Source organism: Corvus hawaiiensis, chromosome 2, assembly GCF_020740725.1.
Source record: "Corvus hawaiiensis isolate bCorHaw1 chromosome 2, bCorHaw1.pri.cur, whole genome shotgun sequence".
In the NCBI taxonomy this organism is placed as follows: Eukaryota; Metazoa; Chordata; class Aves; order Passeriformes; family Corvidae; genus Corvus; species Corvus hawaiiensis.
In genome coordinates, this window is record NC_063214.1 from 89754924 (window position 1) to 90842904 (window position 1087981).

The 1087981-nt window shown below is 39.2% G+C and overlaps 4 protein-coding genes and 2 long non-coding RNA genes across 16 annotated transcripts; 2 read left to right on the plus strand and 4 right to left on the minus strand.

Annotated features, from left to right (window-relative positions):
* The first annotated feature begins 907 nt into the window (after window positions 1–907).
* Window positions 908–191708, plus strand: OCA2 (OCA2 melanosomal transmembrane protein). 9 transcript variants are annotated; one of them, XM_048324885.1, is made up of 26 exons: window positions 908–985; window positions 1534–1593; window positions 26579–26631; window positions 27563–27852; window positions 50070–50168; window positions 50773–50961; window positions 54803–54860; window positions 55760–55832; window positions 64630–64787; window positions 65280–65362; window positions 65699–65852; window positions 80659–80730; window positions 81570–81635; window positions 82725–82781; window positions 84083–84207; window positions 87716–87854; window positions 96862–96994; window positions 107938–108085; window positions 109486–109543; window positions 110939–111047; window positions 123497–123624; window positions 128176–128235; window positions 128793–128897; window positions 137672–137765; window positions 150817–150910; window positions 191106–191708. In XM_048324885.1, exons 4-26 carry the CDS (start codon window positions 27584–27586, stop codon window positions 191191–191193), a joined length of 2559 nt encoding a protein of 852 aa, XP_048180842.1. In that variant the 5' UTR covers window positions 908–985; window positions 1534–1593; window positions 26579–26631; window positions 27563–27583; the 3' UTR covers window positions 191194–191708. The 9 variants fall into 9 exon arrangements, with proteins under 9 accessions (XP_048180842.1, XP_048180876.1, XP_048180852.1 ...); XM_048324895.1 differs by lacking the exon at window positions 908–985 and adding an exon at window positions 1065–1104; XM_048324901.1 differs by lacking the exon at window positions 908–985 and adding an exon at window positions 1222–1450.
* LOC125336437 lies at window positions 183701–236787 on the minus strand. The gene is made up of 4 exons (XR_007207754.1): window positions 236617–236787; window positions 227517–227640; window positions 219956–220021; window positions 183701–186643 (listed from the first exon to the last, which is right to left on the minus strand). It is a non-coding gene; the product is annotated as an uncharacterized LOC125336437 (long non-coding RNA).
* A 70256-nt stretch (window positions 236788–307043) lies between these two features.
* On the minus strand, window positions 307044–330711 carry LOC125321777. Its single transcript, XR_007201686.1, has 4 exons — window positions 330635–330711; window positions 310318–310381; window positions 309710–309853; window positions 307044–309234 (listed from the first exon to the last, which is right to left on the minus strand). It is a non-coding gene; the product is annotated as an uncharacterized LOC125321777 (long non-coding RNA).
* A 7930-nt stretch (window positions 330712–338641) lies between these two features.
* GABRG3 (gamma-aminobutyric acid type A receptor subunit gamma3) lies at window positions 338642–648409 on the minus strand. Of its 2 annotated transcripts, XM_048324956.1 has the most exons (10): window positions 648223–648409; window positions 644882–645030; window positions 631765–631832; window positions 487572–487792; window positions 484800–484882; window positions 394889–395026; window positions 357109–357261; window positions 351201–351397; window positions 349696–349725; window positions 338642–346465 (listed from the first exon to the last, which is right to left on the minus strand). In XM_048324956.1, exons 1-10 carry the CDS (start codon window positions 648273–648275, stop codon window positions 346187–346189), a joined length of 1371 nt encoding a protein of 456 aa, XP_048180913.1. In that variant the 5' UTR covers window positions 648276–648409; the 3' UTR covers window positions 338642–346186. The 2 variants fall into 2 exon arrangements, with proteins under 2 accessions (XP_048180913.1, XP_048180922.1); XM_048324965.1 differs by lacking the exon at window positions 349696–349725.
* A 6616-nt stretch (window positions 648410–655025) lies between these two features.
* GABRA5 (gamma-aminobutyric acid type A receptor subunit alpha5) lies at window positions 655026–712044 on the minus strand. Its single transcript, XM_048324999.1, has 11 exons — window positions 711931–712044; window positions 711140–711280; window positions 710452–710604; window positions 702327–702448; window positions 700423–700490; window positions 700091–700311; window positions 683645–683727; window positions 664863–665006; window positions 658969–659121; window positions 657490–657701; window positions 655026–656563 (listed from the first exon to the last, which is right to left on the minus strand). Exons 3-11 carry the CDS (start codon window positions 710535–710537, stop codon window positions 656261–656263), a joined length of 1392 nt encoding a protein of 463 aa, XP_048180956.1. The 5' UTR covers window positions 710538–710604; window positions 711140–711280; window positions 711931–712044; the 3' UTR covers window positions 655026–656260.
* Window positions 663043–866529, plus strand: GABRB3 (gamma-aminobutyric acid type A receptor subunit beta3). 2 transcript variants are annotated; one of them, XM_048324978.1, is made up of 10 exons: window positions 663043–663464; window positions 739020–739067; window positions 746190–746281; window positions 746432–746499; window positions 826614–826834; window positions 832788–832870; window positions 833926–834063; window positions 842158–842310; window positions 848057–848301; window positions 862579–866529. In XM_048324978.1, the coding sequence occupies exons 1-10, from the start codon at window positions 663364–663366 to the stop codon at window positions 862927–862929; spliced, it is 1500 nt and encodes a 499-aa protein (XP_048180935.1). In that variant the 5' UTR covers window positions 663043–663363; the 3' UTR covers window positions 862930–866529. The 2 variants fall into 2 exon arrangements, with proteins under 2 accessions (XP_048180935.1, XP_048180942.1); XM_048324985.1 differs by lacking the exons at window positions 663043–663464; window positions 739020–739067 and adding an exon at window positions 745824–746018.
* The last annotated feature ends 221452 nt before the right edge of the window (window positions 866530–1087981 follow it).

The window sequence follows — 1087981 nt, forward strand, 5'->3', positions numbered from 1 at the left end:
GAATATATATTTTCTGTGATTAAAAAGATCTTTCTCATGCTGGCAGATTTATTGCCACACTACTGCAGTCAGGGGGTCGTTGAACTGTGATAATGGAGATAGGTATAAATTGATTTGCCTTCACAAAACATGAACAGGTACTTCTTGAGTTACAGGAGTGTAAATAAATTCCTATATCTTAAGTTATTGTCACCTTGTTGTTTGTAGACAATCAGATTAAACTGGAACCTGTTTTACGATAAAAGAGCATCTATTGCATGTACTCTGCAGCCCATGGGAAAAAAATAAAACAGAAGGAAAAAAAGCTTTGAAAAACACACTTTTGGAGGATTAACTACCTCCAGCACAAATGGAACTCTTTAACATAAAATGCACAATGGTCCACCTTATCGCACTCTTTCATCAGACTCCTGTAGTAAGCGGCTCTCCCCAGAAGCAAGGGAGACAAGCCATGGATGTACATGCATGATGCTCATGAAATGAGAACATTGGAGATAACTACTGATGACCTTATGGATAATCCTGAGGGAGCTGGAAGTGTTCATCTCATATTTCAGTATTAGAAGGTCAAAAATGGTTACTCATATTTCAGTAACAATTGCTTCTTTAGGAAGGCTCAGCTAGCAGAAACCATCCTTGCTGTTTAATAACATGCAGTTGTTCAGGGCAAAATGTCAATAGCATAATTCTCTTTGTGAAGAATAAATGTTGCATTATTTTCCTTTGAGCTATTTTGCTTGTAGCCATGAAATTAATGTAGCATCTGTTTCTCCAGTTGGCATATACTATATGTAGAGTGTAGATAATGTTATCTTTTATCACTTTTTGTCTGATAGAGGCACAAAGAGTTTGCCTGATGTAGTGCTTAATTATCATACCACTGAGTACTGCAGTGGCATTTGTAAACCTTTGAAATTCCGGTATAAAGAACGAGGATGAGTGATTGTCAGGATAATCTTGTTAGTAATTTCTGATGGCTGAAAAGGTGAATTTCCCTCCCTTAAATCTCACCCCACCACCCCACCCCTCCCCAATATGCCCAGTTTTTCCTAGTGTGAATTGCTAAATCTGTTCTTTTATAACTTCTGTGGCAGTCTAATAATGGTACGTCTGCTCTGTTCTCCTCCTGCTTCCTGTCTAAAGTGTCTTAGTGTCTGCTCAGTGAAGCTAATATGATTTGTGTGCTCTTTCTCTCTTTGCCACTTGTTACGGCCATCTCAGGCTTTGGAAGAGCTGTGTTTGGGCAGAGAGTAACGGGTGCTGGGAGAAAGTCGAGTTCTAGTTCCTCACTGAAATCACATGATGGCAATCTGGGAATTCCTGCTTCATTTATGAGTGTGCAGAGAATGCAATGTCACTCTCTCCCCATCCAGAGATGCTTACTACAAAGAACTGAGATGGATTCCACAGTGACAAAGTCATTTACTCAAATAAACTCTCTTTTCAGAAAGTGAGGGGCATCTCCCTCCTCCCTCAGCTGAACCAAGTCTTTTATTTTTGACATCTGTGCATCTTTTTTTTTTTTTTTTTTAGTTTTTTTAGGTTTTTCTTTCCAAACAAAAGAAGCTCTTCAAGAATTCTTCAGAAGAGCAGGTAAAATGCAATTTTTCTACATGAAATGTTTCCTAGACTAGTTTAATGCAGTTCTGTTATTTTGTGAGGATAACTGTTAATATGTGCAATGAAATATTTCATGTTAAAAGTTGATCAAACTTTGCAATTAGTGCAGGGTCTCTGGACAGGATTTATGTGTACCTTAGTGTTCAGTATTTTAAAACATCAATGAGACACATGGAGTATATGTTATATTCAAATTTGTTTTAGTTGTGTTCCTATTCACCTTTACATTGTCTCAAAAATTAACCTTTCCTAGGATATTTAATATTTAAAAGATTGTTTTAATTTATTTTAGATAGCAGATTCTTTAGGGACTCAAACTTCTTGCTGTTGTTCATATATATTATTGTTACCCTTCCTACTCAATTTATGTATAAGAGAAGAAGTTCAGGCTTAGTTTTTGGACTAGATGTTCTGTAAAACATGAAGCTTCATGTTTAAAAACTTTATTTAGATCTGTGTTTGGAGATAACACATTGATGTGGATGAATGCATCTCTCAGGTACAATGACTTAATAAAAATTGAATCACTTTTCTGAAGTATTCCTTTTCATGGATTTTACTCATGTTGGCTGTATTTGTGACAAGCTGTTGTGATTTTTCCAGTCACCTTGCTGAAGTAGTTTGCCAGCAAGGGAGCAGTCTGCAGACCAACAATGGGCTGGTCTGTTCTGCTCAGCCCTGCTTTTGCTGAAAGTGTAAGAGGGTAAAACTGCCCTACTTCCCCAGAGCTTGAGGTTTTACAAATTAGCTGTGGATGTTTGCTTTTCAATGAAACTTAAGGTGAGAAGTCAGGGGATCAGTCACTTAAATGTAGTTATAAACTATTTTATGGGGAATGTTTGTATGTATATTTTTTCAAAATAAAATCTATAACTCATATGAAATAGATGTTGAAGAGCTGCAACTTTCGAGAGTTGTTCAGCTAACATGTAGGAAACATTCTGTATTTCTTAATACAGTCATAGATGGAACACAGACACTTATTTGCTTTCTGAACTCTCACAAAAATAGTTGGTCTTCTCACATGCTGCCATCAGAATTCCTAGTATTTCCATGAGGGCAACTGCCATAAGCTGCCAAAAGCTCAGCTTCCAATGCAGAATTTGGTCGAATGGTGGGAGGCTGGTTTGGACCTCAACAGTTCTCTCTTGAGGCGCCCTTATGTTGTCTTTGTTAAGAAGGACACCATGAGTTAGTCTGAAACTTCACTGGAATGAAGAAGACAAACCACGGATGGCAGAATTGCTGAAATTTAGAGCTGAACAGATCCCAGTGAGTACGATCCAGAAAAGTTGTCTGTTATGGGCTTTTGCTAGGCTAAATGTAGGAGGAGAAGTGGTTCCTCACTGCAAACATTTTAGATGCTGTTTGAGTAGAAACAAAAAAAATTCAGGCTTGTGGCCTGATGTCAAGGGATTTGTTTATGATTTTTCCTTCAGAAGGTATGTTAAATAAAGCTATATATATCTATAAATATATATATATATATATATACTATGAGAACTGAAAAAATTAATCTTTTGCCCTCTTTTTCATTGGTAGAGAAATTAAGTACAGAAGGAATAAAATGTGTCACAGAAGAAGAGCCTTGTTAGACTGAGACAAGGCAGCAATTATTTCTATAATGCCTCCCAATAACAATAGCTGCAAAATTACTAAGGAAAAAAATCCCACAGTTGTGGGTTGGTTTTTTTTTCTTTTTTTTTTTTCATTCTGTGAGTGAGTGCTTTTGCCAGATCACATTTTCCCTTGTGGATTAACTTTGAACTGCCAATTAAAAGTTATTGCTAAATCCTGTTACAGCAGAAAGCCTTCAGGCTCATATTGTTAAGATTTGGCCATTGCTCTTTCACATAATAGATTAAACTGCTGGGATTTTGCTAAATTACTTTTGTACATTTTTTTAGAATAGCCACATAGCCAGTATATTTTTTAGCAAAAAGGTAGGAACTGTATTAATTTCTGCTTATTTCATTCAATTAAAAACAAAGGGGGAAAATTGGAACTGAGACAAGAGTTAATATTGTTCTTGACATGTGTTGATAGTGCAATGAAGTTTGCCTATCAATACAGTGATGACCTGGTTTCTTCTGTAAGAGCTTTACAAAACCCTGTCAGCCTGTCCTACTTAGAAAAGAAAATTGCTGAAATCTGTGTGGCAAAGGTTAGATGAGCTTTTCTACAATTTTTGGGCAAAGGAGACAGAATACTGCAATAACCCTGCTGTTTCCAACAGGCACACTCTATGCGTCATTGCTCTGAGCAGGGACAAGTTGAACATTATCTCAGAAGCCTCAGAAAGCTTTGTGGTAATGGTTGGCAGATGTTTACTTTTTTTAATGTGGTCACTGTAGGATCATCAGTTGCTTTAAAATCTCTGTGTCCAGTTAGGAACAGATCAAACAGAAAAGAGGAGTGAACGCACTGATATTTTAATTTGCCTGAAAAAAGAAAAACTGTTCAGTGTCGAGTAAAAAAGCTGCATAGTTGTTGTCAAAACCATCCATTCAGTCTAAGATATGTTGACCATAAAAATGTATTCAGCCATAAACCAACATCTGGGTTTTTATGTTTTCCATGCTTTAGCCCTGATCCAGTGGCCTTGTTGAAAAAATTGCATGTCTTGCAGAAATATGACTGCACCCATCATTCTTCTATCAAAGAGAGCAGAGAAAGGGGTGTCTTTTTTAATGAGTAAAGATAGCCTGGAATGAAATAAAAGTTGTGTTCCTGTTCAGCAAACGAATGGATGCTTCCATGCAGGGTACAGTATCTTCTGGTTGATGAATGACTTTTTCTTGCACGCATCAGCTTGTTTTGAAAGCATCTTCATGGCACCAATCAAAAGAAGTTGTAGGCTGGCAAAAATCCTTCTGCAGCATTCAATGGGTTTATGTACCAGGTCTGTGCTATATATAAGAATAAAACAGGTACTGAAGAGGAGTCCTTGATAATTGGTAGCAACCGCCACAGTGGGGATTTCTGGGGCTCTGGACTTCTCCGTCAGAGAAGGTGGCTTTTAAAATGGAGCATCTGAAAGTGCAAAAGGTCCAGGGGGGCTATTGAAGTTTCATAAAAACCTCTCCTTAGGTACATGACACAGGACAAAGGAGGGCATGGAGACATCTGTCCTCCACAGGTTTTTTTAGTATGCTTGCCATTCCCTAGCCATCTCCACCACCCCTCTCCCCCTCCACCCCTTGACAGCAGATGGCCTTATCTTCTTTCATGGTGATATGTCACTTCAGAGGCTTGCAGCGTCAGTTGGCTCAGCACTGTAGAGGTCTCATTTGATGCTCATTGCCTTTGCGAATTTGCATAAACTTATGCAAATTTTTACTCTTTTGGGAGGGGTAATTATTGTTGCATTTATTTGATCTATAGCACTGCCAGCACACTCTGTGGATGCCACGCTTGAAGTCTCCTCTAACCATTTCTCTCCTCTGACATCAAGTGCTTGTAGCAGAAAACTTCACCTCTTTTACACATATCATTTCAATTATTAGTTTAATGTAACATAGAGAACGCATCTGCTACATTCCTTTTCTAATTAAATAAAGAATCTTGGAATAATGAGTCTTACAACTTGCAACTTCTAAATTGACGACAGCACTGATTATTCTTTTTTAATAGACTGGTCTATGGTCTTTCTGGTTGCTTCACACAAAGGGACAGCAGGGATGGTTTCCTTTTGTTTTTGTTTTGTTTTTTGTTCCCCCACTGGTTCCTAGCTATTGAATTCTGCTCAGACCCAATAAACCTGCTTTCTGTTGATATTGCTGTGGTGCTGCAGCTTGCAGCTGAGCCACCAGAGATTTGGATTTGGGAAATGAGGTAGAGCCTCATTCAGCTAATGCCACAGCTGGGCTGCAGTTCTCAGCAGCCTCACAGAGGTGGCCTACAGGACACTCTTTTCTAGCAGGATTAGAAGTGGTGCCATTGCTTTTCCCCAGCTGATATAATGACTCCTGAGAAATGTTTAGTCAAGTATAAAGGAGAGGGACTTGCTCATGCTGGGGTGCTCCCAGGTTGACCCAAAACCAGAGGCTTGCTCTGCTCTCAGGCTTTGAATCAAATTGTGTAATACTTTCTTTTCTATTGTTCATGTGATAATTTGTTAAAAATCTTATTTTTTTATCTGAGACCAGGAGGACTTGAAATATACATTTTCATCCCAGTCCAGTGTCAACAAGCCAATACAGTTACATGACTTTTGGATTTGTGGATTTGTTATTATCATGGATTTGTTAATTACTGTGCAGGGAAGCAGCTGTCTCATAGGGTGAGAGACACAGCTGGGTTGTATTTTGTGCTCTGCGAGGAGCAGCAGCAGGGTGAGTGCAGCGAAGAGCAGTTCCAGCTGCACCATGAGGGAGCTGCTTTAGTGGGGGTGCTGGGAAGTTTACTGGTTTGTGTGAAACTAAATCAAAGCAGAAATATAAGTGTGACATTTGGCACCAGTCTTTCTTGAACACCCTCAAAGGGCATTTATGGGTGATTTTTCCTCTGAAAGAGGTTCTCTTTCAGAGAAGTAAAGAAATACAGCATTTTGTAATTGCTTATCCTAGAAATGCATTTTTGTTATGACTTTAGTTTTATAAGTTTGCAATTTGCTTTTTGATCAGAACAGCTGTATTGGGTAAACTGCTTTGTGAAAACTATATTTAGTTCATAACACAAGCATAAGAAATATTTGAGATTTTTACATTTTCTTGGTAACAGAGCAGGTACAAGGTGAAAAATGCCAAAAGATACACTACGTATAAATTGGAGAGATGATGCAACTGTTCAGGATCTAGCTGACAAACTACTACTGCTCTTAAACTACAGCCTCTCTTAAATCAGACATTAATCATAGTCTGTAGGCATAAGCATAATTAAGGCAATATTTCTTCATCTGTAGAGACAGCATCCAATAATTGTATGATTATGAAGAAGCCATTTTAGTGTTTGCATGCCTGTCTCTAGTGCTTTATCTTTACAAGCTGTGTCTGTTAATTTTGATCTCTAGTTTTAGTTCCTTGTACAATTCAGGTGCCATAAATTCCACAAAACTGTGGAGATCTCATGATACATGAGTAATTTAGAAATTTGCTTTGATCAGTCTAATCAGAGCTCTGGAGGCAGAAATATTTGTCAAAGCAGTATCGCTTATCATCAGCAGTGTTCATCATCAGTAATGTTCACTCAAAGCACTTCTGAATATTTGCCATTTGTATTTAGAAATGAGTACAAGAAGATTTGTGGTTAAGGGGCTGTTTAGAGCAAAAATGGTTTCTACCTGTTTGGTAGCTCCAGCAATACGTTTTCTTTTACCTTTTCAAGGACAAAATGTATCTTTGCAAATCTCTGTTAATTATCTTCTAATTTCCTTATTGGGTAATTAATCTTTCTTGCTCTGTCTTGCCAGTAGCAGGTAGAATTTTACCTGCCAGTTGTGAATGGCCAGGGGTTAATTACAGCTCTTTGAATACAAATATCACTGCAGTTGGAAAAAAACCCACAAATTAGCCTTGGAATATATATGGACAGACAGCTGAGTGCCTCAAAGCTAAAGCTTCTGAAAATTGGCGAGGTAGGGAAAGCCAGAGACACTTCAGTAGCGCTTCTGTAAAAAATGAGGCAGCTGAACACACTCTCTAATAGGCACATGAAAATTTATTGGGAGAGCCTTAAATATCCTCAAACATGGTCAAGGACCTGATTTTTTCAACAATAGGCTCAGCCTCTTAAAATCTGTTGAAAGAAAGAGCCCCTTAGGTTTTTTTGTTTCTTTTTTTTTTTTTTTGTGCTGGTGTTTTATACTCGCTTTTATAACTGCTAATACTTTTTTTTTTTTTTTTTTTTTTTTCAAATCTGGCAGTCTTGTGCTTGTATGCCCTTGCTTCACTTTAAAATTTCGTAGTGCACTGAATGGGGCTAGTTTAATATAGAAACCTGTGTATCACCCAGCAGATATAATTTCTCATTTAAATTCTTTTTCCTGGAGTGTTACATGAAGAAGCTCAGAAGCACAGAAAAGAAAGTGCTCAACTATAGCCAGCGGTGGACAGTTATCTTTTATCTGAGCTGGACAAACTCACTGCCCACAAATGGCTCTTCATGCAGCAGCCTGAGGGAGGCTCTGGCAGGACAGGGAACCAGGGGAGGTTTCAGTAAGCATGTGGGGAAGTAGGGGTCTGTTTGTAGATTCCTACATCCTCCCACAGCAGCTATTGCATCCAGCTTCTCCTCACACTGTTGGTGTCTGACCAGGAATGCCTCGCTGCTCTCTGAGGAATTTTACATAACAGTCTGGCTGGTCAGCTGAGGGGGGTGAGCATCAGTCAGCCAAGTGCTCCGACTGTTCTCGCGTGTGATGGTGTCTGGCCCTTGCCTGGCATGCCTGTGGTATAGTTTCACGTGGTGGCTTGTGGAGATGGGGTGAAGAATAAATTTTTCAGGAGTTTCTTGATAAAATAAGAACCTGTATTAGCTTTGAAAACTGACCTTGTGAATTGATAAGGAGACACGTGTTTCTGCCTAAACCCTTTGAGACAGGGGATTAGGTTCCTGGTCCTCAGACACTGTGACACTTCAGAAACATTTGCCATTGGTGTCGAGATGAAATAAAGAATTCAGAAATAGGAGGCACCATGAAGATTCCCTGAAGGACAGTCTGGTGGTTGTGCTGAGCTAGGCCTTGAGATACACAAACAGGGAAGAAAGAAATTTCAAGCTTCATCTTACCCACAGGAAATTAGTGCCATAACCACAGGCTGACAAGTGTCCTTTTCTCTGAACCAAGACATAAACAGAAATGGTATGGTCAACCAGTTTGCAGAAACTGGTATAGCTCAAACAGCTTGTACTGGTACGTATTAGCAGTAGACTATCCAACATCAAGTCAAATGCTGGTCTGGTGGGACATTCAAACACAAATCTAGTTTTAGACCAGAGATTTTAACCCAGCTTCCCTGTATTTCCAATGAACCCTTGGTCTTCCTGATACTTTAGAGTCTTTCTTTCAGTTTGTTTTTAACCAGAATATTTGCAGTTGTCTAGGAAAAACCTTATTCTAATAAAATACCACTTACAATGAAGTGTCATGGGTCAGCAGCTCCTCGCAGCAGGAAGTTGTGGATAGTTGGTATTTTCACGGGTTCAGCAGGTGTCTGGACATGTTCTTGCCCTGGAAGTCCAACAGGGACTGCAGAGAACAAAGCTACCTGGTCAGGAGCTACAAGACTTTGTAGACTGGGGAAGGCAGGACATGAGATTTAGGGCAGAGGGGATGTAGCTCTGACCTATTCTGGGATGGTCAGTCCCTAAGTATGGCCTTAGATGTCTATGAGCAGATTTGCTGAGTAGAGCCTTAACTTTAATCTTCCTGCATTTTGGCAGCAGTGCTGTGGTTCTTCCTCCACACACTGCATCCTCACAGACCACGTATCCTAATGACTGTCTTCCAATCTAATGTACATGTTCTGGAGTAGAAATATTTTTGCAACTATTTCAATGGAGGAAAGGAATGAAAGGAGAGTTTCTTGTGTCATTGTGTATTTGTTGTTTTGTTCAGCTGCAGGCTTTTAAGTTCATATGCAAGTTTGGGCAGCAGCTAGTGTATCATGCTTCTGCCTGCCTCCAAGCAATTTTCCTAGCTGAGTAAAAATAAAAAACCAGAAAATGAATGGAGTTTAAAACAAGAAAATGTGAATTTAGACTCAGAGAAGCATCTTTGAAAAAAAATAGATATAACAATCACACACAACCACTTACAGTTAGAACTCTTATTCAAGAATCTAAGGGCTTTTGCTCTATGGCTGTAACCTTGGTGACCTGTGATGTGTTAGCATTTCATGTCAGGCTGTTAGGGAGCATTCCTTTCCTCCTGAGTGTTGTACAATGCTGTAACATCTTCTTCTCAAGGAGGAATCTGAGTAATTTCAACGAACATTATGGGCTTTGATATCAATGAATAATCTAATGTGGGTTTTTTCAAAGTACCATGTAGTAAAGAATTTTCTTTTTTTTATCCTTCATGTTTTTTGTGCATTGTCCTTGTTAGCTCCCCAAACCCACTAAGCAGTGAACTTTTTCACACCATCCATGGCACTTCTATCTGGATCTGCCAGGTTGGACAGGATGACTTGTCTCAATCCATCCTTGAGGACAGTTATTCAGGAGTTCTTAACTAGTGGTATCTATAGTTGCAAGTTTGTCTTTGTAGATTTTTCTCTTTGGGATGTGGGTGCTAATTTTTCACACATTTTCCTTTCCTCCATTTTCTATGACTACTCGTGGATGCCAGTTCCAGTCCTGCTGGGCACACTGGAAGGTGGATTAGAAGTGTGTGTCTGAACCAAACCTCCACAGCACCTCCCTGTGCTGTGCTTTAATTTGTGTAGGGGAACAGTATCACAGTGCACAAACTTTACTTTCAGCTGAGATTTAACCAAGAGATGTGCTCTCACTGCTGCTGGGTCCATGGGACCACACAAGGGCCAGTCTACATTAAAGCCTTCTGAGACGTAAATAGTGTACAATTTAGGTCTTCAGCACCAGTCCTTCACCCTACAGATTCATTCCTACTGCGCCACACCAATTACTAACACAGATGTAGTCACAGATGGCTCAGGGAGTACTTTTGTCTTCTTTTATTACTATTTGGAACAATAAAGCCGGTGCAATGTGATATATGAGATATTGTAATGTGCTTCTGTTCCTGAGTCCCCCTGGTGTTTTTCCAGCCCAGAACAAATGGTGTACTTCTCTTCTTACTAGGTCAGCTGTCTAATATCTCTCTTTGGCCTTGTTGACATCAGTTTTTTGCTTCTGTGTTACACTCTCTGTTTGTGATGCACTCAAATGCAGTTGAGGTTTCAACTCCTGATTAAATACCAAAGTCTCTGAAACCCTGAAACCAGGCAAACTTTCCTTTGCAGTGGCACTGGATGCTTTAGCTAGAGGCCAGAAAGTCTCTCAATAATCTAAATGGAACTGGTCGTCAAAAAACTAGAACAACTTAACATACAATCACACCTAACTTGGTTTGATGTTGAGCAGGGAGCTGGTGTATCAGAAGACACTCATACACTCCTTTTTCTGTTTTCAAGGAAATTCTCAGCAGGTAAGTACTAATTTGTGCATCACTTGGTCATGTCTTCCCAGCCAGCATGGGACATCTTTGGTGTCGTGTACCCACATTCTATCACCCATATGTGCCCAATATGTGAAGGTTATAATGTCAGAGTGTGTATCTTTATAAAGGTTGTGTGGTCATTAATGTAATGAGAATACACTATTCTGCTAACATTTTCTGTACATCTGATTTCATACTTGGTCCTTTTCTTGGCTGTTCAAGTGCTAGAGTGTATTTGGTAAGGTAAGTGGTAAGGAAATCATCCTGAGTGCCATGTCCAATAAGATCCTGATGAAACTCCTGCATTTACTGAAGATTATATGATTGAGGATGTCAGCAGTCACTCTTTTTTCTCCATTCCCTCTCCCTGTTCCTCATAGCACCTCTTTGCATCTCTTTCTTACCTTATTGTTTATAGCATAAGCGGGCTTGAGACTCAACTCTGTCATGACATACATGCTTCAGCTTCACTAACCTAAACAGTCCAAATTAAATAATATCAAACCAATTCATTTGCACACATGCAGAAAACACAATGAAGCTTAGTGGTTTTAGTGTAAAACCATTCTCCCTTGTCCTGTCTCTATCATGTGTAAAAAGTCCCTCTCCATTTTATAACCTCCCTTTAAGTAGCGGAAGGTGCTATAAGGCCTCTCCAAAGTCTTCTCCAGGCTGAACAACCCCAACTTTTTCAGACTGTCTTCAGAGGAGAGCTGCTCCTCTGATCATTTTTGTGGCTTCCTCTGGACTTGCTCCAACACATCCATGTCTGTCTTGTCCTGGGTACCCCAGAGCTGGGCACAGCACTCCAGCTGGGATCACACCAGAGCAGAGCAGAGGGGCAGAATCACCTCCCTTGCCCTGCTGGCCATGCTGATTTTGATGCAGCCCAGGATACAATTGGCTTTCTGGGTTGCAAGTGCACATTGCTGGGTCGTGTCCAGCTTTTTGTCCACCAGAACCTGCAAGTCCTTCTCTACAGGGCTGCTCTCAATGACTTCTTCTCGCAGTCTGTCCTCACATCTGGGACTGCTCGGATCTAGGTGCAGCACCTTACACTTGGACTAGTTGAAATTCACGATGTTCTTACGGCCCACTTCTCAAGCTTTGCCCAGGTTCCCCTGGATGACATCTCTTCCTTTTGTTGCGTTACCTGCACTGCTCAACTTTGTGCCATCTGCAAACTTGCTGAGGGAACACTTGATCTCGTTGTCTATGTCTTTGAAAGGGCAAAAGACGTTAAAGTTACATGAGAAAGCAGATTGCCATGAGCTTTTTACCCATACTCTGAGTGGAAGAAAAGCCACCCTACGTTCGTTTTCTAGAACCCCTTATTATGCCACGCAGAGAATTAAAACCACAGCATGAGTCAGTGACATCCTCTGCAAGGCTGTTGGGCAGGCCCTACTTGAGCTGCAGTACAGCATCTGTGCACCTGTGGGTGCTGGGTGGTACCCCACCTGGACAAGAGAGGCTGCCCAGGCACTTATGCCTGAGGGTCCCACCAAGCCCAGGGAAATCCCCTTGGGCACAAGGGTCCCTTTTAGCAGCTTCCCAAGAGAAACAGGGCCTGAGGCCTTTCAGTTTTGAAACAAGAGTTGGGCTGACAAGAGGAGCACATAACTAAGTCCCTCTCTGGCATGACCTATTGGAAGGCATTTCTGCTGGTTCATCAGCCTGGGGATGGGAGGGGAGGCTGCAGGACACCAGCATTCAGCAGCAGCAGCAGCAGCAGCAGCAGGGCTTCCTCCTCTACAGGGAGGGTGAACGAGCTGATCCACTGGGGCTGAAATCATGGGGATCAAAGACCCAGAGACATCCTTCTGGCCACAGGGGCTCAAAACGAAAGAGCAGAGTCATTCCTCTCCTCCCTTGGAGGGTTCATTTTGCTTTTACTGCTGGAAAATCCAATTGAAATACAATGTCTGGCTAAACTTGGTATCTTCATCACAAACGAATAATAAGCTCTCTGCATTTTGTGTGTCTCTCAGCTAATGAGTTCTCCCCTTTTATAGAGAAATTCTGAAGACAGATTTTTATTATCTTTTTTTTTTATTATTATTAAGAAAGGGAAAAAAGATAGTCTGAATACAGTACCTCTCAGACATTCAGCCCATCTCAAGGGCTGCTGAAACATGTAGAGTGTGATTACAGCTTCCTATTTCATTGCTGAGTGGCTCTATAAATAACAGTATTCAATGAAAATTGCTGGCAAAAGCATTGCTTTTAAAACGTGAAAACGTAAAAAGAAAATCTCAATAACTAGATGCTTTTTTTTTCACCTAAGCCTCCTAAGGCTCTATAGGTCCAAAGGGAACAGATTACCGCAAGGATTTTTGAAACGACTTTTCTCTACTGTGATAACCATTTCTGTTTTCCCTCATCGCTATCAAAAATCTGCAAAGCCAAGGTCTAAAAAACCAAATTCCAGTTGATACTGAGACTGATTTATTTCCTGAGCTGGAAAATTAACCTCAAATGAATTTGAGATCATGAACCGAAAGGAAATCTGTACAGTTAGACTTTCATAGCCTTTGGGGCTCGAGGGGGAATCTTGACTCCGTCTCTAACATTCTTATCGCACATTTGCACATTTCAGCCAGTTTTCCAGGTGTTGGACTGAGATTCATGCCTTGTCTAAGCAGATGTCCCACTGATAGCTGCAGTCCAGGAGACACTGCCAGGCTGCTGTCCTCAATAGTTTGTTTCAGCACTTAATCAGTGTGATGACTTAAAAAAAAAAGTAATAAAAATCAGGCTGTATCTCCTGTTTGAATTTATTTGGCTTCAGCTTCCAGCCTTCTCTTTGTGTCATGCCTTTTCCACTAAGTTCAAGAGCCCTTTAGAACCAGATATTTTGTCTCTGGGAAGGTGGCCCAGTAAAGGAGTCATTGCTCCATCTTCTTTTTTTTTCTTTCCAAAATGGGAACAGATGGAACACCTTCAATCTCTCTTGCGGCATGGCATTTCTCTAGCCCTTGAATTATTTTCATGGAGGTTTTTATTACTATACTGCGTCCCTCCTTCCAAATTCTATTCCAAAAGGGGAGGCCTGGAACTTTACCCAGCACTTGGTAGGTAACAAATTCTTAATGGAGGGAAAAAGCCAATCTCAATTCTTACCCGCCTACACCTTCAAGAATTGTATTTGTCCTTTTGCTTTGTAGTGCAGGAGATTGTAGCCCTGCTTTGTCTGTTAAATGCTGGGCCATTTTGCAGGGCCACAGCTCTTTGCTATACAGCTTCTTTTTTTTTTTTTTTTTTTTCTGTAAATAGACTTTAGTCCTTGTTCCTGGACCTATTATTTGCATGGGTCTGTTTGCAGAGATATTTTCCCTGAATGGGCCCAGATGCTGCCTTAAAAACAGTTGACAGCCATAAAAATTCAAATGACATTTCTGACCATTAAGCGAAGGTATCTCAAGAATTTTGGGGCATGTAACCCTAAATAAAGGAGTCTGCGTTCTCAAAGAGAAACTTCTCACACCGGTTCCAGAAATACTTGGGCTAAACAGTTGTTACTGTTTTTCCTTAAATTTTGAAAGGAACAAAGGTATGTTTTCTTTTAAAAATGAGTTACATATGTTTATCAGTCATTCACAGATTGTAGACAGCTTTTCCCCTCTTCACATGTATTGGTTTTGTTTAGCCACGTATTATTCTCTGCTCTAGAAATTAAACCAGAGCTCCAACTTTTTGGCTTTAATGAAAAGATGAGAAACTAATTAATTTTGTTGGTAATCAGATTATTCTGCGTTTACCTGCAGACTCCTTTAAAGTACCACAAAAAAAACCCCAAAACAAAACAAAAAGGATTTATCATTTTGGGTGCAACACATTTCATGAACACTTTCAAAGAATTTTGGACGGTACTAAGCAATACATCAGTTGAGCTGCAATTCTAAGCATCAAAGAGATGCAATTTACTTTCAAATAACTGATATTTTGTTTTAAAATACTGACTACTTGGCTGTCAGAAAAAGTTAATTATTTAGAATTCTTTGTTGCTCTGTTAACTCAGAACTATTTCTGCTATGAGGAAATTTTTGTGAACTTTGATAAATACAAAGAAGACTATTTTGTCTAACAATTATCCATGCTCTAGCAATGATCGTGTATGAAGCAAAAGAGACAAGTATCTCACATCAAAGTATAGTTTGATGTGAGATTCATACATATCTTTGAAAAGTACATAATATTTTTAAATCTCCTGAAGAGTGATCCATGATTAAATTAAAGACTTTGGGATGCAAAAAATTATCTAGTCATTGTCTTCCACTTTCTTATCACTGCTAGGGTAAGATTTCCAAATTGTATCAGATAAAGAAAAATCTGTATTCTGTGAACTTTAGAGAGATCATTTTATCTCTTTGAAGATAGTAATCCTTATTCCCACCAACTCTAGCATTCATTTACACCACTTTGACTGTGCAAATAGGATTTAGAGTAAGTGCAAATGTATCTAGCTCTAACTGCATGGTTGGGAGTAAAGCCATTAGCGTGAGTGTCAGGCCCTACAGTTTTATTTCCTTTCCCCTTATTTGTACCTGTGTCCCACAGTGGGAAGAGGGTATCATCTCCAGAATATAAGGATAGGGACTAAGAGCAGAGTGACACCAATTGTCACACGGCAAGGTAATGGTTTCTTCCAGCCGTCTCTTGAGCTCTATAACCTGCAAATTATATTTTTCAGGGGCTATATTCCAATAGGTATTTTTAAAGGGATAGTGTGATGATGGAGGGCTAGAGCTAGAGATAAAACAAACTCATCCAACCTTTTCAAAAGCCCAGAGCTGTCTGTGTCTGTAGGTCTGCCCTGATACAAGATGTTCACAGTGCTCACACATGCTCAGGACAACTTGCTGGCAGCTGGTGTGCTCCTCTGCGCCACAGCCAGGGCACTGTGGGATGTTTTTACTTCCACCCAAACAGTTAGAGGCTAAAAAGCTTATAAGAATAAATAAAGAAAGGGAAAGGTGGGTGCACATCTCCTTCCCCTCTCTGTTTAGCTGTCACTTACTCTCTTGGTTGATAGTAAGGTTTTGGTTGTGTAAGGCTGTCATGTCACGTTGGACTTAATGTCTGAAAGCCAAAAATACTCGAGGGGCTGGAGGATCATGTGGCTGTTCTTCCAGCCAAGTTTCCCTCAGATCTTTAAGCAGCTGCTTCAGAAATGCATTCTTGCTGCAGACCTTCTGGAGACTTGAAATGACTCGCAGAAGGGCTCGCTAATGATGCTCGTGTGCAGTGAACTTTCTGCCCAGGAGCGCACTGTCTCCCGTGAGCGCCAACAAACACAATCACTCGCTGGGGGCAGCTTGCTTCAGATAATCTGAACAGAGAGGCCACCCTCATTCCCCATTTCAGGAAAACTCACTCGGGTGTGCTCTCACACATAGGCTGAGCATTTTGATGAGCAGAGGTTGTTCCTGTTCTTACAATAATGTATTTCCTTAAAGTACCAAAATAATTTATAGCTTTGCTGAATGAAATCTGATGGAAAAATGTTATTTGGCAGACAAGGTATACCTCAGTCCTGAGACAAACTTAAATGTACAGCAGGGAATAGAAAATTCCATCCTATCTCCAGCAGCTGCTAGGCTGTGGCTTCACCCCCTCCTCTTAAATGCTTAAAGCAATCCCCAGTTGCTGGAACATTTAAATTGCTTGAGCACTTCAGAGATTTTATTGCTCTCCCTATTTACTGTGGTATTAAAGTTCTGCTTCTGTGCTAAATTTGAAGCAGGGATACCTAAATAAAATAATTCACAATTCACCTAAATAAAATAATCACATTCCCATCAACATGAGAAGTGTTGGCCATGGGTGAGGGAGGAGGAAAACTGTGATAGGCAGGGAACAGTCACAGAAAGTGGAAATATATCAGTCTCAACACATCTATTCATACTGTGGGTTGGGGCTGCTCTGGTGTTCTTCCCTTCTCACATTTCCTCTGCTCATGCTGCCAGCTTGCCAACACGAAGGGTGCAATTTCTCAGTGTGATTTTGACCTTCTGGCCCTGAGATTCCATCACTGAGGCTTCCCCTTCGAGTCTTGAACTTGGACAATTCCTTTTTGCAACCAAACCTCATCCACAATCTAAGCATTTCAAGCCTCTGTTTTACATCTTTGAAAGGCTCGATCCAAAGCTGAGTGAAGTCAGAGGAAAGACTCTCCCTAGCCTCAGTGTATTTTGGATAAAGCCCTAAGGCAAGGCTCACATTCCATACATTTTAGCTTGGATTTGGATTTTCATAAGCTTTAACACTCCAGAAAGCTGCCAGCTTCACAAATCTACATCCCATATTATGTGTTTTCAGCTTCTTGGTTTCGTAAGAATGCTTTAAAGCTGAGAGAGGAGTTAATGAATTTTTCAGGACTATAACATGAACCAGTGACCTCAACAGCACACCAGTTTTCATTGAGGATGCTGTGTTTCCTTCTCTTGCATGAACATTTGCATCTAAGAAGTATGAATGTATATAAAAGCAGGTTCATTTGCAATGAGGAAGGTAAAAAGCTCTGTTCAGCTGGAGGGTGCTAACAGAGTGACCAAATCCAGAAAAGAAAGATATAAATGTGTCTGTTTTCATTTTCACCCTTGCTTACTCAATGTAGGCTCAGTCTGTTTTTGATTTATACCAGAACAGATTATTAGAATACCACTGGAATTTCTAATCCAAACAGATTTATTAGCTCAATCAGGTCTGACCCCATCCTGGCTAAAATCAAAGCAAAATCTGATAGGAACAGAACCAAATCCCTTTGGCTGTCTGGAATGAAGAAGTACTGTTGATGCCTGAAATCAGTACAGCTACGTCCATTTACAGGGTCACTGTCTGGCTTCTGGAATGCTTTGCTTTTTGCCATGACTGTCTCAGAAGAATATTATTTTTTCATTCATAGCAAAAATAAATGTAAAACAGGAAATAGTTTTGTCCTGTGGTGATAATTAATTTCTGAATATAGCCATGAAACTGTTTAGTTCAGGAAGGGGAAAAAATTAAATATATAAAGCAATTTTTTTTTTAAAAAGGAAACAAAACCTGCAACATTCTTGGAGCACTGAATATGGAAATGAATCTGTGTAAAATACTTACCTTTCTCCTTTAATGTCCCCTCTTTGGTTTAATTATCTTGGATGTATTATGGTCGGCGTCAAAAAATCATGGGTTTTTTTACCTGCAGTGAAGTAAAAACTCCAGCCATATTATCAGGCTATGGAAATTTTACATCCATTTTCAAAAGTATAATTATATAATCAAAAGTAGTATGCGGCTTTGTTTACCACTTGAAATAGTTGCTGCACCAATGGGCATTTCACAAACCAAAGGCATGATAATACTAGGGCAAAGAGGAGAGCTGAAAATTTCAAGTCTATCCCACTGTTACCTTCATTTGCATTTGGGTCCTCCAGGAAAAAACTTATTCTGCTTTGCTGCATGTTTACAGTAAAGGGGAAACCAGCAATATCGTGAACTCTGCTCTTCTGCACCTGTTGCCAGTACCTTTTTTCCATGGTACAGTTGCCAAGACATATGGAGGCTCTAATTCCTTTGTTCAAAGAGACTCCTTTTCATCACCTTTTCTATGAAGTAAATTTAGGCTAAAAGCAGACAGGAAAAATTTGACATGAACCCTTATTGTGTATCAGTATTTTGGCTGCAGCAATTTCAAGCACCTGCAGTTTATCAAGTTAAACATAAGAACAACTGACACTGTGGGAATAACAATCGTCTAGGTGTGTGGTTTGGGAGGCAATGACACATTTTTTTCTTGCACTTTGTTTTAAGGAGCTTGGTGTTCAGCTTGAATGTCTGAAGAACAATTTGTTAAGAACATGTAATATTTATTAGAAAAATATGGGTATAAAGCTAATAAACTCCCCAGCCCAGTAAAGATATTCCTTTTCCACTTGTTATCCTGATTTTTAATTCTGAAACAAAGCAGAAATTAACCAGGCTTATTTTAACCAATTCAAAATACAGGGTTAGCTAATCAACCTCTTCCTACTGTCTTGCTCATAACTAAAAAAGGAAGCTATAAAGACTTTCATATGCAGCAAATAACAGGACAGAACACTGCTATATACTTAGTCTGACATGCCTAAAATAAAATAACATAATCAGTCTGTAATAATCAATAAAGACCTTTTGGAAGACATTTAAGATTTCAGAGTACTGAAAGATTTCAGAGACTGAAGACCCTCACAGAGGCTGCAGCGTTGGGCATTTCTTGCCTGTCTCTACCTGGAGACCTCAGCAGTTACCCACAGAAGCTCTTCAACATGAGCTGAGAATGTGAGATCTCATTGTCTTCCCATGACCATGTAAGGAAAGGTTATGAAGTGCAAAAGAGAAGTAGTACCAAGCTCTCAAAAGTCCTCTAGCAGAGTTAGAGTGCTAAAGTTTTACTCATGAGTGTGAATAATTTCACATTCTTGCACAGAAGTGCCAAGAAAGGCCATGGACATCTCAGCAGGTTATTCATCTGTCTTGAGACATGGTTATGTTTATCTCATTTTTGAGAGAATACAGAAACATTAACTTTATGGCATAAAAAGCAACTCTCATGGCTTAAGGAGAGAAGAAAACCTTCTCTGGGTTTACACTTGGGTCATGACAGGAACTAGACTGAGACTTTTGCCTTTCATAACTGCATGATTTCTAAGCATCTTCTAATCAGAGTAAGCTGCACATGCTGTAGAGTCTCCAGCTATATTTTACAAGTGTCCTCTAGTGTCTGTGTCTCTTTCTTTTTTTCCCAAAGCAAGACCTAAATCCAAAAAAGTCTATTTCAAAGTTACACCATTCTCCTCCTGACACAGTGTACTTCTAACACAGCCCCCTGAATCTCTGGGCCCATAATTTATAGCATTTAGCTGCTTTTCTCTCTTGTTTGTCTTAAATTGTGGGCAACATTTTGGTTCCAGTGAAGGTGCCTCACAGATCCTGTGCACAGATGATGCAACTACCACACTTCAATAGCTCTGGCAGAACAAGTCCAGTGGCTTATTGTGTTTATAGTGATGTTTACCCTCCCTCCTCCTTTACTTGCTAGCAAGTACCAGCAAGAAACCTACTTCAGTGTATGCACTGGCTCAGTGATGTGACAGAATTCAGCAAGTCTTCAAAGGACCATGCCCCTGAGTTGGTCCCAGTGACTAGTTTACTCGGTGCTACAGGTTTTAAGTTCCCAGTGACTCCAGCTAAGCTAGTGACATTTCTGGAAATTAAGTCCCCAAAGCTGAGATGTCTTTACAACACACATCTCCCGCAGACCTCCAGGTCTTTTGCTGGTCAGGTAGAATACCCTAAAACATGGTGCACTGACCCTGTCTCAGGCCAGTTGGATGTGGTCAGTGCCTGTCGCTCTTCATGGGCTCTACAGAGACCTAGGAGGTAAAGGTGATGGTGAAAGGGAGGATAACCTTAGAATGTATTGCAATTTGTTTATCTATATCTGATTATCTGATTAGACACTTTAAAAGTCTATTTATTTGAATGGGTTTTGTACTGACCTCTTTGGCAGATGTAATAAGAAAAGAAAAAGGAAATTACTGTTTTACCTGGATTTTATCTGGAATTTTTTTTTTCTTGTTTGATTGTCATTATTCCTACAGTGTTCCTTGCTCCTAAAGTCCAGGCTGTTAGGTCTTCATTTACATTCTTCCTTCAGCAAAGGCTTCTTCTAAAGGACTCCCCAAACCAACTCTTTAAACTGAACACTAAACAAAACCTGGTTATTGGCACATAGACACTCAGGGATAGAGGGTTTTCTTTAAAACAAAACAAAAAGAAATCCCCAAAACCAACCCCAAAAATCCTCATTTATTGGGATCTTTTGCATAGGGCAGTGCTTACATGGGGGAATTAATCTCTGAACAGGATGATCACTTAATACCCAATTGATGGTGGGAATCTCTACCATCTTCTGTTGAACCAGAAGAGACTCCTTCAAATGTAAAAACCACCTGGAGTGATGTGTCCGGTTCAGGGGCCTCCAGCATAAGAAGGACATGGACCTGCTGGACCGAGTCCAGAGAAGAGCCATGGAGATACTCCGTGGAGCTGGAGGGCTGGAGCACGTCTTCAATGGAGACAGGCTGAGAGAGCTGGGATTGCTCCACTTGGAGAAGAGAAGGTTCTGAGGAGACCTAATAGCATTTTCCAGTACCCAAAGGAGCTACAAGGGAGTTGGAGAGGGACTTTGTACATGGACATGCAGAGATAGAACAAGGGAGAATGGCTTCAAACTGAGAGTAGGTTCAGATTAGATACAAGGAAGAAACTTTTTACCATGAGAGTGGTGAGGCACTGGAATGAGTTGCCCAAAGAAGTTGTGGATGCCTCATCCCTCGCAATGTTCAAGGCTAGGTTGAATGGGGCTTTCAGTAACCTGGTCTAGTGGAAGGTGCCCCTGCCCATGTGAGGGGGTTGGAACTAGATGTTCTTTAAAGTCCCTTCCAACCCAAACTGATCTGTGATTCTATCTATGAAATTCTTAAGATCCGGCTGACCCGACTGCAGTAGCCTGTGTGACCCACTGCTGTCAGTTCCTGTAGGATACAGATAAACTGCTTCCCGTTGCACCTGCACATGAAGGGATACCCTGTCAGACCATTCCCGTGCCTGCAGAAGCAGCTCCTGCTGGCTGATTACAGATGTTTTATCCATGTACCATTAGGTGCGTGCTGCAGCCATCCCCTGGCCCGGGGGCACGGACACTCCTCTGACACCTGCTTTAAAAACTGGACTCGCCTGGAAGAAGGTTTTTTCCCGGGGAAAACCGGTTTGTGGTCTGTGGTCAGGCAGCCAGCAGGCGGCAGCCTGAGCCCGCGTACGGCTTGCAGGAGGTTTCGCCACAATGTTACGTGGGTTTTTTTGGTGTTGTTTTTTTTTGTTTGTTTGTTTTTTTGTTTTGTTTTTTGTTTTTGTTTTTATTTTTTTTTTTGTGGTTTTTTTTCATCTTGTGGACTTGCAAATTGTCTCCTCTCTTAAACTGTTTGAATGGTGTCTGTACAATAAGCCGTTGAACTCCGTCCATGCACCCTGTGAGGCCCCTCAGCTTCCCTCACCGCCCCTCTGGTGCAGACCCACCTATTCCAACCCCCATTCCAATTTACACATTCCCTTCCCCACTCAGGGCTCTCTAGCCCAGCCACCACCTCACTGCAGTGAGGGACCTCCATCCTGCAAGGCCTCCACTCCCATGTCTCCCCTGAATTCTGTGGGGGTCTAGAGAATGCCAGTCCCCAGAAGGCAATGCCACTTCTCTAGGCTCAGCAGCTGCTAGATTACAGCAGCATCAGGAGACTGGGGACTTCACCCGCTGCAGAGGCCAAGTTTGGCTCTAAGCACAGCAAGATTTCTCCTGTGTCCTGTTCCACTCAGAGTCCTCAGGTAAAGCTGTGGTGCTGGATTCCCATCAGCCCTTTGAGCAGCCCAGACACTAATGAAGGTCTTATGTGCACCAGGGGCTGCTGCCTTAACATAGCAGTAAGGTCTGAGCTGCTGGGTTTGAGCAGCAGGGTTTGAACAGCAGGGTATCATCTGTAAGGTCTGCTCTTGCTGAGCCGGCAAGTCCCTAAGCGCCTTGTTCCAGCTCAGGCTGTCTTCCACCTGCCGGAAGGCACTAAAGTGCAGCAAAGACCATCTTGCCCTGAGATCTAGGGTGCTGCAGCTGGAGTCCTCAAGGTGCTGCAGCTGGGTCCCTTTTTCACATTCCTGGACACATGAATGTCCATCCCAGACCAACAGCATGGAATGTGAAGTCACAGTGAATAGCTCCACACTTCCCCACATCCAGTAGGTCTCACCATGGATTGGGAATATAAACTGCTCTCAGGCAAACACCCTGCTTTTGACTAAGGAAATGCAGCAACTTGCTGAAAGCTGCTAAATTCTGCCAGTTTGCAACTGTGGAATTTGAAACACTTTAAACCCCAATGAGACAGAGAATGTGAGGTATTAAGGCTTTAATCGTTGGGTGTGCCTGAGAGCCACCACCTGAGAACAGCTCTCTTGGGGACAATTTGAAACCGTTTCTTCTTGGGCAGACCAATGGAGACAAAGCTTCTTACAGCCCATCCCCCTGCTTCCACTTGCTAAATAGCCCTCTATGCAGCCCTGGGCCAAGAACTCATGGGGAACAAAAGTGGGGAGTCTTAGACAGGAATCTTAGGCAGGAACTTCATGGAGTCTTAGTTATATGTTTGGTACATAGTGAGAAAGGTTTACCCCCAAGGCTCCTCTTGCCACTGGTGGATGGCAAGAAAAGACAACCCCGAAACCATGGAAGAGTCAGTAGTGACAATCTGCTGTGGGCTGTCCTACAGCCCCACTCTGTACACCATGCTCTGTTGTCTTCCCATTCATGCAAGAGGTCTGCTCTGCACAGCTTTTTTCTATGCAATCCCTAGTGTCACCCTATGAGATAATGGGGATCATATATGTAGGATAGGCAGGGTTTTGTAGAAAACAGTACCACTGGAATGTACTGTGAAATCCTGGATGTCAAAGGGATTTCTTACACTCTGTATATCCAAACCAGCCTTGCTGCCTTCCTACAGCTAGAAACACTTCCAATTTATAAGAGAAAATACACCAAGTAAATACAAGGAGTTCTTGATTGCACATGACAACATTAGATACCACAGTACCTTTTTTTACTCAAAATAAATAAATAAAAATAAATGTTTTGGCAACAGTATTGTGGGAGCATGTGTGTGTGGGTGATTTTAGATTGTAACTCTAGGGGTGGGTTTTCAGATGAGTTTTCATCTCCCTGTCCCTGGAATGGCAGGGCCAGAGTTATGTGTGTCAATGGCCATGTGAGGATAAGCCTGTGGTGGGGGGATTTCTGAGCTGCAGTACTGAAGCCTTGCTCTGTTTCTCTGGGCCTCAGGCTAAGAACAGCAACCCTCCTCCATGCTGCTGTGACCACTTGCAGGTGTCTTTGCCACAGGAGGGACAACATCAGCTGTCTGACTTGTAGGGAAGCTGTTGGGAGATACATGCCTGGAGGGGGATGTAAATATAGAATATATGCATCCCTCCTCGGCTAGTAAATTTTTAGAATTTCAATTTCTGCCTGATAACGGGAAGGTGACTTAGTGCAGAGGAAATATTTTTTTTTCAGTCTTGGTGGAAAAAGGCTTTGATAATAAGATGAGCAAGACAGGAAGCATTATTTCTGGGCATTACCTGGAGCAGATGTAATATTTCATAGTCTCATGGACTCTAAGATTAAATTCTTAATTTTTAAATGCGAATAGCCTCTTAGATAAAATAACATAACCTGTTGATCTTATTTGCACCTAAAAAGTTGAAGAAAAAATCACTTCTCCACTACTACTTTTAAAGTGGATATTCAGCTGCTTGGACTGTGACAAAAGGGATGAAAAGGGATGACAAACATGGCTTAAATACTGTATTAGCCCTCTTATTTATTTAATTTATTTGTTAGCACTGTATTAGCCCAACATAAGATAGGTTATTGCTGGACCAATTTCTAGTTGTGGCTAAAAAGCTCTTGCTGTTGGGTGTGCCTGAGAGCCACCACCTGGGAACAGCTCTCTTGGGGACAATTTGAAACCGTTTCTTCTTGGGCAGACCAATGGAGACAAAGCTTCTTACAGCCCATCCCCCTGCTTAGTTCCAGAATGTACACAAAATAGACTTTTCTTGGGTAAAACCTCTCCTTAGTTTCCCATGATAGCATCTCACCTATGTCTCATTGCTGATGGAGGCGTTGCAAGATAAGAGAAAAGAAAAAGAAATATAAGTGGAGTTCTGTAACTACAGAGAAATGTGATCATTTGAGAATTTCTTGAATGCACCGGTATCTTAGAAGCTTAGATACCATGGAGATAGTTGCCTTAGCAATGTTTTAGCCACATAGGCACTCCCAATCAAACCTGCCTCTCGTGGCAAATGATGCTGTGTTACTTTTTTCTTTTTTTTTTTTTTTTGCAAAGCTTTTGTGAATGTACAATAAACCAGTTTATGGGTTTTTAACTAGATTTTCTCTCAAGCTTCTTGTCCTTGACATTCTTTTATTTTTTCATTGATGTTAATTCTGAAAATAAATGTCTTTCTAGCTAAGGCTTTGTACATATGAGAGTCTGTCTGATTTAGTCCCTGTTCACCTCAAGATAAACAAATCCCATTTATGGGGTGAGAAAGGATCAATTTCAGAGGTCGTGTTCAGGTTTTTGTCTTTTAAAAACTAGCACAGCCTGAGTTGCTGTAGGTTTAACATTTCCACAGCATGACATCATTCCAAAATCTGTGTATTTTCACAGTAGGCACTCAGACAAACCAAATGTTATGAAAAATGGAATAAGTAGGCAGATATCTCTATTATGATTTGCAGAGTATCTTAGTAAAACCAGTATGTAAATTTATAAAGTGAGATTGAAGACAAAAGCAATTATCTCCTCTAGTTAGAATTGGAAGTATTTGCATTTCAGAGTTATTTATTTGGAAGGAAGACAGTTTGGAATTTTAGAACAGGTTACCAGAGGTGACAATAAAGTGTTGGTGGGACAGTGGTGGCCTCTGTTTTCCCTCCCAACACCTCCCAGCTTTAGATTCCACCATGCAGGAGTGGCAAACCTGTGTTTCCAGGACTTTCACTCAGGATTTTGTCTTTGATCGCAAAAGCTCTGTGATTTTCAGGCCTTGGAGAAACCCTGGAGACCAGCTCAGTGAGAGTGTGTTTGGTTTTACTTCATCCAGGTTTGTGCTCCTTACACCAGGCATCCCAGGACAGGTATTATCCCTTGCAAAATGAAGTGTTTTTAGTGTTTCTTGGTGTATGCTAGCCATGTCTAAACATGGGAGCCCTGTGAAGGCAATAGCTGCTACCTTCTTTCTTTCAGTTATTTACCACACTCTCCCTGCCTTCCCTTTCATTTTATTTCCTTCAGAGAAAACCAATAAAGCACAATTAAGAAAAGTCTTATTTATGTTGATCTTTTCCAGGCTGTTAATCATAGTCTCACAGAGCAACTCAGGTTGGAAGGGACTTTGAAAGACCACCTTTTGTGGGAGCCTCAGTGAGAACATCTAGCCTGTTTAGTCCTGTCTTCAAAATCTCCAGTGATGAGACCTCTACCTCCAGGGATGTTGTTGCTGTTATTCTTACTGCAAAAAATGTCTTTCTTGTATTGAGATGAAACCTATCCTCATGGAAATCATACCCATTGTCTCTTTTTTTCTTTTGTGTGGCTGCTTGTGAAGAGAGAGCATGTCCTCTTTATAGTCACCTTTTAACTACTGAAACTACAACGAGATCCTTCTGTTCCCAAGGGGGAAAATACTTAAATCCTCTAGTCTTTTCTCATAGAGCAGATTCTCCAGCTCTTTGATCATCTCTGTGGCCCTCCTTTGGACTCGTCCAGTCTGTCCATTTTTGAATTGTGGGGACCAGGACTGGGCACAGTACTCCAGTTACTGTGCAGTGATGGGAAGAGTCAAGTTTATCAATCTACTTGTAAGGACAGGTGAAAAATATTAGGAGATGAGAACTAAGGGCATTGAGAATAGAAAGAAATAGAAATGCAGGACTGGGGAAGGGTATGCCACCTGGGGAATTTCTGATTTAGATTTGGTTAGCAAGCCTGCCTTTACTCAGAGTCAAGACCTGTGTTTGTGGTAGCTTGTATATGCAGTCTTTTTTTTTCAGTAGCATCCATTCCCTTCTAACCTGCAAGGGCATGAGAGCTCAAATCTGCACAAAATCATAATTTGCTGTTTGTCATTTCTGTTTCAAGTGACTTCTCCCATCGGGACTGAAGCAGAGCCTATTATTGTGCTATTTTTGCCCCACAGCTCTACAGGAGTACCTAAGTGTCGTGTGCTGAGATCTCTGCAGGGAGGAGCAGGTATGTGCTCTGACAAGGCTGTGCTCCCCCACCAGAAGGATGTTGGAGGCTGACGGGCCTGTTTCCTGAGTTCTTGCTGTCCTCTGCAGTGGCTTTGGCACTTTATGCTGAAATATTCCCATGATTAAACTCCACAGCATGTGTTTAAGACAGGCTGATCTTTAATTTCGTCGTCATGTCTGAGTTGTGCACTTTGTGGGATTCTGAAGTGGTTTTTATTACTTTTCACGCTGAATTTTAATGATGAGAACATAAAAGCTTTTTGACTGTTATGCACTATTTTTTTTTGTTATAATCACCATTAATAATCTTATCATAAAACCTCATTTTCATCAATGTTTGATTCACATTTCATAAATGCCTCTGGCAACCGCTGGAATGGCACACTCTCTTTATAAAACTCAAGTACCTGCTCTGCTTAATGAGGATCCATCATCAACAGCAGATCTGCAGCAGGACAGGGCTGTCTGAGGGAGCACAAGGGCTGGTGGAGAGCGATGGCTTCTATGAGGCTGCTGCCACCACAGCTACTGGAGAAAAGCTGTGTGGTGGTGCTGAAGCAGTGCTCTTGTAAACTGAGAAGATGTTCTGCAGCTGCGACTCTTGTGCCACTGATGCAGAGATGATTTTGGCCTATTTTATGGGATAAGTCAGTGCAAGTCACTGGGAGATTTGTGGGAGGAAATCATGGTAGACATGGAAAAAGTAGAAGACCCATCTATTTATCTATTTAAGTGCTTATAGTGGCTAATTTTGACGTTTCAAAGATGTTTAAAACATTGTAATTGTTACTGACATAAATAAATGAACAAGGGAAATACCTAAAAATGCATTCAAAAAAATTTGATTGGCATTTTAAAAATACTTGTACTGCAGTAAACTTTGAGTCAGTTCAGTTTAATCCTAAGATACTTGTTTTCACTTTCTTTAGGAGAACGCCCCCCAGGGACAGATGTACTTGGATAACAAAGATTACAATACAGTTTCTATTCAACAAGAGATGGAGCTGAATCAGACATCTTCACATCCAACCAGTTTATCTGCAAAGGTGGCAGCCAAACCAGTGACCAGAAACTGCAATGAGCTGCAGTTATTAAAAGAGTATCCTGTCATGGTAGCGAGTCTTGGAGAGCCACAGACCCTGTGTGAAAAATCAGCAATAGGGGAGGATAGCTGCATTGCCCTGGGGAAGGATTTCACTCCTGTGCCCATGCAGGGAAGGTAAGAATAAGAACAAACAGAATGTTTTTTCTCCAAATCAAAATTAATTTTTGGTTTCCTTGCAGGATAGATACGTATGTTCATTAAGTGAATATTTCTCCAACTCACACAAAGAAACAAAACCTTAATGGAACATCAGAGCAGTTGTAATTGCCATGGAGGGGTCATGCATCACCAGGTTTCTAAACTAATCTCAGTGTTAATAGCCACCACGGGCCAATTTTGCTGTGTTTTCAAGATCAGACAATTGGCTTTTCTTCTCTACTTGGTGTCAAAAAACACACAGAGATAAAGCAGTTTTCACATCTCACCCTATACCTCTTTCAGAAAAATGCATCATAAAGACGTCACTACAGCTAAGGCTGCAAACCCTAAAATGGCACAATATAGCACAACTCTGACATCTGACACACCACACATCAAGTGGACAAGGAGTGTGTGCTCCTCATGCATCCTCTCCCGCATCAGGAAAGGTGCAGGTTGCTGGGCAGGGGTGTTAATCTTTCCTGTTGCAACAGATACAACATCAGCAATTCTATTTCTAAGAACTTAGAAATAATTTATAGACCCCAAAATATTTCAGGTGGATTTTGAAAGCTTTGAACCAGCAGCAGCCACAGTGAGTGGAAGGCAGTCAGGGTGGACGGTCAACTTTTTTGAGTAGTTTTGGGAATCTTTAGAGGTGACTTGACAGAACCCAAAGTGAGAGAGAAGTGCTGTACCTAATCCAAACTCCTGCAGAGCACAGGCCTTGAAGTGCTGCCTGGCAGTGTCTGCATTGAGCAAGGCTTACACTGCAGTTGTGAAGTAGAGTGTCAGCACTATATCTGGAACCCGGATGCTGGAGACCTTTGTTGTGTGGCTACAAATCAGGAAAATCATGTCATGTGGGAGATGCCATCCTGGGGGCTCCCCACAGTTCTGTCTGTGTTGGTCACATCTCTGGTTTGGTGAGCAGGGCTGAGATCTGTCCCATGCCCCTCCATCTCAGCTGGAAAGAAATGTGCTTGTCTTGGGAAGAAAGGAAGTTTTGGGCATTTTGGGGCATTTCCCTGACCTGAGCAAAGGACAGTCTGGCTAGATGGATGAGTTTTGCTGTTCCACTTACTTACACACAATGTAAGTATGGCATAGAAATCTACAGCAAACCCAGTCAACGTTTTAATGTGCATCTGAAAGTGTTTCCGTCAGAGTGAGAACTGGAAATCATTATAGCTATGCTTTCTAAATATTAAAAAAGTTATCAAATTATCATCTTGGTCAAAAAAGCCCTATAAATCCTTCAGAATTTTTTTTTTTTTGAGGATTCTTTTGTGCTGACTAAAATTTTATGGACAGAATCAAATCTTGTAAAAGTTCTTCAGTTCAGTATGTGAAGGGATGAGTTAATGTCTTATTTTGAAAGAGCATGGTAAGTACAAAATATATGTGAGGATGGGGGGAAGGCAAGGGAAGAGAAAGGAAGTACCGAGTGCATCTGAAGACGAGGTTTTTCTTTTGTGAATTGACACCTCTGTTCTGCTACAGCTGTGTTTGCCAGTGCTGTTTACTCACTTATTTACCATCCTGGCATGTGAGCAAAATCCACAATTGTATTCTTATGGACCAGCTTTCACCATTCTGGCTAAACTTCTTCCTATTATTTTTCAGTGAATGATATGAATTTATGTAGCAGTGATATGCAACTTCTGTGAACCTCTGAAGTGCCAGAGATGAAAAATACTAGATCATGGGGGGGCCTACCTTCCTGTAAGCGCAGGGAGTAACTCCAAGTCTTTTGCTGACACTGTTAGTGTTGAGTAAAGTGGAGTCACTGTGGGTGATTTAGGGAATAGATGTACAATTGAATAGCCATAGCCATGCCCATGCTTCCTTTCAGACAAATGTATATCTAATCTTCTATAGCAATATATTAGGGTTCAGGAAAGGATCTCTCAAAATTTCTTCTTGTTCTCTCTGCCTCTTGCTCTTCCAGTATTGATTTGTTTTTGGTTTTGGGCATGGAGATTAAATTTATCAGTCTCGCCTTAGCATGTGTTTTAACCAATGTACATCAGGTGCAGTAAAAATACTGATGTGACCTGTATGACCACTCTATATGAGCAATTACCCTTAAATCATACCCAACAAAATGCAGATAAAAGCACGGATAAACCTCTGCAGAGTCACAAGTTGTTTGATTAGTTTAATTAGAATAAGAATTAGCTTTTAATGTAAATTGTTCTTTTTCTTGCAAAGAAAACTACTAATGATTAAAAAACGAGGAGACCAAATCTTTTTTTTTTTCCTCCCATAAAATGGTTCACTAAATTGGCACGTCTGTATGGTTTGCTTTAATGCATCTACTTAAATTAAATTGCTGAATTATCTTTCAGGATAAGATTCCCAGGTTCTCTAAATTTTTCAATTGTACACTGAGACAAGACTTTCCAAAGAATCTATTTAATGGAACAGGGGATTTATCTCGGTCTCTAAAATTACCTTTAAGAAAGTGTTCTTGAGTTAAGCAGGGCCATTTACCCTGGGACAGAGATGTCCACCCTATTTTGGACTGAGCATTTCCTTTTGATTGTAGCACAGTCCTGCAGGTATTTTGTGGTCAGTGTACCTATTGGGCTGCCTGCCTGTCAGAATGCCTTCTCATTTACTTTCCGTGTTGAAGAGTGATACCTTCTGACTCCAGGTTTTACTGCATTGCCTTTGGCTCTCTTGGCTCTGTGTGAGGAGGTCTGGACCATCCACCATGGTCACTCTAATGATCCTGTATTTCCAGAGCATCCTTCCCCAGAAATAAGCCTGTCTGCCTTCTTGTGAACAACATACTTCCTTCAGTCCTACTTGCTGTGGGCAGTGTAGGCATGACTCTCTGAAGTGGACCATGAATGAGTTCCAGTGACATCTTGTTCAGTTGGAATGCACCTGGCCTAGGCATATGTTTACACTGACCTGTGGTGTACTTTGGTCTATCAGAAATGCAGCTTTTAAAGTACTGAAAAATGGCAATGAAGTCTGCATTTTGATTTTTCATTTGTCTCAAATTCCTCAGCCTTTTAAACAATGGCTTGACCGGGGTCCTTTTCATTACAGTTACATGAAAGTGGCTTTCACAGTCAATGGACCTTGGTCCAAGCCACCTTCATGAGCTCCTTACCGTGCAGGAAGATTCCACACTGCTTGTGGCAGCATGGGCAACACTCTTCATGTCAGCACTGTCATCTCCAAAGACACAGGCTACTCCTTTCCATCATGTCTCTGTACGTACAGAATGTGGCCCCCAAAAAGGCCCTTTGGTCTCATCATTATCAGTGCTATTTGCATGGGAAGACCTTAACAGCATGGTTTTATATGAACCAAATCTGAAATCCTCCTCTGTGATCCACAGGAAGCAGGTTTTGTTCGTGTGATCATCAAAGGCATCTATAGAAATGAGGTGAACAGTAATTCTTAATTCCATGTAAGCAATTACTTTGCATTACTCCACTGAAGTTATATTTGGATGAACTTGGCCCTGGAATTTTATGGTTATTTAATAGGATAGTCCTTAGAGGACTTTATTCTTTGTGCATCATTAAGAAGATCCATCGACAGGATAACAAAAATAATCTCAATTTTTTTTTTAGTCTGCTTGAAAATGTATTTCAGCAAGCAAAACTATTTCTTTCAGCATTTCTCCCTCAGTTTCACTTACATAATATAAAGTAAAAGTAAAAACAATCAACCAAATCCATCTCTTCCTTTGCCCTGAATCTCTGGCCTCAGGATCAGTAGGGAGATTGTTTTGCAATGAGAAGGTCAGTGATAAAAGTGTCTGTTGAATCCTTGGTTTGTAGCAAAACAGCAGAAAGATTGCAATTGTATTTCCTGTTAGCTGGAGAAACTGGAAGAGGAGACGGTATTGTATAGTGAGAAGTCAGTATGAGAGTGAAGTTATGTCTTTAGCCATGAGGGATTATAAATCTCAATTTTGATTTTTAATTATGTTGATGTATTGCTAAGTTTAAAAAATGTTTATGAGATTTAGAATTAGATGTCAAGAAGACATGGTTGCTGTCTAAATAAGTAAAATTTATGTGACAATTTAAAAGCTTCTTTAATTTATGTGACAATTTAAAAGACGGGGAAAACACTAAGGGAAAAAAACCCCATGAAAACAATAAACCTTTTTTTTTTTTTTTTTTTTGTGCATCCTAAGGCTAATTTTGATCTTTGGCTATTAGAACAAAATGGGATCATTTTCTGTTTAACAGTCAAACAGAGAAAGCATCACTTTCACATCATAATTGCATGTTTGTGTAGCAACCATTCTGATTTTTTATGTCAATCACACAAACATTAGAGAAGAGTCCAGGACAGATAGATGACTTCACAGCAAACCACTACCTTCATCATTCTCAAGTGACTCCTAGTTATCTTGCTTGCTGCCTGAATGATGGCATTTCTGGCTTTCTTCCCATTTCTTATCCATAGTGAATATTTCTGAGGTTTGATTCCCCGTGAGGATTTTAAATGCTATGACACTGCAGTAAAAAATAATACTGAAGAAGTTTTAAAGTCTGATTTTGCTAATTGATTTCATTTGGTTCATTTGGTTTTAGATAGACCCTCTCAAACATTTACTGTTTACATGGAGACATGTGACTGCAACACAGCTTATCATGAGCAAACTGTGTAGGGGCATGGAACTGCTGAGACTCTCAGCTGAGATTAAAGCTCCCTGCTGTTGCCTACACTGTATCATAAAATACCATTCAAAGCCTGAAAACTCAAAAGAAGCAATAAGCAGCTCTAGCAAAACTTTAGGTTGAATGGTAGGAAGCACAACAGAAAGACCATATTACGCACAATAGGCAAATAAATAAGTTATTGTGGGGTTCTGCTGCCCCATTCTAATTTGCTATTCTGCATTTCCTGGGAAAAAGGTATCTTGCAGTGGTAACAGAAGGAAGACTGAAACGTAGTTGTATGATGTAACTTAAGGAGAAAGTTTGACTTCATTTGAGTAAAAGAGGCGTGTTCAGCAAAAGACTGATTTTGTGACATAGTTTCTGCTGTTAATGAAACATACAGAAACAGGCCTCACTCATTATAAGTTTCTCTGTATTCAAAGTTTTTAAATTTCATTGTTGCTTTGTATTATTCATCATCGCAGGTCTAATTTCTTATAATTATTCACAGTATCTCAGATTGGTCATATACTACAATTTCTGTTCTGCCGTTGACAGACTAAAATCACAGTGCTCCCATGTAGCCACTCAAATGCTTTTTACTCTGACAGAACATTTTGTAAACAAGAACCCACCATTATTAATTTTTGTTTCTGAGTGCTCTGTTGAAAGAATTAGGGGGTACTAATTAACTGCTTCACACTTTTCCAACTGTCAGGCTAAACATTGAGCTTAGCACTCAGTGAAAAATTTGCAGTGTACTAACCTCCAGAAGCCAAATGTTTCATTTGAGTGCCTGTGACATTCCACAAAGCTGTTGAATTTTGCAAGCAGCTGCTATTTTCCTAATAGTTAATAATATGGTAACGTGGGGTTTGTCTTTGTGAGACCTCTTAGGCCAGTTGTAGAAAGATGCCGGTCACATACAAGATTGGACTGGACAGCACTTTCCTTGTGCAAACCTCTGCTTAAATAAGGAAAGGCTTTTAATGTCAACAATGATTTTTTTTACATTGAAGACTTAGAAAAGAAATGTGTTGCACAGGGCCAGTCACAGTTGAGCAGGAGGGCATGCCTGGGGCTTAAATAGCTGACATGAGGAGTAGCTGGCCGTCTATGATGAAGCAAATAACTCAGACACTCAACATGTCACCATGAAACTTTTTCATTGAAAAATTGGTCTGTGTGCTTTGCTCCTGACTGATGTGCATGTTTGCAGGTGGCAGCTCCGACATAATAAACGATTTACAGAAATCATAACTTTTCATTAGCAGCTGGAAAGTTACACTTATTAATAAGATTTCAGTTTTGTCCCAATTTTTCTGCTGTATAGATGTGCAAAAGTTTTATGTGAGGAAGAACAATTGAGTTTTCATGGACAGTGAGTAGGAAGAAGGAAAAGAAAGCATTGGAAATCCATGGTCCTTACATATATTACTGCATCAGGTGGACATGCATATAGGCAGCCACTGCAGCAATTTTTTTGGGTGGTAAGTGGTCTGCATGATAACATGGCAACTTTTCCGTGGGCCCAGGCTCTGCAGTTGAAGGGTAGAACAAGACAAGACCTGAAAGTGAAGCCAAAATAATTGAGAAAGGGAATGATGGGGAGAAATCTAATGCTTGACAGTAAGTTTGGGCCTTTGAAATTTAAGGTGTGGACCTCAATGAGCCTGAGGTAGAGCAGGAGCCCATGAACTTTGCAGAGCATAGAGGGAGAGGACATCTTGAGAGGGAGAGGGCATAGAGGGAGAGGGCATCTTGATTTCACGGTCTAATCAAAAAAGAAGTAATGCTAGTGGGGGTCACTTAATGTAATTTTTCAGTAGGAAGTGGAAATACAATCTCTGCTTTGCTCTGAGTAGTATTAAATACACATTTCCTAATTCTTGGTAAGTGTATGGGTCCATGTACATCTGCCAGACACAGTCCATCGGCCAGACTCCAAGACAATATTTTTTTTCTTTTTAATGTATTTTTAAAAATATTTAATGAAACATCAATTAGAACAGCAACTATAACTCAGATATTCTATTTTATAAGAAAATTTCCTGATAATCAGCATTGTTTTGTTTATATACTCTTGATTCTTCTTTCCAATGACTATTATTTTGTTGAAAATATAAGGGTCTGAAGGGAGAGGAGAGGAAGGGTTTGCAGTCTTTAGTCTAATAGTCAGGGTGATGAGGTGAGAGCTTGGTTAGCTTAGTTCATACTGAACATTTGACCAAAAAAGATTGCCTCATTCTCTGCCCAGACTGCTGGGGAACTGCTGCCAGAGGCGGAGAGAGGACTTTGAGACACAAGTGGAAGGAGAAGCATTTATATGGACACATACCAGTAAAATGCAGAGGCAGTAGGAGTAGTGGGAAAGATGAATGGAAACTCTTCCATGCAGCTAAAAAGGGTCACAGGGTGAAGGTGAAATGCAGTGTGAAATATGGAGTGTGAGAAGGGTGACTGAGCTATGGATTGAATTAGGTAAAAGCAAGTTAGCTCTGTGGTTATAAGCTAGACTCTGATGCAATCAATCCACAGATATGAAAAAAAATTTCAACTCCCCCAAAGCTGCAGTTAACAAGAATATGAACTTGTCAGTCCCAAACCTTGAAGCCAGACAGCCAAGTTAGCAGCATTCCTTGCTTACCCTGAATATCTTGCACTAACAACTACTTACAGCTTGGTCTTTCAAACAAAAGCAAGACATGTTAACAAGATAAAGACATGGAAGACTATGATTCCTCACAAAATAAAACAATCTCACCCCACAAGGGGGTACAGAAAGAAATACTTCCTTCCTTCCTTCCTTTCCTTCCTTTCCTTCCTTTCCTTCCTTTCCTTCCTTTCCTTCCTTTCCTTCCTTCCTTTTCATAGCTTGCTGTTAGAACCAGATGTTTTAGAGCATAGTTCTGCTGGTGATAGGGATCTTTCAGTCTGCCCCAAACTTTAAATCTCTCTCTCATTAGAATTAATTGCCATCAGAGTGTTTTGTCCTTTTGTGTTAAAAGCACTGGAAATCTTTCCTCAGCTGCAGCAAAAATTTCCCGGACAGCGGTGGTCATATAGTAAAGAACTGAAGTTCATGTTAAATTGAATGTAGTTGATGGAAAAACAGATTAATGTAGATGGGAGAAATTAGACAGTGAATTTAAAAAAAAGAGTCACAGTCTGTAGTCTGGCAAATCATATGGCTTTTTAAAAAAACCTGCTATACATAAGGAGCTCAAGTGATTTACTCTCTGAAATACAGCAAAAGCTGTATTCTGATAAATGAGTCACCAAAATGCTTACAGACAGTGACAAAGCAAGCAATTCTCTGCTTGATAGGGGCTAATGGGGCTGCAGGGGCAGCCTGCAATAATTGTGCTAATGGACCAGCAGCAGTCAGAGACCATGCAGAGCTCTGCCCACAGCAGGTCGGAGCTACATCAAGGACAGCACCATCAGCTGGAGTCAGGGCTGTCAGAACTGGATGGGTTCAGAAGTAATGCACTTGTGTTCGTTTTTGCTTTTTAATTTTTTTTCTTAGCTTATTTTTATAATATTTCTTTTGGGCAGGGTAAAATACAAAACAGATTGGCACTTACAGCCAGTTTTAAAAAGTGGAGCAGAAGCTACTGAGTCAGTACTGTGTGAATTAGCATCATTCAGAAGCAGCTGTGAAAGGCTGAAGGCTTCACTCACTTTCAGAGCTTTTCTGTCTTTTCTGTGCTAGTCACTAAGGACAGCAAACACAGTCCATCTGCCATTCATTCCCTGGTACCCTTGAGCAGAGTTTCTGTAAGGACTCCCTTGCCTGAAGTGGAGCTCTGGCAGTGGGGGAGTATGAAAGCATCTCACTCAGATGGCCACACTGGCAGTCACATTGAACTGATATGTCTGGCAGGGCTTTTTGCTCTTGGTATTTGAGGAGGAAACACTATGCTTTTGAGCAATTTACTGTAAGAAGTCTAATCCTGAGTAGGGTAAGTAGTGACTTTTCCTCCCACTCTTGTGGTCTTACACAATTTATTTTTCTCTGCTGCCAAGAAAACAAAAAAGTAAAAGCACTTTCAAATACTCTTTGTTTCTAATCTTCCTAGAAGTGATAAGAGCAACTCTACCTCCTCAGTCATGTTAATGACATGGGACCTGCAATCCTCTTTAGAAGTCTATTGACAGCTGGTTCAGCATATAAACCTCTTACATTGGAAAGGATGAACCTGAATTTAGTGAATCTGTCTGCTAAAAGGAAGAATAAACCCAGAACGAGGGTAACAAGGAATACCCTTCTGTTTTCTCTGATGTGTCTTTAATTGTGTAAGATAAAAGGGCTATGTTGTAATATTATATGAACGCCTGTTTTTTTGTTGCAACCATTGGCAGCATGTATTTTCTTTGCCAAGCTACACTGTTTGCTGTACATTGGGCCTCCTAGTGGTTTCCAGTGCAGGCCAATGAAAACAAATGCTCTACAAAGTGGTGCAATGGAATTAATGCATTTTAGACATTATTTTTGAGTCATATCGACTTGGCATATTGTAGTATGTGCCCAAAAATAGGCCAAACCAGAATGGTAGGAAGTAGTGATATTTCAGAGTAAAAACTTTGGACATCAGTGTTTGGAAAACCATTGTTTTTAACCATAAGTAAAATGGCAACGAGCACTCCTTACAAACCTGTTCCTAGTTGAATGGAAGTATTGAAGAAGATTACAGAGCCAGAAATATTCTGACTTGCCTATTTTGACAGAAGACAGACTGTCCTTGATAGAAGTGAATTTGTCATATGGATTTGTATGTATTGGACATTGTACTAATCACAGTTTTGAATCTATTTTTCTGTCAACAAAAGTTGATAGAGCTCTACTGATGTTGTTACACCTGTCATGCTTTCTTTCAGCTGGAAATCTGATGTTGTGAGGCAGAACACACAAGAACTCTACATCAAAAGCAGTTAACAAATGTACCAATCTATTTACAATTTGGAGTAGGACTGATCATTTAATTTTCTTGATATGCCAATCCAAAAATGTTTTAGGCTCAAGCAGATAGGTTGGAGAACAGACAATTCTGGCTCTTCATACTTCCTAAACTCTATATGAACCTGAAAATATTTAGGTCATACGTATAATACATTGAGGTAATCTAAATTAAGTCTTGACACTGGCTTCCTTATATGTAATGGAATTTATTTATTTGGATGCAAAATTAATCAGCTGGATCCCACCTGTACTGCATCTGTATCTCTTCAGGAATGAGATCTTCAGGGTGTCATGGTCTGTACCACATTTAGCCTTCATTAACAATAAAGTTGCAGGTAGGAGCACACTTTGTCTTATTGTGGTTACAGCATTAGGTTATTTGTTGCTGTCGAGGCGGGTCACAACACATATATACACTGACACCTCCAGGCAGTGGCAAAAAGCATCTTTTATTCTACAAAGCCTCTTGTATGCAGTTTCTTGGAACTCGTGCTGTGTCCCCATTGGCTTCTATGTTAACACCCCACAAAACTACTGGTTATTTGCAATTAACACCCACCTAAAACAAATCTAAAGTAAATAACAGCCTCCCCAGTGCAGCTGTGCATTCTTCATCTGTTGTTTTGGGTTCTTGCTTCTGTTGATGTTGAAACTTCTCATGGGTACAAACCAAATTCTCAAGGGTACAAAGTGGTTGTGTCCAAGTTGAGCTCTGTGAAACTTTCAGAGCAGCTTGTTGGTTTCCACAGTTATTGCCCAAAATAAATTAATATATTAACTGGAATAATACTTCAGAGCTGAGACTGCAGCCGTATCTTTTGCGATGAATAAAAAATGTTGATGGAGTCCATCCTTTCTAATCAATGCCCTTTTTAAAATTTGTCTGTGTGATTTTGTCTTAAGTTTGTTTAAGTTAAAATCTGTTCTTTTAGCTCTGCCATGTGTCATGTTATCTTTTCTCTTCAGCCCACGCTTTTTCCTAATGCTACTGGAGGAAATAATTCCTGTAGCTTCAATTCTTCCACTATTCTAATTAACTTTCATATTCCATAGCCTAAAAATAGTACGAAATGATTTTTTTCTCTGTGACAACCTGCTATGGGTCTCTACTTCTCATAAATGTTTTTTGTTTGTTTGTTTTTAAAACATTTCTTTTCAATTGTAGCCTACTTCTAGATGCCACGACTCAAATGAGATTGAATTATTTGAGCCCTTAACTGTTATTTTTGTGTAGAGGAACAACTATTATTTTATGTTGTTTCTTGAGGTGCAGAAGGGCTACTTCCATAATACTTTTAATAACGATGTCTGATTATGGGCACTTTAGTGTCTTTTTTTGTTTCTTTGTTTGCTGTTTGTTTTGTTTTTTTATTTTATTTATTGCCCTGCTGCCAAGAGTATCCACTTACTTGGCTCCTTTGCATTTCCATTTTTGTCAGAATATCCTTCAGTTTTCCTGCTATGTCACAGTCTATGGATAATTTCTTTTTGCAAAGTGCCTGTGCAGATGGTATTAAAAAGAGAGTTGTTGATGCAGTAACTATTGTCAATGATTTCTGGAGTTGTTTTATTGAAAAAATATATGCAAGAACTGTTTTGTTTGCACTTTTTCTTACATTTCAAGCTTTTCTTATTTGGAGGTGCTGTTGGTTCAAGAACACTAACCCTGTTTGATCCATTTGAGTAGATAATCAAATAGCTGCATAACTGTCTGGTTCAACACATGGTAAAATGACAAGAACTGCTTTTTAAACATTTAAATAGTGGTTTTAGTTCATCCTTTTAAGAATGCTAATGAGTGTTTTTGATTGAAAAATTAATAGATTATTCAGGCACTGTATCTGCTTGAGGAATCAAAACACTTGTAAAATTTCTTCTGTCTTTAACTGTCTATATTAGCTGTGCTCCACTGCATCTCTGCTGTAGAGAAGCTGCTGACATAGAGCAGCCATGTAAGCATGGGCTTTCCCCTTTTCTGCAGATAATCCCTTGATGAAGAATTTTCTTTTTAAGTCAGGGGCACTGACACTTTCCCTTTTGTATTTTCTTTTTCTTTGGGAGCACAGAATGAAGTTTTATTTATGTAGCCTCATTTTTGGGTGGCCAGAGATTTTCATGTGTATGTGAAGAGTTATTGTCCTATCGATTTTTCTGATGATCAGTATCCAGGATTATTTAGCTTTGGGATGGTGCTAATTTTTAAAACATACATAACAAATATTATCACATATCTCATGAGGAATATGCTATTTCAGGAACAATATGGAAGGAAGTCACCTCTGTGAGACTATGGAGTAACCAAACTTATTCCATTCTGTATAGGGTCGAAGTAAATGTGGTGTACGAGAGGAAAGAGTCTGGCATCTGAGTGACAGGGGGGGAAGAAGTGTATGAAGAAATATGATGTCAAGTTAAGCTATATTTCAGGAACAAAGCCATCTGCCATGTAGGAAGAGGCATTTCCTTATGAACCCTGAGAGGCATGATTTTGGTTTTTGGCTTTTCAGTGCACAGCAGCATGTTCTTACCTGGAGAAGGTTTAGAGTTTATATCAGGAGGAAGGGAAGCTGAAATGGCATTATTATTCTTTGTTTTTGTCATCAGTTTCCCCACTTTAGGAGGGACTTGCTGAGTATAATTTGCATGCTACCCTGAAAGAGACAATCAAATTTTCAGAGTTTCTTTGGAATGTGTTACTTATAATCCTCAGTGTTTGGGTTGATTTGTTTGGTGGTTGTTTTTCTTCCCCTCCTTTTTACTTCGAGAATTTCAGTTGAATGTGTTTATGGACTCTGATCTTGTGTTTTAAATTAGTCTCCCCTTGGTCAGCAAAGAATCAAAAATCTGTGTTTCAAAACTGCTTATTAATACAGATTAGAAGCTCCTTCTCTGACATTGTAGACTTGAGGGTCTAAATAGATAAGGCCTTTTAAGGCAGAAAAAGATGTCTGGTAGCAAACCAGAACCTAAGGCTATGGCATGAAGTTCCTGAGACTCATAAACTGCGTATGTTAATTCGTAACAGCAATCTTAGTGAAGGGCTATTGTGGGGAAGAGCAGCATCTTTGTGAGATAAAACTGCATTTATTCTTGAATGATTTCACTGAATATCATCCAAATATAAGAGAAAATATTTTATTGTTATGATTTGACTTTTTATTTTGTTTGGTTTCTTTAATTTGTTCCTCTGAGATTTTCAATACTTTAAAATTTTTTGTCTCTGATATAACTCAAGGTGGAATGCAAATGACTAGTTATGTGGAATTACTCTGTTTTGGAAGTTACTTATTAGGAAGTTATAAGGAAATCATGTTTGGAAGGACTTGTTAATAGATTTTTTTGTATGCTTAAGCAACACTGAGTAACTTTTTTGAAAACTCTTCTGTATGAAAAAAGAGATTTGATCGAAGTGCAAATAAAATGTGCATGAAAAAAGTACTTTTTATTACACTAATATAGAGATTATTTGTGTAAGGCTTATATATTATTCAGTGAAAAAGTCTTTCTGTTGCTGCAGAGGTTCCTTGTATAGACAACATGGGAGATGTGGAGGATGAAAATGATTTGAAGAGATCACTCTCTTGCCAGTAACTATCCTAAAGCAGACTTTCAGATGGCAAAGCTTATACGAAAAACCTCAGTGTCTGATGCTCAGCCAGAACATGAAAAGGAATTCTTAGTATCTCCATTGTAATTAAAATAATTAAAAAAAGTAAATATAATGGAAGGACTTCCAAGTGAAAAAACATCTATTATTTTATCAACTTAATACTGTTATTTCAAAACATGACAGCTATATCTCCCACTAGAAAGTATTTATCTGCAAATTTTACTGCTGTTTCTTCTTTGTCTACTTGGTCTCAGGCTCCAGCTTTGAAGCAAATTTCAGCGTTTTTGCTGGGTCCAGTCCACCTAGATCAGAATCTACATAAAGGCCACATAAAATGTCCCAGTTATATTGTAATACCTGACTATTTAACAGATATGAGTATGCTTGAACTTACCTTATTTCATTTTATTGTGACCAAAGGAAAAAATACTAATCCCAGCAAGCTTACAATAGTTTGGATCCATCATATGCGTTTTTTTAAAACAAAGCTTAATTTGATGACAACTTGAGTTTTTTTAAGCTGTGTGGTGGCCTGCCTCTGTAACACCTCTCCAGGCACAGAGATCAGCCACATTTTCTCATGTTGTTAATGAGCTTTTTTTTTTGGTAGATGTCTGGCTTTTTTTTTTTTTGACTCTAAGGAATGGAGACACCTTTTTTTTTTTAGTGACAAAGTCTTTTTTTATCCAAAAGTTACAGTTTGAATAATCTTCTATCCAAATTCTTGGAATGAAACATATGGAACTACAATTTGCAAAGAAATGCTTAAAAAAGGAAAAAATAGATTCTTCCTTACGTGATCTCTAAGCATAGCTAACTAATTACTCTTTTCAGCCTCCAAAACTGGGGTGAGTGGCATAAGAATACATCTTAAGACTATACAAGGCCAGAAGAATCAATGCATGTCACAGCTTGTCAGTACATTGCTTGGATTAAGGAAAATTTTATCCAAATAATCCTGCCTCACTGTTGTGTATGAAGATGTTCCTTCATCTGGGAAGTGGCCAGTAATCTTGTTTTAATAGTGCATCCTTTTCTTGCATAATTCTTGAATTCAGCTGGTCTGTAAGTAAATCTTCCTGCTGCAACATATGTTCCCCCAAACCTTTGAGACTACAACGTTCTATCACTTCAATGCTTGACGAATAACAACCTTCTCTAGAGGTGGTTACATCATCTAGTTGTATCTCAGACCTACTCTTCTGTTCATATTTCCATCACCTAAGCACCCCATACTGCATCTTTAAGAGAGTCTGGTCAGATATAAAGTTAAAGCATTAAGTTGTGACCACTTTCTCAATGTTTGAGATTTTTCGAATTCCCTTATGGACTAGAAAAAAGGTGTGATCCGCCTTTATTTATCATAAGTTCAGTTAGCAGCAGAGCTAGTTAAGGTAAAAGCCAAGGATATCAAGGAAAAATGCTAGCATTTAAAAGCCAAGTCTGCAGAATATACTGAAGTGTCACAAGTGCAGTCATGCTTTAAGTGTTCCTGATAAATTTCCTCCCTAATGCAGACTCATTTTTCAGTATACCCTGCAGCATTTGCAGATAATAGCTCTTAACAGGTTATCAGTGTAATCCATAGAGATACTGGGGGTTTGGAATTTGGACCACTACCCATACTGGCTCCTGATACCTTTTTCAAATTTGCAGCTTTCTGGCAGCTGCTAACAGCTAAATTCTTTTAACAGCATCTGCTCCTGAAATTTATTTTCTCCTTCAGACTGTCTGCAGTTTTCCATGTGGTCTCCTGTAGCTTTCCAATTTTCTTTGCTGAAGCAGAAAAATTAGAGGAAGAAACAGCAGATACTCTTTTCAGTGCAACTTCTCACTCCTTCAAATGGTAGGTTTTTTGGACCTGCCATATCACTGTGGTCCTAGTGGATGATCATGAAATCAGGGTTGACTTGTGTCCCCATCCCCATCCTGTCCCCGCTCCCTTGTTGGGTGCTGTGGAACAGGCCCTGGTTGGGAAGATCATGGCCCTGCCAGACCCACAGCCACTCCCTGCTTCTGACTCCCCTCCTACTGGGTAGATGGACCTCATGATGCCCTGACATGGGAGCAGAAAAATGTGTGGAGAACAGTTCCTCTGAGGTAGAGTCAGAAATGCTTAATGGCAGCTTAAGGGTTAAGTCCTTTCTTTTATCTTCACCCACTGCAGTGAGCTCCTGGTCTGTTAACTATACCTCTATGTCTTCTTGATGGAGAGCTTCCCTGACAGAGGCAGGCAAACAGTTTTAAGGTAGACAAATGACCAAACTGTGGAGATACCTGAATTTTTTTTTTTTTCCAGAGAAGTACAGTAAACCTCCAAAGCCCGATTTGATTTTAAAACAGGAATCACAGGCAGCACTCTATTTTCCAGGCTATTTTTTGAACCTAAAATTGCCCTTGCAGAACATGTTCACTTTCCAAATCCAGCAGAAGTGAATGAAGCAAGCACACTGTGCGTGCCCTGTATAAGGAACCATTTCCATCTAGAATAAGCTCAGCACGCATTTCTCTACACATTTCTTAAGCATGTTCCTTAATTGCCTGGGGTCTTGGCATGGCATATGTTTCTCAATTTGGAATAATAGAATAATTTAGGGTGGAAAAGACCTTTAAGATTATCAAGTCCAACTGTTTCCGCAGCCCTGCCAAGAACACCACTAAACCCTGGCCCTAAGTGCCACATCTACCCATCTTTTAAATATCTGACTTACCTGGTGGTAACTTAACACTTCCCTGAGCAGTCTGTTCCAATGCTTGACAACCCTTTCTGTGAAAAAAATATTTCCAAATAGCCAATCTGAACTGTTCCTGAAACTACTTGAGGCCATTCCATCATGTCCTGTCACTTGTTTCCTGGAAGAAGAGACCGACACCCACCTCATTACAACCTCCCTTCAGGCAGGGGGAGATAAAGTCTTCCCGAGCCTCCTTTCCTCCAGACTAAACAACTCCAGTTCTCTCAGCTGCTCTTCATAAGACTTGTGCTCCAGACCCTTCACCACCCTATTTACTCTTTGGACACACTCCAGCAACTCAATGTCTTTCAACATGAGACCGGCCAGCTGGCTGTACCTCTCACAGGTATCAGGTAGTGCCAGCCCTTCAGGATCCCTCTCTGGGGATCCCTCTGCAGGATCCTGTACAGTCCTGTCTAATAGAAAACTTAAAAAGTCAAGTAGAAAATGAGTCTGTATTAAGTAATGCTTTCACTGCTAATTTTTTCTGACATCTTAATGGTGCATGGGTTTAAAGGGCCTGGAGGTTATTTGCTGATTTGGTGAAGCTACATAAAGCAGTCATCAGGAAACATCTGGAACATGTTGAGAGATGTGAGCTCTGGATTCTTTCCTTGACTCTGAGAGTATTAGCTGGCTAATACTCTAATAATAATACTAATATTAGTATTAGTTCATTTGTGATGGGTAGTCATAGCAATTTCCCCACGATGTGCTACTGCTGAGCAGAAATCATCACGGAGGGTTGCATACCATAAAGTTGTCAGCTGTATGCATACAGCTGCTTAGTGCACAGTAAAGGTTTAAGAGTTGAATGCTATGATGTTGGTCAGCACAGTTTCTGCCATGTAACTGTTCCTCAAAAAGTGGACTTTATCAGAAACTTACAAATACCAGGTCTGGTGGGAGAAAGTGTTTTAAGTGCAGTCAAAAGCTGGTCTGGGGCTTTCTTTCTTTGTAGTTTTTTCTTTATTTTTTTTTAACCCCTGCTTTTCCATTTATTTCTGCATTTTGCTTGTTTACAGTTATGATAAGAGTAATTAGTTCAGTACATATGATTTGTATAAATGTTTTCAGGGAAGATGAAGCTTCTGAAATAAGGTTTTATTCTAAAAGAATGTAGAAATGATAAATTAAATTCACGCTGTTGTGACTAGTCCCCTGCATGATTAATGATCTCTCATATTTTTACTCTGGACTTCTCTTCCAGGAAATTTTGCTTAAGTTGTTGTATTTCTTAAAACTCTTGGCTCAGTAGTATTCTTGAGCTTTTGTTTGAGGCAACCTCATGCTTATAATATTTTTAGTTACTAGTTTAGAATTAGATTACTAATTCAGGAAAGCATGCTAACTCTTTTTTCCCCCTGATTTTAATTTTTTATATAGTGAAATTTTTAATAAGTTATTGTCAAAATTGCTGATGTTCTTGCATAATATATATGCTTCCATATTCACCTCTTCTTCAATTCTGACCAAATCTTTCCCATGGAAGTGAGAATTACTGCTTTCTGTTTTCATAGAAATAGCTCCCCAACTGATAGTTGTGTGCATGACATAACATATGGGAGATGAAGCATTATATTAGCTGATATTTAAAATGAATCTTTTTTATTATAAGGATTGAACGCAATGCATTGTGCAGCATGATAAATCTTTTCAATACAAGGCTAAATAATAGGTTCCAATCAGACCTAGTGATTATTTTAAGTGTTTGCAGCCTAACTAGGATGAATATGGTCATTTGCTTTCTCAGGCTCTTGTAGGATGTTTATTTCTTTTGGTGTCATTTGCTGTAGTGCATTTGGGATTCAAATGTTGCTTATGGCTGAACATCAGTGCCCACCACAGTCTTCCTTTTCCTTTTGTTTAAAATTGCAGATATAAACACAGTTAGGAAATGCCTGAAAATGTGGTCAGAGTGCAGGTCTAGTGCTTGATGGCAGGAAAGTATCAGCTGCAGGTAATGGGAAGCAGTGGTGTGCTGTAGGTAAAAACCGCAGGCCTCTTCAGCCGCCAACTCTAACTAATGTCTGAGGAGTCATCAGCCCATCAGTGGGAGCAACTGGAGTCTCCCACATCTCTTCCTTTCATCTCCTGCTCTCACTGTACCTCTCCAGAGGGCCAGTTTGACCAACTCAAACTATTCTATGATTCTCATATTTGATGTAAAAAATGCTAATGATTTTTGGGTCTGGACCGTGAGAAAAGAACTGTGAACACAAGTGGTGTCCAGCTTACCAGATCCTTGCCTGCACACAGTATAAATCCAGTGGTCCTCTCATCCTGCAAAGAGGCCTATCCACAATGGGTTGATGAGCTGACCTGGTGATCAGTGTCTTGGTAATGTTGCTGATTTGCTCAGTAGAAGTGGATTGCACTCCATTCTAGCGTGTGGATATAATGGAAGTTTCTAGCTATTTGATCAGGAAGAAACATTCAAAGTGTGAGCTTTGGTTTTGAAATGTGTCACATTTTGATTTGTTTCCTATTTAGACAGTGTCCCAATTACCAGCTACTTGCAGGGTTTAGGAGTACCAGGAGTGATACTAAGATGGTTTTTGAGCACTGCAGACTTCTTCCTCTATCAGCAGGGGGTCTTTGGGCCTTCCTAGGTTTTGGTTGCAGATGATCTGTTATCTTTGGATTAAGTGGATGGTCAAATTGCATCTATAGCATCTCTGCAGAAGTATGAGGGGCATGGGGGTCTTGCACTAGGCTCTCTATTCAATGATGAATTTAATTTTTATAATCCATCTCTATTTTTTAAATAATGTTTTTGCAACTTTTCTTTCTAGAGCTTTCATCCTTCAAGATTCCTTTATGCCCTAATTAGCTTTATTGTTTATATTACTCTCATTCTCTAATTAGAGTAATCACATCATGGGGGAGTTGAGGCTCTTCTGCTTTTTCTCTAATTATTTTTGTTTTGTCAAGCTTGGCTGTTTCCTGCTGCTTATTCTTGTCCATGTGTTTTTATTCTCTGCAAATTGATGTTGTCATGTACTAATTGTTTTTACTTTATCTGAAGACCTTTTCTGTTTTTACTGTCTTTGTCATTCTTGGCCATCTGTTCAGCTCGAGTTTCTTTTAAAAGTGATGGGACCAGTGCCAGCAAGTGGGGGTAACAAAGTGTAAGAAGAAAGTGAAGGTGCTGTCTTTAACTAGCATTCTGAATACTTCAGCTCAGGTTCTGTCACTTAAACCACCTTCCACCTGACCTTTATCCTTTCTTTCTTGTTGCCATTCCTGTGGTTGCTTTGCCCTTCAACCCTTTTTGCAAACTGGCTATTCACAGTAGTGGTGAAGAGCTGCTGAGATGTGGATTGTCCGTGGAGATACATATGCCTGTGTAACACAAAGCAATGTTGGTATCAGCCCCTAACAGTTAGAAGAAAATTGAAACTTTTATAGAAAGTGTTCTGGTTACTAGTCTCAGAATTTACACATCCTAGGAAAAAAAGAACAAAAGAAAGTGCGGAAAGGTTAATGGTGTGCACAAGTGTTACGATCCGGTTTAAACCCAGAAGAGCAAAGAAAACTAAGTCTCCGTGTACAAAACGGAAAGAACTTTCAAAATGTACCCAAAAATGTGATTAAAACCAAATGAGGTTAGATGTTGGTGCCAAAAAATTGATATATTTTATTTAATAGTAAAAGAGGCAAAGCAAAAGAAAAACAGAAGGAAGGAAGGAAGGAAGGAAGGAGAAGGAAGAAAGGAAGGAAGGAAGAAAGAAAGAAAAAAGAAAAAAGAAAGAAAAAGACAGAAAAAGAAAAAAAGAAAGAAGTGTGCATGGAGGGTGGGGGACAGGGAGACATGACAGGGGTTAGGTGGAAGCATATCACCCTTCCAAGGGTCTCAAAGATGTCTCGTTGCTCCCCTCCATCTGGTCTGCTGGTGGTGAGGGTCCCCCGTTGCCGTCGCCATGCCACCACACAGTGCCAGATGCTGAAGAGTATAGAATCCAGTGGATTAATATACACTTTGGGAAGGTGGGAATGCCCATGTGTCTCCCCTGTAGGGGGCCAGTTTGACACTGTACCTTGCAACACTGTGGATCTGTTGCATCATCTCTGATGTAGGGTCTGGGGACCCCTTTCGGGGGTCTTTGATGGGCCATGACAGCCCCCTTCTGCTGTCCTTCACATGGATGCGGCCTTTTCCCTGGGTGAGGGCCCCTCAGCCGAGCTGGTCTGCACGGCGGAGGATGGGCAGTCACTGCGCCTCTGACCAGAGACTTTTCCAACACCCAAAGACTCTCTCCCCCCATCCTTTGGTGCAGGGGGTCTGTGAGAGCCTGGCAGCTGATAGCCCTGGGGCTGTGGTCTCCACCCTGAAGGTGCTAAGCTTGTGCTTTGTGAATGTCCCAAGCCCTGAGTTGTTACTTCATCTTATCTTCATCAGCGAGAGGTGTAGGGCCTCTCAGAGCCCCATCCAGGGTGCGGTAGTCTTCTCTGCAGCTTTCGTCATACAGTTTTAAAAGTCCTTCATGAAAATGTTTAAGTCATAAACATAATATTTCAGTCAGTCTCTGACAACAAGGTGAGGTAAGATCAGAACAGCATTTATTATATATGATTTGAAGCCTTTTTTTCCTGTGGAGCAAGTGACATTGTTGTGTTTAAAAGCAGAAACAGCTAAATGGTCTTTTCATGAGTCAAATTTCTGAACACACAAATTCAAGGTCCACCATCAGAATTGTTATCAAAATTGCCCCTTTGGATGCAGACTTTGAGTGTAGTTGGATGCTGGGATTAGCCAGGAGCATATCAGCAATGCTTGCCGAGCACATGTTTAAAGTCCTGAGAGTGTTCTTGCTATCCCTATGGGTTCCATTTTGTAAAAGCTCTAGGTAGCCTCTTACATGGAAAGCCATGATGAAATTAGAAGAGCAATTGCTTCAAAAGCACTGGTTTCTCCACTTAGACTTTCTTTTGTGTGAATGATACTCTTCTGCTTCAAAAAGGAAGCACTTTGATAGCTTCAGAGTATGCAATCATCTCTTCACAGATGAAGTCTCAGTGCAATGTAGCGCCTGAGTTGTAATCTGCCCAACATTTGACCTGAGGTACTGGGTAATTCAATCTCTCTCATTCACTCTCTTCTGCTGAGACTATGTGGCTTACAGCAGAATTTGAATGAGTGTTGTGGACACTCAAGGCTGAAATAACCATATGCAATTGCTCTGCACCTAGCGCATCTTCTGACTGAAAACACTACTGAACAAACAAGCCGAAGCAGTACCTGGAAGTTTTAATTTTACAAAGTCAGAGTCCAGACACAGCTCTACAAATTGTAAGAAACTTCACTGTATTCCATCGTGTTATAAAGTCAAATACGCAAATCCTTCTTTTTGAACTGTTCTTATAAGATTGAATACCCAGTCACCTTTGCGTATTTATTTAGTAGTCCATGATTTTATCGTTTCTTGCTCCTCACAGTCCAGCAATAGTAGAAGAAATTTTGGGTTTCTTCTAAGTAGGTTTCCTCTGGGTGTATTGAGACCTGCATTTTGACTGTATATCTAGCATATTTCTTTGAAACTTTCTGGTGGTGGGAGACTACAGTTTTGGATGGAATAAATCTGAGTGTACCTGAATAATGTTGATTTTGATAGTAAATGTCTCTGAAAGAGCCTGGTCATGGGAGGATGTTCTAAAATGGCTCAATTATTTAGTTTCTCCCAGAAGCCTGCCCCAAAGACAGACCTCTGTGATTGTGACTGATTGTCTTCAGCTGCTTCTTAAGTTCGAGGATTTATACTTTGGCAAAAGCTCCTTCACAATGCTAAGCTGCAATATGGCAAGAAGTTGCTTATGCTCTGTTTAATTATCTGCAACACCAGGACCAAGACTTGACAGAAACCATTTGGAAGGGATTGTGCTGCAGAAATGAAGTACTTGCATTCAGATTTTCTTCCCTAATACAGAGAGTATCAAGGTTACTTTAGGGATTAGTAGATTTGTAGATTGTGATCCATGTCTCAAATAACATGGGAAATAAGTTCTTCTATTTTCTCATATTTTATGAAGTATCCTAGTGTAAACCTATATAAAAGAGTCCCCCGTGAGTATAAGAAAGTAACTACCATGTCTAGTTCAAATGTAATGAAAACCCTAATTTAGGTGAATACCATTCTTAAAGAATATTTAACTAATTAGATGGACTTGTAGCAAAATATTCTGTAGATCTGTAGGGAATAATTTTACTGCATACTTACTATTCTGGTTTTTTTCTCCCTCCAAAGATATCACTTCAATTTTTCAAAATTATTCAGCTTGAGGTCAAAAAACACTGGTTTTACAGAGAAGACACCACTACTGAAGGTTTCCTCAGAGGAAAATGGGTGAGTTACTTTCATTTTTCTCAAAATATTTTTTTCCTAAGCTCTTTTCTATTTAATTGCATGTGGTTCTTTCTTATATCCTAACGCCAAACCTTCTGGGAAATAAAGTGAATAGCAGGGGCTATAAGCAGAGAATTACTCTGGAGGACCTTGGTAGCAGAGAAGGGCCTGAAAAAAGGGAAGGGAAGGATGTAAGGCCTGAGGTCAGGGTGATTAGAGAGCCCAAAGCTTAGACAGCTGCAGGTTGTGTGCTCTTATTTCCTCCACGTGTTGTTACACAAAGCACACTGAAAGACAAAGCAGAACTATAGGGAAGGTCCTGATAATGGAGCTTACACACCAAATCCTGAAGTACATCTGCCTGCTGTATTAGAGAACTGGTTCTCTCAGGTGCACCTAAATGTCATGGGGTCTTTGTTCTTGCTCCCCAGTCTACCCAGCTGTGTCACCAAGGGGAACTCAGTCTGTACTGAATAAATCTCTTTCTATGAAATTTTCCATAAAAATCTCTCAGAGTGAACCTAAGGTTCTGTAAAGTCAGTTGTATCTACTACCTGTTGAAGTAAAACACTGTTTTATTATGTTTACTGAAAATGTGTGACAGGTTGCAGTGTATGGCCCTTCATAATCCAGATTTTACCACAGATGATGATTCATGGGACAACAGCTCTGCAGAATTTGAGCAAAGGTTTCAACTGGAAAGTGAAATGACAAGTTTTCCCAGATCTGCTTCTTCTGAGAAATATGAAATCTTGGACAACCTTCATGTCAAGTTCAGTTTATCAAAGATGAGGTCTGAATTCAAACATTTTTTTTTTCTTTTTCAAATTCCTGCACGTATTTGTTTCTATGCATAGATGTCTAGAAAATGTTTTATTTGTGTAACTTAATAAAATAAGACTCTGTATTTAGACTGTATCTTGCCACTGATAGTGTGAAATTGATTACATAATGACCAAGAGCCCCTGGTTCTAACAAGAATCAATCATAGCACCTATTCTAAATTTGTAAATAAATACCTTCTATATTGCTTTTAACATTTCTTTGAAACCATTTTTTAAAAGCCCCGTGGTTGATTCCACAGCATTTTTTTCTTCAGTGTTTTCTTGCTTCACTTTAATTAAAATGTGTGTAAAAGTTCTTCTGTAGTCATCACAGTAGCTTTTCACATATACACAAAGCAAAATATAACTGAGAATTTTTCTATCTTGGACAACATTAATATATTTCACTCTTTACCCCAAAGCAGTCTTTTACATCATTTAGGCATGGGGGAAATTGAATCTGTTAATATATTAAAAGATAGCAATATGATAAGAGCTTAACTTCAAATTTTCTCAGGATATTTTTGCTTGGGATTTAACTAGCAAAACCTTTAATATTGGATACTAATTCCCTCTGCCCCTTCCAGAGGTTCAATACTTTCTCTAGTTTGGTTTGGTGTCTGCAGATAGCTTTGCAGGGTTTTCACGGAGCCCAGCACTGCAGGTCCACACCTCCTTGTGGATTTACAGTGTCTTTCCAGAGGGATGTCAGTGCATCTTTTCCCAATCTGTATACTGTCTTAGCTCATCACTTCACAATTGTTTTCCTCTCATTGTGCATATGGTATTGTGCTCTCCCACTCTGCTGCTGAATAAATGGAGCAGGAGAATTCCAATGACTGCAATTAGTGCAATGTGAGCATATGCAAAGAAGTTTGGCAGGTGTCTTTCTTCACATTTGTGGTAGATTTCCCTGGTATTTGATGTAACAAAGGTGTCTATTGGGAGTGTGAAATCCATTGTTTCCAGTACAGCATAGGTTTATAATCTGGGGAGGAGCACGTTTTTCTGGCAGAACTTCCCTTGAGATAAATTTTGAGTGCTATAGTGGAGGTTGTGCATATGGGATCAGCTCCTTCGCTGTTGTAAATCAGCATAACTCTGCTGAGACAGCAAATGAAGCTAAACTGCCTGACACCACATGCAGATCAGACTAAAAATCATTTGCCTTAGAAGAGGGGGTAAAATCCTTTCTAGCTTTATACTCCATGCATTTCCAACTGAAGTCAAATAGGATTGTGCTGGAGGCATATATCAGCACGGGATTTGGCACAGGGCTTGTACTTGCATTGCTGTGCCAGATTAGCACTGTAGGAAGACACAGATTGCAAACCACGGGTGAATCAAAAGCTGATCATGTCGCAAATGTAAGCTGTTAAAAGTGCTGCTTCCCTAATATGAAATTCCAATGAAAACAAACAGATGGGAGGAAAAGACCCTTCTAAATTCTACATTTATAAAAACCATTTGTATAACCTTGTTTTAATCACATCCAGCTCCTTTGGATGAGTTTCTGTTATTTACAACAAGTGGTTATTAATTTATAAATGCTTAATTTATGTTTTTTTTAAAATTTCACTTGTGTCTTAACATCAAGGGTTTTTTTAAATAATAAATTTAATTATTATTATTATAAATTGTAGGTCCAAAGTGCAAACAAAAAATATAAAGTATGTTAAAATTAAACTAGTCTGGATTAGGATTTATTAATTCATAACATAATAAATTCTCAAAATTCCAGAATGAAACTGTAGTGTAGAGATGGGCAGAATAGACAGGCAGGATAGAGGATGTATGACTAAGATGGCACTAAGTGTTTTCCATAAATCACAGAATACCAAAAGAAGCTTTTAGTGATGAAGTGCTGATAATGGCTTTTGTCATCATTCCTTTCTTTTCATGCCTTTATTACCTTCTTCCTCTCTCTACCACCTTGCTTTTCAGTAGAGTAGGGCTACTTGGAATTTCTAGAAGAAGCCACCTAACTGTCTTCCTTCTCCTCTTCCTCTGCCTTCTCTATATTTCCATGTTGTGCAAAGTTTGGGTAAAGTTGTTGCCACTTGTATTTAATAGAGGACTGCAGCCCCTTTGTACCAGTTTCTCTGTGACAACACATTTTTATTAGCTGCTGGTTTTTATCAGCTTCTGTTTGGAAAATTCTAAAGAGAGGGGAAACTTCAGAAAAGAATGTTTTTGAAAAATGGGTCTCCAGTCATTTATGTTGCTTTCTGTCAATGAATTGATTTAGGAACTTATTTCCACTGTGATTAAAAATTATTTATGACATTCTTCAGACTATTCTGCTTTAATATTTTGTCCTATAGCATCTGTCAATGCAGCTTTTTTATTGCATTCTTCCTTTTTCAACTAATTATCCTGGTAACTTGAAATGTTTTCCTTCTTGCTTGTCATCAGGTTTAAGTCAAGCCTTGCATTTGTCATTCTGTCAGAAAAGCAAAGTTTGAATGTTTACTTTTGAAAAAAATTGAATGAGAATATTGATGCTTTCAAAATGAAAATATGTAATGAGGTCAAATCAACAGAAAGGGTTCTGTAAATTAAGACATCAGTATAACATATTGATGGGCAGTCAGAAAATTTTTAGTTGAGTTGTCTTTTGAGTAAGATTAAAAAATGGTAAAAATACTAAATCTTAAGATTTTTTTCTCAAGACCATGCATTTTCAACATCCACATTTTAATTTGGAGTTATCCTTGCCTAACCTACTCAGTAGTAAGCTTGGAAAATTCAGAATATTTTATGACATCTAATTTCCAGAACAGGGCATTCCTTCAATAGGCATGGATGTGCTATGGAAAAAATACTTAGTTTTGTTAGTAGATTTATGCTTATGAAGTATATTTGGTTTTAAAAGATACTGTTAAACCCAGAAGATTCTTAAAGCTTGTTCTTGTCTTCAAACTGCTTTTTCTAATACTTTTCAGGGTGTGAATTATAAATCCATATTACCACAGGCCTAGGCCCTAGGGTATATCACCGTGTCCCACAGCCGTAGAAGAGGAGGAGGAGAGAAGATCCAACAGGCAGGAATTGTGCAGCAAGATTGATTTATTTAATTATTTTACAAACTCTTTTATAGACTTTTTTCTTCATAGTCTAATTGGACAAAGGATCAGCCACCCCTTGGGGGTGATTGGCCAAAATCCTAAAACATCCATTGTCAAAATATTTTCCTACTGTACTCTAAACAAGACTTTTCAAGGCTGCAGGTGTTTGGTTGTTTACATAACTCTGCTACCTCTTCTGTGAGAGAGAAAAGTCTCTCACGGACTTAGAAAATAGCAAGAAAATCCTTGCTAGCAGCATTTTTGTATCCACAAGTCCAGGTTTGAGGAAGTCACTCATGACACCATCTGTCTTTGCAACACGCTGTAGTTTCAGCGCAGCCATGCCACCTCCCTGTGATGGCAATGCTCCTTTGCCTCTCTGGAAGAGACAAGAATGAGCTAAGGGGGATCTGGGTCTGTCAGAGGCCAGCAGCAGCAGTGGACAAGTGGTTCCAGGATCCAGCTCATTCTGCAGCCTTCCCTTAGATTTTCCAAGGGGCAAATCCTCCTTCTTGTGCATTGAGATCCATCTCGCAGCAGACCTGGTGCAGGAGCCCTTACAGTCACCAAGGCTTCCCAAGCCCCTGCTGACCTTGCTTTGTGATGTCTGTACCCTGATGTGGTATATTATCACCCATAAATGCTTAACATAATGTTTCTAAAATGTCAGAGCTGTTAAGAGACTAGAAAATGCTGTTTTAAAACTAGCCAGATAGTAAATACATCTTTCTTTGTGTTTCAGATGCTGTCTAAAATTCCTGAAAGTTTCAGGCCTTTTTATCTTTGTAGTTGTCTGCTCTGTAAGTATTGAATTTGTAGTCTTCCCCTATCCCCATTTCCTTAGAAATAGTTCAAAATGAGCAATGATCTTTTCTCTTAGCTCACAGAAAATGTCTCGAGGCAAAAAATGACAATACTGTGCAGGGCTTCATGCCTAATGAGACTCCTATTTGGTGCACTAGTCGCCCCTCAGGACAATGTGGTTGAGTAAGCAGTTGAGTTGGTAATTTAAAATGCTAAAGGCAGCTTAACCCCAGACTTGTAGGTCCCTTATGGATGCCTGTTGCATTTAGGATACATCTTTTGATCCTGACACCTGAGGAATGCTCATTGGGGAGCATTCTGGAGGATGCCCCAGCAATGGCAGCGCTTCACAATGTCAAAGGCAGAAGGTGATGGGGAGGTTGGCATCTCCTTGGAGTGGCCAAAGTGCTGCCCTCCCTTAACAAAATCTTCAAAATCAGCAAAATCTTAGACTGAAAGTGCAGAGAAAAATTTCAAAAAGTTGGAGTTTATTCTTTTAGCAGCTGTGAGGAACTCCTTTTTGGGTAGCAGGGCTTCTGTGGCAGGAAGAAAATAGATGACACTCTGCATTTCCTCAGGTGTGGGTGTTGCTTTCCAGACAGATCCTGAGGATTACAACTTCAGTCCTAAGATTCATTTTGAAAAAATGCATAAAATATGTGACTTGGGTTGTAAATTAACAGAAGGAATATTACTTACCCTTGTTAAGTATCCCAGAGATGCTTTTCAACTGTGGTGGAAATATACCTGAAAATACTGAAAATACTGAAACAATCTCACAATTGAATGCAATTTGAAATTGATTTTGCAATTTTAAAGTATTTGAGATAAGTTTAGCAGGTCTTTTTCAGTTTTTCTGTTACTAATAAATGTTTATTTTTTATCCTCACCCTAGATTTTATTTGGCATTTATCCAGATCAAGGTATGCCCTGGCAGATGTTGGCTGTATCACCTCTGGAAAGCTTCTGTATCCTTCTTTCATTATAAAAAAACCTGTTCTGAAGTTTAATTGATAAAGTGGTTGAAAGGGGGGGTGTCTTCTGTCTTATACCCTGAGAGGACTGGGTGTCCTCAGAGCCTTGGCTGCATTTAGACTTGGCCTTTGACACAGGCCCAGCTGTGCTCGCTCTCCAAGTTGTACTGAATGGCACCTGTCTGGGGCCCGGAAACTGTTTAGAAGAACAAGGAATAGAACAACCCCAAATAAAAAGTATTCATCATACGTGAATACGGATCTGAATGTGAAAAGTCTTTGAGGGAATGAACATTCAGTTAGTAAACAAACAAAAACTTTTGCAATTGTATTACATCTCTTGTTCCCACTATATTTCTCATTTAATCAGTCTGGTCTGAAATCTGCTTGACTCTTAGTTCACTAGTGTTAGGATTCACCTATAGAAGTATTTCACAAGGTCCTGCAAGGTGCCTTGTTTTGAAAAGGTGCAGTAGGTTTTCATTTTTGAAATGTTGTGTTCTTCTATATAACTGATCAGTTCCATAGCTTTGAACAGGGAGAGTCCACTTAAAATAGATTTAATTATTAACATTCTCACTGTCACCAATAGTGACACTATATAATGCACTAATTAGTAGGGTAAATGAGGAAGAAAATGTTAGTGCTTTAGGGCAATTTATAATTAAAATTTGAGATTGCTTTTTGAAGGGAAGCAAATGGACTTTTAGTAGGACCAATAAAAACTTCAACTGCAAACTCCCATCAATATCCTGTTCACATCAGTGTTTTTTGTCCTCCTTGAAACTGTTGTTGAAAGCTCCTATGGTGGTGTGGTGGTAAAGAGCACCAGGGCTGTCACAGCCTCATCTGCCAAGGAGGATGAATTGGAAGTGAGTCTTTAAGTTCAAGTTTTAGTCAACTGTCATAGCATAAATTGAAGATTTCATCTGTTTCCAGATTTGGGTTGGAACCATAGCTGTTGCATTGTACACATTAACTCTGCAACCAATTATTCCCTTTGTTTGTTTCAGGGAACTGCAGTTGGGGCTGGGATTTGAGTACAAACAGGTGTTCCTGTATTTCACATTTTACCTATCATGTCAGGATGCTTTGAGACAAATAGCTGTCAGACAGTCAGAATGCAACATTTCATTTCTTACTTGACAAACCCAAAGCTAATGCTTTTTAGTTTGTTTAATGTGTGTTGAAAATTGGATTTCCATCTGCTGTCTGATGTCACTGAGCTGGGGAAAAGTGAGAGGCAAGCAGTCCAGCAAAGCCATGTTTCTTTTCCAAGGTGATGTAGTAATTCAGGCAGAAGTGTCAAGGAGAAAGTTTGCATTTCTAAAAGAGTTTTGGAAAAGGCACCAGCAATCCTGACTGTCCTCTTACTGTTGCTGTCAGTCTCCATTTGCCCAGCAGTAAGTTCATGTGATTATCTTCCACTTTGTTTCATAGTGAAGAAAGTATTCCACTTCTTGGCTAGACATAGGTAATGTTAACCATTCAGACAGCAGTGTTGAAGATGCAATTTATGCTGGCTGACAGACTGCAGTGCTCCCATTGGACACTACCTGCTACTCTCTGAATGATGGTAAGGGTTTAATGGTAGGTTTGCAGATGTGCTGCAGTAGTCCTTGTCACAAAGCCCTTGGAGGTTGTCATATGAGACTTTGGGTGGAAAATAAGTATCTTAGCTCATATGATGCCAAATTATGCAAATGAACACACTTTACCTCTTGCTTATGCTTCAAAAGCTATTAAGAAGTGTTGAATATGTACTAACCACTATATATTTTTTTATTTTTTTGAACTCCTTCCTCTCAGTTCTATTTCTTTCCAGAATTGCCCAAGCACATTGATGTCTTATGAATGTGTGCTCATGCATACAGTATATCTCCATACACTAGAGAAGTCAAAAACAAAGTGTGAAATATTTAAAAAAAACAAATTAAGTGATTACTTTTGGACTTCATGTCCTTTGTCATCCTGGTGTCATCTAGATATTTTTGTTTTTTCTGCCATGCCCATGAGATCTCAGGTTTGCTCGGAGGCAGGACTCTCCTTCTCTGGTGCTGGGAGAGACCTTCATCAGCTGGTGTGGGGGTGACCTGCTTTTCAGATGAGATCTCTGTGTTTCTGTACCTTTATTTTTTGTTTGGTTTTACTTTAGCTGTTTTTCTTCCTGTTATCTTCTCTGTTGTTAGCTCACTTGTATCTCCCATTGCTTTGGCCATCCCCATGGTACAAACCTGGCATGTAGCACTGAGGTGTGCTGGCTGCAGATTCTGGAAACACATCTTGCCTCCTGTGAATTAACAGAAGCTTTCTGAGTCTGTAATTTTGTGTGTGTCTGTTTTTTTTTTTGGTTTTTTGTTTTTTTGGTTTTTTTTTAAATACTGATTTCCCTATAGGCACCAGACATAAATTCAGTGATTTTAGTATAGTTTTTCAAAATATTGGTAATGTCTCTTTGTCAACACTTGGGATTTATTGGTTTTTAAATTCTAACACTCAGTTCTATAATACCAGAAACAAGTAAGTTTATACTGAAGCTTGACTAGAGGAGCCGGTCTGCCGGAAGCAAGATTCAATATTCCTAATGATGTAAAATGTGTGAAGCATTTTCAGATCTTTTCTTCAAAGGCTGTATGTTAAGGGTAGAGCATTAGTAGTAATTAAGATGACAGAGGAAGAGATACAGAGCCTGAATAAATTCCAGAATTTCTTTGTTTAATTATATGTACCTATTCTAAGACATGGACATTCTTATTTTCTCTTAGCTCTTTGGCCATTCAGACCTTCAGGAAATGTCTCTCCATTAACTGGGTGATCAAAGAGTGAATGAGAAATATTCTTGTTCTTCTCCACAACTGACATACATTTTCAGACTTGAAAAATCTTCTGAAGTGCTAAATATACTTCATGTTCATTCATTTGTTTCTAATAACTACTGCCCTGATCTAAGCAAATTTTAAACTTTTGTCCAGCAATGGGGAACAGACAACTGGAGCAGAACTAGACATTAGCTTTTTGACTTGAATTAGTCTTTGTGAAGTTAAAAAGTAATGGGAATTCATGGATGCTTTTAAGGAATTATGCAATCAAACTGTATGCTATTTCACTGTTATTTAAAGAAGCGTCTGTCTCTGATACAGTGCCTTCTTTCTTTCACTGTACCTCATGCAATTTTTGCTATTTCTACATTTCTCAATAGTAGAAATATTTTCTTTTTACAAAAGAAAAGTTAAATCTTCAGCCCATTTCTGTGCAGTAGATCTCACACCTACCTTACCTTGCTGAACTCTAAGTTTCCATCTTTACTCTGTCCCTGACAGCTGCTTCAGTAACAACAACCTTTGTTTCCCTCTCAACATCTGTACTTGTGCCCATCCATAGTACAGGTGAGGGAAGATTAGATCAGTGTGGGCAAAGAAGTTTAGTTTTCCTTTTTTGGATTGATTATCAGAAATTACCTGGGGAGTGGGCTGTGAATTCTTCCTGAGTCTGGCCAAGGATCTTGCATTTTTGTAAATATTTCGGTCCTGATCTGATTGTCTGATTGTTTAAGCCTTTGACATCTCCCCAGTAAAACTTTTGGAGCAAGGGATGACATTTGGAAAATTAAATATTTGCACAGCACCCAGTGTGAAGAGTTTCTTACTCACTTGCTCTTTATATTCTAAATAAAACTCAATAAAAATACATAACCTGAAGTCACACATGAATGGGTACATGCTTACTCTAAATCAGACAAAACCAGAGATATCAAATTGACTAGACAGGGGCCATTTTTATGGATGTACCTCCATCCTCTCCATGACAGATTTCGTCACTTCCAGTCCAGGATTAAGGTCTCAAATTCAGAAAGCAGAAGATGTATCTCAATAGTAAAAATATGTTGAATTTTATATCATAGGCTAGATTTCTCATTTCTTTGGATTCAGTGGAACTACTTAGAACAAATGGATGAGGAGTCTCTAGAACAAGCAGACATAGATCCCCTTATTATCAAATTCCTTGCTAAAGTTGTATGAGTTTGAATGATTTCTGCATGAATTTGCATTATTGGTGCAACTGGTAATCATGGAGCAAGGAAAGGTCACTAGAAAAACTTGCAATCATGCCATGACCATTAGTGACATGGAAAACAACATTTCCCACTCCCTGAACAAGAGGTATATATAGATAGAAAGACTGTGAGGCAAGAATACAGTCAGATTTTAACAGAATTTTCAGCTTCCTTGAAGGTTCTTCTCCAGGGAGCATAAATTAATGTAATGAATTACAAAACCTCTCTAATGCCTTTAATTCTTTTCCCCTTTGAATATTTTTTTATTTTATAACTCTAGTTCTCTACTGCCAGACTCTCCTCCATAATTTTTCCTTGCAGAAAGCATTTAAAAATCATTTCTGCTTTCAATGTTGTTGGAAATGTACTAAGCATTTAGGCCTGCAAGCTATATTCAAGCTGTTAAATAGATGGATGAAGACCAGGACCATGTGCAGAGGCAGCCAAGAAGCAGAATCTCGAGGCACAATTGATAAAATGCTGTAGAAATGAGTTTGTTACAGAAATTCTCAAACTGATGGAGCAGACAGAAAGGATGGATCCACTGTAGACGATAATGGAACTTGATTACTGCCACTCAAAAAAGGGGGAAAATAAAAAGGTTATAGATGCAGAAACCAATAGGGACAGAGAAGTGTGTGGTTGAACTTGTTATATTGTGAAGGGATGATGTAGAAACAACCTCATCAGCTACAAACAGAGGTAGGAAATAAAAAAAAGAAAAGCAAAAATACTAATGCAGCAATAACACCAGTTAAGGACAACATGCAAAAATGGATGCTAAGACTCAGGGAAAATGCCTTCTTTAAAATGTTAATATCCTGTAGAAACTGTCAGCATTTTTGGAGAGCAAATGGGACGGGGAGCCCAGGCAGACATTCCAGGAGCCTTTTTGTTATTTTATTCTGTTATCAGTCTAATGTACAGAGTTGAGACCCAAGAGATGGTACAAAGTTCATGTCGTCACAGGGAGCCAAAGATTTCCCTGTTACAGAGCATTCTTAAAGGCTTTTTAGCCAATAGCATGCTTCTAAAGTTTACACACAACTGTTCTAACCAATCTTCAATAGTGCACATACATCTGTTGCACACAATACTTGCTTGTTATGCCTTATATAATAATGCATAATATTCCATTATTAAGCTTAAACTTATCTATCTTGCTCAGCATATTTTCTACAACTTCAAGACCTATCTCAGCTAAACCTAAAAACTCTAACCATTGTTTTAATGTCCTTGCTTGCTATATAACTGTATCTTCTATCTTCAAATTTTTGCAGCCAAAGCTGATTCCTAAATTCTTTTGCTTTATTTCTGAAACCTGCTTTTTTCTCACCCCTAAGAGCCTTTCCACCTTTTGGGTTTCCCACAAGAAAGTAGCATAAGTTACCTGGTCATAAATCAGGATGAATAGTGTGTAACTACCTCAGAAACTTGGTGAAAAATAATCCATAGACATAGCATCCTCAAGGTCCATTTTACAGTATACAGAATAGGATATACAAATAGATGTTAAAGAAAGCATAAAGTCAGCCATCTGTGTGCAAATACAACAGAGAATCTCTGTCAAACACGACTTTTTGGCTGCCTCTGTACATATTGAAATAATTGCATGATGGAGGGTAGAGCAGGACTCAGTATTGTGGGGAGTGGCTCAGCTACTCCTGAGTTGGTCATCCTAGGCTCTCTTTATAGTTAATAGAGAGAATGGATGTTCCTCATGAGCAATTCTTCTCATCTTCATGTAGTGGTCCAAAATGAAGCAATGAATTCCATCTTAAAAGCACTGTCTTAAAAGCACTGTTTTTAAGGAAGCAACTGTCAGATGCAGATGTCCAAAGTACAGAAGCATAAACTGTGGTGAATGAATACCCGTTTAAATGTTTAGCCACTGCATCCCATTCCATCATGTTTTCTACATAAGCCACATAAAAATAAAGTAACATGAGGTGACTCTCACACACTCTTCAAAACCTCTAGGAGCAGCTCTTCAGAAAACCAGGATCAAGAAACACAGCTCTTGGTTCAGCTGTGAGCAGCAGACCTGCTCTTGTGCCAGATGTAAATACAGACAGCCACAGTGTAATGCTTCACAAAGTAAACACAAACCCAAATCCCTTGACGGGCTAATTCACAGCAGTAATGTAATTTCAAGAATAGAACTACATCAAAATGAAGCAGTTTAGCTGAAGTGAAATAAAACTATCAGCTCTGGCTGTAAATCTCATCAGGGAGATTTTTATGCTTTAAAGGGGCACACTGGAGGACACATTACAAAAAAAAAAAAAGTTCTGAAAAGGAAAAGCATGATTAAATTGCAGAATAAAAGGGAATATTAGAAGTAAAAAGATAGTTTTCCCAAAAGTTCATACCTGAATGATTAAAATTTAGGGGAAATCACATTCTGGCAATATAAGGAAAACATAAAACCAAAGTAAGTCTGAACAAAAATATTATGAAGAGCAGCTTGATAAAAAAAAAAAAATCATATTTTTTCATATAGGCATGTCTGAAGTTTTTGTCTGGTTTATTTTGATTCCACCTTTCATAAAGGCTGCGATCTGCTGCAGTCTAACAATGGAATTATGGCAGAGTCCCTAAATATTGTTTGGAAAAAGATAACTGATGGGATTTGAGAGCCTCAGTGCAGACTGGTGAATGATGTTCTGTTGCACTTGCAATCAAAGGAGAACCATTTTTTTTTTTCCTATGGCTCTTTATGATGGTTTTATAAGTGCACAGAATGGAATGGAAAAAGTATCCTTATCTGTAGAGGAAAAGAAGAAAGCCACTCTTCTTGAAAACAAGGTTTGATTTTTAGATATCATTTCTAGTGTCATCTAGATAATTACAGGATTTATTTTAAATGTGCTGCTTAAAAGGAAGCTGCCATAATTATATTCACTTGAAGCTTTTCAAGACATAAGTGTCTACATTCCTAGTGAAAAACAGACTGTCCAAAGTTGTCCCAAACCATTGGGTTAATGACTTCAGGTCAGCAGACCTTTTAGAAGGTTTAATTAATATCTCTAGTTAAAGGTATAGATATAGTTCCTGTTGAGACTCCTATTATGTATCAGTTAGTGACACAGAAAAACTGTGTTGCCAAATCACATTTAAAACTTTCAGAAACAGAAGAGAACTGTTGTCATTTCTGTTTATGTTTGTGTAAATATGTCATTTCTGTTTGTGTTTGTGTAAATTCCCCTAACTGGACTTGTCTCCTGATTTGCTACATGTGAGATTATCTTTTTATCCTTTCCTATGTGAGTCCTTTAAGCAAACAGGTGCTTGGGAGTTTAATTTTTTAATGAACCGGCATGTGAGTGTCACTGGTGGTGTTTGCTCTGCTTGCCTTGCTAAGCAGGGTGACATTTATATTACTTTGAATGCATTGGCTGCCCACCTGGCACTAGATCTGCAAGGGTATTTTTTTTGGTTACTGTGGGAGATTACTCTTTTCTAGATCCAGAAGCACCTCATAATCTTTCCTCACTAGACACTGACTTAACATGGAAGGTCTTACTGGGAGTCACTGGAAGCAGGGCAGAGTACAGCACTGCCCTGAGTCCCATCTAACTACCCTGTGTTTTTTCTTTTTCTGTTAAAGTCTCTGAGTTTTGTAGGCTACAAAGCATCTTTTCGGGAAAATTATTTTGGTGGGTATATGATCTGGTACACTTTATTTTTTTGTAACATATTCACTCTTTTTAGTATACTCGATAAATTATTATATGTTAAAACCATTAAGATATTCAAGCATGTGATTAAGTCTCCGGTTTTCAATGGAACATGTATGTGCAAAACTAAGGAGTTATTTTTGTTTGTTTGCATTTTTGTTTTGTTAGTGATGCCTTAGCTTTCTGTCTGTCACAGACAGGAGCAAAACAAAAAGAGTACTGCTCTATTATAGTAACAAATGAACTGTGAAGGGTTTACAAGCTTGGATTATCCTCCTTCCCTCCCTCCCCTACCTACCAGCCTACATGGGTGCTTCTTTTTTCAACCATGCCAGAAGTGAGCTATTACAACACTAGGTTTAAAAAGCTCTAGATGTATTGGGATGAACAGAACCAGACTTCCAATGAATTTGTGGATCGTGGTTGGCTGATTTTTCAATGATATTAAACCAGGAGTGTAGTTTGACCACACCTCATGTGAGATATCTCACAAAAAAAGAAGTAGATGAGGGAGCTGAAAGTGATAGAGTCTATGAGTACTTCAGCTGAGAGGAGGTTGAAAATATCTTCTGGATATTTGTAACATGGTGACCAAAACTTTGACCAAAAAGCAAATCCTCTGGCAAAACTCCTCTGGAGTTTCTATGTTGTTTTCACCAGTACAAGTTCTGTGATATTTAAACTGCTGAGCTAGTGGTGTAGCCTTTCATCTAGTACAAGCACTTAAAAGGCCTGACTTCTCTGTCTCTCTGCGTATTTCTGTATGCTATTTTGATACATCAGGTGAAAGCACTGGTAATCCCAAAAGTCACTAGGAAAGATATATTTTTTCTGAAATTGTAACTTTTTTTAAATTAGGAAACTTGGTCAAAACAGTACTACTTGGTGAGGAAGTAGACATCTCTTTTGTTCTTTTGTTCTTTTCAAAATTCAAAAAGAGGCATTTTAGCTGAAGAATGTATTTTTTAATATAAATTGACTACTTTGTTTTTCTGAAATTTGTACAGCCTATACTCATTTTTACTGGAAATTTACACCTTAACAACTATCTTAACAGCTATGAATCTGACTGACTTTCATGATTCTGCTCTGTTGAAGTTAGACATAGGAGGCCCATTTGGGGCACAAGCAGTTGATGAGCAAAAAGAGGAATACATTGTTGTACAAATCAGCCAGAATGAAAACACAGGATCAAGGAGTAGGCGCCAGCAGCAGGTGATGGTCTTTAAATTCTCTTTCACTTTTTCTGAGGTGTGTTTTATCACTTATTTCCATCACCACTGTCTGGATTAAGTGGTCATGCTTTTTGTTGCTGAGAAGTGTTTCAATTTCAGCATTAGAAAACTTACTGTAATTAAAGTGGCATTTTCTTTTACCTTTATAAGGCTTCCTTTGGCTTCCTGTATTAAAATTTTGCTCTTTATAGTCAACACAAAGTGTGTTTTGGCATCCTCCCTCCAGAGGACCTACTGGATGTGTCTCTCACTTCATTGATTGAGCGAAGGCATGAGGATAAGTTAGTTTGCTTAAACCTGAGCACCCATGACAAACCTAATCAGGGGGAATTAATTTAGGCTGATTTTATGCCTGATCCACCAAAAACCTCCAAAATGGACAGAAGAGAGAAAAAGAGGCATAAAACCCTGTATCAGGGCATATCACTATCACTGACTTCTGCTAATATTGCTAAATGTGACTCTCTTGCAGGTGGTATACAACTGGTCTCTACCCTTAAGTTCAAGAAGAAATCAGCAGATCATCACAACTAGAACCTTTCAGATACCAAACAGGTTGGCTAAGAGACTGAAAAATGATGCATTGAAGTAGTTTCCATAGACTTGACTAAGATAATGTTTTAAAAGTAATTATCACTGCATGTTTCAGAGGGGCGGCAAAGGATGACTCTTGTTCTTTAAAAGGATTTACAAGACTGTTTTGTACTTGACTTAATTTCTAAACAATACTTTTTGGAGGGATCCAGTTTGTTTGAGAATGTTTGAGGAGTTGCTTGCTTTTTTAAAGATATAACACATATATTGATAAGTACTTGATATAAAACTAATGCACAAATAAAACAAAAGGTATTTCATCCCAGGAATAAACAAAACTTCTTTTTCTTTCACCAGAGGCACTATCTTCATAAACATTCAAGCTTTCCTGCAGGAGCCTGGAAGTGTTCCTCTCTCCATGAAGCATCAGTACCTTCATGCAAATATAGAGGCACAAGTAACAGTTGCATCCATCATCTTAGTAGGTGTCTACGTGCTGATCATACTTGAAGTAAGCCAGTTTTGTACTTTGATTTTCTTTTTTTCCCTATGTTGTAAGTAGAGCACAAGAAAAAGTTTCACTCTCGGGATTTGATATAATTCTAAAATGTGTATATAACTTCATGCACCATCAGTGTTGCTAATGACATTAATAAGATACATGTGGGGAAATTGTTCTGAATTGTAAGTGATTTTGCCAAGTTCTTTTAATGTTACAGTAATCTTGTATATTTTTCTATTAGGATCTATAAGTTTTTTAATATTTCAACAGAATTATAGTCTGGTTGTGAGAGTAAAAATAGGTCAGAATTGTGAAAGGTGTGGAAAATTTATTTTTAAGTTAATTATTTTTTAAGATAAGGTAAAAGAAAAAAACCCCTATTTGGTTATTTGTCTTCTCTAAGGTACCTCAAACGATGAACTTTATGTACTTTTAACAGGTTAGAATGATATATTTTAGTATATATATATATACATATATTTTATATATGTATATATAATATACATATATTTTAGTAAGTGACTTCTAGGCATTCTTTTACTGTACTATTTGAAGAGGAAATGGAGTCTGAGTTAACATGAAGTAAAAGGACAGGGAACTTTTAACATATACAGCAACAACATTCCAAAACCTTGAGGTATGAAATCCAATAGAAATGCATTGCATCACACGAAGAATGGAAAACATATCATAAATAGTACAGAACTCCAACTGACTTCTTTGAACTGAAAACATTTCCTGTTACCTTAAAATGAGTAGCAGATGGGGAGGAACACTTTAAAAAAAATTATTTTTAATTCATATGAGCACCCATACTGTCAATTTTCTGAGTCAAATCACACCTAATTTACACTAGTATGAAACAAAGAAATGAATGAAATAAAGTCTACAAGGTGCTCCACAGTATATATCTGTCCAGCATGCTCATTTTTCTTCCACATCCATTGCATATTTTGAGCTTTTCACCCCATTACCCATTAAAATGGTGAGGCTGTAGAACACCACCTCATCAAAATACCAATAATGGATGCACACAACACAACAGATGCTTTAGACATTTAGATTATGTTGTTCAGCAATGATTATTTCATTCTGGAGTTAAAAATGCCTCTATGTACATTATAAATGAACAAAGAGATATAATATTAAATGCAGAGGGGGATTGGACTAGATTTTTCTATAAATACATGTAGGCATGCAGCACAGCACCAAAATGGACTTAATGCTTTTAAATGCAACTTCTTTTTTAAAAAAACCCTGAAACAAACAAAAATCCCCATGCCCAAGCCCCCAAACCCAACTATGCAACCTTTTAGCAGTTGCAAAAACATCAGGTTTTAAATGTATATAAAGGGGGGTTTTGTGTTTGCATCCTGAAAATCTGCTTTGGAACAATTAATGTGGAAAAGGAAATAAAGTCTTGAAACAGAAAAGCAAAACCAGGGAAAGCATTAATTTTCCTGTTGTTTTTTAAGAAAAAACCTTAAAAAAGCTCATTAAATTATTGCTTCTGTGAAAATATCAAGGAAAGATTTCTGTTGTTGGCAGAAAAATGATATTCTGCAAACTTGAAGGTAGAAATAGATACTCATAAGTAAACTTTTTTGGAAACTCAGAATGTGGAAAGTCACATATTGCATCATGATGTTAGCTCTTTTCTCCATAGCATCTATAGGATTGACAAATGCTACCACAAGAGTAAATTCTAAACTCTAAGTTTTTATGCTGTATGGTTCCCTCATGGATTTCTTGCAAGCAATGGATGTTAATATTTTTAGAAAATGTAATAGTGGCTTTCATTATATTCAGTATTTATAAATTCAGTGCCTGAAGTCCTGCTTTCTCAACACATTGCACTCTCTATCCTTTTAGCTGTTATCACTGTTAGAGAAATCAATGTTACTGCGGGAGCAATCACTCGTGGATTTTCATTTTTGGTGTTGCTGTTCCCCATCTTTTATCAGTCTTTATTAGTTTCCTGTATTTTATTCATTATTATTTGCAAGACAGCTTCAAATTCAGACACTGTGGACACCCAAACCAGTTTTAGAGCCATATTTTCACATATTTTCTTTAAAAATGAAGAAAGAGGAAGCATTTTATCTGTTACAAATCACAAGAGCCTCCTTTTCCTCTTGCACAGCCCTTTTTTCCCCCATAATGAATTGTAGATCTTGCCCACAGCCTCCTCATCCCCACTGTCCTCATCTTTTAATCCTTTCTTCCCCTTCTCTTGCTCTTTGCTGCCTTAGTCACCAGGGACTGTACAAAACAGGCTGCAGGAGCTTCTGCTTCCTGCAGATACAGGATGATGGGAGAAGCTGATCAGGTAAGAGGTTCCAGTTGGAATCTGAAGTGCATTTACTGTAAACAATTGTCTTCTCCAAACTTTTACCACTGTAAACTCACAGGGCAAAATCTACTCTGAGGCAGCTGTTTGCCTCCATGTTAGCATCAAATGTCTAAATCAAACACCACTCCTTGTCAGTGGTGGTCTCAGGATGTGCCATTCTTCAGAAAACAAACTGTTGAACTTCATTTCTTTGGGCATTTATTTTCAGTGTTGTTTCTTTTGAAACTGATTACATGTTACGTATTCATAAAATACAAATATGTTTCTGATAAAAGAAGATGCCCCTTTTCCTCTTTAATTTCCAATGATTTCTAGTTTCAGGCTTACCACAAATATGAATATTTTCTTACTTCACAATTCTACTACTCTACCTCTTGAAATTTTTGTATATTGCTTTTAACTCTCTTTACTTGGTCATCCCTTAGTTTTTTGTTTGAAGTTTGTGGGCTATTTTCTCTACTGTCTGACCCTGCAGGTTTACTGTGGAACACGGGTAGGATGGGTTATGTTTTCATGTTGGTCTACAGGGACATCTGGTGTAAAATGTGGATGCATGGAGTTCTACGTTGATGTTGCTGTATTAAATTACTTCACAATGTATTTTCAGACAGGCTTTTCTATTTTGGATCCTCAAAATGTAAAGTCTCTCTTGATTGAGAACTTGAAAAAAAAATTCAAGCAAAGAAAAAGTTAGAAAATTTAATTTTTATAATCTCCTGCTCCAAATATCTTTGTTCTTTCAGCTAAAAGTGTATTTGAACCTTTGCCTTCTTTGATTTCCATACTTCCAGAAAAGCATTTTCCTGTGTAACTAAAGTGACTATTTGTAGCCCATTAACTGGATGATGTATAATTTCTGGTCATTGGGGATGGTCAAGGAAAATACTGCAGATAAAAATCTCATTGTTAGCTATTAGTTAGATAGATTATTTAGACATCAGATAAGCACAGCTGGATATCTTTGCTTTCTCACCTTTTCCCTGGTTTTGTCTGCACAGAGAATGGGATAATACACTGGTTATACTAAAAAGAAATCTATCTGTATCTCTACCTTAAATCTGTTAAAATATTAAAGTTTCACTGGTATTCAGAAAAGGTTCTTGAATTGATAAAGCCCTTTTTAGTAATTATTAACTGAGTATTTGCAGCTATGTTGAACCTGCATTAATTAGAAATATGTAAGGAGGAATGCTAGACATCAACTATTAAAGTATAGAGCTCATTAATTGAAATGAATTAATGTGTGCCCTTGTCCAATACTTTCCCTTAATAATGCATTTGTTTTGTTTTGTGTGTTAAAATGCAGTGTTAGCTGTTTATGATAGTTGAATGAGCTAGCAGAAGCAAATGTGAAAGTAATGGCCTTTAAAACGCTATTTTGTAAAACATTTCATTTAATCAGGAGAAAAGGCAAAATAACATTTATTATACTAAATTAATTTTAAAAATAGAAGAAAAAATAAAAGATACCGATAGCACATCAAATAGCAGAAAAGTGATACAAGCAAGTATCAGAAATTCTGTGAGAGCTTCTATAGGACTTATTTTATCACAGGGGTTATTATTTAGCTTCATACCCAGTCTTGTAAGTATCACTAAGAAAGATTTTGCCAGGATCTTTTAAATGGCATTTTAATTATCTGACATCTTGAATGACATTTACATGTCTGCATTTCTTCTTGAAACAAAAATACTTGAAAGTGCAAGATCTGGCCTTAAAAGCTCTAGTTTCTTACTAGCATGAACTATGGGCTTATAATCACAATTTTCATTACTTTAATGGAAGTGGATTTCTCTCCATATTACTTTTCTATTATTAACTAACTTAAATTATGAATAAACATCCCCTAAGCTTAATTTCTTTAACTCAAAGCAGAGTGATTTTTAATAGTATCTAACCAGCAGAAATTAACTCCAGAGAACAAAACTTTTATGTGGTTTTTGTCTGACCATTTTTCTGTCACTGTAGGCTGGTTGAACCACTGTTTCCTCACAGGAAATATTTTTACAAATGGAACGAGGTGTTATTACTGCTGTCTACACTCGGATGGTCCAGATTTTGTATAAAAAATTATGCTTTAGAGAGGAAATATGAAAAGAGAAGAAATACTCATTGGTTCTATGAAGCATAATATAAATAGAATATTGATAGAAATAGGCTAATCTTAAGGGAGATTTTTTTTCTGATAAGGAAAGTTACAAAAAGTGTGACTGATCACAGAAGTGATCAGCTTACTCAGCATGGCTTCTCCCTTCCTATTCATTCTTATATTGATCTAAATACAGACTGAGAAGAGTGTGGATTAGAATGTTCCCACCTCCACATAAGTCCTCCCAAAAGATTCGTAGGAAAGGAACAGAAGAAAATCTATAGCAATTATTGGGAAAGACCGTGTAAAAAAGAAATTAGTAGCTGATGCACTCCGTGGCCTTTGTGGGAGAGAATATATTCCTGCTGCTATGGATTTCATTTGTTCTAGGCTGAAAAAAAATGTGAAGAGGAATTAAAACACTGCTGTAGGGTTTGGCAGAAAATTAGGGACAGATTATCAGAACAAACCTTCTACCTTCTTTGATAAGAGTCCAAGCCATACCTTCCTGGGCAAGAATAAAACTTTCCCCTTATCTGCCCCCCTGTCTGGATGGTAGGGAGTAAAAAAGCCCAGAAGTTGTAAATATTGGGACTCTGAGGGTTGCACAGAACCTAAAATCAGGGTAATGAAACCTAAACATAAAATCCAGCAGAAAAACTTACCTTGAATAGAAATCTATCTTCCTCTGGAGCAGTATAACCTCATCTGCCCTGGGCAACAAGTGATTTTGGATCTTGTTTGGAGTCCCCATAACTCTAAAGCAACTTTACCATTCAAAAGTCTACTTCCCCCCATACCTCCCCAGCTGAAAATGTGCACTATAATGAGGGCACTCCTGCCATTCCCATGAGCGCTGGTTTTAGGACATAAACTGAGCGTGTGCAGTAAAGCTTGCTGAGGTAGATGCTGGATGACTGGATTGAACAAGGAGATCCAGACATGGGACAGATCCGTTTGTCCTGTCCCCCAGAGTAAAATATTAAACAAGTAGCACCCTAGATATTCTTCCAGAGAGAACACCCTGTTACTGAGCTACCAACTAAGCAGTATGGACAATCAAGCTTGACTGTCATTCCCTGATGCCTTTCTCTAGTTTAGGAGGAGGTTGTGACCTCTGTGAATTCTGAGAAGCTCAAATTACTTTAAATCTTCTGTGCAAGAGCATTGCAAGTTGTTCCTTTTGAGAAGGATTGAATCAGTACCCACGAGGTGTGGTTGACTGCTTTTGTAGTGTAGAGCCACTGCCAACAATGAGGAGTCTCTAAAAGGACAGATAAACTAGTCATTTTTACCTTCCCTAACTACAACAAAGGAAAGGATGCCTAAAGGAAGAAAAATTCTGTAAGACGAGGAAGGGATGAGTTTCAATAAAACAAAAATGCAGTATAATAGCAAGCAAAATCCTCATCTGGATCACAGCTAGATATAATAACAATTTTGTATTATTAATCCAGTATGAATATTGATTTTTCACTGACTATTGCCTGCCTAATTGTTAGATCTATCTTGGTAGAAGTCTGGCTGTGCTCTAAATATGTGTGTTTTAAAGAAAAATACCTTCTTTTGAGCTCTATGGTACTTTAGCATGTACACTGTCTTTAATTAAGAACTAAATAGGAAAAAAATTGCCACTGGATGGTGCTGCTCACTACTCTAAGGACTAGATAGGATTGTCTGCTTTAAAAGATGATGACAGAATGCTATTTTTTGAAATAATAGGAGTCATATTTTCAACACTAAATGCAAAAACTAATTTCCAAATATCCGCTTGCTTTTTTCTGTGCCTTTTAAACCTAATTTTGAACTGTATTTTGTTCAATTTTTGAAAGACTGGCAAACACAAATGTTTTGCCCTGTCTTCTATACTACGTATTTTGTGGATTGGTGTGTTTCCTTTCTGTTTGAGAGAGGGAATAGAACATTAAATTAGCTTAATTGAATGCTGCTGTTCAGCTTCTACCCTGCCTACGACAGTCAGAGAGGTAGAGAGCCATGAAGTCTTAAAATTTTAACAAGTTGTTAGAACGCACGTACACTCCTAATGCACACAAACAGGGATGAGAACCACTCAGCTCTTTCTGGGACCTCAGATGGTGCCTTCCTTCACCAAGAGCAAGAGCAAAAGTGGATGAAAAAACATGAAAGTGTAGCAGGCAGGCTTGAAGGGAGATGTGATGACATGATTTAAAGAGGAAAAAAATTTGAATAAGAAAAGTGGAGTGAAAAAAGACAGGAGATGTCAGGGATGAAGACTCTCCAGAGAAACTGCTAGCCGGAGCAGAAAGTTCCCTGTAAAGGTAATGCAAGCACTGCAGCTTGCTCTACAGTTCATAGTGCGTGGCTGTATTTCTGTATTTCTGTATTATCCTACTATTTTAAGAGGGCTGACAAAGATTCAGACAGGGATTTCGTGATTTGGTCCATGTCAATTGTTTACTAGAAATTCACAGTCTCATTAGTCTTAAGAATGCTGAGATAACTGGGAAAATACAAATGGTGGCATCTTTCAGTTTCAGAAAATGTTCTGAAACTGCAAATGTAATTCAGGGTCTCTCAGTCCTCACGAAGGCCTTTAGGACACAATGAATAAGGGTGTAGAATACCAAAATATCTGGAGTGGATGGAGTCAGCAAAGCCTGCTGAGATAGGTGCTGGAGAACTGGATTGACCCTTGCAAGACTGAAAGCTTGTTCCTAGGCCAGTAAACAATGGCTTTGATCATGTTGACTCACAGTAGCAGTTTGGTTTATTTTCTTCTAGGTTCTTTACTGGCTCATGACCAGATCTCTTTACTTAAGTCATATAGAACATGTTTTATGTAGCTAAAATATTACAGGAATGAGTGCCTTGGCACATGAAAATGATCAACATCCTGTCTTTCTGCAGGGCTCCACTTTCTTTTGATATGACTGGACCCAAGGCCCTGATTTACAGAACATGGGTCGGTTCATTTCTCTGTGTGTCTGTCCACTTCTATAACAAGACAAAATCCCCAAATTCACACCAAGTTCAGATTTGCTTTTAAAATTTGACTCTGAGGAGCTATCAAGCTATCAGATGTTACTGGGTACTACCTTATGTAGTTTTCTGGAGGTATATAAAACTGATTTTTGTAACATCAGAACCATTCCAACATACGGAGTCTGGAAAACATCCACTTGTGGCTGTAGTGATACAGGTATGGCAGACTTCTCTCTTTTGTATGATTCTGAGAGAAATATTAACTAGGCATGATGTTATAGCTTTTTATCCCTTTTTACCTTAATATTCTGAGGTGGGAGGTTATTTCAAAACAAGAAGCAACTTAGCAGTCATTTCAACCCTCATCACATAGGATTAAACCCTCTTCGGCGTCCTCTGTCCATCATCTGTACAAATGATACTTCCCTCCTTCCTTCCTAGTTCTATGTTATTTTCTCCAGCTTTGCTTTTTCCTCAAGTTTCCAAGACATGAAAATATAAGGGTTTCAGTAGTTTGTTTAATCTCATGCATCAAGGTTATGTTTGTCTTCACACCATTCAAGGGCCACTTTGAACCAGTTAATCCAATGTTCCGTATCAGCATGAAGATTCAGTCATTCAGTTTTCTCTACAAACAGCAAGCAGTCATATAACTACGGGAGAAAACTCATAGACACTGAAAAGATTGTAAATTGTGCACATTGTTAATTTAAAGCCTTTGACAGAGCTATGGAGTAACAAATATCTCTGCAGAATCTAGAATCAACCTATAGATTTTCGATATAGAAGAGGGGAATGAATTAATCCAGTAATTTATTCACAGAAAATAATTTGATATCCTTAAGTCTCTCTCTCTGTCTATCTCTCCCTGATTCTCTCTCTGCATTGTTTTATGTATAGAAAGAATTGATGTCAGCTTAACACAGTTTCTTAGTTGCAGAATTTCAGGGCTGCCTATCCTAGACAAGAGTCTTAAGATATCCTTACCTTGTATTTCTTAGCTTGTTCTATTAATGTGCTGTTGTGGATTAACCCCAGCCAGCAGCCAAGCCCCAGGAAGCTGCTTGTTCACTCTCCCACCAGAGGGATCAGAGAAAAAATTGGAAGGAGAAAAGCTAGCTAACTCATGGATTGAGACAAAGACAGTTTAATAAGGAAAGTGAAAGCTGCACATACAAGCAAAGAAAAGCAAGGAATTACTTCACTTCTTCGCATGGGCAGGCAGGTGTTCAGCCATCTCCAGGAGACCAGGGCCCCATCATGCAGAACAGTGACTTGGAAAGACAAACTGAATCACTCCAAATGTCCCCCCCTTTCCTCCTTTTTCCTCCCACTTTTTATACTGATCATGATGTCATATGGTCTGGAATATGCCTTTGGTCTGGTGGGGTCAGCTGTCCTGGCTCACCATCTCCTATGCATCCACAGTCTGTTCATCAGCATGGCAGCAGGAAAAGCAGAAAAGGCCTTGGCTGTGCGTAAGCCCAGATCAGCAATAACATTCCTACATTATCAACCCTGTGTTCAGCACAAATCCAAAACACAGCCCCACACCAGCCCCTGTGAAGAAAGTTAACTCTACCCCAGACAAAACCAGCACACATATCGTAGGGATAAAAGTGAAATAATGCAGGCATTGTCTTGGACACCATACAGAATTACTTTTAATCACTTTCTATTTAAGATCTTGTATAGTGTTTCTATTGTGTAGCATTGTGTTAGGAAGTGACAAACTGTTGCCTTCCATGACTTCCCCTAAGTTGTTTATACCAGGACTTCCTCCACTGATATTAAATCAGAACAAGTAATTTGACACACTGAGTGGAAATAGGTATTATAGCAGAATGTTACAGATGGGTGCTTTCTTTCCTGGGGGTTGTGTAGATGTTCAGAAATGACAAAATTTGCTGCAGAACCTAGTGTTTCCATTTAAAAATAGTCATTTAATGTTGGGTATTTGTCTTTAAAAAGAGCTATTGAATATATATGAATATATATGGAATATTATTTTCACAGGCATAAACATTTATTGTGCAAAGAATGAATAAGAATGCATGTTAGTATTAAGATATGCAGCTAATGTTTCTAAATCCACAGATTTCTCCAGTCAGTGCTCTTTACTGGTCTTGGTCACATATTTCATGCAAATGGCAGTATTATTATACTGATTTACCATGGATTTCTTGTAAAAATGAGTAAACTTTTGGTCTCGGATTTTTTTTTTCCCAACCAAGACATACTTCTGTACAGTGATAAAGTTTTGACATATTTTGACTTACAGAAATGAGATTTATTATTAGATTTTCTAAATATTTAACCTAGTGTAAAGTCTTATGATTCATGTCTGCATGTATAGAATACATATAGATAATGTCCTAATCTGCAGAGGAAGACATAAATAGCTGTTCTTGCTGTCACTGATTTTTGTGATGCTTGTAGTCACTTTGGGATTCTTGATGCACATCATTTTTCACCAGTGTACCCTACATGCTTGCCTCAAGAGCTGCTCTAGTCCCTCCCTGCGTGCTGAAGCAGCATGTCATACTTTCTAAGCTATGTGAAGCACTTCCCTTTTGCCTCATTAAAATCCTTACAGAGTTTACTTGCTACTGCTTAGCTAAGTAATTTTAAGGCAATTAATTTTCTGTTATCATTCATCTTGCACAAGCTGTTGAGACACATCCCCTGTGAGGGGTTCCCTTGTGCTGGACACGGTGCTCCATGGCTGAAGAAGCTGCAGAACTGCTTCTGCAGAGCTTGTGTAGGGAGCAAACTGAGGGGAGGAGGGTGAGGAGTTAAAGCATTAGCTGCCATCAGCAGCTGAAGGGGAGGTATGTTGCTATGCTTTCACTAATTGGTACTGGTCAGTCTCTTTACTAGAGGTGAGCATGTAGAAAATCAAATAAATATGTCTGGCATCATAGACCTTCTTTTTCTGCTGCTCTGACCTCCTTTGTGTCTGATTATATTGTATATTTCTAGTCTGTTGCTTTTTTGTGTCCAAACTGTACAATTTACCAGAAATAAAGCAAACTTCCATGATCTGAGAATTTGATGCCATTCAGCTTTGAAGTGGATCTATAGCAAGGCAGAGTTCAAAGTATTTCAAGGCTTTTCTGACCCTTGTTTTCTATCATAAGCCCAAATTTTCAGTTATGTTGCTTGACACTTAATAAAAATTACCTAATTTTTTAGCTAAATTACCACTGTTTTTCTGCAATTTCCATTTTTGATTTCAGCTTCTGATGCCAGTGTTAGACTTCTGCATTAATTTTCCAAAATGTGGGGTTTTTTGATCCACTTATTTTGATCTGCTTAAGAGTGAATGAAATATGTGTACACATGAAAGACTGAAGTTTCATCTGTATCCTGCTAAAACAACTGCAATAGTCCAAGGAAAAGGAGACCACCAAAATTTATAAAGTACATGACAGCAAATTACAAGATAACTCCATCAAGGGATGTGACCGAGGAGCACATTTTCAGAGGTGTTCAGGCTAATACTGTCTTGATTATCTTTAGGAAAAACAGTCTGTGGAAAAAACCTCTTCTACTGCTGAGAATGTCTTCTTTTAACTCAATAAATCCTTATTAAAACATAACAAGGAATAGATACAAAATATAAAGTCAGAAAAAAGCTATCCCAGGGTAAATTTTACTTCTCTCCCTCCTTGTCCCATGAGAATAAAGAAATGAACTAGAGATTTTATAAAGTCTAAGAGGGATTTGGCTGTTGATTTTATAAGGAAGGTCTCAGCTATTCTGGAGGTAGGTGAAAAATGCATAAAACCCATATGTGGATATAGGCTTGGTAATAACTGCATCTTTGTTGAAATGCAGCAATGCTGCCACTCTATCAAATGTGAATTAATTTATCAGTAAAATAAGAAGTTTAATAAAACAGGCTTCACTGGAGACAAAATGGATAAGAAATGAATAGGGGCTGCATTTGAAACTTTACATAAAAATCATTGACACTCATCTTTCAACTGCTATTTATCACCTATAGCAAAGGACTTGTGGAAATAAAATATTTGATACGATGTATCATTTACCAAATATCTTCACAAGCACATTTCAGAAATATGCCTGCCCTGGATTTCAGCTGGTAAAGGTATGCTCTGAAATAGTACACAGGTCACCATTCAATTGGCTTCTAAATATTTTCCTTTTGCCTCATGGAACACCATCCAAGATTTAGTGTTTGGAATTCAGAATAATTTTTATAATGATGCTGTTGCAGTCTACCAAGTGGTTTGATGAACTCAGTGCATAAATTCTAAGGCACTTACAGATAGATAAAGAAATTTATATCTGGGGAAGGTCTAGGCTTTCTAAATCCAATTTGTATTATAGTTCTGGAACTACATATTGTTAATTAATATCAAGCACAAAGACTTGTGGCATAAATTATTTGGGTTGCTTTAATATCTTACTTTAAAATGAACTCCTGAATTAAGAGTATGGAAACTATTAGAATCAGCATTCAGCACATTGTGTTTATCACACAGCAGGCAATCATGAGACAAGCTTTCTACAGATAATTATGAAACAAAATTGCTATAGTAGCCTTTCCTAGTCCTTGCTTATTCTGAATTGACCCCAGGATGTTGCTGTCAACACAGCTACGTTGTTGACGCTGTTTTTAAGAGCCTTCACTGTTGCAGCTTTGGGTATTTTCATTTTTTATATAAAATTCTGTAAATATCCATTCCCTTTTTTTTTCAATGTCTTCAGCTCTTAGCCTTGTAATGTCCTGTATAAGTGATCTCTACAGCTGAATCCTGCTTTGTAAAGAGTGAAATCTGGACTGCATTGTTTTCAGTAGCAGTTTGTACTGGTATAACTGTCTCTTTGAAAAAGGTGAGAGCACTATCCTTTGCTGCTGCAGTAAGTCAGCACTGGTAGGTATCCTTCAGACAAAAATAAAGGTGATGTTGATGGTGAAGATGCCCTTTTTGCTAAGAGTTTATAAGTTTTGCAGTTGGACTAGGAGGTGGGGTGCTCTGGCCTGCAAACTGATATTCTAAAAGCTTTGTACCTTCCTTCTCATCAGCTCTGTCTTTCTCATCTCTGTGGTCATTGCACAGGGGTATGCACTTTGTCAAGTGAGAGAAGGATCAGATGAATACAGATGATTTCTCACTTAACCTTTAAAAAAGTCTTTAGATTCAGAAGTCCACTAAATCTCTCAGCTTTCCTGGGATTAAGTCTGTCTTCATTTATTTCTGAGCTCTTTCAATTCTCTACCTGAGCTGTTGTTTATGGATACACATCAAGATCCATCCTGAAAAGATACTTATCCCCTGCCTATCTTCAAAAGGGTTTGGTCATCTGTACTATTTTTCGGAAGAGTAATAATGGAATTTTACTTTATATAATACCCTCCAAATATGTGTTAGATGGAATTGTGGTTCAAAGAATGTCACAACTCATAACCTGCATCTCCTAACTTCTACATTTGTAAGCTTTTAAAAATACATTTGCAAAATATTATTTGTTTGGGGTTTATTTTCTGTGAAAAGAAAATTAAAGAGAGTAATCTATTCTTTCCTAAAGCTTCCTAAATATCAAATTTTGAATATTTACATGTCTCAGAGTTTACATAAATGTTCTTTCTAGGATTTACATTATTTTATGACTTTCATTTCATAGTTTGCTGGAATGGAGAGTTGTACATTTACTAAGTTTTTTGTAATAAAGCTTTGCACCTTGTTCATAGTTCAGGGTATACTTTTGTATATCCTTCTTGAAAAACCACCAGAATGAAGGAACTGACAGATTACTTAGTTTGTACAGTTTCTTTCTGCATAAATTAAAGCCAACTTCACCCATAGGTGACAGCAAACTCTTGGAAACTGAAAATGCAGTCAACCCAATGTAAGCAATTAAGTATAAAACAGTGACAGCAAAAGTGCTCATGTGGAAATATGCAAAAAATCTGTGGCTAAACAAATCTCAGAAAATCTATGATATGTTTTTGAGAACTGCAAAAGAGCTATCTAACGTGAGTGGGGATTGGATGAGGAGAAAACCTTCAGTCTGAGGACAGCTGAGGATTTCCCAGTAGCTTATGCTTGAACTTACTTTGCTCTGGTAAGAAGCTGATCCCCTTCCCTAATGGACAGCTCTGCTTGGCATCTTTTATTGGAGAGAGCTGTAAGGTCAAATTGCTGCACCTGATTGTCAGCCAGAAGAGCTATGGAATGTTATCAAATGCTCCCCACCTCTGCAGAATCAGAAGGGTGTACGTGTGTTTATGTGTCAATGCTCTGAAACTGGAAATCAAAAATGAACCAGTGAGTTACCACACACATTTCTCTAGGAGCTGGTGGGAGCTGTCCTTTGTGCTCTGAACAAGTGGGTCATCAGGCTGTAAAAACCTTTGTCTGATCTCCTGCTTTGTGACCATGAACAGGTTATTCTTCAGTGCATTTTAAGGAAAACAGGAGAATGAGACAGATAATTCTTTTGACTCTTGAGTTAGTAATTTATGCATTTATTTTTCTAGTAATTTGGTGAATTGTGTAGTTCTTTACCATTTCTTTTAAAACTACACAATCAAGGAGAAAAAACAAAGCCAAATATTTCCTTTTTTGCTTTTCCTTTACAAATGGAGGAGGGCCTTGAGATGCTCTCGTCCTATTGTTTATTATCAGCAAAATATTTCTTATGAAATTAGCAGCAAATGAAATATTTCTAGTCTGTTTTATTTCTTTCTCAACAATAATTCTAACTTGCATTGGAATAATATTTAAACACATTAATAGGGAAAGCCGGTAATTAGATTCAGTCTTTTGTAGTGTGATTTTCATTAATTACATGCTTACTTTAGCTGAGTTATTTTACACAATCTGTGATCTTCCAGACACAGAGGATTAAATAACTGCAGATGAGTTCCTGGAGAAAAAAAGCACATTTTCAGGGCATGCTTGCTGAACAAGCCCCTATTAAGAATAAGGTGGATCACTTCCTGGGCATACATCTTCTTTCCATGGGCTGTGAAGGGAAGCCAACAGGAGCAGGCTTTTTGATCCTTAAGCTGGGGAAGATGAATTGCTTTCCTTCTTGGGTCACCTACTGACAAATGTAAGAAACTGGTGCTGAAGTCCCTTCTCTACCTGGAGATTAGAGCTGAGACTTCCTAGAAGTGTTTGCAGAGGCAAGGCTTTGGCTGGTTGTTTTTCTTAAATTTTGTTTTATTTGTTTTTTGTTTTGTTTGTTTTTTTGTGCCTTTTTTTTGTTGTTTTTAATAGCAAAGTAATTAACCATCCTTTGGTCAGAAAAAACCCTCAAGCAAATGAAGAAAAGAATTGTGTACCTGAATTTTTGTCCTTTCTCCCACTTCTTTTTAATAGTAAGGAGATGCTTAGAGGGAGCTGTGGTCAATTGTTACCCTTTGTTGCAGATTGTTCACAGGACCCTTGCAGCGATGCTGGGCTCTTTGGCCGCTTTAGCTGCCTTAGCTATTGTTGGGGAGGTAAGTTATCAAACTGTAAGTGCTCCCTTTGTTTCTGGCTGTGGTGTCAGCTATGATAAATTTCCGTGTTTGCCCAGTTCTAATTGAGCACATGGCAAAGCAGTGTTTTTTAAGAAAGAGAGATGATAGGACAGAAACTGGGCAGGGAAAACAGGTCAGACATGTATAGACAAGGAGAGTACAAAGAAGTCAGTTGATGCCTTTTTGTTCTGATTTGCAGGAAGCTGACTACAACCATTTTCAGCTTAATCCAGTGTTAGTTTAACATTGTTATTTTCGGTAATGTTAGGCTACCAAGCAAACCTCAATGGAAATACATCGCTTTATACTACCCTAAATAATTACATCTCATGCTTTCCTGTTCCAACCCTTTTGTTTCTCCTGCTGCTTACTCTTAGCTGATATATAGTGAAACCTCAGATTGATTTTCTCGGTTGTTCTCATAACCACATCATTACTATGTTCCCTTAAATTCCCTCCAGTTTGTTCACAGGTGAAGTGGTATGCTTTTGTTCTTTACCAAAAAGGAAACTGCAGTGTACCATATAATTTGGTTATCTTTTATTTCTGTAATGCTATGTAAGGAACAACTAGACCAACCAATAGCCTGATAATGACCCACTTAGAATGCCAGCAGTACTTTGAATTAGTAATAATAATAATAATAGTAGTAGTAATGGCAATAATAGAGTACTTTTTATGTAGCTTGTAGGAACACTTATTAATTTCCATCACAGCTTATTTAAATGGCTCATCAATTAAGTGGAGTTTATAAGTCATAGCTAATCACAAGTTAGGTGTTTTGTGGCATTCACTAGTAATCGTATTTTTGATTGCAGAGGCCAAGTATGGTCGAAGTGGTGGAGTGGATTGACTACGAGACACTGGCATTATTGTTTGGAATGGTAAATAAAACATATCTTTTGCTCTAAATGTGCCAAAATAATCACATTCAATGTAGAGATGTTTCCTTTAAAAACATTTTGTTAATTGTACTTAGAGAATTTATGATGAAAATTTCTCTCTTGAGGAATATTCCAAAAAGGATGAGGATCAGACCTCTGAAGGAGTCTTTTGAAAAGTTGATCCTTTTCTATTTTTTTTTTCAATCTGTGAAATCATATTGATAACATGCAAAAAACATCCTTGTGGTTAATGAATGGAAAGACCTGTTTAAGGGTCAAAGATTATCACTCTCATTTATCTTTTTAATTTTGTTTATTCAAAACCTTCCTCAAACACACTCTGCTGGAAAAGTGGTTTTCTTTGTCTTATTGCTATGTCTGAAGCTACAAAAAGCAAGCCAGAAATGGAGAAGTAATATCTGATGAGACTACAATAATATATTATTTTAATCACTTTGCCCAGAGCTATTTGTGGTAAAAAGTGTTGTCCAAATGCTATTAGACTCTAATAAAAAATATAGAATATACAAAGACAAAATTACAATTATCTGTTTCCATTCTGAGCTTTTCTTCCTGACACTGGTCCTTGATCCCTGCATTCCCCACAGAATAAGAAAGCAAAAAAAAAAAAATTCTATTGGGAGCTAAGACAGAAGGACAGGAGACCTCTGAGATGTAGGAAAATGCAAGCAATTCTTGAAGCCACTATCTTCTGTGCTCTGTAGAGCATTACTGCAGAGAAAAAACACACTTACTGTTTTTTCTTGATTAATGATATAAGGGAGATACATTGAATACTTAGTGTATAATGCCCACTTAGTCACTACAAATAAAATTCAACCCAACTAGTATGACTTTTACAGACTGCTTATGTTGAGAAGTATATTTCACCATATGATGAATTAACTAGAGATATCTGGCAGCTGTAGTGGATATTCTAATATAATGGTGATTAGATTCTCAAAGCTGTGTCAGATAAGAAGTCCATTTGTCAGGATCACAAACTGCTTTGCTTTAGTTTTGAGTAATGATTCAATTACTATTATATATCAGTTCCAAGTGATTATATTTTTCTTCATCTTTTGGTAGATGGTTTTGGTGGCCATATTTTCAGAGACTGGATTCTTTGACTACTGTGCAGTAAAGGTAGGTTTATTTAGTACTTATAATTATTTCTAGATTTATCAAGTTAGTATTTGTTCAGATCTGCCACACCAAGCACTATCTTTAAAGAACCTTTCTAAGGTCAATGTATACTTATCACATTAGAAATGACAGTGGTCAACTTGTAATACTAGAAAAATCCTTTGTGGATGAAAGGAAGCCCTTAAAGCAATTCTGTTTCTACAGGAGAATGTTAAAGGTCCCCAGTAGGGTACACAAGCATTTGGACAGTATTAAGCTGAGTATTTCATTGACTTTCCCAGGACTGCAGTTGTGCTGTAGCTGAAATCTCTATTTATGCCTGGCAGTGGGACAGAAGAAATATGGGATGGATCTATTGTTAACTTTATGACCACATATGAAAAGCAGCCACAGATCTTTGCACAGTAGAGAACGAAAGATTACATGAAAAGTGTAATTCATAGAATCATAACCATAGAATTAGAGAATGGTTTGGGTTGGAAGAAACCTTAATCATCTTGTTCCATTCCCCCTGCCATGGCCAAGGACACTTTCCACTAGAGCAGGTTTCTTAAAACCCCATCCAGCCTGGCCTTGAACACTTCCAGGGATGGGGCATCCACAACTTCTCTGGGTAACCTGTTAGCAGTCTCACCACCCTCACACTAAAGAATTTTTCCCTTATATCTAATCTAAACCTACTCTCAGTTTAAAGCTATTCCCCCTTGCCCTATCACTACACACCCTTGCCCAAAGATTTTCCCCCCAGCTCTCTTATTGTCCCCCTCTAGGTACTGAAAGGTGCTGTAAGGTGACCCCAGAGCCTTCTCTTCTCCAGGCTGAATAACCCAGGTCTCTTCCAGCCTGTTCTCATATGAGAGGTGCTCCAGCCTTTTGATCATGTTTGTGGCCCTCCTCTGGACTCACTCCAGCAGTGCTGGTCTGAGGGTGGGGAATGTGTCCCAGCTTGTGGAAGTGGTGAGAAGTCTGAACCACCTTAGTCCACCTGGGTGCAGGCAGAAGATGGGGGCTCAGCCCTTCTCCTGCCACAGACCCCCTGTACGGCTGGCAGCAGAGCGTGATGTTTCTTCAGACTTGTTACTTTGTTGGCATGGGGGGATTGTTTGCCCACTTCCATAAAATATTCTCTTGCCAAATTATTTCACACTGGAGAAGGTGCTGTTGGAGTAATTGTAAAGGAATAGTAACTACTCTGAACTCGCTGTTGCTTGACTTTGATCAAGTTGCTTTATCTATAACTTTTTGAAGTCTAAGCTGGAGTGATCTAGTCCCCTAATTTTGCTTCTGTTTGTTTTTCCTAGGCTTATCGGTTCTCTAGAGGCAAGGTGTGGGCCATGATTACACTTCTGTGCCTTATTGCTGCAATTCTTTCTGCATTTTTGGACAACGTTACCACTATCCTGCTCTTTACTCCAGTAACCATAAGGTATTTTATTGTTACATTTTGGACTTGGTCTTTTATAGCCAGCAATCAGTAGTAGATGTGTGCAAAATACTTGTTTGGAGCTTTTTTTTTAATCATTTAAATGGAAATCAGAGCTTCAGATACTCTTATTGTAGTAGAATAAAAAGCACTTTCAGAGGGATGGGTAGCCTTTTGCCTTTGCATGAATACCGAACACATATCTGAAACCTGTGAATACTGCCTTGGCAGCTAACTGTTCTGGTTTGTCTTCATATCTGAACTACAATAGCATATTACACCCAATGTTCCCTCATAGATGAATTTTTTTTTCCTGTAAAGCAGGCAGTATTTTTAAAATTAAAGTTGCCTTATCCTTTGCTGGCTAATATCTATATACAATTTTAGATAGTAATTTATGTTTTAGTGAAGTTGCTATCCCTTCTAATATTAGTGACAAATAAATTTTAAAAAAAGTCCATATTTCATTTAACAGCTTTTTCTTGAATATGAGAACGTGAATTTTATTCCTGTTGGTGATCATGTCCCTGGTACAGCTACTGGTTAATTCCACAATTTGAGATTAGATATTTGGAACTTTGAGCAGACAACAGTGAATTTAATTACTTCAGATTTCTGTAAATTAATAACATGTGATTTGGAACTACATTTAATCAATGTGGGATTATAAATTACTGTCTAACCTGAATTTAACCTGTGTCTGGTCAGGCAAATCTGTTTAATCCAGTTCAGTTTTGGAAAGATCTAGTGTGTTTTTAAAATGATCCTGAGAGATGTAATGCTTGCAGTCATTATCACATTAAAGTACACAGAATTCTATTAAGATATGCCCCCTCTTTAAAATGCAGTGTAAAGCAGTAAAAACCAATTTTGCTAGTGAAATTTATTCTAGACTGGAAGCAGCTGGTGAATGAAAGCTCCATTTGTCTTCTGTCCAATTATATTTCAAAGAGATGGCTTTGCCGTACCCTAATCAATAATTGCACCTCCAGCAGTAAGCAGCACTGGAACTAGTAAACACCACGTTTTCTTTAGCTGTGTTCCAGAATTTTGGATAAATATAATTTGGAAATGGATTGAAATCCAGACGTCAATGTAGCATAAAAAGGTTTTCACAGTCAGAGCTACTGTAACATTTATTCTGTTTTCAAAGAATCACAGAATAGCCCAGGTTGAAGGGACCTCAAAAGTCCGTCTGGTCCAACTCTTCATGGGAAAGGAAGCCTAGATGAGATAATCTGGCACTCTCTTCAATCAGATCTTGAAAATCTCCAGTGATGGGGACTCTACCACATCCCTGGGGAGGCTGTTCCAGTGGTTAACTGTTTTCACCATACATTTTTTTTCTTATGTTGAGGTGAAGTCTCTCCCTTGTACTTGTTGCCTCTTGTCTTCTCCATGTGGATCCTTGTGAAGGAGCCTCTGCCTTTGTAGATGCCTTTAACTAAGGGACTTTTGTACTAAATGTATAGCAAGTCCTTTAGTTTTATACTAAATGAACCTGCAACACTGAAGAAGGAAAAACTCAGTATGTGAGAAACATTTGTATTTGAATTACTATCAAAACTAAAATAAAATTTTATCTCACCTACTAAAACCAAATAATTGCTTTCTTCAAAAAGCTTCATGCTGGGGGTCATTTTTTTTTAATCTTACTGCCATTGTCTATAGCGTCACTGTGTTGCCCTGTGCAGTCTCCATTGCTGTGGAGATAAAGCTTGCAGAAAATCGTACTGACTCGATGAACATAAGGGTTTATATTTCCTGTAATAAGGAAAACAACATGATACTTGTTTCACTCTGCCTTTTGTAGTAAGCTGCTAAAAAAGGAATAACTACCCCTTTTTAGCTGTAGTTTATTTTCAAAATACTTTGTTATTGGGAACTGGAAAAGGCTAATAGTTGTACACATGAGGAAGTATATAACCCAGGGTAAGTAAACTGAAGAATTGTGACCCTGCCATATAGCTAGCACACTCTGATGGTTTTATACTTTGGGCTTAGCCTTTTCTGACTTACATCAGAGTTCTCTTTTCAAGATATCACTAGGCCCATCAAAAAGAAAGAATCACTAAAGAAAAGTTTAGATTATATTTTGAAATACTGGGAGGTCAAGCAGCAATAAAATTACAAGCACAACTGTGGTCTTGTACCACAATTGATACATTTGGACTGGTTGTACTGCAAAGTATCCTTTAACTGAATGATTTCATGCTGCTATGTGCTGACATATATGTCATCTGACAATGTTTTTCTGAGTTTTAAATTGACGCTCTTGGTGATAGTGTAAGTGAAGCAAGTTAAGCTTCTTTTGCAATATACTCTTTTCTCTTTGAAGTACGGGTTTTAGTACCACAGGCTAAACAGTGAAGCTCCGCCCTTCCTTATGGGAAATGTGTGAGAGCACTGCAGTGAGAGCAGTACTGAGAAAGCATTCTTCCTGCATGCTCTTCCCCACATAGGGAAGAATTCTCATAATACTACTATGAGGTAGAGGGGCAATAATTTAAGTGTGACCTCCATCTTTACATTCTGGAGCAACATTTTGATAAGCTGTGAGGAGGAAAGCAGTTGTTTCTTACTCCAAAGTGCTTAGATGTGACTTTAACTTTCAGTCTTTATTACCATAGCCCCAGTTTAAACTCAAAGATGTACTTCAAAAAAGAGTGGATTATGTGGGCATGTGCATAAATGTAATTGGTGAGTTGGAGTAATCTGTGTGAAGATTACTCTGTGTAAGTGGGCTCTGAGTTGAAATGGATCATGAGGTTACTGAGTCAATCCCGGTGTTTGTCAGAGCACTTTAAGGTGCTTCTTATTAAAGAAGCATTTTACTTTTTTCTTATCAAAGCAGCATCCTACTAGAGAAGCATTAAATATATTTGGGCTGCTAAAAACATTTTGAGGTTTTTTCTACTCTTGTTTCATTACAAACAGAAATATTCGTGATCAAGATTTAGAGAAGGAGGAAAATAGGGGCAGAATAAAATGGATAAACCTAGCCTGAAAGCTGAAGTCTCTAATAGATGATTCATGGCTAATAGGCAGCCTGCACAATCCTCTATCACTACCGCTACTTATTAACATAAGAAAGTTAATCACTGTTGCTGAATGCAGAGCCTGTGCTTGACCAGAATAGTTTTCCACAGGTCAATGCAGCTTAAGGACCATGGTTTCAGAAGCTGTATCACAATAAAAATTTGAAATAGTATTTTCTCTGTAGCCCAACTCTTGTAATAGTTGACTACTTTTAATGAAATGCTTTAAAAAATGCGTCAATTTTGTAGTCTTTAATAACTGAATTTTAAATGTAAAAAAAAATCTATAAATTTCATTTATATTGTTATAATTATTGTAGCACAATAAATGCTTCAACAATATAGACACATTATGATTAAAATCCTGCTATTTTTCTGTGAAATGACTGCGTTTTGTAATTTTTGTGCATTTTAAGATCTAAGGTAATTTATGCATGGGGTAAGAAGTTAATTTCATTATCTTTACACTACAGGCTCTGTGAAGTACTTAATCTTGATCCTAGGCACGTCCTGATTGCGGAAGTAATCTTCACAAATATTGGGGGTGCTGCCACTGCTGTTGGGGATCCTCCAAATGTGATTATTGTTTCAAAGCAGGAGCTGAGGAAGAGGGTATGTACTGCAGTCTGTTTGGCTACCAAAATTAAGTACTGTGTTGACTTATGCAATGTTGATCCTTCTCTTCCCCCAGACAGCCATATAAACAGAACATAGTCTACTTTTTTTGCCATGCTATTTCTTTCTTAGTAGGATGATCAGACAGAAGAGAGTGATCTTTTGGGGACAAAATAGTGATGAAGAATAGACTTTTTGATCTGGACTGAGAATATCAGTTTAATTTTTTTGTTGTTGGTGAGGGTTTCCTTATCAATGGCAAAATGAGGAAAGAAGCAGAACAATGGAGGGCTGCAGGCAGGGCAACAAGTTGGAAAAAAAGAAAAATGTGAAAATGGAGATGAAAATCCATCCATTTTTTCAGTATAGGTTTTCTCTCAAAAGTTAAATATGAGACAATTTGATGTTTTACAGAGAGGTTGCATTGCCCCTGTAGAGCCATGACACACATGAGGCACTTTATCCTTCAACCACAGCCCAAGAGGATGTGGGGCGTGAGAGGAAGTGGGTGCTTCTCCTCTGCAGCTCATGCTGCAGCTGGCTCCCACCTCCTGGCAATGTTTTGCTATCTCCAGGCTTGCAGTGACAGATTTTAGCTTCCAACACTTGGCTCTTCTATTGTTCGCTGGGTGTCTGGTGCCAAAGGGAAAGCTGTGGTGGGTGGTGCTGGGTAGGACTGAAGGACACAAGACACCGGCCAGCAGGAGCATCCCAGTCCCACCATTTCCTCCCACCCACATGGGCCTCTCTGCCCTGTGGACTGGCTGTGGCACTGCTGGCAAGTGTTTGCAGCCCTCAGCACCTGCATGGAGCTGGTGTTTGCTGAGTTTACTGTGCTTTCAGCTGTCCATGCTACCCCTGAACAGGAGGGCATCAAGTCTCCTTTCTGCCTCTGGCACTGCCTCCCATCCTCTTTCCCTGGTGGGCTGTGGGGCAGCAGGGAGACAGTCTGCTCAGGATGCAAGGGGCAGCCCCTTCTGGGATGGAGCAGATCTGCCCTTCTCCTAATCCTGCATCACCATCAACAAGCAGCACCATGGAAGGGGCAGTTATGTAATGGGCATATCTATAAGGACACCAGGCACATGCTTTCTGTTTTGGTCAGGTGTCATAAACCCCCGATAAATAAGTAATTCTAAAGAAATTTAGTGTTAATTGAGCTAGTGAAAAAATAACTGTGCAAGTGGGTGAGGGAGTTGTAGTATAAAATCCTAGGTTTATATTTTTTTAAATTTGTAGTCACTTATGTTTCTATTGCTCCATGAAAGAAAGATCTCTTCTAATTAACTGAATGCACCCAAATTAATTAAGTACTGTCCCGGTTTGAAAATGTCTTTGAAAGTCTATAGTATTTAATAAACTGATTGTTTACCATCAAAATATTTAAAATGTGCCACAATTGGCTAGTTTGGATGGTGACTTTGAAGACTGTAATATTCATTGTTAGCTGAGAATTTGATACCTAAGCTTTACATTTTAAATATAAAATCTATGCAACTATTTAAAACTTCTAATCTAAAAAAGAATAATTAACACCTGCCATGCAGGTCATTTTCCTAAATACTCAAAAACTCATCATCTCTATACAACCTTTAGAAGTGGCTATAAACATGGGAAATAATTAAGAAGCCAAAATTGAAAAGAAATAATATTATATTTTTCTTGTTTGAGATATTGATATTTTTAGGAGGACTCAGATGTATAAATACCCTGGCAAATATGACATTATAGCAAATTCTATATCTGAAACAAGCACAAAAATCTTTCCAGATGTTTTCAATCTGGACTATTTTCAGATCTTTTGTTGCATCACAGAAATAAGAACATAATGAAATAAATTAGGTTCAACAAAGGGCCATAGAGTTTGTGCTGCTTCTTTTCTATATTCTCAATTGTTATGTCTTTGTATATAAACAAAAGAGGGTCAAAGACCTATCCTTGGCCCTGAGGCAGAGTGTCATGGCCTGGGGTATGTCCTCACTGCTTAGGGCTCACCCCTTCTAAAGGAGATTTTCCTGGGAGAGTGCTGGCAGGCGTAACTGGATAAAGCCGAGAGGAAGGGCAGAGAGGGAGCTGGACCATCTGGCCTCTTACAGTCTGAGCTGTTGAACTAATAGCTGGATTCCTAATTTTGTCCACCCGCTCCAGCATGCTCTCTTTTGATGAGAAGGAGAAATACAGACATTGCTGTCTTGTTTCTGAAACTGCTTCTAGCAAAGGATGCTGTGAAGAAGGGTTAAATGAACAACCACAATTCTGTGTCTAAAATGCTTGGGGAGCCTACTGCATTAGTACCAAGTAAATTTTACTTTATTCATTTCTCTTTTTTTTTTAACTGTTTCAGAGGTAAAAGTTCTTGAATGCATTAATGACATTTTAGAAACAGTTATTCATGCAGTATATGTTATAGTTTCTATTATGATGTTTTCTATAGAAAATAATTGTTTTTCAGCTCTTTTAAGCATTATAGTCATGTTTTTGGACATTGTAGGAATTCTAGGAATTTTTCCCACTTGATATTGTTGTTGAAATTCTCCTTTTCATTCTCTTGCACTTCCTTCTCAGTGTTATTTTTGCACAGTAAGTACAGGAGTACTTGGACAACTGCCCCTGCAGGAAGTTGAACAGTGAATTGCACTATGTAGATGATTGGGTTTTCTACTTTATTTAGGTGCTATCTGAAGGACAGTTTTACCAGTCTTCCTGAACTTTTACTGCTGTACAGCAACCTCTAAAAGCAGCCAAGTAAAATATTATGCAAGTCTACGCTTTTGTAGGAAACCTTGGCTTTTGTATCAGTATGAAATTAAATGCAGCCTTGTTACTTTGGGTGCTGTTATTTGGTTATAGTGTTAGAAATGCTTTACTCTTTGTTTACTGTAGTGCTGGAGAGACTTCTCTCCCTAGATTGTGGGGAAAACTCACATCATATTAAAAATATTTTATTTAAACCATGTTTGAATAAATAAGATTTTTGTAACATTTTGCTCATTAAAATGTAGCAATAAGTCTCTTTGCTTGTCTTGAGATGCAAATGAATGTCAAAAGGATTTTTTTCTTTGTAGCTGTTGGTAATTTATAATCCTGACATATTCCCTACCATCATGACTGGAATCAGTGGAACATTTGCATAATAGGAGAGGAAGATTTGTTGTAGTGTTGCTTGTTCTTAGATGGAGCTGGAAGAATTTTCACAAAACAGCATTTGTATTTTGATTTTAGGGAAGGAAAATAAGAGCAAATGGAAAACATGTTCAGTGAATATAAAACATTTTTTAATGTTTTATTATCTTCAGAGTGCTGCTACTGAATGGCCACTGTTAACAAAATTATATTTTTATTTTGAAGAGATATGTGCTTCGGACTTTGGAAACTCCATGTTTATATGCACAATAGAGCATGAACCAGTTGGATGTGGTCCTTGCTTTCAGAAGGGTTGGACAGCAAATCTTCTGTATTTGGGAACTTCACAATCACACCTTTGAGATCAGAAGTTGCTTGAGCTCTAAACATAGGCTGTGGTTGCAAGCTCTTTAAAGAATGGATGGCAAATAGGTCTCCAGAGCTGTGAACATAGTGATAGTGAACATGTGCACTGGTGTATCCAGGCTAAATCTGCATGAAAGAGGTAATGATAAGAGCAAAGTCAGTTTTAGCATATGCTAGCCACTGGATTATATCCTTTTATTTACTGTTTTTGTTAGCATGTGATAATGCTTGTGCTGTTAATCTGATGTTTGCTGAGGATTTGGGGGTTTCAGCATACCACTAGGAATTATTCCTGCCATTTAATAGGAATTTCCTGGAAAATTGACAGATATCAGGTTTTCCTAAATGTCTTTTTTTCCTAAAATGTCTTTTAGACATTTTCAGCCTTCATGCTGGAATTTAGCATGATATGATATTAGTTGGTTATATTTAATAAAAAATTTTGGTACCTAAAAAATTATGAATGAAAGTAGGTACTTGTCGGGGTCTCCTCCCCCTGCCATGTAGCCCTCCCCACTGCAACAGGTACTTCTGAAAAGAAGAAGATAAAATCCCATACATGAATCTTTAAAGATATTTTAAGCCCTGGTAAAATGGATTCCCATAGTTTAATAGGCTATTTTTGTTGAGTTTGCTGGATACAAGCTTATTAAAACTTTTAATTGATTTGTAGAACTCTACCCCTTCTGTTGCTGTTTCATTGATCCCTTTTCTCAAGAGAAAATTAAACTTAGGTAAAGTGCATGAACTGAAATGCATGGGCTTACATCTGATTTCAGAATTTTTGCCATCTATGCATGTAGTAATCATTAAAGAGCATAATACAAAACAAAAAAGGAGGTTCATCAGCATCTCAAATAAACATTATCTTCATGTAACTAGGTTAGACCATTAGTGATTTTTGGGTCTGTGACATCATGAGCAGCTCCCTTGAGAGACAATGCAGATCTCAGTCACTCAGCTAGAAGGGATGTTTAAGCCAATGTAAAAACAATAAATTACTCTTGCTCTCCCTCATTTTATTAGTTTTCAAATATTAAGTAGAGGGCATTCTGGCTAGAAATATGGTACTCGCTGCTCCCCAAATCACTACACCTAGCCATAATTTTTGCTTTCCCATTGCTCTAAAAAGGCAGATTTCTTGTGGAAAGGTCTGAATTACTAGAACTCAATTTCACATCTCCAGAAGCAATGAAAAGAATCATCAAGATGATAGAAAGTTAGCATTTTAGGAAAACAATATGATACTTCCTCCTAATGTGAAATTGATATATTTGACTTTGCATTTTAAACTATAAACCAAGGAAAGATGCCCACTCTGTTTCAGCTGAGTCTGTAGGCAGTGGAACCTTTAGGCTGTTTTCTTGCTAAAGTAAAATCTTTAGATTTTCTGTCGACTGGGAAACAGGAGAAATTTGACACAATCATCATAGCCTAAAGCAAGGGACATTTGAAGCATGTTTTGTATTTATCTCATAGATTGAAATCTCCTGGAAGAAAAGTATTTCTTGCCTATTGTGCATGTCAATTCTATTCCAGTCTATTGTGCAGGAAAAGAAAATCTTTGTGAAAATGACTTTTTGTTGTACGCAGCAGACGTGTAGCACTTTAATGTTTTTTACAATGCTGAGTCCTGGCCCCAGCAGCGCAGAAGACTTGGGAGGTATAAAATGTGCTACCCACAGCCACAAAGGGTATGAATGTAGGCTCTGTGGAGATGCTGCGTGTCCTTTCTGGGGTGTGGGAAAGGGAACAGGGACAACTGATGAACCAACGGTGCCACCACCTTGGTATCCTCTGCTACATCGTTGGTATCTGTGTGGTACAGTGAAAACACTTTAGTCTCTTGAAGTTCTCCAAGAGGCTGCCAGCTGGCTACTAGCTACCTGAACATGCCTGGTGTGAAATTGGCCTTCTTTTTCTGTGAAAACATATTCCCTGTGCTGCAGAGAGGCTGGTGCTAAGCATGCAGCCCAAAGCATCACGGAGGGCAGCTGTCTGTACTTCACTGTGAGCCTTTCTGATATCGACCATGAAAAGTAGTGCACTTGGTAGCCCTCAGCCTCCTCATGGCTACAGGACATCAGCTGTCCAAGGCTAGCGATCTTCAGGATTCATTTTCACTCACTGACTCTTGTGGATCAATGCAAGGAGGTAATAGGGAGGAAAGCCAGGAGCAAGGGATGGGAAGAGAACTGACTCCGGTCTTGCGTTATCGCCGACAATACTGTCATGCAAGCTCTTTCCTGAAATAGGCACACTCCATGTTAGAAAACAACTTGTTTCAGCTGAATTGGAAAGCTGTTCTGCAGTAGGAGCAGAGCAGCATGTTTTCTTTTTCACCAGGGATCTCAGAGATATGAAAGATCAATGTGCTGATATTATGAACTTTAACAAAATCCTGAATCTCAGCCCAGCTACTCCATTTGAAAAGTTTGGGTAAGCTCTTGGATAGGATGCCAAAAAATCTAGTAGACATTTTTTTTTCTTCTTGTGATGGTGTCTGCAAATCACTTTCAAGGCTTATCTACGTCAGCTCTTAAGTCATGAAGCTGTGTTAATTCTGATTTTTTTAAGGGTATTTTGATCTCTATCTCATTTCAATTCCATTCAACTATGAGTCAGACGTGAGACCTCCTTACCCTCAGCATTTTAGTTTGCCTTCTAGGCTGAGGTGATTTTCTTCATTGAGAAATTAATTTTGTGGGTTTCAAATGACATATTTCTTGTGCTGTATTTTTTGAGAAGCTTCTGCATTGTGGCATTTCAGGAACCCAACAGATTTTTTCCTCTGAAATTGGTGTGATAATAAAAATGTAAAGGCAAATGAATTTTTGTATCTGTGTTTATTTGCAATAAGCTACTTCCTTAAATTCAAAATCCTTTAATGTGTGATGAAGACATCACATATTTAAACTTGAGAGTTACCAAGAATTCTTTGCATTCCTATTTATCTTTTTTACTTTATTTTACTTATTACTTTAGCATTTATCTTTATTTCTGAGTATTCCTACAGAGAATTTCTGCCATGATAGTTGGCCTGGTAGTTGGCATCCTTCTTCATGATGTGGGCATGATGTGATTGCTGCCAGCCTAAAAAATGCTTGTTGTAAGACTGGTCTGAGTGCAAAAGTAATTTTCCTTGTTCTGGTAATTCTGTATTGAGTATATTCTGTCCACTCCTAACTACTTTGTTGCTCTTCAACCACCTGTTTCACAGTCATTTTTCTTTCAGAAGATAATTCTTTTTTCCAGTCAGGTTTAGGCATTTTTATTTTGGCTGGTTTAGCTTCAGTGTTTTTACAGCCTAATTAATTTTGGCTTCCTACCTCTCTTTGTGCCATTTTAGAGACTGCACAAAACTGAATAATGATTTTGCATACTTCCTGACCTGTTTAATGGCACATTGTCATAGTTGAGAAATTTCTGAACTAAAGCCAGTTCACCTTTCAAGGTTTTAAGGTTCTTATTTTTTTGGCCAAAATTCTATGATCTTTCTTTTTGCCTATAATCTTAGAGGCAACCCATATATAAATTAGATTTATTTTCAATTTATTGTCAATGGTTCTAATTAAGGAAATAAACATGGGAGATACAGACTTTATGTACTTTGGAGGCAGGTCTTACAAACACTGAGCCTTTGCAAGATTTCTTTTTTTATTCCTTGTTATTTGTAAATTTCCTAGAGTTATGAATACTGTTTTCATCCCTTGTAGAAAGGTCTCCTGTAGCTTTGAATCTTAACTTGATGCCCAGAGACCAATCTTTATAAAAACTGATTTGTAAAGTCTTTCTTACGGAGATGCCAGACACCCGAGTGGCTGACCTATTGTGTAGGCAAGCTGAATGAAGGTACATAATTTTTCTTTGTGGTGTCACTTTTTTCTGTCCAATTCTTAAAATAATCTCATTCCAATTCCTGAAGAGTCTTCCTTCTGCTTTCATAAAAACAATGGCTGTAGCTGAGTTACAGCAAAAGGCCAGTGAATGAACAGATATAGTTTCACCTTTCAGTATCTGGAGAGCAGAAAAGTCAAGGAATCTACTATTAAATAGCAAGTAGGGATGACTTTACCTCACAAAGCTTAAACCTGTATTTTAATAGGATCAAATTCTAATCCTAGGTCTGCATATTTATGGTTTGAGATTTATCTGACTGTCTGCAAGCTATGGATTTTTTTTTTGCCAAAGAGCACCGATCTTTATCTGGCTATGCAAGTTCTTTATGACTGTCATCAGTTTCTTGTCTCGTGTGCCTTTTTATTATGCCCTGTGGTGCAATAGAGAAACTTCTTCTTCCTTTTTTTGAACCAGAGACATTTCAACAAGGAAATTTCCACATAAATCCTTTTAGTATTTGACAATATAGAAGAACACATTTAAAGCAATAAGTTCCCAATAGTCTTAACACACTGGAGGTAGTATCAGCTGTTGTTGCAAGGGAAGCTGTTTTTGATATGCATTGGAATTACAGAAGGATCTATTGGAAACTCATAGTTAAAAAGCAGGGGACAATAGAGACACAGAGGTGTGTTACAGGGAGATCAACTAACTTTCTAGAGTCTCAGTGGGTGCTCTGAAAATTCAATTGGGACAACCTGGGCTGTCCAGGGCTTGAGTCATGCTTTATTCCAAGTGTCACAGATCTGCTCTTCTGGGATCACCAGTTCAGACAACCTCTGTTTTTTGAATATAATACAGTTCCTTACTACCAGAGTACTTGGATGTAATCCTCCTTGGGGTTTCATGGATAACTTCTTTTGGAGAGGCGAGTCATGGCTGCTTCGGAAAAGCCCAGCCCAAAGGCTAACCCTGATCCACTACAATGTGTGCAATGTGGAACAATGGAATAAGTCAATTTAAAGGGACCCTAGAGGTCATCTAGCCCAATGTCCTACTCACAGCATGGCCACCTTCAAAGTTTTAGGGCAAGTTGTCACTGTTCATTCTTATTGCTTGAGAACAGCAGCCTTTTAATATGTTCTGCTTAACCTTTTTGAGAACCCCTTCATTAAAGGGTTTCATTGTGCAAAATATGTTCATTTGTTAACCAGAAAGAAGAATAAACATAATATTGACATATAATACTTTTATTGTAGAGGAATGGTTCAGATAGAATTATTGCAAACATTTGAGTTGTCACCAGGTTAAAACAAAGGCTCATCATTGAAATTTGACTATTTCTGAGACTTAAACTGATTTGAAATGAATTTACAGTGATTTAAGTGAGAAGTAAAAGTTAACGATTCAGTTCAGGTTTTTTTTTTTACTATACATTTCAGGAACACTAGGTGTGTTTCAGAGTAACTTGTAATGCAATGTTTTAGTTCCTTGAATTAAATCGTAATGTGACTTGTCTCCTTGAAACACATGAAATACAGCAGATACTGTACTTGGAACTTACTATCTTGCTTTATATTTATTATTGATTGTTAATGTACATAAAGCTGTTTTCCCTGTAGCTAATATAGAAAAAGAAGTGATTTTTAATTTAGGTTTTTGTTTTTGTTTTCAGGGATTGGATTTTGCAGCCTTCACAGGACATATGTTTTTGGGTATCTGCCTTGTTGTTCTGGTCTCCTTTCCTTTTCTCAGACTTCTTTACTGGAACAAAAAATTGTACAATAAGGAGCCAAGTGAAATTGTTGGTAAGTGTGAGCATGAAAAAAAGTTATAATTGTTACACTGAATATGTGCTAAATAGAAACCGAGTAGTGATTACTACAATGCTGTCTTCAGATGGAAGTGCCCACCCTCCTTCACTCTCTGAACATTAATTTTTCAACTAATAATTCAGATTTTATTTTTAGTTGTGATATTTTCTGATTTTTAGAAGTGGATGTTTTTCTGGTTCTAAGATTGAGGTTTTGACAGGAATTATTAAATATCTTACAAAATTTGCAGGAATATTTTGCATCATTTATTACAGCCATAGGCATGAGTACGAGGACATTCTGGGTTGCAACATCTGCTCAAGGTGCTTAGTTCACAACCTAGATTTAGAAATATTCCAGGTTTTCCTTATGAAAAACATAGTGCACTGATGCCTCCTCTCACTGCTGGTTTTCTTCCATTGAATTTTTCAGCAATCTTTTACTGGTCTGCAGTCAGTGAAAGACATTTCATCAAAGTGGAACTTTTCAAGTCCTTTCCAGCTTGCCTCTGTGGCTCTTCCTACCCTAAATTTCCCTGGTGCATAATTTCTACAATTCAGTAGAACTAAATCTATGTCTTTTTATGGCGCCTCAATAGTCTCTAGAAGTTTTGTTAAAGCTGTTTCAATGGCTGTCGACTGTGTCAGTCCCTTTTTTGTCTTCATGCTTTTATGTTTTTCTCTTCAGTCATTTTGAAGTTTTTATCATTGTTCTAGGGCTTCTCTTTCAGTGACGAAATTTAATATTAACCCCCAAATGTTCACATTTCTTTACGAGGTAACAAATATTTCACTAAGTATAATTTCTAGCAAGCTTTGTACAAAGACAGTTGAGTATAACTGCTTCCACTGGTTTTAATGTGCTGTACCATATCTCTGAACCTGTGTGTGTGGCATCTGTTTGTCATGGGGAGGACAACTTTTGATACGGTTGATATATCTTGGCTTCATCTGTAACCTGTGGAGAAAGATAAGTGCTTTTAAGGAATAATGGAGCTGTCTGTGCTAGAACAGATATATTGCAGCCCTCAAAATTTAATTTTCTCTTATAAGGAGAGTCCAAGGTGACTAACTGTGGCAGAGACCTTCCTGGTAGGTACCTCATTTAGGCAAAAGGGGTAGTACTTGTAATTCCTTGCCTTGTTCCAGGGAAAATTTGCTTTAGGATTAGAGTTTTATTAAAAGGCAGAAGTGTCAGTCGTCTCCTCAGCAGATTATTCCATGTGTCTCCAATCCCATTTGATAGAAAAGTCAGAGAAGAGATTTCCCTGCTTAGGAAGGTCTTCTGAAGACTTTTGGTTTTGACTTCAGTGTCTATTCAGCACAAGGTGCACTCAGCTTACCTGTTTGTATCTCTAAAGGCCAAAATATTTCCCAGAATTTAGATCAAAAATATTTTTGAGGCGTGCTAGATATTACACTAGTTAACTGTTTCTAAGACACTTAAGAAGAGTTTTCCTTTCTCCTATATGTCTGTTTGGTATGAGGTAGCCATTTTCATCTTAAAACAGCCGAGGCTTTCTGCACCCTTAGAGGTCTTTTCCAGAGAGCAAGAGAAATAAAGAAATTAACTCAGACCCTAACATGCCTAGATTCTTTCCCTGTGACCCTACAAAGTAAGGTTTTTCAAAAAGCCATCACTGTAAGCAATATTGATCCTGACATAGGAGCATTATTTTATAAATGTATATTTCACAACATAGAATTGCTACTTTTTTTCTTTTGGCTATAAACTTTTAAAGCATATATTTTGGATTTTTAAGAAATAAAGTATGTATGAAAATTTTTAAAATTAATTTGAATCGTACAGTTTATTCACTGACATAGTATTATTTCCAGTGAAACACTGTATTAGTGAAACACTGGCTAGCTTATTTCCCTCAGTTAATTTCTTGGTCATCTTTGTTACTTGCACCTTAGTCTGTTCAGATATAGCAGTCTCCTAATCAGTATACCATGTGTTCTTGTAATCAGCTGCTTGTCCATTGCTGCAAACCTAATCAGGAGCTGTTCAATTAGAGCAACTGCTGAAGAGCCACTCTTTCTATTGAAAATTCATGTGACAGGGGAAGAGAAAGAAAGAGACCAACACAGCTCCATTAGGAGATAGCTGTCATGGTTTGGATTTGCAGAATGGCCTCCAAGGTGCTTCCAGGGGTCCTTTCATCTCAGGTTACAATGGTTCCATGATAATTTCAAATGGCTTGTTTGAAGCAGCTGTTTTAATCAACTAAATACCAGTCTTTCCTCACCTTGCCCTCAATTAGCAATTAAACAAGTTATGTGAGATTTAATTGGTATATTATTCTCCCCAGATTTTTTGTCTCTCTTCACTACATGCTTTAAGCTTTTTTTCCTGCTGATTTAGAGTATACAGATTTTTAAAATGGATTAGCATGAATTTTAAAACCAGAAAATGCTCTTATTATGAAGATACATTTTTATCTATGTTACCAGTGCCTTTAATCTGTTGGCTTTCAGACTGAGCTGCAGCACCTCTGCAGCAATAAAAATACCTGTTCTTTCCCCAGAAACCACTATCTACCTGCATTGGCTTTAAGCGGGGCAGCTAACAAAAGAAAAAAGACTCTGAAGAACTCATCCATGAGAGAGAAAATCTAATGTTTTTTTAAGAATGAAGGGATTTTTGAGGACTTTTTTTGAGCATGTCTTTCAGCTGTTAAACCTGCTCCTTGTTCTGTGTGACGCAGCAAAAGATGCCAGGGCTAGAAGAGTAAGCTGAGAAGGCTTAAAAAGTATGTATGTATCTACATTTTCACAAAAGAATATGTAAAGGAAATAATATCTGAGTGTAAGAGGAATTAAATTTACTGTTTCAACTTCCCCTCTGAAAACCTGAAACCAAAGTTCTTTCTTCCTTTAAGGGTTAAAAATACATCATTTAGTCCCTGAGAAGCATAACAATACACTGTTAAGTCTCAGCTATTAAGCTGTGGAGATGCGGACCTCAGGGTTTGGCAAGGTTGCTATCCCCAGGAGAGTGGGTGGTACACGGTCTGGTGACAAGTATTATTATTGCCATTTTTTGCCAGAGAGGAAGAGCTTTTTCCTAGCACAACTTCTTTGGCACCAGCTCCCCATTTCTCCTTTGTTGCTTGGCCCTTTTTTCCAATTTTTTCACCGGCTGAGAGATCCACACTTTAAGCAGGAGTGGTAATAGCAGGAGAGGGGTAAGCACGTTATTCCCTCTGGTGTAACTCACTGTCTGTAGCAGCTGGGAAAATACTGATGGTAGTAGGAGAGTCAGCATGTAAAGCTGACAACAGAAGGAATTTCCTAATTAATCATAGTCATATGTAAAGTGCTTAATGTATGAAAAACACAGTGCTGTTTCCCACGATGGGAAATGTGGTAACCAGATGAGAGAGCAAATCTGTTTTTTTCTTCCACGTGTAGCTCTACAGATGTTCTCAAGGAGAAGAAAAGGGAGAGGAGGAGGGGAAAAATTACTGTGATGACCTGCAAGAAAACTCCAGTACTGCATCAGACACTTTGAAATGCAATAAGCCCACATAAAATAATAATAATGTCTAGGGCCACAAGGACGCTGCAGGGACACTGAGGGACAGAGGGCACCCAGGATAAGGTGTAATGTAACATCAGTATGTGTGCTGCTTGGGGTCAAAGAACAGTCCTTAGGCCTATTTCAGCTAGTAACATATTTGTAACTTTAGGAACCATTTCTTGCTGGAATCAGTGAGAGGTACATCAGTGACGTAGCTGAATTAAGTAAATTGACAAATCTCTGTCCTGAGGTGCATCTGTACCTATGTAGGTACTTTACTAACAGCCAGTAAAGCATTATTGGTATTTCATGTTATGTTGGAAGTAGTGGCCTGCCCTCACTTGGAAGTTGGTTCAAGAGAGGAAAGTAGCAAGCGGATTATGAAGACGGTAATGTCTAAAGAAAGGCATATTTCAAGATGTTTTCAAAAATTCAACTCTAAACTAAATCTGGGGGGAAGTTCTGCAATAGGGGCTGCACTCTACTGCACTTTACTGTCCTCATGCAAGATGATGATTTCATCGGAATTCATGGGGAATGTTTTTAAATCATGAAGAACAATGTGGACAGTAAAATGTGGGGTTTTTGTGTGTTCTCTTTTTCTCTCTTCTCTGCAATCCAGTTGTACACATTAACACTGAATAGTGAATAGTTAACATTTTAACTCTCCTACTGTGGATGTTAGCATGCTGAACAAAAAGGTGCAGCTTTCATATGAATGCTCTTGGAATCTAAGACAATACCTTTTGGGTACATATTTTGTCTTTTATTTGTAAAAACTGTAAGACTTTCAGTCTCAAACGAACTAGGTAGTCTTGATGTCCCTTCAGACACTGTGTTTGCTCCTTTTTGGATAATATATCAGGATCCACCAGGGCCATGACTTTATGTTTAAAAATGCAAATCAAAAGCTGTCTTTTATTATTTGCACCTTCAATAGCTCTCCTGATGAGAGCTGTAGTTATTTAATTGCCACAGATTAAAGATTTTTATATTTTAAAATATTTTAGATAATTTTATGCTTTAATTCCTGTATATATCCTTTGAACTGCTTTAGAGTTGATAGAGTGTTCCCCTTGGAAAGAGAAAAAACATTGAACTGCCTCTTCTTGTCTTCAGATGATAAAAATAGTATTCTGACATTGCAAAACAAGGAGAATATGACAATCTCATATTACTTGCTTAGTGCATTGATAATGTAGCCATCACAAGAAGGCAGCTGTAATATTACTTTACCTGTCTTATGCAGAAAGAAGGTATAATATAGTGTCATTCTGAATCAATAGAGCAGCACTTGACAATTTATTATACACATTTGTCATGGAAGGAATGAGTACAGAAAAATCACTGATGGGAGGTAAAAACTTAGGTAATGCTAGCTCCTGTTTCTTTTCCAGCATTTGTGCCCCTCTGTTTTTGTATATGGACCTCAGTTGTGAAAGGATTGCACAGGTATACAGTGGTTGGCAAGACACGGACTTTTCTTTAACAGTGTTGTTTCAGTGAAGCTATGACAAAGTTTTTCACTTTACTTTGATGGCTCTCAAGTTCATCAGATCTTCCTTTTAAGACAGAGCTTAAAAGAACTATTTAGTTCTATGTAACACATTACCTGTGTTTATTTGCTGCAGAAAGCTTTCACTGTGATGGTGTTTCAAATACAAGTGTAAAGTTGACAGATTTTTAATTGTTCTGCCATTTTCATTTATCAAAGTGTGTTCAATGTATTAGTCACCATTTTTACTTCTAAACCACAGATAAATGTTATGGTGAGTCTGAAGTATGCTTCATTATTTTGCTCTTCATTTTGTCCTATTAAAAGCATTAGAAGAGGCATTATCCTTTGAAATATTCCAAAAGACAATTGTCCTCTTGAGGGTGTATCTTTTCATGGTTCTTTTTTCCTTATCCTTGGGAATACCATCTCTAAGTGGTGGCTTGCGGCACTTTTTCTGGTATTAAAAGGACTTCAGCAGTAGTTATATTTTGTGCACAATGTTTTGTGCTTGGAATGTATCTATTTGCTTTTGAGCAGAGTGTAGTGAATTTAAAAGTGGGGTTTTTTTAAGCAAGACTTGTAGTTTAATGGAAGACAGCAGCAAAATTGGTTTTCATTGGCAAGTCTGGCAGTCTGAATGAAAATTATTTGATAGTATACTGGAATTATTTTTCTAGATTTTTTTTCTGAGAAAAATTTTCTGAAACAAACTAAAGTAGAATTTTAGATAAACACATGCTCAAAATACTTGAATTTTGACTTCCTTCACACAGAGAACCTAAATACATTCAGCTTCCTGCTTTTAAACAATGGGGAATTGCAGTAGAGGAAACTGAGGGGCAAACCCACAAGCACTATAATAAGTTTGTGGCTCTAAAGTCTGACTTACCCAGAAAAGAGAACAGAGCCCATGTCACCTGAGAGAGAGATATCCCACCTGTTGCTCAGGAACAAACCAACTGAAGAGTAACGTGTATCTTTCTCAACCATCCTGAAACGTTATGAGAAATCTAACCCTCCTTAATACCTGTGGATTACACCTTTTGAGTCCAATGTGACCATCATACACATACTAAATTGACTATTCCCTTATAAAACTAGGGTTAGGCTTGTAATGTTGTAGATTCTTTCCTGGGCCTGCTGCAGCCTGCTCCAGCTTGCTGGGAAGATGACTCATGGTGGGTAAATTTAGGTGTGTGACACCCTCTGTGCTTTGTGATTTTCTGCCCAGGCTCCAGGTGCTCTGCTGCAGGGATGAGGATGTCCTGTAATTCCTCTGTGATGGATGCAATCCCATGCTGGGTAACAGAGCTGGCATTAGGTGCCTCTATGACCAAAACGGGCCTCAGGTGTCAGACTGAGTTGAAAAGCTTATTTAAATTCTCTGTACTGCTTTATGCAGCATCGGCACATTTCTTGTGTTCCGTTGCATGTATTTAGCTGAATAAGGCAAAACAAGTTTTGTTGTAGTTTTGAAGACTCTGCAATATTTATACCTATGATTACCTTTATCCACTATTGATCAACTGGACTATTCAAAGGAATAAAGATAAGAATATGTTGGGGGTTTTTGTTTGTTTGTTTGTTTTTGCTTGTTTGTTTTTCTAGATTTAGATCCTCATGGTTGTGTCCTGTTGGGGGGTGCTGCCTCTGGGAGAGAGGTGTGAGTGTTTGATCTGGAGTATCCCTCAAGGTGAATTTTTTCTACTCATGGATTTCACATTTTGGGTTTAGTTTCTGCTCTTATAAAATGGAGATGACACCATCTAATAATGCTTAGAGGATTGGTTACATAATATCAGGATTTAATAATTATTAAAGGTTATAGATATTACTATTACTAGTTAAGCTAGAATTCATGATACTTAATTCACTTTACTGTTAATATTTAAACAGAAATATTCTTATTCTGAGAATTTGGCTAAGAAAAAGAATGACTTTACTGAAAATAGTTAAGCTACAGTAGCATGTGGAGGAAAAAACCAAACAAATATTCAGACGAATGTGCTTTGAATGTTGTTAGATGCAGCCCAACAGTGCAAACTTGTGCTGCTTGCAAAAAGATAATTTATGTAGTTGGTGCATGTGCAAGTTAAAAATTGTCATTTAATGATAGTTCTTGTCATCTCATCAAAGTTGGTCATGCTCTTCTGAGTATCTTCAATTAACAAAACTGGCCTTTTCAGATTCTGAGACTGGGAATTAATTACACAGTTTTTGAGGATGTCTTCTTTGGTATTGGCAGCTGGGTGGGAGGGAATGTGTGATTACTCAAGTGAAAATCAATCTGACTCTTAAATGCCAGATTGCAGAAATAATAGGCAGTTTTCAAATAAAGAATATTTTCTAAAATGCAGAAAATTTTTCTAAACTGCCACAATCCGGGTCAGCAGCTGAAATTTTGTTAAACTCAGTGGGTCCAGGATGTAATACTTGTGGTCTCCATGGCAAATATGATCAATGACAAAATCAGAACAGATTAGCAGCGTAGGGTTTACATGTTTGAGGATCCTTTATTTGATCCTATAACTAAGATAAAAATTAATATTTTCTTGTTGGAAATGGAGTTTTTTTCTATTTTCTTGTTGGAAATAATAATGCTAGTTATATTGCTGTTGTGCCTCATGGGCTGTATGTGGATGTATGACATTCAAAAAGATTTTAGTATCATAATGAGCTAAATTCTCTGACTGAGTTGCATCTCTTTTGTCTTCTTGTGCTCCAGATCACTGCATACTAAACTTAGCTTTGCTTCTATCACTTTGGCTACTGGTACTATGGTTGCAGTCGAATGTTAATTTAGCTGCTTTAATGAGAAACTGCTGTGCTACAGACTCACCATGTCAGTTAATAGCAATAGACCTGACAGCGGTTACATTGGATAGAAGGCTCATCCACATAGAGCTAACCCTGCAAAAACCCTGCGGACTGGGTTGGACAAGTGAGTGGAGAGAGCTCACTCTGGTGAAACATAACCCTTAGATCTCATCTGAGGAGGGGACAGGAGCTTATGGACATAGAAAGAGAATGTGAAACTATCCTGTGATTCTATTCAGTGGCAGCCAAATGCTGCCCTTGTGCTCTCTTGGCCATAATTTCAAAGTGATTGATAAGACCCTGCAGTCACATTATGCCCTTGTCCATGTGTAACACAGCATGTCATAAAATATCAGATGTTCTCAAACTCTGGGGGTTGCTGCCTCAATGGTTTTGCAAGTATGAAATGGGAGGAGTATAGTAAGGCCCGAAGGACTTTGGCCGTGTTAATTGTTGTTGCTGACTTCAAGGTTCTGCATTATTTTTCCTTTAAAAAAAGCCCTACTGCTAATAAATATGTATCATCTGATGCTGTGATGGGCTATTAGCAATAAGAGTGTGCATGAAAGAGAAATACTAGAAACATTCTGTGGGATGACCTAGAAAACCTCTTCACAAATCACTACTGCAACAGGAGTTGTGGTGTAAAATATGTATCAACTGTTCTGATTTTCCAAGTACAGTTTGCTCTGAAGTAAACTCCACAGAAGGTCAGATGTTCACATCCTTGGGATGTTTAGAAAACTAATGACTGAAAAATCAGGCATGCACTTGCTGTACATAAAGGCATGATCAAAGCCATGTGAAGACACGCATATTTTTTTAATGTAGATCTCAAAGCATTGGCCCAATGTTGCTCAACCTGGAGATGAGCCCCAGGTCATTTCAGATGTGGAACAGGAATTTGCAACACAAGTCATGCTGCTTTCCATTCTGCACAGATACAGTGATGATAGCTGCCTCTTTCTGAAGGAGAAAAGATAGAGATTCTCTGTATGAAAATAACTGCGGAGTACTTGCATCTCATTTAGTTGGTGAATGATTCAACTTCCCTCTATCAGCTAAACCCTTGGTGAAATTTCATTTGGAAAGGATGGAGAGAAATGCTATGGCAGGATGAACAGATGTCATCAGAAAAGTTGTTGCAGAAAAGACAAACTATAGGGAAGTAGAACAGCAAACTGGATGCTCATCCTTCATGAGCGTTTGCCAGAGAAAAAACCAAAACCACACTCTTTCCCTTGGACTGATGACAGCTGCAAATCTGCAGTCCAATTAACTAAAAAATCACATAAGAATGCAGTATAGAAAGGATTTTTTTTCCTCTGTGAATGGAAAATTACTGCTGTTATATCTGTGTGTCACAAATGTTGATACAAAAATAAATGATGGCCAGAAGTCATATGGATCCTTTGAGAAGCAAGACCTATCCATATTGTAATGTAACTTTGTGCCAGATTATGCTCCTGGCAAGCACCACCGAATATATTACAAAGGAAAGTGGTAGATTTGGCATATTTTTGGTATTTTTGGTTCGGGTATGAATCCCCTTCCTGGAAGAAAAGCTTTAGCTGAGTACTAGTTGTTTATATAGTTGTTTATAGTTGTCATACCCAGAATGGTCACTGGGCTTTTGATAGTGTGAATTTATATTCTGGACTTACACTGTAAAAATTAGGCAAGCATTACCACTTTGACAGATGTGTGCAGATCTATAGACACAAACCATACAAAATGTATGTCAACTGCTGTTCAAATCCCTTTCTTCTGTGTCAACCATGCAGACTCTGGACACACTTTTGCTTTTAAATATTTGAGCTTTGTCGAGTCTAATTCCTTCTCGTGGTCAATCTTTAGAAGATTCACTCTGTGTTATCATTATGAATACTTAGTTGCAAAGGAAAGTGGGGAATTAAACATGTTTAGTACTCTGATAGCAGATATCACCCTCTAGAGAGTTGCAGCATAAAATGTTAACATCACTGCCTACATCAAAATGTGTTTAAATTTTTCTTATGTAGCAAAATAATTTTTAAAATAAATAATTCTTATAGTTTGTTTACATGATATAAAGAGTTCCACATTCATTTTCAGAACAAGAGCAATTTGCTGATTGAACAGGGATCTTAAGATATAAGCCCTTGAATTCTTGACATATTGTCTTCAATGACATGAAATTTGAGTGGAACAGAAAAGAAGGGTGAGGAAACATCCCATTGCTTCAATGGGGAACAGTTGCACAGACAGTTTCTGAATGAATATTCTGATTTTATTTCTTTAGTGATTTCCTGTAAAATTCAAAGGGTTTTTTTGGCATGCCCAGTTTAACAATCTTCTTGAATAGGAACATGTGGTTTTTGGTCATTCTCCAAGGCCTCAACACTAGAGGGAAAAAATAATCAAAAAGGATTGAAATTTCTGACAAGATTCTAGAGTCTAATTTCAAAGTGTTAATCAGTCTGTCTGAACTTCCGCAGGATCAGGTATCATCCAGGTCAGCATGAAAGTGATGGTCACTGTGTTTACACATATTTTCAGTGCCTGAGAGTTAAATCCTCTCAGGAAACCTTTAAAATACTATTAAACACTATTCTATAAGACAGTGCCAAATTTCACTTTTGCCTTAAATAGATAAGATTGCTTGTACAAACATAGAGTGAATGGAAAAATGCTGTCTATTCTGGATACCATGAAGGAACATTTGCTGTAATTCCTAACTGCACAGGGAACAAGTATCTGTTAGCAGTATAATAATGTGTACTGACAGTTTATTTTCTGTTGAAAAATGAATGTGCTACAATTTTAGCCCTAAAGCTTGTTGAAGGCCTTTGCAAGTATTTGACGACAATACTTCTTTTTCTTTGAAAAAGGACTTTGTGGTTCATTTATTTAAAATTTTGAAAAATTCCTATTTCTTTTTCCTTCACTTCAGCTCTGCAAAAGGAATGACAAAAGCAGCTTCCTAAGTGGAAATTTGTTGGGAAACCATCCCAATAATTTTAACACCTTTGAGTCCAGAGTACATTACGCATATTTTAATCATCTCTGGTTTCATACATATTGGACCTCACATTGAAGCAATTTTGCTTCTTTTCAGAGCTGAAACATGAGATCTATGTTTGGAGGCTGACAGCTCAGCGCATTAACCCAGCCAGCAGAGAGGAGACTGCTGTGAAATGCCTCTTGATGCAGAAGGTGCTGACTCTGGAGATGCTCCTGAGGAAGAAGCTGAGGACATTTCACAGGTAAGCAAGGCCCAATGTCTCCCACCTCCCCTTTCAGGTATCTTCACTGGGACGAGACCTGCATTCCTAGCTCTGTCTTGATCAGATGGATGTTGGGGCAGATATGAAAAGTCACTCTCAGACTCAGTAAAACACAAAGTATTTTAGGAGAAAACTGATGTGTAAAGCCTGGAAAATATATTTATCAATATGACCCAAAATTAAAGGCCTAGGAATTTCAGGAAGATTTTGGTTTAAAAAGATCACAAATATATCACTACACTTTTCCTTACAGTTGTGGCTTCAGCACAGTAAGACACTATAGTTTCTTTTTTTTTAACTGAAAAATTCAAATTGTCTTCAGTGAATGGGTGAGTTTGAAAAACATTTCACCAGTGAGTTGCATGTTTTACAATTATTTCATAATCAAAATTTCAATGTGAACCGGAGTGCAGACATATTTTATATATAAGAAGTTTACATAAACTTCTTGTTTAGTTTAGATTCTGGCAAAACCAGATGTTATGCCATGGAATCTGATGACTGAGAATAGCAGTATAAATATTTTGAATGTTAATTGACTAAAGTGAAACTGGAATAATTAATTTGAATTAATAACCTTGTTAAAGAATTTGAGCAAGAAAATGTAAATATGATTTCTTAAACTATTCCAGTAATAAGAATATGTTTACATAATTTTTGCTGATATTGTGTATTTTGAATTGAGTGATGGTGCTAATAATTCAAGACAAGGCTGTTAAAATTGCCTCCTTTTCAAAAGATTTTAAGAGATTATTAGACTTTACGATACTCTAAAGAAGACCCTTCTAAAGTACAAATAAAAATTGTATATTTAATCTTGAAAATCAGGATTCCTCCATTTCAGCACATTTACAGCAATGTAAAATTTCATTAGCATTAACAAGAGTGCTCCTGAACTGCAAAGCCCAAGGCTTTTTGCTGGAGGGCTGACTGCACCGATAACACGGTGGTGTTATTTGGATCTTACGAACTTCATTATAAAATGCAAATGTGAAACATATGTGTTCTGACTTGCTGATGTTAGCACACGACCTTTTTTGTATCACAGTGGGCCACACACATCAGCTCCTGAAACTATTAAGGGAACTACATATTGCAGATAGCCATATTCTATACTGAGGTCTGTACCCTGGAGCCTGTGGCTTTCCTCATGAGCAGAAGGGTTTGTGTATTAGTGGAGCCCATTACAAAAGCGGAGTCTTAAGTGAATGCTCATGGGAATTTTGCTGCTGGATGTAAGAAGACCATACATAACTCCTTTGTGGTATCAGTTGCTCCACATGGGGAAAGAAGTGATGTATATGTGATGAGAGGAATTAATTCCAACAATCAGAGCTCTGATTTCACTCTGGAAAAAAGTAGGTGTCATTTTCTTTCAGACAAATTTCACAAGAAGATAAAAACTGGGAAACAAATATCCAGGAACTCCAGAAAAGAGTAAGTAGATGGCAGGTTTTTTCAGTATTCATGTAAATGAAGCTATGCCTTTATATAGAGATAGTGCTTTAAATCTAATGGAAATTTAATAACTCTCCTGATAGCAGAAAAGTTAGCAGCCAAGGTGGTTGGCTTCTTGGTCAGACAAGGTTACTGAACCACATGGTAAGGTTTTGTATTTTTGTTTCTTAGAAAACTATAACTTAAAGAATCAACTGATGATTCAGCAGTGTTTTCTTAGATTTTTAATCCATAGCCAGAAAGGTTCAGGAGGTGTCAATAAGTTGCTTGTAGCCATGATGAATGATAATAGAATACAGTCTTCCTAATGTACCCAATTCTGATTCTAATTTAATGCACTTTGTGACATTACTGCTTTTATTATTTAAGTAGGGATAAACCACTTGATAAATCCTGTTCTCTTAGCTGTGCACACGTTAGTACTGCCTAAGTCTTTACGCTGGAACTGAAAAGATGTACACTCTGTAGTGGGATTAATGTCTCCTAAATTTAATTATCTAAGTGTCGCAATCACTCTACCTCACTGCCATCACTAATGAATCAGGCCTGTGTCTGAGAGCTCCAGTCCTTGATTGGACTCCTTGGGTTGAATGTCCTTGACTGGGAGAACCCTGTCCTAGGTGTCACACCAAGCCAGAGCAAACCAACAGATTTTCTTTACACCTCTTTCAAGGCATTGCATAAGAGACAAACTTTTTAAAGAATGGAGACTTGTGTTTTAGTAGAGCTTTAAACTATGTGAAACAAGAGACAAAGTTGGTCTGAGAGAAATTGATTCCCTGGGGTGGTAGTGAAAGCAGAGACACGATGGAAAGCACTGGGTCTGAGGGTTGAGGGCACAAGGAGATTGGCACAGGGAAGCAGGAGCTGGGCACAGAGGTATACAGACTCCATAGAGATGAAGGGCTTGGCATGTCCATGAGAGTTGTACAAGAGGTGTGAAAGATTTGACCTCTAGGGTAGTTTATAGGTTTTCAAAGCACACCCAAAAAAAAAGGGTCATTTTGTCCTGGATCACAAAACCACAGAGTGCTCAGAATGCCCTCTGTGGTTGGAGCTGCATTTCAACCCTACTTCTCCCTCTGGCGTGAAGTTGTGGAGGGGGCGACTCAATACAGCTGAATGTATGCAGCAACTGCTAGATACCTGTATCTCTTAAAGCTTGTTGGACCACATACTCATGGTTTTGTACAGGTATGCATAAGATGCACACCTATAAAAACTATTCTTGTAGTTCTGTCTTTTATGCTGAAGAGGAATATACAATACAGGAAAAGCAGTTTGTGCTTCACACATGCTTTTCTGAACTCTATGCATAATACATAGCTTCTTGTTTAATACAATTATTAATTTTATTTTCCTGTCTGTCTCCAGCACAGAATAACAGACAAAATTCTTCTCATCAAATGTCTGACAGTGCTGGGATGTGTTATTCTTATGTTTTTTCTGAACTCATTTGTTCCAGGCATCTACCTAGATCTCGGTAAGTCTCCTAGCTTTGTTTTAAGTAAAACAAGCAACCTCCCTGAAAAAACCAGTCATATCTTTATGAGTCTGGATCTTTTCAGAAAGCTGTTTTTCATATGTCCTTATCCTCACAATTCTACCAGGTTAAGCAGCAATTTCTCTGGGAAAAGAAGAACAGGTTTTTAAAGTTCAGTCACGTCCCAGTTACCCCAGGAGGAATAAGAGAGAGTGCTCATGACTTCATTTTCTGGACTTTCCAATACTAATGAGCTGGCTAAACATTACAGAATGAGTCAATTTGACCTTGGCATCATTTGCACTGTTTGAGTGAATGACCAAGATGCATTAGAGAGATCAGAAAATAATCACTCCATGGAAGAACAAAGAAGCAGTTTGGCATTATTTCTTAAGTATAGAAAGCTCTTTGTATAATTTACAGTCTCCATTACTATATCGCCATAATAATTCATTTCCCAAAATAAAAACTGGAGGACACTATATATGGGTGAAATGAAAGTAGCTGTATGCATACTTTCTATATATAGATGTATATGTGGATGTTTTTATACAGCTAGTTGTATATCTCCGTGAGGAAAAGCTCCACACATCCTGAAAACAGAACCAAATCAAATCTCACATTTAACTGAAAGACAGTCATAAAACCTACCTGTGCATTGACCAATAAAAAATGAAAACATTTTTATTGGCTGCTGAGCTCTTCAAGATTATTGAATTTCAGATACATGTTTTTTTCACGCAATCTGAATTTACACACTATTTACTTCTATCTCAGTGGTTGAAAGATGGAGCAGTCTTGAAGAGGAATAGCTCATAATGAATAACTCAATAATCATATACACAGATATTACATTGACACATTTTTGCTGTGCAAAATATACAGCCAGTTATAGCTCTACAGTGGTGATCAGTTTGTGAGCAAGACCTCCCATATCTGCTGCTGACAGACTATTTGCCATGGAAATGGGCAATTTCAGCCCATGAAGATTATTGTCTGTTAAGAAGTTAAAAGGTATACTGACGTATTATAACACCAAAAGTGCTACGTTCATAAGGTCTGGGAAAATGCAGAAGCTGAAAATATTTGAAGGCATTTGAAGTCATGGTGGCTGAGAACATAAGAAAGGCCTTCACACTGCCAATTTACCCCCTTACTTTTCTGTCTCAGATAAGTGACACTGAACCATATGGGACTTCTTGAATTAAGCCCAACATCTTTAAAAGTTTGTGAAAAGCCAGACAGTCATGAAAGACTAAACAGCACTTGATGTGTATGCTCTTGATATTTTTTCAAAATTGCAAAGGAGTTGGAGTCAATGCTAGAAGAAACATAGTAACTATTGATAGTTTGTTTTTGTCCTGTTTTATGCCAGTAAAATAAGTGAAAACAAATGGAGTGCTTGGCAGTGTAGGTTTCTGTTATCCAGTAGCTGAATAACAACCTTGAAAGTAAATAAGGGCTGTATGTGTTCTGTATAATTTCTCCCTGTTCTGCATTCATGGCAAACCTGTCAGATTAATGAATAAATGTTACTAAAGCATACACCACATAATTTCTACTAAAAATTAATAGAACCCGTAAACTACTACTAATAGGTTTACAGGTTCCATTAATTTACAGGTCCTCAGTTTTGTTTCCTGAATTCCACTATTTTGATGGTAGCTGTCACTTATCATTACTGAAGTAGTGCTGCTGTGAGGCTCTATGGATTTTAGTCTTCCAAAGCATGGAAATGTATTTCCTAATATACCCTACATCTTATACTCTGTTGGCTTGGGTAAATTTGTTCAGTATGGTTTTCTCATAAAAATGAAAGTAAATTGCAGTTCAGTGTTTAATTTTCTACCAGAATAATGGTTTATACAGAGGCTGAAGTGTTAGAAATCCAATAACTTTAAATTGCATTTGGTAGAGGGAATTAGAAAGATTTTAAAATTCTTTATCAGTCCCAAGCCCTGATACAATTTTTTCATTATGAACTTGGAATCATTAATATAATTTGAAGGTAGTGACATTTTAATTTAAGAAATAAAATTTGCATACTTAGCTGCCTTTTAAAATGCAGAACCCTTTCCTCTTCAGTTTTTTTGTGCCTGTTCATTAATTTATTTAGTGTAATTCTATGAAATAGCTATGTTAATAAAAGATTAGTACTGAGAAAAAAAGCAGATACTAAAACTGTAGGACTCCTACAGTACATTCATTTGGCCCCATGAGATTTTATTTTATTTTATTTTATTTTATTTTATTTTATTTTATTTTATTTTGTTGGCAAAGCATTGATAAAACATCTGAGAAAAGATGACAAAGGATGAAAGTAAAGCTCCTTTAAGGATTGTACCTGGCTCCTATTTTGACTTTAAGTTTTAGGCGGGCTTTGAACTATGTTAATATGTCTGAAAAGATTTAGAATGTAATATAAAGTAGCATTTTGTTGAAATTTTAAGCTAGATTTTTTAAAGGCAGGGTGTTCAAACTGACTGGGTCAGAAAAAATACCAAAATCAATTTACAGCTTAATTCCTTCTACTTTTGTGTGGAAGGTGCTTTCTCTTTGGTTTGGTTTTAGTCAGTTCAACGAGTTTCAGAGCTGCTGTGAACTTTGTACAGTTCCTTCCAGTATCTGTGAAGAGGGACCCATTATGTCAGTGGCGCTGCTTTTGTCTGCCCCTCTCAGTGCTTTCTGCATGCAATGTAGGCAGCCTGCTCTTGCAGACCCCCTCACTCTTGCTCCCTTCCACCTCTGGACACCTCTTTCCCAGGGCCAGGCTCAGTAGTTTCTGAGACAGGGGGATGCCTTCTCCTCCTTTGAAAGTTGCAACAAACTCTGTTGCTCTCATATTCAAGGAACAAGGTGAAAACCCAAGAGTAAAGAGATGAGATAGTTCCTGTTTCAGAGAGGAGATACTGCCTCAATTTTGGCTGCAGACTGCTGCAAGATGGGGTGGTATGCCAGGAGAAATACAATTGTGGTTTTGCCTTATTTGTATATTGATTGGTTAATTATTGCCACCATTTTTCCTGTTGAAGACACCACTCTTGCACAGGTGAACCTACGGTGTTACCATCCATGGCTTTTCTCATGTTCCTTTCATGAATTATTTAAGCAAGGGGACGGGGAGATTTTTTTGGATTGACTGAAGTCTTCTGTAATTAAGGACTGCCACTTTTTTACTTGAGGGAGCTGTCTTGGATTTTTTTTTTTTTCACTTGTACAGAGGGGTTATGTCTTTATGCTACTGTCTGAGTCCATTCTGGTATTTTCCATGCCATGGACATCTGTGATCTTTCAGACATCAATGTTTAATCTAATTACCTTCATCTGCCCTCAAAATAATCTCTGGGGGTGTCACTAATCAGTGGAGGCCATCAACAGCTGTGATTCAGCCTGGTTTCATCTTAGGTATGATTAACCAAGGCAGTGTTAGCAAACCCGCAAATTTAGGAACTTATAAAAAATAATGGTTTTATTCTTTCTACTAACTAACATCACCACTATGACCTTTCTGGGCAGTAGCACAAGTTGTATAATCAGTATTCTATGTCACTCCTGTCAAGCAAACCTCCTAGACCTAAATTTCCCTCATCATTCTTGCACTAAAGCTAAAATTCCTGAATATTTACAAAAAAAAGGTTATCTTGTTTGATGAGAATTCTTTCTTTTGCAAAACTTTCTCTTGTGCTCTATATGGATGTGATTTAACTTCTGGTTGTGGACTTAGTCTGCAAATTCTGCTGCAGCTACTTTTGAGGGTCTGAAGCTCTCTTTTTGCTGTGTATGATAACTAGGTGTATCTTGCATCATTGAAACACTTTGAAACTGTGAGTGAAATAGTGGAGAAGTAGGAAAATAACTGTTTTCATTTAATGTAAACTGACTTCTGTTTGTTCGGTAGATCCTGTTGTGCAGACTTATTTTTATGTTCTTGGCAGTGCATTAAAGGAGAAATGTGTTCAGTTTCTGTAGGTAGGAAAGACTCTTGTACTGTCACTCCTTTGAATACCAGTTGCCATATTTATTGACTCATTTCCATAATTTACAGAAAAATTGTTGACATTCACATGAGAAACTAATTACCTTAATGGGAAAGGGCCTCAGTAGAACAGTCTCCTCCCTCAATTATGTCTACAGAGACTATTATGCAAATTATAGCAAAAATTTTGTCTCAACTAGAGAGTGGAGTCACAAATTCAGGGAAGTGAATGGGATTCAAAGTTTCTCCTCTTTACTTGCTTTTGATTTTCATCCTGCTTTTGATTTTCCTATGTTTCAGTGGACATGCTCAATTTTCAGCTTACACTGTAATTTACCTAGATGAACCAATAATTATAATAGAGTTGAAACTGAGTGGCACTTATTGGGTAGCCTGCTTAGTGAGGAAGAGGGGGCTGCACAGTCCTAGAGAGCTTCACAAACTTGCTTACATTTGTTATTTCATCACAGAATGTGTGAAGTTTCATACCAATATTTACTTAAAAACAGTGATGCCAGTTCTTCATTACTACAGCCTACTAAGATTTTAACAACTAACTTAATCCATTTATTTTCTGTAACATTTAAATTAGGAGCTCACTGCAGGAATGATTCTTGGCTGACAACTTTGAGACAGATCTGTAGGGTCAGTATGTGTGTGTGTAAAACCTTGCATGAATTGCAGTGCTGCAACCAATGGCAGAAGCCTTTAACTCAGGGATCTTTAACTAAATTATGTGATGATGTAAACTAAAAATCTCCAGTATTCCACAAGGGAAATAAATGTGTGGTTTTGTTCTGAAGATGCATCCTAGGAAGCTGCTCAAGAACTCTAATAAACTTCCCCCACTCCCTGCCCCAGCTTTTATGTGGGCCCTGGGACACACTATGTATGTGCATTTGAACTTGTGCTAAGAGGATTCTTTAGAATGGTGAAAGTGCTTTAAAACTTGAACCTTTCCCCCACAGCTCTGTGAGAAAGATCCTGTCTCACAGTGTGCAGCAGAATTCCTCAGATCCAAAAGATTTACATAACCTCATAGACAAGCACATGGCTGAGAAAGATGTGGACAGATCCCAATAGCATGAGAGAGCTGATAATGTCAAAGGCTCTTAATTTTATACTTTAAAATTTTATTCTGGAACATTCTTCTCATCTCTTATCAGTGATAAATAGATTGAACTATGTTATGCCACTATTCTGTGTGATGGTGGAGTTGTATAAATATGACATTTGTTTACAAACAATAAAACTATATTTGCAGAAACATACAAAATTGACTTAAAAATTTAAATGTTTTCCCCATGGAGAGGAAGAAAAAAAGAAAGTGCTGATATATTCTCAATGTTTAGTTTCCGGTTAATTTGTGCAGTAGTTAAGATGAATGGTTCATTATAGAGCTACTCAGTGTTACTGAGGAGCTGTTTTATGAAATACCTGACAAAAGCCATCGACCAGTTTAATAAGCTGATGTATAATTTTTTAATGCTCAAGAAAACAAAAAATCCTGGTGAGACAGACAGTTATTAAGATATAAAAACTGGTGAAGAAGCTTGATTTAAGAAAGCATAGGCCAGATGCCAAGAATGACGCCAAGTTCAGCACATCTTATATTTTACTTCCTATGTCACTATATCATCATCATGAAAAGTGCACATTTGTCACCTAAGCTAACATTTATCTAGAAAGTAGCTAGGCCTAGGAAAAGAATCAGTTTTAGCTGATGAAAGCCTGTAGGTATTGACTCCTTAGTAATGGCTCAAATGATACTTTATTGTCAACTGCATTTAGAGCTGTCACAATGACTATTTTCTTTTCTTTGTCTCTACTTTTTTCCCATTTGAATTTCAATATTATTTCATTATTTTGGAAAGCTTTCTAACACAACTTGATAAACTAGGCAACCAGATACAAAGCTTGGGTAGCAACATTTGTGGACCTTTTTTGTAGAGCTAAAGCTACCATCCTGAATAATCCCTAATTGCCTGGAAACTCCTTCACGTATTTCAGTAAAGTAAATGGCTTTGGCCTCCAAAACATTTGGGTTATGGGTGCCTTCTCTGTACATGGCAGTAGGCTCCTGCTTTCAAGGTCTCCATGGTCTTCTTAAGCTTGTGATACTGTGGGCAAAAAGGGGAACAACCCCTATATCTGGATCTAAGAATTTATTGTCAGTCTAATTAAAAGTTGTATCAGTGCAACCAAAGCAAGCAATCATTGTTCATCTTATGATAATACTAACACTTAGAGTCTAAATTATCTAATGAGTGCAAAACAAAACTCATTAACAGTATGCAGTATAAACTGTTGTAAAAAACCAACCAACCAACCAACCAACCAACCAACCAACCAACCAACTTTTCCTTCCCGCCCCCAAACACTCAAACCAAACTCCTCCACCCAAAAATCCACCCAAAACCCAAAGGAATAATCCCAGTGTCATCTCCCCCTTTTTCCTGATGTTAGGGTCACCCTTTGATGTTCACCAGGGTGCTAAGGGTCACACATTTAGGCTGGGAGGAGTCAAAACACAGTGTTGATAACTTGAGGGTTTTGCTGGGATGAGAAGGGATGAGTGTGATAGGGATGTCCTCTTCCTCTTTGCCAAGATGTGCATAGTGTTGGTGTTGGTATTTTCTTACTTCCTGTGCTTGAGTCCACTTGAGCATATTTTTATATATTTTCTGAAGCTTTACCCTTTACTTTTTTAAATTTGGTTTTCAACTCTGTATTATACCTGATTTTATCATACGAGTTGTGTTGTATGTATGTTATATGCTTTTTTCTTGTGCTTTTTTTTACCCCTAGAATGGGTTTTGACCATCTCATGGGTTTACTCTATCATCTATAACTAACCACTGTTGAGTTACTGATAAACCTGGACTCTTTTTTATAATCTTATGTATTTCTTTTAGCTGCAGTTACTCATGGACTCTTGTCTGTGGCAATTTCTTTCTTCCCTTACAATTTTTCATTAATGCTCCACCTATATGAAGCTGTAATGCTGCTTTCCATGACTAAAGTAGTTTCTTTAGTTGCTGATCTGACAGTGGTAAACAAAACAATGTGTTGTAGCATCTGACAAGAGCATCCAGTCCAATGCAGAAAGACATAATAAGATTAGAGCCAAGATTTTGAGCTGTTCTCTTTGAAAGTCTTCAGGCCTTTCTGGAGACTCTTCCAGATCCTTGCAGGTGTGCTTGCTAGGGCTGCACTGCAGCCCTTTTCTCCAGGTATCATCACCTACAATTGCCAGTGGAGTTTAATATATTTGTCCTTGTTTAGTGGTCTTAACCTCCCTGCTTGTGCTTCATCCATTTACTCTGTTATCTGCTGTGGCATGTGGTGGTATTGGTTTCGTGGTCTAGCACCTTTACAGCGAGCTCAAGAAGAGCTCTGCATGGGACTGACCTGCTGGCCTCTGATATGTAGCATAGAGACTTGATGGCACTGTGAAAATGCAAACTGTTTTTCTAAAATGAGAATGGACATAACTCTATCTGTGAGACTTCGTGCATCTTTGATTCATAGTCATGTTGAAAAAATTCCTGGTAGAGTGTACATAAACATGAGTTTAAAATAAGTTTGACAATATTTTTTTAATAATGAGAATGTTGGAACGGAACTAAATCAATGCAGTCAGCATTGACTCAGACTCAGAAAGTCTGGTCCAGATGTTACTTATTCATCCCTGTCAGCATAACACTTTGCTTGTGAAAATACAGGAGATCTGCTTTCCATGATCCTTGCAGTCTTAATTTATTTTAGGATACTTTTCAAAAAATTCTGCCTTGAAATTTCACGGTTGTCTTTACAAACAGGTAATTATGCATGTACAATACCCCCTGTCCATGCAGCTGCCCATACGCTTGATGAGAAAAAAACAAGAGCCATTAACAGCTAGTGCAGCCTTTGATCTTTATTGCTCACTTCTAGAGAAGTTGACCTTTCCTTTTTCTTGATATTTGCAGCCCCTCAAATTATTTTTTGTTCACAAGAGTCAATAAGGCTATGGCAATAGAGTGTGTTTGTTTGCAGTGACCTTTACTGAGAGTACTCTGTAATTTTTCAGACTTACGGATTGGTGTGGTATAGACAGCTATATATCTGTCAGCTCATCTCTGGAGATGGAGTGTCCGGCTGTAGCAGTGTCTAACCAGGGTTTCTTTCTTACAGTGTTCTGTTTTGAATGCCATCCCATCTCATCTATGAAATTGTGTTTGGAGAGTTAATGAGGTTAGGTGTTGGCATTAAAAGACAATAGTGAATACAATTTCACATTCTGACTTCATGCTATTACAGCTATTCAACCAAGTCCAGCACATCCTTTCCTAAGGCACATGTGCTGATCTGGGATTACAGAGCAGTCAGTTCTTTACCTCCTTGTTTTATGCAAAGCTTCTGTTTTTTATTGCTGCAATTACCTTGTATTAGCATAAGACCCCACTTCTTTTGCCTTGCATGGGATTATTTTTTTCCCATATTCTTTTATTCCTCTTGTATTGTACCAAGTATTTATTGGTGTGGTGCAAGTCTTGGACTGTCACCATCACTGTTCTGTCCCCCAAGGAGTTGCCTTAAACTGTGGTGCCAAAAATAGCACAGAACAGAAAATTATTTCTATGACACTAAGACCCTGAAAAGAGACTGCTCAAAAGACCAGCAAGTTGCTTTGTGAGAAGGTAACTTTATATTAAAAAGAAAATAATATTAAAGATAAAAGACCATTTATCAGTGGACAGCAAGTACTACTTAGCAAGTACTTCAGCATGATTTCAGAATGTATATTTTCAGGGATGCCTGATAAAACAAAACAAAATTTGAATAAACCAAAATACAGAACATTTTCATTCACATTCAGAACTACTGATAGAACATATTCTATGAGTAGAGAAAGCACTACTGTAAGTATGTCTTTGATTTAACTTTTTCACCCCAATATTTTTATAGGCTTGTGTAAGAGGATGATCAAGCATATACTACATTACAATTACACCATAGTACATGAAGGACTGGGATACCTCCTTAAGCTACATTCTTAGTGGTTGTGGAGCTAATTAGATATCTTCTGACTAAACTGTTGGGACACAGTTATGGACTTTACTCATATATTCAATACCATGCTGTGTGAATAATTATTCAAAGCTAAGCACCAAATATATTTTAGCTGGTCGGCCTGTAATGGACATTGTGGGCTTAGAAGGTTTTTGCAGTTCACAAAAACTTGCTGTGGCCTTTATGACAACAAATAAAGAATTTTAAAGAGCACAGAAAATGAAAGTCATACTTAGAGAAAAACATATAAAAAATCAGTGTGTCCCTCCCATTATTTGCAGATAGGAGTACTATATTTTAATCTGGCAGAATGAAAGGGTCTAGATGGTTTTTAAAAAAACCTTATTTCTCCACCACTATAAATGTGTGATCCTGAATATTGTGTTGCCTGTATCATCGTTGTTGCTGTTAACATCTTCTCACTCTTTCTTGTCCTACTGCTGCCACAAACAGCTTGCTTTCTGCCCTTTGGGGAACCCTGGTATTTACCAAAGACTTGTCAGGACCTCTTTAATCATCTTGAGTTAAGCATCCTGGATTCTTCACATTTTTCCTCAGAAGTCAACTCTTCAGACCACTGATAGTGCTTCCTTCTCTGCCTCAGATTTCCTCATGGGTATGCATCTTACAGTATATATTCTCAGGGTTTTCCAGGGATGAGGAGAGCAGAGGTTGCTTCACAGAATTTATTATTTGTAGCCCTGGTTCTGTATTTCACTGAGCAATGAGATTTAGTTGCGATACACTGTGTCTGTCAAGTCTTTTCTGCAGGACTATCTGGCATCCAGTTGCTTCCCATCCTGGATTTTTACAGTTTTATCCCTTCCAACCTAAATGTGTTATCTTGTACTGTCTTGAGCAGCATGCTGTTTTGCTCAGACCAGCATTGAGATCATGCAATATTATCCTGAGTTTGGTTTTCAGTTCAAATGTCTCAAGTGCCATTTCAATTTCCAGAAAAGTGAAATTTTTGTGTATGCTCAGTTTTCATGAATGCATTTCCCCAAATTCTGTGCATGTAACGTGAGCATACAGCATCCACATTTTCGCTTTGTTTGGAGGAAGCTTGTTATACTTCTGTGCTTCTGATCTGCTACTATGAGGTAGTAGGTCAGACAAAATTACTTTTGCTGAGGAATGCAAACTGTTCTTAACGAGCATTTGAAAGGCCTACAAATTACACAGTAATTTTTCTCCCCTCATTTCTTTCTCTTTCTCCTGCCTGCCTTCAAATTCTAGGCTTCTATTTGATTCTATTAGATTGTTTTATATTTTCAAGTTCTTCTTCTTGATTATTTTAAAATAAGGGGGTTTTGAGTAGGATTGCAATTGTGTTCTGCTCATCATGAGCTAAGTATTATTCCAAAGGTGGTTTTCCCCACTGGGTAAGAGAAAAGCAAAGCACTCAAGTGATTACTACTGTACTTTTTTTTCTGGCACCAAGCAGAAGAAATGGAAATCTTTTCTTATGAAGACTGCATTATAAATTTGCAAGATGCATTTTATAATAAAATTTCATTTTCTTTTCCCTAGGATAAGTAGAAACAATCACCCTCTTCAACAGGTAGAAATAGAATTTAGATTCAGTTTCTCTCCAAGTTCTCTTTCCAGGACATCAATTGTTGTCAGAGGCACTAAAAGGCAGTAAAGGAAGTGGTCTGTGGAACTGTAAATGGGCTTTGTTTTCACTAGAGTAATGAGAAGTTATTTTAAAAAATTATTTCTGTTTCTCTTCCTCATGGCTCTCTTTTGTGGTCCAGGAAGCTAGAAAAAAAATGAACAGAGAAGCCAGTCTTTGATGTATCCTAGTACTTTGAAAATTCTTCATCATGAATAAAAAATGCCAAGAAACTCCTCTCTCCTCTCCTCTCCTCTCCTCTCCTCTCCTCTCCTCTCCTCTCCTCTCCTCTCCTCTCCTCTCCTCTCCTCTCCTCTCCTCTCCTCTCCTCTCCTCTCCTCTCCTCTCCTCTCCTCTCCTCTCCTCTCCTCTCCTCTCCCCTCTCTGAAATAAGCTCTGTGCAGCCAGAACTGGCAGCTGATGTGTTTGCACTTCCCTCTGCAGAGCTGTACTTGCTGAAGCATGGCAGGATGACACCTCCCTTGCCTGTCTGTATTCTCAGGGAACAATATTATAAGGCCAGGCACTGTTCTCTCATGCAAAGCTGAATGCTTAAAGCTAATGTGTGCTGATAACACTCACAGTGCTAGAAAATGCTGGATCCATCCACTTCTTCAGCAATTCCATAATATTTCATTACCTTTAGTGATTAATTGTTATCTCCATATAGAGATAACAATCAATTCAAGTTGATTCATTATTATTGGAGACAAAAGGGTAAAAATAATACCAAGATATTTTCATAGATTGTTCCAGAAGTAATGAGAAATTTTTTAATGCTTCACTATGTTCTACTTACATACAAAATGCATATGAGAAAAATGTAATGGTGTGACTTAAGTTTTTATAAAATAGCAGTTAAAATTCTGCTACTTAGCTTCAAATCAGCACATACCTACTTTCCTTTGCAGTATTCTAACAGGAATTGCCATCATCTTCATTTATTTAAGGTGGACTTGGGCCCACTATTCTTTAATGAATTCAGAAAACAGCCAAGACAACAGTCAGAAGAAAATTAGGCAGTGCATTTCTATATCCCCTTTCTTTGTGTTCAGAGAAAATTAATTTAATTTTCATAAACAGTTGATTTGCTTTCTTTTATGAGACAGCAAATCAGCTTTGCTATTGAAAAGTCATGGTAGATGGAACTGACAGTTCTCACTTTCCTTTGCTGCTTTGGGAACTCTGAGAGTTTTAAGATAAATAGACCAGAGGGATCAAACAGCTCTAGAAAGAATTTTAACTGTGCAGAGGGAAAGTGAGCCTTGCTCGGACAGGAGACTTGCTATTTGCATTTTCCAGCTGATTGTGCATTTGATTTGTATTTTCTCTCAATTAGTTACCTAAATATGTGTATTAAAACACTTCAGGATGTACAGAGGATCATCTCTGAAGACAGCCTCTTTTACTCTAAGTGTCCCTTCTTTTCTAAGGAGAGTTTCCTTTCCTGATTGTCTTCTAGAGCAGGTAGCCACTGAGTCTTCAAGGTCCAGGGGATGCAGCCAGCCTTTTGGGAGCTGCAGAGTCCTTCACTACTCCTGAATACCTAAAGGTTTCTCTGTGATCTAAACCCATTGATTATTGGGGTAACCCAACTCTGTTGTTTTTTTTTTTTTTTTCTTTTGTTTTAATTTAAAAGCAGAAACCATTAATCCTGTGGTGTCTGTGAACTCTTCCTGTTACAGTCAGGGCAAAAATATGGCAAAAATCTTTGAAAATCACAATACTGTAACTTACATGTTGGTAGCACATAACAAGTCTGTGAAGTGTAAAGTATTGTTCTCTCTTTCTCTCATGCAGGCTGGATTGCCATGTTGGGAGCCCTTTGGCTGCTAGTGCTAGCAGACATCCATGATTTTGAGATGATATTGCACAGAGTTGAGTGGGCAACCCTCCTTTTCTTTGCAGCATTGTTTGTTCTCATGGAGGTAATATTCTCTGATTCTAAAGCCTGAAGAATTGCAAACAATTTCAAATGTGAATTATGTTCATGGAGAGAGGCCTCCTGCTGGTTCAATCCCACTGGAATATTGTTGATCAAGTGTAGTTATGGTAATACAGAGAGGAATTGCAGAGTGTGAAAGTTAGTTGGACCTCTTTCATATTTAAATTTTCATTGTAAACTTGATCTCACTCTCTCCTTATTCTGTGTTTGTTGAATGTATCTCACACAATCATTTTTCTATAATTTAAATTTCAGTTTCTGGGTTTATTGTTGGTCTATATGTGCAGATATTTTATATATATTTATGTGTTTGTTTACAATTACTTATACAAATGATAGGAAAAATAATAGAACAAGATTATACCAGAGTTGAAAAATGCTTCTAGTGCTGTCTGCTATGCTACCAAATGGCCTAAGATACCACACAGAAGTGTGATTCAAAAGGAAAATACACTGAATTTCAGTTTGCAATACTAATTAAAAAGATATTCAGCTCTTGAAATGCCTGGATATCTTGCTGTGTAGTTTCTGTGTTTGTCTGCTTGACAACAGTCCATCCATGTTTGTATCCCCTTTTATTCTCTATTTGATGCTTTTGTATAGCTTGAGAGGATTTATTTTTATGCCAAATATTTGGAATTTTTTTTTTGTGTGGATACTCACATTAACTTTTAAATTTGGCTTCTAGAGTGTTGACTATTCTTCAGTTGTTAATTGTTGGGTTTAAATGATGTAATAATGATGTAGAAACAAGACTGACAATACCCATGTGACCACTGACACTGCCATGGTTAGTGTATTGTCTGAGTGAGGAGCCTGGGAAAAGCCTGTGGTAACAAATTTGCTCATACAGCCTCTTTCCTCCCCTCTCCCCTCCCAATAATTGCAAAGATCCCAGGAATTTGGAAATTGGAATCTATTAAAAAAAATCACCAGCAGTAACAGGGACAACGTTTGAAGCAAATAGAAACAAGAACCAATCCAACTAACTCTAATTAATGCCAAAGTGGAAGTCAAAATCTGGTAACCTCTGAGAAGATGAGTGGAAACTTTGATTATTATTAGGAAGTTTTCTGTAAGTTACTAAGTCTAAAATTCATCAGGAAATATTGATTTATTGTATGCTCATTAGAACAAGCAATTTTCAGTTCTCCATTCTATCAGGTTCTATATAACCTTGCATTTTCTAGACCTTACAGGGAATCAACGCTGTAGCCATGTTTATTTTGTCTACCTCTGCTGTAACGGTTTATTAGTTGTATTCTCTGATGTATTTATTGTTTGAACTTGGATGGACTGGCTGTGATTTGAGTGCTGTGTGACTGCACAATACCACAGTAAAATACACAGGGATTTGCCATTTACTGCCAGACTTTGGATACAACTATTATAATTCACTGAACTTCATTTTTATGGTTTCTCAGGTCACCAGTGAATAGTTTGCTAATGAAAGAATATTTTTCCTGGCTCCCTAGAATAACAGCAGTTTAAAGTCATGAAAGAAACTCTTCCAGATAATCAAGAAAAAAAAGTGAGACATTAAATGAATGAGAAAATGTTCTATGTATGTCATCACTGCTAATTTTAATCTGAATCTATTGGATTAGTAGGTGACAGTCCTTTCAAAGGCATTTTTCTTTCCTTTAAGTTGCCAGTGTCAAGAAGAAACTGGTCAAAACAAAAATATACATTGAAGTATAAGAAATCTTTCCATGGTCTAGGGCATCCAGCAACTGTCAGCTCATATTGCTCACCCTTGGTGAACCTTCGGCTTGGGTAGTCCCCAGTCTGAAGCTGTTTCTACTGCTATAAATGTTCTCTTTCCTATTACAAGGCACATTTAAAAACCTGTGTGGGACTTAGGCTGCAAGTCATTTTGGAAAATGTGATTTGAGTTCCTAAACCACAGGGGAACTTTTGGAGGCTCTGCCTTTGGGGGTTCATCAGTCCAGTCTGGTGCATCTTTCACAGCGAAAAACTTGGAAATCCTTTAGAGCTCTCTTGTTTTCTTTTGTGTCCCCTGAGTAATTAATCTTTACTGCTGTCTTTTTGGTCTTTAGTCACAAGTGGATGTTACATGCTATAAAAATCTTTTTGCTTCTTCTGTCTCTGTAAAATAAGTCCCTATGCCTCTCAGGATTACAGTTCTTTGTTCACTTTTATAGTAGAAATGGACATAATACCTTAAATCCTTCAGGCAGAGTTTATTTACAACAGACATCATGACATACTGTCCACAAGAGGATTAATCAAAATTTTTATGCATAAATTAAATTTTGTTTTTAAATGGCTCGTGATTTTTTTCTGCAGTAAAGCTCTGTTGTGAACTGCCACACAGGAACTAATATGCTTGAAGACACCAATTAGTGCAATAATGCTTACTCCTCTTAGAAGACACAGGAATATCCAGGAGACCCTCTGTGCAGTTTACATGCAGGGGAGGACAGTGGCAGGGTACTAATTGCTGACTTGCAGTTAGGTGCTTGCAGGAGAGTGGCCTGGAGATCATAGAGACATCCTAAAATTGTTTATGTGAGTAGTATTGTCACCATCTCTAACAAGATGGGCTACCTGCAGACTGTCTTGCAGGAGTGATGTGTGTGTCCTGAACATCTCTTTTTCTTGTGTTCCAGAATGAATTTTGAGTGTTACTCAAAAGTAACACGTTCTGTTAGTAGATAATTAATAAGGCAGCAGTATTAATTGAATGTAAATCTGGGCTCTAATTGCTGACAACTAGCTGTTTAAAAGTTTATTTTGAAGTGTGAACACAAAGCAACAATATAAAAACTATTAAGAATATTGCTTTTATTTATATACATTTAAAAAGTCACTGACATAACCTTTGAGTTGATAAAGCAACACGTATAGCTTAGAAAGAAAATGGTAACTTAAAATCACCAACAAGACTTAATTTCTTAGGAAACTTTCTCCTGGGAAGCTAAAGTAATGGGAAAATATTCATTTTTTTAAGTGTAAGGGGTATGTACCTGTATTTAAAAGTTTTGCTGCTTGTTTTCTGCATGCTGTGTCTTTAATTGTGGATAAACCTTTTCTTCTTCAATGTATGATTAAAAAAAAAAATATTTCTGGGCCAAATTTACTATGTAGTGATACCCAAACCACTATCATTCAGCTGATGTCCAATCGAGCTGCAGGTACAGGAATTGCCAGTCTGAATGAAAGCACCTTAGTCACTGACAAGACAGTGTCCTATACCACACCACTCGATGCCTATTAGGATTTTTGTCTGCATCTGTCATGGAATTTGACAGCATGTGAGTTGAATGCTTTTTTTCCCACTGCAGTCTTTGAAGGGCTCTGTCTGACTGCCCGGTGTGAGGGTTATATGGAGCTGTGCTGTGTGAACACTGACTTCTGCAGCTCTGTGAGGGACTGATGTCAGTAAGTGAGGTATTGCAGCTGACTGATTCTTTTACTTGACAGAAAAAAAATGAAAGCAAGCCAACCAGCGTGGTCTAGGCTAAACAAAAAATGATGTGATTTTCTCTCCTGAGAAACTGAGAAGTCATAAAATAGATATACCTTATTAAACCTGAAAATAGTACTTCATTCTTCATGCCCACAAGAAAAGAAAACAAAACCCAAATGAATTAAAGGCTAGCACTCATGGGTTAAAATCACCCTTTTACCTTGAGGGTCAAGGAAATAGGTCACTATCCTTGGGTGTGAAGACTCAGTCAGTATTCTATGTGCCCAAGGAGAGATCAGAGTCAGCACCACTAGGCTGAAGTCTTCCTATGTCTTTTCATCCGTGGTAGCACCACGGAATGCTACCTAAGTGTCCTGTACAAATGAGAATGGTTCTCACAGGGAGGGTAGAGCACTCTGATCTGGGCTATCCTGGGGTCCAGTGCTTACAGGGCTCACCTCCTTAGTTTACATGCCTAACTTGGGCATTGGAGAGCTGGATTTCCTGCCTTTCAGATGCTGCTGCATCTGTGCCAATTCCCATTCACCCAAGATCTCTGTTCTGGTTTTAGCAGATGGATACTGGTTTTGGTAGTTTTTGTTGGAGGTTTTTGGGGTTTTTTTGAATGGGTCTAAGAAAGCCATAAAAAAGAAGCATAATTTGTTTTCCTGTTTCTTCATCTGAGACTGAGCATGAGATGCCTGATTTCATCTGACCTTTGAAACACATGATGCACTTCTATCTATATTGTGAGCTTGGGGAAGTTGATTTAAAGTCAGTTGTGTTCTGGTTTTCAGAAGACATTTATCTACTGAACAATGTCATCTTTAAATTTCAGCCATTCTCTCTGATCCTGTGTCCCATGCTCTTGAGTAATCCTCTGAGGCATTTCATTGCAACCAGCTCACTTCTGCAAATAGTCACCAATTTCTGCTGTGTCTTTTCTTGCCTAAAATTACTTCTGTAGAAGCTACATGAGTTGAATATCAGTATCTTGTAAATGGGAAGAAATGGTTGCATTTTCTTACATCCAGTGAAAAAAAGAAGTAAGTACATCATGCACTTCATTAGTTGATATCGATGTCTTTTTTTTTTTCCCAGGCTTTGGCTCATCTGCACTTAATAGACTATATAGGAGAGCAGACGGCTTTGTTAATAAAGGTATGCTTAAAATATTTATAATTTTTTAATGAATAAGAAAAATCATTTTACTCCAGTAGAACAATAAATAATATTTTTATTTTGAATTTGATGTTAATGATTGCATTCCTGCATCAGCAATAACAAGAAAGCATGTCATACTTTGGCATGGGTGATATTTAATATGTATATATCTGTCCACAGCCAGAATAAACATAGCCATAAATGCAATAGAGAAGCTTTTTCTGTAGTCTAAAAACTCCAAAAATGCAAAGGTGAAAAAAGTATAAGCAGCTAAAGGTCAAAATTCACAGTTGCACAGTGTATTTCTTGTGTGAAAGCTGAGTATTAGAAATATCAATCTGTACTTCCATTTGCTCAAGTTTTCTTGGAAGAAGAACTATAATTGTGTTACTAAATGTTAGGCTACTTTATCTAAGATGCCTTTCCTATCTCAGAGCCTAAAGGAATGATAAATGTCAATAAATTAAAGCTGTAAAGAACATGCAATTATGCCATGGGGGACCCACAGAACAACACTGATCTCAAAGTTATAATTTTCTCTCTTTCAATTCCAGGTGGTTCCTGAGGATCAGCGCTTGGCAGTGGCCATCATTTTAGTGCTCTGGGTGTCTGCTTTGGCCTCCTCTGTGATTGACAACATCCCCTTCACAGCTACAATGGTAAGGTCTGTGCAGCACTGCACATCCTCCTCCAGGTGCTGGCAAGGGAGCTGAGCTTACTGATTACAATTTGCTGGGGTTTTTTGTTTGGTTGGTTTTTTTTTTCCTCTGCTGTGCCGTAGCTTACTTTATCCTCTGAGATTGAATCAGTATTAGAAACTAACTCATACTGTTAAGGTATCTAGCTGGCCATTGCTGCAGGTAGCTGTGGAACTAGAGGCACTGTTTTGGCTGCATTTTTGCACTTTCTCCTCTTATATCCACATAAATACTTGAAAAATAAAATTGTCTTTTCGATGGAAACTGTCACTATCCATCCACTGCTATGAATGTTTTTCCTCCATGTGCTGTTTATGCTAATGCTTTTTTAACACCCGAACCTTTTATTGCTGCCTTACTTATGTAATTAGTTTAAAAAACACCAAATTATGTTAAGCATAACAAATGCTTGTCAGCAGCTGAGCTTCAATATCAGAAAAGTATCAAATTATAACAAATAAGGGCATGCTCAGATAGGTTTATTTAATCAAGTTCTCAGTTTAAATTGTGATCATTCATTCATTGTACCATACTATTTAATTGTTACAGCTCTTTCTCAGCTAAGTATATTTTTTCTTCACCTTTTTTTGCCCATTATTGGATGTTCATGTCCACTGTTAACCTGTGCCAAGGTTTAAGACACTTCTTACAGGGCATATAACAAATTGGGCAGATTTGTAACTACTCTATAAATATATATTAATATGGTATTTTGCTTTGATTACTGTGGTGTTTCCTGTGAAATTATATTGATTTAACCACAACAGACTTCAAACAATAGGCGTGAAAGGAAAGATTGGTTTGGGATGAGTCACCTCCCAGCAAATGTTTGAGGTCTATTAAGCAATAATGCAGAAATCTTTACTTAGAAGATTTTTGCCTCATATCCAGCTAGTCTATAAAAATTGGCTTGGAGCAATACCAAACAACACCTACCTGCATAACAACCAAAGGAGTATGTTTTGGGAAAAGGGACTGAAATGCAAGAATCCTTTTGGATGCCTGAATACCATTTCTTTTGTATCTTTGCAGGTGGCAAATACAGATGGACAGGGAGGGATCCTTGTCAACATTTTAAGCTATTTCAAATTTGTATTTTTCTCGTTCTGGAGCGAACCTGAGAGACTGCTATAATTTTTTCATTTTTTTTATTAGGCAGAGAGAAGAGACAGGAAGAAAAATGCAGGCATATTCTCACCTATGTAAAAGCAGTCATTAGCTGAGGTGTTAAGACATTAATGTGCTATTTGGCAAACTAAAGTTGAGATTCATCTAGTTCAGTGAATAAACTTGCACTTTAGTCTTTGTCATTCTGCATTAGAAAGTCCTTACAGAATGCTCCTAAGTGACTAAGTCCCAAGATCTTTAAACTTCCATTTAAAATTCTTTTTCTTTCTTTGGTACTTTGTTCCTACTGTTAAAACAAGAAGTATTTAGTTTTGGAAGGCTATTTTTCAGTATATGTGCCAAAGTTATGAACTTCTGATGAGGAGTATTAAATATATTGAATCCAAATCTTCTGTAGAATGACTTTTCACTAATCAGGGACTTCTATATATGAGTTTGGTTTGACATTCCCTAGTGATATAGGAATATGGGGCACCTGCTATGAGGTACCCATGAATGATCCTGTCCTTTCCTAGGAAAAAGTTCCAGCTTCACAAATGAGCCTGCACTCATAATAATGGAAGACAGATGTACTGAATCCCTCCAGGTCTCCTTAAGTCTCCTTCAGTGGTGAACCAGTGTCATGACAATGGATCAATCTCTCTTGCGCTTTTCATTAGTCATAGCTTTGATGGACCAGGTACTGGGTAGGGATGTGGAATCCATGAAGTTCCTTCAATTTTTTGAACCCAGAGATACAAAAATCTGGGCAGTTTCATAGCTAACAGCCGTGTTCTCTGACTGAGGGAAGAGTGTTTGGAGGATGACATCACAGACCTCTGCCTATAGAGACTTTGCCACTGACTGATAGGAGTTAAAAGAAACCAGTCTCATGGGGTAATGGCTTGTTTGACTTGTACATGAATTCGTTAAATATTATGCAGAGATGATGAAAGGTCTGGTGGCTGTTCAGAGTCAAGGATGCTAATGGTGCCTTTTCTGCATTAGAAAGCCATGATTTTTGTCCCATATTCCAGGGATGTGGCAGTCTTGCCAGTCCCAGTTTTTCTGGTTGTGAGCCCCCAGCTGACTGTGGAAAAAGCTACTGCAATTGCAAAGGTGTCTGGAAAGTTACACTGTTTTGTTCCTTCACGGGTGGGAAGCTTCAAGAAGACAGGCATCAGTTCATTTATGAGATGTCCCCAACACTGCCTCTGTGCTGCTGGATAAGGTCCTCCACTCGTCCCCTAAAACAATATGCAGTGCATGTCATCCAGACTTGGAACAGGGAGAGGGGATGGGCTGCACAATCAGCATAGTAACTCAGAACTGGAGTGAGAGAGGACAGTCTTCTGTGCGAGGTGACTGCACCCTTGGGCTGAAGGCACTGTAGATGTGAAGCTCCAACTCTTTCAGTTTTCTGTTATGTGTAGTGTTTTGAACCAGGAACTACTTAAGAGATGGAAGAAATACAAAATTCCATTAGAGCCTGAGTTTTGACTTAGGTGCATAGCTGAAGGGACTCAAACCAGAAAAACCTGCAGACAGCTCTGTAACTGTGATGTTGTGTTTCCTTTAAAAAAATCTAGGTGATGTATTGTTGTCCAAAACTTCCTTTCAGTTTCTGTGTTTGTACTAGTGAGATAATCAGATTCATAATGACTTGCTTCGTGTATAGAAAAAAAAAAAAGAAAAAATATTAATGCCTAATTAATGGATCTTGAGACAAAAAGTTTCATTTCATCTGTGTTTGGATAAATTTGACTGCTTCATGTAAAGTTTCATATTTGACAGCATTAAAATTTATGGATGACTTAACAGTCAGTAAACTTTGAGAGGATGTGAAAAATGGAAAGTGAAGATTGATATTTTAGAAAGGGGAATAGAATATCAGTGTATCTGAACCAGCACTACACAGAATTCTAGGAAATAAACTATTTTATGAATTGAAGTAATGAAAACCAATAAGGAAAATGGTTTCCTAGAAAAAATTCTAGGCATTTTCAAGAGATTCTATGTATCCATGTAGGTAAATTAGGATTCTTCCTTACTCTAAAACACAACACATTATCTGCAGTCTGAAGAACAAAACATAAATATTTTCAGTTATTTTAAGATGGGCATATTTTAAAGTGCAAAATATTCATGTCTTTAAACAGAGTGAACGTATCGATGATTTTCAGCAGCCTTCAGCAACATGGAGAAGACTTCTCTCTTACTAAAAAATTCTGAAACTACAAAAATCAGATCAGTGTTTTATTTGAAGTGCCTTCCCTGAAAATACCTTTTCAGTGCAACACTGTTGTTGGTCAAATTCTTCTCTGCTCTAGACAAGGGTAAAATCTGGTGTAACCCACAATCAAAAATGTCAGTACCATATGGAATTCATGTACTGAAGTTGCTAAACTGAAAACTCCGTGAAGAGGGCAGAACACAGCATGTATGTTTTGCTACAGAGGATGCTGTACAAAGAGAATTCCCTACAAGAAACAGTGCAATGGGTTTCTGCATGCACTTAGCTCATCATAGGTTGAGTACTTTTATTGTTTCTGTCTTGCCAAAATTCTGTTTTTGTTACATTAAAATAGAGCATTGGAAATGCATGAAGACAAAACAGTTTTCAAAATATCTTCTAATTGCTTATTTCAAATAATTTGTCCTGTATGCAAAGAAAATGAACTGCCCCAAAATGAGATGAGGGGGTTGAAAATTGCCCAATGAACTGTAATCCCAGGACTTTTCCCTTCCCTTTAAATTCAAAAGTGAAGATCCAGCTCCCTAATTAAATAGATGTCTGCATGAGTGAGTGTTTACTGCATTTCTTTACATAAACATGCCTGGAAACTGTGATAGCTATCTGCATGTGACAGGAAAATAAATAATTTCTTGTCACCAAGTAAAGAATGTACTGTAAAAAAGTATTGTAGAATTATAGCATGACTATTTCACTTGGAAGAGACCTACAAATATCATCCAATACAACTGCCTGAGCAAATCAGGACTGACCAAAAATTAAAGCCTGTTATTAAGGGCTTTGTCCAAAGGACTCTTAAACCCCGGCACGGACCACCTCTCTAGGAATGTTTTTGACCACCCTCTCAGTAAAGAAATGCTTCCTAATGTCCAGTCTGAATGTGCTATGATACAGCTCTGAGCCATTGCCCTGTATTCTGTCACTGGATCTCAGGAGAAGAGCTCAGCACATCCATTTCTAATTCCCCTCCTCAGAAAGCTGTAAATGAAATCACCCCCTCAGCCTTCTCCAAACTGGACCAGCTCGAAGTCCTCAGCTGCTCCTCATAGGACATGCCTTCCAGCCCTGTCACCAGCTTTGTTGCCCTCCTCTGGACATGCTCAAGGACTTTCATATAGTTCCTCAAGAGAGTCAACAGCACCTCCCAGTTTAGTATCACCAGAAAACTTGCTAATGGTGCATTCAACTCCTGTTTTGAGATTGTTGATAAATACTTTGAACAGACCTGGCCCTAGAACCCTGAGGAACATTACTGGTGCCTGGTCACCAGTCACCTGTGACCCCATTCACTGCAACACTTTAGGCTCTGCCCTTCAGCCAGTTTTTTACCCAGTGCACTGTGAACCTGCTCATCCCACAGATGGACCGCTTGTCCGTGCTGTGAGCAACAGTATCCAAATCCTTACTAGAATCCAGAAAAACTACATTCACTACCTTGTCTTCATCCACGAGGAGGGTGACTTTATTATAGAAGGAAATCAAATTGGTTAAACAGGACTTTCCCACTGTGAACACCTGTTGGCTGTGCCTGATGATTATATTGCTCTTTAAATGCCTTTCAATAGTACCCAGTATGATTTTTCCTATGTTTTTTCCAGGATCTGAGGTTACACTAACAGGTCTGTGATTCTCTGGGTCGTTCTTCATGCTCTTTCTGGAATAACATTGACAAGCTGCCAGCCAGCAAGGACCTTCCCAGGTCCCCAAGACCCTTTGTAGATGATTGAGAAGGGTTCTGCCATAACATAAGGTTTCTTCAGTACTCTGGGATGAATCCCATCATGTTCCCTGCACTTGTGAACATTCAGCTGATACAGCTGGTCCTTTTACAGTTTCAGTGTCCCGAATTTTGAGTTTGAAAAATACTTTGTGGGAAACTCTGTGAACTTGGACTGTATGTAAAATGCTGTGTTGCCAGCGGCAAATCTAATCTGTGTTGCCAGCTGCAAATCTAATATATACAGATACACCTGGGAGTTGCTTAAAAAACACCCAGATAATGTTCTATCATGAAAATTTCATAAACCAGAAGCTTGGCTCTTATATTTCTCACATTTTAGTTTTTGAATGGCAAGGGATTTTTCATGTTGCATATCCAGCTTTCTTTGCCTGCAGAATAAATGTATTGATGCTCTACTGATGCTCTATGTATCACTCTATTAAACCTCTGATATTTCTCTTCCTTTTTCAACAGCTGAACTCTCAATGACATCCTTTGACAGGCAGACACTAATTTTTAAGGCCTGGACTTTCCTAATATTGTCATTTAAATAGTCATGAATTTCACCTTAGAATTTTAGGTCACATGATGTTATTACCAGTATGCTCTTTAGTTTAATTGACATGTTTTATCAGCTATACATGCTGAATCCATCTGTTTATATTTTTCTTTTATTACCAGAAGTAAAATGACAGCCAGAGTAAATCCCTCTTTTACCTGAGTTTAAATACTATTTCCTCAATATAGAGCAACAAACAATTTCTGTGAACCATTTGGCTGACAAAATGACTTAGTCTCTGACAGGTCTTAGTTAGAAAGTAAATAATTTTTGGCCCACAGTTTATTGCCTCTAAAACTATCAGACACTTTTCTCTTGCAGTGCTGAATGTTTCATATGTATCTCATGTTCTTGATGCCAGCTTTATTTTTGAATTTTCCTTGCCTTCTGCCCTTCCAGAGTTTTCTATGATGTCCTGAATTTCACTGCTTGATAAAAGTGTAAGACTAGGCTGTAGCTATCTGCAGAGACAGAGCAATCATCAACAGTTTTGGAAGTGACAAATAGTTTGTTTTCTATTAATGCATATTCTCTGCAGTTTTCACAGAAGATATCTTTGCCACAGGCAGTTCTTAGCACAGTGTGTGTTGTGAAGTAGAGCAGCAATGAATCCCTAAAATAACAGTGTGAATTGATGTTTCATTGACATTTTGCACAAATAGACAAACTGGACAGTATCATAGGAGCGTGGAATGCTTTAGGTTGGAAGACCTTAAAGATCATCCAGTTCCAACCCTCCTGCCATGGGAAGGGACACCTTCCACTAGACCAAGTTTTTCAAAGCCCTATCTAACCTGGTCTTGAACACTTTGTCCATGTTGATGACAAAAGTGTTAAATGGCACCAGTCCCAATATCAATCCCTGAGGAATGACACTTGTCAATGGGCTCCACTTGGACATTGAGCCATTGACCACAACTCTTTAAGTATGACCATCCAGTCAATTCCTTATCCACCAAGTGGTCTGTCCATCAGATCCATGCCTCTCTGACTTGGGAGAAAGCCATCAAATTTGCCAGGTATCATTTGTACTTAGTGAAGCCATGTTGGATGTCATCAGTCACTTCCTTCTTTTCCATTTGCCTTAGCATACTTTCCAGGAAGATCTGCTCTATGACCTTGCCAGGTACTGAGATGAGACCGGTTGACCTGTAGTTTTCCAGGTCTTTCTTTTTCCCTTCTTAAAAATGAGGGTTATGTTTTCCCTTTTCCAGTCACTGGGAACTTCACTACACTGCCATGACTTCTCAAATATGATGCATTGTGGCTTAGTCACTTCCTCAGCTGGTTCCCTCAGGACCTGCAGATATACCTCATGAGGCCCCATGGATGTGGGCACCTTCTCTTTCCTTAAATGGTCTCAAACCTAATCTTTTCCTACAGCAGGTGATTCTTCATTCCCTCAGTCCCTACCTTTGCCTTCTGTGACTTGAGCAGTGTGGCTGGAATGCTTGCTGGTGAAGACTAAGACAGAAAAGTTATTGAGTACCTCAGCCATTTCCACATATCCTGGATAACCAGGTCTCCTATCTCCTTCTGGAAAGGACCCACATTTTCCCTAGTCTTCCTTTTATCACTAAGATACCTACAGCAGCTTTTCTTGTTGCTCTTGATGTCCCTGGCCAGACTTAATTCTGTCACGGCTTTATCTTTCCTAACCTGATCGCTGGGTGCTTGTACAATCCCTCTGTATTACTCCCAGGACACCTGTCCTTGTAAGCTTCTTTTTTCTGTGTTTGAGTTTCTCCAGGAGATCCTTTTTCATCCATGTAAGGCTCCTGGCATTTTTGCGTGATTTCTTCTTTGTCAGGATGTGCTTCTGAGCTTGGAGGAGGTGATCCTTGAATATTAACCAGCATTTTTGGGCCGCTCTTTACCTGCTGAATTCTATTGCACTGCACAGCTATAGGACCTGGTAACTTGCTTAAGCTACTCTGGCACAATGAGGGTGTGTGTGATTACTTGTACAAGTGTTATCTTTGGAAAGCAGAAATAGCTGAGAGGGTTTCACTCTCTGTGTGTCTGCTGCCATCCCAGGAGGAGACGCTCGCTGATAGAGCAGTACCAGTGCCCCTCCTCTGGTCTCCTCTCTGTATATCTAGTGCACTGGTGGGGTGTGGGGCATTGTTTGCTCTGCACTCAGAGCTGTCTGGCAACAGCGTTAGGACTGACCTCAACAACAAGACACTAAATTGTTTGTAAATAAATATAACTTAATTTTGGATTGCATACCATGTTCTAGCTGTGACAGTTTGAGAGAAATAAAGTTTGTGATGAGAAATGGAATCTTTCTTTACTATTTCATGCAAAACCAGACAAGATGTTGGGCATGCTGAGCCTTCTTTAGGCCTTAAAATAGAAAAAGACATCTTCAGGCAATGTAAAATTCAAGAATAATTGTTTAGAAATTAGCTCATCTAGGCTAATCAATAAGAGGATTTAAGAGGGATGAGTAGCACCACTGGTGGGAGGAATGAGGAGAGTTGTAGTTCTTCATAAAGCCTATATATTGCTCCATACCAAAAGAACACACGCAGTCAATAAAGGTGAGCATCACTCAGCCATCAAAGTTAAAGCATTTTTCAGGAAGCAGAAGAGATCATACCCCGTGAGGGTGAACTGTGAAATACATTAAAATGACAAATTGGAGAATTAAATGTCATAACTATTCACTACTGAAACTCCTAGACTCTGAGAAAGCACTAATTTTCAGACATATCACAGTTATTTTCTTAAAGCTCTTCCTGCTTCATGTCTTACTGTTCCACATTTGCTTATTCTTTCTCTTTCCCTTTCAGTCCCATAAACCTCTGTACACATTGAACACAGGATAATACTATTGTCACCTCTCCCCTTCCCAATAACTTTCTCTCTACAGGTACCGATTACACCATTCTTTCAAACCAAGTGGTTACAATATTATGTTGATCTCAAACCATTTTTGTGAACTAAGGTGAAGTTGTTTATCTTTGAAGAATGTTACTGGCTGAGAACTGGTGCTAGATCTGGCTAGAAGGCCTGCCTGCTGTATTTTTGGGCTCTATACCAATTGTCTAATGAAGTCTATTATGCCTTTCTCTCTTCTTCAACCACAGATTCCTGTGCTTCTCAATCTGAGTAAAGATCCAGATGTTAACTTGCCTATGAAACCATTAATATTCTCATTGGCCATGGGTGCATGCCTTGGAGGTAAGAGTTTATGTGAGAAAGCTGACATAAGGTAACAGCTATGCAATTATGGGATGTATAAACTGGCACAATAGGTTCAATCTTTTTACTATGCAAGGCATATGGAGGGCCTGATTCAGCTCCTTTAACTTCAAAGCACTCCTGGATGAGGATCCCAGTCAGTTGCTGCTGCTACAATAGGATTTTTGCAGTCTGTGTTTGAAGTCTGTATCTGCATAATCTACAGACATACAAAGAAACAGTCCAGATGGTGCTTATAGGGTTCTGATCTTTTGTGAGGGAAAAGACAAAGATACATTTGGCTTTCAGAACAGAAAGCCATCATTGCTCATTGAAAAGATGCAGAAAATGTATAATAGCTGAGATCTGAATGCTTGATTCAAAATCTGCTGAAGTCACTGGAAAGTTTTCTGGCTGATTTACAGAAATAATTTGAGTATCCATTTGCTGACCTATTTATCACTCCTTATTGTAAGGAAACTACTTTTGAAGTCCTTGGGAAATGTACTTTTAATAATGAAGCTAACAGGCATTCTTCTAGTGCCCATCTTGATATTAACTGGGATTTTGTGTATTGTCAGTACATCACCACAAAACAAGGAGATGTTTTCATGACTGTTTTTATTTTTTTTTTTTAACTGAAAAGATAGCATATATGTACTGTAGGCCCTGGATTTTCTCTCTATTTTTTATAAAAATAAGAGAGAATAACAGTCCAGTAGTTTTCAAATTAATACTTAAAAGGATTTTTTTACATTTTGGAAATGGCTTGTGAAGATTTTACAGTATGATGTTTCCAAATAGCAAGTCCACTAAGTGCCATTAAAATGTGTAAGTTTTCAATGAGAAGTGAAGTTAGTACTATCTTTTTACTAAGAATTTTCATGCTAATTACGTTGTATTGGCTGTGTTTTGATCCCTAAATATTTAGGTAGTTAAGTTATATAAAGTTAAAATTAATAACATGATGTTCCACCATAGATCCACCCCTTCTTCCCCTCCATGCCCCTCCAAACAGTTCGTGTGATTCCACAGGGATAACTAAAACCAGTTTTGTGTGCAATACAAGTTTGGGTTTGTCTATTCAGCTAAGTGATTGCTAGTATAAGTGACCTTAATACCTAACAATGATTATAGTGATGTAATTTACAGATTGAATTTTAAGTGCATGTTGCAAAGGCAGGACAATTTGTATCAGACACCAGTTATTCATTTGAGAAATATCTCTTTGTGCTCATCATTATTCATCATTATATTGTGACTTGAATCTGTTCCTCTTTAAAACCAGTGATTGGAATAATCACCATATCTTTATATGGATGTTTGCCATAAAAATATTGTCTTCTTCACATTTTGATAGGACTCAAAGTTCTTAGAGGTCTTTTTCAACTTAAATGACACTATGATTCTGTGAATTTGTTGATCACTGAACATACTCTCATTTCATTAAATTTTCAGATTAAAAAAAAAGCATAAGGAATATAAAATTAGTCAGATTATGCTGATGTATTCTAAGTGGGAGGGGCTTTACCAGCCTTGGAACCTTTACCAGTCTCAGCTGATTTTCCTAAACTATCAGTTATCATCTTAACCCAAATTCCTTTGATTTGATTTGTTGAAGGGCTGCCTGGATTTCGAGAGACTTCTGTGTATATGCAGTATGAGACAAAAGTAAAAATGTAAGCAGTAACATGAGAATGATTTTAATTAAAGAGATTAGAGATCCACAGGAGGTGCCGAGGTGTTCAGATATGCTCCATACAAATATTTGGATAAAAGGTTAGATCATTATTAGCAAAAGCTTAAATTCTCCCCACTGTTCTCTATTAGGATAAAGCTGAGCATATGCTGAGTTATACTGGCAAATGTGTTCTAAGGAGTGTTAGCCTGAAATTTAATATGCCTCTGATCTTTCATTGTCCAAAAGCTAATGGACAGGAGCTTATTGTTGTAGAATGAGTGTGTAAAAGCTTTAGCTTTAAAAGATGCAGCCTTGAAAATTGGGGCAAAAGGGGCTTTTCTTTCTTAAAAAAGGAAGTGTTGATGTTCCTTAAACATTATTTCCAAAAGAGAATTGTCATTATCTCTGAAGTGTGTGAAGGAATCCTCAAGGTAGGCCAACGCAATTGTGGAAGGAGTAGATGACAATGATACCATTACTGCCTGGTGCTTAGGGCAAAAGATTGGATCTTATCACTGCTTTTGCAACCAAGGGAACTTGGCAAACAAGACATTTTGAAGAAGAATCTTATGAAATAATATATTACAACTACATATTTTGGGGTTAGCTGTTTACTACAGAAGCTTCATTTCGGGTAATTTAATAACATTTCTGGAGTTCAGGGTAAACACTGGTAATGTGTCTGTAAAGGGAGCGCCACTTTTGTGCCTGTCTTGGAAAATACCATTCATTTTCTCCTAAACAATTTCCAGTGGTTGCAGTTACTTTTTTTTCTATTGCCACAAAGTGCACAGGCAGCTAGTTTGGAAGAATGATAGGATGAGAAAAGGCAGTAATTTTCCTTCATTGCTTTAGCTGTTGTCCTGGAAATGAAAGAAGGATGGAGTCAGTCTCAAATAAGATGAAAAGTCCTTTGACAGTATAACTGCCACATTGTTGTCACTGTCTCCCAAAAGAGAGCTGCTGCTGCTAAATTTCTGTCTTTCATGGCCTTGTGCTCAGACAAAAGGAGTACAGAAATACTGCACAGATGCTCCTTGTTCTGTGAAATGTGTCTCTGAAGGTGAGAAGGGATGAAAAACCCTGTCTCTTAACCAAGAAACCCAAGGACAATGATGACCATGACCAGTTCCTGGTGAAAGTGTCACAATTTTGAAGTCTTTGGATATTTCTCAGAGTTAGCCTGTTCTTTTTGGCAGAAATTTTCTTGTTCAGGTCAGGTCAATCTACACAGTTAAGAAATAAACATGATAATTTTCCAGGGGATCTGGTTCTGGAAATTTAGATCTACATTTTTCCCAGCTATCTTTAAGAACTTAAGTTGTAAGTTAGGAGTCTGGCTGCCCCAGCCTCCATGTTTGGTGATGGAGATACTGGAATGTCCAAAGTGTTTATTCATCCACTGACATTGCCAGATGATCTCTGCAGAGCCCCTCATGTGACTGAGAGGGGTTCCCAAAGACAGGTCATATGAATTCAGGCTTTTGGGACTTTTGAGTAGTCAAAGCTTCTGGATGCTGAACCACCCTATTAATTCACATCTGTCTGGGCATTAGTGGTCAGGCTGAGTAAGTATCTGGAAAAATTGTGTTGCTCATGGAGTTTTTTTTATGTGATCTGCCAGTATTTCAATTACATGTTAACAATGAACATGTAACAATTAACATGAAGGCAAAGAAAACAGGAAATACAAAAGGTACTAAAGGAAGTAAAGAAAGAGGAAACTTCTGAGGCATTCTGATGAATCTGTATCTGTATTATTTTTGCATGAGAGGGCATTGACTAAAGCTTCATTCATTAATGTTTTGTATTCTAGTACTTGATGGAATTATAACACTTTGGAGACTGAGTTTTATGTAGACCTTCCGATAGTGTCTGGGGAATGCTGCCCTGAAATTCTGGAGAACAAATGAAGGTTGCTAGCTACAGCCATTTCAGAACAAGAGGAACTTTAATTGCACTTTTTATATTGTCTCATGACTTTTAAAAGGCCATAAAATAAGGATTCAACTTAAATTGAGTAAGCGTACAGTCAGAAATTCACCTATTAAGATTGTTCAATTGTGTAGAACTGGGCTATTTACTGAGCTGAAGATGTTATAGATAAGATATTATTTGAAGGGTTTTTCCACATTTGACATTTAAAGAACTGGCATTTATTTGCAATTTTATCTCTCTCTTTTTTTTTTTTCATGATTTATAAACAGTATGCTTTTGAAAAAAGAAAGAAAAATATCAAATTAGTTTTTGAAAGTTCCTACCTTCTGAGATCTCAGTTGCTAACATAGCAAAGTGCAAAACCTCTGCTGCAGTGACTTTTAATATGGTCCAGAGGGGATATTTTTACAATGTATAGTTTTGCACTATTTTTCCTCTCTGTATGTTTTCCTGAAGGACAGCACCTGAAAGTCATTGCTGTTACAATTCTGCAGAAATAGGCAGTTTCTAGGATGCATTCAGTTGTGCTATTCTGGCCACACAACTCAGTTGTAGGCTCTACGTCAAGACAGGAGGTAGGAAGAGAAGATTGCTGGCACTTTTCTTCTAACCTTACAGGGTCAAAACCCAGGTGTGAATATAATTCATTATCCACTGGACATTGTGCTAATTACTGCTATTACAGCTATCCCACAGTGTAGCTAAACAGTGGGATTTCTCTCAATAGCCCAGTACTGTAGCTATTCCGCCTCTCAGCAGCCCTCCTTAGGTCTCTGGTGAAGATGGGGCCTTGCACAGTGGAGTAGCACTGATTTATTATTCCTGTTGATTCTGCTGAATAAAATCCTATACTAGTTTTAAAGCTTCAGACACACTGAAGGTATAAAGCTAAAAATACTGTTTATATTCATAAAGAAACCCTCCTTCTCTGCAATATGAAGAAAAGTATATCCTTCAGAAAGCATAAATCATATTAAATATATGATAGTTAACATTATGAAAAACTCTAGATACTTTATGGTTCTTTAATGGTTACAGTAGATCAAATTTGTATAACGCTTTTCAATTTGAAAGATTAAAAAAGTCTACCAAAAATTGAATGCATGATGTAAAAATATAGCTGTTATTTAAGAAGAGCACTATTCAACTTTGGTTTTGAACTTTATTGTTGTATAAAATGTGTAATTGAAATGGTAGGAAAATTTTTTGGAGACAATATACCTACCTGAGCTTGATTTTAAGCAGGACACGAATACTGGAAGTTCCTATTGGTACTAAAAGAGTCTTTTAATGACAAGAAATCCGGCGGCTCAGTTCTATGTTTTATGGGCAAGACAGTCCAGACTCAGAAAAATATTTTTTTATTGTTATAAAGCTCAATCCAAATCAAAGGGTGGTACTGTAGGGAATGAGAGCAGTCTTTCAAAAGATAAAGGATGTTGCTGCTCTTGACTTTGAAAGGCAGGAAAATCAAACAGGGAAATTTAGGAAATATATCACAGGTTTTCTTTAAAGACCGCAGGGCAGTCTTTAGCAGCATTATACCTTTAAATTTATACATCTAGAAGCATGTTTCTTATATGTCTTCCACTAATATCTAATTTACTTTCTGAGTGTACTTTGCATTGTTTCTATGATATTTGCAGTGGTGGAAATTAATTAACATTAGCTGCTGCCGATTAAATGGTACTACTCCTTTCTTGTTTTAAGGAAGAGCTCATTCAGATGTTACCTGAAAGATTTTGGGTTTTGTTGTAGCGTGAAAAACACTGGATATAAACATGAGGACCCTTTTCCCACAGCTGATACTTGAGAGCCCAAACTGTCCTCTTGCTGTTGCCTGTGTGACATCCAGATCTGTAACCTCCTATAAAAATCCAGTTGCTGTTTTCCTTAGCTCTTTCATGACATTCAAGCTCTGGGTTATCTTCATGCTTTTTCAGTGTGACATTCTTAAAGCCCAGTAGAGCTGAAAAGTCCTTGGTGTGAGATCCAGGCTTTTTTCCAGACTCCCTGCAACTAAAGTATATTCTCTAATCTTTAGATTGCCAAAGAGTATCCTCTGTGGTATGGAAGACATATAGAAGAAAGTTTTGAGCCTAAAATGTAAAACCAGCCAAAACTGAGTGTGTCCATTTGACAGACATATCTTTGTCTGGATGAAGACAATGTCAGAGAGCAATTTGGTTTTAGGATACTGAGTTAATAGGGAAAATAACCCCCCTATTGAAGCCAGTATATTTTTTTCAGCAAGGACATTTTTCTAAGCTTGGAAAGTGTTACCTTGGCAGATATGCATATATAGATGTATGTATGTCATTAAGGGTGAAATATGAAGTGTATGGGGTAAAAGATGCTGTTTCAGCTGCACTGGTGAGGATTTATAGTTCGGTTGGTAAGTCTTAGATTTTAGAATGGAAATAAGACAGCTATGTGTAATATGTAATATTGATTTAGAAAATAAATTTATACCAAACACCAAAATCACTTGATTATAATGCTAGCATTACTGATAACTTTGAAATGCTTCTATTAATGGTTTTCAATCTGTGTAAAATAACTGCAAGCTATAAAGTTCTGCAAATTAGATATAGGATAATGATCACACATGGCATTGGGGCTCCTACAAAGTATATGTGGAGATATGTTTAATTTTCTTTACTTGCTTCATGCATTTCTTTGTCATAAATGACAGAAAGTTCTTTCCAGAAGCCTTAGCCACTTCTGTTTTCAGAAATACATGGAATATACAAGACTGTGTTGTATCAGTGAGTTGCTGCAATATGAGAATACAGACTCTGAATAGCTGTCAGCAGAAGAAGTATATTCCGTTCAAATGTAGCATTTGGACTATCAGACAGAACAAGGCAGAGAAGCTACAGCAAGATTCAAAACACTTAAGTGCAGAATATAATACTGGATTATCTACTTTTCTTCCTCTGCAGACACTTTCCAAGCAATACTCCCTCTTCTGCACCTTGAGGAGGAAAAAAATCTTGGTTTGCAATATTAATGTTGATTTCTATTGACAAATCAGACACTCTGTATGGCACTAAGGAAAGTTATAATCATACTCTAGATATTATTTATATAGATATTAATATATAAAAATAGATATAAAATATAAATATATATAGATATTAATTTATATAGATAATAATCAATCAATTTAGCACAGCTTCAAAGTATATTATGATAAAGTTGAATAATGTCCTCTTACGCCAGGTTTCTGCATATGAAAGAGTTTTTCAATATTTGGTCCCCCTTAACATCACGTGGCAAAGCTGTGAAATTGAGTTGACATAGTTTTAGTCTTTGAATCTAAAAATCAGAGATGAAATATGCGCAGCATTAAAAGCATTAAATGAAACCTACTTGAATATGTGTCTTAGGGCATAGGGGAATGGTGTGTCAGACTGCTGGCACTATCCATCATTATAATAGTTTATTTTACACTTGCACTGGGTAGGTTGACTTCGAGGAGGCTTTAGTGGTCACTTCAGGTTTTATGTGTTTTTTACAGATGTCTGGATTTCATAGAAGTTTATGGGTTTCTTTAGGTCATTAAAGTAACAAGTGCAGGATGTTCAGCAACTCACCTTATTTATTTCACACTTCTGGTAGAAAAATGGCAAATTTAAATTTTACCTTTTCTTCTCATAGCAAAAAGGAAACAACGAGCATTGACAATGCTTATACAACTATCCTGCTGGTGGTGTTGTAGTGGTGAGAAAAAGTGGTAAATTTCACCTGATTAAAAGCATTGGTTTGAATGCAGTTCAATGAACATTTTTGATAAGTGAACTCAAAACTTTCATTTATGTTCTTTCATTTTTTCCCCTATAATGTCCATATTTATGCATTTATGTAGAAACATACCATTCAAAATGTTTCCAAATCAGTAAAATAAATAATTTTGGTATCATAAGAGTACATTTTATCACAAATATCAGAATTAAATGAGTTCATGCATGCCTGTGACTTGATGTTCTTTTTAGGGACTGCTAATGGTTCAATTGGCCTTGATTCTCTTCTTCATTGACTGCAAAGTTTGATTATCTGGATTATTAATTTTTACACACAAAAAAATATTAAGATATTCAAGTCTTGCCCATTACTAAAAGATATTCAAGACTTGTGGACATTTAACAGATGAATATAAATGTGTTTATTTTTTTAATGAGGCAGATCTGTATCACTTCTTTGTGAAACTGAAAATTTATGAAAGCTATGAAGGCTGTCATCTATAAGGCTAATCAAAACCAGAACTGGTCAGTGTTCACTTTGGCAGACAGATTTGTTACATTTGCTCTGCTTGTGCTTTAAGTAGAAAAATGGAATATGCTATGGAAAGGAAGCCAGACACATCAGTCTACCTTTATTTAACAAGGTAAATTATATGGGAGACTGCAAAGGATTTTCTTTTAAAAATGGATTGGAAGCAAGAAGCTGGCTTCCTTCAGTAAGTTTTGCTTTTATACTGTAATGGAATGGTTCATTACAGCAAAAAGCAGGGCTGACAATCCTCACCCTAAAATTATCCATGACTCTGCAGAAAAGTCCTTGTTTCAGAAAGAGAATCCTTGTCTGGACAAAGCAGAACAGCTGTCCTGTGTAAAACCAGGCCTGTTGCAGATGCTTGTTAAAGGCTAGGGGAAAGCTGCTCTCAGGGCTTGTGGTGGCATGAAAATAGGGTAGTCATTTTACTTCTGCATTAGCTGACCAGAGATACAGGAGAGAGAAAATGCAGAAGGCCTCTTGGTTAAGCACAGGTATAGCTTGTTCTCCACTGTCAGAGCATGTGGAAGGGAAATGGTCTGTAATTCTCACAGCAAAACAAACTTTTCTGTTAGCCATCCACTTGGTTGTTAGCAAGGTATTATCTCCTTTATATTCGAAGAAGTTACTGTTCATGAAGTCTGCTCATGCTAGGCCAAACAGCTTTATTAGTGATAATCCCTTTGCTTTGATTTCTCAATGCTTTGAGTAATAAACACTAATCCTGCCAGGCACTTTGAGGTGATTCTCCAAGCAAACATATTAACACAGCAAACACAAGGATTAGGCTTGCTCTTGAGGGGGCAATACCAAAGGGACTCCTGGGAACTAACAGCATCTAGTTATAATAGATATAATAGATAGAACAATGTGCTGCTGACAAGTAAAAATCAACAGCTGAGAATGAGTCTTGAAATGATGCACGTTACTGATTCAAACTCTCTCTCTTTTCTTGCTATGATTCTTATCTGATTTCCCAGCCCCTTCTTTCAGTAAGACTAATCGGTTCTCCCAGCATTGATTTTCAGTGCATTTCAGGTTACAGTGCCTTGGGCAAACTGTGTTTACTGAGGAAGAGGCTGTCTGGGCCCACGAGAGGTGCACTGTGTGTGGTGTGCAGGATCTGGGCTCAGATTTGGCAGTCTCTGAAGGGGTGATGCAGCGAAGGGCAATAGCTGAACACTGAGTTGCGAAGAAGTAGCTACAAACGGAAGCAAAAGGCTGGAAGAAGCAGGGTTGGTGGGTAGTGCAGGTATCAAATCAGGCTTACCAAACCTTGTCAACATCTTCCTGCTTGTAGCTCTAAGTTAGCTGGGGATGAAAAGGCACATTTTAATGTGTGGGGCTTGAATATTTCGTTATATATCTATCCTTAACTAAAACTCTTAAATACACTTGGAGCTGATTTCACATTTCCTAAAGATATTCAAAGTTATTTGCCTTGAGAAATATCAGAAAGAAACTTTTATATCACCTTTTCTAGACAGAAACAGTAGAAGACCTTCTACTCTGTTTCTGAAATGATTGTGCAAAGCTAGGGCAGCTCCATGGAAAAATGATTATGATCTGTGAGGATTCCTCTGTTGTTTTCTTCTATGTAGCACAGGCAACTAATTAGAATTATTTCTTTCATTGACAAAAAGGTCTCTCTTGAGTTCATGCTTATGAACTACTAAGCATAGCTAATATTGACAACAGTGCATGTAGTCTGTCAAGAATAAGAGGAAAAACAGATATTCAGAATAAAATGTCATAGATATCACACTACTGACATTAGAAATATAACATTTACTTCATTGTAGTGAATCCAGTTTCTCAGTAACCATCTACCTTGTGATAAAGGGTGAGTAGGAGTCATCAACAAAGTTACAATAGGAGTCATCAAAACAGATTGGTTTTTGCAATGTTGTTGTTTGATACAGTTGGCCCATCTATTATTTTGTTCTGAGCATACAAACAAGTGAGCAGGAGTCTTTCTAATCTAGATTGTTTTTAAGATTGCAGATGATGTGAAGATGAAGTCAAGATTGGGTGAAGCCCTAAAAAATGCTTATTCGTAATTTGCACCCATCAGAATGAATTCAATGTATAGGTTTTTGTGTACATTAACCTAGTCTCAAGTTTTCCAAGATTCGGAGGATCAGTGTTGCTGTCTCATTAGTGAGTTAAACCTGTGCTGTGTAGACAGATGCTGCTGGGAGGTGAAACAAAAGTTTGCCTCTGTTAATTTGAGTGCAGTTCTTTGAAGCCTGCTGAGCCAGTGCCTAATTAAACTGCACACACGCTCCAAACAAATGAAAGAGAAATTCTGCTCCTCGCAGATAACATTTAAGGTGATGATTTCTTCTCAAGTGAAATCTACTTGGGGAAATCAATTCACTGCTGAAGCAGAAACTCCATAATACTTCATTATGTGAAGGCATTACTATAGCCCATACAGTATAGGAGAACTCGTGCTGTTTGGAGATCTCGACTGTATCTAGTCAGAGCCATGGGACAAGTGCAGTTTCAGTCTCATTTCTTTAATTTGATGCCAGAGCTACATATTCCTTGTCTGCAGTAACATTATTCTGAGAGTGATGACTGGTTGTGCTACACACAGAGCAGAAATCTCTTATGAAATGTTTGGATGTTGTAGACTAGTGATTAGTTTGGAACTGAAAACTCCTGAAGTGTTCCTGCTTGACTCTTCTAATAACATCAGCTGTATTCATTTGTTCTGTTTTCATCTTAAGCCACATGCCTGGTGTCTTGGCTTTCTCATGGCAGTACCTACCAAGAAAGTTGTTGTTCCAAGTTCAGTTTTGTATTTTTAAAAATGTGTTAAAGTAATAAGGGTATACTTTGAGGCAAAGAGAGGGCAAGGGAAATGAGCTGTGATGTTCCTAATGACCAGTGTTAGACACTATTTTTTAAAGGTTTCTGTTCCTCTAATGACGTTAATCATCCTTTCTCCACACTTAAAGCATGTGTGGGGGTGATTTTCTGTGTATGATAAGCTGAGGTTACAAATAGTCCTTGGTGTCTCACAAAGATGATCACAATAGTTTTATGATCAATAAGGATACACCCTTGTATTGATGTGCAGTTTCACCAACATCAGCAGAACTCCTCAGAGACAGGCAGGACCTCTGCACAGAGCTCCAGCTCCTTTGCAATGTCAAATCCTGAAAAACAGAGCAAGTAGGAAGCAGGTCACCTAGCACAACTCCTAGGAAAACAGAAAAAGAAGGGAATAAAAAAAACCATGGAGGGAGAAATAAATATATGAAATAAAATCTGGGACTAGAGGCAGTGGGAGCGGAATGCTTTTCTCATTTCAAGAAATCTCTAAGATTTCTGTGTTTTCCTTATTCCACAGTGGCATCTGCTCAAGAGCTGTTTGAGGCTGCTGATGAGAAAATAAAACCAGTCTATTGTTCTTAATAGGTGTTTCTTAGGCCACTCACCCGAGACAATAGATACTGTTGTTCAGATCTCTACTCCAGGATGAACATCTCAGTTTGCTGCCTAATGTTCTGGAATGAATAAGAATCATGCATTTTCTTTGCACTCAACAGGAAAAATCTTAGCCATACCAGGGCTTTTTATTGGAAAGCTTTGGCTTTCATGAAATCAACTAAACAAATAATAAAAAAAATCCTGAGTAACTTTTGGGGTTTAGTTTTTTCCCCAAAGTTGTTGCTCTGTCACTAGAATGACCACTCAAAACCATCTGAATTATAGCACTTCATTTTATTTGAATTTAAGAGTGTTCTATTATTTTTTAAGTATATTTTTAGACATCTGCTAATTTTGTGTGCAGTTTCAGGTGCAGATGGCCATAACAGTACCATGTGTGAATACCTGGGGGAATAATTCTTCTGCCTTTATTCTGAGATACTTTTTGGTAGGCTGATCCCTGGGTGACCTGAAACATTTAGTAAATCAAAACAATTAACTGGAGCGTTAATTACATTATAATCTGTTTCTCTCAAAGTGAGACCAGAAGAATTTCCCTGGAGCTAAAATTTTTAACAGAACCAAAGTAAGAAGAGTAACTACATGCCAATGGGAGGAGAGGAGGGCTTGTGCTTAGAATAATGGATTGTTAATGTAGTTATGTATGGAAAAAGAGACGACTTGCCAAAGTATAAAAAAAAATTCTCTGAGATTATTACCTCCTTTGTTCAAGACTTCAGTTAAAGAACAGCATGTAGGAGTCACTAGCACTTCCTGAGTCGTGCCTTAGATCAGAAACGTTTGCAGAAGCCATCTGCTTTATGGAAGTCAAGTATGCAGCATGTATAAATCTGAGGTATGACTCATGGCAACGACATGGAAAATGGGCTGGTCTTTCTGAGCTCTGAATACCTGAGCTCAGATACATTGCCACATTGTTAAAAGTGTAAAGAAAATGAAGAAATGAATTAATTTCTGGAAGTGGCTTGGGAGAAGAGAAGTAAGGATAGATGCGCATTATAAATGTGGAAAATTATTTTTCTTTGGTGTGTTCTTCTCCTGTGCAGGCTTGTATAAGGTAATTTGGTGAAGTTCACTGAGTGAAATTATGTTTCCTTATTTATTGAAGAACCATGGTGATTAGGTAAACAAAGTCTGTGATCCTTAGGAGAGAGATGTGAAACAGATTCATTCTCCTCCATGGTCACACTTAACTGTGTTTTAAATTTCTATTAAAATCCCCCAAACAAATCTTGCAAATTAATTAATTTATCTATAAATAAAACACTACATTTTCAAAGTCAGGTTGGCGTAAGGAAAAAAGGCATCCATTATTCTTAGCATCCTCAAACTATCTCATCTTTCTTTTCACCTCACCTGATGGCACCTTCTATTTATGTAAAACAAAAAATCAACAAGTTTATCTGAATGCAGGTCTCTGGTGTTATTTTGGCAGTGTTATTGGCGCTATGTTCCTTCCCTATTTTTCTGGCTTAAGTAGAATCAGAGAATAATAGCAGACTTACATTTCAAAGTGTGAAGCTATTTATAGGATGTGGAGATATTGACTGTATGTTTCTTTCCAAACCTATGCAACAGAAACTGATTTTTCATTTGTAATGAGTACATCTTAGTACTTTAATACAGAATAAACAGAGGAAGGGTAAGAAAAAAAGCACAACTATAAAATGGTCTTTGTTTTCTGAACTGCAGGTAATGGAACATTGATTGGAGCATCTGCAAATGTTGTTTGTGCTGGAATTGCTGAACAACATGGTTATGGCTTCTCTTTCATGGAGTTCTTCAGGTACAATTTTAAACTTCTCACATTAAATCTGATTTTTTTTTCTCTAGGCAAACAGTGAATCTTCTAAGGAGAAAAATCTAGAGAAAGGGTCTATAAAATAGACTTGCGTTCCTAATTTGGTTTTGGCAACTGAAATGCAGATGGAAGACAGATCACTTTATTTTTGTATAATGTTGATAGAATTCATGAAGCTGGTGGGAGCACAGTGAAACTCCAGGAGAAACAAAGCCTCAGAAATTCCTTCTTTGATCACCCTCAATCTTTAGCTTTGTAGAAATTGTAAATTGTTGCCTTATTGTTAAATGCAGTTTAAACCTAGTTTCTCATATTCACATTTTAATGGATATTCTATCATCAGGAAAAACTGGAATGTCCTAATTTAGACTGAGTTGATTTTTACTCCCTGATCCCATGAGTAAACTATTTACCTAAAAGAAATTATTTGTTTTGACCAGCTGCTTAGGTACTATGAATGAAAGTGTGACGAGCAGCCAGTAATAACTAAGTTGTTGCTTAATAATTGTTTAATTAATAATTAATAGATCTTTTTAATAGTGGAATTTTCTTTGCAGGTCATTCATCAGCAGGTTTTTAATGCACAAGGTGTACTTAATGCATACAACAGTTTAATATTTTTCCACATACTTCCAGTTTTTGAGACTGTGGTTGAAAGATGTAAGTGGAAACTGGCAAAATGAGGACTAAACACAAAGTGCAAGTTTAAAGTGTAGTTGATTGAGCTAAAACATAATTCCTTGCTTCTTTTTTCTGCATATTTAGGACAAAGGATACTGTTAAGCTCACACCAATTTATTTTTTCTCTTTATTTTTCTTTACATTATTAATTATATTTTCTCAACTCTATCAGCTTTTTTCTAAACTGTTTACCTCAAAGCCCTCAAACCTATGTTATTAATATGGTTAATCATACATGATTTTCTGAAACCAAGATAATGATAACCCTGAAAAGAAGGGTGGTCTGAAGAGCTGCTGCTGAAACTCAAGCTATGAGGATGTGCTACTCATAGCACAGCTTAGCTCTTCCCCCATAGTTTTCTGATGAGATATTTTAGAAAGATGGATGTCTATCAAATCAAACTCTTGGTTGTCAGGACCTTTGAGACTGCAGAACAGTCTTATGTAGTACATAGTGATAGCTAATCGACTTCCTGGAAGTGAAGCCCTTGCACAAAAATGGTGATACAGCAATAATGGGCTTGTGGATTCCTCTGTTCATTTTTCACAGATTTTCACCTTTTCATTTGGAGACTTAACTTGTATGTAGCATTAACACTGTGTCCTCTACATGGATTTTGTAACGAAGTGTTCTTAAAACTTTTATGAGACTGACTGAAGATGTAAAGCCTGGCTAGTCTGTTAAGCAGTGTTTACTGGAACGTATTCTTTGGCAAAGCTGATGACAGTACACAGATGCTCTGAAATTGCCTTCTATACATATGCTTTTGGTGGAAGAGATTACTGGGAAAGACTGTAGCCACTGTAAACAAAGATGTGAGAACTGAATCCACAGTGGTCTCAGGAAGATAGCAATGGATATTAATTAGCAGAAAGAACATAATAGCCCACTTTTGCTGGCTGCCTTTTAATCACTCAGCAGGCAGATCATGAGCTTCTTCACAATTTATGTTAGGAAAATACTTGTTTCAGTCAAATGTTCACAAATTCAATATATTTTGAGGCTTCTCTGGGCAGCAAGAGGTGTTACGTAATATCCCTTGAGGATTTTGATTTGCTTACTTTTATTTATGAAGGTTGCCTCAAAGTATAAAGTGAATTTTCTGCATTTCTTCCCTGTTTGCCCAGAATGACTCAATAGGTTTCACATCCCTATTGAGGGTCCTCTGCAGTGCTTCTCCCAGTACAGATCCAGATTGTTACTCTCTCATCTCGCAAACTCTTGTGACTCAACAGAGAAAAATCATGGGTACCATGTGTGGGGGGATGATGACCCTCTGCTGACTGACTTTTGTTAACATGTCTTTATTGCAGCCTGAGCTGGTGGTCTGTCTTTCCCAAATTTCTTTGTACACTTGCCACGTCTGTCTCAAGTGGTGCCTAGGGTCATAGAGCAGAGTTCGCTACTTCCAATACACTTCCTTCCTAGCTGCATGCTAAGCCAAATGATGAAAATGTGTTTAAGGGGGGCCTCTGCTCAAAGCAGCGCTTTTGAAAACCATGTTTTGACACAGTTTCCTGTAAGAGGAATCCCAGACAGGGTTGATAAGCATGTCTGATGAGTGCACCTCGATACAACAGAGTGGGAGATTCTATGGAAGCTGTGGGTTCCTCATGGCAAGAGGCACCATGATGACTCTCTGTGCAGGGAAAGAAAAAGGCATAAAGCAGGCTTCTTGCTCTTTAAGAGGGCTGATGGGCTCATGACCTTTCATCTGTGTGTCTTTGTGCAGTGGCACTTGGTGCAGTTTGAGGTTCCTCTTCTCTTTTTAAAAAGGTAGCAGAGGCAACCCAGCAGATGTGTTATGCAATGCTATTCTGCTGCCCAGCCAGAGCCAGAGGTGGCTAGGTGTGATAACTTGCCTACAATGATGTGGTCTTACCAGCTTGATGTGCTTCTCTCTGGAGTGGCTTCATCAGAAGAAATCATGTGCTGGGGAGGCACGTGACTGTATGACCATGAATGCTATAGTCTTTCAGAAATCTCTCTAGCCTCCTGAGGAAGCCTCCCCCTCAGAACAACAACTAATTGTTTCTTCCCCTGGATCAAGAGTCCTACTGCCTCAAGGACATGGTAATTCACAAATGGATGTAAGGGGAAGACAGGTCTGGTGTCCCATTCTCACCATCCAAACAACTCAGGCTCGTGTGCTGGAAGTGCTGTGCCTGTAAGGTGGTTCCAGTAGGATGGCATTTAGGTGGGAAAGATTACACTGAGAAAGAAGAGAGAAGGGAACAGGCCTCCCTCTCTGCGTTGAAGCACCTTAAAGCAGCCTGGCATTCAGAGTACACTGCTGGTTGAGGAGATACCAGGTCATATCCATGTGTGCCTGGCTGTGAGTGTGCTGGCAAGTGTCACCAAATATCTTACCCAGAATGCATTTGGACCTTGTCCCCTTCTCTGACATTACCCATCAACACATGTAGAAACCATTTCTGTCTGGACAGTGCTCACAAGAGAAAGAGGAAGATTGCCTATGAGGAAAGATCTTTTGGTTGCTATGAATTCTACTTGCTGTTTCCGGACCTTGTGATCTTTTTTGATTATTCATTATGTTCCACTGAAATAAAAAGATTCACGTGTAGCTTGCAATATGCAATATTGTAATAAGTTTAATTTATCGCCATGAAAATATTTTTATCTTTGAATCTGTTAAACATGGTGGTAGAACAACAAAAAAGATCTTCTACTGGTATATCAGCAGCAAAAGGAAGAATAGGGGACATATGAGCCTCGTTGAATGGGGAAAGGACCTGCTGACAACGGATGTGGAAAAGGCAGAAGTTCTCAATGTGATCAGCTGCACAAAGTCCTGCTGGAGACCAGTCACTAATGCTGCTCTCCAGGCTTCTTGTGAGCCCCAGTGGTGCCTTCCAAGACCAGCCACTTAGGGATTCAGCTTTTAACCAGCCCCAGAAATCTGAAGGCAAATAATGAATGACTGCCCTGGATGATTCACTTAAAATTACTCAAATTCAAAAGGAAAGAAGCAATGTTATGACAAAACCAAAATTGAAAGTCCTAGGAAGAGCAAGCTCAGAATAACAATTTCTTTCTCTTGCATTTTTAGAATCAGAAGCACCAAATGATGCTCTTTGTCCATCTTGAAAACTTCCTCATCAAACTGTATCTATGTGTTCTAATCCTTCCTCCTTAAAAAGAAAATTTTAGATGTACCCTAGTATTTCCTTATCCTCCTAGTAATTTAGAAGGCCAGAGCTGAACATGATATTCCAGGCACAGTCCTCTTATTTTTTTCACATTTAAAAAATATAAGATTTTATACAGAATGTGGAGCTATTTGCCTTTTCTTTGTTAATCTAGGTAATATCAAACTCCTGTTAAATTTGCTGCTCAGTGTAAATCCAAGTCTTTTTCAGTTTTCACGTTACTTACATGAGTGTGATTATATCTGTTCTCCCCTCAATTTCTTATACTTTTCCTGCATTGTGGATACAAAGACAAGTATTTAAGTGGTAGAAATAGAAAGAAATGTGAGTCTGTGGGGCTTGGAAAAGGAGATAAAGAGCAGGGGATATTTGCTGTATGTGGTCAAGAGTAAACATTAGAACAAGCAAACATCAGAGCAAACAAATGATCGTTATGCCTCTAGACAGAAGTGCAACTATTTTCCTTGCTTGACCCTGTAGAAAACATCAGATATGTTAATAACATGAAGGTAATTGCTCAGAGACAGCATTTATGAGTAAGCAGAAGGCAGGGAAAGATAATATTCCTATTATGATTTTAGTCTAATTATCAAAGAAAGATTACACAAAAATAAGAGCTTAACATAAAGGAAAACCCCAAATGTAGGACAGTACGTTTTTGCTTGGCAAATGGTCAGATAAAGACATTGTATTCTTGTTGCCTGGATGAATTCTAGAGGTTAACATAATGATTTTGTATCAATTCAGACCGTAAAATAATCAACAGAGTTTTATTTTTCTCAAGGAATAAGATAAAAGAAATAACATTGCAGATGTCTCTTTTAGTCTAGATGCTTCATTTCATAATAGTTTTTAAAATTTTTAGTAACATATGTCTGAGTTTGTTTGTTGCAATATAGCATTCTACTAGGTCAGACCAACTTGAGGAACATGAAAATGATACACAGAAATCTTTTTGTTACCAATGAAAAATTTGATACCAGCTCCATAACATAAGAAGTTCTCATTGCTGTAGGAGCTTTAATTATCTTTCTTTACTTGCTAATACAATTTACAACTTGACTTCAATTTTCTCTGTAAGAAAGGCATTTATATAACTTTTTAACGATACATAGTATTTCAAACAGAAAGTAACTTATGTTCCTTAATCCTATTGTAATTCAACACCAATCACCCCTCTGTGTCCCTGATGTGCGATGTGAATAAAAAAACAGAATCACAGATAAATTATGAACATATTTGACAAAAATAGAAAGTGGTTATTGTGGGAAATACTCCAATTTTATTTCAAGCAAATTTTGGCTGACTGTGCCTATATCACAGTGCTGGTTATGAGAAGAATTGAGGATAACTCTATGTAATGGGATAAGAATGTGGGAAAAATGATTTAATACATGGGGAAGTCAGTCTGCCCAGAGGAACAGGCTATGAGCCTAAGAGCCTAATGTAGAGTTACAGTGATAAGGTTAGCTGGATATGATCCTGCAGGCATTGTGCATATTTTCAGGTTTTGCATTTTTCTGTCATTGCCCTCCCTTCATACACAGAGCTGAATTAATATTCTCTGTCTTCTCTAGGAGTAAGAATAATTTGGAAGTGTCAAAAATACTGGTTTCTGATAATAGCTTAGGAAAAAAAAAAATGGTTTTATCATAGGATTTGTTTTGTGAGGTATTCACAGCAAAAATATTTTCAGTAGGATATCCTATTTATCTGTGTTTGAGAGCCCTAAGATGCAAAGTCTGTGAAACAGTACTTCCTGTGAGAACTGTCATTCATGTACGTGAGAGGAAAAATGTGGTGTTCTTTGCTACCTCCTGTGTATCCTATTTACACAACTTATTGAAAATAACGCTTTAAAAAGAACATATAAATGTCTCTACTGGATTATGTGTTAGACAGCTATAGTCCTTTTTATTCCTGATAATTTAGTGTATTTTTCTCCTATTTTCTTGCTATTAACACCACCCTATGCCACAATTATGCTGTTGCTCTTTTAAAGCTGATTCTGATCAGAATAAAACTAACCCTACATTTTGGGTATGAATTTTGGTGATGGAGAACTTGATTGAGGAATGTGGTATCAAAATAGCCATATTCAATTAACCTGTGGACTTTCTGATCGCCTGTGCAGCTCCAGAAGATCGAATCTGGGGACATTCAAAATACCTAAAGAAGATTCAATGAACTGTTGAGTAAAGGTTTAACAATTATAATGCAAGAATTATCTCAATCTCATTTACCAGTACTCTTCTGATCAAAAAGGAAGAGTAAGTGGTCATGGGTTAAATGTTGATACTTGACATGATAACAGAGTTCTTCTGTTCAAATAAGTGCATTAGAAGGTTTTTTTAGGAGCTGATTCTAATAATAAATTTCAAATGCAATTGCATATGAAAATCTCTAATTATCAGATTTAGGGAACTGAGTTTAACAAATGTAATCTAAATTTCAACATCCTATTCACTGTTATGATAGAAAGGGCAAAACTATAGACCTGATCACTCACTATTTTCACCTGATCACTCAACTCAGTAGAAAGGTAGTTCAGCATGTATTCATCTTAAATTATTAGGTTCCAAACTGGCTTTGTTAAGAAAAATGCCAGTTTTCTTTGAGCTATCCAACAACAATCATTGCAATATTTTAAATTGTCAGTGTTGATCTAATGACTGCTCTCAAATGTTATATTGACATCTGTGGCAGCTGAATAAAGTAAATGCTGCTTATTTTAAGTACTTTCATAGCTTGCATCAAAGCCCATGAAAGAAAGTATTCCTACAACAGTGGTGCACACCATTTTAAGAATATTTCCTGAGTTGTGGGTGGTTTGGTTTTTTTAGTATTTCTTCTGATTTTATTTAAGGTCTGCAGACAGTGTAAGTGGAAATGTGGATGAATATGGATTCACCTTTTTTATTTTTAGAAAAAAGGGAGAAAAGTAGTACTTTGAGCCTTTAAGTAAGAGGCTATTTCCTTTTGCAATTTGAAGCATGATTTATCTGTACCGTGAAGTTTTCATGAAGCTTAAAATGTCTTCTATGTCTTCTGAGTAGAATTAATAGCTTTGAATTGTTTGGCCTGTGGACATACAAGTATTACTTTTTCTCTTCCCTTATTGCCAAGAAGTCTTTTGGATTAGCAAATTAGTTTCCAGTAAAGAAAGATGGGATTTAAATACTTGTCATTTCACTCATTAAAATATGGCTTTGTGATTCAGGTATTAAAATTTTAGTATGGTTTTAGCCTTTAAATTCTGTGAAATGTGTGTGTTTCATCCTCTAAGATTTTGGAAAAGGGCACTTAAAATGCAATTGCAATGATCCGGTGTTTCGTTGGGTTCCATAGGAAGCAGTGATCCTTCAGACGTGTCACTTTAATATTGTGGGGTAAGGTCATAGAAATAGTATTTAATCATAGGATCATAGAAAAAAACATAGAAAGATACAGAATGGAAGGGACCTTCCCCTTTCCATAGAGTCACAGAGGCTGTTGGCTGCCTTTGGTGCTGGACTTCCCACAGGTTCACATGAAGATCACCCCTCCAGAGCTTTCCTTGCTGAGCTGTTCCCTGGTTGCTCTGTCCCCAGATGTTTTTGTTGCAAGGGCTTTTCTTCCCCCTAGGCAGGATTTGGCATCTGTCCTTGTTGAAGTTTAAAAACTTCTGTTTTTTCCAATGCTTACGTTTGACCAAGTCCTGCAGGATAGTGGAATTATCTTCTACCTTTTCAACCAATGTGATATTATAGTCTAGTAATTCCAGTGAAGCTTTGCACAACTGTTATGGTATGGTAATATTCAATATTAGTATTCAAAATGGTGCCAATATAAGGAAAACACTGTTTGCAAGTATCTGTGTTGAAATGGCAATTTTGGTTCAGTCTCATGTGTAACTCTTCTCACTTGGTTCTCTGTGTTGATCTCATTTAAATTTAAACAAACCCAAACCCTAAAGAAACCTCAAATACTTTTTAAGAAATAGATATGACTACAAAACATTGACATCAGTTAATTATGTGTGCTTTTGAGCAAGGAAACAAATAATGGTAAAATGTGATATATGCAACAAATTCACATAGCTTAAGGTATATATATATATATATATAAAGTAAAATGTTCAATTCATGTAATACTTCTCATTCAAAACATTATTAATTTAACACTGTCTCATAAAATCCTCGGTGTTGAGTCTTTCAAATTGAAGATTTCGAGATTGGTTTAAAAGTGACTCTAAATTGTACAGTTTGTGCATGTATGTATCCATGAAACACACAAAGAAATTGAACTAAAATTTTATTGACATACATTTTGATTTCAGGTCAGTAACAGTAAAGAATGAATGCTAGTACTGCAGTTGAATAACTGTAGCCGCATATCATCAAGATACTTGACGGTGTCATTGCTATCAGATAGAAAGATTCCATTTTTAGAGGGGAAAAAAAAAGGTAGCAAGCTGAAGAGTAAACACAAACAACACAAACCATATCAATCTAAGAACCAGATCAACTTTTTCGATGTTAAAAAATATTCTTATTTTAAATTCTGAAGTATTGCATGTCATTTAGGACATCTCATATATAATTTCTGAATTGCCTTTTGGATTTCAGAGTATTTTTCACTAGCATAAAGCTACTGTTTCTATACTCCTATGAATAAAAAAAATTAGATATGAAATTCAGACTATCTCCTGGTATAAATGGTTACGAAAAAATAAAGAGAAAAGTGCAAACCACTCCTGGCATTCCAAAATCTGCTATTTCGCATATGTACTAACTCTCCAAACCCTGTGTATTGAACTTTGCTTGTGTGGGTTTCAAGAAGGTGTAAATCGGGGGAAAGTCTGCACTAAATGGGACAGTGATGATCTATGAAGAAGGCTGTTGGTTTCTTTGTTTTTTTTCCAAATCAGTGGTTCTTTGGAACTTAGAATCTTTGAGGTGCTCAGAAATTCATAAATTTGAAAGGTTAAACTCAGGAGTATTAAAGGACAAGTTCTAACATGTACTGGTCTGTCATACAAGTGAGTAATGAATGTAATTCTAAAAGCTCTTCCCTAAATGTTGCATGGATGCCAACTACTCACATTTCTGGTGTATTTGCTGTATTTGTATTTCCTCCTGAGCAATAATCTATGCATACATAATATGCATAAAATTATCCATCCAATTCTTGCAGATCATTTTAGTTTACTGGCATTACATATCACTAAATTAAGCAAGGAAAAGAAATAGATACATGAAAATAGAGCATAGAAAGAAAAACTGTTTTGGATTACACTGAAACCAGATAAGATTTTAATTTTTCTTGTTAAATTGAAATGCAGGACACTGATTCTGGTATATTTGGAAAAGCATATTTGCATCCAGTATGGATGGAAGAATTAAATCTCTTACCTGGAAATTTATGAGCACACTAGTGATCCTACTAGATATACAGGTTATAGGAGTGATCATGTTTATAGAGTATTGTGTTAGAAATTGTATGCCATGCATCTTATAAGTCACAAATTGTATAAAGCAATTTAACACTTTAAAACAAATCAATGAACAGCAAGGAGAGTGGCAAATGTAATATATATCTGTACTTTCTTAACATGGACCATAACCCATTCTTAGTCACCTTTTCTAAGTACAGGCTACCAAGTGAATCAATACCTAATAACTTCCCAACAGCACTTGGAATGAAAATAATTTTAAGAGTAATGATTTCTAGATATTTTTGGTAGTTTCAGAAAGCAGACAAGGAGAAGACACTGCTGTGTTTGTGCAGTGCTACTTTTATAGAAACTACTTTATGCAAAGGATTTCAAGGTATCTTGGATTATATCTTCCTTCATGGAAAAAAAGTCATAAAATTCTCCCCCAGTTAATCTGTATCAGGTATGTCATTAAGCTGGTACAATCTGTTGGGATACGAGTGATCTTTCAAGGCTTTATAATATCTATTGTATTTTACAATGTTAATCTCCACTGAACAAATTTGCCTAAGCACACCTGGAGAGCATTATATTCCAAGCTTTGTATTTAAAACACACAGGATGGATTTTTCTCTGTGTGCATACTTATAGTGATATTGAGTACACAGGGAGTCTGGAACTCCTACACAGGTAAAATTTGGCAAGGTGAACCCCTTTCTTGTCTTTTCCAACCATCATTTTCTAATTTTACCTCATGATCAGGACAGATGGCAAGGGGAACCTAGAGAGCAGGAAGGGAAAATTTGGGTTAGAGAAACTGGGAGCTATGCTGAGGCATTCTGGAAACATGAAGGGTCAGCCTTCATGCAGTTCTTCTTGAAAATACTAGTCCTATCTTTTTCCTGAGAGTAGAAAAGGCAAGGACATAACAACAGTGTATTTTGGCTCTTCTTAACAGACACTAATCTAAAGTATTAAGAAGAAATGTTGTCACATTTTTAATAATAGAACTATATATTCATTTTCTTGGCTAACTTCTGGCCAGTACTACCAACTTATAAATATGTAAAGACTTTATTTAAGTTCCAGCAGAGTCAGTGACTACTTTCTTCTTCTGTCTTCTCCAATACTCTGTGGTACTCCTGTTGCCAGAACTTATCACCAGGTTCCATGCAAATAGAAAAAAAATGCATTCTTATCATGAAATTTGGCTTATTTCTGCTTATAGAAAACAAAAATGTTATATTGGTTTCATAGAAAACACTATGAACTTCTCTGGTTCATATTTTGAAATGATAGGCCAGCTGCAAATCTAGAAAGAAGAATAAAATTGTAATTTTTTGAGTTCTACAAAAACACCTTGACTTTACTAGAAGTGGCTTAAAGGTCTGTGGTGCAGATGTGAGGTAGCACATCACCCTTAGGTCCTTGAACCTGAGACTCCCAGTTTGATAAATGGGTTGGTATGTGCTGTATTTCCAATCTGGCATTTCTATCTGCATTTCCTTCTCATAGGAACTGGATGGTGTGGAGGGAGAAGAGGTGAAGAGAGAGAAGAAGGGATGAGAGAGGCCATTGTGCATCCAGGCTTTATTTCAGATTGAATATGGTACTTGGTTGGCTCATTTAGAGGCTCACACTGCTCATGCTCTTGGAGCAAGGCTTTTTTTACTGATTTAACACCCAGCTTCTTATTCTTCGTCCATACATGTCTTGGCCATCTAGTCTACTGCCATTGTGTTAAAATTAATGAATATTTTACGTAGAGGTGAATATTGAAATACATGAACTAAATCAGATGTGCATCAGGATGGAATGATTCCTGTAGCTACCCCACAGTTAGCTTGCTCTGTGTGTTTGTGTTTCAACATGCGTAAGACATCATATTTATTGGCTTTTTATCAGAGTGGTCCTGAATAAAAAAAGTTTCTTTCTAAAATGGAGATTCAAGCTGTATCTGTGAGGAAGTTCATTCTTGCTTTGGCTTGGCATTTAAAAAAAATTTAAATCTTGTATTTCTTTAGACTAGTACCCATAGCTGACTTCTAGCATGTGAAGAGGATATACAGGTTTTCTGAAATAACTTCCTCTTTCAAGTTGCAGAGCTATGATGATAATTATGTAAATGAATATTGTAGTAAGAAAGGTATTATTTATTTATTTGTAGAGTTTTTTTGTTTAGACTGCTCAAATGTTTCTCCTCTTCTTTTTCTAACAATCTGTAAAGAAGGGTAAAGAATAGAAACTTTACTACATATAGATGGGTGAGATAGATAGGTTCTGGGAAGTGCTTTGTGAAATTTTCACATGATAGTTTTTTTTAAATTATCAGAACAATATTTTAATGAAAATTTTCTTGAAGTATCTCTAAAGCCCAGGATTTTATAGCAGATATGATTTATGCTGAAAGGTGGATTTGAAAATCAGAATTTCTGCCTCAAAGAGCAGTGTAGTGCTTCTTCAGTGTCTCTTTAAATAGTAGTCACGTAAAAACTGGAAAAATGAATTACTAGAAAAATCTGCAGAAAATAATTTTTCACTGAGAGCTGATGAAGTTTGAATAAAAAACTCTTTGCTGACATGTCTGGCCATGAGGATTCATATTTTACCACTACTAATATGGGCTGAAATCATAGTTGAGAACATTCACCTTTCTAGCAATCTTTTAAAAGGCAAGTAAATTACCTCATTTTTCATTTCACTGTGTTTAATTTCCACCAGATCCTCTAAAACTGGTTTGAGTGGTTCCGTATCTAAATGCACAGAATTTCATGGTTAGATAAAAAATATAATTAAAATAGGTGTTATCCAGTTTTAGGGGCTTCTGGAGTGAAAATAAAAAGGCTCTGTAGTTGGTTAAACTTCTACGGTAGAAGGTACGAGTTAACTTGTAGCCTTTTTGCTTTTGCATTGAGGTAAATACACTTTTGTTAAATGCTAAAAGGCACAAACTGAAGGTCATATATACCATTATGCTGTTAGGCTTGTCATGATTGTGATTTAATTTTTTTTTTTAATGGAGCCTATTAAATCAGAAAGCAGTTAAAAGAGGTCAGTGCATTATTCTCCAAGATAATTCATCAATGTCAGCAGTGCTAACGAGAATGTGGGCCATGTGTCAGGAGCTATTGTGTCCATGTCTCTGCTCCCGTTGTGGTCTAGCACTCATGTTTCATTGCAGATCTTTAAATAAAAGGTTTGATGGTGCCTTACCTGAACCATAAGTAAGTCTGTGTGAGACGAAAGGAGTGTTTACAGTCTCTCTTGAGTGACTCCACTCTTATGATCATGCTGGCTGATATTGCCACCTTGTTTTGCTAGATTAGAGGTATATTTCTGACAAGAAAAGAAGTAGGACTGAAATAGTCTTTGCTGCTTTCTTCCACCAGGTCTTTGAGCTAACAATTGTGTTGAATTTCTTTTTGTTACCATCTCAGTATATCCAGCACGTGGAAGAGGAAAGGCTTTTGATAGATGTAGTGGCCAACTGACCTGGGTGTTGTGTAGTAGCTCTATGTCATACAAAGGGGAAAAAAAAATCTAATGCAGTGTCTTAATCTTAGTTAATTTTTTAGAAAATATATGAAAAGGAGATGTTTGCCACAAATGTGGGAAGCTACTGATACATTTTGAATTACAGAGGCAAAACATTATAAGAAATGGAACAGATACATTAAAAAAAATAGAAGAAGTCCATTCTCTTATAAGTATAGTTCTCTAAAATGTTCAAATTACTTCTGAAATCACATTAGCTGTTGTGCTCCATCCACCTCTTGCTGTGGTTCAGCTAGTCCAGACTGGCTTTCTTTTTCACTGGAACTCTCTTTTGGGCATGAGATAATCTTGGTTTGCCTGTAATGGGGGGACAAGTTGTTTTCCCTCTATGGTATTTGTTATTCTAGGACTCATCCATTTCCACTGCTTGGTGCCACACTTCAGTGATGTACAAAGCCCTTTTCTCTCCCTATGACTTTCTGGGAGGCAATACTTTGTTGGGGCCTTATAGGTAGTACTGTATTAAAAGGTATGCTCACAGGCAACTAAACAATTTGGCTGTTGGTGTCTTGTTAGTTGGTCTTGAGTGGTATCTGGTCCAAAAGTAGTTAATCATATTGAGATTACCTGCAAAGTGTGAGAGCTGTGTTTTGCTGTCCTTCAGGCTGTCAGGTCACATGGCCATTTAGGCCAGTGTAAATAGCCCACCCATAAAGAAGAAAAATATGAGCTAATAATAATCCTTATAAATATTACAAGTTTTCTGTGTATAGATTTGTGCATGGGATAGGATTTCCTAGAAGTTTTCTTGTCTTTTTACACCAGTTTCACAGCTGTTTTTATTTAATGAATTTTACATGCTTAAGTTTTTTTTCATCTATTTTCCAATTTCTCTGTCAGAAAGACAGTGGCTACTACACATGCTTCTCTTGATCTTACCCTTTTTTGTTTTATTCCTGTAGGCCCTTCTGGGGAGGTTCTATAATGATACCTTGTGCCTAAATCTTTGCCCTTTGAAAACCAAATGCAGAAGCTGTACTGAAACACTGTTGCTTAGTTCGTTAAATTTCTGTGAAAATTTGCCTTACTGAAGTGCAGGCTGGACTCTTTGAAAAAGTTAATTTGATTGCTGTCCCTGCAATTCATTGGAACCTTGTTTACTGATTGTTTTTTCACTGTGACTGAGAATTAAAGTGTCTTGAAGAGAATTCACTTTGAAATATACTGAATTATATTTTTGCTTCTCGTAGTGTAGCAAGGAGCTTTTTAATGCTGGAAAGTGTGCTTTTCTCAGCAAGAGCAGAGGTTTGTCTGTAATGATAGTGATAAGTGAAGTATTAAAAGAAAGAAGATGGGCAATGTAGCTATGAATAATCAAACCAGGGAGAGAGAAAAGAAAATTGAAACCATTTCAAACCAGCAAAGGCCAAAACCCAGTAAGAGTAAAAAAAAAAACCCAACAACAACAACAGCAAAAACAACAAAAAAAAAGAACAAAAGAATTGTTTTGTATTTCTTTAATACATCAGTGAGGACTGTTTATAGTAGAGGCTATTTGCAGTAACTAGGAGAACAGTCAAATACAGGTCTTTTCCTCTGCTTTTTCTGCTTTGGTGAGAGCTCATTGTTGTCAGTGGTGTATTTTATTTAAATTTGGAAGACCTTGGATTGTTGTTGATATTGATATTTCCATGTGCTATTTCCATTGATTACTGCAGCGAGCATGTGGTCATTAGCATATTAATAAAACGTAATATTTTCTGTATTTTCATAAATAAAATTAATGAGACTAAAAGCAGATTAGATTATTCTCATTTTTAGACCTATCATCATATGGATTATTTCTGTTAGTGGTTAATGTGATGAGAAACACAGCAGTATTTTCTTGTATACATAGTCTGTCACATTTTGTTACTTAAATGTTATATTTTTTAAAAATTGTTTTTATTTATCACATACATTTGAGTAAAGCAGGGTCCTTGGGATCTTTGGGCTTTCATTTTGAAGTTAAAGCCTGCCGCCTACAAATTGTGCCTGTTTGACAAGAAAGGTTTCCTTTTTGAAGGTTTTGCAGTAATATCATTTTGACAGATTGATTGTGTAAGCCTTCATGTTGCTCTAATAACTCGTTTTTAATGGGAGAACTTTAATTGATGTCAAACTCAAAAGTTCAGTGACAGATAAAGTGTCTTCTCTTACTTAAGAGGTTAAAAATAATTGACACTTTTACATGCACAGAATAAACTGCCATAAAAATACTAATTTCTATGTCTATTCTGATAAGAAGAGATAGAAACAAGTTCAAAATGAGTGGTCAACTTTTCCATAAGTTTTGAGATAATGAATAGGATTCTATTAATAAATACAATAAACAACCATTACTGAAATAATTAAGAAAAGCATGGTAAGCCAGTGCTTGTCATAATTACTGTTGCAGGTGGGGTAGAATTACAGGTTTTGAAATCTCCAAGTTTTCTGATAATGCAGAAATTTCAAAAATACTTTTCAGAAAAGCAGCTAATTTCTGAACTATTTTAGTGTAGAAAGAATGATCAAATTTCTTTTTATAATGCAGATGAGTATTAAAAAAATCCACCCTTTGCTAGAATACACTGCTACCTCATTTGCAACATGTTTTTCTAACATTGAGAATGTCTGGCTGGGGGAGCCCTGGAGAAGGGTGACGTGGAATCCTGGGCCGCGAGTGGAAGGGAGCTCCAGGAAGGTTGTACAGGGACAGTGTGGTCTGTGAGTGCCCTCAGAGTCTTGGCAATTTGAAGTGTAATTGAGAATCAGATGATTTCCCAACATGAGCAGTGACTGCAGGCTGTTCTCTCTGGTGTATATGGGACCATAAGACACAGCACAAAAGTCTGCACACCTAAACTCGTAAGTGTGAATTATATGATAATATTTTAAAAGGGGATTAACCTTGTTAGTGGCTTTTTAGGTCACCTTTTCCGTGAACTCTCAGCTCATGGAAGTTACAGATTTTTGCTGTGATGGTGGTACTCCAGAACTTTCTGCATTTTCCTCATAAACAGCAAGACTACCATTAGAAATAGGATACTTTACTTGAAATGTGGTTCATAACACCTGAGGTCATCTATGTTATTCAGCCTGTTCATTTGTATTCCTTCTGCATTCAGTGGAGAGAAAAGGGAAGACTTGTCCTGACATTTTGAAGGGATATCCTGAGATGGAGAGAATTAGCTTCTTTTTTTCAGCTGATCAAAACCAACTCTATGCTGTTGTGTCATAAAGCTAAGTAATGCATATTGTACCTTCGTAATGCATATATACATATATAGTTAATTCTTAGCAGCTCTTAAATAAGGGTTGCACTGTAGCACATATACAGAAGAAATACTGATACATGACACTTTACTTTTACTACTTCCTGATTCATGAGAGTTAAAGGGTAAAACTATCAATTTATATTGACAAATTTTAATGGTGCTTATACACAAATGTGGGTATGTCTATGAAAACCACAGTAAATGAGAATAATTATGCATTAATATAGTGTCTTTAATTAAAAGTTAATATTTAAAATTTTTAATTAACGCTTCAGTTGAAAAACAAGTACATCAAACCCACATCAATTTTGAAATAATTTAGTCTTCCCTAATGTAATCTTCATTCAATTCAAGCGCTAAATTTTCTTGCTATTTTTTATTCCAGAAAAAGGTAGAACAAAGCGTGAATGAATGCACTATTTTAATATGATTTTTATTCTGGCCAATTTTCATGAAACAAAAGTATCTTGATTCTCAATACAGCATTTTACCAGAAGATGGGCTTCAGCTTGAATTACAATACCTGATTTGATAAGCGATAATCATCTAAGCTTCCATCTGAGCTCCTGGTGGGGATATATGGCTTTATTCACTTGCCTAAACAAACATACCTAACTAATCCCGTATCCAGGACATTATTTATCCGATAGATATGACATAAGATACATAGACCCAGGCCATCCTGAGAACTGAGTGGGACAGTCTTCACATCTCCAGTGGTGCTGCTTACCTTCATTTAGGCAACAGATGGGAGCATCTCCCAACAGAATCAAAGGAATCTGATCTGTGATTTCTTTTGACCTGCAGTAGAGACATCTATTCTACACACTGCTTGCTATGTTGCCTAAATTTTCCACCTTCCGCTGTGGGAACTTACACAAAAATACTCTTTCACATATAGTTCTCATCTACATCTGCCTGAATATGGAGCTGAATCCCAGGATAAGTTTCTCATCAGTCATACACTGAAATTGTATAAAAATTCTTCAAAGGAAATGCAAAAGAGGAAGTAAGAAATAAATAGGCCAGAAGCATATTAATAGAAATTTTGTACACTGAAAAAATATGTACACTGAAATTATATATGCACCGAAAATTTATGACACTGAAACCCATTCATTTACCCTCACTGGTCTCTACTCTCTTTTCTTGTCCTTTACTGTCTCTCTATTCATATCTCTTCACTTGTTATTTCCAGCCAGTGGCACGCAGCCTTTTCCTCCCCCACACAGATGTGTCAGAATAACAAGAAAGGCAGGGACAATGCCAGAGCACTACCCAAGCTCCTGAGTGGCTGCTAGGTCAAAGGTCAGGACTTTTCACCAGGATCTTCCTGAGCCAGGTTCAAATCTATAATTCATCTGGCTATATAAATTAAAGGGACTTTAAATGGTAACCTCATTCTTTAGCCAACCACACACTATTTTGGGGCTGTTCGTGGTCTTGTTATGATTTTTTGCATTTCAGATGTCAGGTGGCAGAGCCAGGTGCTCTGGTGAGCAGAGGACAGAGGTGAGGGCTCTGTCCTCAGGAAGGCAGGGTGGGGATGGGATGAGACAGAACCATGGTGGCTCTTCTTCCCTTTTATTGCTTTCTCTCTGTGTACACTTTCCCTCTTAATCCTGGAACGACCATAAAAGGGCAGTTCACAGTGAAGCGTAGCTGTGTGCTGAACATGATCTCATTCCCTGGGAATACGGGGATTTGAAAGGGATTCTCCTACTGTGCCTTATTGGTATCTTCTCCCTGAATGTTGTGCATGGAAAGGTGCCCAGACATTGTATTTCACTTCACATTAAAACTGTATGTGCAGTGTTGCAGTGCAGGTGGCAGTGGCCACTGCAGCAGAGCATTCAGAGGACTGGCGGACAGGCCTCCAGAACACAGAGGTCTGATTCTCACCCCGTGGTTACGGCGAGTTCCCATCTTCCTAGTGGTTCTTAGTTTACATGTTTTAAGTTTATTGGTTCAGGAGTTCTCCACCCAGTTTTATGTGTAAGTTGACGTTTATGTATTTCCCCATGTTGCTTATGTATTAGTTCTGGAAAGTTCTCCCTTCTTCGACGCCCCATTGGTCTACTCATGTAATTCCCTCACTTAGGTTATCCCTATTGGATATTCCTCTGTTGTCTCCTCCTCCTCAGTCAATTCCCATTGGTTGTTTCCCTTTGTTCCACCGCCATATAAAATGCTGTGCTCTCCCCTTTTCCCGGTCTTTGTCGCTGGATCCTCCCCTTGCAGTAAACCAGCTGGAACCTACACAGAGACTCCTCTCTCATCCTTTGCCTTTGCTGACGCTTTTACACCACCTTTGTTTGGGGCTCGTTCCTTGCAAAGGAGCCAGCCTTCCCTGCAAACTGCAGCTGACAGCTTTCCCTGCAGGCTGCAGCCGACCCCTGCCTGCTGCAGCTGTCACCAAGGATGTCTGCAGCTGGACATTGTGTGGCCTCGGGCAGCTCCAACAGTGTCAGTGCAGGAAGCAGGCATCATTTATCCAGTATATTTAGGAGACAAAAGTGGAAGGACACTGATTTGTTTTTCCATTCCCAGATGTAAAGCATATTTAGTTAACAAACTACCTGTCAGCCATTTAGTCTGCTGGAAATAACTCATAACAAAAGTTATGTTTGCTTCACCTTAAAATTCTCATTCCAGGAAAAGTTTTGAATGTATTTTGACACTTCTGTTGCCACATAACAGATTTACATTTAAATTCTGCATTTATTATTATTTATTGATATTAGAACCTCATGCTGGATACATACAGCAAATTTCAAATTCGATGACAATAACTTTTATAAGAATCAAGCATCCTGATAGACTTAATGGTCAAGACTGATCATGTACAAAAAGGAAATCTTAAAGTGTAATTGACTAAGGGGAATTTTTGCTGCACAAGAAATACAAGATTAGTTATGTTTATAGCTCATGGAGACACCTGTGGTTACAGAGGAATTCTTCTCAATGAGATTCCTAATAATCTTATAAGTTTTAGTCTGAATTTCCTTTTTAATGGTTCTGTGACTGGCTTCCTACATCCTTTGTTCAATTCCTAAATAAGTGGTCTATAATTTTCCTTAGATGAGGATCATCTAGTCAGTTATACGCCAGACATGAACATACTGTTAACAAATTTCACCATAAAATATGATCATTTATGTATAATATATTTGATTGAAAGCAGCTGAAATTTTTTGGTTAGCAGAAATAAATTTCTGTTGAAAATAATACACTATTTTGAATTGAAAGTATTCTTGTTTCTATGTATATGCTGGTACTTTTAATAGATAACAGAATTCATAGAAGCATGATTTGTGTTAGAAAGGAACACATTCTGCTTTTGTATGCATACAGCTTTGTACTGCACCAGCAAAGCTGTTAGGGATTTAATTGACATTTAACATTAAAATTATCAAAACCTTCTTGGTGCGACAATAGAAAATCAAACATTGTCTGGTTATTTCTCCAGGTTTTTGTGATATAAAATGTGACCTTTTGCTTTTATTAAACCCAGCATAACTAGAAATATTTCCATAAATTTTCAAAATTGATGAAAAAAAGTCTGAATCTCAAATTGGAAGAATTTGAAATTAATAGGAAGTCCACTCAACAAAAGCTCTGCTGAAAGTCAAAGGTAAATCTGAAATCTTATCTTCTGTTCTCATGACTTCATTAACATAAATTTCATTATATTTTTTGTCTTCATAACTGAAATTCATACTAATGCACGAAAATAAGAAAAGTACCACATCCCATGGCTGTCCAGTAATATGCCTAATTTTAAACATTAAAATAAAAAAGACACAGATGGGTTAAGTACTTGGCTAAACTGGAGTAAAAAATATAAATCAATGGATTTAAAAAATTTTGTTCCCTACACAGTGTGCTGGCCACATCAGTGAGATATTTTGTTTGGTAGGTTTTGCATAAAGCTTGTGTTTTTCTAATGATGGTTGGGAGGAATGTTTTAGCATTGCAACCTCTTCAAAGAGCCTCCTAAAATGCTCTACAAGAAAAAGGAGACTGTTAGTCAATAAGAGGAGCACTTTGTTTCTTCATGTGGTAGTTTCTTTGTATCTCATGGTTGCAGTTGCTAGTGCTGACTCAATAAAATAAATCTTAAATTTGCAGTTTAGCATATATAATTTATGATGTTAGTCTGTTTAGCCGTTTTTTTGGGTTTTTTTTTAACATTTGCTTCAGCTGGAAAGGTTTCCACATGCCAGTGTTCACAAAGTATGTTTTACTGTCTAGGTGCTGAGCTATTTTGGATTACAGAAATAGTAATCGGAAATGAAAATATGTGTTCTTTCTAGAATCTTTGACAAATAACTTCCGTTTACATGATGAGCTTTGAAGGAGAAAATATCCTTAGAGAATCCAATGGAGATACTAATATATCAACTTTGTTTTATTATTTCAGTTTGGCATCTCATTTCTTAAAACATTGTGTTTAATTAAAAGCAAAGTCCTTATTTATAGTTATCTAGAAATAAAACAGGACTATTTTGCTAGCAAGAAATTAATAAATATTTTAAGATTATATTTATTAGTACGGAAGAGGATTTATTTTTCATTAACATTTGATTCAGGAAGTGTGATGACAAAGTGGTTAAGATTGGAACTAGCTTTCCATTTAACAGCTGATTTTTGTAACTGTCCTAACATACCCATACTTACTTGAACTGGCCTAGAACCTGCTAAATTATATGAAGATGCAAATAATTTAGCAGTCCAAGGAAAGTATGCCACCATATCTTTGGTCTACATGCAATTTAAGGGCCATGTATATCACAAAAGATAGGGAGTACACATTTCACAGTAAGCACATGAAAATTACTGGTATGTAGAGTTGTAAAATGAAGACATCCTTGCATAAAGAGGAATCCAAATATTGAAAGTGTTAAAAGGGTTGTTTACTACTCTAGAGATGAGTGGTGAATGGGACTGCTTTGCAAGTAAGTATTAGATAACAATGGGGGCACTTGGATGTGGTGACAGTGAGAGAGAATACACTGGTCTGACTTATCTTTCAATTTTGCTGTCATAAAAAAGGTGATTTTTTACAAAGAGACAGCCTCTGCTTTATACATCTTTATCCAAACTCATGATGGAGCGAGGGCACAATTCCACTATAAAAAAACTGTAAATCAATGTAAGACCCTCCAAGTTTAACTTTGTCCGTCTATTTAAACAATTTAAAAAAATTCATTCTGTGTTCTCCTCAGGAGTTTTTTGCTATGTCTAAAATGCTCCTTATTTTAGCAAACACAGGTGTCAGAGCAGGATGGAAGAGACACCTCTGCAGTTTCTACTTGCTGCATTGGCTGGATCTCCACTGACTGCAGTGAGACCTTAGCCATCTCCCATAAGTTGTCTTCCTAGTGGGCACTTGGTTTTAGGTGGATGAATCTGAAGCTGAATCCCACAGTTCAGGACATGTCAGGGAACTTTGGTGTAAGTCAGATGTTTCTGACTTTGAACAGTTGTAGCAGTGTAATCACAATTTCATGGCTAATGAAGTGGAATGCACTGAGCTCCATGATGCTGGGACTAGACTGCTGCTGGTACCTCTGCTTGAAGACTTAACAGGGCTAGCTCAGACCTATCCACACTATCTACATTGATCATCTATGATTTGCGGTGTAACTGGTGACACCCCAGGAAACCATCCTGCTTTAAAAAGCAAAATCTCACCATTCATGGCAGTCGCAGCAGAATATGGGAAACCAGCAAGCCTGTGTTCCAAAGACTGGGAAACCCAAGCTGAGCACATCTACACCCTTTAAGCATCTTCAGAGAAAATGGAACAAACCCTCAGACTGGCAAAATACCTGTTTTTTTCATGAGCCCTCAGTGTGGGAGGTGGCTGTGTTTAGCATTTTGGGGTAAAGGCTATTACCATTCCCAGTAAGCCTCAGGCTCTAAGTGGACTGATGAATGATGGGGATGAGGGCCCATGAACTGGACTGGCTGAAACACAGAAATGTGTTTCTGGAAAATGTGCTCTGGATGGGGGGGTGCCATTTCATTCTTTGTGCTGAGGTCCACACTATTGCTCTTAACCTTGTTTCTGAGTTAGAGGGGAATAACGGAGACTGAGCTGGAGGAGACTGTGATTGCTGAAAATATACTTTGGTGGCCTAATATGTCTCAGATGAAGCTAATGGGCATTCTTCAAAGAATTTGAGGAAGGGCAGAACTAGGCCAGACCATGCCCTTTTGATAAACTCTTGATATTGCTCATGCCTCTTTAAAGGTTGGGGATTTATATAGAGAATATGAGTCCTAATTAACTGTTGAACAAGAAACTCTATTTCCTATGCATTTTAATGATATTTTGAGAATATCTTGTGCATTTGTTTTATATCTTCCTGTAAAAGGACACATTTTTTTCTTAATGCAAACATTCAGAGTGTCACTGAAGGCACTGTTGGATTATGTACAGAGCTTGTGAGATGGTTCAGTAGCATGGTGTAAGCCAGGAGGTAATACAAGATTTCTAATGCAAGAAATTGTCTTCTGCCAGATGGAGCTGTACCTTGCTGATAGGTGTTTACAAGGCTGCTTATAGAACAGCAAATGGCTCTTGGGCCTTTTGTCTAGCTTTGGGACCAAAATGGCCTGGTTAATCTAGCAATATTTGCATCTGTTAGTTGCTGATACCACCTTTTTCTTTTCTTTCAATGTTTGTTGAATTTAAATGGAATTTACAGAAACATACATTACCATATAAGTTGCAGGTGTATAGACTCATGTAACAGAAGGTCGTATCCCCAGGCTGTAGGAGCTATCTATCAGTTCCTGAGGCTAGCACGATGTTTAGTAGCTATATTGCTCTTGATTCCCAGGATTGTGAACTGAAACAGTCAAGGCAAAATCTTTCAGTATTGCAGAATATTTTATTGTTCTTTTGATACTAATTCAGTTTTTGAAGTCCGGTGTGTTTCTTCTGGTAAGCACTTCTTTTGGAAATATACTGTGCTTCCGGTTCATGCCATGCTAGTACAAGGCACAGTTACTGTGCAGGTAGTGTCATGAGGATTGCATTAATGTGCATGTTCTCAACCCCGGGCTGCCTATTCCACCCAGGTCTGTTGTGCTGAGTTGTGCACTTGCTGATACCACAGATACAAGTTCTTGTCAAGGCCCTGCACAGTTAAAAAGCAAGGCAGAGTAAAACACTGATCAAAAACATGGTACCTGTCCAGCCAACTTGTAGTCTGGGTATAAGATTGTTCGGTAGTAATGAATACAAAGAAAAGGCTAATTTAGGCTGCTAAGGTGAGGTGTTTGACCTGCCCTGTACTTCTTGTGGTGGGGAAAAGATGAGTGGCCTATGGTGTGGAAAGTTTTGGTGGGGGCATTGAATTGGGGAGTACCATTCCTAAAGCTCAACAGCCAGTTTTGTAGTGAAAGATGATACACTACAAATGATCATGGAGATGTGCAAGGAAATACCTGCGAATGGCAAACAGAAAAACAAATCTCTTTCTTTAAGAAAAGTGAGGAGGAATCTGGTACAGATAAGTAGTGGCATTGATCAGAAATGGGGGAGCAGTTTCCTTTCTGTTTTTCATTTGCAATCATTCATATCCAGCTGTAGCTCTTCTTATCTCCTTTGCATTTTAACCATACGTAAAGTGTTTCACATACATCAGATATCTGCAAATCTTTTTTGCTCTCTTTATTTTGCTTTGAAACCAGTTCTGTCTAGCACTGCAGGTGGCTTCCCTTCAGTCAGGAATAACTGACCTTTTGTGATTTGTGTCTGCACATGTGAGAACTCCATTGTCATCCTGTGCTTGTTCTCTTTAGGGCAGAGATGTTGCTGCATGTTTTAGGGACATAGCAAGCACAAGGTTTGTAGAAAGAAGTCAACTGTTTTATCAGATGACTTACTGAGTGTAGGGGGAAAAATGTGTGAGTTGTTCTGAAGATAGATAGGGACCTCAGTGCTTATTTATGTGTATATGTGCTTATCTCTTTGTGATAGCTCTGTTGATTGCTGCCTAGCTCAGAGCGCCTTAATTTTGAACATCCCAAGTTCGGTGATGTTAGTCCAGCTGAGAGAGAGACACAAAGAAGTGTAATACTGAATTGCAAAGAATATGTCTGGTACTATCAGTTGTGCCAGGGCAAAACGAAGTGGAAGAATACTGTAAAGGTGGATTTACAGGCAGTTTGGGGGATGCCTACCAGTGCTAGGAAGCTTTTTGGGAGTAAGCTACTAACTTGAAATATAACAAATGGTGATGAGGGCTAACACCAGGATGCAGCTGGAAACATTGCACTGTGAATAAACAGTGTGAATAGATGGATTTACATTACTAATCTATGTAAGCTGACAATACTTGTGCTTTTGTAAGAAGAGAACCAGTGAAGGGATGCAAAGAGAATCGTGCAATGATCAAACTTTTGGATTTGGAGAATAATCCTTGGTATTTCTTGAAGACAAAGAAAACATTGAGAGACAGAGGTGGGAGAGCCATAAGTTAATCTTTTAGTTATGTGAATAGTCAGGAAAGAACACTTAAGCAGAGCTAATCTGTAAGAGCTTTGGAGGTAACTTGAAATGTGAGTCCAAACTGACTAAAATGATACGTGAGGATAAGGAGTGATAGTGCTATGAGAAAAGGAAATAAATGGAAAGATTTGCAGGGGTAAAAAAAAGAGAATGGTGCTGGCTGTCATGTAGAGTAAACTGATAGCTACACATCAGTAAAGACCTGGCAGAGGAATGCACTGAACTTTGATTTGAAGAGAGTGAGGTTAGATTAATTGGAGGGAGCGGGATCAGTGAATTGTCAGCACAGGAGTCATTGCTGAATGCCATGTATTCTGTGGTGAAATTATCCAGAGTGAGAGGCAAGGGAAGTGGGAGAAGAGGGTCAAGAACAGCATCTCTTTGGCAAGAGGACACAGTGACGCACATGTGAGTAGAGATCACTGGAGAGCTGGAAGATGAAGAGGCCTCCAAGGCCAAGAATAGTACAGGCAGACATGTCAAAACCAATGACTTGCCAGGAGGAAGAGAAAGGAACATTGCTTCTAGTTTCACTTATGAGGTCAGTTCAGGGGACTCCAGTGAGAATGATTTTGTTGGCAATAAAATGAAATGTTCTATTGTTATCAAGTCTTTTTAAAGTTAGTGTTGCTGGCAGAAGGAAAAAAAAAAGAGGGCCAACTGAGGCTTGAAATGGAATCTCCTCTTGGTTGTAGTAGTTTACATTACAGCTTATTGAGGAAAATTTAATTTTTTGCTATTATACACTAACATGGAGGAAAACTACATGACCTGCATTAGATTGTAGAGCTGATTCCACCAGATGCTGTGAATACTGTACAAGATTTATGCTCTTTTCAAGGAGAAATAGGCAGAAGGTAATGTATAACTTTCTCATTGGCCCCGTAGGGCTTTTTGACTTACAGCATGAACTAATTTCCTTTCTCTGCCACAAATGCATGTACATACATTCCAAGGAGAAGAAGCTTTATATCTGGTATACTGACATTCAAAAAGCCATTGGTTAAATCTTCAATCACTTCTCATGTTTACATGGCCTTCAGTGTTGTCTCAGTGCTCTATTCAGACTGCAGAATAAATATCTCCTCAGTTAAATGGTTACTAAGATTATCCCATGTTTTCAATATTGTACCGCAAATCTGAGTACATTCTTCTGACACAAAGTATATTTAGTCAGTGTGTATTCTGAAGTGCTAGCAATTAGTATGTCAATGCATAGAAGAATTTGAAACACTAAATATGTGCTGAAGCTTATCATTAAATAAATTACTTCAGGGACACACGTGCAAGTTGTTTATTTCCATTGTAACTACCAGAGCACAGTACATTTGGTGCAAACTAATAATATAGTTGCCTTTAGAAAAAGTTTTCAAATACATTTTCCATCCTCAATAATTTCAGCCGATACATAAAAACAGTTCACTTGTTCTTCATATTTTGGCAGATATTATTCTTCATCTTAAGAATAATTGGAGTTTTCAGGTATGAGGTAAACTGATGGAATATTAATTTTTGGCTTTGTGAGACTTCTGAACAGTATTTAGAATATGCAACTGTTCAGAATAGAAACTGCATGCAGAAGTATTATCACTTTGAGCCATAATTATACATTATTCCCTACTCAAGTGATGTTTTCATGTTCAATAAGTATACATCTGAGTAGTAAACTGATTAAAATCTGGAAGTCTTTGAACTTTCTTAGAGATAATTCATTAAGTTATACAGCTTTTAAAAATATTTCAGTAAATGGAACTTCACTTTTCTACTGCCTGTTGAATTCTGAAGTATATACTGTGGAGGTATCAACAGCAGTGCTCGAATTAAATCATGTTGAAGTTTAAAATTAAATTGTGATAATATTTTTTTCTTTTTTTAATAAAGGAATTTTAGTTTTTCTGTATAACTTAACAATTCCTTAGGAATTACACAAAATTTCAAAATGTATGCTAATTCATGCCAAATTTTAACTTCACATTTCTTTCTCTTCCCTGTTACCTTCCCACGCCTATAAGCACTCTGATAATATTGGAGACTAGAACTACATAATGGAAGCACATTCAAAGCTAGATCCCTTGCTCTAATCCTTCCTGAGTCATATAGTTTACTCCTTGTAACAAGTATGTTTCTGAAAAAAAAAAAAGCCTTTGAAAAGCTTTTTGTTCCTTTCTTTTCATCAAAGCCTAACTTTTCATCTGCTTTTCTGTACGATCATATTGCTGTGAATGTGTCACCATGTTTTCCACCTAATAACTTCTGAATGTGCTTATCAACTTCAAACACTTTTGGCAGGGGAGAGAATGGTGGGGAAAGGGGGCTTGATGTCTCAAGTATAATCACAATCCCTGAAATGTCATCAAAGTTGGTGTCTGGGAAGAGGAAAGAAACCCTATTAGTATTCTCACTGAGGGAAAGAGCAGTCTGAGGCCACACTTCTTTACACACCAAAAAAATCCACGTAGGTGAGCATCATTATAAGTTATAGAAGAAAGGTTTCTACCTAGACAGAAAGTCAATCAAACTTGAGACACAAATAGGTAGGAAATAAGGCTCCATTATTTTCTGGTGTTGATGGAGCTGCTTGTCAGTAAAGGCAAGATTTATCTCACCTCACTTTTCTGTTCTACAGTGTTATCTTTATTTCCATACTTGGCTTTCATTGTAGTCAATGGAGAGAAACAGCTCTCAGAAGGTGATTCATTTCAGAGTACAAGTTGTGTGCCCAGGAACAGCATTTGAGCTCGTAAAGAAACGGGAGAAGATAGTCCTGTTCTGACAAACTGTGTGTCCAAAGTTGTGGATAAATGATTTGGTGGGAGCAGGGAGGAAAAAGAGCTTGAGAAGGGATCAAGTCCAGGCAAGCAGAGGTGATTCTAAGAAGAGAAGAATTAGTGAAGTGCTTGCTCATTTACATGCTTTTTGTAATTTGACTTGAAGAGAAAAAGAGCCAAACTGCCTTAACTCATTTTCTGTTTCTATTCCACCTGGGAGATGATACAAAGTTCATACACAGTTGTTTGTATTGAGCAACACATATCTGAATTTTCACATGTGTAATGTCTTATGTGCTGATATAAATTGGTTTTGTTATCCAAAAAATTACTACTTTTTTCGGGTTCATTCAGATTCATCAAATGCCAAGTTTCTAGTTAATTACAACATTCTCAATTTGATTAGATAGTCACTATAGTTGCTGAAGTAGAGTCTTATTCAAATACTGTTGAAATTAGAAAGTGATTTTTTAATTAAATAGGGTATTTTTGCAATTACCAGAATTATTCAGTGCTGGATTTGAGAGTATTTGATTGGAGAAATTCTGTATCTCCAAACAATGTTTTGCAAAACAATTTGCAAGAGGTCCAAACAAAAAGGTAACTTAGATGGTAGAAAGAGGTATGAAATCTGGGAAACTCAGAGAACATTGTTGGTATGAAACTTATATACATTTGCCATATGTGCCCTGATTAACAAGCCTTCTTATGAGAAAATATTAATTTTTCCTCAGCTAGAGCTTGATTTATCCAATGCTCCATCTTTGCCTGCCAAGGCATCATACAGACATTTGGAGTCACATCAGAATATGGTTTTACAGGGCATTTAATTTTCTCAAATAATTAGATATTTTTAATAGAACTGGCAAAGTGATTTTCCCTGTAACTAGACAATGTTTCAAACAGATTATCCTGGTGTCTCCCAGTACAATCAGAAGAAAGGAGTCTTTACTGTTTATGTTATTTTCATTTTAATGCATTTGAGTTTAGAGCTGCTCGAAGGAAGTAGTGCTTTTTATGGAATAGGACATAGGGTTTTATTTTCTTGTGTAAATTAGACACTATTTTTCACACAAAAGATGTGGTAGTATTTACTGTTCCTCCTTGCTTTTTTGCTGCTTGAACTTAGCAGTAAATTTTTATAACTTAAGAAATTATATTCCCGATTATATTTACATTCAGGGGTACCGCATTAATATAAACAACACTAGTAAAACACTTGAATTATAACTTCCTAATCATTACTTGTAGTTTTTCAGCTTCAATGAAGGTAACTTAAATAGGGCTACTCTAAAGTTTAAAACAGAAAAATAGCAGCTCAATAGGCTAAAACAATAATGGTTAGGTAATGAGAGTGGTTTTAAACTGATAGTGACTAAGAACTGCTTTTATGGGAGAAGGTACCAAACTTGCTCCTGAAAAATAAATCAAGTTTTGTTGAGTTGGGGAGCTTTTTTAGGGGGGGTGTTAGTTTGGGTTGCTAGGGGCTTTTGTTTGTTTGTGGTTTTGTTTGGTTGGTTTTTTGTTTATTTTTGTTGTGAGGTATCAGTTTTATTCCACATGTCTTTAAAAAGTCTAGTAAAGCAAAAGGAAAGGATTAGTCCTAGTAAAGACTATAAAAGAGTGTTGGGCTGGAGGATTTCTGTGTTTGACATATACTACTAAATATTACTAAACAATTTTAAAAGTATTTGTGGTTTTATTTTTTCTTTTTCTGTGTTTGTTTTTAAGCCAGTTTTTTTTTTTTTTACTGCTTGCTGATAATAAAGGCTGAAAAAAAGTATTAGAGTTTCAAAACTAAATGTCATCATATAGATGAATTGTTTTTCTAGTACTATGGAAATTATCTAAAGAATAGACTTGCTAAAGGCAAAGGGAAAAAACCCCATCTAATTATTCCACTCAAGAAATACTCATATTCCATCTCTGGCACTCTAAGGATATTAGTACCTAGCTTTTGTTTCAGATTATGTTTCATAATGCTACAGTAGAAATGCATTAAAGTGCATTCTCTTTCTGAGGCAGAAAATTCAAAACTCTGTTGACCTTAGCTGGAAAGGCCAAATTCAGAGAAATAAGCTAACATGGAAAAATGTCTTAAACATATCTGAAAAAATAATCCTGATATTTTTGAAAGCTAATATGTTTCTCTGGTGGGACTTAGGTATTGTTCACAATCACTTGATGACACTTAAACCAACTGTTTGACTGTCCAAGCTGTTCAAAGGACTATTACCCTTCTATGTTCTGTTACCAGCTAAGTGTGGACCTCTTTGCATGCTTACATTCCTGGAGTAGCAATCCATCTCTTCTGCTGCAGAGTTGGAGATGGGAGGAGAGAGACAGAAATTAGTGTAGCAACCATCTTAGTTTTTGCCCACTTGTTTAAAATATCAACATAGTTAATTATCTTCATAATTAAAAAAAATTCTGGTGATTTATTTCTGTTTTTCCTTCATTTCAATCACTCTAATTCCTATTCCCAACACAGGCCTCAGTAACACTCATGATGGTATGGGTTACATCACAACACCTGGACTAATGTGTCTTTCTCAAAGAAATTTCTGAAAATGTAGTTAATTTTTAGTAATTGAGAACTTGACTTTCTCAAGCTCTGACCTTTTAGTTGGAAGTTCCTTAAGGCTGTCTGCCATCTGTAACAATTAGACAGTGATGCTTCTGACTGACTTAAAACGTCTGTGAACTGGTCATGTAGCTTAGCCCATGTTTAAACATCCTGCTAGTGGTACTTATCTGCCTCCCCACACTATACTTCTTCCATCTTCTCCATCTGTTAGGTCTCCTCAGGGTGGCCTTGTTGTGGCCTTCCAGTACCTGAAGAGAGCCTATAAAAAAGATGGAGAGAGACCATTTACAAGACCATAATGGCTCCAAACAGAGAGTAGGCTTAGATGAGATATTAGAAAAGTCTTTACTGTGAAGATGGTGAGACACTGGAACAGATTGCCTAGAGAAGTTGTGGATGCCCCATCCCTGGAAGTGTTTACAGCTGGGCTGGATGGAGCTCTGAGGAACCTGGTCTAGTGAGAGGTTATCCTTGCCCACTGCTGGGAGGTTGGAACTAGATGATTTTTAAGGTGCCTTCCAACCCAGGCCATTCTATGATTTCTATGATTTTCTTTCATTTCATTACAAATGTTGGTATATATCTGTGACAATCCAGAGGGGTATATTTATATATTACTTATTTTTCTAATGCTTTTTATATGGGAGCTTTAACATGCTGTAGAATGGATGCACTTAGAATAAGATGCATTTTATTTAACCTTAGTTTGCTAGTGCACTTAAAACTAGACCCGTTTATAAAAGTTTTCCTTGTAATGAGCATGTAAGAGCTCAGATGTGTGATTTCTTTGGGGTAGAAAGGCCTGTACACTGTAGTGCACTATGATGGCAGTGAGGGCTTGTCAGGCTTCATCTTCCCCCTCATTTGCATTTGGTTAACATTTCATAGTGGCAGGGAAACTTCCAAGTGCACCCTGCTGGAATGAAAATCTCCACTCTGCTGTTCGCTTAGATTATACAGCCTGTAGCATAGGGTTTGTGGTAGAAAGTTTACTGGCCTTACGTCATTAACAGCCTTTTATCAGGAGGCATCTGCTGAGTTCATAATGAAAAATAATCATTAGTGCACAGGAAACATCCTTCTACTTCTTAATTCAAAATGCAATTACATTGCTCCTTTGTCCTGGTGAACTTCTATACATGAGTTCTCTATCATTACATTGTGTGGCACAAGAATTGGAATCTCAAAGTGAGGAGAAAAAGAGGGGAACAGGGTGGAACATACTCTTTTTTGTGCAACATCTGGCTTTTTAGCAAAGTCGAGGGCTTTTAAAATAGTTGAGTGTGCTCTGATGAAATTATTAAAGAATGGGCTGATTAATCTCTACCATAAAATGTCATTTCCTTTTATCTTGTGCTTTAACCAAAATAAAAGAGTACATTTGGAAGAAAATAAAACCTAAGAAAAGTGCCCCAAGATACCATTTGTGAGGGTTGGGATTAAGGACATTAATGGAAATAACATTCAAGCAACTTCCTTTCCTGAATCCTCACTAAGAAAAAGCAAGAGAATAAAGACTCAGTAAAGGTTATTTAATTTGAAACATTTTGGAGCTAAAATAAATCACAGTTAATTTCTGTCATATCTGTTAATTTCTTTGATTTGTTTAGACCAAATACAAATGCAATGTAGTCTAAAAAATGGGTAGATACAGTTTGTTTCAAAAACATACAAAGTGTTTTATTTTATGCAACATTTCTATAGCAAGCAGATTTGAGCTATAAAAAGGTATTTTAACAAAAATGTCCTTAAGCCTTGAATTTGCTTTTTGCAAGGCAAAAAAGCATATAATTGTTGGAAGTGAGTTTACAATATGTTAAATGTTTCATAAAATACAGAAACTGTAACCACAAATATTGCAAAACCTATTTCAACAGTCCTAACACACTAATTTTTGCACAGTAAACCTCACTAGTTTTGTATAAATCTATCTCATTAGTAGAATATTTGTATCAGAACCATTCAAACAATTCATGAGAACAAATGCTGTCAGACAAGATATACTTCATTGATTTCGTCTTCTGGTTGGCCATGATGATTTTAATCTTCTTAAGCTCAGACTCACAACCACACCTCATTACACAGATGTGTGGAAGAGGAATAAGTATGGCTTTCCCAAGAAGCTGAACTAATTACATATATTTGCATTTCCTAGACTTTAGAATGGTGTGAAGGTTTCATAACAAAACCAGAAATCACAAATTGAGGATAAAATTTGTTTTGGGATCTGCCTAAAAGATGTGGAGGGCAAATATATTGCTAATATGTGATGATAGATCCAAGGTGACATGAAGTGCTGATGAAATAAAAAAAAACACTAACAGATCATCTTGAATCCTTATGCCACATTTTATCATGGCATATCATACTTCTTTAGTAGGGTATGAAGTGAACTAGCCTGTCTATAGAGATGTTCCCCTAATAGTTGTAGAAACTTAGAATCCTTTAGGTTGTAAAAGACCCTGAATATTATCAAGTCCAAGCATTACCCTAACACTGCAGAGTCCGCCTCCAGGGATGGTGACTCCACATTTCCCTGACCAGCCTGTTCCAATGCCTAAGCACCCTTTCAGTGAAGCAATTTTTCTGAACATCCATCCTAAACCTTCCCTGGTAAAACTTGAGGCCATTTCCTCTTGCCCTATGACTGCTTGCCCAGAAGAGACCTTGCTTGACACCTTGCTACAACCTCCTTCCAGGTAGTAGTTGAGTGATGAGGTCACCCCTGAGCCTCCTCTTCTCCAGGCTAGACAAGCCCAGTTTCCTCAGCTGCTCCTCACAGGACTTGTGCTCCAGTCCCTTCACCAGCTCTGTTGCCCTTCTCTGGAGACAATCCAGCACCTCAATGTCTTGTAGCAAGGGGCCCAGAACTGAACACAGGATTTGGATTCAAGGTGTGGCCTCATCAATACAGGGGCACAATCACTGTCCTGGTCCTGCTAGCTGCACTATTTCTGATACAGGCCAAAGTGCCATTGGCCTTCTTGGTCACCTGGGCATGCTTTGGCTCAGGTTCAGTGGCTGTTGACCAGTGCCCCAAGGTCCTTTTCCGTGGGGTAGATTTCCAGCCACTCTTTCCCAAACCTGTAGCATTGAATGGTTTTGTTTGACCGAAGTGCAGGATGTGCATCTGGGTGGATCCAGCCAGCCACACAGACAAATATATCTGTATTATGTTGGTCTTTCCCAGAAAAATATTGCCAGTAGTTCTGTGTGTTCAGGTTTGTTTCTGTACTTGAGGTTGTGTTCTTCCCTGGCTGTCTGCAGGATTTCACATTTTTCTATTGGAATTGTATATTTATTTTTAAAAGAAAGGTCAGATACCCTTGTCATCTAACAATTGTTTTGCTGATTTTTAAATGATCAATTCTAGTATCTTTTTTACTAGAAGTGATGTGTTTTCCAATTTTTTTTTCATAGTTTTTCTTACTGGTAACTAACTTACCATATATGAAGAGATTTTGGATAATTATCAGAGTCACTTGTTCTGACAGTCCTGTATTTAGTTTCACTGCAGTGACCGAGACAAAGACTGCAACAAATTAACAGTCATTTGAAACTGCCAGGTGGAGCTGGCAGACCAACTATTCTCTCAGAATTAAAGTCTGAAATTTTTCTTTACATAATCAGAATTTTGGAAGGCCAATTTTTGAATTTTGGAAGGCTGATTGCTTATTCTGCATATAACTATGTCGAGGTTACAGCCAAAAACCTCTAGGAGAATATTCTAGAATGTAGGAGGCAAACCATAACACCTTTATATTTTCTTGCTCAGGATCTGATTTTCCCTATCTTAAATTTACTCCTGGCAGTAATTCTCTTGGAAATCTTGGCATAGACTCAAACAGACAGAATATCATGAGAAATTACTATAAATTTAGCAAGCAGATGAAAATAGAATTATAGGTTTTGTTCTGTGTTTTAAATTTCACATGAACTCCTATGTATGGTAACTAGTAGGTAAGCACACTGTAATTTTTATGTAATTCCAGACTGTATGAAATTCACAGTAATTTAATGTTAAATTAATGATCACTTGCAGTGTGAGCCACCTGTTCTCTGAGCTATGACAGGTGTCTGGATTTAAAGGGGTCATGGGCATGTGATAAACATTTTGAATATGTTTCCTTTAAGCTGTTGGTAAAGTCCATACTTTCCTTTCAGATAAACTGGATCAGTATGTCAAAGACTAAGAATGATGGAAAGGTTGATACAACTGAAATGATAGGACATTCATAAGGTAGTCTACATTGAAAGAAAGGGAAAGAAAAAATAGGATGAATATTGTGGTTATATCCTTCTGTTGAAAAGAAAATTACTTACTTTGCAAATTGAATTATGACATTTCATTAAAATGTGTAACTTTCCTTTTGTTCAGAACTAACCTTATGTATGTCCTAAGCATGCCCACACCTGAGTCTCATTTTTGAGGCTGCTTTCAGAAGCTTTTAGATGTCCTTTTAAGAATGAGCTCATGTTTATCAAAATTCCAGAGCAAAGCACTGCATGAAGTGAGACACTGTCCAAGACTGAGAAGAATTATCTTCCTGTTCTTCAACAAATATTTTCTGATGAGATGTCAATCTTCAGACGAGCAGATGATGCCTACTTAATCCTGTGTTGAATAATAGAGGAACAAATAAAAGTGTGAGGATCACAGATTGGTTGAGGTTGGAAGGGACCTCTGGTGGTCTCTCTCAAGCAGGACCACCTAGAGCCTATATCCCTGGCCCACATCCAGATAACTTTTGAATACCTGCAAGGATGGAGACTCCACAATCCCCCTGGGTGACCTGTGTCAGTGCTTGGTCACCAGCAGAGTAAGAAAGTGTTTCCTGATGTTCAGACAGAACCTCCTGTGTTTCATTTTGTGCTGTCTCTGGTCCTTTCCCTGGGCATCACTGAGAAAGGCCGTGTACTGTGTTTTTTACACCATTCCTTCAAGAACTTATACAAATTGATGAGTTCTCCTCTGAGCCTTCTCTTCTCCAGGCTGCACAGCTCCAGCCCTAATGCCTTTCCCTGTATGATTGATGCTCCAGTCCCTTAATCATCTTTGTAGCCCTTCATTGGACTTTCTCCATTATGTCCATGTCTCTTGTACTGGCAAGGCCAAAACTGGATCCAGCACTCCAGGTATAGCCTCAGCAGTGCTGAATAAAGGGAAAGGATCACCTCTCTTGACCTGCTGGCAATATTTTCCTAATGCATCCCAAGATACCTTCCTTGTTGCAAAGGCGCGTTACTGGTTCATGTTCAGTTAGTGTCCACCATCTGTCCAGCCCGTGTCTGTTTCTGCAAAAGCTGAGGTTATACCTTCTATAGAACTTGCAGTATGAAGCTGATACAAATTGAGAAAAAGCAAAATTTTAAGCCTGATGAAAGTCCACCAGTTGAATTTAAATTGTGCATTAAATTGTAAGTACAAGTAGGAGTAGAAGTTAGCTTTTTCTTTTTTAACTCTGAGCCCTGTCTACCACCAGGCTTCTTTCACTGCTAGTGGTTTGGTCTTGGGAGATTTCTGCTGTTGATTTTCAACTGAGAATCCACTGAAGGTTTCCCATTTCTTTGGAGACATGCTTCTTCCAGAGATTTCCCCAAGGATACACACGCTGTGAAATTATGAGCTGTCAATGAAGGTAGTGTCCGTAGGCAAGGTTTTCATGCATGAGAATATTTTGTATTTTGTGTTCCAAATCAGGAAGATCAGGGCACTGAACCTGGGTCTTATACATACTGGATCCTGCTGGCTCTTGAAGCATCACAAAATAGAGCTGCAAGGTAATGTAGGAGATAGTTTGTTCAAGAAAACTCAATTCTGACCCCAAAGGCTTCACTATTATTATTTAGCAAATAATATTGGGTAAACTTATAATCTAAGAAAACTGTAATATTCACTTCTGTAGAAACTTATTAAAAATTGAACTTATTCTCAGAATAGTCCTACAGCGGTTTGCTTTTCTCCAAGTAAATACAGGGCCAGAAATCTTTCAGTGAGACAGAATTAGAAATATCTAGGTCATTTCCAGTGAAAAGGTTCACTTCTCTTGCTGGTTTTATGCCCATGGTTGACTTCTAATACATATTTCACACTTACCTTCACAGAGTTTCATTTTGTTCATTTCAAGTTCTCATTCTGATTTGTTAAGAACATGCTGAATTCTGTTCTCCATAGAGTCTGAAATCTGTCCCACGCTGGGACCATTTGCAAGCTTTTCGTTACTGGATCGCTGAAGTTATTAATAAGTAAAACTTTGTCCAAGACAAATCCCTGGTGGGGCTCTCACCTGAAATATTCTCACTATCTCACACTGAGCTAACATCTGCTTTTTGTGTATATTTAGGCTGGGCAATTTCATTTAGATAGCAGTTTTATGTTTAAGCTTCTAATATGAAAAAGAGGAGGGGAAAAATGGGGTGAATGCTAAATCCTGTCATCCTTCCCTTCCTTGTATCTGACCTTGCTTCCTCTCTGCAGCAGTAAAACCTCCTTCAGCTGGCTGTAGAGAGCTGAGGTGCAACTTTTGAACCATGCAGGCTCTGTGTATATCCCTGTCTGCAGAAAGGGAGAGACAAGGAAAGTGCAGTGCAGGATTCAAAAATGTATTTTTATGCCAAATATGGTCATTAGTGTTTCTTAGGAATCTGAAGTTTTAGAACATGAAAGGTTTTGATAACTTCTAAACTCTTACTGATCCTTTTCCCATGACAGGAAAAACTGAATGACATGGTCCTTTTTGACTCCAAGGGGTATGCTGGAAATAAGAGTTTCTGGAAGTAATTTTTACAATGTTTAATATGCATTCTTGGACTTAACTAAAGACAATATTTGTAGCTGTACATTGTTTCATATGTGGCCTGGGACAGGAACTTTATGTTCCTTGTGGAAGAGCAATGGGTAGTGTAAATAGCACGATCCCATGATACTCAAGAAATCGATTAACTCTGCAGTAACTAACACTTACTGATGGTGTTTATCTCTTCTTGCTCTGGTACACAAATTCCACATTGAATTTGAGCCAATTACATTAGTGCTCAGGCCAGCGAGCCTGAAATTCAGACCTCAAGTTGCGGGGTAATTGCCCATGCAATGAGAGTAACAGCTTTGCAATTGTGCCCTCTGCAAGCATCGACACTATGTGCAATGAGGTTCCTCCCCAGGCTGGCTGCTTCTGGCTCCAGCTGCACATTTGACTGGCACGGAGATAGTCATGGTATGATCCCAATTCCTGCATGTGGCCCTGTATAATTAATCCATTTTCCTGCATGTGACTCCTCCAAGTTTGAGCAAGCCTTTTTTTTCTCTTTTCAGTGGTCAAGTAGCCCTTGAATCATTCTGGATCCTTTCTTCCCCTTGCCAGTGTTCACAAAGGCATCATATTGCCATTCATTGCTGAGCTACTGTGCGTTCTCCAGGGAGGTTTGTTAGGTTGCATTAATACAGATTAAGATCTGCTTTGTCCCCACTCCTTCCAGTGCCAGCTGAGTGCTTGCCAACTGTGAGGTTAAGAGATCTATGTTTTCTGTCAAACAGCAGCCGCTGTTCTTATGGACACTGTAGCAACCTCCAACTCACCAGCCTGTCATGTAGATAGAGCTGCAGGGAGCATTCATTAGATATAATAAAGGATATGGTAGGGGGTTTTAGCCACCCTATTTTATTCCTATAGCCATTCCTGGTTTTGCTTTCTTTTTTTGCCCTATCAGGACACTTTTATCTAAGTGAGATTAGGGAATCCCACATATCAGTTTGGCTGACAGAAGGCTGGAAAGTGTCTGCAAAACAGTTGGCTAGCTAGGAAATTAATTTAATTATTTTCTTCTTTTTTTTCTAAAATAACTCCAGGAGATGCTTTAGCTCTGCTGTTTTTCAATATTATCAGCTTGACCATAGTTTACTGACTGAAGAGTGATTCAGCTCTTTGAAGAAATGAGTCATTCAAAAGCAAGGGTCTGACCAGTTGGACTGGAAAACAAGTAACATTTCTCTGCAGTATATTTATGCGTGTTCATAAGAACAAACCCCTCCTCCCACCTCCCAAAAAAGTCCTCCAAATACATTTCAGACTTTTCAGGAAATATTTGAAATCTGTGACAATTCTCCAACCCTTTCTAGCAATTTTTCACACCTTTCACCATTCACCTCTTGGACACATCTGGCCCTTCTCTCTACTCTCATTTTCTTTTTTCCAAGTCCAAATGGCAGCTTAACGTTAATACTTTCGGAGTCAGAACAGCAATAATGATGCCTGATGCCAAAATGGCAGAAAAGGCCAGCACAGCAAGTCCAAAACCCCAGAGAGATGGAGGAGAAAGCCTCTGGAGCCAAGTATGGTGGGAACTGTCCTTCTGGGGCAGATCTTGCAGGCAATATTGGTTGATGGGCACAGGGACACTTCTTGTACACAAGGAGACAGGCCAGCTTCTTCAGAGGGATATCAAGGACACAGAAATGAAATCATCTGTCAGTCTGACAGTCTTCCCTTTGTACATTTCCTGTCTTGCAGGGGTTTCCTTTTTTTTCTCTTGGATTGCATCTATTTCTATAGGTGTGTGAGATGAGCACACTTTGATACTGGGTCAAGAGTGACCACGAAGATGGCATTATGGACAAACTTGCTCTTTCCTAAATAATTCCAACATATCTTTTAGAGTGCTTGTGTTCATTAATTGCCTAGTTATTCTGCAAACTTTATAGGCAAGGCCTGGTTGTTTTTGTGTTTGCAGTGACGTTCACTGCTGGTAGAATTCCCTTCTCGGTAATTCAAACCAATTTAAAGTTAAAGGCGATAGCACTTCTGATCTGCTGGTCACATCTATGCCTCTGCCAGTCAGCTTTCCAGAAAAACAGCAAAGGAAGAAACATCTCATGAGGATCTCATGAGTTTAGGGTAATGTCGCAGCTGCAGGTAGAAAGTGGATGGTAATGAGCAATTGAGAAGTTTAGTTTTCATTTTATGCAAGTGGTTTCATAGCCTGAGGGAGTGGGGGCCAGACTCAATGCCCCAAGAGATCTCTTCTAGCTGTAGCTTCCTAAAGGAAGGAGCTATTCATTCAACCAAGCTCAGAGAATAGTGTCCTCCTGTCCCCTACAAAATGGTCATCTCTTCGTACTCTCTGTCAGTAATGGCAGAGGGGAAAAGGCTCGAGTAACTTCCTAGGGGCAAAGTAAGGCAAAAAGGCACAATTAATATACCTACACGTAATAAGTTGGTCTTAGTTCCAGAAAAAGAATGAATGAAATGCTGAACTTCAGAGAACATTGCCATGCTTTTCTTGGTTTTATGGAAACTCGTCTGAATTTGGCTAAAGAAAGTCTATAAGGGTATCATTTGTGGCATGATCATTTCTCATCTCAGTTCTCCTTGTGCTTTTAGTAACATAAAACAAATGAGTGTGATCACAGCAGTGGTTTTTCACAGACCCCTGGTATCATACAATAATGCTTTTGAGTTTCAGAAAACTTCTTTCTTTTCACACATCTGAAAGACCTACAGTTTTAGCCATCAGGACTTGACAAACTCCACAACATCCTTTTCACTTGTCTGTGCTCTCTGTGTTTGTCAGTCTAAAGAAAGCTATTAAATCTGGGTGTTGCCTGAAAATCTTCTTCTGTTGTGAAAAAGAAATAGCTGTTTGGGTAGAACAGCAAAGTTTTAGCACTTTACAAGTGCCTGGGGTTTATTTCCAACAGTCTGTTCATACTCAAGTCTGTTAGACCTGGTGAGAGGTATGGAAGAGGAATGCTACCTGTATGTGACTCAGATCAACAGGGAAACAATGTAATGAGTTTGATCCATATATTGTGTTACAAAGTGCCATATCAGGATTACACACCTAATCTGAAAGGATGCACAATTGAAAATAATTTCTAATGCTCCATAATTTGTAAGAATTGTTATTTTACCTGTATAATTGCATGTTGTGTGCGCAGAAAAAAACCTGAAAAACACCAAAGCAACAAGGCATGCAAGATTCTGAGACAATGTAAATTGCAAGAGATGTCCTGAAACCAAGGAAACAATGTAAATTTTGACCTTGTATCTCTAAGGTCGGATGTAGAAATGTGAGCTTGAATATTAGACTGTTACATGCTCAGTACATCTATGCTTTTGGTATTGCTATAAACATATTTTTCACTCGGAATGTGTAGGACAATTCAAATTTCCTTTTTGTAAATTGGTTGGAGAATGAACTATAGTATCCTTATTAATCTTTATTTTATTGTTGTTCCAGGTTAGGTTTCCCCATGATGATCGTGTCCTGCACCATCGGAATGTGCTATCTTCTTGTTGCTCATGTTGTAGTAGGTTGGAACTCATAGTAATTTATACTTTCAAGACTCAGATAAGTTTTCTCTTTTGTTTAGCTTATATCAGAATGCTAAGAACATATATGAAAGGAAAAAGATGTATAAAACCCCAACATATGGTATCAATCAAAATGATTGTTGGCATAAACATCAGATATGGTCATTCTTAACCTTTTGTTTTATGAACAATATGCAGAACGAGACAATAGAAATTAAAATAATCCATATATTTCATTATGAATGCAGGTACTGTGCAGATAAAAAGGAGCTGTCTCAAGGGAATATGCTGTGCCTGAAAGTTTGTATTGACACAATCTGAGTATAGTCACAGATGAAAAACTCATTCACAATAGCAGATGTTCAGTAATTTCTTTCTAGGGCTTAATTTTTCTTTGTCAATATATTTAGCTATTTGTATGAAAGTAACTAATATTCAGGTTGTAATAATTGACAGTTAAGCAGAAATTCTGTACTCTATGAAGGATGTATCATTATCTACATTTAAAATAAACATGTCCTGAAAATGTGCTGTGGAAGAAATTATTATTTTGGAAGCAGGATTGCATTCCACTGAGGCTTTGTTTTTAATTTTAAAGCTCCTAAACAGTGGTAGGCTACCTCTATTTTTTTTTCTTAAAATAAACTAATTCCACTCTTCTTACAAAAGGATGAATATAAATAGTGATAAAGCATCAGACATTTTCCATTTAATATTAATTCACTTTTGTGAAGGAGTACTCTAAATATTTTAATAGGTTAATACACTATATGGAAGAATGACCTCATACTTTGGCTTTGATTTCCTTATCTCCGGTAATAATGCTTTAAACCACATATATTGTTCTTATAATTGGCTGCACAACAGGTCAAAATTCTCATTATGAGTATGAAGTCCTGTGAGGTATTCAAGAGCTAAATGCTCATCTTCCAAAACCTTGGTGGGTTTGGCCTGAATTAATGGTGGGTGTGTTTTATCTTGAGCCAGAAAAATTGGCAGCCTGGTTAGTGCAACCCAAGACTGAATTAAAGGAAGCCCGTAGAGATGATCAAATGTGGCTTTTCCTTCTGCTTAGTCCTTGAGATAACCAGGTAAGTGAAAAAGAAGCAGTATCTTTCCCACAAAAGTGATGAGATGTGAGATTAATCATGCATACCGTTTTACTCATATATAGGTTGTGTCCCAGGATTTGTTTGAAGTGTGAAAAGTGATATTAAGAGGCCAATGGAAATGAGGCACAGCAACCACTCAAAGCAAGGGTGGCTGCCACCCCTCTAAGTAGATTCAGTGATAGCAGAGAAAGTGTGTGGAGCCAGAGGGGAAGAGCTGTCTCCATTGGCCCAAGACCTCCCACCAAGACTTCCATCCCCACCCACGCTCAGCCCCGTGGATCAGTGAAGTCTCCTGTGATGGGGCTGAGTTTTGCAACACTGTTGAGAAACCTCGAGGTTGTGCTGACAGTGACCATCTGTAGAACAGAAGATCTTCTCCCAGAACTAGCATAACTTCTACTTCCTTTTATCTATATAAAAAAACCAAAACCAACCCAAAACCCCCACCAAATCCCTGCAATAAGTCTGGATCAAAACACAACAAAATAAAACAAAGAATAAACGATGACCTGAAAGACACTCCTTCGGGCAATTTTTCTGAAATTGAATTTGGGCCTGTCTCACTCTCAATGTCAAGAGCAGTTTACTATGTAATAACTGGAATTCTGTTTCAATTAAAGGAACATTTATTTTAATCAACTTAACACTGATCTCTGGTGAAAAATAGTCACATGGTATTTTAAAGCTCTCAACATTTCTCACAGTGGGGCAGTCTCGGTGCAGTCATTGCACAAGAACTGTTGTATTAAGCCCTAGAAAATGCAAAATCAGCTTCTGCTAAAACACAACATTTAAAGTTTTTTTTCTTCTCTGTTCCGCTAAAACACCCTTGGCATGTAGGAGTATAAAAATGAGAATACGATCGCACGAAACAATGTGCTAATTATTTTTAATTGTGCTTTTTAAGGAATAAAAAAATTAACCAAAACCAAACCCCTGAAACCTTCCTGCAAATTCTGAGCAAACTTTTGCTAATAATGCAATCACACTAGCTGGCACAAAAATTCATGTCTGCATTTACAGTTTGCAGGAAGAAGGAAAACAGAAATGCAGCAAATGATCTCCACTCATTCATGCCCCCAAATACTTCTGAACACTTTGGTGCAAGAGAGATCTCACTGGCTTCAAAAGTGCTACATCAACAGGACTCAAATGGGATTTTCTTTCTGCTACGTTACTTGTCCTGTCAAAAGAAGACAAGTAATGCACAGGGAGTACAAAATCATGTTGGTAACATTTTTAGGCAACCAAACTTGAGTTTATTTTGCTACAATGAATTTTTTTGTAATGACATATTGTTTTGCTAAGTATTTTCTCATATAAACTGACTTTCCTTCCTTCAACAATCTTTCTTCTTCTTTTGCACAGCCAAGAGCTCATTAAGACCTTAAATGAAAAGGCAAATTATAAAAATAAAATAAAATTGTTTGTTTACACAGAGCTTTATGTGAGTGTAATGAAAATTACCTAGCTGCTTCAGAGAATTTCAAGGTAATGAAGTACACTTTTCATTGCCTTCCATTATAGTTATCAATGTAATCTGCACATCAAAAGGGCACAATTACAGTAGCTACATCCTTGACAAAACTAGTGTGCAGGATTGCATAAAAATGGATTGACTCTGAAGAGTGAGCAGAGTTTATTTTTCCAGTGAAATCTCTCTAAATGACTAAATAAAATATTAGTTAAGTAATAAGTCACGTAGTTGTGTATTATCTTTAGTATGCTTTTGGCTGATCTCAGAGGATAGTTTTTTCATTGTCATTGACATCCCATTAGGCTATTTGGTGATGTTTGTTTTAAGACATATAGTGAATATATATATATGATTTTCTGAGATATGTTTGCCCTTTCTGAGCTGTGTAAAATGCAGTAAGACAGCAACATATGAATTATGGCACTACCAGGCAACTACCAGTCAGCCATACCCAGTAAAAGAAACCATTTCCAGTAGATAAGCAAGGTAACCACTGAAAGCAAGGAAAGAATCATGGAGATACTGGAGATTCACCAAACAGTGAGCTATCTAGCAAAGAATAGCACTGAGAGTGGCCAAGGGTCTGCTCAGCCCAGCATCTGTCCCTGGCAATGAGGCGTAGCAGCCGCCCCTTTCAAACAGCGGAGCAAACATAAAATTGAGTTCTCTGTGACCCAGAGATTCCTGAATGAGACACAGCAGCTCTGTGCTGTTTATACACTGCAGCTGATGGATTGTCCTTCCACAAACTTATCCAGCTCCTTGCTGAACCTGTGTGAATTCAACATTTGTATCAAGAAGTTTCACAGATATACACTGTGGGAAAATTATTCCAGATGTTTGCTTTGAACCTCTCCTTTGCTAATTTATTTTTATGACACACCTCTCCCAACACCATTCCCAAATCTTTTGGTTGGGAAGGGATAATGCATAGCCATAATTTTTCTAAATCATGATTCTAAAGATCTATTTTTAGTCTGGACGTCACAGTCTATTTGTTCCCTTGGTATAAGGGAATGCTCTCATATCTTTGCTCATCCCTTTTTCCACCTTTGATGTTTCACTATGAACTTTTTGAGTTGAAAAGGTGAGAACTATAAACACTAGCCAAGACACCATAGACTTACACAGCAGACTGCTTATTTCTTCTGATTTTCCATTTTATTCCTGAGAATTGTTGAGATCACCTCTTGGACTGTTATTGACAAATAAACCTAGGCATTTTTATGGAAGAACATCTTACAGTAACAAGCAGCATTTCCTGAGTGATAATTATTAGTTCACCTTGTTTAGCATGTAAATTTAAGCTCAATTTTGCTCCTCTATCTACATCACTTTACAGCTCTCCACAGTGAATATTATAGAACAATTTTTCCCAGTTGTTTGCTCTTGCAAGGGTTTTTTGTAATTCTTTACTATTAGCGGTGTTCTGAATAACCCTTAGACTTCCACATTTAACCTTTTACTTCAAACTCTAGACCATTTAAAAATATGTTGACCATTGCAGAGCCAACCTGATTCCCTCTAGAGCTTCATGGAAGGGTCACACCCCTTATGCTGTGGTAGTTTAATATTTTTAAGAGCTAGTGAATATTTAATCTCTATAGTAACTACAGGTCAAATCAAAATGAGTTTTAAAACTGGAAATGTTTTCCTCTATGGCACAAGGAGTTTGTGAACACCTTGCTAGCAAGATGTTACTGAGGTGTGAGTCAAAAAATGTTTCTCAATTCTATTAGAATAATAGAACTAAACTGTAGAATTCAGAAATAGCCAGTCTTGAAAAAGATCTTATGATTTCTTCTTTGAGGCATAAGCCAAGTGCAGATCATAGCTATAAAAGGAAACTGAATGGATTGTTTCATAGCTACTCATAACAACTTGTTTTAGGCCATGCTAAAGCTTCTGGTACCATGTCTTCATTAACACTAAGTCTAGTCCTAGAAAGCAATTCTGTTTTTCTTAATAGAAGTTGAAATAAAGTGTATTATTTCTAAGAAACCAAATTTAAAAGATATAGTTAGAAATGAAAATTGCTTGAGCACCCAAAAAGAGAAAGGTCTCATCCAGAAGGTCAGTTATTTACAAAGTATGTGCAAAACTTGTCTTCAGACAACTGGCACTGCAGACTTCCTCCAGTGACTTAGCATGATTTTAGATTTACTATATGGGAACAGGTCCAGGAATAAAAGACTTCTCTTTCCTCTGTGTTGCTGGCGTTCTGTGTAACCTTTTATAGTCAAAGGATTTGTTCACATACTTGTTTCCTGAATATATCCAACTTTCTGAAGTCCTTACTAAAGACCCTTTTTCTATATGGATGCCTTGTGTTTTGCAAAATAAATAAATATCACTGAACACATAGCAAAATATGCAGTTATATGCAAACACCATTTATTGTTTTAGATACTCATAAAAATACGGAAACATCAGTGTAACAGCTATCACATGGCTACTCCCTACATTAACTCCCATTAAAGAATTCATAAGTTCCAAACAGCAGAAAATCAGTGGCACCTGAAATAGAAAATAAATATGCTAAGCATAAGCCTCTGTGTTTGTTGAAATGGGATGCTAGGAAAATGATTTGGAACCAAATTAAAAAAAATGAAATAGCTGAAGCATTAAATTAGTATTTCTGAAGTGAATTTATGACAGGAAATCATAGCAATTCAGATAAGTGCTAACCAGCTCAGATGAAGTCAGCATGTGAAGATCTGAGCGATTTATTAAGGACAACTGGAAATCAATGAGTGTTGGTGATATATTGAGAGGAGGATTAAAATCTTCCTCCATAGATGCTCTAAAGGGAGAGGATGAGAGAATAAACCTTTCTTCACACATTTCTTATTAGGGAGAATATTATAAGATTAGGAATATCCTAGAGATACTCAAAATAATAAAAAGCAAAAGGGGTTTTCACTATGTTTAAATTTGACCACATACTGTTATTTTGTCTTTTCAGGTTGCTGTTGCAACTTTGATAGGCAGCAGTGATTTATTAGCAGTGGTTTTTTAGAGCTTTGCCTAATGAATCAGTAATGGGAAAAAAGCCCTCTCAAGATGTGGTCTTGGCCATCATTACTATTATCCTGGCTGGAGTAAAAGACTTGCTGCTATTCTTAAGAAATCAACACATACTGCTTTGTCCATGGTGTATGAGCTGCTTAACTGTACAAGATAATAGGAGAAAGGTTGCTGCAGAGTGCTACAACAGGAGGCACAATCCAGCAGGGAGCTACAGATTTTTCTTTTTTTCCTGCTTCCTTTCATGCCAACTTCTTTCCTCTTGCATTTATTGTTCACCAGATTTTTTCCTTTCATAAATATCTGCTATTTTAAACCTTGTTCGTCATTCACACTCTATTTGCCAAACAAAACCTTAACTTACTTGTTTTTCCTGCCCCACTTTTCTCCAGATGGCCTCTGTCTACTTATCCTTAATAAAGTTTATGAGGGAGAAAAACCCCCTGTTACTTACAAACCAAGTTAAGGAAAGTAGGAAAAAGGGTTATTTCCTGATGTCAGTGATGTGCATAGTCTTCTTCTATTTAATATATACACCTATTGTACTTTCCACCTATAACCTCTTGTGTGTGTTTCAAGCATTGGTCATGAAGACCATTACAGACACTGAAGTAAAAAAATCACACCAAGTCTGACAGTGCTGGGGCTCATGAACATAAATTGAAAACTTAAGATTCTCCTCTAATTGACTCAGAAGTGTTAATGGTTTGGGACGTTTTGTTTCCCTTTGTCTTTCCTGAATTCACTTTTGAACTCAAATGGCTGCAATTAGAGCCAGTGTATTCATTTCTTAAACTACCAGAGCGCCTAAGAAAAGGAAACCTGTGGAGTGTTGGGGTCCCTCCCCTGCCATGTAGCCCTGGGAGAGGGGCCCTGAGGGCACAGACACGGGGTTTCCCTGCCCCTGCTCAGCCTCGTTCCCATTGGTTGGTTTGTGCTCCCTGCGCGGGCAGAAGGACCCTTGGTCCCGTGACTGGAACAGTTCCTCGGCAGAGCTCCGGCCATGCAGCTGGAGAAATAAACATCTCTGAAACAGCTATCAAGAATCTGTCTGTCCATATATATTTCCTTTCCACGGGACTCCTGGTTTGATATATGCGTGTTGCAGTATCCCCACTGCAACAAATGGTGGAGAATTGAGAGCAGAACGATCCCCGATCCCTAAGCGACTGATTTGTGTGAGTAAACCCTGGAAACTTTGGATTCCTCTTCTTGGTTTTGCTTTGCTATTCCATATCTAAACTATGGAGGAACCGTGGGAAGACTCTTGGCTCTCAGAGCCGCATATGGACATTTATCTTAAAATGATTCTTGAACAACGATTTGTAAATTTTAGCTTGATTCAAGCTCAAAAAGAACTGAAACACTTCCTGGCATGGTTGTTTAAGAACTTTTTCTATGTTTCTTGGGATTTAATTCTTACCAAGGGCTTTTGGAAAACCGTTTGGACACAGTTAATACTGGAGTCAAAATATATGCCGATGGAAGAATATTTTCGTGAATATTATTTAGTTACCGAGACTGTTGAGCAATGTCAGCTGTGTCCTGGCGAAGGGAAGCCTGGCGCAGGGACCGTGCGGCCCAGGCCACGTGCACCGAGCGCTCTGCGAGCAGCAGCGAGGCAGTTCCCGCTCGCGGGCGGAGCCACGCGAGCCGCAGTGTCGGTGGCGGAGCGAGGCGCGGCGGGAGGGGCGGGACCCGGCGGTGCCCGCCTGGTCCCGCGCAGCGCATGGTGGAGCGAGCCCCGTGAACGCCCGACCGAGAGGGGCGGCACGCGGGCGGCGGCTGGCGGCGGTGGCGGTGGAACGGAGCCGCGCCCAGCCGAAACGTGCGCTGGAGCAGGGCGCGGGGGGGTCGTCGCTCGGGGGCCCGGCCGAGACGTGGGTGCAGCGCCCGGCAGCGGCAGCGAAGCTGCAACCAGAGGAGGCGACGCGCGGAGAACTGAGCGGCGCGGCCCGGCCCGGCCCGCGCAGCCCCGAACGCGACCCCGGGAAGAGCGCGCAGGCACCAGCAGCTCCGACAATTCCAACACGGGAGCGACCGAAAGAGAGAGCAAAGATGCAGCGAGACAGAAAAGAGCAGCCACTCGGAAAAAGGAAAAGATCATAGTAACTAAGACCTTAGGGATAGTAAAATGGTATAATGTTAAGCAAAATTATGGTTTTATAACAAGGTGTGACAACCAGCAAGACATATTCGTGCATAGAACTGCTATTAAAAAGAATAACCCTGAAAAATGCATCCCAAGCTTGGGAGATGGAGAGGTAGTGGAATTCAAAATTATACGAGGTAGAAAAGGGTTACAAGCATTGCAGGTCACTGGGCCTGATGGTGTTTCTGTGAAAGGCAGTATATATGCTAAAAATCGTAGTCATGTTAGACAATATCTCCATTGTAAGCCCCCCCTACAGTTTCCCTTTCCTAATCCCACCTTTCCCTTTTACCCTCTGTCCTATTACCCCCAGTGTATTCCCAATCCGTTTTTTCATCCATGGTTTCCCTCACAAAACCATGCTTTTGCCAACTGTTTCCCCAAAAATCCCTTTCCAATGCCGAGTGGGGGATGAAAAGGGGGAGGGAAGAAGTTAAACCCTCTCCTGCCTCAGTTTCCCCACAAAGCATGCTCAGAGAGTTCTGTCTCCCTTCTGTCAGCCCTAAGATGTTCCACAGAATCTGTTTGGACATTTAAAGACTCAGGAGGGTGGCTTGTTTTGTCTTGAAACGGTTCTTGTTATGTTTATCCAGTTGTTTTCATTCTCCTTTTATTAAAATAAAACGGGTGAGGTGTTGGGGTCCCTCCCCTGCCGTGTAGCCCTGGGAGAGGGGCCCTGAGGGCACAGACACGGGGCTTCCCTGCCCCTGCTCAGCCTCGTTCCCATTGGTTGGTTTGTGTTCCCTGCGCGGGCAGAAGGACCCTTGGTCCCGTGACTGGAACAGTTCCTCGGCAGAGCCCCGGCCATGCGGCTGGAGAAATAAACATCTCTGAAACAGCTATCAAGAATCTGTCTGTCCATATATATTTCCTTTCCACGGGACTCCTGGTTTGATATATGCGTGTTGCAGTATCCCCACTGCAACAGTGGAGTACATATATATTTTTTAAGGTTTTATAAATAAGGATCAACTTACCAGCTAGATAGAAATATATCAAACTTTGTGCTGCTAGTTTGATAATAGCACATAAATTATTCAATTTTGATCCAGATTTTTAGTGGTGGCTAAAGCTATGAGTAATGAAATCTAATTCATACATTCCCTGACTTAAAGATATGTGCATTTCCATAGGCAGAGATCAGTCCATGATCTCAGGAAACACACAACTGTTTATTTTTAAGATCTGGTTGGAAAAACAACTTGGGAGATTAATGTGGGCAAATACTCTGACCTCTGAGCAAAATGTTTGCTTGTAGATCCACCAGCTCTGGCCCCAAGCAGTGTGACTTGACTGGCAAAAATTTATGTGAAGAAATTTTTCTGTCTTGACTTTGTGAAAATGGGAAGAAATATTAATGTCAGGCTGAAGAAAGATATGAATAATGTATGCTGAGGTTTTGTACCATACCAGCTGAAGTCAATGAAAAGTCCAAATATAATGTGCTTGAGCTCAAAGACCTGTTAACCGCTATATATGATATCAGGTATGCACAAGCACAACATACATGGTGACTGCAAGAGAAATCTTGTCAAGATATATTCCAGATAATAAATATTGTCCTTATAGGCACAGTTTTCAGTGTTGTCAGTAAATAAGGCCACTTGACAGTTCAAGATGCTTGTCAAGAACAAGATTAAGGGAAGATGAATATTAAACACATAATCACACAATCCTTTCTCTTGCAATAAAATACTTCCAGTGTTCTTATTTCCACTGTCAGACTGGAAAATAAGTAGGTGGTTAGGTTTTCTCCAAAGCAGGTTAGAACTCGAAATTTGTTTCTAGATAAGCACTCCAAATTAATATAAATATTCTATGTTTACAGAAAATTGAAATATATTTTGCATTTTAATTGCTATAAACAACTTTAGATAGCAACAAAATCCAGAGAACATCTGTTATATATACGCATACAAACAGACAGGAGATTTTTAAATATTTAAATTTGTAAATATTTATATTTTAGATTTGGCATTTGTTATTAGAGTTTTTAAAACCTTTACAGTAAATTTCCCCTAATATAATTAAATTTTGGATGAATTTTCTGTGGTCCAAATTAGGCACGATTTGTCTTCTATTTTGTTGCCCTTGTAAAGTATCTGTCAAACTTGGCATCTCTGCACAGGAAAAAAATTAAGAATTAACCCATCAACAAATTTTTCTATTGATAGATATATGTAGACAATGTCTATACTTACTGCATACACTAATATTGAAAGAGTTTGCAAGGCCTACACTCAGAAGAGGGAGAACACCCAAATAAAAGTTACACAACCAATCTTACGTTTGTTCCTTTGTGATAAATGGCTGCTTTTATTCTCTGTGTGCACTGTTCCCTGCATAAGTCCTCCTTGGATTTCAAATGTCTATTTTTTTTTCTGTTATAACGATTAATAAAGATATCACAGAAAACTGGACCTCATACAAAGCTCAGGTAGGTTCATGTGAAACATCTCCTCCCTACCTGATGTATTAAGCATATGTTCTTCAGAGAAAGTCCTTGATTCGGGAAAACATTTTTATATATAAATATTTAAATGATATTTTGTTTCTAAAAAGGCATCTGTGTTCTTGTATGGTGAAACCCTTGCTTAACTGCTTTCCTGAACTGGGGCTTAGATTGAATATTTAAGTTTATTTATCTTGGTTCTATTACTCTGACCTTCATAACTTGGAGAAAGGGAATGGGTTTGTCCCTTAAAAGGTGCTGAACTACAGAAATGTTTATCTAATTGCCCTGTTTGTATATGCAAATCCAAACTTGGAGGTTTATAAAATGATGTGTTCCCAAAGGGCAAGCATTTGATAATATAAACCTATCTGTACTGAGAATTGGGAAGAACATCCATATTTATTCGTAAAAAAGCTTTCATAAAATCTTCAGAAATCCATGGGATTAGTGGCAGTGAGGACAGTGAGTGAGCCAAGTTTCAGGGTGTCTGAGAAAGTTAGACTTCTCAAAAAAAGTGCAAATGAGGATAACAGGCTGTCTGATGAAGATGGTATTCTTATTAAGTTAATAGGTTTTGTGCTAAAACAAAATCTGCATTAAAGTCCTCGATTTTGTAAACAGGCTGTCAACAACAGTTTTTATGTATTCACATTATGTTTTGGCTTATTATTCTTAGTAAAACTGATGCCAACTTGCATTACATTTGATTGTAGAATGCTAAACACATCTTAGTGATAGAACATAAAGAGATTCATACAGTTTTCACCTCTATAAGGCTAAGCAAAGCATTTTGTGTACCATAAATCATATTTAGCTCTTCAATATGCTTAAAAGAAAAAGGTCTCATAATGGCAGGAGGTAAGCAGCTCTGAAGATGCTGTGTCCTGTATTACAATTCAGAGGATGATACAGGCAAGGGATGGCAAGAGATTTTATGCAGCAGATGAGAAATGAGAGTTTCCAATCTCCATGCCATTAAACAGGGCAGTTAGAGTCAGACCTGCTCTCTTTTCTACATTTCTGGTTATTTGGTGCCTGGCACCTGGGTGTGAGCTTTTCACTTCTGTTGCGTTATCATCATTATGTCTTGGGGAGATGAATTACTCAGAGCTGCTTCAAACAGCACAGCAGTGATACTTTGGTAACTGAAGGATGACAAAGCTCAAGGAAGGAAATGAAAGGAGAGGGGATGTCTTCAGCCTTGCTCATGAGCCAAACTTACCCCTGAGGATGGAGGCATTGATTCTGACATGAGACATGTCTGCACCTGTATTTTGATGGCTTCTCCTCACAGAAGACTTGATTTAGGACTGTGCAATGAATTCTCCAGGGGTGAAATGGAGCAAGAAGTAGGACTTTGTTATTGGTGGGCTGTTCAAGAACCAATTCTGACTGGTAGCATGAAAATAATACCTCCCTTTAACCATCCTGTGGGTCCCAGTTCCCAGTGGCTTCCTAGAGCAGCTTCATTTCACAGTGAGTTGTTCTGTTTTGTGGGAACTTTATAGTTAGTCATTGCCTTCGATGACAACTGAAAACATTTGCTCAGGGCAGCCAAGGGGGCCATCACAGGACCAAAAGCAAAAAACAATGAACATGAAGAAAGCTCTCTGGAGAAGACAGATGCAAGGGAAGCGCCAACAAACTCCTGGCTGCACAACTATCTCTGCTTCCTGGAAAGAAATTATTTGCATCATTTTGCCTGCTGGAAGGACCTGCTCTCTGTTGTTGGTGTAGTCATAGAGGCCAGTGGGAATGGGATGGGGCTTCATGGCTGTAAGCAACTGTCAGCAAGTGTCTTGTAAGGCAATTTCTCTCCTGCTGCAACTGATATGGAAGGGAAAGAGTAACTGAGCTACAACCAAAAAGCCTGCAGGGTACCTTGCAGTCGTTTATGTCATTGCAAACACTGTTAGGTGGGGTTTAATAATGTTTTTGTGCAAGCATAGGTGGTTGTGCAAAGCATTTTCTTGTCACCCATTAAATTGTGTGCATAGTTGTCTCTGTTTCTGTGCATGCATTTAGGAACAGGGCAGTGTAAATGACAGATAAAACCGAGGAGGTGCGCAGGAAAGAGAGAATCCTGTGGTATATGGATGGTCCATAGCCTCTGCCCATGTCAGGTCTGGAAACAAGTCTAGCAAGTGTAATATGCAAAGATGACTATGAGTCTTCAGGTAGTACTTTCCTTGCACAGAATTTAGTGCAGTCCCTACCTCAGTGACATTCTCCTTTGAAGAGATATTATGGTTCCTATTAATTCTAATTCTAACTCTTCTGATCAAGCTAGAATGTTTTGTTGTTCAGTGTTTTTTAGATGAAACCCTGAAGTGGTCCTGTTGAAAATTTTTGGTAACTGCTCTTTTTCTCCCCATGTAGGAAGGTTTTTTGATTCCTCTTGTCTATTTCAGAGGAGGAGAAACCCTCCCAAGTCTTCCAGCAGCTTTCTCACATATACAGCATATAGAATAAACAGGTGCCTCTTTAATGTCTCCTAAAGAAAGGATCCTGTAAGTCAGTAGCTTTGGAAATGTTGTAGCTTTGTGTTAATGTTAAATTACACTATACTTGGAGACCTCAGACGTGAACTGAAATTGAAATTTAGTTCCTTTTCTAGAAACCGAGAAGCTCTTTTGATGGAATATGCAAGCCAGTATAGTAACATAAAGGGACTGATGGCATATACATCTATAGACAACTCACAAGAGGGGTCAGAGAAAGCTGACACATAAAGGTCTACTTAGAGGTTACCTTTGTCACACTTAATGGTAACACTTCTGTGACCCAAAACACAGAAAGATCATCCTGTATTTTCTGCCCAGAGAAACCCTGGCTGGCAAATCTATTGTGCCTGTGTTATAAAGCAAATATTTTCAAGAAAAAGCAAAGGAGATGTAGCTCTCCTTCTATCCATATCTCTGAGAAAGAAGCTGCTTAGTAAGCTGATGGAGGCAAAAATCTCTCTCCATCAAGTATCTCTTCTCTAATAATTAAGTTTGCTTGCTACTGCATTGACATACACTTGGCTCTGTTATTAATGAGCTTAACTTCACTGATTATGCTTTGTCGTGGAAATTTCTGTAATATAGAGACCTCTCTGGCTCTGCTGGCCTGGGTTCATTAATACATAACATAGTGAAGTGTAGCCCTGTCACCTTTAAGACTGACCTACCAAGGATCTTGGTCCAGATTCCTGGCTCAAGACTGGTTTCTGTGATGATGCACCTGCTCACACTAGAAATAAAACTGATGCTCTCTATCCATTTGGTACGAAAAAGGATACAATAATTACAACAGTTCTAACTCTGCTTTGTGCTGGTTTGTTAAATGTGATAAACTGATATAAAAATCTCTTTTAAATGTGAATACACAGTAGAAGAAAACCAATTAATTAGAACTTGGATTAACTGAGCATCAGTGTTTATTGTGGAAGTGGTCCCTGCTGCTATGTAGAAAGCTTCAGCCCTCAAGAGTCTGTGACTAAAGGACACCAGACTGAATCACTTAAGTAGTTGTGCTGTCAGTAAACATTAATGAAGTTTGCTTTTACATACTAATAATAGAGACTCTGGTCTCTATCATGTGGATCTTTATTATCCTCTATCTAAGAAAGCAAACCAGCTGCAAAAATAGTAGTAGTAGTAGGAAGGGATGAACATAACAGTTACTGCTGTCCATCTGTGCATGAATTATCGGGCTTATCAGATCTACTGAGATGCCCTTGGCATCCAAGCACTGGTTCAGTCAGCTGATATCCATGGTGCCTCAAATGCAGTGTAATTGGTATGAAACTCAAGAGAAAGGAGGGTTAGTTTGTACAGTGTGGTGGTGCAAGTAGCTCCAGCCACTCTGACCGCTGAAGATCCCACCAACACTAAGCTTCGTGGTCAGACACTGTCATGGGCTAGCAAGCATAGCTCCGGATTTTCCTGCAAAGAGGTGCTTACAGCTTCCTCTGTGACCTGGCAGAACCTATCAGCTGGCCAGTTTGAATATTGACAAACTTTTAAGCCACTTAAAATTTTGACCGCCTCTGTGGTCCACATTTAAGAATGGACAAAGCCTGGGGGAGCTCTGTTTAATTTCCGATGCGGCAACATTTAGCTGCAGGGCCCGTATGGGGTCCGCAGGGCCCCAGGCCAGGCCCTGCTTGGGCTGGACCGGCCACAGCCATCCTGGAGCCATGCAGCCCTGTTCCACCTGCCGCCCCCCCCAGCCCTGCTACGTGCAGATGGGCCACTTCCCCTCTCCAGTGTGGCTGAAGATGAAGATTCAGCCGAAGCTGCCCCCCTGCCTGGCAAAGATCATGTGACCAACAGCGATAGGTGAAATTCCAGCTGAAAGACCCTGGTGAGATTAACCCTTTTAGTGCTGTGAAGAGCTGAAAACCTGAGGGAGGAGAAAGAGGAGATACTTGAAGCTGAAAATCTGTTGTAAAGCTATGGTGGTGATAGACTATGATATATCAGAGTACCCATTGTAATTTCATCAAAGCATGGGGGGGTGGAGCGTTCAAACTGCACTTGTGAGCAGGAGCACCCTGTGCTGGAATAAACAAATGCTGAAGCAGCTGTGATTTGATGAGAAGTTTGAACAGGGAGAGATGGAAGTGATGAGGACTCTTGCTCCAAATTGGAAGGAGAAAGACCTGTGTTCCTAGAGATGCTCCCAGAGATAGTGCTAGAGGTGAAGATGATGAGGACCCTTTTTCTCCCAGGGAAGGCGGAGAGCCTCTGTTCTCAGAGATGAAAATGCTCCCAGAGATGGGTGAAGAGAACTTTTGTTTCTGAACGGCTCAACCTTAAAATTGTACTCCAGTAGCTCAAGAGTGGACCCTCGAAAGCAGTTGTGGGAAAAGCTGCAAGTCGTGGGGACTCCCACATGATGCGAGCAGAGAACCAAGCTGGGCGGCTGTCTCGTGATACTGAAGCGACCAGAGAACCAACCCGGGCAGTTATCTCATTGTGATAATATCTCCATAGTATGAGCAAGAGAGACTCCTCTTCCTAAATGAACTGAACCCGCTACAGGCACCGAGGTCTAAAGCAGCTCACTCGGATGAGAACCCACAGTTCCACAGTTCTATGATTTACATGTTTCCTGATGATTGTTTTCCCCTCCCAGTTTTATGTATGTCTATGTATATTAATTTCCCTTAGTTAATATGCATTAGTTCTAGAAAGTTCTGCTGTACTTGACACCCCATTGGTTCCTTCCCCAAGTCCCTCCTATGTGTTATTCCCATTGGTTCCCTCACTGCTAACCCCGCCTACTTGCCCTCATCTCATTGGCTGTAATCCCTTTCCCTGCCTTCCCTATCCCCACGATAAAATCCCTGAATGATGGCAAAAATTGGGGTCTTCATCCTGGTCCTTTTCAGGGGGTAAATCTCAGCATGTAATCCATATGGAGAGTCCCCTCTTTTCTTCTCCGCCTGCGTGTCCTTACACATGCCTCAGAGAAGACTGCTCCCTCAGATGAGGAGCTCGTCCCCTCCTTTTTGTGTGTGCTACCTTACAGAGGGGTTGCAGCCTAGACCTCTGAGCTCCTTTATGTTGGCACGCTGGGTGCAAATCCCCTCAGTACAGCAGTCTTGTTCTCTTTGATGTGATTCATAACTGCATTTGAAAGGTGTTCAAAATATGCAAATATCAGGTTATGTCCCCAGAGTCCAGCACTGACTGTGGCGGACCCCTACACAGTGTGCAGGTGGATATTTCTGCCACCTGCCTTGGACCTGAGCTTACGTACAGTGAAGAGGACTGAAGTTAGAAGCCCAAAGCTTTAAGTCTTCTCTCAGAACCGTGACTGTGTGTGTGAAGAGGAAATTAAATTGCGTAAACTGACAATAATACTCTCTGCAAAGGACAAAATATCCTTTTACCGGAAAGTATGCAGTCAAAGTCTGTATCTGAGGTGTCTCAGCATGAGAGGATCCATGCAGGGACTGGAAACTTTTGTTTGAAAGCTGAATCTATTGTTCAATTGTAGAATTGAAACCTTTCTGCAATACAACTTGAGGCTCCATTAAAAGCTGCTCTGTGTCTACTGTTGCAATTCCTTCTCTCTTCCAACCTGACTGTTGCTTTGCTTTTGTGGCTATTAGCTGTATTCCTGCCCTGCAGATTTTCCATTTCTTTTATGAATATGCTCTACTGATACAAACACATTAAGATCTACACTGCTGAGTCAATGCTTGGGAAGTTTTGCTAGTGCAACCATTTAGCATGATTAAAGCAATATGACTTTCTGTCATTATTCTTTCCCTGAGACTCTTTTGCCTCAGATCCATGATCATTTGGTCTCACTAGAATCCTCCTACTTTTACTACTTTTTAATTATTTTTCTTTTTGTTTTCTCTGTGTATGTTTCCCATTTCTGCCTTCTGTTTTTATCCTTTTATTTTATCTCCTAGACTTCTATTTTTGCTTAACTTCACCTAGTTTCTTATTCTTTTCCATCTGTCTTTTTATTATCTTTTCTGGTATTTATTCTGCTTTTTCTCCCATATGTTTACAGGCTTCTTGAGGGTGAAAACTGGACCATTTTGTTATTTGCTTATTCTTTGTCTTTTTTTTTTTTTTATGTCTACGGTATCTACTCAAGGTAAATTGTGTAAAAAGCATGCATATTTAATACCTGTTTCCTTTTGGGGAGGGAAAAGATGATCCTGCTTTTACAAGTAATCTATAACTCTTGACATTTTTTTTCTATTTCTCTCCTAAGTTTGAGAAAAAAGAAAATTTTGGGCAGTTTTCTGGTATTGTCTGTTCAACTCTTCATTATATCATAGAACCACAGAATGGTTTGGGTTTAAAGGAACCTTAAAGACCATCTAGTTCCAACCTCCCTGCAATGGGCAGGGACACCTTCCACTCAAAGCCCCATCCAACCTGGCCGTGAACACTTCCAGGGATGGGGCATCCAGAACTTCTCTGGGCAATTTGTTCCACTGTCTCACCACCTTCCCAGCAAAGATTTTTTTGCTAATAGCCAAACTAAACCTACTCTCTTTCAGTTTAAAGCCATTTGCCCTTGTCCTGTCACTACATGCCCTTGCAAAAAATCCATGGCACCCACATAGCACATATTTTTCTGTCCAAGAAATCCCAGACAGAAAAATGAGATGCTATACTTTACAAACCAGGGTGTCACACTTTGACTACTGAGTGGCGGCAGGTATGACACCATTATTCACGTTCCTGCCATTGTCTATAGAAGTGTACACTTTTACACTAAAAATTTGTCACACTGTTATTTTCATATGCTTGTCACTTTCCTCCAAAGACAGGTTTAAAAATTAGAAAATCTATTTGTGTTAGTACACATAAGGTTTAAACAATAAATGCAGCATTGCTACCTTGTAAGATAGAAATTATGCAATGGTACTTAAAATAAGAAAGTCTTCGTGTCTCATGATAATACAAAATCAAAGAAGTTTCATCAGAAAACAATGTTAAGGACAGGCAAACAACACAACCACAGTCCTAGCAGCGGTCTGGGATGCCTATTAATTATAAGCGCACTAATTAAGATATAATTAATACTGGATTGTTTAATACGTAAGTTCTCTAAATCAGTGTGGTCCACAGCAGCATGAAAATGTATTTTGACTGTGATGGCAAGACGCAATGTTTAAGCATTTTACAATGGTGTGCAAACAAGTTGAGCACTAAAGAGAAAAATAAAGGCTTATGCAGTAAGAGGGAAGGCATGGGAGAACGGGTAAGAAGAGATTAATGTAACCAAATTTCAACCAAAACACCATTAGCAGGAGTGAGTTGGTAATGAATTAACTTGTTTGGTTTTTTTTAAAGTATAACTCTGGACTATGTATGCATGCATATTTAGTTGCAATGCAATGCAGCATATTGTGGGGTGGATCTGAAGCTGAGACTAAAAGGAGAATCCTGGTACAGGGTCAAAGTGGCACTGGCACTGGCAGCTGAGAAGTCTGACACTTGCTCTTCCTTGGCAGAGTTGCTTTCCTCAGAGAAAAACCTTTGACCTCCAGCATCTTCTTGGTCTTCTAAGTTTGGTTATTCTTGGAAGCCAAATGCCTACAGCAACACCTTGCTGAGATATGGGGAAGAGAAAATATTTGCCTTCCCTACTCATGAAATCTCAGCAAGGAAGAAGAGATTTTTTTGCCCTTGTTCCATTTGCTGTAACTCCTGAATTTCGTGTGAATGGGTGCTAAAGGCCTTGGCCCCCACCTCATGAGTATCTTCTTTCAATATATACTGGTAGGAGCAATTTTGATTATAGCAATAAATCCAGGAGTTTATTGCTGTCTGATGTCCAGGTAATTGCAGGGATTATAATAATTTCAGCACAGCAACAGCAAATGTTGGGAGGGCACAAGGAAGACATGGCCCCTGGGGTTGTGGGGAGGTGATGGTCACTGCACTCTGCCTGTGGTTCGGATCACAGGAGAAGCAGTCTGGAAGCGAGGTGGGAAGAAGTCCCATAATGCCAAAGAAGTTTATCAGAAATAACAAACTGGGACCTGTGCTAGGATTAAGAATTAGGCAAAAATGCTTCATCTCAGGTGGAGGAAAAGAAAGGCAGGAGAGGGGAGAAAAAAGAGTGGGAGCTTGTTCTGAGTGACTCCTGTGTCTGTCAGGAAGGGACAGGATGTCTCTTCAGCTTGTCAGGAGAGACAAAGGTAGGAAAGGTTTGGCCCCATTAGGTAACCACAGTCCCAAAGGCGTGTGCAGTGGCAAAGGTTTTATAAGCCAGAAAAAATTAGAATGAGAAGCTCAGATAACCCCACTTTTGTGGTCTCTTGCATTCCCTTTAGAAATATTTGTGTGCATCATTTGACATCAGAGTACAAACCTTTTAAAAGTTTGCACTAATCCATTCCGAAGAGGCATTCACAGTATCAACAGTATCACATGGATTCACAGTATCAAATTGATAGTGTAGGATGTGTTGCAGCAATATGGTATTTGTGTACAAATATTCAGCAGCTATGATGAAAATTAATTCCATGATGAGATTAATCTACATATTCATCTTCTTCAGTTGTGTTCAAAATGGAAAGCAAGAACACTTGAGAAGCAAAGTTAGATTAATTTACAATGTATGAATATTCTGGGCTTGATTAACTGTTTTTAAGACTACTGTTTTTCTACTGAAAAGAATCACCACAGCATTGTTCCTCTTATCTTGTACTTTATAACAATGGTTGGCTTTCACGTATCTCCCTGCAGCCTGGGCTTTAAATTTGTATGTTATTCTCTCTTGACAGTATTTGTCTTTCTTGCCTCATTGGTTCCAGATAATTATTTATACCAATTTTACTTTTAGATATTTGTAGCCTTGACAGCTTTGCCTACAGGGATATTTTCCTGTTTTACCACATGGTTTCATAACCACCTGTCTGATTGGTTGAGATCAGGTTCTTTTAATAATTCTCCTGTATTGACAGTAAGAGGTAACTTGTGGTACCACACTTCCACAGCCCACACTTTGGGGTGCTGCCAGTCTTGAGCCCCTCACGCTTCGCAAGTGGAGGCATTTTTACTCTCCTGCCCCTGACGCCCTGTGATGGAGCACAAACTCTGTTAGGCACCTTGACATTGAAGTTTTAGCAACACAGTTTTTATTTAAATTCTGTGTCAGGAAAGAAAGGAAGGATTTGGTTCTTTATGGAAATGTTCCTATTACCACTTAAATGCTGCCATTGCAACTATAGCAAGAGCTATACTTCTGACCACTTCTAATGCCTTAGTGACAAACATAGACAGCACTCAGGTTCCTAATATTCTTAGTCTACAATGTAAGGAACGTTTAGACTAGAGAATAGATGTCCATCTCTGCACAATGGTCAGTTCTAAGGAATTCTAAACAAGTCAAAATAATCTCTCTAGGAATTTTCTAGCCAAGTTGGAAAGTGCCTAAGGAGTTGCCAGACCTACAGACCTAGCAAGAATCCAGCATGTGAGGGCAGAGATAACATTTTCAACAAGTTAGTTTTACTCCTATCTCAAACACTTACAGCATTTGATGTGAAACAAAAATAAAATCACAGCTTTGTTTTGCTTTCTTTTCCAAGAAAATGGCAAAATGGTAGTCTTTTTTTTTCTGACTGCGTCATACAGTTCCATATAACATTGACTGAAACAGTCATTTTAAGCCCACTGATTTGTAGCATAGTTTTGTAGAAATGGCATAAAAAGAGAACAAAGTGACGAGTAGAGGTAGATATTTTTGATGAGATAAATGATTCCGACTAAATGTGACAATTGAATTCTCTAAGATACTCCAAAGTGCCCTTTTCTCTTTTTCCTTTGTTCTTTAGATTTGTTTTTTTAATTTGAGAAAAGGTAATTTTTTTTTTTTTTTTTTTTTTGTGTGTGTGTGTAAGACTTGTTCTTGGCAAACTGTGATTGCAGATGCTGACAGAGAAAGGAGACATGAATGGTTCTGGAGCCAGAATCAATCACCAACAAAAATTGCCATTTCCACATGTCCCAGTTGCTGTTCAAGGGCAGAGAAGTAATACCTGTGGGAGACTGCTGCTTGCTCCTTCATCCAGTGCTGAGACAGCCTGTGGGCAAATACTTTAGACATGTTGGTTTTATAAAGGTGGTAAATCCTTGGCCCTATTAAAAATAATGGAAGTTTTGCCACCATATTTTAAAGTGCACAGATCTGTTTACTCTTCATTTCTGTGGTGGTACCATCCTGCCTCCTCCCCCACCAAGGCTTCTCTTTTAATTAGATAGTTCTAATCTCACAGAACTGGCAGTCTGGGGGGCTCGCACTCCTGCCCTCTGTAGGTAGTGGGTTTCCTCACATAGTTGCTGTCTGCCTTGGAGATGGGAAAGCTCCCTAATACCCTGCCTTACCTTATTCTTAGAGGCATCTCTGTCCCCCAGAGGATGCTTTGTGCCCTCTGAGAGCTCAGATCAGAGAAGAGACATTCCAAGGTGGGAATATACAAGTGGCTGAGCTGGTACTATGACACTCTGCTGGTAAGTAAAAAATCTTCTGCAGGCATCTTGTCCAAAAAGTGTGTATGTATACCTACATATATGTAAATATGTAAAAAGTATGTAGAGATGTATGTATTTATGTTTATACCCACATACAAAATAGCTTTTATAACCTTTTCCAGATGGAAGGCCTCCCTGCCCCCATGTTATGCCCTGGCTGCTGTTAGCATGGAATTCAGTTGCAGTTTTCATCAAAGCTGACTTAAAGACAGCTGCCAAGTATGACTCTGTTGTGATGTCCATACACTTGGATGTGTATGGACAATGACTGGAATATGGAGCGAATTAGAATTACTATTATTTTATTATTTGTGTCCTTACATTCTTGCATTTTTTTTTTTAAAGGCCTGAAGCATATGTTTCACAATCCCATTTACTGCCATTAGCACACAGACATACTCTGTTTCAAATTGACTTTTAAAACAGATGTGTTATCAAATCCATTTTAAAAATAGTTTGTATCTACCCGAGGGAGATCTGGAATCCTTTAAAGCCTATGGCAATTTACATTCAGAAAAAATGCTCAAGTCAAGCTTTATCAGCTCATACTGTGCACAGTTTGGTGTGTTCAGAGTGGATTGTGAAAAAATGAGAGCTTTGTGACTTGTAGCACTGTGAACATCAGGCTGATACAGTGTTTAGGATAAAAGAACAGCTTATTTCTCTTCAATAAAGAGAACAAGATCAGTGTTTTGGACCTTGCATCCTCTGCTTGATTAGAGGTGTTAATTTTTTCAGCATAATCACTGTCTGTGTTCACAAAGTGTGTTCCCCTCAGGACTGCTGTGCTACCTCTTATCAGCCACCTTTGAATGGCACCACTCGGCTCAGCTGTAGCTGTGCTTTGCAAAGCATGTCAGATGGGGTCAATAGATCTTTTCAGCTCCTACTTTACAGCCGTGTATCTGCCTGAGTGCTCTTTAGTTATTTATATGCTTTGGGTAACTGGGCATTACATGAGGAAAAGTCATTTTCCTTCTGCATGTTTTAGTAATACCCTGTTCCAACCTTATCTTCAGTTAAGTTTTAGAGAACTCTTTTGGGATAAGAGCAGGAAAGTTTGTGGAGTCATCTGCAAACCCACTTATAAAGCTTCCCACTGCATTTCTAAAGTAATCCTAGATGTGTCCCAAAGGATCAAGCAAGGGTTTTGAGCATCTAAGTCCTTGAGCTTCTTATGGGTGCAGCTACTTGTTGGCAACAGGGAACGTGTGTATTTCCTAAGGGGAGATTCTTCAGCCTTCAGAGTCAACATAAAGAGCTTATGTGGTTCATAAGCTTAGTAGAGGGAACAAAAGGAACAGAGGTGATGGGAAACCCAGACTTTCGAATCTGTATGATATCTTCAAGTGCTGCTAACTTCCTGATGACTTCTATCCATCTTCAAATCTACAAGATTTCACTCTCACTGTTTATTGTGTCAAGCCATTGCTGACATTACCGTTCTTCAGCATTGTTTTCTATATTTCCTCATGCTGAGTAATTGCTCTTGAACCTTTGTATCCTTTGTCTATCTTTTCTGTAGAATGCAAGTTATCCTGAAAGAATTCTTTATGTTACCAGTGAAGTTATGTCCTAAAGTGGCTATTAACGATTTATTTCATATCTGAAATTGCCTATCATTTTTTCATCTCAATGAACAATCTCTTCTTTGGCAACATCTTCTTTGAACTAAACTTTTTTGAATTTTCCTGCATCCCTTAAAAGAGAAGAAGAAAGTATTTCCTCCTATTCTGTCACCCTGAATTCTTGTACTGCCAGGTCATAATTCTAAAAGAAAAAAAAACGATTGGGAAACTAAAAAAAAAAAAAAAAAAAAAAATTAAATAGAAAATTTTAGATTAAGGGACCAGCACATCATTTGAATGGGGTGCAATGTCTGAGCATTTCCATCAAGCTGAAATGGGATTCACGATTGGCCACACACTGTCAGAAATGTTCTCTGGTGCTCTCTTGCTGCAGGTCCTATAATTCAGACCTTTTAACAGCTTCAGGAGCAAACTGGAACTTTTTAAATAATAGTTTTCAAGAATGATAATTGCGGACCTGTCATGCAGTGGGGAATGCTGCAGAGAAATTCAGTGAAGAAGGGAGACGTGAGATTTTCAGGAAAAAATCGTTATTGCCTCTAAGGACAGTTGAATTAGAAATAACTCTTCCATGTTGTGTCAAGAGAGCAGCTGGAGATCAAGCACAATCTGTAGCTGAAATACTTGAAAGGTAGGCTGGAAAGCAGAAAAATGGTTTTTTTTACATTTTCCTTTCCATGGTGTGTAAGATCTTTCAAAGACCAGTGGATTTCTCCTTTTTCCTTTTTTCGCTCTTCTTTTCTTTTCCTTTTAACGTTCCACAATTTAGATCAGGTGCCTGAAACAATACTGCTATCCAAAGACATAGTTAGCAACCAGGTCCCCTTACTCCACTTACCACATTTACTAGCAAAAACTCTTATTCATGTGGGGGTTATCATTATTTGGGCCTTTCAGAAGCCTTATCAACAAGCTTAGAAGAAACTGAAACAATTTAGCAAAGCAAGAAACAAAAGGCAGTTAAAACCAGAAGTCACGTGAGCAATCACAGTTACCTTTAGCATTGACATAAGCAGTGTTTTGTAGGTAATATAGTACAATTATCTCTGTTACAAAGAGAAACAGCTGTAAAGGAAGGTGTCTGTAGCAGGAGAAACATAGCCTCCCTATCTTTTTTTTACTAATTTAGGAAAACAGGAAAACAGATGTGAAAAGGGAAAAACTTTTTGAACTTCCTGACTCTGGAGGAGAGAATGACCTCCTATGGTGCATCTGTAGGAACGGATGTCCATCCACTTGCTGCTGACAGGGCTGAAGACTGGTCCGCTGGGGAACCAGTCCTCCCTCCCTGGCTGCAAAAACACTCTCCAGGAGGCTCTTTTGTTGCTGTTTTGGATTTTCTTCGTCTAGTTCTGCTCACTCTGCCCTCGTCCCCCAGCTCTCTGAAGCACAGCAAACTTTCTTTCCTTCACTTGTAAATTTTGCTATGTGTTTTCATCATTCTGTGTGGCAGTGTTTTCATATCAGAGAACATCTTAGACTGCCTTGCCATTTGTCTGAGACTTGCCAAGTCTCTTCACTGACTTTTATCCCCTCTTTCTTCCTTCCATCCGTGTCTGACTCCAGGCTGTTCTTTCACTTAGAAAAGAAAAGCCAGACACTCTGTGAGACCCAAAGCCTGGGATGTCTCTGACTTGACTGTCATTCCTGTTAGTCAGACTTCAATAATTTCTTTGTTAGAGCATCTTGTGACAGAGGATTTTTACTTAGCAGAATCAGTTATCCAAATTATCACTGCATTATTTTTATTCAGCTCCATCTTCTTCCACTAATGCATCTAGACGATTCTTAATTTTATGTTCTTCAAATAAAAGAAAAAACAGAATGCTGCAAAACTCAGAGGCCACATAAAAATTTCCATTTTTCGGAGAGTGTTGGCTGTGTTTCTGTCTTTCAAGCCTGTACAAGTTCTGCTGACAGAGTAGTGATTTAGTGGATTACAAAGAAGATGAAGAATTTCAAGGTGTAAAGCAATATAGTCTAAATCTTGCCTATCTGAAGACAAAGAAAAAGAAGGGATTTTTTTTTTAAACTTGTTTTTCACCAAGTAAGCTAACTTTTCTGTTTTCCCAAGCACATCATATCTTTCTGTGTAAATCACTTTGGAAGGTGGATGTGCTCAGTCAGGTTCAGCAATTTCAGTGTCTCCATCATTCTGGTAGCGGTGACATCAGCAGATACCAGCGGTTTTAGTGTTGGAGAGCATTTAGGAACAAATTGCATCTTACTGGAGATGTATGGAACTTTTCGTACAGGCTGGTTTCCCTAACTGAAAAATGCTTGAGACAGGAACTAAAACTCTGTCTGAAGAGGCTGATCTTTATCCAAAGAATACAAATAGCATCTTAAATTTCCTATAACATCCTGAAGAAAGAAGCCTGATCCTGATGTAAATGCTAAGTAACTGATGATATCTTGCTGAACAGGGTTTAAACACAAGAAAATTACAAGAAATAAACCCAAAATTATTCAAAAGATTAGTTGCAAATTTATTCAGCTGTTGGGGTCCCTCCCCTGCCGTGTAGCCCTGGGAGAGGGGGCCCTGAGGGCACAGACACGGGGCTTCCCTGTCCCTGCTCAGCCTCGTTCCCATTGGTTGGTTTGTGTTCCCTGCGCGGGCAGAAGGACCCTTGGTCCCGTGACTGGAAGAGTTCCTCAGCAGAGCTCCGGCCATGCGGCTGGAGAAATAAACATCTCTCTGAAACAGCTCGCAAGAATCTGTCTGTCCGTATATATTTCCTTTCCACGGGACTCCTGGTTTGATATATGCGTGTTGCAGGATCCCCACTGCAACAAATGGTGGAGATTTGTGAGCAGAACGATCCCCGATCCCTAAGCGACTGATTTGTGTGAGTAAACCCTGGAAACTTTGGATTCCTCTTCTTGGTTTTGCTTTGCTATTCCATATCTAAACTATGGAGGAACCGTGGGAAGACTCTTGGCTCTCAGAGCCGCATATGGACATTTATCTTAAACTTAAAATGATTCTTGAACAACGATTTGTAAATTTTAGCTTGATTCAAGCTCAAAAAGAACTGAAACACTTCCTGGCATGGTTGTTTAAGAACTTTTTCTATGTTTCTTGGGATTTAATTCTTACCAAGGGCTTTTGGAAAACCGTTTGGACACAGTTAATACTGGAGTCAAAATATATGCCGATGGAAGAATATTTTCGTGAATATTATTTAGTTACCGAGACTGTTGAGCAATGTCAGCTGTGTCCTGGTGAAGGGAAGCGTGGCGCAGGGACCGTGCGGCCCAGGCCACGTGCACCGAGCGCTCTGAGAGCAGCAGCGAGGCAGTTCCCGCGCGCGGGCGGAGCCATGCGAGCCGCAGTGTCGGTGGCGGAGCGAGGCGCGGCGGGAGCAGCGGGACCCGGCGGTGCCTGCCCGGTCCTGTGCAGCGCGTGGTGGAGCGAGCCCCGGGAACGCCCGACTGAGAGGGGCGGCACGCGGGCGGCGGCTGGCGGCGATGGCGGTGGAACGGAGCCGCGCCCGGCCGAGACGCGCGCTAGAGCGGGGCGCGGGGGAGTCATCGCTCGGGGGCCCGGCCGAGACGTGGGTGCAGCGCCCGGCATCGGCAGCGAAGCTGCGACCAGAGGAGGCGACGCACGGAGAACTGAGCGGCACGGCCTGGCCCGGCCCGCGCAGCCCCGAACGCGACCCCGGGAAGAGCGCGCAGGCACCAGCAGCCCCGACAATTCCAACACGGGAGCGACCGAAAGAGAGAACAAAGACGCAGCGAGACAGAAAACAGCAGCCACTCGGAAAAAGGAAAAGATCGTAGTACCTAAGATCTTAGGGATAGTAAAATGGTATAATGTTAAGCAAAATTATGGTTTTATAACAAGGTGTGACAACCAGCAAGACATATTCGTGCATAGAACTGCTATTAAAAAGAATAACCCTGAAAAATGGATCCCAAGCTTGGGAGATGGAGAGGTGGTGGAATTTAATATTGTACTAGGGAGAAAAGGGTTACAAGCATCGCAGGTCACTGGGCCTGATGGTGTTTCTGTAAAAGGCAGTATATATGCAAAAAATCGTAGTCATGTTAGACAGTATCTCCATTGTAAGCCCCCCCTACAGTTTCCCTTTCCTAATCCCACCTTTCCCTTTTACCCTATGTCCTATTACCCCCAGTGTATTCCCAATCCGTTTTTTCATCCATGGTTTCCCTCACAAAACCATGCTTTTGCCAACTGTTTCCCCAAAAATCCCTTTCCAATGCCGAGTGGGGGATGAAAAGGGGGAGGGAAGAAGTTAAACCCTCTCCTGCCTCAGTTTCCCCACAAAGCATGCTCAGAGAATTCTGTCTCCCTTCTGTCAGCCCTAAGATGTTCCAGAGAATCTGTTTGGACATTTAAAGACTCAGGAGGGTGGCTTGTTTTGTTTTGAAACTGTTCTTGTTATGTTTATCCAGTTGTTTTCATTCTCCTTTTATTAAAATAAAACGGGTGAGGTGTTGGGGTCCCTCCCCTGCCGTGTAGCCCTGGGAGAGGGGCCCTGAGGGCACAGACACGGGGTTTCCTGCCCCTGCTCAGCCTCGTTCCCATTGGTTGGTTTGTGTTCCCTGCGCGGGCAGAAGGACCCTTGGTCCCGTGACTGGAACAGTTCCTCAGCAGAGCCCCGGCCATGCGGCTGGAGAAATAAACATCTCTGAAACAGCTAGCAAGAATCTGTCTGTCCGTATATATTTCCTTTCCACGGGACTCCTGGTTTGATATATGCGTGTTGCAGTATCCCCACTGCAACATTCAGCTGCTTTTATTTCTGAGCAGATTATAATACTGATATTTCAAAGTTGCTGAAAAAAAAGTAGGGACAAACTCTGGAAATTCATTCGTGCTGGAAATGAATAAGGGATATATCTCAGATATTTGGGAGATGGCATGCACAGTTGCAGATAATACAACAGATTATTTCACCCTAGCAGGTGGGTAAAAGCCAAACCCAGTGAAAAATTTGAAAGTGTTATAAAACCTCTCAATCAGTCAAAGAATTTTTCCAATGATAAGGTGTACATTAAGATTTGAAGTATATATATTCTGATACCCTGTTGGGCTATCATTCCCCTAAGCCACCAGCATGTTATCTATGTGAAGCTAGAATTCCAAATCTGGTATTTTTCCAGCTGTTGTTCAGCTCCATGGACAAACAGGACAACAGGACTTCTCTTCTCACACATTTCAAGGATAGGCATTCTGCAAATGCAGTGAGTTTTTTTGGCTTACTGTCTCAGTGACTCAATGAAAAGGAAGAGCAGGCAGAATCTAAGTGAGAACTTGCCATGGTTTAACCCCAGCTGGCAACCAAGCCCCACTCAGCCACTCACTCTCTCCCCCACCAGTGGGATGGGGGAAAGAATGGAAAGGGTAAAAGACAGAAAACTCGTGGGTTTAGATGAAGACAGTTTAATAAGGAAATCTGTGTATTTAAGCAATGCAAAACAAGGAATTTATTCACTGCTTCCCATAGGCAGGCAGGTGTTCAGCCATCTCCAGGATAGCAGGGCCCCATCACACAAAAGGGTTACTTGGGAAGACAAACACCACCACTCCAAACATCCCCCTCTTCCTCTTTCTCCACCCCTCTATGTATACTGAGCATGATGTCATATGGTCTGGAATATCCCTTTGGTCAGCTGGGGTCAGCTGTCCTGTCTGTGTCTCCTCCCAACCTCGAAGGCACCCCCAGCTTCCTCACCAGTGTGGCAGTACAAAAAACCAGAAAAGGCCTTGGCTCTGTGGAAGCCCCACTTAGCAATAACAGAATTGTCTCTACATTATCAACCCTGTGTTCAACACAGATCCAAAGCACAGCCCTATACTAGTCCCTGTGAAGAAAACTAACTCTACCCCAGCCGAAACTAGCACACAACTTCACTTTATATATAAAGTGTATATATATAAAGTTTGGAGTGAATGTTTACAACACAAAGAAATACGGATGAACTTACCTTTTGCATGCCTCTTCTGATTCAAGCTTCTTTGAGTCGCACACAGATGTTTGTAGTCTTTCTCAGCTGTAAGAAATGTCATTTGCTTGATTTATGAAGCTACATATTGGGACTCTTTCTTCCTACTAGTCTTTTCCATTCCTTGGCCTGTTACCTACTGTATGACATCATATAGTTTGGTATTTCATAACAAAATTATTCCATGTTAATTAAAATATTTTTAAAGGATCGTTTTGAAACCCCATTATTAATAATTGCCTTCATTTCTATTCAAAACAACAAAAAACTAGTGATTAAGAGTATGAAACAATGAAGCAATAAATGTAGTTAGGTAAGGTCTGAATTTGGCCTGAATCAAAATAATAATAAAGAAATATTTTGCATCATAATGACTCTTAGGCCTTTGGGCAACTATCTGTGATTAATACTATGTATAGATTTTCCTTTTATTCCTCTTTGTTTTGTCTGCCTCACAGCAATTTGCAGTTGCAGGGGAGCTACCTAATCATGGCCTCAACTTCTGCTTCTGAAAAATAGGGGGTATATTACCATGCTTAATCCATTTTTATACAGAATGATGACTCCTGTACAAGTTACCTTTTTCTTTTTCTACCTCTTGAATAGAGAATATTGGTTTTTTTCTTGAGTTTTTCAAGAGGAAGTTTAGTGCTGGGAGAAACTTCTGCTGTAACACAGGCCTCCCTCACCTAAGCACTGGTGGAACAAGTTGCTGTCTTTCTTCTATTCCCTTTCCTTTTTGGCAGACATAGGCTTGTTGGGCACCTAGAACACAAACAGCAGATGCTGCTGGGGCAAGCCTGGGAAGATGTTTCTTTTGGCTACATGTTGGCAGACACTGTGTGAGTGAGGGAGGAACATTCTTTTTGTTTCATTGCTTCAGTGATCTGAGAAAAAAAAGGCAGAGCAGACATGCAGTGCTTGAGCTGAAGAAGACAAGAAATTTTGCTGGCTATGCAGGGAATCTTGCACTCCCGAGCCCCAGTCGGTGAGCAGGGGACCCTTGCGATGCCATCTGGTCACCCAGCAGCCAAGATACATGAGGAGGGAATCATAGGGTCATTTAGGTTGGAAAAGACCTTTAAGATCTTCGAGTCCAATTACAAATCCAGCACTGCCCAGTCCACTACTAAACCATCTCCCCAGGTGCCACAGCTACATGTCTTTTAAATATCTTCAGGGGTGGTGACTCAAGCACTTCCCTGGGGAGCTTGTTCCAATGCCTGACCACTCTTGCAGTGAAGAAACTTTTCCGAATATCCAATCTAAACCTCTCCTGATACAATCTGAGGCTGTTTCCTCTTGTCCTGTCACTTGTTACTTGGGAGAAAAGACCAATAGTTTCTTCTCCCTCTTCCTGCCCCTCACTACAGCCTCCTTTCAGGTGGTTGTATGTTGATTTTCTTGTTTCATTTCTTTTTTTCCTTACTTTTGTTTCACGAGTTCTTTTACTCAGAGTTTGGATTAAAAGGCAGAAGACGCTAGGTTGCTCTTTGGACTTAGATGTTTATTATATCTTATCTATAATACAGCTGCACAGAGTGTGCATCTTAGTTAACAAGGTGGAAAAATGGCCCTGAGTTCTAACTTCCAAGGTCTTTTAAGGTCCAAATCACCCAATTATGGAATGCCAACTAATTTGTTTTTGCTTATAATCCAATAAGTAACTATTCATGATCCACACTGAGGGTTTTTTTACCCAATACCAGAACACCCAGATTTGTGAAGAAGGAGGAGAAAAGAAGAACAAATCCACACCCCAAATCCTCCATATTGTTACATATATCCCAGAAACCTAAATTTTCTAAACCCAGGGTTCCAACAGTTGTAGAGGGGGATAAAGTCACCCCTAAGCTTCCTTTTCTCCCGGCTGAACAACCCCAGCTCCTACAACTACTCCTCACAGGACTTGTGCTCAAGACCCTTTACCAGCTCTGTTGTCCTTCTCTGGGCTTGCTCCAGCAGCTCAATGTCCTTCCTGGAGTGAGTGGCCCAGAACTGTATACAGGATTCAAGGTGTGAATACTAGAGCAGCAAGAATGACACCAAGTCTGCAGACAGACCTAGCAAGTGCCTCTAAGGTTCTGTGTATATTTTGTATAAAGACTGATTGTCCTTCTGCAATGTTACAATTTATTTTCTTTTAATGGTGTCATATTTCATTTTCACATAAGAACCTTAAACATTTCATCTGGACCTAGTAATGCAACAGGAAAAAAACTTAATGCACTGGATCTGACCGTCTGAGAGAGTAAGGCTACAGCAGCTTCATGCCCCAGGTCCAACCAGCAGTGAAGCTGAAGATGCAGTCCCAATTAGCACACAGCACATATATGCATCATGGTATGCATGATATACATGCTGGCCACACAAATCACAGACAGACATACAGAACACTCACATGAGAATAGATAGTTTTTCCTTGGTAAAGCAGCAAGAGTGTTGTAGAGAGATAATATAACAAGTTTTGAATGCAAATTATTATTTAGAAATTACAGCAGACTCCAAGGACAAGCAATTCAAAAACTATGAAAGCATCCTTACAATGAAATCTAAAAAATAACAGTTTATTTCAGCTGGAAATAAAGAGTGCTGAGGAACAAAAAATGTAGCTGTTTTCATAAATTATAGAACACCTAATCCTAAACCCAAATTCTCTCACCCTTCCACTTTGGTATTCTGTAGTTATGGTCCTCAGTGGAGCTATATAATCAGTATTTATGCTTAACATACAGAAGTAGCATTTCAAGGCAGAACACAGAGTTGTAAAAACAGAGCATTTTCAAAGCTCAGTAAATACTAAACAACTCTTTACACTCAAGCTATTGTTTGTGTTTCTACAAACACTTAAGAACACTTCTATTTTTTTCTTGTGGCAAATGATGCGTAATCGTGATGACTTGAAGGCATAGAATGTAGATGCTGTTTTTTAATCTTTCTTTTTAGTAAATCTGTGTTTCACAGCAAATACTTGTGACAAATGCTGTCTCTTTGTTTTATTTGGAAAAGGAATAACACACTAAAAATAAAGTTTAAAACCATATGGGTCTGTAAGAAACACACCAGGAAAATCTATCAATCTGGTAAGCTCCCTGTGTACTAAAACTTTTGTCCACAACCTGGAAATGTGGAAGTGCTTGTTGGTGTCTTACACTTCAAGTGTGCTATATGTCTATAAGTGATAGATATATACATAGCAAATTTTATAGATACAGATATATAGATAGCCATAGGTATAGATAACAAATTTTAAAAGCCAAAACATTAAAGGGTAAGAAACATCATACCTTTTTTTCTTGTTTTCTTTCTAGACATGTATTTTATCTCTTTCTTCAATGATCTAGGAAGATTATATGCATGAAGCTATCAAAATACATTTGCTAGATGTGAGAAATCAGGCATTTAACAGTTAGGATATCTCCTGAAATGCCAATGTGGCAACAGAGGTGATATTTTCTATCTCAGTTTGTCATTTGAAAGGTGGCTCTTTTTGTGGTGTTTCTGATTAAAATGTACCAACAAAAAGAAGTAGAAACTGACAATTTTGTCACATATCTAGCAAGAGCAGCAGTATGTCTTTCGACTTTTCTGATGTGGTAAAACTTGCTATCAGATTCACTAATGATATACAAATGTATAAGAATTTCCCTATGTATTGTGTATAAAATTACAAGTCTAGCTTCTACATTTGACCTCTGAAAAGTAGTGATGTTCTTACTACTTAGAGTATGGTTTTCTTGCATTGCCATTTTTCTTTAGGCACAATAGGAGGAGTTCAAAAGGCTTCTAGATGCATTTTTTGGTGTTGTAGATCAGAGGAAAAAGCAAGCTTTTTGGTGGTATTGTGTCTATATTCCTTCAGTTCTCAGGAAATTATATTACCTTGAAAACAACAAAGTCTTAAATTTTGTCTATAACATTATGTTGAAGAAAAAGCAATGAATCAATATGTAGTCTAATTTCTTAAAACTCTGAAAATAAAAGACTGTGTTCGTAATTCTGTAAATTCCCCCAGATTGTTGCCAGGAAAAGAAAATGTACAGAGAAAGTGATCTCGTTTGGAAGTGGCATCGCAGAGATCAGAGGCACTGAATGGCTTTCATCTCTGCCTACAATTCACTTTCTTTGAGAAACCACATATGTTCTAATAAAAATATAGGCCAAATTAGGTTTGTGACAGCCAGTCTCCTGCAAATGTACATCACCTTCAAATACGCATTGGAGAAGAGAGTTTAAATTTGTCTTTGAATCCTAATCCTCTCAGGATAACATCAGAATTATCCAAACACTGTCACAGCCTCTAGGTTAAGTAACAGCATCCAAACCTGAGTACATCTGTCAGTGGCAGATTGCAGCTAACACCATGCAATTGGCACCATGCAGCCAGAAACTGATTAGAAAGAGCCAAGTGATTTTGCTGCTTAGTCTTTTCCTTTTATTTGATAATTAATTAATGTATACATTAAATTGAAAAAAAAATAAAAAGCATTGAAATTTCCTGGTTTGGATTGAAATAACCTTTAATTGGGATTCATAACTTTTTGCAGGTTTTTGTGTAGGTGTCTGCTGTAATTTCCCAGACGAGTAGCTAAATGTGATTATACATAACTTATTTCTATTCTGCAATAGCTTCCTGCAAGATCCTTCTTCAGTTTATAGATGAAATTTATTACTGGACACATTTTTCAACCTACTGAATTCCCCTTGACAGCTAAAAATATTGGATGTTTGCTATTTCAGAAGTCTTCTATTTAGCAAAAGCATTTGGAAGTTATCTACTGTCCTCCTACTTTGAGGCTTCCTATGTCTAAGCAAAAATTTCTCCTACACCTAAATCTGCTGATCAATGATCAGTTGCTATTTGGCAGACAACTAACTTAAGGAGTAAAAAAAAGCATAGTAGATGGGTATGTCTCTTTCTGCAGATAAAAAGAACCTTTTTAAATAGATGCAATAAAGATATCTGACTTTCTCCATTACCACTGATGATGAGGGTGTTTGTTCAAAGTAAATGTGTACTATACAATAAATTAAATACATGATTTTCCTTATCTGAGAAGCTGCAGGCATCACTCCCTCTCATGGATGAACAAAGAGGAGAACCAGAAAAGTAATTCAATTCTGCCACAAGTTAGTGCTCTCCTGCTTCATTCCTTTGCCCTCTAAAGAAGCCAACAAATAGGGGAAGTGTTTCAAAGGGAGTTTGTCTCCTACTTCAGCATGAAACCCATGTAAGAGACTGTATATAGAGCAGATTGCTTTTAGAAAACTAGTTTTACTGGCATGTACATCTATGTCTCCAAAAGGCAGAGTTGAATTCAGTGTCAGCTGCATGCAACTGTACCTGAGTACACTCTGAGCTGCACCCTGCAGAGGTCACAGCACCATGATGGGCAGTGGTGATGGAACGGATGGAACGGGATGGATGGAGAGGGCTCTTATTGGATGGTGTGGCTGGCAGTCCAGCCATACTCTCTACTGTATGCTTTTGTATGACAAAGAAAGCAAACCCAATCTTTCAATCTAGGTCCAAATTAAGGAATTTGCAGTTATTTAGAAAGTAGAAGCACAGAAGATGATAGACTGGGTTTGTAAGAGCAGGAAGGTGTTTGGCTTGCCGTTGGTGATGGCCAAGGTGAAAATCGAGAGAGAAAATGATAATCTGCAAAGCAGAAATGTGGTTTGTAAGAGAAAAGTGTTTGAAACTTGCCCCAAAATAGGATAACTGCACTTTATGCCTTAGTCTTGAGCTGCAGACTTTGAGTTGTGCTGTGTTTGGCATGGTGGTGAGGGGCTGGACAAGGTCTCAGGACAGGCACAGAACTGCCACAGAGCTGCTCGGATGAGTAATGTGGAAGCCAGTGGTAAAGCTGTGAAGGAGACACATGCCATCCAGGCAGAACATCAGGAGGGCTCTTGCAAGCCATCCTGGTCTGTTTTCCAGAAGCCTCAGGGATGTTGCTGCTTTGAGGGACCTTTGCAGAGCCTTTGACCAAACACTGCAATCATTCACCCCATCCACCCTCAACCCATGCAACCTCTCAGGACATGTCTGCTGAAGGACTCTCTTGCAGAGCTGTCCCAGGGGTCTGCACCCTCACCCAGGCCCCATGTGTAGCAGCATTTCCTACTGATCTCAAAACCATCTCTGTCCCTCCCAGTGAGGCAGGCAGTGCCTTCTTGCTCTCTTGGGTTTTCTTGTGTCCTGTGAGAAGCAACGAACTTCTGATTGAACTGTGTCTGGAGGCCTCTTGAATGCACTGTGACTTTTGGCAGGTGAGGAAGGACCCATCCTGTGTGCAGTTGGTTCCACTGTTCCTCCTAGGGGCACTGAGGAGTTTTCACCTCTTCCTACACTTCAACACCAAGAGTCCTTTACCCAAGCATGCCCTGTCCTCAATACTGTCTGCTCCCTCCAGAGTAAGAGTGTGCTGTTTCACAGGTAAGATGCAAAGGCTACATTTGCTCTGTACAAACAATTAAATACCACAGCATGTCTGCAGATCAAAGCAGGTGTTTGTGAAGACCTGAGAAATGTCTTTCAGGGGAGTTTATTTTGGACTAGTTCTCGCTTTATTGGTGGATTACATGCTGTTTAGGAGTTGGAGTGCTTTATGAGTGCTCCTGGTGCTCCTGGAAAACTTCTTCTAGTTTACTTCAATCCATGAGTAATGTAGCTCGTGCACTTTGGTAACACTTCATCAGTGTGAACCAAAGCACAACAGGGAAATCTGCTTCAAAAGTGTACCTCTGGTGAAACACCAAGATGGAGTCACTCAGAGAAACCTGGAAGACCTTAGACTGGAAAGTTGATATGTGTGATTTGCATGTTATATGTCTTCCACAAGCCCTTAAACATCCTGTCTCTAGATACCCCAGGCCCTCTCTTTAGTTTTTTGAAAGATGAATGCAGACTATGATAAACCCATTGAATATAGTAAGATATTTCCTCAGGGTGACATCTTCCATTGGCAGTGGGTAGTAAGACCAAGCATGCCAAAAGAATTGAAATCATTCAGGAAAGGACAGAAAAAAACCCAGAAGGGTTTGCTGAATTCTCGGTTGCAATAGAATACTGAAAACTAAATAAATATTTAGATACAGAAAATTGTTTTCCTTCCTAATGCACACCTCATCATTTTATGAAGGACTGAGTGCACTTCCTTACAGAAGAGCTTCACACTGAATGTTTTGCATATAAAATGTGCCAAGCTTTTCCAGAATCAGCCATTGCTACTGCCTTTTCCTTATCAGACCACAATGAAGCTGAGAGAACAATAACATCTGAGCTGTACTAGTGTTTGAATTTCTGATTTGGCCACTAAAATGAAACATTTACAAACATTTACAAACTCTTTCAGAGTAAGGCTCTTTACTTGTAGCTGTTACAGGTCACATTGCTAGATATTCTTTGGTCTCAGAAGAGAAAGAAAATCTCTGAGGTAATTTAATTAAGGTCCTTGCTGCAAAATGTCAGTTTGATTCTCTGCTTGTATGAATATTCATTTTACATAAAGTATAACAAGATATACTCTGCACTTACCTGATAGATTAAGAGTTTTGGGGAGGGTTTCAATCACTGCTCGGAATCAGGCAGAATCGGGGTTTGAATCTGGATCTCTCACATGTCTAACCAGTGCCTTGACTCACTGAGCTGGATTTGGGGACTGTTGGGAAGGGAAGAGAGGCAATTACACCTCATTTGCCTTATTTTTGTGGATGGCATCACAGTCCTGGCCCTTAAAAGCAAACCACCAAGAATGGGATGCAGATGTTTGGCTGAAGCCAAATATTTATCAAACAAAACACATTCCTCTCTAATCTCCTGGTTTCATCTGGTAATTACTCATGTGAAAACACAAAAAAATTTCCAAGATCGGTGCTACACCACTGCAAGACATATTTCCATCCACTATTTCACCCACAGATACACCTTTAGGAAATAACTGATGAGCAGAAAGTCTTCAAATGTCACATGCATGCTGACCTTATGAAGCTCTGTATCTAAAGAAAATGAGATGGTAGCATAGAGCAGTGAGTTTCTCATATAAATGGAAAAAAACCAGGTCTGTGACAACCAGAGTGATTCAGCAGCAGCAAAGGATTTGCAGTGTGTGCTGCACTGGGCTTTCCTAAACAAGCACTTAATATTAGTGCGAAACCGTATCTGGGGAGGTGGCCGGATTTTGCCTGTCAGCACAGATCATGTAGTATGGGTTTCATATAACAATTCCTCACTGGTTTTTTTTTTGGTTCAGCCATACTGTACAAAAGAACTCCCCTCTCTTTTGCTGTCATGCATACAGAAGCTGAAACATATTGCCACAGCCTCCCTGAAAATATTGGTTGAGATACTCTCAGCTTTAGTTGAAACTATGTTTTATTTTAACTACTTGGAACTGTACTTACATGAGAAAATGGGGGACAGACTGTAGATTAAATGCTTAAAAATTCAGTTAATAAACAAAATTACCCTTACAATAGGGAGCATTCTTGTTTCCGTACAACAGGCAGGTTGTTTACAGGTTTGGTTTTTTTTGAAGGCTCTGCTTTAAAGTCATCCGGGGTGTCTGGTCAGTTGTTACTGCTGTTATTCAAATGTCAGTAAATGAAAACAAAATGTCCTTGTGTTCAGGCAGCTCACAGTTGGGATGCTCTTTGTTTCAGAAAAGGGAAGGACACATGATCTCAGGATGTGGTAAACAAAGCATTATTCTTTCTGTGTCACAGATAAAAGAACCGGCAACCAGGCAGACTGGGTGACTTGCTGGAGCTCACATAGGATCAGCAGGGAGAGCTGAACTCTTCAACAATATTCTGGTCACCTATCCACAAGTTCATCCCTTTCCAAAGAGAAAATTTAGAGGAACTTGCAACCCAGGAATCCAATTTCCAACTCTGAGTCAGTCATTTCTCTGCTAATGATCCTCTGCTCTCCAAGTGCCTGGCATCATCTTGCATAGTAAAAGAGCTAAAGATAGGAGTGACTTCTAGTCTTCCTGCTATTAAAGTCCTCTAGCAGCTCAGGGGTAGCACCACTAGTGCATTTCAAGAAGAGAGGAGGATGTTTTCCAGGGGCTTCTGTGGTAAGCCCAGCCCAGCGCTGCTGACAGGGAGCAGGGGCTGAGGCAGTGCCAAACCAGCCCGGACTGTCCCTTGTTTCTTTCCAAGCTTGGATGTCTCCTGACTGGGTATGAGAACACTACCTTGGGTTTGGGGTATTTTCTTATTACCCTTTCTTTTCCTCCTTAATTCAATATATTGTACCTATTATTTTTTGGCTGAGATTTCTTATCTCTCTTGCAATGTCCTGAACAGGTGTTGCCAAAATCTTTTGGAGTCTGTTCAGTACACATAGATCTCTACTTATTTTATTTCTCAGTATCCCATGACACATGCTGCTTATAGTTTACAAATACTGAAAAACATTCAGAGCATCTGGAATCTAAATTCCTTCCTGCATAGCGCAAACTTTGCCATGCTGTTACTTTGCAGACTGGCGCTGGGTATTGAGGCAAGGTGAAGAATCAGTTAAACATGAAAGCTCCAGACAATGAAACTAATTAGGCAGCTAATTAGGATTACACTGCCTAGCTCAGTACTCTCCACCTCCTTGCACACATGTGGCTACATCTGGGGGAAGCCCTTCTGTTAATCCTATCACACAGAGGCTAAAAATCATCATAAGGCTTTATTCAGTATGACGTGGTAAGGGGCTAATTAATTTTTCTTGTCATTAAGCAAGAACCTTATGCCTTGCTATACCTAATGGCAAAGGAAGAAGTCCCAGGAGAACAGATTTGGTCTCTGTTCAAAAGGATTATTTTAGCAACGGGATAATCTTCACCATGTCATCTTGAACAAGGCTTTAGGTCTGGATTATGTTTGCAATGCAATGCAATACAAAGTGATGATACTAGATTGGGGAATCTGGCCCATTTTGTGTGGTCCATGACAATTCTGCATGTTGCCAGAGGGCATCTGTCATTTAATATATGTATACATACAAAGAAAAGGTTTTTTGGTTTTATTCTTGCTCATTATGTAGAATTGCAAAAAAAGCTTGGCTGTGGCACAGTACTCTCTTGATCCAGGGATGGCAGTAAGAAAAATAAGGCTTCAATTCATGAAAAAATTCGGGTAAACAAACAAGATTCCAAGTAAAAACTCTGTTCATCATAGACACAATTTTAGAGGAAGACTTGACCACTCTATGCTAGATTTCTTTTCCTAGAATATAAATCTTTCACTCAGAAATTTAACTGGACAAGTCATAGACTTTTCATTCTGGTGACTGAGAAAAAATTTAAGAGATGTCCAAGACTCCAAAAAGATTTATTTATTTATTTAGTGTTTTAAATTATGCTTAGACAAGTTTTCCCCCCCCCTCCATTTAAATTATGCTTTCCCCCCTCCCCTCAAGTCATGTAAGTTATTTCAAGCCATTCAGAACCTTTTACTTCATTGTAAATCAAAGTTATGGGTTTGGTATTTTTATTAATTGCAGGGAGAGATTATTTACTGCCCTTATATTTAGATTTAAATATTTTTTTTTTTAATACCTCCTCCTGTCTGGCATCAGGCCATGGCTTGAGGTCATCTAAAATGCTGCCAGCTAAACATATTCAACCCATCTATGAGATCTCATTTTTCAAAAGCAAACCCAGATAATCTACAGATACTCAGATTTTCCTTTTTATATTGTTCTGTTGGATCTGCTGAGGTTGAATAAAGCAATTCCTTTCTGAGTGATGAAAAAAAATTTAAAAAGTACTAGTGTATCAAAGCTCGATGCATGATGTTAGACACATATTTGTCAAGAATGACATCATCCCAGCTTATCTGACGTACAGAAAGGCTTAGACAGGCTTCCTGATCTCCCTTCTGTGACTCTGACTCCCAGTGAGGCTCGTTTCTATTTGTGCCACGCTGTTCTCTGCACCTTTAGGTTCTGCAGGACACAGCCTTCCTGAAAATGCCTTTGGCTCAAGCCCCAGTATCCCAGAGGCAGGGTGTTGTACACTGTGTGGCTGTGCCAGTCACTGACGTCGTTCATGTCAATACCTGGCCTGGAGCATTTTTAAGGACTGTAAGTAACCAGGTTAGGTGTCTCATTTAAACCTGCTTGTGATTTATCTGCTGTCACAAAATGTGCTCAGCAGGATTCACAAAGTTTATAGCAGGAGTAAGCACCCCACGTGACTGACTGAGTAGGGCTGTGCTGGGAGGGCTGGGGTTTGCCTGCACAATGTTTTCCCACAGCACAGACAGCTGCAATATTTCAACTGCCTGAGTCCTTACAGCCAAGAGTAAGGTGCTATTTATGCTGAAAATGATGTCTGCAAGAAAGGTTTTCAGATTTAAAATGCTCCAAATTTTTTAAGCTCTTGTAAACCCAAGCACATAAAAGTAAAATAATACTTTTAACTGAAGGTGAACAGACAAATAGAGTGGTGGCAGTTAGAAAATTATGGTAACATTCTGAGTCCATAACATTCACTGTTCAACTAGCTCATGGGAAAACACCATTCCTATCTTGAGTGCTTTACAATATCCTGTAGCTTCCTTGAAAATTAAAACTGCCAAATAAATTTAAAGCAGGCTTTTATGTAGTAGCCTGCAAAGTGAACATTGGCTTCAAACTCGTTTCTGGGACATCTTCACAGAAGGGAAAGTCATTGGCTACTCATTGTCCATGTATAATAATGAATAATACATATCTGATATGTAGCTAAACTACAATTCAAACAACACAATATAGGGAGAAACAGGAAAAAAGAGCAATTGCCATGCCAGAGCAATCATCTCCTCTGAGAAATCTGGTATCTGAGTTTAGATGTGCAAGGGCTTGAGAGTAACAGCAGGAGGACAACGAGGAAAAAATATCACCACAGCAGTTTAGGGGAACGATTGCAGAGTGAAAGGCTACAGAATTGCAAATCTGAGATTTTTAGCATTACAAAGGTTAAGGCACAGTGCGACACAGGGGAACTTGAGGCATTTGATGAGACAGTCATTATTCCTCCAAGAAAGAAAGGCAAGATCAATAGGAAAATAAATAGACCACTCTGCAGCTTGACAGGATTCTACAAGACCCTCTAATTGCTTAGTTTCCTCCCTTTGTATCTTTCAGAGAAATAATGACACCTGGCTCTGTAAGTCACTGCTAAGAAGCCAGCTTGACAGCTTCAACTGAGGAGTTTAGATTTCAACTTAGAGCCCCTCCACGGACAAGATACTGCTGCAGAAAAGGTGGGAATTGTTAGGTGTATGGCAAATATGCCAACAGCTATGGTTGATGGATATGGAAATGGAGCCTCTTTGAGGAGATTTGGCACCAGAATAATTCTGTGCTTTTTAGGGCTTGCTGACCTGGTGATGCTTTCATGTCTATCATCTGCTGACATGCAAAGTTGTCTCCTTCTATTGAGGGTCCCAGCTGTTTGGTCAGCCAACGCTTTACCTGTAGATAACCTCAGGCCAGCTCTTGCAAAGCCTCCATCCTCTTGACCTCTGAGGACACACCAAAGAAGGAGACTACTGGAGTATTTCTGAAGTCAGAGCATCCTTGCTTAACCTGTTCAAGTTTTACAAAAAATATTTCTGAAGAGAAATCCATGTCTAGTTGCTTAGCATCAACAGGTCTAATGGGTATGGAAGCCAAAAATCTGGAAAGTTAAATAAGAGCTAACAGCCAGGACTGTTTGTAATGCTGTTTCTTGACGAAGAACAAGCACCTGGCAAAGATTTCTATCTGAGGAATTTGGTAGAAGATAGAGGGAGTGGTTTCTCTGGAGGATGGTGTGATGCCCTTGGCAGAGACTGTAGTGGTCCCTGGTAGTGTGCAGTAGATACTGGTGGGTTTTTCAGTATCTGATAATTGAAACAACATTGCTGCTACTTCTTTCTCCTTTAGAATTCTAAGAGTTCCCCTACTATGAACTGAAGGCAGGCAGTTTTACTTAAGAGTAATAATTTTAAAACTGCAATCAACTATGTATAAATTGCCTAAACCCATGCTGATACTCTTGGTTTCATGGCTCATTGCTCAAAGTTTGTAAAAAGAAGAGTGACACTGCATTGAAAACCCTTGAGAAATGCTGGTCTTGAATTGCCTGCTTGGGAATGACATTAATTACAAAATAGCCAGGCAGAGAAACCACACAGAAAGCTGTCACTGACAATGGCATGACTGTTCCTAAGGGCTTTGTCACACACCTGCATGTTTTTACATCTAATCAAGTTGATTAATGAAATGACAGATTAACAAGTTCCATCTTCTGCCCCAAAATGCAATCCAAACATTGCTGCACAGCTCAGCATTGCCCTCCTGTGACAGTGTCTCTTTGGGACACTTGTTCCTCTTGCATGTTTAGCCCTTTAATGAGACCCTTCAGTCCAGGTTTACACACTTTTAAGGGACAAAACAATTATGTCTTAGCCAACGCACACAAAAGTTAGCTGTGTTTATGAAGCCACGTGGTTTATTATGTTTCATCCCCCCACCCCCCATCAATAAGACAATGAAAGTGTTTGCAGGCCAGGTAGGCATTAGTCAGGAAGAGGGTTGAACTGCTTTGCTGCATGCCTGAGCTGCTACCCTTCAGCATCGCATTTGGGTTTTGGTGATTTTTTTGTTTGTTTTTGATTTTGTTTCTGGTTTTGTTTTCTTGGTTTTGCTTTTTTGTTTCTTTTTTTTTTTTTTTGGTTTTATAACCTTCCATGACAGTGCTTCTTGAACCCTAGAGCTACTAATGATCCTGTTTCAGCACTCTTACCTGTCAGCAACTTTATCTTCCTTATCTTTGCTCTACAGAGTTTTTCACAGCTCTTTCTCAAACCAAGTAATTAAAAGTCTGAGCCAAGGTTGTGCAACTCAGCCACATCATTATGGGCCTTCACATACTGGCATGCCTGGGACAAGTTACAGAGGGGGGTGTAGAGAGGGAGAACTACACCACCTTGCCTTTCATATTCTCCACCAGGAGAAGGGCAGTGAAGCAAGGAACGGAAACTACGGCAGAGATTTTCCTCTATGGTAAAATTTCACTTTAACACAGCTTCTAATGATATTTGAAAGAGCTTCTGAGGTATATCCTGACCACTTTCAAAATTGAATGATGTTACATATATTACTTTGCACTAGAAATATGATCCTGAAGTAGAGGTGCAGAGTGATTAAGAAAATAAGGAATGATCCCCACATGTAAGTTTGAGCCCCACAGGCCTCTCGTGCCCTCCTGGCTCAGGCTAGATCTGTATAAAGATTAGCATATGAAAAGGGGATATTTATTTGACCCTTAGTGTTGGATTTGTCTGTCAGTGCCCCAGGAAAGCCAAGACCCTTATACTCAGCCAGTCTGTCAGTGTCCCATTAGGAGCACCCTTCACTGAGCAGTCCTGCTGGGTCAGAGGGTGGTTCAACTCACTTGTGCAGGAACACACATCAGCAGCATAAGGAGCAGCCCTCAGTGGGTCTCCTACATGATTCGAATATTCTACCTGTGACAGGTGACAGTAGTGCCTGTGAAGGACTCACACTAGCAGTTTATGGGATAACTCTCTTAATTTTAAACATTTTAAATTTAATTTGGATAGAAAATTGTGACAGGTTAAGGTTCAAGGATTGCCAGTGATAGTATCTGACTCCAAAACTGTATTCAAAGCAATACACAGACAAGCTCTAATCCCCAATTCAGTGTGAATAGAGTATGGGTCTTACTCACCAGGCATCCCTATGGGGTGGTAGACAGATTCAGTCCATCAACTGATCCCAGAATTTATCATGGAGTTTTCCCTGACTTCTCCCCATTCTCTACTTACTTTTATACTGTTTCTTTATGTTTAGTGCTTGAGTGACTTTAGTCAAACATACCTCTGTTACTGATTGGTGTAAAATTCTCTCACTTCACGCTGAAAGATACAGTCAAAAAATATAAGCACATGCACAGTGAGGGGTGATTGTGCCTTGGAGGCAGGAAACTTTGGGTTGGAGGTGTGAGTTAATATTACTATGAGATTATAATTGCATAGTTATAAACCAAGCTCATCTGAGGAGGGCATTGTTGGCTCAGCAGCAGGACATCTCCTCCTATCTCCCTTGGTGCTTTGTGATTTTTCAACGTGCCATAAGTTACCATAGAGCTCCCCTCACCTGCAAGAGTTTCAACAGAGGCTGCTGTCTCCGCTCTGCTCTGACCTCTGCATTCCATCTCCCTTAGCAGGTGCTTACAGTTGCAGATTTTGGGTGTGGGGAAATCATTGTGGAATAGGTTTCCAGCATGCCAACCACATTCCATCTAGGGAGTAGCAGCTCCATTTCACCCTATAATTCCTTTGCTTCGGTTAGGATGTGAATATAACTCCTCAGTTTCCTCCAATTTTACCTCCAGCCGTCTTTCCAGAAAGATTATAGTAATGTCTCTTCTTTTGCAGAATTGTTTCTGGAATTGAGCAATATTTTCAACCTCACATAAGATCAGGTTAATCTAATTTAGGTTAGAAGAGAACTGTGGAGATCTCTAGTCCACACTCTGCTCAAAAGAGTACTAGCTTCAAAGCTAGATCAAACTGCTCTGACCCAGTAATGAAAATCTGCAAGGATGGTGATCACACAAAAACTCCTGGCAAGATATTCCAGTATTTAGCAATCCTCACCATGAACACTTGTTTCTTTGTTTTCAGTCAGAGTTTTTGTGGCAACTTGTGCCTGTTGTCTTTTGTTATCTGTAGTGTAGCAGAGAAGAGCCTGTCCTCCCAAGGAAAGAATACACACCAGTTATAACCATGGGCAACACAGACTCGACTTGGGGAAATTAATTTAATTTCTTACTAATCAAGTCAGAGTAGGATGATGAGAAATAAAACCAAATTTTAGAACACCTTTCTCCCACCCTTCCTTCTTCTCTGGCTCAACTTTACTCACAATTTCTCTACCTCCTCCTCTCTTGGTGGCATGGGGGACGGGGAGTGAGAGTTGTGGTCAGTTCATTGCACTTTGTGTCTTCCTTCCGCTTCAGGGAAAATCTCCTTACATTCTTCTTGGCTCCACACAACTTAGATAGACTACTAGGTATAAATCTCCAGTTGTTATGCACTGCCCTTATTTCCTTCACTGGCTTTAATTTCTGTTTTCCATTGCTTTTCTCCCCTCACTTTTAGATGCACAAGAGGGATACAAATGAAATCTGAACTTCTTTGAAAATTGAGAGAAATCTGTAATTTAGCCCAGTAGATTCCTGTCAATATTTCAGCTCTTCTGTTATAAAAAGACAAATTTCAGCTGAGAAAACGCATTGAATGAAGACTACACCAGCATGTTTCATAGTTTACATTGTTAAACATTACGGAACATAAAAAACTTCAGAAATTGTATAAAAAACACAAGATCCTTACAACAGAATAGTTCATTTTGCCTTAATGTTCATTTTGGCTCGTAATTTGCTTAAAAGCTTTGCGGAGAGAAGCATTTATGTTTTAATAAAAATGGTTAGCAAATATGTCAGTGCATTAGATTGTCCTGTTTGCATGGGCAATGAAGTTTAAGGTTAATCTCATCTAATCTAAATGACTCTCACGTTAGATTTTGCCAGAGAGCTGCAGAGTGAGGGATCCCATGCCTGTGCAGCAAAGCAAGCACTTACCTCCTAGATTTCTTAAAAGGAGCATTATTTCCAGATGCCTTATGCTTATACTGTATCCTCAGTTCAACTCCAAATTAGAAAGCAATTAATTGTTTTCATCCCTGCTTCTGGCTGGATGCATAGGCAGTAGCAAGCTGCTTGGTTGTCAGAACATTTGACATGAAGGTCTAAATTTCCACTTCAGTGCATGAGATTCATCCTTCTGCCTCCTATTAAAATTAATGGGGATCCCTTCACTAAATCCCCTGCAGTACACTGAAAATCTCTTCCTGTTTATAACTCAGGGTCATGTTGTTTCTCCCTGGATTGCATCCTGAGGGGATTATTTCCATTTTTATGCCCATGTTCTCACATAAAATAGAAGGAGATGATTTTAACATTTTCAGGCAGTATGATTTGCTTTTCATGAGTCTCTAGGAGCTTAAAGATTATTAATATGTTGCAGTCCTAATTTTTCTCTGTCGCTGGTCACACCAGGAAACAGTTCTTCTGGCCTCCAAATAACAACAAAAAAAGAAGAATAGCATACATCCTCTTAGATCTCTTCTTTAGTTTTATTGCGAGTTGCTTCAAGACCTGAGATCCCACTCTGCAGCTGATCTGAACTGGCACGTTGCAAGTGTACTCTGTCTTGCGTGGGCCATGTGCATAGATCTTGCTTTAATGTACTGCTGGGGATGTTGAGGAATTTTAACCCCTAGAAAGCATTCACAAATATAGTAGTGTATAAGTAGTCATTCTGTGAAAGCACTATGTGTGTATATGAGGTGAGTTACTGAATTGTCTTTGCAGCTGTGGGTTTGTAATAGTAAACAGAGAGTTTTTTGGACAAAGCTGGTCACAGCTGTCTCTTCAGGGTGGAACAGAGTTGCAGTAAGAGTCGAAATGGGAAAGCTGTGAAAACATTAAGGAGTAAATACTTTAAAAGATGCCTGAAATGTCTAGCATGACCACACAGCAAAGTGAAAACACTTTATTCAAAGACTACTTTTATAGCGGTAACCAAAATATGCATAGGAACAATCATGGGCATTGATTGCTCCTGAGTGGTGTCCATCTCTGCAAAGAAACTGTATTACTCTCCTGCCTGGGTTTCAGTTGGGATAGTTAATTTTCTTCTTGTATAACGTTGTGTTTTGGATTTAGTATGAGAAAAATGTTGATAACACATCAATGTTTTAACTATTTCTAAGTAGTGCTTCCTCTAAGTCAAGGACTTGCCAGTTTCCCATCCCCTGCAGGCAAGTAGGTGCACAAGAAGCTGGTTGGGGGGGGGTGGGGGGGGGGGAGTTTCATGACCAGGACAGCTGACCCAAATTGGCCAAGGGACTCTTCCATATGCTAGAACATCATGCTCAGTATATAAATGCGTGGAAGGGGGCTATTGCTGCTGGGGGACACTGGGTATCTGTCAACAGGTGTTGAGCAACTGCATTGTGCATCACTTGCCTTTCTTGGGCTTTATTCCTCTCTTTCTCTCCTTTTCAGTGCAACTATTATTATTATTATTATTATTATTATTATTATTAGTAGTAGTAGTAGTAGTAGTATATAATTATTATATTTTTTCAATTATTAAACTGTTCTCATCTCAGCCCATGAGGTTTACTCTTTTTGCCTGGTGCTAGCTGGGGTTAAACCATGACATCTCCCCAAGCAGTTTTGCCTGCCTGCAAACTGAATGTGTGTGGGGAATGGTTCCTCCCATGTGCTGACTCCCGGACCATCCTGGGAATTATTTGTGTCACACTGACTGGTTTGGACCAGAACAAGCCCAGAGTTCACCTATTTAACCATAAAAAGGGCTGTGCTGCTTAATCCACTAGTGTAAACGCATCCATACTGTTTGCACATATATGTTTGCTAGTTTAAATTACTGAATTAAGAAAAGTGGTGAAGATCCATCAACTCAGGCTTTATCTGAGGTGAGTGTCAAGGTGCAAACTTTTGACTCCAGGACCTGATTCTGTATGTGACCTTCTAGCAGCACTTGCTGACATTGAAACTATCCCATCATTGTTGCTGTTGCTGCCCCTGCTATCTAGATTAAATCTGCCACATTTGTTTTGTGGTGTGGACAGGCCATATGTTCCTTGGAATTTAATTTCCATTTTAAAAATCATTTGGGTGTTTAGCTGCCTTAAACTTCTTGAAAGTCAGCACAGTTAAGGTCACAAAACACTTGGCAAACTTGTGCAAACGCTGCTCAGTGCCTGTCACAGGCTGGCAGCCAGGGGAGCAGTGCTGCAGCTTGCAGCTGGCCCTGGAGGACTATGCCTGGACCCATACTGCTTCAGGGCAGACTCTTGTTATGTTGATACCCAGGGCAGCCACAGGATTCCATGGTGTGATTAGCAGATCTCTGTATATGAGTTAGGAACTCACATGCCTGTTGTCAGCCTGCCCTTGCTCACTTTGGTTTAAATCATAGCCCAGTTGTACTTGGAGCAGCTTCAGCTTACCTGCCTCTCACATGTGGTTCTTGGAGCTGTAAAGAGCTTCTTAGGTGAAGTTTGCAGCCTGTGTTAATCTCAGTGTTTTTGATTTGGTGTGCAGACTAGCTAATTTAAGGGTAATTGGGATCTGCTTACATTACTCCACAGGCACAGCATGCTTCTCAGCAGAGCCACACATCAAGAGGACAAACAAGCCTGCAAACTGCTGCCTGTGCATGTTTGGACGCTTACAGAAGCACAGTTCATCGCTCCTCTAATATACTGGCTTGTATCTGTAGGTCAGAGAAGAGGCTTGTCCTTTCCTGGCCCAGTCCTCCTACCAAGCACAGTTTCCACCTTCAGGGCCCATGGAAGGTCCCAGGTGTCTCAGGCATGATGTCAATGTCAGCTGTAGCCAGTATTTCCCTCATTTGCTACTCAGGGCAGAGGATGAAGAGTAGTGCTTTCAGAAAACACTTCACAGGCATACTGAAAGGTCGCTCACTCACCGGTGACTTATGAACACTACTAGGAATGTCTGTAAGCAGCTCAGGACTGTGGTTCTTTATGGGAAAACCTCCACACCAAACCACTTTTAGTTCACTACACAATGAGATGTGTTAGAGCTTGAATCAGAAGGGAGAGTCCTGTCAGCTGAGTGACTCAAATTAATCTTCACATTAATACTAAATATAATTATCCTGGCTACTGGCAGTTCTACATTTTTAACTAAGGACTGATGTAGCCTGTTCTTCAGCAAGCATACATTTTTAAGTGGACAGAAATTATTTAACAATAGGAAGTTTTGTTATATTTTTGCATGAAAATTATTTACGTGTGTCTTTACTTGAAGATCAGCCAAAGACTCTTTCTCCTTTCCAGATAAAGACTTGCACTTTGAAGAGGGGAGATCACATATAGGCAGTGTTTAATTCCCAATTTGAAAGCTAAAACATGTGGTAGCAATTACCATATGTGTTTTATTGACTGCCGTATTTACTTTAGTGAGCTTGGAGCCAAATTCATTGGATGGTGGGAAAGACTGAAGTACTGAATTCCCCCAAACCAACTCACACAGACCTTTCCTTTTTTTTTACAAGTCCATGCTCTGTGTCAAGAATCACATTTCTGAGATTCATTGAGTATGTCCCTGCTGGCTATTTAAAGGCACTGGTAATTGTGCAGTTATATGGTTCGTTTATTATTGTCTTCCAGCACTTCAGAGCAAAATTGTTTAGGTTTCTTTTTCTGCACACTTTTCAAAGGATTTGATCCCAAGTTTTTAAAAAACGCTAAGGGGAACATCTTTATGACAGCCATATCCTGCTAATGGCCATAGAGATGCATCCTCAGGGAATGCTGGGTGTTTCTTTTAATTACCTGCGCAACCAGGGTCCAGCTGACTGAACTTCACTGCCTTCTCATTTTTCATTCAGACTGTATTCCTTTGGGGCCTACTCATTGCACTCCAATAAATTACATTTGTCAATCTATTGCAAGCAATGTTTTAACTCATGGGTAACTGTAGCATATGTCTGTGTTTAGGTGCCTGCTGTGGTGCTGAAGAGGACACCTGCTGTTGTGTTCAGGTGAACTGGGTTGCGATTGAAGGTAAATTGGGTTGATGAACCTTGGCTAGGTCTAGTGTCAATAAGGAAACCTAAGAGTTTCATCCAGGCTGTGGGATTTTATGTATGTAACAAGGTCCTTTGCCTCCTGTATTTTCTGTGTTTGTGTTTCATCCTTACAAAGGTTGTCCTTTGGACATGTATTTCCAAAATTTCTTGTGCTGTGTTGAAGTAAAGAAAATGGGAGCATAGGTACAGGATAATAGGCAGGTTAGGAAACCTTTGTAACCCAGCTTACTTATGTTGTGTTAATACTTTCTTTACTACTTGGATTTTTAAAATTTTCTTGTGGTAAAAACAGAAAGTTCATTTTTTCCTGATGTTAGTCTACCACTTATAAGCTATCCTTTTGAAAGGACTAAACTCACTGTTGAGCACTTTTTGCAGGTAATCACTGGAAGAGATTTCTTAGGGTCATAACTAAATCTTCTTTACTGAAGATCTTTAGGAATATCTGCTATGAATGTCCTAAGTTCAGCAAGTCCAGCTGTGGGGAGAAGCTGAGTGATTTCTTGGGGTGCCTTTTTAAGTCAGTCTTATTTAAGTTTTTTATGAGTTAAAGTAAAAAAAACAACCCCTCAAATCCATAAGGAAGATACAGGACTAAACCCAGTTTATTCCTCTTTGGTCTAAAAGTCTGTAGAGTACAAACCTGAAAGAGGGCTCTAGTTATTCTACAACTTTTTTTTTGGACAAAATAATATGTGAGCAATTTACCAGAATCAAATACTACCCTTGGAGTACTGCATAATTATTAAAAATTATGATACTGTAGAGCTGGTTACTTCCTTCCTAGAGGCTCTGTTTGCAGTGGCTTTAAGATGTTCAGGGACCATGTCAGACTTCTTGAAGTTTGTTATCTTCCTACAGAGAAAAGTGCCTACTTCTTTGCCTTCGAATAGTGGAATTCTGACATTAAGAGGAGATACAAATCACAATATACAAGACAGAGTTTTATGCCTCCTTCCATCTTGCAAGACTAATTTAGCTTTTTATGAGACTGACAGAGTACTATCCACTTAAGGACAGCAGATTTGGCATCTTGCAGGAAAGGGACACTTTAGATTTTTTCAAAAGTATAGTGCAAGGCTGTCCACAGATTGTCAAAGGCATGTCCTTGTATCCATTATGCTTGCTTCAGATATTTCCATAATTTTTTAATAGCTATGATTTACTTGCTTTGCTTCATTAAAATACTGAAATTAGGGCAACAAACTCAGAAAAATGTTGCCAGTAGTCACTGCTTGTTCTTCTAATCCTTCCTCAACATGCTTGGATGAGCTCTGCTTGTTCCTTCTGTCTGTTGTCATTGTTTGTGCTGTGTTTTGGTGGACGGCCAGGAGAAAAAAAAAAAAAAGAAAAAGAGGGAAAACAGGTCATAGCTGTACAAAGGAAATGTGTGAAACAATTGCATGTGAAGTACCAGTAAATAACAAGCTAATTAAATGTCCCTGTATATTTTAACTTTATAGAATAGCGTATAACAACTTTCATGGATATTATTTTCTCTCACTGTAACGATGATGACCTTACAAATATTTGAAAATAGGAGTAACTACGGAAAGCTGTTTCTGGCAGATGTGCTTGGTGGAAATCTGGAAAACAAGCAATAATTTGGGCTTCATAGCTCATCTCTGACAAGGAAGACCTATAGCATGGGCAGTGACACAATGACATTTCTAGGTCAGGTGTTCCTTTGGGCTGCTAAATGAATTCTGACTCCACTTTGGAGAGATTTGAAATAGGAGTGTAATTAACACCTTTGCCTCTGGATTTCTGGCTTGTGACATAAAGTCTCAGAGAACAGAATACTCTCTGTATGTAAATAATACATATCTCTAGATTCCCTAGATGTTCACTCTTGCTCTTTAAAAAAGAAAAAAATGCTATTTAATGAACATGAGGTTGTTTGTATTTATTTTGCGATGGATGGTACAAGGCAATGGAGAATCTGACTGCTGATATTTTTTCTGTTAGAGATGAACAAATCATCCCATCTTGTTCAAAGAAGGTGGAAAGAGGTAAATCTCTGAAGAACTCAATGAAGCAATAATAAATTTCAGTGAACAAAATGGTGCTGTACCAATAAAGAAATTCTTTCTTTCTTTCTTTACTCTTAAGTTGTTATGGACAGTTACATCAAGGACAGAAGTGTTGTCACTGGATTGATGATCAATTTTTTCATGTGCTTCTGGAAGCTACTTTGAGTCATATTGATGCCTTCTCTTTGATTATTATTGCATTGACAATTTTTCTAATATATCACTATTTTCAAAGGAATCTGTGGAGATCTTGCTTATGGATTCATATTTTAGAAACTGATTCATTAAAGAATATAAAAAGCATGTTCTCTTGGCATACCTGGAGCAAAACCTGTTACAGAAACTATTGATAGATGTGATTAAGGAAGGAGCATTTGCCTTAATTTTAACCTGGACATGCTTGTATAGGCTTCAGAAGATGAATTTTGCCATATCTGTTCATCCTGCTCTATGCTCAGGGAACCTTCTTGTGGCTGATTTGTAACAGGGGGTGGTATTAATAATGGATGGTAACTAAAAGTTTGTTCTAACACAGATTTGTCAAGAGCTACAGTAGGAAGACAGGATTTACTAAAATCATATATCAGGTGTTTGAGAAAAAGCCTTCAGTGGGAGGTTAAATATTTGAGAAGCCTACACTGACTGAATTGTTCATTGGTAACTTGTGAAGTGGCAACATTAGGACACCATGGTTAAAGAACAGCTAAATGACAAACAAAAAGAGCTCAACTCCTTGATTTGATAATAGATGGGTGCTTAGGCAAAAGGGGCAAAATCTATGCCTCTCTAAACCCTGATAGGGATGGCAAGCTGATTTAATCTGGGTGAGTTTTTCCTTATAGTAAGACTGATGGATTTTGGCAGATCACACAGTGCACCTACAAGGCATGTGAGGAGGAGTCATGCAGAAGAATGGTCACATACTTCAGACAACTTCAATGAGAGGCACTTAAATGCTCTTAGACAGTCTTGTGTGGAGGTTAATAACGATACGAGCCTGTCATGAATGAATTACAACTATAGAAATAACTACATTATGTATTTTAACTTCTCAAGGAGATAGCATGCTCTATTTCTGTGCCAAAGCTCCCCTAACTGGTGCATGACATTTGGTCTGAAATGCATACCTTCTTTGAAGGTGTGGACTGGTGTGCAGGCCTTGTTCCGGCCTTTGAACTCCAAAAGCGAGGATTTTCTTTAAGGACAACTATAGTTTTGTTAAAACATCCAAAAATAAATTTTAAACAGTTGATTTTAGAAACTTTATTTCAACTAAATAGGATTTTTGATTATAAAATTAAATAGATAATTGTGTTCATAGGGAAATAATAATATTAGTAGACAAAGATAAATGCATATTTTAATTTAGGTATCCTGTAAAAAATTTATGATACCTTATATACGGTTTTAATCTTCATTCTTGTGGGTGTTTTGCAGTGGACTCTTACTCCCTCCTAGCACCCTCTCATTAAAAACAACCCTCCATACTCATAGATGTTCAGCATGACTTTTGACCAAATAGAGAGATCAAGGAGAGACAGACAAAACCCATTCATATCATATCATATCATATCATATCAATGTTGTGAATTAAGAATTAGCAGCTCAATTTTGTTGTGACTGTGCAAGTAGGTTAGGCCAATTATTATCCAAGCACTGCATCTGGATCAACACTGTACTCCAGAGTGGATTTAGATTAAACATATAATGTACAGTTTAGAGTGGAGTGCTCACCTGTATTCATGACTTTTAGGGCAAATGAGTTTGTCACTTACACAGGCATTTTTTTGTAATGACATTGGCACTTTGAGCAGGTTTGAATGTAATGGAGACACTTGAAACAATCTGTGTTGGTGGCAGTGCACAATGTAATCTCTGGTTCATTTTAGGTATACCTCTATTAGTTTCATATTTACAACTTTAAAAGCTTTTCTGTGTTTAAATAACTGTTTAGACTTTGGATGGCTGAACTCACCACTTGCCAGTGATGTCCCCTCAAGAGGAAGAGTCTTTTTCCTTTCTAAGTTGACAATAATATACTTGTTGGTATGCGTAAACTCACTTCACCCATCCCAGTGGTTCCAATGAAAATATATTACTGGCTTACCTTTATTATTTACGGAAAAATTTGAATTTATATAATTCCTGTAAACCTTGGAAGTGCCAGCCTGTATTGTGCTCCCTCTGAGGAGATAGCTAGAGGCCCTGGTGCTGAGTTGAGAGGGGCACCACGAGATGGTCTCAACCTGCTCATGGTCATTTGAAACCCATCTGTTTCTTGTGCCAGTGGTGTCTTACTGTCTTCCTTACATGTCCTTCTGCCTCTCTGATAATCTTTCACCATTCTTCCTTCTGGCCTAGACTTCACCAAATCTGGTGAATAATTCTAATCTTCTCTTGGATAACAGAATCTTCATTTTCCTACTATCTTAGCATCTCCTTCTGTACCTTTTCCAAATTGAGTTCATATTTTCTAATCATAATTGACAAGAAATATATGTATTTCATGAATTGTCTAACCAGCACTGCAAAAGCACTTATTTTTCCCTTACTCCTCAAACATCTTAAGACATTTCTCTTTATTATTTTGCATTGATTGCACATAATAATGGTGCCAGAGACTGGACATTCCACAACTCTGTCCCTGGCTCTCTTCCTACTACAGTCCATCTTTCTGCCAGAGATGGAGGGGAGGTGGTGTGCAACTCTCCTGTATCTTGCAATATCTGTCACAGAATCACAGTCACAGAGCAAGTAAGGTTGGAAGGGACCACAAGAGGCCCTCTGGTCCAACCTTCCTGCTCAAGCAGGGTCAGCCTAGAGAACATGGCACAGGATTGCATCCAAATAGTTCTTGAGTATCTCCAGGAGCTCCATGTAGCTCTTGTGCTGGGAAGCCCAGAACTGGACACAGCACTCAGATGTGACCTCACCAGGGCTGAGTAAAGGGGTAGGATCACCTCTCTTGACCTGCTGCTGCTCTTCCTGATGGTCCCCACGATACCATTGGCCTTCTTGGCCCCAAGGACACACTGCTGGCTCATGGACAGCTTGTTGTCCACAAACTAGTAAGGAATGAAAGATTAAGGAGAATGGCAGCATATAGTTCTCCTGGAAAACATAAAGTTGTGGTGACAAATGTAATAAAAAAATCTGTTCAGAAAAATGCATCCTAATATCTTCCAATAATCTCACAGATGCTTGAAAGAAACTTGAATAATAATTGCAGGGGAAAATGGGGAAAAGAAGATGCAGTAAAAATGGTATAATGATCACTTGCTAATTTTGGTTACTTATCCCATTGGCTCGTTGACCCTGTGCATATTCCTCTGTGTTAATCACCATGCATTGTATATCGTGATAGCCAAAAAGACCAGATTTTCTTACGTTACTGTTTTAGTAGGCTTTACCGGGTAATGTCTGAATTCTTTGGAAACCAGTAAAAACCTTGCTGTCTGAGGAGTTTTACATATATTTTTTTCTTGCCTTGTTAGTTGTGTGTAGCACAAGGAAGATAATGCCACCTTAAATAGTTATGTTATGACTTACACTTATAAGTAACATTATGTTCCATGTGGAGATTATCTGAGGTTCTGAGTGAAATAGATGGACAATAAAAAAATTATATCAGTCTTTCAATAAGACTATTTTGCCTTGATCGTTGTGGCTTTTCATTCAAAATTGTGCAGAATAACTGCAGTTTATTGTGCCCTGCAGACTCATTAAGGATGTTTCAGTAGACACCGGTGCAAATCTACCCTTGACTTCAGAATTATATTCTAATTTATTCAAAGTCCACAGTTTCCAGCTGTGTGCAGTTTGTAAGCTGGAGAATGCATAGTGTAAATACATTCAGCAAAAAGTATTCCATAATGGACTTTTGCAAAATGCTGTAGTCCAGAAACAATAACTCCTTTTGAATGGTGAATCAATATGCACGTAGAACTTTGCACTAGGAGTGTATTTTTCCTTTTTGTGTCTGTGAATTGAGAAACTTTGTTGAGAATAATGTGTGCATTGCAAAGCTTTTCTAGGCCAAATATGGCTTCTTCAGAAAGAATGGAAATTTAACCTTGATCCTGTAGCAGAAATTATTAACTGAAATATAGAATAAGCAAGATTATACTAAAAAAGCAGAAAGATGTTTCAGTCTGTAAACCCTATGGTAATATATCTGCAACCCTTGGCTAAGTGCTCTGGTCTGGTAACTTCCTTGCTCAGACAGGACTTGCTGAGGGCGTCTCAGTGGTCTAGGGAGAGACTCAGTAAGGAAAACTTTTATCAGGCTAACACTGAGAAGATACTTCATGAGTTAAGGACTGGGCCTGCAAAGTAACCATTTCTTGAATCCAGTGGTTTAGACGGATACTCTTTGTGAGTTTAGTGATAATAGTTTTCAGACATACCAATATCTCCATCTGAAGGTATTTCCTGTAGTGTCTGCTGACCTGCTTGCTTAGTTTAAACTACTTCTCTGTTAATATGGGATGCTCAAGTTCCCAGACCTGCTTCTTAGCATATGTGCACATGCCACATTAGAAAGAGTGAATATCTGCTCTCTGAGAATGCACCTTCCCTGAGTTTAAATCTAAAATGTCATTAGTATTGATGGAAGAAAGCATCTTTGTGTTTTGTCACTTTCCTTGAAAGTTTTTCTTGAAAGCTTTTCTCTAGAGCTGTAGACAAGCTACTCTCTATGATCTTTTTCAGCTTGAGCAATTCGGCAAGGTTAATTTTAAAAACGATCCCACAAAATTCTTTTCTGGAATTCACATACACACTTCAATAACAATTGGACTTTCATTAACAACTGAAATAAATGTGCTGACATATTTTTTTTGCATAAATCACCACCTTTTTTTGATAAATTGTCGAAGAGTGGCCCTGTTATCAATAGAGACAAAAGACATGGTGGGTCCCCTGCTTTGTACAGAAACTATAGCATTAGTAATTACTGGAAATGCATGAAAAAATACATACCAGTTTTAGAAGTGAAAAGCACATAATGGTGCAAATGTTCCCAACTGAGGAATGTGATAGTTGCTGTGATAGTTGTGCTAATAACTGTGCATGGGTATGTTCCTACCAAATTTCCCCCTTATCAGTTCTATGCGAAATATGAACACTTTTCTTCCTAAAATAAAGCCAAAAGATTCTAATTATGTTGTTTTGAAAGAAGACTTACACATTAAAGTGGCTGGGGGGAAAAAATCTCAATAACCATCCTTGTTAATAAAGGGATATCTCTATATGAAGTGTTTCTGAAGAGGCATGCTACAGGCCAGACATGGACCAGCTATTATCCATAGCGTTGCCAGGCAACACTTCCTTGCATTCTTAAAATTATTTCTCTTTCATTTTGAAAAGCAATAGGGTTGAAAGGGAGGGCCTTCATAAGGACTTCAAGTGAAAAAAGGAGCTGGAACTTTATATGGTTACATATTCTCTGTGTAATTGAGTAACACATGAGCATTCCTGTTCTGCAGCACAAAGATTCATTTATAGTGGCCATGACTGTAATGTGTGAGCAGGTGTGTATATCAGATGGAGCACACTGGTGTTTCAAAGTACAAAATACGTTTTTGGGGGTTTTGGGGGGTTGCTTTTAGGGTTATTTTTTGTAGTCACCAAATTTTTCTGTGTTAGCACAGTTACCTATCATGTTATCTCATGCTGGAAAGGGATTTACAGTGCTGATAACAAGTGACTAACAAAGCAAAGACAAGAACAGCAGATCACTCCTCATCATCATCATAAGACACCAGCTGCAGTCCAGAGAATTGGCTCCTCCACAGATACCAGAAAAAATCAACTAATGAAGTCCCTGGATGAGGGATGACATACTCCACTAGAACTTGCAGAGAGACATTTTGTTGGCTTGAGAGGAACACAGGTTTCCACAAGGAATTTGGGAGATTTGGAAGAACTGACATTAATATTTAGATGTAGCAAGTTGATCTCTTATGCATTTCTAGAGGCAAAAAAATATAAAGAGACCCCAGAAACCCCCCAAAAGCAGGGCTTTTTTTTGAACCCCCCAGTTCAGCTGTGGATTGAGACACTGAATTTCAGGAACAATAGTTGTCTGTATGTGACATAGATCCTAGGACGGAGACAGTACAATCTCTGATCTACTGTAGTGACATATGCATCTCATCCTCAAAGGCTGGTGCAGATGACAATGTTTTATCACCTGAACAGACATCTTTAGGCTTCTCTGTCTTTACTGTGGCCTTGTTATAGACAACTACATGAAGATATAGATCACCAGTGATGATAATGAGAACTTAGATGTATAGCATACAGGCTGATATCTATGTCAGGATACCTGATGCTGTCTGAAACTTTGGCCTAGTGCTCCCCACACGTGATAATTCACTTGTCTAAGAATTGGCAGCTACTTCTGTTTCAGCTCTTTGGAGGTATCCATCTGGCTGCTACATACCAGGATACAGCCCTACACCCACAGCCCTGCCATTTCCACAAGCCTCACCTGTGCATCTTGGACTCTGTATGACCTCTGAAGTGATGCTGGACGTCTTTGTTCAGGCAGAGTTCTCCATGGCATCCAGTGCTTTGCTCCACATACACCCTTGTACCCATTCCATAAGGGTCCAACCAGTGCAATTGTAAAGCAAATAGTTGGATTCGTCTCATCATGTTTCAGAGGTTTCAAGTGTAGAAGCAGGTTTCAGTTTCCAGACAGAGCTTTCTGTGACCATGTCAGACATCCAGTTTATCTGAAATTACTGCTAATTTCTTCAGTTAGGTATAATGCAGGACCTACAGAAGAACAGGTCTCGAAACAAGGTGAGATAATTTGGTAGATTTGAAATGGTAATAGGCACCTTATTTTAGGTAACTGAATTTCATCCTAGGTGTCTATATCTCAGCTGCCCACCTCATACTTCTTTTATACTCTGTAGAGGGAAACAGGCCTTTGGAGACATAAAAATATAAAATCTGCATATAAATGTCTGTTCTGCATAGCTCAAATGTAAATGCATTGTAATTGTCTAAATCAAGGCAAAATTAAGGTGGCTGGAGTTTCCCATTCAGTTTCATCTTAACTGTAAAGCAAGGATGTCACTAGAAAGTAAGGTTACATGTGCATTCTGTTTTCTGAGGAAACACTGCTTAAGGAAAATAAACATACAAAGTGTATATTTACAACACCAATACCTACAGCTTGTTCAAACCTAGGTGTACTTTCACATGAAAGTTTTTTTAAAATGCAAAACATAGACTAAGAGCTTGCACAGGATGTTTTCAAATGCAGCTCTAGATCTATTCATTTTGATAAAGAGGAATAAAGATGGCTGAAGAGGTGATAATGTAAGAATCACCTATGGTTTTCATGGCTATATAAATGTTACTGTTGAGCCAATTATGCACTGGAGAGGTTAATAACCTCTAAAACAGTGAGCTAATAAAGCTTAATAGTCTAAGATAGAATGACATTTCTTCTACTGACATTATGCCATGCTCTGAGCCACTGTGTTGCTTGCACTGTGGGTAAAGGTGAAAATTATTCCTGATCTCATTCCTCTAAAGTTTGTTTCTGTGGTGATGTTTAAGCGAGCATCATTAGTGAGGCATGAGGTGAGAATAAGTGTGAAGCAGTGTATTTTTACGCAGTAGATGGCAGGATTTCTGGGTGTGAAGGGATTGTATTGCCTGAATATCATATAATCAGAATATCTAAAGATGGAAAGGACAAGAAAGAACCATCAAATACAACTCTCTGCTCCTTGCAGGGCTGCCTAAAGGTAAACCAGCACACCATGCTAGTAAAAGCATCATCCAGACACTCTTTGACCTCTGGCGCTGTGACCACTTCCCTGAGGATTGTGTTCCGGTTACAGACCACCCTCAGTTTTTCTTACAAAAAACACATCCATAACTGAGATGGTCTTCCTCAGCAATTTTTTCTGTATGGCTCTGTTTTCTGCAGAGCCATATAGAAAGTAATCTGAGGTTAACCCCTTTTCATTTGTGAAGCTAAGCAGAACATTTCTACCCTGTCAGAAACTGTTATAGAGGGGACTTCCATGACTTTCTCTGATTACAAGCTGGAGACCCTTATTGCATTTTCTTTCCCATCTAGCTAGTGAGAGGAAAATTACAGATACAGCCCAGTTGGGAGCAAGGTCCTGAAAGGGAACAATAGCAGGAAAGGAGTGTTAATGTAATAAAAGTTAAGAAACACCATTACAACGCAGCTAATACAGTACATAGTAAAATTAGTAAAACCTCCATCCACTAGCAACAGAAAAATCTCTTGACTTTTTTTTTGTGCTCTGAAAATAAGACCAATGAATGTGATTGATTCTCTTACAATTTATTTGAAATATGTTCTCAGTTTGATTTATAAAATGCACCATGTTCTTTGAGTTGGGCCAGAAGCCTGAGTCTTAATTAATGCCAATGCATCTTGTTTAGAAACATCCTGGGGCCAGAAAGCTCCCTTATATTTTATTTAAATGTTCCTCTTTTTGCTCATTGTCCTATCTTGTCTTCATGACTTTAATCAAAAACACTTGGGTGCCCAGTAGAGATAATAAATTGCATGGCATTTGCAAATCCCAGTTTAATAAACATCTTTGGATATCCTGGGTATTGTCATTGGCTTGTCTTAACATTAGAAGAATGAAAAGTAGCTGCTCTTTACCAGTTACAGCCAATGAACAGGTATAACCTGATGAACAGCAGATATACTATACTCCTCCTAGCTTACCTAGCTAGACAGTTTCCTTTTCCACCAAAATTACTCTAGGTAAATCTTACAGAGTTCATCTTTCTTCTCCAATTACTTCTTCCAAGTACTGTAGGTTATTTCACTTGGCTTTCATGAATCTTAATTTTCAATACTGGGATCTTTTTGGCAGTTAATTTTTTGTTGTTGTTGTTTATTTTCATTTTAAAAAAATGCAAAAGGAAAAATACCTATTTTTTCTTTATTTTTTCTCATATCTCTCTGACGCACCAGAGCAAGATTTCACTTCTCCGGCCTAGGCTGCCCAGGTGTAGGCATAAGCAGCACAGCCACTTCTTCAGGCTCTGAGAATGAGACTTAGCCTCTCTGTTTACATTAATTCCATTCCTTGGACTGCAAAGGTGATTCTAACTTCCCACAGTAAAACACTACAGACTGAAATGCCAACGCTGCTCATCAGAATAAGCACCATGTCATAATATTTTTAATAGAAAATATTTCAAATCAAAGACCTTTTACAGGACAGTTGCCATTGAAAGCCTAGAGAGAAGGAGGAAGTGTTGAAATGCTGAAGGAAAAGGAATTTCCATGGCTTCCTTCTGATGGGTATACTACAGTGTTGCTGGCAATGCTGGAAGAGAAATATGAGAGGTAACTTAGCTTTTGCAGTTAAACATTCAGGAATGTCTGCCAGTTGGTAGAAAAATAAACATGAATGAAACAAAGAGAGTGGAAATGTGAAGGAACATGAAGGAACCTGTCACTTGGCACAAGGGAGGAACAGAAATCATAAGAACTAACACTGAAAAGAAAGAAAATTTAGGGAAATGATGCTTAAAAAAAGGTTCCAATAAAAGAAAGGATTATCTCAGATACTATTCCCTTCATGCTGCTGCAGAAATATTATTCTAATGAAGTTTCTGGCATGCTTTAAAAGCACAAAAATTAACTATTATTATTATAATTCACTCAGAGAGAGATGAAGCAAAGAGATTATGTGACCCTGGACAGCAGCAGAGGACATTGGCTGGGAGGATGGGATATAACTTGTAATATAACTTGTAATTTTTGCATTCCCAGCAGACTCACCCTCTTATGTCTGAAAAACAAAACAGGGAGATTTAAAAAGAGGACTGGAGATAGTGACGGTTATGTCCTAACAACTGAGTGCCTCTTTTAGAAGGCCTACTCATGTTCTTTTTGCATATTTCCCTGTTGACAGCTGTGTTTCTGTTCAACCTAACGCTCTTTTTGAGAATATATCCATTGCTTAATGAAGAACAAAGGAGCAAGAGGAAGACGCAGACCTTGCTTTTGCTCTTTTGTTAATCATAGCCTGTTAACTGCACAAAATTTCATCATACCATTCAACTTCCCAGGTGGGACTGGATCTTAGAACAAGCAAGTTCAATGCTATTGACGTCATTGGCTTTACAGACAAAAAAACCTGTTGTGCATTTCGCCCCCCGTCTAGAAAAATGTGTTTTCAGGATGTGTATATGTGTTGATAGGAATCAGGATAAATTTTACTAAAATGGCTGTAGGTAAATGCAGACACTGCACTTGTTTAAAAAATTAAAATAATTATTATATCATGTTAATTATGTCAAACATTCTGTCTTTGAAAAAGTCTGGCACACCACTTCTGTGGTGCAAACCAAATTTTGGGAAATAATAATCTTTTACAGGAGCCTGCTGTGAGTATACTGAGTCCAAATAGTAAATTCAGGGAGACAATGCAAAATCTGTATTTCAGACTCCTGACTGTGATCTACAAACTGCCTCCCTAAAAGCTCTTTTGGCTTTTATTTATCATCCGAGTTAGATGATACAAGTTTTGTTTGTTTGTTTTAGTTTTTGTTATTTGGTTACACAGTTGCTTTCCGTTCTGTCTCTTAAGTGGGGTGACCTGTTTCCATCATGTTCTAAACTTTGGGATTCCCTTGTGATATTCATTGATGAAAAAACAAAGCAGGAACACAGAACTCTGTAAGTTCTCCATATTAGAAAAATCCATCAGTTCATGGAGAGCAGAACTATCTGGAACAGATAAAGTCTAAGCAGACTAATTCACATGTATGTTTTGTAGAATTTTGCAGCATTTCTCTTTAGAAAAGCAAGCAGCTTTATTTTGCCTCCAGAATGAATGTAATGATTCTGCTCAAGAGTTGAAAAGCCTGGGTAATTAAATTGCATACAATTTGAATGGGTTTTTTGTATGAAGAGCTGCATCTTACAGAGTTGAGATTGAACAATTTGCCTGCAAAGTATGTTCAACTGCTTTTTTACTTAAAAGAAGAGGAAAAACTCTGCAGAGACATCCCCCCGCAATTCAAGGAGGGAGCGAAACCTGAGTGTGTCCCTAGTACCCTCCCAAAAACATTACCTTTTGCATCCAGAAAACTCCTGAGGGTGGCAAGAAAAAGCAGAATCATGACTTAAAAGAGTAACTGTTTGGGGCTTAAAAACCAAGAACCTTTAGAGTTTGCAGCTGTTGGATAACACAGGCACTCCTGTGAGCACTGGGGAGTATGGTGCACAAGAGCTCAAGCTGGATGTACACAGAATCAGATCTTACCTCCCAGCTTGGTTTTAGCATCTTGTGGATATAAATGCACCATTTAACTTTGGACCTGAATAAAGAATTAATGATATGCCCTCTCTGTGGCTGCTAGCTCAAACACAAAACTGCATTAATGCAGAAGTACAGCTGTCAGACTAGAAACCAGTTCCAGTTCTCCCTCCATCTCCCTGAAAGGCTTTTCTTTGTGAAAAGCAGTAGGTAGTGTCCTGGGTTGCAGTGTATTCTATTACCATCCCCATCAGCTGTTGAAATCAGGTGGGGCAGTGTTTCCTTGCCTCCTGCCCCAAGACTATCTTGCTGTTAATGGCCCATCATTGTCCTGCTGCATGACTCAGAGATAACTCCCTCCGGACTATCTTCTGTTAATGAGCCTAATCAACACTTTGCCTCATGACTCATTACCCCATTGTGAGATGCTCCACCCAGAGGGAGGAACCAAGCATCCCATCATGGATATAATCTGGGACTCTGAACACCAGAGACAGCCCTTTCCACTGGATTTCCAGAGGACAGGAGCTCCACAGCCACCACTGGCCCTTCTGAGGAAGAGCACACCCCTTTACTATAGGATCACCACTTCAGAGGACTGCAGCCACCATTCTACCAGACTGCTACCACCACCCTGCCTAACAGGGACTCAGGTTGTATCTTGACTCTGTCAGTTTGAACCAGTGTTTTCTTTTAGTTTCTTATTTTTTTCTTTTTTTTAATTTCCCCATTAAATTGTTATTCTGACTTGGTGCCTCCCACTGCTTTGTTTTCAAACTAGTACAGATAGGTAGAGAGCTCATTTTGGTCCCCTCCCATCTTCTCAAGGCACAATTTGAGCCATTAACGAGCCCAGGTCTTCTGAGGAAATAAGCAGATGTCTCTACCTAACAGGACTTATGTATTACTCTTCCAGTCATCAGTGCCAGAATTCTAGTAAGAAACCTAAAATTATTGTTTTACAGCTCTTTATAAGCGCCTTTCTTCATTTCATCTTCACAGCCACCTAAGTTGGTACTGAATTCCCATTGTGCAGAAAAAAGATAGGATACAATTCAATGGTATCTTGATCTTCCAAGTCCCGTTTCATTTTCCTGCAACTTCCTCTTCACATCTCCCAAAGAAAGAACTAATAATTCAAATACTGTTTTTGTGACTATTTATATTCAGTGTGTTATGAGCTCAGAATACAGCTTCATGTATTCAAATATGTTCCTAGCCAAAGGCAAGAAACATGCCAATTAAAAAGTTGTAGATTCTCATTTGATCACTTAGCGATAGGAGCAAGACGTTAAGACAATGCCCACTCTTACAAAAATTATAAGATTGGAAATCTGGCAATGTAGTTAAAGCATTGAGCAAATGTAACTATTTGTTCTTTTCTTTTTTTTTTTTTAAATTGTCTCGTGAAAGTGGGATGAATATAATTGAAATACAAATTTTAAATGAAGAGAAATTTAATCTGAGATATAAGGCTTAGCTCTGATTGCCCTGTGTGCATCTTGAAAAAGTGTCTGTGTAACCTGCTTTAGATGACCCTGCCTTGGCAGAGGGGTTGGACTCTTCAGATGTCCCTTCCAACCCTAGCAGTTCTGAGATTCTGTGAATATGAATTAACCACTGCTCCCATTGCTGTGTTAATGTGACATGCAGATAGAGTTCATTGTGACATGGCAACACTTCTGTACGATCTCATATAATAATATTTTTTCTTATGAAAGCGACTTTGATGTTTGTGTGCATCTTGAAAAAGTGTCTGTGTAACCTGCTTTAGATGACCCTGCCTTGGCAGAGGGGTTGGACTCTTCAGATGTCCCTTCCAACCCTAGCAGTTCTGAGATTCTGTGAATATGAATTAACCACTGCTCCCATTGCTGTGTTAATGTGACATGCAGATAGAGTTCATTGTGACATGGCAACACTTCTGTACGATCTCATATAATAATATTTTTTCTTATGAAAGCGACTTTGATGTTTGGATGCTATTTTTATAACTATTCATCAGCTTTTCTTCATACTGATTACACTTGATACATACGAAAACTGTTTCCAGGCAAGTACTAATTAAAGCTATCTTTATGGACAAATAGGAGAACAGAAAGAAAACCAGTCTGAGAATAGAGTTTTTCCTTTAACCCTTTCATACACATCTGAGAAATGTCTTCAGGGTTTCATGAGGAAAATTTGATATCACTTGTCTGTATTGCTTTGTTGTCAGAAGCACATTAACATCAACTGATTATAATGCCCTAATAATTTAAGTACACCAGAATTAATATATTTAAGTGGAGGAGAAACAGCTAAGTCACCACAAAAAACCTGATTTCAGTAACTTCAGACATACATTCTGCTTTTCCGATTTTTTTTCAAATTATAAAATGCTGTGTCCCTCCTTTGAAACCTCTCTAATAGCTTAATGTCTTTTTTAAATTGTGGCACCCAAAGCTGCACACAATATTCAAGGTGAGGCCGCCCCAGTGCAGAGCAGAGCGGAACAATCCCCTCCCTTGCCCGGCTGGTGATGCTGTGCCTGGTGCACCCCAGGACATGGCTGGCCTCCTGGCTGCCAGGGCACTGCTGATTCATGTTCAACTCTCCGTTGACCAGGACCCCCAGGTCCCTTTCCACAGTGCTGCTCTCCATCCCATGTGCAGAATCCTGCGCTTTCCTTGTTGAATTTCATATGGTTGGTGATTGTCCATCTCTCTGATTTGTTGAGGCCTCTCTGCCCTAGAGGGAGTGAACAGCTAATCCTGACTGTTCAGGGTCTTCAACAATGAGAGTGTCCTTAGTCACATTGAATTCAGCAGGTCTTACACACAGGGTATCTTGAATTAGGTAGGCATAAAAGGACACCAAGTGAAGGAGACTATTTGCCTCTTCTTTGTGCTTCTGAGTGACACAAAATTCATATTGGCAATGGCTTGCTCCAAAGCTATGTTAGTGTGGGCAAAATGATTTCAGCCATGGGAGCAGCCAGGTTTATGCTCTATATGCATGTCTTTTTGATGCCATGGCTGGATTGATATGGACAAATTGGCTTGGACAATCAAATTTGCCTGAAACAGGCCAGTCCTACAAGACTTGGACAGCCTAGAGGTTTTTTGAGACACATTGTTATGGTTGACTCTGAGTCTGCCTGCCTTTTATGCTGTTGCTTATGCTCAGATCAGTAAATAACTGGCCGTGGGCAGGTTGCTACTGCAGGTTTACAGAGAGCCTTGAAATGAGACACCTGAATTTAAATGATGCCAGTGTTTTAAGACTTACGGGTATTCACTAGAGATAAAATGGAAATACATGGAAAATATAAAACCTTTGCAATTACCCATTCTTGAGTGGAAACCAGTATTTATTTTGGTCTTTAATTCAGCCATAAAGCTAAACCCAAAATGAAGAAAAATCTTAAAAGAGCTTAGCCTTGACACAGACTATCTGAATTACAGGAAAGGTATGCATGTGTTTAAGGATTTTATTACAGTGAAATGACAGGATAAGGTAGGACCAATATTTCTCCAGGCTATAAATGTAAGACTCATCTTGGCAAGGGCATGATATAAAGATGAAACCTCAACAAGTTTTTCTAAACAGATGAGATGAAACTGGAAAGTGGAAACAGAAACTAGTTGTATTTAGTGTGGGTCAATGTGTTAGGATCTGAGAGAAATGTAAGTACATGCTAGGACTGTGTCGAGGTAATATGAAATAAGCCATGAACTTTGAATAATTTATTTAACTTACAAAAAGTGATGCAATGATGGATGGTTCTGATTTAATTATATATATATTTTTATATGCCAATTATTGCTCTAAGTAATTGAGGAAATAAACAACCAGCTGAAAGCCTTTAACATACACTACACTACTTAGATATCTACCTTTTCTACTTTTTCCTCTCTTATAGAAAATGAACCTTTTGACTTTCTTTGGACAGATGAACTCAGTGAACTTGAAGATTTCTTTCATTTTTAGCCTGAAGTTCACATTCTCTTTCTGCAAAAAATAAACTGAAGATATGTATGATTCTCTAATTACCACAGGTATATCTTATTTTCTTCTTCATCCAATAATCTTGTTTTTTATATTTGGGTCTATGTGAACAACTCTTATCTAAATGCTAATATGTTTGGGTTGATGCAATTATCTGGAGAAAAACAAAAAAATATATAATCAATACATCTGATTTTGGCAGTGGGCATGGGGCTAAATCCTTGAAGATACACAGAACTCTTGAATAATCCCCTTTTGTCAATATACTCTTGTTCTCAGATAAAATCATCCTAACTCTGCCAAGGACTTGACACTTATGAAGTCCCTCAGCTCTTAAAAATAGGGCTTTGATGAGGTAAAATTAATATGCGGAGCTTGTACTGCCTCTGAGTATATAAACATACCCATCTGGTAGGTTGAAAAGCCTGTGTTACTTTAATGTTTTGTTGCCTGGAGTTCAGATGGTTGTGAGGACTTACATAGAAACAGCCCTAGAGTATGCCATATTAGCATTATTAATTGGCCAGACCTTAAAGTAAAAAATACTACTCTGATGTGGCCAATGAAATCATGGCAGAAGAGTACTGGGATCCCCTTCTCTTTTATTATGTGTCTTTATATAGTCTCTCAAATTTTCAGTGGCAAAACAAATAATTTACATTATTTCAGATGCAAATTCCTTCATTTGCATGTGTGACTGTAAATCTGAAGGCAGTTTGTTTGCATCCTGACAGTTAACCTATTCTTTAAACAGTTTACTGAACTGAGACTCCTGAGGAACTATGTCATTGTTTGCTGCCCTCTGAATATGTGAATGTCCTGTACATGTCCTGTACTTACTGAATGGATGGACACTGAATCATGGCACATGTGTTATGTGAAACAACATCAATACACACAACTCACTTAAACAGAAAAGGTCATTTACTTATTACCTTTTGCTGAGGTGATCATGGACTTCTGAGTGGGCGCTGATTTAAATATTTGCCTCATTTGCTATAAAGATTATGAATTTACATAAACCGTTGCTGATATCTCTTTGCTTACCTTTTGTACATTCTTTTTTAAAAGCGTCTCTACATTAACCATCAGTTATTTCAGAAAATAACTGCACCATCATTACACTCATATTAAAACACCACCTTAGTAAGAGAGCTCTGGTGGCCTGCTGTCTTTGCTAATTGTGTTCACAAGCATTGTGGCTTTCAGTATTTTCTGGACATTTTCTCACATGTTTAAAACCGATCCAGGCCAATATCTGTTTATCAAAAAGTGGCTGAGATGGTTGAAACAAATTATTTAGTTGTTTTTAAAGTCATAGATGGCTGTAGGGTAAACAACCTGTGAATTAATAGGTGTCCTGTTCCAACCAGGACAGGGTTAATTTTTGCAGTAGCCAGGAGGCATGGCCAGGACCTGGAGGTTATTCTATACCACCTTGTGTCATTTCCTGGGGATGGGAGAAGGGGTCCCTTTTGGGTTGGGACAATGTGGTGACAGTTGTATATTGTTGGGCTCTGCGTGGAATAGTGGTGAGCACTTGTATAGGGATTATTTGCCTCTCTTGTACACCTTTGCTATTAATATTGCTGCTAAGTACTGTTCGTTTTCTTACCTCATTGTTCATTCCAGTAAGCTGTTCTAATCTCAACCTGTGACCTTTACCTTTTGTACCTCAAATTTTCCTCTCCAGCCACCTGCAAGGGAAGGGAAAGGGAGATGGGGGAGTAAGCATACTGCGCGTGGTTTGGAGTAGTTTCAGTGCAAACACTAAATTGGAGAATACAATTCCTAAACAGCAACAATAAATTAAAGGGAAGACTCAGAACCTACAAGTATAAACTACCTCATTTCTTTTCTATAATGTGCCACTTATCTTCAGGTGAGATATTAAGAGAAATAATAATGAAACTAGTAAAAAAAAAAGCAATTTTGTTTGCAATATATATTAGTCTATTTTTCTTGCTGGTTTTCAGCAAAACAGTTTTTTTTCCAGTGAAAGAGCCATGGAAATTTGTCTTCTGACACTTTCTATTCTGGTCTCTCCTGGTTCCTAAATATTGCAGCACTGCATATTTAGGTTTTAAAGAAGATATCATTTGACTCCTTTTATTGATGAGTTTGCTTAAATCTATTGCATAGCTGTAGTGGAAACATGACTCTAAACTAGGTTGAATTACATTTTTAGTTTAAATAAATCAGTATGACGATGATTTATTTTTTTTAGCTTTACTTTAGCAGGGTAAAATTAATTCTAAGATTAGATTAAATATTTTGAAGTCGATTATAGGAATAAGGATTTGGGAAATGTCCTTTTATTAGCTTAAAGCTACAACTCTAATGTATTTTGTCTCCAGATTGTCCCTACATAAATGATTGCTTAATTCAATAATTTTTTTGATATTACTATGCCTGTCTGCTACCAGCCTCAGTTCTGTGCAGGTTGGTTATATTTTCAAAAGAGTAATTATATTATTGATACCAGTGTGAATAATCAAATGGTCCTACATTGTATACAACACTTAATAGAAACAGATGCTATTCAAGCTAGCAAAAATGCTGAGACCTACAAGAGAGCACTGAGAGATGGAAAGCTGAATAGTTTATCCTTGCAAGGGATAGAAGGCTATTACTTTGAGAAATTACATCTCTCCTTTCACTCTCTCTACTGATGCAGCTCCTATTAAAATCAAAGGAAAGGCTCCTGTTGGCTTCAGTGAGAGCGGACTGGAGCTTTGTAATACCTGTGAGTCTCTGAAATAGAATAAATCTTCCTCTCTCATTACTTTAGAGCTGGCTGATTTGTAAATCCTGAGTTCCACTGTCATCTTCCATGCCATGCAATCCAAAATATCACCAAAGCAGTTGTACTAGCTCCAAGCTGGTATCCAAGCTCAGCATCTCAAGAGAAATTTGTGCAATGGGCAAAATGCCAGATGGGGACACAATGGATGTGAAAAGATGTATGGTGCTTCAAGGCATAACTTCCAAGAACTGGAGGCAGGAGACAGAGTGAATTGAGGGTAGGCCTAAGTAGCAAGTCCATTGTTTGTGAAATTAAAGAGATTAATTGGAATAAAAATAAGAACCAGACCAAGGATGGATTATTGCTGATGGATAAGGAAAAAAAAAGAGAATTTTTTAGTGTGTGCTCATCTTTATATAAAGAAACTACTCACAGGTTCCAGTATAGCACTTGAAATACACACTATATGCTCAATCAGTTCCAGCTGGATTAAATCCATTTGTTCTCAGATTTGCAAACCTAACCTGATTAGGTGTAGGTGTAGGCGTGTAGGCTTTTTTTGAGCCATGTACTAAAAAGGAAACATTTTCAAGACAATAAGACTCAGATTGCATAAAAGAAAATTAGAATATTGCACGTTATTGCTAGTTATACAGAATAAGAGACAACAGAATGAAACATTTTGGGGAGGAGCAATGATCACAACTCTCCGACCCATTGCAACAACATGAAGCTAATTCAGAACTGAATTTTAATTCCTTGAGAAAAGATAAGTTAGATGGGAAATATAAATTATTCACTAGAACTTCTGCATGCATATTATTTCTGCACTGCATTGTCAACTACCCAATAGTGTTTACTGTAAAAGGTGGAGTCTATTACATTCTCCTAAGTGTACTGTCCCTCAAAATACCAACAAAACAGTAGGTTTTAACAAATTTATCTATTCTGCTAGAAATACCTTTCATGAAGACTTTTTATAAGAGTAAATAGAAAGAACCAGGAACAGAGGAGACTGCCTCCTTTTGCACCGGGCAGAGGATTACACTAGATATTAGGAAAAAAGTATTCACTGAAATAGTGGTCAGACACTGGAACAGGCTGCCCAAGGAAGTGCTGGAATCACCATCCCTGGAAGTGTTCAACAGGTATGTGGATGTGTCACTTGAACTGGTTTAGTGGTAAACATGGTGGTGCTGGGTTAACAGCTGGACTCAATGATCTTAAACATCTTTTCCAAACTTAATGATTCTATGACTTCATGACAGAAGGCTTTTACTGAAAGTTTTCTTCCTACTCAATTATTTAAAAATTCATTCTTTGAGGCAACGGAGCAATTTAATAAATTAGAATTCTTGTAAGAGTAAGAGCTGAAAAAGTGGGCTCCTTGGGCTTGAAACTTGACATCTACCGATTTCAGAGATGTCTAATGTTAAATCCACTTGTTTCTTCAGTATTTTCTACCAGGTAATATGAGCAGCCTGAAGTTGCTCAGTGCTCTTGTCTAGAGAACCTGGACACACAGACTTGGTATTTAAGTTGCCATATATAAGTGAGAAGTTCAAAAACTTGATTTTTTTCAGCTCTCATTCTTTCCTGAGCTCTTCTGTGGAGGTAGCCCTTTACATTTTAATGCTGCTCACATTGTTCGTATTAAGATAAAATATACCAAATCTTAGAAAACAGTACTTGTGAGCCACTGCATCTGTTTTCTGATTTTTATGTTCATTTTATGAACTTTGTGAGTCTATAAATAGGAAACAATCTCAACAACAACAACAACAAAAGAATAAATGGATTATTCTTATGCAAGTTTCAGTTAAAAAAAAAAGGAAGAAAAGCGAATGCATAGTGTAATCAATCAGGAAATATGCTAATTACTGTAAAGACAACAGCTGTTCCTACTCTTTAGATTATTAACACCTTCTACATGCCAGCAGGGAAGCATCCCATACAATGCAACTCTTCCATGTGCAAACAACTGCTGCTCCTTCATAGGGAAGTGGATAATATATTCTTCTCTCTGACAGTACAATAGGTGAGCAACAGCAGGCAGAACAGAAGTTTTGACTTTCAAGATTTTGTTAATGTCATTGGCACTGCAAGCTGTACAATACATATGCTACCAGTAGAAAACCAATGTGTTTCTTATAAAGCAAAAATCACATCCAGCCTTTTATACATAAATAAACTACTAGAATAGGCCAGCTGTTACTTTTTTTCTCTTTGACTTTATCTGAATAATGATGGTAAACCCAACATTATTTCTGAAGGGGCTTTGTGAAAAGGTCAATTTTTTTACTTTATAAATCAAATCTGTAGCCAAATTATCACGGCGCTCACTCTGTATTTTCTGGATTATGCTTTCAGCATACTGATACCTTAAATGTTCTGCTCATGTTATATAACAGGATAAAAAATATGTTATCCTTCCCTACCAAGGAAAACTGGCTGTGATATGGGGAAAAGGTGGAACAATGTTTTATCCACAAAAAATATGACTTGAGTAGTAAAAAAACCCCCACTCTAAATCTCTGTAATGTAGGCTTTGAAAATAGAGTGTGAGGTCCAAGAAAAAAATACAAGCAAGTCACACAATTAGAAAGTTCATGGGATATCTGATCTATTACACTTAGAGTTTAATTAAAGTGAATTGAGACATTTAAAAGTTGTAAAAGCCATGACAATAAAGAGAAAAGAAACCCGAAAACATCTAACTCTGAAGGAAATGAGATTGTCACATGATAAAGCTATTCCTTAGTCCTATGTTGTGCTTTTCTGTGAATGAATCACAAGGCAAGCAAGGCGCTCTGGGTGCTTGCTTTAGCAAAGCTGTGGGTGGTTGCCTGCTGTTTTTGCTGATAACCAGCAAGATTAACAGGTTCTGACCCTCACAGGTTGTGTCCCCCATTCCCCTTCACTCCTTGAACGAAAAAGAATGTCCAAAATGGAGATTTCCCACATATTTGTTATATAGGCAAGTCCTACCTAATACTGTCCTGTCAAAGTGCTCTGTATCTGCTGTTCTCCCCCCCACCCCTTTTAGAGAGCAGTTCAGGTGCCTGTTCTATCCTATATCATTTTGCCTGTCATGGAGTACCCCAAGAGCAGCTGTGCCAACAAAAATCAGGAGCAGTATCTCTGGACAAAATTATGACTTTGTGAACAGATTATTTTTCATTCATTTACATTGCTCACAACTTTCCCAGCTTCTCTGGTACTTCTGGTCAGCCTACAGCTAAGGAACATCCTTAACAGGGTGAGTCACTCTCGATGAATCAGCTCTGCATCACTCTGAAGCATTGAGGTGCATTTTGCATCACTCCAGCAAGATTTGAGGTCAAAGAAATGCCAAACCACAAATTATCCCCCCTCCTTACGCATCATTTGTGTACAGAGGGACACCATGATGTGTACCTATCTATTTTTTTTCTCCCTAGTTAGTACCCAGGCTTCATTATCTCAGAGAGGTATTAAGTGCAACAGGCTATTTGCTTGTGTGGAAAATAAGCTGTTCCACAGCTCATCTCAAACAAGAAGCCACCTTACCTCACTGTTCATAGGAAACCAGGAAATGAAAAAGGATTTATTTCCTGAGACCTTGTTTTCTGAGATCGGGAAAAAAAAGTCTTCACATTCTCTGTGGCATAATACAGGTATCAGACATTGACAAGCTGGTAGCTGGCAGCAGCGTACTAGCGTTTGCAGATCTGTAAAGAGCCTTTTCATAGAGTACAAGAACTCTTGATCCCCACGTGTAAGAAATCAGACAAGGATGGCTGGGCATGGCCAAGTCAAGACCTGCTCGTCAAACTTAAGGCCAAGAAGGAAATGCACAGGGAGTGGGAGTAGGGACAGGTGTCCTGGAAAGAGGATAGGTATGCTGCCTCTTTGTGTAGAAATGGTGTCAGGAAGGCCAAGGCATATCTGGAGCTGAACTTGGAAAGGATTTAAAGAATAAAAGTTATGTAAGCCAGAAAGATAATGCCAAAGAAAGTGTACCCCCTCACAAGGAACATCACTGGCGAACTGGTAACAATGGAGAAGGCTGAGGTACTCAATTCTTTTGCCTCAGTCTTCAATGGAAACCTCTCCTCCCACACCTCTCAAGTGGATGGACTGCAAGGCAGGGACTAGGGGAGGAAAGTCCCTCCCTCTGTAAGAGAAGATCAGGTTCATGATGATGTGAAGAACCTGATTGTGTATAAGTCTATGGGACATGATGAGATGCATCCCAGAGTCCTGAGGGAACTGGCTGATGTCAAACCACTCTCTGTGATATTTGAAAAGTTGCATCAGTCATGTGAAGTCCCAGGGGACCGGAAAAAGGCAAACTACACCCATTTTAAAAAAGGGTAGAAAGGAGGGCCCCAGGAACTACTGACCTGTCAGCCTCACCTCTGTGTCTGGGAAGATCACAGAACAGATCCTCCTAGAATGAGGCACATGGAGGACAGGGAAATAATTCAAGACAAACAGCACGGCATCATCAAGGGACAGTCCTGTCTGACCAACCTAGTGACCTTCTATGATGAAGTGACTAAACTAGTGGACAAGTGAATATGTCATCTATCTGGACTTCTGTAAGGCCTTTGACGTGATCCCCCCACAACATCCTTCTCTCTAAATTGGAAAGATTTGATGGGTGGACTGTTCAGTAGATGAGGAATTTTTTGGATGGTCACTTCCAGAGGAAAATGGTCAATGGCTCAATGTCTGGATGGAGATTGATGACAAGTGGCATCCCTCAGGGGTCTGTACTGGAACCAGTACAGTTTAATATCTTCATCAGTGGCACAGGTGAAGGAACTGTGTGCACCCTCAGCAAAGCTGCAGAAGACACCAAGTTGAGGGGTGAGGTTGACACACCTGAAGAATGAGTTGCCATCTAGAGGGACCTAAACAAGCTTGAGGAGTGGGTCCATGGGAAAATCATGAGGTTTAAAAAGTTCAACTGCAGGGTCCTATACATGAGTTGGAACAACCAGCAGTATCAACACAGGCTGGGGGATGAACAGATCAAGAGCAGCCCTGCTGGGAAGGGCTTGGGGGTGCTGTTGGAGGAGAGGCTGGACATGACCCAGCAATGTGCACTCACAGCCCAGAAAGCCAATGTGTCCTGGGTTGCATCCAAACCAGCATGGCCAGCAGGGCAAGGGAGGGGATTCTGCCCCTTTACTCCACTCTGGTGAGACCCCACCTGGAGTGCTGCATCCAGCTCTGGGGTCCCCAGCACAAGGAAGAAACAGATCTGTTGGAGCAAGTCCAGAGAAGAGCCACAAGGATGATTAGAGGGATTGAGGAAAGGCTGAGAGAATTAGGATTGTTCAGCCTGGAGAAGACTTCACCATGACCTTGTTGCATCCTTTCAGTACCTGAAAGGGGCTTATAAGAATGATAGGGACAAACTTTTTAGTAGGGTATATTGTGATAGGACTGGGGCTTAAAAAAATAAGAAAAGAGAGGGTGAATTTAGATAAGATGGAAGGTATTTTTTGCTGTGAGAGTGCTGAAACACAGGAACACGTTGCCCAGCGAGGTAGTAGATACTCCATCCCTGGAAACATTCAAGGCCTGACTGGATGGGACTCTGAGCAACATGATCTAACAGAAGGTGCCCCTGCTTATTGCAGGGGGTTGTTCTGGGTGACTTCTAAAGGTCCCTTCCAGCCCAAATGTTTCTATGATTCTACAATTCTAGGTTGACTTTACCAAGCCAAGCTCCATTTCTGGGACGTCTAAATCAAACCTAATGCATATTTCCTGATAGAAGGACCTGATCTGATAGGCATTATTTTTCAGTTTCTTAAGTGTTGCCAGTGTAGAACCCCAAGATAGTTCCCTGTGGACTCCTTGTCAGACAATGGGTGCTTTTGGAGCAAAAGTCATTTTGGCAAATGGAAGTGCTTAATTTAGGATGAAGTGAAGTGAACGACAGGAATAGTTCTACAGACAATAAGGAGGGAATAGAGTAATTCACTGAGATGCAATGTCTATATTGAATTACATTAATACTGTCTTTTGTATTTAACTTACAGTAAGCTTTGTTCTAATTTAGTTGAATATTAAAATACAGAGAAGTACATCAGCTTGTAATTCTATTTTAGCAACATCCTGTGCATTAAGAACATCTCTAATGAAGAAAAACTTTCACATAGGTGAAATTTTGATAAGTATTATCTTAAAATCCCTGGTAAATTTTTTATTTTTTAAAAATCTGAAGTGAAATTAAAAACCCTGCCTCCTCTGGCTTTACTAAAGGACAATTCTATGTTAGAAACCTCTGCAAGGTTTATTTTGTTCTAGACATGGGAAATTCTGTTAGAAAAAGTTTGAAATTAACCCACCCTTAGAAGCTTGCTTGGATATTAAAAATCTCCAAGATTCAATTTGATTTCCTAGCTTCTGTGCCAAGGATTATGTGGTGCCTGATTTTTGAGTCTAACTCTTCCCTAGCAATTATTATTTTAACCGGAGTGTAAAATTAGGCATCTCCAAAATGTGTATCTATTGATTACAGTAGTGAAAAGCAAAAGGGACAGATAGCTCTTGAAGAAATATTCATCTGTAAATATGATAAAAACATGTGACATGTGAACAAAATAATGTTTACAGTACTGAAGGCTAAAATAATTTAATGCTACCCATGTTTCACATTTAGGATTGGATGCATAGGAAGCATTACATATAGAAATTATTTTTGATATATACTAGGAATGTCTTTGTCCTACACTAAATCTAGAAGCATATAAGGGTTCTTTTCTACATACAGGAAAACACTATGGATAGGCTACCAATATAATTCAAGATTTTCCTTATCATTTAATCTGTGGGGTTTTGGACATTTTTTAGATATCTAAATGTTTTCTAATGGATATATACATATTTTTTTCACTTTTAATGGTAGAAGATTGGAACATTTAATAGAAAAATAATCTATGCAAATGTAAAAAGTTATATTTAGGGAAATGTTATGTTATATACAACTTCCCTTTTTTTGTAAGCACTTCGTCTAACAAAATGTACACATTTGATGTAAATGGTCACATGATGTACTAGTTTGAAAACAAACCAGTGGGAGGCACCAAGTCAGAATAACAATTTAATGGAAATTAAAGAAAAAGGGAAAAAAAAGGTAAAAGAAAACACTGTCAAACTGACAGAGTCAAGGTACAACCTGACACCCTGTTAGGCAGGGTGGTGGTAGCAGTCTGGTAGAAAGGTGGCTGCAGTCCTCTGAAGCAGTGATCCTGTAGTAAAACAGTCTGCTCTTCCTCAGGAAGTCCAATGGTGGCTGTGTAGCTCCTGCCCTCTGGAAATCCAGTGGGAAGCCGGTGTCTCTGGTGTTCAGCCTCAGATTATATCCACGATGGGATGCTTGGTTCCTCCCTCTGGGTGGAGCATCTCACAATGGGGTAATGAGTCATGAGGCAAAGTGTTGATTAGGCTCATTAACAGAAGATAGTCCGGAGGGAGTTATCTCTGAGTCATGCGGCAGGACAATGATGGGCCATTAACAGAAAGATAGTCTGGGGGGAGGAGGCAAGGAAACACTGCCCCACCTGATTTCAACAGCTGATGGAGATGGTAATAGAATACACTGCAACCCAGGACACATGATCATCCCAAAACAAAGGAAGCATCCCATTCTTGCATCCTTTTGGTGTTCTAATGAAAACTTTCTTATTAAATGTTGTGTTCTGCATGTCAGGTGGTGGCTGTATCTGGAGATTTGTGCTGAAACAAAATCCTGACAAAAAATCTTTTGGAACAAAGAATTTGGGGAACTCTGTATGAACATTTTTCCTGTTTCCTTATCTAGCAGGAGCTGAAAAAAATCTTCCCAGGTTAGCAAAGATTTTTATGTATTGTTTTTGTAACTCTGTGTTTTCTTTTACTTCTGTTTAGCTTGGGTTTCCCATTTATGCATATGAAGCCTATTTTTCTGATGTATATGGTAACATTCTGTTATTCCATGGGAATTTGGCTAAATGTCTTGAGAAGCCTGGGATGGTTTCCAATAGTTGATATAATTAGGAGCATCTCAAGTTATGGTGGTTTTTCACATCAGTGAAAACCAGGAAAAATATTTGCTTTTAGTGTTTATGTAATAATCAACTCTGCTAAATTGTGGTAGGGTTTTAAAAATTGTTTTCCCTTTCATTTTTTTATTGTGCACTGTTCCTTTTTTTTCTGTATTTTTCTCTGCTGCAAAAGGACGTTGTAGAATTTCCTGAAGAAGACTGCCACAAACTAGCTTGAAAAGGTCTTTCATAAAATTAATTTAATCTTCTGTCTGTGATTTCATGGGATTTGGATCAGTCCTGGAGAAACTGGGCATCTACTTGAAGGAAGCAGTTACTTCCACAGCACAACTGATGCTTCATTTGCTTTGCTGATTCACAGAAGGTTCAAGCTAATCAGAACAAGTGATTCATGAGGTACAGCTGAGCAAAGACATAGTCTTCTGTGAGAATCTTAATTGCCATTTTGTAGCTTTTGCTCTTGTGTTTTAAGCCTACAGAAGAAACTGATATCTCCCTGTAAACTTGCAGGATTCTGGGGGACACTGTGTGGAATAACTGTAAAGTTTTTGTGCTCAACTTCTTCATGGTTCTCCAGTCAGGCCAAAGATAAATTTTACCATCCTTCCTTGATAAGTGAGAATGCAGAGAGACAGTCATTGCTGGTTTTGTATGAGGTAAGACCTCTAACTCCTCAGTCTAACAATATCCCCTTTGCTTCTTGTAGGACATCAGGAACTAGAAAGCCTCCTGCCTTTGCTGAAGCCAACTTTAGACAGAGACATTTATTGACAGGTTCCATACATACATGTACCACATATGCATTGGCTCTGCATTCTGCCTTCCAGGATAATTTACAGAGGCATAAAGGCTGTGAAGAATTTTTCCAGACCTTCCCGAAGACCACACCACACCCAGTCTTGATCCTGGGAATTCTGAATGTGTCTGCAGACCTGAGGGAACCCTCCTGGCTACTCATTTTGCTATGCAGAGCAGCTTTGGAAGCAGGACTGTGTAAGTCCATGAAAGATAGATTAGCTAAATCCCCTCTTCCACACAGATCAGTCAATTGCACAGTCCTTGGCTCACTCATCCAGGGACTCGTCCCACACAGCCCTCACATCTTTTATGGGGAGAGCACTGAAGAGATGTTCTGATGACAGAAGTAACATCTAAACAGGACTCTAGGATGAGGCTTTTTCTCATCTGGTTAATCAGATGCTGCTGCTCTATCTAGGAGCATGAAGGAGCAAATTTCATCTGTATCCAGGCTAGGACATAATGGTCTGGATGGATGGGTGACTACCTGGGTAGAAAACTGTTTGGATTATCAGTGGTTATGTGTCGTGCCCTGTGTGGATGCCTGTGGTGAGTACTGCAGAGGTCTGTCCTGTTTAATGTCTTTGTTAATGACTTGGCAGAGGTGGTAGAATGCCTTCTAGTCGAGTTTGCAGGTGACACAAAGTTGGGGGAAACATTTGATATGCTCGAGGGTAGGGCTGTCTTCTTGGTTGGAGGAATGTGCCAACAGAAGCCTCGTAAAATTGAACAAGGACAAATGCCAAGAACACAGCTGGATCCTGTGTTCAGTTTTTGCCTCCCCCAAATATGAAAGAGAAGGCTTAGTGGAGAACGCCAAGCATCATGGGGCTGGAGTGCTTGCCCCACATGGAGAGCTGATCCTATTCAGACTGGCAAAGGCATGCTTCTGGGAACATTTAACAGTTCCCCCAGTACCTACAGGGAGTCATTAAGGAGATGGCGCCATGATTCTCAAAGTGGTGCAAGGCAGAAGGACAACAGTGCGCATAAGCTGAAACAAAAGAAGAGAAATTTTTTTCCTGAGAGTACAGCCAGGCAGTGGAGAGGTTCCTCTGATAGGCTGAATGGTGACCATTCCTGGAAGACCCAGTTGTGCAAAGACCTTAGCAACCTGGTCTGATCTTGTAGTTGATTGTGCTTTGGGCAGGATTTTAAACCAGCTGGCATCCCAAGGTCCCTTCCAACCTGAATTTTCCTATCAGTGTTATCACCTTCTTTCAACAGCTTCCATTTCTGGATGGTTTTTAAACCAAGATTTCCTAGGCTGAAGCCTTTCCAGAATGTTTAGAAGGGAATCAGTATTGACTCAGGTTGTTTCTCATTATCCTCCTCTGTGAAGAAAAGTGTCTTCTGTCATTTGATGCAGAAGAAAATGGGAAAATAAAATCACTTGACTGTTCGGATATGCAACATAGATCCCTACATCTGGACTTGTCTAGACTCACACTGTAACTGATAGAGAGAAATGTTATTTTTTGAATGACATTAATCTCATCTGAAGAGAGATGTCTAAAATATGTTGTCTGGATCATGCATAAGTATATTTTTCTCCACTGGCTGTATTGGAAGTTTAGGTGAATAGCTGAGTTGTTTCTGCCTGTAATATAGTTGCCCACAGAGTTGAATGAGATCATTCCTATCTGAAATGTCAGCAACTACTCACCACCCTTCCTATCTGCTCTGTACACCCAGAGCTGTATGACAGATGTAGATCAGCTATCTCCTGAGATCCTTTGTCTTTGCAGGCAGGTGCATGTGAAACCCTGTGAGAATAATTCAAGGGTAGCATGAATCTGTGGGCAAAAATGGCTTTTTGCATTGTACAGAAACCACGAAGGACTGACAACTTCAGAAAAAAAATAATCTTGATAACAAAAATGATGATTCTTTCATGCCTGTCTTCATGATGAGAACCTGGTAGAAATAGTCTAGCCTTTCCCCTGTTTTATATTCAGTAGATGACAGCACAAATGCCAGGAATTTGGCATTGCAATTATGTACCTTAATCCTACCAGCTGAATGTTAATCCCAAATTATTCTTTCTGCTTGCAGAAGGATAAGGAGCTCGTAGCTGATCTACCTCACAGTTCAATGTATTAGGTTTGTGTGTGTGGTTCCTCTGAGTACTTTCAATATATGAAAGAATTGTATGCCAGGGAGCCTGACCAGGGTTGCAAAATTTCAGGAGCGGGAGAAGAAGACATTTTTAAGACTGAGGCCTGAATGAGCTTCTATATCTCTTATACACAGATAGACACACAAGGCTGCAGGATACCTGGGTCATGGGAAATTAAACATGCTATCTCTGTCTGACGGTTCTGGTGATTAATGTGCAGAGACCTCTCACATCTTAAAGAACCAGCACATTAATCTGATCAGTTTTGGCAAGTGATGTCAGTCGTATAGAGTCATGTTTTACAGAAGTCTCGACTTTACAATGTTAAGACTATGTTAATTTACTGCCTAAGTACAGCAATAGTTTAAAAAAAATTTTTTTTTGACTTTGCTAAAAAACATTTCTGGTTCCATTTCTGGTTAGAAGCTTTTCATAAATAGCTTTAACCCTGTAAGACAGAGCAAAAAAATTAATACTTTTGGTCATGTTCCCATTTCAGTCAATGGTAAAAACACAATTTTGTTCTCTATGTTCCTTTCAGCAAGTAATGTATGACTCATGAATTTACTTTTTATTACTTTTTTCTGTCATTTCCTCCCCTCTCCCTGCTTGTGGTTTTCTGTGAATGGTTTGTGACAGCCACAGCATTTGAAATCAGACTCATCCTGGCCAAAGATACATAGAGGTTTTCCTCTTCCTAATTGAACGAACATGTGACAATCAGTATGATGTGGACCTGAGAGAAAAAATTGTTGAAGATGTCAGCAGGTAAGCACGGAATATGGAACAGGTAGAGATTGAACAAAATTAGAGATTGATAAAGAGGGTATGTGAGGATTTTTACAATTTAAAACTTTTTATTTTCTTGGTCAAACTAAGAACAAAGTTTCTGGCTCATTGTTAATGGAACTGAAGTGTAATTTTTCATAAGATTCAACGAGTTAATTGTGTGTGAGCATAATAAAAATAGAAAGCATAATTCTGATTCTGTTGATAAGGAAGATTTTTGTCATTGATTCAATGAAATCAGGGTTTTACATGAGGTATTTAAAACTTTCAAAATGCAACCAAAGGAGTGCACATACAGCACACATAGGAGGGAAAAATATCCTGTGGGTTTGAATTAATTTTGTGTGTATGTGTGTAATTAAGTGTGCTGAATCTGACAAAGTAAATGATTTATTCACACAGTTTTGCGTAGGCAGAAATGGATTCTGAAGAAATATTTCAAACTGTAGTTTTTAAAGTGAAGATTGTGGAGCACTGAACAGAGCTTTATTTGATGCTTCTAATGCAAGATACAAACTTCCATGAATTTGGGGAATGGAATGAAAAGAATTATGTTAGCAGATGAAAGGTAATTAAACCTAAGGAGCAAAAGATGTAAAATGTAGTTATTGTGTCAAGTTCTCAAAGCTGCACACAACTGGGATGTGTGTGCTGTTCCTTAAACTGCAAATATCAAAAGAAATATTTGGCCTTGTGATCACAATAGCAAGTATCTGAAAAAGACACATTTCTGTTTAGACTGAAGGATATTGAAAAGCTCTCTTAGAAATTGCATCTGAATACATAAACAAGGTGGCACGGTTGCTTAAAAATATCTGGAAAGGAAACAAACTGAAAAGTTCATTTTGGGGGAACTTGCTGTTAGCAGAAAGTTTATTCATGCTAGAATAAAGGTCCTTCTTTCTATGTAGTGTCTTCCTAATTCAGCTTTCAGGGGTATATTGAAGGAGAACATTTAAGATCAAAACCAGAAAAAAAGACACATTTCTCATATTTGAATTTGGTGATAACTCTTAAAGTGCTGAAGAACTATTTCTTTAGGACAAGGGCTAATGGTTTTAAACTAAAAGAGGTTGATTTAGATTAGTTTCCCAGAAAGGTGGTAGGTGCCCCATCCCTGGAAACATCAAGGTCAAATTGGACAGGGCTCTGAGCAACCTGGTCTAGTGAAAGATGTCTCTGTTCATTGCAGAGGGGTTGTACTAGATGACTTTGGAAGGTTTGCTCTAAACCAAACTTTTTATGACTCTATGAACTCCTGGCCTCAGAGTAGTGGGTTCTAAACTTCAGGTGGATTCAAAGATCAATTGAAAAACTTTAGGTGCAACAGTCCCTTGCAACTGGTTCTGATTCAGCTACACATAACTAGAGGTGGTGACCTGTTCTTGAAAAATACCTCTACTCTTCCTAAATATATAAAAAAATATATTGCTCTTACCTTCTACTCTTCACTATATGCTTGATACTGGACTAGATAGAACTTCAGTGTGACTCCACACAGCCCCTGCTGTGGTTATCCTGTATGTGCTCTGTGTGGTTTCCCTTTCTCTTAGATTGAAAAGATGGAATGGTTTAGATTTTGGCTAATCCTGGGGATGTTCACAGTATATCTTCCATGGGTTTCCCAGAAGATTTGTTTGAGTTTAATAGGAATTCCAATAGAAAAAAATATTTGGGGCTCTGAGCAGAATGATTTTATTCAGCAGATTATGACAACTACCTAAGTTCAAAGTCATGATTGCAAACTATTAATTTGGTACACAAGGAAAGAAAGGTCTTTGCTTTCTATTTTGCTATGTAAAAAACAGCGTTTCCCACTACCTAGTATTTTCCTGTTCTGTGTAGAGTAGAGCTGTAGATCTTCTTGGGTACTAGGCTGGCACTGGGGGAGACCACTGGATGGGATGAGAGTTTCGATGGGATGAGAGTTTCAGCATTTTCTTTCCATAACAAAAGTCACTCCTGAATAATGAAATAATTGTCTCTGCTTGCACCAAGCTTCAGACTGCTGAAAGTAACAATAAAGTTGTACTGCACTTTTATCCTAATTTGAGAACATGTTAAACCAAGAACATTCTTCAACAGAGCTGGAGTCCTGAGTTTTCACCTCTCTTCTTTTTAAAGGAAGTCCCCACAGTTTTTCTGTCACATTCCTCAATGATTTTATCTGATCCCTTTATCTGCCAATAGCAAATACCTCTGTAGAGGTCATGTCAAAATATTAGTCTGAACTTTTTAACACAGGTCTAAGCACTGTTCTCTAAAAGAGAAAATTAGATTCCTCATGGTCAGGTGCAAGTATCAAGGATCATGGAAATTCCTGTGCTTTGACACTGGAGAGGTGTCTTCTGAACTAATGGCCGTAATACTTATTCCCCTTCCAACTGATGAAGAGGAAAGGGCAATTTTAATGCTTGATTAAGCTACTATTTTAGGTAAATCCATGAAGAGTTCAGCAGCACAGTTTTTTCCTTTGACTAGGAGAAACTGGTCATCACTAGCTCCCATATAGTTGCTTTAATGTGGTCAGATGAATCCAGTACCTTCCTCAGAAATTATTTCTGCCCTCCTTTCAACCTGTGACACAACAAGCAGAGACATCTGACTTGCTCTGGAAAAGCTAGGTGGCTTTATGAAGCAAGCAGATGCAGTAATGCAAATGCTTTGCCTTTTCATCATTCCAGAACAAAGCCACAGCAGTAAAGGAACAATCACAGCCTTACATTGATGAAAATTACACCCATCTCTGCAGTTATAATTCCAACTTTTTTTCCCTACCAAAACCTGTGAAAAAAAAATCTGGGAAAATTTGTTCACATATTGAAGTCAGTGGTATCTGTTTCTTTCCCCATGAAGTGATACTTTTTAATTAAAAGTTATATGTGTTATTTTTGTACTTCTCCCCTAGTAATTGATTCACTTTTTAAACAAAATTTGTATTTTCAGATAATCAAACTATGAAGTTATCATGTGATTGCAGTACTATATATGCACAGTAAAACACAGTAATTATTAGAAATTTCCCTTTAAGGGTAAATGAAAAGATTAACATGGGTAGGAAACCCATTAATTTTTTAATTTAAATACACACCCCCTCCCCAGCTGCCTGATTCATTTAGTCTCCAGTGCTCTGGACCTCCTGGAGTCAGAAATAAAGGATCAGTGGGTACTGGGGGTACCAGTGACTTCCATGTCTTTGTTTTTAGTATTTCACTAAATCCATGCATTGAAATGTACTGTCTAACAAATATAAAAATTTACTCAGCACATGCAGAACTCCAGCAGTACTGGGTTTCCTCCTCCTACCCCATGCCCACCAGGTCAGAGGTCACTGTGCAGGACACATAGAAGCTGTTGGACATTTCCAAATCCCACTGTACACACTTGCAGCTATTTATGCTTGATAGATAAGAAGAAATTAAATTGCCTCTGGGTAAACACATATTTCGTGGAAGCTGGAAATAATAGGCATAATTGTGTTGTGGGCTTAAAGAACCCATTATTCTACCTGGAACAATGGCTTTTTGAACATCTTTCCCTTAGCAACAACAACACTCTCAAATCCACACTGCTCTCTGAAAAGTCCCAGGGTGCATTCCTGTTTTTTCCCTGATCCTTTTTATCACTAATCCTGCCAGCAGTATGGCAAAGGGCAGGTTTAACATACTTTTCAAAATAAACCATTGATACCCTACAATTAACTACTGAAGCTGCCTCTGCCAAGTGAAGGTAAAGAGATGAAAGACTGAGAGGAGGAACATGAGATAGAGTTGTGGCTTTGATCTTCTTTATGCACTCACATCAATTGCATGTGGATCAAGAGCACCACAATAACTGCACTGGCATATCCAGTGTATCTACTGCAGTGAGCCAGGACACCTTGTGGAGTCTACCTTTTCTAGAGTAGGTCTGCTAGAGCAGTCCCCTCAAAGTTTGAGACAGAGCAAGATATTAGAAGAGAAACAATTACACTGATATTCTTGTCTCCCTCTGCAAGAGGACACACTGTGCTGAGACACCCTCAGTACTGTGTACAGCCAGCGGAAAACATTTCTTCTTTATAGCACCAAAGGAAGTAGCTGATGTTGCTGTCTGCAGTGAGTTTATTCCTCTGTAATTCTTCCCATTAGCCTATGAAGATTGGGGGCCTTTGCTTTATACCATTAAAGACTCACTATTTACCCCACCACACTACGTGCTGTTCATTGATGACATTTGCTATAGGAAGATGGCTCTGTCCTAGCTTTTGCCACTTTTCAGATAGAGAATGAGTAATAAATTGTACATTTGTGAATTTGTGCTTTCAAAACTCCTCACCTAGTTCTTATTCAGCTGGCTTTCTCTGTGTCCTCCCAAGCTGCTGCTATGTTCTCCTTCTGCCTGCCTTTGTTACTGTTCCTTGCTGCTGCTGCTGCACTTGGCTTTGCTTATTCTCTCCCAAGATCTCTCATCCAAGATCCCTGACTCCTCCTGAGTTGGCTGCACCTTCCAGCTATTGCTGTGATCTCTGGTTGTCCTGCAGTAAGTGCTGTGAGGGCTGCCAGCTTCGTCTGGAGCGATTCTCTCCAAGGAATAATTGTTTATCTGAAAACAGGCAAATGGCATAATTCAGGTAACAATCTTTCTAGGCATTAATATTGATCAGGCTTTGGCATCACATCAACAAACTGTGTTGCCTGGTAGTATTTTCTCACTGTTTTGTAAAGCTAAATGATTGACCATTATCAGTTACTAATGAAATGTTTCATTTTAGGTCAAGTGAAAATTGGGATGTTTTAAATATTCCAAGCACTTTTTTTATTTCTCTTCAGTTGGACCATTTAATAGAAAAATTGTTTGCACAGTCCTACTGAAGACAATATTTTTTATTCCCCCTGCATTATTACCTGACACAAACAACATTTTCTTACTATTCTATATTTGGTCATGGCATCATTTATGCACAGCTGGGACCAAAAAATCACCTTCTTAATTATAAATATCTGAAAATATTAAGGGAAAGTTGGAAGAGAATAATTAAAAGTCCAAACAAAAATGAGCACTGAGGAAAAAAATGCTGGTTCTTTTAATACAATACAAAGGCCTTGCTTTGTAAGTAACTAATACACAATGAAATATATTTTTCCCTTACAAGATACCTCAGAAATGACTGCAAGTATTCAACCAGAACATGCAAAGGCTTGATAATGTGTTGCATAGGAAATGAGAAGATAAGGTAAAACAATTCAAAGCTCTTGCACAGCAGTAAAAGGAGGAGCTGAAAAGGAGAGCAAAGAGCACTTACCTGGAGGATGTGTATTAGGACTTCCTGATATCCCATTCTATTCTTGGAAAAACAAAAATTGCAGATATAACTGTATAGTTGCAGCCCTTATGCAAGCTGATAAGAGCAAAGAAAAGATGACTTCTTTGGAAAGAACACTTGTCCACATTAAATGCTCCAAAATCTGAATTCTGAAGTTCTTTACATAGACAAAGATGAATTATAATATATATTTTTGCATCTGAGACTGCGAAAATAACATTTGGGGGTTTTAAGTTGTTTATGCATTTATAAATACCTAGTTTTCATTGTAGTATTTTCAGGTAATGGGCCTCAATTTTAGTCATCAGTTTTATGTTTCACATGGAAACAGAAAAGAAAAAAATTTCTGAAGTAGGAAAATATGTTTTTGAGAACAAGGAAGTGGGCACAGAGACTCCAAAGCAAAAAACCACCTGAAATTAATTCTGCAGAATTTTTCTTATAATCGTATAGTCATAGATAGAATGGTTTGGATAGGAAGGGACCTTAAAGACCATCTAGTTCCAACTCTCCTGCCATGGGCAAGGATACCATTCACTAGACCAGCTTGCTCAGGGTCCAACCTGTCCAACCTGGCCTTGAACACTTCCAGGAAGGAAATATCCACAACCTCTCTCAGCAACCTGTTCCAGTGCTTCACCACCCTCTGAGTTAAGAATTTCTTCCTAATACCTAAACTAAACCTAACCTCTTTCAGTTTAAAACTATTGCCCCTTGTCCTGTCACTCTCTGCCTGTCTAAACATCCATCTCTCTCCTTTTTCTCTAAAATGTCTCAAGGTACCTGCAATGAGGTCTCCCCCCAGTCTTCTCTTCTCCCGGCTGAACAACCCTAGCTATCTCAGCCTGTCTTTGTAGGAGAGGAGCTCCCACCCTCTGACCGTCTTCCTGGTCCTCCTCTGGACTTGCTCTAACAGCCCCACAGTACTTCAGGTGGGGTCTCATAGGAATGGAGGGGGAGAATCACCTCACTTAGTTGCTGGCCTCTCCTCTTTTGATTGACTATAATTCCCAAAGAAAATTTTCTTTGAAACAGGAGAATAAAAAGACATATTTTCATTCTCTAAATTAGATATGGGATGTTATAGCATTATACATCCAGAGAAAACTCCAGCGAACATTCTGCAGTAACATCCGGGTGTCGTCCTCCAGAAATTTCACTAGACAAATATGGAATGTGTGGGGTGGGCTGCCAGGCGTGCTCTCTGAACATGTGCTGTGAGGACATTATACAAATTGGACAGCAACTGAAATAGGAGTTCGTGTAAAACAGAAAGCAAGGCTGGCTTGTGTACAGCAGTAGGGGCACCTTAACTGCTAATTTAAAACAGGGCCAGATATGCTCAGCCTGTGATGGCTTAACGTTTGACTAAGTCATGCAACATTGAGTTGTTATTGACTGCTACTACTCATGCGGGCATCCCCATCATGATTGGAATGTCCTTTGCAGAGCTGCCCCTTACCCACTAGTCACTCATCCAGACTTCAGCCTAGGTGGAGCATTTTGGAATTGACCCTGTTGCATTTTAGACCATTTTTTATGGGTTTTTTTTCCAATTTTCAGAATCATTGCTGGTCTCACCGAATACTCTAGGCCAATTTTGACTTTTATAATTTGGTACAGTACTTCTTTCGGGGAAGGGAAATATTTCTACTATCTTTAGAAAGAATGCAGTCAGTCTCTTTATAACCAGTTTATCGCAGAGAAAGTTGACCAATGTCAGAATTAATCTGCTTTAGCAAAATAATTGAGCTTTTTCTACAAAATACAACTTGGAACAACAGCATCATTTATAGAGGAAAAGTAATTCTGGTGGACTGCTTATCTCAGAATTAGTTTCTATCTTCCCCTTTGCTGTTTTTGTGTTTTACTCTTTGCTGATTAACTTAGGTGGGTTTTGCTATTTTATAAATTTGCATTTACAGTCAGTATTTAATTGATTTTTCCCTTAATAATTAATAAAATGCTAAAGTTATTGATCAATATAACAATTTTTATAACAAAATAATTATAACTGAAGTATAACTAATAATTATTAATCAGATTGCCAGTCATATGACCCATGCTCTACTTTTTTCCTGTTCTCTGTGTGTGCTCATGACAGTGGAATGTGGCAGTGCTTTGATATTTCTAGTCCAGGTACTTTAGGAATGAGTCATATAGAGCTTTTGATACAAGTATGTATCTGAATACATTTTTCTTTCTCTACAGCTAGGACACTTATCTTAGTCTCACAGAGGGAAAACTTCAGATATGTCTGGTGAAACTCCAAGGCTGAATGAAATTATCAGACTTTAAAACTAACCTCAAATCATGACCTGAATGTCACACAAAAGTTTTAGGGAGTGGAATTTCAATGTAACAAGCTATTTTTTAAAGGACTTAGGATTTTTAAACCCCTTTTGTTACTTCTGAGCTCTTTGTCTTGGCAATACAGCAGAGTGGAATTTTCCCATGAGAAATTCTACCTCTGTCAAATGGAATGGTGAAAATTTTTTTAGAGTTATACTTAAAACCAGTGATGATTAGTGTTCTGAGCAGAAAATAATAACCATTAACAACGAAAATTCCTATTTTACGTTCTAATTCATTTTTGTGTTGCAGTAGCATGGTTCATTATTTCAGATCTACTGCTATGGTTTATACCTTCATTTAAATTTACCAAATACTGAAGTTTCCGTTGCTTCTAAGTTATTTTTCACTGCTTTGCCTGATAGGTGTCACTGAGGAAACAGGAACTTTCTCTTTACACCTATTATTTTGATAAATTCTCAAAATACTCTGTTTCAAAGAAAGAGCTTGGGGTGCAAAGCAGTTTGGCAAAAAGTGAAAGAGGCAAAGTCACAGCATAAGCATGTCCAAACTCTGGAAGGCCAAGCCACTGTAAACATACCTGTCTCTCACATAAGATGTATCTTAATCAGTTAATACCACGTGATTCTTAAAGCACACATGTTTCTTTGCTCCCTGCAGTATCCTTCTGATCTCTTCTTGTGTGATGAATGATGACTAGACAAGAGTATGACTCAATAGGTTCAGGAACTACATCTTCCAGGACAATTATATTTAGGTCCTAAGGAAAGACATCCAGGACTCTGGAGTCAACTGTGTTTCTATTTATAATCAGCACCTTTCTTCAGCCAAGCCCTCCAGTTTATAAGTCAATTGATGATTGATGCTACATAAAGATTTCCTCACAAGATCATTACAGCCTTAAAAGAGTGCAGAATTTGTGTTTAGACAAGGGATCTAGTTAAATCCTTTCTCTGTCCAGGGTTAGATTAGACCAGTCCTAAAATACCATCTAGCTGCAGCAACAGGATGTTAATCCTTTAAAAGCAATCATCTGTTGTGTGTACATTTTACACCTTTGCCTTTTGTTACTCAGATAATTCCTCCACACAATAATGGCTAAGAGGAAGGCATATCAGGGCTGTGTTTATCTCCATACTTATGCAGAATTCCCCCTGAGAACCCTTTGCTGTTTGTGCTAGAGCCACCCTTTATAGTTTGCTGGTCCAGCACCAGGAAAATAGCAAGGACAGAATATGATACAGTATGTTCACCAGTTTTAAAATCAGATTCACTGCTGGATTTGGAATGTAGAAAAGGATTGCATTGTTCTCTGCTTTCTACATTCCTTCAAAGCTGAAGAAGCATTTATTTTGGTTCTGTACTTAGCAAACTGCTTTGGAGAGCATCAACTTTCTCTGGAGTCTGTCAAGACCTCCTACCCTTTCATTAAGTTTTGTGTTCATGATCTCTTGAAAGGGGCTTCACATACTCCTGAACAAGCAATAAAAGGTTACCTGGACCTCTGCAGAATTAATTTACTTTGCTTGCTGCTTTCTTTCCCCCTTACTGCCCCCATTTATAATTACATTTATTACATGCATAGAAGAGTATTCTGTCTCTTTGACATTAATTACCTGGCAGTGAAGATTAATGAACTTTGTAAAATGTTCAGTATAACACATTCCTAAATGGCTAACAATCAGCAAGGGTCACCAGTATAGTGGAAATCAAGTAATGACCACAGAAAAATTTCCTACTAGTAGTCAAAAGAAAAAACAAATAAACAAGCCACTAAAAAATCTCCCAAGAAAAAAAAGAAGTATATTGATGTACAAAAAGCTATGCAAAGTGACTTTTTAGATGAATTTTTTATACACTGTAGTCATTTTCCACCAGAATAGTGGCCTGTAAAGCTTTTTTTGTTTTGTTTTGTTTTGTTTTTTGTTACTCTAATGTGGCTTAATTTTGTTAAAAATTTGCATAGGTTTCCCACCAAGATCTGAGTCTTTTTCTTCATGTTTTCATTTCTATACAAAAGAGAAAATCTACTACCGCGCCAAACAAAACTAACATTTTTATGGGAAATCTCTCAGGGTTTGCACAATTGTTTGACCAGAGAGGAGACACTGAGACTCCTATAACTGGCTTATTATGACCAGAGCTGCACAGCAGATGGGTGCAATATTAGGAAAGTTGAAAAGTGCTTCAAACATTAGTATGACCAATAATGTTGTGTAATTTCCTTAAATTTACCCTGTATTTTTACACTGTTACTGGTGAGATGAAGTCTTCCAGTAGGCAGCCTAAGAAAACATCCCCGGGCCATTTTCCTGCATCTGCTTCTCACATGCCGTTGGAGTGCAGAGGAGAAGGTCGGAGCAGCACAAAACTGAAGACCCATGGGGAGCAGTTTGCAAGCCCTGTAAATTCCAGAAACCACACAACAAGGGATTACAGCTCCCTGGAAAGGTAACTGTGTTGGGACATGCTGAATGTCCTAGCACTGCAAGCCTGTGCAAGATGCAGTCACACAGCACAGTGCAACACCTAGTGTCGATTAATTAGCTGGTGGTTTTAGCTGGTACTGGAGTAAACAGAAGTGTGGCAGAAGCCCAGACAGCTGGGCTTCTATGGTTATGGTGAAATGGCACAGGAAAAGGGTCAACAAAAGTTCTGCAGGATCAGAACTGCAGCTTTTAAAGCAAAATCTGAGTTCTATTTGAAATTCTCTGTAGCTGTATTTTGACAAAAGACTTTGCAAAAATAGACTACATGATATAATTAAAGCCATTCTCTTTAATTATATAATGTAGAAAACCTAAATCCAGTTTTGATGACTACTATGTCATCAGAAGGGACATGTAGGATGACCTAAACTCAGTCACTTTGTGATTAGTAGTTTACTCTCAGCTGCTTTTAGAATGCATTTTAATATTTACTGTTTTATGTATCTACTTTACAGTCTTCATTTGTTTCATCACAGCAATATGATGTATTAGGGAAGTTTCATTGCTCTGATTTTGTAGATTTCATAGGGAGGAAAAAATGTCACAAGTAAATTGGTGCCAAAGATGGAAAATGAATCATGACTTCAGACTCAGACACACAACCTCACAACTGACTTTTTCTCTCTATGGTCATGTGGAGACACATACAGGGGCTTTAGTCCAAGTGTACATGTACATTGTCTTCCACAGGTTTGTGTTTTGTGCTTGCAGCTGGCTATGGGCATAACTGTTTCCAGGACTAAAGACTTAATTCTTAGTGGACTCTATTCAAGTGCTAACTTACTGCATCCCTACTGTCCTTAAGGTTCCCATTAAAGACTTTTCTACCTATATCTTCCTCTGCAAGTACATTGTAGTTAATTACTTATATTTCTGCAATTCTCTCTCCTTTTGGATGACTCATTCTGTAATTGATAGACATTTTTCAGATAAAGTGTTCAGGAAAATTATGCTTGAACTTAAACACTGTTAGGTTGAATTGTATGGTTGGTTTAGCTGTACAGGTCAAGTGCTCCAGTGTGATTACTCAAAGTGCTAATGAGTCACTACTTACTATCCCATTGCTCATCACTAACTCCAGAATAACACCGGTTCTTTGTTATGGGAAGGAAAAAAAGGTCTTTGAATTAACTTGTACACGAATGAAACAATTCTCAATTATACGCATGTGATAGCAAAGATAACATTAATTATGCACTGGAAGTTTTGCCAGATTAGGCCTAAGATCTTTTCTAAGATTACAAATCTACTTTTCTGTAATGGGTAGAGGCGTATTTGGTCCAAGCTTTTTAAAATGTTGAGTGCCTCTATTTTTGAGAGCCAACATGAGCTACCTCAAAGGAACTCAGATAGACTGTGTAAGAACTACCTTTTTGAATATGTATATCAGAATCAATTTATTTCTTTCACACTGGATACCTAGAAATATCTTGAACCTTTTAAAAATTGGTAGATGTGTGCTTTTATTTTTCCAGTATTTAAGAAAAAAAAGACAATTATACACAGTCTAGAACAAAAACTCAACATACAAGATTTTTTGTTTCTTCCCTAGTTTAAGAATGCTTATAAAGGTAAAGAATTTTCTCAAAAACTAAAAAATCTTCACATAGTCCATTTAAAAATCCCATTTTCAGTATTTGACCAAACTTCCTTCTCTCATGGTTACAGTTATGGCCATCTAGCAAATAACATACTAAACACATGGATCAGCAAAAATATCAGCGTATTAGCAGAACTGACTATATGGAAGACATAGCTATAAAAGCAGTCATTGCCTTTACAGGTTAACTCAACCCATTTAAAATTCAAGTCCTACAGCCTAGAAACATGAATCATGAGAATTTCTTCAGGTGATGATTTCTCTGGTTCACATTGGAATAAAGAAGTCGCTGTAGGAAACCAACTCCTGAAACCATATTTTAAGTTTAACTTTAGTTATTGAAGCATAAGAATATTAAAATGTAAAATGAAACTACTTTGAAAGATAACATGTTTTTATTTGTTGTCTTGCACTGAAGAATTACTCCTTGAATGCATATCAGCAAAAAACCACAATCCAACCAACAAAGCAACCAAAAAACCCCAAAACCAAAAACCCAAACAGCTGTTGCTTCATAAATCCTAGAACACTGAGGTTATATAGCAGAAATAGAAATAAGAAGGGCTTGATTTTTGACTCAAGTCCAATATATTCTTCCATCAACAGTAACTTTAGGTAGAAAATAACCATATTCGTAAACGTCTGGGCTTGTGACACAATTTAGTCAACCTTGAGCTGAACTGATTTTTTATGTCATTCCAGATATGTTTTCTTAATAAAGACCAATAATATACTTAAGAAGTAATGTGAACCTGGAAGACAATAGCTTGTTTGGGTGTTTCCTCTGGGAAGATTTTGTGTGTTTTATGACTTTATATCTGGCAGTTTAATAATGGTCCTGTGTGAAAAAAACCCAGCAAGGTGACTTTTAATTCATGGCAGTAAAGAAGACCACCAGAGGGTATTTACTCTGTGAGACTGAGGTTTTTTTTCGAAATTTAAAGCCCCAGGTGATTCCCAGGTCACCTATTCTGACCTGTAATGTATCTCAGGAGATTAATCATTTACAGATTGACCTTCCAGTCACCATTATTTGAATAGTATGGGTAATTCACATGTATAAGTGTTGATGTGTACCTGTGCAGAGTTCATGAGTATTCACATGGCAGGTGTTTTTCCCCATTTCAGCCCAGCATCTGTCTGATCAAGTCTGTCTCAGCATGATAAAGCAAGAGAGTGCATATTATGTAGGTAGTGCAGGTACAGATGGCAGGGATACGAAGCTGGCAAGACACTGTGGTGCTGGAAAATGTTCCTTACAAACTACTGAACCCCTCTGTAAGAAATCTCAACCCTCTCATACTCTATTTTCCTGTACCAATTGTGATGCAACTTGATTACTTAAAATTAATTATGTATACATAATAGTACTGTAAAGAAAAGAGCAATGGAGTGGGTCCAGTGGAGGACAGTGAGGGTGGTAATTGGACTGGGGCATCTTTCTTATGAGGAAAGGTGAGGAAGTGGGGTCTGTTCAGCCTTGAGAAGATGACAACTGAGAGGTGACCTCATTAATGTATATAAGTCTAAGGGAGGCAGTGCCAAGAGGAGGGAGCCAGGTTCTTCCCTGTGGTGCCAGTCACTAGGACAGGAGGCAGTGAGCAGAAACTGATGCACATGAAGTTCCACCTGAGCATACGGAAGAATTTCAAAGTGCAGGTGACCAACCACTGAAACAGATTGCTCAGAGAGGGTGTGAAGTCTCCCTCACTGGAGATACTCAAGAACTGCCTGGATGCAATTCTGTGCCATGTGCTCTTGAATGTTCCTGGCTGAGCAGGAGGCTGGGCCAGATGACCCACTGAGGTCGCTTCCAACCTGCCCCATCCTGTGATTCTGTAATGAAAAGGACATTTCTGGGATCAAAAGAGGCCTGAAACTTAGCTTGTATAATCACTATACCCTGCCCTAACACACTACTAATTAAGCAATGAAGAGAGTGAAGATTGTATGCTTTGACTGACTTTTTTCAGCTACTTTCACTCTTGTTGTGTTTATCAAAATAATTCAATAGCTCTATAAGACCACAAAACTGTGTCTTTATGCTCAAGTGAACAAATAGAAGAAACAATTTTTTAACTGGGCAACTATTGTGTGGCAATGATGAATGTGGAAACAAAGATGCAGGAAGCAGGCACCAAAATGGAAGCTCTTTTTCCATCTATTTGCCTCTTCATTTAAGAGAGGTGGATATAGGGGCATGGCATCAACAAAACTTAACTGGATTGTCTTGAATAGGAACAATATTGCTTCTATTCATTCATGTGAGGACTGCACCATTGCTGTTCATGCAATGTGAAGAATGTTAGGAGCCCGTCCTTGCAGAGTGGGATTCCAGGAGCCTGTGGGTTGTGCTGTGTACAAATGCATGAGGTTGGTTACCTGTGCCAGGTTAGCCATGCAGCTAAAACAGAGGGATTGGTAATGAGGGCTCACCCCACTTAGTCTCTACACAGAATGGAAATACCTCAAGCTCTCTGAGCTATCTAGGAAGGAGCCAGATTGAATCTAGATGCTGTGTACAGATTTTAGCCTGAGACAATCAGTCTTGCTGACATGGATCCTGCATAACACCCTATGATCTCTGTGTCAAAGCTAACTTGTGTCTGGCCAGCTTGGGGCAGACACAGGCAGAGAATCTGTGTCTGCCTACACTATCCACATGTATATATATCCATCCTTCCATAACTAAGAGAAAGAATATAAATGCATTGCCCTGTTACGGTAAAATGCATCCCTAGAGAGCACAGTTGAATGGGACGGATGTACTGAGTATGACCGACTCCATAGCAGTCTCCCTCAGGCCTCAGTTGTTTTCATAATTGCCTTTGGAAAGGAGCTGACAACCAAGGAGTGCATACCTGTGGAACACCACTTCTTTATATCACTTGTCATCCCTTTTTTACCCTCAGAGACCTCTTCATTCATTATCTTCAGTCTTGTCTAGCATACAGCTTTGGAACCTCATCAATCCCAAAGACAGGTTGTCCATAAACTGACAAAACAAACCCACTCTCAAGTATAGATTGAGTTTAAAAATCTGCCTGCTGTGTAGCCCTAAATCCAATTATGAAATAACTGCAAAACTGAGCAGCCTTTTATGCTCTCACCAGTGATACTCCAAAAATGTTTTTTGCTCTCCCTCTGGGAGCACACAGCCGTCCTGTGAATCCTGTGGGGACCTGATTCTTGTGTTGGTTACAAAGGAAGGATTTCTGGATGAATTTCACAATAGTTAAAGAGCAGTTCTTCAAACACAATTTTTACTTTCACATGTTTTCAGGTTTAAATTATGTCTTTTACATTTTCAATTTCCATGTGCAAATATTCATCCAGCTTTTGATTTTAGTCAGAAATTCAAATGAGGATGAGGTGTAGAGGAGGTATTTGGTTTTCCAAGCATAGGCATGCATCTAGCATGACTTGAGATGCCCTCAGATGTCTTGGGCATCCGGGCTGGCAAATAAACCACAGATCTGAACTCTTCTGGAGCAATAATTCTAGAATATCTGACAGCATGTTAACTTGTACCATGTATGCAACATCCCTCTTCTTGCTGTCAGCATAAACCTCTGGATTCTCTAGATAGTACCACAGGTATTTAGTACTGATACTATCTGTATTCTAGATTGTTAAATTGATTGAGTTTGGGTTTTGGTGGGGGGGAGTTGTTGTTCTGTTTGTTTTCTTTTATCATATCAAATATGCTTTTCTGGGTGATTTTTAAATGCACAAGTGATGGTGGAATTATGGGTGCCTTAAATCTCTGACTGAACTGTCTCCACAGTTAATCGATACTTCCAAGGTGAGACCTATGGTAGTATATCATTGCTGTTTGTTTGCATGCTCCCTTGTATCCATTGTTAGTTGTACCTGTGTGTTGCTTTATCCCATAGGTAATCTCAGTGCAGGTTTTTGTTGTATGCATAGTGTGCTGGAGAACTGCATTTTTATCTTTTTATCATGATGAAAGGAAAACCAACAAATTTATCCAGTCTCTGTGATGCAGCAGTGGCCACATCAGCTACACTGTACATATGGAGCAAAATCATAACAAGGATACAGCACACAGCAGTTTAGTTCACAGCCTGGAATGGTGTTAAAAAGAAGTTGACTAAATCTTTGATGCTTTACTGCCCAAAAGCTTAGGAAGAAATTATCTCTTTCCTCCTCTCCTTCCCCCTTATGATCCAAATAAACCTATCAAAATATGAATAGATGACCATAAGATATAGGGGGAAAATGCAAAACATAAACAAAGAATAAAGATTTTGGGAAAGTGAATTAGCTGAGAAGGAAAAGAGCAAGTTAAGCATCTGACTACTGCTCAATAGAAATGGAAAAATATTAGCAAATGACAGTAAAAAGGTCAGAGTTTTCATTCTCTTTTTTTTGCAGCAGTCTCCACTGAAAAGATTAATTTTAGTCAGGTGGCTAGCTTAAAGCCACTAGCTAGATAACCCAAAAATTCACCCTATATCATCTGAGTGACAGAAGGTCTTTCAAACCTGCAGGTAGGTACTTTTGGAAATCTGAACAAGCTGGAGCTAAGTTAAGCTTCCAGAAGACCAAAAAATTGACAACAAAAATGCCTGTCTTTTTCAAAGGGAAAGTTCCCCCCCTCCACTGTCCCAAGACAAGGAATTATGAGCTTAGAAACTTTCAATTTCTATGAAGAAATTGAAATATAATGAAGTCAACCTTGTGTAAACACCTAGAAGAGAAAGAAAACTTTTAGTAAATACTTTATCGAACATATATAAAACCCATCTAATGCAGGCCAGTAGCAAACTCTGTGTTACAAAGGTTCTTATTTACTGCTTTTGAAGACAAACTAGGAAGATACACAACAGCTCTTAGGTGGATAGGCTGCTGTTGGAAAACTTCCTGGAGAATGACTATTGAGTATTCATTGTCAGGAGTGAAAAATGTATCAAAGGGAAATGATGCAACTCAAATAGGGCACATTTCCTTGAGAGCAAGGACCAAGTGTGGCCTGAAGAGAGGAGCTGTAGATTGCACAAATACAGGCTAGAGAAAAACTGTCTGGACAGCAGCTTAGTGAGTGGCACAAGGGATTACAGGGGCACGTAAGGCAGGCACGAAGCAGTAATGTTTTGTCACTTGTCATAAAAGTTGTGCTCTTGGATGGATAAGCAGGGTTATTTTTTGTGAGAGACACAAAAATGGTTCTTCCTATTTGATCCTGGTAACATCTGAGTGGACTTGTGAGAAGTCTTTATTACCTATTTTCAGTAAAATATGCATCACTGGAGATAAGTACATAGCAAGCATGATTTAGAAGATACTGTGAATGGGGAAAAACTAATGGAAGCCGTGGAGTTTTTTAGTTAAGGAAAGATATAACTTAAGGCAGACATGGGATCACTTTTCAAGAAATTAGTTATAAAGAAAAAGAGAATAAAGGCTTCTCTGTATTTTATGAAGAAAAGGATAAAAAGTCGTAAGTCTTTAAACATCTGTCAAGACTGGTACAAGTATAGCTGAACCTACCTTGGGGGGTGACGGGGAATGGGTGATCTAAGTGCTTTGCAGTCCCATGATGTGTGAACTATAGCCCTGTATCTATATCTGTATTAAGTAAAACCAATATTTTATTTATTGTTGATGGTTCAATTCTTAAGTACTTCCATTTAAAAGCAAGTTTTTCAAGCATAGATAATTGGCATACCTATGAAACATGCATACCTTCTTTTTTTCCAGCTGTCTTAGAGACTAAATATATGAATTGAGTAAGTGATCATTCCCTCATCTTATCTCAGCTGGACATGACCAGAATCAGTGCAAGAACCTGAGTCAGATCTTTAAAAAGGCTTCAATTATTTTGGATTGATTTCATTTTAAGGTGTTACAGTCAAACTGTGATTAATGGGTCTAGTCATGGTACAATTTTTCAGTAGAGCTGTCACAGACAGTCCATTTTAAAAGAGATTTTGTTGCTGATTGACCAAGAAAGAAATTAGTTATAACTGTTGACATTTCTACATATATTTGCCCACCAAAGCTTCCTACTGAAACAGAACAGTGTTACCAGCCCTTTTGGGTATTTGGGATTGCATTCTTGCTCTCACACACTACATCATGCCTCACTGATGCAGTTTCAGCTTGAGGGCTCAAAATCTCTGTGTTGTCTGAGTCAAAATGGGAACTTGAATTCACAGTGCTTATATGTTCTGTTACTGAATATTAGGTATGGGAATTTTTCAGGATCTCCTGCTAGAGCACCACATGTGGCATTGGGAAGCCAGCTGGCAGACAGAGAGTGGTCTCTGTAATCATACTGCTCTGTTCACCCACAGGAATGTTAAAGTCCCTCCACCAAATCAAAGAGAAAGCTTTTGAACAGAGTTGCATCCATCTACTTATCTGTGTAGACAGGCATTTATTTTGCTTTTCTGTAATTTATTTACATGGATAAGGTCCTTCTGTCTGTGGCTTGAATATTCGTGACTGAGACCTGCTCTGGCCATTCCCACAGATAGTTCATTCCTGAAGCAGTGCAGGCAGACAAAACATTAATAATATTTGAAAATTTCAGGAATTGTAACACAGTCTATATTAATACTGGGGATTGCCCTGACCCAAGTGCCCTTGGCCTTGTTGAACTTCACGAGATTCACCTCATGGATCCCCTGGTGGACTCAGGCCTGGTTTGTTCAGTAACAGTGTTATTGGCGGCTGTTCCACGTAACTGATATGCCAATTAGTGGGAGAAGAAAAGGATGTTTGAGTAGCATGTATATTATTTGTTTACAGCTTCTAATTACTCAGGAAAGCCTAAGATAGGAAAAGGATTTAAACTACATCTTTGTTCTTGCAATTTTGAGTTCGCCTAAGTGGGGCTTATCTGCTGAAATCTTGACTTCTGAAAATGTAGCTGGTCATTTAGACTCCATAGAAAAAACAGAAAGGGTGTCTGAAGAGGGCAATTTTTCTTGTTTATCTTAGATGCCTGTCCTGAGTTGCAGTGATTTTCTCCATGAAAGTATCCAAAGGTTAATATTATGGGATGCCAGATGACTGACATTTCAAGCTAAAATTCTTGAGCTAGGGACACATAGCACCTGCTCATTTTTACTAATTTTTTTCCTTGTTTAACCACAGCCTCAACTTCCCAGTCTTTGTTTGACTTCTTCCTCCTTTTATTTTTTATTTTTCTTTCGGTGCTTAAATACGTTTCCTATTCTAAGGTTCTCCCAAGATCTGCATTATCTTGGAATATCAGTTGGGTAAGTCCTGCGTGATAGTAGAAATAGCACCCCAGATGAATCACATTTGACATACATTAAAATTATGCAGAAACATAACTAAATTGTGACTAATACAGGAATGGCACACTCTCTGACAACTCAGGCAAATATAAGTCACTGCCTATAAATGGAGATCCTAGAATCAGCTGAAAAGCAGTTAACTCTTTCAATCTGAAGCAACAAAACCCATCTTATCAAACTGGATATAACACACAGTGGGTGTGATTGGTCTGGGTGTGGAATAGGAGAAGCACGCTCTTAGCCGGTGAATACTGTGGCTACCTGCCTGTAGCACCAACTCAGCCTCTCCAAGGTGTCCAAGGTGCCCTGGTCCCTGCTAAAAACAGGGAGAAATTCTCAGGCTTTAAAGTGGTGGCAGAACTGTGAGTTTCATAAATTCTTATTGGCCCTGCAAGGAGCATGGCCATGGTGCTGTAGTGCTGTGCTAATTAGCCTTATCTGAATTAATTAACAGACTGATAAACTGAACTCAATCAAGTGGTGCTTTTGCCTCCAAGTCCTGGAAGAAGCTCATTCAGAACCCATTCTGGGGTCTTTGCACACAACACCGTCAAGCCTTACAATAACATCCTTCAAAATGCAGCAAGCTAGTGCCAGTCTCTAACTTCCTTCAGTGCTACCAGAGCAATCTGCACTCAGGCAACACAGTCCTGCAGAGTGATGTGGCACAGGCAATGGTGCCATGAGGATCAGGTGCATTGAGGTGGGTTAGGGAGAGTGGCAGTGCCAGCAAGGGCTGTTGGTACCGGCATGGCACCGACACGGTGACTGAGGAGTGCCCCCAGCACAGCTGCCTCCAGCAGTGTGCAAACAACAGGCAGCACTGGAGACAAAAGCTGTGGCTTTGCTCTTCTCTTTTATGCTGTGTGTTGATCTTGCTTGGCTCCAACACAAGCAGTTTTAGCAGCAGCAACGAGCTCTACCCTCTCTCAATTATTTTTAGCCCCAGAAACTAAGAAATTAGTCTTTTCAAATACAGTCACACAAGAGCCTTTCTTATAAATCTTCTAACTAAAAAGGAAAAGGATTAAGGATAGCATTAAAGTAAAAGCTGAACTTAATACCTTGTATCATCGAAGCCTTAACCATTTTCATGTTCTTCCTTTCCTCTGCTACCAATAGGACTTTTCCAGGTTTTTAGTGGTAGTTGTTGATGTGGAATGAAGCAGACCAAAATCACTGTTCAAAGCCCTGCACCTTTTTTACCTGTTTGATGCTGTATCTAGCTTTTGTGCTATCTCTGTTGTGACTCTGGTCCCATTGCTTCTGTTAGAGTAGTCTAAGAACACTTGCAAATCCTGGAGCTGAACCTGCAGCTCTCAAGGTGCTTTGCAGCCAAGCACAGTTCCCTGTAGCCATGGACAGAGCACATGATGATGAGGAGGACTATTTTCCCAGAGTTATTCAGAAAATTATTTATAGGAAGAAATGTAGACTTTCACTGTTCTCCCAAGCTGGTTCAGAGTCACTAACAGGTGATATTTGATGTGCTGTAGACTAAATTTCTTGAGATGACTCTGAAGTTTCTGGTCAAAAATGAGGGAGGACACCTTTGGATACAAATTTATGAAATCAGAGAGGATTCAAATAGGCATTTGAATGTTCAGTTTGACAAGCAGCAGCCAGATTGCTTCAATTATCAGCAAAGTTTGCAATGTTTTCTCCGAAGTACCACAGTGGTGCATGTGACTTATGAAATTTATATTTGCTCTTTGGCAAGTAATTTTCCTTTTTATTTTCTGAAAACTCAATGTTCATACCACCTCCTTGGGGGCCCATCTTCACAGGGCAAGGACAGATGATGTTTTAATGGGTTCTGTGCAACATGTGTGCCAGAGCTTATTATTATTCTCTCACAGGGTGCATTGTAAAGTAACACTTAATAAAAAGGACCACAGGAAGTCAACATCAAGTGGTACCTTTTTATTAAATATGAAGCATCTGTGGTTTACACAATTTGGGACAAATGAAGCTCAGTCTTATAATTTGTCTATTTCTTTTGAATCCATCACAGAAGACATTACAAAGCTGCTTAAGGTCCTAAATACAGAGACATTCAGATCCACCATGGGTACGTGATGCAGTGCAGCATCTAATCTCCAGATGCCAGGTATTCAGGACTCATGCAAAACAGGGGTATTGGGTGTGCTCGAATAAAACAGCCCTGTCTGGGAATATACACACTGTCTGTAGGAATTCCAGGGATTTTTATTTTTTTTCAACTGTGATCCACAATCCTGTTGGTATCCACAGTCTCACTGGCATCTAACACATAGCCAGCATTTTTTAAAATAAAATGTGCTAAGTGTCATATTACATCCCAGCTCCAGACACCTAAAAATGTAGGTGAGCTTACAACGTTCACCTTTTGAGTAAGATCTTTAATCTCTGCAGACAGTGGGGATAGAGGTAATGTATATGGAGAGCTGTTCAGTTTAGCAAATGTGACTCCAAATTTAGTGAGGTGAACAGATCTCTGTACTTCATTGAAGTGTGATTTACTTCTAAGCTGAAATTTGTTGCTCACTTTTAGATGTCCAGAGCCATTCTGGACAGTTCTGAGGCATTCTGCCTTATGTCCAGCTAATGTTCCAGGATGTGTGTGACGCTCCTCCATCCTGTGTCCTACCTGCCTTTCAGCTCTCTCAGGTGCTCATCCCAGAGTACCAAATGCAGGTAAACAACTCAAGCTGTCTGTTAGCTATCATGATTGCTTAAACAGCCAGGGTATAAATCATCTGCAAAACTATTAGAGAGTCAACTAGCATCTTTTTAGGAACTATGGGAAATCCCAGTGGGTCTCCAGTTGTTGTCCCAAAGGTTCCATCCCTTCACCACCACCCATGCACACAGATTTTTCAGATGCTGTAAGGTATATTATATGGCCCTAGTTTTCTATGTTTCATCAGCTGTACGATCCTGGTTCATATGCTGTAGGCTGATGTTTGTTATGCATGTTCACTCTCGCACAGTTTGTGGGGACCCAGACACTACAGGCTGACATGGCAGAAACCTAAATCTAGGGGTCTGAATTTCAGTCTAAGTCCCACCTACAGCCATTTTTTTTTTTCTTGAAACCTGTCTGACAGGAGTACCAGTGCTGATCTTTTCTGAATAGAAGTGCGCCCTCAACACCTCCATTTGGCTGCCATGTCTGATCCTCCCTATGCAGGTTATTGTTCTGGAAGACAAAATTTTCTATTTTGAAGACTTGGATTTTCTCCATATTCTCCATATTCTCCTGATGCAGAAAGCTGCAGGCTGCAGTAAGAAGCAAATAGTAGTTTCCACTGCTATAGACCTTGGATAGGTTGTACCTCAAAGTACTGTACATGCTGACACTTCACATGAGAGGCAGTAGTTGGTGGCTTGGGTTTTCCTCCCTGTTAAAGTATGATGACAGCTGGGAGCTGAGGAACGTGCTGGCTCTGCAGGTATTTTCTATTACTGCAGAAAATTCTCTGCTGTAATGGTGATGTGGTCCATTGAACATGTGATTTGGTGAACTTCCACCTTTTCTAGTTAATCCTCCAAAAGAGAGATCAGAAGGGTAACTTGGAGCTGTTTCAGTGTCTTTGCAGGCTCAGCTGAAAAAAAAAAAAAAGGTGTTTGAAAGCATTTGAAGTATTTAGGGCACATTTTGAAACTTAATTTTCAAAATGAAGGCTAGACTGCAGTGTAATCAGTTCAGCCCAGGGGTGAGATATGCAACTGAGAGTTATTAAAAACTGCACTGTTTCAGTTGATTGCAAGACATATTAGGACATTTTAGAAACCTGTAAGTGTCTTCAGGAGTTTCAGACACTTTGTGAAGAGAAAAACTGCTTGGAACCACTAGCTCAGTAGGCCTGAAGTACTTCATTCAAAGCATCTCAGACTCAGCATAGTCCCATGGAGCCAAAACAGGTTCCTGCCTATCCCAGAGCTATAGATCCTCTAAGCATCAGGGTCAGTGTCTTGGCATCCCACCAACAGATCTGCTGCGGGCAGGAGAATACTGAAACCCCCTGCAACTGCTCTCATAAATCAAAGTTACAGCTATTTTTAGGCAAACTGACAAGAATGTCATTTTCACAGAGCCGTTGCTGGCTCTGGGGAATTTCTGTTTCATAGGAAATTTTTTTAAAAAGTTGTTTTTAATCTGATTTGAATTAAGATCATATGCCAAAAACTTTCTTGTGCACTGAAACTTCTTTTTTATTGGCCATTCTGTGACAGGAAATCATACTGGAAAAGGGCACTCTGATTACAATTGAAATTAATGATACCTCTGCTTTTACCAAGCCATGTCTGCAGTTACCAAGCTCTTAGAACCAGTGTGCATTCACTCATTCATGCTGGATAATTCCCTCCTGTTCATCTTATTAAATCACCCAGAGTGAGACACAGGTAAAGGAAAGTAATTGGTTCCGTCCCAATGGCACATCTAAAACCACATATTGAAGAAAAAGTGACTGAATATGCTTTTCATGAATTTTATTAGAAGTAATAAATAAGCAGGAATCAATTCAAAGAGAACACAATACTTAAGCCTTCTACAAGTACTTCCCAATCACTTAAGACTTAATAAGTACAGATATCAAATTATGGTCAAAATGAAATAATGTAAATATTTATCAGAACCACTAACAGTAACACTAAATCCTCAGATTAGTTAAAACCATCAAATGAACACTGCAAATAATCACTCTTAAATCCCAAAGCAAGAATTTGGGGGAGATAGCCATTCACTGAGTTCCAAAACATGATGTACCACAGCCGTGGCATAAATCTTTAACTGGGTAAATATTTTAGCCTAAAAAGAAGTGAGCATAAATCTACATTACAATCTCAGAAGTCAATTAATGTTTTCTTCTTGGAAGTTCACCACCAAATACAGATGCTAATCAGCTTGCCCTCTCTCCCAGGGTTTATAAATGTTACAACATGCTTTGATGAGCACATATTTCAGTAGTTTTGTCGCAGATCCACCACTGAAAAAACCCTAGGAAAATTGCAATATTTGTTTGGAAAGGAGGGTGTTCTAGTTTAGTATAGAAATATTCTCTGGTTCTTTCCTATGCTGCCACTGAATTTACGTAGTTTTTAATTATGGAATGAATGCAACCAGGGATATAAGCAAGCCCAGAAGGTAGAGATAAGACTTTTCCTCCTCTTTCCGTTGCTGTATGCCATAACCACTGGACACAGATCTTTTTTGTTTACTTACAGGAACTCCCAGAATTCCTAATTCTGCTGTTATTTTTACACGCACAATGGCCAGCTACCAATAGGTGGCGTCAGAGGGGCTCCTCCATCAAATTCCTGTTTGATGGTGCAAGGGAGTGATGTGAATTACTCCATGGACTGGGGATTTCGAACTTTACTGCTTTAAGAGGTGCATAACTGTGGAGGTGGGGTAAACAACACCTGCACATTCAGCTCAGGAACATTGAGGAGTGGGTTTTCAGCTCTGGGTTTGGAATGACACCACTGCCCTGCAGGCCCAAGCTCTGCAGTGGAGCAAAAATTTCTGACCTATTCCAGGATTTAGAATTTAGCTGAAGATTTTGCCCTCAGTAACTTTAGGACATCAAAGTATTTTACTGAATCTGGCTCAAGGTGGTTATGAATGAAAAGTTTACCAAAACTATCAATACTGTGATGGCCATAGAAAGCTATATAAGCAATACTTAAACTCTTGTATGAACTTATATTTTAGCTGAAAATAATTTTAAAGAAACAAAAGCTGCTCTAGGATAGGCTTTTGTCAGGTCCTGGTGCACCACTCAAAATGCAAGTGGAGCTTTCTTTCTGTAATATTTCTCCCTCCAAGACTTCAGCTGAAACTGCCCAAGACTCACAGTCCTTGAAAGAAATACTTGAACTGAGAACAGAATGACGGGACTGAGGTAAATTTATGTTGCATTGCTGTCACAAGAGCAGAGTGCTCTAAATACAAGATGTGCCATCTTTGTGAATAATACCAGCAAAGGAAAAAACCTTCATTCTGCTGTACCAACCTGGATGAATGACATCTGGCGCTGTACAGATGTTAATTTAAACACATCTGATGGTTTCTTCCTGACTTTTTAAAAAGAATTAGCAATCATAGGTAAAGAAGATCACTTAGCATTTACCTGAAAGGTTAAGATGTATCTTAAATGTGAACTGCAAGTACTTATCTAGGAAAGATTTCTGGTGGAAAATGATGGAGAAAAAGTAACAGCGTGAGGCAGACCTTTCTGACTGCAAACATTTCTTAATTTAACTAGACTTTCATTTCAGGCTTGATTCTAGTACTTATGCAATCACAGCTCTCAGTCCTCAGTGCCAGTGTGCTATTCTCAAATTACAGTTGTCTGAAGCAGAAGACAGATGGGACAGATACCTCTGCGATAATGAGAGAAGTGGAAATGCTTTGCCAAAGACCAGCTTCTTCCCTGTCATGTGAGCTGGAGCATGTGCTAGCACAGATGGACAGAGTAGCAGCTGGAATGCCTTCAGCTTCCACAGAAGATGCTCTTCAGCTACCAAATGTTGCATAACAGTTCCTAGTTTTCAGCTGATAGAGTGGTGCACCAGGACCTGACAGAAATCCACACTAGAGCTGCTTCAGGTAACCTCTCAACTATGTTACCCCTGCCATGATCTGCCACCAAAGTGAAGCCCCATCTCACTGGTTGCTTATGGATCTCCAAAGCAGCTACAGCCCGCATCAGCAGACACTTACTGAGATGCTGTTCCTTATTCTTCAGTCAAAAAGGCAAAAAGGGCCACATGCAGAAGATGTTCCTACTCTTGGGCTTGCTTTAGGTGGCAAGGAGGTGCTGTCAATCCTTCTGGGTGATATTTGATGCCTTGGAGGCAAATCTCCCAGATGCTAATTACAGTCATGTAATTTCTTTCTTGTGCCATTCTGCAACAGAGGCTTAGTAGTGATGCGGCTATCAGCTAAACCAAAATGTAGATTCAGCAGTTAGGATTACCACAGGCTCTAAAATAAACATGCTTGTTTTTTTGTTTTTTTTTTTTTTTGGTAGCTATATGCCAAAGCAGTTTATATTTGTCAGATTTAATTGAGATACTGGTGAAACCTGTTAGAAGAGCAATGATTGCAGGTACCATTGGAATAAAAGGCATTAATTTTGAGCAGTTTTACTGCAATGTTTCAATGTTTAATGAACAGATTGTCCTAGGATTTAAAATGTTATTAATTAAGGACCTCAATTGGCATTAAGCACTGCTTGTCTTGTTATTATAACCATTGCCTGTAAATGGTATCATTGCTAAGAGTCATGTTCCATGCCACACTGAGTCAGAATATTTAGGAGTAGAAATAAAACTAAGTAGTTCAATCTCCTCCATTGGTTAGAAAGAAAACACAATTATTATTATAACAATGATAGCAACAAGAAAGGACTGCTAGTCAGGGTGCTTTTAGAAGTATTTTTGCTGCAAGAAAAAACATTATGAAGTTATTAGTAGCTATTAGAAGCTTTCATAATTCAATTTTATAGTAGCACTTGGACAGTTTTCTGCAGAAAGAGAGGTAGAAAATGTCAATTTGCTGTTGCTCTGTCCTTTTAAGCCACAGTTCCTTTACAACAAAATTTACATCTTAGCTGCACAAGTATAAGGAAGCATCTGACTTTTAAATTATATTTAAGTGAGTAAAACAGAAAGGAAGCTATGAAGTCCAATCTTGATAATGGATTGCTAGACCAGTTGCTCCCCAACAAGTTTTGAGGGATGTTTGCTATCATCTGGACAGTTACTATCTGATTGCTATTTAGAGGTATATATAGTTTCTTATTCCAGAGAAAGTTTAAAGAAGTTAATACCAGAGGTTGATTAACACTCGCCTTTGTACTGAAGTTGGAAACAATTTTAAACATTAGGAACATATCCTGAGTTTTCATGTATCAGTCAAAGATAAGAAGATAATGATATGGCTGAAGGGGCGAGTGTTATGATGTATATGATAGTATGTAAACCAAAGTAGTTAGATTCTACTAGAGCTGTGCAGAGATTCACCTTAAAAAGCATCAGGTGGCCAGGGGACATAGAAAAATTATTGCTGATCTGCAAACCCAGCTTTGTGGAGTTCCTGTGTCTCATACCTATAATAGTTGTTGTGTGTTCCTTGTAAAACAGTGAACACAACAACCAGAACCCATACTGTGCATTATTTCACTGGTATAGGTGCGGTACTAAAAAAAATTGAGTTTTTAATTTGAGAGGAACTCATGAAAGGTTTCCACACCAGGAGTCTCTGGGAAACACAGTGAAGGCTCTAACTCAGAATAAAATGTCAAGGTATCAGGAAAAAAATTTAAAAAAATTGCAAACTCTTCATGGTGTTCATCCGAGAGCTCTCAAAATGTTAAACATTTGAACTGATGCACAACCTGAAGTGTACAATTCCTTCTGTATTACAGTACCAGGCCACTGTGGGACCACTTCTGGATGGAATTCCAGTTAGGTGCAATGAAATACTGATCAATAAGTCTATATAAGGAAGAAATTATGTGTACTAATTACTTGGGAAAAATCACAAAGATTTTGTATAGGCCAGTACTATTTGACAGAGTAACTACATTATGCTGAAAAGGAAGAAGATGGACAAAGGTCTGATTGTTGTATGTGCTAGATTTTATAAAAGCATTTTGACCAGATTTCTCACCAAAAGCTCTTAAAGTTGTCATAAAACAAGTGCCCTCATATCGATAAAGAGAAAGGGGAATAATTGCTCAGGATTCAAACTTAAGGAAGTAATCAGTGAAAGAAGCTGTTCAGGGTGAAAAAGTTAAGGGTAAAGCTAGATAAAAAGATAATAAAGAGTGGCAGAAGACTCTAATGACATGGCATAGATGATAAAATAGCAGGTGAAAATCAGTACACATAAAACATGATCAAAGCTTCAGGAGAGCTGCTGTGTACACAATAACTTAAATACATACAGACTGCTCGGCCTGAAACACAACTGACGAGATATATGGTGCAGGTCTATAAAATATTCACTGGCGTGGGTCGGGGTTATGGGAAACAATTCCAGTGTAAGAACTATACAGCCTTCAAGTAAGCCAGCAGGAGCAAAATTCAAGAGTGAAACGGAAGTGACTTATTAATTTTCTCTTTTATAGTTTCTTTTCTTTGCCTTTGCTTCGTGAGTTCTTTTACTCAGAGTTCAAATTAAAATGCAGGAGACAGGGAGTTTTTCTTCAGACTTAGTTGTTTTTTATATCTTATCTGTAACACAGCAGCACAGAGCATGCCTCCAAGTTAACAAGGTGAAAATGGCTCCAAGTTCTAACTTCCAAGGTCTTTTAAGGTCCAAATTACCCAATTATGGAATGCCAACTAATTTGTTTTTACTTATAATCCAATAACTAACTATTCATGATCCGCATTGTGGGTTTTTTGACCCAATACCAGAACACCCAGAAGAATTTGTGAAGAAGGAAGAAGAAAAGAAGAAGAACAAATCCATACCCCAAATCCTCCATATTGTTACGTATATCCCATAAACCTAAGTTTCCTACATCTCTAGATATTCCACCCAGTGATATAACTTTTAATTACATAGCAACAACCTCAGTGTTATCACACAATTTGGGAGGCCTTTCCCAAGGCTTCAGGTCAAATGCAGTGTACTTCTGAGGATCACTGTCTGTCAGCACTGAAAGACTGAAATCCTCAGAACTCAGGTTCCAACAGTGACCCTCCAGATAATACATGGTTAAACCAAGGGTTACAGCAAAGTACTGAAGGTACTAGCTTGCAGTTCTTTAATGAGTTATCAAATGAAATTATGGGAGAAAATCACACAGAATGATCTGAGATACAAAGACCCCACCACTCCTGATGCTCCCTGGGTCACAGATTCCTGCAGGGTTGGAAGGCTGCCAGGAATAAGAGGAGGGAGTCAAGCAGCACTAAGTAGGCAGGCACTGTCCCATCTCAGGAGGTTGTGACCAGCCTGCATCATGCCAGGCAATGTGCAGTAGTAATGAGTGATCTGAGGGTGTACATAATACCAATATATGAAGATGCAGATAAGTAGCTACAATGGCAGATTAATATGTTCAAATAATTTCAGAATTGCAAGCTATTCTTCCTTTACACCAGCCTTTGGTCTATTAGCATTTTGTTGACTTCTGAATTTGTTTTCAGTGAGTCTAATATGGTAAAGATTCCTGTGTTTCTCAGACTGGCTTGCAACTGAGAATATGGTGGTTTTTTATGTTTAATAGTTGACACAAACTAGAATGAAGAGTGTTCACTTGAAATTAACAAAAATCAAGAGCCTTTACTGAGTTAAAGACTGTTGCTTCCTCATAGATAATCACTTTCAGAAAGCCCTTGGTAAAGTTTGAAGATATCTCCCAGACAGTATTACATTTTAATTAATTTTCTCAATTAATCTTATTTATTAGAGACAAGAAATATAATGTTTCTCCAATTGGTTGCTCCTATTTGCAAAAAAATAGTGATGTGGAAAGTATATAATGGAAATCTCTTTTTGCCCGTTTCTATCTGAGAAGAGAATCTTTGGGATTATCTATTAAAATCTTTGTTCCCTAATAGTGCGTCTTCTACTTGATTAGTTTCCAGTGATACCAAGAATGACATTTGCATGTTTTTGTGAAAACACCAACCTAAGATTAAGAGATTTTCTGACCTAAGTTTTCAGAGACATTTAGACTAAATCTTCTGATGATTAAGGGTAGAGTAAAAGCTGTAGCAGCTCCCTGTTGTGACTACCTGAATCCTCCTAACGCTCATTTGCACAAAACAATTATTTTTGCAGACCTGCTCTTCTCATCTTTTAGTTTGGTAGAGTCATTCAGCACATGCTTTAAATGTGTGTACAGCTTGCTTTAGCATACTGCCTTTTTTTGTGTTGCTATTGGTTATATTTCATTTGCCTTTCAGTGGTTTTCTCTTTCCATCACCAAAGAAGTGGTACCTTGTTATGTTCTTACCTAACAGTCTCTTCTAGCTCTTGAAATACTCATCATACACTCGTGTGGTTTATCATCTTCTACTTTTACCTAAGTATTCTGACAGCCTTTTGGCCAGTCATATTTAGACTGCTAAAATCGGTTTTCTCAAATTAGTGCTTTGCCCGTAAATGCAACTAAAATTAGGATTTCAATCCTAATATAAAATGATGGCTCAACAAGAAGAAGAGGAAGTGCTAGAATTACAAATAAACACTACAATATTTAATTAATCTGCTACTCAATTCCTGATGATTTTAAAAGAGCTGAACTAGTCTGGCGCTGAATAACACATGTTCAACCACTGCACCCAGGCTTCAAAGACGTTGCAGCTGCACTGTGAAAAATATAGTATGTGGGCTCTCCCCAGATGCAAATATAATGTAAATGCAAATTTATACAAATAGAGGCTATGTGCAGACTTCTGTGTGCAATCTTACTTCATCCAATTCCAATCAATTTGATTCTGTTGGATGAAAACCATGAACAGTGGAGCCATTAAACACAGAAAAAGAGGTCACCAGCACATCTGACCTCCACAGTGCCAACAAAGATGAAATGTGACGGCAGTAATTCTGGATGCCACAGGATTGCTGACTGCAGAAGCCTTCATACCTCGTAATAATCCTGAGATACACCATTCCTCTGCAGCATGAAGGAATTCCAGCTGCTCCAGGCACTAAGTCAGATTCATCAGGATCCCAATTTCAATGCCCCTATGCAAATAGCATGGGGAATAAACAACAGGGGTATAAACAAGAGGAGTTATAGACATGTGCATGCCTGCAGGACTGTGATCTTACTGGCATCACAGAGACATGGTGGGATGGCTCCTGTGACTGAAGAGTTGAAATGGAAGGATACAGGCTCCTTAGGAAGTACAGGCAGGGGAGATGAGAAGAGGGTGTCACCCTCTATGTCAGTGGCCAGCTGGAGAGCATGGAGATCTGCCTGCGGACAGATGGGGAACAGACCAGACCCTTATGGGTCAGGATTAAAAGGAGGGCAGCGACAGTTGACATTGTACTGGGGGTCTGCTACATGCCACCAAACCAAGAAGATGACAGATGAGGTCCTCTAAAGACAGATGGGAGCAGCCTCACATTCACAAGCTCTGACCCATGTGGGGGACTTGAATGACCCCAGTATCTGTAGGAGGGACAACACAACAAGGCATAAGCAATCCAGAAGTTTCACAGACTGTGTTGCTGATAACTTCCTTCTCTAAGTGATAGAGGAGACAATGAGAAGAGGTGCTATGCTGGACCTTGTTCTCACTAACAATGAGGTGCTGGTGGGGAATGCAAACTTTAAGGGCAGCCTTGGCTGCAGTGACCATGAAATGGTGGAGTTCAAGATCCTTAGGGAAGCCAGGATGGTGCATAACACGCTCAGTAACCTGGACTTCAGAAGAGAAGGCTTTGGTCTCTTCAGAGAGGTTTTTGGTAGAGTGTTGTGGGATAAAGCCCTGGAGAGAAGGGCCCAAGAAAGCTGGCTAATATTCAAGGATCACCTCCTCCAAGATCAGGAGCGATGCATTCCAACAAAGATGTAGTCAGACAAAAACTGGCTTATGTGGATGAATAAGGAGCTCCTGGACAAACTCAAACACAAAAAGGAAGGGGGTGGAAGCAAGGACAGGTGTCCTGTGCGAAACAGAGATATTGCCCAAGCATCCAGGAATGCTAAAGTTCTGGATTAAATCTGGCCAGGAATGTCAGAGGCAACAAGAAAATCTTCTGTATTTGCACTCGTAATAAAAGGAGAACAAGAAAAAATGTTGGCCCTTTCTGGAAGGAAATGGGGGACCTGACTCCCTGGGGTATGGAGAAAACGGAGGTAATCAAGGACTTTTTTGCTTTAGTCTTTGCTAACAAGTGTTCCAGCCACACCACCAGTTGCAGAAGGCAAAGGCAGGGACTGGAAGAATGAAGAACAACCTGCTGTAGGAGAATATCTGGTCTGAGACCATCTAAGGAACTGGAAGTTTCACAAGTTCACGGGACCTGATGAAATGCTTCTGTGGGTCCTGAGGGAACTGGCTGAGGAAATGACTAAGCCGTTATCCATTGTATTTGATAAGTCATGGCAGTCTGGTGAAGTCCCTATGATTGGTTAAAGGGGAAACATAACCCCCATTTTTAAAAGGGAAGGAAGGAAGACCTGGGTAACTACAGGCCAGTCAGTTTCACATCAGTGCCTGGCGAGATCATGGAGCAGATCCTCCATCGAGTTCTATGCTAAGGCAAACCGAAAATAAGGTGGTAATCGTGACAGCCAACATGGCTTCATTACATGCAAAGAGTGCCTGGTAAATTTGGTGGCCTATGACAGGGTTACAGTGTTGGTGGATAAGTGAACACCAACTGGTGACATCTGCCTGGACTTGTGCAAAGCTTTTGACACTGTCCAGCATAACATTCTTGTCTCTAAACTGGAGGGACATATATTTGACAGATGAGGCACTCTGTCGGTAAAGATGTTATCTCAAATGGATGGTCATCCTCAAAGAGCTGCTGTCAATGGCTAGATGTCCAAGTGAAGAGAGCTGACCAGTGGTGTTCCTCAGGACTTGATATTGAGTACTGTTGGGGAAGATGAAACAGGAAAGCCTTGGAAATATGATTGCCTGACAAAAGATTTTGGGAATATGAAAACTACAGGCAACATCGAAATGAAAGCCACTTTTGAAATACCAGGTCTTAGTTACTGAACAACTAGAAAACAATGGTATGGCCACTGAAGTAATCCCCTCTTGATGGAACAATACCCTCTGCTTGCAAACAGGTCCAAGGGTCAGAGCAGACCCTACTAGCTCAGCAGAAGGGGTCCAAAGAGTAGTTTTTAGAAGTTAAGATGTAACACTCTATGGTAATATAAGAACTCTTATAGGCTGTATGTAAATGCTATAGGATTTGTATCTTGTATTAGATTGGTTAGTGACAATTAGAATATTCAGTGCAGAAGATGATTTATTGTATTGTAACCAGGACTTCAGACTTTCTCATTCTCACTTCTATTCATTCTCTCTCTTCTATTCATTCTCTCTCTTCCACTTCTACTCTTGCTCTTACTCTTGCTCTTACACTCTCTCTCTCACCTGTTTACTCTCTTGCTCTCTTGGGCCTGCTCAGAGCTGAGTCTACCAGCTCTGAGCAGTGCCCCAATACCCACGCCTTTTACAATAAACCGACTGTGTCCCGAGACCTGCCTACAGAGATCTCTCGTCTCCGTCTACGTCCGACCGTCCCGACCAGAACCTCAGAACCACCGAAACCTACAGAGTACGATGCTCTTGAACATCTTTGTTGGTAACAAGGACAGTGGAATTGAGTGCAACCCCAGCAACATAGACCTTCAGACATGATGGAGGGATGGGATGCCATCCAGAAGGACTTGAACAGGCTTGAGAGGTGGGCTTGTGTAAACCTCATGAGGTTTAATAAATGCAAGGTCCTGTGTATGCAATCCCAAGTGCAAATGCATACTGGGCAGAGAGTGGACTGAGAACAGCCCTGAGGAGAAAGGTTTGGGGTTGTTGGTGGACAAGAAGCTCAACATGAGCCAGCAATGTGCACTCACAGCCCAGAATGCCAACTGAGTCCTGGGCTGCATCAAAAGCTGTGGCCAGCAAGGCAAGGGGGTGATCCTGCCCATCTGCTCTGCTCTTGTGAGATGCCACCTGTAGTACTGTGTCCAGCTCTGGAGACCCTAAAATAGTGAGTTAAAGTGAGTCCAGAGGAGGGACACAAAAATAATCACATGGCTGAAACATCTCTCTTCTGAAGACAGGCTGAGAGTTGGGGCTGCTCAGCCTGGAGAAGAGAAGGTTCTGGGGAGACCTTACAGCACCTTCTAATACCTAAAGGGAGGCTGCAAGAAAGCTGTAGAGGGATTTTTGACAAGGACAGATAATGATAAAACAAGGGAGAATGGCTTCCAAATAGAAAAGGCTAGATTTAGATTATATGTTAGGAAGAAATTCTTTATTGTGACAGTGGTGAGGCACTGGAAGACTTTACCCCGAGAAGTTATGGATGTCCCATCTCTGGAAGTGCTCAAGGTCAGGTTGGATGGGGCTTTGAGCAACCTGATTTAGTGGAAAGTGGCCCTCCCAAGATGGGTGGGTTGGAACTAGATAATCTTTAAGGTACCTTCCAAAGCAAATCATTCTGTGATTCTGTGAATATTCTGTCATGTACGATAAGACCTCTGGTACCTGGTTTTAAACACCCTCATTTCCCCCTTCTGACTTCTGTCTGATCAGATCTGTTAGCTAAGCACCTCATAATGTTCTGTGAGTAAATTTTATGTATGTAAAGAATTACTGATTTCCCAGACACCTACTGACTTAGACAGCTGGCCTCTATCAACTATACTGTGTAGCTGTGTGATCAGTGTCATTGTGATGAAAGTTGTAGCGTGACATGAAATGTCTCATGATGTGCACATAAACCAGATTGGAAAGTGCATGAATTTTAACAGCATTAATAAAATGGGACAAAATGATTTGCTATTGACTCTTTTATTGATCATTTCTGCTCCGGTGATTTAGCTATAGAGTGCACTAGAACCTAATTATTTTCTTGTAGCACTTATAATGCTAATGACACATGGACTGCTTGCAAGCAAATTGGTTTTACACACTGAAATGATAGCACAGTCGACAGGCACCAGTCCATTTAACTACCAGTCCCACAGAACATCACATTAACTTCAGTAAAAGTTCATGTACATGCCTTTTTTTTCCCCCCTATAAGCTGTTTTATGCTAAGACAATAATCTTGAAGTGTGAGAAATATGCTGGCGACTGTCACACTGAGTACTGGTGAATTTTAAGCTGCCTCACTTTGATTTTTGTTTTCATAGTCCTGCTTTTTCTGTTTCATATCCTTAAAAGATACATGCTTATGCAAGGCTTCCTAGAAAAATACTCTTAGGGAAAAAACCAAACTTAAACGCACCTGAACTAAACAGTAATATTTTTGTAATTTAACTAAAAATTAGAAAGGCAAAATGGCATATGCTTTTCTGGGTTACCTATGTCTGTCTTCTAGTGATTGCCTCCCTGCTTGGACATCTCTTGTGTTTTAAAGAGCACTTAAAAAGCCCAGCTGGCTGGTTCTCAATATTGCTGTAGTGTTTGCTGTAACTACTTGTCAAAACTGAGAAAGACATTGTAATGCAGGTATACAATAGTGGGACCATCCAAGGCAAGGATCTTGTGGTTATACTGCCTTTTCATAGGATTGAGGAATAAAAATGAAGAAATTTCAGCAAAACCAAGAAAGTATTTTTTTTCCCCCCAATGGATCTGTTAATTTCAGTTGCAAAATATGAGATTCCTTAAAGGAATATATTAAAGTCCTTATCATGAGAAAATGCTTCACATCACCTTTCAGAAAACAGGATGTCGCTGAGATTTCTGAATCTGGATTAAAAATTCCCACAATCAACACCTGCTCAGAGAAGTCTGTTCCAGATAGAAGCTAACAGAAAGGTTGTCTTCACTATTTTTTTATCTCCTAGACAGAAGAAATAGATTTTGTGCATAGACTTAGCATGTCTAGTCTGCTGTGGCAGGGGGAGTGTTAATAGTGCAACCAAATCCAAAAAACAAAGTCAATGAACTAAAAAAAAAACCCCTGACATTAACTGCACAATAGCAAAAAAATTGCTTTGGGCCTTTGGGGCTGAAAAGTGGTTGACCTTAATCATTCAGCCAAGAAATATAGAAAGGGAAGGCATAACATAGATTTAAAGAAAATAAAAATATCAGTGGGTAATTTAGGATCATCTGGGCCATGTTAAGATCCTCAAACCATCTGCAACACCTTGTGCAGTCTTCTTCTATATACAAAGAAGGTTCCAAAATATTACATAATTATAGAAATATTTCAATTGTCTCTTGCTTAGAGGAAACAAAAAAAAATTTACTGTTGGCAATAAGAAGGGGTGGCAGGTAGATCTCATGCCAGAGTGACATAACTCAAATATTTTTACTATCCTCAAGCATCACAGTGTCAAAACAGCAAAATCATGTTATTCTACTCCAAGAGCCAATTGAGTGCTACAACTTCCTGAGAATATGCCAGTCATAGGTTGCTCACTCCTCGTTTTGTCTCACAAAGTTTCTATTATTAACTGTGTGGCACATCATGCTTTGAATCAGCCTTTTCAGATAATGCAGCTGTTTACTATGGCAAGGTATATGGTGCTATGAATACCATACCTTTGTCACCTCCATAAAGCAGCCCTGTCACAGGGAAGCAGGTCACAAGGGAACTGTGCATCTCTGGGCGTTTCACAGGACAAATGAATGGAGTGGACTTACTGTTTTGTCTCTCTTGATGTATGTACACTGAGGAAGTTTCTGTTTGGGTCTGTGTTTTGGCACAAGGCTTTCATACTGGAGGAAGGAGAGGGACCTTATACTGCTTCTTTAAGCTGTAGTAGAAGCATATAAAAGCTATTAAGAGGCAAAGGAAGCTGAAGTGTTAGAGAGTGCGAACTCTGATTTAGGTAGATTCCTTAATTAGAAAAAATATGTATTTTATGTTGATAGGGAGTTTTTGCCTCATTTCCCATTAAAAAATGTTGTATTATGGGAAGTGCTTTTCTGCCTGATTCGTTAGCTCCAGAAGTTGTTGAAATACTATTTAAGGTTGTGTTTAATGTTTTAAACAGAACAGGAAAAAATTCTTCAGACCAATCTGCATCAGAACACCAGTGCATGCCTCTGAGGTATTTCCAGCTGTGAAAGACAAAATATATTACTATAATATTCATCTTTGGAAAATATAGAATTCCTTTGTTACCCATTTAAATTTAGGTTATGCTGCAGATATTCATAATGAACCACTTCTCCCCATTCACAGGACAGTTAGCACCTTCTAAGACTATTAGAAGTTAAAGAGCAGATGCCTCCTTTATACATCCCTGTACAGCTGATTTATATTAAACAATTAAGGGACAATTTTATGCAGCTTACAGCATCTGTTTTGTTGGTGAAAGAATAAATATTGCAATCAAAATTTCAGACTGATGCTTTTTCCCAAGAAGACATTAATTTCCACCACTAAGGATCTGCATTGCAAAACAGCCTCAAGCTTTGTTTGACTGGCAACTTCAGCGGCTTGATCAAGAGCAAGGGGACGTGAAAAATCTTGTGGGGTGAAAGAATTATTCTTGGGGGTTTTGAATTTGTTGACACTTGAAGGCAAACTTACCTGCAGGAAAGACCCGTTCTTTTCAGGATTTTGTGCTCAGCTTAAACATCCCAGTGTTACTGAGCTGGGGACATCAGCAGCAGTGCAGTAGCCATTGTGCAATAAAGCAGACTTCCTTTCCATTTGGTTCAGTGTTGGGTAGCACTGGGAATGAGAAGAATTGCATGAATATCAGCTGGCTCCACTCGGGGCTCGCTTGGTCCCCAGCCCCACCACACTGCCTGCCTGGCAGCAGGCAGGAGCCTGCTCCTCCTGGAAACCTCACTGCTCTGTGCCCTCAGACAGGCAAATCCTCTTCTGGGAACAGCTTTTCACATTTGGCTTTTTGATGCCTAGTCCTCTTTGGAAAACCCATTATAAATAACAACAGCAACAACAATCATAAGGAATAGGAAAAAAATGCAGAGTCTGTTATTACCGCTGGTTTTATCAAGGCCTTGATTTTCTGTTGAGTCATAATTTCAGTCATAGGATGCATGCATTATTTTAAACAGTTTGTCTCTGAAGGCTCCTGCCATTATCATCACAATTTTGGGGAGCTCTCTATTCCAAGCCTTTTTGGACTAGATGAGCTGTCCATAGAACTCAACCTGTGGTTTCCAGTATACCTGTTACTTTTACTAAAATGTCAAGAGAGGCTTTCCTGGAAGCTTGATTGTGTTCTTTCAGCATCTGTCAAAAGAATAGACTGCTATCAGTTTAGATTGTTATCACTAAAGTTGAACATGTTGTGAAAATGTACCACTTCAATATTATGCGCTTAGACGGTGAATTTCAGCAAATAATATGCCTCTTGTGGATGTTCCAGGCAAGCAGAATTTATTAAAACTTGGAACGGGGGATTTCTGGTGAACAGGTGCAACAGGAGAAGATGTATCTTTCACTGCCTTTCAAGCATCTTTAGTAGCATTTCTATTTTGGGAAGTAAAAAATTTACTGGGAATATACTTTTGTATTGCAGTATTAGGTGATAAATCTGATCCAAATACTGCTCATTCATTCAAAGAATGACAATAAACATTATTCATTCAAGCAGTCCACTCTAGCAAACTCTATTAAATATTTCAGATTCAACTCCACTACAGTAAAATGAAGCACAATAACTTCAACTATTTTAATTGTTCTCCCTGCTAAATAAAAACTGGGGGTTTTTGTGGGTGTGTAAACAGCAGGCTGTCAATCTTATTGCAGTTGGCAAAAGATAATTTCTGTTAGTGAATTTTTACATATTTGATGTCATGCCAGGACAGGATAGGTCATATCTCTCACAAACAGCAAAAGATAACTTTTAAGTTCAAGAAGCATATTAAGAAATATAATATGAACATTTGCAACTCACTGTGGACCAGATTTGCATAGGTGTTATGTACTGAATATACAAATTTTGCATTTGCTTTCATGTCAGTGCTTTAAAACAGAAGCAAAACATCTGATTGGAATTAATCAGTATTAGCCACAGCATAACTAAGAAGACAATTTAGAACAAACCTTGAGGGAAAAAAACCCAAATAGCTTTTCTTTTTTAATTTCCCCCTAATAATGTCAATATTACCCTTGTTGTAACACATCTTACGTTATACATGCATGATGAAGATGCTGAAAATCTTTTATCTGGTGTCAGAGATTCCAGTGGATATAGAATCAGGATTTTATCTCTGAATCAATCAAGGGAGAAATTAGCGGTGTATGGATATTCTCACTCACTATTTCCTTTCCCCACTGAATTGTTTTTTTCTTTCAAACATGTGGGGAACAATTTTATTTTTTTTCTCATAAAGGCAAGGGAGAATAAGAGAAGGTGTGAGTGACGGTCTTTGTAGTTTAGGGAAATTCTGGAGCATTGACAGTATTAATGGCTCCAAATCAGCAAGAGCTCAGTCTCACTTATAAATAGTTAAAGCCACAGCGCATCATTAGATCACCGGGTCTGATTTCTGAGTAACACAGGCACTACACTTGAGAGGCTTGAGATGGGGGCGTGTGCAAACCTCATGAAGTTCAATAAGGCCAAGTGCAAGGTCCTGCATGTGGCTGAGGACAATCCTAAGCACAAGTACAGGCTGAGCAGAGATGTGATTGAGAGCAGCCCTGAGGAGAAAGAGTTGGAGGTGTTGCTTAATGAGAAGCTCAACATGATCTGTCACTGTGCACTCGCAGCCCAGAAATCCAACTGTGTCTGGGCTGCATTAAAAGCAGCTTAGAACAACCCTGCTTGAGCAGGGAGGTTGAACCTGATAACCCACTGTGGTCCCTTCCAACCCTACCTATTCTGCAATTCCATGATTTCCCTCTGGATTGTAGAGCCGGTATTTATCTAAACAGAAGTTTCTTCAGGCCTTCAAAAGACTCTTCAAAAGATGAAGACAGTGCTACCTCTCTCTTTGAAAATTTTGTTCCATATCTTCAACTTGAAGCTTTACATATTTACATGATTTGAGTTGGGTTTTTGTATTTTTACTTCTTTCTGTTCTTGTTGCCCTGCAATGTTTCAATGCACCAAGCAAAGATTTACCCCGTCTGTGATAGGGACGAGGGAAAACCTATTGCATCTGCTTGGGCAGGGCATGGGACTAGATGATCTCCAGATCCATGTACCTTCCAAACTCAGACATCCTCGTATTCTGTGAAATACTTCCATGTGGTAGGACTGGAAAAGGTTTTATGGAGCACAAAGTGAAACTCTCTCAGCTCAGCCACAGTCACAGGGATACGCAATCTGATCTCTGAGTCTTTCTTATGACTCAGGTGAATGTTTTTGGAGAGAGTCCATTGACCATAAACTTAGAATGATGAGACAGTTACATGGTCAGATGGAGATTATTTGCCACTGTACTTGACATTCACCCTTGAGGGAAAAGCTCACCCATGGCTGCTGTTTGCTGAGCACACTGCCATGGGACAGGCAGGGGTAACACCAGTTCTGCAAATAACTCCGGGAATGTGAAGCCGAAGCCGCTTTTCATATGTTGTGTGGAAGTGAATTCTTGGCTTTTTAAATGCAACTTTTGACTGCTTGCAAGCTCACAGATTTTGGCAAATACAATACTTTCAAACTATTATTGTACTGGCCTGCAATTTCCTTTTTCCTGAATAGGAGAAGTCCAAAAGGTCAGTAGCAATATTTTTTCAATGAAAATGTACATAAGGCCAGAGCAAGGGAGAAATGAAGGAACACTGAGGGCAAAAAGGAATTAACATTTCATCTTTGGTTGAGCTGTGAAATTTCTCTCTCCTTCCAAAAAATACAAGAGAAAATCGAAATAGGCAATAACAATATAAACCAGTCTAAATTAAAATAAATCAAATTTTTGTCCTCCTCCTTTTTGCTCAATATGACATGAGAGAATTCATATTTCTGTCTTAAGAGTCACAGATGTTTATAATTCTCAGCAGGTTATTACTCACACAGTGAGCCACCAAAACCAAATGTGCAGAATATGGTGGAGGATTATTTGCTACTTATTCATAGCAGCTTGTTTTGGGAACATTGCTTACTTTGTTTCTGAGCTTATTCCTTGGACTCATTTGTCAGGAAGAATTAAAAACTGACTAAAATTTAAGTAATAAGTACAAGAAAAAAGTAGTTTTTATAGATATTAGCCTGGCATACATGGGGTTTTCCCAACCAACTGTATCCAAAATTGGTGGGCAAAGATACATTTTCTCACAGGAGAACTGGGCAGGAAAACACTATCAGAGTTACAACTCACTGGTGTTTGACCTATGGGGCGCCAGTATACTGTAGGATTCTTCCCTCTTAGCTATGTAGTAATTGTAACATAGACATCTGAGATCCTTGATACCCAGTGGAGTGAAATCGGCACACTCAGAGGCACAAATGTCCAGAGCAGTTATGGAGACACACACTTGAGTTCAAAGGTTCATCCCTGAGCGCTATAAGCTTTCCTCCCTGTCTTGTGTGGGAACTTAAGGTGACCAGATCAGACACCTCCAGAGATTCTCAGCCAAAATAGTGTCATTCCTATTTTCTTTCAGAATTTCTAGGACAGAAATTCTAGGCTAAAACTAGCATTTTCCTCCTATTATGCAGTCTGACTGGAATAATGAAATAAAGTATTTGAAAGATGACAAGATGTAATTTAATTACTAATTACACAACTGCATCTCAAGAAACTGTATGGATTCCCATGAATTTACCTACTTTAATTTTGTAAGAAAATGGATTTTTGCATAGGATGCTAATGTACTAGCTCCTGGGATGAAATTTTGTTGTTCATTTTCAATTTATTCTCATGGATCAGAAAAACTCTACAGATTGCCTTTGCAGAACTGTTATCTGACTTGTGTTGTAACATAACACAGCATAACATAACCATGTGACGTGACATAACATAACATAACATAACATAACATAAGCCAACTTTTAGTGACTTTCAGCCTATGCAGCTCATAGTTCATTTAACCTCAAATTCTGAACTCTGAGGGAAAAAAAATTAATTGCAGTTGGCAGCCCAGGTAACAGCCTACTTGAAGTGTGATAGGCTGGGACCAGAGTAACAAATCCTCTTCGAATTTGAAGTCTGGCTTGTAAGCTAAAAGATAGACTATCAAATTCTGTGGCACCTCAGGTATATAGCAGAAAGAAATAAGTGTGTTTATTAATTCAGACATATGACAAAGGTAGGAAAATTATTAAGAAAAAAAAACCTCACAAAGTATGTACATTCCAAGAGGTTTGAAGCTTCTCAGAGTACCTAAAATGGTTTCCAAGTTATCAAAAACCACCTCCACAATATATGAAAATTGTCTGCCTATTGCGATTGCCCCACTTAAAATATCTCTTTAATCAAAGAACTCTGCAAATAAGTCTAACAGAATGAGTCAAGAGAGCTGTATGATTCTTAAAATTTCTGCTGATCCCAACATCCCATATATTCTTTGTGCAGTGATCTCTCTCCGTGATGTAAATCTTTCTTGGGAGAGAGTCAAGCTGCAGATACCTGAACCATGACTCATGGACTTTGGCTCACTGGTTTAAAAGCTTTGGGGGACGGCAAAATAGATCCTGAGAACTGAAGAGCTAAACACAAAACTGCATTTGGGCCATTGCCAGTGCTTGTCATGGAGGCTTTTATTAAAAGACCAGGCCCATATATCTTACCAAAAGACAGAAAAAATCACCTTTATCCAGCTGAGCTAAGTTATTTCTAGTGGTTTTGTAAATTAAATGAGGGAAGGGAAAATGGGAACCATGAGCACATAACCAATGCTTGGGTAACTCTTCAGAATGCACACTGTTGCCAAAGTGATAAATCTGGGTAGCAAGCAGTTCAGCAGTCAGCAGCTGAGACAAAGACAGCCTGTCCTCTAATAGAAAAGCTCCACTGGATACATACACTTACTGTGCAGAAGAAAGCAGTGATTTTTAGTACTCTTAAACAAAACTTCACCAGATTTGCTTGGGCTCTCAGGTACCTGCTGTACATCAAGCCTCCCACAGATTCTGCTGCTTTCAGTTCAAAGGATTAAGAAGTTCGCAGTGGCCACTGGCTTTTCATTCTTGTCAACTCTTAAAAACTTTCCAGTTCTTTCTCTGAGTCTAGTAATGGGTCTTTTGACCCCAGTAGCTGCTTTTCCTGCTTCACCTGCACTCATCTTCTGTTCAGTTTTCACTAGCAAATACCACTTCCTTAGTTTAGTAATCTTTGTTATAGTAATTGTTCCTCGTAGCAACTATGGTTAAAAAATTACAAAACTTTCCTGAAGTGGTGACAGAAATATTAGATGGAGAACTAATGTTCATCGGTAGTGAAACCTGAGCTCTGTTTAGTGTGCTCTTCTGGGGGACAGGCAATTTCTCTGGACTCCGGGTAATGAGGAGACCCCTTGGGCTCATTTGAGCAAGGAATTCAGAACAACAGATTAATTGTTGATGTGAACTGTATTGGTCTTGCAGTAGCAGAAACAAAAGAATCTTAATTTCTTGAGAACTGACTTACTGGATGGGAAAGTAGTTCAAAAATGTGATTGGAAACTTTCTTGAAGCCCAGCACTGTAATTGCATGAAGCTTCATGCTTAAGTATTTCTACAAATAGCTTAGTGCACATGACAGTCCCATGGTTTCTATTACTGGTTATAAAGCAGAGGGCCACAGCAAGGGAAAGCTCAGAGAGGCATACATGAAACAGAAACACAATGTGTAAGAGTTGCAAGCAAGCACAGTTTTGAGATCTGACTACCCACTAGTTACACAGCTGATGGCAAACCCAAAACAGGACTTTAGCTAGGCTTCAGACCTAAGCGAACCAAGAGAGTCCAGACACCTTCCTCCAGTTCGAGCCAGTTTGTGCAAACTCAGCCTGCTGCAAAATACCTCAAGTTAATCTTCAGGAACAACTTTAACACAGGATTGTAGAATATTTCATTCCTGGCCTATCCTTTTTCAAAGTGAATTTGGATGCTACGTGTAGCATCTGACTACTGATGTGGGTGGTCCTGGGGTGCTGACTGTGCCTGTATCTGCATCATAGATGTGACCAGTAGGAAATCAACAAAGTTACTCTAGTGATTGAAAAACTTGCTGTGTCTGACTTTTCTCTCAATCACCAGTAAGCCTGGCTCTGAATTTGCAGTGAGCTCCTAAGAGTGGACTTTATTCTCTGCAAAATCCCCTTGAAATTCAGTGGTCAGTGCATCTCACATAGTTTTAATCAGCCTTTTTCTCCTTCTACAGTCAGTGGAGACATATTCAGAGGGCAATTTCTCACAAACTTAAATAAGGAGACTTCTTGCAGGCATCAGCTCGCTCCCCTGATTACAAAAAGGCTCTGAGCACTATAAAAAGAGGGCAACTAGTTCTTGGATGGCTGAAGTTAAGTATTAATATTAAATATTGTCAGTGGAGATAAGAGATAAGATAGTGCTTCATACTATGTAAATAAACACAATGACAGGATCTGCTAGAAAATTTTACAATTTCAAGGAAATGAGTGAAGTAGTGAATAATACAAATGGGTCTGTGTTGATATCAGAAAAATGGTTTGTGATTATGAAAATCCTGGGCTAGTGTCTTTCTAAGGTTATGCATTATCTTAATTACATACAACACTGAAGAGAATTTTTCTTAGGAAGTGTATACACTTAATCTCTTTGACATTCACATCAAACACATTTCAATGGCCAGATGCTTGGTAATACACACTTAGGGGAGCATACAGTTCTGAAAGTACAGAAATTTAAAGCAACTACATTCTATGACACATCTTGGCTTTGCAATTTTTGCACAAGAGGAGAAACATCTAATCTCACCAGGATGTCCACTCATACATCCCTGTTGCCTCTCTAGCACCTCTCAGACCGCAAACATGATTTACAAACTGACTAGAAAAGCTGACCAGTGTACCGGAGATGTTTGGAAAGAATTCTTCTTTGGTATATCTAGAAATAAATTATTATTTCTTTGTTAATTTATGATAATTTACTCAGATGACTCAGACCCCTCTGTGTAGCAGAAGGGAATAGGTATTACTGGTTTTAAAAACTAAAAAATTCAGAGTTAGGCCAGAATACAATGAGAAACACAGCTGATTCCAGTATAATTAGCTACAATGAAGAGTTAATTGCTATGTTACTAAAATATTATTTCCATTATTCTATGTTTCAAAAAGGAAATGACAAAGGTACAGCACAATATTGCTGTATTTTGTAAATACAGTCAGAAATTTTAAGGTATCAAAATTGAGATGACTGTACTCAAAATTCCATTCACTGTTACAAGTGTTATTTTCAAAGGGGAATATTCATCTTACACATAACAGAAATAACAGATAGACACTTAAATTTGGAAGAAGAGAATGGCATTTTGAAAATAATAACCCAAAGTTTATAATGGATCTAGAATGCGGAACATCTATGCCTTAACCCAAAATTTGACACAGAAAATGACTATTTTTCTTAAATATAGTAAAAAGCTTCATTCTGAAAGGTGCACATGTCTTTCTTTCTCACATGTTCATATCCTTTTGAAAATAACTCTTTCTGGAGGTGAGAGATATATTTTTCATTCATAAAATCATTAATGCTAAATATAATGTTTAAGCTTTCTGTAACCTACACAAACAGATTAGGGTTTTCTCACATCAATTCTACTGTGGCCAGCATAAGGATTACCATTTGACAAAAAGAAAACAGATTAAAAACCAGCCTCTGATAAAATAATAAATCAAATACACTCTAGGAAGGAGTAAACATTGGTTGTGCTTTTGCAAGGAGGACACAAAATAGAGGAAGAAAACAGCAGAAATAAAATGCAAGTCCTAATTTTAGTACTTGACATATAGCTGTTCTGCAAGTTCTGTTTAACAAAGGGTAAGTTCACACAATCACAAGTCTTGAGTTATTACATATTTGCAACATATCATTTCTCATCTGATATGGATGTTCTGCTGGCACTGAAAATGTCATCACTTACACAAAGCAGCACAACTCAGTCATATGGAGCCCTGTGAGCAAAGCTTAAGTGCACATGGTCCTAGGAAGAACAATCAATTGTTAATTTTTTTTGTTTGTTTTCTGAGTCTACGTTTATAAAGTATCAGTCACAGTGTTGTGCTTATGTTTGTACAAAGTAACCAGGAACATATTGTGAAGGGAGATCCATCTGACCTAGTGTGTGTGTGTCCACCTAAACTACCTGTTAGGCTCTTGTTACAGGCGGTGGAGGGAAATGAATGCTTCTGAACTGCCACTCCTTTTCTTCTGAGGTAGCCATGTAAACAAGGAAGATAAATCCTGCCCCATCAGGGCCCTATTTCATACCACTGACTATAAAGAGACACGAAGGTGACTGACTTAGAAGGTGTTGTCACTGTGGACATTCTGCAATTAGCCCATCTTTGATGTCAAAACTACAGCAAGCACTAACAAATACAGGAAAAGAAACAACTCATGAACCTAGAAGGGTGTTTTGGAAACAAGATCTGTAAAAATGAAGTAATAAAGATCCACTAATAATGGTGATGACAATAGTTATTTTTATGAGCCTGGATCTTCCCAGGCATTTAAATGCTTGGGAACATCCAGGCTCATAAAAATAACTATTGTCATTGGCACTCAAGATAAAAATTGGAGCTTAAAGCAAGATCAACAGAGACTCCCCACCAAGGGTACAATGTGGAGCAGGCCTCTATCTTGAAAAGACAGTCTGAAGTATCCTCACGCTAAATGGCTGAGATGTATTTGAACTCCTGCTGTCTCTGGAGCTCAGGTACTTGACTGTGACCTTGGACAAAAGTGCTTTTGTTTGTCCTCTTGCGGTCAGACCTCTGCACCTCAGTTAAATCCTTGCCTACACCTCCCTTTGAGATGAGTTCGCTGGCCTCTTTGACATCTTGATGCCATGAGTGCTACACTTTTGCCTACTTATGTGTTTTAAGACACTGCTGGAGATGTTTGCAAGGAAGGTGAGATGCAACCATTTGTGTTCAGATGGATATACTTCACAGCAGAGAAGAATACAAAAAGAGCAAAACCCCTCACTTGACAGAGATTGTTCCTATGCTCCTTCTGCTTGTCATTGCAAACCTATTATGTTAAAAGAATAATGCAAGGAAAAGAGAGTTAAAACTGTGGGGGGGAGGGGGGAGGGAAATACAAGCTCAAACTGTAGATGTCATAACTGAGAGGGGAAAATCTGCAAATTTATGCATTAAATATTAATAGAAAATGATAAATGCCTTCTGGAAAATTAAGTGACCTTAGAGGTGAAGTCACGAGATGGCTATCTAATGGTTGCATTAGCACTGCAGTGAAATTTCATACTTTTACAGAAACATATTTTAGAGTCATGTAGCTGTTAGAAGAATATTTATTCCATATCTGTTTTACATTTATTGAATAGATTTTTTTGGTAGAACAAGCAGGAGAGCAATATGATAAGATCTAGATAAATCAGCCAGAAATATCTATATATATTAACAGCAATGGAGAAAATGCCTGTTCCTTGTATTTCATGCCTCATCTTGGGTCCTCACTTGTGAACCTCTGTACTCACACTGATCTTGCATCCAAGGTCAAATAATATTTTGACCTATGGATACATTTTTTTGGAGTGTGTCTCACAAATGCTTTTGGCAGGATTGCTCATCATGATTATGCAACTTGTCATGCCAATCTTAGGTTCCACAGGGAATGCATGAAGTCTTGGGAGCTTACTGTGAATATCTTTGCCTTCTAATCACACCTGGGAAACTGAACAGCAAGGTGTTCTCCTAACTCTGTCTTTGACTGACTGACTCAACTCAGTTTATCAGGACAGGGAAGCAGAGCTATTAGATAGAAAGCCTAAACATCACTCATTCATTGACTGTCTACTGCAGGTTTTTATGTTAAACAAGGATTTAGTGCAGTGGTTCAGTGCAGTGGTTCTGGTGAAATTTTTGCAGCAAAGAAATATCACTGTCCCTCAAAATGGGTCTGTCACAAGCACCTGTGTATGTTGCCAAAGAAGCGCTTGCAACTGTTACACTGCCTTTTTCTTCTGCCATCTTACTGAGTATATAAATGCATCCATATATACATAGATATGGCACTAGCCTGTCTTTTTAAAGACGGCAACAGTGCTATTAGTTTATACGATACACTTAAGGGTCTAATAGATATGAAATGAAACTATTACAAGTAGCTTCCAGTAGGAGAGGACTGAGCAGAATTATGATTACGTCTTTTGTTTTAGAAGGGCTTCTTTTCAATTATTTGCAGCACAGATTGGCACTTATTTACATTGCAATGACAATCCACTGTGAGCTCCTTTTTAATATATTTATTATAGCTCTGGGCTTGATTTTCTCCATTGCTGCTTTTCTAAACAGTAATTTCCAGTTTTCTATCTCTGCCAATTATTTTTTTCTCCATAAATATGCTACTTTACATTTATCTATTTTAAGTCTCATTTATTTTTATCTTCCTCTGCTGGCTTGCCAACTACTCTGCAGCACTGCTATACGCTCTTTTGGATGGACATCAGCAATTCATAGCCATTATCATTAAACAAACTCCTTGTATCTTTCACCTTTTTTATCTTCTGTTTATTTCCGTTGTATGATTTGCTTGGATTACAGTTCCTCATCACATTCATTTCGTAATGACTAAGTATTTAACTGCTGTTTCACTGCCAAGATCAACCAAGGCCAGCATTTTAATACATCTGAAAGTCACCGATAAGGGCCCTGAAACAGACATGGGATGCCAAGTTGGATTTGGATCTTTAGCTCCTCTAAGTGTAATGCTGTACAGAACTGATGTTTGATTGCTGTCCCCACTCTTTGAGAAAGATTAAATATATGACTCAAAATGAAAAAGAAAACCTTGCTTTAAAAAAGTTTCTGTGAGTTTCAAGGCAAATTTATTACTTTCTATTTATATCTCCTTATTTTGAGATTTCAGGCACAGAACTGTTGGTAAAACTGGTTTTGACCCAAAAGAAAATAATATTTGTCATTGATCTATTTAGATTTGGTTACAGGCTGATTTTCAGGCCATAGTTCAGATAGGGGAGGAATTATCATGCCTCATGTTACAGATTGTATAGAAACTGGAACAAAATCACAACCATCATGAGGTACATGACATGTTGCCAATTCAGAAACATCTTGGTCCCACATTTGTTTTTCCTATTCATTAATGCATTTATTCTAGACCTGTCAAAACATTAAATTGCTATTAAGGAAATGTCATAGATATTAAATAAGTGATTCATGACCAGACTTCTGTTTTGTGATTTTCTCTTCATTCCAGGATGTATGTACTACTATCAGATTCATGTGTTCAGCTATTACCAGTTTGGATAAATTTCAATAGGAAATAGCAAAGCAGCAAAGCAGCTTTTATTCTATATCTCAGAATCTGTCAAATTTTTCTGTCTGTTTGCAAAATTTTTTGTCTGTTTTCTTGGGTCCCAAGGAATTACTTCAACAAAGTGAACCCAAATAAAATCCAAATTTCAGGGAAAAAAAAGTGCCTGGGAACAATAAGGAAAACTCCCAGAAGTGTTTCTGGAAAGGACTGACCAAAGGATCCATGAATTGGAAACCGTATTTTGAGGAAAGTTTCATGCAGATACTGAGGAGAGGAACTCTCTTTTCCCACAGCTGCTGGAGAGCTTACATCTGTCTGTCAAACCATTATACAGGGAACAAGCTGGTGCTGAATGTGTTTCCTTATGTTTGGGCCATTGACAACCTACTGGAGAGAGTGAGAAATCCCAGTGTGCCTGAAGGAGGAAAGAGAAGACACAGGGTACCGTGATCTCTTCCGATTCCTGCCTGGGCTTGCAGCAGGCACAGAAAGCAGAATGAGCATAGGGCGACAGTGGAGTCTGAGGGAAAAAATGCAGCAGGGGTTTCTCCACCAGACAAAGCCCCTTTGCAGTTGCACACCCTCCTGCTTCTCCTCTCTGCCTCTCTGAGCAGCTCAGGTTCCTGTGGCCAGGCAAAGGGGCCATTGCAGGGCCCTAAATGGTGTCTAGAGGAGGCAGAACCCCATGGCTAATGGGCTCAGGTCTCATCATCCCCTCACCAAGGGCCTTACAAAGCAGTTACTTGGTCACTGCTCATATAGCTAAGTGGGAAAGAAATATTTGGCAACACAGGTAAACAGAAGGAAAAAAAATCTGGTGACCTGGAGCTGAAAGCGGATATATCCAGAAAGCAAGTATAAAAAACTTCAGAGGATAATTATCCACAGACTCAGATAATAACAGTTCCATTGAACTGGATAATTCATACTAAATTTAAATAAAGATTTGGATTAATCCTCCACAGAGTAATGGTCTGCTCTGATTCCATAATTTTATTTGTGAAGTCCAGGGAATAAATCTGTCCTTTCTACATTATTGTGAGTTTGGCAGGTTAAATTTTATCTGCCTTTTTTTTCTGGCCCTTAGGTACTTGGTCTCAAGGTCTTCCAGCAATTTCTTGCAATTAGACCTAGACTTTACTACCCTGTATACATAAATGCCATCAGAAAATTCTGTCACCCAGCTATGCACATATTTGAAAAGCTCATAAAACAAGTTAGAATAGAATAGTCAGTGGCACATTTTGAGGAGCTTGAACACACTTTTCCTCTCCCTGTGGAAAAAAGAGTGTGGGCATAGTTCACTCATTTAAATAAGAGTTTTTCTCCTTTCTGATAGGAATTTAATCTTTGTTTAAAGGTAGGGGAAGGTCTGTTCTGGATCAGGCTTGTCAGGGAGTTATCTCTGTTTATGATAGAACAATGGGGGACAGACCTTCCAGTCAGGACCATCATAACCCCACCACTGCTTGTGCCCTCCTTCCGAGAAGTGAGAGAGAGCGTCTTTGCCCTGCTCCCTGGCCATGACATTAGATGGGATGGAATATGTGAGATAACTTGGCTGTGCCCACACAGCTCCAGGCTCCACCCTCTCACGGCCACTGCAAAAAATTAACCCTGCCCTTGGACGAAACTAGGACACAGGGATACCATTTCTCCAAGGCTGCAGGACTTACTAGTATTTAGCTGGACTCTTGCAGGAGTCAGAGGAATTGCCCTGGACCAGAGCAGGGTCCCATTTTCCTAAGGACAGGCCTAGTCAACTTCCCCCCCATTCAAGCACATACACACAAAGACACACAGATCTGGTTCCTTCCAACCCAAAACAGTCTATGATTTTATTCTTTGTTCAGTTTACAGTGAGATCTTCAGGAGAAACTGAAGGAGATTTCCCTGTAACTGGAAAATCCCTATGTTTTAAGGATAAGTCAGGCTCTGCTGAGCAATGTATTTAGCCCTGAGGAAGGCTGAGTTCTTTGCTGGCAGCAGTAAACCTGATTTATTCAGTAATAACATGTTCCAGGGTAGAAGTAGTGAATATAAGCCAATTCTTTCATATCAGGAGAAATATCATATATCCCTTATAATTTTTAATTCTAGTGGATCCCAGTACCTGAATGCAATCAGTTATGTAAGGAAAAGCTGGTAAATTTTGACAGAAATAGACATATCTCTGTTCAGAAGGAGACCGTCATTGATGAGCTTGCTTTAAGCCAAAGGAAACTAGATAGAAGAATAACACAGAACATTGCAGGGAACCTCCTACTGACGTGTCATTAAAGACCTCACTCCTTAGCCAGACAGTAATAGAGATGAAGGACTATGGAGTTCTTTTAGGATTATGTCATTATTCTAGAGCCTTTGGGGGAAAAAAGCGTTATTAGATCACGTTGCAAGAACAAAATGGGCAATATATATTTCCATTTTTTAGCCTCAGCTTGAGTAAGTAAAAATATTTGAAAACTTTCTGTACTAGCTCACTGACTCATTTTGCCACCCAACACTCACATCAGTGCTAGGGAAGTACACGTTCATATGTATGCTGGTTTTGGCTGGGGTAGAGTTAACTTTTTTCACAGTGGCTGGTATGGGGCTGTGTTTTGGATTTGTGCTGAACACAGGGTTGATAACAAAGAGATGTTTTTGTTATTGCTGAACAGAGCTTACACAGAGCCAAGGCCTTTTCTGCTTTTCTTACTGCCAGGCTGGTGAGGACGTTGGGGGTGCATGGGAGATTGGGAAGACACACAGATGGACAGGTGACCAAACTGGCCAAAGGGATATTCCATACCATACAATATCATTCCCAGTATATAAACTGGGGGGAAGAAGGAAGAAGCAGGGGGTGTTTAAAATGATGACATTTGTCTTCCCAAGTAACCATTACATGGGATGAGACCCCGCTCTCCTGAGATGGCTGAACACCTGCCTGCCCATGGGAAGCAGTGAACTAATTCCTTGTTTTGCTTTGATTCTGTATGTAGCTTTTGCTTTCCCTATTAAACTGTCTTTATCTCAACTCGTGAATTTTCTAGCTTTTACCCTTCCAATTCTCTCCCTAATCCTGCTGGTGGGGGAGTGAGCCAGCAGCTGCCTGGTACTTGGTTGCTAGCTGGGGTGAAACCATGGCAACATGCCAGACTGAAACATGAAAGAAATTAATTTCTATTTAATTTATGGCAAGAAACAAGACAAATAGTATGTGTATGACAAGTTCCCAGATCACATGATCATGCTTTCTCCAGTAGAGCTAGTTGTCCCAAATTGCTATAGTTCTGCATTTCTAGATGTAGTGGCACTCAAAACCAAAGGCAAGTATTTTAGAAAATTGGATAGAAGAGAAGCTAAGAGCAAGGACTTGAAACAATGCAACATTTACATAATGTATGCCAGAAACTTTTCCTTTATTAAAAAATGCTTTCCAGATAAATAACAGGTGCTCAAGACAGCCATTATTTTCCTCTGCAATCATCCTTTCATGTAATCTATAAAAGTATTCTCACAGGAATAATTACAAAGTATTCTGATGATACTATTAACAATCAACTGAATTGCATTTCGGAATAGTTCCTGTCAGATTGTGACCATTTAAAAAGTATTGGCAACATATGCCCAGAAGTTTGGAGAGAAAATACATCGAGTGTGCAAGGGAGGTATCAAAAAGGAAAGACTGAGCCACATAATAGACTGCTTGGTGGACAAGGAGTTGGCAGGATGCTTACATTTAAAGACTTGCAGTCAACTGTTCAATGTCCAAGTGGAGACCAGTGACAAGTGGTGCCCTCAGGGGTAGGTTTTGGGACCAGCTCTGTTTAACCTCTTTGTCAGTGACATCGGCAGTGGGACTGAGTGCACCTTCAGCAGGTTCGTTGACAGCACCAAGCTGTGTGGTGCAATCGACACACAGGAAGGGAGGGATGCCATCCAGAGAGGCAGGCTTGAGAGGTGGGCCCTTTGAGCAAGCTGCCCTAGTGGAAAATGTCCCTGCCACGGCAGGGATGTTGAAACTAGATGGTCCTTAAGGTTCTTTCCAATCCAAACCTGTCTTTGGTTCTATGACAATTAAAGATAGAGTTGCAAAGCTACATTTATGAACAAAAGGATGAACAAAATGGTAGCATTCAGGCTCATGGGGAAGTTTATAATTTTCCAAGCTTTATGAGAATAATCCTTGCAAAACCTCCTTAGAAAGAAAAAATAGGGTAGACTTTCCCAAACTACTTTTAAATTTTGGAAAAAGATAGTTTAAATGACCTTGTTTAAGGTTATCAGCAAAGATTACTTTGAGTTGCATGACAAAGCATATAATACTGGATAGTTTTGCTAACCTCTGTCATAGACTGTGAAAACATTTGACACAAGAAATTTCAAAGCTGGCAAAATCAATGTGTGGGTCTTCCTATTTCTTTTTCCTGAATCTTTTATTTTAGGAGTATTTTCATACCTGGAGACCAGTAGCAAGTAGAAGAGTGGAAGAAAGTCAGTTTTTCAAGGAAGTAGAGATGTCTTACTTTGAACCATCATTTTATAAACCCTTGAAAGAGATTTTAAAGAAAAGCAGTGTGGATACAAAGTCTAATAAGAAGTTGATTACCAAAGGTAGAGCACTTAGTCTGCTTAAATACCTTTTTATTGATAACAGATTTTTTCAAGACAGGCAATGCAATGGGCTAATTTATTTGTACTTAAATAAAGCACTTTGTCTGATGGTCATAGGAAATCCTTGATGGTAACAAAAAAAAAAAAATCCAAGGTCAGCAGAGTTGAATAAAGCAGAATTATCAGGGCAAAAGAAAGAAAAAAAAAGAAGACTAAAAAAGAGGATTCCTTAAGAATCAGACTTGAAATTGTCCCGTCTGCAGATGATAATATTTGATTTCTGGCAGGACCAGCCATCCATTTACCAGGAAGAGGAAGCCCCTGCCTTCATGGGCACAGGCTGCCAGTTCCATTAATAATCTTCCCCACCTCTTTTTGCACTCCTTTGAGATTATTTTTTTGCTAATTTTTGAATACATCATACCCATATGAACTCATAACGCCCTCTGATTGGCTGCCCATTTCCTTTGGAAGAGGAATTAATCATATGGACATACATATATCTATGTCAGAAATCTTCATATGACAATGTGAGGAGGGACAAGACAGAAGGTTGTGCCCTGATCTCTTCCTGCTCCTGCTTGGACTTGCAGCAGGTAAAGAAAGCACAATGGGCATAGAGGGACAGTGGAGTTTGAAGGAAAAAATAAAAACTTCTGTAAAAGCCTGACCTACAAACAATTTCTTAGTTTGATCTATGGTCCACAGTTAAGTTTCTTATGTGTGAGTAGTAGTGGGACAAACACAGCTTTTTCCTAGGTGTGAGTCAGAACTGTATCCCAAGCTCTTGGGGGCAGGGAAAATTAGCTTCCCAGGGTATCCCTGTGGACAGAGCCTCTGGCTCCTGTCCAGCACCACATTAAGGAAAAGGGGACATAAATGAGCCCTCCATGTCCTGAACCTGGTAGAGCCTTTGAAGGAGTCTCTGGAGGGTAGAGGAAGCAGGTTCCTCATGTGCTGGAACAGTGCTGGCAGGAAGAGTTTTGTGGTGCTGGTGGGAATACAACAGCCTGCTCTTTCAGGGATATGCTTTGGGAGAGGAGCAGGCATCTGCATGCTGCTGGCTCACATCCTGCAGGTCTGCCTCAGTGGACCCTCTCCAAAGTTCCTGAGACTCATGAGACTCATGAACGGAGGGGAGGGGGAAAACTGTAATTTCCTTCCGATTTTGGCCCATGAATATCTGTGTCTGTCTGTCGGGGGCGAATATCACAACTACCGTACACCTCTCTGTGGCCTGGGACAGTGTTCCCCCTTTCAAGGGCTTGCTCTGTCCCTGACTTGCTGGCTGATGCTTGATAGCACACACACAACGTGCCCAGTCAAACCATCCCATGCAGCCCTCTCCTTGCTTGTCATTGATAAGTCAAAAAGATTGATCTCCATTAGTTATTAAATGAAACTTAGTTATCTATGAAATTGTGTGTCAAATTAACCTGGTCATGTGAGATATTTTTACAGTCATCCCACCTTGGTACTCTAATGCATATTGAAATCCTTTAGCCAATCTAGTTTTTTTTCCCACTCTTTATACATTGCCTTGAATTGTGAGTAATAGAATTTCATACTGTCAGACCAAAAGATTGAGTGATCTTCAGTGAATTTGGAGTGGGCACTGGAAGAAAATACCCAGTCGGTGATACCCTGTAATCAGCTTCCAGCAGTATAAAGGAGAAAATACCTAATTTAAGATGGATCATGTCTGACTTCAGAGACGGATGAGGATGATGTGGTTGGTTGTAGTGTGATCATGATCAAGACTGTGTCTCCCTGTCCTGTGGCTTATTCCAGTGAAACTGTCCTCCAACACAGGTAACACTGCTATAGCTTCTTTACAATTGCTCCCCTGCTAAAATAGCCGAAGATTCTTTAGCTTTTTGACCACATTTCAGTAGGTAAGTAGTTAATTTTGATCCCTGAACCGTTAACCAGAAACTTTGCAACAGCTCTAGAGGGAATTATAGATGAAATATGAAAGGCAAAATGACTGTTCATTTTTAAACAATTTTGATACACTAAGGCTAATATTTCTCAGAACTACTTACAGTGTTACTTAAATTTACATCACAATAAAGGTTTAAAATTCAGCTTGTCTAAGAAGCTGGACTGCTATTTTATATAGGTGTTTCTTTGGTATTGATTTCCATGTTATCCAAGCACTTTAGAGGAAGAGGTGCACGTGCTGTGAGATTGTTTGAAGTGTGTCTCAAGATACTTATAGTGCATTTGTTCAGAGTGTAGGATATTTCTGTTTAAATGAATGACAGAGCGAAACCCACGCAGCTCAAGTCTGAAAATAATTTACATCTAAATAGCTGTCTACCAATCCCCCATATAAATAACTTTTTTCCTTTTTTTTTTTTTTTTTTTTTTTGAAATGAATGTTATTATGTTCACAAATTGTTTAGGCCTAAAGAAATAATACTAGATTTAACTTCTTTTTTAAGATTTCACCTTACTCTTTTTATTGCAGTCTGTGGTTAACTTGATAAAAGAAATGTGTGATGCTATCAACTTCTTTAGCACCCAGAAGTAACAAAAGCAGGATTCATCTGTGCTACTTAGAAGAGCCTTGTTACCATATTTCCTCACACTTTTTGTTGTACTGTTTCTCACAGTGCTTCTGAGTTAAGAAAATGGCATTGTTTTCATTTTGCACATGGGGGGTTAAAGCAATTTGCTAAATACACAGGTTTGCAACCTCATGGCCATAATTCCACAAGGAATTGAATAACAGAAAGGCCTAAAAGTGCGGTTCTGGAAGTACTATTCACACAGTGACTTGGGTTACAAGGCGCTTATATGATAGTGAGGAAAGGTTTTTGCATCTGAGCTGGTCTCCATGGCACATGGGCTAGTCTACAAGAAAAGCCTGAGCCTTAAACTTGGTTATCTGGGAACAAAGACCACCCTGTGAAACTGGAATGCTGCAACTGAAACCCTTTTCTGTGCCCAAATCACTAGCTTCTCTTGCTGGTCTCAGTCAAATGCACTAAATAGGCCTTTTCTGAGGCAAAGGAGATGCCACAGAATAACATGGTTCATTGCAACTTTTACTTCAGTGGACACAGGCATCCCCTATGTCCTGCATCATGTTTGTCAGTGACATGGACTCTCTGGGTACTGAACCTTGCTCTAGTTGTCTTGTTTCCATTTATATGACAGAAGAAGGTATTTCTAGGGCATTTTATTACAATGTCAATGTCTGGGGCTAGATTCAGTTGCTCATACATATGTAGCCAATGTGATTTGAGACTCCCTGGGTTATCCAGGGTTTTCTTGGGTCTCACATACATGACACAGGTCCTGCTGGAGACCTGTGCCTATCTGGAGGCAAGGTCCATATTGGTACAGGGTGGTTACATGAGAGCAAAGGATTTCTATGCTATAGCTGTGCAAAAAAGTAAAAACTTTAAAAGAGGTTTAAAAGAGGTTCTTTTTTATTTAACACTGAAGGCCCTTAAATGTCTTGATTAGATTTAGCCACCTGAAACTGAGATCAGTCCCACCCTGGGTATGAGAGGTTTATTGTATAGTTAGGTTAACAGTAACAATTTTTAAAAAATATCAGAGAATTCATTCTTCAAATGCTTCCTGCTCTGGGAATACTGAATCACATAGATGTTTTGTAAGTCAGTCTCAGTATTCACCGCTATGAAAAAAACCAAGGGTTTAAAATTAACAAAAACCTCTTGAGGCTTACTGATCAGCAATATATGTAATTATGCTGTATCATTAGCTGTGATACACTTTTAGATGTAACATGCATATTTCTTACATATATTGCCCTTTTTCTGTTCACATATTAAAACAGCAGGATTATAAAGTATGTGACTAAATGTGTAATAATTTATGCAGCATTAAAAAATCCTTACATACTTACTGATATAAGAAATACTTCAATAAATTATTTGTTCTGTGGGATTATTGATGAGGCTAGAATAATTTTTCTAGTCTTAATGCAACATTTAAAAAACACATAGTCCCAGAACTAGGATGCTACAGAAGGAAGTAAAAACAGCTTTCAATTCAGCATTTCATTTGAAAAACTGGTCCAATACTTTACAGAATAATGAAATTCCAGTATTGACTAACAAATCTGAAATAATCAAAGAGAAAGGAGAAGCACTCTCAACACTCGACACTGAAATATTCTCACTGAAATGTAAATGTGTTTTTTGAAAAATGTTCCTAAGTGCTGAAGTACATACAATTTTTGTAGGGTTTATGTGAAAAGTAACCACTGTGTGTTCAAGTATAATCTTTTCAAATGAATTCTGAAATTACTGAAGTGTTGGATTTGTATTTACTTACCATTTATAGGGCATGAACTGAAGAACAGCAGTGAAAATGCTCCATATAGCTCTAACAATCTGCTTCAAGTTTGACTTGTAGAAACCAAGCAGAAGGGTAAGAGTCCTGGGTATTTTTGTTGTCTCAGCCAACAAGCACATGATCAATGCTGCTACCTACCTGTCACCTCACAGAAACAAGTATTTACACTCACTCACCTGTGTGTATCAGGTTAATTTCATGTAGTAAGTGGACAAACAGTAAAGAGGAGAAGAGAAGAGAAGAGAAGAGAAGAGAAGAGAAGAGAAGAGAAGAGAAGAGAAGAGAAGAGAAGAGAAGAGAAGAGAAGAGAAGAGAAGAGGAGGAGGGGAGGGGAGGGGAATTCACTTGGTCCAGGAAATGCATGAAAACTATTTTCATTAATCCTTGAGGAGCACTACTTAAACAAGGAGTGTTACTGTTTTCCAAAGAAAGGGATGTAGCTCCTATTTTGTTTATTCCAGAGGACTGTCAAAATAAGTGCTATAGTCTTCTCGCATTATGAAAAAGAGGGAAACAAAAGTAGAAAACAGCCCTACTGAAGCTGGCTGAGAAACAGTTACACTGGAGCTGGAAAAAAGGCCACCCTTTTGACGAGCAAGATTTAATAGGATAAATGAAAACAGCACGTTGCCTCTGGTGAGTCACACTGAACCAGCATTTAAGCAGCAACCTCCATTGTCTGTTTCATACAAATTTCTGTAGCAATTATGTCCAGACAGAAGTGCAGTTATGCTGGTAACAATGGACACAACCCCATTTGTGAACAGGGGCCAGACTCTGTCAAAGGGCTGTTGGATGGTCTGTGAGAGAAGTATGAAAAACCATTCCAGCTAGGATTCATATTCATATGGCTCTGACAGCTTGGAGTTATTCTTCAGATTGTGCCAAGTACAGCATGAAATGCAAGTCAGAAAGGGAGGGTAGCTTACCTCTTGCTGCTGACCATGTGGATGTGAGAATCTGGAGACTTTGGGGGCATGCGTGATGGTTGCTTTGGCTCTATTCTTCTTTGGCAAGTGTTTTCCTTATTTGACAGTATATGCACAGCACATGGACATACTCTGTTATCCATTGAGAATATCTTCCTGGAAAGTGGGATGGTCAGTTATTCAATGGGAGGGAAGACTATGCAGGGATTTGAGAAATACACGCAGTTTAATCCCACAAGGACAGTATATCATTATGTTGTGGCAGTAAGATCTTTCCGTTCATTTCAGTAACACCAGTCAAAAAAGCAAGACTTCAATAGCATGAATGAAGAATAAAGACATGAGGGATGCTGCTGCATATCCAAACACAAGGTTCTCAGCATGTTTCTCCTAGTGTTTGTGTGATAGACAGATGATATATTAGTGAGATATTTAACATACTTCCCCGTAGCCTACTGTGTCTATTTTTTCAGCTATTACTTTAACATGGGCAGATATTTGGCAGGAACACTTCAGTATGGCTGTATAGCGCAGGGTAGTCTTGGTAGAAGGAAATGCTTTTGTGACAACATATAGCAGAGCACAATATAAAATGATTGGTGATGGAACTCCTAAGTGACAGTAGAAAAATGACAGAAACTGTGAAGTCGTTCCCCTGAGATCTCATATATACTTAGGTGTGCTGTATAATATGTAACACTTCACCCTACTTGAGTGTTTCTCATGCAGAAGAGCTCATTACAAGTTCAGTAGCAGTAACATCAAAAGCAGAAGGCTGTGTGTATTCTCCAGAATAAAAGTATTTCCTGTTCCACATCACCTTGTTTTCCTACTACTAACTGGGGCACTTCATTGCTGTGTTACATACAACTGATTTTTCAAGACCACTGTGCTTTATACTTCTTTATATAGATACCTTTGGGTATGAAACTGCTGCATGTTATGGTGAAATCTAGAAATACTTGAGCCAATTTTTTTCAGACAGCTTGAATTGGAGAGAGCTTGGAGCTCCCTGCAAAGTGAGTGATCTCCCGTACCACTCCATATTATCAGAGCAAGAAGTTTCCTTGTACTTGTTTAAGTGTGGCAGCCTGGACAGTGATACCACCAGAGCACAGTGTGCTCGATAAATATAGCTGATACTGTAGACAAATTTGTGTTGGTGTTTTCCTTTAGTTCTTGAAGGAGAAGGGAAATCCCCACATCCAGCTCTGTTCCTTGTAACTGCACTATTGCTTACACATCTTTCTTATGCAATTGTTCTGTGTTCCTCAGTGCAGCATCCATGTTTCTGCTGTTTAAGAGATAGCAGAGGATTAATCTGCCAGAATTGTAAATGTTTATGTCTGGGCTAGACTCCCTTTAAACTCTCTTTACAGTTGGTGAAAAATAAGTTAACTATTTTGAGTATGGTTTATATGATTCCAGTTTCAGATGTCTTCTTTAAAATAAATTGAGCTTATCAGAAGTATCTGTGCCTCTCTATCAACTATAAAGAGAATTTAGATTACTAACTCCAGTGACAGTCTACAATATTTATAGCTATATTTGGACAGATGAATTTTGTTTTGTGTTGTGATATTTTTTTCCACTGATATTTGATTTGACTGGGTTCTTGCACTGTAGAAATAGTGATTTATTTTTGCTGGATAGTCACCTGTAGTAAAAGTAACTCAAGCAGCACATTACTTGGAAGAGTCCTTTCTTTTTTTGTTCTCATGGATTTCTTCTCATGGAAAGAGTGGTGGGGTTTCATTTTTTGACAGGGGAGCGCTAAAGTGACAGCGATACCTCTGGGTGTATAGAATAGGGAGCAAAATGTGAATATACAGATATATATCCTAGAACTATCAATGTCTTGGACAGTCAACACTTCTGAACCTGCAGGCCCCTCTTTCTGTATGGAGTGCATTGCTGTCTACCTGGCACATGGCAGGGATGGGGGAAATGCACTCCCAGTTGCCTACATAGAGCCGCAGTGGGCAGCAATCTCCTGTCCTGAATGATGACATGAAAAGTCTGACAGCACTTAGTAGGTCACCCAAGTGCCTACTGCATGGAGTTTGCATTCTTCCTGGCTTTTGCATTTCTGGGAGTGCTGTCTCATGTAAGCACTCTGTGACTCTAAGTTACATTTCAGTACCACACATAGGTGCAGTGTGGGTGAGTCCATGCTGGGAATTCAGCTCTCCTGAGGGCCTATCCTACACCAGTCTATTTGCTGCCTCATCTGAGACGCAGTGCCATGAGATGAGGACCTACTGCCAAAAGCCCTCTGCCCTGTTATTTCCAATAGCTCTGGAGTGAACCGTGTGTATCAACCCCTTCCTAGAATCAGCTGCATAGCAGATGGTACAGTGATTTTAATTTGCACAAAGCTAAGTGTTTCTGTTTTGGTGGGTTTCTCCATAGATGTGTGAAGTTAATACTTGTACTGGAATGATCTTCATATGATCCTCAGTTTCAATCTGGCTTTGTTTCACACATGCAGAACTAATGAGTTCAGTGCCTCTATTAAGCAAATGTATGTACACACATACACAGATAGAGTGGCAACCTTTGAGCCAAAGGTACTCAGTAGAAATGTTCTCACTAACTCAAGGCCTTAACCTTCTGCTAAGCTTTCTGTATTCACCTATCCATACAGTCTCCCACTTGTGAATTGTTGGTTTTGTATGTGGCCAAAGGGGAAGACATGTACAAGGACTTTGTAGAGAACTCATTTTTCTACCCTTTTGGATTTAGCTACACATTGCATGCAAAACATAAGCAGATAGGGGTAATTTTATTTGTGTATGTAACATATAAAAAGAGGATAAAATATATATTTGTTGTCCACCAGTTGCTGAAATGACTTTGGAAAATCTAGTACACCCTACATTACAGTAAGGGCTAGAAATTTTATTAAACTCTTGTGAGAGGAATTGTTTGCTTGTTTGTTTTTTCATTTCATTTTTCAGTGAAGTATCTTCCCACATTATAGACATATAGGTGAACTGCACCTAGATCTTCTGTAACAGTTAACCTGTTACTCATTCATACATTTTTATGTTCAAGGTTAATACTTTTGCCTGTTTGAAGCTTGGATTTGTGTAGTGATGTAGCCTTTATGTTGCCCACTAAAAGCAGCTAGGGTTTTTCCTTCTTGCAACATAACATGGAAATACTACAGTTTACCAATTTGCAAGAGGAAAATAAGATAGTGATGGTATCAGAAGCTTCTTTTAAGAAGCTGCATAATAAACATTACTTTTCAATTTGACAAAACTGGGACAGTAATATACATTTAAATAAATTCATTGACATAAATGGCATGGTCAAACTGGGACTTTGCAGTCATAAAAAATCTGTTTCTCTAGATGGCATTGAGAGGTTTCACTAGCAAAGCATGATGTGATTCCCAGCATGGCTTATGTGCTATATAAAAAGACAAGTTGTTCAGAGAATGAACAATAGCAGCAATGCCAAAGCAGATGGTTTATATGTTGGTTTGGGTTATGTCATTCACTATGTATCGAGTTGAATATTTATGGAAGAGGTAACTGGTGAAAAAATCTTTCATAGAATCATAGAAATGTTGATTAGAATGTGGGGGTTTTTTTGAGGTCATGTAGTTCAGCCTTATGCTTGAAGGGGACTATCACCATCGCTAGGCCAGGATCTATTCAGCCAGACCTTGAAAACATCTTTGGCAGAAGCCCCCAGAGCCCTGCCAGGCAGCCCCTCTCTTGCAGTACTGTAATGTGGAACAGCTGTTCCTCATCTCCAGCCTGAGCCTCCCAAGGTGAAACACCTGTCCCCTGCTATGTTACATCAGTGCTGAGAGGAGATCGAGAGTTTGTCTCCAATGGCTTTTTTTCTGTGTTTCAAGTAGTTGCAGTTTGCAAGTAGAACATCCCTCAGCCTCAGCTCCAAATGAGCTCTGTTCCTCAGCTTCTCACAGTTCATCTGCTCCAGGCCTTTGATCATTTTAGCAGCTGTCTAATAGGTTCCCTCTGGTTTTTCAGCATCCCCCTTGACCTTGTGGGTAGGCAGAACATGCCAAAACCTGTTATTACTGTCCTGTAGTAACCAGAGCTGAGCATGGGGCAGTAATGAATTCCTTTGATCTGCGGGACACAGCCAAATCATAACCCATTACAGAGTTGTGTGAGCTGTGATAAGAACACATCATTACCTTGCACTCAGCCTGGCAATAGCAGCACTCCTCACTGGCTCCTTGGGCTGCTCTGCTGGTTCATTGCCAGCCTATATTGATGTGTGGGTTTGTCTGCTCTCCTGCAGAGTGTTATGCTTTTTCTTATTGAACTGCAGTTTAGCCCTCAGCAGAAGTGCCAGGAGTGGACCATGGCATGATTTGTAGTTCACTGGATGTGGAGATATTCAGTTGTCAATTGCACAGTCAATGAGTAGTAATGACAGCATGCAGATCGTTTTAATCCTATGAGTCCTTGGCTGATTCTTAAATAGATTCCCTGTATAATCAATTAAGAAGCATTGCAACTTTCATTTACACTTCAGCTAGCACAGACAGTGGGAAACAGGGGAGTCGATGGGAATTTTGCATTTAACTTTTATAGTTGTCATTGCTTCGAGTGGACACTTCTATCAAAAATAATGGTCAAAGCATTTGACCTGATATTTACCAACTTTTCTCTGGCAGAAAGTGCATGAGTATCTTAAAAACAAGAGTATTTTATAGTAAAAAATACTGGAAACACAATCTCTTGGGGTTTGAAAGGTTTTGGCTGAATATGAACTTTGTCGATTCAATTTTTAATGGGTTTTGTAGTGCCTTGACCTACAGTTAAATGCCTTAAAATCTAATATTTTCTGATAAAATCTAATCTTTAATTAATGTATTCATGATTGCATTCAGTGAGGATTCCTTTTGAATTAACTGTCACAGCCCCCACTCCTGTGTGTTTTACAGTCTTTCATGTATTTCAGGTGACCGTGACACTAAGCTGTACAGGACTCAGTGCTGCTTTTCCTCCTGGTCATTACACATGCAGGACCATGGTACCAGTGCCCTCACTGCTGTGAGGGTACCTAACAGCAGTGCTCTGACCTATCTGACTCAAGAAGTGCTATTTATATGCGGAGGGAAAAAATGGATGGTAGATGTAAATACCGCCCCCCCCCCTCCCACCCCCCATAGAATAGCAGAGATTTCTTTGCTTACCTAGGAAGGGTAAAAATTTGTTTTTTTCTTGACTTGCCTTATTTTTGTCATTTGGTGGAGCTTTGACTCCTGCCTGGCAACAGCAAGACACTGTAAGACTGCACCTTATCAGTGGGTATCTCTTTGGCTCTGCTATGATCCATGATACTGTTAGACTAAGAATTTCTTTGTAAATGTATTCCATCTTCTCACAACCTAGAATCTAAAGCCACTATAGTATGCAAAAACGTATGTCTATGGTGTGCACTGCTTGCCCAAGACTAGAGGATGGGCTAATGAAACTCCTGTTGGCCCAGAATTTGCTTACATGAAAAATTCTTTCTTTTAAGGCCAGTTCTGTTGCACTCTACAGGAATATAAATTAATTTAAAAAACCCAACCAAAAAACCTGAAACATGCATCAGTAGAAAAAACCCCAAACCTAGCACACATTGCTGCATGTGAAACTTTAGCATATACAATTACTTTGCCTAGCTAATACAGGTGCTTTCTATTCATAAACCAACTGTTAAAATGTGATGGTTTTTACTATGGCTATTTTTTATTAAGTGACAGTGGTCTTCTAATATCAGTCAGTAGGAAAACATCTATTCCATTTATTCCTTATTTTCTGGATAGCTCCCTGATGTTCAGCTTTGTTCATTTTCCATTTCACAAACTGAGTTTACTTTGACTAAAACTGCCAAGCAGTAATTCAGTTCTTAACTAGATTTGTGGTGGTGAGACAGAGGGTGACATAAAAAGGCAGAACTTATTGGCACGATTCATCATCATACTCTATTGCACACTCGAGCCTCCTGGGCAGGAAATGTTATTAAATTGAAAGATGTATCAGAGCCCTCAGAATTTGGCAGGATGAGCACCTTAAACCTCTGGAATGGCTGTGCTCAACTCACATTCAGGTTCCCGGGATAATTGCAAGAATATAGCTGGTGTTCCAGGTTAAGTTCTGTAAGGGAGAAGAGCTGGCATTGTGTTCACACTGTGACAATGGCAAGTGTTAACGACTAATGTTTAGAAAGAAAATAGTCATGGCAACACTTATGCTTGCCAGTTGTCCTGGGTAGTGAGGCATAACCACATCTACATGGTTACTGTGTTTAACTAACTGTCATAACAAGGGTCAGATGCTGTTAGGGAAGTACAGAATCTGTTTATTTTTAAGTAGACAGGTCAGTACTAGTAACTACTTGTATCAGAACACAAATGGGGATAAAACATGAATTGCATGTCAAACTGATAAGTGAAAACAAGGAAAAAGAGATTTCTTAGTGAAAGTTTAATTAAATGTTCTGTGTGTAATTGGTTTTTGTGAAATAAAATGTCTTTTGGAAAAACATGCCTTAGTGCCAGGAACATACAGAAAGTATAAATATAACAAGCTCAGGTAGAGAAATCTGTGGAATCATGAGAGATCTGGGAAATTTATGCATTATCTGTGGCCCAGCTGTCAGCTCTAGTGTTACTATGGTGTGGAATCCTAAAATGAAGTAGGCATTTCACAGTTGGAGTGGGTTGAGACTGACAATTCTGTGGTCATGAATGTACAGAGGCGGGAATTAAATTACATTCAAAGAGCATAAATCAAGAAGACAGTCTTACTTAACAGTAAGTGGCTGGCAAAAAATAATTATTGTGAAGACATAGAGTATAGTTTTGCCAGTAAATTTCACAGAGTACTGAAAAAGTTGGGGTTGGGAAAGTTTTGAGGCCAAATTTGATTACAATTTTAAAATTGCAGAGTCTTTACATTCAAGCAGTTTATGAAAAAGACACAGCCTATTTCTTGATTTCTCTTTGAATTTTGTAGCATATTCTTCCCAGTTTAAGTTAGTCCAATGGATAACTGCAGTCTCAAATATTTTTTGCAGTTTAGTCAGCTCATGCTCACTGTTGAAAATATTTTTCAAAGACTCATTTGAAATTCCTGTCAAGAACACTGTACAACCCTATTAGAAAGGCAACACACTATGCCTTTTTTCTTAAGCAATTTTTCAGAAATCTATTTCTGTTTTGTTAAGCTCTCAAATTCTATAAGAAAATACAACCACCAAACATGCACACCATACTTGCATTTTCTGATAATGTGTATTTATTTGTATCCAGAAATACAAACGCTGGGATCAAAATACGAATATAAATAGTATTCTAGATGCACAGCCCTACTCCTTAACACAAAGTAAACTGGAATGGATGTGATCAAGAAGGGAAAGTCGTTGTCTGAGAACTTGAGGAGATGAAGCACATGGGTGTTTGACTTTTCTGATTAGGTCAGTCTGGGGGATCACTGGGATGGCTGTCTAACTTAGAATGACATACTGGTACTAGTGCTACCTGTATTATTCAAGGCACATTGGGCACATAATTTTACTTTCATTTCACTATGACATCACAAGCTGCACTGCTAGCAACGAAATCACACACCCCTAACAAAAACTTAGGAAGGAAGGATAATTAGAAATCTAAAATTTTTTCTGTGTTCTATAAGAAAATTCAATTTGGCACATAGTTGGCAGTATTTATTAGATTACTAAAATTACACTCACGTAAAAAAAAATTCATGTGTTTTCATGGTGGGAAAAAGTGTTTTGAGAGCAGTATACTCAGAGTTCAGATCAGGATTATATGAGAGGTTTGGTGATGATCTGTGGTAGCCACAGGTTGGTCCGTGATTTAAGGTTGGTATTCCATGTGATTGTGAGTGACAAAAAAGTCACAGGACTTATGAATGACTCCAAAAGAGAATAAGGAGAGTGATACTGTAATCTCTCTGCACCAGGTTTCCCATTGTTGTTCAGAGGAAATGTTTTGTCAGCTTATTCTGATTTTTTTTTCCTTTGCAACACTCTGTCTGGCAGTGGCATACTTCCACTGTGTAATGGCCTGTGTAATACTGTCAAATGCAATTATTTTACCAGCTTTCCATGTGTTCCACAGTTGCTTTCATTTTAAGGATTCCATGCGGTCTATAAGCATGGAATGGACTCTGTAGAATGCTCTGTTTCACATTCATCAGTAGTTTTTAAAAAATATGTCATCAATATTGTTCTCTTCACCCATTTTATATTAATGTGCAATTTAGAAATTTTAGCATTTACCTGTTTTAGGCCTCACTTTAGGTATGTAAATCACAAATTTCACATTAAGTACTTAAGTTACAAATCTACACTCCACAAGTTTTGAATCCAAACAATGGATAATCAACCCCTGCAGAATATCATCCAATGATCTTCCTGATTGCTAATTTGTACTTAAACCCCTCTTCTGGTCAATGGTCTTAATTAATGTGGAAAGTTTTGACTCAGACCTAGCAGGGTTTTTTTTAAAACTTGTAATCCTAATACAGTCTCAGTAACAAGCCATCACCAGCTTCACTGTGGATATTTAATTCTGTGTATTTTAGAATACATTGTGTCAGTATAGCTTCATGTCTCCCAAGCATTGCTGCAAGAAGTTATAGAGACATTAGGAGAGCATTAAGGGCTGTATTAAACATCAAAAGGAGCACCTGAATTCTCCTATAAGAATCTCCACAGGCTGGCTTAGGCCTCCAAGTGAAGTCATGTGGGTGTTTTGGTGATACCAGAGGCTGTTGTGTCTCCTCTGACTAGAGCCATTCCTTGCCTAGATAAGAGAATACCTAGCAAGTGACTGGCTGTGTATCAGTGCCTGCTTTGCCTCGTTCAATCCTTGGGAAAGCCTTCCCCTCGATAAATGAATAAACATAACCATGTCTTCTGTTTGTCCTTTATAAACAGCAAATGATTAGAAGATCAAAATGAATGTTTTGGTAGAAAGCAGAGAATTCTCAGGTGTCCAGCTCTGAGGCACTGAACTTCATAATGAATTTTATTCTCTAGTTTCACATATATTCTAGGAAAACCCTTGAGGAGTCCAGATGCATACAGACACTGTCTTGAGGACCCACAACAAAAGAGGAAAAGTAAAAAAAGTAAAGCCTGTAGAATGCAATATATCATCACAGATATTGGATATCTCACTTGAGGAATGTCAGCAGTAACTAACCAAGTGTTTGAAGTCAGTCAAGCCAAAAGTCATTTAAAGAAAAATCTGCTAGGTAAACTAGATGATTAGAACAATATTTATCCCTAATTCAGGACTTAGTCCTAGCTAGACAGGATTGTAGGACAGCATATCTCTTTGAATTATCCAGCAAAGGTTCAGCATACAAAATTTTACTGTTTAACTTGTCGAAGCAATTCAGTTCAAGCCAAGATAATTTTTTCTGTTGAAACATAATTTCACTTTATGTATAAAATATAGCTTTGGTTTTAGTATCTAAACCAGTGGCCTAAATTATGAGGAAAGAACTCCTTCTCGATCCCAGGGAAAAAGGTAAAACTATTAAGGCCACTGAGTCTTGAAGGAAGGCCTTAATTTTTTCATGTACATACTAGAACCCTTCAAGAAGAGAGTGTGATGAACCATAAGAAGGTGGTAGGCAGACAAGTATAGTATAACACTAATGACACTATACTTTTTTCTCAGTAGGCAAGTGTAAGTTGAACTAATTTTGTGCTTGTGGAGGGAGGAAGGATCTAAAATTAACTGAGGAAAATAAGCTAAAAAACCTCGAAAGGAAAAAGAACCTCACCTTTCAGCTGTGGAAATGCATTCCCAATCCATAGTCTGGTTTTTACCTATTTTAAATAGTCTTCTGGAAAGAGATCTGGATGAGCCTTGAGTTTATGCTCTCTATCTCTTGGTGGAATGAAATTGCTGAGTGAAGAAAGAAGGATTCTGCTAAACTGCTGAAGTTCCACTGCAGCTTTTTGCTATTTAGGAAATAAGAAACCTACAGACTGTTTAGAAAACTAAAGAAAATGCAGACAAATGCTCAGTCTATACATTGAAGACATTTAGAATATTCGTCACACACTATGATGCTCCGGAAGAACTCCAGGAAGGTCATTGGTCCCACTTTCTAACTTTCAGATGAGAAATAGTCTTTAATGTTAAGGAATATCCTTTCATATTAACAAATGATAAAGGCACTGAAGTAAGAGGCACAAACATTTCACTGTGAGCAAGAAGAAAGAGATACCTTGAAAAAAAATCATCTGAATGCATAGGCATCTAAGCTTATGAGATATGGCTTGCCTTCTCTTCCTGCGTTATATGGAAAGAGCAGCCAATGGAAAAAGCACAGGCTGTTACAGACAGCCTTTACAAGTTTCACTGGGCACTTTTTTTATTTTACAGCTTACAAGGTAACACCAACCCTCCAGATGGTGAGGCTAATGAAATAGTCATGGAGGTGTTTAAAAAAAGACTGGATATGGCACTTAGTGCTATGGTTTATTTGATAAGGTGGTGTTAGGTCATAGGTTGGACTTGATGATCTCCAAGGTATTTTCCAACCTAGTTGATTCTGTGATCCTGTGAAATCTGTCTGTCTTAAAATACTGAGTCTCCCTCCCCACAAAGGCAGCAGTTCCAGAGTTGCTTTGCGTCTGGTCGTGTAGGAGAGTAATTTTATTAGATACATGGTGAAATTTTGCATAAAAAGGAGGTAAACAGCCTTCCCTTCATGAAATGACCAGTTAAGAACAGTTGTGATAAATTCACAAAACAACATGAGATGCTAGACACCAAGACACATTAGAGCTGCAGAAGTGTTTAAGATAGCTATCTGTCTGAGTTATTTGGCAGGATGCCTTCAGTTCCAGAAATGATTTCCTATCAGCTAAAGGCTCATGTGTCACTGCTGTTCCAGCTGATGAATGTGCAAACCTCCAGGTGGATGATTTGGAATTAGCTGTGGGTTAAATTGAATAAGAGGACTGCAACAGATAAGAACTGCACAGCAATAAAAAATAATTTCTTTCTCTTCTTTTAGCTTCACTACTCATCACTGTCTCTGTGAAGATGATTCTGCCTTTTGTCGTTTTTATCATTTTTATTGGTATGCACAATATAGCAATATACAGTTGAGAGTTGATTAAGGAGAACATGAGAAAGAGAAGGTTATCAAAATGCCTGAGGTGTTTTAAACTACACCCGTAATTTTTGATTAGAAAGTTATATTAAAACTGTGTGGTGTGTGGTGCACTTCAGTTCCACATTACTGCTGGACACTGAGAGAGAGTAAACTGGCTACAAGTTTTTATATCCTTATTCTTGGAAGAATGGCTGTAAAAGAAGGAGCTGTCAATATTCTAGGCATCAGAGCCAGAAAAACTGAGAAGATTAAATTAAGAAGACCAGTATTTTCATACATTCTTAGTTGCCTTGAAAATGCTGCCCTCAATAAAGAAAAACACTGTCTAAGAACTTTTAATTGAAGGGGAGAATAAGAGGACTGACTTTAGATCCTCCTGGAAAAAAATGGTGATTATTTAAAAAACCCTCAGAATCCTTTCTGCAGCTTCAACAAGGAAGGAACATAATGTTTGGTTTAGAGGTTTTACATAGCCAAATGTGCTCATTTCACTGCTCATTTGGTTTTGCCTTCCTCTGTTCCCTTCCTTATAATGGTAAAAGTAAGTACTAAATAAGAAAAAGAAGTAGCTGAATAAATGCAAGTCTCAAATATGAAATTATATAATAAGAAAATGTTCTAAAATGCTAAAATACAGTTCTTACATTTCTCATGGGACAGCACACAAAAATGTTAACTTTTGTCAATTTGCAAAAGAAGCAAAAGAATATCTGAAGGTTATTGAGGATATTCTTACTCCTACAGAAGGATATGGCACATAGATGTATGCAGACCACATTATCTAGGTCTCTAAAATACTGGCATTTTGAATGATTCGGATTGTAGGAGGCTTATCTTCCCTGATCTCTAAGGTTTTTCAGTGGCTGCCAAAGCACAGAGCAGTAGAGCAGTGAGAGTAAGCCAAGTTACTAGGAACAAGCAGAGGAATGCATTCAGGAACCTGCCAGCCTGCAGCTGCTTGCCTTGCATAAAAATCAATTTTTTGATAACCCCAGAGTAGAATAAATTACACAGTAGAATATGTCCTCTGCTCTCACTATAAGAGCAGAAGGCAGTAATGTCTGAGGCTTCTTTCTTGATTTAGGACAGTGGAAAAAAGTGGAATTATATGCTTCTCTCTTCTGTTTATGAAAACACTCAGAAAATGGGCAATATGAAAGGACTTAGCAGAATCAGTCTTCCAAAGAAGGATCTGGTGGGATTGCCTGCTTTCAGGCAGAAGTGTAAGAAAAGCATGTGCTCATCATCTAACAAGAGAATGTTCCACTTCCCAGGAAATTCACACAGTATGCAATTGTTAAATAAACCTCACTCTACAATCTAATGGTGGAAGGCACCTGATTGTGCATCACTTATCTCAATACTACCACCAAAATTGATTGTGCAGAGGGTTTGCAGGATCAGCCCCATAAAGGAAAATTGTTTCCATTCTTTTATTTAGGCTTGGAATATTTCTAGTGTTCTTGCAAAACATGGCTGAAGGTGACTATTAGAGTAGACAAAATCATGATTAGAGATCAGGATATTCAACTCCAATTTAATCACCTTCTTGCACTACTTAAAATATCAGTGTCATCCTTAAATTAAATCCATACTTCCAAGTGCAGGACACAGGTTTATGGAGCAGTTAACTAGCTAATGAGAGTTAGCAAAATTTTCAACATATATTTTGAAACCAGAAGGTTATCATTGGTTTAGAAGACATCAGATTGGGCAGATTTTTCTAAAATTAAGGCTTAGATTCTGCCTCAAAGTATTTCTTCTCTGTGCTTCTAATTTGAATTTTGTCAGTCCTTACAGAAGTGATTCCCCACCCCGACCTAAACCCAGCTATGTTTCTGCTATTTCAGACAAGTGAAAAACAGAAGAAAGATTCTGGGTTACTACAATTAACTTTTGTATTAGGGGTTTTTTTTTCCCAATTAAAAACTCAGTGGAAGAACAGAGCAACAGCAATGACAGACAGTGATGTTTCAAAGAACATAACAGAATTTCTGTTCCCTTAGAATTACCATTGCATTAGTTTTTGATTGTTTGCAGGGTTTTCCTTTTGGGGAAAAAACGAACTCCTTTTCAGTCATGTCCACGATTCATTTTTTCATCAAATACTGTGTGGAAGAGACACTCACTTTTCGAATTATTAAAAAAAAAATTGTCTCCAGAAGAGAAAAGAAATAGAATTGTTGTTTTAGGTATCTTTTAACTTCAATCTTTTGTAACAATTTGTCATCCAAAGGGTAGTGAAAAGCTATTGCTATTTAATTCTGAATGTGTTTTGTTTGCTTAATAACAATTATGTAGACAGTCTGTAAAAGACATCTTTTAGTTTAATACTGTAAAATTAGTTTTTGAAAAAATGGTCATTTTAGAGTTGAATGGTCAAAATCTTGACAAGTACAAAATTGGTTTTCAGTGTAAAATATAGCTGGAAAATTTGGAAAAGAATGAAAAGAATCTCTTTCTACATGTGGCAACTACTTCATGTTTAATCCAACAATTGCATGTTTAATCCAAGTGTCACAATTGAGTTCCTGTAATGCACTATTCAAGCCACAGGTGTTCAGTCTTTACCTCAGGTCCAGGGAACAACTACCATGAGTAAATACTGCAGTGTTTAATGTTACAAAAAGAACAAAAGTAGTCCTTTGGCACGCATGTTTTTCAATATTGTAAAACAGCTTTGAGGGAAAATATAAGAATGCATGATTGCACTTTTTAACAAATTGAAATCTGAAGAAAGTCATATATTCCTGGTGCTATTATATAGTGATTTTTACTTATGGGCTATGCACTATGATCTGCTACAATGACACGAACAAGCAGGAATCTTGTCCTGCTTCAAGTATAGTACTTTAGAAATCAATGACCATCCTGTGTTTAATGAGTCATAAAAAACACAGTTAAAAGCTTGAAAAACTGTAGAAGTTATGCCTACAGCTGCCTCAGAGATAGGCAAGTCTTATTTATATCAAAATAATAACTTTCTTCTCCATCCGCCTTTTCACCTTTAAGTTAAACCAATATATGTGGGTAAGTGGCTAATCCCATGAATCCCAGACCTCTGCAGAAAGTAATGTCCATGTTTGGATCCCACCAGAGACATTTCTACATATGTCTTTTGGTGGTTACTCTATATCAAGGAGATCATCAGTTTCCCAAAACCTATGGGATTTAGCTCAAGCAAATTTGAATACAAATGAGTGTTTTCATTTGCTTTGGCTTATTTGCTACTGCCAGTGTACATTGCTTTGAGCCTTAGGGATATGGCAGCATTTTGAAGAAAGTATGGGAATGAAAAATAAAAATTACATATTTAATCTTTGCCTGAATTGTGAATAACTTCTATGCCAAGGGACAATAGTAGAGATTCTAATATACAATAATTATTCATAAACATTGCTTACACTATAAATTCAGCTGAATTTTTTAAGAACCTTTTTCTTAAAATGATAGCAGTCAGGAGAGAATTCTTCCGTGTTTTTCTTTTTCAGGAAATTACATATTAAAATTCTTCATCAGGCTCTGTGATGGTGAAGGTTAATGTAGTCTTTATAATTTGAGATGAAACTGACTGTGTCCTTCACTTTTTCTGCACTTTTACCATCCATCCGCAGTGAGAAAACGCTGCAGTCTTCACTGCTACAGGCAACATTTAAAGATAGAGGTATCCAACCCAGTAGACCAGGTTAAACAGCAGGAAGGATGTAGGAAAAAAGACCCTAGAGTAAGAGTCCAGTTCTAAGATGTCTATGTGAATCCGTCCTCTCTTCCATGAGCCTGATTTACACTCTTCATAGCAACAGAAAAAGCTCTGACAGTCTTTCCCATCCAGACATTCATAGACACACGCATCTTCAAAATCTTGCCAATACATGGCATTATTCAATGTGATGACTGTCGTTGGTGGTCTCATATCAAGTACAGAATAATTCTGAGGAGAGAAAAAAAATGTAACAGTTTGACAAGTTTCCCTGGGTGATGCAGATCAAAATTAATAATCACAGCAGAAAGCAATCATTTTTTCACACTTAGGAGTTCACTTACCTGTCAGAATATTATTTGTCAGTTGTTTTAAACACTTGCAGCAACTACATTTAAGATGGATTCTCAAAAATAAGGAAGATATACCCCCTGCCCATTTAATTGTACTATGTCCTCCATTTAGCATAGGCGCATTCACTGCCTCTTAACTTCACTATGATTTATAAAAACACATATGGTCAGCAATAGATAGGGATCATTTCAGTACAGGATTTCAAAATGCCATCCCGAGGCATTTCCCCTTTGTGCTTATCACATTAACCATGCTCAGAAATAGGACACTTTGATGTCTTGCATCCTCACAGTAGCATTCACATTTACAGACCTCTCCTTCTTCAATGTACTCCCTATTTACTCTTTGTCAGCTTTTCTGTCACACCATTTCCTTGTCATGCAAGATGCCTTCTCACAACAGTCTCCCCTCTCATTAAGCCACCCATTCCATCTTCACAAATGTCACCTCCCCTGCTGACATCATTAGAAAAAGTCCCATCAGCTTTGCTGCCTGTCTGCACTGCTCTGACAAAGCAGACACAGCCCTGTCAGCCTGGTTTTCTCTACCTAAGAGGCCCTTCCTCTCCCTGGGATTGTGCTGAGCATTGGCTTTGCCTGCAGGAGCATGCTGGCTGTGCCGTAACAAGCTGGTCACGACTGCTTGCATTCAGGAAGGTGCTCTGGGCTCTTGCTTCCATACTATATAAAGTACTCAACATTTCCTGCTGAGAGTGTTAGGGGGTATCTGAAAACTTTCCTGCTGGATGTGAAAAACATTGGTGATATGACTCAGTGGAAATTTTTCCTTTTTATATTGAATTCATTTCCTTTCTACAAATCTTTTGGTTTGGCACGCTGTAGTATTACCCATCTCATTAAAAATGCTGGTCCGTGAGATAAGAACTTGATGTGGCATCCCTCTGCTTAAATGCTGGCACTGCCAACACAGATAACTACACATGAACAACTACCCTATGGAATCCAGCCAATTACTTCTGGACACAATTCATTTTATCATAAGTAAATGCTAAAACGTCTCAGGAGCTTTGCGCTGTGAACTGCAAGCAGATTGCAGTTTAGAAGCAGATTATTGCAAATCTATTTGGTGTGAATGATTCTATCTCTGAGATTAGATGACAGAAATTACACCGGTATGGTCTTCTCTCTCTTTTGTGCAGTTTTGGGTGGCTTGTTTCAGAGCCTTACAATGTGTTGCCATATGAAAAAGGTCTAAGATTATTGTACAAGCAATCTTTTTTTGACTCTAGTACTCTGGAGAGAAAAAACTGTGACTAGAGTATACATGGAGTTCTGCTATACCACTGTGTCATATAATGTACACTTATTTCAGGTCTTTATGAACACTTCCAACTCAGGGACTGAAATTTTCCATGCTTGTCTAAAACATTTATGTTAAAAAGAAGAAAGGCTCAGATAGGTTTTGGTGAGTGAAGATAAAAAATGCTCTGGCTCTGCAAGGGAAACTTTCTCATCTCTCAGTAGCCTGGGGTATTTTGTTGTTGTTTTGTTATATCAACTATCTGCTCAGGACAGAAGATAAAGTAAATGCCCTCATAATACAGAGAGATTAATCTGGTTGTTTTAATCTCTGTCAGGTAGGAGGTGTCCTGAAGTGACAAGATAAGAGGAGAAGGTGGATGGTCCCCTCATGTTCTGTGTGTCCAGCTGAGCTGGGGTTGGGAGGAGAGTAGTGCACACACAGTGGGCACCATCCCAGTCCCACCCAGGAGGTCTGCCAAGGCAAGGCACTTCTTCAGGGCCTTGGACAAGGAATTTCAGTGTTAAAAGTGCTTAATAATATTATTTCTGACAAGATATATATGCGTTTTCTAGGAGGAAAAGAAAAGGGTTGGGATTACCTGAACACGGTTTTACTAAAATTAATAAATTTCACCTTTTAGGTGGCATCACTACAAAGCTAGAAAAGACAACATGATATTTTAAAAGCCAGAGACATTGCTTATTTAAGGTATAATTTGAAGATTTTTATGTATAGAAAAAGGCCTTGCTCAATAACCATTTTGAGGTGAAGAAAAAAAAGAGTGAATAAAAAACTTGGGACTGCTTTAGATGCTTTCCGAGCAGATCAGAATGACTAGTTCTAGATAAAGGTTTTTAAACCCTAATGTCATTTTAATTTTCTTTCCCTATAGCTTTTAATTGGAAAAAGGAAAGCGCTGCTCAACGTGCTCTGTTAACTTAATCTTTCAGAAAAGTCTGTCCAGGGAGTGACAGCAGTAGAAAGTATATAGATGTAATGATTGCTGTAAACCATTAATTGCCAGTGTGCAGACTTTCTAAGCTATTTGAGGTCTTAAAATACATCAGAGAACTCATGTTAAAAAAAAAAGTTTATCTTATTATTTGTAAAAAATAGGCTAATAACATGGATCTAGCAGTTGTAAATGAGAAACTTCAACATATCCAACCCAAGAAATGCAAACCCCAATATTTTAGTTGTCTCTGTTCTTATCTGATAGCAGACCATCCAACCAGCTGATTAACTGGCTTCATGCTTTACGAATGCTTTATATTTGCATATGTTATAGTAGGTATTCCAGCTTCAGATTTCATACAACTTAGAGACACACTTTTGTGCTCTGTTCCGACTGTATATATTCCATTTTTAGATATAGTACAACTACCCATGCTCAACTTGTGTGCCTAAATTATTTGAAAATCCACTTGAAAGCTCACTAAAAATTTTGCATATACATAAATGAACTTTTTTCTATGAAACTTAGTTAAAACTCCATACAAATTTATGACATAACTTGCACTTATTACTTTCTCTTCGTGAGAAACTCCTGTATTATATAAAGCAGAAACACAAAATTTCTGAGGTAAAAATAACACATAATATTCTATACTTGACCCTCCTCCCTCCCATATCACTTGATAAGTCCTTATAGAAAGAGGCAGCTATGTTCCTCTGCCACAGCTGAAAACAAACTGACCTTTTAACAAAAAAGCAAACCAATATTTATAGTGAAGTCTGGGTAAAGCATAACACAGCAATACATCTCTCTCAGGAATTAGTGCAAGTAAATGTCAACCACACATTCGTGCCCCCAATTCTCTCAGTGAATTAAGTAGCTTACTTACCATTACATGACCAAAACTTACATCAGGTAGCTTAAATAAAGATAGCAAAAGAATTAATCAGAAGAAAGCACAGTGCATTTAAATTCAATAGTATTTCTTGGACCAAGCCCTTAAATGCATAAAACACCTCATGGTGTGTGTTCTATATGTTCAGCATAATATTCTGTACACTTGAAAACTGCATGAAATCTCAGCAGAATGCACATCTGGCTTCCATAGACTTAAAATCCTTATTCAACCCATTACATTTGTTTATTGATCGAACAGTAGGTAAGTGAGCATTTGTTCTGGTGTTAATTTAAATCCCCTCAATGTTGCTTGCTTTCCCACATCTTCATTTATATGTCTGGAATTACATGCTGCTAACAAAGATATTCATGACTTTTTTATTTAGTCTTTCTATAGGATGGCAATTTTAGTTTGATCACTAGCAAGTTCATTTCGGTCTCAAACTTTTCTTTTGGTAACAATCTTTTGCCTTTTGTGAGCAATGCATTTTTGCAAGAAGCTATTTTAGTTTTCATGGAGTTGTCATTGACTAAGTGTATGGCTTTCTAGGCTTTCTCTAATCCCATATTTGTTTCAGCTTTTCCTTCATTAGTTCTTCATTCAATCATTTTCTATAGCTCTTCATTCAATCCCTTTTTTACATCATGACCTATTATTCCCTAAATTTAGGCTTCTTTCTCTTTAATTTCCTTCTTTACATTTTTCCTATTTGGCTTTGATTTCTGATTTCAAATGTCCTTATTTCCTCCCCTGCAGACAATGGCATCCAGTATCTCCAACTTACTTATCTTGAACACATAAGATTTATCACTGATCTTGAGTGGACAATCCCCTTCCCTGTGTTTGCACTGAGATTTTTTTCTCTATTAAACTGCCCCCTCATTCTCATAGTCAGTTATGAAGTTAACCAGGCATGATTGTTTTAATTTATTCTAAATAGACAGCTTTTATGTTTTTCTGGGTGTTACACTTGGAAGTTGTTTTTCGGCCAAAAATGAGCCGTGTATAAAACCTTTTTAAGTGACTTCCATTTTTGTCCTTGGGAACATGCACCTTTGTGCACAGGGCTTAAACCAAATGCTGGTTCCCAGCAGAGACATTGAAATTCTGCTCATAAATATTTCTAGACCTGTTAAGCCATGAAATAGCAATGCATTTGAATATACATTGATGTGCATTTATTTGTATAACAAGCTATGCAATCTGTTTCAGTGGGAGCCCTTTCCAACTACCAGCACAGTAATTGGAGGACAAAAGATGCGTAGGCAGGGCTGCTGCTCCACGGTGAGCAGGCTGCTTCTATTAGGAACAGACCTCACTCAGCTGGCACATAACTGCTCCTACTGCTACTGCGGGTGACTTTTCCATCAGCTTTCAGGGCAAATCACACCACTGGGAAAATCTTGGAGGAGTGAAGTTCCATGTGATTACAGGCTACAATTGAATGATTATCTGCTCTCTGAGCTGCACATGAAATTTAAGTGCTCCCATCTTACCGACTTTTTCTTCTTAGTACAGTTTGGTTTCCTGCAACTTGAGTAGTAGTTGAGGGTGGCATACTCCATCAGAGCAGCAAAGACAAATAGAAAGCATACAGTCACAAACAAATCCATGGCGGTGACATAGGAAACACGGGGCAATGACTTTCTTGCAATGGTACTCAAAGTTGTCATGGTCAATACTGTGGTGATGCCTGCAGAGAGAAACTTGATTTAATTGTATGGAACATCACTTCTCCATATCACAGAGGAATCTTTGGAAATAAACATACAAAACAGAAATCCAGAGTGTACCCAAGGAATTAATTAATTTCATTTGGTAGTGTTAAGAAATAATGGAAAATAATATCAGTAGGGACAAAGTTATTTTGTAAACAAAGATTTGGTCTATGGTTTATTTTTATCTTTGCAAAAGTGTCATTCCCATGCCTCTCAATATGCTTTTCTTCATCTCTTTCTGATCCCAGCTAGGTTGAAGATGGGGGTGAGGGAGAAGGAGAGAATGAAGAAATTTTTGAAGAAAAGTATAAAGCAGAAAAGATACTAAACTCAGAAAAATAAAACCAAGAAACTCAGAAAGTTCTGAAGGAAACATGTATTATTCCACAGTAGTATTGCTGTCATGAAAAATCTTATGCTCAAAAAAGAAAAAGAGTTGGAGAGAGAAAAGAAAAGAAATTTTTCTGCTAAGTTCTGACTATTAATTCTGAAAGTATGTCTTCACACCACTGCTTCCTTGGGAGGCCTCCACTGCCTCCACTTTCCTTCTGAGTAAGGGAAGTCAGTGTTACTTGCTCAGTCAGGGTAAGACTCTCATACAAACTTCAGATGCAACATTAACAGAAATGGCCTTTTTAATTCATATAAAGCGTCACTTAGATTCATTTAGTAATAAGGAATATAATGGGAATTAGTGTGAAATATCTAAAACAATAAAACCAGTGTTAGAATGAAATCTATGTCGTGTCAGTTATTTGACTCCTAGTAGTTCATACAATTTCTCTTCATTCCTGAGGAATAACAGCCTTTTCATTGCCAGCTTGGACTGATGCTTTTAATCATTTGTTATGAACTGCATGTCTTCTGATAGAAAAAACCCCAGCTTCTCAATGTCTTGGGAAAAAAAAATAAAGCTTTCCCACAAGTAAGTCTCAAGAGAGAACCTTCTCAATAAATAACATAACCATAAGGTAATCTTTACTTTTTTATAGTGAAAATGATGTTTCACATTGGTGCACAGTGTTTGAAATGGCAAGGAATGACTGAAATTATGCCTTAGAGTTAAATAACTTCTCACTAAAAGCACTCTGGAGAGAAAGAAGTATCTGTGGATTACTTTTGACTACTTTCTCTTTATGAAGGGTTGTCCATCTCTGACTTGTAAAGTTTGATAGAAACTACAGTGATTCACAGGAATAACCTCCATTCAACAACAGAATGTCCCTGGAAAAGCTAGAAGGCAAATTTTTGCCTGGGTCTCAAACTTGAATAATAATGATTAATTGAACTCCTTAAATATCTATTACCCAGAAACGAACAAACAAAAAGTTTCTGAAAAAAATCACAAGTCAATAACCAAGATGAAAGCAATGCTGATAGGAAGTGGGAAGTGTGGACTTTGTGTGTGCCTTGGACATCTAAAAGCTACTGGGAAAATATTTCCATTTCCTGAAACCTGTGCCACCTCCCAATGTAAACAGACGTGGTTGGCATGATCCAGCAACCTCTCCAGACCCCTCAGCATCAGTTCTGTACTCAGCTGATGCTTTAAAAAAGCTGCAAAGACCATGCTTAGCCATTCATCGCAGCTGAGCTGCAGAGATGCCCAGCTGCAAAAGCTGTGAACTGACTGGCTTTGATTTGACCCTTACTAACTATAGGTCACTCAGTCATTCTGTGTAGCCTTGACTGAGGCCTTGGGAGTCACTAATTTCAAGAGAACCTCATCCAGACTATGACATACTCTACAATATAAAATTAAGTTCTTTAACACTTCCTAATCCACATTTAGATTTCTGACACAAATGTGTCCTTTGCAGAGCGACATGTACATTCACATGCTTTCAGGCATTTTACTACCTTTAAAAATTTCCTCAAAACCTATAGAGTTCTTCCAGTACAATATATGGTATCCTGTTTACCTGGACTCAAATGAAAGTTTTTATTTCCCACTCATCCTCTGATAGGAGAGTGTTTTATCAAGAGGCTAAAAAGAAATAATTAGTCTCTTTACTTAAGTATGTAAGTCCTCAACTCAGCCTGTATCCTATATCCATGCCTTAAGCCTGAATGTGGAACACCAGCTCGAATCACCCTTCAACTGGATTCCAGCTCATGCCATAAACAAGCACACTGAGTTTTTGAAACAATGAAAATTCTATCTAGTGTATCAATTTTACACCTGACATGCAGGCACAAATTTTAAAATGTTAAAATGAGTTTATGGGGATACATACAGAGAGGAAAGAGAAAGAAGGAGAAGCAGATGATACCGTTTTGTACTTCTATACATTTACAAATCAGAATATATGTATGTATATATGAATAAAATGCAGCACCATTATTTCCAAATATAGTATCTAGTTTCCATACCCTGAGTTCATTTTATCTCTCATGTTAACGAAATTCAGTTTGTTGAGTGGTTTCAAATCTAATATGTCTTGCCAGATGAAATTGTGAAGTCTCTCGCATTGTGGAGTCCCGTATGGCAAACTGAGCTTTGCATGTTATTGAAATTCACAGTGCTCATGAACTATCTATTTCAACAGAATTTTAATATCAGCCAAGGACAGCTCTGAATTAACCTGAGTTCAAAATTTTCAGGTAGAAAATGTAAGTGTAAGCTTACAAGTCTGTGTATAAATACTATTTTGGGATGTTATATTCTCTGAATAAATCCCATACCAAAGATGCTGTTTGATAAAACAAAAAAGACTGACTGGGAGACCAAGTTATGCATATATACATAACACCTGAAAGCACTTTAACTTTTAGATCATTGGTCTAAACAGTTATTTAAAATCACTACTGCTTGAAATCTGCTTACTGGACAAGCATATGCAGAGTGAGGTGGCAGGAGTTTTGTGTTAGAAACTCTTTGGTCAGCAAGGCAAATTTTTTCTTATTTTCTTGAGGTTATGTTGGTGGGACACTAAAGGAAATATCTGCTGCTTTCATGCATGCTATCACTTGGTCATAAAGTTAATTCTCCATCTTTCTTGTCGGGCATCTGTTTTGAGTACTTTCTTTGTTTTCTAGTGAATGAGGTAAAGATGGAATGGCAAGGAAAGCAATGTTCATTTTTTATTAAATATCATCTGTACCTTCTTTTACATCAACATGTTGCTGGCCTTGAGTTTTAAACTGCAGTTTGATCTTGTTCTGTAGTAACTGCCTGGTCCTATTACATATTATACCCATTTTGAAAAAGTATGGGGAAACTGGGATGACAGCTTCAGTTTAACTTAATTCCCTTCATCTTCAAGGAAAAAAACCTATTCTTTTCCAGATCATAACTTTTCTTAAGGGACATGCCGGGTCCTCTTGACTTAGAACATTTTGAGATAATTTTGATTGCTAGAGACAAGCAGAAACTGCAGAGAGACGTTTTTTTTTCTCCTTGAATGAAGAGCAGAATAACTCAGGATCACAAAACACAGTTCACATCCAGCACTCAAATTTTACTTCCATTTTCCCACTGACTCTTCAGGTGGCCTGGAGTTAATCTCATTGCCACTCTGGGCCTTAGTACCTCAAAGTGTGAAAAGGGGACTATAATACAAAGTTTTTAAAGAACACTTTAATATCTCTGGACAGTACTACTGAAAGAATACTTATGGTCCCAAGCCCAAATTAATTTTTTTTTTTTCCCAGCATGGGAATAGTTTATTAGTTATCATTATTCAGAAAGCAATAATACCTGTCCTTCATGTAACTGTGAGTAGTTGCCAATAACTTTGGAAATTATTCATTAATTTCAGAGAGCGAAATATTTCCCTGGTGCTAGTCCTTTATATTAATGCAGCTATACTTGAAGAAGATTTGTTGCTGCACTTTCAACTAATTAGTAGGACAATTTCAGCAGTTTGCCTTTGGCTGCATCACTCACAATTTTACCATGTGCCATTATCCAGATGTAGATGTGTGCTGTTGCTCAGACAGATTTATAAGTTGCATTTTATAAGCAGGTCTACAGCAAAATGGGAGCATCTGCTTACTGTATCCTGGGAGTCAACAGACCATTGCCAATTTGGGAGCAACAGGACTCTGTGCACAAAAGTGACCCATATATATTTGACTTTATTTTTAGACCAGTTGTATTTTAGCCTATGGGATTTAATTCTCAGCTGGAGTTTTAGGAGTGAGTCATGACATCCATTGAGTAGAGCCTTGGATCTACTAATTTTTATGTCCTTCCTCCAAATTCATGACATCAGTATCTGAATACATTTTTTCCCTGAACTGGCTGAGGGGTGAGGTGGAGAATCACATGTTAGTGATTAGTGATCTAACAGATTTCTGTATCTAATTAATGGGAAAACTGAACTATGTGGTGTGGGGAACCACCCTTAGGTACAGGATATGAAAAATGCTTATGGCAAACCAATAATGCAAAAAGTGTTAGATGTCTTTTGTCTCTTTCATGCATTAAGAAAGATAACCCAACTGGATGTTGTGTGACTCTCCCCCATGCATGGGGCTTCAGACTCCCTTTTAAAGAAAACGGAGAACAGTCAGTCTTTCCTTATCTCCCCTGAGTCACCCAATTCAAGAAGAAAAGAGTTCAATTTCAGCAGAGAGGTACACTTAAGACCTATGGCTATCAGAGGCAAGTGTACACAGCCAGGAACAGGCAGTGTAAGCTGCTCTGTCCTCACCTGTGTGTGGTCTTTTTGCTGTCCTGGAGGTGTTACTGGATAACAGAATAACTGTGAGTCTTTTTGGTCATCCTGTTGCTGGAGCCATGGTGTACTGGCCCTTTGGCACTCATGTGGAGGGAATGAGGGCTGAGTATTCCTTTCCTGTAAAACAACCTCAGAAAAATGGACCTACATAGTAACAAACTCCAGCAGGAGGATGCAATGAAGAGCTGGGAATGATAACCCCTCTGCTTGAAAACAGACATGCAGACTTTGACATAGCCTCCCCTTTTTTCCTAGACTGGTAGATTTCTGAATCAGTTTACATTGGCAGACCTAGCAACCGTAATGTGAACTGAGAAATTGTTTTTCCTTTGGTTCTGATGTTTACATATAATTGCCTATTATATACCCCTATACTCTTGATGCTGGCAAAACCCACAGGTTTTCCCATAGACATTGGAAAAAATTTCTAAGCCTAAGTCAACAGTTATAAGCGTATACTAATGCACATTGCCAAAATGCACGTGCCGGTACTGACACAAATGAGTTTCTGGAAAACCTTTACCAGCATAAATCTCCACAATCTATGAAAAATATCAATACACCCAGTGTGAAGCTTAACTTCAAGCATGCAAGCTAAAACACTTTGCATGAGTTAATACTATTATATCCCACAGTTTTCTGTATATATAAGACATAATGCCCAGTGGGGGAGAGTTACAGAAGGGAAGGAAGCCTGCAATGCAATTAATTAATTCTTCAAAAATGTCACTAAAATATCATGGTGAGAACAAGGAGACAGACATTAATTCAAGAGTTTTATGCAAAATAGGTGGCAGTGTCATCCAAAGGCTCAGACTACTTTACTTTTAATTACCCTGTTACAAGAAAACACCCAGAGGTCTCAGTAATAAGTAGATATGGGTCTGCAAGACGTAGTAGTAATAATCCAAAGTGTATACCTAGCAGTGTCTTTGAAAGGAAGCTGACATTTTCAAATTGTAGTGTAGAAACATCAGAAAAGGAAATTATTAGCAACTTACCTAATGCTGTTCTTGCTGGGGTGGCATCTTTTTTGATCCAAAAGGATACCCAGGAAAGAACAACTGTTAATATACAGGGAATGTATGTTTGTATAGTAAAGTATCCCATTCTTCTACTTAAGTCGAAGTATATAGTCATGACTACATAATCACCTGCAACAATAGCACAAAAAGGAAATTCATATTGTGATGGGATGCAGACAGTATCAGTTCACTAACCTGCTAATATTCTAAGTTTCATAAAAACATTGCATATGAAATATTTTTTAGTTTCAACAGCATCTGCTCAGTAATGCTCATGTGAAATTTAAGTAAACCTTGCCATTCTAATATCCTTAAGTTTTAGGTCTCTGTGGAAATTACGTAATTGGACAGGCAGAGCCTCTCAGCAATCATTCTGGATGAATAAAGTTTTGAAAGGCATCTTGAATTTCCAGACTTTGTATTTCTGGATCTCTTCAGGGCCACAAATGTGAAGGTACTGTCATTCACCAGATTCTGCAACCATGGCACACAAAATCCTTCCTTCTGCAGGCTGTGTCTTCTGTGCCCTAATTTCAGGTTTGAGTGACTTCTGTTATCTTCTTTTGAGATACGAATCTGAAAATAGGGGTCTTTATGGCAAATGTAGCATGCACATGAGTATGCCTTTACACAAGAAATCATTTATGGACACTAGAACCTCAGTGCTGGTGAGACACTGGTTTTTTTGGCATTCCTCATTTCAAAACAGTTGTGGCCATTTGTGGTATTGTCAGAAGGTCAGTCTGAACACAAAGTTTATTATTCTGCTGTATAGTGAAAATCATAAATTCAAGAACTCAGTAAGAAGGTTAGTTTATCTCACATTATATGATTTTTTTCACTGTACCTCTTCTGCTAGCCCTTGTGATTTCACAGGGGATAATAATCTGTTTCTCCTTCTCTCCTCAGTAGAGGCTACTGACCTTATCACTTCTGCCCTTACTAACAGCTCTGTCAGCCTCATAGATGTTAACTATCTTTCTCTCTCAGACAGTTACAGTGAATAACAGCAATAAAACTGAACTGGGACTGATTTCTGTACTTCACTTGAAGTAGGTTGTTTCCGTTTCAGATGTAAAGGAGCGCTTATATGCCAGGGAATTTTTATGTGGTTTTGCCTGACTACATCAGATTAGGCCTAATAATAAATTTTATGGCTTCTTGTTACAAACCTTAACTTTCTAGAGTATGATATTTTCAGAAGGCATCATTTGCAATAGCTAAGTAACTGTCCTGTTACAGCAAACCATCGGAAGAACGAAGAAATTGGAAGCATATAAAGATTAATCCCCCAAGGAATGTACATACAACTCACCCAAGCAGAAGCACAATGGGTTTATTAGTTGAGGCAAATTAAAACTTAATCATCTAGTAACATATAAACAAATTCATTTAATACAGTGGGTAATTTGACTACAGCTAAATATTATATAGAAAAGAAATTAATTCAGTAAAAGTAACTTTAATCCAAAGCATCTTTGAAGGCACTATAAAATCAATGAATTATCATAAGTTATAAAGTTAAAGGTAAATAAAAACCTGATGGTGGGAACAGGGGAATGTGTCAAAAGGAAAAGTTCCTATGTGTAAAGTACATTATTTTGAGATAGATATATTTGGAAGAGGTTGACAAGCCTGTGAAAGTTTCCATAATGCCGCTGTTAGATGAAAGTATACATTTTGACAAGAATTGTGCCAGTGAAAACTGTCTGACCCCAAGAAACTGGACAGTCATTTCAGAAGCCTTGCTTATAGAGCTCACTGCTGTTACAAATAGGAGGTATTGCAGAACATCATGACATAGTGAGGCTTTTGGGTTGTTCTAAAGGCTAAGGGTTATTGTCATTCCATGAATACCCAGCAGTTTGTGCAGGGAATGGCACCAGGGAATTGATGTGGGTTAGTAACCATAGGTTCTGCTGGCTTATTGTTAGACTGGTTTGCCTCACTGAAGAAAGACTTACACCACAGCAACTGAGATCATTTGTGTAAAGAATCAGGTGGAGTGTAAACCAGTGCTTCTACTGACATGAACCAACTGAAAAGAATGGAAGAAATGTTAATGAGTTAAACATTGTCTGTCAAGGTAGAAGAATGAGCAAAAAATGAAATCAAAGACTCTATAGCAAAAATGTTGAGCCTTTCCATTTCCTTTACTTAGTTCCTTTATCTAGAACTATGTGTTTATGGATGAGCTGCCTGAGAATGGTATAAAGTCAAGCACAACCTGCACACCTCCACTGTGTATAACAATATATGATATACACAATTCCAGTACCCACACAGGTCACTGCTCCTCTCAATAGTGTGGTCTTGATACCCAGCACAGAAACTGAGAGTAGGAGTAGATACTGCACTGTAAGATACTGGGAAAGTAAAAGAGTCCCTGTTTCCAAGTCTTTGATGAAAATAAACCTGTTAAACATGAGAGTGGGAGAAAATTATTGCACATTAAATGACGCAGAGAGTCCATCATCACAATTAGTCATTAACTGATTTAGTGTCTTTCAGGCAGGATTAATTTCCTGTGATTTTAGACATCTAGAAGACAAATTCTACAGATGACCTTCACACTGTGGCCTCCTTTCTACACTTAATGAAAAGAAATTGGTACTTTCAGTATACGGTTTGTCTTATCTGCTTTAGAGGCAGAAGGTGAATGTTTTCAAAATATTTCCATTTCTCTCCTGTGATTAAAAAAGAAGAGCGAGTGGCTGAGATGTGGACAAAAACATTGCAGACACTTGCAGATTATACAAGGAGTTAACCACACCCCTTGATTCCATGGTGAGAGCTAAATTGGGCTACTTCTGTGAGGATGCTAAGGTTATTTTATTTAAATATAATAATCTTCTTGACATTTTAAAGGGTATTTTAGATCTTTTCCTCCTTTTCTCCTGTTTAAAGTTGATGTCTTCATCCTTATATAGGATATGCACAATTCCTTCCTTCCTTCCTTCCTTCCTTCCTTCCTTCCTTCCGAATTCCTTCCTTCCTTCCGAATTCCTTCCTTCCTTCCTTCCTTTTCTTGCCTGAGATCCACAGATATTCTCACAATGAAGAAGGCAGACCCAGGCATACAGGCAGCAGCTGTGCATAAGGACTTATGTACTGTACCCTCTGTGCTGCTGTGTGTTTATGGGAACACACTGACAGATAATATACCAAGCAATTTGCTTCACTGGAACTAGTGATGCAAAGAGGAAGTAAGAGGAGAATTTGCTGGTTCTCTTACAGTACTCAAACCATGCTTATGAGACAATGAATGCTGCTGATAATGTTCGTGGGAGGAAGAAATCACCACTCTTTAAATTCAGAGCCCCAACTGAAAGCACCAGTGTTGTGTCTGCTCTCAGAGGCAAGTATGCTTCTGTACAACATATACTGAATGACTTTTAAAAAAAGATATGGTAAATTAAAATGTTCATCTAAATTACCACTTCAGTTCTATCCTCAGACAAGTCAACTTCTATCGAGATTACTGGATTCTCTCATTACATTCAGAAGAGTATGTGCTTTGGCTACTTTCCTTATTGCACTGCTCCAAATTGCATGATGATGATGATGATATTATTCTTCACATTATTCCTTCCAGAAGCAAATATTCTCTATGTATCTGAAAGCACTTCATGCACATTAAAGAAAAGTAGCCCTGGTACATTTATTTCTTTCTCTAAACATACAAAATAATCTGTACAAAGAAACTCTCCTCTCTTCTGAAAGATTCTCCTCTCTTCTGGGATACAATTCATTCTGTACATTATGCAGTCATGAGCAACTCAAAGGAGGGAAAAACACTTTCAAGAGCTTTGCTCAGTGTCTCCTTGCACCTTTGGGAGCCTTCAGAGCTCCACCTGCTGTTACTGCCACTGCTAGAAGGGGCGCTGGGGCTCATAGTGTGACAAAGTTCTGCAGTGCAGGCAAGATGGGAAAAATCTCCTTCCAAACTGCCTGTCATTAAACCAATGCACTTGATTGGAAAGTAATCACACAGTGGTTGCCTAGCAAAGGACCACTGGAATCACTAATACCAAGACACTTCATTTTTAAACCCAGAGAGGAATTCTACCTTTTAACGACTTAAATAATATTCCCAGGAAGGAAAACTAACTTTTAACTGAATGATTAGACCATCAATTCACTGAAATAATGAAAACTATCTCGAGGCAAAATAGAGCATGAACAGTTCCGTATAAAGGGAGCAAAATCTGCACCTTTAGGCAACAAATCTGGAGTAATCACAATAATGTAGCAACGCTTCCCATGAAACCAAGTTGACTGCTGGCTGTGACCCATAGGACTTATATTAGCCTAAGTTTCTAGTTTGAAAGTAGGACACTATTTAGAACAAGAATGATTTGCAGTGTAATAACTGCTGTGGATTTTAATGGACAGTGTCAAACTATAGCAAATTTTTTTTGACTATTGAAGACTAAGGGTCAGATTTTTGCACCAAGAACAGCTCCTTGAAGGTAAAATGTTTGAGGAGAAAACAATTTGCTATTTTATTAAAAATAAATAAATTAAAAAATATAAAATTAGATACTGTAAATAATTTATTTACTCAAACTATACCATATTATCCTATGTCACACTTTCATTCATCCTTCCATTATACTCTGAGGTTAACAATTAACTTAGAAAAAAGATAAATAATTATTAACTTTACGAAGACTGAAATATGAAGGTACAATGCATACACAGAGCTGATTCAGGATTCAGCATGTGAATAAAGGTTACATGCCAATTGTCTACCACTAGAACTGCAAAACAATGAGGAGTGGCAGAGTTTATCCATGTTGTTACAAGAGTTTTATTACAGAAGAGAGTCCTAGTCACTAAAATGAGGAGTGATGCTGTGTGTCATGAGTATTTCTTTGTTGATCAGAAAGACCACAGAGATTGAGGCATCTTCCTCATTATCTTAACAAATCAAATTTACTTAATAGCAAGGAAACTAACTTTCCAATCTTCAATACTTTTTTTTTTTTTTTCATTTGGAAGCCAAGAGAAGACCTAATTTAATCTTGCCATTAACTATTCATGTCACCCTCAACCTGTTTTCTGATCCTTGCTTCCCAAAGCTCAATTTTTTTATTTTCTGAGCTAGGTTTCTCTTCTTCCTTAGTAAGCTGACAATTTTCTAGTCAGTATGCACAGAAGTTCTTGCAAAATGTTCACCAGAGAGGTTTATTGGAAGAGATGCATGCGGAATTGGAAGTGAAGCTATTGTGGCAGTGCTGGTGCCAACTGGGAATGTGCAAGTTTCAGGTTCAAGACACGGTTCCAAATTCTGCACTGGCTGGAAAGAGTATCTCAGTTCAAAGTCAGGCAGGAACACAGGCAGTGTTACAAAACCCAACCATGCCTAATTCAGATAATGGGGATTGTTCAGCCTTGAAGAAAGAAGGCTTCAGAAGACCTAATTGTCTTCCAGTACTGAAGAGAGCCTACAAGAAAAATGGAGACTCTTTTTAAGAGCATGTAGTGACAGAACAAGAGGGAATAGATTCAAACAGAGAGAGCAGGTTTAAATTCGGTATTAGGGAAAAATTCTTTACTGTGAAGGTGGTGAGGCACTAAAACAGGCGGTCCAGTGAAGTTGTGGATGCCGTGTCCCCATGAGGGTTCAAGGCCAGGTTGGATGGAGCTCTGATCAGCCTGGTCTAGTGGGAGGCGTCCCTGCCCATGGCAGTGGGGTTGGAACTGGTCCCTTGCAACAAGCCATTCTCTGATTCTATGATTCTGTGATTCAAAATCTGATGGAAGAGTCATGTGAACTAGCTCTTTTCACATCCCAGGCCTTCATCCCAATACCTCAGAGGTATACCTAGTGGAGGGTCAACCTATCTTCTTACTAAAACTACTAAGAAAATAAAAAGGTGGATTGTGATTACTTCAATTACATTGCCTATTATTAATACTTCATCAGCCATTTTGTCTTCAGAGCTGGTATCCCATCCTAACATGACTTTATCTCCAGCCAGGTTTAGACCAAGTTTCAACTTTTGGAAGATCCAAAAACTCAACAAAATCGTAGAAGAAATAGCTTAATGTAATCATAAGTGGTTATGACTTCAAAATGAGCTATTATTAAGACAAAAAACACATGGGTGAAAACAGAATTTTGCAGTTCTTTTGAAGAAAAATGTAGGACAAATGAAAGTCATGAAAGTATAGTTAAAAATGCCTTTATCTTCTTCAGCATCATCATAAATAATGAAGAAATGCTGAGGACTTATTGCAGGCTTATTCTGGCTCCTCCAAAATGGGTCAGTCAACATACAACGTGAGTTTTCATCTGTGGGAACAATTTCTGCTCCACAGCAGTCTAGAACAAATGCTTCCAAGACAAAAGGAAGAACAAAATGATTGAGGTCATGCTGTCGCTTAAGAGCTAGTCTTAGATTCCTCTATGCTGCTTTGGCATTTAGGTATTTCTCAGTGACACCTGGATATTGTGCTTGGATGGGAGCATGTGTACAGCAGAGAAAGATAGTTACACCTTGTCTCAAGTAAGTGTTCCTGGCGTGGTAACAGGCACTGCTACACTAATACATTTCTCCTTAAGCTGCATGTTTAACCTCAGGAAAAATGCATTCAGGGCTTCAGAGGTGTCCTTTTTACATGTATTTCCATAGTAGCTATATGGCTAGGTGTCTAGTCACAGGCAACGATCTTAAGCAATAGATCAAAAGAGCTTTCTGTGTTCTGAAGATCTCTGGTTTTGAGTTCATAATTGCCTTTAGCATTACCAGGATGTGTCTCCGTGTGTGTGTATGCATGTACTAGAGCAGTGTAGCCCAGATTTGGCTTTCAGCTCTTACACTTGAAAAGCAAATTTTCCAGGAATATGTTCACACCACGATGCAAAATTATTGCTAAAGTTTCCTATTATCATAGACAAATCACTGTATCAGTACACAGTGGAAAAAAACCCTCAAAATACCAACTAACCCTAATAGCACTGTTTGTGCCTGTAGAAATCATGTCCAATTATAAGTATACACATATGCATTAGCATGCATAATAAAAATCAAATAGTGTCAGATTAGAAGTGAAAAACAAAGACCAGATCCCAGGTTGTCTCAAGGCAAAAGAATTTTTAAAGTCAAATCTGACCAAGATGTCTTCCAAACCTGGCAGATCCACAAGATATTATATTGGGTTTATTGCTTTGTGTAATATCAAGAATATAATATCAAGAAACATATTTTTACTTGAGGCTATCCATTTTTTTCATCACCATAAAATATTTCACATTTATTCTGTTTGTTCTTCCTTGGATGCTGAACTTTTATTTTCTTTGATGCAAGCAGCATTTTCAAGAGTTTTCTAAAATGACAGTTTTGTTAAATGAACTATTACCTGCTTTTAAAAACTAATGACTATTTTTTCAGCACATAAAGTTATTGCATCCTCTGATTTTGGCATTTAATATCGAATCTGAAAAATAAATGAATTTGTTCAAAGTCCTAACTTCTTTATATTGATCTTTTTTTCCTCAGAATCATTGCCGTACATATGTTGTATACTGGAACTTTTCATGGAGAACTGAAATGAAATAAGCAAAAGACACAATTTTTTAAGACTTAAATTGTGTCCCAAGGTAATTTGAAACCTACTAGTCAGTATTTCTTGTGCCCTAAACAATTCTTTATACGCCACTGACAGTTGAAAGTGACAGTTTCAAAGACAGTTACTTTTGATTCAACTGCAATCATTTCACTCTCTGTATCTCATATTTTCTGTTAAGTGTCTGGGATACTTTGAATGTATTCAGGAGGTGTATAAAGGCCCATGAATACAATTGACCTCCAGAATTATTTCAAAGAATAGAAGGTTTGAAAAAGAAATTACTACTATTTTAGTGTTTGGTGGCATGATCAAGACTGTTTCGTTTATTTTTATACTTATGTGTTTATTTATTATGCAAGCTGTCCTGCCAAATACACCTATTCTGTCTTCCCAGTCATATTACTGTATATTAAAGCTCTCTTCCCACTAAGCCATGTGAAGCTGTAGCATGTTATTCATCTATGAGGTATTATGAGCACCAGAATTGCTCTCAGGATGTTAAATCCTATTATCTGTAAACATAATGACATTTTCATTTTGCAACAGGAAGTATCATTTCATGTATTCTTTGAAATATGGAACCACTGAAACCAAAGGAATTTTAATTTGGCTGTTGTAAGGTACAAGAAATATTGTAAAATCCTCCAAAAAATGCAGTTTCATCCAGCCACATAGTGGGAATAAAAATGTATAATATCATAAGAGGAATTTGATCCATGATTACCAGTCCAGTTCAATTTCTGCCTTATCAGTAGAAAAGTTACACACATAATCTCCATTTGAATTCATGTATCAGTCTGAGAGAAAATCAATATACAAATACGGTGCAGCATGGCATGATCCATTACTCACTATTCCTAAGAAGTCTTGCTATTTTCCATATATAGGTTTTCTTTTGTGTTTGAAGAATAGAAGTGAACAATAGCAGATGAAGTAAAAACAATAATAAATTACCATAGCTGCCGATGTCAGTGAAGGTAGATGAAGGATCAGAGTGAAAATGAATGTCTTTTATGTAGGAATCTTTTCCTGAGAGGGTTTATTGATGAGCTGTGCAATGCTTTTCGAACAAAATATTTTTTCACACTCCACAGAGCATCAAATACTGTAGGACATCTGAGGATACACAATATTAATGACTGTTGGATTCACTTTGCTCTTAAAAAGCACTGAGAACCACTAGTTTCATGATGCCTTTCAATGCTGATCACTTCTCATTTATCTCTAGAACTGAAATTCTTACTCACAAGAGCTGTTGTTTGTGGGAGGAGGCCCATTTGTGTTGCAGTTTGTTACACAGTCCCACAGGCCTGGATTTGATGAGCTTGTAATTCCCAAACCAGTTGAAATAGTTTTTAATTAGCCATCAAAAAATCCCATGTTAACACTTTCAAATAAAATGCTTTCTTTTTCTTCCTCAGAATTTGTTTTTATACATTAAATAAAGAAAAACCCCAAACAAAAAACCATTTTTCTTGACCTGATACTCTTTTTGCATAAGTAAAATGCTCATGAGTTTGGCATCATCCACAATCATTGTGACTGTATTATATTACTATGACATCTTTTGTATAATCACGGAATGGAGTAGCCTGTTTCTTTCTATCCATACTGACATCTACTCCACCGCAACTGTTCCTAACATACGGTCTTGAGGATAGCTTTAAATAGTACCTCACTGTTGGAAACCCTTCCCTGTTGGTCATGCCACATTCTGAAAGAGACTATGGTGATTATTTGGCTGGATTTTCCGAGTGGTATGAGATTTTTATGAAGTAAGCACAGCTGCAAACCCCAAAGTTATTGATAAAGTAGAACATCTTTTAGAAAGGCATCCTATCTTTATTTTAAGAAATTCCAGTAGTAGGGTTGCACTACAAGCCTTGAAGTTCTTTCAGTGCCTAGTTATTCTCACTGGGAAAAACAGGTGAGTCTGTTTTAACTGAGTTAGTTTTTTAACTGAGACTTAGTCTGCAGTCATCTAGCATGAACTCAGACCTTGAGCCTTAGTATATCTTTGCTAGAGTGCTGAAGGATTTTTAGCCAGTTTTGTTTTTCTCATGCAGGTATTTAGGGATGGTAATCTACTACCCTTTATCTTTCAAGATAAACACTTATGGCCTCTTAACAAGAGGAATTACTTCCAGTCTCTGATAAATCTTCAAACACAGAGTATATTTTGAAATAACTCTTAATTCACAAGAACTATTACATAGCCTTTAGATCTGCAGCACCCAGAATGTCAGGTGTCCAGTTCTGGAAGAGCAAAATCATTAGGCTCCAATCCTAAGTACCTGCTTCCAACTTGAGTACATGTTCTGAAGTACAGACATACCTATTGTCACTTTCATCTGGCTACAGAGCTATCCGACTTGTAGCTACTACTGACAACTCCCTCAACCTTTGTGTCACTTATAAGCTTAACAATCTCAATGTTATTATTGCTTCTCTATCATTAAAAGAAGTATGAAGTAGCATCAAGCCAAAAGATGTAGTATCTCAACAGAAAGTCCCGGTAAATAATGTTTTTTCTAGCTATGTCTTGGATATTTCCAAGTAGTCAAAATTTAGTAATTTGATATGTGACGCTGATTTTCTTATCATTGTAGCTTCTTAATCAAAATGTCATACTGCATCACATGAGATGTCTTACAAATGTATGTTATATTACCAGAAATGTATAAGCTCAGAAGATGACACTGAGCTAGTTTGACAGGAGTTACTTTCTATGAATGAACGTTTATTGGTGTTAATTTTATTACCCCTTACATTTGTATGAATCTGTTCCAGGATCAGCTGTTCCATAACTTTACTCAAGACCAATGCCAAGATGAAAAACCAGTAATTACTTTAGTAGCTTTATTTAGATTTCTGAAACTGTTGGGAGGAGGAAAAAAAGTGTTTTATTTGGCCTCAAGCCTTCACCAGCTCTTTAAACTATTAGTATCAAGTTATCAAAGGGTATGTTAAGCAAAGAAAGAATTAATGAGATTGTGCTGGGCAAGTGACTGGTAACATCAGAACAGAACAGAACAGAACAGTTTTGGTTGGAAGGGTAATCATCTAATCCGATTCCCTGACCATTTCAGGGCTGACCAGAGGTTAAAGCCTGTTATTAAGGGCATTTTCCAAGTGACTGCTAAACACTGACAGGCTTGGGGCACCAACCACCTCTTTAGGAAGCCTTTTCCAGTGTTTTATCACCCTCTCAGTAAGGAAATGCTTGCTAATGTCCCATCTGAACCTCCCCTGGAATGGCTTTAAACCATTCCCATATGTCCAATCACTAAACACCAGGGAGAAGAGCTCAGAACATCCCTCTCCACTTCCTCTCCTCAGGAAGCTGCAGAGGGCAATGAAATCCCCCGTTTGTCTCCTTTTCTCCAAACTAGACAAACCCAAAGTCCCCAGCTGCTCCTCACAGAACATGCCTTCCAGCCCTGTCACCAGCTTTGTCACCCTCCTCTGGATGCATTCAAGGACTTTCACATCCTTGTTACATTGCAATCTTTGTTTTCCACAAGTAACGGTGGACTTGCATTCAAAAAAACTGCAAGAGTTGGTTTATCTTTTATTCTGTAACTTTCTAACTCACATCAAATTCCTGATGCTGGAGACAATGCCATTTTAGTTAAGAAATAGTAAAGGCAAAGGCTGAGAATTTCCAAGGAATGTTAGTATTTGCAGAAGGAGCTTTCTAGCATAGTCTTTCAGATTAAAGCCCTCTGACAATGATATTTCCCACTTCACGTTATAGATAGATACGTTTTTATTCCTACAAAGGTATTTGGCAACCTGTAGCAGATGCAAGCTTGCATTCTGTCTTATCTGGTAGAATAAAAAAAATATTGATCTGGATGCAGTCTCTTATTCACTTCAAAGACATTTGACAGCTGGAGAAATGTAATGCTGCTTCTGACTGCTATTTTAGCTCCTTTTTTGCCTACTCAAGACTTTCCAACTGGATTACTATCATTCTTTCTTGCCTTCCAAGCAATGACTGTTTTGTCTTTTCAAATTTCCTTGATACCACCTTTTCAAATACATATTCATAATCAGGCCATGAGTATTTCCTTTATTAATTTTCTCAGCTTGCACCTCTGGGATAACGTAATGGGGTTTTTTTTCCTTCACATTCCCTAATGCCTTTGTTCCCACGTGCTATTAATAAATTAATTTTGTGATTAAAAAAAGTTCCCTTTTTTCCCTTTTCTACTAGCCCTTTTTCTTTCTTGTACTGTCCTCCTGGATTGTCAAGTTATTCTGCCTGGTACTTCTGAGTTCCTTTGTGAGGAATGAAAAAGCCAGCCTAAATCTCATCCAAATATAACTACCTCTCATCTGTTCATTTCTATTTATGAATAATATTTTTCATTTCTGAACTCTGCACTCAAACTTTCACTTGCTTTCATCAGAAGTTTTCTCTTATTTTATTTCAACTGGAAATAAACTTGGCCTTAACCTGCCAATGTTAACTTTAAATTGTTGAAGTCACAAAATCATAGATTTAGCCCAAATCTCTTGATATCCCTTCCCTTGCTGTCTCCAGGGAACTGCTTGTGTATATTAATTATGTCTCTTTATCTGATATTCTGCAGTGTAAAATATTTAATTTATACAACAATAACACACACTGATTTTTAAAGTGGTCCTGTCAAATTAAATACTGTCAGAAAAACTACTAATGGTGTCTCTGTGGCAAAAGAAGAAATAGAGATGTTTTCCCTAAGTACTATTCAATAACACATTTAAATAGTTCTCTTCACACTTGGGCAAGAGGTCACATCTTTTTACATCATCTCTGCATGACCTGAAAAGGACAAGTAACCACAAAGAACTGCAGGGAGGAGAAAAGACTCCTGAAAAATTCTCAAGAAAGTCATGAGCAAGGTAAATGGTCCAGTAACACAAAGGTGATATTTCATTCACAATTCATAGTTGTAGAATAGAGCAACTGTATTGAAGGATGATAGCAATATCCATTGATGCCAGAAGTTTATTAGTTTTTGCCAAAAAATCCCAAAAGGTATTCTGTGTAGTAAAGCCAGACCAAACTTTGGATTTCTTTTTCAACTCTGCTAACTTTTTCAAGAGCATATGGTAATGTCTTTGATTTTTACTTCCTGGATTCCAGTTTTCCTCAACTCAACTCACACAATTACCTTAAAATGTATGAGTTTTGGGAGAGAATGGAGTGGCGTTATGTACTTCAATTGAGGAATCACCACTAGATGCTTATTCACATGGGCCTGGCTGAAGAGGACTCTATGTCAGATATGTGTAAATTAAAAGAGAACATAAGATAAACTCTGACTGTGACTACAAAGTTTGAAAATTCAGAAAATTGAGCCATATTTTGTAAGAGGAGAACAATTTGGGAGTGGCTAAATATGGCATTTGGTTTTTTAACTATTTAATGCCTGTCCTGCTGTGATGGTTAAAGTTCCAATCAGCAGACAGAAGCAAAGAATAGAGTGTATGATTTAAAGATACTTTTTTTCCCAAATCATGGAGTCATAAATGGCTTGGATTGGAAGGGACCTTAAAGACCATCTAGTTCCAACCCTTCTGCCATGGGCAGGGACACCTTCCACTAGAAAAAAGACCCATCCAACATGGCCTTGAACACTTCCAGGGACAGGGCATCCACAGCTTCTCTGGACAACCTGTTCCAGTGCTCACCATCCTCACACTAAAGACTTTCTTCCTTATAGCTAATCTAAACCTACCCTCTTTCAATTTAAAGCCACTCCCCCTTGTCCTATCATTACATGCCCTTGTACAAAATCCTCCAGCTCTCTTGTAGCCCCTCTAGGTATTGGAAGGTGCTATAAGATTTCCCTGGTGGCTTTTCTTCAGGCCAAACAATCTCAGCTCTCTCAGCCTGTCTTCATAGGAGAGATGCTCCAGTCCTCGCATCAGCCTCTCCAACTCTTCTTCCTCTCCTAGTGTAATGGGTCTTTCCTCTTCAGTCTGCAGAGTCATGAGGTGGTCCTGCAAGGGCACCTTAGCCTGTGCCTGTTGCTGGTCCTTGCCCTTGCAGGCATCCATTCTTCTGTGTTATTGACCCCCTCCCTCCTGTATGTGCTGCAGGGGAGGTTGTGGCTGCTTGTCTGCGGAGTTGTGTGTTCACTGCAGACTGTCCTTGGAACCAGCTAACTTCTTCTCAGCCTCCCTGATGTTACACAGGTCTGCTACCCATCCCTGTCCCAGGAGAACAGTCCAGGCCCTACCCACAGGCTGAGGTCCACACTGCAGCCTCCCCCCTCAGCAGCTCTGTGTGGGTGGAGGCATTGGTCAGCACCAGGATAGATGAGGCAGACCCTTTGGGGCAGCCCGTGCCATATCTCCTGGCCCCACCCATGCCTCATCAGCCACTCTTCTGTGAGTTGCCAGCTCCTGGCCAGTCTCAGGGATCCCCTGGAGTTTCCTTGGCTCAGGAAATTCCCGCTGTATGCCAAGATCCCCTGCTCCACTGCAACACATGCATGCACCAGAGCTGCTCACCTCATGGAGTCTGTGAAAGATCATTTTCATGCATGTTTGGTTGAAAGTGCCAAGTCTGGTTCATCCATGTGAGAGAACTGAGTTAAAAATTTGAAGAGCTATACTGGTGGAATGGTTATAGAAACCATTCCATATGGCTGGAGGCTGGCAGTTCATAATTGTTGTGCATCTCTGGTTGTACTGCTTGTTTTCAGCATGAACAGCCCTCCTTGCTGTGCCTCACAGGCCTGGGACTTGTAACCGTGCCCTGCCTTCATCAAACAACTGGTTGTGAACTCCAGCCAGGTGAACATTTTGTGTTGATGGTAGCTTAAATATTTGGTAGCACTTTCAAAAGCTCTTCATATTATTGTGAATCAATGAGGTACATATTTCTAAGTCACTTATGCCAAGTATTTACCAGGTAATTGGATGAGCATGAGGGAGGCTTTAAGCACAGCATGTTCTGGCACCAGCCCACACTGCAGCCATAGGAAAGCCTTGTTAACACTGATAGTTTCCAGTCTTAGTAGGATCACTTTGGGACCACTGCTACTGTGCATCTGCAGTGTGTAGATTCCATGACTCTGTGTACTCCACAGATTAACCAACAGACACTTTTGAGAGTTTTCTCCTACAAACACTAGTTTTAAATATATAAACAGAATCTGTTAGTACTGGTAATCTAGTGAAAAGAGTACAGGACTTAGATCCCATATGTCACTCAAATTATGTCTTCTGAAGAAAGTGTAGGAATGTTTCAATTTTTGGAGGGTTTAGGACAGCAAAAATGAAGTGTTTGATGTGGTACCTGAGGGGCAGCCAAAAAATTTCATTTTCAGTCTTAATTTAAGCCTCTTAATTTTTTTTTTTTTTTTCACAGCCAGCAGTCTCTTGCTCTGAGTTTTGCTTCTATGGATGAATCTGAATGCAGTATAGGGAGAAAATACCGCATGCACAAAATGGTAACAGCAGAGAAATAACTAGCTGTGGAGATATGATTCAGACCTGTGAGAAGCAAACTCAGGAATTTAATGGTTAGGGTTCCATTTAAAGAGCATATATGCCTTTGAAACCTGACCACACACACAACATTTAAGACCTACTTTGCCTAAGAGCTACCTGAGCAATCATCTACTTTGAAAAGAAGCATAAATAAGTTCTTCATGTATCTCCCTGTCCTGGTTTTGACCAGGACAGAGTTAATTTTTGCAGTAGCTGAGGGGATGCAGCTGTGGATGTGCCTAAGAGGATATTCCATACCAATTTAGGTAATTTCCAGGGGTGGGGGAGGACAGGGCAAGGAAGGGATGGGACAGGAAAGGGCAGGACAGGACGGGACTGGACTCTCTCTTGTTTCAGAGGAGATGGGTGTTCCTTTCTGATCAGGAAAAATGTGCTGGAAGGAGCAGTGGGATGGCACCATCTGCGGTTATGTTGCATTGTGTCACTAGATGAGCATTTTGCACGTAAATCACTCTCTTTTGCACAGTTCTGTTATTAATATTGTTACTGGTACTACTCATTTTTCTTATCTCGGTGCTGTTTCCAGTAAATTGTTTTTATCTTAACCTATAACCTCTACCTTTTGTATCTCCCATTGGACAGGGGAGGGGAGTGAGCGGGGTGGAGAAGGGAGCACTAAATTAGGGAATGCCTCTCCTAACCCATGACACTTCCCAATAACAGTACTATTTTAGAAACCACCAGACAGGAAAACAAAGTATGTTTTTTGTACAAGTTGCTCACAGTTCTCAGCAAGGCAGCATTCATGAGGCTTAGTATGCATCAACCTGAGGGGAGGAGTCAATTCAAGGAGGAAGAGTAGTCCTGAGTTTCACCCTGGGAAGGGTGCAGTAACCAAGTGTTATGCCTCCATCTGTGTTGACAGCACCTGCTTACTGAACACTAGTTCTTGACATTTCAGTGATTCGCAACATATGAAATATTTAAGAAGGACTTTAGATTAGCTCAGGGTAGAGACTGGAACTGTAAAGAGATGTTCAAGCAGGACCTGTCAACAAGGACTAAAGTTCCTGTGTACATTTGCTCCAATAAAAAGCATTTTGAGGAAAAAAACTGCAGCAGGACCAAACCATTGGGCCTATGCCATTTTATCCTTCCCTTTTTATTTTATTTTTAACTCTACTTGGGTAAAAGGCTACTGTGCTAAGCCCCTATGTGGTTTAGCCCCTGAAATTAGGTTTCTCTGGCACTGCTGATCAGTTATGGTAAACTTTGAGTCTTTGTACATCAATAAAATGTTGGTAAGTTGCTAATGACAGGTATAACCTCCTTAAACTGTCATAAAATGAATAGGAGACACTGCTAAAACTGAAGTGCCTCAAAGAGCCTGAAAGAGCACTTGTGATGCAAGTAGGTTGCTTTTCCATTAATATTTAAGTGTATTTCAGGACAAGGACGATAATATTGATACATACCAAACTGAAAATGGCAGTTCACCTATGAGCACTGCCTGAAGTTTTTATTATTTTTTATGTGTAGCTACATTTGGTCAGCATTTCCCAGAGATTTTAGGGATGCATGGGTCATCTGTGAGAGAACTGAATTTTGTTCAAAAATACTATGGCCTTGGAGAACTCTTTATTTGCAGAAATTTCAGAAATATTACCTTAAAAATGGAAGAAATTTATTCCCTTGGTTAGATTTCTTAGTACATTTTTTAACCTGGCTTAATTCAAGCTGTTATTTTTGGCAAGTTTGACATAAACTAATTGCTTTGGCTATTTTGAAAAAAGCACATTTAAATAACCACAATAAAAAAAAAAAACCTCAAACCAAATCCCTTCTTATTCTGAAAATATCTCTAAAACAGTTCAATTATGAAACTTCTAACCACTTCCTTCTTCATTTTCTCCTTGAATCAACCTTCTATCTGGTTTATTTCAGTTGGAGCTACCTACCCTCAGGCAGTCATCATTCTGTTTCATTATTTCTTTATTATGATTATTTTCCCACTTTGAGCAACGAGAGAGATGCAATTTTGCTTGAACTCAACTTATTGAACACTTTTTTTTATCTCTATCACACTCCCTCTTAGTTTATCAATTACTTAGGAAATTATCACTTCAAAGTTTTCTGTACATTGAATTTTAACGTTAGAAAAAGCAATTTGTCCTTTAAAATAATCATTAAACACAGCATTTTGATTAAGCCAATGGGACCAATGAATAATGTTGTCATTTAAATAACAGACAGAGAGATCTATACTCTTACAAGATAACATACATGTCTCCATCAGAAATGGCAAATATAATTAGTTCCCATGAGCATTCAGAAATGTATTCCTATTCTGGTAATAACTTTTATGACACCATCCATGAATTAATAATTTTAAATGGTTTTAATCAAGGCCTGGATGATATAATGCAGTAGACAATATTATAAAAACATTTCTGTTACAATTACATAGATGTGAAAAGATATAAATTTAAAAGATAACTATTAAGACTGAAGAAATATATCAAGTTAGCAGCTCAAGATTGTAAAATTATAATTTGGTTAAGCTTGGTACATATATTGGTCCTTGCCCTCCCACCCTCCCAACCTTGAAAGTAATGAACTTCCACAATAACTAATAATCTTACTTCATGATTATGTGTCTACTCCATCTTTGAATGGATTTCTAGATAACCCCATAATAATTCAGATTTTTAGGAAACAAAAATGGTGAGTTGGAGGCCAGGAGAGCCAGGATTATTCCTTACTACAGACAGTAAGGCAGTCCACAACCTGTAGCTTCTAATCCGCCCACCTCCTAATCTATCTGCAGCATTTCTAACGTAGTGAAAGACTTGGGTAACTTTGAGCAAAAGCAGCTATAAATCTAAATCTAAAACTCAATCTGACACGGTGTTTTTTCAGTTGTCAGCTGTATGTCTTTTCCCTTGAAAGTCTTTTCTTGAAGAAAACTATCATTCTGTTTCCAGGTTCTCGCTGTGACTGTAAAGGGTAATTCTTTACACACGTTCATGTTAAAACCAGCAGACTACAATGTTAAGAGCCGAAGCCTTCTTTTTTGTTCCCTGTGTTCTGCAAGGGTCTTTCAGTGCAGAGCAGTATGTTTTTAATGCAGATTGCTGTGATTTTCCCTGCAGGAACCTATCAAGTCTCACAAAGTTTGATGCCCTGCCAACAGGGGATATTACATTTTCAGCAGTTCCTTCCAGATAGCAATGAATGGCAAAGGACAGAATGGTCAAAGCTTTGTGGTTGTTGCATTTAGAAGGTTGTTTGTTCATTTCACTTCTTGATTTTCATCCAGTGTTTTGCTAGATTCAATGGTCTCTATTGAATCTCTCCACTTCCTGACTGAACAAAAGGTTGCCCTGAATATTTTCTCTCCTTACTTTATTTGCAGATCATCCTGTGGCCCTACTGATACCTGAGCTCAGTGACTGTTACTGTCTAAGATCATTTAACTCCTAATTCCAGAAACTGAAAACCAGATATTTTGTCATGTATTCATAAACATGTTGTTGACAGTGGAGTATTGGTGAGACCTGAGAGTCTTGGACTCGCTTCCAGGCTCTGAACAGCAATGTAGTCTTTTCATCAAGCTTAATATATTCTGCCTCTCTCCAAAGCCTTTCCTTGTTCACATCTCTTACTATCTAGCTGGTGTGTGCAAACGGCTCCAGCACTAGTCCACCAGCTTCTCATCCCATTCCCAACCCATTCATTCCTGCCATCTCCCTTCTCACCCATGTCCCAGTCTTTCCTACACTGCATAGCTTCATTTCCTATGACAGAAGTTTTCTTATCCAGCCTTCCACAAACTCCTCTCTTTTTCATTTTTCTCCTCTCATTACCTGCTTGCCTCTCCCTGGATATTAATGTCCTTGTCCAACCAGTCCCAGGCCCCTGACCCTAGCTTCCAGTTTCTCATCACTTCCCAGCTCTGTCTTCTCTTGGAAACTTTTAAGATTGTTTAATGATTTTATTAATGAACTGTGAACAATAATAAGGCAAAATCACCAAATGAGGCATGATTTTAGGTTAATTAAGTCTGGAGAAAATCATGACCTGGAAGGGAGTATTTCTTTCCTTCTGGACTTACAGGACACTTTTACATTTCTCCTTCAGCCTGATCTCCTGACCAGAGGGAGCCTGGACTGGGCCTACAAACTCTTCAAACACAGAATAAGACAAGGTATTTTGCCTGGAAAGCTGTTGGTCTGGGCTTATTAGCCCTGAAGGGCAAGGTCTTCCTTGCATGCTTTGACTCACATGGTGGCCTCGCACAGGTGGAAAAAGAAGACTTTAAACTTAACTAGCACTCTTCCTCAAAATTATTTATTTCAATGTGAATCTATTTCCACAATTCAGTATTATTTCAAATCTTTCTTGGTTTACTTATGGACTAAAATCTTTTGTAAACATAATTTCTTCCATTGGTCCTGGGCTCAAAACAAGAAGCAATGGAGCACTAAACAGAGTTCTTAACTGACCAAAAGTGCTTAGAATTTAGCTACTTAAATGGATGGGCAGGAGACTGGACTGTAGTTTTATAAATACTGGGCAGGCCTGTTTATGATTTATATTGTTGGATTATATAGTTAAAGGAAAAAGAAGTGGAGGACTAGGTATCTTCTTGGCACTTACCATTAAGTCAATATTTCATGGAAATGTTTCCAGGTGCTTAAGCATTTGCATTATAAGATCATATCAACTATTAATGATGTTTGGGTGGTTGAACATGTTTGATTAATAAAGCTGCCACTTTTTATTACTAATGCTGGAAACCATCAGAGATCCTGCAATACTAATGATTGAGCTTGCATTTACATGGAATTGCAGAGGGAGAAAACTGTTTTTTATCATAAATAAAAACAGTGCATGCTTAATTACACAGACACTGATAAAGAGGTTTTTCTGGATTTTTTTCCCTCTTTTCTTTAGGCATATTTAATTAGAACTAAATGCGAATCTCAAAGTTTTTATATTGCAGCTGAACAACTAAACCTTTCCTCTCCCTTTTCTTCCTTCAGTCCCCAGTTGTGCAGATAATTTCATGTTCCCTTTTTGAAGTAAAAAATTACATAAATACACCTATAGTAGGAAATCAGTACTCTTAAACCCTACATAATAAGAATGTTCTCTTGCCTTTTTATTAAGTCATGTAAACTTTGGTAAAATAATTTTAAATAGTACATACTGATTGGCTGTTATTTTTACATCCCATTTAAACTGATGGAATTTACCACATTAAATTCAAGGGAAGACCAAACATCTCTTTCTTTTTGATTTCCTGATTCCAGCGGTCCAATATAACATACCCATAGATCCCATTCCAAGGAGGTCCCTACGAGTAGTCCGAACATAGAAGAAAATCTAACTCTTAAGTAGTTCTCCAAACTGAATTGACAGCATGAAAAATTAGTATTGTCAGAAGAAAAAGAAGCCAAACAAAAAGTGAAAAAAGAAACAGCCAAAAAAGAGAGGAGGACAAAAACCCTCTAAAAGTTCAGTTTTATTTTTCTCTTTTGATAGAAAGTGGTTTAAATACCCAGTGTTATTTAACTGGAGGTCTCATAATATGAAGTGGTGGGGAACAGGGAAAGAAAGGTTAATAAGACAAAGAGAAAGCCTTTCATGATGCATAATACCACCCTGAATCTTAACTCCCCACTAGGATGTCTTCTGACTGCTTTCAGGAGAAACCTGGTACAAAAAATGGATCACTAAAGCTAGAGTCAGTTTCCAGCTTTGTTGAATACTTGCATTTATGGGCAAGTCATTTCACCTTTGCTTCTCACTTTGTTGAACGTTGCATCATCCTGTGCTATATTTACTTTGTTCTGCTTTTGTCTCCCTTTTCCTTTTACAGCAGAAACTCTCTCTAAGGTAGAGGGAATCAGGCTTATTGAATTTCTTTGTCCATGCCTATAAATCCTTTCAGAGTTAGTACAATCCTGTACTTTTGCATTTCCTCCAGTGCAAAAGCCACTGAACTGTTTTCCTTAACATAAAAAATCGCTGTGAATCTAAAATGGGCCTAAGACATTCTATGTGCTGTGATTTGATAAATCATTACATTAACAGCTTTCTGCACTGTAGAATCAACCCAAGGTGGAGGGAGAAAAGCAGATGAGAGATGGCCTTGAGACTGTGACTTCAAAAGAGAAGCAGTCTAATAGACTGCCAGGCCACTACCAGGTTAGGTGCCACTGCCAGAGTGACATCCTTTATTTCCTGCACTGCATATACATGTCACACAACCATAAGCAACATCATTCATGCTTGCAGTTGAAGTGTTGATAAAAGCGTTTTAAGTTTCTTTGTGGCTCATGTGTGACCCAAGGAAGCATGATGGTCCAATGTACCATGGATGTTGCACAGAGCAGGGAATTCTGTGGAGGTGGGAGTCAGTCTAGTCATAAAGGAAGTGAAATGCCATGCTGCAATACATGGGAAGAAAACCACCCAGAGCACGACGAAATTCAGGCAGGAAAAGGCAACATTTGTGAAGATCCATGCTGATCTTAACCCTTATTTGTTGCAGCAGATAGGCAAGGGAAATATACTACCAAGTATGGAAAGAGAGCTGTGTCTCAGTTTGAAGCTGGACTGCCATCACTCTGCTGTCAGCAGAGTGGGAGCAGACTATGTCCGGAGAAACAACAGCCAACTATGTGATTAAAAAAGTGACGTCTCTTATTCCTGAGGCTCTTGGTTGGCATTACCATGCGGATGGACGTAAAGGAGAGGACAGTCTGAAATGCTGAACTAAGTTAACTTTTACAGTGACTTGATTCCTGGGAATTTACCCAATCTCTCCAATTGTCCTTGCTCTCACAAACACCTGCTAAGTATCTGTGATTCCATCTTGCTCCTTACAGTAGTAGAATTAGATTTTTGTAAACAGAAACATTAGATACATAATTGATTAATTTCTGTTGCATTCCAGAACTACTTTTGCATCCTCATATGACTCCTCATTCCAAACACTAATGGTAGTTTATTAATGATCTTTATTTGAGACCTTTCTTAGAGCCCTGGTTCTGCATGGCTCCCGCTCCCTGGATCTACATGTGCGACTGTGTAGAAAAGTTGAAATACAGCCACAATGATGTGTTGCCAGTGAGGGAGATTGAATAGTCTAGAGCTCTGTCAAACCCGCTGCTTGTGTTCTGGTCCATTTTGAAGGGTGGCAGGAGAGATTTGAGGCAGGAGAATGTGCAGCATGACCCTTGTTAGGTGATGGTGTCACGCCCCTGGGCAGGGAAAGAATGGCAATGTCTGTGCTGAAAAGAAAGCACAATAGCCAAGAGCAAGGCAGGAGGGCTGTGTCGAAAGGTCAGAGAAGGTCTTATTCAAGCATGTGTTCAAAGGATAGTAAAAGCACAGCCCCAAACTGGCATGGAAGGAAGGACAGTAGTGCTAAGAGAAAATGGTCTTTGGAACAAAGAAGTGGGAAGGAAAAATAGAGACAAGCAAAGGGGCCTGACAGGTAGGTGTGGAAAGGCAAGCTGAATTTGACATGTTTGAGTCAAATTGGCATAAAACTGGTCAAAGCAGAGATTTTTGACCACATCTAAACCAGCATAGTGAGATTATAAGTGATTGCCTCTATTCACAGTGTGTCTTAGGTGGTTTGACCCAATACCAGAAGGCATGAACAGTTCAATCCCATCCCATGATTAAAAGTTTTAAATTGTAATTAAGAAATGTGATGGACTGAAGAACACTTCATCCCCTATTTGATTAATATAACATTCTAAGAATGTTTTTGAGTATTGCCAAATGGATTTGCTGTTATTTACTTCGTATTTGTTGAGTACTTTCAATAAATAATTTGTCAATACAATTATAAAAAATTCTTTTGTGATATATTGACCACAATGGCACTGTGCTTTAACTGGCTGTCAGCTTTCCTAAATAGGAGAATAAAAAATTACTTTCAGAACAAAGCAAAACCAAAGTAACAAAAACAATAAGCCCAGTTTTTAATGTACTGAATGATTCATAAATCTTCAAAAGCATGAATCAAAAGCACGGATTCAATTAAAAAAACCTTCAACAATATTATTTTCATTTTCTTACTCAATTCAACTCTGGAATTACTTATGTCCTTCTTTACTTGCAGAAATTCAAATAAGATAATATAAGATGAAGGTGTTTTTTGAAATACGTAATGTTAAAGTTACTTCATTTTCACTGCCTTTCACAGTAGCTTTCTGAAGAAAAGCTGAAAATAACAGCATCTCACATCTACTCTCTGGGATCAGCTTGAAGCTTTTACAATAAGCAGACAATAAATAAATTTTCTGTCTATTTTTTTTCTGAGCCAGTATGAGTACTAACAAAACACTTCCTAATACCAATTATAGGGTTGTACAAGAATCTTGCAGCCAAAGAGAGATTACCTCAAGAAAATTGGGGGCTGTGGTCTTCAAAGTTCTATTTTTTGTCAGCAATTCATCCTTAAGTGTTCAAAGTTATGTTCACAGCATTCTTCAAGAAACTATTACTTCCACAATTTGCAACACTTGAAATCAGATTTTTTTCTTGTCAATTTGTTAAAAACTTTGGCAAGAAGTGGAGAAAAATGGGCATTTATGTATGAATTTAGGAACGGCAAAAAAAAAGTTCACAAGTTACCTTATAATGCAATGCCTAATGCAGTATTAGTGGGACTGAAACTGTTTCAGGACATTATCGCTGGTTCAATCTCTGATAAAACTACAAGAGTAAATTTTTTCCTTCAAACAACTGAGATTAGATGTCAGCAGTGCTCATATTTTATAAACGATTTTGAGTATAGTGTAAAAAAAGGGCATATTGGTAGTTCAATATCAGAGGCAGTTGAAAGTTACCAAAACCAGAAGCAATAATAAATGTATTGTTTGCTACGATTCTTGGACTTCTATGGAGTTCCCCTGTCCTAAGAAGATTTATCTGCCATAAAAAAAAAAAAATCCAATTAAAGTGCAGTTTTATTTAAAGATTGTGACAATAGGAAAACTTTGTATTGTGTTTTAAGGAATAATCCCTTCCTAGATGATAGAGTATTTATTAGCATCCTGCAATACTGTTCTCTTTACATATCACCATGGATCTGATTTTTAAACACATGATATTAGAGAATGGGATTAAGCACCATTTGCAATGTACTTTGGCCTGAAATGAATTCTGAGGCTACAGCTGAGTTAAAATGGCTTTTGTTATCTCAGAAGATATGGCTAAACCCAAAATTTCTACACCTGTAAGTGACAGTGTAGAATGTCAAGACCAGAACACCTTCCAGCTGCTTTATGTGCTGTTAGAGGATGCTAAAGGTCAGCTTTGCACCCTTGCTAGTGCTGCCTGAGGGTGATGGAGGGAGCTTTCATCAGCCCAGTATTGACAGTACTCTTCAAGGATTCATTTCATTGCAAAGGGAATGATCTCACCACGCGATACAGTCTCCCTGCCTCAGTGTGTCTGGCGACTTCAAGCAGTAAAGATAGTCCAAATTTGTTCCATAGAAGTTTTTAATGGTTCCTGTCCCATGAGCAGACACATTCTGGAGACAGCTTGAGTTATAAAAAACATCAATTAATTCCATGAGTGTTAGCCAGAGGTGACCTGAAGTTCAGAGTTTGCTGAGAGGATCCTTACAGGCACCGTGAAACCTATTCAAGGATTTGTTCTTTTTCAGACATGATGCTCAGCATGTGTCCTTAGAAAGAACTCTGTCTATTCATTTAAATAAGAGCAAGCTGGAACAAAATTTTTTCACATTTCAATATGGTTCTCTCTTTATCTATTGTGTTAACACAGACAATATTTACCACGTTTTCTTCCTTTTCAATGAAGCATTTAGAAAAGCAAACAGACATATTGTCTCTCGGGGAGGAACAGAAGAATAAGGATGAAATAGAGAGTTTGGAATGGGAGTGTGTAAATTGGTATTACTAAAACAGACATTTAAATCTATGTTTTATATTAATAGACATATATTTAACTGTTTGGGTTTTTTTTTTTTCTGGAATGTATCCTTATTTAAAAAATTAACCAGACAGAGAAAAATTCTAACCAAAATAGACCAAGTGTGCTAAAACTATGATCTGCGTGTTTTGCTTCATCTTTGCTTAAAGAGTTGAGTTATTTTGTCAAGTGTCTGACTACAGTAGGAAGACGCATGAGAATTTCAATTCCTTTAACCTTTAAGATCTTTATGTGTTTCATAGCAACCTGCATCCAGTGAACAATAAACTAGATGCATATTCTTTCTTCTCTTCAGACTGCTTTGCAATTCTATGATACTTGTACTTCATTACTCTAAGACAATTTCTATTTTGAATCAATATTACTGAAGGAACAATTTGGCACTCTGTTTATAGCATGCAAAGGACATGCCTGAAGCTATGGATATGAAGAGCAGAAAGAGCTTCAGATTTTTTTTCACTCTAACTGCTCCTACCTATAAGAGGTTTGCAATTAAGTGTGATACTGACTTGAATTAGAATGTGGGTGGAGGTTCTGTACTTCTCAGATGAAAATCTGTATATTATCTAAAAATAAACTGTTCTCCGTTGGTATAGCACCATGCTCTGTTTTGTTTGGGCATGGGGAGGGGAAGCTGGAGCAGCGTGTCCCCAGGTCCAACACAGACCTGAAAGATTAGTACAACCTAAAAGTGAACCTACTGCAGTTGCAGACGCTTAAAACAATTAGAAGAGAAGTAGCTGTGGATTGTTTCAGGTAAAGAAAAATAATATGTTCTAATTGTCTTGCATCAGGGAGCAATGCACAGATCTTCAGAATAGCTAAATGTAGTCTTTCAAACACCAGTCTTTAGGGGTCATGTCAGAACGAAAATTTTAGTTTTCCTCTCCACTGAGGATAAATATAAGATTGTAATTTCTGAGAAAGACCAAAAGGTTTCAAAAGAAAGCTTGACAAGGAAATACCCCATTATCATGTAGAATTATCCTATATAAGGATATTGTCTACTATTATAGTTCCTCACTGTTTTATAGATAGTCTAAAACACTAAACAGATTCACTTGCAAGGCTCATTCGAGAAGGCAGTGTATTCAAGAGCATTTATCTTTTCAGAAGCACAAGGACACTGACAGATCTTAGGACAAGTCACTTGAGTATTTTGAGATCCTTGTCCTAATGCCACTTTCCTGTACTCTTGGGACTATATATGTCACTGCAATGGAACTCTGCTCCACACCTTCAGTTTGTCCCAAGCTGACTGTGATTAACTTTTTCTGATGTAATGAGCAAAAGTCTTTTTAGTGTCTTCTGTCAAAAGTATCTTGTAAACACTGTAATGCATCATGACTGGTTCCGGTGAGGGTTTTGTCACTGCCAAATGGCCACACACAAGTGCCAAGGATTCACCCCTGGTCTTCTATGGGATGCTGTGGCAGTCCTTGACATGGCAGGCTTACTTACATACCCGGGATGCTCTCAGGTTGCCTCATATCACCACTTTAGCTGTATTTGCTGGAAGGTTTGGAAACTTTCTGAAGGCTTATTTTTGTACTGTGCCATTTCCTTAGCTATCTGACAGCACAGCTCATATGTGCCAGACTTTCTGGCAGATAAAGGTAAGATGAATGTTGGCTTCAGTAGACAGTGGATAAATCCAGCATCAGGCAACTAATTATAGAAGAGATTTTGGCTCTTGCCAGTGTAACTATGAAGCAGAAGGTGTTGACTGAAATGGAGCGGTTATGAACAAGACCTGAATGTTGTGAATATTAGTTGCAGAAAAGGGTCCTAAAGGAAAGAGCTTCCATAGCCCCATGAACTATATCTGGAAACATGAGCCTGATGTGAAGGAGTAAAGGCTAAATTTAGAGAGATCTTGCTAGCAAGTAACTAGTCTGCATTGCAATTTTTGCTAGTTTATGGGAAATTAAAACCTAAAAAGACACTTAGCACCTTTCTGCGGCATGTAAATAGCTCTTCCATACTCTCTGTATCTTAAAATTTTGATTAAATTTATAGATTCAGAAGTTAATAAAATATAAGATATCCTGTGCAATACTGTGAGTTTTAAATTAAGTACAATTTCTGCTTCTGAAAGACTTTTAGATAACATTGTAGCTACTGTGCGACCCTGGCCAAAGGCCAAACCTTCACAGTTTGCATTAGTATAAAGCTTTTGATTTAGCCAACAATAAATCACCAATACAGCAGTGTGATGACAGAGAAGTAGGAATAAAAGCCAGAGGTGCTGGAACAGCAAGTCTAGAAGGTTGTTCTCAGCTGAATAAATTCAGTTCTTATATAATATTTCCACCCCCATCAAAGTGATATTAGTAACAGAAATTGTATCATCAATCTGCATTGCAGGTCAAGAGGTTTCACAGTTTGAGTCAAAATATTCTGTCTACATTGTACACCTAATTAGAAGTCAACTTACTGATCCAATTCTGTTTTGTATTTTGTGTATTAAAGACACTTGTAAAGCCCTTCTGACTGCAGTAATGGTGTCTTTTCCATAGAAATACTTCCCTCTCTCCCTACTGCTTTAGCCACCATGACAGCCCGTTACTGCCTTTATAAACATAGTCCAGCAGGTCAAAGGTTTCACTTCTAAAGGTATCATACAAATGGCAGTGTGGCTTCTTATGTGGCAATGTCTGGCCACACAATTATTCTCCCAGAACAAATTTTGCCATGACTGCAGAGAGCAGCAAGTGAGGGAGCTGGAAATCACAGAATAAATCCCTAAAAGCTATCAGCTTACCATGGTGTCATCATGGGTAGGAAAAATGCAGATGAGAAGTGACTGCTATCAGGAAGGCCTCTGTTGCTATATAGAATTCACAACTCTGTTCTTTAGAAGTAAGGAACCAAATTTTTTTCCAAGCAAAACATGGAAGCAATTCCAGTCTTTTGTTTTTTACTTTGTGATCTACTGGTAAAAGCACAAGGATATGTGAGACCAAAGTCCCTATGTCTTGAGTGACTTGGCTAGCCTTTGTGCTAAATTCTGTAAGGGGTTTACTTAGTTCTTCACACTGCTATTAAATATTCAATCACTCTTTCAAGCTCAGAGGAGAGCGCAGGTTAAAACCCCAAGGTCTTGGTTATAGTTACTGGAGAACAGAGTCAACCTTGTTGTCTACCTGTCCTGGTGAACTATCCCAGAATAGAAAATTATGTAGCTCCAGCAGAAGGGAGCAGGAGATTAGGACTCCATGCACACAGAGGAGGAACAAATACAGCATTGTCACTTGATGTGTGAATGAGGACACTAATTAAGGAACCTTAATGCTTAAAGTCAGACACATACAAAATATCCCGAAATATGGATGATCAGATAAAAACATCAGCTGAAGAAAAACATAATGGAAAAAAGACTGTGTGGTTTTTTCCATACAGTATGGAAGTCTTTAAAAACGACGACTTGAGGTCCTTTAATGAGGACAACTGGATGGTTTTTTTAGGGAAAAATCACTTCCTACCAAAATTTCCCCTTCAGAAAAAATGCAGGTGAAGACTTGCCTCCAAGTGTCCCACTGCCTATTTTTTGTTCTACTTTTGCCTTTACTACTAAGTAAAATCACTTCCTATTACTTATCCTTCACCATTTGCCATGGTAGAACCTATACAAAGGACACTAAGCATTTGTCTCTGCAAAGCAAAGCATAAGAATGAAGCCAGTTATATATGCAGTTCTGCTGAATTTACAAAGTATGGAGAGGAGTAATATTCTCTCTGCTCCTCTTATTCTACTTATCTGGTGTACTATTTGTGAACAGAAGATGGAAGGTGTTTTTAGAGCATGTTATACTTACCCTTATTAGCTGAGCTTTCTCTAGTTTCTAGTGACTAAAGAATTACTCACATTAAATATACAGTTTCAAGCTTCTACATTTCAGGAACTGATCCCAGGCCAGCACCAGGTAAAAGTTCCATTAACTTCAGTAGGCTATTGGTGCAGTTATAAATCACTCTCTTCAGAAGATGTCTTACTGTGAGCTTTATGAGACAATTTTGTAACAAGATGGGCAAGTACTGGATTTTCAGGGCAATATCAAAGTTTTGATTCCCATAAATGTCAGTCAAACTTGCAAGCAACATAAGAAAACACTTTAATAGACTCGAAGTATTATTAGTAATGATCTTTTTATTTATTTATTACATTTCTAATCTGAGTAGCTAATGACAAAGTTATCAGACTATTGTTTGAATTACTGTTAAAAATAAAAATTTAAGTTTCTCTTAGAAAAAATTCAAAATCTTCAAAATATTCACTCGGATTGATTGCTGTTTGACATGTAAATTAATATCTTTTAAAAGTCAATACTGTTGATTTCTCTGCTAAAAAGGGATTTGGTTTATTCCAAATACTGTATTAGAGATAAAAACTGTCACAAAAAGATTATTGCTAAATCTTCTTATAACCAGGCTAATTTTCTCTTTTCAGACAATTTGATATTTACTGTCAGAAAGTAAGTCCTACGGTATTCCCTCATTCCAGAGATGACTGCCGAGGCATAAGACAGTACTATTCTGTTCCTCTGAAAGCAGCCAAAGAATGAGAGTCATCTCAAATCCAGGTGTATATTTGGTGCCACACACAAAGTAATCCTAAACTGTATAAACATTCTGGATCTTATTGGAATCCCTTTCCCTCCACTCCCAATGAAGGCAGTATAGAATAATACCCATATCCTGGCCATATCCCTCCTGGCCACTGCAAAAAATTAACCCTGTCCTGGCTGGAACCAGGACAATGTGACATTGGAAAAGAGGCAAAGCTCCAATGAGACGCAATGCCACGTAAGTGAAAATAGACTATTTTAAAATGGTGCATTGTATTTTTCTGAGTCTCCACCTGTCTGCTTCAGGATGCCATCTGGTTAAAGAAAGTCTGTGCAGCACAGTCAGCTGAGGTAGTGTCTTCTTGTTCCCAATGAATTTAGCGTTTGAGGAAAAAAAATCCTCAAATTCACATCTGTCCTGGGAAGAACAGAGATGACAGAGCTCTCTGATGTGTCGTCAGGACTCAGTGGGACATTAAAAATGTCAATGACTTTAAAACCCATAAGTTTTATAGATATTCATTAAATAAATATCTTCAGATGAGTTAGCTGGCACATGAGGTTGTGACTGAATCAGATCATTAAAAATAAGTATGCATGGGCGCAATCACATTCAGTCACCATGGCATCTTGTGCATTTTTTTCCACTCATTGTCAAGACCATAAGTGCACCAACAGGCTCCAGCTGCTTTGATAAGCTTCTGACCATCCTTCTTTGACACCCCTCTTGCGACCTCTTCCTCCAGCTGAGGGGTTCAGCTGCCTGCTGCTGACCCTGGCCTTTCCTTGCCAGTCTGATGGTTGGGATGGGTGGTGGTCCTGCCCTATCAGTGTGGACCCATGGGGTGACAACTGGATGGCTGCCTAGGCCTGGACTGGCACTGGTCAACCTGGCTCACCTTGTGTGGATAATTTTTGTGGGCTCTCTGTGCCTACAACTGAGTGATCTGGGAGCATTTGACAGTAAATAGTAAGCAAAGGTGACCATTTTTAAATGCTTTCTCAAGTCAGCTGTTCTTTGCTCACCTAGTAGAAGAGCTAGTCATGAGCACCATTTCCTCTGGATAAATCTCTGGGAGTGTGTTCACTTCAGACAAAGAGCGTCAGCTAATGTCAGTCTCAGATTCATCCACAGAATCAGTCACAGAACAGTTTGGGTTAGAAGGGACCTTAAAGATCATCTAGTATCATGCCTTGTACCATGGGTATGGACACCTTCCACTAGACCAGACTGCTCAAAGCCCCATTCAGTCTGACCTTGACCACTTCCAGGGATGGGACATCCACAGCTTCTCTGGGAAACCTGTTCCAGTGCCTGTCCAGTAAAGAATTTCTTCCTAATATCTAGTCTAAACCTACTCTCTTTCAGTTTGAAGCCATCTCCCCTTGTTCTGTCACTACAGGCCTTTGTGAAAAGTCCCTCTTCAACTCTCTTATCATCCCTGTTTCAGCACTGCATGGCTGCTAGAAGGTCTCCCTGGAGCCTTCTCTTCTCCAGGCTGAACCCTCTCAGCTTGTCTTCACATGAGAGAAGCTCCATCCCTCTGATCATCTTCATGACCCTCCTCTGGACTCATTCCAACAGGTCCATGTCCTTATTATGCTGAGGGCCCCAGTGCAGGACCCAGTATTCCATGTATAGGTTTCTCACTGGAGTGGAGTAGAGGGGCAGAACCACCGCACCCAACATGCTGGTCATGCTGCTTTTGATGGAGCCCAGGATATAGTTGGTGTTCTGTGCTGCAAGAACACATCTGACTTGATGGGGGCTCTCCTACTGAAATTTGGCATCCCTGTGAAAATATGTCTGTTCCTTCCTTCCTCTTCCAGTAGCTATATTTGTATATAGATCCTTGCATTTTCTTGAAAGACAAGTTTGCTTTGTTTTGTTCTGTAGTAGTTTTGTACTTATCATTTACTGAGTATGCTGCAAAAGAATACGTGCTTTAACTGGTGTTGTTATTGGCATGGCCCAAAGGAGCTTTATCTAAGTCTGTGACAGAGATCAACCTTGATTTGCAGCCCTGTGATGCAGCTGAGAGCATCTTTTAAGCTGAAGTACTTTATGAAACAGCAATTTCAAAACATAAAGCACGATTTAGAAGTTTTATGATAGGCAGACTCCACTAATCATCACCGATCCATGGTATGTGAACAAAGTTGTACCTTCCTATGGCAGTTGTTATGGCTATTTATTGGGTTTGAGTATTGATGCTTGGAATAATTCAGAATGTATGAAATGGTGCTTTCTGTCTGGTTCTATATATATAATTTGCACTATATATAATTACCATTATATTTTTATAATAATAGAATTAGAAATTATATATGTTATTATATAATAATCAGCTATTAATTTTTTTTAGTAGGGTGCTTTTATTGGTATTTTCTATTTCTGATGAATTATGTGGAACTTATTTATGCAAAGGCCCTTTGAACTGCAAAAATCTCTCAGGCTAAAAGGATCTGAGGAATGTAGGAACCCAGAGTGCTGAGAATATTTCTCCACCTGTTTTGAGGGGTTTCACCCCCCTGAACAACACAGCTTTTGACCTCTGTCCGTGGAAAAATCTGCCTACTATTAGAAAAGAACTAGAAACTAAACTAGTGTAAATTAGGTGATAGAATACTATGTAAGATTGTCACAGGGTGAAAAATTTAGAGGTTTTGGGTTTGCTAATGTAGTAAATAGATAAAAGCAAAAAACATCAAAATGGAGGATTGTTGTTGTTCTCCAAACCTCCTTCTTCTTCTTCTACTGCTCCATATTCTGCAGTAAAAGTAGTTTGGGATGATTGGACAAAGAATTCCACAGTTCCTGGCTGTGTTACTAAATAATTGGTAGAAAAGTAAAAATAATGTACGTTTTTAGTAACCAATGGTTGATTTACCTTTAAAAGGCTGTGTAAATCTTGATAATTCAGTTTCTCCTGCATTCTCTGCTTTGTGCTATGTCTGGATCATGCTAGTGACTTATTTTCTCTGATAAGACTTGATAAACAACTATCTAGAAGCAGTGAAGGCTGAGAGTCCCTGTTTGTCTCTGGAACTCCTGGCAAGGACTTTAAAAACTCTCTCCCATCAGGAGAGATTTGATTATGGCACAATCAGTGTCAGAGGAAGAACACAAACAATACTTGTATGATGCAAAGAAGTTTTTAAGTATATAAAAATAAGATTCAATACCTACAATGTTTTTGTATTTATCTAACAGTGTGAGAAAAGAAGGGGTTTAAAAAGAATGAATGGACTTTCTGAGGGAGATGTCAGCAGAAAAGTGCAAGCAACAGTACAACTCACTGCATGAGCTTTAATTGTGGAGTCCTTCAGGATTCTGTTGTGGGTTTTTCTTGTCTTTGTTTTTGTTCCCCTCTTGTGCCCCACCCTGCCACTCCCCTCAAGTGTATTTGGAATGTCTCATTTCTGAGTCTTAGGACTAAGAAACCTGAAGCTTACTACAAACACACAGAGTGCTTTTAAAGATGGCATTCTTCTCTCTCCTGTTGTCCTGGTCACCTTTCCATTGGCTGACTTGCAGTTTTAAAATCTACGCATTTTTTCTGTACATGCAGTTTGTCCTTTCTTTTCACAGGTGGCTTTGTGTTCCCTCTACTTTAATTAGCTTTGTCAGCCTTATTTGACATTGTAGCAAGAGAAGTGCTCTTGCTATAGTATCTGAGTATCTTGCCACTGGGCAACAGGGGAATTTTTCAGTACTGGTGAATTAATTTGGTATCACCTGACAGTGAGAAACTTCTCAGCGTTTCAGGTAAAGGATCATGATCATACCACCACCACAGTGATTTCTGCTGTTTATTGCATGCAATCACCATTTGCAGTAAGTTTTTTGTTTTGTTTTTTTGTTTGTTTTGGGTTTGGTTTTGGTTTTGGTTTTGGTTTTGGTTTTTGTGTTTGTCTTGGGGTGACTTTATGATGTGTATCCCATATTGCTGCCCTATGGCCAGAAATTAATTTTTGTGCCTTTCTATGCCTCTAAACTGAGCCTGAGAGGGGGAAGGAAAAACTGAGCAAAACTTTTTCAAAGCAGTTTGCAACTTGTTCAAGGTCACACAGAGATAGCGACTTTTTTTTCAGCTGCGGCAGGAGGGTGAGAAGGGAGGGAAGCACCCGGCTGGCTTTTCTTTCCAGCCAGTTTTCGGCAGGTTTTTATCCCTCAGCTCCTTTTCCTTTGGAGAGTTGAACTTTTGTTTTCCTGGGACTTTGTTTTTTTCCTTTTCTCTCTGCTGGACTGTTTCAACATCAGGATACATGGGAGGAATTCCCACTGAGGCCTTGGCCCTGGAGGTGGGCTGGGAGATAGAGAGATCTACCGAAGGACTCTGAAATTTTCCCAGGTTTCTCTCAGCAGAGCAAGAGGTTTTATTATTTAGCATCATTATCTTTTTCCTCTGTGTTTGTTAAATAAATAGTTTTTATCTCTTTCACTTTCCTTCGAGGAAAGCTTATTTTTTCCCAAACATGGTGGGGGAGGGATGATTGTGACCTGCCTTCTCTCACATGATGTATTTCTAAATTTGGTCAAACCGGAACAGGTTTTTTTGGTTTTTTTGGGTTTTTTTTTCGGTGTTTGTATCTTAGCATGAAATTAAAAAAAAAATCTCAGGAGAAAGCCATACACTTCTTACAGGTGGCAATGAAGACTTTATCTGGCCGCCAGACTATTGTAAAAAAAGAGCAAAGTACACCACTGTGTCAATAATTTAAGCCACTGCTGGTTCAGTGCAAAAGATGACATTTCTCATCTTGCTTAGATTTCTGAAATACACTCTGTGACAGCTGGCTTCTTGCTCATGTACCTCTGAAATTATCATGGATTAACATAAAGGTTATTTAAATATCTGAAAAAGGTTTGGAAAGACCGAAAAAAAATCCAAAAGCAGAACACTGCCGAGTCTTAAATCTAGTAACTCTGTCATGAAAATGACTACCAAGAAAGGATTTAATGCAAATGACGAAGAACGGCAACAAGTTGCCATGTGGTCAGTGTGACCTCCCTTCATTATACCCAGAACATGGCTTAAGACAAGCTAAAAAGAGATCCCCAAGCTGGACATAGGAATGTAGCACTGCAGCAGCTCTCACATTATATAGATGTAATTTAGTGAGAAGTAATAGTGTCATAAACAAGCAGAAAGGTGTAAGTCAGAAGCAAAAAGCAAGTTAGGGTTTTGAATCCATCTCTTGTTAGTGCAGGACTGGTCCCTGCAGTAGATTTTCTTATACTATGCCTAGTCTGCTTCTAAATGCTCTCTGCAACAGTAGTTCCCATAATTTCCCTTGGGAGGAAGAGGTGAAGTTTAGTACCTTTTTGTCAGAAAGCTGCTGTTGGTATCCAGCCTGCTTCCCTTTCCCTAATTCCACCATATTAGCCTGAATGATGCCCTGTGCAGCACTCTGAACAATGCTGCTCTTCCTTTCTGTCCTGAGTCTGCAGAGGGGTGGAGGCTGCTGGGGCCATTATGGGCTTCCACATGGTTCAGAGGGACCCCAGACAGACCAGGGCATAGTGTGGGAACTGCTCTCTCTGGGGAGCAGCATGAATTCAAGGTGTGTCCTCCACACATAGTCTCCTAGGGGCAGCCTCATGGCAGTCTCCCTCTCTAGGCAGCTTTAGTGTAAAATTGCCACAGATTTTCCATGACAGAACCTGGCATCTCTTTTTTGACCACCTGCAGCCCTCTGTGGCATGGCTGTAAAGGAGATGTAACACCTGTAAGAAGCAGCTGCCACGTCTCTTTATCACAGATTGTCCAAACAGTAGGAAACAGCAGCTTTGTGGGTTCCCAAATTCTCAAACTTCTTGGCTAGCGCTTTGCTTCAGTAAATAGGCAAGTACCAGAGTAGAGATGCCTCTTTATCCTATTTGTTCACATATATTTAGACACAGCAGGTAGTCACAGTATTACCTCCAGTTTTGTCAGAGACATATTGCACTGTCCCAGGTGCACTGTGTCCTGCCCCTTTCCCTCTATTTTGGGACTCCTTAGGCTGTATCATGGGGCATACTCAAGGTTTTCCAATGTACCTGTTTCTTCTCAAGTCTTGGCCCTGGGTTTGATGTTGACAGTAAATATTGTTGACATTCAGTAAATCTGGCCTTTGAAATTACCTTAAACTATACAGTAACAAAATATAGTCTATTTTCTGCAAACTCAGGTCCACATGCAAACACAGGGGTTTATTTTTCATATCTCTCATATATTTGTTTACACTCTTCTTAGATATCCGGTGAAATGCACAACCCATTTTTCTAACCTAATAACACCAGATGACATCTTGATCAGATGACAATCTGACACACACGTTTTACATTGTTTCCTCTAAGTTAGCTTCCACAATCTCCTGACAGGGTTTTTTGGGGTTTGGGGTTTTTTTCAGTATTTGCATAAGCTCCAGTTTGTCAACAGCTTTCTGTCACTGTGGTGCCTTTAGCAGAATACAAATATCACGTGGTTCCAGTAACCTGAGTTCAACACTGCTGTTGGATTGTGCACTCACAAACATGGGTGAACAGCAAAAGCAATAGCAATTATACAAAAAATATTGTGCCAACTCATTCATCTTAATAAGAACTGGGCACATACTAAAAAGAACATAGGAAATAGGTTTTTCTTTGCTCCACATTATCCATTCACTTATTTAAATAAGACCTCTATAAATATATTTTTGTCCTGGCAGAAGAAGAGTTTGATTGGTTTATCAAGACACTGTCGTTACATTAATAATGACCTGGTAATTCTTTTTCAGGGAATCATAGAATGGTTTGGATTGGAAGGGGACCTTGAAGATCATCTAACCTCCCTGCTTTCCTGGAGAAGGCTGAACACCTGCCTGCCCATGGGAAGCAGTGAATTAATTCCTTATTTTGCTTTGCCTGAGTGCACAGCTTTTGCTTTCCCTATTAAACTATCTTCATCTCAACCCATGAGTTTCCTCACTTTTAGACTTCCAATTCTCTCCCCCATCCCACCAGGGAAAGTGACCGAGCAGCTGCATGTGGTTAAGCTGCCAGCTGGGGTTAAACCACATACATAGATACTTTAATGATTTGGTATTTTGTACCTCATTCAATTTATGGGAAATTTGCATTCCCGAGAAACTTGCAAATTAAAAGGCTTTGTATCCATAACAAAAGAGAACTTTCACCTGTGTTCTGGTTGCAACATTTTGTTCTGCTAAACCGCCAGCTTAAAATTTTCACTAAAGCTTTAGTGACTCTTCATTACAAAAACTGCTGTCCAGTTCTAAGAATTCATTGCTGATGTTAGTGAGTGGGCCAGGACTGAACAGCAGTAGTGTAACAGATTTTTAACTTTTTTATCATTAATGTTATTCACAGTGTTTTCAAAAGAATTGCTTAGCTTTGCTTACCTTAAAAAAAAAAAAAAAAAAAAAAAAAATCAGATTTTTTCAAAAATTCACCACCTGCAAAGCAGAAGGTTGCTTCTAGCAGATATCCTCAGCAGCTGTGAGAAGACTTACGAAATGGTAATCATGGAGCTTACTAAAGTCATGTAGAAAGTTTAGACGTGGTGTGACCACAATTTATTCAGTTCAAATAATGTATTCTCTTTAAACATCTTTTTTTTCCCTCTATATTACTGTGTTATTATAAGAAACAGCAAGATTTCTGAAGAAATAGAATAGGCATCATTAGATTTTAATTGTAATTAATTGGTAAGGTCACTAGCAAAGGCATTTATCAGCTGAGAAAGAGAGTGCCTTTGAAATATTAAGAAAAATAGTAAACCATTGGCTGAATGATTAAGTACTCAAGTACTAAAGTGTCTAATTTCACTAACGTACCATTTGGCTCAAAATCTTTCCCTTTAATTTATGGTGAAGAGAGATTCGATGCAGGAGTGGCCTAATAAATGAGGAATGAGAATCATACAGTAACTTCAAGTCTATAGCAAACAGCTATATCAAGTAAAGATTTATTCCTAAGTTTGTGAAGTCACCAGAAGAGTATAGAAATTATCAGAAATCAAGATAAATTCAATATTTTTGAGGTCTGAATTTTACAGGTTCTAATATGAGCATTGGAACATGTAAAAATAAATTTACACTTGAATAAAGGCAAAACAGGGATAAATATTTTTAAATAATTTGATTTCCAGAAAAAGCACTACCATTTGTATCATTCTTACCTGCAGAGGTTTTCACAATTTCTGAAGTATTTCTGAGACCCATAAAGTCAAACTGATAGAGTCTCCAAGATTTCTGGTCAGCAGCCTCCACTGAGTTTTTCCTCCATCTGTAAATCATTTCCTCTTTAGGATAGCCATCTAGAAATTAATATATATATATATATACATATGAATATTTTGCATTTCATAAGAAAAGGTTCTGCAAAATATTATCTGTTCACTGTTTCAGTGCTGTTTGAGACCACCTAAATTTCTGTTCTGATGCTTTGTCAGTGAGTTCAGTGGTATAATTCAGTTAGAGTTTTACGGCACACAAAAATATAGTCATAATACTGGCAGACCTATGATTTTTCACAATCATTGATTTTTAACAATGGAAAAAATATGATTGGTTCTATCAGAAGGAGATCTCTTCAGAGGTGCAATTGACTGTACTAATTGGAGGTCCAGACACAGTAGTATACTGCTTTACATAAGCTCTGAAGAAGCTGTGCAAACCAATAAAATGCAAAAAAAACCTGAGTCTCTCAGTGTAAGATATGAACAATTGAAAAAGACACATTGTTTTAAAAGTTGCAATAGTTCTAATGTAGGGTGTACTACTGTACTTCTGAAAGAAACATAACACAGTGCAAAAGAAAGCAAAATTTTAATTAGCATGGGAATTTCAAAATATTATGCTACCATATTTTTTCTGAAGTCTGGGGTAATTAATGAGGCATCACCTGATCTCTACTGCTGAAATAGCTTCTGAAAGTCTTTATCAGTTTAGCACTCAGTGGTCATAATTAATCCTTATGCCAATTGTTAATTTCCCTTTTGTTAGAGAATGGCATTTTCCAATAGATGTCCAACAACAAATCTTCAACCAGTCCAATCCCATAATAACAAACCATCTAGAAAACGACAGCACACCCAAGCTAGTTAAAATTGGATTGTTCTCTAATGCATAATCCAATCAATTTTTATTCACCTAATTAATACTGTAGCTGTAGATTACAAGGGAAATTAAAAGCCTAACAACAACAATAGATGGTTAATACAATTGTCTCATCAGTAATTTTTTTTTCCCCATTGAAAACTGATACATTTTTATATTTGCATTGCAAAATAACCTCTCTGGTCATGGTGCTATTTCCTTGATGTTTTCCTCCTATGAGTGTCTTTTTAATCTTGTTTAAGACTCCACCCTGCCGGGGTACTGCTGTAAGGTGTGCATGGCCTCATTTATCCCTCTCACTAACACAGCAAGAAAAGTACACACAAGTCCCTTAGTTCTAATCTAAAAAAAAGACTAAAAAATAACTATGTGTTAATTCAAAATGCCACATTTGTATATTTTCCATCAATGTAAATAAAGAAATAACCTGTGAAGGACCCAAATGAGTAACAAACACTGTTCTCTGTGAGAACTCTTGCTGCCAAATAGATTTCACTGCCAATTCTGCTGTGCAAGTCTGTGAGATTGACCTAAAGGTTAATTTTTTGGCTGGCAGATTATGTCAGAGGATGTAGTGATACAGTGAAAGAAGTCAAGCTTTGCAGAGCCTCCAAGCCATAGCCCTGAATGATCTGAAATCTTCTCGAGTCTGGCTCCTATTTGACTGAGCCCTCTGATCACATGTCTCCTTCTTCCAAGTAACAAACAACAAGATGAGGAAATGGCCTCAAGTTGCACCAGGCAGGGCGGTGGTGGTGTTAGATTGAATATTAGGGAAAAGATATTCATGAAAAAGATTTTAAAGCACTGGAATAGGCTGCCCAGGGCAATGGTTGAATCACCATCCCTGAAGGTATTTAGTAGTTGTGAAGATATGTAGATCTGGCACTTGGAAACATGGTTTAGGAGTGGACCTGGAAGAGCTAGGTTAATGGCTGGATGTTCTTAGAGGTCTTTTCCAACCTGAATGATTCTATTTCTGACTGAATAATGTCTCCCTCTAATGGAAAGCCATACATTTTTCCTCAGGAGCCTTCTCACGTTTGCTTCGTCCATGGAGACTGATATCTTCTCCCTGCAGTTCGGGAAGGAAGAAGTACCGGCCCCCTTGCCGCGCTGTGGCTGCCCAGCCCTCATGCCGAGTGGTGGTGGCAGGGCCACCCCTTCCCCACATACAGTATCAGTACCATACAGGGGCTATCATATGGTCTGGGCCCTAATCCTATCTCCTGATTTGCCTTCTGATGTGGAGAAAGGAAACCCTTTCTGCTGCACCACTTGCCTCTGCAGGACTTGTGGCCCCAAGTGTTAATTTGCAGGTTTTGTTGCAGGAAGTAGATGGAGTCCCTTTTCTCAAATAAATTGCACTATAATCATTGCTGGTGAAAATGTTTCAAATATGTAGCAAAGACTTTGTTTTTTAATACATTATTTTAAAGTAATACAAAATGAACTTTTTACATCTTTTCTCCAAATTTCACTGAAAAGGTTATGCCAGTTAGTCTTGAATTCAATTTCTTTCTGTTTTTTTTTACTTTCTTTTCATCCCATGACGACCCCACCAAAAAAAAAAAAAAAAAAAAAAAAAATCATTTCACCGTCAGTATACTTGAAAGCTTGCTATCATATTAACCAAGGCATAGCTGTTTATCCTGACAAGAACAACATGTAGTCAGGAACAAGTTCATGAGACTCTCACCCTTCAAGACTATTCCAGTATTTTTGACTAAGAAAGGTCAGATTCAGTTTCAAAGTACCTGCTTTCAGTATTATTCATAATCATTAAATCATAAGCAGCTACCTCAGGAGACCATCATGACATTTCAGTAGTTCCTTAGTCCACAGTCACTGACGTCTGCTCTTACAATGATTTGGTTGCTTACATCAAAAAGAGAGAAGTACTAGAGAGTCAGTGGGGGTTGTTTCAACCTGTTTTAAACAAGTGCTGTTATGTTCTGCTCTTGTGCCAGGTGACTGACTTCACTTTTTAATTATTTAAAAGAATAATAACTTTTATAGAGGAGTTACACATCCCTTTGGACAGTATATCACTCCTAGGATTCATTTAACTTACAGAATAGACTGTTCGTGATGGTTCTTCTTTTGGTGATATTCAGTATTTATTGTACACAGCCTAATTGTTTCTAGCCCTTTAAATATTTAATTTTAGAAAATAACAGAACTGGAGATTTCAGTACTTCCACAAGAAAATGCAACCTCCGTTGTTCAGCTTCCTTTCACTTTCCCAGCATGACAAATGACATTAAATTACCTTAAATTTTTGGCCTTGTGTCTTCAAGCCATTCACACTGAACAAATTTCTGTCAAGTGCATTTACCCTGCCAAGTTGCTTTAGGTTATGTAAAAATATTCATACTGCAGTGGGGCAAGCCTCCAGGAGGTCCTGGAGGCTATCCAGCAGGTGCCAGCAAGATAGCAAGGGTAACGGCATGGGAAGAAGACAACCAAGTGTGTGCTCTGTCTTACAGCCATCTGAGTTCTGGCAACCTGCAACTCAGGATCTTCTCAGCCAAAGTCTGTGTCAACAACTCCATTTTCCCTCCCATCAATTTACTTGATTAAATTCTCCTACTTTCTGGCCCAAAGGTTGTTTTATAGGCAGTGCTACAGCTTTTATATACCATATCAACAACTTTTAGAGACCACCCTGATCATTTGGCTTTTAGTAAGATGGTACGACACATTTTTGTAAAATCAGATCAAGAACAAATGTGATTATTTCTTTAAGAGCTCAGGAGAAAGTATCCATGTAAAGCCCTCATGTTCATACTGCTTCACTTTCTAGGGAGACTGATTTGTGCAGAAGGCTCCAACAAAGTCCTGAAAAAATGGTCAAAGCAAAAATATCACCAGGCTGGATAAGAGGCATTGAAAACATAAGTTAGCCATGAGAATTGGTATCAAGTGGCCCTGAAAATATCACCAGGCTGGATAAGAGGCATTGAAAACATAAGTTAGCCATGAGAATTGGTATCAAGTGGCCCTGAAGCATGTCTGCTATAGGAATCAACACTGATGGAAAAATCTCCAACTTTTGTAATATGACCATTGATGCCTGTTAGTGCATAATGCCTCTAACCTTGATTTCCCCAATGCTGTAGTTGGTCTGGGCATCTTAGATCAGTGCCTGATATCTTTGCTTCACTTTCTTTTGTGTGATAATATGTCTGTTTTAGGAAGTGAGCAGAGCTGGAATGATAGCCAAGAAGAGGTCATGCCAAAAAGGACACAGATCACTTGAAAAGGTAAAAAATTTTCCATAGAAAAGTATACAAGACTTGAAAAGACAGAGAGGCATAGAAAAAATAAATAACCTCTTTCATCTCTTCAAATATACTTTACCCACTCTGTGAAATACATTTATTTTACTGCTGGTCCCCCACACTTTGCATTCACATGTAACACAGGTAGACCCAGTTTATATCAGAAGGAATAATGCAATTAGGCTCCTTCCTAGGCTTGCAAAAATTTGTGTAGTCAGATTATGCGATGAGGAGTTAAGGAAAGCAGCAGCAAAGCTGAAAATGTGTGAGAAGCACAAAAGAAAGGATTGGTTCTGTTAAGTATCTTCCGGGAGCTGGTGCTTGTGACAGGAGTATGTATTTGAAAGATGTAGCTGGATTCTGGGAATCTTTTGCTTTTCCATGAGTGTTAGATATAGACTCAAAGTCAGGGGGAAATGTGATCTGAAAGATGAGCTGCTGTCATCAGTAAGGGGTTGGAGTTTACCTCATGGGCATGGAGGGAGTGTTGTAGATTCAGCTGTTGCTGGGGAAGGTGGTCAGGAGAGGGAGGATGCTCTGTTCCAATTAGAGGCAAGGAATAAGCAGTCCTTTACACCTTACAGCCACAAACACTTTGCCTCCTTGAATGCTACCTTGTTAACTCTCCTTCAGGCTAATTGGGAGACCTCTGTCAACACAGCCTGGGTCAGCAGAGGATAATGATGATGCCTTAGGTTTTAACTTTCATGTTTTTCAAATTCTGTATTGCCTAGTGTGTAACTCTGAAGTTTCTTGTAGCCTGTTAATTTCTGCTCTCTCGTGCTAGGTAGACATAACAAAGCCTCTCCGGGCCTGCTCTCCAAGGACACCCAGACTGTCCTAGGCCAAAAAGTATAAACCAAAGAGCCTCTAAAGGGAGGGGCAAGATTTAATTGGGGAATTAAGCCTGATATGCAAATGAACCAAACCTATAAAAGTATGAAGAACTCATGACCTGTCATCCATCTTGCAGTCCATCTTGGCAACAGCCTCTGGCCTCCCAGGGGGTACCTTTGAAGGCCTTTCAAACAAATACCTACTTTTATTCCCTTACTCCTGTCTAGTCTCTGTGTCTAGGAGGCCTCTTAAGGCATCAATGGAGTCCACAAATGCACCATGTTGTGAATGACAAATCACATGCTTCCACAAAATCTGCCTGGGCTTTTTTGTCTTGTTAGCTGTCTTTATAATTGCTTCTTTGTTGGCAAGCAAACTGAATTTTAATCCAAAATTCTCAGTGTTTGGAGGAAGAGGTTTCTCAGTGATCTGTTCCTGTATGATGCTTGTTCTCAGAAGGCTTTTAAAGTAGGAGAATCCTGGAAGTTCTCCTATTAAAATTGGTGTTACCTTAGATTTCATGATAGTATGCACTTATGAAGCACATCTAGATGGCAGAAAGGGCAAAGTCGCAGCTCAATTAGTTTAAAATAAAACAAAATAAAAAATAGGGTATACAGACAATTCATTATGTCTCTCCAGGAGGAACCCTTCAGGGTAGATTGAAGCAAAAGTAGGGAAAGTGAATGGAGACTCTTAATAGTTTACTTAAGATCTATGAAGAAAAATACTCATAATTTAATGCATATTGAGTTCTCTCTGTACACTAATGAAGGGAAAAGAAAAGAAAAGAGAAAAGAAAAGAAAAGAAAAGAAAAGAAAAGAAAAGAAAAGAAAAGAAAAGAAAAGAAAAGAAAAGAAAAGAAAAGAAAAGAAAAAAGAAAAGAAAAGAAAAAACAATGAGGTACTTTAAAAAGAAGCTATGGTAATAATAATGAAAAAAGATAAATGTGAATGCTGTAAAGATAGCTTTTAATCCTGAAGTGATTTATTTCAGCAGTAGTAGATAATTGCACTTAGGTGATAACTACAGCAATTAGAAATGTTATTCTTTGCCCTGTTTGCTTGCATCAGTAATTGACACCTTATTAACGGTACATTAGCTCATGAAAAAGAAATCAACCAACATCACCATGGCTGCAGATTAATGGATTTAATACTGCCCTGAAGTTAAAGGACACATCTCCTATTTAAGATAGTTTTTCTACCAAAAAATGTGCTTTAATATAACTGTGATATCCCTTTGATGAAGAACTAGAGGATCCAGTCGCTATCATTAATAGTAATGCTTAATTATCCCTTACCTGGGACTCTATTCGATAGAGTGTAGAACGTTGATGTGTGATTTACTGATACATTACATGGTAGCTTAGCTTTTGGGAGGAACTTGTGGTATCAATCCTTCTTTTGGGCCTTCAAAACAGAAAGAAGGAAAAGAGCAGTGTTGCTGTCACAGAAATAGTTCCCAAAACAAGGATTTTTTGTGAACCAGCTTTTGTAGGAAGCAATAATTTTCTTGCTACTCACAGACAAATTAAAATTTTGGCTCAGAGAAAACAGAGAAGAGAATAGAAAGGTGAAAATGAGGAGGGAAAGAAGGCAGAGAAAAATGAACATAAGGGGACTGAAAAGAGAGAGGTTTTCCCTTGATGACATTTTGAGATGTGGCTTTTCCATTTATTCACTATCTTTTAAAATCTAACAGATGCATCTCACATGGAGGTGCTAAGATTTTGTCACACACAGCCCTAGCAGCAAAAACTCCCCGTTCCAAGTTTCAGATCGTAAAGGATAGGTGGAGTAGTGTGACATTACCTTAAGAAACTAATCCTGTTGCATCATCATACCTTTGTGCTCTATCCTTATGCTAACAAAACAATTTCCATTTTGACTCATTTTCAAGTGGTACCATGAGGGACTTGGTTTTGGAAAATTGTTGGTTTTATCATATATTGATCCTATAATTCCACTTTTCTATTATTTTGCAAATGCCTTAATCTTTTCTGAAAAAAAATCCACCAAAACTAAAACTGAAAAAACAGTCTCATCTTATAGCCTGTATTGATGTTTTACTATGCATTTTTATCTTAATCTTATGCATACTTATTTTTACTGCTTTCTAACAGTTTCATTTGGAAGGCAATTTTCAGAAGTCTCGTGTGCAATAATTGCTTGCATTGTTCTGGCCAGCAGATTCTTTCACAAATTAATTCACTGGTAACTAGAACACCTGATAAATGTTCAGATTCTTCTGATTTAGTCATATTTCATACCCATGCCTGACATCATTAAGAGAAAATGGGCTGATCGCACTTCTAGCTTGTTGGATATAAATTGTATCTTCTCTAAAGCTGGAATTCTTGCACAGATCAGAGTACTGAGGACAGAGAAAGTTTGCTTAGCCATGTGCAGTCTTCTTCATGCTTTTTATGGAATGGATGCTTCACCCCCGCCTCCCATTTTTTCATGAATGGAACAATGTGAAGATTTTGCAGTTTTCTGCAATACCAACCCCTTGCAGGGAAGAATGAAAGTCCAGAAAGCAGCTTTCCTAGCTCAAGTTCTCTTCGGATCTGAATGATTATGAAATATGTACTTGTTCTATTCTCCATGTATTTCAAAATTTTCTTCTTATAAACTAATATACAAGTAAGAGACAGAATTTAATTTTCTAACCCTCTGTACTTATTTTCCATAGCTAACATAGCTATTTGATAATGAACTGGTGTTGCTTTCACAAATGTGTGTCTTTACAGACAAAGAATAGACTTTATTCATAATATGGTTCTGAAAAATTTTGATAATGTGTTACAAGTCTCACATTTTTATTGGCTGCAAGACTGCAGATGGTGATTCTCAGTAAAAGGAAATTTTCAGAAATGTATGGCAAAGAGGTGGCCCTTGAGAATCTGCTAGAATCCTGTGCTGCTGCTTTGTCCTGCCCTAGATCTTATACACCATGGCCAGCTCTGCAGAGGCGGGAGGCTTCATCTGAGCACTTGCTATGCTCCATACTATTTAGGGTGAGATCCAAAAAGATGGCAGCCTTGTCTCATCATCTCATCTCATCTCATCTCATCTCACCTCATCTCATCTCACCATCTTCCTTCTTTTACACATGCCCTACAATGACTGAATGATGCTGAGAATTCAAGAACTATGTACTACTGCTGAGAGATCAGACTTGTTATTGTACTGCTAAATATGTACATTGAGTTGTGTAATAGAAAACAAACAGCTCAAAATGAATATTTTAGCAGCTAAAATATTGTGTTTGGCTGACTACATGAACTCAAGTGAGAAGAGAAAAAAATCACTTCTTTTTAGTTTATAACTGACTATTGAAGAACCTCAAGCTGTATGTGAGATTTTCTCATGTCCATTTAAACATGAATTTTGTGCTGGCTATGTTGAGGGCGAATTTTGAGGTGCTTCCTAGAATTTTTGCTGAGATGTGCAAAGTCTGAGTGACTGCATACTGAAGTAGCATCTTAGGCAGATGTAGGTGATGTCAATCACTCACAGTAGCAGTTGGCTCTTAATACAGCCTTATGTAAAAGAGGAAGACAGCGTTATTAAAATAGAGCAGGTGAAAAATATTTGGATAAGGCAGAGAAAGTCAAAGCTCCTAGCTTGAGAATTTAAAGCCAAACCTATCAGGGCTTACTTTGGACAATTTAGAAATCAGAGATATAAAATATTCAAAGTAGAACATGAACCTCAGTTTATTAAAGCAATATCTGTCAAATATTCAATTCCTTGATCTGCTGACATTCTCTATAGCCAGAACACAATCTTCCTTTTATATTCATTTAAACTGCACTTGTATTGAAGATGCTTAGTGACAATGCCCTTCTAGAGCAAGTACTTAAATTTCTTATGACTGGGATGGACAGCAGTGCCACCAAAAGATTCTGGTCAGCTGATTTCAAATACCCCAGTGGGAGCTGAATACCATTCTCTAAAGGCCTTTAAAGTATCTTCTTTTTTCTTGCTGACTATTTACACCACCTCAAAATTAGGGGCAAAATGGGTATGCAAGTTAAATGAAGTAAATTCCATCAAAGTTCTTTAACACAAATATATGTGGTTTGGATTAAAAGTAGCCTATAAATGTTCAGTATCAACTTCACCTGTACTGGATATTACAAGATAAAATAATCCTGTCTTTACCCATTTAATTACAGTAATTAACTGTATCCTCCATGTAGGACTACTAAGATTTCCTTTAAGACTATCCTGATGGGAAAGATAACATCGTTTACTTCATGCATTGCATTGTTAGGCAAAGTGCTGAGAAAATGTGTTTTGGCTCAGCTGAAAATATATAATGAACAAGCAGAGATTCTGGTGAAGACTCAGAGCTCAAGTAAAGTAAACAACACAACTTTAAATAGCCCAGGAAATTAAAGAAAGTACACCTGTGAAGTTTTTTAGTCCATGCAGCTGGGGACGAATAGAGAGAACATAATTTAATTACAGGTTTCTTCCCTTCATTGACGAGTAATCTATCTAATCTTTTTATTTGAATACTTGATATGAAGGGTTTTCTAACACTGAGAACTCATTTTGTTTCTCTTGTGGGTCTGAGAGTATTTAAGGATTACACTAAACATGCTTAATCCTTATCTTCCTAGTGCTACTCAATAATCAGTATGTGTATGTTAAGTATGAGTGCAGTTAGCAGCATTTCTAAGGATGGATAGGAAGACTTTATAAAATAATAATAATAATAATATAATATAGATAGAAAAATTTGTATTCACAACTTGAAGGTAGCTCTTAAAATGAAATCCTCAGGAGTATTGGCATCCATCTATTTATCAGTGTCCAAATCTTGGGTTAGAAACACTCTACAATCTATCCATACTGTCCCACATATAGAAATTTTCTATCCAATTTCAAATACAAAAATCACTGCAGCTAGATATTTAGCTTACACAGTCCTTAGAGTTTGTGATTAGCCTGAACCGTACATTTTCAGCCCCACGAAAATGAAAATTTAGCTATTGACAATGTTTTTTCCAAATTGCCATGAAACCCATTACAGGCTTCACAGAAGCTGCATCAGCAAAGCCCATGGCTTTACAAAAGCCATCAGAAATATACTATTCACAGTCAACACAGCATTAATGGAAGCAGGTTATGAATTATACTTCCATACAAGATTATTATGAGTTTTATATTGATCTTCTCAGAATATATCAGGAATGAATAGCAAAAGGTAAAACAACAGAACACTCCAAATTGAAAACACAGTTTTTCTAGAGTCCTGCCATTTCATAGAATAAAACAATTTCCAGCATAAATTCAAAACTAAACAGAAAATTTCATTAAGACTGAGATTAAGCAGAGTGAGCTTTTAAATTATATGGGGAGTAGGGCTGTTGCTGTTGAAATGAAAAAGCCTATACAAACATTTTTTTTATGAAGAACTAATATCTCTGCTTTGCATCACAGTGTAACTTAACATATGAACTGACACTGAAAAACCAAAATCAGTTATTTATGGCTAATTTATTCTAATCAGGGGGGTTTTCAGTCTATTTCAAAATAAATTAGCGTTATCTGGCTATTAATGTAGTTATTATCATTCTATATGTAGATTTACTGTCAATTACACACCTTTATAGTCATTTGCACACACACAAAAATTCACAAAAAATAAGATTTATAGCGCTGTAAAGTAAAGCAACAAAGATATTTCTATTTTTTTGTAATATTTTGCTAGTTTTCCAGTTTTAGCTCTGTAGGACTTGTTTGTACCTTATTGGCAAAGCATGTAAGATTTGACAACCAAAGACAAATGTTAAAATACTTTTTTCTGTCTCATGCTTACAAAAAACCCAGTTCCTGAAAAGCTCATGGCTAAAATGTAATCTCCCTGATCATAATACCGGCTCATCAAAAATTATCTGATGGAATGAATTTTCAGATGAACAGGACACATTGTTGATTTTGGCATAGTTATAGTCACACTCAAATTAGTGGAAGCAGTGACCTTTTTTCATTCAAACATCAGCAACGGTGTTATGATGAATTGGTAAATACATTCATATTGCATTCACTGAATTTGGCCTTCCACTTCTCTGGAAACATTTATTAATGTCTTGGTTTATCTCTTATTTTCCAAATATCTCAGGACTGTTTCTTCTCTTGTTATTGCCTCCTCCCCACCTCATACCTTTGAATCTCATTTGCTCTCAGGACACTGCTGATGGAAATTAGCTGATACTCCTGTGTATTATACTAGTCCAAGTATCCTTCATTTCTCTTTCTCACCTTCTGAGGTGCATGTATTGGTTACACTGATCTTTCTGTGACGTGTCTGTGTGTCTCAGTGCTTTAATCTCTTATCCAGGTATGTTATTTCGAGGACATCAAATTTATTTTGGTTAGCTTTACTTTAGCTTGGCTAAAACATTCTTGCTAAAGCTTCTGAGCACTCATGCTCTTTTACTGTTCTCCCCAGATTCCCACAGTGACTGTAAATCTCAGTATCTTACAGTACACAACAGGGTAAATTCTGAGTCTCCTGTGAATTTATTTTGCAATTTCTGGTCCCAGATGCTAATCATGATCTAAATCTCCTCAGACGATCCACTAATTCTCTAAAATTGAAGAGTTGTGGTAGAGGTAGAATTGAAGAAGCCAGCTCACTGATTGTTTTTCCTGATAGAAAAAATATAACAGCTGTGCTTCTCTCATGCATCTCAATTTTGTTTGGGGTGCACTCTTTTTTAGCCCTTATGTTCATGGATAGCTTTGCCTGTAGTTAACCAGTAAGTATCAAGTTCTTCAATACCTTGTTTCAGAAACAGATAAAATCTGAAATAAGTCTACAGACCTGCCATGCATAGTTTTGTGCTGCTTCATTTTCTGGTAAAGCTTTAAGGCATTAGAATTTTGTACCAACATACAACACAACTGCCTGCAGTAGCTCTGAATCCTCCAGAGCCTATGGCTCCCCCAAGTCCTTCCAGGGCATCAGGCTGCTGTCATCACATAAAGTATTATGGCTACAAGGGTGGTCCCGGGTACCTGCCTAGAAGCCTAGCAGCTCTGTCCCAGATAAAGGGGCTCTCTGGCCCTTGGGTGATTGATTGTCAAACAGCCTGTTCTGTGGCAGTGAATGACAGTAATGCCAGGTTCACAAAGCAGTTTCCAGGGTCTTTCAGAATCATTTGTTCCTGCAAAACGTGTGCCCATGTTTCTGAAAGAAAATATTATTTGTATAGCCAGCTCATGGAAAACCCTTTTAAAAAAAAAAAAAAATTGTTTGTGAGCTTATATTTAGGAAGGAAACAAAAAGAGAAAACAAAACCAAAACACCATTATAAAACAGTGAGACTTTTTGTGCAAGATCCTATATATGAAAATTTTTTGGGGGATGGGAATTTTTGGGATAGCTCAAATTTCAGTTTCTTCACCTCATGGTTGTGCACTCTTGTTACTTCTTGTATCCCAGAACTAGTCTGAACTCTGTTCTGAAAAGTGCACAGCTATTCTAGGCCCTATATAAATCATACTGACAACTATTAAAAAAAAATCCCCAGACAGAAAATCAAAACATCAGCAGCTTTTGCTTCATGTGTCTCTTGGCCAAGTAACAGTAATTAAATCTTTTTTAGCTTGGTCTGCTTAGGAAATGAGGCTTATGTAATTACATTCATTGTCTATGTTTATATGCATGTTATCTGTCCTTGCTGCAGTAAGTTTTGGACCCATTCCCCCATTTTATTGTAATTTGACAGAAGAAAGTAAACCTCAGATATTATATATTCTTTAAAAAGGAGCTCCCAAATAGGGGAGACATTTTGTTATAATGCCCCTTAAGGAGGAAGGGGTTGCAGTCTTATTAAGGATCAGAGAAAGGCCACTCATCCTCAAGTCATATGCCCCTGGGATGTCAACCTGCTCCTGTCCCGCAACCAAAAGTGCTTCTGGACACTGCATACTCCAGTGGGTCAAGAGGACATTCCCCACAAAAAAACGGGAGGGGAACAGAGCACCTGCTCTTAAAAAGGTATGAGGGTTCATCCAATCCTAATGACATGTGTGTTGTGGAGCTCAAAGTCTCTGTTCTAAGTCTCAGCAGGTCTCCTGACATTGTCTGTAATATACCATTTCCTTTGCGTTGCTTTCATCAGTTATTTCTCCATCAGCACTAGTTATTTTAACATCCCTCCCAAAAGATCTTTCCCTTACTACCAGCCAGTGATTTAGCAGATGCCATATTTAATGGGCCTTAGACTGCTTGAACGGCTTTGCCCAAGGACACTGACAAGCAGAGGATTTCATCCTTCAGCCTATCAGCAGATGAAAATCTGTCATCACAGAGGTTTCTGGACATGGCTTTCTGCTTCTCAGCCAGCATAGATTTTTCAATTGCAATGGCTGGCTTTGCCATAGCATGCTGTGGTTTCATGCCAATTACATTCCTTTGAAGATGACTGATAACATGCCCCGGAGCACTGTTGACACTGGGTCTTCTCCAATCACATTACCCTAACCCTGTTTGCCTTCTCTCTTTATTTTATATATTAATCCTGGATTTTTTTTTCTATCCTATAGCATTACCTTTCCTTGAAAGCATTTTGCAAGAGGTGGATGTTATAAATATCTCCTTTTCCCCCATCTGTCTCCTTCTCTTGATGGGTTAAAACCCCAGTGCAAGTGATCTTCATTCTGTTTGCCTGTTCACTGAGGACAGGTTGCTGGAGATGTAAAGGCAGCTGTGGTTTGACATGTCACTAGGTCAGGAAGCCCAGCTTCAAAACACAGAGCCTGTGTACCAGTGGAGAGAACTCTCACAGAACCACAGGGTAAAGCCATTCCAATGCAAGGGGGTCGGATGGTTGGTCCAAGTCTTGAAGTCTTTATGAGCTTTCCAAGGCTCTGGAACAGGCAAAAGTGTCAGAAGAAACTTGCACTCTCCTGCCTCAAACAGAAGACTGCTGCTGACTTTGCTGTCCTAGTGGTGCCTCTCCTTGCTTTCCAGGAGCAGGCTTTCAAAGCAAGGAAATTAAGATGACAAGAATCAATGCATAAGTGAAAGAGGAAAACAAGGAGAGCCCTACAGCCCAAAGTATGCTCTTTGACTTATACTAATGCATCAGTATGGGCACAGGGGACAGCAATTTTCTCTTTGAAAGTGGACTCCACTAAGAAAGGAACAGGATAAAGTTCCAGCTGGAATCTAAATATGCTGAAAAACTTTGAGCACCTATTGCAAGATTTCTGAATCAAGAAATTAATAAATTTTTGGAAACTGAGAACTCCCTTTCTTGAATGATAGGCCTGTTCTAGTAACAATAAAAATATCCTCTCTCAGCTGAAGAAAGGGGGAGCAGCTCCACCACCCACTCATTACAGCAGCGTATCTACTTGTACAAAACTCTCTCTCCAAATTGTCCACTTACTCTTTACCTTTGAAAAGGGTTAGTGAAGCCCAGGGCTGCCTGCACGGGGTCCCCATACCTTTCACAGAAAGGTCCCCAGACCTTGCACAGAAATTACATGACCTGTGACAAATCCCACTCATTTCTGCAAAAAGTCTCCTGTAATAGCTAACTTGGCAGCCTAAATAAACACATGCACAGAATAATAACTGTCCTGGCTTTTCAGCTGGCTTGGCAAAAGAAACTTTCAAAGGAAGGAAACAACAGTCACACAGCAAAGCAAACAATGTGGCAGCCCTCCAGCATTGGAGTAAGGTTCTTCTTGTCAGTAAGGTTCAGTGGATTTCCATGAATGAGACTGTGTGTTAGGCAAGTAATGAAACGAGGGTTGAAGTTCACACTTGTTACTAGCAGCACAGACAGGCAAATTTGAATGGCATATGAAACCAGTTGCTCAACCTCAGAAAAAATTGAGCTTTTCCACAGAAGGCTAGGTTGAAAAAGTATTTGTCTCCTGAAAGCACCACCTTCACTTTATATTTCTCTTTCTTATTTTTTTCTCTAGTCAATAGACATATATAACTTACAGTGATTCACCCTTCAGTTCACCACCCCCATGTCTGGGTGCAAAGAATTAGAGAAGTGACATGCTGGGAAACTGGGTGAGAAAGAGAAATTGTCTCTGCTTTCTCCAGTGCAGTGGTAGAGAGAAGGTGGGATGCTCTCTCTGCTTCATTTGCCTTATTGAGGGCATAAGTGTGGTGCCCAGTATTTTGTTTATTGTTGCTGTTATAAAATTTCAGTCTCTTCCCAGTCACTCAATATACAGTGCCATTTCCTCTGCAGTGCTTCCTTTTGTGATAATTATTTTGAGCCTCAAAGCCATTGTATTATTAAAAGAAAAGTATCTATTTCTCATGTTTCCAGATACGTTCATCAGCATGTCAGAGACACTAAATTAGCTGCAGTACTCCACACTTCAGAACATGGTGGCACATATGAAAGGACACTGTGCAAATGTCCTCCCTCTACAAGAAAAGACAGTCAAAGTTTGGGTTTTTTTGTTTGTTTGTTTGTTTTTTTCCCTCTGGTGGTGCAGATGCTTCAGGTGGCTGGAAACCCCTTAATCTGCTTCTCTTTAAAAAATGTTGTCCAGTCTCTGGAGAATTACTTTGGGTCTATATTTCTCCTTTTTGATGAGAATATGATATTGGTAAGAGTCATTTAGAGGAGTTTATAATGGCTACAGAGGATCTGAAGAGATCCTTTCATAAGGCATGTTTCCTTTTAAATGCACAGAATACAAGAGAATTTTAAGAGTGAAAATTTACTTTTTCAGACCCAGCATCTTATAGTGAGCTGGCTTCTGCTCCTCATCTGTGTTATAATGAAGCCAAGCAATGCCCTTCATTCAGGACACATTTTAAAACTGATTTATGACATATGGAAGGGTAGATGTTGATGCTGCTATTTAGGCTGCCTAGCAGGTTTCTTCAGCTAGGTGCTGCATGCAAGTATAATATGAAGTACATTTTAACTGCAAAATGGACTTCAAAGTCTAACCCTTAATGACGACTGCTTATAGCAGAGTTTGTATAAAACATGAGGAGCTATGGGCTGAATGGAGAAACTCCTTCCAGTTAGCCAAATACTGTTAGTTTTTCAATTAAGACTCCATTTAAAACAGTGATCCAGTTTCCCCATGCTTTTGGCTGAGAAGGCTGCCACATATGCTTTTGGTTAAAATCTGCTGTTTTCTGACACACAAGGTATGTGGGTGCATGCTCCCTGTCCCTGGGGTGGGATACAGAAACGTGGCTACACTGGGTTTGCTCTTGCTCTCCCTATTCCTTCTTCCCTACTTGTGCAGGCAGCTTGCGCAGGGAGCCTGACATCAATCTCAATTTGAATTACTACGGAAATCACTCAGCCTCCATTTCCAGCGGCTGCAATAGGTTTCCTATGTAGATACAGATGCTTGATGCAGAAGAAATCCACATGCGCATCAAAACCATACCATCATCATCCTGATGATTGCTGAAATATAAAAAAATGCAGCTGAAGTCAAACACTGTGGTAGCTGACATTTATAACAAGCACAGAATGAGCACAGGCTTCTGAATTCCCTTCCATAGCTTTACGGCATGAATGTTACCAAGAAAAGGGATTTAGCAGACAAGCAGTATGGAGATGTACATCATACCAAATCAGTATAGCAACAACAGAGTCCGTAAATCACAACTACTGACTTCTCTAATAATTTTTCTATATATTTATGTCCTTCAACTATACATGATTCTTCATTTTTTTGCCTTAATTTGCATCTCACTGGATATAAATCTGGCTTAATATGTTTTAAATAAGATACCACCTTAGTAAGTCTTCAAAACGTAGTGCTTTGCTAAAACAGATTGACACCTAGATTAGTGTTCTTAGTTACAGCAGTGCTCCTTTCTGTATTTTTTTTTCAATCTTGTTTTGAACCACATATGAGGTGGCAACGCAGACGCATGGTGCCAAATTCAGAAACTCCATTACATTTGAAGGGATTATCACTGCTTGCATAACAGCTGGTTACAGTGAGATGTCAGATATTGTTTGAAATAAATAACCTGACATTATGGCTTGCACCATGCACCACCACAGCTTGGCATGATTCAAGACATTAAAGTTGCCGGGTGATCTGAGGAGAATTCTTGTTTCCCCCTTGCAATGTGTCATTTGATTAACCACTTTTAAGAAGAAAGCACACATTTATAATGGAGAAGTAGATATTTTTTGGGGGCTATATAATATATATAGCTCAAGGGCTAATTTTGCTTGGGTTTTCTCATATCTAGTGATATGTGGTGTCTCACAAGACAAGACATCTCATGTCTGGTTACTGATGAGATGTACCCAAGACTGGGAGCTACGTGACAGAATCCCTGTTAGGAATGCCTGTTAAGGCAGGGCGAAAGATGATTATCCGTGGGATGGAATGGCTTTTCTCCAAGACAATATAAATCCCATTCAGCTCCAGTGTGTCTCTCCAAGTTTCACATTCTTATGCTCCTTCCCCAAAGAACAGATCTCACTGAAGTGACTTATTACCATACAGCCACAGGGAGTTATGCAGCTATTCCAGGCCTTTTCCTTTAGGATACTCAGGTGTGCAGCAGAGATGGACAGCGTTTGAAATCTTTGTTGTCAAGTGTCCTAATTCCTTTATTTCTCACACCTACCTTACAACTCAGTGATGATAATCTATAACATTTCACTTTACCAGGAGCTTATTTGGTATCTGTGATTCCTTGCAATAACTAACAACTGGCCAGTAGAACCTTGTCACCTCTTTGCTGCTGATCAGTGTAATGCACACTGGGTAGAAGACTCTGAGTTATTAAAAACAGCTTCCCAGTGTCTAAATTAAAGCTGCAAAAACTCTAGAAATTCATTGAAAACTCTGCCATCCAAGGGACTGCAGCATTCAGAAAATAAACTGTAATCAAATGAAATTTTAGAACAAACAAGAATGGGAAAATCAGCCTGAAAATGTAATGATTCCATTACAAAGTGCACTGTCACCTGAAACAAGGTGTTCATCTCCAGCTGTCGTTTTTAAAAAAGCCTGAGAATAGGAAGAGCTGAGAGATAAATTATGGGTATAGCTGGATTCAGAAACTACATTTGTGTGAAGAGACATCGAAATGTTTAGGACGGTTTATTTTAGGAAAATAAAGACAAAAAGGTGTTGACAAAGGCTTTCAAAATAATGCATGACATCAAGAAGGTGGCATGAATGCTTCTAGATGCGTCTCCACAGACTACAAAAAAGAAAGAGCTTGCTATTAAATTCAGAGGGCAGAAAATTAAAAAAGGTAGAATTATTTTTCAATGGACAATAAAATTTATGGCGCATTGATGGTTGTCATCAACATTATCATTAAAAAACCCTTCCAAAACATTAAACAAGCCTACAGATAAGACACCAGGATGTACACATTAAAAGTTTAAAAAATTAAATAGGAATTGGGAAAGAGAGAAACCATCTTCTTTCAAGACATCTCAACCTGTGCATGAGAGTATTGGGAAGAAAGGTCTTAGAATCTTAGGAGGAGTAACGGGCTCAGCTATGGAGAGAGAAAGGCAGAAGGGCTACCACAGCTGCTGCCAGGAAATCTGCCAGCATTGATGGGTGCGAGGTCTCCTTCTCCTCAAAAGATTTGGCAGTGCATTTCAGCTTGAGGTTGAATAAAAGAGAAAAAATCGATACTTTTGTCCTTTTATCACCTCATTAGCCTCTCATATGTCTCTGGCTGGTGGATCATTAATCTGGGGAAGATAGAGTGGCTGGATCAAGCAGTGCTCACTAGCTCTGGAAATGATACAGGTAGTGGGCCAGCTGCCTAAGAGCAGGACTGCCCTAACTCTCAGGACAGCCTGGTATAGGGGCACCTTAGCCTAGGAGCCCAGAGCAAAGGGGCACAGGGAGCCCTTGGGAGGTGCTGGGCACTGGGACACAGGGAAATTGCAGTGTTTAATCCTGCTGAAGGGATTGTCACAGCAGTCCTGCCTGGCGGCCCAAACATTCTGAGCAGCAGAAGATTGCTATCAATTTCTGTTGTGTATCAGTAGCAGCAACAACCAACAGATGTTTGCTGTCTTTCAGGACTCTTAAGGAGCAGTAATTTAAGGCAAAAGCAAGACAAAGAGCCAGCACAAATCAGCCTGTGATCTGGCTGAAGTTTTAGTCCAATTCACACATGCACAGGAGCCACAAACCTCAAACAGACAGCTTCTCTAATTATCAAAATAATTTAATTTTCACTTGCAGACTTTCACATAAACTTCAGGTATGATGTATTGCAAGAACATGATGCTGGACTAGATTTAGTGTCCAGTTTGATCTACCAATGTTTGTGTTGTTACCAATAGAGCTCTTATGTTAATAAAATGCTCCATTTCTGCTGTCCTTGCACACTCATCAGGTGTGAGCCAAAATAATTTCCTTCCTTGCAATATTAAATAGAGTTAAAAGGAGAGTCCTTTTCCCAAACAGCTTGGAGACATGTTCATTCTTTTAGTGTTCTTCACACTTTGCTGATAATGCATTTCTTGTTTATGTCTGGGAAACAAATATATTCCCTTTTGTCATCAGTCTTAGATGCTGCTACACCACTGCTGATCTCTCTGGCCTGGATGCCATTCCAGCAGCTATGTTGTAAACCATTTCATTACCTCAGGACCTTGTATTTGCAAGGTCAATTGCTGCTGAAATGATGATTACTCTACAGCTGCTATGTGTAAAGAGAGTGACAATCACAGTGCCCTTGAGCTTTGACTGTAGGAGGTGGCTACCATCCCATTTTCTGTGCCAGACAAAACTAGAGTTAACCAGTGTACTGTTCACTGGTATGGTCCCTGAGAGTGAAAAACTGAACAGCTGTCCTGTGATTTCATCTCTGGTATTAATATTAAACAAAGAATGTATCCAGAAAAGATCTTTAAAACTAAACCTTTCACGGACACAGTGCTGATCCTGGCTTATTAATTTACTTCTTATATAATTCAAATAGTAATCTCCTTACTGCACATTTTCATATTTATGGCTGCAAACCAAGACTGAGTTCCTTATCTACTATGGAAGAATGGAATCTAATTCCTGCTTTATAAATATGAAGCTGCACAAAAGAGAATAATAAGGCTTTGAAATTCTGCAAAGTAAGTGCAGTTCTTGGCTGACACTGTCTCCTGTTCTGGTAATGTCCACCACAAACTGCCTTTCATCCCTCGTGACAGGAAGCCAGCCGGGGACCAAATCCCTCTTTTGGACACAGACTAGCAGGTAAAACAACATGGAGGAGAAACAACTGGCTGCAGATCATCCCACAAGGCCAAAAACAGAGTCAGAAAAAGTACTGAGGGCTCTGGTGCCTTGAGCCACATTTGCTACATTGCACTGCTTATCCTAAAGGATTTCTGAATGTACTGCTGTGTTTTTGAGATGATCCTTCAAAATGTTTGTATTGTTAAGGTAAGTTTGTTTTAAGATCCATACATTATCCCAGTCTCTATACATTAAATCTCATAGCCTTGAATATGTTGGTTTCTTTGGCTATTGTAAAATTTGCAAACAGCTCTGTTTGTAAATGACCTGAAGATCAGCTTAATAAGCAAAGGCCAACAGCATCACCCTCATTCTTCGGTGATATTATTATCCTTCTTTATAGATAGAACAGCAATTCTTTGTGCTTAGGACATCTCAAAATGCAATGGATATCTCAGTCACAGAAATTTAGGCTTTTCCCAGGCTTTTCAATCATTAAATCTGAGCAATTTAAATAATGGTAATACATAGTTGATTAAACTTCACTCAAACAAAAATTTAAAAGAAAATATGTTATCAATCATCTTTCCTCAAATAACACAGGACAAATAACATATCTGACTAAACTGAAGATGTAAAGTAGATTCCTCTACAATTTGGCATTTCTTGCTGACTTATTTTTTTTCTAATTAAGCATTAAAAAAATGAAGGCAAATTTTTCCTCATCGGATTGTATTCTAGCTGTTTCTTTAATAATCCACCCAAGTTATTAAGAAACAAGAGAGCCAAACCCAGATGTCATGCTCCACGAGTCCTGGACGTGGGGCCATGCTGAAACAACCAGTGTTTCACAGCCTCTTCCTTGGTGGTGCTTGGAGCAGACCCAGGCACCTCCAAGCTCCATCTAGGATATCGTCCCAGACATCTAGCTAAATTGCCTTATTTATTCCAGGGTGCCTAAATACTTTGGGAAACAGCCCAGTTTCTAATCCCATCAATGTGAAAGGGCCTGAAAGGTTGGCAAGCACTGCTAACACTGGTGTTGTTCACCAGTTGGGCTGGTGGTTTACACCATGGTTCCACCTACCAGAGATTAAGGAGAGGCCTCAGTTACTGCTACTACCTTCTTGCAGGGTTAACTGTAAGATTTCCTCTCAGAGCTCCTTTTCCCTGAATGTTTGCTGGGAAGACAAAGCAAAAGCTACACTTGTGTTCAGAAGGAATGAAAACCAGACAAAAAGTAAGGTTTGCTCTGGGAATTTCATGAGAGACTTCTGAGTGTGTGGGATGTCTATGAAAGCAGCTGGCATCTGGCCTGATTTTCCCTCTGTGACAAGTTCAGAGCAAAAGGATACTGTAAAAATGAAAAAATATTGGTAGCTTTTCCTCAGTAATGAATTAAAAGTTTACAGAACACAGCAAGGAGCCTGACATAACAACATTGCATTTTTTGAGAAACATGGTTATTACAAAAGTATTAAATTATTTTTCAATCAAATATTTTATACACTGAAACACATAAAGCAGCTGGAGAAAAAAAAATCAAATTCTAATTCTTTCTTTCAACTCCAGTGATAAACAGCTTTCTTCATGTTCCAGGAGATAGATAAATTTAAAGACAGGCTTTTATGTAGCCTTGCTTTCTGCTATCCTTTCAACTAGTGCTCAGGAATGCCATATAGAAGATAAAATTTAATTTCCATGAGAGGAGTGGATGACTCTGGGAATTGAAAATGGCACATAGGGCCTTTTGCCTTTGTAAGTTGCTGGTTCAAATAGAGGTCAAACTATGACTGAACTTTGCTCCTCTCTGATGGTGGTTGGGTATATGGTCCGTGACAGGAATCAGCCTTTCCCAGCTGCTTTCTGCATCCTTGCAGCTGGCACAGTCCCAGCTATTTTATTTGCCAGATACTGCGGGGCTATGGGACAGTGGTGGCAATCAGGAGGTCAATGACTTCTTTGTCATTGCTGGATTTTTGGTCTTCCATCTGATCAAGGTGGAGTTATACATTTGGCAGCATAACAAAACTACACTGCTCATATTATACTATTTCTATGGCTGGCAGAGAATTTAACTCTCCACGGCTGTCAGCTGAACAGTTTCCAGTAAGACTAAAAATAAATTTAAAACTGATGCTCTTTCTTCCTCCCCATATACAGTTTATTTCCACACATACTAAAATCCCCAACTCAAACCTTGGCTAAAGATACTTCCACCTCCCTGCATACAGGCTGGTCTTTGAAAGACTTATCGATCATTTCAGTGAATTATAGACTATTTTCCACTGAACTGATATGGGAGGGGAAAACTAAGTCTGTTCTTTGAAAATTGGAAGGAAGAGATGGCGTTGAAAAGGCTTTGTTCAACTGTGCTTCTATCAGTCTGGAAAAAACTGGCCTTCTTAAATTCTACAGTTTTATATTTTTATGCCATGGAACAGCATCATATTAAAGGCATGAGAATTGCAGAATCTGTGCTGGAATTGCTATTCATAGAGGGAGAATAAAATGTAATATGTCTTTGAATGTGCCTTCTTAAGGAGGCAAAATGAGATTTGCCTCTAAAGGGGAGAAATAGAAAAAGGATCATGTAAATTCTCATCTCCCTTCAGCTTCATCAGCTCTCACCTTGAGCTGAACCTGTCATCTTGCAGAGCCTGCTGCCCACAGTTCCCATCTTACTGAGTGTATGCACAACACCTTGGTGTTTAAGGTTATTACCTTACGTGCTTTTCTCTTCTATTTACAAGATCATCAAACTATAGCTCTCTGTGGTACTAGAACTTTGCATAGACCAACATGAAATCAAAATAATATTGCCCTTAAATTTACAGTTGCCAATAACAGTGGCTATATCAATGATTGGGTTTTTTGCTTCTTTTGGACCATATCAGCATTTCATTCTGCTTCTGTTATCTAATCAGCATGATACATCAAGTACAACGTCATTAAAACTGTAGTTCTGGCAATTGAAATTGCCTGAAACACAGCAATGCAATAATTTTCTATATCTCCTGCTGTCTACAGATGCAAAACGCCTACTCTGTTTAAAAGAAAAAAATTAAAGGGCATTTGGTGTTTCTTTGGATAAACTTAATTTTACATAGAAATACCAAAACATTTAACAAGAACACTTGGAACTGATGTCAAAGATTTTAGAGAGATCAAACCTCCTATGGAGTTCCAGGAGGAAAAGGCTGTAGTAAATAAGAAATACTTGGAAATTTACTACCGTCTATAGAGAACTGATGCTTGTTTTTCAGGCTAGGTTAATTAAAAATGATTTCCACAGCAACTACATCTAGGCTTAGGGTGTTTCTTAGTTTTAATGCAAAGCAAATATTCAGAAAGCCCCTTAAAATATTCAAGATTTTTTAATTTGTAATTCATTGAAAGCTTTTTAAAAAGAAAAAAATCATGTAAACATGATTGCTTTTCAGTCTAATAATTTTGATCAGTCCATGTCCTAGATTAATTAAAAATAAAGATAAAAAGAAAGTGGTTGCATGGTGAAGTATATGCATATGTATAGTTGCCAGGAAAGACAAACTTCAGTATATCCCCAATTTTTAATAGATGAGGTCCCCGGAGTACCTCTAGGTTAATCAAAAGTCCAAAAGACTTTGTGACACATTTGTCTGTGTCACAAAGCAACATTAAGATGGAAGGGATTTTGCAAAGATTCAGCTGTGGAATAATTAAAGCTAGAACTTTCCCTTGGAAAAGGTAAGGCCAACTTCAGCAGGATGTGGTCTTTCCCAAAACACGGATCTCAGTGGAATCACTGATCAGAGTTATTACCGAACTGATCACACTCACGACACTTCCTACATATAAACAGCTGCAAGTTCACTTATAAGAATAAATATTAACTATGCAAATAGATATAAATATTTGAAAAAATCTTACCGTATTTTAATGTGTTATGATTAATAAATTATTCTTGATTATCATAAAACGGTCAGCCTAATGACATGAACCAGTGTATTTAATCAGCATTTCACAATAAATGAGATAACAGGTTTGGAGATATAATTCCAAAGATTTTCTTCCATGATTTTTCTAACAAAATCTGTTTGATTCCCAGAGATACAAACATGATTAACATCTTTATATTCAAATACATGTTATATAACAATAAAAGCTTAATGTCAATGCACATGCAAAGTGGCAGGGTTGCAGCTGAGACATTAGATTTCTCACTTATTTGAGTTTCAGGCATCCAGCCAGAAAGAAAAAGCAGTGCTTAGCTGGCTACGTACAAAAAAAGGTGTGCAGTTATTTTTCCCCAAGTAAAAGTTCTCTTTTATGTACAGTTAGCACAAAGTCTCATTAATTATTACAAGTAGCGTACTGATAAAAATAAAAATATATGAACGAATGAATTATTTTTAAAAGCAAAAGCTATGTTGAACTGTAGGGAACCTCTTTTACATTAATCATCATGTGTCCAGTTATTCAGTGATGTACTCAAAAACATGCAGAAAATCCCCACTCTAAAACTGAAAAATGCCAATGTCTTTAGTTCAACAGCTAATATCTTAGTTCAGGGTTTTAGATTGCCTGTCAAATGCTTTAATCTAATTTTGTTGACAAACATCCATTTTCATGGTCTGCTTCCCAAACAGCCCCATTACTGATGTTTTTCTTGCTGAACTATCCAAAATCATAATGAATGTAAACAAATTCTGTACTGCTGATACAAATGCTGGGGCAAATTTGCTGTGTAAGTGGAGGGTACCTTAAAGGACAGCAGCAGACTCAAAGAATATAACTGATACCAGTTGTGTAGTGTGTGGTGATATTAATGCAGGCTAATTAATGTCTGTGGCTTAACACTGAATTTTACTAGGTAAATATATGCCTTCCTTCACTCTAACAGTACACTTGGTCCTTAACTCCATGCCACATAGATATAGATCAGGACAACAAATTTGGAGCCTAGTGCTCCTGGAACATTGATCATTAATCCACACTGTTCCTGGTAAGCAATAATTGACCTTGGAAGTATTTCCCTTGATTGGGACAGCTTGAGCAGATCTAGCCTGTAATGTCTTGACTGTTTGAATCTTAGCATTCATTTACCATTGCTCAGTGTTGCCCTACAATGGAAGGAGGAAGCTGTTATCAAGATTATGCATTTCCTTGTTCTCTGTGTGTTTAGACTGTGAGCCGTATGGTGTGATGGCAACACTATCTGGTCTGTTACAGCCCATTAAGGACCAGCACCTCCATCCATTGTAAGCATCAGATGAAAAATTTTCATTTCATTTTTAGTACAGCCTGTGGTTAATTACACTGATGTACTAGTCCATGAATTGCCCAAGGACATCTTGAACCTTTGAAAGTAAACAACTAATTGATTATTCAGTGAATAAATTAATAGCATAATTGAATAAATAGAATTAATTAACTGAATTAATAATATTTCATTTAACATGTATATTCATCTTCAAAAGCATCTGGGCTCATGCAAATATTCCTCATTGCAGAAAACTTTAAAAGAATTACATTTTGATTGAAGACAAAATGCATCAATACTTTTTTATTTGTTAGCAGGGATTATAATAACAAAGAATTACTTTCTAAAGAATAGGAAGCCACATAACATTAGAAAGTGATATTAAAACAAAGACAATAAAACAACTTTGTCCTCTGTGGGGACATACTACCTAAAAAAACTTTCTGCCACTATCTTTTCCCTGGTTTTTGTTTGCTTGTTTGTTTTTCTTTGCATGACTACACCTCAGAAAATGTAAGTTTGTCTTTTTTCAGCACTAAGGACCAAGTGGTACAATATGTTCAAAAATCAGAAAATATATTTTTATCTGGTATAAGAAAGCATCCACAAACACTGCAGTTCCCCTAAAGCAGCTGAGATCCAGTGAAATTTTTACCTCACATGAATTTCTTGGCCCTCTTTAGGAATGTGTTAAAATGCTATTTATTAGTGGAATCTGCAAATCAGCATTACTCAGTCCAATGAAACATTAATTATAAATACATCTTCTGCCAGATCTAAGTATTGGATGTTTACAAAATTTATTTGTGCATGTAGGGCAAAGACTGTAAAGCATAAAACTAGTCAGTGACTTGAATAGTACTTCTCTCATGTATTTCACAATACTTTTCACATAATTGAAGTTCCTTCTTATGAAGGGAATGATCTCTGTGGAATCCAATTCCTTCACCACCCATTTTTCTTCCCTCTGTCTTCAGGGCTTGTATACTTCTTTAGCATATTAAAATCCCCTTTTTCTTCAAAATATGTAGGTGCTTACATAAATGCATAATTCCATTTACTTTCAATGATATAATAGTCTGAATAAATATTGTATCTTGAAAATTAGATTTTGTACATCGAGCCACTGGAAGCTTGTGTTAGTTCAGATAAAACAAAACTGTGACTTAGATGGAGAATCAGGTTTGTTATCTAAAATAATATTTCCCAAAACAATTGTTCAGAAGTTAAGCTAATATTTAAACCTTGGGGAGAAAGCAAGTATCATTATGTCTATTTCTTTATTTTACGGCTTTATGCTTTTTGCCGCCTTCTGGTCTCCAGCTAGGATCATGAATGCAAGAAGGCAGGGAAAAAATCTGTTCTAACACCACCTGCTCAGCAGCAGAAACCAACACTGTTCACAGCACAAGCACAGCTGCTGCTGTAAGAGTTTCAGCACAGGTTTACAAATTGATGAGCCTGAGGTTTCAGGGACTCTCACTTTATAATAACTTGAAAAATTATAGTAAAGCTCTCCAGTTGCTCTGTCAATGAATATAGTCTACATCTATACGGAGCCAGCCATATGCTGTTAGGGAATATGTCACTTGTACCTAACTTCTCAAATCAGGAATAATTTGGTCTGAATTTAATTTGGGCTCATTAGGCAAGTTCAAGGTAAGGCCAAGGAATTGCCAAATGAAACAGAGGTAAGAAATATGTCAATGTTTTTAACATTTTTATTTAGATCCTTATGTATCTCCAGCTAGTTGGAGAGATTTCTTTCGTAATCCTCCAAAGCCTATGTCTGTCTGAATGAACTGTCACGGAGAGTTAAGCTGTGAGAATGTTAGAAAGCTTTTAATAATGGAGGAGTTGGGCATGGAAGAGCAGCAGCAGCCCCAGAGCCTTTCTTCAGGGACCACAGACAGACAAACTGTTCTCAGAGCATGAGCCAGAGGTGAGAGTAGAGGCCAGTGCTGAAAGTAATTTAGTTCCAAGAAAATTCTAAAATCAATTAAGTGCAACACAATTTGACAAAAAACGTCTCCGTGTCTGGGGAGTGTCCAAGTGGCTGGGCTCCTGTGGTAAAGGCACAAACTGGGTTGAATATTTTTCTAAAGTGAAATATTTCAAATAACAGTGTTGCATCACACCAGACTTCTTTAGTCATTTCAGACCCTAAACATGCACTGGTTCAGAGATGTCCATTCTGGCTCCCAATTGCTCCCACACACAGATGTAAGGTGCAGTGTGATTTGCAGTGCTGGAAGTCCATGAGTACCACCCCCACTAAAACTACTCATGTTGCAGGACGTTTCATAGGCAGTGATGCGAGGAAGTTCAGGGAGCTGTAGTGTTCCAATACAGGTATGTCCTTGTGAAGCTCTGTTTGAAAGACTACAACTCCCAGAATATTCCACTTTTTCATTAACTGCTGCAGAGACTTTTGTAAGATGACACCTGCTGCAGGAGAAAAAAAATTAAGTAACGCCAGGAATCAACTGTTAGTGCGTAAGAAGAAATCAGGAAAGAGTACTTCTAAACTGATACTCCAGAATCCATACTGGGTTGGTTTTAGGTGGCTTGAGAAACTAAGATACAGAGGACTTCATACAAAGAGAAAAACACGAATACAAAACCAATTATTTGTACTTCATGGAATGTCTTTTTCAAAGTTCCAGTGAACTTAGCACTGAAAAGGGTGCTCTGGATCTGAATTGGAGCTGAACCCCGAAAAAACATCCCAGAAGGCAATATTTGGGGCAGACATAAATACAGTCTGAATGGGAGAGCTCAGCAACTCTATGGACTTGGTCATATATGTCCCATCTAGGGAGCTATTCAGCGACAGGAGCACCCCACGTCCCATACAAAAGCATATGTAACATCTTTTTATTTCAACACATTTTTATATATAATTTGGTCTTACCAAATCACAAAAATAATTTATGCAGCACAGTTAACAGTGCACTTGAAAGGGGACTAAAGAATTGCATAAATGTCCAGTCCTGACCCCCAAATATTCCTACATGATTATTTTTGCAGCTGTGAACTTTTGTTTTTTATTGTGAAAACAATTCATTGAAGATTAGCTTCCAGCACATGTTAAAAGCGTCTGTATCTTTCAATTTCTTGCCTAAAAATGAGTGCTCCCAGACAGCAACAGCACATCTAGGCCAATAATTTCCTGGGCCAAATATTCTGAAGACTGAATATAACCCATGCCACAACAGAGTGAAATACCTGAGGACTTACACTATAATACTTTTCTAATGTGCAACAGCATTCCTTAGAGAAGTCTGAAAACAGCACAATAAAAAGTGGAAGCTGCCACATATTGTAAGGCTATGAAATGGATTATTTCAAACTGGGAATGCCTCTAGCTTCATATTTTATTCAGTATTTGACCTAGGACAGATGTACTTCCTCAATATGCATGCCAGGCACACTGAGTTTTCTACAACTTTTAGTTTCACCAGTTCTTTGGATCAGCCCCAGAGTTACTGTGTGCATCCTGGATATTAACACCCTCCTGAGGATGAAGTTCCTTTGTCTACTTTATTACAGAGCAACAGCTTCTGCTCTCCAGAATGCTGTAACCTGCAAAAACTGCATCAGTGGCACAGTGATAATGATAGTGGCCAACTGTCCTAGTTTCAGCCAAGGACATGAGGGGTGGAGCCTGGAGCAGGGTGTTTGTATCTAGGTTATTATTTCATACCCCCATCATTGCTAAGAAATAAGGGATTCTCACTTCTGAGAAGAAGAGGGCATGGCTTTGGATGGAGGAAAAAAGTGATGTGCGTAAGGGTCCAAAGCCAGTTTTGTCCTTTCTCAGGGGAGAGGGTGGTGAGAGGAGCAGTGGGGTGGTGTTGATCCAAACTAGAGGGTTTGTCTGCCATTGTTTTTTTCACTGTCTCAGGCTCGAGGAAAAAAAACTGGGGAGGGAGCAGCAGGGTGGTGCTGGCAGAAGTCATGTCACGGACTTAGTGGGAATTTTACATGTAATCACACTCTTTTATATGCTGCTGTTATTACTATTGTTGCTGTTACTGTTTTCATTTTCTTATCCCATTGCTGTTTCCAGAAGATTGTTGTCTCAATCTGCCTTTTTTCTCTCTCTTTCACCAGAGGAGGTAGGGGAAGAGAAGTGACTGCATGGGGCCTAACTTCCTACTAAGCTTAAACCACAACTCCAACCCATGAATTGTTTGTTTACCCTTGACTTCAATTGACCAAGAAAAATACTCACACCACTATATGACAAAATTATCATAACTATAGACATTCAGAGAATGATTATTTGCATTTTCAATTTGGAAGAACATCTGGAAAGTCAGAGAAGAACTACTGTATGGATTACCATGCTCCATACTTAATTGCAAAGACTATGCTATTACAGGCTATGTCCTAAGATCTTTAGCCCATGATTCACTTACGCTGTGAATGTCTGGCCTGTAGTAAGGGACTCCTGCAACTGCAGAGAGGGCTTTCCAAGCATGCAAAAGAGTGAATGTGCTTCTGCACTTCACTTAGAGGTGTGGTGTATCTTCCTCAATTGCATGAGAACTCCTCTTTCAATAGCTTTCTTCTACAGAAGAAATTATAATGAATAATTTCATCTTTTTCCTCCTCCCTTCATTAGGTTTGATACCTGTACCTTATGGAAGCAGAGAGGCAGCTATTCCCACTTTGTCTTGAAAAGCCAGAGCTACAGCCTTACCTTGGTCTAGCCTTCACAATCTAACAAAGCTTTATGCTTTTCATTGAGGGATCTACTTTTTCCCTGGAACTTAGTTGGAACTGGTCTGGGTGAAAACTGAAGAGAAATCTCAGCTTTAACTCTTTTAAATGTGATAACCTTTTAAAGCTAAGAACCAGTGAAAACAACAGAGGAGCATTTCATGTTTTAGGATTAGGGATTCCACCTTTTGATCTCACTACTAAGCAGGAGAAAACTTTGTGTGTGTGTGTGTGTGTGTGTTACAGTGTGTTGGTGAAGGGCATGGATGGTTCAGGCCTCCTGACTGGAAAACCCAAGGAAGATATATAGAGACTCTAGCTACAAGCAAGCAGCAAAGATATTAAACTGGATCCTGAGCTCATCTATATGATGAAAGATTAACTTTTAATAACTTCTCTACACTTTTTGCATTTACATAGTTTTACCAAAACTGGAGGCACTTTAACCTTTCTGTGGCGTGCCTTCATTGTAAGCTCATATTTTCAGAAATAAATACAAATGCAGATCACCTAGGACATCTTTAGTTCCCATATACAATACAGAAAAGATAGAAAAAAACTTTCACATGGGTCTATGTGTCTGCTTTCAGAAAGGAATTAGCAACTTTTATCTTTTAAAAATATGAAAGAAAATATATGATATTGTAAATTCTAGGATATCAAGAGTAAATATTATTCAGATTCATTTGCCTCAGTTTAGATATACAAAACTGAGAGAACTTATCATCTCAGCTAATCATCTGAGATTATCCAGACAGTATTTCAGTGCGTGCTTTTATAATGGCATTCAGCATATTCTAAGAGTTTTCTAACATGCATTACATGAATCACATTCTGGAAGTGTGTATTTTCCTCTATTTACAAGTAGGGGAGATGGATTTCATCCTCAGAGTCCAAAAATTCAAAGATGGCAAAAAATTGAATGTTTAAATTACATTAGTTATTCATTTTCATTGTAGTTCTATCTGTTCTGTACACTCTCAAAACATGAGACAGTGCTGGCTACAAAGCAATTCAGGTGTACTTTCGTAGCAATTTGGTGTAGTCCAGACTCTGATGTATGTAAATAGTCTGGGGAAAATCAGAGCTGATAGCAAAACAGGGAGCAAACCAAGCTGATGGTATAATCACACCTACTAGTCCAGTATTGCATTGCCCTGTAGTCCTGCACCAGTGGGATAAAAATGGACATAAAGCCCCACGAGATGCCACCTGTCACGTGTACTTTTTTGCAGGGGGTATGCATGCCATGGCTGGTTTGAGAATTGCATAGAGCAGAAGCTTGGTATGTTTAATTTGTTTCCTGCTTCTGTTTTTAATTAAAGGGAGAACAGAAGGGACAGAAGGTGCATGTTCTGTGTCACCTTTTGTGGTGAGTTTTTTGTTATCTCTTTGTTCCTGCTGTCCTTACTCCCTGGCTATTTATTTTGTTAACAAACGATCTGCCTGCTACCAGGTTTTTTTGTAATTAGTATTACGTCTGATTTTAGTAGAAAAGCCAAAGAAGAACAATCTGTATGTAGAATAAATCCCCTTTATACTCAGCTCTGCAATACATCATTTAACGCTCTATTTCAAATCACTTGCCTTCATGCACCATAGCCATTGTAATGGGAGTAATAGTGCTGCTGTATAATGGGTAGGATGAAATGGCATTTGCAGTGTGGATGGCTTTACTTTGTTTGGGTGACATGTCCATGCATCCATTCCACCATACTCCAATCATCCCTCCGTGTGTCTACTGTTCCATAGGCACACTGTTACGTAGATACAGATACCTGCATCAGCACTGCTTTATCTTTCTTTCTTTAAGCCAACTAGATCTTTTTTAAAGACATATGTGTAATTTCTCACACTACTGATTAGCTGACATTTGCACAGTACCTAATCTGTTATGATTAAATGATTTGCTACAGTATGCAGAAACTGGAATGCCATGCTAGAGAATGACATTCAATACCTTTACTGCCAGAAAGCAGAATGTGAGATTTTCAGATTGCAAAGGAGAAAATAGAGGAAGAAGGGTTGGAAAAGGAAGAATGCTGGCAGAGGTTCACACTGGTGAAAGAAAATTTGATTTTAAGTTAAATTGAAACCTTATAATGTATCAAGAAACACTGTTTGGTGGAGGGGGATGGCTTCTTCTTCATCAGCTGAAATCTTTTTTCCACTCTGTATCAGATCAATAAGAAATCTGGCTTTCAGTCACACTGCAGAAGTTAACTGCAGAGAGTCATCAATAAACCTGCCTGTTGGGAATGTTACAAAATCTCTTAACGGACATTTACATCAGATATGGGTTTTAACACTTCAAATTATTGAATACTATCCAGCAGCTGCAGCTTAAAATTGTCAGATATTAAAAATATGCCAATTTATGATATGTGTCTGATGAAGATGACTCCACAGGTCCCATTTGATTGGGAATTACTACTATCTAGGAAAGTTCAACTGATCAGATTAGTTGCTCTTTGATCAGAATAAATATTCAGCCAAATTTAGCACTGGAATGAACTGAGCCTACTCTCAGCTATCAGTCACAATCCTGTATACATTTTGATTTACAAGATTTCAAAGAAAGATTAAAAATAGTAATTTCCTTCTTACATTGAATTTCTTGGTGAACATGAACATGATCAGGGTTGATGAAATGTCAAGCAAAGTATTTCTAGGTCAGGTACAATCATTTTCTCTTTTTTTTTAGTAAGCCAAAAGGATGGAAGAACACAAAACCACTTACAAAACATAAAGATACGCTAAGTTAAATGTGATAATGCTAAATTATCCACTTACAGGTGTCGAACTCCAAACTAAACCTCAGGTACAATCATTTTCTCTTTTTTTTTAGTAAGCCAAAAGGATGGAAGAACACAAAACCACTTACAAAACATAAAGATACGCTAAGTTAAATGTGATAATGCTAAATTATCCACTTACAGGTGTCGAACTCCAAACTAAACCTAAACCTCAAGTTTTGCCAAGTTTGACTTTTAAAATCTGTTACAGAATTCATATTTGCATTTGATGAAAATGCCTAAATGCCTAAACTGCAATAAACTGTCTTTTAATATAGGAAATACTGTAAATATATAGAAGATATGAAGAGTACTATCACTGACAGTGCTTCCATACATACATTTTTTTTAATAGCATGAAAAAAATTTAAGAAATTTAATCTACCTGTATTCTACACAAAATATCCTGTAAGATGTATGAGTGTATTATTTCTTCATTAACTGGTTTAGGCTCTTATACCAAGGGGAAAAAATGTCTGATTTTAAGCTTAACCTAATCCTTAACCAGAGGTCAAGTTTTCTTCACAAAATTCATATAGAAATTTCTCTTGAACTGTTCTTCTGGCTACTTTTTTGATCAGTTCATCCAATGAAGTTACAGTATTTTTCAGTTATTGTCTGCTGTCTCTTGGTAACTGTTTTAAGGTAACAAGCCATCTCCATTCATCACTTAAATACCAGATATGGGATGTTTCAGGAAAATGACACCATTTTTAAAGAACTTGGATATTCACTGAACTGTGGATGCTTGGTGGGAAAAAGGAAGGTGCACAGTGCACAAACATTGACATGGCAGTATTTTTTGATAGAAAACATACTCCTTCAGCTGTGTTCTGAGAAGGTACTATGAGAGTTGAAAGACAAGTTTGCTCTTTCACATTAACTGAGCTTCTTCCGTGAAGATGTGAATATAAAGTGAAAGTGGAAGGTTGAGCAGCCACTCCAAAGACTGCAGAGGTTTGGATGTGGGTTGGTACACTGGTTTTAGAAGTATTCCTCTTTGAAGCATCTGAACTTACTGCATAACAAGTTCCAGAGTGCCTTGCTTCATCTAAGGGTAGATCTGAGCTTCTCCTTGCACAAAGTACACAGTTACCTCTGTCAGACAGCACTCTACTATGCCAAAAAGCAGCAAGCAGCACTTTTCACTAGTTTCAATCTGTAATGCTACTGTGCAAAAAAAAAAAAAGATAAGAAAAGGCCTTTATTACTTAACAGGTACAGTCCTCATGAGAATCCAACTCATTTCCATGGGCTCCACTGACAAATAATGTTTTAATAATGCATGGTCCCAATAGCACAGTAAAGATCACACAGAAAGGAAAGACAGAGCTGGATTTTTTACCATGAGCAACAGAATAATTTAGCAATTTCCAATTTTGTTCCTCAATCATGCTGAAAACCAGAATTTGTGAAGGTTCCATTTCTGGAGAGATTAAGAAAGGAAGGAGAGAAATATTTTTGATAGGATGCCAAAATGAAATTGCAGGATTGGAAATGGTAAGAAAAGATACCCTAATTTCAAAGTTGTGTACTATTTCTACCATTGTTATATATTTGACAGCCTATGTTGTTATTTTTTGGCTGTATATTTCTTCAACAAGCATCCTGTTTTAAATATTTTATCTTTAACTATGATAATCCCTTATATTTATTTATATCTATATCTATGATCTTAGGGGCCTGAGGAACTCAGTACATTCCCAGTGAGGAGGTTTATCAGTCTTCTCAACACTTTTGGAGGCATTCATACCTGTACAGTTAATGCTACGTTTAAGTTGCACTAGGAACAAGAAGACAAGGGTTTTCTTTCAGCTTTCTAAGTTATGTCACATTACTAACATCTCTTTGACAACACAAAAGTCATTTCTACAGTAACTGCTGTGTTGCTTTACGTAATAGAAAGCAATAGTGAAGAGGCACTGTTTGTGATGAGACCTTATCTTCTCTTTTCTTTTATTAAAAAACCCCATAACTTCCAAATGGTTTACAAGGAAAAAACACACACCAAAACTTCTTGAGATGGTAGGGGTTTATCTGGTTATGAAACTGCCTTGGAGTTTCAGAACAAATGCCATTTGTTTCTTTGGTTTGTGAGCTATACATGTGAATACTTTTCTCCTTTGTCATACATAATCACATATATGGCATATATTATATCATATTGAAGTAAAAAAACCTCCTTTTACTAAACGAAAAGGAGTTTCATTCTAACATGGAAAATCTTCCATATTGGTGGTTGGGATTCCTTACTTAGAATATTCTGAAATTTTCTCAAATTAACTGCAGTGGAATTCTTTGGTGATAAGAATGAAGAAAATTACCTTTTAATTTAATTTGTTTAAATATTAATAGAGTAACCTGACTGCAGGCCATAAAGTGAAGTGAAGAAATTGTGACTTCAGAGCCATATTCATAGAGTCACAGAAACATTAACATTGGAAGGGATCTCAGGGGGTCCTTCAGTTCAAGTTCCCTGTTCAAAGCATTGATAGCTTCAAAGTTAGATCAGGCTACACCAGGTCCAGCTGAGTTTGAAAAATCTCCAGGAACTGAGATTCCACAGCCTCTCCTATAGCACCTGTTCCTGTATTTAGCTACTCTGACAGGAGTTTTTTTCCCTTATACCTAGCTGGGTTTTCCTTTGCTGAAATTGACAATGGCTGCATTGGTCCTTTTGCTTTGTGTTTCTGAGAAGAGGTTGTCCCTCCCCTTAGCATTCCCTTTTCCAGGCTGAATGAACCCATACATCCCAGCTTCCTCCCAAACACCTAATTGGCTTTCAGGTGGACTCTTTCCAGTTTGCTGACATCTGACTGGTTTTGAGGTACCCAGAGTTGGCCTCATCAGTGGGGAAGAGAAAGGAGCAACCACTCCTTAAGCTGCGGGGAAGATCGACCAAGCCACTGTCTGGGGAAGCTGCCAGCTGCACTGATCCTTACGAGGCAGCACTGGAGTTAAACTGAAGCAAACCCTACAAGAAATGTTGTTGGGTTTAAAGCCTACAAAGTAATGGATAAACAAAACCACAGGAATGGAGACACAAGGTTCTTCCTGAAATTTCTTCTTGACTTCCTGACAGCACAAGATGTCTTGCCACCTTGTAACTCCAGTCTCCAAAGATACTCAGATATATCTACTCCAGAACCACAGTAAGGGAGCTGAAGACATTTCACCCTACACCTGCTCATATAATCTCTTTCCTGCATATTGCCACACCTGAAACAGGGAAGTAGAAGGAGGGAGGATTTCTCTGGACCTATTTAAGTATGAGAAGAATTCACTTGGACTGCTGTTGGAGAAGCAGACATTGAGATAAAAACAATCTCAGCAATATTCACAAGAAGACATTGTCTAAGCCCTTTTAATTTTGGGGTGTCTGAATCCTGCTACCTTTAGTTGTTATTTGTCTGTGCTACTTTAACCATGTTTAAGCTATTTTTCAGGAAGAACCACAGCTGTGTTGCTTTTGCATCAAGACACATTTTTCTTAAGTGGTAGGTAAAACCTCCTTTATATACCTCCTGCATATGCTGAAAGACTCTAGATGCACTTTTTCAACAACATCTTCAATTACTCAGCTGTCAACGAGATTCAGCAAGGTTTCAAATTATTTTCTAAGAGCAGCTGGAGCAACTGTTTGCTGATTGTTTATCTGATTGCCATCCAACATACAGATCTTACGCTTATATACTGTGAGGTTTTAAATTAAATAGATGACAGTTCCAGAACAAACTGGAGGTGGTATTTCTTCCCCTAAACATGGTTAAACTAGGTACAGGATGTTGTAGATACTAAAAGGTCTCATAAAGTTTAAAAAGCCACATGAAAAACTCCAAAAAGAAAATGCCTAAAAGCTATTAAACACAAAGATATCATCTTTAGCTCAAGATGTCCTTGGGCTAAAGATATGGAAGGGATAGGAGAAGGCACAGAAGAGAAAATACTATAAATTCTCCATATTTGTACTCTTCTCTGAACATTTGGTCTTGGCTACAGTTAGAAACAGGATACAGAGCTAGAAATTTGGACTGGTGCTATATGGCCTTTCTTATGTTCTTATGCCAGCTGCTAAATACAATACAGCATCAAAACCAGGAATAACAAAGCTATATTTCTAGAGCTCAAAATATCTGGAAAGATACTCAAATCCCTGTGCTTGTCCTATTTTATGACCAATCCCATCCATATCTTCTGTGTGTGATGAACAGAAAATCAGTGAAATTTAAGCTTCTGCACAGAATCTTTTATTCTGAATCTGCTTCCATCTTTACAGAGCTAATCACCTACATCAAAGGGCCCTTTGTGTTGGCAGATGACATGGGTAGAACCTAAGAGCCCTGAAGTAACTCTCACTTTTGAGCAGGGTATGTCAGCCCATAGTGCAATTACTGTGTGCTTATTTTACTCATGAAGGCCTACAAATGGAAGATTCTTAAGGAATGATCCTGACATTACTATTAGTAATAGTAGTGATTAGTATAGTAATAAAATTAGTAATAGTGTCTGCTATTTCAGAGTTATAAAAGAAAGACATACTCAATTTAGAAAAATTAGTTAATTTCTTTGGTTATGGGGAGTGTGGCTGGAAATAGCAAACATGTCCTAGAAAACCTCTAAGGTATGTGCTTCCAAGTGGCAATCCTTCCTTACATGTGTACTAAGGAATCACAAATTCCATGAGTCTGGGCCAATCTTTCACTTCAAATCCATTTTATGTTGCAAGAGCAAGAAAGCTTTTGCTGTGCTCCTGGGGATTATGCCTTTGAAATCTGTAGAGCTAGACTTGTTTCAGGTCAATTTTATTTTGCTTTTCCCTCCAATTCTTTCAAAACTTTGCTTTCAAAAAGCCTTCTCCTGCCTTCAGAAATCCCTATTTAATACATAACTGCTGATGGACTAGACACTAATGCATTATTTATTATTTACATCCTTATTACATGTTAGCTTCAACATCCTACCTTTGTGAGTGTAGGTGCTTCATGAGGTCTTGGAATTTCTTCTGTAGTTTTCTATTTCATGAAAAGTAAAAGTCTACTTGCTGAAAAAACCCATAGTTCAGTGATCTGAGTGCCTATGTTATGCAGGATCAAGAATCTCAATCCAGTGGATTCAACAGTAGCCTACTAAAGTATTTCTGAACTTTACACTCACTCTGTGGTTTAGCTGCTGTGTGACAAGAGGATGACTTCACTAAACCCAGTTTAGGAATCTCTTGTATAAGCTGATCCTTTTTACAACAGACAATTCAGAAAAAAAAGACTTTTTCATAACCAGCTAGAATCCCCAATGCTATTTTTCTCTATCTGACAGTGTTCTCTCTGACAAAGCAGTTTGCTGCAGAAAGCCTTGAAATAAAGTAAGATTTCTCCTTTACTACAAAAAAATGGAACTAGGAGCAGCAGTTGCTGGTGTTACCTGAACATTTTCACAATTTTTTCCTTTAGGTTGATTTTAGTCTGGCCTACAGTCTAAGTGCCCTTTCACAGTTGGGGTGTGTCTCTGGCGTACTGCTGGAACACAGCTCCTGCTTCACCTGAAAGGAATCTCATTTGTGAGCCCTGAGACCACTCTGTGGTGTGTCCAAAGCACAGTAAGGGGACGCAAAAGGGACAGCTCCGCTGGCCTGAACCAAAAGGCGGATGTAATACAGCCACAGATGTGCCACAGCAGAGCACCTAAGCATGAAAGCAGGAGATGCTGGAGGATGTGTGTTGCCTTCCTCAGGTGACCAGTTTGCATAGGAGAGGTGGCCACCTTGGAAAGTTGGGAAAGGCAGCTTGGCTCTTTCTGCTCCCAGTACGTACATGTGCTCTGTGCGCAGCAAAGAGTCTTTGCTCTGTTCTGAATGTGCTTTGAGCAGGAATTTCAGGGAGCAAGACCTATACTTGCATACATTCTTGGGACCTTGAAATGCCCTGATTTGCCAGTGGCTTCCTGTCCCAATGGAGCCTATTAAAGTGTTTTGGTAAAAAAAGGATTTATTCTACTCCGTGCTTATTAATATCACTGGGAAAAATCTCAAACAGGAGCTGGTACAACTGTATTCTGTTCTGTTTCCAATTTTTTTAGCAATTACTTGAATTACTTGAATCATGGCATTAAAAAAATACTTTTAAATTCTGTAAATGATGTCAACTTTCAAGAGAGCTTCAAACACTCTGGATTAGATTACAGCTCAAATTATATTGTTAAATTTGAGATGGGGTCAGCAGAGTCCAAAATCAATATGATAAAACTTGCTAAAAATACATGCATTAACTGTGTGGAAAGAGACATGGACACGATTCGAGGTCCATGTTTACTTATTCACAGTGCCACCCTTTCTGAGCAATACCAACAAGCTGAAGAGAGTCCTTCAGAAAAGTAGAGAGAAAACAGGTTCAAGAGGCATGAGTACATTATGGATAAATTTGACTCTTTTAGTTCTGAAAAAAACCCCAAACCAGTAAAGTTCTACTCAAAGTTGCTTAGATTGTAGAATTTCTTCTGAAGGTTTTTTTACAGCTGATCAAATAAACTTCTGTTAAGGTTTTATGCAAGTGTCCTTGAATCCATTTCAATGCAAAAGGTACTGGATTGCCTCTTGAAATTTTCTGCATCTTTACATTTCTATGCTTTAGTATTATGAAGCACCACTGCCTTTAAAAAGAATGGGGAGCTGGGGACTCTCAAAGTCTCCATGCCATCAGGAGCACTCCAGCTATGAAAAGATGATATTCCCAGTACATAAACATCTGGAGTTGTTAAAGTGTCTGCAGAAGTAGTCACTAAATAGATATCAATTTTTTACTCCTCCTCAGAAGTGAGTTCACTCACAGAAATGGTGAAAGAAAAAAAATAATTCTTTTTAGATGCACATTTTGTCAGTGTTAATATTAGCTGATATAGGCTTTTCCAGGGAGAACAAAAGATTTTTAATTTGCAACAGGATTCGTAAGATGCTGAGTCAGAGGAGAATATTTATTTGGAGGTCTTCCAGTAGCAGATTCTTCTCATTTGAATCAACTTTATTTCTGAAGTTACAGGTAAGTATTCTCTCATAAATAGCCAGAGAAAAAAAATTTATCTTTTTCTTGGTATTTTTTTTTTCTTACCTAGCATTTACTGTTTGAGTATTAAAATAATAGGAATTTGCAATGCAGAAAAATTTCAGGAAACTTATGACTTTGTTAAAGAAAATATTTTTTCCCTCTTTATCCCTGCAGCAAAGCCTTTCTTTCCTGAACAAAATATCTTAGGGATAACTCCCATTTCATAAGAGATGTGAAGTAATCACAGTCATGGCAAGGATGACTGATTGTTCGGTGTCACTCTGGTTGCTAATCTCTGGAGGGACATTCAGGCTATTAAACAGCGAGTCCCAGTCTGCCAGCATCCCTGCAGCCAGCTTACCAGGTTTTGTGTTTGCCAAAGTAAAAAATGCCTTACAGGGCTCTGGCAGTCAGGCAGAGTTGCCATAGTAACTGGAAAAATGGTGGCAAAACATAAACAAAGCTCTAATAATACTTTAGGAATTATTTACCTTTTTATCTCCAGTATTCAGTGGTATTGCAGGCTCATCTGTTAACTATTTTGTGTCTCATAAACTACTGTTTATATTACTTGGCCTGCGAGGTCTCTTGCTGAGCTTTAGTGTCCTTGTTAAGCAGATTTAACAGGTACACTTCCCAAAAAAATATGTATTGGTACAGAAATTTTACTCAGTTTTGAGCCTCATGTGTACATTTCTTGTGATCATTTGATTTTGAAACCAGTTTAACCCTGCCAATTTTAATCACTTTACAGGAGCACAAAACTGAAATAATATAGAGCAGGCCATCCTAAACAAGGCAAAATTCCTTCATCTATGATTTTGCTGGTTCCTGCAAAGTCTTAATTTGCACTGTCTACTTAACTTTACAGTTCGGTGATGGAAATGATAGAGTACACCTTTACTTTTTGTTGTTTTATTTGTTACCAGACTAGTTAATGATCTCCTGCATTTGAATTTGTGGGGCACATTTATTCTGAAACACATCTAGTACATAATATCTAGGAAGCAAACCTGGGCAACTCACACACTGTGACCACATATACCCCTTGAAGAGGTACCCTTGCTGCAAATTGTGTGGAATATCCCTACTTAAAAGAGCAACATTTTCATCTTTCCCAAGAAAGATTATAAGCAAAATTCTAGTGACAACCACTGCAATCAACTGACAACTTTCTATAAACACAACTACATGACACAATTGCTTTAAATGTTTCCTGTGAAAGTTCTTCACATACTGTGTGTTCCGGTTTTATCTCCAAGAGCTCCATAGCATTTTATTAAAAACAGACCTCAGAGACACTTCTTAAACAAGAACAGAGAATATTACTCCAGTAAATCAGGTTTGAAACTGTTTTGCAAAGCAGTTAGGCATTAATGAAATTGCTCCAAAGGTCACCAGGTTTAGTTCAATTTCCCACTAAGTGGAGATGAGAGCCCAGTGAATAATTAATAGCAAATGATTGAATGAATTTCACCTTTCCATTGTAGTTCCAAGCTCTTTCAGCAAGTCACTATACTTTCAAGGATGTTTTGAAATCAGCTTGTTTTCTAATGCTTTCTTCTCTAATGCCTTCTTCTTGAGCTGCTCCATCTCCTGGCATTACATTGGTAGACTCCACAGCACTTGGGGCCTGCCATGTCCCCTCATCTCTCCTTGCACTGGAAATACAAGTCAGCAGCACTACACATGGTAGAGTGTCACAGCTCATCAAACATACCTGATGGATGAGAACTAATCATAAAAAAGGGCTAACAACTCACAAGGTATTTCTGAAAGTTTTATATTAAATACCACAGGATGCGATACATTTATTCTTTGCTTATTTTAGCCGGAAAAGGTTAAAGAAGAAGACAGATACTTGAGGGGGCTCGTCTGCAGCTTTAAAGTCTAAAAAAAGAGTGCTGTCACTGCATACCCTGTAATCAATGTTTTTTAAAGCTAAGAGAGCAATTCAGATGAATGATAAAACTGCTTACCACAGTGATTAAACAAAGAACATGCAGTATCTTAAGAGCAGCAGCCCATCAAAATCCACAACTCCAGGCATCAGCAGAGGATACAAAAGCCTTATTATAGACTGGATAACCATATACACAATAAAAATGCTGCTTGAGAAGGAAAAGAGGTGCAGCCTGTCTCCAGGCACCTGCAGTAAGTCATCAGGAATGTCTAACTCAGTGAGTCTGAGAGACGTCACTAAACATAAACAGAGTGTAGATTTTCTTCGTTGCACACTTCAAATTTTATGCATTATTCATCTGGATTTCTTCCTACAACACCAAACTCAGTGACCAATTTGGGTGTTATATGACTTTTTTTTTTTAAAACACTTTCACCACAGCTTACCTCTGATACAAAATACTGGCTGGATATTGTGCCAGGAAATTGTAGTGTTTTGTAGATTAAAAAAAGTTTTTGTCCTTTAGACACATTGATATTAGTTAACTGTACTCCTCAAACATGGGGTTTAGATACATTGTTCATGCAGGGATCAGTGCAGAGGTGGGGCTAATGGTTCTCCACATGCAGGTATAAGACACATCTTTGCTCTGGCTCCTCTGGCTTGGCTGTCAGTGGGATGATCATCATATTAAATTAAATGGCAACAAGATTCTCCTCTCACCATTGAATGACATTTGCTTTGCTATTTCAATTGTGATGATGCCAAGTCTTTTGGTTTACAACAGGCAGTAAGGGGAGTACAGTCAGCTCCTGATGGCAGACTAGCATCTGCCTGTTTAAAATACCATTGGAATAACCATGAGGAAAGGAAATGAGAAACTGGAAATGTGAAAAAGGAAAGAAGAATAACTTGTGAAAAAGAGTAGCAAGCTCCTTTTTTTTTCCTAAGGAATGGTTTCTTTCTATTAGACTGCAACTCTTATGTATTATGGGGGAGTGTCTTCTGCTGTTGGAGCAATTCCCTAGAGCTAGCTTTTTTTTATATGATTGTTTTGATGTTTAATACCTCTTGATGTTTTTTCCTCAATGTCTAGATGCATGGCTAAGTGCTCTTTGAACCATTCATATTTTTAGTCTCCAGAACACCTGTGACAGAGTTTAAAAACCAAATTTTATAAAGGAAAGTCAACCCATCTGTTGAAAACCTGCCTCCCAATTGTTTCACTTGGAAGCTTCTGAGTTCTTACATTAAAAGAAACACAGAGTAATCATTTCTTTTGTCTGGGCCACTGATCATTTAATAGCTATACATTATCCATCCAAAACTGTCATGACAGCTTTCCATAACTTTGTATGATCTCTTTTTTTAATAAGCCTGAAATTTTTGTAGCATCCACAAATTGTCTGACCTCATTATTCATCTCTCTTTCCATTTATAGATCTGTTATATAGACCTCCCTCTGCTAACCTCTCCTCTTGTAAGACTTCACAATATGTTTTCCTTTTTTTTCCTACTTCTTAGCCTCAACAGCAGTCACATTTCTGGCTATGTTTGGCTTGCCCTCCGTACTTCAGTTTAGTTTCAAAATGATTTCCAGTAAATTCTAGAATATTTTACCTGAAAACATCCATCTTGTTTTCTGCTATTAGGCCTTGTGACTGACTGTAAAAGAAAATGAGAGTGGGAACTTGCAGTGGAGTAGTATTTTATGTTCTATTTACCTAAATCTTTTTCCCTAATTGTAGATGTGTAAGTGCTATGTTGACAATGTTCAATGAGGTAAGGAAAACAGCCTATTACATATGTGAATAAGGAATGGATTTGGCCTGTTAAAGACTTGGTTACCTAACTAACAGGACAAGGACTGAACCATTCTGAGACAAATAAAAGTAGGAATACCTCTGAATAAAAATTATACCTGATTTTGTGCTTGAAAAACAACTTTGACAGCTGTGAGCTAGTTTTAGCCACAGGTACGTTTGTGCCCTTGTTTGCATTTGGAGTGTATTAAAGAAAAAAAATCAGAGCAGCAGCTGGGAGGAAGATGATTAATCACAGAGGGAGCTAAGTCTAACCCCCCTGTAGAACCAGCTTTCCCTTAATGCACAACCTTGTTCATGCTGAGCAGTATCTTGCTCTGCGAATCATCCCTCCAAGATTAATGTTGCCATTAGTTTCAAAAATGAAGCCCCACTGAAGACAGGGAGGTTTGCAAGGCACTTAATCAAAAGGCAATGGGATTATATGTTTCACAGTCAAAGTACAATCAATCCTAGACTATGAATGGCAATAATTTGTTATAAAATAGAAAATAAAGCTCACAACCAGTTTTGAATCATTTTGATGCTCCTATTACCACTTCTGTCCCTGATTTAGATTCAACTCCATATACTGTCATCAAAAGTTAATTGGTGCAGAGCTGATTCAGAGGTGGATCAGATTGCCCTAAATCCAGGCATCAAAGGTACAGAGCAGCTGATGAGGGGCACTAACAGTTTCAGCCATCTGATTTTAACTTGCCACCACACTTTTGCCAAGGCCCTCAGTGTCCATCTAAGCTGTGCTAATGAATTTAGAAGAAGCAGCTAATTATTGCCAGCTACCTTCACTGCAAAATTCCTCTTTGCAGTATAGCCAGCTTTTTTCCCCCCCTTTCTTTGTTTTAATTCTTTATATTTCTCAGCTCATCCCTTCATTTGCTTTGGGAAAGCACCAGATCTTTATTCACATATTCTAAAACTTCTTCATCAGGGTCCTTAAGTGTGCACAACTGGAGCCAGCAGGGCTACTTAGCTTCTTAATACAAGCACATAATTAAGCACCTTGATGAACTCTCTGAATTTGTGGATAAACAATCTATATAAGGTCAGGTCTTTGATTAGGCTGGAAAAAGATTAAGCAGTTCACATCTGTGTTATAAAGACATACAAATGCAGGAAAAAACATTGGAGAATTCAGATGTTTTACTTTGAAACTACAAATGAGGAATACAGTGTTACTGAGACAGGTGAGAACTTTATGGGGCTAGTGTTAGGTTTTCCAAGGTTCTGTGATCTCCGTTCCCACTGATTTATGGTCACAGATCAGTTTAAGTCAAATGTAAAAAAGCAATAAAGAAGCTCAAACATATGAAATTTTCACAAGTTTCATGAGCCAGTAGAAACCACAGGCCCATGTTTGGCTGAGTCCTGCACATTCAGACAAAGTAAGACTCTGTCTCCCACTGTGAGTGTTCCTAGGATTTGGGGCACAACCTGAAGCTCTTGTAGGTGTCGGTAACAAAGGAAAAACTCTGTTGAAAATGGGGTTTTATTAGCTCCATGTCTCACTGGAACAGTTTGCTACCGTAGGTGTCAGAAGAGGCTGCACTTAAACAGCATGGGCAGTTGTACAGTAGTTGGCTTGCTAGTTATATTTTAACATTTGTTACAGGAAGTGATGGGACACTATTTAAATCCCTTGCTTTTGCATTAATATTTTCCCTAATTCATCACAGGACTTTAAAGACAGCAATACAATTTTTCTGAGTAAAAGCTACTTCAGGGGTTTAGATATATTTTTCTATTCCAGCTGAAAGAAACCTGGCATTCAGCCCCTTTTGGCACTTAGACATGCTAGAAGAGCTACTTAAAGATGCCTTGTTTAAGGATTCTGGTTGATTGACCTAGGCAGGATGCCAGATGCCCACCAACCTGTTTTATCACTCTCTTCCTCAGCAGGACAGGGGGAGAGGAAAATAAAATGCAAAAAGCTGATGGGTCAAGATAAAGACAGTTTAATAAAGCAAAAGCAAATGCCAGATGCAGAATCAAAGGTAAACAAAATATTTATTTTCTGCTTCCCATCAGTTGGTGATGTCCAGCCACTTCCCAGGAAGCAGGGCATCAGAAGGCAAATGTCATAATACTGAATGGCTCCCATCCTCGTGATTTCTCTTAGCTTTTACTGCTGAGGAGACATCACATGGAATGAAATATCCCTTTGGTCAGTTTTAGTCAGCTCTCCTGGTTATTTTCCCTCCCAAGACGTTGCCCACCCCCAGCCTCCTGGTGAGGAGGAAATGTTGGAAGAGACCATTGATGCTGTGCAAGCACTGCTCAGCAGCAGCCAAAATGCTGCTGTGTTACCAACATCTTTCTAGCCAACAGTACAACGCACAAAGCTGCAGGGTTTGCTTGGAAGAAAAGTAACTCCATCTCAGCCATACCCAGTGAAGAGTATCCTGTAACTCTCCTGGTTCCCCCTGATTCTTTGCAGAGGAAGATGGAGCAATAACATTATATGGTCTAGTCTAAGATGGGCATGTATCAGTGCTTTCTAATGCTTTATCTGGTCTAGCAGTAAGTGCTCTCTGCCTCCAGAGCAGTCATTTGCAGCTATTCTATGTGACAGATACACATAACAGCCGTGCATGTTTTCTCTGAACGCAAGTGCAACAGCTCATAGTTGTTGCACTTGAGTTCAAACCAAACACCAAAACCTAAAAAAAAGCCCTGTGTAATGTAGCTTTTTAGTAAATTCTACTGTTCTGTCTTCACTGGTTATTCAGCAAGAATATCCTACTTGGAAATCACCTCCTGTGATATTACCCTGTGGAACACTAATAGAAGGCATTAAAAAAATATTTGTTCATTATCACATATCAAATCAACATCTTTGAGGGATTCTATAAAGACAAACAGCATTCAAACAATTGCCTGCCATTAAATTACACCTAAAAGATTAATGTATTATGAAGGAGACAAACTACATGCATTCACTGTCTTCATGATCAGTCACAGGATGCCTGTTGAGCTGGAGTATGTACTTTATGATATGTCACTTTATTTAAAAAAAGAGATTATTCAGCTTTTCCCAAAAAATGCCAGATATCATGTGCATGCCATGGGCAGATGGTAACCCCAAAGAAGACATATGTATGCACATATGCTTTAATATTTGTATTCACAAATAACTTTAATATTAAAACTACTCTAATCCAGAAAATCTATTCCTGCATTCTGTGAATGTCAGAATGTGTGATTGCTGAGGACTTCTAACCAAAGAGAGCCCTACTGAGAAAGCTTTACAGTTAATTAATTATGCTTGCACATCACTGAGGGAGGGAGAAAATGAGTAATTCCTTTTACAGCCTATTTACAACACTCAGTATTTGTCAAGCAGCTCCTCTTGTGACTCTGAATTTGAGACCAGTCAGGCTCTCAGGGCTGTATTGAAAATCTGTGCTAGACAGTAGTGAAACTGCCCAGCACAAATTCTGGCAACGAAAAGGACAGAACACAAGACTCCATAAGAGTCCATAGGGCTATCTAAATAAAAGTTATTAGAGGAAATACAGAGAACACATTATCAAAAAGCATGGGACTTAAAACTCTCTTCCTTAGTAGCTTCTTGTTTGGCTGTTGCTTTTTTTTCCATTCATACACTAATATAAAGAGGAAAATGGGAACAATGGAAGAGGGTGGGACTGAATGAAAACTGAAGGACCTCTGTTGAGGCACAGCTTTCAACTGAAATACAAATAGGTCCATCAAACAATAGGATTACATCCCAATGCACATACATGACAGGCTGATAAAGAGAGCAACAGCTATTGATTCTGGAAGCAACCGTTCGCTATATGCATTACTGCGCTATAAAGTACTTAAGGTCCAGAAAAAATGTAAATTTACTAAAACAATGGGAATTATCTTCTCAATTTATTTTGAGCTCAGAGTGCCTCAGGTATTTTATTACATTTCCTTCAGTACATACCTCAACAAATAAGCAACATGTATTCATTCACTGAGCTGAAACAATAATTAAATGATCACTGTGGTATTTGACTGGCTTTGTAAAATCTAAGCAGTATCTCCAATAATGAAATGTGACAGAAAAAAATGTCAGTCAGATATATTCAGATAACATTCCTAAGGTAACAGATATGAAAATGAAGACTGGGTTTAGTTTGCTTGGTTTTAGACTAAGAACATGAAACACAGTACAGCTTTTTTCCATGTAAATTTTCTCTAAGAGATGTTGCTTTCAATTTCAGGATGAAATAAATGATTCAATTTTGATCTCTGATGAAACGCGAAAGGAAAAACCTCTCCCCCTTACTTCTATTAAAACAAACATTAAGTCCTTAATATAGTAGGAAGGTTAGTATATTAGTTTTCGTCAACAATCTCTCCACCAAGTGAGAAAGAACCATCACCAGCTAATAAATGATCCAAGGATAGTACCAGTAATCTCCAACTGAAAAATATATACCAAGACAGGAGTCCTTTGGCTGATGACAGAAAATAAGTGAAAACAGAACTTCTCTATTTAAAATAAATTAAACTGTAATTTTTAGCTGAATCCGCATGGCTGAATCTGGGGGAGTGAGAAAACCAAATAAGAAAAACCTATCAGCCTTACTTACTAGCAGTATATAAGAGAAATTATAACTGCACTGACTTATTCTGTCTTTCAATTGAAATATATAGTTGTTAACCTACGAGACAGATCCCATAAAGACCTCTGAGTTCTCTCACAAGGTCTCATGGCAAAAGGGACTGAAGAAGCCTGAAGAAGCCTGAAGGCTTCTTGCTGCCTTGTCTGTGAGCATTTCATGGTAACAGCTGAGTTACTCACCCCCATGACATTATTTATGTGCTTGATCATGGGATGCTTTCAAGTTTCCAGGTGTATATTTGTGCTCCCACTGGGTGTAGGCCAAGATCTGACTGCTCACCAGCCCCCTTTACACTCAGGTTTTCAGAGAGAGAAAACCCATGGCTATAGAGAGGGCTCCAACATGCTGTTGAGCAAGTCTTCTGCATTACTGAGCAACCAAAATCCTGGGGACACTGTAGCTTTCCCCACTGAGGAAGACCTGATGCAAGTCCCTAGAAATAAAAGTATGCAAATAACATAAAAGGAAATTTTTGAGGATGTCGGTGTCAACAAAATTTCTCCCTCAGCCTCCTGAAAGATCATTGACCAGATCCATTGATATCTATGCATCTTCAGGGCAGCAGTAGAGAACTAAGCCTTCAGCTGGAAATATAAAGTTGATTTGAGAAGCAGCACAGAAACACAAGACCCAAATACACAGTTGTCAGTATTCAATATAATGTGTTGGTACTGACTGGATGGTCATGTTCTCTGCTTGCCCTCTCCCTCCCTCCCTCACCACCAAGAGCCAGCAAATGCTTGTGCTGCTGAAGCAATTTCTTAATCCTTCCTGTGTACTTAAAAGGGAAATAGGCTTGGTTATATCTCCAAACTTATGTTGCAATCAATTTTGGTAGTGGTTCTTCTTAAAATCCAGTTGACGATAAAGGCTGAGAGACAATGTTTTTCTCTCCCAGCTGTAAATACAAGGGAATGAAATGTGATTTTAGTGCTTTGACTATTTCTTTGCAAGTAAAGACTTTCACTGAAATCATGTGTTTGTGTTTATTCTCATCACACATTAAGTTTGCACATGCACAGTAACAGCAATGCTCTTGTTCCAGTTTGGTTCGTGTCACTGCTGTGACTCTTAACGGATGTTTTGTGCATGATGTTCCTGCAAATCACTTTCAAAAAGAAGTTTTGCATTTGTTTGGGCTACAAATCAGAGAAGAAAAGCTGAGATGTACAATATAATCGGAACTGTTCATTTATTTCCCTAAGAATTCAACATAAGAAATTCTTTCGATATTTTAAAAAAGAAATAAACTACTATAAACAATATTACGCACCAAACTATTGACATTATACTTGCACAGCTGTAATTGAAAACTACAAGCTGTTCTAAGAAATAAGTGACAGACCAATTTTATTAGTTCGAATGGTTAGGCTGAATGACTGGAAAGTTTTTTCTTTTTTTTTAGTTTGTTCAAAGATTAGTCAGGAGTAATGAACTATAGTCTTTTCAGCATTCTTTATACCTATTGTTTCCAAAGCATGCTATTTACCTGGGAACATTTGAGTAAAACCATATTACTCCGTAAACAGCGGGCAGCCCCGAGACCATTGAGCTACTCTGCACATCAGCAGACTGCACAGCAGGATCTCCCCCTGAGTAGGGATACCTCTCAAGGTTAGTCCTTGAGGCTGACAGAATCCTTATTCAGTAAGCAAATTTGGAAGAAGTGCACTTACACTTTGCTGTTTTAACTAAGTGTTATAAAGCATTGATTGCACACACATAATCCATTAGGCAAAAAACATTGACCAAGACTGGAACTGAGTCTGAATCCAGCTGCACCTAAATACCCTTCTGAGAAGGAGTTTAGAATGCAATTCTAAAAGGTGCTTTCATAAAGTGCTTTCTGAACCTCATGATTCAACAAGAAGGTACCCCTGACAATTTTGTCTGACCCTGTCTTCTATGCAGTAAATGCTCCAGTGTACCTGGCCATCAAATCCTGTTAAACCACTGTCACATTTTCCACTGAACTTTGTTGTCTCACTGGCTTATATCAATAGAATATATTGTTGCTAATCTCTTGAGAGTGAAGTACATGACTCAATCTGTGACAATCGTGCAACACAAACACTCTGTGTAGTCTGTATAATGGTGGTGGTCTGCAACATGGGCACATATTTCCTAATCTGATATGAAAATAAAACCTTCAGAAAATGTTATGTGCATTTACAGGAGCAGCAGTACAATACAGGAAATTAGAAAGATCAGAAAGAAATGCAAAATACAGTGCACTACAGAAGTTTATAGGTACCTTTCATATGTACAGCACCTTGCTCTCAGGTATTTAATGAAGACTCCCTACTCCTGGAAGAGTTTTGTGACTACCAACACTGCCTAGCAGCGAAACTGGCACAGACAAGTAAAGTTATAATCTACAAACAAGAGAGCTACAAAGACTTAAAGCTGCACAAGCACCATGTAACTGCAGCTGAAGCTTCAGCTCACCCCTCCAAGCATGTCTCCTTGTTTCACATGGGAGGAAGAGTTCAATATCCAGAGAACGTGGCAATTCAATGTGTAATGGCAGATTCTCCCTTTGAAACTGGTAGTGGAGAGATGGTTTTCCATGCAAACCAACATAGCTTATTCATAGCTAATGTTATCTTTGTTAGACACAGTGATTAATTAAACACAATGATTAGATGCAGTAATTAAATCTATTAATTAAATATTGTAGGTTACTCACTTTTCATTAGTGAGTTTCATTCCTTCAAAAAATCATTATAATTGAAATTACTTGTTTCACTTTAGTCATAAATAGGGAAATTCACCAAAGATCTAAGAATGAAAGTGCATCAGTTCCATTCCTAACTCCCCAAAGCTTTTTCTTATCCCTGCGTAGCTCAAGAAATGCCTGAATTCATAAGGTGCTTCTTTGTTTGACTTTAATCCTCATTAGGAGGCTGAGTGTGTTCAAAAGGTGGCTTGGAGTAAGAACACCTAGATTAGAGCCCAAAATCTCTGCAAGAGAATATCTTCCCTCTCCTCATTTTGGTGGGCATATTCAGATCGCACCAAAACAATATGAGCGTCAACTATCAGATTCACATGGCATCTAGGTGAAGAGTAGAGGGAAGTGATATTCAATAGTATTAGTTTATAAGATAAGAAAAATTGGGAGAAAACTCCTCCCTCAGTCTCTCAGTATCCAAATTCCCAAGATTCATTAACTGCAGGATTGCCCTGTGTTGCAAAGTTGGACAGATTAGGACTGCAGTGCCCTCCAGTAAGGACAGGTCAAATATAACACAGGATTCACTAGATCAATCAAGAGCTGCTATCAGAGCCTGTGGTAAGAATTGTCTTGCTCTTTGTTCCTACGTCTTCTTTTGTATTTTTCCACTGTCAGCATTCTATTGTGTGGGAGGATTTAAAGCCCTTGAAGCTGAAGGAGGAATCAAACCCGGTGCTCTCATCTCTAGGGCAAAACCTGTTACATTCTAGGGATGAAAATATTTTTGGTCTGTACCATTTGCACAGACCCTGTGTTAAGTCCTTCAGACCTAATTCAAAAGAGACTCCAGGGCAACGGTACCAGTTTTCTGAAGTCCTGAGTAAGATGCCTAAGGACTCAAAAGAAAAGCACTCTTTAAACATCCCTATCCTTATTTTGTCTATCAGTTTCCAGCTTTGAGTATGAGCCTGTGGGGATCCTGTCAGTCTGTACCAAACTACCCCCATGGGGAATCAGACTGCCTGGATGTGCTCTGGATAAGATGCCTCATTTTAAACTTAAAAGCACACCATTGGATATAAGAGATTTGAGATGCCTTGTTAATTAATATGGAGATACCTGTGTAACAAAGCATGGTGTCAATAAGAACTGGGAGTACTCCTCTCTCCTAAAACTATTCTCGAAGAAAAAGGGAATTAACGAAACTGTCCCTGAATTTTTATCTCCCTGAAATTCTCCAAGCAAAGCACCTTAACTTTTCTCAGAGACTCCTGTTCACAAGCAGAGATTTCCTAGCATCTTCCTAAAAGGCAAAAAGTGATGCTTTTCCTTAAGCTGTGACACATGAATTTTGAAGTCACAATTCAATTTCCATCCAACAACCAAGGGTACTCCTGGTTGAAAGTTTGTGGGTTACCTCTGTGCAGGAAGAAATACTTGGCCAATTTCTTACTTCTTGTTTTATATTTGTCAGACCACCAGAGCTCAAGGGGTAAGTGAAGCTTTAAATTACACAACAGATTCACAAACTTAGCAAAACAGGGAATTTTCTTAGTTCTGGAATGATTCCATGCAATACCATCATCTTTTGCTAGCAGGATGCCAACTTTAAAATGAGAGCTGATGTAATTACAATAGTCATGACAGGAGAAGAAGCAACAATTGGAGAAGCAGTAACAGCCATGACAAAGACGGTAAAAACTCTAGAGAAAAATGCAAATAGTAAACAAACCAAAAACCTACTGCCACCTCAAAGCATCTCCCTGCCTCCATCCTCCCCCACCACCAAAAGTCCCTCACAACTCATCATTAGATATCTGGGGTCATACAAACAACCCAAATAAAGATACATCATTGTGCAGTATGTCTACTGCACTGTGGCATATGTATAATCATGATCACAGCATTCTCTGGACCGACATGGTAAAAAATATAATTACGTCTAAATAAAGTTAATGAGCTGGAAAATGGCTCAACAGCTTAAAATATCTAATGACTTTGAGAGCAGCTTAATTATAACTACATTAATTCTAGGCTCATGCATGTACTCATTTATTTAAACAGTCATGAAAAAATGTTTAAGTCCCAGTACAGAATTTTTTGCTGGAAGAGCTTTTAAAAGTAATTTTCCTATTTCTTTCTGATCTACTTCCCTTTAAAAAATCCTATGCTCCAGCACCCTAAAGGATCAGAAGTTTCAGCTGGTTTACTCACACAGCAGGTGCTGCAATATGGCAAGATGCCCACCTGTGCAAAGCTCGGGAATTAAAATAGTTTTAGGACAAGCAATGTGCCAATGTGCTGGTTCTCCAACAGAAGAAAAGAAGTGCAAGGGCAGTAAAGACTACATCTTTCAAACACTTATCAGTGTTTTGCTGCCAATACAGGAGGTAGTGTTCCACACAAATCTATTATTCTGGATTCAGTGTTACTCAGTATTTTTACTAGGAGAAAAGAAATAAGCCTAAATTAAACTTTCATATGAAATAAAATCCAAAGAAAACTGAAAAAAATGGGGAAATGGTTTGAGGAAAACAGAACATAATTCAATAGGAAGCAATGCAGATGCTGAAACTGTGATACAGCTCTGAGCTGGATGGAAAAACTGCATTTTTACTTGAACTCAGGAATTTGCAAAGTAATTTGGGGCAGAAATAACAAGAACAGTCAGAAGTCCGTGAACTGGAACTGGCTGTTTAGAGAAGAGCATGGAGGGCATAAGAAAGCTAGGTAATTTCAACTTTGTAAAAAACAAGCATAGGGCTAATAAGTCCATCTCCTCTATGGGCAAAACTAAACATAATGACTTTAAATTGTACTAGAAGAATTCAGCCAGATATCATGAAAAGTGAAAAGAAAACCTAATGGTGAGGACAGCAAGGTATGAGTACAGCCCTCCTGGGCAGGCAGGTTCCAGTCTCCACTAATGAAAACTCTAAAGAACAGTCTTGGGGTGTGTTCCTGGGGTCATCAGAGCCCTGGCTGGGCTTGACTTTGGACCTCTCTGTTTTCATCAATAACCAGAAACTGCTGTAGGTTTATACTTGTTTTGGTTTTTGTCTAGAAGAAGGCAATACATCCTCCACAAAGGAGCTCTTGAGCAATGCCTTTAACTTTTATGGTGGTTCCCCACTCAGTAATGTGGTGCCTCATTTACAGGGAGAGAGCTGCTTCTTTGCCCGTTCTATGAGTTTAAAAACTAAGTACTTCAAAAACAAACCAACTTTGAGCTAAACAAACCAAACAGAAAAAAAAGACAAACCCATCATAATATAAAGGGGTGGAACAAACTGATGGATTGTTCTTGTCAGCTCTTTGCAGAAAGGCGTACATTTGAGACAGCTACAGGAGCAGAAAATGAATTGGCACTTCACACTCCAATATACTGTGAAGCCTCAGGAGTGCTATTTTTATTCTTCTGATATTGCCACTAAGACCATACACACTGGAGACAAACATCCTCTTTCTGAGACCTACATGAGTGCTGAGTCTTCGAGAAAGCACTGATAAAGAAATCCGTATGAGAGCATTGGGTGGGTGCCCATCCTCTGGATGTGCACACCTACTGAGGCATCACATGGCTCCTCTCTCCAGTACCAACACCTGGCTCTCCATCCTTCAAAACCACGACTAAACAAAATTTCATTTGGTCTTCCTTTCTGCATGCAGAAGGTGAGGTGACCACAACAGGGTGACCAGAGCCAGCCTCTCCACTGTCACCAATTTACTTGTAAACCTGGGCTTGGAATGGAAGAACACACAAGCACTTAAAGTACACTTATCACGTTGTGAGCCTCATCTTTCCTGCACACCAGGGAGACCAAAACCCTTTTCAAGACTTGAGAAGCACACTTGAAATGAATACTTGACACTTGTCCACATGCTGACATCAGAGCTCACACACCACTCTGATGTAGTGCTGACATCAGTTTTAGATCAACATTTGAGAGACTGAACATAGCTTGTCAAACAAATATGAAAGCTAATAACTTTCAAGTAGGAAACCTGAGTATTCAGTACTTCATTTCTGCATATTTTATGTTTGGTGACAGTATTTAAGTTTAGGATAATATGAACATTGTTGCCATGGAAATTTAATTTGTAAAGTACCCTAATACGCTACGAATTAAATGATACCAAGGGGCCATGGTTCAGAGATGAGAACTCTTCTGGAATTTACAGATGTTAAAAAATAAAAATTCAAACAATCTCATTTTGATTACTTCTTTGCTGTACTTACAACCACACCTGGAGCAGCTGCAGCACATGAGCACTTTAGACCAGCAGACGTCAGGTAGCAACCACCCTACAGCATGCATGAAGTCCAGATCTGTGGGGGCTTTTGTTCAGCAGACATGGGACAAAGGAGGAAAAGATCCTTCCTTACACTGTTAGTTTATTTTCATCTAGTAATGCAGTATTTTGGCATTACTAGATGGAAATAAAGATGCTGTAGCTCTAAGCCCAGCTGGAAACTAACCAGCATGAAGCCGCTTTCTCAACCCTGCCTCTCCTCCACACACCACCCAAGTGGAATGGGGAGGAGAATTGAAGTGAAACTTGTGTGTTGAGATAAGAACAGTTTAATAACTGAAAATGAATTAAAATACAATAATAATGGCAAATAATAATTGCTAATAATAATAGAAAAAACAAGTGATGTGCAATGCAATTGCTCCCCCCCCACTGACTGATGCCAGATCTCCCTTCCTGAACCAGATCAGCTCCCCTTTCGGGTAACTCCCCCAGTTTACATACTAGGCCTGACATTCTATGGTGTGGAATATCCCTTTGGTCAGTTTGGGTCACCTGATCCAGCTATGCTCCCTTCCAGTTTGTTTTTCCTTTGTACCTTCCCACTGGCAGAGCATGAAACAGGAAAAGACTTAAGATAAACATGACTTAGCAAAAAACCAAAACATCAGTGTGTTATCAACACCATTCTTATTCCAAATCCAAAATACAGCAGAGTAACAGATACTGAGGAGAAATTAACTCTGTCCTAGCAGAAACCTGGACAACAGGTCAGACCAAATCTGACTTCAAGCTGCTGTCTTTAAGGGTCCAGACACATTGACAGGGACTCCCTTTGGATGTGTGCTATAATGCCATGCACTATACAAAAAGCCTGTGCAAACAATTTACTAGGAACATTTAATACTTAACTTATAATTTGCATTGAGCTGTATTTAAGGGAAATTAATTTTTAGGTAAGCAAGCCAGTATTTATAGATGTTTAAATAAAAATGCCTCAAATACATTGTACATAGGAAAAAGCTGTACTAAAATGTGTTCTAAAATGAAACATAATTATTAAAGAAATATAAACATAATTGTTAAAGAGATTAAATATTAGTTGTACTTAGTTAATCTACCAATTTATATTAGACCAACCTAGCCAAGATTTCAGGTCAACTAATTCAGATCTCCTTGTATCACAAATTAAAATACTGCATCACTAGGTTAAAATAAACAGTCTTCTTTTTTTCAGGTTCTATACAGTTTGACTAGAAATTAATTGAAAAAAAAAAGTATCTCACAGAGAAGAGAGGCTTTTCTCTGAAGTTATGGGAGCAGTTATACCGGACAAGTATAAGTTCCAACTTTCTGCAAAACTTCAGCAAAACTAAATGTTCCCCATTAGTGGAACTAATGCCAGAATGATTCAATCTTCAAAACTCATCTTCGCTGCTTAACTGCCAAAGAGCTTTGCTGCCTTCCAGTACACATAAAAAGCACTGACTGGCATAACCATTATATAAATAGCTTCAAACAAATAAATAAATAGAATGTTACCTGAAATAAATAAAAAAATAAAGCATTATTTAAATCAAGCATATGCTATTTATTTAGTCTCCTTACATATATTTATCTGCAGTGAAATATCAGAGAGATGGTTGTAGAAAACATCTGACTATGGGTATGCTCCAATTTCTGCCTCATAGAAAAAGCCTATTTCTCCACCTGCTCTCACACCCTTCTCCTGATTTACACCTTCCTGACCAAGTGCATCTGCACCAGCACTCTGAGCTGATCAATGAGGTGAACCCATATCTGTGTGCCAGCAGCATGGTCTGTGAGATGTGGCAGAGAAAGGGAGAAGTGACAGGCAGCTTAGGAATTTGAAAGGGTGGAAATTCTTGAGAGGGTGGATTTGGTCTGCTCAAGGACTCATCACATGAAAGGATCATGTATCTCCCTACAGGACATACATACAGGCATGTGAACTAGCTGGCATTGATGTATGTGGTGCAGGCACTGTAGCATTACAGGAAAACAGACCTGACTCTCAGAGTTAGTTATTACACCCCTTTTCAAAGGACTGGATATTCACACTCCCAGCATTGCACATCATAAAGGGCAACCATGATGTGTCTGCTCCAAAGTCTCCTTTCTATAAGCTGTCAAGATACCTTGATGAAGTGACTACCTTCATTAGTTTATTTATATATTTTTTTAAAATCTCAGTTCTAACTAGAAATGTAGGAGAAAACACGCTGAAGGCGGCAGGCCCTCAGGTACTGCCAAAAATCTTCCCTCAGATGAAGGCAGAGAGGCTTTATTAGATTTATATCTAGCTGAAGGCATTCCCCCCTGGGAACCTTAACATTTAACTTCCATCACTATACTGTATACATTGGTAAAAGGCTTAATATTTTATTAATAGTATTTCACAAAGTATCTTATCACACCATCACATGAAACAGTCAGATGCTTTACTCCATCAGTACTACTATCTCTGGCACACATGTGCACACTCACATACTTTGTCCATACCTGATTCTCACTGGATGAACTGGAGAGTCCTCTGAAGTGGGTAAGACAGGGAATCATTCACCAAGTTATTAGCCTAAGATAAAGCATTTGTGTGATAACATGTCTCTTACTGAGATCAAGAGGAGCCATATGAACACACGAATGCAGAATTTGACCCATCCAATTCTTCATTTTCTTGTGAGACAGCAACAACTGGCATGTCATCACAGTAGAAGAAACAGTTATATTACAGGACTGTACTTTTTCAATATCTTTGCTTTTTATTTGACTTCTTCAGTCTTTCTGAGGCTTTTCCTTTGTCCAAGCTCTCCAAAAGAGAAGGTCTCTGAGAAGGTGGGTAGAAAGGACACTGCCTGTTTAGAACACCTTCTCTTATAAATGCATGGATAAAGCACAAGTCACCATTGTCAGCTGGAAGGTTCTGGTGAAGTGGTGAGATGTTTTTCATTATCTGGAGTGAATAAAGGCCCTTTTGATGAGATGCCACCTGTCACTCTTCCTTAACCAGCAGGTAGCCATTGTGACAGCACTGTGACAGCTGAATCCAGGACCTTTTCTTTTATATAAGCTCCAAAGTTCAAAATAAGCAATTCTGTGCTAAGATCTAAAATTCTTTCATCTCTTGTCATAAGTTATGCTTGAATCACAGTTCATGAAAACTTTACACACACTTTTCAGCTATCCAGAAACACTCACTTTTCTGATTGCCAGATTTTCTTTACATATGTACAAAAATTCGTTGGGTTTTCAGTTGTTTTTTAGTGTGCTCCCCACCCTCTGCAGCTTAACTTTTCCAGTAATCCAGAGAAGGTTGGTTTTTCAATTATAGGACACCTCTATATAAATTAACGAATATACCCCCATTCCAACAGCAAACTAACATTTAAGTCATGAAACAGAAAAATGCAAGTAAGATCTTGGTTAGAGGTGTGAAAATAGCATAACGTTATCTTTATTGTTCCTGAACATCACAAAATTAATTTAGTAATGCACTTGTAACCATTCTGACACTGGGATAAAATATTATATTGTTCTTTTTGTAACATTTGTACACCAAGAAGCTTCATTTTCAGCTGAAAACACTCTACTGTGTTGTGACACAGCGATGTATGACTATCTCAGCTCCCTGACACCATCACTTGCATTAGTGAGCTTCCAGCCAACGTACAACAGGAGACACACTGTCACTTCACAACAGGAGAGAAACCAAGGCAGCAGGAAAAAACCTGATCATCCTTGTTCTACAGAGAAGACATATTTTTGCGTGATTAGCCTAGTTGTAAAAATTCAACCATTTTTCACTGAGTTTTAATTGCTTAAGACTCAGGTTCATATAATGTTAATCTTTTCCACTTAAAGCTTATTATAGTTCATCCTTTAGCACAGGAACTGAAATTAGTTACCTAATTGTATTTCTGCAAATTTGTATATTAAGCATGGATTGATGATTAGAACACTCAAAAGCTGCCATTAATCCATTTTGCTGTACCAGTTTGTATGCTTGAGAAACTTGCAATTTTTCTAGCAATACATGTACAGCTCAAAAAGCTTCCTTTAAAAAACAGTAGAATTGGCATTCTAGTTGCTTGAAAGATCGTTCTGTGAGGCAGCAGATGAAATATCAAAGAAGGCTTGGATTGCACAAGTACCACATTTACTAGGAAAATCCACTATAGTGGTTACTACATTCCTATTAGATAACATTAGAAATTCAGGAGAAAAAAAAAAAGATAAATCTAGGCATACATACCATATGATGGAGACCTAAAAAGCTCTGTTCTTTCAATCAGAATTATTATAACTCAAGTAAACACTAACTCAGCCACAATAACCACATATATCTCAGCTATATAGATTAAATTCTATGGAAAAATTAAAGTTGTGATCAGTTGTGATCTGGTTTGATTGCTATTTCACCTGCTTAAGCTCATTGAGGATGGAAGGGCTTGAAGTGAGGTGTGAAGAAAGTTAGCCCAGGAATCAGATGGATAAATTTAAGTTTCTATTCTATGCATAAAGATCACAAATCCTATTGGGTTTTTTTTGTCCCAAGACTAGATATGGTCAGAATAGTTCCACAATAAGACTGAATCATGAGCTCAGTGGTGGTATAATTCTGTAGCTTTAGGAACCTAGTGTCAGCACTAGTTGCTAATGTAATTCCATGGACACGACAAAGCTACTGAAATCACAAAATATAAAAGTTTAAGGGTTCTCTACAAATAATTTGCCTGAAACATGTATTTATTAAACCTCTGATGCCTATTCCTGGTGTTAAAATCAAGACTCAAACATGGTTAGAAGGGAAAAAGGTATTTTACCTCTGTATTTATTTTAAGGATCCTTAGGTGCACACGTCCAGGTCGAATGCACCCCAATGCACACTGCAATGCACACCCCCAAAAGATCAGGTATAACATTATAGGTCTTACTAATTAGCATATCTATCAAAGATTTCCCAATGAGAGGCTCAAATGAGCTCCCCCTCTCCGAGGAGCCTTCCCCTGGATGGTTCTATCTTGGTTTACAGAATGTGTTCTGGAGAGGACCTTGGGGTCTGGGGCACACTGATCCCTAGCTACAAAGCTTCTAAAATGTTTAGTTTCCTAGCTGAACAAACAAGTCCAAGAACATAGGCTAAAACCCACTAAGAATACAGAAGTTATAAAAAGGTATAAAAGAGGTATAAAAGAAAAGGCAAAAAATCATCATGGCATCACTCCATTTGCAAAGTTGAACAAACAATACATTGTTTACCTTCTTGGAAACTTTAAGCCTCATGGAGAAATTAGGTTTCCAGTTTAGATTGGTTTAATGTTACACAAACCCTTATCCAAGCATTTTGACTGCATTTCATAGCCAGTGTAAAATCATGCTTGGATTAGTCTTCTATATTTGTATATTTTTTGAAGATCATGCAGGAATTAAATACAATGTGTTTTACATAAACCTAATATACGAGTATAAATGTATTAGCCATAAGAAATATGTTCCAAATTATACCACCTGATCCTACAAAATGCTCAGTTATGTAGAAAACCAGTTAGATATATCTTTGTTTATTTTATGTACTTATGCTTATTGTAATTGTCTTAATCTTTAAAATATTAATTTATGAGTTGGCACAGTTTCAATGGAATTTTTACAACAATTCAGGAAAAATTTCTATTTTAGCTTTCTGTAAATATACATGCTTCAATTGTCATGAAATTTGCTTAATAGTTTATAACCTGTGGCCAAATGGATGGATGATGTTTGGAAATTTTTTCTTATAAAATATTCTTTGTTCACAAAAGCACCACTTAAAATCCAATTTCCACAGCATTTAGCAGCAGCTTTACTCTAAAAAATATTCTGCTTCACAGATGCTGAAAATTTGCTAAATCTAAATAGATTAACTCCTGGAAAACCATGTTTGCAGATGGAAAACAGCAATGCTATTTCGTTCCGTAAACACTTGTAAATATACGCGCTTTTTAAATAGAGATTTACAAATTATTTTATATTACAAGTAATCTAGTTTTATTTCTGCCCCATTGCTAATAAGAGTTGATGGCACATACATGATGGGACAGTGTTACAGCTAAGATAGTCATGATCAAACTCCCAAGGTAGAAATCAAGACCAGAAATCTGTGCCTGATTCATTTTAGCTCATCTAGGCATTCTTGCTAAGCACTTCCCCCTGTAACAATCATCACTCAGTGCAGCAAAGTTAATCTAAAAAGGAGGTATTTTGTCACTAAATACACCATTGTGGTTAATTTATCTAACACATCACTATTAACAAAGTTTTACATTTTATGTGCCTTGCTTGCAAATACTGGAACTTATCTTCATTGGGGGTTATAATAACGTAATCCAAGAGTAAATAAAATAAAACATTCTTTAAATATTTAGCTTTCCAAAATAATCTCTTTTTTTTCCTTTGAAACTGCTGAGTGTATGACATTTACATACATACTGATTCTTCTCTAGACATACAGAGAAATATCCCTCTAAATTACCATGCAACTTCTTGCCTCTGTCTTTATTTCAGCCAGTGTCAGGACTGTCATGTGCTATACCCGAAATTTCCTCATAAACGTTTCAGGACATAAGCTAAGATCCCTTGGACTTCACATATGTATAAAAACAGTGTAAAACTCAGTTACTATGTTATGCTGAGCTGTAAGGAATACTTTATTTTGTCATTTTGAAAGTATTCCTTGGCATTGAAGTGATCAGGTGGTTTCCTCCAATTTTTCAAAATATTATAGGATATGTAGAGTAAATATTCAAATCTTGGACACGATACAGGTCTATATTTATACAGCAGCTTGAAATAAACTTGCAATTCAACATAACAAAATGTGTATTTTTCTTAGATCACATCTGATATATTCCAGTGACAGTTTTTTAAATGGAAAAACTTCAGCATGTCCAAAATCAAAACAGAATTATTTTGCTACCTTTTTGAAACAATGTCATGAAACGTCTCACATGCTTATTTTAGAAGACAGAATACTGTTGTACAGAAAAAATTTAGAAATCACCTATTCTGATGTACAAACAAGCAACCACACTAGAAAATTCAGACTATTGATATACACTGAAAATTAACAGCAATTTTGTGTCCTCTCACTGTTATTAAATGTTCAATTCAGCCAAGCTTTTAAGGTAATCTGAATAGTATCTAAATTCTCATAATTATGTTATTCAAAGAATGATCTGTCTTTTGCTAAAGCTTTCCATGCATCTGTAGCAGACCAAGGTCCATCAAGTGCAACATTATTTTATTTACCATGCTCCATTGCATTAGTCTATATGAAATTATATTAAAAAGGGATAGGTTCTGAATTAATTTAATATGGCTTTTTACTGAAAATTATTTAAGAAGCAGTCCAGTGCTTTTTGCTAGACAAGTTATTGAAATAAAGACAATTTCATAGCACAGCCATCTAACTGTTCAGCAATGTGTGCTTATTTCTTAGTCTTCAGTTGTTTGAGACTGCTTTCCAAATCCATGAGCATATTGTGATAATATGAGCAACATGAAGCTTGAGCCAACTAAAAAAAAAAAATACTTAGGCTGAAGTATTGTTGTTAGGCAACAAAAGTCATTTATTTGGCTCAGAGTATTATAATGGCCCACACACTCTCTTTTAAAAATAAAGTCAAAGTCCTGATGAATGTAGGTTCCTTCAAAGATTACATACCCCGTAACATCCAGGAAAAGAAAGTTAGCAGAGAAACATAGTTTCTTCAGTTACAGCAGAATTTTTTTGTTCATTAAAGTAGTAAAAAGAAGATGGAGATAAATACCACTAAATTATCAAGATCAAGTTCTATTGATAATTGCACGTGAAAAATGCTGAAAATAGTGAATGATGAGACCATAGATTTGGTGCAACAGTGCTTTCCACAGCTTCCACAATATCCATAATATCCCAAGGGAATATGCCCCTTTTTTGTAAATTGATACAAATTATATTAAAATTTATTTTGGTTTTAGCCATACCTCTGCCTTTTTTTCATTCTGCAAGACAAAGGGAGAAATAAGTATGGGTGGAGGTTAACAGATGGCTGATAACTACTGGAGTTGCTATCTCAACAATATTTAATCAGTTGAAATACATTAAGATTATGATAGAAGTTTAGCTTACAACAATCCGGACATGAATCTACATTTGGCCATATGGTATATTTAACACATGGAGGGTGGAGGAATGATTATTTATACCATCTAGCTTAAAATTTCTGATTTTTATTCTCTCTAAGCAGCCTACATAGTTCAGGTGCTCTGAATCACCCCGCCGAAGAGACAAATCCTCTCCACTGACTGCCTTGAGAGTCTTGTCTCAGATGTTTGGTAGTTCAATCAGATTATGCAAATCTCCCCATTCTCCTCCTCCATCTGTCCCACACACATCTATACATACAGCTCACACCTCAGAGGTTTTAGAGAGGATGCAGTAATGGGAGAACAGCAGACTAATGCTGCGTAGAGCCCACAGGATACCTCAATGTTTACTGCTTCATCTATGTTGTCATTGCTACTAAAAGACAAAATATATTTTAATAACTGAAAGGAAGATAAATTCACTCAGAGATGTGAAATGAATAAAACAGTGTTTGGAGCAGAATACCTAAGGTATCCTTCCCTTCTGCCTTCTTACTCCTGTGTGTGAAAGTCTAGGACACAGAGCTGAATACCATAATGGTGAGAGCTACAATACCTAGGCAGAATAGTCTTTAAAACACTTTCTGAAAGAATGAGGTATACATAAATTAGGCAAGCAATTTTACAGAATTAGAAAATTACCCCTTCAAAAGACTTCTACAAAAGAGAGCACTAATCTCAAATTAATTTGAGAGTGTGCATTTTCATTTTTTTTCATTGCCCAACGTTTGAAAAAGCTTTTTTCTTCTAAGTCCTATAAACCAAAATCTAGCATTTAAAACATTTCAAAATATGACAGTATTTGTGATTGACCCATAATCCCCTTTTACAATTTTCCTCTTTATAACCTATCCTTGTCAATAATTCACAATACAAACCTGCATTATCCCAAATTTATTACTGATTTCCCAAAAAATTCAAGTCATTGATGTCCTCACATACTCAGTGCCACTGCTTTAAATACCAGTTTCCAGAGGAAATCGGTGTTTCAAGCACATCAGTGAATAAGATTGAAAATATCCAGTTGAAAAAGGTTTGTTAGACCTCTGTTATACTTTTAATAATTTCAAATGTAGAACAGAACTACAATTACACATTGTCACATGATGCTTCTAATTCCAGTGAACAACACTTTCTTCCCTTAGTAAGTAGAAGCTGGAAAGACAGGCACTACCTGTAAAACCACATGGTTATTTCTGGAGAGGCTGAAATGCCATAAAGAAATTCAAATATATGGATGCATAAAAAGTAAACTGGGAGCCACCTATACTTCCCTCTTTCCTCACCCCGCTGCACAGCCTAGCCACAGTAATGACACCTGCCTCTGCCTGCACCCATCAGAAGGAAGCAATGTGCTTAGGGACACAGCAAATGAGGGCAATCAGTACCCTCAGGTGGGATGTCATTAGGGGTCAAATTACTGAAAGCACCTACCCTCAAATCTGACTCACCTAAGATTCTGATTGAGGCTAAAACAAGATTTGGGACTTGGGATCATACTGTCTGCAAGTGGTAATACCCGAACAACTGAAAATTTTCTGCCTGAGCATTTTTCTGTCAGAAGAGACAGTGTCAGTTAACCAAACTCCCTTGCAGGAACACACTGATTTCCACAGCAACACAAACTGGAAAGTCGGATGTGAATTTCCTTCAAAGGAAAAATGTTGGCTGTGTCAGCCAACTCTGCCTGTTGCATAGCATCATAGCCAAACTTTTGCTCTGTGGTGTTATCAGAGGACATAGGCACAAGCTGAAATACAGGAAATTTCACTTTAATAAAAAAACCCCAATATTTTCTTCACCATGGCCATGTTCACTGCTAGTGGAACACATTGTCCAGAGATGCTGTGGAGTCTCCATCTGCAGAGGTATTTAAGGCACAACTGGACACAGTGCTGGCAACCTGCTGTATCTGACCCTGTGCTGAGTGGGGGATAAGACCAGATGATCCTCTGAGATTCTTTCCAGAGTCAGCCATGCTGTGATTCCTCTCATCTATTGTCGCGACACAGCCTAAGAAGAGGTCTGAAATGCCCTAGTAACTCTGCCTGTTGCATAGTTAGTTAGTTATATGTTATTGGATGCTGGAATTAATTAATTAATTTGTTAGTGGATGCTGGAATGAAAATAAATAAATGAGAAATGTAGCATTTATTAGAGATATGAGAAGAGGAATGATTTATTACATTCAGAATAGATTACTTCCTATTACTAGTGGTAATACTCATGATGAGTTTTGTGCTTTCATTGTACCACACACCCTGACCTACTTTGCAGTGGGATTTCCTTAATTTACCTCCAGGAAGCCAATGAACATATCTAATTTCAATCTCTCCTTTCTTTCCAGATACCATGCAGTGATTAGATAAAATATTGCATTCAATACAGAACTGGAAGACAGGAAGGAAAACTGTCATTTAATTGAAAGATTGATTCAGCATTTTAATTGACATATTACTGTTCCCTCACACTTGTGATTTGAAAAAAATCAGTCTATCCATCATTTATCTCTCTGTGGCTGGGCTTAAAAAAGAGAAATTGTTAGTCATACTTATATTAGTGTAACTACTTCAGTAAGTATAGAGGACATTGTAAAAGGAGAGTGATTGTTGTGAAGAATCTCCACAAAAAAAATCTTTCCATAGACTACCCTGGGAATAACCTGGTAACCTACTTTAACTAATCACTTGCTTTTCTTCTTGAAATTCTAGATGTGAGATGGGTTTGGAAAAAAATATCTCTCAATTCAAAACATAGAAATATTCTTATTAACAGTAAAATCATATAAAGAGATACATATATTTATGTATGGTTGAGGCACAGCATGATACCATGGATATCCATGCTCAGAATACAAAGGAGGGGTTAATATCTTTTTTTCTTTGTATGTTGTTGGGAAAGTTTTTTGTTCTCTGTGGGTCATTTGAGAAATCACTGTCATTTTAATACCTGTCATGGGTTGTCCCTGACTTGAGAACGCAAAGACTTCATTGTTCTCATATATAGAGAGTAAATTGAGCAAAATGAAGTTAAAAGGATAATGTCATTAGAAAATACATGTTTTTCAAATAACAATAATACCAGTATCAACAATCTTGAGGGGTTTATTTAAATGAAACAAAGTTGGAAGCAACCCTAGAAGACATTTTAGAAAATATGGACAGGTATATATTGGGGAAAAGTCTGGGAAACAGATGTTGTCCTAAAGAAAGCTACAAAAGGTTTCTTTCACACACATGCCTTTTAGTTTTTCCTGCAAACTGTAAAATTCAGTCATAAATACTTAAATTACATTTTTCTCCTCCTAATCTGAAATTTCAAGTCATCTATTTGTATAAGCTGAAGAAGAAACACCAACAAATGGCAAAAATAATCACAAGATTCTATTGATTAAAATTTGCTCTGGATGTAGCCAATACCATTTTCATTTTCCTCTAATGCTGTTCTTTTACTGTAAAGTCCTAAATCCTAAATGCTTCAATTTATGTGCCTTAGCAACAAAAAAGCCACTTAACAGTGTGCTATCCAGAGATTACATTACACAGAGCCTTAGGCAAAAAAAGCCCCTTGATAAGTAGCTAAATGGGAACAGGCTGACAATGTTTTTGATTTGTAGCAGGGCTACTTTTCCCTTACCTACTGGGTTATTAAAATCCACATGCTGATGTATTGAAATAACCTTTTAAAGAAGAAGGTGCCCTTGTGCCTGGAAAAGTTTGACCTACTCAGGCTGTTTCAGCAGAATGATACAAAACGTCCAGTGGCATAGAAGCAAGGACTGAACAGACCTTCAAACCCCTTTCCATTCTTTTTCATTCTGCAAATCTGCCTTGCCTCCCTCTTGAGCACAGCCCGGGTCATTCAGCACACTGTCACACATGAGAAAGTATTCCGCTCACTCAGGCAAAAAGTGAATTTCCCAATCTGAAGCATGTAGGTACAGGTTAGGTATGGAATAGGGAACAAAAATCCCAGTTCACTCCAGAAAATTCAATAGTCAAACTAAGTAGAACAAGGGTTTAGCAGCCATGCTCACTCCTGAGACTTCTTCCTGTGGCTGATGAAGGTCAGGATTTCTCCAGCCCCTCTATGGATGCAGAATAGAGAAAACCTGACATCTTGCTGGTGGCAAGGGGGAGTATGATATTGCAGTAAAAGACATAGGGAAGGTTAAAAAGAATTTAAACACCACCTCCCCCCTTATCTAAATTACTAAATCTGTAAAAGGTAGAGAAGAATGAGCAAAGAACCTTGATGACTTTGTGAAGTATTTTTCAGACCAGTATAACATTTTCTTTGCAGTAAGTAGAATCACATTCACTGTCTAATGAATTCTCTCTGAATTAGAACACAACAAGACAAAATATTTGCCAATTGTCCCCATCTAGAAATCTGAGTAGATTAGTGCTGATTAAGATGACATTATACAATTTGAGAATATCCTCTGCCCACCAGAATACTTAAAAAATATGTTTCCCACATACAGATTTTCTAAAATTGAAACAAGACACTTCACTTTCTGGATGAGCTGGAAACAGCTAGTCTAAACGGACCAGTTTAGACTAGAGTTCACCTAGTTTTAAACAACTACCCCATTCTCACTGTCATTCTGGATAGTGCAATTTAGGGCTGTGACTAGCTAGCTAATGCCTAACAAAGATGTAATGGGAATCCTTATCTAATTTTAACAGAGAAAAGTCAGAAGACTTTAGAGACAGTATAATTAATACACAATTGAATACTGTTCAAACAACTATAATGGAATCCACATGAAGCTTTTTCAACAAAAAATAATCATTTACAGGGAAAATATTTTCTATAAAAGAAACATTAAGCTATTAGAGAGCATCCAGAAGAGAGCCACAAGAATGGTGAAGTCTTTGTAGGGGAAAACTTCTGAGAAACTGCTGAGGACACTTGGTTTTTTCACCTGGAGAAGAGGAGACTGAGGGGAGACCTCACTGCAGTCTCCAACATCCTCATGAGGGGAAGCGGGGGGGCAGGTTCCGATCTCTCTCTGTGGTGACCAGTGACAGGACCCAAGGGAATGGCCTGAAGGTGAGCCAGGGGAAGTTTAGGTTGGATATCAGAAAAAGTTTTTTTACCCAGAGAGTTGTTGGGCACTGGAACAGGCTCCCTAGAGATGTGGTCACAACACCAGTCTGACAGAGTTCGAGAAGCATTTGCACAATGCTCTCAGGCACAGGGTGTGACTCTTGGGGCAGGAGTTGGACTCAATGATCCTGATGGGTCCCTTTCAACCAAGAATTTCAATCAGAATTCTATGATTCTGATTCTGTGACTAAATGCATGCCCAGTTTCCAGACATTCCCACAGCCTGATGAAAGACTGCTTTACTTTAGGTTCTTCATCCACAAACCACCACAGAGACTTGGCCTTAAGTTGTCCCTGTTAGTCACAGGTGGTTACCACCACATCATTTCTACATGCAGTCAAAAAGGCATTACTTTTCACTCGTTCTCACAGGTCCTTGAAGAACCACATTACCTCTTTTATGCTTGCTGGTGCGTGCATGTGTGTGGGAAGGTGCTCTTCTAAAAGCAACGCCTCAACATCAGATCAGGACATAGTATTCTCCAAGGCTAGATGAAGTCCCAGCATACAGTTGACATAAAACAATGTGAACAAAACACTACCATTCAAGTGTTTCAATGACTGCACCCCACTAAACTAAATAAATTTCCAGCTATGAGACACCTAAAGAAAAAAGATAATAATGAAATTAAATCCAAGAGTTGATTTCACAAGATTTGACAAAATTAAAATGCATTCTGTGACTATGTGACAATGTGATCAAAGTAGGCTTTTTTTCTATAGCTCCACTCAATGCAGTGATTGTGATTGATCTTGAATCTTAGTGGTTCAGGATCTGAGTTGAGAACACTGCAAAAAATGGTTTCTGTGTTAAGCCAGTGTGGCCACAATGGATCCCTGTAAAGATCAGGCCAATGTTTTGAGTTCATCAACTGTGTGACTGATCCCAAGGAATCATAGTGAACACCCTTTCAGAGAGCTCATTTTATCATGGGCTGTGTTGACTCTAAAGGTTGAAGAAGAGTTGAAATACTGATATTTAAAATTAGGTAATTGGCATTTGTACAGATCGGGCTTCCTTGTAACAGTCAAAGGAATGGGCATAGATTCATTCTTACCTCATTATACATTAATTTTGTACTTTGTTTTAAATAATGGAATGCATAGAAGACTCTCATTGAAAAAAAATGCAAAGGAAGTGAGCAATTATTTTAGGATAAATAGAACACAGGTGAGATTCCAGGTGTGTGTTTGGTAAGTTAAGTATCTGGTCCCTACATAAATTTTGAGTTAAATCTTTAAGATTTCCTTAAAGCAGAAAGAGAAATTCTATGAGGCAAGCAACAGTGATTTGAAGCAGGAAGATGACTGAAGAATCTCTTACTTCATGGATCCCGTAGCTGAAGGTCTCCTCAAGATGGAACACAATGAGAAAAACATTGTCTAAAAGTTTGGTGAAGTAATAGATGCCAGACAGTACTTCCTCTGACTTGGGGACAGGGGAGAGGCTTTTTGCTCTGAATATACATGCATAGACAACTTTTGTTCTGTGTTCTGTTTTCTGTCCTCTGGACTGTATTTTGAAATGAGGTTTGCTTCTATTTGCTATTCAGAAGAATAATATCTAAATGGATGTGCATATCTGCCTAGGTGACATATTGCTTATCAGTTCTTATTCATTGTTCCTGATTGAATTTGAGACAGAAAACTTATTGATGGGATAAAAATATTTTTTCTGCCACTCACACAGGAGATGACAGAAAGAAAGTGATATTGAACACTGACAATGACCATAAGTACAAAGATTAAATATGGCTATATGGTGTTTGAGTGATTAGTACCACCTGGCCAGCTGCTTTTTGCTATGTTGAGTTTTGGCTTAGACAAAATGAAATAACCTTCAATGCTATTTGGCATCTGGAAAAATAAAAGCACAGGCACTTGGGTCACAACAACTTCATGCAGTTACAGGCTTGTGGAAGAGTGTCTGGAAAGTTGTCTGACAGAACAGGACCTGGGAGTCAACAGCGGCTGAACTTGAGCCAGCACGTGCCCAGGTGGCCAAGAAGGCCAATGGTTCACGTCAGCAGCAGCATGGCCAGCAGGACCAGGGCAGGGATTGCCCCCCTGCACTTGGCATTGGGGAGCCCACACCTCAAATCCTGTGTCCATTTCTGGGCCCTTCATTGCAAGAAAGACATTGAGGTGCTGTCCATGGAATGTGGAATGGAGCTGTGGAAGAGTCTGGAGCCCAGTTCCTTTGAGGAGCAGCTGAAGGCTGTTCAGCCTGGAAATAAGTAGGCTTGGGGAGGACTTTTATGCTCTCTACATCAACCTGAAAGGAGGTTGTAGTCAGGTAGGGGGTGGTCTCTTTTGCTGAGCAACAAGCTACAGGACACGAGGAAATGGTCTAAAGTTGTGCCAGTGATGGCTGCAATTAGGAAGGTTTTCTAATATCCTAATTAGATAGTAAGAAAAATTTCTTCACTGAAAGGATTGTTAAGCACTGGAGCGGGCTACTCAGGGAAGTGGTTGAGTCACCATCCCTGGAGGTATTTAAGAGACATGAAGATGTGGCACCTGAGGACATGGTTTAGTGATGGACTTGGCAGTGCTGGGTAAATGGTGGGACTTGATCTTAGATGTCTTTTCCAATTTGAATGAGTCTATGATTCTATGAAAACTGTGTTAGAAGTCTGAATTCTCTTTCTAAAATCAATTCAGACCCACAGACTGATGTGGAAAATTCTCCAGAAAAAAACCCCAAAACCATTCAAAACCCCACAAAAACCTATCAAAAAACCTACCAACAAAAATAGCAGAAAAAAGAAAAAAAAAGGAGTGAAAGATAGCTATCTCCTAGAGAAAAGCCTATCAAATAACTCCAAGAATTTCATTATACAGAAGAGAAGTAACACCTGTAGAGCACTTTAAGCCTATACTTAACATACACACAGAGAGCACCAGCTCTCTGATGCCCACCTCATCACAGAAAAGCACCATGTTCAGAACAGAAAGGCAGTCAGTGCTTCCTCCATGGTAACAGATGGTAATTATTATGGAGACTGATGGTTCTATGCTCCCAGATTTGCTTGCTCTACTGATTTTGATTTTTGTAGGCAGAAACTTTCACCTGTGACAAACATCCAGTCCATAGGGAAACAGGAAGGGAATGCATAGCCAGAACCATCCAGGCAGCAGCCTGAAAGTAGTACCTGGTAATACCAAACTACCACAGGATAACTGAGAAAACAAAGAGTAAGCAGATGCAAAAAAGAAAAATAAACGAAGAACAAGAGATGACAGTAAATGTATGACAAAAGACCCATGGAAAACGAGAATTAAGGAAAAACTGATGTTGCTATGGTCCTAATGAGAGCACAATAATGGGATCTTGAGGGAGAGTCTACATTCCCCAGGGAAAGAAAACTTTCCCCCGGTCTTTTTGAAGAGGATCAACTTTTTGCAAGTTTGTTTTGTTTGTTTATTTGTTTTTCTCCTAAAACTCCTCTCCTTTTTGCCTTGTCACCAATTCTATGGTTTGTATAACTTTATAGAATTTTTTTCTAAGTAAAGAGGAAAAATATGTTATGCAGAATCTTCTCTAAAGTTCAAGTAAAGACTTCTGTGAATCTTGACATATTGTAATTACAAAACACCAGTTATTTTTCTTAATTTCTCTTTCAATGCTATCGTTACTGAACTTGTGAAAAACTGAATAATGTTTTTTAGTAGAGCAATAACAGAATAAATTTTGAAGATTGTCCTTCCTTTTCCCTCCTTTACTCTCTAGTTTGGTTAATGAGGTGGAAGATAACACAACTGATAAAGACTGAATAGCTGAATGAATTTGTTGAATAGATATAGGGAATCTAATTTCAATACAAAGAATAAAAATAATAGCTGACGTAACTTTTTGATATACATTATTCATGCTAACCAAGAAGAAATAAAAAACCAATTTCTAGTTTTCAAATCCTCCTTTGAATACTGTGTTCTTTCATGGAACTATTTGATTTGCAAATGAATGGAAATCTAGATAGCAAGATTACACTTACTTTTGCAACTTTCAAAAAAAAAATTTTTTTTTGCATTGCCCACTGCCTTCTGTTTCACTATTAGTACTTGTAAAATATTTCATTCATATGCTGGCATTTTAAAATAACTTTGCTTGATTTTAGTTTGCTAATAAATGCTTTCTTTAACAAATTCAGATACTTACAGCTTCTTCCCCACGCTGAGATATTTTTTCAAATTATTTAATCTCTGTGTTCCCATTGACACATGATATCTTTTACTAACAATTCCTCAGTTATAGAAAGTTATCCAGGACATTCAGGTCCTTTTTGTTCGCAAAGCTGCTTTCTAGTAAGTCAACCCCCAGCACGTGGGCCCCTGCTAAAAGGGTTTATTGCATCCCAGCTACAGAAATTTGCTTTTCCTTGTACTAAACTTCTTTTAAGGTCCCTGTTATCCCATTTCTATTACTGTATAAAGTCTATTTTTGTTTAGTTTCCTGGTACAGATACAACCTCAGTGCTTTAGAGGAACACATGCTTTGTTTTCATAGGGTACTGATTCTGGTACCTATTTATAAGTTATTCTACCCTGACAGTACACAAATGTTTTGACTCAAAGCTAGATCCCCAGATTTATTTCAGACCTTTAAATATTTAATAATGAATTTTAAAATGTTGTTTCTTAACGTTAGGAAGCATTTGATATTCTACATCATATGCACAAAGGCAAAACTGGGAGCAACCCAGTCTTGGACAACATAGAAGAAAAATGGTAATTGGGTGAGATGTTTTTCTCCCAAAGAAAAGTGAGATTCCCATTCCTAATGACTAGAAAACTCAATATATTAGGCAAATATAAATACCAAAGCTAGTGATTGAAGGAGTACCGTGCTTTTCTGTTACTATCTGGAAACTCCAATCACATGCTGTGTAAAATCTCTCCTGGTAGAGTTACTATTTCACTTGAAAACCCAGCTCCTGGAAACAAGAACATGGACATTTCCCGGTTGCCATTTTAAAATTAAGTTTCTAAGCCTCACAGTTGCAGGAAGAGAACTGAAAATAAGACTGTCATTACAGAAATTCTCTGGTATATCCCCTCTCATCTGATAGGTACCTGGCACAATTACATTTGGTGTTGGCAGCTCACATTAAACGAATTAGTCAATGCTTATGCCATCAAGAGGAAAGGCTTTGGTGACAATACTATATGGATTCATGGACCAGCTAGTTTGGCATTCAAAGAATTTTAGCAGATGTCCTATGCCATACATCTAAGAAGATATCCACTGCAGTAAACTTAGTAAGGTTCCTATCACATCATGAGAATTTTATGTGTCTACACCATGAAAACACATGAGTTTGGGGTTGCTTTGTAACACAGAATGGCACCTCCTCCAACCTAAAAACCTGAGGTCTTTCTGGCATTGAATTGTTAGTGCTACAGACCCTTGTAGATTTCTTACAGTACTGGACTGTAACACAGATGTCCAAACTAACATGCTGATGTAAACACAGCAAAGACATTAGAGATTTATTTACTTTTATATATACCCTGGTCATATTAAAGCTAGTGTAAGGCTACATGTAACTGTTCTAGTAGGTTTGTTTTAGTTTATAAGATCAAATCATTCACAATAGTGAACGAAAGAACAGGCAATATTTTAAAGACTAGGGAAATGCCACCTAAAAGTGACATCAAACAGCGGTCTAGGTCAAAATCTACTATATGCCTATCATCACTTCAAAAGTTAATAATTTATGTGAGGAAAGTCACTTCAATTGTTCAATTTCTAGCTATAGAGCTATATAAAAAAAATGCTAGCCAAAACTATCTTTAAATTGACTTTTTCATTAAAAATTGAAGTCAATTCTGAAAAAAAACCTTTTGTTTTTCTCTTGATCATGATAGTCCACAATATTAATTTCATGTGTTACTATTTTAAAAATGTGAATGTAATAAATACATATCACACTAATACACATATAAAGTAATTCTTTCAATTATAATAATCTTGCTAGGTACAAAATTTTGGTAAGTTTGATACTGAATGCTTTTAAATCCTCCAAGGCTGGAAAGGAAAGTAATATCCTATAGACAAAATGACTTAATAAAAAGGCCTTGAAATTACCAACACTTCAGTGAAATACAAAACTGTTTTAGGTTATTTAACAAAGGTCTCTTCCGTTTCTCAAGACCTTATATAGTTGGAAAAGTAGTCATTTATACACCTGAGTTAAGAGGTGAGAATAAATTAAATACTATTTCAAAGAACATGCATAAATCTCCTTGAGAGATTTAACTGCCATTATGAATTTTCTATTAAGTTCTGACTATTACAGGTTCTAGCTTTTCCTATGGTTTCAAAAGTGTTTTATGCCTGTTATAAATAAAAGTTTTAAACTGAAGTTTATATTAATATGATGAAGCAGATTTGCAATTGCAGTCTGTCATTCAAGATAGTATTTGTATGATGATTACTTTCCAGAATGTCAAAAGATTTCGTTCCGATCATCACTGAGAAGTGTGCATGTCTGTCTGAACAATATTTCAGTCTCACATTCAGTTATTACAGTTGTCCAGAAATTCTACAGAGGTAAAATCTCCAGAGAGAAATTTCTGCCATACCCTGCCTTTCTTTATTGAAGGAACACCATGAGAATATATTTTACAATATTTCAGCTCTTCTACCCCAAGTTCTGATTAAAGTGAAAAAAAAAATCAAAAGTATATGATAAGAAAACTACTGGAAAGATAAATACTGAGGGTTTTTTGGGGAAAGCTGTTAGATTTCATCAAAGTACAAATATTTCAGATCATTACTTAATTATTTTAGCTGATGTTTATGAAAAGAATTTAGAAAAACAAATTTACAGAAACTTTTAAAGTTGTGATAGGTATGTATATGACACTGTTTTATGTCTTTTTATGCTTGAGTCCTGAACAGTAAAATAATTACACATTTTCTTTCTCTGTTTATTTTTGGTCTTGTTCTACCTTCTATACCAGTTCTCTATGTTCTCAGTACTTCCTAAAGGCAAGTTTCCTGTGGATACCCTGAAATTCAGTCACAGTTCTTGAGTTTTCTATCTGGGGGTTCTACCTTATATCACTGATTTTTCAGATGTGTCTTTTCCAACATAGAAATGACTATCTATTTTTCTCCTCTGTCAACATCTACATCACAAAAAGATTTTCTACTCCTTAACTCTTTTTATTATTTTTCCCAGCCTTCTTCTCTCAGCTTTTTAATTCTGCATCCTTAATTGCATATAACTGTCCAGCTGAATGTCACTTGATACTTGTCACTCATATGCAGAGGCCACCTTGATCTTCCGAGCAGCAGATATTCTCTAGGTGTTACACTTACGGCTTCACAGGTGAACCTCAGCCTCTCAACTCCTTTCTGTTTCTTCACAAAGAATGAAGAACCTGGAAAGAGCACTTGTTCTTGCCCACTGGGGAAGGGCACTCTGGCCACAGCCAGACAATATGGGAGCGCAAAGAAAGATTGTGTAGGCGGAGAAAGGAAATATTCATGGGTTGAAGAAGACACTAGGATGAAGTGAAAAAAAGCATGGAGGGAGAGGAAAACAGAAAGGAGAAGAAAAGGAAAAAGGAGAGGAAAAAAGGTAGAAAGTACAGGAGGAAAGGATTGTACAAGATAAGAGACACTTGGGATATTTCTGGAGAAAGATGCAAAAATAGGAGATGATTCCAAGGGGACAGAGAAAAGGGGAAACAGATCTTGTGTCTGACCTGTGATAAAAAACAGACGTAGTGTCTAATTTAAGCAGAGCAGAATGAGCCGCCACAGTGTCAGAGCCCTTGTGTACTGTTGCGGTGTGAACACCAGGGGCCAACAGGTGGAAGAATTAGCTACCACAGGAACCTGTGATACAGGGACCCTGTATGCCAGGGACCTGCAAATCAGTTCCTGGAATATGCACAGTGGGGACACCTCTTGGGAAATAAAAGGATAAATTCCATATCCTGCTTGGCTTTTGAACATCCTGCCTGTTTGTTTCAGTTTTGGGAAGAACCCCAAAATATTGATCAACTAAAGTTTACCTTGTCTGCATATAATATATCAGTGATTGCTGGTGGTAATAACAATTGTACAATCAAAAAATACACAAAAAACATTACCCTTTCAAACAGGATAGATATTCAGCCACTCAAAAAAACCCAAAACAAATAGGAAGCAGCAACAACTTTCAACTCTTTCCAATTCCTCCCTCCTTACTGAGAGCTCCTTAAGAAAGCCAACACTGAAAATTGATTCTCTTAAAATGTTTTAAGGGAAAGCTGGTTTTCACAAGCAGAGATTTATACTTCTGAATGTGAACAAATTGCTCTATAAGGAAGAATGTATATTTTAATATAAACATTGTTTTGAATGAGAAAAAGATTTTATGATAGGGTCAGTCAGGTTGGAAGGGATTTCAGGAAGTCTCTAGTCCAACCTCCTAATAAAATTAGGGTTGAAACTAATTCAGACCAGGTGGCTCAGGGAATTCTTCAGTTGCATCTCAAAAATCTCCAAGGACAAAGACTTCACAATGTCTCTGGAAAATTTGTCCTTGGTGATTTTTTGTTTTTTCTACCAAAGCAGAACCTCCCCCACTTCAGGTAATGACCATTGCCACATTAGTTCACCATGCACATTAAAGAATACAAACATGCAATGGCCACTAATGTGCTTTGCTTTGGCACCTTGCTGTTATGTAAGATACTGGAGGGAAGACACCTTTTGGTGGCTGGGATGAATCATAGTGGCCATGACTGTAGATATAAGTGAGACTGTTATTCTGGAATCACAATAACACCTCAATTTTCCCACTGAAACTTCCGTACAAGTAGCAATCAGTCCCAGCTTGCTTAATTTTGAAATCTGATAGTACCACAGACCAGGATTTTTGACTGTCAGTTCTGCTAAGCCTTTACATAAGAAAGGTTGCTATATTTTGCACGTAAATCAATATAAACCCACAGTACAAATCTCCCAGACAACTTTGAGATTTGCAAGTTGCTAGGAACAGCCTTTTATCTTCCTCTCTGCAGTCTCATGTTGGTTAGACAAGAAAAGCTTTAAAGACTTCAAGTATGGACTTTGGAGAAAGGTACAGACATGCATTTCTTGTTGCTTTTTCTTCCTTTTAACTTAGAAAGAACAACTTTCCAGAATTAAAATGTCAACGATATTGACTACCCTAAATAGTTACAATTTTTTCCTAAAGAAAGTGGTATTTTTGCCCCCTTTCATATAAATACATACTACTGTAATTTCAAAATAGCTACTATTCCTTTAGGTATACATTTTGAACTAAAATAAGCATATTGATTGTACCTTCTGCAGTGAAAAAATCAGAGACAGAAAAAAATTAAAAACTGTGAAATAGCTACTGTTAAAATAAGGCCACTTACAAGCAAAATGAAAAAAAAAATATATTGAGAATCTTTCCACTGTTCTTTTAAGGTGAGATTTGAAACTAAGCATCACATATTTAGGATTCAGGTGCTTCAGGTTGTGATACGGTGGATACTGCTTTCTGTTGATGACCCAACTTACTCCATTGACTTATTCCACAAGTTAAAGGACAGTCAGTTTGTCCATTTTAGAGGATTCACAAAAGGACTTGCTCTTTTCTTTTCTTCATCCTGTTTAATTCTACACGGCTTCAAGCATATTGCTTGTCACCTTAGTAGCTGAGCACATGCAAGTAATAAAAAGATTAGAATCTACCAAATATCTTTTTTCACATCCTTTCTCATTCTTCTAGTTGTGTCTGTAAATGAGTATGTGCAGAAAAATTGATGTCTGAGAGAGAAAGAGAAGAACACAGATTCTTTTTGTAGGTTTGTTCTTGTTATACTCATGCTGTTTGTTTTCTTATCAAGGACAAAACTGGAGCAGAGGACAGTGAGATCAGGACAGATCTTTTTGTCTAACATGTTCAACTACAAATCAAGGATCTGATTTCATATTAGCCTTTCGCACATATTATTTTATTTTGCTTTAGTCAAACAACAGTTTCAATTAGGAATTTAATGGCTTTAATATATCCTGGGGCATGGTATGGAATACCTTGATCTTAGGGACCAAATCTAGGAACTTTATTCATCTTTTTGTTTCATAAGATGACTATGTCAAGCACGGAACAGCTCTGATGTTTTTCTAGTAAACTGTGTTGTTAAGCATGAAAATAGAAAGATATTGATGAAGGACCTAAATACTGTGAACTGCAATTCATTCCACTTCCTGATAATCAGATTTGTTTTAATAAGAGTCTTGTTCTTCACTGATGGTTGTTTTCCAGAGAAAAAACACTGATGTCAAATGAGGCTGCCAGAGTTAAAAAAAAAGAAGCGTTAACTGGGACCTTCCCTGTACTGATGCACTCAGGGCTGCCCAAGCAGAAGAGACAGGTACAGCTGGCCTTGCTTCCCAGTGCTTGTCAAGAGACATCAATGCAAGTGGAGCAAAAGCAACACACTACATGAAACAAGGAGTCTGATTAAGGTGATACAGCAACTGGTGGAGCTGGTAGAACTTCTGAGCTCCTAGATTCTCCTACCCCCTCAGGACATCATAAAGTCACACACCAGCTCTCCCTATGGCTTTCTTGTGAAAGATGCTCAGGTAGGAAGACCTAGAAAGGACACTCAATGTCTTCTGCACAAGCTGTTGATTTGGAAGATCGCCTCAGAACAGCATGAACCTTTTCTTCAATTTACATGACTCCCTATACTTACTTTCTTACAACTGGTGGAAAGAGTTTATGGAAAAATCAGCTCTTCCTGAGCTTTAATAGATTAGTAGCAAAATTGCCAGAAGTCACATCATAAAAAAATTAGGGAAAAATAAATTACTTTTTAATATGCATGGATAACCCAAACATTAAATCACAACATAATTTGCATTCCACAGAAATAATCTCTGTATTTAGATATACAAAACTGCAGTGTTTCTTAAAGTACTAACTGAAAATCTACATCCTATGGGAGAATGTAAAAATACTTATTTAAAAATAAATTTAAATTTCATGTCTTGATGTGTGTTCCTGCTGTCCCCACTTAAAATTTATCACTTGTTTGTTTGTCTGTCTGAGGGGTTATTTGACAGGAAGAGATATAATCCCATCATGTATTGTTTTGACAGAAAAACATGCTACCCAACTATGAAAAAGGATTAAAATGTTATTATCTGTCATACAGCATGCCCTTTACACAAAGTTAATCACTTTTAAGAAGGCAGACCTGTACTTCATAGCAAGGGATACAGCCAGGCAAACTTCAGCAGTATCCCTCTTAGAGGAACAGATGAACAGATCATTTCCCTGATTGTCCTCTAGCAGTGTGAGGAAAACAACATTCAAAGCTGCATGACTGCCTTCCTTTCCTTTCTTAGCTCCTTCAGCACTTAGGATATGCTTTTGTTTTTCCATCAATTTTTCAGTACCAGAAGCAAGAAAAGGATGGGGCCTTTTATTTCATGTTTCCAGGCTGCCTTGTTTTTTCCAGGTGGTGTTAAAAGTAAATAAAATTGACAAGACAAGGCTAATAAGTTGAGGACTTGATGTTCTCATCTTATATTTTGAGTCTGTTACAAGTAAACCTTTAATGGCTTCTACTAACCCCATCATCATCTGTCAGCCAAGCCTAGCAAAAGTAACAAGCACTGACTGGGTTCTAGCCAAGATGAGTTTAATTTGAGAGTCAATAGTCACTGTTTCTGTTAAACTTCTGTGGAGTATTGCATGTTATTTGGCTGACCTTGGCACCTCCAGTCTCTCTTCATTCTCCTTTTCTCTTCTTCTCAATTACTTGGTATTTGTTCTGGATCTGACACTGGCTTGGTACTTCTTGGTTCTCAAACCCCAAACGGTTTCTTTATACTTTGAAGCAATTCTGCAGCAATTCTTCATTTCTTATAAGAAGACCAGTAAATTCAAACAAACAGTTCTCGTGGTTTGGAGATGCATTACTGTAATTTTTAGTGTGGCCACTAAGGTGACTATGGAAGAAAATAACACAATCAATTTTTTCTTTTTTTAATCCACTTTTTCAAACAACTAAAGCAATTAGAAAACTACATGCTTTTTGTTTCTTTAAAAATATGAAATATACTGTACTAGAGATCTAAAATAGCCTGAAACTTCTGGAGTCAATCAATGTGGAAATGTGGAAATCAGAGTAGAAGAAAGGAAATGTTGCAACTTTTATGTTGCTCAGCAGGGGCTACCTGGATGTGTAATTTCATATTTTATGTTATATTTTATGAGGTACATTTCAGTTACAGTAAGGAAGGCTACAAGGAATAAAAGCAGGTAATTATACCAGCATTTGCAGAAATCTAACTCTCCAAAGAAAGGAATACTAAATAAGCTTTGTTGTAACATCTGTGCACACACAATGAAGTATGAATTGTGGAAGGTGTCTTTGGAAATTTCTTCAACAGTTAAGATAACTGTGAAAGACCCAAAGAGGAATGAGCTATGCACAGAACTGTGCAGAGTTTGGGCACTGTTGGCTCTTGATCCACCTCTGACTGTTTCCTGTAAGACAAAATACCCAGCCTTCTCCTTGTCTGTTGCTACCAGTTTGCCAGTTACCAGTTACCATGCTAACTGAGGGATGTACACTTTCTTTTACCTTCTTTTTCTCTCTAGCATACTTTTAGAGGCCCTTGTTATTCTTTGCATTCCTTGTCAAGTTCAGCTCCTGATGCACCTTGGCCTTCCTGACCCCATTCCTATAGAACCAGATTGCATCCCTGTACTCTTTGCAGGATACCTGTTCCGGCTTCCAGTGCCTGCACATTTTCTTCTTGCCCATTAGTTTGACCACCAAGTCTCAACTCAGCCATGCCAATCTCTCATCTTCCTTGCCTGATTTCTTACACCTTGGGATCAAGAGTTCTTGCAATCTATGGAAAGCGCCCTTAGACATCTGTCAGATCTGTCCCTGAAGGAGTATCTCAGGGATTTCTACTGACTGATTCCTTGAACAGGTGAAAATTTGCTTTCCTGAAATTCAGGATGCTGACTTTACTCTTCAAATGACCCATCTCCCTCAGAACTGCAACTTCCAACATTGCAGGGTCACTGTAACCCTGGCTGCCACCAATCTTCACACCCTAGATTAGTTCACTTGCTTTAGTGACCATCATATCCAGGACTGCATCCCCTCTGGCAGGGCAGTCTTTTACCTGTCTTAGTAAGTTGTGCTCCATGATTCCATGAGTCTCTTGGACTGCCTACAGCTCACAGCATTGCTTTCCCAGCTAATGTCAGGCAGGTTGAAGTCCCTGAGCAGGATGAGAGCCTGAGAGCATGATGTCTCCTGTAGCTGGAGCAAGAAGGCTTCATCAATAGGCTCCCTGGATCAGGGTAGCAGACATCAACCACAAGGTTCCTCTTGTTGCCTTGGTCTCTAAATCTTACCCATAACCTTTTGACCTACTCAAGGCTATTCTTCAGAGACAGATCTTAACATTCTATCCATCTCTGGATGTGGTAGGGAACCCCTTGCATCTCCTTCTTCTCTTGTCCCTGCTGAACAGCCTGTAGCCACGGATGGCTGCACTCCAGCCATCGATGGCTACAGGTTGGTACAACATGGCTACATTTTCCAGTGGTATAACTGTTTCAGTGTGTCAAAATCAGTCATTCCTTATGTTTAAAAATATGATGCAAAAGACTGTGACTGTCTCCTCCTGGTGCTCTAAATATCACAAATATGAGCTCTGTATGTCAGATTTTAAAAGTGCAGGGCTGCCAGGACTTCACAGCTCATGGACCAGCCCCTCCCTAATGATCAGATTTGTTTGCACACTAATTATCAAAGACCTAAATAAGCAACTAATGAGAATAGAAATATGTAGTATATAATAGGTGTCATATTACATTTGAGGGAGAAAACTATTTTCTTTCTGCCTATAGTGCACTTGTGTCACACTTGCCACACTTGTGTCAAACGTTTGGTTAAAAAAAAAAAAGAAAAACAATCTCCCATTGGCACATGAAAAGATGCTTGAAGGGGTTTTAGCTTCAAATAAACACTGAATATCTTGAGATCTGTGATGAAATTATGGGAACTAACAATGACTGTCACATGGCAGAGACTCCAGGGCCTGTTGCTGATACATTCAGCTTTCAGATACGCAATCAGCCACGTCTTGCTTCAGCACCTTCTCTTATTTTCTACTGACACCATAAGCATAACTTTGCTACATATATTCCTGCCAAAAATAACTGGCTCTTAGGCAGGGTTTTTCTTTTCTAAAAGTGCTTTTGAGGCTGATTTTTTTTTAAATACTGCTAATAGAAAATTTAGAAAAATAAGACTGATTGCTTTGAAAGGCTGGACTGCACCTGGGATTTTTTAGACTTCCAGTCTCCTTGTATAAATGTAAGTAAGAGCTGAGGGGGTCCTATCCCTGTAATACAACCACCTATATTAAACTTCAGATGAAGGAATAAGAGCTTTTTTTTTGCTCTGAGGCAGGATGTCTAGAGAGTTTGTGTCATAACATGGGCATCCCATCTTCCTCAGACAATTGTGCAGGGCACATGGAGATACCGAGCATCCTGGGAAGACTGCTGCAAAACTGGGGTAGATGCCAGGTTCCTAGAATAGCCTACCATCAATCCAGAGAGTCTCTGGAAGACTGTGCTGGCCCCAAGATATCATGAGTTAAGCATTTTAGGCTTCACTAATTAGCACTTGCTCTAATTTTACTCTAGGATTTCATTTTCACTGGAAGTAATGGCAGCTGCTCCCTCTCCAGAGGAGCCTTCAATCTTGTGGAGAAAAATTTCACTATAAAAGGAGAGAGACATTTGGTCTGCTACCAGTACAAAACCTTAGCTCTTTGTGAGGAACTGGAGCACAGGATATTACATGAATTAACCATGGCTATCAATTCTGCTTGATCACCAAGGAGGCAGTGGTCAGCCCTTGACCCTGGGGAAATTTCGCTGCTTTTTGACTAAAGAAATACCATTTATGTACTAGTAGCTATCAGATGTAATATCAGATTGATTAATATTACACTTTCATGACATGTTGCATAAATTTGGAACCAGCATTGAACCATGTAGCCATAAATGTTTATAAAGGTGTCACTAATATACCTTGAACAATGAGACACAATGCTAACAGGAATAGTAGTGCCAAAATAATGTTTACAATATACAGTACTTTGGCACAAGTCTACCATAAATTTGATGTAGAAAGTAAAATTTTACACTGAGTGTACTCACATCATAGATGAATTTGAAGTTTCATGAAAGCACATCATATTTGAGAAATTAGATAAAAATTAGCAGAACTTGCAATAAAAAATAACTTGTAATAATTGCTATAAGTCTTGGCTTGGCTATAAAATAGAGTCATAAAAACCTAAAGCTACTTAATGCAGTGTCTCTTATATATTGAGAAATTTATTGAGTCACACACAGCAAAGTAGTAGTGAATTAGTCAGTAGTGAGCAGTCAAGGAATTGGATAAATATTTGACTCCCCAGGAAACAGTACAATACTCCCTAGGAATCTAACTTATGTTAGATAAAAACAGAAACGCCCTCAGGGAAATTTAGGGAAACCTAAGGAGAGTTAAAACTGAGCAATGCAGTAGCAGAATACATTCAGAAAAGCTTCTGGAATGATGAAATGAAATTGTATAAGATTATCACATATTTGAGATTCACTGTATACTGGTATCATTGTAGGTACCTCAGGAAAAAAACACTTAGAAACATTAATGCTCACACGTTAACAAATGCAAAGAAGATCCCTATAGAGTCATGCACACCTCATAAATCTTTGGGATGGTCAAATTTTCTTTGAAGATTGTCTTGCACACTAGCCAAGGTATTTGAAAAAATGTGTAATGAAAACAGTTTAAAAGAGGGGAACTGAAATAAGAAGATATGAAAATGTCTGTGTATGAGAGGAATTAGCAGATGAATAGGAGGAGGGATGTGTCACAGAAATGCCTCACATACTGTGTTCATTAATTGGCATATATGACAAAAGTCATAGGCTAAATACAGAACTTGGGAGGAAACTTCAAAGGACAAATTTTCCATAAACAGATTTCTTTTCTCCTCTTTATAAGACCTCTCTATATTGACTATTCTTGGAAAAAGACAGTCTTCTGAAGAGAAGGATGGATGCATATGAATATTTCTACCTTCCTAGAAGAGGAGAAAGCTACAAGAGCTAAAACATGCTCACCACAAGAACTGGTTTAAGAATTCCATTAATGCCCCATGATCTGGCTCAGCCCATTACAGAGAGCACAGATGGAAGTTCAGATGTGTATTAAAGCTCCTTCTGCACATTACAATGCCTTCCCAGCATCTTTAATGAAACTCCTCTTGAGAGATGAACATTAAGCTATGTTCCTTCCGGCCTGTTCTTCATCAGAAGTAAATTTCTGCCCTCAGACTGTATTAATGACTCTGCTGATGACACAGGAGGTGAAACAAAGCACAGCTCATTCCACAAAACCAGCATTTATTTTTCTAGGCTAGGAGAAACATATTAAAATGGGCGATGACAGCTATTTGTGTTAGAAAATTAATGATTCAAGGCTCAAAGTACTGATTGCATATCCATAAGAGGTTTCATGTTCAAAGGGGGAACATTTGATTGAACTGAGTTTATATTTAGAAAGACGGGATCTGTTCCTTTCAAGCCCTATGTTAGATTTGGATTAGTTTCTTTTAAAAGCATTGCACATTTCCTTAATTTTTTTTTCTGCAACACTTGGCATACTTTTGTATATCACTCTACAAGAAATCAAAACAATTCTTAACATTTAAAAGGCAAAAAATATTCGGTTTAAGTCCTGACTGAACAAACTGGACTATCAATAGTTGGAAATCTTGCTTTCCCCTATTTTAAACTGAATTGAAAACAACCGAATTCTTTATGAACCTTTGTGTATGTGTTTTGGTGTTTGCAGTAAGAATGGCATTCTAGGCATGCCCACCTTTTCCTTTCTTGCAGCAATCCTCCAGTAATGGGCAACTCAGTACACTAGACCTTCTCACTATGGAGAAGATCGGTAATTGCCTATAAAATGTGTCATAATTCCCCTTGTCTAAGTCAAAGGTGCTTTTAAAAACGAACAACTGTATCTGCAGTTTGATTACAACAGCAGGAAGAAAAATAAAACAGTGAAAACTCATTAATCAATTCAGTCACCTTTTTTTTTCTGGCATCTTGCACTGCAGCTCAGTATTACTGCATCTGATAAAGCCCCAGGCATGTTTCAGACCTCAGGTGTGCAGCTAACAGAGATTCCCATCATAAAGCTCCTTGGGCATAATTAAAAAGTTAGTTGACCAGATGCTCGAAACAAGGTGTAATGGGTTTGTCAGCTTTGTCATATGCTGTCACCTGAAGGAGTGTCAAGTCAATCTTGAGCACATGTATGGGGAGAGGAGGTGAAGGTTTCTGCTGGTCTGAAAAAATAGAAACTTCAAACAGCTAACTGTTACACAGCTTTGGGTGCAAACTTTCTCACATTATTTTGAAGCATGCTTAGTCCTCCCAAACAAAGAAAATCCAGAACATTCAACAGTCTCACCAGTGACTGAGAAAGGAAAACCAAAACCATGTAAGCTCGCTGGAAAATAGTCACATGATAACTCTAATGCTAAAGAGTTCTTTCAAGTAGCTTAGCCATACAGCCCTGTATTCCTGCTCTTTAGTCTCAAATGCCTCAGGATAAAAAAGTAGTGGCCATTACTACAGAGTGATCTCATTATGCTTGATAGCTCCCAATGTATGGTTGTTCTAGTGCTTTGTTCAAATACTATTGAATTGTTATAATATTTGAGCACCTACTGTTCCATCTAGAAGGAGTTTCACAATTATTCTGCTTAACTTTTCATTCCCAGTCTGCCTTTTGTTGCCTGTGTGTTGTTTGTTCTTGTGCTGACATCATCCTTCAGACAGAATATCTCCTCTTCCTTCCTGAAGTTTATGTGAATCCTAACTACCTCTATAAACTAAATTATATGGCAGAATCCTGAGAGTATTTCCAAAATGCTCAAATCAATGCTGAATAGAGATAACCAAGACAGTTTAATGTGCTATTTGAGTGCCAAAAGCAGCACAGCAGCCTCCCTTGGCTCAGGAGGATAAATTAACCCAAATGAAGAATGACAGTGACAGAGTATTTTTATGTAGCTGCATACAGTACTTTAAAACCATATGAAGAAAGAGTGATCATATAGAGCAAAACCTATCCAAGATTGCGCCACCGGAATCAAGTCACAACATTGATTCTTTCTTCACATTTACAGGGAAATGCACATTCACACCACGCCTTGTTGTAGCTCTTTAGTAAGAAATCCTGCTTGGCACATGTGGTTGATCAAACCAATCTGGTGCATGGAACAGACACAAGCTGTCACATGGCATAGCAGCCCTGCATCGTGTTCTTGGGATCCGCTTTTCACATAAGCAGTGTGCTAAGTGCACATCTACATAAGAACAGCAGCTACAGACACACACTGCCCACATGGCCTAATATGCCAGGTGAGTCACCTCATCATGTCATCCTGCACGAAAAACCTGCACAGGTTAAAGACCTTCAGATTATTTCAATACTTTTTAAGCCCTGTAAAAGAAACTAGAGAGCTCCAGGAACTAGTTCTTGAACAAGATTTTCCACAGGAAGGGGTAGATATGTTTTGGTAACTACTGTTAGCACACTGAGATGGGTCCTTTTTATAAGCCATTGTCTTCTCCTTATTCATCCTGGCAACCAAACCAAGTAGAGCTCAGCATTCCCACGGAGAGAACATCAACTGTCCCCAGGGTAACAACAAGGTTAGGATGCAAATTAGCTGGCACTAGAGGTAAATATTTTGGACAAAATAAAAGATGAGTTTCATATTTCTGAAATATCAAGGGAAATTGATATAAAAAATCAGAAATTTCAAATATTAAACTTCTTCATCTGTGTCTAGAGGTGTGGGGAATATTTCCTGAAACTTGTGCTTCTTTTTGCCTGCCTACAGTGGAAACTACAAAGATTTGTCTGCATGCTGAGGAACAAACAGAAGGGATGCAGAGAGAAGCAGAGCTGTGCCATGAATTCTACAAAGGTTTTTATTTTATTCAAAGACACACATCTTGGAATCCCTAATCAGCTTGTCCCTCCAGAAACTTGTCATAGAAGGCAGTAATAAATCATTCAGGCATTCACTCAGTCATTCACTTCATAAGTCCCACTGAATTCTACATACCTAGAGACTGCTATGAATGTACACAAGACTGAAAATACAACTGAGTTATGTAACAAACTAATCATACAGGAGATGTCCTGTACGATGGTAATAGCAGTGCTGAAATTGTTCAAGGAAAAGAATGTAATTCAGTATGATTCTAAAGAAATAAACCCTTGCTATCAACATGACCAAAACCTTGAGAAAACTATAAAACATTTTAACATTCCTCTATGGGATTCTCCATCTGTCAAGAAACTTCGAAGAACACACACAAACTGCAACACATTCACATTCTGCTTTATCATATGTAATCTCCATATCCATAGACAGCAGTACGTGTCTGATGGCAATACATACATGTTTCAAGGTCAGAAGTGTTCTGAGTTAATAAATCAAAATTAGGAGGAATATTTTCAAATCAAAATATATTTGGAACTTTGCCACGGGGCAGAGCCTGCTGAAGTACCCACTGATATCCTCGCTCTTTAAATAAAAACCATAGAGTATAACTGACTTGAATTTAGCAACTGTCTAGCTGTTAGGGAATGCAAGGTTTGAAGTGACATCCTGTTTTATTAGAGTTCACTTTATTTGAATATTGCTATCACTGGACCAATCAAATTTATATGGTAGCTTTAATTAGTATCTTTGGACTTCAAAAAATATTTAGTAGGTGTCCATAAATCTCTGGAATTTGATTTTTAAGATCACACACCTTTCCCAGCATTTCAACAAAACAACATCAGATTGCCACAAAAGCAGTTTTATGTAGTAACTAAAGATGGCTGAGGTGCATAGCGTTCAGTGACAAGTGTTCATTAGCAGTAAAGCTCATTCAGGAGCTATCTACCTCTTGTTCAGTTGAATATGCATATATTCCACACACCTGAATTAAATACACAACTGTATATTTCTGCCCATGTTCACTTATACATATAAAAAATAAAAAATGGCAACATGGTGATAGAATTTTAGAGGAAAGGGAGATATTTACATGACAGATGTTTTTTAAACTTTTTCCTGGGTAAAAATAAAAATACACCCTGGATCAGCTGAGATTCAAATCCATTTTGTGATTGTGGATCACAGTTTGTATAGTATTTAAAAAGAAAGATCAATACCATCACAATAGCATCTTTATTATGAAGATATTCAATAGTTTTATTTTTCTATCACTTTAAAAGGGATTATGGAGACAATCTTGTTTCTAAGTAGATAGACAAAACAGTACATTTTCCTTTCATTTCTGAAGAACACATATCCTGAGTCTTATAGATTGTCAAGATTAAAATCTTTAGTGAGATCCTTTTAAAAATGTTTTTAAAACATTTGCATTGTGTGGCCTTGGATTACGAAACTCTGCACCTGTTCCTATGAGCAGACAGCTCTCAGGATTTTTCAAAAGAATCAGCATGAAGATAACTTCTTACAGTAATATTGGACCTCAGAATTAACTCACTTGACTTTTGTTTTCCATTCACTTCCCCATGTATTTGTTCTGTCTGTTAGGAAGATTTTAAATATGCCAGCAACACTAGATACAATACAACATTGGGACTGCTGGACAAGCTGAGCAATAAAAGGGAAATGAGATTTTCAGTAGTTGCACCATTTACTTTTATTATAAAACAGAGAGGCATTACCAGGCTACGTGCTATAAACTCAGATATTGAGAGATTTCTGGGCATGTCTCCATGCTGTGCACCTCCACCAGAAAACTGTAGTTTCAATTCTCATTTGCAATGTCAAGTGATTGTATAAATTAACATTGCACAGACTGGTCTGAGTATCTGCTGAGTTTGTGACTATAGTAACAGCTAAAAAGACTGGTTTTAACAAAAATAACAGTAAATCTGTGGAAGACTTCATGTCATAAGTTCATTGATCAGGAGTGCAAGAGAGGAAAACAAAAATTCCCTAAATATTTGAGCAAACCTAAAATTCTTGTACCAGTTATGGAACAATTGAACAACCGGACAGAAATCAGAATTAAACCCATGCTCCTGCATATGAGTCATATACAACAATAAGGCTTCAAAGCAGCACTTACAGCTGGAGAATATCAGAGGACACGAGTGTTCATCCATGGGGAAGTTGTGCAGCTGCAGCTGGCACTCAGCGTTGATGGTAAGCCTATGAAGAAACCAAGGGTCTGTTACTATGTGCTAGTACAGGGAACAGCCAGAGGATGAGGCAGGGTAACCTTAAGCATCATGAAAAAGTACTTTGACATCCACGAGTAAGGCCTGAAAGGAAAGAACTGTATTTGCAGATTGTTTGTTGGCTATTTAAGCCTGATCCAAAACAATGATAATTATGTAAAATAATTTCAGACATATCATCAAGTGTTTCTTGATCCCAGGAAATCTGTGCATGTTTTTCTCTAGACAATTCATCATCGAAGGTTCTGGCATGAAAACAACTATTCTTTACAAAAATAATAGGAAATATGGTTTGTGTGGTATGTAATGCCATAAAATTAAAACCTCAGAGGGAATCTTGTAAGAAATATTCTCCATATTTGTAGTGTGAATTTAAAATTCTTTCACTCTCTTCAGGCTGTCTCTCCAAAACTTAGTAAATCTCTATATGTCATTCTATATTGTGTAGATGCAACAAACAGATCAGCAGAAACATCTTCATCCCTACTTGAATGCTGGTTTTACATGACATTCCTAACACAAAGTATACTATGAACTGAGTCAATTTTAAAATTACTAATATAAATCAGTAATCTTCAGTCTAATAGCTTACAAAATGAATGTATTTACTCAGGGAAATTGAATTAAGTTTTAGGTTTTTGTACAGTCTTTTAAAAGAAATACTACATAATTTCATGACAATTCATGCATGTGGGTTATGCGAGTTTTTCCTTTTGGAAACCAAATAAAAAGATAAAAAACTCAATGGGGAAAGGTTTATATCTCACATATATAGGATGGCACAGAGAAAAACTCTGTCTTCGAAAAGGTCACCTGTGAGGAATTCAAGAGCCTTATTGCACTGACACTAGAAGAGGATTTGCAGCGTTGCAGCAGGAGGGCATTCAGACCCTACAGGGGGAAGGGAAGAAGATGGAAATGTATGGAGCATGACTGAACCTTTTACACTTTTTCCTGGACACACAGCACCCATCAACACCTGACAGCACCAGGGCATACAGTAGCTACCTCTTCCATGTCATACCAATTCTGACACTTAGGTCAGTTAAATGGGGTTTGAATTACAGTGTTAACAGTAAGCAGTGATCATTCTAACAGCTTTTCCTGTGTAAAAAGGAGGTTGATGTGAGTGATCAAAAAGGATTCAAAACATCTTTCACAAAGTAGAAACGCTCATTCCAATGGGTCAAGTATTAACTTACTTTTAGCTAGTTTAGAAAAATTTTGTAGTCCATTCCACAAATAGTTTCTTTAGTGAGATGTATGCAAGTCTAACTAATCTTAGGTATATACTTAACTTGGCCTGAAATACTGAAACAGAATTTAACAGAAAAAAACCCAACAAAACACCTAACCAAAATCCCCTCAGAAACAACCCCAATAACCCAACCAAGAGAATATTGGAACTGACACCTTAATCCCCAAATTCTTTAGCTAAAGGCAACTGAAATAAGCAAGAGCTCTTCACAGTAGAGCAAGCCTAAGCAGGAAAAGACACTAAAAATATCAATAGCTTTTCCAGATGTTTATTTCCTTTCTTATTGTTTGCCAAAGACTGTGTATTGGACCCCAAAGCAGTTGCAAGCATGATTAGCCCTCTCAGGTGCCCCAGGAAGAAAATGTAGTGTGAAAGGCAGGTCTCTGAAACAGTTTCCCTTGTGGAACATGGCTTATGGCAAAACTCCCTTCTGAACAACTCATCTCTTCCACAAGTAAACACATATTTTGATTTCCACAGGCTTTTTTAAATGCAAATATATACAGTATTTCTAATACCATATAGTTGATTTTATCACAAAGATTAGAAAACTGTAAAAGCCTTTCCTCCAGCAATTCACCCTTGTGATGAGATGTCACAGACTATCTTCCTGCATGACTTGTTTGAAGAATCGAGTATTGGCACTAGCATGAATCTAGAAATGCTTTATCCAGCCCTGCATCTAACTCTGATCAGAAAGGCTTTTGACAGGTTTTATGGCACTACATAGTCCTGATTTTATTACAAGCACTAAAAAGCCCAACTCGTACAACTTAGACAGACTTATTGCCTATTTCTCAAGGTTTCTTTCTTAGAAAGAGGTAGCACGGGCAATCCAGCATTTCAGTAGCTCTGAAAGCAGTAAGTAGTAGCTGCAAAGCTAATACCACCAGTAGAAGCAAAGAGGGAGAAATATAGCTCTTGGCTTAAGCTATAGTCCTGCTTTCAAACAGAGACAGAGGCACACAGATGTTCGCAGAAGGGGTGCAGAGCCAAAGAGGGTGGGCCCCCTCTGGGGTCCTCTTTTATTTGGGAAAGGAAAGGGGAGAACTGGGGGGTGGACCTGGGGTGACTGGCCAACCAGACACTGCTCTAGAGTTTAGAGTTTCTTTCAGTTTTGCCTGCGCTTGGAACAAAGGAGTTCAGAGCACATGGCAGTGTCAAGTCCTGACTTGTTTCGGGGAGCGGGAAGGGCAGCTCGGAGCAGGCAGCAACAGAAAGACAAGACTTTGTTTTTTAAACCTGGAAGTACTTATGCCTGAATAATTAAATATGTGTAAAGCATGGCCAGGTAAGCATTGGGAAGAAAACAGCCGAGGAGAGCAAAGATATTGCTGAAAATTACTACTAATACACCAGAAGTAGGAGAAGCTTTCAGCCCTGCACCTTGCCAAGTGCTCACCTGAGGGTGTACAAGATCTTGCCATCATTCCATATGCGGAGGAGCTGGTTGGGGGTGGTGATCCAGTGAGCCTCTGCTGTCTTTGAGTTACGAAATATTGTGTCTGGGATCCAGATCAAGCCAACCATGTTGCTGTTCAGAGTCAGTATTTTCATGGTGCTGTTGAAGCGAAGACGGCTGTCTGTCCACGTCTGGGCAAAAAATATATCAATTTGATATTCCTGCAAAGAAAGCATGATAGATCAATGGAAATCAGTTCCACACTTCACACTATTTGTTGTTTGATTAGGTCTGTTCTGGTGCAGAACAACAGCGTATGTTCTGGCCAATGGAGCTATGTTTTCTTTTTTTTACTGCCTTAGGAATTTTTTTTCCATTTTCTTCACCCTTTTAATTTTATGTCTATCTGCTTAATGAAACATGCCAAACATCTCACTTCCATTGGTCCTGTGCCATAACAATTTCGGCATTAGCACATTCTTTCTCATTGTATCTGAAAAGTCACAGCTAGAAGGTATAATTTACAAAGGCTTCCTTGTCATAGTTCAGATAAGAGCCATGAAAGACGAACAGGACCAAAACACATAAGCTAGAGAAAGGTAAATTCCCCTGATTATAGCAATGCTTTTTAGGGAGGAAGTTGTGTAAATTCAATAAATTAATTTTTCCATTTGCTACCAATTGTTCAGCCACTCTTTTTTGGGCCATGCTTCAGCAGAATGAAAAGGCAGGTTTGTACTCGTTTACAGACACCTCATGCACCCCTGCTGCTGAACTGAACAGTCATCCCTGAATAAGCTAATACCTTAATTTATATGAAATTTTTTCTTCCATTTACTTCATGTTTTACTACTCTGTTTCTGTAGGTAAGCCATCATAGTACAAAAAAAAAGCAGAAATTAAAATACACATGGACAGACAGAAAAAGTTATATAGGTGAATATATAAACACACTGATTTATGCATTTAAGACCCCTTGGAAGAAACTGTATTCTAATCCTGTATTTGAATTGTGAATTCAAGCCAGCAGAGGCTGGAAAAGGTCATGTTTGGTTTGCTTGTGTTCCTCTTCCTCTTTTCAGACTGCTCTCTTTTTGAACCTCAGGGCAACAGTCATCTGATTCTGTCATAAAATATGCTCTCAGTATCACAGGTCTGGCTGCATCCATGACAGGTATGACGTTTGCTGATGTAGCACAAAGTGTATGCTCTGCAACAGAGGCTAACACAGGGGTTGGGAATAATCCAAAGGAAAACATCTCTTTAGGACCCCTGGTGGATGTGCTCCTGATATATCAGAACAAAGGAGAATTAGGGCTATGTGGAAAGTCTGGTATGTCTTTGACAACTCTGAACTTGTTTTTATTTCATTTTATTCTGTCTGTTGTTTCAATACAGTAGTATTGTATTTTTTTCTTTATAGACAGTCATAGAATTGAGGACAGTGTTTTTGCTAAAAGCCACCTGTTTCTCCTGTGCTATTACATTTTTGGCAGGCCATCCCTTCAAAGCTGATGTTATAACACCAGGAAACCTAATTCACTGGCACTGTAATCCAAGTCCAAAACGCACTCTGGGCCTCTCGTCTCTCGATGGTAAATGATCGAAAGGTGTGTAGGTGGTGCTAGCACGTATCCAAACACCAGGTAATAGATCATCTCAGGAATTAAAGTCTAGCCACCAAAGGCATTAAGGACCATTTTCCTCCATTGCTTATGTCACTACCATTTCTCATTATATTATTAGCTTTATTTTCTCAGGGAAGATGATAGATTTGAATCTGAAGAGACTTTTCTTTCGTATCGATGACATCTCCACACATCTGAAGGACATAATGTAATGTACACAGTGTACCTCTATTATTCAAAAAGAACATCCTTAATGCGCCAGGTTTTAGATGGCAGAGCACTGATCTTCTTTCTTTACAGTCAATTGCATTTTAGCCTTCGAAAGTCTAGTGATAAGTGTTTGGCACATTCAGCTTCTGTAGAGAGGAATATGCCAGACATGTCTGTGGGTTTCTCCAAATGCTGAGTGAGTAGAGTTGCTTTTTCTAGCCCACATGTGAGAATCTGTATTTATAGAACCAAAGACCATTTGTATACAGCTGGCTAATGACAGTGCTGTCTTTTCACAGGACAAGTTTTTGCATGATATTCATATTTGAGCTTATTTTATATGAATGCTTCATTTTGACTAAATTTAGGAGTAACCATAATTCCTTTCTAGTATATCATGCATATTTAATGATTTTTAGGATTTAAGATATTCTGTATTTCTAAGAAAAGAAAGACTCCTTAATACATTACCCTGAGAAGGTACTGCAGCTAGATCTGAGCAAAATGGTCCCCAGGAGCAGTATAAATATAACATTGTGGTTTCTATTCCAGAAGGCTGTTCTGGCTGAGAAGTGGATTACATTTGCCTAGAAACAGGGTCATGGTAACACCACTGCCCAGCTCCCACTTTGCATCTTCTGTATTTATTACTGCAACTAGAACCTGCCACCAATGATCATTATTCAAAATACCTGTACAATTGGCCTCTCTATTTGCCTTAATAAAAAAATTTCAACTCAAATTAAATGGTTCCCAGATCTTCTGAGTTAATTAGTTCTGAAAAAAACTGCATTTTTCTTTTGGCAAACTGAGATGATAAAAAACAAAGCAACATTTTTAAAGGAAAAGTCATTAAAGTTGGTTTACATCAGTTGCATTGACTTTTTAAACACTTTTCACCATTTTTTTTTGTTTAAAGTATTTACAGTGCTCAGTCAGAATATAAAAACAACCAAAAAAAAATTTCCCAGTAAAAATAAACACACATTTTCATTTAATATCTGAATTGACATTCTTACCATTAATCCCTTTTAGATGTGAATGTTATATCAGTACATCCTTTACATTAATCTCTGAAACTTCTTCAGTCTTTAATCAAGCAGATAATGGAGTAGATATTTATATAGTCCCTCTACCACGAAGGGGACAGAGGTCACTTTTGGAACTGGCACTCAGTTCTTCACGTCTAATGGTTCTAAGTCTATGCATATTTCAGAAAAAATACCTCTATCTTCACTGACAACAGATACTCCATTCCCAGTGAAGTCAACAGCTTCCGTACGCTGTTTTGCACAAAGCTGGTACAGTGATCTCCAGCACACAGCATCCAACTAGAAACTGCCAGAAGAAAGGTTTCTATGTTGGTTTTACAGAGAGGTCAATATCATGTAATATAAGAAAGTAATACTCTTCATTTGCTAGCTAATACCTGCCATTTTAGATCTTTATGAAATGTAGCAATTGCACTTAGAGAGTTCAGGCAGGACATCAGGTTTCAGTGATGTGATGCCTCACATGAAGCAACATCCTGGAACTCTAACAATACTCTTTATGTTCTGTTCTACCACTGCATCAGTATTTTGTTAATAACCTTCCAATTCTTCCTTTTCCTTTTATTTTTTTTTTTTTTGGCAGCAACTATTGACTACTACAATGAACAAAGGAAGAACTGAAAACCAACAAAATTTTACAGAAGACTTCTTCCCAGCAGCACAAAGGTAAAACATGTTCTACATGAAATGCCAAGGTTATGTACACTAATGTGTTCTGTCACTAAATTTTCTTGTCTTAATCGCACCTGGTTTGCCAAAACAGACTCAAGATTTTTCCTACTTTTACCACATATCCACACAGTGCCTGGATGCATTAACTGAAGCTACACTCCAGAGCAGCCAAACTTTGAAAAAAGCATTCTCCTTGAGAAAAGGAGATAACCCTAACAGGAGAAATAGGTCTACATGTTAACATGAAGAGAAATTCTAGGGAAATCTTCTTTCCTTCAGTACAGAGACATATTTCTGAAATAGTATTAAATTTTACTGATGAGAAATTCATTATAAATGTGAAAGGACTGATAGAAGTATAATTTATTATCAGTTTTAATAGATTTCATTTTGTTTGGTTTTAAAGGTAAATTCATGAACAGCTATGTGTTAAATTCCCCACTCTTAAAAACTTCACTGAAGTGAAAACTGTTTGAGGATTCTACAATCTGTTCAAATCTGATTACATAAGGACATTATTTTTTATAAAAGAAATAATTTTAAGAAATTACAAATAATATGAGAATGTTTGCTAGCTGAAGACTCCTGACATATACAAATACTCATCTGAATCTATAACCACACAACACTAGACCTTTTAGGAAATACAATATTATCAACATTTTTTATTCTTTCTGGAAAGAGTAATGTTTTCCAGTAAAACTAAATCAGTTTATTTGTATTTTTTTTGATCATATGAAAATATAAAGTCTCATTTCAGGCAGCTACAGTATATCTTTGTGTGAAATGTCTTTTTTTTCTTTTTTACTCTCCAATGATGAATAGCTACTTATGACCAAAGAATTTTTCATCGGTACTTTGTTGCAAATTATCCTTAAATGAATGCATTATCTTATACATTTCATCATGTAAAGAGACAGATTGTTCTACTTGCAAGACTTCTGGTTGCAAGAAACACCCAGTATCATCTGAAAATTATAAGTGACATTGTGTCACAGAAATCCTTTGTATCGCCTCCTATGAGGCTACCTTTGAAAATGGGATTGTAAATTGACACCTGACAGTGTTCACGTAGCTTCCAAAAGTAACTCCTAAAACAAAGAAAACATATTATGGTCCTTTTACCTGTGCAGTATGCAAGTAATTATCTCAGGTAGAAAATTTCTTTCCATTCAAATTTTTTAAGTTCTCCTTTAAATCTGAAACATTGGCTGAGAGAAATGACTGAATGAGATGAGGAAAATTAGGTGGTATTTTTCTTTTATATGGTTGTGTAGAGAACAAGAAGCTAAAGACAATTTTACTTCCTTAATTTCCACTGATTTGTGGACAGGAGATGTAACCCAGATTTAGCAACAGTATTACCTGTAAATAGCTGTACATAGTCAAGGTTCCAACTACTTGATTTAGCTTTTGGTTTTTTTACATTTTCAAGTATTCCTATTGTGGTTTCATTAGTGCTTTGAAAATAATCAAGAGTCAGCAGTGAACTATTTGCCTTCCACTGTGAAGGAATGATTAATGATTGGGAACACCTTGAAAATGCCATTGTCTAGGTCATCTGTAGTCACAGAGAAAAATACATGCTTTTCAACCAAGTTTTTAGTTGTTTTCTCAGTTAAAAGAGTAGCTAACCTGTTATTGGCAATACATGGAGCTTTTCTCCTATCCTAAAGTCTCATTTTAACTGTAAATTAATCCTGAAAAATATTATTTAATTGGCTGTTACAGTCAGGTAATGGATGTGAATGACTACAGATATAGTATGGCATTCCTTTGTCGCTTCTGCTACAGCCTCCTCATTTTCTGCATTTTCAAAACTCTCCATGACAACAGTAACAACAAAGATGTCAAGAGTCCTGTCCTTAGAAAAACTGCAAGAATTTCTTGCATGATACTTTTCAGGTTTTTACTATTGCCTACCAGGGTTGTTTTTTTGTTGTTGTTGGTTTTTTTTTTTTTTTTTTTTTTTTTTTTTTGTGTGTGTGTTTTTGGTTTTTTTTTCTTTTGTTAATTGTAGAACCTGTATCTTGATTGGTGATGGAGTGAGACTGTAACTGATTAAAGTTGTTACTGGCATTTGTGTGAGGCTGGTACTTGATCAACTGAAAATAGCTACATAATTAGGGTCCAGTTTAGGTTCTGATAATGCTGTGCCTTCCCACACCCTTGTATAACATGCCAGCACACCACAACACACCACAACCACTGTCTGTGTAAGCTTGGAACTAGTCTAATAAACTGCGTCAGGGATAAAATCTCCTTTAGTTGCCAAAAGGCTGGACTTCACCGAAGTGGGAAATCCTATTTGTAATTCTGAAACTGTTCTGGAAGTAAGTATTAAATTTTGCTTTTATATTTCAGTCCAAACCATCCAGTAAGAAGCATGCTTAAAAAATGAGTAATTGTAGAACCCGTTACACACAAACAGTGTCATAGAAATGATAAGCATTAGGGTTTAAAAGGGAATATGGGATGGGGCTCTTCAGGGAAACAGGAGACAAATGGTAACAAATCTCTAAAGACTGGGAGTCTCCTCTTTAATGCACTCAGCCATAAACCACAGGTGAACACACCCAGAAATGTTCCTTCTTTTTGCCCTTATCATGCTTGGATTAGAAGTACAAAGAGAAGGCTTTGAGAGACTGTGTTTTAGTAGAAAATGCCCCAAATATTAAAGCAACACTCATGATGTTTGTTTAGTCTGAAATTTGATGCACTTGGGAACACTAAAAGTGGATAAGCTCTTCAGAGTTTGAAGGTCATTTTCAATAAAAGAATATTTTTTCCAGCCCAGCTTGACACTAAAAGGAAATTTCAATCAACATCTGAATTGTCAAAACTATCGTGCAAAAGGCAGTCTTGTTGATTCAGCTGCCAATTTAGTTGTGTGACAAATGAGTGAAAGAGGAAATCCTCCCTGAAATATGGGATGAGCCGTTCCCTCTTTCTGAACCAGTACATTTACATGTCTGATATCAAAACACTGAGAGTAATTTTCTTGAGCACAGCCCACCTTTAGATTCCCTGATTTATCACATCTTACCCTGGGCTAGAATGAGGAGAGAATTGTCCTCTGTCCAGCAGAACATCTTATGAACAGACTTCTGATAATTTGAAGAGCTACCTTGATCATACCTATTTTTGGTATTGATGGAAATAAGTAGTTCCACAGCAACTGCTGCATGATGTGTGCTGACTGTTCATCAGATTGCATGCTGTATAGATTATGAAAAGTCAGGAACTGCAGTGATTTCAGGAGACCTCTAGAAGGCTTAAAATGTTAAGTCTTAATGTAAACCTTAGTACTACTGCTTGACAGCTACTGCTTGGGTTTGCACCCTGTGTGCTACTTGCATTCTAATTTCAAAAACTGGTAAAAACCTCTCAGATATCCTATGGAAAGGAACTGAAAGTAGTAGAATGGTCTACCAATGGAAGCTTACACTCTCATTTTGTGGAATTAATGCAGAAAGAAATAAATTAAATCTGCTGGAGAAAACACAGTAAAATAAAGAGTGTCTTTCATATGCAGTGTACATTCAGAACTCTTGTAGTATCAAGACTAACACAAGCCTTCTGTGAGGACAATAACTCTCACACAAGTCCTGAAAGTTTGCCTTGCTTTCAGCAGAGCTTGGGATGAGTGGAGTAGCACCATTAGAGCTGCCTGTAACTTTTCCTGAAGTATCTCTGCCAGGCTGGAGCTTCATGTTTCCAGAGGCTTCCCAGGAGCTAAATGGGGGTGTATTTGCTTCACACTACATACAATACTGGGTTTGTTGCCTAAGAGACAGCATAACAGGGATCACCTTCCCATTCTCCACCAGTATGCTTTGTTTCCACTCTCTGTGCTCCTGCTCTCTTTCCAGCTCCTAATTACTAATAGCCTCTATTGAGAGTGGAAGAGTGGGAAACACTTTCCCACTTTTGCGGTTTTTTTTTCCTTAATCTGAATTTATCTTTCCCATCAGTGTTAAGGCTGTACCTTCAAAAGATAATCAAAAGAAATAGATGGAAGATTATGTTTACAGTGGTAGTAAAATATATGTTTGAAAACTTTCCTAACTGTTTCATGTGTAGAAAGACATTCAATAACTTGCTCCTTTGTGGGAATTTGCTTTGATACTTTCATAATGTTATAAGCATCATGGTTCCATGGAGAAAGTACAATGAAAGAAGCAAAGTCAGCATTGAGATTGTCACCACAGATATCAGGGCTATTCAAGTGAGCAGTGTCAAAACATTTCAGCAAGCAGCACCAATCATCTCCATAGCTGAATGCTTTGAGTCAAAAAAAAAAAAAAGCTCTTTTCATCACTAACTCAGCAGGAATCTTGAAGGAATCTTGGAGCAAGGAGGATGGAAGCTCACCTTCTTCACTGTAGTATTGCCTCCTGCCTGCTTCAGAAGGTTATTTCACCGATTTCCTGCTCTAATAAAGAGGGAAAGACAGATAACTTGACGCTAGAAACAAAGCATGCAATTATCATGTAGCATTTCCTTTCTCAGAGAAAACATTTGTCTATCTCACTCTGCCTATTTTAGTTCTTTGGAGGCCAGCTCCAGCCCTGCTGTATTCCAGATAAATTCTTAAGTTCATTTAAAGGAAGACCTGGAGATTTTTGTCTTGGCCCATCCCCTGACATTTCTTCATGACTTCACTCCACATTGATGGGTTATCTCTTCTGCTTCAATCAGTCATTTCATAATCAGAAACACAGAATGAAATTAGAAAGAATGCATTTCAGAAAATCAGCAATAGCTCTATTCTTTCTCCTTTTGGTGGAAGACTTTAAATATTGCTGCTTCCCATTTCTTTTTGGAGTGTTCTGTTGGCTTCTGTTGCTCTTAAAGCTTTCCCAAAGACGTCCTGATTGCTATGATCATGCCACCGTTGCATTTCCACAGCCTCTTCTCTTGGTGTGTCAGGGTTCATGTCCTGTTGCAAACTGTGCCTGATGAGAAGCTTTGCCTTCGATGAGACATAACTGTATATGCTTTAAATTGGGCTGCCTTAGAATAAAAGGTGTCCAAAGCATGCAAAGAAGTGCAGGGGATGCCCATGGCAGTGGGCGGACTTTTCATCACTGTCATCTGGTGAGCATTGTTACGTGAAATGCTAATCAGAGTAGTCACTCCTAAGGAGACTGCTGCTGGAAGGAACACCATTTTTGGGATTGACAGAGAAAGTACAGTGCTCACTGTGCCCTGTAATTTAAGGCTTTACTAAGACAGCAGTCAGGGTGGGGAGAGAGAGAGAGAGAGAGAGATTCCAAATGCATAATTGAAGAAATCAAGGATGTTAACTGAAGAATTTAGTAACACAAACATACAAGAACAAGCTTAACTCCTGTGGAAATAGTAAAGAAATAAAAATTAATAATCAGAAGAAATAAAGAAAGAGAAAATTAAAAGTCTGTGAATATATGTTAATTGCTGTACTTAATAAAATAATGTACATTATCAAGGTCTCCTAAGAATAATTGATATCTGAAAAAATTACAAAATTATAAAGATACTCAATAGTATTCACATATTACAACAAAAGATGTACTGACTTTATAAACATAGTTTGAGGAATTACCTTATTCAAAACAGAAGCTAAACTTTACTGTTCACAAAAAATATACATTCTCAAAGATTGCACACAAAAAGACTTTATGCTCATAGTCTCTGTATTACATAGGATTTTTCAATGATGGAAAGGGTGCCTTTTAACCAAAGAAGTGGAAGAATATTTTGAAACATTTTTTATGCCATCAGCAACCTAGAAAAGGAGAGATTACCATGATGTTTTACAGGTACTGTCACTCTGAGCACAACAACAGTTGTAAAGGAATGGGAGACAGGGCAGTGATGAAAAAACAGACACTCATCTCAGAGTCGAGGGTCAGGTACAGTGATGGTCTCACACAGAACTGTGAGTGAGAGGAAGGATGGTAAGGAACACTTTGTAAGGAGGCAGGAGGGAAGATCAGATGGATAAAAGTCCTGTTCTAGCTGTTCCCTTCTGGTGTCACTTTCAGAGTACCTCCTGAGGCCATGCTATGTCTCAAGAACCCACATGCACTCTTACAACACTGTGGTTGGGAAATTATAACCTTCTTTTCTCAGAAGATGATATATTGAGGGCGTTCATATCTTCTCCAAGATGCAGGAAAGCTTCAGCTCACCAGGGATTTTTCCCCATTTCAAACCATCCTGCCACCCCTCACTGAACATTTTCAAGGGTCAAAATAAATGCACACAATTCTGCATTTGCTCAGAACAAGCACTAACTCATTGATTGCATCCCCACAGCTGAATAAAGGGAGACAACACACATAGTTCAAGCACCACACACCCAGTCATTCACCTTACTTTACTGCCAGCTGAATTCTTTGCCCTGTCGCTCCCAAGCTAAATCTGCCACAGAGGCAGCTAAAACTAAGAAAAGTAGACATACACCAGTTGGTGCCACTCAGTCTTGGGGACAAGTATTGGTCCCTGGATATCTTAGATTTAGTAGAATACACATAGCCAGGTCACAAAGTCTAAATTTATTACAACATAAATAAGATCCAAAAGGAGAGTTTAAAATGCTAGATGACAGAAATCAGGGAAATAAACAAAGCCACAGTGAGCAAGGGAGTTATATCCTACATCCACAGGATGTGAATAGGTGTTAGTCTCATTAAACAAAATGATGCACAAAAAAGCCAATTGTGCACAAAGTAGTAGAAAAAAGCTCATCTGTAAAAGCCCTGATTTGCATATGAGGGAAACACAAATGTTTAACTGCTCTAAAAATAAGATGACTGTTTTGCTACATAGGCACAAGACAGTCTTTAATGAGTCTGTGTCCAAACCTTTCCTGCTCTTGGTCTCTAAAAGAGCCGGGGCAGCCCTGCACTCTCTGCACGGCTGGCTCAGGTGAAACCAGACCCCTCTCTGCTTCTGCAACACTGCGAACATGCTTTGAGGGGAGGCTGAAACTTCATATTCAAAATATATATCTTATCTCATAAGATTGCGCTGGCTGCCCTAGTAGGCTGAGCCTGGCCTTTCCACATTTCCAAGCTTAAGAACACTCCAGGTCAGAGCTTGCCTCTTCAGAGGCAATCACAGTAGGCAAATGCGATCATGTTTCACCCAGGCTTCACAACAGAAGCACAGAGCCATTTTCACAGGATAAGTATCTGGGGGCCAATCTTTGCCTCAGTTTCTTCATCTCCTGCATTTTTTTTTTTTTTTTTTTTTTTTGATCTGGTTTTGTGGGCAATTCCATGGCCCTGAGCTCCACTGATCCAAGCCACACTTCCTCCTAAATCTTGTTGTATTGAGTGGTTTGATCCTCAGAATTAGTTCTGTCTCACCGTAAAACCCTTCTTTTCAAGCCAAAGTTCATCAAATCTATTTCCTCCTTGACTTCAGTCCATTCTTTTTGATATGAGACTTATTAAAACACATATTGACATTGGTAATTCTTCATTGTCCCTAGTCGGGGAACAAGGGACACCAGATGAAACTAAAATGGCCGATTGCCATTCACTGGGCCATTCAATGACGAAAATTTCAGGAGTTCAGGCTGTTCCTGCCAGTTTCACATGAGCACATTCCTCTTATATTCACAAACTCTACCACTCACCAGCTGGGCAAATTCAAAAGGAGACAATCAGAAATTTTTAGTACCTGATATCATTAGGAAAAAAAAAAAAGAAAAAATTAAAGAACCCAAACAAGATATTTTAAGATCAGTCATGCAAAGGGAAAATGAAATATAGTCCTGTAAAGATGTGTAAAGAAACCTCACTCCCTAAATCAGCATGTCTTCTAGCACTTCACTATTAGTTCCTGATACTAGCACATTGTTTTTTACACTGTATAAGAAAGAATAAAAAGGAATTCTGCTACAACTTGTGAACTGGTTACACTGCCATCAATGAAAAGAGATTAATATGGGTGTAGCTCGAATGGGAAAAATACTTTATCTCCAGCACAGCTTCACTTTCCAACTAGAAATGGAATAGTTAATATAAACACGTGATAACAGAAGCACTCTTGATATGCTGCGGCTAAATCCCCCAGCGCTAGGCAGGTAATTTTACCTAAGGGCAGCTGCATCTCCAACCCAAGGGGAGGAAGGCATTCCACCTGTTGCTGTGGTAACACTCCTGCCCTCCGCGGGTCCCCTCCCTGCTGCCGTGGTAACCACTTGACATCAGTCCCGCCTCTCCCAGCCCTGCATGCTCCCTGTGGCCCGCAGTCCCAACTGGACACCCACCCCTGCTTCAGCCAAGAGCTCAGGGTACACACTGACATCGGCACTGCACAGCTGGAAATTTAACCAGGGAGACATAGGGAAAGCACCAGTTCTGTCAGTCAGAAGAGGCTGCAGAGGTTCTGTTTGTGCTGTTTGGATGTATTCATGCAGGGATATGCTATAGGGGAAAGTCATGGGGTCAGTATAATGTTTGTATGCCGTTTTCTGTCCAAGGACCCAGGCTGATCTTTTGACCAGAAGTGTATGTCACTGGTAACTAACTCTAGAGCAGTCCTTTTTTTCTGGTATTTTTTCTTCTCATTATTTAATGACAGAAATAAAATGTTGACCCAGTCACAATTCTCTGATTCATGTCTTGGCTTATTCAGTCTGCATTTTTTTCCTTTCTGAATATTGTTCTTAAATTGGGAGAGGTTTCATTATTACTTCTATTTTGTTTTTCTTTTTCTCAATTTCAGTTTAAGCAAGATGAAAAGAAATGTTTTGCTTAGAATCTTGCAGTATTTCTTTCTGAATCCTGCTAAAAGTTCTCCAGCCTTGAACACTTTCCACTGCAAAGATATAAACCTGGTAAGCTTTCCCGCATAAGTTTTTTGACTCTTCTTAACCACTTTAAACTGTCCCAGATTAGTAAACCTTCTTTCACTAGAAGAATAGGACAAGTCTTCCATTGTCTATCCTATTGCTGAATTGTAGCAGACAACTGGAATTACAGCAAGAAGATGTGTAAGACCAAGGGCTAACAGTGGTTTCCAATTTTATCTGATATCAATATACATTCACACTTATCTTCTTCACTTGAGCATCTCCAAACTTGTAGCAAGAGAGAAAAACTAAGATCTGATTCGACAACAACTTACACCAATACAGGAAGAAAGAGATCTCTTTTCCATGGCAATTTTCTATTTTACTATTGTTCTCTAAAACAAATTTCAGAATGCCAGCTGTGAAGTGTTTCATGTAAAAATTCATAATATACATTTCAGCTGCCTATGAAAGGGAAAAGTTATTATTTTAGTTTTGATACCAAAAACTACTCCATTGTGAACAACATGAAAGAAGTGGACATGCTTTTTTGGTAGTGGAGCCCTGTGCAAATCCTTACTTTTTCATTTCCTAGCATAACATTAAAAGTGAAAAAAAAAGACTCAAACTGTTGGAAGCAGATTTTTCTCATTCTTAAAATGTGGAATGAAAGACATGAATGAAAGACATCTTTTGATGGTTGGAATTGTTCTGGAGGAAATAACTGAGTGAAAAATGAACTAAGGAATGTGAGCATTCTTGAAAGCAGCTACTGAACAACTGAATTTTTAATTATGCATTTTCTAAAAAGTGAATGTCAGTCCTAGTTGATAAATACATACATGTGTCAGCTGCCATTACAATGAACAAAGCTTGAGGAACAAGCCTAACACAGTTTATGTCTTTCTCCAAACTCATAAAGACAAAAACTCATCAGAGTTGGAAACTGGCCACCTGCTGCAACTTCGTTCATTTGAGTTTAGTGACCTTCATAACTAAGTGGCATTACCAGCCTGCTAGAAATAAGCAATCAAATATTAAACCAAAGCATTGTCTCATCTGAACCTTCATTTGAGCTTCTTTTTGTCTTGTTCCTATTACAATACACAGATTTAGGAGTGCTCAACAGCAACCATAGGAACTGTTCTACCTGACGTTATGGTCTTTGATAATAGGCTGACACTAATTACTCAGCAAGTGAAAAAAACCCCTTCAAATTCTACAGATTAAAAAAGGCTTCCAGGGGACATCTTTGGACAGTTGCCACTGGTCAATACATCTAAAATCAAAGAAAACTGGTTGTGATTATGTTTTAAAGAATGGAGAATAAATGTACAACTGATGCTTTTTCCCAAGCATGACAATCTTTATCTAGATGAGAGTCAGGAAAGGCAGGTAGACATTCCTCAAAGCATTTAGGTACCCAAATCATATGAACAATCAGTTCAGGAGAACAACTCAGCAAAGCTCTGACAAAAAATGCTGAGGTGCTTCAGAAATCTTAAATGCCCAGAGATAAGTTACAGAGCAAACTCAGCAGATTTTGCTGCTGGATGGCAGCACATTGTACACCTTCTGTTGAAGATATATCACTGTGTCACCAGAAAGATTAGTTTCACAGATCCAGAAGATCAAGATAAAAATATTCCTTTGACTGCAATATACTGCTTCTTGCAAAGTTAGCCAAACAGTGAGAGAAGAGCAAGAGTTTATGCATCTCACATTAGACAGTTACTGGATGAAAAGGAAAAATAGCATGCTAAAGTTTTGTCCTTCTATCTTAGTTCTCCAATCCTGTCTACATCAAGCTCTGACTTCTATTTTCCCAGAGGTATTTAGGGCTATCCAAAAGTCAGTGCTCCAAAGCATGTCCTTTTCCATTAAATGTAGTTTTTGTTAATTTAGGTACCCTAGAACTCAGGATTGTGCCCATTATAAGTACTGAAATGGGAATGAATCTCATAATTTTCCTGGTGTTTTTATGCCAGTCAAGTGTATGAATTACATTTCCAGAGAGGTGTGACTCACTCCAAAGCCTGGGGTGAATGCCACAGCTCTTTAGACCTCTCATTTAAATTTGAGAGGAATTGCAGTAGATCAGGAAATGTAGCAGGAAAAGGGAACATTTGCACCACACCTAGAAAATTTCCATAATATTTTAGCAGTCAATTTTTTGTCATAACAAAAACTGAAAAAAAAAAAGCCATTCAAGCCCGTTGAATAACTATATTTGATACTGTTCTATCATATTTTTATAGAGAAAACTGAAGAAATGAGAAGTAAGGGCACAAAGCTGATGTGTCATTAAAATATATTTGTGTGGATGAGAATTCTGAAGTAGATAAAAGATAACACAATCAAATGGCAAAGGCCTAAACTGATCCAGATGAACAGCAAGCAAACAGAAGTCAATGATCAAACTGTAACACCTGCTGCCACAGAGAACATCTATCTAAGAAGTATATTAATAACCTGATGTCCTGGGTTGCAGTGTATTCTATTACCATCCCCATCAGCCGTTGAAATCAGGTGGGGCAGTGTTTCCTTGCCTCCTCCCCCCAGACTATCTTTCTGTTAATTGCCCATCATTGTCCTGCCGCCTGACTCAGAGATAACTCCCTCCAGACTATCTTCTGTTAATGAGCCTAATCAACACTTTGCCTCATGACTCATTACCCCATTGTGAGATGCTCCACCCAGAGGGAGGAACCAAGCATCCCATCGTGGATATAAGCTGAGATGATGAACACCAGAGACAACCTTTTCACTGAATTTCCAGAGGACAGGAGCTCCACAGCCACCACTGGACCTTCTGAGGGAGAGCAGACCTTTTTTCTACAGGATCACCACTTTGGGAGGACTGCAGCCACCATTCTACCAGACTGCTACCACCACCCTGCCTAACAGGGTGTCTGGTTGTATCCTGACTCTGTCAGTTTGACCCAGTGTTTTCTGCCTTTATTTTTGTTTTTTATTTTCCTTATTTTATTTCCCTATTAAATTGTTATTCTGACTTGGTGTCTCCCACTAGTTTGTTTTCAAACTAGTACACCTGAAGCATCATCTCCATTCCTATTAGAGACCCAAATATTCAATCTATTAATCACAATTCCTGTCAGAAATATTTTCATATGTGCCAACTGACATATACTCCACACACTGATGTATAAATAAGGTTTATAATGAACATTAGGAACTTCATGGACAACTCAGCATAAGGCTGGTCTAAATTATACACCCAGAAGGATAATGCTAAAAGCCTCAAATCTGAGTTCAACAAGGTTCTCTTTAGATAAATTGATTAGAAAGTGCAGTTCTATTATGTGACTAAGAGTTTCTATATCAAAATCATTCCAGTATATTGTAGGTGAAGTTTTTAATGTCAACAGACATTATGGGATCTGACTTGTCTCATTATAGAAATCTATTTTCTGTACATATACCAAAAGTAATATCAATGTCAAGTAAATGACTCAGACCAACTTTGTAATTATTGTTTTCATTCCAGTCAAAAAAGTACAGCCATTTCTGAGTATGAAGTTATAATGGCAACATCATCTTATTTAACATTACAAAAAAAACTTTTGCAAAGTCCTGAAAGAAATTCCTGTATCAAGAACACAAAAGTGGCAGGAAAGGCAGCTTTGCCTTAGAAATTGCGTCTTTATCTAAGCTGAAAATTTGCTCAAACTGTGACCAAAAGAAAATGATCAAACAATAAACACATATCACAGTCTGTATATTCTTGGTGAACAATTTCTAGATTTTTGCAGCTAAATTTCTCAAAGAGTCTGTCAAAATAGACAATTTTCTCTGCTGACAGTAAACAGGACTTTCTTTGTAATCGTTGCTCTGTAGTGCTGAGGCCTTGACTACAGAGTAAAAAAGGAAAGATCCTGTCTCTTCCTACCTCCATATTCTTTTATTTCCATGTACACTGGGAGGAGGACAGTTCTTTCAGATTACACGTTAGCAGAACCCAGCAAATCTTCATTGCAACATTCCTAAGCAGGTGAATGAGAAAATGAGAAAAAGAACTTGACCGGAAGTTTCTATTAACTTTTGAGTTACACAATTTCACTGAGATCACTGCATCACAATAGGAATGTTAGAGCATATTCACTCTTTGCTATTTGCAGTGGAATATGGCATGAAGAAATCACTGTGACTATGCATGCAAGTGTTCCAAAATACACGTATACTTCTGTGTTGTTGAAGATAGATACTGACTTTTATAGAAAGAAATCAATAAATCTGATAAATCAAACGGGGCAAAATGCTGACCAATGACTTCAAGGTTTTGACCAATGTTAGGAAAAGAAGAACAAAGGAAGGGTATGAAGAGGTGTCTGAGAAAAATTGTAGCAGTTTTGCATTTAGACAGACAAGAATTTCTATCAGAAACTGTACAAGTAGAAGCAAATTCTCAAAGTGGTGCTATTATTTTTTTTGCTTTTGCAGTTTTTAATTCTACCTGATTTCAAACATTGTGCAGATCACTATAACCTAAATGGGAGCCAGTAAAATTGCAAAATTTATCTCAAGACTGCAGTCCAGGCTTGTCTCTCCTGGAGAGATCTCTCCTAGAGATTTTCCTTCTTATTTTATCAGTTGAAGATAAAACAGTATGACATTTTATACTATCACATTATCTGAATTCATGTATTTGATGGTGGCACCTCTATGCTAGAATCAAGCTCTGGCTCAAGCAAAAGCTAAAGTGTTTTTTCAGAGCTGTCTGTGAAGAACGTGTGCACACCTTCAAACCCCACTGAAATTTGCAGAAGTGCAGTGCCCTTAAATGCCTCCAAAGTTTGCAAACACTCAGACCTTGAATTGGTAATGAAATGATGCAGAGATTGCCAGGACAAGAGGAAGACGATGGCAGAAGAGCAGGACCCACCAGTGCCAAGGGAGCCTCCAGGTGTGATTGCAAAGCCCCTCCGGGTAATCCTTGATCAATCAGTGTGACTGGGAGAAGTGTCCAAAGACTGCAGGAAAGCAAATGTCATTCCCACCACCAAGACAAACAAAAAGAAGGAAAAAGGGTACTACAGGCTGATTAGCCTCATCTCTGTTCCTGGAAAGGTGATGTAGCAGCTAGTCCTGGAAACTACTTCTAGGCATAGGAATGACAGGAAAATCATGAAATAAAAGGGGGAAGTAATCCTTCATCAACTTGATAAGCTGTCATGATGCCATGACTGGCCTGCTAGATGAGGGGAGAGCATCGTCTGCCTGGACCTCGGTAAGGCCTTTGACACTGTCTCCCTGAAGATCCTCACAGAAGGGCTGTTGATGGTTGGGCTGATGAGCAGGTGGGATGAAAACTGGCTGAATTGTTGGGCTCACAAGGTGGTAGGGATCCGTGGCATGAAGTTACCTTTTAATAAGAACCAAAAATTTACAATAATGTATCTATGCCCTCTTTTGCCTTTGTATCCTGCCTTTTCTGTCATTTCAGGATTACCAGGTAAGATTTGTGGGTTTATGTATTTGCAGCAACAGTGTATCTTCCACTACAGAGCTGCTGTTTCATTTCTTATTGTCTTAGAACCCTAAAGGTTAAAGAGCATACCAAGTATTGTATTTCTCCATGTCTGCGGAAAGCAAAGGAAGGACTGTATTTCATCTGATCAAACCCCGACCACATGCTGAAAAACATTGCCAGCGTGTCATGCTAATTGTTTCCCTTTCTCTTAAATGCTGTCACAGAAAAGGGTTTTGTCCACCTCAAAATATTTAATTTCTTGAAGACCAGATATAAGTACAATGAGTAATATATACTTGAAACATCTTTTTTTTTCCCAGTATGGCTTTGTAAACACCCCCCCCCCAAAAAAAAAAAACAACCAAAAAGCAAAACAGCCCCAAACAAAACATCTCAGGTGTATCATCCTGCATATGCTCAGTGCAACTCTTTGCTTTGGGACAGACAGGTGATACAGGCATGTCAACTTAGTGAGCTGTTTCATGTGTCAGAGTATGGTATTTTTTCCTCTATCTCATGCAAAAAAGGATTTAAAATGTCAGTTTACTGAGATGGCAGCTTGGTACGAAATGAGAGAGACAGCCTAAGTGTTTTGGTTTTCTACATGCACCCTATGTATTTTTGATGTAACAAGTACAATAATTACGAAGAATTACGTAATGATTTCTGACATTAAGATCTTCATATCAGTCAGTACATTGAGAAAAAAAATCACTATGGCAGGCATTAAAAACCTATTTAAAGTACAAAATACATATCTCAGAATCAAACATTATTTTTTTCCTTGTGAAAGAGACATCTGCCCTATTCTTTGGGCAGTGCCTACATCTGCATTTGCAAAAGCAGTGTTACCTCTGAAATAGTTAATGTTTGATACATTTTCCTGATGTCCCTTGTTAGGTTTACTCCAAGAATTCACTTCAGTGCCACAAATTAGAACCTGTCTGTTACAGAAGTGCCAGCTGGGACAAAAATTTTGTTATCGGACTGATTAATCAATTATACAAAAGGTCTGCTTATCCTGTAAAAAGGCAGTCTCCAGAAGGCCTTTCCAAATAATCAGTTATGGGACCTCTGCAGTTTAAAAGAAGAGAGATTTTTAAATGGACCTCTCTAGAAAGATTTGGGAAAACATTATAACTCCCTTCAAACCATATTTTGCACAATGGATGTGAGTTACCCAGTGGAAATTACTTCTCCTTTTTCAATTAGGAGCTTTGAAATACTGCCCTGCATATGATTACTTTTTCAACAGCACTTCTATACTTGTAAAGTCTGTGGCTGAAGAGCATCTCACTGCAGAGTGCCTGAGCATCTGTTGCCAACTGTGCATGGCAGATGAAAATTGAGAATAGAGATAATTACAAGATGACAGCATTATATCATTACTTTTTTTTTGTCTGACAGATGAACAAAAATAACATTCAGAAACACTACTGTAAAAATATTTTTGTTACCAAACCCCCAATGTGTGACCTTTTTTTGCACATAAAATATTATCTTTGCTTATAGCATCACAAGCTCTTCTCATATGTTCAAGAACAAAGGTCTTGTTCTTGTTTCCCCCATTGTATTAGGAAGACATAAATTCAACTTGTTTGAATATGACAGATTAATAGTATCAGAGCAGCATCAGTTAAAATGTGTTCCAGCTATCCAATTACACTCTTAGGTTGCCATCAATTTATACAAACTCACCTTTTCTTCAAAATTCTTCCAGAAGGCTATTTTTCAGTTAAAAAACCTAGAAAACCAAAAATCCCCACCCCAACACAAAAAAATAATAAAAAATCCTCTGCTTGGGTAAAAACTCTTAATCCACATCTCCTGCTCAGAGTGTTCAAATTCTCACAGAATATTTATATTTAGTTCTATCCACAAAGATGGACAAATTTTGCTGATATGATAGGAATAGAAAAATTACTGAAACTACTCATACCATAGAGCTAATTGAGATTTTGTTTTGGCTGGAAATAGCATGAAAGTTGCAGGAAGAGATGTTGAACCACATACCATGACACTGAAACTATAATAGCATTATGATTACTGCAGTTGCAATTTGAATGCTACCACTTCATTCCACAAGTGCTTAACCAAGTCCCTGTTAATATTCTCTTGATGTATTTCTAAAATAAGACACTGCTGTTTGATGCAAGCATCATTTTCCCCACAAACTTCCTGGAAAATGTTTAATTGCAAATCTGTGATCAGTGTTTCTTGGCTTTGCTGCCTGTGTTTAGGTACTGTAGCAATAGTTCAACATTGTGTGAGAGTCTTGCTTTTCAGAGTTTTGAGGCATCAACACACCCCATGAAAAGCAATTGCTGATAACTGACAGAAAATCTACACATACTTTTGAAGACTAGAATATGCATCTGGCTGAATAAATATGATGTCATTTGCAAAAATTTGGGCACCTAACTTTATATCTTTTGTTTTATTTAACACTGAAATAACATACAGAATAATTTAACTTTCTATATGAAGCAGGTATTTCATGGTGTTTCTTTGGAATCTTTACTCCATTTGGAACACAGACATGAAGAGAACTCTAGAAAATATCCAGGAATTTTACTTTGGGTTATAGTTCTCAGCTGGACTAACAAATAGCACAGAACTCTATGCATTTTAAAGGTGGCAAGTGTGTTACATGAAATGAGCCAGATAATAAAACACTGAACATTGCTAGGCAGAACCCCACCAAGGAAAATAAAAGCAAATCATAAACCAGCAGCTCCTCTGCTCACTGAGGAATAGCAGCACTGTGGGAAAAGTGGGGGAATCAACGAAGCACTATGACAGCCCTGAGGCCCAATTAAGTCCTGCTACGTGGGGTAAAAGTCCCTGAGTCTCACCCATGACTGGGAACAGCTGAGTTAACAGTAGGAGCATTTCCTGCAGGAGAAAGCCCATGCAAGTTTCCTTGGCTGCAGTACAACAGCAGGGAGAAAAGTGCTTGAAGAAGATTGTGCTTGTGGTACAGGAACTGCCAGTTACAGAGGAACAGAATGGTCCTCATGGAAAACCTGTGACTGCAAACCAAAATATCCTGCTGTAAGTCCTTCTAAACAAAAATCATCAGCCAGTGAGGTCAGTTGTACATTAATGTATAATCCTATACATATAATGTATAATCCTATAGGCAATGTATCCTATAATACCAAGGAAGAAACATCTTCCATTAAATATTTCACTGGAGTGTAATACCAAGTTTTCACTCTTTTTGATGAAGCTGCAGCAATAGGCAGCAATACAGGTCTGTGTTACTCAGGCTTTGTGCCACACTTTGATATCTCCTCAGAGCAGTACCCTGCTCCCTCTACAATTCCTTTGCTACATTTCTTTCTCATTTTTGATATCTGGTTAGCTTAAGGATTTATCTGATTCTGAGTTATGATAGAAAGAGTATATTTTTAAGTACAAGCCATCACTTCATGGAGCTTGTTATCAGAACAGGACTCATCTCCATGGGACAGTTGCATTGAGACTTACATCTTGGAACAGTTTATCTCCATGAAGGAAGTACACTGAATTAGGAAATTAGATCAGGAGTAGCCTCAGTGGTCTAACTCAGAACTGTATTTCACATACATGTTTGTCTGTGCCTCTGCTGTCAAATATCATCGTACAGTTATCCAGACTTGGCCAAAAATTATATTATCCATTAATTTCAAAGCTCTAAGGTATTAAATACAGTATTCATCGTGAATCGGTAAGGAAAAAGATCAAAATAGCAAAATAATCCAAAATATTTTTTCAACTTTCACAAAATAGTTTGTCCATAAAAATCCTATTTTGATACATTAAAAATCCATCAGGTACATTGAAAACCTTGGTGATATTTTGCCAAAACTCCTTTTTTTAAAAAAAGTTATATTCCATCATAAGACCTTGATTTAGCTGAATCAGCATTTTCCAGTAGAACGTTTCTATGAGAAAATTTTAGCCCTGGCCTTAGGAAGGAACTTATCAACATACTATTATTAACTTACTTGTTTGTTAAATGAAAACTTGCAAGTTCACTTGCAGTAAAAGTAGGAAGTGGGTGAGATTGACACCTTCCATATAACAGAAATATCACCCGTTTATCCATCCAGCCTATTGCAATCACTCTGTCAAACTGCACAAAGGCTGTACAGGTGACACCAACACTTTACAGCAGACAACACCCCCCTGCCATCCAGCCATAGCCTGGCAGAGAAAGCAAAAATTCAAAAGCTTGGTATGTTAGTGTTGAATAACCAGCTTTGTACTTCTACAGCAAAATGTGAATCATTCAATTTTGCAAACTGGTCCACATTGGGGAAATTATTTCCCTTCATTCTAACCACTCCAAGAGCAGAGGGGCATTTTGAGGCACTAAATTAACCAGCTGCCAAATATGCACCAAACTGTACTCTCCAGATGAACACTATACTAGTGCTATGTGCTACGTTTTTACCTCTTCCTGAAAAAAATAGATTAATTTACATAGGAAGATAAACAAACACATAACACTGGTTTTTAGGCTATAGAAGCCTCATAACATGCTACAGAATGTAAACATTAGTAACCAATTAGTAATGAGCAGTTATTTAACATTTCTGCTAGATTAAACAATATGTTAAGTAACTAAACTACTGAAAATATCTGGGCGTGGTCCCCTTTAGTCATCCTCTCTCACCTTATCTGTTCAGATCGAGTGGTCCTCATGCAAGGTCAGAGATTTTTTTAACTGCAGAGCATGCTAAAACAACTTTTTAACAAGGCAGAACACTATTTTCTGCTATACTGGGAACTAAATAAAGGGGATCCAGTCAGCTCACATTGTTTAAGAAAGAGGCAGTTGTTGCTTCTGCAAGGTAACGTGCCTGCAAAAAGGAGGACGGTAGATCTCATTCACTCTAGACCACCACACATTTCTTGTCTCAGACACGATGCAGGGGTTATGCTAGGTCAGAACAGAGCAGCTAGTGGGAAAGCTCAGCAGCACTGCCAGATCCAGCCAAGCTGGCTGAAGGGGATGCCTCTGCAGCTTCATTGCTTCACCTTCTTCAAAGAAGGTGCTCCAAGGACAATTCGGGAATCTGTTCTCACATCCTCTGAAGACAGCAATGAATCTCCCTGTATCTATACATATGCACTGCTCTTTCTCCTTCATTAGAGTAGCACACACTGTTTATTCATCCTATGGTGCCTCTCACAGTGAGCATCTGGAGTTCAAAGAAAAATTGACAGTAAGTTCACTTTATATGTCTATCTAATTTTAACCATCATTTACTTACAGTGGCTTCTGCAAGGTACTCAGTTATTAAAAATTCAAATCAAGTCATATCATTGGTGCTTTAAAGTATATCATGGAGACATATCATTTACACAAAGCAGTAATATACTGCTACATTTATTGCCTATAACCAGAAAAGCCATCAAGAATGAAAAAACTAACTATATTTAAAAATAATAAAAGCTACACTTTTGCCTATACTCTCTGAAAAAACTTGAATGGGTTGTGGCTTATGACCAATTTAGAATAATTTAACGTTCAGATAGTCTACACTGGAACAATAAAAATCCCATTTGTTTAGATTTATTTTAACAGCAAGATAATCATAGACTAATCACATATGCATCTTTTTCCCTATTGCATAATATATGTTTTCATTTAGGCAAATTATAGGACTTTTAAATTTGCTGGCCTTAGTAGAATAGAAAGGTAAAACAAATTATTTTAGTGAATAAAAAAGCCTTGGGGCCATTGATAATTCAGAACTCTAACAGAGAAAAGGGAATAACATTATAACATGGATTACAATATTCAAGCAAGAAAGCAGTCTGGTTTATTTTTATCCTACTGACTTATCTTTTATTTGAAGATATGCCAGTATAATACTAAGCACCAGTGCAGACTTTAAAGTTCAACACTTCTAAAAGGCTTAAGTAAGTCAACAAAGCTCGATAGAAACTACCTGAGTAGACCACCTGAAATGGTCTTATCTGTCTTCAGAGTAAACATTACTTTGTAAATTAGTAAGTATTTATCCAATATTTAGGTTTGAATGCAAGTGGTTACACATCATGCTAATTTGTAGGATCAAGAGGATTTATTTTATGTGTATTTTCTTCAATATCAGAATTTATTATGTTGCCTTCTGTACATTGAAGTGGCTCCCTCAGCAATGCCATGAGTCAAGTGACAATGTAGTACATGCAGTCCTTGTGAACAGCACCAGGCTGGCACTGACTGACAGCAGGAAAGGAAGGCAACCCTGGGGATTGGCACTTGGCAAAATGCAGGGAAGCCTCATCCTGCAGGGAAGCCTCCTGCAGCAGCTTCGCTGGAAGTAAAACAACACTTTCAAAACAGCACAAGCAAGGCATTTATCAGAGTGATTGATTTTTTTTTTTTAAAGTTTTCACTCAGGAATTATATTCCTCAATACAGTCCTGCGAGACCATCTGCAGCACTGTCAGAGAGGAGGGAGGAACAGCTTTAGTAAGGCCCAGGCACAGCTGCCAGCAGCTGCTCCTTGAGAGGGTTCACGGCCTCCAGGAGCAGCTCTGAACATGGAGCAGAGGGGCACAGGAAGGAAGCATCACTCCTGGCTCCTCAGCAGGGCTGCACAAGCATTTGCAGGCTCCAGCCACAGAGGACAACCTGGAGGACAGACCTGTCAGGAATGGTTGCACCTTAAAGATCTCTTTGCCCGGAACAGCTGGTGGCATGTCAGAAATTTTGAGCCAAGGGCATATTTTACTTCAGATGCTTTCACAACTAAGACATATCTCTCTGATTTTCCAGGAACACAACAACTTGATGATCATTTCTCCCCCTCATCTCTCATGGGTGAGCTCTATTAGTCATAATTATTTCTTTATTTGCATGTTTGCAAAACAAGTAACAGAAACCGTGAAGAGTAATGAGTCCTGATGTGCAAGAGGACGTTAAAATAGCTGCACATAATAGATACACATAAAAGGCAATGTATCAATCAATTAAACTCATGCAAAAGTAGCAGTCTTTCTTGAACAACTTCTTGCAGCTCTGAGCACATAATCAGTTGAGTAGCTAAATGAGCACACTGTTGAATGGCTGCATCATGACAGACAGGTTCACCTGTAAGTGCAATCCTGGGAAGATGTTGATCTTTTTTTTTAGTGCTAATATTCATCAGTAACTGAAGGATAATCAGCTGTGACTGGCTGAAGAACCTGCTTGCATGAATTTAGGAGTTCTGTTAATTATGTAAAATGACTCAGTATTTTATGCCTCAGTGTGTAATGAATCAGCCATGAACTACCTAAGTCCTTTGTAATTTACTGCCCACTCTGTCTGAAAGATGAGGCCATAGGTAATGAAAGACAGAAGTTAACTGAAATATTTAGGGTTTGGATGAACTCTCCATTCAGACCAAAAAAACCAGCACTTTGGTCCTTATCTGGACACAGGAGAGTGGTAGATGTTTGAAAAGTTCCCAAAGAGGATAGCAGAGTATGCAGAGCATGCAGAGCAGGGGCTGAAAGAAACAAAAGGAATTTCAGGGCAAGAGTGTAAGAAAAGGGACATGCTTTCACTGGTGGTTTGGTTGTGGGAGCAGCTGAGAAAGAGAAAATGACTGCAGAGAGGCAGAAGAAAGGGGTGATGATGAGCAGGAGATGCTGTTTGAATAAAAGGGTATTGTGAGGATAGAAGAGGACAGAGGGCTGTGGTTTTGTATCTAGCTATGAAGGCAGATTTGTGGGCTCAGAAGGGAGCTGTGCCACAACCTGTCCACCCCAGAGCCATGTCCAGCTCACAAGTGTCTGAGCTGAGAAGAGATGCCACACACCACAAGGGAAACCAGAAAGATCAGCTGCACCTAGACCAAGGAAAAATTAAGGAATGGGTAGATGTAGCACTCGTGGGCTCAAGCACAAAAGCACAATAGACACCATGGACCTCAGATGGGATATGAGGCTGAGGAGGATGGCATTTGCCATCTCCCACTTCATCAGCAGAAGCAAACAAGAGTTCAGTTACTAAACTAGAAAAATTTAATGTTCCATGCAATTTAAATTCCGGCTCTTCAGATCATTAACTGTTTTCTAGAAGACAGAAAACTCTGACTAAGCTCCATTTCTACACTGTAATATCAAGCTATTTTTGAGTGTATAAAGATGATTTTGAGGACACTGTCACTATAGAAACTAGTGCTTAAGGAAGTTGTCCTCTATTTTCCCACTAGGGAAAGCAAAGAAAATGTGCTTTATTAGGTGGTAGAAATTGATGTAGTTATATTTAAATATTTTCCTCTTGCTCCTCTTTAACCACTTTTGTATTCCACAATACTATCTTCAAAAAAAAGCTTCCATTACCTTTATTTCAGTCTGGAGTTTTCCCTTTTTCCCCTGCAGGTTGTTGTGCTGGTGTACTCGTGTGTGACTGTGCTTGTGTGTGGACCAAGTAACAGACACCACAAACAAAAACCAAGACAAAATCCTTTTAGATTGAAGCTGATGTTTTCTAAACACGTTGTTAAATAACATGCACTTTGGGACATGGGAATTCCCAAGATAATCTTCCTTCCACAAAGCTCAAGTTTGTCCTCATGCATAATATACAAATGTAGTCAAGATGAGTAATAGCTTAGGAGAAGAATAAAACTGAGGAAATCACATCTTAAAATATGATATTGCTATGCATAGTATAGTAAAATTTAGATGCTCCAAGCCACTTGACCCCCACCATTTTGTGCCCCAATTGTGCTAGAATCTATATGTATACATTGTAAATATATTTTTGGCTTCTAAAACAATTTTTCTTTCAGTATACAAAGACTTTGTATACTGAAAAGTTTGGGTATTATATACCACCTATAATGTGAACACAGACACCATTTCTCCTTGCAGGAAAGCTTGTCTATTTTGTGAAGGAGGCATTTTGAATCATTTACACACAGATCTGAGCACCTTGTTGGCCGCTCCTGATGCTGCAGCTCTCTCAGACATAGCACAGTGAATGGTTGAATGGTCAGGAGGAAGGCGTGAGAGCAGGCAGGGGTGCCAGGAGAGTTTGCACTACAGCTCTGGTGTGCCACCTGGGTGGTCCCTCGGGAAGGCTGACTGTCACAGCCCAAAGGAAACACACCATCACTTCTTCAATGGCCTCCAAGCTCTGCCTGCTTAAGCAAGTGCTGTTGACTCACTCTGCAGCAAAGCCCAGCAGACCACAACCCACAGGTGCTCTATACCCAGAACCCGAGAGCCACAGGCTGTGCAATCCCAGCCTTGCTGAGGGAGTCAAAGTTCTAACCTAGGCATTGGCTTTGCATGGGAACAACTGGGGGGCAAATCCCCATGTCAGCTACATCCCTGAATGTAGCTGTTGTTCCAGGCACAGATCCCCTCCCAGCCCGCTGCATAACAGAGCACACAGATCCCATGTGGATATGTAGGCAGCTCTGTGCTGCAAGGATTTTATTCCAAAAGCATTTGTCAAGGAGACACTCATTGAAAAGGCGTATTTACCTTCTTTGGGAGACATCTGTGAATGAATGAAGACTGATTGGAAGTGAACAGAATTTCAATAACTCAGATTTCAAAGACCAGCCTCCCCATTTTTTATACCAACAGTTTGTCTTTTCACAACAAGAAGTTCAACAAATGTAGAGCTACCCTAGCACTAAACAAGCATCAAAAAATGTCTAAGGCAATAAGAAGGAGATGATGAACAGCAGGGAATGTTCTTGCCTCCTTCCAACAGACAGTCCTGGGTAATATTATCAAGAGACCTCAGAGCTGATCCGTTTAATGCCACAGGCTGATGTACTCAGTTTGACTTTGGTTTCCAAAATGCTTAAGTCAATAAAAGTCCCTCAATCTTCTTTAAGTATTCCTGAGAGAATCTACAGCACTTACAACTTAATTATGCTTTTTGGTTGGGTTTTTTTTTATTTTACAGGTTCTCCTTTCCTTTACATAGAATTCTCATGTCCTAGAGGACTAATACAACACAAGGAAATAGTGCAGACCACTTGCTGCCAAAGTTGCTGCTTCCACATACATACGCACTGAGTGAAAAAGTCAGAGTTGACTTGACCAGGAGAAGAGATTAGGTTGTGAAATCATGCAGCAGTGTTATTTTATATAATACAGAAAACTGCATTGCACTGGTTGATATATAGAAGAGTGACAAAAGCAGCTGCAGTGTATGGACACAAAAATGCTGTTAGCAAGGAATTTTCCTGCTTCTTCTAAACTGTGGGATAGTTTTCTCTCTCATGGAAGATGACAGCAGAAGTTCTGTAAACTAAGAACACCTGCGACCTTGTAGAACTATGTTTATGGTACAGTAGAAAAACATTTTGACAGTGGATATTTTAGGATTTTAGCCAATCACCCCCAAGGGGTGGCTGATCTTTTGTCCAATTAGACTATGAAGAAAAAGTCTATAAAAGAGTTTGTAAAATAATTAAATAAATTAATCTTGCTGCACAATTCCTGCCTGCTGGATCTTCTCTCCTCCTCCCTACAGCTGCGGGACACGGTGATATCGACAGCGGAAATAGCAGTGCTTTATGGTAGACCTGAATCCATCCATACAAGAAATTAAATGGTCTACTGAAATTCCATAGAAATCTGTTCTTTATTCACTGCCAATATTGTGTCAATAACACATGCAGAATTAAAAAATGCTATCCTGAGAACTACAGAGCCTTCTTAGCTCCAGGAAAAAATTACTGAAGAAACATACCAATTTGGTCCTAATGGATTTTTTAAAAAAATATTTTGGAATATTTTTTAAAATAACGTTTGAACCTGAAAGTAGCAGTGCTTCACTAAAGAATTTTCTAAAGAAAATTTCATCTACAATTTCACAGTCAATGCTCCAAGCTCCCTCTATGACCTTCTACTGCTCCCACTGAAGCTAAATAAATGACTTGGTATGCAATTTACACAAGTGGGAAAAAAAGAAAAGTGAGGCTAAGTTAGTAAAAGTATGCATAATTATTTCCAGTGGTATAAATGATTTTAGAAGGCACAAGACATCAAGATACTAGATATGCAGTCTATACAGCTGGTCAGAGTTGAAAGATTATTGCTGTGACTCCAGAACAAAAATATTTTATGATTATAAGATGCTGAATAGGGAGTCTTTTACCACTCATAGACAACACTAGACTACTAAAAGCTAAATGTGCATGTCATTAATGAAGTATTTTATGCTGTAAAATTATAACAAACACTCATAAACTAATGGGAACTGGACTCCTGTAGTTAATGGACTACAACTTGGGATTTCCTACTTGGGTGCACCACAGCTCTTACAGATCATTTGTTCTTGCACAAATGAATGTGTTAACAAATGAATATGTTACCCAAACCAATGACATTTTATCATGATTAGCACTTGTACCAAATAAAAAAATCCCCACTAGCATAATACTAATGCTGCACTTTTAAACAAAGGCTAAGGAAATCTGCAGGAAAACCGTGTTTGTTCCTAAGCAGTGCTATTTTCAATTACCTGTTTCTGCAAGCTGACATTTTCTTTCTGAAATTTGTTTTAATAGAGCCCAAAGTAGCAATTTAAAACTGTAATGCACAAATCTAAATAGAGCTGAAAATACCCCTAGGCATTCACTGAGGAGGAGGCTTTTCAAAATCAAATGATAAGCCTTTGGCAATCAGGACATCAACAGGTTGAACTCAATCAAAGACGACAGTAGCAAACAATGGGCAAAGGATGGCACAGCTCCCTCCAACTGAAACTGTGTTTGACCAGGGGGCGACGGCATGATGTGGAAATACTTCCATCATAATCAGGGATCATAACAGCAAATTACATCAAGCCAGGGTGCGTCACTCGGAAAGTACAATTACGGGAATACCTGGAAGTGAAAGCGGTGTGGTGCTCAGCAAAATACTGAACAGAGAAAACACACATACTTGGATTCAAAGCTGAAAAGTAGTGCTGTTTTGTTGAACAACAGGAATCTAATGCTGATCCTTTCATGGTCAGAAACTCAAAACATACTGTCTGTCTGATTTTGCCTTATAAAATGTATCAAGAATCTGCACTTGTGAAAGACCTCAGCATCAAAAGAATGGGAAATGATGAATCACTTAACTGTACCCAATCTTCTGTTAAAATATATGCAGCATCAAGAGAAAAATAAATATAAGAAAGATTTTCATATTATTACAATTCTAACCTTTCCAAGTCTGAGTATTTTTAGAAATATTCTGAAATTGAAACTTACTGTTCAGGATGAAAATATTTGCATTTAACCTCTTCTTTCAAATATGGATTTTTATTTCCAATTTTGTACTCTTTAACACAGTCTACAGGTTCAGAAGCTTATTTTTGTTTCAGGATTTGTGTTAATTTTCTTCCTTTCTCACCCATAGAATCATAGAATGTGCTGAGTTGGAAGGGACCCATGAGGATCATTGAGTCCAATTCCTGACCCCACTCCGGACACCCCAAGAGTCACACCATGTGCCTGAGAGTGTTGTCCAAACACTTCTTGAACTCTGTCAGGCTGGTGCTGTGACCACTGCCCTGGGGAGCTGTTCCAGTGCTCAACCACCCTCTGGGTGAAGAACCTTTTCCTAGTATCCAACCTGAACCTTCCCTGACACAGCTTCAGTCCATTCCCTTGGATCCTGTCTCCAGTCACCACAGAGAAGAGATCAGTGCCATCTCCTGCACTTCTCCTCATGAGGAAATTGTAGACTGCAAGGAGGTCTCCCTCCAGTCACTGAGATTACCCAACACACACAAAAAAAGAAGAATGCTTTTTTTTGTCCAGAGGCATCCGAAAAGAAAATGGTCTCATAGAAAGCCAGCAGAAATATTTTCGTTTCTGTTTTTATTGATGGACAGATTTTCTTTAGGTAAAAATGATTGTTTAAATGTCTTCAACAATTGGCAGGGTCTAGACAAAACAAAGCCCGGTCCTTCTCAGGGGACTACAGTGGGAGGACAAGAAAAAAGAGGTACAAGTTACAGCAAGGAAGTTTCTGGTTAGATGTTGGAAAAAACATGACTGTCAAGCACTGGAAAAGCCTGAAAAGAGAGGTTACTGGAGATATTAAAGATTTTAGTGGACAACAGTTTGAACCACCTGATGCAAGGTGTCCTCGCTTTTAATGGTGAGTTGAATCTGTTGACTTCCAGAGGCCCTTTCCAGTCCATATAATAATTCTACAATATGAGGTTATCAGATACAAGCTAGACACAACTATAATTGATGCTGGCTTCAGAAGAAAGAAATTAAATGTGTTTTCTTTAAAGGGAACAGCAGCAACGCTTCTACATAGCTCACAACTTGTTTTCTAGTTTCCTTTGATATCAAATTCTGAATAAATTTACCATTTGTGACTACAACAAAAACATGCAACTCCACAAAATACTGTTCCTTCAAAATTCATTTAATTAGCTCTGCTGTCTTAACTGTTATTCGTTTGAAGTAACAATTAATTTTATTTATAAGCTACAGTTTTTTTAAAGTAGCCAGTGAGTTTCAAAGGAGTCAGAAACACGTCCATGTTGTGGTTTTCATGAGAGATACTAGAAGATTTTCAAAAAAGAAGATTAGCTGCATTTATAATGTTTCTCTTTATAATGTTTCTGCTTTGAATTCAGAGGTCTATTTTTTTAGTAAAGCAGACTATGAAACAACATTATTATCCTGCCTCCTACAGTGCAGTATTCCTTGCCTGTGCTATTAAATGTATTATTTGGGGTTCTAGTTGTAGAAACATCTACTTGGGTAATGAATGATTTGTATAAATTAACTATTTCTTGTTAGGATCACTACAAGTCATAAAATTCAAGCACCCAATATAAGATTTGACTGGCCTTCTTCAGGTCCTAGGTAAGCGTTTTCTCCAACCATATCTGAATCTTCAGGATAATTAAATGTAAATGAGTCCCCATGATTTTGGGATTCAGATCACCAGGTCTGAACAGAAGTGATGTATCCTGAATCCTCCAATTAATGAGACAGTACTGCCAATTACAAGGCTGACCATACCTTCTGATTCTGGGGAAATTGGGGGCCAGCGGGTAAAAGGTGAACCTTCTCGGTCAGTGGAGGAAAGATTCTGAGGTAGGAGGATCCTGGAGATCAGGGAGGTGCATGGAACAAATGGCAGAGATGCCCAGGGACCTGGTCACCAGCAGCTGAGACAGGTCACAAACAGCTGGGCAGCTGCACAGCAGGAACTGACACAACTTTCTGTCCCACCTTCCCGGAGCAGCAGCTATCTCCCTGCTGGGGAGGGAAGCTGAGACTTGTGGAATACAGCACTGAGGGGAGTGCAAGAGGTTGCATGAGATAAACAAATATAATATTGCTGTTTTTTGAATAATTCCCAGTACCCAGATCCTCTCTGGGATGTTTTGCACTCTACCTCACCCATGGCAGAGACCAAAAATAATAATGGATATAGGCAGCCAGCAAAATGGAAGGTCTCTATCTTGTCCTCACTCACCTTGTTCATCACTTCATGATACCCTTCAGGCTATCAAGTGTCCATGAAGCCATGTAGCAAGACACAACATTTTGTAGTGCCTGTGACAGCACAGATCACATTGCATCCAATGTAATGTCCAAGGTAATTCCCCACTTTCTGTAGCTGATCTGAACTCAACAATGAGGATGTTTCCATTATGCAAGTAGAAATTACAACCACAGGTAACTGGCTGAACTCCTTTTCTGAGATAAGTCACTGGCATCAATTTTAGTGAGCAGTTTTCTTAAAAAAGGACAGCAATTGTTCAGCTGTGGCACTAAGACATGCAGGAAAACAGCAACATTAAGCAAGAGTCAATAGGAAAAAAATAAAGAAGATAAATTTAAAAAAATACAAGAGGCAATACATTCAGAAGACTGAATAATGGAAGATTGCGTGTGGGAAGTTCATCCTTCCATTTCCTAAAAGCAGGTTAGTCCAACTGTTATCTTTTCTGTCTGCCCCCCTGGAAAGGGCAGACAGAACAGACAAAGATTTAGAAGTAATTGAACATGGTCTCTGTACCAGACCTGAAGGATATTTTACATACCAAGACCAAATAATTTTAATGTACAGTATAGAGAGAAGAGAATTTACACAGGCAAACACCATCACCTATCTACTAATTGATATTACTCAGATTCAGAAGTCAATGTTCTCTTTTCCTTCCTTTTTCCCCATTTGTAACAGAGTTTAACTGGCACATAAATTAATCTAATGGAAGCCAAGCTGAATGGCTACTGCTGACCTTTCTGATTAATTAGATATTTCAGACAATTAGATATATTACAACTATTACTTCTTGTATCAAACAGCCTGTTCTCCTGAAGGTATAGTTCTGGCAGTTGCCACTAAGTGTCACTGTTCACATAGCCTCAAAGCCCATATTGTCAAGCAAGTAAAATTGGGCTTGGGGAAGACCCTCTATAGCTGGGTGGGTTTAGGTGACATTCTCATGTCACCAGCCACCTACTGACAATGCCCCAAGCTGGGCCTGTTCCTGTCGTAGCCTGCAGGCTGTGACACATCTCCTGTGACACAGCACTGAGAAGATCACAGCTGTTGGAGGAAAGTACAAACAGTGGATACCAAGTGGTGGGCGAGAAGGTTAACATGCAACACAAGAAACGTGAGGTGAGACACTTTGGATTCGGTAAAGAGCAGCTCCTCACACCCCTTCTCCATTGTGACCAACTGCAAGATTATTTCTAGCCTGTTTCAGAGGAAAGGCAATCAGGTGAGCTGGTAACATCAGCCATCACCATCCTGCTAAATAGCAGGACCCAACTGTGCACTGCTTTGGATAAAGAACCCAGCAGTTTGTTGAGGCAAATAGGCTAAACTTTCCTTGGGAATGCTGGGAATGCATTAGTGGAATTTGTTCTGGAAGTTCAATTAATTCCTAGAAATCAGATATAAGCTAGAGAAAAATTACATTAATGCTGTTTGACCATCTAATTTCAGACTGGTGTTTGTGTGAACATGAATCAGATTTACAAAGCAGCAAAACCAGATACCACCAACTTCTCTACTTCAAGTCACTCTATCCATCTTTCCTCTCTTGATAACACAGCAAGGATGTTGGAATGACGAAAAATAATCATGGAGAAAATTATACTAATCTGATACAGAAAATAGTATGAAGCTTTTGTTTAAACTATTTTTCAAGACATCTTGGACTAACAGAACCTGCTGAGTCCACTTACAAGGAAATCTTGGACAGTCAAGAGAAAGTGAAAAAAGAAAATCACCCAAGCACAGACACTGTTTTTTTCATCTTTCTCTTTCTGATAACAGCATGACTTTTTCTAGAAATTCAGCCTCTACATTTTTCAACAAGGGCTCTTCTACTTATCTAATTCCATTATGAATTTACTCAGACTCAGTTGAGTTATTTCTAATTAGCAGACATGGCAGTTATTTAGATAATACTTTATTCAATGTACAGATAAATACATACTCTACCGTGCCCATTTTATTCATGTAGGATTTGCACTGAAGCTTCTCTGTCCCTTAATATATTCTGCTTTAACTCCATACTTTTCAGAGCTGGCCGTTCATTCCATTCCTTCAGGGTTCATGCCAACATGTGTTACTGACAACTGATATGTGAAAATAACCAGTCCCACTGGAGCAGCAATTGGGGTAGTCTCAGTCCAAGCTATCTCGACTGTATTTTTTTATTTATATATTACCAATTTTATGAATCAGAAAAAAAATCTTTCCATTTTAACTTCCAGTTAAATCCACATGCTCTGCAGAAGCTAGGTTTCAGTAAGCTTCTCTCCATCAATACAGAAATATCTGTCTAGGAACAGAACCCTTTCAATCTCACTTCCTCATTTCTCACATTTTGACCTCCATATTAATATTTATGAAAACCTTATTTTTGTTAGGTAGAAAAGCCCCGTTTCAGAGTATGAAATTTAGTAGTTCTGGGTAATTTTGTGCATTTATTACCAGTGAAGTACAACACATAACAATTCCCAAATACTACTTCAGCTTTTATACAGCATGTCACTAATCTCTGAAGTATTCTCTAACTCCGTGGTTTTATTTCTTGCTCTAGAGACTGTCTATGTTTCTAAACATATGTGTCTTGGTAAGATTTCCCAGTTTCTCTATTGAGATGCTCTTCTTCTCCACACTTGTTCTGGTTTGTGGTCCCAGAGAATCTCAGAACAACTGATGAGCCACATTCATATGAAGTGAAAAAATATATGCAGAAAATGATAAAATGTGGTAGTAGGGTGGGGCTTGAAGGAGCTCTTATGGAAGAAGAGAAAGACAAGGTACACCACTGACCTCCTGTATCTGACAGTGAAAAAAAGTCTTGACACCCCCTAGTTAACACAAAGGGTGCTGCTTAGGTCTGCAGGTATGTTTTCCTTGGCCATGAATTTAATTGATACCAGTTGATAGAAATCTTTGGTGTACTTCCTCACCTTCTCTTAGGCTCATAATTTGTCACATCTGATTGCAGTACACTAGACTTTAATTAAACATTAAGGTATATTCATTGCCTGGATAAACTGCAGGAACACAACAGGCTCCTCACCCAGGAGCCATGTGTGAAGCCATCTTTGCACAGTACTTTCAATTAACCTCTCTTGTTTATCAACTCCTCCTATTTCCTGCTTTTCAGACTCTTGATAGCACCATTAGCAACCAGTATTTACATAAAATCTATTATTTGTTTCTCTCTCTCTTCTGTGTTAAAACAATTATAGAACTCCTAACGGAATAATTAAAATGGCTGAAGATAATTCTGGTTCACTTGTTAAGTTAATAAAAGGAGATGATGGAGAAGGATTTTTAAAATGTCTCTTTTACAAGTGCTCTGGTAAGCTTACTGAGGATAATTGTGGCTATCTTTCCACTCAGCTGCTCTTCTGATGTTTCTCACACCTTTAAATGAGAATAAAAAAAATATTTTTAATTTGTTGTGTTCTGCTCCATCACTTCTGGTGACCAGATCTTTTGCTTCCCTTTTCTATAAGATGGCAATTTTCCTATCTTTTGGTTTTTTCCTGTTAATGTGTTGCTCTCTTACAGGGTTCTCCAGCCCAAAAAGTAATCAGTCCCCTACAACTTGTGACTTTTGATCTTTCACACCAGCAGGAATTTAACATACAGACATTTGATAAATAGAAACTACAGCCTGTGAAAGAAACACTGCAAAGTAGTTTGGTCTGGTAAACCTTTTGGCCTCCTTCTTCATCCCCACCTTTGTAACTATTATGGATCACAGAATACCAGAGGGCTGAAGACCTCTAGACAATAGAATGAAAGTATAATTGAGTTATGAGATGAAATGTTAAAAGCATAACAGTTTAACCTCCTCAGTAATTAACTACCAAAAGGGGAAACAGGGAATATTTATTTATTTATTACAGTATAACTTATCCTACGTCTTCCTCTCTCCCTTCAAGAACATCAGTGGTATCTCAAATTCTTTCAGAGCACCACTAAAATTGGAACCAGTCTCCTTGCCTGTGTGAGAGATGGTTGACAGCAGACTTAATTTAGAGTGAGTAGAAGTGCAAAAGCCAAGACAGAGACAAGACAGATGATCAGGATATGGAGTTTGAGTTCAAAAATCAGGCTGAGTCCTATGTTAACACAAACTTAAGAAGGAGGATCCCAAAAACTGTGAATCAGAATTAGCATTTGAACTCTGACTATTAAGTCCTTTGTCTAATGTTACTTTCACTTTAGGAATAAACCTGATGTATTTCAGTAGAAACCAAGAAAGAGAATAATCTTACTCTCCTATTTCAAAACCTGCAGACCTGACAAACAGTTTTCCTAACATCCAGTGTAAAGGACAATGAAAGGCACAACTTGTACGTATATTGGCCTGTGCATATATTGGCCTGTAAGAGTACTACTCCAGAATATGGAGAACTAGATTCAAAACTCAACACACAAAGCACTCTCATCATTAGCACATTTGTGTACTATGGTGTCTATCCCTTCTATCCTCTTTCTTGAAGACTTTTAATTTGAATAAATGTAGAAGTTCTCACTGCAAAGATCCAAAGTTCCATTGTAGCTTTCATATTTTCAGCACATCTACACAGACCTTTCAGGAAATGATAGCACGCTCTATCTGAACTCAATACTGAGATTATTAACCAAAACACTGCAAGACAAGCTATGTGTTTGCATAGTTTCGGATGCAAAACCAGCTCACATCTAGCTGGTATATACTACAAGCAGGTCTCTCTTGAATCCACCTGTAACACTGCCCATAAGCAAAATGGAACTAAAGACAGCTCTGGAATAAAATATTTAGAAATGCTTCATAATACATGGTTGCCTGAACTTTAGACATTTGCGTAAGACAACTACATCTTCCTCTGAATGAGATAAATGCTTTGTATGTGTGAACATACGACGCATTTCTCGAGCTTTAGGTCAATTTTCAAATACTCTGTGTTTAAATCTGAATCATCCAAATATATCATGCATGGAAGTGCAGTTAAGGACACTGATTCCTAATGTGAACTCTGGTCTTGACCTCTGTTGAGCTCAGCTGGTCACTGATATCTCCATCAAACAAGCTTCTGGGAAATATTCTCAGCGTTATTAGTCTCCCTTCTGTACGACATGTGAATATGAAAGTGCACAGGCTACCTTCAAAACCCAAGATGGGAAGTTTTCCAAGCAGCAAGGTCCCAAGTGCCCAACAAATCTTCCATGGACTTATATGTGAGGGTAATGCTAATAAAGAAGAGCCTGCTGTTAACTTCCTATGTTTACATGTGTTAATCAATAGAAATAAGTTGGGAAAAAGATAATCTTTGCCTTTTGGAAATCCTCTTTGAGTAACTGAATCTATGAAAAAGTCTTTTCTTATCAACTAAAGCTAGTGACATGCAGGGCACAACTTCATCAGCGCTCAGAAAAACACTGGGAAGCAAAGCTAGGAATCTGGATCACTTACAAGGATAGACATGGTGAAGAGAAGACTGTGAGTGGAAAAGTTAGGTGACAGAAATGTGGCTGCAATTTATGATAACAAGACAGGCTGGCTGGAATTTTGAGATGTGGCTGCTTACTATGAGCAAACAGCAACAGAATGTCAAAAAGGTTCAGGGAACTAAAAGACAATGAAGACGGGGTGAAGAGTGCCCAAGTCTCCTCCTACTGCAGGGCAGTGCCCAAAGACTATGCTGTTGGCTATTCTATGATTGACCTTGGGCATCCTCATGTTCTCCAAACTGAAGTGGAGCAGCACAGCACTGACTTAAGTATGAATGCCTAATGGAAAGATTTCTTATCTATCACCCCAGTACAGAGTGATCACTGTGCAAAGGTCAGTTCTTGGTTCTTTTAACCTTTTCCTTTGTATTTCTTCCTTCATCATTTTAGGCATGTCCCCCTTGGCTTGAGCTCCCTCTTCATCATGTAAGGTGCCCATCTACACAGCTCAGAGTTTAGGATTATGGCAGGTGACAAGGTGTGAGGGCTTTCATTGCCACACAGGACAGGAGCTCTGCTCCTGGACTGCAGCTGTCAAGGATTTTGGTATAACACAGGGTGATTTGATGCTTTCAGATTTTTAGCAATGAGGCAAAAAAGTCATATAAAAAAACCCCAACAAAACCAAACCAAACAACAGAACCCTCAAAAATGAACAAACAAAAAAACCTCAAACAAAACACAAAACTCTCCCTCACCTTTGCTGCCCCTCGAGTCAGATATGGTAAGTAAAGAAACCTCTAATAAATGGAAAAGCAAGTACTTAGCAATTGTTTGAAAATAGATATGATTTCATTAAATATACTAAAGAATATGATAAGCAAAACATCTGGTCAGCTTCCAGACTGCACTCTTATCTAAGCAAGAGTTTAAAAGAGATGCCTATAAACAGTTTTGTGTTTAAGCGAATTACAGAACTCCAATATACTATATCTCCAATATACTCCCGTAGTGTGTGGGAAGACATTTTAGCTTGTGCAAGCTAATCAATCCCTCCTGTTAGCAGATTGAGCTGTGTTTAGTAGGTCAGAGAAACACTGAAATATTATTCTGTAGTCAGAGGAGACCTCTCTGAAACACACTAAAATTTCTCAGGTCATTTTCTTCTGCTCTGTCAGTAGACAACTCTGATTTACAGACATGTCCAACCTGCACCACCTATTTCTATTGAGAAGAAAATTACTAGAGAAGAAGATGAAAACATATAACAAGTGATTTGGGTAGTTGCTTATACAGGTGAAGAATAAAAAAAGTTCAACTGCAAATGCTGGAATTAAGCATGAGGATAGATGATTGTTCAATAAGCTGTTCCTAAATCCCGAGTCTATTTTATTTCCTCAGACACAAACTGAAAAGCAGAAGTCATGGCTTTCCATCAACACACACAAAGCTGGAAGTGTGCCCTGTGCAATTTGTCCTGACAAACAGACACATCTTTCTTCACCATAGCATCTGGAACCTTTACTCTATTATGACCATTGGGATTGACAGAAATATCAACATTGCACTACAAAAAGAATGAAAAGCAAAATGAAGGCCACTGCAGCATACAGGATTTGGGATTAATGCTATTTTTGAGGAAAAAAATAGAGATTTGGGTATTTTCTGCTCACAAAGACTTTGCATTCTGATTTCTTTTTCTGCCAACTTCCAAATAGCCATACCAAATTTTTCATCAGGGATTTGAATTACTGTAAACTTACTCTTAGCAGTACCACAGTACCACTGACACAGCAGTGAATACAGCATCAGATTCTACAGCAGAAGGCAATCACAGCAATTTACACACAACTCTGTGTTCACTTCTGCTGGCACATCAGACTTTTAAGCAGAGGTAGCCATACTGTAGAACATGCAGGAATGTGGCCCCAGAGGAGGGTTCAGTCCAGCAGCTATTGTTATTCTTCTTGGAAAGTACAAGATCCCATCTGTTCCATATTCAGAGACACCCCTTCCAACACACAGCCACATCTTCCTCACTAACTTAGTATTTAGACCAGCATCAGAGCTTCAGGAAGAATTTTTGGTTCCAATTATTCACTTATTCTGGTGGCTGGCAGATTTTGCCACAGCATACAGCAACTAACAAGCCCATCATTTTGATGAAAGCAGGAATTATCAGTATCTTGAGTCTGCTAGAGGATTATTCTTATTCTGTCCAGTGATTGCTGAGCTTTCTAGGTATGCACTCAATATGATTTTTTCCCCTAATTTTAAATGTCTTTTTTTCTCTCTCTCTCATCTATACCTGTTAAGTTTGTTCTTTTCCTTATCTTTGAATTTAAACCTGACCTTTCCTATTCTGTCGCAATGTTAGACAAGTTTTTCATCTTTATTTTATTAGATTTTCTTTCCAGGGCTTTTCACATTTTGCAGTTCAAGGTTTCTCTCAACAAATGAATGCATTGAATGCCTCGAATGCCTCGAGTGATGAATATCTGCATAATTAATATTGGTAATGGCAGCTTTATAGTTTGAGGGTTTTGTTTTTGTTTTGGTTTTTTTTCAGTTTGAGTGAAGACTAGTTATGGGGAAAAGAAATTTACCCTTCCAGCATGCTCTTCATTAAGGCCACAGGCACTTTGTTTTCCCCACTTGGTTTTAACCAATTTCAGACTCCTAGGGATAAGTCCAACAGCTAGGATGAAAAAACAGATAACAATTCCAAGGTAAAGGATGATGGAATATGCGACTTGAAAGGTGAAACAAAACAATAAATGCTAACCCAATGGAGAAAAAAAACAAAAACAAAACAAACCCAGAAATGCAAAACTTGGTGTACTTTATGTGGACATGATTTTTCAAACCACAATATAATACAGACAGAGTTATCCCGGCTGTTACCCAATCAGCTGGGTTTACAGGCATACTACCTAGATTTGCTAAATCTAGATTGCTTCACCCAAAACAGTGATTCACAGTCATGTTTCTCATTCTTTATTTTTAGTAGTCAGTACTAAAACCTTGCACTGACTCAGAACAGCTTGCTGGAGCCACTGGATTGTCCAGGCTGTCTAGAACTGAAATCAGCTTTCTAAACTCTGCTGAGATGTTGGTTCCATTTAAAGTGGCTGCAGTTTGAAATTTCTCAGGCCATTTGGTTTTATTCTTGTGTTCATGAACATATTTGTAGTGTTTTAGGTTTTGGAGGGGGTTTAAGTGCAACTATGTGCTTTTGTCCAGTGATAAAGATGAGCAACAATGAAACATAAAGAGCAGTGCTTCCTTTACTACAGAGAAAATGATGAAGAGAAAGAAAAAGAAATATACCAAAGTTTACCAAACCACAAGAACTTTGGAAATTGGTGAAGATTTCTAACCCATGCTTCCTAAGCAGCTGAATTTCAGCATTTCACAGTGAATTTGGAAAAAGCTTTTTGGGTCCAGGAATATTTTGCTTACTGTAAAATACCAATTAACATGTTCTATCATAGGAAATCGGTGACAGCAGTTGTCAGGGAGAGCAGGGAAAAAGACTGAGGGTAAAATTAAAGAAAGGTGGATAAGAGTAAGGAAATTATGGGGGAAACACAGTCACTTCTCCCTGCATGACACTGTTGAATGCGTGTCTGACTTCCCACACACCCTACAATCTAAGGGGACTCAGTGTAGAGTGGAGCAGAATGGAGACACCTCGGCCAGGCTCTTGTTAAAATCCTTGCAGAGGAGGGAGCCTGGTGATACCTTTTAGCTGATTCTGAATGGATTTCTGATGTAGAGTATACTGCTTTGAAATCAGAAAATGAGGTGTTCAAGCCATTATTAGCCTTTGAGACAGATAAAGGAGAAAATTTGGAATACAAGTTGATAAACTTATGATTGAAAATTATCATCTTAAAATTGAGAATAAGCACCTTAAAACTGAGGTTGACGACCTTTAAGCTCTGCTCATTGCAGCTGAGCACAGAGAAAAGCTGTTGCTGAAGAAACAACCTCCTGTTTCAGATAGGTGGCTCTGCAACTCAGTACATTATACAGACCCTGATGCTTGGGACGGGGATATTTGGTATGATGGTGGTGATGATGAGAGCTCAGAGAACCCTGACTCCAAATCTGATGAGGGTAACAATGAGATCTGCACTACTGTGCATTCTGTTCCCTGGTCTCTGACAGATTTGGCAAAATTGCAGGAGAAATATTCAAGAAAACCAGAAAACTCTGAAGCTGAAATTATGTTTATACAGACTCCTGATTCCCTTGACATTAATGGAAATATAGAGGGTGATCCCTGTCATTACAAACTAGGGGAAAATGATTCCTTATCTCCTTCAAATTCCTCTGTGCATGAAGCCAGGTCTACCACAAAAACTCAGGATAGATAGGGGGAACCTACCTGAAAAACAATTCAATTCAATCCAATTCAAGTGGCTGATTTGCAAAGGCATTATGGCCATAAGCCAGGTAAGACTGAAAACCAACAAGTGGAATCTTCTCAATGTGTATATAATAGCCCATACATTTGGATTTTGGTAGGTTCTTGTCAATAATTAATAACATTTTCGATAGGTAGGGGAGCACAGCCTTTGATATTAACGTAGTGAGATGATAAGAAGCTGGGTATACATCCTGGATAGCAAAAAGTTAAAATCACTGGAGTAAACAGAGCAAGTGTTGTCTGCTGCTAAGGTTAATGTATGGCTCCTGGGTGAGAAGCAGATGTTGGCTACACACTTTGCAATTAAAGGTCACAAAGACTAATCAAACACAAAGGATTTGAGAAAATCTCCTTTTTTATGTGACAGTAGTACACTGTATGTGCTGTGGAAATAGGAAATGAGTCAAGGTTATTCTACACACAGTTATCTAAACCAACATTATTAGTCCTAAATCAGTCAGGTTATCAGGAGAAAGATTTTAATATTCTAATATGTAAATGCTTATGTTTCTTTTTGTGAGTTCTTCACAGAGAAAGAAATTTTTAAAAATCTATTTGTGCACTCACACACATACACAAACATACTCACTTCTTTTCTTCTGCCTGCTTTGAGACATTAACTCTGCCTCTACCCTGTCATTCTCTAACCTCTTTAACATTCTCTAACCTCTGCCTACTTTGAGAGGTTAGAGAAGGAGAAACATGATACCAAAAAAACCCAAAAGTCATACCCAAAACAGCGAGCTACAAGCCTAAGGCTCAGGTGGCCCCAACACAATCTGTGGTTAGAAGACTAAGAGATCAGATGTTCTGAAAGAAACTAGCCCCAGTGATCAGACTTCAGTTCAAATCATTGCTTTCATAGCAGTGAATGAGTATCCCAGTCCTATTCACTTGGGAATTGCATTTTGCAGGATGTGCATCTTTATCCCACAACATTTTGCAACATAAAACACCAGAAGCCTCTCACAACAAACAAAAAATGTAGGCTCAGGAGTCTACTATTCAAATTCTGTCAGTGCTTTGCATGCAGTGCTATTTGAAACACCTTTTTTAGCCCACAGTTATTCGTAGTTTGAAAATTATTTTTCTTAACCCACAGAAATGCAATGTACTGTACTCCTGATTATCATGAGAGATTGTTTTGGGAAAAGTATGTAACACCTCTTCAGCATGGAAATCCAGCAGCAGACCAGGACAAGATCTTGCAGCATTTGTCCATTGCAGTAGAAGAGGGGTAACAATGAAATGAAAGAGAAAAGGATCAGCTACCTGAAGAGGAATTTCAGCTACTCTTGATACAACATCATTTCTAGGTACCTAAAAGAAACCTTGAGTGAAGGAAGTGATACAGTCTTGACTAAACGTGAAAGGTAGCTATATTTCTGTATGACAACAGGTCTAAGTCTGGAGTTATCCATGGATACCACCTACCTGCTATGTTATCACTATTTTGTATGAGAGCTTTCTTAGCCATCTGAGAAAATGGCTTTTAGTTGGCAATGGATATATCTGCTTTGCTGCTGGCAAAAAGATAACGAGTTTGGTTTTGGCAGAGAGATTACTGCAACGTTCCTGATAAAGACATGAAAAGGTATACTTGGTACAGTCTAAAAGCAGTTCCTGATCTGACTCAGACTATTTATGGATCCCTATTCCCCGTGCCAATCTGGGGTACCAAAAATGGAAGAGGGCATTTTTTTTTAAATTGAGCCTGAGCTGATCATACCAATTAACTAGTGAATTATTACATACCAGATGAAATAATACCGAGGGTGAGTTAGTTTCAGGAGGACGTCAAATACTAGTGGAGCTTATATTCCTCAGCTCTCCAGAGCTCTTTGCTGGCCAATGAGACTATTCGCTCGCCAATTGTATTAAGCCAGCTCGCCAGCTGTGTCAAGAACTGCCTAAATATCATGGCGGAGCATGTATTCATGAAGCTCCTGAGCAATCTCTGCCTTATGTTATGATGGACACTTCACTAAAGGGCAGCATGAAATCAAAATAAGTGAGCAAACCCCACCTAAGGTGAATGTATGAGAGGTTGTTGCAGTGCCCGCCACCATCCAGTCCCTAGCAGTTCACACTGGCCATACTGTTGTTGCATAAGAAGTTGAGATCTGGTTGCACATCATATCTTCACAGCTCCCAGTTTCTTTGGAAGGAAATCCAGGTGCATGCCAGGTTGACAGCTATGGTAAGCTTCTGCAAGTCTCCCACTTGGCTTGATGGGAGAAGGAGTCCACTGCAGAGTATACCTCCCTCACAATATAGGTAGAAGGTGTCTTCTAATGTTATGATACCAAGAATAAAATATCGTTTTTTAACATACACGTCAGTGGGGGAGAGAAGGTATGGCTAAGACTTCTTGATATGAGTGCTGCTCTTTGGCTGTAGACTTCTTGGGAAGTGAAACATGGGAGCTATTCAGGAGCTGTTTCTTTCCAGAAGAGAAGGATTTCCAGGTAATGTTAACTCTAATCAGACTTTGATGATTTAATGGCTGCCTTTCCTTTGGATGATGTGTCACTGACCCCTGTTACCCAAAAGCAGAGGAAGTATCTGCTTAGGAAACCAAAAGAAACCTCATGAGTAGATAAGTTAATGTTATTCACCAGAATGATTGCCCCCCTATGAGCAGCTGAAGATTAAAGGACAAACAAAATAACAAAGTAGCTTTGTTTAGTCCCATTGATCCAAAAGACAGCACTCACTGTACCTTAAAATCTATTTTGTGTCTCCTGCAGAAAGTCTGCTGTGAAAGAAATGGAGTTTTATAATACCTATTTGGAGCCTTAGGGTTCAGAGCATTCTCTCATTCACATTACTGCTGCCTTACTATCTGAATGCATTTTCATGTGTATCCTAATCAGTTCATTTACTGTTTGAATGCTATTTTTGATGCCAGGAAGAAACATCTAAGTAGAACACTGTAAAAGTTCTCTCTTCATAGGGAATGATGAAAATCCTTCAACAAATATTTCAGACTCTATTATAAACCACATCTGATAATGTGAAAGCTCTATCTCCTAGCAGTGCATTAGAAATATTAGTTTTGAGGTCTACTTGCTCATTATAGGATTTGATATGGGGGTTTTATTTTTTAAATCTGACACGTCAAAAGAGAGATGACAGGTAGTGCAAGGGAAAAAGAAATTTCCTGCAGAAGGGAATTGGAAGGAACAATATCTGGAACTTAAAAGAAGGGGACAAATGTGTGAATATTTCAAGAATAGCAGAAAAGCATCATTATTAGAAGCATGTGAAACACGAAAGGGAGTTGGACAGATGTCAGGTGGGAAAGAGGGAAAATTCCTCTTACCAAACCATTTGACCACGGGTGCAACAGAAAAATAGCCACTAGACAATGTTTAAACACTTTAGTGGTATTTAGTAGTCACTTCAGAAAACATTTTATATGAGTTCTGTGGGATAAAGTTTAATTTATGGTATTTAAAGGCTTTGGATTAGATACAGACGCTTTCTTTCAAGATGTATTTGGTTTATTTTGTTGAAAAGAGTGTTGTTCCTCACTGATGTCCTGGCTATTACTGAAGTCCTTAGTGGCTCCATTCATCAGAGCCTCCCCTATGAAGAAAGGCGGAGAAATTTGGGGCTGTTCAGCCTGGAGAAGAGAAGGTTGGATGGAAACCTCACAGCAACCTTCCAGTACCTGAAGGGGGAAAACAGGGAAGCCAATGAGGGAATTTTTGTCAGGAACTGTAGTGATAGGGTCAGGTGCAAAATGTGTTCCAACTGAAAAAAGATAAATTTAGGTTGGATATATGCAATAAATTCTTTACTGTGAGAGGGGTGAGGCACTGGAACATGTTGCCCAAGAAAGTTATTGATGCCCCATCCCTGGAAGTGTTCAAGTTTAGGCTGGATGGGGCTTTGAGCAGCCTGGTTCCAGCCATGGCAAGGGGGTTGAAGCTAGATTATCTTTATGGTCCCATCCAACCCAAATCATTCTATGATTCTGCAGTTCTATGCCCAACAAAATGCAAATTTCTTCTGAGCAAGGTCATACCCTATTCTCTGTAATAAAGAAAAGTGAAGTGACATTTCTAGCTTTCTAGTCAATATAGACTCCCTTGCCTTCATCTGGAATGGCATTTTTTTAGCACTAATTTGAAATACATCCTTGTTGTGATAATTATGCTCAAATACTTTCTAGCGCTTTCCTCCAGAGATCAGGAGACACCAGCAGTAATTGGTTTCCCTGTCCCACACAGGACACTACACATCTGTGAGTGCAGTAATGCAAACTGCAACACAATAGTTTTAACCCCAGGAACCAAGGACTGGAAAAGCATTCAACTACAGCCGTCGAACCAGCCTTTAAAATGGGGTGCTGGAGGACATCCAGTCAATATGGATTGAAAGAACATCAATGGACATTCATGCTGAAGATTAGAAAAGCCATCTAGAACAGCAGCTAGATAATCCCCAATCTAGCAAACTTGCTAACATAACAGCTTGTAGATCTACAATTTTTACAAAAGGTATCCATTACTCCTGCTAATTTCAGTAGTTAATATATCCTTGACTTCATTCATGTGTGCAAAGTTAATTTCTATATACAAGCCCCTTACAAATTTGATGTTGGCTAACACTTCTTACAACTTCATACAAATGTAATATCAAAACTTCTCATTAAGTTTGAATGGGGTGAAAATACCTCAGAAATTAGAGGATATTGCAGATATCTTTTAATAGTACTGACTTTCTACTTGAAGATGGATAATGCCCTCCTAGATTTTTGGTTTTTTGGGGGGTTGGGGGGAAATATTTAAAGATGGGAATTTAGTGTAGAGTGAATAAAAAAAAATTATTAGTTCATTTTGGATATGGAATTCTTGTCATTTCATTGAGATGTGAATTATGCAAAATATTAAACATTCTGAATTTATTTATGGAATAGTTTAGAGGCATTGCTAGTATTCACTGTTAGTTCTGCAGAGACAACCAGGTACTAAGTAAAGCCCACAGCACCTTCAGATGTGTAAATCATCTTTTGCATAAACATTTCTGATCATTAGAATAGAAAGAACATATGTGCTCACTGCATAGTTTTCTGTCTTATAAGTTTTACATGTTTTTTTAAAGTGAAAAGAATCACCTTTTATCTACTTACTCTGATCAATTTAACACAATAATTTTTATTTTTTTTTTTAAGTGGAAATGGTTTCAGGAAGCATAGTATCCACAATAATGGAAGAAATATGCGAAGTCTAAATTTAATTTCTTCTCCTCTGTGTCATCTTCTGAGAATCTTCTGCATTCACTTGGATTTCATGTTACATGTTGGGGTAGGTGGCTGGAAGGAAGATATGACATTCACCTCCTGCTTCTAATACACAAGGTAATGGAAAATAACATGAATGTCAACACAGCAATGCATAAAATATTTTTAGTGGGTAGATTGCTGGACTTTGCATGAGGATGGGTGTACTAGTCACAAAGACATTGATCATACCAGTAGACTGAAGTACAGTAAAGTTTGAATGCAAAACTACTACTAGCCTAAGGAAAGCACACTGTTTAGCTCTATAGTCACTGGAGTTCATCATACCAAGCAGCTGTGGATCTACACATGTAAGCAATTCAATTTAGCGTAAGTGGAAAGACATAACCGAGCTTCAAGATCTTGAAAAGAGTGACTTAGTTGAACTGGACAGCTTAAGGACTTTTATCCGGAGGCAGCTTTGAACTTCTGGAAGACAAAGAGGACATTATTGGTTCTTGACTGAGATTGAGGTTTGGCTGTAATCAAGCAACTTAGACTAAAAAAATACATGGGGAGGCTGATCAAAAACATTTTATTTCAGGTCTAAAAAATGGAAGTTGTTCCTACTATAACAGGTCTGCCAAGACAGCTTTTCATCCAGTCTCATCAGGTGTTCTAGGCTGCAGCATCTCTGAAAAGGAGAGAGGAGGCTTCAGCTATCCTGCCTCATCTTATGGCAGAGGGAAAGTTGGCGGAAATAAAAGACACCTGTCTATCCTGTATGTTCAGTCCAAAAAGACTTGAAACAGCATTTTTCTTAGGTAGGGACAATACCATAAAAAGTGGTCAGACAAGAGGGATAAATTCAATAAAATTTCCAATTCATAGAAAGACAAATTATATATGTTCAGAGCATCAGGCAGTAGCGGACACTACTAAAGAACAGATGAAAATTTAAATATCATGCTTTCACAAGCATAGAAGTTACAAGATCTAGTCCAATTTTTGAGCATATAGCTTGATCTCTAAATGTATGAGATAAGCTAAATAGCAAGAACTGAACCATTAATTGGGTTATTATTCCACTATCAAAAAGGAGTATATATATATATAAATATATATATATATAAAAGCAGTGATATCTTCTTGCAAAAGTTCCAGCAGTTCTGAGACGTCTTGGTTAACTCATTGTATAGCTGTAGCCCCAGGCAGTTAAATGACTGCTTTTAAGCAGGGCCTGTTGTTAATAGGACAAGGGTTGATCTAGATATGAATAAGGAAGAAGATTTTTACCATGAGGGTGCTGAAACACTGGAACAGGTTGCCTAGAGAGGTCATGGATGCCCTAACCCTAGAAACATTTAAGATGAGACTGGAGGGGTCTCTGAGCAACCTGGTCTTGTTAAAAATGCCCCTGATCACTGCAAGTGGATTGGACTAGACAATCTTTAAAGATCCCTTCCAGCCCAAACTATTCTGTAATTCTATGATTTAAGAATTGTCCACAATCATCAGCCTGGAATGTAGTATGTTTAATAAATTCTTTTATTGTTCAACCGAAAATGCTTCTGTGCCCACAAACTTGCCCAACAGAGAAGGTTCTGAACCACAGCACCAGCAGGACCTACAGGAAAAAAACATTTCACAAATTTTAAGACTGAGCTTTACTAGTTTATGAAGTGGATTAAGCCACATGGCTGGATACCAGGAGATGCTTTTACTTCTAATTTAATCAAGACACCACACATATCTATAAAAAGTAAGGGAAAAAAAAAAGCTAAGCTTTAAATAAGCAGAGTTCACCAGCACTATTATTAATGCTAAATTTGCACCAGTTTATTTTTTCAGTCAGAATAAGCCCTGATTCTAAAATATGCCAGAAATTCAATTTACAGAGATAAATTTTAAGAAAAACATCTTGGAAAGGGCTTTAATAAGTCATCTTTTAAGTCAGTACAGATTGTAACTTGGTATAAAGATTTCATCTCTTGGTTAAATAATGTACAGCTGAGAAGAATGATTTTAATTTTTTTCATTTGCAGGATGTATTTGTGAATTTATTTTTGTTGTTCAAAAGTAGATAAATTTATATGTGCATGAAAGTAATTTCCATGCAGCTTTTCATTCTTTTTTCCACAGCTGTAGCTGAAGAGTAAGCTAAAATGGCAACTAAGAGCCCATCATAATAGATATATGCTATTTTATATGGCGTTATAATTTACAGGAAATATTTGGAAGTAGACAATGCAAATATATATCAGAGAATATTCACATGATCCATATGAATTATCAATCACACTCTTCAAAGATAAGACATTTCAGTTTTCAAAGAATAAAAAATAATTCTCTGTTTTACATAGTGTAAGTTCACTGATGCTGTATAGGAAAATTAATAGAATGATGAACAGAACAGCATAATAATTAGGTACATGATAACCCAAATTACACAGTATCTAGACTGATGAGAGCCTTAGGGATCTGAAGGCTGAATGGGAAGAAAGACTCCCACTTGGAAGTAAGGCAATAATGGAATACTAAAAAGATCATCCTCAGCACTCTTCAGGATGACACAGAAGAGATTTTACAAGAAGCCACGGCAGGATCCTCACCATCCACACTGCCTGTGTGCCATATCTTCCAGGTGGGATGACAAGCCAGCTGCTGGCATCATACAGGCATCACTCCAGTCCCACCCTGGCTGCATCCAGCCCCTGAGAGAGCACAGAAATGCTGCTCAGCCATTTGCAACCAGCAGTCAGTTTCCCAGGAGTGCTCAGATACGTACAAAAGATGAGGGAAAACATTAAGTGGCTGTGAAGGCTTATGCAAAACTTCACATTAGTATTCAAGAAAAATTATTCATATTGCTAACTAGGAAGTTCTTGTTATGTTTAGGAGTCATCCAGTTACAAAACAAACTAAAACTACATGACTTAGCTGAGCAATCCCAGTGTGAATAACAAATCAAGAACAGTCTCATAAAGTAGTTTGTGAGTAGTCTGTAGGGTTAAAAGGATCGTGTAAAAGCCTATACTGAAAAACTAAACATAGTCAACAGCTTAATGAAAAAAACAGTGCCTAACAGTAGACTACTCACACACAGACAATAAAACTAGATTCAATACTTTGTTTCTGGTAAATAGCTGGTCTTTTACTGTTCTGCTAGTGTGAGGTAGATCTGCAGCATTGCTCAAAGCTGCTACAGCTAGTTAGCTACATAAACAAACACAAAAAATGTGGAACGGCATTAGTATGACTACAGCCAACAGGAGTAAGGATGCATTTCTTCCCCTCTATTTAACTCTTGTGGGGCCACATTCGAATAACTGTGTTCACTTTGCTGCTTCCTACTGCAAGAAAGGTATTGGAACACTGGAGAAAATCCAGCAGAAGACCCCAAGATGTTCAAAGGCAGTAACACATGAGATAAAGGGAGAGGCTGAGACAGCTGGGTCTCTTCAACCTTAAGGCAAGGCTCAAGCCAAGATTTTTACGATTACCTGGTGAGAAGGCAGAAACAGATTCATCCTGCTGCACAACAACAGGATAAGAGGCAAAGGACTGAAGTTGGAACACGGAGAATTATGAATTATGATTAAGTACAAAGGAAAAAATAAAAAGAACTTGGATTGTGGTCAAATACTGGAAAAGGGGCCAGAGAGGTTGTGGATTCACATTCTGTGGAGGTGTTAAAAACCTGATGCACACGGCCCTGAGCAACCTGATCTGACTTACCTTAGAGCGTAGGGTTGGACTAGATGATCTCAGGAGTTCCCTTCCAACCTAAATTGTTCCATGACACTATGATCTTAAAGAGACACATATACAGAAGAAAAAACTAAACATTAGCATACAGAAGTTAGTTACTCAAAAGGTCAAATATTGAATCTGGTGTTGGGGAGAGGAAGACTGGGCATTACTATTTGAAGCCATTCAGTGTGCCATGCATGTAAAGACAGATGACATTTAAGACTTTAAGATATACACTAAAAATCATGAAAATAAGTAGGAATTATCAAAACCTTTCAAAGCAGAAGAACACAGGCTTCCCAAGTACAGCATTTAAAATGATTTGTTGCTTTTAGACCTACATTCTCCCACAAAGACAATCAAGAAGGGTTTTGATGGTATTTGAGAAATCTGCACTATAAATATATAATTCATCTCAGCTTGTTCTATATACTGGACCCACACAGTGGAAGACAAAACCACTCAAAATCACACAAACAAGTTTGAGAATAGTTAATATTTTGTTCTGACTTATGTCAGCTAGACAGAAGTTTATACGGGTAGCAATGTAGTCTTTATTCACAAAATGAAAATCATAGGAGAAAACTCTCAAGTTCCCAATGTGTACATTATTTAATTCCTAAAACTTTCTGGGTAGGACAGTGAAGTGATTGCATTAATATGCAAATATCAGACAGCTAAAATTATCAATTTGAGAACTAAGTTTAATAGTGACTGCCTTAGTGAATGAAAATAAATAGTAAATCCCATTTCTCTATCCAGTAAAATATTTTATCTCTTCTTTTGTAACGCAAAGGAAATGAAAATACTTAAATAACATAGTAAGGAAAGGAAATTACTAAATTATAGTTTTGAAATTAGCAACAATAAAGCTGTTACCCGCTGTTCAGAAAAGTAAAAAATTATATTTTTTAAAGGTTATTCCAAATGTCATACTATTAAAGCATAATTAAAATCAGTACAAAACCTGAAAAGGAAGGTCAAAGAAGGTGTATGCCCCCATCCCTGAAAACAACACTGATGAACTGGTAACAACAGATGAGGAGAAAGCTGCGGTACTCAACAAAGTTTTCACCTCAGTCTTTGATGAAAACTCTCTTCCCACAGCTCTTGAGTGGATGGACAGCCAGATGGTGACCAGGGGAGCAAAGTGTCTCCCACTGTATGTAAAGATCAGAGTTATCACCAGAAGAACCTGAACGTGCAGTGAACATAACACTGTGGGACTGTGGAGGACCAGGCACAAGCATGTTTTGTCCCAGACATTCTGACTGTTGTGACAGAAACTTTGTGATTGGAAGAGAGGGTTCTGCAGAGATGGGGCAATGCTGTTCTGAGCCAGCTTCTAGTTCCACCTGGAGACCTGTGCTCAGCATGTCCAGGCTGAGTCCCAACCTCCCACTCACTTCCTGGAGGGTTCAAAAGGGGCTGGCTGGGCATGTACCAAAAAGTCTAGTTTGGATAAGAGGCGTGAACCAGCATAACTATAGAAGGAAGTGGATCAGTCCCCTTCCCCTGTCTTCTATATTTCCTCTCTTTTGCTTTGTCTTATTTCCTCAGATCCATCGCAGGATCTAAGGACTGATGATATTATTTGTTCGCTTTCTTTTTTCCCCCTTTATTTCTCTTCTCCCTTGCTGTTTCTGGGCAAAGCGCAGCTATCGTATTCTATCCCGTACTTCATACTTAAGTTTGTTGTGGGAGTGGGGAGCTGTGGAAGTGTTTGGTAACTTGTTAGCCAACACCTTTGAGAATCAGTGTGCTGTGGTTTGGTAGCCAGCACTTTTGAGAAATTTATTGTGGGAGCTGGGAGGTTATTGAACAGTACTGTAAAAGTAAGGGCTTGTTAGCCAGCATTCTTGAGACTTAATAGTAGGCTAGTTGCCAGAGTTAAGGCAATTATATAATAGGAGCATAGGAGTTCCCTGACATATGGACTGGTGTTTTTCTTCAGCCTGACAAGAATTTACAACAAACATCATGCCCCCTACCAATGTGTTGTGACAGGGACATGATGAGATGCATCTCCAAGTCTTGAAGAAATTGGCTGATGCAGTTGCCAAGCCACTCTCCATGATATTTGAAAAGTCATGGCAGCCAGGTGAAGTCCCAGGGAAAAGGGATTTTTCTTAACTTTAAAAAGGATAAAAAAGGAGGACTCTGGGAGCTACCAACCTGTCAGCCTCACCTCTGTGCCTAGGAAGGTCATGGAACATATGAATGTTGTGCTAACACGTTAGCACGTGTTAATGTGCTAAAGCACATAAAGGACAGGAAGGTGATTTGAGACAGCCAGCACTGCTTCAACAGCAGCCACGCTGAGAAGGCCTTGGGGGTGCTGGTGCTTGAGAGGCTGGACATGGCCCAACAATGTGCACTGGCAGCCCAGAAAGCCAAACATGTCCTGGGCTGCATACAAAGCAGCGTGGCCAGCAGGGCAAAGGAGGTGATTCTGCCCCTCTGCTCTGCTCTGGTGAGATCCCACCTGAAGTGCTGCATCCAGTTCTGGGGTCCTGAGCACAGGAAGGACACAGGGCTGTTGGAGTGGGTCCAGAGGAGGACAACCAGGATGATTAAAGGATGGAACACCTTTCCTCTGAGAACGTGCTGGGAGGATTAGGATTGTTCAGATTGGAAAAGAGAAGGCTTCAGGGTGACCTAATTTCAGCCTTCAGTACCCAAAGGGAGCCTACAGGAAGGATAGAGAGAGACTATTTACAAGAGCATCTAGTGACAGTACAAGGGGGAATGGCTTCAAACTGGAAGAGAATAAGTTTAGATCAAATTAGGAAGATCAATATTAGGAAGAAATTCTTTACTGTGAGGGTGGTGGAACAGGTTGCCCAGAGAAGTTGTGGATGCCCCATCCTTGGAAGGGTTCAAGGCTAAGTTGGATGAAGCTCTGATCAGTCTGGTGTAGTTTAATATGTCCCTGCCCACAGCATGCGAGCTGGAACTAAAATATCTTTAAATTCCTTTCCAGCCCAAGGCATTCTATGATACACAGATAAACAATATTATCCTGCTATTTTTTTTTTTTCATTTTTTCTGCTACAAGACAAAATACATTTCCCAAATAGCTGCTGTTGAACTGGAAATAGTTTTGCAATCTTTACTATCAAGGGATTAATATTTATGGGAAAATATTTTGTATTTTAAGGAAGAGTCTCCTGGGCTATCACAGTGCTTTTAGCACTGCAGATGTCTCTGAATGTTTCCTCACAGCCAGTTGCTGTAAAAATAAGTGTATACAGATGGAAGTACAGCAAAATGATGCAAAGTTACAGTACCCCAGGCACTAATATTTTATGCACTTTTTAATGTTACATTTAAAAATTTCATGAGCATCTACTCTGCTAACCAACTCCATCTCTATTCCTGGGGGTTAAAGTGTGGCTTTATATACCACAAGTGTTTTAGGTGAGTTGCTTTGAGAACCCAGTAAAGAAAGGAAGAAATATGTTTTCTGATTCCCAGTGGTGGGGTATATATATCATGTAAGCTGGAACTAGTAGGTTCTACATTAATTCCTTAAATTAAGTGCTTGAAGAAGCATTGTTTTGGTGATCACTGTGATACCTGAGGGCAGCTGGATCTAAAGATCTAAAAAAAGGTCTAAAGATCCTTTTCTCCTTTTAATCTATAAATGTAAACATGGCTGTTTGATTGAGAGTGTCCAAACAAGACAACAAGTACAATACATGTAGTAATCAGAATAGAAGAGTAGCTCATGGAGCCAAGAGCAGCTTCCAAATATTAGTTAAAAAAAATGAGAACAGGCTAAAGAAAGGCTTTTAGCATAGCACAAAACCTCCAGTAAATATTCTTTCTTGTGTAAATCCTGTATTTTCCATTAAGCCTTTCCTTATTCACAAAGCTTTCCAAAGTCTGATCACAAACCTATTTACACAACATTTGCAATGTACAGAACTTACAGCAATGGTTTTCTGGTATATCAGAAACTGGAAGACAGAAGAGTGGTTTGAAGCTGCGCTAGCCAGATTCCAGATCGCTACCAGTACCCAACCATTTCCTTCACCTTCACAGGATACTTTCTAAGCCATTGAGTGATATAGCCACAAAATGCAGAGCTGATAGCATGGGCAGAATGATTTTGAACATGCTTACCCAAACCTTAATTTAACCTTCATTAGCAATTATGAATTGGTTGATAGCTGTAATTCAGCAAAGCTTCTGATGGAACACAGTTTCAAAACATTAGCAGTAGGTGATTTACATTTAAAATTTACTGTACATTCAAATTGCTACTATTATATTAAAGGTGTGGTGATTTATCATAATCCAATTAGCTGAAAAGCCTGATAATATATATTAGTGTCACTTTAATAACACTAAAAAATCTCAGACTCCTACTAACATTTTATTTCATTTATTAAAGCAATGCAAAACTTTAAAAAAATGCATGTAATGTCTGCTGAATTCTTAACTCTTTTCCAGGAACATAGAAGATAAAAGTCATGTCCATGAGGAGCCTAATCTAACATCTCAGTCTTTCTCATAATCTCACATCCAAGCATGCAATGATCACAAGACTAACCGAGAATAAACTTTGCAGTACTCATTTTAATACTATGTCTAGTACTTGTAACAAACACAATTATTATCTGAAATACTACATATGTCTATGGGAATATAGAGTCATGTACAACCATTTAAAATAAAAAATTATATACATTCTGATGTATTTTGCCCTTAAATTATGCTTATCCTCAGCATATATAGCATTTTGCTTGTGTACTCCAGTGAACAGCAGCTGAGTATCCAAGTACTTCTAAAGCCTAAATTACCAACCTGTCACCAATTAAGGAAACATCTTCATGACATAATCAAAGTCCACATTGCTACAACTGGAAAGGAAAATGAGGAATAGATAATGAAGTGCAAATATATACTCCTTGTTTAGCCTGCTACAGTATGGCAGTTGAAGCAGAAGGTGATGAAGCACCAATTTTCACGTGCAAATGATTTCCTTGGTGTCAATACCCACACACTGAATACCAATTTGAACATCTCAAATGGGGCTACTGTACTGAGGAAAATTGAAGAGTAGTCCCAGAGGTACCTGCTAAGAATCCTAGAATAATAAAAAAAATTTAAAAGTATATCTAAAGCAACAGTATTTGTGTGTGGCTTAAAAGTCACTGTAGAAATGGTTGACAATGAGATACAATCTATTTTGTTAATTTGCAAAACATCCTGTATACATAAATAGGCTCCATAAATTGCAATTCATAATGAATTCAAAGTAAGAAGTGAAGAGCTGATAGTTTTATGATGTTACAAAAGTACATGCAATTTGTAACTAGACATTTGATAAAATAAATAGAAAAAAAGTTGCTGAAGTAAGGCAGCAAAAAGTTTTTGCTGGCATTGATGTTGCTATATTAAAGATTTGCTAACAAAAGGGAAGAGAAGTTCCTAATTGAAGAGTTGGCATACAACTATGCTGAATGGCAGGCTCTACCATGTCACCATACCTGTCCAGCAATCATCTTGAATTGCTGAAGCCACTCAAATCATAGCTAGCCAATTTTTTTGGGGGAAAAAAATGTCTCTTAGTATACAAACATCCACTTCCAGAAGAATGACTAATAATCTCCAAAGCAGGCATTCCCTTCACTCCCAAAAACTTTTATGAAAGTAAGATGCAATTTATGACACTGTAATGGAGAGTAAGTAATTTTATCATTTCCATGTAACAGTGACAAAATATATAATCCACAGGACTTTTGAGCATAAAGGTAACCTAAACAACAGGACAGGCCCTGTTAAAAATTCCTTTGCAGTGCAGGGATATGTTTAGACAGAACTCAGGGGTCTCGTCTGTCTCTGACAACACTAAGCAGCTGGCTGATTTCGATTCAGAGGGGAAAATCTTGTACTCTTGAAAACCTTGAAGGAAGAGATGCACCTTTAAATGGCAATCTAGAAATTCCCCTCAGCAAAGAATTTTATCCTGGGACAGTATGTTTGCTTACTCACCAGTGGCCCATAAGCTATTAGCTGCCCTCTGAAAAGCTCTTTGAGCAACTCCCTTCTTTCTCCTCTCAGTGATGAAGGCAGATATCTGTGATTACAGTTTAGAGCACATTTGCAGTCAAAGTAGCAGTTAATCACAGATGAGAGCAAAAAACCATGATCAGTGAGAAACCACACTGAGAACAGTTTAAAATTCCCTTCAGATAAACCCCTGGCACAAGCAGGACAAAATATTACCCCAGACAAATAAATGTCTCAAGAAGACACATTGCCAATCATCCATGTACATCCAGTCATTTGAAAGACATTCCATGCATCAGATCCTACTGTGAGGTAATACCCCTTGAAAATACTGCACCAGGATGTCTGAATTGGCCTCTAGTTTAGCCACACACTTTCTTACACAAGACAGGTAAACATCAAAATAGCACATGATTTGTTGGTAAAGAGAATTCAAAATAGAGTGTGCAAAGGTAGGTGCTGCCTAGATTATATCACAATTTACCACACCAGACCTGTGATACCGTCCGACTTTACCAACTACCTTGCTGTTCCTCTCCTCCTATGGCTGGCAATGAGCCAGATGCTTGCAGAAATAATAATTTAGGTCAGTGGGTACCTTCCAGCTAAAGGGGGAGAACATGAAGAAAAGGCCACTTCTGCTCCCTGAGAACAGCCAAGTGACTAGAGAAAACCGAGGGGAGGGTGAGCTGGAAAGGACAAAGAAATAAAGGCTGATGAAAGCTGCAAGAGAAAGAAAACACCATCAGGATACAGTGAGCGGGAGATTTAAAGCAGAAGCAAGACTAAGAACAGAGAGGGCTCTCTGAAGGTAAATTTCTCAGGTAGGATTTGTCTTATTCAACTTAGATGTTTACAAAGTAGCTGTACACATGTCAACTACTCACCCTAGGCTACCCCCGAGAAAAGCAGGTTCTTTAAACCATTTACACTCTAGAAGCATCAGGGAATTTTTTTCTTCCCTTGACCATTCAGGGAGTATAATTCCTTTTTCAGAATTTGACATCTACACTTGTGACCTTTGGGAACGCATCAGACTCATAACTGACTAGAATGCATATAATGTTATTAAAGAGAGGAAAAATAGAGGATTATACAAAGAACCACTTTGAATTTGGGCATATGTTACAGTGGGGATACTGCAACACATGTATCAGACAAAGAGGCTCGTGGAAAAGAAATAGGTATGGACAGATTCTTGATAGATGTTTCAGAGAGATGTTTATTTCTCTGGCTGCATGGCCGGGATCTGCCGAGGAACTGAGGCAATCACGGGACCCGAGGGGAACACAAAACAACCAATGGGGAAGGAGGCTGATCAGGGGCAGGTTTCCTGCGCCTCCCCCCCAGGGCCCCTCTCCCAGGACCACATGGCAGGGGGGAAGGGACCCCGACGGCATAGATTTATCCAGATGTTTTTATACTCTTGAAATTATCAAGGGAAGTTGCTTTTGGGTTTTTTTGGTTGGTTTCTGAGGGGTTTTTTTTGAGGAGGAGGTCTCATTTTCCCTGTATTTTCTTGGAGAGGTGCAAATATGCTGCATATTTTGAGACATAATAATATGTCTTGACACCAAAATATGTCCTAAAAGCTCTGGATACTGAAGCTAAGCAGGCATTCATATTGTTTTTTTAAAATAAACTAGAATTTACTAGAATTTACTAGAATAACCTGTAAGTTTTGCTTTATCTGGATTTCAGACTGTGGTAATTGGTTTGGTCATCCCCACATTCCAAATAAGCCATTTCCCTTTGCTGTATTTTTTAACCTTTCCAGCTATTTTGCTGGTTTATCCTTTAGGGAATAGGGCAGCAAACTTCAGGGTAGCATTTTCTGCTATATTCAAGGTAACCCACATACTCACTGCAGTAGCCAATTGATTGTCAAGCATTTGATAAACAGACTTTTTTTTAAGGTCATTCTACACTTGCAGAGATTTGACCTTCTGCCAATTTAACAAGAGGAAAATGGAACAACCTTTGCCTAATAAGATGGTCTACCCTTGCAACATTTAACAGTGGTAAATATTACCCTCTAGGGTCATATTTTTGTCAATATGTTGAGATCCGAATTTTATCTCAGCAGAAATAAGTTTTGTCCTTAAGTAAATTTAAAAAGGGGGTCATCCAACCTTCTGCCATGTGAAATGGACAAGTACCAGCTGCAAAACTTCAAGGTATTATAGATGTCACAAGACATCTTCCCCCCTTCCTTCTAAAAAAATCTGTGAGGAAAAATGGAGAAAGGAATCAGTGAGAAAGGAAACTTTTATCAGTAAGGAGAGGGGAAAATATGCACATATCTACTTTGTTGCCAATGATGCTTTTAGACAAAAAAAAAAAAAAAAACAAACAAACCAGCAGTAAAGTTTCTACAGTATGAAGGTGATGCCAAAATTATTTTTGCTTTTACATTTCCTTCATATATTCATAGTTCTGTAGACCATTGTTGTATAGTTATATAGTTCCTAGCTAGCTCCAGGACTTTTCTTCCCCTGATATGCAGAAAGACAAAATATGTTCTCCAGAGGCTCCAAGCCCTGGGGGTCCAAGGCTAAATTATCTGAGAAGCAAGAACAAGCTACTCTCCCAAGACACTTTCTCATAAACAAAGTACAGCCAGTACCAAGAGGGGGGCCTCTGGAAAAGGGTTGAACCAAAAGGGGGAATTACCTCATCACCTATGCTTCTAACTGGGAATTCCTGTCAATTATGCTAATTTGATAAATTTATAAAACTGTATTCACCCTATGTAGGGTGGACATTTTTCCATATCTGCTCCTGGTGCCTCTAATTAAAGATCAGCTTTTATATTTCCTCCTATACTAATATTGTCTCAGAAGTGTGTTATTTCTAGATCTTTAAGGCACCAAAGGATCCAAAAAGATGTCTGAAAGTTAGACTGAACCATTCCCATGGTTCACAGAGTGTTTGCATCAGGTTCCTCTGTTTCTGTAAGATACAGCTGTTACCTACTAGTAATACAATAAGTACTGAAATATAATTATCTGTTTCTTCCAGTTTTATAACTGTAACTAATAGTTTCCAATGCATCTATCTCATACACCATGCATGTGCCCTGTTCTTCCAGATATTTTTGTACTATAACTCTGATGTGCTCTGTAAATTCACCAACCTCTTTAATTTGGACAGCAAGTGCCCATAGTGCTGATAAATTTCTCAACTCAGTTGTAGTTTATAGAGCAGATCCACTTTATTTCCCCTAAGGACAAGTTCTATTTGGTTTTGTCTATTCATGCTCTTTAAATAATGTCATTTTTGCATGGCAGCATTTCTGAGAGAAGCTATATATTTACATTTTAAGGATGGCTTTGCAGTCTCTTACTATTAGTTTGTGTGTCTTTGAGAAAGAATCTTTATCGTCTCTGCTCTCTCCAAACACTGTTAGATTTTATATCATTCTGAGATTTTTTTTCACTATTATTTGTAAAAAAACAAAGACTGCAATGTTTAAAAGAGCACTATATATTAACAATCACAGCTATATTGAAACTGTGTGCTGACTAGTTCTATTCGTAACACTTGAACATTACTAAAACATAAACTCATAGAAGGAAAAGTAGTCTTCTATTCCTTCATATTTATTTGTATACTTCCTGGGACTTTGTTCCCAGCTAATTTCTACCTTGATTTAGCTAAGAGTACAGTCAGTAGGAGCTTATTTCATATTCCAAGTAGAAGAACTGTGCCAGAAGCAGAGAATAATAGCATAAAAATTACATTTATAAGAGTAGGTAGGAAGGGTTTATACATGGCATGCTAGGGGATTGAAGTAGTGTATGCTTTTCCATCCTCTACCAAAGGGTAACCTCAGAGATGTTGAATCTTCTTGTTTTTGACATGAAATTTGTGTAGAAGTGTGAAAGCTAAGTAGCCTTACTTTGCTGACTAACCACTAAGACAGAAATACTTTGTTGCTCTTACTTTACTTGAATTGATTTGAACAAATTGATCCTAAAAATCTGCGTGCAGCTGACACTTGTTGGAACAATACATAAATGAAATAACTACTATAGAGCATATAATGATATTGTGTAAAAGGAAAACCAGAGTACACTTTTATATTAATGAAGGACAAATCCCCTTTTCTAGCACCTGTAACATAATATAAAGTGCTATAACACAGCACAGTGTGGGGTTTTTTAATGTTTTATTCGTGATCAGAAGCTAAAGCAACAGGAAAAAAAGAGCTTTTTGATACCAAGGATAGTTGTTCTGAAATGAAAGAAATTAAATTGATATAGGACTGCTGACCTATGTAGAAAAAAAGAATTTTTAGGCAGAATAGGTCCAATATCCATACCATAAAGGGTAAGAAATTAGACAAGAAATTACATACAGGTAAATATATTGTGTTTGGGGTTTTTTTATTATTAGGACCAGGTAGTAGACATCCATATTCAACAGAAACTAATAGTTTGGTCAATACTGCAAGTGAGAAATGAATTTGGTGCTTATTTGAGATCTGTCGAGCCAGTTCTGTAAGAATGAACAACATATATGAGACAAAAGAGCATATAAAGGCAATATAAAGCAATGCTGGTTTGACTTTGGAAATTGCTATCAGATTGCAGCACCAAAAACATTCCCACAGTTGGAAAACATAAGGCTAGCAGTCACTTGGCAGAAGGCTTGTAGACACTAATCTATTCATACCCCGCAACCTACAAGGAAATGTGCAGTGTTACACACCCTCAGTCCAAGGCAGCCTGGGAAATACTTGCTTTTAATCTGTAAAAAAAATAGTTTATCTCCTTTCCCTCAGTAACACTAGGTGAGAGAAGACAAGGAATCTGTGGAGTTACTCCTTCCACAGCCTCAGATTAGCCTTTCCAGGCTTTACAGCACAGCAGGTATTGAAGGTCTGGCAAAATACTCTCAGGATCTGAACCTTTATAGCTAAAAATAAATATTTAAATTAATTTAAATAATAAAATAAAAGGAAATCCAACCATCACATAAAGGCTTACGACACGCCCAGGGTGGTCAGAGTGACTGACACAAAAAAGAAGCTGGGAGGCATGCATGCAGTTGTTCTTCAAGCTTTTCATGTTTACTGAGGGGAAAAAGAGGAGCACCCCTCCTGCACTCGAGAATTTTTAAAAAGTAATTGACAAAGTTTTTAAACACTTCAGTCTCAACAGGATTTTCAGATTCATACCAAGCTATTTAAAAGCTCCACAGATTTGAATTATTAAAGATGCTTCAGTCTTAAAAAAAGCCAAGGCTGAAAAAGACCTCCTTGAGGTACTTATACCACTTTCCTTTGTGTTGATTGCCAAAATATAAAAGGAACAACTTTGCAGCCTGGAAGAAAAGAAAGATAAAAAGTAAACAGCAGAAAAAACAGACCCCTTGAGTATTTAAATATTGCAGGACTTTCAGAAAACTTGTTTTAGCACAAACACAGAATTCTGCTGCATCGAAAGGAAACCTTCAATTTTTGTTGCCACTACCCGAACAAATAAAACTCTAATTGCTGTAGGTATAACTGGTGTGGTTATCTTTATTCTAAATATTAGCTGAACTGGTCCAAACCTAAGCATCCCTTTCATGAGTAATATAAAGGTTTTTTTTTTAAAATGTGCAAATGCTTTTTAATAAGGGGTTGCTTAATTATAAAGGAAGCAGAAGATACCCGTTTCCTTTTGTTTGAAATGTAGATAGGATAACATAGCTCAAGTTTACCTGCTTTCACAATTAATTTTTTAGAGCTAAAATATTTATTATAGAACAGTGAATAAAACAATGTTTATTAAAGACTATGAAGTATTCAGATTCTGCAAAAAAAATCCCAGCATAAATCCCTCAGCAGCTGTAGTGGACAGATGAATAAATTATATGATGGCAGAAACATAATTCCCATTACTATTTCCAAAGCCCTTTGTAGATGTTGAAAGCACTACTTCTATAAAACATGGGAAAAAAACCTAAAAGAAAAATAAAGGGAAAGGGAAAAGAAAAGAAAAGAGAGCATCTATGATGTTTATATATGCACAGTGTGAGCATATGCAGACCTATATATTTATGTATACCTTCCTGTGAAACCAAGTTGGTGCATTAAATTAGAGGCTGCAGTCACAGGAAGTAACTGCAATGTCCATTAATTTGCTCATGAAGAATAGCTGTCCTTCCCACTGTGCACAAGGTCCTGACCTCGAAAACGGGTCCCCAGTGATCTCAGTGTTCATTTGTGGAGAAGTATTTTGTGTCAACCATTCACCGCAAAAATAAAACTACAGCTAGGAGCAGTAGCCACAGTGTGTCTCCTTGTTTCACAAGTGTGCAGCATCTGTTTTGGCTCATAAAAGCTGCATGAGGGATCACTGTGGATGAAGTTTTTCCCACACTGACATGTTAATGACAGTCTCTGCCTCTCAAATGAACTTGTCTTTGGTCTCTACTCAGTCAAAATATTATACCAACAGCTTTTTTTCCTCACAACTCAGACTTCAGCCTGGTTCCACTTGTACATACCTGTGGTTAATTTGTCATGAGTAAGTCAGTGGACTTAAATGGAAATATTCAAATTTTCAATTTCAGAAGCATACAGACAACATTTGTGCGATTGGGATCATTGTACTAACATCAATACTTTTGGATTTCTGATTAAAAAAAGGAAGTATCTACATACAGATCTGTAAAGCTTTGAATCAAGTGCAGCTACTCTGAGAGCTGTCATGACACACAACATCACGAGCCTTCTCACTTAAGTGCCTTGTTATTCTATTTATTATTTTCTTCTTTTATCCAGATAAACATAAGTAAAAATGCTTCCATAGGAATATACTACTATAGGAACATTGTTTGTCTTGAACTTTCTCTAACCTTATCTTGGTTCTGAGAGATTATAGCAGGAAACACTTAACAATTTACTTCCTGATAGACTTCCACCATCACCTGTTTCTATCTTAAGCATTCCTCACCAGCAGCAACACTTCCACTACACCAGCACACTGACCAGCCTCCATATAAAGGAGAAATGAATGGGGAAAAAGTTCTAAAAAATATAAATACCTTTCAAGATTCTAGAACCTGTACTCATGTACACAGATAAGAGATGTTGAGAAGGAGGTATATGATCTTTCTTATCCTCGGAGACCTTAGAGATTACTTAAGAACCACTATATGGACCTGGCCTCCAAATGTAACCTGCAGATGTGTCCTGACTATACATCATATGAGTTAAAATAAAAGGACACCTTCAGGAAGTCTGTAAAAGCAAGTAGGGTTTTATCTGTGGACCCAGGTCTCTTGTTAAAGATGACCTGGGGATCAAGACTATGAACCTGTCCCATGGTGTGATCCTGTCAACTGAGATCTCAAAGCTTGAAGTAACTGCAAAGAAAAGGAAAGGGAAATGAGCTATCTCTTTGCCTTGCTCTAATTGTCTTTCACTCAAAAAACTGCATTTTTCTGACACTCTTCAGAAAAAAATAACAACTGAAAGACAGTAGAGGGGATTGACTCTCTGATGATATCACCAATGGTATCTAGGTAAGATTGGTTTAAAATGAAGTATGAAACTAAAATAAGTATGCTAGATATTTCTCTCCTGACGTGTAAGCAATGAAATGCATAAGGATTGCATTGTAAATATTATCAAACAGTTCCCTCTCTCATAACCTGAAATTTCAAAGGTCAAACACACATTAATTGGAGAAAAACAAAAAAAGAAAGCACTGCCACTGCAACATTGTTCTCCTTGAGAGGAGTCACTGATAAATTTATTTCTATAACCAAGTAAACTTCCTTGGTTAAAAGTGGGCTGATATAAACTCTGCTTTTAAAGCTATCAGTTCTAGAAAATTAAATCTGTGAGCTTTGAAAACTGCTTATAATTTTACATTCTCTAGTACATCAGCAGTAGGAGATACTGTGCAAAGACTATTATGAGTTTTCTTTTCAGCTTAACACGACCTTTTTTTCCTAAGTACTTACTGGTTTGCATAAACAGTTTTCCAGCAAAAAAATAGCTGTTCAGAAAACAGACATCACTGAGCAAGAAAGGGATCTGTCTATATTTTCATAAATTCACACCCTGAACATTTTTGCACATCAATACATAAATCATTGGGGCAAATGTGCACATAATTAAAATACAATAGAGCATATATTCATGTATATGAGTACATGCAGTTATACTTCTAGAACTTACCCATAGCCCTTGGAATAAAAAATCCCATTGCATTCAAAGGTATTCAGACAGCTTTTCCAGGTTCTTGCCTACAGAAGTGCCTGGATCACTTGCTGTCCAAACAGACATGAATTACAGCAGGACAGGGAAAGGTAAGAACAGAACTGAGTTAATTTCAGAGTGGCACAGAGTGAAATGCTCCTCCACAGGCATATGAAGAAGCTACAAATGAACACATGGACCAGTAAGACATTCCCAGCTTCTCAAATTATTGAGACAAGCTACTCTGCTAGAAAAGTACAAGTATAATCATAATGAAAATTAAGATCTATTATATTTCAGTGACCATGACTGGACAGTATTCCAGATAAACTGAAGAATACACATTTGCTGGAAAATACTCATTAAAGATTTTGACCCAGTAGTGATCACACAATTACATATGTAAACACTGAAGCTTCTGGGTGTGATTTTTATCTCCATTTATGTAAGTGTGAGTAGATACTGCACTCTTTTCTTCTACGGGCAAGACAAAAAGGGTTTTGAAATCATCACCAGCTCTAGCACATCACATCTGATATCCAATACATTTTGTGAGGAAACGTCAAATCTCTGCTTTAATACCCAGTGCTGCCATAATTCTTTTAGAAGACCAGGTATGTAAGAGAGAGGAACTCATACAACTTGAAAATGAATATTAATTTCTTTATCAATGGTAAAAATAGGCAACAGAAGGGAGGAGAACACAAGGGAGATCTGAACAGATGGAGAACAATAGAAATCATAATAATCTAACAAAATCAAATAAAGAGAAATATTATTTACTCTTCGATGGTACTGCAAATAATAAGTATGAGTAGTCAGTAATGTGCAAGAACAAGGACTTTCCCAATCTCTCCTTTCCCCACTATGAAAATGCTACTTCATTTTCAAACTTTGTAGTGTAAAAATATAAAAAGAATTAATCTCTATAATTCAAGTATGCATCATAAGTGTAAGCTGATGCTTCAAATGTGGAAACCCAAGTGTATACAGATATAGTGGTAACAGTTGAAGTATACAAATAAAACCAAAAATGAAAAAAAAAAAAAGGAATAAGAAAAACCACACAGATCATGTGTCTATTGTGGTGTCTATTCTGGATGTCTATTCTGTGAGGAATGGCAAAGAATCCTTCTCACACATAGATGGATGCCCCACTATGAGAAGAAAGAGAAACCTCATCCCTAATTTAAGCGCCAGGGGCTCAGCTTTTAGAAGCCTGCTAAGTTTAACTTGTGCTAGTAGGTGTCTAAACTTGTCAGGAAGCTCTTCTGAAGTCCATTCTCCTTCTGGCTAAGCAGCCAGAAACTGATTTCAACATGCTTTAGGATGCCCTACTGAAAGGAGTCCTTCTGCACTGGAGTGAAACTGTTCAAGAATTTCACGCAAAAATCATACGGGGAAACATTCTACAAATCAAAAATGTTAAAGTCAAATATGCTGCATTATTTTTCAGGCAATTTCAGATATTGGGCTTCAATGTTTCCTCACCTGAGTTTTATGCAATTCTTGTCTTTGTAGATATGATTAATACTCAGAGTTCTAAAAGATAATATCTACACACAATTTAGAGAGAATTCAAAGAATACTTGTTGTGATTTTGGTGATGCCTTCCTAATTTCAAAATATCTTGAGCACACTTTTAGAGGTTTAGTAAATTGCATTTTCTCCTCTAAACCACTGAAATAAGCATGTCAAGCTTCATAATTTCTGCTTTTTCAACTACCATATGGAAATTATTGTAGTTATCTAATTTTAAATTTTAGGTTTTAAGGCTGTTTTTTAACATATTAGATGGATACAATTACTGTTTTTGCATTCTCAAATTAATGTAAAGACAGTTGTCAACATTCTGATATATTTTTTTAGTCTAATCAGAATTGTGATCAAGTCATCTTTGCTATTACTGTGTAGCCTTTGAGTTTTGGTAACTATTTCATACTGGTAGTTTTACTATGATCTGCCAAGAATCATTCATGTTAAAGGGAAGCAAGCAGTCAATTTGTTGATTCAATAAAATAAAAATATGATGTTAAGAGATACTCATTCAAACTAAATTGCATCCTGTACTCTAATGCCCATTTTAACTTAAACATTTTGGTATTCAAATCACAGAATTAGGAATTATCTGTTTGCTTTAGATATTCACCAACTGATACAAAGCTAATTGAATCACATAACCATTACTTTCATTTAATAATATATTATTAATTTAATTAATGTATTATGTAACATATACATAATAATAATAAAATTGATATGTTTTATTTAATAATGAGTTTCATTAATAACAATAGAAAAATTGTTCTACTTGTATCAATTTTATTATTTCAGTACAACCCTATGTGGCTACTTAGTATCTATACAGAAGTGTATGTCTATATGGTGGTAGATATGAATCTACTGCTACACAAGCCAGCAAAAAAATTACCATCAGAATATAGCATTCATAATATGTCTAATTTAAAAAAATCAACATCTTCTTAAGTCAAATTCTGAAGTTTGATTAATTGTTACATAGCTAATACCACCACTGACTACTAATGTGGACATTCCAAAGAAAAACCATTTTTTTCTGCATTACAACAAAAATTACTGGCAAAATTCAAGAAGCAATGACAGTGGATGTTTCTGTGCTCCAATTTTCATCACTAGGTTCTATTTCTAAGCAAATATATTCTAGGAGTTGTAGAATAACACATTGGTAAAATACAAAGGCATATATCACAGTGCCCTTTTGGAATAAGGCTCCTTGAAAGCTCTCAAGGGAAACAGATTGTCTAATGTTTGCTATATTGCAACATTTTATCACCCACTTCTCATTTTTCTTACTAGTAAGGACTCATAAGCATAATTAAAAAAAAAAAAGCTACTCGGTACATAATAAATTTGTGATTCAATAAAAGCTAGATTAAAAAAGACTACATTCCAGTTTGTTTTTCCAAATCAATCCCTATTTACATTTTATTTTCTACAGTCTCTGTCTAATTAAGAATAATAAGTCCTAGATCTACAAAGGGATTTGACACCAAAATACTTAATGTTGAAGCAACCAGATAGTGGATTGAACTGCCTTGTGTTATACACCCACATTTACCAAAATACAGGACAAGTCTCATCAGCCCACTGAGCATTGTCTACGGAAAAGCTTAGAAGGACTAGTTTACAAACCTGGCTCTTACCAAAACAAAAAGTACTTCATATCATTATAATTACACAAGTATATGTATTGAGGACTCACAGATCCAAAGTTTCTCCTGGAAAAAAAAAAAAAACATTTAACAAGCCATTCATTTGAAAAACAAACAGAAAAAAGAGCTAGTGAGGCACCTACAAGGGTTATGACATCATGGCAATGACCATAGTTGCAGAAGTGCAAATTTTGACAAAGAAAATAAGTTTCAGATTAAAAAGACAACATATAAATCGAATACTGAAAGAGGGCTTAGGCATGCAGGCCATGGGACTTAAAGTAAGTAGAGAATAACAGTTCCCAAGGCAGGAGTTTCAATGTCATGCCCACAGTACAATCAATGTCAGCAGTATTTAACTATCTGCCCTCCTGCAAAGGCTCTGGTGGTATTCCTTGGCAGCTGATGGTAGGTGGGATCTGAAAGCAACAAGATCTCTAGGTCTGTGTGAGACGTGTATAAAACAGGGTATGGACACAGGTGTTAAAATCTTGGGATACTTGAATTGAAATGCAAATCGTTTGGAAGGCTCCTATGGCTTTGAAACTCTTCCCAGCACAGTCCCAGCACCTACCTAGTTCACCAGGTTCTCTAACAAAGAGGATTGGATTTATAGGGTGAGGCAAGGGGAGGAACACACTGCTGCTATGTCACGCTGGGTGTGAAGCTGAGGACTAAACCTTAGCAGGCACATGTTGCTGAAACTTTGCTCAGGTTCTAACGAGAGCATGTCCTGGGGGTTATTCATCCTCTAACTCATATATTCTTTGGAAAATCATTGGAAAGATAGGACATTAATTCATTGCTGAAAACAAGCCCCAGTGTTTTCAAGCAGCAAGTAAGTATTAAAAAAAAAAGGAAATTTAAATATATGGTGACTGGGAGCAGTGAAAAAGAACAATACAGTTCTGTGGACTTAAGCTACCTCATGGCTTGCAGAACCAGTGGCTTTTAGAGACTGTTTGTTAATGATAGTTTGCAACACTGTGGTAAACCAAGGCCTGTAATTTGCAGATTTTATTTTTAGAAATACTCATTGGAGCACTGTGGCATTGACGGCTATGAAAAAAGAAATAAAGAAAGGGGGGAGGAAAGAGTCCATGCAAAATTAAAAGCCTTTCAAGTTTCCTGAAAAGAGTGTTTCAGAACATGAGGTTCCCCTGTTTTTCAGGGGGAGGATAGGAGCCTCAATTCAAGGGCATAGCATATGCAAAGCACATTCAGCATGAAATGCCTGACATTGTATCACATTCATAAAAAGTTGCCGCTAGCAAAATAGATAGCCAAATTGAAACACACACCCCATTTCTATAAAAAACAGGGAAGGAAAACAACAAAAAAACTGAAGTCAAGATGAAAAGCAGACTTTTCCAGCTGTCTTTACTCAACACTGTAGTCAGAATCATACCTCAAAACAAGACAGTCCAGTCATAGTTAACTCTGAATGGAGTCATTAAAGGCAGAAGATACTGCTTCACAGCTTAATTTAATTGCAATTCCTGGCAACTGGAAAGACTTCCAACATTTTTGGAATACAGATGTGTTTCCAACAGTTTCTCCTCTTTGCTAAAATGCTCAAGTAGTCATTTTTGAATTGGTTCTCTCCAGAGCTGACAAGTCCTGTCACAGTTGTTTTTGTCAAGAGGCACTGAAGCCCCACTAGGTAATCGTAGTTTTGTTTTCTGAACCAGACTTATTTGTGTTCACTGTTTCACCTCGAATTGTCAATTGTAAAATTACATGCTGTCTTAAAAATTATCCTGACATTAGCAAATGCTCCCTCCCTCAGTGCCTGTTGAAAGCCATGCTGTTTGCTAATGTGACAGTGCAACTGCATCCCTTTCTTTTTCTTTTTACAATTTCCTCAATTCATTAGTGTTTTCCTTGCAAATGTACAGACATGAGCTGTACTAAACAGCTGCCAGAAAATAATAAATAACCAAACAAAAAGTAAACCCAACATTCTCCTTTCAATTAGCACAAGGTAATTCAAAAGTGTCAGGTCTAAATTAACTGGGAAAGCACTGGTTGTGGACCTTAACATTGGGCTACAAGCTCAATCTGCTGGACCACCTATTTTCAGTAAAAGGAATGGAAAAATTCAGCCTGCTTCCTCACACCTTCTTTGACCTCAAGAGCAATTCAACACTGCAAAACAAGAATGGGTTCATCTCTTACCTAGGTAACATCCAATATGACATAATGTTCGACTTCAAATAAAACACAGCTCAGTCACTGGCAGCACCCTCATCACTGTGGTTCAAAGTTTAAGAGCATGCATAAATCCTTACAGACTCAGACTGCAAGTCACTCTCTCATGTAGAGTCCCATTAGCAGCTTTATGTGACATGAATACTTATGTACATTACTTCTAGAAAAGCATAGAGGAACAGCATCACAAGTCCTTATGACTGCCCAGAGACTTCAGGGGACTCTGGATCAGATAATAATCAGCAGCCAAAGAATCAGAACATTTTAGCAGCTTTATTCTCTTTAAATTACCACCTGCTTCTAGAAACAATTTCAAAAGATGTAGCACAGGAGATCTCATTACGACTCTCATGGGTGGCTACAGTAAAAAAAAAAAAAAAGCTCTTTCAAGATTGGATCTTTTTATTTCTCACCACAACTACTGTGAGACCACCTGCCTTTCATGTGATGTTTGTAAAGCCAGTGTCTTAACTGTCATGAAATAGTGATGTTAAATGTTCCCAGTCAGAGAAATGAAAACTGAGTTTTCTTCTCATTGTGGTACAAAGCTTTGCACTGAAAGCTTTTCTGCAATCTCTCCTCCCCTGGGTCAAATCCTGCCAAGTTCTGCCCATTCCTCTCAAATGGCTTCTGGCATTGTGCAACAAGGCACCACTCATTTGAGAAAAACAAGAAAGCAAAACACTCTTTGAAAAATTGTGTTGCACAGTGTGGGGTGAGATTTGTCCTACTTGTATATGCATCCTCTTCCTGATTCCTAAGCAACGTGTGCATGAGTACTAAACAAGTGTTTAGTATTTTATTTCATGTCATCCTAAAAAAGTTGATTTTTTCCCCTCTAGTTCTTTTAAAAGAAACTCTACTTGGTACAATTTTAAAATTCCTTATTTACTAATACTAATATCAATACCAATACTAACAAAAAGGCTCCAGAGCCATAATGAGCTCTGAGCAGAACACCTCCTTAGCCTGTCTGAAATCCTTCTACTTGGAGTCTCCACTGCTGTGGAGATAAAAGCATAGTGGTAACCAGGTTCTTGGGTGCCAGATGGGTTATACATCAGTATGTGGAGTTCACAGTAGAATTTACACCAGTTTTATTTGCCACGAGCTTTGTTCATGGCACGTCTTCCCTGTTTTTCATTGTTTCACTTTGCTTAGTCTAAATCATGTTGCATCACTAAAAAAACCTGAATGCCTAATTTGGGAGCTAAAATATCTTTCAAAGTATGTAAAGATTCACAAATAAATTTGCCAAGGCTGTGCTTTCACTTGCTAAGCAAAACAGCTAAAACTATTGTGGTTTTTCCTTGAGCTATTATAGTTTCCTTCCTTTCCTTCCTGCATCTCTGATCTATTTATAAAGGCCTTTAGATGCAAACAGTATTCATCTATCATTAATTTTTTATTCCACAACAGCAGTTTTGAAGGATAACCAGTTAACTTCATTTCTCTTTAATATCTTCTAGGCTTGGTAGACACTGTTTTTAAAATAATGGCTTTCCATGATTTTGTAACCTATCTCTCTCAGTTCTAATTTCCCCTACACACACCCCCTTTACAATTCTGTAACTACGTTATAAATATAGAAAAAAAAAGTAAAAATACACAGACTGAATTGTCACTTACTGAAAAACGATAAAGTAATGGTTTATTAATTATTTAAATCAATGTGAATTCTACCATGATGTAGGCACATACTATTCTCCATTAAGTTTTGGGGTTTTTTTACACTTACAAATATCTACAAGCCAAATCTAAGTCAGATCATAAAGAAGCTAGGCAGTGCTTCTGACTGTATAGTACATCTATCTTGAATATGTACCTCTGTCTGTGGCAAGTACACCAGCTCCCTACATTCATCTGGAAAAGAATAAGAGTGAAGAGTTTGGTGATCTGGACATCCCATCTACAAATGCTATTTAGAGTTATATTTGCTGGACTTGCATTACCAAATGAATCACTGTACTTTGAAAAGATGGATCCCTACTTGCTGTGCCATATATTCACGTTAGTCTGAAACATCACAAAGCAGCAGCACTCACTGTCACATAGGACAGAATCTTTAAGTGAGCTTAGGCCCCTCCTGAAATAGGACAGTCTTGATGATAGTCTTTTTTAACACTGAAAGCAGAACACCACATCCAAATTCACAGAACTAGTAAGCCACTAGGCTGAAAAGGGTGGTTCTGGATGAAGTTGTGAGAACTCCTATCCCCACTAAATTTCTTTTCAGAAGCATTTGCTCTTTGTGGAGTCTTGATACAGGAGCATCCCTGAGCCAGGGAGAGGAGAGAGGAGAAATCTGTTTCACTTTCTATTTCTTCCTGCTGAAGAGCAGAGACAAGGTAGGCAGCCCAACTCCAGGAAGATGCATAGCAGGGAGAAGCACAGGACTAGTGCAGTAGATACTGAAATAGCCACGGGAGCTATGAAGGTTGGTATTATTTACAATATGGGAGTATTTTAAAACCATTATAATAATTATTCTAAGTATTATGGGATGGTTCAGTTAAGAAGCCGTTGTGTCAGGAGGGATGTAGAATGAAGAGCTCATTAGCTGGTAAAATCACTCAGCAGGAGTTTGTGTTCCCCTTGACAGCATCGTAAGAGAGGGAAAGAGAAGATCAACAGCTCTTCCAATAACTGGACACCTCTTCTATTCCATGCTATGGAAATAGGGGAGATCACTATTGTATCAAGAAACTGGTATTCTTGGATTTTCTTTAATCTAGAGCCGAATGTACCATTTAAGTGAAATATAGTATGACCAGTCCAGACCATCCTTTTCATTTCCTTGTATTTCTTTCCATCTTAAAAATGGAAAATTAAGAAGTGCTGAGGTACATTTCTTAAGCTCTTCCACAGCTGAAAATGGTTGGAGAGGGACAGAAGAAAACAACCAATTCTTCATTAAGTTCTCTCATTGCTTTGACCACTGCTGTTTTAAAATGATGCCCCATTTCAATAATAACATATCAAAAACCCCATTAATCAGGGTCCATCTTCATGAAGATCCTATGGGATGGGAACACAATATGAATCAATGTTATTATATATTATTACAAATGCCTGATGTTTTTAATAGAAGAACGAGATCTCTGAAGAGAGCTCTGATGAAAACTTTTAGACAACAATAATCTTTAGGCCTTTCCTTTCCAAACATAAGCCAACTAAGTTTTGAAGGATGTGTGGCTATTTTCCTATGGCAATCAATTTATTTTACACAGTTTTCTATTTCCTATGCTATGCAACAATCTGCTGAGAAACAACTGAGAGAGATTCAATGGCAGAGGTTAATAACCCAAGAAAATATCACATCTAAGGCAGCCTATTTGTACATGTCACAACAATGATAGCTAAGTGTGCTGAAGGGCGCAAAGATAAAGATTAGGCACTCTGTAAATGTGTTTTTGTGTGCAAAGTCTACATTTTAAAAGCTTCCCATTTATACAGATTCAAAAGAATCCTGTGAAGGCAAAAAAAAAAGAGGTTCTTTGAAGAGCTTCTTAATGCACCTGGCAAATCAGAAGTAAGAAATTAAACAGATTTGGTACTGGCAGGAGAAGGACTAATTAACGTAACCAGATAGGTGGCAAGCTTCAAATATGACTGTAGTAGTGTACTGATGTTAGCAACAAGGGATGAATGCACGTACTTAAAAAAAATTAGACCATGAATAAGTCTCTGAACTGATAAAAAACCAGAGACTAGAAAGTGCTTTACATTTTAGAAGCCTGTTTTACTCCATTACCTGCAGAGGGATTGCCTCACATGCAAATTGCATGCAGGGTGGACTGCACCCAGATGAAATGGAAGACTCTGGTAATGCAAAGCCTAACTATGACAATGCATGCCCAGAAAAACTAATGATGTTATAGTGATGTTACTGTGCAGATAAAAGGTATCAATCGGCCACTAATCTCATGGAAATATGCTCATGCTCATCAAGTATTTACTAAAGGAGTAAATACTTGTGCTCTGTCCCACTTCAGTCCACATCATGTTTGCTCTTAGCTGGAGGTCAATTAACTGGTCAATTAACAGTGTCAACAGGCCCTATGTGTCTCAGCACTCCAATCCCAGTGGCACAGGAACACCCAGTTAATGCTGTCTGATGTTCCAAACACATCTTCAGGCTCATTTCTTGAGGATGACTGAAAGCTTGGGGTCACAAAGTATAATCAAAGCTGTATTTAAAAAAATATGCTGACATATGATAATGTAGTCTTTGAGCAGCATTAAAGCCAGAATACAGTTGCTTCTAGTTGATAAACAAGGTGGGCTGGTAGCCCAGCCCCTGTTCTTTCTATGTCCCATGGAAAGAGCATTAGAGTAAGTGGAAAAACTTCTGTTGAGTCTGGGGTAAGTATTTACTACAGCAAGAGGTGTTCCTGGGGCTGGGTGAGTTACTTGGGTTCAGAAACACCACTCATCTTGTTTGTCTTTTTTTTTTGCACCAGCAAAATAGCAATGAAGGTAATCAGTATGAATACTAAAAGGAAATGCTTGGAGGGGACTTCGGAGCTTCTCAAATGTTATCTTTCCTCTCCTCTGCTAATGTCTTTTATTTGAGAGTTTTTGAAGGCTGGACTATACACACTAAGAAATTTCCAGAAACCACTGAGACTGAATATATGTAATGCAACTCTTAGAGTTACACTGATTTTTAATATCTTGTTGATCAAGTCTCAGTTGAAACTTCAGTGACAGACTCAACAACGCAACTACTGTGATTCACCCGCTACCTTTCTTCCTTCCCCAAGGCATGGGTCTTAATTCATATTCATTTATAAAAGAGAAATCTCTCTCTACTCCATACCTTCCAAACCATCATCAGTGCTGTACAAATCATGAGTTGCCATGAAAAGAACCAGAAAACTTCCATTTTGTATCATACCTTGTATCACCTTAATGGTTTATGAGGATGTGATTTCACTTATTTGAACAGGAACCACTTTTTTTATTTCTGCCAATCAGTGTTAAGAGGGTTTTAATGCTTGTTTAATGAAGCCTGGAGAAATGAAGATGTTGCTTTGCTTCTGTCCGTTTAGCTGCTTTGTTAGAATTTGTAATACCTCTTTTAGAATTTTACTCATTAGTTTTTCAGCAGCAGTATTTTTCAGGTTCACCAGAATTACAGCATATGCTAATCCTTTAAAGAAAGTCCTGCTCTTTGCAGGATGCATTATAAACAGCCTTCCTGAGGGCTTTGCCTTTTAATCTCATTACAATGATTTATTCACTTTTATCTACTTTCTCTTTGAAAACAGGTATTTAAAAGTGATGTTTATAAATTCATTTAGGTATTTGTGTACTGAAAATTTTCCAGTGTAATACATGAATGTTTCTGTTAAACACCAAATATTTTTCAAAAACTTAACTTTAGGAAAGAACATTCAGTTTATATAGAAGTGAATGGAGTATCTTGAAAGTGGTTTTTGGACTGCTTTTCCAACATTAATTTTTTTTCCTCTTTCCCCTGCTTCTTTTTAGAGTAGTATGGAGTCCAGTTATATTAGGGGTTGTATTTATATAAACCTTATTTGAGTTATGCGATGCTGTCTTTTCAATTCTCTTGGCTAGAGTATTTGGGCTGTTATCAATTGTTTCACTGAATATTACAATATTTGATACAAATAGGTATTTCTTAGCTTATACATTCAATTCAGCTGCCTACCCTGAAGGTAAAGGCTTGTCTTTGATAAAAATAAGCTTCCTCCAGTGACAGCTGAAGGTCATGGGGAGATCTTTCAAAGAAGTAAAGGCAGTAATAATTTGAGTTTTCAGTTTCAAAGAATATTTCTTTGACCCTTCTTCATATAACATTATAGTAAATGTGGGCAGGATAAATTTAATAAAATAAACCAAAAAATATATATTTCACTGCACACAGTTGTTCCCTTGGGGTACAAGGGAAATAAACATGCGACAGCTGTTAGTCATTACTAAAGGCATGGCAATGGCACGGCAAAGGGAGCAGTCTGGGAACCTATAAACACTGCAACTTCTATACAGTAGGTGTGCAGCATATGCTTTCAATGCCATTCCTAGACCATTTTAAACAAGTTTTATTTTCAAAGCTGTTTTTTTTCATTTCAGTCACATCTCTTGTGCTAAGAGTGGAAAGCGGAGGAAGTAGGGAAAGTAAAGTACTCATTTGAAAACAAAACTAGCAGGGTACCTTCTCGACAAGCTTCCAGCAACAGTCCCACCTGTCCCTCCTCCCACTGACTTCTCTCATTGACTTTGGAAATTTTTGTGCAAAAAACACCCGGGTGATGAATACTGAAAGTATTTCACTCTAGAACTTACACAGATTCCAGAGCCTCAGTGAAGACCGAGTGTGAGGGGGTGTTGTACTCCTTGGTTTAGAGCTGCAGGTTTAGTTGGGAACTCTCCTATCTTTTTTTCCAGAGTTTACCCACATACTATGCTCGCCTGGAGTCTCAGGAAGTACATTTGAATAAGTAGAATAAATAATACAAGGCTTTAAATAGCATCACTGCTGAGATCACAAAGGACTCTTCTAAACAATTGTTTTGAAAACTTATTTTTCTCCTCCCGGACTTGCATTGTTTCTCTCTGTTACTTCTATTAAAAGTCCCCATAAGAGTAATGACATCCTTCAGGACTAGGTAAAAACAATCAGTCTTCAAAGCAAATAATGATCTGAATCCGCAACATTAAAACTTTGCAGAGATATTAAAATTCATGTTCTAGAAGATGTAGCTTGATATTCTTTATTGCATCATTTGGAACAGGAACCAGTTTTTAAATGTTACTGAAACATACATTAGGAAAGTGTAATCTGGTTTGCTTCCTTAGTCAGGTGGTTTTCCTATTACATAACAGTTCAGAAGGAGCTTTTATTTACTTATAAATATAAACGTCCACTCCAAAGCCCTTCACACACTCTTTTCAAAACTGTCTTATTTTGGCTATTTACTTGGACTTCTTGATGGGGAAAAAACACCCACATAAAATATGATAATGAAAATCAGCATAATGCATAATTTTGTGCAACTTCAGCTGTTGTAAGTCAGTATGAAGCCTTGTGGCTCCTACAGTTGACAGTGCATTACCAAAGGGTCAATATTTCCAAAATGTTTTTCACAATAAGAGCTATTAGAGCATCTGAATATTGGCTGAGATTTCTAAACATAATTGGGTTCTCTAAAAAGGTCAGCTTCTCTTCGAACAAGTTTTAAGAGCAAAATAAAAAACAACGTTCTAGAAGGGTAAAACCAACAAATTCCGGATTTGCTCCAGATGGTGTGGAGGTTTGAGTTTTTCTTTAAGTAAATCTATCTTCCATATCATAATTTCAAAACCTGGGTAAACACTAAATAAATAAACACATATACTATTTGGAAACCTTTTGTTAATACCTTGTTTGAAGAGTTCTAGCAATTGTTTACCACCTGATGAAGGCCAAAAGGAAAAATATAATAAAAAGCTATCCAGTGATAATAACTACAGGGCTCAAAGCCTCCCGACAATCAGGCTACTTATTTTCTGTAGCTATCTAAATAGATTTCAAATAACAACAGGTTTTGTGAAATAACATAAATAATAGATTTATGAAATAAATAGATTTCAAGTAACAACAGGTGCCTATCACTGCTCGGGCACCACCTGTGCATCGGTCAGTGGGTCCAGTAGGCGTGATGGAGCCCTGCTTTTCCTGGAGATGGCTGAACACCTGTCTGCCCCCAAGAACTGGTGAATGCATTTCTTGTTTTACTTTCCTTGCATGCATAGTTTTTGCTTTACCTGTTAAACTGCCTTGATCTCAACCCACGAGTTTTCTCACTTTTACCATTCCCATTCTCTCTCCATCCTGCTGAGGTGAGTGAGTGGCTGTGTGGGGCTTAGTTGCCTGCTGGGGTTAAACCACAGTAGCCTAACTGCAGGTGATTGAATTTGAAAGAGTGCTGTCTAAAGACACAGAAAAGTGAAACCAATCCAAAACTCTGGATTCATTCAGATGTAGGATTGTCAGATGTGGTTTTTCCCTTGACATGGATATTGAATAAATCTGTGATGAAATTGTTTCTCACTCTCCATCACTCAATGTAACACATGATTTCCTACCACACACCTCTTCATGCACTCTTTCACTTGGCCACAGTGTGAAATCAAGGTCTCGTTGAAGATTAATTTCAGTATTATCTTAATTGGTGCCAAAAACAGATGTTCCAAGGAGACACAATACTCTAAACAGACTTCTACCACTGTATGAAGGGCCGTTGAAAAACAAAATTCACACAAACCGGAATTTGCAGACTTGATAGCTGCACTTAGCAACCACAATGTATTTTCAGACAACTAAATAAGTCGATTCCATTGCAAAAGCTCTGCATTCCTGGGAGATCACATCATAGAAGAAAACATTCTATTTAGTACCTAGTACTTTTCAAAGTAGTTCAGCAGGCTTTTAAAGACACTTCTAACTTGATAAGCATAGCCAGTATCCAAACAATTATGATTTTATCAGTGTTGCTGTTCATTTCTCAGAGAAGACTCCACATATGAACACTGTTGAAGTCTCTTTTGTTATCCTCCTGCAGAGTGAATAATTTCCCAATACTAGAATTCATTCTTATCTTATAGTGTTTTAAGCTACCCTTGTTTGTGTTCAATTCTAGAAAAAGTGAAATCCTGTCTAAAATACTTTCCGTGAAGTTTTTATTCTTATTTCTTCAAAGGACTTTTTGAATTCATATAAAAAAGTTTTTCAGGTTTGACTAAAAAGGAAAAAAATTCCTTTGAATTCAGTTGACCTTTCTTAGAATAGAAGTAATAAGTTCAACTTTTTAAAGCAATATTGCGCTTAAAGAATATGTTTGTTCACCCTGTGATGGAGATTACTGTTGAAATTCCATCTGAATGCAAGATGCATTTTTACTGTCAACTATCAGAACAGACTGCCCGAAAAGCTTGCGGAGTATCCATTTCTGGACATATTAAAAAGCCCAACTGACATGGACCCGAACAATATGCTCAGGTTTATGGAGCCCTGTGCTAGGGGTGAGACTAAAATGATCTTAAGAGAGTCTTTACAGACTCAGCCATCCCACAGTTCTGTCACTACATGTGAAAAAGAAACATCAAGGTTCTTCATTCATCAGGACATTATATAAGAATCTTGGAATATTTTTCTCAAAAAAACCTGTGAAATAAAAATGGGCATTTAAATCAAACAAACAAACATATGATTATACTAACAACAAATAAGTTTTTGGCTTTGAAATATCTTCTGTTATCATTTGTTATCACAACAGCAACTGTATGTTGAAATGCTATTATCATACACAGATCTACTTGTATCTGCTCGACATCACATTTCTGTTTGTGTAGAAGGCCCTCAGAAGAAACTGGCCAAGAAACTTGAAGTCCCTTCTGAGGGGTATGCCCAGCTCCTGCCTTGGAGTGATTGCATAACCTCCTGGCAAGGGCTGGGCATACCCCACACCCTTCCTCTTTTGAACCCAGACCATAAAGGAGCTATAAACTTTTCACAATTGTGTAGATGGTTTTCTTGTGTCATCATTCCCTACTGACATCAAGATCTCATAGTCTGATGAACAGAAATCCGAATTCCCACTCTTCTTTAGTCAAAAGTAAATCTGTAAGTTTAAGTATTTACATTGTGGTTTTTTTAACGTACATTTGAAATGTCCCTTCCAATCCAAAATATTCTATGACACTATGACCTTACTAAGAATCACTTCTATTTCCCATCTATCTCTAGCAGGTAGATTTTGAGCTGTAGCACAGTTACCACCTTTTATCCAAAGCTGCACTTTACTAGTGAAAGAAGCAATTTCTGAGTAATAAGTAAATTAGACTATAGATCACTTTGGGATTCTTCTGAATGACAGGTATTATAAAAAAAGAAATCATTCCCACCAAATCATTAGTGACAAAGCCATTATTAGCTGATGGCAGGCTGGAAGTCGAAGCGATATGAACTGCCATCCACTTCAGTAATGCCTTTAATTCATCACAGCCTAAACCAAAGAGCCTGTTCTGCTCTGTAATGTAATGTATGTACACATTACATGAAAAAGGTCTCATTAGCCACAGCTGTAACTTAGTGCCTCCTCATGACTCAGGGCAGGCATGCAGACCCCTGCAATGCAGCACAGCCAAAGGGCATCACAGCAAGTGCAGAGCCACCTCCCAAAGGATGGAGGTTCTCCACAGAGCCCTGCTTGATCCAAGGGGCAGCACTTTCTGGCAGTGGGAAAGTACCTCGAGCTACCTCAGACAGACCCTCCCCAGGCCTTCCACCCAGTATTTTTATCCATAAAAGTAGTTTCATATCCTAACAAACCAAATGCACAGTCTCTATCAAATTCATGTATAACAAGTTTTGTCTCGACTTATTTTTAAGTGGCTGAATCTCATCCCCAGAGTTACTGATGATTTTCACTAGCCTGCTTGAAGATTTTGTCTACATGGATTAAAAGCCATCTTCATCCATAAGAGGGAACTTGACTTGTATGTGTGCATGCATGTGTGTGCGTGTGCATTTTTGAGGGGTGGTGTTAAGTGCACCTACCTAACTACAAAAACAGTAATCCAGCAATCATTCCTTAAAAACCAATCAATTTAATATATTTATGTATTCTAGCAGTATTTAGAGACCCAAGATCAGTTTTGCTTATCACTATATTATCACACATTCTAGACCCTTCCCCAATTAATATTTTTGAAGCATTAAAAAAAGAAATTATAAGAAAGGGGACATTAAAAATAAAGAATAGAAAATGTTAAAAAATAAGGGCAGAAAAAAAGGACAGAAAGAAAGGACAGGAATAACAAGTAAAAAGAAAAAGCATCTGCCTGCATATTGCATGCTAAATATTCTAAAGCTGTGATGGAACTGCAAATATAGGTTGAATTCACCACCTAAGTCTTCCTGGAATAGAAAACATTAGACCAAAAACAATCTTTGGAATATATATTTCTCAGACTAAGAAAACATCCTCTGTAATTTCAGCTGGCATGCTTTCCATTGATGTATTTATGGCAGTCTATTATCCAAACAGGCTGTTTGAACTTCACTCTGTTATCTATGACATATTCAATTTTCTACCTTTGCGACTTTCCACATCAATGGATTTCATATTGTCTACAAGAAAATGAGGCATTTTTCTACAGCTTGCTGTAGAAGATACAGACAAAAACATGTCCTCTCTTCAAACTAATTTTCAAATGCTTCTCTCATAATGCACACTATTTCCTTGACTTTTGTTTGCCTTTACAGCCTCCTATAACAATTGAATAATCCCTCCTGGGTTTAATGGACTACATTACAGTGAGCTCACCCTTCAGAGACCAAGAGTTTTAAAACAGTCCCAAACTATGTTTACAAGTTTCAGGGGAAAAAAAATATCCAAAAAGAGCTTGAATTTTTATCTCAGTTAGAATGACTAATAAGTAACTACATATGGAATTTTTACTTTTTTTCCAAAACTGAAATCCATATGAGAAATGTGTAATTAAACAAGGAATTTGGAGAGCATTTTGGAAAGTGTGGCCGTGCTTTTTATAACAGAAATCATCCTCTCCTCTCACTTTCATGATTCTGAGCCTGGCAAAAGTTCCAGCTTTGCCCTTTAATAGAGCATGCTTGTAGTTCACCAGAAATTAGGTGATAAAATATCTAACACATCCTCAAAACAAGAAGCAGCAAGAACTTCCAAACACCCATCATTGAAAGTAACATTTTATACTAATAGTTCAAGGATTTGATAGATTTTTGGTACCTCCAGAGACTGTATCTATAAAGGACACAACAAATGAATAGCAAGATAGAAAGGACAAAGAGGAACCTATTGTAACATTTTTTCCTTGTAGACTTCATACTTCAAGCTTTTTCTGTTGACATCTTTTCCTGTTTCTAAAGCACTGGATAGCTAAGCAACATCATTATAACCTTCTAGCAGAAAGGAGAGTAGCAGTAAGTTGGTAGGTGTTCCACTAGAAATTAAAGAAAGTTTTGGCTGTCATACAGGCTCTTTGCTTCACTTACTCCTATCAACATCTATCAGAGACTGAAAATAGTTCATGCCTCAAACATTGATATAAAGTTTTGCTCATTATAAAGAAGCTACAACGGAAGGAGCTTCCCTGAAGAGTGGGATTTTGAACTGAAAGTCAAACTGTTGATTAGATAAAGGGAAACGCATTGTTCAGTCATCTCAGGCTGGGGAAAAGGTATGCATCCACAAAAGGCCAAAGCCACCAGCTGCAGCTATCCCCGGCTGAGTTTGGGGTGGGGGGAGAGCACAGCTCACAGAAGCCAGGTTTACACAGACTTCCCCCAGCCAAGGGGGCAGGAGGAGGTTTTGGGTGTATGGTGCAACCTCTGGTGAGAGGCAATAAACACCCATCCTCCCATTACACAAACTGGCCCAGCTGTGGAACCCCCAACCCCACAGGGCACATCCACGGGACTTTCACATGAGAGGCTTGGCCCCACAGGGCTGCACGTGGTGCAACAGACCCAGAGTCTGCTGTGAGAGACTGACCCCCACCCCAGGGGGACATGGCTGGACATTGCTACCTGGCCTGAGCATATATACTATGGGATTCTGTGTTTTTTGGGGGACTTACACCACCGGGAAGACCTGCTGAAGAGGATCATCAAGGCACCAGTGGGACCCACAGAGTGGTGATTGTCCTGGGTTGCAGTGTATTCTATTACCATCCCCATCAGCTGTTGAAATCAGGTGGGGCAGTGTTTCCTTGCCTCCTCCCCCCAGACTGTCTTTCTGTTAATTGCCCATCATTGTCCTGCCACCTGACTCAGAGATAACTCCCTCCAGACTATCTTCTGTTAATGAGCCTAATCAACACTTTGCCTCATGACTCGTTACCCCATTGTGAGATGCTCCACCCAGAGGGAGGAACCAAGCATTCCATCGTGGATATAAGCTGAGATGATGAACACCAGAGACAACCCTTCCACTGGATTTCTAAAGGACAGGAGCTACACAGCCACCACTGGACCTTCTGAGGAAGACCAGACCCTTTTTCTACAGGATCACCACTTCAGAGGACTGCAGCCATCATGCTACCAGACTGCTACCACCACCTTGACTAACAGGGTGTCTGGTTGTATCTTGACTCTGTCAGTTTGAAACAGTGTTTTCTTTTAGGTTTTTCCTTTTTTTTAATTTCCCCATTAAATTGTTATTCTGGCTTGGTGCCTCCCACTGGTTTGTTTTCAAACTAGTACAGTGATATTCTTTTTATTCTGTCTCTGTCACTCTTCGTCCCCCCTACCTATTTTTTATTTCTTTCTTTCTCTCATATTTACTATACCATAAAACTCATATTACTGTCACTGGCACATGGTCTTGTTTGCACCTTAATTCGGGCAGAGGAATTTCCAAAGAACCTTAAAAACAATTGGATTATAACAACATCTCCCCTGCCCCAAAAGAAAATCAGACACAAAGACAGAACAAAAACACTGCCATGTCACACACTGTGTCATTCACTGGTTATTACAGATCTCCCAATTTAGTAAACATCTCCTTAAACTGGGTCCAGAATGCTTTCACCACAGTGTTTTCAGAAGGTTTTCTCATTCTGGTCAACTTTACCTAAGAATGGAAAATTCTGCTCTGCAGAAGCAGAAAAGACTAAACGTTTCCTTGCTTTCCTTCTGTTTCTGTTTCCGTGTCAATCCAGAGCAAGAGCCTCCAGTTACACACCCCAGCCTGAAACTCTAGAACAGGAGGAGCTTGACACCCATCAGACTGAATCACTGATTTGGAACACAGACACCAGTGTTTTACAGGCTAAACTGTGTTATCATTGTAAGATATGTGTGGCACTGAAACATGTACGGGACAGGTGAGGAGTATGAAATGCTCAACTTTAAAAGAGGACCTCAACACACCAACCAGTTCTTCCTCCATCACAGCCAGTTTGCACAGTAGCAAAGCACACCTATTGTATTAGGACAGAGTCCAGAAGCAGTGTCAAGATTTCTAATCAGTACATATTCTCCAGCAATGAGCATGTAACGAAAATCTACTGCTAGAGAAAGTAATTCTAAAAATAGGTTGCCTAAGATAAAGATGTAGATATTCCTACTGGACTGAGTGAATGCATCTGTAAAGAAAGAGATTATTTTACTTGGATACTGTTACTTGTATAGCACATTAGCTTCAAGTTTCAATTCAGTACATGTTTAAGTACAGGCCTAATTTTAGTTCAATGTGGCTGTTCCTCTTGAAGTCATAGATCCACAGGTAACAGCTCTGGAAAGGACTAGATGTCTCACCATGCCATCTCAAAGAGCGAACACACACTGACACCTATTTGCGTGCCTTTGCACTGGTCCCTGTTCCACAGGATTATCCTGAGCTTTCACTTGAGAGGTGTGATGTACACTTGGAAATAATTGTCTGGGGAAAATAAAAAACCTTACCAAAAACATTCTTAGCAGTCTTAAAAGACATTTAATCCACATATCAGTAGAAAAAAAGTTGGCTCCAGGCCCCTACAGACTTTAATACATTTTCATTAAAAGCTTGATTTTTGCAATAATACTGCATCTCTGGGGATTTAGGTATCACAGATGAATATCACCAAGAATGAATATCACTGCTTAGGTTTTAATGCTTTAGTTTTTCCTGCATAGATCTTATCTGTGGTAATCTGCATCAGAAAGAAAACCAACAAACCAATCCCCACCCCAAAAAGAATCACAATCTCTGCTAGTAGTCTCTGCTCTTGCACTGCTGTAGGTCTTGACCTACAGATCAATTTGACAAAAATGTTCTCTCTTCTTTGGATCATACTATTTTTTTGATTGTGAACAAGAAAATACACATACAGTCAACTAATTGTACATCCTAGTACTAAGCAGTAAAAAAGCTACTTTACAAAAGATTACACATAAATATTTCTACTGGGAGTGAAGCAAAATCGAGTTTTACAAAGATCATTGGAGTTATATCTGGTTTTTTTACAGTAAATTGCATCTAGGAGTGATCTTTGAGGAGTAAGTACGAATTTACTTTTACTTATCGTCTGTGAGAGCAGTGCTGCTCTTGGTGAGAAACTGCCCCTGCAAGGTTGCCTCTGCTTGTCTTGCTGCAGGGAGGCAAATTGGAGAATCTTCTCTTGTTCTACCTCACAGCTGATTCTGAGTGACTAATTGGCTAGAAATCCCTACAGGGACTACAAATGCTAGTAAAAGAAACAAGTGAAAAAAAATCCATTTAAGCCTGGGCCAAGATTAGGGGGAGACATGAAAAAAACCTTAAATAAAGACAGTGGAAGATGGGAGAATAAAAGTTATTACAGAAGGAGTAGAGAGATTAAAGTTCCCGTTAGTAGCATTCAGGTGGAAAGTACAAGAGAAGCAAATTCTGACAATATTCTCTTCTCGATTGTATACAAACAGCTGATGTTCCTATGGGACTCTGCAGTGGCTGGAAATGGGCATACCACAAACAAACTGTAAAACACTGGGAATGGGGTTTGCCAAATGCAGCAGTATGGGGCACGTAAAGATTCTAGGTTTGGTTATTTGCTGCACTCACTGTACAACAATTTTCTTCACCGCTTCATAATTTTAGCCTGAAAAACCTGAGCAAAGGCAGAAGTGTGGAAATGGAAAGAACTCTTGTTGGGGCAATGCCAGACAACTGAGTTGGGAATTGTCTTCAGCACAACAGAGTTACATAGGTTTCCTTACAAGTAGCACTCTGATAAGCAGCTGAGTCAAGACATGTTGTCTCAGAACTTCTCCCTTTCTCTATTCTAGGCACTGGGAATAATGTCCAGATTACAACCAATAGGAAAATTCAAACACTGGTATTTTTCTTCATTATCATATGTATAGTTTTCCTAAAGCATTAATATTTTCCATAATGTAAGGGCAGGATGACTTTGATACTGAACACACTGTCCTAAGGGTGATCACAAGAGTTGTCCTGATGTCTATCCATTTCAAACACCTAGATCTTTAAAAATGGGTCTAGCTTGCCACTAATATTCTCAGAGACTGTGTAGTTCCTAACTGTAAATGAAACACTGGGAACTGGATATCTACTGACATTTTCATTCAGCTTGGTGCTTCTTTACTTTCTGAACTGATGGACCTTGAAAATTTGACCCCTAATCACAGAGAATTTACTATGAAACAATGTGGTTAAATGTAAAGTCTTTTGCATTTCCCCACTGATTTGCATTTAGTCTGGAAGCACAGTCCATTTGAATCCACAAAATATAATCTGTTATGACAATTCAGCTTTTAATTTTCAGTAGTTTTCATATCCTTAACTATGGTAAATTATTCTTCATCTCCCGTCTGACCATTCTGTAACAAAATTTGTTATCTTTTTACTTATGTCATTATTTCTAACTTATTTGACCAGTTAATTTTAATTGCTCTCACAGTAGAAAGCACTTAAAATCCATCCTGCTGAAACAATCCATTCAAAACTAAAGCCAAAACTGGTCTTTTAAACTTCCTACTGAGCCTCAGGGTCTGAAGCTGCTTCAGCTGCCATTTCAGTGATTCTGATCTCTTAAGTGTAATTGTTTTTATTATACCAGTATGGACCCAACTGGCTGCTGCTCTTTTTAACCCATTTCTTTCATGATCACATTTAAACTCCATCAGTAAGCATCAATTATTAGTTGGAAGCAAGGGCAAAGGCAGCACATTATAATGAGAATGGTAATGAGGAGAGCAATTATAATCAATTGCTAGGAGGGTTTTGAAAGTATTTTTCATGCTTTGCCTAGGAATGCAACTGCCACACATAGCCATGACCCATTTCCAATGGGAAAGATGACAGTGGCTCCTGAATTTTAAGAAAGGAACTTTATATTTCTGATCAGATTCTAGCTCAAGCTGCTGAGAATACATTTAAACCATCATCAACATCTGTGTTGATGGAGACACTTGTCTGAGAGGTCAGAACTTTGCGTTACCAAGAAAGCAGACAGGAAGATGACTGCTGCTGTCGCAGCTTGTGGACTGTCTACAGGCAAGAGGGGGGACAAGTGGGAACAAAGATCAACAAGAAACTGCCTGCTATATGCACACTTCTCTGTATCAGACTCACTGTGGAGGCCTTATTTCATAAATATAGTGCAAGTTATTCTCCAAGCCACCCTCAGTTTCCTGCAGATACAAAACCCTTCATCAGATTCTGACCCCATTGACTAAACATGACTGTTTTATCTAATAGCAAGCCTCCTCCAGGCAGAATTTCCTTGTTACTAAAGTGGCACAGGAATAGCCTGCCCTGTCTTATGTTGTCTTCTCACTGTCACTAAGATGTGGAAAAATCTCCAGCATAGAATTTTTTCCTGCATTGTAGAACATAGCAACCCCACATGCAGTTCAAATGAGCCATCTGGAAGTGATGGATAAGTGATAAAAAAGAGCAAGCCTGCTTTAGTTCAAGAACCATTTACATTGATAAAATACAGGAGCAGGTTTAAGATGACTTTCACTTTCTCATACAAGTTCATAGCTGTCTTAAATGCATTCATAGAAGCAGTGATTGTGTTTTAGCTAAACCAGTTTGAAATAAATACATCCAAATTTGAGTTGTGTTTGCAGTAGCTCCAAGCAAAGCCTGTAAATGGAGCATTACTAGCACTGTCCTCCATTAATCTCATTACCAAAATGAAAAATAGTAAAAATTCTTTTCAGTTTTGAGAAACAGCCCACAAGCTGAGATGACATAGAGAACTTCTTCCTCAGCATCAGTGGTGCTCAAAGAGTTTGGTGAACAAGTCAGTTTTTCTTTCTAACAGATGCAAAGTCAACAAAGATGCCATGATTATATTTCCATTTTTAAAAACTAAGTCATAGTTTGTTAGGGTGTTGGGGGGCAGGAGGGTTGTGGGGGTTTTAAAACATCACTCTGACACATAAATCTGGAGACAACCAAGTGCCCAAACCAATGGTTTATACATGGGATCAAATCTGCTTTGATTGAGGATTTTTCAAAAAATAGAATATGGTGAACTTGAATTTCAGTCTGTTTCCTAAAAAATGAGGAGAAAGAAGAATGAGGTTGGGTAAAAATTTGTCTCTTGTAAACTGTTAATGGAAAGCAAATCTCATGTATTACTTCCCTCTATCTGTATAAAACTGCTAGATTTGAAAGTTTTGCATAAAAATAAGTAGTTAGATTAACTGAAGCAACATGTTGACAGAACCACTAAACAGACTGTATGGCTGCAGGAGACAGATGAAATACAAGCAAAAGAATCTGAGTGTTGGAAATGCTATGGGGCTAGTTTAGAAACAAGCATCCTTGCTGAGATTTTTCCACAAGGCTGATTTTCGTTATTGGAACGGAGAAGCACATATGAAATTCAGATAAGTAAAAACAGAAACATCTTATTCATTTGTAAGGTTGCATGTCCAGTGGTCCAAGCTGAATACTATACTTTTGATAAATGAAGGTTCCATGCTGCCCTTGACACCTTACACAGACTTACACTAAGTGGAGTTGGGCAGTAACAACATGAGACTGCATTAGGGTCCTTGTTGTGGACATAAAGTGCTTTTACTGAGCATACCATACCTTTAAAAAATGTTGCATGCAAGTTTTTCTCCTTGTGAAGGAAAAAAAAAATTAAAGAAAAAAAAAGTGTCAGATGGTAGATCATATTGCTGTCACTTTCCTGGAAGCATCTCAGATTTTTTGGCAACAGGCACACTACAATGATATGAATAGAACTTAACCATACACAGTCTAGGGAGTTATGCAAGTGGCTGTTATGCATTTACCCAGAGAGAGAATTCTTTCAGATACGTCTGTTAGCAACAGTTAATGGGTTGAGTAGGTGTTGAAATCTCTTTGCCGAACTGTATTCACTTTCCCACTTAAGTGGAAGTGTTAGCCAAATGAAAATCCTTTCATACTGAAATGTTTTTGCTAAATAGCTTCCTTTCAGTAAGTCTCAAAACAAATACACATTTATTTTTCTTAAACTCTGTAAAAAATTATGACAGCAAAACAAAAAAAAAAATCCCAGCTAGATTTAGCATGTTGAAATATGAAAAAGCATTTTCCTTTAGTTTACATTTTCAGTCTTTTAGAAGATTGTACAAGTGTGCTTTGTTGTTAAACATCCTCGGTTAAGTTAAGGAGGCTGGAGAAAATAGAGATAATAAGGTTTTAATTGAGAAGGAAATAGAGTAGTTATCAGGAAACCTCATTCCCTCTTCCATCAAATACCTATGGTTTTTTTTTTACTAAGGTGGATTATGGTGCACATGAACATGGTAACAAGAAGTGGTAATGGAAAACTGCTTCCTTATATTTGCCTCTTAGTAGATTATGACCAAAAAAAGAAATAAAAGGCTGAATCAGGCAAGGTTTCATTGAAGTCTAGTCCTGATTCAGAATTATCTAATAGTTTTATTAACCATAAAAAAGATAAACACACATACACATGGAAAAAAAAAAATAATAACCACGTGACATCAACCTGGAAGTGGCTTTAAGCAGGTAAAGGACATAATAAGAATGGATAATAAATTTGAAAATTAAGAGAATGTGATGGAGGAAAACAAAATTAAATTTCACATAAGATACATAAATTTCCAGATGTAGGTCACTGTCTTCAGCTATACAAACAAGAAGGGTACATGAAAAAATCTTCTATGAGACAGTGGTAAGGACTCACTTAGAAAATCATTTTGAGACCTACTTTCAAGCATGATACCAAGATAGGCATGGTCTGTGAGAAAGTTCAAAGGAAACCTAAAGACATAGAGCAGGATCACAGAAACTGGAGATCTGAAATTTACCAGGACAGACTGAATGAGCTGTGGAATGAAGGAAAAGATGTTAATTTGAAGAATAACAGTTCAAATAAAACCTTATAGTCTTCAAATATATAAAAGGCTGCTGCCATCTGTTCTCTGTATTTTAAATGCCCAAGGCAGTAAGGGATTTTCAAGTTCCTAAGAGAATGGAATATGAAGCACCGTAAATCAGAGAGTCCTGAGAATCTCCATCTTTCTATGTTTAGCAACTGATAAGACAAGTATTCATTTGGTGAGCAGGAAGATGCAATAGATCTCTGATTTTGTCCCTTACTGGACCTCTGATTTGCTGCTGCATGGGTGAACACTGAAGCGGAGGTTTACCAGTCTGCTGAGCTTGGGAAACAAGCATAAGGACAAAGGAAATCCACAAGGAAAGAAATGGCTCTCACAAAAGAGGCTCCTCCTCCACACTCCTGCATTTGTGGCCTTCAACAATAGTGACACTGTCTTCCTGCATGCAGTTCCACATTCACAACCACTAAACAACATCTCCCAAAAGCATCTCCCGGACAGCATTCTCTCCTTGGACTACACATAAATGCATCGTATTTTCTAAATGCATTTGATTTTTTGAGGTGAAAGGCAAGATCTACACCCCAGGTGTTCTTGTGTCAAGTCTCCCACATGGAGGCAACTCATCCCATCTTCATTTTTCTGAACCTTACAATTACTTTTCTGTTCACTCTGCAGTTCAAAAACAGATTTTCAAGACAGCAGACTGAATAGAATTTTTGGACAGACAAGCTAGCGTTGGTAGCATTAAGTTTCTCAACTCATCCTTGTTATGATGATTCCAGGTAGCCTTAATAGCTCATTGCAGCCCTATGAGATGGATGAGAAAGCACTATGAGACTTCAACAATTTTAACAAACTGGAAAACCAGAGGAACTTAGCTTTTCCTCACAAGGGGAGACGGTTTCAAAGACGGCAATAACATGAAGCTGCCTCACTTCAAAATTATTGACTGTTAGCTCCCATTAAATCACAGAATCATCATAGAATGGTTTGAGTTGAAAGGGGACCCTGAAGATCATCTAGTTCCAACGCTTCAGGCAGGGATGTCTACCACTAGACCGAATTTTTACCCAACTGGCCTTGAACACTCCCAGGTATGGGGCATCCACAACTCCTCCGGGCTACCTGTTCCAGTGCCTCACGATTGTCACAGAAAATAATTTTTCTTAATATCTGATCTCCTTCGATCTGAATCCATTCCTCCTTATTCTGTCACTACATACTCTCATAAATAGTCTTGCCCTGTCTCTCTTGTAAGTTCCGTTCAGGGAGTGGAAGATTGCAAATAGGTCATTCCAAAGCCTTCTCTATTCCACACAGAACAAACCAATTCTCTCAGCATTTCCTCACAGGAGAGGTACTCCATCCCTCTGATCAACTTGGTGACTCTCCTCTGGACTTGCTCCAACAGGTCAGTGCCCTTCCTGTGCTCAGGACCCCAGAGCTGGATGTAGCCCTCCTGGTGAGGTCTCATCAGAGCAGAGTAGAGGGGCAGAATCCTCCTCCTTGCCCTGCTGGCCACGTGGCTTTTGATGCAGCCCAGGATGCATTTGGCTTTCTGGGCTGCGAGTGCACATTACTGGGTCATGTTCAGCCTCTCATCCACCAACATCTCCAAGCCCTTCTGGGCAGGGCTGCTCTTGATCTGTTCATCCCCCAGCCTGTGTTGATACGAGGGGTTGTCCCAACATAGGTGCAGCACCTTGCACATGATCTTGTTAAACCACATGAGATTTCCATGTGCCCACTTCTAGAGCATGTTTATGTCTTTCTGGATGGCAGCCCATCCTTCAGGTGCATCAGCTGCAAATTTGCTGAGGGTGCACTCAATTCCTGCGTGTCATTAATGAAGATACTAAATAACACTGGTCCCAGTACGGACCCTTGGGGGACACCACTCATTACTGATGCCTGTTGGGACTCTGAGCCATTGACAACTTCCCTCTGGATGTGACCATCCAAGCAATTCCTATTCCTTTTCCACCTAACAGTCCACCCATCACTCTCCAATATGGAGAAAAGAATGCTGTGGGGACCACGTCAAAGGCTTTACAGAAGTCCATATAAATCCAGTTTACGTATTGAAATTTTCTGTTTCTGTCTATACTCAAGTCTGATATTTCTTGCATGCTAAGGGATTCAAAGCACGCATATTGTACTTAAATAATTTAACTTTCATTACTTGTCCAACCAGATCCACTATCCTTCTTGGTCTGAAGTAGATGCACTGCTCCAATACTGCACACAGAGGCAGAAACCTAAAGGAGAGAAATAATAACTATCTCATAGTGGCTGTTGGATGCTTTCTGGATTTGCTTTTTATTGTTGTTGTTTTATAGATTATATTCCCAAGCACATTTTTTGAAAAGAGTGACTAGGACTATTTTATTTTTAAAGGGCTTCATAAAAAGCAGCTGATGTGTTTCACAGGACTACATTTGTCTGCTGCTTTGTTCATCATCTAAAAAAATATCCTGCTTTTTCATATTTTGGTGCTGTAACAATTTACTTACCGTGGTAGTACATTTAAGGGATGAGACCTTAGAAGATAAAATAAAATAAAATAAAATAAAATAAAATAATGACAGCAGCAGTCTCTAAGAACCAATGAGGGTGAACAGCAACAGTATTTCTATAACAAGAAAAAGTGATACAACAAAAGTAAAAGTAGAGCATTCAATAAATGATCTGCAAAGTAGCAGTCACTTATACTCCACAGGCCTTCAAGATGATTCCACCAGAATCCCCAGATTCTTGAGCCCTCTTGCTGACTATCTTTTTTCCCTAATTTACTCCACACTAGCAGAATCTTTATACATCCAAGGTCAGCACATAGGACTACTTCAGGATCAATGGAGGTTCTTTTCTGGTCTTGTTCAGGTGTCACATGCTCTCTGTCTTTGAAGCTTGGATAAAAACCTCTAAACTCTTTTTTAGTTCATTCCATATATACATTCTTATAAAAACACTACCTTCAAATAATTTTTCATTGTTTCTATTGTTAGGAAGGTTTTCCTGAACAACATAGGCTTTATCTGCCCCTCAAAAATGCTATGCACACTCAGTGCCGGAAAAGCCTTCAGACTTTTTTCCCCTTCTGCTTTCCTTTTCTGTTCAAAAAAACAAGAAAAAAACCCACAAGATAATTGCAACTTGTAAATATTTAATAAATATTGTAGAAGAAAATTCCAAGAATAATTGCTTCAGATTATATTTTCCTACAAAATGGGTACTTTCATTGGTTGCAGTACTGAATGACAATCTACAGTAAAAGCAAGCCTAAACCATTGAATATTTATGCTTGCCTGTGATTTGCATGAAGAACAAACTCATCTGAGAAGTAATGTAAACAAACTTCTTAGCAGTGAGATAAGATGCAAAGAGAATAGTCTGAGGATCAGCTAGCAGCACAAATTACTTTGGGTTACAGCCTTCCAGGCTTGCCAAACTTTGCTGTAAAATCAATTATTGTTCCTGTGATGCCTTTCTAAATTTCTGTAAGGGCTTTTCACCTGATTTCAGTTGGAGTGAAGTAAGTATTCAGCAGACAAATGACATGAAATCCTTATGGGATATAGTTTTTATAGATTCACGAATGAAACTAAAAAAGGTGAGGAGACTTGAAGCCTCATTCAAGTTTCAAAGGTGAAGAGAATTGAGACTCATTTGGATGGGCCTTTGAGCAACCATGGCAGCAGGGTTGGACCAGATGATCTGTGAAGGTCCCTTCCAACTCAAATCATTATGTGATTCTATGAAAGAAGGAGAAACTTCAGAAAGAAAAAAAAAAATCTTAGCCAAGATGGAGAGTGGTATTCTGGGATATGCTGGAATCAAGCATATGACAAGAGAAGAGTATTCAAAACATTTACAGAAAAACTAAGCAGAGTAAAGGGAAATTTTCCAGTATCTACTGTATTCTGACGATAAAACTATAGATATGAACACATTTGTATGTAGCAGTGAAAGCTGAAATTGTGAATCAATTTTATTTTCATGGAAAAGGTACAACTTGACTTTGTTTTGTGCCTACTGCAAATTACCACTCTATATCCTGGAAGAGAAATTCAGAGACCAGAGTTTTCTTGTATCTTCTCAGTTAGTTAATCTTCCCACATTTTTCCTGCTAAAGCCATCAAACCCTGGAAGGGCCTTGTCACAAATCTTACCTCCAACCTCACCTCTCCAACCTCTTCAGTTACTGCACAAAGGGAAAAAGAAGGTGGCTTCCTGCACTCTAAGTACAGTAAACTTAGACTTTTGTTTCCCATTAATGCACTGCTGTTTTAAAATTAATACCTGAAATGAACTATTTTAGATTGGACCAAATGGAGACTTTTGTTGTTGTTCAGTTGAACATAAAACTCTGAGGTTTTGTTTTATTAAAAGAAAAATCATAGCATTTTCTTAATCTGCAGCAATCTTTCCACTTCTCTCAATTCATTTGATCTGGAAGACAAACTTAGTCAATTATTCACATTCCCAAAGGGCAAATGCAGCCTAGTTATCAATGTCTCTTAAAAAGCTGACAAACTACCTGCACTCATTAATTAGCACACAGCTTCCATTAAAACAGGGAGGCTTGTCATTAAGTCGTTAAATTCCTTGGCTACTTGCAATGATTAAAATCCACATCCCCAAAGCCTACTAGGATATTGCCTACATACATCAAGGTGCTATTGAATGAATGATGAGCAATAAAAATAATTTACAGAAGTCTGAATTTAATTGACCATGCTGCCAGGTTCCCTTTCAAGTGATTGGAGAAAAGAGTTACCAATTTAAATTAAAGTCCCATGTATCATCACAAGAACAACAGAAATTGATTGTGACATCTCCTGATTACAATTCTGGGAGGATTAGGAGCTCTTGAAGTTTTATAATTAAAGAATTATATGTCTACACTTTTGTCAATCTAACACAATATCTCCTAGTAGGAAATGATGAAGGTTTTTTTTGAAGAGGATCATAAACCTTGATTCACAGATGATTTTGATCCAGCCCCCCCTGCCCCAAGCCTAAAAAACTAGTTTTAAAATAATTCAAACTAAACAGGAAAAGCACAAAAATATTACTAATTAATTTCCATGGCCAGTTTTTAACTAATTGGCTTTATGAGATGTACTTTTATTTTCATAACACAATTAAACCGCCTTTTTAATCTTTAATAACCTCAGTACTTTTCCTATTTTTTTGCCATGTTTTACTATTTTCTTTGTGTGCCCCTTTTCTGACTGAACTAATGATGCTGTCCCATGCAGAAGACTGGGATAAAAGTCAGTGAACAAACACCTACTGTGGAAAGCTGATCACCAGTAGCAGTATCTCACAGCACTGGCCCTTTGAGGCAGGAACAAGACTCTCTTTGCCTCTCCATGGTGAAAAACACTAGCACCACTCTGCAAGTCATCCTATTCAACTGCAGACAAGTTGGCAGAGCAGGAGATTCAGAAAGAACACAATTTTCCTCCATCATAAATTTCTTTGTGCGCTCAAGTGCAGCTTGAGCATCTTTTTGATTATTGCAGCAACAGAGAGAGGTATTGCTACAGGCATTGTGAGCCTGTTGCACATTTCATGGGAAGAAAAGGAGAAGTAGCCCTACAACGTTTCTAATGCATCAAAAATAGGATCTCTCCACAGACATGCACAGGACCCACAGGTCAAGTATCATACAGGATTTCACAAGCTTTTTCTTCAGGTAGTAAAAGGCCTACTGCCAGGTCATGTCAGCTGCCCAGACAGTTTTCACCAGTAGTAACAAGCACTGTTCCTGACCTGAAGAACAAAACCTTGATCCCTCAGTGACAAATTCCATTTTCTACCATCAGAGCAGGTGACTTCAGATGTAATGATGTCTTAGAAGTTGTATGTTCATCTCTTAATCACTCTTCAATTGCTACACTCTTGCATTTTTTCTCCTGTTAAAATGCCAACACTCAGAAGGATTCTTTGAATTGCATAGTGTCCTAGGACCAGTAAACCTGAAATGATGAACTACTGAGAAATAAGCATATTTTTGCCAAGGAATGACTTCATTGAAGCATGTGTCCAAGAACATAAGCCTAATATATGCAGAGAAAAGACAAACTATGTAAGGACTATAACGGAGGAGAGACATGTAGATAAAGATTATGAAAGAAACCTCTCTCATACCACATTCCTGTCTGCCAGAAAACTGCGAGAACATCAAAAAACCCCAAAACACTCCCAAAAGCAGTGTAATCCTGTTGCAATTAATACATGCAGTACTGACTCTCAGTGACAAAGGAGAGCACGTAAAAGTTTTATTCTGGATAATAAGGGCACAGACACTGAATGTCTTGTTTAATGGCCAAAGCTGTAGCTCTGGAACATTGTCTTCTTGCAAGCATCCATTTGGGGAGAAAGAAAAAACAAATAAACAAAGCAGAGTCTCTTTGAGCTCAAAGAGTTCCAAACCATCCCATTTCAAGAGCTTCAACTACTAATGCTCCTAAACTCATATTTATATCATAAACCATTTTCCTTCAGTTTTAGCTATCATTGATGCTGCTGGATAAATCACCTGCTAGTATTAAATGCAAGTGTTCCAAAGCTACATTTACACCCAGCAAGACGCTGAAGTTTCAAAAAAATCTTTTTAACTAGCAAGTGTGAAAAGTCAGCATTGATCAAAATACAATTAAATGTGTTATGCAGGAACATTTCCAAAATGAAGGACTTTATCTTAGTTTCCTCAATAAATAGGCTGAACAGTTTTTAAAGCTTCTGTAGTTTTTAATCCTAGATCTGCATTCTGTGCTTCTAAATCATCTCTATTTCAGACCTGATTTCTTCTTGCTTATTACAGTTTTCTATACAGCCCCTCTTCAGAGCATCTGAAACGCACTGTTTCTTTTTATTTTATGTGAACTTGTGGCAAGAAAATGAAGTCCAAGGAATTGCTCTTTTATATGGACACATCAAACAGAAAAAGGAGGATGTTCTGAAACTGGAATTAAAGGACAAAGACTGTTACTCATATACTCAATCATAAATGGGCTGGGGTAGGAGTGGTAGGGTTTGTTTTTTCGGGTTTTTTTACCAGATGAACTAAGTGGTCACCATTTTTTCCCTGTGGAAAAAAAATATTTATTTATATGAGAGGTTAGATAAATCACTTGTAGAACTTAATAGATGTTTTTAAAAATTATTTTTAATTCTTCCTTTGAGCTTCTTTTCAGCTATTTATAATCTATCTGAAAGTTAGAAAAATTTGAACATGGTATCCCAAACATGGAAATACTTCACTGGTACAAATAATAGCAATTACCTTGGATTTTGTTCTGCAGATTGTTGTCAGCCAATACCGGGAAGTCAAAGGTAACTAATATCTCTAATTTAATGAAAAAGCTTTTTTGACTGAAAACACTATTTCACAAATTATTTGGATTAGTTTAGTTATTATATCCTACCATCTCAATTTCTGCTATCTACAGAAAGAAGAGCTTTCAGGAAGAGCCTAGGATTTACACACAGAAAAAAAAAATACAAAAGTTTCTAAACATTTTTCTGTTTACAACATTAGAAATGTCACTACCGTGAAAAGGTGCACAAGTATTTAAATAAGTGCATATCTTCAGACTCTGTAAGTTCAGGATGTTTTCCTCAGTGACAGGGAGGAGCTGCCAGTATCACTGTGCAAGGTAGGCTTTCAATCTCCTGTTCAAGTTAACTCATCAATCCCCTTGGACACACCACTGAAAAAACCCAATACACTGACTATATTTCCCACTATAAACACAGGATTGTATTGTCAAATTCCTACATCACAGTTTCTGAAATTGTATTGTTTGAATAATACTCTATTACATGCTATCGTAAAACATAGCAAATCTTAAAATATACCTTAGCAGAAATGGAAGAGGAAATACCAGTTATAACTAAAGATTAACAGTAGCATCTCCTTCACAGAATAAAATTTTGAGCTAATAGTTAGCCTGTACCAAATTTGCACTGAATATGGCAAATACCTAGCAACTAGCCTTTAAAAACAAAACAACAAACAAACAAAAACAAACAAACCCCAAACTCTTCCTGCAAAAAACTCTATCAAATATCATGCGTAGATGATGAGCATACTGGGGCACTACTGACATCTGAAGATATGATTTTTCACCAAAGTACTAGATTTTTCGGTGACTGTCTTGCCCAGGTAAACTTCCAAACCTGCCAAGAGGTTTAGAATAAAGACTGAAATTGAAAGAGGAATGGAAGAAAGTGAGAGGCACTTTTATGGACTACACTGTATTTTCAGTAAAATGAATGGAAATTCCTGCAAAATGAATGTGAAAATTTCAAAATGCTACCATATTTCCCTCTTTAAATTTGCAACACAGACACAATGAAACAGTCTTTCACATCCTTGATGAATACACAATTAAAAATCTTTGCCAGAAGTGTAAAAGCAATCCCTCCGTACTATAAGCAGCACAAGAATGGCTTAACTTTAGTCAAATGTGTTTCATTCCTTGCCTCAGTTTCTCTCATGTTCTTTTGAAACATGCTAAGATAAAGGTGACAAGTTTCCATTGGTCAAGGTCTTTATCCCTTTCCTGCTAATGGCTTCTTTTCTGGAATTTTTGCAGTATTCTTCTTTATTCTCCATTTCAGCCAAACTGCCACTCAGTTTTCTTTAACAGTTATTGCTACTGTTACAGCTACCACAGCCAAAACTCCCCAAATGGGCTGTGCAACCTCTTCACCTCTCAGTTCCTCTTTGTCTTGGGTCTTGGTAGAGGAGCACTTGGATGCCCAATACTTAATTAAAACAGTATATAACTTTGGGAGCTTGGGAATGTTTCCAAGCTTCTAAAGTCTGAGCATATATCCTACCTGTATCCACAGCAGGGTAGGACTTAGGCAAATAATAAGTCTTTCCTAAATCCTGATGTCTTTCAAAGGAAACAGATCCCCACAAGATGAGTAACAGCCATAACTCACATTGACCAGGCCTTTGCAGCACAGAGTCACAGCTCAGCTGAGAAACCACCTCAGCTGAACAGATGGTATCCCAGTTCAGACACTCTTACTGCCTTTAGAGACTGAAGTAGTTAAGAATTAGCTTCTCTGACAAGTTCTCTATCTTCTTTCTGACAGGGAAGATCATATGTGATGAATTCTATGTGTGCTGGTGGGTGAATAACAGAACATTTAAAAAATTCAGCAGTTTCACATCCTTGACTGCACTGAATGAATTGGGCAGAACACCCTCCCCCAAGTCATTACAGAATTGTATGATCTCTTTTAACCAAAATCCCCAGGTGCTACAGTGAAAACATGCTGTTAGCCAGCAAATTTTCATCTCCCAAGTCTGTACTCAAACGTAGCTGAAAGCCATTGGAAATAGCTGCTAGACCATGAAAAAATGAGGATTAACCATCTATAAAATGTTATTTATAACAGGCAAACTATTAACTATGGGTGAATTACTGATTCGCCAGTGGTTTCTCTGTGACAGGGTAACCTTGAAACTTTCCTGAATTTCCATCAATAAAGTTCCTGGAGTTTTTTCTTTCCAATAATACATTGTCCTCAGTTTACCGTTTTGCCATTTTAAAATTCATTGGTCTATTTTGACAGGATTATTTGTCTGCTGATAATGACTAGACTGATCAGACAAATTCTCTTATTTCTTAGACTTTACCAGTATGTATCACCGAAGTCTTACAAAGTCTTGAGTCATGGGTTGCTAGAATCATTGTTCAAGTATGGGAAGAAAAAGCACTATACTACTCATTACACAAAAAATATTAACATATGTGGCTAAATACTTGGTCAAATGCTTGGCTGGGAACTAGTCATACTTCTTATTCCTCATTATTGAAGGAGAATTAAAAACCAAAAAGCACTATTCTGAAATTTGTGGTTAAAGCAGGAACTTGTTCAGCAAATGCCTAAAACACAGTAACTAAGAATTCAATTTGAAGAGTTAATCTGAAACTGCAGTATCATTCTATCTAGTATAAAAACAGATTTTCATTCAGTGAAGGTAAAAACATAACAAATATTTATGAAGTCTGATGTTTTCCTTTCTTTGAAATGCTCAAGCAATCTTTGCCAGTGCCAATATTTTTTACATGACATTTCTATCAGAATTTATTTCCATTAGAAAAAAAAAGAAGAAAATGCAAGTGTTTGATAAAATCCTAAGTTCTTCCTAGGAATTGTCCCCAACAGCACTGTTTCATGTAGCTGTAGAACAGTGGCTGAGATTTTAAGCTGTCTCAGACAGTTTAAATTCTGAAACTGATTGACTGATTTGTGCACCAGAAAAGAAATATAATTCTGTGGTAGTTTTACTTGTGTGCATTATTATTCCTTATCCTTTCCCTCTTTGCCCCTGGGAAGGTATTGACTCACCATTAATATTATGTCAGTAAATTGCTCTTAAGTCCTGTGGGGGCTTAATAGTATCAGAAAAGTGAGGGCCTTCAGTCCTTCCAGACTCCGAAGAGTATATGACCAGACTCAAATTCTCACTGTCATGGGTTTTGTAGCCCAAATCAAGAATTGCTCTTTCACATTACATTTGCAATACCTAAAAGGAACACCATCATCTAGAAATTAAAAATATAAAATACGACTCCAATCCTAATCTAACAAATGGATTTCCAGGAAATGTTGTAAGATAAAGAAAAGTACAGTGTGTAGGAAAACAATACTCCGAAAACAGCTCAATTTTTCCTATCACATACTTACATTTCTGACACACTTTCAGGTTCTAATATGCAGATTTTCATTTTGGAGGTTCAATCTTTTTCAATGATGACTTCAAATTCAAACATGATAAAAAATTTAAATAGTACATCAATATTTAATTAAACTCTTGTGTGCTTGCATTTTTTTTTTTTTGATGGAAATACACCAGAGCTACATGTCTAAGTTTTTTAAAGCACCATTATGTTACCGATAAGTAAAGCTTTTATAAAGGGAAGGCTTTGTAAAGTCATGGCTCAGGCCTGTTACTGTGGCTAAGTAGAAAAGGACTGTGGGAAATAGACACAGCTAAATTAGGGGTAGAAAAACATGTTATATAACCATTGTGTGTTCACATTGTAGTGTATGGTGGTTAGTTGAATTATGTTTGTTTTGCCTTAAAACTATCTAACTGATAACCAGCTAGCTGCTTAAAAAGGCCGGGTTTTTGCAATAAAGTGGCTCTCCTTTGCACCTGCCTGAGGACTCTGTGTCACTACAGACCCTCACCCACACCACTGGCTTTAACGAATGACTTTTTCAGACATTTTGATGTCACAGACATAAGCTCGACATTCCAGAGCTAAATGATGGCTATTGGTCATTTTTGCAAGAGAACACTATGGCCATTACATTCCAATAATTACCAGTACTCAACCCTCAAAATCAAATACAAGTAATTAATCTGCTGGCAGACTACTAGTGTATGGCACAGACTTCTATTTTTAACAGATGTCATTTACATTCATCTACCTCTAAAAACAATAGCAAAGGAAACATAATTACAAAAAAATGAATACACCTTCCTCCAGTCTTCTCAGGAATTAAATCTCCCAGAACCACTTTGACTTTCCTGGACACTGAGGATGTTTGCTAGCAATCCTCGAAATAAAGTGAACATAAATCCTGAAAATAGCAAACAGGTGTTGTTATTCAGCATAAGGAGCTTACCAATATGAGTTTTCAATCACTTTCCTACTGTCAGTTTCTCTAAGGTTTTGTGATTACCACGGGGGTCTATGGGGAGAATTACATGGGATGATAAGTGACTGACAACTGACTGCATTTATGGACATTTTTCAAGGAATCTATACTTTGTCATTTAACTCCAAATGAATGCTTAATAGATAGAAATAAGCATGAGAGAATGCCTTATTAGTCTGTGATCTGACTCCTAATGAGACTATTTCAAATTGAGGAAATTCCAATCAGAGAAAACAGAATGTGAAGATTAAATATGAAAGACAAAAGTGAAAAATGGAGCTGACAAAACAAGAGTGACATAATCCAGTTTTACCCTTGCAATCAATAGAAAAGTCTAGAGCCTGTATTTTTGGACAGCCTTTTCCACAGTTGGCACATCAGAAGTAAAAAAAATACAGGGAGTAAATATATATTATAATAGTCCCAGTTTTAACAAGATTTATATTCTCTGGAAAGAAAAATAAAATCAAAGAACTGATCAGAAAAACAGACTCTTACCAACACAGAAAGTAACATCTATATCAAACTTCAACTGACTTTAACTAATATCTACTGTAACTGGTATTACCCATTACAGTGCTTAGAGAAGGGCACATGACAGTGCCTTTTACAGACTGTGTAAGGAAGGGCATTGTATAATAAACACACAGCATTAAATATAATCACATTCAAAGTCCACTGGTGCTAAATTAAAATAGCCTAACTTTAATCCTAATTTATTCTCTTAGAGATTTTTGACAGTGTGAAGATTTCTGGACAAGACACAAACAAGGCAGTGTGAAGCATGAGCCTGGATTATCTTCTCTTTACTCTTAGTTACTTAGTACTAATTTTGTAGCAAAATATCTAGAAGTTGTTACTAATTTTTTTTTTTTATTTTCTTTTTGTTAGCAGTAAATGTTTTGTTTTGTACAGCATCAAGGTAGACTGACCTGGATTGCCTAATACACATGCAGAGGCACCTATCACCTAAGGAAGAATGTTCCTGGCAAACACCGAGAACTCCTGAAAGAAACAGATGTCTAAGTATCTCCTGATATCCCCCAAATTGTAGCAGTAAGCCTTTCCAAGGACCTCGTTTGTGAAGATTTTCTCTCAGCATACTAATTTTCTACAGCTACATGTCCCTAGAAGAAGAAAACTAAGAAAGTGAAGACAGTATTTCTAGCCTTATGGACAAAAATGTGACAACACAGGAGATGATGGGCATCATGGCAAAAAACCTGTCACCTCACTCAGACTTTTATCCATGTTATTTTCCTGGCAGGATCAAAAGAGGGTATAGCCTGGAGTTTTCAGTGTCTCGAAAAATAGCTCTGAATTTGTATCAAACTTCAACAAGAGTGTCTTCTCTAGCATCTTATTTTTCATGTCACTAAGAGCAGTGTCTGCTAACAGACACTTTGAATTAATTTTATTGAGATTGCAATAAAAATATATAGTGAGCATTGTCGGTCCAAAAATTCTCCCTTCACGGTGGTATCAAATGCACAGGGGAGAAGGAGAAGCAGAATGCTACCTCTCTTGTTTGGTAGTCACAGATAATGACTGTCATAATAAGCAGAAAGATTAAACAAGCCACAGAATTTATACTCTCCATTTAATCTTTATTCTCAACACTGCACTTGGTGGAGTGTTCTGCATCTTTCATCTCCCAGCCGATTGTTAAGGCCAAAGGAAAAAACCACACACAAGTATTTATTCCATTTAATCATGCTCCTCATGGTGAAAGAGTTGCATTATCTAAATAAATAAATCTAAATGCACATTTACAGTCATGGCATAACATCCTGAGCACTCATTTCAATAATCCATGCCTTCAAGAGATAGCAGTACATTCTGGTGAATGCAAAAGGCTTGGTTCATGTGTCAAAAATTATTAAGGTGAAAAAACACACAGCTAGAACACTTGATTGCAACATCCCTAAAAAAAGTGAGTGTTTCTTTCTGTTGTAAAAGAAAAAAGAAAAACGTTACAGATGCACAAATACCCTGATCACAGAGAGCAAAGGGAAGTAATGTATAAGGAGTATATGTCACTCAAAGCTCAGGAGTTCAAAGTTATGTAGTAAAATGCTCCTGTGTTTGGCAGCACTATAAACAGAGCAGTCAGAGCTGAAACTAATATTTTCAAGAGTCCTCTAGGAGAGATCAATGAAAAATGAAAGAAGTGAAAAACATACTCCTGTTATTGGAGGAAACTATCCATCATTTGCACTGCAAAATTCTTAGGTAGAGCCAGACACAGCTGTGTTTACCCTTTCAGATTCATACTTGTATTCATCTGAATATAAAAGTAGTAGGTAATTTTACAAATTAATTAATTGTGTTCTGTAGGAGTCTGCTGTCTCAATACATTTTTATATCCTTTGTAGGAAGAAAACAATGCAGATACTAGTCTAAAACCTTACTTATTATTCATAATAACATCTTCTCGGTATTCCTCGGTAACAAGTGCAAAAGCATCAGAAGCATCCCAGTGAAAAGAATTTCTAATGCATCCAAAGTCTAAACATTACCATCATTTTGAGAGATATTTCCAAATGTCAGAGAGCAAACTACATTTGATGTCAAGCCAAAGCATTTCAGCGTGGATGCATCTCTTCAGGCTTCTATTAATAGAATGATCTATTTTAAGGAAGAAAACACTACTCATATTTCATATGGTCTCCCTTGGAGTTTCAGGAATTTGGCTTGAATTTCTCATCATGTTTGCAATCCAGCTCTTCTAGATTTACAGTTTTCCAATTACCTATATGGCCCCTGAGTGTGCTCTTGTTTTCAAATAGATAAATTCATTATTTAATGATGCTTTCGTTCTTGGTCTCTTATAGTACATCTAAATGTTTAAGGTTAAACAAATTCCAGTCTATTATCTTACAATTAAACATTAATTCAAACATGAAAGTAATTATTGTTCACCTCAAACCATAGCATCATTTCTTTTGGCTTACATGAACAAGCCTGTGTGAGTTAAAATGCTTACTAGCCAAGACTGAGAGATGGCAATGTTTCTAGTATCATGTCCACCTGAAGTAACTTTTAACATTGAAAAGTATACAAATACACGCATATTTTATGCCCTAAAACATTTATGCAGTATTTTCAAAATTAAGTTCTTTTCAAAGAGATTACTGAGAATACTGACTGCTTGTAGTTGCAAGTTCTGCTTATAAAAATAATTCTCCCTGATTTCCACAGCATTCTGCAGCAACAGTAGTAGCCAAAAATGAATTTCTTTCAGCTGCCTGAGAATTTTAGCACCTACATGCCTCTTAGACAATTTAAAAAGAGATTAGTTTGCATAAACATTTCCTTCTGAATATTTAAAATAGGTGTCTAAAAGGGATACCTTGAGAGAAATGAATCTTTTCTCTCAGTTGGCTCTACAAAGAATCTTGATTATTAGCATAGATGAAACATTTAGAGGGTTTATAAATGGCTTGGATACAAAGACAGGCATGCCACCCAAGGTTCTTCTATGATAACAGTAATGCCTGGAGGTCTGAAAGGTAATTAAACTGTGAAGAGATTTTAAGATAAATTAACACCACTAGCAGCTACCCAGAGGCACTCAATTAGCATATAACAAGCAACATCCGGGACCTACAAGCATAATTATCGGCAGTTAGTTGACCAATGCCCTTTGGATGCTGGACACTGTACTCCCATGTGGACTGTAAAGTCTGAATTTCTGATAAACTGATTAAACAGCATTTGCAAACTTACATATTCACCCCAGATTTGTAGTGCTGGAATACCTGTTCTCCCATGGCCCCTTCAGTCTTTTTGTTGCCTTAGGTTAAAAGGCCAGTCACTAGAGCAATGTCAGATCTGTGTGCTTTCATCATGACTGATTCCAGAGTCATGCTGGTTGTAAGGCAGAAGTCATGGCACCAGCACAGCCCTGTTCTGGGATCTTTTGTACTGGGTCTTTCATATTACAATAGTGCAGGTTGAGCTATTTTGTTACTGCTGTTGTGCTTTACTTGACTTGATTCAAGAAATTATTTAGGCAGCTTATTAACAGTCTTTTCAAAAAGATATTTAATAATCTATTCTGAGTTTCTTGTCTCAGGCACATGTATCCATTCTAGGAACTCTTTGTTATTTATTTGACCCATTTTATCTTTAAATATTTATGTACACACCTGCACTGAAAGCTACTCAATCTTGCATTGATGGATTTATTCTACCAAGACTCTCAACTTAAGGAGAACAGTCAAGAAGTTGATTTAAAGGAGCTTAATACTGATGGTCTTTCTAACTGCACTGAACCCAAAATCTTAGATAACCTCTGGAAAAACCTGCTCGTCATCTTTGTTTTGAGCATCAACTCAAGTGATAAACCACAAATACTGTGAACATGTATAAAGCAGATTAGCTTTTTTCCAAGGCTTTTCTTCTGAAAAAGCTAGAATTACACACATACACCTAGTTTTCCTAGCTTCTTTGTCTCCAGTGAGAAAGCTCTATTTTTTTGGCAGGATTAATACAACCAACAATTCCCCCAGTGGGAAGGGGCAGGGGAGGAAAGAAACCAGCCCCCACCTCTCCCCCCAAATTTTAGCTTCATTAGTCTGAAAAGTACCTCACAATCTATAAAACTAAGAACATTAGGCTATTAGACAGAAATTTTTTTGTTCATCTGTAGTTCAGAACTTGGGGTATTAAACACAGCAGTGTACAAAATGTCTCTTTATATTGCTAAATAAAGCTGCCATGTCATCTCCTGCAACTTGATTAGAAGAATTAGCTAACTATAGCACGTCTATTGAATGCTAAATGCTTTGCCACCCTTCCCTCTGGAAACTAGCTGACTATTATGAGGTTTCTCTGCTAGACCAGGTAGCATCCACAACAAAACTCTCTGTGGTGTGAGTCATTTGTCATTCAGACCTCACACCTCACCCAAGCAGACTATTACTCCATTATTATCTTTCCAATGAAATGAAAGAGAAAGGAAAGGTGGCTTGTGGCAGCACTGTGCATTGGGGTTTTACCTCACTATAATACTGAGATCTTACTAGGGCTGTACCCACACCTGGCCAGCTCACAAATATTTCTATATCTATTAGTCTGACATGGTCATCACTGTCACCTGATAAAGCCACTGACCTAACGTCCCAGGCAGTGAAAGTTCACTACATGACTAAGGTGCCCAGTAGAAGAAACAGCAGAAGAAGCGGTGCCTGCCACACAGTTTCTTTAAATTAATGTAACCATATATGACAGAAGTCCAGTCATGAGTTTAAGGCCTATCCAATTTTTATTTGATCTATTATGCCTTCTACAACAAAACAGGCTTCCTACTGTGGGATGAAAATCCAGTGCCATTGGTACATGGATCATCTTCTACAGGCAACAAGAGCATCCAACACCATATGAGGTTTTCTGACTGATTTTTAATTCCTATTGTAACACCTCCTAGACAAAAAATGCTATGAAGTTGCCATCCAGAAGAATCCCACAAGTATGTGTGAGAGGATTCTGACAACAGTGAGGGCAAGAGACCTGTAGATGGAGGTCTAGCATGATCTATGGCTTCTCTGGCTACCCATTACACACAGCCAGATAAGCACTGCTTCAGGAACCTTCACAGAAAAGGCACCAACATTAACTGCAGTGCCAGAGTGATGTCAGACTCTAACTTCAGGAACTGGCAAGGTGGGCTTCAGATTATTTAAGAACTGACAAGAACATGCTGAAATGTAAATCTGGAAAAGAGTCAAGAGAGAAAAGCAAAAGAGGGAACAAAGTGGAGAAAAAATATTCAGAATATTGTGTTCAGGGAGGGGAGAAAGATGAAGGATTGACGCTTTTGGGGAAGGATACAATTGTGTGTTTTCCTCTCTTATTTTTACCAGAGAAACAGTTGTACAACTTCATCTGTATTTAAAACAAATGCAGTTTTCATCATGAAACCAGAAGCAATTATTGCTGGCTATGAACTATTTAAGACTTAACACCCTTCCTATGCCCTCTCAGGCTCCCATTTTTTTGTGAGCTGTTAACTGTAACTGTGATATTACTGGATTTTGCTGCTCTCTGATAACTAAGTTACCATGAAAAACCTAAAAGGTCAACAAATTGTCATAACTTGCACTCCTCTGATTTCTTAGAGACCTTCAAAAACCTAAAAAGTGCTCTGCAAAGAAATAGCAGTCTCACTACTGATTATATGAACGAAATTATTTGAGCAGGATCATAAAAGAAGATTGCTACACTGAGGATAAACCCAATATGCCAGAGCACAATCTTTGTCACTTACTTGTAAAAGTTTCTTAAAGCTAATTTTGAGCCTTTATATAGCCTACTTAAGACCTGGGAACACCTGCAGAATACTAGACTAATGATAAGTGTTTAAATTGAAAGAACTGAAGTTGTTTCCCTTCAACATCCCTTTGTTGCATTTATGTTCCTGTCATCAGCTTAAGGCTCAGACCTTTTCCTATTGAGCTAGATCCTGAATCACTGGTTCAGTTTTTGCTTTGATGAGACTCTCATCTTGCTCAGCAGGACTTGTTAAGTAATGGCCCTGACCTTCATGCAGTCTCTATGGAATATCAAGCCTGCTTGTGCAGAATGAAGAAAATACTGTAATCTCTTTGGGAAACCATTTATACCATACTGTGTTAAAGGAGTGTTAAGAAGTTGAGAGTGGTAAGAGAAAAAACCACTTGATCAACCTTTTTATCCTTCTTAAATTTCAGTAAGTATATAGTTTTGCTAAAATCATACAATGGGTTTGATACCCAGGTCTGAAAAATAAAATCAATAAAGAACATTTGGACTTCACCTTAACCTCATGTCTCTTATGGCATTCCTAGTCCATCCAGTTAACCATTCAAGTTGCTATGGCTAAGTTGACACTGGTTCCCTGAAGCAGGTTCCTGTACAGGTACACATACAGGTTCTTTTCTTCCGATTGTGTATTTAGGCAGATCTCAAGAGCAAACCAATTTTCAGCCCCTTGGTCTTGGCTTCTTCAGCAATGGGCCAAGTTAATTGAACTGGAGAGAAGCCACAAAATGGTACAGCACGAGGTCTTCAAAGAATACAATATAATCTGTTCTAAATAATCACATGCCTGGCAGATTTCTGCTCTACTAGGAGCACATGCATTTATATTTACGCACATACACAGCCTTCAAATGGGAACCTGAAAACAGAAATGCAACTAGTCTTACATCTCCCTCAGTTAGACCCAGCTAAACACACTCACTTTCATAGGCTTCTCTGGTACATCTTCAGGACACAAACACCTTCTGTTTTCCCTTGATGGGAATGGGGTTCTTCAAACATAAGATCTTTAGACCACCAACACCTAGTTCCCCACTCTTCTCGGTACTCTCACTCCTTCCATATTAATCAGTAGTTTCATTTTCCCCTCCAGCCTCACTGTAGGCTTACAACTGACTGCTCCTGGTTGTACAAATGCTAAAAGGACTCCCAGAACTAAAACGCTCCCTTCCTTGAAAACCAGCAGACAAAAATATGTCCTTGAAGAGTGCAACTGGTCTTATCATAAATTATCTGTCTATTCTGATCAAATGATGCCTAAACCCAGAAATACTTATTTCTCTACTGTTTAATATCATTACTAATTCAGAGGTAGCTGTCAGAACTTAAATAAGATAAAATCTAACAGAAGTTTTCCATACAATTTGCTCCTTTGTTTTATTGCCATAGCTAAAAGGGAACTCTAGGCAAAGTGAAAATCACACACATAATTTCCCAAAAAAATCTTGAGCACTGGGTCTTCAGAGATCCTCCAAGACATCTGTTATTCATATTTTTTTCCTCTCCAGAGAAGCATCTAGCTGTTATTTCTATAAATTAGGCCATTTCTTGTTTAGTTAATTTCCTTTCTCCTTACTTAGTCAGCCTGGTAAGTTGGATTTTTCTTCTACATAACATGCTCCTCTCTCCTGTGCTAATCCCATGAGCAGAAGTTCCTTCATAATTTCATGACTTTTTATCTAGAACACTGTCTTCTCTCCTCAGTTTCTGGGACATTCCATTATTATCAGCTTCAAAATTATGTAGAGAAGAAAAACACCACTATTCCTTCCCTCCTCTTTCTTCCCATGTCTACTCTGTTTTCATGTGAACAGGATGTTAAAAGATTTCCATTAGGAACAGAGTTTCAGTTTCAAGCAAGTGATCAATATGCCTCTACTTTCAGTTGTTCAATAATGGCAGCAGATGAGTCCTGGAAACAGATGTCATCAAGTACATCACACAGATGTGACACCTGTGGTATTCAGGGGCCACTGTGGAATATATTGCACATTTTTTCTCCACAAATGTTAAAAGATGATCAACATGAAGATTGCCATTAAAGGATTCAATTCTACAACCATCTGTCTGACCACCTCCTCTTTAGAATTATTCTCATACATGATCATGATAGTAAAAGAAAGTGGTCTTCAAACATATACATTCCTACTCACCAAACATTTCGAGTGAAAATCTGAATTAATTTGTTCCCTGGAAAGGGATAATTTGATCAATACCATTTCAGAAGCATAGACAGTAACAGACTTGTGATCAATTGGAATTAATTTAACATCACCTGAAGAAGATTTCTAAACAAAAGAAGCAAGTTCCTGACTAAACTTCCACCCACAGAAACAGTGTTCTGCTGCACAGGATCAAAGCATTGCCTGAAACAATAAATCACCCACTCCACAGTTCTGTCTCACTCTTTCCGGCTCAGAGGAATCCCTAGGAAAAAATGAATGTCGGGAAAACTGCTAGTCCAATTTTGGCTCCAAGTTTTATTCAACACTGAATGCTACAGCAAAGATGTAATAAATCATCTGAAAAAAATGAAGTTCCCAGAGCCACCATGCTGAAGTATATTAAGTTATATGTGCTTCTGACAAATGTTTGACAGTGCATGCCATCTTACTCCAGCACTAGATTCTCCACCCTAATGCCTTAGGTCTGGTTTCTTGGAAGCAAATTGTGGTAGGAATACAAGGTTTTTTTCATATAATTCTGAAACAACATAATATACGTCTGCAATTTTAGAACAAAAACCCCAAACAACAAAATACTGGGGATTTCTGCAGCTGAGCATCTACTATAGAACCAGAAATAAATTCTAGTTTTAGGTTAGCTCTGCTGTTGGAGATAAACCAAACATCATGATGGTTCTCTAAATAGAATCCTTCAGGTCTCAGTCCCATGTTCAAGCATAATAGTAAGAAAATGCATTTCTTGGCTAACTCTCTTAGTCCACACCACTGGTGTCCTCAGGATGAAGGTGCTATGTCCTGCTGTACAGTATGCAGCTCTTCCTAGGTCACACCAGGACATAAAATCATTCAGCCTTCACAAAGAGAAAACACAATACAGATTTTACCGTACTACAACAAACTATACAAATTATCAAAATAAAATCTATCACTAAGAAAAGGATATGCTGAAAAATTATTCCAGATCAAACTGTAACAAATACATCCAGACAACAAACACAAATGTTGCCACATCAGTCCTTCAGCTGCTTACCCAAGCTTTGTGTATTTTTGTACTTTAAACACTGATCAATTCCTTATGGCCAAATGCTATGGTTTAGGTATAATCTGGTTCTTTTCACTGCTGTTGAGCTAAGAGATGGAGGGAGGTAAAAAAGGAAAAAAGACGTATTAGGCTAACAATAGGTAACTTATGGATATGGAACACTCAGAGTTCCTCTGTGAAAACATTTATAACTCCTTACCTACAAATACTGTTGCTCTTGTTCCTCCACTAGTCACAGATTATGAAGACCTCTGCCATAATCTAATTTGGTCTGAATAGCCTTACCATAACTGTACCCATCCTGTATCCTCTATATCCAACACCTTCTTACTTAGTAGAAAACACATGGTACCTACCAGACAACAAGGTGGAGAACTAAAACAGGCAACTGCTCTAAGCCGAACATATAATATACAAGATGTTGTAAAACGTTTTATGCTGAAAACTTTGGCAAAGGTAAAATGTCTAAAAATTCTTCCAGATAATAACAGGTCATCCTTCATCCAAATAAGAATGATAAATAGATATTACTGAAAAATACTGATGGCAAGCCCAAACTTCTGTCCAGGAGAGATAACATACTATGTTTCATAGAATGAGAGTAAATAAAGATTTAAGAAGATAGCAAGGCATTTTACTAGGCTAACTGCTGAGCTTATTAGAGACCTCTATTCTTGCATATCCATGTTGTTTTGCAAGACACTGTGACATAGTAGCAAGACAGACTCATGGCTCAGCTCCAATAGCAAGATAAATCAAACTCTGTTCAGAAAGAACCTGGGAATATGACCCCAGCACATACATTAGAATTGCTTTAAATATGTTTCTTCGGGGCCGGGAAAGGCAAGGCAGAAAGGAAATATAGTCTCAGATATTGCTTATCTAAGTTAATAGCTGGAAATAGTTTTCAACAATCAAGCTAAATTTTGCATTAGCATTTGTTTCAGGTTGTCAATTCGGGAATACATTTTAAAAGAAGTATTAACTGTTCAGGTTATTTCTAATTGAAAGAGGGCTTTCAAATAGCTTTTGTCATGAAGAAGAAAAACCACAAAGTGATATTTCGTAAGCCCACAAGCTGCAGGCAGATATTTCTTAATATATCCTATTCCCCTGGGAATTCAGGGACTCAGGAGGAAAAGTAGAGAACCTGAAACAGTTTGGGTCTTTTGCCTGTGGAGGGTTCCTGGGCAGGGAGGTCACTACTTTTCACCAAGTGTTTAAGACACATTAGTATTCTGTTCTGTTGGTGGTATCATTATACACGATGGGATTTCCCATCTCAACACACAGTGTTATTACTATTTATATGGTCATACTGTAACACTTAACTGAATAATACATATTCATATTCTGACAGAATATGCTTGATATTACAACAGTTTATGCATAGCCTGTAATTTCTAGCAACATGGAGACACATTCTGGCAAGAAAGTGTTCTCTTCCAGCTTCATTTTTATTAGCAAAGATCATAAAACATTCTGCTCATTAAAATCTGAATCACTTCCACTGGGAGTGCACTTTTCTGAAAGTATTTTCCTACAGCTGGTGGCAAGACAGATCTGCTGGCTAACCAGAGCACTAATAGGACATTATGAAACCCACAATGCAGCATGAAGACAGTTGCATAATCAGAGCGACAATTACCAGCTCTGCTAAAAAATGGTGAGGGCTTAAGCACAACTGAGTAGCATGTAACAAAAAAAAGAAGCTATTATTGTCAGTCTGAGATCCTGAACTAAACTCTTATACATTATATTATTACTTTCATTGCCAGGAAGTGAAGAATAGAGTGATGACAAAGGCAGCAGTATATAAAATGAGACCATAAATCACAGGTATAACAAATGCCATCATTAACTGCAGCACAAGACTCCAGTGTGGATTAACAGGCTTTAGTCCTAAGTGTTGCTCCAGCATTTCACAAACCCCTGCAGCATACGATAAATGTCTCATCTGGGGTCTGTGGTATCTCTGAACCACAAGTGCACTTACTTGCCCTGACCAGCCTCACCTGGGACCCTCTATCTACAACCCAACTGATTTCAACCCATGGCCATATGTACCTGCCCTAGAAACCTTGTTGGAATGCTGATCTCTGGCTGCATTGAAGTGATGCCTCTGCCTGGCCATGAATCTCATGGATCCTGGCGTGCAGTCGTATTACCACTGGAATTTCAGGCAATTACATAGTTTCAAGTTTATCTGTTACCTCAGGCCAGTACAGCTACCTTGGCCATGCAGATGACCCAGGGAATTAAGGATGATGCTTAGAGGGATGATTTGACAGATTGCTGCAGGTCCTCTCATGGTGGGACCTTCATACAGTTTTCCCTCAGGCAGCTCCTGAGGGATATGATATCCTGAGGGATATCAGCAATTTGGATATGTTGATTAACATCCTAGGTGGAGAATTTGGCCTTTTCCTGCAAAGGCTCCTCCTCTAAGTAGTTTGTGCTGCAAGATAGATTACATTGTAAATTGTCAAGACATTTGTAAATAGCCTTTAGAAAGGGGGTTTGTATGCAGTTAAGATAATCAGCAGCAATGATATATGCCTGTGCTGGGTGATCACCAAAGGCCAAAGCCAGAGCTGAGTGGAGCCATTACTCCACTCAGGAGTCTCATCACATCCAGATGAAAGCACTACCACAAGGACCTGCAGTGGAGCTTCTTATTACCATCCATCTGGTGACCAGCTGCTCAATAGATTTGGCTACCCGTGAGAGCATTATTCTATATTAAGGTCCCAGTAAGTAAGTTTGTCTTTCTAAAAAGCACTGTCCATGACTCTCTCTGCAACAACTGCATGAAGAAAAAGGTAAATATTTTGATTTATACTCGCATGTTGGAGAAATATGGATTTGCATAATTGTAGTAGCGCTTCCATATATTCACTCGTCTGCTATACTGGCCTATGCAGTACTTTGGATATTTCAGTTAGTTTAGATAAAAAGCATGAAAGTAGGCAAAAATTAAATTTTCTGTCCTGTTATCCAGGTACAGAACACCAGAAGCATGCAGCGTGACCCCACTGTTCCTATTTGCAGCAAAATTTCAGGCTGCTCTGTCTCATTAGTATCTACCTCCATACATCAAAAAAACCTTAGACTTAGGTGTAAATTCTCCACAATTTCAACCTAAAACAGCACTGTAAAATTCAAAATTCTGCCTATAATCTCTCAATTAAACCCCATTACTCACACTTAATTTTAAGATATAATGCATAGGTTTTTTAAGTCTTACTTATTTGTGTAAAAGGACAACTAATGGCCTCGGATATGAGGGGAGAAAACTGGCATTTTTACACTGCATTGAAACTTTTAACATTGAAAATCCTTACAAATCAGCATTAAATAGAAAACTTTATTAATTATCTATTAATGTGATTTATATAGAGAGAGAGTTCCTAAAAAAGTACTAAAGAAAATTACATTATCTATAACCTTATCGGAAGCATAGGAACATTCTTAAGAATCTGTCAAGTCTCTAATAAAATGTAGGCTTTCTTGGAAGAAGATTAAAGATTCTGTTCAAAGTACTTCTATGAGCAGATGACTGTAGACCTACTTTAATAAACCAGATGGGCTGAGGGATTAAAAACTAATGCTGTATTTTTCAACTGGATACAACCTGAAGTTAAAATACTCTTTTTACATCATACTGAACATTATTACATTGTAAATCTACAAATAAATAATGGAGCTGTACAAGCAAGGAGTGTGGAACAGAAAATTGATTGAATGCATTATTATAAGTAATTTGGTGATTCTGTGGTTGGTTTTGTCATATGGAATGACGGAATTGGGTAATCAAATTTAGCGCTATGTTGTGGCTTGTGACAACAATGTATAATCCTTTAACAAGCTCCCTCTTGAAACACATTTACCTCTCCTTAGAGAAGACCATTTTGTTTTCACTGTTCTGAGAGTTAGCAATATTATTTCCAGCCAACAATGAACCACTGTGCATCTATAATTGTGTATAAGGTTTGTACTAACCTTGTCCTTTGAACTTCTTCATTCCTGCTGTTTAGCCTCATAAGAGGATACATATCAGCAATCAAAAATCGTTTTACTGAACAATGCCAAACCTGTTTAAATTGTTCAGCTGTACTGTTCTGGTGAAGTTGCACCTTCAGAATATAAATCCTCAAATCACCTTCCCTGCCTCTTCAAACGAGCTGGCATAACCATTTATCAGTTTATTTCCTCTCCTGGTTCTGTCAAAATTATATTAAAGCCTTCTCCTCCTGGAGGATTTTTGATAAAAGAGGGTTAGATAATACAAAAACATCATGCACACAGATCTGAATCAATCTCAACTGCAGCCAAAACGGTTTGTATAAAACCAGCTTTTTTGTTTGGTTTTTTTTTCCTAGAAAGTAAAATCCCCAACCTCCTTATAACTTTTACTAGCCCTTCTTTGCATCTCTTCCATTTTCCAGTCACCCTTGGAAAGGAATTTCAGCTGAATTCTCATCTCATCTTGTACATTTCCTGCTGGTGATAAATTTGCAATTTTATGCAAAATTAGGGAAAGAGTGGCTAGTTCCTTGATCTATCTGTATGCTTGTACTTCACAGTTGTTGTCTTTGGGATTTTTCCATTTCGTTTAGCTATTTTTCTACAGCACAACCTTCTAATCCAGTTGAGCAGGAGTATTGAGATCATACTGCATTGCCAGTGACCAACAGCCCCAGCTGTACATAATCTCTTTGTACTTGGCAGATAAAGCACTACAAGTTTTAATGTTCTTTGGAAAGTGTTTTACCTTTTGAATTACTTTATTCTCAGTCTTGGATAAATGAGCTGAGTTATCAGTAAGTAATCCACTTTCTGTTCTTAACAAGCTCTTTGCCTACTCTTAATTCCATTTTCCCTAGATCTGTAGCCCTCTCCTTCATTACCCCTTGCACCTCCCTCCCACTCCTTCTTCTGCTTGGGATGAAAGTCAGTTTTAGAACTTTGAAGTAAGTGAATGCCTCTTAAACATCAAATTTCTTAAGATGTTCAATCAACATGACCTCATTAAATAATTCTCTTAAATTTCCCAAAGTTTGCTTTTTAAAATAAATCAACTGAAGTGAAAGTTAAGTTGAACTGATGTGCAACCTCATAATTTAACAGGCTTGGATTCTTTTAAAATTATTTTTTCAATACTTACAAAGCAAACATTACAGTTTTTGGCACTCTAATTATTTAGTAAAAAAGTCAGACTGCTGTCACATCCAGTAATAACTGAACTTTACGCTGACCTTCACACATTAGCTGAGAAAATTACAAGCCCAAAGTGACCAGACTTTTTCAGTAAAAAAGTAAAATTCTTTTAAGCTATCCAACTTAATTATGCAGTAGAGAGAAATCAGTAGTAAAGCATCATATCAGCTGTGACATGCTACACTTATAAGAAGGTATTGCAAAAGATGGTTTGATAAAGATAGACTGAAAATAAGAGTCTAAGTATGAAAGTAAATCTTTAAAATGAAAAGTAATGATTATGTCAAAGAACACTGATAGTAAAATTACTTATAAAGGCAGAAAACCTATCTAATTTATCTCAACTGGAAACTGAGCTTCAAGAAAGCAATCATATATGATTGTACCATCCTTTCTTTACAAAAAGTAAAATAATATTAAACAATGATCCATTATTCAAGCTGTTTCCTCAAGCAATCTATATCATATTTTGTACTGAATACTGTAGTTCTCAATAAGGTTTTCATTATAGTTATGAGAAACCTTATCTTCATACATTGATGCCATTAGCAGAAAAACTTCTCACAGCATCTTTCTGGAAGTCTCTATTAATTATAAAACCTAGTCCTTGGAATATATAAGATGTCCTATACATCCTATATATGGATTTCCTTTAAAAATAAAAGAAAAAAAATCAAAACCTTGAAACCCAACTCTACACAAAAATCAAAGGGAGTTCAAACCAAGTCTGTTCTAGTCATAACAGGAATTTGTTAATGAACTATCCCATCCAATAAAGATATTACAACATGATCTCTTTTCCCTTAACAAAACAACCAGCACTTGTGTTCTGGACAATTATTATCTCTTACTTCTAAAAAATGTCTTGTTTTCACAAGCTCTGGAACTGTCAGTTGCTGTTTGGAAGACAATGATGATACCAGTCAAACATGACTCCCACTAAAAGGTGGGGAGATTTCATCATAAAAGTACTGGAATAACTAGAGGAATGAGCAACTTTGAATCATACAGCCTGCTGACAGTGTTAGGACTGGAAGGTTCCACGTATCACTCAAGTCTCCATTTCAAAAAAGAGTTTTCTCAGTAAACTGTCCCAGGTTTGTGACAGTTCTAACTGTTGTTGCAGAAGGGAAAATCATGACATATTTTCTTTCGTCTTTATTGCTTGACTCAGTTTCTGTTTCGACAGCTCCTCCTCCTCTGTTTCCAGTACATCCATCTCCTCCTCTGTTCTCAGTTTTGTCTTCAACTTTGTCATCATGGCCATGTATTTCCACATACTATACTCCCAGTCCAAAAATCTGTATCTTATGATCTCTTCTATTGTAGACAGCTACAAATATTTGAGAGGCAGTCAAAACTTCACTCCATTTCCATCTTACACTATAAACCACCAGCAGCATTTCAGTTGCATTTTAGGCCTTCATCCTCTCTTTTTAGAGTATGGTGGATGGGGGTGTGGAAAGCTTGTTAAAAAACATAAAGCTTTCATCAGATATAAGAACAAGTATGTCCCACAGTTTTGGCATCCAAAATTTTAAGACAAACTTCTTCAAATGAAGCATCCAAAATAAATTCTTTCATCTGCTGCCTTCTCTCATTTTGGCATCTCAGTTTAAGCCAATTTTTCTCCTGCCTACAAAGGTAACTTAGCACCACGATATTCCAAGGAATCTTATACAAATTCCTGTCAGCATGCTGAGTATGTAAATGCTCTTTTAATTCCAGATCAGGATATACAGGGCCCCATTAAGTCAGTATTTTTCAGGATTAGATATTGAAAATTCATACTGCTAATACTGCTTATACTAATTTAGGTAGAATGATCCATTGCCTGCCAAAACTCTAATCTGTTTAACTGCCCAAGCACATGATACCCTAATCAGTTAGAATGCAAAATATTAAGATACCCATAAATATTCTATTTTTCTACAGAAAATGATTTCTGTAACACTAGCTCTGGATTTTCTAGGCAGAAATATGGGAAAAAGCAATTAACCTGTATATTATAAAGTCCTTGTGACAGCTCTGTTGCCTGCACAGTACTAGGCACTAGTGTTTTAGGATTCCAAAAATTCTTAGGGATGTGCTAGTTTGAACATTTCTGTAAATTTACAGGTATAGTAGGTTGACCCTGCCTGATCCAGGCACCCACCAAACAACTTTGTCACAACAGCATTCTGTTGTCTGTACTCATCTATAAGGAAAGGTAAGAAAAAGTAAAGAGAAGAGCAATTAATTGAACAAAATTCAGTGATGAGTCTGAAATACAATCAAAATTATCCAAGTCCCTTCCCAATGCTCTCTTCCCAACTCCACATCACAACATATCTGGTGTGATAAATTACAAACTACACATCAGGTCAGAATTACAGTGAAAAGTGTCAAAAATTAAACATATCATCAATTGAAGTAAAAATACCACAGCTTTAGCCAATTTAGGTAACTGTGTTAGCTATTTCATGACAGTTTCATGTTTATAAAGTAGCTCTCGGTTTTTGAAACTCTGATGAACATGAGTCAATATTACTACATTAAAGGATGACTAATTAAGTTGCTAAAACATTATGGCTATACTTGCAAGTTAACCTGAAAACTTTAGAATCTGTCTAGAAGAGAAGTCTCAGAAATCTCTTTTACAAAAGAAAAAGTGTTTCAGCTTTTAGTATTCTGCAGCCTTTTATCTACCCAACTTGCTCCTATCCTGGTAATGTAATGAAATTGCTCTTGTATAGTTCATAGCAATAGTCGTTAGGATTGCAGATTCTTCTAAAGCCATGCAAGAAGCAAGTTCAATTTTTCCACATAAAGATGGATAAAGAAACTGTAAAATAATTTGCTTTAAGAAAAGCAAAGTAACATTAAGCAAGAACAGACTCAAGCAATGGAAACTACAAAAATTAAATACAGCTGAGAAAAATCTACATACATTAGCTGAACATACCTTTAAAATAATACCAGCAGATTTCCAGTGAGTTTTAAAACCTTATTTTTCACCTTGTTTCAAGAATTTTAGATACAGTCTGAAAGACTTTGTCAGCCCTTCATGCTACTCTTTTACACTCAAATCCCCATCATTAGGTCCTACCCTTAAATTAATATACTGTCTTTTAAAAATTTCTTCTGTCATTGCATGGTAACAAGAGTTATATCTCCATGAATTATCAAGGGTAAATTAGCATGGTCATGTGTAGGACAAAGAAATAGGAGAAAATTTTGCCAAATTAACCCATTTTTACTGGAATAATACTCTATAAAACATCCCTTATTTAAAAAAAACCCTGTTACTCTGGCCTGGTGTTGGCTTGAATGGCACAACTGATGTTATAAAAATATATTATTTTTTTCTAGCTTGATCCTAGAATCTTTATAAAGCTATTAATATTTGGCAGTTAAACTCCAAGGACTTCCTCATTTAGCTCCCTCTTGCCACAACCTTTCTGAGACTGAGGTACCATTAAGAAAATATCTATATTCAGCTGAAGACTCAGCTAATGGCGGAGCAGAAAGAAAAAGGACCATGAAGAACTTCTAAGAAGCAAAATGCAGTTTCAAGCTCATATTGGGTTCTATTTCTGATTATTTTCAACAAAATAATGACCTTCACAGTTTAACAGAATATAGTGACAAAAATTCAGACAAAAATCAACTAATTTTGACAAATTTATATAGATAAATAAAAATGCTAGGAGTTGGTAAGAAAGAGTATAAGACAGCAATTATTTTTAGCACTTATATATAAAACTAAACCAAAAAGTACCCGTGGACAAACTGATTCAAGAAACTAGATGAAGTATAAGGACAGTAATATCACACACTGCTGTTTTCTTCTTGACTTTAAATCCTGTTAATTACAATCTCTTGAGTTATTTCCTATTCTCTTGACTATACTATTCATAATGATGAAAAAAGTAAAAGCTAAATGGATGCAAGTTACTTCCAAATCAGAATGATTTAATTTTTGTACAAGTACAAATAAAACATTATCCAAAAGATAAAGTCAAATAAGAATCAACTCAAATAAATTGCTAGCTAAATAACAAGAATTCAGAACAGGCTGAGTAATGATCTCATCCTTCTCTCTCTTGCCTTCCTCTAATTGTTTACTGAATTCATTTCCTAGGACAACTCAGTTTCCTCAAAAGAGATCTACTATCATAAAGCAACTATAATGAAACAGCCTACTATCATGAAACTCCTTTTCAGAGCTCTAGAGTAAATTCCTCTAAAACATGAGGAATAATGTTATAATCTTTTGGAGGATTGCTGTGAATTTTAATTAACATATGTACATACTTGAACTTTCTCTTTTTTAATGAGGAGTGGAAAAAAATTGAGAAGCACATAGCCAGACTGCCTTGCCTGTGAATTGGTTGCTAAAGTACTTACCAATGCTTTTAGTGAGTTTGTCAATGAGTTTGTGGACTTTATTCTGCCCTACTCTGCTGGTCCTCAATATGCTTTTAGGACACTTTGCTGATGATATTTTGATGGTCACAAAGCCCTGGTTAACATCAGAAATAAAGCAGTGAATTGCTTAATTAGACAAAATGCATGCATGTAACATTTGCATTTTGCTCAGCCATAATAACGCTTTGTGAAAGCTGGAATAGCTCTGTAATTAATATGCCCAATCTATTAATAAAAGCTAAACTCCAGGAAATAAAAAACAACTTATTTTTTAAGGAAGTGAAAAATGAGTGCTAAAGGAAGGAGCAGACTTCTATGTTCAAACATTCTGCAGTGTTATTAAATCCCCAACAGCTGTTGCTATCTTTATTCCCATGGGGACAAATTCATGATATCTGCATTGCTATAGGTTTTTGTTGATAATCTGTCAGACCCTGAGAGATAGCCTGCTGTAGCTGGGCTCATACACACATGAAGTAAGTTCTGCAGATATTAGGATTTCCTTGGCTTCAAACGGTTGCCTTGGACACAAAGAGACACAGACTTAAAAATAGAGCAGTCTCTACATGTGGATTAGATAGTCAGCATTCCTTGAGCCAGACAAATGAAGATAAATCATAGCTAAGAAAGGCCGGGAAGAAGCTTTCTTGCTGTTTCATCTGATTGCTAAATTAAATCAATTGGGGTTGAGAGAACATTGCAATCATGGGTAGCTGCGCCAGTATTTTTCTAATGGAAAAGTATTCTTTCATCTGTAGATTAGTTCAGCCAATAAATGTATTCCACAGTTGACATTTCATCTTTGTTACATCAACTTATCAGGATCAGTTACTGCATGAGAAGGCCATTGAAGAGAAAATTTTGAATAATCTCTAGAGAGATTTTAACAGTTTGTCATGCAGCTCTTTCCCACTCTTCTTCCCAAACATCAAATTAACTTTTAAAGGACATCAATTAAAACATGTATCCTTCCATGACAGTAATTAGCCACTATTGTGGATATAAAGAAAGGAAAAGGTATGCATCTATTTTTTGTCCTTCTGTATAGAGTCCAAAAAAGAGAAACCAGTCATGAGGCCTCATATCTGTTTTTCATGTCTTGGTCAGTTTCACCCTGTAATAAATAATCCTATATTGCTGGGATAAAACTTTGCCACAGAATTCATCACATATTTGTCTGACCTGAGCATAGTCAATGTCCATATTACAAATGTGTCCTTGATCTATTATGCACTTCCTAAAGAATGTCAGTATTGCTTAGATTAAAAGAATAGTTATACCCTCATTAATAACATTGTGAATAAATGAAGAGGGGGAAAATGGAATTCTAAGAGTTACCATGGGATTAAAAACAATATATGAATTGTTTTCCCATCTTAAACTTATAGCCAAGTTGATGGGGTAGAGGCTCAATAAACAGACTATAAAGTGTATGGAAAATTAGCTGGGCTCACATGGGTGTCATCAGTGGTACAAAGTAGAGCTGGAATCCAGTTACTATTGCCATTCCTCAGGGATCGATCATTCAATCTGGTATTCTTTCACATCTTCATTAATGACCTCAGTGATTGATGTGGCATTCTCAGAAATTGTGCATCATACTGCTGGGAATAATCAACATGCTGAAGGTCTGGGTTGCTACTCAGAAAAACCTTGAAAAGCTGGAGAAGTGAATTGACAGAAAACTCACAAAACTCAACACAGACACATGTAAAGTTCTTCAGCTGGAATTAAATAAATCCACACAATGGCTTTGCAGGAAAGGACTTGGGGACTAATGGACAAGTTGACCATGAACCAGCAGTATGCTGCTGTGCAGACAAGGGACAACCACGCTCTGCTGCAGTAACTAACGTATTTCCAGTGGGTTGAAGGACATGATTGTTCCCCTCTGTTTAGCCCTTGAGAGGCCACTTCTAGAGTGTTGTGCCAGTTTAGGGGTTTTCAGTAAAAGACATTGACATACTGGAGCGAGTCTATCAGGGGATCATCACAATCATCAGGAGATTAGAAAACATGAAATATGAAAAACAAAATCAGAAAACTTGATTTATTTAGCCTAAGGGGAGCTCCTCAGCTACCTTAATGGGAGAGTATGTAAAATATACTGTTCTCAGAGGCAGGACAAGAAGCAATGGATACAAGATAGAACACAGGAATTTCCAGTTAGATACATATTACATTTTCTTCAACCATGGCAGTGGCCAAACAAACTGGAAGGGGCTGTCCAGAGAGGCTCTGGAATCTCCATTCTTGCAGATGCTTGAAACTGCCCTGGCTGAGGCCCTGAGCAATCTGATCTAACTGAACCTGCATTGAGGGGAGGGCTGGGCTAGATGACTGAATTTCCAGATGATCAGCTGACTAGATTTCCAGAAGTCCCTTGCAACCTAAATTATTCGATGATTTTAAGCATGATTCAGAATTATTTTTCCCTACTTTTTTTCTATCAGTAGCTACATAATTTTTTTTCCCGGTAAATTAAAAAGCAAAACAATACCAACAACTTTTTAAAATAACAAATATTTGGACTTAACTACCACTTTTTCACATCCAAGATAAGCCCATGTTTAGCTGATTCACACATTTCTAGTCAATTTAGGATTGAAAACACAAATTTAATTCATGCTAAGAACATACATAAAAACACATTCATGTACTGATTGAATCAGATGTCCAACAAAATGGACAGAGTGGCAAATGATAACAAACGAGATTTTGATTCTGACTCTTCAACTGAAACAACCTTTATGCTAGACTGGAATACCACATAGGTGTCCACCTCTGCTGACTCAAGTCAGTCTTCTTGTGACTACTGATGCCTTTTCCTGGTCTTAAAATCAAGAGTCATACATGGTTAGAAGGGGAAAAGGGATTTTACCTCTGTATTTATTTTAAGGATCCTTAGGTGTACATGTCTAGGTCATATGCATCGAGATGCATCCCGCCACGTCTATCTCTCTGTGTCTCCCCCCCCCCCCAACATTGGGTATAACATTATAGGCTTTACTAATTAGCATATCTATCAAAGATTCCCCAATGAGAGGCTCAAGTGAGCCCCCCTCCCCAAGGAGCCTTCCCCTGGATGGTTCTATCTTGGTTTACAGAATGTGTTCTGGAGAGGACCTTGGGGTCTGGGGCACACTGATCCCTAGCTACGAAGCTTCTAAAATGTTTAGTCTCTTAGCTTGACAAACAAGTCCAAGAATGTAGGCAAAAAGGACTAGGAATACAGAAGTTGTAAAAAGGTATAACAGGGGTATAAAAGAAAAGGCAAAAATCTTCATGGCATCACTACAAGGAAATGGTTCAAATCGAAAGGAATTATTAGATATACACTCTGCTTTAAGCATGATTTTTAAAGATTGCCCATATTTGGTCTACCACTTGGACAGCCCAGTATTGAAAACTGAGAAACTCTGCCTGTGGGAAGGACTGCTCCTGTTTGTGCAACCACACTTTAAAGATTTTCATTTAAGAAAAAAGATATTGAGCAGATAAATACAGCAAACCTGAATTTCATCACTCTTTTTCAACCAGCTCACTGATGAGTCAAAATCGGCCCCCCTCCATGCTCTCTTTCACATGTGATTTTGGTACTTGTACATATAATGAATGAGAGGCTTCTGCTGCTAGTATTTTTTCCATGACTACATAAGGATGTCTAAACTGATGAGAATCACTATCATACACCTTAAGCAATGGTTTACCACCCAAATTACTTGGAATCTGGATTTTAATTTTGACTGCTTTGGCATTTTCTTAGTTAATACTGAGCCACCTTGATTTCCACTCTATTTGTGCTTTAAAAAAAAAACAAACAACAACAAAAAAAAACAAGCAAAAAAAATTCAGTGGTTTTTAAGAGCATACAAACTTTGTATTGATTAACTTCTGTGAACTTTGAAAATTTTATGATTCATCCATCAGTGATTATAATGTACTTCACACAGAGGAAAACACCATTACTTAGAATACATTGACATTTGCAGTGTTAAATTGTTACAACTTTAAGAGTTGACATTTATACAAGTAACCCTCAAATTCTGAATTTCAGTATGGTTTGTATATTAGGGTAGTAGTAGGCCTTTAATATTAATCATGTTTATCAGGAAAAGATTATATGAAGGGTAAAATTCACTATAGTTCTGTTGTACACAGTGTTATAAATGTCCCATTTGCTAAAGAACTGGTAAGCATGACAGAACTACAGCAGAAAAAAGGCACAAAACCAGGTACAGAATTATGGAAGAGTAGTCAACTGTGCAACAGTTCTACTGGTAAAGAGAGACAAATGCTATCAAGATAGGGAATAGTGTAAGTTGGGACAGGACAAGCTACACGTAAAGGAAAGGCAGAAATAGGACTTCACAAGGGAAATGAGAGTAGGAAATTATGAAAGAACTGAAATAAAGATTAATTTTTTTTTTGGAGATAGGGAAATAAAGCAGAGGAACACAGAGCACACCCCTTACTTGATAATATGTATCAGTAATGAATTTCAGTATCTTCTTCATTCACTCTTTCCACATGGTATTCTGATTATATACTGCTTTTATGTTAAATAATTTACATTTAGCCATGTAATGTTAGCAGCTTGAAGCAGGAACTCTTAAGAAAGACAAGGGAGACAGAGTGCCTGGGCTTTATTTCCACACCCTGCCAATGGCAGACTGTATGAATTAAACCCCAGAAAGTAACTAATTCCCCCTTCAGATTCCCATTTCCCTTTCTTTTAGTGTGTACAGATCATCTCTTCCCCTGTTCATTTACTTATCCAGCACATTGCATCTGAAAGTCTAGATTTCAATGCTCTCATGTAGCACAAGAAATGCAAAGAAAAGCAATTCTAGTTCTACACTGTGTATGATGTACTTCTTCACCAGCACAGGAAAAGAAGGAGGTGCTAATCTCTGCATTCATCTGAATGACCAAAACTGAAAATTCTGGTCTCAATCCACAGAAGTAGAAAACAATTGTTTAGGTATAAGATTAAAGAATACAAGAAAAGGACTAGCTTACATGGCTTCCTACAGCACCATGGAATCAGCTCAGTGAATTAGAGGATAACTTCTGCTTTTATTGCCCTGCATAAAGAAAGAGTGTCTTCAAGCATGGCTCTCAGGTTATATCCAAATCTGTACATTTGTCTGGACTACAATCTACCCTTCCCACAAAACTTTTAGTTACTAACTGTTGAAAGATTTCTCCTCCCCTTTAACTAATTCAGCTTTGTTTACTGCCATTATATACTTAATACTCCCTCTCAGCTATAAAATTACTGTCTCCAGACAAAAAAATCTCAGGCAGGGATTGCACTTCCAGTGTAGGAAAGCAACATGAAAAGCACAGGCATTTTCAGGTCAGTGTTCACCACTAACAGAGACCCACCAGTCAATATACAGCTGTTACTAACAAACATAGGACTCCGTGCTCTGCAAAGCAGGTCAGAACAGCTACTGGGAACTACAAAGTAGCTGAACCTTTATAATCTTTGTAAGAGCATGGTTTAGAAAGTTCCTTCTGGTCACAAAGCCAACTGAGACTTCAAGAGCCCAAATATCCTTGAACTTGTAGACGCATCTAGAAATCCCACAATAATGGATACATTTTCCCACTAATACACTTTCTTTTCTTTATATCAAATCTTTTATTCCCTCCATCATGAAGCATTACCTGTATTATGTCTAGGACAACAACCAACATTTTTTCCATTCATGACTTCTCTCAGTCAGCAGGAACACCTCCATACTTGATTGACACAAAAAGATTGTACTGTCTCCTGCATACTTGATATAAGAATGGCCTCACTGTTCCCAATAGTTTTTCCTTTCTAAAGAAAAGGTCTAGCAAAATTTTATGGCCACAGTCTATAGAGGGAATAATGGGCAGCACTGAATTTTTTATTATAACACAAAAGATGGGAGATGAAGGTACAAAGTCATTCTGTCTTTTTCCTTCCAACATCCACAGGAAAATCAACAAATCCTCTTAGCAGGGCTCTTGGAGTCTGCTAGCTTAACAGAATTACAGAATAACAGGGGTAGAAAAAACCATGTTGCCATGCACCTGATCCATTAAAAACTGAAATTGAGCCACGGGCTTGCATAGTTGAATTATATCAGAAAAACACATTCAAGATTCAAAATCATCTGAGAACTCTAGAAAATATTTCAGTTTTCCATATTAAGAGCAAAACTCTCTCCCTCTTTCTTTTCATTATTATTTTTTTTTGTTCATTTATTATACTTTAATGTCAATTATTAAACTGTTCTTATCTCAACCCACAAGTTTCTGGTTCTCCTTCCCACCTCACCTAGCAGGGTCAGAGGGAGTGAAAGAGCAGTTGCATGGTACAAACTTTGTGCCAGAGCTTAAAAGAATAGGAGGGAAGACAGGTGAAGAAAGGCAAAAAGAGGTGGTGCATAGGTGAGACACGGCAAGGCAAGGCAAGTGAACAAGCCAAGGGGACAGCAACTTAACCACATAATTGTCCTCTAGAGAAGAGAAAAACCCCAAAACAATATCAGCATACTTACTTCAGAGGCTTTTTAAAAGTATACACAATTTTTGAGAGGAGAAAACAGGTTGAGGAAAATACAGATGATAAGAAAAATAACACTGATCTGCAGAGAATCCGTTGGAAGAATAAGCAGAAGAGAAGCAATATTTCATACTGCACTTTGTACTTTCAAGCTCTACCTTTAAGCTATGGATTGGATAGGTGTGTCAGTTTTGGTTATCTGAAAGAAAATACAGAGCCAAACAATAGTATCTTGGATAGAAAAGTTTCTACACAGCATTACTGGTAAGTATTATAATCAATAATTCATTGATAAAAACTAATTTCTGAAAAATGTATTCTATAGGAAACAGAAGAATGCATTTGTAGACTAACAGATTTTGAGCACTCACATGAATGACATTAAATATTGCAGGCTGATTTCATAATGCACAATTTTAAATCAATGAGTGAGCAGGGATTTAATTTACATGCCAAAAATCTGTAGATCCTTACTTCTAACAACTGCATTCTTCTAACATGATGTAGAACGTACCATATGTCATATGCCTTCAAGCAAATCACACTGACCCCCCACCTAAGCCTTTATCTTCTTTATTAAAGGAGTGCTTCTTGCTTAATTATATCAGAGTATTTAGGGGAAAATGAAGAATTTTGTTAACCTTTGCATTCCCCCCAGTAAAAATATTTAATAAATTATATGGAAATAGATTATGGGGTATTATTTGGAGTGTATCATAGTGTCTCCCTTCAAAATATGAGCTGGGTTACTTTCCTCATCCAGTTTTCCGATCACTCTAACGGGAGTTACTCATCCTACATTTAGAAAACATAGGTTATGTTCCTTTTGTATCTGAGTATCTGCAACAGTCACTGAAGATGGGTGCAAAATATTCATGGAAATGACTGCAGAATGGGAAAAAAAACCAAAATCAACCTTGTTACCAACCACTAAATACCTGGTTTGGGTAGGATTCAGTGGTAAACTCCTGAGCTCAAGTCCTAGCTCTTTTCCAGGCTAGGGGAAATCGTGATCTGCATTCTCCTATATTCCGTCAGAAAAGCCTCTAATTATTTAATCACTCACTGTATCTCTGTTTAAAGTTCAAGAAATTCTCATAGCTCCTGAGTAGAAAACTGCTCTTTAAAGGGCTATTAGGAACTCAGAGGTTTCAAATGAGACAGTCACTTTACAGGTTGTCGAAAAAAAAAGAAAAAACAAAAGCAAATTACCCGTTCTCCTCAACCAGCTCCCACCACCCAGCAGCCCTTCTGCTCAAGAGGCTGCCACACTTTTTGCAGGCTCATCTCATGTTGACCATAGTCTGAGCGAGTTTCGGGTAACTTTCTTTTGCCCAGTTTATTTGTTTGTTTCAAACTAGTCCTGAAAAAGATGTAGTCAAACAACATGCAGGCAATCCATCCTTCAAAAACTATTTGTCAGGTAATATATACATGGATTCTGTGTAAAAACCCTCTGACTTTTTACCAGAAAGTGAGATCCCTAGCCATTTTCAATACCTCATCTATAGAGCTATACAAAAGGTATGTAGTAAAACTAAGATTAATACAAGAATTTCACCAAAGACAGAACTATACCTGCACTTGACACAATACCAGTGCAAGATGCCTTTTAAGTCTCAAAGCTACTTTCACTGGAAAACCCAGCAATTTAGGACTGTTTAAGAAATCAAAATATTTTCTTTAAACAGCAACAGGATCTTAAGCCCTACCTAAATCATGCCTCATTGCAGAAGAACATCATTAAATGGCACCAAGTCATAGAGTTGATCAGTTGCGTACAGAATGAACACCACCTGGAATCCCCCATTTTCCAGCTCTCCTAGGAGAGCCCATAACATTTGTAGCTGATGCAAATTTACAGTAAGAAAACAGGCACTTAAGGATATGGTAAAGAGAGGAAATATAAGGAAAATATAAGGAAATATACAGTAAATATAAGGAAAGTCCAGTTAGCATGAAAGTCCTTTCCATCCAGTTAGCTTTAATATCTGCTTAAAAATATATGTTGAATGTGCTACCAGACACTTATCTGTCTTATCTTGTCCTCAGCTCCATCAGCCACAGCATCACTTGTCAGTTGAAGGTGGTGATTGTCATGCTCTGCTCTGCACTGGCGCAGCCTCAGCTTGGGGCATCACAATATAAGAAAAATATTAAACTGTTAGAGAGTGTCCCAAGCAGGAGCACAGGGAGGTTGAAGGGCCTTGAGACGAAGCTGTGTGATGAGTGTCTGAGGGCACTTGGTCTGTTCAGCCCGGAGAAGAGGAGACTGAGGGGAGACCTCATTTCACTTACAACTTCCTGATGAGGGGAAATGCAGGAGCAGACTCTGATCTCTTCTCTGTGGTGACAGGACTCGCGGGAATGACATGAAAGTGTGTCAGGGAAGGTTTAGGTTGGATATTAGGAAAAGGTTCTTCACCCAGAGGGTGGTTGGGCACTGGAACAGGTTCCCCAGGGCAGTGGTCACAGCACCAGCCTGACAGAGCTCAAGGAACATTTGGACAACACTCTCAGGCACATGGTGAGATTCTTGGGACAGTCCTGTGCGGGGCCTGGAGTTGGGCTTTTGATATCCTCGTGGATCCTTCAAACTAAGGATATTCTGTGATTCTATGGTCTTCCCAGAAAAGTTTCATCATTATTTCTGCCTCTGAGACTAAGTCAAAAGTTCACAGAAAGTTTTAGTTTGGTGCTTGAAACGAGGTTTTCTCATTTTTTGTTAGGTTTCGGTTGGTTTTTTTCCCCAAATAATTTCTATTAAGTAACATGTAATGTCCTATGATTTACTTTCAACACTCATTAGTTCAGTGTCTACTGAACTACTGTATACCAGGACACAGAGCATCAAATTAGCTCACTAAGGTAAGGAACATCCAACTAATAGCCATTTTGAGAAGTTTGCTATAAACATCTTGTCCCACATCATACTATATTTTCTTTGACAGAAGCAGGACCCAGTTCCACTGGAGCAGCATTCTGCTGCTCCAACCTCAAGGCCCTCCTATTGTGTCCCTATGAGCACCTGCTTGTACTACAACAAGGAAAAAACTCCTGTACTAAACAAAGAGCCTCAGATCAGAGAAACTCTGTGTATGCTGAAGGAGGAGCTATTTTTGCAAAACCATGGTAGACTACCAAGAAATGCAGGACTGTTATATCATGCCTGAGTACAAGTGAGAAAAAAAAAAATCAACCATAACTTTGGCTTTTCAACTCCCTCCTCCTTGCTGCTGCATCACAGCAAGATCACTAGGAGCACAGAACATTGCTCTTTTACACCAGCTGCAGTAGCTCAAACGTAAGCTCTCCAGAAAATCTGGCCCACGCTCACACTAAAACATGTACATCACAGGTGGAATCAGAGACTTAAGCTGATAAAACCATTTTTTCTCTGCAGAGCATATGCAAACAGACTTGCAGGCATATTTTCTCAGTGACAACAGAATGCATTTCTGACACGCAGGAAATGTCTTCCCACCTCCAAAGCCTTAAAATTTAGTGTCCTTTCTAACCTCATGACATAAGAAAGTTTGGTGAAAGGTGCTTGCTTTTGAAAATGAAAAAACCACATGTTCCTATATTGTCTTCAGAGCCAAACCACTGTCTGAACTGTTTTTGGCAAAGTTTTGCAATATATATCTGCTGTTCTTTACAATACTCATCTGAAATACAGTATTTATAAAGAAAAACACTACACAGATATTTAATTAGATTATAACATCAGCCCCAAGTACTTATATCCTTATTTCACCATTTTTGTTTTAGTTTTATGATCCAAGATAGTTCCACAGGAACAAATTACTAGATAAAGCTAAAATTGTCTACAGTTTTCTATGTAAAACTGACTCTGTCTTCCCTCTCATTCTGGAAAATGCTCAGTTGAAACAAATGGAGATTTAGCCCATGGACAGGCTTCCAATTCTAATGAAAATGGAAGCTGAGCCTTTTAAAACTCCATTAGAAACAAAATAATCAAAAAGCACTTTCAAATGCAGTTCCTGACTTTAGCTTCCATGTGATACTTGGTATAAATCAGATCATTTATTTAGGAGCTGATGGATTTTTGGCATGTTCCTCGTTTTAATTTAATTATGATTTTGACCACTAGTTTGTTTGCCATTTTACTCAAAGCATTTTACAAAGATTCTTGTAACTCTAGACCTATAAAGAGGTTAAAATGTGAGAGATTCTGTTATCACTGCCTATATATTTGTACAGGCTGAAATATATTAGCAACAACACACAAAAAACCAATTCCATATGTAAGAGATGGTGAAATATGTAGAAAGAAGCCACATTCCTAAACACTACTATGTCAGCAAAAAGTTCATGTATAAATCTGGGCTAAACCAAAGAATTCACACAAGTTGACCATTCAATGTATCAGCTGTCGTTATCTAGAACGATCACACAATACCAGTTTAGCCAAACTTTTGGAAAATCCAGAAGAAACTCCCAATCTGCCTCTTTCCAGTTAGCTAACCTAGCTGTGCCACAATCTGTCAAAAACTTTGTGTGCTGTTCCACTTAGGCAGCTCTCAAAATACAGGTCCAGTTTTCTCTTTTTTAAGATATTCTCCCAGGCTTCCTATATTTGTTTTCACTTTCCTTTTCTTTATACCATTTTTACAGTACTATCCAGATGGCAAAGAAATGCTCAGACCAATTTACATAAATACAGTTTCAGACAATAGAGAGTTAGAGAACACATTGCAGGGAAAACAATAAAGACAAATTTCAGGTGACGGCAATCAAACAATCTTGCAGTCTTTTTTTTTTTTTTTCCTAATATACTCTGCAAAAGAATTATATACTAAATTATAATATTATGCAAACTAAAAACTCCTAGTATCTAACCTTTTAATCTGGAAGCAATCACAAATACTTTAGGAAAAAAAGAAATATGAAAGCAGCAGGCTAGCACAGATCACCACATTTCCATTTATATTGATGAATTCAACCATTTATGCCAGGTGAGAAACTGGGTCCCCTGTGGAATTCAGATCGCAATATCAGGCACCAGGCAGATCCTTTGCTACTGCATACATCTCATATTTGTTTGGCCCCATGCAGCACAGAAGAAATTCCCCAATTTACAGGTGTTTCACTTTGCACTCTCCACACAGTGCACATTCAAAGAAAAGACAGAAGGCGGTGAGGATCCAGTATGTTCTAGTGCCAAAATCAACTCTGGGTAATTTTAGGTCTTATAATTAGACTCTCAGTGTGGAATATTTTAGGAGAACATGGCTCAAAATTATGCCTGGCATAGTTCTGTTAACTTTCTGAGAGACTAATTTAGCTCTTTTATTGTTTATGCTGTTTCACACATTGCATATAGGTATCAGAATAAGTCAGAAACGGAGACAAAATCATTGACTGCATTTACCTCAATCACTATGTATGCCCTAATTGAATCACAAGCAAAAATGATTGCATGAACTGAATTTATCCAAAATTGATAGTCTGATTTCAAATCAGCATTGAGACTACATTATTCTGACCAAACAATATAGCTTGATAGCTCATCTCAGTGTCTAATGAAGTAACGTTTGCATAATGCATGAATCCAGTTTAGGAAAATTGAAACTTCTTTGCCTTAAAGATGGCCAGATGTTTAGTGAGCATGTGCTCAAGGGACAATTTCACCCAGAGTAATGAAGACCAAGACTGAGATAGATAAGTAATACAGGAGGAAAATTTTTATTTCCATTTGCAGTGCAGCAAGTAGTTTGGCGATCCCAATTCTTCAGTTACTAGGAGTGGTAAAATTAAGCAATTGGCACTTTTGGACAAACAAAAAAAAGCTTTTTTTATTCCAATATAATAATCTCTATAAATTGAAAGTCTAGGACCATACCTTTCTATAATTCACAGTTTTGACTGCTTTTTAATTTGACCTCAATCTATAAGTCTTCTAGGTAATGAAAAACACATACTGTGCACTCTGCAGCAAATATACTTCAGGGAAATATCCACCTGGAAATCCATTTGAAAGCATAGAGCTGTCAGAGTCTGATATATTGAGTGTGTGTAAGCAGATGACAGTTATTTCTTCATCTCAGATGACACATTTTACCAAACAGGAACTATCAGCCAAAGCTCACTATCCCTTGAGTTCACTAGCTCCTGTTTTCAAAAATGATTTTGAGAGGCAAGGTCTGAAAACAAAGGTTACTTATTCTTATTGGGTAAACAATACAGGTGGAAAAAAATCATAAAATCTTGTGCACACGCGTCCTTTTTCTTATCTGAGAGAGCCGTTGCAAACTTCTAGCCTGTCGAGATAAACATGTTCTGGGTAGAAATAAGATTCATTAATCAACAGACAGCAGAGAGAAAGGTTAGTACATACAACTGAGGCAGAAAAAGATGCAATAGACAGGAAAGGTGACAAGTAGTCACCACTTGAAGAGATTACCAGGAGCACAAGTACAGTCACAATACCAATGTCACTTTTGAGCTTGTGCTTTTCCATGTTCAACAGGATTATGAAATTTAATTTCCAGGATTCTTCTTTTAAAGGATTTAGTAATCGCTCTTGAGGAGAAGGACCAGGAGGTCTGAAATAGCATGGCTGTCTTATGAAATGTTCTCAAAATAGTATCCAATCATTTTCATCCTTCCTCCTCTCTTGCAGTTCCCTGTGCTGTATCACATTTGTTCTGTTTCTTCCATACAGTCCTCACAGGAACTTTTGGCTTCATAGAAGAATAGTAATACAGAAGCAGATTACATGACAGTGTAATAATCACTGTGTCAACGCCAACATGATGAAGAGCCTCCAAGACCAAGTGTTTTCTCTATTTTTCTTTGTAACTGCTGGCCTAAACTCCTTCCTTCAAAGATTGTTATTTTAAATCTCAAATCAAAACAGGTAAAACAGTCCTATTATTATGACATATTTTTTTGTTTAGACCAAAATTCCTAAGAAGAATACTTACCAAAATCATACCAGATTTCTTCTGGTAAGCCAAGAATCATACAGATTTAATCTAAATTTCTAATCTCATCTTATTCAAATATTCACTATCTATGCAAGGAAAATCTCAGTGGAGCTGATGTAACTATTTAACAACCACTGTCATTTATGTTAAGCTAAACACTGTAAGAAAGAGCTTGACACCTTCATACCTTTATGAACCTGTTGCAATTTTCATAATTCTGACCTGACAAAGAGAGGGCTATGTTCACAAAGGTATGAAGGCTAGGTATTTAATACCTCCCATGACTAAGTTCCTTAAATACTTTTAAAAATTCTGTTCTCCTTGAAAAATATGCCAAAGCAATTGTGAGAAAGCAAGAATAAGTTTTCCCTGCTCCCAAGTCTCCCAAGGAATGCAATTTCCCAGATAAACTGTGGAGTAAGCACAGGAAACAGTCAGAAAGAAAACCAGCAGTTTATTTGGTTTAAAAATCTCACAACGGCCTTGAAAATTTATTCTCCTAGACCCCTGAATAGTTTCTGTATCTTTATCATTTATAACCTTAAAAAACCCTCAAACAGCAGTTAGTAAAATTATTATAATACCATTAAAATGCCTGTTGCTAGTTTTAAAGCAGTGACTCCACTTTAATATCTGAGATGTTTAACTAAAACATATCCAAAGCTCTATGGTCAAAACTATCTGCTTCTGGGTAGTGTGCAAAAAACTAAAAATAGTTACAAGAATAGCTTCCTCTCACAAAATTTCTTCACTTTCAAGGGTTGCAAATGTAATTTGTAGAAGTAGGAAAAGAAACACAAAGTTTCATGAGGGGATAGAAGTTTTAAGTGTAGAAAACAGCTTGCCCAACACAACACAGTATGTAACAGAACCCACCTGTATCTTATAAGTCTGATGAAAAGCAGACATAAAAGAAGACTGCGGAGGAAAGAACTTTGAGGAAGAAAGCTATGAAAACGTATAAAGAACCTAGAATATCGATATTTTTGACCACATGAAAAACCCTTTTCCAGACCAAGAAAGCAATAAATTAGGACAACTTTGATTTAAAAAGAGGAAAGTATACTGTGTTAGCAAAAGCATGGAAGTGCTGGGATACAGATACAACCCTGCAGGCTGTGGACATTTTTCATTGCAGAAACCAAGCATTTGTATTATTCTTCAGTTCTGTATAGTCATTCAGCAGAAATACCTTGTCTGTACCAGAAAAAAGCATATCTGAGAGTACTTAAGAGTCAAGGGACACCATGTTCACTAAAAAAGCTTGAAGGGAAATGTAATACAATTCTCTAAACCTTATTTTTCAGCAATCTGACAAAAAAGGAAATTATGTATAATTAGATGGATGACAAGTTCTCTTCTTAAAAAAAAAGAGTAAGGTAGGGAGGTTCTTCTGGGTTTTGCTCATTGCAACAATGGTGTGGAATATGCCGATCATTGCTCTGATATTCAAATGATGCTGATGAGTATTCATTCTTTACAAACCAAAAAATCTTACAGAAAGCTGAAGATGACTCTGTGACCCAAGAACAGTTTATAACCCTGTATTCACTTACTTCTTCCTAACTACCAAGCACATTTATAATGCTGCTGGAATTGCTCTATGGATGCTGTGATGGCTAGGTCTACATTCCCAGAGAGTTATACCATGAAGTCTTCCAATAACTTGTCATTAGTACATCTCTATTACTTACAGAACAAATCAACAACATCCATTTGCTTCCTGAATAAATCCATCATTGAAAGAACTAAGGAAGACCAAACTCTCAAAACCATGGTTTAAATTAGGTCAATATCGTTCAGGAATCCAATAAACAGGTCGACACAAAAGTAATTACTCTTTCATGGAGCAATCATGGAAAGCTGAAAGTCTAAAACAAAGTTGATAAACACTTGACCACTCAAAAATGAAATTGATTTAGACCAAGAGATTGTCAATTTACCCTAAAGTAGTTCAATACCCTACACAGAAATTTAGTCATAGTTTTTCTAAACTTACTTTCCCAAATGTTGGCGATAAAGAACGTGAAGCTATGAACAAGAAGGGCAACTACTTTCTAAAGGAACTTTAACACTGAGTACACTAATTCTAAAGCCTAAGGCCTGCAGGCCCAAAAAAGAGGTTATTGAAGTGGGCGAAATCGAGCTTTAGAAACTGGAGCTAGGCTGGAAAGGAGTTTCTTACCACTTTTTGTATGAAGGCTAATACACTACCTCAAAGAGAAGGTACGTGTTAGATGTTGTCACACTGTTTATCTATGGAAAAAAACATTTAGCCTAGCTGCTCTTCAAATCTTAATACCCACTACTGAGCAGATGAGACATTTAATTTTCCTATCTTACTGAAATTAAACTGCTCATTTGTCATACACCTTTTTGAGACAACGCTAAGGCTAAGTCCATCCATACTTGACAATCTGCTTGAATTCTGATAAGACAGAGCAGCAGACAGAAGACCAGTCCATTACCAAAGATTTGTGACAGAATCTATCATTCCTCCAAGAAGCGAACTGGATTTCGTGCCAGTGAGGTAAATTATGGCAGTATGTATCTTACCGCTACACATCACAGCACAAGCTTCATTGCAGAAAAGTGAACATTATTCTAGTCCATCCCATTGCACCTCAAACAAGGGCAACATAAGGCCTTTATCCAAGTCTGTATCTCCCAGGCCCTGTTTTAGTCACACAAAGTGAAGCCCTAGAGATGATCAAATCTAGAAGCTGCCAAGGTGATATGTGACAAATTCAATCCATGTTCCCTTTTCCCCCTCAACTTCCTCTTTTCCAGTCAGTTTCACTTTTGAAATTATATGAGCCTCTCAAATCATCACTGGTGGAACAGAAGCCACAGATAGATTCAAGTTTCATTTTGTTACTACTACCTCCCAGAAACATTTTTATAGTGAGGCACTGACTGCCAGAGCTTAAGACAACAAGAATGAGCCTGTACACGAGGTGATTTTGATTTATCAGAAAAAAATCCATTCATCTTAAAAGTTTTCTATAATGCATACATATTTTTTATCAAGAGAGATCCAAACTTGATGACAGTATATAAATATGCTCTAGAAACAAGCACAGTAACCTAATCATAATCTAGCAAAATGTTCAAGTGTATGATTAGTATCTTAGTTGTCATAAACAAACAGACCTCAGACTAAAATTTAGTCCAGTACATGAGTGTTCTCTTAGGTCACAGAGCAAAAACGGTGCTTGTAGAATTTGCAGGGAAAGATACAAATACCCCAAGGTGTTCCATTATTTCAGTGATTATCTGAACCCATCAACTGGAAAACTCACACTCAGAAATAACTGAAACCATCTCCCTACACAATTGCTTTATAAATAGATTAGGTAGTGAGATAAGATAGTGAGATACAGTTAGAAAAACACACTTCAAGTTAACAGTGAGCAAGGCATCAGTCTCGTGCCCAAACAGTGACTTGCACTATCTTTGAGAACATGCCCATAAAGGAAATACTTGGGGGTATTTCACGGTGGGCAGAAAATGGGATGAAATCTGGCTATAAAGTAGCTTTGCCCTATTATGGAAAGATTCACCAGGCTATGTTTCTATAATTGCAGATGTTCCAACAATAATTTTAACTATCAAGCAAATAGACAAACACTTAAAGCATGCAAGAAATACAGGCTTAATTGTAAGCTTTGAACAGTATTTTAGACAAGTCTCCAGATCAAGACTATGCTTTTAGATATCTATATTGTCTAGTGGAGAAGCAAAACAAGCATGTGGGGACTTTGAAACTTAAGTTCAAAGAAGTCTACCAATACATTAAGGGGTAAAATAGTGTAAAAATTGCTTTTATCTTAGAACACTTAACTGAACAAATGGGAAATATAGTACCCATAAAGATATTTGACATAGCCTAGAGAGTGGACACAAAAGAATGTAGTGATGAAATACATAAAAGAAACACTCTGAATTGCCATTTAAAAATACTTGAGAATAAAGAGATGACCGTATATCCAGCATATAACCAATTACTATTTTTATGGACAGGTAAGTACAGTTTATAAGGTTGCTTCTCACACTCTCTTCAACTTACTTTCTGTACAGCTGTGTTAAAATGAGATTCCAGTTGCAAAAACCACACAGGTGTCAAATTTTTCCTTCAATTGTAATTTGTGCTGCAGCCTCAGATTCTTGTAGCTACTCAGTTAACCCTGTATCTGTGAACGCACAAATACACAGGTTTTGATGCCATCGAGGTTTAATAGTCTATGTAATTTTACCGTGTTTACCTTTCTGTCCCACAAAACTACTTCTGGGAGATTTTTTCTTCCCCACTAGTTACCAATTTGTATATTAGTCTCTTTCCCTTTTCTATTCTTTTATTGACAAGCCAGTATTGCTTATCTGTAGAAAACCAGGCTACAGTAAGCCACGCTAAGACTGATGCCATGATGATTTTTGCCTTTTCTTTTATGCCCCTTTTATACCTTTTTATAACTTCTGTATTCCTAGTGTTTTTTTAGCCTACATTCTTGGACTTGTTTGTCAAGCTAGGAGATTAACATTTTAAAAGCTTCGTAGTTAGGGATCAGAATGCCCCAGACCCCAAGGTCCTCTCCAGAACACATTCTATAAACTAAGATAGAACCATCCAGGGGAAGGCTCCTTGGGGAGGGAGGCTCATTTAAGCCTCTCATTGGGGAATTTTTGATAGATATGCTAATTAGTAAGACCTATAATGTTATACTTGATCTATTGTGGGTGAGCATTGCGGTGTGCACTGAAGTGCATTTGACCTGGACGTAGTGCACCTAAGGATCCTTAAAATAAATACTGAAGTAAAACCCCTTTTTCTCTTCTAACCATGTTTGATTCTCGATTTCAAGACCAGGAAAAGGCATCGAGACTATGTTTTATAAGGCAATTTATAAACCTTTACAGCTATTGACAAGAACAGGAGGGTTGACAAAAAATGGATGATGGATTTTAATGAAAGATCATATGCTTCCTGGACACCATTTGGAATGGAAAGTACTTAAAAAAAAAATACTAAACAAGGACAGATATACAAAACTGAGTGATATGGAATTCATACATCTAGTCTACAATATAAAGCATGGGGAAAAAATAAAAAAAAAAGATTGCAAATGAATCCGAAAATTAAAAAAATTAATTAAAAGAACTCATTTAGAAGATCCATAAGATTCGCTAATATAGGGGAAGAGTGTTCATTATGATTACAGATATAACAAAGTTTTTCAATAAGAAAAGGTTGAATTAAAATCTTCTATCCTACAATCCAAGGTCTCTAATGACACTGTACCTTGAAATGGCAAATTGTAGATTTCTTTAACTTACTTTATTAAGTGATAAAAACCAAGACAAAGAGATAAAATGTGCATATAGGAGCATATAATTTGGCTCATAGCATCCATTTGTCATTTACTTTTAAATAAACCAGTTTTTGTATCCTTTAAATGAGTCTAAGCTCACATCTTATTATGTTTTTGATAAAGGACAGGCATCAAGATATTTATACTTACGATGGCTTTTATTTATTAAAAAGACACCCTAAAATTTATGAATGGGCATTCATGCATCTTGGAATCTTAAATTTCAAAATACTCATGTATAACATCAATAATTTCTACCATTTCATAACATCATGCCATAACTCAAAAAGCTGAAATTACTTCTTTAAAGCTACTGCCACTTGCAACCAGTTCATGATTCAGCCTGTTTTTCCTTGTCTGTTACTACACAATACCTACTTCTTCATATCAGGTCTTTTAAAACCATGACCCAAAGAAGTCTTCCATGTCACAGACAATGGAATAATCACCTCTGTCTATTCAGAAAACAAATCTCTATTGTCTTCATAAAGATATTTCAATGATGGGTCTCTAATAGAAGAGAAACCACATTACTCTTTCACAATCCTGTTGGTTTGATTTTTTTCTGGAAATCTTCAGGTTTATAATAGACATATTGAAAGTACCTAGAAAATGAGTCACTGATACAACTTTTAGGGGAAGTGGCAGAAACTGTCCACAAAAATTACAGAATGCAGGGTTAGCCATATATTCCTGTGGATTATGCCATCATTGTCACAGAACACTACCTCTCCCTTGACTTGAAGCCTTTCTGAAGGGGTTCCCAACATTTCATCCCCTTGTGGCATTTACAGACTCAGTATAAAAGGATTCATTCTTTCTTGTAGTCACATAAAATTCATCTGAGATTAACTTTGTTACAAGTAGGTGTCTGATAGCAACTTTTTCCTGACTGTTAAAGAAACAGATATTAATATTCATAGTCAAGTCTAACCATAATTACAATAGTTAATGACATCTGAAAAGCTTTGCTCTACAAAATTGGCTAGAACATTCAGCTGAACACCCATTGAAAAAATATCTTAAAGAAAATTATTTCCTAGGTTTCACCCACTAGATGAAAATCACTGATGAAATCTGATCAGAAAATATACATGCGGAGTTTGATCTCTAGAGAAGCTCCACATGATTTTCGCTCAGAAGTGCTGCAGACTAAGAAAAAAGTAATTGAGCCAACGTCTAAGTTTGGAAGTACACAGCAGGAAAGTCTGCCTTGTACGTGTTGATCTCACTCTTGAAATAGAAGAGATGAAAATCAATGCAATCATCAATCTTTTTGCTCAATCAACCACCACCTTACCGAATTGCCTGGACAGAACAGCTCAACTTTTAATAATAATTTAGGGGAGAAAAGTTTAAAGTTCCTGTCCTGTTGAGAAAAGAGTATAGATGGATTCTACCAAGAATCGCCTTTTATTTTCTCTTGAAATGGGATTTTCATGCACATTCCTGTCCCTTTTAAATTTCAGTTATATGACAGGTATCAGACTGAAGATGGTTCCTTCCTTCCTCTTCCTTGGACACAGATAATTTCCAGCTACTGTTTCTGCTCAGCTCTTTGTGTACCCGTGCTTCAGTGGTTCACAGTCTACATGAAAAACTGCTTACTTAAATAAATTATTATTTTTAATTCCAAAAAGTCTTTGGTTTTTTTCTTCCAGTAGACCAAATCAGGGCTACTGAATACTGTAGCCAAACAGCTGAAATAACACAAGTGGGGGGGAAAAGAAGCTTCTCAATCACTTGTGCCATTGGAAAGACAAGCCATCACACAGCACAGTGGCTTGCAGGTTTGTGAGGAGGACTTGCCCTCTTCACTGTAAATTTGAGACTGCAAGATCATTGCTGCTCTCTTATGTATGTTTGGACAAACTCCAAAGTAACAGAACAGAAATTGAGCTTTTGGACAAAGGTTTGCTACATTTGAGTGCCTAATGTCAATCTCCTCTATTGGTAATTAGATTTGAGAACAGAAATAAAGTTCAAAAGTACCAAGCTAGTTCAGACTCAGTTTCAGTGGGATATACTGTCCACAAGCACATCTGAAATAAGGTCCATTTCTATTCAAAAGTTTAAATATAGCTTTAAGCAGTCTTGAGTTCTTAAAACTTCAGATATCTAAATTTTATATTTCATCATTTTATTTATCATTCTGCCCTTACATCTTACACATATTTTTCTTCAGCTGTGACCAAGAAATATCTCAATGCCATGCACTCATTAACTACCCTAACAAGACCATTTACTATAAGAGATACAGTATGCATTTTTAAAACTGGTATTTTGGTACATCTATCTATCTTGGTGCCATAGTGTATCTTGAACTCAAAGTTAACACATAAATAAGACCCTGCTACAATAATCTTCCAAAACCCACTGATTGCTCCTATTAATTTTTCCTTCTTTCTACCTGAAGTAGTTTTGATCAAATGCTTTCTTAGTATTCCACATACATTTCCAGCACCCCAAAATTCTACTTACAAACTAATTCAGAAAGGCAAAGAGCAAAAACACATTGCCCTATTGCTTTTGAACAGAGTACCCATTCCTAGAGTAAATGGAAACCAGAGGACCTTCCAATAAATTGTTCTCTGGAGAAGTTGTTCTGGTAGACCATCAGGGAAGGGCAAGATAATTAGCTATTTATTAGTTCAAGAATGGAGCAGGTACTCCCATTGTTTGACATTCAGTGCTTGACATGAAATACCAATCAACACATTTCACAGTCATTGAATATGATGCCAAGTTGTTCACAGCACATAATTTGTTCTGTGTTTACTTGCCAGATTTTCCATTGCCAGGGTGCATAGGAGTCTCTGGCCACCTTATATTTGATATGCTGCAATGATTTGCCTTCTTTCATGCTTATAGGCAAAACCAAAGAATAAGGCTGAACAACCAGACCACCTTTTAAACCCAGGAGCTTTTCTTCCAAAACTACAAAAGATACATGCAATGCATTCATTATATTCTTACAGGAACATTGTACATGGCAGCCTTTGCATGGCCTTGAGAAAAAGAGCCATTGCTTTGAAGAGGTTATTTTAAGATCTTTAAGTACAGTAAGATATTAACAAGTCCTCCATTTCCAAGTTGTATTAAGAAAAAAATCAACCTAATTTAAGAAGAGGAATAATATGATGAATCCAAACTGGGAAGTTGCACAAGCAGCCACAGCTATCCATAACCCTATAGCTACATAAACATTCAGCTTGCTTTCTAAATCTGAATATGTTGCTGCAGAACTGAGGAAAGACCTAGAGTTAAGACCATAACAACTGACCAGCCATAGGTTTATTATTGCCACACTATCACACTGTCTCTTTCAGTTTCTCCTGCCTTTACATATGCAGTACAGCTAGGTATAACTTCTTCAAAATTATACTTAGGGGGTCAAGATTGTTGGTAACTCAATGAAAGAAAAGTAACCACTGAAGAGATGTTGAATTCCAAATAAATATGCTGTTATTATTTTCATTAACTCCACATTATGAAGCTCTGTATATTTGATTGGCTCTTGAAACAACAGCTCGAGTTTTCTTGAAAATAGCTTCATTTCATACTTTTTTTCCTAAGATGGTTATTTTACCATTGAAGATCTACCAGCATTTTTCGATAGACAACATAGAGCATAATATTGCTTGTAGGTTTGTTCTTCTCTTGATGAGACACAAAAACCAGAATTATAGCTGAAAATAGGACTAAATCAGAATCAAAACAGCTTATCACAGTGGTATTTACTGTCTTTTTCAAAAGCTAGTATTGATGCCAAGACCACCAATCCAGATAAAAATCTTTGTTAACAAGTCACTTACCATATTTATTGATGATACAGGACCAATGCTGTTGACATAAATGTCAACATCAATAACTGTTGGTTTTACTGTGGAGAAAAAAAAAATATTATTTTGCAGACAATATAAATAATCACTTTAAATACTTTCTTCCCCAATAACCAAAAGGTGTTTTTTCAGAACTGAGAAATATGGATTATGTATTTTTAGGAAGACATGGTTCTATTACTTCTACCCAACAAAAAAATTGCCATAAATTAAAACCTGTACCACTTCGTTATCATGATTCCCATTTGTCTCAGCAGCAATTTGTTAAAGAAACTTTCAGTGCTAGGCAGGTAGCTCAAAGTCAAAAGATGTCTGCCAAGAAAGCATAAATAATTCAGCATACTACTTTTTCCCTTTGCCTCAACATGCAGGTCCTTTAGCCTGTTTGTTCCACATCAAAACAATCTTCTTTCCAGATTTTTGCTTCTCATCAGCCCTGAAATCATCCTAACTTAGAGTAAAATCTCTATGAAATCTGATTAGCTAAACCTAAGCAACTCTTCTTTCAATTTAGACTCATTCCCTTCAGCCCACATTGCCTTTTCACTCTTTCATCCAAAGGCTTTTGAATTTGATTTGGCTTAGTCAATGCACATTTCTCACAACATCTTCCATGTTTTCAGACTTCCAGGACTTAATAAGCCAAGAAAAGCTTGGTACTCCTTTCTTTTGCTGAGGCCACTAGGATTTCTCTTTCTTTCAGCATCTTTGGTGTCAGGGTACCTGCTGGACCTTATTGAGCTACCTCTTATTGGTGACATAACCTAACTCTAAAATAATGCCACTCTTACACTGAAGACAAATTAATTTTTTTACTTATATTGCCTTTCTTCCAAACCCACGGGGTTCAGCTCTAAATTGAGATCTAAATTAGTGGTTTACTTTCTCCAGGGTTAGCTGACTCAAAACTAAGTATAAAGTATAAATGCTGTTTTAACCTGCATAGTGAGAAATTATGCAAACTTGCCCCTGGTAAGCCAACAGCTTCTGTTGGACATCTTTCTTTCCCATAGAAGCACCTTCTCTTCTACATGGTTTTCAAAAATCTCCAGAGAGTATTCAAATCACTGAAGTTTGGGAACTGTGCTGGACTTGGTTTTCTTTCACTAACCCCCAAGCCTCCTAGAATGAGGAAATGCAGACATATCAGCCATTCAAAACTCAGAAAGCTTTCCTCTGGAAAGCTACTGAGCAGAGAAGTGAGGAACAGTTAAACACTGTTGGAAGCTTATCTCTCATAAGTATCAGTCAATTGGTCTAAAGCCATCTAATTGGCACAAAGCTGAAAATAGACAGGAATCTTCACATGTAAAGATGAATGTTTTTTGCCTGCATCCCCCAAATTTCAGACTATCAATGAGGTGCCAAGTGGTTTTAAAGTACTTGAAAATTTAGACGGTTATGAAAAAAAAAAAAAAAAAATTGGCATACTGGCTTGTCCTGTAAGACTTTGGTATGTACACATCTTTAGGAAGGCTATATCCCCTGTTGCAAAAAACAGACATTAAACTGGGTACAAGCAGTGGTTAAAGATTATAACCATTCTCTCCAATTCATTAAGTAACTTACTTAATATAACTAATTAATAAGCTACTTAATATAACATACTTCTTGACTGCATATGGTCAGAACATCCAGGATTATTTAAGGTCATGGTTTCACACTGTCTGAAGTACTGGCTGATAAACTCAGATCTCCCCTTCAGCAAAAGAAAATGTGAATTCAGCTGAACAAGCTCAGCTGATTAAAGCAATTCTAATTGTACCCAGCTCATAACTAAATAGGAGTCTAGCAGCTTCTGGTAATGAGTTGCCTCAAAATGCAGTAATAAATGTCATTACACAGGAATTGGTAATAGCGAGGAACTAAAGCTAGCTCTTCCACCAGAATAGCATACATGGAATAAAGAGCTCTTATCTTTACAGGGTTTGTGCACATGTCTAGCTGGAAGTTCAAGGCTAAGGAGATCTGGTGAACATTAATGGCACTAGACTAAACTATGCAAATTGACATGCAGTTGAATCTTGGCAGGACCAGGGACAAAATTCAGGACCAGAAAATGGTGTTTGAAATCTGGTTTTGTTTAATCATTGTAGCCAAGTATATAAATAGAATATGCGGTGATAATTTTTCCTGAATGTGCTGGACCAAATTCTCTTACAGTGTAAAAAAATATTAAGCATTGCTTATTAATGCTAAAGAGAATTTTATCTTACTCTTAAAAAAATAGAGTAAAAGTCTAACCTTGAAACAGAACACTAAACAACAGTCACTTCTTCTATCAGATGTTCCCAGTGAAATTCAAATTGAAAATAAATAATTAAAAAAATACAGGTAAGCTATTATACTTGTACAAATAATAATAAAAAAAAAGAATTGAAAGTTTCTTTGAATTATTTTATTTTCCTAGGAAGAGGTAGAAAATACAATTGTAATTTGATTGTATGATAAATATGTGTTCAGGTTTTAAAAGAAAAGATAGAAGAGTGTAGTTCTTGTTGCATGAGGTCTTTCATGGATATAAACACACACAAACATACAAAGGATTATCAGGTATAAATTTTAAATTTGTTATCATAAGTTTTTAATTCAAAATACCAATTCAAAAGATTTTAAGACTATTTCCTCCAAATGCATTATGAAAAAGGAACTAACTGAGTCTTAAAGTTATCGTGTCTTATTAGAAAGAACTCACTCTAAATAAATAAACTGAGTTTCATGGAAAGACGTAAATAGCTACAGTATCAGGAAGGTTGGACCAGATGACCCACGGTGTTCCCTTCCAACCATTCTGTGATTCTTCAATTTCAATGCCCGCTCAGGGTTTTGTATACTGCATGCATTTGTGAACACTCAGTTCATGAAGGAATTCAAGCCACACATGGAGTTGTCGAGCTGCAGATGGAGCTTTTTTTCTTTCATTACAAAAGTCCTCACAGTGTTGTTGACAGAACAACAGAAATGTTAATACCTCACTAAAAGCTGACTATAAGATTAAAAATGGATACTCAGCTTCAGTACTGTTTTGATATTAGCATAAACCCAAGATATTTCTAAAGAGCTGTCAGAAACTTAGAAAAATTACTGGCAGAACCATGTGTATACAACATGCAAGAGAGCAATTAAAGGTTGTCAACAAATGTACCAGCCTTCTCAAAGTTCTCTGAGTTATTACCTAATATATGGTAGTAACTTTCCCTAAAAGACAATGTAAGCACATCATGTGTAAGCAGTGTTACACTGCTACACAGTGCTACCTAAGGTAAGATAGCTGCTTATCACAGTCATTTAATCTTCAAACATTCTGGTTTTATTCAAGGAGGGGATTTACAAAACCAGTCAAAACATTTTTAAACAAAACTAAGGCCATCTGATCCAAATGCCCTGCTTTGAGACAGACAGAGTTTATATTCCAGTCAGCTTTGTAACTATCACATTGCAAAGACACTACCAACAAGTAGTGCCTACAAACTTCAGACAGTTCAAAACTTCTGGCCACGGGAGTCAGGAGCTCAACACTGCCTCCAAAGCTCACTTACAAAGACAGGGGAACACCTAGACAGGGCAAAGCTTTGTCGGCACAACGAGACACAGAAACAGCTAGAATAATGCCCTCATCCTAAATACACATTCAGGACAACTATAGGATTCATCTAGTCCAGATTTATGGATTTACACTGGTGAAAAAAACAGTACCTGAGTTTGAATCCATTTTAATCGTGGATTAAAATCCATTAAGATGTTACTGTTGGGCATATGTGAGTTGATCGTGTGTATAAAAAGCTCAACAGAAATCAGGACAATTTTAAAAGACCCTTGAGTAAATCAAAAGAGGGAAGGTTATACAATTTCATGTCAGGTAGGGAAAAAAATCTGAAAAAAGTTCCTGTTATTTTATTATGCTTATTTACTACTCCAAATTATCCTGTCCTTTTAAAATATTTCTTAATTTTTGATAGATCTCCACTATTCAGAACTGATGCTTATTTAATGAATGAAAACACTTTTCTTCCTTCAGAAAGCTTCCTCCACATTTGAAGTCAGTCCAAACAGCACTAATGTTCCTGCACAAATCATAAATATTTAGAAATATTTTTTAAATTTGAATCTTGAGAAATATTTTTTACAAGCTCAATTAAACAGAGTATATCTTACTGAGCTCTCATATATTTTAAAATAAAATTATTTTTTGCCGAGAGTTAATCTTTCTTACATTGTTCAACCAACTCCCAGGTTTATTCTGGTTTTACCCAACACAAGAGTGGTAAAAAATGTTATAGATCAATACATACACATTTAGAGAAGCAAAGTAACTAGAACTAGATTTTCAGAAGGCACACAACCACATAAAAAACACAATATGATCTCTGTTCCGGAACTACACAGCCATTTGAATTTGGCCCAAATTTCACAAGACTTCTGAACAAGATCGGCTCTGCAATAATGAGATTTTTTTTTGATATTGCTCTAAAATTATATTCTACATTCTTTCATTACCACATAAATTGTTATTTTTAAATTGGGACAAAGCTGTAATAAATCATTACACAGTTATTGGTAACTGTAATAGTAGTGATTATAGTGTTAATTTTTACTTTGCATTAGTGATAATGACTATTCCTATTTTCCTACATGACCTTATAGGCAACATTTATTTACCTAGATATTCCTATTAAAAAAAAAAAATGCTAAAACATCTCCATTTAACAACAAATTACCACATTTGAAGAAAGACCTGGTAACAGGAAGTGTTATGTCACCATCCCTGAAGGTTTTTAAAAGATGAGTGGATGTGGCACTTAAGGACATACTTTATTGGTGGATTTAGCAGTGTTAGGTTAAGGGCTGGACTCAAAAATTTAAGAATATTTTCCAACCTAAATTATTCGATGATTCTCTTCTATGATGCTATGAAGATATAAGTGAGGAAAATTAAGAACCCTCATTCTTCCTGCATGGAAGAGAATGAACTTGAAAATAGATAGATGTCAAAGCCCTCCACTTGCTACAGACACAGAAACTCTGATAGAAATGTCATCCCTATGTTTTAGGTTCAAACTACCAAAACAGAACTGCAAACGAAAACCAAAAGAAAGAAAGTTTGGATTAAAGCAGTACCAGGATGAGAACATAGTCCTCTGAAAACAGTATTTTTCCCCATGCTGGGTTTGGTTGTCACTTCGTCCAGGAGTGTGAATGACAGTGTGCACATAAATGGACTCCCTCAATTAACTACAAATCACTTTTATTCTTCATTTCCCACCATCACTATCAATCAATCTTCAGTACTTTCATCCTTCATTTACCATTCCCTAATGCACAAGCTATAATTTTTCAAGTATTATGTTGTAGAATGAAAACTCTAGATCTTAATGGTTAGGCTTGTTTTTCAATCAATCCCTACAGTTTCAATTTTTGTTTTACTTATATTCATCAGTGGGGAGAGTTCCTGTGGGATATCATAAGACTGAACAATAATAGAATTTTTTTCTGCAAAGTCTAGCAAGCTAGCAAACAAGGTCTGGATGAACAATAACGGTCATAAGAAAACTATACAGATGCAAAAATGAGCAACAATATTTAAAATAATATGTGCAGAACATAATATGTCCCTGTTTAAAGATGACAGAACAATTAGTTTGTGCCATGACCTCAAAATGGCAACTGTAACACTGAACATCTTTGCAGTTTACAAATACTTCCTAAGAAACCTCTTTAATGCCAGAATAGTCTGGGTAATCTGAGAAGGAAGGGGAGAGAAGAAAAGGATTTTCTTATGTAATTCGTACCTCAGGCTTTCCCTGACTCTTACCTAACTTTCAACTCAGTGGCATCCAGAAAGTTTGTATGCTATACTCCCAAGATCCTCTCAGATTAAAAAATATGATTGTGAAGCTATAGAAAAGAAGAGAGAATAAGAACTAGCAGCTTCTATATTTAGTTTTGTGTGTGACAGTTAAGACTAAGTTTGGCAAACATTAACTGTCAACCAAACTTTCCTACCTACAATGCTATTCAAGAAAAATATTCTATCTCTGTATGTATCAAGCCATTTCAGAAAAAAATCACTGTCAGGAAATAAAACTCTAAATAAAAGTTATCTGTGTACATTAATTATTTACATTCACAAAGAGAAGGTTGTATTTTAAGGGAGCTTGCTGTTCAGTAATTGGGTAAAAGGCCTCTTCCTCCAACACACAAGAAGTACTTTTTTTCAACCCAACAGACTGCACACAAGACATAAATATTGCAAAGATACAAGTGGCTTCTTAGAAATTACACAAAGGAGCATTTTATGTATGCAAAGAACTGTATTACCTGGGATAAATTATTGGCGGTAAATTATGGGCTAAATTCAGAAAAACAGTGTTTGAATACTAAAATATTTCTATACATTGAAGTACTGGAAATTTTAAATTAAAGCGTTGCTTTCCAGTGTTTGACTTAAATCAAGTGATCTAAACAACAACAACAAAAAAAAAGGAACGAAAAAGGAAAATAACCAAAACTCTTTAATAATTGGAAAAATGAAGCTGGGTTGCTTGGTGTTTTTTGAGATTTTTAAGCAGAAACATTAAATTGGAGGCCTTCAGGCTCATTGCATTGGACTAAAATTTCATTACTTATACTTTCAGTATGACACATTAAAATTTTACCTGGGAAAAGGATGAATAAAAAGTAGGATGTTTCCCCTGAGGGTTGAAAAGCTGTGAACCAAAGCAGGTCAGATAGCCAAGTCAGAAATTCCCCTGTACTCAGTCCATGATTAAGTGATTAGAAGAGCAGAATTCAGGCATGAAGAAAGCTCATTGTCAAGATCCTGTCCTAATCAGAGCTGCTCCCACGCTAGATTTTGAAGGAGTCTATGTTTAATGCACTGGACCAGCACCAAACAAAGACTATGTGCAAACAACCTATTTGTTTATGTAATCTTTCAAAACTCAAACGTATCACAAACATCTCAAACGGGCATTTTGGAGTGTTCATAGAGTAGTTTACCCCTAGCTTGCAACATGTCCAACGCTGCAAAAGAAAGGATCAGTTCATGAAAATGGTAGAGAATTAGAACTCCTGCAGAATCAGAAGAAATCCCTTCTATCATCCCACCTAGAACAGAGATCGCGTTCTCATTTTCATTGAACAGCAACCCTTTCCTCAGGAATATTCCTCTTCTTGAGGATTTCTAGTTAGATGGCTAAATCAGAACAAAAGTCTCTGAAATGAAGACAATCCACTTCTACCCCACCAAAAAAGAAGAAAAAGAGATGTATCAGTGAGAACAATGAAAGCAGTCCTGTCTTTTAAGTTATGATTTTTTATTCACTTTATTCAGCCCTGTTTCCTAACTAGGTCTCAGCCACAGCACTCTGTGTCCTCAACAACAGGTTATTCAAGTTTATTCTTCCATATAAATCTAAATTAGACTAATCTCTACAATCTTCTGCAGTGCCCAGTACTACAGAAGTTGGATCCAGGACTATGGCTTTCCCCTCTGGAGCGCCGCTGTCATACAAACAGAATTTACCCCATCTCTCCTTCCCATGTGCTCTACCTTTACACACAAGTTGGCTTTCCAGGTACAACTATCTGTGATCAATCCTGAAGCAATGAATGTCTATCTCACTACTTTATGTTAAAATATGCCTGACACTGTCTTGCAGGCCAGCACAAAAAAGACTTACAGCAGAAAGTAGTAATTTGACCTTGCATGACACTTCACAGCTTTCTACGATCTGGAAAATATTTTGATCTGTCAGGCAATATGCAACCCTCCGTCACCACATATGGGGAAACCTAGCTGGAGTTAATTTAAAGAGGATCAGGTGTGGCAATCAGCAGCTGGCAAAAATAACTTGATAGCCTCTGTGGTAATCACCTGTGGTGCACTTCAGGGTTCCTTTCTTTGTGGCATGGTAGGAAAGCAGGTCAGACAGGAGAAAGGTTGTGATACTGCTTCAGAACTCAAGATTTTCAATAGAATTGCTCCTGGAAAAGGGCACATCCTTTAAAGGCGACAGAGTTGTTCCCTATCAACCAACAGATTTGCTCCTTGTATACACTGAGAAACTGGTTAAATTAGTTACAGAGAAAACTTTTAACTGCTTTAAAAGAGAACTGCTGTTAATGCTCCCAAGCAGCACAGTAAAGCACATCAGACAGAGCTTATCCTTCTGTGCTTGCTGATTCAAATGAGCCCATCTATTTGTACCAGCTACACTTCTACAAGCCTACTCAGGGTAGTGAGAGCTGCACAGCAGTTTCTGAGATTGCTCTAATCTTCAGAAATATGGCTTATGGTTACAAAGATACTGGAGGAGTAAAGAAAACCAGAATGACTCTCAGGACAACTAGAACTGGTGGAGTCAGGATATTAAATATTCCAAAGTGAATTTATTTGAGGTTATAAATACATAATAAACACAGATGACCACCAGAGGCTGCAGGGATCAAATAATTTTAGAGGATCCAAGAGGAAACCATGAGTTACTGCAAAGTAATTGGGAAAAAAAAAAAAAAGAAGAAGGAACGAAAAGCAGACATTAGTGTTGAAAACACCTCAGAACACAGACTGGAGAAGTTTTCTTCAGCATATACAGTTCAGAGGCTCCCTTAATATAACGAGACATTTGACAAACAGAGGATGCAAACATGCAGTACAAATTGCCTTACTACACTGCCATTCAAAGCCTAATCTAGGGTGAGACTTTTTCCGTCCCACTACTAATGGCACATTTCAGAAACCTCTCACATACTAACTTTTTGATGGGTAAGGTAACTTTCACAATGAAAGAAAAAAATAGCATATTAGTTTCCACACATAAGCTCCCTCAGGGAATGTGACTGGCAAACCTTCCACTTTGTTACAAATTTTCTGTCTAAGACAAATTATATTCCATATGAAGTTGAAATTAAAACCATGTAGGGTTCTGAAGGTAGCTTTTCTTTTCCAGAACTTTGCTGTGGTCTAAGCTGTCCATCAAGGAAGGTGAGAGGGAAGATTTCTTTAAAGTAAACTGACTTTGAAAGAAGTATGTTTTGCCATTTGGCATTTAATTTAACTGTGTCTTGCTTCATTGTTGGGTTTTCTTTTGATTGTTTGGTGGGTTTTTAGTTGTGATTTAAATTTTAGATCTGCCAATCAAAAAAAAAAAAAAGAGCAATTTCAAAAATCTGGTTTATCACTAGAACATAAATGAAACTGAGATTTTCTAGCTGCAAATATCATCATTCTATTCTGTGCCCTGTTGGTTTTCCTAATATTTCTTTTTTCATTGTATTAATGAAGAGGAAGTAAAATTTCAGGGCCAGAACTTGGTCCTACTAAATGTCAGGATTTAAATCAATGTGACATGAAGGGGGAAAAAGCACATTTGCAGGGTAGCAAGTCTTACTGCACATAGAAAATGATGCATATCCATTGAACAGGTCTTCACTTCAAAGCACTTTGAAACAAAACAAGAACACCTGCCTATGGAAGAGATGTTAAGACCTTCATAGTTCTGAATTGGTTTACTTTTTTCTAGGATTGGTGCCTTTCATACCACGCAACAGATCTGAGTATCTCAGATCTATAATTGTAGCTGGTAAAAAAATAGGTGAAAAGATGCTTTACATCATAAAACACTTTTCTTTTTGATCTAATCAGTACACTGTTATTAGCTGTTCAGTATGAAGTGCTTTCTTTTCTTTCTTTTTTTTTTTTTTCAATTCAAAAAGGCGTGTATTTTTTGTGGTATAATGGAAACTTTCCAGATGCCACCAATAAAATAAAAACCCTCAAAAGCCATTATATTTATGGAGACAAGAACTCTGCCAAGTGTGTGGCCACAGGGGATGCAGTCAGTCATTCCCCTGCTGGTAGAACACTGCTTTGTTTCCAAAGATCAAAGGCCTCTTTTACTGAGACAGGTCCTGTTAAGGTATCACTTTGCTAATAGCTTTCACAGGTTAAATGTTTTGCCTAATATTTAGGTTGTTCAATCCACTCTTTAAAAATACTGGCTTGGAACCTTGCAGGTGATGCCTGAACTGCTGAGTGTAGATTGTGCGTATGATCTGAGCAACAGTTATTTACATGGAAGTTGAGGCCAAGTATAGGCCAGGATAAGGAAAAAAAAAAATAAAAAGTCCTAGCTTTGCATACCAGCAGTGACCCACACACTCTTTACAATGGTTTAGATGTGCTTGGGTGACAGAGGAGGAAAGAGGGTAGCTAAGTGCTCACAGTTTACTGATGGCTGTACTGCTGGCCTGGAGGAGACGTGATTGCTGAAGAAGTGAGTGCCCACAGAATGGCAAAAGGGCACTCAGAATATGCCTGTACCAGGTAGGACTGATATATACCTGAGCTAGACAAAATATCATTGCCCTGAGAAAGATGAAAAACCACAGAGAAGTCACTGCCTGTGCCAGCATGCACTTCAATATGTTTTATTTGCCACAGTCTTCTCCTTCTCTCCATGATTTTTGGTTGCAAAAGTGTTTTCCCAAGTGATCTAAAACCTGCTATCCTAACCTTTGAAAGTGCAAAGTATTTTCTAGGCCTTTCTGAATGCATTCAGAACAAAGACCATTTCCTCAGGACAATTGCTAAAGCTGTTAGAAATAGTGGATTTGCAATAAAGGATTCAAAAACTGCGTGAAGAGTAGTGTGACATGAAATTATGAGTGTCCCTGTCCTGTGGGTCAGAGAATTTGCTTCCCAGCAGTACCATGCAAACATAAAGGCCCTAGTGAGTAGGTGACTGTATATTAGTCCTGGATTTAACCCTCATTACTGGCTGAACTTCTGCTTGATTCTGAGAATTACTTCTCGCTTCTTCTACTGGTTCATTCCGTGCTTCCTCAATTTCCAAAACATGCATTTTCTCATTGTATGCTCTATGTTACCTGGTTCACTACCTTTTTTTCCTGGTGCTCTAGCTGGTATGTATTATGCTTTAAAGTATTTGTATTAATACTGAGACCTTCAGGGCAGGAAGACTGCTCTGTTGCCAGAACATATCAACCACCCTGTTTGGAGGATAACCATCTCCCAGACAGAAAAGAAGATGTGCCTGTGTGTGGGGCACCAGCCAGCAATTGAGGGAAGTTATATGTAATGCCTGATTCTCTAGCATTCCCCTTGTGTTCTCCTTGCCAAATGTGACAGCTCCTCAACTTCAAAAGGGCAATGTTATTTATCTGCATCAAAGGTAGGAGAGGTGCAAAGAGGGACCAGGGACCGAAGCAGAGATGAACTAACTTCTGTAGCATTTGAACAACGCTCAGCTCAAGTTCTGAAATAGCCAGATTGTTATCAAAGAGAAAAATGGCCTAGGACCAAGATGCTTGATAGAAATAGATGTAGTTGAGAACTGTAAAATCTGTTTGATATATGAGGAGCTGTGTAATTTGACTCCTTTCTCTAAAACAGGATTTCTGAAATGTTGTGGAGAGACAAAAGGAATTATTTTGATAACAATGACTTCCCAGTGATGTAAGAGATGTCTGACCTGTACTGATTTTATGGCAACTGACAGGGGGACTTTGAATGATTACTTTGCCCCACATAAGCATAATGTAATTCACTCTGCCTTAAGTCCATGATCTGAGGACACAGTGTACAAAATAAATAAAAAAATTTGTCTGAGACTGTCTTCCAGATGTTGATATGGGTGGTAAAGTGCATTAAAGCACTTCTCCATCAGATATTAAAGATAGATAAGTCCAGTATGACAATCTAAGTAGAGAGAGATAATTGTCACTTTCTGACAAAAACAGACACATCTATCAAATATGATCTTTGTAAATACTATGGAAAATCAAAGTAATAGCTATGAAAAAGAACCAAACAGCAATTTTCTTTAATACCACAGGATAGGCTTTTTTTCTGCAACTGTTGCATTATTGTGTAGCTATGAGACACTAATAATTGTAATGACAAATACATACAGATGGCTCTTACTTCCCTCTAAACTGATCCAAGGACTGAACTAGGATCGCCTAGAAAGTGTATGAATACACATGCCATTAGAAAACAAGTTTCACTTACAGTCTTACTTAGGAATTCTCTCTCTAACCTCTGCAAATATTTAGGAAAACCAAATTATATTAAGTGATTTTTTTTTAGTATTACCAATTCTCAGTTCATTCTGAAGCACATGCAAGGTACAGTAAATATAAATGAAAAATTCTCTCTGATTTCTGTCATATAAACTTCCTGTGAACAAACTGAGCAGGAGTTGTGCTACTGCCATTATGCTCTAGGGGTGTAAACCAGGAAAAAAGGGTGTAACTAAAATAAGTGGAGCATTAAAAATAAAAAACAAAACCAACAAAAAAATCCCCAACAGAAACAAAACAAACCATCACACACCAAAAAAAAAAACAAAAAAACAAAAAAACCAAACAACAACCCCCCCACAACTGGTTTGAAACCTCATTACACAAATTAGAACAAAAAAAAAAATAGCTCAAGGTACCTTGATATGCAGGTATCTACTGGCTCTTTTCTAAATTTTATACTCATATGTAGTACTACTGACCACAAGACACTTCGATTCTATAAGATTTCTTTTGGAGATGTCTGCTGGTTTGTGAAAGATCATCTCTGGAGTTGCCCTATACACAGGCAAATCCTGTTGCCTTCTTCTCAGCATTAAGGAACGTAACTTTCATGATCATATTTTATGCCTGTGATTAGAAAGAAAAAAGGTGCACACTCTTCTCTTGCTGTGTCCTACTTTTTGTTTTTAATATGCTGAGGGTTTTTTCTCTTCTCAGAGTGTGAGATTTTCAGCATGGACTGGATGACAAGAGATAAGTATGTTCCTTCCTCTGCCAAAGATCTGCTGCATGCTTAACAACTAGCCCTTCCATATCCCTACACAAACTCTGTACAAACAAACCAGATTTTAGGACCCTAAGCTACGGCCAGACTTCCTCGTGAGAATTAGCATTTTTAAAATACTGACTTGGAAATTAACTTCAGCCAATAAAATTTAATCTCCACTTTCCCAGATATTTGTGCACACTTCCAGAATATAGCAACATGTCTTCTCTGCACCCGCAGAAGCATATCCTCACTTGTGCAGAAAGAAGTACTTACTTCCAATATCTGGCCGCAGCTTTTTGTCATACTCTCTCAACAGCTTGTTTAGTATGAGAGTCACATCTGTGTCCTGTGTTTTTGGAGCTAAAACCCATTTTTGGTTAGTTGTTCCATCTTCATATTCATCCTCTTCAACCTTTGTAGAGCTGCAAAACAAATGAAACAAATAGATGTTATTATACATAATTAAAATATGACATTCTGCATAAAGCTCCACACTCATCTGAAGAAGTTTCAGGTATATCCCCTGGCTTTGAATCTACTCAGCCTTAGGCTGGTTTTGCAACAGGATGTTCCCATCAACAATTGTTGAGTATCTGTGGATAGGTCATGATTGACAATTGTTTAGAAATTGTCTTCTGAAAGTCTCCTCAAAAAGTTATACTCTAGGAGATAATGTAGCTAACAGAGTAGTATTTTATATCCTGTATTTTAATGAACCTACTCTGACTAGTTTACAATATACTTTTACAAGGAGCGAACATCTGCAGTATTATTTTATTAATACATCAAGACAACTGATTCATCTCTTGCACAAAGGCTAATAAGAGTATTAAAAATTCAGATCTGTTAATGCTTCCTGATCATTTTATCCTATTAATAAATTATTATATTCTCAGTGCCTGAATTTCAGAGTTTAATGTATTATGAGGCTTAGAATTAAGAGCTCACTCCTTAAATTTGAGATGGATTATCACAAGCACACAAATACATTGCATAAATTAATCTGAATTTCCCTGCAGCTTTAATAACTTTTTTTAAAAAACAGTACTACACCAAGAGTTGCAACTTATTTCCTTTATAGGTGGATTATGTTTCTTTTAAGGGTATATTAATACAAAGGTGGTGAAACTACAGTTTGGCCAGAAAACACAGCTAGAGCTATTTTCACATAAGACTAATTTCATTTGTGCAGCTTTTTGTGCACAGACTTTAAAATGTTGATTTGAAGATGTATCTTTTGGTATCTTAGAAACCAAATCTCTTTGATGCCTCTCACAGGAGAAAATCTATGACAGTTAGACTGAGATGAAGTTATCAGGAGAAAAGATAACCTCAGTAGTGGAACCTATGGCAGGAATCATGTGTTGTTTCAACCTGCAATTGCCATATGGGATATGATGTCATTTTGCAACATTTTTACATAAATGTCAGTAATTATGTGAGGCACAAAGCAGTGGAGGATGAGAGGCACCAGCCTTGCTTGTTCACAGGATGTGCTACACACATCAGTGCAACTTTCTTTCTCTCCTTCTCCTTTTCTCCATAATGACACAAGAGTGTCTTTTAAAATACCTCAGATATCTAGAAGACTTGATAGACACTCTATGTGAACATAAAAAAAAACCTGATACAAATATAAAAATTTCATCATAGAGCATCGTCAACTCTCACATTGCTCAAAAACCACTATTTGAGAATTTAATGAACTTTAAACCGAAACTGCTCTACAGCCAATACATCCCTAAGGATTAACCATGAATCACTTAACACGACCTCACAATTTGCAATTGCTCTAGGCACAATTTCTATATAAAAATAATTTTTAAACCTAGACCCTGAGGATTTTCTACAGAGAACTCATATAACTGAGTTGTAAAAGTAGAGAAAACTTAGACGAAGTTTTGAATAGACAACCACTACTTCTCTGTTATTGAGCTGTATTTTCTAAAAACATTTTTTATATATATAATTCACCCAATAAGCATTAAAAAAACTCAAGAGGATTTTGGGAGTCGGTTTTTTTTTATCAGATTCATGACAAGCCCTGTGTTTTAATACTGCTGTTGCAGAACCATTCTCAAAGGAGGCATCATCTCCAAACATACATGATTGCTATTTCCAAGCTGAAACTCTGCAGTGGTGCTGAATTGCTGATAGCAAAGAAGGACAAATCATATGTCTTTTTCTGCTGCAGCCACCACAACTTTACCACCTGTAAATGAGAACTGAGTTCAGGTAGTATCATGACTCCCATTTCAGGGAGATGCTGCTTTAAATAAGTCACTAACAAGAGTCTAACTAAGGACTGGCAGACCTTTTAGATCCCCTCACTCTAGCAGCTTCTTTCCTAGAAAATACCTCCAAATCATTTAAATCCCTACCTATCTTCTAGATTAAGTTTGGAGGTGGGAGAGGTTTCACAGTGGATCAGACTAATACACTAGACACATATTTTTCAAGCTTTTTTTGCTTTCTCCCTTAAGAAGTTATTATTTAACTTCCATTGCTTGCCTCTACACAGTTAATCTCCTTCAAGGTACTTGAGGTTGCACTTTTCATCTGTAACCCTATTGGTGACTGCTAATTCCTATCATATTCCTGCAGTCCAGAGAAACAACTACAGAATGATGGCAAGCCAGTCTTAAACTGGGAAGGAAGAAAGGCACACACCTTCCCCCAACTCTTCACGGGCCACTAGTTTTGATTCTGCAAGGAGACAGAGAAGAGACTGTGCATAAAATGCAAGGGAAGAAATCTAGAAAAGTCTGAGAGGTTGTCAGGAAAGGGTGTATTTCCTGCAATAGGTGTATTCCACACTTGCTGTGGAGGCTGGCATTAAGCATTCTCTAGCATCTGTGGGGATTTAGGAGATAGACACCACTCAGGTGTGGGGCAGGCTGCCAGGGAGGGGAGTGGAAGGTCTCTGAGCATGCCTGTAGCCTGGTTGGTGGTGGTTCCTACAGGGGGGAGCTGAGCTGACCCCTTTGCCTGGTTTATGCAATGAAGGTGTACGACAGACTCAGACAACCAAAAGGACCGAAGTCCAAAAGGTCAGGGCTGAAGCTGCCGGCTGTGCCTCTCTGGCCTCTTAAGAGTGGATACCTGAGCCCCACCGGGGAGACCCTTCCCGGCCCTGAGGCGGGGACCAGGGGTTCACGCATCCCGCGACTCACCCTGTCCCTCCTCACGCCGGCCCCGCCCGCGGAGCCCCCGGGGGTGGCGCGGAGGGAAGCCGGGGCCACCAGGGGAGCCCGGGCAGTTCCAGTCGCCGTCCCACCTGGTGCCAGCAGCCGCCGGAGGGCGAAACTTTCTGCCGGGCCGGCTCAGGGACAGGGCCCTCACGGGCGACCTCCGGCTTCACGTGGGGCTGGGAAGGGACAGCAGCGGTGCCACCGCCCCGGGCGCACCGCGAAGCCAGGCGGGTCCCGGGATGGGAGCGGGGTAAACCGTGTTTGGGAATAGAGCCCCGGCACGGCTCGGGAGAGATGGGGAGAGCCCGCTGTTCTTCCTGGGTGCCGAATATTGTGCAAACTCCAGCAAACGGGACTTCAGCCGTCCAGCCCCAGTGCAGAGAGGAGAGGGGCTGGAGGGAGGCGAGGGGAGCGCAGACTTACCAGGCGTGGAACACTGAGAGGAGGAAGAAAACCGGCAGGAGCTTAGTGGACATGGTCCGGACAGCGCTGGCCAGGTGAGAGGTGCGGCAGGATGAAGGAAACGTTGCAGAATGTTCACATGGAAGGGAGAATGAGGCAGTGAGGTGAAGGTCTAAGCCTCTCCTCCTCCGTATTCTCAGCTTTATACCCTGAAGAAAACACTCTGTTCCACAACGCCCCGAGAAGGGAGGGGGGAGGCGAGAGTGAAAAGAAAAAAAAAGAAGAAGCGGGACGAGGGGAAAATCCCCAGCAGAGAGGCTGCCAAGGCCAGGTATAAATCAGGCTCCGCGGGCTGACAGGTGTTCAGCGGGCACCGAGCTGCGGCGCTCCCCTTTGCTGGCAGCCAGTTGCCGGGCGCAGCGGCGCGGCCTCGCTCGCTGCCCGGGCTGGCGCTGGCCGTGCCCCCGGGCGGTGCACAGCGCGGAGCAGCCCGGGCCCCGCCGGGCCGCGGGTGCCGCGGGGCGGGCCGGGCCGGGCCGGGCCGGGCCGGGCGGGGGGCGGGCTGGGGCGGGGGGAAGGGGCGCACCTTGCCCCCCCCCGCGGAGCGCCTGCCCGCAGCCAGCCCCGCAGCGCGGCACCGGAGCGCTGCCGGGGACCGCCCCGCATCGGAGAGCACCTCGTCCCCGCTCCCTGCCCAACAGGTACCCGCCTCGCAGGCAACTGGAGGAGCCGGGAAGTGAACCCTGCCCCCGCCCCAGCGGGCGCACACACACGCACACAAGAGAGGGGGAGCAGCAAACCCGGCAGCCGCAGTCAGCCAGCAGCCGGGACTTCTCCCCGACATCACCAGCCCGATGCCCCAGAAGGGGCGGCCGGTGCAAGGATCCCCCCGCTGTTTTGCGGGATGCCCTCACGCCCAAAGCCCGCAATCACTTGCCGAAAGCCCCCCCACCGCCCGGAACTGGAGATGCTCTCTTCAGACGGAGGGAGAGGGATCGGGCGCTGGTCTCGGGGTGATCGGAGCGGCGGGGATCCCGATGTACACACAGGCGCAGATCTATGTAATCGATGTGGCTACTTACACGGACAGATAGACAAACGCAACGCAGTGTGTTTCTATATGCTTCTGTATCTAGGGGGATGTATGCAGAAGTTTGCATGCACTGTACGAATGCATTGATACACATTTATATGCACAAGGTATGCCAGAAAAATGTATACACGTAGAAGAGGTCTACACGATCCTGTAGACCAGTTTACATGGACTTCTGTGTATATTGTGAACTTTAGAGTAAATCAGGTTTTTCTGCTGTGAGAACTCGGAAATGAGACAACAGTCAAGTGTATTCAGGGCAAAAACAGTTTGGGTTTGGATAACTTTTGTCTTTCTACTACACTAGGAACAGCACAGATGTGATTTTTAGGGACTTCAATTCTCTTCAGGTGTGTGGAGCTTTGCCCTGGGCATCAGGGTAATTGGAATATTCCCCTTTGTTTTCAAAATGGGAAATGACAAAATTTCACTTACATAGTGGTAATTTGAAAACAAAAAACTCTGGCAGAGGTACAGCGAGTCACCGCTTTCCTGTAATTAGAAATTTCGGGAATATAAATCTGTTTCCTTTTCCCTTAGACATAATTTCCATGCTCTGGGGGAGTCGTTTTTAATTGTGACATTACATTAAAAAAATTCTGCTGGAAGATGCAATCTTGCTTTTAGAATTACTCCTACATGATGCCTAGAAGAGTTGGCTGTAGGGAGTTCTGTTCCCGATGTTAATTTTTGAAGGAACGACCCAGCTTAAGGAAAATCCGTTGTGAGCCAGGGAATTAATTCTCAGTTATTCACTTTAGGGTTTTTTTTTCAATCTTTCGGGTTTTGTTGGGTTTTTTATATCCACCCCAAGCGCCTCTTTACTAGATTATACCGCAGTTCTTTCGTGTTTACTTTGGCTAATTGCAGTTACCGTGACTTGCTGATAATGAATTGTTACAAGGCTTGTGCTCTTTTCCGCCACCTGCAGAGAAATGCGGGTGGAATCCAGGCCGCCTGCTGACCTGAGAAAATGAGGAAGGGAACGGACGGCGAAAGCTTGCGGGTTGCCTGGATTTCACCAGGAATAGCTATGCTGACGGTCAAGCAGCACCCCCGATGGGCTGATGTGAAGTTTGCGGGAACACGGGCGCTGTGGGGCGGGCGGGAGGGGGGATGGGGCCAACAGGGGAGCGGCCGTCTCTCAGCGACCCGAGAAAGTCCCGCAGGCGCCGGTGAGTCCCGGCGGCACGGGGCTCCGGCACCGCCGCTCGGCGACAGCTTGCAGGCACTTGAAGGTTTCCTTAAGGCTGCTGATTATGCAAACACCATTTGGGGCTCCGAGGTCGCGGTTCCCACGTCCCAGCTCGCAGCGCCCGCGCGTTTGGAAAGCAAGGGCGGGAAGCGCCCGTCACGCAAGGAGGGGTCTCCCCTGCACTGGCCATATAGAAAAATGTGTGTATGCACACACACACTCAATTTGAATAAATAAAAGCTTAGCCCGGCCTCGGAGCCCAGCAGCGCGGACAGCTGGAGTGACGCCGCAGCATCGGAGAAGGGTCCGAGCTCTCCCGGGCCGGGGGAGTTCGCTTTGCCGGCAGCGGGAGGGGGCGGCTTGGGGCTGCCGTGCCTCTGCCACCGCCCGGGTGGGCGGCAGGAGTGAGCCAAATGGTAGGTGGCAGAAAAGACCCGGAGGAGAGACACCCCGGCGGCGATTTTCGAAGAGAAATGGCGAGCGCAGGTCCAGCTCCGCATCCCAGCTCTCGGCGGCCCTGCTCCGCGGAGACCCCCGGGCGGCAGGGGAGGGGGCCGGGGGTGGCTTCCCTGCAGCGGCGGCTCCGTCCGGCGCCGCGCCGCCCCTTCCCCGCCCGCCAGCCCCATCCCGCCCTCACCGCATCCTGCCGCGGTGGCGGGATCCTCTGGCGGCGGCGACGGGAAGCGCGAGGGATCGGGCCGGGTCCCCCACCCCGCGCTGCCTCCAGCCGGCGGCAGAGCTCTCGGTTACCCCTGCGCCGAGACCGTGCGCCGTGACCGGAGCTGTATGTGGCCATCGAGTCACTCAGACCTCGAGAAAGACCCTCACAAGTGTCCCCTCTTTCCCTGCAGAGTGTCAGAAATCCCCAAGGCTCGATCGGAGCAATATGGTTCTTTGATTATTGCCTCCTTCACCTCAGGCTGTAAGAAAAAAGAACACGGTTTAAGGTTTTCTTTTTGTTGTCCTCGGTGAGCTATGTGTTAATGCCAAAGGGATACTTTAGCACCACTCTTCATTACGCCTCATGCCTCGGTCATTTCTGCTCCTCCTCTTCATAATCACTTGCTTTTATTCTACTTTTAAACACACTCTGCCTTTGCCGAGCCTTTTCAAACTGTGTATTCAGGTAAGGGTCATGATAATCCAGCACATGTTTTAACAAAAGAACATTTTATCATGCCCTGTAATGATAGTAAAATATTGATACTCTACAGCACAACAAAATGCATCCACATTTTAACTTACCTTTCATTGCATTTTCACAGAAGGCGACTATCTTTTCAACCTGAGGGATACCTTTGTGGTATGTCTTGTGCAGTGGGGAAGTAGCTGTGCAGGGAGCTAGTTAGCACAAATAAGGGGGGAAATGCTGAGGAAGGGAATGGGATTCACGGAACAAATTCCTCACTTGCTAGAACTGGGGTCCCTGTCTCCAGCACTGAACAGTTTGGGCACCTGAACTTTTCTGAGATTCAGTGTTGAAGGAGAGCCCTACTGGTGATTTTCCTGGCACCCCAGTGCTACCTATATACCACGAGAAGCACGGGAGGGAACTGGGGCTGCTCTGAGACAAAAAAGGAAAGGATCTGAAACCTGTCTCCTACAGCTCCTGGAGTCCTCCAGCTGAAGGCTTATTAGAGATTTCTAAGATGTTTGAGCCAGTTTATTCTTACTGAAGGTCTCTGTTGCTCCTGCTGCAGCCTTCAGGTAGGAAGTTGAGCCTCAGAGGTCCCGACACTTTCTGCGTGCCCTCAGTTCTATCCTTCAGCACAGGGCTCTCTGCTCTCTGGCTCATGGGCAGGATAGGGAGAATCCCTCCTGATGCTGCTGTGCTGCAGCTTTTCAGCAGCTCTGCGTAGACTTCTGGCAGAAGCATGGGCATCCAGGGCAGGCAGGGCTGTTCTTCTGGGGCCAGACCACCCCTGAGCAGTTGTCCTGAGGTCAAAAAAAACACCAGCCCACAGTGAATGAAGAACTGAGCCTGGATCCACTGAGGCCAAAACTGCCTTGGGTGGCTGGTTCCAACATTTATTATCATATATGTGATAAGTTATATGGGGGGGACTGCCCTCTGTGTAGTAATTTTCCTACCTACAAATCCAGCCTATCATTGTTGGTCCAGTCCATTCATAGTCCAATCTATCAGTATTTCTCAAAAACTCTCCAAATTCATCTAACTGAAATTAGTTGGTATCTTCAGTCAATATTCTTCCTTTTTACTTTGCTTGGCTAATTTAAGCAGCAACTTTTAAGACACTATGACTGTGAAAAGTGATAATTGCTTTTGAGGATGGCACTGAAAAGGAAATAATGCATTACAGAATGGGACACTTGCACTTGAGTCTAAGTTAGGGGCAATCCTAGGAAGATCCTTCAGAAGTCCTTTGTGCTTCAAAAAATCTAACTTCCAATCTCCCTATCTTCTCAAAATTGAACAAATTGAACTATAACAACAGAGTGGAAGATGCAAAATTGGTAAAGTGAGGATGTCATCTGAGAGTCACCATACTTAAGTATTTGTAGGGACATAAAAACATATAAAAGATCAGAAAGAATTCAAGCAATTTTATCATTTCAGTGTCAATTCCAATCTGAGAAGCAAGAGTGTTAGGGGAAATAACATCCTTATTACAAAGAACTTTATCTCCAGATTAAAAAAACAAATAGCTGTGAAAGTGCTACATTTATCTTCTCTGCATGGAATGAATAGCAAAGCAGTTTCATTCATTTTTCTTCAAAGTTTAACTTAGATGTTGGGCAAGAATTTTTGAAAGATGAGATTATTTCATAAAATCATTACTTCCTCAGTTTTGTACGAGTATGTTCAGTTATTGTACAGAGGGCATATTCCATTTAGAAAAAAAGCAGAACACAAGATAACAGAAGAGGGTTCAGCTTTAAAAAATACATTGTTGCTTCCATTCATCCTTGAAGTAAGCTGGCACAGCTCAAATATCAGAAATAAAAAATCTCTTCCATTGTGTTTGACTTGTTCTTTTATTCCTAATGGGTGCAAGTAAGGAAATTTGGTAGCAGCCTGCACACACTTCCCCTACAGTGCTGAATTGCTGTAATTCACTTCTCAACTCTTTTTTCATTAGAGTATACACGAAAAACTCAGTGAGAAGTAATTCCTATTTATTACTCCCTTTGGCCATGACTAAGCTGTGAAGTAGCTGTGTCTTGCAGGGTCTCAGTTCACCCATGCTGGGGATAGTGACACAGCTCACTCCACTCCTGAAAGCCCAAGCTACTTCCAGGGGATATCAGAGGAGGTTGGCGCACATCCAGACACCACCCCAGCCTGGGGCAGGAACAAGGTGTTCTGGTTCAGCCAGGACCTGGGAAATGCTTCTGTCTCCCACAGTTCAGATGCCATCTCAGTGAGCACTGATCTCCCACACAAACAGTTCCACCGACTGCGCAGAGATTTAAATTGTGAGGTAGTGTGTAATGCGAGGCAGTAGCATTTAAGTATTCCAGCCTGGAGTCTGTTGGCTTATTGAAGCATCCTCCAAACTATGGAACAACGCCTAGTGTTCATGCACAAGCCCATGCTGCAGGTAGACGCATATTTCTTGAAGATGACTTTCCATGTAAGTAAAATAAATCAGATTTAGAGGTCCTTTCACTGAGTCCCACAATGGAGACCAGAAAATAATGCTGTCATACAGAGTAAGAGTCAGACTTGGGTGTAAGCAAATAAAACGAAATACAGAAACTCTCTGGGGCAGACTCCAGAATTGTCCTGGAGAAGATGCTACCCAAAGATGGCTCTGAGCTTCTCATTCACAAAACTCAGTCATGTAATTCTCCAAGTTTTTCACCTGGAATAGCCAAGGGACTTTATAAAGTTTTGCCTTCCAATAAGCACTGCAATTTTTCACGGATTTTGCTCCCTGAAGGGCCAAAGAGATCCTCCAAGGGGATGATGAACAAGGAGGTGTGTGGCTGCTCAGAGACACACAGGAAGCCTACATGAAAACAAAGATCCACCTCCTCACCTTGGCTCAGGCTAGCACTGAATAGATGGGCGTGCCTCCTCCCTTGCTCCTGTTTATCAGCATCCAGTACCTGGCTCAGTCCCATGGCTTCTCCATTGCCCTCAAGAATTTGTGAATTTCTCATTCCACAGCATCAAACAAAAAGCTGCAAAAAGGAATAGATGTATGAGATTTTTTCTTGGTAATGTTTAGGAATGGAAAGGTTGAAGAGAAGACACAAAAGAAGCCAAACAACTTCCTAGTCCCAGACCACACCCTCACCTCAAAGTGAAGCATGAATTCTCCACTCTGTCCCCAAAAGATCATGGGACTGTTGCTCCATAGTGAGATAGCACCTAATTCTGCAACAACTCGATTCACTGTCCTCACTCAAGACACGTCCCTTTCTGGGCAACAGAGAGGATATATCATGTGTGCACACGTGATTGAGTGTGTGCATGTGTGCTTTCCAGTTAATTTTTCAGCTTCTGTGGTGTGATTTTTGGTCTTTCGAAAATGATAACCAGTATAAGAATGACATTTTGCAATCAAATGTTATATGCATTTTTTATTTAAACATTAAGATTTAATTACAAAAGCTTCTGGAACAATTAAAGGATGCCAAGGAAGAAAGAGCTGAAAACTCAGACTTGCGTTTTTTCATTCATTGTGAAAGCAAAACACATTGTCAGCAGCAAGGAGTTTTATAGAAAAGTTTCTGATGGACAGTACAAAGACCTTTCTGTCAATATTGTCTCTGAAACACCTTGCTGTAGTGAAGCACATCTTTTTTTTCTGATCACACTTCCTAGTGTTGGCTGATTGGTTTTTGCAGTGGGAAACAAGTAATAATTATTGCAGAATTACTGTAATTCTTTTCTGTTAATCTCTGCTAATATAACACAGTCTTCTTCTTGGAAAAATGTCCAAACATAATTTACTTTACTCTGATTAAAATGTCTACTGCTGTTCTTAGAAGTTTTATTTGCACAAGTATGTTCCTAATCTATGTTAATTTCATGCAATATAATTCTTAAGTTTTGGAATAAATACTGAAAATCATTAGAGAGAATTCCTTGGAATGCAAAATCCAAACAAACTTTGTATTTTCATTTAAGGGCAAGATTCCATCATCTTTATTTACACAAGTAGCATCCTGCTCCCTATGTTATTTTGCTGCAAGCTAGAGTCTCAAGCAGTGAAAATCATCATAGTGCCATTAAGATTTACTGCATTGTATTAAACTTCCAATGAAAATTGGGCTGAGCAGTTTTGTCTGTGGAATAATGCACTACCTGTAACTAGTAAAGGTTCTCAAACATAGCCCTACACTTAATAATTTGGCACATTTACAACTGGCGTTACTCAGTAACTTATCAGATGACAATAGTGGAGCTCTTCTGTAAAATATAGGTTAAGCCCATATTTGTATGACTGTACATCTGAAGTATAAAAACCACGATATGTAGTACACTTGAACAGTTAAAAAATATAACTTATTTTATTTGTAAACTATCAATGCAAGATACTCAGCAGCAAAGAAGCCATGTTCAATGTCTTCTGATCTTTTATAAAGATCCGTTGCTGTAAGTAATATAATCGTCTCCAAAACATCTGAGGTTACATGTAGAAACAATCAAGGCAATATTATTTGTACATATTATTAAACATGCAAAAAATTTCCTGAAGAATATTGCCCAAACGTAGAAAGTCATCTGGATCTCAAATTTTCCTTGGTAGCATTTGCTTTGTAAGTATGGCTCACATGTGGCTCCAGAGTACTTCAGTTTATTTTGGAGAATTGGCACCTTTAATAACAGGCTCCCTATTCAAATATGTGGCCCAGTAAACTAAGTTAAAAGTTCCAAACAGCACTGGAAAAATTATCCGGGACATTTTGTCAATCTTACTGATGCTGTTGTAAGTCTTTTTGCTTTCAGCAGGCTTTTCTTCTGCAGGCTTCACTGGAGCAGATGTAGTGTTTGAGATGACAGATGGGGCTGAGTCCTTTGGCATGTTTGGTGCAGGAGTCATCTTCCCAGTGCTGTAGGTATTAGTTGGCTTATTTCCCAGCAAGTTGCGCTCTTTTTTCTGCAGTGTAAAGAAAAAAATGTTATACCACAAGAACAGAAAGTGGAAACACATTCTCAAGTTACTGACACAGAAAGCTGAGCACCATAATCAAGCATGCTAGTAAATGCCTGTTGGCTATTCTGACTTCGTCTATCAAACAGATGTTTCTGCCTTGATTTTGTAGCCCTTACTCAGGTGAGACCTTCCCTGATGGAGAAAGCTGAGATTCACTGGCTGGACCCACATCCCACCTGGCATGTGCATTAGCAGCTTTTGTCAGTGAGATGTGGTCTTGCATCTGCAGAGGTTGCTGCCCCACAGACAGCTGACAAGATGTGAACCTCATTTCCCCAGCTGCTGCAAAGAGTGTGGGGAAGGGCTCATTGCCCCTGCCAGCTTGCCCTCTTTATAAGGCTCTTTTGGGATGCCTGTGGGAATGAGCTCTCTAGGAGATGGTTTACTAAGAGTCAGTCCTATCCCAAAAGTTCATTTCAGCATGAAACTCACAGGTTTTTGTTTTCACAGAACCAGTCTTTGGTTCCTTTTTTCACTGTGGTGGGACCCCGACTCATGGAGCTCAGTGTGAGCTTTGTTATTTATTTAGGAGAGCACACAGGGAGGGCTCTGCAGAGATAAGTTTCATAGCGTATGTCCGCTATTATCAGAAGTCTAATCACTGAAATCCCATGCCCCATGTACTCAATGCCCAATGTGCTTCTGTAAACAGTCCTCTTCATATGGATGATAGAGACTGGTAGTTTATCTCCGTGAAGAGAAGGCACCATATTTCCTTGAAAATGTTTCTCTACAGGAAGGTAAAAGTATGTCATGAGGTAATTAAATACCTTTCTCACAAAGAAGCTGAAAATTGACCATTCAGTTATTTCAACTATGCTGAATACCTACTTTTTATTTTTGGTATTTAAAAAACATAAGTTAAACACCTTGATTTTCGCAGCTTCCTGGGCTTTTTTGCCATCCCATGCCCAACTCCTCTTGGTGAAATAGTTGACTGTTGCAAATTCAATCAATGCAGAAAATACAAAGGCATAGCAAACAGCTATAAACCAGTCCATTGCAGTAGCATAGGCCACTTTTGGCAAAGAGTTACGGGCACTGATACTTAAGGTGGTCATGGTGAGGACTGTTGTTACTCCTGCAAAGAAAAAAAATAAGAGTCAGAGATCAGTTTGCTAACCCTTATGAGATCCCAAATGAGTTATGAGCAGGTCCCAACTCAGGAGGATACCTAAGAAGGCCACATGAAATCAATCAGTGTTTGCATACCACAGTTTGACAGAGAAAGAAAAAATGAAAGTCTTCATCCTCAGATGTTTTATTCTATGGAGTTCTGGTTAGTTCTAGATGTAGTGTATTTAAGTAAGTATTTTTAGGGTAACATAAGCCCAGGGTTTATAACTGTTAGAGTGAAGTGGGATTACATATTTTGTTTTCTTATACAGAGATTGCATGTATGAAATTGCTGACTGTTACTGGTTTCCTTGACTGTAGCTCCTCCTTTCCCGTATGACAGTAAATGACAAAACAGCCCCTGCTTTCATCTGTAGAAAGGTTTCCCCAAGAGCAAAAAACTTAACTCTCAGTTACAGCTTTGTAAACCTAGTGTCAGCAAAGTCAGCAAAGTGATGCTGCTACCTGTATTCTCCCCATACAGCTTGCTGAGCTGATTTTTGAACAAAGCTGCCAACTGACTTCAGGAGGCTTGTACAGAAGAGTGACTCCTTTAAAATAGCTGAACAAAGTTTTACTTAGTAAACTGTTCCCACTCCCCTTGTTTTTATCTAGTAAAAATTTTGTATTTCATCAACCTTCACTTAAGAAAGTGCTTATTTTCTGCAATCTTCTAGTGATAAATCAAGTAATTTAATGACACCCTAAAGGTTTTTTCCGTAACAGTTTCTTCAGTAAATATACATTTTCTAAATGCAAAGTCATATTAATTTGTTTTACGGTAGTAGAGATAACTGTCACTAATTAACCTCTACATGGTTTTCCCAGATAAACATCCTACAATGAAGATAAACAAAATGTATTGAAGTGATATCTGCTTCAAATGCTTAGCTAGGGTATATATTAAATATGATAATCCATATATCTTTTCTAAACCATCCAGTATCCATCCAAGTGGAAAAAACCCAACACAAATCACACCAATTTGATTCTTCTTTCTTCTGTCCCTAACTTTCACATAACTGATCGACCAATTTCTATCATAACTTTACAAAAACAGCCCAGACAGGGCTTTTAAATTTGTTTTGAGTTTAAACCGGAAGAGAATGAGAAAACATTTACAACATCTCAAGCAGAAATAAACAGTAGTGAACTGTGGTTTTGTAACAGCAAATCACTTTCACAAGCCACAAAGATCCTACCTGTGTTCTAGGAGAAAGTGGGATACTCACCAAAGACAGTTCTAGCAGGGACAGATTCTCTGTTTAGCCAAAATGATACTTGCGATAAGATCACAGTCATAATGCAAGGAAGGTACGTTTGGATGACAAAATAACCAATTTTTCTTTTCAGATGAAAATGGGCTGTCATAATAGTATATTCACCTAGAAGAAGAAGAATGTGCATGTGAGTAAAATAAGGAAGGCTTACTGATTTAGGGACTGAAAGAGGCCAGCTCCAAACCCCATTTGAGGATACCACTCAGCCATTCTTAATTGCATGAAAAATGTCTGGATTTTTTCACTGTGAAAAACCAAGACTTGAGACAGAGATGCTGCTAGATCCTCGTAGTCTTCACATCCAGTCTCCAAAGCAGAAGACAATGACTACTATTTCTATTACACTGAAAAGCTGCAGTCCTCCTATGCACCTGGAATGTTGTGATGTTCACAGGCTTAAAAAATCTGGTGTGCTGGCACTGCCTCAACACTGTCTGGTTTTGACTCAGTCCTACAAACTCTCGTAGCATAGTAACAATTCAAACTCTCGTAGTGTAGTAACAATTAAGGCCCTCGACTCTTAGAAACCTGATTTAGCAGCAGGATTTAACCTCATTAGAGAAACTGTTATGGCCAAGCCATCAGTTTTCAAGAATGAAAATGTGTCCATACACTCCTTCTGCTCCACACTTCAGGGATTGGCAGTCCCAGCATCTTCTGCAAGAACTGCCACTTTGCACATGGATCCTGGGATGTCATCCTGATCTGAGTACCCAAACTCTTCAGATTGCTGCACCAGGAAAAAAAAAATCCCTCTAGTGCATTCAGTGTTCCTAGAATTTGGAACACTTTAGCCCTTAGAAAGATTATCTGTTTCTGTACAGATATTGTGTCCTGTCTTGTTCACCTGTGCAATGAATATTGTACTGCCTGCATGTAGCACTCCCTAAAACCTGCCACAGCAGTGCTAAATTCCATTTTTTTTCATATGTCAAATTCACAGCATTGCCTTAATATGCCTTTTATCGGCTTCTCTGAATTTCAATAAAAGCCTAAAAAAATGCACTCAAAAATCTACAGACCAGCTGTCACCTTCCCTAATGTTTCAGAAAAAATCAAACTTCAGCCAGTTCTTTCAGATTGTTCCTGGAAAACCATATAGTTGTTACTGAGGGCTATTCCTGGTGGTAACTGCTCCCTGGTTCTTTCAGAGTGTTTCTAGAAAATCAGGTAGTTGTTACTGAAGGCTATTCATGATGGTAACTGCTCCCAAATCCAAAATCTTGCTAGCTAAAAGCATGCTACTATTTGCCTAGGAAAAATAACAGTAAAAATAAAATGTAAGAATAAAAAACAATCCTCCCTTCAAGCCCTAACAGTTCTTCACTGATATCAAAGTAATTTAAAAGCATGCATCGTTCAGTTGGGTACTGATGAATCAGAGTAATGCCTGTTTTGAAATATATGTTGTCCTCCAAGAATAAAACAACTGTAGCTATAATCTCTGTTGCAAGACTTGACTGTTAGTCTCTATAGAACATACACAAAAGGAAAATACCTAACAGACTGATTCTGCCTTAAGTGAACAGCCTGAGTTGAGCTGTGGCCAGCATTACTAAGCTATTAGATTTGGCAGATTACTTCTAAGCGACAATATGGCTAATTAGCAGGGAACAGGTTTACAGTGAATGGGGTTTTGCAGGTATAGCTGCACTGATATACTATGCTACAGGAGCTCTGCTATTCTGCATCAAGTTTACAGACCTTGCTCATGCTGAGGATATTAGACAGAAAGTGAAATAACACGGAAATACTTTAACTGACATCCTGCCCAAATCTTTATGTCTTTCTCTGGAGTCTGATTTTCTGGTGAAACGGTTCCCTGAGTGATGTGGAATGATGTGAAACTGGGGAGAAAACCCCTGCAAAGCAAAGCCTAATTCCCTTCTATTTGGTGCAATTTTGAACCAGGCCGAATATGCAGTGGTCTCAGGAGGAACCCCCCTTGCTCTTTATTTAGGAGTATTTAGTTTGTGGATTACCCATAAAATATGACAGGAGCAGCAGGGTCTGCCTGCCTGTAATCTGTTTCTCAGTTGCTACTGCACTGGTATGTGTTTGAGTCACAGTTTCCCTGCTCTCTACAGAGCGACAATGTGCATTATTGATTTTGACAGTATGCTCTGAGAGCTGGCATAAAAAAAAGAATCTACATAGCTTCAGAAGAGCAACAGGACCCTCTTTTTTTTCATTTTTAAAATACAGAAAGTGAATGCCTACATTCTGATGGCCCTCCACAGCTGATTTTTAGCTTACCATTTTCTTTAACCTATCAAAGCTCTTATCTCCACTGAAATAATCACAGCACCGTGATTTTGTACTTGCTCTTCTCCCAGACAATATATTCTTTGATTTACCATGCTGTCCTTTTCAAAGATGCCTATACTAGGAATACTTTCTCCAGGAGACTTGGGGCTTAAGAAAACCCCACAGCTTGGTTTTTAATGCCTTGGGACTGCTGCTTAAAGTAAAGCTAAAAGCTGCCTGAGTTGGCCTGTTGTTTATAGAACAAGATACTGGCTCTGTTGGAACAGCAAAGCTCCCTTTTACTTCTGTAAGGCCTCTGTTTATCCTTAGACCATGAGCTTTCTTGAGCAAGAGCTAATTTTTGTTATAGGTTAATGTAGCACTTAAAAGAGAATCCTGTTCCTGATGGGGTCCACTCATCACTGCAGAAAACAAATTATTGTTAGTAAACAAAAACAAATCTAGTTTCTAATGAAAAGCCCTAGAGCAGAAATGGCTGCACTTCTTCATGGAGCTGTGCTACTGTGCTGCTGCTGCTCTTAAGGGGCTTTTTATGCTTTAAAAGCTGCTACAGTATTTTTTGGTATCTAGTTGATGGAGTTCTGGACATCATGCTTACAGATTTTCCAGGATCTTACACATATTATTCCATTGCCATTATGCTGAGATTCAATTGAGTACTTTAAAGAGGCTAGACCAGCCCCCAGGCTTGTTTGTTTACTGGATATATCTGGACTCAGTTCTATCAATGGCTACTCTGGCAAGATCCTGACATTATGTCTGTGATGCCACCTCCCTAACTATGCTGACATCCAGAATATTCTGGCCCATAAAAAATGCATGTTCCCTTTCATAGTGATACTGGGGAAAGATTCATCTCAAGAAAAAATCAGAATTATTTGGTTCAAAATGAAGAGCTGAATGATTCTTTTATTATTTAGGCTTTGGATATTACAGAGCTCAGGCTCCAGCTGGCAGTATATAAAAGAGTGGGTTTATGTTTTGTTTTGTGCCACTGCAGATCCTAAGTTAGCTATGAGAGATTCTGGGTATGGGGAACAGAACTGGGCAACCATTTGTGGAAAGCAGCAAGATCCACTTGGACTCAAATCTCATATCTGATTGTTTTCAATACTTTTACCACCAGGACATAACAGATGTTGGTTCTGTTGGAAGCAGTATGAGTAGTCAAATGTCTTTCTTTCAGGTGAATAACACTAGGGGATGTTAGCGCAAATAAACCCAAAAACCCCAAAAAAACGAACAGCCAAAAAAACAAACAGGTGGCACATGACAGAGCTGTTTTCTGTGGCATGGCTAAAATGTTCCAAATTTCAAGATTGGCTACAGAATTAGGAATGCCAGGGTATTTTTTTCTGAGAAACCAGCCAAACAGCAGCTTGCCTACAAAATCAAGAGTCCCAAGGAACTGGTACAGGTCTGGCACTTCCATTTAAAAAAAAACTAACTGCTAGAAAGAAGAGCGTAAATCACCTATGACATACACAAACATTTCATCTATGCAGCTGCAAGGGCTGCATAGTTTGACTTGTGTGTCATACAAGGCACAAAAGATCCAAGCACTTGGATTATGCAATAGCTATTTGGTTTTTCTTTTTCACGTTCAACAATTCAATAGAAGGAAGAAATGCCTTCGATGGCCATTCGTAAGTAATGCTGATTACTGGCCTCCTACGAGCTTGATGAAGTCCAGAAAATCCATCGTTGACTGATGCTTTCCCTGTGCAAAATCGGATTTTTGTATTTTGCTAATCCCTGGTTACAATCTGTGTCCTGCTCTTTGTGATCCACCCTGCAATCAGAATCCAGCCAGCCCAGATGTAACCCAGGACATTAATAAAAAATCTTGACGTTGGAAGCACAGCATTTATTAGCATAAATCTTAAATACGTGAGGGAGGTGTTTACTGTGCAGAAACTATGGGATTTGTCTGAAGTGTTTCCTTTGGGCTGAGAAGCACAAGGAGCTTTCACAGGCAAAGCGGCAAACTGGAAGTGGCCTGGAGCTGACACACTGGAGCACTCGCTGCCTGGGCTGGATGGTTTTCTTGCTCTGAGGAGCAGGACAAAGTTGTAGGAGATGCTCCAGTACATCCTTTGGATCTTTTTCTTGGCAACAATGAAGGCGAGAGGGGAGCTGCCATTCATTGCAGAAAACAACGCGGCTATGATGGTGAACTGGTAAGGAAAAAAGTGCTTTTACTCTTTAATGAGAGATAGTGTACTCGTTCTTTTTCTGCAAAAGTGACCACTCTGTCTATATGTTTCTCTTGACTTTACAAACCTTTGCTTTAGCATCAGCTTTATGTCTCTGAAATGGGCAAGGGAGGTGAATGTCTATAGGATGGAGATGGCAGTCAAATTTAGTGGCTGCCCAAGGCAAGCCTTTGCGTCCTTTCTGGAGCACAAAAGGCAAGCTCAGATGCTCCCTCTTTATTTTCCAGTTGGAGCACAAAGCTTTATGCATCTTCATGTTTCAGTTCAACTAACTTTGTCTGCAAGTGTACATGTACCTGTTTTCATGTCTCCTAAATTTCCTAAAGATAGTAAGAGGTCCTTCATTTAATCTATACTTTGTCCTCTGCAACTCTGCCCATCATTTTTCACCGGGGACACAGTGTATCACCAGCAGACCCTGCTGGGATATACTGCAGGAACTGCTCCCAGGCATGTTGCTGCAGGCTGCCCCTTTCCCCAACCCAAGCCCCTGGCACCCACCAGCAGTGGAAATCCCCCTTTTCCTCATGGCAGGCTGCTTCATTTCCACCTCTCCCCCCGCCCTTCGCTGGATGCCAGTAATGCTCTCCAGCCGAGTGCATTGTGTAACCTGGTTAAGCCCCCGTCCTACTGAGTGCACGTGATCCCTTGTCCTGGCCCCGACCCCCCCGGGAGTCCCCCCCCCACCAATGCACACCCAGGGCTGCCCTTGCGTGGGAGCCTTAAGAAGCAGGGGGGCATGGCTCACGTGGATGCCCGGCCTGGGATTAAAGCTTCTTTGTCTCCCTAATGCTGCCACATCTGGCGCCTCCGCTTGCAGCCCGAGAGGGAATGGGAATCCTCGGGGTTTGCACCTCCTCTGCGGCCACGTGGTCCCCCGGACATGCTGCAGAGCCATGCCACGCCATGCCACAGTCCCGTCCTCGCCCCCCCATCCCCTTCCCCCCGACGCAGTTTCATCAAGCAATCATTTTAAAGCGATGATTGAAACGGATCAAATGCGTGGGTGGTGTTTGCCTCCCAGGGTGGTTCCTCCCACGGGGAAATAAGCCAGCAATAGCGCTGGCAGCCTCAGCAAGGGCGATCGCCAAGAAACTGCGTGCAGCTTCTCTGGCACTCCTGTAAATAGCAGGAACTTGGATGTATCTTCAGCCACAGTCGTGGGATGTACCTTATAGCCAGCACATAACCCTCTCAGTGTTTAAATGCCTCTGCTAAGTGGCCCTGAACCTGCACAGGATCTCCCTAGCACTCCGCATCCCACAGATGCTTCCCTAGCCTTATTGCAAAATAACCAGAGCCTGTGAATCTCCCCTCCTGCTCCAGCTATCAGCAACCGTGGGATGGGAATATTCCCCCTACCTGTACTGGTGCTGATGTTTTCCGTTCCCACAGTTTGTCCCATCAGGTGGTACTGGTTAAGTCGTGAGCCATCTTCGGCCACTACCACAGATGTTGTGGTGCTATTAGTCCACACATAGATCACTTCAGAATTGGGGTAAGCATCTGCCAACAAAGGGGAAAGAAGACAGTAAGGAGTAAAAACCACTGTGTAATATTTTAGTGGATCCTTAAATGATAATGACAGGGAAAGAGAAGAATGGAGGAGTGAGAGTGAATGGAGAAAAACAAATAAAGATTATATAATCATGATCCCGTATGCCCAGCTCAAAAAATATTAGGTTGAAGCCTTCTAATATAAGAGATGTGTGGGATGGTTTGTGAAAGGCTGGAACAGTGGAGGTATAAATATAATCCATCACAACCACTCAGTTTGGGAAAGAGCAACTCAGACCTATACTCACCTCACTAGTGGTTCCTAAACCCCATCAAGCTGCAAAAGGTATTTTGCTGAAGTTCCCCCTCAAAAGGACTCAGACACCTTGAATGCCAGGACAACAGGGACCTTCTGTGTCTTGTCCTGTCTCCAGGATAAAATTCTAAGTGATGCCATGTGCAAGTGCAGAGTCTGGTGTGTATGCACTAACTGGAATACGTATGTGTGGATGAGGGCACAGGCCTTGCATGTGGATAAAGGAAGCTGGAATGTGTCTGCCTGTGCCTGTGATGCGGAAGAGCAGACACAGGATGCAGGGGTGAGAATGCCTGAAGGAGAGCAGGAATGGGGCAGGGAGCTGCAAGGAGAGGGTAGGTGTTTGTGCATAGCAGAGCAAATGGGTGGTGCTGTGGAAACACCTGCACAACCGCAGATATGTATGTGATTTCTCTCATGTTCATTTAGAAGTCCTAGGAATTAAATGTAGTCGCAGTACTGCCAACTCATTCCTTCCTCTATAATGCTGCTGTAACTTTAATGCCCTAACACCCAGAGTGGTGATAGTGTTATAACAGAACCTCAGTTTTCTTTTACAGACAGTCAATGCTGGGTTTAGTTTTTAAGCCGCCTCTGCAGATGGTCTCAAAAACCCCAGGAGTCGACTCGATATTTAATTATATTTTATTTAAGTAGCTCTCACACTTTTTAGAACTCCTCTATCATTGAAAGCAAAGGTCACATTCCTGCAACCATGTTACAGTAGGCTAGAGTACATTGTACTAAAATCTCTGGAAAGCAGGCAAGGCCAACTCTCCAAATGGAAGGTGAAAAGCAGGTAGGCTTCAAAGTGGTGTGAAGTCAAATATTAATATCTCACCTTCTGCACTTTTTAACTTGGAAGGTGGGAGTGCAGAATGTTTCTTTCTGGAAAAAACCTGACATCCTAGTTCAGGAGACAACATATGGTGGCTTTCCAGATCAGGACTTGAAAATCAAGGACAGCAGGCTAGGCTGAAGGATATGTACTCGCTCCATCGGATTGCATGTTTTGTTTGCTACAGCAAGTGAGTGGTCTTGGAAAGGTACAGCTCCATGGAGGACTTATAAAAAATTCACAGGCATTGGGTCACAGGCAGTGGGTCAACATGAGCTTCTGAGGCACTGAAAGGGCAAGAAATATGCTAAGGTGATCCCTGGATCTATACAACCAGGAATGTCAAGCAGAAAATGGGAAATGATCCCAGTTCAGGCTAAGAGCACACATGTGTAGCACGATGAACTTCACTTGAATGCTAGACCAGGTAGCAGGGAAGAAAGCAGCACCTTCTTTGCACTGTTATTAAAGTTACTGTGTCATATATGGGAGGCAGGACACTGGGCTAGATACACCTTTGCTCTGACTGTGTATGACTATTCATCCACATCTGAGAAAACACACAGAAATAATGAGGACAGAGAGGGGGAGAGTTCAAAAGAAGGTTACAAGCATCTCCAGGGACTGGAAAATAAGTTGTGATTTGACACTTTACCAGCTCAGCTTATTCAGCTCACTGACAAAAAGCTGAGACGTAGCTCAAGCTCTGAGTATAGATACTTGCATACAGGAATCTGAAACCAGGGTGAATCTCTTGGACTAATCACAAAAGTTGCCTTAAAGATGGTTCCAGGCAGGTTCAGACAGAGAACAGAGCAGAACTTTCTAACTGGGTAATTATACAATGGATAACTTTTGAGAAAAAAAAAAAAAAATGAACTACTGTCACTAGGAGGATAATGGTAATTTGAAATCTTTTTTTTGTCATGTATCTGACAGTTGCTGCTGTATCCAGGGCTGTAGCTGGTCCTGGGTTTGGAAGCTGAGGACCTACAAATTTTTCATCCTTTGTTAGCCATGCAGGACTGCCCACATACCTTTCTTATGCTTGTATTTGTAGCTCTGCAGTAAAATTACTGTAATTACATGTCATGATCTGCTTTGAAAGGCTAAGAAGGAATGTCTTCCCTATTTCAAAATATTTGCATCACAAAAAGTAATGGAACTTCACCTTCCCTTTCGAGCTGAGATACTTCATTATCTCTGAGATGACTACAAGTTCACAACGTGCTGTAAATAATTTCAAAGCCAGATCTGGAGCAGACAAGTGGGAGGGGATGGGTCCATTTTAAAAAATTACACAGAAACCCCTCCTTTTTTAAATGCTTCTCTCGTACATATTGTTCATGTGCTGAGATCCCCAGGGAATGTGGGATTTGTTTAGGTAGATTTGGGATTGTCAGAGAATTTGACAAAAAAAAAAACCCTCCAAATAACAGCATTGGATTTTTTTTTTTTTTCTGGGATGATCTAGCTGTATCCCAACTCAGAACTTTCCTGTCTCTGCAACGATCCCAAACACAAGGATAATTGGGTTTGTCCTTGTTTCCTGATGATGACACACATTAATTCATCCTGACTAGATGCTTCCCAATGAGAGTACTGTAACCAAATTCACTCAAATTGCAATTACACAGGAACTTAGGCCTGTAAGGCTTAACAAGCATTCAGACGGTTTGGTTCTCTGCTCTGCCTGGCCTGAGGGGAGGGGTGTCCAAAAATAATTCAGCACCTCCGCTGTGAATTGCAGCCTTAACTGGGTGCTAAAACGCATGCACTTGAACAGGGTTGGGGGCTCCTACACGGCAGAAGTCCGGCAGCTCTTCTCGTAAAATATCTGCAATTCAGACAGAGGCCACAAAGGTGCCAAAACTCCAGATCTCACAGGTATGCCTAAGCAATACTTCACGAGGCTGTTTTCTTTTGAAACCATGTCAGGGAAGGGAGCTGCCCATCCCAGGTCAGCTAGTGAGAAGAGAGACCACTCAGGCAGGCAAGAAGAGCACAGCATGAGGCCAGTCCCTGCATGGGAGGAAGACTCTTGGCTGTAGGTCCCTTCTCACAGGATCTGTTGTGAGGCTACAAGACAGAGAGCTGTGTCACTGCTTGGCCAGGAATAGAGTATCCATGGGAGAAGGGATGCCCATCTAAAAAAAATTCTTGTGCAAGGGCAGGATGGTTATAGCCAGAGTGTTAAGACACAAGGGGATAACAGATGTGTTCCTGTGGAGCCCAACACAAACCATTGCAACCTGCAGTGATTTTACCTCCTCAGGAGAAGTCTGTCACCTTAGGAATAACATTAATTTACCCCAGTCTAGATATATTCTGTTGTGATGGATCACATATATGATATGATCCTCATCTCTCTTCCATGCAAATATAATAAAAGATGGTGTTTTAAGAAGCTCTATTATAAGATTTTTGACTTTGTGCCTCCTTTCCTTACTACATATCACGTTCTGACAGGAAAAAGCCACCCCATGCACTTTGGTGTGGGAGCTGACCATCTCTTTTCTGGTCATCTAGATAAACCACCAGAGGGATAAGCCTGTGTACTTTTAACAGGTAGCTGTCTTCCTACTGCAAACCTTGTGCCATCTCTTCACAGAAGCCTGCAACTCCAGTTATCCCAAACTTGACAACCAGAAGCTCCAGCTCTGCGGCTGATGACCCCTGCAGTATAATTAGGCATAGTCATATTGAAAGCTGAAACTGTGGGTGTAGTCTAGAATGATGTTATTCTGCTATTGGGGTAGAAGTACTAATGGAGAGATGGTAGTATTCACTGTCATACCAAATTTTGTAAAAACACTCATTCACTTAAGCAAAGCTTCCAGGAGATTGCCTACTAGCCATGCTTGCCGGAGCACTGAAGAACTTCAGGTCTTGTTGTCTAGAGATATGAGAAAGGTTTACCAATAAAAGGAAATATGGAAATATGTCATCTCCTTTACATGACACACAGGGTGGGGATGTCTCCCAAAGGGTGATAGAAAAAGGTAGCAGCAGATCTGGGATAGCAAACTGAGAAAATGATGCTGGTAGTTTTGCAAAAGCAAACTCAACTTCAAAGCCACTGCAAATCCAAGTGAGACTGCTTGGTGTTTATTCTACTTTAAGCAAGTGCATGTGTTCTGGATTTATGAATCCAAATAATTAATCTTGTGTTCTTTACAATAATTTTTTTATCTTGTCAAAGAAAGGAGGAAGCCTCATTAAAACATCCTTTCTCTTCTAAGCTAACTTCTTTGAAAAATAAAACAAAAGATAGCAGTTGAGATGAACAGCTAAAATTACAAAGTATAATGTTATTAAATGTGAGAAAATGACAACAGACATTTATTTCTCCTGGACAGTTGATAAATGGCTACAGGCTTATCACCTATCAGAATGATGAAAGAAATATCATCTTCTCTTATATATTTATTGATGAGCAGATCTATTTTTCTACATTCTAGCATCCAACATACACCACACAATATAAAAACAGTGAAGATGTGCCTTGCTCTTCTCCCACACTTGTCCTGCTCCTGTATGTCTGGCAAGGAAAGCCTGAAATGGCCTTTATTATGCCAGTGAACAGTGGGCAGGGGAGAGACCACAACCAGAGAGGAATTACATTAAGAAAAAGTCTAGCAAAGCACAGCAGTTAGTGAGTAAGACCTGGAGGATCCCAGACATATGCCTTGGCATTGAGGACAGCCCTGTTTTCATTTGCAAATGAAACTGTGTGAGCAGTGCAGAATCCTCCCTTCCATTCCAAAAAGCAACTCGCAAGCAGGGAGTTTTCTCCTGCCACTGCCCCCACCACAGGGCAGTGGTGGCAGCTGTGGCTACTGAGAGATACTCTCCTTTTTCACTTTTCTTTCTCCTCCATATCTGAAAGAAACTCCAGGGAACAAAAAAAGTGGTGGTGGGGAAGAGTGTTTCTTGTCACCTTAAGTCAAATAAATCTAAATGTGGATGGATGAACCCAAACTTCGAGTCTATGGGACCCAGATGTATTTCTAGGACTGGTTTTTTTAAGCTGTAACCCCTGAAAAATATCACCACTGTTATCTGCCAATAAGTTTTCATTCCTGCACTACAGGGCATAAAATAATTGAGAAACAAAGAATCCCTCTCCAAAACACCCCCTAAACCCTTTGAGAGACCTCACGGGAAGCATAAAGCAGTGCCTGTGTAGTTATGTTAAGACAGCCTGTGCAGCGTGTACGGGTGCCCATCCAGCACGCTTGAGGTACGTTCCACAATTAAACAGACCATCTATCCACAAGCCATGGCTGGAACTTTCCTTTCAGAACTATGCTAGTTGGCTGCTGAATTAACTTAAAGAGATACTGTAGAAAGATGACTTCTGGTTTGTTTTCTATTTTATCCGTTCCAATTGTGCAGTTACATTCTAAGCCTTTATTATCGTGACTTTTAGTACATGCCACAAGGATTGTCAGACTGCCTAATCTTGGGAGTATTCCTAATCCCTGTCAAAGCCTGTTGATTGGGGAAGATGCGCATAAATTGTCAGCTTTTTTAGAAATTCTAATTACGGTTTGAATACACATACAAATATCTATCTTATCTAACCATTAATGTATTTGACTCACTTAGAGGCTGTTATATAACTCACTAGTGATCCAGATTTACAGCCTCTCAGACTCCTGCAGGCTGCAAAACAGCCCTGCTACTAAGCCATCATGTACCAGCTTGAATTCTAAGAGTCAGGCTGGATTTCTTGTGGTTTGTGCACGAATACTTTGTAGCCCATTACAAAGCATCTGTCAACAGTTGTGCCTATGTGACTCAGGCCAGATTTGAGCTCCATAATTGGAATTTCCCATTAAAATGACTTTGTAAGAATGACTTGATGTACAAATGAGATTATTCTATAGGAAGAGCAAATGAAAAAAAAAATCTACTAAAAATGCACTTTTAAATATAAAAATAACAAGACATGGTACTAAATATGCATGGTCTAGGTCTTGGGGGAAATAGCTTTTTATAAAAATAACATTTTAATGCAAAATAGCAATTAAAATACTAAGAGAAATGTATTCACATATTAAATGATTAAGAGCCTAAAATAAAGACTTTGCCATAGTGTGATGAATTCTGCTGTTCTTGGGAGAATTTTAGGGTCATGGAAATTACTTTAGGGACCTGAAATCATTAGAATTGAGACTGATCATTTAAACTGGCATGAGTTTACAGCACATGGATAAACAGCATGCATGATTTTAAAAACACCACAGACAAGAAGTGTAATGTGTACGAATACGTGGGACTACAAATTCATGTAACACAGAGTCACAGAATGGCAGGGACTGGTGGGTACCTCTGGTGGTCATCTGGTCCCACAGCCTGCTGAAGCAGGGACACCAAAAGCATTTTTTCCAGCACCATGTCCAGTCAGGTTTTTAATATCGCCACGATCTTCAAATATCTCTAGCCAACTGTCAACCTCTCTAGCCAACTTGTTCCAGTGTTCGGCCACTCCCACAGTAAAAGCATGTTTTCCTCTGTTCAGATGGAATTTGATGTTTTTTAATGCCCACTGGCAGAATAAGGCCCTTATTCTGCAGTGGGTGCTGCTGAGCAGCACCCAGCCCCCTCTTCTTAATCTCTCAGTCCCTAACCCCTGCTATTTATATAGATGGATTAGGACCCTCTGAACCTTCCCTTCTCCATGCCGAACAGTCCAAGATCTCAGTCTCCCCTCATAGTAGAGATGCTCCAGCCTTTCAATGGCCCTTCATTGTGGCCCTGTATCAGACTCTCTCCACTAAGTCTATATTTTTCTTGCATTGGGCAGCTCAGATTGGACTTGCACTCAGAATGGCTCCAGATGTGAGTAGAAGTTAAATTCTCAGAATGAAACTTTTTTGGAATGACACAGTATCATTGTCTGTGACAACAGAGGGCATCCAAGGAGGAAATTATTCATGAAAACTGATGAAACTCGTGGGCATATTCATGAAAAATTATAGGACACCACTGGCTGTGAAACAGGCAGTAGAAAGTCCAGTCATACTAAAATGTTTATTTCTGTCCTCCCTGGATTTAAAATAAAAATAATATTTTGTAACATAAGTAGTATTCTATATGTTTTCCTGATACAGTTTTATTCGATCTTCTTGTCACATTCTGCAGGAAATAGTATAGGATGTGCCAGACAGGTCTCAAGAGACTTCATTACTAAGCAACACTAATATACTCTACTGATCATTGCTAAAAAAATAAAGCCGAAAGTTAGATCAAAATGATGCTGTTTCAGAATATAATTTATAAGTCACCTCTCAGGAAAAGGTGGGAATAGAAATGTGGCTGGGAAATGAAATGGAAGCACAGACTATACGCACAAGGTGGTGAAACACACGGAACTGAAGATGTCTGTCAAATTCATTTTGAGACACACAGTTTTGCAAAAGCCATTTTCTTTGGCTTTTCTAAGCAAGAAATCAGGTGGAAGGTCCTGCGTAATTTTAGAAGTTCCAGTTAATGGAAGAAAAGTCTAAATATGACCTGACTTTGAGGTCAAAAATATAAAGCAAAGGAAAAAAAACCCAAACTGAAAGCAACTGTGATTTTGGAGGTGGGATTCATTATTAGCATAGGCAAGTCTGCTGACTGCTTTAATACAATAAATTGACTGTTTGCAAGTTGGTACACTAAATCACAGTCATATTGATGATGGATGTAACACAAATACTAATGAACAGTGTTGTCCTAGTAATTCAGTCAGGCACAGCACAGGATGCTATTGCAGCATTTAAGAAGAGCCCTGAGCTAGGAGCTGTGCAGAGTAACACAGAATGTCTCCTAAGAATGACAACCAGTGACAGTAGCTCTTTCCTGCCCCATCATGCTCACCCATACCATGGGGGAGCAATAAGAGGGATGCATTTATTTCCCAAGCATTGGGATTGCAACTGGGAGTGACTACTTGCTGTGAAATCTGACACATAAGCATTAAAAACCAGGCAAGGCACACTGAATTGAGCTGTGTGTTTTGGGACTGCAGGTTCTCAAGGCTCCATTCAGAAGAAAAAAAAAAAGTACCAAAGAAAATGTTTTTCCATGGTGCAGCCTGGAGTATGCCAAACAGCAAGCAGATGTGTAGGTGTAGACAACTAAATTCTGCCACTCGTGTTGTGGGATGCCTGCCATGAGCTGACTGAAAGAGGTGTCTGAACAGGGTGTGCTGTTACTCATCCAGTGCTCCAAGGTACCAGCAGCATCAGGTCATCCGCCCAGGGTTTCTACTTCCATCTGAGAGCTCTTGTTAGGGAGTGTTATGCCTTCCTTCTTTTTCCTCTTCCCGTTTCTTCCTCTCACTGCGGTCAGTAGTTGTAATACAACCTCTTTCTTTATTTTCAGGTTTAGTGGCAGCTGTCTCAGTCTAGAACTAACCTGAGAACTGATTTTACATGAAATTTAATGGTGGCTACACAATTGCATTTCATATGGCACTTGTCAAAATCTGGTGTGCCAGCCTCTGATGCTTTTTTTCCCCCTGTAATGACTGGTATAAATATTCCCTGTAAGAGGACTAGAGCAACAGAACAGTAGGATGTGCTGGGATGATATTTTAAATGCTAAATATCCTAGGAACGTTTCTGACCTTATGTTGGTCCTTCTAGGCCAGGCATGTGGTAATTCCAAACCAGCCAGCCAATTTGAGTGCTGTACTAACATTTAATGAACTTTGAATTTACCATCACAATATTTGGCACGTATATTAACTGCTTCATTAGGAAAAACAGCATGGTTATGAGGATGATGTTAAGACATTTAATTTACTTTTTGCAAGGCAAACAAAAGTATCCTCCAAAGTGTGGCTGCTACCATTACTCACTTTCCATAGTACCTTTACAAAGATTAAACACCTTTGCTTAATCTTGATTGCAGTGGTCCCCTCATTTTGCAAGGTGCCACTTAATATCAGCAAAGCTAACACAACCAGCTCTGTAGGAGTGTCACTGGAGTTTCTTTTGAGAAATGCAGAGTGAATTTTAGAAAATACTCCAACTGATCTTTTTGTGGAGGGTGCGTTCACAAACATGGTATTTTTGGCCACATGTAACATCATAGAATGAAACTGTTACCTCACTGTAATCTACAGACATTCTTCTCATCCACTTAAGTGGCATCAGGGACTCAGCTATTGTAGTTAGTGTATTTGCTGAGCTTACCATTCAAAGGACCCTCACTTGTAAATTTGTATGGCCTGAAACCAGCTGAGAGTGATTTGGAACTACCCACAGAGCTAAATATATACCTCTGTTTCTGAATCCTATCCCTTAATGAAGACATTTACAAATCTCAGAAGTACTGCTACATTAATAACACTGTGTGAATGTGTAATCAATAGGTATGTGGAGATAACAGGCTGAAATGTTATTATTCAAACACTTTAATACTGCCTTGAAATTGCAATCACAAGAACTTATTCCCTATGCCAAAGGTGCAGTCATCTAAACCTCAGAAGATGGATTATAGACCTCTGTTGTGGGGCACAGTGCAGCCCTGTATTTCAGAGAAGGGGATAAAATCTCCCCAGCCTCAGTGATGGATACAAGGAGCCTCTCTCAGGCGAGCTGTTGCTGACCAGAGGCACTGCCATTCTGCCTGCTCTCTGCTAGAGTAGCCAGGCACACATCCTCTCTTTGGGAACTGTCACCTCCTAGCCCCTCTGGAGACCCAGATCCAAAGGTGCTCACAATCTCATTTTCTCTGTGCACAAATAAAACATCTTATTTATAGCCATCAACTGACCTATTTTAGGGGGAGATTAACCTGAGCCTAAAAATATCTACTCCTCTCCCCTAAGATGGTGAGAGCAATCAGCTCAGCTGTATATATTTATCCTACAAAAATAAAAATGTAGGAGGGAGGAATCCCAGGTTTGCTGACATATTTAGCTCTGGGATGTTTTCAGCAAAATGGCTGGCTGCTAGCACAGGCTTGCCATGAGGAGACTTCCAGTGGCAGTGATGGGGAAGGGGGAAAAACCAGAAGGCTTATTAGGCTTTCCTTCTTCCCAGTCCTCTTTGCTTCTCGTTTCTTCATGGGAGACAACATGAAACAACTGTTGCCTTTGAAGAAGCTTGCTGCGCTGGGACTGCAGCAGCACTAGATGACAGCTTGGACTAGCTTGGCTCTCTGTGCAGGAGAGTAGGCTAATGTGGGATCCAGCAATTTAGGTAGAAGACTTCCTGACCCACCAGAGACTGAAGTGTCATAAAGGAGCTGCCAGACTAGAAACTGAAATCCAAGTTTGAGCAGTGTCTTGTAGATTTTTTCCTCCCCCAAAAACCGTAGGCAAGTAATTTTGTCATTAATGTACTGCAGTAGCACTGGGAAGCTCTAATTGAACCTAGGGACCCATAACGACAGAGGCAATAAAAGCAAGTAATGAACCACTCTGTCTTTGCTCAGAAGAGACTGTAATTGCTCTTTGCTTCCTTTATGCCCACCTGCAAAATGCAGGCAGCAGAGACCTACCAACCTCACACAGGGATCATAAGAATGAGTTCAGAAATGTTTATGAAATGCTTACAAGCCATGGAAACAGCCACCTTAGAAAATAAGAGACATTAAAAACCTGGCTTGTAAAGCAGTGGAGCAGTAACTACCCATTTGTCACATTTACAAATAATATCCCATTTACCAGTGGTACAGACCCATGATCCATGGCTGGCAACTGTAAGCCTGGCGCTGCCTTTTGGGGCATTATGAGACCAGCAATGTCTTTGCAGGTTTGCACCCAAAGGCCATTTGAAAGCTTAAGCATATTAAGCAGTCCCTGTGTGTTGTTTTCTATTGCTGACAACTCAAATTGATTCCCTGTAATCAGGCAGTTGTGCAGCCTTTAAATTTAGGCTGTAATCTCCAGAGTGGGAAACATGTGCTGATGTTCGTACCATCAGCAAAGCACCCCGGATCTCCACACGGCTCCGCCACAATCCTGTCTAGACCGCTTTCACGTGAGATAAAAACACCACTGCTGAGTATCTCTGCACCAACTCCTACCCCTGCCTGAACTTTTGTTTCCTTGAGCTCAAAACCACCACCAGTCAAACTTTTCTTCCCCAAAAAACGAGTATGTGAGTCACCTCATGATGAGGAGGCTGCTCCCAGGGCAGGTGGAGTGCCGGCTTTCAGTGCTGGCTGCTCAAGGGACTCTTTGCAGCTGCTCCAAAAGCTGCTGCTGGCACCCCCAGGAAGCACTCCTTACCTATCCAAAAAAAGGGGCTTCATTAAGGGTGATTCTACCAGCATGGAGACTGCTCTGGGCTGGGAGGGACTCAAACCCTTGGCCACTGCACGTCAGCAGATTTTGCAGCCTCCGCTCAGCGCTGGCTGCAAGAGAGATGGGGAAGACAACAGCTTTTGTTCTTTCTGACCTCCCTTTTTCCCTCTGTTATGAAGCTAAGAGGGGAAAACTCACTGGCTTCTAAGCAGTGGGTGACCAGAAGTAGGCAGTGATTGACCCAGAGCTGGGCACTGTTCCACGGGAAAGCCATCACACAGCCAGGGGGCTGGGCTGCTGTTTTAATGTATTTTAAAAATTATCTCAGTGCAGACATACAGTAACCATGTATATATGACAAAATCTTTGAAAAGTTAAATAGTGACAGTGACTGCAAGCACTTGAAGGATATACCAACAGTTTCTGCAGCCCTTTCTAGGAAGTCCTGGATGTGTGTCACTGTAATGGGTGAAGAAAAACTGACTGATCTGATCATTTCAGAGAGCCCTTTTCCCTTTTGTCAAACTAAAAGGTAGACTTCTATGGCAAACCTGCCAGACAAGTGGTAAGTTATACTCATTTGCAAGTTCTGATGCAGACTGTTCTGGGGCCCCATAACAACAGCTGCTGCAGAAACCCACCACATGGTCCAGGCCCAGAACCCTGTGTTTTAATTTCTATGTAGATTCCTGTTAAGAAATCTTCTTAGATCTCTGGAATGCTTGAATATTACAGTATCTTCTTTTATGCACCACTGCTGATGAATTTCCTGCCCTTTGGGTGTTCTTGGCTGCATTGCTCCAACCTGATTGTGGGACTCAATGCAAGGATGAAGGTACTGGCAGCACTAACTGCCCAAAATGCTGGACTAAAGAAGCTATATTGCTATACATGCATATCTGAAATGACTACAGGCTATGATGCAACACCTGTGAGAAGGCTTAAGTATCTGTTGTTATAATCCACTGTACCCAATGCAGAAGAAACAGCACAGTTCATACAAGATGCTTGAAGAAATAGTAGTCATCTCTATACTGAAGAGCCCTACTGACTTTCATTGAGATCCTTTGAAAAATGGGACTTCCAGCAGAAATAGCTAAAATAATCACTAGGAGAGATACAAAAGCTCACCACCAATATAATGCAACACTTAACTAATCTACAGCAGTGACTGTTTCTTCAGAACAAAGAATGGGTTTGTATTTCTGAGCTAGTAATGCAGAGAAAAATGAACTTCTGAGTTGCTCTGACTGGGGTATAATACACTTACCTACATCTGAGATAGTACTGCAGAAAAATAAGAACTTCTAAAATATGATTCATCTCATCCTTAGGCAGGTATCAAAAGTAATTCTAATGAACCTCACTGCAGAAGTACTTATTTTTTTCAGTGGCCATAGAGGGACTCTAGACAACTAACTGGGCCATATTTTTCTATCTGAAATTGTCACAGATCAGTCTCATCTGTTCCCTAGAGCTTTGCTGTCAATACAAGTTTTGATATTGGCCAAAACCCTGTGCTCATTCTGCACTAAAAGATTTAATTTTTTAAACAACACGATCCCACAACAAGTCATCTGTCCATGATTCCAAGGAAAACAGAGGCAAAGAACAGCAATACTATTAGGTGGTCTCCACCCCCTCCATTCATTCTAAGGGTTGTACAGAAAATTAGTTCAGGCTAGATGCCTGTGCTTTAATAGCTAGCTATACTTAAGTAGAACTACAGCAATGGTCCAAGACAGTTGTCTACATTGCTTTTTTGATGCTGTCACAAGCATGTCTTTCATTGTGTCTGGAGATCTAGCTTCTAAACAGCTAAAAATTAGGGGAAAAGTATGCCGACTAAAGAGGTGGTTGGTAGCTGGGGTTCATATAGAGTTGAAGGAGAGAGATGAAAAATACATCAAATGTCTTAAAAGTATTTAGTATTAGTATTCACCTAACTTCACATTATTTTAGTCATTCAACATCCACTGCAATGGAGCTGTCTAAGGAAGCAGTGATAAACCTTAGGAAAAGGTAAGAGGAGATATTACCTCAGTGAGCAGACCACCACCAAACCTATCCATTCCGTATTAGCTGACTTCTGCCTTAAACTGCAAAATCAAAACTTAGTCTTGAACTTGGCTGCTCAGCATTTCACAGAGGACCTCCCTGGCTCTCTCCACGTGTCCTTTCAAAAGGAGGGCACTAATACATTCCAGCAGAGTCAACAAGCTGTGCTGTCTCTGCTCTCAGGAATAGATTCAGGGAGCCTCTTCCATCCAGCTGTAGGGACAAGTAACAGAAAAGCTCTGCCTCTACGTATGAGACTGCAGTTCCAGCTGTCCCTGAGAGCAACCTATGAAAAGCTTTGTAAGAGCTATTTCCACTTTTCAAAGTCTCTTAAAATTAACATTTCTCTTTATTTATTATTCATTTAATTATATTCATACACAAGACTTTTACACACAGGTTTTGAGAGGCCAAATACATTCTTTATCACGTTTTACTAAACCAGAATTAAAGTCTGTTTAGAAGGACACTGTTTTCAAGTTCTCCCTCCATACTTGCAGTTTTCCTGCAGCTGTTGCAGGTGCTAATGGGGAAAAGTACAAAATCAAGAAAAAATCCTTTAGGAGCATTCACCTCAGTGCCTTCCCTGCATTGTAAGGAAATACCAGGGAAATTTTCTTAAAATAACTTTTTTTTTGGAGAAATTTCTCAGTGGCTACAAGTGAATGGATAGTTTGTGAACAGTGAGTGCCTTAATGTTCAGTGTTGCAATAAAATCCTGGTATATTGGTGAAGTTACTGTCTCCTCATTACTCTGACTTCACCATGCTTATTAGAGGAAAATAATTTGAGCATATCTCTTGCTACAGAAATAGCCTGTGCACCTTCCTTCATCAAAAGTCATACTGTGACTTAGTTTGAGGTGTAAAAAGGAAGATGTACATAAGCTATGTTAGCTACTATCTCCAGACACTACAGATTGTTTCCTAACCAACAGCTGGCAAGCTCACTGGTTGATCAACAGTGATCAACCTTCGCCATCTTCGTGGCCGATTTAAAATTCATCAGGAATAAACACAAGACCTCTTTTTCCTGTGCTCATGTGCTTGGGGATCTCATTATTTTCAGAATATTCATTAAACTCCCTACTTACTCTAAAAATAGTATGGGGTGTTTTTTTTGCTGCTGAGTGACTAGTGGGCAGCTGCTTCATGTATTTATCCATTCCACAATACAAGATCTGGTAACTCCATGTACTCAGGTACTGTGTCTTCAAGAGACAGCTGTCATAAATAGACACGACCTTACAGTATTTGACATTGTCAAAGTGCCAGTTAACAGCAATTAACTAATTCATCCTCAGGGCAACTCCATGAGCTAGGTAACACTGATATAATTAACACAGTAAAATGAGATTTAGGAGTTAAGTCAGTGGCCTGGGCAGAGGCCTTCATGGTCTAGTGGATTAGACATCTGCCTCTCCAACCAAAGAAGTTGAGTCTGATCCTTTTTCTGACATTGATTTTCTGCATGACCTTAGGGAAAGTCAATTAACTTCTCTGTTTCAGCTGCCCTAGAGATGATGCTTACCTACCTGGTGACACATGGGCATTTGGAAACTGTGCTAAATTATACTCTTAATGTATTCTTAGGAGCTGTCAGTGGAAGAGGTGAAACATTAAAGCTAGGAAGCTTTAATGTCCTTGCTATTTTATCTAATTCTTCCTCCTCACACCAGAAATAGGCTGGGGGTAAGATAGAACTTCTTGGTTTAAGTGCTTGCTCCTAGTGAAACTGCTTCTGGCATCAGGAATTTTCATCACATCCTGTTTGACCAACAGAGTTATTTAGAGTACAGATCAGCACTAGAATTGCAATGGAAAGCTATTTTAAATTTGGCCATTGAATAGAACAGCACCCTTCCCATGCTACCATGAGGTAATGAACAGACTGTCACAGCCACCCTCATCAAGCACCCTGGATTCAAAGGGAGCAGAGCCTGCTGCAGAGACCCTCAAGCCTGTGCTTATGCATCATCCCCAGTTCCCTCTAAACGAGACTTCTGCAGGATAATTTCTACAGGCATCCTGACCCCTAGCAGGGATGCAATCCCACAGGAAAAGTACCTGCATACATGTACCTCCTAGAGAAGACCCACCTGATCTTGCCATCTTGGAGTAGTGGGGAGCAGTACTTAAGAGAAGGACAACTAAAACCTGCTTTGTTCAGTTCATTAGGAGCTGTCCCCGAACTTCTGTCCTTTTCATGACGTGCCATAGAGTATTAAAAAATACCACCCCTGTAGTGGGCATTTGAACTGCCCAGCAGGTATCTAGGCTGCTGGCATGCACAGGTAACTTTATATCACATTTTGTGTATTTGACCGGGCTTTTAATTATTTCTACAAAATATTCTGTTGCTACATATAATGCTTCCTAGCCCATAAAATCTCCCACAATTCTAACGTAGCAAGAAGCCTGTCAAATGGGACATAAGAATTCAACATTTACCTTTATTTCTGTAAGCAAGATTAATTCTTCTTCTCTTTCATAATGAAGGAAACATCAGGCACTTTTTGCCTCTTGCTTGCTGAATTATAGCAAACATAGTGAACACTCATGCAGCCAGAAAATTAATAACCTGCTCCTGCCTCTGCTGCAACACTGATCACTTCTCAGCATCCTTTCTGCTGCATCTTTTCTGCCGTGAGCCAGCTCTTTCGTTTCGCTGCCCTGCTCTCTTCACCCTCAGACTGGTTAGCACCAGTTTCTTCTCTACCCTCCCAGCTCCACTGATAATGTGTTTAACATTTACTTTGATGCTATTCCTTGAGGCTTTTCAAAAAAAAACCTTTTTGGAAAGAAGACCGTTGAAAATGAAACCCTTTGGGGAAAGACAGTGAGGAAAGCTAAAGCAGAAAGGGTATGTGCTTGTGCATCATATTCCCCTGTAGGCTTTGTCTTGCTGCAAGCCTGGAGATGACTCAATGCAAACCCCTACTGCTGTAAATAGGGAATAAATATTGTCCCCTCGTAAGATACACCTGGACTATTTCAATAAACCCTGATTTACTGGCTGCTACTTGTACAAACATATGCATATTAAATCCCAGTAAATTACTAGGGAGCTGTAAGATCAGTAATCCAGATATTCCCAAGGCTGAAAGATTGTCTATAGCTTGTCCCTATTACTTTTTGCAGAGGCCGATGGTGTGGCTAGCACGGACCAAATGGTTCCATGTCTACACAGTGTGAAAGAACTTAAAGGTGACTTGTAATACCTTATAAAAGTATTCTCAGATTTTATTCTGAGAATGGCAAGGAGCATAAACTAAAACTCTATTCATCCCTCACAGGCCTAAAATGTAAGCCTTTAGTGCTGGCTTTGAGACAGATTAAAATTACCTGTGTGATAAGACGTGATTAACATGTAACACATTTGGCACTAGCAGGACATGTAATTATATTCAGACAGATTACTGGGCACTCCTTCTAAGCATTTGTAGCTTGTAATGTTATCTCATGCACTCACATGTTTGACTGGGATGCCTTTTTTTTTTTTTTTTTTGTCATACTAGGTGGAGAGTTAGAACCTGTACCTTACTGCATCTAATCTACTAATACATGGAAACATCCATTTAACTTTAAGGTTGAGCTTCAGATCTCTGCTGCATCAGGCTCTTCATTTAAATATGTATCTTTTAGTATTATATTACATATTTTGCAAGATTTCATAAAACAATGGAACAGTTTTGTAATCTAGACTAGAGATCAACAGATGTAACTTCATCTATTGATAGAGTAAAGGATATGTAATTCCAGGAAGGATAACTTCTTTCTCTTTTTCTTTTTTCTTTGTCTTATTAATTCTTTCCATATATATGAATATATATTAGTATATTAATTATTTAATCGTTATTTAATTATATATATAATTATATATTAGCATATATTAATTCTTTCCCTGTATATAAACAACTACAGTTTTCTGTGAGATGTTTTTCCATTTTCAAGTTTGGAATTAAATGGGTGATTTGCATACACATTTCTTTAAGTGGAGTGTAAAGGTGTACGGACGTTCAGATTTATACTGGCTTTGCTGTAAATTAATGCTGCTGAAGTCAATGAACACACTTGAACCTGTAGTGACCTTGTAAAATACTGGTGGCTATTTGGATGAAACAGAATCTATCTGGATTGGAAGAGGGAAAGGAAATCAGTTCATCATAAGTTTGGTAATGTGGTAATAGTTACTGTAAACAGTGGTTTTACTTCTTAGTACGATCACTAGAAGACAATGTATAGTCAGTATTAAATCAGGGCAGATACAGATGATAAAGGCAAATCTTAATCTTGCTAGGATTAGTGACCCTAAATTGATACAGCTGAAAAACATTGCAAAATGCTGAAGTTAGGTGGCTTCAGGGGCTAGCAAAATGCCTTGCCTGGTAATTACCAAAAGTCTTCAGAGACAATGATTGCACCTGGAAACTCTGATTTGATTACCAAAGAAAAGAAAATCTACTGTAGTAGCCTCATTTGTAGTTTAATTAAGAGCTTTGTTTTTAAATATAACCATCTGATTCCCTGGGGTTATTTTTGAAGTAAGCTTCTGGCAAGGCAGCAGTGTGGTGGATTAGAGGCTTGGAATTGAGGCAAAATCATCGTTCAGCATACAGTTTAGAATAATGTGTGGATATATACAAATACATGTGTATGAAATATCATGTAACAGGATACAGGACTGGATTTATTAAAGCCAAATGGAAAGATATTTACTCTTTTAATATTCTAGATCTCTTTTAATATATGTGATGCAGATATTGCACTGCAGTCTGATTCATGTAAATACCATAATAATTGCACATCAATCTGATCAGTCTACTGAAAGCTCTGTTTTACTACAAATGTAAAACCAAGTTATCAATTTAGCTGTCTGCATCTAGAACTCCATCTAACAGTGGCTGTTATGCTTGATGTGGATATATAAGACATATCACCCATCAACTCACCGTTTATCATGGAGTATGCAGGCATGAGTTGAAAAGCAGTAAGTCAAGATAAAGCAGTTATGGAAAAGGAGCAGCAGGGTAGAAGCAAGGGGGGCAGAATGGGTGAATGCTAAAGAACCGTGTGAAAAAGGGAGGGCTGGGGAGGAGGGTGAAAGATCTGTACAAGACATGTCCGAACATAAGAAGCCAGAAAACAGTATTTTTCTAGTTCTTATTCCAGAAGAGAACTTACAGCTTCCAAATTTTAATGGGCAAGCATGTGCATCCATGGGGAAATCTTCAAGCTGCATGGGACATTCAGCAGAGATGGTCAATCTGTGGGGGAGTAAAAAGAAAACACATCATTTTTTTTCCCCTGCGCTTTCCCTTTAGGGCCCTCACTGCAATACATGAATGCTGACACAAGCACGCTTTTCCTGACGGCTCCTTGCTCCTGTTGAAATCACAGCACCCCCTGTTAAACTGAATGTGAGATAAGCCAGGTGGACCACTCTGTGTGCATGCCTGAGGCCTTATCTAGTAACCCTGAGACACATGAAATGATTTTATTTATGTAGGCTGTCCTCATAAGGTCATTCTTTCTTATTAGTACATGAAGAAACTCCTGTGATGGAGCTTCTGCCATGTACCTTATACTTACCTGCTCTCTGTACATACTACAACTGGGCTAGGAATTTGACTCCTGGGTATAGCACTGTTACAGACATAAAGAATCATTGACTTTATATGTAGATGTAACTATTTAAATCCATAAAATAGATATTTATAAATAAAAGTATAAATATATTTATAAAGTATAATATAACTAATTATAGCTATATATAAAGTTATATATAATCAAGGACATATATGTACCACTTTATATAGCACTACAGTTAACTTCTGTGGAAATCACATGGTATTGGGATAGTCCATTTCAGTTCAACACTCTGTTAATTACCTGGCGTCTTGTCAGGCAAAAACAACAGGGTCATCTTCCCCAGCATACTGCCTAGGGAAGCAATTCTATCCTGGACTCCCCAGCCACTATGTGGAAATACTTCATCTAGACTGGACATAGGGTAGGGAAGGAAAAGCCCATAGGCAAATATAGATGTGTCCCATGGATGTTCTGCATGATTGACAGATCAAGCTGAAGACTAAGAAAAGTCTGAGGTAAATTTCTGAGCAGTGCAATATCAGTTATATTGATATCAAATATCTCAAGAGAGCCAAAACTTGCTTCTAGCACAAGGAGAATCTGTTTTGTTTATGCCATTTTGATATTTGTGTAATATAGATAGTTTGCTTAGGATATTGAGGATGAAAATCTCATTTTACAGTATGAATATCTTTATGGCTTTCTCATTTTATGCTGTTATTCCACCTCAGAGGCAACCGACCAGAGACATTCAAAGCTTTATAGACTGCCTTGGTGCTGGGGTGGCACAGGGCTCTGCTGGAGGGCAGCCCAGTTCCTAACCAAACTGTTGCTTGAGGAGTGAAAATCTCCAAAGAAATTCACAACACCCTACTACCAGCATGCAAAAGTACACTTTCCTATCACTACAGCAACATGGAGCCATATATACTAGCTATATATAGTCACCACTTCCCATCAACAACCCAGAATGCCCCAAGAACTTCTATCCAAAGGGATCGTAAGGGGTAACAATCTGTCTCTGTACAGATGGCACAGTGTTCAGCCAGTCCAGTTCAATACAACACAGTGATGCTTTGCCAGGGCACTACAGCTACACAGACAAACTGGGGGAAATGCCTCCATTCTGCTAACTGGAGCTGCACCAGTGGCTGAAAATAGCAAAATAAGCAGAGAAAATGTGATAGTATCATTGGCTGGATATCATATTCTGAGGATGAGATGGGGAACAGGAAGAGAAAAAGGCAAACTGCACACAGTGATAGAAAATATAAAGATAATATGCCATAGAAATAAAAAAGAAATCCAGTTCAGAACAGAGATAATTTACCATTTGGTAAGAACAGACAGGAGGCTGCAATATAGAAAAGAAATTGCTGAGGCCTGAGATACCTGCACTTAAACAAAACTGTTCTTGAACTTTATTTTTGTAAAAGCTATTTTAAGATCACTCAGATATGGAGTTGTCTGCAGTGGAGACTGCCCCTGGGCATCAAAGCCAGCAAAGCCGAAGTTACCAAGGGTGGTGTGTAGATGAATTTAACAAGCTGGTTCCAGTAGTATTCTGCGCAGAAGTTCCACCCTTTTCACAAAAATCACTCTAGTGGGAACTTGAAAGCAAGGCTGCCATCCCTCCAATGCATCATTATATTTTTCATGTTAAGCACTGCAAATTTAATTTTCTTAATAAATTCAGAAACCTTGCTCCAAGAGCCCATAAGAAAGTGGCGTTTTGCTGCAGTCCATCTCCTGTCTCTTTGTCTACCAACAGTTTAAGCATGTCATTTCAGAGCCTGACAACATTTTAATATACACACTTGTCATCTGCAAACATCGAAGGAGGGGATGCCTGTATCCATCTTACAAAGACAACAGGTGTAGAATCAGGAAGTGAAGGAATATTCAATGCAGAATTATGCATAAGACCTTCTGTTTCATCTTGCTGTCTTATGAATTGTATCCTGCTGCCTGCATCTCTGGAAATAACCCTTGTGTGTAATGAGGAAGGTCACAGACATTCATCAACTATAAATGTGGAAGAGAAGTAAAGATGAGTTGCACAGAGACTGTGACCTAGTGGAATTTAATTAAGTCCCTCTAGAAATTATTTTTGCTTGTCTTAAATAAAGGGGTAGCAGATAAGGCTGGAGGGCATCTTGCTGCCACTACCTGACTCAGAAACCACAAAGACTATTGTGGTGCCAGGGCTACTCCTCTGTCCCCTCTGAATTCCTCCTCCAGCAAAAGGCAGAATATCCCTTAAAAGGGTGATGCCTGCTGCCGTCTTCTGGGTCTAGCCCGGGGATAGGGACAATCAAGTTTAGGAGCTGTTAATGTGCCTGGGGACAGCCTTTCCTTTCATTATCACGAATTCTTTGGATAAAAAAGTTCCTTTTGCTCTCTATCAATGATACCTGCATGCTTCTTTCCTTTTCCCGTGCCTCTATCCTAGGACCACTCCTAGTCTGGCCATCTTGAACAAATTAACTAGCTCTACTTATTTGTTACATGCTATTAAGAACTACATAGTTGAGTCTCTTAGATGATTTCAAAGCGCTCAGTGAACACTCTCCTAGAAACCTCTTACAAAAGTGTGCATTACCCAAGGTTTTTGAAGTGTCTTGTAATGGCCAATGTGGCAAAAACTTGACAGAAAACCCGTAAGAAAACTTGACTGTGGGTTCTGATTCACAGTACAAATGTCACCACCCTGAATTTCTGTAGGTGCTCTGTGCCCAACAGGAATTGGTTTTCATAACTATGTGAGGACCTGAAAAACAAAGCCACTCAACTGACTCCTGGTTCAAAGAGACTGGATTTTCTACTGCATACAGAAACAAAAGTAGCACAGCATACATCTACACACTGAGGGTGGAAGCATGGGTCGCTGCATACAGATTTGCTCTGAGATGCAGAGTACAAACTATATATTCAGATTGTAGCTCCAGGAGTCACAAGGAAATTGGTATCTGGGTCTACTCCTTCAAATATCACCTGCAGTGATATTTGCACACTTTGACTTCTAACATTGTGATAAAGCTTAGGTACCCTTTGTAAACTCTAGTTTATGTCGCTGATAATTACACAGCCCTTGGTCACAGCCAGCATGGCTTCATGGCTTCATGCTTATCAAACCTGATTTCCTTTTATGACAAGGTAACCCACCCAGTTGATCAAGGGAAGCCAGCTGATGTAATCTTTTTGGATTTCAGTAAAACTTTTGCTACTGTCTCTCACAGTATCCTTCTGGACAGAATGTCCAGCACACAGCTGGATAGACACATCATGGGATGGGTGAGCAACTGGCTCATGGGTCAGGCAGAAAGGGTTACAGTGAATGGGGTGACATGAGACTGGTGACCTGTCACTAGTGGGGTTCTGCAGGGCTCTACCTTAGGTTCTGTGCTCTTCAACATCTTCATAAAGGGCTTGGATGCAGGACTGGAAGGGATACTGAGCAGGTTCACAGACAATACAAAACTGGGAGCAGCTGTTGCTGCTGTCCCTCAAAGACAGGGAGGCCCTGCAGAGAGACTTCAACAAATCAGAGGGCTGAGCAATCACCTACAGTATGAAGTTCAACAAGTGAAAGTGCCAGATTCTGCACCTGGGATGGGGCAGAATGTATGGACAGACTGAGGAATGAGATGCTGGAAAGCAGCACCATGGAAAGGGACCTGGAGGTCCTGATCAAGTTGAACATGAGCCATCAGTGTGCCCTGGCAGCCAGGAGGGCCAACTACGTCCTGGGGAGCATCAGGCACAGCATCACCAACCAGGCAAGGGAGGGGATTGTCCTGCTCTGCTCTGCATTGGGGTGGCCTCATCTTGAATATTGTGTGTAGTTTTGAGTGCTGCAATGTAAGAAAGATATTAAAATATTAGAGAGCATCCAAAGGAGGGCAACAAAGATGGTGAAGGGCCTTGAGGGGTTGCCATATGAGGAGTGGCTGAGGGGAGACCTCATTGCAGCCTACAACTTCCTTGTGAGGGGAAGAGGAGGGGCAGGCATTGATCTCTTCACTGTGGTGACCAGTGACAGGACCCAAGGGATTGGCCTGAAGCTGTGTCCGGGGAGGTTCAGGTTGGATGTTAGAAAAAGGTTCTTCCCCCAGAGGGTGGTTGGCCACTGGAACAGCTCCTCAGGGAAGTGGTCACAACACCAGCCTGACAGAGCTCAAGAAGCGTTTGGACACATGGTGTGATTCTTGGGGATGGTCCCATGCAGGGACTTGGAGTTGGACTTGATGATCCTTGTGGGTCCGTTTCAACCTAGCATATTCTGTAATTACAACAAAATTACTCCCAGTTTGCATTTATTTAAAGAAAAGAAAGGAGGCCTGGGCACACATACTTGAAAGGGCCTTTGCCTAATCCTTTTAATATGGTGACTCCAGAATGATCTTGCTGTGCCTAGTGCAGCACAGTTATCTGAGCTAGAGACAGTCCCCAAACCAGGATTCTTCTGTCACAGCACACACACTGCTCAAAAGGCAGTTCTTCCCAAGAGAAGCATTTAAAAGCTTCCCTCCTCCACCATCATTCTGTCTTAATAAAAGCCCTATGGGATTAGTTTCACTCAAAAAGAGTCTATGACAAGATTATAAGCAGCTGTTAAAGGTCCTTTGCAATAGGAGGATGAAATTCTGATTTTATTGAAAATAATGGTAAAATTCTCCCTCACTTGAATGGGGCCACTATTCACCCAAAAAATGTAACAAACCCTGATTATAGTTGCCAATTTATTAATGACAGAATTTTGTTTTCATAATGCTCCAAATACACTGCTATCCAAGTGTTAATCAACCAACAAATGCTATTGTGTACCTTAGCTATCTGAAAAAAAAAAGTTAGGTCTACAAATTATTTAATCTGTCACCTATAATTGTACATGAAAGCTTTATCAGAGCTTCATTATGTATAGCCTTTACCTTAAGAACATAAAGTGTTACTGACATTCTGTTTCAAGACACATAAAGCAAATATCCATCGAAGAAAAGCACAATTCAAGCAGCAAGACTTGTTCACTTCAGAAAGTCACCTTCAACCACTTCCACTGGGGAATTAAGCATGACAATGCTTTCAAGAGATTGCTCCTTTATAGCAAGCAGGAAAAGCAGGAGGTGTTAAAGTCAAGATGTGGCAAGGAAATAAATTCAGATATTAGGGAGGCAGACATTTGCAGTAAGTGTGCTTCACGGTAAGGTGAGAAACCCTCAGCAGAAGTCCCCAAAACCAAAGACACCCTGTTCTGCAAGACCCTGTTTTAGGGCGCTGCAGAGACCCCCCCAGCTGTTCCCGTGATCGCCTCAATGCAAGGAGCATCTGCTCCTACTTGTGGGAAAAGAGGGGGGACTGAGCATCTTTCTCCTACCCTGTAAGTGCAGAAAACACTTTCTGATGTATTAGCTGTGGCTGCCAGGCAGGAGGTGAGGGCAGTCACCTGCCCGAGGAGCCCACAGACAGCTGCAAAACTTGCTTTTACTTATCAGCTACTAACTTTAATATGAAAACAAATTAAAACAGAGAGCTCTAGAATGAGAGGGGAGCAGAAAGGCAGATTCACCAGTAGCTTTTGGGAGAACTTAATTCAAGATAAATGTTGAATAATAAGAGTTACAAGCGAAAGGGACACAGGGAAACTTTTGTTGGCACTAAGGTGCTGTGGCCAGAGAGATAAAAAGCTTTTCTGCCTATTTGCTCTAATCCCCAAACCAGCTCCATCTTCTTAGTTATTTATTTCTGTGCACTACCCTTACCCCTGCTTAAAGGGAGCATTTAAATACTGTGCTTTGACCCCACTTGTGTTGGCAACCAATACCTCCTGTGGGGCTTAGGTGAGCCCAAGTGCCCTTCCCAGCATGAGACCAGCCATTTTCCTTAATAAAAGGCAAAATATTTGCTTGAAACTCATCTTAAACTTACCTCAACCTATCTCCCCAACATGCCAAAAAAGAGTTAAGTGGATCCAGCCTTTAGCCAGGCTATATCCCACTCCAGTGGACTTGTTGACTCCCTGAGAAGGTCAGGGTTGGGCCAGATCCTTTTCAGGAGCCAACTCCAGGAGAAGCTTCCCTGGGTATCTGCTCCAGCACGACCTCGGCAGAACGATTTGAGCCCTTGTGGTACCTCCAGCATGCACGCTGACACACATGGGGTCAGGAGAATTACAGAGTTGATGGTTTGGGTTGTTTTTTTCAAACTGTGAACACATGGTTAGGTTTGTGAAATTACTCATTTGACCTTGACTGATGACACAACTATTCAGCTGTTCTCCCACTGTGATGTCTTGGGAACACTTCAATAACCAAACTTTTACTTCTTTCAAAGGGCTTTAAACCAAGACTTGTTTCAGGCCCCAGCACAGTAAGTGTATAGTCCAGGGAACTGATGTCTCCCTGTGCTCCTTAAGTAAATATAACGTGCCAATATAAGCATATATAATACATTGCATATATATATATATGCATATGTAAGCATATGTATACACACACAGAGACAGACATATATATATATGAAGACCTTTCTTGGTTCTGAAGCACTTGCTATACAGTGCTAACAAACCCTATTGGTGGTAGTGGGTTACAGAACACCATAGAGAAGTATTAGAATGGGGACAGATGTTCACTCATGGTAACACAATGGCTGTAAGAGTCACCCTGACACCTGCCCCTGGCTGGATGATTGTCTGCAGCCTGGCTCAGGGAGAGAGAAGTAGTTATTCTTAGTAACTCAAACACTTCTTTGCTCATGAATTTCCAACACTCTGTTGAAAAAAGGCCAAAATACAGATTCAGGGCCTTGATCTGCATGTCCACATGGGATGTGAAGACAGTTCACCACCGCTTCCTACTTACAAACACTCATTTCTTTGAAATACGCCATATAAAGTGAACAGAGAACAGAAAGTAAAGCTAAGACTAGAGTGAGGTGGTCTGCAGAAATTTCTGTCTTAGCCCATTTTTCCTTCATAACCACTCTGCCAAGAACACTACCATGTCCTGACTTTCCTGTGATGCTGAGATGTGCTATCTTTATTGGACACTGAAATGTCCTTTAAAATGCTACAGGGAAGGGCCTATGGAAGACTAAGAGCTCCAGTTGTTGATGCTTCTCGGAGCTGTGAATACATAATTTAGATGCATGGCGTACTTGACAGCAAAACTCTCATTTTAAGCAACTAAAATCCTCAGCATAGCTTCTGCTGAAGTGTGAAACAAGACTTTATTCGCCTAGATTAATTGTGCTGAACTAAGTTTTTGTGAGATGATCTGAGGTGGACAGAATTGATCTCGAAAGCTGTGCCTCTACTGGAATGACCTCCCTGCATGTGGAGTACCTTGACATACCCAATGCATACTCTTAGACAGGGGCAGGGGAGGTGTTCCGCCTCCAGACACAGGAAAACCAGAAAAAGGCAGTGAAATAACCAATGGGACACACAAATTATATGATACGGATTTGGGAGGTTACAGAAAGAATCGCAAAGCAGACGTTTATAGTAGAGGTAATACCTTTCATTCCACAGTACTTATTTTAAGTGCATAAAACCAATGGATGAAGCAGTGAGTTTATGCTTATCCAACCTTGCCATGAAAGTTATCTAATGAAGTCTATAAGCAAGATAGAACTTGCTCGAAAAAGCTCTGGTTTTTTATCAGACTAACTGGTGCAGTAAAAACCCCAACCTTTTTGACAGACAATTCATTCTTTAGGTTCTCTTCCTATAAGGTTTACTTTCCTAAAGAAACTTTAGATTAAAATGGCTATGCAGATCTGAATGCTCTAGCACAGTATCACACCCATCTACTGGACAGTTTCACTTAAAAAAACTCTCCAAGCTTTCTCTTCTTTATGGTCCCTTATCCATGATGAATTCTCTTTTGGCACCCCATAAGGAAGGCTTCCAAACTCCTCCTCTGCAGAAGCTTCCTTTTTTAGTGAATTCTAGAATTAAAATCTGAAAATCTAACTAGCTCCAGCAATGCTGAGAAGCTGATGCAGTTGTTGATGCAGGTAAAATGAGAAAAAACATCTCAACCAGCCCACACTTCATTTTGCCATGCCACACATTCCCTGAGTCTGCACGTGCTAGACATTTTGACTATACTCTCCTTATCCACGTAGCTTTTTGATAGCATGTTCAACGAGGAGCTAACTGCAGTAAGTACAGTCATTCTTGAAGTGCTGTGTAAGACTGAACTATGAGCTTCTTTTTGGCTCTCAAGAGAGGTCAGTCCCAGTTACTGGCAGAACCAGCCAGCAACAGCAATACCTGGTGCCAGTCAACTGCATATCTGATCTTTGCTTTCAGTGGAAGAAAACCCAAGTACAGGAGAAAGAAGGGAGCACAGGAAGCACCCTAAATGATGAAGGCTAAGGACTGTGATGGACACAGTGCAGTCATCCTCCAATTTTGATATCACCTGCCAGGCAATTTGATCAGCACAGATTTTCTGATTCTGAAAAACAAAAAGGACTTTTGTTTTTCCATTTCTGCCTATCAGTATGGGATGTGTTCCTCTGTGGATGAAGGCTACCTCACTGCTCAGACATCCTCTTGCTTTCTCCCAGTTCACACACCCTTTATATTTGTCTGGACAGGCACAAACTACATGAAGTGTTTTCTACTGAGAAAAATTAGCTGGATTTAGGAAGTAAGGGAGGATGAAGAGGAGAAGCAGACACCAGATGGGCAGTACCAGCCCATTTGGGCTCTCTCACATCTAGACTGGGATGCACAGACATGGCAGGGTAGGTAGGAAGTTTTATGATCTGGCAACCCGAAATATAGACCTGAAATCTTTGGTTATTTTCCACAGTTCAGACCCAGAGCTCAAAAAGACCACAGTTTCCTTTCAACCACTTGCATTTAACTCCAGCCTCCTCTTAGCCGTCTCAGATCCACCCCCAAGGTCACTTCTCATCATAATCTCCCGCCTTTTGTGTAACATTAATGCTCCCCACACTTCTGCAAAAGAGGGAAGCAGCAAGTGATTGGGATGAGAGGGTCCTTCACGGGGAAGCGTGCACATCCCTATGCGTATGTACCTTATCTGTACCTGAAGAAGGTTGTTTAGCCATCCAAGGAGGATATTATTATCTGGGCGGTTTTGCCTTGCTTCTGAAATGCTACATGCTCCTGATCAATACAGCCATGAAGGGCCAGGTAAAGGGTCAGACTTTGGGTGTTTACTGCTCCAGGAAAAGAGCCCTATGATTCCTGAGCTGTTTAACACCATAAATAGCCATAGAACAGGCCTCAATTTACCATCTGTTTGCTACTTATACCACTGCCAGTGCTAGCATCTGCTACAGCATAATCACCTGTTTGTTACAGTTCAACCTCAGAGGAAGAAAGGTTCAATCTCCTAGTGACATTTGTTTCTTGAGCTCCTCCTAAGGTGCATTATATTCCCTCTTACACCCACCTCGACAAAAGCAGAGAACTGCACCCAATTTATGTGTGTTCAGATGTGCTATGCTTGCACAACCTGGGGCTTTCTGTTACACAGAGAGAAAACTGTGCAAATCCTCCACAAAATAGTTACAGGACCAGCTGCGGGCCAGAACATCCCATAGCTTTAGGTTGCTGGCACACTACCCATTTCCAGGCTACATGAGTCTGGAGGTGGGAAACACCAAAGGAAATAACTAAGTAAGATGGGACTCCTGTGATACAACAAAGATATCAGTTATGCTGTACTCCTTTGTCTGCTACTGTGAGAAAAAACCAACAAAGACCCCCTAAAATGTGAGTGGAGAGAAATAATTTTTCACTTCACTATTAAACTAGACATCTGAAATAATGTAGACTTCTAACTCTAAGAAATTCTCTCTCCCACATTGGGAGCAAATCTGAGCCAAGAGGCTTGGCTGCAGTCACCAACACTACAGATGAACAGAATTAGGTGAATCTCACCCACCCTGCCTGGTGCATTACACCACAGTGTATTTTAGACTACTCAGTGGCAGTTAGATGTTTCAGCACAAATATAATGTACTTCAGAGGATGGTATTTCTGATTAGGCAGATGACGATTTTAATTTCTGTCTAAGTGAAATGACCAGGGAGTCCACTGTAATGTTATCCTCCCCTGATAATAAAAAAAGACAGCAGAACCATAACAATTCTTCAGCATCTACCAGGTACTTTCAAAGCCCCCAGATTCAGAAGCAGATTGGGCAAGGACAGAGTCACCAAAGCAGCTGTGCTTTCCCTGGGTGCTTGGGGGGCACCTATCAGAGCACTGCCTCCCTCTAGGTTCTGTTCAGTCACCACATCCAGGCATACCAACCCTGTTGATTCATGCCTCTAGAGCATGAACACAAAGGGAAACACAAAGGAATCTGTCAGAAAATGTGCCAGCTAACCCCAAAAGGAAGTTGGGTCTGCCTCTGAGCTCAGAACAGACCTGGAACTAAAGTTGGACCTTTTGTAGCTCCTCAAAGTCCAAGCAAGCATCCCCCTCATCCAAGGACAGGCTGGTTCTGGTTTGGGTTTCGCCTTTTAATCAATTTTGCCCTTGCTGTGAGAGTTCCCATCTCTGTGATGGAGATCTCTGCGGGGCTCTGCCCACTTTTATTACCAGCAGAATAGGCCATTGTCACACACTCTACATAGGGACTATATTTGCACAGATCATAATTGCCTGTTTTGAATGTATTACACCACAGTCTCCTCTGATGCCTTTCTGTCCCCGTGGGTAATTCCTGCCCTGGATTTTTCAAAACAACAAATCTTGGTTCCTTGAAGGACAACTTTTGAGAAATGGGGCAATGTGCAACAAAAACAGAGTGATGGTAACCAAGAAACTTCATGTTTAAACAAGAATCCTGCTGCTATCCTCTGGGAAGGGCCCTTCACTTCATATATCCCGATGTTTTCTTGCTCTGTCAACATCTGAATTGATGAAAAGCAGCTGAGAGTCCTTGCCACCATGGCAGTTTTTCATCACTCTGCAAGACTCCGCCCAATGTAAAGAAATTAATTTTTTTTTTCTTCCAGCTTCAGGCAGTTTGAAGCTTGAATACAAAAGAAAATGCAGCAAATCTAACACAGGGAAAGGAAATGCGTATTTGTATGTCTTCATAGCTTCTAATTAGTTTTGTAAGATTTATACAATGCCTAAAAAGCATTGACAGATCCCTTTCTGTAAATATAAATGGATGTATAAACAAAATCTTTCCTGTGAAATAAGAAATAAAGCATTCAAATTGAACAGAAATTCTCCCATCTAGGCATCTGGCTGATGGAAAACTAAGGATTCATTTTAAATCATAGACTTGCTGGTCACTTGTTGCTCAGGGGCACACTAGCAAACCTACATCTGGCAAAGCCAGAGCTTGAGAACCCACACATTTCTCATAGAATAATTTTCCCTTAAAAACCAAACAAAAAACCAACCAAACAAAACCTGGCTTTCCCATTAGAAGTCTTGAAAGCAGCACCTTCTTCTAGTCAACCGGTTTTATGATCAATAGCTCTACAGCATAAAATATTTCAGTTGCTAATCCAAGTCCTTCATAGAAGAGCAGACTCTGTGCTAACAAGCACCCAGGACATGTGTTCACTTGCACATACAATTTTAACACTGAGTGCTAACGTAAGAATCAATATTTTCAGCCTAGGTAAGCCTGTGTGTGTGCACTACAGCAGAGCAAGCAGCGTGATTATGCTGCCATCAAGTGGACACACATTGCTGAATTGTAAATATCTTTCTGGAGCTGTAAAGAGAACAGTATCTCAGGGCTGTACTAAAAATTTTGGAGTTTTTTAACACCATGCTGAAAAATGTCTGCATTCTCCAGCTGGTAAATTATTCATATGCAAATAATATATATTTTACTGTAAACTCTCCCAGGTTCTCTGGCAACCTTCAGTCATCATAATAATATGGGAAAAATCTGTTTGTGCACTCCTCAGATATATGACTATGCCTTTTTTAAAATCCCAGATTATATCAGATGCGTGGAAGCCCCAGTGGTAAAAAAAGGAGGTTGGTGTCCTTTCAAATTAACAGTGAGAATGGGGCTCTAAGGAGTGCCCTTGTGACGGCACAAGAAAGAATTTTCGCTATCTGCAAAACGATACAAAACCATTAAAAAATGCCTAAAAGCCAGCGGTGAAAAATTAATTCATGGTCCAAAGGTTTAGCTCTAGTTAGCATGCTCTACTTCATACAATTTTTGGCTTCTTCACAGCATTTTTTTGGCATTCTACTGCAAAGTTTATCAAAGCTTCTGCCTTTACAGCCAATTCGCATGGAGCAAAAAAAAATGCAGCTCACTGAAACATGATGGTTCTCTTCTTAGCCTGAAAATGTTGCTTAAATCACTGTTCCAATTTTTCGGAATAGCTTCATGGAAAAAAAGAATTTTGTACTTTTTACAGTAATTATTTCTCAGATAAGATAAAATAAATATATTTTAAGTTTTTAAAAGGAAAGAATCTAATTTTTTCCTCCATTCACAAAGATACTTTTAATATATATTAGCGAAATATGAAGTATATTTTCCAGCGTTTTTAATACCAGTGCTCTTACTGAAAAAAAAAAAAAAAAAAAAGTAAAAAATTTTAAAGTGCAGCTACGGACAATACTCCCCTCTAGGGGCAGAAATGGAATTTGCAGCATTTCATTCAGCAGCGCTTCATTTGTAAATCACATTAGAGAAGTAAAACTAATAGGTCCTCCCAAGTGAAAGACAACCAGAATTATTAATTCATTCCCCACAGAGAACACTGCTGTCTGTGAAATCTGTCTAGAGGACATGTTGTGTTCCTATATTCACGCTGAAGGGCTTTAATGCCACACATATACAGAAGCTCATTTATCAGATTTCCCTAGCAACACACATCAACTTCTGACCCAGACAACGTATCATCAAATGCAATATGCGAGGAGTACATTTTTCTTTCTAAGTAAACACGTGTGTCATGGAAACATATGTCCTGACAAGTGCTAAAGCTGGAAGTTTGCTCAGCTGATCATACTTGGTATATTTGGAAGTGAAATAGGATGGAAGGTCAGCATCGGCTCGGCTGCTTTCCTCCCCTTCATTCAGGCAGCCAGATGCAAGGTTGCAAAAGCAATTCAGGCATCTCTGTCAATGACAGAGGGTCCAATCCTCCCCACACAGAATACTCCTACGTACAGTCTGGGAAGCTCGCAATTCCTCCTTGGAAACGAGGAGAATGCAGAGCTAACAGAGGGTTGTCTACACATCCCCAGATCCTGAGAACTGAGTAAGCCTGATGGGAGCTACAGGAACTGGGGCTCAAGCCTCAGTTGAAACTCAGTACCTTCACAACACACTACCACGGAGACAAGCAGCTCTCCCCCAGAAAAGCCCAGCGCTGTCTATCTTCTCAAGGAAAGCCACCCTAGGTAACTCTGCTGGCTGTTACTTTTGTTAGGACACTCAAGGAAGCTGAAGGGGCTGGCTGCTTGTCACAGTCACCTCTGAACAGGTTGGGATGGGATCCTCAAGCCACCCTGCAGCGCAGCATGGCTCTGCTTCTAAAGGAGCACAGCTCCAGGCATGTTACAAAAGCAGGCTCCTGACTCATGTTTAATCAGAATAGCATAGACACTTTAAAGTTATTACTTGCAATAGTGGAAAGCAAGCTGATTTAAAATCTTTGCACTCTATTTCTTATCACATATACAGTGGTAAGTAGAAATTTTATTTCCACAGACAATATTCTAACAAAAAAATAGTTATGTTGCATGTTTTTTTCAAGTTACAAAAGCATTCTGTTTCTTTCTGTAGTCTACTAAATCATCAATCCCAAAAAATCAGGGGAAAAAGGAGCTGAGTGGGATGATGAGAAAGCCTGTGTCAAATCTATATCTTTCTCCAGCTGCATATGCTGAGCTTTTCCTCAGTAGGGTACCTGTGGCACCTGACAATACTGTGTCATTTTTACCAGAGAGGCACCAGGACAGACTAACTCAGGTTCAGTGATGAGCTCGCCTAGGTCTACTTCACCCGGGTCTCACTCTGCCAGCTGTTGTGGCTTAGCTCCTCACCTCATCAATCAGGACTTCATTTCTTTACCACTGCAAAAACCAGTGCTTGCACAGAAATTGTGCAATCTGCCCCACGACGTAATGTTTTGTTCCAGGCTGAATGTGAGTCTGATCTGGGCTTCACTTACACAAGTAATTTACACAGATAATTGGGAATTGCCACTACAGCAATCTCTGGAGTGGTACTTAGGTAGTCCATGCAGCAGTGAGACTGACTTTAAGGCTGGCATTACTAACTTTTTTGTGAAAAGAAATTTCTCTGATAGCTATTTGGACTTTTAAGTGTGTCCATGTATCCTCACATTTTTTGGTTTATTATTGCCGTGATCACTAATTTGGTGATCACATAAGATCACCAAAGTAAGAGTAAGAACAGCAACACACATAGTAGAAGAGAAAATTAGGATGTTAGGATGTTTTTCTCTTCTTTTAAACATGACTTGTATCATGTCTAAGTCTTTTTAGTGCTAATGCAGTTACAATTGGGGTGGCCTAAAGCTGTAAGGAAATACGTAAGGATACCTTTTTCTTCCAGAGGAAGGGATTTAAGACTAAGGCCAAAAAAATAAAACATGTCTAAAACACCTGAAATAAAACCTGGGAAGCTCCAGGTCCCTGTGTACAGAAGCATAACCCTCCTGAGCCTCAACAAGTCTTAACCACTGGGCCTTTGAGCGAGCTTGGGACTCGCCCTCCCAGCATGCAGGACTGTGTGGCCCCACAGCAGGACGCAGCACTGGCCAGAGCTCAGCTTCCCACACGTGGTTGCGGGTTGCCTGATGAAAACCCAGTCATCTCAGTGCCCAACTTCAGGCTCCTGAGCACTTTGCTGGGGCTCGGGCACCACTCTGGGCTTGTGTATGGAAAACTCAGAATAACCCTTTGTTGCTCAGTAGGTTTTTCCTTTTATCTCTTCCTTAAGTTGTCCATGTGACTATGGTCTTGGAGAAAACCCTGTTGAAGATTGTTGGGGTCCCTCCCCCGCCGTGTAGCCCTGGGAGAGGGGCCCTGAGGGCATAGACACGGGGCTTCCCTGTCCCTGCTCAGCCTCGTTCCCATTGGTTGGTTTGTGTTCCCTGCGCGGGCAGAAGGACCCTTGGTCCCGTGACTGGAACAGTTCCTCGGCAGAGCCCCGGCCATGCGGCTGGAGAAATAAACATCTCTGAAACAGCTATCAAGAATCTGTCTGTCCATATATATTTCCTTTCCACGGGACTCCTGGTTTGATATATGCGTGTTGCAGGATCCCCACTGCAACAGAAGATAGACAGCAGTCTTAATTATTACAGGCTAATTACCTTTAATGAGCAAATTGCCATACACTGATGTGAGATTTGTCCTGAAAAGAATTTCAGACACCTAAAATCATCAATATTATATCTTCTATGTTATGCAATGATGATGCTTGGCAGTATACTCAAATCAGATGAGGACTACAACTCTGAAGATCCAAGACATCAATTTGCTTCTCTGTAATACAATGTCCCAGCTTTGTTTGCAGGACTGTACTTGCTAAAGCAGCTTCACAGTGCTGCTTGCTTATGTCATTTATCCCTATGATCATTTGCCTTTTAGCACTATTACTCAAAATAATAAAAAAAATAATATAACAAAAGCTCCAAGGGTTCAAGATGTACTGCCCCAGAACAAAGTCTCAGTTTCTGATCTTGGATACTGTTCTCCTGCAGTCTGCACTAGAGCTGCAAATACAAACAGTAAGAGAGAACAGATCGTCATAAAAAAGCTGAACTGAATCATCAAATCTGTTGAGAATATGCTTTCCATTTAATCAAAAGAAATATTTAAGCACTAGCAGTATTCAGAAGCTACAAATTAATTTGTACTGGTAGGCAGCAATTATGTTTTCCATTTTTCTTGATATTCACATAAATATGTGTGAAAGATTGGTTCCCTGTCTCTACTAGGAGGGGAGAAAGTGATGCTCCCCACAAGTAATTGTAGTTATCTGGGACTCAGCATCAAAAGAAATCAATCCTGGCTATTACCTCATGGTATACAGGAGAGTGCCATCATCCTCCAGGCGCAGAAGTTTGTTTGGGGTTGTCATGTTGTGAGCAATAGACTTCTTGCCATTGTGGAAAAAAGTGTCTGGAGTCCAAATCTTGCTGGCGAGCAAGTTGTTAAGAGGGAGGCGTTGCATAGGTCCTTTGAATCGCAGCCTTTCATCTTTCCAGCTTTGTCGGAAAAAAACATCAATGGTGTATTCCTGGCACAAAGAAACACTCAAGGTATTGCAGGATCTGAATAGAAACCATGGTTCCAAAAATGACTTTAGCAAAGTAAATACAACAGAGTTGGCAGACGCGTGCTAACTTACCATTTCAGTGTCTGACACAGGACCAAAACTGGTAACATAGATGTCTGTTTTCACCTGAGTTATTCTCTCTGTAATAAACACAGGTTCCACATCAGTAATTGCTTTAAAATGCAAATACATACTCGCGATGCATTTTTCTATTAATTCCTGAATCACTCAAAGATCCCCAAACGATTGAAATTAAGGGGATGCTTGAGGAGGCATTTAATCCCAGATCAAATGCAGTTGTTGACCTTTGGGAGTCCAGGCTCCGTTCTTACAATCAGAAAGAAACCCGCCCTTCAAGGGTGTGTTTCCTCTGACTGACAGGTTTTGATCAGTTTTTGATCAGAAACACAGAATGGTTTGGGTTGGAAGGCACCTTAAAGGTCATCTCGTTCCAACCCACTGCCATGGGCAGGGATGCCTTCAACTAGATCAGGTTGCTCAAAGGCCCATTCAACCTGAACACTTGAACCTTGAACACTTGCCTTGAACACTTCCAGGGATGGGGTCCCCACAGCCTCTCTGAGAAACCTGTTCCAGTGCCCCACCACCCTCAACGTAAAGAATTTCTTCCTAATACCTAATCTAAATCTACCCTCTTCCAGTTTAAAACCATTACCCCTCATCTTATCACTGCACTCCCTGATAAAGGGTCCCTCCCCTTCTTTCCTTGAAGCACTTTTAGGCAATGGAAGGTTTCTATAAGGTCTCCCCAGAGCTTTCTCTTCTCCAGGCTAAAGAACCCCAACTCTCTCGTCATATCTTCACAGGACAGGTACTCCAGCCTTCTCATTATCTTGGTAGCCTCCTGTGGACTCGCTCCAAGAGGTTCATGCCCTTCTTATGCTGGGGTTCCAGAGCTGGACACAGTACTCACAAAAGCAGATGGGAAGAATCTCCAGCCTCAACCTGCTGGCCACCCTTTTGATGCATCCCAGGATGCACTCGGCTTTCTGGGTCATCAGTGCACATTACCAGCACTTGCGCAATACCTACCACAGGATTAGATGAAGTGTATCTTGGAAGGACCTACTCCCCCCTGCTGGCTTGGGTGATCTGCCTGATTTCAGACATCAGAGATGTCCGAAGTTAGGTAAAATTATTTCTACCCTCAAGTCTCTAAGTCCTTCTGGCATCTTTTCAAATCCAGGTCTAATTTAATTTAAGGGCAGAAATTTCAGAAGTTCGTTATGTAAGATGAAAGCATCGAGCCCTATTTTCAAGCATCTCTGTGTAAAGTGAGAGGAGAAGGAGAGAAAGGGATGAAAGCAATGTGTTGGTCTCACAAGAGGAAGGGGTGGGGGTAGCCAGATTAAAAAAGGCCAGGAAGAAACATAACAGATGGTTTACACATGGGTAGAAAATGAGAGAAATCTGGGGGAAAGAGAGCTGAAGGAGGGCTCAACAAGGTTAGGATGGCAACCACTATTCACATGTTACAGTTTTAAAATAGCTGCTGTAGAGGTTATCAAAAAGACGTATCAATAGAAATTTGCTGTACTTGTCTAAATGTGGATGGTTTGGAGATCTGTTTTTAAAAGAGATACGCATTACCAACATAATTTTATACAGGCTGACCAGTACGGGAACCTTGCAGGAACCTGCTAGCATAATGTCTTGCTCACCTTAGGAAGTACCAGAAAAAAGAACCCAAACTGTATCCAATTACAGAAAAAAATGTATCACAGATGCTCTCCTAACCCAACCTCAGATGACCTGAGTGACTGAAACAACACGAGTTTCAGTAATTTCTTCTTGTGCCCCATTTGCTAGGAGACAAATCTACTTTCCGGACTTAGTTTAGTTAATCAAACACAAGTCCCTTGTCAAGGCCAAGAGCAGGTACCCACTTGAGAGGGCATCACGTAGACGACAGTCCCATCTAGAGGGGGAGTGGCCGAGCCAAAGCATCATCCTACCTCCCAGTCCTGGGCGCAGTCTGTTGTCGTAGCCGTCCAGCAGACCATCCAAGATCCTGGTGAATATAGTGATGTTGTCATTGGCGTCCTCTTTTACTGATGGTGTTGGCGTTTGTGAGAAGCTGTTTTATGCAAACAGAAGGAAACATGTCAGAAGTCATGCTGGTTTCAAGGGGCTTCAGTCTCAAGGGAACTTTGTGGTGGAGCCTCCAAGCCTCTGTCCTCTCCTGCTGCTCCTGAATAGCACAGGGAGCTGCAGCCATTTATTTCATCATTACTGTAAACTCGTAAATAGTTCTCCCTGGAGGAGGACCCAAAGAAGGACCCATGCCACTGAGGTAAAACCCTGGGATGCAGGATCAGGGGACACCTGAGTCCTTTGATCTCTGTCTATAATGCACAGGTAGATCCCTGTCCCCTGTGCTACCCCGTCCTACATCAACCCCACCACCTCCCCAGTGCTGGCAGGGCTCCATCCATGGCAGGGAGCAAGGTCAGCTCACAGCGCTCACAAAAACTGTTATTGGTTTTCCCCAGGTTAGCTCTCCATTCTTTGGGAACTCTATCAGCTGGCAGGGGAGCTGCATGAGCAGCATAAGTTTGCCTGGGGATGCACCTTCACCTCTGCCTGAAGGTGCTGTTCAATCCTTAAATGCCAAACAGCTTCTAATTTTCAAAGTTTCTGTAATTTATTGCCAGAACAAAGGATGAACTCTAACCTTATTTGAGGATAACAAACTCCCACTACATTCAAAAATCCCACTGGGGTATCACTGGGGTATCTGAAAAACATACTGCTGTACAGAAAACACGGTTCTTCACTCCTCCTCTCTCTTTTGCATAATTTAGTTCTCCCTTGTAGTATGCAAATAACAGCAATGTGTAGTGGGCCTCATTCCATATCTTTTGGGCCAGATCTGTTTTTATTCTGAACTCTTTTTTATTTCATCATTTTATCCATGGCTCAGACCTAGGAAGCTGCTCACAGCACAGCTAACGACTTGCATTTTTAAATCTGTTTGATTTTCATTTAAAGATGCTTAAGAGAATCCCCTGCTTAATGCCTTTGCTTACCTAAAGAATAGACATGGGAGATTATCCATAAGCATGCTTCACCTGCAGCAAGCAATGAGCATCTCTTAAGACAGCTCACACTAGGTGCTTATTCAAGATTCAGCCTCTGCTGAGATCACCAGCAAATGCTCCAGCTGTGACAGGACACACCGCCCCACTAGGAACTGTACCCTGCCTCATGCACCCTGCCAGCAGGCAGGAATAGCTTACACTCACCAACCTGAACTCCATGGGAGACAGTCATCCAGAGATAAAAAACCAAATAAGTAAAGAGAATCCATGTTTATTTACTACCAGTCCCCAGGGAAATAAATCAGTAAATAAATAGAGAAGCTCAGAGTATCTCTCCGAACAGCTTTCCTTGCAGAATGCTTGTAACATATGAGTTTGCCTCACCTAACAGAATAGCATTCGTAGAAAGAAAGACAAAGGGACCTCAAACTGGTTTTATCTGCATAAGGTTTCCACTAATGAGACTTCACTGACACCCCTGTAATGCATCTGGAAGTTTTAGTGACACCAGACCTAGCCCAGAACAAGCTGCTCTCAGCCATGTATCCCCTCACAGACCCCCACTGGGACCCCCAGTCCTGTGCTCGGTCCCCTTACAGTTTGTATGCTTCTGCTGAAAAAGGAAAGGACTGCAAAGCCTGTCAGGACATGGGAGTAAGGCCGGGTGGAGGGAGCATGGGTCTGATTCCCTGAAACACAAAAGCCCATGAAAATGCCTGGCTGGAGAGGTTTCCTATGGCCTAAGTGCAGTTGGCACTGCTGCAACCCTCAGCAAGCTCCACACTGCAGAGCCCAAGGCCACCAAGGATCTCCCTTCGCTGCAGGTGGAGGCATAGCCACAAATCTCGCCTATTTTTCATCTCCATGGTCAAAAGACCAAATTAATTCTGTTTTCTGTGCTGTGACCACAACCTCTAGTGAGCAACAGAGGCAGACAAGGTTGCGGACATGTTTGACTATAATGAAAGACAGTTAATCCAGCAGATGTAAACGGATTACAGAAACATTAGACATATTTTCAGGCTGGACCATTCCAGAAGAAAGACTGTACACTCTTTTGTCAATTGTAATTTAAGGGATTCACCATTTAAAAGTGACTATTCACAGGCAGCACCCTAACAAACACAAAACAGGAGACAGAGACTTTCTTACATATAGCAACCACAACTAATGCTTTGATAAAATCCTAGTATAAAGCATGAAAATCCAGTACACCTAGAATACTATTTTCAACTTTTCTCATCTATTTTATCTTCTTTTCTTTTTTTCATAAGAAAGAGATATGCATCATGCTGTCTGCCTGCTACACCATATCAACGTAGGAACCCATTTTCATTTTCCACTGCATCTGACAAAGAAGCAGAGAGATCAAACTTCATTTCATTCCTACAAGTTTCATGAGAAGCTGTGACTAGACAAGGGGAGAGCAATCTAAATTAGTGCCTCATTAAGTAAAAATGTGAGGGTAGCAGTCATCTATTCCCTCTGGCTTGCTGACTGGGCCACTCAGTATGCATGTAGCTCAGAAACAGCCTCAGCAAGACCAGCCCCGCTCCTCTCTGATAATTAAGAGATATGGAGGAGACTTGCAGGGTCATTATGAAAGATCCTGGGAGAAAAGGACAGTAGAAGTAAAATGTAGGTGTTGCAATGGGAGATGGGAACAAGGGATATCAAATGTGGAGCTGGGATTATTGCAAAGATACAATGCTGGGGGCACAGAACACAAAGCTTCACTAGTTTCTCTGCTCTTGAAAAAGCTTGTTATTTTTAGTGCTTATGACTGAATTCAAAGCCAATTGAACTCTGAGGGAGGATTTCCACTGAACTATTTTTGTGGGGATGGGACAAAATATACTTACTTCTCATAACTGTTCCTCTCAATCTAACAAGAGTAATTGATGCTGCTTCCTTCTATCTCAGCTATGTACATCTTTCACAGGAATAGTACACACACCCCATATACTGAAATACTTTTATTTCTCCACAACAAAAGCTAATTAATAGAGGAAAAAGATGGAGAAACAACTATGGTGAGGACTAGTACAGAGTCACTTCTGCAGAACCGCAATCTAATTTAGATTTGGCAGATCACTTCACCCAAAAAAGATGGCATCTGACTCTGAATTTCAGTGAAATGCCAGTATTATGGGAAGTTGCATTTGTAAATGGATTGCTGTTTGCTCTTATGAAAGTGTTACTTTTTCTTTCTTAACAGAAAGTTAGAGTTTCATTTCTGTTACTGAGATTGCTGGTGAAATGCATGTTTTGGAGTAAGGGCTGAGGTTGTCGTGACAAAAGACATGTAAACTCTACTTGCAAAGTTACGTGCATATATTAGATACTATATAGCTCAATGAATAGAGAGAAATAGGTGCTACCTGCCCTAAACTAATTATTTCCACACTGCTAAGGATTAGGCTTTATCAACATATTAGTAGGTAAGCACATTATTGCCTCTGTGCAGTGAAAAATGGTTTTATAGCAGAAATTTTCAGTTACGGATAAAAATAAACCTAGAAAAGAATCTTAGGGAAATGCTAAGAAAATTCAGAGATAATTGCATTTAAAGCTCATTATTGAACATAAACTAAACCAACCAGGAATACTTCTCATCACATTTATTTAATATTGCAGTTTCAGGGTAAATGAAAAAATCAGATGCCACAGAAGGGGCTCATTAGTGTAAAATATAATAACTCTCTAAAGATGCTCAGCTACTTCTTCTGATTACTTCATCATTTACCACTTTAAACATCATTGTCTTTTTTGCCATCTAGTTAAAATCATGGCAGGTACTATTCATAAGTTTGTTGTAATAAGAGGAAAATGCATGGTAGATATTTAATGGTTTTCCCAAAACTTCTTTAAAAAAAAAAAAAAGGTAAAAATTTCTGGAAAAATAACTGAAGAGTATTTTGCTATCAAAAGATATACTTTACTCTCTCTCTTTTAAGAGAAGTGTTTCCAATAACTTGCTTTAATAGGATTGCAATTATATCTGAACTTCAGACAAATGAACAGTTTGTGGAAAAGACAGTGGAGAACACAAACTTTTGGATAAAGCCAGCTGGCCAGACATCAAAGGAAGTAGATTTACATTTTCTAAGTTAGCTTCTTGCCACCCCTTCCGTATGGATTCTTGAGATCTAAAAATGTTGATTTTGTGAATTTGTGCACTGAAGACTCAATTCTTTCATATCGGTTTAGAACAGAGGACTGACTAAAATGATGAAACTTTAATACTACTTTCAGATTCTTAAAAAATAATTTAATTCATTTACTTAGCAAAAGCAGCATTTTACTACCTTCTGGAAAGGAGCAATTTGTGAACAGTGCAGTGAAAGCCTGTTTTTCATAGGGTGACATCTTACAGTCCTCCTCCCCAGCACCCTAATGCCCTTTTCAATGTCCTGAACTGCGTTCCAGGGTCATTAAATGCCTCCCAGTACTGTCAGCTCCCCAGGTCACTGACCTGCAGCTTCACTGGGAGGCACTGCTTGCCAGGGCTTCTCCTGCACCAAGTATGAGCTGGATGGCCTGAGAGACACTCCTGCTCTTTGGCCAGCTGGCGGGCCAGAGATTCTGAAGCTGTTCGGCTGTTCAGCAGTGGGACTGGCTGACAACTGTCTGCCTCCTGCAAGCAGTTCTACATATCAATTTAGTTTTCCAGTTATTAAACTTGTCTAATGGGTTCAAAAAGCTATCTGGAGATACAGAGAATGAAAGGAAGACAGAATAAAAAAATAAACAGACAAGCATGACTGCATAAGGATACGATAATTCTTACAAAATTAGTCTTTAAAAATATGAGAAAGAACTCCCTAGCATCACAAGTACTTGGAATGAGGTATCCCAGCAGAAGTAACTGCTTAGGGCTGCAGAGACTAACTTGAAATAACAGCCTGAAGGAAAGGTATGTTTTGCCTAAATAGCAGGATTATGGTCTTAGTGATAACGGCTGTGAGCTGGAGAAGAAGTATGTGAAACTACAGACACACCATGGACTGAATTCTTCAGAGTGTACCAAGCAATACTGGGTTGGCTACACATAATTGGGATCTTCTGTTCTCCGTGTTTCTGCTATTATAAATATTATTAGCAGATGGCAACTATACTGCGCGTACATGAACAACGTCCATCCCTGTTGGTTTTGGCTCTCAGACAGATTTCTGAAATTGCACGTCCAAAATGCAAACACACCAGGACTGTGCATCACCAGTGTGACCCCATGGATGGCCTGGGACTTGCAAAGTAAGAGCTGGGCAGCTTGGAGCCACCCATGGGCTACCTCATCTCAGGGAGATCTGTGTGCAAGCAGCCACACAAGGCACCGACCCTCACAGAGCTGCCACTACCTGGATGTCCCAAGGGCCCACAAAAGCAGTGGGCCTGAAAACTGAAAATACTCTTCATGCTTGTATTTGACTTTTAATCATTCTCTAGCTTTATTATTAATGTTTACTTTTGAGACAATTGTGAGCTACCTTGAAATGCTTCAGTAAAACACCTTAACTTGTTAGAGCATTATACAAGTCAAGGCTGAATTTAAGCAGGTTTGAAAAACCTTTGACTCATGCTGGACTGTTTCTGCAGTAGATTCTTAAAACTGTTAAACCAAAAACAGGGGGGGAGGGGACTTCACAACCTCTTCTCAGTTCGTCTATATCTTTGAATTTTAATTCAGTGATTTTTCTTTAGATAGCTGCTACCAATTATGTCTACAGTCCTCCTCTACTGCCTACTAATGTGGATAATTCTCGATAGTCATTACACATTTATGTTAAACATTAATCACAGTCTTTTGCTGAGATTTCTCAAGTAGCCTAGTAGATTGAAATACATAATTTCTGTTTATTTTGCCATGCATTGTGCATCAACATCCCCCAAGGTGTCTTTGGCTATCTCAGCAAAAAACGTATTTATGATTTAATATAAATATGGAATGACTATGGAGAACTGTAGAAAAATATCTGCCTTCATCTGTAATGTCCTACAGTATTTTGGTTTTTAATTTGTGCTCCTTTGACCAATCACTTTTATCTAGCACATTGCAAAACACACTGCAATATAACAGCGCAGTAGAAACATGGATGAAGCTAATGAAGAAGGACCTGGTAGCAACAGTGTTATCAGTATTAAATTCCTGCAGTTAATACAACAGCCTACATGTTAATTGTACCGCTCTGTCCTGAAGAGTCAGTCCCAAAGCACTTAGCAAATTACACTCTGAAACTGCTTCTGCCTCTGAAGCAGAAGCGCTGGAGCATCCTCTGTCTTTTGAGCAGGGTCAAAATTCAGCCCTAAGGCAGTGTGTGAATGGTGCAGTGAATTGGAGCTGCTTATCTCTGCAGGCCTGGACTAAAATTACTAGATCAGAAATGGGGGGCGAGGGGGGTGGAGTGGGGGGAATTTATGGGATGATCTCATTTTAGTGCACAGAAGCTTTTCAACTAACTTGCAGAAAACAAGTGTCCTAGTTTCCTCTAACTCTCCTGTTCTGGTTATCTGACAGGTTACAGGTCACACTGATTTCTACCTGGGACTTTGATTCAGTATTTGCTTTGGAGTTGAAAGGGAGTTAAATCTTATCAGTTTTGGGTTGTTAGGTTTGGGCTTTTTTGCATCCTTGTCTATCTGTTAGAGGAGAAACACACTTAGAAAACCCACACACCAAGCAGGTCATACTCAACTATTGCAATATGCTGCCTTCTGCAGGAATGAGAAATTTCCAAGAAGGACTTAAGGTTACAGTCACCACAACTTTCTCAATGTGGAAATACTTTGTCAAACTACAATAATGTAAAGACAAGTTTAAAGCCAGTCCCACTCTATCACTGCTTTCTTAAATTCTGTCACAAAATCCTGGGAGACTTTAGCCTTAGACCATGGTGAAAGCAGGACCAGATTTTTCCAGGGGGAATAAATGAATGTGCAATTCCTTGCATCCTTTGTAGAGTGCAGTCCTACAACTGTTCATATAAACCTTCCAGGTCACAGGCTTCCGCCGACCTACACGGGACATGTTCTGGATACCAGGCTGAGCTTTCTTTGCTTACAGCATAGACAGTCATCACTCAAAGTTTGGTCTTTCTCCTAGTTCCAATCTGGAACAAATCAGTTTGCTTGAAATCCGAAACTGATTTGCATCTCCATTTTGTATCTTCTTATAGCAAGGAATTGATGGGTGTGCTTGTGAATCAGCATGTTGGGAGGATTCATTTTTTTCTGGTGAAATCATAAATAATTGTTCTCCTCCACAAAGAAGAATCAACCTACGTTTCCCAAGCACTTGCAAAATGCTTTTTCCAGATTCCATTGTATAGCTCATATTCGGAAAGTTCTTAAGATCTCTGGGTATAGGAAAAACATATAAACAGAGGGTTTCTGACTTTATTTTTCATTTTCTGAGAGCTACAGTCAGAGTATCTCTTTGAGACAGTTTTCAGAATATCACCATCCGGAAAGCATCCAAAGCAAAAAAAGGAAACAGGATTCCTTGCTATATGCTTCGGGGAAACACGATTTTTAATTATTCTAACAAGTTTCAAACTCAGACATCCTTCTAAACAGTCACTATCTTAGGTCACTCAGGAAGAAAGCCTGCACCAGCTAGTAACATGCATCAAGTCCCACTGTTGCAGTTTTGGGGGTTTTTTTTTACACTACTGCCTATAACCAGCACCCATCAGGTGAGCGAGAAGGTGCAAGACCCTCACATCACAGACACAGGGGCAGAGGGCACCACAGACCCCGGCTGTGCTAAACCCCAGACAAAGCACTCAGCAGCTGTAGGCCTGGTCTGAGCTCCTTGTGCCCCACAAGCCTTTCTGCAACAGCATTGCAGACAGAAAGAACTGATAGAAGAGAGCAAATATGAACAGGAGATCAAATCACTCCCTTCCCCCTGACACCAGAACCTTAAGATGAAATGCAAAGCCAGCTTGTTTTGTTCAGCTGCCCTGTACCATACGGAGCCAAGGTTTCTCATTTCCTTAAAAAACACACAGCAGAAATTCAAATGCAACTGGCAACTCACCCGAAGTGGCTGGCTAAACTCATGGAAACGCAGAAGAGGAAGAAGTTTTTGATCATGATAAAGTCAGAGACCATCCCATTGTCCATTCCAGAGGAGAAGAGGAACGCAGGTGGTGGCTTTGGTGAAGGTGCAGCTGTTCACTCTGTTCTTACACTGCAACAATACAAAAAATTGATAAATTATTGCACGGACAGAGAGCAGGATAGCGGAGTTCAGCTAACACCGCATCTTTTGCTATCTGCGTTTTTCACAAACTTATCTAGGCTTATGTAAACATCAGCTGTTTATGTAAAATTGTGTATCTTCAAGGACATGTTTTACCTTCTGCTGACAGCAAACTGCAAAACAGAAAAAATTCTTTGTGGCCCAGCTTTTCCCTATATTTATCTATGGTACAAGTAACTAAAGAAATAGCCACCATTTTCCAAATGCCAATTTCAACCCTTTACCTATTTCAACAACTTCCACATGCCTGCAAACCCAGGGCTGTGTGCAGCCTCCGCATCCTTTCCTTCCATCGCAATTTTTTCCCATTAAATACCCGGCTTCCCTTTCCAAAATCCCAGTTGAAATGCCAAGAAACACCTACTGCTTCTTGGAATTCATGCTGCTGATGCACGGCTTAGCAAAAGGAGGGTGGGTTGTTGGGGGGGGGGAGGGGGGGGGAAGAGGGTAAAAAGTGACCTTCCTCTCAAAGGCACATAAACCTCACGCTAGCACGAAGAACGACAGTAATGTAGCTGCTCCAGCGACTGCTGCTTTTTGGATACCTGCCTCAGCGACCAGATCACCAATTTCAGCATTGTGCACTAACGTTTTCCTCTGTGCCCTATTAAAAACAAACAAAAAAAACCAAAACCACAACAAAACCCCCCAAAAGCCAACAAAACAAAAAACAAACAAAGCACCCCGAACCCAACAAAAACCCCAAAACAGCCCCCAGAAACACACCCAGAGAGGAATTGCCTGGATTTTCCACCTGAACCCTGTGCCCCCGTGCTACATCGCTCAGCAACTTGTTTTCCCACCCCGCCGGCGCCGCAAGGCAAAACGCCCGAACCAAAAGCCGCCCCCCGGGGCTCCCCCGCCCGGCCCGCGCTGCCCCGCACCGGGTCCCGCTCGCTCCGCACCGGGCACTGCGGGGCCGCCGCTCTCTGCCCGCAGCCCCGGCCCGCCCGCACCTGTCCGGCGACCGTCGCTCACTCGCCGCCGCCGCCCGCGCACTGCGCCCGGGGCGACGCGCACCGCTCCGCTCCGCGGAGGGTGGCACCTGCCCGCCCGTGCCCGTTCCGCCGCTCCTTCCCGTCTTCCCTCCCCAGTCCCCACGGCACTCCGGGATTGCCCCCGCCCCGCCCGCCGGCCGAAGTTTCCCGCGGCCATGTGCGCGGCGCGGGGCGCGGCGGTGCCTGCCCGGGGGGCTGACCGGGGCTCCCCGCCGCCCTCCACCTGCCCGGCCGGGCGCGGCAGCCCGGCGCTTACCAGCCGCCGGCGGGAGGACGAGGACGAGGGGGCAGTGTTTGCCCGAAAGTTGCGGAGCGGCAGCAGGAGCGGAGCGGGAGCGGCGGCGCTGCCTCCCGGCCGCTGGCAGGCGCGGCCCCGCCGCAGCGCCGCGCCCGCGCCGCCCCCGCGCGGAGCCCGCGGCCGGGAGCGCGGGGCGGTGTGCGGGGCGCGCCCGACCCTCGGGCACCCCGGCGGGGACCTCCCGGCAAGGGGCCGCTCCCGGACCCGTCGCAGCCCCGGGAGGCTTCAGCGGCTCCCCGAGCTCTCCGCACTGGTCTCCCGCGAGCAGCCCCCACCGAGCGCCCCCGGGGCAGGGTTCCGAGCGAGCCCGGCCGGCACCGACCGTCCTCGGGGAGAGGGAGCCTCTGCCACAGCCCGGGCGTGCAGGTGTGGTGTGACCGTGGGGCAGCGGCATGGCCGAGGCTTGCCGGTATATAGGCTCGTTGTACCTACCACACGTGTATAAGCGTACATATGTATACATACATCCCTACATATCCAGATCTTAGCTCTACTCCTCTTCCAGTGGACCTGACCTAAACCATTAAATGCTGAAGTGGTAGGTTTATATCCACAACATAAACTCTCTTTTTTACATCCTCATTATTAGACATCCGTAGTTTATATATCAGTATTACAAATTCCAGGAGACCTGCAATAACTTCGAGGTTTCCTTGTGATTGTGTGTGGTGCTATTCCTGAAAAATGGATGCACTGTTTCACGGCTTCAATGATAGGAGCATTACACTCGCTCCATGTTCAAGTCACATATATAATGTGCTTGCAAGTGCATTTTGAACTACATTAAAGATGAAATGAGTGTTATATAGTCCCAGTTCCTGGGGATTCCTTGAGATGAATGCAACGTTTTGCAGCATGCACATGTTACACCGGATAATATATGATTTCTGTATATACTGCTGTGGCTGTACTTCAAAGTAACACTCCAAACTCAGTTATTAAATTATCAGATCCAGTGAGGTAGTGTATGTCTTTCAGGCAACGTTATGGATTAATGAAGCACTAGTTTTTTCCCTGTATCCATATAAAAGCTCTATGAAATTAATACCTCCACTGAAATCAGTATTAGTTCTGTAGCTCATTGCCACAGAGGGTGCTGCTCTATGTGTGCCTAGTTCCCAGTCTGCACCATCTGAGTTGAAAACTGGTCCTTAGAAATTTCAGTTTACATTTTTTCCCACCTAACAAAATCAGAAATGTTGCCCCAGGGAGAATTTTCTAAGTAAACAATGAATCATTTTCCTAGTATCAATCGAGTAGCATTTTCTCGGGCAGTTCTTTGTAATTCCCCTCTTCAGCATTCCCTTGAGACTTATCAGGGATTGAACTAGATGATCTTTAAAGGTCCCTTTCAACCCAAACCAGTCTATGGTTCAATAGCTCTATCTGGTGCTTAGCTGTGTTCGAGTTTTATAGCAATGATTTATGATCTTGAATGCAGAGCCAATGACATACGTTGTTCTTCGTTGTTCCTTAGTGACTTCAATAAATATGAAGTTGTGAATGAATGTTGCTATCAGAACAGCTTTCCCAGTGCTTAAAAATATCTGAGTTAAGTAGTATGAAGTGCCAGTAGTTTCTCATGATAATATTCTTTCCTAGGAGTGTTTAAATCACATTTTTTGCAGTGCTTTGATTTCTAGTACAAACTATTTATATCTCTATATAGGTGATGTTGTAAAAATACGCGATCTCTAAATAATTGTACAAAAGATATATGTAGGAATATTGGCCTAGACTTTGGTGTAAATGGGTGACAGCTGTGTGCTTCGGCCTCTCGCTCCAGCTCCTTGACGAGCAGAACTGAGTCTCCGTTCCTCCGACTCCCTAGATCTTCTCTGCAAAGCCATATGCTGTGGATCCGCTTCTCGACACCAAAGGGAGAAAGCATTTAGGAGCTGGGGGAGCAGAATAGCAAGAAAATGTTTAAGGAAAGCTTAAAGAAAAAGAAAAGATAAACGAGAATGATGGAATCACAGAGCGGTTTGAGTTGGAAAGAGGTCTTAGACATCACCTAGTTCCAACCCCTGCCACGGGAAAGGACTCCACGAAAGCGCCTTACTCGGCGAAACACTGAGCTGAGAAGTGCCGGTGTCCCGCATAGCGGTGCCACCCACGCCGCGGCGAGCCCACCCGCTCCTCCCGCCGTGTCACTGTCCCCGGGAGGGCGACCTCGGCCGGGGCTGCTGTTCGTGCCGCGGCCGCCGGAGGGCAGCACAGCCCCACGCAAGCGGCGGCCCCGGCGGCGGGGGACGGGGAGCGGGGCGAGCCGGGCAGCGCTCGCTCGGTGGGCACGGACCGGGCTGGTCAAACACTGACTGCGCAGTCTGCGGGCTGGATCCCGGCAGGACAGCGGCTTTGGCCTGCGATCGCAGTTATTGCAGGCAGGAGAGAGGTCGCTGCTATGAAGGCGACAGTATTGCACGTCCTCCGCTGTGTGTTTCTTCAGGCACTCCCTTGTGATTCACACCCTGTTTGTATCCTCAGCCTCCTTGTCACGTTTTAAAGGATACGTTGAATTTAGTATGTGAATCAAATGCTTTCTATTAGGGTCAGGGAAATGTTTTGTTTGGTTGATTGTTCTCTGTGCTGGCATGTAGCAAAATACCGACATGGCCATTCCATACAGTGATTTTCTTTCAAATTTGGGAGAAGTTTGCGTGGTCCGTCTCTGACAGTTCTCCCTGTTTCACTAAGTAATGTTGCTTATTTGCAGAGATGAATACATTGGAGGTCGATCATCCTCTACATGGGACTGAAACAATAGTGCAGGCAAATTGGACTGTGGTTTTTACTATGGCACATCCTCAGGAGCTCACTGGGAAATACACACCAGCCCCTCACTGCGACGCTCTGTTAGAAAATGGCCTGTTTTGCCAGTAGCCAAAGGTGTCTCTGTGATTGATCAAGTCATTCCTTCTTCCAGGAGAGTTACAGAGAACTCATGAAGTTGCACGGAGTCGTGACATGCTGTGGGAATTGCTGCAAGTAGCCTCTTCAGAGGCATTCTCTTCTACCAAAACAATTCAATTCCATCATCTAGGTGGGGGGGGACTGCCTATTCTCTTGAAGTCTTTTGCCTTTGGCCTCCTAGCTAAGATTCAACAAAAGGCAGCACTTGGAACAGTGACTTTGGTGATACAAATCCTTTTCCAATAGAGAGCAGTCTGAATTCATCAATCATTGAAGGAACCCCTAATCATCAGCTAATACAGACTCAGCCACTCTCAGTGCAAAGACTGGATCTGAGCAAAGGGTGAAAGTCTTGTTTTCACTCCCTTCTTTACTAGTGTCTGTAAAGACTGGAGTCAAAACTCTATTGAGCCCAGGTGAGACACACCAGAGTTCTCCAGTATAAGAGAGACGTGCACATGGTAGAAAAAGTTGAGCAGAAGACCAAGAAAGTTATTAAAGGACTGGAGTGTGTCCCCTACGAAGGTGAGGCAGAGAGAGCTGGGATTGTCTGGACAGGAGAAGAAAAGGCTGAGGGATCCTTATCCATGGGTGTAAATACCTGAGGGCAGGTGGCTGAAAAAGAGGGAGACAGACTTTGCTTAATGCTACTGACTGACAGTAAGTCCTGTGAGGAGCGGCTGAGGGAGCTGGGTTTATTTAGCATGGAGAAGAGGAGGCTCAGGGATGACCTTATCGCTCTCTACAACCACCTGAAAGGAGGCTGTAGCCAGGTGGGGGTCAGTCTCTTCTCCCAAACAACCAATGACAGGATGAGAGGAAATGATTTCAAGCTGCACCAGGAAAGGTTCGGGTTGGACATCAGGAAGAATTTCTTCACAGAAAGAGTAGTTAAGTATTGGGAAGAGCCGCCCAGGGAAGTGATGGTGTCACCATCCCTGGAGGTGTTCAAGAAACGACTGGATGTGACATTTAGTGCCATGGCCTAATTGACAAGGTGGTGACCACTCAAAGGTTCGACTTGATGATCTTGGAGGTCTTTTCCAACCTAAATGATTCTGTGACAGGAAAAGGTATAGTGGGCACAAATTAAAAAACATGACATTCCACCTGAATACAAGAAAACATGTTTTTACTTTGAGGGTGGTCAAACATAGGAACAGGTTGCCCAGAGAAGTTGTGAAATCTCTGTCTGTGGAGACAAAACTTGAAGGTAAATGATTCTGGAAAACCCACTGTAGCTGACCCTGTTTGAGCAGGAGGGAGACCTCGGTAACCTCCAGAGGTGCCCTCCAGCCTCCAGCCTCAGCCATCCTGTGATCCTGTAAGCTATGAAAACTGTGCCATCCTGTGAAACTCTCTGTTCATTTCTCCAAGCCATTTCACAGTTGTGTCCAGTAGTGAAATGATACAAACAACCTTGCTGATGTGAGAGGTATTACAGTCTGATAGACTTTGAAGCATTTGGTGTATTTCTGAATGATAAGGAGGGATATTGATAGCCTTTTTTTCCCTCATGTATGCCCACTCTATAATGCCACGAACACCATAAAACATGACCAGTTTGCTGCATTTCACTTGTCTGCTGGGCCATGCCACAGACAGAGCTGCATTTAGGACTTGATGTTTTGGTGGTTTGTTCTGTGCATCCCAGTGGCAGTAAGGAACTACTTAACTGAGTTTTTTGAAGTGTAGCTGGGGGCAGAGTAACATTGGGAAGGATTGCTCAGAGATAGAGTTGGTCCCTTTTTGTGTAGCACAGAAGACATCGGTGGAGCCACTGCCCAGAAAGGCAGATGCCTGCCTGCTGTGTTCCAGCAAAATTCCAGCTGATTGTGAGAAGCAACACATTTAGCAAGGGACACTGATGCCTCTGTGTGCTATTTGTTGTGATTCCCCAATCTGCAGGTTCAAAGGTGTTAAAAACTTCATCTGAATCTAATCCTGAGCAGGGTGCTTTCTGCACGGATTCAGTTTAGAAATGAATGAAAGGCTGCATTTTCCCTTTGGCAGTTCATCCTGTCTGCTATGGGCAACCTTCAGTCCATTTTCACATATTAGACTAACACCTGAGCAAATGTTCAGGGTGTGCCTGAATAGTGTTGTCATGGATTTATAGAATGTCCTAAGATTCACTGTTTCTGAAAACCACTCTAGGCACCTTACAGAGGTCCCTACTCCAAGACTAGAACCCCAGATGCTGGTAGCCTTACTTCTCAAAAGGGTCTGCCAAGAAATGTAATACCTTTGTATTAGAGACTTTACCCCTTTAGACCAGCAAAATGTTTCCTAGAGATACCTCCCACATCCAAAGGAGTGGAGAACATTTCCAACATTTTTCAGCCCATTTTAAGGTTTTAATGCTCTGACTCTTGGGTTGGAGCATTAAAGCAAAGATTGTTACTTAAAGTGACATCCCTGTCTTTCTGTACCCATATAAAGGGGTTCCTTTTTCTCCAAACCCACTTTGTTGTTTGACTCCTTACAGTTCCTTTGTCCCTTACCCATTCTCTCCTCCCTACAGGTTAGCCCAGCTGGGGGGCTGATGGTGGGGTTCATGAGGCCTGGCACTGCCCCTGCAGTGCCTTTGCAGGGAAATGTTACATATGTTTTGACCATTTGTTTATATCAGTTCAGCTTGCCACTGAGATGGACCCTTTTCGCCTCTGCCCTGGAAAAGAGAGAATTTCCTCCACACCAGTGGATAGCAATGAAAACTCAGAGTGAAGGGTCAAACCTCCTTACAAATATTTTTCCTGTGGAAGAATTGTGGTTTTATTCACATCCTTGCTAGGTTCAGATGTGAAATCTGTTCCCTGTTCCAGCAGCCTACCAAAGTCTGCCCTTGAAAGACAAATAATGGAAGCCAAAGGGATTTACAACACATCCTGGCTCATGGTCTTAGATTTGGGAGGCAGAGGGGCTACGTAACAAAAATCTCTCCTGCATCACACAGTCCAGAAATGTCCATAGTACTATAAACTGTGACTTTCTGTTTTGCTTTCCTCTTGTGTTGTAAGAATACAGGCTCTTTTTTCTGGGTATCCATAAACTGCAGCAAGTCACCTCTTCCATGAGTTTTATATCCCATAAACAAGGGCCTGCTGTTATCTCACCTTGAATCTTCCCCTGGTTTCTTCTCTTGTTGGCACTGTGCTTTTAGCAGAGATAAGTTTGTGGACACAAGATTTTTGCACACAAGTGAGCATCAACTCAGAAAACCCGTGAACCAGAATTTTATGACCCTATCATATATAAAATACCTTAAGTTAATTTCTTCAAAATGGTTAAATTTACTGGTTAGTATTTTAGGTAGGTAGAGTAGCAGTTATATCTACAACTGAAAAATAATGGGTCATTAGGGTAGCATTGTACATAATCTGATGGTTTGGGTGCAAATTTACTGTAAGTAAGACACTGCATGGTGCACTCCTTGTGAGGATAGAGCACACCTTTAATGATACAGTGGAGCAAATACCTATCCAATTAAGAAAGTGCTTTGTGGAGAATAACCACAAAAATTCAGCTTCATAAACATGATTCCTAAAGAAATCTTAATCAGGCTTAAACTGGAGCATGAGAGCTCTGCATCAATATTCAAGGCTTTATGCATATGCTACTGTACATCTAATTCCTTCGTAAGAGGAAGGAGAGAACAAATCTTAGAAGGAACTACACAGAAATTCATTGAACTAAGAGGAAAGGATCAATGTTGATAAATTCTTTATTAAGCATGTATTTAAAAATTCATAATGGATGGAAGGTGAGTGTACTAATGGACAATGTAGGACTATAGTAAAATAATGTATTTACTGATGTTAAGAACCGAGTATTTGAAGTTCAGAAATTAGTTAAATACAGACAAGAGGTACCAAAATCTATTTGACATTCGGAGTAAATCTGTGAATTCTATTATACATACATATGCATGTATCCCTCTCTCTCATATTTAGGTTATAAACTCTACATATTTATGCCTATTGATACATGTATGTGCATATCAACTGTCAGCTGGGTTTCGGCTGTGTAAGTACTAAGATGAGATTGGATTAGCATGTTTTAAGTTGTTGTGATGAGCTCAGGTCTTTTTTTGGCTGCTGTAGTTTCCGTATTTACTGCATTTCCCTGTGTTGTTTATATGAATGCTGGGCACACTGACAGAACTCATTATTTCTGTTTCTGATCAATATAGGTAACTGTCAAAGATGCCAACAAATATTAGTATCCACTTCTGTAAAATTTCACATAAGCTTTCAAGTCACCCTGTTCATGATTCATTACAATAATTAGCTGTTGCTACAGGAAAATACATTAATGCATACCATTTGGAAAGCTGTAGACACTAGTTACATTTATTTTGGGATTTGCAATGTACTGATTTTGAGACTGAATTTATCGGCAAAGGTTAGGTGGGAATAAATGTTCTCAGCAGTTCCGAATCCCATTAAATGTGACTTCTGTTGTATAGATTCAAGTACTATAATTAATAAAATTTCAAGAAAAATTAGTTTTTAAATTGTTTTGTCTGGAATTAACTTTTGAAATTAAACAGAGCTGTTAAAAAAAAAAAAAAAAAGGAAATGACCTGACAGTGCCTTGTTTTGGAAAAGATATTGATTTCAAAATATTTACAGGATGTTAAATATTAATGATTGAACTATAGCAACCATTATAATATACCACATGAATGCAGGTGATGCCAGTCCTACAGCTTTGTAGGAAAATACTTTTTCAGTCCCAGTGCAGTAGAATTCAGAAACATAAAAATAGTAACATATATTATGTATATCATTCAGTAAGCCAGATTTTCATGCAGTATAAATTGGCCAAGTGAAGGGCAGCAGAACTACACCCATACATCAGCTGAGGTTATGCCTGGAGTGTGACCTAGTAATTATGACTCAGTCAATGAGAGTTTGTTTGAATCTGAAGAATGAGATTTGGCACAAATATTAAATAGAGGCTTTCTTTTTTTTTCATCACAAATTTATTCAATGGAAAATGCAGGTGGCTTGCTCACAAAACAACTGCAGTGCAGGCTCAAATTTGCCAATTTGTATTAGTCGATAGAAAAAAGTAGACTAAAACACCAGAGTTAATCAGCATTTTGGTTTTAATATTTCTGAAAATATCAGTGGGATGGAAGAGGAGGCTATAACTGCAGAAAGACTTAAGAACAGCTGTGAGGAGCCATCATATAACCCATGCTTTGGACATTTTCTTGCACTGTGAGAAAGTCAAATTAACTCTTTGCTGCGGGCAGTCATTTTCTTTTTGGACTTTGGGAATTTTTTGAGGGCTTTCCTTGTTCTCTCCTCTTAGAGTGTTCCAGTTTTACAGAGGTGATTGAGTGTTCAGCATATTTAGGATGGAGCAGATTCAAGTTCATTCCTAGGTGCAGAGTGTTTTTCTTGACAGCCTGTGCTGTACTGGAGGGACAGGGATGCACATCTATTGTGTCTGGTCCTTCTTTAAAGTCCACAACAACTCTATTGGCTGCATATTTATGAGAAAGAAGACTGTTTGCTTAAGTAACATAAACTGGATTTATTGCCATGCCTTTCATCTTCAGCAGCTGAAAACTAGAGGATTAGTTTGGGACTATATGCTTTGAATGGATCACAGACTGCTGGTCAGTTTCTGTGAGAAACTTTACCTGCTTATCTCAATAGATTACTTGTGGATGCAAGGAGCTAACAGCCATGTTAATTTTAGCAGCCAAAAAGTGGGAATGGTCAATGAGCACAGCATCTCAGTTGCACAGAAGAGGATCAAAAGAGTAGCTTCAAAGAGAAAACAGTGACTTAAATAAAACATGACCACTAGAATGACTGAAGTTTGATCTACTGGTGTTTTCCCAGTTTACTAAAAAGAACAAAACAAGAGCTGTCAAATGTTAATCAGATGCTTTTTGTGTCGAGTTCTGGGGCAGCATCCTGGATATGTCCAAGACAGCAGGAGGGAATGAGTTTCAGGTGAAGAATCCAAGAAGAGAAATTAGGCCTGTGTCATGTTTCTTTTAACACACTCTGGTCAGATCTGTCCTTTATCTCAGCCCTTTGTGCCTCACATTGAGTGTCCAAAAGGCCTCTCACGATTTAAGCCCCCTTCCCAAACCCAGGTCAGCCCCCCTTAGGGTAACTCCCCTAGTTTGTATGCCACTCATGACATTCTATGGTGTGGAATATCCCTTTGGTCAGTTTGGGCCATCTGTCTCAGCTATGCTCCCTCCCAATTTCTTTTGTGTACCTCATCACTGGCAGAGCATGAGACAAGGAAAATGTCCCTGAATTAGGATAAAAACAACTTAGCAAAAAACCAAAACATCAGTGTGTTATCAACACTGTTCTCATTCCAAATACACAGCACAGCACTGTAACAGCTACTGAGAAGAAATTCTACCTTTGCTGAAGCCAGGAGAGCCTGTCAGTTAGTTTTTCACTCTTAACTGTGTTTCATCATAAAGTGCCATTTTTTGGAAATCAGATTATGGTGCTTTTATCACAGCTTTTTGAGTTCCAGCATTTACATCATGGAAAAATAAATTACCCACCCTGGAACCACCAGCAGCCTGGTAGCTAAGGCATTCACCCAGGTTTGGGTGAGCCCTTTCGTAAGCACTGGACTGAAGTATTAGTCTCAATGTGAAGATAACTCCAAAATTCTGGCAGCTGACCTTTAACTGTATGTCTTATTTTATGGATGACCAGCTTGGGCTGCCCAAGGCTTATAGAGCATTTGAAATGGTAGACAAAGTTGGTGAGAGCCGTGGTTTCTCAGCACCTCTGACTGCAAGGCAGTGCAATCTCCAGTAAAGTGCTCAGGGTTGCAAGCCATGAATTTTAATCCTTACTCTGCCGCTAATTCACTGTGTAGCTCCAGGCAAGTCCCTATCTCTTCAGCTGTAAAATGGGAATAATAATAATAGTTTCCTATCTTTCGGCAGCGATAAATTCATCTGTGTTCTTGAGGCATGCAAATACTACAGTGATGAGTGGCCCAGAAAAGACCGTGAAAAAATGAATAATTCTGTATTTACAACAGGCTTTGGGTGCGCAGTAAATAAGGCACTGCTAATTGGCTGGTGAAGATTACTTTTCTAAGTAGCTGCTTATTCAGTAGGTGCTGTGTAATCAGTACCTACTTATCCTGTGTAATGAATGATAAAGGGTTCCTTGGGGAAAAAAAGGGAGGTAAAGACAGATTTCAAGAAAATCTTAATACTGATCTACAGGAAAGTACAGTTAGGATTTCATCATCCATTTAGGTTCTAGTGTTCTTCAATTCAAAGCTCTTGATTTTTGGCAGACATCATAATTTTCTTCTGTGAGAATTGTCATCTGTGCAAGCACAGGTTTAGGTGTAGTAACCTGCCCCCTGCCATAAGAGAGCAAGGATGCGTTACTCAAAAAATGACATTGTGGCTATGGACATGTATCATTCTTCATGTGCAATTATTTCTGTCTGAAAAACAGGAAAAACTATCTAACGTGGTTTTTTGGGTTTTGGTTGTTCTTTTTTTTTAATAGCTGTTGTGGTCTCACCATTATATTCCCGTTCTTATATTGCATTTTTCTGAGTTCTAAGATTAGTTTCAAGGTAGGTGACCTGTACAATACAGTGCCTTTCTCTTTGTATACAAATAAAATTCCCCTAAAGGGCTCCTCTCTTAACAAATGAATTTCTGCTGTTGAAAGAAGCAAGAAAAACAATGAAGGCCACTGTCCAGGGTGGAACGCTAACACTTCAAACTTTGTTAGAGTAATCTGAGCATGTTTATCCTACAGTTTAACTGCTTATTAGACCATTGCCATCACATCTGTTAAAAGCATGTGCAATCTGCAAAACAAGCTGCCAAACGTCCCTTTTCAATTACATTGTTCAGAGGTCTCTGTGTTATCTTTCTGGCTGGGTAGATGAGGGAGAAGAAGTGCCTGTTGTCTCCCTTATCTTTAGCAAGGCTTTTGACGCTGTCTCCCATAAGAACCTCACAGGTAAGCTCGGAAAGTGTGGGTTAGATGAGCGCACAGTGAGAATGAGCACACAGTGAGATGAACACATGGATTGACAAGGGATGAAAGGCAGAGCTCAGAGGGTTGTGACCAGTGGCACTGAGTCTGTTTGTAGACCTGCACAAGCACTATTCCCCAGAGGTCAACACTGCGACCAGTCTTGTTCAGCTGATTCATCAGTGACCTGGATGAAGGGATGGAGTGTGCCCTCAGCAAGTTTGCTAATGATACAAGACGGGGAGGGATGAGTGACACACCAGAAGGCTCTTCTGCCACTCAGTGAGACTTGGACAGGCTGGAGAGTTGGGCAGAGAGGAACCTAATGAAGTCCAACAAAGGGTCCTCCACCACGGGAGGAACAGCCCTGGGCAGCAGCACAGGCTGGGGCTGACCTGCTGGAAAGCAGCTCTGCAAAGAAGGACCTGGGGGTCCTGGTGGACAACAAGCTGTCCATGAGCCAACAGTGGGGCCAAGAAGGCCAATAGTGTCCTGGGATGCATTAGGAATAGTGAGGCCAGCAGGTCAAGAGAGGTGATCCTCACCCTCTAATCAGTCCTAGTGAGGCAGCATCAGTATTACTGTGTCCAGTTCTGGACTTCCCCATTCAAGAAATATAAGGAACTACTTGACACAGTCCAGTGAAGGGCTATGAAAATAATTAGGGAATAGATCATCTCTCTTATGAGGAAAGGCTGAGGGGTCTGGGACTGTTTAGTCTGCAGAAAAATGAGAGGGTATCTTACTGATGAAAACAAATTGATATTTGTATTGATTAATACAAGTATCTTAAGGCTGGACACCAAGAGGATGGGTCCAGACACTTGTCAGTGATGTCCAGCAATATGACAAGAGCCATTGGGCCCAAATGAAAACACAGGAAGTTCCCTCTGAGTATGAGAAAAAAGTCTTTACTTTGAGGGTGACAGAGCACTAGAACAGATTGCCTGGATTGTGCAGTCTCCTCCTGAGGAGATGTTCAAACCTGCCTGGATGCAATCTTGCTCAACATGCTCTAGGTGGACCTGCTTTATCAGGGGGCTTAAACTAGACAATTTCCAGAGGTACTTTCCGACCACAACCATTCTGCAGTTCTGCAATTCTCTATTTTGTACTTGTGTATATGATGTGTTAGTGCAGCAGTCCCCCAATGGGTCTCCTTTGAGTATAGTTTTGAGTCATATTTACTTTTTTATATAGAAGAAAATCTATGCTCTGCCAAGACAGAGTGTGCATAGATTTGTTAGTCTGATCTGCACCCCATTTGGTGGTGCTATATTTAAAATTAGGACATATCAAATTAGAATCGTGATATTTGCAGTAGTCTTGATATAACAGGAAATCATCCACTGCACAACATTTACAACCCCTCAATGTATCTAATAAAGGAGCATGTTTTACTGTAATCTAGCTCTACACATTTCTAAACATTTACTTGATGTTCTTATCTGTGATGTTTAAGATTTATTTGAAATAATAAGAATACACTGCATAAAACCATGTAATATATGTCCTCAAAGGATATTTAAATTAATATCTTAAAATACTTTTTTTCTTGCTGCTTATACTGAAAACCTTCACAAGCAAGTATTTTGGAGAAAATTATTTCCATGTTTCTTTATAGGCCCTGATCTTATGACCTACACACATAATTCACTCTAGGCATGTGAATTTTTGGCAACTGAACCTACATGCAAAATTATAGCAGTGATTAACTCAGTGGAAACATATTTGCAACACTTTGTCCTTTAGGTTTTTACTTCTCACTTAACGAATGGTGCTACCGGCTATGAGCAGAATATAAACAATAGGCACAGAATTATTGTTAGGGATGGCTGTTACCTCTAGTCACTTATGAATTAAACATCTGCTGTCTCACATTGAAAACATTTTTAAAATAGTTTGCATATAAAAAGGAAGACTGTAAAAGAGATTTCAGTGAAGAAATCTTCAGCGTGTTGTGAGCATGGTAGCCTCGCTTCTCAGTAAAACTTTGCCAAAAGTACATCACCCTTTGAATTGTTGTCTGATGGAATCTGATGGCCTAAATTTCATTTAGTATCTTTTGCTTAGTGTTTGCTGTTGGGTATGTCTACACCTTCAGAGGCACCTAGATATTAGAAAACATGGCAAAGTAAATGGAATGTGGATTATTTGAATGTTAATTTTCATGTGGGTTCCCACATGAAAGAGAAGCCAGAAATGTCCTTTTTCTTTAGCTGCTGATGAGCTCATTGGAAAAAGTCTCCTACCATGCTCTCCCATGAAAATTGTGGCCACTGAAATAATGCTACTGTTGAAAAGTACGAGATGAACACAATTGCAACAAGCAGAATTTCAGCAGGGACTGTGCTAAATGCAAAGAATTCAGTCTAGAGAATAGAGATTGTAACCTGGCTGTACTTGGAGTTAAACATAAAACTCTCATCTTCCTGGAATAGCACCCTGATGCTTGTAATCAAAACCAAATTGAAACACCGATGTCTGTTTCTTAGTGTCAGGGAAAGAGATTAAGGGGAAGGAGAGATCACTGTCATCTTTCATATCACAGAATGTACTTTGAAAAGGTCAGAGTGACACCAGGGAAAAACCTGAATGAAGAAAGAACGTACCATCTACCAGTACTTCAGCACCAGATGTAATGTGGAGCTGCGAGCAGCACCAGAAGCAAGGTTATAATAAAAAAGATGCCTTAACAGAATCTGTGGTGGCCAGCAGCAACTATGCAATTGTGGCTTATTTAACCAGTTCTGACTGCACACAGGTTCAAATTTTAAAGGCAAGAATTAAGTGTGGAAAGGAGCTTGATGCTGTAAGTTTTGCTGTGTAACTGTTTTCGTTAGGTGCATGGAGACACTTGAGTGTGTTTGGAAGGCCCGACCTGGGTGACAGCATGAAAACCTGAGCAATGCTCCATATTATATAAATAGCCTGAATCATTCAAAAGATTTCCTATCTTTAAAAAAAAACAAACAAACAAACAAGAAAGCAGACATGGCTGCTACTACATTGCTGTTAGGCCTTCAGATGCCTCCATAAATAATGACAGCCTTCCCTGTCATTCTCTCTCCTGCATGTAGGCACTCCATGGTATTGGTAACTTTACTAATGTGGGTAATTTCATTTCAGTCTTATTTTTAATTATTATCATCCTCCCATTTTTTTCTTAAATGTATTTCTCCAGTGGCTAAAAGATTAATGATTACCCTCCCATTAGGGAGGAACAAAAAGACAGCTTTGGCATTATTTATTTATTATTCTTTTTCTTAGCTGGAAATTGAATTATCTACTCCCTATTTAAGATCCTTCTAGTGAAAATGTCACTTGCCATGAACTAAATGCTCTTTAATAGCAGCAGTACATATGTTCTTTAATAGTAACAGGACATAGCTAGCTAGCAGAGCAGAATAAGAGAAGAGAACAAAAAGCAAGCTTGGGTGTAGAACTGTGAGCATCTACACATGGAAATAGATAAGAACCTTACAAGAAGACATGGGTTAATACTCTGTGCCCAGAAATGTGGTCAAGTCTTTCTCAGTGACACTCCTAAAGGGTGGGATGCCATCCAAAGAGACCTGGACAAGCTCCGGGAGTGGGTCCATGGGAACGTAATGAGCTGCAGCAAGGCCAAGTGTAAGGTGAGGTAACCTGGGTCAGAGCAACCCCTGGTAACAATAAGGGCTGTGGAATGAAAGGATCAAGAGCAACCTTGATTCTCCAGCCCTGCCAAGGAGGACTTGTGGATGCTGGTGGACGAGAGGCTGGACGTGAGCCGGCAGTATTCACTTCTAGTCCAGAAAACCAACTGTATCCAGGGCTGCATCAAAAGCAGCTTGGCCAGCAGGGTGAGGGAGGGCACTCTACCCCTCTATGGAGAGCTGTATCCAGTTCTCGGGTCCCCAGCACAGGAAAGGTATGGACCTATTGGAGCAGATTGAGAGAAGGTTACAAAAATGATCAGAGGGCTGGAGTCCCTCTCCTATGAAGACAGGCTGGAAGAGTTGGGACTGTTCAGCTTGAAGAAGAGAAGGCTCCAGGGAGAATTCATTGTGGCCTTTAGGAGTGTCACTGAGAAAGATGTGACCACATTGCTGAGGGTGCACTGAGGATTAACCCATCTGTTCTTGTAAGGTTGTCTGTCCTAGATGTTAGATGAATGCTTTTTTTTGGTAAAATCTTCTGACTTCTGTTAATCGATATATGAAATAACCACCCTAAAATATCCCATGCCACCCACGTTATAAAGATTTCTTCTTATCTAATTCTAGGGAAAATTATCCAGAATTATCAGAATATTCTAAGGAAAATTACTCCTGTTAGCAGATGGTACATCAAGATCCAAAGATTATTGGAGTTCCCCAGAGTGCAGGCTAACCAAATTATTTATGGTGGTTGGTAGATGCTGCTATCCAGTACCACAGTATGGTGGGTGTCTTTTCAATGAAAAAACAAAGTAAATTTGTTGATCCATTGAATTTATTAGCAAAATGACTCCTGAACTCATGCTATGCCATCATGCAGTCTCCTCCATGTTGTCTTTCCTGAAGTCTGGATTTATGCAAGTATTTAACTCTTTCTATTTCTCTGAGTTGCATGTATGAAACCAAGATTTGCACCATGTTTTCTTTAAATTGGGATATCACCAGCTCCCTATGTTTGCATTCCAGCTTCCTATGCAGAAACGGCCAGAGTACTCAAGCAATTCCCATCATCCTTACCACAATTTTCTGTATCTTCATACTTTAGCATGCTTCTAATCAGTGAAGTGTTAGGCAGAAATTCAGGGCTAAGTGACCACTCAGAGGCTGCATGCAGCAGAGTTGTGCTCTGGCATTTAATACTTTTTGGAGAACAACATGAGAAGATTTGGGGCCTGACATGCCCCCAGATTCAGCAATGTGCCCTATGACATTGTGTAGGCTCCAGCTTTCTGGTCTTAGGGGAGCAGTATTAAGGAGAACTCCCGGTTTAATCTGGGGTGTTCTTTGACTATCAACAGATGAAGTCACATCAGACTTAAAAATGGTTCCACTCTCATGTGGGTAAAACAGCAAACACTCTGGTTTTATCACGGTTTAAAGCTGGTGGGAATCTCAAGCACTTTTATTCATTCATAAGCATCCACAGGAGATATTTCCCAAGGGAAGGTTTGACCTAATGCTAGCCAGCCCTTGGGACAAGGAGGGTGACTGCAACATGTGAGGTGTGTGTGTACGTGTGGGGGCACATGCACACCTGTGTGTCTGCTCCCACACGCTTTCAAGGTGGTCCTGCATGTTACCGAGGACTGTGTCAGCATTGCACTCCCATTCCTGGCCTATCAACCATCCTTCAAGATGGGAAAATAAAACCTAGCCATCTTCCACACTGGCCAAACCCCTCGAAAAGGACATGCCTGAGAAAGGTGCAGCATCTGGCACGTCTGCCATATTCGATGGAGCTCCAGAGCTCCCAGTGGGCTGTGCAGCTTGCCATAACCTCCAGAGTATGCATGTTTGTGTGAGGCACAATCTGGCCCATCATTTCATTTAATCCCCTTAATTTAGCAGAAAAATAGTTAGTTAGAAAAATATTATCTTTTTCTAAGTATTATTGCTTTTTATTTATTTTTCACAGTGGATTGTGTGCATAAGTGTCAATGAAAATAGGTCAGAAAGAAATTACTAAAAGAAAAAAAAATTCTGTTACAAGAGCTAGATTCTTCTTTCCAGAAGGGCAACTGGAAAATATGCTAGAATGTACCACATGGAAACGTAGAAGCTGTCAGCTCCCTCATTTCCTCTTTCCATCTAGTACTAATTACAGTGGACTTGCAGCAATTTCATTTAATACGGAAGGGATCATATTAAGGAGGGAATAAAGGCTGACAAAGTATGTGTTTTGTTCAATTTGATACTGTTTTAAAGAGTGAGGTCTTAAACTTTCTGCAAGTTGTTAGATTGCATTAACTGAAGAAAAAGCACAGAAATTTTTAAAGCATAATATGACATTGATTTCTATAGCAAAAAGGAAATCTGGTCTGAATTCAGAGAACTATAGGTTATTTTCATTATAGATATTTCTACTGAGAGATTCTATTCAGATTTAAAACTGCTGCTAAATGTACCCAGTGAAATGGCAAATGTCTGTACAGTTATAAGGACATAAGAATTGGAACACAGGAACAGACCAAAACATCCTATTCAGTGATTCCCCCTAAACTTACAGAAAATGAGTAAGAAGAGGACAAGTACTTACACAACCACTGAAAGAGAGAGGAATCCCCTTGTGCTAAGCAGCAAAGAAGGACTGGGAAGGCTGTGAGAGGGTCCAGCCTCTCATTCCCTCCTGCTATGGTCCCATTCTGCTCTGGGTCTCAATCAGAGGCCCAGCTCTGCCTGAGGTCCACGTGACGAAATTTCAAGGGGTTTAGGAAGGTAAAAGAGAAAAAAAATAAAGCCAGGCTGGTAGTTTGGGAGCAATGAGAAACTTTGTGGTGATAAAGGAATTAGTACCCCATTGGCTGAAGGGCACACAGCATTCCAGGGAAAGTCAACTCCTCCATAACTCTCAAATTCTAACAATGTAAAGCTTAGAGTTAAATGTTAATTGATATTTAATCGTATATAATAAACGTAGGTATAAGTGTTATGCATGCCAACTTAAGGGTATTAGGATGTCTGAAATACTGTAAAATAGATGTCTAATTGATTTATTTTTTCTAAAGCACTGTTTAATGTAGAATTGCTTTCTATATGGGAAAATATAATTTATGTTTCCTAGAAGTTACAACAAAGTATTGGGCATTAGGAGACTGATATTCTCATCCCTATCTGCCAGGGAAACCTTATAACCAGGACTCACAGCCTGACATTGATAAATGATTTAATTCTGTAGTGTTTGCCCCATATTCCTCAAGTGGTATATTTAAAAGGAGATTAATAACTACTCTTCTCTCTGAGGTTTCAGATGTCCCAGGTTTACAATGTCTAATATATATGTAAACACAGCATTTGAAAACTTTGGGAGAAAAAGACCAAATATAGTTTAAAATTATATTAGGGCCTTTTAGCCAGCTTGCATGCATGGTACAATTTATAAAGATGATGATGAACAAAGCCAGGCAATTTAGAGATTCTAGTGGATGACTAAACACTGATTGAATATGAATAAAGCGGTATGAATATGATTTTTTTATTGTCGCTTACAGGCAATAGAGAAGTATTTCAGGAATATAAATATAAAGAGTTTATAAATATAAAGAGTTTATAAAACTCTTGATAAATGGAGGTGTTTAAGTGTGTGCTATGGATTTCATAAGTGTTTTTTCAGACTCACTTACTTCACAGTGTCTTCAAATAAAGATGGAGGGAATTTTGAAATATCATTTTAATAAAAAGATATAAATAATTTTATCCTTAAAAAGCTTTTTGGTTTTGTTTTTTTTTTTATATTTAGCAATGTCAAGATGAGCTCTGAGACCATTCCAATGTCACTGGATGTTTATTTTACATTAAAAAAAAAAAAAGTTTTAGCTGCTAAAGTTCAACCAAGCCCCCTTAGAATAAAGTACTACTGCAACAGATAGGGGGATGTCCCAGTATATTCAGAACACTTTAAGAGTTCATATTCACATCTCAAAATCCTGTACAATAAAAACAGTTCTTCTGATTCATTTTTAAAGCAAAGAACACTTCCATGTTTTCCAATTTATAGAACATTTCCAATCTTTCATAGACTCCCACGACTATTTAACTACACTTTACAGTTCTCTCACCCTCACACTTGATGTGAAGTAGGGAAAATGCAAAGATGCATAGGCTTCTTTACCAGCTTGTTTCTCTTTTAAATCAAAACTTCTGATGATTAAAGAAGAGCAGATAAAAGAAAGTACAGCTCGAGGCTATGATATAATGCACTTAGAGATCCCAAAGGCAATATTCTTAGCATCTACAACCAACCCTGAAACATAACAGAGAAATATAAATATTAGGGCTGGGCTCTTAAATTCAAGTTTCCTGACACACTGTGGCTGACAGCCTTTGAATTTGTAAAGACCTCCTATCTAAACAACCAAAAGAGCTAAAGATCACTTAAAATAATTATTTTGATCGGTACTTGCAAAGCAGTAGCAACCTATGAGAAAGTATTACCATGTACATATCCAGGGGATTATTTCATCTGATCATGTGGTTTCATCATCTTAAAATTGTTCTTCCACGCATAGCTGGAGACTAGTTTTATCTGTAAAGTGTGTGTCAGGGGATTCATAACCCATTTTAAGTATTTGTGTATAACTGCATGCACTTAACATGGTTTAGAATGGATCAAGAAATTATTCTCCCTCATGATATTTTTTCAAATGACCGAAATACTCGAGTCTTTCATGGAAATGCCTTTTCTTAGTTCAGGGTTCTTTTCCATAGTATTATTAAAAAAAAAAAAAGTATTTTTGGTTTTCTGTGGATGCCAAAAAATCCAAGGAATGAGCCACAGAAATTTCTTTGGAGACCAAGGGCACCTTAAATTTTAGCAGCAAAAGTACCTGAGGAGCATCTAATGGGCCCTGTCAAATAGATGTGCTCATTGGCATGGCTGTTGCACAACAGCTCAGAGTTCAGCACAGAGCATGTTAGCAACACCTGCTGTCAGTCAAAACTGTCATGATGTTGGGCCAAGGTGACCTCTTAATTTTGTAATATGGGTCATTGAAAAACATGCACAATGTCCACTAGGATGCCTGAATGAGAATTTAGGGCTCTCTTCTGCCTCTGTGTACTTTGCATGGAAACTCAATCCCTCTGTGGGAAGATGCCCTTCACAGTCATGAGGCTTTCAAGAATGGCATCAGCTATCCTTAATGAATTAATTTTTATTTTTCCCAGACTATTAACTATCATTCTGAAAATTTTAAAAAAAGCACCAAAAAACAAACAAAAAAAAAAACAACCCCAAAACACTTATAAGGAATTGAAGAGCTCAAGAGAGTAGGCTTTGTTTAAAATCATAATTGCTTCTTGAACCAAAATTGACATGAACCCAAATATACATTAAAATTCAATATACATCACATCTTTTATAATACGGATATGCTTATTGAACATATATTCTGGTCTGTGAAATATAAAGAGGTTTACTTCTAAAGGATTTTATGAGTACTAGCTGCACCTGAATTTTTTTCTTTCTGAGAAAATGCATGTTTTACAACAGCCCTCTATACCTCAGGAGGGCTAGAAGGGACACTGGCAAACTTTTTATCACCCTGGGATGTGTGCAAGTGTTTCAGAGGATCAAAGTATAAAAATCAAAAATATGCAACTGAATGAATTTCTGAAGTGAAAGAAGTAAAATCAGTGGTTTATTTGTGGAGAGTGTAGTAATGAAAACAACAGACATTTTAAGGTGTGAAAGTTATTTAACTGTGGGCTCACAGTAAACCAGAAACATGTATTTCTGATTGCATTGAAGATAACCATTCCCATACTGAATCAAGCCAAAGTTGTGTCAGTTTGCTGTCGTCTGACAACGGGCAGTAGTAGTACTTTGGGAAAGACATACAAAACAGGACAGATAAAACCCAACTCTTTCCCAGCTATAAACTTTCATTTTCAAGCAGTCTGAGGTTTATGGACTTCCTCAGGCAGAGGGTGCATTCACAACATTGATCTTAATATCTATTGATGGATCTCCTTCTCATGCATTTGTCTAATGGATTCTTGAGCCCATTTATATCTTTGACCTCCACAACTTCCTCTGGCAATGAGCCCTACAATTTAATTATGCATTGTGTGATAAAGGACTTCATATTGTTTGCTTTAAACTGACCGCCTGATCATCTGAGTCCTTCTCTGTTTGTTATAATATGCATGATAGCAAATAATCATTTAGGCAGACTATGACTTCATATACATCCATCATCTCTCTCCTCCCTCAAATGCCTTCCAGACTTAAGTGTCTCAGCCTAAATCTTTTTCTTTCTACCAATACAATTCCATACTTCTAATCATCCCTGTAGCTCTTTCCTGTACGTTTATTGAGCTCTCAAGTTCTTCGAGATGCAGGAGAACAGCACGAAGCTTCAAGGGTGTGGGTAGAACACAGATTTCTAAAATACTGTGCTGATCCTATTTTGTTCTATTAATTCCCTCATTGTTCTTAGCGCTTGTTTACCTTTTTGAGCTCTGCTGAGCATGGAGCTGGAACCTTCACTAAACTATCTGCAATGACACTGAGATCTTTACTCTAAGGATAATGGCAAATTTATGCACTGGTCTTGCGTGTATTTTCATGTCTTTCTCTATGCCTATTATTTTTATATTTGGAAATAGAATGTGTTAAAAAGAAAAGAGAAAATAAATTCTGTGGACTAAAATAATGCTATAGAACCTGCAGAATTTGAACTAGAACTAGACAGATTCAAAAATATCAGTGATTAAATGGGAGTAAACAGGAGTCCACAACTTGACAGATTCTCGCTTCATCCTTCTTATCTTGCTCTGAAATGCCAGCAAACAGGTTTGTAGGCTTGCTAATTCATTGGCATGTTTCTGAGCAGTGCTAAACTTCCCATCTCTGGCTGATGTCAAAAGGAGTCAAGACTGGCTAGCCCTCATAGAATTGGACCTGAAGCGTATTGTTCTCGTAACTGTTTATACTATGTGACATTGTCACTTCCATACTATTTGGGGAGTTTGATGCTGGGAAAATGAATTTTTAGAGAGGTTATGAAAGATCAAGGATGCTATAATGTCATCATAATTACATGTAACTTGGGCATCAGTATTACATAAAAGCATATTGAATGCTTACTTAACATAACATTTGAATAAATCATGTTTAAAATCATGTTCACTGAAACATTTATTTCATCTAGAGCTACATAGTTTAAGCTTCTCATACATAAACATTTTCGGCATTATTTATGAAAACTTGGCTTGCATCCACTTAATTTATATTTTAAAAAATAAGAGATAGCTATGTGAATCTCATATTTATACTGAAAACCTCCATCGTCTGCTGCTTACTGAAGTTTCAGCAGATCTACAATGGTAATTCAATAACTGTGTCTACAATATCCTGGGAGTTTTAAACACAGTTTCCCATTTTTGCATTTGACATTTCAGTCTGTACTTTCTTACTTTTCTTGATAGGCTTCTAGGTACTAAAAATAATTACTTAGTGCCTATCACGCTATGTGACAGTGATGCCCTTGAATTCCTAACATGGTTAGCAAGGGTTGAACCTCCTAGGAAAAGTGAATTTTATTGACTCATTGGTGCAGTTGCCTCGCTGCTTCTGAAGTTTCTGGAGGGAGAGTTTGCAAAGTGGGTTGAACAATCTTGAGGTAGAAGCCCAGAATCGGCTGTTCTAGAGAGGAAGATTTACAGTTGGGTTTTGCTGTTGCAACCAACAGTTACTGCACCAAAGTCATGTAGAATGGGGTTCATTTGGCCTCTACTGTGTGTGCTGGGTCAACCAACAACTCTATTTTCTTCATTTCACGGTGAATAATGAGGTGTACATTCCCTGAGTGGAGAGTGAGTTTAGCATGACATTTGTTTTTCTTCCTGTTTGTAAATAGCTTATGTGAGATGTACAGAATTCTTCCCAGAGTAGAAAAAGCAAGTATTTTTTTCTTAGTAGTGGCCCTCCATGTTCAGATGCTTTCAAATCTGAAGCTAAAATCTCACTTCCTTATTGTTAGCATTGTCTTACAAGCTATAAAATTAGTCTTTGTATCTATATTTTCATGCTGAATCATTTTGTTAGATACATAAGGTCAAGAGTACTTGTTAAGCATCCTGTGATTCATTAGCATTGAAGTATGGAATCATAGAATTTTTTGGGTTGGAAGGGACCTTAAAGATCATCTTGTTCCAATCCCCCTGCCTTGGGCAGGGACACCTTCCACTAAACCAGGTTGCTCAGAGCCCCAAGCAGCCTGGCCTTAAACACTTCTAGGGATGGGGCATCCACAACATCCCTTGGCAACCTGTTTCAGTGCCTCACCATGGTCATAATAAGAAATTTTTTCCTAATATCTAACCTAGATGAACTCTCTTTTAGTTAGAATCCATTTCTCTTTGTCCTGTCACTACATCCTCTTGTAAAAAGTCCCTCTCCATCTTTCTTATAGGTTCTCTTCAGGTACTGAAAGGTTGCAATTATGTCAACCGAAAGCCTTCTCTTCTCAAGACTGAACAAACCCAATTGTCTCAGTCTTTCCTCATAGGAGAAGTTCTCCATCCCTCTAATCATCTTGGTGCCCCTCCTCTGGACTCACTCCAACAGGTCCATCTCCATCCTGTGCTGATGACCCCAGAGGTGGATGCACCACTACAGGTGGGGTCTCACGCTGCTTTGGATGCAGCCCAGGACACAATTGGCATTCTGGGCTCCAAGTGCACATTGCTGGGTCACCTCCAGCTACTCATCCACCAGCGCTGCTTTGTATTGTGACCTGAATCCAGAAGGGATGATCCTTGTTTAAAATTTTACTTACATTTGGATAAAAGACTCCAGCAATTCCAGAAATAAAGTATTAACTTAGCAGCTTTTCTGTTTCTTTGCTGCCCACTTAACATTAGCAGAGATATTCTTCATGGAGCTCCAACCTAAAGACATCTTTATCTAATAAACTTTTGTAGGGCAATATGCTCAATGTACTGAAACAGATCTTGCCTTCATTCCCATTAAATCACATGAATGTAATATATCTTAGGCAATACTACCTACCCAAAAGTTAGATGTCTTGCTAGCTATGGGCTATATGTTCATAGTTATTAGATACTTCTGGAGGGTGATTCATTCACACTATTTTAGTCTATTTCAGCCTCTTGAGTTTCTTTCAGTCTTTGGACTTGCTTTTGCTGTCCTCACTGATAATTAAAGTAGTACCTGGTAACTGGCTCAGACTTACACATTTAATCTCTAATGCTTACATCAGCAAGCAGGAATCCCAACCAGAGGCATTCTGAGTCATGGTATTATCCAGAAACTGTGGGGTCTTTAAAAAAACACACAAAGTTCTAAGTTTGCAGTTCAGGGAAGTCCTAACATTTCAGCATAGGTTGGTCATAGCATGTTTTTCTGTATATATTGAGTAAGCCTTCAAGAGAGCTAGAGAGGAAAAAGGGGGAAAAGATTAGCTACTATTTCTGTTACTTTAATAATCCTAAATGCAAAACATTAGCTCTTTCTAGCAACAAAAACTCCACCAGCAGCAATACTGAAACCATATGCCCTCCATTTGATTTACCATCAACAACTGCCTGGCTGCACACAGAGCCTCTCTGCTTAATAGTGGCTCTAGGCAAGTGCATGTATAATATTCAAAGCAGTTTTGTTCTTTCATTAAAGTTGTGATAAGGATGCAAAGCATTTTAATGGGAATAATCAATTATATAATGATATTCATATACAACAAAGTCCTTTTAATATAAGTACTTTTAATGTGCTGCTTTTGTCACGGGGGAATTACTTTTGTAATACTTTCAGAAGCATGTCTTCTATTGGTGACAGGCAGACAGAGCCATGCTAGGGGACTCCTGAACTCCATTTGCTCCTCATTCACAAGAAAGCATTTTTCAGTGCAGAGATCACATGATTTTGCTACTCTGCTGAAGAAGACAATTTCAGCATTAAGATGTGTCTACATTTTTGCAAGAGAAGAAAAAAATGGAGTGCATGATCAGTCTGAATAAAACCTGACTGTGAAACTTCAACACTTAAAAGATTACATTTGACTCTTTCCTGTTACATTTGCTTAATGGTTTTCCTGATCTCCCTTTGCTGTTATAATCTCTCTACCAATAAGGAAACTAGAGTCAGTTCTATCCTGCCATTGTCATTTTTGATGACAGTTGTCAAAAGTTATAAACACAGGGTGGCCACACATGACATTTTGCACGGTTCTTAAAATTTTTACAAATCTACTAACTAAAGAAGACTCTTATTATATTCAAATTTCTTTTTATCTTATGATTATGGATATATTTAGATAATGAGATAGAAACCAGATACTTATTCCATCTATACTGTAGATTTTCATTTAGAAGTAGTACCCTCTTCCACCCATAGCTAATTTGCTGTAAGTCACATGCCAGTTGTCATGGTTACAGGTTGAGCTGTGTCTGTCTCCCAGGTGTCACTGGCTGTTTGGGAGCATAGTCCTAAAGGATGATGAAGGCTGAGCATGCTCCCTGACTCTGTATCCAGCCTCTGCAAATGCAGAGTGGTTGCTCCAGTACCTTGCAGCAGGTTGCAATGTGCACTTTAGAAAAGAGCCCAACCATCTTCTTGTGTCAGCATTGACCATGTCACTCTACCAATATGAGATCCCTAACTATAATCAGGAGTTATATTTGGGTCAGGGTTCAGGCTTCAGATGCTACTTCTCTGCTCTTCCTCCTCTTCTCTTTCCTTTGCCGAGCTCAAGAAATTACCCGATGGGGGTCACGGAGGAAAAGACAGCTAAGAATTGTGGAGAATAAACGAAACTGTACTTGAGAATATCAATCAAACCCCAACAGAGCATGCCCAGGTGTGGCTGTAGGCAGACAATACTATGATCTTTAAATCCAGAGCAACGTGGTTTGTGAATCTTGATGCCAGAACAATCAAAAGAACATAAGATATTGTGAAATTGGGAGTAGGATTAATCTGCAGACTAGACATAGGTGTCTACCCAAGACCCGGGTGTTCCCATTATGTCAACAGAGATCTAGTCAACTCTGTTAATGTAGCCTTTGTATAGAAAGCTGGGGATCCTTCTCTAGGGTGGAACCTGACCTGAGAGTTTCAGCCCAGGTCCCATACACAAGCATTCTGAGCCATTGGAATCCTCCAAGGTGTTCCCCTGGAACTCCAATTAACTCTCCAGTAGAGTGTGGGTCTCATGTAGGTCCTGTGTGGTAACTGACAACTCTATGCAGTGTCTCAGGTAACTCAGGGCACCTTAAATGGACGAGATGTTGCGGATCCAAGCTGAGCCCAGCCCAGCACTACCAGTTGTGTTTTACACACTGGCTATTTCAAGGAGATCTAAGACATGAGAGAGGCCCCACATCTCCTCACCCAATGCCCAAGAGAGTTGAGTATTCACAAAATTCATCTGTTAATATCCCTTAGCCAGTGCATATTTAATGTGAAAGGCATAACCACTCCAGGAACAGGGACCAAACCCAAACTTTTCCCATGTAAGTGGAGCTTAATGCATCCAAACTCAGGGTCATTTACCCCATGCTTTTAGTTGCTTCTCTTTAACTTCTCTAAGCAGACAGGTAAAGTAATGCAGAGAGACATAAATCAGATTTTAAGATACAAATCAATACTTATTATGGCGTGCCTCTTAGATTCATCACGCTTTCTCAGAAACTACTTAGCTAAAACTTATATTTTATTGCTGATCCCAGCAAAGCCAACACATTTCAGACAACATTTCTTGCTCTACCTCAAATCAGTAGCACTATTTCCGAAGAGTACTTTTTTCTCACATGTTCGGAAACAGTCCAACAAAAAAGTTCAGACAAAAACCATCTTTTTCCTACTTAAAGAATGCAAAATGCATTCTGCAAAGTCACATGGATTTCAGTTGAAAAAGCTTAAAAATAGAGACTCCAGCTTCAAATTTTCAATATGTCTTTTTTTTTATATGAACCTCAATGTTTAATCACACATAAAAGTATTCAAAATATCAGAGGTAAATTATTTACTCACATTGCATACATTGTATTAGACTTCAATGTATACTTTTAGTTTTATTTATTAAAAAATAATGAAATAACTGAGTGGGATAATGTTCATCTGGATCAATTGGAAAGCATTGCTGGAAATTATTCACATAGCTCTATCAAAAACATATCTTTTCATTGTGTTTTTCACAGAAGCAGTTACTATTTTTTTCTTTATTCATTTCTTGGCAACAGAGTCATGGATCTATAATTAAAAACCCACTTAGGCAATTTCCAAAGGATTATTACAATCTTGTCATGTGAGGGGTTGAACAAGTCAATTTATAGGTTATTTTATTCCCTGTTTCTAGATTCTACAATGGTGGTCTGAAAATGTTTAGGGCCATCAATGAGAGGGGCTTTTGGCAATGGACACATGGCACAAAATTAATATTCGCTTTTTCTCTCTTTTTAGGAATGCCGTTGAAGAAAACAAAAAATTATATGCAATTTATGACACAAGGTGAGTTACTAAAAGTACTTTAAGAGTGTGATTATTATCTGTAATAGAATTTATATCCTTCAAAATATTAAAAATCATTATTAACATTTTTTTCCTGAGCCGCAAAATAATCTTTAAGGCAAAATGAAAAATATTTTAACCCATCATACACAATTCCGTATATACCTAATAATGTTTCCCCTTCAAATATAGTGATTTCCCCTCTGTGTACAGTACATATGACAAAGAAATACAGTTGCACAACCAGCCTAATTTATGAGTTATTTCACAGATGGAATATGGCCCACGATCCTGATCTGTGTATTATGAGCTTAACTGTGTCTGCTTCTGATGCCAATGTTTGGGGAATAAGAGCAAAGGGCTAGCTGGCACAGCCTTGGGAAAAGAGGATGCATTTAGAGAGACCAGCAGAGCGCTGTGTCTTGGCAGGAGAAGGCTGCGGATGCAGCCTCTGTATAAACACACCTCCACATTCTGAAGCCTTTCCTTTCCCCTCATCCTTCATGGATTTGTTCCTGTTAAGGGCATTCCTCAGCATAAGCAAAAAAGGATTTGTTTTCTTCTCAAAGGATAAGAGCAAGACATACTTCAGATTTTCACTACCTATAGCTTTTTCTTTGTTACCTTGGAGTTTCACTTCCACAACTGTGTCTAGAAAATGAAATAATTTCACTTCACTTCCTTCTCATTGCTTATGCTGTTTCATGTGGAAGTGTTTGCATTCCCTCCCCTTGGTGTTTTTTTTTCTTCATCTTTCCTCTTTTCCTCTGTTAAAATTCAAAGGGACATTTGGATGGAAATGCCAGGAACCAATCTCTTTTGTTTTAGCTAGTCCTAATACAGATGCATCAGTTAGGACCCTGACTTGGTCTTCCTTTAAATATACATAATATTAAATATAAGCAATTCAAAGAACTCATGCTTGTCTTCTTCACTCTGTATAATCTCCTGCAAAAGGAGGCTGGGATCTTAACTTGGAATTCTGGCTGTTGTTAGCAAAAAATTGCATAAACAATAATTATATCAAATGAGATTCATAAAGGTATTAATAAATATGAAGACATAAATATATGGGCTACAACCTTCTGGTTTTAATTAACCTTAAAGAAAAAAGGTAACTGCTGCATACTGGTTTTTTAAGAATAATGTGCTCCTGACAAAGGGATTTAGATGAATCCACTCAAGTAGAAACTTAACAAAGAAGTCCTATATAAAATAGCACTTCCTCAACTGCAGTTACAGTAAAAAAAAAAATGTTGTAACTCAGTTACTTGTCTGTTTTTCTCAAAAGACTCTATTTTCATCAAGACAGAGACTTAAAAGAATAGTATTTCTAATGCGCCACAGGCTTCTCTAATGCATTTGTGTTATTTCAGTGCATAATCATTAATCTTCATGATGAAAAAATGTGAGCTATAAAGAGCCATGATTATTTCTTCCTCTGCCAAACTGTCAATGGATTCTTATTTTGATGTGTCTGACTCACTATGTGCATAATCCAGAGGTTTTGCCGCATAAGGAATGGAATGATGCAGGAATACACTTTTAAATTCATTCAGATAATTCAAATTTTTATTCTATTTTCTTGAATATGAAGAAAAAATACCCATCTGAAATTTAAACAACAGTTCAAGACAATTTGGATCATGCCTCTTATTAAAGGCAAATTTCCCCCATTATTCATACGGATTAATAACTTATTCTTTATGTGGCCCACTGAAACATTCAGATCTCCACTACATCAGAACTGTTGACATAACACCATTAATATTTCTGTATAATTAAATGTAGACCAGCAAATTATGCAACCAAAGCAAATGGATTCATGCAATGCTGCTTTCAATCTGCCTGACAGAAATGGGGACAATGAGTATAAACTCACTGTCAGTTAAATAAACTGTTGAGTATTACCCAACATCAGAAAATATTACATATGGTTTCTGATAAATATATATAGTAAATGAACATAATCTTGTTTTCCTCACATAGTATGTCCAACAAACACTGCTCATTATCTGAACAGGCAAAACACAGTGTAAAAAACTGCCAAAGTGCAGAGTATTCCCTAAGCCTAATGCTTCCCAGCATCCTCCTGTCACTCTAAAGCTCTGCTCCTGCTGAGATACTGCAGGACAGAAAATAAGAAAGTTGAGCTTTCTGAAGGAAATACTAATTTCTATTGTATGGTATTTTGACAAAAATGATCCTCAACTTGTGATTTCATAAAGTGAAAAAGAAGTCAGATTTAGCAAAAAGAAAAACAAAAAAAAAAAGAGTTGAAAATTTTCTTGTGGATTTTTTCCCAGCCAGTTTTATTAATTACACCTTCTCAGCAGGTTAAACCAGCAGGCTAATAAAATTGCTGCAAGGCAGAGTAGGTAAGCAGCAGCATGGGTCTCAGCCTAGTAAGATTAATGTCCTGTGTTCCTCAGAAGGCAACATTTCAGCTGTAGCAACAATTCTGCCCACTTTCTTTTAGTTTCAGTCTCTCTTTTGTATCTCTGAACCCTTTGTGATTGCAGTTTGCTTCAGGATAAGACTGGATCTTTGTCAGAATCAGTTAAATGACAGACAAGCCAGAAAGGAAAATGAAAAATAAAATATTTGATAAATGATTCTGATCTCAATGTGTAAGTGGAGTTAAGTTCACTTTGTCAGGTAAATCCCCAGTACCACTTTCCAGCACAGGAGTTCAGTGATGTATTGCATGGTGTGATCAAATACTTCTTCCCTGATTCCCAAGCCAGGCATTCTCCTACAATCTGGTGACTGATAGTGGTAGTACTGCAAATGCATCAGTTGTGAGCAGATCTCTCCTCTTCTCTAGCCTTCCTGTCATTGCCTCCTCTTCTGTATCTCCATTAGTACTGAAAATGATGAAGGAAACTGGAATTTGTTCCAAAATTTTGAGTTGCTTCTCATTCTAATCCCACTACCTTCAACCATTTCTGTCCTTTGACAGGGGCTGAGTGTGCTCTGTTCCAGCTCCTTCTGAAATAAGATGATGGATGCATCTACATAGCATTTTACTGCAGACCAGGATTGTGCTTGCAACATGAATCATTTGATCATTCCCACTTACTGTGCTTTGGTTCATGTCTCAGAGCAGTCTCAGAATACATGAACACAACTCCTCTCAAACTGAGTTGAAAAATGCACCCCAGCAGCACATTGCTTTAACTGCTAATGAGCATTTACTTTAGAGGACCAGATTTCTCAACTTTCCCTAATGGGATTAAAAAAAAAATCAAACACAAAACAAATGAGTATGGCATGGATATCAGATCCTCAGCAAGAGTTTTGCTCTAGAGATCAGCCCCTGTATCTGCTAACCCAGAGTTCGTTGATGAATCCATTATAATCCAATTTACCCAAGGACTTTTTTCACATGTAGGCTTGGCAGTTGTATTCTTCCACACATATTTGCATTGGACCAAGGACAGTCCTTTTGCTCCTTCACACATAACGCTTGCCTTTGCAGTTTAGACTTATCCATTGTTCAAGTGGCCTTTACAATATTGGCAGTGCTGAGGAAGTAAAGAACATACACTGTGCTTACCTTATTGAACAAAATTTGATCAGGAGCATAGATCTTAACTGTCCAGTGGCCCAGAGGCTGTAACATTCACCAAAGTTGTAGAAAATGTGATGAATTTTAGTCCCTGAGCTACAATGTTCAAAGTCTCGTATTTTACAGGGATAGTTTTACTGGGATAGAAAGACTGTACATTGAAAAAAGAGAAAGAGTGAGAATGAGCAATTATGAAGACACCCAAAAGGAGGAGAGAATTGGGTTCTGTTCCTTATACCACTGAACATTGATTTATTTTATCCAGTAATTAATGAGTCGCTAGATTATTTACGAAATAACAGTACTTCCCAGGCAACAGCCAAACCACTAGGCCACAGAGTTATGTTAACTCCTTCCCTCTCCCTTACTTAACTATTTGCTGAAAAGTGGAACATTGCAAAAAACAAAGGTTTACCCTGAGGTCCTGCAGTCTGGGCTTATCTCAGGAGATATATCCTTGGGATTTTCTTGGATGGACAATCTACAAGTTGTGATTGGATGCTTTGTTTTGCTTTAGTGAATAAAAGTGCCCAGACTCCTTCCAGCCATTCCTTGAGATAACCTGCTTGCCTTTTGAAAGGAGATGTTTCGGAGTCTAATTCCAGAAGCAAAGTCAGGGCGGTGAATTTTGAGGGAGGACAAGGAGTCTATTTCTGTGCCCATTTTTTCCTTATTGGCCACATTAAATAGCTTCCCAAAAGTCTGGGCTTCCACTATGTCCTTGAATACTCTGCCCAGTGCAGGTCTTGGGTGGATCTTACCCCCAGTCCATTGCCACAGAAGCTTTGTTCTGAGCCTTTTCTCCAGACAAAACCCACAGTGCTACTTTCACTGCAAATGCCATGTCACAGAGAAGTCGAGATGATTTTTACCTTTCATGAAATTCATTGATTGGTTATAACTTTTAGCATCCTTTGGTTATTACTAAGCCTAATTGAATCCAGAGTCCCAAGGAACAAATGCTCCATAACCCACTAAATACTTCCTTGTTCCATCAGTTCCAGCCTAGATTATCTTTATGCTGCTCCCAAGTAAATGGAAATGGCTGCTCTGTAAGATCAAGAAGACAAATACTTAAATGAAGTGTGATAAAATATGACAGACTCTACAGCACTGTTGATTCATTCCTACCTCAGATGTGTTTCCAAAGTACCAGGATAGCACATTAATCAGAAATATTGTTCTCTAACTTTTTTTATTTCTGTTATAAAACTGACAATCTATTTAAGAAAAGTTATTAGTGCTTAAATGTGCTTTTAAACCACGTTAAATTCTTCATGAGAAATATTTTCTTTGGTGTTAATACTTTCTTTCAGAATTTAGGGGGACAGAATTGAATTAGTACCCTTCCCTAAATTCACTTCCTCTGAAGTCTTTGAAAAAACTGGTCTTCAATACTGCCCATTCATAGCATTAAAAAACCATTAGGACCCAGAGCCTTAAAATTACTTACATAGTTACTTATTATTTGACTTTTCATTTTTGAGCCCTTGAGTCATGTATGCTTCGTGCCACAATTCTCAGGCTTTCATCATAAGCCTAATAAGGTTTTTAAATGAAAGCTAAGATTTTTCCTTACTTTATAATCATAGTAATTATGGTACTATTAAAAACCCAAATATTAACATGAAATCACAAGATTTGGCAACACTCAGTTTCTCTACATTTTTTTGCATTGCCTATAGAGTTTAATATTATTTTTAAAACTGAGCCTGCTCCTTCTTTTATTTGAATCTTTATTAATAACTGCAAAAGCAACAAGGTCAAAACAATGGATTGCATTTGTCTTTCTTTTCAAGAATTTGTTGAGGACAGAGGAAAAGCCACCCATGTTTTCTCACCTGTACGTAACACCACAACATTACTCAATGTCCACCCTTTTCATAGCAGTTTCTCAAAGGGAAGAGAATATGTGGAAGGAAAAACAGGTGGTAAGAGAAAAAGTGCAAAAGAAAGACATAGCTGCTCTCCCTTGGCTACTGAAATGTTGCGCTTTGTCATGGACCAGTGGCTGCTGATTGCAATGCAACGAGAATCAGAAGCTGGCCAAGGGCATGTTTGTATGTTCATAGAGCATGGTGAAGAGCTCCAGCGGTGAGGAGCTGCCTCTGGAACCAAAACCAATATAGCTAAGTCAGCATTCTGTTTCCACGCCAACTAGTCCTGCTGAAAGAACTAATTAACCTGGAAGAAGATTAAAAATAGTAACAACTGTGCTGCCTTCACCCAACCAATGTTTTATACAAAGTTAACAACATCCAGAAGCTGACAGGGGACAACTCTCGCCTTACATCTCTTTGATACCAGTGCCGTTTGCCTTCATTACTGTCCCGTATGACAAGCGTGCCTACACGCGTTTTGAACCCAGTGGAGATTTGCCTGGCAAAGCATGTCCATCTTGGTCAGTGCTGGTGGCACCCTCGCAGGAACGGCTGAAGGGACCCTCAGGCCTGTCAGCTGTACATGCACACCTCATCCCTGGACATGGCAGGGACGCATTCAGGCCCTTGCAGGTCACGGCAGGGTTCCCAGGCCAGCTCCTTCTCCCGCCCCAGCGGCTCGCTCCCGGCATCGCTCCCAGGATGGGCCACGGGGCAGGTGGGCAGAGTACCCCAAAACAGAGAGGCAGGCCGAGGGGCAGGAGAGGACAGAAGCACGGCGTCGGGCAGCCGCCTCTCATCCGGCTCCGGGGGGGGACCCTGCGGGCTGCCCTGCCCCCACAGTCCCGCTCCTACCTCGGGGAGATGGACCCGGCTGCGGGGAGAACCCGCGGGGGCTGCCGGCGAGCATCGCCGCCTCCAGGCAGGTACCGCGGGGCCGGTGCCGTGCCAAGGTCGGGCGTGCTTCGAGGCGGTGCCCGGGGAGCCACCGCCCCTCGCTGCCGGCCCCGGCCCCGCCAGCCCCGCTCCCCCGGCGCCCCAACTCGGGCTTTCTGCCGGGGGACGGCGGCGTCCTCCCTCCGTCCCCTCCCCTCCCCTCCCGGCTGGCGGGAAGGCGGCGGGGCGGGCGGCGGCGGGCGGAGGGGAGGCGGCTGGCCGGGCTCCGGCGGAGGGCAGCTTCCTCCGGGGCTCGGCGGCGTCCGGCCGCGGGGCGGGCGCAGCCGGGTGCGCGGGCGGCTCCCGCGGGCCGGGTGGTGGTGCTGGGGCAGGGAGTGGGGGATTTTTTTTTGGGGGGGGGGAGGGCGAGGTGGGGGGAGAACGGGGACTGTCGCCTCCGCCTCTTCCTCAGCGGCAGCCGGGGCAGCCGGATCGCGGCGGCGGCTGCTGCTGCTGCTGCGCGAAGGGAGCGTGGAGCGGAGGGATGTGGGGCTTTGGGGGAGTCAGGATCTTCGGGATCTTCTCTGCTCCCGTCCTGGTGGCCGTGGTCTGCTGCGCCCAGAGGTAGGTGCCAGTGTGCCCCGGCGGCCGCGCGGGATGCGTTTTCCAGGGGAACAAGCTGATGCGCTCTCCCCCGCCCTCCCCCTCCGGTCCCGCTCCCGCTGTCGCCCCTGGCCCTTCGCACCCCGGCTTCTGCCCCTCCCGCCCGACACCCCCGTCTCTCTCTCCCCACAGTGTGAACGATCCCGGCAACATGTCCTTCGTGAAAGAAACTGTGGATAAATTGTTGAAGGGCTACGACATCCGCCTCCGGCCGGATTTCGGAGGTGAGTCGCCCTACCCGGGCTTGCCGCCTGGAGATTTCCCCCCCCAGCTGGCCCCGGCGCTGCCGCCTCTCCCGCACGGCGGGTCCGGCCACCGCGCCCCCGCTGCTGCGGCACCTCTCGCTGCCTGGTAAAGGTCTGGTCTGCTCGCAGGTCCGCCCGTCTGCGTGGGGATGAACATCGACATCGCCAGCATCGACATGGTTTCCGAAGTCAACATGGTGAGTAGCGGGCGAGCCCGGCCGGCGCCGGGGCTGTGGCGCGGGTCACGGCCGCCCGTTCCCCATCCCTCCTTTCTCACGAAGTCGCTGCTGCCTCGGCGGACGGCGGCGGGGCTGCGCGGGGCTCCGAGCGCTGGCCTCTTCGCTTGAAAACTTTATTTCCCTGGAGACGCGCTTTCCTCCTTCTCCCCTTTTTCCCTCTCACTGCCGGCGGCCGCCTCCGCGAGTGTGCCGGGCCGCCGGTTTGCACCAGCCCTCCCTTCTCCTCCCCCTGTCCCCCCGGGCGGCCGGAGCTCGCTGGGGCTCCGCCGGCGGCCTCGCAGCCGGCGAGATGCGGGGCGGGCTGGCGGCGGCTGGCGGGCTTCCCGGGCCGGCGATGGAGGGCCGCGGCTGTCGGCATCTCCCTGCTTCTTGCACGATTCAGGGGAAGAAAACCGAACAGCCCAGCTTGTCTGTGGGTAAACTCTGACATGTGCGAGTGCTTTAAGGCTTGTTGAGCACCCAGAGCCGGCGCGGTTGTGAATGGACTTGGGAGGAATTGTAGTCTAGTCTTGCCTCGGAAAGTGATGCTGTGCGGGGCTGTCGGGTTCACCGATGGACAGGCAGGTGTTTAGTGCCTTTCTGCGTTTTGGTCCTCTCGTCTGTATACTTTGATGATTCGAGGTTAGAAGCTATAATTTCTGTTTCTTGGCCTAATCCTAAATCTGAGGTGGATTTTTCATGATCCTGAGCAAGTTACTCCTTCTCTCTGCGTCTCAGCTTTTTTTTCCTTGTATTCTTCCTTTCGCAAACCACGTGTAGAAAGACCAGCCCACTCTGCAATGCTGTAGTTACATTTGTAGCATTAAAAGTAATATTTACACATTTGGAAGCTGAGCTCTCTTGTAGTACCTATAACGCTCACACTGCGCTACCTCTCCTTCAATGAACTGTTGCAAGCTGGTGTATCTCGGCTTGATACGTGATCCCTGTATTTTTATTAATCCTGCCACTACTTTCACACCCTCTACTTGAAATTCTGAGAGAGAAACTTTTTCTCTACTCATCTTTTAAAAAATGCTTTTGACAGAGATACAGTTACCTGTTTGCAGTTAAAAGTGTCACCAATGCCAGCCTTTCTACTCGTTCAGGCGGGAAAAAAATGAGATAGTTCTTACTTACAAGAGTTTGTCTTAGGCTTCATGCAGATTCAGGCAACTGCAGCGATGCCTCATGTATTTGACAGGCTTTTCTGTACCTGTAGGATTGCTTCTCAAGTAAAAAAATGGGAGCTGAATGAAAGCTTCTCTCTGAAGAGCAATTGAAAAGTCTGACTTCACTATCCCCACTGCCACCTTCCCCACCTCTGGATATGTTCCAGTCTTAGGGAAGCATTACATGACTCATTAAATTAATATATAACACTGTGTATGTGAAGTGCCAGAGAGGCAATAAATACCAGAAAAAGGCATACTGAGATTGGAAAGAAAATGAGGGCATGTATGCTGCTTTTTGTGCTTTTTCTTTTTTCTTCCCAGCTGCAGGAAAGCCTGTTAGGTTTAAATAACAACTTGTCCAACCCACTATAGCAGGGGTATAAGGAAAAGTAAGTAATTAAGCTGCTTCTTGTGCTAGGCTGGGTAATCACATCCTCAGTGATACGGGAGCTCCTCAAGAAGATGGGTGCCATCCCCTTCCCCTAAACAGTGTGTCAGTGTACTACCAGTTGCTTAAGTTTCTAGCTGCCCCAGGAGTCGGTACCCACTCTTGCCTATTAGCTGCCAGAGTAGCTGTAGAGAAGTGGTTTTTTCTGTGCCCCATCGTGGGGCAATGCAAAGTCTTAAAAAATCAATACAGATCTTGCAACAGAAACAAATGATGTGTTTCTGAAGAAAGTTGCTAAAGTACTTTTGTTACAAAAACTGTTCTAGTTTACTTCAGCAAAAATGAGCAGGAAGGGTTTCTGGTTGGTGAACACCTTACTACAACCAGAGTTTCTGCTGAGTTTGTCTCACCTCCCTGGAAAAGAAGTCATTGACTAAGCACAGCTATATTCACGTACTGCCTGAGTTGGTTACTTCTACTTGTTTTAAGTAACTATACTGGTCTGCAAGGATTCTTGAGTATGTATCAATGAACAGTGAATAAGGATGAACAGAAGGAGCTTTTCAAGATTACTCAAGTATTTATTTTAAGTAGTAATTTGGATGGGAAAAAAAAGACACTGTTAGTCTGAAGACCTGAGGCGTAGCTGTTGAACTTCATGCTGGTTGCCAACTAAACTTTTAAACTTTGACATATTCTTTCATTTAATTCCCAGCAGTTTTTGGGAGTGTTGACCTTTAGCCTCATCAACTATTGAAATATCTTACAAGAATTTCTCTGTGTGAACTGTGGTAGTATGGACATTAATTCCTTTGAGTTAAATCTAGACATTGGTATAACATTGTATAAATTAGCTTGTTAAAATTTACCTCTGTATTAAAAATAAAATAGCCAGAGATTTAACATTCTTCAATTTTATGGACATAAATAAAATGTCATTACAGCAAGTTTTGTTATGCTACCTTATAGGCAGCCTGTAAGGTAGCTTTCAGTGAAATGATAACAATTCTTTGTAACAGGAATTACAGCTTGTATCATGCTCTTTTCTATTCATAACCAAACTGTAGGTTTATATATAATATATTCCTCTATGAATCTTTATTTGCTAGTTATTTATTAAGCTTTCCATAATTTAAAAAATTTATTTGTGTGGTTTTAGTCTTTCTGTTGAAAATCACTAAAAGTCCTTTGCCCTATACATTGACTACCTGTAGCTATATTTTAGAATAGACTTACTGAATAGCCATGCACATCTTGGATTACATGGAATGATTAATATTTTTCTTTATTTTTGATGCTGAATTTGAAGCTAATCTGGATCAGGAGGACAGATGCAAGTATTAGGATTGCAGACCATCAAATTGTTTTACTGAAAAGTTATAAATAAGCAGCTTCTATTTGATTTCATAACATCTTGAAAATATTGATTAGCATTATTGAAATTGTAAACATGTATGATATAAAAATCACATGCTTTGATATTTACACTTTAAGTTACATAAATATGGTAGCAAGGAAGAATTAATGAAGTTGCATATAAGAAGTGCATTGCTCAGGGAAGGGCTGCAGTCTGTTAATGACCTGTACATATAGCTGTACCTATATCTCAGTGTGCTTTACTCCCCTGCTTAACCTGTACATTCTTTCCCATAATTATTTGCCTATTTCACAAATTATATGTGTAGATGGATACTTAAGCACCTACCTGTTTTTGTGCCTACCTCCAATAATTTCATTTAAAATCACTGTAAATTGTACCGAAATATAAATCTCTAAACAAAATACTGATCAATAATAACAACAGATGTAATACTGAGAATATACAGTAAGTCATCTTACAAATAAAGAGTATGGAGGATTACTGATGTCAGATTTCAATAATTTAGCTATAAATTTTATCATTTTTTATGGTTCAGGTTGATTCTGTGTTGTTCTTGCTGTGTTTCTACGTGTTTTGCTTAGATGATGTGAATTGAAAAAGAAATAGTTCTTGTGCTTTTACTAGTTTGTCAGCCTATTTCCAATCAGACAGTGTCCACAATTGGCAATTTTTTTTGTAGTCTGATTCTTCTTCAATGTTTGGTCTGTGAATCAAATGCGGTAGTTCCAGGCATTCAATTTTCAAGCACCTAAATACTTCTGTATTTAGGAAGTTAAATAATCAATGCCTTGAATCTCCAAATAACCCCTCTTTAAAGTCATTATTATAGCTGGAAGACTAAAGTACTGTGCTTTCATTTTACTATAATTTTAGAATGTGCTTCATAGTTTATGGGAAGCAATGCTATAGAGTGGAGAAAACAAGGGGATCAGTGCAAAAATGAACCTTTCTTCTTAGAGATAATGTTTTGCAGACAACAGGAAACATGCTACTGCTCTCTGAAGTGCTGTCTGCATTCTCTTTGTTTATAGAGAGGACTTCAGAGCTGTTCATCAAGGGTTTCTCAAAGGCTCTAATTTTGATAAAATTAAACCAGAAAAACCCAGGAGGCATCATTTGCTATGTAGTTGTCCTGCTGTTTTGAGAATACTGTAGTCACAAAATTAGTTTTTAGTCAGATCTTAAAACAGATGAGTTGTTGTTTCTGAAAAAGATGTCATCTATTCTATGCTGTCACTCTAAAAAAGATGTAATCTGTTCTATGCTAACACTGTAACTTTTATTTTTACGTATGTGCCTTTATAAAACTGTAAGTATGCATATAGACTTCATTGGGTGCCTGCTGATTTTCAAAGCAATTTTGACATCTTTCTGACAAACTGTGTTTTAGTTGCTGCCCTAAGGTCGACTGAAGTTACTACTCATTGAGACTAAATAGTGTCTATTTTACTTGAGAGTGATACACAAATAATTATTTTTAGGTGAATTAATTCATGCTTCACCTGAAGTACTGAGGGTGCAGAACATCATGCTTCTGTTAATGAGATCTGTCACATCTTGCTTTAGATGTTAAAGAATTTGCTGGATGTGGTTTATGTAAATTGAGATTTACAGCATTAGATGTCTAAGTGAGAGCTGGATTGCTAAACTCCACAAGTGCAGTTAATGGAGATCTAGAACAGAATGTGGATGCTTGGGCAAAGGTGTCTACTGTCATTTTGGTTTCACAGTACCATACTTGCCCTCCAGTTTCCAGTCCAGGTTGGTGCAGGTCTCCTGTGAGTCCTCTGCCCAGGTATTAGCTCCTGAAATTTAAACAACTGAGTCTTGTTCTTGTCAATACAGGTGATGGAGTCAAGAGAGCTGAAAATAAAGAAGGCAATGTAATAATGCTTCTTAGATATTTTAGGTGCCTCAAGGTATCTTGTTTGGACTCCAGCTGCCTCTCTAGAACTGAAGCAAACATGATCCTTTATCCTTTAAATGAGCATAGATCCTTTGCTGTACCTGCCAGCCCTATGCAGGGGTCCTGCATAAGCCAGGCAATCCAAAATGGCACCAGACACCTCTGCTTAGGTAAGTTAATTGTTCCTTAGATGTACAGCCAAAGCTTCTCCTCCAGATTCCCTCTGGAATCAGAAGAAGGTGACAGTCACTAATTTGTAACAGGTATCTTAGGTGTCTGTGTGGTTGTTATTTTTAAAATGGAAGGATTAATCTTTCTGGGAGGTGTCCTTGTTTCCTGAATGGCTATGCAGAGAGCCAAGGCAACCTGGATAGTTTTTGAGTAGGCACAGTGAAATGTAACCTATGTTTTCTACTGTAAATGGAGCTTATGTTTCCTCCCATAAACAGATACTTTCTAAATACTTTGCAAACACAATCTTGATGTTACCTCCTGCAGGAAATCATAACCTAGTTGTGACATACTTCACTTTGAAGATTCAGATGGAGAAATTAAAGGAGTTTTTCTGATACAATGGTTACATGATCATATTGCAAACACAAGTTTTCTAGCTAGAAGAAGATTCCCGTGTGTAGTGCTTATTACTAGTTCACAAATCACAGGAGTATAAAATAGAATATATAACTTTGTATTCTGATTTTACTTTTATATATTTTATAATTTAATGTATTTAAGGAGAATAGTAGATCATACTATGGCAGAAAGATCACATACATAATTTTGCATGCGTGTATATACACACATGTATGTATTTGATAGATAATATAGAGGGGAAAAAAAGGAAGAAGAAAGAAGTAGTGCCCAAGCAGGGAAGGATCTCCTGAGGCCAGCATAGCCCTGCAAAGAGTGCTGTCACTGTGCTGGTGACAAGCCAGTGTCCATCCACTGAGAGGGGCATGGCAACAGGCACTGATTCTGGAGGATAGTCTGTCTCTCAGGTTACCTGCTCTCTAGTTGCCGGCTGGCCACAGGATCATCCAGCCTTGTTTCCTCCATTTTTCTTCCTCAGGACAGCACCCATGAACTCCCCCAGCCTGCCTCACTCTCTCTCTCTCTCTCTCTCCATCTCTGTCATGTTTCATAGTGCTTATTGACAGAGAGAGAGAAGAGTGCTTGTAGCAGATGGCATGATAGGAAAATGACTCCTGTTTGTCCAAGGGAAATGATGACAGGCTTCTGCTTATCTGCAATGGAAAGCAGCTACTCTGAAGGGGAAGGAATACCTGCTTATGCAGAGACAGGGAGGTAGTTAATGTTGCTGGGCGGTGCCAATAAACTATTTAAAAGCCAACTCCAACTGCCAACATTGAATCATCCAGACTTGGATGATGAAATAGATATGATCTGTGATGACATCAATCTGGAATAATTGCAAATAGTCCGTGGACAAAAAATTATGTGTACAAACTAGAGGAATGGCCCTGTAAAAAGAAGGAGCAAGCACGAAGTGCTGCATTATATAAGGAACGATGAATCCATTATTTAAAATGATAAAGATTTGGCTAAGCAGTAGGACACTAAAAAAGGCCTTACTGGACCAGAATCTAAAGCAAGTGAAAAAGTCACAGGTGCAGTGTAAGTGAAAAAAGACACATCTTACCTTGGGGTATGTAAATAGAAGTGTCATTCACAAGACACAGGATTTGCTTTGTCATTAGTTAAGCCTGAGCAAGAATGCTGTGTCCAGTGTTTCCTCACTTGCTTTTAGGGAGATGGAAAGAAACAGGAGGTGTAAGGAATGGAAGAAAGGTTTCTAATTAATATATTTACAAAACAGGGCATATGTGGTGATGTTGAAGTAAATGGGTTTGTTTAGCAGCGAAAAATAGTATGGGGAGAAGAAATAAAGTTCCCAATATATAGGTGAGAGAATGATGATCAGTTTCTCTGTAGAACCAATTGAATTAAGACCTGAAGAAATTAAGGAAATGAGGGAATTGATTTCAAATTGGTTTTCATCTTGCTACATTTTTTGTAGCATCTCCTTTGTTTCAGGTTTTCAAGAAGAGATTAGAAAAATACCTCTTCCAGTGGTGTTGCTCTTGCCTTTGGAGAGGCTGGGCTAGCTGATGCTTTGAGATATTCTCCAGCACTCTGTTTCTGTGGATCTCTGCTCTGATTTAATCATTATTTCTGTCAACACTCACAAGCATGTTTTGGTGTGGTTTCGGATGTTCCTTTGGTATCGTGCTGATGCTGCCAAAGATGGGAAGTTTCCCATAGGTAATTTGTAATAAATGCCAATGCCATAAATACATGCCTTGCCATCTGAGATGTCATTAGTCACCAACACTGTGTATAAGTCTTCACTGTACCTTCATAGTACCTTTGCATCGATTGCACCAGGTGTCACATGTATGTCATTTCAAATATACATAGTAGTCATAGAAAAGTTACTAAACTACAAGGTTGGGACTTCTGTGCATGTGACCATGATATATTTTTACTTCTGCTGAAAGACTTTTATAATGCCCAAGTAATGAAGAAGTGCACTAATTTAAGGTAACAGGAGTTGAAAATTCTCAGAAGCTTTATGGATTTATACCTACTTTATACCTAGCAATTTTTTCACATTCCCTTGAGGACAGAAAAAAAAAAGAGATAAAGGAAAGAGAGATATTTATATGAAGATCTTTATTAGTGCACTGAATTCTTATTCAGATAATTTAATGTCTGTAGTGATACAGAAAGCTTAGCAATTTGATAAAGGCACAGCAGGCAATGTCATGCTTGGCAGAAGACAAAATACAAACATAGAAACTTCCATGACACGTCTGACACAGAGGTCCACGGAGCCAAATGTCCTGACTCTGCTACTGGCTGGTGGTGGATGCTAGGGGAGGAAAAAAATGAACACGTTACTACTTCTCTGGGGTGCTTTTACAATCTCCAGTGATTTGTAGCTTGAGGAGAGTATCTTTGTTTAGGCGTCACCAGAGCATTGGGATGATTTAGTAACAATTCACTTTTCCCTACAGTTTTCCTTTTAATAAAGATGTGATTATATAAAGGATTTAAACTTGTGTAGTATCAAGTGCAATCCATCAATACTGAAGTATAATAAAAACTTTCAGTGGAAGAGGTTGATAGTAGTTAGCTACCATTAGGGGTTTTAGCTTATCCAGGACAAACTTTCTTCTTTTCTCCCCTGTGACACAGAGTCATAAAAAATAGCTGGAAGAAGAATCATCTCAAAGCGACAGTTTATTTAATATTTGTAATTCAATGTCACAGCTCCTCACAGCTACAGATATTGCAAGGAAAAAAATCCCCAAGTCTGGGCATGTCTAATTCATTATTCACTATTACAGATTTGAACCAATAATTTTGGCAAAATAATTTGTTCTCTCAGCAGTTAGGAACTGGTTACAGGTCGCTGTGATAATGTAATCTGCAATATGAATGTAATATTGCATGCAGCAGAGAGGGAAGGTAAAACAGCTGTGCTGGGAGGTCTGCAGTTACACTGGATAATTGGCAGTTCAGTAGCAGTTAATGACTTTTTTCTTTATACTAATATGAATGTTGAATTTTCATTAGTTCATGGGTATGTCTCCATGGCACAATACAGCACTCTGCAGAGATGCCAGAGACACCTCTGGTGCAGCTAGAATTTCTGGATGCTGCGAAGTTATGCCAACACAGAGCTCTGTACAGGATGGTTGCACTAGTGGGAGTTAGGTCCTTGAATAAGACTTGTCTCACAAGCTTTAAATAGGTTATCTGGTGTACAACCAGCATCCAGCCAGAGCTGATCATCAGAGTGCCCTTCAAGAGAGAAGCACTTCCCTAAGAGAGTATTTTTTGTTCTAAAACAGGTATTTAAGACAACAAGGATGACTGGCCCTCCTGAAGTGCCTGTCTGGTGGTACTAATAGGGTAATGGGATGGAGAAGACAATGAGAGGAGTTGACTGACTTAGGACAGATGCTCAGTTTTCAGTTAATGTTGGAGTGAATTCCACCTGTTGCTCCTTCTTAACCTGCCTTTTCGAAGATCATTAGAAGACAGCCCTAAACTGGTACACAGCTGAGCTTTAGTTGACTAAGTGGTATTAGCCAGCAGGTTAATGCACTGCATGTAAATTCTGCATGTGATGTGAACTGCAGAGGGTTTTTCATGTAGATTTTGTGTGAGTCCTGAATCAGAATACATGTAGGACAGAGAAGATAGCCTTTAAAAGCAAGCTCAAATCCATGTGATTAAAAGTAGGTCATCCCTTTTTCTTTGAACTGAGATACAAGATAGCCCCACTGTCTTACTCTGATGGCCTGTTAACCCTAAAGTTACTTGAAAGGAAGAGCTTCATTCCCATAACTATGTCCTGTTCACATGAGGGATATTTTAAGGTTTCCCATTCTGGTTGTTACTTACCCATCACAGCTTTAGCATGTGAGCTCATTGCTTAGTTGCAATGTCAAATGTTGAGCTTTAATCCAATTCAGGTGCACCTGAGCTCGGCTGGGCAGGGCCCTTCATGCTTTTGGACTGGGCTGAAGTACAACCAGAAAGCTGAGGGCTTTGCCTTCCAGGAGCTGTGCTTGGCTATGTAGGGAATCTGAGCCTCTGTCACATTTTTCAGTGGGGAAATAAGTCAGGAAGAGTAAGAAATTTAATCTTCCAGATTTAGAAAGCTAAGATGTAAAGTAATTTTCCGACTTAATCAAATGTTATTTTGCAAGCTGATGACCGTTTTTCTTGGTGTTTTCCAGTGACCATTTTTCTTGGTGGCTTTTATGCTACTGTACATTTTAGAATGCACTGAAAATCCGAAGTTGAAAATAATAAATGATACAAAATTGCATTTAAATTCTCAATATTACTGGGTAAACCAGTAAGTCTTGTTAGTTGTTAAAGATACAAAAGATTAATATAGGCCTTTTTTTCATAATATAACACATTGACATTGTCTTTTTTTCTCTGCATCAGCAGTGATTTGCTTTAGCTTCTGACCTCCTGGAATATTCAGGTAGGAATCCTATGCTATTCACTTGGACTTTCCAAGAATTTTCCAGTCATGTACAGTAGGTTTCTATTTGGATTACAGAAATATCTCCCTAACCAGCTGGAACTTTATGTAGGAAAATGTCTTCCGGACTTGCAGAACAATATATATAACCCTTAGTTTTGGTTTTGAGCCATGGACTATGGCTCTGCTAAATTTAAGAGTTGTGGTGCTCCTGATGATCTGTAGAATGTTAAGACTTAATGTGCTTGAGCACAGCACCTGTGCTCAGACATGCACTTGTTGTATGTCAGCCATTAGCATGGATTTGTCCCAGCAGTTTCCCAGGTTTGGTCCTCTCTGGAGGTTAGCACATGCCAGCTCCACTGCCAGTAGGCACCTTGGATGCAGCTACTTGTGCTGTGAAATAACTTAATCTAGATAGAAACAAATTGTGCCATGCAGCAACACTTGTCCTTCAGACAAGGAAACTCCCTGGCTCACTTCATTTGTTTGGTTAGATCTATCCAGAAAGTGCAGTTCTTTGCATCCATGTGAGGTTACGTAGCCATCGTTTCTAGTGGGAGAGCTGTGACTCTCCAGAGGGCGATAGAGCTGATCTGACTGGCAGATCTGGATTAGAAGATAGCTCATGTAGAGCTCAATGAGCTTGTTCATTGTGCCTTGTTTCTTTCCATTCTCTGCACAGTGAGTGTGGCTTGAGCCAAATGCCCATCTGTTACCCTTCTGGCAGTAAGTGAAGTGGATGCCACCTGCATGACCTCTTGACTCTACCCAGCTGTCAGAGCTCTTTTTTTTCTTTGAGAGAATAGGTGGATAGATATTCCCTTCATGATGGGAAACTGCTATTGCAGACTTGTTTGTGAGGGGTGAGCTCTGTCTCTTGGTCTTGCTTGGCTTCATGCCCCTTGACAGCAACTCCACACAGTTCAAATGCATTGTGTGTTGACCTGCATGACTGAGCAGAAAGCTGTGGCAGGTGAGTGACAGCTACCAACAAAGAGAAAAAGGAGCTTGAGGTTGAACACAGGGCAGCTACACTGGGCAGTTTACATGCACTTAAATTCAGTGGAGATGTTGTTCACTTCAGTTTAGATAGATAAGTGGCTATAGAGGAAGGATTTCCAGAGTACGTACTTTGTGAAAACAAACTAAAGAAAGTACCAGAGTCCCATAAGCAGCCTTTGTTAGATACCTAGAGTGTAGGTGCAAATTAATTGCATAGATGAGGTGGACACTTTACCTGTGGGACAGAGAAAGCCAGGTTGTCCTTGGGCAGTAAGGGCTTATGGAATGTGTAAGAAGTAGTTAGCAGTACCTGTGTGTGTTTGTGTGATGAATGAGAGGTGATTAAGAGAAATCAATTTTAAGGAGGAAATATCTCATTTCCTTTTGATCAAAAATGGTGTCTCCTTCGGCATTTTTTCCTTTTTGTTTCCTCAGAAAAATGGTTGAGGTAGCTTGGGAATAACTGATTATCTGCCTACAATTCTTTTTATAAACAATCCCCCTTAAATGGACAGGAAAAAAAACCAGGAATAAAAAGACGGGCAGCAAATTAGCAAATGCATTTAAGGTAGTTGATCAGCTTATCTTTCCAGTAGACCCACTTTAGTCACATGCTCATATATTATTAACCTGACTGCATCAAGGCTGATACCATATGTCTTTCCCAGCATACCCATTTATGTGGTGTTGGGTGCCTCTTGAATTGGATGCTGGTGCTGTAATTTGGAAAGGGAAGCCAAAAGTTTAGGTAATGTAATCTTGTTATCCATTACTATAATATTCTTCATTGATATTATAAATATCTGTTTAATATCATCATGAGTGATCTGGAAGGTGGGATACCTTCCAACCTGGTATTCTATGATTTCATGATCTTTACATTAAAAAGAAAAGCTTCTAACCTCCAAAGAAGATCCCTTTTGCATAGCCTTCCTCAATAAATCATCTAGCCCTAACAGTTGTGGTGTTAGGCTTTTCTTTCATTAGTCACATCTATAAAGATCTCATTTACAATCACACATCTATTCCTCTAATTTACTTAGAGAGACACACGTATAGTGTCATTTAGTAACCTGCTGGCACAAAGGTTTCTGTATGTGCAAGGTGGTTTAACTGAAAAAAGAATTATTCTACTGAGATGTAAGTATATCCATTAATTTGACTTCTGGTGCTCACTGAGCAGCTGTCTTTAAGACAGAAGTCACAGTCATTTACTGCTACTTGTCCCTAAAAGTCCCTGAATGATTTCTGTTAATAGCTCGAGCAAGTGACCAAATCTCATGAGACTCCTGTATGAATCTTTTGCAATTTTTCTTTCTCATCCCTCTTGACTCTTGATTATTCACATCTTTTGTGCTGTAAAGCAGGAGGTAGCCTTCTTTTCATCATTATTTTTATAGTCCTTTTCCTAAGATATGAGGTCTACCAAAAAAAAAAAAAAAGAAATCTGTTGTGGGGAAAGCCAGATCCATCCCTCTCCCTGAAAACACTGCTGAATTACAATTCAAACAATACAAACATAGCTTGCTACTTTCTGGCACACAATTAGCTAGCCCTTCTGAGCTTGACTGTAGCTGAGCTTGATACTGGAAAGTGTGGTAATAAATGAGTTCTAAAATTCTTGGCACCTCTATATGCTGTTTGTTTTTAACATTTACGGAGCAATATTGAATGTCATCTGTACCCTAATATGTGTGGCACTGTTGAATCCTATGTCTCTTTATATATTCATGTTATTGTGGTGCCCTTCATGATCATGAAACAAAAGCAAACCTGAAACAAAATGTTATGATGAATCCATACTTAATGGCAGATCACTTTGGAGGAATTCGATTAAAACATGGCAATAATGCAGTAACAGTGCTGAAGATTACAAAGATGGATTTAGTTAATTGCTTCTAGAGGACACAAAATTAAACACTACCTTTCAAAAATGAGTGATAAATCTTCACATACATGGAAATAATGGGTGTGAAGAATTGACTAGATGTAATGTTGATGGAGGCAATCAAAGGATGAAAGTGTCAGGGTTACTTTTCAATCTGTCATTGATTTATGGTCATCTATCACTGCAACCAGATTTTGTCCTAGCTCTTACTGTGGCAACTAGTATATTTCCTTCTTCTCCCTGTTGTCCCTTGCCAAGTCTTCATGTCTATTACTCTTTGGTCATCTTTTGTTGTCAGAAGTGTGACATTTTTTCATGAGTTTGTGCAGCATAACCAACCCCCTGGCAGTTAGTCTGTTTCATATTCTTCAAGCTGCCCTTGCCTACAGCCAGCACCCCAGCCTCAGCACTCAATGCTCAGCTTCAAGTCCTTTTGATGCCTTAAGAGGCCTCCTAGACACAGAGACTGGACAGGAGTAAGGGAATAAAAGTAGGTATGTATTTGAAAGGCCTTCAGAGGTACCCCTGGGGAGCCAGAGGCTGTTGCCAAGATGGAGCCCAAGGTGGATGACAGGTCATGAGTTCGTCACACTTTTACAGGTTTGGTTCATTTGCATAGCAGGGCTAATTCTCCAATTAAAGCTTCAGTTTAATGATGTAATTCCCTTCTGCTTGCCCCCCTTTAGAGGCCTTTGGTTTATACGTTTTGGGCCTAGGACAGTCTGGGTGTCCTTGGAGAGTAGGCCCAGGGAGGCTTTGTTATGTCTGCCTAGCATGAGAGAGCAGAAATTAACAGGCTACAAGAAACTTTCAGAGTTACACACTAGGCAGTACAGGATTTGAAAAATATAAAAGTTAAAACCTAAGACATCACTTTGCCATGTTTCCTTGTCTGGTGGTGTGGCAGAGCTGTCAGTATTTTTTTTTTTTATGGCATGTTAATGTCTTTGTAAACAGAAAGTGGTTTTTTTTAATGATACCGTTACACAATGCCTTACTTGTTTATTTATTTTGACTTGAATAACAGACATTTGTGCTGTATAAATACATATAAGAAGTGTTAAATTTTTAAAAAGCTTGAGGTACCAGACCTTTGCAAAAAAAGTCCTCCAGGTTACTCTTACCTGTGCTTTTGTTAGATTGAGCCATACCATAACTGTGACTGGCGTTAGAGAATGCAAGGAAGGAAGGTGGGAGGGAATTGTTCAGTTTTTAGATTACTGTATGATCAGAGTGGAGTGAAAGTTCAATTTTATTTGGTTATCATTGCTCAGCGGGGACAGAGTATGTTGATTGTTTTACACAAAACCCAGTGGTAAACAGGCAGTCATTCAGAAGGAGTTGTAGTCTCCATGCCATCAAAATCATGTATTCAATAATCCTCCAAGACGGTTATTTTATTGATTGACTGAAAAAACTCCAGAGGAGACTAGTTCAGCATATCATGTCATATCAGGCTTCTGAGGAACACATTGTCCTTTCCTTTCCAGGGAAAATACAGTGTCAAGTTTGGCTGTTATATGCAGTGGTGCAATTCCAGTGGTCAAAGAGAAGAGGTTTTGGCCCATCTTCTGTTGTCTGTCATAGAGAATGGCAGAAGCAAATCGATCCAGCATGACTGCTGATATACTGACCATCAGTTATGCCATTGTGTAATCATAGGATGGCACTAAAGCTACAAGCTTGCAGATCTTCGCACCAAGAGTAGAATTTTTAAGTAGTTAGGTATCATCACCTGAATTTTTAGGTACTTTGAAGGGCAAGAAATGGCCACGTTTTCCATTCTGTGTATATTCCCTGAAAAACTAGGACTCCAGCATTGTGAGTATTGGGGTGTGTGTGTGAAAAGCAGCAGCAGAATTGAATGTAATTACAAAACTGAATTCCAAAAATACTTCAAATCTTCATTTCTTTGAAAAACTGTTTTTCAGACATTACCTGTGTTGATCATCCCTTGATATATACAAATTTCATGTCTCATTCTGCCCACTCCTTTTTTTTTTCCAAGCAGCAGAATACGTAACAGAACTGGGGCTGGTGTTCAGTTCAACGTCTTCATACAGACGTGAACAGTGTCACTTCTCAGGTTTGCAAGAATATTGGCTGGAGCTCTCAAATGCTGATGTGTTTCTGAAACCCACCCTTTTGCATCAGTTACTCTCCAGCTTGTCTTTGCTGTTGTTAATACAGGGTTCTCTTTAGTGGCCAAAGACAATAATGCCAGTTGGGATTCCTGCTGATACATTGTCTAGTGTTGTTCTGTAAGTTTTATGTGTGAAAAGGAACTTTTTAAATCTAGAGGTCTGGGAAATAGCCAGATCCTTTTCTGGGGTCTAGATGTTGGTTGTTGTCTCAGTACAAGAGACTAAATAAGAAACTGAGGATTCTGTTTGGGCATGCTGTTGGAAATACCTCCCAGGAATTAATACTTTCTGTCTGGGTGAGATACAGAGAGGAGCTTGTCAGGCTGAGGAGAGTACAGAATTTGTGTGCAATGGGCTCTGCTTGACACTTAGATGACTTGTCTGTATTTTATTTCTGTAGTCGTGCTGCAGTTCATGGTGAGAGCCAGCTCAGCCTGGCTCCTTTGGGATCAGAGGAAGAAGAAGAAGGTGTTTTGAGACAACTTTTCCCATTTTTCCCTTCAGCTGTTCTGTTCTATCTGATGGAGATAAAAATGTTTTCTTAATTCTTTTCAAGCTAAACTCCCGGTGAAAAATATGGAAACTGAATAAAAAGTTTTGTTATATCCACCAATAGGTCCAACACCATTTTTTCTCTTTGTTTTCCCTTCATGGGAATAAAACAAACCAGAGTATTAAACAATGATAAAAGGGGAGGCAAAAAAAAATTTTTTTAAATTACTCAATAATCTTCAGATGCTCGGTGTAATTTAGAATTAGTGTACATCCTAAAGAAATTATTAAAGACTCTACAGTTCAACAGTTTCTGCTGGACCATGAAGAAGTATCCCCAAGAACTGAATTTCCCCGACCTGCTGTTATATTTGTGTGGTTCTGTTTCTTCTGCTGTCCCACTGTGACTCAACTTCCAGGAAAAGGTTGTGGGAGGGACATGTGCAGACACTGCTGCCATTAGGTTGTTTCACAACAGTGTTTGGAAAACATTCCTGAGTACTCTAACTCCAACCAACACTACCAGTAAATTCTTGGAGCATTCACATGTGGTCTTGGCCCCTGCCAGCTGTTACTCTCTTTCTAGGCTTTCCAGGCACTGCTCAGGAGTCTGCAAGTGCCAGAGTTGCTTCCAGAGAGACATCCAGCTATCATATGGACACCCCATTTTGGAGAGTGATAGTCCAATAGTGAGGACTTGAGATGCTCATGCCAGCGTATATGTTTAATATTCTACTCATGTTTAATCCACTAGTAGAGAGATAGTTATAGAGTCTCTTGAGAAATTTATCTACTGATCTGCAGGCCTAATAAATTCAGCTTTTTTTTTTGGTACCAGAAGTACTGGCTGTACTGCATTTAACCTTATTAAGCATCCTCACTAAGCTATACGTGTTGAACTTTTAATGGAGGTGAATTCTCAGCAGGAATTCAGAGCTGGTAAAAATTCCCCATAGTTTTGTGTGACAAAAGGCTCCAGTGATGTTTGCAGTTTAGCTTTTCCCAAATAATTTTCTTCTGGACAAAGTGCATGGCTCTAGACTCAACAAGCCTCAGACCTATAGCTGATGCTGCAGTGGCGGGTTGTCTCTGTTGGGTGCCATGGCCAGTTGCATGATGCCATCACCTTATGCTTTTCATCCTTGGCACTATTAGAGCCTTTTTGTGATGCAAACTTAGCTTCCACTTTCCTTTATAACACTCCAAAGAAATGCTTCATATTCAGTATGTATAAGAGATGAGGGAAAAAATGTCAATGAAGCTAACATGGATAAAAATTTGTTTGATGTATACTGATCAAATGAGGTAATTTTTTTTTTTTTAATGCCATGTGGAATTACTGTGGAGACTTAATGTTAACAAAAGTGGGAAAATGTCTGTTTTAGAATCAAATCAGTGGAAAATGAAGCTGACTGGCATTGCCATTCATAGCAGCAATCTGTGGTATGATTTCCATTAAAAAATGCCTTCTCGGCACTGAGCTACCTTTGTGCTCTGCAGGAGGACCTCACAGAGTCCAGAGAGTCTGTTTCTGCCCAAATGGGTCTTGGCTCTAGTGAAGTCTGACAAGTGAGTTGTGGGTGAGGAATAGGTAGTTTATAAATCCAAGGTACAACACAGTCAGTAAGGGGATGGATTACCAGAATGTCATGTTAACTACGTGTTTGAAATAATTGTGGAAATCATTTTTCATTGATAGGTCTCAAAGTTCCATCTAAAGGAGGTTAAATAGTCTTGTGCTGGGGGACCACAGACAAGAGGGGAAGCGTGTCCTATGTCCTTCAGCTGACCAGTGACAGAGCCTGTCTTCCTGAGCTCTGGTCCAGTTTTTAGTGCCAGAGGCTGGTACTGTTCAACCCAGTAGGTGCAGATCTGTGGAATGCAGCTGGGTGGCCAATGTCCATATTAAATGCTGAGAGTTTGCTTTGTAGAAGTAGTTCTGGTTTGGTTCAGTGGGCATAATTCATACTTGGACCTCTAGGTGTGCTTATGGAGAGCACCTCTGGCTTGGGCCCATCTGAGTTGTACAGAAAAGTTGTAGATCCCCCATCCCTGAAAGTGTTGAAGGTCACGTTGGATGGGGCTTGGAGCAATCTGGGATAGTGGAAGGTGTCACTGCCCATGGCTGCAGGGTGGAACTCGGTGGTCCTTAAGGTCCCTTCCAACCCAGAACATTCTATTATTCTATGATTCTTTGACATGCTCCAGAACAGGTTTGCAGCATGCACCAAGGTGTAGAAAGGGAGACAAGTTGGCAGATGCACTTCAAAAGCATATTCCCAATTAGAACCACAGTGCTAATATAGATAGCTCAAAGCCATACTGACTCCTGTTTTTAGAATGAATTGTCATTTCGTTTTGGGACACTGAAGCACATCTCCATCTGATGTGTTATTTATTCATGACTTAATTATCAACTAGTTGTAAAGTGATACCTTCCTCTTTATACTCATTTTTCAACTGTTTGTGAGTGGCAGTGGTAAACAGGTGTAAGAATTGCTGTATCAGCTCATAGCAAACGTGTCTTAGCCCAATATCATATCTCTGACTGGGACTAGTGTCAGATGCTTAATGAATAGCACAGAAAAAGTGGTATTTCACTGAAAAAATCTCCCAGCCTCCATGATTTTCACTTCAGGAATATCTGTGGTTGCAATTGGTTTCTTAATGCTTAATCTAAAGGATATTAAATTATTTTGCTTATGTGCACCTACATAAAGGACATACCTACATACAGGTTTTGTCCACATTTTTTCTTGTACATCATACTTTTCTACAACATATTGTTGTAGTGTGCGTCATCGTTGTCGTTAGCTGCGCTCGTTAAATCTGCAGAGCTGCCCAGCGTTAACCACCGACATTGCCATGAAATATGCCTCTGTGCACACGTGCAGATTTTGGAAGTTGCTTACTTTCACCAGCTGTTTCCTCTGATTGTCAGAAAACTTCCAGGTGCAAACAGTATAAAGCAGTGTGTGTCTGTCTGTGGCTGTAAAGGGGAAGATCTGTAAACTCTCCCTTAAATATCTGGACTTTCTAGTCCAGAAGTTTTAAAGCAGCAGCTCTTTTGCTTTAAATTGCACTAGTCCTCAAAAATCTTCCTGAAGTAATATTTGAATTATGCTATTGGGAATTCAAGAAGAGAAAATCCAAATGTCTTTGAATGTTCAGTCATGGATTAATAGAGACTACTTTTCCTCAAGCTCGTTTTGCTCACAATAATGAGTTCCATGGTATAAGGTAGGGTGTAATCCCTGAAATGAGAGTTTTTGATGACTTCAATGAACTTTGAAAAAAGAAACTGTAATACATTTTGAAAGTTAAAATCTGTATTTTTTAATGCAGAATAGGAATTGAGAGCAGATGAGGTATTCTTTCCTGAACTCGTGACTCCTCCCTTTCTAAAAAGATAAAGCTTCAGAACAAGTCATTGTGAAATCTGGGACAGAAAATCCAATAGAGCTCAGGTTTAAGTATTGCATCTCTGGGAATGGACAATGTGATTTGTATTGCTTCATAAAAAAGTGGAAAACAGGATTATTTTCCTGTATTCAAGGCATGCCTGAGCTATGGCACCTGAAGACAAACACCCTTAATCAGGAGTTGGTGATGAATCCCCAAGTGTCTCAGATTACACATAATTTGTGGTTCCCACTATACACACAGGCTTTTCACTGACACAGTCTTAATGTTTCAGTATGTACTTTCACAGGTTCTTCTTTGCTGTTATCCACCCTGGAACTGTGTAGAGTTTTCTGGGTAAGTCCATTGCTGTAGCCTCCGGTATGCTGAAGAGCAGGAGGAGAACAGAAACTGGACAGACAAAGGGAGAAGCTAATCCTTGCTGCAGACTGCTCAGACTTTTCCTACAGTGGTTTGTTTCAAGTGATTTATTTCTGTTCAAAGACTATTTTGGCCAAATGACCAGATGGTGCAAGAGAATTCACAAGTGCCTATGCATTCTTCACCCCTCGTTAAAGACAACTGTGAGTTGTTAGACTCCAGTGTGGATTTCTGCTGTGATCACATAGGCAGGCAGACATACTCAAGGTGCCTTTTGAGGAACTAAAACCCTTAGTTTGGCAGGGTATGAAGAAACCCTGTAGAAGCCTTCTGAAAGAAGTCTGGAGTGTAGGGGAGGAGCACACCAAGTAGTAGACTTAGTATTATCATAACGCTGATTATTTTCCTATGTACTGCTAATTTAATATGAAACTGGATACTGAATAATATAATACTGAAACATTTACAGAGATGTTGCAACAAAACATTGATTTTCTTCAATTCCTTTTTTTTCTAAATTACATTTTCTCAAAATCAATATATTTTGGCAGGCAAATTTTGATACCACTTTTTATCATCGTGGAAACAATTACAGTGCTATTGGAATCTACTCATTATGGTGCTAAGCACTCCTAGCAAAGTAAAAGTATGTGTGTGTAACAAAACCGCTATCTCTGTACCTGCTGAATCTCTTTAACACAAGTGGGAAAATAAAGATGTAAAATGGCTTTTATTTACTTACTAGCATGTAGGAGCAATGGTGCAGCTAACTCCAGGAATGCAAAAGTGTATTAAAGCCCAAACTTTAAAGTTCTTTTGTCACTGTTATTTTAGGCAGCACAGGTAACACCAGTGCTTTAGCATGTGATGACCACTCCTGTGTTTTGTGACTATATTCCATGTCATGTTCTAGGAAGTCTCTATTTGAAATCAGTTTATTGCATAGATGTGATTGGTTATTTATTTGTTTGTTTATTTATTTGATTATTTAATTTTTAGCTTTTTTTTTTCCCAAAAAAGCTCACCTGAAAAAATTTAATTCTTCACAGTGGGATCCAGTTGCATCAGACTCTTTCAGAGATGTAAGCATCACATACCTATTAACTATTTCTCTGAGGGTTTATAGTTGCAATCAATTCTGACTGACTAGTCTCAAAAGATAGCATGAGAATACAGCCTATCAGGCAGATCTTTATGAGCCACTGTAAAGTTCCATCCACTCAACAAAGTCTGTGCTCTTTGAGTATTGTTTCCTCTGTGAAGTTAGCTGGATGACTGCAGGAAGAATATGGCTGTCACTGTGGGCAGGGCAGATATGAAGGGCTGTTAAGCCATTTTGTCTCATGAAGCCTAGGATGAAAACTGTAGCATTAGGACTGGTTGCAGCAGCCAGCAGTGTGTGTACAGATATAACTGCATATCCTTAAACACTCTGTAAGCAGGTTGAACTGAAGCAGAGCCTGACTGTGTTGTTCTACACCAGGATTGTAAAAGTCATTAACTGATGTATGCATTGATTAGATTTTTAATTCCTAGGTAAGACCACAGGTATCACAAAAAGCACAGAAAGCCCTCAGCTCTCAGCATAGACTTAACACTATAAAGCGTGTCTGTTCTCCTCCCTTCCTACCTAACAGCAACACCCACAGTCCTGTGTAACAATCACACAGACCCTCAGAGGGCAGTTCCATTGTTATTCTGAAGAGGGGTATTTGGAGTATAGTGCTGGGGCCATACTGGGATAATTACGTGCTCCTTGAGAACCTGCTGTTCTGCTTACAGTCCAAGCTCAGGAAAGTAGGTCCAGGTGTGTGCAGCAATGTGGCATTTTAAAAGCCACGTCATTGAATTAGAGTGATTGCTGCTGGAGGAGAAAGACCACTTTACAAATTGCTTTAAAATAGAGACTGAATCTCCTTGAATCTTATGCTTGATGCATAATTTTTCCATTTACTTTCACAATATAATTATTTAATATGTTTTTTTACACTTTAACCGCCACAGAAAGTACATATTTTATATCCTCAGAACATGTGTAGCTACACATATATTAGTGAATTATGGTGAAGAGGAAAGGAAATACCCCAGATGAAATTGAAGGACCTTTCTTGAAGTTGCAGTATTTTCAGTGGTGTCTTCCAGTGAGGCTGCTAGTAGCAAGCAACAGGCTGATTTCTTGGCAGAAACTTCTGAATTTCTGCAGAAAGCTTTTTTGCTGTTTTTGGTGCTGACACATGACATGCATCTCTGATGGTGGCCTGTGACCACTGTCATGCACCCAATTCAGATGACAAACTTGTTTCTTCACTGAGATCATCCCATGACTCAAGACACGTGACAGTATCTGCAATATCTCACTTCTATAATTACTGCAGAAAACTGACGTTTCGTATCAAGCATTTTTTTTTTAAAGGTGCTTTATATCATCTCTTGTATGAAAATAAGATGGTATTCAACTATGCTACATTTCACTAGTTTAGTCTAGATTTGGTGCCCTAGAATAAAGTTATGGGTGTAGTTGATCACTCTTTACAAAATGCCCAGGTTTCGTTCAGGTTCTTTTTGGCGGGAAAACATTGCATTTTCTTCCTTTGCTTGCAAAATAATTCAGTGTGAGGGTGGCATTGCTTAACCTTTATTAGTTATATCTATGTATAAAACAATCTGTTTAAATTAATTGGAATGACGATTGTAAAACACGTCTTAGGACCAATATTCCAGAAACATGCTGATTTTGGAAACATTTCACAGAGGAATACAATAAAACAGGCAGTCAAAAATCCCAGATTCAAAAATGTCTCTGTACTGGTTAGTAAGAACACATTGACATAAAAAATTATTTCTTATAATTTTGGGTATATCTTACTGATGCATTAGACTCCTACTACTATGTACGTGTAAGGATACTAGTAAATGCAAAAAATATTCATTTAATAGTGCATAGAAAAACATGTAATTATTTATAACTTGTTGATTGCTTAATAGAACATTACTCATCTGAATTTTTGTGTTATTTTCCTTTAAGGTATCTCATAATATTAGAAAGGAACACAGGTAAACTTTGGACATTTTACATAAATGTGTCCTGGCCTGTTGTCATTTAATTTTTCAAAATGACATTTTACTTTTTGTACAGATTATGTTTTGGCTTGAACAGTTCATATGCATTTTTGTAGTGTCTGAACTGCTTCTCCTTGTAAGGTAGGCATTTGCCTCCAAGGTAGAGTCCTGCGTTTTGCATTCTGCAAATCCAGTTAACATTTTAGAAAGGTAAAATCATGGATAATTCTATATTCTCAAAGAGGAGGAAGTAGGATGAACCAACACTAAATGTTGTATTGTTTCACTCAACACTGTTTTTTGTTCCTATGCATTAAAAAATAGTGCTTTAAAGGGTATCCTTCTTTCAGTCCTATAGTGCTAGCAAAAATAATTCCTGTTTCCATTACCACCTTGAGCATTTTTTTTTCCTAGTACTTACCTGGATAAAATTAGAGGATTAAAAATACTGTTTATTTTGAAATTTATTTTCTTTTGCTAGAGTTGCCGAGTATTTTTTTAATAAAAAATTGGATGACTGCAAGCAAAATGTAGAGAAACAGTACAAAAAATGGCTTCTTCTTTTCTTTCTGCAATTTTATTATTATATTTAAAGTTTTCAAAACCAGGTGTTGACCTATACTTATTAACATGTTACTGTTCAAACTCTAAGATACACTTTTTCATTGGTTTTACTGCAGGGACTGATAAAAGCAGTAGCAGTTCTAACATTCTCCCTTCTGGCAGTTATTTTAAATGGTTTTTTATACTTGGAGAGTTCATCATAAATTTCTAATGCTAGTGCCAATGAAGTACAAGTTCTTGTACTGCAGTGACACATAGTGCATTTCATAATGCAGTAGAATGGGCACTGGAGGAAAAACCCTCTGAATAAGCTGTAAGTGACTTCCAAACTCCCAGAGCAACCCAAAGAGTCTCTGGAGGCTCTGGGTAGGTTTTCTGCTATGTTAATTAAAACCAATTTCTTTAATGGAGAGACCCTGCCTTGATTATAGTCATAAATTTCCAATCCCTTTTTTGTCATCTGTTAGAAGCATGGATGATTTCTGACAAGAATTATTCATTTTGGCTTAAATGTTTTTATCGTGTTCTTGAGTGGAAATATGAGCAAATGCAGCTTCACCTTTTGGGAATAGAAGTGGTTTTAAAAGATAAAGATGTCTTGCTATTTTTATTATTTTTTATATCACAAAGAAACAGAGAAATGAAGAGTCAGGGATAAAAAATAAATTATTTTTCCCACAGTCCTAAATTTACTGCTCCACCAGAAATCAGATAGAACTTGAAATACTTGAAATACTCTCCCCTCAGAGCCACTAGATTTAGTCAAATTGAGGATATTTAACTCTCATGCATTTGAGAAATCTCAGAAGGAGCCGATTGCTCCAGCGTGTGAGTGACACAGGTGAGGTGAGGCAGTGAGGGGCCGCTCCCTTCTGGGAGCCTTCCCTGAGGAATCGCCATTGGAAGACCAGTGCTACTCACCCCAGGCGATGGAATGTTGCAGCAGCTATGGTCTTTTAATTCTTTTCCCTCCTGCTGACAGCACAAACCTCTGTACCCTCTTCAAAGAGAGATTGCCAACTGCAAAGGGAAGGAAAAAATAAACATCGTGTACGCTCTGGGTCAGCTTTGTCAGTGTTCTTTGCTCTGCTGAAACATGCTCAGCCTCTGAAAGAGTGCAGCCCCAAGGCCCGTGGTTTCCTGGCTGCAGGAATTTCCTTTTGGTTCATCTATTCAAAACCACCTTGGAAGTGACAGCGTTCTGGCCGTTCCAGTCGAGCTTTCTCCCCAGTCGTTTCAACTTGGTTTATGGTGGCGTTGTGGCAGAGTAATGCAGAAAGGATAGAGAACAAGGGGGAAGCCTTGCCAGGGTTGTTCAGACTGGCAATGATGTTTTAAGGCCTGGCTTCAGCATCACCGTGAATGTCAGAGTGTGAGTTACAGGCAATCCTGATGTGAAAGGTTTTGCTAAATAAAAGTGAATAAAGATGCTTTCCTGACTTGGTGTTGTAACTGGGGAAGAAATGGTTTTTAAATGATTTTTTATGGAAAATTTTAAAAGATGCAGTTTCAAGATTTATGGTCCTTTTTAAAACACAATTGGATAAATGACCTGATACTCCAAGAGTAAATTACTTAACTTGTAAAGCCTTATTTTTCCCTTACATTGTTCTCATGCTTGGCTAGTTCAAGTGCAACATCATGTACAGTATTAACTGGCACTTTGTTTTATGCTTCATGATCTTTTTTGCATTTTAAATTTTGAAACCAGAATGCACATTCTGTAGGAAGATCAGGAAAGAAAGTCCAAATAATTGTTAACTATTAATTAGAAATTGTTTACATCTTAATGAAGGAATGGCAATTTGGCTTAAGATTTAAGTGGCATCAGGGCAAACACAAGAATAGTTTCTCTAACCACCTGACACACTCTAAATTAACACCCTAATCCTGAGATAATCTCTGTTTATAGTGCATAGATATTGAAAAGATTAAGAACAATCCAGAGTCATTAGAGGAAACATAACATACACATACCCATGAATAATCTGCATGGTGTTTGTTTAGAACAACTGTGAGGAAGAGGTGGTCAGTGGGATTTGTTGAGCTGTGGAGGAGATTTACAGTTAACTAGTGGAAATCTCCATTTATAAACTGCATACCTACATGCTTAGGAAGAAGCAATTTCAAATCATCAAGTGACAAGATGACTCACTCGTAAAATCTGAATAATATAGTTTTGGGTATACATACCTCATTTGTAAAACAAATTTCTTCCATACCATTGTGATCCTTAGCAAAGACAAATGACTGAGAATGTAGAAGTATTAAGCCTCTAATACTTGCCTTTGAAGAACTCATTGAACACTTGTTGTCCTCAGTACATTTTTTAATTGAGGTCTGAGTCATATTCATGGCATGATCTTAACCTCCAAGAATGAGTATGGAACTGGAGCAATGTGAAATCTATATTCCCTGTTAACAGAGAGAGCCAGCACTGGAGCAGAGGGATGGGCTGGGATCATCTAGCAGAAGGAAGGCACAGTGCTGAGCGGAAAGGTGGCAGGACTCTGTTTCATGGCTAGGTGTTGGATGTGAAGTCTAATTATGTCTGTCACATCTTGAAACTTATTATGAAGCGAAATTCTATTAGTGCTTCTCAGATATAAAACCAATTTGCAAGGCATTTTGTTGTTTTCTGGGTTTTGATCAGTGAGAATTCACTTTTTAAAGTTTTTTTTATGCAACTAAGGGCTAGAAACCTCTAAAAACATGGAATTATATGTCTCCAAAACCAGAGTTGATTTTCTGTACCTTTCTTTTTTTCATGCGGAGCTCCTTTGTAAAGGGATGCACCTCTGAACAGAACCTCTCTAGTCCAGAAGACCATATGCCCATAAGCATAAGAAATATGTAAGGGGTAAGAAATCAGAAGAAGGCAGTCAGGATTTAGAAGCAAAATTGAAGGGGGGATCTTGGAACATTTTGTCCTGCATCAAAAAAGAAAGAAAGAAAAAAAAGCACAGGAATTTGGTAGGATTTATTTTTCCTTGAATTTTTAGTGAAGCAGACATAATTTTTGATTCTTCTCTCATGAGGTTGATCCTTCAAAAAGTCTTTATGCAGGGCCCTACACAGTCCTTCTTGATCTGAATTTGGAGTACCGTGAGTAAATCATAAGTGATTGAAAGAAGCATGTTACATTACAGACTAACGTAAAATAAATAGTAGCTAAGTTTCTTCAGTCTTCCATTAGGCTTCTGTATGTAATGGAAAGTTCTTTTTTCACTTCTGATTGGGGGTGGAAAGATTTGATTATAGAAGTGGATAGTCCTTAATTTTGTAGCTGTTTTACTTGCCAACTATGTGCCCAGATGTATTTCTAGCTGTATATCTACAATAAACATTTCTGAAAATGCTGGAGAAGGAAGGAGTCCAAATTATCTGAAAGACACCATGATTCATTATTCCTCCTCCAAGTGAGATTTCTCTGGCTTGACAGCTCTGAACCTCAGCCATTTTATTTAAATTTTCAGACACTTCATAGAGAACATCAAAAAGGTTTCATTGAAATCCCTTGATCCATATATTATTGAGAAAACACAATAAATAATTCTTAAACCATTTTAGCATTTTTATAGGGAGTTGTAATGTTTACATGTATCAAGAGCATAGACAGCATAATTTATTGTTATTATTACCTGAAATCTGTTGACAACATGGCATACTTCAGTTTTGTTATATTTGAGAATTTTATTAGGGTATGTGTAATAGGCTCCATTTTTTTCAGACAGTGGAACCAGATTAAAAATTGATAAATGACTATGCTATGCATAGCTAAGAGTCAACATTTAGCTTCAATGTTTGTCCACTGAGTGAACTGCTAGTCATTTAATTAACTAAATATGTATTTATTGAACAGATTTGAAATGATACAGTGTGCAGTGAAAGTGGGTTGTAGTCCTACTATATTTGTTTATCATCAAAATCTCTCAATTTATGTTATTTGGATAAGAGCTAAGGCATAATTAAATTGAATCAGGATTTCAAGGCATGTATAGGAGAAATTTTATTCTCTAATGAAAATCTTAAGAGGAGGAAGAACTAATTTGGCCTGGGTTGTTTACAGCTTTGAACTTGCATATAATTTTACCAGGACTATTTCAAACCATTTATTTGATATCCATCTCTATTTCTTTGAAAAATAAGGGAGAGAATGAAAAAAGCTGCTGGAAATTTGGAAAAGACTGTGCTTTGTGTTTGCAGCACATTTCAGTCTATATGGAAAGCTACTGCCAAATCACTTCACAGCCTGATAGGTCCTGGTGTATTTAATTAAATTAATTGGTTGTATTTGGGACAAATGGTTTGATTTGGAGAATACTGAAAAATCTATCTTAAACTTTGGGAGGTTCTACACATTAAGTTGATCAAACTGCTGAAATTTCTTTCAGTGATTGGAGTACAGGACTAAGGCTGCTTTTGTAGTTTACGGAAGGGAATTTGAACATAGACCTCAACTACAGGTGCTCCACTACTACTACTTGCATGGTTGTAAGGGCTGGGTCACAAATCCCACTTCAGGTTTTCATATGCCAATATGAAAAAAACCACTTTAGCAAACATCAGCCTGAATTATTTGTGCTTACAACTGCGAAACACTGATGTTCTGTAACAGCAGTATCTTGAGGAGAAGCTGCTGGTAAACAAACACATGTAAGTCAACATTTAATACTGAAATATACTGGAAATACAAAGTGAATTGTTTGCTTTGGTGATAGTGAATATTTTAGGTAAAGGAAGAAAAATGATATCAATGTGTACAAAGTTCAAGAACAGTTAATACAGCTAAAAATACTATTTTATTGCTATGAATACCATACTGATAATACCTGTCACAAATTATTACCTCAAAAACTTGTAGTTGGACTAAATGTGGCAGATACTACACCTGGATCTTAAGTACAAAACTCCTTCTTCTGTCCTCCATTATCCTACTGGAATGTATCATAGGCTCTTCTTGAATGGCTACATGGACATCATGCTTTGACTTACTCTGCTTATGCCAGAATTTTGATTAGTTAAGAGAAAATATCTTCTTTGCCTACTTCACCTTTGTAATAGATGATGTAAAATAAAGTTTGAGTGCTTTCAGTTGTACAGATGATTCGATAATGTTTGTACTCCTTTTAGTAATGTTGGGATATGGTGTCACCATTTATGTCCTTATAAAATGTAATTAGGTATTGAATGTTTGCTTTCAAAAATGTTCAGCTGCTTTTTTTCAAGCAGTGTGGCAGTAGACCATGAAGTGGAGCATAATCAGGTCTCCTGATGCATCACATCCCACAATATTTTCTTCAATAAATATTTAGTAATGTTTTAATGTTTATTTAACAGGTCTTATTTACTTTGCTGCAAACTGCAGCTGAGAGGCATCAAACCAACTATCTATGTGCTTAAAAGTATATTTAAGTGTGGAGGGCTGTGAGCTCTTGGCACAAGAGCCCTCTGCACTCCCTTGGAGGGGAGAGGCCTGAGGCCAAAAAGACTTTCCCCAGAGATAAGCAACCTTCCTCGGGGTCACGGTGACAAAGTGAACCACGCCTAGCATGCCTTGCTTCTTTATGGTAATAGCTTGCACCCTGTTGGCTAATTGGTTTCTACCCCACCCGCTGCCTTCCCCATATAACCTCTGTCACCAAGCCCTGATGTTAGGGAGCTTTTGTCCTTGGCCTTCCCTTCACAGGGGCTGCTCGACAATAAAAGCTGCCTCTATCGAAGTGCCAAATAAGGCTCCTGTCTCTCTGTCCCCGAGTTCACCTTGGGTAATTTCATTAAGAGCTGAATCACAAGAGCTGATATCACTTGTAGCAGACAAGTTGCTACACTTGCTGAAAACACCTGCTGCCCAGGGAGGCCTGCCACCGCCCCTGGAAGAGTTGTTCCTTGCAGGATGCTCTCTCTAGAAAGGTCGTGGCACACCAGGTTGTCCACCCCCGGCTCTCTGGTAGCAATATTTTAAGTGCCTAGCTCTGTTCAGTTTAGGAAGATGTTAGCTAAAGTGATACACTTGCTGAAATGGAGCAAGTTTATCCCTTACCATGATAAAACTCAGAAGTTCTTTGCTGTCCATACTGTGTGCAAACCACTATCCTCCATACTAGAAATCTCAATTTTAAACTTTATTTATAAAAAGGTCCAATAATTTCCTCCATAGCTGTAATATGGCTATCTACCTCCATAGAATGTCATTTCTTGTTTTGCACTTGTAATAGCTTTTAGCTTAGAGGACACCCGAAATGAACACTGCAGTAGTAGTATAGATATGGAAGATAAGTTTCAAGAGAAATCACCTCTACTGCTGCAATGAACAAAATCTGGGTTTAAAAAATGATCCTAGGACCCCTTGCCCATTTTCTTCATCTTTGTCTTCTGTGCCAGTTCTGCCTTCTTGTATCATCCACATTCTTTCACTGGAATATTTCTCTGACATTACTGGAGTCAGATTCTTTCTGCTTTTGTTTGTTTGTTTGTTTCTTCAGTTCCCTCCCTATTGGTGAAATACCAGAGTGCTTTTCTACTAGAAATTTTCAGACTTCACTGTTCTGAACCATGACCATGATAGGACAGTGTTAATGTCCCTTTTCTGGAAATGCCCCTGCTACATTTGCAGTCATCAATGTCAATACAGGGAATTTCATCAAGTCGTCCAAACCAAAACTGGCTGGAGCAGGCTGTATCCCTCCACAATGTTGTGTCTCGATGGGACTGGGCATATCAAGGGCATATCAAAACACACAATGGCTGTGCCTGTTGGAGCAATGGTATCATGGTCCTCACACAGATGATGTGTTTGGAGGACTTGGTTAGTACTGCTGTGCCATGGTGCCATCCTACTGCTGTGCTGTGGGCATGAGAGCATGAGTGGGGTGTTTTACTTCTGTTTCCGTTTGTACAGTGTATTTGCTGGATTTACTCAATCCTCCTCTGTGTCACTGCGCAGAAAAACCTGCCACGTCGAAACAATTTCTGTCTTGCAGTCCATCAGATTACTTTGGGAAGCAGACCTACTCCAACATCGCTGATAATGTCAATGTGTAGGAATGCAGTACTTTGCATATAGACACTGAAATACCTAATGAAGCAGATATTGATTTGCCAGATCTTATCTGTCAGTGTTCACTCTTTGGCCACCTGGATGTTAAAGACACAGCCCTGGCACACAATCAGGAGATGAACCTGGGATCATTTTAGTCCCGAAGCTGATCAGGAGCTGCCTACCCAAAATATGTCAGAAGAGTTTGCATTGTGTCCAAGAACTTTGATTCTGAAATGACAGTGGAGTTTTGTCCATTGGCACTCTCAAAGGCTGGTCATTCCATCCCTTGGTAAAAAAAAATCAGAAGTGAGGTTCCTGAGATTTTGAAGAAGACACTGTTTACTGTGCTGCATTATTTACCTGAGCAGGCATTGCTTATATCTGTACTCTTGCTGTGTGTGACTTCTGCAAGCACTGAAGCAGTTTAAGTTTTGCCCATAGAAATGCTCTGGGCATATGAACATTAAGCTTGCAGACTGGAAGTCTCACCTTTTACATAATGATTAATAATACAGTAGCAAAACATTGTCCACTATTCTTCATCTTATCAACCTAATTTAAGAGTCTGCCTCTGCCCTTCTAAGGCTACTGTTTAGTAACTTACTCCTGGTTCTCATATGAATGGAATTCTGACTCCATCAAATCCTGCCATTACAAGGGATGGCATTCAGTAATTTTTATGGTACTCCCTGTTCTTTTAGAAATCTGTAGTTGGTTTATTTAAATGCAGACAGTATTTCCAGAGTAAAGGACTCTACCATGCTCTGTGTGCAACATGATTAAAGTTGTGAAGATGTGGTCAATAAGGAGTTAAACAATAATTTTAACATTCAGTCCTAGGATTGCTTAAACCAGTGTGCAGACAGAAATTATTGGAATATTTCCAAATCTTGCTTGATGGAAAGGTGTCCTTTTCATCCATGAGACTCAGAACTCCAAAATGCTGAAAATATCTTCATAGCAAAATGTCAGCAGGCTAAATTAGCCTGGACAGACAGTCCAGTAACTGCAGATACAGCCTTGAAGTAATCTTATAATAAGCAGGCTAGGCTGTCTTTGGTGATTATCTGTATATTGTTTAACCTCACACATTATGTTGTGCCACATAGGGGACCCCCAGGTTTTTTAAGGTACTTCTCTTACACAAATCATCATTTTCCTTTCCAGAAACATTTCTAAGATTGTTTGGCTTATCAGGCTGATATGTACAGCTTGGAAAACAAATCTTTAGTAGCAAATACTTCCCATGAGTTGTTCTTGAGCAGTCCACAGATGGAGAACACTGGGTGAACTGTAAGCAACGATGCTTGTGTTGCTGTTAAGAGGGCCCATGTGGCAGTAAATGAGCCAAGCTGATGAGATGCACAGGTAATGTACAGGTTTCTGTGTCATTAACAGTTTTTGCAGAATATTTCATAGTTTATGAGCTGCTGCATCCTTCACCTTGCACACCTTTCCTGCTCAAAAACATGCTTTTAGCTGGGGAACTTCTCTGGTTATCCAGCAAATTGGTAAAATCTGTAAATAGTACTCTTCTGTGATTCAGGCATCCCATCCATTCCAGCTGGACTAGTGAGGTTAATACCAGCTCAGCAGTTGTACAAATGAAGATGGATTTTCAATTTAGAAACACAAGTTTTGACAAGATTGCCTTTCTTTGAGGGTGCTGGAATTTGTGTCGGGTATTTTGCTGTTTAGTACTTGTGATGTTGAGGGATTGCTCTAACCCATCTTTTTGTTGTTTCTCTTTTTGTTGTACCTCAGCGTTATCACTTTGTACTTTTGGTATTTATGGTGGTATTTACAAGTTCTAGATGGACTTCTGGTGTATATGTCAGGCAGCAAAATTGTTGTGTCAGAGATTTTGCTTCTCTTAAGTTTTACTATGCTGTGGAAATCCCAGTTCTCTTATGTCATCTGGTGCATGTTTAAGGAAATCAGGAGTGTGATTAGACATACCCTTGCTATCACCTTCACTCTGCACTGGCTGGGGTACCTATTACAACTTTTCTCTCTTTTCTTGTTTCCCTTTCCCTAATTCTGCTTATCAGTGTTAAAATGGTCTGTGTTCTGACATCAACTATCTACTGTAGCTCTCTTCACAACCAAACCTGCACTTGTTAGTGATCAAGGAATCAGACTAGTAGTGAGTAAATTATAATGTAGGGCTTCTCTCTGGGCTCCTCTCTGTTACTTAACAGGATGTTTTGCCAAAACAAAACCAAAAAAGCCACCCCCCCAAGCAAAAAAAAGTAACCAACCAAAATAATCCAAAAACAACCCAAAAAAACCCAACCCAACCCCCCCCCCCAAAAAAAAACCCCAGCCCCCAAAAAACCAAGAATATCCAAACAAAAAAGCTAACAAAAAAACAAACAAAAACAAACAAACAAACAAAAAAAAAACCCCACCCAAAACCCTGAAGAAAAAAACTGAAAAGAATTCTTAGCTAACACCTAAATAATTGCAAGTACCTTGGGGACGTGTGTTTCAAAAAACAAATTCTCTGGGACTTCCTTATATTTTGTTTGAATTTTTTTCAAGTCAAATCTGTGTTTTAGTAAAACCATCAGATTTCACTTTGAGAAAAGAGAGAGTAGGATCTGATTCTGATAGTCCTACCCTTATTGATCAGTTCTTCTACGTTTGGGGGTCAAGTGGCTTGCTGCAGCAGAATGAAGGCTAGAGTCCAGCCTTCCCTGTAGTTTTCTTACTTAATATTAGCAAGTTTGTGCAAAATAATATAATCCTTATGTGATAAAATTTGCATTGAAAGCCTCCCTCCACCCATTCACACTCACAAACGTTCCTTTGCTTTCTTTTCCTATTAAGAATATAAAGGGTGCCCTGACTTATCATTCTCTATGAAGAGTTTTTCCAAATTCCCTTAGGAAACTTTATTTTATATATAAAACAAGATAATTTTTTCCCAGATACTTTCATTCCTGCTGAAGAAGACTTCCTTTTCTTTCGGATATTTACCTAAAACTACAGTTTGATAATTATTACTGAAGTGCTGTTTTCTTTGTATTCAGCTCTTAATGATCCAGAAAGTACCAATCACTGAAACAGTTATTAAAATTCTTAGTAAGTAGATGTAATTTAAGAGATCCAGACTGTCCAGAGGGCAGTAGACATAGATCTCTATTAAAAATGCTAGACATGTAAACTAATTTTTGCCAGCAGTTAATCAATAGCATGAAAAGTAGAAAACTTCTGACACAGTAATAAGTTTAATTATTTTCCAGTTCACTCTGGTAGAGAAAAGTTTTTCTAACTCTGAGCTGAAAGCATCAGAGTTTCATATGATACTGTGAAATTTTTTGAGCCTGTCAGAACATGGGTGATCAGATTTTTTGGTTTTGGGCTCTTCCCCTCTTTCAGAACTGGAATGTTCTCATTATATGTGATGCTGTTTAATCCTATAAATGCACAGTGTCTAATTTTCCTTTTCCTTTAAAACATCCTTTTGGTTGCTTAACACACAGAATAGTATATCTTAAATACCTTAGGAAGCATTCTGCAATATTCATGAATTTTTCTTCTACTTGTTGTAACGTTCATAGAGTCATAGAATCAGTTATGTTGGAAAAAACCTCTAAGGTCATTGAGTCCAACAGTTAACTGTATCCCCAAGTGCCACATCTGAATGTCTTTTAAATACCTCCAGGGATGGTGACTCAACTGCTTCCCTGGGCCATCTATCCCAATGCTTGACAACCCTTTCAGTGAAGAATTTTTTCCTCCCCCGGAGCAACTTGAGCCCATTTCCTCTTGTTATACCACCAAAACCAAGCATGTGTGCGTATTTGACTAATCATTTTCTTATTTTGGTGGGGTTTTTTTAAAGGGTAGATTGGGATTCGCTACATGTGTGAGCAAGGGAATTAAGGGGATCGTAAAAACATCCTTTTGGCCTTGGCTACAATACCTGAGTGTCTTGTTGAATTGTGGGTTGCAAGGAAGCCAATAGGTTTCCAGTACCCCCAACCTTAAAAATGGGAGACAAGGAGGCAACATTGACCCTAGAAGATTTGACAGCAAAAATGACTGCTGTCATGATTACTGTGATGTGGGAATATGTAAGTGCTCTAACTTTTCTCAGTATTGAGTAGAAATATGTAGTCCAGCTAGGTAGTTACACGGAGACTAATTTGCTTTAAGACTGAAATAGGGAATCCAAAACAGAGCAAACAGCAACTGGCAAAGTTTTTACATCACAATAGATTAGCAATGTTTTAGAACATAGAAGTCTTCAAAATCAGGGAGGAAAACAAGCAGAAAGCCCCACAGGTTGCCTTTATAGAATCATAGAATGTCCTGAGTTGGAAGGGGCCCACAAAGGTGTAGTTTATGAAGAAAATATATTAGAAAATCCTGCATTATGATCTTTCTATGACAGCTAAAGATTGACTTGGAGCCTCAAGAAACATCTCAGGTAATTGCAATTTCTGCTGCATACAGATTCTTTGCTTATTTTGTGCTGCTTCAGCATTTTTCAGAATAAAATCATGGTACCTTAAGTGAACGTATGTAATACAAGATATTTAGCTGATGAATTGCTCCAAAGTCTTCCTCATGTACATTTACTGGAATTGCGCCACAGGTGAAATTGGTTCTTTTTTTTTTCCTCTACCACTGAATTATATTCTGAGTTATTATTTTGCATCAAAAGGCAAATGCTAATAATAGCAATCAGCTTGCTTAGTCCAACATCCTAACTGTGTAAGTGGCATAATTATTTCAGCTAATGTGCTTTATCAGCAGCATGCTTGGGTCTGTGCTAGCTAAAGAGTATATAGTATAAAATAACACCACTGACATAAGAATTTTTATTATTCCTTAAAAGTATAATGTTTTAAAAACTATTAAACATAAGATTGTTCTCATTCAGTCTCTGACTTGCTTTATTAACACTAACTATAAGATTTGCTTGGAGAATTGGCAGTAGACAGATTTGCTTTCTCACTGCTGCACTAATCTAAGATTCTACACATGGCTTAAATTATACGTGATGGAAAAGAGAAGAGTAGAGAATTTAATTAAATTAAATGACCAAGTTGTCTCAGTCCAAACGCATTTGGTCAAAAATTGTGCCAGCAATTTTTGTAGCAATGTTCAGGCTGACCCCAACTGAAATAACAGCTATAATGTACTGTTTAAATTTAAAAAAAAAAAAAAAAAAAATTGAAACAAACAGAAACCTTTTAAATAAAGACCTGGTGCATAATATTAGCAATAAGGAAACAATTTACAGCTACTAACTGAAGTTTTGTTTGTGTATGTCACAAGGACACACACTTCTTGATGGAGTGTCTTACTCTGAATACTGCAAAACACTTGAAGGCAAAGATCCACAAAGATGCATCTTATTTTTCCATGTTGCCCGGTGACCAGCACATTATCCATCTACTAGTTCCCCTTCTACACATTCAAGCACTAAAAGGGTTTGTCTGAATGCCCCCTCGCTCATAAAAACTGATTTTCCCATACATGCACAAAATGGTTATTCAGAGTTTTCTGGCTCTTGCTGTCCCAGGTGACAGTCAAACTCCTCTGTGTTCCAGAGCTATGCAGCCCTTGTTGAGCTCATCCTTCATCCCAGACAGATGCCTAAAAATAAGGCTCTGGCGGCAATACATTTCAAATGTGATAATGTATGTGGTTTACATATTTCATCTGTATCTTATATATTCTTCTAAACACTAGTCTGTTAAATGGAAAAAAAATCTACCAAAAGCAACTCCCAACACTTTAGGCTTTATTCTTCTCTACTTATTCATAAATAGGTTTATATATTTGTTCATTCATTTATTCTTACTTTCTCTTCAAAGTCTTAATATTTTAAGATATTTCTTAGATATTTTGTTGTGTTGCTATTATACAAGGTGATGTGATGCTTTGGTGCATCAATGTTTTCTTTGGTAGGAATTCTTATTATCAAGCACACATGAAACAGCGCAATGATAAAAAAAGTCTTCCATTGTATGTTTAATATCCACACCATTGAAAATAGTATCTTAGTAATTCATTCAATAGAAGCCAAAGCCTGATTGCTTAACATAGACCACCCTTCTGAATTTAGTATTAGTGAAGCAATACCAGAATTCATAAAAGATTTAAAAATTAAGGGCAGAGCATTAACACCTTTTTTCAGGGAAAAAGGGACTTACTGCTACAGGAACTAAGGATGCCATATTTTCTCCACTGGCACAGGTGGCTTTGCTGGTTTCTCCCTCCTGTGGCCCCAAGTGCTTCTTTTGCCTTTGCCGCAGCTGTGCCAGGCTCATGTGGTCATGGCAGTGCAGTGCTCAGTCCACCGATGTCAATTATTTTTTCAGCTAACGTGCTTCAAAAAAACGCTCTATAACCATGGCATTGGCACAATTGCAAAACAGCATGCAATGATACAGAAATTTGAAAGAAGTTTTTATAGGTGTACAACTTCAGTTACCATTTTTGACATGTTTTTGGCTTTCCTTCTAGAAATAGTAACTGCTTTGATTTATGTTTTCCCTCAGATTTTATTACCACAGGCCTGGTTCCTGCGGCATATCACCATGTCCCACAGCCATAGGGAGGAGGAGGAGAGAAGATCCAGCAGGCAGGAATTGTGCAGCAAGATTGATTTATTTAATTATTTTACAAACTGTTTTATAGACTTTTTTCTTCATAGTCTAATTGGACAAAGGACCAGCCACCCCGTGGGGGTGATTGGCTAAAATCCTAAAACATCCATTATCAAAATATTTTCTACTATACCATAAACAAGATTTTTCAAGGTTGCAGGTGGCTTGGTTGTTTACATTCTCTGCTACCTCTTCTGTGAGAGAGAAAAGTCTCTCACAGACTTAGAAAATAGCAAGAAAATCCTTGCTAGCAGCATTTTTGTATCTACAAGATTTTCCCTTAAAGGTATTGCCATCTTTAAATCCCATCCTAATTACAGTGTTATGAGTGCAATAGATATAATTTGTTTGTTCATTACTGTGTTGTCCTTGTTTGAGGGAGTTTTCCTTTGTCAGATAAATATGCTTCAGGCATATGTCAGCTGGCTAGCCAGCATTGGTTTTGAGTTTGGGCTGTAAACAAAGTGTTTATGCTAAATAACTGTTCCTTTTCCCAGGAGATGAAGTTGGTAGTGCTGAATTGCTTTATTACCTCTGAATATATATGAACTAAGTCCACGATTTTCGTAACATACACATGCAGAACTCATCATCATGGAAAAACATAAATCTGAACAATCATGCCAGCCATCACTATCTCTTGGTACAGGTAAACGCAAGCGTACATGAAGAAGCCTGTGGTGATTCTGCCCTCAGCTCAGGCAACCAACAACTGCTCTTGCTGAGGACACAGAGCTGCTCTCACTAAATGAGCAGCTGGATGGTACCTCAGCATCCAGTGACTGTACTCACAGTCCTGCATTCCTGCTCCTGAAGTACGTGTCACTGGTTAAAGTCACTTGCCTGGTGTTCTAGGTGGTTTTACTTCACTAGTGGGTTGGGCTGCAGGCAGTCACTCTCGAGTTGCAGAGTTACAGCTGGAATCACAGGCCTTTAGTCACCTGTGATCATTTGTGTGATCATGTCTATCCACCAACTCTCAGCCTAAACTTTTAATATGTAAATTTTTTTCTACCATTCCCTCTTCTGTTGAGCTCCCTCTCCTCTGACGTTTTTGCCTTCCCACTTCTTTTGTCATGTTGCCTATATTTATATGTAGAAAACATGGTGCTCTCTCTCTGTGACACTAACATGACTTCTTTTGCTGTCATGCTTTCCTCTCTGCTTTTTTATTCTTTAACTTTTCTTGGTGTAGTGAGTACTTTGTTTTAGGTACTAGCTCAGAGACTTCTGGTTTGGGATCCTGTCTTAAATTAATCCCATAGTGCAGTCTCTATACAAAACAGTGACAAAATTAACAGCATCTTCTGAATTCTGCTTGTGATGAGCATTGTGTATAAGTATCATGCATACAAGAGAAAGAATTTTTAAATGGGCAAAGAGTAAGCTGGGGGAAAAAGTCTGTATTATACTATTGTACAGTACTGTTGTTAGAAACTGGTTTACAAGGAAACTACATCAGTGTCTTTAAAAATTACAACTAATATTACAGAAACATAATTGACTTCTATTTACAAAACAACAATGAAGTTGGCTTCAAGAAAAACCTTGTATTTATTAATTTTAATAAACAGAATCTACTGGAATGAAATATTCTACTAAATTATATGTATTTTAATAGAACTTAACATGTAGGCTATGTATCAGGTAAAGTATCAAATCTGTGCAAAACATGTAAATAGATGGCACACCTTATGACTGACGAGAAGTAATTTTTGAGTATAGTGGAAGTGATACTTTCATCTGAAGATGTCATTTTTCTTGAAAACTAAAAATAGCTTCTTACTCAGATAGATTATCAGGCTATGTTGCGTGGAAACCATTTTTCTCTATTACTGGTGCTTATGTAACACTGGCTTCAGGCTGAAAAGCACAATTGTATTTTTGTTAAATTAACAGTTTAGGGTCAGGTTCTTTCTCCCTCTGCTGCTTTATATATATGTGTAGGTCTTATTTCATGTAACCTCTGTGTCTTTTTCTGACATACTGAACTCCTGTAGCATAATATAAGGGTTCACAGTAGAACATTGTGGAAGGTGGACTTGTGTCTTTTGCCCTTAGTCAAGCTGATGGGAGTTACAGTGCTAAGTTACAGTTTCTTTCTTGAGCTCTCTGTTGATCCCAGAGGATGGTATTAGTATAAAAATTTAAACGTTGAATTTAAATAATTCTGTTTTGCTGTATTGCTGATGAAAATTAAGCCTCTTTTTTTCTTTGGTGAAAAAGAATATCTCAGAATTACTGAACTGGTTTTTTTTGTTGTTGTTTGTTTTTGCATTGAATATCTTTTGGGCAGACCCAAGGGTATTTGGATAACACATTTTTCAGTGCTTTTGAGTCCTTCAGTTTTCGTTGTATTTAACACTCAATTTCCTCCTCTTTTAATGATTATTTCACTACAGGAGAAATACTTTTGTATTACCATTAGTTATTAAAGTATGTTCTGAAGTATAATTTTAGCTTAATACAGACTTTTTCCTCTAGAAATATATTTTCTGTATATTTTCTCTGCAAGACATGGGGACAAAATATTTGAAGAGGAGTTTTCATGGGTCTGTGGGTTCTCTATTCTACTTCATGATTTTCCATTTCCCTTGCCTCTCCTTCAGCTTATGGAGAGCTGTGTCTGTCCACCTTGGCAGTTACTCAGTATTCTTGCCTTCTGCACATATTGATTTCTGCTTTCCTCCTTGCAGACCTTCAGAAATACAAAGCTGTAACGAATGAGGCTGTGGTCCTGGGTGTTTATTGACATAGTGTCTGTGTCCGTAACTACTGTGATACTCCTTTATTATAGATGCAGAGATACTTCAGACTCAGGGTTTGGGTTGGTAGGTGCATGTGCCCTCTTAAGAAGGGAAAAATGAAGTCTTTGTGATAGCCATTCAGAAGCAAACCATTTGACTAAGACAGAGTCACATGAAATGGTGCTTCTAACTATGAAGCTCCTCTGGGCTGGAGGGTAAGAAGAAGGCAGTTGTATAAAGAAATGACTGCACAGAGACTCTCAGAGAGCCTAGGTTTGTTCAGAGATCGTAAATGGGTTCTAACCCTTTATTTTAAGAGGGAATTCTAATGTGCAAATTTTGAGATTGTAAATTTCTGTCAGCTGTCGTTTGAAATCCTTTTTTCCACTCTGTAAATGTCTGGTTCCAGCATCCCTATAAACATACATTAGAAAGCTGTCTGCTACTGACTGTATTTTGCCAAAAAGGAACAACCCTCACAGGTGCTGCAAGCTCAATTAGATGTGCCAGTTATCAGCCATTTTTTCCAACTATGGCTGACCCTTATCACAGCCTGTGAGCAGAAGCACTGCAATACTTCACCCTCAGAGAGAAGACTCCAAGACGTCTTAAATGCTGGACCTCAGTGCCCTGTTCAGGAGCCTGGCTGATAAACACTGTAATTATTTTCTGGTCTTCATAGCATCATGTGGAAGAGCTCTTGGGTCCATTTCTTTAGACATAAGATGCAAAGGTCCAGATGTGGGATACCCTGAATGCCATAGCGTGTAAGCCTCAACGTGGTAAATCTTCCAGTTCAGTGGGGTTACGTTTTTCCACTGCAAACCTGAAGGCAGCTTCTCTAATTCAGGTACTAATGTCATCCTGAAAATTTCATCTGAAGGCACTGCTGGATGTAAAACTTCCTTGCTTGTTGCTGTGAAAAATGGATGTCACTCAACAACGTGTTAGACGGGTCAGTTCCACCATTTTAGCAGTCTTGTTACTCCTCTGTTTCCTCCAAAACTGTGTTTGCCTGTAGTTAAGCATAATGATTAGGAGTCCAAATTGTATTTAGTCATTTTGCATTCTTTAAAAATCTTCAAAACTCCTAGGATTATTCTTATTTTCTTGATTACCAACAAATAATGTCCCAGAATGCTTTCATGCCTCTTCTAATGACTCTTTTCAGCTACATCTCACTTCAGATGAGCTTTATTTGAAATTTTCAGAACAGACAATTTTTGGAGATGCAACATGTCAAAAAGTGCTAAGAGACTCTTCAAAACATAATTAGCACCTATTTATCCCAAGTATTGTCTCTTACGAGTGGCTGTACCCAAGCACTGTCAAATTTGGGCCAATGGTTAATGAAAAATATCTGAAATATCTGAAAAATAAATGAGCATTTTGTTATGTTAGGAGTTTATTTTGGTTTTGTGTTTCAGGGTTGTGGGATTTGGTTTTGGTTTTTTGGGGGGGGAGAGTTTGGTTTTGTGTTTGGTTTTTGTTTTCGTTTTTTCTGGGTTTTTCTTTTTTTTGGTTTTTTGCTTGGTTGTTGGTGTGGGGTTTTTTTTCAAGGATCTAAAGGCTAGAGGCAGAGTTGAGAATTCTGGAAGGAAAGCAGAGAGCCAAATTGTGAATGATTAGATCTTCCTCTTATTTTTTCATTTTTTTAATCTATAAAAGGACAGGAGCTAAGAATTTAAAAATCACTTTATTTCTAATTCTTGGAAGGAATATGGTATAGGATCAAGGGACCAAATCTCACTGAAATGTTTTCCCTTTAATTAGAAGAAAATCTCAAATGCATGGCTTCTCTCTCCTATAAAAACAGATTACAAATACCAAATCAGAAAAGCATCTTAATTGTGCAATTTCCTTTAGCTGTAGAGCTTTTAGTCCCACTGCATTTTCCATTCACCTATGGAGAGACAGCCTGACAGAACTGCTGTGCACAGCTATTAGGTTTAATTGCCATGGCTTTACTTTGCTTTTCTTTACCCAGAACATGTTTGTGGCTAAAAATAGAGCCATTCTTTTCTGATGTAGATATAACATCTCTAGGAGCTTAACAGGTTGCATACTATTCACTAGCAAAATAGTGATTTATAAAATACTTACAAGGGAGCAACTCTGTAGAAAGCTAACATTTCTCAGCTGAGGAATTGTTTTAGATGGTCAAGCCGTATTTGTGCTCTTTTAATATTTAATCTGTAGTCCTTCTCTTCAGCTCTTGTTTCCTGCTTCTATTTTCCATGTAAGAATTTTTGTATTTTTTTTTCAAATTACACGTTTTGATGTACAGGATGGATCAATATGGGCGTTATTGAACATAAATGGTCAGACAAAATTAGAGGATTACGGTTTAGTATTTTATATGCTGTGTGTAAATCATAGAGTAGAGCCCATAGAGTCTCTACTCTAAGATAACTATGAGCAGCCAGCATGATTTTAGGAAGGGCTGGTCCTGCCTGATCAATCTGATCTCCTTTTATGATCAGGTGACCTGCCTGGTGGATGTGCGGAAGGCCATGGATATTGTCTACCTGGACTACAGCAAAGCCTTTGACGCCATCTCCCATAACACGATCCTGGAAAAGCTGGCAGCCCACAGCTTGGGCAGGTGCACCCTTTGCTGGATAAGGACTGTCTGGATGGCTGGGCCCAGAGAGTGGTGGTGAACGATTTTGCATCCAGTTGATGTCCAGTCACCAGTAGTGTCCCCCACGGATCAGTGTTGGGCCTAGTTCTTTATCGATGATTTGGATGAGGGGATTGAGTCCACCATTAGCAGATTTGCAGATGACTCCAGGTTGGGTGCTAGGATCTAGGAGGGCTCTGCAGAGGGATCTCAACATGCTGGATAGATGAGCTGAGACCACTGGCATGAATTTCAACAAGAGTAATGAAGTACACCTTGGCCTCAGTGCAGCACTACAGGCTGGGGCAGAGAGGCCAGAAAGCTGCCCAGTGGGAAAGGACCTGGAGGTGCTGGTCCACAGCAGCTGAACCTGAGCCAGCATGTGCCCAGGTGGCCAAGAAGGCCAGTGGCATCCTGGGCTGTATCTGAAATTCCGTGGCCATCAGGACTAGGGAAGTGATTCTTCCCCTGTCCTCAGCACTGGTGAGGTCACACCTCAAATCCTGTGTCCAGGATTGTCCAGGTCTGGGCCACTCAATTCAGGAAAAACATTGAGGTTCTGGAACGTGTCCAGAGAAGGGCAGCGTATGTGCTGAAGGGTCTGGAGCAAGTCCTATGAGGAGCAGCTGAGGGAGCTGGGGTTTTTCAGCCTGGACAAAAGGAGATTCAGGGGTGACATTATCACTCTCTACAGCCACCTGAAAAGAGGCTGTACTCAGGGAGGGGTTGGTCTCCCAGGCAGCCAGTGACAGGACAAGAGGACACCAGGAGAGCTGCACCAGGAGAGGTTTAGGCTGGACATTAGAAAGAAATTCTTCACAGAAAGGGTAATTAAATATTGGAATGGGCAGCCCATGGAGGTGGTGGTGTCACCATCCCTGGAAGTGTTTAAGGAAAGACTGGACATGGCACTCAGTGCCATGGTCTAGTTGACAGGGTGGTGTTGGGTTATACGTTGGACTTAATGATCCCAGGGGTCTTTTCCGACCTAATTAATTCTGTGATTCTGTGAATGGTGGTTCCTGTGCCCCCAAATGGAAGACACGCCTTGTACACTCGCCAAGTTGGAACTGAGTACTCTAGACCTGCTCCCTAGAGCCAGTTACATCTATTGCAGTTGACAGGCTGTTTCTCCACTGATTTTGGCAAAGTGAACGCAGAGTTACTATGCAGTGAACATGCTCTTACTGAAAGTAAACTAAAATTTGCTAGCAGCAATGCTAAGTCAATCACCACCTGCCAAATGTTTTTTCTTTCTATTTTTTATGGTAAATTAATTACCATTTCAAACAGCTAGACTATTTTTTTTTCCCTCTGAGTTCTTGTTCACATAATGTGCTTGATCTCCTCTTGCAAGCTGGAATATGCTAGGAAAAGAATAACTTTCTTTTTCTACTAGAATATAAATCCAGTGGCATAGTGTGCAGAAAATAATGTGAAAACTCCTTGGGGGAGCTGTGTAGCCTGGTTCTAAAAGATAATAGAAATACTAATATTTTCATCTTAGATATCAAAGATGTGGGCTGACTTATGGGCTACTCATCAGTAGCATAAAAAGTCTTTTTTTCTTTGGATATATTGGTATGTAATCATGTATTTTTAAAATACAATCTGGTTGCTGGTGAAGGGAGCAGAACCAGACTGGTAGCTCTGAGGGCTTTGCAGTCTCTTGTTGATACACAGGACAGGTGACAGCAGTCAATCCTGTGCCAGGAAAAGGAGGCAGCTGAAGTGAGCCCTGTTCATAGGCACAGCAACAGTTGTTTGTTGATCACCCTACCATTTGAGTAAGTACACCACAACAAACAGCTAGATTGGAAACGGTATTCAGTAGAGTGACACTCCTGTCTCAAGGCACAATTCAGTCATTTCTGCTTGAGAATTATATCCTTAGCTCTTATGTACACTGCTGAATAGTAGGTGCTTTCCAAACATCTTACTAACAGAGGTTATCCTGCTCTTCTGAGAGAGTTTTTATCCTCCTACATTACTCGACTGCCAGCAAACAACCCTTCAAATCCAGAATAAAATTCACATTCAGGATTTCGTCTGTGGATTTTCAGGTTTTAATCTGAGACCATGACGTTAGCATCCTGAAAAGCAGCATGATTACACAGAAGGTGGAGAGCCAGGTTGAGATCTGCTCAGGAGCTCATTTCAGAAGCTCAGGTCCCCTGGAGTCCTAGCAGAGGTATTGGAGGGGGTTGCTGTATTATTGTTCTCCCTAGTCTGGATAGAAAATCATACCTATATGTCACCAAAGCAAAATTCTTCCCAGCCCCCTGGGGAGAACATAATTCTGTTTGTGTCTGGAGGAGTAAGTACCTGAGGGCAAAGTGGTAATTTTCTGTCTGTGGCTTTGGCCTCCCAGCTGAGCTTCTTCACAAAGGTGTAATTTAGGTCTTACGCAGCAGCTCACTTCGGTGTGTCTTCAACCTGGAGCATGTGTGTTGGGCCCCCTCGTTCTGTGTGAGCTCTGCCCAGGTATAAAGTGAGGAGTGTTCTGGACAATGTGAATTTATTTAGTTAAGCTTAAAAAAAACCCCAACAACTTCTTAATCTGCTCTCAGCATTTGTGCTTTAATTGTGTTTGTTATGTGCTCTTTAAGACTTCATTAAGGGGAATGAAATATTTTGTTTAATGTGTAAACCACATTTGATACGGAAGTGAATGTCTAGCTCTTGTAACCTATGCTGGATTTAGCCTCACTAGTTCAAGAACTGTCTGGACACAAACCTGTGCAATGTGCTCTAGGATGACCTTGCTTGAGCAGGTAGGTTGGACCAGATGACCCCACAGGTGTTCCCTGCCAACCTTATCCATTCTGTGATCTTGTGATTCTGGGACTTTTCATGCTCTGTAAAACTAAACACATTTAAAAGTTTCTAGAAGGGAGCTCTTCAGCCAGTTAGCATATTATATCAATAGGAATGATAATTATTATTGGTTACTTCATGTTTTCTAGGGTGTGCCTACAGATTTTCATTTTGCAGCTATTACAATTAAACTAATTATACAGATAAATACACCCTACACTAGTATACAGATTTCTCTTTGTTTGAAGAATGCACATACTAATGAGATCTTTTCAATACAAATTAAGCCATTTTGAACTATTCAAGTTAATTTACGTAATAGACCTTGCCTATGAAGCTTAGCATTTTGGTCTTGATTAAAGAAGGATAAACAAGGATATCTGGAAGTGCACTCATTACTCCTGTGAAGCCTCCCTACTGTGAAGAGGAAGTGAAGTTTTGTTTGTTTGGATTCTTTTAAAACTTGCAATTAGATTTAAGCAAAAAAAAATATGTGTAGACATATTTGGATAGAAATGCACTTCAGATCCCCATTCTTCTTCTCTTAGATATAAAAGACACTGAAGAGCAAATATTTCTAAAGTTTGTTGCACTGATACCCTTTTCTACAAACAGGTAAGGAGAATGGGCACAAGTCCAAGTGGCCCTCTCGCTCTCTTCTACCTTTCAGGATCAGGGGAGCATACCCCAAGTTGCGAGTAGGGAAGTCTGCTGAGCATGGGGAGAAAGAGGGACCTCAAAGTTGTCTCCTCTTGCTTCCCTTCATGCTTGGCCTTCAAAATGTCCATCTCTCTGTCAAGAATAGAAGGAGGGGAACAGCAAAAGGAATGTGCAAAGACCACCGAGAGGGACTAGACTAGACTGAGGCTGTAAAGAAGAAGGATGAACAAACGATTAGCAGTCGGCTGTAATTCCAGCAGCTGGTCATCTGAAACAGGCTGGCATTTCTCTCCACAGAGCCATGCATTGAATAATTAATAATTGTGTTAAAGACCCAGCAGTTAAAAAAACAAAACCACAAACAAAAACAAACACCCCCCTCTTTAAGTTCTAAATGTGCTGAATGTGATTAGAAAGGTTTCTTCAGCACTGGCTGTATTAAGATAAGCTACCATGCTTGAATTTCTTTCTTTTTCTGATTGTTACCACAGTATTTCCTTTGCACGTATGTGGTAGTTAAACCCTTTCATGAATTGTCTATCCTGGGTCTGAGTGAGAACTAACTATTGTCAATGTATTTTTATTTGATCATTGTTGCCATTGGGATCCAAAGGTTTTGGTTTCCTTGATCAAGATTCAACAATACATAAATAATTAAGTAGCCCCAGCCTTGCTTTTCCATTCATATTCTACATTTGTTTAAAGTTACAACTAATTTTATTTTTTCTCTTTCTGCTTGTAATTGCTAATGCATATCTACAGTAATTTTCTTAAATATGTCCTGGTGTGATCCAAGCTTACTTCCGTGTCCTTTAGTGACACTGCCTTTCCTTTTCTGTTTCATCTCACATATTTCTCCTTTTTTCTTCTTCTTTTGAGCACAGACACTCAAAGCAGGGGTTTTTTTGCCAGTAGTCTTGGATTCAGAACTCTCACACTGGGAATCCCTGCACTGCCTCATCTTCTTCCATCACATTCATTTTGTGCTTTTCATCTTCTGGAAGACACTATATCTTTCCTGTCTGGTTCATTTTTGTATTTTATCAAATTGCTCTATACTCCTCTGCAAAGGTAGCTATCCTCATCTTCCCCACCCTTTTTTTATGCAGTTCTCCATCACAGGTGAGGTTTCAGGCTGCCCATGACCCATTTCTGCTGGAATGGCTGTGATGAAGCTCTAAATTTTAGTGCTTTTCAGTACATTGAGAGATTGATGGGATATGAAAAACAGATTATTATTTTAGTATGCAAAGAGATCAGTATGTCAGTAGAATTGGTTGTATTTCTGCCCAAACATCCTTTTACATCTCCATATCTTAGAGAGCATAAACTGTACAGAATGAAGACTGTATTCATGTCTGTTCTCTGCAGTAGCTACCAAATATAGCCCAATCTAAACCAATGTGTTCAAGTGTTGTGTTAATGGCGCTATTTAATTATAAAAGGAAACTTTCTGTAGCACTAAATACAATTTCAGTTCATCATTACTCATTGCAGTTGTTCTGCCTCCCTGTTCTTTTGGGTTTTTTTCCTGTTGCCATTTAAAACAAGGAACACACAGACTATAGGGACGGATGTTAACACGTGAATTCAAAGGGAAAGTCACTTGCTCTGTTTAACATTATGAATTGGTGCTTTAGAAATTATCTGCTTCAGTGCTAATTTTACCTTGTGATGAAAGTTAGGCTTTAAATATGTAAAATGCAATGAGAGGGCAGCAGACACTATCAGTATCCTGGAAAAGTTGTCTTGTTTTCCTCAGAATAATTACATGACCTTCTTCTCAAAGCCGGGTCTGTTTAGTTGCCAAACAACTTAGAAACACAGGAAGGTGTTTCAGAAGCTGTCCACTGGTTTAGCTGAGGAGGAGGTCCAGGAACTCCTGAAGCTTGGAGGGAACTTGAAGGAAAGGTAGTGACCTTTTAGTTCATGAATGTTTTTAGGGATGTAGACATCTAGGAGCAGAGAGCTATTGTTCCAAGGTTCTGCTGAAATATGACAGCTGAGTTCAAAAGACTTAGAAGACCAAGTTGCTATCTGGTGAATAGTGTGTGGCATAATAGGGAGCAGTCTGTGGAGGGCTTTACAAGGTGTGTGGTAACAGTAGTAATATTTCTCATGCCCCCCAATGTGTATTAATCAATACATGTTCAATATTGATTAATAAGAGAAAGACATTGTCTAAATTCTGCAGAGCTAGGGCAGCAGAATATTGACTTGTAGAAAGCCAAACAGGCCCTTCATCCTCCTCACCCTCCAGTAGTATTTATGCATAATGGTTCTCTTTAAACAGTCCAAATTTCTTGATTTGGACAATAAAGCCTCCATGGACAGTGCCACTACTGCAAGACAGAGAGTTCAGTATCTACTCAGATAAAGCTGTGGACTTCAGCAAAAAGGCCCTTATTTAAGTAAAAAAATAGCAGTTGTAGCCCATGCTAATTACATTATGCACACTCCAACAACTGATAGCCATTGACCTGTATGGAACATGTCCAGTTACAAACTGATTAAAACTGCTTCAGGCAATTGTTCTGCTCTACGGGGAAGCACTGATGCCTAATGTAATGACCTGACCAATGCTAAGCAAATGCAAAGCCCTCTAAGCAGAGTGGTACAAATATAGACAGCCAAAAGGCCATGCACTGTATGCTTATCGGCTGTGAATGCTGAGAGCAGGTTTCACAGCCATGAATAATCCTCAACCAGCTAGTCATCCTCAGCACATCCCCATGGAGCTGAATGTACAGTGGCTAATTCATTCCTGGGCTGAACTGGATGTGTTTTCGAAAATATCTTCATTCCCTCTATAGTGCACGAAGTTACAATTGTGTCTTATGTGAATTTGATAAGTGGGTGAAAAGCATCACTGAAAAGTCATTCTCTGCTCATGCCTGTTCAAGCACTTTACATCTTCCTCCAGCTCTGTGCCAGTCCTAGGTTAAAAAGAGCTGAAACATTGGGGACCCCACTTTCTGGTGTGTTTTTGTGTATACAAAAGGTGTGTCCCCTTGCCTGCCAGTAGTCCTTGAGGAGTTTTATGTAAAATGTAGGTATTTACATAATTAGGATACACATTTAAGGGCCACTAAACATGAGAATGTAACTATGTTTGACATACCGTAGAGCCCTGAAGGCTTTAGAAACTTAGATTTGCTGTATCTGAATAGTGAAGTTGTCATAATTTGATGTTACCCTTCCTGTATCTACATTTGACAATATAAACCAAAAACTACAATATGCTACATGCCATGCAGCAAGATGTGAACATTTGTCCAGGTTGCTTCAGTTCCTTTATAGTCAGTCTTCTATACTACATCAAGGTGATGTGTGACTTTTCCCACACCAATGCTGATATGAATGGTTAGAATTAATGCATTTCTGAAATACCCTGTTAATTCTCTCTGTTGTTTTCAAGATGATGAAGATACTAAAATTCAGATTTTTCAATTTTTTTTCCTGTGATGCATTGCTAAATAAATTTTTGCGCAATTTTCTTACCAAAAAAAATAGTAAGGATAACACCTCTGCATAGTTTTAATATTCAAAATTGGCCTAGAATGATGAATTATTCCTTATTAGTGTTTTGTATAAATAAAGTGAAGAAAGTTTGCTTGAAATTTCCAGACACTAACTATTATTCTTGAGAAAGGGAAAATTGTTAGGAATGGTCAGGTTTTGGTGAGTGTTTCAAAATCCAGCAGAGGTAAGGAGAAGGAGTCAGAAAAGCATAGCAGTAAACAATGATGAAGAGCCTGACGTTGTGTGCAGTTCAGTAGTTTCCGTGCTTCCAAGTTCAGTCTAAGTCAGGTCAACTCCCTTACCTCACTAATCCTTTCAAACCACTTACATTACAAGTTGCTGCTTTTGTTGATCACAAAAGCAGGAAAGTGAGGTGAAGGCATGAGTGGCAGGAGAGAAAAAGTTAAGGGATTTCAGAGCTTTTATGAAACATTCAGTATGGTAGGTTGACTGTGGCTGGATGTCAGGTGCCCACCAAGCAGCTCTATCACTCCCCTTCCTAGTGGGACAGGGGGGAGAGAGAATAAGAAAACAACTCATAGGTTGAGATAAAGCAGTTTATTAAAGAGGAAAAAAAAAAGAAAGCAAAAGTTGGCACATGCATTAGCAGAGGGGAAAAAAAATTAATCTCTACTTCCCATCAGCAAGCGATGTTCAGCCACTTCCCGGGAAGCAGGGCTTCAGCATACATAGCAGTTCCTCCAGAAGGCAAACACCGTGACGTAACAAATGCCCCCTGTTCCTCCTCTCTCCCTTAGCTTTTATATCTGAGTTTATGTCATACGGTGTGGAATATCCCTTTGGTTAATTTGGGTCAGCTGGCCCGGCTGTGTCCCCTCCCAGGATCTTGCCCAGCCCCGCCCTACTGGTGGGGTGCAGAATGCTGAGGAGACAGCGCTGATGCTGTGTCAGCACTTCCCAGCAGTAGGCAAAACACTGGGGTGTTATCAGCACCTTACCAATGCAAAGCATTGCTGCTAAGGGAAAATAAACTCCAGCTCAGCCAGACCCAATATAGTCAGGAAAAAAGTTACTTTATCTGTTTTTTGTAATATCCTCTTATGTTTTGCTCTACTTGACCAGACCAGCTAGGGTTTTATTTAGGTTAAAGGGGGGATGTGCACGTTTGATTGTAGAGTCTAATGGATCATAAAGTCCCAAGAGAAACAAATGGAGAAATTTGAGCCTGTACGGAGGTTATTGGAATGGGGCAGTGTCCATTCCCCATGTCTGTTCAATCAGAACAGATGCACGGTGACCTATATGTCACATAAACTCTTTCAGTTTGGGGCTTTTTTTTTCTTCTTTTTTAATCCCCAAGAGGGTTCTGGCCTGTTGCTATAACAACTCTGTAGCATCATCAAAGTACCAAACACAAACGACTAAGTCAGACCACAAAGCCTCAGTTTATTCTTTTTCCCTGTGCCCTGTGTATTCTTTCAACACTCATTTTACATAACATGCACCAAGCATTCATGGGGACCTCCATGCAAATTAAAGTTTCCGGCAGAGAGTACTCAGCATAACTGTAGGCCCTTCACATCTTTTCTGTCTTGCTAGTTAGTGGTTGTTAGAGGAAGGTGTTTGGCATATGTTTTTAAACAAATGAAATAAACAGCATGCATTTACACTGGGAAATATAATTACTTTATTGAGTAACTTGCTGTAAATATTTTTGTCCTATATTTAAAGTTATCTGGGCCATACCTTATCCATCTCTAATTAAATCCACAAACGAGGTGGAATGAGCTGCAGGATTATGCAAGACTCTTGCTTAGGATTTACTGTGACTGTCATTGGAAAACAACAAATAAAATAGCATTTCCATGGCTGGCATGAAAGTGGTACATCTTTTTCCTTGGAGAATCTATTTCAGGTTCCATAAGTACTATATTTTACTGCAGTAGCTGGGAGATGAAGGGGACTTAGCTTTTCAGAATTACAGAAAATGATGAAGCAGTCCCTATTTGCTTTCTTTCTTTCTTGTACTGAGTAGTTCAAAGTCCGTCTTTCTGCTTTTGTTACTGTGATTGTATTTAAAATGTTTGACAATGATTGTGATATTAACTAATGTCTCATTAGCCTGTTTTCTAATGGTCAGTTTATAGCTGATGTGATTAATTCTAGTTGGAGATTGAAAAGGTGTAACTCATTGGTATAGATGCTACCGTAGGCTGTCTCCCATATATTTGGGTACGGGAACGGAGAAGGAGACAGAACAAGGCCTGTGTGGCTCTTGCTCTCCCACACAAGTATGAGTGGGGAAAAGATTGTGGATGGAAGTTCAGTTCCAGTCTTCCCAGGCATCGTGCTCACAGAACACAGCAAGAAGCAGTTGTCTACAAACAAGAAACAGATTCCTTGATGCTAAGAGTCACCATTCTCGTCACTTGGAGGAGACATGCAGGGATGTTTTCTGAGACTGAAACAACTACCTTATACGTAGACCATGGAAAAAGGCAAAGCATGGATCTAAAGTACCATCTTGGCATTTCCAAAATGTTGGTACTTCCTGGTTCTGTTGCTAAATTATTGGTAAGAATGGTTAATTCTGCTGTTGTCTTTTTTTCACAAGTGACCTACATCTTCTCACTTTTGTCTGAACTAAGAGGAACTGTGTTAAGCACTGAGTTGTGAAGAAAAAAGAAATAGGAAGAAAGGGCAAAACTGTCTCCCATTTAGCATGGCTAATCCAAGCAGAAAAATGGTCATTTAGAATTTTGCAGTGTTCTGATCATGTCTACAAAGCATTTCTGTGCAAACAAATTAAAGTTTTTACTTAAAAGCATATTGTTTCTGATCATATGCTTTGCACACTTCTATCAGAATTGGTCTAAGTTCTGCATAGCTGTACTTATTTTGCCTTATGTCTCTGCTGGACTAGCTGACCACAAAGGAATTATAACATTACACTTCTCAGTTAATGCCTAAAACGTATAAAGTTCTGCCTCCAGGTTTGTTTGCATTTGCTTATTTGGTTGGTTTAGTTTTCTCTGATACTGTTTATGAGTGGGTCATGGACACTGACATGTATTTGTCTCTGATTTGCCTGAAGACTTCAGTTTGATCTACAGATGCTTGAAAAAGTCCATCTGGCATCAGTACAGCAAGCCTACTGATGTTAACCTCTTTTCCCAGGGAGGCAAAATTGCATCCTTGCTCCTAATGTTATCTGCTAGTATTTAGGCTGGTCTTGGTTTTCCTTGTGTGTTTGAAAACAAAGGTATAATTTAGATCTAGTCTCTCTGGTTGCTGTCACTGTCTCTGATGCAACCCCTGCACCTGTGTGTTTCAGAGCAATGTTCCAGGTTTGTGTTTGTCTGCCAGCCCTTTCTGTGCTCCACAGACAGCCTGGGAAACCTGTGCAAGGCGGCAGAAGCATGGGAGCAGTCAGGCGGATGTATGGCTTACCTTTGGGGGCTCTTTTAGGACTGCCCTGTACTCTGACATGTACATCCAGTGCTTAATCATTCACAATTCCTTTTCAGATGAAGCAACTTGCTCTAGGTCCTTGGCCTCTCCAGAGAGTCAGTAAAAGCTCCCCTTACCTGTGTCAAACATAGGTAGTGTTGTGCAGCAGCAGCTTGACTGTGGCTGCACCAAATTGGGCAGCATTATTTTCAGCTTGTCACCCAAATCAGCCTACATCCACAGGACTTGAACTACTTGCAGGATTTTAAGATTTCCCACTGGAATTTCTGATTTCTTTGGCTACAATGCCTTGATCATACTGAAAGCTCCTGCCTTCCCTTGCTCCTTCCCTCTTTCTGTCTCTCTATCTTTTGTCAGCCATCAGCGGATGTCAGCTCATGGCTGAACCTGTTTCAAGCCAGTCTCTTGGAAGATCTGTACTGCAGCTTTGCCTGGGGCCTCTCTCCTGTTTGTCTACCTCTACACAGAGGTATCCTTCCAGTACTTTTATCTTGATCAAATTTCCCCAGAAGACATACTCAGAAATGGCAGGAATGTCTTCTCCCAGTTTCTAAGGGACACTCCCGTAGGATGGGCTTATTTTTATTTCTCCTCACTAGATTTCTTCAAGAGAATGCACACAAATGATACAGAATTGGTCCTACTTTGTCCCAAAACTAAATCATATTGCCTTTTTGAAATCCCAAAAGCTTGTTCAACAGCTCTTTAATAATTATTGTAAAAAAATTTAAAATATGGGAAATTGCCTTAGTTGAACAACAATTTGCATGGAGTATGGTTTTGCCCTTCTGTTTAAAGCCTTGTATCATACAGCTCTTCTACTCTCCATCCAATACTTCTTACTTGAGTTTTAAAGACTGTAAAACTAGTGATGTCTGACAGATATATTTCTGCTATTAATTTTCTTAATTAATTCGATGTAGAATTAATGAGAATGACTGACTCTTTCCATGCTTTTCTTATTGACTCTGTTTTGTGAGTTTTCAAAGATTACTTCCAAACACAGGCGATGAGTAAAGTATAAACAGTCTTTTATTCTCCAGATACACATATACTTGAATACTCAAACTAATACCTTTTATCATTTTAGGTCATAAAATAGGTAGGAACTGTAATATTAGTGTAATTAAGTAATATTTTTATTCCTCTTTGTACCTGGGAAAACAGGAGTGCTTGAACGAGATGCAAGGGTGCCAGGCATGTAATTCTAAAGGACAACTTCTATACCAGCAAGATTAATTCCTTGAAGATACTCTTTCTGTAGGGTTATTTCCTGTACATATATAGACATTAAGAATTGATATGTCGCTTACTCAAGGTACAAATCCTGCTCTCTTTGAAGACTTCGGCAATGAGCTATTCAGGAAAGTGAGTGTTTACACTATCAGTGCATATATTGTCAAACATTGTTTGTCTGGAGATTTTTGTGGCTTTGAGTTTACTATTCAGGTAACCTACTCTGAGGGTGTCTGGGTGGAAAAGTTGGAAATGAACATCACAGACGGGCTGAAAAGGAATTGAATCAGTTAAGTATTTCTTGTCATCATTTATCTCTTTTTTTTTTTACTCATTTATAAAGAAAAAATGAAGCAGCATGGGGCTTCTTCTATGACTAAGTTAGCAAAATAGAACAGAAAGTGGGAGAATTTACATAGGATACATGAAATTTGTTTAGCATCAGATTTGTAGGCCATACTTTTGCCTGTTACTTCTGATTCAGTTAGCTATTTCAGTCCAATATCTTTGCAACTTCTGGTCATTTATTTTCTATTTTCTTTCTTCCTTTTTTTTTTTTTCCTTTTAATATGTGTTAATTTTGTAGTTGGGAGTTCTAGAGTCCTTGGCTCAATCACAGGTGTCCAGTGTCCCTTGTCAGTGTCCCTTTGGGTGTTTCAATTATTCCATCTGGCATCCAGGTACAGTTCCAGGAAGAGAGTGGCTCTTCTGATAGTCATGAGTCCCATCTGCAGCCCTGTGGAGAAGTTTTAGCTATCCAAGAGGAGTAGGTTTGCATGTCTTGGTAACCAAACCCTGCTCACAGGTACCAAAGGGATGGGCGAATCAGCTCCCAGGCCCACCGAAGGCATTACTACAGGGTGTTGTGAAGCACAGAACTAGATAACACCAAGATCTTCCAGAGCAGAGTGCAAAAATGCAGTATGCTCCAGGAGGATGAATTTTAATGTCAGAGATCCAGTCACCTCTCTATATTTACACACATTGTAATAAATTGCTTGGCAGAAAGGTTTTTTCCCCATGTTATGCTTCTAATATGGAAATACTTGCTTGGCTTTATGATTAATAATTTCTCTAGACCAAGACTAAATTTCTCTGTGGAAATGAGAATAAGGCTAGGTTGAGCTTAGGGTCTGATTATGAGTCAAAATTTGTTTTGTAATGTTAATCATTTCATGGCTGGAAAATGGCTCAGCAGAAAAAGTCTTGGGGGAGCTGGTCCACAGCAGCTGAACATGAGCCAGTGTGTGCCCAGGTGGCCAAGAAGGCCAGTGGCATCCTGGCCTGTATCAGCAATAGTGTGGCCAGCAGGACCAGGGTAGTGACTGTCCCCGTGTACTCAGCACTGGTGAGGCCACACCTCGAATCCCATATTCAGTTCTGGGCTCCTCAGTTAAAGAAGGACATTGAGGTGCTGAAAGTGTTTCCAGAGAAGGGCAGTGGAGCTGGTGAGGGGTTGAGGGGTCTAGAGGGTAAATCCTATGAAGAGTGGCTGAGGGAGCTTGCGTTGTTTAGCCTGGAGAAAAGGGAGCTCACTTGTAGAACTCACTGAAAGGAGGTCATAGCCGGGGAGCGTCAGGCTCTTCTTCCAGGCAAGCAGGGAAAGGATAAGATGATGTAAACTCAAGCTGCACCAGGAGAGATTTAGATTGGACATCAGGAAGAATTTCTTTATGGAAAGAGTGGTCAGGCATTGGAACGGGCTGCCCAGGGAAGAGGTGAAGTCACTGTCCCTAGAGGTGTTCAAGAAACAATGTGGGACTTGATGCCATGGTTTAGTTGACAAGGTGGTGATTGGTCAAAGGTTGAACTCAATGATCTTGGAGGTCTTTACCACCCTAAATGATTCTGTGGTCCTTCTTTGTTCACTTACCATCTTTTTCATTTCAGTAAATGAAAAAACCAAACAAAAAAGCTTTTCTAATAAATATTAAATTACAGCTTTAGATAGCCTAACAAAATTAAGCTAGGGCTTGTAAATGCAAATTATTATTTATTTATAACTTTGGGATTAGAATTTAAAGTGTATTCATAAGATGACAGCTGCACACCAATGCTTGTCCGGTAGTCTTGGAGTCTGTCTGGCAAGTGTAAGTGCCAGAATCAATTCTAGCGGAAGTGGGTGTGTTATTTCTTGCTTTATTTCTACAACAAAATGTGTGGTGAAATATTTATAGAGACATATGCTGTACTTGAAGAGGTTAGTTATCTGTTTACTTTCTTGAGTGGTAAGTAGACAATCCTTCCTGTAACAGAACATTTAGAGGCAGCAGGAAAGTGAAATGTAAAGCTTTTTTCTAAGCCTGTTACAAACAAATATCAACTCTTGAGCTCTAGGAATGTAAGGAGGAGCTGAAACAGGCAATAGTTGCTTGGTGGTGTAAATTGGAATAGCAAATCTAAAACTACATTTGCAGTAGACATTTGATTCAGATTCTGCAGTATTTAGTTCAGAGATGGCTTTGTTTCAATCCTAATTAGTCCAGGTTGAGTAACTTGCCTATGAAATCTGTTTTGGGGTTCATATGAGACATCTAAATTATGAGTGCATTTGTCCTAGGTTGCATATGCAGCCAATGGAAAGCGACGTGATCCTCCAGAGGCTTTGGCTTGTCTAAGATCTAAATATTCTCCACTGGCCTGGGGCAATTATGTATCTCATTCATTTAAGTGCTTAAAATACAGCAGCCTGACCCTGGGCCTAAGGACTTGATGGTCTCTGAAGAATTAATAGCAGTTTTCTTTTTCTTGTTCCTGTCATTCATGAAAAAGAAAATGTGGTTGTCATATAGCCTGTACCTAGAATCACTGTTCATAAAACAAAATACAAGACTGGCTTCATTTCAGATGTTTATTATAGCATGTAGTATTTCTTTCCTTAGCAGCTTTTGCCTCTTTAATGTCCAGCAATGTGTGGTATTATTGGCAGTGAAGGAGATTTTCAGTGATCACAAGTGTTCAGAATATGGAAGCTGTAACTGAAATATGCAGTCACATCTTCCTGCTGAGAAATGGTTGTGTGCATCTCTGCTCAGGAGGAAACCAGGGCTGGAGAATTAAGAATGTGATAGACTAGCACTAAAATACAGCAAGAGTATCCTGGGTGAGCTCAAGGGGTACCATTCCTATTATCATCCAACATTCACTTGAGTTTCTTTTCATTGCCTTTGCTGCATAGTGGTTCAAATAATGAATGTTGCTATTTTTTATAAGAAAAAAGAAAAAAAAAGAGAAGGGAAGAGCAAGAATGAAAAAAGCAGTGGGAAGGGAAGGGAAGGGAAGGGAAGGGAAGGGAAGGGAAGGGAAGGGAAGGGAAGGGAAGGGAAGGGAAGGGAAGGGAAGGGAAGGGAAGGGAAGGGAAGGGAAGGGAAGGGAAGGGAAGGGAAGGGAAGGGAAGGGAAGGGAAGGGAAGGATGAAACTGTTCTTTTTCATAAAAGATGTGAGATATGTTACTGTATTACAAGGTCACAAACGGGTGTTTGGGTGCCACATTCTGAGTTCTCTGAAAAAGCAAAACCTTGAGCACTAAATGAGCTATAAGTAATACACTGAAAGACACTATATTGTGGACTGGAATAATTTTTTAAAGAAACACTGAAAAAAATCTTACAAGATCCTAAAATAAGTACTGTTAGGGAAAAAAAACCCTAACTTTTCTAAGTTAGTTTATCTCATAATCAATGTTTACAGACTTAGATTTGAATAGGCTTTCTCATATTTGTAATAGTTGTATTTCAGAACAAATGTGCTTCCATGACTACTTTACAGATTTCAGGAAAAAATATAATGTTTTTATGTATATATTCTTTCAAGCAATGTGTACACCCAAACATCAAAGCAAAACTGGAAGGATTATAGAGCTGGCTGAACTTATGTTAAATTCTTACACAGTATAAGTTAACGGTGTCTGTTGGATAGAATTTTCTTCTTATTTTCATTTATAATTTTTTGTGCTGTCCCTTCATTAAGAGTAAAAAAAGGAATAAAATCTCCTACTAGTCATTGCCACTGATTTTCCATCCTGTTTATATATTATGTCCTTTGTTTTGTAAAAAACAAAGGAAGGGCTTGTACTGGTGTCAGTAGGAAGTGGTTTACATAATTTACTACTGGTCTCACTGTTCTTATCTGTTGTCACATCAGCATTATGTACCAGGAAAATACATTTTGGTTTCACCATGGTGTTTCCTGATGACCCCAGTTTACCCAAGTTATTTGACATTTAGATACTTTTTTAGTCCTTGTCCTGCTTTTTATGAGCTTGTGGTCTTTATGTACTGCCATTGAGAGCAACATCAGCAAGCCAACTGCAGTCGACAGTATGAATATTAACATATTTTCTAAGACAATAAAAACATTCTGAATTAGTTTTTCTGCAGCTAAACCAGTTTATTTTCTGCAAACTTTCTTGAGTGTTTGCTAAGGCCTGGCAGTCCACAGTCTATCAAAGATGGATGTAAACATGTGTGGGAGTACAGAAGGAGAAGTAGGAAGCGTCTTTGTCATAGGGAAAACTATTTGGCAGGAACAAACTCTTTGAATTAGTGCCAGCCAGATTATATTGGTAGAGAGAGGTCACATAATAGTCCAAAGCTACCAAAAGAGGACAGATGTAAGAAAGAAATGTGTTTTTCTCATGTTTATGGGGATGCAAATGATGTGCACTTGGGTAAGTCAAATATCCTCAGAAGTATCAGAGTGGCTGCCTGTGGAGTTCAGGATTGCTTCTTCACTAAAACTGACATAATGGAAATTTGGCAGATGGTCTAGTTTGATTAATGCAATTATTTTGTTTATCAAAGTAAATAAGATTACTTTTTGATCAAGTTTGCTTTAACACTTGTATTGACCTGATTTAATTGAACAAGTGTGAAAGGAGATATCAGTTAGTGAAGTCATTACATCCTGTTGCATACCTTTATTCTGTGGCTGCTAATACTGCAAATTTATGTTGGTGACAAAGTAAAAGTGCTGATATAAAGGTGAGCACTAACAAATGCAAAGATGTTGTATCTGTAGTGCACAATATAAATGATGTTACTTTTTTAAATGAGAAATACAATAAAGTCTACATAGCAGGCTGACAGCTCTACTGCCCTCAGCTATCACATACATCTCCCTAGCTTTAGCCAAGTTGCATCATTGCTTTTATACAAATATTTGTTGTGTCAGCTGACATTTTACTGCTTTCTATTTTTTGGCAGCCTGAAATGGCAGTCACTGATTTTGAAAAAAAGAGGTGTTTTCACCTGCTACCCCCAGCAAAGGCATTAAGCTGAAGATGTTTGCTATTTCTTAAGCAGACAACTTGTTTTTTAAATTAATTCTGTTTAGTTAGATAACAAATTTTCTATGAGCAGGAAATGAACAGATCTTGGATTTTAACCACATACTCTGTTGTTGTGGATTGATGTTTTACTGAATTGGAAGCACTGAAATGGTAGCATAGCTCTAGAAATGAACTGATTCAGCCCCTGAGTTCAATATGCAGGTAGTTAGGAATTCCTTTGTTTATCTTTTTATTATATTGCATCTATAAAGTAAAACTGTCTGTCTTTGTTCTACATCCACAGGGTGTCAGTTATCTCTACTTCAACAGTGGTTTAAATCTCAACATTTGAAGTGAAAAGTAAAGAGTTTCTGAAAAATTGTTTCAAGCATATTAAAATACGTTAATATATGAATAGCCTCTGAGCATGTTGTCTTTCATCTTTTCCATTCATCTGATGCTCATAATGTGTATTCCAGACAGAATCAATTTTGTAAATGCTAAATAATGAAATTTGGGTTGTGAATATTAGTTAATTAATCATTACAACTGTAACAGCACATTTGGATATTACTGTGTTGAGATTCATGCAGAGTGATAACATACTGGATTTTGTTACCTTTTTGGTGAGAAAGGGAAATGAATGTGTTTGGTGTTGTTTGGTCTAGCAGTGGTGTTTACTTACAAGGGAAACACATAAAAGCAAGAGTATTTGAAAAATCTTGTTTTCCTGGTCACGCTGCATGGATACAAGAGAAATCTGCCTTGTGTTCAGAAATAAGTGGGTCATAAGCCCTCCACCCAAAACCCCATCCGTGGGTCTTGGCTTTTCCCAGGACTGCATATTCAGAGGTCTCCTCACTGATAGTGCAAGTGATGGTACAAGCCTGGAAAAGCATTTGATTTTGTCCCACATGAGCTCCTCATCTCTAAACTGGTAAGACATGGATTTGATGGGTGGACCACTCAGTGGATGAGGAATTGTCTGGACGGTCTCACTCAACTGCCCAATGTCCAAGTGACATTCCTCAGGGGTCAGTATTGGGACCAGCACATCATATCCTGGGCTCCATCAAAAGCAGCATGAGCAGCAGCTCAAGGGAGGTGATTTTCCCCCTCTACTCTGCCTTCGTGAGACCCCACCGGGAGTGCTGCATCCAGCTCTGAGGTCACCAGTACAAGAAAGACTCTGTTGGAAGGAGGTCAGAGGAAGGCCACAAAAAATGGTCAGAGGAATGGAGCACCTCTCCTATGGAGTAAAGCTGAGAGAGTTGGGACTGTTTAGCCTGGAGAAGAGAAGGTTTCAGGGAGATCTTATGGCACCTTCCACTACCTCAAGAGGCCCGCAAGAGTGCTGGAGAGGGACTTTGTACAAGGGTGGTAGTTGGACCAGGGGTAGTGGCTTCAAACTGAAAGAGGGTAGATTTATATTAGATATAAGGAAGAAATTCTTTACTCTGAGGGTGGTGAGGCACTGAAACAGGTTGCCTAGAGAAGCTGTGGATGCCACATCCTTGGAAGTGTTGAATGCTAGGCTGGATGGGGCTTTTAGCAGCCTGATCTAGTGGAAGGTGTCCCATGGTCAGGGGGTGGAATTAGATGGTGTTTAAGATTCCTTCCAACCCAAACCATTGAGTGATTCTGTGCTTGTGTGATTTTTACTTTGGTCCTTTTTGCTTTTCATATGTGTATTTATGAAAATAATAAATCTCCAGCATTTTCAAATTGTTTCGGGCACTGGTATGACACATAACTTTTCTTGCCTAACTGAATCATGCATGAGGTACTTCCCTCCTAGTGTTTCAACTGTTTCTATTCTTTCATCAGAAGTCTGTGTTCTCTAGTGAAAAGCATAACTGCAAAAATACTGGATCTCCATGTGAGTGAAATACTTGCCAGCCTTCTTAAGGAAAGTGCACTAGAGTTTGAGTTTTCCAGCTTCAGTGAAAATATATGACATAAATATTTTTAGGGTCAATGTCTATTGCATATGGGTGTCATTCTGTGTTCCTTTCATTTATACTGGTGTAAAATCTATCAGCTAGTGACAGGGTGTCATGTGACAGCAATAGATAATCAAAATATTTGCGTCTTGCATTGCCAAACAAGAGAGAGCACAACCCCTCAAGCCAGCCTGTCTGACTTCATTGCAACAAACATTTGTATTTCCAGTTTCCATCTCTGCTGCATGGATTATTTCTAGACTGTAACTAAATTGTACACATGCAAACGGGTACAAATCAGTTGTGGTGTTTCTGCAAAGCTGTTTCTTCTTGTGGAGTGACAGCTACACAAAATGAATGGGATTTCATCATTATGGTTGAAGGCCCTAGTAGAAACCGCACTGCATGTTTCAACACACTAGAGCTGAATTTTTATGGTCTTAACAATTGTTCCAGTTTTCTTCTGAGACAGAAAACAGCAAAGACTATTGGAAGTTACTTTGTAGTTTAGAGCTTGCTGGACCAAGATTGCTGAAGAATTTCTGATTAAAACTTTCTGGTTACAGCATCCCAGTTAAAGTGATCAGTGAAGAGAAAGTGTGTACACTCCAGAATATTTTAGTATGTTTTGAGTAAAAGGTGTCAACTTTCTCCCTGCGTTTGAAGAGTAAAAGAATAAAATGTTCAGTAAGGGTGCTATATTCAGAATAGAATTACTTATTTTTAGAATGGATTTTTAAAAATTGCTTAGAAATAGTTTGGCTAATCCATCTGCATGAAGTTTCAGCACCCTGGGAAAGTTGTGATATATGTTGTTTATGAAGGAAATGAATAAGGAAGTGCAGTGACTACATCAGATTAATTTGGTTGCAAGCTACTGTGATTCATTTCTTGCTAATGAATGTTTTAATTATTCTCAACAGTTATCCTGAGGTCCTTTGGAGGGACTGATTTGAAATCTATATAATTCAAAGAAAAGTCTCCAAATTACTAAGTGCCATTTCCTTAATGCTGGATGCATAAATATCCAGGTGGTAAGACCTGAGTGAACCAGAGAATACTCCTCCTCCTCCCCCTCTAATGCAACATTAAAACACACAGCGGTATCAGCTCATGGAAGCTGCCAGAAAGAGTGGGATCAGTCACCATTTACCTTTTTTACCTGCGTGTAAATCTTATGGCAAAATGCAGAATGTTTCTGGTTGAACTTCAGAAGTCTTTTAGCTTTCCTCTTCCTTCTGTCTGTTGAATTTATGGGCCTGATAAACCTGAGTCCGGGTAGCTTAGATAATATGTAAAAACGTGAACATATTGATTAAATGGTTAGTTTTTAGGTGGCTTCAATGATCTGTATTTTTTTCCATGGCAGGGAGTTATATTTACTACCTATGTGGTTTAGAGAGGCTTAGATTAGTGAGGTTTAAACTGGTTGCATCTAACAGTGAATAAACACAGTTCATGGAGAGAAGAATGGCAAAAGCCAGCAAACAGCAAACAGCAAAGTTCCTAAAACCACCCCTGCAGAATTCCATGACTGCTCGTTATTCACAGCACTTGTAGAAGGAAGAGAAATATTTATTAAAACACGTTCACATAAATACAAGTACTGGCTTGTGGAAAAAGATTTATCCCAACACCTTAAAATGTTCTATTTCAGTTTCTGCACTGTTACGTCTGTGTGAATTCAGACTAAATCCACAACAGAGAAATAAGGAGGAATCTATTGCTCTGGTCTGATAATACTGTAACAAAGGTAATCTAAAAAACAGAAACAAGTGGCAGAAACAAGTATGGAGGGATACATTTAGAGGAAGAAACATGATTTCCACAGAAGAAGAAATGCATTTAAAAGCACAGATCAAATTAGATATACACAGAAACAAATATGGCAAAAAGGATAAAGCTCCAGTGACGTAGACCATCTAATAGATGACTACAGGTTGAATACTAAAAAGAAAAGAATCAATAAATGAAGAATTTGCCTGAGCAGAAACACAGTTTATAGAAGGAGGAAGTAATATCTAGCAGGCAGAGAACAATAGAAAAAGCCAGTGTTCACCCTGAAAGGAGGGAAGCATACATGTTTAATTCTGAGTACAATTCTTTGTATTTAGTCTTGCATCATAGCATTCTACATGAATCATTATTTTATTGTTTACTGGGAGGAATGAGCATCTCCTTTACAGGAGTACAACCCCATCAGAACCTGTAGAGTTCAAATAGCATCACATTAGCTGAATCTGGCCCATTATCTGTAAATTGTCTGGCCAAGTTCCGTCCAGAATCTGAATCACATGATAGAAATATTTTAAAATGAGATGCTCTTCTGCTGTGGCTGTGTTCTAGAGAATGCTTATCTGCGCATGGACATGCCATAGGTCTCCATTAAAGCTATGAATATACTTTCATCCTATCTAAGTACAGGACTAACTCTATTTGAGTGCAAACTGCACACTGTCACTGTTGTTCCAGGTTTTTGTCAATACTTTATCCATGTAATGCTTCCTTTCAGTCAAAAGTGAGCATAACCCTTGAATGCCAGAATGAGCATACTTAAAATAAAACATCATTCTAACATGATTGATGTAGAAACAGTCTGAAAGCAGAAACTGCTTATACCTGTGTTGTAACTTACACCCTGGTTTTGCAAGGTGTTGGGGTGTCAAAGAAGAGTGTTAGCCCTGCTTTGTGTCTTCTTTCTTCATCAGCCTCTCATGAGGTCTTCCCTGTCTATCAGTTACACTTGGATCCTTGTTCTGGGGCATCAGACCACTCCTAGGAACCTCCACAGTTCAAATCACAAGGCCACAAAGTGCTGCAGCTCCTGTTTCCTGACTCATCAGGCTACTCAAACTTCACCTTCAAAGCAGGGTCTTGTCTCCCTTTTTCATACTCCTGAGCCTTTATGTCACTTTTTGGTCAGGCAGCCCATCAGCCCAATGGCATCAGGCATCTCCACAGCCTGCGTAGGTGCAGCTTGCTGCTATCATCCCTCCAATATCAGTAGACTTTGTGCACAAGGTTTCACTGATCTTGAGGTCTATGTCTTGGTTTCCAAATGCATGTGTGTGTGTGGTGTGAAGTACACACTTGAAGAAGATTGCTATATGCAAGTGGCTTTAGCCCAAAGTGAGCTTGGACAAGTCCCACAACTTCTGGTTTAGTTCAGATTTTCTGGTTTTAACACTATACATCATCTAAAATAAACAACTTGAATCTCTCATTAGTGGCAATCAATGACAACAACAAATCAGATCAACATTAATTAGGCAACTGATGCCTCTAAATATAATTAATGTTTTTTTCCTAATAAATAAGAAAATAATTGATTAATTTATTCTAATGAATTCCCATTAAAAGTTGTACAATTTGTTGGTAGAGAGCTTTGGTAAGGAGTTCAAGATCATAGGTAGTTTAGGAGCCTACATCCTAACTGCACCTAAACACCTTTGGAAAAAAAAAAAAGCCCAGTTGGTTATTTTTTTATAAAAGTTGGAGTTTTTTAGGACTTTCTGTGAAAGGTTAATGCTAAATCATGAAGAATTGTGTGTGGGTGGTTCTTAAGGCTGTGCACTGTCTTAGATTACATGTCAACATGGAGTATTTCCTTCCTTAGGATCAAAGTAAACAAAGCAGATGCATCCTGACAGTGTGTTTTGCTAAGACGTAGATGTGTATGATCTCTCCATCTCCTGCTACTCACTTTGAAAGAAAACAGTGTATGTAGTGCAGGGATAGAGTCACCATACACTCCATTTTTCATGTCACTGAGCTAAACAAGACAGTATTTTATTCAGAAGACAGGTTATCTTTTCCCTTGGGCTTTCATTAGCCCTTCGCTGCACCTTTCCCAGTTGAAGCTTTTGAAGAAAGGTGACCAGAACTTTTCAGCGTATTTTAGAGGAAATTTTAACTGATACCTTGTGCACTGGCACTTTGACTTCCATCACTTCTGCTTGCTAGGATTACAGTAACATCTTTCACATATGCGTTTCACTGACAGCTCCTAGTGCTCTTTCAACTGCCCAAAATGCCCAAAATACTTCATCATCTATGATTTCTGTGGACTGATCAGCTATTGCTGTTGTTTTCAGTCCCTGGGTGCATAACTTTCCTCTTCTGTGTTCCCCAATTTCAAATCATTTCATTCCCTGTGACTGAAAGAAGAGCTTAACTTAGTGGAGTAACTGAAGTGTGCCCCAATCTATAACAGTCAAAGAAATTCTAGTCCTATGAAAGGCACAAGCTAATTTTCCACAGTTTTCAATATAATTTGTTACTGTCTTTAATGCAAACATCCAAATGACATTACATTTTGTAGACTTTTGAAGAATATTCCTGCAAAGAAAGGTCAATCGATTTTGAAACCTCGAAGTATGTAAAATAAATACTTCATCTCCAAAAAAGCAATATTATCTAGTGATATTTTAAAAATCATTTCTAATTAAATTATCCTTCTAGAATTCATAGCTACAGGTAAAAGTTTTGAAACAATAGCTTCAACCCTCCATGTATTTCAGATGGCTTGTGAATGATCACAAGTTAGTTTTTTCGAAATGGTAATGTTGACTATAACCCAGTACCTTTTTAAAGCCTAGGTAGAAGAGCTGTGTTACTGGAAAGATGAGTTAGTGTGACAGAAAGACACTGCGTGTCTCTGCCATATACAGTAGCATGGAACCAGGATTTAAAGATTGCATGCCTGCACATACAAATGCATGTATAATCTGTGTTCCTGGTAGGAAAGATAAATTCTTTATATTTGTATTTAATCATTATATAATCAGGGACCCACTTTGTGAATCCATTTGCAATATGTCTACCATGTCATGCTATTGTGATAATAATGCATATATCAATAACTCAAGCAAAGGCCTTTTTCTAAGCATAGAATAAATCACTTAGCTGGGGAACAGAGTCTGAGTTTTAAGAAAGTCAGTTCTTTTTTTAATGTAAACACATTTGTTACAGTTAGTTGTAAAAGAAAATCAGTCAACCATGTTTTTCAAATGCATCCATTTCTGTCATTACAGCCAAATTTCTGAGATCTCTTTTCCCAGTATAGCATCAGATATTTTAATGTGCTCAGCATCCAGCAGCTTCTACTCTGAAGGGAAGCTGATGGATTTGGGACCATGTAGAACAGCTGGTCATATAGGAATGAATTCTTTGTGAGACGAACCTGGACAAACATGAAAGAGATAATGTAAAACTAGGTTATATCACACGTAGATTTACATTTAGTTTCTGAGTTTGAGATACGGTCTACTTTATGTTCATGTTTTATACAGTTAATAATTTGATAATTCTGTTTCTGCTTGTAGCTGATAATTGTAAGTCAAATTAGAAAAAGATAAACACTATAGTAGTCAAAAAAAGTAGCCCATAGTGGAGAAAAAGTATTTGTTTGCATAAATAGAATCAAATTTTAATATAGTACACTATGGTGGAGGAACAATTATGTGTAGCTTCTCCACTGATCTATATTGGCATGCGTATGGTTTTAGGTACATCTTTCTCATCTAGCAGAATTTGAACTATTTACAAGTTTTGTACCATGTAGAAAGTTTGATATGTGGTCACAAGCAGAATCATTTTGTTGGCATACTGTGGATAAAACCAGATGACATAATAGTGAATCAGACATTCTTAAAATTTAAACTGCTAAAAGAATTTTTCTGTGGTTTTAATAGATATTTCCTCCTTTACTGGCATGATCTGTGTGTATGAGAGGTTGGTAACGTAGCCAGCTTTGCATTTGGTGTGAATAGTGCGACCTCTTGATTTGAGATTACGCTGTTCTTGGAACACTTGTCAGATTTCAGCTTTTCCTGATCATATCACCCTAGAAACCCACCACACTCCCTTTCTGACATACGTTTTATAACCCCAAAGATTCCAGAGACTCTCTAGTGTGCTGCCATGGAGAGCAGCAGCCTCACTAGGGACCGGGCAGACAGCAGTCTGCCAGAAACACGGACGTAAAGCTGGCATCGACTCCCTTGCACAGCAGCGAGCAGCATTGCCTGCCTGCAGGCTTGCAAGGCAGCAGCCAGCTGGGTGGCAGCAATTTGTCCCTGGACACAGCAGCAAGTCCAAGAGCTGTGCAGCCAACAAGTGGCCCAAAATCCAAGACTATAGATGTATGTGAGGGTAGTGGAGAAGCTGCGCAAGCTGTTGTGGGGTTAGAGGTTCTGCAGGGGATTTAGGATTAAACTTCTGCCTCGTGACATAGACCAGAAATCTATATAATTGTTGTGTTGTGTTAAAAAGGGTAAATGCACTATTTAAACCTGTTTTTTAACCAATTTAAGATCTTTCAATAGGCAGAACCCACTCAAAATGTGAATGGTGTTACAGTTAAAAATAAGATCAAGGATATTAGCCCTATCAATCAGCTCATCAGGAGTTGGACTTCGATGAGTCTAGGTCCCTTTTGACTCAGGGTATTCTATGATTCTGTGATTCTGTGAGCTTAAATTGGAAAGAACACAGTTCTGATGTCGAGCTCCAACCTAATTTAAATTTACATATATATCTATCGCCTTCAAACAATGTTTTTACTTGGAATAATGTATTGCTTGTGTTTATTTGCTAACTTCCCAACTATAAAATAGATATTTTAGCTATCTGATTCATTGCAATGTCATTTGCTTCAAAGGCATTTTGCCTCCTCTTCACAAAAGTCTGTTTTCCTCATGATCTTACTCATGCTATGCATATACAAGTATCAAAAGGTAATAATTAGACACATCTGCTTACATTTGCCAGGAGCAGATGCTAGACAAATTAAAGTGAACATGAGTATCACTCAAAATCAATAAAGAAGTGACTCTATAATAATTTCTGAACTTTGACAGACAGTAAAATATTCTACATTGACATATTTGTGCTATTTGCGAAAATCTCCTGTTCAAAATCATCTTCATATGCAGTTGAATCCAAAATGAATTGTGGAAGTGTTTCAGGTCACAACTTCTACTTCCTTTCCCCTGGGAAAGGTAAGTTGTCAGCAGCGATGCTTATTAACACCACAGGACAGTCACATCAGCTGCTGAACAACACTGCAGAGTCCTAAATGACTTCATAGCATGCTCCAAGAAGATAAAGACATGAGAATGGCTTTATGAAGTTAGACCAGAAATCCACCTTTCTTGGTATTCAGTTTCCTGCTGTGGCCAATGATGAATGCTCTAGCATTGTATAAAAGTAGGATGAGACTCAGTTATGTTATTTCTCTGACATTTTCCCAGCATCAAACTATGAAACTGCTCAGGGGCTTCCTGGGACTTCTGTGTATTTTTGGTGTCAAGCAGCGGGTAAGAACCACCTGGTTTAAACATGCACATCCATATATATATGTGTGAAAATAGAGTATCCTTTCATTTGTTTAGAGCCCAACGTCTGGTAATTTCTTTTGCTGGTCTCTGTTTCTTACAAGTGAGGACGAGTGAATAGCTTTTGGCCTCCTCCACAACATTATTACAGATATCTGCAATTTATTTCTTAGTTGCTTCTTTTGTAGGCAGAAAAGCCTTTGTCTTTACATGTTTAGTCTGGTTCTATATGGAGTTTTGTGCCTTTCATTCCCCTTGCTGCAGTTCCTTGTCCCTTGTTATGCTCTGCCCAGGTGGGGACAGAGGCTTCAACTGTACTCAGTATTCAATGTGTAAGTAGACTAAAATGATGCAGTGCAGTGAGTTTTCCTTTTTTCTCAAACACTTTCAGAAACCATTGAATGGTTTGGGTTGGAAGGGACCATAAAGGTCTGGTTCCAATCCTGCCACCTTGTGCAGGGATGCCACTCACTAGATCAGGTTGCTTGGACCCCCATTCAAACTGGCCTTTCTATCTCTTTTCCAACTACTAGTAATGTTTGCTTATTTTAACTTTACAGAATACTGAACTGATTTAGTCATAAAAATTCTGGTTAATACCACAATGTTTTTTCTTGAGTGGCTATAGTTAGCTCAGAACCTGCCAATTACTCCACAGCTAGGACTGTTTCTTGTTTCTTCCCCATGTGCATTACTTTGCATCAGCTCTGATTTTTTTTGTTTTATCACTCAAGCATACAGAATGCTGATGTCCTTCTGCACCTCCTCACACTCACAGCTCTCACTTTTACTATTCAAAGAAATGTTGTAGCAAATCTAGGTGCTTCAGTTTTCATCCCCTGTCTGTCACATTTATGAGGATGATGGAGGCCTGCACAAATGCACATTCAGGTCTGACACTGACCTCCCACTGGTGTAAAAACTGTCTGCTTGTCTCTGTTTCTCATCTTATACCTACCTGATCATTAATCTATATCAGGAACTACATTCTTGTTTTACAAGACTTTCTTTTAATATCATTTGATGATTTATAATAAGTGTTTATCCCTTTAAAAATTAATGCTTAGGCAGTTTTTTCTTGCTTTTCTGTCTTGCTTTTCTTGTATGTCTTCTTAGCTATCTTCTCCTTTGGATGTGACTTCTTATTTTTGAAGTACATCTTTTTAGTTCTAATAAAGGAAACATTCTGGGGTTTGTTTGTTTGTTACTCAACAGTTGCTTTTGATATTCAAAATTCATATTATGATGAATATAAACAATCTTTTCTCCAACTCTGAAGCAAGCAGCTGCATTTTTATACAACTTATTTTCTGAAATGAAATACTATTTTTATGTTAATTTTGTATTTTCTCCATTTAAAAAGAGAATTTCCCAATTCCTTCAGGGTTATTGAGCAGTATTTCTGTCACAGCATTTTGCCCCATGATTTTCACATTGCTCAGAACCCAGTTAGGGGTATCTTGGCTTGTTTCAGCTTTTAGCAAAAGCTCCTCTATGAATCAGTCATTTGTGGTGTCATTTCGTCTCTGCATCACACCCCAACCTGACATTTATTCAGTCTATATGGGGATGATTGAAGTTTCTGATTACTAATTTGTTTTCTTGTCTTTTAAATCTCTCTTGGTACCTCGCTCACACCACTGTCATCCTGATTAAGGAGTGACAGCTTTTTCTAATACTTATGTAGTCCTGGTGTCTTAATCCATAATGTGCAACATTCAGAACAATGATCTGATGCAAAGCATTCTTTAACATACACTGTATCCTTTTTTTTCTTGCCTGTGTAGTTAGTTTGTGGTTTCCACTGACTGCCTTCCTTCCATCAAGTCTGATGCTCCTGTTAGGTCAATATTCCCTCTTAAAACTAAGTGTCCTAGTTCCTTTATCTAATTTAAAACTTGTAGCATTTCAATAGTAGCATGTATGTATTTGACCTGGTTGCTAATTTTTCTGTGCTGTCTTTAAATGGTTTTGGGCACAGAATGAGCTTGTGTCCCACATGAGTTTTATGGACTTCTGTCCTGTGTTGCTTCTCAGGGATATAAAGCTTTTTATAATTTCACCCCTCTATGATATATCACCAAGCCAGATTTTCTTCTGCACCTGTTTAGGTTTCCTCCAGCCTTTAATTCAATCTCCTTCTTCGGTGACTTTCCTGGTTTTTACTTACAGCATCTTCATCTGAATCCCATTTTTGTTGTAAAGACTTTGTACAAAGTTTATTCGATTCCTGATGAGTCTAAACCCTCCATTCCTACACCATTGTCTGAAGCCAGCATGAAAGACACTGCCAGAGCAAGACCAGAGGTAGCTAGATGGTCAAGGATATAATTTTCGTATTTGAGGAGATCACCTGATCATCCTAACTGAGGGACTCTGCAGAATACTAATCTCTATCTGAAAGCAATATACCTTGCTCATGCTGATTTACTCAGACACATTTTGTCCACCCAAAGGCCTCATGGGGATAGTGATTTCTTGCCTCATAAATGCACTTCCTGCTTCTGAGATATTTGACAAAAGTAGATGAACTGAATAACTAATTGAGCAGTGGTTATAGGCTGTACCTGTGGGAAAGACAATTCCGTTTCTTTAAATAACTTATCTCTGCCTGTGCTTCAGAATTTGAGGAGTGCCTTTGAAATCAGTGTGTCCACCTAGCACAGATGCATATGAGGAATTTTGCTGTGAGTGCACATTGCTGGATCATGTCCTGCTTCTCAGCCACGAGCCTCCCCCAATACTCCTTGGGACTGCTCTCAATCCATTCTCCATCCAGCCTGTATTTGTGCTTGGGCTTGCCCTGATGCAGGTGCAGGACCTTGCACTTGTCTTTATTGAACTCCATCAGGTTCACACAAAGGGGAAAGGAAGAATTATCCACTACAGGATCATATATCCTGTAAATAAATATCCTAAGCAGACACAGACCCTTGGACAAGCCTGCCTTTATAGACATCCTGTTTGCGGCTTAAGGAGTTCAGCAGCATTGTAGTTTGAAACTCTTCTTTTTTCGTGCTACTGCACATTTTGATTCCCTCCCAAAATCATTAGCAGATCTTTGCAGGGTGTTCAGATCACATGCAAGAGGGGAGACGCTCCTTCAGCAGGATATTTCTCTAAATCACTCACAGCCTGATCTTTAAAGGGCACTGTCAGAAGGACACGCTCTCCTCCACTTTTGCAGGTCTCGGTACAGCAAGAAGTTTGTGTGGATATTGAATATCACATATGCTTATAATATTTGTTCTTGGGTGCAACATTTGAGGGGTTTTGTCCATTCATTTATTCTGTGCTTTGCTGAGTTTTGTGAGCATTGCTGTGTCACGGGATGAGTTTATCCTCCTCGCAGTAATGAGTTGTTAATAAAATGCATGTTTTCCTTTTGGCTTAGCACAATCCTAATTTTGTTACTGCAAGATGTAGAGTTGGACTTAGCATTACTGATGGAGTGAAAGGAAGATGTGAGGGAAGCTGGCAGTGTGAGTGACATGTCTGGAGGGAAGGGAGGAGGCAGCAGAGGATAGTTCAGGCATCACCTTTGCAATCCTCAGCCACTGTGGATAAATCTCTTCCAGTTCATTTCCTTACTCTGAAATGAATAGATAAAAGCCTGGTACAAATGAACTACCGTCTTACATATAAAGAGCCAAAGTGGCCAAGGTGTCTGTAGTGGCAGGGGATCCTCATGGAGGGCAGAGAGGCTGCAGGCAGGCAGGGCCCATCCCACCCCCGACCCAGAGCAGGGCAGCTGGAGGGCACCAGGACAGCCCCAGCCCTGGGTATGGGAACCTTCCTGGGGTTGGGGACGAGTCATGAGCCCACAGGTGGGCTGAGCTTGGGTGGGCCCAAGGCTGGCTGGAGCAGAGCTGTGTGAACTGGAGACTGGCACTGCTGTGGCATCGGTGGAGCAGGAGCTGATGGACCCAGGGGGCTGACCCGGAGTCCTGGGCCCTGGGCAGGGCAAGGGAGCCCTAAGATCCAGCAGGGTCCCTGAGGTGCGGGGATGCCCTCCAGGCCTGGCACACCCAATTGGGGTGTGCCATAGTACTGAAAATGCAGGGACTGTGTTTCAAGTTTAGCATAGCTAAAGCTTTTGATGGTGGTTGTGCTCTCTCTCTCTTTCTCCAAAGGCATTTTGTTCACTGTGTCTGTCTTGAATAGGTTTTCCTGCAAGAATATCTGTTGTTTCAGATAATCACAGACAGCAAGTAGGACTTTGGGTGTCAGCCTTGCTGCTGCAGTGCCAGTGAGATTGGCTGGCTCTCAGAGTCAGCAAATGGATAGGTTGGGAGATGAGAAAATTTAAGAAGTTCTTCCCACAGTGGAGTAAAAATGCCTTTTTTAACCACAAAATGTGGATGTGAACAGATACTATTTTCATTCAAGTGCATGCATCCCTCAGGTCTTTGTTCCTAAATATAGTTTTGATTTTTTTTTGGACTCTGGAGTGACTTAAAAAAATATATCTGCAAGTTCTGGAGTGCCTTTATAAAGGTCTTTTTACAGTTCTGTGGTGGCAAAAAGATTGTAGACTTTTCAGTCTTTCTTTTTGAATGTTTTTCACATTTAATCACAGCAAATAAGAGGGGCATGGATCTATGTATTTATGATCACAGTATTTAAAACCCATCTGTGTATGCCCAGCTTTAGAGTCTGTGCTGGAACACCTTGCAGACACTAAAACAGTTCATGCATTCAATAGTCTAGGAAGTAGGAAGGCCTGAATAAATATGACAAATAATATCATCTTATAGGGCGTTCTTTGAGTTTTGGTTTTCCTTCCAGATATTTATTGATAATTCAAGAAATGCAAAGGAAAGATATAAGATTGTGTATTTACAGAAAGAACAAAGTAGAAGTGTGAGAAGTCCTTCATTCTCTAAAATGGGTACCTGGTAGATCCCAAATTTTTACCTCTTTTCATATCTCCAAACTGAAAAAAAGTAATCCTACAGCTTTAAGATTTTAGGGCAGTAGCTCATTTCTCCGACTCACTGGTGGCACATCCTGCTACTGTGTAGGAGGCACAATCCATTAGTTGTCAGTTCCCATCTCTCTAAGGTCAGCTGCCTCAGTCGTGGGAACCAGCTGACAGCTGATAGAGGTTGATTTTTTTCTTCCCTGTATGTTGTTAGCAGGATTTCAATTAGTGCAATTAAATGTACCTGTTTTCTTGAGGCCTTGTTGGCTCTAAAATGTGCTTCATGAAACAAGTCCAGTGAATCATTTGGCCTAGCAATATTTTTCTTTTGTATAAGTTTCTTGGGGGTTTTTTTGGCTATTTGATGGTATTTTTTCTGACTTGATCTCTTTTGGAGTTTTCAAGAGTGCAGCATCTATACATTTGACATTTTTATTCCTCTTTTTTAGGAGGGACCTATCAGATGCTGAATTTTTTGTTCTATCTGTCTATCAGCAAGTGGATTTTGATTGTAATTTACCACAAATTGTTTGGACAGCTCTTCAGAGATGGTAGTGTAAGACCATACTTTTTTTTTGCTAGCTTTCTGCTCTGGGGCAGAGAGCATTGTACCCGTGATGAGTAAAGATGTGTGTTAGTTTTCCTTTCATTGCTCCTTTGGGAACAGAAATTCCTGCTTACTGGGAAGCCTGTGGTGTTGTAATACCTGTGATACTCTGAATCAGAAAAGATATATTTAAGTATTCTGCCCCCAGCCTCATCTGTCAGGGATTAAATAGCCCAGACTGTCTTTCCATTCTCTTATGTCCCTGAACTTAAATATTTGCAGGAACTTGATGTTTCTTTGTATTTGCTTTCCAAAGCTCAGCCCAAGCAATTGCTTTTTTGTCAGATGGTGTCCTCTGATGTTAGGATGAGAGAACACCCCAAGAGCAGGAAAACATCCCCATCAGTTTGGGGAGGGCAGAGGAACAGAGAGAGAAAGGCCAATACCTAGATTTTGAAGAGCGAGCTCCACTGGCCATGGCAGGAAACTGCCATGGGGCAGTACACCGAGGGTGCTTGGTTGCCCCCTTCATTCCTGCTGAGAAGCTTCAATTCCACTGCAGTGACCACGACCTGTGCCCGAAAAGGAGCAGAGAAGCTGCTTTGGCCGGTTGCTATGTCAACTGTGCTCCTTTTGCCTGCAGAAAGCCAAGCACTGGTTGGTATGGCAACCCTCCTCACAGCACCCAAGGATGCTCGATGAGAAACAGGCTCTTTGGAGAATGCACTGGGGTATCAGTGGAGGTGGAAACTCTTGTGCCAAAGAGTGAGGGGCAGGAAAGACCCCTGCAATCATACATTTATTTGGAAAATTGTTTTGTAAAATCAAGTGTGTTCTTGGAGGCTAAGTAATTCCTGCTTATAACACCATCCTTTTGTGTTTCAGTAGGAGAGGGAAACAATAATGGTAATTTGGTACAAAAGATACCAAGAGAACATGGATGTATGGAGGGTCACTCTGAAATCAGTGTGATTGAGCTGCTTTAGCATTTTCTTAATGGAAGAGTATCGTAGCCACATGCTTGGGAAAATATGTGCTATGTTTTCAACCTGCCATTATTGTAGAGGTTTTGCATAGTGTCAGAGAAAAGCCCAAGTCAGGATCTTATAGGTGAGAAGAAACTTTACTGTAACAGCAGGTAGGCCAAGAAACATTGGAAAAAGATGCTTTGGTGGACTGTAGTGGATGTGTGTGTGTCTGTGTGCATGCTCAGGTCTCCTTCACTCAGGCTCCCCAGGAACTACATCTGTTGCCAGAGACATTTTGATCAGGCAGTTTTCTTGTAAAAGACTTTGCAGAACAATAGACTTTGGTGGCTTTCTCCATTTTCTGGCAATTAACGAACTTTATTGTTTAGACATTGGACAAACCAAAATGTCCACAAATAAAACATAATGTAAAAATATAGGTTTCAGGCATTAGAACAGGCTGTCCAGGGAAGTAGTGGAATCACCATTCCTGGAAGCGTTCAAAAGGCCTGTAAATGTGGCATGTGAGGATAAGGTTTGGTGTTGAACATGGTGGTTAGTGTTTGGACTCAATGATCTTAGAGGTCTTTTCCAACATTAATGATTCTGTGATTCTAAATTCTTCCTTTAATAAAATTTTTCTTTAATATGAAAGTTGTTGAAGCTATTAGAAAATTTTGAATGCTGAGAAAAAGATTTATGTGATCATCTCACACAACTGAATAACATTGCTGGTAAATTCTGATTTCCTGTGGTTAGCCTTTCTGAATACATCTTTATTAAACTCATATTTAGTTATGTGAATTAATGTGTGCATTAATCTATTTGTCAGGTCTCTTCTGCGTATGGTAGGGGGACAGATTTACAGATATTTTGTCAAAGTGTAGGTTTCATGAGTTTGGCTTTGCAAATCACTTTGGGCTAATTGGGAAGAATATAACTCAATCATCAATGGTGCAGAAACAGCTCCCTATACTACAGCAGCCATATCTAATTTTTGAAATTGTTAGAAGGTGAGGGAAGAGACTTTGAAGTTATAAAAGAGGCTAAGACATGGATACATCTTTTCATCCACTGGATGAGTACTTACTTTATTAACTCATCAAAATTAAATAATGCAAAACCTGATGGTAATAATCATATTTGTCTTTTGTTCAAGAAAACAAGGATGTGAATTTACATCCAAATGCAAATTTAAACCAGGTAGACACAAGGCAGCCTTCCCAAGCAGTGAAATAATTATTTTTTGCATAATTTTTTTCTGATATTTCCAGTAATTTTCAATATATTCTTTCATTTTGCATAAATAATTTATTTTGCTTAGTTGCCATATTAACAGTATTCCATCATAATTATTAATTGCAGTGTTTATCTAGCAGTCATTTTGAAGGAACATTTTTACAGCTAATAGAAAACTTGTGACATCCCTGATACATAATATAGTGAGAGTCAAATTTAGAGCATTATTGTTGCTATAATTATGTTAATTTTATTTTGATGATCAAACTGTATTTTAGAATTTTGATTTCACTGTTATTGAGTGCAGGAGAGAAAAGCTAGAGATAACAAGCCCTGTAATAGAAAACAAGTAATTGTTTCCTTTACTATTACAGCATATTAGTATTTTTCATTCATTAGTCTTATCAGTAGTGCATTAGGCTCTGTACATTATTTGTCTGAAGTGACTGTAGGAGTGGGTTAGTTGTATTTCCTGCCTGGTATGCTCAGTCCAGGAGAGACAAATCTCATGTAGAAAATGCTTAAAAATTTCTTTGTACATGGTTAGCACATACAATACTTGTTAGTCTCTATAATTCTTGCTTAAGATGTATTAAAATCACAAGCAATACACACGAAGAACACAGATGTATTATACACTATTTGAGTTGTGATATCAGCCTCTTTATTGTTGTATCTAAGTGTCTTCCAAAGTGTTACCTACTATTTGAGGTTTTTTAATTCTATTTTCCATTCCCCTTGCCCAGGGAAAACTAGATTGGAAGAACAACCATCACATCTTTCTGTGTGCCTTTCCTTACATTAGTAGCATTGTTGCCATGCTAGAAATTCAAGGATGCCCAGCACTGTCCTTTATCCTTGTAGGATGTTCCAGGGTTTTTAAATGCACAAAACAAAGATCATGTTGCCTGTGCAGTCCAGCTTTTCCCACTTTGAGGACATTTCACATGTACTTGAGAAGCACTGTGTTTGTCGCCTGTCGGGGCTTTGAGTGCTTTTGTTACCATATTTGACCTGAAGCGTCTTATTACTGTGAGGATCTGGAGAAGTAAATTTTGAATGTTGCATTGTATTGTTTGGGGGAATAAACATGTTTTATGGAGGTCTTTGCTGCTGAGAAAATTGTCCACTGCTCTGTGCAATAGTTAAAATTTCCTAAAGCTGGCAGCTCTATGTCCTCTTTGAAATACAGTAGCATGCTAATACAGTAGCTGTAGTGGGATGAATCTCTTCTAGCTTTAGACATCTATCCTCTTGACCTCTATATAAGAACTAGTCATCATAAGCTCATAAGGAGCTTAGTCATCATAAGGAGGGAGGTGGCCCTTAATAAACTTTGTAGGCTGCTTACTGAGAGTTAAAAGTTCATTTTCTCATTTACCTGAAATACCTAGTGTATCTTTTCAGTCTACACTCAAAATGTTTTTGCATTTTCCTCTAAGGTCTAGACTAGGGAAAAACTTTCTTTATAGATACAAAGTCTTGAAAATTAGCTAATCAAAGAATGAGAACTGATATCCGTATGGGTTTTAATAAGTATAATTTCTGCAGGTAATGACTGACTTGGGTGGAGCCACCCTAAGGAACTGGCCTTTCCTGCTCGTTTGTTGCTCCTTGCACAGCCAAGCAGTTTCAGTGCACTTCTAATACAAGCTCGCTGCTGCTTTTTTTTTTTTTTTTTTTTTTTTGAGGTCTGGCAGAGCCCAAATGTACAATGATCCTTCAAGGTGTGGGGTAGCACACATGCTTGGTCGAGCACTCTACTTCTGTCGTGTCTGTTGTTCAAACTTCGGAGCATGGGGTTGGGCAGACGGGTCAGTGCGTCTGGGGGGTACATTACTGTTGCAGAAGATGCTGCTTGAGCAATTTCCTGAGTAGATACCAAGTGAAGAGCTCAGAATGAGCTGATATTTCACGTGGAATAATGTAGCCTTTTTTTTTAGAAAGTAACTTATGGGGGTATCATTGCTTTCAGTATATGCGAATATAGTCTATACATTGATAGGGTGTTGAGGGTTATTTAAATTTAAAATTAAGACGATATAAGAAGGTAGGAGGGTTAATAGAGAAAGCACTAGTGAAATTTGTACCTTAGAGAATGTGTTTTGGAAGGTTTTTTTCATTCAAGACAGTAAATTTTGGATGTTTAATGGTTGTTGTGTTTCTGCGCATAATTTGTAAAGTTGTTCCCTGACATAGTATATATTTTAAAATAAAATGCCAGATTCTTTGTGCTCATATTGTTACATATGTTTTATTTAGCTAATTAATTACTCCATTCATTAGATGTTAACATATATTTTATCTTAAACCAAAGGAAAAAGAAAGCTAGCCTAAATTTTTTTTTTCTTTTTCAAGTGTACTGCTTCTCTTATATTTTGGTGCTGGCCACTTCACGTCTTTCAATGCTGTGCACTGCCACCTCTTTTCTTTATTTCATTTTTTAACATTATTCTGTGCATATACTGTGCGTTTACACACAGTGAGCTTTTGGTGTACTGTTCTTGTGCCCGCAACTTTTATAATCCTGAATTTCTTGACATTACTGTGCAAACCATTAGAGAAGCCAGGCACATACAAGTTTTGAATGTTAATAGAAACAAGCTTTAATTAAGGCAAAACAAAGCTGGTAGAGGATACTTGTTCTAATGCATCAGTGTTACAAAACTGATTGCAGAGAGCGGGAGGAGAGAGGTGGTCTTTGTGACATGGTAGTGGGAGCGAGGCAGGTGCACCCAGTGTCTCATGCACCTCATTCACTGCTGAGCAGGACCATTAGTCCCACTGAAGAAAGCTGCTGACAAAAAGGTTAGAGCTCATTCTCTTGAGCAGTCATGTCAGATTTGAGGTTTGAGGGATGAGATTCCGTCCAGGCAGTTCCACGTGGGCTCCCCTCTCCCATCACTGGCCCCTTTTGTTTTCAAAGGTTTCCTATTAGTTTCTTAAAATGGGAACAGCTTTTCCTTGATATCTATAATGATTTATTTTTCTAAGCAATTAAATTTGATTTCTTTAAACTGTAGCAGCTCCCTCATTAAAGAGAATGAATCACTGAATCAAAAATGCAAAGGCTCTGAGTGTGAAAGGCAGGCTCAAGTTTCATATGATTTCAAGGAAAGACCATAGGGCTTGAGGGAAACAGGGCAGGAGCAGTGCCTGAAATTGGATTGTCTCCATATGAAACCCATTACAAGAATGGACCATTCCCAACAGCCATGCTTAGAAAACTTGAGCATCCTTTTCCCAAACAAGCAGCAAGCCTGAGGGGTTTTGCATCACTAGTTTGTAGAACCAGATGCAAATGCAGGTATCCTGTGGATTGCACACCTGCTGCTAAATATTTAAATGTATTTGGAGATCACATAAATTTCTCAGTGTTTTGTGAAGAATCTCATGAAGAGTTTTATTGTTTAGATCGCTTCTGTAATTTGAAAATCAAGCGTTTTAATGGCCTGTGCTTATGGTCTCATTTTTTCCATGTGATTTATTTTTTCAATTTTGCTGGTACATAACTTTAAAATGTTCCCAGGCATTTTTTTTTAATGTCTTATAATATCATGAAGCTAATGAATGAGGCCTACCATGTAAGACTTTCAAGGCATTTCAAGATAGTGTTGTTACAACATGAAGAAGTCAGGTTAGCAAATTCTGAAATGAAATAAAGAACTTTAAAATGGATTTTCCAAGATTCTGTATCTATGTTTAGGCTTTTGTTAGTGATCACAGCTCATAGTAGACACCATAAACCTTAAAACTGACAAAATTATGAAAACCAAATATTGACATTAGCGGGAGTTTTATACAATTTACTGTTCTTCTAAGTACCAGTGTGCCTGTTGATGAGAAAATACTTATGTCACTGCAAAATGCAGTCTCTCACAAAGGTACATGTATAATCAACATATTTGCAGACAGAAATTATTTTTCAGACAGAAATTTGCATACTGATTCAAAATACTTCAAATGTTTTTCAATTTATCTATCATTTTTTAAAATGGGGAGGATGGCAGTATTTACCCATTACGTCATTTATCATGCCACAAATGTGATAATTTTGGGCAGTTTCCAGAAGAACTACATGACAGAGAAGAAGGAGCAAAACAAAAGATACCCATACCTGCTGAATTTCATAAGAGTTGAAATACCCCCTTAGTCTAGAGTGATACTTGAATTATATGAAGTATTTATTAAGTGATACAAATATTTAATTTTTATTAAACATTTAAAAATATTCAATTTAAATTGAATCAACAGCAAAATAAGCTATCAATAGGGAAATTATTCTCCTACTTACACAAAGTATGGTTGACTGTTCTACTTCTCTTTTTTTTTTCCTTACCAGGATTACACTTTGACTATGTATTTTCAACAGTACTGGAGAGATAAGAGGCTGGCTTACGCTGGCATACCTCTCAACCTCACGCTTGATAACCGAGTGGCAGATCAGCTTTGGGTGCCTGACACTTACTTCTTAAATGACAAGAAATCATTTGTGCACGGCGTTACTGTGAAGAATCGAATGATTCGCCTTCACCCGGATGGAACGGTGCTTTACGGCCTCAGGTCTGTGCTTCCATGATGAAGATTTCATCACTGCTGTTATGTGGTGTTGATGTTTGCTTCCTGGTACAAGGTTATTACAAACATTGGATGCTGAATTATGTAACCTTCCCTGTAACTCTGAGAGATGCCTGTAGAAAACAAATGACACACTCGATGTTTCTTAATTTTGCCCGAAGCGCCTTCAGTCAGGTTTTATCTGTTTCTGTAGAGTCACAATATCTGCAAAGCCCACTGGCTATAGGAAGCAGAAAGGCATGTATTAATTGTAAACCTGAAAATTCTGTCCAAAATACAGGCAGTAAGATTGAATGTGGGTGCTTATATTGTCTCTTGATGTGTTCATAGTCTAAAACAAAAAAGCCAGAAGTAGCCCTGGTTGAGGGGAGTCAGCTGCAGCTAAGATCATGACCTGGTACTTTCAATGATTTCTTCAATCACCACTGTAATTGTTATATTTCAAACCAGAGGTACAAAAGTGACCTTACACTCTCTTACCTTCTACCTATTTTAGGTTTGACTTGTGTTTTCTTTCTTTTCTGTCATAGCTTTTATGGTTAAAAATGCTGAAGTATCATTCCCTTAATAAACTTAACTACACCAGCAAAAATCCTAATTGAAGACACAGTAGTATCAAAATATTGCTTTCTTTGAACAGGTTATTTCATTTGCTCCAGCAGTTTAAGCCAGCAAAACAAGTCTTTGCCAATGGAAGTTCCATTTCCATAATTGGAAGTTTCTTGTATATTTATTGGAGATAATACTCAAGATGGGATGCACATAGGTAACGAAGGATAAAAAGTCCCTAATATAAAAATGAATGAGGTCTGAAAAGTTGTGCAGATGGATTCTATACCCAGTATAATTATTCTACCTTCCTCTCTTTTTTATCAAGAGTTGAACTTTGTACTTGACTTGGGTTTTGGCCCTCACCTCTTTAATTCCTATTACATGTTATGTATGGGGTAGAATTGGATGAATCTTTCTAGACAAAATAAAAATAGACTCAGCCTAATATGAAACTTCAAAGAAGTTTAAAGTATTTTCTCTGTAATTAACCAGCTTTAGCAAAAAGAGGCTTTTGTTTTGCATGGTATTGACCCAGTATGGAACACTACAGGTTTAGGATTCTTTCCACAAGTGGTTAAACGTAAGAAAAAATTGCCAGAGATATACTTGTTTTCTTCATGTCAAGAAATATCCCCACAAGCAACAGAACAAAAAAGTAAAGGAGATTAGAACTCTTGTGATCCTAGTAATGTGTAGAAGTCTTTCTTTCACAGTCTATAAACATTTGGAGACATTCAGATGAGGATTATCTATCAGAACAGTGTATTTGAATAAGTTGGCTTCCTCTTCTGCAAAATCTAAGTGTCCACAGGCAGATTGCGTTTCACATAATAGGATTTGCTTAGCAGGGTTTTCACCAGTGGCTCATGTGTAGCACACTTCTTCCCATTCATTTTCCCTGGAAGCATGTAACATCCAGGACGAGATGTTCATGATGTGAAGCAGCTAAGTGACATAGTGAAGAATGACTGTCTTAAATTAAATCATGGCAAAATATAGGATATTGTGATCAAAAGGAAGAAAATATCTGAGCCTTATATCTGCTGATTTAAAGCCCTGTGCTTTGTGTTGTTCCATCACTACCCTACTTCCTCTGTTATGGCTTCAGAGCATCCCAGTGGCATTGGGCTCAAGCTGCAGTCCAGAAGCAGTGTGGGTTGAGGCCAGGACTTGGAGTTTTATGTGCCACAAAGCACAGAGTCACTCAGAATAATAGGTGAAATTTTGGAGGGTTACAACCAATTACAGAACATGCACAGAGCAAAGCAGTTCCTCAACACATATATAATTGAAAGTAATCCCAAGGCCACTCTGGATGTGTGTTCTCTTCTGAACAATGTAGGATTTATCACAGTTTTAAAGACTTGACCTTCAGTCATCCAAGGTTCCTCTCTACTTTAGAGAAAGCACTTTGCTACTGCAGCAGAAGTCTGTGATAGTGGGGGAATGGAACAGTAGATTTTTGAAGTTTAGCCTATTTCTGGGGAATTTCTTTCTTTGGGAGACACACTGAATTTGTTCCACCTTCTTCAGAACAATCTACAAGGCAAATGATGATAAAACAGCTTTTTTTTTTCACAAGAGACTAAGGAGGAAATAACTACTTTATAGTCTGGGGATCAAAAATAAAGTCTGACTGCTTGTGTGTTTGTCATGCATAATCTTCTTTGTTTTAGGCAGTACAATGTCAAATGTTAAAAGTAAATGGAATGGAGGAATGTATGTATTTTATCTGAAAGGTCTTGAAAATTATTACCTATATATGAAACATGAGGAATGTTTGCAGGGTGAAAAGGTTAGTTGTGATCAGTCAGACAAGGCAACCATGCTTCTATTCTTTTTTGGATGATGAATGTATTTCTGTATCAAGGAAGTAAGCTGTCAGAACTGTGACCTAGTCACATATGAAGTATCTGTATTGCCTAGACTGATGCATACTGTAAAATTTGGGGGGGACATAAAATATCCTTCTGTCAGTTATGCATGCAGCACATCACAAGTGGGGTTCCTATACAATATAGCAGTATAATCAAAGGTGATGAGCCCAAGAGTACAGTACCAGAGAAGTATAGGAGAATCTATATCCAGAGGAAAGAAAACCAGAGTAGGAAAATATAAACAATTAAAAACACTTCCTTTATGTATTGCTTTCAGCCAAACTGTATGTGTGTCTGTGTCCATGTTCTGCTTCATCTTTGGCTCGTAATCATTTCTCTGTCACTGCCATGATGATTTCTTGAAGCCCTGTTGTCTTGTGTCAGATACCATCCCATCCCATAAAAAGTAAAACTGGTCCTCTTGGGAGCATGCACAGGCCTGAGCAATTCATATTTGCTTTTGGTGTGCATTTGTGCAAGTTAAATTTGGTTGTTTGAATGCTCATTCAGGAGGGACCTCTGAGTGCTAAACTTGCTATGAGAAAATGAGGTAAATCTGTTTCTGTCTATTTCTAGCTGTATCTTCTTTTCTAGTGGATATTTATTAAATTAAAAGCATACATTTTTCTGTAGTGTAAAAAAGGTTTTTGAGCAAGAATGTGCTGTTTCTGGTACTGGAACTTATGACACAAAACCACTACCGTATGTGAACAGACCAAAATAAAAATACATTCCTTGAAAATTTGTTAACACAATTATTAAGTTGAATATAAGTTTGCCAGCTGTATAACTTTTTTTACAATTTTGTAAAATTAATCATCTGTGTTCTGTACGGCTGGCATTTAAAGCTAGTTATACAACATAATAGTTAAGAGTCTGGTAGCACATTCCCTTTTGTATCAACTTGGCTCATGTGGATTCTGCTGCAGGATCCCACATGAGACCTAGGTCAGTGTAGGCGAATCTACTAAAGCATGGGAGAGAACCTTCATATCAACAATTCCCAAGCATGCCTACTTGTTTTACTTTGAACACAGTTATTATTTGACACAGGAGCAAGACCCTTTCATTGCACAATCAGTATGGCTTTGCAAGGACGATCGCTGCTTGTTTATCAATAATCACAGATATAAGACTAAGTTTTCTCCTCTAAGACCATATGCTAATCCTAGTTTTATATGCTTAGCTAGACCTGCTCTTAGGTATCGTATTGAGGAGACATTCAAAGAATCGTAGAAAGCTTTGGGTTGGAATGAGAGGATTTTTAAGGTCCTCCTGACATGGGCAGAGACACCTTTGATTAGATCAGATTGCTCAAAGCCCTGTCCAGGGCTCCAAAGTCCTTGCTTTCAACACTTCCAGGGATGGGTCATCCACAACTTCTCTGGGGAACCTGTTCCAGTGCCTCACCACCCTCAAAGTCAAAATTTCAACCTATAATCTGATCTGAATCTACTGCCTTTCAGTTTAAAGCCATTCCTCCTTGTCCTATCACTACACATCCTTCTAAAAAGTCCTACTCCAGCTCTCTTGTAGCCTATCTTTTGGTACTGGAAAGCTGCTATAAGATCCCCCTGGAGCCTTCTCTTCTCCAGGCTAAACAACCCAGATGATTAATCATCTCCATAGTTAATAGCTAGTTAATCTTAGCACCCCGGTTCCAGAAGGGCATTTCCAAGTGTTGGTTGCAGAGAAGACGTTTCCCTAAACTTCAGAGCAACTGAGGAACAGCTGTTTGTCCCACTGCTCCAGGCCACTGGAATTTCTGGTAACAGAGAAACCAGAGTAATTCCCAGATGCAGCTTGGGGGAAGGCTGACCTAAGTATCCCATTGTGATACTTGGTACCTGAAATCTCATGGGACTGTCCTTCAGAGGACAGTCACAGGAATCAGCAGTGACAATCAGCAGTAACAAACATGATCATGCTGTAGGTAAGGCTGGAAAGCACAAAGATCAAGTGTGTGCCTTTCTCACTGGCTACTGCTAAGAACACAAGTGGGAAGATGTGCTGAGTAACAGATCCTTGAGCTTTTCCCTCTGCTAGCTCATTCATTGCCTCTGTCTCTCCCTGTGCAAAGAAATTACAATATTTTCTTGCAAAAGCATCTTCTCGGTCAGAGAAGGGTGGCCTCTGTTGTCCTGTGAGATAACAATAATGGTCTTAATACCTTTCTTTAGATATTATGTAGTTATTCATCTAATAGGATCCTATATACGAAGGATAAGTGTTCTTCCTTTTCTTTGAGATTGGATAGAACGTTCATAATAACAACATGGGGGGTTTTTACTGTGAAAGAGGTGAAGAAAGGTACCTAACTACTTTTCTTCTTTTGAAACATTGCCCTGGAATTTTATAGTTTACAAGATTAGAAGACTGTAGTTTGAGAAGGTTAATGGGTAGAAGAAAGAACTTCAGAGAAAACACATGAAGAAAACATTAATGTTGAGGGTTCCAGCTTTTAGAGGTACATTTAAGGCATTTTCCCCTCTTGTATTTATTAGCATAAATTATCACTAGAATATTATTTGTTTAGGAACAAACTGTGTGCAAGGTCCTTGTCTTGTTTATATCAGAAAAGGATCAGCAAGGAATGGAGCTATTCAGATTCAGAAGACAATTTAAATGTGAAATTTATATGAAGCTGTTATAAAAACAATGATGAATAATAATGTACATACCCTTGGTGAAGGCTGTGATTCAGAAAAACATCAAAATATGCTGCAGATTAATTAGGAGCATATGGTTATATCTGTCTAAAGTTAGTACAAATATATAAATCCATTAATTAATAAAGTGACAGTGCTGTTTGAAGCTGTTAAGACAGTTGTTCTGGTTGCATATGTATATTGTTGACTCTCATGATATACAAGAGGTTGATGAATAATGTTGGTTCATAAATAGTGAAATGTTTTGCAAAACCATCCTTAGGGTGCTAAATGGATAAATAGACAAAGAAGCAAAAATTTATTGTTGTATAAGGAGAAAACTTAAAATTCAACATGGAGCTTCATAACAAAATCCTCTTTACATTTGAAAACTAGGGAAGTATACTTAACTTTGAAACAAAGCATTTTGCTGGACTTAAAACTTTCTTTCAGCATTTCAGGGTTTCATTTCTAGACCTGCCACAAAACCAAAAAATCAGTTATTCATGCAGCTGTGATGATTTTGACATTTGTAGCAGACTGTTTTCACTTCATGGTTTCTGTTATAAAGTCATATCTTTTAATCTCAGCAAATGTTTGTGTAATATTTGCATATGAGGATAGGTCCATTGAACCCCAAAGGGACTGGTAGCATAAGGGTAATTCACAGCGAGTTGTTCCACTGAAAGTCAATGTAATTGCTGCTCTATTAGGCTGCTGTGCAATGTAAAAATACGGACCAGATTCTCAGGTATTGTAAGCTATTCTTCAGAGGGCCTTCACTTTGGAAGATGAACAACCTCATGACCCAAACCTGGATTACTGGCTGTACAGTAAAACATTTTGATGCTTGTATTTCAGAATCACAACCACTGCAGCTTGTATGATGGACTTGAGAAGATACCCATTAGATGAACAAAACTGTACTCTGGAAATAGAAAGCTGTACGTACCTAAGAAAATGCATGTGAAATCTAGTTTGGATCTAGTTCTTTTCCTTTTATAGAACTGTGTGGTATTTACACGTGTGTCTATAAACACTGTTTGAGTCAGGTAATTATCAGCGTTGGTATTTTTTGTTTGTTTACTTGACTTATTAAAAGATATAAGGAGTCATCCATTTCTAGATAGATGAATACATCCTAGAAAAATGAGGTTAGGACAGAATGAAGTCATTCAGTATTCCTGCCTGACTTGGCAGAGGTAGTGACTGGATGCTTATCTTCAACACAAGAGATGAATATTTGTATTTTTATCAGATTTATTTTCAAGACAGCAAACACTGTGATATAATTTTCTTTCAGTATGCTTTATTATGGATGCTTTAGTATGGATCATCTTGCTGCAGGACCTACCCTGGGCTTTCAGATTGACCCCATTTATGATTTGAAATTGTGTTACCAAAATAACAATATTCCCTTTTTCACCTATTCATGTCCTAGTATTGCAATATTCAGATGTATATTTGCACTTCAGAAGTTCCTGGTCCATTTCAGCTACTAGCTGGAAATTGTGGGCCATATACAGAAAATACTAATGTATGTTCTGTATTCAGCTGTAGTCCTCCACTACTGGAAGCTAGTGGAAATGGTGCAACTCAGTTTACTGTGAGTGGAAAAGGTCTGCCCCAATTACATTTCTCTGTGTTCATTGAATAATCAACCTTCTTCTGGTGATTATCAGTGTAAATATACACTTGGTTTCATAAATGCATATGGTGTCTTAAATCTTGGATAGTGTTTTCTTCTCACTGTGACAACTAGTGAATACCATATGAGTGACAAAAAAAGATAAAATACAAAGAAAGCAGAGTGTTTTGCCTAAAATTCCCGGGCAGACTGTAATGGTGTAGCTATTTGGAAGACCTTCCCACAGGCAAAATACCACACAGCTCTCCAGCTGTTCCAATTCTTTTTGTTGTCTCAAATGACAAGCTGCATGTTTGAAGCTATGTTTGATTCTGTTGTTATTTCTGACTTACTCTCCTGCTTTGCCTGCAGATGGCTACACAACTGATGACATAGAGTTCTACTGGAGAGGTGGAGATAACGCAGTCACTGGCGTGGAGAGGATTGAACTTCCTCAGTTCTCTATCGTGGAATACAGACTGGTGTCAAAGAATGTTGTCTTTGCCACAGGCAAGTATTGTCATCTGCCCATTTAGTGTTTCATTTTCTTGTGCATGAACATTACTGTTTTATTAATAATAATTAATTATTATTACCAGTCATGACATGTAGCCTGTGTTGCATGTTTGGATAAAGAAATTACTTGATAAAGCCTGGAAGTAAGAGCCCATGAAGTCTCATCCAGACCTGCATTCAGTACTGCATTCAGCTCTGGGACCTCCAACACAAGGACATGGACCTGTTGGATTGAGTCCAGAGGAGGGCCACAAAGATGATCAGGAGTCTGGAACACCTCTCTGATGAAAACAGGCTGAGAGTGTTGGGGTTAAGCTTGGAGAAGAGAACCCTCTAGCAGCCTTCCAGTATTTCATGGGGCCAACAAGAGAGCTAGGCAGGGACTTTTTACAAAAATGTGTACCGATAGCACAAGGGGAAATGGCTTCATACTGAAAGAGGGTAGATTTAAATTAGATATAGGAAGAAATTCTTTACTGTAAGAGTGGTGAGACAGTAGGTTGCCCAGAGAAGTTGTAGATGCTCCATGCCTGGAAGTGTTCAAGGCCAGGTTGGATGGGGCTTTAAGCAGCCTGGTCTAGTTAAATGTGTACCTACCTACAGCAGTGGGGTTGGAACTATAGAGTCTTTAAGGTCCCTTCCAACCCAAACCATTTTGTGATTCTTTGATTCCTTGTTTATTTTTCTTTTTCTTGTGTGTATGTGATACTTAACTAGACACCCAAATATCTAGGATCTAAATAATTAAGTCATTCACCTCTGAATCATGAGTTTAAATGTAGCCTACAGGGTAACTGATCATACATAAATGTGTTTTGGCATGCCTAGGTCAAAAAGCCACCAATTTTATAAACACCTCCCTGCAACTTTTCAGTGCATGTTTGTTTTGTTGTTATATAGTGAATGTAATGTCTTTTATATCTTGATTTGCACTGATGGATATATAGTACTTTATACATAGCCAGCCAGTGGATTTGTCGTCATTGTTAAGGTGCTAAAATTAAATCCCTGCTTGTCTCCTTGAAGATGTAATAGAAGTTACTATTAACTCACAGCACTGGATGTCTTTAAATCACAAAGTGGAGTGTTGATTTACATATTTGTGTTAGATACCAGTATAGGAATATGTATGACAAAACCAAAGCAACACAGAAAGCCATCAGCACATGTGGGGCCATTATTTGGCTCATTATTGGGGGCCTTCAGATTTTCAGTGCTCTTCAGACCACAGGAGTGTGCTGTTCCATCTGTCTCAGCACACTAGAACAAATGAAGCACAGCTCAATCATGTTTGCAAGCATCACTTCACCCACTCTTTGGGCACAGCATCTGTTTCAAAGCACACAGAAACACAAGTTGTATTTCAGAACAAAATGTAAATATTGCTGGGATTGAAATTAGTATGAGGGGGTTTGCCAGCTGCTGCTGTTCTTGTTTACCATTGTGAATGGAAGATTTTTTTCTGTAGAGAATCAGTTGCTCTAATCCTATATCCTTTTGTCCTGCAGTTAGTGTCACCTTTGGCAGCCAGGGCTTACCTGCGCCTCCACAGGACTGGATATGCTTTTGTAGGAAGGCTCTTTTAGACAACAATGAGAATACAGTGAACTTATTTGTGGAGTGATTTTTATGATGATCCAAGGCCACATTTTAGTTCAATATGAAATATTTCATTAAAGGCATGACTTAGAAATGTAGAGATGAGAGATTTGTAAAAATCAGGAAAACGAGAAATCCAAAGAGGTATGTTACAAGTACGAGAGTAAAAAATAGGAGCACATAGTTATGTGACTGACTAAATGTTCAGAATATTAATGGTCTTTTAAAAAATACAGTGAAAGGAATAAAAAAGTCTCATGCTTCAGGGTTTAAGACAGCTTGACATTAGGGAGTTTCAGAGAACAGCATGTTTCTTGTACCATTTTCTGAAACATTTAATTTTTGTCACTGATGAAGACACAATACTGAATTTACTATTGCTTTGATACAGGACATTATAAAAATGCTTGATCAATTATGACATTTTATGACGAGAATTTCCATGCAGGGGAAACATCACATTTGTTTCTCAAAACCACAAGTTTAAATCTAAATCTGAAGCATGCCAGCAGATCTGATACATAAAGTCAGCAGACTCTTTTCAAGTTTCTTCTCAAGAGTTTCTTACAGTCCTAGTAATTAGGGCCAGTTTCTACATTCTTTTGGAAAATAAGTTAGGCATGTTTCTGTCTTTGAGGTTCTTGAAGTCTCAGGGGGAGATATTAGATCTTTGAGCACAGTATCTCAGTGAACATTTCACAGATTTCAATCCTAATGTGCTTTGATTGAATAAAACTAAAAGAAGACTTCAGAGTCATGCCATAGACAGCTTTTGGATTAGTTATTTCTCCTATCCTCCAAGAGAAACTGTGCTGTATAATCTTGTGTAACTTAGGCAAAGGGAAAAATCTGTTCCCATAGTTACTACTGAGAAGCAATGATAAGCATGAGAAAAACCCCATAAATAACGACAGAGATCGGGGTGGAGCTGCAAGAATACTGGAGGAACTGCATGCCTGTTGAAGTATAGAATGGAAGTTAAAATTTATCTTTCCAAATTAGCAAAATGTGTCTGAAAAAAGTATAAAATTCAGTATGGACAAGTGCAAAATACAGCATCTGTGCAACTAATTATTCCTATCCAAATTAAGGATAGAGAATGCCAGGTTATGCCAGGGTTCTCTGTGTAGAAATATAGGGGCTGCTGTTGATGTCAGACTGAACATGAGCCAATAACATCTTTTTTGGGAAAAAGAAACAAACAAACCCACAAATCTCATCATAAAAAGGGAGTCTGATTTACATTGATAACACTTGAGCTTTGTCATCAAGGGTAGCACTCTTGAAGGCAGTAATGGAGCAATAGGAGAGGGTTTATGGAAAATAAGCAAATGTGAGTGAAAATCTAGAAAATGGCATACCTGAGATTAGTGGAGAAACAAGTATGGTCATGTAGTTTAAAAAAAGAGAGTACTTGATTGGGAGTTGAATAACATCTTCAAGTGTCTAGAAGGCATGTGCAAAGCCACACACAATAGCCTGTTCCCTTTATTCATGATTTTTAAATTGCTATGAAGAAGAAATACCTGGTTTGACTATCCTTCTAACACCAGCTGAAGGCCATATAGGATACCATAAGACATTTAAATGGCACTGGATGCCCATGTGTCAGTAACTGAATTAAGCCCATAGTCAAATGCTGTCAAATCAGTGCCGTCGGTAAAGCCTAAAGAGCTCTTCAGCTCTTGAATACCTTCTTTTCTCAAATGAATATTTTAAGATACTATTCAGTTGCCTGCTGAAGTGTCTGCTGCTTCTTGAGCTGCTGTAGAAGATCTTGGTTAGCAGTTAGGCTGCTATTCTGGCAGCTTACAGCCTTGTGTCCCATGTTCACCATCTAGTGCTTCAGTATTGATTACTTAACTAGTGTTCTGTGCTACTCTTCTTTAGCCTATCACATCTCAAATGGCCTTAGACACCTCTGTAGAGGCAATTAAATCGCACCCTTAGAATCAGGTGGCTCTAAGTCTAAATCTCCACGGTTTGCAATGACAGCTCATGCTCCATCCATGTGCAAGTATCTGCATTCAAACACCTGAAATGTAGTGCTAAGTCTGTTACCTCAATCTGCCTCCTACATGTTTGTTATCCTAAAATGCTGAGATATTGAACAGGAACGGGGATATGTAAAACACCACCTAAAAGCTTCAAGTCACATAGCAGTCAAAGCTATATTAGCAACCAGTTGGTAAGAGGAGGGTAGTCTTAAAAGATTTGAAAATTAAATATTTGCTGTATTCCGAAAGATCAGTACATAAAGTACATTTCCAATTAGCCAGAAGAACATATTAAAATAAAAATTCTGTAACTGACCAACTCTGCTATCTTGTTTCATACTTGGATAAAACAGCAAGAGACTAATTTAGCCTTGAAGCCAGATATTTCAGCTTGCTAGCTTTTAATGAATTTGGAACAGAAACAAGTAATCTCTTTTTACCAAGTGCCCAAATATGTGAAAAAGGAATATTTGGGGCTCAGTTATTGATTAAGTATTTGTTTTCAAACCTTCATTCTCAATACTGTTAGATTTAAATACTTCTTGGCAAAATTCTGTTATTCCTATAGTGTTTAAATTAGCCCATACACATCAACATGTCATGTGAGATGGGAGGAAGGATAACAAGGCAAAACAAGGTAACAAGGAAGAAACCACAACATTTTTATGGAAACTTCACAACTAGAATTTCCTGGTAATTAATTTCTAAATGTTCTGAGGCTTAATTGACAAATTATGATGCGATCATAATCAGACAGGTAACAGTGTAATTGTTGAGTTTACCCAGAAATCAACTTCTATTAAATAAGTTACACAGAATGGGTCCTTCTTAGATAAATAAGGATCTGGACTTACAGTCCTTTCTCCATGAAGGTTAGGACCCATCCTTTTCACTGAGCTTTAGCCATTCAGACAAAGAGGGGGAATTAACCACGGGAAATAGTAGTTCTTCCTTGTTTTTTTCCACAGACTCCTGTGACCTGTTGCTGGAGGTGAGATATGGTGGCAGAGATGGCAGGCTGGAGACAGGGTCAATAGATAATTTTTGAAGATATAAAAGCAATACAGTTGGAAGTAATATAAACTCTCATAGTCTCAGGGAGAGGTACCTAAAGGAGAACCCGAGCTGCATAGTATGATAAAAACCAAAGCTACCAGTTCATGTTTCAACTTCAACCTGACCCTAACAAAGACTATACTATACTATATAAGATCATATAGCAAAAAATTATACTGTACTATTCAACCTGCAGTAAACACAGCTTCCCTACCCATGGCAGCGGTGGGAGTTATATGGTCTTTAAGGTCCCTTTCAACCCTACTGTATGATGCTATGATATGTTTCTATAAGACCATATTATTCTGAAATTTTCTGAGATAAAGTCATGTCAATAAAATTTGATCTCGTAAAATCACCACCAAACAAGATGACACTCCTCTTACCACGGTGAAACTGAACAATGTGTCAACTGCAGTAAGCAGCTGTAATGCCAGCAAGACTTTTGTTTAGATTGCCCAGGAGCCTTACACCATCAAAATCTACTCTGAGACTTGCAGGGCTTGGATTCATCTTGCTCTGATTTATGGCGAATATGATTTCAGTGTCTACATTTGAACTAGGTGTATGAGTTGGTCAGAATTGAGTCCATATTAGTCGGTGGAGACAAATTCAGTACATCTATAGGAGTGCATCTTAGGAGATGATGAATAATTCTCTAGGTTTCATTTGCTAGATTGACTGGATGAACTGGAGCTTAGACACCAAGCCCATGTGTAAGCAGTTCACGTGAGTTGCTTAATCAACTGCATTTGAGAGGGCACAAGGCAGCCTTTGTAGTCTCCACCCACTGATCAAAAAGGTGTAGGGTGTGTATCATGTCCATCAACTGTGTGCTGGTGTCTGAGATGTCACAGGGCATCTCAAAAGGATCAGGACACCATCAGATTAGCAAATGAATCTCTCTTTTACAATCTCTCTTACTCCAACTCTAGTACAAGAAGACAGAAAGCACTGACAGCCCTGGCCCTCAACATGGTCCTTAGGGTTCTAATTTCAGGACAAAGAACCTGGTGCTTGAAGTATATTTAGGTTGATGTCTCTGGCCTTGAGGTCAGCTGTCTGGGGAGTCAACCTTTAAGGCCAGGTCTCACCAGTTTCAGTAATTACCTTACCTAATTAGATAGAAATGGTGATAAGGTAATGGATGATGGTCACAGGTGAAGCATTCCACATAAATGTCTAAAGTTCACTCTGTTATACTGTTTCTCAGTTTGTGAGTTCATACTGAAAATTACTAACATATGTGACACGTTATTCTCTCCCCTGTTGACACACACCTTTTTCACTCACACCATTTTCTGTGCTTTATCAACAGCAAAGTTCTCTCTCTCTCAATTTCCCCAGTGCATCCAGGGTCCTTGGCTCTAGAGCCAAGAATGTACTCTGATTCAGTGATTGAGTTCTACTGAACTTTCTTGAATTAATCCTTCATACTATTTAATTAAAGAATCAGTATTTTATGGGAGATTTTTCTGTTGTCACCTCTATCAGTTATACTCCACAGATATCCAGACCTGGACAGGACTTTTGGAAAGTTTTTTACAGATTTATAGAGAATCCTTTGAGTGGGCAATGTATTATATGAAATAATTTTTCTCAACAGAGCTTTATAAAGATTTCTGTCTGATGCTCTACTCTTACTGCAGAAAGGTGATCAGGTCTGCTGCATTTTTAATGTATTTCACAATGGCAGTGTTTATTTATTTCATTATGGTCTCCTGTTTTATTTATATAGTCTGCAGACACAAGGCCACAGAAACATTTTCATAAGAAGCCAAATGAAAAAGTTAAGCTTTGTAGGCAAAAAAAAAGCAGGCCTGGTTTCAATGAGAGAATTTGTCTTTTGAAATGAAACATTGTTCATTGGAATGTGTTGACTGCTTCAGACAGCAGAAAACCTTGGTATTTCAGGATGAAATACATTCTTCTGACTCCACCAATATACCTCTATTGGTGAAACTAAGAGGCATTTCATTCTGGAAAACAATGCTACTGATTGAAATAATCACAGCAACCAGATACACCTACCGGATATTTCTTTCCCTGGTGATAGTTGTTCTGAGACTGTTTGATACAACAGTTATATTATGTGCAAACTTGTATTTGCACAAGTTTGATACTGCCTTGATGCTTCTGCTGCCCGGAAACAGTGTGGCATTTTTCTGTTGTATGACTCAAAGTGTAACAAACTATCAGGAATGTGATGAAGAGAAATCTTCAGTTTTCTATTCCTTCTTTCCCCTTCTCTCTTAGGAAATCATTCATGTGTATATGGGCAAATGTAATTTCTTAAGCTCATATGCAAACATATGAATATAATTTAAAGGGAAGGTTGTAATTTTTCATTTTTTATCTAGATGTAATCTTTCGTATTTTCTACATATTTGCACTAGAATGGGTGGGAAGTGTTCTAATAGCTGGTTGGGTCCTTGGTATGTGCTGAAATGTTTTTTAGGATGTTGACTAACTAGAGCTTATAGATGAGCTGTTAAAAGTATCATATCTAAGACTGGTAGTGCGAACACTGAAATCATGGAGCTAATGTGTGAATGACTGCCTTTTTCTTATACAGCTGTACTCAGATTTAATCATCTTTGCATTTGGTGAAAAACATCACAATTTTTTTTAACAATTTGAGATTTCTAAATATATTGGTCTGAATATATATATATATGTGTGTATATATAGATATATATATGTCTAAAATGTATTCAGTAAGATTAACACCAATTCAGTAAGATATACAGCAGTTTGAAGTTAAGTTGATATTGAGGTAATTATTTTTTTTCATTGTTAATTTTTTCTGTTTGTAACAGTTCATGAATCACATATAGATATATGTATATACACAAAATTCAACTTTTTCTTTGTTTAAAATATGTTTGGAAGAAAAATTCTGGCTGGCTGTTGTTGATGTTAGAGGAGCAAGTCTGAAGGCTTTTCCTCAATGAAATTCATTACAATTTATTTTTGACACCACATGGTTGCATGTTTCTTATAGTTCAGATGTAATTAAGAAGTCTCATCTCTTGAACAATTCTTCATTGTAAATGAAAAACTATGCACATTACCTATTCTCTCAATATAAATTCTATACAGAAAACTGTGTACTTGGATAAGCATTTTACTTGGACACCTAAGCATTTGTTTTTAAAAACTAACTGGTGCTCACCTATCTGTTCAACAGTCCAAAGTAATTTACTGTCTCTCTTTTCTTCCCAAATACAAATTACTTGGCTATTACTATATTCACTGCAAGGTTTCTTTTAAAACCAATGAGTAATACAGTGAAGGTGTCTTCCCTACTGTTCTGCAGATGTCATACTACCCCACAAAACGTGCATGCTTTAGTTGCTGCAGAAACTGAAGGCAACTATCCACAAGTGTTTTTCCTTCAGTATAAATAACGCTGTTTTCCTCTCTCTCTTCTCAGGTGCCTATCCAAGACTCTCACTGAGCTTCAGGTTGAAGAGAAATATTGGCTACTTTATTCTTCAAACCTACATGCCCTCCATACTCATTACCATTTTATCATGGGTGTCATTCTGGATCAATTATGATGCATCAGCAGCAAGAGTTGCCCTTGGTATGTGCTAAGAATGAGTGGGTCACTAAAATGTCAGACTCAATGTAGTCTTCAGAGGTTGTTAAAAACTACAGCGTGATGTCAGTGTTTTGATATTCCAAAATAATTTTTGTCAAAATCATGTCATCCAGTATTGCCTCAAAAGTGATAAGTTTTCCCCTGCATGCAAGAGTATAGCTATCACTAAATCTCTGACATGAGCTGCTCATACAGGTCCCATACTTGTTCTCCTCAAAGTTAACGTTGTCAGTTCATCTAGGAGATCAGCTCCACAATCATATTTGAGCATGGGCTTAATCCAACTCAGTGTGGGAGGACAAATGTGGCTTCAAGCCTCCTCCTGAGGTCCTGGGTGTTTTAATTCACACTGGCAGGAGCAGACTTCAAGAACCATTGCTAGTTCAGTGCACAGGGGTACATCAGCTATGGACCATAACATGCCACCTAACCCTCAGAGTACATGGTATGTTAAGTGCATGTTTATGACAGCCTAAAGGGTCATTTACCTCATGACAGAAAAACATGGATTTGGCACAGGTTTGTGATTCCTGCGCAGATCAAGGTATCCTTCTAATAAGGGAAGGTGACTAGAAAATTTTGCAGCTGACACACTGGAGGGAAGGCATGCCATCCAGAAGGACCTTGACAAGCTTGAGAGGTGAACCTGCATGAACGTCATGCAGTTCAACAAGGCCAAGTCCAAAATCCTGCACGTGGGTCAGGCAATCCCAAGCACAAGTACAGGCTGGCCAAAGAATGGATTGAGAAACAGCCCTGAGGAGAAGGACTTGGGGTGTTGGTTGACAAGGAACTCAACATGACCCAGCAATGTGTGCTTGCAGTCCAGAATGACAACTGTGTTCCGGGCTGCACCAAAATCAGTGTGGCCAGCAGGGTGAGGGAGGTGATTGTTCTCCTCAACTCTGCTCTCATGACACCCCAGCTGGAATACTGGATCTGGGTTTGGGGTCCCCAACATAAGAAGGTCATGGACCCGTTGGAGTGAGTCCAGAAAAGGGCCACGATGATGGTTGGGGGCTGGAGCACCTCTCCTTTCAAGGCAGGCCAAGAGACTTGGGTTTGTTCAGCCTGAAGAAGAGAAGGCTCTGGGGTAACCTTATGGCACATTCCAGTAACCAAAGGGGGCCTACAAAAGAGCTGGAAAGGACATGAAGTGACAGGATAAGGAGGAATGGCTTCAAAATGACAGAGTGTAGATTTGGATTAGGAAGAGATTCTTGATTGTAAGGGTGGTGAGAAACAGGAACACTGGAACAGGTTGCCCATAGAAGTTGTGGATGCCCCATCCCTTGAAGTGTTGAAGGCCAGGTTAGATGTGTCTTTGAGCAACTTGATCTAGTGGAAGGTGTCCCTGGGCATGGCAGTGAACTTAGACGGTGTTTAAGGTCCCTTCCAAGCCAAACCATTTTGTGATTCTGTCAGAGTTTAGGAATGGTATTCTCCAATTTAGTGCTCCCAATAAAACCACACTGCTTCTTGCTTCCCCCTCTCCCCCTTCCCCCTGCGGGTGGCTGGAGAGAATTGGAGGCACAAAAGGCAAAGATCCCAGGTTGAGGTAAGAACAATTTGCTGGAAACAACAATGAGACGAGAAAATGAGCAGTATCAGCAACATACTAATAACAAAACTGTACAAAAGAGATAGTGATTCACAAGCAAAAATGCTCATTGTGGAACTCGCGACCCAACAGTGGCCACACTGCCCCAACCTGAAGAGAAGCCTTCCTCGCCGAAAAAGACTCCCTTCCTGCAACCTCCAGCAATGACATGAGGTGATACAGAATAACCTTTGGGTCGTAGCAAGCCATCTCCTCGTTACTGCCAAAATTAACCCTGTCCTGGCCAGAACCAGGACAGATTCTATGACAATATCTCACAGCAAATATTTCATCTTTTACCAAAGCATACTCAGGGATAGCTATGGCTAAGGAAGATGAAATGGATCTATAAATCCTTACAAAAACTTCTGCCTCTCATCTCGTCCCAAATTCTGTCTTCAACTCTGTGCTTCCCAATTACACATACCTTCCTACCCAAAACTTGTCACTAAGTCTGTGCTGTATTCTCTTATTTTCTTAAAACAGGAACATAACCCCTAGTTCCCTTATTTTTCTGTAACGTACCACAGCAAATCCAGACTCCAACCCATGTCCCTATGATTCCCTCTTTCCTTACCCCGTACCTCCCAAGGTCCCATATACCAAAGCAGCAGTGTAGCCACCTTTGTGCAACATTATGTCCCAGCTTCTGAATTTGGGTAGCTGGAGATGTTGTAGATTGACTGCAGTTACTGTGCAGTAATTCTGCAGATACTGTGGATTAGCTGGTGCGTATGGGCATGACACAGTATGGCGCTACCACTCAGCAGCCAGTGTTTGTTTAGCAGCTTGAAAGCTAAGTAGTAGCTTAATAGGAAGTGGGGCATAGAGTTCAAACATCTCTGATGTGTTCATAAATTAACTAATAGATACCAAAGATCCACCCAGGTGGCCAAGTGAGGGGAGCACTTCAAACACATCAGTCAGCATCTAGATACATAATGGCCAGGACTGCAGAGAGCAACAGATGGGTAGACAGAAGTTACCATACCCAGTGACATTCCATGCCCTTCTATTACAGGTTCATGAGAGTTTTCCTTGTTTAAGGAACAAGACTGTCTCATGTGGCCTATTTCTGTGTAGCACAAGTTCATCAAGTACTGTAAGACAAATATTAGAACAAAAATCAGAGAGTACAAGGCAAGCTCAGGAGACCAGATGTTCTATTTCAAACTGATAGAAAGTCCTTTGGAGAGGACAAAATTCCATCTAATAGTTTCTTCTCAGAAAACAATTAGTGCCCTGGTGATGATGTCTGTGGTGTTTGTATAATAAAGGTCAGTATCATGGGTCTAATCCTATGTTCCTTTGATAGCCCTTCTATGAGCCTTAAGCTGGTATCACAGAATCACAGAAAATGGTGAGTTGGAAGGTTGCACAAGGGACCCACAGAAGTCCAACTCCTGACCCTCTCCAAGAGTCACACAATGGGCCTGAGAGGATTGTCCAAATGCTTGAACTCTGTTAGGCTTGGTGCTGTGACCACTGCCCTAGGGAGGCTGTTCCAGTGCCCAACCACCATTTGAGTGAGCAGCCTTTTTCTAATATCCAACCTAAACCTCCCCTGACACAACTTCAGGCCATTCCCTTGGGTCCTGTCACCACAGAGAAGAGATCGCTACCTGTCCCTTCTCTTCCCCTCATGAAGAAGTTGTAGACTCCAATGAGGCCTTCTCTCAATCTCCTCTTCTCCAGGCTGAACAGACCAAGTAACTTAAGTTGCTTGTCATAACAGCTTCTCCTCACAGCCTTTCACCATCCTCGTTGCCCTCCATTGGACACCTTCTGATAGTTCAGTATCTTTTCTATATTGCAGTGGCCAAAGCCGCACACAATATTCAAGGTGAGGCCGCCCCAGTGCAGAGCAGAGCAGGACAATCCCCTCCCTTGCCCAGCTGGTGATGCTGTGCCTGGTGCACCCCAGGACATGGCTGGCCTCCTGGCTGCCACGGCACTGCTGACTCAGATTCAACTTGCCATTGACCAGGACCCCAAGCCCTTTCCTCAGCACTGCTCTCCAGCCTTTTATTCCCCAGTCTGTCTGTACATTGAGTTTTGCCCCATCCCAGGTGCAGAATCTGGCACTTCCCCTTAATGAACTTCATATGGTTGGTGGTTGCCCACCCAGTCCTCTTAATTTTTCAAGGTTTCTCTGCAGGGCCTTCCTGCCTCCAGGGGAGGCAACAGCTGCTCCCAGTAAAGTATCATCTGTGAACTTACGTGGTACCCTAATATGAAGTGGTACAAAAGTTTAAAGGCAACATAGCACCTTTGGACATATATAATTGGCTCTGAAAAGTACAGTACAGAGAAGGTATATGTGAATGCCTGGTATTTGTTCGAGGAAGCATTCCCTGTGTAATTCTTGGGACACAGAGACAAACTTTTACTCAACCCCTGCAGAAGCCTGTATTCTCTGTAAGAGCCTGATTCTATTGATTCACTTCCATATTTTGCCCCTGTGCCTGATCCCTTGCTGCACTGAACCAAATAGTTGCCTCCAGAGTGAACCCAAGCTACAAAGCAAAGGCCAGCTCATTCCAGAGACTATGTGCTATGGACACTGCAGATAGAGGAGGATATAGGGTTGATCTCAAGAGAAATAAGCAAATCTATCAATTCTGCTCTCTTTGCTAGTTAGCCCTAGAAGTTCCTAAATTCAGTCCTTTGAGTGAGGAGAAAAATAATCTCTAGAGTCCTCCCTTGTGGGAAGGACTATAATCACAAGATTATCTTATTTTTTTGTCTTAGGGGACTGTCAGCTTCTTCTCCTCCAGCTGTGCTTTAAAACAAATTATTGATCTTCAGAAGGACATTTGGCCGCAGGGTTTCAGGCTCTCCCAGGGAATGTATTTCCCTTTGGTTAGTGATAGCCACCTTTCTATTCAGTGTGCTTAATCTTCAAGATCACCAGACATCTGACATCAATGCACACTCACTTCACAGTTTAGAGAAATAGCACTGAAAACTGCATGACACTAACCTACTAAATATACAAAATATCTGTTACACAATCTCCTAGGGTATTACTTCAGTTCCCTGGAGTGACACTGCTTACACTGACAGCTTGGTTTGGAGTTATGTTGTCTTTATTTCTGTCTCTTCAGGTAAAAGAGGATGTGCTTTATTATATGGCAGCATTTTTATTTCGTCCTTTATTCTGCCTGTATTTTAGTGACTACTTATAAACTGATGGTATAATTATGGAATCAAAGAAAATAGTAATGGAGGAGACCTAATAGAATGACTTGCCTTGAAATGTAGACTTGTTCCACAAATCAGTGTTTTCAGCAACCTGTGATTTGCAATTCCCATAAAATTTCCAGCAGAGATACAGATCCTGCAGTTTATTGTGAATTCAGGCAGACTGACAATAAATTTGCTTTTCTTTCCAGATTCTCAAAATAGTGCTCTGTAATATATTTTCAGGTGCTATGTCCATAAATAACTTGACATAAGGTTGATGTAGATATTTTGTAGATATTTTATTAGTGTCCAGTTTGTTGCTAAAAAAATGCTGCTCTCCCTCCTTCTTCCTTCCAAAAATTCACATACCTCTCTGTCTGTCATTGCTCACCTCACTTCTTTCTATGTAACTAGCCTACTGCTCCAAATTAGTCATCTCAAATTCCACTTATATATTGTCCTTTCCTGAAATAGGTAGCTAAAATAGACGGGATAAACTGCTCTAGAAAGGTGCCTGTCTCTCCCCATCTACTAAAGGGAGGCCCAACAGGACTAACATCAACCAACTGCCTAACTCTTAGAAATTTAAAACTGTGGGAGATGTCTTTCACCTTTTGTATGAACACTGTTCCTGTTGCACGTCAGTTTGGTCTTCATGGAAGAGATGTTCAGTACAGCTACCCTGGCTTCCATGAAGCTACATTAACTCATGGCAGTGGTGCCAGACCCCCTTGTTAGCTGTTCCCCCACTCTTATGAAGGAAATAATTGTAACAGAATAATAATGCATCAAGTTTTAATTTTGCTTTCTTTTGCAGTGATGTCACCTGCAAGACATCTTTTACAAATTTTTAAGCTTCTTCCCACTGATAATTTGCCTTATCAGGAAAATAAAAAATAATGTTTGGAGTTGTAAGATATGTGATCTCTTTTCTTTGCGTAGGAATTACGACTGTGCTGACTATGACAACAATCAACACTCACCTGCGAGAGACTTTGCCTAAAATTCCATATGTTAAAGCCATTGACATGTATCTCATGGGCTGCTTTGTATTTGTCTTCTTGGCCTTACTAGAATACGCCTTTGTCAACTACATTTTCTTTGGAAAAGGCCCTCAAAGGCAGAAAAAACTTGCAGAAAAAACAGCAAAGGCAAACAATGATCGCTCAAGGTTTGAAGGCAATCGGGTAGGTTTCTTTAATCTATATATTCTCTCTATTTTTACATTGCAAGGACTATCAGTATGAAAAAAACCAAAAAGGCTTGCCTAAAAACATCACCATCTGGTGACACCCAACCGCATCTTTTTGTGGACAAACTCGGGCATTTTCATTTTCAGGAACCGACATAGAGGAATATTGTTGCTGCCTGTTCTAAGCTTCCCCTCCCCCTCCCAAAGACATGTGCTCCTGCCCATGTGCTCTGAACCCCTTTGTTCCAAGCGCGGGCAAAGCCAAATGTAACTCAGACTCTTCAGCAGTGTCTGATTGGTCGCTCACCCCGGGTCCGCCCCCAGTCCTCCCCTTTCTCCTTCTCCGAATAAAAGATGGTCAAGGGGAGGCTCTGCTTTCTCTCAGCTCAGCTACTTTCCTGTGGACATCTCTGGTTATCTGTCTCATTTGAAGGCTTCTAACTGCAGGGAATTGAGCGAGCGGGGAGCTATATTTCTCCCTCTTTGCTTCTGCTGATGGTATTTGCTCTGCAGCTGATTCAGGTACCGATTTTAGAGCTACTAAAGTGCTAGATTGCCCGTGCTACCTCTCAAGGCTGCTCGAGGCTTTCTAAGGCATTGAAATACAAGCGCTAGCCGGTATAAAGCTGAAAAGATACCTTCCACAGAATATATGTAGGCATACAGACGTGGAAGTGAGTATGATCTGTATGACAAGTAAGGGTAAGAGGAAGATAGTGGGAGGGCAGCTAGCTTTAAGACAAAGGCTCAGATCTACAAAGGCATTTATTTGCCCATCAAATACAATCTAACTGTGATTTTAAGTGCCTTTGTACACTGCCTATATAAGCAAATCCAGAATGTGAGCACACTTTTCCTCACTACACTTAGAGCAGATGCATTTACCAGAGAGAACAGATAAAGGATTTGTTCTTCCATGTTAATTAACTGGCCAGAATAGTATGCTGTGTGTGACATTGTCATCTGCTGCTGTTTAAGACCAGCAGAAAACCATAAGTCCTAGAGAAACTTTCAGATTGATTTCTGAAGCATGGTATTGTCAAGGTCTGTGCTGGTTATGCTCCAGCTATTTCCTTGCCTGAAGTACTATTTTATCCAGTGAATACCTCCTTTTTTAATCTTTGGAAGAAAAATTCAAGGTATTCAGCAGTATCTGACATTAACTGTCAGTTTGAATATAACATCTTTCTTCTTTTTACTAAAATGCTCCCAGTGAGGGTTTTTCATTCAGTTCTGTTGAGTAAGACTGCTTTTTTTCTATCAGCTATAAATTAGAAGAGTTCACAGTGACAAAACTACTACCTGTTCATCAAAACCAGTATCATAAAAGTAATTTCAAGCTATATTTGTTTATCCTAATGATTCTGTCTGCTATAGTAAATGTAATGCAGAACTATACCTAATTATCACCACTCATATATGTGAAACAATTCTGAACCAATAAACACATTTTTGCCCAGTATATTATGAAACCAGATTCTCATCACAGTTGGCAGCACTACTTAGAACTAAGATATCAGGAAAAAAGAATTCTCTTTACTGGAAAAATAAATAGTCATAATAATAAAAAAATACAGATGGGGAAATAAAAGAGTATCTGCATTGAAAGCCATGGAGAAGATTTTAACTGCAAGCAGGTAATGCAGATGTACGCACTAAGGTTTAGTTCTCCTGCTGGAAGCCATCTGGTGAATCTCATCCATTTAAATGATTTACATAACTCAGTACAAGACTTGTTAATGGGTCCAATACTACCCCATGTCTGACAGTTCTTCTATCTTGAGATCAATTTGTCCACATTGTCAAAATAATCATTAGTACCTTAACTAATGAAAATGTATATTTTCATACCCAGTTCATGCCATTTCTCTATCCTGGATCTGCTCATACCATATAGCAATCTTTTTTTCTGGCTTTTGACATAAAATGTTCTCTTTTGTTTCTGAAGCATATCATGAATGGTTCTGATTCTTCTGCTGGTTTAATATCAACCATGCATGAATGAAAAATTTCTTCACAGGAAGGGTTGTCAAACATCGGAACAGGATGCCCAGGGAAGTGGTTGAATCCCTGTCCCTGGAGATACTTAAAAGACATGCAGATGTGGCAGTTAGAGACATGGTTGTAGTGTGGTGGGGGGTGGTCTCTTCTCCCATGTAGCAAGAGACAGAACGAGAGGAAGTGGCCTCAAGTTGCACTAGGGGAGGATTAGATTCTATATTAGGAAACATTTTTTCACAGAAAAGGAAGTCAGGCATTGGAACAGGCTGCCCAGGGAAGTGGTGGAATCACATCACTGGAAGTGTTCAAAAGTCATGTGGATGCAGCATGTGGGGACATACTTGAGTGGTGAACATGGTGCTGGGTTAACAGTTGGACTCAATGACCTTAGGGGACTTTTCAACCTAAGAGATTCTATGATTCTCTCTAATAAGGATACAAATTCAGCATACCAGAGTTTAAAGAGTGTGTTACTTTGTCCCTTGGAGTCCCAGGTGTGAAAGGGAACTCTGTATGCTTTGTAGAACCATAGATATTCATATTGACTGTGAATATTAGCTGTTCAAATGACACAGGATAAATAATATGGTATGGTCCCTTTCTGTGCAGAAAACATTTTGTCCCCAGGCCTCAGCTGGAGAATTCAGCAGATCTTTGTAGCATGGATTCAGTGCCTTCAGAGAAGCAGTGCCAGCACGCAACAGAAACAGACAGAAACATTAGGTAGAGCTAATTGGAAATCTTTCTTTGAAACAAAACAAAGATGGAAGATTCAGTGGATGTAGGATGTTGAACTTTAATTTCTCATTTGATAAACACTGGCAAATGCGAAGCATAGGGAATTGATCAGAACAGGCAAGAGGTCCCATGGATTTCAAGATTCACATCTCAGGGAAAATACATCTAACAGATGTACTTTGGGCAAAGTTTACTATGGCTTTGAGACACCACAGCCTTGAAGCAGGAAAATGAAAACAGTTTCTGTTGCAGTGGGGATCCTGCAACACGCATATATCAAACCAGGAGTCCCGTGGAAAGGAAATATATATGGACAGACAGATTCTTGATAGCTGTTTCAGAGGTGTTTATTTCTCCAGCCGCATGGCCGGAGCTCTGCTGAGGAACTGTTCCAGTCACGGGACCAAGGGTCCTTCTGCCCGCGCAGGGAACACAAACCAACCAATGGGAACGAGGCTGAGCAGGGGCAGGGAAGCCCCGTGTCTATGCCCTCAGGGCCCCTCTCCCAGGGCTACACGGCAGGGGAGGGACCCCAACACCTCACCCGTTTTATTTTAATAAAAGGAGAATGAAAACAACTGGATAAACATAACAAGAACAGTTTCAAGACAAAACAAGCCACCCTCCTGAGTCTTTAAATGTCCAAACAGATTCTGTGGAACATCTTAGGGCTGACAGAAGGGAGACAGAACTCTCTGAGCATGCTTTGTGGGGAAACTGAGGCAGGAGAGGGTTTAACTTCTTCCCTCCCCCTTTTCATCCCCCACTCGGCATTGGAAAGGGATTTTTGAGGAAACAATTGGCAAAAGCATGGTTTTGTGAGGGAAACCATGGGTGAAAAAACGGATTGGGAATACACTGGGGGTAATAGGACATAGGGTAAAAGGGAAAGGTGGGATTAGGAAAGGGAGACTGTAGGGGGGGCTTACAATGGAGATACTGTCTAACATGACTACGATTTTTTGCATATATACTGCCTTTTACAGGAACACCATCAGGCCCAGTGACCTGCGATGCTTGTAACCCTTTTCTCCCTAGTACAATATTAAATTCCACCACCTCTCCATCTCCCAAGCTTGGGATGCATTTTTCAGGGTTATTCTTTTTAATAGCAGTTCTATGCACGAATATGTCTTGCTGGTTGTCACACCTTGTTATAAAACCATAATTTTGCTTAACATTATACCATTTTACTATCCCTAAGGTCTTAGTTGCTATGATCTTTTCCTTTTTCCGAGTGGCTGCTGTTTTCTGTCTCGCTGCGTCTTTGCTCTCTCTTTCGGTCGCTCCCGTGTTGGAATTCTCGGAGCTGCTGGTGCCTGCGCGCTCTTCCCGGGGTCGCGTTCGGGGCTGCGTGGGCCGGGCCGGGCCGCGCCGCTCAGTTCTCCGTGCGTCGCCTCCTCTGGTCGCAGCTTCGCTGCCGCTGCCGGGCGCTGCACCCACGTCTCGGCCGGGCCCCCGAGCGATGACCCCCCCGCGCTCCGCTCCAGCGCGTGTCTCGGCTGGGCGCGGCTCCGTTCCACCGCCATCGCCGCCAGCCGCCGCCCGCGCGCCACCCCTCTCGGTCGGGCATTCCCGGGGCTCGCTCCACCACGCGCTGCACGCGGCCGTGCGGGTCCCGCCGGGTCCCGCCGCTCCCACCGCGCCTCGCTCCGCCACCGACACTGCGGCTCGCGTGGCTCCGCCCGCGCGCGGGAACTGCCTCGCTGCTGCTCGCAGAGCGCTCGGTGCACGTGGCCTGGGCCGCACGGTCCCTGCGCCACGCTTCCCTTCGCCAGGACACAGCTGACATTGCTCAACAGTCTCGGTAACTAAATAATATTCACGAAAATATTCTTCCATCGGCATATATTTTGACTCCAGTATTAACTGTGTCCAAACGGTTTTCCAAAAGCCCTTGGTAAGAATTAAATCCCAAGAAACATAGAAAAAGTTCTTAAACAACCATGCCAGGAAGTGTTTCAGTTCTTTTTGAGCTTGAATCAAGCTAAAATTTACAAATCGTTGTTCAAGAATCATTTTAAGTTTAAGATAAATGTCCATATGCGGCTCTGAGAGCCAAGAGTCTTCCCACGGTTCCTCCATAGTTTAGATATGGAATAGCAAAGCAAAACCAAGAAGAGGAATCCAAAGTTTCCAGGGTTTACTCACACAAATCAGTCGCTTAGGGATCGGGGATCGTTCTGCTCACAAATCTCCACCATTTGTTGCAGTGGGGATCCTGCAACACGCATATATCCAACCAGGAGTCCCGTGGAAAGGAAATATATATGGACAGACAGATTCTTGATAGCTGTTTCAGAGATGTTTATTTCTCCAGCCGCATGGCCGGAGCTCTGCCCAGGAACTGTTCCAGTCACGGGACCAAGGGTCCTTCTGCCCGCGCAGGGAACACAAACCAACCAACGGGAACAAGGCTGAGCAGGGGCAGGGAAGCCCCGTGTCTGTGCCCTCAGGGCCCCTCTCCCAGGGCTACACGGCAGGGGAGGGACCCCAACAAGTTTCTATGTTCTGGGTCATGTCCACTATTTACCATGCTGTGCAGATATCCATGGATGCAGCAGGACTGGGGTCATGCTAGAGTTTTTATCATACTTTCTATGGAAGACAGTACTGGAAAGCTCTGCAACCTTGGTTCTGACCTCTTCAGGGATAGTAAAGAGTAATTAACTTCCAATCTCTCCTTTGGTGGCTCTTCAAAATCATTGAATCTGATGGAAATAACAGTTGCTTGCTTCTTGCTTTAGAGTTGGGACTCAGGTGCTGGATGTTTTGGGAGAGGCTCACACAGTGTACACCAATACTGCACAGTAAAGGAGGCTTAGAGACATACGTGGAGACTACTTTGTGCAAGTTCAATGAAACAATTGGTTTTGTGGTTTTGCTGAGGCTTCAGTCTTCCAGGAAGTGTAATTTCATTCAGAAAGGGAAGGTTTCTAATCCTGGGAAACACTTCCAATCTCATGTGATTTGGGGCTGAGTGATATTTTTAAAGAAAGGAAGAATGGCAAAAGCAGGCAGCTCACTTTGCACTTATCACCACTATTTAATGACTGTCAAATGTATGCTGTGCTGGAAAGGAGATTGAAAAATGTTCACATATAAAACTGGAAGAAGGAATTATTATTAGTTTATTTCTGACTACTATTTTGGGTTGCTCTGTTGCTGTTTTGTTTTAGTAATTGAATTTGCTTGTTTATGAACCGTGTGCATAAGCTCCCTGTCACTGATTAAAAATACTAGCTCAGGGCACTAGAAAAACAAAACAAAATGAAACATAAACCAAACTGAACCAAATAAAAAAGTAAACATTATTGAATTTATTGCCAACATCAGATACTGTAACATGTGCGTGTAGTGACTGAACAACTTGGTGCCGTTATCAGGTCCAGCCAGAGTCAGGAGGGGCTGTGGTACTGTGGAAGTCACTTGTGTTGGGAGGCAGCACTAGCAGACAAGGGGCAGCTCAACACACTGCCTGGTACTCAGACCCTGAGTTCAAGCCTTACTTTTATGGTTCCCAAGACCGGCAGTGCTGCTGAGACAGTGTCTTTCTCTCAGGCAAAGGGAACAAGAGAAGGCAGTGGGAAAATGGCATGTTATTTTCACTCAGAAGTGTTTTAGCCCATGGAAACCGGTAGAAACATAATGGATACTACTATAGTAGTCTATTTTTTACACATCAGAGAACTGAAGTCTGGAGTGCAAGCTAGCAGGCTTGGTTATAAACACTCCTCTTATAGTAACAAAAGGGCTTTTCATGCTTTCTTAGTCTTATTGGACTGTAGAGCAGGGGAGTTTTAATAAAAAAAAGTTCTAGACCACAAAATCCACAGATGTGGGTATGTTTGTGTTTTATTTGATAATTGCTTTGCAAAGCAGTTACTCTTCATGCTCAGTAACTCTTCTTCATAATGAATGCATTTGCATTGTTCTGCGTCAGAACTTATGGGTTTGAAAAGCCAAAACTGGCACAGCCACCCCCCTTTTGGTGCTGCTGCTATGTCTCTCCAGTGCCAGGCTTTTAGGTACTTGTCTCTGAGTTAATCCTGGTACGATACGACTAGGGCTTGCTGTCCAGCTCTGTCCATGTGTTGAAACCAATGAGCCAAATAGCTCCAGGTGTAGGGGAAAGAAGAGCTCTTGCAGCATGGAATTGGCCCAGCCAGTGTCCTCACGTTGCAGAGGTGACAAAGAAAAGCAGTGGGGAGAGAAAAACTCTGCACTGTATTCTCCTGTGTAGCCCTGCTGAAGGTGGCATGATGGCTAAAGCACGTCTGACTAAATTGAATCTCTGGAAAAGGTTTCAGAAGATTCAGAGCTGGTGATGAGATGAAACCTGAGTGAGCCTTTATGAGTGACTCATCTGTGGATCAGCAGCTGACTACAAAGAAAATTTCACACTTAGCCGTCTCTTCTTTTGACTGCTTTTGCATCACATATTAATTCAGAAATTGCACTGTAAATAGTATTCCTCACTGAACTGTTCCAGCCTATCACAGTAAACCGTAGTTACTGAGACCAAATAGGATGCTGCTTTTTTGTGTGTATAACTGATCTTCATACACATTCCAGTTTGGGATTGAAAACTCTTTTGAAAACCTTGACACTCTGCTTCATATATGAGGGCAAGCTCTAGGATAAAGGAAGAAATTAATTTTGATTTTTCATAAAATATGGCTTCGTATATGGTATTGATACCTAAATTAAAGTTCTCTGATTGTGGACAAACTCAGAAAAGAATAGGTGGTCTCTAAAAATGTTTCCTTTGAAAATTGATCCCCGTTGTTATGAATCAAATCCATTTCTCCTGTTTGTGTTGGCAAATCCAGGCTTCATTTGTAGCTCTCAGCTTTCAGGTTTGCTACATAAATTGTTTCTTTTTAATAAGGCTCAGATACAGCCTAATTTACAGCTAAATCAGCATGAGAGAGCTTTAAGGCAATCCTGTTCTCACTTCTTGTTCACTCTTGTGCTAGAGGCTACTTGTATAATCAGATGGTTAGCATGTGTTTTGAACATTGCTCCTTCTGGGCCAATCCACAGAGGTTATGTGATATGTTAAATTCCCCTGCTAAAAACATTGCTTTTTGGTTCAGACTGGCAATTTATGTTTTCAGTTCGGTGAGACCAAAAGTTCAGTCCTAGAGTATCAATCAGGAGGGTAACTATCACACAAGCTCATTAAAGCGTCAAACCCCTAATGGCTGCCAGACATGTGGGAAGAGCTTTCTCTGACAAGAATAATGCATAACCCTTTATAAAAGGGCCCTTCTCATCAGGCAGTGTCTGCATGTATTTTTAGCTCTGGAGATTCCTGGCTCAAACCCCCGCTGTTGGCCAAGGCAGCAGTTACCCACCAGACATTGCTGAGAATAGAGGCTCAGGCCACTTAGATCTACTTAGCAGTTTTGTTAATTGCAGCAACCCTTCTCATAAGTGGGATTTTATTCTGAAAATTAATATCTTGGCTTCCGTGGCAAAATTATCACTCAGTTTAAATTGGGAAGTACGAGAATAGCAAAACTGGCAGTATTCTCCTGTGCATCTTCATGTTTCCTAGGTACTTTTTTCAGTGCTGTTTTGAACAGTGGGATATTTTTGAAATACGAATGTGATGAGTAGGTACCAAATTTTGAAATATATCTGTCAAGGGTGATAAGCACAGCTCTCGTGGGAAGAACTGTCATCCTGTAGCTCATGGTGGGGACATTCATTGTGCACTGGGAGACTCATACATGTACTAATTTTGTTTTGCAGCCACTTTGGACAAGTATGAATCATGCAAATCCTGAGACAGTAAGAAGGATTTTATGTGCAATTCATAGTACAGCTCAGAGACTGTAATAATCCAGACAATGTGAAATACAGGGCAAAGGGACACTATGCATTTGTTTCCTTTTCTTCCCCCATTGATATACATCAAGGTTAATTGTCAAACTTCATTATTACTTGATAGACAGTGATAATAATATGGAAATTCCTAATTAGTTTGCTTCTTCATACTTTCCTTGTTTTTCAAGGACTTTCCATCTTCCCAGTTCTGCTGGGTATCCTGGGCTCATCTACTAAGCTGATATAACATAATTATCTCTTTTTTTTTTTTTTTTGGTGCTTATTAATTAATATTAACATATTTAGATGGCAGTGAGAGAAGTATCAACTTTTAGACTCAGGGAGAACACTCAATACTATAATTTTTGTCTTGCATTTTAAAATATTTTTTTAAATATTCAAAGCATAATGGGGTCAATGAATTTAGCTTCAAGCCCAGATAAAACGTAAGGCCTGATAGCATATTGTTCTACATGTTGGAAAGCCATTTATGCATAAGTGAAGAAGGTGAAAGAGGCAGACACTGATCTCTCTGGTGACCAGTGACAGGACCCAAGGGAATGGCCTGCAGCTGTGTCAGGGAGGGCTTAGGGTGGATATTAGAAAAAGGTTCTTCACCCAGTGGGTGGTTGAGCAGGGACAGGCTCCCCAGCGAAGTGATCACAGCCCCAAGCCTGACTGAGCTCAAGAAGGGTTTGGACAATGCTCTTGGGCACATGGTGTGATACTTGGGGATGGTGCTGTGCAGGGCAGGAGTCAGACAAGACGATCCTTGTGGGTCCCTTCCAACTCAGAATATTTTTTGACTCTGTATGTACCTGAATACTAATTTTGATGCAAAATAATGCAAGACTAACTACAGAGACAGAGCTTTTCATTATGTTATTTAAACCCCCTATTTGCATTTATATTGCTTCACATGATGGGAAGTGTTTACACGGTATTTAAAAATTTGGGCTTGATGAACAACTAAACATACCTATGGGGTTTGAGCAAAATGCTTCCTCTTTTTGTGTAGTAGAGTGTAAGACTCACTCCTTAAAATTTATGGAATATTAAGCAGGGAACTGAATGAGCTTGAAATAATTCCAACTCAACCTAATAATAAATCAAGCCTTATCATAGTTTCCTGGCCCTAGTAAAGTGCTTTCAAACTGGTATTAAAGTTGAAGTTTTCAAAAAAATATTGGGGAAAGATATTCAGTAGCAGTTGCTATATCTTGTTTCTTAAAAATAGAATAGCTAGCATCTAAATGAGCCTGGATTCTGGGTAAAATTAAGAAGCAGACTCAAGACTTCCCAAATACAATAGGACATTGAAGTTTTGGACCTAGAACATACAGTACAAGTTGAGTCCACTGGTGACATGGTGTTCCTCCGAGAGCAAGGAGCAGGTTCTTTGTGAACGTTATCGTAGTTCTCCTGCTTCTGGCTTCAGTTAGGTGAGTGACAGTCATTTTTGTGTAATGACATTAGGCTGCTGGAGTATTTAAACTTTTCACTTGTACTGTAATATGTATCGTTCAGAAATGACATGTAATATGTATCATTCTTCATTTTGAAGGTGAACCTTCAAAAGTGAATCTGCTTCTCAAAATGGACTTATGTGAGCCTCAGTCACTTCACCTTGGTGCAGGAGCTGTAGTTACTCAGAGGTGGGAGGGATGGAGTTTAATAAAAATTGATTCTGAAATAAGAGCACTAGTTTTGCATATTTGTGTCCATGCTGATTCAGCAGGGAATTCATGATTTGGTACTCAGCTGTTTTTATCTGTTTTGATGAGTTCACTGGGAAACACTCCAAAGAAACAATCAACCCTTGCTTGTGTTGGGAAGGAGATATGAGAACCAACCATGAAGACCACAGTGAAGAAATGGGAAGGAATGGCTTCAGGTGGAGCCACAGTAGGCAGATAGAAGGCCGCAAAGAGAATGGAAGCGCAGGGTTGGCAGAGAAGTAAAAAAAGAGAAATATTTTGGTTAAAGAAGGATGGTAAGAAGTGAGGGGAAATTGGCCAAATCCACAGTGTCATCTCTGATTTATAACAGCATTTGAGTGTAAAGCCTGGTATTAGCATCTTGGGGAGAATTTCCAGTGCACAGAATGGCATTTTTGAGCCAGGTGATAGAATTCTATTCTAAGGGTCTTAAGGCTTAAAACTAAAGTTGCATCAAAGACTTTGGCCTTGTTTGTCATATGTAGCCATGACTGTCTGTAGTCCAGTCAGCTACTTTTTTAAATCAATATTTTTAAATGTTACCTGGGGTAACATTTTCCCTGGAGCCACTGGGCAACACTCATGTTCATTCATGGAGGATTTTGCCTTCCCTGTATATTCAGGCAAACATGAGGTGACTTGCACAGGATACCCTGCCATTATTGGTTTGCTTCTTTATTCGTTGAGAGAGCGTGTGTAACCTTGTCAGAGTAATTTAAATCATTGCTTAAATGGTTCCAAAGTCATGTTTATGTGCAAGTACTTTTTAACATGCTGCATGCATTAAGTATTCATACTTTAAGACACCACCTTAAGATTGTCACAAAGTATTGGCATATAGTGCTCTAATGTTGTCAAGGGCTTAGGTGGTTTATTCAAAACCTCTGAAGGAATCAATTTGAGAGAATAAATCTCAAGAGTATCTGTGGACCAGAGGCTTATTTAGCTTCTGCAGACCCCTTCTTCTCTCCATCTGCTCCTTCTCATATTTGACATGCAAGCCTGTTGGTCTATTACAAAGAGATGCATTTCAAAAGTATCTTTCCAAATACGTTTCATTTGACATTTTGAGAAAAATGCATACTGTCATGCAGCTTCATAGGACATAATGGTATCTTCAGAAAAAGAATTTACACAGAAGTTGCAACTTTCTTGACCACCTTTCTGGTTTGATTTTCAGATGCAGTGACAAACAGTGAAAAGTTAGCACATCAAAGGCAGAAGCCATGTTAAGGTGGCACGTGAAGTTGGCAGAAAAGGTGAAGAAGGCTATGCCATGCAAGGAAATAATAGGAGTAAAATTAATTCCTTGATCAGGAGAAGGCTGAATGAGTAGGTGTACCCTCCATCATACAAGCTTTCAACTGACAGCTCACAACAGTCCAGGCTCAGTACAGAAGGAAAAAAGTACTCAGAATGGGCTGATGTCTGTGTATATGTAGGTGGCAGACAGAATCAGGAGAGATCAGGAAGTCCTGAGAGAAAGAGTGGTTGGCATCTGTGGTAGTGGAAGGAAAAGGAGTTGGGATGGCAGGGCTCTCAGGGTGAAGCCCACCAAAATGGTCACTGCTGTGACATTTTTAATAAGCTGAAGGATGTTTCTCAAAGCCTAGGAGGAGATGGGAAAGGAGATGACATTTGATGCCATGGAGGTCTGGATGAGAGATTTTAGTTTTAAGCTTCGTAAGGAAAAACCTGGTTGTTGAGATACTTTAGTATTACATAAAAAAATATCCTGAACATAATTTGTACTCTTAGTGAGGAAAAAAAAAAAGAATAGAAGAAACTCAATCAGTTCTTTTCAGAGACCACCATAAGTAGTGATGATATCCATGACTGTATTTTACACTTGCGTTACAGAGACTGCTCAACAGCACAAACTCCTTTCTACAAAGCTCAAGATCTTACTTTTGTACCCAAAGGGTTTCTGCCACAGAGAAAATAAATTCTTAATCACCACTGAGGGTTCTCCATGCCATTATTTTTGTTCATGTTGTTTATTTTTATTTATAGGCACTCATCAGCATATTGTGCCATTGCCTACAGCAGCAGGATTTGTTAGATACCTTAGGATTTTTTTCCTACTTGCCTGTATATCATTCATAGTATTTTATATTCTTTTTTTGTATTTGCAAGCAGCTTGGCAGAGCGTTACTGATACACTATCATAATGGTCTTCCCTGAGAAGAGAGAAGCTGAAGCATCAATAATTGATGAAAGAAATATCCATTTCACAACATTTTAATACAAATGAAAAAAGTTAAATGCATATGGACAGAGACATAGCTGCGCATACTTTTAATCCATCACACAGAGCTTACAAAGGGCATGGTATCAGATGACTGTGCAAACTTCAGAAGGCTGTGACAATAGTCTGTTTTTACAGCCACTTTTAAACTGATGCTTCTAGAATGAGATATTCAACTGCTACACAGTTCACACAGCTAGATCATGTGGCAGGTTAGAAAAATGTATTAATTGCATGATGAATTATGGATGAATAAATTGCATGTATAAAACTGGAAATTATCCTGTATTCCATGATTCACTATTTCTGACATAGAGAACTAAATTCTCTTGAACAGAGTCACACGTGTGTTAACTGTCTGAAAATACCCAGCATGGAACATTTATTTTATTTTCAGCCATCTTTTTTCTTGCCCCAAAACTGGCAGAAAATTGGGAGTTGATCCCTGCGTTACCTGTATTGACTGCATATCCTCCAGCATGTAGGGCCTGGGGCATGGGGGATGTGCTGCCCCACCAACAAAACTAGCAAATACTGACTCAGCATTGCTTGGAACTTCTCATCAGTGCCACTCATGGGAACTCTTTAAGTGTTTCTGAACTGAAGGAGCCATACACAACTCTGTGCTGCTCCTCTTTTGCCACTCAGGACTGGAGAGTCTGGTCCAGATTTTAAGACTCTAAATGATCAGGACCTTTTTCTCTATTACTGAAAATGGCATTGCATTGCTCTGTACTTGTAAATTTATATGGGGTTTTGATGATTTTTGTATGGAAGGTCTCTGTCATATGGCTGACCAGGGACCTGTATTTTGTCTATCAGGGTGATGCCCAGTCCTTGACTGAGTACAGTTTACTGTTAACACAAACTTTGACCTTGCTGTAGTTGCAGTTGCTATTAAATTAGCAAAGTATTATTAATCCTAAACCAAAATATCTACGTAGAAATCACTGTCAAGTTTCTCTCAACAAAAGTATTGACTTTGTTAGCATGATAAATATAGTTTGTACTAAACACTGGTCACTGCCTCTGGAATAGGGAGGTGGAAGGGAAGAGTGCCACCTATTTCCTCAGTTCAGCAGCTTTTTGTCTATGCCTTAAGTTCCTTGGTTTTCAAGATCCATCACTCAGACAGAAAATCCCTGCAGTTAAGTATTGCCATGATTGGAAAACTGTGCAAATGACTTTGGAAGGAAAGCTTTAGGAGATAAGTTGTAAATAAGCTCTGGGATCATAAAATGCAGAGTTCAGCACACCAGAACTGTTCTTGTGATTTTAGCAGACTTCACAGGCACTTTTTTTACCTGGTTTTAGATCTCAGATAGGAAATAAAAAAGCTAATCCAGTTTAATTTAATTTCCTGCTGTAGCAGAGAGAGGACCCATCCCTTACCCTCTCTCCCTCTATTGCCAGCGATGCAGAGGTTTCACTGAACTACACCACCCTTTAAAATGTGGCTGGTTTAGAGGGAGAAGAAAATGGTAGAGTTTGCTGAGTACAGTTTTGTACTGGATGTTTGGTAGTATGATGATAACACTGTTTGTGAAAGTATTTAAGTACATGCCTAATTTTAGGCAGCTGAATAGTGCCATTTCTAAGATTATCACATGCTTAAAATTAATACATTATTTTTTTTAGATATGTATGGGTTTGGAGATTTACATACACCCACATTCTGCTCATTGATGTCAAGTCTTTTGAAAGAATTTATGTTTCTATTTTTGCCCCCTAGGTGGACACCCATGGAAACATCCTGCTAACATCGCTTGAAATTCACAACGAGATGGCAAGCAACGAGGTCACCACCAGCGTTACGGAAGCCCGAAATTCAACTATATCGTTTGACAACTCAGGAATCCAGTACAGAAAACAAAGCTCACATCGTGAAAGCCTTGGAAGGCGTTCGTCAGAAAGAACAGGCCCCCATAGCAAGAGGGGCCATTTACGAAGAAGGTCTTCACAACTGAAAATAAAAATCCCCAATCTAACGGATGTGAATGCCATCGACAGATGGTCAAGAATGGTGTTTCCATTCACATTTTCTCTTTTCAACTTAATTTACTGGCTATACTATGTTAACTGAGTGACTGAGTTTTTTTTAAAGGACTTCAATTATAACAAGTGAAGTACTACTTGCCTGCAGAGTTTATATATATATATTTATATATATATTTATATATAAAAAAATATATATATGAACTTTTACTATGTAGACCATACTCATGTATGTGTGAATACATGTAGCAAAGAATTGTGTGTACTTTAAAGCACATACTGCAAAGCAAAAGTATATGTATGCACACACACATGAACACATTCATTCTGAGGTTATGGACACTTTAACATAGAATTCACTTCAGAGGAACCTTTTAAATTGAAAAGCAGGTGTCATCAAAGCAGCAAGCCTTGAGAAAGTAAGTGTTGTGTATTATCACTACAAAACTTTGATTGTCATAGAAATTTTCAAACAGCTGTAATCATGTATAAAGTCAGTATTTAGTAACATCCTTTGTAAATGCTGCCATACACACTAATCATAAAGCAGCAGAGTTACACTGGTAAGTTTAAAATAAGTTATTTATATTGCAGATCCATCAACTACGATTTCATCAAGCCAAATTTATTTTTCTCTGCTAAAATTTCTTGGGCTTATAATGTCATAATACATCTTTTCCCAGTCCTGAATGGGCATAGTTTTCAATGGTCTCTTGCTTTCTCTTGTGCAGTCAGCAACCTGATCATGGGAGTGTTGTAGGTCTTTGGAGACACATACAGGTTCATAACATTTCAAACAAGCATTTTAAGTGTCCATCAACAGTGAAATGAATCTTTTGTAAGTACTGTAAATGTACAGCACATTTTCCTTCCCTTGGACTGGTTCCAGCTGCCATGTCATTTTGAAAGAGAACAGCACATTTTTAGTATAATTTAGCTGAGAATTCAACTACTGTCAATGTGTTCTACATCTGCTGTAGATTTAAAGATTGTTATTCCAGTGAAAGCATAGAAGATGTCTCAGGTTATTTGTTACTTCAACATGAAATCACCTAGCTGTAGCCTTTTTTAAACATGCATTCATATTATTTAACATTCTTATAACATTGTATGTTAATGTAAAATATATTTGCATAATATGCATATAAGTATATTTTCTCAATATTTTTCTTCCCTATGCTTGCTATCGTGACCGCATGTTATGTCATATTTTTGTTTCTGTGATGTTATAACTTTTTATTCTCTAGAGTTGAGCAAATAGAGCACTTCTGATACTTTGATTCAGTAATGGAGCATTTTCATATTTTATTTATATACTGAAAGTATATATGCCTACACTTACCAAGGTAGTGTGCTGCCATCACAGATCACAAGAGTATGTTTTGTTTCAGCATTAACTGTGTTCTAACATACCCTTCCTGCAAATGTGACCATTTTGGTTTTCATCCCAGTTCATTCCCTCACTGGGATTCCAACTTTTTTGAGTCTAGTAGATTGTAGTCATCAAAGTATGCCAATTTCAGATCTGTAAACTTAATTTGTTATTTATCAGAACTAAATCTTTCTAAAGAAAAGAAGATATATTTTTTGTAAACAGTGTTTCTATCATGTACATTCTCAAATAACAACAAATACAGTAGCATAAATAGATCTAAAAAAACCAGAATTCAGAACCCTGACAGTTCTCTGCATGTGAAATTCCTCTGGATATCGATGGGATTTTTTGACAGATAGAGAGCTTTGGATGATAGTTGGAGACTTCTTTGGGGGAAAATATGTGTGGCTATTCATCTAGCAAAACCACCAAATATGAATGAAATAGAAAAGGCTGCCTTGGCTCTGTAATGACTGCCCCGTGTTCTCCCTAGTACTTGATTTGCCTGTGAGTAGAGCACTGATTCTTGGGTTGCTACTGTGTATGGCCCATTACTGTTCCCACCCCTATTTGCAGCTGAACTGTGAAACTTTGCTGAAATTCCAGCATAGATGAGCCTGGGTTGCAAATGTGTTTCAGTTCCATCCTTGGGGCTGCTCCTTGGGCATGAATGGGCTCGCACGGTTGCCTTGCAGCATCGCTGCAGTGCGATCCTCAGCTGGGAACGTTCACCAGAAGCCCGGCTGCTGGCATGGGCAGGATCAGCGCCGCAGTCCTGCTGCATTGTTGGCAGTGGTGCAAAATGGCTGGAACTGCAGTTTTTAAGCACTGTATCTGCAGACAACTACACAACATGAAGAGCCTCAGAGGAACCCGTATAGCTGGAGCAGAAAAACTTGGTGTTTAAAAGCTCTTCGGTATTAAGGCCCATTGGTAAAGTGCAACGTATTGTGAGCTCCCTAATAGCTCTTCAAACTGTGAAGGGATTATAAAGCACATTGTCATCTTTATAATCAAAGTAACTAACAATTAACACCCTCCCAAAGTACATATTAGATAGAATTGTTGAAAATCTCTCCCAAGTTATCTTAATAGTAAAATATTAAAAAACCCATCTGATTTTAATAAAAATTATAAATGGTAGGGTTTGCTTTAGAAAAATTTTCCTACTGAAATGATCTCCAAGCAAGTCTTCCTGTAAGTGCCCTAAAGAACTACCCTAAAAAGTGGGATTTGAGAGTGATCCTGCCCTCCTGATTTAATCACCGCACTCTGTTTTCTTCAAGTCCCACTCCTAGAAATCACGTGGTCAGGCAGAAACCTTCAATTAGAAGTGTCTTTTTGGTTGTGATAGAAATATATATTCCAAATCCCTCTGAAATCAGTTCGTCAGTACAATTTCCAAGGCAGAAAATTACTCTCTGTACAGACAAAAGAGGCAATGTGGATTTTTCAGGGCCCTGCATGTGCAAGAAGACTGAGTCTCTGAGGACTCTCTCCCTCTCTTACCATTTGCGCAACTGGAGGGCAGAAGGTTACTGCAGCCCCGTTCAGGGAACTGTACTCCCCATCTTGCCTGTCATGGCAAAAAGTAGGCAGTTGCATGTTTCAGCTTTTTCACAAGATTTCACATTCATTGGTCTAGTCACAAACAACTTTAACCTTGAACAGATCCAAGTCTTGGTTTGACTTGAAAAAAGCCAGGAAAATCTCACTTTAGGTTACCACTTCATCTTACACACACATTTTTTGTGCCTTTTTTGCCAACTCCGTTCCTACAGTCCCAGCACGACTTCTTACACACAAAACCACACACATACAACCATGAGTTAAGAACAGTGTTTACCTTGACCTCCCATTTTCTGGCTTTTGTCCCTGTGCATTAGCTGCAGTATATTATTTTAACCTTAGATGGCTTTAAGACTAAAAATGGTGATTTCAATTAAATCACACCAGAGTAATGTATTTCATAGCTAATTAACTCCTTTGTAACTCAACACTGCTATAAATAACATTTACACATAATTTGTTTGTAAAAGGCATTAAAAAAAGGAAAACTGGAACTATCTTCTGTTATAGCCCAAAGGGTCAATAAACAGTAGAAATATTATGATGGTTTAACTCTAAGTTGATTTCATCCCACTGTAATGATAAACTAAAACCTAGTTCTTTTTGCTTAAGGCACATCTATGTATTTTTGGTATTCTTCAGCAGTGGAAAAAAAAAAGAATAGTAAAATGGAATGATGAAGAGACGCTTTTTGAAAATATTGATGAATGAATATTAATTTATTAAAAAGGATTTAAAACTTAATTGGTGTGCTTTTTTTTTTCTGGGGATGGAAGGAGCACGATGACTCTTCAGCTAAATTTAATCTTAAATATCATGTAATGATTAGTCTTACACATTTTATAGAAAAAGACCAAATGTGAAATCATTTTTTAATCAACTCACAAATAGCAGAAGAGATTCTTAAGCATTAAACAACTGTATTTCCTAGTGTTTTATATAGTAGATCAAGGAAGAGGGAAAAACTACATCCACTAACTTAGCAAGATTCTTAATAGCAAAGCAATCTGTCTTCAAGCTGTGGCATTGCCAGTTAAGAGCAAAAAGTTTGTTCTGTGCTTTATATAAAAAAGGCCTTCTTTTGCTTGCTTCTTCCCAGGACACAAAAGTTTTTAAATATCAAAACAAGACAGTGTTTATTTATTTGTTTCAATAATCAAATACTGTGTTCATTAAACTTTTTATTGCTAAATGTTAGTAAGTTATTTTAGAACAGTCAGGATACAGAGAATTTTGCAAAAGGGGGTTTTAAAGACACCTTGACATTAGTGCTACAACCCCTTCCCCAAAAAATAAAAAAAAACTCCTTGAAAATTTTGAAAGCAGGAACAAGCTGTCATACACTTGCTTAAATCTCATAGTAGCTAGTGATATATGTCACAATTTTTAGAAGTAGATAAAATATTCAGCACCATAGTTGTAGTGGCCTTTTAAATCAACAGAAAGGCTCCCTCTTATTTCAGCATGTTTCTGCTCACTTTTTTCAATGCTTCCCAGATTGTAAGTAACATCTGTGATCTACTTTTTCTAGTCCAGCCTGCATTGTAAAGTAGGAAAGATTAACCATATATCAAGCTTTGTTTTGTGATTGAGAATATTTGCAACTAGATGCATTTCTCTGTGTATTTTGGAGATGCTATAGGGTAGCAATAAATATTATTTAATTGCTTAAGAAGCACTAGTTATATCAAGGGAGTTCAGGTTCTAGTAGAAACTATGGGTTCTTTTCCCCAAATAGTTATGGTCCTGTTAGCATCAAGACTATTTCCACAGATGTTGGTTTTATAGTCACAACTGTCACAAGTGCCACCTGCTAGAAGAGGTACAGCAGCAGCTGAAAACTGAACTAAAAACAGTGGGAATCCCAAGGCTTCTCTGAACTGGTTTTGAACAAAAGAAATCTCTCACAAGTGCCTTCAAATTCCCCCAAATACTTGGTCTGAGCTTTACAAAAAATATTGCAGATTTTGGGTGTTTAATTAATGTGGTTCTTATAGCTTGTGAAAGCTGAGTTGTGGACTCTGGTGTACACACTCAGAAAATCAAACCCTTTGACAGTTTACCCAACACACAGCATCACTTGTACTTGAAAACTAAAGCCACATGGATAGGATATGTAATAGTACAAAAAGAAAAAAAAACTGCCTCTAAAATCAGCCAGAGTTTAAATCACTAATTAACTGAACTTCAGGTAAGGCTTAAGCAAGCACAGTATTTGTTTGGACAACATCCCTTACCTTTGCAACATTCAGTGTGGTATGTCTTTGTCCCAGCACTGCCGCCTAATTTAGGTTAGCAAGTTTTCTTCTGCCCTGGTAACAAGGGAAAACCCAGAAAGTGGCCCCTGCACTGGCATACCTCCAGCAAAGAGAAGGGAGAGCACCTCTGAGTTTTCCCCTACACTGAGCTCTCCAGAACAACGCTGATCCCAGCTCTGAATCCTTCCTTGGAGGCACTGATCTCTCTCCTTTAACTCCAGAGGGAGCCTTAGGCTAACTCTGAATTATCCCCCAGCTTGCCACCAGCAGTTGGGTTATTTCACCTGTAATTGCTCCTGCTGCAAAAACCTGGAGATAAAGTAGCTGTTACCCCAGATGTCACAAGGTACACGGGCAAACAGCACGTGGACTCGGGGCTATGATACGTCATGGTAATCTTTAGGTTATTCATTCTAATATTGTATTTAAATATATTTCAAGTTATGTTCTAGCCTTCAAGGGTTAGCACACTTGTCTCCAGATGCTGGTGCGCTTTATATGAATGTACTTGGGACAGAGCATGAGAAGTTTTTCTAAACACTTTAAATCTGCCCAGCAGCACTCTCCTGGCCATTTCCTCCATCCTTCATCCATATCACAGGCCAGAGTTTTCATTACCCCTGTAGTAGGTTAACCACCCACCTACCGAGAGCCCAAACCTGCAGGCGTGTGCTGCCAAGTGCCGACTTGCTCAGCTGTACCATTAGATCTTCTGCTTGTTAGAAAGTCTCTCACAGATCAGATGCTATAATTAGTCTAACAACGAGCTGCTGCTTCACACCTCCTCCTAAAATGCCAGTACTGCCACTAGGGACCCTGTTTTCCCATCCTTTGAAAACTACTAGAAAAAGAGGAATTTTCAGGCTGTCATACAATTAAGAACCTCTCTCCGTTCACCCTGGCTCACATTTTGCTTCAGGTTATACATTTAATCTACAGGGACAGAGGTAATTTAGTACAAAATTTCCTGCCTAGGGCTACTGTTCAGAGTTTGCAGTCCAAAACACAAGTAATGTAGGTATATGCTGAAGTATTTAAAATTTCTAGCAACAGTCTTTAAGTCTTTTTTCCTTTGGAGATATTTAATGTGAAAGGCACAAACAACTGCAGGAGCAGGAACCAGCACGCAGTAAATCTCCCTATGCAAGCTAGCCGAGAGCTAGGCTGGAGTCAGGCACATGTGCTCCCCTTGCTTTCAAAGGCCTGTCCTCTAGTCTGAGCAGCTGGAGAGTTTTGATGGAAACTCCAGCTCAGCTGAGAACGATCCCGGAGCATGACCCAGAGCACTCTTTGGGCAAGTGCTCTAGGCATCTGCCTCTGATGTAAAGGGCTGACAAAAGCACTACATCTAACTGCATCTTAGATGGAAGGGAGTCTCCTGTCATGAAAAGGCTTTGGGTGCCAGGCATGTCTCTGTAAGTGCCTTCAGGCATGGATTCTCCCTACACTCTGTATTTCTTGCCTCTGCTCCTGGACAGTTGCACACTGGACATGCTGCTTTACCCTGCAGAGCTGTACAATTCTCCTGCCACAGCAGAGGACACATGGGCTGAATCCACTCCATCTCCCATGGCACATTTATCTGAGGTATCCAGTTAGTCCTTCCGTCATTGCAGACCCTATTTTTAACAAACTAAAATACATACTATCATCCTGATGGCTATTTAAAGCACACATTTGGAGTTCCAAGCCAACATTTTTAGCTTCATTTCTTTGACTAGCTGCAAAACTATCTCCAAAGAAAGATTTGAGCAGAGGAAACTTGTGCTCAGAAGTGCTGTTCCATGCTGCTCTACACCTGGAGTTGCTGTGCTTGAATTTTGTGTGTGATAGGGAGCATGAGAGAGAAATAATGCCAGAGAAATGGAAATAATTCCTACACTTGCCTATATTTATAGTGTTTTGGATGAAACAGTTTCAGTGCAGATGACAGAAGACATCCTGTGATGTGAGTGATCCCATATCATGATGAACAGTGTCCCACTCGCCTCCCTTTGATATCAGTAGGAGCTGAATGTGGCTTTACAGCTTTGGCTGAAAACTCAGAACCACATTGGTTATTGGAAAATAACTTGTGATTGTTTGGGGATTGGAAAACTGTGACATGACTTCATTTGCAAATGGGAACAATTTCAAGACATGTTTTCCCATTAACTTAACCGTCCTGACTCTGCCTTGTTCTAAGCTGGAAGCTACTGCATCATTAATTAATTTTTGAATTACTGTTTAATTTTCCATTATTTAATGTGAAGCATGGAGGTTTTTTGTTGGTTTCTCTAAAAATACAAGGCCCATTTGCAGCAGGAAAGTAATTAATTAGTGTTATAAATGCATATACAACTGCACATAATGCAAGATATTAGAAGTGAAACACTCTAAAGGATACCCATTACCTGCAACTACTGCTTGGGCATTATTTAAAATACTGCTGACAGTTCTATTTGATGAATATGCTTAGTTTATAACAACACTGATTAGGTATTCTATATGGGCAGTTAATATATCACGCTTCCATGTATCTCATTTGCTTTGACAAGGTAGTTTTTGGTGAAGCCAATGCTGGAACAATTTCCTAATGACCTCAGTGATGTTAAATTTCTCTTGATCATGATTTCTTGCAGACCTGTAACATCCTGAATGCAGATGACAGTTTTGACATTCACAAAGATGTAGGTTTAATTATCATCTTGATTACTTGAGCTGGAAAGCCAGATGCCTAAATATCATGAAAGGTCGAGTAGAACAAATCCTGATAGTCGGTATCTTTCAGTGTTAGAATTATTGCTTGGATTGGAAGGTGACTTGGAGAATAACAACAAGTAATTCCTTTGCATAACTCTCTTCCTGCACAAAAGAACAATTGTTTAACAATGTTTAAACAAGGATTTGGTCCTAAAAAAAAGAGGAAATTTGAGCTGAAATACCAAAGACATGTAAATCACCTCAAATAAAAGAGAACAGAAAGGAGAGGCACCGGAGACACCAAGACAGATAAAGATCTGATAGTTTTTCCCAGTGCCCCATGGTGGGTAATACTTTATTGTTGAGAGACTCACATAAAGCACAGCAAGCCACCTCTTTAATAGCAGAGAATTTGTCAATATCCTTTGCCTTTATGTGCATGATTTATAAATCTATTTTCTAAAGCAATTTGAGGGCTGTAAAATCACACCATTATTTAGTACACAGCTCCTCATGGATTCTGGTTTATCAAGTGTTAGGTAAAGAGGAGGAAAAGCATTTGCTAATCAGTCATTAGCTAGAATAGATTCAAGCAAATTACTGCTATTATGAGTTCTGATACAAAGCCCATTACAGTTGAAAAAAAAGCTCTCAGAGGTTTCAACAGGCTTTGCATACCACCTGAAATTAAGCAGACTGCTGGAAAATTTACATCTTAATTGACTATATGAAGATCAAGATGCAAAAATTGCCAAACTATAAGACATCTATACGACAGATGAAAATGCAGTAGTGGACTGAAACCAGAAATTGCAATAGACACAAGGGATAGGGATTTTTGCAATTTTAGTTTAATCAACTACGTTGTTGCTGTTGAGGTGAAAAACAACCAAGTTGAGTTTTTGTTGTCCATGGCTGTCCACAGAACCCAGGCTTGCCCCTTAGCAGCAAAACACTAAACCAAATGAAAAAAACCCTCCAAACCACCACCAAAAAATGGAAGCAGAGCACATCTGGCAGCTCAGAAAACTCTCCCCATCTCCAGAGTCTGCCTGACATCCTACTGCAACATATAGGTTTTTAATTATTCTTTATTAATAAAAACATTGATATAATATTTAAAGTATTACTGATGTTTAATCTGACATATTACATGCTTTGTTGCAAAGGAAACCTTATTGAGACCTGACCATGTTGAACTATGTTGAAGTTATGGGACAGTTCTGATCTAGGAAGTGAAGAATTTTTGGCCAGAAACTTTTCCATATGCATAAGTGAAAACATTGCCTGACTCTCATGCTGCTTCCCGCCCATTGACACCAGTCCAGCAGTCTGAGGGTGAGTTTCTACAGGTTTAAATGAGGACAGAGAAATCATGACAACCAACAAACCAGGGAGGGGCTACTGTCATACTGCCTATAATTTAGCAGTTTTGGAAGAACTTCTGTCTAGTATTTAGGTGCCTTATTTGGAGTTCAGTGCTGGCTGGCATGTCAAAAGATTTTGAAAAGCATATTTAGTAGCTTCAGCTGTAATAAGAAAAATGCTGGTAACCTCTGAAGCACTATCTTCACAGATATACGTCCTTTTCCTTTGTAAAGTGATTGTAAAAAACGAAGGTAAGAGCTTCAGGGGACTGGCTGGGTGAAGGTCTGACAGCCAACTGTGGAAATTTTCTGTACACTCGGTCTTACTGATAACTGCTAGCTAACAAAAAGGCTGCAGCAAATCCTCCATCCATTTCCATTTTCACTGGCTTTTCCCAAAGACCTGAACATTAGGAGCATCCTAGTTTGTCAAAGCCAGGAAGTCCTATCACTAATTCTTTTCCATGCAATGGTCAGGCTCTACTTCTAAATCCCAGAGATCACCTCAGTGGCTCCTGTTGAGAGGACAGTGCACACCCTTGCTGCTCAGATGGGTAGAAATCTCTCCAGGCTGAAAGTATTTATGGCTGATTTCCCCCCTTTTGTTCTTTTGCCAAAATTTCCCTCTAGCTCAAATAGCCTTTCTCCATCTGACATTTACTTTTGATATATTTCTAGAGAGAAATCACATCCTTCTCAACCTTCCTTTTGCTAAGCTGAAACAAGTTCAGCTATTTTAAGTCACATTGTGCTCTTTTCTCCCCTGACCACCATCTTAGTCTTTCTCTCACCTCTTGCAGAAAAAAAAAATAATAGCACTTTTTATGGATCATCAATGACAAAATTATTATACAGTGTTCCTACTGGTTTTATTCCTCCTTATCATGTCCTCTCTTGTGTCATTTCAACACAGATTCCCAATAACAATCATCAGTCTCTTCCTCTGCCCAGTCCTTATCTTGTCATTTACTTTCATTTGTCTTTTTGTGTCTGTAATTCACTTTTCCCTGTGGTGTCCACTTGCCTTCTGATGTAGGCAATGGATATTTTCCAAGATTCCACATTTCCTCCACGAGGTCTTGGGGCTCAAACCTAACACACCTCTGTTACAACATCAGCAGTAATGCTGGCAGGAAGAGACTTTAAACACTGGATTATCTTGGGGTTTAAAACGGAAGTCATTGTCCGTATGTGAAGCGAGGTGCTCAGGACAGAGCCATGTCAAACCTCAGCACCTACTTTTGCCATCTCAGCTAAGCATAAAAAATGCTCAGAAATGTCACCCTTAATGAACACCAGGGAAAACCACTGGCAATGGCAACAACCAGCCAAAGTGCAGAGCAGTGCACTGCACACCTAACAAATTGCTCATGTCTTTGACTGCCCAGTGTGTGTCATGCTCTACTTCCGGGGAGGATATGTACTCCTAGCTCCAGGGGAGCTGATGGATGTCCATCCCTAGAAGCCTTCATCTTCCCTTTGTCTGAATAATGATGGAGCTGATGGGATGCCATATCACCCTGTGTGCCAGGAAAAGCCTCTCTGTGGCTCTGGGGATGCTCCACAGCTCATCCTAAAAGCCTGAGAAGATACTCTGTAAACAGTCATGTGCAATACCGAGAGGAATTTGTAGAATTAAATACGTATCTTGTTTGGACACCAGTTCTTTTAGGTTTACCATTCATACAGTATCAAGCACGAAAACAACCTTGAAGAGGCAATTGGTGAGCTCTATGCTAAAATTTGTTCTCATCAGAGCTGTTACTAGAGGACAAGAGGATTACTTCTGTGGGCTTTTTTCACATAACAGAGTACTTGTCACAGCTGCAGTTGTGGGCTTTTTAAAATCTAATTGCAGACTTGAAATGCAAATGACTGTAAAATTTCACAGACATATTTTAAAAATACAGATTTTAACATGCTACTTTCCATTGCTTTTGAGAAGCATTTTTTTTGTTGTCTGGGGGTATTTATTTTGAAACTTCCCAGGCAGTCACAATGTCAAGCTTACACTATAGAGATGTATCCTTGTAGTGACAATTACAAATGCATGTAATATTAGGGACATACTTCGCACGTACTGAAGAAAAAGTACATTACAGACAAGCATGCTCTCTGCAACCTTAATTCCCATTACTGTGTATTAATTAATGCCATCAATTACAAGTCCTTATCTGCATGATATTTTCCTGCAGTATTTACATGCCAGAGTGGACCAAAATTTCAACAGTTGTCTGGCTAAAAAGTCTGAATATTTGAAGCTGGCAGGGATGCTTGAATGCTCAAAATCCTCAGTCAGAAGTCTTCAAATGTAAATTTGCCCTCAGGAGCAGTGGTCTGTGATGGTGGGGTCAGGTATGGATGTGCAGTTTGGACCAGGCAGCTACTCCATGGATCCTGCAGCTGTTGGCATGGATGCAGTGATGCTGGTGGTGCCTGTCTTTCTATTTTTAAAGATCTTGGCCTTTAATATTTGTACTAGAGTGTAGCTGTGTACTCGCTAAAAAAAGCAGGATGAATCCCAGTTGTTGAAACAAATTGCTTTCCCTGAGAAAAAAACCAATTGGTTATTAAAATAACATGCCAGCAGGAGCCTTGCCAGCATTGACTTAGGCCTCTGGGCAATAATGCTGTGCAAATAACACTAGACTGCAACTAAAAGCCTGAAACTGAGGAACAGAAGAGTTTCAGAGCAGGTGTGTAACAAGCAGAAAACTAATAGAAGAGGAAGACATAAGAAGATCTCTAACAACACAGAAAGTTTTGGCTTCTCTGAAAAAATACCCTGAAAATTGAGCTGGCATGCATGTCAGTGCCACAATCTTTTTATGCACATCCATAGAATCACAAAATTATAAAATTATTAAGGTTGTAAAAGACTCCAAGATCATCAAGTTCAACCATTACCCTAAGTCTGCCAGGTCCACCACTAAACCTCATCCCTAAGCACCACATCGACAAGTTTTTTTAATACTTCTGGGGACAGTGTTCCAATGCATGACCACCCTTTCAGAGAAGAAACTTTTCCTAATACCTAATCTAAACCTCCCCTTACACAACTTGAGGCCATTTCCTTTTGTCTTATTGCTTGCTACTTTCAAGAAGAGGCCAACCCCCACCTTGTTACAAGATCCTTTAAGGTGGTTGTAGAGAGTGTTAAGTTCTCACCTGAGCCTCCTTTTCTCCAGGCTAAACAGCTGCTCCTTGTAAGACTTGTGCTCCAAATACTTTACCAGCTCCATTGCCCTCCCTGGACATGTTCAAGCACCTCAATGTCCTTCTTGAATTGAGGAGCCCAGAACTGAACACAGGATCTGAGGTGCAGTCTCACCAGTGCTGAATAAAGGGGGACAACCCCTGCCCTGGTCCTGCTGGCCACACTATTGCTGACCCAGGCCATGGTGCCATTGGCCTTCTTGGCCACCTGGGAACACGCTGGTTCATGTTTAAATCCCGTCAACCAGCACGCCCAAGTCATTTCTGCTGGATATCTTTCCAAGCTTGTAGCGCTACATGGTGTTGTGGTGACCCAAGTGCAGGACAGTTACTTTGCCTTGTTGAACCTCACACCACTGGCCTTGGCTCATTGGTCCAGGTTGTCCAGATCCCTCTGCAGAGCCTTCCTGCCCTCCAGCAGAGCAACACTCCCACCCAGCGTGATGTTATCTGTAAAGTGACTGAGGGTGCCCTCAATCCCCTCATCCAGACCTTTGATAAAGATATTAAACAGGACTGGCCCCAACACTGAGCCCTGGGGAACCCCACTAGTGACCTGTCACCAGCTGGATGTAACTCCATTTACCAACATTCTCTGGGCCCAGCCATCCAGCCAGTTTTTTACTCAATGAAGTGTGCACCGAAGTGTGACTCTCCAAGCCATCCAGATCTAGTGCACCTGAGGGACTAACTCATTTTCAGAGATAACTGCTCTGCAATTTCTCCAAAAATCAATTTAGTGATGTCTGTCTCAGGTTGGGATATCCAATAACTGGCACCTAAAACTGCTTGCTACCTTAGCTATAATCATCAAAGGAAAATCAGAAATCATTTGATGACAAATGTAAACTCAAGGTGGATCAAGCTACAGTCTTGTTACAGGCAAGTTATCATGGATAATTCAAAATTTCTGTTCCTCCTGATGATGGGAGCTGCAGAGACATTTTGGGGGGGTTTTGCTTAGTAGATTCTTTAATGCACATCAGTGCTTAGCGCATATAGGTAATTTTAAAGATATGTTTAGGAGTCTTAAGGAGTTAGCAGAAATCTGATATCTGATATTTATACAGGCATCACATACAGGGAGGAACTCTCACAGGGATTTCCTGAGAAACACCTGCACTGAGCTGCCTGTAATTTTTTCACCAACTGGAAACAGCATGAGCTTAACTGAAAGCAGAAAAACCGCAATTCCACAGCTCTTCATAGAGTGTAGCAAATCCTTTTGAGGCAGAGCTTATGAGCTTAACGTGGCTTCCTTGTAGCTCTGAGATGAGACTTTCTAGTGCCGTACATCTCTGTGCTGTGCCAGCACACAGCTCGGGTCATCACAAGTCCAGACAAATCTCCACAATGCTCCATTGGATCATGTAAACTCGCCCTTCGTGTCCCTTCTGGTACTCTCTGAATGGTGCAAACGTACAGCACCATAATAGTAATAATCAGTTCCATGAACGCAGAGGTATAAATAACAATAAGTGATTAGGAGAACATTGCAATTAATCACAAGAATGCAGGCTCAATGAACTCTTGTTGTCATTTTTAATGAACAATACATTATAATTAGAGGCACCCAAGGGGAATTGTAAGAACTTGCCAGTGCAGAGATGTCAACTACGAGAGTACCTCATCAAGGGCTTGTTCTCACTATTTGTCAGGCTGTTTTGAGATTTCTTCATGAACCATGTGTCTCAGTGGTGGCTAGAAAACATGGAAGAAAAGAAAGTGAAAAAAGAAAGGAAGAACATTAGATCCAAACTATTCCTTTTTATTTCTTTAGAACTGCATGTTGTTCCATAGGGTCTGCAAGAACTGTGAAAGTAATGTATAAGGAATCCATCTGTGACATGCAAATTACAGACACGTCTCATTGGAGGGATACCAGATCAAACACCTGCAATAGAAATTTATTTCCCTTTAAAATTACTAATCTAATACAGATGTACCAAAGTTTATAGTAGAGAATATCAGAGTGCACAATTCTGTACTCCCAGCTTGCATGAAAAGCAGTGTCTGCACAATTCGTCTCTGTGTGGAGTCTGATACACACAACCTAAGACATTAGTTATGGTCAACTTTAACAATTTTTTGTGTGATTAATTTATGTCACCCACATACAAGGTTAACACGTTTTCCCACAGCTGTTTCCCATTTTCATTAATTTGATAAGCCATCCATTCTGTATAGCATCCATCAATGTATAGTTTTTCAGACAATTTATTCTTCTGCGAATAATTTTCCCCAAAAATTTGCTTGTCTGTGGACTATCCACCAAATTTAATTGTACTTCCGGTGTAGATTAACAATATTTTAAGACACAGAAACTTTCTGTTATTTTTCCAAATATGATTTAGGATGGATTTAATATATTCTCGTTCACACACAGATTTTTCCTTTAGAGTTCCCAGATTTCTCAGGGTTCCTAGACTTGCAGAACTGTAGGAAATCTGGCACAGTCAAAATGGGTTCACAAAGGGAAAGTCTTCTTTAACTTATTTGATATCCTTCTTGGATAAGCTCATCTGTCTTGTAGAAGAAGGAAAGGCAGTGAATGTAGTTTTTCTGGATTTTAGTAAGGCTTTTGATTTTGTTCCTCACAACATTTTGCTGGACATTAATAGTGCACTTTAGCTTTTGGTCAGCCCTCAAGTGGTCAGGCAGTTGGATTAAATTACCTTTGTAAGCCCCTTCCTACAGAAATAGCGTATTCTGACAATATATGTGCTATTGTGTTACATTGCTATAGTATTTGTATACATATTTACCATGTACATAATATTAAAATACAGTTGTGTATCTATTATTTCACAAATTTATATTTGTACCTTTTTATGTTCTTATTACTAAACTGCAGATAATTAGGACAAAGTTAGCAAACTTGTTTCCCTAGATTTGTGTTTGTTTTCAAGCTACTACACCTTGGATGGCATTTCTAGCAGACTTTCAATAATATTTAAAAGACATCCTGACATTTTGAACAGCAGGGAAGCAGAGCTACCTCCGGAGTTTCTGTGAGATAGCTGGTGATTTGATTTGTTTAGTCAGACAATATCTATATGTCTCATACATACACACTAGTGTTTGGAGGAAGGAGAAAATTGTTGAGAGCCTGAAGTAAGAGCTTGACAGCATGCTTAAGTGCTTTTTTCCCCTTGGAGATTCAACTTGCATGAAATGTGACACAAAATACTCTAAGCTAGGAGAAAAATCCAAGAAGGCTGGAGAATAGAAAAACAACACTTTCAAGGGCCTTCCTGAATATTTATCTTTTTTGGGATGTATCTGAGATCATCCTCAGGGTCAAAGACTCCTGAGCATCTAATTCAAAAAGTTAAGCGTGGTTAAGTGCTTTTTTCCTCAGAGGTTCCCTTTCTTCAATTATGTGTCTGAGAAGAGCCATCAGGCATTGCCCAAAGAGTTTTGTAAGCAGATGTAAGGGATAGGAACAACACAGTAGTGAACTTTTGTTTGGGATTGAAAGGCAAATAAACATCATAGGTGCACACAGCACTGCTTGAGAAGCATGATAGAGATGACCACCTACCATTAATCACCCTCTCTGAATTTTAAGAACTTCAGGCACATTAATTTTGAATTTTTTGAACAGCCCAAACCTTTTTTAAGCAGTAGGGTTACAAAGGTCCTCCCTTTACTTGCTGGCATCCAGAAATACTCCAACTTGTAATTAGAGAGAAAACAAATCTAAAAGAGAGAAAGGAGGAAGATGGGATGCGCTATGAAAAGTTGGATACAAGTAGTTCTTTTGATCATAGGTAGTCATCATGATTATCCACATGGAGTCAGGAGGCCCTGCCAGGCTATACTGAGCTCAAAAAAGATTTTGGAGTGGGCTTCCAATGCAGGTACAGGTCATGCTAATGAGAAAGAGCCAGTAGCAGTATGACTGAATGAATAATGAAAACCAGGATTTTTACAGAAAAAGAAAGATGTTGCTTAAAATTGTTGCCACTGTTGGGGTCCCTCCCCTGCCGTGTAGCCCTGGGAGAGGGGCCCTGAGGGCACAGACACGGGGTTTCCCTGCCCCTGCTCAGCCTCGTTCCCATTGGTTGGTTTGTGTTCCCTGCGCGGGCAGAAGGACCCTTGGTCCCGTGACTGGAACAGTTCCTCAGCAGAGCTCCGGCCATGCGGCTGGAGAAATAAACATCTCTGAAACAGCTATCAAGAATCTGTCTGTCCATATATATTTCCTTTCCACGGGACTCCTGGTTGGATATATGCGTGTTGCAGGATCCCCACTGCAACAAATGGTGGAGATTTGTGAGCAGAACGATCCCCGATCCCTAAGCGACTGATTTGTGTGAGTAAACCCTGGAAACTTTGGATTCCTCTTCTTGGTTTTGCTTTGCTATTCCATATCTAAACTATGGAGGAACCGTGGGAAGACTCTTGGCTCTCAGAGCCGCATATGGACATTTATCTTAAACTTAAAATGATTCTTGAACAACGATTTGTAAATTTTAGCTTGATTCAAGCTCAAAAAGAACTGAAACACTTCCTGGCATGGTTGTTTAAGAACTTTTTCTATGTTTCTTGGGATTTAATTCTTACCAAGGGCTTTTGGAAAACCGTTTGGACACAGTTAATACTGGAGTCAAAATATATGCCGATGGAAGAATATTTTCGTGAATATTATTTAGTTACCGAGACTGTTGAGCAATGTCAGCTGTGTCCTGGCGAAGGGAAGCCTGGCGCAGGGACCGTGCGGCCCAGGCCACGTGCACCGAGCGCTCTGCGAGCAGCAGCGAGGCAGTTCCCGCGCGCGGGCGGAGCCACGCGAGCCGCAGTGTCGGCGGCGGAGCGAGGCGCAGCGGGAGCGGCGGGACCCGGCGGTGCCCGCCCGGTCCTGCATAGCGCGTGGTGGAGCGAGCCCCGTGAACGCCCGACCGAGAGGGGCGGCGCGCGGGCAGCGGCTGGCGGCGATGGCGGTGGAACGGAGCCGCGCCCAGCCGAGACACGCGCTGGAGCGGAGCGCGGGGGGGTCGTCGCTCGGGGGCCCGGCCGAGATGTGGGTGCAGCGCCTGGAAGTGGCAGCGAAGCTGCGACCAGAGGAGGCGACGCACGGAGAACTGAGCGGCGCGGCCCGGCCCGGCCCGCGCAGCCCCGAACGCGACCCCGGGAAGAGCGCGCAGGCACCAGCAGCCCCGACAATTCCAACACGGGAGCGACCGAAGGAGAGAGCAAAGACGCAGCGAGACAGAAAACAGCAGCCACTCGGAAAAACGAAAAGATCATAGTAACTAAGACCTTAGGGATAGTAAAATGGTATAATGTTAAGCAAAATTATGGTTTTATAACAAGGTGTGACAACCAGCAAGACATATTCGTGCATAGAATTGCTATTAAAAAGAATAACCCTGAAAAATGCATCCCAAGCTTGGGAGATGGAGAGGTGGTGGAATTTAATATTGTACTAGGGAGAAAAGGGTTACAAGCATCGCAGGTCACTGGGCCTGATGGTGTTTCTGTAAAAGGCAGTATATATGCAAAAAATCGTAGTCATGTTAGACAATATCTCCATTGTAAGCCCCCCCTACAGTCTCCCTTTCCTAATCCCACCTTTCCCTTTTACCCTATGTCCTATTACCCCCAGTGTATTCCCAATCCGTTTTTTCATCCATGGTTTCCCTCACAAAACCATGCTTTTGCCAACTGTTTCCCCAAAAATCCCTTTCCAATGCCGAGTGGGGGATGAAAAGGGGAAGGGAAGAAGTTAAACCCTCTCCTGCCTCAGTTTCCCCACAAAGCATGCTCAGAGAGTTCTGTCTCCCTTCTGTCAGCCCTAAGATGTTCCACAGAATCTGTTTGGACATTTAAAGACTCAGGAGGGTGGCTTGTTTTGTCTTGAAACGGTTCTTGTTATGTTTATCCAGTTGTTTTCATTCTCCTTTTATTAAAATAAAACGGGTGAGGTGTTGGGGTCCCTCCCCTGCCATGTAGCCCTGGGAGAGGGGCCCTGAGGGCATAGACACGGGGCTTCCCTGCCCCTGCTCAGCCTCGTTCCCGTTGGTTGGTTTGTGTTCCCTGCGCGGGCAGAAGGACCCTTGGTCCCGTGACTGGAACAGTTCCTGGGCAGAGCTCCGGCCATGCGGCTGGAGAAATAAACATCTCTGAAACAGCTAGCAAGAATCTGTCTGTCCATATATATTTCCTTTCCACGGGACTCCTGGTTTGATATATGCGTGTTGCAGGATCCCCACTGCAACATGCCACCATTCCACTTTCAGATAAATTTTGGACTCCTAAATACCTACTTTTAGACCTTTTTTTAAAGGGAAAAGAAAACATTTGATACCATTGAGGCAAAATAGCATTTTTTTGTGATTTCCAGGTAATGTATTTTCTCACTAAGGCATTGAACAGAATTTTCCCTCTGTGTATGTCTCTTTCCCTTTTGCACACACGCACTTATATAATCTGACAATCATAAACATCCCAACAAATGGAAGATCCCAACAATACCATGGGAATGTTATGAAATCTGTGCCCACCCAGCTGAAGTGAGTCTTGCTGTTGCTATTGTTTTCTGTCCCCAAAGTGCTCTTTGTCTGTGGTGTTCCTCGGGAGGAAACAGGCAAATATATACAGACCCTTAGGACCAAGGCACAAATGGCCATATGGCTACATTTTGTAACTAGATACTAAAATTGCTGGTTCAGAAAATCACTAACTTTCACAGCTCCTGCATGGTTGCAGATGAGTGTGTGACAACATTAGGAAGCAATGTCCAAAGACTTTTTCACTGAGAAAATACTGTCTCCATGTAAGCACAGCACCACTAACTTCATTACACTTGTCGATTTACACCCCTGGAGCTAAAAGAAAAGTTAGACTTAGTGGGGCAAGAATTTGGTAGTAAAAAAATGAAAACAGCAAACAGAAAAACAGATGACAAATCACAGAGGAGAACAAAATGTTCATGATGTAAGAGAAACATCTGTTGTCCAGGTTAGCCTTAAAGTACAGATGGTCTGAGCTTCCCCTTAATCTGAATTTGGAAAATTACAGAAAAAAAATTAGTTCAGTGCAAATACAGCACAGTGAATTCTTTGTGCCCTTTTCCAACATTTTAAAAATTGCCCAACTGTGTTATGCCTTTTCACACTGTTTAAAAGAAAGCGATGATTCGTTTTTTGGGATCGGAGTGGTCAGACTGAGCATTTGATGCCCTCATTCACAATGACATCAAAGGAAACTCTAGACTGAAGTTGGGTTAGAGTGGAAGTTGGGCCATTGATGATGCAAGTCTCAATGCAGAACACTTGTGCTTTCATTTGTCCCTCTGGAATAAACAGTTCACAGCAAAACCAGTGCCCAAATGAGAGGCTGCACAAGACGTCCCTCACAAGGGTCTTCTGCTCTCTGAGGAGTGGGGCTTTGTAACCAATCATCTCCACCTTTTATTTTCATGCTATTGCTGTTATTGCCAGGGAGGAAGGTAATTTATTTATTATTTTTATGCTCTTCAATGGTCTGGAGAATAAATACTTGACAGCAACAGGTTAACCAAGAGATTTGTAAAATATAATGTGGTCCTTCTCAGTTCATATAGGGTTGTTTAGCCTGGAGAAGAAGAGACTCAGAGGTGACCTTATCACTCTAAAACTTCCTGAAGGGTGGCTGTAGTGAGGTGGAGGTTGGTCTCTTTCTCCAGGCAGCAACTGACAGAAGGAGAGGACTCAGTCTTAAGCTGCGCCAGGGGAAATATAGGTCGGATATGAGGGAAAATGTTTTTTATGGAAAGAGTGGTTAAATACTGGAATTGTCTGCTCAGGGAGGTGGTGGACTCACCATCCCTGGATGTGTTTAAAAAAAGATTAGATGTGGCACTTGGTGCCATGGTTTAGTTGAGGTGTTAGGGCATCGGTTGGACTCGATGATCTTGAAGGTCTCTTCCAACCTAGTGATTCTGTGGTATGTGTTGTCTCACCAAAGTGTCTCAAAGTCTGAGTCAGGGGGTGTCCTAGGTTACAGTGTAAGATGTAACCAAAGGCATGTATTCTATTATCATCTTCACAAGCTGTTAAAGCAGGTGGGGCAGTGGTTGTTATCTCCTGCCATGGCTCAACCCTGATAACTCCCTCCAGGGGGGCTATCTCTGTTTAATGGGCAATCAAGGACCCACCACATGACTCACAGAATTTCATCATCCCATTGTGAAATGCTCTGCCTGGGGGGGAGGAGACAAGCATTCCCACCAGATATAGTCTGGGGCTTGGAACAGCATGAACAGCCCTTACCAATGGGACTCCCAGAGGACAAGAGCTACACCACTGTACCCTCAGGTGAAGACCAGACCCTTTTCTACAGGATCACTGCTTCAACAGGACCACTTCATCCTGACTGCTACCACCACCCTGACTAACAGGGTGTCAGGTTGTATCCTGACTCTGTCAGTGTTCTTGTATTATTACATTTATTTTATTTTCCTATTAAATTAAAATTCTGACTTGTGATCTCCCACTGGTTTGCTTTCAAACTAGTACGGGGGAAGGAATCACTTCTCTGCCTTCACTGACTCACAGAGGAGCTTAGGTGGACATCTTTGAGCAGATCACTAACTTATAACTGGAAAGGTGACCTCACTTTCCTCATATTCCAGTGCTTGGCAAAGATTGGGAAAATGGCTGGTAAACAGCCTGGCTCTGCCTCATCTTCAGGCACAAGGATCTTCCTGTAAATAGATTTGAAAAGTCTGCTAAAAAATGGATTTCTAGTTAAACCATAGAACCAGCAGGTAATACACTATCTCTGAGATCAAAAGAGGCTGAACATGTGCTTGTGGCCTCCTCATCTAACTCAGCTGGAGGAGATACGCAGGTTCCCCCTGGGACTCAAGATATTTTCTAACCCAAGTACTTGCCAAGATTCTCTCTCCTCTGATAGGTGCTACTCTCCTTGGAAAAACAAGCGGAGGGTTCAACCAGGGACTATATTTTTATTGTAACCCTATTAATGTGCTCATGCTGATTTCCTAGGCACTGTACTTAATCTTCAGAGGTAGACTTCCTCTCAAAGAACAATTTAAAGCACCTTAGTGACTCTCTTCCTTTCTTTTTGCCCTCTGGACATTCCTTAGCTACTCTGTTCTCTGCATAGAAACCTAGGCTTCTGACTTGGATACCTGATGGTAGCTATTTATGTATCTGAAGGTCACTTTAGGAACCCGCTGATTAAAGATGATCTATCAGTTTCATAAATACACTCCAGTCCCTTCTGTATCCATCGCTGCCTGCAGTCACAGATGGAAATCCAGTAATTATTTATCTAATAAGTTGTGGGGCCATAAAGGCAAGAATATATCTTACTGCAGAGGAGACAAAAGCTTTTCTTGAATAAAAGCAATTGCACCAAGATTTGACTCTGTGCAATATTAAAAACGTAAAGAAGCCATCTGTTTTCCTTTCATGGAGAATGATTTTGTCTGCTATGCAGTCATTAATGATGCATACTGGAAGAGTTTTCTATATTTATTTGAAGTGAAGCTAGCACTGTGCCTAATGGAACACCAATTATGGTTCCTAGAAGTCAAAATGCTGTGGAAATAGATAAATGAGTTACCTAGCTATAAAAAAAAAAGTTACCATATTCATGCATTCCCAGTATAGAGAAACACAGACAGCAGGATGTGAAAGCCATATTTTTTGATAAGATCTTCTATGGCCTCTCTCTTCATGTGTCTGTTTTTAGCATAGGTACACAGATGCCAGTCACATATGTTCTATACAAACCAGTAAACAGCGTTCCATTTATAGTTTACTTGAGGAAGCTGATTAAACAATGTTTTGTTATACCTATCTACATGAGCTTTCTTACATGCATGCAAAACTCTGTATATAGACTTTGTAGAGGTTGAATTCAAACATGTGAAAGACTGAGCTATAAACACCCAGCTAAAGCAAAATCTATAAACTGTTTAAAGGGCATTAGTGCTCCAAAGTTATACAGTAAAAATAGATGGCATTATGCAGCTCTGTATATACTGCCTCTCATTAACTTCAGTACTGGCTTACATGGAATTCATGAAGCTAAAATAACACTACTATCGTTGGCAAAAAAAGCACTCATGAGCTGGGAAAACTCAAATTTTGCTTGCATAATCAAATGTAGCACCTCTCCTCTACTGTGTATCCCATATGAGAGCATCTTTACATGTTCTGACACTACTTTTCCATATGACACTGGCAGCATTTAGTATATTTGTTATCAAGGACTGATTCACTCCTGATTCTGACACTGCTTATCTTTGAAATCATTGCATCTCCAAACAGCATTATTTCAAATTTTTTTACAGCAGTTTCATGTGAAGTCTTCATAGCTTAAAAAAAATTTAAAACCCACAAACAAACAAAACCAAACCACAAAGAGAAGAGAAACCCGAGGCTACTTTACTCACCATCCTCTTTGACACAGGTTTGTGACCCCTCAGCAACAGAAGTGCCATGTCCCCACCTGATGTGGCCCCCACCAGACATGGTAAGTCATGCACTCTGCTGAAACATTCATTTCACAGCTCAATGTTGATAACTGAGTAAGACCAACACTCAGAGTTTGGGGATATAGTTCTCCATCTCCTCCTATATGTCAGCCCAAAATCTAAAACTATCAAGTATGTTTTTGCCTCAAGCATGCTCTCTACTAACTGACCTCTTTACCTCCTCTTCCTCATCCCTACCTCCTATTTCCCACCCCTACAGCTAACACAGTTCATTCAGCAACCAAATCACTGAACTGGTCTCCATGTTTGTGAGCTCCCCATCCCCCTTCCCACCTCCTTACCCTGAGATACCCTGTCTCCTGCTCTGGGCAGTTGACCTTCTTCCCAGCTCTGGGAACTCATAGGCTTCAGACCTCAGCCTTCTTATCAGTCTTAATATCCTTGACCGACTTTAACTGAGTTTATATATGCACCTGGAGGGCTCTAAGGCTTGATAGTTCTGGAGAAAGGTTAAGAAAACCAGGGTGTAAAATTTTTCTTCATAAAACAACCTTAAAAATCATGTAATAAAGTCATGAGAGTCCCATGAGAGCATGGAATACTATACATTGCTGAAGGCCTCTGAAAGTCACTGATACTCAGTAAAACAGACCACAGTGAAGAGTTTTGTGAGCTAGCAAATACACTCCCTCTCCACCAGAGGAAATAACTCACCTTGCAGACAGGACAGCGCAATCTTCCCCCATACCTCACTTGCCCCTTGGACTGAGATCTGGAGACCATATAATCATCCAGCTGAGGCAAAGAAGAAGAAGAAGAAAGGAATCACTTGAAGAAGAAAATATCTACAATAACTCTAGAGGACTCAGTGTGATGTGAGGAAGGACTAACATCTGATTTCTTGTTTCTAGTGGCACTTGCAAAGCCTAAGCAGAGTCTATGGTGTCACCAGCAGTTATTCATCCCAGTGATGAAGACCTGGGCTCTTGTTCTTTTGAAGCATATGAAGTCTTCAAAAATAGCGTTATAACTCCTTAATCTGTTGCTTGTTTCTTCATTGCTTTCTGAGGAAGAAAAGAGTTTCCAGGTTAATTCATGATAGGGGTGAATGAAAACAAAAAAAAAGGAAGATAATAATAGGGAATAATGTCCCCTCATTTCATAAGGAGCTGTGGACTAAATGGAAAATATTTTATGACATTCCCTTGCTTCTTTCTTTAAAAAATCTATTCTGATGCCCTGATGATGTACACCTTTTCAATTACTACTTTGTCACTGGTGGTGTTGAGAGCAGGAAATTGAAACAGGAGATCAGGACAGGAGAACAGGAATTTGAAATAAGAGAAGGCAAAGACTGAGTAAATGAGGCTGACACCAGCAGGGGCTCAGAGAAGAGCTGAGCCATAGGATCACAACTCTTGGTCCTAACTCATAAGCGAGGAAGAAACAGTAGCCCAGAAATGGGCCTAGCTTCTTTTGTTTGCCTCAAAATTTTGGAAGCATGACAAAAATAATGTCTTTCAGACACAAAGAGAGATAGGTTTCAAATTTCAGGGCAGACAGGGTATGTGTTCAGTGCTAAAGTAATTACAGTCAGACTCCATGAATGAGACAAGAGTCCTGAGACTGAATAGAGAGAGGCAGCAAGGGAGGTGGTATCTCTCACCACTGATAGCTGAGATGGAAGCTATCCTTGGGTTTTTAACCTCTTTAACCCGTAACAGTTGGAGGTCAGCTCTTTTTCTTGCATATTCCATCAGGTTTTTCCAAGAAAAATACAATCTCCTCAACCTGGAGAAATAAACCTTGAGTGGCATATATATCCAAATTCAGTGGTTTTGTCTAGAAGCTGTTTCTTGTGAATGGTGGAACACTGAACTTCATGCTTATCTCAGCTCTCCAGTGTGGATGTGTCCCTCTGTCCAGTGCCATCATTTATTTGAGAGTTTCCAGACACACTGCACTTGTTACCTACAATACCAGAGCAAGAATGGCTTGAAGGTCACACTAAATTTGAACGAATATACTGGAGACTGCCACCTCAGGCTGTCACTCTCTGGCCCAGAAGGAGTAGTGTGGTAAAGGCAGAACTGTTTGAAGGACCTCATGGGGAAGACATAGAGGAGAAACCTGGACTCCTGAGTGTGTGTCACTCTGGCCGTGATGTGCAATGCTTTGGGAATTAGTTTTGTCTTCTTCTCAAATATTTGCATTCGCCTCATCCATGATAGAGCTTTTCTTTCTTTCTCTCTCTCTCCCTCTGTTTCTTTCTCTCTTTTTCTTTTTTTTTTCTTTTTTGTCTTCTCTTTTTTTTTTTTTGCTTCTTTTCTCATGTCATTGAGACCATGGTAGTCATTTCAGCTCTGAGTCACAACAAGGGTAGCCTTCAACTTCTGTCACTTTGATGTATGGCTTTTTCACGGAGATTCAATTTAAGATTTTCCAAGGACTTTGAAGAAATTAATGCTCTAATCCTATAGATGCAGCAGAAGCTTAATGCATCTCCTTACTACAGTCTCCCTGGTCCTAACTTGTGGTCTTTGAAAGAGTATATTTCAAGATTTTCATCTTTCATGCTACATCTTTCAGCGTGCTTCTGCTTTAGTTCAAATTGCTTTCTGTTAATATGAAATACAGCTAATTTTTTTTCAGCTTGTGGTGTACCTCATTTGGTGAAACCTTATCAGCATAACTGCAGATGAGTTTCCACTGAATGCCCAGAAATGGATGATCAATCTAAAGTATCAGACCCAGTCCTCAGCATAAAACACCTGACAGTCCTGGGACCCAGGCTGTATAATGTGGTCTCATCTGAAATCTGATTAATAAGCTTGATGTCCCTATGAGCTGGAGGCTTGCACTTAACAATGACTGGGAGAGGCAGCTAGAAGTGAAGTGAAGCAAAGCATGGTCTGATCCTGAAGGGCAATATTAAGTATTTTGGTTTGCTCCATGAACATCCGAATGACAGGATGAAATATTTTAATTAACCTAGCTTTTGGCTTTACGAGCTTGGTCCAAACTTTTTCTCTCTTTAGAAGCAGACTTACTCTCCATCCATGCTCTTCCACCAGATGCCTCTCCCCTGGCCTTTCCCAGGCTGAAGTAGCTTTAGCAAAGGTACAAAAATCTACCTTGGCAAACAACTTGCACTGCTATAAATAATCTCCCCTATGCACTTAGCAGACAGGCAAAGTCTATACAGAATGTGTACATATTGATCCTATCATTCACATGCCAGAAGTAATTGCTCCCTCTGAGCACGTTTATAGATCTATACTAATTCCTGGTTTCCTCACAGCATGTCAGGACTGAACAAAATCTTCCATAAATCCATGTGGTTTCTGGAGCACATGGAGAACCACAGGAGTTCCTGTGGCAGGTCTGGCAGAAGCTGATCACATGGGACAGACTGTTCGGATAATCAGTGTTGACACAAAGCTTCACAAGCAGCTGGAGGGGCAGGAGACACCCTGTGCATGTATTTCTCTGGGCTATCACAGGACTGCTGACATGCTAATCAGAGCAGTTTGTTTCAACCAAGTTTTCACACTCTGTACTGTTTTCTTCAGAGGACTGTGAGCCTAACCTCTCTTCCTCAGTTATGCTCCAGGTTCAGCTACAGTTTCTGTGGAGTTTAGAAATACCTGGAAATCTGGAAATCGATTTTTTTTCAGATTCTGTTGAGACTTGATGAACTTTAGTCTCATCCTGGCTGACTCATGTAAAAGGCACCTGGTCTCTCCATTCCCCACATTAGGCAGAACTACATTTTTCTGATGTCCCTCTCTCACTGTGGCTGACAAGACCAGTCCATAGCCTGTTGCAATTCACTAGTGGTGTTATAGTGCATAAGGGGTCAGCTGCTCTCATCAGTGCAAGGTGGGGTGCTGTTTCCCAGCCATTATCGCTGTGAAACCTCTTCCATTTCTTCTCCAATGTCTCCAGAAGTCAGAGCCAGCCAGGCCTGTTACTGGTGGAAATGTGCAGCGATTAGTATCAAAGCCCAGCTCACTCTGGCTATGTCTGCAGAGCTAGATAAAAGTTGGACAAAGGCTGACTTCTGGTACCATAGGAAAATGGGAGGTTTATAGTGCCCTTACGGGAAACTTGTATTACAAGACAGACAGTCTGAAGACATCAGAACAGAGCTAGGGAATAAGGTTATAGTTAAACAAAAAGATTTAGAAAATATTATTTTAAATTGATCCCTCCTCCTAGTATCCATGTCCTCAGGTTCAAGCACCTGTGACCAAAAGAATCTTGTTCTGCAGCTCTGGCAAAACACCTAGTTCTCCTGGGTAATGCAAGACTCTCCTCACCCTCCCCACAACTGCCTAAAGCCAGAGTAACAAAGCCTCTTTTGAATGAATTGAAAACTTGTCCCTTGACATGTTTGTGCTAACCCACTGAATCAGCCCTTCTCGTGGGACATGGTCCCTGACACCTTGATGTGGCAAGCAGCAATTAAACACCAGCACAACTGCCAAAATTGCTGCCAACGGCTGTGTGGCCACTGAGGATACACATTGTTTGATCAGCAATCACAAAGCAGGAGCATCTTGAACATTTGAAATCTTCATAGGTGTCTCTTTACTACCAGAAATGCTTGTATGCCATGATCTAACTTCAAGCCTCAACTGAGCTTCTGGGAGAGGTTTGGCTGCAGCTTACAAGGTAGGACTGAGAATAAAGAATTTACTTGGTTTTTAAATATAAAACATTTACTGTTGAATTCATAGCTGCCATGGCTGATTGAGAGCACTGACAAGTGAGGAACCACAGGGCGTGAGGAGGGGACAGGTGACACTTTGGTTCAGTAGCAGCCCATTCACTTTCACGGAAGTGTTGGAGTTGGAAGGGACTTCTGGAGATCTGGTCCAACCGTCGTGCCAAGGCAGGATCACACAGAACTGGTCACACAGGAACTCATCCAGGTGGGACTTTCTGCCATTGCTTTGAAGAAGCTATCTGTAGGAAAGCCACAGAGCCAGGAAGACACAAAATAAAAATCAAGAGAGAGCAAGAGACCAAGGTTCAGGGGCAGGTAACTCAAGAAATTACTTCTGGCTGGGTCTGTTGAAGAACTAATTAACCTTAAGCAATTTTAGTCAGAGTGAGGGAGCAGGGAGGGTTTTGCACTTTAGTTTATGCCTGAGGCTCTGTAAATATAAAATAAATGTAAGTGAAAAGGTCAAAGTATTAACTGGCATTTAGATGGAAGAGATTTAGAGGGGTTTCCACCATTTCTGTTCCAAGAGCAAAAGAGATCATTTGTCTAAAAACAAAAACTTGCTGACCCCAAACCCTGCAAACTTCCCCATTATCCAAAAGATCAGTAATAAAAAATTCCTCCCTCAAAAATGCAGCACTGGTGTGATTAATTAGCATCAAAATACTTCTTAAGCATCTTGCAGTAAGGAAGGGTTTTTTGATAAAATTTTGTATGAAGAATTATATCAAATTAATTATAGCCAAACATAGAAGAAAAATGAAAGAACCAAAAGATCTCATACTTCTATACATGTATTAAATTACCTTCCTCTCTTTTCTTGGGGGTTTGGTATGTTAACAGCGTGATAAGGATGAAGGTGGCTCTTTGACAGAAGGCTTAAAGAAAGGCCAGAGTATGTAGTAATTCAGGCACGCCTGTAATCACTGAAGGTGTTCAGGTATCCCTCAGTTTCAATCACGGTGTCCCTTCAAGCCAGAACAGCTCCTAACATGGCAAGGATGTCCATGTGAGGTATGTGGTCAAGAGACAAACTGGTGAGCATATGTGTGTGCCAAGTACATAACTGTGCTTTGAAGCTACTTAGCAAGAGTGTAAAACAGGGGGGCAGAGTATGTATTTTATGTGAAGGACACAGGGCCGGGAGGGCTGGGAGCCTGGTGTCTGCCTGCCTAGGTTGTAATGGTAATTGCTCAGGCAGCCATCTGCCAAATGTGCTGTCTTGCTGCTCCCTACAATTCCCAGACAAAGTGTATATGACCAACAGTTATAGTGTTGTTTTTGTGGCAGGGCAACTTAGGCAGACACGGAAGGAGATGAGAAAGTTTTGGCCTAGAAAACCATTGAAGTGCAGAATGGATGCCCATGTACAGCAGCACGTGCTGTCCTGAGGAGGAGACAGCATGGGGACTAAAAATGGTTTGTTCAAAAACATCAACGAAGACCCAGTTCAGGTACAGAAGGAACAGTAGCCATCAAGGCTCAGACTGAAGTCCAACAAGCCCAGGAATTTTGTTCTACAGGTACTCGAGCGCAAAAGGACAAGGCATGCAGGTGGGTATTTTCCAGTAGTGTCTCCCAGTTCCAACAATATGACACAGGTTGAAACCACCCTGAACAAGATGGTGCCTGTATGTGCAGGAGACTTTAAGGACTTTTATAGCACTTTTTCTTCCCAGCTGCTTTTAGGGTCAAAGTAATATTCAAGGATTTATCATAAAATCATAAAATAATTTGCACTGGAAGGGGCTTTTAAAAGTCATCTACTCCAGCCTCCCCTTAATGATGAGGGACACCTTCAAATAGATCAGGTTACTCAGAGCCCATACCAATCCAAGCTTGAATCTTTCCAGGGATGGGGCATCTCCCACCCCTCTGAGCAACCCCTCTGGTGTGTGTTTTGCCACTCTTATTGTAAAAAATTTCTTCACTATATCTAATCTGAATCTACCCTCTTTTAGTTTAAAAGTATCACTCCTTGTCCTATCACTACAGGCCCTCCTAAAAAGTCTGTCCCCATCTTTTTTATAAGCCCACCATAAGTGTGGAAAGGTTGCAGTAAGGTGTCCCTGGAGCCTTCTCTTCTCCAGGCCAAACAACCTCAACTCTCTCAGTCTATCTTCATTGACAAGCTGTTCCAGCCCTCTGATCATCTTTCTGGCCCTCCTCTGGACTTGCTCAACAGATCTGTATCCCTCTTATCTTGGGGACCCCAGAGCCAGATGCAGCACTGCAGGTGGAGTCTCATGAGAGCAGAGTGGAAGGGCAGAATCACCTCCCTGAACTTGCAGGCCACATTGCTTTGAATGCAGCTCATGATATGATTGGCTTTCTGGGCTGCAAGTGCACATTGCCAGGTCTTTACCAGCTTGTCATCCACTGGTACCATGTCCTTCTCTGCAGGGCTGATCTCAACCCATTCATCTCCCAGCCTGTACTGCTCCTGGGGATTGCCCAGACGCAGGTGCAAGACCTTACACTCAGACTTAGGGATGTTTTCAGTCTCCCCAGCATTTGTTTTTTCAGGATGTTTGTGCTTAACCTGCTTGCAGCACAAGAGGAAGAGCTAACTGAAATTCCATGGTGTGCCATAGAGTCTTTATGACTTTTTTAGGCCATATTAAAACTGTTACCACATCAGAACATCCTGAAGCACTGCATGCTTGGATTTATTTATAACTTCTTCAAATTGGTACTATGATAAATGTATGACTGCTGGAAAAGAGCTGAGGTAGGCAGAGGTATTTTCTATATCTGTCTCCCAAAGAAAGTTTTGTATATCTCTTTGTACATGATTAATTGGTATTGCCTGAATTCTTATAGAAGACCTTTAGCTGAAGATCTGTCAGGTTATTGTATATCCATTTAATTCTACTTCAAACCCCTACAATTCCACAGAAAGTAGCACACTTCTCTGAAGCTCCAGAAGTCCAGATTTTCTTTTGGTTTGCTTACTCTCTGATGAATATAAATTTGAAACTTTAACAAAAAATAAGTGTGTTTGAGCAGTTTGGGAGACTAGAGAAACAGAAATAAATGAAGAATGGTATTTATGTCTTTACAGACTGCAGAAAGAGTTGCTTTGTTTTATAGTTCACATATAAGCTTGTTCTGCCTCAATTCTGCTGAGGACCAGCAGGCTAATTAGTGAATCAATTGTGTCTTTATTACACTGATAAGTGCTATCTTCCAAGGCCAGCAAATGCACCAAATATTCACACTAATTGTCTAGAGTAACTGCAAGTCCTTTTCTCAAGTCATCTGGCCACAAGATAATATTTGATATTTATGTTCACAAGGTAGGCCTGGTGGTTTTCTGATGTCAGTCCTCTACATTTTTACTGGTCAGACCAATCCTGCTCATTGATCTCAGGGAACCACTTTTTTTGTGCTATACAGAATCACAGCATCATCAAGATCAAAAGAGACCTTCAAGATCATCTAGTCCAACAATTATATATTGGTGATATATAGTTGATACAATTGATTCCAGGCATTTTCCACTTCCTCTGCCCTTTTTCAGTCTCTTATCAGGAGCTAGAAACTCGTTTTTCTTAACTTCTTAGTAATATGCTCCAACCTTTCCTCAGACAGAAAGCAGTATCTTAAACATGACAGGCAGGAACAGAGGTGTTGTGGAAGCAGGTGCTGTGAAAAATACAGAGGCTGACAATGAGCAGCTGCTTTGCTGAAAATTTAGATTGACGTGCTCTGTCTCAAGACCAGAAAAAGACCCTTCCTACACATGGTATGAGGATCCCCATCCCTGCATCCCACCCTAAGGAGGGGTTACTGGGTTGTGAAATGTACTTTTAGTTAGTTTTGGCCCACAGGTTTCATCATGTCTCAACATTTCAGTCAGCTAAAAGAAGGCAGAAATTTACTTACTAATTTACTTACAGACGTGATCATGTTGATACAACAGTCCTGAGTCTTTCTCTGTATCTCCATAAAATTTGTCAACCAACTCACACTGCGGTAAAATTGAGATCTGCAGTGGTAAATGCAGTACACAGAGTACTCTTGGGCAAATGCACATCTGTGTGTCTAATCATTTAAACTCCTCTCCCTTTCTGCAGTCATGAGACAGTTTCCCTTTGTTAAGAGAAATACAAACACCAAATAGCATTGGCACTTGGCTTGCGTGGTGGAGGGATTTTTACACATCCCTTTTGGTTTGGGGAGTAGGAAAGAAGGAGATCCTTTTGGCTGGTTGTGACTGTTTTATTTTTAGTTGCCATGGATTTAAGAGTGAAATAAATGCTGAGATGTGCTATTATGATTTTTTAGATCAGATGCTTGAACTAGATATTTAAAAGGAGCTGCCTGTATGGGGAAGGAACACAGATTCAGTAACTGGTATTCTGGTAGAGCTTATGCTGTCCATACTCCACAGTGTTTTGGTCCTGCAAGGTTTATTTCTGGAATTCAATGCCCACTTGAAATAGTAATTTATTCTTTCTGGGTTTTGATTTTTGAGTTCTGTCATGTTATTTTTAATACAGATTTACTTCCAGAAAGCATACAATATTCAAATGCCTAAAGCAAGAATCACTCAGACTGGGACCAGTAACAGGTCTGTGACTAGGCTTTCTAAGGTATAGAGTGAAGAATCCCAGATTCCTCCTGTAACACAACTCAAATCTCATTCTGCAAGGCCTGAAGACACCTCATGTTTACACTTAGGAAAAGTGTTTCAAGTCGTTGGTGAAGGTCTTTATGTAAGGTTGTGCTTATAACTGTCACATTTTCCTTTAGAAAAGAAAAAGGCTGGAAGAAGTTTTTGTAAACATTTTCAGTTTTGTAAAAGTTTTGAAAACGGCTCAAGATTACCTTAAACCTGAAGTTCCAGTGAAGATGCAACATTATGGATAAATGCTAAATTTCTTTACAGTCACAGTTGATTAATTTTGCTGTTAATAATGAAGTACAACTAAATACAGTATCTGATAACATTTTTTTGCCCATGGATGAAGTAGTTTTGTGATTTAGACACAGGAAAATTTTCAAAATGTATTTACTAACCACCTTTGAAGATAAAAATAATTTAAAATAAACTAAGAGTAATTTAAAGAGAATGCAAAAGCAGATGCCATCACCCTCTACTTCTGGGAAATTAAAAACAGGTGTTTTACCTACTTTTAAAATATTTCACACAGGCCTTAACTACAGCACATGATAATAAACCCCATACTTAGTGTTGGCTGGCTTAAGAGAATCAAGTTTGTTAAAATGGCATGATTATATTAGGAAAAATATTTTTAGACGAGTTACTAGTTTATTCGGATGTTGTATAAAAATGTACATATCCTGAAGGTCAGACTGTATTGCATGTGTTCCAAACAGGCTGAATCCACCCTGGCACTATCACGATCCAGAGAGTTCACTGAATTAAGCTTGTAGATACCGCTAGATTCCAAATTTAAATTAGGAAAAGTTACTACAGAAATAAAAACCCAAACTTTTTGGAATTGAAGCCACTTGTGAAACATTTTTTTTGCATCTAACAGAGCAAGTTAAAAGTCACCATGATAAATAGAATATGTAGTCCTTACAAAATCCAAATGGTCCTTATTACCTCTACATCATTAACATTTCTTTCTCACAGCCTATTTCTTAAGCACTGTGGGCTCTCATCTTCTGATCAGCAAAGCTAGCTACATTCAGTGAAATACCATCATGCTCACACTTGGGATAAATTCTCCTCAAGCCATGAATAAAATGTATTGGGCTGCTACTGTACTGATTCCCCAGAGAATGCTCATGTCAAAGCCAGCATCTAATACTCCACTCTAAACTTCTTACTGCAGTTTGTAGGGTTTTTTTCTAGTTAGGTCTTAACTTTCATTTTTCAGTTGTTTGGGGTGAGATGCTGCCCCCAAATTATTCACACAAGAGATGATTCAAATAGGGACGGGACCATTGTCATCCCAGCTTTTGATACCATCTCTCCAGCATCACTGTGCCCCTTAACACATCCTACAGGATGACCCAGCCACCTGCACATAGACATCAATCCATTTAGAGTGATGGTTGTAACAAGGCAGGGGTGGGAAAAGGGATTTAGTGTCACATACATTTGGATTTATGTTTCTGCTAAGACTGATGGCAGGATCTTTATTTTCCCCCAAAGTCCACTCACTAGTCAGAATTTATTTATAGAAATACAGTATTGCAGGCACAAGTATAGTAATGTCCTATATAACCAGGGGAACTCTGTAAGTTTGACTGGATAGAATGTGATTGACATGACCTCAGAAAACCTGTTTAACTCACATGGCAGTTAATTCTTGACACTGAAAGCAGCCTAAAGCAATCAACCAACCTGCTGGCTTGGCGAGTCTTGAAAGATGAGCTTGCCCACACAGTCTTTTCTGATTTCCTACAGAGAAACCAGTTAAGCTATTGGGAGGTGGAAAAGACTACAGCCAGCATTTTATTTCACTCAGCTCTCACTCCTTTTGGTTAGTTGCAAACAGTCTCTAATCCTTAATTTTTGGTCTCACCAATAAAGCCAGAACCACACTCTATTCTAGCTATTAGCTGCAAAGGCAGGGCTGAAGTAATCTTGCTGATACGTACAGATCCCTCTTCCATTCAGCACAACCCCAGGCTCACAGAAGATGGTGCAGCAGTTTCTCGGAGCTCCAATTCCATTGGAAGGGCTTTGGACAGTGTTGGAGGAGACAAGAGGGAGTGATGGCATCAACCAGGGATGCAAAAGTGGTGGCAAATTCATTTTTGGGTGTCCTTGGGCTGATGCAAATTGCAGGCTTTTTCTAACAGAAGCAGTTTCCCATGTTACAGTGCCCTAAATGCCACTATATTGAAAATGCAATATTTCACAGCTCTACAAATATTGTCTCAGAAGGACAGAAGCGGCTTGTGAATCATCAAACTTTATTTGCAATCTGACCACGTTTTTAATGTAGATGGCATTCTCTTAGCATTTATCAGTTTGGTTAAAGCTGAGAGAAAGTTTTCTTGCCAAGCTTTCTCAGCATGCCCTCTCCCCACTTACCTCACTTGTCTGCCTCATGCACTCCTTTATCATAGTGCCTGATTCATTGTGCAAACTGGATGGAAAATGACAGAGCTTCAGTCACAGGCTTGCTTGGCTGAAGTGACATTTCTTGTGAATGACCATAATGCAAGTGGCATTTACACAACAGCATTTTGAAAAGGCAACAAATGATATAGTGCTGTCAAACAACTATTTTTTCCTGCATTAAAGAAGGATGGACAGTTGCCATTCACTTCATGACTATCAAAATACTTCTATTTAGAGTTAAAACATCTGCTGCTTTTATATTGCTTGATTTTGTGGTCTACTTAGCTCTGTCTGATTAAGTGCTTGTCGGAAACTGATGTTGAAAGTGGTGTGTTTTTATCACATCATTCCCCATCCCGAGATTCACAGAGACAGTTTTCTTATTTCTTATTATAGGAAGAGGGAACGAAGCATGTTGATCTGAGCTCCGTTCAGAATTGTACCCAACCCAGATGCATTTGGTGTCTTGGTCTCATAGACCAGTCAAGAAGTTTGCTGTGGCTCCTGTGGCTCAGACCACAGACCAAGCAAATACATGCTGCCTGTACTTTTCCATTCAGAGGGATGGCTACATTAATGAGCTAGAGAAAAACATGAATTCTTTCTGAAATTGTGCATTTTAGCAGGGTCCTGGATTCACCACAGGTGTGACTTGGCCTACATCAACCCTTGTGCTCAACTTCTTGTCAACCGTTGATGGAAAAGAAATCCAAAAGCTCACTTAGGCTGGAAAAAAAAAAAGGGAAAGGGAAAAAAAGAAAAAAGCAGCCATTCTCAAAACCATATCTTGATGTAAAGATTTTGGATGGAGGACTAGCCTGCCTCAGGCCATGTGTATCTGGGAGAAAAAATGGCATTCTAGTATGTAACTAATATCTGGATCCACCTCTGTAGGCTTAATTCTTTGTCCTGTGATTTAGCCAAGTTTTATACAAACATGTCACTATTAGACCTGAAGTAATTAGAGGGCTTGGAGCTGCTGCTGTAAATAGAATTTTATGCCAGTCGTTGTTCCCCATTACAATAACCCCTGTAAAAGGTTTTATCAATCATTTCCTATGACAGTCTCTAATTCTCGCTTCCTTGACCACTGCTGTATGTCATTTCTTGTCATGTAACTCATCGAGACATGACATGAGCAAGCCAGATGCCTATAACTTGAACACGTGTTTAGCAGAACAGAGTATTTGCTCAATTAGGGCCTTAGCTTCTTGATTGCTTTATGTAATCTAGAGGGAGTATTGCCCCAACTGTATTTCTAGGGGGGGAGGTGTGGTGGGACTTCTCCCTGTGAAAACAAAGACTCTCAAATTCAGCCACACCTGAACTGTTTCTAAATTTTATTGCTGCCTCAGTTCAGTTCTCCAGGATGACATCTGGTAAAGGGGTTTATACATCAAGTCTTCACTCTTTACAGTTAGGGCATTTAGAAGAGATCAAAATGCTATACCTCCTACTGCTAACTTGCTAGTTAGTAACCTTTAATCCAGCTTTTAAAACAGATTTGACTATCTGGGTTAGGCCATTTTATTAAACTTAAGGGATGGGCATATGATCAAACATACTTAGTTCATGGCAGGCTGTTGGGGTCCCTCCCCTGCCTGTAGCCCTGGGAGAGGGGCCCTGAGGGCACAGACACGGGGTTTCCCTGCCCCTGCTCAGCCTCGTTCCCATTGGTTGGTTTGTGTTCCCTGCGCGGGCAGAAGGACCCTTGGTCCCGTGACTGGAACAGTTCCTGGGCAGAGCCCCGGCCATGCGGCTGGAGAAATAAACATCTCTGAAACAGCTAGCAAGAATCTGTCTGTCCGTATATATTTCCTTTCCACGGGACTCCTGGTTTGATATATGCGTGTTGCAGGATCCTCACTGCAACAGCAGGCTAAACCTACTGCAACTCTGAGAAAAAAGGCCTTAGCATTTCATCATCATGGCAAAGAAACTGTGAGAGCCTGTAATGTTGCTTTAAGGAACTGATGTCTTGGAATGCTTCTTTGGAAAAAAATCCAGTGGTACAGGGAAGTGGTGTAGAACAGTTAGAAGCCTGAATAATAGTTAAAATATAAAAGAAAACAAGGTTATATCTTTATTTTTTTGCAGTAAGTACAATTCTCTGCAGGTACCAATCCATACGTGTCCTAGGGAACTGGGGAGAAGGATTTCATAGACATAGCAACTGACAAAGATGAATGATGATGTGGTCACTAAAGATCTTGTCCCCCCCCCTGAATTCTTAGTCCTGCCAGGTGATTTGAAATCTGTGTTTCTTGTATAATCTTGTATACCAGATATCCACTTAAGTATCTTCTAGCCCTTGTTGTCATAATATTGATGCCTCTCACAGCAGTATATTCCCATCTCCACCCTTACAGTGTCTCATTGTTGTCAGGGAGACATACACGTTTTCTAAATAAGGATGTTTTGCAGCTTCGACTATGTAACTGAAATACAAGATTCAATTGCAGCTGTCTCAAGTACTTATCCCAGCATTGCTTATACCATTCAAGAAAATATACCAGTAGGGTTGTATTCTCATTCAGGCTCATATCAGCATCTATATGTTGATTCAAAGAGTCCCACAGCTGTCTGGCAGTAATCCACAGTTGTTAGGAAATCCAGTCAGGGAAGAAGTCCATGTCTATCAAGACTGGGAAATATAAGCACAAAACAAAAAATTTAATCCTTTCCCCAGACAGTTTTCACACTTCATGCAGAAAAACAGCAAACACATCAGGTAAATGAGAGAGCTGTACTGCAAAGGCACTGGACATATTGGTTCTAACACATCAGCAGGCTAGATATTGCCAAGGTCTTTGCTATCTTCACAGAGAAAGAGGAGGGACTGAAGGACAATCTTGACATAACTTTGCAAAGATTTAGAGAACTTTGTAAAAAGTGAAGCTGATGCCATAGACTGAAAAGAGTTGCAAGAAATCATTTTGATAGTGAACAGAACTGAAATGAAAAGTCAAAGATGTTAAGATCCTTGAATTAGATCACAAGTGGCCTGTGTCTGACAAAACAGAACAGAAAAAACGACAGCGAAAAGTTTCCAAACCAAGAATATTATGATCAAAATTAATGACTCATAGAACAGAACTTTGCAGCAGCAGTCTGAATGGATATGCAAAGAGAGGGATCTGTTAAAGCAGAAGAAAATAATTTTGTACTTTTGAAGATGTAAGATAGTGAAAGCCTGGATGAGTCATACTATGTAAAGGAACTTCAGCAGAAGGAATCAACAATATTGCACCATGGTCAGAATGTGAAAAACTAGAAACTGAAAACACAACTGAACAATGAGCTGGCAAGATAGTAGGGATAGCCACAATAAGTCAGAGGAACATCATTGTGGAGGAAAGAGGTGTGGATCCACAAACCGGTTTTCACTCTAATAAACAGCCTAATGGCTGGAGTTTCCAGATACAAGCTTCAGTCTGCAAATAATGTGCTAACCACATGCAATCACACAGCTCCCTCCACAGAGGAAGAGGCCAGATGTGCATTTGTGGATGAGCTGTAAAGGCATTTATGCTGGGTGTTGTGTAAGAGACAACAACACAAGAAAGATCACATTTTGTTAAATATATTCATATTCCTATTACTGTGTTTGTGCCTGGGATATCATCAGGATTTGGACATAGTCTATTTGACCTTATTCACTAAGAAGCAGGCTGACATCAAATTATCCCAGCATTTGGCAAAGGGTAGATTTGTACTTCCCTGTGCAGAAATACAGCAAACAGGCCAACTTCAGAAATTAAAGGAAAATTGAAAGCAGAATAATTGGATGGAGTTCATACTATTGCTATAACAGTAGTGTGGATGGAGTGAGGGAGAAGAAAGGTATTTAGTAGAGCAAGAAGTAATTCAGCATATGGTAGAGTCACTGCAGAGTACTGGCCTCAGCTGAGGCACACACATTGCTCACCCATGGAAATTTTACTGCGGGGAGAAAACTGTCCAGCTGGTGCTGGACTGGGGAATGTGTTAGTAAGCAGGAGTGGACAAAGAGCAAAGTGAGTGCAACAGATATCAAGGGGAAGAGGACATGGGGAACTTGGGCACACCTGCCTGCTCTGAACAGCAGGCAGCTGTACCATCCAGAGCATGATCTAAGGAGCAGCCTGAAACACGTAGCTGGGAAAACTAGCAACTCATGGACAGGAGCTGCAGCAAAGTCTTTTTCTCTAACACTGCTATTGGTGGTTACTGGTACAATTACCACTGTCAGCAAACTGAGCAGTTAAAAAATCCCTCTTCTGGGAGAATAGGCGTTGCCAAGAGTTGAAGGCCTTTTGATCAAATCTCTGCCTCAATAGTTAAAATTGATGAGCAATGCATAGAAATTATATTTATTAGCTTTTGTGCCTCCTCTTCCTCCTCAGACAGAATTTTAAGTCTCAACATGTCATGCTCACCAGATATGTTAGTGGAAGGAAAGTCTGCAAATTTATGTAATCTTTTTCTTTAGGGTTGAACCAAATGTCCTGGTCTCCCTTAGTACCTAGACAATTACTCAATTTATTGAGACATGAACAATCATATGTGACGCAGGCTTGTGCTTAGGTTTGGACTTTAAACCAGATCACATTCCTACAGCCACCGGTGACTCAAATCCATACTGAACTGTGGCTAACAGAGACCATACAGATATAATTATGGTACCCTTGCTTGCTCCTGAAAAGGGACTGCAGTATCTCCTGTTAAATGGCAGTGATATATCTAAAGAGATCATGGGGTCACCATGACAGTCTCTGCCACCAAAATGGCCTCAGGCATGCAGCTCTGCTCTTCAGCCGTGAAACTTTTCTAACTCCTCCAAGGAGGTAAACAGCCAGTGGAGAGACAAAATTCACATTTACAGATACATCTGTAGATGAGAACAAGAACTGCTATGCTCAGATGAGTATGAATTGATGAGATGCTCTGTTCTGCTATCACTCCAAAGAAGTGGAAATAGGTATTTTCATTCAATTTTACCTTTATTTTGATAGAACAGCCTTTTCGATAGATTGCATTGAGCCTTCAAAATCTTTTCTGAGGGATGATGCTGAATTCAATGGCCAGGCTTTTCCTTACAGTTTAGCTCTAAGGTATTTCTATAAACAAGCAAACAAAAAGCAAAAGCAAAAGTCTAAAAGTATTTATTAAACACTGATGGGAATCAAAGCACTCAAATTTTAATTTAATCAGATTTTAGACTGTAGTTTAGGGAAATAACTTACCTCAGTTTTATTTTCTTGATAGACTTGTGAAGTAAGCCCTGTAATTTAGTGAAGGCTAAACAAGTAATGAATGCTAAAATTTAGCGCAACAAATTTATTTAAAATATCAATCACGCTAAGCCTGAACTTATATACATAAATTCATCATTAACACAATTACAGCTGTGCAAACTGTAAGCATTGCCATTTAGCATTAAATTCCTAACAGTCAAGAGATGGAAATGTAAAAATTGACTTCCAAGTTGCCACTCACAGAGCTACTTTTGATTCCAAGTTTTTGGTGGATATCTTAAATCATGTGTCAGTATTGATTATAAAAGATACATAGCCTTATTAGGACAAGCTTCTATGCATTTCTTTCTAATGTGTATACAAAGTGCTTCAAGTCTAAGCCATGTTTTGACTCCCATAACAGAGGTTCTAAGGTATTCTAGCAGGTGTAATTATAAACAAATCAGAGACCTTGTCATCTCCCACCTGCAGAAAGTCATTATGCAGTAACCACTTCTTCCTAGTTTCCCCTACACTCTGTTCTCAGGAGTACAGTATTTGTCTTTCACTGGAGGATACACACACTCAACTTTTGTACACCCTGGCATTATTTGCTCCCTCTGCATGGTCTCTGAAGGGAGCAGATATTGCAGGGAGAATCTGGCCCCTTCTGCACAGCTGTGGAGACTTCCCAGAGCAGCAGAACCCTCTGCAAAGGGAAGCTGGATTTGGAGGTACTGAAATACGGCAATGTTCTCTTCAAGTCTACCCTGCCTCTTAGTCTCACAGGGATGTCCTTACAGTGGCTACACATCTGGGCTAAAGGCTGAATGAAACCTGATATGTGACTCTGCAAAGGCTTGCTCTCAAAACCACTTCTTGTCTAGCTCCTATGATGTGGATTTATTGTTAAATCAATGTTTCATGGCAGCAGTCTCTCTGTTGAGTCTCTGTAAATTGGTGTGGGATTCTTAGTGAATGAGACTTTGTCACTTCAGTGATGGTCTCCACGTTTATGTCATTTCAAAGCAATAATAACCTCTAGAAATTTTTTGTGCCAAAACACTATGGCATTTTTCTTCTAATATGATTCATTGATTTAGATATCTGACTGAGAAAGTCACAGGTTCCTTTTTATTTACAATAAATCTTTTTACCTTTTTGTAAACAGAGCAGACTCTAGGAACATGAATACCTCATATAACCAAGCCAAATCTGTACTGTAACTGAGAAAAGTAAAAAAAAAAAGCTTCTATGTACTTTCTACACAGTTGTCTGTGTATTGTTGTACTTCCCTAGTCTATAGCTTACGATGTGGAGTCAGTTCCCCACTGCTCTTGTACTCTTTCTGCTGAAAACCTAAAATGGCAAATCTGCACCTTGTTGTAATAGGAAGCTAAGAAACGCTGCTTTTTAAATGACCCAAGTAATGAGTATCTGCTCTCTGGACAGTTTAAATGCTATAATCCCCAGAGCTAAGCAGAGTAAGAGCTACTTTTATTCAGGATTAGCAAAGCAAGAATAAATGCTCTCTAGTGGAGGAGGTGCATATGCTGCCTGGGACTAAGACACAAGCCTGAGCAGTGAATACCTCTCCTTTCACAGTGCTATAAATCTGGAGTGTCAGAAAGAAACTTTTGTGTGAGATGCCTGATGATTTGATGAAGAAAAAAGAAATGTGAAAGTGAACAACATTTTACAGAAGGTCTGCTTTCAAAACAGAACATCTCTCCAACAAAATAAAGGCTGTAGTATTGTTCACAATTCTGACTAGATGGAATTAGGGACCTGGCACCCCTTTTTCCTTGGAAACTTGATTTTTCCAACATTGCCTCTTTGACATTCCTTGATACCCTTAGAGGCCACAAAGCAGATGGCATCTACTCTATCCTAAAGATATGAAAGTTAGATGGCTATGTTTGGGCCAGTCATGGCAGTCTTCTTTTATAGTTAGAGAAAAATGGCCACCTCCAGAGATGGTTCACTCAATCTGTCTTGGACAACTATTTTAAGGTAAGACAAGTCATTTATGGAGGCACTTTTTTTCCTTTGAACCAACTTTAAAGGTACTACAGGTACTCAGCTTAGATCTTTAACTGCCAAAGTTGGGGTAGACTAACTTTTTCAGTAACTCATCCAGTTTACATCATTGAAGATTCAGCCCACTTAGATCTAATGTCCTAGTATGAAATAAGGATATCAAATCAGGATAAGGTAGGTTTGTTACAAGCAGGAGTAATTGCCTCTTAAGCCAAGATGCTGGGAACACCAGCAAAGGGAAATCCTTACCTTACAGTGAGGAAGGGAACAAGAGGGCCTTTGAAGCTACAATCCTTCCAGTAATACTGAATAGGCATTACCAATCTTCCCCTCTTCCCCAAAGTAATTTGATTCCCAAATGGAATTATATTGCTATGTTTTTAACACCATAAGGCACTTACTGTATATTTTGCATGACATTGTTTTGACTTTTTGTCTTATGGTATTTCAAAATAAACCCATTCTCTTCATTTTAGCATTACTAGGAGGTTGCTTCCCAAGCTCACCAGAAAAATTTCTTCCCTGAAAGCATTGTCAAACATTGAAATAAGCTTCTCAGGGAAGCGATTGAGTCATCATCCCTGGAGGTATGTAAAAGATGTGGTACCTAAAGACATGGTTTAGTGGTGGACTTGTCAGTGTTAACAGTTGGATTCATTGATGTTAAAGGTGTTCTCCAGCCTCAACAATTCTGTGATTCTCTGCTCCTAAGTGTAAGCATTGACTTCATGGAAAGCTGACTGAGTCTCCAAACTCCACTACATGTGTTGAACTGGGCTTGGTGCTGTCACATAACCATGAGGAATTCAGACACATTTGGGAAAGAAATCCTTATGGGCTATCAGTTATGACACAACCCCTCCCTAGGTTCTCCATCCTAAAAGACATTCATGGCACTCTGAAGTGACAGTCTGATAACTTTGAACATTAAAATAGCTCTTGGATACCTATTTTTAGTGCACCACACTCCACCCCCGTACTCTGTCACCACCGTCTCTTCTGTTTCCACGTGCTGAGCTATTTCAGATGCTGTTTCCTTGTTTCTGAGAAGAACATGTGAGGCAGCCAGGAGCAACCCAGCAGAGAACAGCATGTGGAAAGAAGGCAAAGCACAATACTGTGGAGATCTTCCTTCAGGTACTCCTGAGGTTTTCACTATTGGTAAACAGGTGCTGCTCTTCTACCTGTCCTAGAACACAACATAATGCATTGAGGCTCATGAGCACATCTTACATTTGTTTGAGTGTTGATATCGGTCCTGAATGTATAGCTCACTGATTATCAGTTAAATGCATGCCATAAATTAAAATGCTTCAAACTCCATTTGATTTACACCGAGATGAGCTTTTTTATCCCATGACCAGGAGGCTCTGTCATGTTCTCTTCGCATTTATATTTGCCATCTCAAGGATAGCTTATGAAACAGATATGTATTTATCTGAGAGGGAGGCTCAGCACTGTACTCAGCCTTTCTTTTCCTGCTAATCCCCTTTCTCACATGTATTTTTGAACAGAGCAATTTGTGTGAAGGTAGTAGCACGATGCCAAACACAGACATCTCAGTTAGCTGGTGGGATGTATTCTTCACTGAGGCTGAAGGTCCCAAGAAGTTAGGAAATCCCTTCGGATTTGGTGGCAAAGAGGGAGACTGCCAAATAATTTTTCCATGGCCTTGTAACTCTTAGGCTCAGGGGCACAAACCAGACAAAGCTGACAAGAGGACAGAGCCAACAGACTTCTATTTTTTGATGGTGACATCCATGACCAAGATTTTCTGAAGACAGATATTTAATCCAGAGTTGCCATTGAAATATCTTTCTGATTTTTTATTTTGATGATGGGGGCACAAGCTATAAGATTAGCTTTCTGAAAATAAACTCTTTCAGATGTTTCTAGTGAGGCACAAGTTTACTAATCAGGCATATGGCACAAAGGATCATTCAAAAAATATTTGAAAATACGTATGGCAAGTCAAGGGTAAGACAAGGGTTCTGTTACTCCCAAGTGGTATTTTCTTTGTTTTTGAAATACTTGTTATCTATCAATGAAATAGAAAAGGACTTTGTTGGCAAGTAGCAACTTCAACTGGTTTCCTTACAGGATTGTCCTGTCTTTCAAAGAATACATTCCCCGTTTGTACCTCATTCACCAGCGTATCCTCAGCAAATATAAATCAGTAGAGCTTGAATTACATTCTTGCATCTATGTTGACTTTTGTCTCTTGAGGATATGCACTATAGCCTCTGAAACTACTGCACAGAATAGAGGAACTTCTGGATTATTAAAATAATGTGAAATATAGATTCACTTTGGAAAAAATACAATCCAGAACAAGAGCCAGAAACCAGAATTATAAGAGCTGCTGACTTTCTGAAATGATTCATAACCCAAAGAACATGATCAGTTTTCTTCAGAATGTTGAAAGGTTTTTTCTTTCTTTACCTAGGAAACAGAGCCATTTTGTAAACCAAACTTGTGGGGGGGTGGATGACTATCTCTTCATAGAGAGAAAAAATTGTTCATAACTTGAGGAAGATTCTTGAAATGCAAGGTTTAGAAGACATTGTGCAGAAGAAGCCTTCTATTTTTTACAGAGGATTTTCTTTTGGTCAAAATGCAATTTTCTGACCTGTAACAAGAGAGTAAAGAAAGCAAGAATCCTGCGTTTTTTTACCGTGTTTTTCCTTTCATAGCTCAGTAGCAGAATTGGGTAAACCTACACATTAACAGGAAAGAAAATAATAACTCTGTAGAAAGTCCCAAAATTGTTCTTAACTAGCAGAAAAGAGTAGCAAAGGGACTGAATTCAAAAAGAGAAGGCCATTGGGAAGGGATTTAAGCAATGGGTATCAAACAGTCTGAAGAGAGAAACGCTTTGGGTATTGATGCTTGCTAGCATCATCCAGGCCACTTGAAATGAGGTCAACATCCTTTCACAGTAAAAGTGACAAATCCACCAGTGAAATCTTTGCCAAATCACAAAAATTAATTTTGTATTTTAGGCCACAAGAACCCTACAAGATGTGTTTCAGAACAACCTGATAACTTTTCTGTGTGGTCTTAAAATGTTTAACTTTTAAAATATTCTTTGAAACTATTTGTTTTGGTGGAATGGTTTACCTTAACTAAAATGCAGACAAGCAGTTCATAGTAAATTAAAAAAAACTTTTCAAATTGTCATTTCCTTGTCCCTATTTTGGCCCTAAGTTGTTTAAAAGAGCAGCAAGATCAAGACACACAGATGTACAGTAGAATATCAGATGAAGAAAGTGACACGTAAGATTTTTTTCTAACTGATGTGACTTTGCATTTGCAGTTGGTCTATCCATAAACCTCTTCAAAGGCTAGATATGGGGTAGCCAGTGAAATCAAGTTCCTGAACTTTTCTGTCTCATCAACTTTTTGTGAGGCCTTGAGCCCCTACAGTGTTGTTTTTCTGGATGTGCTAAAGACAAGGAAGAGACATTACAGAAACTTTGTTCTAGGATTTAGAAGAAGAATAAAGTAGAACACTTATGACTATTCAATGACAAAAACTAATTATGCACGTTAGTTACCTGCTTCAAATCTCGTTGTCAGCAAGGAACACTTCTGTAGGTAGGCTTAGATATGAAATCCCTAGGTGCCTCCCTGGATGCAGTCAGGCACAACCACTCCTTTGCTACCAAGACAAGGCAGAAAAGCAGAAGATCTGAAGACCTATGATAAGGGCAGCTAAATCCACCACTTGCTTGTAGCCTTGGGCACCCTAAAGAAAAAAAGCCCCTGACAGCTGGGTCAGATGGCAGTAGGGCATGAGTTGCCAGCCTCCTTCCCCTCATCTGTGCCCCCAGCATGGGGCTGCTTTTGCCTGTAAAGTCATGTACAAATATACATTGCATAGCAAGGAAACACACCATGGTAACTCTCCAAAACTACAGGGAGGTCTTTTTAGAAAAAGGCCCTCAGAAGGCCGAACAATGGCTTCTCCCTGACCTCAAGGGCAGAGCTAATGAAGGCAGCAGAAATATCTGCACAATAGCCATTGTTAAGAGGAAACAATATTTGATTCCCTAAATGCTTGGCAGTTAAAGTTCATCCCATTCCCAGCCAGGAGCAGGGCCCTGGGAGTCACTGGCTCAGCTTCAGCCCTGGGCTTTGGCACTTCCCTGGGGGCAGGAATGGATTATAGTCCCATGGGTGAGCCCAGCTTGGCAGGGCCCATGGCCGAGCAAGGAAGGGCCATGAGGAGCTGGGAACCAGCACTGCTGTGGCGTTGCTGAGGCAGGGGTTGACAGCCTCAGTGGGCTGATGTGTCATCCTGGGCCACGGGTAGGGCAGGGGAAGTAGTGGGAGGCCAGCAGGGACAGTGCAGTCTATGGGGGTGGCTCTCAGGTGCCTGGCAGTGGCTCAGGCACTGCAACGCTTAAAGAAACCAAGGTAGATGCTGACTATGTTCTCTTTTATACTGGTTTTTTGACCTCAGTTTTCTACCCTGATCAAAATGTCTACTTGACAAGAATGGAAACATGAATAGGGCTTTAAAATAAAATGTCTTGTACATATTTTCAATGAAATTGCATTGTGTTTTACAGGTTCTGTACAAATTGTATTGCACATTTTTTTTATTTTTAAGAAATAGTCCTTGAAAAAAGAGTCCACCCAGCAGAAGACAAGTTGTCTATCCACAGTTCTTGTTTTAGAACTTGCATAAAGTTAATATGTGGCTGATTTTCACCACCGTTTGATGGTTACCTTTTACTATGAATGGACAAGAAAAAAGACAATGGAAACATAACAAAAGATTGCCCAAACGACTACTGCTATTTTAAGAAATATTTGAAATGAGGCTTAACATTGTTGACAGCTGCGAATGAGCCCAGGAAACAAGGCAGATCCAGCAAGCATCACTGGTCAGAGATGAGTAACACCCTCTGATTAAGCATCTATCAAATAATATCAACTAGCTAAAATGAAAATTTTATTTAAGTGAAGACTATTGCATGCCTGGGTTGTAGATAATGACAGCTCTCCTCCAAACTAACTCAATGAAAATCTGTAAAATTACCTTTTTTTACAGTGATCCAAACAACTGAAGAAACATCAGCTAGTCCGTCTTGCAGGTAAAATACGGGGAAAGCATTCCACCTGAAACAGCCAACTGCATCATACAGTGTAGGGAATATATATCTCTAGGCACTGATTGGGTTTGAAAGGAACCTGTTGGTCATCCTGAGTTGCTGCCAGACCACAGCACTGACCAGCTGCCTCAACAGGTGCTGGGTGCCCAGGGTGGCCATGGGATTCTGTCTTCACCAGCCAGGGTCCCATAGGACCTGGCAAGCCCAGGGATGGTGACCAGGGTAAACCCAGAGTCATATGGCTGTTCAGCGTGGTCACAGGGCCAGGACAGGGCTGAGGTCCAGCCAGGTCAAGTCTGTAGGTCATGGTCATTGAGGTACCTGTTCAGGCATAGCCATGCCTGGAGCAATAGTCAAGCAGGCAATAGGCAAGGTCAGGCAGAGACGCCATGAGTTCAAATGCAGCTCCAAGGAAAGGGGAGCTCATTCTGCCCCGGCTCTTTCACAACAAGGTGATCACAGTTTATTCAACCAAGCCACAGCAAAGCTGGCCTGAGTGTGTGTAGACAGACCCCAAGGATGGGGAAGATGTCGCAGGGCCTGTTGATGTATGTGTTTGTTTACACAAACAGGAGGTTTTGACTCTAAGGTACAGTACTAAGGCAAAGCTTTCCCTCCAGTTAGGGCTCAGTAAGTATGAGACTAACTTTGGTTACCATCCCCCATCCCCATCCCTGGAGGTGTTCAAGGCCAGGTTGGATGGGACTCTGAGGAACCTGGGCTACTGAAAGGTGTCCCTGGACATGTCAGCAGAGCTGGAACTAGATGATCTTTAAGGTCCCTTCCAACCCAAATCATTCTCTGATTCTATTAACACCTTCAAGAAAAATAAAGGGAGAAAAAATGCTCAGTAAGAAGCAATAGTAAACTGATGTGTAGAAAATCTGTTGTATGCAGAATGAATCCGGGAATGGCATTTTTTAGTTCAGAAAAATAGTATTCTTAAACACATAAAGCAATACTTGCCAAAAAAAGAGAATGAAATGAGCAGTCCTGCATGCCCAGGTGGTTGAATAAGAGAAGGATGAAAATTCAGATACTAGATGAAAAACAATGTGAAGCATTAGGAGAAATATTTTCATCAGGTAAAGTTATGCTCTGAAACTATGCATACTTCAAATTGGAATTTTTTTGTGGAACTGGATGGCCTCTTGAAAGCTTTTCAATGCCTTGGTTCTGTATCTTCCCTAAAAATATTCTGACTAAATGCTTTCACCTGGATTTGGTCTCCACTGGTATGGGAGTTTTACCATGTTTCTACAACTTCAAGACTGGAGATTCCTTTTTGGCAATTCCTGATTGAAATTCCTTCAGCAAATCATAGTTTTAGATGCAAATCCCACTAGGGGAATGGAAGGAACATTTCATTCTTAATGGAAGCATCCTGCACTATAAGCATTTTGACTCCAAATGTACTTCTGACATAGTTATCCTTGTATGTTGTAACTCAGCACCCAACAGTGTAAGGATCAATAGCTGCCTTTATTTGCTGTTTGTCTGACAACACAGAGCATGCCCCTTAGGGACCTATGCTTAAAGCAAATGTTGTTGCTAAGAAACCCATTAAAGTGTGTTGTTAATTGACAATGAATGGCCTTCTAGTTCTTGTGAACATTTCTTACCAGCTCTGTTTCTTGTGGTGTACAAATGAGACATCATGTACTGGGAGCTGCTGATGTCAATGACACTGGATTTTTAGAAGCACGCACAGCAGAGGATGAGAAAGGCCACAATTATCAGATAAAGGAATTGCCTTTATTTGCTTTGATGGTGGTTATTTTATTTGGGTGGCATCACAGAACTCTGTGTGACTGAAAGAAAGCAAGCAAGAAAACAGAAACAGATGGGTTTCTCAGCCATGTGAATGAGATCACGTAATGCATTCACATTTGCACATTTTCCCTATGCCTGAAATACTGCTTTTCATGAGCTTCCTCCTAAATTCCAGTTTTGTTGTAAGAGCTAATCATACATATTAAAACATGTCGTTTTAACATTTTCTCGTGTGCAGCTACCTCATTCTCCTGGCCTTTCATCTGCTGAGTATTCAACAAGCCCTAGGTTTGTCCCCCAAATCTTTCTAGGTTGTAAATTGTTACTTAATGCAAAGTTCATCCAAAAAAACTGTGTTCCTAATCACTAATAATTGCTTTGGTTTCCAAAAATCACACCCCAAGACAAACAGTTACACAAATTAGAAGCTGAGAAGAGGATAGGATTTAAATGAAACATGGCATAAATCATATATACACCTGTACCAATGTTATCTTACATAGACTTCTGTGACAGAATACTGCATGTCTATCTCAGGACAGGTTGGCCAATGATTTGTAAACAAGAATGAGACGTTTTAAGAATTTAGCAACTAATTTTTTCCATTTCTTTCTTCATGTCCATATCCCTAGTATTAATGGACATCAATTGCTTATTCCAATTTAATCTTATGTGTAGGAAAGTGCAATGAAAAGGCCTAATAATATAACACAAAATATTTTATGTGAATCTTTTCAGACAGAAAGTATTATATTGAGAAGCATGGGAGAGAATTTATTTCTGAAATTTAAAAAAGGAAGCATGTTGATACAACTTACAAAAAAATTTTTGAAAGGAATTTCATTTTTTTAGACACTTCTTTAAGTTTGCAAAGTATCAATAAATTAATTGATTTAATATTTATAGAAGACTTTTAATCATTCTTTCAGAAAACACAGAAATTTTTTAGATTGGTTTCATTTTAGTCTTGGAAAAATTTGGGTATTGGGAAATTTGATTCTGAATGCTTAAGTGGCTGACTTAAATGCTGACTTATGGAAGCTGAATCAGCATTAAATGGAGAGCAATCAAACCTTAATGCTAAGAAGACAGGATTTTGGAGGGTTATTAAAATCCTATTGGTCAATTATAAAATCATGGACTCATTGAAAGTTGAAAGAGACCTTAAAAATCACCTAGTTCCAATTGCTTGCTATGAGCAGGGACACCTCTCACTAGACCAGGCTGCTCAATGTCCCATCCCAGAAAACTGTTAATTTATAACAAAGCGGACACATTTTGCAGCATTCTTTCGGTTCCCCTCCATAGTGCAAAAAAAAGGGTACAAATATAATAAGCTCTGTATTTTCAAATAAGAAATACTAATTGCTCAAGAATTTCTCAAGAAGAGCCTTTCTAGCTCTTTCCTATGACAAATTTATTGGATGAGTGTGTTTGACAGGTCAGCATAGTCTATTTATCCAAAATAAGTGTTTCTGTGTTCAGTAACCTCTAACACAGCAAAGGCAAAATCAGAGTCACCTGGATCTCTGTACTCTTCAGTTACTATGAATTTTCAGGGTAAGCTATGGGGACTAGGTGGCACTGCTACTGCTGAGTTTTTGCACAGTGCTCTGCCTAGTAGATCAGACGTGTAGGGAGGTTTTTGTACATATAGGGAAGTAAAATGATCCGAGTTACTAATGTTTTTTGCCATCTGAAGGACATTTTTCATTGAGATTGCTTCAGAAAATTGTCTCCAGAACCAATTGTTTCAATTTCCACTTCATACAGAGTAGAATTCACAGCACTTTCAAACTTAGCTCCTGGAAATCTCAAAAGACAGACTGAACATAGAAGACAATGGTTCTGTTGCCATGTAACTTCATGAAGCTCCTTATATTATGTTGTATTAACCCCAGAAAACTACTAAAATCTACTTGGGAGGATTAGCTGTAATTTTCTTCTTTGAAAAAATAGTTTCTTGATTAAACTTTGTCCCAAAACTAACATTCAGGTTAGAATAAGAGCCTGTGGTAACTACTTACCACAATGAGAGATTTGTTTCACCAGGAACATATACAGAAAGGATTTGTAAATGAAAGATAATCCATCTTTCCCATGGCCTCTTTCCTTGAAACAGCTCTTATAATATGTGTATCAGTCCAAGTATGTCACTGTCATGTTTAATCAAAGATTAAAAGAAAAATTAATTTCATCATCCATCTCTCTTCAAAGATATCTCTGGGTCAACAGCGCTGGAAACTAAAGTTATTTACTAGATGATGAAGGAATTCTGCCAAGAACAGTACTTGACTGCTCCCACAAGATCTCTAAGTAGCACTGATACTTTCTTCAGTAAAATTAATTCCCATTCATTAGTGCAAAATACTGAGCAAAATCTGCAAGGTTTAACTTGAGAGCAGAGCCAGTTCTGGCCACACAGACTTTACTGCACACCAGGCTTGGAACTTCAAGTGTTATGCAATTCAGCTTCTTATAAATGCTTTTGCATTCCTCCCAGTTGCTGCTTCCTGGGTAATTTTTCAGGAGCTGTGGAGGTATAGACAGTTGCATGCACACAGCTGCAATCTGGAGAGTGATTGTGCATTCGAAGAGAAGCTGAGAAAAAGGCTTTCTTCATCAGGAGACAAAAATAATCAGTCAATGTGGTTGGCCAGCAAGATGCAATATAAAAGGTTCAGACTGCCAACATATGTTTCTGGATTTCCTTCACTCCCTCTGAGGGCTGCTTGCTAACTACAAATTTCCTTGCCTTGCCTTGCCTTCCCTTCCCTTTCCTTCCCTTTCCCATCTGATGCCAATTAAAATTAACTCTGACACTTAAAATGAAACTGTACCTAAGTGGACATAGTGAAGAGATGTACTAAAGGTATTTCTTTGCAATGAAAACTTTATTTTTTTTCTGGACCTGGCAATACCAACTTGCCTGTAAGTCAGCCAGGACACCTGAACTGCCTGAGTCCACCATGAGCATTCAAGCACAACTGTGAGGAACTGATAAAAAGAAAAATATCAAATGACTGACATTACAATGTTAAAAAAAAATGTTTAAAATAATATAACAACTGCTGCCAGCAACTTTTCTTTGCTATTTTTCCCTTTAGGGAAGCAAAACATAAAGCAGTACAAGTGAGACTGTAAAAAGTGAGAATCCACTGACAATTTTGTTTCTGATTTGATTTTTGACCTGTGTTGGCTTGGCAGATTCTATTGACTTCACCAGACACGTTTGATGGTAACATTTTCAAGGACATCTAAACAAGTTAGGGTCCTAAGTCTTAACTTAAAACTTTCAATAGTCTTTTGGGATCCTAAATACCTTTTTAAGTCAATTACACTTAAACTCCCAAGGTCTGACCCTGAAAAAGGGATTTATATGCTACAGTAAAAGCTGAAATACAATTATGTACATGTGACTTAGGTACATCACTATTGAGACTGAAAAATAACTACATGTCAAGAGCAGCAGTTCCTTCATCAGGCACAGTTAGTGCTGAACCCACAGCTCAGCAGTGCAACGGCTATATGGCACCTTATCCAGGCTACCAGGCTAGAGAAAAATGTCCATTTAGGAAAGATCTGCTTTAAGATCCACCCATGGTAACCCGTTTGTTTTTTAAGGCTGTGCCACATCAAAGCAGGAATTCAGTATAAGCCTAGGTAGGACAGGCCAAGCTGAGCCTTTCTCCAGTAGAATGGTGGGATGCCAGAAATGAGGAGACCAGCAGACGATTTGGTCCCACTCACTTCAACTACTCACTTTTCACCTTCAGTGACCACACAAGGTCTGTGTAACAACTTCTGATGTCTTACTTAGACACTGAAAAAATTTTAGGAAGGGGGAGATGTTGGCAAAGCAGCATATGTGATCTTTTCTTGCTTGAAAATGTCCAGTGAATGAGGACCATGCCAAAAAGTCAAAACTTGTAGCAATTAAAATGTGTGTGCCATTTGACAGTGGCATTTCTTCCCCCTGCAGTCGAAGATAGCCAAAGCAGTGCAATGTGTTCTATACACCAAGGCTGGAAAACTGTCTGCTTTGTATATTACTACTTTTTTCCTTTTTCCTTTTGTTAGTACCAGAGCTTTCATGCCACTGGTAATTTTCCTCCAATTTTTTTCTTCGCAGCTGCTATGAAGGTTCCTGTGGGGCTGAAGCCTTCATACAAGCAAGACACCCACTGACATTCCCACTTCAATCTTCCATTCTCATGTCCTTTGCCTCACTGTCTGACACATTGCAAGCTCTTACTTTCCATCTGCACCTCAGCAGCACCAGTGACAGTCAAACATGTAACTTAGCACTGCTGTGACGCTGCATCAATCAAGTGCACACAGATCCCCTGCTGGTGTGTGACTTGAATGAAAGGGTAAAATGTGTTCTTAAATCAGCTAATCCACTCTTACATTGGGGAAGGTGTCCATACTTAAAAATGCAGTGACCTACTTCCTCCATGGCTAGAATTTAACTGTTGACAGCATGTAGTTATATTCTGCTCCATTCAAGAAAGTTTATCTGTGCAGTTTATGTATGTTCTACCATGCAGGGATCTCCTGAAGCATCCCTTTACACCTACATCAGCCCCCACACTAGGCTTTCCTCCTTGTATGAACCAACATCATGAGGCAAGTGGGCATAGATATGCCTGATTCTGTCCTGTCACCCAGCTAGATGACCCTAATCTGGACCAGGAAACAGTAATAGCAATCCTAGTACTGTGGGTGTAGTCCAAGCAATGTGATCCATAACTGCCCTCTAGGCGCTGTTAATGAGATATTTCAATTTCCACTACAGAATCCCTCATCTTTAATTATTCCTCCTTTCTGTTTGAGAATCCCATCTCGGAAAATGGACTTTGGCATTTTGTGGGGTAATGGTGTTGAAATAAGTACATAAATAAAAAGAATACAAAACCAGACTTTTTCCAGCTCCCAGATTTGTGTTTGGTTTGGGGCTTTTTTCCTACATAATGTTTGCTATGGGTATAGCTACTACATGACAAAATTTGTCAGAGAAATGTAACTATTGCTGGATGAGCCTTTTATCCTTGTCCTATTATTTCTCTTTTCTTAATCATGAGAAATGGAGAAAAACAGGGCTGAAATTAAATATGAAAAACTATAAAACTATAAACTTTTGAATCTGGTAATAAGACAGGAGTCAGGCCCCACTGTTAGTTAAATCAACAAAAAGCAATGAATTTTTCATTAGCCACAAAGCTAAATAATTTACTAGGAAGAAAGGGAATCAGGAGAACAACTTCAGCTCAGCTGAAACTTCACCCTCACCGCACAAATTTTCCTTTCTCCTGAGCTCACGCTCCAGGAAAAGAGCCTTATCCTCAGACACCTTGGTACATAGAGTTGAGTATGCTCTTCACTTCTCTTGAAACCCTTCAGCTATGTGGAAAATGTATAGCTCTTCAGGGGGCCTGAGACTGAAATCCAGGTGGTCTCTGTCCCCAGTGTCCCCTGCCCTAAGCAGCCAGCTGAAGATCTGCCATCGTATGAGTAGGTGGTCCTGGGTGTGTTCAAGTCCTTTGAACAGAATGGAAAGGCTGCAATCAGACGGTGAGAGGAGGAGGAAAACTGCCCCATGATGCTGAGCCTGCTCACCCAGGCGGTCCTCGGGGAGGATCTGAGACACTCGGCGGGGATCTGCAGGGCTCTGAGGACATCAGGAAAGCATCCTCAAGTCAAACAGCAAAATCCAGAAAAAGCAACACCAACCTGACATTAGATTAGTAAAATCATACATGTTTTGACAAAAAAAAACCCCTGCATGCTAAGAAAAGTACAAAGATTTCACTTTGAATCTGTGGGGAAATATCTCAGTAATATCTTGCCTCCATTTAAGTCAGCACTGGAATACCTGTCAGACCACAGGGGGCTTCATGGAAGTAAGGAAAATTAGCAGAGACTTCTATTTCACAAGACTTTTAGTAGACACTCAGACCTCATTCTAAGGAACTTGTAAATGTGTCTCAAGGTGGAACTTTTTGCAAACATTTGTTGGACAGCCGCTGTGATAATTGAGGCAGTGCTGTGACTCCTTTCATTTATGAGGCATTACACTCTTTTTCCCACTCCACATGCAGTTATTTTAGCTTACAGACTTATAGAAGGTTATTTATTTAGAACCTTTACTACGACCCACAAGCAGTTAATATTAAATTTTTGTTCATTGAAAAGAATGTTGTCATACAGATTTTTTAAGATTCCTGCTTTCTGGGCATGCATTTGTCAAACAGAATTTGGCAAAAATACAACAAATGGTAATGGAAATTAATTTCCCTGGAGGAATCATTTAATCTTCCCCCTGCCCTTTCTCTCCCCATTTGCACCTCTCTCTTACTTCATGGGCTCCAGTACTGAAGCTTTTAATTGTCTGGATTGTCAGGTTTTGACATCCTAATCTCCCGATTTGCATTTTAGTAACTTAGCATCTGAATACTAAACATCTCCTGGTTCACAACCCTCCAGCAGCTGAGCCCCAGCTTGCATCAGAGCTCCAGCTTGCATGTCTTAGCTCCTCTCCTGCTCTCAATGGTATAGATAAGTAGCTCAACAACCTTTCCCAAAGTCATTCTCTTCTCTCTAATTTGACAGTCAGGATTTCATCATCTGCAAAATTTACCTGTAACAGAAAACCTAGTCAGTCACAAAGGCAAATATTGCTATAAATTTTGCAGTGTATTTCTGCCAAATTTTGCACTGCTGATACCAACAGAATTTGCTGATTTCCATCAGAGCAGAAGTTTGTGTGCTTGTACAGATCATGCTGCCCAGACCTGGAAGCCTCCTCTTACCACTGGGAGCACATAGAATCAAAGCCATAAATTTTTACTCTGGATTATAGCAATCAAACCTAGATAACATAGGTGACATTCTGTTATAATGAAATCTAGACTGGTTGAAATAAACCTGGAAATCTCCAGGAGCAGGGAGGCTGGGAACAACATAGCTATGTGTATGAAAGGAGGCAGGCAGCCACAGTCTTGCAACTACTTTAACGGGAATTCTTACAGGAGAAGAATGAAGAAACATGCTCAGAACAGAGAAGCAAGCAACTGCTTATATTTGGTTGACTAAATGCAGGGATCAGTTACTAATTACTGTGCTTGTTTGGTGGATATTGTCTATGCAGGGACTGTGCACCAGCTACTCTGCTATGAAAGACTGGAGTTTTCTTTCTGGGCTGCACTTGAAGAAGAGGGACACCATGAGAGGCTGTTGCACTCATTGTCTCTAAGGAAGTCTCTTTTAACAGTTCTTGCATGGTCTTGCAGGTTAGATATGCCAGAATACTGCCAGACAAGACACAAGGCTTCCCCTCTGAAAACTACAATTATATAGTACTGAGCTTTTTCTCTGCTATGATTTTCCTGTATTTCCACATATAGATATATTTCTTCCATTAGTGATAGCATACCTTTCTCCCAGAAAAGGCTGTTACCAGTTAATGTATCTGTGAGGCGCTTGAGTAGCTGCTGGCTGTGCACTTAGGTCCATTATAGAGATACCTGGAGGACCAGGCAGGTCCTGCTGTCAATAATTTTTCTTTCAAAATCAATTACTGTCACAAAATAAATGGAAAAAAAGGAAAATGTGAAGAAATATAAGTACAGTGTTAAAGCACCGGCAGTTAATGGTGCTTTACTGAAAGTGAGAGAAATTCTTACAATTTATTCAGCCCAGGAGAATGTTGCAACTGTACAGAACTGTACAGAAGCACCAGAAATGTTCTGTGCCTGGGTCCTCCCTATCCCAAATGCTCATGAGTCCTCCAAACCAGGCTATTCCTATGTAGCAAAAAACTGTTGTCAACCACTTTCAGTTGCTTTTGTAGATCATTTTGATGACAAGGTCACAGTCTGTGCAGCCATAATGGTTCTGTGATAGCAGACCAGGCTTGCTGGAAGGGGTCATTAAAGGTGACATCAAGTGTGTCTGGGGAGAAATACTTCCCGGAGTCCTTAGGAATGTGGGCAATACTTGGTTGTACTAAGTGCTCCCTGAAAAACCAACAGAGAAGCACAGGGCAGAAAGATATATTAGTTACCTTCCTCCAGGCCTTTGTAAATATGCCATTGCATGCTTGCACCTCAGGAGCTACAGCCCACTCTCTTTCTCTGTGGACAGCGTCAAATGCAGGGCTAGTGAACTTGCAAAATCTGATGATGTTTTGGCTTTTTGTTTGTTGGTGGTTTTTTTTTTTTTTAAGACCTAGTACACTGTGAAGCTAAGAGTTTTATTTTGAAATAACTCACAAAAACACTGTAAGGATGGCAGCATAGACTGAAATGTTTATTTGCAGACCTTCCTGATGCCACAATGAACAATTGTGAACATCATTTCCCATGGTTTGAATTAGTTCAGCATTGAAACCGTTTATTGATTCATTAATGGCAGATCATTGACTCAAAATCCATGAACCATTTATGCAGAATCAACATTGGTAAAGAGAAAACCAAAAATACTAGACAGTTACAAAATATTAATGTAACCTACAAGTTTCTAAAATTGGCCTTCTATAGCTGATCTCAAGAAGTTCTGATCTCACATATGCACACACAAGAGATGGGGCTGCTCTGGCTGCATGTCACCCTCACTGCTCCCAACACTCCACAGTGAGGAAGCCCCCATAGGTCCACCAGCACATCCTGGGGCATGGGTCCCTCTGCACTCCACCCACACGGTCACCCCCTCCGGGAGCTCTCTGCATCCCCATCCCCTGTGCCCAGGGAGGCTGCCTGGGCAGGGGCTGTGGAGCCATGGGGCCACCAAGGTGTTCACTGGTGTTCTGTTCCCACTCCATGCGCTCTCTCCCGAGATATAAATACCTTATACTTCTTTTTTGCTAATTTTCAAGCAAGTTTCAAAACTGTCTGTGCAACTCCCTGCTGTCATTGAATCCAACAGTCATTTTCCTCCTCAGCACTACTCCCTGTGCACAGTGAGGGTGTTAGACCCACACACATGCATTCACACATGCAGCATTTACTGTCACATTTCTGTCTTACCTGGTTGTCCAGACCATTTGACATGGGAAACAGGGCCCATGTGAGCAGGATCATGCCTGATGGCATAACTTACCTTTTTCTTCTGAGCAATACAAATGTTTGAAGATTCAATGATTATGCAAAAATAAATGCTAGCAATGTGCTCTTTTCACTGATATCTATTGTTTTACAGTTTGCCTAGAACTATACTGAATAATTCACGCTTGAATAGTCTGTTCTAGGTGTGTTGCTGCCTTCTGAATTATTTCAGAGACATTTTAGAAATACATAAAAGTCATCTGGCACAGATAGAGAATTTGGATTTTAAATGTTAACATTTAAATAAATCAGTGGAAAGTTGGGGGATTTTATTCTGGACAGAAAACCAGCCCACACTTTTACCTGAATCAAAACCTGCAGCTGAAAATGTTGCCTCTAAATTGAAACTGAAAACTGAACATCATTTGGTTTCAGTAGCTGAGAGGACTTTTGCTATGACCTACAATAGTTTTAATTTTCCACTGAGAATGCATTAGTACTGGTTTGTTTTGACCCACTGCTGTATTTAGTTAGTATTTCAAAGCAAATCAGCCTCTTTTGTGTTTTTCTTCCTGCCATGCCCATTATCACCAAGGGCAGGGGACTGGCAGGAGCCTTGCAGCCAGCACCAATTAGAGTCAGACCTGCTGTGTGGGGCTCACCTGACCAGATGTCCAGATTTACACTGTAGACTTTCATGTCCTGGACTTACCATCCACAGAAAGAGGCAGGCTCTTCTGTGTGTGATTTAATTTGTCTTAACATGGATGTTTAAAATAAGTCAGAGCAACCAAGTTTCAGTGACTCCAAACTGAGCCCAGGAAGACACGGTCACGTGTTGGCATTGACACAGCCGGCTTTAAACAGTGGGGCGAGGTGACTCCAACCCACGATGTCAACCCACTGCAGTTCACATAAATTAGCACCAGGGTGGAAAGAATGAACGGAGGATTTAACAGATAACAAGAAAGTCTCGGTGGTGCTCCAGAGGTGAGCAAGGTCAATTTGAACACCAGAAGAATGTAAGCAATGTTCAGATTAATCCACCCACTACTGTCCCTTGATAGCACATAAATAAGTCACAGATATCTCAGTGACTTTGCTGAGAAAGATGGAGTGTGTTCTCCTAGCACTAAATTTACTACTGTGGATTTCTTTATCTCTGTCCTTTAGAGGATGTGAGTTTTATACCAATCACTAGGTTAAACACTGAAAGAGTCTCCAACTTTAAAACAGAGCCAGTTATTTTTGTTGCCTACCTAGGGATGTGCAGCTTGTAAATTGCTGGGCTCTTGTTTCATAGTAGGAGTGTACTGGAGCACAGCAAATATGCTATATAAATCAGAGATTAAATTGAATGTCCCTTTGTAATGCATGGCAAGAAATTATGGACTTCATCAGAAACTTCAATTTGGAGACAAATACCAAAAAATTGTGTATAGCCAGGAGTTCTTATCAATTTCTAAAAGACAAGGATTACATTTCATGTCCAAAACATATTGCACACAACATAAGGTAGCTCTTCCAGACCTTCTTTTGAAGGGTAAAGGTAAATTCACTACTTCACTAGGGATTGGTAGCTGCTCAATACCGGTGTACATGAGCTGATGACATTTGGTAGGAATAGAGGACAGTTCCAGCTGCTAACCTCACATACTTGAATTTTTGTGCTTCATCAGGAAGCACGTATAATATCACTGCCAGTGCATTCTGTGGATGTTGTAGACTGTTGAGGGAATTTGTATAATTTTACATACATTTATTATATATATATTATACACTGTAGAAAGTAAGTGTTCTTTGAAGACTTCAGGGAGAGTAAAGGCAGTATCACTCTGTAAAGTTATAAGTGAAGAATTGATGTGATCTTCATGCTTATACATAAAAAAAAATTAAGTAGAATATGGAGACAGTCTTCTTGGCATATAAAGTAAGACCAAAAAAAATACCTCGTCTTCTGTTGTCAAATACAATGAGGACACGGAGAAGGCCAAACACAAAAATGTTCAACAGGCTGAAGAAAAGGCCTGTTAGAGTGAGATTTTAGAAAGAAAAAAGTACAAAGTAATGAGATAGAAAACAAAGTGCCATAAAGGAGATCAAAAGGTGACTTGATTGTAATATTTAAGACCCACCCCAGGAAGAAAAATGTTATATATTAAAATATTGCTTTATCTAACAGGGAGTAGCAAGTACTAGTATCCAAAATGTGGTATCAGACACATTTAAGTAAGAAGCCATTGCAAACTTCAAATAGAAAGAAGAAATTACCAAAAGAAATGGACTTGAACATCAAGTTCTTTTTGTTTGGAAGAGATAGTTTAGTTAAATACAGATTGTAGTATTTAATTTGGGACACAAGAATGGGATATAAGACCCTTGTCTCCAAGACATAGTGAGCCTGGTGGCACCTCAAGACTCTAAAATGTCTGAAGCTACTTGGAGAACAAAGTCAAATTATATTAATTTACAGTTTTCATCTTCTCTTGGGATGGCTGAAGGGAGAATAATTTTTTTGGGTAGAAAAACATCACTCTTTGCAAAGAATTACTACAGTTCACCTACACATCTGCAAGAGAGAAAGAAGCAAGAAAATGATGTGTATACAGACTGCAGATGATGACATCCAGCAGGAAAATTCTTCATGGCTAAAAATTTTGCTCTTGAATTTCAATTTTGATGTTGTATTATGCAAAGGAATATTAAGAAGACAATGATCATTTAGAAAGATTAAGATACTAATGGTAATGGCTTTGCAAGCTATAATTTCAGGGAAAAAAAAGGCTCCAGGTTTTCTATGTCACATCTTTTTTTGAACCATATTAAAATGTAAAATTAAAGGACCCCTCAGTTTTTTTAGATTGTTCTGCTCTTCAATATAAAATTATCATTCCTTTTCTGGGAATGAGAACACTCTCTGTTTTTTCAGTTTGCTTTTGTGGGTGCCATTTAGAACTTATCACTGTAATAATACTGGTGTTCCTTCTCATTTGCCTTATCTCTCTATACATAAGCCTTTCTTTGTTAGGTCCATTTGCCACTTTGCAGCTTATTTGGGTCTTTAAGATGCTGGGTGAGAGAGGCCTAAAACTGAAATTCATACCTTGGTAAACGTTTGTTTTTATGGAAGTGCAAAAATAAATGCACACAAGGAAAATGAGATAAAGCCAAAAGGAAAAAAAAATTAATGCTAGAAGCACAGAAGCACTGAAACTAGTTTTCATTTCAAACTGCTTGTTCACCAGAGAATCTGAATTGTCACAGAAGGGAATGCACATTAAAAGTAGACAAAATGATACAAGAGTTTATCTAGTATTATTCTCAGTGGAAGGATGTGCTCCAGATATTTCTATTTTTCTGCCCTCTTTTCATAGCATTACAGAATAATTTAGGTTGGAGGGAACCCTTGGTGGTCATCTAGTCCAATACCTCACTCAAACAAAGTCCAGTTAGCCCATATTGCTTAGGGCTGTGTCCAGCTGCAGTTTCAATGTCACCAGGGATGGAAATTCAACAACCTCTTGGGGAAATTTCTTCTCTTCACCTTCCTAGTAAATCAGTAAAAACAGTAATAAGTTTCAAAAAACAGTCTCTTTTCCACAATGAACAGGTTCCTCAGTTTCTTGTAATTTGTTGGGTGCTTCAGCCTCTAACCATCCTGATGGCCTCCACTGCATTAGTCCCAGTATGAAAGAATCCTTCTTGCACAGTGGAGCCCCAAATTGCACAAAGCTCTCCAGAAGTGGTCTCACAGGTACTGAAGAGAGGAGAAGGATCCCTTGCCTCACTGACTGAATGGCTAACATGGCCCAGTCTGTGGTTAGCCTCCATCTGGTACAGCTGGGCAGCACAGCATCGCGGGCTGGCCAAGGCAGGGGCTTGTGCCACGGAACACTGCACTTGTGTGGCACTGGTCTCGAGTGCGGTGTGCAGCTTGGGGCTCCTCAGTGTAAGAGGAATATAAAGGTCTTAGAGTGTGTCCAGAGCGCAACAAAGATGGTGAAATACCTCAAGGGCAAGACCTAGGAGAAGTAGCTGATGTCACTTGGTTTGTTAAACTTAGACGAGAAGACTGAGAGGTGACCTCATCACAGGCTACAGCTTCCTCAAGGCAATCAGTGGAGGGCAGGTGCTGATCTCCTTTCTCCAGTGACCAGAGACAGGACACTTGGAAGTGTGAAGCTGCATCAGGGAACATTCAGACTGGACATTAGGAAAAGGTTCTTCACACAGAGATTGGTTGGGCACTGGAACAGGGTCTCAACACAGGGTCACACACAGCACCAAGCCTGCCGGAGTTCAAGGACCACATGGGCCTTAGTCATACGATTTTAGTTTTAGGGGGTCCTGCAAGAAGATGGACTAATTTTTCTTAGAGTGTTGTGTTGTTTTGTTTTGATTTCAAAAGTGTCTGTCTGTTCCTGGTTATTACAGTCTGGTTTTCTGAATTCACTGAAGTTACTTCTTGCAAATCCATCTTCCAAACCTTTGAGAAAAGCAAGGAATGGTCAGGGACATTCATTCCACATTAGAGAAGGTGACATTTTGGGGACATGTGAACAAAGAAAAAAAAGTCTGAAGATTCAACATTAAAAGCGGTGCATAAGATGTTTTACACCTGAAATACTTTAAAAATCAAATGGAAAAAAACCTGGAGATAACTGTAGACTACTTCTCCTTCCTTTTTTATCTTAAAAAATATCAGTCACAAAATTTCTGGCAGCCACAGGAGAGCAAGAAAAAGCTTCTTTTATGTCCTCAGAGACCAATCCATTCTCTTCATTTCTCTTAGCAGCATATAAACTTACTGGTGCTTTAACATCAAGGTACATAAAGGCAAATACCTTTCTGAGTAAAATCCTTTCATTATTTTTCTCTGTATAAGTGATTCATGTTCTTTTATAAAACATGACTGTAGAACTTTGGTTCTTTCAAAACTTTTTATAGACTTAACTCTTAGACATGGAGACTGGCTTAGGGAGATTCATAACTAGCACTAGCATGTTTGTCAGCATGATTTGTCACTGCATCAGGTGAAAACTTTGAAGTTAATTGGTTCATATTTAAGCCATGCTTTGAAAATGCAAAGCTCAATGCAGCTTTTTTCCATAATGAGGTCCATTTCTTATACTGACTGATAAGCAGTCAGTACAAAATGATGGGCTCTTAAATCTCTGGGAATTTTACTTAATGAGAATGACTTTGATTCTCATTATATTGATTTCAGTGGGAAAACTTCCATTCATTTTAATAGGTACAAGATTGACCCTTGCTGAGGATTTGGAGTCAGTCCAGCAAAGATCACAAGTATATGAGAGGGAGGTACAACTGCACATTGCCTTCCCTGCCTGGCCTCCTGTTATCAGACTGTGCTGTCAGAAAACCGTCATGCCGGAGTTCATGGGATGATCTTGGTACTTGAGACTGCAAAACATTTGGAGACCCTCTGAGCACATACACTTACCTAAGCCTCACATTTTGGACCCCAGATAAGGAGTATTAAACTCTGTTCATATAGAGCCCAGAGCCTGAATTTCTTCCTAAGAGCTATGAGAAGCTTTTTAATGGACTGAGAAAGACACATTGCTTCAAATGGCAGGGGCTACATATCCCCTTTCTTACCACAGCCTAGTATTTGGACCACTTAATTATGAATCAGAAAACCCAAGTTCAATGCCTTGCTCAAGCATGTTCTGTCCATTGGGCCCAAGGCTAAAATATACAGTGAGTTTTCTCAAATATTCCATGAATTATTTGTAAATATGAAGGGAATAGTACAAAATTAATGAGGGACGGATGGCAAACGAAAACACAAATCATTATAAGACAGTCTTTATTAATGTTGTTTTTCTGTTCATCAACATTTTAAAATAAAACCTGTTTTTTAGTTAAGAAGATAAGATTAATAGGACAAAACAACATGTTCTTAAAAGTTGTCATTTCCCAGAATTATAATGACAGAAGTACAAAATTGCAAGATAAAAAGTGCACCCTAATGGTGCTTTTATTTCTCCAATTCTTCTGCTAGTTCTGAGATGCAGTTTGAAGCAAGTCACTATTCTGAAGCACTCTGACACTTTGGGAAGGATTCCAGTTCCAGTCCTAGATCTTTAATGCCACTTAGGTGCCATGGAATAACCCCCTTGTCCTCCAGCTGCCACTCTAAAGGCAAAGCATCTCCTGTGTTAGATTTGCCAATCCCACACAGATGCCACAGCCATAGCAGGGTATCTAAAGTGGCCTGCTCGAGGCCAGGCATGGCGAGGAAGGTAGAAAACTAAATCCCACTCTCTATTGCTGCCAGGTTGCCTGAATTTGTTCAAAGCTCCATCAGGAATCGTAGCTGTGGCTGTGTGGAAAGCTATCAAAGCTCTGTTGCTGCATCTCCTCCGAAGTTCTCGAGCCTTCCCAAGGACAGGCGAACATATAGCACAGTGCTGTGCAGAGGTGTCAGCTCAAGTCCCAATCCCAGGGTGGCTGCACTTGCATGTCACTGTGCTTCAAAGCCAGCTAGCAGGGCTTTGTCAAGCCGCATGTATCCAGATGGATTTTCCCATGCTTCACTCAAATCTTCCTTACTGTCACATAAGTCACATAACCCGTGACTTAGCTGCAAATATGACTACTTACAGTGCTTGCAAGGTATTATAAAATCACTGTTTTGAAGTGCATTCCAGTGCATTATTTCCATCAAAGCAATTTGTTGCTCAGATTACCATTTCATTTCCACCAAGAGAAAAAAAAAAAGATGTAAAGAGAACATGCAAATTGTACATGATTCAAAACCTTCTGCTTTAAATGAAATATCCAAATAAGCTTCAAGAAAACTTGGTTTGGATCCAGGTCTGAATTAACTTTCCCCTACTCAACATCTAGCCTGCATTTCTCTGAAGATTGAGTTCCTTTTTATGGTTTTCCTTCTCCTGTGTAATTGCTCTTACCTGGAACACCTGTCCTTTTCAAAAGAGAATGGTTTTAAGTGAACATAGATTTTCAGCAGAAGGTATCTGGGATGGGTAGGAACATGATCTATTCACAGGAGATAATTTTTTTTTCCCCCCAGGTGATTGTAATTAGTCAATATAGCTGTGTCAGCATTTATTGAAGATGCTAATTCACATTTGCTGATAAATGTCCAGTTGTAATATTTTTTTCCACTGGTAGGTCTCAAGAGTTCTGTATTTATGCAATGAGAATATACGAAGACATATTTGCTGTCTTACTGTAAGCACCCATAATAACTGAATCTAAGTTTAAATACTTGTTTATATTTTAGTTAGAAGAGCTCCAGAGAACATGTGGCCTGCATTTTTTCTCATCATCCTGAGACTCTGTCTTTGCTAGAGCCTCTGGAAATACATTCAAAAGGGGAGTCTCCTAATTTCAGTGCTTGTGAGTAACTTGAAAATTCCCCCCATGCTGGTGTGCCATTTGAATTTGGCTTTTTGATCTTCCATGACACCATTTGAATAAATTACTAGGAATCAGCTTTAAAGAGTATTTATTTAGTTCCATATTCTTTTTTTTTTCTTGGTATGAAACACAAGAAAAAGTTCTTTCTGATATATGTCCATTATTTTCAAATATGGAACCTCTGAATATAAACACTGAAGAAGTGTGACTAAATCAGCCTGCACAGAATCTTTAAATAACCCTGTTTAAGGAGACCAGGGGGACAGACAAGTTTTTTGGAAATGAAGTCTCACTCTTGCATATGTATGTGCTTCTGCTTCTATGTCATACAGGTTATAGGCTATGAAGGTATTGTGCTTGGTTTGGTCACATCCAGTTGTAGATCATAGTAATCACTCCTCATCCAAATGGCAGTCTGATGATCTTTTCAAGACCTAGGGCTGGTGGTGCTTAATCTTCTCATTAATCCAATAGTCAAGCTGACTCAGATTGAAAAAGCTGTAAGTCAAGCACTAGGAAATTTGACAAATATGGGATAGATGACTTATCACTGAGGGAATTTTTTTCTTCCTTAATCACCTACAGTTAAAAATGAAAACACAAAGGTACACCTGTAGTGCCCGTAAATGAGAGCAGTTGCAGTACAAATTATGAAGAAGAGTGTGTTGCCAAAAATTCATGCAGAGAAATGAATCTCTTCCTGATGGGCATCATTTTCCAAATGGGCTCTTGCATTCTGTTGTGGTTTGAATTATGGGTTTCATGCAGACAAAATCTGCAGTTCAAGTGCACAGGCTGGTGAACAATAGCTGCTTGTCTAGAAAAATGAAAACAAGTGATAGCCTAGCAAATGAGTATGGTAAATTTAAATTAACAGAGAGGTTGTCTGTTTTAATCTCTGAGTGAAGGGCACATTGCTTTCCAAAATATCTCAGTGAAAGAAACAATTCCAGCAGAATTAAGTTTTTGACTTGTATGATCTGTAAATGTAACTTCAATAAATCAAGGAATTAAATCCAGCTTTTTGTTGATAGATCATCTGCAAGGAAATTCTCTTAAATATCTTATTATTCACAGAACATGTATGATAATGTACACTGTTCAAACTGGTGCAATGCTTAGCTAAGGCCTGGTGCTATATTTCCAGGTAGGAGAAAGTAAATCAGCCATTTAGAAGAAAGTGAATGGGAAATTAACTTTCCACAAATTAGACTGACAATTTTCAGTCTTTTCCAAAGAAAATACACTTCTTGCAATGTCTAAATAAACAGTTTTCTGCTCTCTGGTCTCATGTCTGCTGCAATGGGCAGTTATCAATATGTGTATGTGGGACTTCCAGATCTGCCAGGCCCAGTGGCCTCAGCAGGCACAGTGGAACAGTAGCACGGCCTCATGTTGGCGTTGCTCAAAGCTGGTCCCTCGTGCAGCTCTTCCCTGTGATCTCCACCATGGCAAACCTTCCTCTGTTTCCTTGCATATGGCTTTCCGCCACCGGTAATTTTCACTTTGGTCTTTTTTTTTCCCTGGCTTATTAGTCCTGGAATGTTTCAGTGGAAAGGCTTTTAAAAATTATTAATGAAGCATTTTCTGTATGGTTAGAAAAGATAGTCTAACTTTATTTCTTATCACCACAGCCTCTTAAGTACTTCAGAGTCTTTTTCCTCATCTTCACAATTTCCCTTGAACAGGGAGATATACCATCAAATTCACCTTACACCTAAGGAATGGAGGCTACTTAAACCAGACTCTGACAACAGGTAGATGTCTGAACTCAAACCTATAACCTATAAAGTCCCACCCAACCTCTCTGACATCTGAAGAGGCTGAGGTGCTCATTGGCCAAGTTCGTCCTTGGTGCAATACTCGTCTTCTGTGGGTGTATCTATATTAGCATATTAGCTCAGTCAGGGCTGTACTTTGGAAGCTGATCTCCTGGCTGGCCTTCTCACTGTGTTTCATGGACAAATCTCACAAGGCTGAAGGCAGATTCCTTTCAGATGAGTTAAATGGGAGATGTACTCCCAAAATGTACGAAACGCCTTTCAACTGGTAATGGTCACTGAGTCTGGGCTGAGGCTAGAGCCACTCTGTGGAGGAAAGTATACAGTATGGGTATCAGATCCTCTACACCACCTATCTCATTCTACACATTGGATCCTTTCAGACCACACTATTTTCTAGTTTAGACACAGTTTGGAATGGTGATGGATACCGAGGTCTTTATTAGGCAGATATGACCTCATCTGTAGTCCTCATCCCATGTATCAAAATTTGATACATGGACACAAAATTCACTTTGACAACAGCCAGGACAGTAGAAAAATGAAAAACCAGGCTACAATATAATGTTAAAAAATATGTGATCTTTTTAACCTTAGCCAGGTTAAGCTGTGGTGTCTGCAGAGAAGTTGTGAATGCCTCATCCATGGAAGTGTTCAAGGCCAGGCCAGATGAGGCATTGAGCGACCTGGTCTAGTGGATGGAACTAGGTGATCTCTGAGGGCCCTTCCAACCCAAACCACTGTATGATTCTATGATTCATAGAATTTACAGGAAAATTATTGGTCATCAATCAGCCACCTGGGAACTTGTGAATTTGGTTTCTGAAATCTCAATAGCAAGCAAACATCTTTAGAAGATAAGTTGCCTTCATAATACTCATCTACTCTGCAGCCTAATGGTGCAATTATGATTTATTTAGTTTTATTAAGTCATTCAAGAGCCTATTTCCTTTTTGAATAGCTACAAAAAATGCATAAAGTCTTAATGTGTTGGGATAATAAAAAAGCAAATCAAACGAAGAACAGTCCCTGAGATTTATGAAGCTGTGGTACTACTTCAATTTTAATAAAATGCAGCCAATGACACAAAAGAAATATAAAATGATCTAATTATAATTATATAAAATGTAATGGTGCACATTATATAAATGTAAAATTGTATAAAAAATTAATGGCTAAGCTAGCCATATAATCACGTCTCTATTGAAATTGGTGGCTAAAATGGAGCTGGCATCCTAGACAGTCGTCAAATGGAGAGGCACGTTTATTTTAACAGCATAGTTAATTTCAAGTATTTTTTTAATATTTTGATTCTTTCACTCTAGTTTTATAATATAACTCTGTTAGCCCATGCCTTTCCCTTTCTTCTTCATTTTAATCTTCTCCTAACCTGGTTAGCTACAAGGTGAATGCAATATGGCAACAGCAAAAGTCATTGCAATGCAGCAGCTTGAGGTACAAAGAGAGCTGCAGCAAATGCCTACATGTGAGCAATTGGCCTGACTCCACCCTAGTCGATAGCAAACTATCAGTGGCGAGAGGAACTCACTGCAGCCTGAAACAGCCACTGTATAAAACATCCTGTATATACCACTGCTGGTTTGCTAGATCTCTGTCAGCACTAATAGGAACTAAGAGAGATCAAAATTAGATAACAAAGCTAAGCCAGATGAATCCAATCTGACATTTATTCTCTTGGTCCTTTACATTCACCCACATTTATACACATATATTGCTGTGACATCCTTTTCTATAACAAGTTTTTTCTTGTTCTTACCAGTGCAATTCATCAGTTCTGTGTTAGCAATACTTTGGAAGTGATCATCTGGTCATATGTGTTATGTGACTTCCTTTCACAGCTTACCATAAACTGCATGATGTGACATTTATATAAATGAGTGCATTATAATGATTTGGTAATTCTTTACACCAATAATTATATTTAAGTCTGGGCATATCTTCCAAGACACTTAAGTCTTAAATGCTTGTATAGACACTCCATTTGCTGTATTGAGAAAAAGGTCAATGACTTCAGATTGCTAAGATGCCTACCCGTTTTTGTAAATATTTGCAGGCGGTGCTTCTGGCATTTTTCCAGAATGGGTCCTATTTGAAAAATATTTATGTTCTGTAGCAATGTGCAAGAAACTCTTCTCAGAAATCTGATTTTTAGTGTCCTCACAGAGCAGTTGTTTATTCTTCTCTTAAGTACTTATCAACCCCACCCCAATTGTCAATCTCGGGTTTTCAGCATGGAGAACACTCCAGCTTCTTCAACTCTAGAAAAACAAAATTAAACAAAACAAAACAACACAACATTTCCCCCCCCCACCCACCCCAGATGGAAAAATACAAAATAATATTACTATTATGATAATATTAGTCCATCAATAAAAGCATGGGTTCCAAATTAGACCATCAGACAATAGTCTCATTGACTTCAGCTTGCTAAATTAGGCAATTTATCTTCAAGTTATTCAAGGTTTCTGGTCTTCATTGAGTGCAAATCTGGCATCTTAGTCTGCCTCCAGGAAATACACCAAAACTTGACCCTGCCTGTTAGAGTTCAGACAGCGTATGTTTCTTATGGGCAAGAGTATGATTTTAACCACACTGATTCTAAAAGGTGGAGATGTACTACTTATTTTCTAGCAAGAAAGAAGTTATCCAGCTGCTGATGCGTGTCTCATATAGGTAGAGAAACTGGAGGAACAAAACGGGCAGAAAGCCCAAAGTCCATTCCACTGGAGTAAGCAAGAAAGTCATAAAAACTGCTACCTCATTGACGGGAGGAAATCATATTAGACAGCAGATAACAGAGCAGCAGCTTGTAGCCCAGAGAGGGATTTGGGTTGTCCTAACTTATAAAAGAGTGTTTCTTCCATTTTATTGCCTGTTCATGCTAGTTTTCAGGAGTGGAATGCCCCAGGGAAAAATGTGCATGATAAGACACTTAATGCTAGACCAGATGGATCTCTCATGCAGCTTCTGACACCTTTCTTCCTTAGATTGCTACTGTTGTCTTCTGTCTTGTTTTACCACACTACACTTAACTCCTTTGCACCCTTTTTAGCTCTTTTTCTCTGAAATCTCTCCAGTCTGACAACAATTTTCTGGTAATTTTTTTATATTTGGTAAGAAAGCAGACAAGGTACAGTAGATGAAAAGCCAGTTCTTTCCTGTTTCACGAGTTCTCTGAGTATCCATCCACAAAATGATGCTGGATTTTTATCACATCATATTGTATTAGAGACATGAGTGTAAATCTCTGCTCACTATTGCCTTACATCTTTCAGCACTGGAGCACTCCAGCATCTTTTCTCACTCAGACAGTGTTTATGATACTTATTGTTATACTACTCCCTGTATTTCAGGATTACATTTTAAAGTGTGGGTGAATAAGAAGACATGAAGGAGGGAAAGTGATCTAATGCCATTATGTTTATAATGGCTTCTGCAGAAAATAACAATCACTTCATATTTAGTAAAGCTTGCATATTGTACAAAGGGTAAAACTGTTAATTTGAATATGCAAGTTTTATAAATGTAGAAATCCTGAGAAAAACACAAAGTCTTAGATTCCTGTTATAAACCTATATAGAGAAAAAATAATGTGCCCACCTTCCCTTGGAGTCATCTTACTTCCTTTTAGCTATCCAACATACATGCTTCTATTTTAAACCTGGTTTTGGGTTCATAGTTTTAGCATATAGGGAAAAAAGTACCTTTTTAAGTTGAGGGGTGAAGTACCTTCTGGAGGTGCCTGTTTTTCCTCATTGACTGTAGAAATAGGATGTTGAGATGAGTCATCATCTAATTCAAGCATCTGAAGCCTGATCTACATCTGATCTCTCTGTTCTTTTATGGTCACTGGAGAAGCAGGCCTCCTCCAAACTGCAGTTCATCTCATCCTCAGTGCTGGAAGCAGATCAGGTGAACAACTCTCTCCAGATGTCTTTTACTTTCAACTTATAAGAAAGAGCTACTTATTGTGAAATAGACCTCTCGACTTTAGACACCTCAAACCTGGTGTGATGAATTTTGTTTGGATCAGACAACCTCAGACTCTTCCCCAGTGCTTGCAAGCTGGAGTGACAACAGTGTTCAGAGGAGTCAGAGACATCTGTGCTCACTATTATACATAGAAATGGCACCTTGCTGTCCCTCAAATGAGTGGGCTTCAGAACTCAAGCACACAGCACTGCGGGGAAGCCAGATTAATTATTTAAGCAGCATTACACTATCTGTAAGCACAAACAGTGCTTCCAGCCAGCGTCTGACAGGCATTGTGGCAGATGGAAAATGCAGGCACACCAGCTTCTTCTGAAGCAGCTCAGGTACCTCCATCATGGAGCAAGACCAAGGATGAAGATGGTTTCTAAATCTGCTACTAGAAGTGAGAAGTGCATGTAGGGTAAGAGGTAAACAAGTTAATTCATTGCACTGAAAAAGGAATTCACATTTATTCAGGCCTTCAGAGTGCAGTCATTGTTATATTAGCCCTTTCAGGAGGGGGCAAGAAGTAATCCATGAGAAGGACTCTGTAAGAATATCTTACTATGAAACTGCACATCTTATAGTGCTCACATTCTGAGATCAAGCACACCAAAGACTTCTAAATTATTTTGGAAAATTTTCCATGTAGCTATAGAAGTTCTTTAAAGTACAATTCATTTCTATCCTCTCTGTGGTCATCCCCTTGGAAAGACAACTAAGACGTCCTTTTCAAGAAACTCTTTTCATTTTCAATCTTTTGTGACTCAGTTCTATTGTAATTCTGCTCCACCACATGGTTTTTTCCTAATATTTTTCTTTTTTTGAAGAGATCTATCTTTTTTTTTTCTTAACTGCATGATGTCCTTCTCTTTCCATCTGATTAAAATTACACAGCTTGTTTCAGGGTCTGGATCCAGTAATTACTCTTCTCATGTCATCAGAATCCTTCCCTGTTCCTCCATACAGTCTGACCCTCCTGCAGAATGGGTATCTCTGTGTCATTGCATCTCTTTCATAGTCTCTCCCCTGTAATGGTTCGGTCTAACTTTCATCTTTGAGCACGTTCTGAAGCTGTAAAATAACTGTTGGCTTAAATATTATATTGTTCTTCACGATGGGAACTTCACAAGCTTATCTTTGCAGTGAGAACAGACATCTAGCTGCTGCCCTCCAGGTTTTGGCAAAGATGGAGAATGGGATGCAACTGAAGCCCTACTCATAAATCCTCCAGGCCTCAGCAGTGTAACAAAGATGGAGTATTGATGCCCCAGAGGTGAGGAGCTGTGCTACCTGTGACCATGGACAGAGACATCTGGGCCTACAAGGTGTGATGGGAAGAGAGTCTGACAGCCCTAAGAAGAGGTTCGGGAGCCTCGATAGCATAAGAAGAAGATGAGCTGCCATACCTTTATTCTATATCTGCATGAAAATTTATTTCAAAATATTCCTATTTATTATTCTGAGCAAAACAAAGAAATGACACAAATAAAAGTAGTAAAATCTGTTAAAATAATCTATCTTTTGTTTTTATGAGATCAAAGCCAAGTTATAAGTCTTGCAATACGCTTTAAAACTTGGTTGTTCTAAAGGGGTGAAAGAAAACAATCAGAGAGGACTGAACTAACATCCTGCATGTCTTGGAGCATGTCAGAACAGAGTTCTACTCATTGAAAGAGGCAAACCATATGCATAACATCTATATAGAATTTAATATATTCAAGCAGTAATTCCCCACAGTGGAAACAAAAGCTGCCACAAAATATTGTCTCAGTATCAAGTGTGAATGTTTTTTAGGTTTTTGTTACTCTATGTGACACTGAACTCATTAACCTTTTAAAGCTGTTTTTTGGGGATCTCCTTATCTGCCTGATGATTTTATAGTAGCATTATTAATTAGCAGACAAAAATACTGTAAGTAAGCCTTTTGTATTTATAGCTGCAGTCATCCTTCTACAATATTTTAGTCTTGATAAGAGTAGCTGTAATTTTTGACAATTAAAATCTCTACTGGATGTCTGCTTTCCCTTTACAGGGCTATTGAATTCAATGTGTCATTGGTAGTTCTGCCCATCCTCTCTCCTCCAGTTTACCTTTGCTCTGTTCTCAGGCTCTGCTATGTCTACCTGATGCCATGTTTTCCAGTGCAACTCTCTGGAAGGAGTTGCTTGTGCCAACAACAGGGACAAGGCTCATGAGTGTGGTATGATCTGGCTTAAGAAACTCCTTGGATTTCAAGCATCTTTTGAGGGAGGTGGTAAAATCCCTGTCCCCTTGGAACTGCCCACATGAACTTACTCATTCAGTAACAGTCTGGTTTCAGAAAATTAATTCTGAAGGAACATTTTGTACACTATATATTATGACTGCAGACAAGGAGCCAGCAACTGATGAGAGAAAACCACCTTTTACTTCTGTAAATCAACTCTCTGATCATAGTATAAACCAATATAAGCTGTGCCCCAGAAGATACTGTACCCTATATCCTTGCTCAGAGTTTACTCTATGACTTGCCCTCTGCATTAGCCTGTTGCTGTAGGGCAGGAGCAGTCAGGAGCCTTCCAAGGACAATTCTGAGTGGTATCCCATTGTTGTCTCTTCCCACTGCTTTCCAAGACCTGCAGATAAAAGACCAAGTTGATTTTAAAATTTTTACACAATTCTCACTATTCAAGAGAGATTACTTTTTTTTACATGTTTGGTTACTGCTACTGGACCATGTTTTTACTCTTACATGTGCCTGCTTGCCTTCCTCATATGAGATTAAAACTACCAAATGAATTAACCAACCATTTCCCTTTTCCTGAATTAAAAAAAAAAATATTGACAGGCCCCCATGGCATTTCTGAAACGCAGTTATAAATGAAATTTAGAAATGTAAAGTATACAGTTCAATGAAATAATATTTTTAGCCTTTTACACTTCTAAAGTCACTCTCAATGGTTAAGCATGTCTACAGTCTTTTCTTAATAAAGCAGCTCTGTGGTAAACAGAAAAACTTGTCTCCCATAAACCTTATAGTTCCTGTTAATGTATCTTCTTTTTTAGGAAATGGAGGAGGGTGGGCAGAATGTTACAGTGGCACAACTCCACCAGAAGCTCAGGAATTAGTTACAAATACCTTCCAATTTTCCAGTAGTCATCTGTTCCATTTTTGAGTCCTTCAGCAGTCACAACGTTCATAAGGGAGCCATATGGCATCATAAGAAAAAGGGAGGTAAACATGTGTCATCTGTGTACAAATAAGTTGAACTTCTTTCTAGACAGACAGTCAGTAATAAAAAAGGTAATAAAAACTTTAAACCAAAATACTAGTATCCCATTTATTATAGCCTTTTCCTATTTTGCTAATTCTAAACAGGGATTATTTTTCCTTTACCTGGGAGACAGACAGAGACATCTTATTTTCAAGGAGAGATGGAAATTTAAACTGAATTTTAAACTTTAAAAAGCCAACATTTTAACACTGGAAATGTAACATTTATCTAGTTGTAGAGAACAATTCAATCATCACTGGACACTTTGAATTTACACAGAATGTGTATTAGGCCTCTTTGCAACCCTGTTTCATTGTATGTGAGAATTCAGCTCTGTTATTTGAAAATAAGAGAAAAGCATATTGTATGTACCTCCATAACAATTAATGGTCTATTTCCTCCATCATGATTAATGATGGAGGAAAGTGATTCTATTCAGTCAAGTGTGATTATTATATTTAAATATGCTTAAAATCAGAAGTGCATAAACTATTCACCCATCTTCTTGTTCTCTTATGACCAAACTCAAGGAAAAAAAACCTGATCCAGCAGATGAAATTCCAAGTGCAGCTTTTGTTTTGAATGGAGGTGAAGAAGGTCTTCTGGCACTGATGATATCTCAGTGCTGCTGCTTGTGCCTTTGTTCACAGGAATGGAAAGAACATCAAGCACACTTGGTTTCTGGCAGATCCCAGTACTTAAATGAGGTTCTGCTGCAGTTCCTTTGGTAGAATAAAATGAAACAGAGCTTTTTTTTCCCAACTAAGTACTGTGCTGTACTGCCAAGAGGGCCCTATCATAATAACAGAACGTTACAGGTATAACTCTAGGATACATTTTATAGATGAAATGTTAGGTTGAAACCCAATCTGCTTCAACAATTGTGTATATAATTGACCTTCTGTTTATCTGATTTGTAGCTTCCAAGATCATTTTCCACCAGGACAACATAATTTTGAAGCAGCACATTGGAACTATGTATGCTTGTATATAGTAATGAGTCCTGACCCAAACATGTACAAGGTTTTTCATAATTTTCACGTAGTTCTTATTAAATAGAGTCGAATTTTTTAAGATAAAGACACTAAGAAAGATCTGATATAAAAGCTCCCTTTCGTGATAGAGACTATGTAGACCTTACAGAAACATATGGGGAAGAGGACGGAAAAAAGCTAAGGTTCAGTAGATGCTGGAAAACTCAGTCTATCACTCCTCTTACTTACACTGATGTGTAAGGATGAAGGAGAACATGCAGATTTGCAAAGAAGTCAAATCTATAATACAATACTGACATCCACTTCTTAATGCAAGCACACTGGTTGCTTCTCTAGGATTCTTCAAAGACAGTAGCATATGGTTGTGCCAACAGCTGGACTTTCCGGCTGGGCACTAACTAAATGCAATTAAAATTTGCTATGTAAGCCTTTGTTTGCAGCATGTCTTCTGTTTAGAAACCTTAATGTTACAGTAGGTATGAAAAAAACATCCTAAAAAAGGTGATACATTTCCTGAAGGTACTTATTCCTTGTTTTTGAATAACTATCAATCCCAAATGCACAAAGGAGCTGGAGGCAAGAGGAAGAAGAGGAGTGATAGCCAGAGCAGTGGAAAGAAAAAGAGAAGCAGCTTCCATGGACTGAAGAAGCTGTTTCATGGATTTGACTTCACCCGAGTTATGCATTCACAAGGACCATTGGTGGATACATACTCTAGGTTTACAAGTTCAAATTTCCACATATATGTGTATGGTGCAGTGGAATACTTCCAGGAAAAATGAAGCCAGAAAACAACCCAAATCCAGAGTGAAGGTTTTGGTGGATTTGGATGGTAAAGTACAGGTGCTGTAATGGGGCTTTAGAAATTTTTAGGCAATCATAAAGCTCAACATGTAGATCATGAGGTGGGGTGGGTGTTACATGCTAATTAAAGGCTCTTGTGAAAAATCATCTCTTCCAGCTACGTGCACAGCATAGGATAGGAATTTCTGTGAAGGATATAGACTTATTTCATCCAAATACTTGGAGCATATTAAGAACAGAAGAAACCATCCTGCAACAAGTATTCAAAAAGATTTTGTTCACTAATGTTCTCCTCTAGGACAAAAAAGGGATATAATATTATGTGTAGAATCTTCATGCTGCCTTTAGAGTACCTTTGAGCTTTTCTGCTGGACCAAGACTGATTGTCTGTTTACAAGTGAGTTATAAGACAAGTGAATATACTGCAGATCACATCTGGGTTAAGATTATGGAGGTGGCTACATATAGCTGATAAATTATTTTTTGGACTGGAGAGCAATACATGATGCCATCCAGAAGCATAATTCATAATGTATTAATATGTAAGTCTTAAAAGTGAACTAACAGGAGATTTACAGGCTGAAGCTGCTCTTCTGCTACAGGATGAGACAGCCTCCATAGCAGCTTTTGTAAACACAATAAATGGTAAAGGAGTCAGTATTGACTGATGGGGCTCAACATAATCAGTTTCAAAAGGATGTGGGATACTTAATTGTTTGACAACAAATAAGTGGTAGAAGCTTTTCTAGACATACAGCAAATAAAAGAATTAAACTGCCTACCTGGTTGCATATATATAGAGTGCTATGCTTCAAATTTTATCCAGCAATGCTCCAGTATCACGCCTATGTTTTAAAAGGCACATAATGTTCTAGCTTTCACTGGTTTTATTTAGTTTCTGAGGAGATCTAACATTGCTGGATTTAATTCTTGAACAGAGTGTTCATTTTTCAGAAGTTATATGATGCGCTATATATAAGCATTTAAAAAAATAGTATTAATTAAAATACCAATTTCATTTATAGTTAAACACTGGGTCATATTGATATGCAGGGGATGTAAAAAGTTTTAGTAAGAATATTAAGAGTGGAAAGTTCTTTATTTTAACATGTCGCTGTTCCCTTACCAGCCTCACTGAAATCAAAGAGGATGTTCCAGTGAGTAATTTCTCAATATTAGGAGAGATGAGTTCACAATCCAGTTTTGGTCAAGTCTCATTTTTAAATAATGTGGTATCAGGAATCTCTGGATTGGTTTACAGTCTAAGAAGTGAATGATTTGGACAATTATTCTGATAGTATGATAAGAAAAATGTAAATAAAAGAATTAGGTAAGCTGCCTAGAAATCAATAGCATAAAAACAAGTTGTGATCTCGTACTCAATTTTCATTAACTGATTAAAGAGATGGGCTAAGGGAAAGGAACTGGTGTTATTTAATTCATTGATTGCATCTCATTTGGACTATGTGTGTACTAGTAAATAAACATGCTAAGGACCACCCTCAGGCGTTGAGGTCAAATGGCACAGAAGAGCCCAAGTGTGCACTATTAATGCTCTCACTCCCCTGAATACGGTGGCTGTGTGCAAACTGCCCTTCAGGAATAATTATTTGTCCATGCTGTGATCTGAGCTGCGCTCAGGAATTCAGCCCACACTGTCAGTACAAGGAGACTCATTCCAGAGCCTGGAAATGCTCTCTGGCACTCATTGATTTGATGTTTTAGAACTAGACCAAAGATAGTAAAGAAGGAAGTACACTGTTTGGAAGGCTCTTCTCTCCATTCCCATCTCTATCACTCCATCACCAATGGTAAGGATCTCCAGTTTCAGTCCCTCACCAAATTATGCACCAGGAAGCCTTTTCCTCGCCCTGTACATTGAAAGCTCATTTTTCTGAAGTTGCAGTGTGTTGAAACCTGCCCAGAAATAGACACCTAAATGTCTTGGAAGGACAGAACCAAGTTCAATAATGTGACTAGTCACCCAACAAAACTAGTGAAGCAGGATGCTTGTGAGGGACAGAACTCCTGAGCAAGGCAGAAATCAAAATAAACATTATAAGGTCAGAAAAGATCATGAGATGGTCATCCTGAAATGCGTTTGCCTGTGACACTCTTTGCTGAAGGCTTTAAACAAGTACCGTGTACAGTTCTAGCAGTGTTCACAGGTTGCAAAGGCATCAAGTAACTAATTCCCACACACATATTTTGGTGTGAGTACTGCAGTGAGGTTTTCCAGGTTTCCTATATTGTGCTTACACATATTTTTAGAAACAAGAGGAGAAAAAAAATAAAGTTTTGACTAGGAGTTTTATAATAAAGTGAAGAGCCTCTTCTGGTTTCACTCAACTGCATAATGAGATGATCCTGTGTCTAACCACAGAAGAAGAAAGAATAAAATGTACCTATGTGCTGTTACATAAGATGCTTTATGGCTGATCAGATACATGAAAACAGCAAAATATGCTTTCATCTGCTAGAATAAGCCTTTGCTCATATATTTTGAAATCAGTCCTCAGTATTTTGTACAATGATGAATGTTTAATTATTAGGCAGATGTGTTCGCTTTTTTACAAAATCAGCCTTAAGGGCTACAAAATATTGTGCTTCAGATTTGCTAATTTTTTCTTCAAGCTTTTCAAATAATTTCATGAAGACTGACAGATCATTTGAGTAATAAACAACCTTACTCATGCATGCAAGCTTATTTTCTGTGTATATACATTAGACCTTATAATTTTCTCAATTTTATAGGAACCAACTCATGAAGTTAAATGAAATCACACCCATGAAGCGAAAGAGATATTTCTATAAGTATACTCCTACGATTAAACGCTCCCAAAAACTGCCTTAACTTAGTGACTATCAACTATCCCCAAGTGGATTATGGAAAAAACAAATACTTAAATAGAAGCACATTGTTAAGTAAAAAGAAAAAAATTTAAAAATCATAAAACTTTATATTTTTTTAAAAAAACTTATGTGAACAAAAACCTTTCAAAGAGAAAAAGGTAAGTCCTGAATCAGAAGGGAGTGTTATTAAACTAATACAGTTAAGTTCAGGTGCTACTAAGACACAATGTTTGAGCTACAACAGACACAGTATAAATCATTATTTTAACAGTATGAAACTACTTATAAACTGATAATGCCACTTAATGTGTTTTTTTCATATCTAATGTTTTTGCAGATTGATTACAAAAATGAGTGAAAATAATGATAAAAAATGGAATTCATATTCATTTAAAACTATGTTTTTGGCAGAAAGTCAAGACAAACATTTCAATTTTTGTATCTTTAAAAATTGAGTTCTAGTCAAAGTAATTTGACAGCTGTGAAAGAAATCATTATCCTCCTACTTATTGGTTTGCTGGATGACAGCATGGTATACATTTTACAGAGGTTTTAAGATGTGACACACACTGCCCTAAATTATTTCCTATCTAAACAGAGTCTAAAGGAAATACACCAAAGAAAGACAAAGGAATGGAGCAGATATAACAGTCATAATAGCTGTGGCCAGTATACCTAGAAAAGTTTGAAAGAAGAAGGTGGCATAAAGGTGGACTTCATATTACTAGAGTAAAAGGGAACCTCATTCCTGGTATGCAGCAAAATAAAGGGATGAGGAAAGAGGACCCCAAACCCCCCAAGAAGAATAGCTAGACACAAGGACAAAGCAGGGAGGGAGCATCCAGGTGCAGAGGCATCTGTCTTGAAGCTCCTAGATCCTGTAAATAACTGCTGCCTGCAGCACCTGTGCTAATGTGGAAACCAGCACCGCTCCAAATGGAGGCTGGACCTGCTGGCCTTAGCAAATCTCTCCCAACCTAAATTATCCTGTGATTTTGGTAACCTGCCTGGTAAGGTCTGCCAGCCTGGTCTGTCAGAGCCTTGGGCAGGTGATGTGGTTTAGGTACGGTCCTTCTTCATTTGATAGATGCCGTATAGTTTACTCTCTTGCCATGATGTACTTTTGATGTTTCTGAAAAGCTTTTGAACACCTGATAACAACAAAACATAGATGATCTGGTCTGAGAACAAGTGGACCTCAAAATGTTGGCAGTTTGACACAATTTTTACACCTCCCTAAAAATGTAATTGGATACTGTCATGAGTAGAGGAAAGAATATTTGTCCATTAATTGACATATGTCTGGAAGAAATGAGGAGGAGACAAGAGGGAGAAAAGAAGAGAGCAAGCCCATCTTTATCAGTTTTGTGAAAGAGGAGTAATGTAGAAGTCTATATAAATGATTCCTAATTATTAATTATCTCAGCTTCCAAAATAACATGCAAAAGCCCCATGCATAACTGAAGAGTACAAATCTGGCATAGAAATCTCCTTTCACCATCTCTGCACTGCAATGTATCTGTAGGCCTGTGAGGTTTTTAGTAGCCGTGTCTTGTAACAAAGCAAATTAACCTCCATTTTGCAGCTAAACAGAGTAGAATTTTAGGAACAACTTGCTCATTAGTTCTGCACTGCAGCCTGCATCTGCCTGATGCTGCCCTCCCTATGAATTTTTATTGCTGTGGTATTTATTTGGTCATAATTATCTCATCTCTACCTACACCAACCTGTCAGAGTGCTAGTTTTTCTTTGCTGGTTTGTAATTCTATTACACAGACCATCAGCAGCTTGTTTCTGATTATTGCAAGCATAACACTCTTCTGGTAGCAGCTGTTAATATTTGCCCTTGCTTTATTACACAACAAGTGCGTGTTGCTTGACTGTAATAATGTGAAGCTAACAATAGTGTCCCAGCCTGCTTCCTGGGAGATTATGCTCTCCCTTCTCCCTTTCTTTATTTGTAGAATACCAACCAGATATTTAACCAGCTATTTAATATATCCATCCTCTTGAAAAGTCATAGGAACAGAGAAGGCACGGCAGATATGGCAAGAAGAAAAGACTTCATTAAAAACTTTCTGGCTGGGCTCACCTCTTGGAGCCAGCAGCGAGATCGGAGGATGTGGGGCAAGTCAAGGCTTGTGCTAACAAAGGGTTGTTGTCATCATGGCACAGTCAAGACCAGGGCTGTGCAAGGCACCTTTTAGAGTAGTTTAATCCAAGAGCTATTTAAAAGGGAGGATTTTTTTTTGACAGGGACAGTGCCAGGCAAAGCAATCTGTCATTTTCTTTTGGGACTGAAAAAGACTGAGAGGAGAAGTTTTACAGAGATTTATCAAATATTTGCAAGCTACCCATTCCTTTTTAAGGCTTGGGTTTGGTTTTTTTCCTCTTTCTTGATCAATGCCATCCTTTGGACTTTTGGACAATATCGCCCCCAGTCACAGAAATAAACTTTTTCTTTGAGATACTAGGAACTGTTAAAGGAATAGTGCTAGTGACTGCAGACAGGATTTCATCTCTACATATTCATTCACAGTTGCTGTTCTCACCTTTGAAGAGTATTTTTACCAGAAGTTTCAAATTCTTGATTTTTAAAAATATCTCTTCACACTCCAGATGTCTGCAGATGAGGGATTTTGAGCTAAGCTACTGAGATTGTTTCTAAACATCTTTATTCCTGGAATGCAGAAACCTTTCAAGTTACTCTCTGCAAAACTATTTTTTAAAGTTATGCTTTGATACCATTCAAGCCAGTGGAACTGAAGTAAGTGTTGGTTTTAAAATACTCCATGCTGGGAACTTCACAGCTGCCTTCTGTCTGAGTGTCCCCTTTCTTTCTCACCCTGTCTGCCCCTCAGTCCAAGAGGGGCTTGTTCAGATTTACACAGAGGTCAAAATCTGTTTGTACTAAGATTTACCTTTTAATTTTATACATATTTTTACACAGTTTTTAACTTCTAGGTGTTCAAATGTCAAGATTTTAAAGACGAAAAAATTCCTATCTTAAAGGTATACCCTCTTTCATTGATGAAGGAGTTAAGATATGGACAAATCCATTACATTAATCTTAGTGAATATTTGTGAAGATGCCTTAAGCACCTCTCACACCACAAGAAGTATTGTTGTGACTCTCTCTTTCAGACTGTGGTGGAAAACTCTCAAAAGCAGGATTGAAGTTCATCAGAACTTGAAAATGGAAAAATTAATGAAAAGTGGCCTTTTGCTCTTGTCTTCTTGGTATGAATGACATAGAAGACATGTTGGAAGAAAAGTACCAGTTCTGGAAAGAAATGAGCAACTACATCAAATGAATTTTTACCACATGTGATTAACTTATTATTTCAAATTTAGTTATTCTCCTCCAGAGAGATCTAAAAGTTTGGGATGAATGGAGAAACTCAAGAAAGTGATGACAGTGTCCTCACTCTCTGTTTCCCTTGGTAGGAGATTTGGCTCTGATGTCCACTTTAGTGTCAGTCCCTAGAGATGTGATTGAGGGAAAGCTGAAGGTGTTGTAGCTGCCTAAAAATAATTTATAGCCAAAGGCTGACCTATGAGTTTAAGTGACCTATGAGTTTGAAGTGGTGAGATCCAAGCAATGCCTGCAGTCATTCTCAGCACTTAGGAGAACACCAGCTTCCTATCTCAAAAACCCATCTTAGCTTACCCCATTCAGAAAATTTTGTCTTAAATATACATAGCTTTGAATGAGAAGAAATCAATATTTTGTGTTTTGAACTGGGGCAGCATAAAGACAGCAAGTGTGAAGAGAAACTCTGTAAAGCTGTGGAGCTTTATAGCCAGAGGCAGTGGGATGAAATTAGAGTGAGAAAAACTAAGCTGCACATCATAGAAGTATTAGACTGGGACATGGGTGCCTGTGTGAAATGGTGGAATGCCTGCTCTCCATGATCCTTGAGACTTTAGTGAGCTATACTTGAATCTTCCAGGAAATGCTTTTTATTGTAGCGAATGCAGGATCAGCAAGGCTTTGGACAAGATGACTGAATAAGCTTTTGCAATATCTAACTGCAGTACTTACATGAAATAGGCCATAAATGAGGAGAGGAAAGAAAATATGAAATTGCATGATTGTAAAGTGGAATCTCTCATCTAATATTTCCAGACTTGGTGCAAAGATGTGTCAGTAGGATATTTATCTTTTTCTAACTAGATGAAAAAATTTTTCCTCATTGTAAGCTAGGAAAGGACAGGTCCCTCCAAATCAGTTGTCTTTCTCAACATCTTAAAAGGAAATTCAGGAATTTAATATTTTGCTGTTCCACTTCCTTTTGTTGTATTACACAATCTCCAGGATGGCAAAATACCTGGAGGTACTTCTAGCACCTGCTAATAGGAGATCTTAAAATAGGGTCTGCAGCCAGCACTTTCATCACATTCCTTCAAGTGTCACACAAAATATTAACTAAATAATTAATTCAGCAGTTGGCATCATGTCACAAACGGTTGTGAATATGCAACAAAATGTTGGCAAAGTGATAATTTGGATGTAAAAGTCTCACAGTAAACATTTCTGAAAAGAGAAGACTTTATGCAATAAATAGGAGTAGAAAAAAACAAAAAAGAAAGGTTTGTAATTGTGAATGTGTGTCTATTACACCACCATGAAAGAGGCAGCAATACTCAAAGTACTCTCAATGTTCTTAAATTGCAGGAAAGGTTGTTGTCGTATTTTTGTATTGTAGTCATCTATGGGATCTACTGACCAGCCTATCTAAAACAGGCATTTATTAACAACACTGGTAAAGTTTTCCTGGGAATGTTTGATAGAAGGAGATTCACAGAAAATCTACAACCAGGACCCCAAAATACTTGTTCCTCATATTGTGCTGGATCTTATTTTAGGGCCCAAGACCTAATCTTCTGTTCACATGCCTTATCAAACAGTTAAGACTTTGAAATGTATGTGCACCACTTGAACTTTGGGTACTGCAACTTCTAGAGACAGGGAGAAAAGGGAGATAAAAGGCTCATAGCCTTATCAGAGAGACAGCTGGTTCAAACAGAGGAACTGCCATCTCTACACTATAACTCCATGGTTCCTGAATCCATTTGTAAGGGCAGCTTTTTACAAAAGCCTCATGTGTTTTTAAATTTTTTTCCTGCATCAACACTTGGTAAGTTTTTGTTCTCAGGTTCCTTGGCTCAGATTCCTCACCCCACTTATTCTTGCGCATCTAATTTGTCTCCTCAGTGAGGAGCCAAGGTTCCAGTACTGCCAATTAAAAGAAATGAGCTTCTTCAGAAGCAACCCAGCAGTTGGGAGCTGATTCCTGATGAGTCTGGGTGAATGCCCCTCTTTCTTTGGCCATGCCAAAAGCCAAGGGAAATTAACTCAGAGGGGAAATTAATACTTCTCTCTCCCTGTGTTCTTGCCCTGTGTTTACTGTGTGTACATTTGGAGTGCCCTTAGAATCATAGAACTGTTAAGGTTGGAAAGACCTCTAAGATCATCAAGTCCAACCACTAACCCAGCACTGTCAAGTTCACCACTGAACCATGTCTCCCAAGTGCCACACCTACATGTCTTTTCAATACCTCCAGGGATGGTGACACTACCACTTTCCTGGGCAGCCTATTCCAGTGCTTGACAACCCCTTCAGTAAACTAATTTTTCCTAATATCCAATCTAAGCCTTGTCTGGTACAATTTGAGGCTGTTTCCTCTTGCCCTATTGTTTGTTTCTTCGGAGAGGAGACTGTCATCCACCTCACTAATTTGTCCTCTTAACTAAGAACAGAAAGACTGTGAAGGCAATTTATAGGATGTTGCATTTCCCCTAGAAATGTCCTCATGTCCCTGTGGAGTGTCCGAGATGTAAAGCCTGAACTAAAATAGACATAAGTCCTGCAGAGATCTGAGCCAGCGTTCCTATGTTTCGATACATATACTTGGTTCATTCTAAGCAAGTATTTTTATCACACTCAGGTAATGTGTTGGAAAGTGATGTAAGTAGAAAGACACAGCAGGTGCTTCAAGTGGAGAGGAACCATACTGGTGACAAAGCTTGCAAACAGGTCCTCAAAGACCTGTTTAACCACCTATGAAGGGGTACAATCTGGTGCTGGAAAGCGAGCAAAGATTTCTCAGGGGATGAGTGTAATCAAGAGTGTCAGGTTTTTGCGTGCTAGCTCAAAGAGAGCCCAGAGGTCTAGCCACAACCCGACTGCACTACGGCAGGCACAGACACACACAAAGTTGCAGGCAGACAAGGGTGCGCTCCTCACCCGAGGGGGCTGTCCCTAAACAGGGCATGAAGGCACAAAGGTAGAGGCAAAGAAGGGAGAGAGAGGGGATTCTCCGTGTAATTTCTACACAGAAGGTTTATTGAGACGACACAATGGGGAGAGGAGATGGAGAGCCAAGGATCTGACAAGAGTCCAGGGATTTTATAGTGGAGATAGGAAAGGCGGGGATAAGGGATACAGCAAATGAGATACTTGACAGGAGGCAGGGTTGAGGGCAAGGGAACCAATGGAAATAACACAAAGGAGGGATTTAGGGAAGGAACCAATGGGGCATCAAGGAACAAAGAACTTTCTAGAACTGATACATATTAAACTTGGGAAATGAATATACACAACCTCATACATAAAGCAAGGCGGGAAAAACATTAACTAATCAGGGGTAAACATGCAAACAGCAGAACAAAGGAATCATGGGTTCTCACCATGACTGCAAAGTTACATGCTAAACTTGGGTTGCTGACGACCACAGCTGGTTGTCTGAGTTCTTCTCAGGAGACAGAGCAGTTGGAGCCACCTGCCCTGCCACACAAGAGCATTTGGTATTTCCAGTTAGCTAAAATCTTGCAGTATTCTTGTCTATTAGCTGACCAAAGCAGATTCAAAGGAACCCATTTCCTTGCCTTTTTTCCTCCATATTCAGCTGCAATCATGAGGTGGGAAAATAAGGGAGACAGTGCACCAGTGGGATTTCATGAATCTTCAGCCAAGAGGGAGACACCAACCCTTCTCCATTTCAGACTTCAAGCGAAGACAAAGTCTACAAATTGCAGAAAATGAAGCAAAACCTCTAAACCTCATGAGCTAATGGACTCTGCCCTCAGTTTTTTCATCATTTTGCAGTTTCATTCATGATATCTACTCATGGGCTACCTGCAAAATATGTTGTCCTTAATTGTTTACCAACAGACTTACCTATGAGAGACAATTAAGACAGTTTGGACTCATGATGATCACAGCCTACATTGCTGTTTTTATCCCAAAAGCTCGGCTCCTCTGATAGCAGCTTTGCTCCTGAACATTCAGCGGATGGCAGATGGGCTTCAGAGGTGTTCTTGCACTGGGTTGTTGGTAGCCTTCAAATACCCTGTTGTGATGAGTGTTTATGCAGCACAAGAGGTGCCATGGTAATGGCTTTAGATATAGTCTGATGGGGTGTCCTGATCCTCCCTCCTCTTCCAGGAGATCTGGGTTTCAGCTGCCACCAAGTAGAGTCCAGGGGAAGCAGGAAACAGTGGGAGATTGAAGCAGCAGTTATTTCTGAATAACACAGGCTAATAATTATGTTTGGAAGGAACCTGTGGCTGCAAATAGCAATAATCAAATGAAATGTCCTGTGACAGTGAATGGTTTTATTGCAGGGAGGAAATGCAAGAGGGCAGCAAAGCAGGAGGGTGCCCCAGTTCTTTTAGAACAAGGTAGCCCACATGGGGCTTGCACAGCTGGCCTAAGTCATTTTTAAGGTAACATGACACTTTGGCACAAAGGGAGGACCCCTGTCAGCACTAATACCCGTTCTACTCACCAGCTCACTGAGACAGACAGCAGTACTGCTGAGTCCATACCCTTGTGTGGCTTTCCCCTCCTTTCTAGAACTGTGTCTAGAGAAGAAAGTAGTATGTATGAACCCTAATTCTCTTTTCATTTTCTTAATAGTATAAAGATGACAGAACGTCCATGGATAAACAATGTGAGAAGGAAAACAGAGTGATAAATGAATTAGACCTACATTTCTCTTATTCCATCTACTTCTCACTATGGAAATAGATGTTAGTTGTTTTGAAAAGTCAGATAAATGGTGCAGCACTTCATCCTTTTTTTTAATCCACTCTTCAAGCTAGCTATGAAATAGATGTAGGATGTTTAGCTATATATATACCAGGTGTGAATGCTTATTCTAAAATGACTCCCTCCTCTTTTGGTGCATAGCAGTCAGAGACAAATGATACATTTTACCAAATATGAAATTCTAATTAAAGGAAGTAGGAAAGGGGTCAGTTAACAAATACATCAAAGTGCTTCATGCAAATTTGTTTTCTCTCCCTGACAAGAGTGTTAGACAATAATTTATGTCTATGGCAAGTGATTTGTATAAAAATCTTTCTTTATCCATTATGGAAAAATAAAAGATGCTACTGAGGTTGGGGTTTTTTTCCAAATTCATCTTATTTCAGACAAATTTCCATGAAACACAGCGTTTGTAACACAACAATGCCTACATCCAAGCAACAGACCACAACCCATTATGCTGGGTGCTGTCAGACAAAGTTAAGATGGTTCTTGATCCGTTGCTCTATGTTTTGCAATTTGAACAGGCAGACTCTCCCCTTGACTGTTTAGAGAGGGGAGAATGGAAACTCTGTGGGCAAAAATGCCTCTGTTTTGATCAGCACAATAGACTGATGTCTTGATTCATACCTATTTTCTGGCACTGAGGAAAGGCTGAAAGAAGTGTAAGCAAAAGTGATACTCTCTTTCCACTGAGCTGAATCTGTGGAATGGACCCTTCAAAGGCAAAAATCCAGCTCTGCGGAACCTGCTTATGTTTTCAAACACAGAAGCCTTCATTTCATGCTGCAACAGGAATCTCCTCCAGGCCACAAGGGAGCAGAACACATCAATGCATTCATTAGTCCTGCTGCACTAGTACTCACAGATTTGCTCAATAAAAATGGACTGCCAAATCCAAGGCCCAAGCATCTTCGGTATTTCCCTATGTACCTTTCAGTCTGTGTTCCTAGGCAGAGAGATCTCTACATTTAAGCAGGCTTTTCAGGGCCACTACCATGCTGGACATCAAGAGGCAGAACTTCTGTCAGTCCCTGGCATGTCCAGGACCTCCCTGGATTTAGGGTAATACTAGTGTGACCAGTGCCACTACCGAGCCAAGACAGATAGAAGAGCTGTGCATTTTGGTAGTGACTGACATGTTTTGAACTCTGAATATGAGCTCCATCCTGGTTAATGACAACATTGTCAGTGGTTTGAGATGGGCCATCATTTCACATCCAGTGTTTTTATCCAGCACCTGTAAAAGGGAATGTTAAATCTTCCTTAGGAACACAGGAAGCTTTGAAGAGTACTTATCCTTTTCCTTCCACTGCTACTTCCTCCCACTTCCCTAGAGCAAACCTTTGCACAGTACCACCAGCAGCATAATAACCCAAATAAGGTTCACTCTGACACCTTTTCTACTGGTCTTTAATATACAAACCTGTTGTGGCTGCTTGTGTTATAACTTCAAGGCTCCTACAAAGAATTAGAAGCTACAAACTATACCAGTTTACCTGAACCACTGTTTCAAAGCTCTATGATTTTAAGACCATGGGTGCTTGATGGGAGCATCCACACTTTTGGAGATGATGTAGGTTATACAGTAAAAATAGATAGTTAAATTATATTGTGGTTGTTTGGAAGAAGTCTAGTCACAAAACACCTACTTCTCCTTGTTTCCAGATGGTTATGCAGATGTCTGAAGTGTCTACAGAAAAAAATATGGAAATAGCTGTATCTTGGAATTTAAAAAAAGAAAAAGGAACGATAGATTAATTTCCACCAGCAAATTCAATTAAAAATTCTTTCTACAGAAATATGACATGCTGGACAAAAATATATCACAGAGCATTCCTAGGTCCAGCATGCACAAATACTAGAAGATTTTCAAAAAAAGTAGCAGTCACAAGGCAGGAACTGTGAGATTTTTTTCCATAACTTAATGCTGCATAAAAAGTTAAATATAATTATTTAATATATAACCTGTTTCTAGTGAGAGCCCTAGTGACAAGAGAGTTGACAATTGTCGCGACCCATCAAAAATTGCTGGAACAAAATCCCATGTCAGACTTTTGACGTATTGCACAAACAAAATGTAATTTTTTTTTCTCCAGTCCAGTGTCAGCTATCCTGGAAGGAGGAGCTGGTTTTGATCCCTTTGGACAAGACAGGAAAGAAAAGTCTCCATAAAGGATCTCAGTGAATAGAGGAGCTGGAAATACTCCGGAAACACCAGAAAGGTGAATAATTTGATTGTACTTAAAACAAGTCTAAAGAAAACAAAAACTATTGCTACCAACTAAAATAAAAATAATAATAGTAATAATTCATGTAATACATATCATTTGTCACAGTGTAAGCTACAAGACTGCAATGTAAAAATCAGATTTCTTGATTTGCTGTACTTTGATGTTTTTGGTCCCCAGGAACTGGACCTAAACTCTCAAGCAGCTCAGATAAACTTTCTAAGTAACCAATCTACTGGCTAATTCTCTGTAAATCTTTAGAAAAGGTGTGAATTTCCCCAATGCTTTTTTGCGGGCCTTATGCCTTTCTTTCCTCAGAATAGTGACCTCCAATATTTCACAGTCTCAGCCAAATTACATGCCACATACACTTTCTCATTCATTTCCACCTTGTCACTCAGACTAAAATCAGAGCAGCCATTTTGCTGGGAGCTTCCTACCCCCCAGGTTTTATATATGAAGATTCTTCAGCACTTCTCGCTTTTTTTTTTTGTTTGTTTGTTTGTTTTTGTTTTTGGCTAATAATGTTACTTCAGAAGAGTTTCATAATAGAGATAGGATTGTATTTGACAGCAACGCTGGAAAACACTCCTGTTAGATGTTGTCCATACCATATGTGACTGAAAATCCAGGACAATTAAATGAAGCAGAGATAAACAAAGTTCTTCTAAATGAAGAATTGGTCAAATGATAAAAAACAACAACTTATGCCTCAAGTAAAAATATTTACAGAAATATGAAGACTTCTGAAACGAGCATTGCATAAAATTCCAGGATACTGAAAGTCAAGTGTAATAGAAATTTGATTTGGTAACACTAGTTCTGTTTAATAACTGCATGATTTTGGATCAGGCCTCCATCTCGTGACAACCAGCTGAAGAAAAGAAACACAGCTATTAAAGCAATAACAGTTTTAAGAAACTGTAGTCACCTGGTTTCTGCAGAATTATCTTTATAATTATGTTTAATCTATATAACAAGCAGAGAAAGGAGACCTTGAAAGCCTGATTAAAAGAGAGAAGCTGTGCTGCAGATACAATGATTGATTGTTGAGGTCCACAGTGGAATGAAAATATTGATGCCCTGGTGTGGGTACCTTTGCATAAGCACAAGCAATTGAATTAGTACTTGTGAAAAAGTTGCTTTCCTTGCAGGAAGTTTATTTTTCCTCAGCTAGAGTGTGGTAAACGGGTATCTTCTTTGGGTGTAACACTGTGAAGTAAAATGGTTTGCTGTTCATTATCTCGTGTCACAACATCTGTTTCACTTACCACACCATTTTAATGTGATTCAAAAAGCAAAATGTTGCATGTCACAGATGGTTGAAAGCTGATATTCCACTAACAGTTCCATTAAGACTCTTGTTGATTTAAATAATTTATTGTACTTTATGTTCCGATGGCTTTGAAAGCCAACATGGTCAGTTGCTACAGCTCAGATAGAGAACAGTGCCTTCCAGCTACGGGGTTGTAACTTAATTACTTTTGAGCATGTCCCTATATAGTGAGACTTCAGTTATTCTTCCAAAAGGAAAAGAAAGCTCAACCAGTGAGCGACACAATGAGATTACAAAACTAATCCCTGGCAGAAATCCCCATGGAATCAATCCAAAGGTTTGCTAACCTCAGAGAGTTTCAGTTTGGTCCTGATTAAACACAGAAACCTGTTCATCATTCAAAAAAAAAAAAAAAAGAGCAGGAAGGAACCTCACTCTACTGCAATATAAGTAACTCTTCCCCTTGTACAATGATTCAGCACTATCTTCCTAGCCTGCAAAGACAGAAATAATCAGGAAAAGTATCATCTCAGGCAGATGCATAGGCTTTCTTCAAAAATTAAAACATTTCCTTTCCCTAATTAGTCCTGTGTATTTTGTGTGTTATTATTTGGTTAGTTCCATTGAACATCACTGTTAGTTAACTGAGGAAATGCCCTTCTACAGCTTGATACAATGCTTCATAATTTTGTGTATCACTGGCTAATTGGAATAAAGATATCATGAGTCTCAAGACCTGCAGATGAACTTATTTGCAGACCAAAAGCATACAACCTGTACTGTATAACTCCAGTGCACTTTTTTTTTATGTTACTTACCTTTTGCTTCATGAAAACATACTGAAAAATGGGGGCTTACAAACCCCTGAACTGGAAATGTTATTATCATGCAGCTCTTCAAAATAAAAGCGACTGAAAACCCTTAAACCAGGCTGCTGCTGAATTAAGGTCTACGTACTTTGGGGATTCTTTTTTTTTCTTTTCCTTGTAATTTATGTATCTACTTCCACTTGCCCATTAAGGGCATTTGCTAAAGCCCTTAATATTTAACTTGTATTTGATTCTTCTTTCATGGCTGGAGTTCACCAGTTACCCTTACTTGGAGTTGGTACTAATGCTGACACACAACATGCATTTAAAGGAACACTCCTGTAGGCTTGTTACTGGAATGTGAGTAATTATTAACAAACTGTAAGGCCAGTTTTCTTTCTGCTTAAATGTCATTTGGGCTCAATTACATGATACTAAGACAAACAGGTCGTTAAATTCTTTATTGATTCTAGTTTTAGCTGAGCTCTGTTCATTTTTCATTTGAGCTCATTTTCTTTGGTTTGCACTTTGACTGTGTTATTTGACTGAAAGTTATCCTGCATGGAAATTCTTGAGAGGATGAGGTCTTATACCCCTGCATACATCCCTGTATTCAATTTGCTGTTAACTTTTCCAGGGCATTTTTTCTCTTTCAGGATACTGTGCTGTGGCTGCAGTGTTCAGAAAGTCCCATGAGTCTCTAGGACCCTACTCTTCTATATTTATGCTTATGGCCTGAAAAGGGGCTGCAGTGAGGAGGAAACACTCAAGGAGCAGTCACATACACAGGATGCTGGGAATGGGGAGGCTGAGCCCCTTTGCAGATGGGGCAGCCCGTGTAGGCAAAATCCCATGGGCTTACAGCTGGTGGGGCAGCAGCAATGGGAGCAGGGGCTGGCACGCAGCAGCCAGCCACTCCCAGATAATCCATCTGAGGGCAACTTCCCTGAGGTGGGGCTCTTCTCCAGAGCTTCAAACATTATGGGGCTTCTTTGGTTCTGTGTGACTGTGGGAAGAACCACTGCAACTTCCAGTACAGCTCCAAAGGTTTTGGGAGGCATAGAGAAACAAAAGTTAATTGGGGAGACAAAGCCTTGGTGCTGTGCCCATCCCCAGCCTGCTAGATCTAACTTGCTAGAAAGGCTCCTGAATTCACTAAGTCCCATCTCCAGATCCATGTGTGACATTGCTGAGAAGTTAAATGGGATGGATAAAAAAAATTGATAAACAAAGCATCTCTAACAAGGTACAAAAATATGACATTATATTGCCTGGAACTGCCACCATTGCATGCAACAGTGTTCAGCAATTGAAAAGAAATCATGATCCAAGTGCATTTTTCAGCTCTCTTTATCAAGTAGGAAGATTCTTACATGAACTACACGATTTTTACCATGGAGAGGAGTAGTGCTTCTGGGAAGGAGAGCCAGCCCTGTTTCAGAATTCTTCATCTTTTCTCTAAATGGAGGGAATTACTGCCTCTTTGAGATAATTACAGAGTGTCTTTCCCATTACCATGAAATATGATTGTTGATGATGTATGTGCCAGATAGGAATTTATAAATAAACACTTCTCAAATAAATCACTCTGGGGCCATCTGAAGCTCCCTCTTCATCACTGCAATGACAGGCTGGGTATGAACCTGAAAACCAGAAGGGAATAGTCTGGCCATGTGAAACCCTTCAACACTTTTCAGTCAACTTATCATACCCAAGACCTATGCAGGAAGTGCCAGCATCCTCTGATAGACATCAGAAGACCTAGGCTGTCCTGATCATCTTTGCTTGTCTAACCTAAAAAGTACTAGAATTAAACCAAACTTTAGCCTTCAAATGTCACAGTGACACAGTAATTGCAAGAGGAGGGAAGGACTACGTGGGCTTTTCTAGGATGTTACTAGAAGTAGAGAGAGAATGAAAAGCCAATCCACGTCTGTTGTACCCTAGTTGTGCCACTTGCAAGAAAAAGAAATCATTACTAGGGAAAGAAGGGACATGTAGGAATGTGATACTGTCACTGTTGACTGACCATGCTGCAGCAACTTGAAACTGAATTCTTTCGGGCAGGGAGAAAAGGGGATTGATTGCTCCCAATTTCTTGCTGAGCACTCTATTAGTCTGCTGCATAGATTTCTAGTTCAATTATTAAGCTGGTATAGGAAACAAGGTTCTCCCTTTTTAAACTGTGAAAAGGTACACATTTTCCTTTCATCTCAATTAATACTTTGAACAAAAGAATACAGCTACTGCTTTCAGGGGTCCGTGTTTTCCATCCAGGGCTGACAAAGATACCTAACTCCCAGAAGGGACAAGGAGCTCATCTTTTGCTTCTGGCATGGCACAGACATCTGCAGCATGCCATGCAGGCACCTGGCCTGCACTTCAATGTGTGAGCATTGTCACTTCCCTCTTTCAAGACTCCAGGTGTTTTTGTGTCTTAACTCTGAGCTCCATAGCAGGAGGCAATATTTACCAGGCAATATCCAGCAGTTCTGTATAAAAGTAATGTTTCTGTTGGTATCACCAAAGATAATGGGGTTGCATAGAGACTTACCTTTGCAGAGAAAACTTGGATTTTGTATGTTTTGTAGAGGGAGAGAGAAGAAAGGGAAAGTGAACAAGTGCTGACAACAGCCAAAAAAATAACATTCCAGTCAAGGGGTACACCTGAGAAAGTCGGATATAGAAAGGAACCTCTCCAGTTTTCTATCCCTGTTTCAGGGATGTCACTTCAGGGGATCCACTGGAGCAAGCCAGAAGTACCCGTCTCCTTTTCAGGACTCCACAGTTTCCAAATCCGTTTTCTCTCACCCTACTGCACATTTTTTCTCTTCGCTTGGAGAAATAGAGCAGCATATAATGAGCCATGTTTCTCATCTGCTCCTAGCCCTGGGAACCCTATTGATCTCATCAGTGTTAAATTAGCCTTTATAGCGATATGGTATTTTGTGCACTACTAAGCTGCAATGCTGCTACTTCCTAAACAAGCCACAGGCTTTGTTTCAAATGAACACAGCAACTGATTAATCAATACTGAAAGGTTATCAAAAACTGCCTCCTGATAGCAGGCTTTCATGATGCCCAAGGACTTTTTGTTTCCTCCCAGTTATATGAAAAGACATGGAGGGGTTTTTAGTGCTTTCACTGCCTTCTTCTGGAGCCTTGTTTTCTCCTTCAGGCAGTCCACCCTCTTCCCACACATCCTCCTCGCTCTGGTGGAACTTCCCCTACCCCTGCCAGAGGGATCCCAACCTGGTCCTGCTTTCCAAAGGAAGTCATAGTGGGCTGGCTGCTTCCTAGGGTCTAACTCAAACATTTACATATGACTGGCATGAACAAAATGTTCCCAACTCCCTGAAGGGGTCTCTGTCTCTGAGTTGTTGACTGTCTGCTTCCAGAGAGCAGAATATTGAGGCATTAAGCTCTTTGGGGACCAGCCAAAATAAACATGTCTACTTCTACCCTCTGCTGGGTCTATTCAAATGTTTGTTGGGTTCTGTGATAAAAAAAGGCTTGCAAAAGGGAGCAGGGAGGCCTGTGGCAGGGATGGGAGGTGAGCCCCATTAAGTCAACTGGTGCCAGTGGATTCCCCAGCCCTGGCCCCTTCTGGGTCTCACTGGGAGCAGCCACCCCATTAGCTGGTTGAGACCCTCAAGATGAGTCCATGGGAGAACTCTTCCCAGATCACTTGAAACATGGGGAGGAACTGCCTGCAGGAACAAGATTATGTATTGGGTAAGAGCATTTTGGATAGGATGTTAAGAGAAAGGAAGAAAAGTGGTGAAAGAGAGGGATCAAGTGGTATTGGGGAGAAACAAACTCAGGAAAACAGAGGTAAAACAGAGCAAAAATGGGATAAACGGGGGTGGTGCTGTTTGAGTCCTGCTCTGTCCATGTGTCCAGCCAGAAGAGCCTCTCCTGTCTGCCCTTTAAACTCTGTGTCTGATGATTTTCACAGGTAAATGCTCTCCATCTCCTGTTCCCTTGTGCAGAAGCACCAAGTGCCTGCCCTGCCATGGGGCTGGAACCACATGGCAAGCACCAGAGAGATGAGGGCTTTTGTGCTGGGGGTACAACCACAGACAAGGACAGGCCTGTGAGGAGGGAAGGACAGGACAGTAAGGAGACCACAGCTGGGTGGGGGGTGGCCCTGGAGAGAGCCAGGGCTCTGTCAGGTGGTGGCTGTGTGGGGGGAATGGATGTGCCTGTCCTGCCTGTTGCAGCTCCTCCACGACCATACAATATGAATCACTGACATGCTCAAGTGAGAACGGGTGGATGCCTCTACAGGCTAATTGTTAAAACAATCTGATATGGGGGAAGACTCCTGTTCTGGTTTTCACTCTAATGAGTGTTTAAGTACAGGATATAAATCAAAGAGGCTTGGGGGAAAAAAAGTCTCCTTAGCCTACCCAGCTCTAGTAGATAGCAGCTGGGGGATTCCTTGAAACATCCATCTCCCCTCTTTTCAAGTAAGCAGGTAAATGTTGACTTAAGAAGGAATTGGTAAAAATGAAATTTTACTTTTAAAAAGCTGTGAAGGAAATGTTAACATTCTACAGCATTGTCAGAAGTTTTTAATAAAGGCTTGACTGCTCTAACGCTTTATAAGGAAAGGCATTAAGTACCAAACTGCAGGAGAGGTTTGACATTCTGCGTTCCAAAAAGCACAAGGCATATTCCCATAGCCCAGAGAGGTCTGACATGGATTTCTTACCTCTCCTCAGCATCCTGGACGCTCTCTCTGCCTTGAATTTTCTACAGATTCCATGTTTTAGAAGCTCATCTTCCGTCTGTGTTGATCCGCAGTACCAAAGGGGCATTTGTGAACCACCAGGGAAGCAGCTGTCTGCGAAGGTGCCTTTGCTTTGAGCTGTACATGGGTTCAGCCCCCTTCCAAGGGGAAAAATAGGCTTTTTCCACGAACAATTTGCATCACCCATATTCATAGAGTCTTAGAATGGCATGTTTGTTTTCTACAAGATTGCTAATCCTTTCTGTAAGATTCGCTTTAAGAATAAAATGAGCTTTTTATAGCATTTGTTACTTAAAGGAAGTACTAGAGAAAAAGTTTTCAGCTCCTCTTGTTTGCACATTGGGCAATTTTGGTTGATTCTTACCTTGTTGAGTCTGTTCCTAAAATGTGCTGAAGGATTCCTTCCAGAATGTAGAAGTGTATATAATACATATTATATACTATTAGTGTAATATATAATATGTAACATATACTATTAATATATTCAAGAGGTATGATAAATTATATATTAATACATCATATAACAGAATATGTAATATAAATTTTACATTTTATGTTGCATATCATGTTATACTTTATATTATTTTATATATATTGTGTATTTATATTTCTAGAACTGCAAGTTGTGGAGATTTCTACTTTTGTATTTCCTTTAATTTTTTGCCATTTGAAAAAGTAACCTCTTTATTAGAAGACATTTTATTAAGGTGAGGAGAGAATTGACCTATTAAGCCATCCTGTGCCTGTTTCTGCTCTGCTGTCACCCTACACAAGTTACACCCTTCATTGCACCACCTTCATCAGACCTTCCCTGTTTACACAAGCACCTGGTCCTCCTATGCAGAAATGGCATAGCCTGTCCCTACCTACTGACTACAGTTTTAAGGTTAAAAGCACATAGTTCTGGAGAAGTTTTAAGCACTCTTCTGCCAATGAGCCGTCTGCAGTGTTGACCTGTGGAACCAGCAAACCTGTATGGCAGAGTCCTCTGTTTATTACACTCTCAGGGTTCTAAAGTGAAACTTTGCTCCATTAAGCCCTGTCCTCTCTGCTAGCTGGCAGTATTCTCCACTACTTACTGCCCAACGAACAATGTCTGAGATGAAGGGGACGATGGATTTTTGTTCATGAGAAAACAGCTGTTAAAATTTCCCAAACATTCTGCCAACTTCAAACTCTTTCACACTTCACCAAGAAATTTTATTTCAAACAGTAGAGGCAACTCTTGGTAGGAAGTTTCCTGAGAGAGAAGCAATGCTATTCTCCATCAATACCTCTGGCCTCCTGAAGTAAAAAATAAAAAAAAAAGTTTGGCTGGATTTTCTTATTTGTGAGTTAATTATATTATATATATAGCACTTTTTTGTGTAGTTACACAAAAATTTAAGCTTAGCATTATCTTGGTACAAAAGTGGGGGAATTGTAAAGCTGAATCAATATGACTTTGAAAGCTGCTATTTAATTAGTTTCAGTTGATTAGACAGACATTTGATTTTGTAGCAGTGCAGCCTGCTGGGATTAAAGGCCAATAATATCTAGATATATTTTCCAGTAACAGTTTTGTCCATATCCATGTTACAAGCACATCTGCACATGATAGCAAAAAAATTAATCAATGGGAGGTGAATTTACCCATTAAAATGACATATGACACAGCATTCTTCCACCTTATCTAAGAAGTGCTTGACTGTTTTCTGTTCGTGTCCTCTTTGTCCAGAGACTTCTAGAAAAAGAGGTCCAAGCAGCGCAGTGAGTCAAGTCATTAAGAGGATAACTCTCACACTCTCTGTATTACAGCCTTGTGACCCATGAAAGAGACTCCACTTCTACCATTACTCCAGTGCAGCTTTTTACAGTGAGCACTACTTACAAATAGTGGTGAGATTATCAAATATATTATGCTTGAAAAGACCACCAGGATCCTTAGATGTGTCTGTGATATTCACAGTGACCCAATGGCAGAATACAAAAGAAGATTCAACTTCGAATAAATGAGAGGGCAAAAAGATTCTTTAGCACATTTTCCTTAAACAATAACTTTAGTTTTGCCTACCTAATGCTCTCAGAAAGAAAAACACAGTGTTTTCATTTGTACCAGAGAGTTTCCAAATCTAGTATGTGATAGAAGGTGGGAAAATCCAAAAATACAGTTGCTACAATTTATAAATTAGTGCAGCCCCCCGTGAAATAAAAGTCAAATTATTTAATAACAAACTACTGGTTTTTGAGTTATCTTACAAAAAAGCTAAAATGTTGTGAGAATGTTTTCCAGCACAGCCTTCTTGCAACCCATATGTGGGATGAAAGGTGGGGCGTGGTGACTTGATCTTTAATTCCAGTTCGGACACGTCACCTTTTTAAACCAGCAGCCTAACAGCAGTGCCAGAGCCTGAGCATACATCATATTCCTTGCAGATGTGAAACTCCCTTTCATTTCAGCAGGAGTTTTACATGAACCTGAAAGACAGTGTCATCTTTGGCCCTTTAGGAGATGAGCAATTTTGAGAGACTATTAAATCCCTTTCTAGGTTAAAATAACTAGATTACAATTCTAATAAATGCTTGATTATGGAAGCTGGAAATTTATCAGCCATGCCAAGCAGACAAAACTGAACCAAATTTGCAAAGAATAAATGCTTTCAACATTAAAGTTACATTTTAAGTCAGAAGCTGTATTCTAGGAAATCTGGGTTATCATTGACACATAGTAAGTGCCTGACAGGTGGAATTATTCCTAGTATACCCCTACCATGAAGCTATCCAGAGTATAATTCAAAATACTATCCCTGACATCAGCGTTCTTTCCAACAGGTTTTGAAGGGCATTTTTCATTCATTTGGCCATCAGGGCACAACATCAGGAACAAACATGAGGAAAACATACTTGCAATTCCAAAGTCCCAAGTCAAGCCTGGGATTTCACTCTCAAATCTTCCTTTTCTCTGAGAGAGTTCTTTGCACTACCTTTACTCCTCTCCCATTTTTGAGATGAGTTTTGGGTACCAAAAGGCCTTCACTGCAGTTACCACAGTTGCTAAAGGCAAAGAAGAAGCACCCTGCAATTCATACTGCATACTCGAGACCTGCTCAAGAGAATACTAAAGGGACCCCAGAAGAAAGTTCTGCCTTAGGAAATGGACAGGACAGATCATAGAGTCCTAGAATGGTTTGGGTTGGAAGGGAAATTAAAGATCATTTAGTTTCAAATCCCCCACTATGAATAGGGACACCTTCTACTAGACCAGATTGCTCAGATCCCAGATCCAGCATGGCCTTGAACACCTGGAGGGTTGGAGAGTCCACAACTTCTCTGGGCAACGTGTTCCAGTGCCTCACCACTCTCACAGTTAAGATTTTTCTTCCTAATATCTAATCTAAACTTTCTCAGTTTGAAACCACTCCCTCCTGTCCTGTCAATACATACTCCTTGTGCCTGGCACAACAGCTGTGGCCACAGAAGTGACATTGCCAATAAAAAGCTGAATGATGTGTGGGAATAAAAATACATGTTTCAAAAGTAAAGATGTTGGTATTGTAGTGGGTTTTGATTTCCCATGGTCTTAGCTTTAAAACTGTGGAAGAGGCAACAAAGATTCTACTTCCATAATATTTGAAGAGTCTCTGATACTGTTGGTCCATTTTCTAATTTTTGCTGGTGGAACTATAAGGCCAAGGCAGGGCGTTGCAAATTCACTTCTGTTGCAAAGCTTTGGCATCTGAGCTGCTCATCTTCTGTTGTGAAAACACTTAGAAGAATTTATATGAAGGAGGAAACATAAGGACTTTCTGAGATCCAGATAAGGTAATAGAGTGAGTTCAAGGTGAGACAGAGCCTTTCTTTGATCCCCTACTGTACAGGTGTATCACATTTCCCCAGTAAGTTTTTCAGCAGAGAAGATTTATTATGCACGTTGTAGGGAGCAAGAGGTTTTGCATACTGGAAAACTACAGGTACTGGAAGGCTACAGTGTAAAAGAGCGTATCCTAAGAAATGGCAAAGAGCAGAAAGGGGAAAGAGAATCACCCCCAGTGCTACTTACCTTCAAGATGCAAATACCCCATTGATTTTCAGCCAAAGGAAATTAATGAAAAGCAGTGAGAAAATGAGTGAGAAAGTAACGCTGGTCCCTGGCTCGTTTCCACGAGCTCTGAAATGTCCTCAGTCAGAGGAGATGCAGTGTTATTTCTGTGACACCTTTCTGGACTGGCTTAGCAGAAAAGCCCTGGCTGGGCGCGCGTGCTGGTTCCTCCAAGGAGGAGGCACTCCAGGGACCCGATGGGCTGGGCTCGCGTTGCTCCGGAGGCAAAGGAAAAGAGAGCGGCTTCTAGTCTGGTCTGGTTTAGCAACCAGAACATGCAGTGATCTTAATGGCACCTGGAGGCTTTTCCCTCAGTTTTAATAGGGGGTTTGAAAACCGCGGGGAAAGGGGAAAACAACCAATGGGTTACAAGCCAGGGGAAGGATACAGTTCAACAAGAACCAATGGGGGAAACCGAGAGGCAGGAGTTATAACAAGGAACCCATGAACAACCGAGTAAGAGAGAATTTTCCCCAACAGGGAGAGGCTGATTGGACCCGGGCGCAGCCCAGGGGGACGTGGCTTAGGACTCTGTGCCGCCCATCAACTCTCCCTCATTGACACTGTCCTGGGTGGGGAATTCTACCCACGGGAGAGCCCTGAATTGATTCAGTGGGCTGGGTCACAGCAACAAGAAAGAGAGGGAAAGAGAGACTTCTGCACTAATCCTAAAAATAAAACCAACACAGAACAAACAAACAAACAAATAAAAGCCACAACTAAAAAATTACAATAATCCTCTGGATGGCATTCTTGGTTTTATCTATTCACATGCAGCCACTGGAGAAAAAGAATATGTGCAGCAACAGCTCAGTTCCAGGACAGGAATTGCCTTGCTGTCCAACATGCAGCATCCTTTCAGATGCCCTGTCACTAGCTACCTGCAGCCCCAGTACACAACACTGAGAGAGTTGAGCCCTCACTGAGTAGTCAATGGGAGATTCACAGCTGCAGTGACATTTAAATCTTAGACCTACATCTGCATGTCCTCCTTAGTAGAGCAGATAACCATCTTTAGAGAATATCCTTTTGAAGTGCTCTTCATGAAATGCCCAGCAGGGCTATGGCTACAAAGTAGGACAGAATGAATGTTAGTTCATGTTTGGGTGCCCACATCCAAGACAGTCTTAGTGACAATAACTTATGTGATGAATTTTCATAGGATTTAGGCAGCAAGTGGCTAAGCTTAGTGAAAATCCCAGACAGAAAAAGTAAGCTGAGAAGAGACTCAATAACTAAGGAGGTCAGTCATCTGAAATGCCAATAATGTAAGGAGTCTCTGACACTTGAACACTTTTGCTGTGTGTTTAAAAAATTAACAATAAATATATAACTAATGTGAAAATATAAATACAATGATCCACTTTCTAAATTCTTAGTTCTGCCCCGACAATAAAAACATTGTACATAATAGTAAGTCAAGCCTTCCATCAGCACTGCAGGCAATGGTGAGGAATGGAAAGCCTTTTCCTCTAGGACCAGAGTAAGGATGGGATCTGCTGTACAGAAAATAGTGCAATGCATTTTTTACATCAGTGTACAAATCGATGTTTGTAACTTAGGCAAACCCAAGCTTGTTTTACTGGTGAAAAACAGCTCTGACACTACAACAGCACAGGACTGCAGTATAGGCAAGGCAGAGCCTCTGGTGTGGTGAACCCTGAGAAGTGCTGAGATGCCCATACTACAGCTGCAAAGATGAGGCAGCACAAAGATCTGGTGCATCCATAGAGGTCTGCAGTGCTGGTGGGTGAAACCCGTGTCTGTTTTATGTGGCTGATAGTTGGGGCAGTAGTTTCTAGGTGAGGTATGCTGTAAAGTGCATGAGGTATGCTGAAAGCATGGTGCAACAACTACCGTCCCACCCACTTGTCCGCCCACAGGGATTTCTGTACAGAGGACCATCATTCAGGACATATTTTTATTCAACCTAATAATCAGTAGCAACAATTTTACTTTTGTCATGTCCTTGAGAAGTAATGCAATAAACTGCAAACAAAGTAAACACCATTCCTTTAGAAAATGCAATTTGAACATCATATCCAAATGAATAAATCATTCCTGAATGGCAGAAGCAATATTACTGTTGAATTAGTGCTGGATGTTCTTTTGTTAAATTGTGTACAATCAAAGCAAGGTGCCAAATTACCAACTAACTGTCGGGAGGTCGATTTTTAAATTCATGGATGAGCTAATGCATTTGTGGCAGTGATCATAAAGGGAGGAGTTCACCTTGCATTAGCCTTGACTCATAACTATAAATCCACAATGTTACCAGAAATAGATGTCCTATTTCTTGTCATTGATCCACAAGCCATAATTTAAACATTTACATGTCCTAATGTTGAGCCTTCCAATTGCCTGAAACACGTCTCTCCAGGGAATGCTCGCCACAAAAAGATGGACTGTAAAAATAAGAGCATCTTCAGTAAAAACTGGGAACCTTTGACATCTTGAAGTTTATCAAAAGTCTCATATGTCAAGGAGAGTCAAAATTGAAAGATAAAAGGATATTTATAAGGGTAAATGAGGACATTACGGAAGTATAATAAGCATACACTAGATTATAGTGTTGGTGGGTAAAAGAAATTAGAAGTGAAAGAATTCTGCATGACTATTAAGCAATAAAGCTGTAGGAATTGCTATAAAATTACTTCATGTATTGTCTTATTTTTCAGCAGAGCTAATATTATTACGATGGAGTCATTCATTAATAGAAAAATCAGAGAAATGTTGTTTCACTTGAAATAATACTATGTTGTTTCCCTGACACTGATATTTTAAAAACAATACATATGGGAAATGAATGAGTCACCAGTTATGAAAAGATGTAACATTCAGAAGAAGTAAAGCACATGGAAAATTTAAAGGAAGTGGTTTCAAGGCTGTATTATGAGCAGACATCATTTGTAGGGGAGATGGAAGAGTGCACAGATTAATTTCCAGGCATATTTGTATATTTCATAAGTGCACAAGCAAACTTCTTGACTATTTCTTGTGAAGCGCTCTCTTTCCTAAAGTGCAGAGATTGCTGTTAGATAGCCAATTAAACCAGTGTAATATGTATGTCCAAACACCAATGTATCTGAATATCAGTGTGAGTCTCGAGAGCTCTTGAACTCTATCATTTTTAATTTAACTGGGTTTGTTCAGACCACAGTTCAGAGAGCTGATGGTACAATAAGATTAAGAAACCCTGCAAGAAGTTCACTGCAGTATTATAATGAATTTTAAATCTTATGGTTTTTATATTAATTTGAATATTTACTGCTCCTTAAAATTTCATTCTTTATACAATCTTCAGTTACTTAGTTCTGCTGAGGCCTTTAAATGAGTCTCATAAATAGATAATGATAGAATTTTTGAAAGTGTTGTGAAATTCAATAAGACTTTGTGGTCTTTCATCATGACTCCAGTTATGAATATCAGTGCTGCACACCTAATGCCTGCCTGACTTCATTTTTCTGGTTTGCCTTTTGTAGTAGTGAAAAATCAGTAGAACAAAACTTTCTGTCTTCTTGCTCAGATATATCTTTAATAGCCTGTATTTTTAAATAAAATTATTTTTAATTGCTCTTTAATTCTAGTTTGCTACATCTTTCATACAGTTCCATACAAATGAAAAAAGAAAAAGAAGAAATGTCCATGTATTCAATGATGCTTCAACTGTCCAAGTGGCCCTAGTCTACATTTAAATGCCTTTCATGTTGTCTTCAGATGTATATGCATATGTAAATTTGGTGTATTTAAATTCTCTGCTAAACTGGGCAATAATTGCACCATTTTTTATTGGAGGAAGGAATAAATCACAGTGGCTGCTCCTACCTTCTAACGTGAGCTCTAGGTGCACTCCCTTGGTGGTCTTGGGGAGTCCTGCAGGCTGGGGAACCTGCAGGAACTTGTCCTTCCTCATCCCCATACCTGGGCTCCACCTGATGAAAAGTCAGCCTCAAGAAACATGGGAGATTTGAGGACACAGATCTCATCCACACACATGTCCTGGGGCCAGGAAACCCCACCCAGGACAAGGAAGCACTCCTGAGCCCCAGAGCTCCAGTGGAGTCTGTAGAAGCACTTCTCAGAGGAGAAGGTACTCAGTTCACATCAGGAAAGGTAAAGCTTATTCTCACAGACTCAAACATTATTGCTGGCCATGTTTACAAGTAGTACATGACATTTTGATGCAGTTTGGCATCACCTGTGCTCATAGTTCCCAGCAAAATTGTATGATCAGAGAGATTTTAGTCCTTTTTGATTGATCAATTATTTAATGAATAAAGCAAATCTTCTGACCTTGGCTGTTAGCTGTAAAGAAATAAAATTTCTTTGATTGTTATTTGATGCCTCTGTTAATACTTTTTGGATCTTGTATGTCATGTAAAATTGAATATCCTGTCTTTCTATAGCAAAAGCTTGATCCCATTTTATAAAAAGTTGTCTGTGCTTTTCTATTGCTTTGGAAGGGATTGTTTTGGATTTCCTAAAACATAAATTCTTGTCTGGGACTGCTGAAAATATGCAGAGAGACAAGGTCTAAGTTGCCCTGACATAGAATTCATATGAGTTTCAGATGTCTAGAACTTCTTTAAAACCAAAATGTGGAATTCTCTCTCTCTTCTTATCTGCCTATTCTGGCTCTGTGACTAATAGAGCTCTTCTTATTCTGCTTATCCCTGTAACTCTCCAGACACCTGTATCAATCTTTTAAAAGTGTAACTTCAATGTTTTAACCAGTATTTCATAATGCAGGAAAAAATTTGCTGTTATTACTTTTATCACTCCTTATTTCACTGGCAGTCATTGATCTAGCTATGAGGCCAAGAGGAGAAAAGCTCCTCATCCATCTTCCTTTGATTATCATAATTTCAAACATATTTATCATTTCTTTCTTTGACTGGCACCAAACTTAGGTGTGGTGGTTCAGTGCCTTCTCCCACCAGATGCTGAATGTCGCCAAACTGTTCCATGACATCCTGAGACAACCTTGTGCAGTGCTGAATCACACTTATGAGAAGAATTTTTTCTGCCTCTATCCATGTGAAGTTTCCCTTGCCAAGCTTGCAGCCACCCCTCTTGTCCTTGTGCTTTGGAAAGCATCCAACTCTCCTTTTCCCTTGGAAAGCAGTTAAATTCCTCTTTTTGTCTTCTCTTTTGCAAGCTGACCAAGTCAAGGACCCCTCAGTGTCCCTCCACTCATCATGTGTTTCCCAGTGGTCCTCCACACACTCTCTACTGCTATTGATGTCCTTCCTGAACAAGGAAGACAAAAGCTGGGTACAGAATCCCCTAAACACCTTTGCAAATGCCAAGTAAAAGGCAATAAACACTTCCTAGCTATGTTCTTGCTAATACAGCCCAGTCTGTGCCAGAATTCCCCATGACACTGACTCATGTTCAGCCTGCTGTCTACCAGGTTCGTCTGGTCTTTTTGGGCAAAGCAGCTCCTTAGTACCTTGCTCACTGCCTGCACAGTTATATGGAGTATTCCTGCCCCAGGTGTAGGAATTTGTATTTTAATTTCCTGAATTTCACTGCTTTTTGCAGCTGATTCTTCTGTTGTGGTTCTTGTGAACGGTAACTCTACCAACCAGCATATCAAGGTCTCCTTCCAGCCTGGTGTCATCTGCTAACTCAGCGAGTGTTCACTCCTTTCGAGGATACAGAATTTTTATGGAGACCATCAGCACTCAGTCTCAATATCAACTGCCATTAACTGGTGCATAATATGTTCCAGTTCCTGCCAGAAATGTCTTACAGGTTTGATATCAGACTTCTAGTATTCAGACAATTCCGTCTTTGAAAATAAACGGTGTGCATATATGACAAATATCTTGAGTGCCTATTCAGGTACATTTGAAACACCATCACATTGCTATATGCAGGTCCAGACTGGCTTTGGATGTTTCCAGCAGCATGTTCATCTCCCCATGTTCATTTAGGAGAAAAGTCTGTGATTTAGGAAAATTCACTCTTGAAAATAATGATTTCCTTGCCTTTTCTTTTGCTTAATGCTTGTTAGTTTCACCTTGTGTTATACTGAACATTTAATTTTCCCTTTTGTTTGCATCTTCAAGTTTCCATTTAGCTACATAGATACTCAAAGCCTAATGTATTCAAAATACATCTCTGTGCCCAGGGAACACAAGAATAAACTGAGAAAGAGAATGACACTTTCAATAGCTTCTGAGATATTTTTTATCTCATTGCTGACAAGGTCTGCAAAAAAGTTCAAGGATCTTTCAAATGTGCTAGCTGAGTACTCAAAGTACGGGTATAACCACACAGTAGCTCTTACTGCAGAGTTGTATTTTCCAATTTCCACTTTTAGCCAGACATGAATTTAAATTTAAAGAATCTTTCTTTAAATAACAATTAATTGGCTGTAAAATTTATGCTCCACTTTGGAAACAGAAGGCTCATTTCCTTGAAGGCTACTCAGTACCTCATACTTAATGCTCAGTACATTGCTTATTTAAACAAAGACACAACACACCCTACTTGTACACATTTAGCTAAATTTCATCAGCTTTGAGGTTCCTTTTGAAAACCACAGTGTCTCGTGATTCCACCGCAACCAATTGGGATGACAACGTCCAGCTTGGCTTTGTCATTCAATAAGAATCTGATTTGAAATGTTCCCAGACATAAACATTCTCTGAAACTAACCATGGCCAGGAGTACTATATTAGTATTAAAAAATGTAGAGTCCAAACCCACCAAAACTAATTATTTTTGGACAAATAATGCAGAAGCAAAGTTTCTGGTTTTACACTTTCCAGGCATGGTAGATTTCTGACTATAACAGCTACCATTCTTTGGGGTGATATAAGAACTACCTTGCCCTTGGGAATCAAATCCCACTCTATAAAGGGAATACAGAAAATTAGAAGCAAAAAATTAGAACAGTAGCATTTTACCTCAGACAAAACACCTGGGCCAAGTGCATGCCTTACCCAGGCTTGTGTCAACTTGACAAAGGCTGCTGCAAGGGGAAAAACAACAGCAAGTGGTGCTTCAAGCACTGAACTTGCTGTTGAAGGAAGTTGTTTCCTCCTAAACACACGTAAAGAAATATGTATGTTTCCTCCTAAAGAGTTTAAAAATGAATTTTCAGGAGATGCCTGAAGTCAGCTGGTTCCCTTTTCTCCATAAACTCCTATCTGGAAAGCAAGGTGTAAATCAGACCACTTTGGCTTGTTAGATTATCCTTCAAATCCGGTACTTCATGCTCCTGTCAGTAACTGTGTCTCAGAGCATGTGGATGCACCCAGTTCAGAGACAGGGAAACAATATATTACATAATCCCTGCTGCTACAGCTGATGGGTTAACCTAAGAAGTGTTGGAGCCAAACTGAATGGCCTAAAACAGGATCCCATCACCAGCTGCTAAGGAACATGCAAGAAACTGTTCCAAAAGGGGAACACTGCAGTGAGTGCTTGACACTCTGTTCTTTTGTCTCTGCTTTCCCTTCCATGTCCTCTAGCAGAACTGGGTGGAATTGCACTGTTTATTTCCAGGGCAGGTTTACCACATAGGTAGGGGGGAAAAAAAAGATCAAAATGAATCATACCAATAGTTCATCTCATCACTCCTGGCTGCCCACAGAAGGTTCTGCTTCATCTGAGGATGTTAATTGTAGTTCTCCTGCCCTCTCAACACATCCATTTTAGGTGAGAAAAAAACCTAATCTATAATATTTTTTGCTACCTGGCAATAAATTCTCTCTCCTTTTACTGTTATGCCATTGAACCCTTTCATAGTTTATGATGTGACTTGATTTACAGAACTCATAAAGTCACTAAATAGATCTGCAGCTCTGACCTATAAATACTGAGGTATGTGGCTTCTTCATTTATAAACGGGGTTGGTGATGAGAGCAAATTGGATAAAGTGTTGTGGGCTGCAGGAGGTGTGAACTGAAACGCTATCACTCTGCCTTCCTAATCTAATCTTAATATTTATCACTTCGCTAGGGAGAAGTCTCCTCCTTTCACCATATCTGCATTGCAAAGCTTTGAATCATTAATGTTTCCCCTGAACAGTCATACTATCCCCTTATTTACTATGAGAGGTGGTGAGGGGGCATGAAGAGTGTAAAAGTTGACCAGTGTTGATAGTCTTCCTATTCATTTGAATGGGAAGAAGAAAGCCACACATAAAAAGGTACTTTGTTGGAACCCTGGGTTCAGAGAATTTCAGCCTGTCAGTGCTGACAAGCAGTGATCCTCAGAAGTACACTGTATTCAATCCAAAACCCTGGGAAAAGCTTCCCAAATTGTGTGATAACACTGAGGTTGTTGCTGTGTAATTAAAACTTATATCACTGGGTGGAACATGTAGAGATGTAGAAAATTAGGTTTAGGGGATATAGGTAATAATAGGTTACAATATGGAGGATTTTGGGTGAGGATATTCTTCTTCTTCTTCCTTTCTCCTTCTTCTTCACAAATCTAGGATTTCTGCCATTGGGTCAAAAGTCCCTCACTGTGGGACATGAAAACTTAGTAATTGGGTTGTAAGTAAAAATATATTACTTGGTATTTCATAATTGGTTAATTTAGACTTTAAAAAGCCTTGGAAGTTAGAACTCACAGCCTTTTCTACCCTGTTACCTTGGAGGCATACTCCGTTGCAGCTGTATTGTAGATGAGATATAATAAACAACTAAGTCCAAACAAGAATTCTTGGTCTCCTGCATTTTAATTCAAACTCTGAGTAAAAGACCTCACAGAACAGCAAAAAGAGAAAAACAAAAAATGAGAACATTAATAGTACTTTCCATGACTTATTTCAGACTTTGAACAGGAAGAGAGAAGTTCTTATTTTTAGTTAAGATTTACTTATGTTAGACTCTATATTCCTATCAAAAGCATGAGGTATGTCTATTTCCCTGAAAATGGCCATTGCATTCATCATTTTCAGAAGTAACTTCATATTGCAGTGGTGGCCATCTCTTGCCTGGTGTTAGTAAGGGGTACTAAATATTTAAGAAATGAATGACAGAAAAGAATTACAAAAATTCTGGCCTTACTGGGTTTTTATATCTGTTTTAAAAACCTGTGGGGACAGGTATTATATGACAATGTGAAGGGCTGTAAAAGTTTTCCTGCTACTAGCCTAAGAAATGTCAGTAATGACTAATGTAGCCATCTCAGACTTGTAATAAATTTTTTATAGTAACGTATACCATTATAGGTTCTTTTTGGCTACATATTACCTGTAGTACTTCAACCTTCTGCTAACACTGAGACTATAGAAAAAGTGGTCTTATAGAAATTTGGTACCATTTAGCAATCATATGCCAGCAGCTACTGACTGGAAAAAATATTGCACTCAGTGGGGAGGCAACTAGACAAAATCCTGCTTTGATATATGCTTTGCTCTCTTAAAAACACTGGAACTTGAGAGGTTTGACTCAAATCACCACCATCCTTGGCAGAACTCTTAACCTCTCTTTTCTCTGGCTCTGCCATGCAGGAAGAGTAACAGGATCATTAGATGCCAAATGCAAATTACTGCTGCATTGAAATGGAAACTCTTGCAGAGAAAGTTCATCTTTCATTCAGGTTGGAAAGCACACCTGAGGATAGTTATCATCACAGAACTAAGAGAGCCCATGAGTGTCAAATAGCCCTCAGGGCATTTCCTGTTGAACAGCCACAAGACAGGAGAGACCTAAGAAATACGTGGATGAGAACATGCTATCTAAGTAATTTGGAAACTAACCTTGTGTGTCTCCTTTCCATAGTTTCATTCTCTTTTGGAGAATCCATTAAGACTTCAGAGGAAGTGAGGAAGGAACAAGATGTTACAAACTTCTTTGAATTGTCTTGAGCTGCTCTCTTGTCAAAATTAAATTAAGCAAATGTTTGAAAAGCAACTCTTAGGGCTGACTCTCCAAAGCTTTTCAGTAGATACCATTTTTCCTTTGAAAGACCCTTCAAAACCTGTACTGTTTTTTGAGTGCCATATCACTCAAGTTCTGTATTTTCTGACTACATGATGATCAAGAGCTTCGCAGAACTGGCAGGCTGTGCTTGGGACTCTCCCAGATCTAGTCTTTTTCTCTTGTTATGTCCTACTTCTTCTGGAACTCTGTTGCTGACTGAAAGCAACTTACTACTTTTATAAAAGTATAAGGAATAAAGTGAAATAAAAAGAGGCTTTCAGACTTTGAGAGAAGGGAAAAAATTAAGTAAAATAATATCTGAGGTGAAGTACAATCAGGGAGAATGTTATCAATGCTAGTTTACAACACATTTTTTAAATAGAAGCTCATCAGTTCATCAGCCAAGTCTAGCAAAGTATTCTTCTCTCTACTCAAATGCCCAAAGTAAGAGTGTCAGCTGTCTATCAGATTTTCTTTTGTTAAGCAAGACCAGTCTGTGGATAGCAGCAGTCAGAGGCACCACTGAAGGAGAAACACTCCAGGGGTTTTCTATTTCTTCCTATCTGGGGTTACAGAACTTGGGTTTGAACTGAGCAAATAACCCTGAATTGCAAAGAAATACAAAAGTAATGCTGTTGAACTCCCTTGCTCTGCCTTTGAATAAATAATGCTTCAAAATAAGTTGTTTTGGCTTCTTGTGATGAGAACTTAGACCTGTCAAGCCCAGGTGAGCCCATAGGGGTAAGGTAGATGAGTGAAGATTCTGGCAGGGGTGAATTTCCCATCAAGGGACAGAAATAACAAGGTCTTCCACAAAAGAATGTTCCTGGAATTAATTGGTCAGAGTAATAATTCAGACTTTTCCTATGTCTTTGAGATGTCCCCATCTTAAATAACATTGTCAAGTATGTCTGGTTATCTATGATACTGGTGCTTGTGTACAATATTTTAGTAGCAAATGAAATCATAACCATAAATAACAGAGAGATTGGTATATCTCATTGAAATACATGAAGTTTGTCCAAAATGAACACTGTGCTATTTCAAATCTGGGCTAAGTTTTGAATTGATTAATGAGACTCAAGTAAGACATTTGAACTGTTTTTAGACTTACTTCAGTGGTGCTTAAATATCTCTTAAACAGGTTAATAAGGAAAGGCAAATCACCATTAAATTGAAAGATGATACACACATTCACACTACTTAAATCAGAGCAAATTTATGTGTATAGATGGAGATTTAATAATTTAAATTTCCAACACTTTTTAGCATTTAACTCTGGGAAAAGCCAGTGCTGTGTTGATTGCCTTCATTGCATTTTTACAGTCAGTTACTGTGCAGACCTAACAGCAGGGTCTGTGTCTGCAAAGGCTCTGTTTTTCCTTCTGGCAAGAAAGATGTGATGGAGTTTATCCCCATTTTGTACGCGTGTGTCATGACCCTACTCAAGCACCTTGTGAAGAAAACCTTATTTAAAATGGATGTTTTCCATGCTATATTTACAGAAAGCCATGTCCTCTCAATCCTCTTCTAATCCCCACACCTTGTTTATGTCTGCATAAGCGGTCAGCCTTTTACAGCACCCCAAAGGAATACAACTTCTTGGCTTGTAAACGGATGAAGTCAACCAAAAAATTTGCCTTTCCAGGTTTAAAAAAAAATAGACAATCACAAATGGAGCACAATGAGAGCTTCATGCCTTGTGGAATAAAATTAAACTGTCAGAAGCCTCCTGCTGTGTTCATGGGGTTTGATGTTTATTACAGAACATCACTACTTAAAAACTAAGGGACTGGATCAGCCAATGAAGAGATGAGTGGAAACGTTGCATGGCATGTAGGCATAAAGAAATGTGAAACCATTTATAGCTATAAAAACAAATTAAGATGAAAGGAAGGGAGAAGGCACAGAAGTCTGTCAAGCCACAAAACCAAATTGTTTGGTGGGACAGCTCTTACTGTCTACAGTGATCCCTTCATCTCCCTGTGAAAGCCTGAACATTGGTGGGCAAGGAATAAGCATGGCTATGGACATCCCTTAAGCAACGACCTGAAGGGTTTTGTCAGGAGGTACTGAGCCCCAATTGAACTGGCAGTTTTAGGCCACCTGCCTTCCCCAGGCAAGATATTTTGGTACACCTGAGATCTGTCCCAGGGGCTGCCAGAACAAGAATAGCATTATAGGAACAGGTCCTGCTCATCTGGCATAAGAATCAGAGCAGACACTGGGGCAGGGTTACAGCTGGGACTCCTTGTTGGCTGCACCTACCCTACAAAATTTTGTTTGCTCTCAGAAATGGTCTTCGGCTCCGTGCTAAGCAGTGTGGAGCGACTCAGAGCAGAGAGCCTTGGAGCCCCCTCCAGAGCAGAGCAGCTGGGTCCACGTTGTAAAGCACACAGCCAGGGTGTGTGGGATATCTATTTAACCATCAGGAAACAGTGGTTTTTAGGTGCAGTTTATTGCAGACGCAAACTTCTCAAGTGATGTGTTTTGGCATGAAAGCCTGGGTATGCAGTGTTTGTCCTGGAAAATGGTATGGGGGCAGCTGCATACTGGGAGGTGCAAAAATTGCTACAATAGCCTTGAAGTAGGTTGGGCAGACAGACTAAATCCTCCATGCTGCCCACTGGGAGTAGATCCTGAGCTGGACTTCCCTCAGAAGCAAACCCAGATTTTGTTTTCATTTGTTTTTATTAATCAGAGCACATCAGCCTGTTCCAAAAGAGACTTGCCATTAACATTTCTGCAGCATGAGCAATTATAGGATCAGTTCACCGAGGGATGAAATGGGAAACTAAATTATTAGACAGTGTAGAAATACCAGCAATTCTGATATGGCTTCAATAGTATATCTACTACAACTTTCTGTTACTTCCATAAATATAAAAACATTCTCAGTTAACTGTTTCTTGCCCGGTAATATTGCTGGAGTAGAAGACCAAGGCTTTTCGCACACATATGTAGAGTCTCCTTCAAAGAAGGGCAATAAGAAAAGACACCTGTAAAGTCAGATGATGACCAGCTGTACTCTCCCTGTCTGGGCTAGCCAGTGACTTTCTGATTGTCCAGATCAGGACACAACATAGATCTCATCCAGCAAAAAACCTTCACTCTTTAATTGAGATTATTTAATAAGGATTCAGGACAGAACAGTTGCAAGCAAGGATTGAGACTGGGGAAGAAGGAGTACTCTGAGGCAGTAACAATGGTATTTTCTACCAGCGGGAAGTTCGTGAAACAGTTTCCCATTAATCAAGTCATTCAATCACTCTTATGATGTTCATGATGTAAGAGTATTTCCCCTCTTTACTTTGTTTCTGACAAAAGCAATCTTTACTAGTATCGGGTTTTTTAAGACCAAATATTTGTTACTCTGAAACCAGATGGGTCACATCATGAAGCAGAAAAGTATTCCTCTTGTCCTCTCTGGTGTGACAACCAGTTTGGTTCACTCTCCTAATCACTTGAACCACATACAAATTTTTCTGTTGTTGAGTGATTATGTAATTAACCTAGATTATTTTTCAGGTTAAATGAGTTAGTAATGACATAAAAAAAATTCTAATAATCTAGTTAATAAAAAGACATTAAATAACTTTGCAAAGAAAAAACTTCCTAATGCATTTGTCTAAAAATGGTAAGAAGTGGTACTGTGATATGGAGACTGAAAGTTGTGCCAGCCATTCGATGGTTTCCAGGCTGCTCTGTCTGTGTTATACACTTTGTTAAAAAGGCTGCACTGAAAGTGAGGGAAGAACAATATAAAAAAGAAGGAAGTAGAAACATGGAGCCATACCTGACTCCCAAAGGAGTCTATGTATAATGATTGCTGTACAGCAGCCCCCTGAGAAATGTTCAAAGATCCTCCACACAAAACCCTCCTGCTTGTCTGAGGCATAGGCAACATCTTCAGCTGGATAATTAGAGGGCAACATGCTGGCAAAGAGTCTGTGTAATCTATATAACAATAACATTAAGAAGAAAGTCAACATTCTGGGGACTATGCCAGCGATCAGGGCATGATAATTGCTATAATTAAAAGCAAGGCAAATATTGCAGGAAAAGTAGGTCATTCTTCAGGCTGTGTATCCCTGATGCAAATGAAAACGAAATAAAGAAGATTGTGTAATGTGATCTAAAGCAGACAAAAGTGCTGCTCTTCCAAGGTTGCTGCAGACCCTTCATTAAATGCCTCTGTTTTCATATGCCCCAGCAGCAGGAAATGTTTCCATAAACACAGTGAAGCTGTTGCAGTCTGGTACAAGGACTACTGGAGGAGTCTGTCATAAAATGCAGTGAAAGGAGCATAATTAAGACCTATTGTGTGCAAGGATGGGTTAAGGAGGCTGTGATACTGTATTTTTGAGAGCTGGTGAACTTAAGCGCTGGTCTTTTTCTGACAGTAGCTCCAGCACTGAATTTTAACACGTGGCTTTGCACTGTCAGAGACATTGAGACTCCAGTCAGTATGTGACATCCATTTGAGCCACATGAGAACTGGTTTCTGAGGAAAGGGCAAGGCACAATAACAAGAAAACATAAGGAAATTTCCTTGCATCATCTCTAGAAGCACCTGAGCAGCACACTGAGGATGATTCTGTCTCTCTGGGGGTGTCACTTCCTCCTCTTCTCTGCTCACATCCCTCCCACCAGATGCTTCCCTTGTACAGGACTTGCCTAACTTTTACAAAGAGATTGCTGTGTCAGCCCATGTAATTTCCATCTTCTTTTGTCCTTCCTATCGTCCCCAAAACTTTCTCACTGACTTCTCCCCCATGCAAATTTACTTTAGATCTGACCCTACAGGCAAGTAATGTCCTCCCATGTTCTAATCCTGAAGTTTATAAAAGCTGTTGGATACATTCTCACCATGAAGCCCCTTGTGCCATGAGCCTCACCTCTCCTCCCATGCTTTTTGGGTGCCTCCATTCTCTGCTGCCTTAACCTGGGCTAAGGGTTGTACACTGAGTGCTGAGCAGGGACTCTGACCTGACAGCAGTGTGTGGGACAGGTCTGTGTGTATTTCAATGAAAAAAAAAGAAATTAAAAAAAAAACCATAAAGAATTTGAAATATTTATTTTAACTTTTCAGTATAAGGATCTCAACTTTCTAAAAATCCCTGCATTTACCTGCTTTCCCATGCCACTGCAAAATTAATTCTGCATTGAATGCAAGGTTACAAGAATTTTGCTTTAAAAGGGGGGCTATACTTAAGTCTAAATTGCATTCTTTTGAAGGAATTAGCTAACTGTAAGCTCTGTTCCTCTTAATTGTAAAGATTCATTGATATCCATGAACTCTTTAACTCTGTATCCAACTTTATTTTAAATATTTTTTTATGTTTACAATTTACCTAAGAAAGTGATAAGAGTCATAAGCAAGTTTCAAAGTGTACAGATGTTTGCCTTAATAATTAGGATAGCAAAGTCATTTCTCTGTGAAACAAAGGGCTTGATTTAGTTAGCATCCTGTAATGAAACTATTTAGATAATCAATTCAAATTAGGGCATGGAGCTTCTTTGGTAAACTACTGCGTTATTATCCTTAACGATGTCAGTGTTTGAGATTTTATTTTTCCTGCTATCAAACTCTACTTATTAGTGTCTAAGGTAAAATCCACAAGTGTGTTTCATACTGAGAAATGTATTAATATTGGTAATTAAGCACCACTGTGTAGCACAATGTGAGGGAATTGGGAAGTTGACTAAAATTTAGAGATAGACTGCAAGAATGAGTTTATCCTTCTAAGCCTTTTCCTAAAGGTCTCTTTGTTGCAATTTGGCTTCATGCACTGAACTAGCAGTGACTTAAAAAGGTATGAAAATAATTAATAATTGCAATTATTTTGGCTACACTTGTGTAAATTATATATGTTGCAATGCCCTACAGAAGAAGGCATCAGCATATAGAACTTGAAAGTTGGAGACCAATGTCTTGAGTTAACCTTGGCTGGCTGCTGGATGCCCACACGGCCGCCCTTTCAATCCCCTGCTCAAGAGCACAGGGTTAAGATGGAGGGCACTCACCTATCTGTTGCAGTGTGGGGTCCTCCACAGGCTGCCCTGTGTACACCTGCTCCAGCACAGCTCTCCGTGGGCTGCAAGGGAATCTCTGCATCCGTGCCTGAGGGACCTTATCCCCTCCTTCTTCTCTCACCTTGGTGTCTGCAAGGCTGTTTAATCCCTGTCTTGTATTCCTGTTAGCTACAATGCAATGGTTTACATGACCATCCATGTTTCCTCTGGCACTCATACACCACCTGTCTATCTTCTGCTTTTGACTCAGAAAAATTCTGAAATATACTTTTTTCTGCTGTATTTCATAATTATTCCTGACTCTGCTGAGCATTTAGGACAAATCAGTTTCACTGTGGGAATAGTTGTCCTTATAATGCATCTTCCCTATTAAATCTTATAAGTCTTAGAGTGAAATGGACACTGATGATAGTGTCTGCAAGAAAGAATATTGAGAAGCGTTACTATGCTAGATCTGAAAATTTAGTTATTTTCACTGCTTAGAGTTGTACCAACAGACTAAAGCCAGGAAAAAAAATGAAGGCAATCAATTAAAATGGGACCACTGAAGCGGATAGCTTCAGGATGCCAAACCTCATATCTCTCATTGCTCTGCCAAAAGAATCTCACAGGTCCCATGCAGAGCGTGAGAATCCATGTTGGAATTAGAAACTACCTCCAAAAGGCTGAAAATATATCTACATCCCTTGGCAAATTGTTTTATGGTATTGTCCCCCACCTTTCTACTTACATCCATTTAAATTCCATGAGCTGGGACAAGTCTTTTTTTTTCTCAGTATGGCTTTTCCGGTAATGTATTATGTTTCAGCACAGGTATTTGCAGCAGGTGATTAAGATGCCTTATATTGTGCTTCTTACTGTCTAACTGCACATCATTTGCTCACATTTTGATTCATCCTTGCAACCTACGTCTGAATGCTATACTACTTTTTTGGTGTCTTTGTCTACTCAGAGACACAAAGAGTGACAAGAAAAAATTATTTGGTTTAGGGACTGTCAACTGATCACCCATTCAGTCACTGAGAACTGCTGTTCTGAATCCAAGTTATATCTTGTACTCCACTTCTCAGTGGTCCTCTTCTGCAACATCCCAAGCTGTCTTTAACATGGTTCTTCTCCTTACCATTTTTTCCCTTACTGAATTCCTCACTTTGTGAAGACCACTTGTGTACAAGTGATCTACTTCTCTTTCCATTACACCTGACATGAATTTATTGACCCAGATTATTTTTAAGATAGAGGAAAAGCAAGGTGAAAGTATGTATGAGATGTAGAGTACAGAACAATTTTGTGAGAGTTACACTTCTTCTCAATGGAAAAGTAACATGCTGGATGAATAGGCCAGGGAACTTCTGTATTTTTGAAGGCAAAATTCCTGCATCTCCCATTTGCTGTCAGCTCCAAATACAGTAGAAGCTGCATCTATCATAATATTTTCGGTGACTACTCTGATGTGTGACAAACTGATTAATAGTGTATACAAGTTGTTGTGTCTGTCAGTGATTGAAGCATAATCAGGATTCTCCTACGTCCTCTTTAAGCTAATTATCTTGGCAGTAGAAGCCATAGCCAAGGAAAACTCTTCCTTGGTGAGCAGTCTTCTTCCTTCCCAGAAGAAGATGCGGCTCTTCACCACCACACTCCAGCACGCTGCTTAATGAAGGATGTGGGCAGTTTTCCTGTAGCAATGGTTAATGGGGTAGTGTAAGGCCCCAACAACAGTGAGACTTTTGAAAGGGCTTATAATGGTTCATGTACTCTTAGGGTCTGTTTTTCAAGTTTTTGCTTGACGGAAGCAAAAACTCCAGGAAAAATCTCCAGTGAACAAAGAAGATCCTTTAATTCTAACAGCTGAAGATCTTTTTGCTCTGCCTTAGGCAGGATTACTGTGGAAAAAGAACAGTATGCAGGCCTCCAAGGAGCTGCAATTCAAAACTAGCAAAAATGAACAAGCAAAAACCTACTTCACACAGATGCAGTATGAGAAGCTGTAGCTTCAGTGGTTTTTTGGCATGCAAATAAACCTTTCAGTGGTTTCTTGTCCAGTTACAAATCATTTTCTGCATATATTGGCAGCACATTGTTTCTTTTCTGTGCTCTGACACTAAAGGCTAGTTCTCAAAATGGAATGATTCAGAAAAGTGATAAATTCTTTCCCTGATCTCTGATTTGGAAAGCCAAAGAAAGCCAAGTAAACTTCATTGGAAGAGACACATCTGCTGAAGTTGAAGTGTCAGTATTGCTTCCTCTTTTCTTTCTGTTCTTTCAAAACACAAGTCAGACCTACTCTCATTTAGCATCTTCCAATTTAAGTTGGAGGGGTTTTTTTCAAAGTCTATTACAAAATAAATGTTCTGTCTTCCTCAATTAGCAGACAACACTGGCCAGCTGCCCAACTAACTAATCAACATGAAACTTTTATCAAGACATACTGCAAAGGGTATACACTATTAGGTGCCAGATTCTATCACTTTTTTTTTAAATTCTATCACTACTGAGTGAAATTTCTGCCACAAATCAGTTTCTTGCTGTTAAACCTTGTCTCATTTGAGAGGATGATAACTAACATCAAATATTTGGAGACTCCTGCAAGGAAATGTTTTGCAAATGCTAATGTCCTCATGGAAGTAATGCTGTATGGTTATCTTCACTTATTGCTACCCTATCCTTCAGATGAGCAGCAAAGAGTTCTAGTTTAATTGCACAGCAACACAGCCAGAAATAGACACAGACAGTGACATCTGCACCAGACTTTCTCAGCTAGTCTGAAAATTTCTAACAAGTGCTTAGTACTGTAAGTAGTTCCCTGCTTGGTAGCTGAATGCTAGACTACTTTTGCCTGAAGAAAATTTCAGGTGCTTAAGAACAACTAATTCATCTCCTTTGCTCTATTTTGTGTTTCCTTAGCAATTCAGGCTACTAAGGATGTCTGTATAACTCTCCAGGGAAGTATTCGATTCCTTGATATACTTCCAGGTTATGTAGAAACAGGAATGGGTGATTTTTATTTTATTATTATTATTATTATTATTATTTTTGTCTGTGTGCGTGGAGATGCCTCAACTGAGAACCATACAATTTTCTTACCACTCCCTAAATCCCTAAAACTGGGTGCATTTGCAAAATGCACATGGCAAGCAGCCTGAACATACCCTGTACTAAACCACAGATTTAATTTTTGTCTTTGTATCTTACTCAAGACAAAAGTTTTCAACAGGTACTTCTTCTTGGCTTCTTTTTTTGTATAATGATCCTTATGAGAAAAGGAATTCATTAATGCCATTAGCTGCATCCCATAAGGCTCCCTGACAAGCTAATAAGTACATGGTCCAAAGATGCATACGTATGTAGTCCTCAGAAAGGATGCCAGGTGCTCCCTTGAGCTTTGGGTGTCTTCTCAGTTCTCCACCTGCTCCAAAACAATCACTGAATCTGAGATGCACACTGAGGATTTAGATGTATGAGTAGTCTCTTGGATGACTGAATTTATAACAAGATTTGCATTGTTATTTCATATAGCCCATTGCTATTTTCTTCTAAAAAAGAAGTTCCTAGAATTTTTTAGCAGGAAATACTCTACATCAGAGCATATCAGCACATCTGTGTTGCTAGTGAGACAAAGTGCTGTGATGCTAGTCAGACAAAAAAAATTCAAATAATAATACCTGAACACTTAATTCCCTTCTGAAAATCTCCTTGTGGAGCTCTGCAGTCAGATTCTGCTTCTCCTCCAAACCCCTGCTCTACTCCCTGATGAGAAATCACATTTTGTTTGTATAGTAGACTTTTTTCCTCACGGTGTGCCAAAGTCACGGACTTGCACTTCAGTCGCTGGTGACAGCAGTGTGCCCAGTGACCCCTGAGGATTGCAGCTGTTTGTAGTCTTCACTGCTCAGACTTGAATGTGCCTACGGGCCTCAAGGAAAAATGTGCATCTGAATATCTGAGGCTGTGTTGTACAATATGTTGTCTAATTTCAACACTGTGGTATGCTGGCTTCCTAGGAGATTTCTTAATGCAGTGTTATTGTTCAATATCCTCTGGTGGCTGCATTGCTCGTAGCTCACTGGAGAGGTGGCAAAGCAAAGCCACTTGAAAACAAACACTGCTCATCACTGATGGGGAGAGGAAGAAGAGAGTAAACAAAGACCATGCTGGCAGTGTGACAGGAGGGATCAGGCAGCCTCTTCTCTTTCAGAGGCATTGGCAGCCCCCATTGGCCAGGCTGCAAATGCTACCTGATCCATCCAGCTGTGTTTACATTATTTAGTTGCCCTCAGTGGGGACAACATCCAACACCTTCTGTGCACCAGCTGAAGGGGGCAGCTGGTCCAAGTGTGACTCTCATAGAAATGAGGATCTTTTCTTTTTGAGGAGGCCAGCAATGCCATAACGGCATCACCCCAAATGTTTTAATCTCACGGACAGAGAAAAAGATAAAATATTAAGGTAGAGAGGGTTATTCCATGGTGATGCTGCTGGTTAAAACCATGTTTTGAATCAATGTTTCACTGCAGAATATTGCCTCCATAATATATTGCATCAATACATCAACGAAGGAGTGTAAGTCTGATAGTTCACTGTTCCATAAATCCTCCTCCCATCCCCAGCTGTAGAATTTATTGATTAGCAGGATGGGTATCTGGGAGGAGAAACATACAGCTCTCAGGATGTTTTTTGCCTAGTGTTTATAGAATATGGAGAAAACAGATTTCTTATTTCCTTTTAGAGGAGCACATGCTGTGTCTGGAAGAGAGGAGCAGCCTCAGATCTTTCTTCCCCCGGTCCCCCTTGTGCTGCTGTCTCTGCAGAGGCACATTTCCCATTCCCATGGAAACAGGACGAGGAACACAATTTGCCTCTCTGCAGAGGACCCTCTCAATAAAGCTGCCCAGAGTTTTTGGCTTCTCACAACATAGGCAGTGACACCAGAGCTCCCTTTGGGATCTGAGCTGCCCTTGGACACCTGGACTAGCTCCTCCCAGCAGTTTTCCTTCCCAGAACCCCATTTTTTCTCTTCCAGAAGTCCCACTGCAGGACAGAAAGCAGGTATTATTTTGCCTATGAAGCAATGAGGATACCTGTCTGCAGCCTCTACTACCAGTCTACCTAATAACATTTTCTCCCTGGATATTTTTGTCTAATCCAGGGCCTGGGAGGGATTATGTTTTCCATCAGGTCTGAAGGAAATAGCACAAAACTTGGATGATAATCACTAAAAACATCTCAGAATAAATGAAATTAAACAAACTGGATTATTGAAATCCTTTTTCAGGATTTCATTGTTCAGGAGATGATGGATCCAATGGTCAGTATCTGGCATTTGGGAATGATGAAATCGTGTGGGAGAAAAAGCAGAGATAAACTGTGGTGAAGGAAAAAATAAGGTGATGCAGATTTCAGGCCACTGCTATGCTACAGGGTGATGGACTTTCCTGGTGAAAATGCTGGACTCCAATACTGCAACAGTGTCTTTAAACATACAAGTAAATTTAAAAAAAAAAAGAAAATAAAAAGAAAACCCCAAGGAAGAAGAATCCCCTTAATATTACCTGGTAATCAGCATTTTATTCAGAAATTTTCTTAACTTTTCCTATGACCACTGATCATTTTAGTACAGAGCACGGCCTTTCTGGACTTCCAGTGGCTACACAACTGTTCACAGAAATGTTGTGTTCTCTTCTTCAAGAAGAGATGATATATGCCACCTATCAGGTTTGTTATCATGATACCTGGGGCCAAACAACTCATGATTAAAATCTTTCAGAAGCATGAGTTCTGAGCAAAGAAGAGTCAGTCATGATTGCTTCAGAACTCCCCTTTCCTTTAGGTGAAATCAGGTTTTAAGATTATTTTCTAGAAGATTGGAATTGCATGTCTTTTCAGATTAGTAAATCAACCACTACACAGATTAAGAGAATTAAAAAGAGGAGGTTATCAGTGTGGAATAAAAAGATAGTTAAGGGAAATTTATAAAAATATCTATTGTGAAGTGGTTTCTGATGCAGGAAACCCTTTGCTATAAATGAGAAGAACACAGTGAGAATAATTCTAAAGAGACCATATATGTAACACGAATAAAAAAATATAGTCAAAAGTCAAAAAACAAGCAGTCAAGTTTTTTATTATTATGGCATTGGTAACTAGCAAACAGCAAAATTAATTAAGTTATTAGATGAAATGCTTTCACTGACATAACTGAAAGTAGGATTTTACTACTTATAAATTTTCAAAATATTTTGTGCTTCCATATTTAAATTCAAAGTATCAATTTCATGATTTTATGTAGTTTGACATTTTTAATATTTAATGGTCATAATATTTTAATTGACTGAAATTTACTGGAGCAGTCATAACTTTGTAAGACAGGCAAATTTCCAGCTGCTTTACTAATACTCGGTATCCTTCTTATTTTTTTTCAGCAAAATATTTGGTCCCATTATGTCCTCTTGAGATATAAATCTAATTTGAAACAGCACAAATTTAATATAGTTCATGGTGCACTTTTATGTATTTTACTTGTTTCAATTATTAACTTTGCTAAATGGACATATAGAACGTACCTTTTCATGTGCTGGTAATTCCCTGATTTTGTATCATAGTTCATGTTCTCAGCAAGGAAGAGGAAGTTACATCAGCTTCTATCATCATGCCACTGTTCTTACTCAACCATTTTCTTTGCAGAGACAGAAAATTCATCAGCTGGTGTAAATGGACCTGCTTTGAGGGTCTTGGTAATCATCCAGCTCAAATTCCTATTTGTGTGTCCTTGCAGATCACAGACAAGGAACAATAAATAAGTGTACCCCATCTGTCGTCCTCAAACCCCGAGACTGGTCTGTAGCACCAACACAACCTGTGCAGCAACAGGTCAGTTAAACCTGATCTTTGCCAACAACATCCCTCAGGGAAAAGCAAGGGCTTTTAAAAATACTCTTCTGCCTGTTTCATCTTCACATGAACTTCTAAGGAAATTGATGCAGCACTGTGTATGATGGTCACACCGAAGATAGTTTTGGTTCATGAGTTATGTCCACTTTCCAATTCCACTCCAAATATACTGGGGCAACATAAACCACACTTTTCAGTTCATTCAATTCATGCCTGATGAATTTCTTAAAGAATGGAGCCATGAATTTTTAACAACTCTGCAAATATAAAGGAAAATAATGTATATTCATTTTATACTTTCCTATGCGATTTGACAAAGGAAGTTGTCCCTGTGCTCCCAACAGAGGAATCTTACATCAACTCAGATGCTTGCTCTGTGTGCCAAGGCAGTATTTCATGCTCCTGCCCTGGCCAATGCCTCACAGAGAACAGAAGAAAGGTTGATGTCTGCTCTCTGTTCCAGATACATTTTTCCTTTCTGTTTGCCAGAGGAGAAGAGAACATTACGACTTTTCTAACTGCTCCAAACTACCTGGATTCCTTGTTGTCTTGAGAGCAAAGATCCTTGAAAAACAAAACTTAAGCTGAACTGCTGCTGCTTAGGGACTCACAAGTTGCAGCGTTAGTTAAGCCCCATCTTGCTCATTTTTCTCTCTTGCCTCTCTCGAGATACACCTGCAGCTTCCCTCTAATACATCAGATGGCGAAGATGCTGCCTCAGGTTTTATCAGAACGTGCACAACTGAGTGCGAGGGCAAGAGGAATCTGCCAGAGTTGGTTCTGTTGCTTTGTGTATGTTCTCTGGGTTTTGTTTAATTTCATCCTATTTTGGAGTTCCATGGGTTAAAAATAAGTTAGCCATCATCTGCTGTGCACATCTGAAAGCAGCTTTAGCATACTCAAGGTCAGGGCTATTATATATAAATATCCTGCAATATTTAACTCATTTTTCAGTCTGCATCCCTATAGTTTGACCAGAATAAATAAAAAAGGTGTTGTGTTTTTCTGACTGTAACCACAGCTGTTTTTCTTTTCATTAAAGCTGCATATTTATGTATTTTCTTCCCAGCAACAGTGTCTGAACAGGACTTACATTTTACCTTCACTTTTCTACAGCACAGAAAGTACTGTCACTGCTTAAGAGCTAAAAATGACAATGCTATAGCAGCCTCCAGCCATTATTACTTGCAGTGGAATGTGGTTTTCATTTTTGCTGCCTTCTAAGATATGAGCTATTTCTCTGAATATATGTGCATGCAAAAATTGTCTCAGAGGAAGGAAAAAAAACAACCAACTGCTCAGATCCAACAGTTTAACTGAAAGGTGTTGGTTGATTTATTAACAACCAGTTTCTGTGGCTCCAGTCCCATGAGTTGGTCACCATCACGTTCCCACCTGAGCTGCTGTGGTTTTTCCTGGCCATTTAGAGACCATGGTGTGATGGGAGGAGGCAGCGTGCAGGCTACTTTCCCCTGAACACAGCAGGGAACTGCAGGAGCTGAGGAGTCAAGACATGTTCTGCATGTTCCTCAGTAATTTCTGGCAAAGATCAAGACCACAGGAGGGTGGCAGTTTCACGCATGAACCCCCAGAACTTGGCCACAGACACAACAGCCTTTTGAGGGATGTTTAAATCCTGGCTTCTGAGAAGAAACTTTCATCAAAACAGTGTTTGAGGTGCACTGAGAATTTACTGGAGCTAACTTTCCTTTTATCTCAGCAATGTTTTGCCATGATCTCCATGAAACAAGGTAAGTAGAGCAATTGAAAGACAGAACAACATTTTGGATAATGCTGCAGTTTATAGCAACCTAGGCTCATATTAGCAAGTGCCTAATCTCTAGCACAGGAGAAATTCCAGTAAAAAACAATCTGTCTGCTCAAGTACCCTGCTGAATTTGAGTCTTGGTGACTATTTTCTTCCTACTGATTGATATGTATCCTGAAATTTTCTGTTCACACTCACTGCAGGACACAAACACAGAACCTAATCCAGCTCACTGAAGGTCCGTGTCCCTTTTCTAATCATCAGTGTACATCAGGGCCATAGCAGTAATTTTATCCGAAAACTTAGTTTATTAATCAATTTTCAGATTTATATAGCTGTAAAAAAAGCTCTCAATATAAGTTATTGTCAGTATTTTAAATCTGTTTGTCATATTGAAAACATGGAGTTGATCTCATGCACCCCCACTTAACTGCAGACTGGGGCACCCAAATCACTGTTGAAATTGATCTCATCAATTGATCTCATCAAACCCTGGTCAACTAGAAGTTATTCTGAACATCATGCCTCATGTGTCAGGCTCACTAGGCAATAGTGGAAAGGAAACCATGTAGAAGCATCTCTCTCTCCAATGACAGTGGAAAGAGTCTAAATACCACTTTAGATACTTTATGTTTAAATATCTTAAACAAGACTATGAAGACTTAGAACCACAGTCCCCCAGATGGTATCATTAATGAGCTATATTTCTAAGTCACTGTGTTTCTATATTTCTAAATCATGCATTCTGTCTTCCCCCTTCTGAAAATAGTAGAAATTTTATTCTGAGTTCAACTGAGCTAATGGGAAATAAATTAAAAACAAAAAACCCCAAATGCTTGCCTTTGTTTCATTTGCTCTTAGGGTTATGGCTGGAAAATGGCAATGAGGTGCAAAATCCATCACCCATTTTTAGACAATAAGGTGTCTACAATATAGGTATCTACATGTGAGTTGGTGTTTGAGACTTTGTTACAGTTAGACTTCAGGTTAACACAGATTAAGCAAAACAAGGCTTAGCATTGGTGTCAGCTGAATAATCCAAGCTGTGTAACTGTCCAGCCTAAATAATGGGAAGATTCATTTGCCTAAATATTGATGCCATTTTAGGTATATCCACTTTCTGCCTCAAAACTGGTCAGACCTCACAGAAGTCCTTGATGTCTTTGACACCGCAAAACATCTCATATGGCAACAGGTGACACACTGAGGTCTCGCCACTGACTTGGGCACCACTGGCTGTGCTGCAAGCTTAGGCTCATATGGACACCTATATGCAAACATCTGAACTTTGATGTCTGCAAACTGGAACAGAACTACATCTCTTTGTATATTCATAGTAATATGCTGCATCCTTAAGACTTGAATTCACCTTTATTTCACTGCTGCCTTCAGCCTCCCAGGGTTTGCTCCTTAATTGGTGCTGCCCATAAGTCTCTCGAGGAGGGTGTGAGTCAGGTCTCTCCTCCCAAGGACATGACTGCTGCAGGGTAATTTGTGAGGGGGAGCTGGTGGAGCCACTCAAGCAAATTCAGCCCAATAATTTGTAAATTCAGAGGTCTGGAAAAACAGATTTATAGACTTCAACTCAGCACAGACCAGAGAGAAGTTAATCAGGCAGCATTATACACGTTACATCTTCAGGCAAGGATTTTGAAAGAAACAAGTAAAGGAACTCACAGAAACATTTTTTTTAGTCCCACAAGCCTGTTTCAGAATATGGAATGCTTCAGATGTTAAAAATGTAGTTTTCTTTCTTGTCACTGTGATAACATTAGCTTTAGGTTGATTCCTGCTGCTGTGTGACAGCTGTTGCAGACATCAGTTGGAATGCACAGAACATAAGTTTGTCATATAAATTTAAGCTAACTAATCTCTCATCTTGCTATAAAACCTAACCTGGTCATCTCCTGTGTAACATCTGGTCATTGGAATGATAAAGTTACTACAACAGCATCTTGACTAATTGTATCCATCAATAAAGATGGATTCTACACAAAAAAATCATCAATTAAAACTACCAATCCACAAGAAAGCAGTCACTTTTAATGCATCATGTATCACAACAACCTGGTACTCTTCTCACAATTTTTAGAAATCTTGTTGCCATAACAACTGGATGTAGCCTTTACACAGAGCAGGCCAAATCCTGTCCATGGTGACACAGATGCAAATTCAGAATAACTTTGATAAAAGGCTTGGAAAGACAATGGTGCAAATACAATGTGATGGGGCAGAATGGGACCCACTATCTCTTTCTGTTACCATTTTCTTCTGCTGCTTTGTCTTGTCAGGAAGACAAGATGTTTTTCTCTTCTACTCTGAATAAGCTCATAATGTAGTGGAATAATCAGACATAATGACAGGTTAAACAACAAAAGAGTGTTACATCTTAAATAGCATATTAACTAAATTTTAAATTTGTATATTAATGGTTTTTTTAAAAGCCCAAGAAAAGACTGAATTTGATAGAGTAATATATTCTCTCTGTTGAGAGGTTTCATCTAAATCACATAATAGAATTAATAAGAAAATTGTGTAATAAGAAAATATAATGAAGGTAAATTCACACTTGTTTGGGTAAACAGAAGAGAGACTCTCACAGAAAAAAATGCATTGGAGGGTCCTGGGTCATTACCTAGAGCAGGAACCCATGCAGACAAACCCTGTTTTATTTATATTGAACTCATTTCAAAGACATCATAACAAAATATTCTCACACTTGTCCCTCTTTTCAAGGAAATCCACAGGAATTTGCTGGCACATCACAGTCTATGTGTGGGTCACTACACCCAAACAAAGCAGAGTCCAGGAGGAAAGTGTGGATCTACACTTGTGGATTGTTCTACAGAAGCATTTCCCAGGCTACCAACTAAATAACATTTTAATTAATTACAATAGTAATCAGAAACCCAGTTGAACAAGTACTTTGGAATTTAGTAGAGATAAATCTGGTAGACACATACCCTAATGATAATTTTAACACCCATTTCTGTTACGAAACCAAGTTATGCCACCAGGCAAATTCTGTAGGTAATCTGGAGAGAGGGATATGCAGAATTTAAAAGGCAAGGAATTCTTTACATGCAGTCCACAGAACTAACCAACCTGCAAAATTCTATACAGTAGAGATATATTTTCCCTTATTAAATTCAAAAAGTATGGAGCTGCCATCCTTGACAAGAAATAGCTTGTAACATTTAAAGGCTTTCTCTGAGTGCAAGGATAGTCAAAGATCTGAAAAACCTAGCAGCAGGAAGGGAGGTGACTTGTTACATTCTGAGCAGTCTTAGAATAATGTCATTTTGGAATGTAATTTTGCAAGCAAACCTAATAGCAGGCATTACTAGTGCTAGATGTCACTCTGAAGATTGATGCATCAACATTGCACTGAGGCAGTACAAGAGCCTCAGAAAAATAGATTAGCAAGGCTTACTACGCAATGAAAATGTAAGGTTATAAAGTTAAAAAATGCACCTGGCCAGGACATCAAGATGTCAATTACTTCATCTGTTTGCCCAAAGGCAGGGTCATCTCTAACTGCATCATTCCAGATAGCTTTTTATCCCACTTCCATTCAAAGACCTTCAACAATGAGGTTTCACCATTTCCAGCCACTTCATTCAATGGTTCATTATCTTTGTCATTAGAAGGCTCTATGTGCACTTGAGAGTGTGATTTCAGCAAGGATAGGTATTGCTGCAACATCTTTACTGCAAGATCAGGCATTAAGAACAGTGAAACCATCTTGACACGGGCTGCATTTGCTGAGCTTTGACTGGGTGTCCATTAGTAACGACAGACACCCACGACAGTTTGCTGGTATTGATCAAAACAAGCTGATCTGCTGTATTTTTCTTCCATCGCCTCTGTTACAGTATTGGTTTCTTTTCTTTTTTTTTTTTGAGGCCATGATCTTTCACAGTTCCCTCTTACAGCTGCTGTGGCAAGTGGTGAACACTGGTTTCCAAGCACTTATCTAGAATTTTTCAAGTTGATTCAGAATCAACTAGCAGGTGTCTGACTAGTGTTCTAGTGCTCAGTGTGTGTACTAGTGTGCTGATTTCAGCTGGGCTAGAGTTAATTTGCTTCACAATGGTTAGTATAGGTCTTCTTTCCCCCAGCCCACACCTCCAAACAGAACAGAACTAGTAAGAAGCTGACAAAATAATAAGATGAAATAGATTCTCTCATGTTTCATGGCAGACTAATTTCTGTGAGTCTGTGCAGTGAGTGTCACTATATTGCACCACAAGTGGAAAATTGTATCGTTTCAGAAAAAATTTAAAAAGTGAACCCAGATTGGGAATCCTACTTCGAAACATTGGATGTTAAAGGAAACATTCAAGCACAGAATCAAATTTGATAGAGGTACGTGGCTAGAAATGAAATGCCTCCCACACTGACATCAGTCCTTAAAAGCAAACTCTGAATATCAAAACAATAGTGAAAGACCAACACAAATTTTGAACTCTGGGAAAATGCCTAAATGATGGCACATGGCTGGCATTAACATGGGTATAAGGCCCCACTGGCAGCAAAATCTCTTCTTGGCATCTTATAACTGCATGGTGATAGTGTCCATACTCCTGTCTGCAGGGTCATTTTACCAGACCCAAAAGGGATGTACAAAGTGAAGGTAAAGGACAGCGAGTGGAAAGATGATAATTCAAAACAGTTGCTTCAGAAGCATGTGTTGGTAGTACCTTCATGACAGACATGGTAAAAACAAGGTCTGCACTTGACATTGTTGGTAAAAGATCGAGAATAGAAACATCGGCTGTGAAGAAAGAAGCCACTGAATCTGTTGAAAAAAATGGAGAAAGCATCCTACTGAGGAAATTTAAGGACTAAATCCATTTAAAAACCTTCAGCCAGGTTGAAATTCTTAGGTTAGGGGTTTTGACATCTGAATTTCCTTACATACTCAGTGTGGTCAGGGGGAGGAGAATCATCCCTGAAAGGCAACACTGACCTCACAAGCCTGGAATGTACCTCCCCCTGTGATCTTATCTCTCAGTATAGGCATCTCAGTTCCAGTGGGATATGCTCAGGGAACAGAGTCAAGTCTGCATGGCTGACCAAAAGAATGATTTTATTACAGTGTAAGTACTTTCAGAGGAAGAAAATAGGAAGTGCAACAAAGTTCTCCAAATGGAGCGTAACGACGTCACATGGACCGTGTGGCATGAGGGTGATTCACCTCGTGCACAAAGTAGCAAAGGGTTTTCAGCCCAAAAGCCTCAGAGAGACTGGCCCTCTAATGCTTGCTGAGTACAACACTCAGTGCAGTGGCACCATTCTTCGCTGGTCACTAGGCACTGCTGTCATAAATGTGATGAAGGGAATCTTTATTTTATAACGCTCTTAAAACCAGACCAGATGCCAAATAGGAGTCTTTAAATTCTGTAAAGCAGCAGTGAGTAAAATTATGAGACCTATACATTAGAAGAAATCATCACTTTGAAAAAACAAAAATAGAAATGAAAGAAAACATGCCTGGAAGGGTTTCAAGAAATTCTCTACCCTACCTTCCCTTCCCAAGTCAGGATCTGCTTTTTTTTTTTTTTTTGACATTCCTGAAAAAAGTTTATCTAACACCTACTCTCAAAGACTGCTACTAATAAAGACTTCACAACCTCTGGCGACAAACTATTTCCAAACTGAACTTGAAATTCCCCTGAAGCATATTTAAGTGGTTCCTTCCAGCCCTATGATCTACACACATTCCCCTCTTTTTATTCCCCTTCTTTTGAAGCCAGCTCCCTATTTCAAGGAACACAAATCTGAGTAAGTCAGTAATATACTAATTTCTACTCTTCACAGCCCTGCTGAAATTAGTTGCTTCCAACAGTGCAGATCTCAGCATGTAATTAAACCTGTAAAATTCTATCTTAATGCTGAAATAAAGGTTTCAAAGATTTCATTCATACAGACCTGTTCTTTATGCTCATCTTGATATCCCTAATGTAATTCTCTTACAATTTGTCCACATTTTAAATGTCAAATGATTTATCACTTTCTATCTCTTCAATCTAAGTCTTCAGTTATTTTCTGTTACAACAGAATTTCTCTTCCTTATATTTTTTCTTAATTACTTTCAGCTGAACTTCTTTATATGTCCATATGCATAATTACTATCACTCTTACTGAACCAGCAGCTTGCAGATTATTAAGTGGATTCTGCTCCTCCTGGTGTCATTGGGAGTTCTGCCATTGCCTTCAATAAAAGCAGGACTAGACCCCCTGAAAGAGCCGTATTATTGGATAACTCAAAGCTCTGGTGAGAATTGACATTGGTATATTGACAACAGCTTGTTTTTTTAGTTTAGAATATCTTCATTGGATTAACCAGTCACTTTGTTTAGTGTAATGATTTTATATCTCTGAATGCAATATTGACATACAACAAGAACAGTAAGTAGCCTTCAATCAAAGGTATAAATTCCAAATTGCATCTCTTCATGCACCAGGAATCCTTGGGTGAAAAAGGAAACAGGGTTAGTGTGATGATGAAGGAATTTGGTCTGGCAACTGGGAGTGCAAGAAGAATTAACCCAGTCTATTTCTCTTTCAGGTATGTGTCTCAGGCAGAAACAAAAAGGATTCCAAAGGCTGTACCTACGCTCCCTGCTCTGGGCAGATGCCAGAGTGTGATTCAAGGTAATGCTGTTGGTTTACACCAGGCAGGGGTGGACAAAGGAAGGCTGATGAACAGAAGACAGCACAAAGCTGAGGTGGGGGAGGTTTAGGTTAGATGTCAGGAAAGCGTTTTTCACCCAGAGGGTGGTTGAGCAGGAACAGACTCCCCAAGGAAGTGGTCACAGCACCAGCCTGACAGAGCTCAAGAAGCATTTGGACAACGCTTCCCATGCACATGGTGTGACCCTTGGGGTGTCCTGCACAGGGCCAGGAGTTGGACTTTATCATCTTAAGGGGTCCCTTCCAACTCAGAATATACTATGATTCTCAGACTTTTGCTGCCTGAGCCGAAGTTCAGGTCCTTCATAGGCAGCAGGTGCGACATTGTCCTCACAGTTTCTGGGATAGCCCTTGGCTCAGCTCCCACTTGCTTAGAATGGCTCTGGCTGATCATTAAGTTAATCAAATTTAGGTACACTGCCCTAAAAATCAAGCCAGCCTTCACCTCTCTCATGAAAACAGAGGAACAGGTGGGAGACTGCCCTTGTTATGACATGACTGCAACTTCCTAAGGAGGAAGTGTCTCTCCTGGAAAGAGAGGATCCAGACTGATTCCACATCAGCAGGCTATCAATGACCAGATGAGCTTCAGTGGCAGGTGCTAATGTTTAATTCCTCTTTCAAAATCCAAAGAAACTTCTTTGGACTGGGCTCCTGGGCTCAGTTTTTTCCCTGCCATTGAACTACATTAGCAAGGGAAATTCTATTTGTTGGCCTAAAGATTCTAGGGTGCCTAGTCAATTTTTATTTGTTTTATTAAATACTGCTTTATTTTAACTTGATTTTACCAGGGAAAAATATGCTCCGAAGCAATGTGAGATCCAGTTTGCATTGTCTTAAGCGAATCGCATACTGGCCAAATAGTTTCTAAATCATCAATATGCTATCTCACTTTTCATCCATAATTTCTTCTGACCAGATTCAGGAATACTTGGCCCAGTCATTTCCCAGGCAGTGATCTGGCAAGTTATTAAAATGCCTTCTTGATCATCATTTATTCAGATTACAGAAAAGGAAGCAATTTAACATTTGCTCAGATTTGGGAATTCTTCAGACCAGCTTGCTTGTTTTTTTCACTCTTATTTTTTTCTCTGTTGGAATAGATCCATTCTGGTATTCGTGACATAGAAAAATAATCATCCCACCAGTCTTGCAACACATAAAAAACTGGAATTATACATCCCCCTGCTGGAAAGATATTTTGAGTATGTGTAAGGCATTACACCACCACCTGATCCTTGCTAACCTGGCAGTTTGGAAAGTAAACAGGCTGATACCTATTGAATTCCTCCACTTTCTCACCTCAACTCCTGCAGAGTCCACCCACGGGAATCCCTTTGGAAGAAACTTGCCATTTTTACTTACAAAATATACTTGTCGAACAACAGAGCACAGGATTGCTGCAGATTTTTTTTTTTTTTTTTGTAGAATTTGACAAACTTATACCTTTACAGGGTAAAAAAGGTAAAAATCAGAGCTACCAAATTAAGGTGATAAAATTGCCTTCAAAACCTTTATGATGGAAGGAAAAATCCTGTCAAATGACTCCCATATGCTAAACTAAATTTTACAAAGAAGTATTTTTAAATGGCTGCCTGTTAAAAGAATAAGAAAGCTGGGTAGTTGTTCTGGGGTTTTTTCCTCCTTCAAGATACTGCTGCTGCAGGAAATTGTGCTACTGGTTGTGTAAAGCAAGTTGTGACATCCATCAAGATGAATGGGTTTACGTGCATACCTAGTGACATGGTTTGAAGTGGTATATTGTAGGTATAAAACCCTGATCAAACTAAACATACAGGAAATTCTTGTGCAGTAATTGTATTTCTTTGTTCCTTACTAAAATCAGAGCTGCTGCCTGGAAGCATGCAAGTATTTAATTTTTTCACATAATTCCCTCCATTTCAGGCCATGGTAAGTAACACTTTTGGTACATGTCTGCTGTCAATTCCCATTAGAACATCCAGCTATTACACGGTTTAGATGTAGCTGCCTGACAATTACTGCTGTATGTTGTCAATTTGTCACTCCAAAAATGGCAGAATAAATTGAATAGTAAGGATTCTGTATGAATTACCTAAACCTGTGAAATGATAATCTCTGAAAGCTTCATCACGTTATCAGCTTTTGCTGGAGAGGACTTGTGGAGCACATGCTCCAGGCAAGAGCCTTGGTGGAAAAGAGATAAATCTCCTCTGGCCAAGTGAAGAGAGACCTCTACAGGTATTTGGTTTTCTCAGTCTAAAGACCTTTGGAAATCATTCCCTGAAACTCTTAAGCAAAAGATGTACCCAGTGTTCAGCTGCTGAGTCAGAGGAGACAGGAGAAGATCCTGACCATACTCCTGAGGGGAGCTGTGCTGTCCTTCTCAGTGCCACCTTCAGTGCAGCCCTCCTGCGTTTCCCTGGGGAGCTCAGCCGCATCACGGAGGATGTACAGGGGGACGGGCAAGTAAGCAGCCCCCACCCCAGCAGCCAGAGGGGTGGGAAGCCGTGTGCTCCAAACACGTACAGGACTGTTCCTTCCTCCACTGTGCAGGGTGTGCTTGGCTCTGCAGAGGAGCTAATTAAAGGCCAGACGAGCTTTTAAACAGCCAGCTTCATTATGCTTCTCTACAAGGCACACTGGGACCCAAGTTACTTATTATTATAACTGTTTTGTAGTATGCACTAAGGCCCCAGAGACAGCATAAATAGAAGGAAGCCCACAGTCCTACAGTTTTGCAGAACATAATTTCTAAGCTTCTAAGGAGCTCAGTCCATCTGCATAGGTAGTAGTCCCTACTGACAGTACTCTTTGCTGCTTGAACAGCACAGTAGGGTGTAACCTTGATGCAGATTTTTTGTGTGTTTTGGAAAGCATGCTATTTTTCTCCGTTACTGAGGTTATTGACAGAACTAAAATCAACCTGATGGAAAGCATGAACATCATTAACAGCCATACTTTCTGCACCAGTATTCATATCATTTTTCTCTCACATGTATCAACAAGTCTTGAATCACTAAAAATGCTGGGAAATAAATGAGATGTAAGAGAAGAGAAATGCTAAATGCTATTTCTATGACAGACATAGCAATGGAAATGTAGAGCTAAAAGCTGCTGATTCTATACAGTGCTTCAGCATTTAAGAATTGTATCATCATCCTGTCTAAATTTCCCCAAGATCATTATGTTTTAATCTGTAAGTACCAATATTTTTCCAGAAACTGTAACTGGGCACAGAAACTGCAAAAGGTAAGGCCAAATTAGGAGCAGTATTTACTTTTCAGAGTAACTACTTGTGCCCTGAAAGATCAGGATTCTGAAGTTTCTCATGCACAAACAGGATCAATAGGTTGACATTGGACACTTTCAAGTCATCAAGTGTAAAAATATTTATTGATGGAACTGCATGCTGGGGAGAACTGAAAACTAAATGTTCTGTTGCAAAGATAAAAGATGAAAAGACAGTACTTCAGGGGAAACATAAACTAAGAAAAATAAGAAAACAAATAAAACCTGAGCAAACAAAAAGCAAAGGGTTCTCTTTTTTCTAAATTTGGGTTTCTCATTGGTATCTCCACAGGCTCCATAGTGTTGCTATTCCTGTACGCACACTCTGCCCCGGGAGATATTTGGAACTGCTGTATATATTTGTACATTATTTCTGACTGTCTAGGATGTGGCTGCATCAGATAGGATTTCATAAGACCTCTGTTACAAAAACTCACAGACATTGCATTGGTCTCTGGCCTTCAGCAGGCTGCCTAATCAATCCTCCCCTCACCTGCTCAGCTGTAAAATAGATGGAATAATTCTGCCCTGGAAATAGTCAGTTTCTCTTTCCTTACATCATCCTGAAGATTTTAGGAAGAGTATCATGAGCACTTAGATAAGGGTCCTTGCAAATTTCCCACAAATTTAAATACCAATCAGTAAACAAGGAAAAAATATTACCATAACAAAATAATTACATTAATATACTCCTTGGTCATGGCCCATATTTACAGGTATGCTATATGTATTACCATGTTCTCACAGGCTGTTTTATTTTTTAATGAGTTTGGCTAACTAAATTCCTCTGCCACACCATCATTCATTCCAGAATCAGCTGGAGAAAGACAGATCTGCTACTGTATAGAGCCAGATCTAGATAGAAGATGGGGGCTCACGCATGTGGACCTGAGGCACCAACCTCAGGGACCTGCAGGCATCCCTGGAGCATCCCTGGAACATCCCTGGAACACCTCCAGCTAAACTACTAGGGGCAATGCACCACAGAGCACTCTATGGTGCCATATGTCACTGGAAAAGGCGTAAGAGGATCTTCTCATTTCCTATCTTTCAGAAAATGCCAGTCTACTTCAGTTTCCAGTCTACTTAGTCTTGCTGATTCTTTGTTGTGCTGCATCTGGATTTCCGACCCCTCTCTCTCAGAGAGGGCCTGCGCTAAGCCAGTGTCAGTGAGAAGTGCAGGAATCTGCTATTTCCCTACTCATGAAATTTGCATGGCTGTTGCACTGCCAGACGCTGCCTGTGTTTTCAGGGCTGTGAAAGCTAAATCAAAATATTCACTGTAGCACACCGTGCTAAGCACAGATATAGCACATTTCACGGTAACAGTTTACCCGGCTGCCTTCTTTCGAAAGAGGGCTGAAATTGTCATTTTTAGAAAGTAACTGCTGATTAGGGTCTGTTAGCTCCACCTGAGCACTAACAAACAGCTGTGCTGGCCTACAGGGCTGCTTCAGAGATGCTCGGGGTCAGGCATCCCGTTGAGGATAGGTGCTGTGGGGAGGGAACAAAGGAGCTGGGCACCCAGGTAGTGCTGTGTTTTTTACAGCACAGTATAAGTAAGAGCCAGGTGTGTCTCAAGATTTTGTTTCCACCAGCCTAATGATAGGCTGCTGGAGGGGAACTGCTCCATCATGACAAGGAAAACTGTATTCTGTCCCCATCTCTCTCTGCATGATATCCCTCCAAGCAGTAGGGTTTCGATCTGCTTGCATATTTCATCACGCAGCAACACTTCTCCAAGCCAATGCATTGGCCAGTGGATATTTATAATGATACAATTATTCATCATTCAGAGAGCTCAGTAGTTAACTGTTCCACAGAATTCTTGAAATTCTGTTACTCCATGTTCCTGTCGGTCCACTCATTCCAGCCCACCCTTTCACTACTTTCAATGAAATACTTGAATTCAATGCCATGTACTTACTGTACTTTTGATTTAGGTGCTAAAGGTCAACAACAAAATTTTTAGCATCTACAGTGATCTAAATCTAGGATACTATATTTAAGAATGTCATTTACAAAAAAAACCTACTTAAGGGTTAGGAACTTGAAAGACAAGGGACATGGCTTGATACATCGTTGTGGTAGAACTGAGCATCAGTCTCTAGACCTGCTTGAAACTGAAACCTATACATGCTTTAACCTCCTGGTGCCTATATATGCCCTGAGAGACCCAGTCTAGCAGACACCATTTTGATAACGTGACACTCAGCCACTTACATTAACTAGTGAGCACTCCCACTAACAAGGCAGGAGTTAACCTGAATCTGTTCCTCTCTAATTCAAATATATCATCACTCAGCTATCAGCTAGCTGACTGATTATTTAAATGAATTATACTGTGACATCCTAATATTTATGCATGCACCCAAAATCTTCCCCTTCAGAAGAGCTCAGCAGTGACATGAAAGCTGTTGTAATCAACTACAGGAGTCAACAGCTAATATCACATTCCACAGCATATCCTGTTCCAGAAAGCCATTTCACCCAAAGTACCCAATCCTGTCCAAACATATTCAGTGGCCATTGTTTATATTTCCTGAAGGGATTTAGTAATGACCTGCATTTATAGGTATCCCTTATATGGTTGTACAAGGGATATAATTTGCAAAATCTATGCTTTTCAAAGGTTTTACAGTTTAAACTGCTCTAGTGAGATTTCCGAGAAAATGTCATCTACTGTGGCTAAATGAAATGTTTAAAATCCAATTAAATAACAGCCTGGCCTCACTGTCTTGTCCAAACCACAGTGAAGAGCAGAATTAATGCTCAAGCAGATTTCATACTATTATGTAGAGGATCAGAGGTCTGTACCTGCTAAAGCTCACGGTATAAAAGTATCTGTAGCCCTTAATAGTTTGAGTATTTACATTCTAAGGAAAGACCTAAAACAATTTCAGCTGCAGGGTGGTAAACCTCTGTTATTCTATTACACAAAGCATATGGGAGTGCTGTGCCATCCAAACAACCCACACTCATATCTGTCATCCTTTAGATTTACTGTCATCCTTTAGATTTACTGTCATATGTAGAGTCATGACTATTGCAAAAAAAGTGTAATAAATCTTGTACATTTCATATCTCATGACAAAACAGGTTGATCTATCTATGGATTGCTTTAAGGGCACAGTAAACAGAACAGAACAGACTGATATCTAAAGCCAGGTCTCTGTTGCTTCTAGTTTAAAATTGAAATGGGAAACAGAACTGCAGCCCTCAGAAGCGAGGATAACATGAACTCAGGATTATGCCTGGTCATGAGAAAAGAAAAAAAAACCTCAGAGGGAAACTGTATTCTAGCTTGACTTCTCAGCCTCAGCTGGGTGCAGGAAAGACACAGTTCTGGGAGCTTCCCAGCACCTAATAAGCCCAGGGCAAGGTGCATAGGCCAATTTGGGCTGACCTGATGTAGTGGTTTGGTCCAAAATACTCATTACTTACTCATTTACCTTCTGTGAGAGAAGAATTAGGAGAAAGCAAAGCAGGCACAAAACTTAAAAGAATATAAAGAAGTTTATTAACAGACCTAAAAGGAAGAAAAAACATCATACCGCACCTTCAGAACACTTCTCCTCCCCCCACCTTTCTCCCTTCTCCCACTGGAAGTGTAAAAAGACAACCCTTGAGATGTTCAGTCTGTTTACCACTTCTATAATAACCTTGTTCAGTTCACTTAGGGAGAGGAGTCTCTCTTGCTCATGCTATGGAGACATCTCCACAAGAAACAGTTCTCTCATGGCTTCAGTATCACGAGACAGCCGCCCGGGTTGGTTCTCTGCTCACATGTGAGAGTCCCTTCCCCCGACTTACAGCTTTTCCCACAACTGCTTTCGAGGGTCCAATCTTGAGCTACTGGGATACCATTTTAAGATTGAGCCGTTCAGCAACAAAAGTTCTCTTCACCCATCTCTGGGAGCATCTTCATCTCTAAGAATAGAAGCCCTCCCTCTTCCCTGGGAGAAAAAAGGTCCTCATCATCTTCATCTCTAGGACTATCTCTGGGAGCATCTCTAGGAACAGAGGTCTTTCTACTTCTAATTTGGAGCCAGAGTCCTCATCACTTCCATCTCTCCCTGTTCAAACTTCTCATCAAATTACAGCTGCTTCAGCATTTGCTTATTTCAGCACAGGTGCTTTTGCTCACAAGTGGAGTTTGAACGCTCCACCCCACCATGCTTTCATGAAATTACAATGTGTACTCTGATATATCATAGTCTATCACCACCATAGCTTTACAACAGAATTCCAGCTTTAAGCATCTCCTCTTTCTCCTCCCTCAGGATTCAGCTCTTCTTTCTTTACTTAATGTCTGCAGGCTTCATGTGTTCTGGAGGAAACTTATAACACTAAAAGGGTTAATCTCACACGGTCCTTGCGGCTGGAGTTCGCTTATCGCTGTTGGTCACATGGTCTTTGCCAGACAGCGGGGCAGCTTCAGCTGAATCTTCAGCCACACTGGAGAGGGGGGGAGAAACCGGGCCACGCTGTCTGCACGTAACAGGGCTGTGGGGGGCTGCGGGTGGAACAGGGCCACACAGCTCCAGGACGGCTGTGTCCCAGCCTGGCCCAGCCCTGCTGGGCCGCACGGGCCAAGCCCAGTTACCTGTCCCAAGGCTGGAAGCAAGAGAGAGTTTTCCTGGGGTTTGTCCATTCTTAAATGTGGACCACAGAGGCGGTCAAAATTTTTAAGTGGCTTAAAAAATTGTCAATATTCAAACTAGCCAGTTGATAGATTCTGTCAGGTTGTAGAGGAAGCTGTAAGCACGTCTTTGCAAGAAAATCACTTCCAGAGCTATGCTAACCTATGACACCTGCAAAGCCACAACAATGTTGGAGTAGCACGGAAAGTTTCTTATATTAAGCACGAACTCAATAATATCGCTATATTTTTTAATCTTTATTCCATAGTAGCAAATTTGTCTTTTCTTATTAGCAAGTCATTTTATCTCTCAATCTTGCTCAATGATAAATCTGTGACTAGTATAACGCTGGCTTGACACAACACTCTCTCCCCATTGTTGGAATCATTATTCCAGAGTGGAAAACATTGTCTCTGGCACACTAACTGCAAGATTCTCAAAAATGTGTTGTAGGTACAAAAATGCTGTTAGTGAGGATTTTCTTGTTATTTTCTAAGTCCGTGAGAGACTCTTCTCTCTCACAGAAGAGGTAGCAGGGAATGTAAACAACCAAGCCACCTGCAACCTTGGAAAGTCTTGTTTATGGTATAGTAGAAAAATATTTTGATAATGGATGTTTTAGGATTTTGGCCGATCACCCCCAAGGGGTGGCTGGTCCTTTGTCCAATTAGACCATGAAGAAAAAAGTCTATAAAAGAGTTTGTAAAATAATTAAATAAATCAATCTTGCTGCACAATTCCTGCCTGTTGGATCTTCTCCTCCTCCTCCTCCCTATGGCTGCGGGACACGGTGATATACCATAGGAACCAGGCCTGCGGTAATAATGTGTGGTGTTACCAACCCCTGAAATGCAGATGTGAGCAAATTTGGAAAAGGTGTCTTTCTCTGCAGAAGTCAGCTCAAGTGTCTTAAGAAAAAGGCAAGGTAATGAAAGAATGAAAGGTATGAGTCACTGTAAGATGAATCTGTGAATCTCTGCAGCCTCACAGCTATTACATTCCTGGCTATGGATTGCTTATAAAACTCACAGAATTACAGAACTGGTCAGGTTTGAAGGGACCTCAGTGGGGCACCTGGTCCAACCTCCTGCTCAAGCAGGATCATCCCAGAGCACATTGCACAGGCTTGCATCCAGACAGTTCTTGAATATCTCCAATGAAGGAGACTCCACACCCTCTCTGGACCATCTGTTCCAGTGCTCAGTCACCCTCACAGTAAAGAAGTTCTTCCTCATGTTCAGGTGGAATTTCCTGTGCATCAGTTTCTGCCCCTTGCCTCTTGTCCTATTGCTCAGCACCACTGAGAAGAGCCTGGATCTCTCCTTTTGGCACCTCCTTAAATAAATGGATATTTGTATACATTGATGAGGTTCCATATCACTTGTTCCATTTTGAGACTGAATAGGACCAACTCTCTCAGCCTCTCCTTGTAAGAGAGATGCTCCAGCCCACTCATCAACGCACTGAAACGTAGATGTGTTGGAGACTCAGATCCCTACCCCAAATGAGGGAAATGTGCATGGACACACAGATCTGTGTAACTTCAGTTTCCGGGGGAGACAGGGTTGCAAAACACTGGAGGAAATCTAAAAAAAAATTAAGTAAAAGGAAAAAAAGTTCATATTGGTGCCTTCTTTTTGTATAAAAATGCAGCCATTACTGAAATATAATGTAAAGACAGCCACACTCAACAACTTCATCAGCAAACAGGAGATTGGATCCATTCAATCCACTAGGCTTCGGAGAAAAGAAACTCTTCGTTTCTCCTTCCATCTTGAACTTAACCAAGACTGAGAGGCTCAAAGAATCACAGAGCACATGAAATAAAAGTAGCTTTTTCATTAAATTCTTCATTGGGGCATTAATTTTTACCTGCATTCCCAAGCTAATTAGATGTATTTGATCACTGTCTGAGTGCCTGTGTCTCTCCTGCTTTCAAAACATTGTCTGAATTTTTGGGTCAGTTTCAAAGAAATCACATCTGATTAAAAATTCTCAAAATCTCCATGAAGGAAAGTGGCCAAGATGGACTCCCTGAGGTCCTTCCTGAAGGAGAAGGATAGCAGAAAGTGGCAGGGCAGGGGATGAGCCAGCCAGTGCTCAACTTCAGGGGATTCCTTTGTGAGAGCATCATGATGCCAACCTTCTCAGGTACTTCCTTGGCCAGTCAGGACATGGGGGGCTGAAGAATAAAAGCTTTCAGTGCTGCCACTTATAATTCTTCCTATCCTGGTGTTTCATATTTCATTATTATCATTATCTTTTACCTGGACTATTTATATCTCTAGCTGTAACCATTTGTTTCCAGTCCCCTGGTTCTTTAAATAAGGCTGTCTAAATGTATTACTGTCATTTTTTGCTATTATTATTTCATTTAATTTTTTTTGTGGGGTAAGCTGCAGGCATAGCTCTAGCCATTATATGACTGTTTAATTTGGAGTAGAAATGTACCTAAAATAGTTTCTCTTTTCTTTCTTTTGGGACTCACGAATTTCTTCTAAATTATGAATGCTTCCAGCCTGTTTTTCATTTAAGATGTAATTGACTATCTGAATAACCTCTCAATTTTCTGTCAGTTGGGTTATATAGGAGTTCTAGAGTCTTACAAAGTGTTTATCCAAGGCTTAGTTTACCGAGCTGATTTGGCTATCCTTATATGAAGGTCAATGGTCAACAGAAAAATTCCTCTTTTACTGGCTCATACTTTCAGACAGAATTAGATGCTTTTCAGCAAAGGGAAATATTTTACCCTGAATGATATAAGACATGTAAATCATGTTTTTAGTAGGCTTAGAAACTCATGTGATTTCTTTTGAAATGTTTCTGCAGTGAATATATGCCAGGGTCACAACGCATTTCAGAAAAGGGGATCTGCAACACTTCAAACAAAAATTTCTAGAGAGATGCCTTGGCAGAGGGGTCACAGGTATGGGTATGCTATTGTCTCTCATCTGTAAAGGAAAAAGAAAGATTCAGGCAGGTAACAAAATGCAAGAGTATGCCCAAGATGGAGGGCAAGATCAGCCATTTCATATCAGGGCAAAGAATTCTCCTCACTCTGCACATTCATCTCACCCTGGATGCAACTGAGAGGAAACATCCCAAATGAATGAAGCCAAAACTGCACATTCCTCACAATGTGCTTCTCCTAAATCTCCTGTGCTTAACTGTAAAACTGCTTCTTAGTAAAATGCAGCAGTTGAAAGCAATAATTTTATTTATATCTGTCCTATTTCATAGTCAAATACACAATTCATTATTCAAATATTCCCTGCTCAAGATGAGGTATAAGTGAGAAGGAAGAAATGCTGACTAAATAGGTCCACAACTGCATCTGTTTCTTGTGAGCAGCTGGAGGCAATGAACTGTTATTAATTTTATTATGTATTTTGTAGTTGCCAGAAGCAAGCTGGATGGAAAGCTCTAACTAACAAGGTGTATGGAGTGGAAATGGCCTCCCTGTTGTTGGCTGCATCTTCTCAGCAAAAGCTCTTTTTCTTCCTCCTCCCTCTTTAATCTGTGTGAACAGCAAGTGAATATTCCTGTCATTCTCAGGATGTCAAAACAGTCCCAACCCTGCAATCCTCTCCCATGAACCCACACGGCTGGGCCACCATGACCAAACATCAAATGTCACAGGAGTGGCAACCTACCACTCCTTTCTGTTCTTGCTTTCCTTTTAAAATCCACAGTCATTCCAGTGATGTTTCTTATCATCAAGGGCACAAAGTTCATACTTCAGAGCCAATCCTTCCGTATTAAAATCTTCCGTGTAACACCATCAGTGATTTCATGCCCATGATGAATGGCCTTGTAATGTGTTACTGTGTCTTCAGAGATATTTGGGATGCACAATAGGCCCTTGAAGTGAAAAGGTGACAGTAAATGCCAATTTTCTTCTGGTTTTATTTCATACCCAATGGACTATGAAGCGGATTAGAGCTGATGAAGCATTCTGGTGACTTGTACAAATCACGTTGCCTATGCAGAAATAGGACATGTAAAATTTTCACCGCCTAACAAATATATAAGCTAAAAACTTTTGGGTTTGTAACTTGTTGGTTTTGATCAAATGATCCATTGAAATAAAAAAGAGGAAGACTGCCAATTCATTCAATGATAGTTTGGAAGCACAGGTTGGCACTTAGATTTGAAAGCCACTGTATTAGCCCAGAGTCACAGACCTGAAGACATTAAAAGACATCATCCAGTGCAATACCAAACTCCTACAAAGCACACAGAATTTAATCTATTTTTGCTCTATTTTTCTCATAATTGTAAATAGCTAGACACACAAAGACATACAGTTAATCTCATTATTTTACTCTCTTGTGCATTGATTTCTTACCTTTTATGAGAGAACATATACAAGCAAGAATTCTGAGACAATATTTTGATAATCATCACTATTTTAATGGAATGAAGCTGCTGGAGTGAAATAATCATGGCATCCACATCACTATTTGAAAACAGCTATTCTCCTTTTAAGTTCTGAACAGTAAAACATGTTGTTCAGACAGCAGCCCATAATGACCATCAGCATCAGAATTTCAACCTTTCTTGAAACAACAGCAAGAAGGAAGAAAAAGGACTCCAAATAAATTTACTAGTAGAATCCAGGTATGTGTCTCATCACGCAGCTTGAATTAATTCAATTCTTTCTCTACCTCAGCAAGCAGTTTGGGGCTATTGGCAAGCGAGATGGAAAAGATGGAAGTGCCAAGTACAGCAGTACTTTCGGGTTAGCAACAGTGACAGCTATTTACACAGGATAGGAAAGCCCAACATTTCTGCAATGAGACTACTGGGGGGCTAGTGACAGAGGGGTGAGGATGAAGCAACAACCTGCCCCATTCCTGGAAAACTGCATTAGGGACCAGGCATAAGAGCAGAGAATTTGTCTCTGTAGAATGTTTCATGACTAAGACTGAAAAAGTTATTTTGCAAGGAATCATGATCTTAATTAGTTCAGCTATTTCTCCTGTTCACACAATATCCAGAAACAGCTCACAATTACCTCTAATTTATCCATTGTTGGAATCTACATGGCACATCTTGTTGCAAGTCTTTTCAGTCCTCTGGATTGATTCAGTCTGATATTGAAACTGCCTTAGTTAGCTGATAATAGTGACAAATAATACAGGATTGCTGTTGTTCCTGAGTGGGTTAGCACAACTCATAATTAAGAGAAGGGTTTACAGGGTTTACAGAAGATCTTGAAGAGGTTCAGGCTTTCAAGGAGCTGTGTAATAAATGCCACATCCTACGGTGCCTTCTTATCCCTCATGCTGCTTCCCCAAAGGGGCAATGCCTAGTGCCTGCCAAAGAGATGTCTCCATATTCAGCAACCAGCAGTATGAATGCCCAAAGGATCCTTGTCCCTCAGTGGAAAACACATCCTTCTCAGGAAGTTGTCAGCTTCTCACAGCAGATACCATGTAAGTGTGCTTGTGCACTTGTAGAGCAATTTTCCACTTTCTAATTGGAATGGCTATGCCCTAGCTAGAACATCCAGAGTGTTTCCAAGCTCCTAGAACAAGACTACCCCAGCTTGTGAAGTGGTGTGAAATGAAATGGTCCCAGATTGGGATGAATGGAAGGCAGGATTTGGGATGGACACTGCTGAATGTGCAGACCTGCACCTAGGCCTAGGTGCACCCTGTAGGACTTCATCGTTAAAAATCTGTATAAAGATGGAATATTAAGTTTAACTTAGCCACTGAAAAATCAAAATTAATTTATTAAAGGAAAAAGCATCTAATCCACTTTAAAGATCATTGCTTATTAAATTCATTTGGAACGCGTATTTTAAATTTAAATATTAACATCTGAGATGAAACATTTAGTTTGGGCCAGTCCTGTGGTAGGAGGCATTGTCAGGACATGAAGGGCTTATCAAATAGTCCACTTGCCTGTATTATGTCTGAAAAATCTGACAAAGTTAGAGAATAATTTTCATAAATGTATCTATCCAGGATTTATTGGTATTAAGCAACCTGGATTCTATCCCCTCCATTTGAGTTTTGGTACAATCATGGCCAGAAATTCCCATTTTTTTCCATTTGGAACTTGATTAGTTTCAGCCTCTTGCTGATCATCAGTGGATGAACAATCTCTACAGCACCTGCAATTGTTTATTCATGGAGATACTTGCCACGCTTGATCAAATCATCTCTCAAACTACTATTTAAAAAAATACATAAATTGAACTTCTTAAATCCCATGCTGTGGGAAGCAGGCTTTCAAGATTTCTGGATTATTTCCAATGCTCTTTCCTAAGCCCTCTCTAAACTCCTCTCTTCTTTGCCTAAAGGTAACCACAAAACTTGTTAAAATAATGAGATCTCTTTTTCTTCCATACCATAGAGATAACACCATTTTTTCAGTCAGAAAGAATTTATTTGAGTCAAATTTTTCTCCTTTTTGAAAATCCATGGATTAAAAGTCATGGGTGCACTGAGGTTTCAGCTGAGAAATATAAGAAATTAATAAAAAATTAGAAGGTTGCTATAATTCTAAAACTGGGGGTTGCATTCACTAAAAGAAGGAAATGGAAATGTAGAAAATTTTGCACGCTGATACTCATCCCAGCTTCTTAGACATATTTTAGGCAGCAAAGAATGGATGTTTCTCATCTCACTCACTGAGTGAGCCTGCTTCCTCCAGAGGGACTCTTTTATGTCCTAAGAAAAACTGTGTCAGTTCCCAAATGTTCTCCAAATGTTTGACACAAAAGGGTAAACTAAGGACAGAGATCTCATTGTAAATTACTTTTTTCTCTCTTTAGTGGATTTAAATGAGATGTTTATTATCGCCTTAACATTCTTACAGTGGTTTAGTTCTGTATAATAGCAAAGCCAGTACTAAGTTAATTAAAAGAGCTATAAAGTCTGAAAGAAGCCAGCAGGTTTCTATGGGTTGCTGATTAAAGGGAAAGTGGTTCTTTTTTAATAGTGTTTTTTTCTTCTCCTTTAGAAACACTATATCTCTCTAATAACCTTCAATGTTGCCATGATGACAAAATTACATAAACCAAATAATTTGAAATAAAGTAAGGTCAAAACTTGAATTCACCATAATATAAAAAAAAAAAAAAAATCAACTTCAGAAAATCAGACCAGTAATTTATAAGAGCAACCAAAAGTCAGTCTAGAACCATAATATTCTGTAATCACAGCACTTCAATGACCTAGTGTAAGAATGAGTAACAAAGGACAGAAATTATGTGGATCAATAACTCACTTAAGTGGTAGTGATGCATTCATGTAATAATGTAGTTTGAGTCAACGAGATGAAGCTATGGCTATACAGTACTTGGAACAGAGGGAGCTGTGTGCCAGTGTTATACCCCAATCAGTTGTCAAGTTAAGGTGCACATAGATATTTTCAGTGTTCAGATGAGTGAACTATTTGACTCTAATAATACACTTACCTTACTTGCACATAATGGATTTTTGTTTGTGTCTGTAAAGAATGGCAGCATTAATATGATCTGTATTCTGAAGGAAAACAAAGCAAAATATTTGTTCTTCTCCATAATGCCTAAAGAAGCTTTTTAAAAATATATGTAAACTCTCAAAATACCTTTTTATTCTGAATGTTCTGATCACCTACCTCATTTTCTCCTATGCTTTAAATGACCCTTCCTGTCCAAGTATAAATGGTTTTCTGAAGCAGGAAGATTTTTTCTGGGACTGGGAAAAAGAGAAGGTTGTAATTTGTTGTGCATATTAACAATGGACACAAAGAAAAAAGGGAAAGTTTCTTAGCTTCCTGTAACATTTCCTGTTAAAAAAAAAAAAAAAAGTATTTTAAAAGTACCACTAGAGTGTATCCCAAGGTAAGCTATAGAAAAAAATCCCCACAGGCTTCTGAATTTCCATTTTCATATCTTACCATAGATATTGTGTCTGTCTCACCTACAAACATTTTTACACAGTTGTTTTAGTGAGCACATAGGACATTTCTTAAAAAGTGCTTGTGTCAGGTAAACTAAAACTTTTGTAGAGAGATCCTAATTTGAAAAGCGTTCAGTGGGAAGATTCTGAGGCCAAACTGGGCACAGAAAGACAAAAAAGGAAGCACTGTGTTAAATCTATGACTCCGACTTATTTGATCTAAAAAAAGACTAGTCATGTTTTGAAAACACTCCAGATGTTTACTGGTTTTCTGATAAGGAATTAAGAGAAATATGAAAGTCTGAAAGGTCAGAGCAAGAAAGTATTATCAGCCTCCAGGCACTTTTTATTTTGGTGTCATTAGCAATTATAAAATGCTTCGCCACTGAAGCCCCTCAGTGATAAAAATTTTTGATGTGCCATATCAATGGGGCAGGAGAGCTGAAAGGTGATAAATTTGACATAAAAATTACATGGCCTTTTGTATTTTCTGTAAAGAACCAGAGGCAAATTGATTCTAGCACAGTCATCTTCCAATGTAAATCTATTTTAAGTCAGAGTGTGAGAAACAGAATTTAGGTGGTGAGAAATTTTGTGAATAATTTTTCTCGGTAAATGTAGCCCTATTTTGCAGTGACAGGACCTGGCAAATTAGGCTGATTTTTGCTGATCAACTCCATTTCCACAAACATGCACCAAATTATTTACACAAAATCAATCAGCGTGTGGTGTCTTTGCACACTGTTGATTCTTTTCCCCACACTGAAATGGGGACAAAATGATATAAATCCCTCATTGACTCTACACTGGGATACTTCTCAGAAACATAAAAAAAGTTTGATTAGCAATAAAAGGGAATAACAAGCTATGATTAGTGAACATATTTCTTTCTCTGCATGATTATTTTTGATGGCAAAAGAAAATGGATTTCATACCAAAAGCAACTCAAATACCTATGATGATGATAATTTTAGAAAGCACTTGAAAATAACAAATATTTAATCTGGAGTTAAGAAGATGATCTGAAGAATTCATAAATATTCTTAAGGCTGGTACTGGTGTCTTTAATGAGTTTAGGTCTGTTAATCTATTTCAGACTTTGCACTGATTAAGAACACTGACTGAAAAAACACCTTGTGGCTAGAGTGCACTGGCTGCATACTAAGCCAGGCTCCTGCCATGAATGACACAGTCTTGAGTATATCTTGAAGATTTTGACTGCATTAGACAGAAAACACATACTGAAATGGAACTGTTCCAGAGTAATTTATGAATGCTGTATTTTGATCTACATAAAAAAGGGTTCACTGCAAGAGTACATTAGGGTTGTCAGGAGAAACAAGCAGTGAGATAAGGAGAATGGCTAGAAGTAAGACATAAATCCAGACAATGTTTGTGGGGTTTCAAATCATTGACTTTAAACTTTTTGTTTCCTCAAAGAACAGGCTACAGTAACAGTTTCTCCAGGAAGACCAAATTTCGTGAATTCACTGTAAAGGAAGGAGCTCTACTACGAGCAGTAAAGGTTGCCAGGTAAAGGAAATTGTTCAGACTGAGTGAAGAAAGATACCTGCTCACGCTTCAGAAAATTAACCAATATTTGTAAAATCTTTGGATATTTATCAGTTCTCTAGTATCATACACATAGAATCATATACCTAGTTACCATCTAAAATCCTTATCTTCCCAGTTGCTCACCTTTTGGGTGAGCATGGCTAATGCCTGCACAGCTCTGCAGCTCAGAGTAACATCATGTGAATATCCCAGGTACATTAAAGACACACAGCCTGGCCTTGAGATGCCTTAGAGGAGACAGAAAAGCAGCTACCCTGAGTCACAGGTACAAGGCTACCAAGATGAATTGGGGATGTTCATTGAAATCATAAAATTCCTGCTTAAGTTTTGAAAAATGCATGTATATTCTTGGGTTTAGAAATCAGACTTACAGCTTCATTTATTTGGAGGGCTGCAAAGCCATTAGAAGTGACACTATTGAAAGAAAGGATAAAGAACTTTCCATCCAAAGCTGTTGAATTCTTCCCCTATGCAAGCAAGCAAGTAACTCTCCTCTATAGCTAAGAGAGGTGGCATTTTGCTATCGTGACTTATGCCAGTAGCGGGAACTCAGCCAGGGGCAGCAGGGAAAAGAGTAGCCTAATTCAAAATTCTCCATACCTAATAATAAATAAGTGCCCCATATATTACACCAATGTTCTTTCTGGAAAATATCCTCCCCTTTCAGTCAAACTGCACAAAAATATCCTTGCAAGAAATATCATAGAGCTTGCTATAAAATCTGTAAGGAAAGTCCCCTCCCCAAATCTGTCTATGGACCTTTCTTTTAGAGTAGTATTTCTGTTATTGTACAGGGCATATTATACCCACAGTTTCCAGAAATGACTGGAATAAATAACTCGTTTTAGGCTCCCCCTAATTAGAGTCAGGGAAACAATATGTGATTAACAGCCCACAAGAGCTAGTAGAAGTAGAGACTGTGGAAGCAGGGTCATGCAGAGGTCTTGGTGACAGAGAGGTGAAGCAGACCTAAAATCATCATATGCTGCTGCAGCCAATTACTGTGCATTTTGCTACTAAGCTCAAAACAAAAATTGTAGGTTGTGACAGGAGAACATGGCTAGGAAAAAGACCCTGAGGAAATGTAAACCTTGCAATGTGTACTGAGGAAAGTGCAGAAGAGAATATGCCTTGTCACACAAAATAATAAATAGGAAGATACCACCACACAAGAAAACACACACCAAAACCTTTCCCAATGTGTTACCTAGCATCTGAAATATCACCTTACTCGGCCCAGTTCTGACACTGTTGCACATTGCTGCACTTAAGGATTTGTTTTACTTTATGGAGATGACTTCAATGGGACTCCTCATACATGCAACCAAAATTAAATCGTTCGATTGCTTAAAAGCAATTGCTGGATCAAAGGCAAAGATCTTTGAAGGTTCCTGTCCAGTTTGTAGACCAAGCAGGGCATGCTTATAAAAAGAGCTGAACGTTTTTCATCCTGCAGAAAGAAGGTGTAGATTCTCTGCAAATTAAGTAAATTGAATGCATCTTACAGCAGCTTCCAGAAGCCATTGTTTTTCCAACCAGGTGTGTTGGGAATTTGGCTCCTTCTGTACTTCTCTTCTAGAGATCCATGTTGTAAGGTTTTTGCACAGGAAATTCATTGTTCTATTTGCTGTCACAGTAGCAGCTGTACGATGTTTGGAAGCAGCTCTAGTGGGGAAGAAGCTTCTGTGCTGAACAACTGCAGTTACAAGCAGTGCAGTGCACAAGCTCTGGAACATATCGTGTGCCATTAATTTGAATACAGCAAAATGGAAATTTAGAAAGCAGGCAGCTGAATATAGCAGTTTGGCAAGGTATAATCTCGGTAGCCTCAGCACTATATGCAGGAGCTACCAGGAGCCTTTGGGTTGAACGACAAACCTCTCCCACTTCCACGCATTTTTAGACACTTCTAAGTTGCTTCTCATGGTGGCACCTGTTGCTGGCTTGAATCTCCCAGAAGCCATCAGTGTAGTTTTAGTGCCCACCACAGACAATTTGATAGTCAGAGTAGCCTGTATGCATTTGAAGGAGCAGAGAGGGCTGTAGGGGTGGATGGATAAAAAAAAATCTAAAAATATACCCTTTCTCTGCACAGAGGAGTGAGTGCCATAGCTCCTTTGCCCTCCCTTTCAACATCATTTGCTGCTAAAATGCAGCATTTGTGTCACTGAGGTTCAGTGCCAAGATGAGCACTTGCCACCTATATAGGAGCTTAAAATAGCACACAGGCTGACAGAAATACCTTGAAGGCTGACAGAGGGGTGGTTTTCTGATGTATTACACTCTGTTGTAGGAAGTTTTTATTTATTTAGAATGATATAAGTACCCTGGGGAGGAATATGGATTAGATTTACTCTGGTCTGACCCAAACACAGTGTGTCTGAAACACAAAATTATCATGGAGCACTCCCCAAGGGTCTGCAAATGGTGCAGCCCTACTGAATGATAGATTTTTAGCGGTTCTCCTGCATGGATCTCACTTGGCTGATGTAATGCTGATTAAAGCAAGCACACTTCCTCTACAGCACTCCCATTCATCCCTCCATAGCCACTTACTGCAGAGACCATGCAGGCTTTTAATTATTTTACTAAACAGGGAGCATTTTTCTTGGAAGTGCATCATGAAATTTTAATGACCATGCTTTTAATTCCAACAGGAAGACCTCAAATAGCAGCAAAGTCCATGTGAAATTCCACATATGTTTCATCTTTCCTTCCCCAGCACCAAGCAGAAGGAGGGAGTCCAAGGGGAAGGAGGAAGCCTCAAAGAAATACGTAGCACTGTTACTGCCCTCAAGTTGTAAACCCCAAGGCTTTGCTTTCCTACAGGAAGGCAAAGCCTGTTTTTTCATGTTTCCACAGCCATGGGTCTCACTGTCCCATCTCACTGTCTTTAGCTCAAGCAGAGCATAAGAAACATACCTGTCCACTGAGGTATCTGATCTCAGACTCATTGTCAAGATTACAAGTTACAATCTTTGAGAAAAGAAAGAAGGGAGAAGAGGAAGGAAATGGCCCTCTTTTTTTGCTATCAAACAAGAATGAGGCTCATCCTGTACTTGCACTACATTCTCAGAGGTAAAATATATCTCCAGTCAAAGGCAGTTACCTGGCAAAAAAACCCAGCAAGTCCCATCACTTTTCTTTACTAATGCAAAAGATTCCCTGGGTAAATTCATCTCAAACCTGGAATTGTTCTCTGTAAGCAAATTTTGCTTCAATAAATCAAGAAATCATCAAACCTGGAATGTTTTTCACAAAGATGACCCAGCATATTAAGTTTTTGCAGTGTTTAGTGGGAGGATGCACTTGTGAAGGTGCAATAATTAAGGTGAATTAGCTACCAGCTAAAATTAATTATAGAGAGACCTTGAGAGAAATTCAAGGGAAAAAATAAACCAAATTGAAAGATAGAAATCTGAGAATTCACACTTTGCTTTATTAAGCAATGAAAATTAAGATGTCCTTGTATCATTACTAGGCAGCTTAATCCTTTATTACTAATAAACGATCTTTTATTTAAAGGATTTTGAACTGGACAGAGATAACAGTTTAATCATTTTGATGAAAAGCCAAGATTTTTCATCTTCAAAGTGTTGGGGTCCCTCCCCTGCCGTGTAGCCCTGGGAGAGGGGCCCTGAGGGCACAGACACGGGGCTTCCCTGTCCCTGCTCAGCCTCGTTCCCATTGGTTGGTTTGTGTTCCCTGCGCGGGCAGAAGGACCCCTGGTCCCGTGACTGGAACAGTTCCTCGGCAGAGCTCCGGCCATGCGGCTGGAGAAATAAACATCTCTCTGAAACAGCTATCAAGAATCTGTCTGTCCGTATATATTTCTTTTCCACGGGACTCCTGGTTTGATATATGCGTGTTGCAGGATCCCCACTGCAACATCAAAGTGCTAAAATATCAGTATACACCACTAATAATGAACCTTGTTATTCATTAGCATCCCTCAAATATAATGAGAATAACACTTTTCCTAAGAGCTTGCAAAAGAATTGAGAAAAAAAGGAGGTGGGTTTTTTATAGGTTAGACCTTTTATAACTAACCTTATTCATATTTTAATGAGTAATGTATGAATAAGTGGATTTTTAAGTTAACAAATGAATATTTAAAGAAAAGAGAACAGAATAAATTTGTCAATCAAAATCCTCCAAACCCAGGTACATGCTCCAGGCATGATCTTGAAAACATTTATGCACATGAGTAACTCGTGACTCATGACTCATCCCAGTAAAGTCAAGGGTACTAAATTAACCTTTTATGAGAAATGCACGTTAGAATGACAGTTTGTACTCCACCCAACAGAGTGGAAAAGATAAACATCTGCAAGGTAGGGGCCTAATATAAGGCCATCATCTGAGTATTTCCTCCAGAAAAAGATGGAAGTATTGGGGAGGAGCTCTGTGGGAAAGGCCCTGGAAGGGTGGGAGGCAGCAAGCTGAACGTGAGCATGTGATGTGCCCAGCAGGAAAGGCAGCTAACAGCTCCTGTGTGTGTGAACAGGGGCATGGCACACAGACCAAGGAAAAGGATATTCCCTCTCTGTGAGGCACTCATCACTCTAGATAGGGCATTGGGTTTTGGGCCCTGCAATGCGGGAAAAATATGGAAAACTGGAGGAAGCTTTTGGAAGGCCCCAAGGCAGTCGATACTGGAGTCCTTAGTGTATGTGCAGAGGCAGGGGGAGCTGGGCTGCTTCAGCCTGGAGAAGAGATCACTTTAGGGAAACCTAACAGCCCCTCACTGCCTATAAGGAGATATAACTGGATTCCTCACAGTGGTATAGGATGGCAGAATGAGATACAAATGTGCATACATGGAATGAGAGAGTTTTCGACTTGATATAAGGAAAAGTTTTTTCCCCATGAGGACAGTCTGAAAATGGGGCAGGTTGTACAAAGTGGTTGTACAGTATCCCTCCTTGGAGGTTTTCAAGATCCAGCTGGACAAATCCCTGAGCAGTCTTGTCTGATGCCATAGCTTATCCTGCTTTGAGCAGGGGTGTGAACCAGGTCACCTCCCCTAGCTCATTTCTTAACTGATCTCACAATCCCACAAATCACCTAGTGTTGCTGAAACCATGTAAATATTCAATTCCCATATTCCTTATATTTGGCTCTTATTATGGAAGAAATGGTTCCCTTATTCCTATCTTTCTCCAGAAGTTGTTATGTTTTATCCTTCTAATGAAGTTCCCCAAACCTGCATACTACCAGGCAGCCTTCTTCCTTCCATGATCACAAGCACTTACCATTAGTTACTGGTATTAGTATTTCAGTCAGTATCTATACTATACTCCTGTTATATCACAAATGTATTCGACAGATCTTTCTGTCTAAGAATAGATTCAGTTTACTTCAGCAGCCATCTCACTTTTTTTAGTTTTCCCAGTAAAATACCATGATAAAAGGATCATACACATCACCATATGCAACTGCGTGTGACCTCTAACATAATACTTTTGTATTGATGACTAGTTTGGCAGGAAAATGCACCAGAACATTTGTTAAGAGAGTAAAGGAAATCAGCATATATGAATCTGGAATGTCTTTTCATTTTATGTGGCCCTCCTTACACCAGAGGCCCAAACACAGGCTATTTTCAGTTACCCAAGGAATTTATGTACAAAGGTCTCGTTCCTGTGGGCTAAACACTGAGCTCCATGGTAATTCTAAGAAAATCCCACTTTAAAATCTCTTATGTATCAGAAGTGTCTGCAGGCATGAGCATCTCTGTAAGGGTCTACCTAGAAACTAGAAATGGTCATGATTATCAAACCTTATAGCCATCCCAGCTGGGGCACTGTGTCAGGAATTCGACTCCTGTAGGCTGGGAATGGGCAAGGGATGCCATGGGAAATGGTAATATCTTACATGCAAGGTGTGCAATGACTGCTCTTACTCTGCCCGCTTTTTAAAAGCAAGGTATCCCCTGAGGCTTTCCGTGGAGGACCAGATTTTGTGTGTATATGCATGGTACCACACAAGGTACCACTAAGAACTTCTGCTCTGCCAAGTGCCTGGCCCCCAGCAGGGTTCAGGCAGGAGAGATGAACACATGAACTCTAGCTAGGGGAGCACATTCAAACCCAAAATACTCAGATCTGGGGGACTTAGTCTTTGAAGTGAAAGAGAGAGATGTCCAAAGAGTTTCAGCAGCTCTGAAGTGGCTGTTTTTACTTACGAAGACTCTGGGGATTTATATCCTCTTAAATACTTACGCTTTCTAGATCTGGCCCCAAGTCCATTAAAAATGTTTGCAGCAGATCTTGGGGAAGGAACAGATACTTCTGCAAAAATAAAACAAAAATTAAAAATAAATACATAAAATAACTTTCCAGAAAAAATGCTAGAGAAATATATTCTTCAGCAATTTTACTGCAAAAAGGTCAAGCTCAAGATGTAGATAATAAAAAGAGCAGGGAAATAGCTGAAGAAATTCTCAGCTGGTATCTTAATAGTCATAAATCCTCTTATCTCTCTTGCAGGCTGCTTGCAACTGTTGCAAACTGCTTCTTCCAAATCAAAGAGTGACAAGAATTACAAAAGAGGACAGATTAAACCATTTTTCACTCATCCTGGACAGATAGGAAAATAAAGTACGTATCTTAATGTTCTGGATACCATCATAATTAGTTAGAGGGTCTGGTAGGTAAGGGGAGAGGAGAAGAGGGGTATGCTAGGAATATTTTCTTCTTACAGTATTGGTATCTTCTGCTTTTTCCAGCTTTCTTTTGGGGTCATATTAAGAAAGCAGGAATTCTATAATCACTGTTCCAACATCAGAAAGTCAGCTAAAATAGATTGCTTTCTCACTGCAGATCTCCTTATCTACACAGTAATCTAATAGCTACAAAAGTTAATGAAATCTGAAGTGATATTTGACATAAGTTTTTAAATCAAGGTGAGTGAATACCTTGCTGTCCAAGAGATTATTCTGTGGTTAAGTGTCCATGACTATCCTTTGGACACCATTCAAGATTTTTTCTGTGTAGCCTTCCCAATGTAGACCTATGTTGAATGAAGGATTGTAAACTTTTCTCAGTAGATGATAGGGAATAGCAAGACTTGTTATCTCTCTAATTATTCTTGAATTCTTAAAAGCGACTGTAGTAATATTATGGATTGGTCTCCCTCTAATATGATGAAGATTCGGAGGTCTATCTTTATCAAATGATACAAATACAATGGTCTAAATCTAATTATGTATCTGGGCAACATGTATCTGAGCCATACCTGAGTAAGACTGGTGTATGGAAGAGTATTTATTGAAGGACTCTCCCAAGTCCTGGGCAGGCTTCTTCTTCTAAGTGCACACTACCTGTAGCAAGGCTATGTTGTGCTTACTCCTTTAGTGTCTTGGGTGATTCCCCACTGCTGGATGCTCCCACAGCAATGTTCCCTCAGACACATGCTGAGGCCTGGAAGAGTCCTTTATTTCAGCCCTACGATGCTGTGACCTTACCCATCACCAGATATTGGCTGACGCATAGCAGGCAGTGACCTGTCCCCTGCCAGCGACGAAGCATGTTTACATGTACAGCCTTACTCATCAGGGAGTTGGACACACAACAAGTGCATCTCCTCAGCCACCTCAAGTACCTCAGAGCTTCTTACAGGGCATGGAGTCATGTGGTGATCCATTTACCCATTGCTTTTCCTACCCCATATTGTTCCCCTCCCCACTTTCCCTTGCCCCTAGCCCTGGCCACTCCTTCAGGCTCTCCCTATTGATTCCTGTACCCCAACCCCGCCCATGTACTGCCCCGGAGCCCCTGAGAAAACTATGGGGTATCTCTGCCTGTGGGGATCACTGGGACAAGATGTAAGATTAAAGATCCTCTTAAACCCTTATAGAGAGACCATTCTCGCCTCCTTTGCCATCCCTGTGTTGTAGAGCTGATAGCTGCTGGATCAAAACTGCGGAGGCGTCCGAAATGGACTACAGGAGGGCGAAAATGGTCGCACTGCCCTAAGCAGCTCCGCTGAGCTCTCAGGGAAAGCTGCAGCTTGCTAAACTAAACCTAGCACTGCAACAGAGTCATATTTAAAATGGGTAGCAGCACCTTGGACACAATCCATAACTTAGGCCTAAATTATGCTCAAGGCTAGTTCTAGCCACAGAATTATCTAATCATATCTTTAACCAGCTCTTTTTTTGTGTAATGGAACTCACATAATGATGAAGGCCATATGGAAGACAATACTTTTGCAGGAGTCAAAACAGTGGAAATAAACAATTTTAGGAGTTAAATAATATGACCTTTCTTACCAGCTTCTGCTTGAAGGACTGCTAATATGTTCTCTAGAGCATTTGCAACATTTCTTGGGTTATTATGGGGTAATGAGGCATGTCTTACCCCTAAACAGCATGAAAAATACTTCAGTGAGCCTTCTGCTGTGAAAACTCAGCCTTTCCAAGGTTGTCACTAGTCTACAGCCAAAAAAGATTCTAAGTCATATGTCTCTTGCAAAGGCAGAGTCTTCTGAGCACATTAGGGAAACACAAGTGGAAGGCTTTCTTTAAGCTCCCTCAGGAACTGGTTTTGATGTCTTCACTAATAAAAAACTTTCTTCTGGAGAAATCCCAATATTTAAACTAGTACAACCCAAAGCTAAACATTTGCCTTAACATCAGATGCAGAGCTGAAAATAATGAACTATATAAATACACATGTAGTTTCTCCACTTTAGCCTCCTGAGTATGCTCCCTAGGTGCTTCATGCTGTGTCAGTTTTCATCTGCTAAAGATCTGTCCTAACACCTGGAAATCAAGAAATGTAGTTGAAATAATACTTCTTGAATAAGTTTGGAGCTGGTAGAGTATAGCACCTGAATGAAGTTGCATAAAAACTTTAAAATATTGTGTGTTGTATTTAGTTTTCTATTCTTTAGCCAAAGAGATTGATAGAGTTAATACACATGGTGTTCCTGATGTTCATGAGCATCTTTTTCAATACTGTTACTCCATTGTCTTCTTTCTCATGTAATTTTTTCAGAACTGAATAAATTCCTATTCTGATATTTGAGTTTGCTCTCATATTCTCCTTCATGCTCCACATATAATGGAAGGAAATATATTTTTACTGCAATGTGAAGTGGTTAGAATCATAACATTGATAATCCAGAGTCTGTGAACAGACACTACCCAATAAATCCACCCTCACCACAACATAATGTTATTTAGCAATTAATTGCAAAATTGTTTGTAGGTTGGTTTGTGACTTGTACATTTCAATTTAGCCTCACCAGAAACTCCTTTCAAACAGATAAGTAAACAGATTCCTCCTATCTAGTTCCACCTCATCTTCAGCAACTGGTCTCCAAGTCTATCTCCTGGGGTGATACTTTGAGCATGGCTCCACAAAATGGAACCTAGGTGGAGGCACTGTGGAAAAAAAGCCCCGGGAAAGGTTTTTATGTAAATATTTCTCATGTGAGTCTGCCCTCTTCTCCTCCCCAGCTTTACAGCAAGTGTACATGACAATGAAAATATAAAGAAAAGCAATGGGCTGGAATTCCAGAATAAGACAAACATATAGAAAACCATTGGCTTTGAGACTCTTACTGTAAAAGAATAATCCATAATGATTTTGCACATGTGCACGGAATGAAAAGACTGTAATCTCACAAACCTGACACAGCTAAGATGAGCCTCAGTCCTTGATCAGCACACACAGGCTTCTTGGATCCCAGTGGCTGCAGGATGTAGCACAGTAATTGGAGTTTAGCAAAGCATAGACGAGTGCTTGCTGCATCCAAGTTCTCTGGTTGTGTGACTCTGCAAAGGCCAGTGCAGCACCAGAGGCTTCCCATCCATGCTGAGTACTCTTCAGATGTCAGATGACATTTCTCTTTGTGGCTGATCCCAATCTAAAGCTACATGTAATAAAGCACAAAGACTCCACTTTGTCTTTCAGGATCATGGAAGACTCCTTCAGAAGATCCTTCAGAAACAGGAAAAAGGTAGAAAAATCCCCATCGAATACAAGTTGTCCTAGTAGCATACATTCTGGAGACAATTTGAAGAAAAAGATCACTCTAGATGAGAAATTAAGATGCCACATCTAAATCATATTTTTAAACTGAAAATCTCTCCCTCCCCAGGGAGTTACAAAATTCTTACCACAAGGCAGAATAAAAATATGTCAAGGCCAGCTTCTCAGAGTGGGTTTAAATGGTAGTTCTTATTTCTCACTCAAGTTTTTTGAAGTTTGAATGTGCCATTTGTGCTTGTGTTGTAATGGGCAATATAGAAGGATTGAAATGCTTAAAAATTACATAATTATCACTGCAATTTAACACTCAGTTAATGAAGGCTTGAACTGTTGCCCAAATTGCCATAGTAGCTAGCAGGTATCCATACTGAACAGAGTTTACATTTGCAATAAACTGAGTTAGAATTAAAGGTTAATCCACTGCCATATAAACATTGATCTTGCAGTGATCCCATTAACCTTTCTCATATGCAAGGATTAGGCATAAGTAGCTAGCAAAATACTAACCTTATTTAAAATTGCAGAGCTGTGCGTACCCAACTTTTTTTTTATCTTTCACATAGGGGCAAAAGTTTAAAGGCTTCCTCTGCAAAGTGATCAAGAACACAGTCTCTTAAAGTTTTGTTAATGTGTTAAAATCATGTTGCAATCAGCAATTCAATGAAACAAGCTCAATTTAAAAAAAAAAAAGTTTTTTCATCTCTGTTGACTTGGTTTGAATCCTATCCTGACTACAAGAGTGAAGAGGGGTTGGGAGGTTCCTCTGAGTGGGCTCTTCAGCATACCCTTTCTCCAAGAACTCATATGAGACTGATCCTACAGCTATGGTAGCCTCCCAGCAGTGCCGGTAGCAGAGAGATCCTCTTTGGTTGGTCCTAAGGGAGGAGCGGTCATGCCAGGTCTTGTGGCATTAACAGCTAGAAGTTTCCCAACACTGATGTCTTCTCATTGATGAGACCTATCTGCTTCCTGATGGAGGGAATCTGGAGAGCTGGTGTGAACTTTCCAACTCTCTAAGATCTCAGTGAGAAATAACTGCAGGCAACAGGTGCCCTGCAAAATCGAGCTCCAGTGCTGAGTGCATTAGCTTGGATGCCTGCATGTGACTATAGACTTACTGCTTCCAGGCAGAGGGGAGGTCATTAATCATGAGGTCATAGAATAATTTAGGTTAGAATGGGCTTCTGGAGGTCATTTAATCTAACCCCTGATCAAGTAAGAAAGAAGTTCAAAACCAGAGCAGGTTGCCCAGTACCTGTAGCTTCTGTGAGAGCTTGGCATGGCAGGGAATGGCACACAGATGAGTGGTGTGACAGTAGGAAAGTGGACACTAAGAGTGGACAATGGCTGTGAAGCGTGGTCCTAAATTTCTATATGCTCCATTTTTTGGCCATCTGTTTCCATCTTCCAACCCTAGAAGAAAGCTAGCAATAATTTATTTGCATTTTCTTTAAACACAAGTAAACATTCTTGGCATGTTGCCATGGAAGGTCAGCTTCCTGTTTCAGGCGGAGAATAACTCAGGTTGCTAAGGGATGAATTTAAAAACAAAAAATAATTTCAACCCTGATAGTGGGTTAACTCATAAACTAATAGCGTGGATGTATTTTGAATGATAGTGCTAATATTTTAGTCAGGTTAAGAAAAAAAAGTATAGATAATATGCACCTGTGTTTTATGGATTACCTGAATCAACCTTTCTGGCATGAAAGTAGAACCCATTTGCAAAAGAGGCTTTATGTCTTCTATGACCTTGTGCAGCACCTAGCATATCAGAGCTGCTCAAAATAAAAATCCAGAAATATTAAGTTATTTATTACAATATGTTATTTATCCCAGTGTTTTTGCAGATCTTTTGTCCCATGTACTCTTTCAACTCTGAGTTTCAGGAAAAAATAGCTCTCAGCTATCTCTAAGGAGATGACAGCAAGGTGAGTTGCCCAGGCACCACTGAGTCTTTGGGCATTTCCAGAAGCAGTCGTGATGAACAAGACCAGCCCTGAAGCTGCCGTTCAGGTCCCGTTTGGTGCAATACCCCCACAGCCATACAAATCCAATGCTAGGAAACTGACTCCAGGAACACCAGTGCCCCCAGATGAACGCAGCTTGTGCAGCCCACATGGCAGGAGAGCACATGTGGCTGGTGGCAGAGGTGGTGGAGATGCTGCACCACCATGCTATGACCTCCTGAGTAGCTGTGTCTGGCAGGCCTTGTTGCCACTCAGGCACTTGTCAGTGCCAACCATCTCTCTGCATGAGAGGATATTTCCCTCTTTATGGACAGCCCATTTTGGTCATGCTCCACCTGAAGCATATTTAAGATGCCACTTTGCTAAAAGATGGAAATCTGCAATTATGTTTCTTTTACAACAATTATTACCACAGATCATGGTGAAAGTGGATAGAAGTCCTTACCATTGTTATGGTTTCACCAAATGAGTCATGTTTATTTCTCCCTTATGGCAGCAGAAATGGCAAAAAGTTAGATGTCTGGACATTTTAATGGACCTGGCATATATGGCAATGTATCTGCACTTGCATCTAGCTAATATGCACTTGCTAGACTGCACACTTAATAATCTGCAACAGAAGTTGGCAGACTCTCCACCTCTCATCTAAGATTTAATGGAAGGTACTGCAGTCTCCTATTAATAGCATCATTTCTCCTAGCTACAGCGCATGGGCTAGTGAGCATAACATGAGGAATTGCCTTAGTACAGCAGCTCAAAAACATGCCATTGTCATAAACAGCAAATCAGGGACGACAGCATAAATGAGCTGAACACACCTTTTGACTGATTGCACGTTTCTATTTGCTTATCTACTTGTTAGTTTGCAAATTTAATTATTTTCAAAAGAGTTTCTAATCATTACTGCAAATTAGTGAGCTACTGTTGCATTACACATTGTTAGACTGACCTGACCAGAAGAAGCAGAACTAAATAGCAGAAAATAGTAGAAATTAAAATGGAAAAAGAAATTAAGTTCTCATAACAAGCATAAGATTACTGCACGTTTTCTCATCATTCAGAAATAACAAACTGCAGGAACAGCCTACACTGTAAGATCTCTTCTGAAGGAACGGATGCCCTTATTTGTCACTCTCCCTTGCCTTTTGCCCCCCACCAAAAAAAGAAGGGAATAATATATACTATGGTGAATGTCAGTGCTGACATAATCTATAGCACTTCTTAGGTTAGGAACCACCTGATCACATCTTTCTTGATTATCCAGCCTGTGGTCATTTGTCGGGGATGTCATACCATGTTTTTAAGGAAACATTGGTCAAACCTGAGCCTTGTCAAGAGCAAGTGGTCCTTGGCAATACATCATCCAGGCTGTAGGAAGTGTTTTGTAACAGAAATAATGTCACATCAGGAGGGCTGGCTCTGGAGCATGAATTAAGTCCCAAGCTCTCTTGGCCCAGCCAGGAGATAAGCAGCTCTGCTATGTTCAGTGGGCGTGCTGAGGGCAGGAGCTGCCATCCTGGGTGCACGGTGTTGCAGCTCAGCACAGTGCCCATGACACCCCACAGACACAGTGCACTGCTTTGGGTGGGTCAGGTGCCAAGCTGGGGTCACCTTTGGCCAAAGGTGAAACAGGTGGCTGCCCCCAAATCACCAGTGTAAACCATGCTGCTGCACATATTTCACACTGTCATGACACAGAGTCCCCCGTGGCAGACACTTTTTCCAAAGAATTTTATAAGGTGTACAAAGAAAAATTAGTACATTCCTCCCCCCCCCCCCCCCCCTTCTCATTTCAAATTGAATTTTCAGGTCAAAGAAAGGAGAAAGAGCTCTCACATCAAATTCAGCAGGTGATTCATAAAATTAATTTTGAAGTTACAAAAATAAAATGTCTTAAAAACTGAAGCCGTGCGTGTCCTTTCACTCATTTTTGATCTCATCTCTTTGACTGGATCAATAGCAAAAGCAACTGAAGAAAGACTATCCAGGAAGGAAATCTTTAATAAAATACTAGTTCCTATGGTGAGTGGTAACAGGGCTGAGGTAGAGATCACTGACGTTAGCAGCCAGTGTACCCAGTGGAGAGGAACTGCTGACGCAGAGGAGAGACAGCCATGCACAGGGGTGAGCTGAGCTGAACACACCTGAAGCTCGGTCCACAGTCCATCCTCATTATATTTAAAATGCATTCCAATGTGTCCTCCCTTGGCTGTGTCCTGACTTGGTCATGAGAAAGGTTCATGAAAAAGAAAAAGTGGTCTTTGAATCAGAAATCATGCTTTGTCCTCACCAGGACTTTATCAGGGAAGAGGTTGGGAGAACCTGATTTACACTGTTGCATTTCCTTCCTGCTGAGCAAGGAAGGAGCCCCGTCAAGGCAAACTGCTGATTTCTTCATCTACCATCACGTTTGTGTTCATGAGGGTGCAGTCACTGGTGGCCTAAGGCAGATGGAGCTGAGGGGGATCCCCTTGGTAGAAAATGCTTTGATGTCTAAATACAGGTAAGACGTGTCTAGAAGCAGATCATAATTTCTCCCTTTTGTAGGAAATTAAGCTGAACTGAATTTAATTTCATATGTGAGAAAGCAATTAAGCATCAAGGTTTACAGGTGACTGGGTTCTCTGAGGCTGCAGACATGCTGCACTGGAAATATTTTTTGGTGGCTTCAGTTAAATTTAATTTTATTCTTCTACAAATTCAGAGATTATCTTGGATTCCCTTTTTCAAGCGATGCAGCACATCAGGCTGGCTGCATGTGCATATTGCTTCCCAACACCAGATCCCTTTCCAGCTGTGTGAATCTGACTTTCATTCCCTTTCCTGCATATCACTCTTTAATGTTTCTTCTTCTGCTTATTACACCAGACTAAAGAAATAGGCTAAGGCTGCAGGGTTTCCTGATATAGCCACTCCATCCAGGGCAAAAGCGGTACCAAGCCTGGAGTGCAAAATCCTATCTGAAAATTTCTCTTGGTTTTATGCTATTGTTGGGGGCACTTTGGTGCCTAAATTTAAATACAATACAAGTGACTGGGAAAGGAGCACAGTCTCTGTGAATTCAATAGTAAATAGAGAGCTATAGGTACAAATTAGATGTCCTGACTAACCTATATCTTTCTGTAGACCATACAAAAAAGCCATGGAAGTTGATGACCTAGTTGCTTACATCTAATATGTTAGTGCTAACATTGTCCTAATGTCATGCTGAGATCCCATACAACTCCTGACAGATTTTTGTTTAATTTAAGGCATCCTTTGATGGACAATATGTCTCCCTAAAAAGCATCCTGTTTAGCCTATTATAATACTTGGAAAAAAAAAAAAATAGGTCTCTTCTGATGATGTTTAACCTTCTCTCATTTTCTTTCCTGAAGCCAGTTGTGCTTTTTCACAGAACCATAGAATGGTTTGACTTGGAAGAGACCTTAAAGATCTTGTTCTTCCAACCCCCCTGCCATGAGCAGGGACACCTTCCACTAGACAATGTTGCTCAAAGACCCAGACAGCCTGATCCTGAACACCTTCAGGGATCCACAACCCTGGTCTCTGGTCTTCTGTTTTGGCAGTGAGTTGATTTTGCCTATGTGTAGGAACCCAGAGTGCAGAGAATATTTCTCTGCCTGTTTTAAGGGGTTTCAGCCCCCTGAACAACACAGCTTTTGACCTCTGTCTGTGGAAAAAACTGCCTACTATTAGAAAAGAACTAGAAACTACACTAGTGTAAATTAGGTGATAGAATACTATGTAAGATTGTCACAGGGTGAAAAATTTAGAGGTTTTGGGTTTGTTAATATAGTAATAGATAAAAGCAAAAAACATCGAAATGGAGGATTGTTGTTGTTCTCCAAACCTTCTTCTTCTTCTACTGCTCCATATTCTGCAGTAAAAGTCGTTTGGGATGATTGGACAAAGAATTCCACAGTTCCTGGATGTGTTACTAAATAATTGGTAGAAAAGTAAAAATAATGTACGTTTTTAGTAATCATTGGTTGATTTACCTTTAAAAGGCTGTGTAAATCTTGATAATTGGGCTTTCTCCTGCATTCTCTGCTCTGTGCTATGTCTGGATCATGCTAGTGACTCTTTTTCTCTGATAAGACTTAATAAACAACTATCAAGAAGCAGCGAAGGCTGAGAGTCCCCATTTGTCTCTCGAACTCCTGGCAAAGACTTTAAAAACTCTCTCCCATCAGGAGAAGTTTGATTACAGCACAATCTGTGTCACCTATGGAGGTACAGAACTTTCCAATTTTCCTTACCAAGTAGCACCCCATGAATTTCACACCACTTTGTTGCATTGCTCAGTCCATAATGAGTGTTCTGAGGTACAGCTCCAACTTCCAGAATATTTGCTACCTCACTTTCCCTCTCCCCTGCACCCCACAGAGGGGTGGTGTTTGCCAGCTTCCATCTTGTTCTCACATCTTTAGAACAAGATGGAAAAATATTCAATTAAATCAGCTCCAGGGCAGACCTTGTGCTAGGTAATGGGTGTTTCTTCCTAAAGATCTAAATCCCAGACATCCACATCAGAGGCTCTCAACAAAGCAGGTGTTGTCAGAAAGGGCTTCATCTGGCCTGTTCCTGGCACCTTTCTCCAGACCTGTGACTCCTGCCAGGGGTGTGTGCTGCTCTCCCTTTGGATTTTGGAGAAGGCCAAGTGAAGGGCTGAAAGCTCTGCTTGTGATGGTGTGACTGTGGCATACATTTTCTGCCTTCAGGAGCCATAACTATAGATCCCCCACCACCACGTCACCTGACATAAACCCACAAGTTTATGCGTCCTCAGTCTGCATCTGTCCACAGAGGCACCTCCCAAGGGCTTTTGGGGAGGAGGACATCAGGAACACGTGCCACAGCAGGCTGTGCAGCCTCCAATTTATGTCCACTGCCACAGGCTACAAGCCAGGATAATGACCCATTCCATGGGCTCTGCCCTCGAGCACAAGAGACTCGAGTGATCACCCTAACAGACTCCAGTCAGATGGTTTGTCACCATCTCCCTTCCCTGTGGCCTGTAAACCTGCCACAGGGAAGAATCCATAAGGGCTGTACCTTGGAGCTCCAGTCAGTGTGAATCTACTACCTCCTCCCTAGAATTCTGCTTGATAAATTTTAATGTAATTTATCCTTGCTTTTATTTTTTTCTCCTTTCATGCCTTTCAAATTACATGCCTCAGCAGTGGCTCATAGCGTGTCAGTACTGCTATTAAGTAACTGCCTAATGAATTTCAAAAGCCTAAAAAGGCTTCCAAGAGACCTCTTTTTTGTTTACAGAGATGAAGAGGCTGACCAGCTTTTCCAGGAAAATAAGATTTTTGGAAAAAGGGGCTCTGTCAAAGTTACTTTATAACTTATTTGCTTTTTAAACAAAAACAAGCCTTTAAGTAAACTTGCAAGTCACTACAGCATGCTGCTTTCAGAGTTGTTTCTTTTCTCAATATTATTATTAAAGCGAGGAAAACTGGTGGGTTTTTACCTCAGCAACAGAGGCTACTTTTCCTAAAAATGAAGACATGGTCTCCCACAAAGAAACAATTGTGTACCAACAAGAAATAAAAAATATTAATCATAATGTGAGGAGAACCAACAGATTAATTATTTCTTTAATCCGTCTTTCTGGTAAGTATGATGCATACCTTTCTAAGCTGCTATAGCTGTCTTTTCCCCGGGTAATCATGAGCAAGCCTCTCCACCTAAAACCAGAAATTAATAGACCACTTCTTTCTATTAGACATGTGAAAAATGCATTTCCAAATCAAACCACCACACGGAGCACAGCTTTTAGAGATGGAGAGTGTCTGATCTTAACTCTTCTGACCTTTGCTCATTCAATTTACATAAAGTCAATTCAACATATCAGCTAATACTGGTCACTGTGCTGCTCCTCCCTGAAAGGACTTTCTTTGAGCAGAAGCATCACACACAGCAGAAGAAGAGGAAGGAGCATAAATTAACACAGGTTTCCAAAAAAGGCAGGATTTGCAGTGCTGTGCTGCATATGTACCTCTGGAGCTTATTTCTTATTTAGGCAGTTTCTCCTATTGAAAACAGGAATTTTCTACAGTCTTTCCTCAACAGATGAGTGAGATGTAGCAAGCTGGTTTTGTCCACCTAGAATCTAAGCAGTAAAACCACTGAGGATGCATAACACAAGGAGTTGGGACAAATATTTCCTCATTCACTCCTTCTGCCAGCAGACAAAAAATGGAAATTCATCTACATTCTTGGTTGAGATCTGACATTTGAAACAGGCTTTCCTGTCTGCTGGAGGTACCCTGATAACAGTGCTCCACTTGCTCCTAAAAGAATTAGGATCCTGTTTCCATAAACCAGACTAGCAACTTTCTGTGGGTTTGCCACTGATCTCTGTGGAAGCAGGATCATTCTCCACCTAAAGTATCTCTGCTCTGAGATTATCAGAGAAATAGTACTAATGAAGATTTCACTATAGTAACCAATGATTTATTTTGATTGTTTTATTAAAGTACTGAATTAAAGACAACATACAGACACAAAGCTAAGATAAGGACCCAACAGGGAGGTCAAATGACCTCTGGTAATTAACTGCCTCTCCTTTAAAAGGACAGTCAGTCATTTGAGGATCATCCTGTCAGGGAAGAGATGGGGAGAAGAGGCAAGGCTTTGTTTTGCTAGATTAAAAGGGGATAACAAAAAATGTATAGTCATTGTTAGTTTGCTACAGTGTAAGCATTCTAGGGTCTCTAGAGATCCCTGTGTCACCATGAAGGAGTCTAGCCTGAGTTAATCCATCTAAAGGAACTGGTGAGCACTCTCCTAATCTCTAACATTTATAGGCTTTTGAGAGGGAACAACACAGGGGAGAGATTTAAAACCTCAGATGAGCAAAACCTTGCAGGTGTATCCTTAACCTTGAGCACCCTCTTCTCTTTAGGAAAGTGGCTGAATACTTCCTTTTAATCTCATTTACATTTTCTAAATCCTATTGTCTTTCATGGAGCCCACAGGTACTACCCGAGAGCTTTTCTGAAGAATATTTGCCCTTCCACAGCACCGCTGATTGTTGAACTTGCACTAGCTCCTCCACCCCCGGTTGCCATTCCCTTTTCAGTTTTTCTATTTATAGTTTCTTAGGTGAGAGGCCACTACTAAATCATATATTAATTGCTTGCTTTCAGATAACTTTATTTTTAAATCCCAGATGCACTCCCAGGACTTTTTCTAATACATACAACAAATCATTTTTCCACCTCTGATATATTTTATGTGATGTCATTAATGTATCTCTAGTATGTGCCTCCTCAGCTGCATTATTCCTGCTCCGTAGAAAAAGCAGCTCAGGGCTTATCCACCTAGCTGAAGGAAGCAAAGACTCCCACCTGTGAGCAGGGAATAACTGAGGCTCCTAAACAGCCAAAGCATTTCATGAAAGTGGCTGAAGCTTAAGAAAGTCCAGCAAGGATTGCTGGCACATTTCATGCCAAGGAGAAAGGCACAGTGCTGAGTTCTGGCAGATGATTTGCTTGTCCCTTTGTCTCCTGCCCATCTTGCCAGGACAAGGACCCAGCTGGGTGACCCACCTGGGCACTTGCCTACTGGGGCCTCTCTTTCCATCTCTCTGTCAGCCTGTGTGGCAGAGCTATTGTAGCTAAGCCTTATTTTCCATCTTTTCTTCCTTTTTCACACAAAAGCAGTTACATCATCAGTTTTCATGTCCAAAACCAAGGCAAAGCAAAAGAAAATCCCCATATTTTGGAGCTCCAAAACTGTCCTTGAAAATATGTTTTCCCCAGCTTCACAAGCAGTAATTAGTTACACTTTCATATCTGTATCCTAAGCCAACACTACCAAAACATTCATCAAAAGGATAGCACGGCAGGGCTTTTCAGCCCACCAGGATATTCCCCCTGGCTATGTACTCAAATTGCAGATGTGTACTACAGCACGCAGAGGGTACATTCATTTGAGTATCATTCAGTTTAAAGAGAATGATGGTGGGGGAGAAGCTGACAAGAGGAAAAGAAGAGGGCAGTACATTAATGAACTCTCCTAAATCAGTGCATGTAACCATCTAGCCTCTTCAAAAAGACAGCAATCGGCGCCCAGAAAAATAACTCATTGCAAAAGAGATGTCTCTTTTTCAGCTGTGGTTATTGCTCTGCCCGCATGGGCATTGTATGCAGTGTACTTAGAGATAACATCTGACACAATTTTTCTTTTCTGTTAAAGAAAGTGTATTTTAGTCAATGGAATCGATTTATTCTTTTCCTTGCTTAAATGGGAAATTGTCTTTTAACCAAGATTTCCCTGTCAGCTCAGAAGTAAAGTAATGAACCATTTTTCTGGTGTGCTTTTGCTTGTAATAGTTGTCAGCAAGCCCTCAATTTCACTACCTGGAATACCTTTTCCTGAATTACTGCCTTTTTTTTTATTGCAGTTGTTCTATTTTTCAGCAGTGAGATGATTTTAATTTTGAACAACAACAAAACCTAGCCCATTCCCAAATATGTATGAGTCTGGTGAATGTAGGAACTGTTTTTTATCCTTCACTTAGAGCAGAAAAAACATTATGCTGCAACAAGAATTTCAGTAATTAAATGGTACAAGTGATTTTCACAAATATGCTCCTGCTGTGAGACCTTTTGCTGCAGATTAACTTTTACATCCACTTCAGCAAAAAAAAAAGAACAACTAACAAGCAGTTCAATAACCTTTCTCCCCATTCCACTAAGCTTTCCCTGCAATCAAACTTTTTATTTTTCTGCACCCAGTCATTGTGGGAAAATGAACCAGCTGGAAAGAGGTAAGATAAAACATGGTAGAGCATCAGTTCTAAATTTCTGTTTCTGTTCTTCAGAAAGGTTTTGGCACGTCCCTGCAGTTTCTGATGCAGATTACTGAGTTGTAATGGGACTTTGCAGTAAGATACTCATTTTCCATGTGGTTAAAATTGCTTCCTGATATTTCTCAAAAGAGCACAATGGGGATTAGAAATTGCTGCAACATCTCATTTGTGGAGATCTGCTGGTGAAGTGTAATTGTTCTGAAGCCATGCATACCCTCTCCCCAAAAGTCAGATCCTGCACATTGCATGAAAGAGACATCCATATGTCTGGTCTCTGTGTGCATTGGAGCCTCCCCTTCCCTCTGCCTATGGCACAGTCCTGCCTGCAGGACACTGGGTTCAGTGAACCAGAGGAAAATCAACACCCTTCGTGGACCGTGCGCTCATGAGAATATGTATCTGCTCCCACAGCACACACAGAGCCCACAGCAGAGATAAAATTCAGTTTTATCATGAACATTCTGATAGTCTCTGCTTATCTTAAGATCTGATCTGCCAGAGGGAGGTGGAGGGTCTTGTGTGCTGTTTTTGCAGGTTGTCCTCTTCTAGGTTTTGGAGCTGCAGATTAAAGCTCAAAAATATGAAGCAAGCAACCCCCAAAGTCCAGAAAGCACTTGCTCATGAGGAAAAAACAGACCAAAAATCATTTCTAAACCCTTATTGAGCCACTCCCATTATTTTGGAAGGGGCAGATCATGATTTTGGAATGTCTCAAGAGAAAAACAATGAACTCCTGTTAACCGTGGCAGGGAAGAAATGGTCTTGACCTCCCCACCCTGCACTAGCACAGCCTGGACCATTCCCCATGCTTCCAATTGAGCCAGGATTTCACCCACCTCCCCCAGTGTTTCCCTGTGGCATCTTCTCTGTGCATTAACTAAAGGGCACAAGTTCACATTCACGGAAAAGAAATCTCTGTGTAGCTTCTAGTGGCATGGGAACTGACTAGTGACATGATTGAGAAAGAACAATCAATTGAAAGATTCAGATAACTCCTCAATATTCTATATATACTGTCAACAGGATATTTATGTAAATTTTTGTTTCAATACTTTTGATTAAGATTGTTGTAGGCTGGTTTTTTTCTTTCCCTTCCCCTTCTCTTCCCTTCTCTTTCTTTTTTCCTTTATTTACTCTCTTTTTTAATTCCTTTCTTCTCTTTCACCTTAGTATGGTTTTACTTTTGTTGCTTGAGTCGTAGGACTGTAAAAACAGTAGAAACAATATGTGTTCTGAATTTTCTTCAAACAATGGCTTGTAGAGTGAAATTAAAGCACTCTTTTCCTGATCAGAAACAAACCATAGAAGTCCTGATCTGTGTAAATAGGAGAAGACACATGCCTGACTCTGAGGCAGCCTATGCAGCACACATGGCAGATACCAACAGACCTTTTCCTCTCCCATCAGCACAGCTGCTATTCCTGCATTTCTGGCAGTATCAGGTTCAAGATGAGCAGAGGCAATAGTTAGTCACACCACCTACAGAAATTCATGCCACATAGTGCCACAGATGTTAAATGCCTCAGGACAAATTCACTGAGGACTACTTGTAACAAAAGTGCCACTTCTGGCTCAAAGACTTCCTAATTCTTAGAGCACTGGAAACCAGCAGAGTGCTGAGGATACATTTGCCTATTTTCCTAGGCATCTGCTGTGGACCACAAGAAAAGGCAGAATATTGAGCTAGATGGATTATTCTCGTGGGGGGTTTTTAACATGCAAGTAGCCAGGCAAAAAAAAAAAAAAAAATTGACTGTCCTCAGAATATGTAGTCTTGAAGCTTCTGGCAGCAGGATCATCAGGGTTGGTGTTTCCCAAATAGCTTGCCATGCAATGCATCCAGAACCCAATCTCCTTGTAACAGTGTATGGAGAATTGCAGGATGTTTAGTTTTGATTACAAATGGGAAAAAGAGCAAATATCAAACTCCTCCATGAATCAGAATTACCATTGCCATCCAGCTGCATTAACTATTCATGACTTTGGTGTGCAGGGAGCTTTGTTTCACATTCCTTTGGTGCTCTGCTTTTCAAATTGTGGTAAACGTACCTTGAGCACTACAGAAACAGCCTCAGAGCAGCATGCCTGCACTGCCCAAATATTTTCATGTTTTCTCCTCTTCTTGACAGCAACAGCATTGCCAGAACAAACTCAGTTTGGTATACCTGCCCTAGGATCTGTCATTCCACAGAGTTCCTCATTACAAAACAAAGCTAACCATGAAAAATTCTGCATCGAATAAATTGACTTCATCTGGTGGGGCAAATGAGACTGATCTGGGCTTCAAACAACATCTCCAGCATACTTGATATCTTGGAGGATATCGGAATTGTCTCCTGGATCACAACATGAGACAGAAAATGCCCCACATTGGGTGGGTAAGAATTTCTTTTCCAAAGGCTATCCACAAGCAGCAGGTGCAGCAATGCAGGAGGAACCCCCTGAGAAATTAAGCAGAGCTAGAGACCTAGCTGGGACTTATTTCAATCTGATTTGAATTACTATCATTCGGCTCTTTGTGAGATATTTTCCAGCCTCTCTTGGGTAAGGCAGATGTCTGCACCTTAAAAAAATGTTGGTAGAAAAGAAAACTTTGTTTGAGAAATGCAGATTTGCAGAAAATTTTCTGAAAACAAAATTTTCCAAGAGGCTGAGGTCTCCTGTCGGAAGTCCATGCTGCAGAAGTCCATGCTATCAAGATGAACCTAACAGCGTGCCAGAGGTCTGACCAGGCAGTGTCTTAACCTTGGCATGAAATGTGCATCCACAGTTCCCAAGTCCCTGAATTCTTTGCTGCAAGCAGGGAGCACATAAGCCAATTAAATTGTGTTATAAGACGTTTATAGGAATGGTTTCTAAACTACACTTACTGGGTGAAAAAACCTTTGTATCAGTACCAACTTGGGAAACATCTGAACCATTGGTTGAACCTAAAAGGCTTGGTTCTGTGAAGTAATCTGCTTATCAGGCTCTGCATCCCCTTGAGCATATCTGGAAGAAGGACAGCTGAGATCCTAAACAGATTCTTTACAAGACCAACATTCCTCTACTTCTGTATGTAAACATAGCTCTGGTATTCTATTATCCCTTTCTCCTTTGTCTTTTGAGGATGTATCTTCCTCCTCTTTAAAGCCTTTCCCTCTAATCCTGCTGCAGAAAGTTATTTCCCCTCTGGATGGAGTGTTTCCAGTCCTCTTCCAGAGAAGTCTCACATCTCCTGAATCTAACATTTCTTCTGCCAAAAGTTTGTTTTCAAAATCCTGTTTGGTCCTTCTTTCATTCAGTATTTACAGGACTTGTATGAAAGTCAGTTGCAGCCCCCTCATCCAGTCTTACTCTTCCTGTGAGGCTGCTAATTGGGCCACCAGGGGCAGCTAAAGAAAAGCAGCCTTCCCTAGCTGGGATTCAAACTGTCCGTCCTGAATTCAAACTGTCCATCCTGATAGCCTGATTTTTTTATTTTTTTTTTTTAAATACAGTCAGTCTTGCCTAATTTGGAGTCACCTTTCAGAAGCAGCTGCTGTTTTGCCAGCTTCCAGATAGTGTCTTTCAGATTCTGGTACCTTTATCCACTTGCAGTCCATTGTCCCTCATCTCCAATGTTTCTTCAGGGAGCAGCTAGAAACACCCAGCAGCCACTGTCCATTAGTTCTAGCTTCCTTCCCCAAAATGGTGTGTCTCTCTGTGTTGCACTCATACCTTAAGCCTCCTCACACAGGAACCTTTCAAGTCCAATACCTCCATTTTACTCTTTGAATGAAAGTGTGAAAAATTGCACCTGAGTCCTTGCAGGCAAGGAAAAGCTGTCCTTCATCACTCCAGAGATACAATAGTGCTCACAGTGACGGCAAGAATGCACCTCCCGTTCTGATCCTTCAGTCTTGACCCTGCAGGCCAGGAGTGTACATGGGCACCAGTGTAAGTAAAGAGGACTGATGGCTCCGTGACCTCTTTGCAAACTGCACCTCAGACAGTGACACTTGACTTTTATCTCTCTCACAGATTGCTTAAAACTGCATGTTTTCAGTGGGGTTCCAGACTCACAGACACAAGAAAGTGTCACTTGTTTCTTCTCACTTATACATGGTATCCATCTTTCATGCTCGCTCTCTGGATGTGGATTACATAACCTAGCTTGTGGCTGTGTCCTCAGAAGTAGATGGGTCTCAGCCATCTGCAAAAAGCCTTAAACCCATTAAAATCCTCATTGACCAAATAGTGCTTACAGATTTAAATACCTCTGTGAATCTAGAATTTAATTACTGCACTCCTTTCATGACTCACAAAGAATCAGGTGGCAGGAGTCCAATTTATATGCTCCCTTCTCCAATACATACATGCCTTACAACAATGGATTTATCACTATGGACTTTCATACCTTTGATACCTTATACCTGTCTTTGATGCCTTGATATCTGCCACTGTAGTTTCCCAAGGCATCCTGCCTTCTGCTGCTGCTGTCTGCCTTCTTTGGATTTTGGCTGTAACTCAGTCCCTTTTCTTTTTCCATATGGTTTTTCTATTACCCTGTCATTAAAATCCTACTGAACTTTCCTGTTGTGCTTTTAGCAATATAATGAACTTTAGCTAATCCCCAGCAGATATTCAGGTCTATTTGTCCTCACTCTGTAAAAAAAAAAAAAAAGACTGCCTGATATTCTGGCACCATCTAAATTTGCCAAATAGTGAAGAATGTGAACGACATTTATTCACAGACTGTTCAGCTCACATGCTGAATTTCCCAGTACCTGCCTGCACACTTGTAAATTCCTCTCTATGTATAATTTGTTTCATTACCATTATATTTGTTCTGATTCTCACAGCCCAGAACAAGAGGTGGAGGCCAGACCCAGTAAAGACTCTTGCATCCACTAAGCAAGAGCTGTTATTTCTAACTTCTTGGTACCTCATTCCCAGGGAGTGACATCCAGAAGAAGTTGATCACTGGGGTTAGTGGGAAGCCTGAGCTAGGAACTCAAAAAAGTCCATTGCGTGTGCAGACCTAAAACTAGAATCAGCTTTAGACCCTTCCACAGCTGGGCAGCAGCTAAGGGAGGGGATACTGACATGAAGCAAAGTGACCCTGTATCAGGTATCCTAATCCTCTTTTTTTATGTCATAGTTAATAAGAAATAGCAACTAACAGTTAATATGAAATCCTGAAGTGTAGCAAAAACAAGCACAGCACTGAAATGGTGCCTCCTCTTAATTTTTTTTCTTCCCAAGACTTCTATTTGGTTTAGGTTGAGGAGGTTGAGTCCCTCCTTGTTCCTGTTCCAGCCTCATGAATGCAGTGGCCTGTATTCCTTCAGGTGCAACAGGAAATAAATGCCAGTATTTTCAGCCTTCTTGGTCTTTAAAGTCATAGAACATGTAATTCTGCACTCTTGCAATATTATATTTGGAAAGGTCTAAAGCACCATCACAGCCCATAAACTAGAAAAGAAAAAGAATTTGCGATAAGGCATTTCTGAAAGCAGAAGCCAACCACACATTTTGGAGGTGCTTAAATTTCACAGCTCTGCCTTTTGAATATTCAGCATAAATTGAGGTCCATTTTACAAAAATCTCTGCTCCATTGCACTTCTAATCATTTGGCAAGCTAGAATTAAATGTAAAGTTTGCTGGTTTTCAACAACAGCATATTGCACTATTATCTCATCTTGGTTTAACCCTCCTGCAACCCAGAATTGTTTCCATTTCTACCACATTCTGTTTATGATTTTTTTTATTTCAAAACAGGCAACAATTTTTTCCAACAGCATTTAATGAAGTCTCAAGCAACAAAACATTCCTTTTTGATGAGTAAGCCTTTTCAGCTATTTAGGGCATGCCATGGAGGATCCTAACCGATAAACAGAATGAGTGGTATGCAAATTTTTGATAACCAAAGCATACTTCATTGACTTGGATTAGAAGTGTTGAGTAGATTCACTAGCGAGGTTTTTTTCCAGTGTGAGACCTCTCCATAAGAAACGTTAATTACAGGTAGGGTGGTGACCCAAGCAGTAGACCCCCCATTGACAAAGGTTTCTGTTCTGTGGCTGTACGTAGGCACAGACAGTGCAGAGGGACTGAGACTGTCTGTGTGGTCTGCAGACTGTTTGGGCCTGAGCCAGCTCTGCTCCAGAACATGGAAAGTCAAGTTAAAGTGAAACTACATCCAAGCCAATAAAACCTCCTGGGAGCTTTACTCTACCATTGTTGTCACATTCTGGACCTGAGTTTGCTCGTGTCTGCCTAGTCTGGTGCATGAGCAGAAGTATCCAAGCCTTGCATGTCTCCCTTCTTCTAGGAAAAACACATAATTCATTATGGGCTGAAAGAATCTGCTGTAGAGTTCAAGCAATGCTCAGTACTGTGAGCAGAAGGCAAATCTTCATTTCTGAAAACAAATAAGGAAAGAGAAATGGCTTGTTTGTGTACCCAGACTGTGCAGTGAGAACACATCTCATAATTCCCAGTGCAGATCTCGCAGGCTTGCACTGCCCTGGGAAATAGGTTGGAAGCTTTTAGCCCAGCATAATGAATCCAGGAGTCCCAGCAAGGAGAAGGATGAAACAGGTCACCATTCTTGAGCTCTGTCTTCCTACTAACAGCACAAATGCAAGAGACAGGGTACCAGCAGGTGATGCCACACTTGGCCTGAACTGCATCATCCAGCAGGAGCTGCAGCTGTTTTCCCAGGGAAACAGCCTTGCTGGCTCAGAGATTGCTCCAGCAACTCCCTCCAGCCCCACCAGGCTGGTGATGGTCTCCAAAAGGATAGTTTCCAATTAATCCATCCAGGTTTCAAACAACAAAGGCTGGTGAGCTTGATGTGATGGGGGATACGAGGCTGGAGGAATGCCTGCCTGCCGATAAGGGTAGGCAGCTGCCATGGGGAGAACTGCAGTTTCTACAGGAGCTGCTGGGTAGTAACTAAACATTTGAATCCCCAGTGTAATTGCACCACATCCAGCAGAGTAAAATCCAGGTCATTCCCTCTTGTCTAGCACATTTAAGCTGTAAAAAACCTGTGGAGGAGATTGCTACCAGGTGACTGTACACAGCATGCTGATCTACCCCTGCCATCACACTCATGATCACAAATCACAGGCAGCTGAGGGTGAGGGCTGCCCACAGCCCCAGAGGGCTCTCAGAAGCAGCACTCTGCTTCCACCAGGCTCTGAAGCAAACAGGCATCCCTGGAGGAGGACATGGCCACTGTGTTGTGGGCAAGCTTTGCTACTTTCTGGCGCTCATACACTTGTGACAAATGTCCCATGGCAGGCAGGATCAGTGGCATTTACGCCTGGACACCAGCAATTTAGTTATGCAGCATTTAGCCCAACCCTTTCTGAAAAGCATGGCCTCATTATATATTGGCCCATGCAATGACTGAACACGGATGGAAAAGACCAAGTATCAAATATAACTCCTGCTCTCTCAGGTAACTCTCATGCAATTCCTTCCAGAACTCATTGTAGGAGTGATTAGGGGTTTTGTTCCTCTCTCCTCCTTTTTGTACAGTGAAGGCACATCATCAGACCAGAAGAATCTACTCTGTCCTTTTAAGACTCTCCTTGCCAGCATGAAACCTTTTCCAACACCAGCATGAAATCTTTTCCAACACCAGCATGGCATCCCTGTTCCTCTTGCAGTTCCTTTTTCTTGAACCTTGTGGTGTCCACAGCTGCAACCTCTGTCCCAGACAAGGTTACACCAGAGCCCTGTACAATGCTTTAATACTGCCTTCACTCTTCAGCCAAACTGGCATGCCAACATTGTGTTTAAATTATTTTTCAGTTTGTGCTACAAATCCTTCATTTAGTTTTCATGCAAGAAGGTCATCAGAGACAGAGCTTGCTCTGAGGTATTTTCATTACATACATAATACTTCTGCCGTCCTTTACTGTACAAAGTCATAGGCTTGGATGGTAATGGATCCTCAGAGCATACAACTCCCAGCGTACTAGAGAAGGATGATTTTGTGGCTTAGATATTGATCTAAACAAAAGGGTTGCAGTCACACATAGCTGAGCTGGGAAATCCTGGGAGTGCCTGAAGCCACAGGGCACTCCCAAGACAGAAGCTAATGTTCACTTGTCTCTCCTGGCAACAAAACAGCCACTATACATCGCACTACTTCCACATCCCTTGAAGGAGGCATTGGTAAGGTCCTTGTAGCTAAGATCCAGACTGTTGTGATCTTGATCACAGGGTGGCATCACAGGGATAATGACAGTGCGGAGATGGGCACAGAACATCAGAGCTACCTTCACTACAGGCAGCAGCAATGCTGTAATCCTGGGTTCCCTGTGGGAGTCCTGGGTGCCCGGAGTGGGAAGGAAGGCAGGCTGAAGGATGGTGGCTCCTGGGACAGCTTATAAGAGACAAAGATCACACTGCCACCTCTGCTGCCAGCATGTCATGAACATCTGGAGAAGGTGCGCAGCAACAACAGTGTACTCCAGCTGTGGTTGGGACACAACACCCCCAAACATGGGAGAAGTTGGTCACTGCTCTGGGTACAAGTCAAGGTACAATAGCACAGCGGTGGCCAAGCACAAATTGTCTTCCACCTTGAGTCATAGGTGATTGTCTTCTTCCACAGAGGCTCACTTCATCCATTTTAAAGTGCTCGTCTTCTTTAAAATGTTTGGATTTCTTGGGTTTGTGGGGTTTATTTTTTGAAGAACTATTGATATTATAGCTGGAGGATGTAGTAAACTTTCTTTAATTCTGCAAGTTTGTTGGAAAGGTGCAGCTGGGCAGCAGAAAAAAATTCCCCAGGTAGATTTCAGGAAAATGCATTCTTGAAGATAAAGACAAAGACCCTCAGCATGACAAAAAATGAAAGAAATAAAATCAGTCATGGTTCTTTTACCAGAATTCATATAACAGCAGAGATATATTAGTAAAAAAATAAGTATCAGCAGAAAAGTGTTCACAATCTAGTGCTAATGGTTTAAGAGTAGTCAGAGATTGAGAAGACATTTTAATGTGCCAGCAGTAAAGGGCTTAAAACTAAGAAACTAAAAAAAAAAAAAAAAAAAAAAAATTGTGATTTAAAGGGGAAGTTATCTATGTTAAAACATCAGTTCGTGTCTCATTCACCTTCTCTCTATTTTGCTGGGTCTCTCTCTCACCTGGGAAGTCCAGGAGCAGGTGTAAGGGTGGGGGTTTTGTCTTTTTTTTTCTCTTTTAATACAAAACTGAATCTAAGAGCAAGCACATTCACAGTCAGGGTGAATTCTATTTCCCACTATACACGTAAAATGGTTTGAGTTGGAAGGGACCTTAAAGTTCATCTAGTTCCACCTCCCCTGCCATGGGCAGGGACACCTTCCACTAGACCAGGTTGCTCAAGGGCCCATCCAACCTGTCCTTGAAGACTTCCAGGGATGGGCCATCCACAACTTCTCTGGGCAACCTGTGCTAGTGCCTCCACACCCTCATAGGAAGGAATTTCTTCCTAACATGTAATCTAAACATCTCCTCTTGTAGTTTTAAACTGTTCCCTCTTGTCCTGGGGCTCTCTGCCCATATAAAACATCCCTCCCCCTCCTTTTTTAGCCTTATTGACATACTGAAAGGCTGAAATAAGGCCTCTCCCAAGACTTATCTTCTCCAGGGTGAACAACCCCAGCTCTCACATCTTTCCTGCTGGTGGTTACCCTGGAAGGGGCAGGTCCGATGTCCTTCACCCTGTGACAACAGAACCGGGCGCTCCTGCTCTCCCTGAGCCAGCGGACAAAGGAACCCGGAAAAGCCGGTGCTGATGTGAGCCCCAAGCAGATGCAACCACGCCGGCACATCCACTCGGAGCGCCGGCGGAGAGCCGCAGAGCAGCGCCGGCCGCACGCGGGGCCTGCAGGTGGTGCTGTTTAATTGTGGAAGTGACTCCCCCTCCCACCGCAGCATCCCGCAGGATTCGCCTGGGCGGGAGCAGCGCCGGCCGCCCAGGGGTGCGATCCGAGCCACCCAGTGGGGCGGGTCGCTGCCGGAGCTGTAAAACATCCTGCGCTCTGACAATCCAGTTTCCTCTGAATGGGAAAAAACCCTTCAGTAATACCAAGAAAAAGCCATCAGCAGCCGACCTGGTGTGAGCACAGCTTCCTCTGATCCAGCGGGAGAGGGTTGCCCCTTTGCAGACAGTGAAGATATGGCCATGTTTCAGAAGAGAGGGTTTGGGGTGCCCCCCTGGATGTTGGAAGACACCTACACTAAACCCTGAGTTACTCCACCCTTGATGAGCAGTACCAGGAGACCATGCACACATATGGCCACAGAAGTAGAAGAGCAACAGGGTCTAGTGGAAGTTTTCCCTGCTCATGGCAGTGGGGCTGGAAGTAGGTGATCTTTAAGGTCCCTTCCAACCCAAACTATCCTATGATCCTGTGATCAACAGATAAAACTTCCAGATTAGTAAAAGCTCAGCACACCTAGCAATGCCCATTTCTTCTGCAAATTTTCCAGAGTCTGCCTGACTCCCTAGTCACCCAAAAGTAACTTTAACACCTGGCCTGGTTCAATTCCTTCTGCAGGACCACTGCAGCAGCCTGAAAAATATCTCTTTAAGAACGGTAACTTGGTTCCTTTCTCTGTTCTTGGGACACAGCCAGGCCATGCAGCCATACAAAACACCTATTGTTTACCAGATGTGCAAAGGATTCTCACAAATTTCAGAGCATAAATTTCCAGCCTCTTTCACTCAGGCTCTGCACCTTTAAACCACACTACCTCTGCTGCAGTGCTCTTTTGCAACCTTTTAGGGAGAAGGGAAGAGGAGAGAGCAGGCAGAATAGCCAAGGAAGGGAGAAGGAAGCAAAAAAAAAAACCCCAGCAACCTTTTGTATCAACAATCTGCCTAGCTGCGGAAGGAGTGGAGGCAGGGGAGAGTGGGGGGAAGAAGTGAAAAGAGGAAAAGGAAAGTCCAGAAGTCCTGCATGGTGAGATAAGGAAACCTGGAGGTAAGTTTGGATGAAGGAGTGTCAAATTTTTAAGTGCTTTCTGACCTTTGTAGTCATATTTGCAGACATGGTTTCATTCTTTCTTTTCAGGACCTCTGGAAGAAATAATTTGCTAAGCAAAAAGACATATTTGGTATTTCTGACAGGACTTCTCAAACCCAGCTGAGCTCATGACCTCTCAGTCTAGCATCACAGTGTCTCCACTTCGGAGGTCTCCCTGATATTTCCTACAATGTCCCTGTACATACAGCAGCTCAGCAGAACATCCTTCCTCACTGAACAAGGTGTAATGTCTTCCCATCCTGGAGGAATGGGGCTTTTTACAATCAGCAAAAGGAATTTAAGGATCTATGAACTCCTACACTGGAGTTGCTGCACGACTGTCGCTTAACCATCCTCTTTTCAACTCTTCAGTGCCTTGCCCTTCTCATCTATATGTACCCCAAGTGGTAAAGATTCAGTATCTGAGAAACAACTGAGTAGCACAACAATAGCATTAATGCTATAGCAGAAATGTATTTAATTTAAACCTCACCAAAATCTTGATTAAGACATGACTATCTTCTGAAGTAGGCAACAATCCTGATCAGATTATGGACTGAGACATTGCACTGGTATCTTATGGTATGATGATAAGTTTGTAATCAATCAAATTAGTGCATCTTAAAAAATTGCCACCTGTAAGGAGATCAAAGCTTACAGTAATCCAAATGTGAAGTAAAAATAGTTGAATTTAAGCTGCCAGCTTTGTCCCCAAACATATCCTTTTTGATCTGGATGCCAAAGATCATTCTGTGGTCTGCCATTAGCAGAGATGCAGAGACCCAGTGCTGAGTTAATTCATCATTGAGGTGACTTTTAGGAACCTCAGAATATTTTAACCCCTCACTTGAAAACTATCAGGAGATGATGTGACAAATGCATTGACTAACCAGTTATGTGACAGTGTGAAGCTGACACACAAGCACCTTCCATGTGATGATAAATGATGAAAATGTAGCTTAGATCTTGAAATTACCAGAGAAAAGAGTAGTTCTACCTCAGGTTAGGAATTCAATCTTTCTGCAACTGGGAGGGAGCCAAATATGTTTGCTTTATCACTTAAAATACCTCTTTACAAATGTAGGAGGACTTTCAGTTCACATACTTATCTCCCAGAGATGGAGTAAGTCTCCAGAGGGCTGAAATCCAGAGCTGACTGGATTCTACTTATCTCCCACACCCTTACTTACTGCCCTCTGGGAAGGGTTTTATTTTTTCTCATTCCCACTGCTACATTGACCATAAGGACTTTTTTGAGGCCTTTGGGAAGGAACTATACAGCACTCCAGTTTGAAACAATGAGGTTATGTGAAAGCAGTGTAGACAAAGGAATGGGTTACCAGTTATCTGATACATCCCAAACATTAATGGCAAAGGGCAGAACATTCCCCTACTGAACTTTTAGAATTCCTAGGAGCTCCCAGACATTCTTGGCACAACGCTATTCATTATCTTTTCATTAGTACTGCTTTCTGGAAGGAACTGTAAAATAATTTATAGTAAAAATGGTGAAGTGATATATCATTATGAGAGCGCAATGTTTATGTGTGAAAGCTCACCCACACTTATAAAGGGTGCTTGGATAAAGAACACACAGAATCAAATTTAAAAAGATGCTTTTAGAAATACAAGTTTTATCCCTGCTACCTTCCCATTGTAAAAGAAAAGTAAAAAGAAAAAGGAAAAAAAATTCCAGGGATCCTTGCACAATGGCAATATTTTGAGAATGCAGCAGATGATGATAATAATACCACCACGAGCTCCAAGGACAATTAGAGTGGCAAGGAGCATCGATCTGAAGGCATGAACAATAGATAAGAATAAGGAACAAGGAGGTAGTGTTTCCCTCTCCAAATGCAGCATCGTAAGGCCACCCCAGACTACTGTCCGCGCCTCTGCAGTAAATTACCAGCAGCACCCCGTGCTACCCGCTAGCACTGAGGAAAGCTGGTGTGAAATGGTCCTTATCCGTGCCTGTAAACGATCCTGGTTTCTAAACCACTGTGACTGCAGATGAGCTGCTGGTTGGGAATGACTGCTGGCTTGTGCTAAGCCCAAACTGTGCTCAGACATTCTCTGGGATGAGCGGATCTGTCTCATTGATCTACGGAAAAACCTCACAAGGGCCTGTGCTAACAATTTAACACCAGGGGCAGTCAAGTTCAAGCACCCAAACAGTTTTCTGTTTAATTTACTAGTCTAGATGTAGCCAGTGTGTCTAGGCTTGATAGATGCATTGAGAGATGATGGTGAAAAATGGGGAAAGGCTCAGAAGAGGGCCACAAAAGTGATTTGTTGCCTATAAAACTTAGTGAGACACTCAAAGAGCTGTATTTATTAATGCTATTTAAGGGATCAAAAGGTGTTGAGAGTGATCTACAGGAACCCATATAGAAAAGAGATTACTTTTGCAGACTACTACCCTGTACTCCAGGAGTTAAAAACATGCTGATATCCAGGATCTAGATAAATTCAAGCTGTAAATAAAGACATTTTTAAGCATCAGGAGAATTAACTATGGAGCAAATTAACAAGTGCTCTGGTAAATTCTTCATCATGTGTGATCTTTAATTTAATTTTTTTTCAATATCCTGTGAATACAACAGATGCTTGGGGGCTCATAAGAAAAGAGTATCTGAGTTTCTTTTACTTTCTTACACAAAAAGCCAGTCTACATTATTGTACTGGTGCCTTCTGATCTTGAATCTGTGATTTGATGAAAAAGACACTGTCAGTGTCTCTAAAGTGTAAGTGAGCAGACTTCCTGCCAGATCTATGAAAAAAAATTCTTACATATGCAGTTGTAATTCAAGCTATGAAACCATGTTAGCAATTAGCAATGTAGCAATTAAGGCAAAAATTGCTGTCCCTTATTGGAGCCAGACACCAGCTAGAGTAAAGCTGATGTAGAATAGAACTGCTGTGAAAAGCAGAAGATGAAACTATATATGGTTTTAGAGATCTGAATGTTCGTATCTGCCCTTTCTAGATGTCTGAAGAGATCAAGACCCACTCTAACTGGCACCTGTGTTTTACTGAGAGCACCAGAATTTCTGTGCTAAGGAACTTTGCCAAGTTTTTGCCAAAGAAATGTTTGCATATCCTGGAAAACCCAAACATAACGTGAGCTAATTGGCATGCTCTACCTTACCCTCAGTTATAGAAATACAAATATGGTCCATAATTTTGCTCTGTAAACACAACAGTAGAATTTAAAATAAGATTTCTGCGTGGACAAGAAACTGATGACACGGACATATGGGTTTCCTTAAAACGCCAACTAATTCATGAGACAAAGGTACAGATGAGAATTCACTGGAGGGAGTTGGTGGAGCAGAGCTCCTTCCCCAGCCCATGGGGCTGGGTTCCACTACACATCAAATAGACCTACAGTGCCTTGTCCCCCTCACAGTTATGCAGTAACAAATCTATATATTCAAAATCCATTTTCCTTTACAGCAAAGAAATTACCTCTGTGTGAGCCTTTGCTGTTAGGTCATTGTATGACACACATTGTAAGACACACATCTCTTTACACTGACCAATCATTTATCCCACTACCCAAAATACCTCCATGCCACAAATTAGCTGGATATGTAATGATCCTGCCTGCAAAATTTGAAACATAAAAATGGGGTGAGGAAAGAGAAATCCCTGCAAATCTTATGGGTTTGGAATGGTTGGGTCTTATTAGTTTGGTTATTGGGATTCCTCAGGTTGAAGCAACATCATTCTGGGAGGAAAGGTATCTGTGATGCTGTTCCTGGCTCTGTACACTTCTTGAGTATGTATCCTCTGTCCTGCACTCCATAATGATGAAATTCCCCCTGCCCTGAGATTGAAATCACTTTAACGCTGTAAACAGCATTTTAAAAATGAGATTCCTCTGAAAGTTTACATTTTCTGTTGGTCAATGGTGTAAGGTTAATGATTAATTCAGAATAACTAAAAGTCACCTCAGATAAGAAGTTTTCATCCCCTATTTTTGTAGCTGTTATTGCACAGAACTAATCCAGGATTTATTTCCACAAATATTCATAATTTTTGTAGTTGAGTGTAATCTACTCAGTCAGTAATTAAATATCTTAATTTATACACACAGACATTGTACTCTTGGTATAGTGTGACTTACACTGTATAGGTTGTCTTAATTTTGTTTCTTATTCCTTTTTTTAGTTGCAGTGGGTGTCTCAGGATTGTCCATCACCTTCTAATGTCGTATTATGGGGAAAATTATTTCTAATATTTCCTAAATAGTTATTTAGATAACACAAAATGTATATTGAACAGTAAGGAATTAATCTCTCAGGATTAATTTAGCATGAAATGCCTAATGTTTACTAAACCCACGACCTTCTTCCCAGGGACTTTATGCACCCAGATGAGGTTTTCTAATCTACTCTTCTCAGTAAGCAGCCATTAAAGGAATCTAATCCCAACTGGCACAGTAGCTTTGCAGCATGTTTTTAAAGACATTTTTAGTGCAAGCTCCTAAAACCCAACAAATCCAACTGAAAAACAATATTAAATTACTATTGTGTCAGTCAAGGAACAAGCTCCATCAGCCAGGGCAGTGTGAGTCATCGCCAGAGGAACTTCAGCTCTTCCCTGAGGAGCTCCACATCATACAGAGCACCAAACTTTGCAGTTCCTTCTGCAAGTACTTTACTTGCATGCAGCAGGACAAATTGATGGCCAAACATCTGTATTCCTCCAAAATCTCTCCTTTTTCCAGGATCCATTGCATGCATTCCAAAATGTCAGCCACATGACCTCTCCAGCATGTCTTTCACATGGCCACAGTACTTCAGAATCTGGATGTTTTGCTGTAGGCGTGACAACAACCTCCAGGGACACCAAGAGCACCCTCGCCACTGCTGCGGCCCCCCTGTCCCCACCAGCCTGCATGCCCCTGCAGGCTGTGTGCCAGTGCTGGGAGAGCCACCAGCTCTCTGCATGGCCTGAAACCCAGCCTGAAAAATAGGGTTTGCATGTTTGTGGCACCTCAGGGAATTCTAAGTCAAGCTCAGCTCTATTGGCATAAGCATCTTCCCCAAGAGAACTTGGATACAGAAACTTTGATGGGGCCATATATTCTTGGACTATGCAACATTTTATTCTGTTTGTTTATTGTATTCATAAATAAAAATGCCTCATTAACTGCACAAATGAATTTCCTCTCCAATTATAGTCACCTTTTATTATATATTTCAATATAGAAAAACAAGTAAGCACTGGCATAAAACACTACACTCTATTGAACTCTGTATTTATCTAAAGTATTTTTTAAACTCCTTCTTTGTTAAGCCTTAAAACATTCAAGTTTATTCTTCTTCAGAAGCAAATCAGATTTTAAAATCTTCAGCAGACTGGAACATCCATCCTTCTAACTACTAGCAATATAAATTCTGCAAATACAGGACTATTATTCATCACAGAGCTCTCTTAGCTCTGCAGAAATGAAAGAAATAATTTATAAAACCACACACATAACCCACACAAACCCATAACTTAAGAAGACTGTGACAACCTACGACAATATCATAGACTTAAACCTGTTTAGAGGGAAGATGCTATTGGCACATATTGATTTCTGGTATGTTGAGAACAGCAGAGCAAGAGGGTGGGGTGGGGGCTAAATTTTCCCCAGATCTCAGGATAGTTTCCTTACAGTATTTCTAGTACTGTTGTAGACATGATCAGTTAAAGACATGAGAGAGGCAACACTGACAGGGAGAGATAATCTAATTAATCAAAAATCTTGCTATTAGATCACTGTATTCCCTGTGGCAGTATCCTCAGGAAAACAAGCTGGTAACTCTTTCTAAGCATTGCTTCCAAGTGTGAGAGTGTGAACCGCTACTACGCATCCATGGACAGGAACCGGGCTAGGTGGAAAGTGACTTGTTAAAGATGCTGCAGTGAGATTTTGGAAGGGCTGTCAGCACCCAGACCTCCCTCCTACCAGCAGGTTTAGCAGAAGCCTTTACTGAGGTCCTTGTAAAATTAAAACTTACAGTTCCATTCTTACAAGTAGATACACAGGAGTGGCCCCGTTACAGCCAATATGCATACTTGCATGCTTTACCTTCAACATCTTTTTCTCAGAAGCCCCAAACCAGCCTAGACATCAAATCCAAGTTGAGGAGATCGTACCCAGAGTAGTGTCACTAATATGGACATCTATTGTTGTCCCTCTGCTCTATGTCAATGGCCATGAGATCCACTGTCAGGCTCTGAAGAACTGCCCCTGGCCAGAATGGTGTTACTTGGGGGTGCTCTCTTCCCAGATGTTGGGAAAACTTTAAAAGCTGGAATTGCACTGTGCAAGGGGCAGTGAGGGCTCTGTAACACAACAGGATGGTGGGATTTGCCCTTTCATCCCTGTGTCTGACAGAAGCCCCATTTCAACAGCTCTGGAACCTACTGCCAAAGGTGTTAGCCACGGAACCATTGGCTGAAAGCTGTGGGAGCTGTGGATTTGAATATGGTGATGGTACAGGCTTGAACACATCTCTCTGCATTTCTCATGCTTCTGGCCAGCTATCTCCTGCACAGGCTGTTATTTAAAATAACTGATAGAGATTTTAGATGTAAAGAGCTGTATTTTTTTTACTTAAATGTAAATTAAGTAATTTACATTAAATGATAGTTAAAAGAGAAGTAGAAAAAGAGAACACATTTAGAGGCATCTGCTGAGTGCCATTAGTGATTATCATTCAAGCCTAGACATTATGAGACAAATTTTCCTCAGCTGAACCTGACTACTAGGTAACGAAACTGCAACCATTTTGGTCATGTAATTTTAAATGTATTCATGAAGCTCAAGTGTTAAACTGCAAAGTTTTCTTTGACTGTAAGTATCTCTGAGACCAACATAGTTATATTTCTTCAAATGTCAGTAGGGTGGAATAGATGGACAAAAGTGAGATGGACACAAGTTATGCTAACTTATCCCCCAAAGTTTTTAGGAATCTTTCCAGCCACTGTACAACACAGTAGAGGAGAAATTTCAATCTGTTTTCTTTCTTTACAGACTCAGGACAGTGGAGCTAAATTAAATTCACCAGCCAAATCCACCTACCCATATGCACTATTTTTCTACTCAAGTTATATTTTCTGACATTTTTAGATTTTGCTACAAATAAAACTCATTTGAAAGTAGGAGTTATATTTATTTTGGACTTTTTTCATGCTCAATCCACTGATTTGAAGCTGTTTGGGTACAGCTTTATTAGCATTCTGTGAATTACTTTGTTGTGCAGCAGACTGCAAAAACACCATTCTGAAGGGTGCATTAATAATAATAAAGTTGATACTGTGATGTGATAGTAAAAGGTGGTTTAGACAGTGTTATTTGGGGTAATTATAATTAGCAGTAGCCAGTTAAAGGTCCCAGCATGTGTTTTGTAAGGGAAGAAATGTTAACCCTAGTGTCTTGGCCAGTCTCCAGCATAAGCAATTACATTCTTCCCATCGTAGTTAACTATCCCTTGTTGCTTCAATTAGATATGGTGTTCTTCAGTTTCTGTCTGAGAGCTGCTGAGTTGTGTTACTGGTGCTGTTATCCGGCTGTTTCATTCCAGCCAAGAAGTCCCAGTATTTCAGTTATAAATGAAGTCTTCTCTGCATGTAAAAGGCTTCTTGAGCGCAGTCTCAGAGCACTGCATAAATCAATAAACAACAGATGCACTTGATATTGTACACTGACTTGAGGGCAAGAGGAAAAAAAAACAAAAGGGAGGAATGGTACTGGCAGAAAGATAACCCCAGGCTATGAATAAAACATGCACACCTATACCCATGAAGGGTGCACAAAGCAGTGAAAGGGCAAAGGCAGTAACAAAGGGCTTTGTCCTGGAGGAGGAAAACAAATAAAGCCCAGAAAAACTGATTTACCATTGAATCAAACACACAGGATCCAAAGAGACTTTATGCCAGATAATTTAAGGAATGGAAGTAAGGACAGTTAGTCCCCAGGTTTCCCTCTGCAAGGGGTGAAAGCAAGAAAAGAGATTTAAAAAGCAACATGACCGATACCATTGCAACCTTGCATGGTTAAAAGTACTTTATAGTTGCAGTTAGGTGGGATGTACCTCAATTTCCAAAGAACTGTGTAAAGGAATCTTCCCGCAAACTAAGCATTTCTTACATATCCATTCCATATCCCAGGGGTATTTTACAGCAAAGTAATAATGTGACTACATCCCAAGAGATCTCTAGACAACTACAAGCTATAGCCAGGATAAGAATGTGTAGAAAGGACAGGGTATAAGAGCAAAACGTTAAAAATATTACCTTTGTCTTCGCAACCTTGATTACTCTACTGAATAATCTGAACTATTTTTCTCTGTCCATCCTTCTTCTACTTTTCCACTTATTCTTTTCTCTGTGTGTAATATTAGATTTCCATAAATAGAAACATCCTGTTGTGGTTTTGGACTATATGTAGAAGGAGGAGAGGAACACTTCAAGTACTTCATCTGTGAGATCTAGTTTATTGCTGTCAGGGTGCTAAGGGAGTCATAAGGGGTTTGAGTTTTTTCATTTTCATAAAATGTCATGCTGTTGCAGAAAAACTGCTGATATGCCTATTAAACCATCCTCATCCTCACAATCTGGTGTTTCTCTGGCTCTTTTGCCCCAATACTTCACATCCCCATCAGAGCAGCCTTGAATATTTTCATAGGTATCTCCTCCTCCTTCACCCCACTCTCAAAAAAATCACCTGGTTAACTGTCCCGTCTTGAGTCAGAGTGGAAGGGTAAGAAATTGAGCTACAGGTATAGGAGTTTGAGCTTCATTTTGTTGTTTCCTCTTAATAGAAATATTACTGAGGACTTCTGAACCAAGGGGATTCAGCTGAGGTGTATTTGAAACATATCATGCTGTGGCACAAACCCCCCGGACCATGAAGGGCAGTTCTGCCATGTTCAACTGGACATTTCACACAGATCCCAAGGGATACAGGTCCAAAAAATAAGTTTCTGTTGACCTCTCAAGACAGGCAGTGGGATTCTGATGCAGAATTAGATGTCATTCTGAAATACAAAGTGTCCAAATTTGACACTTTATTGTGCCATAAATCGAGTCTCTCCTGATGGGAGAGAATTTGCTGAAAGTCCTTGCAAGGAGTTTAAAAGATAAAGCAAGATGTCTTCTGTAGTTTCAATGCTTCCAGATAGTTGTTTATTAACTCTTATCAGAGGAACTGAGCCACTAGCATGACCCAGGTACAGCATGGAAGGAGGCAAAGTAGGAGTGAGAGCAAGAAAGACCAATTATCAAGATTTACATGGCCTTTTAAAGACATTTGAACCAATAGTTACTAAAAACGTACATTATTTTTACTTTCTTACCAATTATTCAGTAACATGACTAGGAACTGCGGGATTATCTATCCAATCAATCCAAACTACTTTTACTGCAAAATATGAAGTGGTAGAAGAAGGAAAAGAAGGTCTAGAGAACAACAACAATCCTCCATTTTGAGATTTTTTACTCTTATCTATTTACTACAAAGAGAAGTCTAAAACCTCTAAATCTTTCACCCTATGACAATCTTACATAGTAGTCTATCACCTAATTCACACCACTGTATTTTCTAGTTGTTGTCTGACTGTTGGTAATTTTTTCCAAGGTTTAAAGCTAAAACAGTGTTGTTCAGGGGGGTAAAAACCCTTAAAAACAGGCAGAGAAATATTCTCGGCACTCTGGGTTCCTACACAAATTCAAACTCATTAGGTTTAACTTCTGTGCAGGAGAATCCCATTTATCACATTTTGTGTGTTTTGAATATTTCCTCTATAATTCTACTGTTTTCATATTCATGAAACTTCTCAGGACTCTTTGGTAGATTACAGACTAGGTTTTCTAACCTGATGAACAAATTATGCCAGCTATGACCACACTTTGTTTCTAGATGATCTCATTTTCAGTTGGGTTTAGTATTTGCTTTCTACTTTGGATACTGGGTATGACCCATTAAACATCCTTGTCTTATGATCCAGCTGAAAGTCGTTGCCCCATTTAGTATTATAACCCAAAATGAAAGAAAAACTGCTACAGGGAACAAGCAGATGTCAAGAAAAGAGCAGTGCCATTCAGAGAAAGAAAGGCAAGTGATGGAAACCAGAACCTCTGGTTTATTTGTATCTTTTATTGATGCTGACAAGATGAAAATGGTTTGCATTTGACACAATGGAGGGTCAGACAGGAATTAATCTCCACTGTCTCACCTGTTTCCTCTTCATCTAAGCAATAATTCAGAACAATATTTATGGCATCAGGAAGAGAAGATGGTGGGATTTTGACAGGTGGGACTAGCTGACTGTACAAGCATACACCAGTGAGATTTGGGGAAGTCCTGGCTAATTACTACTGCATCAGACACTTGTTGGGGGTGCTGGTTACAACTCTGAACCATGCAGAAACAAGAAGGAATAAATAACAGTCTTTCTGCATATTCTGCTTTTCTTGCAATGTTCAAATGCACCTTTTTTGTTCCAGGCTTTCTGCAATCCTTGATATCCCATCCTCAGAAATAATCACCTCAACACTGTTTAAATACAGAAATCAAAAGGATTTAATGAAAAGAAAGTGCAACCATTGTGATGCCTCAAAGTGGCTACCTGAAAACAGAGGCTAGACAAGATTAAGAGAATAAAAGTAGTTATTTATTTGAAGGGCCTTCAAAGGTACACCCTGGGCTGTCAAAGCCTATGAGGGGCTCCACCCAAGATGGATGCTGGGTCATGGGTTCTTCACACTTTTATAACTTTGGTCCATTTGCTTATCAGGGTTAATTCTCCAATTATAATTTCAGTTAATGATGTAATTACCCCAACTTTGCCCCTCCTCTCCAAGGTCTTTAGTTTACATATTTTGGTGCCTGGGACAACAAGGTGTCCTTGAAGTGCAAACCTAGAGAGGGTTTGTTATGTCTAACCAGCATGAGAGAACAGCAGCTAACAGGCCACACGAAACTTCGGAGTTACACACAAGGCAGTACAGGATTTGAAAAATATAAAAGTTAAAACCTAAGTCATCAATGGAGGAAAAAAAGAAAGAGCTTTCCACCTGGAAAACATGGGGAACAGAGAATCCTGGTGTAGAAGGAATGGAGGCAGTTTAGCAGGTAGGACTAGAAATCCTTATGGTTATCTTGCAGCACTTTTAGAATCATCTCACCTCCATGACTCCAAGAGAGGGCCTGTGGCAGACTTAGTGCTGCATTACTGACTTGGCCTAGAATATAAGGCTGGAGAGGGTGATTAAAAGCACAAGCGATGCCGGGTGAAGAGACAGTCTAAGTTTCTTGTGCACACTGTTATGCCTCCACCACCTGAAGTATCTCCCAATGCTCATCCCGCTTCACAAGTATGGCATACAACAACAAGAGCAAAAATCTCTGCTCCAAACACCCAGAATATGCTTCTCATGGACAACCAGGGAGCTCCTGCCTCCCATAGCGGACTCAGTGCCAGGTGACCCCAGAGCAGCCAGCCTCCAGGATGAGGGGCACACCTGGGCCTTGCTGTCTGGTTTCAACCACAGGTTTCTATTCTTTTCAAGCAAGAAAATGAAAGCAGCTACCATCCACACCCCAGCTGTAGTCCCACCCTGCACTATTTTAGGATGATTGCTGCCAGCCATCTCTCAGCTTCCTGGGCCAGCTCAGTGGGCAGCTGTCCTTCTGCAAAAGTCTCACTGCACTGTGTCTCTGATTCACCAGGGAGACAGGCAGGGATGACACACATCAGGTAGCTCCTGATGTTTTGGGGCACTCATGTTCCCAGCAGAGACCGAGCTGGTCTCCAGATTGGCTCAAGTCTCTGGAGAGCCGGGCAGGAGGAGACCTTTTCAGTGAAATCATTCCATCCTAGGGCCAGTACAGGGACCAAGGCTGCTCTGTGCTGAGTTTCAATGCAATGGTGTGAGTTGTGATACATAAGCTGATGCTGGAGGAATGATTGGTGAGGTTCAGGAAGGGTTAAGTAGAGGCACAGCATAGTTTTACTTCATCAAAGCTTTTTTCCAGTCAAACCATCATCATTGCTGTGCATTGTATGTACACAGCATACATCTGTGTATGCACACACATTCAAGTGTTTTAATGGCTGCTATGTACCTCTCACAACACCAGCCAAAGAAACATCTCTGTGACCAGAGAGCAGCTGGTTCTCACAGAAACCTGATGCTAGAGGGCCAGGCAGACTTTCCCAGGAGATGTTGGGGATCAGCTGCTGTAATGGGCCTGAGAAAACCCTTCAAACAGGTAAGAGGTACAGGTGTACATGTTTGGGATCCAAAGAGCACTGTTGTGAATTCCTGGCTCTGGTCAGAGATCAGAAGCTGTGTAGTCACAAGAAGTTGAAGAGGTATCAGTGCTATGCTGTTCCTGATACAAAATGTTCAAAAGATGGAGGAGAAAATATAGAGAATAAGCCTCTTACATTGGCTGGTGGCTCTGTCCTGTTTCCGGACCTTTCTGTGGACACCAAAGAACTAAGGAGGCTCCCAACCATTTTCCTTCTTTCCCTCAGGACTCTTCCTTATCTTTGGATTTCCCCTTTTGTGGGGATCAGGGGAACTGGCTCTGTTCCTGAACTCAGGAAACAGCTGCTCCTCACTTTCCAGGCTGCAGTCAGACTTGCTGTATTACAGGCAAGCTTTCCCTGCCCTGATGCCAGATTGGCCACTGACAACCCCAGTCCTCCTGTAGGTCCTCTAAGGACAGCTGGCCTTGCCTCTGTGCCTTTTTCTCATTGCTTTTGCTGAAGCATCTCTGCAACTAGGGTTTAGAAAGTGGCATCTTGCTGCAAAACAGCCTTCCCAGCCTGACACCCAACAGGACTAAAATCTGTGCCTCTATCTAGTCAGGACTCCATTGGGTAAGGCTGGGTCAGGAAGAGAAGAATGTTGTATCCACAGCATGGGATGGTTATTGCATTGGCTGCTGCATGAGGTATTTTGGAAAATCCAGTCTTTTGGTGGTGCAGAATTCTAACACAAGACAGAAAGTCTCATTCAAAGAAAAGTAACCAAGGAAAGGTGCATTGGAGACATCAGCTGCAAAAGAAAGTTCATTGCAGACATAGTTAATGAAAGCCCAGTGGAGGCAAACAGCAAAAAAAAGGTGGAATTATAAGGCCCAAAACTTGCAGCAACTGGAGAGCATGATCCTGAGTGGCAATGAGCAGGAGTTAGAAAGAACAGCAAAAACTGTTGCAATAACTGCAGGTGGTTGGATTGGGACAGGCAATACTGACCAAGTCTACTGACAGAGAGTTAATCCATCAAACTACTTTGAACACATTTGAAACAGGCAGAAGGAGTTTATGAACACCTGAGACTTTGTATTAGAGGCTCAAGGCATTTTTCACCAAGGACTAGAAGTGTTTGAGCTTTACCACATCATCAAACCACATCTTCACATTGAAGGATTTGCAATATGCATATATACATACATACATATGTACAAATATAATAAAACAGGAGGCATCCCCGGTCCAGAAGTTAGTGAAGGCAGATACTGCAGCTCTCCAGCAATGTCTGGCAATTATCATCAGCAGATGGAAATATTCTCTCCCAGAAAAAAACCCAAGCAAACCTACACTCTGCAAGGAAAAAGAACAATTGTAGTAATCAGTTTGGAAGGATTTTTTTTGTAATAAAAGCATTGTAAGCTCCAATGAAATACCTAGAGGCTTCATTAGAAGGCCCCAGATACATGGCTTTCAACTAGTTACTGTAAGGGAATGTGGAGAGTACTAGAAATTACGCCTCTGGAGAACCAAAAGCAACTTTTTGTAGTTTGGACGCTAACTTTGAACTGGAGAAACACAGGCAGCCACAACAGGAAGAAATAAAGTGTTTGATTTTATCCTTATTGTATGCATCCTATTTTGACAGATTTCAAGACTCTTAGGGGAAAAGATTTATTTGATCTACCAGCATTATCTGCCTCCATGTAGATGTGTCACTTATTTTTGCACTGACAAACATTTTTGTGTCCACTTCTGTCTCTTGCTGTGATCCTGATGTGTAATGTGTGCACTACAGTTTGAGTTTGAGTCCATGACATTCCAGGATAAAGAAAATAAGGAGTAGGTGGAGTGGCTGAGGGGGCTACTAAAAATGGCTGAGGGGATACAAGGGAATAAATATAGAAATTTCTTTATAATGAAAGCTTTCAAGTTTGATTTGTGGACATTTAAATGAATCACTAAGCTGAGTTGGAAGGGACCCACAGGGATCATCAAGTCCATCTCCTGGCCCTTCACAGCAACATCTCCAAGAGTCATACCATGGGCCCAAGAGCATTGTCCAAACACTTCTTGAACTCTGTCAGGTTTGGTGCTGTTACCACTTCCCGAGGGAGCCTGTTCCAGTGCCCAACTGTTGGGGTCTCCTCCCGCTGCCATGTAGCCCTGGGAGAGGGGCCCTGAGGGGAGACACGGGGTTTCCCTGCCCCTGGTCAGCCTCATTCCCCATTGGTTGGTTTGTGTTCCCCTGTGTGGGCAAGGACCCTCGGGTACCGTGACTGAGGGAGTTCCTCAGCAGAGCCCCGGCCATGCGGCTGGAGAAATGAACATCTCTGAAACATCTACCACGAATCTGTCCATATATATTTCCTTTCCATGGGACTCCTGGTTTGATATATGCGTGTTACAGTAATCCCCGCTGTAGCACCCAACCACCCTCTGAGTGAAGAGCCTTTTTCTAACATCCAAACTAAACCTTCCCTGACACAATTTCAGGCCATTCCCTTGGGTCCTGTCACTGGTCACCAGAGAGAAAAAACTTCCATCTTGGAGATTTATAAGTCTTGTAAATTGAATGCAAGTGTACTGACAGTAGGCTGGCTTAATCTGCCTTGGTAGATCCTCTAAGGAGCAGTTTGCAGGTTCACAGAGATACCTTGAACACAAACGGAAAACTTCTACTTTACAGTATGGTTTCATTATGTCCAAGTGGGACAACCTAGGACAGAGGGGAACATGCACACTGCAAAGTCCAGCTCAAGTTGCCAGATGTCCAACTGCAAGGCAGCGGGGTTAGCTGCAAGACTAGAAGCTGTGTCACTGTCTCTCCCTGACAGACACGCATACTGAAAGTTGAAGCATAATTTGACTCAACGGAGGAGCTTTCATGCGTAGATAGGACGGAGTTTGGGTCAGATTCACTACTAAAGTGCACTCTAAGTGTTTGGAATAAACTGTACTGTAAGGCTGATACTGTCGTTGCCTATCCTTTGTTTCACATTTTCTTTTACCAGAAACTTGCTGAGAGATTAGGGTGAAACTTTCTATGTCTCTGACACCAGTGACTGTGTTTTCATGTAGCCTCTGTCTCCCTTCTCTTCTGGGAATAGATGGCAATCTGATTTTTATGTTGCTTCTTCTGTGAAGCTGAGAAAATTATGCATTCAGAAAAATTAATTCCCCAAGTAGTTCCATTGAAGGGATCATGACCCTAAATTTATTCATTAGCTCAAATTGTCAACAATTTTCTGTAGCAATTTATTCCTTGACCCTCAAGTGGTCAAGAATTGTCAGCACACGCAATGTGAGGTTAGCACTTACTGGAATATAGCAGTTAGGCTTCTAGAGGGCTTCTTTTTGTCCTGTGTGGGTGTCCACTGGTTTGAGAGACTTCCTATGACTTACCATCAATTCCAACCGTAACAAGATCACTCTGCCTCAAAATGGGAAAACCAGAGGAACCAGCAGTGTTCCAAAACAGAAAGATTATTCGTCAGTCTAGGTCACTGACAAAATGACCTTCAGTTCTTAACAAACATTCCCAATGGGAACTGTGAGTCTGAAATCTAAAATTCAAGATTCCTATATGGTGATGTAAAATAGAAAATGGGAACCTTAAGTTCACTAGAACCTTGTATGTAAGGGTGTCAACAGGTGAACAACTGATGAGAATGTCCCAAAATTTTTCAAGATATTTGATAAAGACCACCTTATTTAGGCAGAAGAGTTGCTGGAAAAAAATTTAAGTTTTGAAATTGATACATCCTTCTCTTTCCAAGCTCACCCTCATGGGAATGTCTAACAAGGGAAAACCAGACTGTGATTGTCAGCATCCACAACAAGACCAACAGACCAATGGACCAGTGTCAGGTCTCCTTTAGAAGGTGTTGGGGTTTTAGGAGCTCTCCTGTTTGGTTTTTTTTCTGTTAAAGGAATTTTCCCCATACGTGTTGCTAGGGGGACAAATGGCTGGGTACTTAAGAAAAACAAAAGAGGTGGCTACGGAGTGGGGCGCATCTGGCTATTCTTTTGTCTCACCTCGGTGTGTGGGCAGTTGGTCCCCAAACACCGGAGAGGGAGGTTGTTTTTCATCAGCTGCTTTTCCTTCTGCTGGAGAAAAACCCCAGGATTCCCAGCCTGCCTTCCCTGTCCTGCTGGGAGCTGGGCCCTGGCTGCCCTGCCCCGCCCTTGCTTCGAGCCTTCGCTACATTGTAGCCCTGCTCACCCTGCCTGCCCAGACCTCCGGGGGGGGGAGGAGTTTCCCGTTTGGATACATCGCGTCTGCCACCCGGGATTTGTGCTCATCCCTGCCGCTCCAGCCTGCTGTTCCAGCCTGCTGTTCCCGAGGGTCTGGCCGGACACCGGGATCGGCTGCCCAGGGGTTTGTGAAGCCTTTGTCCCATCCTTCCCGGGATCCCAGGGCACCGGTGCCGTGTGTTTCCTGAGCTCGCTCCGGAGCGCCCCCTGCAGCCGCGGGGGAACCATCGCACCTGCCCTGCTCACCGGGAGCCGCCAGCGCCCCTGCCGGCTGCGAGCGGAACTGCACCCGAGGGGAAAGGGCCTGACAGCCGAGAAGGCTGGCACTGGGTTTGTGATTGTTTGCTGTCACTGCCATAGTTATTGGTGTTTGTTTGACTTGTTATACACATATAGATACATAATAGTAAAGCACTGCTATTCCTGTTCCTCATATCTTTGCCTGAAAGCCCCTTAATTTCAAAATTATAATAATTCGGAGGGAAGGGGGGTTGCATCTGCCATTCCTGCCTTCCTTAGCATACGCCTGTCTTTCAAACCAAGACAGAAGGTTTTCAAAATACAGATGATAAATCTGGACATGATTTTTCTGAGTCTAAGGTAGTTTGGGCATGGTTAATTTGACTGGCACCATTCACCTTTATTCCACAACTTGCTGGGAAGCTGTGTTCATCCTTTTCTACCCATCCTCTGAAATGTATTTCTCTGCTCTCTGAAATGCAGTGCTGGTGTAGGAAGGACATGAATACACATGTAGGTGCCTTTTCTGCAGCTCAAATCTGTTCTTCCTCAGGCTATGGAACCACTTCATATATGGCAATAATAGGCTGCAAACATTACATGTACTCTGACAGCTGTAAAGCCACATTTCAGAGATATAAATTTTTTGTAATTCGTATATCTTTTCCCTCCTCCTACATACACACGTTTTGCCTTTTTGATAGCAAAATGGGCCCTGCAGTCTGTGTAAAAGCATTTCTCACTAATGCTCCGTGGCAGGATAGCATATGACACATATTCAGCAAGTGCACACATATCCGCCCCCTTGGCATAAAGCAAATCAGGATTCTCAGGAAGGGATAAGGTTAAATTACTCTAATGGCAAAGGGAAAAACATCTAAAAGAGAACTAATCTAAAGTGATGGTGTGCCTCTTGCACAGTGAGAGGGGTATTTAATTGCTGCACACAGAACTGCATGCTTCTCTGATCCTATAAAAGAAGTAACTTCCTTCTGACCAGAAAAAACTCAGAAGTCTTTCCCCAGCCAAGACTCCCACTGAAGCAGACAGTTGCAGAATGAAGATTTGGTTCTCACTGCATGAGGCAAATAACCCATATAATTCTCTAAGCAAGGCAAGCATGCATGAAGTAAGTAAGCCTCTCCCCAGGATTTAGTTGTTCTCTAAAATTCCTGGAAATGTTGGTGCTTTGGCATCCTGTCATAGTAGAGCATAAAGATATGCAGATTTCCGAGCAGTGGCAATGCCTAATGCTGGAAGTAAATATGAGAGTGTTACGAAACACCCACATCACTGCTAATGGCTCCTCTGTATTTTCAGAGAAAGCACCTACCCACCTTGTTTCAGTTTTATGTTGTTAGTGTATCAATGGACAATGAGATAATAATCATCATCTCTGGGGAAAAAAAAGTGATTTGCACACAACACCTCCCTGCACAAAACATCCTTGATTCTAGATTAAACAGATCAAGTTGCTTTTATCACTGCCATGAGGGCAGCATTGCCTTAAAGACATTGCTTGGGTAAAATATTAGGATGTGACCTAGTGCAAATGTAAATATCCAGGACTACATGGTTCTCTTCAGATGAAGAGTTTTGAACAAGTAGAAATGTAGTTGATCTCACACAGTCTCACCATGCTCTCCTATGAATGTAAGAAACAAACACATCTATAAAAGTAAACTTCCACAGTTACAGCCATGAAAAAAGTACAGAAAAAAAAAATTAGTTTCACTGATTATACTGATGCCATGAAGATTTTTGCCTTTTCTTTTATACCCCTGTTATACCTTTTTACAACTTCTGTATTCCTAGTGCTTTTTGCCTACATTCTTGGACTTGTTTGTCAAGCTAAGAGACTAAACATTTTAGAAGCTTCGTAGCTAGGGATCAGTGTGCCCCAGACCCCAAGGTCTTCTCCAGAACACATTCTGTAAACCAAGATAGAACCATCCAGGGGAAGGCTCCTTGGGGAGGGGGGCTCACTTGAGCCTCTCAATGGGGAATCTTTGATAGATATGCTAATTAGTAAAACCTATAATGTTACACCCAATGTTGGGGGGAGGGGGGACACAGAGAGATAGACGCGGCGGGGTGCATCTCGATGCATATGACCTGGTTGTGTACACCTAAGGATCCTTAAAAATAAATACCAAGGTAAAATCCCTTTTCCCCTTCTAACTGTGTATGCCTCTTGATTTTAAGACCAAGAAAAGGCATCACTACACAAGAGAGGACCAATGAAGGTTATCCAGGGTAAGACTGACAACTGGAGAATAGTTACTTTAGCATTTATGGATCAATACGTGACATCACCCACACACTCACACAGAGTTCAATGTGTAGACATATATATGTCACTAACATCAGTGAAACATTAAGTTTAAAGTATTTATTCAGCACATGAAAACTGACAGGTTGTGTGGACTTGAGGAGGTTGTCCCAGGAGACCTAAGATTTTATATAATATGGTCAGAGATGAATGGTTCATCTGGGCTAAGGTAAGACATAAAATTAGAGTTTAAGAATTAATTTCAGGTTTTCTCCACTTCCACCTGAGATATGTCATCAAAAATAATCATTTTCTATTACATTTCTGGTTGCATTAGAAGTCTAAAATGTAAAAATTTGCGCTGCTTAGCCCGTAAGTGCCTGATCATTAGAATAGACAGATATCACAGGGGCAGCCCCTAAATGAAGCTTCTGGCAGAGAAGGAGTCTGTATCAGAATTCTCTCTGTCATCCTCATGATACCTAGAAGGGTGTTTCAAAGTAGGGGTGGTTTTTTTTCTTCCACCTCAGAGGAAAATGAAGATCCATTTCCAGGTATTTTATCTTTCACCACAGGTACACTGCTTCTCCCAGTCCCAGGACTCTGTGCTTCCTTGTTCATCCCCAGATGCTCAGGTCACACTATCACCCAGGTTTTCTAGTAAATCTACCCCTTATAATTAACTTGCTGAAACATACAACCCCAGAGATAAATCTGGGGAAAAAAATCCTGACTATTCTGCCCTGTAAGAGCCATGGGGAACAGGAATTTTATTACAGTGATGTGGAAATAACTAATATTAGGAGCTCTACACTTCCCTTAAGAGTATTACAAGATAAAGCTGCACATTACTTGTTATCATAAGGATTTAGCACTCCTATTAAATTATCCATTAATTTAATCCAACAACCTGGAGTGAATGCTGCAACTTGATCTGAACATCTGGGGCAGACCCAGCTACAAAAGTTGATTTACATACATGCTCGAATAGCCTGGTTAGCACCACAGGAAAGCCCAGTTCTGCCCACGGCAACAAAATGCCTGGCTTCCAGTTGCCTGCAACCGGGGCTAAATGCAAGAGTCATTTTGAAAGCAAAAACAAAAAATCCATTTGCAAAGTAAGAAGCAAGAGGTGTGAAAGAGGAGAGAGCAGCAACAACATCCCTCCCGTCCACACTGGTGCGTCTCCAGGAAGGCAAGGTGCCAGCAGTCCCCATCCCCAGGCTGGGCTGGGTCCCACCTAACTCATATTTTTGGTGGATGCACACAACCAGCCAGGAGCCATTCCAGACCCAAGGTTGGAAGTGGGGTCTGAGCAGTGCCCCTTGTGTCCAGTGACCACAGGCACATTTTACAGGCAACAGGCACTTGAGGTTACGCGTTGTCAGACTCTATGGACTGCCAAATCACACCTCAAAGGCATTTTCTATCACCATGAGCCTTGCAAGGTGCTTGCAATGTCTGTGTTTGCTCATGTAAAAACCATAGCGGAGCCCAGCTCTGCCCTGGTTGCAGACTTTCTGTTTTGCATGTAGGTGACACCAGTCTTACCAATAAACTCTTGCCAATAATGCACTGAGTACCTCTCTTCCCATTCCCATCACCTTTGTCATGCTGTGGGCACCTGCCCTGTCTGTAGATAAGCTGCATTTGTATGTCCATGGACCTCTGGGTAAGGCAAGTGAGTCTATGCTGCAAGGACAGCTGAGGATGGCAGGGATAGAGAGGTTCAGTGGTGGTGAGAGACAGGCTTTGGTCTGGAGTGTGTTTGGTGAGGCAAGAAGCATACAGCTGCTTGTCCAGAGAGAGGGAAGAGCTCTCCACACTCCCCCTGCCACAGAGGGCTGGTACCTGGGTCATGTGAGGATCTGCAGGCTCATTTTAATTCAGATGCGAAATGTGATGAAGAGCAACTTTACTCCTTGGCCCAGGTCATGATCCCCCATGGCACATTAGCACATGAAAGCAGAGGGAAGGAGAGCTGCCGGAAAGTCAGCAGAGATTGCTTGAGCAGTTATGCAGCCTTTCCTGAGAGAACAGGGAGAAACTAATGTAGGAAGATTTTCCCAGCAGATAACAAAGGCAATCTGGCCATAAAAAGGTCCAGTTCCTACACATTAAAGGCAGTTTACAATTGCAGGCATTTTCAGCAGCCCTCCACAGATGCAAGGAGTTGCTCACATACATGAACATGTGCAGAATCAGAGCCATACTCTGTTCACAAACCAAACCATAAGCTGGCTGGCATAGACTTATTTTGTCAGGGTTTGCAAGAGCTTGGCCAGTACAAAGAAAACACTTGGCAGAAAATTTGCTTGTCTGCTGTGGTCTGCACTGGGTCCCAGTTTCTTCATTTCTTGCCTTTTTATTGCAGAACTGCTCTTAATTTAGGCAAAGAGGTTTTATAAGGAAAGAGAGGCTTTGTCTGGAAATCTCAAAACAATCAATGAAGTGGGGAAAGTAGTGGGACAGAAAGGCAGGGCAGTTCTTCACTCCTGCAGAGGTGTAGCAGTGAGAAGCAGGGAGGGTTGGGGGTGCTACTTAAAAGATCTGCTGCTACATCCGTGTGAGAAACTGCTCAGCCACCACATTCACTCCTGAGCACTCTCTGCTCCCCATTTGTGACAAGCGGAGGTCTCAGGCTGTTTCCATGCACTAATGTGCACCATGGCAAAGCACAGAGCCCAGGCAAACCGAGGTCTGCCAAGAGAGCTAAAGGCATCAGTTAAGCAGTGAGGCTGCACTAGCCCAGTGTAAAAAAGAGCAAGAGCATCTTTGAGCAATGCTCCTAGATCTGGCCTCCCCAAAAAGCAACCATCTGCTTGGCCAAGCCCTCCCTTATGCAGGCACCTTCTAGTTCCTCTTCAACCTTTATTTCAATACACAGAGGCTTTTCACATGTTCTTTTATATAAAACATCAGTGGCTATACATAAACAATCCATATCAGTTGCCTGGTAGGCCAGAACAATTCCTTTGCTGCATTAAAAAAAAATATTAAAAGCAGAAGCTCTAGTGGAGCTGAGTAGTGCAAATGCTCAGGCTCTAAAATCCTAACTAAAACACTTGACAATAAGCAGCTCACACTGAATCACTCTATCGTGCGATAATTTTATTGGGGTTTTGTTTTATTTCTACTGAAACTGTTCATGGACCTGTAAATAATTTTATCCAATCTGTTATTTACTGCAAATGCAGTCTTTAGACACAAAGTCTACCTCATACTTACTACTAATTTCATTTCCAGTCATATATCAATAGTTTGGGGACTCTAATCTTTTTTTAGTAGGATATTTGCACTGATTCTGTTCAGTTTAAAATGTAAAAAGTGTTTGTGACTAAAGCCTGCCTTTTGACCAGTTTCTCCAGAATAAAGTTTAAAAATCCTTAACAAGACTGTAAAAAGCTGTAAAATAATCCCTTCACAGATTACAGATGGAGAGTGCTACCAATCACAGTCTCCGCAATTAAAGCCAACAGCTGTGTCTTGTGTTTGCATAGTGACTTAGAATAAATAAATATTTTTATGGACAATGACCCTTGTTCTACTTCCCTGTGCCACTCTTCTTAACTGAAGAAGTTACAGTTCCTTCCCTCTCCTTTCAGTCAGCCTTGCACTTCCCTTCTTGCCCTCAGCTGAATGATTTTTCAAGCAGTTGCCCAGAGTGAGGAAAGCCTTTGAGCAATCATTGAAAAAGAGTAGGAGTATGTACTCTGTAGCCTTCAGAGAGAGGAATAGGACATTACTAAAACATAAGGACCAGACAACAGCTATGCAAGCTTATGCTCTCAGGAGAGAATTGGCTTCATCTAAATTTATCCTTGGAGAAGCAGTCAGCTGGCATCCGTCCGCAGCCAACAGGGAGAGACAAGGCATAGTTGGAGAAGGATTCCTCTGCAGTCAGCATCTAAGACTGGTGAGAAGATTCTCCACTCCCAAGTGTGTTTATCTCTCCCCACTGATTTAGAAGTCTTGTTTTAGGAGGTCCAGGGTTTGACTGTGGACACAAATCCAGGGGCATCTCTGTTGTCATGTGGGTGAGGTTCCCTTCCACTGTCCCTGATGTATGAGGTGGTGGGACAGGTCTGACCATCCTTCTCAGAGCTTAGTAAAAGAACAGAGTGAGCAGGAAGAGTGGACATTAAAACAGCATGCAGCAGCAGTGCCCTTTGTACCCATGCAGATTGCAAAAATCACGTTGTCTGTACCCTACCTCAAGACCCACTTCAAAGAAGCCAGTGGGCATGCAGCCATACTGCTGTGGTCTCCTCATGCCCCCAGTCCCCTGTGAAACAGGTCGAGGTCACCTGTCAGAAATGGTCATCTCCACCCTGCTCACTGGGGCATGGGCCTGGCAATATTCTGTCAACTCTACATTGCCTGCCCCTGTGCTGGAGGACAGTCCAGCTGCAGCTCAGCCTCAAAACATTCCCTTAGCAAAGAACAAGCTCCCTCTGCCTGCTGGGCAATGGGCTGTAAGGCTCCTCCAAGCTGCCCCTATCCAACCCCACCGGTTAGACCCCAACAGCCTGAGGAGTGGACTGGCACACCCAGGGGACTTCCCTGTCCTTGAGAAATGCTATCAGCCCAAACCAGGTGTAAAAAGGAAGAGGCCAGGCTGAGCACTGGGACGGAAGGCTGTGGCTGCTGCCAGCAGTTCAGCTGCAGCACTTTGAACAGGCCAGCCACCCTGGCACCACCTCATGGCTGCACATGCCAGTAAGTATCTCGGGCACTTCCCCAGTGGAGCAGGAAACTCTTGTCTCAGTGTTCTGCTAATTGCCAGCAGGGCACACAGACAGCTCAGCTCAGGGTACAGGACGTTCAAAGCCACCCTGAGCCATCCTAACCATGGTGCCTGACCACTTCTGCAGCTCCTTCTTCAGAAGGACACTGCTTGTTGTTCAGATATTTGCATTCAGTATGGGCAGAAGGAAAAGCCTGAAATTTGTCTTCAAATCTCTCAAAGGCTGAAAAGGAATCACACTTCACTGTCCAACCATTTGGAAGGCTGTCAGGCGGAGATACCTCCTCCTGTCCAGTTGTTGTCGTGGGGCTACAGAGGAAGAGTGTTGTATGACATCCTGACCTATTGTCCCATAAAAGCAAAGTTCTCCTCAAATTAACTGCTCCTCCATGAAAAGTCAGTGCCATCACTGTAAACAAAGAAGAAATATGGTCTGATTTTCTCAGCACAAAGTTTCCTCAGAGAGCAACCTGAAGAAACATTGAGGTTTTTAATCAGTCATCCTGACATGCCATGTGCTGATCAAAGTAAGAGTGTAAAACATCTTCTCCATTGAAATCCTTCTGTGAAGGAGCTATTTATTCACAAGAGGTTGCAGCTCATAAACATTTGAAGGAAGAAAGGATTTGGTTCCTTGCAACCAAGTTGTAGTAAAGATTAAGGGACCCCAGAGCTCTGGAAACAATGATTTGAGAGTGAGGTTGAGTGCAGAAATAACCCCAGGTGACTGGGCAAACTACAGCCTTCCTGTACTGTCTATGACAACATCACTGGCACTTCATTTCCCAAGGAATTATTAAGACTCAAGGGGTTGCATCCTACTTTCCTGCACCAGCAGAGATGCTTTTTCCCAGTGAACTGCAGTGTGAAATTCCTCTCTTCCTGAGAAAGACTAGAGATGCTCCAAGGACTGCCTTTGTCCTCACCACAGAGCCGAGTGTAAGCAGTGCCTGGACTTGGGCCTGCACTCCCAGAGCCAGACACAATTTGGCTAAGATGAATTGATGATACTTAGCTGCAGGTAAGCGTGGATGTGGATGGTGCTGCAGGCATGCCAGGGACTGCTGGTAGCTCTGTGCACACTTATGTTGCATAGTGAAGTTCAGCAGGATCCTTAGGCACAACACAGCCAGCATGGAGTAAGGTTTGTGCACGGTGCTGTGCTATGTCAGAGGGACATCACTTGGGGTAATCTTGGCTGCTCTCCTCCGTGTGGCACTTGCTGTCAGGCATGCCTTCACATTTCTGCCTACCACAGATGCTCACACTACAGGCTTGAACTGATTTTTTATACATTTCTGGGATGCGTAACATTCCTTCTCTCAGCAACTTCACCACCCAGAATCCAAAGAAGAGGCTGGAGAAACACAGAGGATCATGGAGTGAAAATATCTGTAGTATCAGCTACAGTACTTACACTACAGAACTGTGGAGACCATGTGCTATTATTTAGGAACACAAAACACTGAAAAATGCATGTGTTTCCTAGGATAACCCGTTCCTCACTGTCCAGAGTTGACCATAGCTTCATGGGAGACAGTGGGGTCTTCAGAGGATGAAGCACAGGTTTGGGTCTTGAAGGGAGGTGTCTAGGTCCTGTCCTCGGCTTTATGAGCCCACATGCAACACATAGGTCACGTGCAAGCTTCTCACTGCTCAGTACCTTCTGTCAGTGAAACACGGATGCTCACAATTTTTAGCAAAACACATTCTTACGTACTTGCGAACAGCCTTCTCCAAGACAAAGATGTTAATGTGCTAGCTCTGTTCTTGGAAGATCCCTCTAGAAAGTGTCTTACCGGTTTTGGGAAAGACTGCTTAGTTTTGGCTTTGTGTGCCCTATCTAAGGCAGTACACAGAGAAGAGCAAGGTAAGGGTCTCAGTGCTGCTTCTGAGATAGCTCATCCAGAACCATTTCCTCTCAGGGGTAATGCCACTGCAGCACTGAACAAGAATTGTTGGGAAGGCTTCAGTCCAATGCAGTCTGCAGCTGCTGAATGACAAGTCACAGCCAAGGGAGGACTGCTACCTGCAGTAGCTGACCACAGAATTCGGGAGAACCACAGCATCAGTACAATTTTTTTTCCTCCTCCCCCCTCATTCTGCCTGCTGTTACTTTGTGCCCAGACATTGAGGTTCTGGATCTGCTGGGATTTTATTTTACATTTTTAAAGAAATCTGGTTTTTGGACTTCTGCCTCTTCATTGGCTGATGAAGGTGGATGAAGAAGGATGGGATTCTTTGCAGCACGTCAGACAGTGCTGCAAGCCTTTGCTTGGACAGCTGTCATTTGAGGTTGACAATCTGGCAAAGACAGACTTGCACAAACCTCCATATTGTGGTTAAGGCTGTGATGTATTAGAAAAGCTTGATGTTCTCATTTAGTTGGCTTCAGCTTTGCTTACATCCCTGAGATTACACAGATGGCTCTGGCTTGCAATCTGCTCCAGGCTGTATCTGTGAATGAGCTCCCAAAGTGGTATCTGTAGAGCTCCCTGATGACTTTGGCATCTTTGATCACCAGGTGCCATCACCTGTCTGCCTTCCCCTGAGCAGGGATGCCTTGCAAGGACAGTTGGGTTTGTTCCTTGGAGAATCCAAAAGGCCATGAGGAATACAACCAGATTTAAAATTTTCAAAGTTGACAAAAATGCTCAGTCAAGCAAACACCATTCATTTCAGCTGGGAGCTACTATTAAAACCCCAATTCACACTGAACCATCAGGGCTGTTTAAGTAAGAAACTATTCCAAAATATACTTTAACATACTAGGCTCCTAAAATATAATGTAGCTGGGTTTTTTTACTATAACAGGTCTCTGCATTTTCACATTATTGTATTCCAAGAAATACACTGAATCCATACCTGCAGTGTTCAAGGGGTTTTTCCACTCTTGGAAACAACACTGTTTTAAATACAGTTGTTCATGCATATACACACACATAAAAATTATATATATATATATACACATATATATATACCCTGTCTAAAATGGGTTCACCCTGAATTGTAACCCAACCGACTCTAAAAAGCTGCACTATAAAAAAGCAATCGCTTAGCAGACAGAACAGTAGAAAAAAATATACAGACACTTTGGGATCAGGTGGCACCAATGTGCACAAGTTAAAACTTTATGTACTATGCAGCATTAGGAGAGGAGTGAGAATAAAAATATGAGAGAAATCTGTAGTTTAAAGATAATGGTGTGTTAGTCTTTAACAAAGTCAAAAAAACAGTGCCCACATGAGCAGAATGGAAAATTGGTGTACTAGTCTTTTGTTTCCAAAATTATTGTTTTCTCAAACAGAACTAACGACTTAAATGTGTAAGTTCTGGTAATACATGTATGCTCCAGAAACTAGTGGGCATTGTTTTTACCATGTATATGATTAGAATCTCTATGGCAAGTCTTGCCAAAACAAAAGAAACAAAAATTAAAACATTAATTTGGAGTGGGTTTGCTGTTTTGGTACTTCTTAAGATAATAAAAAGAGAATTAACTGAAAGCTGGGGGCCAACACAATTTAAACCATTCATTTTCTTTAGAGCCATACTGGGCAGCTCAGTAATCCCCCTTCAGGTCCCTCTGAAATGGCATTTGCTCTTCTACCCAGCCACCGACACTTGAATCCTTTTAGGGATTCAAGAGAGCTGCAAAAATCCCGGAGAAGGTGCACCTTATTGCCCAACTTTGAGGCACCTTATTTCATGTGGCAGTTGTTTCAATGCCAAGGATTCCAGCACACTTCTGCAGGGAGCACCTCTATCCAACACAGGGAGACAGACCGCGCTGCTTTGGCACTTTTCTGGATTCCCCTTTTCCCAAGCAGTCACAGCAAACAATTACCAGAGAGCTTCATGTACCCAGTTTGCAGGAGCAGTGCTGCTATGTGCTATAAGTAACAAACATCCTTTCCACTACTTGTTCAAAGACACTCGTGTCTGCCACGGGATGCATCTCACTCTGATCCCAGAGACTATGCTGCTGCCTTCAATTTCGTGTTGTCTCGACCAAGCCTGCATGTAGGACACAGGTCAGTCCTATGATGAGGTTCCCAAAGTTCATGACTCACAGAGAACTCAGAATTATTTAACTACCTTTAAAAAACAAAGTGACTGAAACAGTAACAAAGTAATTTCTACAGTTTGGCTTCCCACTGCAGACCAACTCAGCAACAACATTTGTTTCTCATTAAGTTTCTGCAGTTTATTTTTCTTAGCTCAATGGATAACCAGGCGGAGGAGGTTCAGAAGGGAGCTATGGTCTCTGAATGAATCATAGTCTCAGATATCAAATTGTTATCCTGTACTAAGTCTCCTGCTACCCAGGCCTCAGCTGTAACAAACTGAAGCCATTGTTTTCAATCTGCAATCCTCCGCAGTTATTCCTGTGAAGATGAAATACCGTTATAAAATTCCCAGATGGGCTGCTGTAAAGCCGATATATTCATTTATTTTTCTTTTTCAACAGACCCCTCAGCAGTAAATTCACAAATAACAAGAACTGAGTTTTCTAAACTGTGAACCAGAGCCAGGTGCTTCTGTGGCAGACAGACGAAGAGGTCAGACAGCTCTCATATCATAGAATCATAGAGTTGTTACATTGGAAAAGACCTTTAAGACATTGAGTCCAACAATATCACCAAAGAAGGCGACAAGGCGGGAACTGTTTTCAGCATTCACAAAAGACCACTCCTGAAGTTGATAAGCACACATGGCAAGCAGGCAGAACAACAGAAAAATCATCTCTTAGATCACGCTTATTTTCAACACTTATTCCTTCACTGTACCAGACATGGAAAGCATCTTACACCAGTGGATATATCCAGGGTTTTCCTACATGAAATCGCTGTACACTTAGCTGGAGATTAGAAGTCATCTTATTAGCTGATATAGCCAACTGCATGGATCTGCAGACCTTGACAATTATGGTTTATTGCCAAAGGCATTTGAATCTGTTTGGCCACAGCTAGTCTGATCTAGAGTCTGCTTCCAATCTACTTCAGTGGTCTAGCTTGGTTATTGATGAGAGCCTATTTACAAGAGTGCATAGTGAGAGGACAAGGGGTAATGTTTTTAAACTGAGAATAGGTTTAGATCAGATATGAGGAAAACATTCTTTACTGTGAGGGTGGTGAGGCACCAGAACAGGTTGCCTAGAGAAGTTGTGAATGCTCCTTTCCTGGCGGTGTTCAAGGCCAGGTTGGATGGGGCTCTGAGCAGCCTGATCTACTGGAAGGCATCCCTGCCCATGGCAAGGGGTTGGAACGAGATGATCTTTAAGGTCCCTTCCAACCCAAACTGTTCTACGATTCTCTGATTCTATGATATCAGAAACCACTCTAAGTCATGGAGACATGCCTTAAAGTAAGCCACAAACACTGTATTACATCAGCCCCAGACAAAATGTCATTGACTAACTTGGTAAAGCTCAGAGTAGTTTAAGATCAGAGTTGAAAATCATATTTTTTCTTTCAGGCTCTGTTCTGACTAAAACAACACTGTATTAAAGCACTTAACATTCCCTTCCATGCTGAAGGGAACCACCCTGTTCACTGCCTCATTGTGTGGCTGCACTTCATCTACGTGAATTTGCTCTTCCTTGTTTGCTTTGGAAACTCGTTGGCAAGAAGCCATCTCCAACTGTACAAGGCATCTGGAGCTCAGGCTTTGATTCAGTGAGTTTGTCTCACACTACTCTGGATGAAAAGGGCAGCTCAGTCAAGCAGGTATTTTCTTCTTCAGTTCCCAGTGCCATGGCAGCAGCCTCTTCTTGTTCAAAACATATTATTTAAAGACGCACGTTCATATTTCTGTGAGGAATGCAAAGGGGGAGGCAGTTAAATTCACCCCCTTTATCAAACTCCAGAAAAAAAAAATTATGCAAAGCACTCAAATAATAACATGCAGCAGCTGCACATTTTTCGGGTGGTACTCTTAATTTTTCATTCAATCGCTGGTAACTGCATTAAAATGAAAAATGCCAAAAATCTAGAAATAATGTTCTTTCAGAGCTTGCTCCTATCTATTTTTTTTCAGCCTAGTTTCTAAAGGAAAAAAAATTCTACAATCCTTTTGTATCAGACTGTTTGGTCCTGTTTATCCCCTTGCTCCTTACCTCCACTACACCCCCCTCTAATACACTAATTCTCAAACCACTTAGTTATTTCAATCAAATTTGATATAAAGATCAAAACCATCGTGATACTAAGACCCAACCAGTTTTTATGGGAGTAGCCTAACAAGTAAAGGGAGAGATTGTTAAAAACACACTAATCAAGGAGAGGCCCCTGGCATTAGCTCAACCCATCAATCACAGGAAATTGCACCTGATAAATATTATGAATAGCCCACCTGAGAGAAAAAACCTCAGATCACTGATTCTACTTTATTAGACACCTGAGAATCCAGCCATGAGACAAGTCCTCTGGCGAAGCACGCTTTGCTGCTTCTCCTGCTGCTAGAGCTGCTCATTTGAAAACAAGCATTAAGAAAATTTCTCACTCCTTTCATCCATCCGTGTGACTTCTTTGACCTCGATGAATTCCAGCATCTGCATCTATCCTTCACTCTTTCAGGCTCATTTCTTTACCTGATGCCAGCTGATAATGGTTAGGCGGGTAGCAAACCAGATAAGGCTCATTTCTTTCTCCAGAGCTTACCACTTTATGAGGGGCAAACCAGACAAAAAAATGTTCAACAGAATCTATGCTCACAACTTCTGCACTCGGATATCCTATGTAAAGAAAAAGTGCCGTATGTTTTTTATGGGTAGGTGGAGCCTTTCCCATTTAATGGTTTGGATCTTTTTACAGGATTTTTCTAAATGAACATGCCTTTCTGAGGACAATAACATAATTAAATGTTAAGGAAAGTATTTCCTTTGCCTTTTGCTTTTCCCCATACATTTTTCATTATTTCTGAGTACCTTACTTAAGACTTGTTTTGTTACTATCTTCTATTCTCCTGCACATTCTTTGGCTGCTTTTCATGCCTGTTATTTACCTTTTGACTTCAAACCAACTGATCTGTCCTGCTCTTAATTCCCAGGAAACTCCAGTGCCACAGCTGAGGTTCCCATGCAAAGATTTAATTTCTAGGCAGCTCCTGGCTCACTGGGCCTCAGGAGTGCACCTACACTGGCAGTTCGGATCCAAAGTGTGCTTTTGGTGCTGATCTCCTGGCTATACCCACCAACCATGCCTTTCCTGTCACACCCCTATGGCCCCTAATAGGCATCCAGACCGTGGAACAAAGCTAGAACGACTCCAAAGCAAAAATTCCCAGCAATGCATCTTGGGTGGCAGTCATTTCCCTAGGACCAACTGTTTTGTTCTACAAATGCATTTTAACACAACCTCTTCCAGTGATAGTACAGACCACTGGATGCATGAGGAGAAATTGTCCTAGAATTTCTGAGGAGCATTTTTATAATTTTAATACATCAGTGTTTGTAACTAACCCAGGTATACCCTCAGCATATTTTCACTGTTTGTTTGACTTGTTTTCTGTACATGAGGGTGATTTTGCTGCTGCCTGAGCCCATTTTGTGACTAACCATTCTCCAAGTTCAAGTTCATTAATAATAGTCAGATTTAAGATTAATCCAGCTGAATGGGATGCAGTCAGTCTGGGAAGGTTAAAGCTATATTGCCTCCAGGGAAATAAAATACAGACAGCAAAATACAGGGAAAGTTTTCAAAACTGAGGTGAGCTCTGCAGCTTGGGAATGTAAAAATGGCACCCTTGTTCCCCATATCAAACTGACTGGCTGCAGAAAAGGCTGGGCTGGGTTTTGTAATCTGCTGGATCTTGCAGCAACTTGGAAGACCACATATGCATCAAGTTACACAAAACAATTTAAAAAGGACTGTCAGAGGCCAAGCTGTGATACCAGTACACTACTTTAGTGTTATGCTTGTGATACATCGAGACCTAAATTCTCTTGACTTCACTGTTACTGAGTCTGACACTCACTGAACTACTGTGATAACTAAGTGAATAAAACCAATCTCAGTAATTTCTCTGGGTATTCTTGATTTTGGTGCTTTTATTATTTGTCAGTGTGTGATATTTCTGTCTAATGGTATTGATGAAGTTACAAGGCTGAAGACAAAATATGAAGAGACATCAGCATTCTTCAGTGCTACTACACAGAAAAAAACCAACAAACTCCTAAAAGCACTTACTTCTGGTAAGTGCACTGGTTATTTCTCTGAGGTTTATTCTCTTGTATATGGAACTAGAGTCTGTAAATAAAAATTCAGCATATCAAATTAATGACATTGAAAGGAATTACAGAGGCATCTGGGTTACACATTCATCTAACCATATACGAGTTGCCCTTAAAGGGCACTTTATATTTTTGCATATTGAATTAGACACAATCTCATCATGTATATTAGCAGGAATTAAATACTGAACTAGTTCCAGAGAAGCTACATCTACCACATGCCCCCCAAATCATTTTATTGATGAGTATGAAAGAGTTTATGTAGGTTCAACAATAGCTATGCATTTTTGTTGAGATGAGTGAATTTTACACAAGAAAAAAATCACAATTACAGCAAACATGAATTTTCATCATTATCTGACCTCATCAGCCTGACCTCCCCAGGGTCCCATGAGGTTAGCTCTGGGTTGCCACTGAGATTCACATAATGTAAAAACTGGGGAGTAAAGAGATTTTTATTCATGGCTTCAATCACAATAGCACACAGCTATGGCCTGTGAGCCAGGGAGATAGCTGCGGGACAGAAACACTCACAACAGGTCCTTCTCCCTGAAACTGTGCATGGTCACTCTGGGGCTTATAACAGCTTGGCATAGAGTTTCCATAATTAGCTTGCACTGACTTAGAGTAGATACTTTCTGTTGTGGCTTTTTTTGTTGTTGGGTTGCTTTAGGGGTGGTTTTGGGGTTCATTTGTTCGTTTTCCAGAAATTACCCATGTAGTCTATGTTTACAGTCCCTAACATCCACCAGCCAAGAAGCACGGAAGAGCAAGAAGAACACAGCAGCTGACCTCTCCTCCTGCTTTTTAACTCATTACACATGTTCGCTATAACTATGCTCCAAAGTTTAAAAAACTAGTTTGACAAGACTGTGAATGTACTGAAGCGAGTGCCCGCCTCCCAGCAGATGATCACTCTGAAGAGAAGTGTAGGGAATTTTTCCATGCAAAAAGTCCTTTGGATATAACTAATGCTCCTTATATTGAAGCCCTCTGTGTCTCCATTCTCATTTATTTGTTTTGCATTGGCCTGGATTGTGAAAAGATGACCAGTGCAAGGAAATACTTAAGCTGGAAAAAGAAAGGACGCAGAAAAAAAAGGGGGCTTCAGTCAAGATGTGCTAGTCAAGGTATTATCTGAACTGAAACTGGAAGGTAGAAAGAAGCAACTGGCGTTTAATGTAGCCATAGCAAGTTTGAAATTAAAGGAAAATAATTCCCATGCTGTAAATATCAAGGCACTCTGTTCAACTTCTTGTTCTCAGTCGCAGACTACTGCCAAGCTGGCAAACATACATGGACTTCAATGATAACAAAGCAGCATGTGTCAGCATCCACTCACTTTGGTAGAGGTGTCTGACAGAAGTGGAGGTACAGGCAGGAAAAATTACAGGCATGGTAGGAAAAAAGACAAATACTGATTTCTTCACCCTAGTCATCCCCTTAGAGACTATGAGAGCTTGAGGGCTTCCCAAATGCAATGGTTTTTTCCTCAAATGGCACTTTTTCCTTCTAGTGTCTCAAGTGTAGACATAAAATACTTGAATGAAGTGGGAATTCTAATAATGTCCTGTCAGACCTATCTTAAAACTGATGTGGCCAATATTCTGTTGTTTATACCAATTTAAAGGAATTCACACCAACACAAGTCTGACAGTTTTTCCTCCCAAACCTCATTAATGAGAACCTGCTCCAAATTAAGCCATTCATGCTACACTGCCTCTTCCATGGACAGCTTTGAATTTTAAACGCTTCATTCTCCTTTGTATGCTTCCACATTGCAGCCAACATCTTGCACAAAGCCAGCGATATTCCTGCACTATCAAAGCAGATCCTGAGTGATGTGTCAGGGGAATTGTTAGCTTTCTCCACTCTTGTCAATGGATTAGGTTCATATACATGTCTCTTGGTAGCATTTCTCTATAAATGTAGCTTTTTGAACATTTCATCTCCCCTACCTTTGGACCGCTGCTGCTGTACGTTTCTCTGTTCTCCCACTGCTGTTCACTGAATCACCATGTCCATTACTATCAGCAATGTACTACTAGTAGAACTATTAGTACTTCTTTGAAGCCAGTGGTCCATGTGCAGCCAAGAGGTGTAAAATAGGAGAAAAAGCAGAACCATTTTGCCGGAGTATCTGTGATGGTTTCTCTGGAGAACTGTATGAGTTGTGATTCTCTCTGGACTTCTCCTGGGTTCTCAGCTAGCTCTATTCTCTCCTGTCTCTTTTCTTCTAATGTTTACAGGTGACAAACCACAGGTTTGCATGGGCCAGAAGCGGATTTGCTGTTGTAGCTGCATGAAGCTCTGAAGCTCTGCTGCTCCAGACTAGATGCAGTACAAACATTGATGAAAGCTATATCATAGAGCTTAGGTAGCAGTCAGATGTAGATCCTTGGGGTGTTCCCGCCCCATCTTGTCCCCAGTGCTTGTCACCACCTCTCTGCTGAGGCTGGTTAGCAGAAGAAAGCACCAAGATCCTCCCTGATATACCAAGATAAAGGTGGCTGACGGGTGGGGGTCTGAGTTACATGACCAGGCTTCTGCTGAAGCTCACATGCACTGCTCAGCCATCTTTGCTTTGGGGCAGGTGGCCTACAGCAAAGGAACAGGGACAAGAGGCTGGGGAGGGAAGGAGCAGCACAAATATCACAGATGAGTGCCATGTACGAACATGAGTGCCCACGGGCTCCAGCAGTAACCATGTGTTTGTCTTAAACCCTCAGGCTAGTGGTACTGAAATACAAACTGGCAGTACTGAAGAAGATTAAGGAGCCTTTGTGCAATATACTGCTACACTCATCCACAGTGAGAGGTGGTCCCCATGCCAGGTAACCCCTAAGGAGCTAATTAGGAAACCAGATGAAGTCAAAAACTGGTGGGACAGGAAGATGACCCAGCCCTGGTAGACCTGGTCACTAGTGACAGAGCAAAGACATCCATCCCCAGAGAGATCCATATTGAAAACAAGGAAAAAACTCTAATAAATTGTTCTACAATTGTTCTACAAAAAACCTTGTCCACTATGGTGTGTGGGTAAGGATTAGGTTCAGAATGTGAAAGGCAGTGTACCCATTTCACCTACAGAGCAGGCACAGGTTAAAAGCAGACTCCTTGGAAACTTCCTTGACCAGAACTATTCAACCATGATCTAGAATACTTCCTTTTTTGGTGAAGGCCATGCAATATCCTGCTGTCGTTGAGACAGGCAGGTTGCTTGCAAAGCTTGATCTCGAATCTGAGGCAGCCAATAAATTGAACATGGATTTCTCTTTTTTAATTCTGCATGCATGTAATTTACCTGGTCACTAAACTGATTTTTAAAAATCACATGCATTTTTTTCAAGTGAAGGAAATGTTTAAAAAGAAGTATCACAAAATGAGGCAATTTTATTATCAGATCTGCCACATTGGATCCTAGAAAGATAAGAAAGCTGTACTTTCAATTCTAAGTCTAATGTCATTTGCTAATTCTATTCCAAATGGCATTTATGTTCACTCTTAGTTTTTGACAAAAAAATGGAGCAAAACTTTAAATACTCACTTTATATACTATTCTCTACATTATTGGTTTTCAAGATAATGTGTATTTGTAGGGATTTATATCTAGCAGCAAATTCAACTATAACCTAGGAAATATGCATAAGCAGTCTTTTTGTACTAAAATAAGCATGCAGAATGAAGGAACTAGTCCTTAAAAGCCTACCAAAAGTATTCTGAATTGTCCAAACTCGCAAACAATGGAGTATTACTAGAAATGGAAACATTTTTTATTACTGAAATCTCTAAAAAGAACATTCTGCCACATGAGACACAGGCAATGAGGATGAATGAGCTGTGCAGCTGGACAGAGTGGACATCTATTCTGGATTGTTATTTTAAACGGGAAACAGACAATTTAGGCTAATTTTTCCATGGTATTAATCTATTAGCACTGACGGTGTTTTGACTACTTGAACCAAACTCAATTTTGCCCATATCTTTCAAAGACAGAACCATTTAACTATGGTCTTTAAGGCTGTAAGCTGAGCTAGCTGCATTAGGAAGAATAGGTGTATAGGTACAAGTTGTCAGGGGCTTTATTTCCTGAAAAGGAGGAACAAAGAGAACTCTCTTGAGTGCAAGAAGAACGGGAACCATGAGAAAGCAAAGGAGGCCAGATGCTTGCAGCCTTCAGCGAGAGGCAAACTGCCCGTGGCTAGGGTTGAATTGATGAGGGTGAATGAAGTGACTGTGGTACGTGCTAAGTAAAACAAGGGGAGCTGGAAGGAAGAAATGGAAGAGAAAAAGGACTGCTCAGGGAAGGCTGAATGCATTCAGAGGTAGTGGCCATGCCTGCAGCCCTTGAAGACCAGGATGCCAGTGCCGTGGAGATGCATATCTAGGGAACAGGGAAAGGCCCTTCCACTTTGGAACAAGGCCAAGCAGCTCCTAGCCCAGGATGTGCTGGCTGCAATACAGAAATGGGTCTGCAACTGGCCATATCCAAAGAAAGTTTTCTATTGAACACAATAGAGAGGATAAAGTAAGTATGAGTTCTTCCTTCCCCAGGAAGAGAGAGAAAAATTACCCTAAAGCCAGATAACCAGTTACCGAATCTGAAACTTGCTGCTTTTGGGGTCAGCACCCAGCTTCCTAACAGCAGAGGAGAGTCAGGAGGGAGGACTCTCAGAAAGAGGAATGACAGTTTTGAACAAGTATCTTTCAGCTTGACTACAGGTCCTTCAAACTGTCATACTGTGACTGGCTGGTTTGGATGCTAATGATTCAGACATTTCTAGGACTTTGTCCTATATTTTCAGCAGCTTGGTTCAGCCTGTCACAAAATTAAGAATTTGGGTTTGTAGCAAAAATATCTGTTAGTGTCAATGAATGTTTCATTTTTAATAAAGGTAACAGAAGACCTTCAGTTAATGAACCCTTCTTTAACAGCCCTGCAACAGACCCCTCAGCCACGTATTTGTTGGTGGGCAGTATTCCACAGAATCGCAGAATGTTTGGGGTTGGAAGGGACCTCTGGAAATCATTTAGTCATTTGCTCCTTAGCAAAAGGACTACAGGCTCTGCAGAATCCACTGGAGGCAACTAGAAACTCTGATGTTTCTTTCAATATAATGTGCTAATAAGTCTGACAGATTTTCCCAATTAACTAAAACCATTTTAGGGAGCCCAGTGTAAACTCCCATTTAGATAGTGGCAATACCAGCTTTCCTCCATCTGCACATTTTTCTAGTCTTCTGAGGAAATGATGTCTGGAATAAGATAAGCACATTAACCATAGTGCTGCTTACTCATTTTTCCTACACCTTTTCCTAGGCATGGCTTCTGTCATAGGAAGCATGACCAGTGATAAAAGACAGTTATAGCACAGCATTTGTCCAAGGTAGTTTTTGGCTGCAATTTTGCTTCCAACCATATCATCTGCATTCAGACACCTTGCACTGTTTTAAAGCAGACAGAGTGGTTCAAGACTGTGGAACTGGTAAATGGCAGTACACAGGTCTAATGGATATTGTTTTTAAGAAGCTCCTTGCTCAGAATGAAAAATGACACCAGGTATTCAAGTGTGAGCCACAATAAATCCATTTTTAAATGGTGATGTCTCTCACTGAATAAAAAATTGAAGGACCATACTCTGACAACACAGAACAGCCACCTACTTATGGCATATCAGGACAGCAATAAGTGACTCACTCACCCACCTACACTCCAAGGACACCAGGGCCTGATTTCTCTATCACAAAGTTGTCACAACACTGAATTTAGACAAACAGTTTTTCCTACTGCCCACAGTCTGTACAGTATTTACTGCTTGCTCACTTTTCCAGGTCATCAATTCCTAAAATACCTCTAGGTGAAAATGAGTGGGAGTGATATTACACAAACACTTCCCTTTATTAGTAAGCCTGTATTAATATTTGCTTTAAAACCTGTTTGTTGATAAATGGTAATTAAATACCAGCTCAAAGCTTTATTTTGACCTTCTCCTGGGGTCTTTTGGACTCCTTAATTTGCAGGGCAACCAACAAATCCCACCTAAAGTTTTCTGTGAGGTGAATAAAACCACCACTGGAGGAAAAAAAAAAAGAAGAGAATTTTATATAGTGGGCAGAAAGTGGAGAGAAACATCTGGAGCAGAGACATGATTTCCCAGTTGTGCCACAATTTGTTGAGGATGTGAAAATGAAGTGCAGCAGTGGCTTTTTTTGTGTGATGTTCAATGAGCTTCAGAGTATATTCTATCCGCAAAGAGACTCAAGGACTGGTTTGTCCAGCAAAAGATCAGCAAGTGCTTCCAGAGCTTTCTTTATTCTTTGAGAGGCAGGTATCTGCCAGGAGTTAGTGCACTACCTAATTCTGCTTTGTGTTACATGGACATGGGAATTAGGGTGAAAGTCGTCTGCAGGTAAGAAAAATTGGTTTCTTTGTTCACTGTGCAGACAAACAAAATTAGTTAGGTGAAGAAGGGAATATAAATGGAAGACATAAAACTCATGGGTTAAACAGAAGTGTGAAAGGACAAAAATTCAGCCTTAGAGACTACTTGTATAATAATCAATAAAATATGCCAGGGCCCAATCTCTGGAGGCTATTAGGACAGCATTATTCACTTTTGAAGTGCTAAACTGTCTCCTTCATAATCCACTCCCAAATATCTGGTACACATTATGCTCCAAACCATCGTCCAGACATTGCCTGAAAGACTGGTAGGTGGCACAAACCAAAACAATATTAGGGACCAAAAACTGAGCTACAAATGAAGCATCCCAGGTGATTATATGCCCATATTTATTTCTGCTTTGTTTTTAAGCATGGAGGAGTCAAGGAAGACAGAGTTCTGCACCAAGGATTGCATCAGTCAAACTGAGTCACTTGATATTTACATAACATATTCTCGTGTAAGTTCCCGGTTTCACAAAAAAAAAAAAAACCCTGAAGGCTTCATGCACATCTGCTAAAAGGTAGGATTTCAGGCCTGGCAGTCGGTGACCACTGTGTCATGACAGTAGACGAACCCCCTTTATGAGGCACGCTTTACTTTCTGGGTTCTTAGATCCTCACTCAGATGTTAATTCCTCAGTACACCAGCACAAGTGTAACCCCTCAGGCTCACTCTGCATGCACAGCAAAACCAGAAGCTCCTCTGTCCCTCTGATAGGGTGAGACATCTTTTCCATCCCAAATCAGCTCCCCTATGGTGAATGGTTTCTTAGCACTGAAGCTGAAGGGTAACTCTTCAGCACCAGTGGCATTGTCTAAATTGTTCATCATTTCAGTATAAATAGGCACCAACAGTGGAACTGCAGCTCAAGTCTGGATGCTTCCTCTTGCCACCCTCTCCCCTCACTGACATAGCCAGAACTTTGGAAGCTGAAGAGGGATTAGGTGATTTTCACTGGGTTTAGGCAGAGAACAAGTAAGTGCTGTAGGATTTGAACTAGTTCATTCTGTAAATGACAGTTGATGAAAAATAAAAATCCTTAAACCCCCAGATACTCAGATTGTGTTATTACTTGAAAATATCAGTTTTCATATAAATACTAAAGCACGAATTTAGAACTGATTGCATGAAAATAAGTTTCAACACTCCAAATACTAGACGACAGACAAAAAAAGACCCAAATGTGCTATTTTTCTTCTGTACATTAGGGGAGCCTAGGGAACAAAAAGATACACTTTTATATGCCTTGCATTAGCAGTCTGATACAAAAGGGTTCACATCTAGGAAATAGGAAAATCATTTTCTAAGGGCAGGCAGGAGGTACCAAAAATTGTATAGAGAATGTGACAATAAAGATCAAAGTACACAGAATTAATAGTGGTGAGGTGAAATTCAGAAACTCGGATAAGTTTGAGAGGAATTATAGAGGCCAAAACAGGAGAGTGAGTGAGGAAGAAGGGAGAGAGCCAAGGCCATGGTATGAGTTTAGGAGATATTCTTATTAACCTCTGAAGTGCAGAAAGCCAAATTTATGCGGTGCTGTACGAGGCAGCTTGGTGTTGATAGGCTGCATTTGGGCAAAGTGTTCACACTCCAGTTGCACACCAGACTGAGAAAACTCCACTTCTGCTGACAGAGCTTGCTGCAACCCTTTTGAGAAAAAAAAGTCATCCTGTAAAAGAGCACTTTTGCTGATATGTCTTAATCCATACTAGGGGGTTCTGCTGGCACAGCTATGCTGGCTGCAGATCACACTTCAGCACTCCCCTGATTGATGCACATACCTTGCAACAGTTTGTCATGCTACTGGCCAAAGTCTGTGTTAGGAAAAAGGGAGTTAGCAGAGCAGGAAAGAAGGGTCAGAGAGCAGAAGAGAAGAGAGGTTTTCATGTTGCAACCAAGCAGAGAGTGAGTATTAGTGGATTAAAAAATCAGCATATTAAGAACAGAATAAACAGTACTCACCAGGGTATTTGGTTTTTTTAAAAAAAGTCTGGTTTTCATTGCTGTGTTAGCTCTCTGGTGTTTTGTTGAAAGAGAATTATAAACTATATCCTTTCTTAATATGAAGATATATTAGCCTGTAAACTTGAAAGGCAGCCTGTGGTTGTTGAATGCATGGATCTTTAAAAATCATGGCCTAGTGCTTCATTACACATAAAAAATGCTTTATTTTGATCAAAACATTGTGTTGCCATTGCAGTTCTCCTCCACCCTTAAAATTTATTATGCTGGCTGCTCTTCAGATTCCTTCTAACTACTGTTGATACACCACCCTTTCACTGGCACTCGTTCTGGTTTCCCACATCTTATTTATTTAAAACATTAGTTATCTCAAGTCCACTGCTTTTCTTTCAAGCAAGGCAAACAGGAGCTTGAGTTGCAGTACGAAATAATAGCTTTTGCTTAACGAATGTAACTAAATTACTAGTGGCAAACAATGGCCTACAGAAATCTCTCAGATTACAATATCATCACTACACACAGCAGATTACTACATCTCTGTAAGCTCTGCAGAGATCAGTCCAGTGTGTGTCCACACAGACTGAGTACACATACAATGGGTGCATGTACGTGTGCTTATATTGTGCACATATGGTGGGTGCTGTATTTTATATATAGCCTATCTATGGTCACTCTCATTCATGTAGGGATTAGTAGTGTTACCTGATAACATAAAAACACAGACAGTAAAAACCTGTTTAAATTAAGGCCAGCAGGGAAGAGTAAGAAGGGAAAGGAAAGAAACATGGATCACTAACACTGCTGACAAAGCAGAAGCAGCAATTTCCCAAGTCAATAAACCAGCACAGCACCATGGAAGCACTGTTACGGGGAACTGGTTGGAAGTTTCGGCTTCTGGACAACAGGGTGGAAGGAATATCAATTTTTTCCACCACTGAGAGTTACTTCCAGATCAGAAGAGAGCCAGCACTAATTATCTGTTCTTCCAAACACAACAAAAGCTAGCTGATTATAAAAAACCTCCCCTCCCATTTTAATATACCACCTCATATACAAGTCTTATAGTCTTAATATTTACTGCATTAGTGAATGCTGAATTAGAAGTCATCTTTCAGCTGTTTCTGTGATATATGTTCCCTGATGTAACTGATGCTTACACACACTCTACTGTCATACAGCCTTGACTAGATATTGCTTGCTACATGATAGAAAAGTCTACAGAACAGTAAGCTCAATCACTACAGAAGGAGGATTACACCAGGAAAAAGACCCAAACAAACCACCAAAAACCAAATAACGAGTCTCTCTGACTCTTCATAGGTTTTTAATCTGTTGGGAAATTATAGGGAATTTGTCAGTTGGAAGTGGTCTCTCAACCCACTTCAGTAGAAGTCAGAGCAGATCTTTTCCAGCATTGCAGAAACACCTGGTTAAATACTGTTGTTAAAAGCAAGTCTCCACTAAAGTTCATTAGTTTTAGTAGGCCAAAAGTATGAGTTACTCTTATGGTCCAGCGGCATATAATATAGAGACAATAAGTTTGATATGCATCACAGTGTTCTTAAAGTATGCAGCAAACAACTGTAGGTTTGGATCTTGGCATTCAGCCATGAATTTGGACATGAGTATTAAAAGCAGGACTAGCCAAAAGCTTGTGTTGCTCTATTACAAGTAGTTTTCTACTTCGGGCTATATTATTTTGTAGATAGTCTGAACTAGTCCCAAAGCACCTTTTACTTGAAATATTTTTCAGGATGCGAGTTACTAAAATACTGCATTTTCCCGTTTCTCTGTTGATACTAGCAGACACATTAAGAAGCCTGCAAGCTTCCAGGGCAGCTAGAAGAGCCCCAGTTACTAGGATGAGTACTGCAGAGTCAGGGATCCCATACATTAGGGCATCCCTTGCCGCCGGGACAAGTGGAAAAGCAGACTGGGCAAACCTCCCCGAAGCAGTATCACAAGACTCCCGACAAACCCAGCAGGTACCACTGAAAATGCTGCCTTAATTTCAGCAAAAACTCTGCAGGCTACTAGATTTCCAACAAAGCAGTCAGGCTCAATGAACCAGATTTTTTTCCAATCAGTTCTACTTACATATGAGTTCCCCAAAGGCGGGAAAATCACCCTTTCACTCTCCTGCTGTTGAGGATTTTTCTTCCTTTTCTTTTCAAATCTCGTTGTTTACAGCCCATTTACACCATTTTGTACTAAGCCTGGCCATTCAGAGTCAGCTCTAGGCAAGAAACAATCAATCAGTGCTGCCCTAGACCTGCAGTAGACTGAAAGCACCACTTGCCTTCCCAGAAGGAGTAAGAGCCTGCAGCCACTTCTCTTCTCTGCATACCCGGCATCTGAGCTGAATGGAAGTCTTGTTTTGCCGTGCAGTCACAAAATCCAGAGGCAAATCTCACTGTAGTGACTAGCCAGCAAAACATTGGCTTGCACAACTTTCTCTTCAAGCAATCCTGACTAACAACCAAATAGCAGAAGAAACCCAGCTTCCCTCTGTTAATTCTCCAGTGAAGGCATAGCTAGCTCTCCTCAGACAAATTCTTGTAAGAACTCATTCAAGCATCTTTAATTAGCTTTTTTGGGCAAAGTTTTTAAGAAATTTAGATATAGTAAAATATAACCATGATGAGTCATTAAATATCTCTTAATTTGAAGAGACACCCAATTTGGCATTCAGGAACAATATCCTGAGACAGTATTTTCTTTTTAGAGAGATGTGAAATGTGTTTTGACTTCATGCATACAGGAAATCCCACAACAGCTCCTATACAAATAGAATCACTTCCAAGTGCTTGGTGTTAAAAATTACCAGGACTTAAAAAAAATCATAGAATTGCTTTAAGAATCACAGTGTTTCCAAAAACATCAACTTAAGTCTTTTTATATTCTCCTCTTTATTTTCTGCTTCTGGGGTTCCCACATACAAGTTTTTCCCAACCACATTTTTTTGTCTTAGCAAGCTGAGATTGTTGCAAGATCCCATTATGCAAGGATATTCAGTTTTAAGAACAGCAACAAATGCTGTGAGACTCACCATGAAATAGCAAGAGTTGGCAGCACCGCAGTAAGGATATTAACTTTCGTTTCCTCACAAACTGCAGTTTCTATAAATAGCATCTGTTTGCTTTTACTCCTGCAGTTAATTACACAGATTTTCCTGCATTTCCTCTTCTGCAGTGTCCCTGTGTATGACTACATTAGCTGATGGGCTGAAGCAATGCTTATGGATTTCCCCCAGTAAATGCCTTGGGAATGAAAAAAAAGTATTGCTGCGAGTGGAGAGGTTAAGTAGGTAAAGAGCTGTCTCTGACTTCCCCCTGCTTAAGGGGACAACTTGCCACTGTGTATCATAATTTTTGGCAGATGTGCCAGGCACAGAGTGGCCACAGGATTTTTACATGGCTGGGGTTTCTCCTGCACATATCTTGTATTGTGAGTGCCTCATCTAGTTCAACCTTGTCTTTTACAGTGGAGTGTGGTTGTTCTGCTGTGGACTGGCTTGGGCAAGATATTAAGGGGGAAGTTTACTTTGCCTAGCTTTGGATGCCACCAAGGAAACACCTTCCTCTGCACTAATCACTTATTACTTCTACAGTCAGTGGAAAATTATGTGCTTTTTTGAGCACTGATCCATTTACCTACTGACACATTCTGGGATGTTCTTGGTGTCCTAGAAGTGGCAGTCTTTCTCTACCAACTGTGGCAGCATTTTTTCCGTTATTTCAGATTACTAGAGGAAATTTCCAGATCTGAAAGCTCTAAATGCTGATCAATGGCTCCGTATGGCTATTCCTTACATCTCAAACATTACTACTTATTATTAAGCATTTGCAAAGTGATATTTTTCACTAGCACCATGTCTATAAGCTAACTACAGCTACCTGAATCCTTTATGTCTTTCATTTACAGCTGCCCTATACCCTGACTAGTTTTTTTATCTAGTTTATTATACGGCAGCACTGATTTCCAAATCCACAGTTCTTGAGGCTTAACAGGAGGCCAGCTGGCTCATTTGCCAGGGGTCTGCATG

Coding starts and splice junctions, on each gene's coding strand:
- GABRB3 (XM_048324978.1), top strand. CDS start 663,364: ATGCTCCAGTACATCCTTTGGATCTTTTTCTTGGCAACAATGAAGGCG. Junction 834,064..842,157: donor GAATGTTGTCTTTGCCACAG/GCAAGTATTGTC, acceptor CTCTCTTCTCAG/GTGCCTATCCAAGACTCTCA. Junction 848,302..862,578: donor CAAGGTTTGAAGGCAATCGG/GTAGGTTTCTTT, acceptor TTTGCCCCCTAG/GTGGACACCCATGGAAACAT.
- GABRG3 (XM_048324956.1), bottom strand. CDS start 648,275: ATGTCCACTAAGCTCCTGCCGGTTTTCTTCCTCCTCTCAGTGTTCCAC. Junction 351,398..357,108: donor CCCAGCAAGAACAGCATTAG/GTAAGTTGCTAA, acceptor TTCTCTCTGCAG/GCATCACCACAGTATTGACC. Junction 349,726..351,200: donor GTACTAAGAAGAAAAAGTCG/GTAAGATGGGAG, acceptor TCTTTATTTAAG/CTACCTGATGTAAGTTTTGG.
- OCA2 (XM_048324885.1), top strand. CDS start 27,584: ATGTACTTGGATAACAAAGATTACAATACAGTTTCTATTCAACAAGAG. Junction 27,853..50,069: donor CCTGTGCCCATGCAGGGAAG/GTAAGAATAAGA, acceptor CTCCCTCCAAAG/ATATCACTTCAATTTTTCAA. Junction 65,853..80,658: donor ACGTGCTGATCATACTTGAA/GTAAGCCAGTTT, acceptor CCTTTGTTGCAG/ATTGTTCACAGGACCCTTGC.
- GABRA5 (XM_048324999.1), bottom strand. CDS start 710,537: ATGGACAATGGGATGGTCTCTGACTTTATCATGATCAAAAACTTCTTC. Junction 702,449..710,451: donor AGTTTAGCCAGCCACTTCGG/GTGAGTTGCCAG, acceptor TGCATAAAACAG/CTTCTCACAAACGCCAACAC. Junction 659,122..664,862: donor AAACATCAGCACCAGTACAG/GTAGGGGGAATA, acceptor TTCTTCTTCTAG/GTGAATATACTATTATGACA.